The sequence below is a fragment of the Hemicordylus capensis genome, chromosome 4 (genome assembly GCF_027244095.1).
Source record: "Hemicordylus capensis ecotype Gifberg chromosome 4, rHemCap1.1.pri, whole genome shotgun sequence".
Classification (NCBI taxonomy): Eukaryota; Metazoa; Chordata; class Lepidosauria; order Squamata; family Cordylidae; genus Hemicordylus; species Hemicordylus capensis.
In genome coordinates, this window is record NC_069660.1 from 93,428,858 (window position 1) to 94,512,193 (window position 1,083,336).

A 1,083,336-nucleotide genomic window follows, 5' to 3' on the forward strand; every position below is an offset into this window, starting at 1 on the left:
TTGGAAAGGATGTTTAGATGCCGTGACGTGTCTACACCTACAAAGATTAGAATCATTTAGTTTTCCCCGTAACACTCTATGGATGCGAAAGCTGGACTTTGAAGAAGCAAGATAGAAAAAGTATTTACGCTTTAGAACTTTGGTGCTGGAGAAGACTTTTGAGGATACCATGGACAGCCAGGAAAACAAACAAATGGATCATAGAACAGATTAATCCAGAATTTTCACTCAAGGCACAAATGACCAGGCTCAAACTATTATACTTCGGACACATTATGCAAAAACCCAGCTCCCTTGAGAAATCCATAATGCTGGGAAAAGTTGAAGGAAAGAGAAAAAGAGGATGACCAGCAGCAAGGTGGATGGACTAGATTATTTATTTGTTTGTTTATCAAATTTATACCCCACCCAAACGTACGTCTCTGGGCAGCTAACAACAATTAAAACACATATAAAAGTTAAAACAGTTCAATATATAACAACACATATAAAAGTTATTATGACAACAATTAATGCACCGCTGAGAGACCTCAAAGGCCAAATTGAAGACAGATCATCTTGGAGAGAACCTATCTATGTGGTCACTAAGAGCTGACACCGACTTGACGGCACTTAATCAATCAATCAATCAATTTCTGATTGAACATTCATAGTACTGGACTCAGGGGCCTAACTAGGGGATCTAGTCCATGTTTGCCCCTTTTCCCTGCAGCCCCTCGGAATGAGCGAGATGATGAAGATGATGAAGAAAATGGGGAGGGGTGGAACTGGGGGACCCAGGTTCTTTGAACTCATCCACTCAATTACATCCACTCAAAGTGTTGCACTGGCTACCAATTTGTTTCCCAGTTCAATTCAAAGTGCTGGTTTTGACCTTTAAAGCCCTTAATTGTTTGGGCCCTGGATATCTGAAGGACCGCCTGCTCCCAAGGTTTTCTTGCCCTCTTGAACAGATCACCAGAGAGGGCTCTGCTCTGCATACTGACTGTGAGAGAGTCTCAGTTGTTGGGCATGTGGGACAGGGCCTTCTCAGTCATTGCCCTCAGGCTTTGGAAAGCTCTCCTGGATGAAATAGGAACATAGGAAACTGCCATATACTGAGTCAGACCATTGGTCTATTTAGCTCAGACTTCACAGACTGGCAGCGGCTTCTCCAAGGTTGTAGGCAGGAATCTCTCCCAGCCCTATCTTGGAGAAGCCAGGGAGGGAACTTGAAACCTTCTGCTCTTCTCAGAGTGGCTTCATCCCCTGAGGGGAATATCTTGCAGTGCTCACACATCAAATCTCACATTAATATGCAACCAGGGCAGACCCTGCTTAGCTATGGGGACAAGTCATGCTTGCTACCACAAGACCAGTTCTCCTCCTCTGTCTTCTTGACAGTTTTTAGGGGGAAAGCAAGGACGTAGCTCTTCCTCCAGTCTTTTGAATGAGAGTACTGTTGTTTTTTACTGCCGCTGCTTTGTGTTATGTATTATTGTTTTTTATGGGTTATTAAATTTTTATGGAGAGATTCTTTTTATATGTATGTTATCTGTACTTTTGTATTATGTATTTTAATTTTTGAGATCATCCATACCTTTGAATTTTAATTATGCATTTTTAATTATATTGTAAACCACTTTGAGATTATTTTCATGAAAAGCAGTATATTAATTGAATAATAAATAAATATAGTATTTATAGTATAGCAAAATAAATGACAAAAGAAAAGTTTAAATATTAGTTAAAACAAAATAATGACAACAAAAACATTAAAAAATTAGTTAAAGCAACATAAATTACAATATAAATAAATTATAGCTACACCCCTGACTGGGCTGCCTCCTAATCTCCTATTTGAAACAAATGTACAGGTGTGGTCTGAATTACTGCTCAAATTGTGAGTGCCAGGGGCACTCCCCTTGTCACAGACCTGAACTGCTGATTCAGAAGGCCACAGGAGAATCATTATTTGGCTGCAGTGGGGGTGGGGTGGATCAGTGAATAATGGGGCTTGTGAGTTTCATTAAAGGCATCCAGCTTTTCCTCCATAATACAAGCTCTGGTTCTGCACCCCAGCATAGGTTTTGGGACACAATGTACTGTTCTGGGACAGTGTCCTTAGGTTTTAGGACACATTTTACTCAACATTGGACCACAATGTTCTGTACAACGTTCTGTCAAGCAGGGTACCCACCAACAGAGGATACAAGTACCTGAAGGGCTCCCAGGGAGTACTCAGAGCCCTCTGCCTGCTCATGCTGCGGACGCACTGCTCATAATCAGTCTTACTGCAGTTAATGAGACAAGTTTACTTCAAATAAGAGTAAGTACAAGAAGTTTATTTCAATAGGAGTACTCATTAGTAACTTAATCTGGAGTAGCCTGACTCATAATTGTAATGTCTGTCTGTCCGTCTGTCTGTCTCTCCTCTGTGGGGTACCTGGCTGTACACATTAAATAAATATTGGAAACCTCTGAACAAAAATATACATAAGAAATTGGGATTCAAATAAGACTGCATCGCAAAATAGCTTTTGAATCACTACCGATTATGTGGTCCCATTATCTATCTATCTATCTGTCTGTCCTACTCTTCTTCCAAAGAGCCCAGAGCAATGTACATAGTTTTTATGTTTATCCTCAAAGCAACCCTGTGAGGAAAGTTAGGCTGAGAGATATGTGATTGTCCTAGAGTCACCCAATTAATTTAATATCTGAATGGGAATTAGAACTCAAGTCTGTCTGGTTCTAGTGCAACACTCTAACCTCTACACCATAATGGCTGCTGATGTCTGGTCCAAAAGTCAGTTTGTGTGCAATGCACTCTCATGCATGGTACCTCTTTTTCACTGACACCGGACACAAAATACAAATAGGAACACAGCAGAGCCCCAACCTCTTACAATTTTGTCACAATTATTCTTTCATCTAGTGCATATTACATAACAGGAATCCAACAGGAAACACATAAGAGTTTATGGCTAATCTGTAATTTGAACCACTGACTTCCCAGCTCACTTTTTTAACCGCTATACTACAACACATCTTGAGTTTGGGTTTTTTCACAAAACCAAAACTTTAACATGCAGAGTAATTTTAATCCACAAAAGTTATCCTAACAGACAAGTATAATCCTAGTAATAAACTCCAGAATCATAGTGATTAATTATAGAAATAAAACCATATTAGTCTGTTTCCACAAAAGCAAAACAAATACCAATGACGTGTTCTGTTCATGTTAAAAGACTAACAAATGTATGGTGGAAACAATTTAATTATGTTGGGAACAATAAGTTTTTTGGTCTTTAAGGTGCCAGAAACAAAGTTCTTTGTCATTTTTCCAAAATCTTCAAAATGTTAACATCATCTTTTTCTGTAACTCTAATCAAATTCTGGTTCACAGAAACACAGCTGAAGGCTGGGAATCAGTACATTTCACTGTATATTCTTGTTGAGTAGCAACATTTGATGGGTAGTATTTTAAAAAAGCAATTATATTTAGCAATATTTGTGCACCCACTGGAGTGGCACAAGCATAGCATGATGAGGTCCATGTAATAGTTAACAAGATAATCTACATGCATGGCTTTTGGAAACACAACAACATATTTTGCCTCACCTGTAGCATAGAGGCAGATTGGGTTCTAAGCAGACATACGGACACATAGCAATGTATGAGAGCCAGTGTGTCAAATATTGCAACCTGCCAGTCAGATTTCCCAACCTGGACAGGGAAGGAGACACTAATCAACAGAAGAGATTTTCAGATAAATAATTTCTGACAATGCATCCAGCACAAACACTGTTTATCTGTTGTATTGCTCCAGTGGAAATAAACAAAGCAAAGTAAACAAAGAGATCATGGTGGCAAGTCACCATTTCTGATAACTAGTTATCCTATCCAATTGTGCTGTCTGTCAAATGTTGCTGTCCTTGCACTTGAGAAGTTGACAATAGTCAAGGAGAGAGATTCTTATAGTAATACAGCAGATCTGACAAGCCATCCAGCATATACACTTGAATTAATTACACCAGCGAAAAATACTAGGGGGATCCAGTTAGGAGACTCGAGTCTAGGCTAATTGTGCAGTGAGGCATCTTCAAAGTGGTGGATCTCTTATATTTAGCAGGGGAAGAGCAACTGTCCCTATTCAGCCCAGCATAGCATATTTTTGGCTGTTACTGGTGGGTTGTATATATGTGTGTAGCTTGTGAGCCCTTTTGTGATAGGGAGAAATGGTCTTAAATCTTTGGCTATTTAACATTCTAATAAATATCCATTTGTTTTTACAACATTAAATCATCAGAGGGCCAAAAAGCAGGACATACATTTAAGGATACAACATTTGAAATAAATAACCTTAAAGACCCATCTTTTTGGCCTGGCTTTCGGAACATAGGAATGAAGCTGCTGTATACTGAGTCAGACCATTAGTCTATCTAGCTCAGTATTGTCTTCACAGACTGGCAGCGGCTTCTCCAAGGTTGCAGGCAGATATCTTGTTGGTTCAATTACAAAATCTTGTTGTCCTATCTTGGAGAAGCCAGAGAGGGAACTTGAAGCCTTCAGCTCTTCCAGAGCGGCTCCATCCTCTGAGGAGGAATATCTTACATATTCCAGTGCTCACATGTAGTGCTCACATGCGGAGCACTGTAATCTTACATATTCCAGTGCTCACATGTGGTCTCCCATTCAAATGCAACCACACCAGACCCTGCTTAGCTAGGGGGACAAGTCGTGCTTGCTACCACAAGACCAGCTCTCTTCCTTTTAATGATATTTAATTTTAATTTTAATCTGGTTTACATGTGTTTTTTAGTTGTTTTGTTATGTGTTTTTTATTTTAATGTAAACCACCCTGAGCCACTTTAGGAAGGGCGGTATATAAATTGAATGAATAAATGAATACATAAATAAATAAGGAAACTGATGGTCAGTTTATTAACAGTTTTCTTCTACAGTGCTTCAGCAACCAGTGCAAGCTAGGCTATTGAAAAATAAACTAATACAGCATTTAGCAAGCAGAAAGGGGCCTTTAGGAATGTGTAATAGTGGAGGGTGGAGATAGCAGAAGGGTACTCATGGAGAAACCCTAAACAGCGTTGTTACTTTTCCACTGTCTTTCTATTTTTATCTATGAACTGCTGGAGGATATACAGTAGTTCTACATATAAGCCAGAAACTTATGAAAAACCTTTCCTCCTGACAAGCTCTACTAAAACAAATAGAAGTTGTGGGTAGCAACTTGTGCCCAAGGTTGCCATCCAACATGTATTGCCATCCCCAAAGTCTCTACAAACTTACAAACTCAAATGAATTCCACATGACCTTCAACCAGTGTATATTTGTCAGAGGTATAGCCACCCGCTCACACTACTCAGTATGTACTCTGACCGAAATAGAGCACGAAATGATACCACAGCCGAATCAGCATCAGCCAACACACTAACAACATAATGTTTATTTTATCTTCAACAAACATAAGAAGTTGGAAACAAATGTGTTTATGCAGCACTTTGGTGAAAATTGCTTTTTTCTTCCAGACACACTGTTGATATGAAAAATAGCTGCTTTCTAACATTTAGAAATGCAGTACATCGAGCCTTAAAGCAATAATCTGAGTAGATTAAAGTTTGTTTGTAAACTTTTAGTAATGAAAGATTACAACATACATACACAAGATTACGATGCAATTTTAGCTATAGTCCTAAATTATTTATGCAATCCAGGGTAGACTCCACCCATGGGCATCTGGAGTGGGGGGCAAGAGGGGGAAATCCCCCCGCCCACAGATTGAGCCAGTTCCCATTTAATTCAATGGAGCATACTCCCTGGAAGGATTAAGGTATTTTATTGCTGGGAAAAGTCCTGCGGATGCAAGGAGAAGTCCTTCCTCACCTAAATCAAAGGAAAAAATGCCCACTGATTATAATAGAGTAGGATTACACTCTCAGACATCTATTTGTGTCAAACAGTGCTACACAAAGGGCAGGATTATCCTTGATGATGCACCAACATGCTGCTATGAACATGAAGTGTAAGGGAACAATTTTGCACAAACACAATAGTGATTGGGATATATCAGGACAAGAGAAAGAGCCCCCCCCAAACATAAAACAAAATCCTGTGTCTGTTTTCTGAGAGACATGGGTTAGCTCAGGGGTAGGCAAGCTTGGCTCTCGAGCTGCTGTTGAATTGCAACTCTTATCATCCCCAACCACAAGGTTACCTACCCCTGGGTTAGCTAATTCTACACAACAGGGGCAGGAGGAGTGAATAATGAAAAAGGAAAGCATCACTAAAGAGTTGGATGCAATGGAGCCTGAATTAGATGTGATTGGTGCCCACACAGACCCAGCAGAAGTTAGTGCCAATGCTTATCAGGTGGCACAGGGTGTGGAGCAGGATTATTAGGAGCACTGATGGAAACTGAAGCAAGATGCTGGGAACAGGAGCCAGGTCAAAGGGGCTGCAGGAGGTTAGGGATGTGCACTGAACCGGTTTGGAGGCTCTTTATCCAGTTCAAACAGCAGCTGGTTCCGCCGGTTCGAAGGCGGGGGTGCTGGTTCTGCTTACACCTCCCTCCGCTTCCCCCCCCCCACTGGTGCTCTTTGTTTTAAAAGTCCACCGGGGCAGCAGCGTAGCTCCCTACCACCTTGTTGCCACCTCTCTTACAGCTCCTTCCTTACTCTTAGCATTGAATTATACAACCACCTATGGTACAGCTTCTGCAGGCATTTGTAATGCTATGTGACTCTTCTGCTGTTAATTGGACACATGTACATATGACCACTGAAGGGATAAATAAGGTGCAAAGTACATGCAGAATGGGGTCTACAAACAGTTGCAAACCCCATTTGTTTAAACCTATGTCTGGTCACCAGATATATAAAAATAGGTGGGAGTTAAATATGTAGAGCAAAAGGAACACAAGGTTCGGGGAGCTGAATCTTCAATATGCCGGCCATTTATTTATCAACAGCACCTGTCCCCAAAGCTTTCTCCTAGCCAAATTTATTTCCAATATCAGAGCTTAGTTGAGAAAAGCATCCTTTGGGTCAAACTGCAGGAAGCTGCAGGTAGGAGGAAGGCTTTACGACTTCTCACCCAAACATCCCTTTTGTTCTAAACATCAGGTTCCCTGTATATGTGATTGCGGGAGACGGATTTAAACAAACAGGTCTGCCACAACCATGTGGCATACTATCATGGCACACTAGGACCATGTCTGCTGCCTAGTTATCATTTCCTGGGATAAACATCTGGATAAAAACAGGAGTTAAAAAATTACTCAAGCTCAAACTATACCCAATTATGTCTGTTGTGTGAGCCTCAGTGAGTTATTGTAAAAGGGAATGGTTGGGGTTTTTTTTGGGGTGGTGGAGGAAATAAATAAACTATGAGAGGAAACCTAAAATATATACTTGGAGAATCAATTACTATGAGACCAAGCAGTGAGTTATTGTGCTATTTAGGGATTGGTTTCACCAAAGCTAGTGGTACAAAACTAGCTAGTGGTAGCTAGTTGGCACAAAAACTTTATAAAGTATTTAGATTAAATATTGAGCAGGCTATCAACAGCATTTTGAAGTTTTGGAAGTGGGGACACATTAGTTCTTCCTAGTTTCAGAATGCAGGAAGCCCCCAACCTACAAACTGGTTGAGATCCAAAAATTAGTTCAATCAATCAATCATTATTGTGACAGTCACAGACCAGAAATAACTCAAGATATGTCTGTGAAGGGGAGGGGGGAAATAATTAAACACAATACAGTAGCATAGTTAATACTGTATCTGACAATGTCCACATATACAGAGTAAATCCGAGTCCCTTTCACTATGTGGGAGCTAATGTCTGTTGCTGGATTTTACTGGCAAACAAAACTTAGTGCTGGACTAGGACCGGGGAGACCCGGGTTCAAATCCCCATTCAGCCATGAAACTAGCTGGATGACTCTGGGCCAGTCACTTTTCTCTCAGCCTAACCTACTTCACAGGGTTGTTGTGAAAGAGAAACTTAAGTATGTAGTACATCGCTCTGGGCTCCTTGGAGGAAGAGTGGGATATAAATGTAAAACAATAATAATGATAATAATAATAATCCCCCAGTGAGGTACCATCTAAAACATCAAGTAAAATCAACCATCTGCTGTACATGGATGATCTGAAGTTGTATGGAAAGTCCCAGTCAGAAATCGAATCACTGCTAAACACTGTCCGTATATTCAGTAGCGATATAGCAATGGAGTTTGGTCTAGACAAGTGTGCTGCATTAATAATGAACAGAGGAAAAATAACAAAAACAGAAGGAATAGAACTGCCCAATGGAAGCAAGATCAAGAACCTGGAAGAGAAAGAACATTACAAATACTTGGGCATTCTCCAGGCTGATAACATTGCACACACTGAAGTTAAAAGAAAAATGGGAAGTGAATACATCAGGAGAGTTAGAAAAATCCTCAAGTCCAAACTCAATGGCGGGAACACCGTACAAGCCATAAACACCTGGGCTATACCTGTTATCAGATACACTGCAGGAATAATAGACTGGACCCAGGCAGAGCTAGAGACTCTAGATCGTAAGACCAGGAAAATCATGACCATCAATCATGCTCTGCACCCCCACAGTGATGTAGATAGGCTCTACCTCCCTCGCAGCTCAGGTGGAAGAGGAATGCTGCAAGTCCATCAAACAGTAGAGGAGGAGAAAAGAGGCCTTGAAGAATATATAATGGACAGTGAAGAAGATGCACTTCAAATGGTCAAGAACGAGAAACTATTCAACACCAATGAAACAAAGCAGGCCTACAAGAAAGAACAAGTCAAGAACCGAGCAGAAAAATGGAAAAAGAAGCCACTGCATGGTCAATATTTGCACAATGTAAGTGGAAAATCAGACATCACCAAGACCTGGCAATGGCTTAAGAATGGCAACTTGAAGAAAGAAACAGAGGGTTTAATACTGGCTGCACAAGAACAGGCACTAAGAACAAATGCAATAAGAGCAAAAGTAGAAAAATCCACAACAAACAGCAAGTGCCGCCTTTGTAAAGAAGCAGATGAAATCGTGGACCACCTAATTAACGATTGTAAAAAGATCACACAGACTGACTACAAACAAAGGCATGACAAGGTAGCAGGGATGATACACTGGAACATCTGCAAAAAATACAAGCTACCAATAGCCAAAAATTGGTGGGACCATAAAATTGAAGATTTTGAAGAAAATGAAGATGTAAAAATATTATGGGACTTCCGACTACAAACAGACAAACATCTGCCACACAATACACCAGATATAACTGTAGTCGAGAAGAAAGAAAAACAAGTGAAAATAATCAACATAGCAATACCAGGGGATAGCAGAATAGAAGAAAAAGAAATAGAAAAAAATCACCAAATACAAAGATCTACAAATTGAAATTGAAAGGCTGTGGCAGAAAAAGACCAAAATAATCCCAGTGGTAATTGGCGCCCTGGGTGCAGTTCCAAAAGACCTTGAAGAGCACCTCAACACCATAGGGGCCACAGAAATCACCACCAGCCAATTACAAAAAGCAACTTTTCTGGGAACAGCCTATATTCTGCGACGATATCTATAACAACAGCAACAACATTGACAATAAAATTCTGGCATCCCAGGTCCGTGGGAAGGACTCGATGTCTGGATAAAACAAACCAGTCAATAACACCTGTCTGACTGTGTAAATAAATAATAATAATGTCTCATCTTTCTGATCAGATAGTAAAATACTTACATAAAAGAGATCTGACTGGCCTGGGAAATTGGTGAAAAGCGGGGAAATCTAATGATGGCAGAAATCCTTATATGACTCACAATACAGTAAAACATGAGCTGTAGTTTCAACCATGTCTGATGTGCAGGGACAGAGCCTTTGGGTATATGGGATTTTCCTGAATTTTCCTTCAAGCGCTGTGGTAATGAGTTAAAATGGGCTAGTGTGAAAATCGCACAATATCTGGGAATTGTGATTTGAGATAAATATCTAGGAGGATTGTGATTAAATGGTTGGCTTCCAAGGAAAACACCCTTGGGGATCAAGGATTGTTCTATTTGTGTGTCCATATCAGAAACACGCTGTTTAAGAGCTGATTTAGCTCGGGCGTATCCCATCTCTATATATAATTCTCCTGGGTGTGCCCAGGAAAAATGCATCCTGGCAGCCCAGCTGATTGGCTGGGCTGTGGGTGCGCCTGATTGGTCCTGGCACACACCCAAGAGAATTCGCTGGCTGGGCGGCTACGGAGGCGGTGGCGGCGGGCCCGGCCGCGAGGTGGGGCGAGGCGGCGGGCCCAGTGTGATGGCAGCAGGCCAGGCCGCGGCAGTGGGGCCCAGCGAGGCGGCAGGGGCCAGTGAGCGGCGGGCTCAGCGAGGCGGCGGTGGCGGGGCCCAGCGAGGCAGCGGCAGCGGGGGGCCCGGCCGCGAGGGTGGGGGCCTGACCCAGGATGACGGTGGCGAAGGTGAGCTGGGCCCAACTAGAGGCACAGATGCTCTGTGCCCGGGCCCACTAGTTCTTAATAAAACTCCAGGCTGAAGCCATGTATATTTAACCCTTGGAGAACTGCTGTTTTCCAAGGTCAATTGAAATTGTCTGTCAATATCAGGGGAGCCAGGCCATTAGGATGGTAGTTTAGTCTTAACCAACAAAGACACTCAACCATACCCTGGATTCAACCTTGGAGATGTCTGCTTCTACATGGAGAAGTACATTAGGTACGCATCAGGGAACTTGAAAAATGTTTCTCTGAATTTTTGTTTGCACTGCCTCTAGTGCAGGGAAGTTACTGTACAAATGAGTTTGTAATTCAAATGTTCATAACTCAGAATGCACATATCGTTACCAAGAGTAATGACTTGTTAGTATGTGTGGATTGGTGTTTCTAAGTTGCAGACTTCCTTAATGTAATATCCTATTGAGCTTTGTTTCGAAGTATGGATGTTTGTAAGTTGGGGAGTGCCTATACTGAAGGTCAAATTGTTTCCCCAAATCCTATATGAAGCTGAAATCTGGGGGCTCCATATCTATCTTGAATTAGAGAGCTTTCTCAATACGCTTAGGTCCATTTTAGTTATCCATATGTATTATTATTATTATTATTATTATTATTATTATTATTATTATTATTAATTTGATTTCTATACCGCCCTTCCAAAAATGGCTCAGGGCGGTTTACACAGAGAAATAATAAATAAATAAGATGGATTTTATGAGTGGAACACTCATTTGGCTGTTCTTTGAAGTGAAATGGGGATCATCTGCATTGCAATAGGTGTCCACTTTGTGAATCTTACATTGTTGGACTGAAATTCAGGCTGGTAGATACCCCAAACTTTGTTTACAACAGTAATGTGCAGAAACAAGAAGAAAAGGGACTCTTGGGCTCGGTTCAGATGTGAAACTATGGTTTATGCTAACTATAATTAAGAACAATGACCATGGTTTAACCTTCTAGCTGACCAACAGGAAAACTATGATATAGAGCTATTTGTCTGCTTTTGTTTCCCATGTGCTCAGGAATTCGCTTAATAAGTTCATACGGTCACTCCTATCTCCATGGTGCAGCAGCCTCTTGAGAATGAGTATATCCTGTTTCCATGATACAGTTGTTGTCTGGAGGCAGAACAAAGTTTGTTCGTATGAACTGTGGTTTACAAACCTGCATCAGACCATGATTTCAGAAACTGGTTTATCGTTCCCAAACAAACCACAGTTTGTTGGCAAGCTTTAGTACAAGCATTATGGGCTGGTTCACATGATAATCACGCCATCAGATAAATGAAATCTGAGATCCTGGCAGTACACATGCTCTCTGAGCATGAAATGAACTCAGGATGTTTAATTGATCTCAGATTCATGCCATGAAAATCCGACATTAAGCCAACATTGAAACCGAAGTTCAAATCGATTAAAGATTAATGATCTTGGTTAAATGTCAGGTTGGTGCAGCACCAACTGGTGATTGGTGAAAAATCCTGAGTTCAGACAAAATGCCCACTGGAACATGCATGCCACTGGGATCTCTGGTTTTCATGTGAACCAGCCCTAAATCAGTCCATAGTTTTGCGTTACATCTGGCCACAGCCTCAGTGTATGAATACTGTTTATGTAATTAAATCATATATATTTTCACAGGCAGGCTATAAGGAAGTTAAGATAGCTATGGCAAAGACTCAGATCATTTTAGAGATATTTTTATATGATTAGATATGGCAAAACAAAGGAAATCAAAATACCCTCTGATGTTACAACATCAAATTCATTAATAGTTACGAAACAAAAAAGATGAAATGAAAGGATGAAATTAGCCATCACCTTACGCCTGCTTCCAAAATTCCTTTGCTCTTAAGCACAGACTCTAAAGGTTACTTTTAATTAACAAAAACATCACCAACCGACAAGCATAAAAATTGTTGTATAAACTTTTTATTGCCACTGTATTTCAGAATTTCAGCAGTAGATATTTAGAAAATAAGTGAAATATTTATAAGTTGAACAATTTCCATTCCAAAGTTAAGAACACCTTAACTGGGTCACTATCACATTACATTTGGGTTGTTTAGAGCTCATCTTTAACGCTGGAATCTTTTCCTTTCTTTGCTTTCTTGTCATCCTTTCCCTTTGGTTCTTCTTTTTCATTTATTTTTTTATAAACTACATCTTGTCTTTCTCTTCTCTTCCACTCTCTTTCCTGTTTTGCAGAACAAGAATTGTAAAGCACATTAGTAAAGATGAAAACAGTGTTATTAGCGTAAATATTGCAAATAATTTATTCAGGAGCATTCCCGCTCTTAATTCCTAATGAAACCTATGGGAATACTCCAGTACAAATCAAATTAAATTTAATTAAAAATTAAGCACATATAAGTATTTGTAAGAAGCATAGCCTAAAAATATTGCATCTACTAGCTTTCAATAGACATTTATTTTGAAAGTGTGTCTCGTTTTTTCTTGGCCAAAAGTCAATATTAAAAGTTAAACTTATGGGTTTATTTCTTAAGTTTTTCTGGAATTCTCCTTTACAAATTCAGCATAGCTGGCTTGAGAGAACAGATGAATTGTGTTAAATAGCTTCCTTTAATACATACAACTGTGTTTTTCAAGGCCACCTTAATATTACTGGGAGATCTTGCTTGGTTTTTGCACTCTAGCAATGGAAGAAAGTGTTCAAACTACAGCATCTCCACAATTATACCATATACAAATATAAAAACAGGTTGCTCACAAGTAACTGATGATTGGATAGTGATCCATTGGCATCCATTAGAATGGGTTCTGCTCCTGCGCAGAAACCTGTCGGTGTGGAGTACCACAATCTCTCTTGGTGCTTGCCAAGCAGTGTCATTGTAACATCCTTTTGAGAACACTTCTCCCAAAATTTGCCTCCGCTGCAGAACACAAGTCAATTGCATAGTGCTTTACGAAGGGCTATTCTGAGGACCAGGTTGCAGCCCTACAAATGTCCCAAACTGTAACTTAAAAATCAATAGGATTAGCTCTACTAGCCAGTGGGATAGCCTCTGCCTTGACAAAGCCTGACTCATAGACCTTCCTTTGCAGGATATGAACAACGTTTTTGTCTTTCTGATCGACTTTGTTCTTGATAGGTAGAATAGAAGAGTCCTTTGGACATCTAGGGAATGCAGGGCCTTTTCAAGAGCTGTGCTTGGAGAGCTGAAGAAGGTAGAAAGCACGATGTCTTGGTTTAGGTAGGAAAGTAATGACAGGATGTAGCAACACCTTATCTGTGTAGAAGCGTGCATAAGGCACATCCATCCTCAGGGCTGTAAGTTTACTCACTCAGAGGCCAGCTGTAATTGCCACCAAGAAGGCAGTCTTCAGAGAAACCAGCTTCAGGCTAGCTGCAGCCAGGGGCTCAAAGGGCGACTGTCAGAGGTGAAAGGACCAAGGATACACTCCACTGATCCAGTGGCCGTCTCACTGGAAGATACAGATTGGTGATACCCTTGAGAAAACTCTTACATCTGGGGTGGGAAAATACTGTCTTCCCATCCCATCCTGAGTGTCTTACTGAGATTGCTGCCAAGTGAACCTTTATGGAGACATTAGAAAGTAGGGTGGTCTTTAGTGTGGTTAGGTACAGCAGGACCTGGTGGTCAGTAGCTTTTAGAGGGGGAAAGCCATTTGAGGCTGCTTAGCAAGAGAACCTCTTCCATTTACTAGCATTGTTTCTCTTAGTGGAAGGCTTCCTATAGTTAATTAGGATTTTACCTAGAAGCCTATCTTCCATGCTCTTAGCTGTAGAGTGGGCACCTCTGGGTGCAGTACTCAAATGTTTTCTCGTGACAGAAGATCTTGGCACTGAGGAAGCCTCCTGTAAGTGTGGTTGGACAGTTTGAATAGATGCAGAAACCATGGTTGCCGAGGCCACCATGGAGTAATCAGGATACACATGGCTTGACAGGCCAAAAGACATACCACTACTCTCCCTACAAGTGGTAGAGAATACATGTATAACAGACGTTGAGACCAATCCATCTGGAATGCTTCCCCCAATGATTGTAGGTCGTGGCCTGCCCTTGTGCAGAACTTCTTGCACTTGGCATTGAGAACTGTAATGGATAAGTCTATTTTTAGGAACCCCCATGCTCTGAATATTGGAAGCAAGTACTTGTTGTACAGTTCCCACTCATGTTGCTCTTCCCTAGTAAATGAATGACTCAGATCATCAGATCATCCACCAGGACATTCTCCATCCCTTTTATGTGAATGACCAAAGGGGTGATGCTGTTTCTGATGCACCAGTGCCATATTTGTACACTCAACACACACAGAGACCTGGACCCCATCCCCCCTTGTCTATTTAGGTAGGCGATCGCTGTTGTGTTGTCCAATTGTAACTGCAGAGTTCTCCTTCTGAGCATTGGTAGAAAGGCCTTCACAGCCTGAAATACTGCCAAATGTTCCATGAAATTTATGCAGAGATATCTTTTTTTGGCGACTCTACTGTCCCTGAGCCACGCTGGCATTAAAATATGGCCCCCCAGCCCATTAGTGAGGCATCCATCGTCACCCATACTGAAGGAGACTGTGGTTGAAATGGGACTTCTTGTAGTAGATTCTCTGCACGAGTCCACCAACCTAATGACCGGAGGATTTGATGCGGGATCTCTAATTGCTTCAGGGGGCTGTCTACATTCAGATAGAAGGTGGATATGAACCATAACTGCAATTTTACCATTTCCAGGCATGTATGCTGAACTGTCATCTTGTAGGAGGCCATAAGGCACAGGAGGCGTTGAAATCTGCCTTGCATACTGCACTGGACTGGGCTGAAACTGTAGTACAAGATCCACTATGGCCTGGAACCTTTCTTGTGGTAAGTAGGCCCTTCCAGTCTGGGTATCAAGAACAGCCCCTATGTATGAAATCATTGTTCCCGGGTTTAGATGAGATTTCTTACAGTTGACCTCTATCCTGAGGCTCTGGAGAAGGCGCAATAAGTACTGTATCTGAGAAAGTAACCCTTCTCTGTCTTTTGAAGCCAGGAGGCAGTCATCTAGTAAGGGTAAATTGCCAGACCCTTAACTTGGAGGTGCACTACCACCACTGTCGTGCACTTTGTGAAAACATGGGGGACCATGCAGAGGCAAAACGGCAGTACCTGATATTGGTAAATTGAAGTCCCCCACCGTGAACCTTAGATAATTCTGATCTGAAGGATGTGAAAATAAGCAACCCGCAGGTCTAATGTTGCAAGCCAGCGCTCCTGATGTTGAAGTGGCAGGATGTCTTGCAACGTTGTCATTCGATGCTTCTTCATATGGACAAATTTGTTCAGATGTCTCAGGTCCATTATTGGCCATCCCTTTGGGGATGGTAAGTATTCTGCCATCCTGTTTGGGGACGCCATCCCTTTCAGCCATCCCTTTTGGGGATTTGAAAGTAGCAGGACTAGAATCCTTCCTGCCTCTGTACCCATTGCACCGGGACAATCACTTTCTTCTCCAGCAGCTCCTGCACCTCCTTTTGTAGGGCAGGAGTTGCTTTTGTAAAACACAGTCCTATGAAAGTTGGTCTTGCCTTTAACTCTATAGCGTAGCCTGAAGAGACAATCTTCAACACCTACCAATCTGATGTTATGTGGTGCCATGCTTGGGCATGGCTTGCCAATCTGATGTTGTTGTTAGCTAACAGTGTTGTTTGAGCCTGACAGATGCTGCAGGCAGTCATGGTCAGCGCTATGGTGTTGGGAGCTGACGTTCGCATTGAGTCCCTTGATGGCAGATGGTGTGATGGGCTATTGCTGACCTCAAAGGTGCTGTTTTGGGGCCTCCATGTGTTTATTACACTGGCCCTGGTTATTCTTGTTCTTTGGTGGATAGTGCTGCTTATGAAACGGTTGGAAGGATTGCCTAAAATCCCGGCGGTCCTGCTGCCTATAGCTGGAACATAGATGTTTGTAAGACTTGGATTTGTAAGGCTTGGAGACAACTGCCTCCTGGCTTCAAAAGAGGAGGAAGAAGTTGAAGTAAAAGTCTTTGCAGTGAACTTTGATTTTTTAAGCTTCTCCATTGTAGCATCCGTCTGTTCAGAAAACAAAACTTTCCCATCAAATGGGAGGCCTTCGATTTTACCTTGCATTTCTATTTGCAAAGTTGCTGATCGAAGCCAAGCATGGGGTCTCAAAATAATAGATGCACTTTGGTAACTGGGTTCAGTATCATCGGTGAAATGAAATTTATGAAAAGGATCTTAAGGTTAGGTTTGTGGATCAAATGTCGAGATTTGAGAAGGAGCTGTGTGAAAATGATGACAGATTAGTCGCTAAGATGTATAAGTTGTTGCTTTTGGAGGAGACAAGAGATGAAGTGGTTAAAATGACTATGATAAAATGGGCTCAAGATGTGGGTCATAATATAGATATGGCTGCTTGGGAAAAATTATGGAAAACTGATTTAAAGTTTACTGCATGTTATACTTTAAAAGAAAATTATTATAAGATGATGTATAGGTGGTATATGACCGACAAAATATACTTTATAATGCTAAAGTATAAAAATGTTTCAGACAAATGTTGAAAATATGGACAAAGTGAAGGAACTTTTTTCCATATGTGGTGGTCTTGTGGGAAGGCAAAGGCTTTTGGGGATATGATATACAATGAGTTGAAGAAAATCTTTAAAGTGACATTTCTTAAGAGGCCAGAATCCTTCCTGCTGGGAATAACTGAAAGAAAGTTCTCTAGAAAAAAATTAACATTTTTTATGTATGCAACCATGGCGGCCAGGATAGTATATGCGCAGAAATGGAAAGACAGCCCTCAAAAGAAGAATGGTTGATAAAAATTTTGGAATATGCTGAGATGGCAAAGCTTACAGCACTTATAAGAAACGAAAATTTGGAATGTTTTAAAGAAGATTGGGAACCATTTTTGCTTTACTTAAAGAATTATTTTTCTAATATGGACTTTTCAGTAGGGTTTGAAATATAGTAATAACAGCAGGTTGGGTTGGGTAAAATCGAGTAGTATTGTGGAGTATGTATGTTTTGAATTATTATAGCAATGGTTTATATGTATAGTTATTGTGATCCGCGCAGATAGGCAAATGGGAAGTCAATATTTACTTATGTGTAGAATTAGATAAACGAATGCAATTTGAATGTAAAAGCTATTGTAAAATCTAATAAAATTTTAAAATGCAAAAAAAGAGAGTAATAGATGCACTCATGGCTCTAGATTTGGATTCCGCCATTTTTCCCCACGGTACTTAATTGTTGTTGAATCAAGCCCACAGACCTTTTGCAAAGTTTTCTTAAAGCGAGCCTTGAACTCTTCCGGTGAGAGAAAGTCCAAATCTTGGCCTAAGGTGTCCCAAAGACAATAATTATACTTCGCCTTCAGGCTGAATAGTTGGCTATTTTCACCGATAAACAAGCCATTGATTCCTGCCCACTTTATCTGCAGGAGTCATGAGATGCCTACCCATTCTAGAAGAAGTAGCGCAGTCTATCACAAGGGAATTTGGTACAGGATGTTTTAGCAGGTAGGTGTTATCCTGTTCTTGCATGCTATATAGTCCTCCTAGTATTTTTGAGGTTGGAGTGGAAGTATGTGGAACTTCCCAAGCGCATTGAGCCGCCTGGAAATTACTGGTAAGAGAGGCAAGGTGACAGGCTGTGTGGACAAGGACTTCGCCATAAAATTATATACTGGGCCATCAATTGTATACAACTATGATTTTAAATCAAGACCCAGTGCAGTTACCATCTCCTTGAGTTAGACATGACGAGCCTTCATTTCCTCTGTGGGAGATACATGCAAAGGCATTGCTACATCAGGTGATTCAGAGTCAGTAGATTCCATTTCAGATTCAAAATCAGATGAACCATGGTGACTCTTGCCTGAAGGTGCTGGGGAGGAATGTGGCTGTTGCTCCAGTGAGGGAGATGCTGGAGGCCTAGGTGTTGTAGGCTCCCAAGCGTCTGTCTGGATAGCAGCAGACAAGACTTGCTTCTCCTTGGTTTGGGTCTGTTTTGTAACCTGTGCAGGTTTTGGTGGGGGAGGAGATTCTGCCAGGGTGTGATGACTCCCATGGGGGTCGTGGAGGATTCCTCAGATGAAGACCCAGAGCAGGGGGGACAGGTTGAAACTCCAGTCAACTCAGTAGAGCCGGCCCTGACAGGACTGCAGGCCTCTTTGCCTCCCTCCCTCCTCCTGATGAAGCCTCCGAGGCTGCTGAAGTTGAGATGCCTGCCCCAGATCCCCAACAGCTGTTTGGCAAGAGTACAGGCTCGGAGGGAGGAACACCGTAGGTTGGAAGGCTGGCCAGAACGAACAAATGTTCCAGCTCTGATCCAGCAGCATCTCCCAGACAAGGCTCAGCTGCAGTTGGGCAGGACTCTCAGCACACTGCCTATTTAGAGCAGCCTGAAAGCTGGGTCTGTGTTAGAAACAATGTCCGTGGTGACCAACACTTACTGTGAGCAATCTGGACCTGTTTGCTGTGACTGACCATGATTCGTGTTCACCCCTGTTCCTGACGACAGTGGCATCTCTGGTACGGACTTCTTGAAACATTTGTGACTGTGCTTGTTTCTGTTCCTGTCCGTCGGCTCTCCCTTTCCCTCTGCAAAGAGTGGTTTCGCAGCTGCTGGGCAGTCGGCCAACGCAGGTCGTGACACAGGGTCTTTGTGGCTGCAGCTGCTGTCCTTACCACTTTGTTTGGTGTAAAAAGGGGGCATCCCACCCCCAGCCAGCGTGTGCACTGGAAGAGCTTGAGAGAAGGCTCTGGTCAGAGGATTTTGTTTCTGAAACCCTGAAGACCACCATGATCTGTTATCATCATAGTCATATGCCAATCCTGGAGATGACTGACCACAGATATTCGACTGTACAGCAGATGAAGTGTGTTGAGAGAATCTGCAGGTGTGCCAACTAGTTGAAGTGGCCAGCTCAGCTGCTGTTAATGCATAGGGCACTGGTTAATTTTGGATAGTTGACATTGAAATGGCAGTATCTGGAGGCATGGAATACGTTTCCCGTTCTTCCGAAGGTGGAAATTCCCTAAAAGATGATTGGGCAGTAGCATTGGAGTGCAACACAGAAAGTAAGGATTGTGCCGTACTGTGATCCAAAGCCCTCACCTCCTCTACCTCAGGCGAGTCGTCTTCAATCTTGAAAGTAACGGGTGTTTTGCATCGAGGAGTCGCTGTATTAGTTAATACTGGGGTGTCGAGGCCAACTGTCTCGCCTTCCAAGTCGAAGGGAATTTCAACAGTGTTGACGCCGGGGACAAGGAGACTGTCCTTGTTTTTTGGGTTGAACTAGGAGCCGGAGGGGATAGTGGTCTTAGCGTTGATGGTCTCGGTGTAGAGAGGGGCGAAGCCGGCAAAACTTGTGTCGATGTCGAAGCTGTTACCATAGGTTCCTTTGATGTCAAAGACAGCACAAGAATAGCACTTGTCAATGCCAAGGAAGAATCAATCAATGCTGATGCTGAAGTTAAGGTTGGCTGCTTCGGTGTCAGTCTTTCAGACTCGACATGGTCGGTGTTGATGGCCTCAGTATCAACACAAACACAACTTCTTGTGCTGAAGTCAGTGACAGAATAGCCTTTGATGTCAACAGCCTTTTCTTCTTTTTCTTGGCAGGCTCCAACGCATCAGTCATCTTGTCTCCATGCCGTTTCGGCGTCTTAGGAGACTTAAATATGGGTGTTTAAGGTTTAGACTGGGATGAAGCCTCAGCCTTCGAGCTATCTCTCTTAGAAGTCAATTGAGTTCCCTCCTTAGACGGACCTGGGGAACTTAATACGTCATCATAGTGTAGCCCTCAGATGATGCTCCTGCTTGTGTTGCATCTGTTTTGAAAAGCACTTGCAAACTTTACACACAGAGGTGGGCTTCCCCTAGGCATAACAAACACAAGTCATGGACATCTTGCGAAAGTAGCTTAGCTATACACTTAGAGCAACACTTGAATGGTTTTTATCTGCCTTTTCCTCCATACATTTAGGGTCATCCATTGTCGTTGCCCACGTTCTGTTGTTCAAATCAAAATATCAGTCCGATCTTCCAACTTGTTAAGTCCTCAAAATACACACCCAAAAAGTGGTTTTAAACATTCTAAAGTTCAAAGTAGCTGATAAATCAATCCTTTTTTTTTTTTAGCTCATTCAGAAAACATAAGGAACCAAAACGAGGAGCTTTAGTGACCAAGGCGACCGATCGCTACAGCAGTCGCAAAGGAACTGAAGTGCTGGTGCTTCCTCTTGCCTTAAATAGCCACGTGGTCACGTGGGGTGGGGCGCAAGCGCCAAAAGGAACTGTGGTACTCCACACCGACAGGCTTCAGCACAGATGCAGAACCCATTCTAATAGATTCAACAGATCACGCCCCAGATCCTTACGTCTTCAAAGTCATATTGTTCTAAGGCTCCCAATTTTCTATCTATACATTTATCTTAGGTGTATCTGTCGATAATCTCCTGTGTGGCAGCTCTTGTAAGAGTTCACGAGCAAGCTGCTGGCAGGGGAAGAGGAAAGCGGGGGCACCGGACAGGCAGGGAGAAAACAGCGGCGGCGGGCGGAAAGAGAAAACAACAACGGTGGCGGGCAGGCAAAGAAAATGGCAGGCGGGGGGAGAAGGCAGTGGCGGCAGGGGCAACTAGAGGTGCAGATGCTCTACGCCCTGCCCAGCTAGTGTACAATATTTCAACATGTAAACAGTAACAATGAGTATATTTTAAGGTTAAATACAGTTTAATGTTGTTTTTATTCAGCAACACATATCCCTGAATCAGTTGACAACCAACAGATTATGCATGTGACCAGTGTCATCTCATTGCCACCCGTCACTTGATGCAAACAGCAATGAGCTCTCTCTGCTCCCCCTTGCTGGCCACATCTCCAGGTTAGAAGCTGGAACTAGAATGGCCCCACCCCACCTGACCAGAATCCACCATGCTATGGCTTTGTTACCAGCCTCAGTTTCTGGGGCATGTCCCTTGCTACTCATGTTGTTTGCATGCTAGCACAAGACAGTGTGGAGTGTGCCTCCAGCAGGCCCAGCTGGTCTCTCCTTATCATCATGGTGCTGCGAAGCCAGCACCAGCTCTCTCTCCCTCTCCCTCCTACTCTCTCTACCCTGCTGAAGGGGAAAGGTGGTCAAAGAGACATTGAGAGCTGGTGGTGGCTTGGCAGTGCAGTGGCACCAAAGGGAGGCCTACTGGCTTTACAGGAGGCAAACACACAGCAAGAGGCAGATGTGTGCCTCAGAAGCTGAGGCAGGGAGTGAGGGCAAAGAGGAGTGGTATATGGGCTGGTGAGGGAGGCAAGCAGAAGAAGAAAAAGTTGAGAGAAGGGTGTCAATGGATGAAGATAAGGTGGAGTGGCAGCAACAGGCAGGTGGGCAATGGTGGGGGACCTCCGCTCACCACCACATGATGCGTTCACCACTGAAGGCAGTCACCTCATGTGGTCTTGTGACAGAGCTCTCTCTGCATGTTATGATTAGACTCACACATAAGCAGTATATTTTAATTTAATTAAATGCTACATAGTTACTTACAAATGTGACACCCCACATTTCATTCCCAGCATCTTCAGCATACTTTTCATCATTTGTGATAAGAAAATTATCAAATATTGTACCAGACTTTCCCTGTTGGAATAAAAAAGCAGAACTGTAAAAATCAACATAACTTCTCATTTAAAAAGCTGCTTATTATTTAATGCAATCAAACTACATTTGCAGGCTGTACGTGAATTTAACATGGAAAATAGTCTAATCTAGCTCTTATCAGAATAAGTTCACAGTGCAAGTCTGAGAAAATATAGGATGCCATTATAAAGTTGACACAATACATGAAAGTGGTTACAATAGTCAATAGTGGTTACAACAGAAAGTAGTTCCTGTGGGTTAGGAGTCAGTGATATGGACATAGTTTCGCATAGTACTCCTGTAGTTGGCTACCTTCTTTGTGCTGAAGGCTGCATTCAGTGTTTGGTATTTAGAATGGTACTACGTATGCACAGCACTAGGAAATTACCCACTGGTGCACAATATGAATTGTGCCCCAGAATTCCCAAATATTGTGACTGGAATAAAATGTACGCATTATAAAGTTTACACATATAAAAACAGGTTGCTTACCTGTAACTGATGATCTGGTAGAGATTCGTCGACATCCATAAGAATGGGCTCTGCGCCTGTGCGGAGACCATGCAGTAGCCATGCCATAGCTTGTCGAGGCGTCCAAGCCCCACCCCCACGCATGCAGCGTGCTATTTAAGGGGCGGCTGGACGTCACATTCCTCAGTTCTTGGATGACCGCCGAAGTGGACGACCATCCAGTCGAACAGGTGAGTTCATCAACAGGTGAACACATCAATGCCAAGGGCAAGCACACAAACACATGTATGCACACAGCAGAGCACTACTGCAGAGGGGTGTATCAGGAGGGTCTTATGGATGTCGATGGATCTCTACCAGATCATCAGTTACAGGTAAGCAACCGTCGATATCCATAAGAACAGGCGATTAGCAAGCTCCCCAAGGAGGTGGGTGCAGAAGTGCTATTGCAACACTCGCTTCAGTACACTTCTCCCAAAGTTCGCCTCTGAAGCACAGCGCACGTCTATGGCATAGTGTCTAATGAAAGGGATGTTTGAGGACCAAGTTACCGCTTTGTGAATGCTACCTGGTCCCCGAAGCTGGTCCTGAGGTGTGCTGCCGAGGAAGCGTGGGCCCGAGTGGTGTGGGCCTTGACGGCTTCTGGTGGAGATTTATTTTGGAGTCTGTATGTCAGTCTGATAAGCTCGACTAACCACCTTGATAGACGTTGCTGGGATAAACAGGAGCCTTTTGTACTGCCCTTGTAGGCGACAAATAGGTGAGGCGTTGACCTAAAGTCTTTCGTGAGGTCCAGGTAAAAAAGCAGTGACCGCTGGACATCCAGTGAGTGCATCATATGCTCCAGGGCCAATGTTGGGGCCCGAAAAAGGTTGGGAGGACAATGTCGTGGTTCAAATGAAAATCCGAGACAACCTTCGGTAGGAAGGCAGGATCTAGGTGCATGAGGACTTTATCCAGATAGAACTTTGTATAAGGTGAATTGATCCTCAGTGCTGTCAGCTCACTCACCCTTCTTGCTGTGGTAATCGCCACTAAGAAGGCCGTTTTGAGGGAGAGCAGCCTCATGTCTGAAGTAGCCATAGGCTCAAAGGGAGCCTGTGTCAGAGCAGAGAGCACCAGGAAGACAGGCTCCAGGGCTCAACTGGGGGCCTAACTGGTGGAAACAGGTTCGATAGGCCCTTTAAAAATGCTTTGAATTGTGGGTGCGAGAACAGCGTTTCCCCCTCGTAACCTGGGTGTCTAGAGGATAGGGCCGCTAAATGTACCCTAAGGGAGACATTAGCCACACCCTGGGATTTCAACTGCGATAGATAGAGTAGCACATCCCTCACAGTAGCCTGCTTGGGCAGGAAACCGTGGGACTTTGCATAGGCCTTGAATCTTAGCCACTTTGTCATGTAATTCCTTCTGGTAGAGGGTTTCCATTGATTCAATAGAATTGAGTTTAGGAGTCTATTAGGCAGGCGGTCAGACGAAGCGTGTTGACGTCTGGGCGAAGTACCTGCCCGCCGTCCTGAGACAGGAGGTCTGGGACCCAAGGCAGTAGGGTTCTTCGCTAGTCTGCGTACTTGCAGAAACCAAGACTGTCTTGGCCACCGCCGGGTAACTAGGATGCAGGAGGTCGGTTCTGAAAGGAGGCGTGCCACCACTCTTGTGATTAACGGTGGAGGGGGAAACATGTAAGGTGTCTCCCTCGACCAGTCCAACTGAAAAGCATCCCCCAAGGACCGATGATCATGTCCCGCTCTGGAGCAGAAGCAGGAACATTTTCTATTTTTGTGGAGGTTGCAAACAGGTCGATCGTCAGCCTTTTCCAGTGCTGGAACAGGAGAGCTAGATATATTGAGTTGAGCTCCCATTCGTGTTGAAGATCCTGCAGAAAGACACGACTCAGGTTGTCTGCCAGGACATTCTCCAGGCCTTTGATATGAACTGCTACTGGAGAAACCTGGTGATGTAGGCACCAGTGCCATAGTTGGACGCTGAGGGTGCATAACATGCAAGATACTGTCCCCCCTTTGCGGTTGATGTATATGCCTGGGCCGTGGTATTGTCCAGGTGGATCTGGATGGACCTGCCCTGGACAAGTGGCAGAAATGTATGTAGGGCTTGGAAAACAGCAAGCTGCTCCAGAAAGTTGATATGTAGGTTGCGTTGCCACGGGGACCACTTCCCCTGTATTTGGCGGCCGTGGCAATGAGTCCCCCATCCCAGAAGGGAGGCATCTGTTGTGACCCAGACAGATGGTAATGGACTCTGGAAAGGAACCTCCTCTAGGAGATTCCTCTGGTCCGACCACCACGACAGTGATCTCAGGATTTGCGGCAGAGGTAGCAGAAGCTTCCGTTGGCTGTCTAGGTTTGGGCTGAACATCGAAAGAAACGATAGCTGGACCTTCCGCATCTTTAGTCGAGCATAATGGATGACTGTGTTGCATGAAGCCATCAACCCTAGAAGCCGTTGAATCAATTGTGCCGTCTACAGCGGTTGGACCTGAAAATGTCGGACAAGGGCCCGAATATTTTGGAAATGGTCCTCCGGCAAGAATGCCCTTTGGGCAGTGGTGTCCAGGATGGCTCCAATGTAATTGATGACTGGGACTGGATCTAAATGGTATTTCTTCCAGTTCACCTGGATGCTCAAGTCCTGTAGCAGGTCTAACACATAGTGGATCTGCAAACGTAACTCGCTTTTGTTTTTCGATGTTAGCAGCCAATCGTCCAGAAATTGGTAAATCGAGACACCCTGAGTTCTCAGGTGGGTGATCACTACCACCATGCATTTGGTGAAGACCCTTGGGCGGTGGACAATTGTATTGGTATACTTGTCTTCCTAGTGTAATCCGCAGGTACTTCCTGTGCTCTGGGCGTATGCTGATATGGAAATAAGCATCCTGCAAATCAAGCATTGTTAGCCACCACTCCCCATGTAGAAGTAGCAATATTTGCTGCAATGCCGTCATTCGAAATTTCCTGACTCAAACAAACTTGTTTAGGCGGCGAAGGTCCATAATGGGGCACAATCCCCCATCCTGCTTTAGAATATGAAAATAGCGGAAGTAGAAACCTTCCCGCCTGTCTGTCCACCACACCGGAGCGATTGCTCCCTTCTCCAATAATTCCCTCACCTCTGTTTGCAGAGTCTCTGAGTGAGGGGTAAACCTCATCCCTGTGAAACGTGGTGTCTTCTGAAACTGTATGGCATACCTGGAAGAGACTATTTTCAAGACCCATCGGTCTGATGTTATATGTTGCCACATGGGGCCATAGCTTGCCGATCTGATGGCAGATATGGAGTTGTGTTCTTGTCCGTCAGCCAAGGTGTCTGAGCCCCCACAGGCGGGGGGTGGGCGGGTGGTGTTGGTGGACGGGCAGAAGCTTCAGAGATGCTTCTGGGTCTCTGAGGACTAGGTTGTGTGTGACTGTGCAGGTTTTGACTTATTGGGCCAAGTACGTTTTTGAAACGGGTAGTATCGTCTCTTATAGTTTTGGTGGTCCTGACACCTAAAATTAGGCTGTTGTCTCGCAGAATTTGAATGGTATCTCTGTGAAAAGGAGGAAGTTGATGGTTGGTCGGCGAATGTTTTCGCTGTTAATTTTGACTTTTTCATTTGTTCCAACGTGGTCAGTTGTCTCGCTAAAAAGGCCCGAAATGTCAAAAGGACGACCTTCAATCTTGTCTTTCATGTGTGCCTGTAGTGGACCGAAGCCAGGCGTGCCTCTGTAGAGTAATAGCCGTTGTCAGTGATCTGGACTCTGATTCAGCCAAATGTTTGGCTATACTCAACTGTTGCCTGGTTAAATCCGCAGAATGCTCCGAGATCTTCTGGAACTTAGCTTTGAACTCTCCAGGTGTCACGGAGTCCAAATCTGCTTGCAGGTCCTCCCACACACTGTGAGTGTACTTCGCAGTACATGCAGCGTAGTTCGCCACCTTAATGAACAGGCACGAAGTGGAGTATATTTTGGGGCCCTGAAGATACAGTTTCCGACCTTCCCTTTCCAAGGGGACCACATGATGTTTCCCTGACTTAGAGGAAGTCACATAGTCCATAACTAAAGAGTTTGGGGCGGATGTTTTAACAGATAGGCGGTGTCCTTCTCTTGGATCCTGTACCAGCTCTCCAGACGCTTAGAGGTGTTAGCTGAGGTATGCAGGACTTCCCAAGTGCACCTTGTAGCTCTCGTGATGACTGGGAACATGGGCAAAGCCACGGGTGCAGTGCTCTGGGTCTTGACCATAAAGTTATATACTGGATCATCAATGGTCTTTAACTAAGAACCCAAGTTCAGACCTAGTGCCTCTGTCATCTCACAAATGTGTTTGTGGTAGGACTTCATTGGGTGACACGTAAGTAGTTGGGGCGACATCAGTCGGAGGCACCAACACAGGCTCCTCACCTTCTCGGTCAGATTCAAAATCCAAAGAGCCATAGTGATTGGAAGCGGAAGAGACAGGCGAAGTAGGTACAACGGTCTGAATCTCAGTAGAAAGAAGCGGGGTTGCCACCCGTGTGGTGTGCGTGGCAACGGACCATGTAGATGGTTTCTCAGTCTGTGCAGAACACTGGGATGTAGGCAGAGGTTCTGTCTGGGTCGCTGATGTTGCATAGGATGCGCGAGGAGTGTATGGCTTCCATGCTTGCATACGGTCTGAATAATCATAGGGAGCACCAGGCATGGTAGTTCCCATTGGAATGGCAGGTAATGATATGGAGGTGGAGACATGTGCAAACCCACAGGTGTGCCATGGCAGTGGCATCTTGCGATGCTCAGCAGACAAAGAGGGACGCTGTGCTGGTTGAGATGGAACCTCCACATCAGAGGGTGGAAAACCTTTAAATGTCGATGTTGAGGGTGTGCTCGAGGTCGAGACCAGTATCGATGTAATGGTACATGTCGTGGAGGGGTCTAGATTAGCTGCTCCAGGTTCATTGTCGACATCTACGCAGGCACTGAAAATTGGTGTCAGCAGAGGCGCTTGAAGGCTTGGTGTCACTTGCTTTGACGTCGACACCACTGGAGTGTGCAGCACCGACGTAGACGGAGCCCGCTGTATCGGAGTCAAGGGCGTTGAGGAAGCTATCGGGGTAGGCAGCAGTGACAAAGAGTGTGCCTGAACACTGAACAAAATAGCTGTCAGTAACTGAGTCTGTCCACGCTGTGGAGTCGGCATCAACATGGAGACCACAAGAGGAAGTGGCTGTATATGTTTCGCTGGCTCAGTTGGTTCTTGTAAACCCAATGGAGAAGGCGTTCACTCCCCGTTAAGTCGATCAAGCGTTGGCACTTCTCTCCAGTTGGCGTGGCACAGTCAAGATCAATCCGTTTCGGAGGGCGCGACCTCCTCGGTGGACGAAGTTGAGGGCGTCGATGTCGATGAGTCCCGACAACCCATCAATGTCGATGGCTTGTGCTTTGGAGTAGACATTGACGTCTCGTGCCTTGAAGTCGATGCCGAAGCCATTCGATGGGCTGATGATGTTGACGTAGATTCCGAGGATTGTTTTCGAGTTGGCGTTGAGGCCGATTTAGAGGGTTTTCCTCGATGTGGAGTAATTGAAGATGAGGGCAGTAGAGAGCTCGAAGATTTCGTCTGGGCTGGTGTGACCAGTGCTCTCTACGCTGAGTGCGTCGATGTAGGAGTAGCCGAGGCCAATCCCGCCTGTGGCTTCCGAGGAGTGCCTGGTGTCAAAGGGCTCAGCACCTCGTCATAAATTGCAGCACGCAGCCACAAAGCCCGATTCTTACATGTTTGCTTAGAGAAGGAGAGGCAAATCTTGCATGCCGCCACATTTATGTTCCTCTCCGAAGCATATTAAACAGAGATTGTGCAAGTCCTTTGAGGGGAGTTTGGCATTACAGCCCTCACACCTCTTAAAACTCATCTGTTTGGCCTGGCCTTTCAGGGTTTTTAATTAGTTTTAATTGTTTTAATGTTAACTTGGTTTTCAGGGTTTTAATTGTTTTGATTGTTTAATTGTTTTTTAAGATGTTTTTAAATTGGTGTTTATAGTTGTATTTCTGTTTTAATAGTTTTTAATGATTTCTGTTTTTTAATTGTAAACCGCCCTGAGCCGGCTTGGAAGGGTGGTATAAAAATCGAATAAATAAATAAATACATAATAAATAAAGGTCTTTCTTTCGTCCGCCATTTTACAAGATTAGTCAAGTCCATTCTGTTGGTCTAGAGCTGGGAATATGTATCGGTCAGTCCAGGTCAAACACCAAACAATCATGGCAGCCAGTCCGGGTCACACACAAGCAGGGAACATCAGCCAGTCCAAGTCAAATATGATATAAACTTTAAACAGATTCTTTTCAAAGCAATGAACTCACGAGGAACTTCCGACTGCAAATGGCAGACTGAGGTCCAAACGCTAAAGCGGTCAGAAAAGAACTGAGGAACTCGATGTCCAGCCGCCCTTAAATAGCACGCTGCACGTGTGGGGGTGGGGCTTGGACGCCTTGACAAGCTACGGCGCAGATGCAGAGCCCATTCTTATGGATCTCGACGGATCCCAATCCAGATTCTTTGTTCATATTACCCTAGTTGAAAATTTTGTGCATACTGTGGAACAGCGGTTTTTGGCTTTCCTTTTTTGAGACCTAGTTGAAAGCAATAACTTCTCACTGCAACCCCAAAGAACAATGTATTCTTATAAGAGTTTTCATAAAATCACAATAGGCTGAGACATTCCATTCAAACTACTTAATATACAAAAGAATTAAAAGCTTTAAAAATAAGAAGAGGGAAGGAAAAGAGCTCTAACAAAATGGATACGTTTTTGTTCTTGTTCCTGCCTTTTGGTTTACTTTTGGTTTTGCTGGCTGTTGTGTTTGAAGAAATTAAACTGCTTATAGCTCTAATCTGGTCTGTGGGGGGGGGTGGTTCTCCCCCTGCCCCATTAAAAATATTTATATGCTGCTGTAGTGATCAATCACTGACCAGCCCCTCCTCTCCCCTAAAGAGTTAATCAGAAGCGAATGCTGTCCTGACTGACAGACTGGTGAACTCCAGGGATCAGCCAACCAGCACACCAGGTGGGTGGGACCTAGACAGCCACTGGGAAGAAGAGAAGAGTTACTTTGTTAGAAGAAGCTAGGCTAGAGGTAAGAGAAGCACAGGCAGAAAGGCTTAGTGAGGAGCAATGGTGTTTTGCTCCCTCATGGTCAAAAGACAGTCTGGTGATTTCTCTCATGGAAAGACCTTTGCAGATCCTTGAGAGACAGGATTGCAGGAAGCTTGATTCTCATCAGATGGTGGGTGAGTTTTCAAGGAAAAGGGGATTCAGCCTAGGGAACAGTTTGTTAGTCAGATATTGCGCCAGGAACTTATATTGCTTTTGTGTGCTTTGTAAATCCCTGATACTGTTCTAGGATGGTCTGTCTGTTAGCTTTAAAGGTTCTTTTGTATTTTCCTACATCCATGTACTTTGCAACTGGGTAACCACGATTTTTAAAGTGTGCCACCCTAACATCATCTGGGATGCTTTTTGAAGTATTCTTGTAACCTACTAAGTATTCCTTTTAACTGTAACTAAAAACAGAGAGCCTCAGACAGAAACTGTCTGTAGTATTTCAAATAAAGTTGTTTTCCTTTTTGTTCTTTACATTTTACAAGCTTCTCTGAGTAGATTTTTAACTCAGGGAAAGAGGGCTTTTTCTCTGGTGCAACAACACACCTCAGACGTTCAGCAATTCTACCAATTTTCTCACCATGTGTAGGTTTGCACATGGAAGATTTTTGTATACTTTTACAGTAGGATAGTTTCCCTGGGATTCCACCCAAGCCTGGGGTGGTAGGATTTAAGCTCTGTCAATAAGTGGGTGGTGGTGGCAGCCTTAGAACTACCAATATTACAGGAAAGTTTTGGGAGAAGCCTTTTTTTGGAAAGCATAGAGGGGATGATTCAGCACTCTTCTTCCCCTCACGTGGGTTTTCTCTGAGACAAAGGATTGTAATATGCTACAGCTGCTTTTTTAGCAACCAAGTTCTCAAAAAAGCTTAAATAGCAAAATATATGGGGGAAATGGTTCTCTCTCAACATGTTTCTCCTTACAATAATTACTATTTTATTTTGCATTGTGCTTGTGATAGTAGCTCATATATAAATAACTTGCATATTGCCTTGTTAATAAGCTTATAATGGACTAAAATACCCCAACTTCTTCAAAGTAGTTTCACAAATTGCTAACATTAGGCATTTCCCCTCCGCCACCCAAGTCCATTTTTATACACTTGCTTCAGAATAAGGCTTTGCAAATCAGATAAGAACCTTTTTTTAAAAAAAGCATTTATATCCCGCTTTTCCCCCAAGGAGCCCAGAGCAGTGTACATAGTTAAGTTTCTTCTCACAACAACCCTGTGGGGTAGGTTAGGCTGAGAGATGTGTGACTGGCCCAGAGTCACCCAGCAAGTATCATGTCTGAATGAGGATTTGAACTCGGGTCTCCCGGCCCTAGTCCAATACTCTAACCACAACATCACGCTGGCTCTCAATAAAACAAAACCAACCAACCAAACAAAAACAAGAAACTCATTTTAAAAGCTATCTTGCCCTTGAAATGCTTGCTTGTCTGTAATCCTAAGAAACTGGAATAATTCCATATATGGCATTCTGCTATCCCGTTTGAAATCAAATTGGTGGCTTTTCCTTCTGTAGTGTATAGACACACACTATATATACTCTATAAACACTGTTGTGTATAGACAGACACTGTAGTTGAATATAGTTTGCTTAAATGTAGTTCATAGAAGAGATCAAAATGGGCTGCTTGTTGGAGTGATAGGTGTGAAAAAAGCTATTTGAATTTTCTTCTGAGTTTACATGCTTAGGACTGGAGTGCATGTGGCTAAAAGTCAACATAAATATGTATATGTTATAGACACATATACATACATTTCATTATGACACATATCCTGTTCTTCCTCCAAATAGTTCAGGGTAGCGTAAATATTGTTCCTCCTCACTTTTATCTTCACAACAATCTTGTGAGGCAGGTTTGGAGGAGAGAGAGAGAATGTCTCACCTAAAGTCCTGCAGTGGGTTTCATAACTGATTGGCAAGTATTAGTCCCCCAATCCTAGTCTTAAGACTCTAGTAACTACACCACACTGGTTCTCAAACGTGTGGGTATTGATTGCAGGAGAAATTTGATACAGGAGAAAAAGGAGATTCATTTTTAGTGGTGAAGCAAACTAGAGGGGAGGAGAGTGTTGGATACATTTAGAGAGCATGGAAGGGTTTAATTATCAAAACGTGGGGAGGAATCCAGCCCACCATCAGATTTGAATTTGACACCCCTGGCATACTGCATTTGCAAGAGAAAGAAAATTCAACCCCCAACATTTTTATATATGGGGGGAAATATTTTATTTTTTAAAACAATTATGTAGCACCACCTGTAATTTCCTGCTGGATCTGCCCGTGTATTTGTCCCATTGATCTGAATGGAACGACTCAGTACTAATTTTCTTAAGCCTGTCAGTCAGGCTGGGGGAAGGAATATGCTGAATTTCAGCATGTAGGCAGCCAATCAGGAGCAAAGGAAGAGTGTCTTCATTCTCCCGCCTGTTTTGCAGTGGACACATAGCTGAGGATGTGTGTCAGCTTCATGCCGGCAATCCTTGGATGGGGAACAAATAGTTTGTTCCCCATCCCCAAATAGGCAGAGGGCTCTGAGTACCTCCTAGGAGCTCTTCAAGTGCCCCAAGGGGTACCAGTAACTCTGGTACAGGCAACAAGGCAGTAAATACTGACAATTTAAAATCATATTGGCTTCCCAGCTTGGGGTGATATGGAGGTTGAATGTTACACAAGAGTTCTCAGAATATTTAAGAATTATATATGTTTTTTGCCAATATAGTGGAAAATCCATATTTGCTGTGTATAGTAGAAAACTACTAGTAAAGACATGCTTAATGAATGAATTAGCTATATCCACCAAAGCATTCACCTCTCCTATTCCATCACACTCATAATTAATATTGCTTTTCCATTCAAGGCAAGTACTTAAAGGGTTTGTCTTATCCCATCAACCCTGCAGCATTCCTCTAATAAATTTCTCTACAATATTCCTACTCTGAAGAAAGTGATTTGAGGATTGCCATCTAAGTAGGTTCTTTAGAGGCTATCCATGCCAATGTTTAATTAATTACAGAGGTTGCACATAAAAATGCAATAATACCAGTGAACACTCCAGACTAGTGTTCTACTAGCATGAATAATGCTGTTGTGCTGGTGTAAAGATATAGCGCAATAATGCTGCGCAAAGAAAGGAACAGCTGCTCCAGACTAGTTTTTGTGCTAGTGGATGATGTTGACATGTTGGCACAAGAACTTCCACAATGCCTTGTAGTGTCCTGGAGAAGGTCTTCCACCAGCCATTACACAACTTTGCAGAGCACTGCAAATTTAATCACACATCACTTCTCTCACTATGCTACCGCGATATTAGTCTGGATGTCAGCCATTATCATTTCCGAATGAATGTGCTGCCTATCATTCCTATAGTTCTCCTAGGCTACAGAATGAGTCAAACTGAAAAGCAGACTTGCTTTGCTCCACAGCAGTACAGAATGTCAAAAGATAATTGTGAGAATTATCTTTCCAGTGAAGGATTTATTCTGAACGTATAATATACATACCTGTAAAATTTCTAAGCCAATGATACTAATGTTGAAATATTTGTAAAGATTAGGATCTGGTGTGTACTCTGGGTTGTCAACTTCTGGCTGGACCCATATACCATTATAATTGGGATTTTTAATTATACGAGGCTTCCATATCCCCTAAAAAACAACAACAGGTATTTGGGACACGTTTGATACTACTTTTCAAACTCTATTTAATCAAGGTATTCAGCAGTCAGCATAAGCCTGGGATAAGTCAAATAAATGAATACATAAAATAAAAACACTAATATATTTTGATATTGAGTATCACTTTATTTTAGAGACTTGAATGCATACCCTATCTGGTGGCAGAGCAAAAAAACAACAACCCCTTTATGGTACAATAAAACCCGCTAAACAGTTTACTTGCACTTAAACTATGTCTTCAAATGGGACTAAAGTGTTTGAAATGTGTTGTGGATCATGTCGAATGTTACCTGTGACTTCTACGATAACAGAGATGAAGATAAGTATTCAGGAAAGCCTTTGTTCAAGAATTGGAAAGACCTGGGGAGGAGGGAGGCAACCTGTCAAAAAGACAGTGGGTCAGGGAAGACTGTTCCAAGCAAAAGGAGCATCATGACAGAAGGCCCTGAGGCTGGAACAAGAGAAGGATAAACGACAACTAATAGGAGATGAATATGAGTGGAATAAAGAGAGCAAGTAGAAGTGGAAAGATGAAGAGGAAACATGATCATGGACTTAAGAGGTACAAACTCTAACACTAGAGGCTAGAACTTACAAATGGCTATAACATGGCAGAAGTCACTACAGTGGCTTTAGGTGACAATCATAGTAATGAGCAGTCAGTACAAAATGGAAAAGGTAGATCTTGGAGATTTTCAAATGGAGAGACACAATATGGCAACCACTTGGATACGGGATAAAAAGAATGAAGAGAAAACCAAGGAAGAATTCAAACGTCCCCTTAGCTAAGCAGGGTCCTCCCTGGTTGCATATGAAAGGGAGACTAGAAGTGTGAGCACTGTAAGATATTCCCCTTAGGGGATGGAGCCGCTCTGGGAAGAGCTTCTAGGTTCCAAGTTCTTTCCCTGGCATCTCCAATACAGGACTAAGAGAGATTCCTGCCTGCAACCTTGGAGAAGCCGCTGCCAGTCTGAGCAAGATTGACCTAGGGTCTGACTCAGTATATGGAGCTTCCTATGTTCCTAAGAAGAAATTAAAAGCAGCAAATATCGATCAACTACTTGAGGAGTTTGGACATGGCAGGTTTTTAAGGATGGGGAGATTAAAGTATGTTTGAAAAACCATGGGAAAGGAGACTTTCTTGGATAGCAAGAAATATGAAGATAAGAGAAAGAAAATAAATGAGATGGAAGCAAAGAAGAAGAATGGGGTCAAGGCAGATTTGGAGGTGTAGTAGAAAAAAGAAGGCACACTCCAGAGTAAGAGGTGGATGTCCAAGAGGAAAGGATATGGTCATGATTTACAGATAAATCTATCACTATTGGCAACCTGGAACTTGAGTTGGGTGAGGATTCATTCTCTCTTTGACCTTTTTGGGGAGAGGCATGCTTTTGTGGGCAGTGGCAGCTTCAACAACACTTGAAGCACTGAAAATATTCCCAGCATATGGTGTGTGCCAACTCATCATTTTTCTTTTTTTGAAGTTCTAGAATGCATCAGGAAATTAACCAGGGTGCCTGGAGCGTTCTGGAGCAAAACAAAACATCAGCCAAACTAAATCAAATGATGACAACCAGCATGAGCTGGCTGCTGGGAATGTAATCAGCTCTTCAAGTGTTGCTGGAGCTGCCGCTGCCTGCAGAGGTATGGCCAAAAAGTGGGTTGTGGGGAGGAGAGAATGGGCCCCTTTCAATATCCTTGAAGCACCTGATAACAAAAATTTCTGGGCAAGTGAATTTTAGTTGCTTAATTACAAAGCTGAAATAAAGCAAAGAATTTTGCAGATCAGGGACATATTTTGACCACTTCCTACAGTACAGTATCTTGAGATGAAGTGTTCACCAGGCTAGTCACTGTATTTATGATGTAAATGTATACCGATCTTACTCGGTACTGAGGGTTTGGAACTGATGGTGGTGCCCACTCTCCATCCATCTCTTCATCCCAGTCATATGGCTTCTTGACATTTGGGTCAGGAATTCTTTCTGGCTGGTCCCAGTCCTAAAAAAAATATTGATTTGTCAACATGACCCATAGAGATTGCTAGTTCAAACATTTATTTTGACAAGAAGCAACTAGACAATGGTTGCAGTGCAAAGGTGCCATAATGTGAGTGGAAAGCACTTCTACCCATGCAAGGCAGGCTTCTTGACACTACAGCCCGCTGTGTCACATCCCATATTTTGTCAGAGGGTCCCTCAGTTCTTAGGAGCAGTTTATTCCAAGGTGGAGGTGAACTGCAACAGGTGGGGAAACTGACAGCAACTGGGGAGCCTGCCTTTAGCAAGTGGAAGTGCCTTGCATTTCCATAATAGTATCATTGGATACTATATGAATTCTCTTTTAAAATGCTCACTCATACCACCATTGGCTCATTAGTAACTTCATAAATATTAATTATCAGCTCATGTTTTGTCATTATATACTATATTTAAATACTAATACTAAAATTACTAATAATAATTGAACGTGCATCCTTTTGGGTTATGTGGCATTCAACTTCAGAGTCACAACCACTACAAGACATGGGACTCTCAGTATGTGAACGAAATGTAAATGCCAGCCTGGACATTATAGTAGCTTTGTTATCACAGGCTCCTGGATGAGGATCCACATCTTTGCATCTTCAAGAGGCATGACCCTCATCTTTACAATGCTGTAATGGCTTTTTTTGGTGTGTTCCACCATACTTTTGCAGACATATGTCTACCTTACCCATTTGTCCTATAGGCTTCTTTAAAAGGACTGGTTTTTGTAAGCATATGCCCACACCTCTAAAACTAATCTTCAGGAATCCTGTATCCCATAAGGAACCCTGTGTCCTTCAGAGAGGACCTGGGAAATTTTATTATTTCAATATGCTCAAGGAAAGTAGTCTGCATGATGTATAGAGTAAATTGCAGTAGATACTTGCTTAAATCAGCTTTTCTGCATTAGCTCAGAGAAACGGTCTTGGATTGCATTAACTCTAGTGATCCTTCAGGAGATGGAAGTAACAGAATTGTGAAGTAGCTATTGGGAATCCCTTCTATATGCTATTGCTGTTTGAATTGTGAACACTGATAGTATCATGTAGAGAATGCTTCTTGATGATCAAAAGATATAGCAATGGGACAGGAACTCTTCCCCCCCCTTCCCTAGTGTTTCTTGTTACTTTGTTGTAGCACTTTCAGAGGGAAGTAGCTTTTCCCTCTGTTAATACAAGAGGACAGGTTGCTTTGCAATGATAAAATTGCTCCAACTCGGGGTGAAAACTACAGGTAGCAAAAACATGGCTACCTGTCAACAAATTTTTAATCCAAGTTTGATATGAATTATCTTGGCCCAAGTCAAGATAAAGATCCATAATGGTATTGTTTATGCTGTCTGACAGAGGTTCTCTCTGGTTTCAGGCACAGATATTTCCCAGTTCATAATTTCATAATGGAGATACCGTATGAACCACTTGTTGGCAAAGTATGTCTAGTAGTGCTGAATTACAGTCTCTCTCACCACCATACTCTTCAGTGTGCCAAGGATAAATATGCTCTGCAGTTAAGCAGCAGATACAATTATCCAACTGTTATCTGTAAATAATCCTTTTTCAGTACTACTACTGTCACCTTAAGTGGCACAGTGGGGAAATGCTTGACTAACAAGCAGAAGGTTGCCGGTTCGAATCCCCGCTGGTACTATAACGGGCAGCAGCGATATAGGAAGGTGCTGAAAGACATCATCTCACACTGTGAGGGAGGAGGGCAATGGTAAACCCCTCCTGTATTCTATCAAAGAAAACCACAGGGTTCTGGGGGCACCGGCAGTCAAAATCAACTTGATAGCACACTTTATCTTTACTAATGCTATTATCATGAGAGCATTTTTGGTGGGTCCAAGGAGTTTGCAATTTGACAGGAAGTCTTTTTTCCTTTCTCTTGTTTCCATTGGCTTTCCTTTAGCACTATAGTTGAAGTCATCATAAATAATGTAATAATGATGATGAGTATAACAACAACAACAATAATAAATATTAACTATTGTTAACTGAAATGAATCTCTGAACCATTATTAACAATAATTTCCTCTGTCTGGTACCACAATGGAGACAGAGCAATGGGGAGGGCACAGGCAACAGTGGGTACAAAGGCTTTAAACAGGTCTACTATTAAGTTTAAACTATGCCAGGCAAGGCATACATTACTAAAGTGTCACTGAAATCCAGTAGTGATGTAATCCCAATTCAGTCATAAGCTCATTGAATGACAACAAGTAGCTTCAATTTTCCCATTTGTAAAATGGGAATCATAATGAACTATCGTTGTGAGCTTAATGGAAATATTTATTTATTTTGCATATTTCTATACCACCAAAAACCAAATGTCTCTAGGTGGCTTACACAAGGTGAAAATACAGCATAAAATTTAAAACAATTTAAAATCTTAAATACTAAGAAGTGTTTTTAGTTTTATTGAAGTTATTAAAACAGTTATAAAAATATAAGAAATTTTGTCAACCAGACTCTCCTTAGAGCTAATTCTAGAATTAGATATCCAGTACAATCACATTATCCACATAATGAACAATAAGAGAGTAGCAGTGGACAAAATATGTCTGGTAGGGCAGTCAGTTTGATATATTGCATAAAGCCATCATATTAAAAGTGAAACCTTACATCTGGTTTCTTGTCCATAGGATCTTCAATAATTTCCCTTTCATCCCAGTATTCAGGTTTTGGCATATCAGGATCAATTATCTTCCTTGGAGGTAAGAAGTCCCAGTCATCTTCTAGATGGCCAGCTTCAGCCACATAATTATCAATCTTTACTTCATAAGTAAGATCTGGACGGACTATCAGGGTGTAGAGATGGGTAAAGTCATCGGTCTCAAAAAAGAAAAAGAATGAACATTATTGCACAGCAACAGTAACTTATTTTCCACTGTTTGAAACAAATGGTGAACTTTATCAGTTAAGACTGCATAACAGATTATAAACTAAATGGGGGGAAAAAGTCTGATACTCTGATTCTACTCTATCCTTTGTCAAACAGTGTGGAGACTCAGAAAGTTAGTGACACTGACTGACATCAGACCAGTACCGTGCTGGTGCAATGCTGGCTGACATACAGACTAAGGCTGTGCAGTTATGCAAGGGGTGATTTTCAGTTCTCTCTCTTTCCCTCTGAAGCCCACTGTGCCTCTCAAAAATATGTCCTTGAAGGTCATACTACATTCAGGGACATATTTTTGAGAGGTACAGTGGGTTAAAAAGGTAAAGAGAGATAGTTGAAAATCATCCCTCCCATGATGGCACCTTGGTCTGGATGTTGGTCACAGTTGCATCAGTGCAGCGCTGACCTGAATGTCAGTTACCACACCAGTGTTTCCCAACCAGGGTTCTTCCAGATGTTGCTGAACTACAACTCCCATCATTCCCAGCTATAATTTATTGTGGCTAGGAGTGATGGGGGTTGTTATTTATTTTATTTTATTTTATTTTAATTTATCTACCGCCTGGCTCCGAAGGCTCTAGTTCAGCAACATCTGGAGGAACCCTGTTTGGGAACGACTGCACTATACATTAGTATAGCACTATACATTACTTACTATTAGGATAGGACTGCTATGTCTCCTTCTGCACTGGGGGGTTTAAAAGTATGTAAATGGTGCCTCTATAGCAAGAGTGGCAATCCTAAATGCTCAGACTTCTTGCTCATGAGGACAGGCATAATAATGCATGGCCTAAGGTTTAGGCATAATAATGCATGGCCCTAGCTAAGGTACTGATTATTTTACTTTCCACTAGCATTGTCTTTTTGAGTCAGCTGTCAACCGGATATTATTAATATATTGCATTGTTACTTTTAACCACTAAGATTCTGCACAACTAGCTCTAGTTTTCTTCAGAAGGTTTCCCCAAAGATTTTTTGCTTAACTATTGTCCATTAGTCTCAAATGCTATGTCTTGTCATGTGATAGCTGCAAATGCAGATTTAATAGCTGCATTTGAAGAATATTCTAGTGCTTGAAACAGGCATTTTACTAAATATTCCATAAGATACTTCAGGGACTATCCTCAAGAAAATCAGTTCCAGGAGATGTATGGACACAGCAGGAACTGAGAAATGTGATTATGTAACCAAGACCTTAAGGAATACTATAGAATCTTCTCCCTTTTTAAAGACCCTGAACCACTTTCAGAACTGAACCACCTTCAGTTCTAATCTATGATAGAGTAAATGCCCTTTTAAAAGGAGGATAATTGAGAGCATACATTCTGCTAACTTCCTTGTATTGCTCACTGCCATCAGTTCCACTTCTAATATTTTAAGTAGGCTATAACTTACAAAAGCTTACTGAGTATCAAAATTAGTCTTACTCAGACTTGTTATATAACAATGAACTTTTAACTGTTCATTATGTGTAGAAAGCAATACACAAAGGCAGAAACATGCAAAAAGACAAACAATTATTAGAAACCACCATCACCCTCAATAAACAGGACTAGTCATTAATAATGTTTCTCAGATACTAAGAAAACACAGATTGTACCTCACATTTGATGTTCTTTTTGATCAAATAGTACTCATCTTTATAGTTAAAGATGACCTGTACTATCTTTTTGTCCTCTCCACATATATCTGGGCCTAGAAGAAAACAGTGTTTTGAAGATCTAAATGATTCTGGTCAGTTTTATCTGAACAAATATAAGTGTCTAATTTAATCACAAAGCAGTCTGTATGCAGATGAAACACCACCTTTTAAATAGAACTTTCATTTTATACTTCCTTTTCCCCAGAGGTGCAGCTAGGTAATTTTGAAGCCTGGACCTATAGGCCTTTAGAGGCCCCCACCCACCCCTGGCAGCAAGTTAACCATCTCTTACAAACACAGTGTATTTTTAACACATGGGTTCTTGAGCACACAAACAGCAACTGAACTCACAAGAATGTAAGAATATAAAACAGGTACATTTATGCAAATATGCATTAGCAGAAACATTTCAACATGCAACTTAACATATTTGTATTCCACATATTTCTTTCCCCAATTCCCCCTCTGTCTCTAAAGCAGATGTCATGCCTAGCTGCCTGGTGCAGGCCACAGACATGTTCGGCTGTGCAACACAGCGTGGGCCGGCAGTGTGGCAACCATACCACCTGAGACAGACTAAAGAGGATTTGGGGCCCCCCAGAGGGTGCAGAGGCCCTGAATTTTGAAAGTCCAGGGGTCAAAGCACCTCTGCTTATTCCCCTCAAAACCTACTTTACATTTAAACACAGAAGCAAAATAATCAGGGCACCAATGTCCCAACTGAAATCCAATAAACTAGGCCTTCTAGACCAGAATTTCAAAGGTCTGGATTCTAGGGTCACTATCCAGCAAACTAGCGTCACGAAGGCTGGTTAGATACATTATCTCCAGCAATTTGTTCAGGGCACAAACTGAAGAATTTAGAGCAAACAGCCAGGTATACGCAATCACCACTCCACCCCCCGGCAGCTGCTATAAATACAGTCAGTCTCTTGCTGCCTTCTTGCCAATAACTGGCTGCTTCTTCTCAACTCCTCTTGACACTTCTCTCACCTGTGTTCTCTGGGAGACAATGGCCACTCAGTCTCCTGCTCAGACTCAGACTCTTCCCTCCGAAGGGCATTCTGCCCCGTTGGCTCCTCCTTCAGCAACCGCTCACCCTGGCCTGTCTTGGATGCCTCTCCATTTGTATCATGAACCTGACTCTTCTCACATGTTTCCCTGTTGCCCAGTAAGTTAACTGCCCCACCCTCTTTTTCAGAGTCCTTGGGTGGGGGCATAACATCCCTTGCAAAACAACAGATTGCTTACCTAAAGCTGAGTGGTCTTCTTGTGGTCATAAATTTGTTCATATTGAGAATCACATTTGAGAATTTTCTAAAGCTCTCTATCCCTGTGAGCGTTTTTGGCAGGAGACTCTGAACCCCTCAGCAGCACAGTATCTGTCTTCCCTTAGTTCAAGTGTCTGCTGATCTGAAAGAGATTGAAACAGGGAGGAGGGATGGCTGTGTGAACCAACAGATGACCACTAGAAGAATCTCAGTTATAGGTACGCAACCTGTTGTTCTTCATCGTGGTCTCTGTTGTTCACACTGGTGGGTGCATCACAAGTTCACTTATCTGGTGGAGGTAAGGCAGTCACTGGAAGATGGCATTCAACACTGCTCTGCCCACGATAGAATCCCAGCGGGCTCTAACATCCAGAGCATAGTAGATGATGAATGAGGTAGGTTGAGCCCAGGTTGCAGCTCTCTAAATTACATCCATCGGTACATTCTTATCGAAAGCTGTAGTGTTGAGATAGCTCTGGTAGAATGGGTTCTGATAGGGGCAGATACAGGTCTCCTGGCGAACTGGTAAGCAAGGGAAATGGTGTTAACTATTCAGTGAGACAGGGCTTGAGACAAGGGTCGCTGTTCTAATGATACTCATTGTTGGATACAAATAAGGTTTTAGTTTTTCCAAATATTGATGTTCTCTCGGTATAGAAGTCTAGTGCTCCTCTAACATCTAAAGAATGTAGCGTCCTTTCAGCAGGTGTAGTTGAGTTGGAAAGAAAACTAGTAGCGAAAGTGGTTGTGATCTATGGAAAGTAGACACAACTTTTGGAAGGAAAGTCATATGCGGATAAAGCTGTACCTTGTCTCTGTGAAGACCCAGGACAGACCCCTGGCTCTGTATCAGAAGGTATGGGACTTGAGATAAGGGTTGGAAATCCCCTGTTATCTATGTCAGTAGCATGGGGATCCAGGGTTTCCTAGCCATCTGGGGCTATCAGGATTGCCCTGACATGATCCTCCCTGACCTTTTTCAGTGCCTCCGTGAGTAACGATATCGGAGGCACATGCTGATATTGGGAGTAATGGAGTGCTAGCAAAATTGATCGCTCCACTGATTTGCAAAGGCATCTCCCAGGAAGTGCGGGTCCCTCTCTGCCCTCGTGCAATATTTTGAGCCCTGATGGTTGACTGGTGACATGAATAGATCTATGTTTGGGGTGCCCCAGTGGCGGAAATCTGATTGGATCCAGTTGCCATTCCTGGGACATTGACATCATCCTACTGAGGAAGTCCACCAAGACATTGGCTTGACCTTGAATATAGACAGCTGCACCATTTGATGTCTCGGGCAACTGCCCAGTCCCAAATCTATAGCATTAAGTCCAGGAGTAATTTGGATCCTGTGCCTCCCTGTCGGTTGATGTAGGCTTTGGCTGTGGTGTTGTCAGCTTGTATTATGACATGGTGATATTTGAGCCTTGATAAAAAGCCTCTTAAAGCATTGTAAATTGCCAGGAGCTTAATATAGTTGATATGATACTGCCTTTTGTATGGAGGCCAATGCCCACTGATCCAATCGCTGGAATATTGGACTCCACAACCTAATTCTGATACATCTGTTGTGATTTGTACCCAAGGTCAGGGTGAGGTGAAAGGTGTCCCCACTGCTAGGTGAAAGCGGTTAGCTCATGCCTGGATAGACTGGCATACTGATTCAGGCAGGCATAGTCTCATGGACTAGCTTTGTTTCTGTGGGTTGAGGTGATCCAGGAAACATCACTGGGTTATCCTCATTCGTAGCCTTAAGTGGGGCAAAATGCACACAGTGGAAACCATTAAGTCTAACATTTGTTGAATCATCCTTGCCATGTGCTGAAGTTGAGACGCAGGATTGGCCACCAGAAGCGAGAGGTCTTGGATATGCTGAGTTGGAAGATGAACTTCAGATTGAAGACTACCTCCATCAATTGGATAACCCTGGTGGGGGTTAAGTTAGATTTTTTTGAAGTTTATCTGAAGTCACAGTGCCTCCAGGAGGAAACTGTAGTTTGAATACTGGCTGTTAGTGTTGTGGTGAATAGGAGCCAATCATCGAGTACAGAAACACATGAATGTTTTGATCTTGTAGATGTGCAACCACTACCACCATGCATTTGGTGAAAACATGTGGGGCTATGGATAATCTGAAAGGGAGGGCTTTGAACTGGTATGCAGGGGTTCAAAGAACAGAAACCAGGAGTGTTGCAGCCAGATTGTGATGTGGCAGTAGGTGTCTTTGAGCTCTATTGACGCGAACAATGCCTCTTCTGGCAGATGAGCAACAATATCTGGAATTGACACCATATGGAAACACTAGTATTCCACAAACTGATTTAGGTCTCTGAGATCCAAGATGGGTCAGAGACTTTGGGACTGTGAAGTATGAAGAATAAAACTTGTTTGTGGAGTTTGGAAGAACTGGTTCTATAGTGCCTTTCTGGAGTAGAGGGACGGAGTCGGGGAAATTTATTTGCTGACATAAATGGGAGGATGGTGTAGAAAATTCCATGGCACATCCAAAATGAATGATGGCAAGCACCCATTGATCATTTGTTAACCTTTCCCATGCTGTCAGATAAGGCCTGAGGCAAGTACCCATTCTGTTGATGCATGTGCCATGCGTGCTTCGCATAAGTGGGCTGCTTGTCCTTCGTCTGGGTCTGTTTCAGTGCAGAATATGATGAGGTATTCCAGAAAGCCCCATCACTGGAGATGAAATTAGTGATCTAAACTATGGGACTGGAAAGAAGACTTGTAAGTTGTTGGCTTATTCCATTTGTATGGCCTGGCAGACTTGGTCTGAGAGGAAGTGAGATTCATGGACTGGACAGTATCCCGCAGTTTGTGCACCCTGTCCAGCTTTTGGGAGGAGAAATTCTCCAAAGTGCCCTTTCTGCTCTCTCGCAGTGAATTATAGGTACGGGCGTTGCCTCAGAGTTGGGGAAGTAAGTAAGTTTATCCACTCCCCTCCTTCACCTATCAGTGGGAGCCAAAAGCCTGAGCCCCTCTCCGGGAGACTGTCAGGCTCACAAACCCCGTCCCGACTGATCTGCTCATCCTCGGCAGCCCCTGCCTTAAATAAATCCCTGCATCTCAGACGCTCCTCCCCGCTTTCTGTCGGCTCTATCTTCCCTGGCCAGGCACGTGTCCTGGACACCCAGTCGCTGGCCTCCACAGGGGGCTCATTCCCCAACTCCACCCCCCTGCCTTATCATTCTTCCAGCTGCTTGCAACTGTGGAGTTGCTTTCCTGGCAATTTCCTCTCCACCAGTCTGCTGCCTCTTGGGCGACGCCTGCCCATCCCCTGGCATCTGTGGCATGTCTCTCTGAATCCTCTCTGGCTTCTGAGAGGTAATTGCCCGGGCTGTCCTGGTGTCTGGAGCCCCTGGCTTCTCTCGGCACTCTGCTAGCTGGCTGGGCACACCTCCTTGTCTCAGGGAGGAGGGGAGGAAACCCCGACACATCCTTTCTATGTTCCATCAGTTCTGCCCCCCAATAGTGCTTTCCCATCAAAAGGGAGGTCTTCTATATGCAATTTGGCTTCCAGAGTAAGACCTGAAGATCACAGCTATGCATGGTATATTAGCGCTATAGAGGATGCCATTACTCTAGAGGTGCAGTCTGCCTGATGTCTCAAAGAATGCAATTATTGCTTGGCCAGTTGAAAAGCTTCCCTTCATATGACATTAGTGAGTTCTTTTTGATCTGATACCAGTTGGTGCAGGTAATGGCCTAACGTTTCCCACAAGTAATTATAACGACCCATACAAGCCTGGTAATTAGCAATTTTTAGCTGGAGCATAGAGATGGAATATAGGCAGTTGCTTATAGAGTCTAGTTTTCTCCCCTCCCAGTCTATGGGAGTTGCAAGAATTCTATATTTGGACTTTTGATTGTACTACCTCCACCATGATTGTGTTCAGAGTAGGATGCTTCTGCAGAAACAATTGTCCAGTTGCACCCTATAGAAAGACTCTATATAGAAGTTGGCTGAGGGAGGATGGTTTCTCCCAGCAAGACTGGGTAATGTTTAGAAGCGATTTAAATGTTGGAAGTGTTCTCCGAGGCTTGTGGTTGTTGCTTTACCTGTAGACCCAAGGAACTGGCCATGCTGTGGATGTACTCTGAGTGGCTTTTAAACTCCTTTTTGGGGCACTCAGATATGCGCTCTGGGATTCCATCTACTGGAGAAAAGTGAGTGCTAGACCCAGAACGTTCTGTTCCTGCTTCTAGGGTTCTTTGTGTTCAGGTTCGCTATCTTGGATTAGAGTCGGGTGGTGGTTTAGATACTGAATAATGGTGACTTGGTGCAGGACAGCTGAAATGGTGCAGTCCCTTGGTACTGAATCGAATTGGGGCTGAGGTTTGGTTTATTTATTGTTCAATTTATATATTGCTTTTCATTTAAATAATCTCAAAGCAATTTACAATATATGGTTAAAACAATACACAATTAAAATACAAGAAGTAGAGCTATTAATATGAATATAAAAATAATCTCTATTTAGAAATGTACAAGCCTCTCTAAAACAATAATACATAAAACACAGAGCAGTACCAGCAAAAACTAATCTCATTTAAAAGCCTGGGTGAAGACCCACATCTTTGCTTGTTTCCTAAAAACTGTGGTGGAAGCTGAAGAGTGGAGCATTCCAAAGTTGTTGACTAGGAGGACTCAGGACCTTGTCTGAACCTGAGCATTGAGATACAGGTGGTGGCTGTGTAAGGCAAGATCATGATCTTGTATGGGGTTGATGGCTAACCCGTTCACAGAGCCAAGACCGAGAGCAACTTCGGTACCTAGCAGGGGACCAGGAGCACCTTTGGTGTCATGCTGGGGAACCCCTAAGATGGTACTGAGAGTAATGGGGCAATGCCAGGACCTGCTCCATTTTCAGGTGGATTGTGGTGAAGGAGATCTGGAGAAAGTAGAATATCTGTCATCCAGTGAGATTTCAAGTATCTGGAGCCCTAGGATCTGGGCTGATAATATTCTCGAACTAGAAGGTTTCGGTCGGTATTGATGTCTCTCATGATAGGAGTAATCATCTTCTGACTCATCTTCAAAATAGTCCTCCATGTATATGTCTATCAGATTACCTAGAAACATAGGAAGCTGCCTTATATAGAGTCAGACCATTGGTCCATCTAGCTCAGTATTGTCTACACAGATTGGCAATGGCTTCTCCAAGGTTACACGCAGGAGTCTCTCAGCCCTATCTAGAGACACCAGGAAGGGAATTTGGAACCTTCTGCATGCAAGCATGCATATGCTCTTCCCTGAACAGCCCCATTCCCTAAGGGGAATATCTTAAAGTCCTCACATATAGTCTCACATTCAAATGCAAACAAGGGTGGACCCTGCTTAGCAAAGGGGGCAATTCATGCTTGCTGCCACAAGACCAGCTTGGCATATAAGAATCCTTGGAATGGCACTTTTCCTTGTAGGGACTCAGGACTGGATGTGGGTCCTGGTGTGGTTCCCGCACGGGTTCCAGACAGTTACTCATTCCTAGTGTCGGTGCTGGTCAAAATCGTCCTGAGTGGTCTGATGGCAGGTTCGAGATGAACACAACAGGAGAAAACACCTCCTGTTTGAGGTCAGATGCATTTGGTTCCTGAAGGAGATTGACTACTTCCTCCATGGTGAGGAGTGGTTCAGTTGGTATTGAGGTTAGGCCAAGTTGTAGAGGTTCTGTGGGCACTGATGGAGTAAAGGCTGCAGGCTTTGGTGTAGGTTTCTTTGGCAAAGACTACAGTGATGAAGTACCAAGTTTGGGGTTTTGAAGAGGAGCTGTTGACTGCTGAGAAGGCACCAGCTGCTGCTGCTGCTTCTCCTTCATCACCACCACCACCACCACCACCACCACCACCACCACCAGTGTCTGACGTTGAACCCAGTTTGTGTTTGGATTCAGTAACTTCTGGCTGGGATTCTGGTACCGAATACACTTGGGTATTTATAGTAATCCCTTCCAGGATTGAATAAGGCGTCAGAGTTGTCCCTTGCGGGATAGAAGAACATATTGGGGCTACTGGAGAACTCTGATACCATACCAGGTCCTGGAATTCCTGGATCGGACGGGTCCATGACAGAGGTATCTGGTACATTTTTGTACCGAAGAGGACATTTTTGTTGCAGCAGCCAAAGCCTTTCCCCAAAGGATAGAGCAAAGTCTCTGGGCTCTATTTTTCCATGCATACTTGGTAAACCTTAGGCAGTGAGAGCTGGTATTAACCCTATGGGATTCACCCAAGCAAACACAGCAATGAGAATGTCTGTCTAATTTGGGATTTTAACACGGCAGACTCAAGACCTCTTAAAAATGACCTTACTCACCATACAAGGGTGAGTGAAGCAAAGAAAAAATTACCCCTGCCAAAGGTGGGAGGCATGAAAAAAGAATATATTCCCTCTCTTGGAGTTAAAAAAGAGGGGGAAAGAAAAAAGGAAGCAATTGTGGGAGGGGCGCGGAGCTAAAGCAAAATGCAAAACTGGATAGCAAGGAAAAAATTATAGCATAAGAGCAAGATATAAAAAGTAAAATGTGAAGTTGACTAAACGATAGCAGGTTTTTTTTTTAAAGCAAAAGAGTCAAAGAAGGCACTTCGAAGTCAGAGCTGTTCACTCAGCGGCAGACAATGAAGAACTGAGGGAAGACAGATACTGTGCTAATGAGGGGGGCGGAGTCTCCCACCAAAACCCTAGCAGGGATAGAAAGCTTTACAAGGTTTCTGAATGGAATTTCTATACAAGCGTGAAGCCTCACCTGTGTAAACAACAGAGACCACAACGAAGAACTCCAGGTAACACATATAATTTTTAAAATAAATTAAAATCAATAATGTAATCAAAGTTTATACAATAAGGGCTCACGACCTGAACAATTTTAGTTAAAGGACTAACTATGATTGCTGAGCTGTGCATGCTCCTGTGGAGGATGATGTGAGAACCCACACTTTACCAGCAGTCATAGTCCCACCACCACAGTTAGCTAGGATTAAACTATGATCAGCAACTGGTAAAGCATGGGTTCTCAGATCATGTTCTGTGGGAGCATGCCCAGCTTGGCAACCTTAATTAACCCTTTAACTACAATTGTGTGGGTCATGAGAACAAGCCCTAACTGATTCTAGGTGATGGGTATTGTTGGGAGATATGCTGCCAACAAACCTCAATCAATAGTTTCTTCAAAAAACAGAGCCAAAAATTTAAAGAGAGCAGGGGGCATCTCAGTGACTGAAGGCCTGAATAAAAAGGGCAGTCTTCACTTTCTTCCTAAATACTGGCAGAGAAGGAGCCATGTTGATCTCAACTGCGTGCAAGTTCCACAGCCTGGGGGCAATCACTGAAAAGGCCCTGTCCTGTTTGCTCGACAAATGAGCATCAGCAAGTGTTGGCATGCAGAGCAGAGCCCTTCCAGCTAATCTAATCATGGATAAATTCAGCTGGGAGCAGGTGGTCCCTAAGGTACCTGGGGCCAAGCCATTTAGGGCTTTAAAGGTAATAACCAGCACCCTGGATTTTACCCAGAAACAGATTAGGCACCAGTGCAGTGCCTTCAAGATTGGAGTAATATGTGCACTGTGAGCAGTCCTAGAGATCAATTTGGTAGCCACACTGTCCACCATCTGTTGATTCCGAATATTTTTCAAAAAGCAGCCCCATTTAGAGTGCATTGCAATAATCCAAACACAACGTTACTAAGGCATGGGTGACAGAGGCCAGATCAGCCCTCTGCAGCTGGCACACCAAAGCTGAGCAAAGGCGTTCCTGGCCAGTACTGTCACCGGATTTTCTAGGAGCAGAGCTGGATCTAGGAGAACCCCCAAGCTGCAAACTTGCTCCTTCAGAGGAGTGCAACCCCATACACAACAGGATGAAACCCCATACACTAATCAGGTCTTCTACTAATCACCACCACCTCCATCTTGCCAGGATTAAGTTTTAGCTTGTTAGCCCCCATCCAGCTCATCACAACTTCCAAACAATGGTTCAGACCCTCCTCTGCCTCCCTGGGATCAGATGCATGATGAGACAGAGCTGGGTGTCGCATGCATATTGTTGATTCAGCTGCATATTGTTGACACTGAAGCCAAAATATCTGGATGTTCTCCCCCAATTGTTTCATTTAGATGTAAGACAGCAAAGTGGACAAAATTGAGCCCTGTGGAACCCCACAGGCTGGTGGCCATGGGGCTGAGCAACAGTCCCCCAGTAACACTTCCTGGACCCAAGCCTCCAAGTAGGATCAGAACCAGTCCAAGACTGACCCACTCCGCCCCAACTCAGAGAGGCGGTCCAGAAAGATACCATGGTTAATGGTATCAAAAGCCTGTTGAGAGATCTAGCAGAACCAATAGGGATGGACTATCACAAGGGACAAGAGATTTACCCATAGCCAGATTGACATGAGTCTAGATATTGTGTGTCATCCAAGATCCTCAGCAGCTAGGCTGTCACCACATCATCTTGTCGAAAAAGGGAACATTAGAAACTGGTTGGTAGTTATTAAAATCAGAGGTACTGAGAGAGGGTTTTTTCAATATAGATCTAATGACTGCCTCCTCTTTTAGAATAGATGGAAACTTGCTCTCCCTCAATGAAGTATTAACAGTAGCCTCCAGCCACCTAACTGTCCCCCCCTCTTTGGAGGCTTTTATTAGTCAAGAAGGGCAAGGATCAAGAGCACACGATGATGCCTGCATGCTACCAAGGATCTTGTACCTATTGTCAAACTCCATAAAAAGCTCCACAGTGAATGGAGCACAAGTCAATGAATAACTATTGGCCATAATTAGGTAGATGATATCTCTATGTTCCTGCCACTGGAACTAGGATGCTGGCTGGATAGATTCTCAAGTCTGACCTGCAGGCAATAGTAGGGAGAATGCCAGCAGCCCCTGTCCAGCCCACCATTGCCGGCCCCCCCGCTACGCCTGACATCAGATGTGCAGGGGGCTTTGTCATGTTTGCAAACGGGGCCACGTGCACCCATTTGCAGATAACTTACAGCCAGCACCACGTTTGCAGTGGCCAGGAGCACCTTCCCCTGCTTATAAAGGCAGGGAAACGCATTCCCGTCCAGACTGGGAACCCAGTGCTGGTTGAAGCTTTTCAAAAACAGAGCTGCGGCTCTTTGACACACCCACTCCAGTGCAATGGTGGCTCCACCCCTGCCAGCAGGGTTCTTCCTATGTTCTTATGAAACAATGCTGTGAGCTCATATGATATGCTTTGCAAGTATTAAGAGAGCAAACAAACCATGGAAAGGATCCAGATCAAATTAGTAATAACTAAGTCCTATTGAAATTAATGGTGCTTAGGCATGACTAACTTAGTCTGGATCCAACCCACTAATACAAATAGTGAAGGAGCCCAAGGAATATGAAAGCACAAATCCCTTGCAATCATTTTAAAAGGAAAAAAAAAATCCTCACAGCCAATTGCACTGACCTGACAACAGCCATTTTAAAAGAACTTACCAAACATAATGTAGTACTTAGTATCTTCATTCAAAACCTCTTGATTCAGGTCTGCAGGAAAAAGTTTAACATAGGCACCACCACAGTCAACCTGTTGGTCATATTTGACCGTAAACTGAAGCACTAAAGTCTGACCTTCATTGTTGAAGGGCCGAAACCTTGCTGATACTGCATAATATTTAGTGTTTTCAGTTGTCTGCAAACCTAAAAAGAGAATACATCGTCAACCAGCTAAATAAAGCTACAGTTTAAATGCTTTGATGAACTCTCACACACAGATACTTCTCATTCTCTTGAAAGATATAATTCCATCACTATAATTGAGAAGACAAATATGGATAATGCATATTATAATAATTACAAATATTACATCTCTTGTTAGGCATCTTGTTAATGAAAAGTGGAAACATCAATGTACAAAACACTAAACCTGATTACTAAAGGAAATTCCAAACTTGTCTAAAAATTCATCAATAAATTACTTATAAAGTCTGCAGATTGTTAGGAAAAAAAATGTGAGGAAATGGAGAAGTCTGAAAAAGCAAACTAAAAATGCAAAAGGATTCATTCAAACAACATATTTATTGAAATGCTTTTAAACTCTATATGAAGAGGTGAGGGCTTCCCCTCTCTCAAGTGGCAACAGATAACATTAGTTGCTTCTTTGGGATATTAATTTCCATTGAAGTTACTCTTTTGAAAATGTTTTGAGAGCTTGGCTTAGCAAACTAAACCAAAATTCAAGTCTTCTTTATTTTCCTTGGCAGATTAACCATAGGAACTGCACTCTTGATAACTCAGCAGATACTTTATTTATTTATTTATTTATTTTTGCATTTATATACCGCCTTTCGTTAAAAAGATAACCCCAAGGCAGTTTACAAAAGTTAAAAACATACAATAAAAAGACAATTAAAAAAACATGTTAAAAGTATAAAAACATATAAAAACAGGCATAAAAACAATACAACAAATACAACAAATAAAAACACAGAGATGCCGCAGTAGAAAACGATCATGTAAAAGCCTGGGTAAAAAGCCAAGTCTTTAAAAGCTTTCTAAAAGCCGTGATGGAGTCCGAGGAACGAATGGCCACCGGGAGAGCATTCCAGAGTCTGGGGGCAGCAACAGAAAAGGCCCTGTCCCGAGTGCACGACAGCCGGGCCTCCCTCATTGTCGGCACCTGGAGCAGGGCCCCCTCAGATGTCCTTGTCAAGCGGGCAGCAACCCTTGGGAGCAGGCGGTCCCTCAAATACCCCGGGCCCAAACCGTTTAGGGCTTTAAAGGTCAAAACCAGCACCTTGAATTGGACCCGGAAACGAACCGGCAGCCAGTGCAGCTCTTTCAAAATGGGGGTGATATGTTCCCAACGGGCAGCTGCGGATAAAACCCTCGCTGCCGCGTTTTGCACTAGCTGCAGTTTCCGGATATTCTCCAAGGGCAGCCCCACGTAGAGCGCGTTACAGTAATTCAGCCGCGACGTGACTAAGGTGTGGGTAACCGTGGCCAGATCTGCCTTCTCGAGAAAGGGACGCAGCTGGCGCACCTGCCGAAGCCGTGCAAAGGCACCCCTGGCCACCGCCTCCACCTGAGCTTCCAAAAGCAGAGCCGGGTCCAGTAGTACCCCCAAGCTGTGTACTTGCTCCTTCAAGGGGAGTGCAACCCCATCCAGAACCAGTAAAATCTCCTCATCCCGATTGGCTCTCCTACTGACCAACAGTACCTCCGTCTTATCCGGATTCAATTTCAGTTTGTTAGCCCACATCCAACCCATCACGGCCTCCAGCCCCCGATTCAGGACATCCACCGCCTCCCTAGGATCAGATGACAAGGAGAGATAGAGCTGAGTGTCATCCGCATATTGCTGACAACTCAGTCCAAATCTCTGGATGACCTCTCCCAGCGGCTTCATGTAGATGTTAAACAGCATGGGGGACAAGACCGATCCCTGCGGGACCCCACAGGCCAACGGCCACGGGGCCGAGCAGTAGTCCCCCAGCACCACCTTCTGAACCCTCCCCTCAAGAAAGGACTGAAACCACTGCAACGCAGTGCCTCCGATTCCCATACTCGAGAGGCAGCCCAGAAGGATACCATGGTCGATGGTATCGAACGACGCCGAGAGGTCCAGCAGAACCAACAGGGATGCACTCCCCCTGTCTAGTTCCCGGCGTAGGTCATCCACTAGAGCGACCAAGGCAGTCTCAGTCCCATACCCGGGGCGGAAGCCAGATTGAAAAGGGTCCAGATAATCCGTATCATCCAAGATCCTCTGCAGCTGGGACGCCACCACACGCTCTATCACCTTGCCCCAAAAGGGGAGGTTAGACACAGGTCTATAGTTGTCCAGGTTGGAGGGATCAAGGGAGGGCTTTTTTAATAGAGGTCTTACTACGGCCTCCTTAAGGCACGATGGCATCCTGCCCTCCCTTAATGAAGCATTAACGATCACCTCCAGCCATCTACCTGTCCCCTCCCTGGCAGCTTTTATTAGCCATGAAGGGCAAGGGTCAAGAGCGCACAAAGTCGCCCGCACACTGCCCAGGATCTTGTCCACATCCTCAGGCCTCACCAACCGAAAAGAATCCAACACAACGGGACCAGATGGTACCAAAGGCACGTCTGCTGGAACTGCCAAAACTCTGGAGTCCAGGTCAGCACGGATGCAAGCGACTTTATCTGCAAAGCGACAGGCAAACCGATCACAAAGAGCTGTAGATGGCTCCTCCCCCATTGTCTGGGGGGATGTGTGGAGCAAAGTTTTCACCACATGAAACAGCTCTGTTTGTCTGCATTGAGCAGACGCAATGGAGGCGGAGAAAAAGCATTTCTTCGCCGCCCCCACCGCCACGGAGTAGTCCCTAAAATGGGCTCTAACCCGTGTTCGGTCGGATTCGTGATGACTCTTCATCCAGCGTCGCTCCAGCCATCGCCCGAGTTGCTTCATCGCCCTAAGCTCCGAGGAAAACCAAGGAGCAGAACGGGCTCCACCATGCCGGAGAGGGCGTTTAGGAGCAACCGTGTCAACAGCCCAGGCCATCTCTCCATTCCAGAGATCAACCAAGGCCTCGACAGGGTCACCAGCTCTGGACACTGGAAACTCCCCGAGGGTCGTCTGAAATCCAAGCGGATCCATAAGCCTCTGGGGGCGGACCATCTTAATCGGCCCACCACCCCTGCAGAAGGCAGACGGAGCAGTCAAACTAAACCCCACCAGGTGATGATCTGTCCATGACAAGGGAGTGGTCTCAGATTCCCCCACCTCCAGATCATTTATTTCCCGGTCGGCAAAAACCAGATCTAGAGTGTGTCCCGCCACGTGGGTAGGGCCCGATACCAATTGAGACAGGCCCATGGTTGCCATGGAGGCCATGAAATCCTGAGCCGCACCCACTAGGGGGGCCTCAGCGTGGACATTGAAATCCCCCAAAACAATAAGCCTGGGGGAACCCAAGGCAACCTCCGACACCATGGTCGGGACACCAGCAGAATCCCCAGCCTATCTCGGAGGCCCACCCTCAAGGACAAACACTCGAAATTCTGAGATTGCCTGACCGGGCACCTGGAAACGGGGAGAGTCTCTCGAAAGATGACTGCAACGCCTCCTCCCCGACCTTCGAGGCGGGGCTGCTGCACGATCTGGAAACCTGGAGGACAAAGCTGAGAGAGACCAACCCCGCCCAGCGCATCCAACCAGGTCTCCATCACGCATACCAGGTCAGCACGCTCATCCACAATCAGATCGTTAGTGATGTGCACGGTCCGGAGAAGTCCGGACCGGCACCGAAGGGGGGCCTTGTTTTTAGGGCGGGGAGGGCTTGCTTAGCCCTCCCGCCTCCTTGCCCCTGCCAGCGCCTGTATTTTCTAGTATAGGGGCGCTGGAAACCAGCCGCCCCGCCGCCGCCGCGGCGAAAGAGCCCCCAATGCCAGCCCTCCCTCCCTCCCAGCTAGCTGCCCGCCCGCCCGCTCGCTCACCGCTCTCCGGATAGGAAACGAGAGGAGCTCCGGCACAGAGCTCCTCTCGTTTGGAAGGCCTCCGGCAGAATGGTGTTTTGCGCGCGCGCGCGCATCGCAAAGCACGCCGTTCGCCGGAGGCCCGGTCTACCCGCCGGGAAAGGGCCGGGTAGACCGGGCCTCCGATCGCTGGGTAGACCAGGCCTCCGGAGGCCCGGTCTACCCAGCGATCGGAGGCCTGGTCTACCCAGCGATTGGAGGCCCGGTCTACCCGGCCCTTTCCCGGCGAGTAGACCGGGCCTCCGGCGAACGGCGTGCTTTGCGGCGCGCGCGCAAAACACCATTCTGCCGGAGGCCTTCCAAACGAGAGGAGCTCTGTGCCGGAGCTCCTCTCGTTTCCTATCCGGAGAGCGGTGAGCGAGCGGGCGGGCGGGCGGGCAGCTAGCTGGGAGGGAGGGAGGGCTGGCATTGGGGGCTCTTTCGCTGCGGCGGCGGCGGCAGCGGGGGGGCGGCTGGTTTCCAGCGCCCCTATACTAGAAAATACGGGCGCTGGCGGGGGCAAGGAGGCGGGAGGGCTAAGCAAGCCCTCCCCGCCCTTAAAGGCATACCCCCCCACCCGGACCCGAACCAGGCAGGGCCGGACCGGCAGTTTGGCCATTCTTTGGAATGGCCGCCGGACTGGTTCGGGCACACCACTACAGATCGTGGATAAGAGATGTTTTTGTGTTAACTGACCTGGCATTCAGCAGCAGCACCCTAATCCTCGAAGGAGTGTTCCCAGAGCTCCCTAGGGTCAGAGGGTTGGGAGAAGGGCCGGAAAAGGGAACAGGCTTCAATTGCCTGGACCGATTTCCCCTGTAACGGCCTGCCCAACTCCCACCGCCATACCTCCCTCTGCCTGCTACCTGTGATATTGCCGCCCCCACTCCAGACCCACTTTTTCGCTCTCCCAGGCACATCTCCCCAGACTAAACCACCACGGCTTCTTGGCTTAATAAAAAACCAGGACCAGACTTGTGTAATATACTGTATATATTATGAGATAAACTATATATAGTCAAAGCATGGGAAGATATTTATTGTTTTGTTATAAGCCACTCTCAAAGTATCAGGTGGAACATAGTGGGTGATGCTAAATAGGAAAAAATACAAAAGTGAGCATTAAGTGAAAACTGTCCCTGGTTCTTCCCAGTCACGGATAGAGAACATTATTGGCTTCTTATCAACTAATGGTCTTCCTGTAATTCAGATATTCAGAGATATATGGAACACAAAAAACTGTTTGCTATCCCCCCCAAAAGTGAATGCATTTTAATATATATAACAATTGGTACATGAAGTAAATAAAAGAGTCTGGATAGTCCAGAAGTGAAATATTTACTTCTCAACCCATAGAGATATCAACCCGAAAGTGAAATATTTCAAACCACAAATACTCTGCAAACAAGCCAAGATATACTCTGACACTTTTGTATATGACTTACGGAAATACAAAATGCTGTATCTTTCTGCTTCTCCTGCTAAAACCTGACAGCAGGGCTGCGGAACATTTGGCTTTGCCAATTCTGCTTCTGCTAGAGAAGCATAGAATGTTTCCCCTCATGGAAGTCACACAGAACAATGATTATGAATTGATTAATGCATTTCCTTCCTCATCCTTGGTTGTTCTCAATATCACCCACATATGTGGTTCCTAGAAGGTTGAAAATGACCACGGAGATCATTTCCGACCATCATTTTGTCTGTGGGAGCCATTTTGCGGCTCATTTCGTCAAATTAAACAAAAGGAGGGGAGAATCCAATTTTGGGACTTTTTGGGACCATTTGGGAATTTGGGGGGGGGGTATTGCTGGATGCCAGGAGACCCATGGAGCATGGTAGGACACTTTATTTGGCCAGTTTCAAGATTTGGGGGCAATTTGGGTTTTTTGTTTTTAAAGTCTGGGAACCCAACCCCCACAGTCCCAATGCCTCATTATCCACAGTTTTGTTACCTGTGGTAATCTGCGGGGATGGAACCCCCACGGATAATGAGGTCCACCTGTATACTGTCTTGGAAACACTGCCCCTTTTGATCACAAGCAGTTGTAAACAAATGTCTGCAACAAAACTGCCAGGCTGTCTGAAAAGTGAGAGTGCTAGCAAGCTTTTAACAACAACAACAACAACAACACATAAGGTGAATGTTCTCTCTCATACCTGAGATCTGGCTGTTTTGAGAAATACATATATGCACATATACACAAACCTCAATTTATAAACAGCAAGCAGTATTAAAATAAAGATCTCTTGGCAAAAGTAAAAACACGCCTTTTAATACTAGGCTAAAGAAAATGGGAATTTTAATGTTTTTTCTTGTATAACCAACCCCTGCCCAAGCTTATTTTCAAATGTGCTAAAAGTTTGATATGGTGCTTGGTGAAGATAAGGGAGGCATTGCTTATCAGAAAAACCCACTGCAAGTATACAAGCCTGTGGTTTATATAAAAGTAGCTTCTTGAACTGAAACCTACATATGTATGAGTAGTGATATGTATTGATGGGATAGCCAACTTGAATCAATTCTGAAATATCTTAAAATATCCAAATGTACTGAGCAACTTGGATAATAAATCATAAATATGGACACTTTAACACTCACATTACAGGGAGTAACAGAATCTTAATTTAATATAATTAACTGAGTTTAGGTAATACAATGGTAAAAGACAAGATACAAAGCTGCCTGTCAGGAAAGGACAAGAGAGCATGCAGTAAATCATTAGAGAATATTCACTATAAATCTCACTTTCCACAGTTGCCTGATTAAAGAAATGCATTATTTTACCTTTATCTTTTTCTCTATCTCCATAAAATCTTCCCGCTGATATCCGAAATTTACCATAATCAGTTCTGTGTTTAGACTGAACCCATCGTTTTTCCCATTCATCTGGAAAATGGGGGGGGGGGGTGAGTAAAAATTTACCAGAAGATAATAGACAACTGTTATTTTGCAAGATGTGAAACATGACTTAGCATGCAAATAAACTTGTGACTGCAACGCATATGGACTCATCCTTTAACATCTTGAGCCTGCCTTTATTATTTATTTATTTATTTATTTGGTTTTTAGACCACCCTTACAGAATAGCTCAGGGCAGTTCATAAATATCATAAAACAGTTAAAATCAATCAATAATCGGGAATAAAAATTTTTAAAAATACAATAAAACAGCTAAAAATAAAACAATTAAAAACCTTATAAAAACCCGATACATTGAAAACCCTTTAAAACATTTTTTAAATCCTGGAAGGCCAGGCCAAACAGGTAGGTCTTTAGGGCTCTCCTAAATGCCAATACAAAATTCAAATTACGGATTTCTGCAGGGAGCGCATTCCACAATGTAGGAGCGGTTACAGAGAAAGCCCGCCTCTGGGTCGCCACCAGACGAGCCAGTGGCAACTGGAGCCAGACCTCCTCAGATGATCTAGGGTGTGGTGGGGATCAGACCGAAGAAGGCGCTCTCTAAGGTAACCTGGACCTAAGCTGTTCAGGGCTTTAAAGATAATAACCAGCACTTTGTATTTTGCCCGGAAACATATCGGCAGCCAGTGCAGCTGTTTTAAAACAGGCATGATATGGTCTCTCCGAGTTGCCCCGCAGACCAGCCTGGCTGCTGCATTTTGAAATAACTGAAGTTTCTGAACTACGTATAAAGGCAGCCCCACTTAGAGTGCATTACAGTAGTCGAACCTGGAGGTTACCAACTGGTGCACCACTGTTCTGAGGTCATCCTCCTCCAGGAATGGACGCAGCTGTCGGATCAGCCTAAGCTGATAAAAAGTGCTCCTGGCCACAGCCTCCACCTGAGATACCAGGGTGAGGTCTGAATCCAGGAGTACTCCCAAGATGCGCACCTGCTCCGTCTGGGGGAGTGTAACCCCATCCAGGACAGGAAGATCTAACTCATCCCTCAGATTCTGAGCCCCTACAATGAGCACATCCATCTTGCTTGGATTCAGCTTCAATTTGTTATCCCTCATCCAGCCCATTACTGCCTGTAGGCAGGCATTTAGAGAATGAACGCCATTTCCTGATGAAGCAGATGAAAGAGAGAAGTAAATTTGGGTGTCATCAGCATACTGGTAACACCCAGCACCAAATCTCCTGATGACCTCACCCAGCAGTTTCATGTAGATATTGAAAAGCATTGGTGACAGAATGGAGCCCTGAGGGACTCCATATAACAGCTCTCATTTAGAAGAGCAACTGTCACCAAGCTCCACCATCTGGAATCTGCCCAAGAGATAGGAGTGGAACCACTGCAGAGCAGTGCCTCCTATCCCCAACTCCCCCAGGGCGATCCAGAAGGATACCATGGTCGATGGTATCGAACACTGCTGAGAGATCCAAGAGAACCAGCAGAGTCACACTCCCTTTGTCGATTCCCCAATATAGGTCATCCATCAGGCTGACCAAGGCTGACACAACCCCATAGCCTGCTCTAATGCCAGTTTGAAATGGGTCTAGATATTCAGTTTCCTCCAAAATTGCCTGGAGCTGGTCGGCTACCACCCTCTCTACCACCTTGCCCAACCAAGAGAGATTGGCCTATAACTATCCATTGCCAAGGGATCCAGTGAAGGCTTCTTAAGAAAAGGCCTAATTATTGTGTCCTTCAAGCACGGAGGCACCTTACCCTCCCTCAGCAATGCATTTATGATATTCACCAGGCCTCCTCGAATAATCTCCCTGCTAGATCGAAGCAGCCAAGTTGGGCAAGGGTCCAGAGAACAAGTGGTGGACTGCACCACTCCAAGCAGCTTGTCCACATCCTTAGGAATCACAGATTCAAACTGATCCAACCTAACACTGCAAGAAGGATTGCTGGAGACCTCCTCCGTAGACCCTGCAGAAAAAGTGGAATCTAAGTCGGCCCGAATACAGGAGATTTTATCCACAAAGAACTCACTGAGGGCATCACAGCAGAGCATCTCCGGGAGCCGATTAGAAACAGAAGGAGTGGAAATTAGACTCCTCACTACCTGGGATAACTCCGCTGAACGTTAACCTGCGGAAGCAATGCGAGCTGACCAGAACTTCTTTTTTGCCGTACGCACTGCCTCTGCGTAAGCCCTCAAGTGGGTCACATGCTTCATCCTGTCAAATTCGAGACTTCTCCACCTGCACTCCAGTCGCCTACCCAGCTGCTTCAACCCTCGCAACTCCTCGGTATACCAGGGAGCCGATTTTGAAGCGGGTCTGGAGGGACGTTTAGGAGCAATCATGTCTACTGCTCTGGCAAGTTCCTTGTTCCAGGTTCCCACAAGGGCATCAACAGAATCGCTGTCAGTACCAACTTCGAAACTCTCCAAGGCCTTTGCCTACTGGGTCCAGCAGCCTTTTTGGGCGGACCATCTTAATTGTTCCATCACCCCTGCAGGAGTGTATTGTGGCCATGATACCAACCTTAACCAGGTAGTGGTCCGTCCATGACAATGGGGAAACCACCGGATCCCCACCCACGGAACTCCCCCCTGATCCGAACAGAAGACCAGATTGAGCGTGTGGCCAGCAACATGAGTTGGCTCAGATACTAGTTGGGATAGGCCCATAGTTGTCATGGCTGCTATGAACTCCTGAGCCGCACCAGACAAGCCACCCCCAAAGTGGATATTGAAGTCCCCCAGGACCAAAAGCCTAGGACACTCCAACACCAACTCCGTGACCAGCTCGGACAGCTCAGTTAGAGAGTCAATTGGGCAGCAGGGTGATTGGTACACCAACAGAATCCCCAATCTATCCCTGGTTGCCAGCTTCAAAAATACACACTCAATATAAGTCAGCTGCCCCACAGGGGCCCTGGTGAGGAAAATGGTATTCTTATGGACCACAGCCACTCCACACACCTACACCCCGCCCACTTCCCCTAACCTGCTCCACAACAGAATAACCTAGAAGGAGAAGCTGAGCCCACACTGGACCACCCGCCTCCCACAACCAGGTCTCAGTTATACATGCCAGGTCAGCTCCCTCATCCATGATCAAGTCATGAACAATTTCGATCTTATTCTGAACTGTCCTGGCATTACAGAGGAGCAAGGCCAGGCTCTGTGGGAAATTGGAGCTGTTCCCCAAGGCCTGAGAGTTGACAGAGCAGCTGGAAGTAGAAACCGTTACTAAATTACTAGTTTCCTTTCCCCTGTATTGGCCAACTGCTCTGCCTACACCAATTCTTCTATTCCCCACCACTACAGCAATAGCCGCCCTAGAGCTACTGGATGCACCCCCTGCAATATCCCACTCAGGAGAGCCCATATCTGCAAATGGGCCTGGATCAACTCAGTACAATAAAAACAACCCTCTAACCCAAAACCTCCACTCACAACAGAACCTCATCTCAACCTCTACCCCAAAGATCCAGCTGTAAAGGCGAGCCCCTTATATTAAAAACAGGCAAAAAATTCTGGCCCTCACCCTCGTTACTCCCCTAATGTGGCTCACCCAAAGGGGCGACCCCACCGATGGCGGGCCTGCCACCACTGGCAGCTTCCTTCTTATAAGTCCTGGGCAAAAAGCCCAGCTGGTGGAACCAGGGGGAAACTGCCAAGTCACTTTGGGCTTGGCCTCGGTCCTGCAAGGCACCACAACACCTCAACCAGTCCAGGGGTGAGGGAGGCAGATGGAATCAGGAGGAGCAAAAGGAGAAGGGGGCAGCCAGGCAAGAACCCCAGACTCTCACCCTGAGAGGTGCCCAGCAAGATGGTATTCCTTCCTCCACAGATAGAATCCCCCTCCTCTCTTCTCCAGCAAGCTTTTGGGCCTCAGACACTGGCAGCTTCCTTCTTACAAGTCCTGGGCAAAAAGCCCGGCTGGTAGAACCAGGGGGGGAAACTGCCAAGTCACCTTGGGTTTGGCCTCGGTTCTGCAAGGCACCACAACACCTCAACCAGTCCAGGGGTGAGGGAGGCAAATGGAATCAGGAGGGGGCAAAAGGAGAAGAGGGAGGCCTTCTCTTTACCTTTAATATCTATATGGCAAGCAGAATTTTAACAGATATAATTTATTTAACTGATTGGCAAACAAAATTATATTGGGTACCCATACAACAGTATCTAAAAAATATTTCTTATCCTTTATATTATTTAAATATATTTACGAACTTCATGCAGTCATATAACTGGACAGCAAGATTTCAGTTCTGAACACTTAACTGAGAAACACATAACTCTATACCTGACTCCACCTGGAGTTTGATAACTGTTCATAGATCCCAAGAGACCACCAGTGCATGTTGAATCATGTTTGGTGGTTTGCCTACTTAATGACATGTTTATACTATTGAACATGAGACTGAACTTTCAAATAAATGTAGTAAAAGTATTATTCAATTAGTCTCAATCGATTTTATGGGGCAATTTCAATGTGGTCGAAGAACTATTCAGATAGCAACTATTTTGTTAGAATGAGCTCTTTAGAAGAACACAACTTCTACTGAAAGAAACACAAGGAAAAGGAGAAGAACAGTTGCAATAACTGTACTGATCTTCCCATGGGATATATACTCACTAATTTTCTCATGAGATGTAAAGAAGGAAAGAAACAGGGATGGCAGAAGACATACAATGTTCTGTCTCTCCTGTTTTTGTTTCTTTTTGTAGGAAACCACTCTCCAAATCTTCAGGAGCAAAGAAGTAAAGCAAGATCAAAAACTCCTCACATTATTAATGTATGAACTTTACTTTCATATATGGTAACACTATCAATAAAACTGTAGCCTGCACAGAAGTGGTTAAGAACACATACAAAGGAAATCTGAAAGGTTAAAACAAATTTAAGATTGTGTCTTCTTTCTTATTGCTCTCTTTTTAGCCAAATAGCTGCTGCTTTTGGAAGTGTTTTAGGATAGACAAGGAAGACTCACTATTTCCATTCTGCTTTGAAGACTATTTTTGGTTAACTGATTTCATAATTAAATAGAGAAAAATATTAAAGCCAGACAAAGAGTTTTTTATATGCCTGTGTGTGTATGACTAGCTGCATCAGTTGCTGATATCTCACAACCACCCAATTTCCCTCTCTACCTTCCACACATCACTCAAAATTCTTGTAATAAAACTTCCTCTGAATAGTTCTCCAAACCTCAAAAATAATCTGATCTTCTCTTTCATTTTTCTGTTCTTATTAGTTTCTAAGCTGGTAATACACACCCCTGTAGATCAGCAGAAGTAATGAGACATTTTATTGTAATTGACAGTGATCTATCAATTCAACTTTATTTTTTAACTTAAAAAAGCAGACAAAATCAAACATATACACACAATTCTTAGAATAAGGGAGTTTGAAGAATGAATGAATGAATCTTTATTTCAGTCATCAATCAAAAACAAAACCAAAACCAAATACTAATCAATATTTATATTTCAATCATCCAAAAACATTAACAAAGAAAGATTTGCAAAGTTTGAAGAAAACTTAGAAGTCAATACTTCTTTCTGGGAGAGAGAAAAAACAAAACATCACTTACCCTCATCATCAAATTCTTCCCTAAAGTATTCCTTTATTATTGTATGTTGTGGTGTCTCTAACTGGATAGAAGAGCTAGCACCATTTCCAGCTACTTTCCCAGACACTAGTCCTGTTAAGAAAAACCCTAACCAAACTAGCTTCATTACTGATATTATAATAATTTAATTTAGTTAAGGTGTTTGCAGGAGCAGAACTTCAGTATATATATCTCTGAAATCATCTGATCCACAGCCACTATGATCTCCACACTGAAATTCATGCTGTGTAGATGGATCATTCCCATTGGCTAGAATCCATGAATAATTATGCCATAGGGACCAATCAGAATGGACCACGCAACTGGGCAAGCACAGAAAGCTGGAATGTCTCAAAGGAAATGGATTTTGAAGACATCAGGTGCCCTGACCTAATTTAGATCAAATCACATTGAGTATTGGCCTCTTGCTAGAGAACATTATCTCAAAATATGGTTAACATTCTGCAGTCAGAAATTTGTTTTTTTAAAAGATGGCTGCACCATACAAACTTAGATGGAAACCATGTAAAATGAGTTTTTAAACAAATGATATTTATCTACAACCATTTCCTTAACCTCCACCCCTTCCCTGTTCCTTTGTAGGTCTATAACTTTGGCATTGTAAACCTGCAGGTGTGATCCTGTGATTTTCAATTATTGTGGTACTGTGCCAAATAAGTTTCGCACAACTACAAATAAACTTAAATAAGTTTATTTATTAAGTTATTAAATAAATAACTTAAACTTAAATAAGTTTAAACAACTACAGGATTAGGATGTTATTGATGATTTTTTAATGTTATTTGTATTGAACAATGAACTACTGAATTGCACTGTAATGCATTCCTATAAAATCCAGAATGCTACAAAACAACTGGGTTATTTGGAATGAGAGGAAAATCATAGCTCCGTGGTTGGAAAACATGAAAATGCAAAGCAATCTGTAGACAGGATGTAGAAAGAACCCAAACAAGAAGTGTATTCAAATGTGAAAAGCAACATTCAATACAGAGGCAGATCAAGGAGTAAATTCTCTGTGTTACAAGTATATATGTACGCATGTATTACACTTTTATACTGCCCCACACACATGTCTTTGGGAGGTTCACAATGATAAAACAGTTTCACAGAATTAAAACCTATGCATTATTAAGAAGCTGAAAAAGCCTGAGTAAAAAGATGGGTTTTTAAATCCATGTAATGAAGGAGAATCGTACTTTATTTATTTGCCAGGGGAAGAAGCCAAGATGGTGATGAGACTGGAGTAATTTTTGCCTTGCTCCTTCGTTTTTCTTTTCTTTTTGAGTTTTTGTTTCATTTAAGCCGCAAGTTTGAACCTTTTTATCTTGTTGGTGGTTCTAGTATGAGCTTAGTGTTTTTATTTTCACTTGCTTTTGTTAGTATATTGTAGACAATTTTGGATTATGTGTTAGCTTTCGGTGGATCAAGCTCTGATGTTCGCATTTGAAATCTAGCCAAGCCAAAAGCTAGCTGAAAGTTTGTGGATACTTCAGTAATGTGGTACAGGAGCAACAATAATTGAATATGCCTAAGAATAAAAAGCAGCCAATAACCAGCCCAGGAAATACAATGGCAAAGGGAAAACAATTTAAAATGGCCAATTTAATGTCAGCCAAGGAAATTGTAATTACTTTGGATGATTTAAGAACTGGAAATTAATTTGCTGCATTAGAGGCAGAGTCACTGTTATTCTTGGATTCAAGTACATACTAATGACATGCAAGTGCAGAGGGATTTTGATTTACTAGAGCTGGAGAGCCTGCTAAAGGAAAAACAATCCAACACCAGGGAAGCAAGCCAATGTTTCATCCTCAGAGATTCTCGCCTATGAATTATTATCAAAACAATGTCTATTAACAGCATCCACAGTTGTTGGAATATATGAGAAATTATCTCAAAATCATCTAAATTGATTATCTCAAAGGAAATTTTGATATGTTTTTGGGAAAACAACATCAGAATTGGGAAGGCTTGGATACTTATTGTATCTAACTGCTTTCCCTGAGAAGCTTCACTTTCCTGCAGCATTTCCCAGTCATAAGAAACCTTGGCTTCCATAAGCAAGCAGGAGAAATTAACTTCCACTCGGATTCTTCAGCCCATGCAGGTGATGCTTCAAATCAGTATGACAGAAATGAACAAGAATCGGTGGATAAATCACTATGCTATTAAAATATCCTTGAGTAGTCTCTTACATTGCCAGCCTAAGGATGTTTACCTTAAATCAGCAGAAACACTTCATAGCAGTATTTTACAGAAATGGATCTTACTTTTAGCCAAACAGTAATCCCTCTCATGCTAATTAAGATGAAACATTACCTAAGCAATTATCAAATAATTCCTGTAAGAGTCTTTAAGGACAATTTTGTGCAGCCATTGTTTTATTATTTGAAGCAACAAGGAGTTAAGTCTGGTGCTGTTTCTTCCAAGAGTCTAGAAGCTGACCTTGGAGATAATACTGTTAAGAAAACTGCAGCTGTCAAAAACCAATTCTGCGATTTTAATTTGTGCCAACCCTCTTCTTGTCTGGGGAGCAGTTCATTAGCAAGGCATACTGGAGCTCTTATCTCTAATTTGGACTCTACTACTTCTAAACTAAGCGAGGGACAGCTGAAAGTAAAGTAAAAGATGTTTTAGAAGACTTTCGAATTGCATTGCCATTGATGCACAAAGTGTTAGATCCACTGGCTGCTTGTTTACCTCCGGCCAAAGCAAGTTGTAGCAGCAGTACGAAAGAGATGGTGCTTAAGGAACAAGCTGGTATTACAACTTCACTCTCTATTAAGAACCCCGAGAAGGAAATGGATATCAACACTGAGTACACCCAGAAACATCTGGATATTATACAGACAGATTTATCTGAGTGGCCTTTCTCTGGGAAAACTGGGAAGTGATAACAAAAACGGAAACAAGTTTCAGTCATAGTTAGTAAAAACCCCTCTCCCCACCATGAATCCCTCTGTTTTGCTGTATCAGCCACTATTTTTATCTGAGCTGGATCAGCTTTCATCATTCCAATGGGAAAAGGAGGCTCCGAAGGAGGATGTAATTCTTCCTAGTGCCACTTAGTATGTGTGTTGTACACTAAAAAATATTGGAGAGAAAAATAATCCACATTCCGATTGTAAGCCTTTAAACTGACTGTGTACAACCCAGTGTAACATTTCCCTTTTAAGTTGGAATGTTGCTGGTTGGAATTCAAAGTGCAATATTATTATTACTATTACTATTATTATTATTTACATCCTGCTCTTCCTCCAAGGAGCTCAGAGCAGTGTACTACATACTAAGGTTTCTCCTCACAACAACCCTGTGAAGAAGGTTAGGCTGAGAGAGAAGTGACTGGCCCAGAGTCACCCAGCTAGTATCCTGGCTGAATGGGGATTTGAACTCGGGTCTCCCCGGTCCTAGTCCAGCACTCTAGCCACTATACCACGCTGGCTCTGAATTTGATATTGTGTTACTACAGGGAACATGGGCTACAGATGACCTACCCTTAGATGGTTTCTGGGGAAATAGTTTGAAGGCTCAGCCCACTATAAGAGAACGTAGACCAAGGTGGGGCCTAGGTTTGTTGACCTCTACTAAATTTTGTGTAACATCAAGAGCATTAGAATCATTGGAGCATATGGCTATAGCAACACTTTTAAGATTTTCAAAGTTTTCATTGATCTTTCTTAACATATATATTTTCCCTTTATGCCAACAGAACCAGATTAAGGAACAATGGATTTTGGAAAAGTATATTGTCAATTTACAAGCCTCCTATCTGCAAGCACCAGGCCGCCACCACCACCGTGCTGCCGGGCCACCCCCGCTGCCTCACATCTGCGGCCGGGCTGGGGCCCGCCACCGCGGCCTGGCCCGCCGCCGCGGCCTGGCCCGCCGCCTTGCCTCCGCAGCCGTTCAGCCAGGCCATGGCCGCCGCCGCTGTTCTCCTGGGTGCGCCTTACCCAATCAGGCGCCCCTGCAGCCCAGCCAATCAGCTGGGCTGCCGGGACGCACGTTCTAAAGGCACACCCAGGAGAATTATATATATAGATATTTATTGCTATGGGATTGGTCATTTTCCTGTCCTGATGTCCTTTAAATTGGATGGAGGCCACTGAGTTCTTATGCTGAGGTTAGTTCTTATACTGGTACTGTGTTAGAGCCTAAGCCCTCATGAGTAAGGGAGTGTACAATTAGAGACCAACATGGCTAATTTACTGAATTCTGAACCCTTTATGAGACTGTATTCCTTACTGATAGCAGCAGGCTCCTGTAGTAATGCTCCTTTAGTTAAATAATCCCTGGATTATTTTAAATAATTTATTGACAAATTTCAAGAGTCAGAAATAGATGGACAGGTTAAAAAATCTCCTTCCTGGCCAAAAAGCTCTAAGTCATGGTTTGATAGGGGATGCCTAATGGCTAATAAATCCTTGCCAAAATACCTTCTTTATATATATTTCTCTTAAATGTAACCATTGCTAATCTCATGCATGGCAGCTCTCGTGAGAGTTCGCGTGCAGCTGCTGATAGCGATGGAGACAGCCAGGAGAAAGAAAATGTCAGAAGCGGCAGCCAGTTGGCTGAAGAAAACAAAGAGGCCAAAGAAGCCAGCAGCGGGCCAGTCAGTCAGAAAGGTGGGGGGGGGGGAGAATAAAAGCCGGCGGCTGTCCAGCTGTCCAGAAAGCGGCGGGGCTGCCACCGCAACAACCAATTCTCCTGGGTGCACCTCAGCCAATCAGGCACGTCTACCGCCCAGCCAATCAGCTGGGATCTGGGACACACATTCCAAGGCACACCCAGGAGAAATAATATGATAGGTAATGGCCAGCACCCTGTATGTTGCCCGGAAACATATTGGTAGCCAGTGCAACTCCTTCAACACAGGAGTAATATGGTCTCTCCTAGATGACCCAGAGACAAACCTGGCATGACATGAGAACTCAGTAATGCACCCACGCAGCAGTAACTTCTGGTCTGAGGAGGCACCAGGGCAGCAAAGAGGTATGGTGCCGCCTTACTGGACTGTTTTAAAAAGCAGCGCTGGTGGAGGAAATGTGCCGGGAGGGGTAAGAGCACCCTTCCCCATCCTTAAAGAGATGCTCCTGCACCTTCCAACCAGCAGGTGCCAGTTCCATGAACACCACTATCTTACAATGCTCACACATGTAGTATTCCATTCAAATGCAAACGAAGGTGGACCTTTCTGAGCAAAGGGGATAATTCACGCTTGCTGCCACAAAACCAGCTCTCCTGCTTCCGCTCCGACAGATAGCCATTCAGGCATTATTTGAAAACCTCCAGTGAAAGAGAGCCCAGCAGCCACATGACAGACTGTTCCATTGTCAAATAGCTCTTACAGTTAGATCTCTCTCTGAGCAACCTGAAAGGTGACTCCTTTCCTTCATGGGTGGTTTTTACTGGACAAGTCCATTTTCTTCACATGACAGTTTTAGAAATGCCCCCCTTAGTCATCACTGGGGAAATTAAACCCTTGGACTGCTTCACACACATATGAGAACATCACTGGATGTTTCTGCTCAATTACCATACACTGGAAAAGCAGCATTGGCATGTATGAACAGACTCCACCAAAAAGGACTGCACTGAGGAATTGATGATAGATGCATTTGAGAAGGAGATGAATGAAAGCCACTTTGAAGTTAGAATAATGTGGCACATAGGAGCCCAGGGACCCTGCTTTTAAACCCTCACTCACTTGAAAAAACAGAGTGACCTTGGGCCACTTCCTATCTCTCAGCCTAACCTACATCACAGGGTTGTTGTGGGTATAAATGGAGGGAAAACATATGAAGCTGCCTTCCACTGAATCAGGCCATTGATCCCTCCAACTCTGGGCCATCCGCACTGACTGGCAGCAGCTCCCCAGGCAGGAGACATTCCAGTCTTTCCCAGAACTAGCAGGAGATGCCAGAGTGTGAACCCGGAACCCACTTCATGCAAAGTATATGTTATTTTTCAAAACTACAGCTCCATCCCTGAAGCTATCTGGACTCCTTGGAGGAAGGCCAGGGAAAGAGAGAGAGAGAGAGATAAAAATTCCAACAGTGTCAAGAAATAGTGTTCTGTAAATGTTTCCTTTCAGTTAGTTTCTGAGCACTATCCATTTCTTTATAAGTACTTCACAACAGAGGCACCTTTTAACATGGTGATTCTCTTTATTTAGCAGGGGGAGAGTAACTGGCCCTATCCATCCCCACCACAGTCCTTCCAGTGACTGTTGCTGGTGTCTATCTTGTCTTTCTTTTTAGATTGTGAGCCCTTTGGGGACAGAAATCCATCTTATTTATTTGTTATTTCTCTGTGTAAACCACCCTGAGCCATTTTTGGAAGGGTGGTATAGAAATCAAACAAACAAACAAACAAACAAACAAATAAATAATTTGATTTGCTGTGCAACAAATACATTAATAATGATAATAATAATGATGATGATGATGTATTTGTAGCATGCAGGTTGCTACCTAATGTTGGAGTCATCCTCATCAAGGCTCAAGTATGTTAAACCAGCCCTGTCTCTTACACCTGCGAGGGTGTTGCTTAGTTGCTTGAACTTGGAAGAGCAACATATTATTACTTGTTATTATTTAATATGTGGACCTGGGAAACTGCAGGTAAGTGAGTGATGCCTTTGGAGAACTGCCTTTCCATCCCCACAGTTCCTCTTCTTCATCCCACTCCTCTGTTTTTCTTGTTCTCTTCCTTTGCAGACAACATCTGTAGCTGCAGAAATGGGAGGAAGGGACAGTGGGGTGGTGGTGGGCTGGGATTCGAGAAAGGGCACAGAATACTGCTGGAGAAGTGAAGACATGCTGGAGAGCAAAAGGAAAAGAGGGGAAATTGAATTTGAATGCAATCACCTTTTGAGTTCAAGAAGAAAACTATATCTCCATTGCACACCAAATTACAAATCAGTCAGAACCAGCAGCATGTTCAAGTGGGCAGCCCTGACCAGGTGCTGCAGGAAAAAAAACCCCAGTAGCGCTTGCTCTCCAACCATGCCCCTTCTTGAATCCCAACCAGCCACCCTCCACTGTCCCTTCCTCCCACTTTTGCAGCTGCAGGAGTTGTATGCAAAGGAAGAAAGCAAGAAAAACAGAGGAGGGAGCTGCTACTGTGCTGTGGCCATCTCTGCCTCCTTTGTCTCTCACTCTCTCTCACCTCTGAATGGGCCTCACTAGAGCCTTGCTGCTCCGAGTACTGCTATGCTCAGAGCTCCCTTACCTCATAGCAGCCTCTGCTCCCTCTTGCACTGTTCTTGTGCATGCCATGCCTCACAGGGGCTGCGCAGGCATGGGGAAGCTGGAAGCGGAGAGGCCCAGCCAGCCTCTGTGAAAGTACACAGGCAGCTGCAGGCTAGCCGGCCTGAACGCTGCACTCAGTGCCCCCCATCACAAGAGGAGATTGGGTGGGCAGGCTGCTAGCGGGGCTGCAGGCTGGCGTCCTCAGCATTGGTCATGCACTTGGCTACCCAGTGGCGGTGCAGTGTGGGCCAGCAGCAGGACCACCATCTAGGCCCCAACAGGACATTTGGAGCCACCACCACCCCAAGGCGGACTTCAGGCCAGAGGCCTGGTCCAAAGGGCACCTCAGAATATGGGGCTCAGGAAATTATGTAGGGGAAAGAGGAGCCATAGCTCTGAAACAGCATAAAGTAAAACTAATCTATATTAAAAGATACAAATTCTCTACTTTTCATTAAGAACATGCAAAGTGTTTTGCGACAACAGAACAGGGCCCACCCAGTTTAGCATTTTTGCAAGAATTCCAGCAACCAGCAGGTATTATGTTATCCATCAGTGGATTACAAATTGCTATTTCTGCTCTACAGTATGTAGATACAAAGACAAAAGACTGTAAAGGTTAAAATCAGCATTTTGAATTGAGCTTAGGAGGCCATAACAAGCCAGTGCTACAGCACAGATAGAATGTATTCAGTAGCTAACCAGTTTTCTAGGGTACACCCATGTAGAAAGTACAGCAGGAATAGAGTCTATAAGTTCTGAAAATCATAAATGATGGTTGCTAGTTCCCAGTCTTAGATAATAAGTCAGATTAATCAGCTTTGTAGTATCCCATGCTCAGCAATAGGTCCTACAAATCACCACAAGTTAGTAAACCTGAGACTACAGAAAGCTAGACCCCTTCAACAAGTGTCTGTCCCATTTTGACATATAGGATTTTAGGCTGTTTGCTTAATTCCTCCATCACCGAGAGCAGTCTGATTTCAGAAGGGTGATAGGGATCAGGAAAGCAATGGTGAGAAGGTGGTGCTTAAGTACTCCCCATCGCTGTTTCTTACTTCAAATTAAACCTCTCTAAGCAACTTTTCTACTGTGCAGTTCCAAATGCAGACATTAAAATTAGTACAAGTATCTCAGAACAGCTCACCTGGTTTTTAGAAGTAAATACATTGTATTTATCTCAGCCATAACAGCCTCACTCCAAACTGAAATATTACCACTCCCAGACTGCACATCATTTTGATTTAAATTAAGTGGTTGGTAGCATTCTAGAAAAATTAAAATTAAAATATGAGACAAAATTATTGTTACTTTTCACCTGTCTGTCCTCCAAAGACCTCAGGGGAATACATGTTGCCTTCCCTTTATTTTATCCTCACAATACCTCTGTGAGGTATATTAGACAGAGGTATGTGACTGGCCCAAGATAATCCAGTGAGGTTCATAGCTGAGTGGGGATCTGAACATGGGTCTCAGTGGTCTAAGTCCAGTATTCTAACCACTATGCCATACTGGCTTTTAGTTGGCTTTTGCCATTTGGCTATATTGGGCCAGTTCAGATGAACATGGCCCCCACTGACTCTCTACACTAGATGAAGAAGGGGAATGCTCCCATCCTGATATCACTCAAGGGTGTGCCAATGAGTTCTTGGGTCCTTTAACTGCATGTGAGGGACATTCCAATGAATGCCCCTCACACACAATTGAAGGATGTGACAAGAACACATCCTTGAGTGAAGTCAGGGTGGGCACATTCTCAGCCACCTCCTCCATTGTGTGAAGGGTTCAGTGGAAAACATGTTCATCTGAACTGGCCCATTATTAGTGTTGCTATCCCTTCCCACAGTTTCAACCAGTTGTGTGTGAAAACCTCACTATAATTTGTGGGGGAAATCCTGGAGGGCTTGCATGCATGAATAAAATATAAAAGCCGCAACTAATGGGTTACAATCCCAAGAGTTCTAGCAATATACTTGGCCAAATGTTAAAAAAATCTGTATGAAGCAAAGATTTATTCCCTTTATGCTTTGAAACTTAAAACAGTGGTGCCAGAACCCATAAGCACATGCCAAAAATCTCTGCAAGCAAATTACATAGGCTATTTGTTGTTTAGAAAATAAGACTGCAAAACTGCTCAAATGTACAGAATGCTGCACAGGAGAGATCTCACAATGATCTCACATCACAGCTTAGTTTTGCAGTTTTCAGTCAGACTTGCAATTTCAGCTCAGGGTTCCATATCTAACCTTGTATGTCCTGCCTATGTCTTCCCTAATATATTAGGGAAGAAGTAATAAGTAATAAGAAGTAATTAGGGAACATATTAGGGAAGATATCTTATTACTTCTTCCCTAATACATTTGAACTATAACAGCAGCTCCAGGGGCGTAGTAAGGTTGGAGTGGGCCCTGAGACAAGATTTTAAAATGCACCCCCCACTCACTGAAGTTCCGCACATAAAAGGTGTTGTAAATTGGATAAATAAATAAATAAATGACACAACTGAAGGAAGCCCAGGTGGGTGTGTGGCTGGGGGAGTCAGTCATGTGACTTGCCTCTTGGGGGCCCCCCAAGGCAGTGGGCCCCCAGACAACTGTCTCCCCTTGTCCTATTATAGTTACACCCCTGCAGCAGCCCTAGGCTTGTGCGGAACTGGTGCCATAGGGGTTCCTTCTCCCCCGCCCCTCAATACATAATTTTTGCCATAATTTTAGCTGCCTGTCTAAGCCTCATTAGGAGGACTGACAAGGCGAGCAATGATTCTTCTTCTTCCAGTGGTGGCTGTTCGGTGGAGTGTTAGGCCAATTTAACTGTGGGTTTTGCAGCCTGAGAGTGGGAAACCCGAGGCAGTGGTTGGCTGGGCCCTGCTGGGCTGTGTGTGGATGTCTGTTGCTGGAGGTTTGGGGGTGGCACTCCAGTGGCCCCATGGTGGTGGGAAAGCCTTTTAGTCCCAAAAGGCAAGGGACAAAGATCCTTCTCATCCTTCCTGCATACTCCCTGCTCGGAGGAAGAGGGGTAGGAGGGGGTGAAAAGCTGGACTCTCCTGCTTCAGCTGAGTTTTTCATCTTTTCTTGGTGCAAAGGTTGCCTCCTCATGAAGGAATGAGCCTCCTTTTCCTTCTGGGAGGAAAAAACACATAACCTTTCTATGCTGCCAGGTTTGACCACTAGAAGGCTTCTGTACATTCAAGGATTTCATAAAAGAAGCAAACACACACTTGCCAAGTGCCACTTTCCTGTCAGTACCTGATGGGGAAAGCTGTATCTAGCAACATTTTCTCTTCTCAAACTCACTCTGATGGGGTGCAGAGACCTTACTGCCCGATCGCATCCCGTGTTACTTGAAAATCTCACTTAATTAGTTGATTTACCTCTTGGCCACTGAAATACCAGAAATAGAAGTCTTCTGTTTTACGTATTGGGTTTATCTTACGGTCTATGGGGTGCGCGCGTGTGTGTGTGGGAGACGTCAAGTCCCACCAAACACAGCAGGATTTCACTGTCTGTCACTGAGGGAGAGAAAAACTCTCGCCTTAACTTTTGGACCGACCTGGCAGGTTGGCAGGCAATCTTCAACTCTGAGACTGTGTTACTCTTTGCCGTCTTTCCAAACCCAGGTTGTTGCCCGTTATTGACCGCGCACCCCAGACGAGAGGACGCGCGCGCGCGCGCGCCCCCTAAACATATTTTAAGATCCCCTCCCCCTGTCCCTCCTTCCTTATACAAGTCACGCCCCCTCCTTCCTGTCGTTAGTTCCGCGGGTTGTTTTCCAGCCGCCAGCGCCGTGTCTCCTCCTCTTTGTCTCGCGCTGTCTCACTCCGGCCTCGCCCATTGACGGTGCTCGCGCGCTCTTTTGCGCTCTCTGTTCCCCCGCCCTCCCTTAAACCCGCGCGACCGGTGTTCGCTTCAGTAGGCTGTTTGGCATCTTACCGGCTCCCAAAGATGGCGTCTATCATGGAGGGCCCGCTGAGTAAATGGACCAACGTGATGAAAGGCTGGCAGTACCGCTGGTTCGTGCTCGACTACAACGCGGGGCTTCTCTCTTACTATACGGTGCGTGAGGAGGGGCTGAGCTGGAACAAACGAAGCGGGGGGGGGAGGGGGAGAGCGGTCTGTCAGGCTACCCGCTTGCCAGGACTAGGAGGTGGGGGCTTCTGGGAGGGGGAGTGTCGTGGTCGCAAGGAAGCCAATAGGGATGGGGGAAATTCTGGTGGTAGCCAATAGGGCGGTCGCTTTGGAAGATAGCTTTCTGTGAAGGGGGGCGTGGGGGTGAATCATGTTTAACTTGAGGCGACCGAAGTAGGGGGGAGGATGAAACAAGGGGCCTGGTCCTTGGGATCTTGTTAAGCACTGGTTATTAAATGGCTTAAAAACTGAGTAATATTTGTAGGTTTGGTGAGTGAAAGTTGCTGTCTCTGCTTGAGAAGAGGCTTTGGTTACTCTTGGGATAGGAAATGGGCTTTCCTTGTAGTTAAGGGCGACAGAATGGGGCTGGTTTCGTGAAGAGTTAGATGGAGGGTAGGGTCTAAGCACGGGGGTAGTTTTTTAAAAACTATTTTCCTTTTGTGGTAGAATAGATGATAAAGGAAGTCGCAGTTATGAATACCACTTCCTTCTCTATCAGATTGTGGCTGCATCCTAAGTACCCTAATTTGAGAGGAAGCCCCATTGATTTTGCTGGGATTTACTTCTGAAATTTAAAAAACGCACACAAGATCGCATACTAACTTGTTCAGTTAGTTATGATGCCTCCCCTAATGGTGATATTCTTGCAACTTGAAGTCAATACAGCATATGGTATTCAGAAAACCATAAGAATTGTTTGACTTAATTGGACTCAAGTTGTTTTTCCTGTTGTGCCACCTGTGTGTTACATAGAATGAGAAGATGGTTCCCTGTCTCAAGGGGCTCACAATCTAAAAAGAGACTCAAGGGAAACAGAAGTGGAGGCAGGGATAAACAAGGGAAGAATATGTAATTATTTCATGTACATGTACTCTGGCTTAGTTATAGTGCTATAAGGATGGTAGAAGGTTGGGCCTAAAGTAGTCAGAAAAAGACAGCTTTGAAGAAAGCAATATAGGTAGTCAACAAATGAGAACAAGGGTTGTATAGAAAGGCTGGGTGAGTGCAATAATGCTGGGAATAGGGGCCTCTGGCAGTTGCTGGAGTTTTCAAGGTGGATGAGAGCAAAACTCTAGTACAGCACTCTGTCCACAATAGTGGTCAGGCTGAAACACAGAGGAAGTTTGCAGGCAGGGCATTGCTGAGGCAATCATTTTCTATTGTTTGTTACCAGTCTTGAGAAATAAGCATTCTGTATTAAGCCAAAGAGCCTTGTTGCATTGTATTTACTGCAACAGACTAACATGACTACTTTTCTGGAAGTTCTATTCAGCCGGTTACATTTAGACTTAAACATTAGCATAGCTATTTGTAGCATCCTACATAATAATTGTGCATTTGAAATAAAATTTGAATTGATCTAATTAACTGTTGAAATTAAAGTGTTACTGTTGGTGGAAAGGCTTTCAAGTTGGTGAAAAAATTATCTTGGTGAAAAAATGTACATGCAGCTTGCTTATACAATTTATATCCTGCACCTTCAATAAAGACTACTCCCAAGTGGTAATACAATATAATTTAAGTAATACAGCAGTAAAACAACCAGCCAGAAAGAACAGAAATAAATGATTAGAGACTGACTAACTTGCAGCAGCAACAGAAGTGAGCTAAAACAATTAGCTTAAGCCCTGGAAAAATGAAAAAGTCTCTGCCTGTAGCTGAAGAGAGATGAAAGTAGGTACCAGGAAAGCCTGTCTGATGTTCTGCAAATGGGGCACCATAGCTGAAAAAGTCACCTTAGTGATTTACACCTGGCACAGAGGGGAAGTAAATTGCCTAAGGAGCAAGAGGCTGCTGGTTAGAATCACCGCTGATATGCTTCCTAGAATATGGGGAATACCTATATATCGGGCAGCAGCAATATAGGAAGATGCTGAAAGGCATCATCTCCTACTGCGCAGGAGGTGGCAATGGTAAAGCCCTCCTGTATTCTACCAAAGAGAACCACAGGGCTCTGTGGTTGCCAGGAGTCGACACCAACTCGACGGCACAATTTTACCTTTAACTGGGGTGGGGAGCCAGAGAATGGTCTCCAATAAAGATCTTAATGCAGCCATGTGGAAGAATGCACAAGTTTTACTGTGTACTTTCTGGTTTTAATATAAACTTGTGACAATGATTCAGAACCAGCTATAGCCTTTTTGCAAACTTGTACTGTTTGTATGGGTATTTCATGCCCTAATATGCTTTCTGTACTACTTGCAGTTCTGCTGCATATGACTTGAAGTAGAGCGACTAGAATTGCACATATTGCATAAGCTGTGAATACACTTTTCATAGACTGCCATAAAGATGAGACTTCTAATTTCTGTCCTTTACAATCCCTAATATCCTGTTTGGTTTTTTGTGGATGCCTTTTTCAAGGAACAATCCATAGGAACATAGGAAACTGCCATATACTGAGTCAGACCAGTGGTCTATCTAGCTCAGTATTGTCTTCACAGACTGGCAGTGGCTTCTCCAAGGTTGCAGGCAGGAATCTCTCTCAGCCCTATCTTGGAGAAGCCAGGGAGGGAACTTGAAACCTTCTGCTCTTCCCAGAGCGGCTTCATCCCCTGAGGGGAATATCTTGCAGTGCTCGCACATCAAGTCTCCCATTCAGATGCAACCAGGGCAGACCCTGCTTAGCTATGGGGACAAGTCATGCTTGCTACCACAAGACCAGCTCTCCTGTCCTAGTAAATGCAAGGCTACTCTACTTACTATATTTATTGGCCTCCACTTAGTCATACTTAAGGTGGCTTACAATAAAACAATTTGAAACTATAATTAAAAAACTGTTGAAGTCTTAAAAAAAACTACTAGGCAAAAAGTGTAACCAAACAGCAGGACAATTGAAATGTTAGAATAAGCAAAACAGTTACAACAAAATAACTTGTTGAATCTTATTGCTGGATTTTGATAAAAACAAGGAAAAAATTAACCACCTCTGAAGAGCTGGGACTGTGTCTACCAGACTGCCAATGGGAGGGAATGCCAGCACCACAGGGTCGGCTGGGGGAGTGCACCTTACTGAGGATAACCTAGCATCAGCACTGAGCAGATAGAAGAGTTTGTTAGTAGCATTATAATGCTAGAGCTTAACTATGTGAGATATGAGATCACTACTAGGTTTTATTGGGGTTGAGGAATAAAAACTTTTTGTGTACGTTTAGGTCCTGTTCCTTAAAGAGTTAGTCCTGAAGTAAGGCGTTTAACTTGAAGTGATGGAAGTGGGGAGGGAAAGACAATGTGATAAAAGGTGGCTATTTAAGGAGTAGCGGTGATAATTGTTAATACTTGGGATAGAACTTTGAGTTTAGGGAAATGACCTAGTCCTTGGTTATACTGGTGTCTTATGAACTTGAGGCATGCATGTTAGGGATGTGCCAAAGTGCGATTCGGCATCTGAATCACCGGCACAATCACTTTAAAAAAGAGGGCTTCCACAGCCCCGTTGAGGAGGAGAGCAGGTCCATACCTGCTTCTCCTCTGCCACTTCATAAGCCTGGCACTCCCCCCAGTCATCCTTGTGTACTGGTGGGATGCGAGGATATTTCAGAATCAGGCTATGGGTTTCTTAACTAGAACTGCTGCCTAAAATAGGAAAAAATAGGAAGCTGCCATATACTGAGTCAGACCATTGGTCTATCTAGCTCAGTACTATCTACATAGACTGGCAGTGGCTTCTCCAAGGTTGCAGGCAGGAATCTCTCTCAGCCCTATCTTGGAAAGGTTTGTATGGCTATGTGCAAAAAGACAAGAGTATCTCTCTTTTTATTTTTATTTATTTATTTTTACATTTTTATACCGCCTTTCGTTAAAAGAAAACCCCAAGGCGGTTTACAAAAATTAAAAACATACAGTAAAAAGCAGTAAAAATATCAGGCTAAAAACAGGCATAAAAACAAGACAACAAATAAAAACACACAAGAACAGCAGTAAAAGACGATTATGTAAAAGCCTGGGTAAAAAGCCAAGTCTTTAAAAGCTTTCTAAAAGCTGTGATGGAGTCTGAGGAACGAATGGCCACCGGGAGAGCATTCCAGAGTCTAGGGGCAGCAACAGAGAAGGCCCTGTTCCGAGTGCACGACAGCCGGGCCTCCCTCATTGTCGGCACCTGGAGCAGGGCCCCCCCAGATGTCCTAGTCAAGCGGGCAGCAACCCTTGGGAGCAGGCGGTCCCTCAAATACCCCGGGCCCAAACCGTTTAGGGCTTTAAAGGTCAAAACCAGCACCTTGAATTGGACCCGGAAACAAACCGGCAGCCAGTGCAGCTCTTTCAAAATGGGGGTGATATGTTCCCAACGGGCAGCTCCGAATAGAACCCTCGCTGCCGCGTTTTGCACTAGCTGTAGTTTCCGGATATTCTTCAAGGGCAGCCCCACGTAGAGCGCGTTACAGTAATCCAGCCGCGACGTGACTAAGGCGTGGGTAACCGTGGCCAGATCTGCCTTCTCGAGAAAGGGACGCAATTGGCGCACCAGCCGAAGCCGTGCAAAGGCACCCCTGGCCACCGCCTCCACCTGAGCCTCCAAAAGCAGAGCCGGGTCCAGTAGTACCCCCAAGCTGCGTACTTGCTGCGTACTTGCTCTTCTAAACAGCAATGGGACAAATTATGAAAATGGACGTTGGACGTAACCCCCACCCATTACCTGATGTGCCTTGTAATCCCCCACCCCCGAGTTACAGTACTACCTGCATATACTTCATAACTTTGTGGGTTTTCAAATCCTTGTGTGTAAATCTTTGTAGATATGTGATGTACAAACAACCACTTTGTATATAATTGTCCTTTGGCAACGTACTGTATGCTTTGGTAGATTGTTGGTTCAATAAAAAAATCTTGTCCTATATAAAAAAAAATCTTGTCCTATCTTGGAGATGCCAGGGAGGGAGCTTAGAGCCTTCTGCTCTTCCCAGAGTGGCTCCATCTCCTGAGGGGACTATCTTACAGTGCTCAAACTTCTAGTCTCCCATTCACATGCAACCAGGGGACAAGTCATGTTTGCTACCACAAGACTAACTCTTGTGAGACAAGAACCAATAGACAGGAAATATAAATTTATTTTACTTTCCGACGCTGGTGTTTGGGGATTTTAAACCGAGGACACCCTCTCGCAAAAGGAGTTTAAAAAAAGATCGTTGTGGTCTTCCCGCCTTTGTTCTAGGGACGTGAACCTTATGAAGTTTATCTTTGTGAACTTGTAAATCGTTACTTGTATCCTGATCAAGGATCTCTTACACACACACACACACACACACACACACACTCCTCCATACCGATTAATGTGGGCTGCAGTCCTAAACATCACACTTCTGAGGGATAAGTCCCGTTAAACTCAGTGGCTGCCAGGATGAGGGAAATCACTCAAAGCATTCCCATCGAAACTAAAAGGATAAGTTAGGCATTTGATTCCACGGGTTCGACTATTTTTCTGACATAAAGAAAAAAGATTGTGCCATCGAGTCAGTGTTGACTCCTGGCAACCACAGAGCCATGTGGTTTTCTTGGTAGAATACAGGAGCAGTGGTCCCTCTAATTTTTTTTCATCTCTGTGGGGAATGACTTTTGTTCTGGGTGGCAGTATCAAGGCAGTGTGTGCACACATCATCATCATCATCATCATCATCATTATTATTATTATTTCAATTTCTATACCGCCCTTCCAAAAATGGCTCAGGGCGGTTTACACAGGGAAATAACAAATAAATAAGATGGCTCCCTGTCCCCAAAGGGCTCACATTCTAAAACGAAACATAAGATAGACACCAGCAACAGTCACTGGAAGTACTGTGCTGAGGGTGGATATGGCCAGTTACTCTCCCCCTGCTAAATAAAGAGAATCACCATGGTAAAAGGTGCCTCTTTGCCCGGTTAGCTCATGCATGCAGAGTGGGGCCTTCCTGATTAAATCTGAATGGGTTCTAAAATTAATTGAACGGACATAAAAAAACATACGATCGCGTGCATGTGCACACCCCTTAGAGGGAACACTGTACAGGAGGGGTTTACCATTGCCTTCTCATGTGCAGTATGAGATGATGACTTTCAGCACCTTCCTATATCGCTGCTGCCCGATATAGGAGTTTCCCATATTCTGGGAAACACACCAGCGGGATTCGAACCAACAGCCTCCTGCCCTCTAGACAGGTTGCTTCCCTGCTGTGCCATAAGGTGACTTACCCCTATTTTTCTGACATAGGCTATCTGTTTTTTAAGAACTGCATGATAAGCACAAATTTGAGAGGTGCCACTGTTCCTGAATGGTGATATATTGGTGTGACAAGGTGCCAGCTGAGTTTCTGTCCTCTGTACAACAAAGGCAGAGAGCTTGTGTCAGGAAAATGTGTTAGTCTTATTCTTAGGGTAACATTACGTTATTAAAGTAACATCATTGGAGTGATGTGATAGCTTATGTGGGGCTGCTCTTTGTTTCTCTGATATATGTGCAAAGACCACTGGTAGCTTTCTTCTTGTGTAGGTTGGGTGATCCTCTACTGGTAGACTTAGCTCCAACTGCTTTCCAACAGGATATATTTAGGTTACTGTATGCTTTCTTATGCCACTTACATAATGTGAAGCTGTTAATTTAATGGTTATGGTTTTGTCAAACTTTCTGGATGTGTAAGCCAAGAGTATGGGTGGAGTTCTGAATCTATGTTCTTGTGTTAGGACAAATCTGCAGTAACGTTTCCTTACAGTTTGATTCATTGCCTGAAAAATGAATCTAAAAGTACTTGACTTGTGAAAAAGATGTTCCCAAATACTAGGAAAAGCTGTACTATTTTATTGTTAAAATAGTACTATTGTACTAATAGTACTAATAAAATAAAGTACTAAATATAGTACTAATAAAATACTATTGTAGTATTTATCGTGTGTGTATGCATGCGCAAAGCAAGCATATGTGTCTGACAAAGTTCATAAACCAGGTAGGATCCAAGTGGAGTGTGTTTCCACCATGCTTGTTGTCTCAAACTAAGGACTCTTGCATCCTTAACTCTTCAGATGGCTCTCATAATTCTTTATTATCCCTCTTACTATACTGTTCTTTGTTCTCAGATTCTACGAGTCATTAAATGTTAATCAACAAAATAACATGCAAGTATAGCAGGGCCACCTAATGGTGCAGTGGGGAAATGACTTGATTAGCAAGCCAGAGGTTGCTGGTTCGAATCCTTGCTGGAATGTTTCCCAGACTCTGAGAAACACCTATATTGGGCAGCAGCGATATAGGAAGATGATGAAAGGCATCATCTCCTACTGCGCAGGAGAGGACAATCGTAAATTCCTCCTGTATTCTACCAAAGACAACCACAGGGCTCTGTGGTCACCAGGAATCGACACTGACTCGACAGCACACTTTATAGCAGGCTTATGTAATTTGTCTGGCTTGGATAAATTTGACTGATATGTTTATGTGCAGTACTCTAAAGATCTTGGCTGCTTCAGATGTACTTTTGAGAACACATAAGTTGCCACATCTGAGAACGATGAGGTCCTAGCTCATAAGATATGTTGCATATTATGTACTTTAAGTGAATAAAGTGACCAAAACCAGTGCCTGAACTGGTCCTTGGACAGTGAATAAACGTCAGCTGCTTATCTCTGACCTCTACATAGGGACAAAACTTTTCTTTGTCTCTAGGAAGCTAGAACTTCCCAAGAAAGAACAAACTTTTTTTTATAAAAGAGAGATGCATAAAGAGCAGTGTAGGCCTTTTCTGTATGTGTCGACATAGAACGGCAGGATTGTTAAATTACTAGAAACCATTGTTTTTGTGTTGCCGAAGATGTTTTAAAACCCTGGCAAACAGTAGTCCTACCCAAGTTTGAGCTACAGATGGACACAGGGAAAAATTAAGTAAAACCTGTTAAACTGGAATCCATTTTATATAAGGCACAGGAGTGAAAACTCCTAGGGATCTAAATTGCTTTTATATATACAACTTCTATTGTAGTACACCAACATTTTGAAAAATTATGGCAGTGTGCTACTTTTGGGCAAAATTTTAAAAAAAGTCTTCTTGCATAATTCTCCTGAATGAGGTCATGGAATTCCATTCTCATCTGATCTGCTGGAGTCTCCTTCAGCTTGCAGTAACCCAATACTTCATATGCTTTCAAAAAAGTTCTTGGTGAACTTGATTTATACACAAACAAAATAATAAATGCTTACTAGGAAATCAGTTCCTGGTTCTGTACTTGACTGATCTTGTGCTGTCTGTCTGGCTTTAGAAGTCAAATTGGAAACCTGCATGGAAATAAAAGCAAAATTAGGAAATCCTGCTGCTCCCAAATTAAATAGTGTGAGGCTGCTAAGTTTTGGGTCCAGCCAAGTAGCTTCCTGCAATGGCAGTAAAGCTCCGACTACTGAGGTTTAGGGTTAGGTTGGTAAGAAGCTGCTTTTCTAGCCCCAAGCCTCCTGAGTATATAGAATCAGATAGGAGTTTAGTTATCGCTCCTTTTCCATGTAGCATAGAGTAGTGTTAAAGAGAGATGAGTATTGGGGAAAGGGTGCCTCATGGTTGACATCTCCAAACACCAGTAGCAGCTGGTGGGCATTGGAGCAGGGGCGGGGCAGGGGAGAACCTGGTCACTGAGGCAGAAGCCTATTCCACCACCACCCCCTTTCCTCCACACCAGCAGGCTTGGGGGCCTGTCCAAGCCTACCAGCATTAAGGAAAACAGAAAGGGGTGGGGAGCAGAAAAGCAGGGGGAGAGTAGAAAACAGAAATGTTTTGTTGGGCGGGTGGAGAAGAAGGCAAAAAGCCAGGACAAAAAGCAGGGAGAAATACAGAAAAGGAAGGGCAAAAGGCAGAAAGAGGGACAGAAGGGAGAAAGCAGGGTTTGCATCCCCCACCAAACAAACAAGCTAGTAAAAGATCAGACTTAACAGCAGCCAGAGAGAATCCTCTAGATTAGGGAGCTTCCTTCAGCCCCTCCTCCCCTGCCCTTTTTGATCTTACTGGCTGGAACAGTTGCTACTCATGCTGCTCCAGCCAATCTGATTCCTAGGGGGCTTCTCCTGGCACTGCCCTCAGGAAAAAGGGGATAATGTATTAAAAATATACTCCCTGAAGCAACCAGGAAGTGCATTTTAACCCATTATTTTAGTTCTCCCTGGGGGCAGTGCCAGAAGGAACCTCTTTAGGAATTGGAATTGCAGCTTGAGTAGCAGCTGTTCCAGCCAGTAAGACCAGAACAAGAAGTTACAGGCAGGAGAGGAGGGACTGGAAGAAGCTCCCTGCTCTGAAGGTTGCCCCTGGCTGCTGGTAAGTCCTTTATTAACTTTTTTTGTTTTGGGTGTCACTGCCCCTCCTGCCCTTACTTACCACCCACCACTGCCAAACACTAATTCCTCTCTTCTCAGGATACTTGAAGATGTTAAGGGATCAGCTGCCTTCACAGTTTATAGTCTTTGTGTGTGTGTGTGAGAGAGCAATTAGGATAAGATGGAAATGTTTTTCCTTTGATTTTAGTTAATCCACTTCCTCACCTGAGACTCCCTTTAGTTTCAATGTGGACAGACCACTTTCAAATTTCTAGTGTCCTGGACTCCATGGGATTGAGCAGAGCAGACTTGGCTGCACTATCTCCTCAAAACATGTTTTGAATAGAGCAGACTTGGATGCACCATCTTCTCAAAACCACCATTGTGACAACTCAGAGGGTTGTCGTATCTTCTGGATAGTTTTGCTCTAAGAATCAAGCCAGCTATTCCTTGCATAGTTCTATCCATATTCTGTTTGATCACACTTGAACAGAAGTGGCCACCCTGAGGTTCTCCAGCTGTTGTTGCTCTGTAGCTCACATTATACCTGGCTAGTGGCCATTGTGGTTGGGAATCATACGAGTTGTAGTCCAATAAAAGCTGGAAAGCCTCAGGTTGGTCACCCCTGCATAAAAGCACGGCAGACGGTTGCAAAATTTTGTGTATTTGAATGGATCTGAAATTGGATGATACTGCAATCAGTTGAGCTAGTCTGGATCTGAACAGGATGCATACAGTCAATAAGATGCTTACAGAGTAACTACTACATCATTGCAAGGCCCAGGAGTCAATCACAGCTTCCATCAATATTAAGTGTAGCTCCCTACAAATTGTTTATTAGGCCTGTGCACAGTCAGCCTGACACCATGCAGAGGTTACCATTCCCACTGCAGTGTTGTACTCTTGCCAAGTGCCAGTGGGGCTCCTTTAAAAGAAGAGGAGCCCTCTTAAATCCCAACACCAACTTGGGAGATGCACACAAAGCACTGGGAAGCATAGTTCTTCCCAGCACTTACCCTATAGGGTTCTACAATGAAATCTCTGGCAAGGACTACAATTCACAACATTATGTGCATGCCTTCCAAGACTGCACTGAGTCTCAACAGGGCTTCTCATAAGGCTGATCCCACTCCTAGTTCTAGGAAAAGTGCAGCGCTGCCAGGAGGTTAGCACAGTGGCAAATGGTTCTCACAGTTAAGTTTTTTTCTGCCAAAATGATAACAGTTTGAACAATCGTGTAGATAGTGACACAACTCTACTTGTACTTTATATTAACTGCTATAAACGTCGGACTTCTACCATGGTCAGCTCCTGCCCCCTAGCCTCCACCCTGTTTTGCTGAATATCCAGCCTGAAGAAGAGGTGTTTTTTTAAAAGGAAAGATTTGCTTATAGCTTTGACACAGTTTATTTGGTCCCAATAAAGGTATTACCTTACTTTGCCTTTTGGATTTTTCCCTAAAGCAGACTAACATGGTTATCTTCAATCCTGGTATTCTCCCCCAGTATTCCTCCAAGCAAGGAAATACCATATGTACAGAAGAAAAGCTCCTGGATTCAAATATAGCTAGAGACCTCATGAAGCCAGTGGTTGTGAACAGTGCTCGAATTACATCCCTTACTTTTACCCCTTGCCCCTTTAACCACTGTTTTTTAGAAGACTACAGGAGATCATAATTTGGCTAAAATTGGGAGCATCTCATGTGGGGCTTCTGAGTTTCATTACCCTATGTTTTCCCCAGTAATTCAAACACTAATTTTGAACAAATCCAAGAGTTTGGTTTCCATTTCAAAGTGGGAAAAGATTTAATACAACGTATACATTTGGTTCAGAGCCAGAAAAGGGCAAAAGGTAAAATCCAAAGGACTTTCACATAATCTGTCCGGAAACACAGAATCATCATGGAACTACAGTGGTTGTGAATATCCACATGCATTTCAGAGCAACATCATCTTTAGTTCTCACAAGCCTCACTTGTTGGTTTTTTGGTAAAGCTATATTGGAATCAAGAAGAAATATCAAAATCAATATACAGCAGTATGAGTAATCACTCTGACAGGAAAAGGTTTTTTTAAAATGCTTTTTGTGTACATCCTTCAAGACATCGTAATCAAATCACTTTTAGAGGGCAGCGGATCCTAGACAGCAGCAACACCCTAAGCTACAGCTGAAAAAAGCAGGAATTGCTGTAGATATTCTTCTTCAGAGGCTAAAACGGAGAGAAACAAGGACTTTCATGTGAGAATGCACATGTTGGTGGCCATTAACAGCTCAATGGCCTCAAAACCTATCTCAGTCAATCTTATGGCAGTCAATCTTATTACTGCCTTACACAGCTTGCAATGTGCCACCTTGGTGGAAACATTAATATACTGTCAGACAAAAGGCGAGATACACAAAAGGTCGATGGCCTACCTGGGAATCTAGACAAAATAGGTGACAAAAGTGCTAGCCGAAAAGCTCTATAAAAATGAAGCAACATATGATCAGTTGTCTCAACTGCTCCTGACTGACACGGGCATAACATTCGAGCAAAAGGAATACCGAGATAGCGACCCTCTAAGAGTGCTGAGGGCAACACATTCAAATGTGCCAATGCCCTTTTTGATTTGGCAAAATTTTGTGTTCTGTTTTATATACTTGTGTACACTACCTAGAGATACTCACAGCAGGCATTATATAAATATGATAAACAAACAAATAAAAATGTTTGATTTGAGGACCTCATTAAGGTGAACTAGCTGGCTCAGTTTCAGAGCATCTGCCCCTCTAGATCTTCCTTGTTCTCGGCCTCTGGCCACTTTCAACCCCCCCCCCCGCCCCGTGCTGCTTTCCTCTCTCTTGGGCGCCACTTTTTCTCTGCCCTTCGGCCACTTTCTCTCCCCACTCACCTGTTGGCCTCATCTTCTCCGCTGCTTTCCTCTCTCCCTCCTGGCAGCTCACTCACGAACTCTCGCGAGAGCTGCCACGCATGGGATTAGCGATGGGTATGTCTAAGAGAGTTAAATATATAGAAGATACCACTTGTATACAGTATAAAAAGAATAGAAATTCAAACTTTAGAAGGAAATTAATGTCTGAAGCATGTTTTGATATTATGAGGTGGAAGTTTTACATTAAATCTCTTCTTAAACCAAAGATTCTTAGACATCTTAATGTTCCTGTGTTCTAAAAATGTACAGGCAAACCTCAGTATCCATGGAAATTCTTTTCTGGGCAGGGGCAGCAGATGCTGAAACGGCAGATGCCAAGGCATTGGCCCTGTGGGGTGGGGTACATAGGAAGCTGCCATATACCGAGTCAGACCTTTAGTCCATCTAGCTCAGTATTGTCTACACAGACTGGCAGCAGCTTCTCCAAGGTTGCAGACAGGAATTTTTTTCAGCCCTGTCTTGGAGATGCCAGGGAGGGAACTTGTAACCTAGATGCTCTTCCCAAAGCGGCTCCATCCCCTAAGAGGAATATCTTACAGTCTCACAAATAGTCTCCCATTCAAATGCAACCAGGGCGGCCTCTGTTTAGCTAAGGGACAAGACATGCTTGCTACCATAAGACCAGCTCTCCTCTCTGGAGAGAAGAGGGTTAAGTTCCTGGAAGCTGGAAAAGAGGCACAAAACATCCCCAGCCATACTCTACACGTGTCTAGCTGTCCAGGAATGCACCCCACACAGGCCCAAATTCCCTGGTTTTTTTCCTGCGAGAAATCACATAAAAGTTTCTTAAGGAATGAGCCACAGAATACTCCTCCTGACAAAATGGCATCTGGAAATGACCTCCACGGTCACATCCGGCCCTCTAGGAATCATGGCTACATGGGTTTTATCTCTTTCGTATCCGCAAATAATGAAATTGGGTGTCAATTAGACATCCGCAAATTCCTGATATAGAGTCCTTGTATAATGAGGTTTGCCTGTATTGTTTAAAATATTTATATACTGCCTTTTTGAAAATGCATGAAGTGACTTACAATATAAGACAAAACTAATCAAATCAGAAATTGAAAAGAAAATTTAAAACAGATTTGAAGAAACCACCAGATTTGAATAAACATACCTGTTGCCTGGATATGACCAGTAGTCTCCAACATGCATATGTGTGCCGGCGTGGGTGCAGGCATGTCGGGGACTTCTGGTCATATCCGGGCAGCAGGGGGGGGGCTTTTTTAAAAAGACGCTGGGGGGTGGAAGTGGTGGGAGGGGTAAGTGCACCCTCCCCCGCTTTTAAAGCTAGACACCCCTTGCCATTTAACCGGTGGAATTACCGGTTCTTCGAATCAGTTCCGTGCACATCCCTAGTTTGCATTGGGGCACCTTGGCAGAAAGCCAGTCAAACAGGCATGCTCCACAAGTGTGCATTTGCCACACAGCAGTTGTCAAATTTACCTGCGATCTCTGCTCTCAGAGCAGAGAAAGGAGGCATGGAGCATGCCTGTTTTGCTGTCACTCGAAAGAGGCATGCTGGAGCACCTTGGCTGAGCAGAAGCCAAAAGGGCACACCTTCCTTTCCTCCATTGGAGGATTGAAGGGAGGAAGTGGGCCTTGACCAAGAGCAGTGTGCCCTGACCAAGCAGCAGGCTCAAAGGGCCACATCCCCTTCTTTTCTCCAAAGTTGAGAAGGAAAGCATGGAGCATGTCTGTTGTGCCTTGGCAGATTGGCAGCTGAACAGGCACACTACATGCTTTCCTTCCCCGTGTTGGTGAGAAGGGAGGCAGATCACTGGCTGAGCAGCATCACAGGACCATCTGCACTTATATGCTTCAGAGGAGGCAAGGAAGGCAGGGAGCATGAGGCAAGGAGCATGCCTGTTCATTTGCCCCTCTACTAAGGTGCATCGGGGCACTTGGGCTGAGCAACAGCCAAAAGGACATATTCCATGCCTTTCTTCCTTTGCTTTTTTCTTCCAAAGGGGAAGTAGAAAAGGAAGAAATGGCACATAGTTAACTTATTTCCCTTTCTTTTACCCAGCCTTTCTACCTTTGTATAAATATTACCATGTGGAGCTTTGCGCTTGGAGGACAGCTGGATTTTGTGCCCAGGTCAACCAGCTCTTTATTTTCTCCCACTCAGTTGCATCATGAAGGAGATGCAGAGGAGCCATGCTGCTGTTCAGTGGGAGCAGTGAGTGAACAAGTAATTCTTTAAAAAACAAGTTAAGTGACAGCCAACCTTGCAGATCTCAGTTTGAGAACCTCTAGGATAGATATAATTAATATAACTGTTGCTATTGCTTCTAGCATTCACAAGAGGGAGCCAAAACATGAGATTACTTGACTTGGTAACTTTATGCCTAGATGTTTATATTTTCCTGCACCCAGGAAAATATATAATTTTCTGGGGAGTGGGATAGTGGTGGTGGAAAGAGATATTTCCCTGCCCCTCATATCAAACAGCAGTATAGTCTGTAGCAGTATTTAAATTTTTAGCATTGCAATTTATTTCTATAAAGGCACTTACCTTGAAAATATTAGATGAAAGTTACTTATTTAGTACATACTTGTTAGTTTAGTCCCTTGATTTCTTCCTCCTTATCTCTTCTTCCTTGTCACCCAAAGCCCATTTTAATCATACAGATGGAATTGTCAAATCTGCTTTTAACAGAGTATCCACAATGTTGCAAATCTAGATTGCTTTAGACTAGAGGAGCTATTAAATAAATCTTAGTTGACTAATCAAGACTTTGTTGAAGCTAGGACCCTGGCAGTATCGGCTCTCGGCTGCAATATCTCATAGTGACTATTGGGGGGTGGGTGGGCAGGATGGTTGTGGTTATAGATAAAAGTGCTGGACACTTTCCCTCTTTGTTCTTTCAATCTCATCTTGTCTCTCCAGAGATGGCTGGCTGTTTTGTTCTCTCTCATCAGCCATGAGCTACAGATGAAATTTAGCTGCAGGCTTTTTCACATTTGTTTGTAACCTTTTCTTTAAATAAATCCTTGTAGTTATTCAATATTAAAGGACTGTCTCAAGACCTCTTGCTTTGCTGCTTTCTCACCAAACTGGTTTTACTTTGCTATTTGGGACTGAACTGCCATTCTTTCCCTACAGTTTTCATTTTTGTTTTGTTTACTTAAATGGGCATGGGCAATACAATACATTTAATAAGTAAACTCAGAATTAAGACCTACTTATTTCAGTGGGGCTTACATTCAAGAAAACCTGCACAGAGTAATTGCAGTATACAGCCTGTTCAGAAATGCATGTACACACTCCTCTCCACAAAATTTTAAACAATTCACATCATGGTCACTTGTGCACACACACAAAACATGCACAGGGTTCAAAACACTCAAGGCTTAGAATGCTCACGTGTGTGTGTGTGTGTGTGTGTGTGTGTGTGTGTGTGTATATATATATATATATATATATACACACACACACACACATACACACTCACTCACTCACTCTCCAGCTTTTTTAAGGCTAGAGAGTCTGCCATGTCCAGCAGAGGGGATATGGGCTCAAGCAAATCAGGGAGACGAGGAGGGGATCAGGACTGATAGTATCTAGGGCAGTGTTCGGAACTGAGACAGACTACTGCAAGACATCTACCATAAGCATAGTTGAAGCTGCTTCAGCAAGGGCCTGCAGCTGACTGAGGCCTTAAGTAGCTCTCCCTGCTGGGTTTAGCTTCACCCCACTTTCTGGCAGGCTTAAAGGGCCAGTGTCTGGTTGAGTAGATGCTGACTTGGACAGCATTGGTGTGGGAGGGGAGCCACTCATGTTACAATGTGCTGGTCCTTCAAAGATTCCTCTGAATGGGAGGATGAGGCTAAATAAAGGTGTATCTTGTGGCTTTGGTGGGGAGGATTGGCTCTGATTCCCTTTGGGTTCCCCTAGTATGGAGGTTTCCCCCATTGGACTGGTCCCCTGAACTGTCTGTCTCATCCCATGGACAGAGGGAATCAATCTGGAACTTGGATCATTACAGTTATACACAGATCAACCATCACCAGTCTTGTTGCTGTAAAGTTGTTTCTACCACCATCTGCTCTGGAATTGGCAAGGCTGGTGAGCATGTTGCAGTCATCACTGCTACTGAAAAGGCCTGGTCATCACTGCTACTAAAAAGGCCTACCAAGAGCTTCATAGCCATCCTGAGTTCTGCTGTGGGGAAGCAAACATGGCTCTAAAACTCTCTGGCTTGTTGGAAAGGCTGCAGAGCAGGTGGCAGCAGCAGTGCTATATCACTTTCAGGTGTGATAAAGGCTTAGGAGGAGATGGGATGCATTGCTCTTAGTGGCACTAAGGTGCCCTTGGCAGCTAGCAAACGGGGCTGGCACCAAGGAGGAGATTAATCAAACTGATTAAATACTGCAGCTCTACTTCAGAGCTTTCTTATTTTAAGAAGTAGGTGTACACACTTATTTTAAGATCCATATATGGATGAGCGATACCTGTCTCCGAGAGACAATGCTTGTTTGACAAAACTCAAGATGTGTAGAACTCGCATCTTCTTCAGAGACTGTTGTTGGTGTCTTTCTTATGTTTCTTTTTAGATTGTGAGCCCTTTGGGGACAGGGATCCATCTTATTTATTATTTCTCTGTGTAAACTGCCCGGAGCCATTTTTGGAAGGGCGGTATAGAAATCAAACAAACAAACAAGCAAACTTATGTTATGAAAGCATCAAACTCACTCAGACTTGTCAGTATGAGGGAGGGGGGGAATTGACCAGCTGTGGGACCATTTGAGTAAAAAGCGTGTTTGGAATTGCTGTTTTTGCCAGTTTCTGTTGCATCTGCTTGCTCTCTTGAATTGATGTTTATATGCTTATGACCTTGTATTTAAGTGACATATATTGCTGTTTGTATTCTTACTCACAACTGGGTGTTGCTCACTTCTTGATTGTTCATTGCTATTGAATTTGCCATCTTCTGTGTACTGGATGGAACATATTGTTCTGTGTATTCTAGCTGTAACTTAGTGGGGGAAGGGACTGCTAAGTTTAGTTAGGCCAAATTTCTGAGTTCTGTGGAATGTATTTTTCAAATTCCAGACTACTACATCTTTGTTGCTGCTCTCAACCTAAAGTGCATTAAAAACTCAACATAGAAATACATGATAACAAGGGTGGGCAAACTTAGCCTTCCAGCGGTTGTTGAACTGAAACGCGCATCATTCCCAGCCACAATATACCATAAAATATGTATAGAGCAGGGGTTGGCCACTTTGGCTCTCCCGCTGCTGTTGAACTACAACAGTAGCCACAATTGCTGGGCTTGAGGGGAGTTTAGTGCAACAACTGGTGAGACAAGGTCACCTTCCTGTACTCTAGAGCATACTCCAGATGTTGCTGAACTACAACTCCCATCACCCCCGCTACAGCTTATTGTGTCTGTGGATGATGGGGGTTGTAGTTAGCAACATCTAGAGTACCACAACTTGGGAACTCCTGCTCTAGAGTAATAGGGGCTAGCTTTGAGATCTCAGTATCCTTAAGCAACAAAAATAGAAGTGGCATGCAACCACTTCCACTGTAGCACTATCTGTTTTGGAAGCAAGGAGGGAGAGAGGTGTAGCAATGGGATTAGATATTAACCTAAGATATTAGCCCTATCCACCCCCAGTACAGTACTTCCAGTGACTGTTGCTGGTGTCTATCTTATGTTTCTTTTTAGATTGTGAGCCCTTTGGGGACAGGGATCCATCTTATTTATTTATTATTTCTCTGTGTAAATGGCCCTGAGCCATTTTTGGAAGGGCGGTATAGAAATTGAATAGTTGTTATTATTATTATCAACAACAACTTCTGCCACAGTCAAAACAAATAAATGAATGTCCTCAAGTGGCACTGCGGGACGTTTATGCTGCTCTTGGACTGCCTTGTTCCCTAAAACTACTTCCCTCATCCTTTGAATATTCTGAAGCAGGTCTTTTTTTGGAGAGTGATGATGTGTGATGATGCTTGTTGATCTTTCCAGTCATGTTTCCAAAGTGGTTGATGTGGTTCAGTTTCATTAAACTGATCTTTTTTCTCCTGTTTCAGTCTAAAGACAAAATGATGCGGGGATCACGCCGAGGCTGTGTTAGACTGAGAGTAAGTATTTATTCTAATGCATCTTTTCTGATATGCATTGTATAAGATATTTGACAAGCATACTTATCTGACAAGAAATTTTATTTAATTGCTGGGCATGAGGGCAGTTTAGTTCAACAACTGGTGAGACAAGGTCCCAAACCACTTGGACTAGTTTCTGTGCTGCTAGTGGTTTGTAGGAACAATTTAACCTCACCTTCCTGATTTTTAAAATAAATTTATTTATTGGCTTACATCCTGAATATATTTATATCTCACTTTTTGACTGAATGGTCATAAGGCAGCTTACAATGGATAGCAGTAAGAATGACTATCTCCACACATACACATGCATAGGCCAGAGGGTGCTTCCCCTTCTTGTTGTCATCTCTGGGTAACTGCGAGCATGAAGTTCTTTTCTGGCAGTAAGGTAGGAAACAGGCTCCCTGCAGTTGCTCTTTTCCTGGTTGATGGTTGAGACCAAGCTGGTCATCCCCTTACCATGATGTATAGTTGCTTGTTTTTCCCCCAAGTGCTTTGGGATCTGTAGAAGAAACTTCTGCTTTCTAGTTAGAAAAATAAGAATCATACAGAGAAGTGCTGCCTCAGATTAGCTGGTGACAAGAGCCCTAGGTGACATGTTGTGTTGTAGTTCATGTTCATGTGCTTTGTTCAATGTGCATACAATAATGCACTTCTTAACCATACCCTTTGTTTGAGGGGACCTGTACTCAGGATCACTTTTAAAATGAAAGCATGTACTGCACAGTCATTCACATTTCACACATACATGTGTACAGATGCACATACAAGACCATGTTTGAATAGAGCAAAGGCCACCTTGAAATTTGAAACGAACTTTTCCGGTATGCTGTTTGGCTTTGGTATTGTTGCACAATTGTTCTTCTGGTTTCTTAACTACTCTTAGTGAACAGTGTTGGCTGACAGCCATTCATGCTAGTTGTGGGATTGAACAATGTGAACAGAAGGTAGAGGAAGGAAAAAGCAAAATAACTAGATTTGCAGAAATGGTGGAGAAATAAATGAAACTTGGGGAAAATATAGGTTGTAGTTTGAGTCTTAAAATACATTTGCCCTGAAATGACTGTGCATCTTTGCATACTGAGGCAATGTTGTTAGATGTGCACATTGGTGTATCTGATACAGGGCTCACTGGTCACTTAAGTGACTTCCTTATCCTAAATAGTTCATTACCAAATATATTCCCCTTTTGTGTTTGGTTCAGAGGTGTGCCTTTCAGAAACAGTCTGGTAAAATCAGGGTGTAGGGGGGATGAATGTTTTTAGAACAGCATAAGTAGGACAAGGAAAATGCTGACATAAACATTTGTGCAGTGTTGTTAAAATTGCAGAAGTGTGGTAGTGACTTATTGCAACACTGGTTTTCTTTTGTTAAACAAAGTTGCTTGTTCTTCTGGCTCAAGCTTCTCACGTTGTCCCCTTCTCATTTGTCAACTTGAGTGAATATTTAGGATTCCAGCTGAGGGCAATTGTAAGCACTAAGTAGAAGCTTGTAGCAATTGCACTGAACATTGGGAAGCTAGAGCCAATTACAGCTTCCCACAGAGTATTTCCACAATGGTCACGTGGTGAGAAAAAGTATAGTTACCTACCATGTTATGGAGTATAAAACAATATGTGCTAAACTTACTGTTAACTTAACACTTTGTAATTTGTAATTCCTAAGCCATTTTGTCAAGTAGATGGGGGATCGATTTTAGTAGATAGGGGTCTTGTATAGGAATGTTTAAACAACATCGTTTATAGCGGATATTAAAACCAATCTGGGCTGAATTCAGACTTACCAGTGTGCTGTAGGATCTCCTGTTCATGAAAAGAGCTTCTGTAAGTGCAGCAGTAAGTTTGGATCAAAGTATTGGGGTTTTGAATGCCATCTGTATTGTGTAAGATATTATGCTATTGTTAAAAATCTGTTTTGAATTAAAAGAATTGGCCCTTGTCTCTGTCTCAGACGTGTGTTCATTTATTATACAGTGATTCATTCCCAAAATAATATGATGATAAGCTCTCATTTTTGTCAAGAACTTGTTTAATCACAATTGTTTTGAGCAGTTCAGTTTCACAGCAAATAGTTCAGGAGATAACACTGGCAAAGCTTTATAAAATGAGCCTTATAAGATTTTTCTAAAAGGTTTTAGCCACCTTGGAAACTGCCTTCTGTGTTTATCATGGAATTTGAACTGCACATTTTCTCTTGGGCCTTCAAAGTGTTTTTCAGTGACACTGCACGTGCAATTTCAAAACTCTGTCCTCATGTGCAGGGCAAAAACAGCCTCTTGCAGATGATAAAAACATCCGTATTACAGTTTAGTATGTATTTCCCATTGTTGCATAACTATCTTGATGCAAAATATGCAACTCTAATTGAAATGTATAAAAATAAATAAAACAAGTTGGATTTTATTTAGAACTTCAGCTATAACTTTTTTTTTAAAAATAACCTTTTTAAAGTGAAACTTGAATTTAATGCAAACATATAATCCCTTAAAACTGAATTTGTGACCCAATGCTGCTTTCCTTTGTAAAGAGAGAACTGTAAGGAGAACATATTTGTCAGACATTGCACAGTATGACAGCATGGACGTTTACCTCCCATCTCATGTAGAGTACTGATCCCCCCGCAAACCACTCTTGTCTGTCTGTCATCAGTGGTGGGTAGAGTATGACAGTTACAAGGCAGATCAAAACAGCAAAGAACACTAGAAAGAAGTATCAGCTTCTAATGTTGATACCAACCAGCATAAGTGTACAAAAACCTATAATGACTGTAGGTAAGAGAATGTAGTTGGGAATATTCTGAAGAAATCCCTCTTTTAGATAGAAAAAGAAAATGTGGCAAATGCAAACAGTTCAATGAGATGCAAGGCCCGGTTGTTGGAATGAAGCAACATTAAATCATTGTTTTCCCTTGAGTAGGAGATCCTCATGATGGGTACTGAACTGAGCATGCCCGAGACAGAACTGGACCTCGTGAATTGTTCGGAGGTGTGGCTACCTACCAGCCCAGTTCCAGTTCTGTCTCGCTCGGGACAAGTCATTTGGAGAGAGAGCTCTTGCTGCTTTTCAGATTTTCTACCTTCGGGTAATCATTTCCTCGTCTCTAACTTGCTCCTCCTTACCTATCTTAGCTTGTGCAAGGGTGGGAGGAGAGTTTGTGCTCAATTCGGTCTTCTATTATTCCATTGTAAATTAGTTTTTTCAGTTGCTAATTTGGCCTGATTGGTTTACTTCAAATTGCCTTTTGTTATGGAATTGGCTCATGCAGAGGAGCTTTTACGAGGCTCCTTATCTGAGGCTCTCAGTTGCAGAACCTAGGCAGCGGGAAGGGCGCCTTTTAGCTTGCTGCGACTCAGTCCGATGCGGTTTTAGAGTCTCCCCCATCAACTGCTGCCGTTTCGGCTCCCAAGGCTACGGGGATAGAGAATCCTGGGCAGCTTCACGCTAAAGCCCTCAAGAAGTCAAAACACATTGGGGGCCAACAGTCTCCTAAAAAGAAAAAGAAACGAAACGAGACTTTGCAGAGGGCGGAAGGACACAAACGCCTGAGCGAGCGGCTGCTCATCCAAGTGGTGTGTCGGCGCTCGAAACTGAAAGCAGGCAAAAATGGCGCCAAAGGAAAAGGCTAAGAAATGCCCCAGCATTGAGGAAGGCGTCCAGAGCCCCCCGGGCACTTTCCCGGCGTCTTTTCCTCTGCCTAATGAGGGCTCAGTGGTTGAGGGGGAACCGGCTGGCCTGCGCATTCCCTCCCTGCTGCAGGATCAGTCTCCCGCCCCACCATCTCCTTCTCAGCCTCCACGTTCGCCTCCTGTGAGTACTGATCCCTTTTCCCCGAGGGCTACTCAGTGGCTTAGGGAATTTTTTAGGAGGGAATTTTCCATTGAGCCACCTGTGGCTCCGAACCCTGGGCCCCCAAGTCAGATTATTCCAGATCCTGTGGGCAACCCCTCTATCCTGCCCCAGGCGCCACCTACTGATACCACGCTGCCTCCACCTGCTCCAGTAATTAGAATAACACAGGCGGTTACTCAATAGGTGGGGCAGCGAGAGGCTTTCCTCCTCATTGCCTGATTCCAACCCACGCAGGCAGGCCATCCCCATTTCTGAACGTAGCCTGTTCATTACCCCTGCCCCACAGGGGTAAGCGCAGACATAGAAGCTCCTCTTCTTCCTCCCCCCGGGGAGTCAAGAGGCCAAGGAAACCCAAACTTCCTACCCGCCCTGCTCCTGCCAACCCTCCCCCCACCCCTTCTCTCTCCCCCGGCACCTAATGGGCCCTCCTTACCTCCCCTCCTTCCATAAAAACCCACTTCCCCCCACTCCCCTTGTTCACCTTCAGGGGGCGACTCCTTGCACTCGCATCCCTTGGACCCTTTGGAACCCATAGACTCAGAAAAGGAGGGAACTCTCAGAGGAAGAGGTGGCTCCCCCTATTGTTAATTCTGCCAGGCTTTTCTCCTCTGCTGATTTTGAGGTACTCTTGACTAAGGCAAAGCGCGTGATTAATGATGTTTCCCCTTCTGAGCCCACACAGCCTTCGTCCACTCTAGATCAACAGGTTTTCCCATCCTTGGAACCAGTAACATTGGTGGTACCCTTCCCCCCTCTCTTCCGCAGGGTGATGTGTGCAGAATGGCAGAGGCCAGCATCATCCAAACCAATTGGCAGCTTGCCCAAGAAACACTACCAGCTGCCCACTGAGGTGTCTAAATTACTGGCCACCCCCAAAGTGGACCCTCCCATGGCCCAACTGGTCTCAGGGGCCATCCTTCATGCTGAGGGTCAGGAACAGCTTAAATCCCAAGAGAACAGGCGTTGTGACACGCTCCTAAAGAAGGTCCACGATGCCTCTTTCTATAAAGGTCGCCACTACCAACTCTATTTTCGCCAGGGCGTCAGTACTATGGGCTAAAGAGCTGGTCAAAATGGTGCCTCCTGTGCTCCCCAAACTACGCCAGGGCATAAATAAAGTGGCCAAAGCGGCTGCCCTTACGGCGGACTTGAGCTTGGACTGCATTCAGCACTCCTCTAGGGCCATGGTGGCGGGCGTAGCCGTTCGCAGGGTGCTCTGGCTTAAGGCCTGGAATGTAGATTCTAAATCGGCTCTGACATTGGCTCCTTTTGCAGGATCTGACCTCTTCGGCCTGGCACTAGAACCTGTCCTTGTTGAGACGCAGGACAAAAAGAAGGCTATGCCATCTGCCCGCAGGGACTCGAGACGCTTTTTTCGTGGCTCACACACCTCCTTTCGCCCCTACAAGCAACCCTACAACCAAAGCTATGTCAGTAGAGAATTCCAACACCAGGCCCCCAGAGGCTCCAGCAGACCACAGTGGCGGCAACGAAACCGGGGTAATTCCAGGGGATCTGCCTCCAGATGATTTACCTCCTCCTACTCACAATGTAGACAATGACGCCACCCCAGTGGGCGGCAGGCTGGAAGACTTCTGTGTAACCTGGATGTCCACGGCCTCCGACGCCTGGGTGATAGATACGGTGACCAACGGCTACACAATAGACCTCTTCTCTACTCCCCCTCATCGTTTCATCCCCACACCACAGTCCTCCAATCCAGCCAAGCATCAGCAGATGCTTCAGGCAGTACATCATCTGTTCCAGATACGGGCAATAGAGACCGTGCCCTCTGCTCAAAAATATCAAGGCACCTACTCTATCCTCTTTCTAGTGCCGAAGAAGGACGGCTCCTGGAGGGCCGTCCTCGACCTGAAGACGTTCAGCCACTATGTAAGGAAAAATAAGTTCAAGATGGAGTCTCTCCATACCATCAAGGAAACCATCCGCCCAGGGGATTATTTGGCATCGGTGGACCTTTCCGAGGCATATTTACACATTCCTATCAGGGATGTCGACCGCAAATATCTGTGCTTCGAGTACAACGGGAGTCACTTCCAGTACCGCGCCCTGCCCTTTGGCCTGTCATCCGCCCCAAGGGTATTTACGAAAATCATGGTCTCCCTAGTCTCCCACCTACACCTCCAAGGGGTGAATGTCCACTCATATTTGGATGATTTGCTCGTCAGAGCGCGCTCAAAGGACCAGGCCATCAAGGATGTTCACACGACACTGACGGCCCTGAGGGACCACGGGTTTGTGGTCAATACAGAAAAGAGCCACCTCATTCCATCGCAACAGCTGGTGCATCTGGGGGCAGTGTTCGACACTGCACAGGGTACGATTCAACTGCCATAGGAACGCAGCGACAAGATCATTGGTCAACTGTGTCCCCTACTCCATAAACGCAAGGCAGACATCATGGTTCTGGCTCAAGCCCTGGGGTCCATGATAGCTTGCCTGGAGTGCACCCCCTGGGCCAGGTGGCACTCGCACCCTCTTCAGTGGTTGCTCCTCTCTTGGCAGGACCACATCATGGCGGTCTCAAGGAAATCTATTCTGATCTCTCCAGAAGTCAAGCTCTCCATGCTCTGGTGGCTCTCCCCGGCTCTCCTCTGGGGACGCCAGTTGGCGGAACCTCGACGCAAGATTGTCATGACAGACTCCAGCCTGTTGGGCTGGAGAGCTCACTGCCAGGGCCTAGTAGCACAGGGTTCCTGGTCGACCAAGGAGTCCAAACATCCTATCAACTGGTTGGAGCTCCGGGCTGCTCGACTGGCTCTTCTCCACTTTCAGCATCTTCTTCAGGGGCCAACATGTCCTCCTTCGGACGGACAATGTGACAGTCAAGGCTCACATCAGCAGACAGGGCGGCACAAAGTCCAGACTCCTGATGCGAGAAACAGACCTCCTGTTTCACTGGGCGGAATCCTCTGTGCTATCCATAGTCGCCGAACACCTGAAGGGCGAAGAGAACGATCTGGCGGACTGGCTCAGCCGCAGGTCCCTCGACCCGGGGGAATGGTCTCTCCACCCAGAGATATTGTTCAACTCACGCAGGTACTGGGGCAGCCCCAGGTGGACCTGTTCACCTCTCCAAGCAACCACCAACTGCCCCACTTCTTCTGCAGATACCAGTCACCTCTGGTGGAAGCAACCAATGCTCTTCACGCCCCATGGCTGGGCAGCCTGCTATACGCCTTCCTGCCCACCGCCATCATAATGAAGGTCATCAAGAAACTGATCCTGGAGAAGGCAGAACTGATCTTTGTCGTGCCTTTCTGGCCGCACGGGCCTTGGTTCCCAGATATCCTCAATCTAGCCGTTCGACCACTGTGGCATCTTCCAGCGCGTTGAGACCTCCTCTGCCAGGGTCCTGTGCTCCATCCTGATCCCCAGTGGCTACAGCTCTCCACCTGGAGGTTGCGTGCGCGAAGCTAGTGGCCAAGGGATATTCAAAGCAGGTTCAGAATATCATCCTGGCTGCACGACGACCGTCCACGAACCGTGTGTATCAGGCCACATGGGACACTTTCTTGAGATGGGCATGCATGCACAACAAAGGCCCACTGATGGCTGGGGTTCCGGAGGTCCTTGCCTTCCTGCAGGCCGGATTGGATCTCCACCTCCGTCCTAGCACACTAAAGCACCAGGCCTCTGTGCTCTCTTCAGTTCTGCAGATCTCCTCCTGGTCCTCTGGATGTTCGATTCTTCACCCTCACCTTTCCAGGTTCCTGCGAGGTGCCTCTAACCTAGCTCCTCCTCCCATCAGACGCTTCCTGTCCTGGAAACTTAACCGTGTCCTGAATGCCCTTACCAAGGCTCCCTTTGAGCCCATAGGAACCATACCGCTGAAGGTCATTTCTTATAAAGTCATCTTCTTGGTAGCCATCTCTTCTGCTCGCAGGGTATCCGAATTAGGGGCCCTATCGGCTAGAAAGGAGTTTTGCACCTTCCAGTCAGATGCAGTGATTCTCCGCTTGGATCCTATCTTCCTTCCAAAAGTTAACTCCATGTTTCAAAGGTCCCAAGTTACTGTTCTCCCTTCATTTTGTCCCTCCCCGGTTCATCCCAAGGAGAAGTTGTGGCATAACCTCGATGTGCGCAGGGCCCTGCGCATCTGCATACTCTGAACCAAGGATATCCGCAAATCGGACGCTCTCTTCGTCTCTTTCCATCCTTCAGCCCTGGGCAACAAGGTCTCGAAAGCCACGTTAGCAGGATGGATCAAATCGTGCATCCTAATGTCATACGCAGCTCTTCATCTTCCCCCCTGGAGGTGTCACCGCGCACTCGACTAGAAGCGCAGCTACATCTGCTGCCTTTTCTGCTCACATTCCCCTGTCTGAAATCTGCAGGGCGGCCACTTGGGCGTCCGTGACTCCCTTCATTCGGCATTATAAGGTCTCCGGGTTCTCTCAGACCCAGGTGGCCTTTGGCCGTACAGTTTTGCAACAAGTTCTCTGAATACATCCTGCTGACATGGGACACATGTCAGCAGCTTGGGCATGTCCCATCATGAGGATCTCCTACTCAGGGGAAAAAGGAACACTGGTCTTACTGTGAAGGGTTCTTTTTCCTTGTAGTAGGAGATCCTCCGCCCCACCCGGATGTATTATTCTAGGGCAGGGAATATGGCCTCTCCAGACGGCTGCCTGTCAGGGTGATACCAGGTCAGGGGTTAGAGCTAGCTCTCAGGGTTCCTAGTCCTCTCTATTTCCCACTATTGATCACTGCCTAATCTGTTTTTCTAGTCTTTCCTTTTTAAATTTCTTGTGCAGCATACAGCACACATTCACAGAGCTCTCTCCGCTGAAGTCTACCTTTCCTCGCTCAATAGCCCTGGAACTGGGCTGGTAGGTAGCCACGCCTCCAAACAATTCACGAGGTCCAGTTCTGTCTCAGGCATGCTCAGTTCAGTACTCATCATGAGGATCTCCTACTACAGGGAAAAAGAACCCTTCACAGTAAGACCAATGTTCCTTTCTATATCCTAACAGTACTGGCAAGAGTAGAGGGTGATTTTTCTTTGATTTTCTCCTTGTTCCTGGTGTCTCCATCTTCTAACACTTAGAAGCATATTTTCAGGTGGTGTGAGGTACAGAAGGAATTGGCAAAAACTGCCACTTTGTGCAATTCATGGAATGATTTAGAGTGCAGCCCCATATGTATTAAGGACTATAGTGTTAATGACTATAGAGCCCCTGGTGGCGCAGTGGTAAAACTGCCACCCTGTAACCAGAAGGTTACAAGTTCGATCCTGACCAGGGGCTCAAGGTTGACTCAGCCTTCCATCCTTCTGAGGTCGGTAAAATGAGTACCCAGAATGTTGGGGGGCAATATGCTAAATCATTGTAAACCGCTTAGAGAGCTTCCAGCTATAGAGCGGTATATAAATGTAAGTGCTATTGCTATGTAAGTGCTATACCTCTGCTAACTTGTCAAAGAGGCACCTTTTAACCTGGTGATTCTCTTTATTTAGCAGGGTTAGAGTAACTGGCCCTATCCACCCCCAGCACAGTACCTCCAGTGACTGTTGCTGGTGTCTATCTTATGTTTCTTTTTAGATTGTGAGCCCTTTGGGGACAGGGATCCATCTTATTTATTATTTCTCTGTGTAAACCGCCCTGAGCCATTTTTGGAAGGGTGGTATAGAAATCAAATAAATAATAATAATATAGAAACCAATTAGTATACACTTTTATTTAGCCAGTTAAACTGCATGAAAATTTGATTTAATTCAATCCACCATGATTCTCAGCTGTGAACTTAGCCTCCAAATTAATTATACCAAAGAATATAATGTGGGCTGAATTTGCTTTGAAACATTCCTTGGCACTGAGTTCATTTTTACTGGAATAGTTTTGCCCTATTGGTGACAGTGGCAAGTGATTGCACACCATGACTTAAAGGCATGGCAAGGTACTATTAGTCAAGCACAACAAAATGAAAACAAAAGTGGTTATTGGTATGCTGTGGTGCAGCTCAGTTCTGACTTGAAAATAAGTCAGCGGGTCTTACTCACAAGTATGCATGCACACACTTTGGAATAAGCCCAGTTGAGCAAAGTGGGGCATGAATAAACATGCACAATATTCTATTGTTAGTGTATTTTGAACTTTAACTTGCTGGCAAAATATTAGACAAAAATAATTGAACTCTTGTACTATCATATAAATCAGCTGATAGGTTACCTGCTTATTCTAGGAACATAGGAAACTGCTTTATACTGAGTCTAGACTACTGGTTTATGTAGCTCAGTATTATCTGTACCAACTGGCAGCGGCTCTCAAAGGTTTCAGGCAGGAATCTCTTGGCCCTACCTCAAGATTCCCGGGAGTGAACCTGGGACCATCTGCAGATGCTCTTCCATTGAGCTACGTCCCCATCCCCTAACGGCAATATTTTATGGTGCACATATGTCACCTATCCATATGCAAACCAAGGTGGACCTTTCTTAGCAAAGGGGACAATTCATGTTCACTATTGCAAGACCAGATCTTCGCCCTATTCTAGATAATATATTTTTTCCCCTCTTAGGAAAAATCATAGTAACTTCTGGTATTGTCTAGAACAAATTAAGTGTGTGTTCTTTGTCTTGTAAATATTTGTGTGGTGATTCTTGAGTGTATTTAACAGCAACATACTTTCTAAAACTAGAACTTATAGCCTGTATAACTTGCAATCACTATTTATAAGCACACTTGGTATACTTTTGTTTTTCCTCTGTTGTCATACTCAGTTAGTGTCTGTGGATATGACTCTTGTGGTGTGCAGAATGTGGGTTAAGCTGTTTGGAATGAACGAGTCTGCAGTAAAAAGCAATCTTAACTCCAAGCACAGATGGTAGATAGCCACCTCTTTAGTGTGACTAAAGGGGTGATCAGATTCTTTTTTCTTACCTGCAGTTTTCTGCCTGCTACTATTGCTGCTGCTTTTGGACTAGGGAGGATCTTGTGTCAAAAGAAAGTGTCAGGAAGGAGTTGGTGCATCCTGGGCTTTTCCCTGCATCCCAAATCAGAGGCATATTCCTCATCATCACTTCCCTTGACCCAAGAATCCTAAGGACAGCAGCGCAAAGGAAATCGCAAACACTTCAGCTGTGTTAGCTTTGTTTGTTCTACTTTACAGGGCTGATAGCCTGTATGTAATGGAGACAAGCAGATTACTGTTAAATAGCTATATAGTTAATGGAAAGGAATACAGTATCTATAAGCCAGAATGATGTAACTGAGGAACTAGTTTGGAGAGCTGGATGTTTGTTTGAGGCAGATGGTGTTATGGATAGCAGCATGACTGGATTCATTATTTCTATAAACAAAACTTTCTAGATTATATATAGTTGTCATTAGATGAATAACTGAAAATTGCATTTTAGTGCAAATTAAAAATGACACAGTTGCCCTGATGAATTAGGGGACTGAAAAGACTATAAGTTAATGGTACGTATAGATTTTACAATTAGAGAGCTGAAATAGAACACATTTTCAGCATAACAGTGGTACGAGCAGTTAGGTAAAGTGGAATATATTTTGCCACTTCATTCGCTTGTTGGAGACTATTACTACTCTTCTGGATGAGTAATAAATTACAGATATATAAGGAAGCCTAAATCCTACTGTGCATAACTTATAACTTTTTACTGACAATTCTGCTGAGGCTACCTGTGTTTTCACTTCTCATCTTGAAAACAGTCTTCTTCCAAATGCTTTTTGAGCAAAATGGGGAGATTCTGTTAGCTGGGGCTAAGCATCTTTCACATAGGTATGACTAACTAGTTGCAACCAGCCTTGTTTCTTTTGTTGCAGAGAGGTTTTGATTATGGGTAATGCTTGATTTTTTAAAAAATAATTATTTAACATATTTATATACTGCCCAAAATGCAAGTCTATTTTGGAAGAGTGGGCAGAGCTATTTGTTTAGTCTGTTTGACTCTATATTAGAGAAGCCTGTGAATATCGCTATCTCTGTGTATTGATAAATGTCTATATATAGCTGTATATGGAATCATGCTGATATCCTGAGGATATAATTGAATGCTTTTATCAGAGCACAAATAAACCCTTTGATATTTTAGCAATGGAATTAATAATAATAATAATAATAATAATAATTAATAATAAATAATAAATAATAAATATAAATAGGCAGAGAAATCTGCTGCAGCAAGAACAAGTTAAGGAATATAATCTTAAATTGTGGTGGTAAAACGCTTAATGTTGTGAAATGTTTAGCTCACCTGAAGAGAGATAGAGATTTCACCTGAACTACTATATATAGGTTTGTAGAGAAAAGCCCAAGTAGTTACCAAACAGTTTCTTTTAAGCAAGTCCATTTGTGTGACTCAAAATAAAGACTGAAGAACAGATCTCAGAAAGCTGACTTGGAACAATTATGTATAAGAAGGATTGGCTTGTAGTGTATGACTTGAGTGGGGGGGAGGGGAGACAAAAGATCTAGCTGCATAAGAAGAAATGTATATCATATTTGATCTGCAGATGAGGTCTGATTGGTTTAGTCAATCTCTAATTTAATGCTCAGGTGTTGACTCGTGTGAGATTTGCTTCCAAATTTGCCCATGAATTTTGCATTCTAGTCATATAGTAATAGACAGTATGCTGCTGATGTCACTGCTTTGCCTTATCAGGCTTTTTTGCTCTTTGTTTCACAGGGAGCTGTGATTGGTATAGATGATGAGGACGACAGCACCTTCACAATAACTGTTGATCAGAAAACCTTCCATTTCCAGGGTGAGCTGAAATAAGAGGTTCTTTCTTAAAATAGATCAAATCACTGATGCTACTCTTGTTACAATTTAATGGACTAATTTTAAGCTTTAAAAAAATTTAATTGCATGCATAAATATACAGGGAACATTCTGGAGTCAGGAGCACTGTGGGTTAGGCAGGGATTTCTATCTGCAGTGTATACATATGTGCTAGAAAGGACTGTAGCTTTGGCAGGATCTGGAGATTAAAAATTTAAAGGATATATCAGTCAAGAGGGAGAGAATAATGGGCTTTCGTTGATGGGTTTTGCTTGCAAAAAAAACCAAAACACGACACTGATGATCTTCTTCGTTATCAAGATGTGCTGTTGTGCCTTCCTGCATGAAGAAAGCCACAAGATTCGGGGAGGCTGCAGCTTTTGTTGTATAGAACTTAAAGGCTCAAATATGTGAGGAGACAACATTTTGATTTAAAGGTGGACCTTGCTTCAGGAGCTGCAAGTTGTCATTCATTTCATCTATTCCTTTTTATTCTTGCCTGTCACACCATTTTCCTGCTAATCTTTTTATTCATATTTACTAACTCCAATGCCATCTGTTACTGCTATGTTTCGTCATTGCATGCTATGGTTCACCAGTAGAAAGGGTAAGGTACTGTATTCTTCATTGGTGTTTTTATACACCTCCAAAATACTTCTTTGCCTACAAACCTGATAAATAATGTTTTATAAAGTGCTTCCTTTTTCATGGTTTTAGCCTTGAGTTTAAATCATAATTTTTTCTTCTGTCGGTCTGTTTTTCTCCCCTTTTCATTTTTGGAGGATCTGTAAAATAAACGCTTTGCCTGAAACAATAAGCATTGGGTAGAAATTAGAACACTGACTTGTGATGTAATTATTTTGTAGTAATGCAGTCCTGCATTGTTTGTCTAGTTTAATCAAGAAAATAATAATATTTGACAACTTATTATACCTTTTGTGAGAAAATCTTAGGCTCCATATTGTATAAATCTATATTTTCTGTTACTGTGTCTTCTCAATGACTTAGCTGTTCTGTGGCTTTTCACTGGCTGCGCTAAGCACCTTAAGAATTCTCTGTATAACTCTACACTGCAAGATCACAAATGCTTAATTACTTTGCCTGTGGTCTATGGTCTGTCAGCATTGTTAGCTTATTCTTGGGAGCATTCTTCAAAAAATAGTGGTTATTGTATAGTTTGTTGCAGGTAGAGGCTGAAATCTGCAGTTTTCTACTGCAGCTATTTAAGGAATACCTTCTGCAGTTGAGTTTTGCAGCAGTTCAATAGCTTTTGTGTTGCCAGCTTGGAGAAAGGAAATCTTGTTGAGAAATGGGTACATTATAGAAGAACAAAATAAACAGAATGTAGCTAACATCTTTTTCAAGTAACTTATTCTAGAAAGTGTTCTTGTTTAATTCAAACTAGCAGAAATACAAGAGCACAAAATTTCATTTCATTTAATTCATTGTGCTGCTGTATTTCTGCTTGTGTGTGTGTGTGTGTGTGTGTTTGTGTGTTGTTGTTTTTTAATAGTGGTATGAATTATTTAAGATGGCATTCTATAGTGAGTTATCTTAGTGATGCTTTGGTGATCTTGGTGATGGTTTATCAATTGAAGATTGAATGTAAATAACTAAATTGTACATTTAAAGAATAATAAATGTGCTCCAACATGTGCAGACTATGTGACATGTATACTGAGTGGGATGTAAAGATTAACTTAAAGTTTAAGTTTAGCATAATCAGGGGAAAATCTCAAATTCAGTTAACTCTGAGCACGGATAGAATATTATCACATTTTTTTCAGTATATGGCCAGTACTGACGCTTAGTAAAATGTACAGTACATTTAAAATAATAATCATGCCCACACCCAGAACCCCATGTGCATTCCATTATGAAGATCTCCTTCTGCTGAAGCAAATGGGGGAAGATGTTGCTAGTGGAGAGCTCTAAGTGCAGATTACTTCTGTATTAGCTAGGAATTGTTGGATTGGTACTTGTCTGAATACTAGCATTGCATGCATGTTCTAAGGGCATCTGCTTTGGATTTATGTTGGTCCTCTTCTTAAATTTTAGAAGTTTTATTAGGTATTTTAATAAAAAATATAATGACAGGTGAATATCAAGAAATGTATTATGGTTGGTTCTGCTTCATAGGAACATAGGAAACTGCCATATACTGAGTCAGACCATTGGTCTATCTAGCTCAGTATTGTCTTCACAGACTGGCAGCGGCTTCTCCAAGGTTGCAGGCAGGTTTCTCTCTCAGCCCTGTTTTGGAGAAGCCAGGGAGGGAACTTGAAACCTTCTGCTCTTCCCAGAGTGGCTTCATCCCCTGAGGGGAATATCTTGCAGTGCTCACAAACAGAATAAATGTTAGTTCATTCATAGGAATTTCTAGACCAGATTAGCCTTTTTGGAAGTATACATAATCCTTTAAACTGAATAAATATAGGACGTAGGTCATCAAACTTGAGCTATTTCCTATTCCCAGTACTAGGTGCTTCTAGTTATGAATCATGAGCTGTAACCTCGGTTGCAAATGATGAATAATTTAATTGTGCCAACTCCACTTTAGCTATAAAAGATTTTTGAGCTCTGATGCTATGACTTTAATCAGATATGCTCTTGATACTGTGTTAGAGCATCCAGTTCTCCTTCTTGGTACCATGTATCTGTTGAATTTGGGGGAGGGTTGAGTATTTGAGGCCTTTCCACAGCTCCATTTCATTAGCTGCATTACCCTTTCCTTATAAGGGCTAGAGATAGGATCTGACCAACAAGAACAACAAATATTTATATGCCGCTTTTCAACAAAAGTTTCCAAAGCAGTTTACATAGAGAAATAATACATAAATAAGATGGATCCCTGTCCCCAAAGGGCTCACAATCTAAAAAGAAATGCAGGACAGACACTAGCAGCAGTCATTGGAGGTAGTGTGCTGGGGGTGGATAGGGCCAGTTACTCTCCCCCTACTAAATGAGATTAAGTGCCGTCAAGTCAGTGTCGACTCTTAGCGACCACATAGATTCTCTCCAGGATGATCTTTCTTCAACTTAGCCTTTAAGGTCTCTCAGTGGTGCATTAATTGCTGTCATAAGAGTCCATCCACCTTGCTGCTGGTCGTCCTTTTCTTCTCTTTCCTGCAACCTTCCCCAGCATTATGGACTTCTCAAGGGAGCTGGATTTTTGCATAATGTGTCTGAAGTATGATAGTTTGAGCCTGATCATTTGTAGGGATATGCACAGAACCAGTTTGGAGGCACCTTATGGGCCTGCAAAATGGTTCGAATGGTGGGCAGTTCTGCCGGTTCAAATGCGGGGGGCGGAGCGGTTCTGCTTTAAGGACTAGGTTAGTGTTAGTGTTAGTGCACTTACCCCTCTCTCTGCTTTTCCCTTGCTGGTGCTCCATGTTTTAAAAGTCCACCAGGGCGGCAGCGTACTTCCCTGCCGCCCTGTTGCCACCTTTACCGGAAGAAGGCAGAGGTATCTGACGCACATCACATTCCATGGCAGAGAATTCGATAGATTAATTATGAGTTGTGTGAAAAAGTACTTCCTTTGGTTGGTTCTAAATTACCCCAACTTCTGCTTCATGGGATGGCCCCTAGTTCTAGTGTTGTGTGAGAGGGAGAAAGATTTATCTATCAACTTTCTCCTCACCATTCATGATTTTATAGGACTCTGTCATGTCTTCCATCAGTTGTCTTTCCCCCCCTAAACTAAAAAGCCCCAGGTGTTGTAGCCCTGCCTTGTAAGGAAGGTGCTCCAGGCTCTGGTCATCTTGTTTGCCCTCTTCTACACCTTCTCCAATTCTACAATGTTCTCCTTAAGATATATGGTGACCAGAACTGTACATGGTATTCCAAATGTGGCTGCAGCATAGTTTTGTATAATGGCTTTATAATATTAGCAGTCTTATTTTCATTCTCCTTCCTAATGATTCCAAACATAGAATGGGCCTTTTTCACAGCTGTTGCACACTGAGTCAACAACACTTTCAATGAACTGTCCATCCCAAGATCCCTCTCTTGGTCAGTCACTGACAGCTCAGACACCATCAGCTTATGTGAAGTTAGGTTTTGTTGTGTTTTTTTGCTCCAATATGCATCACTTTACACTTGCAAACACTGAACCGCATTTGCCATTTTGTCGCCCACTCACCCAGTTTGGAGAGACCCTTTTGGAGCTCCGTACAATCTTTCTTGGATTTTACTACCCTAAATAGTTTGGTGTCATCTGCAACTTTGGCCACCTTGCTGGTTACCCCTACTTGTAGATTATTTATGAATAAATTAAAAAGCACTGGCCCCAGTACAGATCTCTGAGGGACGCCACTTCTTACATTCCTCCACTGAGAGAACGGTCGATTTATACCTACCCTCTGTTTCCTGTCCTTCAACCAGTTACCAGTCCACATATGAACCTGTCGCCTTATCCCATGACAGCTATGTTTTCTCAAGAGACTTTGCTGAGAAACTTGGTGGAAAGCTTTTTGAAAGTCCAGGTATACTATGTCAACTGGATCACCTTTATCCACATGCCTGTTTTCACTCTCCAGGAACCCCAAATGTTTGGTGAGGCAAGAATTACCTTTGTAGAAGCCATGCTAGTTCTCCTTCAGCCTGTTCTTCTATATGCTGAACAGTTGTATCTCTGAGAACACTTTCTATCAATTTGCCTGCAATAGACATTAAACTAAGTGGCCTATGATTTTCTGGATTCCTTCTTGAAAATTGGTTACATTGGCTACTTTCCAGTCCTCCAATACAGAGCCTGAGTGTAGGGATAAATTACATATTTTTGCAAGGAGGTTGGAAATTTCACATTTGAGTTCTTTAAGGACATTTGGGTGGATGACATCTGGCCCTGGCAATTGGTTAATTTTTAATTTTTCCAGACAGTTTAGAATATCATCTTTCGTCTCAACTTCCGGTTCTGATGCTGACCGAGCAAGACGCTTCTCTTTGAGTCTCCAAGAGAAGACCTGCAGAAAGTAATGGGGGGGGACTCTATAACTACTCCTCACCCCACCGGATTAAAGTGGGAGGTGTAAAAGACTCACCAGCCCGGAGAAGTCAGCTCCTGTTGCGAGGGGGTGCGGGGAAGCTGCAGTCTCTTCGCACCAGTCGAACGACAGGGCTAGAGTCAAGGAGAGTTCTGCAGTGTGGAGTTCAGGCTGCCTGAAAACCAAGCTCGGAAGCGTTGCAATTTCTACTAAATGCCAATGACGTAACAAAGGAATTTATTAAGAATCTCATCTAAAAGAACAAGGAAAATAACAACTTGCGAGAGAGCCCTATCCAACAATGTTTCCTGGCTGCTTCCGGATGCCAAGGTGTGGTCGAGATACTATAACTCTATATAGAGAGTGACTAAAACTTTATAAGTATATCTACAGAGAAAAAGAGCTATACCTCTGCAGTATCTTTGGAAAAGAGGGATGTTTAATGCCCACTCTAACCTTTATGTTTTCAAATGGCTACCAATTCTGTTGAAGTAATTTAAAGTGAACTAATTCAGCCAAAGCCAGTCAAAGTTCCCTAAGACATTAAATTGTTAGTCTACAATTTCATTCTAAGTGTAAAGATTCGACGCTGGACAACACAGAGGTGATTACAGCGAACTTCCGGGTGTCTTGTGATGTTTTGAAGAGCGTGAAGTATAGCTTCTACCTTCTTTTTGCTACAGCTGATTTTTAGCATGAGTCTACAAATACGAACTTGAGGAAACCTGTGACTATATAACAGAGTGAACAAACAGATACACTTTGAGTAAAGAAGAACTCAAAAAAGTTAAAGGATGAATTGGATTCAAAGTGGAAACTATTCCTCCCCCTTTGAAGTTACAGGAGGGGTATATTGGCTAAAGAGTTAACCTTGTTGTAAACATCCAATCTGTTACTGTAGTCTTGTATATTAGAATGTCTAAGAACAAGAATACTCCAACTGGAACCCAAACCCATATGCCTAGAAAACTATCAGTGGGAACGATTCCCCAAGTGGAAAGGTCCACTGGTGAAATTTGGGAGTTGCTTCAAGCTATTAATAGTAAACTACAGTAATCCCTCGACCTACGAACTACTCAGCTTACGGTTTTTTCGAGTTACGAGCGACAAAAAAGACCGGAAGTAGTTGCTGGTTTAGAATCAGCTTACTCGACCTACGAATGTTTAGATGCGGCTTCCTCGAATTACGAGTGTTTTGAGACTTCCGTGGTGTGCTCCTCGACTTACGAAAATTTCGACCTCCGAACGTGCGTTCGGAATGGATTATTTACGTAAGTTGAGGGACCACTGTAGATATAAATAATGAAGTAGTACAGTCTATGGTTAATGATATGTAAACTCTTAAAGAGGATATACAACAGATAAAAGCAGATTCACAGGTTTTAAAGCAAGATATGTTGCAGTTGAATAAGGAGGTACAAGTGATAAAACAAGGGATCACAGACAATTTAAACAAATGTAACAACTTGGAAGAAATAAGCAAGAGAACGATGGAGGAGACTAAGTTAACTTCTAAAAAAATAGAAGCTGTAAGCCAGGAGATAAAAGAATTGAAAAAGGAAAAGGAAGAGTTAGCCAACCAACTTGCAATGTTGCAAATGGTGCAGAGGGAAAGAATGCTTAGAATAAGGGGAATTCCAGAAAGTACTCCTCAAAATTTACTAGATGTTCTGACAAATGAATTAGCTAAACTCTTGCAGGTGGATATATCTAACATAGAAGGACTGGTTGAAGATGCCTACAGAGTAAACAACACTCGTGCAGTCTCCCATAAAGTGTCCAGAGATTGCATAATCCAACTCAATTCCAAATCTACTCAAGATCGTATTATACAAGCCCATTTTCAAGATAAATGGAAAATTAACGGTCAAATTATAATGGTGATGAAAGAAATCCCAAGGAGATTTCTTATGAAACAAAAAGATTACAAAATTTGACTAAACAAAATCCCCTGTAGATGGGAGTTCCCTCAAGGGGTTGCCTTTACTTTTAAAGATAAGAAACATAGACTAACCAAAGACCTAAAAGTAAAACAATTTCTTCGTAGGTATAGGAATGATCTTCAGATCTCAGACAACGTCAAAAAGACATAAGGTGCTAAATAAGGGAGGAATTGGCAATATAAACAAATAGTCAGTATGGAATTAAAGCTCTTTTTAAAAAAATGTAAATGGCTTAAACATAAAAACAAAATGCCAAAAAATATTTCACGATTTGAGAAAAAGAAAACTGGATTTGATTTGCCTACAGGAAGTGCATATAAGAATGGAGAGATAGAAAGTATTTACAAAATAAAGGTTAGCAATTTGAAACCCTAGACATTAAGAAAAAAGGGGGTGTAGTCTCTTATACAAAAGACCTTTTAGAGCCAAAATTGTTATATAAAGATGATTATGGAAGAGTATTGGTGGTAGAAATAAAGGTTGGAGATCCAAAGTACATAGTAGTGGGCCTATATGCCCTCAGTGAGGCAAAAGTAGAATTCTATAGAAAATTGGAAAAACAACTAACAGAGATAGATAGGCAACAGATTATATTAATGGGAGACTTTAATGGAATTGTCTCAACGCAGGCTGATAGAGATACAACAGATTTGAGGGGAAATGATGGGAAATCACCAAGAGTTTTTCTTCAATATGGTTGCCATGACATATGGAGAATCAAAACTTAGATGCGAGGGAGTATACTTTCTTTTTAGATAGATATAAAACGCATATGAGAATAGATGATTTGGGCCAATGCAGACGTGTAGATAACAATTAAAGATATCATTACATGAACTACTGGGGAGAGAATGTTTAACATATGGGCAAGTGGAAGTCCTTATTGTGTGTGTTTGTGAGTGTTTGTACTATTTGTGTTTGTCTTTTGATGTTGTGAAAATTGAATAAAAAGTATATGCAAAAAAAAATAAATCATCTTTCGTCTCCTCTATCTGATTCAGTTCTTTAAACTCTGTCCCTGAGAAGCCTGGTTCAGGCAAAGGTATATGCCCTCTATCATCTGCCATGAAGACAGATGTAAAGAACTCTTTTAGCTTCTCTGCAATCTCCATATCCTCAATTATCCCTTTCACTCTCATATCATCTAACAGACCAACTGCCTCCCCGGCAGGTTTCCTGCTTCTGATGTAATTAAATAAGCTTTTGTTCTCCTTGATGATTTTAGATAAATGTTCCTCAGACTCTCTCTTTGTCTCCCTTATTGTCTCTTTGCATTTCTTCTGCCAGAATTTGTGTTCCTTTCTGTTCTCTTCATTTGGGCTGACCTTACAATTTATGAAGGAAATCTTTTCCCCCCTTTAGCTTCCTTGACTTGACTTGTTAGCCATGCTGGCATCCTCCTAGACTTGGTGGTACCTTTCCTCCTTTTGGTATACATTCTAACTGGGCTTCTACAGGTTGGTCTCTGGGTCATATAGGAGAGACCATATTACTCCTTTTGCATTTTAAAATTTTATTGGTTTTTACAATATCTTAACAAGCCAATTACATTTAATTAAGTAAATTTTGACTTCCCACTTACCAATCTGCATGGTTCATATTGGCTAGACAAATCTACCATTGCTATAATAATTCAAAAACACATATACTCCACATTGCAAACTCAATTTTACCCTACCCAACCTACTGCTGTTACTAAATTTCAAACCCTGCTGAAAGGTCCATATTGGGAAAAATAGTTCTTTAAGTAAAATAAGAATGGCTCCCAATCTTCCTTGAAACATTCCAAGTTTTCATCCCTTATGAGTGCTGTAAGTTTTGCCATCTCAGCATATTCAAAAATTTTTATCAACCAATCTTCTTTTGAGGGCATTTTATTATTTTTCCATTTCTGCGCATATACTATTTTAGCTGCTGTGGTTGCATACATTAAAAATGTTAAGTTTCTTCTGGAGAACTCTCCTTGCATTATTCCCAGCAGGAAGGATTCTGGCCTCTTAGGAAATGTCATTTTAAATTTTTTCTTCAACTCATTATATATCATATCCCAAAAGGCCTTAGCCTTTCCGCATGACCACCACATATGAAAAAAAAGGTTCCTTCACATTGTCCACATTTCCAACATTAGTTTGGAACATTTTTATACATTAATGCTAATTTTTTCTGTGTCAAATACCACCTGTACATCATCTTATAATAATTTTCTTTTAAAGTATAACATGCAGTGAACTTTAAATCAGTTTTCCATCAGTTTTCCCAAGCTGCATATTACTCCTGTGTTGAAAGAACAACACTGGTTGCTGATACATTTCTGGGCAAAATTCAAGGTGCTGGTTAATTACCTATAAAGCCCTAAACAGCTTAAGCCCTTGTTATTTTAAGAGAATGTTTTCTTCACCATGAACCCCACCACCTGTTTAGATCATCTGGAGAGGTTTGTCTGCAGTTGCCACCAACTCGTTTGGCAGCTACTTGGGAACGGGCCTTCTCCGTTGCTGCCCCTGGACTTTGGAATGTGCTCCCTGTTGAAATAAGAGCCTCCCTATCTCTGGCAACTTTTAAAAAGGCACTGAATACACATTTATTCACACAGGCTTTTAATTAATGTTTGGCTTTAATTCTTTAATGTTGGTTTTAAATGATTTCAGTTGTTTTTATTTTGATGTAAACCGCTGTGGGCCATTTTTGGAAGGGCAGTATATAAATCAAATAAAACAAATAAATAAAATATTGTGGTTTTAAATAAACTCCATGCATTCTGGAGCTAAGTAACTCTCCTGATTTTCCCTTTCAGTTTTCTATTCACCAAACTCCTCACTTTAGAAAAAATTTCCTCTTTTGAAATCGGAGAGGAGAGCTGATCTTGTGGTAGCAAGCATGACTTGTCCCCTTAGCTAAGCAGGGTCTGCCCTGTTTGCATATGAATGGGAGACTTGATGTGTGAGGACTGTAAGATATTCCCCTTAGGGGATGGAGCCACTCTGGGAAGAGCTTCTTGGTTCCAAGTTCCCTCTCTGGCATCTCCAAGATAGGGCTGAGGGAGATACCTGCCTGCAACATTGGAGAAGCCGCTGCCGGTCTGTGTAGACAATACTGAGCTAGATGGACCTGTGGTCTCACTCAGTATATGGTAGTTTCCTATGTTCCTATGAAATACAAAGTGTATGTGTTAGACTACTTTGGCACTTCTCTCCTCACACATAGGCTGAATTTGATCACACTATGGTCACTATTCCCTAAAGGTTACATGACACTGACATCATTTCATCATCATCATCATTATTATTATTATTTCTTGTTTACACAGTCAGACAGGTGTTATTGACTGGTTTGTTTTATCCAGACATCGAGTCCTTCCCAAGGACCTGGGATGGCTGAATTTCATCATCAATACTGTTGGTTATTATAGATATCGTCGCAAAATATAGGCTGTTCCCAGTAAAGCTGCTTTTTGTAATTGGCTGATGGTGATTTCTGTGGCCCCTATGGTGTTGAGGTGCTCTTCAAGGTCTTTTGGGACTGCACCCAGGGCACCAATTAACACTGGGATTATTTTGGTCTTTTTCTGCCACAGCCTTTCAATTTCAATTTGTAGATCTTTGTATTTGGTGATTTTTTCGATTTCTTTTTCTTCTACTCTGCTATCCCCTGGTATTGCTATGTCGATTATTTTGACTTGTTTTTCTTTCTTCTCAACTACAGTTATATCTGGTGTATTGTGTGGCAGATGTTTGTCTGTTTGTAGTCGGAAGTCCCATAATATTTTTACATCTTCATTTTCTTCAACTTTTTCAATTTTATGGTCCCACCAATTCTTGGCTACAGGTAGCTTGTATGTTTTGCAGATGTTCCAGTTTATCATCCCTGCTACTTTGTCATGCCTTTGTTTGTAGTCAGTCTGTGCGATCTTCTTACAACAGCTGATCAGGTGGTCCACTGTTTCATCTGCTTCTTTACAAAGGCGGCACTTGCTGTTTGTTGTAGATTTTTCTACTTTTGCTCTCATTGCATTTGTTCTTAGTGCCTGTTCTTGTGCAGCCAGTATTAAACCCTCTGTTTCTTTCTTCAAGTTGCCGTTCTTAAGCCATTGCCAGGTCTTGGTGATGTCTGATTTTCCACTTATATTGTGCAAATATTGACCATGCAGGGGCTTATTTCTCCATTTTTCTGCTCGGTTCTTGACTTGTTCTTTCTTGTAGGCCTGCTTTCTTTCATTCGTGTTGAATAGTTTCTCGTTCTTGACCATTTTAAGTGCATCTTCTTCACTGTCCATTATATATTCTTCAAGGCCTCTTTTCTCCTCCTCTACTGTTTGATGGACTTGCAGCATTCCTCTTCCACCTGAGCTGTGAGGGAGGTAGAGCCTATCTACATCACTGCGGGGGTGCAGAGCATAATTGATGGTCATGATTTTCCTGGTCTTACGATCTAGCATCTCTAGCTCTGCCTGGGTCCAGTCTATTATTCCTGCAGTGTATCTGATAACAGGTATAGCCCAGGTGTTTTTGGCTTGTATGGTGTTCCCACCATTGAGTTTGGACTTGAGGATTTTTCTAACTCTCCTGATGTATTCACTTCCAATTTTTCTTTTAACTTCAGTGTGTGCGATGTTATCAGCCTGGAGAATGCCCAAGTATTTGTAATGTTCTTTCTCTTCCAGGTTCTTGATCTTGCTTCCATTGGGTAGTTCTATTCCTTCTTTTTTTGTTATTTTTCCTCTGTTCATTATTAATGCAGCACACTTGTCTAGTCCAAACTCCATTGCTATATCGCTACTGAATATACGGACAGTGTTTAGCAGTGATTCGATTTCTGACTGGGACTTTCCATACAACTTCTATTATTATTATTATTATTATTATTTTACATTTATATATCCCGCTCTTCCTCCAAAGAGCCCAGAGCGGTGTACTGCATACTTGAGTTTCTCTTTCACAACAACCCTGTGAAGTAGGTTGGGCTGAGAGAGAAGTGACTGGCCCAGAGTCACCCAGCTAGTTTCACATCACGCACCAGGTCCTGGGCACCACTCAGAATTAAGTCAAAGGTCTCCTTCTCTCTGGTTGGTTCCATTACCAGCTGTTCTAGGGCACAGTCATTCACCGTATCTAGAAATTGGCCTCCTTGTCATTACTTGAATGTGAATTTACCCAGTCTATGTGTGGGTGATGGAAGTCACCCATTATTACACCTCTGTGTGTCTTTGATTTTTTTTTAAAAAAATTAAAATATTTCTACACCTCCCTGATCTCCTTCTGCAACTTGCACTCACTGTCAGCGTTTTGGTCTGGGGGACAATAGCATGTCCCTAATAACACATTTGTTTTCAGGCCTTGTATTGTAACCTACAGAGTTTCTATGGAGGACTCCGGTCTTCATAGTTTTTCTAGCTTGTTCGATTCTATCCCTTTAACATACAGTGCTACTCAATTTCCAATTCGTCTCTCCCTGTCCTTTCTATAGAGTTTTTATCCAGGAATAAGTGTCCCATTGATTCTCACTGTTCCACCACATTTCCGTTATGCCCACTATATCTGTTTTCATTAGCAACAAAGCACTCCAGTTCACCCGTCTTGGCTTGGAGGCTTCTGGTGTTAGCATATAAGCACCTATATACTGAATCTCTTACCTGGTGTGAGCTATCTTTTGGCCATTTGATCTCTTTGACCAGCTAGCACATCATTCTGTCTGCTCTTTATCTGGTTCTAATTTGTCCCCTTCAGTTTTATCTGAAGCATTTACTCCCTCACACCTTAAGGGATGGCATTTGCCGAACTGGATACTGCCCAGCTCCTGTTGGCTATCCCCTAGGCATCATTTCAAAAGCCACTCTGCAACCTTTTTTATTTTAAGCTTCAGCAGTCTGATTCCATCTTGGTTTAAGTGGAGCCTTAAACCAAGACAGACTCGTCGTGTCCCAAAATGTATCACCGTGCCTAACAAATCTAACCCTGCCCCTCCCGGCACCACCATCTCATTCAGACAAGTATAATGCCTCAGTATAAGGCAGCTTCCTATAAACTCCACTTTCTCTTTTCCTCCTTTCTCTCCACCAGCCTAGAAGCTGCAGTCCCAGTTGTAATAGGGAAGATGAATGTTTCTTGAACATACCAGCATGTGGCACAATACTGGCAACTGACCATCTCATGCAACCTCACCTTGACAATCATCAAGTTGACTTTAGGAGAAGGAGCAAGTAGTCAATGTTTCTCGCCTCTCCTCCTGTAGGTAGTTCTGGTTATGGAGAACTTGCTTACCAGGAGAGCTAGTCTTGTGGTTGCAAGCATGAGTTGTCCCCTTTGCTAAGCAGAGCCCACCCTGGTTTGCATTTGAATGATAGACTACATGTGCAAACACCATAAGCTATTCCTCTTACGGGTTGGGGCCATTCCAGGAAGAGCATCTGCATGCGGAAGGTTCCAAGTTCCCTCGCTGGTATCTCCAGATAGGGCTGGGAGAGACTTTTGCCTGTAACTTGGAGAAGCCACTGCCAGTCTATGTATACAATACTGAGCTAGATGGGCCAATAGTCTGACTTGGTATAAGGCAGCTTCCTATGTTCCATGCTCCTGTCTACAACCAAGGAGCTGACTTGAAAAGGGTGGAGAACTGTGTCTCAATTTTTCTTCTCCCCAAACACGCATGGTGCAGTTAGGTGTATAGGAAACATTGTCCCTCTATCTTAGGAGTAGGCAACCTTGGCTCTCCAGTTGTTGTTGTTGAACTACAACTCCCATCATCCCTAGTTACAATAAATAACATGGCTGGTGGTGATGGGAGTTGTTGTTCAACAACAGCTGGAGAACTAAGGTTGCCTACCTCTGCTCTATTTCCTGCCACAGATCTTAAGTCTTTGACACATTGCCTCTTTCCATCCACCAGGTTCCAACATCTCTGTTGTGGTCACACTTGGGCCATAGATGGCTTGCATGGTCCCCCTTTTCTTCACATACAGCAGGAGGAACTTTAAAGCTTTCAACTGCAGTCTGAACTAACTGTTTCTTCTTTCTTGGGAAAGAATCATTAGTTCACAAATCAGGATATCAGACCAGCTGTGATTTGAACAAGCCATTCCCCACATTTGGGCAAAATTGGAGACTGGTTAGTTCACTGTTGCCAGAAACTTTAAACTTCCTTCTCTCATGCATGAGCCCAAGGCTCTCCATGACTTGTTCATCGTGGTTTAGAGCAGGGGTGGGCAAACTTGGCACTCCAACTGTTTTTGGACTACAAAAGGATGGGAGTTGTTGAACAACAGCAGAAGGGCTGGGTTTGCCTACCCCATTTTGGAGCATTATCTGAATTTAACGTTAACATGACACACATAGAATGTTGAAAAAAGGAAATAAATTTTACTGCAAACTCCTTTTCCTGCAATTCCTGTTCTTGGGCATTCCAGAACCTTTGGGGATGGCCCCTTCCTTCAGGAGCAAGAGCAGGGTCAATAGCTTTTGATTCTCTAGAGGGGAGGGCTGACCTACTGTTCTAGATCATACTGGAAAAGCAGAGCTACCTCTCACGCTCACAGAACTGAAAAAACCAACTCAAAGCCCAAATGCAACCAGAACTTGAAATCCAGTCCCGAAGAGGAAAAAACAAGGGATTGAGGAAAACATAATGTACAACATGGAATGAGGTCCTTGGAAACCCTGTCAACTGCCCCTACATGTGTGGCACAGGCAGAAGTAATCCAGTCTGGAGGTTACCAGCAGATGTACCACTGTTTTTAGGTCATCTATCTCAAGAAACGGAAGCAGCTAGCATATCAGCTGAAGCTGATAGAAGGCACCTCTGGCCACTGACTCAACCTGGGATGCCAAGGAGAGGTTCAGATCTGGAAGCACCTCCATACTACATCCCTGTTCCTTCTGGGGGAGCGTGTCCCCATTCAGAACTGGCAGATCAAAATCATCTCTGGAGTTTGGACACCACACAATAAGTGTCATCTAGCCCATCACTGCTTCAAGGCAGACATTTTGGTAGGTTATACCTTTTCCTGATGAGGTTGACATGAAGAAATACATTTGGGTGTCATCAGCACACTGATAACACCTTGCACCAAATCTCCTGATGATCTTTCTGAGTGACTTCATGTAGATGTTAAATAACATCGGAGACAATATGAAATCCTAAGGGACGCCGTACGAAAGTTCAGATTTTGAAGAACAGTCTCCAAGAGACAACAACTGGAATCTGCCCATGAGGTAGGAGCGGAACTGCTGCAAGGCAGTGTCTCCCACCTCTGATCCCCTCAGATATTCCAGAAGGATACTATGGTCAATAGTATCAAAGGCCACCAAGAGATCCAAGAGAAACAATAGAGTCACACTCCCTCTGTCAGTTCCCAGTTGGAGATCGATCATCAGGCTGACCAAGGTAGTCTCAACCCCATAGCCTGCCTGAAAGCCAGTTTGAAATGGGTCTAGATAATCAGTTTCCTCCAAGACAGCCTGGAGCTGGGAGGCCACCACCCTCTCAATCATCTTGCCCAGCCATGGAAGGTTGGAGACAGACCTGTAAATGTTTAACTCATTAATGTTGCCAGAGCCCAGCTTGGATTCCATAAAATAAAGCAATGCATTTTATTTGTGGAAAAGGCTGTCCACTTTTGGACATGCCTAACATAAGGATGTCCTGTCACAGACCCCCAACTCTCTCAGCCCACAATACTACTAAAAGCTGCCATGTGTCACTTGAGTGTTCTAGCAATAAGACCCTTATCTGAACCTGAAAGAAGGAACCTCAGTACACCCTTCACCCTTATAAGCTTGAGATGATTGTTATGGGTTGAAAGCCAGGCTAGGAAAGCCTTCCTCAGGAATTGAACACCCTGTTGATAGAGGGCTTACATGAAGAGAAGATTATGTTCCTAGAACTTTCCCCAGGTATCGCATGAGACAGTTCTTACTGCTCAGTCTCCAGGCAGTCAGGCATAATAGCTCTGGTTGTGGGTGTAAAACTGGACCCTGAGAAGGCAGATTCCTCCTCTGAGGAACTGGCCAGCTCATCTGGACCAAAAATGATGAAATCCAAGATCAAGAAACTTGAGCCAGTGAGGAGCACACACACAAAAAAATCTCTGCTGCTTTCTCTATTTATTTATTTTAATTTTCAGAGCACCTGGGACAGGAGAGACAAGGAAGACCACTTACAGCAACCACTTCTGTGCATACAATTGTGATAGCTTCAGTGTTCATAGTGCAGGGACATGGAAGGTGGGAGATAAAGTGATCTACCTGATCATTTTTTTGGAGAAGCCAACAAATCCACCTTCAGACGGCTGAAAAATTGAGCAACTTATTGAAACACTAGAGAATGAAGTTTCAATTCTGGCTCTCAGATTTGCATGTGAATTAGCCAATCAGCCACCAGATTAGTTGATCCCACTAGATGTTTTCTGAGAGCAACAAAAGATTCTCCTCTGCCCGCGTCAGCAGTTCAGACTTTCTTGTGAAGCAAATTTTTTTTTAACTCCCTTTCAGTTGACATAGGCTTTGGCTGACATGTCTGTTCTGATGAGAACATCTGCCTGCTACTTCAAACTGCTATGCCTGAAGAGTTGGCTTTATTGCTTGCAGCCCCAGCCAATTGATTCTCATTTTCTCCTCAGTGGCAGACAGACTCACTTGAGCTGTGTCTCCCTCCCTGCCTCACTCCCCCAAGTGAACTCTCCACCTGAAAAGACTGGTGTCTGGCAGCTGCTTCTTTGATTCCAAGGAGACTTCCCTGGGCAGTCTGATCAGAACTAGCTACTAGTCCAGGGACCAGTGTAGGTTCTGAGGTATTGTGACTTTACCTGGACTCAATATGCAGACTTGTCCTGGAATGGCACCAATCTGTAGAGGCCTGGGATGAAATAATTCTCAATTGATGAAATCCTGAGATGAAATTAAGAACAAAAGTGGTGCAGCAGAGAAGTGCTTGATTAACAAGCAGAATGTTTCCAGTTCAAGTCCCAGCTGGTATGTTTCCCAGACTATGAGAAACCTCTATATCGGGCAGCAGTGATATAGGAAGATGCTGAAAGGTACCATACTGTGTGGGAGGAGGCAATGGTAAACCCCTCCTATATTATATCAAAATAAAACCACAGGGCTCTCTGTGTGTCAGGAGTCAAAATCGACTTGACGGCACACTTTACCTTTAGAACTGGAAAAGGAGCAGAAGAGGACAACCAAGATGATGAGGGGCCTGGAACACCTTCCTTATGAGGCTAGGCTACACCATCTGGGGCTCACCTTAGAAAAGAGGCAACTAAGGGGAGACATGATTGAGGTCTTAAAATTATGCATCAAGTAGAACAAGGACAGAGAAATTTTTCACCCTCTCTCACAACTCTGGAATCGGGATGATACTGATGGTTGGGAAATTTAGGACTGACAAGAGGAACTACTTCTCCATACAGCACATAATTAATCTATGGAATTATTTGCCATGGGATATGGTGATGGCCGCCATCTTGGACAGCTTTAAAAAGGGCTTAGACAAATTCACAGAGGACAGATCTATCAATGGCCACTATAGGTCTATCAATGGCTATAGGCCATCTCCATTCTCAGAGGCATGATACCTCTAAATACCAGTTGAAGGGAAGCAACAGCAGGAGAGAGGGCATGCCCTCACCTCTTGCCTGTGGCCTTCCCAGAGGCATCTGATGGGCCACTGTGTTAACAGGATGCTGAACTAGATAGCGATCCAGTAGGGCTGTTCTTATGTTACGAAATTAATAGGTTCATCAGTTGGGTCAGTTTCATGAGGTTTACATCTGCAGTGAGAGCTATTCTGCCGGGAGGCTGAGCAGCAGAAGTTGTCTCATGGGCACCTGGTAGAGGTTTTAGGAGCTGTGGCTCTAGATCTGTCTTTCTTCTGTATAGAGGATCGTGTACTGGGCAGGGTCCACCATCACTCCTAGTACAAGAGAGCAGGATCTGCTCTCTTGATTGAGGGGTGGCACTATTCTGAGCAATAGCTGCTAACCTCCTTGGTGACCAGCATCTGTATCCGCTGCATGAACTGTCATTCTGCTGTATCTCCATTTAGACTGGGAAGAGGAAAGAAGGGATAGATAGGGATAAAATACTCTCCCCACTCTCACTGATGGCATGCTTGAAATTGGCACCAGAACACCTGTTGAGTTGGTGTGCCAACACCTTTCCCCAGAGATGCATTTCTCCATTCCATTCTGTATAGATTAACTGCTGTGCTTGTGCTCATTCTCGGTGTGCTCTGCAAGGCAGAGAGGGAGTTAGAAGACTAAGAACTACTCCCCATATTGTCTGCTCCCCTTCTTGGTGGGGAGAAGGTTTCTGTGCCAACTGTCTTGTCTGTCTAGCCTACAGCCCCACTAGCAGCCTGATACTCATAAATAACCTAATTCATCAACTCACTGATGACAAAACAGCTCTATATCACTTATTGATCTGACTTAAGTTCCATATCACTAGTACAGTAATTTTTCAGTATCTGGGACTAAGGATCTTTGAAACTGGATCCAGACAAGAATACAATAATATTGGTTTAGAAACCCCTGAGTTGAAACTGGTGTAATAGGGTCTTTGAGTAAACAGAGTTCAACCACCACTTTGCAGTGTTTGTATCTACTGCTGCACCTGGAAATCCAGGTCATATTACGAACAGGTGTGCTTCTTGCCAATATTAGCCTGTGCTTTGTCTGATTCAAACCTTGACATTATTCATATCTTAATTCCTGAGGCCAGACTAAGGTAATTCATTTTAATATGAAATTGTTCTTTATTACCGTTGAAAAGCTAGAGATGTGCACGAACTGGTCTGAAGGCCATGCAAGAGGCCTGCAAACTGGTTTGTGCTGGTGCCGGTTTGAAGTCTCCTCTCCTCAAGGAGGGGAGAGCTGGTCTAAGGAGAGGAGAGCTGGTCTTGTGGTAGCAAGCATGACTTATCCCCATAGCTAAGCAGGGTCTGCCCTGGTTACATATGAATGGGAGACTTGATGTGTGAGCACTGTAAGATATTCCCCTCAGGGGATGGAGCCGCTCTGGGAAGAGCAGAAGGTTTCAAGTTCCCTCCCTGGCTTCTCCAAGATAGGGCTGAGAGAGATTCCTGCCTGCAACCTTGAAGAAGCTGCTGCCAGTCTGTGAAGACAATACTGAGCTAGATAAACCAATGGTCTGACTCAGTATATGGCAACTTCCTATGTTCCTATGAAGTTCAACATTGGCGGGGGGGTCTCCCTTTAAGGGCAGGAGGTTTGCACTTACCCCTCCCGCCGCTTTTCCACTGCCGGCGCTCTGTTTTTAAAAAAGGTTTTTGGGGCGGACGTACACGCAGTGCATACTTCCTGTATTTCCGGGCAACAATGGGGGCAGGGGCGGCAGGGAGGAATGCTACTGCCTGTAAAACATTTTTTAAAAATGGAGTGCTGGCAGGGGAAAAGCGACAGGAGGAGTAAGTGCAAACCCTGTCCTTAAAGGGAGACCCCCGCCGGCGTTGAACCGCACCTCCGTGGTTCCATGCACATCACTACGAGAAGCTGCTTTGTTTGGCACTAATGGATACATCTTCTCCTAGATATAGGTTGATTCCTGGGAGCAAATTACATTGTTGCTGTATCTAACTCCCTCCTTGACTCCCATACAATTCAAGCTGGTGATGTTGATCCTTGGTTCACTTAATGTCTATAGTGGACTATAATGAAATAACTGCTACTTGGGCAGGTTGTGTTTGGTAGTATCCTATATTCATGCTTCAGGTTAAGTCAACAGTTACCAAAAGGTGATTCACATACGTGCAAAGGCATACAGGTGGCCCACGTTATCCGCTGTCCCAGCACCTATGGTTTTGTGTATCTGCAATTGGGCAATATAGACCCAACCTCATCTGCAAATTTAAAAATAGGCAAAATCCACCTATCTGTGGTTCCCAGATGGCCAAGAATGACTTCAGATGCCATTTCCAGCCTCCATTTTGTGGCTCTTAAAAAAAGTAACAAGAATTTTTGAAAACAATAGTCAAAGTTGGATGATTTGCAGGTTTAGGGTGACTTTTCTGGAGGCCTGGAGAGCAATGTACTGTTCTTAATTCCCTTCGGTTTTGGGGGGCTTTTTTTAGGCTCAAGGAACCTAATCCCCCAATTCTCATAGACTCCAGGTCTTGTTGTTCATGGTTGTGTTATCCAAGGCCTAGAATGGAAACCCTGCAAATGACAAGGGCCACCTGTTTAGAGAATTGTGTATGGTAGCTGTTCCTCTTCTGTGAGATCTGTCTTGGAATACTTAAAGGCATTAAAACAATGTAATGGAGGGTGTGTGACTAGAGAGCTGCAAACAGGAGCGAAACTTTTGGCTTTATTTACATAATAATAGCTATGAGAAAGACTCCGCTTGAATCTGACAGATTGCAACATAGAGCTCATTTGAAGATCTATGCTCAGGCAATATGTACAGCAAAGAAGCGATTCTTTTCTGCCCGTATTTCATCCGCAAGTTCATGTCCAGCGAGGTTGTTCAGGGTTGTGAGAGGGCGACTATGTGCCCCTCCTCCCTTGAATCGGAACCTGGAACCATTGATTACCTGCTGTGATGTGTTTAATGAATTCTTTGTGAAAAAATCTCTCGTATTCGGGCCGACTTAGATTCCGTCTCCACAATTACTTCAGTGTCTGATGTGGAGGTGTCCAGCGACTCCTCTTATGTGGTTAGGTTGGATCAGTTCCAGTTTGTGACTCCTGAGGATGTGGACAAGCTGATTGGAACGGTGCGGCCCACCACCTGTTCTCTTGACCCTTGCCCGACATGGCTTATACTATCTGGCAGAGCTGTTGTTGTAGAAGGCATGGTAAAGATTATAAATGCGTCTCTGAGGGAAGGTAGGATGCCTCCTAGTCTTAAGGAGGAAATTATTAGACCGCTTCTGAAGAAGCCTACCCTGGATCCCTCAGAGTTGAGCAACTACAGGCCTGTCTCCAACCTTCCGTGGCTGGGCAAGGCAATTGAGAGGGTGGTGGCCTCCCAGCTCCAGACAGTCTTGGAGGAAACTGATTATCTAGGCCCATTTCAAACTGGCTTCTGGGCTGGCTATGGGGTGGAGACTGCCTTGGTCGGCCTGATGGATGATCTCCAACTGGGAATTGACAGAGGAAGTGTGACTCTGTTGGTCCTTTTGGACCTCTCGGCAGCTTTCGATACTATCGACCATAGTATCCTTCTGGAGCGTCTGCTCTGCAGTGGTTCCACTCCTACCTCTCGGGCAGGTTCCAGATGGTGTCCCTTGGAGACTGTTGTTCTTCAAAATCTGAACTTTTGTATGGTGTCCCTCAGGGTGCCGTATTGTCTCTGATGTTGTTTAACATCTACATGAAACAGCTGGGAGAGATCATCGGGAGATTTGGTGCAGGGTGTTATCAGTATGCTGATGAGACTCAAATCTATTTCTCCATGTCAGCATTATCGGGAGAGGTCATAACCTCCCTAAATACCTGCCTGGAGTCGGTAATGGGCTAGATGAGGGATAACAAACTGAGACTGAATCCAGATAAGACGGAGGTACTCATTGTGCGGGGTCGAAACTCTGACGATTTTGATCTGCCTGTTCTGGATGGGGTCACACTTCCCCAGAAGGAACAAGTACACAGTCTGGGGGTATTTCTGGAATCAAGTCTCTCCCTGGTGTCCCAGGTTGAGGCGGTGGCCAAAGGTGCCTTCTATCAGCTTCGGCTGATATGCCAGCTGCATCCGTTTCTTGAGATAGATGACCTCAAAACAGTAGTACATCTGCTGGTGATCTCCAGACTGGATTACTGTAATGCGCTCTATATGGGGCTGCCCTTGTATGTAATCTGGAAACTACAGTTGGTTCAAAATGCGGCAGCCAGGATGGTCTCTGGGGCATCTAGGAGAGACCATATAACTCCTGTATTGAAGGAGTTACACTGGCTGCCGATATGTTTCCGGGCAAAATACAGGGTGTTAGTTATAACCTATAAAGCCCTAAACAGCTTGGGCCCTGGGTATTTAAGGGAACGTCTTCTTCGTTATGAACTTCATCTCCCATTGAGATCATCAGGAGAGGTCTGTCTGCATTTGCCACTGGCTTGTCTGGTCGCTACTCAGAGATGGGCCTTCTCCGTTTCTGCCCCGAGGCTTTGGAATGCGCTCCCTAGTGAAATAAGAGCCTCCCCATCTCTGACATTTTAAAAAAGTCTTTAAAGATGCACCTGTTCACCCAGGCTTTTAACTGATACTGTTTTGATTATTTTTAATGTTGTTTTAGAATATTGTTTAAAAAAATTTAAATTGTCGTATTTTAAATTTGTTGTTTTTGTTTTTAACTAATGTTTTAATGTTTTTATTTTGTTGTAAACTGTCCAGAGATGAAAGTTCTGGACGGTATAAAAATATGTTAAATAATAAATAAATAATATGAGTACTTTTTGTGTGCACACACAGTGTACTCATTCAGAAAGTTATATTTGACAAAATAAAGGGCCAAGTACATGGCGACCCAGTTGCTGACTTGAAAAAGAAACTCTTTGAGACAGTCTTGACAGTAGATTTGTAAGCCTAAATGATTCATGTATAGTAGTTTATTGTCCAGAATTCAGTGCTGTCTGGCAAATATGAATAAAAATTTTCTCTTCCCCTACATGGAAAGGGTAATTCTTTTCTGATGCCATAGCTGGGAAATAGACTTATATTGTCCACAATGAAGTGAGATAGTTTTGCACTTGGCTTACTATGTGAGGTTTGACTGTTGAGTCAAAGCAGTCAGTGGGTTGGTTTTTGTTTCATGAAAGAGCATGTTTTTCCAGTAAGGCTATCTCTGTTGTATTATTATTTTGTTTTTCAGAGTTTAGATCCTATAGCAAAACACAATAAGCTGGTTACAATTAGAATAGTAGTGACTTATCCTAAGAAATGGGAGTTGGACTCCAATTGCACAGGATCCAATGAGGTGATGGAGACTTTTATCTATCTATCTATCTATCTATCTATCTATCTATCTATCTATCTATCAATCAAATTTATATACCGCCCAAACTTTCGTCTCTGGGCGGCTAACAGACTTTGTCTTGTGATGTCATCTGGGATACTTCTGAGCTTGTTGAGGCTGAGGACATGGACAGGATTCTCTCTGGTATGGGTGCTGCGACCTGTAGCCTGGACCGCTGCTCCATCTGGCTTAGTAGAGCAGCTGGCAGGAATGTAAGATTCTGGCTTCGGAAGCTAATGAATTCTTATTTTTGTGAGAGGTTTGTGCCAGCAGCCTTAAAAGAGGCTGTGGTGCGCCCTCTCTTGAAGAAGACTTCTCTCAGTCCTGAGGTCCTTGATAATTATAGACAAATCTCCAGCCTTCCTTTTCTTGCCAAGGTTTTGGAGAACTTTGTATGTGCCCGGTTCTGTTTCTTCCTTAGCATTCGCTTTCAGTTGGTGTGCATTGGTGGCGAATGCTCTGCCCTTTGGCCACTTCTCTGTGCTGGGCTCGGTTCTCGCACCCATTCTTTTTAACTTATACATGAAGCTGCTGGGACAGGTCATCCGCCTGTTTGGGGTGAGATTCTATCAATATGGTGATGATACCCAGTTGTATATTGCCACCCTAGGCCACTCTGGAGATGTTGTTGCTGTGCTTCCCCAATTGTCTGGAGGCTGTTAGGGTCTGGATGGGCCAAAACAAGCCCAGACTTAATCCCACCAAGACTGAGTTTCTTTTGCTTGTTTCTTGACCTGGCCAATTGCTGAGTTTGAGTCTTTCTCTATACGGGGTTGCACTGCTCCTGAAGAAAATGGTACATGACTTGGAGGTCCTTTTGGACTTACGGATCCTGCTCGAGGTGGAAGCCATGGCCAGAAGTGTCCTTGCTTCAGCTTCAGCTGGTTCGCCAGTTGTGGCCCTATATGCCCAGATTAATCAGAGATCGGGCTCTCTGGAGTCGTATATAAAGGGTCTCCAGTCTGCTCATCCACAAGCAGCCCTGCTGATTGCAGGAGATTTCAATGCAAGACTGGGTAGTGATGATGTGGCTTTATATGCAAAATTCCATTTACAATCCCCCATCATTGATATTCCCGGCCTGTTGTTGGCTAGGAAATTTAACGATAAGGTGGGGACATTTGCAGGTCTGCATCTAGTGCAAATATTTCATGGCTTGAGTGTATATGTCCTTAATGGAGCTACGGTACATGACCATCTGGCTGAGTTTACGTATTGGTCTGGTGTCAGATTTTCCACCATTGATTATATGGCTATTTCCTCTGACCTCTTGGGATAGTTGGGGAAATTTAGAATTACCCCTCACCCAGATAGTGACCATTTACCTAGTGAATTATATCTGACCCTGGGTAGATGGTTCCCATGGTTGGAACCCTCTAATTTTACGGAAGGCATGTTGGACGTTTTTCCATCTAGAGCTAAATGGTCAATGGACCTGGGAGAAAGGATGACTTTACTTCTTCGTTTTGAACCTCTTAGTTTTAGGGGGGATACCTGCAGAGACTCCCTTATTCTATCAAAAAGTTGTAGCATTGCTTAAACCTTTGTTGACTCAGGCTCAGTATAAGAGAGGGCCAAGGAATTTTCCTTGATCTAAAAGCTGGTTTGATAAGGAATGCATTGACACAAAAAAAGCTGTTGCGAGAGTATCAGACTTATGTGGGAAAGCCCTGTTCAGTGCCATCTTATTCTTTGGTACAAGTCAAGAGGCATTATAAACAGCTGTTGAAAACTAAAAAGAGAGAAGCGGATGGAGTTGTGTGGAATCAGTTAATAGAGGCTGCTCAACTTAAAAATTTATCTTTATTCTGGCATATTATTGCGTGACAGAGTAAGAGTCTTTTAAGGTCTGATTGTCAGATAATAGCAGCAGCCTGGGAAGAGCATTTTTGTAAGTTGTATAGGAAATTGGAAGCAAATTTCAAAGTTCCAGAGCTAAATGCTGACACATTAACTGAATGGCCATTGGTATCATGTGCAGAATTTGCTTCGGTTGTCAAACAAAACCAGAGAAAGTGCCTGGTGCCGATTATATATCGGTAGAGGTAAGATGCTGTAATTTAAAATGGTGGACCCCTGTATTGGCAGCATTGTTTTCTTATATTGACAGGACAGTGTGTGTAACAAAAGATTGGGGAGTTGCTATTGTGGTCTCCATATATAAGAAGGGTGATCGGAAGCTGCCAGGGAATTACCGTCCTATCAGTCTCTTTAGCATAGTGAGTAAGTTGTATGCTAGACATTTGTATAACCGTATGGTAGATTGGCTTGACACAGAAGAGATCATAGCAGAGGAGCAAAATGGTTTTAGGGCAGGTTGCTCGGTAGCGGACCCAGCCTTGCTTCTTCAACATCTAGCCAAAAAATATATAGGAAAGTCAAATTCTACATTATATGCTGCGATCGTAGATTTTAATATGCATTTGATTTAATCTCAAGGGAAATACTGTGGGGGAAATTGGTAAGATCATCCATTGATAGGTGGTGGTTGTTCTTAATAATTAAGATGCATGAAAATTCAAGAATAAGGGTGTGTCGCAGTAACAAAGAGTATCTTACAAATGAAATCAGAATGAGTAGAGGGGTTAGGCAGGGGTGTATTTTGGCACCAGTGTTACTCAATGTCTATATTACTAACTTAGTTACTCAGATGAATAACTAGGATTTTCATCCCAAGCTGGTCAATAGACACTTGAATATACTCCTATATGCAGATGACGCGGTGATTTTATCATGGACCCCAATTGGCCTTAAGAGAGCCCTTAATGCTTTGGTGTCCTACTGTGATTCATAGGCGATCACCATAAATTATGAAAAGACCAAGGTGATGGCTTTTGCTAACAAACCTAAGAAGCGTTGTTGGATGTTGAATGGACATAGACTTGAACAGGTATCACAGTTTAAGTATTTGGATATAGTCTTCCAGACGAATACCAGGAGGAATGCGCACAAGGAATATATAATGCAAAATGCCTTGAGGGCAGCAGCTATTTACTCATTTCATAGGAGTCAAAGTGCACAGTTTGTTCCGGCTGCCCTTATTCTTTTTAGCCAAAGTCTGGCCTTTGCTCCTTTATGGAGCGCAGCTAGGTATTTATTCCAACTTTGCGAGGCTGGAGGCAATCCAATCTACGTTTTTGAGAAGTGTGCTCCAACTACCCCGGGGTGTCTCTAATGCAATTCTATGATTGGAAGCAGGCTGGATTCGGGTGGAGGCAAGTGTTTGGCTGGCAATATTTGAATATTGGCTGAAGTTGATTTTTCAGCCAGTAGGACTAGCACCTTTAGTGTTGAATTACACACACACACACACACACACACACACACACACACACACACACATATATATATATATATATATATATATATATATATGAATATGAGAGAGAGAGGTCTAGGTGGAAATATTATGTGAAAAAGGGGTTGAACTACTATGGCTTCTCCAGCGATGCTTTGGTTGTCTTGGGCTATGGGAGAGCGAGATCATGTCTGTGTCAACGCATTATGGATATGGAGAAACAGATGGACAGGAGCCAGATAGGGGTTGACACTTATTCAGGCAATCATACATCACTGTCTGGCTCAGCAAGATACCTTAATAAAATATTAGTACCTAGTTTCCGGAGGGCTCTAACGCTGGCCTGGTATAATGCCTTAGAAACAGCTGTCCGGGAAGGGAGATACTGTAAGATCCCCTACAAGGAGCGTGTCTGCCCTTGTGGTTCTGGGAAAGTTGAGTCAACGGCCCATGTTACCTTGAACTGTCAGTTTTATCGAACTTTGCGGGAGAGAGATATAAGTCCTTTTTTAACAGCATACCCCAGTTCTGAGCAGTTCTATTTGGAATTACTTTTAACAGACCATTGGGATGTAGTATCTTATAACATGGCAAAGTTTTGTTTTCTGGCTAACAGGACTAGGATAAGAAATGCTGAGAAGCGAGATATGGGGTTGGATTGAATTAAATTTTAGATTATTATAATGTATGGAGCCCTCTGTTTTATGTAATGGATGAACTTGGGTGTTACAGCTCTGTTTTATGTTTTAACAGTTTATTACTTATTAGACCATGTTTGCTTTATGTGAAGTTTTTGTACTTTGTGTTTTGCTGGTTGAATGACCGTAACAATAAAGATTTGATTTGAGTTGTGGCCCTATCTTGACCAGCAGGTCCTGGCAACAGTAACTCATGCCCTCGTCATCTCTCGTTTGGATTACTGTAATGTGCTCTACCTGGGGTTGCCTTTGAAGATAACTTGAAAGCTTCAGTTGGTCTGGAATGTGGTGGCCTGCCTGATTATGGGCGCTAGAAGATATGATAGTGTGACATCTCTCTTGCAATTGCTGCACTGGTTACCTATTTGCTTCTGGGTCCAATTCAAAGTGCTGGTTCTCACCTTTAAAACCCTTCAGCGCTTCATGCCTGTTTACCTTCAGGACTGCCTCTCCCGGCTAGTCCTATCCCGTCCTGTGAGATCTTCTCAGGTTGCCCTTCTTTTGGTCCCTGGTCTTGGAGAGGCCCATAGTACTAGAGCCCATGGAAGGGCTTTCTCTGTTGCTCCCCACTACTCTGGAACCCACCCACCCCAGATTCGGTCTGCCTCCTCCCTTTCTGCCTTTAAATCCTTATTGAAGACATTTCTTTTCTGCCAGGTGTTTGCCCTTTTGTTTAAGTTTTTTTAAACTAAATTATTATTAAATGCATTAATACCTAAAAGATTGCACTGCTTCCTCATGGCTAGTATAAACCATGTATGCAGGAAGGATTTTCCAGAGAAGTGAATACACAGCTGTCAGCACTCGAATACAGTTTTGTTGCACATCAAACTGTAACCCTATGTAGCGATCATCACCCATGTTTCATTATGTGGTATAATGAGTTAAATTTTTAGTGCCATAAATCCTTGGCACAGCTCTGCTACTTTCATCAGTCTACCATGTCCTTAGAGGCAATAATCACTGTGTGGCACTTTGAACAGGGCTAGAGGCAAGGTTGAATCATGTTGATTGAGCTGAAATAAGCCCTAACAAGTCTCACACAACATAGGCATTGTGAGCTGTGATGCCTTTTAAAAACCAATCTTACTAAAACATATTGTGAGCTACAAAAGTCTAATATGGGCACCCCATAACAAAAATCCAGATCAAATAAGGATTTTAATCAGCTTAGACATGTAAGTATTGGTGTATCTATAGGGGAGTTCAACCAGGAACAAACTTCATATTATGCTAAGCCTATCGTGAACAGATGGGCAAGTCAACCAGAAGTGTCCTTTTTGCTATAAATAGTAGCTGTGGGGAGGTGAGGTGAGAAGGTGACAATAACATTCTCCCCCCAATCTGTTTACCTGCCAAAATCACAGTCTGGCAGGTATTTGCCCTCAGTGGCTATTTGCAGCAAATAATCACTTGAAGGGTTGACCTTCAGCAGAGAAATAGCAGGCAGCAGGAGGAGAACATTCCCTATGCTGTGATCCCAAGCTAGAACCATTCCTCTCATGGCTGCTCTTAATAATAGAAACTAAAAGGAACTTCCAGTGTTAATTCTGTCTCTAACAGCTTAACATAATGTGTAGTTTGACCCTTAGAACACATCATCATATTGATTTGACATGCAGATGATATGGCGGGGGTGGGGTTGTTTCCATGCTGCTTCTGCTTCTCTTTCAGTGGCTGGCTTAAGACCACAAGTGAGTTTATAGCCGAGATTAGATTTGATCTGGGAACTTGGTAGCTCATAGCTTATTCTCTCAACCATTATGCGACACGAGCTTCCAAGGCAACCCAGTGAATTTTGTGATAGAGCAGATATTTGACCTAGGTGACATCAAACATCTTGCTGTTAACTGCCAGACTATTTCTCAAGGAGGTGGGACCTAGATCTCCCACTCTAAATGAATATCTTGACCACTTAGCGACAGTAGTTGGCAGAACAGGCTGTAAGAACAGTACAGTGATACATGAAGGTTGTGGGCAGGCATAAGCATTTGGCTGTTCATCTGGGACACCTGCAGCATTGCATTTAACTAACAGGGTGCTGTTGGCCAGTACTATAGAATGAGTCCCTGCCCTGAAGAGCTTACAATCTATAATTTTAATATAGGAGAGCTACAGAAAGAGGGATGGGAAATGAAGACAGTGGTAAATGAGGTCATGTATGTGATACATACTTTGGCTTTGTTATGGATACAAATATACAGAGGAGAGCTGGTCTTGTGGTAGCAAGCATGACTTGTTCCCATAGCTAAGCAGGGTCTGCCCTGGTTGCATCTGAATGGGAGACTTGATGTGTGAGCACTGCAAGATATTCCCCTCAGGGGATGAAGCCGCTCTGGGAAGAGCAGAAGGTTTCAAGTGCCCTCCCTGGCTTCTCCAAGATAGGGCTGAGAGAGATTCCTGCCTGCAACCTTGGAGAAGCTACTGCCAGTCTGTGAAGACAATACTGAGCTAGACTGACTCAGTATATGGCAGTTTCCTGTGTTCCTATGTTCCTATGAGCTGTCCTACTCTTCTCTTCTTGCTCCGCCCCCTCCCCCCACTTGTTTTTTCTCTATAACCAAAAACTGAATCTGCAGCTACTCGGTCTCCCTGTAAAATCTTCTGATACAAAATGTGTGATGTAATGTCATAACATGGCTTCCTCATCATTCCTTCCACACAGAAGGAAGAATGCACTTTAAGTTTTGCATCTGCTGTAATAGTTCAGCCTGATTAGGCTGTTGGTTCCTAACAATCTCAGAGAGATAGTGATACTGACACTTCCCTTGCCTTTGCAAGTCAGTTCTGCCCATGTCTTATCTATCCCTGCATTGGCCAATATGAGTGACTTTGTCACATTGCTTCTCAGTGCTCTTCATAAATAGAACTGTCACTTAGCTACTACTAGGCTGTGACATATATGTGATATCATAATAGACAACCTGTGTAATATTCCATACATGTAGTGGCTAAAGGGCTGAGCATATTAGAACAAATCCAAATATGTGTTTTGCTAGCAGTTTCAAAGAGCTTCATTTGATCTAATTCCTGTGGTAAATATGAGCTGTAAATATTTGCATCTTTCCAGTTTACTGCCTCTGGTCTTTTGACCAAACTGTATGTACAACACATTTCTCTCACCCTCTATACCGATGTTTGTACGAACCCACTAACGTAGAAATTGCTTCATGCATCTGATGAGGTTAATAGTAGCCCGCAAGATTAGACTATAATAAATGTGATAGTTCTTAAGCTACAAAAATATTATTATAGCTGTGAATGATGTAACACTCTAGTTCCAGAGTTCTTGAAATGTGTAAACACAGCTTTGCCATGGAGGTGTGAATAGCTAACTAGGAGTGGACCAAGTTCCTTCCTGGTCCACATCAGTGATATTGTCAAAGTCTTGGCAAAGTTGCAAGGCAGAATGTGGCTCAATTTTATTCATGGAAACAAGACAGCTATGTACTTTTTACCTTGGGTGGGTAGGCTGGAGGGAGGCCAAGAGAACAATGTGTCTGCATCTTTTTTTCCTTCTTTTTCTGCTGGGCTTCTTCCTCTGGCGACCCAATGTACTCAGTGGCTCTTTTAACATTGTGCTTTACTTGATGAGGGGCAAAATAAACTCTACCATTTATTGCCTTGGTCTATCAGTGGCTCTTGTGTTTTGAGACATTTAGCTATAACTTTTTGATTGTGTTTAGGGGTCTAATGATCCATAAAGCACTGGATTTCCCCCGCCCTTCTGTTTGCTTAGAAATGGGGGGAAAGAAGTACTTAAACTTTCAATAAATGGTGAAGAAATGCTCAACTGTCATTGAAAACTATCATATTCAGAGTAACAAGATGCCATAATTGCAATGGGCTTGGGAAGTAGGGTGCATTTATTATTGGACTCATGGCAGCAGTTTGGGATTTCAACCCTACATACATTTGGCTGTGTCCCAAATTCCACCCTGTTCTCGTCCAATTTTGCCCTTACCTGCCTAGCCCTGCTCCATAATCCGTGTGACTTGATCCTGGGTTCCATGTCTTGCTCATACTAGAGAGTAACATATGAAACCCAGGAACTTATTTTTTGTGTATGGGAAGTTCTTTCGATACTTAAAATGGAAGTAGAGTAGTTTGATGATATGTGGAACATCGGAGTTATGTGGAGACGATTGCACTTCTCTGCTGTTCAGAATCTGAGGACTGGGACTGAACCAGTGGGATTGTAGAAGCAGTGTTAGCTGTCAATCTTGTTTTATAAAGGAATCTCGAATTGGTTTGTGTTTTCTACCACAATATGCCCGCTTTATTTCTTTAAAAAAATATTTTGTTGTATTAGTTAAACTACTTCTAGCATGAAACATAGCACACAAAAGACAATGGATATTTAAAAGCAGCAGCAGTGTGGTCAAGTAAAAATACAAACAATTCCAGAATGAAAAGACCAATAAAGTGACACTAAACAACTTTGGCAAATAAAAAGGTCTTCACTTGGGGGTCTCTCTCCCCCCCCCACCCCCCGGGGGCTGATGCCTGACAAGGTGCCCTGGAGAAAGCATCCCCCCCCCCCGATTGCCACCTGTGACTTGTCCCCATTCAGAAGATGGGAGAACTTAGAGAAGGGCCTCAGTGGATGATCTCAACACTGAGGCAGCTTCATTCCAGAGTTGGCACAAAAGATGGCTACAAGCACAAGTTGACAAACAGTTCTTTGGCATATTCTGGCAAGGAACTTAAGAAGTCTTGCAATTCAATTAATGTTCTGGAATATTTGTACTGTTGCCATGTAGCTTGCATATATGGATTTCAGTCTCCTAACTTTCTTATGGCTATCTTTCTGGAACTAGTTTAATTTTGCTATTTATCCTCAAGGCCACAAGTATTTATTTTTCATACTTTTCTAGCTCGAGATGCTGATGAGAGAGAGAAATGGATTCATGCTTTAGAGGAAACCATACTTCGGCATACTCTTCAGCTTCAGGTGAGTTCATTTGCAGTCTGATATCATTCCAGTTATTGGAATACCTGTCTAAGATGAGCCCAAGTCAAAAGGATTGTGCATTCATTTAGAATGTACTATATACATCAAGTGAGACTTGCAAACAAAACAATGCAGTACATCCCCAGGCCCAGCCTCTGCAAGAGAGCCAGGAACAGGAGCATTCCTGTAATGTGTTCAGGATGGAGTGCTGGTTTGTTCTTCTTGAAACACCCCTGAATAGTCCAAGGAGAGGGGAGTGGCGAATATCACCACATGGCATATAACTCACAACCCAATCTTCCCTTTCCAGGATTTTTACAATGTGGTTAGCAGGCCAACTTCCCCTCCGCCCTTGATATTCTCTGCTTTTTCCAGTGGACACCTGAACATTTTGTATCAACTGCTATTAGCCCTGCAGAGCCTGCCACACCTCTGGTTTCTTTAGATCTGTTTTTTCTCCCCTGGGGTAGGAATGAGGAATGCCCAGATTTAAAATTCTGGTTTTCTTGGGTTTGTTTGTTTTTTAGAGTAGTGGTGATTGCACAGCAATAACATGCTTTCTCCCAAAATAAATCATAGTTAAAAAGGCAGGATTTCTCCATTCTAGACAATGAATACATTTTTCTTACCTGTATATATCCTGCAAAGTTTCTCTCACCCTGGAAGCTCAACCATTTAGGTTTGTTTCTCTCTCTCTGGTTTGCAAGCATTTACTTCGGCTTACCTACGAGTCCCAAGTGCATAGAAACCAAACCAGTATGTTGTTTTTGAATGGCCCCATTTTGCTTCCAATCTGAGAAGCATTCAGTTACTTGAGTATATACAAGTTGGATATGTAACAATGTTTCATCTTTGCAGCTTCTAATGCTCACAAAAGGAGTAGTTTGTACCAATAAAAATAATAAAGGCACTTTACAGACATATGACAAGATTCTGCCTGAAGGCTTGCAGTGTAAATAGACAAGGAAAAGAAAGGAAGGGGAGAGGAAGGTGATGGTACTAGATAAACCTATTTTCTTCTATATTCCTAGGAGTCCCCAAAGTATGTGTAAGCCCCTACCTCATTTTGGGGTAGCCTGATTTTGCCTCTAATCATATCTGCATGCGTGTGTGTGTATATATACACACACTCGTGTCAGATATAGTTATTGTGTCAGATATAGTTCATATCAGTCTCTGTTCCAAGTTTATACTTATTCTTTTATTGATTGTAAAGTTAAGTAACTTAACATAGCTTGTTAAACTAGAAAGTGTTGCATTTTGACTGCTGGTAACTTACTTTCATTGTCAGTCTGTGATTACCAGAAACGTTTAATGAAATTAGAAAATCAGAAAATCTGATTGAAAGATTCCTCGTGAGCAAGTCAAGTGGCCTCTGTCCAGTGGCATGTGTTTGGCTTAAATTTGTATGCTTCTCAATGTTTTGTGGAGAAACTCAGGCTTATATGCATCTACAACTGGAAAATGTGTGAGAGCAGGGATTCTCAGCCCTATCCTGGGGAATAGGTGCATGCATACATTAATCGACTAATAACGAATATTGGTGTTACTTCGGGGAGACATCTAATTTAGTGTAAACTAGCAGACCAGGCACATAGCATCTGCGCCGCTAGTTTGTCGCTGCGCTTTCCTTCCCCTCCTGCTGCCCGCCTCCTCTCACCTTGCCCGCCCGCCCGCCAGCAGCACTTTCCTTCCCTGCCGGGCGTGGCGTGGCTCCACCGCCTGCCCACCCAGGCTCCTCTCAGCGATGCCGCTCGGCCGCTCGCTTGCTCTCGCCTTTCCTTCTCCGCCAGCCCAGCAGCGCTCCCCCCCCCCGCCGCCGGGTACAGCGCGGCTCTGCTGTCCGCCGCCAGCTCCTCGCCATCCATCCGGCTTCTGCAATGCTTCCCCATTCATCCACGCATGCCCTGTCTTAGAGAAATAAGTATAAAGAAGAAAGATATAGATAGATAGATATAGATGGCCTGTCTTAGATAAATAAGTCTATAGATAGAAGGTATCTGCCTTCACATGGTACTCAGGCACCTTGGAAGTCAGGCCCTTACCCTGCCCCAATACCATTTTGCTGTTAGGGTATAAGCAAATTCTGTAAACAAATTTTCTGAAATAGGCAGTCCTGTTTATCTAGTTCTTGGCTCTCTTTATGGTTTGTACAAATATCACCAAATTGTCAAGAAATATCTTACTCCTTTTGGTGAAAGCTTTCTTCCATTTTGCACAAAGAGCTGTGAATGTTCTAACTAAAATAGCATATTCCTTCTTTGGTGCCTGTTGTTAGTATGTAATTTTATAATTTTTACTGAAGACATTAGTACTGAACAGGAATAGCAGCGTTTCCACTTTGCCATTGCTTAGTAAATAAAGATTCTCTCTGTGTGTAAATGGGCCTTGAACGTAATAAAGTTTGAAGTGAAAAATATCTTGTGAAGTAACTCTGTATTCTGTTGAAAATTGCACCTTGGTACCAGATACGGTATGGTGTGGGTGCATTGGCAGTACTATATATAGTACTATATACACGCTAACAACGGAAAAGCTTGTAGAGAGGGTCGGGCAAATTTGGGCCGATGATTAAAGCAATCTAACGGGGAAGGGATGAACGTTGTAGCCAATTACAGGGAAGTTGCTGAAGGCCTTTAGAGACCGAGGTGGGCGAAATCTCTGAATGAGCTTGAGTCAGCTGTGGCATTGTACGCAAAATTCTGAGCAAATCATTGGGGCGGTCAAAGGCGTGAGTGATATGCCGGTGTAGCCGCTGTTATGAGAAGCCGTCATCGCTAAAGGGGGCGGCCTTTAGTGTGCTGCTCCTCCCCCGCTGTGATATCTCGGCCACATCCACTGGAGGCCGCGTGAAAAGGTTCTTCCGCTGTGGGAGCTCCCGGGACAAAGAGTATAACTGCGCGGCGAAGAAGCGTAGCTATTTTGTGCCCTGAGCCGTCTGGCTCCCCCCCCGCCCCCGCCGTTACTTTCATCCCAATCACTGCTGGGGGTGGGGGAAGGGTTGGCGGGGGAGGCACCTGACCCGTAGCCAATCGGCAGCCACCTTGGTGTTGAGACGAGCGCTGAGTGAGCGGCCGGCTGCGAAGCGGCGTCCCTGCGGGCAGGGGGCTCATCCTAAAGCAGACCCCGCCCGGCAGCGTGACCGGGAGGGGGGGAAGCATGGCTAGCGTGAGTAGGGCTAGATCTGGGGTCGCGTCGCGACTGGCAAGAGGGGGCGCCGTCAGCATCGCCGGCCTGCTCTGTGGAGGCCCGCCTGGATGCCTGAGTTCCATGGCTGCCTATTACGCGTTGTGGGGGGAACGGCCATTCTGCGGAACTACCGCCCTGCTGTCGAAGTGTGGGTGTGGGGAGCCACAACCTGTGTTTGTGATGACGGGAGAAGAGCTGTTGGAGAGAATTCCTAAACGGGACGTAGATTCTAGTTCCTTTGTGACAAGTCTAGAATTGAGGGCTAGAAGGAAGAGCGGGTCGAATATGTGCAAAATGCTAGAGCTTTAGGCTGTGCCTGATTTTGATCTTTCAGTCTCCACTGTCTGTCCCTGGTAGTTCTGGGTTAGTTTATTACCATTGATTTGCGTGTGTTTAAAGCGGCCGTTTGCCCGTTTAAGCATCTCCATCGCGAGAGGGATAACTGTTGTAAACAGTAGATTGTTGGAATATTTATATTTAGACGATGATCAAAAAGTTATGCCTCCATTCAAATGCAAGGCAGTTTGTTAGAGTGTGGGACTTAGAAGTCGCAACCTGTGTTTCCGTTGGGGAGGGAGAAGAACTCCTGGAGTTTTGCTTCCTTTCAAATGTTAAAACACTTTATTAGAAAGCATGTCTTAGAGAACTAGGGTTTCTTCTGAGTAAATATATATGTGTTGGGCTACATTGCACATAATTGCAATCCATTGTTTGCTCTCAGCTTGCCATATACAGGTGAAACTCGGAAAATTAGAATATCGTGCAAAAGTCCATTAATTTCAGTAATGCAAATTAAAAGGCGAAACTGATATATGAGACAGACGCATTACATGCAAAGCGAGATAAGTCAAGCCTTAATTTGTTATAACTGTGATGATCATGGCGTACAGCTCATGAAAACCCCAAATCCACAATCTCAGAAAATTAGAATATTACATGGAACCAAGAAGACAAGGATTGAAGAATAGAACAATATCGGACCTCTGAAAAGTATACAAACTGTGCTTGATTGGCCAGCAGACTCGCCTGACCTGAGCCCATAGAGAATCTATGGGGCATTGCCAAGAGAAGGATGAGAGACATGAGACCAAACAATGCAGAATTGCTGAAGGCCGCTAATGAAGCATCCTGGTCTTCCATAATACCTCATCAGTGCCACAGGCTGATAGCATCCATGCCACGCCGCATTGAGGCAGTAATTGCTGCAAAAGGGGCCCAAACCAAGTACTGAATACATATGCATGCTTATTCTTTTCAGAGGTCCGATATTGTTCTATTCTTCAATCCTTGTCTTCTTGGTTCCATGTAATGTTCTAATTTTCTGAGATTGTGGATTTGGGGTTTTCATGAGCTGTACGCCATGATCATCACAATTATAACAAATTAAGGCTTGACTTATCTCGCTTTGCATGTAATGCATCTGTCTCATATATCAGTTTCACCTTTTAATTTGCATTACTGAAATTAATGGACTTTTGCACGATATTCTAATTTTCTGAGTTTCATCTGTAGATTTGTGATCCCGCTGCACAATAATTCCCCTGCCTGAAAGGACATGGGAGCTGAACTCCTCCAGTTATCACTACTGATAAGGTCCAGATATAACCATGGACAACCTTATCCAAGGGGGATAATCCTGTAGTTCTTTGGGGTGATTGTAGCTGTGATATGTACTAAGGTAAAGGTAAAGTGTGCTGCCAAGTCGATTTTGACTCCTGGCACCCTCAGAACCTTGTGGTTTTCTTTTGGTATAATATAGGAGGGGTTTACCATTGCCATCTCCCGTGCAGTATGAGATTATGCCTTTCACTATCTTCCTGTATTGCTGCTGCCTGATATAGGTGTTTCCTATAGCCTGGGAAACATACCAGTGGGGATTCGAACCAGCAACCTTCTGCTTGTTAGTCAAGCATTTCCCCGCTGCGCCATTTAAGGTACTAATATGTACTAAAGACCATTAGGATAACTGATCCATATTAATTTCAGTGGCCAGAGTTCTACAGTGCGAAGGGTACTCCCTGTATAAGGACCATTGTGTATCCTAATGTCCATTTCATGGGAGGGTATAACATATTGACATATTGAGGAACCAGCACTATCTGTTTTCTGTGGCCCTTTTTGAGCATTCAGTATATTGTCTGTCTCTCTTTGGAAGGAATCGGAACTCTTCTGTGGCCTTCTGTGTCCTATTAGTATGTCCCAGCAACTGAATCCTATGTTCTGGTGAGTGAGTTTGTAAGGTTCTTTTCTGCAGAACCACATTAGTTGAGATTGCTTTCTTGTGAAAGCTGATGTACTAAAACCAATCTCCAGAGTGTTTTGGTGTTAAAAATAAAATTGCTGCACACAATGATTACATTTTTTAAAAAAACACAAGGTTTTGGCACAATCCAACCACCATTTGAAAACTTTTAAGACCTATTGATTTCAATAGGAGAAATTTAAGCCAACTCACTCACAAATGAATGGAATGTAAAAATTGGCTGAAAATTTAATTTTATTTAACGTATTTATCACTTTACAATCAAAAAGTTCTCAAAGCAGTTATATAGGAATGAGACAATGGTTCCCTGTCCCAAAGGGACATAATCTTAAAAACAAGGGAGTCACCAGCAACAGTCACTTGTAGGGATACTGTGCTAGCTTCAGTAGGAATAGTTGTCATCCCCAGGCCTGCAGATTTGACTGCAACCCTTCTCATTCTGATACTGCTCTGTGACTGTATGATGGTGAAAGAGTCCAGCTTGCCACATCTGAAACTAGAGAAGTGAGTGGTGATTTGTGTGGCAATCAAATCAATCAAATTGGTAAGAGAGCTGGTCTTGTGGTAGCAAGCATGACTTGTCCCCATAAGCTAAGCAGGATCTGCCCTGGTTGCATATGAAAGAGAGACTAGAAGTGTGAGCGCTGTAAGATATTCCCTTTAGGGTATGGAGCCGCTCTGGGAAGAGCATCTAGGCTCCAAGTTCCTTCCCTGGTTTCTCCAAGATAGGGCTAAGAGAGATTCTTGCCTGCAACCTTGGAGAAGCCGCTGCCAGTCTGTGTAGACAATACTGAGCGAGATGGACCTATGGTCTGACTCTGTATGTGGCAGCTTCCTATGTTCCTAATCTTTGCCCACTCCCCAATCCAAGATTGCAGGGGGTGGGAATGGCTTGGCCATTCTCATGGTGCATGGAGTACCTTGGCTAAGTCAGCAAGCCCAGTGCTTTCCCCTCCTGCTCCAAAGTGTACAGAAACATTTACCTATAGAACTGCATATGCTGTGTTGCATTTTGCTAAAAGTTTTGTTTCCTAGTTGGACAACAAGTTCTTAACCTTGTATTCATTTTGAACAAAGATAAATAAAATGGAAGATAAATAAACAAAGATAAATAAAATGGTGTTTAAATTGAATATATGTAAATCAGACCTTTTAATTTCTGTAAAAACAAAAGCATGAAGATATTCTTTGTAAATCACAAGGTGTGTGTTTTGAACATGGCCCATTTCTTCCAGCATTCATTTGTCAGGGCACAGCAGATGGCATTTCTGAAAGCTCCAGTTATTGTGGCTTGGTGAATAAACAGCATGCACAGATAAGGGTTAGGGTATGCTTGGCTGTATTTACAAATTTTGCCCCAGTTTTGTCTGCTCTTGTATACATGTACTGAGGTACAATAATAGTATGAACAGATTTCCCCCCAAACTCAAAAGGAATAGCTGGTCAAACTTCTGGCAATTCAGCTTTCACAGTAACGAGTCCTTTCCGATAGGCTTCAACTGGCTTTGATAACAAGTTGAACAAACTTTGTCATGCCTTGGCCAAACACCAGGATGAACCACAGTGGAACAGTCCAATTTGGGTAGGTGAGGGAGGATGTGCCAGGGTCAAATATTGGGTGAGAATGGCAAGCAGAAGGTTGAAGGCAGGGTGAGGGATCTGTATTATTTCTCTTGAATTGCTCAGACGGCTGGGCTCATTTGGAGCTGAAAATTTTAATTGACCCAGGAGTCAGCTGACAGTATTCAGCCCAGCGTTGAACCCTAGGGGGAACCTTTACTTCATGACATTTTATTTATTCCAGTTTGCTGGAGTGTCCTGGGCATGGGTGACTCAGGAAAGACTTTGGAGAGCAGCCACTTGGCCCATTTCTAAATGGGCACATTACAAACTTGTAGCATCTCAGGACTCTTGAGGGTAGGGGTGTCCTTGATGCTAATCTCTCGTCACAATCCAATGCAGATTTAAGGGCAATGTTTGTTGCATCGTTGCTGACTCCTCTATTTGAGAATTCATGACATGAGTTCTTTGTCACTCTTCCATCAAAGTTGCCATGTACCTTTATTGGATGCTGCCCCCGGTAATTCTTTTAATTCATGTAGCAACATAGTTACCCTTGCAAGCACCTAGTATTAAAACTTTAGAGTGGTGCTAGAGAGGCTCAGTCCTTGCAATGTGTGTTAATAATCCACTGTGTTCGCTTTTGTAGGCAGTCTGTTTGAGTTCTTGCAGATATAGATAAGTTTTTTATTCTTGAATTTTTGGCCATTGATGTATCTGCTAGTTGTTACAGTTGGTGAATAAATGAATTATGTTCCATTCACAGAATTACACACAACTGAATATTGTATATTTTATTTTGTGTTATATAGGGTGTGGATTCTGGGTTTGTTCCAAGTGTCCAAGATTTTGATAAAAAACTTACAGAAGCTGATGCTTATCTACAGATTTTAATAGATCAATTGAAGGTATGTTAAACCAACTACTGAACACTGGCTTTAATTACAGATGTCTACTGAAAATATTTGTGAAGGTCTTTTTGTAGACATACGCTGTGAAACACGAACACTACTGGTACTTCTGGAGGGTTTTGCCTTGAGTCTTGTCTTCGGTTAAATAGCTACATTGGACTTGTAACAGCACGTAGTTAGTCATGACTACACATCATTTAAAATCAATAAAGCAAGCTAGTCATGACTAACCCCTTTAACTTCAGTGGGACTTAGTCTAGATCCTGCTCAATGCCTTGGAGGTATAAAATTCAAATTGCAGTGCTCTTATTAATGAAAATGTTTATTTCTGGTAGAATTGTGCCATTTGATCTTCAGACTCAGGCTTCTGTCAAAGAACCTCACAGAAGGCAACTTCCCATCGCCTGGCACTCCTGGAAAAACCTTCACTGAGGATCAGGGGATTCTCAAGCAGGTTGGAATGGAGTGTGTAGGGGAATGGGGAAATTGTCCAAAATTGGGCAGATGCACAAGAGTGAAGCTGTGCTTGTGCAAAGTATGCCTGCCCACTTTTTAGCAATTTCTTCCTCCACGTGCAACTTCCCTATGCCTCATCCCATTTGAGGGTTCTCAGGAAAGGCTTTTCTGGGAGCATGTGGGGCTGTGTGGGACGAGGAGGCACAAAAATCCTATGCAGGCATTGCCTTCATCTTGTGGTTGTGAGGAACCTGAGAAAATGTTTAATGGATTTGTCTGTTTTGTATTTTAAAAGCTCCACTAGTGGTATGCTACTGTTTTTTTTCCAGCTCTTCGATGAAAAGCTTCAGAACTGCAAAGATGATGAGCAGAGAAAAGCAAGTATAATTTCTAATATATTCACTTTCCCCCCTAAGATTTACTGTTGCAGTTCATTATAACTGGACAAGGCGTATCCTCAACAGTCTTTGATACATGTTACTAATAACACCTTTCAAAACTGCCTTATGATCAGTCTTGCATTCAGTGGGTAGGGTCCAGTTAAATACTTCAGAAAACAGAAGATTTTCCTCATGCAGGGAAGGAGGGCCAATTTTCACCCCTTCCTTCCCTCTGCTGCCGCCTGTGCCCCTCAAAAATCTGCCCCGAAAGTCTCCCAGCCTCCAAGAGCAGATTTTCAAGAGGCACAGGGATTAGAAAGGGAAATGGAGGTGGGGAGTGAAAATCACCTTTCCTCACCCTTGGCACAACCAGAACATTTCCATTCACAGAAGTATTAGTCTGGATGTTGTTCAATGTTCGTTTATAGATGCTGAATTCTTTGTGTTTCTGGAATGAAAAATATTTTTAGCAGTAACTGTTAACTAGTCTGTTGCTACATTATACTGAAGTATAGCTCAAAACAGACAATACATCAAACTTGGAGAGTAGTAGAAAAGCTTTAAAAAGCTCTTGTCTTTAAAACTGAAAATTGAGAAATGTACTCTATCCTCTTGTCACCAACTACTCTTGCTGTACCATTAGCACAGCCTTTCAAACGTAATGAATCCATCCTCCTTTCTAAGCATATTTCTTCCATAGTCGGGCTCCTGCCCTCCACCTAAAATCCCTTTGGATGTTTCCCCATTGAGGTTGCAGCAGATGATACAGATAAGATAAAGTGAAGATTAAATAGCTAGGATATAGCTGTCGGGTACTGTCAAACAAAATTATATGCCAAAAACTGGTGGTGTTAATAAATACCCTTTTCAATTCAGAATCACATTGGCTTGATTTACTTGCAGAGAGAGAGAGAAAGAGAATTATTTCTCAGTAACAGCTTGCAGCACTGTTGAACTTTATGCTAAACTAATTAGCCATGTAGCTGTCTGCCTGTCTAAAATATTGGCCTAAATAAGCAGTTCATGTGTCCAGGGCAGAGTAATATGCTGATTATATTTTAGATAGGAAACTGGCTCTGTGTGATCGTTATACAATCTTGCCAAATGGATGTGACCTTGCACTTGTTTGCTCACTAGTCTTAATTTGTTGTAATGGCAGATTAGTGTTGTAAGGTGTGATCAGTTTTCTTCCTGATTTGTTATGGCATGCAATATTAGACATTCTACTTACACACAGGAAGAAACAAAGAAAGCAAGATTATTCTTACTCTGAAGTGTTTTTTTAGAAATCTACATCATTAACAATATTTTAACATCATACACTTCCTGGTGTTTATGCATCAGAGTGGTTTTTCTTTTGAAAACCCCACTAAGCCAAAACAATGAGGAAGATCTGCAGCTGCTTCCTCTAGAAACCTACTTTGAAAGAACACTGCTGCAATGCATGGCATCACATTTTAACGATTAAGTCTTCATGGAAAGTTTTATTAGAAATTTTCTGTGTTGCATTTTGAAAAGCAGATGGGTCTTGCACCATAGGATGGGAAACAATTGAAAAAACCCTTCTGTACAGTTTTGTGTACTGTCCACATTAAATGTCTGTGGAGGTTTGAAGACCACCTTGTAAGTAATTTGTTAGGGACTGAAAAGCAAGAGTTTCAAACTTTCTGGGCTTCCTTATTACCACTTCTGCACAATACATTGTATTCTGGCTTTTTTCGTTATATATGTTGCTGATAGTCTGGATCAGTTCAAAGATACAAGAACAACATAGGTGGAAAAAGTGCGGATTTGAGTATTCATCATCTTGGACCAGTTTGATGGAAAGGGATTACAAACTTGCTTTGGGATTATCACAGATTCTGTGAGTCAGTCTTGCATCTGATATAACCCCTGCCAACTGGGCAAAGAGACACCTTTTAAAAGTGGTGACTCTTTTGTTTTGCCGGAGAATAATAATAGCCTTTTCCCCAGTCTGACTGTAGCATTCTTCCAGTGGCTTGCGGGTGTCTATTTTTTCTTTGTTTTTGGAATGTGAGACCTTTTGGGACAGGGGACCACACTTTCTCTTTGTCAATATAACCTCTGAGAACTTGTTTTGTTGAAAAGTGGGTTATAAATATTAATGATGATCTTTCCAATATGATGATGATTCAATCCGTGTTTTGTCTGCATAATTTTATGCACAAGTAAAGGAATGTAATCTCTGAACTATCCCTAAGATGCAGAGGATCTTGTTTTGATTTGTATTAACACAGTATAAAGAATTAGAAATTCACGATAAACATGCTATAATTCAACACCCTTAGCACCCTTGTGTAGCTAAAGATAGCTCTGTCTCAAGTTCCCTTTTTAGATTATTTACCTCTAGGGTGGGATTGTGACTGTAAGCCAAAACTAATTGGCTTTAGATGGTAAAGGTGTGGTTTAACAGTGCAGCATGCCAAAAAAAGAACTACCATAGCCACACAGTTGGCAAAGTGTACATTGTGCAGAAGGTTTACTGCTAGTGCCACTGGAGAACCGCCCTTTCCCCCAAAAAGTTAAGTGCTGGGTACTCAATTGAAAACTAACAATAGTTACCAGTATAATCAGATGATTGAAGAGGTCTGCTGTATCTTGGTGGGAAGAGCACAGGCTTTGCCTGCACAAGGCCCCTGGCATGTCCAGTTGAAAGAATCTATCCTGAAACATTGTAAAACTGCTGTCAGTTGGAATAGATGGTTCTGGGCTAGACGGAACACTGGTCCACCTGTGTTATGCAGCTTCATATATTTAGCTTATTGGAATGTGTTAATATTCTAGATAAACAGCAGACAACAAGAATGAATCTGGATTTTAGCAAGTCAGTATTAAACTACTTTTTCTGTTCTTTCAGAAGATTGAAAACCTCAAAGAAACAACCAGTGTAAGTGTGTGTCAATCACTATGGGCAGTATCCAGGCTCAGTTAGTTAGAACTAAGTGCCATTGCAGTTGATGGGGTCTGAATTTTGAAGAACTTGTCCCAGTGATTTCTTTGATGCTAGTTGTCCATTAACTAGTCTGGATGCTACCCGAAGTATTTAAAGTATTGTGTTGATCTCTGTTAAATTGTGGGTTAGCAACTTGGTTTTACTGATAAGCCACTTGGAATGGGATGGTGAAGGATCATACTTGCCTGACACCAAACCCCAAGTGGCCTGTCAAATGCAGACCCCATGGTGCTTCTTATGCTATCTAAATGGGGAAAGAGAGAATAAAATGAATTGCAACAGCAAGGGTAAGGCATATCCTTTCACTTACATGATCCATGATCCCTGCATTTCTTACAGACTTCTAGGGAAGGTGAGTGGAAATGCAGACCGAGGCCTTCCTTGCAATTATGTTACATATTTGATAAAATCTTCATTTTCACAGTAATTCGTACAACCTCATTTATTTATTTATTTACCACCTGATGTGTATCCCTAGGTGGTGTACACAGGGGTCAAGAAATGTTGGCTCTGTTCACCAGCCAGACAAAAGCCTTTTACTCATCGAGCTCAGTTGGTACCTTACTCATCAAGATTTCTCTCTTGTCACAGACAAGTAGACTAATGGATTTCCTGAGCCCTGGATGTAATTTAAAGTACAACAAACTTAAAAACAGAATAAAAGCAATAAAACAGTTTAAAAATAATTTTGACTAAAAGCCTGAGAAAACAGGTGCATCTTGAGGATCTTTTAAAAAGCAATCAGAGATGGAGAAGCTCTTATTTTGACAGGAAGTGCATTCCAGAGTACTGGGGCAGCCACAGAGAAGGCCTGGTTTGTTCTATAGAGACCTGCATCGGGATCTCATTTACCCTTTGATAGCTAAATTCCCAGGTCTTGATTCTCCTCAGATGATTGGCAGGCTGTTGGAAGGAAGTACTTCCTGCACCACCAGACAGGTAGCTAAATTTTGTAGTGCAGCCCTCCGTTTACGTAAGAGCTTAATAATGGGAAAATAGGTGATGGATTTAAGGCCAGAACAACTTTTGTAACTATAATGTGGCTAACTGCAGGTGGACACGCAGGTATTGGTATCACCTGTATGTCATCAGTAAATCTAACAATAGAATTTTCCCAAGCTCCTGAATTGTTTAACCCCTCTCAGATTTAGGAGTTGAGAAGGCAACTGGTTGAGTTTTGATTTGTGTGTAATAGTCTCATAAGTATGAAATACTGCTGCCTCCTTTACTTTTAATTATGTATTTTTAGTAGTATTATCAGTACCTTGATCTATGGTGAGGAGGACTTTTTAAAATTTATTTGGTTTTATTGTTTGTAGTAGAAGTTTGATTGTTTTCTCTTCTACATTTGTTTTAATCTCATGCTGGTCGCTGACCAAAATAAAGAGATTTGATTTGATTTGAGAAGGCCTAGTCCGGAGTTGCCACCAAATGAGCCAGTGGCAACTGTAATTGGACCTCCTCAGATAATCTTACTAGGTGGCAGGGTTCATGACAAAGGAGGCACTCTCTTAAATACCCTGGACCCAAGCCATAACTAGCTCTTTGTACTTAGCTCAAACATCTTGGTAGCCAGTGCAGTTGTCTTAAAATTGGTGTGTTATAGTCTCTTTGGGTTGTTCCAGAGACCAGTCTGGCTGCTGCATTCTGCACCAATTGTAGTTTCCAAACTATGTTACAAAGGCAACCCCACATAGAATGCATTACAGTAGTCAAGCCTGGAGGTTACCAATTTATGTGCCACTGTTCCAAGTCATTTACATCCAGAAATGGGCATGGCTGACATATCGGCTGAAGCTAATAAAAGGAGCTCCTGGCCACTGCCTCAGTTGTAGAAACCAGAGGGAATTTTGGATCTAGAAGCACTGGTTTTTTTTCTGGGAGAGTGTAACTCCAGACAGAACAGGCAGATCTAAACCAACTCTCGAGTCCTGATCCCCCACAATCAGTACCTCCTGTCTGTCTTGAATTCAACTTTAGTTTATCTCTCATCCAGCCCATTTCTGCTTCCAGGCAGGCATTCAGAGAAGTTATGCCATTTCCTGTTGAGGCTGATTTGGAGAAATTGATTTAGGTGTTATCAGCAGATTGATAACACCCTGCACCTCCTGATGATCTCTCCCAGTGGTTTCATGTAGATTTTAGAGCAGTATGGAGTCTAGTGGAACTCCATACATTAACTCTCAGTTTGCAGAGCAACAGTCTGGAATCTACCAGAGAGGTAGGAACGGAATCACCATAAAACAATGCCACTCAATCCCAGCTCCCTCTGGTGACTGGAAAAGAGGTGACTATGGGGAGACATGATAGGTGTATAAAATTATGCATGGAGTTGAGTGGATAGAGAAACATTTTTCTCCCTCTCTCACAACACTAGAACTTGGGACCATCCCATGAAACTGAAGGCTGGGAAATTTAGGACTGACAAAAGGAAGTACTTTTTCACATAGTGCATAATTAATTACGGAATTCTCTGCCATGGGATGTAGTGATGGCCACTAGCTTGGATGCCTTTTAAAGGGGCTTAGATAAATTCAAGGAGGACAGGTCTATCAATGGCTACTAGTCTGGTATCTGTAGATCACCTCCAGCTTCAGAGGCATAATGCCTCTTAATACCACTTGCCTGGGAGCAACAGCAAGAGAGAGAGCACACCCTCACCTCTTTTGCCTGTGGGTTTCCCAGAAGCATCTGGTGGTCCACTCTGTGAAATAGGATGCTGGACTAGGTAGGCCTTGGGAATGATCCAGCGGAGCTGCTGTTATGACCCAGAAGGATAGCATGGTTGATGGTATCAAAAGCTGCCAAGCAATGCAAAACAATCAACAGAGTCACACTCCCTCTGCCAATACCTAATTGGGAGATCATCCTTCAGGCTGATAAATGCCATCTCAATCCCATATCTGTTCAAAAGCTAATTTGAAGTGGGTCAAGATAATCTGTTGCTTCCAAGAATGCCTGAAGCTGAGAGACCACCACCTGCTCAGTCACCTTGCCCAATCATGGAAGACTGGAGATGGGTCTATAATGGGCTACCTCTGAGGAATCTAATGCAAGTTTCTTCAAGTAAAGTCTAATGATAGTCTCTTTAAGATAAGGAAGCATCCTTTCCATCCTTAGAAAAGAATTTTATATTTGTGAGACCCTCTCTGATAGTACAATTGCCAGATGAAATAAGCTGAGTAAGGGTCAAGATAACAGGTAGTATGATATATAGTCTGAAGCAGCTTGTCCACATCCTGAGGAGTCAGAAACTGAAAGTGATCTAACCTGATCCCATAAGAGTCCTTGCTAGACACTTCCATAGTAGACTCTGCAATAAACATGGAATCCATTTTGGCCTGAACACAAGATACTTTATACATAAAGCCATTAAAGACTTCACAGTGAGTAACTGATGGATCTGGGTCATGATCTGGTAACATCCATAAAAGTGGGTTCTGTGCCTGCGCAGAACACTTTGGGTAGAAATAGTTAGATCTTCACGGCGCTGATCAACTACTGCTGTGTGTGCTTCACACCTGCTCATGTTGGCGGTTTGGCACCTCACAGCTCAATTTCTTTCTCAGTTGGCCAGTGCGCTCAGTTATTTGGTGATCTAGGCTCCTCAGAAAGTGTATTATTGTTGGGTAATTGGACTTGACTTGGATTGGACTTGGTTTATGGACTGCTCTTTAGATAATGTAACATAGTACTTATTGTGTTTGAACTCAGACTGGATGGATTATTCTCTGTTATATCGGACGATGTTACCTCAGCAAAGTGTTTGGAAAGTGTATGACCACGGACTCTTTGGCTTGACAATATTTGGGATATCCTTTACTGAGCCCCAAGCCTAGAGAAAAAACACCTTTAAGTGGTGCATGCATTGTAGGGGGAAACTCACCCAAAATGGATAACCATGACAGTTGTCTCCTGTGTCTGGGAGAAGGGCATAATGTTGATGCGTTTGCAGTTCATTCTCTAGACAGTCTCTTAAAAATAGACCTGTGCGTTTCAGAGAGGCTTTGCTGGAGGAAGCTCTAGCTCCAGGGAGAGTTTCTAAGTCTCCAGAATCCATGGTCATAGTATCGAAATAATCATTGGAGACTGCAGTGCAAATGCAGTCTAAATCCCTGATGCCTGGGCCATTGACATCAAAAGGTTTGCCATTTCAGGTACCGTGGGTGCCTGAGAGTTGTTTGTCTCATCTCCAGGAGGAAAGGAACGCGAGAGGATAAGTCTGGCTCCCCACTCCTAAAAAACATAGGGAGAAGAGTCATCAAAAAGAAGGTCATCTGTCGCCACCCAGCAATACGACCCCTTCTCCATCCGGCATACAATACCTGGAGAATCCATCACCATTATAATGCCTGGTAAACTGGTTGCCTTCGAAGTCGATGCCCAAGCCAGAAAGGGCTCCTATTTTGTCTGATTCTACGCCTTGACATCAGGCATTGTCTCTGTCACTGGCACCTATGCCACGGCAATCCCCATCGAATCAGAGGACCCCGATGTCTATGTCAGTGTCAAGGCAGGAGCAGCATCACCTGTAGTGTTCAACGCCAATGATAATACCAAGGCTGTTTTTGATCCTGAAACAGCCCAGAATATCCCTACAATGTTGGAATCGGGGGAGAGCACTCCTTTGGCATCAGCGTTCCAAGGTTTCTTGAACCAAGGTCTTGACGTTGAGGAGGATGATTTAGGAGATGTATCAAAGACACCTTCTATGATTCCCTTTCAGACATGGGTGTTGCTGGCAGGCCTTTTGCCTGTGGGAGGATGGGGTGACATGTCTACAAATTTCACCCCAGTTTGTCCTGACGAGTATGTGGAGTTTAAAAGTGGAAAGCGTGTAGGATGTGAATGGAACTAGTACAGGCTGAAATTACCCCCCTCCCCCAGGGTTGTTACTGCAACTTGGGTTCAAACCGTGATTCAAATGATGCTGCCAAGGATAGTGATTCAGGATACGGTACAGATTGCAACTCAAATGGCACCCCTGAAGGTGTTGTATCAGGATGCTGCTGTGCAAACTTCTATTCCTGGACCGGCTAAGCCACAGGTTATAAGAGTGTTCCATCTGAATCAGGACGCAGGCATGCAGATAGCTGTCCAGGTGTTGGCTCCGAAGTCACCTAGACAGACTTCAGTGTTGACACAGACGTGTGCATAACATGACGCAAAGAGATCAGTGTGTACGGAGGGGGGCGGTAGATGAACGTTGTCTCAAATGACATCAAAGACTGCTATGGGCTCACAAACCAATAGGGGTTCCTGCTCCTACTCAACTTCTTCAGGGATGTCAAGTGCATGTTCTCCAGAACTGCCATCCTCAGAGGATGACTAAGAATCTGACTTCACAGGCACGGAATCTATGGGTCGTAACTCAGACCCAAAAGATGATGTTCCGACAAAGGCTTCTATATCCCTGGTGGAGGAAATGAAATCTTATCTTGAAATTGTTCAAATGGCAGTGCTTGGTCTCTAGTGGAAACAAAAAGTTAGTGAGCTGGACGATCCTGTCTACAATTTCATGAAGAAATCAAACAGGGCTCAACCAGTGTACTTACCAATGCTTCCTGTGATATCAAATTTATTATTATTTATTTATTTGATTTCTATACCACCCTTCCAAAAATGGCTCAGGGCATTTTACACAGGTTGAGCCATGTTTGATTTCTTCATGAAATTATAGACAGGAAGTGGGGCATTCTTGATTCAACCTGAGCGGGATCTAAAATTTACTGAGCTGACATCAAAAAACTTGTGAGTGCACACATACGCACATGCCTTAGAGGGAACACTGTGGGTGGGTCCTTCGGATAGTCTAGACCAGTTACTCCATCAAGTTAAAAACACTGCTGGAGTATGTAGGAGTGAAATACACAGCACCAACAATGGCATTGAAGAGGTAGAAATGTTGCTTGGAAAAGAGGTGATCTTTCCACTACAGTGGGCAAGCAGACATGGGTGATTCTACTCCTGGTACTATCAAATCCCCCAATGGGATGGGGACATACGCCCTATAATGGACCTGAGGTGGCTAAACCTGTATGATGATGTGAGAAGATTCTGAATGATTACGTTGCAAGCTATCCTGCAGGGAGGAATGGGTTGCTTCGCTGGACCTCAAGGACACATATTTTCACATCGGCATAAAGGAAATACCTAAGATTCACTGTGGGCAAGAGCATTTTTCAGTACAACATGCTACCCTTCGGTCTGGGGACAGCGCTGAGAGTTGTTACCAAATGCATGGCAGCAGTGCTGGCACATTTACACACACACAGGGAGTGACAATATATCGGTTGATAACAGCAAGAACAAAAGATGAATTATGTTTGCAGTTCATATGCGTGATGGGACTTTTGGAAATGGACATCCCGATCAATCTGGAAAAGTCCCACTTGACACCCTCTAAGAGACTACTGTACATAGATGTCGTACTGGACATGGATCGGCAGAGAGCATACCTGCAAGAGGAACGATTTCAAAGAATACAGGAATTGGCACTGACATAGTAGTTGCACACACAGTTCAGGTGTTGATGGACCTGATGGCCTCCTATACTGCCACGGTCCATCATGGGAATTACTGAGAATGCGGAAACTGCAACAATGGTATCTGTCAGTTTTCCGGCCAAACGTGGACAGCCAAAAAATAATTCTACACCTACCAGACATGGTACTGAGTTAGTATGGTGGATGAAAGAGGAAAATCTCCTGGCAGGCACTACATTCAAAATTCCAGTGCCAGAAGTTTTGGTAATGCCTTTCTCATGGGCTGGGGGGCTCCTATGTCTGGCCTGGAGGCACAAGGGCTCTGAACCCCAACTCAAAAGACTCTGCACATAAACTTCCTGGAGCTGCTTGTAGCTTTCCAGGCGATAAAGTCATTCCAGAGACATCAGCTCGGAAAGACAGTTCAACTTCAGATGAACAATACGACCGCAATAGCATATGTGAACAAACAAGGGGGGTGGGCAGTCTCTCTCTCTCTCTCTCTCTCTCTCTCTCTCTCTCTCTCTCTCTCTCTCTCTCTCTCTGCAGTTTAAGCTAACACATATGGAACTGGTGCATTCCACAGAAGATTCATCTGGTTGCAATACACATAAGAGGGATAAACAATACCCTTGCAGATGCCTTTAGCAGGTCCTAAGTTCTCCTTCAACACTAATGGGAGTTTAATGCAACTTGTCTCAGGGGCCTATTCAAGTTTTGGGGGGAAGCCCAAGGTAGACCTATTTGCAACAGAAGACAATGCGAAATACAGTCAATATTGCTCAAGATGGAGACTGGGGGAGCAATCGAAGGGTGATACATTGCAGTACCAGTGGCCATGCAGTTTATATTCTATTTATTTCCACTGCTCAGACAGATAGTGGCAAAGCTTTTACAGGACAGAACTCATTGCATACTTATAACTCCATGGTGGCCAAGGCAGCCATGATTTCAGCAAGTACTCAAACTGTCAGCAGAGGAACATGTATGACTAAAACAAATAATGGAACTTCTAACACAAGAACAGGACCACCTGCTACATCTAAACCTTAAAATGTGAAGACTTATGGCATGGAGGATAAATGATTGCACAACATTCTGTTCAATCATAAAAAGTCTACAAGAAAAAACTATAATGCAAAATGGAAACGATTCAAAATGCACGCAAAAGCTGTGGACTATAGAGCCAGGGATGCTTCCATATGGGACATATTGTGATACCTTACGACATTGAAGTCAGGAGGCTTAGCAAACATCTCCATTGAGAGTGCATTTGGCTGCCATTTCCTCTTTCCACAGGGGGTGCGATGGGAGGATTGTGTTCAGCCACCCTGACAGTAAAAGGCTGCTAAAATGGGTAACAAATCTGTACCCACCAGTACACAGACCGGTGAATAGGTGAAGTCTTGCCTTGGTCTTGTCTGCCTTGACAGAAAAAACATTTGAACCAATGGCAACTGCAAAGCTTAAAATGGTAACATTAAAGACCGTATTTCTGCTTGCCGTTACAACGGCAAAAAGGGTGAGTCTATGCATAGACTATGCACCACTCTATGCATAGATGAACTGTACACTAAAATCCATGACAACAAAGTCATTATGTGGTTAGATCCGGAGTTCAAACCTAAGGTTTTCTCAGACTTCCACATGAACCAGGATACTGTATTACCCACCTTAACCTGAAACCCAGAAACACCTCTGGAACAGGCGATGCAGAGCATGGATGTTCAACGGGCTCTCCTATTTGCGGCAAACATCGGTGATAAGGAAATCAAGATGACTGTTTGTCACTTATAAGCAAAGGATGGGGGATCTCCTGTCTCTAGACAAAGACTCTTGCATTGGCTAGTGGAGACTATCTACCTGGCATACAAGGGGTGGAACCTCCTAGAGCCATAAAGGCCCACTCTACGAGGGTGTATGTGTCCTCAGCAGTGCTTTTATCAGGGATAAATGTCAAGGACATATGCATAGCTGCAATGTGGGTGTCAGAAGAGATGTTTACAGTGAAATACTATGCAGTGGACCTCCGCTCTGCAGCGGCAGCAAATTTTCCCTCAGAAGTATGGCTTGTATCCGGAAGCTTGGGAATTGCTTACCGACCTCCTGCTCTAGACAGGGCCAATCAGAAGCTTTTGGCTGGTAGGAGGGAGGGGCCAATCCCCCTCTGCTTCCAATCTTCGCTCTGTCTTCAGCTTTAGCAGGTGCCTCTTCTTTCTTTCCACGAGATTCACCTTTTCCTTCTCCTTGAGCCTGCTTTCCCCTGACCTTTCTCCCTCCCACAGCCACAGCTGGCTAGGGAGCCCTCAGGAGACCGGGTACCTTAAAATAAAATAAAATAAATACTGAGAGAGAAAACAAAGGCTTTTTAATTTTACTTTATTTTGTTTCTTGAGCTCGCTCCTCAGCTGCGGCCCCAGCGCACCTTCTCCATGGCCACGGTCCCCCCACGCACGAGTGGGAGGTATCTCCCTCCCTCTCCGAGGACTCTGTGGCCCATGCGGAGTGCCGGGCCGAGTGGGCGGCAGCAAGCACTCCCGCGCATTACTCTCGAACCCAGAAGGCAGCGAGGGCCGAGAGGTGAGAGAAGGCGACGGCTGCTGTTGCCGAGAAGGAATGCTACAGTGCTGCTGAAGCCACTTCAGCAGATGCAGCCCCAGCTGGGAGCAGCCCGTCAAGGGATGACCAGGCCGCAGCTGTGGCCTCCACATCCCAGCCTTCGCCAGGGGGAGAGGCATCTGAGGCCGGCCAGGCCGCAGCTCCAGCTCTGCCAGACAAGTGCCTTTGCACCACCGGAGCCTCCCTGGCTCTGGAGGAGGGCAACGAGGAGCTACTCATCCCAGCTTCCTTCCAGAGCTTTTTGCGCAGGGTCTTCGCAGAGGAGCAAGGTAAGATCCCTTGGCCTCCCACCCCAGCCTGGTCCCAATGGTAAGTGCCAATGGCTCATTTTGGGAGGGGTGTACTCAAGCGCGTTTTGCTTGACATTCATAACAACATTCATAAAACCCTCCCATCCGTCCCCACAACAGCTACTGAAAACATATAGTATCTACACAAGATACAGTGAACGGCTGCATTGGAGCAGTCAACAAGCAACTGAGCTGTGAGGCTCTAAATCACCAATATGAAGAGACACGAAGCACACACAGTGGCGGTTGATTGGTGCCGCGAGGAGCTAACTATTTCTACCTGAAGTGTTCCACGCAGGCGCAGAATCCACTTTTATGAATGTTACCAGATCACCTGTTACAGATAAGCAACCTGTTTTTCTAAGTCCAAACTCAAGGAGTAGGGGCACGTAGCTCCTGTCATTCTTCTGAATACCATGGGGTATATTTAGAAGTGGGTCAGAGAGGACGCTTAGGAGCAAATTGTCTACTGCTCTAGTGAGTTTGTTCCCAGTCTGTACTAGAACTTCGGCAGAGTCAACTCTAAACCCTTCCAAGGCTCTTGGGATCCAATAACCTTTTCAGGCAGACCAACCTAATAGGCCCTTCACCCCTGCAGATGTGGGTTGTGGTTGCATGTCCTGCCTTAACCAGATTGTAGCCCATCCATGACAAAGGGGAAATGACAGGAGTTCCCACTGATGGAACATCACCCTGATCAGAGCAAAAGACCAGATCAAGTGTGTGACCAGCATCATGTGTTGTTCAAGAGACTACTTGGGATAGACCCATTGTTGTCATGGCCACCCTGAACCCGTGAGCCACTCCTGACAATTCAATCCAAAAGCGAAAATTGAAGCCCTGCACCACCAACGGTCTGGGCAAATCCAGCATCAATTCTGCAACCAGGTCTGTCAGCTCAAGTAGGGACTCTATTGGGCAGTGAGGTGATAGAAGTTCCAGTCCATCCTTGGATCCTAAGCTTAGCTACACACTCTAAATATAGGCCAATTTCTTGACAAGGATACTGGTAAGTGCAATGATATTCTTGTAGATCACAGCCACATCAGTTCCCTTCCCACATCCCTTCGTCTGCTCCACCACAGAGTATCCTGCTGGAAGAAGCTGGGACTAGACTGGACCACTAGCCTCTCTTGACTAGGTCTCCGTAATACATACCAGGTCAGCTCCTTCGACCAAAATCAAGTAATAGATGATCACCAAATTGGACAGACCTCGTATTAAAAGTAGTCGGTGAGGTTCTGTGAATGATTAGTATGGCTCCTCAAGGTCAAAGAGCTGGTAGGCCAGCTGGAAGGAGAAACTGCTATTAACTTTCTGATTTCCCTTTAATGGCGTACCAACACCATATCTTCAATTCCCCACCACTACTGGAATAGCTGCTCCAGAGTTACCCACCCCCATCTTCTCATCTCTGGACAGCCCGAGATACATACCTGTACTAGGCCCAACCTGTTGTTAGATAACAATAATGTGTCAGTAGGGCTCTCTCATTTAGGAGTCAATAGTAAGTTCTTACTCAGCCCAAAGGCCACCACCAAAGGCCAGCCCCCTTTGGTAGCATCAGTAGCCACCTGCAGGCGAGCCACATTGGCAGCTGTGCCTCCAGCATTGCTCACTCTTATCAGGGCCAAAAGTCCAAAAGGTGTGGTTCTTATCCATCCTATTAGACAAAATTGGCCCAGGTGTGAGATCTTACAGCAGTTAAGAAGAGCAAAGCAATAGATAGCAGTCAAAAGGAACTTTGAGAGAACTATGATCGATTTAGACTATGGGATGCTATCATACGCCCTTTTTAAAAAGAAGGGAAAAAAACCCTAACTTATACTGCAGATCCTCCTCTCTGGTTGGTGGTTCTGAAATGTGTTCGGTGTCCTTTCCCTGTGTGTCTTGGTTCTAATGGGATGGTTTTGTCCCCAATCTGACAACTAACAGGAAAACAGCAATATATTTGAAAAGATCTGCATTGCGGTCTTGGTCACTCATTTAAGTATGGATGTTGAGTGATAAAGATATGATCATGAACTGAGGTTTTCAAAAGCATCCATGGTAAATAAGTGCCAAAAGGACAACAAATGTAACAGCTAATCTATCAAAGTATTTTAATTTTGTTAATTTTTATTACATGGAGATTTTTAGGCATACTAAAATGTGTCTTTGTTTTTTTAATTTTTGTAGGGCATGGTCGAATCAATAAAACATTGCATTGTGTTGCTGCAGATTGCTAAAGTAAGTATCTCTGAGGGTAGAATACAATAGCAAGTTCAAAGTATAATGTAAAACTCTGGAATAAATCATTTTTGACACTATATTATGGTGGCATTGATCAATCCATGTTTCCAAGAATTTAATGTATATGTATATGCACGATAGAATTTACTTTCCCACCAGTTTCTTTCCACAGGTGGATAGTTGATTTTTAAAAAAAATCATGATCTGGTGTTCTAATTAAAACATTTTGTAACCTGAGCATGTAGGCTTTCAAGGACTTCTGAGAAATGTCATGTGTACTTCTTTGACAGTATTGGTATATATACTTGGATGCAGTGCCCTTCTTCATATTAAACCGTTTTCATTTTGGTGGTGTATAGACTTGCCCTTCAATCATGGCAACAGTGTTGTTGGCCAGAATCGCAGATGATGTTACTACCAATACAGTGAACATGCTGCTGCCATTATTCTTCTTGCTTAGTTCTGAGAATGCAGATGAACCAGTTTCCTTCTGCAGTGTGTATGCAGTTTCAAAAATTACCTTAGTTGAAAGGAGCAGTTTAAACTCCTTTAGATGCTTTAATCATTCACATGCAATTCCTTGGTTGATTTTGTGAAGATTTCCAAATTTGAGGATGAAACAGAGTTCTATACTAACTACATAAACTGTATCACAATTGGAGTGATCTTGGTAAAGAGTAATCTTGCATTGATGCTTGTGCCTTCTAGGACTTTTGATGTACTGCTGTGTTAGTGTTTGGATGGGTGAGCCAGTTGAGTTTCCCTTTGAAGTGGTGATTCTTGGGACAAAGAATTGATAAAAATGTGGCACATGTTGTCATAGAAAGAGATTATATTGGTATGCTTGAATCCTTGATATCTGAGTACTTATTTGCTCTGAACTGTGGACTTACTCTCCAACTTTAAAAACCCTAATTAAGTTGTTGCAATGTCATAAGTAAAAAACCCCACTAACCTTCACTATACATTTTAAATCGTATCGTAAGAGGGATGATAAAATTTTATACATGATAAAAAAAGGCAAGCCCTTAGTTATTTGTACCATTGTTCAGTGTTGTCACAAGTTCCTCTGAAGATAGCTGCAGAATTTCTACTTAATGGATTGCCAGGCTGGGGGAAAAGAGCCTGTCGTGCAGTTGGGGGGGGGGAATGCTTCTTTTTTTTTTAAGGATTGGAAGGTAGGGGTGTATGCATGTGTTTGTTCACGCACCCCTCAACATTTGAAAAGGGAGTATGTCTGCAAAGCTTAAAAATAAAAGTAAAAGTAATGGAGTGACAGGAGAATGCAACAGGAATACAAGTGATGCTGGGCTTGGAAGTTTAGAGGTATTTTTGTCTTGTTTGTTAAAAGGGCATTTAATGAGTGTTCCTGCATTCATGGTCTGGAGATTAAATCTTAGAAAATGCCCTGCCATTGTTTCACATCTTGTGGTAGTCTTGTGTACCAAAATGGTAAACCTACTCTGTGTAGTGCTGACTGCCCACAGTTGCCTCTAGTATCCTTTCTCTCTAATCCTTAGCAGAGTCTTGGAAGACAGATCTGGGAGAGACAGTGGGCCACCTTTGAGGTGCAGGGGAGTCTGTGCTCCTATGGCTAGGGAACAAAGCCTTGTAGGACTGTCTCTATACATAGTATGGAAACTACAGTTGGCACAAAAATGCAGCAGCCAGGTTGGTCTCTGGAGCATCCTGAAGATACCATATTACGACTATATTAAAAGAATTAGACTGGCTGCCAATATGGTCCTGGGCAAATTATGAAGTATTATTGATTATTGCCTATAAAGCCTTAATCAGTTTGTGCCCTGATACTTAAAAGAACACCTAATTTGTTATGAGCCACATTGCCTACTGAGATCATCTGAGATCAGTTTACGGTTTCCACTGGCTCATCTGATTTCTGAGAGACAGGCCTTCTCGGTAGCTGCCCCAAAGCTCTGGAATATGTTCCCTGACTTGCTATTTCAGATAACCTTTTTAGAAAAGATTTTTAAGACACACCTTTTCAATCAAGCTTTTAAATTGATTTTTCAATTGTGTTAAATTTTTATTACTGTGTAAACTACCTGGATATGCGAGTTTGGGGCGGTATATGAATACATAAAATGTGTATGGGTCAGAATTGTATTTCTGGCTTAGAACCAACCAGAGTCTCTCATTACATCTGAACCCAAGCAATCCTGGCTTATACTAGCTTTGATTTAAGAATAAACCAGGATCTGAAGCTGGGGATTGTAGTTCAGCTTCAGATCCTGGTTTATTTTGAAACTGGCTGGAATAAACTGAATTACTTGAGTTCAGATGTAATGAGTGATCCTGGCTGTTAGAATTCCACTTCCAGTTCTGACTTCATTCAGCCTTCACAAATGAAAGGAAGCGGGGAGTGTGTACTTCCGAGGCCAGGGGATGTCATGGAAAGCTCTGTATTGCATCTGAACTAGCCCATGCTGTAAGCTCATGTGTTGATACATGATTAAAACAATAATTATGATAGGACTATTTTATAGAATAACATTTCTTGTAATAAGGATGGCAGTTGGCTAAAAGAAGAGAGTGGATGGGCACTTTGATCTGCTGCTGTGGTGCCTGCCTGGTCAGTTGTATTGTCTGTCACCCAAAAGCATCCAACAGAGAACATCAATAGACAGAAGCAGTTTACATCTAATATACATGTGACCCATTTGTTACCTGTGTATACTTCTGATTCTTATGTAATGTGGTGAATGGTTGTATAATCATGTGCATCCTCTTTACTTGATTGAACAGGCAAATCAGTTTTGATTTACTAGTAATCTTATATCTACACCATATAATATGTTTAAGCAGTATACTATTTCACTAGTATATTGTCATCAATAATTTGGGGAGTGTGTGTGTGGGGCCAGGGAGACGTGAAGCTCGCGCGCGACGTGCGTGTGCGCAAAAGGCTTGCCGGAGCCTTTTGCATTGCAGCGGGACAAGGGGCAGCAGGGAGGTATCCTGCCGCCCCAATTATTATAAGAAATGCGAGCGCTGGAGGGGGACAAGTGGCGGGAGGGGTAAGTAAACCCTCCCCGCCCTTAAAGGAACCCACCCCACAGTGCCGGACCGCAGCTGTGCAGTTCCGTGCACACCCCTACCAAAATGAGGAAGGTTTTGTTACTTAAAGTTGGGTCTCCAAGTTGTTCTCAAAAATGTTGTGATAGGAAGCAGGGATACAGATCCCACTCCTCCAAGCAAACATCTGAAGGAATCTCCCCTCATTACTGAATTCTGCCAATCCTAATAACTCATATCTTCAAAATTGATTTCCCTTCTAATGAAAAGCTTGGTAATCTTCATGAACAATGCAATGCAGCTTTCATTTTTAAAAAATATTTTCAATTTCTTGCTATTTAACATGAAAAAAATGAATACATATATAATTTTGGTATTGAAGGGAACATTCTCTATGTAGTAGTAGTTACGACTACTACTACAGATATTTATATACCACTATTCAACCAAAGTTCTCAAAGCAGTTTACATAGAAATATAAATACACAAATAAAATAGTCCCGTCTCCAAAGGGCTCACAATCTAGAAAGAAACCAGACACCAGCAATAGTCACCAGAGAGATGCTGTGCTGGGGTTAGATAGGGTCAGTTGCTCTCACTCTGATAAAATAAGAGAATCACCATTTTAAAAGTTTTCTTTTTGCTCAGTCAGCAGGGGTAACTGAGCAAAGTTAAACAACAAAATGAGTCTATAGGCTGTATGGAAATTCATTGAGGCATCCATGTTCACTGACTTAAGAAACCATAATCTCTTTTATTAAATTTTGAACCCCTATGAGTAACAAGGTTCTCCTGTATTTATCTGAATCTAAGACTACATTTTTCCTGAGTTTTTGATGTTAGAATTTGAGGGGTCGTCTTAAATTATGTGTCCTCTTCCTTTTGGATAAACTGCATAACCTGTATATAACACACATCTTTTAAGGGGGTTGTCTTCTGTTCAGATAAGTATGGTAGTATCCCATCTACCCACCTGAATAAGTTTTTTTAAAAAATAGGTTGGATGAAAATGCCACCTGGCCAATTACATAATCATTTAATTTTATCACTCCTTACAGCTACACCGCAATGCGGTTCTAAACATTTATATCTCAGTAGTTGACCTGAAGGCAATGCTTTGGTTTGTCAATCTCCAGATCCAGAAATTACAGATATTTGGAGCAGTCAGGATATTTTTCCTTGCAACGGTGTAAGAATTTACAGCTGTGTAAACACACACACGTGTGTGCACATTTATTTTCAATAATACTTGAATGAAAGTATGATATAGCAAATTGATTTAAGACTGTGACAGTGGCATATAAGGAATGAGGTTTCAAATGGCTTTTGGTTTCTCTTCCTTTGGAGCATATCACACTTTGAGAACTTGTAAATATCTTCCTAAAATAAATGTGTGCAATTCTCATTAAAACACAAATAACATATATAATAAACAATTGATATGTTAATATTTTTAACATTTTTCCTTAAGGACCAAAGTAATGAGGAGAAGCACGCAGATGGAATGATAGTAAGTTTAAAAATCTAATATTTTATCTCCTTTTATTTCTGCAGAAGATTAAAGCTGCAGTCATGTGAACACAGGGACTTGAACTGCCACTCATTTTTGACACTTTTCTTTCTCTTAGTCACATCTTGAAGTTTCTATCTTTGAATACGTTTTTCTAAAGCTGCTCAAATCAATCAACACCACCATGTTAAAAATATTAAATTTCAGCTTTCTCTATACTGATGTTGCTTATATTAAGCAAAATTAAAGCCATCCTTATGAATGGAAAGAAATTGGGATGATAACTGATCATGGAGTTGAATATGGTGGTATCTAAATTTCACTTGCTCTTGGAATGACAGAACTCTGTATTTCTCCTGAAATACAGGATAAAAAGTTCTCAGTTTGCTTTATTGTATGTATTTAAGGTAGCTTCTCTTTCTTTCTTCCTTTTGTGTACTTTTGCCTTATTTATCTTTCTCTCTTGCATGTGCATTTAATTTGGGATACTTCTGTGTTAATATTTACTTAAACTGCAGTGGATCTTAGTTTTGGTGGGTGTTTTTTTAAAAAGGGTGTCTTGTTTCTTTTATCCCATGTTCTAGGTAGGCACATTGTATCCAGCCCTTTCTCCACATTGTTCAAACTTACAAAAGCCTCTTAACTCCTCAGAATGTCATAGAGTTTAGAACTGGTATCCATGATAGCCAAGCAAATGCAGTGCAGACAAATGAATTACAAGAGTGAATGTCAAGAGTGTGAATATAAAGTAATTTACTTTCACAGTGTCAAACATAATACAGTATTGGGGGGGGAAATCATAATTTTGGCCTATAAATTAGTAGTACTTGATGGCTCTACAGGGCTGGTGAACTATTATTATTAATAATAATTTGATTAATTTGAATTGTCTCTTAACTGCATGGGTTTATGTGTATTTAGTTGCGTCCAAAGTGAGTGTGTATACATTATTCTGTTACTGGACTGGGCTTTTGAAGCAAGTTTGAAAAGCATTTTGAAAATAAGCTGTCTATACCTAGGGCTGCTTCAACTGTAATATTGAGTCAAGATTAAGTCTTGACATGCAGTTCTCAGTTTCAGGAGCGCTTTTACTTATTGGGCAAGTCAGAAGAACTCTGCTTCTGATTGTGGTTAGAAAAAAGTCAGCATTAGTTTTGACAGTTCAGTCATCATGACAGATACTGTGACCCATTTCTAATCACAGAAACAGATTTTTTTCCTGACAAACTGTTGGGCAGGGGAGGGAGAGAGTGTCCCTGCAGTTGAGAGATGGCACATTTGGGTTTAATCTTGGCTCTGATGCTTGAACCCTGTCAAATTTTGTAATTAATATTCAGAATACTTTGAAATACTTGGCACTCCTTTTGTTTTTTGAAGGATACTGGCAGTTTGCCAAGCAGTTACAATGGTTTTGGTGCAGGGGATCTGTGGGTAAAAAACTTGATAGTCAAAATTCCCATGATAAACTATGCAATTGGCTGCCTCTGGATATGGTGATGTCACCAACCTAGATGGTTTACAAAAAGGATTAGACAGATTTATGGAGGATAGGCCTATCAATGGCTGCTAGCCTGGATAAATGAATATTTTCATCAGAATCAGAGAGGGCAAGTCCCTGAACACTAGCTGCTAAGGAACTTCAACAGAAGGGGGCAGTTGCTCTCTTTCCCTCGCTTGAGGGCTTCTCTGATGTACCTGGTTGGCCAGTGCATGAAACAGAATGCTGGGCTAGATGGTCCTTTGGCCTGATCTAGCAGGGCTGTTCTTATAAGCATGGTAAAGGAGGTTGTGAGCTTAATAAAGCTTACCTTTTGGAATTTCCAGTATAAATGGTATTGGACTCCTACCAGCTTCCAAGCAAACACATTTGTATACAGCATATGTTTTATATTTGCCTGTTTGCTCTTTGGTTTGCAATGTGTAATGTGCAATTTTTCCAATATTTGTGCATCTTGCAAATCAACAGGAGTCTGAATGTTAAGCAGTCTTTCTTTGCATACATAACTATTGGAGTGAAAACTTAAAACGAAAGCCAGTATAGCTAGTACTTTTTTATTTATAATACAACATCAATACTGCTCAAATAACAGTTCATAGTAATAGTGTTTCTTAACTAGGCTTCCTATTCAAAGCACTCTGGAGCTTGTCTTTACAACTAAGACTAGTTTCTGTTGTGGAACCATATGGCTCCACAAACACACAAAGTTATAAGCTGATACAAGTTAGTTGTCAGTAGTAGATCAGGAAAGATGCTGGAGAGCTGTTGTTGCACAGTTAAGTTTCTATGTTTTTCTTCTTTGAATCAAGGATGTGTGGACATGAAGGTGAAAGATGTCTTGCAGTAGACATACCTGAGGGCAGTGCTACTGTAGCAGCTTGGTAAAGAAAACCCTTCTAGAAAATGGTCCTACGGAAAAGCCCTTAGAATAAAGTCATTATCTTCTTTAGTCATTGTGATAGATTTGCTTCATTGTGATATCTGAGGTAGTCTCAAAAGTTTTAAAAATTGTGTTGTATAACAAAAGCTGAAACTGTGCAAACTACAACTAACTATTCTATAAGGGCGAGGCTCCTTCACTTAGGTAGTGTGCTCATTTCCCTGGAAGACTGGGTTGCTGATACTCATGTGATACAAGCACAATGTGCTTGTGTGGTGTTTCTCCTTTCCCCAGCTGAGTGCAGTACCATCCTTTCTATTGCCACCTCTGCCAGGATAGAGAGAGGAGCATATTAACATCAAGATATTCCTTCAACATTAAAATGAAATGCCTCAAATTAATTTAGTTTACCTAGAGTCTGCTCTCGGGAGAAGGAGCTCCAGGAGGTGTGTTATGGTCGATATGGTAAGAGTGCTGCTGTGAAGTCAGAGCTCAGATGACTTGAAATCCATAGCAGCTTGATCTTTGTATCTGTGGGTTAGATATAGTACTATTTTTCTGACAGTTATTAATGGTTACATTTTTTATTATATATGTATAATATTTAACACCTTTTTTAAACACATGACTGATGTGAACCATCAACTCAATGATTTTGTAGCAAAACATTTGCTTGTGCAATATATCAAACTAGTTTATTATTAAATGGCTTAAGATACACCAGGCCACCTTGGGATAAACTGTATGAACTCATGCAGATTATCAAGGTGTATGTAATTTAAGATATATTTACCTCTGCTAACTGGGCAAAGAGGCACCTTTTTAATGTGGTGATTCTCTTTATTTAGCAGGGTGAGAGTAACTGGCTGTATCCACCCCCATGACAGCACCTCCAGTGTCTATTGCTGGTGTCTGTCTTACATTTCTTTTAGATTGTGAGCCCATTGGGGACAGGAATCCATCTTATTTTTTTATTATTTCTCTATGTAACCGCTTTGGAAACTTTGGTTGAAAAGCGGTATATAAATATTTTTTGTTGTTAACTTCACTTTTTCCTCCCTCAATCTCTTTTGCTCACCTACCCCTGAATATTTTCCTCCTGGAATCAGTGAAGAAGCCTTTTTGCAGGCCTAGTCTCTTCCTCCCCAGCCCCTGCTAGATAGCACCCTGTCTACAAACTTCTGCAACTTCTTTTTTCCTTATCTTAATTGGTTGAAAGGGGCATTTTTGCTCTGGTATTGAAAACAAATTCTTGAGCTGAACATGTCTTCAGAGGCATCCCATACCTTAATTCTCTGCTGCTGGGATTTAGGACATCTCTGTGTGGGTTATCCTTCCCATGTGCTCTGAGGCAGGACTGTGTAAATTAGCTAGAAGCCTTAAGAGCCTGAGGAGATAACGCTGCCCAATTCTTTTAATCCTGCATTTTTGCTCCAGGCAGACTTCCACGCTTCTCTCAATTACCTTTCTTTTTATTTGCCTTTCATGCAGCTTATTTTTTTTCATTCTTCCTTATGTTTTTTTCCTTCACCTTCTCCTTTTGGTGAACTTTTTAAAAATGCTGCCCACTTTCCTATCCCTCCTCTCCTTTATTTTTCTCTCCTGCCATGGAGCACTCAAGGAGAATCTGCAACAGCCTGTTCCTGAAAGGGAAAAACCTTTCTAATCCCTTGCCCCGGTTCGGACAGGATTGCCTCTGGCAGACACACTGCTCATTGAGACTCCCAGCTGACAGCAAGGACACAGCCCTGGAGAACTCGTCAGGTCTCCTGCCTTTGGACTGCAAGACCCGCTGGAAAACGGCACAGAAGGAGGGAGAGCGCTCCGGGGGGGTGGGCCAGGCCTCTGTCTCAACTCCTCCTCCTCAACAGCCCAGATTAACCCGGAATGCCACCACCTCAGTAGCTACTGGCAGCTTGGCTTAGGTGGAGACAAATATGTCCCGAAATGCCACCACTTATTCGGTCACTGCGGGTTCGAAAAGGCCATGGCCACATTCCAATACACCCAACCAGCACCTTGTACACTTCAAATATGCCAGGGTGCATTACCAGTACAGGGTTCTCTCCTTTGGCCTGTCCGCATCCTAAGTATTTACCAAGATCCTGCAACCAGTTGTCTCACACCTGCATCTCAAGGGCATATGCATCTTCACATGTCTGGATGATCTACTGCTGAAATCTCAATCTTTTCATTCTGCCCAGGAGGGCCTACAGGCAACACTGCAGGTTCTGAACAACCATGGCTTCTTAGTCAGTGAGAAGAAAAGCCATGATTGGTTGGTCATCCAATCAAATTCTACATCTCAGTGTGTTGGTGGACATCCTAGCAGACAAACATTTTCTCCCATCTGGATAGTGGTTCCAGACATCCATAACAGTGGGTTTCTGTGCCTGCGCAGACCAGCTTCAGTTGGAATTCTTCAGCTCCTCGCGACGCCTATAACCGCCGTATGCACATGACTGCAGTACCCTCTAGCGGCGGTTAGATGTCCTCTTACTCAGTTTCTTTCTGACCTCCATAGTAAGAGGACACCTAACCGCTGCTAGAGGGTACTGCAGTCACATGCATACGGCAGTTATAGGTGTTGCGAGGAGCTGAAGAATTCCAACCAAAGCTGGTGTGCACAGACGCAGAAACCCACTGTTATGAATGTCTAGAACCACTACCAGATCCTCTGTTACAGGTAAGCAACCTGCTCTTACGACTGCCTACAGTCACAGAGGGAGGCATCCACCTTGGTGTTCTCCAAGAAGGTACCTCTGCATTCCCTAGCCAATCTCCTGGGACTGATTGTTGTGGCTCTAGACTCAGTTCCATGGGCCAGATTCCATCTACTTCCCCTAAAATGGTTCCTGCTCCCTCATCAGATGACCATTGCCAAGAAACTCAGCAAAGTGGTACAGGTTCCGAGACCTTTATTCATCTCCATCTGCTGGTGGACCTCCCTGCAACACTTACTACAGGGCAAGGATTTTCTGGATCCATCTCAAGTCATAGTAACCACAGATGCAAGCAACCTGTGGTGGGTAGCCCACTTCCTTCACCTGTCTGTACAGGGCAGACAGTACTCTGTCATCTGCAGAACAAGCCCACAGCATAAATTGGCTGAAGCTCTGTGCAATTCACCTAGCATTGCTAGCCTTCCACAATCTGGCTATCTCGCCAGCACATATTAGCAGGAACAGACGACACCACAGCAAAGGCACATGTAAACCTCCAAGGAGGCACCAAGTTGACATCCCTTCAGATGGAAGTCATGCTTCTCAAACACTGGGTGGAAACACACCTGGTATTGATCATGGCACATCACATGAAGGGGGACCTCAACTCGATTGCAGATTGGCTGAGTTGCAAAGAACTATTGCTGGGGAGATGGTCACTCAAACCGACCAGGTCATAGAATGCTTCTCCAGGACATGGAATGCTTCAGAACTCCATTAGTGGGACTGTTTGCAATTCCCCAAAATGCACAACTTCTTTACAATCTTCCAGTGCAACACAGCTGAAGCAATGGACGCACTGATGGCCCCCAGTACTTCTATATGCCTTTCCCCTGACACCTCTGCTCAGCCAGGTCCTCAGAAAAATTTGCCTGGTCCGGGCCCAAGTCATCCTCATCACCCCAGTTTGGCCACAGAGGCCTTGGTTTGCAGAACTCCTCAACTTGGCAGTAATGGGACCCTGGGCACTTCTAGTGACACTGGACCTCCTACAGTAAGGCCACAATCCAGGTTGGTTAAAGCTAACCACCTAGAAATGCTGAAGCAACATGGCTACTCAACCCGAAAGCTTAACACTTTTTTGGCTTTCAAGTGCGCTTCCACGAACAGGATCTATTTATATACTTGGAGGACATTCCTGAGTTGGTCCACTTGTCACTCTATTCCACGCGGTACTGCTTTCATGAAACATTTGCTTCAATTCCTGCAAAAGGACTAGACAAAGGGCTGAAGCCCAATACACTGAAGCACCAGGCAGCATCTCTGGTGAGCCTCATGTCCGGAATGCCTATTAGGAATATAAGAACTCATCCACACCTTTGTCATTTCCTCAGGGGGGCAACCCTGTTGTCCTCTCCCACAGTTCACCATTTTCCTACATGGAATCTGCACACCGTTCTCCTGGCCCTACATTCACCTCCCTTGGAGCCAATCCACTCTGTACCACACAGAATTCTATCATTCAAGTTGGTCTTCTTGGTGGCCATGACTTCAGCATGAAGGGTTTCCGAACATTCTGAACAAGTCCAGTTCATCCTTCTGAGAAACTGTGGCACAGATCAGATGTACGCAGGTGTCTCAAGACAGACATCAAGTATACCACAACTTTCAGGACCACGGAGACCCTGTTTTTCCCCTCCCCCCTGTGTTTGTGGATAAGCAGATGTCTTTCTCACCATTGCTAGAGGAATCAAGGTCTGCATCGCATTGGCAGCAGAGACATCAGCAGCGTTCTCCACGTATGTGTTAGTAAATGAAATCCGCAGAGCAGTTACCTTCACCCAGAATTACAAGATGAACTCGTACACCTCTTCTCAAGTGGCGTTAGGCAGGATGGTGCTACACTTCGGCCACTCCCTCACAGAGTACATTTGGGCAGGACTTTGTATGTCACAGACAGAGATGTCCTCAAGCCAAGCAGCAGAGAATGGAGCATTGGTCACTTACCTTCTTGCTTCTGGACTTGAGGACATCTCGGCCCACCCAGCGGACACCCTTGCCTGCTTCTAGGAATGTCCTCATTCCTTGCTATTGTCACTTCTTTTGAAGTTACTTACATTTTCTGTTCTATCATGGTTTTTTCTTTTATTTTAATCCTGTCTGTCCTCATTCTTGGCCTAAAAGAAATGGGCTGGGTTATCCTCCCCAGGCTCTTAAGGCTTCTAGCTTTAGATAGTCCTGCCTGAGAGCACGTGAGAACCCACACAGAGATGTGCTCAAGTCCAGTAGCAAGAAGATGCCTTCACGGTAAGTGACCAATGCACCATTCTAAGTGTGTTGCCTATGACAAAAGGGGGCGGGAGAGTTGCAGGGAATCGTTTGGAGGAACTCAGAAAACAAGTGTTATACTCCACACTCAAGTGGAGTATAAGCGTGGAAAAGCAGCTTAAGTGTTTGTGGAGATATAGGCTGCAATCATGTGCATAAGCAACTGAGTGATTATGTGAAAAATTGGGTTGGTAGTCTGCTTTTCTTACTCGAGTGTCAGGGCTGAGAATGTGCTCTTATGCAGTCATGCACATAATTACTTGCCTGGGCAAGTTCGGTATCTCTGAGCCTCGGTATCCCCTAGCTTTAAAATGGGACTTAAAGAATGCTGGCATAGCTTGTTGTTTCAAATTGGCAATTTAAGAAAAATCCTCTGCCATGGATTCCGTGGCCGCTCTTGGGCTTATATCTTGCCCTCTGTCAGACACAAAATAAGAGTTTTAATGTAGCTTTTTGATCTGGTCTTTGTCCTGCTTGCTAGCAATTCAAGGGAGGGGTCATGGTTGAATTTCTTCTAGATAGAAACTCAGATTTGTACTCACTTGTGTAAGTCATCCCAGTATGTGACTCTGGGATTCAGTAAATGACTTTGCCCCCTGTGCCACCATTTTGGATTTTCTTCTAGTTGGTAGATCTCGAGGTTCTAATAAACAATATTGTAGACTAGCCTAGAGTCTTCCAACATCTGTGTGCAACTCCTGTGGTGTATATCCCTGCTGAGCAAAGAGACACCTTTTAAAGTGGTGGTTCTCTTATAACTTAGCAGGGAGGAAACAAGTAGTCCTCTCCAACCCCAGCACAGTATCCCTCCAATAGCTGTTGCTGGTATCTTCCTTATGTTTCTCTTTCGATTGTGAAACCTTTAGGGACATGGGACCATCTTATTTATGTATTTTTAAATGGCTTTGAGAACTTTGGTTGAACAGTGGTGTATAAATATCCATAGTAGTATACACTTACGTTTTCTGTATGAAATAGATGAGATTAGAAGTTTAGATGCCTTTGAAAATGGAATCTGGAGTCTGGCACATTTTCATAAAACTCTCATCAAGTTTTGTCAGACTGCAGTTGGAAGAAAACAAGGCTTTGAAATGTCAAATAGTTTTGTTGACTGAGTAATAAAGAGTTTGACATTATGTTCTGATTGGAACAAGGGTTGAGGGTTTCCTTGGGCAGAACTTCCCAATACTTCGTCCCAGGTCTTTGCTCCTTTCTGTTCAAGTTTCCCAGGCACCCAGCTAACCAGGTGTGGTTAACCAGGGGTGGCATTTATTACAATAGGAGATTAAATAATCAGGTTCACCTCTGTTACGGAGAAATTAAGTCTCATAAATCTGACAATATTAGCAGTCATTAGTAATGCTATACTGTAATTGCACCTAGCGTCTTGTCGGTTAACTGGTACACTTGTTTTGTCAACTGTTGTGTGTTACATAAACTCATTGCATGCTTACATCTTAATATCACATATTTTGACGTTGTAATGCAAGGCACTATTCTCATTGTTCAGAGAATAGTGCTTTATGGAACAAAGTGGGGAATAGGAAAAGAAAATACTGGCATGTGAAGGTAATGGATACAGAACAGTCCTTGACATATTAGATTGTGTTCAAATACTTTCTAAACACACTCAGAATATTTCAGATTTGATTTTAATATTATTAATAGTAGATATGCTAGTTTTCCCCTTCATTGGTAATAATGAACTTCATTATAGTTTGGTCTTTCCAATTTTTAAGTGCTAGCTACTTAAAGGCCAAGTTGAAGACAGATCATCCCGGAGAGAATCTGTGTGGTCGCTAAGAGTCGACACCGACTTGACGGCACTTAATCAATCAGCCACTTAGAAATAAGTAGTTCAATATTTAGTTCTTCCTCCTCCCACAGGAAAGTACTTCTGTACTTCTTGTTACCATCCTTAAGTAAAAGGAACTAAGCTATCTTTGCTTGTTTGCTTGCCAGAAAAGGTTTCCACCCCCTGAGATATTTACCAAGATCTTAACTACTCTGCATTTATTTTCTTAACAATCCTTGTAAAACAAGTGCAGAAAACTATCTGCTTGTTCTACACTTAATTACCTTTTCTTTCCTTGCATATCTTCAACGACTTGCATTTTTCTGTTACATTGCTGTCTTATTGCACTTGAAATGCATGCTTAAACCAGCCTACCTGCGTTTAATCTTCTGAGTTATAAATGAATCTTATTGAATGGATTTGAGTTTGCCAGATGTTCAGATGGCTGTCTGTCAGCTCTGGCCTTTTGTGTTCTACAAATGGCAGGAGTGTTTTCATAACGGCCTTTCAAAAGTACTTAAAAGTATGTCAGTTTTATTGAACTTGGGACCCATACATTTAGAATTCTGCTGGAAAAGTTTGAAGCTATTTTAATAAAAGGAGAAACCCTTGAGGATTCATTCAGAGGGTAAAACTGACAACTTAATAATGTGTATATGATAAAGTATTGCATGCCTTTCGATGTATGAGATAACGTGTTTCAGGTGTACATCATAAATATGCCTGATTGCCCCAGAATTTCTGTCAGTTTGAGGTTATGAGAACTAGGCATATTGCACGTCAAATTCTCAGTTAAAGTGCAGAGCATGTATGAACATCTTATGCCTCGAAGAAAGGAAGATGCCAAGTGGAAGGATGTAAAGAGGAGACCTCAAAGGTGTACAGTGTTTCAGCAATGAAAGTGATATAAAAACTCATATGGAAAGGAACATAAATACTGAATTTCTAACATAACCTGTAAAATAGGACAATAAAATTTTAACACGAATTGCAATGAAATTAATTTTTAACTACCAATGATATAAATTAACAGCAAAGATTACACCTTGCAAACACACATAGAGGGGCAAAATATTTGTAAAAAGTATTTTAGATACAAAATACTTGGTAAACAACAAATAAAAATACAAAATAGTATTTAAAATAGATCTTAAAATGCAAAATACAATCCCTGGGGAAAAAACAATTTTGAGATGTTGGTTATTTATCCCAACTTTAAGCAATACAAGTTGTTCAAAGATTAAATCACTCAAGTTGTGCCTTCTGGTGCTGTGAATCATCCTGGCAAAGGAACATAACTGTTCTGCAGGACCACTTGATGTTAGACTTGTATTATATCTTTTAAAAATAGCCATCAGCCAACAGGATACCCATACAATGTACTAATGACCTTGGATTTGTCCTGGAAAAACTGGAACATTTCTAACTTTTTAAACACTCAATGAGTGTTTAAACAACAAATTATAGCTGTATATCATTCTCTGCTCCCCTGAGGAGCACGTGGAGGGCATGTTGAAGATCCAGGGCTTGGACATCGGTGGGGGTGGGGGAGCTGAGATAAAAGCAGCTTCCCACCCACCCCGCACCCTCCCTGCCCACTCTTGGTGATTATGAGAATCACCTCAATATGTTCCACTCCCACCAGAGCCAAGTAACCTAGAAAGCCAGCTAAGCAATCTGCATGCCCTTCAGCCAGTTATAATTATATTATAATTATATATTATTATATAAATAATAATTTTTTATAATTATAATAATAATTTATATTGTTATATAAATTATAATTTATAATTATAGAAAAATTATAGAAATTATATCTCATTTTTTTCATCTGTGTGCAGAATGAGATTTGTTCTGGGTGGGAGTATCAAGGTGGTGTGTGCACACATGCATTCAGAGTGGGGCCTTCCTGATTCAACCTGAGCAGGATCTAAAATTAACTGAGCAGATATCAAAAAACTTGTGAGCGCAGGCACGTGTGCATGCCTTAGAGGGAACACTGCCTTCAGCAATCTCAACACAAAGCTCTCTAAAGTAAATTTCAGAGTATGCTGATGCATTGTTTCAGAGAGGAAAGCAACAGAAATGCCCTACGATTAGTCAGCCACAGTAAACAATAGGGTACAGAGAGGGAGAGGTTTGTAAACTACTCTGCAAAACAGTCTGCTTAAGCCTTGGGCAAGGTGCAAATTTACAGAGACTGGACCAGAAGTATTTCAGCCTCTTCAAGTCAGGTCAGGTTTCTTGTTGCAGCTAGGGGGCAGATAAACCTTAAAGCAAGCGAGCTATAAGGTAGGGAGTTTCCTTGCATCCAAAATCCGGGTGGAGCTGCTCCCTCTTGCCCCCGCCCCCATGGTCTCCCGTGCAGCCCTCACCCCTCATTTCCAATTTTACTCACAGGGACAGTCTCTCTCTCTCTCTCTCTCCCCGCCCTTGATTTTCAAACTTTATTGGCTGACCAATCAGCAGCAGAGTAAAGCTATTCAAACTTCAGGGGGCAGAGAGGGAGGAACAGAGCATACATAAGAGGATGCTTGGAATCCAATGGGCTGCCTGCTTGCAATAAAAGGCAGCTCCTGAAGCAAGAAAGCAAAGCAGTGATTGGCTGAAATGTATTTTGGTTTCAGCAATGTATTTAAAAAATACAAAATGTATTTTTTAGTTTAAAATGTATTTTAAATCTTAAAATACAAAATGCCAGCAAATGTATCTTAGAGCATACTTTCCTGAAAAATATTAGATTAAAAAAAACCAAATGTATTGAAAATGCATATTTTAAGTACTTGAATTATGGATACTGTCCATCTCTTTGTAAACTATCAGTTTCATTATTGAGTTGTTGATAAACTACAAATCTGGTGTTGATAGTTGAGGGAGAGTCAATAGATTGAAATGCATCAGGCCAATAAAACATCTGTGCACTTTTTGAGGTCTTTATTCACACCTTATTTCCTCGCCACACACTTGGAATTTCTAGTTCCATCAATATTTGAAATCATGGTAAGATTTTCCCCCCATTAAAGCAGCAAAGACGGATGCCCTGCCCTAAGTAGTCAGACTTAATTCTGCATCAAGATTTGGCAGATGTGATGGTCTTAAAGAGCTCTTTAAGGAGGTATTTATTTATTTTACTTATTTATTTAACTTGTATACTGCCCAAACTTTTGTCTCTGGGCGGTTAACAATAACATAAAAACAATTAAAACAAATATAAAAGGTTAAAACAGTTTTACAACTTAAAAACAGTATAAAATTAAAACAGTATAAAATTAAAACTACACATTTAAAAAGCTGAAAAAGCTTGGATGAAGATGTGGGTCTTCAGATGTTTTTTTTAAAAATAGTCAGGGATGGGGAGGATCGCGTCTCAGCAGGGAGTGCATTCCACAATCTTGGGGCAGCAATTGAGAAGGCCCGTCTCAGTGTGGCCACCAGACGAGCTGGAGGTAACTGGAGACGGACCTCCTCAAGTGACCTCAGTGGGCGGTGGGGCACATAACAAAGAAGGCGTTCTATTAAATACGCAGGGCCTAAGCCGTTTAGGGCTTTATAAGTGATAACTAGCAATTTGTATTCTGCCCCAAAACCAATTGGTAGCCAGTGTAGCTCTCTCAGCAAGGGAGTAATGTGGTCTCTCCGAGATGACCCGGAGACCAACCTGGCTGCCACATTCTGAACCAACTGAAGTTTCCGGACTACGTACAAAGGCAGCCCCACGTAGAGTGCATTACAGAAGTCCAGTCTGGAGGTTACCAACAAATGTACCGCTGTTTTGAGGTTATTGATCTTGAGAAATGGACGCAGTGGATGTGTCAGCCAAAGCTGATAGAAAGCACCCCTGGCCACCACCTCAACCTGAGCAACCAGGGAGAGGTGTGGATCCAGAAGTACTCCCAGACTGTGGACCTGTTCCTTTTGGGGAAGTGTGACCCCATATAGAACAGGTAGGTCAAAATAGTCTCTGGAGTTCTCACCCCACACAATAAGTACCTCCATCTTATCTGGATTCAGCTTCAGTTTATTCTCCCTCATCCAGCCTATTACTGCCTCCAGGTCAGGGAAGATATACCGTCTCCTGAAGAAGTTGACATGGAGAAATAGATCTGGGTGTCATCAGCATACTGATAACATCCTGCTCCAAATAACCTGATGATCTCTCCCAGCGGTTTCATGTTAGATGTTGAAAAGCATTGGAGAGAGTATGGAGCCTTGAGGGACACCATACATAAGCTCAGATTTTGAAAAGCAACAATCTCCAATCGACACCATCTGAAATCTGTCCGAGAGGTAGGAGTGGAACCACTGTAAAACAGTGCCTCCCACCTCCAACACTCGCAGACGTTCCAGAAGGATACTATGGTTGATAGTATCGAAAGCCGCCGAGAGGTCCAGAAGGACCAACAGAGTCACACTTCCTCTGTCAATTCCCAGTTGGAGATCATCCATCAAGCTGACCAAAGCAGTCTCCACCCCATAGCCAGCCCAGAAGCCAGTTTGAAATGGGTCTAGATAATCAGTTTCCTCCAAGACCACCTGGAGCTGAGAGGCCACCACCCTCTCAATTACCTTGCCCAGGCACGGGAGGTTGGAGACAGGCCTATAATTGCTCAACTCTGAGGGATCTAATGTAAGCTTCTTTAAAAGAGGTCTAATGATTGCATCCTTGAGTCAAGGAATCATCCTTCCTTCCTTCCTTCAGTGAAGCATTTATGATTTCTACCAGGCCTCCTACAACAGCCTCCCTGCTGGATAGAACAAGCCACGTTGGACAAAGGTCAAGTGAACAAGTGATAGGCCTCACCGTTCCAAGCAGCTTGTCCACATCGTCAGGAGTCACCAACTGAAACTGATCCAGACAAACCACATAAGAGGAGTTGCTGGACACCTCCAATTCAGACATTGAATTAATTGTGGAGTCTCCATCTAAGTCGGCCCGAATCTGAGAGATTTTATCTGCGAAAAATTCATTAAACACATCACAGCAGATAACTGATGACTCCAAATTCTGGTTCAGGGGAGAGGAGGCAGATACTAGTCCCCTCACAACCCTGAACAGCTCTGCCAGACACGAGTTCGCAGAAGCAATACGGGCAGAAAAGAACTGCTTCTTTGCTGCACGTATTGCCTGAGCACAGATCTTTAAATGTGCTCTATGACATAATCTGTCGGATTCAAGTCAAGTCTTTCTCCACTTGCTCTCTAGCCGCCTACCTTGCTGCTTCTCTCTTAGTCTGAGATTCATTAAGTGGACTAGTAGTGTGCACGGACTGGTTCGGAGGCCATTCTACTGGCCTCCGAACCGGTCCGGACGTGGGGTGGTTTTGGTTTGGGAGGGTTAGGGTGGGGGGTTCCATTAAGGGCGGGGGGGCTTTACTTACCCCTCCCACCCTTTCCAGCTTTGGCGCCGTAAATATTAAAAAAATCCGGGCGGCAGGATCCCTCGCCGCCCGCTTCTATCTCCATGGCTCCGCGCTGCTCCTTCCTGTTTAAAAAATCGGACGGCAGGATACTTCCCTGCCGCCCCCTGCTGCCGCTGAAGCCCCCTCGAAGCTCTCTCGCCCCCTTAAATCTCGACCGGACCGAGTCCGACCGCACTCGGGCGGGCGGCAGCGAGATGTCCTTCCGCCCGCCCGCCCCCTTCCCTGCCGTCTGCGAAGTGCAGGAAGCCTTTCTGACTCTGCGAAGTGCAGGAAGCTTTCTGCGCATGCGCGCAGAAGGCTTCCTACACTTCGCAGACGGCAGGGAAGGGGGCGGGCGGGCGGAAGGACATCTCGCTGCCGCCCGCCCGAGTGCGGTCGGACTCGGTCCGGTCGAGATTTAAGGGGGCGAGAGAGCTTCGAGGGGGCTTCAGCGGCAGCAGGGGGCGGCAGGGAAGTATCCTGCCGTCCGATTTTTTAAACAGGAAGGAGCAGCGCGGAGCCATGGAGATAGAAGCGGGCGGCGAGGGATCCTGCCGCCCGGATTTTTTTAATATTTACGGCGCCAAAGCTGGAAAGGGTGGGAGGGGTAAGTAAAGCCCCCCTCCGCCCTTAATGGAACCCCCCACCCCAGTGCCGAACCGCAGCTCTGCGGTTCCGTGCACACACCTAAAGTGGACCAGTTCCTGGTCTAAAAGATGTGGACAAGAAGTAGTATAAAGAAGGTACAGAGTTGTTTCTCAACATATAATGGACTCAAACATAAAAAAGTATCTCTTGTAGTCACCTAATTTGCAAAGCCTCCCATGTTCAAGATAAAAAATAATGGTCAACCTGACTATGTGTATTCAGTTACTTAGCTTGATGGATGAATAGAAAACATTGTTCAGTTGTATTTCTGAAACCATGGTCATCGTCTTCCCCAAAAGATGAATAAAACACAAGCTCCTGGGCATCTGTCATGATACAGTGTTTCTATATTAACTCTGGGAATCCGGGGTTGTTGTTTTTTAAGAGAAGCAGTGATGTATACACTAAATATATTGTGCCTATGGACTGTACTCATTATTTTGTGCAGACTACTAATGCTTGGAAATCATTTTTCCACTACTTCTGTTACTGTTGCCTTCCTCTCAGGACTTTGCTGTAACATTTTAAAAGTTCTTGCACAGAGCTTACTGCACTGTGTAACTCAAAAAGAGTTTAACTTGTTTGTTTGTGTCACAGAGTACTATTAACCCTGTTGATGCAATATATCAACCTACACTGCTGGAATCTTCAGTGATCTGCACAATGCCTACCCAAACTCTCTTACCTCCAGGTACAGTATTTGAAAAAAGAAATAATCATGTCTGAAACTACTAGCTAACAGAACATTGCATGCTTATCACTAATTAGGGGCATAGCTATAACTGAATAAGATGGGCGGGAACAAATGTCCCTGGGCCTCTGTGGGAGGGGGCTCTGCCAACTGGGAGACATCTTGTTTCTCCCAATCTTCCTCTCCCAATTCCTTGACTCACTGGCATGCTGATGGCTGCTGGACTCATCTCAGCCTCAAGTGAAACAAGCCCAGGAGGGGAATGGAAGGCGTGTTGGCAGTGTCCCTCCTGACTGGCTGGCTAGTGCTCAGGTTCTTCCCAGCCCTCCCTCTGCCTGACTGACAGGCTCAACAGTGAGGGAAATCACTGAGCATTAGCTAAGTAGTCGGGAGGAAATGAAGATGGAACAATGCTACCTGAAACTCTTCTCCCCTCCCAAACCTGTTTGCCCACTCCAGAAGTATATTACCAATGAAGTGATGCTTTGATGAAATAGGCAGGGAATTGATAATAAAAAATTCAGATTTCAATGATAAACAATATACAGCCCTGGTCACCATATCTTAAGAAGAACATTGTAGAACTGGTGCAGAAGAGGGCAACCAAGATGATCAGGGGCCTGGAGCACCTTCCTTTTGAGGTAAGGCTACAGCATCTGAGGCTTTTTAGTTGGAAAAGAGATGACTACAGGGAGACATAGTAGAGGTTTATACAATTATGTAGAGACTGGACACAAATTCTTATCGCTCTCTCACAACACTAGAACCAGTGGTCATCCTACGAAACTGCCAGGAAATTTAGGACCAACTATAGGAAGTACTTTTTCATACAGCACAGAATTAATTCATGAAATTCTCTGCCATCTGATGTGGTGATGGCCACTAGTTTGGATGGCTTTGAAAGGGGCTTAGACACATTATGGAAGGCAGGTTTATCAGTGGTTACTAGTCCTGATGGCTGTAGGCCACTTCCTGCCTCAGAGGCGACGTCTCTAAATGCCAGTTTCAGGGGAGCAACAGCAGGCAATCACCTCTTGTCTGTAGGCTTCTCAAAGGCATCTGATGGGACACTGTGTGAAACAGGATGCTGGACTAGATAGGCCTTGGGTCTGATCCAGCAGGGCTGTTCTTATGTTCTTATTGATAAAGAAAATTGCCCCCCCCCCCCGGCTCCATGGGAATTCTGACCTCTTGAGCTCGCCTTAGAATATTTGTGTTATGTTTTGACAAGTATACCTCCCCAGTCAAACTCCACATCTGACACTGTCCCCAGCGCTGAAAAGATATTCCATTAAAGAAGCTTTGCGTCCCTTTTTTAATCCTGCCATGAAAAAGAGCAGGGCAAAAACATAATACTCTTTTTCTCTGCTCCCCCCACCCCCACATATTCCTTAGCAATTGAGTTCAGTTTACCTCTAATTTCTGGGGTGCAAAGTGTGGGACTCCGTTTCCCATGGAAAGCTTTGACTGGTGCATGCACATGGGGAGTGTAACAGAGCAAGAGAATGTTCTGAGAAGATGAAAAACAAAACAACGTCCTTAGTTTTTCTACAGAAAAACTATGGGATGGTAGTGAAGAAGTGGGGAGCTCCAGGGGACTTAGGGCCCATCTTTACCTTTTGTCTCAAGGCCCATTCCATTCTTGCTATGCTCCCCTGTCACTAATAGATTCTGCTGCTTCAATTCAACTTGTACACTTTTAGATACTGTTTTCCACCAAACATGTTCTGGGACTGCAGTAGGGTTATCTTGTACAGGTGTGTATGAAATGCATTTCTCAGCTGCTGGTTGAGGACATCTCATATGGGTTATTCTCCCAGCACGCTCCAGAGGCAGGGCAAACTGATTAAGCAGAGCCTTTAAGATGCGTGGGAGGATAGCCCCTCCCAGTTTAGTTTGTCCTGCTACAGCTCCAGAGTAGCCGACTTGGCCTTGCTTCTAGCTTCCCCTCTGTTTGTTCTTCCACCTGTCTGCTTTAGCTTGCCTTATCTTTACCTCCTTTTATTCCAGTCCTTCTCATTACTTCAAAAACAAACAACCCTTTTTATTATTTCCTTCATCTCTTTCCCTTTCCCTTCTCCTCCATAAAGACCCTTCAAAAAGCCGCATTCTAGATTTTCTACTCCCAAGAGGAAGAAAAGCTGCGGCCATGCCTCAGTCTGGTAAGCCCCAATACCACTGTGTATTGGTGCACGCCACCAAGAGTGGCCTGCTGCGGACTATTGGATTCCCATCGGAGCTGTGGGGGGCCGGAAGGGCTTGAACCCCATAGCGAGGTCTTCACCGCTTCGCAGACCACCATTGCACGCACTCAAAAATGTGACTGCTCAAAATCCCCCTTCCAGGGAGGTGAAAGCACCAAATTTGTCATGCTGGCCGAGAATGTACTAAACTCGATGGAGTTGCAGGGCCAGAAGAAGACATGAGTGTCCCTTACAAAGCAGCCTCGAGCTGCAGCCAACCAAGTGACTGGAAAAACACAGAGCAGCAAGGAGTCCCTTCCTACTGGGCTTCCTTCCACGCCATGCCTGATGGAGTGAGATAAATGGGTAGGGTCACCAGGCAGCCCCGATCTACTATCTCCAGGCCCTGTGGGAACACTGGCACTCCCTCCACCTTCCGGTTCAGGTAACTAGCCACTCGGCAGCAGTAGTGGGGATCCAAAAGATTGGTTCATGTTGTGAACCGCCCTGAGCCATATCAGAAGGGCGGTATATAAATCTAATAAACAAATTAATTAAATAAATAAAAACAACTGTCCCCCCCTGCCCTGCAGATTCTGGATGGGGATGAATGCTATGGACAGCCACCCTCTGCCATGCCAGCTACACTGGGTCTGGTGAGTCCAGAGCCATTTGGCCCCATAACCCAGCCCCACCCACCTTTCTGGGTGAGACCCTTGAGGCCTGACGCTCTTGGTTCTTAGATATGCTGAACCATTCTCCAGAACAACACAAACCTCGAAAGCCATCCAAAAAACACCATGGGCCAAGAGAGGTGTCTTCCTCCTCCTACTCAGACTCGGCCTCTTCATCCTCAGACAGCTCTCCTAAAAAAACAAAAGAGAGTAGTAAGCAGAAACGCTTGCAAAAACAGACCCAAAAAAAGACAAAAAAAGCTAGGAAACATTCTAAGTGCAGGCCTCAAATACCAGCTTTTCCTCAGTCTTCTGATACTTCATATTATGACTTTTGGACCCTCACCTTGGGAGGCCTGCTGAACTGCCTGTCGCACAGGGACCTACTAACCCTAAGGATACTCCTGTGGAAATTCCAATTGATGTAGAACAAGAACTAGACTCTGCACTCTTGGTCAAGGCATTGTATACCCTAGGACTCCAACCAGCAGGCTTACAGGACACCCCAGCGCCATCTAGAGAGTCCTTGGTGTTGCCCACTATACCATCTCAGGACCTTTTGTCCTTTTCCTGAAATATTTGAGGAAGTTGTAAAGTAGGAATGGCAAGCCCCATCAGCACAGGAAAAAATAAATACTATACTATGCTGGCCAATAAACACCAGAGTTTTGTTTGCTCAGCTTCAACTTTATTTCAAGCTGCCCCAGTTGATGCCCCCATGGCAGCTCTCGCATCTGGCGCAATATTATCTCCCGATAGAGAATCCTCCCTGAAGGACCCAGTGGAAAAGAAAATTGAGTCTCAACTCAAAAAGAACAATGACTCCATTTCCCTCTGCATTAGAGCCTCCACAACAGTCTCCATCATTTCATGAGCATCCCTGCTCTGGACTGATGAACTTCTACAGTCACCACCGCCAGACCCAGCCAGGTAGAGGCAAATTCTCCTTAAGAAGATTCAGAAGCCTCAGGCCGTTATTACAGATGCCACTCTAGACTCATTGTGCTTCACAGCATGTGCCACAGCAACCAACGTGGTGGCCAGACACACAATGTGGCTGAAGCATTGGCAAGTAGACACCGAATTTCGCTCCAGCTTGTCTGCTGTACCATTTGCCTCTTCCAAGCTGTTTGGTATGGGAAGTCCAGGTAGAAACCAAGGACAAGAAGAAGGCACTTCCATTGTCTCTACACAAGGAGGATAAGTGACCTATCCAAATATTTTCTCAGCCATTTCTGTCGTTTTGCCCCAATTTCAGTCCCAGAGATAGAGACGCAAGACAACAGCGTCCATCCTGGAACATATCTTGCGTCAACACAATAAACACTCCTAGACAGCAGTTTGGTCAGCAGCCCAAACCACATTAGACTTCCTGCACTGTGTGGGGGAGGCCACCTATCTCACTTAATTCATGCATGAGAGACCTCTATCTGACAAATGGGTCCTGGACACTATTCTAAATGGTTGCAACACTCCAAATCCAAAAACATAAGGGCTTTCTACTAGAAATCCAACATGTGCTTAGCATCTCAGCAAGAGAAAAGGAACCACCACACCAACAGAGATGCAGCATGTATTCTATTTTGTTTGCTGTGCCCCCAAAAGATTGCTCCTTCAGAGTTCTTCTCAACCTAAATTACCTCAACAAATGGGTGAAATGAAGAAAATTTCACTTGGAGACTCTCTATTCCATAGCAGAGGCACTACATCATGTGGACTACCTGACATCAGTAGATCTCACTGAGGTGTACGTGCATGTCCCCATACACCAAGAGTGTCACCATCTTCGCTGTTTCATGTACAATGGCCAACACTATCAATACACTGTTCCCTCTTTCGGTCTCTCCTTGGCCCCCGGGATCTTCACCAAGGTCCTGGCACCTCTAGTGGTACATCTCGGACTTGAAAAGGTCAGAACATTTGCATACTTGGATGATCTCCTCATTCAATTGCCATCCAGGGAGTCTGCAACCCATGACCTAAACACCACAATAAGAACTCGTACGGCTTCCTTGTCAACAGTGCAAAAAGACACTTGATGCCATCCATGATCAGGGGTTGCATGTTCCTACCACAAGAGTGGATCATAAAGATTAAGGCTCTCATGACACTCAGGTGTCTCATGACACTCAAAGTTCCACTTCTCACCTTAGCACAGCTTCTGGGTCTCATGGCCTCATGGAGACTCAACCCTCAAGTCTTCAATCTACTTAGTTGGGCCCTGGGCCATCCTCAGGTTGACTTGTTAGCCTCTCCAAGCAACAAACTGCCACGCTTCTTCTCCCACTTTTCTTGTCACCAAGCAGAATCTGTGGACTCGTTCTCAGCACCTTGACCCAGGTAACTCCTATACTGTCTTCCTTCTAATACCTGTATTCAGCCGGCTCCTTCGCTGCATACATCTCTTCAGGAAACAACCCGGAAATAAGTGATCAAAAAACCCTCTGAAACGACAACGCTATGTACCTTCTGCAAGCATGCAAGATTCTCACAAAGCAGCATGGGTGTATACCTCTTATCAGTTGTGAATTTCTTATGGGAACAGTCTGAAGAAAGTTTGAAATGGTCGTTACTGTTCCTCTCTACCAACAACACCACAGCTTCTGCTTTTTACAAAGATATGATCCAGCTTGGCATACACAGTGATTTTGTTGTCTTTTAGACTCCACCATGCGGGTTGCTTCTACTTTATGACTATTTGTTACCAGTAAATACTTTGGATTACTATTGTATACCCTGGATTTGTCAGTCATTTTTGTATGAATACCTATTGCCTTCTATTATATATATGTATTACTGGAGAGTAATTAAGGGTGAATAGCAATTACTTTCATCATGAGTCGTCTGCATGGTCACCTGTGACATTAGTATGCTACCTTTAGCAGATTTATACACTGTCTTACTTTATTCAACCATTGTTCCTCTTGGTTTCAGAGGGTTTTTTGATCACTTATTTCTGGGTTGTTTCCTGTCAACATTTGTGATACCCGTTTTTTTGTTTGTACATCTCTTCAGAGCACAAGTCATCATAGTGGCAACTTATTGGCCCCGCTGACTGTGGTTCACAGAAATTCTTCACCTCACATTCAAAGGCCCATTAGTTCCTTCCAACAAACACGAATCTCCTCAGCCAAGATCCAGTAGTTTACTACAACCCAATATGGTTCAAGCTTGATGCCTGGTGACTAAGCGCAACATCTTAAGTCAGCACCGCTATGCTTGGAGAGTCTTGGACACCATCTTCACGTCCAGGAGAGTTTCAACCCACAGAATATACCAGTCCATGTGGTGAGTCTTTCTCCTCTGGTGCCAGTGCAAGCTCTTAGTGGACCATTACAGCAAGGCAGAATTCTTGCTGTTCTTGCAAAACAGATTGGATTAAAGGCCTAAAAGCTAACACTGTCGAGCGTTATGTGGCTACTCTGGCAAATTTACTTTCTCTGTCGAAGAGGAAAGGTCTGCACTCCCATCCACATCTTAAGATTCCTAAGGGGTGCAACTCTGTCCTCCCCTCTGGTGGTTCACAGGTTTCCTTCTTGGGACATGCACAAGGTTCTTAGAGTGCTTCATGCTCCTTCATTTGAACCTATAAAATAAATACCTCTGTGTTCTCTCACAAAAGTTGGCCTTCCTAGAAGAAGGCCAATTTAGGAAGGGTTGGGCTTCCTACCCTACTTCAGCCAGGAGGGTGTCCGAGCTCAGATCACTGTCTTCCAACCTAAGGTTTTGCATTTTTTCCTTTTGACTCTGTCGGGCTTATTCCAGATCATTCTGTGGCATCCAACTTTGAAACCAAAGGTGGTTTCTGTTTTGCATAGATCTTAAGACGTAGTTCTTCCATCATTCTGTCCCAAATCCTTCCCACCCCCAAGAAAAGGAATAGTACAAGCTGGATGTTTGACGCTGCCTCAGGACTTAGTTGTCTAGGACGTCCTCCTTCAGGTCCACAGAGGCACTGTTTGCTTAATTTCTACCATTGTCCATGAGTCAACAAATGTTGGCTGTGACATTGGCCAGATGGATTAAAGCGTCCATTTTAGCTTATGAAGTCCAGCATCTTCTTACTCTTCTTAAGCTCACAGCTCACTTAATGTGTTCAGCAGATACCTCTGCCACATTCTCCACAAACAAACCATTGGACAACATATGCAGAGCAGCAATCCGGTCTTCCCCATCCACGTTTACCAGACACTACAAATTGGATCTCATTCGTTCATCTCATGTGTGGTGCAACACATTCTTCCGCCCCAGTAGCTGGGGATGCCTCCTCCCATGGTCTCTTCAGTTGTAGCATGTCCCATGAGAGATGTCCTCACCAGCAGCTGAGAAAGGAGCATTGGTTACTTATCATGAAGGCTTCTTCTTGCTGCTGGAGTTGAGGATATCTCGACCCACCCTGGGCACCTACAGCTACTGGTAAGCATTTTCTTTTATATGCATTTCCTCCTGTATTCATGTTTTCTCTTTTCCTTCTAGAAGCTTGGTTCTTCCTTCTAGAACTAACCAAATTGGGAGGGGTTGTTCTCCCATGCCCTTTAAAGGCTTCGCTTAATTGGTTTGTCCTGCCTCTGGATCATGCTAGTTGGATAACCCACGTAAGATGTCCTCAACACCAGCAGCAAGAAGGTTTTAACGGTAAGTGGTGAATGCTCAATTTGCGTTCTATTCTGAGCTTGGCTGCAAAATGCATGGGACATTTTGTTGGAACTACTGGTTGAGCCAGTTGTTCCAACAGAACTACTCTGATCTGTTAGAACTGATCAACCCTGTTCCGAGTGCCATTTTGGAATCCAAAATGGTGTTTGGAATTCCAAAATGGCAAGATTCAGAACAGGGTTGGAATGTTTCACCTTGGAGCAAGTTCCATTTCGAACTTGGAACAGGTCCCCCCTTTTAGAGGTGTTCTGTTCTGAGCTCAGAACATTCTGCACACCCCTAGTAGCGTGTGTGTGTGTGTGTGTGTGTGTGTGTGTGAGAGAGAGAGAGAGAGAGAGAGAGAGAGAGAGAGACTTGATTGTTAAGAACACTTGTGTACTTATGGGTCACTGTTCCTATTCTAACCTTTGGTCTATTGACGGCAATAAATCTATTATTCGAAATATTATTAGAACCAGCTTAGTTCAGGGAATTTAGTTTCTTGAATTCCCACAATAAAAATGTTACTCTGTAATTCATGAATTGTTACTCTTGTGGTTTTCAAAGAAAGGTTTACTTTTCTCTCTCTCTGCTGTATATATTTGATTTTCCTCTTGTGTTTTAAATGGATTATGCTTTCAAGATGTGGTGGAATTGTAATTAGACTTGGTTTATTCCATTAAATTCCTTCCATTGCATTCCCTGTCTTGATAACTCGTTGCTTTTTTGTGCATTATATATTAAAGATAATAGCCACACCTAGGAATTGAGGAAATTTCATATTATTAGAACATAAGAACAGCTCTTCTGGATGAGGCCCAAGCCCTATCTAGTCCAGCATTCCTACATTGGTCCAGCAGATGCCTTTGAGAAGCCAACAGGCAAGAGATGAGGGCATGCCCTCTCTCGTGCTTCTGTTCCCCTGCAACTGGTATTCAGAGAGATCTTGCCTCTGAGGCTGGAGGTAGCCTATAGCAATCATACTAGTAGCCATTGATAGACCTGTTCTCCATGAATTTGTCTAAGCCCCCTTTAAAGCCATCCAAAGTAGTGGCCATCACTACATCCAATGGCAGAGAATTCCATAGATTAAATATGCGCGATATGAAAGAGTACTTGCTCTTATAAGTCCTAAATTTCCTAGCAGTCAGTTTCATGGGATATTGTGAGAGAGGGAGCAACATTTCTTGCTATTACTCAATGCATAATTTTATGTAGTTACCTCTTTTCCAAATTCTGTGTAGAGCATAGATTAACAAAATATTCTAATTAGGGTGATGTCATAGAACCATGGGAAACCTGAAGAATTTTGGATACACCATTTCCCTAGTTTAATATACAGTATCAAATATCTTTCAGAACCAGCTCAGCTTTGCAAATCAGAGCAGCGACCTTCATCCTTGCCAGTTGGACCTGTTGTAGCATTACTTGGAAATCGCCAGACTCCAACACCAAATAGTACAGGTATGGTTGGACTGCTTGTTTCTGTTTTGAAATATGGAAATTGCTCTTTCTAGGGCTCAGATTTGTGGATACCTTAATATAAAGGCTTATTCTCTGTATTATCTGAACAATATGTCAGTTTGTGTGATATGTGCTTTGAGATAATCTCAACAGGAAGGATGAGAACCCTAGCCAATGTTCAAATAGTTCTTGATCCCTGTCTATGGCTGGTCACCCAGCCATCATCTTCTCCAAAGAGTTTTCAATTCTAGAAGGCCTAAACTATAGCCAGTGAATGAACAAGCTTAAGTTATCATCCATGATGCAGAGAGTGAAAAGAGATATGTGAACCTGAGAAAGCCTTGCGCAGTTGCTAGAGAACACCTGGACAGGTGGCTGGCTAGTTGGGAAGGTAGACAGAATACTGATGGCATGGACATGGTTGGCTCTGAAATAAAGGGAGATTATAACAGTAGCATTCTATGGAATGGGACTGGAATGGGACACTTTCAGTCAGAAAATCATGCCGTTTACTACTCAGGACATGAAAATTGAAAGGAACGGCATTGCTTTCGTCATCAGAAAGGATATAGCAATGACAGTACTTGAGTACAATGCAGTCAGTGACCGACTAATAGCAATTGGATTTCGTGGGCAACCCTTTAACATGATAGTTCTTCAAGTCTGTGCCCCAACAACTGATGCAGAAGAAGAGGATGTTGATGAGTTTTATGCTCAAGTTCAGTCTGAATTGACAGAACATGCAAGCAAGATGTGATGCTGCTGGTTGGAGGCTGGAATGCCAAAGTTGGAAAAGGTAAGGAGGAAAACACAGTTGGCCTATGTGGCCTAGGAAACAGAAATGAAGCAGAACGACTTATTAGCTTCTGCCAAGCCAGTGATCTCTTCATTGCTAACACATTCTTCAAACAACCAAAGCGGCGCCTATACATTTGGACATCACCAGATGGAGTACACAGAAATCAAATTGATTACATTATTGGTGCAAGGAGGTGGAAGAGCTCAGTTATAACAGCAAAGACGTGGCCAGGGGCTGATTGTGGAACAGATCATGAACTGCTCATGTGCAAGTTCCAAGTCAAGCTAAAGCGAAAAAACAAAGCTATCCAGCTTCTACGATATGATCTTGAGAATGTACCCACCATTTTCAAGTTCTGAACCTTATTGATAAAGAACTAGAGGAACTGTGGAATGAAATCAAAGAAGTTGTTGAGGATGAATGTGAAAAGAGACTGCCAAAGACCAAGAAACAGAAGAAAGCAAAATGGATGTCAGAATAGACGGTAGAAATTACCAAGAAGAGGAGAGAAGCCAATGTCAAGAAAGATAAAGACCTTAGGAAGGAACTTAATAGGGAATTTCAGAAAGCTAATAGAAGAGACAAAGAGCAGTACTACAATGACATCTGTAAAGACCTTGAGATAGACATGAAAAAACAAAGTTTTCCAAAAGATCTAAGCTCAGAAGGAGGTTCCAACCTCAAATTGGTATGTTAAGGGACACCAAAGGACAGATAGTAACTGATTCAGAGAAGATCAAACAGAGATAGGAATATACTGAAAGATCTGTACAGCAGGGATGTCAACATCCAAGATACTCTAGAAGATATTCCCTACTTCAAAGAACCTCTAGTACGGGAAGATGAAGTTAGATGAACACTCCCGTCATTACCAAATATGGCAAGCAACAAAAGAAGAATCAGTCAAGGCTCTAACCAAACTATGCCAGCAAATTTGGAGAACGACACAGTGGCCAAGAGATCAGTCTACATACCCATAGCAAAGAAAGGAGACTTAACAGATTGTGCAAACCATCGCACTAATCCCGTGTGTGGCAGCTGTCACGAGAGTTGGTGAGCAGAAGCACCATGGTGACTGCGCAGTGGAGATTCCATATGCAGATAGGGAGGAAGAGCCTGTGATGGTTAAGGTCACTTGGAATGCAACTGTTACTGGTTGGAAGATGTTCTTGATTGTAGAAGAGAGGAATATATGTATGTATATAGGATAGTGGGCAGGGGTCTGCGAAGAGAGAGGTCATGAGGGAGGAAAGAGCCAAATCAAGCAAAGGAAGCTGCCGTTGTGTAAAATAGATGAAGGAACAAGATCTGTTAACACAGAAAGGGAGAGAGAGAAGGGAGGGGAAGAAAGATGGGAAGAGCGAGTGGAGGAGAGAGAGAAAGAAGGAAGGGGCGAGGGACAGGCCTAAGCCTGTCAGCGGCCAGAGGGGAACGAGTGGCCATGGTGGCAGCGGCAACGAGGAAGGGCCCAGTCAACTGCTGCTGCTGCTCCTCCTGTGTGAGGATACCTGCTTGGATAGGAGGAGCAGGAGTGGGGCTTGGGTGAGGATGGAGAGGTCTCTGGGGATAGGGGGCTACAGCTTGGCTTATAAGCGCCAGCAATGCTGCAGCTGCGACCAAGAGGGGTGAGGGGGATGGAAGCAACCAGATGGAAGAGGAGCAGGAGTGCGGCTCAGGTGAGGGTGGAGAGATATCTGAGGTGAGAGAGGCTGTGGCAGGGGGTGAGGGGAGCAATCAAGTACTAGAGTGCAGATGCTCTGCGCGGGTTAAGCTAGTATTCTTAATTTAACATGCTAGTAAAATAATGCTCAGGATCATCCAACACAGATTAGAGCCCTGTGTGGAAAGGAAAATGGCGGATGTTCAAGCTGGTTTCAGAAAAGGCCGAGGAACAAGACACATCATTGCTGGTGCACGCTGGATAATTGAGAAAGCCAAAGAATAACAAAAAGAAGTCAATATTTGCTTTATTGACTACAGAAAAGCCTTCGATTGCGTCAACCATGTCAAGTTGTGGAATGTCCTTAGGAAAATGAGCGACCCGGAACATCTCATTGTTCCCATTAGAAACCTATACACAGGGCAGGAAGCCACAGTCCAGACAGAACATGGTGAAACAGACTGGTTCCAGATCGGTAAAGGAGTAAGGCAAGGCTGTATACTTTCTCCTTTATTCAATTTATATGCTGAATATATACTGAGAGAAGCTGGATTGGAATAAGATGGGCATGGTTTTAAAGTTGGAGGAAGAAATATCAGTAACCTGCGCTATACTGATGACACCACTCTGATAGCTGAGAATGTGGATGATCTGCAAGCTCTAGTAATGAAAGTTAAGGAGCACAGTGAAAAAATGGGACGATGACTACTACTACCACTACTACTACAATATTTATATACCACTTGTCAACCAAAGTTCTCAAAGCAGTTTACATTAAAAAATAATAATAATACATCAAGAAGATGGTCCCCTGTCCTGAAAGGGCCCACAATCTAAAAAGAAACATAAGGCAGATACCAGCAACAGCCACTGGAGGGATGCTGTCCTGTGGTTGGATAGGGCCAGACTAAATGTAAAGACTAAGCTGATGACAATGGATACAGCAACCAGCCTCAGAATTGATAATGAAGACATTGAAATGGTAGGTAGCTTCTGCCTTTTAGGATCAACCATCAACAGTAAAGGATCTAGCAGTCAAGAAATACGCTGCAGACTAAGCACTTGGTAGGGTTGCAATGAAGGCCTTGGGAAGAATATTTAGATGCCGTGACGTGTCAATACCTACAAAGATTAGAATAATTTGGACAATGTTTTTCCCCGTGACACTCTATGGATGCGAAAGCTGGACTTTGAAAAAGCAAGATAGGAAAAGTATTGATGCTTTTGAACTTTGGTGGTGGAGAAGACTTTTGAGGATACCATGGACAGCCAGAAAAACAAACAAATGGATCCTAGAACAGATCAGTCCAGAATTTTCACTCAAGGCACAAATGACCAGGCTCAAACTATCATAATTCAGACACATTATGTGAAAACCCAGCTCCCTTGAATAGTCCATAATGCTGGGAAAAGCTGAAGGAAAGAGAAGAGGATGACCAGCAGCAAGGTGGATGGACTCTATTACTACAGCAATGAATGCACCACTGAGAGACATTAAAGGCCAAGTTGAAAACAGATCATCCTGGAGAGAATCTATCTATGTGGTCGCTAAGAGTTGACACCGACTTGACGGCACTGAATCAAAAATCAATAACAGTAGCACCCTAGGGAAAGGGTGAATTGTTGCATTAATGCTTTTCTGATAGAAGAGGGATTGGCAAATCAAGACAAACTGGCTAAGTTCATAAGCATATCAGTACACTTTAGACAGCCTGTATTATGTTCCATAATCCTGGAATACAACGTTTACTTCCATCTAACAATACTTGTATCACTTAACTACTTCCTAAGCAGTTGGTTTAATGCTTAGTTGTACTTTCTTCATAGAAATAAACTGCTTTCAACATAAGTTTCAAGGACACCACTTGGATGGGAAGAATCTCTTGTTGTCTGGCATACACTTTCCACTTTTATCCAGTGCCCTTGATATTTTTCTACACAAACAACTTCTTCATTTAGTGTTCTGTTCACACCAGCATTGTAGGGCTGCATACTGCAAAAACTTTAGTATATACAGATTCTGAACAATAATAGTTAAGAATTACTTCATGCATCAGTTTGACATAATGCATGATCCATTATACACTATCTCATAGCAATGTCATACAATTACATATGCAATTGTAAATGATTTTGATCCCATATCCTATTAGCTGGTGACCTTGAAGGGTTTTTGCTTTCCTTTGTAGCATCTAAGTTGAGTTGGGTTGCTCGGCTGTGGACTATCATGAGTGCTTGCTCTCCCCCACTCTGAAATTCTATTATCTGATTGAGTGTACTGAAAGATTGGGAAAGAGTGGAGAGAAAAGAAAAGGAAGAGTTGCACACAATCACTTGTTAGGTCTTTTGCATCCCTCTGAATTTATTTGGCAAGGGTCAAATTGTATTTAGAAATGCTAGTCAATTTTGAACTCCATAAATTCAAATTCAGTCACACTGGAAATGAATGACTTGTTTAAAAAGTGCAAATCCCTTGCAATTTACTTCTATAATTTTTACAGGAAGTGGGCAGTCGGCACCTAGCAGCAGTTTAACTACTCCAAGCCATGTCAATCTTTCTCCGAATACAGTTCCAGACTTTTCCTATTCTAGCAGTGAAGATGAATTTTATGATGCTGATGAATTCTATCAGAGCAGCTCATCCCCAAAGAGGTGTTTGGAGTAAGTGATGGAAAGTTTTGTTCAGTATTTCCCCTTAATTGTGAAAAACTAGATGTATGCAACAGTTGCATTACTGCACATGCAAAATGACTAGGACAGTGTTTTTTAGCTGACTTCCTCAGTTTTTAAAAAATAGAAGATGAACAGCAGTGTTGGTTTGTAGTTGCCATTGCTCATATGAAACCAAAACTTTGAATGAAGTAACTGTAATGGCAATTGTTCAGAAGCCTTGTGTGCATGTGGAAGCTATGTACCAATTCCTGTGGATATAGAGATTGGTTTTTCATTCATGAGAGTTAGGGTAGTCTATAGTGCAAGTCAAGCAATCCACAGTTAAAATCTCACTTCAGCCTTGAACTTGCCAGGCTGCTATTGGCAAGCCTCTTAACCTCCAGCTTTTTATCTGCAGTATGGGACCAGTGAAGGCCTAACTTACAGAGTTACTATAAAAATTACTGGCAGACATAAGAACAGACCTGCTGGTGCTGGATCAGGCCCAAGGCCCATCCAGTCCAGCATCCTGTTTCATACAGTGGTCCATCAGATGCCTCTGAGAAGCCCAAAGGCATGAAGTGGGAGCATGTCCTCTCTCCTGCTGTTGCTCCCCTGCAACTGGTATTTAGCGGCATCTTGCCTCTGAGGCTGGAGGTGGCCCATAGCCATCAGACTAGTAGCCACTGATAGACCTGTCTTCCATGAATTTGTCTAAGCCCCCTTTAAAACCATCCAAACTAGTGGCCATCACCACACCACGTGGCAGAGAATTCCACAGATTTTTATTATTATTATTATTTCTATACCACCCTTCCAAAAATGGCTCAGGGCGGTTTACACAGAGAAATAATAAATAAATAAGATGGATCCCTGTCCCCAAAGGGCTCACAATCTAAAAAGAAACCTAAGAGAGACACCAGCAACAGTCACTGGAGGTACTGTGCTGGGGGTGGATAGGGCCAGTTACTCTCCCCCTGCTAAATAAAGAGAATCACCATGTTAAAATGTGCCTCTTTGCCAAGTTAGCAGGGATAGATTATGCACTGTGTGAAAAAGTACTTGCTTTTGTCAGTCCTAAATTTCCCAACCTGCAGTTTCATGGGATGACCCCCTGGTTCTAGTGTTGTGAAAGAGGGAGAAACATTTATCTTTGTCCATTTGCTCGACTCCATGCATAATTTAATACGTCTCTATTATGTCTCCCCGTAGTCACCTAATTTTCACCCTAAAGAGCCACAGATGCTGTAGCCTTGTCTTATAAGGAGGGTGCTCCAGGCCCCTGACCATTTTGATTGCCCTCTTCTGTACCTTTTCCAGTTCTACAATATCCTCCTCAAGATACAGTGACCAGAACTGAACACAGTACTCCGAATTTGGCTGCACCCTAGATTTGTATAAGGGTATTATAATACTAGCATTTTTATTTTCAAACACCCCCCCCCATGATCCCTAGCATGGAATTTGCCTTTTTCACATCTGCCACGCACTGAGTTGACACTTTGAGCGAGCTGGTCAGTCACCGACAGCTCAGATCCATGCCAGGATGTCATAGACCTCCTGGTTAATGCTGTGCCCCTGCACACAAAAAAGTGCATGCATAGTGATATTGGCTGTGCTTCTGAAGTGTACATGTTCGCACGCAATAGTGGGGGGAAGCTTTTTCTGATCCTCCTGTTCCTGGAAGCAGGTCCTTGAGGGTTGTGCAGCCTTCAGAGACCTATTTCCAGGTTTCATACAGTGCTTTGGGGGAAGGGGCTGATCAGAGAAAAATCTTCCCTCCAAGCAGGTATCCATGCTTCAGAAGTGCAGACTCTAATGCTGCGCATGGACGCAGTATTAGTCAGGATGTCAGCCTTGGATAATAATATATGTAAATTTGAATATTGATGATGCACTATATAAATGAGAACTTTTATTAGCCTTGCTTTAGTCCATACTGCTGTTTTAGAAGCCATATCTATTATGCTTGTCTTAGAATGTATCTGTCCATTTCTCAGTTAATCAAGTGTGTGTGTGTTCTTCACAACTTTGTTTTTGGAATGGTCTAAAACGTATTGTTGACAAAAACTTTTTATCTTTCCATAGCCCTTCAGCTATGACTCGTAGCAGCACGGGAAGTAGTATGAAACGCCCAGACACAGCAGAGTCTCTTAATTCTTCCTTGTCTAATGGGACTAATGACGCTGGTAAGAGCGATTGACACTATTCCGTGCCTAAAACATAATTATGTAATATAGATATTTGATACAGAAAAAGGCTTACTCTACTATATGGAAAATGTGAGTTTCAGTAGTGAAGAGAACAAATCTTTATCAGCTCCTTTTAAAAAATGAATCTGTTGTTTCTTTAGACAAGATGTATGGAGAAATAATTATTTATAATGTGATTGTATCCCCGTGTATATGTATGTAATAGATTATGGATCATTAAATATTTTCTAATTTTTCAGTGAAGTGTGTATTAAGTGCAGTTTATCTTTGCAGATCTTTTTGATCCTCATGATGATAGAGATGATGATGCTGAAGGAGAGTCAGTAGAAGAACACAAGAGTGTTATCATGCACCTTTTATCGCAGGTTAGGCTAGGAATGGACCTAACGAAGGTAAGGTTTGAAAGGAACTTAAATGGGTATTAGTGCATTTAATTTCTTTGAAAGTTTAATAAATCAAAGGTTCATACTGAATGTCATTTTGGTTTTTTAGTCAGAACAAATTTTGTATCTCCCCTGTCCAAAAATCCTAACTATGTTTATGGAACAGGATAAAACTGGGACTGATGTTTTCCTTTTTAAAAATCTGCATTTTAAACTTCAGCAATGTGTTCTTATTTTGTAGGTCATTTGTTAAAGGGTATACGCTGCTATTTATTTAAAAAGTAATATAGTAAATTGTTCCTTTCATTGCTTCTTTACTGTCTGGTTTCATCCCAGGATGACAAAGCACTGACAGTATTAGACTGCTGCTTAATGTGCTAGCATCTTCAGAAGGAAACACTAACCCAGATTGATTTTAACACTTGATGCTGAAAAGACTTTCAGTTGGGTACATTGAGAGTTCCTTTATGCTTCTCTGGAGTAATTTGGTCTTCTGCCAGAATTTATCCACTGAATCCATATTCTATACAAACTAAAGCCCCAGTCTCAGAGGTAGGCTCGGATCATCAAGGAATGGCATAGTGTCATGGATATTCTAGCTTGAATGTGGTGCTCATCAGGGGTGTCCTCTTTCTCTACTTTTGTTGAATCTGCCGCTTGTGCCTCTTGCTTGTGCTCTTCGACAGTTCAGCCCTAAAAAGCATTTGTATTGGAAAAGAGAATATTAAAGAGGTATTCACCTAGAGGGACAGAAGATCAGATGGTATATAAATATGATAGATAGATAAAATACATAATAAATAAAGCTTTATTCTATGCAAATGATGCACTCCTGTTCCTATCCATATCCAGAGATCACTCTGCCACTAACTGATAAATTTGGCAAATTATCCAGTTACAATGTAAACTGAGATAAATCCAAGACATTACAGATTGGCAGATTCACTGTCTCTGTGGGAGTGGACATTTGTTATGCCACAAAGATAAAATATTAAGTCTATATTCCTAAAAATATATGAGAAATTGTCAAGATTAACCAAGACTAAATTATTCCAGCATCTGTAATAAACAAGAGTCTTGAATGTGCCTTCCTTCAGGTGGTGCTTCCAACTTTTATCTTGGAAAGAAGATCACTCTTAGAAATGTATGCTGACTTCTTTGCACATCCTGACTTATTTGTGAGGTATTCATGTTTTTTATTATATATGGGATTCGTCTGAGTCTCCATTGTGCAAGATTGATAATTCACTTGCACTGGATCGGAACTTGGACATGTCTGCCTAGTTTCCACTTAGGATACATTTTTCTTAAGCATCATGATTTGTGTGCCCAAAGATGTGCAATCCCTTTTGCCTGCCTGCTTGTGGGATCCAACTGGTTTGGCACTCACTAGACAACTGTCAATGAATCGATTCCCTACTACTTATATATATAAAGGCTGTGCCATCGAGTTGGTGTTGAGACTCCTGGTGACCACAGAGCCATGTGGTTTTCTTGGAAGAATACAGTAGTGGTTTACCATTTCCTTCTCCCATACAGTATGAGATGATGCCTTTTAGCACCTTCCTATATCACTGCTGTCCGATATAGGAGTTTCTCATATTCTTAGAAACACATCAGTGGGGATTCAAACCAACAGCCTCCTGCTTTCTAGGCTGGTTGCTTCCCCTGCCATTAGGTGGCTACTACTTATATAGCAGCCTGTATTTCAGGTAGGAATGGATTGTTTGAGTGTAACTAAATCAGCCTGGCTCTAAACATTTAGAGTAATGTGTTTAATTTTTTAACACATTCTTACACTGCCCCATAAGCAAGTCCCTGGGTAGTTCACAATCTAAAAACACAATAATTAAAACAGTTTATACTTTGAGTTGTATGTTTTAGAGTTCTTCCTCTGTATTTTTAACTAAAAGCCTGGCTATATATTTGGTTTCAAATAATGTTATTTACTCATTTCTATGTTTTCTCTAGTATTAGTGACCAAAAAGATCCAAAGGACCGAATGGTTCAAGTGGTAAAGTGGTACCTCTCAGCTTTCCATGCAGGAAGGAAAGGATCTGTTGCTAAAAAGCCTTACAATCCCATCTTGGGAGAGATCTTCCGGTGTCATTGGGTACTGTCAAATGCTGAACAAGAAGATAATACAGTTAGTAAAAGTTCATGAATTTGAATTTGTATCTTATAAACAAGTTTACTTAGTAATTACAGTTTTTCCTAACCATATACATTCCCCCCCTCCCCTCTAATTCCCATTATATTTTTGGTGATGGATTAATAACATTAAGATCCTTAAACTAGTTGAAAACTGTGAAATGTGTTTTACTTGTTCCAGCATTTTCCTCTGATTCTGTCTTGTGTTGTGTTGTCTATTTTCTGATTAGTGGGTCACGATTTTTTGTGAGAGCATCAGTTGCCTCGAAGCTTTGGTGGTCAGTGTTGTGACTTACCCTTACTGTCTGCTTGCTTCCTTTTGGGGGGGGGCAAACCAGCTGCCCCCCACATCTAGTCCCAGTTATCTGGTTTGATGGCCTAACTCATACAATATTGTAGGAGAATGAGTTTTTCTAGACTAGCTTTTCCTCATTCAATAAATACATGTTAACTTTACTGGAATGAGAACATACTCCTCCCTCCCCTTGCCCTCCAGCAAAAGAAAATGCAACTACAGGAGAACCCTGTTATTCGTGGGGGTTCCGTTCCACGGGCGGAGGGCATGGTTAGACATTAGGGCAATGGGAATTGGGGGGGGCGGGCCCTAGGTTTCCGGACACAGAAGATCGACCGAAAATGGCAGGTTTTGTCCCCCCATTGCACCCAATCGCCCCCCCAAACAGCCCTTCAGGGTGCCAAAAATTGTGTTGCTTGCCTTCCATTTTGAGCCATAGAATGGCTCCTAATCTTTCCCGCAGTCAAAATGATGGTCGGAAATGATCTCCGAGGTCATTTCCAGCCACCCCGACCCGCAGATGTGCTGGTTTATACCAAGGTCGGGTGCTAATTACCCGACTGTGGATATGCAGAATTGCAAGTGCAGGACCCTTGAACAGTGAGATCCTTCTGTATCTCCTTAGCTAGCATGTCCATTTCATGACATGAGTGTAGCTCTGTGCCACAGAAACCCATTGCTTGTAGCCATTTTTTTCACTGTGTGTAAGGATTATTTGGGATTGTATAGACCTACCCTGCTCTCCATCAGACATTCATCTCAACTTGACATTTGTCTAGGCCCTGTCCACATGTTCTGTATTTTTGATTTGTGATGTACAGATTGCACTTTACCTTATGCAAAAAACTCCATCACTACCAGTCGTGTGGTAGTGCTCATATAATCCTGTAGACAAGAAAAAGTGAACCAACTGAGCTGCAAATTGGAAAGTTCCCAGATCTGGATTGAGATCCATTGAGATCCACAGGAATGGGCTCTGTGCCTGCACAGGAGACCACGCGGTAGCCATGCCGCAGCTTGTTGAGGCGTCCAAGCCATGCCCCCACGTGTGTGTGCTATTTAAGGGGCGTGGTCCCCTTAAATAGGGTTTTTCCAACCGCCTTAGCATTTGGACCTCAGTCTGCCGCTCCTTCATCGGAAAGTTCCTCGTGAGTTCGATCTCTAAAAAAAAAAAAAAAAACTTTCTCTCTTTGGATTTTCATGTATGACCTTTATCTTCTGGCTGACGACTTTTGAATTTTGTATGACCTGGATTGGCTGACGGAACTTGTTTGTGTTTGACCATTGGACTGGCTGAGGGAAAGGTTTGGCGTTTCAACTTCAGAATGGACTTGGCTGACCTATTCATAACATGTCTGAGGAAAAGAAGACCTTCAAGAGGTGTGAGGTCTGCAAGGCAAAACTCCCCTCGAATGATTTGCTCAATCTGTGCCTTATCTGCTTAGGAGAGGAACATAACGTATCGGCATGCAAAATATGCCTCTCATTTTCTAAGCAAACTTGCAAGAACAGGGCCCTGTGCTTGCGAGCAGCGATTTACGACGTGCTGAGTCCCTCCACGCCAGGGATGCCATGGAAAACGCCAACAAAATCTGCCTCAGTGTCGCCATCGATGCCAAGTGCATTGACATCGACAAAACCAACATCGAAGGGCTCCAGCTCGACATCAAAAGGTTCATGCTCCACATCGTCGACCCAGGGGGCTGCATCAGCGTCGGAGAAGCTGTTACTGTCGACATTGGGTCATTTGAAGCCATCAACATGGAAGTCAACGTCTGCCACCTGTCACAAATCCTCGGTGTCGAAGCCATCGATGTGAACCGATGATTGATGCAGAAGCCACTCCAATGGCCACCGCGATTGTAGCTCTGGTGCCTTGTCGAGTGATTCCAGACTGTCGAAACACCACGGCGTCAGTGACCCATCGACACCGTCTGGGAAGCATCAACGTCTGATTGACTTGATGGGAGACCACACATAGTCTGCTACTGGTCTACAGGAACCACTGACGTCTTCAAGTCTACAGTCGACGTCGGAACCGACAGCCCTCTGCCTGGCATCGGCATCCCCTCGATGACGACAGGACCCGCCTCCAACATTGGGGTTGTCGAGGGCAATATCTCTTTCACCGGCATCGACTCCGATATTTTCATCTGCACCTTCGATGCCGGCAGCCCGGTGTCAGATACCACCGACATCGACTCTCCACACATCAGTAGTGTCGATGTCGAAGCAGGTGACTCCATGCCTTCCTCTTTACCGGTTTTCGAGGCCGATGATGATGATGATTTGCCTACTGATGTCAAAGCCAGGCTTGATCCTGCTACGATGCACACAATTTTGTCCATTTTAGACTCCTCTTCAAAGTACCCCATCAACAGCCACCTTCAAGGGGTTCTTACCCAAGAAGAAGGGGCTCCTGCCACCGTGAGTACGCAACCCACATCACTTACGGCCGAACACCTGCGTAACCCCCTTCCATGGCACACTTGTGGTTATGCACATGTACTGTCGGCAACAGCTGAAGACTCAGCCCCCAACCTAGGGGTCTGTTCTCCAGGTGTGCCTTACCAGCAACCATAGAAGCCGTATATCCCGTCCTCCATAGTTGTGACAGTCACTTCTTCGAGGCCATTGTCTACCACAGTGTCCCCGACAAGTCTTTTGCTTACAGCACAGAGGGCAGTTCAAACTACAGGCCCGTCTATGTGCACCGTTGCCACTCAAACAACACCGCTGTCCACAGTGGGGTTGTCTACTGCGCATACTCAAACAGCCGCTCCATCATCTCCCAGTGGTTCAGCTTCAGAACACTATGGCTCCTCGGATTTTGAATCCGACCCAGAGGGGGAAGATACTTTAGTGGAGCCCCCTACTGATGTGGCCCCGTCAACCTATGTCTCACCTAACGAAGAAATGAAAACATACCATTGACATGAGGTCTGAATTGCAGACAATAGACGACCCGGTCTACAATTTCATGCTTATAACACAAAGCACAGCTCTGGTGGCCCTACCCATGCTCCCTGTAATTACTAAGGCAGCGAAATACGCATGGGAGGTTCTTCACACCTCGACCCCCACTTCAAAGCGCTTTGAGAGTTGGTTTAAAATACAAGACAAAGACAATACTTATCTTTTAAAGCACCCAGCACCCAATTCCATGGTAATCGATTGTGTAACTGCGTCCAAAGCAGGAAAACAACATGTAGTTCCACCAGAGAGGGAAGGCAGGAAGTTGGATCTGTTGGGTCGCAAAGTCTACTCTACCTCCTGTTTGTCCATCAAGGTGGCAAATTATGCTGCATGTACAGCCAAATATGTACATAGTAGCTAGGAGACTCTGCAGTCTGACTTGGACTCAGTTACCCCTGAGGACTTCAAACACAAGTTCCAGCAAACACTTGAGCACTCAGCGGAACTGACCAGACAGCAGCTGAGCATAGCCAAACATCTGACTGCGACCGTAACCCTGCGCAGACATGCGTGGCTGCGTTCAACTAGCCTCCAATCAGGCATGAAAGACAATATTGAAGGACTTCTGTTTGATGGCTTTGGTCTCTTCAGTGATGCAACTGTCAGTACCATGGAGCAAATGAAAAAATCAGAATTTACGGCAAAGACTTTCACGGCGCAACTAACATCATCTTATATGCCAAGATACCACACTCTGTATTCTAAACAGCGGCCGTCCTACCGCCAGCAAGATCGCTGTGACTATAAATGGCAATACAACCCATACCACAAACGGAATTTCCCAAACAAAGGGAAGCAGACGCAATCCCGCGTGACCAAGACATCAGATGCCCAGAAGCGTCTTTGAGAGACAAGTCAGTCCACTGGCACCACTCTTCCCCATTCCCGCCTGCGGGGGCCCCAGCATCTCAAACAATGGAGTACACCATCGATCCAGTAATGCAATCTCCATCCATCAGATTGGCAAGCCATGCCCCCGCAGGGCACCACATAACATCAGACCGCTGGGTTCTGAAAATAATATCTTTCGGCTGTGCCACAGAATTCAAGAAGCCGCTGTGGTTCACGGGAATGAGATTCACTCCTCTGTCTGTCACCTTATAGGAGAAAGTAAAGGAACTGCTGGAGAAGAAAGCAATTACTCCAGTGCCATGGATGGCCAGGCGGGAGGGGTTCTACTCCCGCTACTTTCAAATTCCAAAGCGGGATGGTGGAATATGCCCCATTATGGACCAGGAAATTTCGAATGATGGCGTTGCATGAAATACTGCCACTCCTCCAGGGGGAGAAGTGATTTGCGACGCTGGATCTAAAAGATGCCTATTTCCATGTCAGCATCAGGCCAGATCACAGAAAGTACCTACTGTTTACCGTAGGCAACCAAGTGTACCAATACAATGTATTGCCGTCCAGTCTGTCCACTGCCCCGAGGGTTTTCACCAAATGCATGGCAGTGGTTGTCGCCCGCTTGCACACGCACGGGGTCTCCATTTACTCCTATTTAGACGACTGGCTCCTGACACCCCAGCACAAAGGCGAGTTAGTTTTGCAGATCCAGTATGTGTTGACCCTTCTCCAAGACCTCGGCATCCAGGTCAACTGGAAGAAGACACAACTGGAACTGGTCCCAGTGACCACCTACATAGGGGCTGTGTTGGACACTACAAACCAAAGGGCATTCTTACCAGAGGAACGCTACCTCTGTATTTGGAGTCTAGTAACACACTTTCAAGGTCACCCATTGCAACCGCCAGAGTCTGTCCAATGACTTCTAGGCCTGATGGTGTCTTGCAATGCAGTAATGCGCTTTGTTCGGCTGAAGATGCGAAAGCTCCAGCTGTGTTTTCTATCAATATTCCACCCAACTCTGGACAGCCAACGGAGATGCCTACTTCTTCCACCGCAGATTCTGAACCACTGTCATGGTGGTCAGACCGCAGGAACCTACTGGAGGGTGTACCCTTCCAAACACTATTACCATCTGTCTGGGTCACAACAGATGCCTCCCTGCAGGGCTGGGGGGCTCACTGTGAAGGTCGCCAAATTTAGAAACGGTGGACAGCACAGCAAAGTTGTCTGCATATCAACTTCCTAGAACTCCTTGCAGTTTTCCAAGCACTTCGAGCGTTTCTGCCGCTCATACAGGGCAAGGTTGTGCAGATACACCTCAACAATACGACAGCCCAGGCCTATATCAACCGCCAAGGCAGAACTGTGTCTCCAAAATTATGTGCTCTCAGTGTTTAGCTGTGGCACTGGTGCATCAGACACCATGTTTCACCAGTGGCGGTTCACATCAGGGGCCTAGAGAATGTCTTGGTGGACGAACTGAGCCGTGTGTTCCTCCAGGACCAACACTACGAGTGGGAGCTCGACTCGTGATACATAATACCCCTGTTCCATCATTGGATGCAGCCAACGATAGACATATTCATGATCTCCAGAAATGCAAAATGCGACCGCTTCTGCTCCAGAGCGGGACACAACCCCGTCATTGGGGGATGCCTTCCAACTAGACTAGTCGAGGAAAATGCCATACATGTTTCCACCACAACCACTGATTGCCAGGGTGGTGGCTGGTCTCCTGTCCGAACCAACTTCCTGCATCCTTGTGATGTTGTGGTGGCCAAGGCAACTTTGGTTTCCACAGGTACACAGACTGTCGGAGAATCGATACCACCATCTGCCACAGGTGCCAGATCTCCTCTCCCAGGACAACGGACTCATCTTACACCCAGACATCAACACCCTTCGTCTGACTGCCTGGCAAATAAGCTTCTAGATAAGATTCTACTAAACCAACGAAAACCCTCTACCAGATGGAACTACCTGGGAAAGTGGCTCTGGTTTAAGATGTATACCAAGACCCAAGGTTTTTTGCCTAGACATGCTTCTGTCCAAAACATACTCCTGTATTTGTCCAAGCTGAAATTTCAAGGCTTGGCTAATGTTTCCTTGAAAGTCCACTTAGCCACTCTCTCCTTGAAGCACGTTGGTTGCGAGGGCAGGTTTTTGTTCTCACACCTGCAATGCAAGGCTTTTATGAAGGGCCTTACTAACGTCTTCCTGCCAATCAAGGCTCCGGTAGAACCCTTCAGCCTGTCCTTTGGTACTATCATCATTGACACAAGCTCCTTCTGAGCCAATGACTGCATCATCCTTGCATCTAGTCTCCCTAAAGACAGCTTTCCTCGTGGTGATCACCATGGCACGGCAGGTGAGCGAGCTGACGGCTCTTAAGAATAGACTTACCATACATAAGGTTCTATGTGGATAAGGTCCTCATGCGTTTGGACCCATCCTTTCTTCTGAAGGTTGTCTCTGACTTCCACCTGAACCAGGACATTGTCCTCCCAACCTTCTTCAGAGCGCCATCAACAAGTTTGGAACGTGCCACGTCTCTTTGTGGCCTACAAGGGCTCCTGTATTTCCAGACAGCATCTGTCAAGGTGGCTAGTTGAGCTAATCATACTTACGTACCAGCTGCAGAACAAATCTATACCAGAAGCCATCAAGGCCCACTCCACTTGGGCCTACGCTTCCTTGGGCCAACTCTCGGAGATCATCTTCCTGGACATTTGTAAAGCAGCGACATGGTCCTCGGATATGCCTTTAATTAAGGACTATGCCATAGATGTTCGCTCTGCTGCAGAGGCAAGCTTTGGGAGGTGTACTTAAAAGGGTTTTGCAATAGCACTTCTGCACCCTCCTCCTTAGGGAGCTTGCTAATCGCCCATTCTTGTGGATCTCGACAGATCTTGATCTAGATAAACGGGTTGCTCACCTGTAACTGATGATCTGGTAGAGATCTGTCAACATCCATAGGACCCTCCCAATCCACTCCTCTGCAGTAGTGCTCTGCTATGTGCATACGTGTGTGCTCGCTGTTGCTCATGGTTCACTGTGTCAATTTACGAACTCACCTATTTGACTGGATGGTCGTCCTCCTTGGCAGTTGTCCAAGAACTGAGGAACAAGACACCCAGCCGCCCCTTAAATAGCATAGCACGCTGCACACATGGGGACGTGGCTTGGACGCCTCGACAAGCTGTGGCATGGCTACCGCGTGGTCTCCTGCGCGGGCGCAGAGCCCATTCTTGTGGATGTTGACGGATCTCTACCGGATCATCAGTTACAGGTGAGCAACCTGTTTTTCAAATCTTAGCTCTGCCATGAACTCATAAGGTGGCCTTAGGCAACCTGCTCTCTTTTGACCTCCCCCATCTGCAATTCGGCAGTAATTAGACTCACATTTCAGGCTTGTTGTAAGGATTAATACAAGATGATGTATGTGAAGCACTTTGAACATTTGAAAGTGTTATGCAAGTGCTAAATATGATTTTTCTTCAACATGTAGCAGTGCCTATACCACAGATGTGTGTTGTGACTGCTGCTCTTCTAATCTTTTTAGAATGCTTTCTCCAGTATTGTAGGAGACCATGTGCATTCACATTTTGGGTGGGTTTTTTTAAAATGTAAATGTGTTTTTGTTACTTCAGCTAGTTGATTGAGGGGTTTAGATAAATTCATGGAGCACAGGTCTATCAATGGCTACTAGTCTGAGGGCTATCCAGCCTCAGGCAAGTTGCCTCTAAATACCAGTTGCAGGGGAGTAACAGTAGGAGAGGGGGCATGCCCTCACCTCTTGCCTGTGGGCTTCTCAGAGGCATCTGTTGGGCCACTGTGTGATACAGGATTCTGGACAAGATAAGCCTCAGGCCTAATCCAGCAAGACTTTTCTTATGTTCGTATGATTAAGCTGTGGGTGGGAATGGAATTCTCAGTCACCTGGGAAGATTCTTGAAATATTGTACACAGGGCTTATCAAATTCTTGCCATCAAGAGATGCCTACTAAATCCAGACTTTGTGATCAGAATATTTTGTGCAAAAGAGCACAGACTTGTTCTAGCTTTAGATTTGTTGTAAAATTAATGTTTTAGCAAATATGAGATCAAGCTTTTAATAAAGAAACTGACTATGACCTGTTAGCCTAGCAAGGTAGTGTGATGGTGAGTGATGTAAATGAAGTATGTTACTAGATACCATGTGACAGTTGTAACTTTTCAGTGTACTCACACCTCTTAAATGAAGGCTGTGCCAGTAGTTATTGTTAACAATACTTGTGTGTAAATAGATATGCCTCTTCATCTTGTATTTCTTCTGCTGCAAAGGAAAGGGTGCACAGAATGGAAATTACTTGAATGGGGAAAAGAAACAAGTCTATACTTCCTTGGAATTTTGCAGTCAGGATAAATAAAGGATGAATATTCTCTCTTTATGCCCAGGGAGAGAGAGCACAACCATCTTTTAATATGTGAATATTTATATACTGCTTTTCAACAAATCTTAATTCATCTTTTGTTTTCTGGAGTCTTCAGCAGACATTACCTCAGTACTTTAAACCTTTGTAGTCCTAAAACCATTGATGTTCAGGAAGCCATACTGTGCCTGAAATAACTTCTACCTTCACAGTGTGTTACAAACACATGTATTCACATTGACAGGATAGTTGAGCAGGAAGTCTTCAGCTGTATTGTTTCCTCATAAAAACAACACTTGTGTAACATTCTCTAGTGATAAAAGCTGGAATCTGTTCCTACTCAAACCACCCTCCCCCTAAACTCTTGACTCTGGTGGCAGGTATTGTTTTAACATGATGTGAATAAGTGTGTTAAGAAACAGATCCTATTAAAAGCTCCTGAGATGTCATGCCCTGTCAAAATTGTCCTGTTCTGTCCTCAGTGGTTAATGTGGACAACATATTTAAACACCAGAAGTTACACATTAAAATAGTTTAAATAGGCATCTCTTTTGCAGGAGACAGTAGCAGATGGACCAATTCCATGGGTTACCCAAAACAGTGTAACTTTTGTAGCGGAACAAGTTTCTCACCATCCTCCAAGTAAGTTATAACATGTTCCTATTGCAGATGACAAAATTCATTGTTCAAACCATATGTATACCCTGGATGCGATATGCTGAATTTACTTTATAATTTATTTCTTTTTCTTAAGTTTCAGCATTTTATGCAGAATGCTGTAGCAAGAAAATACAATTCAATGCCCACATCTGGACCAAGTCAAAGTTCCTGGGGATGTCTATTGGTGTTCATAACATAGGCCAAGGTATGTCTGTCAAAGAGATTTGTAATTTGACTCCTTTATTCCACAGCCATAAATGCAAAGTGTTTGCTGCATTGTTTCTTGATTAATAAAATTCTTTGGATGGCTGGTGGTAATCCTTGTAAGTTGTTTGGTTGTTTCCACAAACTAGTGTAGAATTCTGGGGCATCTTGGCTTTCATTTAAACATATTCTAGCCTTCATGATTGGAATGACATATTGAACAAATGTAGACATTTTGTCGAAAACTCCAGTACTTGGGGATGAAGCTTCTGTACGGCCTCCATGGCCTTTGTTTCTTTTACTTAAAATCTCTCAGTTTTTTCTTTCCCTCCCCTGATTAGAGGCAATCAGTGTCTGGTTGTTTCCCTAGAGAGTCAATGCAGTAGTATTCTATGGCTTCCTGCCTCCCTCCCAACTGCTGCCCCTGCCCCCCACTAAAGTGAGGATGGGGGAAGCAGGATATCTGAGGCAGGACTATTCCATTTGTCCTGGCTCTTTCCTTGCCTTTTTTTGGTTTGAGTCCAAAAGGCACCAATTGGTGTTTGCGTGTGCGCATGCATGCCTTTTAAAATTGAAAATCTCAGGTACTCCACTAGAGAAGCTTCTGCCAAAGTGAAATAATCAAAATATGCACAACTTATTTCACAGAATGTTTCAGACTGCATTTTACTCGAGTTTTGCAGTCTTGTCTGAAACTCTTGGATAAAGTGGCAAGATTTGTGGGCTTTATTTCTCTGCTTCTATTGGCCAGTTTTCCACTTTCTCAATAGAAAATCACTTGAAGCTTGGAGTTTAAAGGTTGCTGTTGCTCCATTGTCACTTTAGCCATCTATTGTTTGTGGCCCCTGTCATCTCTTTATGTATGAAAAGGATTGTATGTCTGATTCTTATGTCTTATTCTCCTTTCTAGGGTGTGTGTCATGCCTAGATTATGATGAACACTATATTCTGACCTTCCCCAATGGTTATGGGAGGCAAGTGACACTTTATATTTTTCAGTAACATGTTAAATGGTGGTAAATTATTCTTTTCCTAACCTTTTGAAATATCTCCTACTTCCACAGATCTATTCTCACTGTTCCGTGGATAGAGCTGGGAGGAGAATGCAGCATTAGTTGCTCCAAGACAGGCTATAATGCTAGCATAATTTTCCACACAAAGCCTTTCTATGGGGGGAAAAAGCACAGAGTTACAGCAGAAATCTTGTAAGTATGTTCAGGGGCGTTAAGAATCAGTCATCTCAAGTTATTGTATATAAGAAAACCTTAGTGGAGTAAAATACGATCTAAAGTGTAAAATTTAGATCAGGAGGTGGCATAGAACGCCTTGGGGTTAACATCATTGGCCAGATACTCTGAGGCTTCACTATCATTTTAAGTGGGGGCCACTTTGGGAAAAACAACCCAAAAGAAAACCTTTCAATATGAGAGCCATTTCCTGTTGTACTGACCTCTGCACAGCACTCAGTGCTGGGAGGGCCCTGTAAGAAAGAGAGAACACTCTTAAGAGCTCTTGTGGGAAGGCACTGGGAAGGGGTTACACTTTCCAGCACTCCATGTACACATTGCAAGATGGTGCTCCATCCAAGTTTAGCAGCAGCAAATGGGACTCAGATGGAGCTGATTCCCTGCACAAGAGCTCAAGGGGCGGGTAGAAGTAGAGAGGGTGGGTGGGAAGGAAGGGAAGCAACTGTGAGCCAGCCAATACCACTGGACACTGGAGTCTGACAGGCAACGAGGAAAGGCTACAGGGGAGCAGCAGCCAAAGGAACAAACAAACAAACAGGAGTTTCAGATGACAGAGGAAGGTGGGGGGCATCAGAGGGAAAGCCAGATAGAAATGCAGAAGAAAAGAGGTGGGGGCAGGGGGAGATTAACAAAAATTGCATGCTGCGCAAAGCGCGGCACATTACTTTTTTCATGTGTTTGTGTGTGTAGGAGAGAGATATGTGTGCACGTTGCCTTGATAGTGCTACCCAGAACAAAACTCTTTCCTCTCTCTCGTTATACAATTTAGAAGGAACACTGCACAAGAGGGCTCCATTTTCCTTAAAGGAGCCCTATCATCAATGGACACAGCATTGCACAGTGGGAATGGTCACCTCCTTGTGCCGGGGGCTGTACAGAGTATTCACCTTTGGCCAAAGCTTCACATAGGCCCTGTAAAGTTAGGAAGCCACACTTAGGACTGATGTGTTCTGAGGGAATTCGCAAGCATCAGAAGATTATTCACTCCTGGTTTTTAATCTTTCCTTTTATTTAGTTCTCCTAATGAGAAGAAATCCTTTTACTCAATTGAAGGAGAATGGAATGGTGTCATGTATTCAAAACATGCAACAGGGGTAAAGCACCTTATTTAATTATTTTAGCTTTGTGCAAACAGCAGCTATAACGTTCGCAGTACTCATCCCCCCCCCCATAAAAGATGGTATAGATTGTCCGAAATGTCATTTGAAAGCTGCTTTTCCTACTACCACTAAATTAAGTCTTCAGCCCAAAGACTTTATGGATGTAGAAGTGATGAGGTCCAGCATACTTATAGGTTGGTATCAAAACCATTGATGCTATGAAGCTACCTGCACTCCATAGCTTGGAGGTGGGCGGGGGGCTGTTAAGCTTCATTATGTTTGTCTTGGGGGAATGGATATACAGGAGGACCTCTATATTCACAGGTGTTCCGTTCCGCAGTTGTGCCGCGGATATGGAAACTGCAAATATCAAGGCATTGAGTCAAAGGGGAATTGGGGGTTAGGCTTCCAGTCACCAGGGAAATGAGGGGGGGAAATGCTGATTTTTGGCCAAATTGGGGGAGGGATGTGTGGGGGGAGCTCCTTACCATGCGTTGCTGCTCCCCTGCATCATGCTTTGCCCTCAGAATGCCCCCGAATTGGCTGGAAATTGCAATTTTTTCGTGGTCATTTCCAGCTACCTCTGACCCACAGATACACGAGGTGGACCTGGTTTTTTTTTGTTCCACATATGCGGAAGTCAGATGTCTTTTACCTGACCATGGATACGCGAATCCGCGGACATTGAGGTCCTCCTTTATAATCAAAACTTAGATGAAGGATGAATTAAAATGGAAAAAACTTAATTCCTGTTCTTCCTTTAGGAGAACGTAGTATTTATAGATACCAAGAAAATGCCTATCATTAAAAAGAAAGTAAGAAAACTAGAAGATCAAGAAGAATATGAATCCCGCAGGTAAAGTCAAGTCACTTTTCCTAATTGTTTATTAAAATGAGATGTTCAGCACAATATTCAGAAGTCATTGAGTTTAATTTGCTCAAGCTGAAGAAGTATAAAAAGTATAAACCTGCATTTTTTTAAATAGAATTGGATTATGGAGCCTTAACATTTTCAAGTCACACTATGAATCTGCAGCTAGTGCTAGTATCTTGCCCTTCTGTATAATTCTAGGTGTGTGTGTGTGTTTTGTTTTTTTTAGCTTATGGAATGATGTAACATACAACTTAAAAATCAGAGACATTGACGCAGCTACCGAAGCAAAGCATAGGCTCGAAGAAAGGCAAAGAGCAGAAGCCAGAGCCAGGAAGGAAAAAGAGATTCCATGGGAGACACGGGTGAGGTTTATTCAATTATCCATTTCTTTGTGAGTCTCTGTGCAGTGATGCACATGGGAGATCTATGGAGATCAATGTTTTGGAAACTTCTTAAGCACAGGAAAGTGCTCCAGCCCCTGCCCTTGAATGGGGAAGCACCATGCTTGGGTAGGAAGGATGCATCTTCTGCAATTTATTGATGGGAGTTGTAGTTCATCAACAGCTGGAGAGCTAAGGTTGCCTACCCCTACTCTAGAACTTGGAATTTTTTCCCCAGTGACAAAAATTGTTGACCTCGGATTTAGTTAACTTTACTACTGTGACATTGTTGAATGCTCTTCTCTTACAGCTATTCCATGAAGATGGAGAATGCTGGGTTTACGATGAGCCACTACTCAAACGACTTGCTGCCAGTAAATATTAAGCGGACCATGCCTATGAAGTACAAAGCCTTTGCTGAGTAGTGGTGGTTGTAACTTTCAAGTACTCTTCTTTTGAAGAGCAGATCTCCTCCAGTTACAGTTGTTCCTCTCTCAGGGATACTGGACTTACTGATGCAGCAAACAATTAAAACAGGAAGAGCCTTGACTGTGTAGCAGTAATTTATATTGGCTGTTCCTGACTGACCTCCTACAGCTTTTAAGAGAATTAAAATATGGGCTTGAGCCCCATCATGTACATTCTAGGCACCACTGTAAAGGGTGAAAGGGGCATTTTATGCCAATTACATATGATTCCAGCATCCTACATAATACACACACTGCTTCACTAGAACAGTTAATTTTCTGTGCAAATGCAGATTCCTTCAGCCAATTTAGAAAATGCAAGATGCTAATCTATCAACTAGTATGAAAAAAATAATCATCAAATCTTTTGGCATTTCATTGTTTCCTGAAAACAACTTTAGTATTTTTAGAGACTAAAATGTAATTATAGATTACCATTTGGTTCTAGCTGGTGCATCTATAATGCTTCATAAAATAATTTTCAAATGTATGCATTGTTTTATTTCAGAGAATCTTTACAGCAAGAATGCTTTGAAACAGTATTGTATTTAAGTTAACAATGCTAAAAATGTTGATGCTCTTAAAGGAGATATGAACATGATAGGCAAGAGCACTTCTGCGTGTACTGTGAAGAAGTTAAGCAACTGTCCCAGTGTATGGCTAGTATATAGAACATAACCACTGTACTGTCTGTTTAAACAGAGCTGTCCAAACCTAGAAAAAGTGTGGGGTCAAGGTGAGCGAGCTTCCTCACTTACGCAAATGGTACTCTCGAGACTATTGCGCAGAAGTAGACAAAGCACTACTTTGTCTAATCCAGACACAAGCTATAGCCACAACTTCAAATGGAATAAAGCTGCTAATTTATTAGATTTTAAATGCAGTAGGCTGGTTTACTGGCCTACTTCTTTCCTTACCATAAGACTTTAAAGAGCTACACATGTATTAAGCAGGCCTGCCCCAAAATAATCTTCTTTGAAATTGTTTCATACTCCAAGGCTTGAGTTAGGTCCTAGGACAGCTGGCTCGATTAAGTGGTGTGAAAGATGTACTTGCCCTGATTCTTTCAGTGCATGCTGTAGCAAAAAATGAAGTTTGCCTTGTCCGCATCCCCTTACAGATTTGTCTAGCATAAATCTGTGCATTATTTTGAGGTGGGGTGTGCATGCAATATTGCTGCTTCCCTTAAACATAGAGGATGTACCATGCTGTGTCAATTTCTACAAATTCAAGAGTTTCTAGGTAAGACCACAGTGTACAGCAAGTTCTGGGGTAGGGAGGGGAAGAGTGTCCAACACCATCTTAACCAGTGGCTTAGGGTGGGAGTTATACAAACAACAGTCTTACAGGCAACTGCGTTTAAGCACTGTGCAAAGGTTGCTATAATTTGGCTGTGTAGAGTCTGTAAAATTTATGTTCTGACTTGCTGCTTTCTCATTAGATGGGGCAGAGTGGTGGCTACTTGACTGCCTACTACTGAGACAGGTGTGGGGCTATTGGCTGCATGCCAAGTGAGGGGTCAACAGGGGAGGTATATTGCCTCACTTCAGTCATCACAGTGTCTTAGGCTGCCTCTGAAAGCAACAGAATAGGAACATAGGAAGCTGCCATATACTGAGTCAGACCATAGGTCCATCTAGCTCTGTATTGCCTGCACAAACTGGCAGCGACTTCTCCAAGGTTGCAGGCAGGAATCTCTCTCAGCCCTATCTTGGAGATGCCAGGGAGGGGACTTGGAACCTTCTACTCTTCCCAGAGTGACTTCACCCCCTGAGGGGAATATCTTACATTTCTACTCTCCCATTCATATGCAACCAGGGCAGACCCTGCTTAGCTAAGGGGACAAGTCATGTTTGCTACCACAAGACCAGACAACAGCTATAAGAACAGGGAAGGGAACAGAGGCTCGATGCACTTAAAAGTTATCCCACACATCCTATTGGAAGCAGTTAATGCAGATAGATGAACTTGGTGCTCTTGTGCATATATATATGTCCTTCAGATTTGATCTAGCAAAGTGATATATAAGAAGACCTAAGCAAAAATGCACTACTGTTCCATCAAAACACAGTATAAAGGTTTCCGCTGAAAGCAAGAGGGCTTGGATCTTTCTAAAGTGAACAACTTCAAGATGCAGACTTCTACAATTAGTTACCTTTATAGAAACCTACATATAAAAAGCAGAAATTAAGCTCTATCAGTAATTAATTTATTGCACATAAGGTATCCGTGCACTCATATTGAACTACCTCATGCAGACGGAGTATCCCCTTTACACCTTTTATTGCAGCTTGGGATGTCCATTGTTCTGAACTGTTGCACACAAGCAGGTTACTAGTTGATAATCAGTTAATCATCTTGCACACAAGGGGACTTCAAAAGACAACTGCAGCCCCAACATAGTTCTCTCTGACTCCCCATTATGATTTTTGGTTGCTGGTGCTTCCAGCCCTTATTTCTAAGCAAGATTTCCAGTTCTAGTTGCTAAAACTGCTATATTGTGTATTTCCACTATTTTCCAAGAAAAAGCCTGCTTTTGTATACCTTGCCTCTTCAAGGACATGCTTGTAGCAAGTTATACTTCTATTTTCAGCTACATGTTTTCTGGAAAGCATGGTAGGCTGGATTCTTTGCAGTAAAGCCAACCTCCCGAAATGTTCAGTAGCAAAGTTGTACTACACATTATGGCAGTCTGAGGTGTTACTTTAATATCTTATGGTACGGGAGAACATTGAGAGTTGATGTATATACTTTGATGTCCTTGATACAAGTTGTATCAGTCAACGAAGAAGGGCTCAAGAACATTAGCTGAGGTATTTCATTGCATGAGGGACTGTGATTGTTTGAGGGCACTGAGGTTTCTGCATCACCTTCATGTTTTCCATATCCAACTACCTGCAATTTAAAAAGACAACAGTCACCAAGTAATAAAGTTATATTCCACACACTCACTACAAAATTAATCACCCTAATCCAGCTCTACAAGTGGTGTTCTACATCTGTGCAAAACCAACTCCTATCAACCCAAGTCACAATGGCCAGAAGCCAGGGATGATGGGAGTTGTAGACATTCTAGAAGAGTTTTAAACTGCAGGAGGGCTGTAGTGTAAAACATTGCTCTATATACTATTCCAAACGTATACTTTAAGTCACAATACAGATCCACCAACTCATAAAACTTTACCCCTGTGGTCCCAATTCAGCTGTAGGCTTGTGCCCGAAACGTTTCGGAGGCCATTATGGAGGCCTCCGAAACGTTTCGGCTCCGGGGGCCATTTCGGTGCTTCGGCACTGGCGGGGGTAGTCCTTTAAGGGCGGGGGAGGGTGCACTCACCCCTCCCGCCGCATATCCCCCGCCGGCGCTCCGTCACTTTCAAGCCCCTCGGGGCAGCAGTGTTCCTCCCTGCCACCCCGTTTTCGTCATCGGCCGGAAGAAGTAACCGCGCGTGCGCCCACTGCAGGCGTGCACACGCCCGTCTGCCATGCGGGTGCGCACACGTGACAGGCGCACGTGCGGTTACTTCTTCCGGCCGATGACGAAAGCGGGGCGGCAGGGAGGAACGCTGCCGCCCCGAGGGGCTTGAAAGTGATGGAGCGCTGGCGGGGGATATGCAGTGGGAGGGGTGAGTGCACCCTCCCCCGCCCTTAAAGGACTACCCCCGCCGGTGCCGAAAGAACTTCGTGCACATCCTATTCAGCTGCTATTTACTAAAAAAAACCAAACCTAAACATCAGGGTTAACACTACTTTAAACAGTACATGTAGTCTAGCTCCAACTTAAACAGATCTATATTGAACTTGCATATCCTTAACTAATGCACTTTATTTTACTTGAATACTCACATGTACACTAAGTACTTTTCTTTTTTTGCTTCTATGTGCTTGGAACCAGTCAACTAATTCTGACTGAGAGAGAGATTTCAATACTTCAATCTAAAAGAAAAACCAAACAAAAAATTAAGAGACAGGCAGATAGCAGCCTATTATTCATACATTAGGTGTAGGAATTAGATCAAAGCCAGAAGCATTTTCCTTCATATGTAGTTTATCAAGATAAAGGTCATCAGATTTAACTCAAATTGTATAGCTATCCTATTCATTTTCTTATAGTTTGAGAATGACTTCATTATAGAACCACCAGCACAGCTGAAAAGGGACAAGACTTCTTCCAGGAGCACACTAGATCCATGTATTTTATTTTTACATTTTATATCCCACTCTTCTTCCAAGGAGCCCAGAGCGGTGTACTACATACTTAAGATTCTCTTCACAACAACCCTGTGAAGTAGGTTAGGCTGAGAGAGAAGTGACTGGCCCTGAGACACCCAGCTAGTCTCATGGCTGAATGGGGATTTGAACTCGGGTCTCCCCGATCCTAGTCCAGCACTCTAACCACTACACCACGCTGGCTCTCTGAGGGGTGGAACTTAAAACTATTGTACAGACTTCACCTAATACAAACTTAGACCAGACTGAATATCATATAAGGGTTAATAGGATTCAGTGGTAAGATGATGTTTAGCTATACTGTATAGCATGATAGAATCATACATGCGCACATTCAGAAATGTGGCAAATAACATTAATTCCTGTAGATAATTTTAAAATCTTAATGGAGATCTGGTATCCTTCACAACATGGGATTTGCCCCTGTGCAGTAGTCCCTGTGGCAGGATTCCAAGCTCCTCAAAGTGCTCTGAAGCTCTGCCCTTTGCACACAAAGTGCACTCAGTATCTTTGGCTCACTTCCTTCTCTACTGCTATTTAGGGATGGGCCCGGACTGGTCCGGAGGCCACTGAAAAGGCCTGGGTGGTTCGGATTGGGGGGTCGCTTTAAGAGCGGCAGAAGGGTTTACTTACCCCTCCCGCCGCTTTCCGCTGTGGCGCCGTAATTTGTAGAGTAATTGGGGTGGCAGGATACCTCCCTGCCGCCCCTTCCCCGCTGCGGCTCTGCAAAGCTCCCAGTAATGCTTTGCACGCGCGCACGCAAAGCATTACTGGGAGTTTTGCAGAGCCGCAGCAGGGAAGGGGCGGCAGGGAGGTATCCCGCCGCTCTTAAAGCGACCCCCACCCCAGTGCTGGACCGCAGTGTGGCGGTTCCATGCACACCCCTACTGCTGTTGTGGCCAGTTCCCTCAGGTTCTTGCTCCTTGTACTTGGTTCCTGAAAGAAAAGTTAATACTTTTAGTTTTCCCCAACCTCACATTTTTCCTCACATTTCTTTGCCTAGCATTTCAGTTTTGTGACTAATGGACTCTAAAGACTTTCAAGCACTGATCTTTCTGCCACAGAACCCTTCCCTCTTCCGACAGGCATGATCTTTGTTTGCTCTGTCTCAAGGAAGACCACAACACCCTTGCTTGTAAATTTCTGTCCTTTTGAAAACAAGACTCAGAAGAGTCTGTACAGCTGCAGGCTGCCCTGTACGAGCAGGCCCAGTCTAATCCAATGCCAAGCTCTCCTTTATTGCTGGCTTTGTCAATGTTGATGATGTCAAAGTCTGGCTTGACTCCATCAATCTTCATTACCATAGAAGCTATCTTCAAGAAACCCCATCATGTTTCCAAGGATGGCCATACACATCACAAGAAGCAGAAGCACCGGGAGGAGTCCTCCTCCTTGGAATCAAACCGCCAAAAGATGTCTACATAAATTCAAAACTGCAATTCTATCTGCCTCTTCAACTCCTACACCAACACCAGCACAACTTCAACTTGAGCTTTGACATCAAGCTGCCTGTTACCCTTGATGTAACCCTGTCAACCTTCACTGATAGAGATGGTTTCCTGAAAGCGTCCAGTGTCTATCAGTTGTCCAAGCTATCAGCTCATATTCATTGTCCTCTTTGCTGGAGATTGCTGAAAGGGCTTCAACAGCCCTGGTTTCAACAGTAACCTCCATGCCTGCACCACTGCCAAGCTCTACTGATGTTGGAACTTCATCTATGTAAATTATTTTACCAGCCTTGTCTGCACATGTGTTGCTTAAAGAAGTGCCCACTCCTTTGACTGTCTTGACACCTGTCCTGGGATGCAACTTGCCATCACCGCTATCAATGCCAAAGGACTATCCTCTCTTCCAAGACATTGAGTCCATTCTAGTTTCTCCGTTAATTACTGTCTGGCTCTACTTTCAAAGGCTTCTCTCTCCACGGCCTCAATTATGAAGTAGCTCCAGTGCTTTGGAAATTCCAAGAACACCATCAGCTTTTCCACTGCGAACAACCCCTCAATGTTCACCATCTCTCCTTCAGCTCTGGAAATAAAGGCTTCACTTTTCAATCGCTGCCTACTCACCATAGGCAGGTGGACTACTGGAGCTCCCCTGGGGCCGTAGCCCGGGGGGTTATGCCAGAAGGCTGGGGAAATTTAAGGACCCTTCATATATCCCTTCCCCATCTCTGCCAGATGACTACAAAGAATTCAGGCTCTGGAAACCCGAGACCTAAATCAACCACTGCATCTCAAAGCTCTCTATTTCAGGCTACACAAGACCCTCCTTTCAAATGTCCCCAAGATGACCCTCTGGCCTGCAACTGAAGTCCCCGGTCCAAGCTGTTAAGGACCCAGTTTATTATTTGGTGACCTCTGCCTCTACGTCTCAACCTGCTGTACTTCCCATGCTGCCGGTGCTGAATAACTCAGCCAAGTTGGCATGGGATGTCCTTGTTTTCAGCTACATTGACCTCCAAGAGATTGCAAAATGTTTGCAGTGTCCAGGAGGATGGCTGCAAGTTCCTATTTAAACAGTTGAGTGTGCAGTACCTCTGATTCACTGTGGGGAACCAGACTTACCAATATACAGTCCTATCATGTGGTCTCTCCACAGCACTGCATATCTTCACCAAGTGGGCGAGTTTGATCATCGCCCACCTCAGGACAGAGGGCAAGGTGATTTACTTTTACTTAGATGATTGGCAGATCACCTCTCCAGACAACACTACTCACCAATCACATACAGAGATGGTGCTTAGTGTTAGAACAGCTGGGTGTCCAAGTGCATTTCAAAACGTCCTTCCTGGTCCTTCAGAAGTCTGACATTCATAGGCTCCATTCTAGATGAAAGTTTGAAATGAGCTTTCCTGCCAGAGGAAAGATTGCTCTCAATCCTACATATGTTTCATTCTTTCCAGTACAGACCCATTTAGGAGGCTCAGTCCATCCAACACCTCTTAGGCTTGATGATGTATTGCATGGCGACTGCTCATAATGCCAGGCTACATATGCGGCGCTTCCAGCTATGGCTCCTTTCAAAATACAAAATGTAAACAGCCAGCACCTGCAACCTCTACTGCTGCAACCAGTACTGGACTCCCTACTCTAGTGGATTCTATCAGACTCTCACAATAGGCATCTCATTCCATTCTCCTGTCGCCACTTTCTTACGACAGATGCCTCCCTGAGATGATGGGATTCTCATTGCACAGGACTTCAAGTGCAGGTTCTTTGGAAGCACCAACAATTGCTCCTCCATATAAATCTTCTGGAACTCATGGCTATTCTCCTGGTCCTGAAGTTTTTCCTGCCAAAACTAAATGGGAAAATGGTCCAAGTCCAACTGGACAACACTACCACAACTGAATATGTAAACAGGCAGGGCAGCATGGTCTTCAGATCCCTGCGCAACCTATCCATCCAACTCTGGAACTGGTGCATAATGCATCACATTTATCCACAGGCCCTTCACTACAATACTCTGGCAGACAATCTCAGCAAAAAAACCAGACTTGTCCTGCCAATGCTAATAGGAAGTCAACCACAATCATACTTTGGACACATTATGCGTGTGGGAGCCTGGCAGCAGCTGACTCAGCCTCCGATCCCAATCTAAAATCCTTTATTTTAATGATTGAAACCTTGTTGTGCCTATTTCAGAGATTTTCTACAGTAAATGTGAAACTGGATAAGATTAATGAACAAGTAAATCAATTGAATAACATTACAAGGCAAATTAAACCCATTGCTACTGCTGAAGCATGTTCTCAGACAGTACTCACTGGTGCAGATACCACTTGCTGCTCCCCAATAGCTGATGATTTGTTTGCTAAACCTGGTGTAGGGTATATTTTCCAACCCTGCCAGAGTGAACTCATTATCATTCTGGATGGACATAATGCTTGTCACTGGGATAAATGGCATAATATCAAAAAATCTTTGGCGCAGCTGCTGGGTTTTGAGGAGGAATCTGTGGACCTTAAGAAATTTGAGAGGCAGCATACAAGGAATCCCCTCGTGCTGAAGTTACTATTATCCTTTGAAAATGATCTAATTCCTGCATCCTTGGCAAGGATGAGGAAATTTCTGCATAAGTGGAGAATCTTCCCTAAAAGAGTATTTTCTAAACCCTCAATTGCGACTCCTTTGGACAAATATTTTGTTCAGGTTAAACAGCATAGGATGGGGAAATCTACTTCAAAATCTGTAGATAAGCAATCCCAAGTTTGTCCATCCTCTACATCTATAGCAACGGAGACAACAGGAGATCTTGAGTACCTAACAGGACCTTGGGATGTTTCCCAACTGATTACGCTATCCTTAATAGAATGCTCAACTGGAGACAGCAGGAACTTCAATAACTCTATTGTCCGCTGCCCCAAACGTACCTATGTACCTACTAGATCTAAAGATGCAGTCTGTTCTACGAGTTACGAAAAAGTGAATAGGCTGAGCTCCCCTTTGAGAGAGGGAAGTACACAACTTACCCCTTATTCAGAACACAGCGGAACTCAATACCATCCTCATTCTGAAATCACCAACCCTAGGAACGATCCATCACAACCTGGTGATTATTTAACAACTACACCAAGGAAAATACAACCCCTTGTGGCTGAGGATAAACTGGACATAACATCCTCAGCCACTAAACGAGCACCCATTAAAACACTGGATCCTGGTAAGTTTATTCCAGCGATACCACTATCATCTGACCCACATTTGGATGAGTTTTATGCATTGATTTCAACCAATAACTCAACCCAAATAGAAGCGCTGAGTGCAATTAACAGGAACTCAACTGGACAGCCTAATAGTCCCTTGGATAATGCTTCTATGGAATTACTATCTCTGCTTATAGAGCATTCATTTCAATTCAACTCTGTTCTACTTCAATCTCCATCCAAACTGGGTTTGAGGGACTGGCTCGCTGAAGGAGAAGAAACTTTGGTGGAACGAGACACTGTCGGGGACACTGCCAGGCAAAACTGACATCCTATTCCACACCTGGCTTGTCAATCCGCTACAATAATCATCTGGAATATTCATGGTTGGGGCTCTAAACTTTTAGATTGTGACCTCCTGAACTTTCTCTCTAAGTTTGACATCATAATCTTACAGGAGACATGGTGGTTAGGTGAAATAAAGCTCAAAAATTATATTTCCTACACGAGGCCAGCTCTGGCTAGTAAGAAGGCTGGTAGACCATTGGGAGGCCTTGGTATACTTATTACCTCACGCTTTAATGCGCAGGTGGTGAAGGTATCTTGTCCTGGGGAGTGGGCTATGGCTATACTGGTCTCTGATCATAAAACCAGCTTTCTGTGTGTAAACTTATATGTCCCAACGCAGAGTTGCATCTCACAGACGGAGGCGCTCTGGGGAGAAATTGAACAATACATCTTTAAGCTCATAGATGAATACCCTAATACGCCTCTGATTATAGCTGGAGATTGCAACGCGAGACTAGGTCACAATGACGTCTCACTTTATGGAAGTTTTTCTTTGTGGCCCCCATTGGATGAGTTAGAACTTGGTTTATCTAATCGTGTTTCTCTAGACTCAACGTGCAATTTTGCGGGGCTATGTTTAGCCCGAATGACTAACAAACTGGACTTATTAATTCTGAATGGCACTGCGTCTGGGGATTGCCCAGGAAAATTTACCTTCCAACGGGGCACTAATCAATCTACTATTGATTATGTATTAGTTTCTAAAGATGTATTTGAAGCAATAGCCAGATTTAACATCATAGCTAGGCCAGAAAGTGACCATTATCCTTTAGTATTAAATTACACCTTCATGAAGCAAGATAAGAGTTCTAGAGTTATGCCCTTTACACAACAGGCCACTGATGGGACTCCCAGAATCAAATGGAATTCCCAAATTAATCAAGTTTTCTCCGAATGGTTTAACTCGAAGAACGGAGAATCACTTAAGGAAGGGCTGCTGGATGCACTGATTAAAAGAGACCAAAATGCCCATATTCTTGAAAAGTATGAGGTTCTCACAAGATCAATTAAATCTCTACTAACTAAAGATCATCACACCAAACCTAAAAAGAAAACTGGCCATACCAAAAAGTGGTTTGACCAAGAATGCATAAGGATAAAAAAGCATCTTGTCATGCTCTCAAAATATGCTATTCTCTGCCCGTCTACACATACACATTTAGAACTGTCTAAAAAGAAAAAGGAGTATAAAGCTCTTCTTAGAACTAAGAAATTGATTGCAACTCAAAAGGAATGGCTATCTTTGATAGAAGCAGCTAGGAAAAATGATTTAACAAATTTTTGGAGGCTGATTTCATTATCCCAAAATAAGGTAAACTCTGAACAGGCCTGTCCAATTGCCCCTGAATTATGGGAATCACATTTTCGGAAACTTTATAGCAACCACACATTTAAACCCCAGATTGACCTACATAAAGATACTTTACCTTCCTGGCCTACGGTCTCCACCTATGAGGTGGAACAACTAATTATGCAGCTGAAGGGTGGAAAAGCACCCAGGAACGATTACATCCCTCCAGAACTATTAAAGGCTCATATAGACTGGTGGGCCCCAGCACTGGCTCTTTTGTTCACCTATATAGACCAAACTGCACAATTCCCTCAGGAGTGGGGCTCAGCCATGGTGGTCCCGATCTATAAAAGAGGCAATAGGGAGGATTCCTTTAACTACAGGCCAATTATCCTCTTGAATATAATAAGTAAATTGTACGCCAAACATCTGTGTGTAAAACTTTGCTCTTGGATGGAGCAGGAGCATATAATCCATGATGAGCAAGCAGGTTTTAGACCGAATAGATCGGTTATGGACCATTGCTTAATTTTACAACAACTTGTAGACAAACAAGTTAGGGTCCATAAAGGGCCACTGTTCGCCGCTTTCGTGGACCTTAAAATGGCCTTTGACTCAATTTCAAGGAGTCTACTATGGACTAAATTGGCTAGTCCATCTATACATCAAAGGCTTTTATTATTGCTCATCAAGCTCCATGAGAACTCCTCTTTAAGAGTATGTTTAGACACTGCCGGCAATTTCACCAATTCAATTCCAACAGAGAAAGGTGTGCGGCAAGGGTGTGTGTTGGCCCCTTATTTATTCAATCTGTACATTAACAATCTGATTAATCGGCTGCAAAATGTTGATATCCACGCACCTAAATTAGCCAACAAAAAGATCCCGATCCTGATGTACGCGGATGACGCGGTTATTTTATCTCAAAACAGGGTCGGGCTCAAAAGAGCTTTAGATGTTCTAGCATCTTATTACCAAGAGGAACGCTTGACGATCAATTATAATAAATCTAAAATTATGTGCTTTAAAAATAAACCAAGGATATTTATATGGACCTTGGATGGACACAAATTAGAACAGGTCAATCAAATAAAATATCTTGGGGTGGTTTTTCAACAAAATGCTGGGAAAGCGGCACATATGAGAATGGTAGCTGACTCAGCAAAACGCAGTGTGGTAGCAATTAACAGATTTTTCAGAACGCAGGGAGCAGGTTTCATTCCTGCAGCTTTAAAACTGTATTCAGCAAAGGTTATCCCTCAGCTCTTATACGGGATCCAACTGGGACCTTATGCAAACTTTGACATGCTAGAAAGAATTCAATCCGGTTTTTTGAGAGCTATCTTTGGGACTACAAGATGCACCTCAAATGTAACACTGCGCATGGAGGCCGGCCTCATAAAAGATCGAATCTCGTGCCTGGCTTTTAATCATTTACTTTTGGTTGAGAGTCCACCTACGCCCGGTGGGCCTAATTCCTCAGTTTCTATCGTTAAACCCACAACCGCAGTGGTGCACTGTAGTCAGTAAAAAGCTTGCTGCTCTAGGATTAGACCCTGAACAACTGCTGGAGTTAGACTTGTCAAATGCGAAAAGAATAGTAAAACAGCGTTTGACAGATATTGAATTACAAAATAACCGGGCCTCTTTGACAGAATTCTATAAAGGAGTAAGAACTAGATGGGATCTTTCACCAGCAAATTATTTGTCCCATATTACACTCAGCAAATTCCGGTGGGCATTTACAAGGGCAAGAACAAATTCTTTTCCCTCTGCACTATTAGCCGGGAGATACAGTGGTGTTCCCTTGGAACACCACTGCCGCTACTGCAGATGCGGCAGTGGGGAAATAGAATCTATTGAGCATATTATATTATCCTGTAAATTACATAGGCAACCAAGGGAGCACTTAATTTTACCTCTGGTCTGTAAACAGACAGATCGATCTGCTGAACAACTTGTTAAATTCTTACTTTCTGATGAAAATGTTTTAAATTTTAACTCCGTAGCCAAATTTTGTTATATTGCTTTTAAGATGTATAATGAGAACCTATAGAGTTTTCTATAAATTGTTCTGCTGTTTGCATGCATGGATTGTTTGGTCTAGGACCGTAAATAAAACTTGACTTGACTTGATTCTGGCAGACAATCTCAGCAAAAAAACCAGACTTGTCCTGCCAATGCTAATAGGAAGTCAACCACAATGATACTTTGGACACATTATGCGAAGACTCAGCTCCCTTGAAAAGCCCATAATGCTGGGGAAAGTTGAAGGAAAGAGAAGAGGACGACCAGAAGCAAGGTGGATGGACTCGATGACGACAGCAATGAATGCATCACTGAGAGATCTATTTGTGGAGAGGAGATCTGGTCTTGTGGTAGCAAGCATGACTTGTCCCCATAGCTAAGCAGGGTATGCCCTGGTTGCATATGAATGGGAGACTTGATGTGTGAGCACTGCAAGATATTCCCCTCAGGGGATGAAGCCGCTCTGGGAAGAGCAGAAGGTTTCAAGTTCCCTCCCTGGCATCTCCAAGATAGGGCTGAGAGAGATTCCTGCCTGCAACCTTGGAGAGGTTCACGCTGCCAGTCTGTGAAGACAATACAGAGCTAGATAGACCAAGGGTCTGACTCAGTATATTGCAGCTTCCTATGTTCCACAACATCTCTTCCAGTACTAGTACTGGGGGACTCCAAGTAGACTTCTTCGCACTTCATCACAACAGGAAGTGCCCCCTCTTCTGCTCAAGAGCTGTGCTGGGCAAGAAGTCCCTGGAGGTTCCTTCTAAGTGCCCTGGAACACGCATCTCTACCACCCTTTCCTCTCCTGTCATGACTTGTAAGCAAAATCCTACAACAAAAAACAAAACGGAAATACACCGTGGTGGCTGAGGCAGTCATGGTTCCCCCTCATCGTGCGCCTGTCTCAGGGCCTCCATCTGTCTCCACCAGCATGCAGACCACCTCTCTCAGAACAGGAGCAAGATCCTCCACTACAGCCTACAAATGCTGAACATGACTGGAGGGTGATCAACCAGATCTTGATCCACGAGAGGAAAGAATCCACCAGACAAAACTACTCCTGTAAGCAGACAAGATCTGTAAAGTATGTGAAGTCTAAGGGCTTTGAACCAACAACTGCCTTTGTATGTCAAGTCCTAATATACTTGGCCTTAACACTCAGGCTTTCCAACTCATTAAGATCCATATGTCAACCCTCTCTGCAGTTCACACAGGTTCAAACTCCTACTTTGACTGCAAAAGGTTTCTAAAAAGGACTGAACAATCTTTTTTCCACCAGCAAAAAAGCCAGTCGAATCCTAGAGCCTCTTGCTAATACTCTCCATTCTTACGGAGCCCCCCTTTTCTTACATTCTTAAGGAGCCCCCCAATTAATCACAGCCTCTCAAACTACTCTTCTTGAAGGCAGCTTTCCTAATTGCCATTACTACTGCGAGGAGAGTTAGTGCACTGGCCGCTCTAAGAGTCAAAGTTCCCGTGACTGTGTTCTTCCCCAATGAAGTTGTTATGCGAACTGACCCTGCTTTCCCATCTAAAGTGGTTTCTGGTTTCCATATTAATCAAGACATTGTCCTTCCTATGTTTTTCATGAACCCTGTCTCCTTAGCTTGTCAGACAGCATTTCTTTTCTTCCTACACAGAGCCAAAGACTTTAGAAAGTCCATCAGACTCTTCTTTGCCTTCGAAGGTGCAAAGGCCAACCTACTTCCCGACAAAGACTTTCCAAATGGCTGGTGCAATTGATATCCACCTATGACAAACTAAGCATCTTAGCACTATCAAAGCCCATTCCACAGGGCTGTAGACACCTCTGCTGCTCATCTGTCTGGCACTGGTTTTTCTGAGATAAGGAAAGCCACTACCTGGTCTTCAGATTTGCCCTTTAAGCATTATGTCTTAGACATGTGAGCTGTGGCTGAGGCTGGTTTTGGGCAGGCTGTTCTAAAGAAAGTTCTCTAACCATACTCCTTCAGACCCACCGCCTTTCCAGCCGAGCTTGCTAAATCACCCAAGTTGTGAAGGAAACCGGATCACCCTTAAGATAAACAGGTTGCTTACCTGTAACTTTTGATCTTTTGGAGATCCAGTATCATCTACCATAAACCATCTACCCTTTTTTAATTTATCTTGTGAAGTTCTCTTTGAACAGTAGCTGTTTAGAAATTGAGCTAGGAAGCAGTCTGCCACCGAAGATGCTGAGTGCTTCCCCCTCCCCGGCCTGTGTAGGGTGGAATTTCAGAGAGCTTTGAGGGGCTTAAAATCCTTCCACAGGGACTACTGAGCAGGCACAAAGCCCATGTTGTGAATGATACGGGATCACCAAAAGTTACAGGTAATCAACCTGTTTTTTCTTAGGGCTCCACCTTACACTTACAGAAGTCTAAAGGAGATTCTAAGATTCCAGAATCTATCCACAATTCTGGTGGTGGTTGGTTGCGTGTTTTGTTTTTAAATAACCCATCCTACCTCCCGGACCAGTCTGTCAAAAAGGTAGTGTTGAGTCACCACTTCTATCCAGTTTCTATCCACCTCCTCACCAAGATGGGAATCTTCACATTCTTTTAATTTAATTAGAGCTGTGACCTAAAGGGGAGGAGGAGAAAAAGCAACATCACAGAAAGGTTTCTTTATGAAAGTGAGAAAATATCCTATCATACCAATTCACAATTGTCCAACATCCACTGCACTGCATAACTGTCTGGTACAGCAAGGGGCCAAATTGTCCAAACTTTGAGGAGTTCTGCTCAGAAGGAAACTTCTTAGACAGCAGTTGAGTCCTAGATTTACAAGCTAACTAACTTGTAAGTGATGACAGTCCTCCTGTTTGGACAGACATTATAAAGAAGTTGGGGTATTTGCTGAGGGACTGACCACCCCCCACCCCCACGACTAACTATTTTTCCTGGAATATGTCTAGCAACTTGTGCCTTAAGAGTCTTTTTAAAAAGCAATTGGAAATGAAGAAGCTCTTATTTTGACAGGGAGCGTATTCTAAATCCCGAAGGCAGCTACAGAGAAGGCCCGGTCCTGAGTCGCCACCAGACAAGCCAGTGGTAGCCATAACCAGACCTCCCCAGATGATCTTAATAAGTGGTAGGGTGCATGACAAAGGAGACATTCTCTTTAAGTATCATGAACCCAAACTGTTGAGGGCTTTATAGGTAATTGCCAACACTTATTTCATTGGGAAACATCTCCCCAGCCAGTACAGTTCTTTTATAAAATGGTGATTATAGCATCCCTTCGGGTTGTCCCAGAGAGTCTGGCTGCTGCATTCTGTACTGGTTTTTTCTGGACTATGTACAAAGGCAGCCCCATGTAGAGTGCATTACAGTAGTCAAGCCTGGATTGTTTTAAGATCATTTACCTCCAGACATGGGCATAGCAGACTTATCAGCTGAAGAATTGATACGTCAGGATTTTGATACCAAGAGCACCACCACAAATTCTCCTTTCTATACAATCCTAGTATCCATTAAGGTTAATGCAAATAAGAGGCTTGGAGGTTTCTGGTTTCATAATGAGAAGAACAAGCATGAAAGTATAACTGGAGTGTGCACTGAAACGGAAGAGCAGGATCTGATCACACCTTCCCTGATTTGCAGGCAGACACCACACAAAAGTCAAATCTTCTTTAGTATCTTACCTGTGTATTGAAAGCATCCTCTGTCAAACCCTTCAGTTTTTCCTCAAAGCATACAAGAAATTCTTCTATCTTGCTATCTACTAGTTCAGAGCTGAAATAAATAAACTGGGGTTACATTCAAATACTGTATGTATTCCATATACCTGTCCAGGCAAAGAATATTACAACAAATACTGAGATAGGACAGTACTCATTCATACATCTGACACCCTCTTATAGCCATATCGCAAGCAGAGTACAAAAACAGCTTTAAAAGGTTATTTTTAGCCCTCCTTTTCAACCCTGTCAGATTTCCAAAGCATAACATTCAATTACTTGGCTTTTTCTCAAGCTTTAACCTTCATTTAACATCCCTACATGTCAGTAATCCCAATGGTGCTATAGCAAGGCTTACAAAAGGGAGACGTCAGACAATTTGGAGGAGGTCTCTATTTGTTGAGGAAAGTGGACAGAGTTCCAAAATAGCACACACAGGACCTAGGAGTTGCTTATGCAGTATAACCTCAAGACCCTGGGACTTCTTTGAAAGCCAAGTTACCTCTGAACTGAATGCTAGAATTTTAATCTCCTATGACTGTTTAGACTAACATTTTTATTTATTTATTTAGCACTACTATACCGCCCAAACCTCACGTTTCAGGCCGGTTTACCACAAGCAAACAAAAAGCTAAAACATTAGTTAAAATAAATAACCAAAAAACTTAACAGTAGTTAAAACAAAATAAATGACATAGTAAAAGTTAACATTAGAACAATTTAAATTTTCTAAAGCAATGTTTTAAAATGATGATAAAACTTAACTAAAAGCCTGGGTGAATAGGTGTGTCTTTAAATACTTTTTAAAAGTTGTCAGAGATAGGGAGGCTCTTATTTCAGCAGGGAGCGTGTTCCAAAGCTCTGGGGCAGCAGTGGAGAAGGCCCATGCCCGAGTAGCCACCAAATGAGCCGGTGGCAACTGCAGACAGATCTCTCCTGATGTTCTCAATGGGCGGTGGGGTTCATAAGAAAAAAGACATTCTCTTAAATAGCCAGGGCCCAAGCAGTTTAGGGCTTTATAGGTTATATTATTATTATTATTACTATTATTAATTTGATTTCTATACCACCCTTCCAAAAATGGCTCAGGGCGGTATAGAAACAGCACCTTGTATTTTGCCTGGAAACCTATCTGTAGCCAGTATAGAACTTTCAATACAGGAGTAATATGGTCTCTCCGAGATGACCCAGAGACCCACCTGGCTGCGGCATTTGAACCAGCTGTAGTTTCCGGACTACATACAAGGACAGCCCTATATAGAACAAGTTACAGTAATCCAGTCTGGAGATTACCAGCAGATGTACCACTGTTCTGAGGTTGTTTATCTCAAGAAACGGACGCAGCTGGCATATCAGCCAAAGCTGATAGAAGGCACTTCTGGCCTCTGCCTCAACCTGGGAGAAGCTCAGATTCAGAGGAACCCCAAGACTGCATACGTGTTCCTTCCGGGGAACTGTGTCCCCATCCAGAACAGGCAGATCAAACTCATCTCCCAAGTTTCAACCCCACACAATGAGTACCTACGTCTTATCTGGATTCAGTATCAGTTTGTTATTCCTCATCCAGTCCATTACCTCCTCCAGACAGGCATTTAGGGAGGTTATTCCCCCTCCCGATGATGTTCGCATGGAGAAGCAGATTCGGTTGCCATCAGCATACTGATAGCACCCTGCACCAAATCTCCCGATGATCTCTCCTAGAGGTTTCATGTAGATGTTAAACAACATCTGAGACAATATGGAGCCTTGAGGGACACCATACAAAAGTTCAGATTTTGAAGAACAACAGTCTCCAAGGGACACACCTGCCCGAGAGGTAGGAGCAGAACCACTGCAAAGCAGTGGCTCCCACTCCCAACCCCCTCAGACGCTCCAGAAGGATACTATGGTCGATAGTATCGAAAGCCACGGAGAGGTCCAGAAGGACCAACAGAGTCACACTTCCTCTGTCCATTCCACTTGGAGATCATCCATCAGGCTGACCAAGGCAGTCTCCACCCCATAGCCAGCCCAGAAGCCAGTTTGAAATGGGTCTAGATAATTAGTTTCCTCTGGAAACTGGAGCTGGGAGGCCACCACCCTCTCAATTACCTTGCCCAGCCACGGAAGGTTGGAAACAGGCCTGTAGTTGCTCAACTCTGAGGGATCCAAGGTAGGCTTCTTCAAAAGCGGTCTAATAATTGCCTCCTTAAGATAAGGAATCATCCTGCCTTCTCTCAGAGATGCATTTATAATCTCTACCAGGCCTTCTACAACAGCCCCCTTGCCAGATAGTATAAGTCCTGTCGACCAAGGGTCAAGAGAACGTGGTAGGTCGCACCATTCCAATCAGCTTGTCCACATCCTCAGGAGTCACAAACTGGAACTGATCCAACTTAACCACATAAGAGTCGTCACTGGACAACTCCACATCAGACACTGAAGTAATTGTGGAGACTGAATCTAAGTTGTCCCGAATACGAGAGATTTTCCCCAAAAAATTCATTAAACATGTCACAGCAGGTAATCAATGATTTTAGATTGTGATTCAAGGGAGGAGGGGCACATACTAGCCCTCTCACAACCCTAAACAGCTCCGCTGGACGTGAACTCGTGGATGCAATATGGGCAGAAAAGAATTGCTTCTTTGCAGCATGTATCGTCTGAGCACAGCTCTTCAAATGTGCTCTTTTGTAATCTGTCGAATTGGAGTCGAGTCTTTCTCCATTTGCACTCCAGTCATCTATCTCGCCACTTCAGCCCCGTAGTTCTTCCGTATACCAAGGGGCCAATTTCAAAGCAGGTCGGATAGGACGATTAGGAGCGATCATGTCAACTGCCCAGGTGAGTTTGCTGTTCCAGTTTTCCACCAGGGCATCGACAGGATCGCTAGCAGAGCTGACACTAAAGCCCTCCAAGGCTTCTTGAAACCCCATTGAATCCAATAACCTTCTCAGGCGGACCATCTTAATAGGTCCCTCACCCCTGCGAAGGTGGGAAGTGATTGTGAGTGCAACCTTAACCAGATGTGGTCCGTCCATGACAATGGGGAAATGACAGGAGTCCCCACCCACGGCACACCACCCTGATCAGAATGAAAGACCAAATGAAGCATGTGACCTGCAATGTGCATCGGTCCCAAGACCCCTTGAGATAGGCCCATAGTCATCACTCCTGAGCCATCCCAGACAATTTGGTCCTGAAATGAACACTGAAGTCCCCCAGCACCACAAACCTGGGAGACTCTAACACCAAGCCCGAGACCAAGTCCGTCAGCTCAGTTAGGGACAAATTGTTCTGGATTGACCTGGCATTACAGAGGAGCAAGGTGAGGTTCCAAGGGTGGTCGGCATTGCTCCCCAAGGTCAAAGAGCTGGCAGGACAGCCAGAAGGGGAAAGCAACAACTATTAGGTTTCCAAGTCCCCTTCCCCTGTAACAGCCCGTTGACCTGCCAACATTACTACTTCTGTTACATCAGCTGGTCGTAGCCCCAAGCAGATTACTATAGGTGCTGCCCATTGTCTGGTAGTCTTTTAGGGCAGGAGGGAACAAGCATGTATCAAAGACGTTATGTTCACATGCCATTATGTGTCAAACTGCACCTTGGTTCCTCTACTTTACACAGGGGTTGTTCCCAGCAATGCTGTTGACAAGTCCCAGAGATGTGCAACGGCTGCAGCACTTAGCTCACTGCACCAAGAAATCCTTCACCTTCAATTTTAATTCTTGTTACTACATCCATGCCCCGCTAACTTGGCAAAGAGGCACCTTTTAACATGGTGATTCTCTTTATTTAGCAGGGGGAGAGTAACTGGCCCTATCCATCTTTCTTATTTATTACTTCTCTGTGTAAACCGCCCTGGGCCATTTGTGGAACAGCGGTACAGGTTGAGTATCCCTTATCCCAAAAATCCAGAAGGCTCCAAAAATCCAGACATGACACTGGCGGTGGTAGTAGCAGTAGTAAGTGGCAGCTGCAGGTGTTCTCACTACATACGTGTAGTGCTGCGGCTTCTTGGGCTGCACTTGGAGCACGCTGGCGGGCGCCACCAATCTGGTCGTGGGAGGCCCAGTCGCTACCGGGCCATTAGACATGTTTCTGTCTTCCGCTCCGTCGCAAGCTACCACCACAGAGAGAGCTTTATTATTCACTCTGCATGGTCCGCCCGGAGACCGCAACACTCAGGTGCTGCCGCCGCCGCCGCTATTACCACCCCAGGTTACCTAAAGCATGCTGGGGCTTGTAGTCCCGGTGATGGCAGAAAGTCCCCCCACCTTTTTTTTACTGGGCTTCCAGGCCTTGAAACTACAACTTCTCAAAATCCGGAAAAGTCCAAAATCCAGAATACTTCTGGTCCAGATAAGGAATACTCAACCTGTATAGAAATCATATAAATAAATAAAATCCCTGACCTCCATCAAGTCCCAGTGTGAGAGGCCTCCAGAGAGGTGGTTTGCACAGGAGACCCACACCAAAGCCTGTGGGATCCAAAGGTGGAAAGGAGAGGGCAAGTCCACTCCTTATACTTCCTCTTTCAGACTCCTACACCCATAGGGAGACCTGACAGGAAGAGCACACAGGAGGAGAGGAGAAGGGATAAAGTCCTTTCCTCCTCTGCAATGCTACCTCCAACCATGATTTTAAAAATAAATCAGTGATTTCCACTGATTTCCTATAAACTAGATTTTGAATAGGCAAAGCTGAAAAACATTTTAATATTTCAGTTGCTAACAATCCATAGCAACTTTAAACCAGAATCACTGCATAAGCCAGGGGTTCTCGAATGTGCTCCCCAGATCATGTACAGTCCAACACCTGAGGACTGAAGTTTGAGAACCCCTACTGTAAGGCAATAAGAGACCAGGATTCCCCTTGGGAATCTCAGCAGACAACAAAAGGCTAATTCCAGAAGCATTAAAAAAAATCACAACTCCACTTGATTAAAACTGCTGTATAATATGAACAAATGAGCAAAGGCTTCTGAATGAAACATGATGAACAGGAAGCATACAGCAACAAATTAAGGAACTGTACATTACTGCTTTTGGCCTGCAGCAGGGCAGTTCAACAAAGGAACAAACGATTGTGTACATCTGCAAAAGCCCCTAGGGAAGCATAAAAGTTAGTTATTTTACTAACCCATATATCTCTGTCAGTGTCCAGAGGAAGCATGCATCCCACAAAAATTCTATTACATTGTTTGAGGGTTGGGCAGACTAGAAGATTCACAGAAGAGTTCACGTATTTTCCATTTTAAGGATACTTGAGCTAGAATATCAGCTCTGAAGAACCACTGAGCTTACAGGACCTCCCACAATGTCAAGACTGAAATGTAAGTTAACCAGTGTGCCACTCACTTGAATTTGGTCGCCTGTGTTGCTACCGTAACAGAGAAGCCCAGTATTCCTGATGTATTCCTGCAAGTTGGGTACACATGGTACCTAAAATAGATATAGATATATGAGAGAGAGAGAGAGAGAGAGAGAGAGAGAGAGAGAGAGAGAGAGAGAGAGAGAGAGTCTCCGTAAGAAAGATGGTTTTACATCCTGAGTACTCAATGCACCTACATTAGTTAGGTCAAAATATCAGCTTCAAATCAGATTAGCTCAATATTTCACTGGTACAAAAACTGTTCTCTTCACATGTACAGCTAAAAGCTTTGTCTAGAAGGCAGCTGCCAAAAATCTAAAAATTTAGGACATGTTGCTTTTATTCTTATAACAAAAGCAAGCCACTGGATGTTTTGGCTTTTTAAATTTTAAATTATCATCATCATTACCATGCTAACTGGCCCTATCCACCCCCAGCACAGTACCTCCAGTGACTGTTACTGGTGTCTCTCTTACATTTCTTTTAGATTGTGCGCATTTTGGCTTGAATCCTAACCACTATGAGTTGAGTGTTGTTTACAGGATGGAGTTGACAGCCCCCTGTGCCTTGCCATTCTAGTCAAGCTTGCAGTACTTCACAATTCACTACCAAATACCCGGGCCATTCCCCTGTACAAAGTTTTCCTTCCTTCCAAATATGGCAGCTGAATGGGACTTACCCCAGAGTTTGCTTGGTTCGCAAGAAGTCAAAACAAGGCTCCTCCATGTACATCTGAAATTCAGCAAGGTTTAAATCAAGATTGGCTCTGTGCTTTTTGAGGGGATGGGAGTGGGGAGTAAGCTTTCTCAACCTGTTGAATCCCCAAGTGCTCAAGGATAGGTAACTTCAATAAGCAAGTTAATAAAAACCCCTTTTTAAAAAAAAATAAAAAATCAGCCATTAGAGCTTCCTATTCACCCTAAGAGATATAAAATAGTAGTTCAAGTAAGTAAAGTTGGCTTGATCCAAATTATCCAAATGGAAAACCATGAAATCTTAAAGCCATCTGCAGTCCCATGTTGGATCAGACCAAAGTCCATCTAGTTCAGCATCCTGCTTTCCAGAGATGATGTCTCTGCACTGCCAAAAGTGTAGGATTTCCAACCAACCCAACCGTGGCACTGTTGAGACGTGCCATGTCAGCCCCTCCCAACAGATCATGTTGGAGATCCAACAGCTCTGTTAGACCTACCCCCGAATCACTACCTTTGCTTTCCCTGTGACTGGTTGGGGGCATGAGACAGGCTGCATTGCTTCAACTTTGCTCCCAAGGGAGCACAGGAAAGCAGAGAGCTACCTTCCATGGCTTGGAATTTTAGAAAGGAATCCCCCCACCCCATCGCACTTTTAAAACACTTTTCTTCTAGTTTCTGTGAGTGGCACATGTGTTTCTGGGATTGGTAGGTTTTTTCTGAGGATGCAGCTGTTGGATCTCTGACACAGTTCCAGCATAACAGAAAGGGGCCTTCCTACACTTTCTGACTGTAAGGAGGCTATCTGCTGTCAAGGAACAATTCTATCCAACAATTCCCAATGCAGGGCAGGGCAAGTTGGGCCCCATTGTCCTGTAGGCCTCAACACAATGCACTGCTCTGAGACCACTCAGATGTTTCCAAGAAGCCCACAAACAGGGCATTAAGGCAATAGCCCTTCCATACTATTGCTCCCTTCCCACAGAAACAGGTATTCAGTGTAAACTGCCTCTGAATGTGGAGGTTCCATTTAGCCATCATGAATGAATAGCTTTGCTATATAAAATACAGCAGCAGATCGAAAAAAGACTTGTGCATCTTCAAGATGTCTACACAACCCAAACAGCAAAGCTTGTATAGCCTTTGATTCACTGAGAATCACAGCTCACGTTTTCTTCTCTGTAGAAATCAGTTTTTAAAGTTTACTGTATAAGATTGTATTCATCTACAGAATGGTATGGTATGGTAGAAATCATGGTTGAAGACTCAAACAAAAGTGACTTAAAGTTTTCTTAACTGCATTAAGTTTTACATCACTTTCTCACAAGCAAGAGCTTGGCTGCAGGGCACAATGGTGTTGCTGTTTCCACACCACTCCTGTGATGCATAACCATACTTCATATAGCAATCACTATATCAATGTATACATTTTCTGGCAGAATACTCTTGTTTTCCCAAAACATCTGCAGTTTAATTGCTGGCAAAGTATCTTCACAACAGAACCACAACTTTCAGGCTGTGTGCAGCTAACGTATGTGGAAAGCCTTGCAGAACAGGGCTTTCTGTAGCCTGCAGAAAAACAGGTTGCTTACCTGTAACAGGTGATCTGGTAGTGGTCCTGGACTTTCATAACTGTGGGGTCTGCGCAGGCACAGAACCCACAGTTATGAATGTCCAGGACCACTATCCAGATCAATTGATTCCTATGCTAATATCCCTCATGGCCTAACACATACAAGCTGGCATCCAGACCAACATTATGCACATTGAAACACAAGAATGAAAGAACAATTTTCAGTGATTTCCCCTTCCTTCTGCAGCTAGGTCACTGTGCCTCCCAAAAATATGTCCATGAGAGTTGCAGAGCTTGCAGGGACATAGTTTCAGAAGGCATAGTGGGCTACATAGGAAAAGAGAGATCACCAAAAACCAACCCTCCCCTGTTGCATGCACTGAGCCATTTTGGAAGGGCGGTATAAAAATAATTAGAAAAGAATAAAATAAAATAAACAAACATCTTTTGGTGCACACAATGTTAAGTCTGCACATCAGCCATCTGGCTTTTCAAGTTTTCCATCTTGAGATGGAAACTAAACTGGAGGTCTCTGGGTCTATCATAGGCCATATTCTGGGGGTTTGTGCTGAAACAACACTTCCATGAATTAATTTGTGCACAGTACACCAATGCTACCTAAATGAATCTACATTAGAACACTGCAGTTTATACCAATGTGAGCAACACTACATGGGAGACAGATCTACTTCTCTTGTCAAAGAATCATCAGAACTTACCACAAGCAATTCCATGAGAGAATATTCTCTTAAACTCCTGGGTCCAGACTAAAAAGAGAAAGGTCAGTTGTCACTATAAAAGTTGTTATTTTCCTATTCTGCTTTCTCCAAGATAAAATAAATTAACTTAATACATAGCCGCTCTAACCATATGAGGAGATTAGGAGTAGCTTCTAGTTACATGGTAAATTGTGTTAACAGCTTCTTGAAGCCACTCTGCAATCTGAGAAAGCAGGACATGTTAACACACGACTATATACCACAACTTCCCTCTGTTTCTGGGCAGATTTCTGATGCCCAAACCTACAAAAACCTATTTATATGGTTAACGCTACCATGTGGTACACTTATAAAGGGCTACAGAGTGGTTCATGGTAGCCAGTTTCCATCTTAGGGAGACTGGCAATTTCATTTGTGGCAAAGAAAAAGTTCCAACTTGAAGCAAGTGAGATAGAAAGACCAGATGTCTGACCTCTGTTTTTATAAAAGTCATATTTATTTATTTTTTTAAAAGAGTCCTATGTCAAGCCTAATATCAATGTATGAATAAAGCAGAAAGAAGCAGTAAAAGCTTTTCTGGACTGCAGCATTTTGGACTGCAGATACATTTGGGGAAGAGGAGTTCTCTTGTATGATCCATAATTTTAAAAAATCTTGCATGCAGAAAACTAAGATATTGGGGAAAAGGTTTAGCATAGCTCTCCCTCCAAAATGCTATTTTTGTATGATAAAAGTGTGTGTGTGTCTGTGTGCGTAGAAAAACTACTATGAAGATTTCATATTAAATAATGCCACTTTCTAAAGCAAGTACAGAAGATTCAGCCAGAAAGCGTGGGGGGTGAGAAGCAAAGGGAGCATGCCATGACTAGTCATTTTCACGTTACAACTGTAACTACGCCAGAAGCTTCCATCTGCTCCCAGATGATCATTGTGTTTACACTGTTCTGCGGACTTTATGAAATAACCACTCAGAATTTATATAGGAGAGCCCCTAACTATGCACAACAAATGCACATGAAGTGATTAATACACCCACTCTTCCGCCTACAGCACCTGATAGTAGACTGTCACGTCAGAATTTGCATCCCCCTTGTTCAGCGTTTTCACTTTGCACAGCAGATGAGTATTTGGCAAGTCCATCACACGATACTGAACTGGACATGGATGTACTAGAGGGAGGAACTGCAGTTTTCTGAAAAGAACCCAAAGATCAAAATGTCAGTTGCCAACCCGCTCCATGTACCACTGTCACCCAGATACTGTAAAAATAGTCAGAACAGCCTCAGGTCACAGCCACTTAACACAGCTCAAAGGTCACAGCCACTTAACACAGCTCAAGTCTCCAACAATAAAAATGTTGAATATGCCCCCAATTTATTTATTTTTTAAAAGACTTATCATATGAAAAAAAAACCCCTATATTTAATTTTAGGAAGGGGAACTCTTGTGTATTTTAGTGGAATCTTCCCTATATCCAAGCATTAGCCAAGACACGCAGCCTTGGGTAATATTTCCTAATATAAAGGGTAGATATACTTACTTAACAACATAATCCAGAAATTCTTTGGATTCCTAGAAGAAAATAGGCAGACATTTTATTTCTTTTATTATTGTCTTCTGGCACACAAGGCCAAAACAAGAACACAAAAGGCAGTATTTTGCCTGAAGTTTAATACAGTGATGATCACTATTTTTCAAGCAGGGGTCACTTTCCTCCCTGTGCTGACCTCTACAGAGTACTGTGCTTTTCTCAGTGCTGAGAAGACCCTTTAAGACAGATGGAGCCCTCCCTTAAGAGCTCTAGGAAAAAATCACAACACTCCATGTATACCTTCCAAGGTGGTGCAGGGGCTCAAGAGGGCTCTGTTTTCCTTAAAGGAGCCCTCCCTGCACTGGCCACAGCACAGCACTGCATGGTGAGAATGGTCTTCCACACATGATGGCAGGGGGACTTTGCTGAGTATTAAGCTTTGGCCAAAGCTTCACATAGGCCCAATAAACAAGTAGTCAGGGGGTTACACAGGGTTGATGGGAGCCGCCACTGGCCCCTAGGCTTTACCATGAGGGACACTGGTTTAACCCCTTCCAGTGCTTAAACGTTTCAATGCATGGAACATTCCCACACCAGTCTCACAGAGCCCTGAAGCAACGGAGACAAGCATGGGTATGTGCCCCTAGCACATGGAAAAGAAACATTTCAATTTTACATTCTACCCACAGGGATCACTTTTACAGAAAGAGAGAGAATTTTTTGGCAGCAACTACAGGCAGTAAGTAGCATCTCAATCTCACTTGTGTTAAATTTGAGTGGGTTGGCTGGCCGTAGGCAGCCTGCTGACATATGCTTTTTTTGCAAGGCTCAGCACTAAAGCAGTTATGAATAAATACAGTTAATGGGGAGATCGCCAATAACTTGTACACTTTAGTACAACAGCAGGGCAAGCCATAGTTAGTAAACAAAAAAAAACCCCAAGTTGCTTATCTATAACAGGTGATCTTTCTGGTGATCTAAGTTCACTCACAAATTGGATTCTGTGCCTGCGCAGTAACCCCCATGGAAGAATTCCTGATCAGCCACTGCAAAAAGCAAAGAACATGGATGGATGAAGCTAGGTAAGCCATTACTACCGTGGAAGTATTCTAGCAGTGGAGAAGGCCGGGCGATTGTTGTAATTGAACATGGATCAACAGAAAGGTCACCTTACAGGTAAGCAAGCTGTTTATCTTTGCGGTGATCCATGTTCCCTCACAAATGGGGTGATTAGCAAGCTCACCAGAGCAGTAGTGGGTGCTAGGATATGGTTAGAGTGCCTTTTTTGGAAGTGCCTGACTAAAGTTGGCCTCTGCTGCTGAGAGGATGTCCACACCATAATGTTTCACAAAAGGTAGATCGGAGGACCATATAGTTGCTTTGCTAATGTTTGTCATGCTTATGCCCGGCATGTGGGCTGCTGAAGTGGCCATAGTTCTAGTTGAATGTCCCCTGACTTTTGAAGGAGGCTTGACACCTTGTTTATTGTAACAAATGAAGATTAATTCTACCAGCCAGTGCAAAAGTCTGTCTGGAGACTTTTTATCCTTATTCCCTCCCTTATGGGAGACAGTTTGTTAGATTTTCTGAATGCCTTTGTTCTGTCCATATTATAAAGCAGAGTCCTTCTGACATCCAGGGAGTGCATACATTTCTCCAAAGGAGTAGAAGGGTTCATAAAGAAGGAAGGCAAGACTATGTCCTGGTTTTAATTGAATTCAGAGATTACTTTGGATCTGAATGACGGGTCTGTCCTTAGACTGACCTTTTCCAGAAAGAACTTTGTGTAAGGGGAGTCCATTCTAAGAGCCGTTAGTTCACCGATTCTCCATGCCAATGTAACGGCAATGAAGAACACGACTTTAAAGTTAGGAATTTAAGGGAAGAGGATGGAGAATTTAAGAGGTTTGAATGGAGCTTCTATAAGTTGGAGCCAGTGTGGTGTAGTGGTTAGAGTGCTGGACTAGGACCAGGGAGACCCAAGTTCAAATCCCCATTCTAGCTGGGTGACTCTGGGCCAGTCACTTCTCTCTCAGCCTAACCTACTTCACAGAGTTGTTGCAACGAGAAACTTAAGTATGTAGTACACTGCTCTGGGCTCCTTGGAGGAAGAGCGGGATATAAATGTAAATAAATAAATAAATAAATAAATAAATAAGTAAGTGTGAACAGGACTAACAAAAGACTCCAAGTTTCAATAGGCTCTCTCACTGGTGGAAACAGATTACTGATCCCCTTAAGGAATCTTTTTTAGTCAAGGTGGGAGGATATGGTGTGAGGATGTCTTGTGGAGAGCACAGCCAAATTAACCTTAATGTGGAAGCACTGGATAGTCCTGAGTTCTTTAGACTCGTTAAGTATTAAAGGATTTGACATATGGAAGCTTTGTAGGGATCAAAACCTTTGGTAGCAGCATATTGTGTGAACCGCTTCCATTTGCATTTATAGTTTCTCCTTGTTGATTCTGTCTTGTTTAGGAGGAGGATGTCTAAAAGTTGAGCCTCCAGGCAGTTAGATTGTGGTGGAAGATGTGGTCTGATCTCTGCAACAGGAGATTTTGGCGGTGTGGAAGACAAAGTTGTTGACCCTGTGACAGGCGGAGCAGGATGGGAAAACAAGGCTGTCTGGGCCTCCATGAGATGAATAGAATGCATTGTGTTCCCTCTTGTAAGATCTTCCTCATGATTTTTTTCTGAGCAGGGGAAAGGGAGGAAATAGGTAGTACAGGTCCTTTCCCCATGTCATTTGGAAGGCATCTCCCATTGAGTCCTTTCCCAGGCCCACCCTGGAATAGTAGAGGTTACTTTTTTTGTTGCTGTGTGTTGCGAACAGGTCTATTTGTGGGATTCCCCAGTTCTGAAAGAGGTTGCAGAGGATCCCAGGATTTATATCCCATTCATGCTGTTGGGAGAAATTTAGGTCTCTGCTGAGAGCATCCACCAAGGCAGTGCCCACTCCCTTGATGTGCAGGGCTATTGGGTGTACACCATGGTATATGCTCCATTTCCACAACTGTAGCACTAGATTGTAGAGAGATTGAGAGACTGTCTCCCTGCTGATTGAGAAATGCAATTGCTGTTGTATTGCCCAGCAGAACTTGCACAACTCAGTTTTTTTAATTAGAGGGAGGAAGAATTTTAGGACATGTAACACTGCCAATAATTCCAGAAAGTTTATATGCAGAAATTGCTGTTGCAGTGTCCATTTCACCAAGCATACAGTCTCATGCAGTGGGCTGCCCATTCTTTTTAGGGAGGCATCCATTGCAACCGTTATCAATGAGGTTGGAAGTTCAAAGGTTACACCTCCGTAGAAAGAGTCCATTCTGGTCCACCACTATAGGGATCGTATGAAAGAGGCTAGAAGAGACAGCCTCATGGTTTGGCTGTCTAAATTTGCTCTGAATACCGATAGAAACCAGCTTTGGAGAGGACGCACCCTGAGCCTTGCGTGAGTTACTGTTGCAGTGCACAATGCCATCAAACCTAACAGCCTTTGAACTGCATTCACTCTTTGTTTTGGGTTGATTGTGACGGTTGAAATCAATTGCACAGTCAGTAGCCTCCTGTCCTCTGAGAGGTAAGCTTTTTTCAACAGAATCCAATACCGCTCCTATGAACTGTATATTGTGTGTGTGTGTGTGTGTGTGTGTGGTTCTAGGATTGATTTTTCCAGTTTACTTTGATTCCTAGCTTTACTAGGAGATCTAGGATGTATTGCACACTGGAGATAAGGGTATTTTTGGACTCTGAAGTCACTAACCAGTAAATATGGATATGCCCTGTGTCCTCGGGTGAGCTATTATTGCACTCATGCACTTTGTAAAGACACGGGGCGCTGTTGAAGGCCCCAAGGGTAGAACTGTGTACTGGTAGGCTCTTGAACCCAGAGTGAATCTTAGGAAATTCCTCTGTTTCAGTCTTATTCCTATATGGAAGTAAGCATCCTTTGAAACTAGTGTCACAAACTATTCTTCCCTTGCTAGTAGGGGAAGGTTGCCTTGTAAGGATATCATACGGAACTTCCTCACCTACACATTTTTTCAATTGACCTAAGTCCATGATGGGACAGAGACCCTGTCCCTTTTGAGGATTTGGAAATATTTCAAGCAGAAACCTTTCTCCTGGTCCTTCAAAGAAACTGGTTCTATCACCTCTCTTTGAAGTAAAGAATGAAATTTTAAGGTAGGAACTGAGTAGGTGACTTTTGTGCCTGAAAAAACAGGGAGGTTGGTAAATTCTATGGCATAACCTGTTGTAATGCTCAGCACCCATGCATCTGATGTTATGAGTGGAGAAAGGGTACGAGCTGGATGGGAGAAAGGGAGAATTCTTGAGATTCACCATGGGCTAGGGTGTCAAAGAGTCTGTTTCTATAGGTCTTGCGCTTTAGATCTCTGCTGTTCCCTTTGCTTTTGGGGATACTAAAATTTTGATTTTTAAAATGGACTTTTAGAAGTTTTTAAAGTGTTTTGTACTGTATTTTGTACTGTAGCATGAGCCTAAAGCTCCCGAAGAGCTCCAATAATCAATAGGTCATATCATGGATGAGTAATGTGGAGCAGAATGGTGGCACCATTCTCTCCACAAGTAGGAGGGAGAAAATTCAGGTTTTACTCTTACAGAAGCTGAGGGAGTCTTGGAAACTGGTAGTTTTTGATTCCTCATCGCCATCTAGACCATACATAGAGAAGCCCCTGAAATTAGAGCCTGTCGGAGTGATAAGCATGGACCCCACGAGAGATTCCAAATTTCTTAAAGTGGTTTTTCAGGTAAAACTGGAGAAGTCTTCTTAAAAGGATATCGTCTCCTACTGGAGTCAGAGCCAAGTGCTGGTTATTACCTTTAAAGCCCTGAACAGCTTAGGTCCAAGTTATCTTAGAGAGCGCCTTCTTCTGCATGATCCCCACCACACGTTAAGGTCATCTGAGGAGGTCCGGCTCCAGTTACCACTGGTTTGTCTGGTGGCGACCCAGAGGCGGGCCTTCTCTTTAGCTGCTCCTAGGCTGTGGAATGCACTCCCGGCTGAAATCTGTAATTCAAGATAATTTCTGTCCTTCAGGAGAGCCCTTAAGACCTATCTGTTAGGCCTGGCCTTCCAGAGTTTAAAATGATTGAAAAACTGTTTTGCAATTGTTTAAAATGGTTGCCCTGGATCTCCAGGGTTTTTTAGCTGTTGATTGTTTAAGTGGTTTTATTTTGTTTTTATAGTTCTGATTTTAACTGTTAACTTGTTTTAATTCTTTTTACCTTGTTGTAAACCACCCTAAGCCATTTTGGAAGGGCGGTATATAAATTGAACGAATAAATAAATAAATAAATAAATAGATTGTCATGGTCTGAGTAATTAATATAGAAGACATGCTGGAAATGCCAAATTTTTAGGGTTTTTTTGTGTCTTGGCCATATATGTTGTCAGTGTCGGCCCAGTGACCATTGACATTGATCGTAGAGTCAATGGTGGCATCGGTAAAGCCTGTGTGTAGTTTTAGTTGTATTGGTATCTAAGTCAACGTCGGAGTTCAGCCACATGTCAGGGATCTTGCAGAGTCCAGAAATTTCTGAAAGGTCTGATGCTCCCCTTGTGCAGTGGATGGAGACAGCGTATGTGGAGACTGCTTTGAGATCAACATCGAAACTCTCTGAGGGAGTCTATTCCAATGGCAGATTGGTCGATGTCTGGCACTGCTTCAAGCTTGAGGGGCTCAGAGAGTATCCTCTCTAGTGTTTTCTCTTCTTGTAATGCCGACATTGATCATCCTTGTTAATGGCCTCTGGTTTCTTAAATGTCGATTCCCCACAGAGTGAGGTGCCCAAGTTACCAATCTGAGTGCTCCAGTATTGACCTCAATCTTGAGGGTTGACTATCGGCCAATATCGATGCCACCAAAGTCGATGGTAATGGCAATTTTGGCATCGGTGTCGGGGGTCTCAGAGTGGTCTTGTACAAAGTCACCCTTAGACAGAGCTCCCTGCTTTTTTGTGTTTGTTTAGAAAAAGACAAGTTTTGCAGGACTTCATGTTGTGATGTTTGCCTAGGCAAATTAAGCACTCATCGTGCCTGTCAGAGGAAAGTAGAGCCCCTCTACAGGAAACAAATTTCTTGAAAGGTTTTTTTCATTTTATTAGAAGCAAAACAAGAAGCAAAACAAGACTGTTTCAGATACCTGAAACAGTCTGTTGTCCAAAAGCCAGTAAATATTAAAACAAAATTTGAGACAAAATCCAAAGGAGAAACTGAGAAACAGTCCAATGTTCAAAGCCAGAATAACTATCAAAATATGTTTTTCTCAGGAACTGTGAAACGAGCAGAGCAAATCCTTTATGAGGTGAATGCCACGGTGGTAGAGAAGGAACTAAGGAGAAGGAGCTCTCCTACCAAACAGAACAATCACACCATGTGCAATTCAGCAGAGTCGAGGAGCTAGTCCATGGAGCTATGGAATTCTTCTGCGGGGGTTACTACACATGCACAGAACCTAATTTGTGAGGGAACATGGATTACCTCTAGGAGTTACAACTATGTATCATCAGAAAACATAAGATAGTTCACAGATGCAGACCAAGCTGATTAAGATTTGTACTCACGCTGCTGGTGAAATTGCCTTGGACAAGACCCTCTGCAAAGAGTTGAGATTTGAAAGCCTTCACAAACAATAATAGAGAATCTACTGAGAGGTTCTTCATAAGTGTTTCATACTTCTCCATCATAGACCACCTTCCGTGTTCCAGTATTAAGAGGCGTAGATCTCTGAGGCCAAGGGAAAGTGTTAATGAATACAATGTTAACTAAAAACAGGTTGCCTTTGAAGTTCCTCTTATATGCAATACCCCAGTCCAAAATAAGTTTAGTGTGTGCAATTCAATTCATTTTCAATGTAAACATTCAAATCTTGAGTCTTTTCTTTTTTTAAAAAAAATGCAAGACCCAAATCTCCTCCGAGCACTGACCTGTCATACTTTTCACTCTATCTGCAACTTATGCTGATTGAGTGAATCTGCTATCAGCACAAGTTGAATAGCAGAACAAACAGGTTGCTCACCTGTAACTATTGATCTAGAGGTGATCTGTTGTATTCATAATATTGGGATACTGCGCCTGCGCAGGGAATCTCACAGGCAGACTAACCAGCTCTTTGAGACGCCCACTCAGCCCCGCACGTGCTCCATACAATCGTTGAAAACGGCGGTTGGGGGGCATCACTTCTTCAGTTTCTTGCAGACCAAGTACAGACGATCTGATGCATTTCTGGTAAGTAACCCCACTCTCAGTTCTTCAAGGCTTTACTGTTGCGGGGATGGCTTGGGAGGGTCTTATGAAAACAACAGATCACCTCCTGATCAAAAGTTACAGGTGAGCAACCTGTTTATCTGGATCGTGATCCATTGCATTCATAATATTGAGTGATTAACCAGCTTTAGCCTCTGGTGGTGGGTCCAGTGAAACCTAGGCTATGGCAACACCCTTTTCAAGATGCTTCTCCCAAACTCAGCTTGCTTTGCCATCCTCAAGTCAATGGCATAATGTTTGATGAATGGCTGCTGTGATGACCTTGTTGCTGCTGTGCAGACCTCAGACATCTGTATACTTGACAGATGCGCTGCAGATACAGCATACGCCCTTGTCAAATGTAGCCTAATGGTGCGTGGAGGATCAATCCCCTGCTGCTCGTAGGCACATACAATCAGCTCCATCAACCAATGGGCTAACCTTTAACATGATATAGGGAGGCCCTTACTTCTTCCTTTATAGGCCACAAACAGTCTCTTTGTTCTTATTGTCTTTCTCTTTTTCAGATAGTATAGGAGAGCACGGAGGACATCTAGGGAATGCAACACCCTCTCTAAAGCTGTCTCTGGAAGAAGGTTGGTAATATAATTTCTTGGTTTAAATGAAAGTACAAAATAGTAAGTTCGGATCTAACCGCATGACAACCTTGTGAGGTTAGAACTGAGTGTACGGCACATCCATCCTCAACGCAGTCAACTCACTTAAATGCTTGGCTGTAGTGATCGCTATTAAGAACACAACTTTAAGAGTGTGCAGCTTCAAGGTTGCATGTTCCAGCAGCTCAAACAGAGCTTCTGTTAGCTCTGACAGCACCAATGATAAACTCCAAGGCTCTACTGGTTGCTTAATAGGGGGATAAAGATTAAGTCCTTTCATGAAACATTTACACTCCGGATAAGAGAACACAGTTGGTCCATTCCACCCCCTGTGGCTGCAAGATGGACCTAAAGATACATTTGCCAGGCCCTTCATCTTCATGAAGATCATGTACAGGAGTACCTGTTTCACTGTAGCCCTTAATGGCCGAAAATTATTCTTCCAAGAATGGTTAGCAAAACACCTCCACTTGCTGCCATAATTGCGATGTGTAGACAGGCACCTATTGTTCAACAGAATTTTCTTCAAAAGCCAACCTTCCAAGCAGTCATCCATAGATGTAGACATTTTCATCCCGATGCAGCACCTTTCCTTCCTCCCAAACTAGTAGATCCAGGATGAGAGAACATCTGTAATAGCTTCCCTGTACAAGACGAAACAGTGGGGCAAACCATGGCTGCCTTGGCTGCCATGGTATCACCAGTATGGATGTCGCATTGTCTCTTAGAATCTGTGCCAGCACACGGCTGATTATCGGCTGTGGTGGGTGAAGGTACAGGAGGTTCTTGGTCCACCTGTGTTGGAATGCATCGCCCAGCGAACCTTTGCCTATTCCTGCATGTGAGCAGAACTTCACACACTTTCTGTTGGCAGCAGATGCAAATAAGTCCACTGCTGGATGACTCCACATGTCAGAAAGATTCTGGAGATAGGAGCTCTTGATCTCCCACTCGTGACGTTGGTCATACTGCCCTGTTCAACTGAGGTTGTCGGCCAGAATGTCGTCCACACCTCTTATGTGTATGGCCACTGGATATATCGCATGAGCAATACACCATTCCAAAATTTGCATACTTAGGGCACACAGAGACGCAGACACCATGCCACTCTGCTTGTTGAGATAGGCAATGGCTGTTGTATTGTTCACTTGCACCTGCGTCACTGTGTCCCTCAGCATGGGTTTGAACGCCTTCAGAAACAGAAACAGCACTTGTTGCTTGAAGTAGTTTATATGTTGCAAAGATTGTGGCTTGGACCACTTACCATGAACACGACGATCTCCGCAATGTGCTCCCCAACCCGCTAGGGAGGTATCTGATGTCACCCACTGTGTTGCCGTTAAGGGTTGAAATGGAACTCCCCCCAAAAGATTCTCCTCTGTCATCCACCAATGAAGGGAGTCCAGCACTGAGTTTTGAATTGTTAGATGCATCTTCTGACTGTCCACGTTGGGACAGAAATCCCTTAGAAACCATCTTTGCAGAGGCCTCATGCGTATATGTGCATACAGCACAGTCGAGCTGCAAGATGCCATAAGGCCCATTCACTTCTGTATGTTCTCTGCAGGCTGTCTTGGATTGTGCATGAACTGCTGAGCAAGGCTCCTGATCTGCTGAAAGCGTTCCACAGGTAAGTAAGTTCTTTTTGTGCCCATGCCCAGAATAGCCCCTATGAAGCTCAGTCGTTCTTGTGGCTCCAGTCTCAACTTTTTCCAATTGATGTTGATTCCTAAATTCTGCAGTAGAAGAATCATGGATTGGATCTGCGAAACTAACTCTTCTTTGTTGCTGCTGACCAGAAGCCAATTGTCAAAATGTGGATAGACCTCAAGCCCCTGCGTGCGTAAATAGGCTACCACTACAGCCATGACCTTTGTAAAAACGTGTGGGGGTGTCGACAGTCCAAAAGGCCAAACAGCATATTGGTACACCGCATTTCCCACCATATATCTGAGGTACTTGTGGTGATTCTCCTGAATCCCCATGTGAAACTAAGCATCCTTCAAATTTAATGTTACTGCCCATTCCTCCCTGCTTAGGAAGTGCAGAATTGCCTGCAACATTGTCATTCTGAACTTCCGAGCCCAAATAAACCAACTGAGCCCCCAAAGATCCAAGACTGCCCTGATTCCTCCATCCCACTTCGAGATTTGAAAGTAGCAGAAATAGAACCCTGACAATCTGTCCGTCCACTGCACTGGTTCAATTGCTTGCTTCTCGAGAAGAACTTGCACCTCCTGTAGAAGTACTTGTGTGGCCTTGGTGTATTTCATGCCCGAGAATGGTGGTAGAGTCTTGAACTCTATCACATACCCAGTTTGTATTATTCTGAGTACCCACTGATCTGATGTTATGTTTTGCTACACTCGAGCATGGCTTGCCAACCAGATGGTGTTGTTGGCAACTACAAAGGAGATGATGGGTGCTTTGGAAATTGGTTGATGGTGACTGTGCAGTGGACTGACCGTTAAATCAAAGACTCTGCTTTGCACTGTCCGTGTTATAACGGGCACTTTGATTTTTTGTTTCTGTGCCCAAATCCCTTTGATTTGGGTCTATACTGCCTCTTATACTCTCTACAATCTTCTTGGTATTTAAAAGGCCTCTGATGACCATGTGTGTGGTTCCGTAAACCTGACGCTGAAACCACTGAAGAGGCCATGAACATCTTGGCCGTATATTTTAATTTTTTTAAGATATTCCATAGTAGAATCTGTGTTATCGCTGAAGAGTCCCTTGCCGTCGAACGCTAGATTTTCTACACGTTCTTGCTTATCCTGCTGAAGAGTCATGGATCTGAGCCAAGCAAAACAATGCATCATTACTGCAGTAACCATAGTCCTGGACTCTGTTTCAGTGAGATGTTTGAAGGCACTGAGCTGTTGCCTCCTTATCAAGGTTGTCTTTTCATACAGCTCCATAAATCTGTCTTGAAACTCCTCTGCCGTCACTGACGTTGAATCCTGGAGCAGGGTATCCCACAAAAAGTGGTTATAGCGAGCCATACAGGCTGCATAATTTGCAATACGAATCACCAAGCTGGACATGGCATATATCATCCTGCCCAATAAGTGTCTTTCTCCCCTCCTTGTCGGCAGGTGTCATATGACGATGACCTCCTCTTGAAGACGACGCACAGTCGATGACCATGAAGTATGGTACTGGATGTCGTAATAAGCAAGTATTATCCTCCTCCTACACCCTATATAAATTTTCAAGTCGTTTTGAAGTGTGTGTTGATGTAAGGAGGCCCTCCCACGCCGTCTTGGCCGCTTTAGTGATCACCGGTATCATGGGCAGGGCTAAGGGATGAGACTACTTCGCGCTTGCCATCATGTTGTAAACCGGATCCTCCGCATCTGGCAAACTTACAAAAAAGTCTCTCAAGTCCATTTATTTTCTTTCTAATACAATCGTTTAGCAAAGAATAGTCAAGTGATTTCTGTAGTCAAAGTCTAATTAATCCAATTTTTGTTGTTTTTTCTCTCTAGTTGAACCAAGGAGCTTCCACCGAGGTATGACTGCTAAGGCGGTCAAAAAGAAAATGAAGTGACACCCCCAACCTCTGTTTTCAACGATTGCACGGAGCACATGCGGGGCAGAGTGGGTGTCTCGAGGAGCTGGTTAGTCTGTCTGAGAGGTTCCTGTGCAGTCGCAGTACCCCAATATTATGAACGCAACGGATCACGATCCAGATCTGCTAGTTATTCTGTTGACACTCTGGTACAAACATGGAATAATGAACTCACTAGAGCAGTAGACACAATCGCTCATAAGCATCCTCTCCAATCAATTTATTCATTCATTCATTCAAACTTATATACTGCCCAAACTTTAGTCTCTGTGTGGTTAACATAAAACAATTAAACACACATATAAAAGTTAAAACAAATCAACAGTTTAATCAACAATTTAACAGTTATATGGTCTTGATGTTAAGTCCATTATGAAGGCCTTACACACAGAGGCTGTTCACATGTGCATCCAAGGGAAGGCTAAGGCAGCCAAGCCCACTCTTGCCTACGCGTGTGAACCTGTGGCAGCCAAGTGGCTGTGCCAGCTGTGCAGAGGCAAACCAGCCAAAGAGGCCAGCCTTTTAAATGGGGTTCAGGGAGCAAGCACTCCTTTAGCCCCATTTTTTTCCATGTCTGCCAGCCCCAGCTGCTGGCAGCTTGCTGTGAACGTTTGACCCCTGCACAGCTGTTATAGGGAGTAAACAAAGCAACTGCAATACAGAACTCTTATATACAAAATCTAATTTTGATTGGGCTTATGGGGGGGGAGTGGACTAATAGCCCCCCACTATAGCTCCAATCTAAATTCTACCCCTGAAACTTAAATTTTACACAGAGGGGAATATATATAGGCACAAATCAGGTGCCTGTATGTTTTCCCTTTCATGGCTAAAAGCAATTGAGATGGGGGTGGGGTGGGCTTTGCACTGGGGAATCAGAACGGGAGAAAAGGATTAAGCCCCCTTCCTCCACCCCCAGCTGATCCTGATTGGTCCTCCAGCTGCTTTCAATGTGTGTGTGTGTGGGGGGGGCATTCATACATAAAAGGAAACCAGTGTTTAAGGGGCCAGAGGTTTATCTATCTATCTATCTATCTATCTATCTATCACAATTATATACCACCCAAACTTTCGTCTCTGAGCGGTTAACATAAAGCAATTAAAACACATATAAAAAGTTAAAACAATTCAACAATTTAAAATCAATCACAGTATTAAAACCTACAAATTTTAAAAGGCTGGAAAAGCTTGGTTGGAAAGATGGGTTTTCAAATGTTGTTGTTTTTTAATTGCCAGAGATGGGGAGGAACGTATCTTAGTAGAGAGCGCATTCCACAACCTCGTGGCAGCGACCGAGAAGGCCCGTCTCTGTGTAGCCACCAAACAAGTTGGCGGTAACTGGAGATGGACCTCCTCAGATGATCTCAATGGGCGGTGGGGCCTGTAGTGAAAAAGACGCTCTCTTAAATACCCAGGGCCTAAGCCGTTTAGGGCTTTATAACTAGCACTTTGTATTTTGTCCAGAAACCTATTGACAGCCAGTGTAGCTCCATCAGTAAAGGAGTAATGTGGTCTCTCCGTGATGACCCAGAGACCAACCTGGCTGCCGCATTCTGAACCAACTGAAGTTTCCACACTATGTACAAAGGCAGCCCCACGTAGAGCGCATTACAGAAGTCAAGTCTGGAGGTTACCAACGGATGTACCACTGTTTTGAGGTCAATGATCTTGAGAAACAGGCGGAGCTGGCATATCAGCCAGAGCTGATAGAAAGCACTCATGGCCACCGCCTCAACCTGAGAAACCAAGGAGAGGTGTGGATCCAGAAGTACTCCCAGACTGCGAACCTGTTCCTTTGGGGAAGTGTGACCCCATCGAGAACAGGTAGATCAAAATCGTCTCTAGAGTTCTGACCCTGCACAATAAGTACCTCCATCTTATCTGGATTCAGTTTCAGTTTATTTTCCCTCATCCAGCCCATTACTACTTCCAGGAAGGCATTTAGGGAGGATATGCCAGCTCCTGAAGAAGTTGACATGAAGAAGTAGATCTAGGTGTCTTCAGCGTACTGGTAACACCCTGCTCCAAATCCCCTGATGATCTCTCCCAGCGGTTTCATGTAGATGTTAAAAGAACACTGGAGAGAGGAAGGAGCCTTGAGGGACACCATACTTGAGCTCAGATTTCGAAGAGCAACTATCTCCAATCTACACCATCTGGAATCTGTCCGAGAGGTAAGAGTAGAACCACTGTAATACAGTGCCTCCCACCTCCAACACCCTCAGATATTCCAGAAGGATACTATGGTCGATAGTTTGAAATGGGTCTAGATAATCAGTTTCCTCCAAGAACAACTGGAGCCAAAAGGCCACCACCTTCTCAATTACCTTGCCCAGCCATGGGAGGTTGGAAACAGGCATATAATTGCTCAACTCTGGGGGATCTAATGCAGGCTTCTTTAGAAGAGGTCTAATGATTGCCTCCTTAAGTCGAGATATCCTGCCTTCCCTCAGAGAAGCATTTATGATTTCCACCAGGCCGCCGACAACAGCCTCCCTGCTAGATAGAACAAGCCATATTAGACAAGGGTCAAGAGAACAAGTGGTAGGCCTCACCGCTCCAAGCAGCTTGTCCACATCCTCAGGATTCACAAACTGAAACTGACCCAGTTGAATCACATAAGAGGAGTTGTTGGGCACCTCCAGTTCAGACATCAAATTAATTGTGGAGTCTCCATATAGGTCGGCCCGAATCAGAGAGATTTTATCTGCGAAAAACTCTTTAAACACATCGCAGCAAGTAACTGATTAGTCCAAATTATGGTTCAATTGCGGGGGGGACAGATACTAGTCCCCTCACAACTCTGAATAACTCCGCTGGACGTGAACTCACAGAGGCAATACGGGCAGAAAAGAACCGCTTCTTTGCCAAACGTATTGCCTGAGCATAGATCTTTAAATGTGCTCTATGACACAATCTGTCCGATTTGAGTCGAGTCTTTCTCCACTTGCACTCTTGTCACCTGCCTTGCCACTTCAGCCCCCATAGATCTTCGGTATACCAAGGGGCCAATTTTGAAGCGGGTCGGAGGGGGCGCTTGGGAGCAATCGTGTCTACTGCCCTGGTGAGCAAGTTATAAGTTAAAGCACAAGTTCCAATTCGCAACTAGGGCATCAACAGGATCACTGGCAAAGCCAACACTGAATCCCTCCAAGGCTTCTTGGAATCTTAATGGATCCAATAAATTCTTCGGGCGGACCATTCTAATAGGCCCATCACCCCTGTGGAGGTGGGAAGTGGTTGTAAGTCCAACCTTAACCAGATGGTGGTCTGTCCATGACAATGGGGAAATCACAGGAGTCCCCACCCACGGAACACCACCCTGATCAGAGTAAAAGACCAAATCAAGCATGTGACATGCAATATGCATTGGTCCAGAGACCACTTGGGATAGGCCTATAGTTGACATGGCTGCTATGAACTCCTAGCTACCCCAGACAGATTGGTCCCAAAATGAACATTGAGTTAATTTGCTTTAAAGAAATCCCCATGGTATTCCGATGAACTATGAGAGCTGAAGCAGAGAGGCAGACAGCTAGAGTGCAAGTAGAGGAAGACTCGGTGTGAGTTTGATGGGGCACAACACAGAGCACATTTGAAGATCTGTGCTCTGGCAGTGTGGGTGGCAAAGAAGTTGTTCTTTTCTGCCCATATTGCTTCCACAAATTCATGTCCAGCTGAGTTGTGAGGGAACTAATATGTACACCCTCCCCCTTGAATTTAAACTTGGAACCATCTGTCACTCACTGTGACATCTTTAACAACTTTTTTGCAGATAAAATCTCTCATATTCGGGCTGACCTGGATTCCACAGCTACTGCAGAATCTACTATAGAGGTGTCCAGCAACTCTTCTTATGGGATTAGATTGGATCATTTTCAGTTTGTAACTCCTGAGGAAGTAGACAAACTGCTTCGAATTGTGCACCTTACAACCTGTTCTCTTGACCCTTGCCCAATTTGGCTTATCTCATCTGATAATCATATTATCAGAGAGCGTCTGGTAAATATTATAAATGCTTCTCTGAGGGAGGGCAGGATGCCTCCTTGTCTTAATGAGGGCATTATTGGACCACTTTTGAAGGAAGCTGCATTGGATCCCTCAGAATTAGCTAATTACAGACCTGTTTCTAACCTTCCATGGTTGGGCAAGGGTAGTGGCTTCTCAGCTCCAGGCAATTTTGAATGATGCAGATTATCTAGACCCATTTCAAACCGGCTTTTGTGTGGGCTATGGGGTTGAGAGTGCCTTTGTCGGTCTGATGGATTATCTCCAACTGACTATCGACAGAGAGAGTGAAACTCAGCTGCTCCTTTTGGGTCTCTTAGCGGCTTTCAATACCATGACCATAGTATCCTTCTGGACCGCCAGAGGGAGGTGGGATTTGGTTGCACTGTTTTACAGTGGTTCTGCTCCTACCTCTCTGGTAGATTCCAGATGGTGTCACTTGGAGACTGTTGTTCTGCAAAACGAGAACTGGAGTTCCACAAGGCTCCATACTGTCTCCAATGCTCTTTAACATCTACATGAAACATCTGGAAGAGATCATCAGGAGGTTTGGTGTTGGTTGTTATCAATATGCTGATGACACCCAGATCTACTTCTCCATGTCGACCTCATCAGGAAATGGCAAATCTTCCCTATATGCCTGTCTGGATTCAATGAGGGATAATGAACTGAAGCTGAATCCAAATAAGATGTAGGTACTGACTGTGGGGGGCCAGGACCCGAGAGATGGTTTAGATCTGCCTGTTCTGGATGGGGTTACACTCCACCTGTAAGATCAGGTACGTACCTTGGAAGTACTCCTGGACCCAAAGCTCTCCCTGGTTTCTCAGGTGGAGGCTAAGGCCAGGAGTGCTTTTTATCAGCTTCTGCTGATACGTTAGCTACATCCATTCCTAGAGGTAAATGCCCTTAAAAGGTCATATGCTGGTAGCCTCCAGGCTTGTCTACCGTCATGTGCTCTATGTGGGGCTGCCTTTGTACGTAGTCCAGAAACAACAATTGGTACAGAATGTGGCAGCCAGATTGGTCTCTTGGACAACATGAAGGGACCATATAACACTGGTTTTGAAAGAACTGCACTGGCTGACAATATGTTTCCAGTGAAATACAAAGTGCTGGTTATAACCTATAAAGCTCTTAATGGCCTGAGTCCAGGCCATTTAAGAGAGCACCTCCTTTGTCATGAACCCTGACGCCTGTTACAATCTTCTGGAGAAGTCCGGTTACAGTTGCCACGAGCTCATTTGGTGGCAATCTTGGACGAGGCTTTCTCTGTGGCTGCCCCAAGACTTTGGAATATGCTCCCTGCTGAAATAAGAGGATATCCTTCTCTGTTTGTTTTCAGGAAAGCCCTCAAGACTCTCCTGATTTTGCAAGCTTTTAATTGGAATTAATTTTAATAATTTGTTTTAATAACTGATTTATACTTTTTATTGTGTCTTGTGTATTTTAATCTGTGTTTTTTACATTTTGTACACCACCTAGAGATGTACATATCAGGCAGTATAAAAATGATAAATAAAATTAAATAAATAAATTACGCTGACAGTTTAATAAAAACCAACAAGAGTGAGGACCCCATAACATTCACGTGGGGGCTGAACATGTGGTGGGGGATTCCTATTCCCAAAAGTAACTGTGCGGGTAAAGGGAGGCTGAGCCCACCATCCCTTTTTGAACCTTTTGGGGGAGAGGAACTTGGGATTGTCCTTCCACAGAGCAAATCCAGGTCTGCCTGTAACCCCAGTCTGCTCCCTCAGCCCAGAGATTCCTTATTGTTTCCTGTGCTTCAGATACTTACTTGGCCAATGTCTCTGGTTTGATGAGGATGTTGAAGTAAGTCTTTTTCAATTGTTCAGTTATCATCTCAAATACTTTTGGAGTAAAACTGAAGTCAGCCAAGTTGTCAATAAGGAGCTGAAACAGGAGCTAGAACAGAAAATTGAACTCTGGTTTCCTAGAGCAGTTTGATGGAGGATCATTTTTTCAGAAGGAAGTCAATGACTAGAAGTTTGCCAATACTTACAGGTAGCTTGTGATTGAATCCTTTCACACGAATCATCAATCCATGCTCTCCTGCGACCAGCTTGTATTCCAACTGAGCAACATCAGCTTCATAAGCAGGTTCAGCAAGGTTATGCGCAAGTATGTTCACAAATGTATCAAAAAGCACCACGCTGCATACAATTTGCAATAGTGGAAAACAAAGGTAAGATTTTGAATAAGGTTCTTCCATAATAAAACTCTCAGGAATTACACCACTCATTCAGAGTAGTAAAGAATTAATTCTTTAAATAAATCAGTATGTTTACACACAATGCCTTGAGCTGCATAGTATTTGTTACAATGGAAACTGAAAACATGGCATTTGAACATTTCATGATTACCACTTACTAACACCATCTTCTACCCCACATGTATTCAGTAGTAACAGCATCACTAGGAGCTGTGCAGAAGTCTGAAAAAACACAGACCCTTAACCAGGAGGTTAATAAAACTACACACAGTTCATTAGCAGCACAAGGCAATAAATTTTTATTTTATTCTTTGGCATCAGGGCGGGGAAATAGAACAAAAAGACTGTAACCCTTACTTCTCAGCAGACTGCTTGATCAGTGGTGAGATTAGATGAAAACGGATATAAGCTGAAAGAAATTGTTATAATGAGCAATGGCAAATAATGGAGAGCTTTCTTTAGGCTGTTTTTGCTTTTTGGGCTCCCAACCTTTTTTTCACAACACTGGGGATGGGACATCCAGTTAGATTCAGCAATGAATTCTTCAAGACATGCTGGCACATGCCCAGAGTGCACCACTGGCTATGCAAGAAGTGCTCTGTTCTTTTAAAGAACAAGAAACCTCCCTTAACACTGAGAGTTGGGAGTCCATATGCTGCTGGGAAGAAAAGAAGAATGGCGCTTTCCACCCAGTAGAGAAAAAGGCTGAGCTAGCAAAACTCTAGGATGAGCTGGCAGACGGCCATATGAAGAGCAGTACAGCTCCATAAATCAGTGACTGAAACACTGTGCTTGCCCATTGCCCGTAAACAGGAGTATTGCCAGTGTCAAACAAATGGGAACTACAGTTAGAAGTACCCTGAGCCAAAAAGCAATGCTTAGATGACAACTACACTTTTGCAAAGCTTCATGTTCTAACATTAAGACACCAAAATTAGCCTAACCATGTATGTCAAGTAAACAGGAGCAAAAACAGGTTGCACACCTATAACTTATGATCAGTTCCATTCATAAGGAAAGGGGTTCTGCGCCTGTGCAGGGACCTCACAGGTAGATTGACTAGCTCCTCGTGATGCCCACTCTGCTCTGCACCTGCTCTGTGCTTCCACTGAAATTGGCAGTTGTGGGCGCCATTTTCTCAGTTTCTTACAGACTGTCATATTCTAATGATCTTCTAGTGACCATTTGAGGAAAGTTTTTTTTTTTTAATTATGTAAATACTACTGTAGCAGAGTTGGTTTGGGAGGGAGATTTTGGTTTGGGTGATTAGCCAGCTTCTACCATGGTGGCGGGTACAGTAGCCCTCGAAACCTATGGCGATACCTGTTTCAAAATACTTCTCCCCAAACCTGCTGGCTCAGCAGTGCGTAGGTCAATAGCATAATGCTTTATGAACAGCTGCTGTGATGACCATGTAGCAGCCGCACAGATGTCTGTCATGCAGATCCCAGATAGATTCACTGTTGAGGATGCATAAGCCCTAGTTGAATGTGCCTGTATGGTATGTGGCGGGTCTACACCCTGGAGCTTATATGCCTGCAGTATTAACACCACACCAGCCAATGCGCAAGTCTCTGCCGCGATATCGGCTGTCCCTTGGCCTTGCCTTTGTAGGCCACAATTAACCTTTTCATTTTCCTAATATTTTTTATTTCCTCTAGATAGTATAGCAAAGAGCGTCTCACATCCAGAGAATGCAGTGCCTTCTCCAATGGCATCACCGAATTCTGGAAAAAGGTAGGTAGAATAATGTCTTGATTTAAATGAAATTCCGTCACTATTTTAGGAAGGAACTGTGGATCCAACCACATGACTACCTTATGAAGATAAAATTGAGTATAAGAAATGTCTATGCGCATTGCCATCAGTTCACTTACACGTCTCACAGTAGTGACTGCTATGAGGAACATCATTTTCAAGGAGATCCACTTGAGTGAAGCCTTACTCAGAGGTTCAGATGGGTTCTCCCTGAGTGTAGTTAAAACCAAGGACAAACTCCATTGTTCCACTGTTATTTCAAATCGGAGAATATACATTGTTAATGCCCTTGAGGAATGTTTTGCAGTCCAGATGGGAGAGAAGAGTCGCTCCATCCCATCCCTTATGGTTTGATGATATTGCAGCCAGATGTACCGTGAAATCTGCTAACCCTGTGAGCTTCAAAGTGCTCTGTCCGAATCTGAATCTGAAGATGCAGATGAATAACCATCACCATCAGCCTCTACTGGGGGCGTGATCAGAAGCACCCTCTTCTCCTTTTTCTTTTTTGGCACTGATGATGGCTGTGGCACAGGTGCTTCTGGGCGAGGTGCAGGAAGCAGCACAGGTGTAGGTGTTTGCACTGGGTAATGTGCCTCCTCTCCTGCAGTTTGGCAAGTGGTGGACACAGTAGCGGTAGTCTTTGATGGAGAAACACTGCCAACATTAGTTTTTTGCTGTTGCAGGCCCACTTGTCCACCTGTGGCCACTAACAAAGGGCATTGCAAAGTATGCTGTGCCTTCCATATTTGAAATTCAGCATACTTTTCAGGCATCATAGTCACTGGAGTGTGTCAAACCCACAGGAATGCGTGATTGGTCTGTGACCCTGCTGGTTAAACGTGCTCTGCTAAAGAAGCCCTTTACTCATGTACTACATCAGTGGTTTTCACGGCATCAAATAAAATGTTAACGGTGGCGGCAGCACCTATGTCAGAGCGAAAAGTTCATAAGACCTTGGCACTACAGGATCGCCAAGGCGACATAAGACATAAAGGCATTGCAGGCGCAGTCGTAGCAATACGCCAAGGTGACACTGATGGCATTTTCAGCACGGACATTGGAATCTCCTCAATATTCTGGCCGATGTCAAGACCACTACTCAAAAATCCTTGAAAAGTTGATCCCAAAGGGGTACTATTTGGCGAACTGAGCATGGCAAGTAAAGTGGTAGCAGTGTTCAGATCCAAAGAGACTTCATCCTCTGTGGTGAAATCAATGAAATCCCCTCTACCCCTCGGTTGTTGCCGCATGGGAGTTGACAGGAATTGTACAGGTGTCTAAGCCAATAGAACGACTCTCTTGGGCTGTGAAGTCTGAACAGGCGCGTGCAGTAAGTCCTTCGACACAGCTGTCGATGTCAAAATTGCTATCTTAAAAGCAGTTGATATTGAAGGCAACCTGGAGTCTGATAATTGCTGTAGGTTTGCAATTCCATTGGAGAAGGCATACTACCCTTTGTTTTTGTTTTGGAATGATGTTTCTTCCTCAGTGGAGAATCCATTTCCTCATCAGAGGGCTTTCTCTTCTTTTCCTTATGCCTATGCGTCGATTTTGAGACTTCCCCCGGTCCCTTAAACAGCGTTTCTGTATTCTCTGCAACAGTTTTAGACTGCATATTTGCAGATCCCTGCATGTTTGATGTTGACGTCAACATCGATCTCGACTCCAGTGTTGAGGGGTAGTTTGATCTTGGCACTGGTTGGCGAAGCGTCTCATCATAAAGCACTGCTCGTAGTATTAACACCTGGTTTTTAAGAGTTTGCTTGGAGAAAGAACAGCATCTCTTGCATGCCACTGGGTTATGCTGCTCTCCCAAGCAGAGCAAGCACAAGTCAATTGATGGCAATTTTGCCCGGCAACCCACAGAACACTTAAACGTTTTCTTGATATCCATCACCGTTAAAGGCGCTCCCCCCCAACCCCCAAATCTTATAAAACTTTGTTTGCTAGGGAAAAAAGGTAGGCTAATAGGCTAAATTGGCAGTGGCTTATTTTCGCAACACAGGCCAAAAATTCATCTATGTTTTGGTCTTTAGTAATGTCCCATCCCACTTTCAGACCTTCTCCACCATCTTATCTTATTTCTGCTGGTGAATGGATTGATTATTTCTGCAATATATATGCTAGGAAGGGATCTGTTTCAGTATCTACACAAATAGAACAGGATCTGGATCCTAACACACTACCCAAATGGGCTCCAGTTACATGTACAGAAATTGCTATGATAGTTGATCAGTTTAAAACCAGAAAGGCACCTGGCTCTGATAATCTACCGGTAGAAGCCATCAAGAATAACTTGGATTGGTGGCTACCTGTACTAGCCTTTTTACAACTATTGATCAGATGGCTTCGCCCCAAAATGATTGGGGAATGGTGATTGTTATCCCTATATATAAGAGAGGCAAAAGGCATTTACTGTCCAATTATGGTCCCATCAGTCTTAATGTTATTGGTAAGATGTACACATTTCATCTGCTTATCAAACTTCAAGATTGGATGGACAAAGAAAAGATATTAGCTGACGAGCAGACAGGTTTCAGGGCTAGTTATTCTATTACTGATCAAGCATTAATTTTACAGCACCTAACAAAGAAATACTCTAATTGATCTCTCTCTACTCTTTATGCTGCCTTTATTGATTTTAAATTGGCTTTTGACTCAATATCAAAAGATAGATTATGGGAGAGGTTAGTAAATTCTACAATTGACTGTCATTTGCCTCTTTTGATTTATAAGATACATAGGATTTCATGTCTGAAGGAAACTTCTACTGGAAATCTCACTAAAGAAATTCCCACCTTGAGTGGGGCAAGGCTCACTTCAATTATTCTGGATCCAGCTCTCTTCAATTATTATATCAGACCTATTGTCGATTATATAGCTAATTCATCCTTCCATCCATCAAAGCTAGCTGACAGACAGGTTAACATCTTGCTATATGCGGGTGATGCTGCGATTCCTTCTCAGACCCCTGTAGGCCTTCGCAGAGCGCTTCGCTCCTTGGGTCTTTTTTGCAATGAATACACCCTAGAAAACCTAGGGAACGATTGGCAAACCTTACAGGTTGAAGTGAGATGGGCCTCGCCCAAACAGAGTAGGCATAGATTATGGCCATCTTGGGAGGGCAGTTTAGCATTACACTTCGTGCAGCGCTTAAAAGTCTTACTGCCCTTAGGGGTTTGCATTGTACTCACTCCTTTAGCCAGTCCGCGATCAGTAGCCGTTGTATCCGTCCTTTCTGTCGTCGTGTTGGTAACGCACACACTAGAAGGTCCGTAAACAGTCCGGGTCAAGCCAGCCAAACAGATTAAGGGGTAAAGTGCGTAGAATAGTCCAATAGGTAGTCCGTAGTCAAGCCAGTAGATGTAATATTAAATTCTTTTGAAGGAACTAAGATAAGGAGCCGCAGAAATCACAAGTGATCCCTCCGGCGGTCGAAAAGGAACTGAGGGTGCCTGCGTTCCTCCCGCCTTAAATAGCCACGTGGTCACGTGGGGCAGGACGCAGGCGCTGAACAGGAGCTGTGGAACTCGATACCGAGAGACTTCCGCGCAGGCGCAGAACCCACTCTAATGGTATTAACGGATCACGAACCAGATATTAAATTATAGTAAGACAAAAATCCTAGCTTTTGCAAAACGTCCAAAGATCTTGAATTGGTCTTTGGATGGGCATAAGTTGGAACAAGTTAAGAACTTTAAATACCTAGGTGTTGTTTTCCAGGCCTCTACAAGACGTAGTGCACATCTGCAGTACATCACTCAAAATGCACAAAAATCGTCAGCAGCTATTCAATCCTATTTTCATCGGGGGGAGTGCTCAATTTGTCCCAGCAGCACTTAAATTATTTTTAGCTAAATCCTGCCCTCAGATGTTGTACGGATTGCAACTGGGTCCATATGCTAATTTTGCAGCTTTGGAGGTCATTCAGACAAAGTTTTTAAGATTTATTTTGCAGACCCCTAGATGCATCCCAAACGTGATCCTGAGGCTGGAAGCTGATATTCCTAGAGTGGAGGCCCGGGTATGGTTTTCCATTTAAAGCTGAAGTTACATTTCTTTCCTACAGGAAATAAATTTCTTTCCTTGCTCAACTTACCCTTATGGGTATTTTTAACTCCTGTTGGAAGTCGTCATTTTTTTGTAAACTAAGCCTTTATGGCTTTAGCTTAGATGTCCTGCTGAAGATGGGATTCATCCGTGTGAGATTGGCACTAAAACAACAGATCTATTATATGGAGGCGCAAATTGATCAGTCTTTAATCCCCAAAGAAGTTTTTGGGGGGCTACAGCCCTATAACATCAAACTTGCGAGTTATTTAGATAAACTTACAATTGCTAAATACCGCAGGATGTTCATGTTGGCCCGATCTAATGTATTACCTTCAGCTGATTTGGAGGGTAGGTTCAGAAGGATTCCTAAAGAACAGAGACTATGCCTGTATGATTCCGGAGATCGGAATCGATTTTTCACATTTTACTTTACTGTTCCCTTTAGAGAGACTTTTGTCAACCTTTTATTGCTCTGCTATTGGTTGATTATCCAGGGCATACAGACATATTTTATGTTAATTACTTGCTTTCTGATCAGAAGGAAGAGATAATGACTAATGTCACAAAGTTCTCTGTGGTGGCTAGGAAAGTTAGGCATCGGAAAGTAGATGAGCTCGTGTAACTTGGGGTTTATTTGTTATGCTGGGACATTATACCAAACTACTATAAGCACTGTTGATTCTTATTTGTACATATCTTTTGAATTCTGGTCTTTGACCATAAATAAACTTGACTTGACACGAGTCATGATAGTCAATTGATGGTAATTTTGCCCAGCAACCCACACAACGTTTAAACCTTTTCTTAATATCCACTGCCATTAAAGGCACGCCCCAAGGCTGTAGCCTTGGAGCAAAAACTGAATATAGTTCCAAAAATACCAACAACAGTCCGTAACACGTAAGAATAGTCAAATACAGGCCAAAGTCACAAATTTCTTTTCTTTTCGGTAAACGAATCTAGATGAAGCAAGGAGCCAGCAATGGGGTGTTGACGCTTTGGTGGTCAAACAGAAACTGAGAAAATGGAGCCCCAGCTGCCAATTACAATGGAGGCACAGAGCACGTGTAGGGCAGAGTGGGCGTCACAAGGAGCTAGTCAATCTACCCATGAGGTCCCTGCGCAGGCGCAGAATCCGATTCCTTATGATTGCAATGGATCACGATCCAGATCTTGGTGTTTATGATCCCAAAATGTTAATTGGCTTTGTCTGAAGGCTAGCATTTGTGTATTTTAAAAATACAAGAACAGACATTCATTTTAGAACATGAATCTTTAAGATACATGGAGATGTCATTTAATTTTACATTTATTTCAGTATTAAATACTGGTATGAAAAAACTACTGGAGCTGCCAAGGTGAACGTATGCCCCAATGGAACACAAAATTATTCTTAACCTGAATGTAGAATCACCATAAAACATCTGTATAAAGAGGCGTGTGCATTTAATAATTTTTAAAATGTAACTTCAAAAGAAGTCACATAAGAAGCTCCAATTAGGACTTTAGTGTGATCTGGAATGGCCACTATTTTATAGCTTAGAAGCGCTCTGGAAAGTTTATGGACATACACATATAAAGATAAATTACCTTTAGGGATTTTGAATTTATCATCCTTCTTGTACCACAAACAACCTCGCTGGGTAGCCATTATAGTGATTGGATATTCTGTCTGTGGACTGTCAGGGGCCTTCAAAGCAAAATCAGTTGCTAGAATGGCAAACAAAGAGGGTGTTACTACACTTTACAAATACTTGTCTTTCTGAAACAAATGGCCCAAACCAACAGGTTATTGCACTGATCAATCTTCTCAAATAATCCAGAAGGGTGCAACTGGTAACTGGCACAGAAGTTTTTTATTATTTGCTGCACAAATGTATTGCAACAATCTGGTGGTTGTTGGTATTATGCAGCATTCTAAAATTTCAGATTCTGCTGTAATCCTCAATTCTTTGAGACAGAAAATTCAGCTAAATACATCTGTTCTACTGACTACTGGCATAAAGAATTTAAAAACTGAAACAGTTTTAACCAGGAGTACAAAAATAAGTCCAGATCACATTCAGATCCATGCTAGATGTGTACAATGCCATATCTCACTCACCAATAAATTTGTTTTCTTCAGGTAGGTGTAAGTCTGGATTCAATGCAAAGTCACTGGCCCACATATCACTCCAGTATTTATCAACATCTGTGAACATAAATGTGCAGAGCATTATCTAATCAAAAGTGGACAGACTCAGAACTATTAAGGATTCTATACCTAGCTAAGCCAACTCAGGTTTGGACTGGTGTATGTGTGTGTCACACACACATCCACACTATACCGCACACACCTCAGTGTGCATTTGCAACAAGCCATCAGTCCGTCCAATATAACCAGACTTCTATGCAGTTCACAGATCTAGTTTGTGGCCTTTTGTTAACCAGGAGAGAGATTTCACTGCCTAGTGGTTCCTTAATTCCTCAAAGCAGAAGCTCAATGATTCATAGTAAGATGAGATGTACCATTTCAGTCTATCCCAATATACCATACAGCAACATCTTTAATGGCCTCTCTGCATCTGAAGTTACTTTATAGGACTTAAAGTTGTTTTACCTTCCACACTGTATTGAGTACCAAACCACTTCTCCTTCAGATGACACTGGCCTTCATGGGAGGCAGACAGCAGTATAAGATTGGCTTGCTGAGGACACAGCTGCTTAAGAGCTGAAGAAATGATCTGCAAGGATAATGATTCAAATGTAGCTTGCCTCTTGTTCATACAAAATTACAGGAGTTTATTCCACTACTTCATTTTTAAAACAAAGGCATGAAGGACTGTACAACAAGACCCCGGTGGGATTTTGTGTCTAAATCTGAAATTGATTGTAACATGACCCAAGTGTTTTCTTCTAAGGCCATAACAAGGATCAAGACCTAGAAAGTCCACTCACCTCTGGCTGGTATTCGAAGAGAAGCTGGTCTCCTGTTAGAATGTCCTCTTTTGGAAATAGCTGCATATTTTCACAAAGGCTTTCTACATACTCAACTGGATCAGTCTGTAAATTAACAGTTCCGTTTCACTATCTGATCATTTGAACATTTGTTTCTTAACTTTTCTTTTACTTGATCTTAAAGGGAGATTCAGACAATCAGTTTTCTACTCTCAGTGTGCACTGACTTTTTATGTTCCTATGTATCAATCATCAAGCAGAACCAGTTTGCATGACTGTGCCCTAGATTTCAGCAGCCTGCCCAGAAAAGGTTGACATCCAGTCAACCTTGTGCTGGGCTTTTGCAGACAAAATAATTTCACTTTATTTCCAACCACATAACAAATGCAGGTCAATGTGTGTTTGGGACTGAGGGGGAACTTATTCATCCAAATCTACCCTTAGGCTCAACCTGAATTTGAACCTGGGGATGGGGGCGAGGAAGGGGATCATTGATATTAACTCAGATTAATAGCTTTTCCTACAAAGGACTCTGAAACCAAGTTCTTAGCTGTGGAGATTTAAGGCACACATTTAAGACAAATAGTAATCACTAGTCACTGACTGAAATCTTGATGAATGCCGTGCACCTGCAATCAAAAGCAGCCCATGAGGCAGCTACAGTCCCACTCCAGCAGCACAGCCACTCATGTGCAGCGAGGGGGGGGGGATTGCTAATCTCCCCTTCTCCTGGAAGTGCTTTGTGCAACCCAAAAGTTATGTCCCTGAGGGCTGCACAGCCCCCAGAGACATTTCAGATTACACAGAGCACTTTCGGGGCAGGGGAAGGAGAGAGTGGCAAAACCATACCAACACCTGTATGCAAGCAGCTGTGCTGCTGAAGTGGGACTGCAGCTGCTGCACACATGCTTCTTTTGATTGCACATGCACAGCACTAGTCAAGATGCTAGCTACTGTCATTTTGACCACATCCATCTTGTTTAACAGCTAGTTAGAAAGGAGAAAAATGCTGAAAGAATAATAAAACCCTTTCTTTCTCAGACTTGTGTTTACCTGCTTTAATTGTACCCAAGTAATACCCAAGGTTAGTTATGAAGAGCCATGATCAGACTGTTCCAAAAATGGTATGACACCTTCACACATCATAAACAACTGTCCTATTAGAACTCTAATACAAGGAGGGTCCAAGCAAAGTTGCAAGCATTATTTTAAAATACTACATGAAAACCCAAATCTACACTCAGCACACAATGCATTCAGAAATTAGTTCACAATCTATATTGAATTTAAAAGATTCTGTATTAGAAAACCTTATTTACAAGACTCTTGGTCCAGATCAAACATGACACTTGGATGATCTATGCCCTGATCATCTTAAATCTCAAGGAATGTTTCAATGATCCCAATGGGCATTTCCAGTTTGAATACTTCTCAATACTCAATAAGAAGCCAATTGCAAAGTAGGACTACACAAACACTTGAGATTTATCAGTTACAGATTTTTCAATAAAGAACACATGCTCTCACAGGCAAGTAAAATCAATGTTCCAGTTACAAAACTGTATAGGGGGTCGGGCGGGGCGAGGCAGCAATCCATCTTTAATCAGGGCAGGCAGAAAGACTAAAAAACCAGGAAAGCACCTAGGACATTAGACTTAGCATTTTGATTTAAAAGGCTTTCATGCCTAAAGAACAGTATGAAAGTTCTCATTTTCCTTAATATATCTAGACATTCAAAATGTTGTGTGGCAATAGCAAGGCTAAAGGCAACTTACAAAACAAAAATACTGAGTAAGTTCTAAAACGTTATGTTTACTTGCTTGCAGAAGTTTGATAAAGTAAATACCTGTTCCTGGTAATGAAATTCATTAGCTTCAATCTTCTGGATCTCTTCCCATATTCTGGGGGAGAAAAAAATGTGCCTTCATAAAACAGCCTAGAAATGAACATATGATTTCTGACAAATAAGTTTCAAGGCAAAAATGCAAGGATGTTTTGAAACTTTTTTCAGCAGTAATACTACTTCATATCAGAGATGTAGAGTGGACCAAGTTCCAAAAACTTAAGTTTTCCTATGGAAAATGTTCCACTTCTAAAATTTTCAAAGGCTGACATCAGAACACCACTGACTACATGCAGCAATGTGAGTTTCAGGTACCCTCAGGGATGCACCGTTGGCTTCAGAAAAGGGAAAATGATCAACATCACCACTTCTCCTGGCTCAAGCCACAGCGCAGCCATAGTCTCCAACTTGTATTGCTGCATGTACCACATTGTAATTACCTCTGGTCTGGCCCTGTTGTTTGCAACATTTTCACATACTGGAATACAACATGAGCCACCTGAAAAGAGAAACACAAACACTTTCAAGCTTTTGGCATCATGACGGAGCAAAAATAAGAAGTTTTTAAGCTGCAACTAATTTACCTCATAGAAATGCTTGTAACCTTCATCTGTCAGAGTCACACAAATGCTGAAGACTGAGTACGTTGAGTTCTGCTCAAATCCAGTCTCACCATTTCCTCCATATAATGCTAGCGCCCAGAATCTGTCAGAAAAGATCAACATACCATTTCATACACAAGATAAAAACCAGCTTATGTTGGGAACATTTCTAACACACATTTTTAACTGGCTGCAAGCAGAAAATTTGCTACCAGTGTTTCGGGATGCCCAGTAGATGAATTATGAACCCACTGCAGCAGTAAACAACTTTGCCCAGGCCTAACTGACACAAATTGTGCTAGTAGAGGAGCTCCTTCTCCCAATGATCTGGGAACTACCAAGCTCTAATTGGATGGATTCCATTTCTTCACAATATATTCTAGGAGGTAAGATAGTGGAACCTTTTCAAAATGTCGCCCTATATGCATGACAATGATACCAGCCAGTATTTATTCAGTTTGCTCCTATTATTTTCTGTACAATTAGATCTGTTGCAGATAGACAACTATGAGCACATGTCAACTACTTGGTTTACCACCTTACTACCTATAATGTTATCAACTTAAGTGTTTTGTGCTGCTCACTATGTGAACTTATAAAACAGCATTATTAGCCACTGCCATTCATGTATATTAACATTGTTTATTTAACTTTTTTTTAATGTTACTGACTACGTCAACCTTACCCATTTCTCTAAACAATTTTAAAGCTAACATTATTCCATACACAGCATTCTGTAACTTAAACATGTAGTAAACCAACATGCTTCCCAATAGTTTGCATTCCAGGAGTCGTAGGAAAGGAAAAGACATCTTGAAGAATGGCAATTAAATATTACAATGATTCTTTCTTTCTTTTTTAAAAATTTTATCTTTTGTAGTTGCCAATTCCATTAACTACCAGGATACATACTTTTTTCTAAGATATGATAGAATACTGCCTTTGCCTTCATGTCCAACCAGCCAGGAAATATAATGGAGTGGCTTCACCCTGGAAGAGGAAAAAACACCTTTCATGAAAATCTTAGTTTCCAGCAAGTAGAACAGGCATATCCGGAATTCTGGAATTTGAGGGATCAGGAAATTACAAACACCATGCAGTTCAGCTACCATGAATATTTTTAGAATATTCACAAAGAGAGATCAGCTGAAATAAAAGTTAGTTAAGCATGCAACTGAAACAATAAAAAATGACACCCCTGAGAGTGAAACTCACAGGCTGAGCCTGTGAATTCAATGTCAATAATTCAATTAGCTGAATGGGCCCACAAGAGATTCCACCATACCACAGAATGTTAACTCTACCTGTAATACTGTTCTTGTGGAGGAAGGGCCCAAGTGATGCTCAAAGAGTGAGTTTTTCTGATTGGAACAACTGGAGAAAAAGGAACAGATTAATTCTAAGAAATGTAAATTTAAAAGCATTATTATTCCTGCTTTAATCAAAGTTCTTAATTTCTCTCTGAAGAAGAAGAATACACAAAAAGCAGACAAATTTAAATAACTGCCAAGTTTAAAATGTAATACTTATACAGAACTGTTAACAATGTAAGTATTACCCATTCTAATCACTCACCTCTGTAAAGTTTGTGAAAATCAGGCGTGTCAAAAGGCTCTGTCAAGTGGCTAAACACTGGTTTGGGTAACTCACTTGTGGGAATGGGGGAAAGAAAAGACAGACAGTATTATACAACAGTGCTCCAATCCAGCAAAGATAATTCACAAATGCAATCAGGCATCAATGCACTGATAACATTTCTGGATGCAGCTCCCACCCCTCACCCTGCACACACACACCATTTACAAATGACCTGCTGGGAGCGAATGGCCAGTTTCAAGCACCCCCTCCTCAGTCTCAAAGATTCAGTAGTGCTATCTGTCCTTTTGTTCATGTGCATAGCTCACTGCTTTGAACAAAGATCTCTGGATTGGAGTCTGTGGTTAGTTCAAACACAACACAGGGGCAGGATTAAATCCTAGCTTTGCGTGACATCTTTGAATCTCAGGGGCACACATTCCACTGTGCCCTTTTTGCATGAAAGAGCAGGAAGAAATCTATTTCTGATTCTGGTTGAGAACAAGCCAGGGCTGCTCATTATGTCTGAACCAAGAGATCTTGGCTTCTTCTAACTAGAGTTCCAAAATAAACCAGGATGTGAATCAGAGTTTGGATCATGGTTCAGATCCTGGAACTCTGGGTCCAGAACACACATAACTCCACCACCAGAAATGTATGGTTCCTACATAGGACTTTCAGACATAAAAGTGCCTTTGTGAACCACTTTTGGAAATAAAACTGGCCACAAACCATGAAGCAAGTAATATGAAATTATGCAGAGTTGAAATCACCACACACTTCTTCAGAAGGTTTTATACACTGAAGGCACCAAAAAAGAATAGCTATAGATTTGGAGAAAATAAACTCACCTTAGGAACTTCTTTAACATAGACATGCTTGTTAAGAGACTTAAGCAATATGACACAATTTGTGCTAAGTATCCTATTTCCCTCCCCCGCTTCTTTTACACGAAATATTACCAAGGAATATAGTGTGTTGTTTGAAACAGAAGTCTAAGGGCACTGCATCCAGAAGATGATTTTCCAATATAGTTAGTGGAGGTCAGGCTGCTAGCGGGCACACCAGCAGGCTGCTCCCCAGCCAGCATCCAAGCAACATCGCACAGCAACATGGTACACTGTAACCATAATAAAGTTATACCACATTGGATCCAGGGTTTCCCCACACTAGATTGCATGCTGCTTTCAAATTTTCCAATTTTTACAATTAAAAAGAAATCACAAGCAAGGAAGAATTGCCTGATATGCCACACACACTTCTTTCAAACCTCTGTAACACCCCTCTTTTCCCCACCTTCCGTACTTCTCTAGGACAGTTGCAAAACCCAGCCTTTAAAATCACAGCTACCCATCTTTCCCTCCCCAGCATTAAGGTATGGGGTAGGGAAGCAGTACTGGGAGAGATAGGGGCAGAGCAGAGGATGAAAACACGCTTGGAATTTTATCATCTGACTTACATGCCAAATGGTGAAGATAATTTTACATTGTTCTTATTACAAGAATCATACGGGGAAATCTTACTTATTTGGGATCTCTGAGAAGATTTCAGTCACCCATGTTTCCAGAGTATCCAAGGTTTCTAGGAATAGGGAAAAAAGAACCTCAGCACTCAACTCATTTAAAGAGAAAATGACTTTCTCAGGAAAGAAGAGGCAAGCTGGAGAACCTGTTCACTGTCAGTTATTTTCAGGATGGGAAAGCAGTTAATTAATCAATTAGAACAGGGGTACAAACATTACAAAATCTACAGGTGCAACTGCAAATGGTACTTAATTACATTCAGTACAAAAGTTGATGTTTCCTACAACAGGCACTGAAAGTCAAGGCAACAACTGTGCATGTTTCAGCTCTGCACACATCAAGTTTCTCAAGCACACTAGAGTAGGGATGTGCCCAAACCGGTTCGGAGGCCATGCTGGAGGCCTCCGAACCGGTTCGGTTCCGAGCCGGTCCGGCGGCTCGGCACGGAGGGGGGTTGTAGCTTTAAGGGTGGGGGGTAGTACTTCCCCCCTCCCGCCGCTCTTCCCCCTCCGGCGCTGTGGTTTTTGTTAAAGTTTCTGGGGCAGCAGCGTTCCTCCCTGCCGCCCCTGCCCCTGTCGTTAGCCTGCCAGAGCCTAGGTAAGTAACACGCATGCGCCCGTTCCGGCGCACGTGTGCACCCGCCGCCATGCGCGCGCTCCACATACATCACACGTCGACATGTGACGTATGCGGAGTGCACGCGCGGTGGCGGCGGGTGCGCACACGCGCCGGAACGGGCGCATGCGTGTTACTTACTTAGGCTCTGGCAGGCTAACGACAGGGGCAGGAGCGGAAGGGAGGAACACTGCCGCTCCAGAAACTTTAACAAAAACCACAGCGCCGGAGGGGGAAGAGCGGCGGGGGGGGGGGACTACTCCCCCCCCGCCCTTAAAGCTACAACCCGCCCCCCGTGCCAAACCAGACCGGTTCGGAGCCATGCACATCCCTACACTAGAGGAGTTAAACAATGGACCAGTTCAGACAATATATCCACTGGTCCATCCTAAATGTGTGGTGGAGAATGTGGGCATGTATGTGCCCCCCCATCACATGGTGGGGGGCGGTTTTTCATCTGAACCACTCCTAAAGGAACAAATTAAATCCTACATTAATGTAGTAACACAATCAGGTGGCAGCAGCAAAGTGCACCAAGTAGTGGTGGTGGGTAATACCCATGCTCCTCCCTCATGCATTTAGGGCAGGCCAGTAGATATATTGTCTGAACCGTCCCCTTCTCAAAATAAAATTAGGGCTAGTCTACATATTACAGATCCCTTCTAAAAACCATCTGAAACAGCTTTGGCAACTGTTACTGTGTGGAACAATTCCACACAGTGTGTCATTACTGTGTGTGGAGAAACTCCACACCACTGCTGGACATCCCTACCAGCTGCTGGTGGTAACATGGACATTTTCCCTGAAGAAGCAGCATCATACATAGGCTATTCAAGTGGCTCCCAGAGAAGAGTCTTAACATGCGGATTGGACAGTAAGGTTGGAAAGGTTTATCTCCTTACCAAGAAAAAGGTCTCACTGTGTTGGTAATGGCAAACAAATTATTAGGAAAATTTGCATAGCAAATATGTATCCAAAAGTATATACTGTCAGCTCCAGTATCATAGGCTGGAAACTGAGAAAGCAAAAGAATTTCTCTTTCTCCATAATCAAGTTACTGTACCAAGTATATGATTTACCCAACACAGCAACCTTCAACTAGACTAATTAGGGGCTGGGTAATGTGGTTACTTAAACCTATATAAACAACAGTGCCCGAACACAAGCCTCTGTTTCAAAAAGGTGAAGTGATACCTAATGTCCTTACAGGGAAAACTCCTGTTCTGTATTTATAGATAATCTAAGAAGAACCTCTACTTTATCAAGATTAATCAGAACCTAAAATAGGACTACAGAAGTATAAGATCAGAGAGTGCTTAACCAAATATGACCACATATTTCTGGATTAAATCAAGCTGCTGTTCTGTCCAGGACAAATCAAGGAGAAGAGCTTTTATACCTCTTGCCAGTGCCGAGACAAGCATCAATGTGGTATATCCCAGTTTGGATTTATAGCTGCAACTAAACAGACATTACCTTTAGACTGCACAACTAAAGTCATATAGTGAGCTGAATAATAGCGCTGCCAGAATTCCCTCAACCTGGTGTAGGTATCAATGTCTTTTTGTTTCGGCTCGTGTTTCAGTGTGTCTGCATTACCTGCATAAATAATTTAAAAGGGAAAAAAAGTTCCTTACTCTCAAGATATTCTACTTGAAATTCTCATACTTTTGATCAAAAGGTCCAACACTCTCAAACAATATGAATTCAAAAGCAAAGCGAAAAGGTATTTCCGAAAAGGTATATAAGTTACAAAAAAATGTTCAGGTGCCACAGCAAAAAATCCTAAGAAAAATACTCTGCATTAACAAAGTATTTTGTCTTGTCTGAAGTCTACTGAAATTAAGTAGTCCTTTAGAGTAACTCCTGAAAATTTTTATTGAGCAACTTAAGTCTGAATGTCAGTAATTGAATCTTAAATATATTCTACTGTAAGGAAGTCTCACTGAGTTAAATGAAACTTTTTCCAAATAAGAGCACTTAGAATCACAGTCCTTTCCCAAAATTATATACTTACCCCAGAAGAACTTTTTCATAGGATGGCTAGACCTGGCAAGACTTCCAAACAACATCTCTCTTCGGTTTGCATCAGAGGGCCTTGCAAGTTGATATTCTGTTTTGTTTTGTTTTAAAAAGAGTGTGTAAATAGTAAGAAAAAGCTAAAGGAGACCATGAAGTATATTGACTACTATGTGCTATAGGAACACAGACACACAGTTGTGTGAACTTGGCTCTCTTTATCCCTTTTCTCCCTCCCACCTGTTAACCTCATTTGTTGATTGAAATTACTGCCAGAGAGTGTGTAATTAAAACTGTGAACCATATAAGCAGGTGATCCACAGGAGAAGTAGGAACACTGAGGCTGGCGTTTTGACACCCAAACACCTGTTTTTTGTATGCTTTTAACAACCTTTTAAACAATGTTCTTACAAGTTTTATCATCTGTTTTTTACGCAATAAATTTGAAGGTCTTAAAGAAATACTTGAGAGTCCTTTTAAATATGCGTATTGCATTACCAGCTTACCAATTTATAAAAAAAGAGTTTCCAGATATCATATAATACAGGACTTGAACAGCAGTCTTGACTACATAAGGGTATGAAAATGCACATGAAACTAATAGTTTTCCAGAAGTAGAAGTAAATATGAGCAGGAGACTTAGCTAATATTATCCAATACAATACCTCCTGCACACAAAGGACCAAATCCAGAGGATGATCTGTTAGCAGAAACTGATTTTTACAAAAAAGACTGTCCTCACTGGATAAAGATGCAAGTCTTTATAACAGCCTCTTCTGGTTATCTTCCAAAAAAGTGATCAGAAAGAATTTTTCTTTATCACATGTTGAACAGGGTATATCTGGGATATCAAGTGCTTAAATTAAGCAATTTCTGGTCGTCTTTGTTTATATCAGAAATTCTAAACGTTGGATCCCCAGATGTTATTGGACTTCAACTCCCATAATCCCAAACCAAAGGACACTGGGGCTGGGGATTATGGAAGTTGAAGTCCAATAACATCTGGGGATCCAACGTTGAGAATCCCTGGTTTATATTATCTTTCCCTTTTGACTGATCTGATAGTATTCTGCTTCCTTTTATTGAACAATTCCTTTGAAGCGCCAATGAATTCATGAAAAAACTATAAGAGCTTTATAAATATTAGAAATTCACACTCCTATGTAAGTTCTTGAAACACAGAAATTTTAGGAATGCATCATATTAGTTGGATTTGCTTTAAGAGCATACACAGATGCATTGTTTCATAAAAGAACATTACCAACATTATTATACGAAGGGGGGAAGTTTGTAAAGCTGAAAAAAAATTACAAGAAAAAAATTCTTACCACTGTCCACAGCTTCAACTTCCCGATCAATTGCATCCTGGATCATTAAAGGATGAATAAAAAACTGTGCCCACCTGAAAAAGAAAAATACTTAAGTTTTTAAATAAGTAAGTTTTCCCTTCCAACTGAAGAGGTCATTTGCAAAAAGAGAACTGTAGTGATTAACAATGTTCTCTGACAAGGCTGTAAACCTCCATCCATTCAGAGCGGAGGTAGAAATAAGACAGCAGTGAGGAAACAACCTGCCTAGCGAGGAGGAGGCTGTTGGTTTGAATCCCCACAGGCATGTTTCCCAGAATATGGGAAACTCCTATATCAGGCAGCAGCAATATAGGAAGGTGCTGAAAGGCATCACCTCATAGTGCACAGGAGAAGGCAATGGTAAACCACTCCTGTATTCTACCAAGAAAGCCACAGGGCTCTGTGGCTGCCAGAAGTCAACACTGACTCAATGGCACAATCTTTCCTTTCCTTTCCGAGAGGAAGTGGGAGGTGCCTCCTAGGCCACATCCAAGCAAGTCTTTCTTCAAAGAACCTGTCCCCTGCTAGATGGACCAGAGAGCACCCGAGTACTAGACCAGCAAAGGAGTCAAGTAAAGAGAAGGGGAAAGTGCAAGAGCCCTGGACTTGCAGCTGCTTGTGCTCATAATGGCCAACCATGCTTTACTGTTACAGCTGAATGCAGCCAATGTTTACAGAAAAAGGGCAAATAAAGGAAGCTCTTGTTATCCACGGTTTCGCATATCCATGATTTGGTCTTAGAGACCCAGTTTCACTATTTGTGGGTACAAAAATAAGCAAAATTTGCCTATCCACAGTTTGGAGTGGCCATAAATGACCCGGAAATGACTTCCGTTGTCATCTCCGACAGCAAAGAGCCATTTTGTGGCTCTTGGGGGGGGGGGGTGCTTTGGCAAATATTTGACCATTTTCAGGGTTTGCGTGGGGGAGAGCTGGAGAATAAGGTACTGTCCTTTTCTTCGCTTATTTTTGCCCCCTTTCCTTTTTCGGCCCCTTTTTTGTTTGTTTGGTTAGGAAGCTAACCCCCCAATTCTCATTGACTTAAAGTTTCGTATTTCGTAGTTTCCGTATTCACGCCTATAAGCAAGAATGGAACCCCCATGAATAACAAGAACCACCTGTATTCAAAAACAGAGTAAAAAAATGTGGTTAAACCTTTTCTTATATCCTAGGTAAATGCTTAAAATACCTATACTACATTTTTATGCTCCAACTTAAATGAAGCTATAAAACTGTTTCAGGCTAAGGTTGGGTCACAACTTCTTTATGGAACTCAGTTGGGGCTGGTTGGTGTTGTTACTGACATTGAAAAGATACAAACGAGATTTTTATGCAGGATTTGGAAATCCACGTTTGTCTATTGGTTTAAATTGCACTTTCCTTCAGCTGGCCTAGCTCCACTGATATTAACTGATAATTTTAAGTCAAGCTGGAAAAAAGGATTGGAGCTTAAGCTGCCCTATACTGGGTTTTCAAGCTAAGTTTTATTGCCAACGGGCTACGAAAAAGCCAGGAGAATATTGATGCAATGTTTGATAGATTTAGACCTCCAAGAGAATATAGCCAGTTTACCAAGATATGTTTTTCTTAGCAGTGGTTCTCCTCTGCTGAGACCTGCTAGATATTTATATTCCATCACAGTCCCTAAGCTAAGAAGAACCTTGACATTAGTTAGATTTAATAGTTTACCTACAGCTATTGTTGAAGGCAAATTCAAGAAGGTTCCTTATGGGGCCAGGGTTAGCTCGTGTGGAGCTGGGGTTGTTGAATCTTTTGTTCATGTTCTATTGTACTGCCCAAATTACAGAGATGCTCGGGCTTGATTAATCTTACCATTGCTGTCAAAATATCCAGGGCACTTGGGTGTTTTCTATTTACAAATTATACTGTCTGATAATAATGATGCAATGTCTTTAAATGCTGCAAAATATTGTTTTGCTGTCTGAAAGTTATGGCCTGAGTTAGCGGGATTTAGTGATGTGCACGGAACCGCCGAGGCGTGGTTCGACGCCGGCGGGGGTCTCCCTTTAAGGGCAGGGGGGTTGCACTTACCCCTCCCACCACTTTCTCCCCTCCGTTTTTAAAAAACATTTTTGGGGTGGCAGAATTCCTCCTTGCCGCCCCTGCCCCCGTTGTTGCCCGGAAATACCGAAAGTACAGGCTGCACATGCGTCCACCACGCATGCAGCGGGCACATGTGCAGCCCATACTTCCGGTATTTCCAAGCAACAACAGGGGCAGGGGTGGCAGGGAGGAATGCTGCTGCCCCCAAAACCTTTTTAAAAAACGGAGCACTGGCAGGGAAAAAACAGCAGGAGGGGTAAGTGCAACCCCCCACCCTTAAAAGGAGACACCCGCCGGGGTCGAACTTCGAACTGGCACCAGCATCAACCGGTTTGAAGGCCTCTTTTGCATGGCCTTCAGACCAGTTCGTGCACATCCCTAGTGGGATTGTTGTTATTTTAAGCTTTCTTAAAGTTTTAAATGATTGTTTGGCATCTATTGCTGTTATTAATGTCTGGATATTGACTGTATTTTAAAAAATAGTAGTATCTGATTTATCTGATCCTTGATCGTAAAATAAATCTGAAACAGTAGCTTAAATGAAGCTATTTCCTCTGTATCAAAAATCAAAATATGCATGAATTCTGTATTTAATTTAATGGCTTAACATTGACAATGAATTTTATTCTCTGCTAAAGATAACACTTCTAATTAACTATCTTTAAGGCCCTGATCCCTAGTACAATTTCACCACAATATAACTTTTACCATAAACAGCCCTGTTTTCAATTAAGCAAATACTTAACTAGCTTTCACCATAACTATAGTACAATTTATTTGAAGGTCCTATACTACAGAAATAATCAGAAGGTTTACAACCACTTTTTCAGCATTTACTTGATAGCTGAAAACCACTAAATACAGCAGCAACAATTATGAAAAGGTGTTCCTCTCCCCCACCCACCCAGTCCAGCTTTAGATCTGGAACAATCAAAAATACCTATCAAGGGCTTCCTTGAAATATTTCCTCTGCACATCAAACTGGAAGACTGTCCGCTCACAGTCTGTTGAAGCGTTGTCACTGCCCCCATGTTTCTTCAGAAATGCATCAAACCCATTCTCATCTGGGTATTTCGAACTGCCCATAAAAACCACTAGGACAGAAATCAAAAGTAAAGGAGACAGTTGTTTACACTGATTCACCTTAAGTGTAGCCACCTAATGGAGCAGTAGGGAAATGACTTAATTAGCAAGCCAGAGGTTGCCGGTTCAAATCCCCGCTGGTAAGTTTCCCAGACTATGGGAAACACCTATATTGGGCAACAATGATATAGGAAGTTGCTCAAAGGCATCATCTCATACTGCGTGTGAGGAGGCAATGGTAAACTCCTCCTGTATTCTACCAAAGGCATCCACAGGGCTCTGAGGTTGCCAGGAGTCTACACTGACTCGACAGCACACTTTACTTACCTTAAGTGTATGAATGTCACAGAAATGCATAGGAATTACACTTGATCTTAGACATTAGGCCGATAAGCACACCCATATTTTAAGCCCAAACACAAGGTGGAACCTTTCCACCAATGCTTTACGTAAATAGAACATTTTAAGATTAAAACCTTCTTCACATCCTCCTTCCATAGTTGTAAAGAAATGTGGAGGATTAGGCACTGGAGTGCCAAATAAAAACTGTAATTTCCTATGCCTCAACACTGATTCTAGTCCAAGTTAACACTAGGATTTCCAAGGCCAGTTTTATCCTACACAAAATGGTCAACTGCAAGACAAAATAGGAGGTAGATGGTATGCAGGTTGCTACAATCACTGCAAAAAAAAAAAGGAGAAAAAATTGTTCCATGTTTTATAAGGTCATAAGATCAGTGAAAATACTTTTAAAAGTCCGCACATAACTGAATTCTACAACAGGCAACATGCAGTTTTAGTTGTGCTCTAAAGTGACACTGACTCTTCTCAGATTAGATTCTAAAGATCTATTATGCAAGAATGATCTGTAAGGTGCATTACCCATAACTATAATATGAAGATTAATAAGAACAGTGCTCAAAGGGGATTGAACATTTTGTCAGAACTCCCACATTCAGTCAAAATAGTTGGTTATTCCACAGCCTCATCAAATAAGAGCGGAGTTAAAATGAACAAGACTACTATGCTATAAACTTAACCCAGCCTAACCGGTTTTTTCTTTGTGTTGATAATTCTGAACAAAACTTTCAAAACCAAGGTCAAAACACTAGATTACCTTTGAAACATGGATATACTCAGAAACTCAGTCTTAAAAGTACTTTTCCACAAGTGCATAAATTTTACTAAAAATTCTTTGATTTGTCTCATTTTTGAACAGGGATAAATAAAAATAAAACGATGAACAACAGATAAAGATAAATACAGTTAGGGAATGTATGTATGTGGCTATCCAGACAGGCATACATGCACACACATTTCACTTGTGTGCCCACATTTTTAGCCTACTTTCCAGTAGGCTTATGAGATCACCCAGCATTCTGTGTGTCTGTCCCTCGCCCTAAACTTCGCAACACCTGGACCAATATGAACCAAATCAGGTACAGTTATAGGGACACCTCAATGGCATAGTTTGTTGATGATGTCATCCACCCCAATTTAAGATGGCAGACACATCAATGTTTGAGGCACAAGTGGGCTAACTTGTGAACTGCCTAACTAATTTGAAACAAATTTGCTACAGCTGTAGACACACATAGGGACACAGCAACAGCATAGTTTGTAATGATGCCATCCACCCCAATGCAAAATGGTGGACGTGTGAATGTTTGAGGCACAAGTGGGCAAACATGTGAGCCGCCTAGCCAATTTGAACCAAATTTGCTACAGCTGTAGGGGCACATAGGGATGCCCCAATGGTGTAGTTTGTGATGATGACATCCATCCCGATTCAAGATGGCAGATGCATGAACATTTGAGGTGCAAGTGCACTAAAACTGAGGACTGTCTGACCAATTTGTATCAAACCTGGTATAGTTGTAGTGAGTGACATACAGGGAAACCTCAATGGTGTAGTTTGTAATTACATCATCCAGCCCGATCCAAGATGGCGGACGCGTGAACATTTGAGGCATAAGAGAACTAATTTGTGGACCTCGATTTGAACCAAATTTAGCCCAGTTGCAGTGAAAGTAGGCTGATTAGTTCTTACGAGAACAACTTGTTTGCAAAGTTGTTTTGTACAGAGGTTGCCCTGTAAAATCCTAAACTCCTCTTAACTCTCCAAGTTTATCAAACTTTTTGGTCATGTAGAAGCAGTGTAAAGGGAGTCCTGTGGAAATAACTATGTGCCTACTTTTGGCAAACTATTAAAAAAAAAAACTTAGCAGGGTTGTGTGAGGCAGTTTCTGATTTGTTTTTTAAATGAGTGTTATAGATAGAGCTACTTCCATTTTACCAATACACCATCTTTCACTTTGTAAATACTCAAGTGGAAAATAAGAAGGTTAAATTCAATGGATCTTATTCTTGAGTCTCTATCCCTCAACTGATGCCGCACTATACAACACAACATCTTTCTGTGCGTTAGTCATTTTTAAAAAAGCAAACCAACATACTATGTTCCAGAAAATGTGCCAACCCAGGTAGGTCTTCAGGGTCAGAGAAACTTCCAACACCGATACAAAGGGCAGCTGCAGACTGCAAGAAGAAAAAACAGAGTTTTTGGAGGATTTCCTCCCCTCAAAAAAATTACATTTTTTATCTATAAAAATGCCAAATTCTCCATTTTTAAAAAAAAAGATTATGTTCCAGTCAATGATATATTCCTAAGAGTAGACATTGGATAGTTTTGTGCAGGACAGAAAGAAATTTGAATGCTTGAAATTCTGAAGACTATCCAAGTCAGCTTAGATAAAGCACATGCAAATCCATATTTACACACACACACAGACACACTCTCACTCTACCGGGGGCGGGGAATGGTTGTTCTTGCTGCAACAGTGACGCGTGGTCTCCAAGCGGGGGTGGGGTGTCACTGCTGCATTTAGTTCTCTTTGCCTCTCTCCCCTGTCAGCGGTACAGCAGAACTGGAAACCTGCTTTCTACAGCCAGGGCTGGCAGAGGACTGGAGGACATTGGCTGAGTGCAAATGTTCATCACAGGTAGCAAGATGTCTTTTTTAAAATCTCTGTTCTTTACAAATATACTTCTGAGCAGTGTCCCAAACTAGTCATAGCTAGCCATAATAGTAGTAGTTTTATGGGTTTTTTAACCGCCCTTCATCCGAAGACCCCAGGGCAGTTAACAACTAAGTAGAAACAGTAATAAAAATGCCAATAAAAACATCCTGATAAAACACAGCTATGTGTTTTAAGAGGAGAGCCAGGGGACGGGGGGAACACTAACTGACAAAAAACCTGTATAAAAAGGTCTTCAGATTCCTCCATAAGGCTGGGAGTGAGACATGAGGATTTCAACCACGAGCGAGTTTCCCAACCTGGGGGCAGCCACTGAGAAGGCCCTGTCCCACATGCTTGACAATGCACCTCAGCAGATGTCAGCACGCAGAGCAGAGCGATTCCAGCCAATCTAGTCAAGTGGGCAGATGGAGCTGGGAGCAGGTGATCTCTAAGGTACTTGAGGCCCAAGCCGCTTAAAGCTTTAACGGTAGTAATGGCCACTTTGAATTGTAACATGCACAATGTGTGCAGTCTCAGAAATCAATCTGGCAGTCACATTCTGCACCACCTGTAGTTTCTGAGTACTTTTCAAGGACAGCCCCACGTAGAGCATGTTGCAATAATCCAAATGTGTCGTGACTAAGGCATGGAAGATAAAGGCCAGATCAGCCCTCCCAAGGAAAGATCACAGCTGGAAAAGCTGAGCAACAGCACAATCGCCACCCAATTTTCTAGGAGCAGTGTCAGATTCAGGAGAACCTCCAAGCTGCAAACCTGCTCCTTCAGAGGGAGTACAACCCCATCCAGAACAGGCCGAAACCACATACCCTAATCAGGTCTTCTACTAACCACTATCATCTCCATCTTGTCAGGATTAAGTTTCAGCTTGTTAGTCACCATCCAGCCCATCATGGCTTCTCAGAACCTCCTCTGCCTCCCTGGGATCAGATGACAGTGAGATTGGAGCATTGGTCATTCACCATGAAGGCTTCTTCTTGCTGCTGCATCCAAGGACTTCTCACATGTGGGTTATGCTTCTCCACATGGCTCTAGAAGGCAAGACTATGCTAATTAAAAAAGGCCTTTTAAGACGAGGAGCATGGCCCCACCCAGTTCTTTTAGGCCAAGAGGTGAAGAGCACCTCAAAGAAAAAAGAAAAAACCATTAACAGGAGAAACACCTCAACAGGCCAAAACTTCTAACTAGAAATTCTGTGGTGGCATCCCTAGATAGGCATCTAAAACATAGAAAAAACTGTGACAGGGATTAGCAGTAAAAAAACTTCTGAGGGTTCCTGACGAATAGGCATGAGTGCTGAAGGGTGGGTCGAGATGCCCTTGGATGCACCAGCAAGAAGAAGCCTTCATGGTGAGTGATCAATGCTCCATTCTCTACTGCTGCAATCTAAAGGGGTCTCATGTGTAGGAACATACCACAGCCCTCAGTCCAACAAGGAGCACCCCACCTACTCTGAAGGAAGTACCTGCTGGAGAACTCGCCTCCCAAATGCCACTTGGGTGGTGGCGAAAATGTCCAATTTATAGTGCCTGATAAAGGTAAAGGGAGCCTTCCAAGTGGCTGCTCGGCAAATATCTTTGACATGGGTGATGGTCGAAAAAGCAGCAGACGTAGCCACAGCCCTGGTAGAGTGGGCAAACACCTTTGTGGGCACCCTGAGATTCTGGGACTCGTATGCCAGGGCTATGCATGCCTTTAACCACCGAGCTATGAGTAAGTAAGTCAGGCGTGAGTAATGGCCTGACCCATGGATCGTGGCAAAAAGGAAACAAAAAAGGATTCTGTGGTCCTAATATGTTTTGTGTGTTTGATGTGCGCCTTCAGGCATCTACAGACATCCAATGAATGCCAGGCCTCTGCCAGGTGAACCAGTCTTGGACAAAAAGGAGGCAAAACTACATCCTGTGACATATGAAAGGGTGAGGCCACCTTTGGGCAGAAAAAAGGTCTGGAATAAGGTTAATGGAATCCTCAGGAAAAAAATACACAAATTTTTACGAACAGAGCCCTGAGCTTCGACACCCTGCAGGCTGAAGTGAGAGTGATGAGGAACACCAGTTTAAAAGACAGCAAGCGGAGAGGGATGTTCACTGGCTCAAAAGGAGGCCCCTGAAGAACCTTGAGGACAGTTTGTAGATACCAGGTGGGAAATGGTGGACCACTGGCGGAAACAGCAGAGTTGCCCCACAAGGAAATGCTTTAAGTGAGGGTGACGTTGCATAGAAAGCCCCTGAAATAAGCCCCACCAGGGATGCAGCCTGGTGCTTTAGTGTATTTGCAGAGAGGCCTTGGTCCAGACCATCTTGAAGGAATTGAAGGAGTACTTCATGGCAGCTGACCCCCTAGGCACTTTTGCAGACCATTTCAGAAAAACTCTCCATGTATACTGGTAGATCCTATTCGTGGAAAGCCGTCTAGAAGCTAGTATCATGTCAAGCACCTTGGGCTAGTAGCCATGTTGTTTTAAGAGGTGCCATTCAGTTTCCAGGCAGCTAGCTTAAACCAGCCTTGACCTGGATGACAAACAGGGCCCTGGTGAAGAAGGTCCAGCATGACTGGCAGCATCAGGACCTATGCTGTGGCCAGGTTGGTGAGCTCTGCAAACCAAGGTCTGCTCAGCCAGAACAGTGCCACCAGGATGAGCTGTGCTTTGAGGAGTTTTACTCTTCGCAGCACATGGGCCAGGTATGGTGTCGGAGGAAAAGCATACAGAAGACCTACCAGCCACGGAGCCAATAGTGCAACCACCACCTCTGCCTGGGGACAGGGGAACCTGGTGAAGAAGCGTGGAACCTGCACATTGGCTGAGGTCATGAAGAGGTCCACTGAGGGCTGCCCAAAGTGTCTCAATATCAGGTGGAAAGTCTCTGGATGTAGTTTCCATTCCCCTGAGAGGAGCTTCTTCCGGTTGAGCCAGTTCGTCAATGTGTTCAGGTCCCCCTGAATGTGGTGGGCTGTATGTGAGGCCACATGCTGTTCAGCTCAATGGAACAGTAGGACCACTTCCGCTTGTAATGATTTTGACCTAGTTCCCCCCGCCAATTCACATGTGCTTTCGCTGTGGTGTTGTCCATGCATATCAGCATGTATTGATGGAGAATGATGGACTGGAATGCCAAAAGGGCCATCCGTATTGCTCTGAGTTCCAGCCAGTTGATGCTGTGTTGTCTTTCATCTTTTGCCCACTTGCCTTCAGCCAGTCTTTGGAGGCAGTGCACGCCCCACCCCCGCTTGCTGGTGTCTGTGGTGATGATGACCCGGGGTGGGTCCAGGAACTCCTTGCCCACTGAGAGGTGTGGAGCAGTGATCCACCAACACAGGGATTGAAGTACCGGGGGTGTCACTGTCACCTGTCTGTCAGATTTCCCTGTGATTTCCAGATGGAAAGGTAGCAGGATCCACTGTAGAGGTCTCAGGTGGAACTATGCCCACGGCACCGACTCCAGAGCTGCCACCTTCAGTCCCAGGATTCTGGAAAGGGATAGCAACGGAGGTTTCCTTACCAGGGCCTGATGCACTTCGTTTTCCAAGGTGAGTCTGCATTCTGTTGGAAGGAACAGCTTGTCCCGTTGCGTGTCTATGAGGACTCCCAGGTGAAGCAGCTGGTACGAGTGGAGCTGGTTCTTTCCCCTGTTGATCAAGAAGCCATGGTCCTTGAGTATCTGTAGGGTGGTCTGCAGGTCTTTCTGAGCTGTTTGTAGTGACAGAGATTATATTAACAGACTGTCCAACTACGCAAATATCCTGACGCCCAGGAGTTGAAGATGCACAATCACCAGGTACAGGATCTTTGTAAATATGTGAGCTGCTGAGGACAAGCCGAAGGGGAGAGCCCTGTATTGGTAATGTGACCATGCATAGAGAAAATGCAGTACGTGGTGGCTGTCTTGGTGTATCGGAATGTGCAGGTAGGCCTCTTTTAGGTCTACTGAGGTCAGTAAGTCGAGATGCTGAAGGGCCTCCGCAATCGATCTTAGGGATTCTATGTGGAATTTTCTCTTTTTTACAAAGCGGTTGAGATACTTTAAGTCCAACACCACCCGTAGAGAGTGGTCCTTTTGGGGAACTGTGAAAATGATGGAATAGATGCCTGTCCCTTGTTGGTCTATTGGAACATGCTCTATGGCTCCTATTGACAACAGATGCTGAATCGCCCCCTTGAGACCCTGGTGCTTTGACTGCAGGCGGGAGGTTGGAGTGGGTAGGAAGCAATGAGGAGGGTTTTCATTAGGTCTATGGAGTAGTCCACCTCTATGGAGATGAGTACCCAGCTATCTGAGGTGCTGCCCTCCCAAGTGTGCCAGTGTGAAGAGAGGCAACCTCCTAAGAGCACACTCCCCAAGCCAGGACTGTTGTTTGAACTACTTAGTTTGGGTATTGAAGACTGTCCTGTTTCCCTGTCTGGCAGGTCTGGATCTGTTCCAGTGTCGTTCAGGCGCTGTGACCTGAACCCTTGATCCCTACCTTAATTTCAGCCCTTTCAATCCCTGTGGATCGAAAGGGCTGAAAGGGCTGAAAGGACTGCCTCCTTTGTGTGCAGTCTTGTTTGCATGCTGAAGAGGGCGTGGATTTCTTTTTGTCTTTTGATTCCAGGAGGATCTCTTTCAAGGCCTCATCCCCAAACAGTTTTTCCTCATCAAAGGGCACAGCAGCAAGGTTGCTCTTAGAGGCAGCATCCACTTGCCAGTACTTTAGCCACAAATTACAGCAGCCCACAATTGAGGCTGTGGCCACTTGTGAGGTAAATCTGAGAGCGTCAAGCATGGAATCTGAGATAAAGGCTTGCGCTTTGTGCAATTTTAATAGTGTTTGCCGCATTCCAGCAGGATTAGAAGTGAGTTCCTGGATTAAATCATCTAGCCAAATGAGAGATGTCCTGGCCATCATAGATGCAGCCACTGAAGCTCTCATTGTTAGGGCAGCCGAGTCATGTGAGCATTTCATAGCTCCTTCCATGCGCTTATCGGCAGCATCTTTAAATTCTCTCTCCTCTCCTGCTGAAAGGCACAAAACTTGTTGGCTATAGTCACAGCACATCTGGCAGAGGTGGAAGGTTTGCATTCACTCTTTGCAGCCACTACAAAATGTTTTGGGATTGGGAGGAGCAGATTACTTGACTTTGGACCCAGCAAGACCAGCGTGCTTTTGTTTAAGGGCTGGGATTTCTGGGGAGTAGAGCTGAGCTCCAGCGCATGTATTGTCTTGTTCATCAGAGGGGCGAAGTCTATAGCTTGGAAAAGTCTCTGGGGGGTTTCCAAACCCTCCAGTTCTTGCCCATCAGACTATTCCCCCCCTTCTCTGTCTGGTTGTTCAGAGTCATTGTCCTCCCAAAAGGTCCGCAGGATCGTCTGGTGTGCCTTCCCTTGGAATGGGCTCCTCAGTCAAGGTATCAGTGGGTTTCAATGTAAGTGGGGGCATGGCTGGGGGATTATGAGCATCCTACTTGGGGGTCCCATGGGAGTGGGCTCCCTAGGGTCTGGCAAGTTAGGGTCTGAGAGTTCAGAAGAGTGTACACTCTTTTCCCTCTGTTTAGACTTAGACCTCACTTTTTTTATTTTTTTAACACGCTTGTACTTTTTATTTGCCTTCTTGGGTGCAGGCACCTCCAAGATAGAGTATGAAGCACTTGATGAAGAGGATGGTTCCCATGCGAGCAACATATTTTCAGATCAGGAGCATCAGGTAGGTGGCATATCCATAGACATTTGATCTAAAGATTGCAAAGTTGGCGTGGCCTGGGAAACTGTAGATACTCCCAAGGGCCCTGGGATGGGGCAGAAGTAGCCAAAGGCCCAGCATGGGCCAAGCTCACCAACTGTGTGCCAGTACCAGCAGCCATGCTCCTGGTGACCACAGTCCGGGTTGATGCTGCCCTGGCCATTCCTTGGCCCGATCCTGCACTCTCGTGTGCCATCAATGTTCTTTGCATCATGGCCCAGCACTTCTCTGTCGCCCCTGGTGTCAGGCCACTGGTGGAGGCCATTGGGGCATGCTGTGGATCGGATTGGGCCGCTGCACGCCCTGCAAGGCTTCTCAGAGCAGGCGGGGGTAGAGGGCACTCTGCCAACAAAGGCGGTCGGCCAAAAACGCTGGCAGGAAGTGGAGGTCGAGACCTGGTTCATCTTCTGGCCTTCAAGAACGCCTGACTGAGCAGGCGCAAGCTACACAACACTACCCATCAACTGGAGAGCAGGGGCTGAGTGTTTTTCAAAGCTTCCTCCCTCTGAAGAGCAAACCCGGTAATGCGGCTTCAGAGGTGGGTTACCAGGTGCTCTAAGGGCCCCTGGTAAGCCACACTGTTCCTTTCCCCTCAGAACTCTAACATGCAGCAAGTACCTGCACTGTTCATGCAGCAGAGGGTAAAGAAAAGGCTGGGCACAAGAGGGTAAAAAAAAAACCAGTTTTACTTACTTTTGTTTTTTGGAAGGAGCAAAGAGGAAGATAGATGAGGGAGGAAAAACCAGAAGTAATTTAAGTGGGAGATATGAGAAAGATCAGTAAAAATAGAAGTGCGAAAGAGTCGCCTTAGAGCCAATGCAAAACTAAAAGAACTGGGTGGGGTCATGCTCCTCCCAGTCCTAAAATGTCTTACTTAATGACACACTCTATCACCTTGCCCAAAAAGGGAAGATGAGAAACCAGATGCTAGTTGTTAAGAATAAAAGAAGGAGGGAGGGCTTTTTCAGTATCGGTCTAATGACCGCCTCTTGCCCTCCCTCAAAGAAGCATTGATAATAGCTTCTAACCACCGAATTGTCCCCACCTTGGCAGCTTTTATCAGACAAGAAGGGCAAGAATCAAGAGCACATGATGATGCCCACGTGCTACCAAGGATCCTGTCCACATAAACAGGCTCAACAGACTTAAAGGTATCCAGAAAAACTGGACAAGAGGAGACCTGGGGCAAGTCACTGAGCACTGCATAAATCTTGTCCAAGACTGTATGAATACAAGCAGTTTTATCCACAGTGTCAAGCAAACTGGTCACAGTGGGCTGTTGAGGACTCTTCTCCAAGTTCTAGTCACGCAAAACAGCTCCGCTTGCCTACACTGTGCAGATGTAATGGTAGTGGAAAGGTAAGCTCTCTTATCTGCCGCCGCTGCCATCACTACCATGAAGTAGTCCCTAAAGTGGGTACTAGCCCACATTCAGTTGGATTTGTCATGAGTCTTCCTCCAACGATGTTCTAGTCATTGTCCAAGCTGCTTCATCACTCTAAGCTCCCCAGAAAGCCAGGGAGTTGATCGGACTGCTAAGATGGAGAGGACACTGAGGAGCAACTATATCTACTGCCTGGATAGTCTCTCCATATCGGAGATCAATCAGAGTTTTGACAGAATCACCACCTCTGGCAATGGGAAACTTTCAGAGATGTCTGGAAACCTACTGGATCCATAAGCCTCCAGAGGCAGACCATCTTAATGGGTCCCCCACTCCTGCAAAGGTCAGGGGATGCAGAAAACTCAACTTCACGAGGTAGTGATCCCTCCAAAGGAGTAATAACAAACTTCTCCACTCCCAGGTCACTTGCATCTTCACCAGCAAACACCAGATCCAGAGTGTGAATCACTACATGGGTAAGTCTGATGGAACTGAGACAGGCCCATGGTTGTCATGGCAGCCACGAACTCCTGAGCTGCCTCCGTGAAGGGGGCCTCAGCGTGTATGCTGAAGTCCCCCAAGGCAATAAATCTGGAGCCCAATGCTACCTCCAAGACCATCTCTAGCAGCTCAGGCAGGGAGACTGTGGTGCAGTGGGGTGGGCAGTATACCAACATAATCCCTGTACTGTTTTGAATATCTAACCTCAGGAACAAACACTCAAAATTCTGGGATTGTCTGACTGGACATCTGGAGAGGGGAATGGATTCACAATAGATTACTGCAACTCCGCTTCCCCAACCCTGAAAATGGGTCTGTTGAATTAGGAAACATGGGGGAGATCACTCCACCTGCCTCATCCAACCAGGTTTCCATCACACAAGTCAGGCCAGCATGCTCATCATTCATCAATCCAAAGCAATTACACATACCTGCTTTTCTGTAGAATTCCTCTTCTTTGTCTCTTCTTTATCTGTCAGTTCTTCCAGTTCACTATCAGGGTCATCAAGATCATCATCATATCCACCACTTTCATCATCATCTCCTTCTTGGTCATCTTCTATTTCTGCTCCAGAATCATCATCTTCATCAGTGCCTTCTTCGGAGTCATCCTCATCTTCTCCCTCTGAAGATACTGCACAAGGGCTACCATCTGGGTTATTCAAGTCCGAAATCAGGAGTGCACGTAAGCCATTTTGTAGCTGGATGTACCTAGGAAGTTATATGTATATTATTAAGATGTTGACCCTTTCCGTTGTTACCTACAAAAAATATAAAATGCAACATTCCTGGATTTGCCATAGCAACTCTGGGCCCCTCCAATAATGAGATCCTGAAAGCGAGTAACTCTTCTTTTTAAATGCAAATTTTAAAATATCATACACTTAATAAAATGTGTATTTGCATTTATTTAACATTACAAAAAGAAGACTGACAACAGAGAGAGGAAACCAAATTTACATTGAATATTTCGACTTATGCCTTCATCAGCCACAGACGGATTAAACAAAAAACATAAAGTTGACAAGGTGGCAGTTAAGAATTATTTATTAGCAGAGTGCCAGGGCAGGTGGCAGGAAAAGAATAGACAGATGTGGCATGTCGATTTTGTATGTTATCTTCCAAGTTCAATCATTAAGATGTAAGGATCCTGAATCTATAAATCCAAAAAATTTCTTGTTTACCCAGTGTCTCACGAGGTGAATGTTGCTCAATAGGAAATATTTCAATAGCAGTGAGACTATGGTTGCCTGAGTTGAAATGTATGGCCACAGGCTGTAGGGGTGTGCACAAAACTGATTTGCCTGGTTTGGTTAGAGTCTGAACCAGACTCGAACATAACCGGGAATGTTCGTTTTGTGCACCCCAAACACCCCCCAGCTCGGGAGTTCAAATGTAAAAACAATTAAATTAAATTAACTCACCACCTCCAGGGGTGCCGCCGCAGGTGCAAGGGGGTCTCCAGCAGTTCTCCCTCCCCCGGTCTCAAAACGGCCCAGTTCAGATGGCTTTCGGCCCATTCTAGGCCTCTGTGTACTGGTGGCAGCCATTTTAGAGGCCACTGCACATGTACAAGGGCCATTTGCATGACCAGGGTTACACAGATGGCCATTGTGCATGCGCGGCAGCCTCCAAAGTGGCCTCCACCAGTACATAGAGGCCCAGAACGGGCCGAAAACCACCCAAACCAGGCCGTTTCGAGACCAGGGTGAGGAGTAATCACTGGAGACCTTGTGAGGCAGCGCGCGCACGCACACGCACACGCACACAGAGGAAGTGAGTCCTTAAAATTTTCTATCTTCAAAACCCTGAACCAGCCTCAAGCTGGCCGGGGGGGAAACAGGGCTGGTCTGGTTCCATGTCGAGACTTCAAGCCGGACCAGTTCGATGTCGAACCAGTTCGCACATCCCTACCAATTTCTTTCAGTTTCTTTAATATAGCAGATCTGACCATGAAACACATCCTCAGGTCTGCGGATGTTTTGCCTACTGCATGTGGGAGTCTGGATATTTGCACTATATAACAAACTATATTGGTGGAAATATAGGTGAGGCTACGTCCAGAGGCAGGGTGGGACTGGCAGTGGCCTGTGCGCGGCCGCGGCCGCCCTGCTGACCCCACCCCCTGCGTCTGACGTCAGACGCAGGGCTAGCCACCCCCCCCGGTCTGCCGTCAGACACAGGGGGTGGGGTCTGGCTCCCGAACGGAGCCTCAAGCCAATAAATTGTGGCTAGGGATGCTGGGAGTTGTAGTTCAGCAACATCTGGAGGGCCGCAGTTTGGGGAAACCTGTTCTAGGCTTTCTATCACTGAGGGCTTCATTTGAATAAAGATGTTTTTTCATTTCATCAGGAACAGGCTTTCAAATATAAATCGTCCATCCTAGAATGAGTCCCACTCTGTAGTTGATGTCTACTCTGGAGGGCCACACTGGCTTGACTTAATGGCAATTAGAATACTCACAAGCAGTGGGGATTGATGGAGCTACCTTGTGCCCTCTTTGATATCAGTGGATGTTGTAGCTGCCCCACCCTCAGTGATGAAGCAAAAAGCAAGCCCACCCCAAAAGCATCCACTCTTCCAGACTAGAAACATTAACTCACAGTGTCTAGTAAAACCAGACACTACAAGTAGAAGGTCTGTCTCTGGTGTAAATATAGTATGCAATATTAGAATATCTAATATGAATAATATAGATAGCACACTAAGAATTAAAAGGAACAAATATTACTGAGAAAAAAAGACCTAGAAACCAAGACAGGAATGGCTAAGATGTGTCACAGGCCACATCTGGTACCTATCCCCTGCCTCATCTCTCCTGATCAGATTATAAGATGTGCTACATCTTCTTCCCTGGTAGACACTCCTCTTTGGATGGATGGCTGCAAAGATAAAAAGCAGTGCAGTGCCTTGCATTCACAATCCAGCACAGAGAAGCGTGGAGAAGATCTGATGAAAGTCATGTGTTGCTTCTTCCTTGCAAGCACCAATCTGGTGGGCCACTGTGTGAAACAGGATGCTGGACTAGATATGCCCTGGGACTGAACCCGCAGGGCTGTTCTTATGTAATCCATAATGACACATCTAATATTAAATAAACTGTTTGCCACACTAATTGCCAATGCAAAGTATAAAGGGCTTTCACCCCAGAGGTGCAGGGATAGAATCACAACCAATGGCAGCTGTAAATCAGAAATGAAGGCTTTGTGGTAATCTAGTCTTTTTCTATCTCTACGTCAGGTCTCTCTCATATCGGCAAATGATACTGGAAAGGCAGAGGACCTGTATAGCAACCTCTCATTTACTGATGGGAGGGGTGCCTGCTGGGTGTTTGAAATACAAGTCTGAATCAAGCACGGAGCAAAATGATCAGCAATGATTCAGCACAAAGGAGAGTTGTGTGCTCCTTTAAACCCAACAATCCTCCCTTTGGCAAATAAAAGATCATCCTGGAAGTCTCTGTGTCATCCCAGAGGTCTTAGGAATTATCTCTCATTAACTGGATCAGATGCTCTCAACTGGAAAGGCACCTGCAAGGAAGCAATATGATGATCTCCTGGGACCCACCACCCTTCCCTGCAGCAGACAGTGAAAGGTGTGAGATGATAAACTGCTCCTTACCTTACAGGCACCCCTCCCAGGAAATGAAAGGGCCACCTGCCAGGTAAGTAGCAGTAATGTGCATTCTGCGAGAAGGGGAAAGCCTCTCAACTCATGGAACCAACGGATGGGGCAGCCTTTGGGTCTCGGGAAGAAGAGAGAAATTATGTCATGTCTAGATGGTCCATTCCCTGAGCAGTTTGGCTAAGGCAAGGCCAACCCACAGACTTAAGAAGTTGATCATCTCTGACCTAGAAGAAATCAGATATATCTTTAAATAAAAGTAGATTATCAAAATCCATTCCTCTTAAAAATGTATGAAGAAATTGATATCTTACAGCCTTTTAAAACAAGCAGTTCTGGTAAGAATTAATCTGCCTACTTTCCTTTCACTATCCCTACAACGGCACCAAATTTGGTCCAAATCAGTTAGGCAATCCACAAGTTAGCCTACTTGTGCCACAAATGTTTACATGTCTGCCATCTGGAATCGGGGTGGATGACATCATCACAAACTACACCATTAAGGTGTCCCTAAAACTGTTCCAAATTTACTTCAAATTGGTTATACAGTTCACAAGTTAGCCCACTTGTGCCTCAAACATTTATGCGCCTGCCAAATTGAATTGGGGTGGATGACATCATTACAAACTATGCCTTCCATGTGTCCCTATGTGTCCTTACAACTCTACCCAATTTGGTTCATATTGGTCCAGGCATTGCAAAGTTGATAGGGGGCAGGGGACACATACACGCACACATGGAATGCTAGCTGATCTCATAAGCTTACTTTTCTCAAGGAAAATAGGTTAAAAAATGATAGCAACACTTACAGTATTAACTTAATCCTTAACTAGTTCATAGGCCTAAGAATATATTATCAGCCATACTTTTCTGTGCAATTTACCTTCTGAGTCATAGTAATGATAAAGGCCTAGGGTCCCTTGTCATCATTAGCTCATTTTAATCATTCAAAGAATGACATTTGCCCCCCAAAAGAAAACCCAAACACGAATATTTAAGATACTAGTAGAAGATATCTAAACTTTTCTTTGTAGTATTCATAAATTTAATTTCAACTTAAAAAGATCCCATCTCCCTTAAAATATTTCATAATAATTATGTCCATATTCAAGATGTAATGTTGATATACACAATTTATACTATATAAAGTATAGTCCAAGCAACTCATGGTATACAGGTGAGTTGCAGGCAACGAAACAAGCTGGTAGATAGCTTGAATGTTATTGCCAAAAAACTCAGAATGAATGTGACCAAAGATAGGCTAGAGCCCACATTAGGGCCTATTCTATGGCGGTGATGGTGACAAAAAAATCTTACTTTTCTGCCACCATCGTGTCCACTCGATGTTGTCCAATGAAGCCTTTTGAGTGGTTCAGGGTCTCCTATCTGAAGGCCCCCAAAGACCATCAAATGGAACCTTCGGCTGCCTGCTGTGATCAATTTGTGTTACACTTTGCGGATACAATTGTTCATATCCATTCTGACTTGGATGCTAAAATTTCTGCAGCACTGGAACTGGACATTACCAACACACCATCTGGTCATCTTATATTGGATGGCTTTCAGACTGTGTTGCCTGAGGAAGTGGATAGGCTACTTGGAAGGCTGAGTCCTACCATGTGCATGCTCAACCCCTTGCCCTTCATGGCTGGTGAAGGCTGCTAGGGAGGGACTGAGTCCATGGGTGGCGGGGAATGCCTCCCTGAAGGAGGGGGGATGGTCCTCCCTCAGCTGAAGGAGGCAGTCATTAGGCCCTCTTTAAAAGCCCTCATTGCACCCAGATTATTTAAATAACTTTCAGCCAGTTTCTAACCTCCTCTTCTTGGGCAAGGTGTTGGAGAGCGTGGTGGCATCTCAGCTCCAGGCAGCTGTGGACGAATCTGAGATCCTTTGAAGTCTGGCTTCTGCCCGGGATATGGGACAGAAACTGCTTTGGTCTCCCTGATGGATGACTTGATGGATGACTTGAGGACACAGTTATACAGTGGCTCTGTTCCTACCTGGAGGGTCATACTCAGAAGGTAGTGCTGGGGAAAGCCTGTTCCACCCCTTGGCCATTGGCTTATGGATCAGCAGAGATCCATTCTGTCCCCTATGCTGTTTAACATCTACAATGAAATCTCTGGGGGAGTTCATCCATGGGTGTGGGCTGCAGTGCCATCAATATGTGGATGACACCCAGCTCTACCTATCATTTAAGTCAGCAGACGCCAGGAAGACAGTGGATGCTCTGAACCAGGACTTGGAGGCTGTTCTGAGCTGGATGTGGCAAACAAGCTGAAACTTAATTTTTATTTGATTTATATACTGCCCTTCCAAAAATAGCTCAGGGAGATTTACATCAAAATAAAAAACAAAACAATTAAAATCCTTTAAGCATTAAAATCATTAACATTAAAACCATTTAAAACCAACATTAAAAATTTAAAACCATATATTTAATTAAAAGCTTGGGTGAATAAATGTGTCTTCAGGGCCTTTTTAAAAGTTGCCAGAGATGGGGAAGCTCTTATTTCAACAGGGAGTGCATTCCAAAGTCCAGGGGCAGCAATGGAGAAGGCCCGTCCCTGAGTGGCCACCAGACGAGCCAGTGGCAAATGCAGACGGACTTCTCCAGATGATCTCAGTGGGTGGTGGGATTCATCACAAAGAAGACGTTCTCTTAAATACCCAGGGCCCAAGCTGTTTAAGGCTTTATAGGCAATAACCAGTACCTTGTATTTTGCCCAGAAATGTATCAGCAGCCAGTGCAGTTCTTTCAACACAAGAGTAATATGGTCTCTCCTAGATGACCCAGAGACCAACCTGGTTGCCGCATTCTGGACCATCTGTAGCTTCCGGACTACATACAAAGGCAGCCCCACATAGAGCACATTGCAGTAATCCAGCCTAGAGGTCACCAGGATATGTACCACCGTTTTGAGGTCATTCATCTCAAAAAACGGACACAGCTGGCATATAAGCCAAAGCTGATAAAGACCACCTCTGGCCACCGCCTCAACTTAGGACACCAGGGAGAGGTTTGGATCCAGGTAAGATGGAAGTGCTCTGGGTTGGTAAAACTGATTATCTGAACAGTGAGGTAAATCTGGTCTTGGACAGAGCCACAATCCCACTCAATGACCAAGTCCGCAGCTTGGGAGCTCTTCTGGACATAATGCTGTCACTGGAGGCACAGGTAGCAGCAGCGTGCAGAGGTGCTTTTTACCAGCACCTCTCACCCGCAACCGTGCTTGGAGATGTCAGACCTGACCTCAGTCACTCATGCTTTGCAGATGTCCAGATTGGACAGCTGCAACAAAGACAGTTTGGAAGCTTCGGCTGGTCCAGAATGCTGCTGCAAGGATGCTTGTGGGTGCAAGTCACTTCATGAGTGTTGCACCTGGCAGCTTCAGTGGTTACCAGTCCGCTTCAAGGCTAGATTCAAGGCGCCGATTTTGACCTTGAAAGCCCATTAGGGATGTGAAAAATGTTTCGGCTCAAAACAGGTTGTTTTGAGTGTTTCAAGCTCGAAACAAAACACCCTTTAAAATCACCTGCTTGCCCATTTCTTTTGTGCACTGGGTGGTTGGTAGCACCCATCACTGCCTACCACCCAACCCACTTTGGTGTCACTAGGAGTTACCCATGGGGAACAATGGGATGACCTGAGTTTCCCCATTGTTTCCTATGGCCGAAACACTTAAAACATTTCGAGTTCTGTTTTGTCAAAACAACTGGGTTGACTGCTGTTTCAACAAAACATTACAGCCGTCTGCATTTTGTTTCTAGCTTGAAATTTGTGCACATCCATAAACCCTATAGTGCTTGGAGCCAGGATACCTTTCGGACCACATTTGCCCATACAAACCTGCCAGGGCCCTCCATTCAGAATCTCAGGCCCCGCCCCTAACAGAGATCTGGTTAGCAGGGAGTAGAGACAGAGCCTTCTCAGTTGTGGCCCCTCTGCTTTGGAACGCCCGCCCAGAAGAGCTTCACCATGCTCCCTCCCTCAGTGTCTTAAAATAATAATAATAAAGACATATTTTTAAAGGCTTTTAAATATTTTATCTGCTGCTTTTATCTTGTAGGTTTTTTAGTTCTTAGCTTTTTAACAACAAAGTTATTGTAAACATGGTTTTAGCTTCATCTTTTAACCTGTTTAATTTTATTAATCTTTTACTTTATATTGTATTTATCTTATTAATGTTGTGAGACACCCTGAGCAGTAATGCACTGGAGGGGCAGGGTATAAATATTTATAAATGCTTACTGAACTTCCACCTCAATTATAAACCTCAGAAGTCAGCCATGTCGTGAGAATCAATGGCCATCTTTCCAATGTACCTGCTTAAGGTACATCTTCTTATACTTCCAAAGGATATTGTCAGTAATCTGTGCAATATTCAATAATCATTTCCAGATACTTTTAGAAAAAATATAATATAATATTTCTACACTGTTCAAGCTCATGCAGCCCCATGGTTTTCCTTGAAGCTAAGAGAAATGCAAAGAGAAGACAGATGGCTAAATCATCATGGAAGGAAATCTCATGATAAATCCAGTTGAATGCTATCTCATCATCACCACCACCATCCTCCTCCATCCACTCAAAAGGCAAAGGGCAGGAAATGGGGCAGCAGAAAGTGCCTTTAAGTCACTAAAAGGCACCCTCTGCCTTTTCAAAAGGCAGGGCAAGAGGACAAAGAGCAAGAGGGGCAATGATTGCCATGACCAAGTAAAAAGAATGGGGCAGTAAGGGCTCGGTGTGCAGCACACTGTGAGTGCCATGGAGCGACAAAGTGGGTCATGAGAGAAGAAGATAGAAGGATGCTGTGTGTATGATGATCATAAAGGCAGCTACTCACCCTGCCACCTCAAGCAATAGAGAATTTGGGCTGGGCCTGCTTCTTTGGTCCCCACCTTGCTTTCCTTCTGGTGTTTACTGAAGACAAGGTTATTTCACAAGGTTCAGTTTGGACTGAATGGAGCCTCTGTACATTTTTGTTTGCCTTGCATACAGTAGTTTTGAATTGCTAGGATGCTGTTTTGTTGTCATTTATTTTGTTATTATACATGGTTCCTTTAATTATCACATAACATATTGTTCATTTCTGAAGACTGTAAGCTGTGTGGGCCGTAACATACAGAAAAAGCGGAATAAAAAATGTTTTAAAATAAACACAATCCTAAATGCTTTTCTCCTTTCTGTCAAACTATCCCTTTCTGTTACATAATAAGCAGCAAAATAGTTTCAGTTTACAAGACACAAGTCACCTGTTTTAACAAAATCAGATTACAGATAACCAAGATAATAATCTAGATCAGAGTTAGATCATGCTGAATGCAGAGGACGGGACCCAGCTCAGCCAAGTCATTACTGGTTCAGGTTTTGGTTACACAAGGAAAGAGGAAACTGCAAGCAATACTTGCAATACATATGCTATAGAAGCAAAACAGGATAGAGTCCAGAAATTAATTATAGGGCAATAAAATGCATTTTGTTTCTTTAAAAGAAATTTTGCAGTAAAATGGCACACACTTCACCATAACAACTGGGGAGTGGTCAGCCTGCAAAGAAGAGATTTACTCAGAGTTGAAACTGACCAGTCCCATATCAAACTCTGGAGAACTGTATCATCAGTTCTACTTTGGCAGCAGGCAGGTCTACCTAAATCTCAAATCAAAAGCCCATCAGATGTAATAATAAGAATAAAAATAAACTTTGTTAGCTGCCCCATAACAAATTGTTCTCTGGGCCGCTCACAGCACATTAAAACATTCAATAAAAACACGTAACACAACACACACCCCAATATAAGCCGGAATAAACAGAAAGGTCTTCACCTAGCGTTAAAAGAACAAAGTGATGCTGCCAGGCGAACCTCACTGGAGAGGCTATTCCATAAACAGGGTGTGATCACCAAAAAGGCCCTCTCCCTAGTAGCAACCCACCTCACCTCATTTAGCAAGGGCACTCGGATCAGGGCCTGCAAAGAAGATCTTAAGGTCCGAGTTGGGACATATGGGGCAAGGCACTCTCTCAGGTAACCCAGTCCTAAGCTATTTAGGCTTTAAGGGTTAAAACCAGCACCACTGGGCCCAGAAATGGGAGTGGGAGACAGTGCAGCTGACGAAGCACTGGCATAATAAGATCAAAGTGTCCAGTCCCAGTTAATAATCTTGCAGCCCTATTTTGTACCAGCTGCAATTTCCAGACTGTTTTCAAAGGCAACCCCATGTACAAAGCATTGCAGTAATCTAAGTGAGGGGTTATCAGAGCCTGAGTAATTGTGGCCAAGTTATCTCTATCCAAGTACTGCCAGTTGGCATATAAGCCAAAGCTGATAAAAGGCACTCCAAGTCACAGAGGCCACTTGAGCCTCTAGTGACAATGCTAGATCGATGAGTGACCCCAGAATGCAAACCTGGTCCTTCAGGGGAATGCAACCCCATCTAGAACAGGCTGAACATGAGGAACCATTGACCAACTGTACTCCTGTCTTGTCTGGACTGAGTCAACGTTCACCCTCATCCAGTCCATTACTGCATCCAGGCACTGATTCAGGACAGTCACTGCCTCACCTGTGTCTGATGAAAAAGAGAAATACAACTGAGTGTCATCCACAAACTGATGACACCTCAGGCCAAATCTCCGGATGACCTTTCCAGAGGTTTCACGTAAATATTAAACAGCATAAGGGAAAGAATGGAACCCTGCAGAACCCCAAAGCACAACTACCAAGGGGTTAAACAGTAATCCACCAGCACCACCTTTTAGAAACTGGCCTTGAAAGCAGAACAGAACCACCTCCAAGTAGTGCCTCCCACACCCAACTCAGCCAGCCTTTCCAAAAGGATACCATAGTCAATGGTATCAAAAGCCACTGAGAGGTCCAACAGAATTAAATGGGTTGCACTCCTCATCTCTCTCTACACAGGTCATCCCAGAGGGTGACCAAAGCAGTTTCTGTTCTAAAGCCAGGCCTGAAGCCTGATTGAAATGGATCTAGATAAACTGTTTCCTCCAAGAGAGTCTGGAGTTGATCAACCACTATGTGCTCAAACACCTTGTCCAGGAAGCAAATATTGGCTGCAGGCATATCGTTTACATCCTCTGGGTCCAGACTAGGTTTGTTTAGGAGTAGTCAAATAATAGCTTTCTTCAAGAAAGCTGGGACCACTCCCTGTCTCAATTAGGCATTTAGAACTCGTTGGACCCAGCTAAAAATTCCCTCCTTACTAGATTTAATAAACCATGAAGGGCAAGGGTCAAGCATGCAAGTGGTCGGCCGAGCACAACTGAACACCTTGTCTACATCCTCGGGCACCAATAACTGAAACTCTCCCAGTAAAACTCTCTCAATAACACTGCATAAGCTGTAGAGTCCAACTCCTAGCAAAGAACAACTTTACCCTCAAAGTGAAGTGCAAATGTATCACAGAGTGCTACCGAGAGTTCTAATACATCTTATCCTGGGCCAGATTTCAAGAGGCCTCGCATCACCTGGAAAAGCCTCGCTGGGCGACATTGGGAGGATGCAAAAGTGGATGAAAAGAAATATTTCTTCTGTTCCATCACTGCCACAGAATAGGCTCAATAATGAGCTCTAACCTCTGTTCGCTCAGACTCATCCTGGGTTTTCCTCCACGTGCGTTCCAGTCATCTCCCAGCTTGCTTCATCACCCTTAGCTCAGGGGCAGTGTTTCCTGTAAGAAGCAATCCCAGATATTGTTGACTGCAGCTCCCAGAATCCCTAGCTGCAGTGAGCTTTGGCTGAGGATGCTGGGAGTTGTAGTCAAGAATATCTGGAATTTTCTGCTAGAGGGAACACTGCTCAGGGGTATACCAAGGTGCTGCAGGGCTCTGCTTTGCAGGAGAGGGCGCTTGGGAGCAATCATGTCAACCACCTGAGCTCTCTCTACATTCCAGGGAGCAACTAGAGCTTTGACAGGAGTGCCTGTCATACTTGCTGGAAAATCCACCAGAGCCCTTAGGAATTCACTGGAGTCCATCAGTCTCCAGAGGCAGACCATTTTAATATCACCCTTGCAGAGTGGTATAGGCACTGAAACGCTAAACCTCAGAAGGAAATGATGAAAATGTGGACAGTGTACCTAGGTTTCTGTCTAAGAAGACAACGCTGTACTCAAAAGAAAGATTCTTCCCATGATCACAAATGTTGGGTACCCAGTATCTGGAATCACAGGAAGAATCTCTCCCCTAGTACAGCATTTTTTTCCTCACACAAATGCTGTACTCGGGTATAATTTGAGGACAGCACTAATTAGCATGTTGGTGCATGAGGAGACTTTTTTTTTTCCTTATTAAATTTTTATACCGCCCCTCCAAAAGGCTCGGGGTGGTTTACATTAAAACAACACCATTAAAATCAATCAACAATTAAAACAGAAATTATATAACAGCATAAAACAACAATTATATAGCCAGAACAATTTAAAAACAAGTTTTAAAAAGCTGAGAAAGCTTGGTTGAAGATATGTGTTTTCAGAAGTTTGTTTTTTTTTCAATTGCCAGAGATGGGGAGGCTCGTAGCTTAGTAGGGAGCACATTCCACAACCTCAGGGCAGCAACCGAGAAGGCCCGTCTCTGTGTAGCCACCAAACGAATTGGTGACAACTCGAGATGGACCTCCTCAAGTGGCCTCAATGGGTGGTGGGGCTCATAGCGAAGAAGACACTCTCTGAACTACCCAGGGTCTAAGCAGTTTAGGGCTTTAAGTTATAACTAGCACTTTGTATTTTGCCCAGAAACCTACTGGCAGCCAGTGTAGCTCCATCAACAGAGGAGTAATGTGGTCTCTCCGTGATGACCCAGAGACCAACCTGGCTGCCGCATTCTGAACTACATACAAAAGCAGCCCCACACAGAGCGCATTACAGAAGTCTGGAGGTTACCAACAAATGTACCACTGTTTTGAGGTCACTGAACTCAAGAAACAGGCACAGCTGGCATATCTGCCAGAGCTGATAGAAAGCACCCCTGGCCACCACCTCAACCTGAGAAACCAGAGAGAAGTGTGGATCCAGAAGTACTGCCAGACTGCGAACCTGTTCCTTTTGGGGAAGTGTAACCCCATCTAGAACAGGTAGATCAAAGTCATCTCCAGAGTTCTGACCCCGCACAATAAGTACCTCTGTCTTATCTGGATTCAGCTTCAGTTTATTCTCCCTCATCCAGCCCATTACTGCTTCCAGGCAGGCATTTAGGGAGGACATGCCAGCTCTTGAAGAAGTTGACATGGAGAAGAAGATCTGGGTGTCATCAGCGTACTGGTAACACCCAGCTCCAAGTCTCCTGATGATCTCTCCCAGCGGTTTCATGTAGATGTTAAAAAGCATTGGAGAAAGTACGGAGCCTTGAGGGACACCATACATAAGCTCAGATTTTGAAAAGCAACAATCTCCAATCGACACCATCTGAAATCTGTCCGAGAGGTAGGAGTGGAACCACTGTAAAACAGTGCCTCCCACCTCCAACACTCGCAGACGTTCCAGAAGGAAATTATGGTCGATAGTATCGAAAGCCACCAAGAGTTCCAAAAGGACCAATAGAGTCACACTTCCTCTGTCAATTCCCAATTGGAGATCATCCCTCAGGCCGACCAAGGCAGTCTCCACCCCATAGCCCGCCCGAAAACCAGTTTGAAATGGGTCTAGATAATCAGTTTCCTCCAAGACCACTTGGAGCTGAGAGGCCACCACTCTCTCAATTACCTTGCCCAGCTTCAGAAGGTTGGAGACAGGCCTATAGTTGCTCAACTCTGAAGGATCTAATGCAGGTTTCTTTAGAAGAGGTCTAATAATTGCCTCCTTAAGACGAGGAGGCATCCTGCCTTCCCTCAGAGAAGCATTTATTATTTCCACCAGGCCACCTACAACAGCCTCCCTGCTAGACAGAACAAGCCATGTTGGACAAGGGTCAACAGAACAAGTGGTAGGCCTCATCGCTCCAAGCAGCTTGTCCACAACCTCAGGAGTCACAAACTGAAACGGATCCAGTCAAATCATATAAGAGGAGTAGTTGGACACCTCCAGTTCAGACATCAAATTAATCGTGGAGTCTCCGTCTAAGTCGGCCCGAATCCGAAAGATTTTATCTGCGAAAAATTCTTTAAACACATCGCAGTGGGTAACTGACAACTCCAAATTCTGATTCAAGGGAGCGGGGGCAGATACTAGACCCTTCACAACCCTGAACAACTCTGCTGGACGCGAACTCTCAGAGGCAATACGGGCAGAAAAGAACTGCTTCTTTGCCACATGTATTGCCTGAGCATAGATCTTTAAATATGTTCTATGTTATAATCAGTCAAATTCGAGTCAAGTCTTTCTCCACTTGCCGCTTCAGCCCCCATAGATCTTCTGCATACCAAGGGGACAGTTTTAAAGCGGGTCGGAGGGGACGCTTAGGAGCAATCGTGTCTACTGCCCTGGTGAGCAAACTGTTCCAATTCTCAACCAGGGCATCAAGAGGATCACCGGCAGAGCCAACAATGAATCCCTCCAAGGCTTCTTGGAATCCTACCAGATCCAATAACCTCTTCAGGCAGACCATTCTAATAGGCCCCTCGCCCCTGCGGAAGTAGGCAGTGGTCGTAAGTCCGACCTTAACCAGATGGTGGTCCGTCCATGACAATGGGGAAATCACAGGAATCCCCACCCACAGAACACCACCCTGATCAGAGTAAAAGACCAAATCAAGCATGTGACCTGCAATATGCGTCGGTCCAGAGACCACTTGGGATAGGCCCATAGTTGTCATCACCGCTATGAACTCCTGAGCTGCCCCAGACAAATTGGTCCTGAAATGAACATTGAAGTCCCCCAGTACCAAAAATCTGTGAGACTCCCAACACAAGTTCTGCAACCAACTCAATGTAAACCGCCCTGAGCCATTTTTGGAAGGGCGGTATATAAATCAAATAAATAAATAAATAAATAAATAAAATAAGCTCAGTAAGGGATTCCATTGGGCAGCGGGGCGATCGGTACACCAACAGAAGTCCCAATCTATCCCTGGTCCCCAAACTTAAGTACACATATTCAATATGGTCTGATACCCTAACAGGAACCCTGGTAAGGGAGATGTTATCCTTACAGACCACAGCCACTCTACCTCCCTGCCCATGTCCCCTCACCTGCTCCTCTACAGAATACTCTGGAGGAAGAAACTGGGACCAGACTGGGCCACTAGCCTCCCCCAACCAAGTCTCAGTGATGCACACCAGGTCAGCCCCTTCATCCATAATCAAATCATGGATGACTTCAGGTTTATTTTGGACCAACCTGGCATTGCAAAGGAGCAAGGTAAGACTATGTGGTTGTTGGCAGTGCTCACTGAGGTCACAGAGCTAACAGGACAGCCAGAAGGGGAGACAGCTATTAAATTTCTGTCTACCCTTCCCCTGGAATGGCCTGCTGACCTGACAACGTTACTTCTTCTATTCCCCACCACCACCAAAGTCCTCTCATGAACACTGTACCTAGATACAGCATCCAGGAGAGAAGAGCTGGTCTTGTGGTAGCAAGCATGACTTGTCCCCCAGGGTCTGCCCTGGTTGCATTTGAATGGAAGACTACATGTGAGCACTGTAAGATATTCCCCTCAGGGGATGGAGCTGCTCTGGGAAGAGCAGAAGGTTCCAAGTTCCCTCCCTGGCATCTCCAAGACAGGGCTGAGAGAGATTCCTGCCTGCAACCTTGAAGAAGCCACTGCCAGTCTGTGTAGACAATACAGAGCTAGATGGACCTATGTTCTGACTCAGTATATGGTGGCTTCCTATGTTCTTATGCATGTTTTCATAACATCTTCATAGGACCAAAAACTGTAACCCGGCTGCAGGAAGGAGGATTGGGCAGTATGAGAAACAAGTTTCTCATGAGCTCACTCTTTTTAGCCTGGCAATAGATCAAAACATAGTGCTGCTGCAGGCACGCGTGGGGAATCTCACACAAAAGTTAATGACACTGTGATTACCTGCAAATATGGACTAGCCTTCTAAAACAGAATATTTTTAATTTTAATTAATTTTTACATTTATATCCCACTCTTCCTCCAAGGAGCCCAGAGTGGTGTACTACATATTTGAGTTTCTCCTCACAATAACCCGGTGAAGTAGGTTAGGCTGAGAGAGAAGTGACTGGCCTAGAGTTACTCAGCTAGTATCATGGCTGAATGGGGATTTGAACTCGGGTCTCCCCAGTCCTAGTCCAGCACTCTAACCACTACACCATGCTGGCTCTCAATATTCTGTTCACAACACCAGTGACATTTTATTTTTTTTGGTAGAGATCAACTTCAGAATGTGTGTTCCTTGTAACAGTTTTAAACATATATAAATAATGCATGGAGCCCTGACTGGCCCTGGCTCCTCAGACCAAATTTATGCATTACTTTACAACACATACACAGCACATTCAATAACTTTGTAAGATGTGAAGAAGCCCCCATGGAATGAACACAGTTAGGAATCAGACACTTGCTTAAGCTATCATGACATCATGGTAAATGGTCATAGGATTATTATTATTATTATTATTATTATTATTTTACATTTATATCCCGCTCTTCCTCCAAGGAGCCCAGAGCAATGTACTACATACTTAAATTTCTCTTTCACAACAACCCCGTGAAGTAGGTTAGGCTGAGAGAGAAGTGACTGGCCCAGAGTCACCCAGCTAGTTTCATGGCTGAATGGGGATTTGAACTCGGGTCTCCCGGTCCTAGTCCAGCACTCAAACCACAGCACCACACTGGCTCAAAGTCAGTAGCACTGACTATAGTAGCACTGGCTACTATAGACCCTTGATGTGAGGCTACTTCTGAAGAAGCTGGAAGTAGTGCTATTTATTAACATAACTCTGGATAACACCCCCCCCCCCTTTATTTTTGTAGAAAGGATGCAATCTAATGCTTACTTACATGCCCAGGATCAAGTTTTATAAATAAATATACTTGGGGAAATAAGACACCGAGTCTTTCAAAAAAGCTGGAGATACAGGAAATTAGGTACATGAATTACTGGTTATGGGATGTATGATGTTCTGAAATGAGATTCCTAAGCCACTTTCGTTTGTCCCTCACCTAAAGAGCTGAGAGCCACGTACCTGGGGTTACATTCCATGTTATCCTCACAACAACCTTATGAGGTAGACTAGGCTAAGACGGAGAGAGCGTGACTTGCCTACCAGGATGCCTACCCAACTCCGAAGAGGGATTCGTACCCACCTCTCTCCAGTTCCGGGTCCAACTCTCTAGCTATTACATCAGCTCGCCAAAAGAAATACTCCTCAGATGCGGTGGAGCCGAGAGGGGCTGAAATTGGGCCACCCTGAAGTGAGCGGGAGGGGGGGTCTCCCTTCACTCGGGACAGCAACTTCCCTTTCCTGGGTACTCAATGCAAACCCGGCCGCCTCTCTGACGGCTCCCCCTCCGTCACTCTCCCTCCACGCCGCTCACCTGTACTGTTTGGGGTCGCTGGGAGACTTGACAATCTCCGGGTCCCCCAGGCTGGCGCTGGGCCCGCAAGCAGCAGCGGTGGCCGCGCCTCCTCCTTCGCCCTCGGGCTCCTCCTGGGCCGCGCTGGCTTTGGCCCCGCGGCTGCCCTCCCGGTCCTGCGGCTGGTCGGGGCCGCAGACGGGCGAGGCCTTGGCCCTGCCAGGCATGGCTGCCACGGCGGGAGCTGCGAGGGAGCGGCACGAGGGAGGCCCGCTGAGGATCCGCCGGGGTCCGTCTGGATGGTCACCTGCGCCGGCACGAGGGCTGCTGAAAGCTCGCCCCGCTCGCAGTTGCTTCACCTTGGAGTTCGCGCGTGCCCACGCAGCTGCAGCCCTCCGCATCCACCGCCGGCCGGCCAACCCCTGACCCGGCAACTCCAACTCTCAGCCACAGTCCACTGCGAAGGCCCTGGTCCCGCTCTCAGCCAATCCAGACGCAACACGGCGTTCACGTGCCACACGCCAGCAAATCCTAGACTCCTGCGGCACAGCTCGACTCTGATAGGCCAACGCTGAGCCTGAGGAGGAGGGAGCGGAGAAGTATGCAGTTCTATACAGAAAAAAAATCTAGGTTCATGTGGTGTGAAATTTTCCAAGTATTTATTTATCCATTTTCCCCTTCAAAACGTAATTTTGATATTTGTTTTGTGTGTAATTGCCGTTTAAATATGGCTTCGCTTGGATTGGGCCAACAAGCTGTCAATCATAGCAAAACATCCACGCCTACTCCGTATAAGTGATATCAGCCACGTTAAAGCGTCACGCAGGTGGGAACAATGGTTTCCGCCCCTCAGCTGGGCTATATAAGAAGAAATAACTTGCTTGTAAGAGTTTTGTGCTGTAGGCAGGGTTTGTGGTGGAGGAGAAAGGAAGGTGTGAGTATTCCAGAATCAGTGAAATGTTTTAAAGGTGTTATTTGGTGTATAACTTAGGTGGTTGGTGCAGAGTTTATTGCCTTTTATTTTTTAGAGCTGCATTTATATTCTTTGTATTTACTTTCTCTCTCTTTCTGTGTATATATACACAGATACTTTTGAGTATCCATTTCTGAGTCTTTTAATAACACTAGCATCTTTTCTGTATCTTTTTCTGTAATGGTTTGCTGGTTATTCACATGGAGGAGTTGTAAATGCTGATTAGGATATAGTGTTTCTTTTCTTTTGTCCTTCAACATTAGTACTGCACAGCTGTTTTGTTATCTAAAATAAAACATGAAATGGTTCCTTGTTCTCTCTCTTCTACTAAAATTACACACCCCAGTTCCTTCCCTTTCAAAGTTATGTCCTTCTAGAGAGGAAAGAAGAACAATATAACTTTTCCTTGCTTTGTCTGTTTTTAGGGTTTGTTGTGCTACCCCTGAGTACTGGCCCATGATGGTTTATACTAAGTTGCAGTGCACTAAGAATGGGTGAGAGAGAGCTCTCTCTTCAGTTCTTCTAAAGATCACAAAACTTTTATAGGGTTGTTGTCTTTTGGAGTATCTGGCTTTTGATTCACTAGGAGCATTTAGGGCAAGATGTTTAGGTGCTATGCTGCGGATTTGCATGCAATAGCAAAAGCTGTGCTTAAACGTTCTTAAGACTTTCAGCCCATTCCTGTGCAGCATGAAGGGATTTATTCAGTTGGACTGCATATGTACAATAAAGTCAAATGCAACACAAGAAAAACATTAACTACCTAGACACACATTTGGATGCATAGTAGAATTGGACTGACCTTTGAGAACTAACATGACTAATAAACCTCTCAGCATCAACCCCCCTGCCCCCACACAGGGTCTCTATTCTCTTTACAGTTCTTGTTTCCTGATGTTCTTGTCTTCCCTTGCCCCACATCGTATTCCTGTACTCTGTTCATTATGGGGACTAAAATCTTGCATGTTACAGTGGGGCAGGGGAGGAAGATATGTACTATTAACACTTTCACCAATGTCAAATAGTAATATATGTGATAGACTTTCTCTTCCAGTGTCATTCCTGGACTGTTTATAGGTGTGTCTGGGAAAAGCAAATGTATGTAGCTGTAATGGCACAGTGTAGTGTGTACAGTACTGATGTAGCTAGAGCATCATCCTGTGTTCATTGAGCACTAGGGATGTGTGAAATGTTTCGGGTACAAAACAATCTGTACCCGAAACTGCCTGTTTCAGGTGATTCATTGTTGAAACAAATCACCCTCTCGACCTCCCGAAATGTTTTGGAGCTGAAACGAAACACCCCCATTTCAGCTCCAAATTATTTGTAGTTTTGGTCCTCCATTTTGTGGCCGATTAAGTCCTTCCTTCTTCTCCATTTTGAGTTCTGATGTCTATTTGAATTTCCTACCTATTGCCTCCCATTGATTTCAATGCAAAAAGGTCCGATCTGATGTTTACCTGATTTTCAGGTCCCAGGGCAAAAAGAGTGGGTGGGGTGATAGTGCCTAATGGGTGAAGGCTACCACCCAAATTGCAGAGGGACTGGGCAAAGGGCTGGTTTTTGGTGAATTGTTGAAGTTTACATGTCTTTAGGGGGTTTTCCCATAAGGTATAATGGAGGTTTCAGCAGCCCCATAGCTGCACTTGGGGGTGCTGGGGTGGCCCAGAGCGAGTGGTGGTGTAGTGCACATAGGGTGCCGTCCACCCCCATGGGGTATAGGGTTCTGTTGTTTCTGAGGTGTTCTGAGTGTAGATTCTTTGGTAGCAAATGAGAGTGGACTCATGGTTTGTATTAAAATCTCACTCGCTCTGGGCCACCCCAGCACCCCCGGCCCAGGAGCCAGGGCAGATTGATGGTAAGATGGCTGTGCTGAGCAGGACCCTGAGTACTTGCCTGTGCTCCACCCCTTGCAGGTAATAACTGCCATTTAAGATCCAGCTGAGCCAGGGGCACGAGCACAAGGGCTCTCGGCCTTGTGGCTCTCAGCCAAGTGGAGAACAGCCGGTGGACTGCAGTAGCCAGAGGGCTGAAGAATCCCAGCAAGTTTGGTGGACTTCTGAGCAGGAGCACTGATAACAAGATAGCTGTTCTCCACTTGGCTGAGAGGCTCCTTTTTTTGTGCTCTTGGAATGGTCTGTAATGTTTTGTCTGTAGGAGTTAGTTTATCAGTCTTCTGGGTTCTCCTAGTTAAGTCACTAGCTATTTTATCTTTTATTTACTTTTAGTAGGTTTTTTTAAGCTTAGCAAATGAGAGAATTCATGCTTGTTACCACAAGACCACTCCTCCCACGTGTCCCTCCCACTGGAAACTGAGAAATCTATGCCCCTGCTCTACAGGATTGGGAACCTGTTGCTGACCCTCAGCGAAGGTTTCCAATCCTGCAGAACATGAGTGTTGCTTAAAAGTTTAGAGTTGTGGGCAGGCTCCCAGCACATCCTCGCAGAGCATCTTTGCATACATGTTTTGTTAGTCAGGATGGCAACCACTGCAATGTATGTGAAGCACTCTTACCGTATTCAGTGCTAATGCTGTCGAACATCTATATCTATAAAAATTTCTCTAAGACGTACCAATCACTAACCCCATGTGTGGCAGCTCTCGCGAGAGTTCCCAAGCAAGCTGCCAGGGAAAAGTGAATGGGTGAGAGAACTGGCTGAGAGAAAGAGGTGCTGGGAGGGGGGAGGACCTTGAACAATAGAGCGGGGCCAAGAACGAGGGGCAAACTAGAGCCACAGATGCTCTGTGCCTAGGCCAGTTAGTTGGCTTTATTACCTTGCTCTCCACCATTATTTATAGCACTGTTCTGTTATTGGAAGAGGAAGACCTGCACTTACACAAGGATCCATTCCACTTGCAGAAGGAACTCCTATTGGCAGAGCAGCTTTCCATAAAAGATTAGGATATGGTCTACCGCCTGCCAACTGAAATTCTAGTATAAAAGGTTACTGCCAAATATTATGACTGTACAACTGTCCACATGTTGTGCATAAAAATATCTCCTGTATGGAAGATACTTTTTTAACCACTGTGGATATTAGCAGTTATAAATCAATACTCAAAAACAAATCATGCATAGTGACTAAACAGATTTTTATTCTGTCATCTTGTAATTAGGAACAACATGTATGCTTCAGGCACTACACAATGCCTTCTAAATACTAGAACATAAATAAACTAGAACTTCCTCATTTATAATGAAGACAAGAACTCAAATTCTCTACCGAAAGCATTGTAATTTACTATAGCACTTAATATAGCTACTGAGTCAAAGGGACAGTTCCTGTGTGGTGTTCTAAACAGTAGCATGCCAAAGGCAGTCTTCAAATGCCCCATCCTCCACATTTCAAGGATTTGGCTCCTGAGCTCAACTTTCCTTAATGAAGGGAAGGGATATTGGTAAGAAAGTTGGGAATATGTGCTCTTTTTAGAAGTCTACATTTGATTCTTGACTAAACAATGGCTACTCAGTAGTCACTCCACCTTTTTCAGTTAAACTGGTATGTCAAAACCTTTTATTGAGAGTTAATGTTGCTTCCACAAGTGTGGTATTTAATTTTTGTATAAATTTTGAGAACAGCTGTATTGCCAATAATACTTCAGATAAACAGCTGTGGAAAAGTAACTTATATGTAAACTTCAGTGGCCTTATGGGCAAATTGTAATCATGACTGGGATCCAAAAGGCATTCCACAGACATCCGAAGGTGATTCAGACACCCTTACTACCCTGCCACTTCCAAGGCTAGCCAATGCTGTTGTCAGCGGCTTTGTTTTAGATATCTCTGCCAACTTGAGTTCTCAATAGGTGGCGGCAGCTATTTATACCTGGTTATCTTTGGATTGATCTATCCCCAGTGGTATAATCAGGCCTCCCCAACCTGTGACCCTCCAGATGTTGCTGAACTACAACTCCCAGCATACCCAGCCACAATGTGGCTAGGGTATGCTGGGAGTTGTAATTCAGCAACATCTGGAGGGCCGCAGGTTGGGGAAGCCTGGATAGCTGAAGCGACTAGACACCCATCTGATTTAGCTTTCCTGAATAAGCTCTTTCCACAGCGGCCAGGAACATAGGCCATCAGTTATTTGAGTTGTGTGCCTCTGCTTCATAGGGAAAATGTTCCATTCTACTGATCCTGACTTTAGTTGCCCTTGACTGTCTTGCAGGCACTCTGGTAATGTGCACCTTTACCCTGCCACCCGTTATTTTTGGCACATGGTAATTTGGGTGGCACGGATTTATTTGTATGAGGGTGATCAAGCATGGAGCTTTGCCTCAATAAAGAGCACTGTTTTTTAAATTACACTCAGGTGTGTTAGCTATACAAGTTCTTAAATGGGCAAAAAGACAACAGAAGTTTACACAAACAATATTGTTTCCCCCTGCCCCCATGGATTTGGAAATGTTGCTCTTACCCTTCGTTCTGGAGGTGCAAACCTAATTTAGGAGCAAATGTGTATGGCATGACCATCTTATCAAAAATTAGCTCTTAACTGTTAGTTCTGGTTAATCGATCCTGACATGTAAGGATTACCTGGCTAGGCAGTAAAAGTATAACAACATGAAAAGCATTCAGAAATTTGAGACTATATAAAATACTTAAACTATAGCACAACTTTTAATTGCAACAATAGTTTTACTTACAGTTCTTCTATTATTCAACAAAGAAAACATAAACAGACCTTTGGGAACATTGAACAAATATTTAGCTACACCAGCACTGAACTTATCTTTTTAAATACTGTAGAATAATAAACTGTCTCCTACCCAGTAACAGCTTTCTTAACTATTCTGAGGCACTAACAGGAACAGTTCTGCTGCAAAGGAGGTGGATTATATGTCAGGCGCACATTCTTCCCAGCAGTAGTTCTAGAAGCTTCTGAATCCATGCTGTCTGACATCTTCTCACAGATGATGTCTACAAGGCGCTCAAATACCTGCTTCACGTTGATGTTCTCCTTGGCACTAGCTTCAAAATAATCAAACCCTGTTTTTTATTTTAAAAAGTACACAAATCAATATCTGCTTATCACAAGATTGCTTCTTTTATGTTACATTGATTGTAAGTGGTCTGTTCAAATTACAAATAGCTGCCTTTTAACTGAATTACATGTGAAATCAAGAATAAAGGAGGTTTAAAGTGGCCTTGCATTATTTTCATTTATCAGAACTTCTGAGTTTCTTATAAGATGTTGGAGATGTGTGGGAATATAGCAAGGTTGAAGTGGACCCTGGGATAAGAAGTTAAGTTCGGCTTCTCCCTCTCTCCTTCCATTCCCATCTCTTTGCTGAAGAACTATTTGGACATGGTGGAAAATTAAAAAATTCTTGGCATGTGCTGTCTCACTCCAATGCAAATAATCTCTCTCACACTCTGACCAGAAGTCAGCAGTTTGCCACTGAGTCAGGTAGGCGGGAGAGGAGAGCAAAGAGCAGACTGTGTCCCAGCCAGTGGGACCCCCTGCCTTCTGGGCCCAGGGACATTCCCTCTCCCTAGCAGAATCCCAGTGGTCATCTCTCATGTGTGTTGAATTCACAGAGCAAGAGTGCACACTTAAGATTGTCTTAATTGTTAAGGTATAAGAGACCATTAGACTGAACCCTCTCCAGCCTTCTGTGATCAATTTGTTTTACATTTTGCAGATAAAACCACTCATAAATTTAACTTAAATGCTTAAGCCTTTGGAGAGTCAGGACTAAATGCTCCCAATCTGCTTCCTGGTCCTGTTGTAATGGGTAGGTTTTAATTCTGTGTTGTCCAAAGAGGTGGACAGGCTTCTTGGAAGTCTGAGACCTACTACCAAGGGCTTGACTCTTGCCCTTCATGCAGAAGTGCATTTAGGTAATTTTGCAGCCTGGACCTAAATGCTTTTGGAGGCCCCACCCCAACTGAAGGCCTCCCTCTCACTGCCAGTTGAGCATCATCCACATACACACACACACCCCATGACAAACACAGGTTGTTGTTTTTTTACATGGATACATTTATGCAAATATGCAGTAGCAGAAACATTTCAACACACAACTTAACATATTCCTATCCCACAATTTTTTTCCCCAAAGCACCCACCACAGGTCATAATAGCACTCAGCTGCCCAACACATGCAGGCCAGCAGCAATCATTCCACCCAGGACAGTCTAAAGAGGATTGGGGGGGCCCTAGGAGGTGTGGAGGCCCTGGATTTTGGCCCCAAAGTCCAGGGGTAAAAGTGCCACTACCTTCATGTTGAGGTCAGCTAGGGATGAGCTGGGTTCCTAGACTGCAGGGGTGATCCCTGAAACAGGGAGGTGGCCTCCTGCTGAAGGTGGTGGTTAGGCCCTTCTGAAAAAACTATCCAGCCATCCTGAACAACTTTTGGCTAGTCTCCAACTTGCCATTTCAGAGCAAGGTGTTGGAGCACATGGTGGCATCTCAGGTGCTGAGCTGACCAATTACTTAGATCCTTTTTAGTCTAGCTTCCAGCCCCAGGTATGGGACGTAAGCTGCCTTGGTCACTCTGGTAGTTGCTCTACACCAGGAGGTGGGCAGGAAGAGCGTCATCCTGTTGATTCTTCGGGACCTTTAGGTGGCTTAATACCATTGGCCATGGTATTGTTCTGAGTCATCTCTCTGGGTTGGTACTTGGGGGCACCATTTTATGGTGGCTCAAATCTACCTGGAGAACTGTACCCAGAAGATGGTGCTGGGGTCACTTGCTCGATTCCCTGGGCATTAGTCTCGGGTAGTGCAGGGTTCTGTGTTCCCCCATTCTGTTCAACATATTCATGAAACTGATGGGAAAGGTTATCTGCTGGTATAGGCTATATCAGCTCCGCACAACATAAGGCCCAGGGGCCAGATCTGGCCCGTGGGGACACTTTTGATGGCCCAGGTAGCCAGCAACAGTAGGAGCCCCAAAGTTTGGCACTTGTATAAGGCTTGAACAGTTGGGTGCCCACTGACTGAGCAAGGACAGGGCTTGTTTTCTGGCCATTATCCTTGATTAAAATTGTGGGCCCTTGTGGGGAGTGAAGGACCCACAACTAACTAGTAATTGCTTTCATATTTCTCTTTATAATTTTACTGCAATAATCAATGCATTGAAAATTGACTACACACACATATATACACGTCATCATGGTTGTTTCTGGCCCACTAGGACATTTGAGTTATGCACCCCTGGGCTATGTTATCAGTATGCTGATGACACCCAGCCCAATTAAATCTGCTGTTGCCAGGGAGGCAATTGATGTCCTGAACTGGTGTTTGGAAGCCATTCTGGGTTGCATGGGGGCAAACAATCCTGATGAGACAGAGGTAATCTGGGGCAGTAAAACCAGCAATCTGGACAGTGAGGTAAATCTGGTCTTAGTTGGGTCACACTCCCCTGAAAGGCCATGTTGATAGCTTATGGGGGTTCTCCTGAACTTAGTAGTGTCCCTGGAGGCCCAGGTAGTGGCAGCATCCAGGAGTGCCTTTTACCAGCTTTGGCTGGTGTACCAGCTGCAGCCCTATTTGAAGAAATTGGCTCTGACCTGTTACCCATGCAAAATGGCTGCATCCAGATTGGAGGGCAGCCTTTGAAGACTGTTTGGTAGCCTCAACTGATTCAGAACGCTGCCACAAGGATGCTTGTAGGTAGTAGTAGCTGCATAGGTATTATACCTAACCTGGCCGTTTCACAGTCAGATTCAGTACTGGTTGTTTTTTTTAAGCCATATGTGGTAGGGATGTGCAAAAAATTTCGGGCACAGAACGATCTGTGCCTGAAACGAACAATTTTGGGTGATTCGGGGCCAGACCGAATCACCCCCGATGTCCCCCAAATTTTTTCAGGCACGAGCCGAATCACCCGAATTTTGGACCTGAAAAATTCGGGTGATTCGGTTCATGGTTGATTTTTGGCGATTTTTTAAAGTTTTAGTGACTTTGGGGCAGTTCGGGGGCATAGCATGGGATCTGGGCAAAAGGGGTGGGGTGGGTGGTAGTGCCTAATGGGTGCAGGCTACCACCCCAATTTCAGGGGGATTGGGCAGAGGGCTGATTTTTGGTAAATTTCTGAAATTTTCATGTCTTTGGGGCATATTGGGGCATATTGGGGCAGAAGGTGGGGCCTGGGGCAGAATAGTGGGGTGGGGTGGTAGTGCCTAATGGGTGTAGGCTACCACCCCAATTTCAGGGGGTTTGGACAAAGGGGTGATTTTTTGAGAATTTTTGAAGTTTTAGTGACTTTGGGGCAGTTTGGGGGCAGAAAGTGGATCTGCCCCAAAATAGTGGGGTGGGGTGGTAGTGCCTAATGGGTGGAGGCTACCACCCCAATTTCAGGGGGATTGGGCAGAGGGCTGATTTTTTGAGAATTTTTGAAGTTTGGGTGTCTTTGGGGCAGATTGGGGGCAGAAAGTGGATCTGCCCCAAAGGAGTGGGGTGGGCTGGTAGATAGTGTCTAATGGGTGGAGGCTACCACCCATCCCCAATTTAAGAGTGATTGGGCAGGGGGTGAATTTTGGTGAATTTATTTTTATGAGGCTTGTCTTCATAAGGTGAAGTGTGCTAAATTGTTTACTTCCTCATATTATTCATAGTAAAGGAAAGTGTGAAAAAGTGAAAGTGGGGTCATGAGAGTTGTTTAATTGAAAAAAATCTCATTTGCTATGATAGAATGAGAATTCACACCTCAAAGTCACTAAAACTTTAAAAAATCGCCAAAAATCAACCATGAACCGAATCACCCGAATTTTTCAGGTCCAAAATTCGGGTGATTCGGCTCGTGCCCGAAAAAATTTGGGGGACATCGGGGGTTTTTTCTGTGTGAATTCTCATTCTATCATAGCAAATGAGATTTTTTTCAATTAAACAACTCTCATGACCCCACTTTCACTTTTTCACACTTTCCTTTACTATGAATAATATGAGGAAGTAAACAATTTAGCACACTTCACCTTATGAAGACAAGCCTCATAAATATTCACCAAAATTCACCCCCTGCCCAATCACTCTTAAATTGGGGATGGGTGGTAGCCTCCACCCATTAGACACTATCTACCAGCCCACCCCACTCCTTTGGGGCAGATCCACTTTCTGCCCCAAAGACACCCAAACTTCAAAAATTCTCAAAAAATCAGCCCTCTGCCCAATCCCCCTGAAATTGGGGTGGTAGCCTCCACCCATTAGGCACTACCACCCCACCCCACTATTTTGGGGCAGATCCACTTTCTGCCCCCAAACTGCCCCAAAGTCACTAAAACTTCAAAAATTCTCAAAAAATCACCCCTTTGTCCAAACCCCCTGAAATTGGGGTGGTAGCCTACACCCATTAGGCACTACCACCCCACCCCACTATTCTGCCCCAGGCCCCACCTTCTGCCCCAATATGCCCCAATATGCCCCAAAACATGAAAATTTCAGAAATTTACCAAAAATCAGCCCTCTGCCCAATCCCCCTGAAATTGGGGTGGTAGCCTGCACCCATTAGGCACTACCACCCCACCCCACCCCTTTTGCCCAGATCCCATGCTATGCCCCCGAACTGCCCCAAAGTCACTAAAACTTTAAAAATTCACCAAAAATCAGGATTTTTCCCAATCCCCCTGAAATTGGGGTGGTAGACTCTACCCATTGGTCACTACCACCCCACCCCAAAATTTTGCCCCTGGGCCCCTTTTTACCCCCCGAATCGATTCGGATTTGGATTAAATCCGAATCCAAACCGAATCAAGGGTGATTCGGGTGACCCAGATTCGGGCACAAAACAGAACAGGTGTGATTCGGTTCGGGTCCGAGCCGAATCACCCGAAAACCCGAATTGCACACCCCTAATATGTGGCTTGGGACCAGGGTATATGTCAGACCACATCTGCTCATAGAAATACATTAAATAAATCATCTGTGTTGTGGTGTTCTGAGTATCCACTCTTGCTTCGCTAAAGGTCCAATACTCTATGCAAGAGTCCCAGCAACCACTAGGTTAACTTTCTAACCAGTAGTCTACCAGTGGACCAGGTTCTGTCCTCTCCTGTGCAGTGCTGTTTAGGGTTAGACCTACTGGAATCAGGAAGGCCAGAGAAGCAGAAGCCTTTAAGCAACTGCATGGACTCCTGTCATATGCATACAATACATGCCAGTTCAGTATCTTCGGGTCACAATGGGCTTTGGGAGCAGGACACCCTGCTCTTCTGGAGGGATCATCCAGATGTCAGATAATTCAGCACAAGATTCTAATGAGGGAGAGGCAATCAGTCTGTGCTCAAGACCAAAGTAGACATGACTTAAACACATGGTTTGGGTTTTGAGGGAGTGGTGGTAAATAGCTACACAGAAAGGAGTGATCCAGATCAGCACCTCCTTGGAGAACTTAACCCTTTGCCCAGACATGATCCCTGTCCAGACTGCAGGCTCCCCTGGTGGCTGCTGTGTGTTTTTTTAAGACATCCATGCATGACTAAATGACACATTATTTTATTTTTCAAATTTGTATACTGCCCCAAACTTGCATCTCTGAGGCTTGGTCCTGAAAGGTGTGGTAGCCAGTCTGTTTTAAATAAAATCTTAAAGTCTCATCTAGTTTGGCCCAGAGACCCATTTCTCAGACACACACTGCACCTGGAGTGTGTCTCACTTTCTGCCTTCCTCCTTTCACAGATGCAGTTGGGAGCTAGAGGTTTCAGAGGCTACAGTAATGAAGGCTATCAAGACAGTGCTAAAATGTGTCCATTTGACACTGGAATCACTAGTATTTTTTATGGCAGTCCAGTTTGACTCCTGCATCCATACTATCATCAGTTGTAGCCCATTTGTTTTCTCCCATAGATATAAATGGAAATCATTCATTTCTCTAGGAGTCAAGACATAAAACCCATCATGACAGGCATTTTACTAGTGAGAAGTCTAGTCTCCTGTTTCCTACACAAGGAAGAAGCAATTGGAACAGAAACCTTAACTGGCTTTGTTGTAGGCACTGAGCAACTAACAAGACAAAGTTTATACAAGAATGTTTAAAATGCTATCTTATGATACCTGGGCTTGGGTAGAGGAAGAGCAACAGATTCTTAGGGAGATATAAACACATCTATATGAAATTCATTTAGAAAAAAACTAAAGCTTTCTAGCTAGAAAATCACAAATGGAAATTCATGGTCATACACTGAACCAGCTCTAAAGTCAGGAAGAAAATTTGATTATGATCCCTTGTTTTCAACAATGCTGTCTGCCCTTCAGAGCTCAGGATTTGAGCGCTGGGTTCAGCATGAGAGTTTTCATTAAAATTAGGGTTTTAAGAAAGCCCATAAACACATGGAAAACTCTGCTGCCAAACAAGCAAATATTTACACTATAAAGTTGTCTGGACATTTTTTTAATTAGGCTTGTGTGATGTATTGCATGATGTCCTCAAAAATTGGAAAGGGTACATAGAAAGGGTGAAACAAAATACGTCAGATAATCAATGTGGAACATTAGCAATTTGAATGTTGGAGATCATGCTGATTAGCATTCAAAACGTTGGGGAAGGAAAAAAAAGACAGTAATTGAATTGAAATTATTCCAGTTAATTATCAACGCTGCTTCTGACTAGTTTTTCCAAATGAACAATCAGTGTTAACAAAATAATCAAATGAAAAGCTAAGTGAAAAACGTTTTTGTGTGTGCCAGGATCTTTCCATTCTCAGCTGTTGTGTTGCTCAGAACAGTTCTCAGCAGTTCCACTAGTCAGCGTTTTGACAGATAATGTAATGTGTTTGCTGGAAAGCAACAGCAGCAAAGAGTGAATGTGGTGTTTGTATTGGACAGAGAGCTGGGCTCAAATCCTCATTCAACCATGAAGCTCACTGGAAGAACTTCTGCCTGGAGAAGATCAACCCAGCAACTGGGTTGCTGTTACAATATTCCATAATATTTAGTGATGATGTGTGCACAAGATCCAGAAGTGATCACAAATTGTTAAACATCTATATTCTCCAAGATGGGCCATGCGTGGGGACGTGGCAGAAAGAAGGCGATTGGCTGACAACAGAGGGGGAGGAGGAGATTGGCTGACAGAGTTCGCAAGCAGAAGCACCTGAATGGGCAGTTGGGATTCCATATGCAGATAAGGAGAAGGAGCCTGTGAGAGCAGAAGCACCATGGTGATTGGGCAGTGGGGATTCCATATGCAGATAGGGAGGAGGAGTCTGTGATGGTTAAGGTCAGCTGGAATGCAACTGTTACTGGTCGGAAGATGTTCTTGATTGTAGAGAAGAGGAATATATATGGATAGCAGACAGGGGTCTGCAAAAAGACGCGTCGTGAGGGAGGAAAGAGCCCCTTCTGGAGAATGAGGCTGCCGTTGTGTAAATTAGATGAGGAAACAAGATGAACAAAATCTGTTAACTCAGGGAAGGAGGGAGAGAGAGAGAGAGAAATCACGAAGGGAGGCGGAAGAAAGAGTGGGGAAGAGCGAGTGGAGGAGAGAGAAAGAGAGAAAAAGAAGGGAGGGAGAAGAGAGACAGAAGGAAGGGCAAGGGACTGTCCTGAGCCTGTCACTAGCCTGAAGGGAATGAGCGGCCATGGTAGCACTAGCAGCAAGGAAGGGCCCAGTCAACCACTGCTGCTGTTTGGGGCTACTGAGGTCATTGTCCAAGGGAGGCAGGCAGGCAGGCAAAGGACGGGCCTGGGCCTGGGCCTGGGCCTGTCAGCAGCCTGAGGGGAATGAGCAGCCATGGTGGTGGCAGCAACAAGGAACGGCCCGGTCAACCACTGCTGCTGCTCCTGGTGGAAGAGCAGGAGCGGGGTTCGGGTGAGGGTGGGGAATAGGAGTGTGCACAGACTGGTCCAGGGCCATACAAAAGGCCTCCAGACCGGTCCGGAATTTGGCCGGTCCAGTGGTTCAGCAGGGGGCGGGAGTGTGTCTTTAAGGGGGGGTAGTACCCCCCCCCCACTCTCCACTCTTCTTCCTCCAGCACTGGACTTTCCTAAAACGTTCTTGGGGCGGCAGAGTTCCTCCCTGCTGCCCCTGCCCCCATCGTTGTCTTCAAAGTTAACAAGCAGAAAAAGCTGGTGCCATACATGCGCCCGTCGCGGGGGGGGGGGTGTCCGTCGCCGGCACGTGCACCACATACATCACAATGATGTATGTGGGGGGGGGGGGCGCCAGCGGTACCAACAGACGCGCATTCGTGGCGCCACTTTTTCTGCTTGTTAACTTTGAAGACAACAACAGGGGTAGGGGCGACAGGGAGGAACTCTGCCACCCTAAGAACGTTTTAGGAAAGTCCAGCACTGGAGGGGGAAGAGCAGTGGGGGGGAAGTACTACCCCCCGGCCCTTAAAGACACACTCCCCCCCAGTGCCGGACCACGCCTCCGTGGTTCTGTGCACATCCCTAGTGGGGAAGTCTCTGGGGATAGGGGGCTACAGCTTGGCCAATAGGCGGCAGCAATGCTGCAGCCATGACCAAGAAGGGTGAGGGGGATGGAAGCAACTGGATGGAGGAGGAGCAGGAGTGCAGCTCAGGTGAGGGTGGGGAGATCTCTGAGGTGAGGGGAGCAATCAAGTACTCACGCGCAGATGCTCTAGAGCGCGCACAAGAGTTCCAGCATTGAAGTTGAGGAAAATAATGGCGGCGCCTAAAAGGCAGAGGTGGAGGGCTGGCAGGCGAAGCCCCTCCAGCTGGAAGAGGTGGGCAGATGGCGAGCAAACCCCAGCCGGCCAGGAAGAGGAGGCGGTGGCGGGGAGAAATAATGGTAGTGGCTAGGAGGTGGGCAGGTGGATGGCAGGCAAAGCCCCGCCAGCTGGGAGGAGGATGTGGGAGGCTGCAGCGGGATGGCCTGGCCTTGGCCCACCCACTGGGGTGATGCGGTGGTGGCAGCAGGCCCTGGTCCAGCTGCATGGAGAAAGTGGTGGTGGGCCAGCGGGACAGCGTGGCCCGAGGGGACGGCAGTGGAGGGAATGGCCAGTCAGCCAGCCATTTGCATGCCGGCATAGCGGGGCGGATGGCTAGGCCCAACTAGAGGCGCAGATGCTCTGTGCCCAGGTCCACTAGTACAGAAGAAAAGGCCATGCTGTGAAGAAGAACCAGCATGGCTTCTGCAAAAGTAAATCTTGCCTCACCAAGTTATTTGAGAGTGTCAGCAGGCATGTGGATAAAGGTGATCCAGTTGATATAGGATACTTGGACTTTCAAAAAGCTTTTGACAACATTCCTCATCAAAGGCTCTTGAGCAAACTTAGCAGTCATGGGATAAGGGGACAGGTTCATGTGTGGATTGGCAACTGGTAAGGGGAAATCCAAAATGGACTGTAAGGAGCTCCAAAAGGATCACTCCAAACTGGGTGACTGGGCAACAAAATGACAAATGTGGTTCAATATAAATAAGTGTAAGATGATGCACATTGGAGCAAAAAACCCCAACTTTGCATATATCCTGATGGGGTCTGAACTGTTGGTTACTCAGGAGAAGAATCTTGGGGCTGTGGTGAACAGCTCGTTGCAAGTGTTGACTCAGTGTGTGGCAGTTGTGAAAAAGGCAAATATTCTCTGTAATATGCCTGGGATCATTAGTACGGGGATTGAAAACAAAACTCCTACTATTATAATGCCCTTATGCAAGACTATGGTGCAACCACATTTGGAGAACTGTGTACGGTTTTAATCACCATATCACCAGGGCTTTGTAGAACTGTAAAAAGATGCGGAAGAAGGCAACCAAAATGATTAGGGGCCTGGAGCTCTTTTCTTATGTGGCAAGGCTACATCATCTGGGGCTTTTTAGTTTAGAAAAAAGATGACTGAAGGGAGACATGACAGAGATCTGTAACATTATGCATGGTCTGGAGAGAGTGGATAGAGATAAATTTTTCTCCCTCTCTCACAACACTATAACCAGGGGTCTGAAAGCCCCCTTTAAAAGGGGCTTGGACAAATTCATGGAGGACAGATCTATCAATGGCTACTAGTTTTGATGGCTATAAACTGCCTCCAGGCTCAGAGTTAGGATGCCTCTGAATACCATTTGCAGGGGAGCAACAGCAGGAGAGAGGGCATGCCTTCATCTCTTGCCTGTGGGTTTCCCAGAGGCATCTGGTGAGCCATTGTGTGAAACATGATGCTGGACCAGATAGGCCTTGGGTGTTTTCTAGCAGGGCTGTTCTTATGTTATGTTCTTACCATGCAGCCAAATTGCTCAGAATACTTCTGTGGAGTTGGTTTGGGCAATACTTTTGAGCTAGCCCCACCTGTGTTGGGGAATGGCATACCAGGAAGGGAAGCAGGACAAGTTTGTGCACAGGTTTAATTGTCTATGGGCAGGGCTGCCTCAGACACATTTTCCAAACCAGCTCATGACAAAACAACATGATAGGGAAGGAGGAGTTCAAAAGTAAGCAGGGGCAATAGCATGTGGAGAAGGAAGGCCAATTGTGGTGTTCTAGATAAACGTTTTCATGAGGAGAGTCATGAAGAAGGAGAGAAGTTGTCTAGGCATTGAGAGAAGCCTGACTGAATGCACAAAGACATGAGAAGGATAAGGAAGGAAAGGGGGCCGATGGGTTGAATCTTGGCAGAGCAGATAGGATACAACAGCTTGGGGAGAACAGATAGTTAAGGACAAAAAGGAGAATTTTAAGTAGAACTAAGTTAAAGAACTATTATTAGGACCTCAAAGCTGATACAAATGGAAACAATACAGAGACATGAGAGAGGCTTGACTATCATAATGGCCAGTTTAATATAAATATCCTGAAGGGATGGCCAACAAAGAGGAGGTTACTTTAGTCTGGAGGGCAATATGGCAGGTGTGCACAGGCCTCCCATTCTCTGCAATGGCCAAATGCAGCCCCTGCACACACACTTGTGAACATGTATGGTGGCAGGGGACATGGCTCTGTTACACACAAAGACAATGTCTTCACACATGAGTGGTACACACATGGTTGAATGGAACAAATGTTGAAAACAGAGATAAAGGCAAAAACTTTGGATATTATTCAGAAGAGCTAAAATAGGAAATGCAAGCAAGCTAGACTTCCTTTTCCTCTGCTTCTGGTGAAAAGTTCAAAGGGATAGTCATGCATGGCCTACATAAAGGCATGGCTTATGTACCTTCTCACAGATGAGATGTGCAATTTATTTATTCAAAATATTTATACCCCGCCCCTCCAGTACACTAGTGCTCGGGACAGCTAAATTTCCCCCCTTTAATATATTACACGCAGGAAAGAGTAAACATAATTATTATGCTTTGATGCTCCTACATAATATGCTGGAAAGCTGACACTGAAAACAGATCTAAGTGAGTGCAATTCTAAAAAGCAGATTGGAAGACAGTAAGCAAAGCTAGAAGAACACAGACCATTGAGTCAAAGAGCTAGATGGTGGAGGGAGGGAGGGGGATGTGATGGTAGTTGAAGAAGGAAGAATGTGCAAGAGAGGATAGTTCAAGGCTGGGGAATATTTGTGAATGTTTGAAGCAGATGGCCAAAATAAGATGGAAATCAAGAAGCATGTTGGTGTTGGAGGATAACAACTGAGGACATACTCAAGACATTCAGGAAAGAAAGGACCCTTCGAGCTTTTAAAAATATTATCCATAGCACTATACCTGATCTAGCCCTTGTGCAATATGCTGTTCTCATATAAGAAAATGGACCTGCTGTGGGGGATAGCAATGTTGCTTTTTATATGCCTTCACTAATGATATCATAAACAATAGCCAGCGGGCACTCATGATCCACATTTCACACAGCAACCAAATAGCAATATTAGTTGGGGAGCATTATTTTCCCAGATAAAAAGGATGGACTCATTGCTGGGAAAATGTGATATCTCCTAATTAGAAGTGACTAGTAGACAGTGAATGTATGAAAGTAGTACATACAGCATTAGAATTTGGATTTTGGAGATCTATATTTCCAGATTACAAATCCCATGTTCAACGAGGAAACTCAGTGTGTGATCTTAGCACAGTTGCAGTTTTTCAGCCTGTCTTATCTAATAGGATTGTTGTGAGGATAACATAAGATAGTTCTCAGGAGTATTGTCCTGAGACAACAGCTTCCTAGAGGAAAGGGGAGATACAAATGTGATAAAACAGGAGGGGAGATAAAAGAATTACCAAATGGGTAACAACTGCCTATTCATTGAACTGAAACCTTATAATCTGGGAAATCTTGGAGAAAGGAGATGGGGCTAACTGGAGTGTAGGTAGAAGAGTGGAGAGAGAAAGAAGCATTAATATGTACCCAACTGATCAGCCAGATGTTTTCCTTTTTCAAAAGGAATGATTCTTTCATCCTCCATATCACACTTGTTTCCAACCAGGATGACTTGGGCATTATCCCAGGAGTACGTCTTTATTTGAGTGGCCCTGTGAAAGAAGAAAAGATCTGCATTGAGAGCAACAGCCAAAACTATCCCACAGACAGTATGAGCAATGAAATAAGAAAACCTCCAACCCAAAATGGGGTGTGGGATGGACCCAGCTTGTAAACAGACAATCTTGTCAATATATACAACAGTATTGCAACCAAATCTATAACTATATAGATATAACTATATAGATATAACTATATAGTTAACTATCTATTACATTGACTTCTATTTTAACCCATAACGGCTGTATGTTTGTTAATATAAAACTCCCTGTTTCAGGGAATTTAAGATAAGAAATCATCCCTTTACAAATAATGTTTAAGAAAAGTGATTGATTGTAAACATTCTCTGTTAGCTGCCTCTTAGTTTCTTGATTCCAAGAGTTCTGGGTCCAGAACCTGCCTCTTTACATGTTCCCAAGGCTTTGGAGTGCATGAGAGGGGTGATTCAGATGTACTGACCCTATGCCAGTATCTACATTGTATGCCCAAATGGGCAAGGACTGGTCCTCTCAAACATTGTGCAGTACTATGTACATGGATGGTACTATATAAATAATGTTCAGATACAAATAATCAAGTAAAATTTTTTCCCTCCATTAACAACTCTTTAATCCTGTTGTCCTGATTCAGCTCCAGTGAGTAGTACAGCATTCCCCAAGCAGCTGTTGCTGCTGATATACATCTTGTATTTATTTTTAGATTGTGAGCCCTTTGGACAAAGAACCATCTTTTCCCTCTTATTCTTTTTTCCTATGTTCACTACTTTGAGAACTTCTATGTTGAAAAGCAATATATAAATAAATAACTTCATGAGTGCACTACTGAATACATAAATGCACCACTGAGAGACCTTAAAGGCCAAGTTGAAGACAGATCATCCTGGAGAGAATCCATGTGGTCGCTAAAAGTCAACACTGACTTGACGGCACTTAATCAGTCAATCAACTTCATGGGACTCCCTTCTGACTAAACATGCATAAACCTCTCTCTATATAAAATGCTTAGGCGATATGTGGCATGTGCATGCATGGAACGCTGGAGGTGCCTGAGGAGGAGGTGGGCTGAGTGATGGAGCTCTCTTTATTTGGTGGGGCAAAGGCTCCCAAACTCCACTTCCCACGCGCCCCAAGCAACCACTCACATCTTGCTGCTGAGCTCTGGAGGTGATGTGGCCTTGCGAAAGGGCACCTAGATGGCAGCTCGCTGGCTGGTACCGGAGGGGAAGCACAGCCAAAGAGGGCCAGCAGAGGTTGGAGATGGAGGACTCCCACGTCCAGCCCCCTCCAGAAGGAGCAGAAGCACCTGTTGGAGAAGGCCGCACATGCTGAAGCTGTTCTCTGGGTGCTGAAGAGGGCACCCTGTTTCCGCTGTTGGGGGTGTAGTGGAAAGGCCAGGGGGTGACTGAAAGCTGGGGGTGGGGAGAGAAGAAGTGCACACAGGAGGATATAGGGGAGAAGAGACTCCAGGAGGAGAGAGAGGGAAGGAAGGGGAAGAAAAGGGGGGGAGGGGGGAGAGAGAAAAAGAAGGGAGAGGAAGGAGGAGAGAGAGAAAAGAAGGGAGAGGAAGAAAGGGGCAGAGGGGAGGCAAGAGAAAAAGAAGGGAGAGAAGAAAGGGGGGAGAGAAAAGAAATGAGGGGAAGAGGGAGGGGAGGAGGGGAAAGGGGATGAGAGAAGGAAGGGAAAGTGGGGAAAGAGAAAATAAGCCTTCAGACTGCATGAAAGTTTGAGGACAGGGAGCAAAAAAGAAACATGTTGAGTCAAGTCTGGGCTTCATCACCCCAGAGGTGGTTTGAGACGTCTCCTTCCTCCATTTTTTAGTGTTAATGGTCAGTTTTACGTAGTTCTCTCATGAGTAAGATCATTTGACTCACTAATTATTCTATCAACAAATCAAGAGATCAAAAACTGAGTGTATAAATAAATTTATGACACTGAGCTATACAGCAGGAGCTGTGGCAGGGGTCAAGGAGAACAATAAAGTACCAGCGTGCAGATGCTCTGGGTGGGTAAACCTAGTTGTTTTTAATTGTTTTTATTCTGTGAAAGTGTTTTAATTGTTTATATTTTTATATTATAATTTGCATGCTGTACAGTGCCAAGAGATGTATATATCAGGTGGTATATAACTATGATAAATAAATTTAAGCTGTATGATGTGGATGTACTGTATAACTGGCTTCAATTATTTTGTTTAGTTTAGGCTACGTTTTAGTTTTGTACAAGAAAGAACCCTTCAAATCCAGCAGGGGGAGCTAGAAGACATAAAACTGATGGGTTACCTTCCTTCCTAACTGAATGCCAATTGCCATCTCCTGATTCTCATATGTTGTATTACAGTGGATGCACTAGCTAGTAAACATCCTAATGCAGTCTAAGAAGTATAGGTTCAGTGAATTGTGTTCAGTTAGGAATTTAGGCTGTATGCATACATAAAGTCAAAAGTTCCTTTAAAACATCTACCTATATTTTGCATCTCTTACATCTGTTTCATCTTTAGTTTAAAGGCTGAATCTCTCAGAACAATCCTTGCCCATCAAGTTATCTTTGTGTATGTGCACATGCACATGCACAAACACTGCATTTTATTTTGTTATTATTTATTTTATTGATTTATCTATCATATTTCTATACCGCCTGACATCTCTAGGCAGTGTACATGTTAAAATACAATATAAAACAGGGTAAAATAATTAAAACAATTATGATATTTAATTAAAAGCATGAGAAAACAGGTACATCTTAAGTCTCTTTTTAAAAACAGCCAGAAATTGTGAAACTCTGACTTTAAAGGGAGTGCATTCCAGAGGCCCGGGACAGCCACAGAGAAGGCCCGGTCCCAAGTACCCACCAAACAAGCCGGTGTTAGCTGTAACAAGACCTTCCCAGCTTATCTTAATAGGTGGAAGCATTCATTACAAAGGAGATGCTTTCTTAAATACCCTGGACCCAAACCGCTAAGGGCTTTATAAGTAATAACCAGCACTTTGTATTTTGCTCAAAAAACATATTGGCAGCCAGTACAGTTCTTTTAAGATCGGTATTATATGGTCCCTTTGGGTTATCCTGGAGACCAGTCTGGCTGCTGCATTCTGCACCGGTTGTAGTTTCCAGACTACATACAAAGGCATCCCCACATAGTTTGCATTAAAGTAGTCGAGCCTGGAGGTTACCAATGGATGTACCACTGTTTAAGGTCATTTCCCTCCAGAAATTAGCATAGCTGATGTATCAGCCAAAGCTGATAAAAAGCACTCCCGGCCATTGCCTCAACCTGGGAGATCAGAGAGAGTTTTAGATCCAGGAGCACTAGCAAGCTACGTACTTCTTTCTGGGGGAACAGGCAGATCTAGACCATCTTTCAAGGTCTGACCCCACATCAGTACCTCCTACTTATTTTGATTCAATTTCAGTTTATTATCCCTCATCCAGCCCATTACCACCTCCAGGCAGGCATTTAGGAAAGTTATGCCACTACCTTTTGAAATTGATATGGAGAAATAGATTTGGGTGTCGTCAGCAGACTGATAATACTCTGCACCAGATCTCCTAATGCTATCTCCAAGCAGTTTTATGTAGATGTTAAAAATCATTGGAGACATTATGGAGCCACGTGGAACTCCATACAGTAACTGCCACTTCACAGAGCAACAGTCTCCAAGCAACACCATCTGGAATCTGCCAGAGAGGTAGGAACGGAACCACTGTAAAACAGTGCCACCCAATCCCAACTCCCTCAGCCGACCCAGAAGGATACCATGGTCGATTTATTTATTTATTTATTTATTTATTTATTTATTTATTTATTTATTTTTGCATTTTAATACTGCCTTTCGTTAAAATATAGCCCCAAGGCGGTTTACAAAAGTTAAAAACATACAATGAAAACACAATAAAAACAACATGCAAGAGTATAAAAACATATAAAAACAGGCATAAAACAATACAAGAAATAAAAACACCCAGAAGCAGCAGTAAAAACGATTATGTAAAAGCCTGGGTAAAAAGCCAAGTCTTTACAAGCTTTCTAAAAGCCATGATGGAGTCCGAGGAGCGAATGACCACTGGGAGAGCATTCCAGAGTCTGGGGGCAGCAACAGAGAAGGCCCTGTCCCGAGTGCACGACAGCCGGGCCTCTCTCATTGTCGGCACCCGGAGCAGGGCCCCCTCAGATGTCCTCGTCAAGCGGGCAGCAACCCTTGGGAGCAGGCGGTCCCTCAAATACCCTGGGCCCAAACCGTTTAGGGCTTTAAAGGTCAAAACCAGCACCTTGAATTGGACCCGGAAACGAACCGGTAGCCAGTGCAGCTCTTTCAAAATGGGGGTGATATGTTCCCAACGGGCAGCTCTGGATAACACCCTCGCTGCCGCGTTTTGCACTAGCTGCAGTTTCCAGATATTCTTCAAGGGCAGCCCCACGTAGAGCGCGTTACAGTAATCCAGCCGCGACGTGACTAAGGCGTGGGTAACCGTGGCCAGATCTGCCTTCTCGAGAAAGGGACGCAGCTGGCGCACCAGCTGAAGCCGTGCAAAGGCACCCCTGGCCACCGCCTCCACCTGAGCTTCCAAGAGCAGAGCCGGGTCCAGTAGTACCCCCAAGCTGCGTACTTGTTCCTTCAAGGGGAGTGCAACCCCATCCAGAACTGGTAAAATCTCCACATCCCGATTGGCTCTCCTACTGACCAACAGCACCTCCGTCTTATCCGGATTCAATTTCAGTTTGTTAGCCCACATCCAACCCATCACGGCCTCCAGTCCCCGGTTCAGGACATCCACCGCCTCCCTAGGATCCGATGACAAGGAGAGATAGAGCTGAGTGTCATCCGCATATTGCTGACAACTCAGTCCAAATCCCCGGATGACCTCTCCCAGCGGCTTCATGTAGATGTTAAACAGCATGGGGGACAAGACCGAACCCTGCGGGACCCCACAGGCCAACGGCCACGGGGCCGAGCAGTAGTCCCCCAGCACCACCTTCTGGACCCTCCCCTCAAGAAAGGACCGGAACCACTGCAACGCAGTGCCTCCGATTCCCATACTCGAGAGGCGGCCCAGAAGGATACCATGGTCGATGGTATCGAACGCCGCCGAGAGGTCCAGCAGAACCAACAGGGACGCACTCCCCCTGTCTAGTTCCCGGCGTAGGTCATCCACTAGAGCGACCAAGGCAGTCTCAGTCCCATACCCGGGGCGGAAGCCAGATTGAAAAGGGTCCAGATAATCCGTATCATCCAAGACCCTCTGCAGCTGCACCACACGCTCCATCACCTTGCCCAAAAAGGGCAGGTTAGACACAGGTCTATAGTTGTCCAGGCTGGAGGGATCAAGGGAGGGCTTTTTTAATAGAGGTCTTACCACTGCCTCCTTAAGGCACGATGGCATCCTGCCCTCCCTTAATGAAGCATTAACCATCACCTCCAGCCATCTGCCTGTCCCCTCCCTGGCAGCTTTTATTAGCCATGAAGGGCAAGGGTCAAGAGCGCACGAAGTCGCCCGCACACTGCCCAGGATCTTGTCCACATCCTCAGGCCGCACCAACCGAAAAGAATCCAACACAACGGGACCAGATGGTACCAAAGGCACGTCTGCCGGAACTGCCAAAACTCTGGAGTCCAGGTCAGCACGGATGCAAGCGACTTTATCTGCAAAGTGACAGGCAAACCGATCACAAAGAGCTGTAGATGGCTCCTCCCCCATTGTCCGGGGGGATGTGTGGAGCAATGTTTTCACCACACGAAACAGCTCTGTTTGCCTGCACTGAGCAGACGCAATGGAGGCGGAGAAAAAATGTTTCTTCGCCGCCCCCACCGCCACGGCGTAGTCCCTAAAATGGGTTCTAGCCCGTGTTCGATCGGATTCGTGACGACTCTTCCTCCAGCGTCGCTCCAGCCGTCGTCCGAGTTGCTTCATCGCCCTAAGCTCCGAGGAAAACCAAGGAGCGGAACGGGCTCCACTAAGCCGGAGAGGGCGCTTGGGGGCAACCGTGTCAACAGCCCGGGCCATCTCTCCATTCCAGAGATCAACCAAGGCGTCGACAGGGTCACCAGCTCTGGACACTGGAAACTCCCCGAGGGCCGTCTGGAATCCAAGCGGATCCATAAGCCTCCGGGGGCGGACCATCTTAATCGGCCCACCACCCCTGCAGAGGGCAGATGGAGCAGTCAAACTAAACCCCACCAGGTGATGATCTGTCCATGACAAGGGAGTGGTCTCAAATTCCCCCACCTCCAGATCATTTATTTCCCGGTCGGCAAAAACCAGATCCAGAGTGTGTCCCGCCACGTGGGTAGGGCCGGATACCAATTGAGACAGGCCCATGGTTGCCATGGAGGCCATGAAATCCTGAGCCACACCCACTAGGGGGGCCTCAGCGTGGACATTGAAATCCCCCAAAACAATAAGCCTGGAGGAACCCAAGGCCACCTCCGAGACCACCCCCGCCAGCTCAGGTAGGGAGACTGAAGTGCAGCGGGGTGGTCGGTACACCAACAGAATCCCCAGCCTATCTCGGAGGCCCACCCTCAAGGACAAACACTCGAAATTCTGAGATTGCCTGATGGTATTGAAAGCTGCCGAGAAATCCCAAAAGATCAACAGTCACACTCCCTCTGTCAATACCTAATTGGAGATCATCCATCAGGCCAACCAAGGCAATGTCGGTCGCCTGAAAGCCAGTTTGAAATAGGTCTGGAAATCGATGCATATTACCATGCATCATTTTTACTTAAATTTCTCTTAATATCATGGGGCACAATCCACTGAGAGTTTCCGCTGCACTTCTCTATGCTCTCATTTATTTCAGCAGATGTGAACATGGTAGATAATGCCTAATGGACTGCACCTGTAGAGCTTGATTTCTGATTCAGAAGCAGCCTGCAGTACTGATTCACTCCTAATCTCTCATATAGATAGATAGGTTCGCAAGTGCTGGGGGAGCGAACGGACAGGCTAATGGCTAGCCCGCTGAGAGAAAGTAGTGCTGGGGAAAGCAGTGGCTGGGGAGGCGGGAAATCTGGAGCAGCGAGAGAGGGAGTGGGAAAGTGGTGGCCACAATGGGCTGAGAATGGGGGAAGAGCTGAGGGGGAGAGGAGGGGGGCTGAGAAGTGGGGAGAGCCAAGAGGGATGGGGGAGGGCCAAGAATGAGGGGGAAGAACTAGAGGCACAGATGCTCTACATTCGGGCCAGCTAGTTTGTAATTAGTTATGGACAACCCATATTGTGCATACAGAAAGCAATGACAGATATTCTATGAATAATCATATGACAGAATTACCTGTGTTAGTGAGGCTCACCTTACATAAACTCTGCTGTGGAACTGAACTTGTGGCAACTAATCTAAACAGAGTCAGCAGCTATGGTTTTCTAACTGCAGAATGGAAACGGGCAGAGCTATTCCGGGCATCACACTTCTGGAAGTGTGTATGATGGCACAAACATCTCATGACTGTGGGATTTAATCCCTATAGCAGGGGTTCCCAACCTGTAGTAATCCAGATGTTCCTAAACTACAACTCCCTTCACCCCCTGCTACAGTTTATTGCAGCTGGAGATGATGGGAGTTGTCGTTCAGCAACATCTGGAGTACCAAAGTTTGGGAACCCCTGCCCTAGACCATATAGCACATTTTAAATCATTAGTTAGGATTGCATATTATGGTCATACAGCTGGTTTATAGCAGAAGCATTTTGGAACTATATTCGCTACCTGCTGTCAGGGCCAACTAAACAGCTTGGCTCACCTAGGTGGTCACCTAAGACACCAAGCTGTGGGAAGCAGTACTGCACTCACTGTTTGCCACCACATGGCCTCCCTTGCCTCTATCCCTGCAGCTCATTTGTTCACCTGCCCATGACCATGAGGATAGCTGGCCTTCTGGTAGCAAGCATGACTTGTCCCCTTAGCTAACCTGGGTTCACCCTGGTTGCATATGAATGGGAGACTAGAAGTGTGAGCACTGTAAGATATTCCCCTCAGGGGATGGAGCCACTCTGGGAAGAGCAGAAGGCTCCAAGTTCCCTCCCTGGCTTCTCCAAAATAGGGCTGTGAGAGATTCCTGCCTGCAACCTTGGAGAAGCCACTGCCAGTCTGTGAAGACAATACTGAGCTAGATGGACCAAGGCCCTGACTCAGTCTATGGCAGCTTCCTATGTTGTTCCTATGTACTCCTGCTGCCTCCTACTGCATTCACTTCATCCAGTGCCACTGGCCTGGGCCTTTGCTAGGCCTCAAAGTGCCACAGCACATTATAATGGCACCACCGCACACCACAAAATGGCATAACATGTTAAAACAATGCACCATGGTGATGTCATTATACCACATTGTAGAACTTCAGGCCCAGCAAAGCCCCCAGGTGCTGGCACTGGCAGCCACAAAGGTGGGCAGGCAGCTGAGTGGACAGGCAGGAAGCAGGGGAAGAGGCCACAGGCAGGTGAGCGAGTGGATGTTTGGTGGGTACGGGCATTTCTATGAGTTCTTCCTCCCCGGGGGGGGCGGCATGGGGGCAGGCAGAGGGCACTAAAGCCAGGCTTTGCCTGGGGCCAGGGGCATAACAATGGGGGGGCAGGCAGGGCACGTGCCCTGGGTGCCACTTAGCAGGGGGCGCCAAAAAGTGCCCCCGCCGATCCCCTGCCTTTGCCGAAAAAAAATTGTTGTGATTTTTTTGTGTGTGGGTTGGTTTTTTTTGCGGAGCAGTCCCCCTCCCCCCCCCCGGTCCCGGCGCCCCCCCCATTGGCATTGCTCATCCAGCACTGGGCGCCGCAGCGTCTTCGTAGTCTGAGTCTCTGACTCGCGCTCCCCGGCGCACTCCACTGCCCCGCCACCAGTCGCGCATCGGGAGGAGTCGTGCATCGGGAGGAGGACACGCCATGCATGCGTGTCTGGCCTGGGAGCTCGCCGCCTGCACGCAGCACGTGCACTGACTTTGTCTTGAGCGGTGTGTTGGGACTGCACTGCGGACTGCAGAGTGGAGGAAGTAGTGGTGGACATTAGCAAGGACTCCAAGGAGGACAAAAAAGGTGTGTGTGTCTCTTATTCTCATCCTCTCTGCCCAGCCTCGCTAGCCCCGCTCCGGGGCGCCGGCGGGAAAGCGGTGGGGGGGGTGCCTCAATGAAGCCGCGGCCAGCGCAGCCGGCAGCCGAGCTCCATGAAGAGCAGGCGCGTTTGAGGAGGAGCGGAGGAGGAAGGCGCTGCTGGAGCTGCTCTGAGAAGCTGGGCGAGGAGGAGGCGGAGGCAAGCTCCCCACTGCTGAGCCCAGGAGGAACGTCCCCACCCTAAAAAGAGTGACCAAGCGCTTCTAGAAGGCTCTCGCCCGCCTACTGCCCTCTGCACCTGCAGCAAGGCAGCCTGGGAGGCGGCTTTGTGCTGCGCTGAGCGCTGGCTTCGGCTCCCCTCGCCGGCCTGGCCCTGGGTGCGGCTGGCTCTCCTTGAGTGCGGTGCTTCGGCTTTGCAGGAGAGGGGCGTGTCGCACCACACCATGGTGCTTCATACTCCACCCGACGGGCTCAGGGGGCAGCAAGAGACAGCCGCAGCCGAGAACTGCCTTCCCCCCACTGCGCCCGAGAGCCGGCTTCCCCTCCTTCCCTCTCCTCTTTCTCCCCCTCTCCTCCCTCCTTCCATCCACGCAGATCACAGCGAGGAAGCCAAGACATGGGCGGAGGGTAGGGGGCGAAAAGACAGAGAGAAAAGCACACCTAGGGCAAAAAGAGGGTGGGGTGAGGGGCGAAGAAAAAGTGCTCTTCGGGAAGGTCTCCGCTTCGGGGGAGCAGCGACTCCTTCAGCCAGTACACCTTGCCACTTAGTTTGCCTTGGGAAGGGGCGGGGTGCTCCTCGCCTGGCCGCGGGCGCTCTCTCCAGCATGCTACGCACACGGCAGCACAGCACACGCCACAAATTGCCTCTTCCCGCCGCCTGAACTCTGAGGGAGAGGAGGTGGGGTGTCTGGTGGGCTCGCGGGAGCAGCAGCCCTCGGCTGACGCTCCGCTCCTCCCACCAAGCCACTGGGCAAAATGCCCCACAAGCGAGCCGGGGGACGGGGAGACAGCGAGAGAGGGTGAGTGGCCACGTGGGCACCTCTCCAAACAGCAGCCCTCCAGGCTTACAGTGTGAAGAGGAAAATCTTTCTCGACGTGCATGTGTGTGCGCGTGCTGGCGGAGAGAGAGAGAATGAAAGTGAGCGATGAGTGCGTGTGAGAGAGAGCATTTTCTTTGGAAAAAGGGGGCGTTTCTCAGGAACCAAGAAACAGGTGGCATCATCGTTTTGCCAGTGTCTAGACAGCTCTTACTGCTTACAACTTACATTTACAGCTGATGAAGTGGGTTCCAGTGCACGGTTACTTATTCTAAAATAAGTGTCCATCTTTAAGGTGCCCCAGGACTCTTTGGTTTTGTTGCAACAGATTAACACACCTACCTCTCTGGAAGCTGTGACTCCAAAAGTGAAAGGTTCTCTCCAGGCACAGCACACTATGCTGCCCTTCTCGGCCATGCATATGTGCACCCAGGTGCCATGCATGGGAGCACTGCTCTTTCCAATTGGAAGGCACATATTCTTGCCCTTACGTTCAATCCAATTGGATGCATTCACATTCACAGCTTACATCCAATAAACTGCTGAGTAAGCCCTCCAAACTAGGATCACACAGTGTGGTTTGCAGTTCTGGTATATGAAGGGCCCAAACCTCAGTTTTGCTGTTCAGGTGTATAGGCAAACGGTGATTTAATTAAACCAGGAGGTTATTTATTAAGACTGTGTATGAGAGGGAAGCAGGAAGAGGAGGAGATCATGGCTCAAATAATGGTGGCTGAATGTGGCTATTGATTTTCCCAGGAATACAACCAACGTAAAGTGTGTACAAACAGACATTATTATAGAATTAATAAACATAGAATATCTATTATAGACTAGAATATATGTCTGTTATAATTTAAGTCTCTATTATAATATAAGCATAAATCTAGAATAGACTAGAATATCTATGATGGAAAAGGCTAGAATACCTGTCTTGTCTTTTCCATTATGGGACACAAAACCTATTACTATGTTTAAAAGCATTTATTTTCTGGCCATGAGGACTGCAAACTTAGGCTGTTGGTATGCAAGACATTTCTTTAAAATATATATTTCTAAAGAGCCTTGTAGCCTCATGTTTCCTTTTTCCTGTCCCAGTATACTTGCACGGATGCAGCCCACAACCCACATTTGACTATGGCTGTGACACATTTCCATATTTCCCTGATCTGTTGAGCAGAACACAAAGGGCCCTGGTAGCAATGTTCTATCCCCTGCACCTTGTGTACAATTTTTGTTGGGGTTTTTAGAACAAGAACTAGCCTTTTGGTCTTGGAGGTCACCAGATTCCTGTGGAGTCTTTGCTTTAAGCAGTTCAGCTCTGAGCTTCTGTCTTGAGTTTGCATTCTGTTAGTTTTTGTGTAAATGACATCTAAAATGATGCAGTGGGGAAATGCTTGACTAACAAGCAGGAGGTTACTGGTTCGTATCCCCACTGGTATGTTTCCCAGACTGGGAAACTTCTATATCAGGCAGCAGTGATATAGGAAGATGCTGAAAGGCATAATCTCATACTGCACAGGAGATGGCAATGGTCAACTCCTCCTGTATTCTACCAAAAGGAAAACCACAGGGCTCTGTGGGCGCCAGGAGTCGACACCGACCCAACGGCACACTTTACCTTTTTAAAATACAAAACTTAACAAACGTTGTTTTTACTTCTTTAGCGCCATCTGTGTGCATAGTACTTCTCAAGAGAGAGGCAGGGAGAGGTTCCTGCCTGGAGACGCTCACAGTGTGAAAATAGACACAGAGGAGACGATAATGTAAAGGGAGAAGCAATGAAATGGGGGATAAGAAATGGAGAGGAGAGCTGGTCTTGTGGCAGCAAGCATGACTTGACCCCTTAGCTAAGCAGGGTCCACCCTGGTTGCATATGAATGGGGGCGGGGGGGCGCAATTTCAGTGCTTGCCGTAGGCGCTGTTTTTCCTAGTTACGCCTCTGCCTGGGGCACCAAAAATCCTTGGGCCAGCCCTCCTTGCTGTCCACAAAATGAACTTATCAATTACAATCAGCTATTAAGACCAGTAGCACATACAAACCTCCATTGTGCTTTCAAAACCAAATCCCAAAGCTCGTTCTGAAAGACAGCCTCTAAAGTTGGAGTCTGAGTACTCAGTCCTTGTAACTCACTGAGGACAACCTCCTGTTCTAAAGGGCAAACAGTCCCAAAGAACATGGTCAATTGTTTCCCTCATTCCAGAAATTATACACTGATTGGAATCAAGACTGCCTATGATAACAAATTACTATGCAGAGCGCAGTGCCTTTATAAAAATACGCAAGGCAACCTATTTCATCCAATCATTATGCCTAAAATGCTGAAAATAATTCAACTTTGGACAAAAAGAATAAACAAACCCTCCTCCCAGTGCTTTTGCCAATCCTTTTAAAGTTCTTGTTTAACCCAGTTTTTAACTTCAAGAGGAGTCAATGGAACCCCAATATCAATAATATCATGCCCCACTGCTTCTTTAGCTACTGAATCTGCCACCTCATTACCAAAAATACTCACATAGGCTGAAATTTAAAAACAAAACAAAACACCTAACCCAAAGATCTAATCTAATCTATCTATCTATCTATCTATCTATCTATCTATCTATCTATCTATCTATCTAATTCTCTAAGGTGTACCCATGGTTAATCCTGTGTGTGGCAGCTCTCGCGAGAGTTCATGAGCAGAAGCACCATGATAATTGGGCAAAGTGGATTCCATATGCAGATAGAGAGGAGAAGACTGTGAGAGCAGAAGCACCATGGTGATTGAGCAGTGGGGATTCCATATGCAGATAGGGAGGAGGAGCCTGTGATGGTTAAGGTCAGTTGGAATGCAACTGTTACTGGTCGGAAGATGTTCTTGATTGTAGAGGAGAGGAATCTATATATATAAAAGGACAGTGGTCAGGGGTCTACGAAGGGAGGGGTCACGAGGGAGGAAAGAGCCCCTTCAGGAGAAGGAGGCTGCCATTGTATGAATTAGATGAAACAAGATGATCAAGATTTGTTAACTCAGGAAGGGAGAGTGAGAGAGAGAGGAAGGAAGAAAAAAAGAAGAGAGGGGAAGAAATACAAGGGAAGAGCGAGTGGAGGAGAGAGAAAGAGAGAAAAAGAAAGGAGGGGAAGAGAGAAAGAAGGAAGGGCGAGGGATGAGCCTGAACCTGTCAACGGCCTGAGGGGAATGAGCAGCCAGAGGGGTGAGGGAGATGGAAGGAACAGGATGGAGGAAGAGGAGCAGGAGTGTAGCTCAGGTGGGGTGAAGAAATCTCTGAGGTGTGGGGAGCAACAGGGGCATAGCTATAATTGAGCAGATGGGTTCAAAGAACTCGGACCCTCCTACTCCTGAGGAGGAACCTGCAGCTCCACCTCTCCCTCACTCTGCATAGCTGCCGCCCGGGAAAGGGGTGAGCACAGGCCCCCCTCTCTTCTAGCTACACCCCTGGGGAGCAATCAAGTACTAGCATGCAGATGCTCTGTGTGGGTTAAGCTAGTATACTGTAATCCAGAACTTGATCAAATCTCATTGATTAAAATTTACAATCTATATCTCCATTCTGAATTGTTAAAAGAGAAAAGGTTTCCCCATATCATGTGGCTTAAGTGGCTCCTACTTCTCCTGTCTGCTGGCCCCTTTAATTAGTCATTTCCTGAGCTAGCTCCTTTCTGACTTAGTACAAGTAAAGACTTAGTATAGAAAAAATACTAATTAAAGGGCCAGTAATCATGAGAATCAGGACCTACTTCAAGTCACATAACATGGGGAGACTTGCCCATATTATGCTTCTGTCCTTTATTCTTCCTCGCCCACACACCTGTTTTGCTTTTAAAATCAAAACACTTTCTTTCCACATGGCTGGGGTGGGTTTCATGTATAAACATATAGAACTACCCCATCATGTCTATTTTTGGCCCCATTATTTTTGCCTAGTTTCCTAATTTCACTTCCCCAGCACAAAAGCAATTAGAAAGGATATGTGAACACCTGGAATGCAAAGATGTGAATTACTAAACATTATAAGCAGCCCCCCTTGCTGGCTGCAGGAAAACTGAATAACAACGAAGCCCAGTTCTCAAAGGTCTTTGCAATGCCACAGGAGATGTGAGGAGAACTCTCTTTTTCACTCTCAGATTGGTCCTACAGAGAGCCTTTAACTGGAGAATCGATTTTAAAATGTCATCTGGTGAATTAGAAATTCAAAACATAAGTTTCTCCCCACATGTAATTTCTATGCCTCTTTAAATCACACATATATTTTCCATCTGATTTGTATTGTCAGATAATCTCCTTAAAACATCAGCTATAAATATGTTGGTTTTATACAAGCACATGTCCCATCATAAGGTTAGACCATAAAATAATGTGCAAGCTTCTTGCCTCAAATCCTTTGCCCATTTCCAGTATGACAGTAATTTCAAAATAAATGTTTCTCTGTGAAAAGATTTACAATTTCTGATCCTGTTTTATTTAAATGTTTCCCAATTTCTCAGAAACAAATTAAATTAAAGCAGTTGAGAATGCAGCAACTAATTTGCAGCTTTTAATGTTCTGCTCTAAAAAAGATTGCTTTTTTCCAAGAGCGTATGGCAATCTCTTTGCAAAGCCTGTAAAAAAAAATTTACAGGAGATCACAAACTGCATGATTTTTCTCTTTTATATAGAAGGAAATGTGTTGCAGTCTTGTACTTGTTTTCCAAAATGACTAAGAATGCCTTCTTTTCAAAGTTGGTTTGATAGATTCCCTGCTGGTTTTATAGTGCATTGGTTGGTAAAGTGTCCTTGATGTTTTCCATTTATTCCCAGTATCTTAGATGTCAGCCAGCCTTCTGTTCCATACGGGATTTGCAACAATCTCTTATTTACACGAGCTTCTGTTTACCACATTTCGAGGCACAGCGCTGCATCATCAGCCAAGCAAAGGAAATTGGTGCTTGGAGGGAAAAACAACCTGCAAGCAATTGTTGACTTTGGAGGCACAATCTCTAGTCACTTCCATGGAGTGACAAGATGATGAAACTGAGAGGTGGATTTGGCCTTTGCTGTTAATTCTTATCATGTGCTTTTCTAGCTTCAGAAAAAAATAAAAATGTTCAGCCTTCCCTGAAAGCTGAAAACACACATTTTAACTACATACCATTTAAATACATCCATGCCCTGCTAACTGGGCAAAGAGGCACCTTTAACATGGTGATTCTCTTTATTTAGCAGGGGGAGAGTAACTGGCCCTGTCCACCCCCAGCACAGTACCTCCAGTGACTGTTGCTGGTGTCTCTCTTAGGTTTCTTTTTAGATTGTGAGCCCTTTGGGGAAAGGGTTACATCTTATTTACTTATTATTTCTCTGTGTAAACCGCCCTGAGCCATTTTTGGAAGGGTGGTATAGAAATTGAATCAATAAATCAATAAATATGCCACTTATGAAGTGCCTACTCTACTAACATTCCATGGCTGACAGGATGAGGAAAATTACTCAAACTAGTCCCATTGAAATTGAAACAAATTAAAAGGACAAGTTAAGTAATGCCTAACATATTCTTTTAATTTCAATGAGACTACTTTAAGTAATTTCCCTCATCTTCTCAGCCAATATTTTTTAGCCATTGCCACTTTTTTGCTCCCCCCCCCAAACATTCATTATTTCCCCATCTTGGCATTTTCCAGACTACAAGATTTGCAGTGCTTAAAGTGTTGCAAAGTAGTATGGAATGAGGCAGCAGTTTGAAACCGCGAGCTCAGCAATTCTCAGGCAGTATTATATGCAATTTGAGGAGGTTTTGCCTGTCCATATTGCCCATCACTCCAGGCAGGGAGCTTCCATATTCCACCTCGAACGCATCCATTGGCCCCTCCTCCTCCTCAATTTGAGGCCAATGGGGTTGCGGACGGAGAGGGGGGTTGCTGATGCAACAGAGCTTTTTTAAAAAAAAATCTTAATGCACTTATGCAAATGAGCCAGCAGGGGAAAGAGCCCTTCCAAAACAATGCCTTTTGTTATTGCAGGCTAGTACAAGACAAGCAAAGACTTTTTTTTTTTAAACCCCAATGGTGGAGAGAAGGGGGGCGGCAAAGGAGAGGCAAGTGCTCCTCCAGTGAGGGCGAGCAACTTGAAGATGGGGGGTGGAGCGGATCACAGAGGAGAAACTGCCCATTTAAAAATTCCAAAAGTGGGACACAGTCCCTTTTCTACAAATCCCATTCCTCTACTAAATAACAGCAGATGCTTTCGGGATCAGCAGCTGAAAGCATCGGTGAATGGGGTTTGCACCTTTGCGCAAAAGCCCGTGTATACAAATTTTAAAAAATTAAGGAAGGGGTCAGAGAGGGTTAGGGGAGAGATAGCAAGAGCAAAAAATTGGGAGGTGAAAGGGAGACGATTCCCCCTTGCCATTGTACGCAGTACCCGCCGCCTCCCCTGCCTCCAGCGGGAGTGGAAGGCAAGGGAGACTATGGTCCTCCCTGCTGTATGCAGTGTCTGCCAACCCCTCCCCCCCTTTCATAAGAGCTAAACATTTGAAGAGGCAGGAAGAATCAGAAAAAGTCATTTAAAAAAGAAATAGGAAAAAATGTCCAGACATTGCAATGCATAAAGTCTGTATCAAGCCTCCCTATTATGGAAAAATACAGCTACTTTCCTGCAACAAATTTACAACCTTGTAGGGCAAAATTACATCATTACAATTTGAATCCAGGCATGAGAAATGTGAACAGCACGATGCAGCGATACCAGTGTGGAGACACAGACAATATGTAAGGGCACTTATTGGACACACTGTGAGTACATTGCAGCACGTAATCTGGAAAGTGCGCTCATGTATCATTTCCCAGAGTTACACAGATTTCCGTGTAAATAGGCCAGTGAAGTTTTATTAGTAGTGTTTTTTGATGTAAACTGTCTAGGCACTATGGAGGCTCATCCTACCAATACCCAGTGTTCAACCTCCCCACTGTCACCAATACCCTTCAGATACTTAATCATCCTGATACACTTCCTCCCTAGTAGTAGATGGCAATTTGGCATAGGCATGGTACCTTATATTTGATACTCCTAATGTAATAACAAAAGATTATTTATTATGTGAATAATTAAATACATTTAAACAGTGTGATTCAGGTTTTTATAGGGTATTTTTTTTAAGACAAATAAATAATATTGAAGGACTAAAGGGTTTGTACTACTACTACCACTACTATTTACATACTGCCTTCCAACATTTCCAAAGCAGTTTACATAGCAAGAGGGGTGTGGGGAGGAACATAGGAAGCTGCCATATACTGAGTCAGACCATAGGTCCATCTAGCTCAGTATTGTCTACCCAGACAGGCAGCGGCTTCTCCAAGGTTGCAGGCAGGAATCTCTCTCAGCCCTATCTTGGAGATGCCAGAGAGGGAACTTGGAATCTAAATGCTCTTCCCGGAGCGGCTCCATCCCCTAAGGGGAATATCTTACAGTGCTCACACATGTCGTCTCCCATCCATATGCAACCAGGGTGGACCCTGCTTAGCTAAGGGGATAAGTCATGCTTGCTATCACTAGACAAGCTCAGATAGATAGATAGATAAGATAGTTAGATAAGGTTAGATTAGATTAGATATGATATGGTTCCCTGTCCCCAAAGGGCTCACAATCTAAAAAAGAAACATAAGACAGACACCAGCAACAGCCACTCGAGGGATGCTGTGCTGGGGATGGATAGGGCCAGGTTGTGCTCTCCCCCTACTCAATAAGAGAATCACCACTTTGTGACATTACAAGATATTGCAGGAGCAGCTCATTGCTTATTGCTACTCAAGGCAAGTCACAATGTGCCCCTACCCACTTGCAAGCCCATTGCTGCCACAGCCCTGTCCTTTCCTCCCTGGCCCTGCCTGGCCAGAGGCAGTGCTCAGGCCACTTCTCGTCCCCTTTCACTTCTAAGCACACATTCTGTACTTGTCCTAAGGCTAGCAGGTGCCTCCATGCATGCACTCTCTCCACTTTTGCCAGCCCCTGTCTCTTGTCCACTTCTGGTGCTGGAAAGGAGAGCACAGCGGTGATGGGGGGCAGAGGATGGAGCAACTGGAGGGAGTGCATGCTGCCGGATACAGCAAGCACCACATGCCAGCCCCAGGGCAAGAACGGAATGTAAGCCCAGAAGTTGAAGGGGGCGAAGGCTGGCACTAGCACTGGCCCCTGTGAGTCTGGCACCAGGGACAGTGCCAAGGGGTGGGTCAGGGAACATACAGTAGAGGCAGCAGCAGATGTGGGGCTGCTGGGTGGGCAATACCTGCAGCAGCGGGGCAGGATGCTCCCCCTCGCTGCCCCGTGGTACACTTGCTGCCTGAGTCCATGGCTTGACCTTGCTTCATGGAGGAGCCACCCCTGAAGTAATGTATTCTGAAGTTTTCGTTTTCAATATGTGGTAATGTTAATTTGCCACACAAAGGTATTGTATCAAGTCAAAACTGAGTGGAAAAAAGAACCTTGTGTCAGCCCTAAAACAACAGTCTTCTAAGGGTTTACATCATAGTAGTTCTCAACCACTTGTCGTTGGAAATAATAATATTCAGTTGCATTTAATAATTGATAATAAAACACTGCAATTATCTGAGGAAAACATAATAACAATGTACAGAAGCTGCGCATATAGGCATGTGCCTAAACAAACCTGGAATTCGACCAAATGGTTTGCCTCGCTGGCCACCCATATACATAACAGCACTCGCAAAGAACTGGAGCTGGCCACAATGGATAAGCAAAACCCATTCAGTGTCTTTAAGACTGGTGTCTTTCTTCTCTTGTATTTCAGCAGAACTTCATTGCAACTGTCGATTCAGGGAGCTTACTTTGCTACTGCACAGTGACTTCCCGCCTCCCTATCGGGTCAGTCAATTTGAGGGGGCCAACTGAGGGGCCAGCAGGGCCGTCAAAGAGCCTCTGACCAACCCCTGAGGCCCTGGTGAAAAAAGGATGGTGGCCACCAGCACAACCACTGAAAAACACTCCAAGCTGCTGCCCTACTGCCAACGCAATTCTCCTCTCCGCCCTTGTAGAGGCTTACCTTCACTGTGGCAATGAGAACAACTTGGAGCACTCTTTGCAGCTATATTGGCAGCCACCATCTTCCTTTGCCTACGGTGCAATCTCATACCCACTAGCAGTGGGCATATGCAGGGAAGGAGTGCCAGTTCCTTCTCGGCTGTTCTGGCTGTTGGGGTGGGCATGGCCATGTAGGGTGGGATGTCATGGAGAGCACCTGCACTTCTGAATTTGCAACTACATCACCGCCCACCACTGCATCTAGTCACACAATGGTGGAGGGAGGCAGGGGCATCTCAAAGCCTTTGTGCACCTGAGGCAGGGTGCCAAATGCCATCCTTCTTAAAAACAGAGGATGGAAGGGCAGCTGCCACCTCACTGGTTTCCCAGTAATCTGCCTGAGGTGACCATTTCAACTTGCCTCATGGAAGGGCCGCCCCTGGGAACAGGGAACTGCATTATAAGTTAAAAGAACACAGTAGCCCAAGTATACCTTAGGGGTGTGCACAAAACTGGCTGGTCTGGTTCGGTTTGGATCCGAATCAGACCTGAACTGGACTGGGCCAGTTTGGTCTAGCACCTCCTCAAACCCACCTGCTCCGATCCAGGGGAATCACGAACTTTAAAGCCCCATTGGGCATGTGTGGTGGCCTCCAAAATAGCCATTGCAGCAGGTGAGGCCCGGAACGGGCCAAAGACCACCTGAACAGGGTGATTTACCACATAATGGAGGCTGGTTGGGGGAGGAGGGACCTCCGTAACCCCGCCCCTGTGGGCTCAGGGAAGCCCCCAAGAGGGGGGAAAGGACAATTTTTTTAAAAAAAATTGTGAATCCTCCCCGAAAGGCCAGGGGGGTCCAGTCCAGTACCGAACTGGGGTAGGTGGGTTAGTTCGATACCGGACCATTGAACCTAACAGGTTTGAGGTTGAACCTGTTTGACACCAAACCTGTTTGCCTATGTCTAAGTGTACCTGCCCTGCCCTACCCCACTCCCACTGCTATTAAGGTGGCCCGGAAAGGCACTTGGCTGAGGAACCCTATGAACCTAGCAAATCGCTGCCCCCCCAATTTTCATATGATGGATACGTGGCCACCCTAAAATGCTTTGAATTTAATTACATATCACATTGTTTTATACCTTAGCCAGACAATGCTTCCTGCTCTATTGCTGACCCAGAGTAATCCTGTTTGGCTCACTAATGGGGAAGGTTTTAGACTCTATCTGCATGTATTATAGGGGGCAGTAATAACATCATCCTAATTGACAGAGCACAATTGGGCTACAAAAAAATATTTCTCATTTAATGAAAACCATTGCTTTAATTAGAACTGCTGGCCTGATGTGTGAAATGATTATTGCAAGGAGGTGAGATTTGCAGGAGAAAGGTGTCAGCTTCTTGGGAAGTGTTATATTGTCATGGAAATAGGGTTGCTATTTTTTTCTGGCAAGGCTTCTGGGTCTTTAACAATGGCAAGACAGGCAGAAATCCAAGTGGTGAGTTCTCCACTTCACTGCTTCTGCACAATAGGAAAACTGCACTAACCAGCTCATCTTTTCCCCTCTTATACAACTATCAAAGGAGTTTTTCCAGTAAATAGGAGTTTTTCCAGTAAATAAAATGTGGCAACCCTTTCATGGAAAACAGAATGGGTAGTTTAGGTGCCGGAAGGGAACTAGGGGATTGGTTGATATTAATGTCTTCTCAGTATAATGCCATGGATTTCCGGGTACCAGGAAGGATCCAAACTAAGTTAATCATGACTAAGCCCCACTGAAATTAATAAGGCATGACTAACTTTATTCCCATCAATCATTTTCTCTATGGCACTAAATAAACAGAGACAAAAATAATCTAAAGCTTGCAACTAAGACATCCATATTTTGCAATAGAAATAAATGTGGGTATATAAACATTTGAAATTGCATAGACATATTTAATTTGCTTAAGTTATTCTCTGTGCTTTCTTAACATTTTTCATAATTCATAATAGGCTTCCAAGGACAGATGCAAACAAAGGGAAGGGAAAGCAGAGAGACAGTGAGGCTGAAAAAGTAGGTGACAACACAGAGTTCCACAGGCAAAAGTGCTAAATCCCCCCTACCATTAAATCTTGTCAAGCTTCTTTCTGATTTCTAAGCCGTTGAGTAAACAATACCTGCACATTTCAGTTTTTCCCTGTCTAATGAGGATTAGTAAGTTTAACTTTATATGGCGGTGGGAGTTGGGCAGGCCGTTACAGGCGGAAACAGTCCAGGAAATTGAGGCCTATTTCTTTTTCCATTTCTTCTCCCAACCCTGCAGCCCCAGGGAGCTCTGGGAACGCTCCCTCTATGATTCAGCAGGTGCTGCTGTTGAATGCCAGATCAGTAAATGCTAAAACATATCCCATCCATGATTTGATTGTGGATGAGAATGCTGACCTGGTATGTGTGTCCTCCAGGTTTTCTGATCCTTCAGCAGCCCCGCCTTCAGGGTTGGGGAAGGGGCATTGCAGTCATCTAGCACATCTTTTCAAGTGCCCGGTTAGGCAATCCCAGAATTCTGAGTGTTTGTCTAGGGGTGTGCAAACAGGTTCAATTCTGAACTGGTTCGATATCAAACTAGTTCAGTTTGAGGTTCTGGGGTCGAGGTGAACTACCCCCAGTTCAGCTCGACCCTGGACTGAACACCCATCCCCAGTTTGGGGGTTCATCGAACTCTTTTTTTTTGGAAAAAATTCTTTTCTTTTTTAACTTGCCCCTTCCAGGGGACTTGTCCAAGGTGGTGGTGGAGTCTGCTGAAGTTCTCACTCCCCTCTCTGGCCTTCCTTTCCGTAAAAACCACCTGGTTCAGGCATCTTCAGCCCTTTCCAGGCCTATTCCCCAGTGTGGTGGCCATTTTGGAGGCCACTGTGCCTGTGCAGTCGGACCCTGTGTGACTGGGTCATGAACCGGGCAATTTTTACAAAAAGGAAGGCTGGTGGGGGGAGGGGGAATCTCCACGGACACCCTGCCCGCCACCTTGGAGAAGCCTCCGGAGGGGATAAATTAAAAAGAAAAAAGAAATTCCAAAAATGTTCGACTAACATGCCCCCTCCCCACCCCGAACTGAACCAGATTGGGGGCGGGTGTTCAAGGGGGCCAAAACCAAACTGGCCTGGTGCTGTTCAGGCCCAGTTCGAACTCGAACTGAACCAGGCCAGGTGGTTTTGTGCACACCCCTATGTTTGTCCTTGAGGGTGGGCCACCGAGATAGTCTGGGGATTCTGTTGGTGCACTTCAGTCTCCCTACCTGAACTTACAGGAGTGTTCTCAGAGATTACTTTGGGTTCCCCAAGCTTATTGTCTTGGGGGACTTCAATGTCCACGCTGAGCCCCCCTCCCCCCTTGTAGGTGCGGCTCACGATTTCATAGCTTCCATGGGCCTATCTCAGTTGGTATCAGGCCTTACCCATGTGACAGGTCATATTCTGGATCTGGGTTTTGCTGACCAGGGAATAAATGTATGGACGTGGAGGAGCTTGATATAACAACTCCCTTGTCGTGGACAGATCATGGGATGGTGGGGTTTAGTTTGACTGCTCCATCTACCCTCTGTGGGGTGGTGGACCAATTAGAATGGTCCTCCCCCAGAGGCTTATGGATCCACTTGGTTTCCAGACAGCCCTCAAGGTGTTTCCAGTGTCCAGAGCTGGCGACTCTGTCGAGACCCTGGTGAATCTCTGAAACATGAATACAGCCCAGGCTATTAACACGGTCACTCCTAAATGCCCCCTCTGGCTTGGTGGAGGCCATTGTGCTCCTTGGTTTTCCTCAGAGCTTAGGGCAATGAAACAACTCTGATGATGGCTGGAACAGTGCTGGAGAAAGAGTCAGGATGAATCCGACCCAACATGGGCTAGCCCATTTTAGGGACTACTCGGTGGTGATGGGGGCAGCAAGGAAACACTTTTTCTCTGCCTCCATTGCATCTGCTCAGTGCAGACCAGTGGAGCTGTTCTGTGGTGCAAAGGCATTGCTCCATACATCCTGCCAGGGAATGGGGGAGAATCTATCTACAGCCCATTGTGATCAGTTTGCATGTCACTTTGTAGATCAAGTCACTTGCATCCATGCTGATTTGGACTCCAGGACCTGGCAGTTGCAGCAGACATACCTCAGGTACTGTCTGGTCCTATTGTGTTAGATTCTTTTCAGTTAATGCAGCCTGAGGATGTGGACAAGATCCTGGGCAGTGTGCAGGCAACATCGTGCACTCTATAAAATCTGCCAGGGATGGTACAGGCAGGTGGTTGGAAGCTATAACCATCCCTGGCTTCATTAAGGGAGGGCAAGATACCACCATGCCTCAAGCAGGCGATGGTAAGACCTTTATTTAAAAAGGCCTCCCTTGATCCCTCCAACCTAGGTAACTATAGACCTGTCTCTAACCTTCCCTTTTTTGGCAAGGTGATAGAACATGTTGTGGTGTCCCAGCTGCAGAGGGTTTTGGATGATACAAATTATCTAGACCCCTTTCAATCTGGCTTCTATCCTGAATATGGGATTGAAACTGCCTTGGTTGCTCTAGTGGATGACCTATGCCGGGAGCTATCCAGGAGCAGTGTGTCCCTCTTGGTGCTGCCGGACCTCTCAGTAGCATTCAATACCATCAACCATGGTATCCTTCTGGACCGTCTCTCAAGTATAGGGATTGGAGGTACTGCTTAGGTCCTTTCTCGAGGGAAGAATCCAGAAGATGGTGCTGGGGGACTACTGCTCAGCTTTTTGGCCATTGGCTTGTGGGGTCCTGCAGAGTTCGGTTCCCCCCCCCCCATGCTGTTTAACATCTACATGAAAAGCTGGGAGAGATCATCTGAGGACTTGGACTGAGTTGTCAGCAATATGCAGATGACACTCTCCTTGTCATCTGATCCTAGAGGTGTAGTGGATGTCCTGAATTGGTGTCTGGATTCAGTGATGAGTTGGATGTGGGCTAATAAACTGAGATTGAATCTGAGCAAGACAGAGGTGCTGTTGGTCAGTAGGAGAGCCAATTGGGATGAGGGGATTGAGGGATCCAGGGGAATCTGGATGGGGTTGCACGCCCCTTGAAAGAGCAGGTGCGCAGCTTGTGGGTATTGCTGGAACAGTCTCTGCTTTTTGAAGCTCAGGTGGAGGCAGTGGCCAGAGGTGCCTTTGAACAACACCGTCTAGTGTGCCAGATGCATCCCTTTCTCAAGAAGGAAGATCTGGCTATGATTACCCACACCTTGGTCACATCATGGCTGGATTACTGTAACACACTCTACATGGGCCTGCCCTTAAAGAATATTCAGAAACTTCTACTAGTGCACAATGCAGCAGCTAGGATTTTATCTGGAGCTGCCCATTGGGATCATATTACACCCATTTTGAAAGACTTACATTGGCTGCCAATTTGTTTCCAGGTCCAATTCAAGGTCATGGTTTTTTACCTTTAAAGCCCTTAACCGTTTGGGCCCTGGATACCTGAGGGACCACCTGCTCCCAAGGGTTGCTGCCTGTGTGATGAGGTCATCGGAGGCAGGGGCATAACTAGGTTGGAGTGGGCCCTGAGACAAGATTCTTAAATGGGCCCCCCCATTCTAGTTTTTAAGAAACTACAAGATTTCCATGTGTTACAAGTAGGAGATAGGGGCAACAGCTCACCAAGCTGCTTTAGGCCACAAGAAGTTCACTACTCCTTGAGGAAAGGCTTCACCCTCTTCCTCTTCTTTATGACTCAGATTGCTACAACTTTATGATTGCTACAACAATAGCAATAGTCTTCCCCTCCCGCTTGAGCATGGGGGAAGAGCTCAGCAACTCCCCCAATTACCTCCCCGCTCTCCACACCCCCATCTTCCAGGGTGGCAAACTGCCTCGAGTTCATTGACAGAAAGGCAGTATAAAGACATATTCAAGGAATGCATCGTTCTCCTTAATCCACATTAGGGGATCGTGGGGCAGAAGGAAGTTTGGCTGGGAAGCGTGATGGGGCTACCCCTGAAGCTATTGATGACGAGCCCGGGGTGGGGGCACTTACTGCGTGATGATGGGGCCAAGCCGGGTCCCGTGGCGTGGCCTCCCTGGCTGCTGAAGCGGGGTGTGATTAACCTCCCACGCTACTCAGCAGTGATTTGTGTCTCTTTCATAACCTTGGAGACTGCCGATTGCCCGGTCTCTCCCGCAACCTTCCCGCTCGCTTCGCCCAATCAGCGGGCTGCCGCCGCAGCCCTTCCACACAAACCTGATATTTCTGCAGCCCAAAGTGCTGCTGCTGCTGCTGCCTGGTCAACGGTCATGCCTAACACAGAGAACGGGAGCAGCGCGGGGGCGGCATTGGTCACCTGGGCTGAAGGCAGTGGAAGTTGGAAGGTGCGCCAGGGGGGAGGGGTTCGGGGGGGGAGGTTTTTTCTCCAGGGATGGGAGACCAGCTAATCTGCAGGGGGGCGGGGGGCACGCGCCGTCTGAGGTAAACGCCGCACGCTGCGCCCAAGCTGTCAGGTGGACAGCGTAGAAAAACGTCAGCTCACCATCCTCGGCGTGGAGTGGTACATCCCGCGTCTCCCCGTGGCGCTGCAACGAATAGCTTTGCCTGCAGAGCAAGGCGAGCGCATCTGGCTCTGCCGCCTCTTCCTGGATGGAGCAGGTTTAGCAAGCAGAGCGCGGCCGGCATTGACAGAGCTGCAGCCAGCCAGCCGGAGCCGGGAGGGAACAGACAGCTCAGCTTTAAAAATTTTTTAAAAATGTCTTCAAAAGGAAGATCAGGTGGGGGAGAGCCTCTGAGGGGCCCCCCCAAGGCGGGGGCCCCCGAGACAACGGCCTCCCCCTGCCTAATTGTAGTTACGCCCCTGATCAGAGGGGGCCCTGCTCCGCATGCTACCAATAAGGGAGGCTCAGCTGTCGTGCATGTGTGACAGGGCCTTCTCAGTTATTGCCCCCAGACTTTAGAATGCTCTTCCAGTAGGCATCCACTCCTCAGTCTCCATCACAATTTTCAGAAAGCAAGTGAAATCTTAGCTTTTTAAGCAGCCTGTTATATGAGCGCTCTTTTTGTTGCTGCTGCTTTGGATGTTACGGTTATATTGTGTATGTGTGTGTTTGTATTTTATGGTCATATTGTTCTTGGTTTTTTTTAAACTTTTAATCAGATTTGTATTTTTATGTTCCAATTTAATATTTTTATTGTGTAGCTTTTATAGTTTTATATTGTTTTAAATGTTTTGTAAACCACCTTGAGATTGTTTTAATGAAAGGCAGTAAAGGTTGAGTATCTCTTATTCAGACATCCGAAATCCGGAATGCTCTGAAATTCTCGTGTGTGCCCGATCCACAAGCAGAACACGTGGGAGAGCAAAAGCAGACCACCTTTTCAGGAGCATAACTATAATAGGGCAAGGGGAGACAGCTGTCTGGGGGCCCACTGCCTTGGCCCCCCCCAAGAGGCAAGTCACATGACTGACTCCCCCAGCCGGACACCCGCCCAGGCTTCCTTCAGTTGTATTCATCCTCCTAAATTGATGTGAGTGTTAAAACCTGGAGCTACCAGAACAGCATGTCTTTCTCTAGTACCATTAAATGAATTGCATCGTCCACCACTATTCAGCCTCATTTAAGATTTCTTTGAGCTGAGCTTCAGTGTGTGTGTGTGTGGGGGGGCATTTTCAAATCTTGTCTCTGGGCCCAGTCCAACCTTGCTACGCCCCTGCACCTTTGCAATTGCAAACCCACCCCTCCTCCTCTTTCTCCCGCCTGTGTCCCTCCCCACTCTCTGCTTCCACCACGAGGAGAGGCCGCTGGCTGGATGCGATACATTCTCTTGGGGAGACGCTGAGCCCGTCGCCCCGGCTAAAATTGCTGAGATCGCTGGAGATGATTTAAAGCATTTAAAAAGTGGAAGAGGAGAGAAGGAGAGCCCGCCTCACTCGCTCGCAGATTCCCAATTTTGCTGCTTCTAAATATGCTGTAATTTGTCTGTGGTTCTCCCTAGTTGTGGCTCTGTTTTTATTGTGAAGCTTTTAAATGTTTTTTCATGCTCTTGCTTTGGCACTAGAGGGAAAAGCAAAAGCCCCCCTCTTCCACTCGCTGCTCAGTTTGGCGCCTGCTCTGTTGGCAATTAGCTTTCATTCGATTTACAGCTACCCGTAGTTATCATAAATTCAATGCTTATTTGTTTTTATACTTTAAATAAAACCTAACAAAATAAAATACAGTAACCTTTCGTGTTTAGACTTGGATCCCATGCCCAAGATACCTCATTATGAAAATATTCTGAAATCCGGAAAAATCCAAAATCCGGAACACTTCTGGTCCCAAGCAGTCCAGATAAGGGATACTCAACCTGTATAAAAATGTACTGATAAATAAATAAATGAAATGAAACCAAGCATCTCAATAAGCCAAATTCTGCATGAGATCCTCAGTTCTGCACTCAATAAGACACATGGGCATGTGAACTTCATACAGGCTTATTTGTATCTTTGAGGTCTGCATGTAGACAAGAAAAGTGTTTTCAAGCAGACTATTTCTCAAGATGTGATTGACTAGGTTGCTTTCACCGAAAGAGCATGTCCTCACAAAGTTCAAATTAGGTGGAAGATTGAGGTACTAAAATACGTGGTTTTGGATTTAATTCCTCAGCCAATGAGGAGGATTCAAAAAGTTCACGATGTGCTGCAGTTTAAAATGTGTGGCTAGATGTTTTGTTCCTTCTGCTTATCTGGCTCTAAGTAAGGAACATCAGCCTCTTGAGTTGTACCAAAGTTTGCCCTGGAGAGCTTGATGACTCTGTCATAAGACTCCCATGATGCGCTGTAATTGCTTTAGTCCATTATTTAGTAATAGCTGCCTTGGGTTGTCCGAACAGGTAGCCTGGAGGAGGCAGTGTCAAAAGAAAAGGACAGACACCACCAACTAGCCAGGGTAGAGATTAAGGGAGTCACATGCAACAGCTGAGTTTCACCTCTCAAGACAAATTGCTCAAACTTAGTGACTCACCTGACAAGTAGGTGAGAGTCAACAAGCTGTAATGCTTTTTTCTGGCTAGTTGCACTGGTGGTGGCACTCAGGTTTAGCAGACAGCAGGGCAGGCCAACAGCTCCCCCTGTCGGTGGGCTGGCATGATGGCACACCCGGGAAACTGGCTGCTTATATCTGGCTATCTGTTTCTTATGTACAGTGGCGTATCGGGGGGAAACGGCGCCCAGGGCAAGCTCTGGCCCTGAAATGGCACCCCCCACCCCCCCGGCCCCCACATACCTGTGCCGGCGCGCCGGCGCCCCAGGTGGCAGATCGCCGGCGGTGGCGGCGATTCGGCGGTGGTGGGTGGCGGCGGGTTGCCCGCCGAGTGCGGCGGCAGTGGTGGTGATTCGGTGGCGGCAAGCGGGTCGCCCGCCGAGTGCGGCGCTGGCTGGTGGCTGGCGGTGATTGGCTGTAGTGTAGCGGCCCGAGCAGCGGCAGATCGCCTGCCGAGGAGTGCAGGCAGAGTGGCGCCGAGGCCTGCCACCTGGCCTGGCATTGCTTCCCAATTGCGCAGGCCTGCCTGCGCCGGGCCAGGCGGCAGGCCTCGGTGTCGCTCTGCCTGCACTCCTAGGTGGGCGATCCGCCGCCGCTCAGGCCGCTACACTACAGCCAATCGCCGCCAGCCACCAGCCACCACCGCACTCGGCGGGCGACCCGCCGCCGCCACCCGCCACCGCCAAATCGCCGCCGCACACCCGCCACCACACTCGGCGGGCGATCCGGGGGGGGTGAGGGGTTGCCACTTTTTGACGCCCCCCCACATGGCCCACCGGGGTGGCGCCCAGGGCACGTGCCCTGCCTGCCCCCCCTATCGTTACGCCCCTGCTTATGTAAGCACCTTAAGGTTGTCTGAAATATGTGCTCATTAGCTCAAGTTGCCTAGGCCAGTAATATATTTTTAAAACCACAGTAATTTGGGAATACAAATCAGAGATGTTGAAATCTGAGGCCTTGGTTAGTGCCAGGCTTTTGGACTAGCGTGCAATGTGCTGCTGATGTCTCGGATATCTGATCAGATACACTGGGTGAGAATCAGATGTTCTGAATCAGATTGATATTGAAGGCTCCACTGCTGGAAATGCTGTTTCAGTTGGACAACATACTGTCACACAGATGGTAAAGTGATGTATAGCTTCTGGTAATACATAAGCTTTCAGCATAATTAGAGACTTTGAGATCTCATAAATAAACATTAGACAGGACTGACGTTATTCACTGAAACTGTGAAATGAACTTGAGGCTGACAGTTAATGTCATCACTAGAATATTTTGGCTGCAAAATATTTCCAGACTGGAAAAGAAAACCATACTGATGTGCATGAATGGAAGGATTTTGAAGATAAGGCTGCAATCCTATGCCTACTTACTCAGGAGCAAATCTCATTGAATTCAGTGATGGCTTTTTCTGAGAAACTCATATAGGATCAGGTTGGAAATGTTTTAAACAACCCATGTGCAGTTTTTAAGGATTCTAGTAGGATCGTTCAGTAGCAGTATATATAATTTGATAGTGTTGACATTTCCTTAATTCAATGTGTTTTTCCCCTTTCTTTACAAATGACACATATATATCATTCTATAAAGGGTGGTGTAGAATCCAAGGAAAAGAGTTGTAGTATGCAAGGATAAGGCAGTGGAATATTAACAGTTTAATGAAATAGACATTACAGAGAGGCAAGTGCAGACTGCTTTTCCATTTTCTTGCTGCTGACTGTTTGTTAGCCCCACCTCTACACCAGGACTGGGAATACAACTAACTAAAGCCCCACTCAAAAGCTGGCCTGGATCAAGGAATGGATTAACCCCAAACACCACAGGTGGTTACTATAGAAAGGTGACTAACAGTGCACTCTGACACTCCTCAAAAGTAAGTCCCACTGTGTTCAGTGAAACTGACTCCCCAAGTATGATTAAAATCACAGCCTCAGTCGCACTGAAATTAATGGAATTTAAGTTAGTCACAACTGATTTGTCTCATTTATTTCTCTGGTGCTACGTCATGACTAACTTTCTTTGGAGCTGGTAATTTTTCTTTAATATCAAGACATCTGTTTTCAGCCAGGAAAAAATAAATCCCCAAAAAGGTATTTTGATGAGTAAAATGACTTGCTATTAGACATAAAGCTGCTGCTCAACATGGCATCACTCTACTGAGTTCTCCCACCCACCTCCACTATGGAATATGTAGTAACATTTATTGCAGTCATAATGTGTGTTAATATCACCACAGTCTGTTAACATCACCACAGTGTGCATTTTCCTGCACCCACTTCATATCATTAGCTGGTGGTGAAAAAGTGTGCAATGTGCTAACCACAGGGTATTATTACTACACCGTTGAGGGGAGAAAACTTTACATGCCCATTGCAAGGTCCAATTCCAACTTCTTTGGTCATAGGAGTAAGAACCATGACAATCTATAAATACTGCATATTTCTGTGTAGACTAAACAGTTATATAAACTATTTAGTGTGAAGTATAGTGAATTATCTCTGTTTAGTTTGAAGTAGTGAAATTATCTCTGTAGTATAGTGAATTATTTCCATGTTTGTCCAAATAAAGAAGGGTAGCCTAATCTTTTTAGGCGCAACCCTCAGAGTTAGGGCTGCCATATGAAAAAGATTGACAGGTTCCCGGTACCTTGAAGAAATTCACAGAAGAGGGAATTTCAGCAGGTGCAGCTTTTCTTTCCCCTGCAGGATAAGCTGCACCTGCTGAAATTCCCTCTTCTGTGCATCTCTACAAGGTACTGGAGACCCGCCTGTCCTCTTTTCCATATGGCAGCCCTACTCAGAGTGCTGCTCCCACACAAGCCCTGGCAAAGGGAGGACTTGATGTGTTGTGCCATTTGTGTTTGTCCCACCTTGTCCTTTAAAATCTGCCACCAGAACAAATATAAAGAAAAATGAAGTACTAGCTACCAAAATTCTGTCTGTATTTTTCACAATGTAACATAAAGGTAAAGGTAAAGTGTGCCTTCGAGTTGATTTTGACTCCTGGCGCCCACAGAGCCTTGTGGTTTTCTTTGGTAGAATACAGGAGGGGTTTACCATGGCGCAGTATGAGACGATGCCTTTCAGCATTTTCCTATATCGCTGTTGCCTGATATAGGTGTTTCCCATAGTCTGGGAAACATACCAGCGGGGATTCAAACTGGCAACCTTCTGCTTTTTAGACAAATTTCCCTGCTGTGCCACTTAAGGTGGCCTCATTCATCATGAACCTGACATCTGTGCTTTCATGTATCTGTGGCCAGGTAACCCGTACCTGACCTCGGTACAAGCAGGGGGAAGCAGCAAAAAATGGCTAATTTTTGCATATCCATGGGTTGGGGCTGGGCAGAAATTACTTCTGAGGTCATTTCCGCCTGCCATTTTGTATAAGGGAGCCATTTTCTGGCTCATTTCTGTTTTAAAAAATAGGAAAAAACCAGCAATTTTTCAGCAACCAACCACGTCTGCAAATTGCAGCATTTGAGGGCATTGCTGGACAGCTGGGGACAGACTGAGCACGGGAGGGCACTCTACGCTATGATTTTAGGCCAATTTAACCTGGTTTTGGCACTCTCTTTAAACCTCCGGGAACCTAACCCCCGTGATCCCATAGACACAATTACTCGGTATTTGCAGTTTCCTTATCCACAAGAATTGCTGATAACAGAACCACCACAAATACTGAGGTTCTCCTGTATATTCAGGCTTGCATCGTTAACATGTACCAGCTTCTAAGGCTGCGTTCCCCCATTGAAGCTCTTTCCAAGGAGGCACAAGAGATGTCTTTTTGTCCTTTCTCCATGTCTAGGTTTAAGCAGCTTTTTGCCAGTATGTAGTTCAGGATTAAGATCAGCACAAGATCACTTACTCATTTCTTGTGAGTATGCACCGGAGTCCCCTGCATGAAGCAGCCTGCTGACATGCGAATTCTTGGCTAGGTCTGTCAAAGAGAAGGGTTTTTCAGCCAGTGAATCTACTCCTGAGGAAGTGGGCATATTTCCTGTGATGTCTGTTCAGACTTTGTTCAGAACAAGTATTAGTCAGTGACCATCTCAGATATAGTAGACATTGATCACCATCTGGATTACCTGGTAATTGTTAGCACCCTGCTAACTTGGCAAAGAGGCACCTTTTACCGTGGTGATTCTCTTTATTTAGCAGGGGGAGAGTAACTGGCCCTGTCCACCCCCAGCACAGTACTTCCAGTGACTGTTGCTGGTGTCTATCTTATGTTTCTTTTTTATATCGTGAGCCCTTTGGGGACAGGGATCCATCTTATTTATTTATTATTTCTCTATGAAAACCACCCTGAGCCATTTTTGGAAGGGTGGTATAGAAATCGAATTATTTATTTATTTATTTATTTATGATGATGATGATGATGATGATGATGATGATGACTGAAAAGCAATTACAGACAGTAGCAATTATACGTTCCCTACCAGTCCTGAACAGCATTGAAGGACTCTTCACAAGTAATATCATACATAAGGATGAATCCCATTGCTCCTCGATAATAAGCAGTGGTAATGGTCCTGTATCTTTCTTGTCCAGCAGTGTCCTAAACAAAACAAAAACAAAGATAAGCAATTAAGACATTAAATAGATGTACTCATTCTGAAATCAGCATAGTTCCAGCATAGTCCCTCCATAGCATAAGGACCATTTCATGATAGATTTTTATTATGTGGAGATACTTTCCCTTGTACAAAGACATGTGCTTGGTGTCCTCTGTTTGTTTTATTTATACTGCATCAGTGAACACAGTGCCTTACAGAATTACATAGACAATATCATCACATCTCTGCCCCAAGGAGCTTGCAGTCTACTCTACCACAAAAGATGGGAGGGACAGCTGTGGGCAGGGAGGGAAGAATGTGGGCAAATACCTTTACATATAAACTTAATGTTTGGTTACAACTGGAAATGAGAATTGTCTGACAATACTAGCGATTCTCTTGGTTCTGATAGTGTAGATGGGGCAAGTTAATGAAGGTTTACTACCCACTTCGGGGATTTTCCTACCCTGTGCTAATTTCAATGTGGGGAAAAGATAGTGATTGTGATTAATGTAGCCCACACAGGCCTGACTTTAAGATCGGTCAACTTAGCCTGATCAACCCTATTTTTTCTAATGCCCAAACTGGATACCCCCACCCCCCTATTTTAAGCAGCCTGTCTGCTGGTATGCATGTTCATTTAATTTTATTATGTACTTCTTTCAGCCACAAACAGCAGACCTGACCCACAGTGGGTTTTTTTTTATCAGGCCTTGTCAAGGACTGTTGTGGATACATGTCTGTCTTCCTTTCTTGGAATTCCCTGCAGCTGCCCTCGTCTCATTTGAACTGTTGCTGGGCAGAAATTCCCTTTCTAGACATGCTCTCATTAATTTCTTATCTGAACCAGGTGGCCTTTCCCCCCTACGGCTGGTCTACCTACCTCCCCCTGTCTTGTGGGACTCCGATTTGTTCCAGTCCCATTGGGAGTAGGTAGCTTTTGTAAATGGTCAAGTGTTTTCCCATTAAAAGGTAGGCTCTGGTTCCCCAGTTAATTCAGATTTCTAGTGCAAGGCCTGGCTATGGTGTAAAGTTTTCTTCCTGCTTGCTTCTTGGTTTGTAATTAATATATGCTTTGGATCAATTGCAGATCTCAGATTTCCTCTACAATGAGTTTGTCATTAGAATCACGGTTTAACTCCATTTTAAAAATTCAAGTCATGTATCAGGTTAGGTAGATATCTCAGTCAATGACTGTAGCCTGTACTACTCCAATCACTTATTTAGAATATTTCAACTGATTCCAAGCACATGAGTGACCCAACAATACAAGTTGCACAGCACACAATTTTCAGCATTCACTGACTCAATTTAATACATTTGTTATTTTGCTCAAAGGTCTCCTAGATTGTTAATGCCTTCATTTGTTAGATCTACCATATATGTTTTCTCTACTTTCTCTTTCTCCTGCTTGCAGTTCACATTTGTTCTTTATATACACTTTCACTTTGTAAAGCCAGAATTACTAGTCTTTTCCTTTTACAATTTCTCACTTGCCATACCATTTACTGACATCAGACACTGAGGATCAAACTAGGTACATGATTAGAACTGGTCATTTGGCCATGTGTGGTGGGGGGGTTTTGCGGGTGGTGGTGGTTGTTTTTTTGTTTTGAGGAGAGGCTGCAGTAGGATTTGTGTATGTGTGCTTGAAGTTGCAGCTCTAAGGGCAGATTCAGATGGCCTGCTAAAGGTTTGGTTCCTGGGGAGTGTGTGCTCTTGGCAGGCATGACATCCAAACCCACCTAGGTCCAGTTTCCAAGCCATTCACCTGGCATTCTCTGCCCAGCTTCAAATGTAGGTTACAAATGGACAGAGTTGCTGAGAAAGCGCTGGCTAGAAGGAACTAGGAGAAACACGGCGACTGGGGGAGAAGGATTTGTTACTGCTTACCATTGCCTGCTGGGAGCACATCTCCCTGGCATCCAGATATTTATTTATTTAACATAGTTTCATACCACCCAAAACTCATGGCTCTGGGCGGTTCACAACAAAATAAAAACAGAAAGTAAAAAATTAGTTTAAAACAAACAATAAATTTAAAACACAATATTTTAAAACATTAAAACCATTAAAACCATATTAATTAAAAGCCTGGGTGAACAGATGAATCTTTAAAGACCTTTTAAAAGCTGTCAGAGATGGGGAGGCTCTTATTTCAGCAGGGAGCTCATTCCAAAGCCTCGGGGCAGAAGTGGAGAAGGCCCATCCCTGAGTGGCCACCAGACGAGCCGGTGGCAAATGCAGACAGACCTCTCCAGATGATCTCAGTGGGCGGTGGGGTTCATGACGAAGAAGATGTTCTCTTAAGTACCCAGGGCCCAAGCTGTTTAGGGCTTTATAGGTTATAACCAACACCTTGTATTTTGCCTGGAAACATATCGGCAGCCAGTGTAGCTCATTCAATACTGAAGTGATATGGTCTCTCTGAGATGACCCAGAGATCAAACTGGCTGCCGCATTCTGGACCAACTGTAGTTTCCAGATCACATACAAGGGCAGCCCCCACATAGAGCGCATTGCAGTAATCCACTCTGGAGGTTACCAGCAGATGTACTACTGTTTTGAGGTCGTTCATCTCAAGAAATGGACGCAGCTGGCGTATCAGCCGAAGCTGATAGAAGGCACTTCTGGCCACCACCTCAACCTGGGACACCAGGGAGAGGCTTGGATCCATAAACATCTCTAGACTACATACCTGTTCCTTCTGGGGAAGTTTGACCTCATCCAGAACTGGCAGATCAAAATCATCTCTTGAGTTCCGACCCCACACAATGAGTACCTCCATCTTAGTTGGATACAGTCTCAGTTGGGGTTCATTTGGATTCAGTCTCATCCAGCCCATTACTGCCTCCAGGCAGGCACTTAGGAAGGTTATGCCTTCTCCCGATGAGGTAGACATGGAGAAATAGATTTGGGTGTCATCAGCATACTGATAGCACCCTGCACCAAATCTCCTGATGATCTCTCTCAGCGGTTTCATTAAACAACATCAGAGACAATATGAAGCCCTGAGGCACACCATACAAAAGTTCAGATTTTGAAGAACAGCAGTCTCCAAGGGACACCATCTGGAACCTGCCCGAGAGTTAGGAGCGGAACCACCACATAGCAGTGCCTCCCACTCCCAACCCCCTCAGATGCTCCAGAAGGATACTATGGTCAATAGTATCGAAAGCCGCTGAGAGGTCCAAAAGGACCAACAGAGTCACACTTCCTCTGTCCATTCCCATCAGGCCGACCAAGGCAGTCTCCACCCCATAGCCCACCCGGAAGCCAGTTTTAAATGGGTCAAGATAATCAGTTTCATCCAGGACTGTCTGGAGCTGCGAGGCCACCACCCTCTCAATTACCTTGCCCAGCCATGGAAGGTTGGAGACAGGCCTGTAGTTACTCAACTCTGAGGGATCCAAAGTAGGCTTCTTCAGAAGCGGTCTAATAATTGCCTCCTTAAGACAAGGAGGCATCCTACCTTCCCTGAGAGACGCATGTATAATCTCTACCAGGCCTTCTACACCAACCCACCTGCCAGATAATATAAGCCATGTCAGGCAAGGGTCAAGAGAACATGTGGCCGCACCGTTCCAATCAGCTTGTCCACATCCTCAGGAGTCACAAACTGGAACTGATCCAACCTAATCACACAAGAGGAGTTGCTGGACACCTCCGCATCAGACATTGAAGTAATTGTGGAGATGGCCCAAATACAAGAGATTTTTCCTACTAATAATTCGTTAAACACATCACAGCGGGTAATTGATGGTTTCAGATTGTGAATCAAGGGAGGAGGGGGACCTACTAGCCCTCTCACAACCCTGAATAACTCCGCCGGATGTGAACTTGCGGATGCAATACGGGCAGAAAAGAATCGCTTCTTTGCCGCACGTATCGCCTGAGCATAAGTCTTCAAATGAGCTGTATGCTGCAATCTGTCAGATTCAAGCTGAGTCTTTCTCCATTTGCGCTCCAGTCATCTACCTCACCACTTCAGCCCCCGTAGTTCTTCCGTATACCAAGGGGCCAATTTTGAAGTGGGTCGGAGGGGATGTTTAAGAGCAATCATGTCTACTGTCCAGGTGAGTTTGCTGTTCCAGTTCTCCACCAGGGCATCAACAGGATCGCCAGCAGAGCCAACACTAAATCCCTCCAAGGCTTCTTGAAATCCTACTGGATCCAATAACCTTCTTGGGCGGACCATCCTAATAGGTCCCTTGCCCTTGTGAAGGTGGGAAGTGATTGTGAGTCCAACCTTAACCAGATGGTGGTCCGTCCATGACAATGGGGAAATGACAGGAGTCCCCACCCATGGAACACCACTGTGATCAGAGTGAAAGACTCGTCAGCCCCGAGACCATTTGAGGTAGGCCCATAGTCATCATCGCCGCTATGAACTCCTGAGCCGCCCCGGACAAATTGGTCCCAAAGTGAACATTGAAGACCCCCAGCACCACAAGCCTGGGGGACTCCAACACCAAGTTCAAGACCAAGTCCATCAGCTCAGTTAGGGACTCTGCTGAGCAGCGGGGTGAGCGGTACACCAACAGAAGTCCCAGTCTATCCATGGTCCCCAGACTTAAGTACACACATTTGATATGGTCCGACGCGCTAATAGGGATCCTGGTAAGGGAAAGGTTATTCTTATAGACCACAGCCACTCCACATCCCCACCTATGGTCCCTCAGCCACTGCTCAACAGAGTACCCTGGAGGGAGAAGCGGGGACCACACTGGGCCCCCAGCCTTCCCCAGCCAGGTCTCTGTAATACATACTAGGTTGGCACTTTCAGTGTCAACTTTCAGTGAGTACCCAGAATGTTGGGGGGCAATATGCTAAATCATTGTAAACCGCTTAGAGAGCTTCCAGCTATAGAGCGGTATATAAATGTAAGTGCTAAGTGCTATTTCATCCAGAATCAAATCATGGATGGTTTCTGATTTGTTCTGTACTGACCTGGCATTACAAAGGAGCAAGGTGAGGTTCCAAGGGTAATCAGCACTGCTCCCCAAGGTCAAAGAGCTGGCAGGACAGCCAGAAGGGGAAACAGCCCTGTAGCGGCCGGCTGACCTGCCAATGTTACTTCTTCTGTAGCGGCCTGCTGACCTGCCTGTAGCGGCCCACTGACCTGCCAACATTACTTATTTTGCAGGTCATATGAACCTGCCCTAAATGTTTGGTTTCTTCTCTACAATATATCCATGCAATTTATCTCTTACAGTACCACCAATGGCATGCATCTTTAATGGTGCACCATGACTTGGTGCTCTATGAAATAATGGTAGCATTCTTATCGCCAGTGAGCCAGGGCCTCAGATTTGGCTATTGCTGCCACTACAGGAAATGAAGGCTCATTATTATTATTATTGCCAGCTGTGCTGAGCACCCCCATATCTTTTTGAACAATGCCGGAGCCTCCCCATTGCTGCATCACATCAGTAGTGGAATGAGTGCATTACATTATTTTTAAAAAGATAGTGGCAGCCACCACAAAGCACGCTGGATTGCTGCCATCATCCAGACCTTCAATAAGCACTGAGCAGGGCAAGACTGTGGGCCTTCTGATGGTTCTGGGCCCCTCATCCAGTGCCCAACCCCTGACATCACCCCTGAATTGTGCCAGAGGTAGAACTGTAGCTGCAACATTTCTGATTGAAGTTGCAGACCAAATAGAACAAAACAGGCAAGGACTTGTGCTAGACTGGCCTGTTGCTCAAAAGCCACCAGAACAGAGGGTCTCTGATTTACTAACGTTACCAATACTGCAAAAATAGGGGACACAGTCCTGGAACTTGGACTAAAACAAAAAGACTGCACTTTCACAAGTTACAATGGAAATGCAGCTAAGACTGGAAGCTCTGGAAAACCCCAACAGATGTTTAAATGTGTTTCCAGGGGCTACAGTGGGAGATATTGGCACCATATAGACAAAACTATGTGGGGCTGCCCTTGTGTGTAGTCTGGAAACTACAGCTGGTTCAGAATGCGGCAGCCAGGTTGGTCTCTGGGTCATCTCGGAAAGACCAAATTACTCCCATGTTGAAAGATATACACTGGCTGCTGCTAAGTTTCCAGGCAAGATACAAGGTGCTGGTTGTTATTTCTCTGTGTAAACCACCCTGAGCCATTTTTGGAAGGGCGGTATAGAAATCAAATAAATAAATAAATAAATAACATATAAAGCCCTAAACGGCTTGGGCATTGGGTATTTAAGAGAACGTCTTCTTCGTTATGAACCCCACCGCTCACTGAGATAATCAGGAGAGGTCTGTCTGCAGTTGCCACCAGTTTGTTTGGTGGCTACTCAGGGATGCATACTATTTACCCAGGCTTTTAATTATATATCGTTTTAACAGTTTTAACATCATTTTAAAATGTTGTTTTAAATCTTAAATTTTAATGTTTGTAATGTTTTAACTTTTACTATATCATTTATTTTGTTTTAACTACTGTTTTGTTATTTATTTTAAATAATGTTTTAATTAATTTTTTTTGCATGTTGTGAACCACCCAGAGACATGTGTTTTGGGCAGTATAGAAATGTGTCAAATAGATACATAAATAAATCAAAACATTCCCTTGAGGCATTCCAAGAGAGACCAAAAACTTGAAATACCTCCAAAACCACCTATCCCTTATCCACCCACAATCTATCTATATATTTAATTCTCCAAGGCATACCCATTGCTAATCCCGTGTGTGGCAGCTCTCGCGAGAGTTCACAAGCAGAAGCACCTGATTGGGCAGTGGGGATTCCATATGCAGATAGGGAAGAGGAGCCTGTGGCACTGTGGTGATTGGGCAGTGGGGATTCCATATGCAGATAAGGAGAAGGAGCCTGTGATGGTTAAGGTCACTTGGAATGCAACTGTTACTGGTCGGAAGATGTTCTTGATTGTAGAGGAGATCTATCTATCTCTCTCTCTCTCTCTCTCTCTCTCTCTCTCTCTCTATATATATATATATATATGGATAGCACGCAAGAGTCTGCAAAGAGAGGGGTCGTGAGGGAGGAAAGAGCCCCTTCAGGAGAAAGAGGCTGCCGTTGTTTGAATTGGATGAGGAAACAAGATGAACAAGATCTGTTAACTCAGGGAGGGCGGGAGAGAGAGAGAGAGAAGGAAAAAAATGAAGGGGGGGGGAAGAAAGAGTGGAGGAGAAACAAAGAGAGAAAAAGAAGGGAGGGGAAGAGAGACAGAAGGAAGGGCGAGGGACAGGCCTAAGCCTGTCAGCAGCCTGAGGGGAATGAGCATCCATGGCGGCACCAGCAGCAAGGAAGCGTCCAGCCAACCACTGCTGCTGTTTGGGGCTACCAAGGCCATTGTCAGAGGGAGGCAGGCAGGCAAGGGATGGGGCCGGGCCTGTCAGTGGCCTGAGCGGAACAAGCGGCCATGGCAGTTGCAGCAGTGAGGAAGGGCCCGGTCAACCACTGCTGCTGCTGCTGCTGCTGCTCCTGTGTAGGGGTGTGTCCGAACCGGTCTGGAGGCCATTCTAAAGGCCTCCGAACTTCCAGACCGGTTCGGACTTGGCTGGTCCGGGTACGGGTGGGGGGTCTTCCTTTAAGGGCGGGAGGGCTTGCTTACCCCTCCCGCCTCTTTGCTCCCTCCAGCGCCCGTATTTTACAGAGTAATTGGGGCGCTGGAAACCAGCCGCCCCCGCCGCCCCCCCGGCGAGCGGATTAGGGGCAAAAAAAAACCTACTGCTGCCCTCCTGCCCTCCCACCCCCCTCCCTCCCACCCGCCGCCCCCCCCCCCAGTGCTCACCACATCGTTTGCAAAAAATAGAGAGGAGCTCGCGAACAGAGCTCCTCTCTCGCCAAAGTCTCAGGCCGAACTGGGGCCTTGGGCGTGCGCGCACGCGCGATAGGACTCCTCAGCTAATAGAACTTCGGCCGGATGCCCGGTCTACCCGCCGGGAAGAGGAGGCCCAGTCTACCTGGCTTCTTCCTGGCGGGTAGACCAGGCCTCCGGCCGAAGTTCCATTAGCTGAGGAGTCCTATCGCGTGTGCGTGCACGCCCAAGGCCCCAGTTCGGCCTGAGACTTTGGCGAGAGAGGAGCTCTGTTTACGAGCTCCTCTCTATTTTTTGCAAACGATGTGGTGAGCACTCGGGGGGGCGGCGGGTGGGAGGGCGGGAGGGCGGGAGGGCGGCAGTAGTTTTTTTTTGCCCCTAATCCGGTCGCAGGGGGGCGGCGGGGGCGGCTGGTTTCCAGCGCCCCAATTACTCTGTAAAATACGGGCGCTGGAGGGGGCAAAGAGGCGGGAGGGGTAAGCAAGCCCTCCCCACCCTAAAAGGAAGGCCCCCCTTCGGTGCTGGTCCGGACTGCTCCGGACCATGCACATCCCTACTCCTGTGGGGAGGAGTAGGAGCAGGGCTCACGTGGGGAAGTCTCTGGTGACAGGAGGCTGCAGCTTGGCCAATAGTGCCAGCAACGCTGTAGATGTGACCAAGAGGGGTGAGGGGGATGGAAGCAACGGGATGGTGGAGGAGGAGCAGGAGTGCAGCTCAGGTGAGGGTGGGGAGATCTCTGAGGTGAGGGGGGCTGTGGCAGGGGGTGAGGGGAGCAATCAAGTACTAGTGCGCAGATGCTCTGCACAGGTTAGGCTAGTACAATATAATATTTCACATTTCTCTTATATCTGACTGTATCAGCCATCCTACAACTTTGCTTTCCTATGCCCTGGCTAAAAGGACTCCTTGACAACAGCTCCATATTAAGGGTAGTAACAACAACATTGATTCAGCTAGTTGGCTTTCTTATTGCATCAACAGAATAGTAGGGAATGCTGATACCAATTAAACAATTTTAGTTAATTGCCTGCCTTAATTGGTTATTTAAATAATATACATACATTTACTAAAATCAAAGTATAGGTGCCTTTTAGAGATGGAAGGAAGTCATTGTTAGGAAGACAGGCCATATCTAATAATTGCTCTCTATTTCTGTATTGTACTAATACACTAGAACCACAAATATATCCTATTCCCAGATGTTTACCTAGTGGATACAGAAAGCCTTGCTGGTCCTTAGGAGCCTCTTGAGGTAATGGTTTGAAAATGAGTGTAGCTATAAATGAGCAGATGGGTTCAAAGAACCCCGGGGCCCCCAGCTCCTGAGGGGCCCTCCGCTCCACCCCTCCCCTATTTTCAATCATCTCTATTACGGTCCAAGACCAGCATAAGATAGTACAGTAGAGCATGATTAAAAGCAATTATGAAATGGTATGGTCATAAGAAAACATTATGAAGTCATGTTACATTAAAATTACTATTAACTATAATTGCTGCATGAGAAGTACTATAGATATTCAATAAAATTACTAGAAAATGTTAATATTTACTGTAAGCCCTAATTACTAAAAAAGCTACTCTAAAATTGTAAATAAAACTATAAAACTACTACTAAGCTCCGATACAGTATTATAAAATCAGAATAAGAACTACATATGGAACCATAAAACTACATAACTTTAAAATTATTGCTCTAATATTAAAAGCTATAATATTATATGGTATTTTAAAACTGCTGCCCTTGCATGGTATGAGATTATTAAGGTTATAGCTATGAGATTATTAAAATTCATATATATATATATATAATGAAAAAGCGACTAGAACAGAGTATATGGGATAAGACTAGAACAGAGTATATGGGATAAGAGCGCTAGAAATTAGTGGCATACAGTATATCGCAGTTCAAAACTATGCAGAGCTGATACGAGGGAAAGTCCTGGTCATCATGGTCCGATGGATCTTACACGCGGTCATGCAGAACGTGGTGGTATTAAACGTGAAGGTCAGCACTTCATCTGAAAGCAGCAACCAGGTATTGATACGGTTTGGGCGGCCAGGTTACTTGTGAAGCAGAGGAGAAATAAGCTTGGCCCAAACATCTCTATAAAGGGGGCAGAGGAGAAGAACATGTTCTGGGGTTTCTATCTCCCCAGTGCCACAGGGGCAAAGCCTTCCTGCTATTGGGATCTTTCTGTATTAGCCTTCCAGTACAACAGAGGGGAGGGCATGGCAGCAGGCAAGGGTAAAAATCCTTCTGGGTTTGGGATTTCTAACTGTGACAGGTACACGGCTGGGGAGGCAAAGTATCTGAGGCTTCCCGGGGATAGGAAGGCTGGAACCCTACCAAGGTCAGCCTGGCACTCAGTGTCCATTCTCCTCTGTTTGATGGCTGTTTTTGCCCATGGCCCATAGCAAGTAGGAGAGGAGGAGAAAAGCCCAGTAGCGGCAGTTTAGACCACACGGCCCTTTTCCAAGAAGATTGAAAACTGTCCTATAAGGTCAGAGGGGCCAAACCCCAAGGGTTGAGGGACAGCTTAAGCCAGAGGTTAAGAATGGACAGCCACACTCTGGCCTCAAGCTTAATCATGCCTGTTTCCAAGCATAGGGCAGCATTTGAGACACAATGAGGGACTTGGAGGGCTGCTCTTATAAATTTGGACTGCACCCACTCCAAAGGGGCAAGATCGGAGGGGGTGGGTCCAGAGTGGACCCCATAGAAGAGCTGAGCCAGCATCTTGGCCTCAAATAATTTGAGCGCAGCAGGTATGTATTGGTTGTAGTGGGCCTTTCTTGAGCCAGAGGCATGCAGGGCCACTCCCTGATATTTGAAACAGGTGACCTGCTTGATCTTGTGGCCGTTTATACTCCAGGGGCGAGTCTTGGGTCTCCTGGTGAAGGTCATAACTTTGGTTTTTTGATCATTGATTTCTAGTTGATCATTTATGCAGTACTGAGCTAGGGCTGCCAACGCTCTTCTGAGGCCTATCGGTGTTCTAGACAGAATTGTGGCATCATCTGCATAGAGCAAGGAGGAGATGCTTCTATCCGCCGGCTTGCAGGGGTGAAAGTCTGGGCTACTAAGATGTCTCACCATGTCATTGATGAAAAAGTTGAAAAGGAGCAGGGCCAGGATGCACCCTTGTTTAACTCCCTTCTGTGTCGGGACAGGGTTCGTGAGGTGTCCTTGTGAGTCTGTGAGGTGACCCTTACCTGGAGGGTCGTATCTGCATGAAGGATACGAATCAGGTAAAGTTGGCATCGGTTGATCGAGGAGGCTTCCAGCTTCTCCCATAGCATGACTTGGGAGATGGAATCGAAGGCAGCCTTGAGATCATTAAAGGCAGCGTAAAGGGAGGCTGAGTTGTTAGAAGAATATTTTCCAATGAGGTGCTGAAGTACCAGGCATTGATCAGTCGTGGTTCTACCCTCCCTTAAGCCAGCTTGTTCCTCTGCAGTCAGATTTTCTTGGTCCAGCCAGTCCGTAAGTTTTTCATACAGATGTCTAGCATAGAGCTTGCTGATGGTGTAGAGCAAGCGGATGGGCCTGTATTTGGCAGGGCTCCTTATTTTCTTCATTATCTCCCTCACTCCAAGGGGCCTCTGGGAAGAGGGGCGAACACAGGCCCCCTCTCCCCTAGCTATGCCCGTTTGAAAACATTAGAGAATTGCTAGTACAGAGTAGCAAATAGTTGTACAGGTGAAACTCGGAAAATTAGAATATCGTGCAAAAGTCCATTAATTTCAGTAATGCAAATTAAAAGGTGAAACTGATATATGAGACAGACGCATTACATGCAAAGCGAGATAAGTCAAGCCTTAATTTGTTATAATTGTGATGATCATGGCGTACAGCTCATGAAAACCCCAAATCCACAGTCTCAGAAAATTAGAATATTACATGGAACCAAGAAGACAAGGATTGAAGAATAGAACAATATCGGACCTCTGAAAAGTATAAGCATTCATATGTATTCAGTACTTGGTTTGGGCCCCTTTTGCAGCAATTACTGCCTCAATGCGGCGTGGCATGGATGCTATCAGCCTGTGGCACTGATGAGGTATTATGGAAGACCAGGATGCTTCATTAGCGGCCTTCAGCTCTTCTGCATTGTTTGGTCTCATGTCTCTCATCCTTCACTTGGCAATGCCCCATAGATTCTCTATGGGGTCGGGTCAGGCGAGTTTGCTGGCCAGTCAAGCACAGTACACTGTATACTTTTTAGAGGTCCGATATTGTTCTATTCTTCAATCCTTGTCTTATTTAAAGTGTTTAAAATATAGATTCCATTTGTGTTTTTAAATTATTTCATTTGCATGAACATATTACATCCATCTTTCAGAGGCACTGCAAAACGGCAGTAGGGAAATGATGGGCTTATCTTTGAGTAACACACTTGGTGCTGCTGCTGTTATTCCTTCTTGATGTGCTCAGTTCGTAGTCAAATTGTAGTGTGCTAGTTTTCAGCTCCAGCTTTTGAAAAAAAGGCCTCATAATCAAAATGATTGATGGAAAAATCTCCTCTTTCTTCCACCCTACAGGAAAAAGGGGTGTCTCAAAGGTTCTTATTACTCAGGCAATTTGGCAAGGAATTCAGCAAGTGGCAAAATTTAAGGCAAACAAATGTATTTATACAGAACTCTCTGTATATATACAGTAGACATAGATGGGGTAAGTCTGGGCTTACTAGAATTAGAATCATGTTGCTATGTTTTGTATAGCTAAGCCTACGTAGAACAGATGATAGAAATTATAACAGAAACAAGCCTGAAACATTTGAAATCTTTGTGGTGAGCCAAGTGGCCAGGCACGGAGCCTGACCACCAGCGGCCCATGTGCGGTGGCTGCGGCCCCGCTGACCCCACCCCCTGTGTCTGATGTCAGACGTGGGGGGCGTGGTCTGGCTCTTGAACGGAGCCTTGAGGCTCCGTTCGGGAGTTGGAGTCCAACTCCTGAAGGGGCCGCGCGGCCACCACTCAGGAGCTAAACCAGCACCCCCGCATCTGGTGTCAGACATCGGGGACATGTCGAGGCTGCAAGGTGCGGCTCCTGATTGGGCACGGCCCAGGTTCTTTGAACCGTTGGCCCAATGGTGGCTCCACCCCTGCAAGTGGCCCACTTCTGCACTGAGCTGAACAAAGGGCTAAGAACAGAATCATAATTTTGCTGAAAATACTTAATGGGGATACTTTTTAAAATGGAAAAATGTATGCAATTTCTGCCCAGATTAAGAAACCTGATACTAAGTTTGAAATCCTGTGTCTACCTATATGGGAGTAAGCCTCACCAAAAATAATGGGGTTGCCTTTTGAGTAAGCAAGCACAGGATCAGGCTATAAATTTGTTCAGGTTGTTCTTGCTTGAAAGCAGAGCTGTAGCTTAGTGGTAGAGCATCTATTTTGCATGCAGGAGGTCCCATGTTTAATCCCTGGCATCTCCAGGTAGGGTTGGAAAAGATGCCTGTGTGAAAACTTGGAGAGCCACTGCAGGTCACTGTAGAAATATAGATCTAGATGGACTAGTGCTCTGATATGGTATGACAGCTTCCTATTGTTGGAGCTGGACTTGAGCAGCATCAGCTCTCAGCAGCAATATCTCCTAATGACCACTGGGCTTTAGGAGCTTAGATAGAGAGTGCAGGACTCCTCCCCGCTTTGTTCTCCCAGAGCTAGTCTCTCAGTAGTTTATCCGAGATAGTTGTTGCTTAGTCTCTCTCTCATTCCCTTCAACCTTAAGCTAGAATAGGCTGCAGGTTTTAGGGATGTGCTTGAACTGTGGTTCGAAGCACAGTTTGAGGATGTTTAGGGAAATTCAAAAGGGGACTTTAAGAATAAGGAGAGCAGGTGCTTACCTGCTTCCCACTGCCCCTTCCAGCTTCCTGCTGGGGTGGCGCCAGACCCAAAAAACCTTGCTCACCGTCAGAAACTTCATGCTGACCACGCAAATGGCACCCACGCATGCATGGACATCATGTGCGTGCTGACCATGTGCAAAGGAGAGCAGGTAAGCACCTGCTCTCCCTTTTCTTAAAGTCTTCTTTTGAATTTCCCTTAAAGTGCTCCAACCACACCTCAAGCTGCAGTTCAGGCACATCCCTAGCAGGCTTTTCTATTTTGTTTCTTACTTTTAAAGAAATCCTTATTTCTTCAAACCTAAACAATTGTCTCCAGACCTCCTGCTTGGCTGAGTTCTCACTATACTGGTTTTACTCTGCTAATAGGGTTGAACTGCCATCCTCCTCTACAAAGGGTGATGGGCCCAGACACTAGTGACTGAAAAAAGAACAGCCTGGAGAGTTATAGAAAGCAAAGCAAAGCCAAAAGCTTTGAAAATAGAGATAGCATAAGGATTCCAGATGATTGAAAAGTTAAAAGGTCCAGAGTACAAGCTCTGGTCTTTCAAGATGGAGATCATAGTGATCAGACTCCCCTCCCGCTAAAGAGTTAACCGGAAGTGAACAGTGTCTTGACTGACAGGCTGGTGAACTCCAGGGCTCAGCTAATCAGCACACCAGGTGGGTGGAACCTAGAGAGCTGTTGCCAGGAAGAGGGGAGTTATTTGTTAGAGAAGGACATGTGGCCATGGAGTTTGGCTGAAGGAAAATAACACTGCTGATCCTTGAAAGACAGAAGGGCAGGAAGCTTGAATTCTCATCTGGAGTTTGGTGAGTTCAAGGGAAAAGGGAAGTTTAATTAGACTATGCATTAGAATTTATATTTCTTTGGTGTGTGTGTTTTGCATATTCCTGATACTGTTTTATTATAGTTACCTGCAACATAATTGAAATAAGAAACACTAGCCTATGCCCATCCTACCTAGGGCATTGCAAAAGACTCTATAGACATTTAAACATGCTTAAGACAAACTATTTTTGTAATCTACTAAATATACTTAACTGTATCTAAGAAAGCTAGAAAGCCTCAGATGGAAGCAGTCTGCAGTACTTGAATAAAACTGTTTTTTTAAAGTCTTTTCTTTTTACAAGCCGCTCCAAATTGGTTTTTAACTCAGGAAAAGGGAGGGGGCGATTTTTATCTGGTGCAAACACATCCTCAGATGTTCAGCAGCTATCAGTTTTCTCATCCCCGTGTAAGCTTACACTTGGAAGTTACCCTGTTACAGAGAGGGACCTTGGATTACAGCACCCAATCCACTGGTCCGGTTCTCTGCAAATTTTAGGGTGCTTGGTGGTAGCATTTTGAACCTACCAATAATTACAGCATTGCTTTAGGAGGATCCTAGCCAGGCAGCTCGGCGGAGATGATTCAGCATTTCTCCCCCTCACATGAGCTTGCTCAGAGACAAAGGCTTTAATCCGCTACAGAGATGCTCCTCAAGAGTCCTGGACTTAGCAGTATTCTGCACATCCAGCATCTTGCAGATATAGGAAAGGAGCAGAAGGAATGGGATAAAGTAGATGAAAAGGCATTAGAAATTATTTGCTTGGCAGTGAGTGACCCAACCAAGTGCATCTAAGAGACAAAGAACATGCAGAATATACGAGAGGAACTCTGGAGGGATTATATAAAAAGATGTCTGTGGTTTCCAAAGTACATCTAGTAAGGAAAATGAGCAATAAAAGACTTAGAGAAGGAGAAAGTCTGTCCAAGCACATAAATGAAATGTTAGAAATATCTCGACAACTGCAAGCTCAAGATGTAATCATGCCAAGATTGCTGTTGAATAGTTTGCCACATTACTTTGATAGTGTGACTAGTGCCTTGGAAGTCAGGGAGGAAGCAAGCGTTCAATTTGTGATCAACCGTCTGGAGGACTTTGATTTGCACAGAAGGGATAAATTGCCTGCAATAGGCAACCAAAGGAAGGTGAAGAAAAATACATTGTTGTTATTGGTTACTCTCTCTCTCTCTCAATCCCTCTCCAACCATAAATGCTAAAGTACATTTAGAACCTTGCAAAGAAACAAGAAATGCTTTATTTGTGGAAGCTCCATTGCTGCTAGGTGTAAAACTTACAGCAGATCCTTCCTTTTGGTCAGTGAAAAGGGACAAGTACTAGAAAGACTTAATCTAAAATTAAAATTGCCTGCTAGTACTGGACTCAAATTAGTAGGCTATATATCTGCATCCATATTGAGTCTATATGGATGCAGACTGAGCTGAGAGTCAAACAGAATGGAAGTCAACCAGTAGTTATGTATTATTTTTTGGTGGTGGAGCAGTCAGTTGGTGTAGCTACAAGTAATCAATAGCTGCCCTCTCATCTACTGAAGCAGAATATGTATCTGCCACTCAGGCATGTCAAGAAGTGGCGTGGCTACACAAGCGACTATTGGATTTCAACATATTTATTTATTTATTATTGAATTTATATACCGCCTAGTATAAAAATCTCTACAGAATTAAAACATAAAATATAACACATTTCAAATTCATAAAAAAATAAAAATTATAGATTAAAAAATGTTAAAGACACATTAAAATCTAAAAATCGTATCTCGGTTGAAGGCCTGGGAAAACAGGTACGTCTTCAGGGTCCTCCTAAAAGCAAACAGAGAAGGAGATGCTCTTATTTCAGCAGGGAGCGCGTTCCAAAGCCCTGGGGCAGCCACAGAGAAGGCCTGGTCCTGAGTTGCCACCAAACGAGTTGGCAGCAACAATAACCGGACCTCTCCAGATGATCTTAATAGGCATCAGGGTTCACGACGGAGAAGGCGCTCTCTTAGGTACCCTGGACCTAAGCCGCTAAGGGCCTTATACGTAAAAACTAGCACTTTGTATTTCATTCGGAGACCTATTGGCAGCCAGTGCAGTTCTTTTAGAATTGATGTTATATGATCCCTTCAGGTAAACCCAGAGACCAATCTGGCTGCCATATTCTGTACCAATTGTAGTTTCTGAACTACGTACAAAGGCAGCCCCACGTAGAGTGCATTACAGTAGTCAAGCCTAGAGGTTACCAGCATATGTACCACCCTTTTAAGGTCACTAGTCTCCAAGAATGCACGTATCTGGTGTATCAGCCAAAGCTGATAAAAAGCACTCCTGGCCACAGCCTCAGCCTGAGAAACCAGGGACAGTTTGGGATTCAGGAGCACTCCCAGACTACGAACCTGATCTAATAGGAGTTGAACTAACCATCCTCCCCTACACCTATGTACTTAAGTGCAGCAGATACCCACGTTCTGTCATGAGAGGATTCTTAGAATGTGATTCGCATTGTGCTGAAGAACCATGTGTTGCCATTATTTTATTTATTTATTTATTTATTTATCACTACTACTACTACTACTACTACTACTACAACAAAATACAGTACTAGTGCTGTAGCAAATCAAGAGAACATAATCTGGCCATAGTGAAAGACAAGAACTACAGAGGTCAAAACCCCCACTGAAGAGAGCATGTAGCCCATGATAATCTATTTGCTGAACTTGCATAGTGGAGCTGCTTTCTTGCTCTCCTTCCACCTCAGTTGCCACACATTGCCTGTGATTTTTGGCCCTTAGCATTACATATTCTATGACAAATACAGCAAATCAGTCATAGACCTGGTTCAGATGTAATGGCTAACTGCAGCTGAAGTTGGCCTCGGTTCTAATTCTGAACTCCAAATCACACGGCAGACATTCACCAAATCATGGCCAGCCAAACTCCAGTTGCAGGAAAGTGTAGCCCATCGTTGCTGCTCAGTCTCTGAGGCTGATCCCAGCCAGCTCCACAATCCGACTCTGGGCAAAACATCACTGTGTCAGTGTGGTGGCCATGATCGGCTACTATCTCAAAGGGGCATGCCAAGCACAATGGTGCATTTTCAGAGTGCTCTACCCACCCTTGACAGGGAAAGGGCACTGAAAGCCTCTAAATGCTCTGTAATGCCAGCACTTCTTCTGCCAGTGATGGCACCTCCATTCCCCTGTGAAAAGAACAGAACTTGGCTGATCACATAAATTTGGTGATTGTGGCTGGCTGTTCTTGCCCCCTTCCCTTGGATGGTTCTTCTCATGAGTTGTGTGGGGGTGTCCCGAAGCCTTTCGCTTTCATGATTGGGCACTGTGCCTGGGTCAGGTGGCCCGCTCCTCACAGTAATTGTACTCTCTCCTGGTATTGGGGCACTACTGACCCTGGTGTCCGGACTTGATCATGAGTAAGCTGGGGGAGCAAGAACCCCCCAAAGAGGAATGGGCTGGGCCCCTTCCCCAAACCTTTTGTGAGAAAAAGAGAACTTGGTATCTCCAGAATCCGTGCTTGTGGCAGCCCCTCAAACCCAGACAGGAGTGCCCCCCACCAAAATATTTGCTCCCCTTCTGGAGAGCTAACCACTTAGCTCTTAGCTCCCCTTCTGGGGAGCAAGGGATAGAGTGGGAATCAGGGCTGCCCCCCAGCGACTGTGCAGCTTGACAAGTCCAGGATGGAGCATGGCAGCATCTCTGTAGATTAGCAACTCCATAGCTGACAGAAGGGGCAGGGCTGGTTTTCCAAGAGGTTGCCAGCGAGAAACACCATAAGCATGGAGCAGCCATGTCCTTGGTCAAATCTGCATTGCCACCTCTATGATTGGGGTTTGAAAATCAGCACAAAACTGCAGTTATAGCTGTGCTAGCTGTCAGACATAGTGTTTCAGTGGCAAAACCTCAGTTATCAGCGAATCTTAGAGACAATAGAAGGTTAAAACTGGAATTTGGCTAACTGGAGATAGCTTTTAGCCCATAACCATGGTTTTGTGTATTTGGGTGTAATGGAGTTACAACCTTGGTCATGATTAACTGTGGTTAGCTGTTACATCTGAATGCGCCCACAGTAACATAGGAAGCTGCCTTCTTCTAAGTCAGACTATTGGTCCATCCAGCTCAGTATTCTCTACACTGACTGACCGTAGCTCTCCAGGGTTGCAGGCAGGAGTCTCTCTCAGCCCTATTTTTGAGATGCCAGGGAGGGAACTTGGAACCTTCTGCATGCAAGCATATAGATGCTCTTTCCAGAGCAGCCCCATCATAGCCAACGAACAGTTGAACAAAAGCTTTTCTTTCATTGCATGTCTGTATGCTGACCTACAAAGGGCAGCTAGCAGCTATACTATGTGAATTGGTGAATAGCTGTTCCCTATAGACTCTTCTGAAGCCATTCATGATTGAATATAGTTCTCTCATATCACATCTTAGCCATCTCTTCTCCAAGTAAGGAAAATACACTGGCATTTAGAGATCACTCTTTCTTACAGGAACGGCTCATATGTGATCAATATCAGAATAATCACTCACTTGCTATTTGAATGAAAACATTTTCAGGTCAGTCAGTTCTGTGTGCAAACAAAGGCTTATATCCACACATCAATTTATGCAGTCCCCAGTTGTGTATGAACCTTTGTGCAATAGTTCAGGCTGTCAACCAATTAATGAATTTTAGTTCATACCTAAACAATTTACCCAATTGTATTGGTAAACTGAATTTAACCAACTAATTGGTTAACGGAATAATTTAACTACATTTATCAAAACTTCAGTATAGGTGCCATTTAGAAATTCTGAAGGAAGTTGAACAGCCATTGGTATGAGACCATCCATCCCCATCATGCATGTGGGCTCGAGTCCCTGAAAACTGGAACTAAATGGTGATATAATTTTGTGCATCTTTAACATGCCATGTCACAAGACCAGGGGCAACTTCCTCATGAGGCAAATGCCCCAGGAGGTACCATTTGGGGGCAGCCCCCTGACAGAAGCCTGCTAGCCTCCCCTTGCCTCCAGCAGCCCTGTCCCTGCCTCCCTTGGTCACACTTGTCCTCCTCACCACCAGCCTCAGCAGTTGGAGCACAACCTATAGGAGCTATTGGGGAGTGTGCCTTTGGCAACAGCAGCAGCAGGAGCTGCTGCCTGATATCTCCATTGCTACTGCACTGCTAAGTCAGCAGCAGCCTGCCTCCCCCTTCAGGACTATCCTGGAGAGAAGGGAAGGCAGTGAGAGACTGAGAGAGTGAGCATGGTGGCGCCAGCTTCTCCTCTTCACAGTGGTAAAGAAGAGAAGCTGGCACCAGTAGTGCACACTCACTTGTTCTCTGTACCATGCTGGAGGCAATGGGGTTGCGGGATGGGGGAGACAGAGAGAAGGAAGAAAGGAGGGGCAGGGGAGGAGGAGGAGCTGCTGCTGCTGCTGCTGCTGCTGCTGCTGCTGCTGCTGCTCTAGGAGTGCAGCCGAATTACACACACTTTTTTCCTTGTGATGTTTGATTCAAAATTGAGAACAGATACAAGTTAAGTTAAAGCTACTGTGGTGCCAGCTTCCTCTCTTTCTCCACTTCTTGGTAACCCCTGAGTTCTCACGCCCATTCAAAATAGTGCCTAGGTATGTTTAGCTTCTCTTGCTCACATTAGCTCTTTGTTTCCCTGGTTTCCCATTCTTTTTCTCTCCTTTCCCTACCCTACCTCAATTGCCTCCCCAGTCAGCTTTAGACTGTAAACTCTTCGAAGTAGGACTGACTTGGTGGCACACTTTACCTTACCCTTCAGAGGTTGTCCACAAAATCTAAATGATATTAGTCAGTCACTGACTGCATTGTACCCAGGTACTATCATTGCCATATCCTTCTTGACTATGAAAGCAACACCGTTCCTTCTTTGTTTTTTGTTTCCTGAGTAGTAAACAGTATTATTTTCTGGCTGAAAGTGCCCTATTCCAGCCCATTTAAATTCTCTGATGCCCAAGATGTCAATCTGTAGCCGATTCATTTCATCTTCCACTGTGTCGAGCTTTCCCATATTCATGCTTCTTACGCTCCACGCCCCCATTGCAATTCTGTCTTTGCAGCTTCAGATTTCCTTTTCCCGCATGGTAACATCAGTCGCTAGACGTCCAAAAGACTTTAATCTAACTGTGTCATAAATGTCATTGGTACTCTGAGAGATCCTCAGCTCTTCTTCAGTAGCATGTTGAGCACCATCCGACCTGAGGGGGCCATAATCTGGCACTATATCGACAATCATTCTATTTTGTCTATCCATGTGGTTTTCTTGGTAAAATACAGGAGTGGTTTGCCATTGCCTTCTCCCGCGCAGTCTGAAATGATGCCTTTGTCATTGTCACTGAAGTGATCATCCGCCTCCAGCATCTTCCTATTAGGCTTGTGCCCAAAACGTTTCAGAGGCCATTATAAAGGCCTCCAAAACGTTTCAGCTCCGGGGGCCGTTTCAGTGCTTCGGCACCAGTGGGGGTAGTTCTTTAAGGGCGGGGGAGGGTGCACTCACCCCTCCCGCCACATTTCCCCCTCCAGCGCTCCATTATTTTTAAGTCCCTCGGGGTGGCAGCGTTCCTCCCTGCCGCCCTGTTGTCTTCATCGGCCAGAAGTGGCCGGAAGTAGCAAGCACGTGTGCACCCGTCACACGTGTGCATGGCAGATGGGCACACACGCGCACGCAACGGGCACACGTGCGCTTGCTACTTCTGGCCAGTGAAGACAACGGGGCGGCAGGGAGGAACACTGCCGCCCCGAGGGGCTTAAAAATAACGGAGCGCCAGTGGGGGAAATGCGGCAGGAGGGGTGAGTGCACCCTCCCCCGCCCTTAAAGAACTACCCCCGCTGGTGCCGAAGCAACTTCGGGCACATCCCTACTTCCTATATAGGTGCTGCCCAATATAGGTGCCTGCTTGCTTTAGCTGGGTGGCTGAGATGACCTTTGTGCTTTGGGTGACCCTACTGGGAGTATACCTCCTGGCATACTTTGCTCATCCCTCCCAGGAACATACACATCCCCGCCACAATGAAGCAGCATAGCAGGACTGGGTGGGGACATGTGAATGCCATGACATGTCTATATCTACAAAGATTAGAATCGTTCGGACAATGGTTTTTCCTGTGACACTCTATGGATGTGAAAGCTGGACTTTGAAGAAGCAAGACAGAAAAAGTATTGACGCTTTTGAACTCTGGTGCTGGAGAAGACTTTTGAGGATACCATGGACAGCCAGGAAAACAAACAAATGGGTCATAAAACAAATCAATCGAGAATTTGCACTTGAGGCACAAATGACTAGGCTCAAACTATCATACTTTGGAAACATTATCCGAAAACCCAGCTCCCTTGAGAAATCCATAATGATGGGGAAAGTTGAAGGAAAGAGAAGAGGATGACTAGCAGCAAGGTGGATGGAATCTGTTATGACAGCAATGAATGCACCACAGAGAGTCCTTAAAGGCCAGGAGTGTAGCCACCATTGGGCAACTGGGTGCAAAGAACCCAGACCCCCCCGCATCTGACGTCATACACGGGGGGCATGGTTTTGCTCCCGAACGGGGCCGTGTAGCCCCATTCAGGAGTTAAATGGCCAGCACTGCATTCTCATTGTGGCCAGGAATGGCTCTCCCTGCCTTAAAGAGCCGCTTCTGGCCACACTGAAAATACAGCACTGGCCTCGATCTAACTCCCGAACGGGGCTGCACGGCCCCATTCGGGCACTAGACCAGGCTCCCCCTGCATGTGATGTCAGACGTGGGGGGGCGTGGCTAACCACCCATGTCTGACATCAGACGTGGGGGGTGGGACGAGGGGGGGGGGGCCGCAGCCAGACACGGGCCACCACTGGACTCCTTCCACCAGTGTTAAGTTGAAGACAGATCATCCTGGAAAGAATCTCTCTCTCTCTGGTTGCTAAGAGTCGACACTGACTTGATGGCACTTAATCAATCAATCAATCACCCCTCAGAAGCCAGTGTACACATCAATAGTGATAATAAGTTGTTATAATTTTATTGTAAGAAAAGCATGCAATTTTTAGCCTTTGCTTGTGAGCAAGGATGGCCCATACTGCTTTGAGGAAATATGCAAGATGAGCAACCAAAACAGGTCAACGGGCACTGATAAACTATAGTTCTTCCTACAATCCAGAAATAGAAATGTACAGAAGAGGACGATGAGTCAGTGGCTACTATGGGAAGAGAATAATGTTCTGAAACATTTTCAAAGCTTCTTTCTGATCTCATCTGCTGGCAGCAGTGAATTAACCCCAAATACCTGATCACTACCAGGAAATGTCAAAGTACTTATAGAGCTTATCTTTCTTGATAACACTTCATTTTATGAAAGTTAATATATTTTTATCTATTAATTATTCCTTTTGACCAAGGAGGGGAGAATCAACCTGCAGTGACATATTTGTGGAAAATCATGTCCTATATAAAAACTAGTTTATATGTTACCTATTTTTGGCACAGGTGCTGGTTCAGTGTAGCCGCTTTCCATTCTGTTTGTAATGTGGGGAGATTCTTCATGCCAACACCATGGGCTCAGGGATAGTTGTGCAGGCACTGGATATTATTAATTAATTAATATTTTGTTTTATTATTTATTATACAATAATTATAATACAATAATAATTATACAATAATTGTTTTATTATTTATTATACAATAATTTATTATACAATAAGCTTTTCAATTAATAAAATCATAAAGTGGTTTACATAGCAAAAGGAAGAAGATGGTTCCCTGTTGCAAAGGGGTTCACAATCTAAACACAAACACAAAAGGAGTGACAACCAACCAACTACTAGGAGGGACACTATGCTGGGATAAATACAGTAGAAACTGTTGCTTTCCCCCTTCTAAATATAAGAGAACTACCACTTAGAAAAGCAGATGGTAGTCGCTGCCTAAAAAATTATAACCACTTATTGCCTAGAGATAATGAAGCATTAATTTCCTCTTTATGTAAGAGCAAATGCCGTCATTCAGATATCCTTGAATTGGATAAGAGCAATCAATGTTTCAGGAGGGGGCAGGGCGCTTTCAAGACTATCTGTTCAACAGCAGCAACATGCCTCGGTTAAGGCAAGTCACATTGAAAATATGAACAGCAGGGCGAGCAGTCTCGCAGCAACTAACAACCCCCAAAACCAGCAACTTCCTTATACCGGATAGATGACGTCCCAGCTCTATATCACGGCGATTCAGTTTGAGACAAGGCCTTGGCAATGTGAATGGCACCCTGCTGTCTGCATAGGGACTGCAGTGTCACAACACAGGAAGTGTGAAAGCACACTTCTGAGATCCAATGAGACCCATTGCCGGGTCTAATCTGGAAAGTCCCATGTAAGTAAAGTTGTGACATTAATTAACCCACTGCAAGTTAAGCATCATCCCCCTATTCTTCTTCATTATGAGCCCAACCGTCCATTGCGGTCGTCTCTGGAGGTCCGTCTCCAGTTGCCGCCAGTTTGTCTGTTGGCCATATGGAGACGGGGCCTTCTAGGTTGCTGCCCCGGAGCTATGGAATGCGCTCCCTATTGAGATATGATCCTCCCCATCTCTGACAATTTTTAAAAAATATTTAAAAACCCATCTTTTTACTCAGGCTTTTTCGGCTTCTTAATAACGTATACGTTTTTAATTCTGTGATTGATTTTTAAATTGTTAGTTTTTAATTGTTTTATGTGTTTTTATATGTGTTTTAACTGTTTTATCATTGTGAACTGCCCAGAGACACGAGAGTGGGGGAGTATAAAAGTGTAATAAATAAATAAATATTTCTTTCCCCACTCCCCCCTCTGTCTCTAAAGCACCCAGCACAGGTCATAATCACACCTGGCCACTCGGTGCAGTGCGAGCCAGCGGCAACCACACCGCCCACGGCAGACCAAAGAGGATTTAGGGGCTCCCAGGGGTTGTGGAGGCCCTGGACTTTGGCCCCAGGGGTAAGACGGCCACTGATTTTAAATAGCATAAAATCAGTGCAAAACCTGTTCTGGATCAATCCAGGGATACTTGAATTACTTGTGAATGCTAGGTCCTCATTCATTTCAGTGCAAAACTGACTTATGAAACTCTGATTAACTATAACTTTTATCAGTAAATGGTCTAACTTTTTATACTGCTTTAAGAAGATAGCAGAGATTAAGCTGCTGCTTGCTTGCTCAGCCTATCAAACAGCAAGTGGAGCAGAAATACAACCGCTGCCTTCTCAAACACTTTCTGACACCGATTATAACTTTATTGGCCTGTTATCGATTTTTGGGGGATTCATGAAACAGTGCTGTGAAAAAAATTACATCAGAATACACAGTGAAAAGATTTAGGCCATGAGCCAAAGGACACAAATTCCTCAGAAATCAATGAGACTGAATTCTATGTAATGCATTTAGGATCAGGCTGTAAGATCATTGCTGTGTGTCTAAGCTGATTGGGAAGTGGGATTAAAATCTCAGCAAATTCAAATGCCTTTTATTTTTTCTCTTGCTAACCGCAGTATCAAAGCATGATACTATATGATGCAAAGATAAATTTGACTCTATTCAACAGCTGGTACCAACTTCATTTTTTTAAAAAGCAGTAAATCACAATTGAAGTTTTTAGCAAATAAAACAAAAGAGCCATTTTGTGGATGGAGAAATGGTCAATATTGAGGAATGATCAATTATTATTGATGCAATACATTCATGTTTAGCTAACAAATCATCTGAATTCCTCAAACGAATCAGAATACTTTCAATACAGATGAAGTGGTGTATTTAAACACCACATTGCCACTTATCTCTAAAGCAGGTAAGGAATTCAAAGGAGGTTAGTTTGTCACCTGAGTCCTCCTCCTGGCTTGCCACATCCAGCCAGTTCCCTCTCGGCTCCCATACTCAGAAGCAGGTCTTCATCATCTGCTGCTGCCTGTCAATGCAGAGCTGGCAGGGCTTAAAGCTTACTTCCAGCCCCACACACTTCCTGACCTTGCTTTCTGTTTCCCACCCCATCCAACCTAGCTGTCTCCCTGGAGCTGTTTCCTGCAGCTTTCCCTGCCTTGTCCTCTCAATCCCACTGGGATCTGACCAGCCTGGACCCTTCTCATCCCTGCCATCCCTGAAGGGAACAAAAGCCCCACAGGAGAAAGGCCACGCCCTTCTCCAGACTCAACAGGGCCACACAGGCAACCAGGTAACATGGCACCCCGACAATACTCAAGAGGGTTTCAAAAAGAGCTTCACCTGCATTCCTCTGGGATTTCCACAGATCGCAAAGAGTGTTCTTGAAAGATATGGGCGGGGCGGGGGATGATCTCAGTTCCTTTGTATTTTCAGAGGCATTCCTGAAATACTCAAGAAGACAAGTAGTCTGTGTCCGAAAACACTGTTTACCATATGCACCCCATAAAACTGAATAGGGAGTAGCACATTACTTTGAGGAATGAGATACAGATCAGTGACAAATTTAGGCTGCGCCTTCTATGAAAGTCAACTGCATGTATCTGTGCATAATAGCATGAGATTATTTGTGAATACATTTGCACAAAGCCAGCCCACCAAGTGCCTTTCCTACTGAAGAAAACATTTTACGTTAACATATTGCTGTCTAACACCCTGCCACCATCACAAAGAAATGTGGCACAATTAAGGTACTTTCCTTAGAAGCAAAGCAAAAGCAGATGGGGCTTTCTAGTTTAGAAAGGCAACAATGACAGGGGTGGAGGCAGATATGACAGAGGTTTATAAAATTATGCATGGTGTGGACAGAAGGAAGTTTCTCTCCCTTTCTCAGCATGCCAGAACTCAGAGTTACCCAATGAAACTGATTGACAGTAGATTCAGCCCAGAGAAGGGGAAGTATTTCTTCACACCACACATAATTTATGCAATTCACTGCCATAAAATGGCATAAGGAGTTGCTGGCCGGTTGCTTTAAGAGGGGATTAGATACACCCACGAGGGGTAGTAGGCTCCTTCATGTGGCCCAAAACAGGGCCGGAGGAGCTGCCAACCAAGGCAGGAGAGGAAGCTCCTAATCTGACATCACAGGAACTCAAAAAGCAAGTTAGGCAGAGTGATTGCGTGGGAGACAGGAGCTGAGTAGGACAGGCTCACCCTACCCACACTTCATCCCCAGCATTTTACTGAGGGTGGGGGGAAAGCTGTCCTACCCAGTTCCCATCTGCCACACAATTATTCTCCTCCCCACCCCTTGGCAGAACACCCCAGAGTTCTGCGCTGGCTGGTGGCTCCTCCAACCCTATTTTAGATCCTATAAATAAGCATAGTGTATATCCACCGCTATTTGCCATGGATATAAGGAGCCTCCATTTTCAGAGGCAGAATGCCAGCCATTGCTGGGGGTAACCTCAGGGACGGGCTATTGTTCTCATGTCCTGCTTGTAGGCTTTCGTGGGGGATCCTTATCTTGCTGAGACTCTATCAATCCTTTTAGTCTTTTATTTAAATCCTTCTTCCCTCTACCGATCTGATTCAATAGCTGGGTAAGGCAACAGGAGGAGAACACAACCAGAAGATCATGGGGACTGCTAAAAGGTTTGTCTGCCCTTCCCTGCCTGGCCAGGGTGGATGACTCTCTTGGGTAGAAGAATTGCCACCTGTCCTTACTCCTCACAGATAGTGGGGCCATTGGGGGCCACAAAGAGCTTTAGGAAAAATAATTTATTTTAGCTCCAAAATCAACATAACTATTTCCATGTTTGACTAAATGACTTCTCTTTTCAATTATTTCTGAGTAGCCACCTAATGGCGCAGTGGGGAAATGACTTGACTACCAAGCCAGAGGTTGCCGGTTTGAATCCCCGCCGGTATGTTTTCCCAGACTAAGGGGAAACACCTATATCGGGCAGCAGCAATATAGAAAGGTGCTGAAAGGCCAAAGACAACCACAGGACTCTGTGGTTGCCAGGAATTGACACTGACTCGACGGCACACTTTATTTTTAGTGTTTATAAATCTAAACTTAGTTACTTGCCTCCTCAAGACTCTAAGCTTTTTTCTCCCCTTCTGGGATTCTTTCTCCATTGATAGTAGGGATATGCGGAACAAGCCCCAATGTTCAAAGGTTTGACGTCGAGCCGGTTTGGTTTGAAGGTTCGAGGTTGGACTGAACCATCCCCTGTTCAGTCCAGCCTTGAGCCAAACCCCTCTGACTGTTTGGGGGGATTCACGAATTTTAATTCTAATTTTAATTCTATTTTATTTTTACATTTAGCCCCTTCAGGGGGCTTCCTCTAGGCCGTGGGGGATCAGCTAAGGTTCCCCTCCCCCCACCAGCCTCAGTCATCACCATTAAAAAATGGCCACCTTGCATGCACAAATGGCCTTTGTGAGGCCATTTGTGCATGTGTGGTGGTGAACAAAATGGCTGCCACACCAAAATACGGAGGCCTGAACGGGCCGCAGTGGTGATGACCGAGGCCGGCAGGGGAGGGGGAACCTTTGCGGACACACACACACACACACACTGCGGCCTAGAGGAAGCCACCCCGAAGAGGCTAAAGGTACAAAAATCTTTTAAAAAACAACACATTGTGAACCCCTCCGAACCAAACCGGGGGGCGGGGTTCAAAAGGGTGCTGGACTGAACTGGTCCAGTCAGATTTGAGTCCGGTCTCGAACCGAAATGGGCCAGCTGGTTCCATGCACATCCCTAACTGATAGCTGTAAGCTTGACTGTAAAACAATTTCCTCTTGAAATAGTTACTTTGCATTGTATCTTATTATGTATCCTTGGAGCAGGCTCAGGTACTCTGGAATGACTGTTTCTCTTACTGCAAGGTTCTTGGAAGGATTTAAGAAATAGGGATGTGCACGAACCAGCAGATGGACAGTTTGGTGGTGGTGGGAGATTACCTTTAAGAAGCAGGGAGGGTGCTCCCCCCCCTCTGCGTTTCCCCCGCCAGTGTTGTCTGCAAATTCTTCTCTCCAGACCTTTTTATTGTGTAGGTTAAAATAAAATTAAAAACTACAAATAAAGAACAGATGTTTCAACGTACAGACATCAACTCCAGTGTTCCATGTCTCATTGTTTAAAATCCACACTCATATATCCCATATACTCTCCCCAAGTCCAAAAGGGGGGGAGGAGGGGGAGGAGGAAACTCACAGCTTTGCCTGCTTAACACTAACTCTGACAGAAAAATGTTGAAAGGGAGGATGTAAACTAAATTGCTGCTTACCCTTTAATAGCCTATATACGTTAATATTTTTTTCAGTTCTTCCTTACCATTGACCCCCAGCTGTAACTTGTCTAAATACAATGCTTCCCTTATCTTTCTTTTGAGCATACACTGTTCAGACTCTAAGATGCTTACTTTAAGAGGCATTGTTTTTCCATTATATTTGTTTTTTATATGAACTGACCATGGCCTTTCCCTATTTATATGTTTGGCATCTGCTAGGTGTTCTTTAAATCTAGTACCCAAATGTCTTCCTGTTTCCCTGATATAATTTTCACCACATTCTGTATAGGTAATTTTGTACAACCTTTTGTGCTGAGGTGAGGCCCTGCAGGATTGGAGCCGGAGAGGAGGGTGACTTGGCAGTTTCCAGCATTCCAGCTGCCTAGAGCTGCCTGCTCAGGGCTATATAGGCTTCTGCCAGTGACTGTTCAGCCCCCAGAAGCTTGCAGGAGAGAGAAGAGGAGAGACAACATCTGCTCCCAGGTAGACCCCTGCCTGCCTGTGTGCTTGTCCCGCTGCCCCCTTGTTTGTTATCTGCCCCCCAGACTGGTTCCTGTGCTGAGGTGAGGCCTTGCAGGATTGGGGCTGGGGAGGAGGGTGACTTGGCAGTTTCTTGCATTCCAGCCAGGGTGGATTTGATTTAAATCAAACTGATTTAAATCATGATTTAAATCCCTAGCAGGGTGGATAAAAATCAAAAAAATCTGATTTAAATAAAAAAAATCCGATTTAAATTTTAAAAAATCAGATTTTTTTAATTTAAATCGGATTTTTTTTATTTTTATCCACCCTGCTAGTGATTTAAATCATGATTTAAATCAGTTTGATTTAAATCAAATCCACCCTGATTCCAGCTGCCAAGAGCTGCCTGCTCAGGGCTATATAGGCTTCTGCCAGTGGTGGTGGGCCCGACAACAAAGGGGCGACACCAAAGGGGCGAGGGCCAGGTCTCTTGGCCTAAGTATTTGTATGGGGGGGGCATTTAATAGTCGAGTTTCTGTTTTAATTTGTCCTGGGTGAGACAATCCTAGAATGTGTCTGGGCTTAACTGGAGATGGGGAGACAAGGGGCATGTCCACTGACTGTGGGGCAGCCATTTCGGTCATGGTGGCGAACAGAAGAAGTAAAGTTGGCAGGTCAGCGGGCCGTTACAGGGGAAGGGGACTTGGAAATCTAATAGCTGTTTCCCCTTCCGGCTGTCCTGCCAGCTCTTTGACCTTGGGGAGCAGAGCCGATCATCCTTGAAACCTCACCTTGCTCCTTTGTAATGCCAGGTCGGTCCAGAACAAATCAGAAACCATCCATGATTTGATTCTGGATGAAGGTGCCGACCTGGTATGAATTACAGAGACCTGGCTGGGGGCCCAGTGTGGTCCCGGCTGCTTCCTCCAGGGTACTCTGTTGAGGAGCGGGTGAGGGGCCGTGGGCAGGGAGGTGGAGTGGCTGTGGTCTATAAGAATAACCTTTCCCTTACCAGGATCCCTGTTAGTGTGTCGGACCATACTGAATGTGTGTACTTAAGTCTGGGAACTAGGGATAGACTGGGACTTCTGTTGGTGTACCGATCGCCCTGCTGCTCAACAGAGTCCCTAACTGAGCTGATGGACTTGGTCTCGGACTTGGTGTTGGAGTCCACCAGGCTTGTGGTGCTGGGGGCCTTCAATGTTCACTTTGGGACCGATTTGTCCAGGGCGGCTCAGGAGTTCATAGCGGCCATGACGACTATGGGCGACTATGGGCGATGACTATCTCAAGTGGTCTCGGGACCGACGCACACTGCAGGTCACACGCTTGATTTGGTCTTTCACTCTGATCAGGGTGGTGTTCCGTGGGTGGGGACTCCTGTCATTTCCCCATTGTCATGGATGGACCACCATCTGGTTAAGGTTGGACTCACAATCACTTCCCACCTTCGCAAGGGCAAGGGACCTATTAGGATGGTCCGCCCAAGAAGGTTATTGGATCCAGTAGGATTTCAAGAAGTCTTGGAGGGATTTAGTGTTGGCTCTGCTGGCGATCCTGTTGAAGCCCTGGTGAAGAACTGGAAAAGCAAACTCACCGGGGCAGTAGCAATAGCAATAGCACTTACATTTATATACCGCTCTATAGCCGAAGCTCTCTAAGTGGTTTACAATGATTTAGCATATTGCCCCCAACATTCTGGGTACTCATTTTACCGACCTCGGAAGGATGGAAGGCTGAGTCAACCTTGAGCCCCTGGTCAGGATCGAACTTGTAACCTTCTGGTTACAGGGTGGCAGTTTTACCACTGCGCCACCAGTAGACATGATTGCTCCTAAGCATCCTCTCCGATCCGCTTCAAAATTGGCCCCTTGGTATACGGAAGAACTACGGGGGCTGAAGCTGCGAGGTAGATGACTGGAGTGTACGTGGAGAAAGACTCGGCTTGAATCTGACAGATTGCAGCATACAGCTCATTTGAAGACCTATGCTCAGGCTATACGTGTGGCAAAGAAGCGATTCTTTTCTGCCCGTATTGCATCCGCAAGTTCACATCCGGCGGAGTTGTTCAGGGTTATGAGAGGGCTAGTGAGTGCCCCTCCTCCCTTGAATCAGAATCTGGAACCATCGATTACCTGCTGTGATGTGTTTAATGAATTCTTTGTGGGAAAAGTCTCTCGTATTCAGGCCGACTTAGTCTCCGTCTCCACAATTACCTCAGTGTCTGATGTGGAGGTGTCCAGCGACTCCTCTTGTGTGATTAGGTTGGATCAGTTCCAGTTTGTGACTCCTGAGGATGTGGACAAGCTGATTGGAATGGTGTGGCCTACCACCTGTTCTCTTGACCCTTTCCCGACATGGCTTATATTATCTGGCAGGTGGATTGTTGTAGAAGGCCTGGTAGAGATTATAAATGCATCTCTGAGGGAAGGTAGGATGCCTCCTTGTCTTAAGGGGGCAATTATTAGACTGCTTCTGAAGAAGCCTACCCTGGATCCTTCGGACTTGAACAACTACAGGCCTGTCTCCAACCTTCCGTGGCTGGGCAAGGTAATTGAGAGGGTGGTGGCCTTGCAGCTCCAGACAGTCCTGGATGAAACTGATTATCTTGACCCATTTCAAACTGGCTTTCGGGCTGGCTATGGGGTGTAGACTGCCTTGGTCGGCCTGATGGATGATCTCCAATTGGGAATGGACAGAGGAAGTGTGACTCTGTTGGTCCTTCTGGACCTCTCGGTGGCTTTCGATACTATCGACCATAGTATCCTTCTGGAGCGTCTGAGGGGGTTGGGAGTTGGAGGCACTGCTTTGCGGTGGTTCCACTCCTACCTCTCAGGCAGGATCCAGATGGTGTCCCTTGGAGACTGCTGTTCTTCAAAATCTGAACTTTTGTATGGTGTTCCCCAGTGCTCCATACTGTCTCCAATGTTGTTTAATATCTACATGAAACCGCTGGGAGGGATCATCAGGAGATTTGGTGCAGGGTGCTACCGGTATGCTGATGACACTCAAATCTATTTCTCCATGCCAGCATCATCGGGAGAGGGCATAACCTCCCTAAATGCCTGCCTGGAGTTGGTGATGGGCTGGATGAGGGATAACAAACTGAGACTGAATCCGGCTAAGATGGAGGTACTCATTGTCCGGGGCTGGAACTCAAGAGATGATTTTGATCTGCCAGTTCTGGATGACGTCACACTTCCCTAGAAGGAACAGGTACGCAGTCTAGGGGTGCTTCTGGATCCAAGCCTCTCCCTCGTGTCCCAGGTTGAGGCTGTGGCCAGAAGTGCCTTCTATCAGCTTCAGCTGATACGCCAGCTGCATCCGTTTCTTGAGATGAATGACCCCAAAACAGTGGTACATCTGCTGGTAACCTCCAGAGTGAATTACTGTAATGCGCTCTATGTGGGGCTGCCCTTGTACGTAGTCCAGAATGAGGCAGCCAGGCTGGTCTCTGGGTCATCTCAGAGAGACCATATAACTCCTGTATTGAAGGAGCTACACTGGCTGCCGATATGTTTCCGGGCAAAATACAAGATGCTGGTTATAACCTATAAAGCCCTAAACAGTTTGGGCCCTGGGTATTTAAGGGAAAGCCTTCTTCTGCATGAACCACACCGCCCACTGAGATCATCAGGAGAGGTCCGTCTGCAGCTGCCACCGGCTCATCTGGTGGCCACTCAGGGACGGGCCTTCTCCGCTGCTGCCCCAAGGCTCTGGAATGCACTCCCTGCTGAAATAAGAGCCTCCCCATCTCTGACAGCTTTTAAAAGGTCTTTAAAGATTCATCTCTTCACCCAGGTTTTTAATTAATGTTGTTTTAATGGTTTTAATGCTGTTTTAAAATATTAGTTTAAAATTTTTAAATTGTTGTAATGTGTGTCTCCCCCCCCCACACCCCCGCTTTTTGTCTTAATGAATGTTTTACTTTGTTTTTATTCTGTTGTAAACCGCCCAGAGACACAAGTTTTGGGCGGTATAAAAATGTTTTAATAAAAATAAATACATAAAAATAAATAACTCCTTTTTGCTTGCAGATCCCTTCCCCATTTTTACGGACTGGTCAGGCACGTACACTGGCCACTTCTGGTCTGATGCTGACCGGGATGGCAAGAGGGTACGCTGTCACCCCATGCCATTGCTTTTGCAGACAGTGCTGGCGGGAGAACACGGGCGGTGGGGTAAGAGCACCCTCCCTGCTCCTTAAAGGTAACCCCCCCACCGCTGAACCGGCTGGACCGCCAGACTGGTTTGGAGATCCGGAAATGGACCTCCAAACCAGTTCGTGCACATTCCTATTAAGAGATTCTTCCTTCTTTTCTTCCATCTGATAACCCTTGTCCCTTCCATTTAATTGCCTAGCCCCTCAGCTTTTTCCTCTTCCGCCTGCCTTCATCGACCTGTCTAACTCGCCCTTTTTCCAGTCAGCTCAATGCTAACCTCTGCTTACCACCTCAACTGTCATCCCCATCTGCTTTCCCTACCCAACAACTAACTTTCCAGCATATAGCCATGCCCCTTAGTAACTGAGCCTCCTTAGCAACCATAAACAGTGGCTGCTCTCCCATGAGGCGAGGCAATGGCCTCAGGCAGGAAGTGAGGGCATCCTGCCCCACCCTGCAGGCATCACCCTCCTGCCATCTCTTCCCCATCCCCTGCTGCTATCCCTGCCTCCTTGGCACTCCCACTACATTCCCCCCTTGCCTGCTCGCCCCACCTCTTGACACAGATGTTGACCCTGCCCCTCTTCTCCCTCACTGGACTGACATCACTCTCCCTGATTTCAAGCAAGGAAAGGTGCTCCCGACCACACTGGAAATCCTACGCTGGCCACTGAAGCATTTTGCAAACAGGGCTGCTTGGCCTCGTTTCCGTGTTTCACCATGCCTCCGAGTCTGACATCAGACGCAGGAGTGTGTCTGCCATCAGATGCAGGGGGCAGCCCTGGGTGGCAGGGCTGCGGTGGTGGGCTGAACAGGGGCTGCCGGTGGCCTTGCTACACCACTGGCGGCGTGGACTCATTGCCTTTCACCTCAAGTAGTGGAAGGCAATGGGCCAGCTTTGAGCAGAATATTCCTGTAGCCCACAAGGCAGTCAGTTATCAAAAGAAACACATTAACCCCTTGTTTAACCTCTCTTCCCCAACATTCTTCACAGCTTTCCAGGGGCATCTGGCTGGCCACTGTTTGAAACATGATGCTGGACTAGGTGGACCCTTGGTTTGCTCCATCGGGGCTTTTGCCTTCTTAAAGTAAATTGATTTTCAACTGGGTAGGATTCAACCCATCTTTCTTTCTTTCGATTGTAAGATTTTACAGATATGGTTTTACAGGTGCAGCTTCTAGTCTCATGTAATGCAGCTAGTTCAGTATTATGTAGTGCCAGCAGAGAATAAAAATGAGAATTACAGTTAGTTATTGCAATATTTTAAGTATAGGCTCCAGACATTAAGCAAAAAAATGTTCTTATGAGATTGATGTTATAAATGCTGTCTGGTCATGACTTTGTTAAGGACGTTATTGGTTTATGGCCCAGGAGGTTTATTTTTTTTGGCGGGGGGCAGGGGTGGTGGTTAATGAATGAAGCCTACAGAGAGATCTCTTAATATTTTCATATGAAAGGCCAGCAAAACTTGGAAGAGATGCCCTCCAAATTAAGAGTGTAACAATATGTTTTGCAATATGAAATAGTCACAGCTGCTCTTTTGCCCTCCTGACAATTCAGTACTGCTGTTACTTTTCAGCCTGCCATGTGGTTATTACTGCCTCTGGCTATATGGGGTAGTACTGTCCTTTTGGAGACTATTTATAGAAGTTCACCTTTACATTGGTTTAATTGGTGACATCTGTATTTCTATTTAAAACTACACAAAAATTTTCCCTACATTTTACATGTTTTCCCTCTTCACTCAGGAGGGAAGAGATCTAGTGGTATTTTGGCCAAGTAAATTGCATTAGAATAAAATTAATGGTTTAAAGACAGGAAACACTATATGCCTCACAGTGTTTTATGTTTTTTTTAACATCTGAAATCTTGCCTAGTCTGTGTATTGTGAGTTCTACATGAATAAGATCAACATTTGGCTAAGCAGGATAGGCAGCCAAATTCTGAAATCTTGGATTCCTCAACAGAATACAGTGTGCAAATTAAAGCTGCAAATTGGGCTAGTGTACAGTAGAAGCCATTAATAAAGTAGGTCATGTTGCATAGGGATTGGTTATCAAATTTGTGACAGTTTCTGAAAAGGACAGGAAAAAGGTATTGGATTAAATGTGCTATCACATATGCATTTAATTCTCCAGTACAATATTCCATAGTCACATTTTCTTATTTTTGCTTGCTTCTTTCTCTGTATAAGAATTCGCATTTCCCACTCCATTCTTCCTCCTTCTCTTTCTGCTGTCCCATGTCTTGTTGATTTTACGTGTCTCTTTCTTATGCTCCCAGGAGCAATACCCCCACTTTCTTATCACCAGATCTGTTTTACTCCACTGCAAGCAGTTCAGCTCCAAATACACTCAAACATCCACAGTCGGCTAGGAATGATGCATATGTTACATTCCAATTTGATTCTTTTTCACCCTTCTTTCCCCCGCCCCCCACTTCTCTGTCACATTCTACCTTCAATTTCACAGCCTCCACTTGACTTTGTGACAAAAACAACCTTCTCCTCCTCACCCTTCTCCTCCAGTGGGAGAGCCTTTCATATTCTATTGAAGCATATTTGACAAATTCAGTGCCTAATTTTGTGTTCTCTTAATAAAACTCTTTGTTTTGGAAAAGTCCTGTCCTCCTGTCTCTGTTCACTCTCTCCCAAGATATTCCGACACTCTGCCGTGCAGACCAATAACCCGAATGCTACACATGTGTTGCTCTGGTTGAGGGTTGGTTGGGAGTGCTAGCAATCAGAGCTAGCTTATCAGCAAATAGCAACTTGTATTGCAGTTTGTTTACAGCTCAGCAACTGTAGAAGGGGGGAAAGGTTCCCCTAGCATTGGAGCAATTCCTCCAGAATTGGTGACGGTGTCAGGCAGAGAGCTGCCACAGAACTTAACAACTCGGTAGACATGTGTGCAAGATACATGGGTTGGAGTAAGCATGGTAAGAGGAGGGAAGTAGAAGCAGGGGTTAGCAGGGGAAGAATATGCTATGGTTTTCGTCACATGTACAACAGCTCTGGAACACTCACCCAGTGCTAGTTCTTGTTTTAAGTCCAAAACCAGCTAGATTTCCATGTACTGCCTCACCACTTTAGGAATCCTAACTAACCATTTTAACATTAATTTTCTTCCTGGATGGAGTGCTCACTGAGCCTTATGGTTACATGGGAACAGGGTCGTGCAGCATTAGAGCTGGGGTGGGACTAGCACTCCCCGCACCACCAGTTGGCTGAAAAGGTCTTTAGGACTTGGCTACTTCAGAATCAGTATAATAGTAGTGACTCATTAGGGGGGTACTTCAGTGGCAGAGCGCATGTTTTGCCTGCACACAGTCCCCGGCTCATACTCTGGCTTTTCCAGGTAGAACTGGGAAAGGCCCTTGTTGAAACCCTGGAGAGCTGCTACCAGTCATGTAGACCGCTGGTTCCCAACTTGGGGGGCCTCCAGTTGTTGCTGAGCTACAATCCCCATCACCCCCAGCTACAATTTATTGTGGCTGGGGATGATGGAAGTTGTAGTTCAGCAACATCTGGAGGCCCCCAGGTTGGGAACCACTGATGTAAACAATAAAAATGTTCACACTACCATTCGAACCAAGACTGGAGAAGTCTCGGGGGAAGGCAGGACACGACCTACCTTCCCCCCACACAATCCTTGCCACTCTTGGGCTCTGACGTGCACCCACATGACCAGCACATGAGCAATCCCAGAGTAGCAAGCAGGCAGGGGAAAGCAGGCTTTGACCTCCCTTATCCCACAATGCACCACACAGGGAACATAGTGCTTTGGGGGATTCCCCACTGCTGGACCACTCCTTTCCTCCAGCTCTATGGAAGCTGGGGCTTCTGGGGCTTCCACACAACTGGGCGATGAGGTAGGAGGTACTCATCCTCTACATCTCTTTTAGCCCTGGGTCAGGAGCTATCCTGAGTTCTCATGACCAATCCTACCTTAGCAACACAGCTCCCCACCCTACCTGAATAGGGCTGATCATGGGAATAATCTAATTATTGACCTAAATCAGGCATCCCCAAACTGCGGCCCTCCAGATGTTGCTGAACTACAACTTCCAGCATACCCAGCCACAAAAAATTGTGTCTAGGGATGCTGGGAGTTGTAGTTCAACAACATCTGGAGGGCCACAGTTTGGGGATGCCTGACCTAAATAGACCAGTGGTCTGACTCAAGGCAGCTTATAGGTGAAGCCAATGAGTAGATCCAGTAGTCTTAATATAGAAATATTTTACTTTATTAATGAAATTGAATCAAATTAACCCCCTATTGATTAAAAGGATGATATCATTGTATTTCTAAGGCTGTTTTAAAAATTAGTTCAACAAGCCATGATGTCCTCCTGTTCCATGTTTACCTAATTCTAATTCTAATTAAACAGGCTTGCTGAGATGAACATTTTCCAATGCACGAAATGTGTGATAAAACACAAGCCTTTTCCACATCTGTTCTCACTTTTCATTTATTGGAGTGTCCTGATTTGATCTCATGCCATCCATCCTTTCATAAGGTGCTCACCACTTTTCAGCTAAGTAGAAGCAAGCTCTGAAAAACAAATAGGCAAAATAATAATAAAGAGGAAGAGGAAGGCAGAAAGGAGATAAGAAATAAAGTAGGTAGGAAAACAAATACATCATTAACCAGAAAATTAGTCCCTTCTGAAATCTGTACACTAGGTTCCCATCCCTTCCCTCATCCAGCACAAATGCCTTGTCCTGATTATTAAGGTTCTTCACAGCCTTATCTGTGAATGTTCTGTGTAATGTTCTGCACTTATTTCCTGTTAACATCCCTGACCATGACCTTCATTCTGCCAAATCTACATTCCTCCAAATCTCTGGTCACTTTCTGCTCTCTTAAATAACTCCATCTAGAATTGTCCCCTATCCTGGACCTCCACCCCAAAGAACACTTATGTGATCTCCTTCTAATTCCCTCCTTAAGGTGAGTACCTTGTCCATTAAGACTATGGCTGAACCCAAGAATCCCCAGCTCACCCCTAACTGAAAAGCACAATTTCCCAATTCTAAGCAAGTTAATTGGAGAACCGAGAAGTGGAACCAAGTCCCACTGACTCACAACACTTATTCCCAAGTAATTCTGCATAACATTGCAGCCTAATATGTATCAGATAACCAATTTTGCTGCTGAATTGTATCTGAGCACAACTTGTAGGCTGAATTTTGCAGGTTCATAATGTTTGCTTCCAGTATGTCCAAATGTTATTTTCCAGTTTAGATTTTAATCTGAGCTCAAGTCATGCCTTCTCTTTATCACTCCCATCCATCTATTCATGAATATTCTATTCATCTCCAGCCTGAGGTTTAGAAGTGGCATTGTTACATCTGAATGCAGATGGCATCATAACCATGGTTTCATGCTGTTTCTGGAACTAAAATCATAGAGAGGGCAGCCCAGACCTGACCAGGAACGCACCCGCTCCATGCCTGCCATACTTCTTGATGGCCACCTCTCCGAGCACTTGCCCTGCCCCCATCTCCACACCACAAAAGCCATTGTCCAGCAACAGGGACACCACCTCGTCCCATCCCAATCTTCTAAGTGGTTCTTTCAGAAAAGGTGCAGTCGTGCTTGGCATGCCCCCTTGAAGATTGTGGTCAATGGCTGTTGCCCTGCAGGTGTTTTGACACCTTCCCTACAGTCTGGTGATGCGAGTGCTACAGAACTTACTGGGATGTGGACTCAGCAGACCAGGAAGAGGGAGGGGCTCCCCTACTCTCAAACTGTAGATTGCCAGCCTGCGGTTGGCTGAACATCTGTGATGAAATTCATGGTTACAAAAATTAACCGCAGGTCCGGCAACCTCTGGTTTCACATTACGTGCAAATGTGGCCAAAATTACATTTGTTAGTACAGGAAGTGAAGGCAGCTCTGGGTGGGATGGCAGGCGGAGGTGAGGTAGTAGTTGGCAGGAGATTAAATGTGGGTGGAGAAGGGTGGAAAGTGTGAGAGGGGAAAAGGGTAGAGAGCAGCTTTTTATACCTGGCCTTTAGTCTGCTGTTTCATAAGAAAAGCTAAGGGAGTAGATCTTAGCGGGGAGATCCCAAGGTCATGTCAGCAAAAGTGCTGCCAAAGTGGTAGGCAAAGAGTCCACAGCTATGTCCTTCACTGCAGACCAAGAAGTACTGGGAGGGCAGCTTGTGTTCAAGTTTGGTCAGTGGCTGGTCAGGCACCAATGCACATACAAACATCCCAGGAGAGACTGGGAAAGGCAACTCAGAGATTCAGCCATGTGATCTTTGAGGAGATGAGGAGGGGTAGGGAGTACTTAGGGACTACAGAGGGCAACTCTGTGGCATCAACCATGTCAGCACTCCTAAGGGGAAGCTTAGGTAGGGTAGAGTGTAATAACAGAACATCTGACCTAGGTGGAATCCAGAGCAGTAAAAGGGCAGAGTGTCTGCCACAATCTCATGTCTGAAGATCATACACATATGTCTAACAGCAGAGACTATTTATAGGGTTTTCCTTCTGGGGTGGGTCTCCTAGCAGAGATTGGAAAAAAAAAAAGGAAGATTCAAGAATAGAAGAGATAATTAGAAGTCTTTATTTGGGGTCAGGAGGAAACGTATGGGTGGGGGGCATGTATTCAGATGGCTCAGTAAAAAAGAAACTAGTGTGCCAAATTTAATCAACCATCTTAAAGCTTGCCTTGATTGAATTTTAGGATGCAGTTACTCATTTTCTCAGGGCTTGTCTTTTGCCTGTTTTCTCACATGGCACCAAATGCTTGCCTCTGCAATAGTCTCACTCAGGGCCAAAGCTGAATTCCATGATGGAGGGGAGACTGGTAACAACAGAGAGCAGGACCAGGGAAGGAAACAGCCTTGGATGGAGAAAACATGGATTCTGCTCCAACACAATGATCAATTCAATTCCAGTTACCTAAATCTTTGAAGTAGCATCTCTTTGGACATCTGAATCTAGAAGCAGCCTGGCATCTAGCTTAAGAAAGCTAGTGTAGGTAAAAAGCAATATTGTAGTATTGTATAAGTACACTATCTTAAGAAAGCTAGTGTAGTTAAAAAGCAATATTGCAATATTAAGGGCAATAATATTTATTTTATATCAGCTCTCCAGAGAAACGATCATGTATATATTACACTGAGATCTTGTTAATTATTTCTGAATATGAATTCCAAAACCTTTTCAAAGAAGTATGGTTGAGAAAGTTATCTGCATTTTAATATCAAAGGCAATTTTGATATTAATACATGCTATTTTCCACAAGAAATATAATAGATTTCCTAAAATGGTGTTTATGCACATTGGCTTTCATGACTTCCTACTGTGGCTTTTAAAATCCGTTAGTCACCCACACAGACAAATAAAGAAAAATGCTACTTGTATGCTGAATCTCGTTTATGAGGGTGGGGGGAATTCTGGGCAAGCCAGATGCAGAGTTGCAAAGGGAGCTTTAACCATTGTTACTCATATGACAACATAAAATGCATTGCTATTTATTACTGACTCACTTCCAATAAGTCTTGATTGAATCTGAAGCCATATTTCAATGAAGATAAGCAGTCTTGAAAACTTCCTAGTAATTAAGATGAGCATGCCTGTTAACGCTTCAGTTGGAAACTAATGTGCTTTTTAACTTATAAAGAGCGGAACTGCTGCTCCACCAGTAATATTAGCATAAGTGCCTTGTATTTCTGACCCTTGCAGAGAGCAAGCTTATGGTTTTCATATTGCTCAAATCTTCAACATAGTCTTGTGGAAATCCATTTCTTGACTTTCACTTAATTTGATGTCTTGGATGACTCAGTGCTTTTCTATGCTTAAAGTTCAAGGTAACGAGATAGCAGAGATAAATATTGCTGGGGGCGGGTTATATTTGATGTAGCAAAATAATGCCAGAGGACCAAAAGTGAAAGAAAAGTGGTTTTGGGTTCTGTTTTTAGAAAGCAGTTTGCAGTAAACCACAGAAGTGCAGATTTACTGTTCTATTCATTACTAAAACTGATTGAAACGTTAGCCATAAAATTCATGTTAAAAGCATGAGACCTTGGCATTGTCTGTCTATACTCAGTAAGTGCTTCCTTGGGAACTGTTTTAATATAAAAGATACTGGATAGCATACAACAGAGCCCTCAAGTGTATTTGTACAGTTTGTCAAGAAGCTTTTCAAAGAGTAGATAGATAAACTTTATTGCAGTCTTTGACCAGTACAGAAGTATGAAGAAAAAACACAGTGTCATACACGTACAGTATAACAACAGCATAGCTTTACGAATATACAGTGGCATGATAAATTATTCTACTACAGGGGTCATTAGTTGTTGTCGTATATTCACTGCTATTAAACAAAATTTAGCCACATTATGGGTCACGTGGGCTTGATGATCTGATAAAAGAAATAAAACGTATGCTTCATCTCCTCTGCCTGGTAGATCCTTTATCAAGGGTAAAATTAGTGATTCATGTGAATCCCTGTGAGAGTTACAATATAATAAAACATGACCCACATTCTCTATGGCCTGTGTACTATCGGGGCAGTAGTGTTCAGAGTAGGGGGTACCACCATATCTGCAATATAGCACTGTTGAGGGCAACACATCAGAGTGGGCCAACACAAATGCTCTGCGATATTTGGAAACTATTTGGGCTTGACAGTAATCAGCTGACTTGGTGCTAAAGGCATGTCTCCATAATTTTAGTCATTTTGGAGCCTTGCTTAACTCCTGTTGCCATTCCATGTCCAATATTATTTGTTTGACAGCATATTTTGCTTGCTCATTGCCCATGGATTGCAGCACTTCAGCAGAAAAGCCACAAGAGGCAAGCTTTCCTTTAACCGCTGACTTCTACTGCGTCTGAAAACTGTCTTCAAGCATCAGTGGGGCCAGGCCCATTGGTGAGAATACCACCTTCAACCAGTAGTTAAGGGTAGTAATCCACACTTGAGGTTCCACTTGTGTGACTCCCAATTCCAGTCTTAACGCTGTATTGGAGACAGCATTATCTGGGTAAATTTGCAAAGAGTGGTTTTTATGCAAGATTAATCTACCTGAGGGCCAAAAAATATGTGACGTTAAACCTGTCTTTAAAAGACAGGCTTAACTTGGAAGTGGATCAAAAGTGGTTCTTTTAACGTAAAAAAAATAGTCACAGAGGCCCCTGATCCAACCCAGCAGTGAGGCATGCAGCAAGGAGGGGGTTAACATTTCCTCCTGCACCATTTTCTCTCCAAAAAGTTTCACCCAAACAGGGGTGCACCTAGATAATTCTGGTGCCCAGACCTGAAGGGCTTTGGAGCCCCCCCTGCGCCCCCCGCCACGAGTTTAAAAAATGTTCACCACAGCACCGAAAACTTTAATAATTCTAGCCACCATGTGCATGGCTGGGGTGGGGGGGTGAGCCGAGCAGGCCTCCCCATCCCCCATGGTGGTGATGGTGGGCAGAATGGGAGTGGCCGCTGGGCCTGACCAGCTGGCCCAGTGGCCCTTGAGAACTGCAAGGCACTCCAGTGCACCTGCACAGTTGGAACAGAGTGTTGCAAGCCCCGACATCACAGGCTTGCAACACTCTATTCCAAGTGTGTTGGAAGACTCTATTCTTCCAACTTGGAAGAATACACTTGGAAGACTCTATTCAAGTGTGTTGGAAGACACATTTGAGGAGAGGAGAGCTGGTCTTGTGGTAGCAAACATGACTTGTCCTCATAGCTAAGCAGGGTCTGCCCTGGTTGCATATGAATGGGAGACTTGATGTGTGAGCAGTGCAAGACATTCCCCTCAGGGGATAAAGCTGCTCTGGGAAGAGCAGAAGGTTCCAAGTTCCCTCCCTGGCTTCTCCAAGATGGGGCTGAGAGAGATTCCTGCCTGCAACCTTGGAGAAGCCGCTGCCAGTCTGTGAAGACAATACTGAGCTAGACAGACCAATGGTCTGACTCAGTATGTGGCAGTTTCCTATGTTCCTAAGTGCACAGGCGTGCTGGAGTGTCTCGCAGTTCTCAAGGGCCACTGAGCTGGATGGTCAGGCCCAGCGGCTGCTCCCACTCTGCCGACTGCTGCCACCACAAGGGTGGGGGAGGCCTGCTTGGCTCACCCCCTCCACACACACACACCCCAGCTGTGCACATGGCAGCTAGAATTATTGAGGTTGTTGGCGTCGGGGGCAGCAGCAGGGCGGGCATGGGCTAGAGTGGCGGCAAGAGGCCCCCCTGGACCTTGGAGGCCATGGGCTGGGGCCCCAAGGTCCGGGGGTAAGTAAGCCTCTACACCCAAAGCAGCAATTTGCCCCCAAACAATGATTTGCAGGAAATCGTGCCTTTTTTGCAACCCATACAGTCCTACAGTTCCCCAGAGAACAATTTGTGCACCCCCTGTTCTGCTAACTCCAGCTAGAAACTTTCAACTCTGCCTCATTCTCTCTCTTGCAGTGCACATCAATCTCTCTGTCAAACTGCAAGCTTCTGCCTTCTTGTTGGCTCTCTGTCTCCTCCCATCAGCTGGGGATGGGACATTCACAGCTCACTTTCTCCAAGCTCTAGTGCAGGGTTTCTCAACGTGTGGGTCCCCAGATGTTATTGGACTTCAACTCCCATGATCCCCAGCCTCAGTGGCCTTTGGTTGGGAATTATGGGAGTTGAAGTCCAATTACATCTGGGGACCCACACGTTGAGAATCACTGCTCTAGTGGGTAGCTTATTCCAGACATTTGAGACACTTCCAAATTTTGGGATACCATTTCTTGTCATTAGCTCATACTGATGAAACATCAACTGATCATCTAAGATTAGAACCCACTGTCAGCCAAACAGGCAGCCAGCAATCATACCAATAGGTAAACTGCTCTGAGCTCTTTTGTGGGGTGGAATATAATTAATACATAAATACTTATGTCCTCCTATTTCCCCCCCAGCTTCATCTCCTAGATTTGAATTCAGTTGCCATATTTCCCAGGTACTGATTATTTTTGTTTTCTTTCCAGGTTTTGATCGCTCTTTGATTCAGAGCTATATAGATTATCAGTTTCCAAGGAAGATTGATAGTCTGAAAGTTTGATTCTTTCCAAGTACTAAATATTATCCATATGCAGTCTTTTTAAAAAAAACTTTCTAATGGGTTAACCCCAAATATCTGATCTATTTAATTCCAAAATTTAACTTGCCCAATGCTAAGCAGATTGCACAAATCTCTCACCTCTCTCTTCCACCGGTACAAACTTCTCAAACTGACAATTTGCTATGGTATTTAAGCAAGATTGTGATTTTATTTTTATGAACCCAACAGAGCATATCTTACAGCTTACTCTATGGCATGATAGTAGAAAAAAGCTACCAAACCTTACTTTTCCACCACCACTATGTCTGCTCAGTCATCCAGGCAGTGGTGGATTAAAGGAGAGACAGAGTAGGCATTTGCCTACAGAGGCAAAATTTTAGGAGCAGCAAATTTAGCCCCTCCTCAAATTTTGCCACCCCTCTCTGTAGGCAGCGGTGGCTGCAGCAAGGGTGGAGTGGGCGAGGAGAAAGTCCCCCCCTTTTACCTTATTTTTTAAAAGGCGAACATTTTTTGTTTAAGATAAAAGGGTGGCAAAAGCCTTTTTGCCTATGGGTGGCAAAAAGCTTAATTCACCCCTGCATCCAGGACAATTGTTTCAGGTGGTTAGAGAGTGTTTCATATCTTGACCCTCAGGGGGAAAGGTGGACTACTTGAGAATCCACTGTGACTTGCTTGCAAGACACCTTGCAGGTAAAATCACTTGCATATGTTCTGACCTAGACATCAGAGTAAATGCAGCTCCAATAAATGCACCTTTGCACCTTCTTCTCTCATTAAAATTTATACTTTTCTATTTGTGCTGCTCAAGGATGTGAACAGGATCCTTAAGAGCATGAGACCAACCACATGAATGTTAATTCTTACCTTTTCTATCTGAAGCAGCTGGCGGGGGGACTGGCAAAGTGGGTAAAGGAAGTGATGAATGCATCCTTATAGAACGGCCCTGTGCCACCCAGACTGAAGGAGGCAGTAGTGAGACCTATGTTGGAAATGACCCTCCCTGAACAATGTGTTGGAGAATTTTTAGCCAGTTCCAATATTCCATTCTTGGACAGTGCATCCATGTAATCCACTGGAATGCACTGCAGTCTGGCTTTAGGCCCAGATATGTTATGTTATGGAGACAATTTTGGTTACTCTGATGGACAACTGACATAGGAACTGTACAGTGGGGAATGAATCCCTATTGGTTCTGCTGGATCTCTTAGTGGCATCAGTCACTGTTACCGTATTCTTTTGGATGGAAACACCATGTTGTGGTGTTCCAATCCATCCTGGAGGTGTGGATCTAGAAAGTGACACTGGAGGACGAATGCTCAACTCTCTTGGGCCTTTGGGGTCTTACGAGGTTCTGTTTTGTCCCTTGTTTAACATCTATATGAAACTGCCAGGAGAAATCATTCAGGGATTGAGGTATGGTGTCATTAGTATGAATGTGACACCCAACTCTATTTCTCCTCTTGATCTCAGGCTAAGGAATCTGTTGAAGTGTGTAACCAGTGTTTGTGGTCAGTAATGGACTGGATGCTGATGAACAAACTGAAGCTTAATCCAGACAAAACAGGAAAAGGAAAACCACCAATCTGGAAATTAAAGTACAAACTATGCTGGGTGGTGTTGCAGTCCCCTTAAAGACATAAATTGGCAGGTGGGAAGTGCTCCTGGAATCACTTTTGAAACTGGATGAATATCCAGGTGTAGGATATCTAGGCTACAGCCTTGAATGCTTTTGTCCAACTTTGGTTGGTGTGCCCATTGCTAAAGAAGTTAGACATGGCCATGGTAACACATGCCTTAATCACATCATGCTTGGATTGCTGCAATGCGCTCTACGTGGGGCTGCTGTTGAAGAGCATTCAGAAAAAAGCAGGTTGCCTACCTGTAACTAATGATCCACAACAAAGATCTGCAGCTGGTCTAGAACACTGCAGTCACATTGCTGACCTGAGCTGGATATAGGGAGTATGTAACTCCCTTTTTGCAACAGCTGCACTGGCTTCCAGTTCATTTCCAGACCCAATTCAAAGTACTAGTTGTAATCTTTAAAGCTATGAATGGCTTATGGCAGGACCTCTGGAGAATGACCTGCTCTCATATTAACCTGCCTGGACTCTAGAGAACCTACCATCTGAGCCCCACTGATCAGATATGATTGGCAGAAATGTAGGAGAGGGCTTTCCCTGTGGCTGGGCCCCATCTGAGGAATTCTCTCCCAAGATAGGCCTGCTCCCTGGTAGCTTTTTGCCAGCAAATAAAGACTTTGCTGCCTTTATTTTGCCAGGCTTTTAATCTTCCCTAGTTGGTACCTGACTCTAAGTCAGTTTTAACTGCTACTGGCTTTTAAAAAATGATTCTACCTGCTTTCATAATTTGTTCCTCAGGTGCTATGTTTCTATCTGTGTGTTTTTTATATTGTTCTTATTTTATTACTTGCTTGTTGTTGTTTTTAATTATGTATGTTTTGTTATATGATGTAAACTGCCCATGGCTTTTATGGAAAGGTATTTATAAATGCCCCAAACAAATATTTTAATAAATAAAAATTCTGAGAATTTACATAAGAAATTAAGCTGAGCTCTAGTAAGTTATAATTCTGACTAGATTTTAAAGTATATTCCATGTAAAGATAATTTCTAACAGATTTTTCTTATGGGACAAAATTGAGAAAATGTACGGTCTGTGAAGGCTACCAAAGAAACAATAATATATCTTAAAACTTCAACTGTACATAAAGAACCTGTCTGGCTACACGTCCCTAGTGTCCCCTTTACCAAACCTGGCTGGGCTTACTGGGGCCAGCCTCAGAACCAGGACGGGGAGGGGTTGAGCGTCACCCTGTGCCTCCTCCGTCCCAGGCTGCTTGCTACTGTTGTGAACTACACCTGGTTTCACACTCTGTACATGCTCAGAGGGAAAGAGGCAACGTCACATCATACACAAACTGAATTGGTTCTTGGAGATAGTGACCATGTAGGATCTGGGCGCGCAAACAGAGATAGAGAGAGACACACTCAGAAAGTTCAATGGGCTTTATTATAAAAAGTTGCTCATCAGGATAGAATAAAAACATGTTTCCGATTCAAGGTGTAGTGTAATGTGCCTAACTAACATATGTGTGTGCAATCAGTAATTACAGATATCTAATAATCTAACAAGTCCTAAATAAAACATTTAGAGAGAAGCAGAGAAAGGAGGAGGAGGAGGGGGGGGGAGCTTAGGAAGGGGGGGTGTAGTAGTGATTAGTAAGGAGGAGGAAAGTTGGGATCCAAGGCTTGTGAAGGCAGCATATTACCCAGGATCAGAGGCTTTGAGAGCGGTGGATCTTCTCAGTTGAAGAAGCCAGGCCTTTGGTAGGAGACAGGAGCCTTTTTGCAGTCTGCCCAGGGCACGGCTGAGCATCCATGGGCAGAGTTCCTGCTTTTTCCATGCGGCTTAGCAGCAAACTCTGGGATGGCTTCTGTGAGCAGGATTGCCCGTAGGCACAGAACTGCTAAACTCTCTGTCTAGTGGCCCCCACTCTTTATAGTGTATTTTCCTTTGATCTATACAAATCTCATCTTTTCCTGGGTTCCCCAGAAGAAGTGACAAAGCTGTTACTTTCTGGACAATGTCTTTTAATTACTCAGGATATTGGCCAGTTCAGAGACATCTGAATCTCATCTTCTGCAAACTGTGCACTCAGGAAGGGAGGGGGGGAAGCAAGTGTTAGTAGAAAGACTAAATCTACAGGTGTTCTCCCAGGATGGAATTTCTATAGACAGCAACTGAGTAATCCCCCTTGGGGCATGGCAGAGCCAATCATTGAAAACGATTAACATAGATTTCTTCCACAGACATTATCTGATAGTGAGTTACATTTTAGCATATTGATTAGCTCAGGCCCGGCCCTTTGTGTTTTGTGTTTTCTTAAGTATCCAGTTCACAAGGCCAGGCTGGAATGCCTCTTCACCCAGAGGCCGAGCAGGCAGTTCACCCAGAGTTCAGGTGTGATTCCATTTCTTAATATAAAATGAAATCAGATACAGGCCTATATTCCAGGCCTATATTCCACAAACTTCTGAGTTGCACATTTAAGTCTAAGGTGTGTGTGGGGGTACATTACACTACTTGTGTCTACCCTCTCCGGGGGGCCCTGACACTCTCCACCAGCCAGCCTCTCATCCCCAGGCGGCTCCTTATATGCCTCCTCACAGGCTATACATCGCCTGCCCCCAATTATGGGGCCAACGCCCCTCTTTATTCCCTGTAATTGTCTACCCTTTACAGCTGCTGCCAATGTCTCTCCCCTCCCTCCCTCCCTCCTCCTGCTCAGACCCCCTCCCTTCCGGAGGTGTGCTGCTGATGTTATTCTCACCTGTCCCTGTCTCCTTGGGACCCCTCATCATTCCATCTTTGGGGGTAAGGACAGCCAGCCTTGCTGGCAGCATCAAGATTTTTCTTGACCCCCCCTTCCCTTTGCTGCCCCTGATATATGTCCCTGAGGGACCCACATCTCTCAAGAGCATTGGAGGGGGGGCATCGGGCAGCAGAGAGAAGGGGGGTCAGGAAAAGTTGTTGCATGCATAAATAATGTGAGGACAGCATTACTCTGGATGCTGCACGTTATGCTATAGATTTGTGGGTAATCCTACATCAGTAAGTTGCAGGAAGAGTGATAGAAGTCACCTAGTCCAACTGCTCTGCACTAAAGCATGATCCTGTATAATCAAAGAGACAAAAAGATTCTCATGTAGCAAATGTGATTAATTCACGTTATAGGCCTGATTCACAAATGCATATATGACACTTAAATGTCTCATTGCTCACAACTTTGTCCATTTTAAAAGAATTGTACTTGAGGCAATATGAAAGCTCTGGCCATGTTGCTTCATTTGCAATAACTGAATTATGCAAGCCATCACTTTATGTTGCAATTATCAAGTGATGAATATGCATGTGTGAACTCGCCCATAGTGTGTCACAAACTGAAACTAAGACAGCAGGGGGTACTATTCTAGATCAGAGATGCTGAACAGAATATATTGAGTAAAAACAATCGAAGCATATATTCATACATTATGATTTATTTTCCTTACAGAGGAATATGTTCCCTGAGGTAAATCCAAGAGCAAGCTTGTTCTTCTGTATTGATTATTTATTACATTTTCCTAGTTTTCTTTTTTAAATAGCATAAATAATGGTGCTTACACATTAATTTGCATGTATAAATATGCAACCTGCATATTTGCATACATAAACAGAGTATGTAAATCTGGGAAATAAACTATCTCTCTCCAACAAATATTCTATACCATGAATACATATTCGTTCATATTAATTTACTAACATTAATATGTAAATTGCAATGTAAGCTAAAATACAAAGAACTGAGAAATCCCCTCACCAATATTTTATTGCTGTTACTTATATTATTGCACCATCCAGATATCAAAAAAGACCATAGCATCAAATGCATTTATATGCATATAATATTAGCTAATCATTTAAATGAATACAGAGGCTCTTTTAAATTCTGACTTCTGGAACAGTCAATATTGCCCCTTTCATTTTTCCCTCTTGCTGTCCCTCCTTTGGGCATTGCAGGGAGGGACGCAAGTCAGGTACTTCCTCCAACAGTCACAATGTTGTAGGATGTACTCTAGAAGACTGAAGTTACTCTCCTCCCATTCCTTCCCATGCTGAATTTTTCTGTGTACATGATTGAGACATCCTAGAACCAGAATGCTGGTTCTAGGGGAGGTGAGGAAAAACACCAAACAAACACACTCCTACCTTCTCAAGGGCTCTTAACAAATAGTACGTTCCCTTTTGTCACCACTTTTTAACAGACAATAAGGGAAATCTTATTGAGAAATCTGGCTATGAATGTGGTGGGCACAGCTGCATTCTATTTTCACGGCTGTTATCTTCTCTAATAATTTTTACGGGTGACCCAACCATTTCCTTACGTATTATCACTTCCTGCCAGAACATAAGAGAATAACATCCTGCACAGGACATATGGGGAACCTCCAGAGCAAGGCTGATTAAAAATAAAAATAAAAATTCTGGTGCTTAAAAAGCTTAATGCTCAGGAGATGCCCGGTAATTGAATAATGGTGTCAGTCAGTCAGTCGGTCAGTCAGTCTTTATTACAGTCTTTCACCAATATCAGAACATCTAAAACAAATGTAAAATTTAAACTTAGCCATATTGATTACATATCTGTACACTGGATCTAACCTTTAGCGAACAGGGTGCGTCAAACTCATATTGCAGAACAACAGAATTTCGCAACTGTGTGTGTGATAGATGGATCTGCATCTGTGAACACATATTTGATGTAGAATTCGTCCGATTGTCCTGGCAGGTTATGTAAAATAGGGTTGTAGCGACCAGCCTTCTCTCTCTCTCTAGAGTTAATAGGAAGTGAACCCCTGTCTTGACTGACAGGCTGGTGACCTCCAGGGCTTGACCAATCAGTCCACCAGGTGAGTGAGACATGAGAGCTGCAGGGGGAAATTCTGGGAACAAGAAAGGAAGTCTTGGCAGAGAGTGCAGACTAGCCTGAAGCCCGTGTGGGACATGGAGGACATGCTGCAATGGAGTCTGCTGCAGCAGGATGACTGTAGATCCTTGTGAGACAGGATTGCAGGAGGCTTGATTCTCATCAGGAGTTTGGTAAGTTCAAGAGCAGGAAGCCAGGGCTTTGGCTTTGGGAAGTTAGTATAGGAAAAGAGTGTTTAGTCAGACTACGCTTCAGGAATTTATATTTCTCTGTGTGTGTGTGTGCTTTGCATTGTCCTAAATATCTGTTCTTTGCAACTGAGTAACTAAGATTTCAACGTGTGCCGCCTTAGAGCCAGCAAAGTGTATTGAAGCATTCCTGTAACCAAGTTAAACATTTTCAAGTGTATCTAAAAAGCTAAAAGCCTCAGACGGAACTAGTCTGTAGTAATTTTAATAAACATTCTCCCCCCGCCATGTTCTTTACTGTTCATAAGCCTCCAAAGGTTGGGTATTGACCCAGCAGGAGAATGGGGGGGGGTGGCTAAGGAAGGGGATTTCTCTGGTACAAAACACATCTCAATGACAGCTCAGCCAAATTAACAATTAACTGCATGTGCAGGCAGATGCCTGGGAGAACAATAGGTTTTATACACTTGCTTGTTAACAAGGAGGAAAAGGCGAATGGGAATCTTTGATCACTCCAATTCCCATTCAGAGTAGCCTGTAGGAGAGATCTGGTGGCAGCAGTAACCAATCAAAACTTCTGGATTTACCAGAATCTTTTTCTTAGCTTTCTGGGTTTTAAACGTTACGGGCTACAATTTAATCATTTGTAGGCAGCTTCGCTGAGCACACTGCGGAAATGAGTCATCACTGATAGGAGTCATTTCTGAGCTAAGAGACCGAGAAGGCTGCTAAGAGCTGTTTAAAACCAGTTCAACCCATTTATTCATTAACTAACCTGAGTCAGGAAAGGAAATTTCCACACACCAATTCACCACAAGGGTCAGTTAACCTTTGCCTAAGACCTATGGAAAAGACACAGCGCAGGAGCACATGACCCAATCCCCTCAGAGTTACAGAGGCAATATATCTGCTCAATTGGAATTCTACTTTATCTGCCAGCCAGTAGTTCCAAAGGGAGGGCATTCATACGGGCCCTCAAGAAGACCCATTATGTTTAGGGAAGGTGAGGAGGAATAGATAATCTGCTGGGCGAGTTCTCATCCCACCACTGAGTAGGTGGAATGACCTACATGTCCTCAACAGGACTTTCTGAAACTCGATTTCCCAGATCCTTTGTTTAATAAGTTCTTTGGCCCTGACCAATCCCACAGAGAAGACTGTCTGAGGTGAAAGTCCGTAGGTACGGGAGTTTCCTAACACAGTTTTCCCACCAGCTCGAGCAGCGCCTATCCAATAATAACAAGGGAAGGAGACCAGAGGGCATTAAGCTGATTCTTGCCCTGTTTATTAGTATTAGATACCAAGCTCTGGCCTCTATTGAGGGAACACCCGCGTCTAGTGTCAGAGTGGCATTAGAAATACATTGGAGGGTCAGAAATAATGATCTTAAGAACCTGGCTTCGACCCGCTCCAGGAGGGGTTAGCATAGGGTCCCAGCTGTGCCCCATATAGCATTTGAGCCATCAACTTCACCTTGAATAAGTTGATGGCAGCTGGAATGATTAACATCCTTCCTTGCTACCTGTGGAAGTTGAGAGTTGCTAATGCACTTCTCTGTGCCTGAGCAGCAGCATATCTAATTTGGGCATTCTTCCTCCCAGAATCCTGAAATATGACCCCCAAAATATTTAAAACATTTAACCTGCTCAATTGGAGAAGGCCAAGATTTTGGTTTTCTGCTCTACTCATCCCCACTTGTGACTGGGACAAAATGACATCATCTGCATATAAAAGAACAGGAAGCCATCTGTCTGCCAACTTCGAGGCGTGTATATCTAAGCCCTAACATAGATGATATGATGGTGTTATTTATTATTTAAATAGCATTTTCAATGTGCATGTCATTTTACAGAACAAAGGAAAAACAGATCTCTGTTCTCAAGGAGCTTACCACCTAAACTACAACACACAGAGAGGAAAGACAATAGGAGGTAAAGGTATCAGGATAATGCGTTCATAGGCTTATGAATAGAACTATGAACACTGAATGGAACTGTTAACACCATTCATAGCTCCATGTACCATAGGTTTAGTTTCCGTAGGAGATTAGAACTAAAGGGTTAAATCAAAAGCTGTTCCCCATCCCTTGGGGTCACATTAGTAACAAGATACCTATTACGGCCCATTGTGTACGAGTATGGTGACACAGATCTGTAAGGGCCCAAACTAGTTATTAGACATTCATTAAATATATGCTACCCAGTTTGTCTATAAAGTGGGGATGGAGGAGGTCTAATTTTTAAAACAAAAAATAAAAGTGGGCTCTGCTGCTTCTAAGCAGTTTCCCCACAGCAGTTCTCCATTGGCCCCAATATAGGTGGTGAGTTGCACAGGAAGATAACTGCTTAAAGCAGCCAACCACGATCAGGTAAAGTGAAGTGGCAATTTTCATTCTCCAATGAGCTCCTTTTCTTATGAAAAATAGACCCCACAACTCTTCTTAATAGATGAACATGGCAAGCATGTGTTTGGCAAACATGCTGTGTGGCCCTGATTCTTGTAATTAAATTTCCGTCTGATCATGTAGTCACTAGTTTACACAAGATCTTATTTCATATTAACCCCTGGTGTTACCTTAAATCTGAGTTTGTTTACAACAACTTGCTAGGAATCAAGGGCTCTTGGCTCTGCTCCAGTGTAAATGAGGGTAGCTTTGGAGAGTCCATCTGCCTGATCACTGCAGCATGAGCTGGCCAGAAAATGGTGGTGGTGGCAGGAGAAGGAGGAGGAGTGGTGGCAAGTAACAAGGCAGGGAGTGTGCCAAGTGGGCTAGCGCTGGCCCTCTGTATGGGAGTGGAGGTGAGTATGGTCTTGGAGTGGAAGCAGAGGGCTTGGCAGAATGGCGGAGGGTTTTACAGTGGGTGAAAGGTGATAGCTGGGGGTTCCCCCCCGCCCAAAGAATTGCCTTCCAAAAATTCAGTGATGCCTTTGGCACCACAGAAAAGTGGGGAGTCCTGAAATCTGGAACACAGGCTGCTCAAGGCTTCTTACGCCACTCTATGTCAGGATAGCAAACCTGAACTAAAACCCAGTTATTACTGAATGTATAAACAGCCCTAGACGGCCATACATCAGCCAGTTTTTCATCCTCTGGTCCAATCTGCAAAATCTGATGTTAAATCAGCCAACATGATACAGTGGTTAGAGTGCTGGACTAGGACCAGGAAGACCCCAAGTTCAAATCCCCATTCAGCCTTGCAACTCACGGGGTGACTGTAGGCCAATCTCTCTCTCTCTGCCTAACCTACCTCACAGGCCTGTTGTGGGAATAAACGTAACTAATGTACACCACTCTGGGCATTTTGGAATAGCGGAATATAAATTTAAAAATACATGCATGTGAAAATACTGTACAAGGGATAAATATTGTTAAATGCTCTGTGTGCAAATAGTATTATAATATGAGTCTTAAAAGTCTCAGAGAGGACTATGATCATTTCAACACATAAATAGCATGCAAACACTCAGCAGGTCTGATCATCCCCAGCATGGTTGTTACTTTTATCCCCATGGGGTCCTGGCCTACCCAAACCTCCATCCATTATATCAAGTTATGCCTGATTGTTGATGTGGCAATGTGTGGATAATTGTTGTCACACGTGTCATAATAATACAGCAAAGTCACAGAAAAGTCACTTAATATTGCAAGCCATAAACCACGGAATCTCAGTTAGTTTGTTATAGAAATTGTTCTAGTGAAATGCACCAAGCACAACTACCACTCCAGTTAATGGTAACATATCTCAGGCTGCACAACATGACCCACCAAGCCAAATGCAACCCATAAGCCATGTAAAATAACCCATTAAAGTAAAGGTAAAGTGTGCCTTCAAGTCGATTTCGACTCCCGGCACCCAAAGAGCCCTGTGGTTTTCTTTTGGTAGAATACAGGAGGGGTTTACCATTGCCTTCTCCCGTGCAGTATGAGATGATGCCTTTCAGCATCTTCCTATATCGCTGCTGCCCAATATAGTACCAGTAGGGATTCAAACCGGCAACCTTCTGCTTGTTAGTCAAACATTTCCATGCTGTGCCATTAGGTGGCTTTAGGGCCCAATGAACTACCTGCTGCCTCCCAGGAATGCAAAAACAGGATGCAGGGTTGCCAAGCAACCAGCAGGCCACAATACATGCTTTGTGGGTAACGAGTTGTATAGGCCAGATCTAACTCCCATAATATGGTAGGCCTTGGGCAAACATGTCTATCATATTCTTATGATGGCTTACACCAGGAGCACACATTCATGGGAAGTGGAAGTTTGTGCCAGCCAGACTTGTCATGTGTCATCTGAACCTGCCCACAGTTATAGTCTGAATGCGAGTGTGGTGTACAATTACATTTGGAACGTCAGCCAAGAAGCTCACTTACTGGACTCTGTCCCAGGCAAACCGACAGTGTTGTATGGTTCATTACTGCCCCGTACTATATACTGGTTATGTAGAGGGCATGTATGCCACATAACACCTACCTAAAGTGAACAAGAGGCCATTATATTATATTTTTGCAGTTCCCAGTTAGAACAATTCTATTAATTTTAGCTTAGTAAACCTGATGGTTTGGACTATATAGAGTGAGATGCACAAATGCCTGCTTTTTCTTAAGGTTACTATCTTGTTCCTACAGAAAATATGAATATAACTGCATAAAGCTAAAAATAGTATGCTCAATTTTTCCATTCTGATGGCATAGTAAGCATTTGATTGTTACAACAATCTATGAAGCTCTCCATGTGATCCATCAATTAATCCCTTTGACAGTAATAATCTTGACCTTTATATATCAACTTTTTTGACAGATTGATTGTTGGCCTTTCATTTCTGCCTCAGGCTACATTCTCTCCTTAGCAGGCTAAGAAAAGACAACATGATTATTTCCTGTGATTCTTCTTTGATGTTTGTTTACCATGAAAAGATGCTTCCATAGCTGTTCCACGTTTGCAGGTTTAATTTTATAGCTCTGAGTCCCTGTCAGCTGGAGACTGCTCACCGGATAAGACGTCAGCATAGCAGAAAAACAGAGCCATAAGTTGAGGGCAGGTTTCAGAGTTTCTAGTTCCACAAAAAGGTGTTTGACAAGTGCAGCCCTTGGCATGACCGCTGGTGATTTCCAGTTGTGGCTGCAGTTCAGCTGGAACTTCAAACAACATGGTGTTTGACAGGAAAGTCTGACGTGAGCAGCAATGTATCTTAAAACTTGCTTCACTTAATACACTAAGACTAAAACATACCCAGCTGTGGAACAAAATAGATACACTTTGCATAGGAGCCACATTTGAGCCCTATTCAGACATTGAGGCTATTTACACGGGCATTGTTTTGTTTCTAATCATGGTTGCATTATTGTTTCTAACCACAGTCTACAAGACATTATAGCAACAGGGCCATACTTAGGGGGAACAAGGGGGCCAATTGCCCCAGGCAAGCCCCACACATGGAAGGGGGGCTTCCAATGTATGGTTCAATATTTGAAATGATCAGATAAATCCTTTTTCATTCAGGCCAATAAAACCAAACAAGTTAAAATATAACTCAAGGATCAAGAATTATTTCAGTATTCGGGGTCATTGCATTGACATAGGATGCAATGTATGACACAGGTTGACGTACTGCACATAAGCATAATATATGTTACATATAATGGCTACCTTGTCACACAACTCCATGTGTGCATTTTTTTGCATGTGCACAACAGTGCAGCTGTGCAAATACTACGTTCTGCTGCATTTGTAACAAATAGTGGCCAGTGAAGCCTGTTCCAGAGCGGGGGCAGTGAGGGTGGAGGGATATAATTGTTGAACTTACCAGCCGCCAGTACCCAGCATCCTTAGGTAACCAGCAATGGCCAACCCAACATTCCGCAGGGAGGGTGCCCGCACCCAGTGCTCAACAGGCCTCTGCTTGTACGTGGCCTCTGTTTGAATGGTCAAAACTTGCTACACAATGCTGGGATGACTTCTGCCAGTTCCCTGAGGGTGCTAGCAGTGGGCATTTCAGGAGTATTTAAGGTTATATCCCACTGCCCTCACCACCACTCCTGGAGCAGGCCTCGCTGGTCACTACTGTGCATGATCTTGCAGCCACCAGAGAAAAGGGGTTTGTGTGGCTCAAGTAAACATCCTGCCCCTGGGCCTCTCAGAGTCTTTAAAGGGCCCTGGATAGCAATAAACATGATTTCTCAACTAGCAGAACTAGAATGCTTCTGGTTCTCATGGTTATGGTTTTGGCCTTTTGTATGAGAAGTATAACATTCAAACTAACACTCAAAAGATGTCAGCTGTGGCCACTTCCATGATTTTCAAAGCTCTGACATGTACCTTAAAGACTGCAGATGTTGCTATGGCAAAGTTCAGTTCTCTTGGGTTCACAAATTAATTATATTGCTCACATAAGTAGACCACTCTGCTGAGCCAGCTGAAAGTAATGTCTAAACAAGGTTGTATATTATTTCATTGGGAAACCAACAAAATCACCAAAAGACCAAGAGGGAATCTGAACATCCTCCTCAAATAATGCGTACTATATTACAGGTTTGTTTTTTTTAAAAAAAATTCCTCCAGCTTCAATAGATAAAAAAGCCCCCCAGACATATTCTAAGATGATCTTGCATATTCTTTTTTAAATCAAATGACCCCAGCAGCCCTTCTTACTTCGTAGTTGTGTGATATTGGTTTCAGTTTCTGTATCTTTAATAAACCAGGCATCACCCATTTTCCCATTCATACTTCAAACCTAGCATCTCTGCTAGGGCTGAATTAGTAAAAGGATCAATTTTCATTAAGAACATTTCACAGCTGCAATGAGAATGGGAAGCTCTTGAGAGCAAATGAGCATTTCATTGAAAGTGCATAATTTGTTCCTTTATGGAAAAAAGTATTTTTAAAAAATCTTGCAGTATGAATTACGCAAACAATTACATAAATTCTATTTTTATCTCTTTGAAATAAATAAATAAATAATTTGCAACTTTACTGGGAACAGCCTATATTCTGCGACAATATATATAAACAGCAACAACATTGATAATAAAATTCAGCCATCCCAGGTCCTTGGGAAGGACTCGATGCCTGGATAAAACAAACCAGTCAATAACACCTGTCTGATTGTGTAAATAAATAATAATAATTTTAAAAAATCTGTGTAGCTATTGCCATTACATTGCTTTAGGTGCTTTATTTTAATATTCTAAGTGGGTTTTTTTAAAAATGTCAACGTATTTTACATGTAGGCAGCTGCAGCCAAATTTACTTTAAAAAGAAAGACTCATTCAGCATAATTAGTGGTTGTCAAGTTTCAATTTGCTTGAATCAACCCCACAAAAATAGGATGATGTTATGTATTTCTGCTTGCAGCTGTGCATGATTGCTGTGGAACTGTTTCTCTACCATTCATCAGAACCATTAATATCTCCCAGAAGTCTAGTTCATTGAATACAAAGAATTAAAAAATGGATAATGACACAAGACTACAGATTTTCTTACATCTCAATATACCTTTTTAAAATGAAATCCACCCCCAACTTCCTCTTCTGAATGATTATTCTGTTTTGTAAACAGATCTCTAGGAGCATTTCCAGATGGAGCTTTTAGCTCACTTTTCTTCCGGAATGAAGGGTGTTAGGGTGTGCATTCACATATTGGCCAGATTTACCCTGAAGTCCCTGCAAGCTATCAGGGAGCACTCCAGACACGATTCGGGTTTTTCACTGCACGTTAAGAGCATAGCTCAAGTGATATGTGGGTTTTTTTAAAAGCCATTTATTGTGTCGGGTTGTTTTTTTGTTTTTTGTTTTGAGCAAATTCGAACTCTCAGTAAAGCCTCACAGCAAACCTGCGGTAAATCCTGCTGTCTGGAAATGTACCTGGTATACAACACTAGCAGCTGGATAGGGAGTGGGGCTGTGGACAAATGCACACAGCACCAGTTTGCATATGTGGCTCCTACTCAAATAGGGCTCCTTGCATGGGCATCCACAGGACTTCTTCCAGTGAGGGGCAAAATCAGCAATCCAATACTCCCCTTCCTGGGAGTATACCTCATTGAATTCAATGGGAACTGGCTCAATCTGGTGAGGGGACACAGGAACATAGGAAACTGCCATATACTGAGTCAGACCATTGGTCTATCTAGCTCAGTATTGTCTTCACAGACTGGTAGCGGCTTCTTCAAGGTTGCAGGCAGGAATCTCTCTCAGCCCCACTTTGTATATAATTGTGCTTTGGCAATGTACTGTATGCTTTGGTAGTTTGTTGGCTCAATTAAAAAACCTTGTTCTATCTTGGAGAAGCCAGGGAGAGAACTTGAGAAACCAGGGAGAGAACTTCTGCTCTTTCCAGAGTGGCTTTATCCCCTGAGGGGAATATCTTGCAGTGCTCACACATCAAGTCTCCCATTCATATGCAACCAGGGCAGACCCTGCTTAGCTATGGGGACAAGTCATGCTTGCTACCACAAGACCAGCTCTCCTCTCCAGACCATCCCCTCTCCACCACCACCACCGCCTCTACTGGACATCAATTTCTCCTTTTGTGAAAGCCTGCTTTTTGTTTAGGAACATAGGAAACTGCCGTATACTGAATCAGACCATTGGTCCATCTAGCTCAGTATTGTCTACACAGACTGGCAGCAGCTTTCCCAAGGTTACAGGCAGGAGTCTCTCTCAGCCCTATCTTGGAGATGCCAAGGAGGGAACTTGGAACCTAGATGTTCTTCTCAGAGCGGCCCTAACCCCTAAGGGGAATATCTTACAGTGCTCACACATGTAGTTTCCCATCCAGATGCAAGCCAGGGCAGACCCTGCTTAGCAAAGAGGACAACCTTAGCAAAGGAGACGAGCTACCACAAGACCAGATTATGACCCCTGGATGAAACAGATACTGATTTTCTTGTACTCTTATAAGCAATAATAATGTTTAAAATATTTACAATCATTTGTTATATCTTTAACACTTCCCCCTCCCTGTTGCTTCATGAAAAGTCCACACAAATAGTAGGGGGAATTGTTTGGCTTTTAGTCTGAAAATGAAGGAAATGCCCAACATACAAAACAAACTGAAAAATGACATTTTTATTGAATTTCTTTACTTGGATTACAAGTGTTATTTGGTACAGTAAATTACAGCAAAGTGATGTTGATAATAGAGCCTCCATCATCATATATATAATTTTGCAGTGGGAAGAGGCCATTTTAAGGCACTTAATACACTTTGGCACACTTGGTTCCTGTGTTATTTGAAAGCAAAGACTGATAGGAAAAAACAACATTAAGGAACTAACATCAGACAGTATTCAACTGCATCTCTCATTCTTGTGTGTTTCTTCTGCAACACATGCCATTTTACTTCAGTTTAGACCAGTAAGAACAGACTTGTCTCTCAGCTCCACCCTAACAATTGTCTAAAATTCTGTTGTGTCATAGAAAACTAGAAGAAGGGAAGAGGCATGGATATGATGAACTTAGGGGAACGGAGTGGGGGGAGGGGATGGACTAGAAGGATGTCCAGTTTCAGAATGTGTACAATTTATTATTTTGGGAGGGGAAGGACAATAGAAGCGTTTCTGAACACATGAAGAGTGCCTCCCTTCACCTCTAAGGAACCACAACCTGCTCCCAGAAATAGGTACAGCAAAGTGATGTATCTAGAAATAGATAGGTTGAGCAAGGGGATTCCAGGCCAAGGTGTATGATTTCAACGTGTATGACCTGAACCTCAACAGCTCTTGGTTTGGAAATTAAGCAATACTCGAAAGTCATGAAGGTAAGGGCAAGGGAAAGATGGAACACAATTGCTAAGGTTTCACTCCCTCCTTCTCCCATTTCTATGTGGAGAGCAAAAGAGGCAACATTTATATAGGTAGCTGGGGTACATGCTTGTGGCCCCAGACAGATATCTCGTATAGCATCGATGAGCTCTTCAGCATGGAGAGGAGACAGGTTCTTGTTCTATCACATACAGCTGAATGGTGATGTTTGAGAATCTAACCAGGACTATGTGCACACAGCCTAAACTGGTGGATTGAACTGGAAAACTGCATGCACAGCAGCCATTTGCATGTACGAGTCCCATCCAGCTAGGGATAGCGACACATAAATCAGTGTACACGTGGCCCCTAGGTGTATTTGAGGAGAGGTATTTACTTCTGAACCTACTTTTCTTAAGACATAGCAGGGTGGGAGCTAAGTTGCTGCAACCATTCCTCTACTGAAATTCTATTATGGGTACCTAATTCCTTATGGGTCAATTCATGGAGGATAGGGCTATCAATGGCTAATAGCCATTGTATGTGGGGGCCATGGCCCTGAACACCAGGTGCTAGGGAACACCAATGGGAGGAGGCGGTTGCCCTCTTTCCCCCACTTGTGGGTTTCCCAGATGCACCTGATTGGCCACTGCATGAGGCTCGATGGACCTTTGAAGAAAGCCCCACAAGGGCTTTTCTTATACAACTGCTTTAAAATATTTTCCTGCTGTGAAAATCCAGTACCTATTGCAGCTAAATCAGCAAATAAGACACTAAAATCCATCCAGACCCACAGGAACCAAAGGGCGAGCCAATTATATCTTTTGGTCATTAATCCTACTGACGGCAGGAAAATTCTTGCAGCAGTGTAGAATCCTAAGCAGTGCCCTGTACCCTGAGAACTCATCAGCTTTTCGTCCCAATTTCCCTTCCTGCTCTTTCTTTCAAAGTTCTGCCTTGACCCACTGAAAAATACTCCATCAAATTGTAAGATGCTCACCATAGATGCTCACTAAAACAAGGTATCCTCAACGATATAGTCAGGCTATGAAGGGCACTTAGTTGACCAGGAAGTTCTTATATTTAGTTCAAATATTTTATATTTGAGGCTCATGTGCACCAGCAGTAAAGTTGGTGGGGAAATTTTTGATGTAAATCAGTGTACCTTCCAGTAGCCAAAATCTCCCCTAGATCAGTCCATTCCCAGAACTTCTCTTGTATCTTGCATATTCAATAAACAGAATTATGATGACGACGACTGGGTAGTGACATTCACTTGGGCTACCATAGTGATGCATGCTCTCTGGTATTTACTAAATTATATAACAAAAATCAGCTCTGGAATAGTTACAGACTGGATAAACTGGGCCTCATTCCGGCAATGCAAAGTACTGCCAGTTTAACATAACACAAAGCTCCACTTTTCAGAGTTATTTTCACATTACCTACCCTGTGTTACTTAATGCTAATTGTAAACTGCCAAATAAATACACAAAGCCCAGTTTTGTTTTTCAGTGCAACATAGGCATTGTTGTCCCTTTTCCACTTCAAGTCCACCACCATTCATTCAGTCTGGTTCCCTCCTGGTCTGTGCAAAATGCTTTTCTCTGGCTGCTAGGCAACCTAAGTGTACAGTGATGCTGTCACCATCTGTTATGGATTGTGCTACGTTACCCATTTGATTTTTTCTTTCTTTCTAATGAGAAAACACCTAGGTATACAAGCAGAATGGCTTTCCTTTCTGATCAGTAATTAATATTCCCAGGAGTTCAGAGCTGTGTGTCAGAAGTCTGCTAGTTAGGAGATAAAGGAAGATTATCAATAAGCTTCTTAAACATAGAAGTCAGGAGGATCCAAAAAGCTAGGTTCCCACTAGGGGGCTGTGTTAGTCTGTAGGGTTTTAAAGAAATCTTTTCCCTTTGTATAATTGACCCCCATGTAAAATTACGTATGAAATCCCTCTCTAGTTCTAAAGCAGTTTTTCATGTACATGTTGGGGTGCTGCTGTTTGAGAAAAACAAATCTAAAAACCCCTTGGGCTCACAGAACGAGTTCCCCATTCGTTGGATAGTGGCCATAGTTGTAAAGGTTTATTAAACAGCCTTTAGAAATGCAAGTGTTACAGATTATTATGCTGCATAAAGCACTTCAAAGAGCAGTCTTTTTAAAAAAAACAACAATAATCTCATCCAGTTAAAAAGATTTAAATATTCCAATTAAGAAAACACTTATTCAATTCCTTGAAACAAATCATCTTCACAAATCCAATATGGTAGCAGAGAACAGCATCATAATGAACATGCACACATGCTGTATTACAGATTTGTTTTTTTAATTCCTTTTTGAAGCAGAGCGGGCTATTTTTACACTATTAGCATGAGCACTGTGGCTTTTGGCACAATTGAGGCATTCAAAGTGCTATTAATGTGAGAGGTGGGGTTGTGATGATATCTACCACCCCCACCCCCCACATACAGCCTAAGAAGAGAAGTCACACTTGTATACAAACCCATATCCTGTAAGTAAGTAGAATAAGTGCATGCAATTTTTTTTTAAAAAACTAAAAATTAGTCTGTGGCTTTCGATACCATCAACCATGGTATCCTTCTGGACCCCCTGAGGGAGGTGGGATTGGGTAGCACTGTTTTACAGTGGTTCCGTTCCTACTTGTCTGGTAAATTCCAGATGGTGTCGCTTGGAGACTATTGCTCTGCAAAGCGAGAACTGAAGTGTCGAGTTCCACAAGGCTCCATACTGTCTCCAATGCTCTTTAACATCTACATGAAACTGCTGGGAGAGATCATCAGGAGGTTTGGAGCTGGGTATTATCAATATGCTGATGACACTCAGATTTGCTTCTCCATGTCAACCTCATCAGGAAATGGCATATCTTCCTTAAATGCCTGCCTGGAGGCAGCAATGGGCTGGATAAGGGATAACAAACTGAGGTTGAATCCAAATAAGATGGAGGTACTGACTGGGGGTGGGGACCTGAGAGATGGTTTAGATCTGCCTGTTCTGGGTGGGGTTACACTCCTCCTGAAAGATCAGGTACGTAGCTTGGGAGTGCTCCTGGACTCAAAGGTCTCCCTGGATTAGTGGTCAATATACTGTGCAGTATTCCTTGGGCAGTTTCCGCATTGCCTGTGCTGCTGTGAACATGATTTAAAAATAAATCAATGTAGCTGTGCAAGAGTGCTGCTGTGCAAATGCCCCAAAGTGCACAGATGCAGTTGTGTGACACCATGGCCCATGCCTGTTGGAAATAATGGCCATAGCCTGGCACTCGACAACCACATATTAGTGCGATTTTAGGCATTTGTGGAACAGCTCTCTTATGCAACCATGTCAATTTTTTCTTTTTTTTAATACTGGCAGCAGCATGGGCAGTGTGGGAACCACCCCACAGAACACTGTGCAGTATGTAGGTCGGTCTATGTAAGTCTGGGGCCAACATTAGGTTGGAAGTAGTGATTAAGGGACAATGGATTTATGTGAGAAGGTAACTGAGGTTTAAACTGAGTCTTGGAGGCTTCCTGGAGTATCCTGTGCTCGTATTACTGAAGCTAGGCAGGTGTGGATACAGTAAGTCTCTTGGATACAATAAGTCTCTTGGACCACTGGGAGACCTTTGTAACAGTAGGGTGCTTTCCAGACTAGCTGCTCATTAGCAGCAAAATGCCTCTGTTCAGGCAAGTCGCATTTGAAACCTAAACAGCAGGGGGAGCAGTCTCGCAGAAACTAACAACCCAAAAAACCAGCAACTTTCTCACATCGGATATACAATGTCCTAGCTCTATACTGCAGTGATTAAATTCGAAACAAGGCATTGGAAATGTGAACAGCACCCTGCTGTCTGCATAGGGACTGTGGTGTCACGACGTAGGAAGTGTGGAAGCACACTTCTGAGATATGACGTGATCCCGTTACAGGGTCTAGTTTGGAAAGCACCCAGGAGATTACACGGACACACACTTACTTTTATTCTTCCAGTGTGTGGGTATACACATACACACACACACACACACACACACACACACACACACACACACTGGAAGAATAAAAGTGATTACAGAGGTTAGGATTAATCAGCTGAAAGAGTGGATGGAATAGCAACTTCAATTCAAACAAGGACAGACAGGTGGATTCATAGGACAACCTTCTTGTGGAAGGTGTTCAGTATGTCCACAATGTGTTAGACTAAAAATTTTTTCTATTCCTCCATCCCCAAAGGAAAACATACTCAGGGATGGATTTACATGTCAAACTAAAGAGGTTTTATATATATAATCAAATGTCTATGTAATTTGCAATTATATAGGTAAAACGACTAGGCCAATGAAACAGAGGATAGTTGAACACAAGAGCTGTATAAGGAGAGGTATAGTACAGGCACCTCTGGTTAGACATTTTAAGGAACATGAAAAATGTGTGGAAGACATAAGGTTTGGGTGTATCGAGAAAAATAAGGGATATAGTGATAATATCAAAAAATGGCTTCTTAAAAGAGAATTGTTCTGGATCCATACCTTAAAAACCTGGACCCCCATGGGATTGAATGAGGATATAAATTGGGGAGTCATGATATGAGATCTTGGCATTATATGATTTGTTCTTTCTGCTTGGTATACTCTGATGTAGATATATTGTGGACTTAGATATATTGTATAGATGTTTAAGAACCATCCTAATGGTAAATAAGAACTTAAGTTTTTGTGGAATTGGGTCCTTTAAGAGTTGTATGGAGTGATCAACCCAAAGCAGCTGGGGTTGATTTGCTCCTTTTGCTATATATTCTTCATCAGAGTTCAGTGTTTATATTTACCACTGTTCAAAGAAGGCAAGATAGAAAGCCTTGTAATACAAGGTTACTTTTTACTTGGATACAGTTATATATGTAATGACATTTAATTTTTGTATAAATGTATGGATAATTTCAAGATGGTTTGTAAGAATTAATACATTTTAAAGTGTTTTCATGATTTAATATTCTTGTTGTGATGCTTTGGAGGAGGAATTTGCATGAGTACTGTCATAAGTGCCACTGAGGAAGACCTAGAAGGTGGAGACGCATTTGGCAGAGACAAACAAGTTATACAGAAATATGCATTTTCTAGATGAACTCCAATAACAAGATGAAAAACTTACGGCAAAGTTCAACAGGCACAATAGCAGTTTTTTCTCTACATGAACTTTGTGGAAAGGGCATCATTTGGAAATAATGGAATAACTGGTTCATGTGGTTATGTCATTGGATTCATTATTGGGATTTTATACAGTTTCTGGATTAGAATTGATAGTTTCAGATCATCTGTTTTTATTCAGAGTATATATATATATATATATATATATATATATATATATATATATATATATGAATGAAAATAAACCCTTGGTTTTTACAATAAAAATACATTACGATTTATATATAGGGTGGGTTGTTCTAATACTACAGTTGTAGAGCAGCTGTTTTTTTAAATTTTAAAAAATGGCCGCTGAAAACAAAATGGCCACCGTGCATGCTCAAATGGCCTCTGTGAAGCCCTAGGCCATGCCAAGCCTTGCAGAGGCCATTTGAGCATGCACGGTGGCCATTTTGTTTTCAGTAGCCATTTTCTAATTTTAAATTAAAATTTAATTAAAAAAATTAAATTAAAATTAAAATTGCACATGCTCAAATGGTCCCTGCGAGGCCCTAGAGGCCAGCAGGGGGAGAGGGAAACTTTGCAGACCCCCCATGGCCTTTAGGAAGCCCCCGAAGGGGCTACAGGTAACATTTGTAATTATATAAGTCACTGTACACATATTCAGTTTGGCACTATGTACAGAGAATCAGGGCTTGTGAATACTGAGCTGAAGCATTTTGCTCTTACTTTGCTTCTTGTGATAAGTGAGTTAAATGTGATGTCTTAATAATATGGCTATTAATGGTGAGTTTGTCTTTGAATCAGTGTGAAATCCTTAGTATTAAGGCCCACTGGGAGTTTCTTGCTCTTTCTCTCATTTTAACTGTCTTTCTGAAATATTATAATATATTCCAAGCAGTGACACAGTTTACTCTGCATATCCTTTAATTATTTTCAGAGTATCTGGGAAAAGTCAAATTCTCCATTTATTTTTAAAACTTATGTAATAGAGATGCTACAATGAATAGTAGAGAATTAGACAGGCACTTCTGTTTAGTTTTCCAAGTACACCTCCACATAGTATTTGGGTATTACATGAGCCCCGGCATACTGAAATTTGTAGTTTTCCAGCATTTTTTGGTTTGGCTACATCCACTGCTAAATAGTTTTTGAAATATTAAAAGATTAACGAGCTTGACTTGTATTTTTCAGTTGATATTATGGTAAAGTTATCTGAAAGATGAGTGTCAGATGTTTGGACAGGGGGTGCAATTTCAGTGCTTGCCCTAGGTGCTATTTTCCCTAGATATGCCTCTGGGGAAGCCCTCTTGTCTCCAGGATTCATCAGCCCTGGAGAGCTGCTGCCAAGCAGTGTGGACAGTGCTGAGCGAGATGAGACAATAGTCTGACTGCTGAATGTAAGGTAGTTCATCATCATTATCACAATCATATTTCATCCTAGCTCATATGGTGTTTTTGTAAAGCAACTTGAAAATCACGGTGACATTCATGGAGGGTGTCCAAATGTGAACGGAGCCTTGGTGCTTCTAAATCAATTATGGTCAGAGTTTTCTGAGGCTGGGACTCTGCTCACCACTGACCCTTGTGGTGACTTGCAGCACTGCAACTGCTTTTAAGGTCATACACACAGCCATGGCAAGCAGGAAGACAGGGCTGGACCTACCTTCCCCACAGACGAGCAAGCAGCTGGTCTTTGGTGTGCTGTTGCACACCCACACAATCCATGCTACTCCCAGCAGCACAGATTGCTGGAGGCCGGGAAAATGAGTCCCAGCCTCCAGGAATCCCATCATGCAGCACATGATGAGCACGGTTCATTGGGAGATTCCCCCATGAGTCGGATGCTCTAGGTGCCCAGCTCTGTATGTGCTCAGGCTGCGTGCAGCCCGATCACCCACAGGACCCTGAACCTGGGGTCAAGGGCGCACTCATACTTTTAAACCCAGGTTAAAGCCTGGAGTAAATTCCCGGGCTTATGTGGGAGGCAACATTGGGAGTGGCCTGGATCCAGGCGCTGCACACAAGCAGCCCAACCCAGGCTTGGGCTGCCCTACCTGAGTTGGGCTGCTCGTGTGCATAGCCTCTTTGAGTTGCAGGCCCTATGCTGGCCCTGCCCTGTAAGGACTGTTACTGGCTTTTTTACAGACACGGAGAGTATAAGAGGCTTCTTGCCTGAAGCAGTCCTTGCCTCAGTATCTCTTGTTCTGGCTAATGATGGTCTACTTAGTGTGACCCTTTCCTCCTTCCTGACTCCTTGCTTCTCTGACTCCTGATGGCCTCCTGGTTTGACCTTCATTGTGTTCCTGGCTCTTGGCTCCTTCCTTGACACTCCTGGCACCTGAATGTTTACCTGATGTGACTCCTGGTATATTCCTGTCTGTCCCACTCCTGGCCTTAGGACTTGTGCCCCCTGGTAACTGCTTCCCATGGCTCAGCTGCCTGACAAGTATATCATCCTTATTTACTATGAAGACCTGTTCACCCCGCCCTTACCCGCCCCGGTAAGTAGCAAATACTGGGTTGTATCTAAACTCTGTTTTCTGTTCACAGATGAACTTGTGGTCACACAAGGGGGCAATTTGCCAATCTGCCTTCTGTCTCCAGCACCTGTACTCTCAAAAAATCTGCTCCTGAGTGTTGGGGGATCCTCAGGAACAGGATGGTATACCATACAGAAGCCTGGAAAGGAAAAAGGGATCAGCAAAAATCCACAGACACCTCTTGCATGATCACATGTTCTGTGAGCAGAAGATGGAGTTGGGATACAACCCATTATTTAAGAGCCTGAAGAAAGAAAACTGGCTGACAAATTTGTGGGAAACATGTTGTTTGTTTTCATTTTTTGGAACATCAGATTCTACAACAGTAATAGTCATTTTACATTGTTTTCATTGGTTTAAGAACTGCATGGACTTTATATTATAAAATGTATTAAAAACAAAAACTTGTTTAAAAAAATACAGCAGATATCTGCATTAAGACTTTTAAGAGCCTTATAAACCTGTGAAACAAGTTTGACATCTTAAAAAGGTAAATTAACATCTGCATCAGCCATGACCTGCATACATTTCTTGTTGAGAAGGGGGGAAAAATATAAAAGATCTCTAATACTGCTGCTTCTGTACTAATACTCAAGTACCTAATGGCAATAGTCAATTGCCACTTATTCCTTAGAATCAGTGACTGACATGTCCCGCAGCGTAATGCAGGCGATTCTGAACATGCTGCTGCAGGCATCTAAAACACATGCCTATGTTGCTATGCAACAGGGCTATTCTACTACTACTTACCACTGCATGATCACAAATTGCAACACTACTTCTGCTACTACTTACTTTTGAATTTCCAATGCAAATCATGTTGCAAAATGTGATCATGCAATGGTAAGGAGTGGTGTAACGGTATTATTTTGCACAGTGGCATAACAATCTTTCAAGGGCCCTGTGCTTAAAAGTAGATAAATAGGGCTCCTCCTAAATTTTTTGTGGTGACACTGCATAGGCACTGCAGAAATATTTGAGAGAACCTGTCACCCACCTGCCTACTGCAGCAGCCCCCGCCATTTAATCTCTGTGCACCTGCTGTTAGAGGTTGTTGATTTTTACCCACAATAGGTAAAACAGCAGAGCACTAAGGAATGAGCATACACTCCAGTTACAGAGTAGGTAGCAGAGGATGGTTGGGATATTGCAGCTATTTAGAGAAAACACATGGAGATCCTTGTGTGACTAAACACTAAACATTTATTGGTTAAATACACTTAGATAGGAAAGACCTATATCTAATCTAAAAGACTACATAATGGATAGGTAAGGAGAGAGAGAGAGGTGTTTCCATCTGCTCTCTAGTAGGAAAGGAAGGATTGTTGTGACTCAGCACAGGAAGTGCTGCAGAGTCAGTTCAGGGGTCATAGAGTAGGGACAGATATGGAGACCCTGACTCACTGTCTCTACTCCTAATGCCCCTAGTGGTCATTAGGACAGTTGGTGCAAAAGGTCGATGCACTGGAAGTTCATCTCCAACACCTGCTGCTGGCAGCCACCACCATTTGTCTCTGCACCCCCTCCCCCATGCTGGCTTCTGCTCACCTTCTGCATCAGTTGGCTGCTTTCCATGGCCGGCTTTCCATTGCCAACCCAAATGGTATAATGATGTTACTACCCAGTGCCTGCTCAACTGATTTAATTTTGAGATATTATTGATCTCTACTGAGATAAGATCAATAGGTAGAAAACAGGGATGTGCATGAATCACAATTCACAGAGCGACACATCCCCTGCACCTTTAAAAGGGAGGGGAACAGATGCATACCTGCTCCCCCGTCGCTCACCCCCACTTCCTCGATTGGCATTGCTCCTCCCAGGTATCTTGGCACATCGGCAGCACTCTCCCTGAGCTGCCCCCGCGTGAGGCGCCACATGCTTGCCTGAATTGCGGGGGCAGCTGGAAGAGAGTGCCACCAGCATGCCAAGATATTTGGGAGGAGTGCCACCAATTCAGAAAGTGGCAGTGAGTGGTGGGGGAGCAGGTATGCACCTGCTCTCCTCCCTTTTAATGGTGCAGGGGATGTGTTACAAATCGCCCTCCGAATCGCAATTCATGCACATCCCCGGTAGAAGACCAGAATGCTGTTGGTTTATTTTGATAATCAAGTGTTGGGGAGCCACTGTTTTAAATAACTTTTGATTAATAACACTGACAAAAAATTTGTCTCAGTTACATTTATTAATCATAGCTCCATGAAAAGTGCTTAAAATGACATACAATGCAGTTTTACTCATGAAGAAATCATTTTTGTGTAGAGGGGCTTTTACACCCTGACCCTTGTCTCAGAATGTAGCTAGGCAATGTCAGTTAAGTATAATATTGCATAGTATTGATTGGTACTCCATTATTATCATAACCAGACATTTAAAAACTATATTTTAAAGGACCGACATAAAGCATCAGATTACTGGGCCATCTAACCCAGTATTGTCTTCTCTGAACAAAAGAGGCTCTTAGGGTCTCAGGCAGAGGTCTTTCCCATCAACTATAACCTGTTTCTTTTAGCTGGAGATTAAACATGGGACTGTCTATATGCAAAACATGTACAGTGGTCCCTCGACTTACAAACTACTCGACATAAGTACTTTTCGAGTTACAAACGGCAGTTTTAGATCCGGTTTTAGATGCAGTTTTTTCGACTTACAAATTTTTAGATGGGGTTTCCTCGACTTACAAATTTTTAGATGGGGTTTCCTCGACTTACAAATTTTACATGCGGTTTCCTTGACTTGCCTGCCTGTTTACTGCCTGTTTATTCTTGAAAAGAAATGTTCCTGTGCAGTTTGCAAGCCTTACTGGGGGTCTGGGTCTTTTTTCTAGGCTCCGGAACGCATTAATCCGTTCCCAATGCATTCCTATGGGAAACCGCTTTTCGACTTATGAATTTTTCGACTTACAAATGTGCATTCGGAACGGATTAATTTCGTAAGTAGAGGGACCACTGTACTCTCTATCTAAGCTATGGTTGCCTTTCCCCAACTTTTTCCTCTTCCTCCTCCCTCACTGTTTTGCTTGAAATGCCTAAAAACGTTCACATACTAGTGGGGGAAATGGTCTGAAAGAAAGATTCTTTTAATCTACCCTCATACCTAGGAAGGAACAATGATCCCAGCAAACAGCAACAACAATGATCCGAATGAATCTCAAGAACCAATAAAAGATAACAATAATCATTTCAGACTCTAAAATGCACAATTTCTAAAGGCTCAATGCTGGAAGGATAGAAAGCAATCTATTTAAGTAAAATGCAAATCATATGAAAACTCTGAACAATAATCACATAGTGATCCAGAATCAATAACACCCATACTTCGCATTATATTGGATTTTTGAATCACTAGTACTTACCCAAATCTGCAGTTTTACCCTCTTGTCATTCCTGTAGACAGTTTTCACTTTGAAGTCAATTCCCACTGTACTGACAAAGGCTGGTGTGAAAGTGTCATCAGCATATCTAAAGAGGAAGGAAGTCTTGCCCACGCTGCTATTGCCAATAATCAGGAGTTTGAACATATAATCAAAGTTCTGGTCAGAAGCATCCTTGTGTCCATATCTGGCATCTGTTACAGAAGCCATCTAAGAAAACAAAAACACCACATTTCAATTTGTGATTTAACTGATTCAAGATCAGCATATGCACTTTATAATAAATTCTGATATAATTCCATATGTTATTATGCAAGCTATCAAACAGTTCAGCACGATAAAAGCTGATAAAACTATCTATTCAGTGTTGTGCTCATGGTCATAATCCAGGAGCTATATATATAACTAGCTGACCCGCACAGCGCATTTGTGAGCTATTTGGGGCCAGCTCTTCTCCCCTCCCTCCTGCCCCACTCGCTCTTTCCCACTCACTCGCCCTCCTTCCACTCTCTCCGCTGCTTCCTGGGCTTTGCCACCACCGCCACCTCTCCCTTACCTGGGACGGCCTAGCCATGCCGTCCCACCGCTACTTTCCGCCCCAGAGGCCAGGCCAGGCTTTGCCGCTGCCTCCCCCTTACCCGGGATGGCTAGGCCTGCCGCCCCGCCACCGCCTCCTGCCCCCCCCCGTGGACAGGCCAGGCTTTGCTGCTGCTGCCACCTCCCGCTTAGCCAGGACAGCCATCCTGCCATTCCCCTGCCGCCTCCTGCCCCCCCCCATGGACAGGTTGGGCTTTGCCGCCACTGCTGCTTCCTCCTCCTCCCCCCTTACCTGGGACAGTTGGCCAGGCCAGGCCATCCCTCTGCCCCAGCCAAGGCTGCCTCCTCAGGCCATTTTGCGGCCCGCCACCACCATCTGCCGCCACTTCCCCCCCCCCCCACTCTCGCCCAATGCGAGGAACTCTCACAAGCGTTCCGCCGCCAAATCTAGGAGGACATGCATGCCGGCTAAGAGAATTAAATATATAGATTAGATACAAGAATCTAGAAAGTGGATTTGCCTGCTCAGTACTCTTTCACACATGCAGGATTTAATCCAGAAAGGAGTCTGTGCATGGAAACCTGCTTACATAGGAACAGACCTGCTGGATCCAGTCCAAGGCCTTTCTAGTCCAGCATTCTGTTTCACACAGTGGCCCACCAGATGCCTCTGGGGAGCCCACACAGGCAAGAGGTAAGGGCATGCCTCTCTACTGTTGTTCCCCTGCAACTGGTATTCAGAAGCATCTTGCCTCTGAGGCTGGAGGTGGCCTATAGCCCTCCAACTAGTAGTCGTTGATAGACCTCTCCTCCATGAGGTTATCCAAACCCCTCTTAAAGCCATCCAGGTTGTTGGCAGTCACCACATCTTGTGGCAGAGAATTCTATAAGATAATTATGAGTTGTGTGAAAAAGTACTTCCTTTTGTCGGTCCTAAATTTCTTGGCAATCAGTTTCATGGGACAACCCCTGGTTCCATTGTTATGAAAGAGGGAGAAAAAATTCTATCAACTTTCTCCAGACCATGCATGATTTTATAGACCTCTGTCATGTCTCCCCTCAGTCATCTTTTTTCTAAACTAAAGAGCCTCAGGTGTTGCAGACTTGCCATGAGATGTGATGACAGCCAACAACCTGGACGGCTTTAAGAGGCGTTTGGATAACTTTATGGACGAAAGGTCTATCATTGGCTACTAAACTGTGGAATACGCTCCCTACTGAGATACGATCCTCCACATCTCTGACCATTTTTAAAAAGCATTTGAAAACCCACCTCTTCACCCAAGCTTTTTTGGTTCTTTAAAATTTTAAGGTTTTAATTTGTAGGTGATTTTTAAATTGTTAAATTGTTTCAAGTTTTTGTATATCTTTCAACTTGTTTTATGCTATTGTTAACCGCCCAGAGATGAAAGTTTGGGGCAGTGTACAAATTTGATAGATAGATAGTTGGAGGGCTGAAGACCACCTCCAGCCTCAGAGGCAGGATGCCTCTGAGTACCAGTTGCAGGGGAGTGACAAAAGGAGAGAGGGCATCCTCCTTTCAGTTCCTGCCTGTGGCTTCCAGCGGCATCTGGTGGGCCACTGTGCGAAACAGGATGCTGGACTAGATGGGTCTTGGGCCTGATCCAGCAGGGCTGTCCTTATGTTCTTTGCCTCAAGAAAGGTGCTCTAGCTGTCTGATCATCTTCGTTGCCCTCTTCTATACCTTCTCCAGTTCTATAATGCCGTTTCTGGTATGGTGACCAGAACTGTACACTGTACTAAAAATGTGTCATACCACAGTTTTGTATAAGAGCATTATAATATTAGCAGTTTTATTTTCAATTCCCTTCCTAATGGTTCCAAACATGGAGTTGGCTTTTTTCACAGCTGCTGCACATTGAGTCAATACTTTCAACGACCTGTCCACCCCAAGATCTCTCTCCTGGTCAGTGACCGACAGTTCAAACCCCATCAGCATATATGTGAAGTTGGGGTTTTTTGCCCCAGTATGCATCACTTTACACTTGCTAACACTGAACCGCATTTTGTTACCCACTCCCTGTTTGGAGAGATCTTTTTGGAGCTCCTCGCAATCCCATTACTGCTAAGTTTACACAAAAGCCTTTGGTGGGAAACTTTGTAAAATGTTTTTTGGAAGTCCAAGTATACTATGTCAACCAGATCAGGTGTGGAGGGAAGCTAGCGTCAGCCCAGTTTCAACCTGCCGTGGCAGCCCCCTAGCCCCGCCCCATGCATCTGTGTCTGATGCCCGGAGCAGTTAGCCACACCTCCTGCATCTGATGTCAGAAGCAGGAGCATGGTATAGGTCCCAAACGAGGCAGCATGGCCCCATTTGGGAGCTAACATTTGCAGCGTGGCCAGGAGCGACTCTCCCTGCCTTTAAAAGGCAGAGAGGTCTGCTCCGGCCATGCTGCAAATGCAGCACTGGCTGATTTAGCTCCCAAATGGGGCCACGTGGCCCTGTTTGGGACCTAAACCATGCCCCATATCTGATGTCAGATGTAGGGTGTGTGTCAAGGGCATGAGGTGCAGCCCCTGAGGGTGGCCGGGTTCGTTGAACTGATTCGCTTGATGATGGCTCCACCCCTGAACTGGATCATCTTTGTCCACATGCCTATTGACACTCTCAAAGAACTCCAAAAGGTTAGTGAGGCAAGACTTGCCTTTGCAGAAGCCATGCTGGTTCTCCTTCAGCAAGGCCCGTTCTTCTCTATGTTTAACAATTTTGTCCTTAAGTATCTTTTACATCAATTTGCCTGGCACAGAGTTCAGCTAACAGGCCTGTAATCTCCTGGATCCTTCTTGGAAAATGGTATTCCATTAACTACTTTATAGTCCTCTGGTACGGAGGCTGCTTATAGGGATAAGTTATATATATTTTTTGCAAGGAATTTGGCAATTTCATACCGAAACCTTTGCTGGAAAGGGATACATGTGGCAGGGTGAGTTGTTTATTTCTGTTTAGATTTATAAATAATACACTTGTGTAGATATTAATGCTCTAATTTATCCCATATAATGTGCTAATAGAGCCCAATCCAAATAAACAGAAGTCTCATTTTGACATTTCCCTGCCTCCTGAATCCGCTCATGGTTACAGCTCTGAAAGTAGGTAGAAAGTCCTGCCCCAATGCTATCACTCGCCCATTCTCCAGCCACTCACAATCATAGCTGGTCCTTCTGGAGATGCCCATCACTGTAACTGTGAATGACTGGAGAAAGGGGGAGAGTGCCAGTTCTGGGGCGGGACTTCCTAGTCACTTCTGGAGCTGAAACTGTATGTAGTTTCAGGGGAGACATGTGAATGGGGCTAGAGTGTGGGTTAGAAACAGAACTGACTCTAGCCCCCTTAGGTTCAACACTTGTGCAATCAGTGTATGGTGTACACAGGTACATATCTGTACACAGGAACAGTTATTCATACATTATGTTGATCACAGGTACAGCAGTGCACTTCCTATTTGTTCCATGCATTTGAGAGGCCTGTATCCAGAATCCCTTTTGATATGAATGCAGGCATAGTAATTCACACACAAACCTGTAGAACATAATGTCTGAACAGGGCTTCTCTTTCATGAATAGCTGCTATATGTACCCTGCGCCTAGGATTGATTGTGAACAGCTACAACATTTTAAAGATGATTAATCCTGCCTACGTTAAGTCTTAATATGAACTAGGCAAACAAGGTTTCATCATAAGAATTTAGTATCATTGGCTAACATATTATAAATAACCGGGGGTGGGTGGGAATCTTGCATTGTGCCAAGATTAGATGGGGCCACCTGGTTTCCAGATTGTATTAATTATTATATTGTTTACTGAACAGCAACTAAAGTGAGAGATGCTGACACTACTGGCAATCCTGGGGGCAGTAGAAGTGGATTCTTAAACAGATACAAGATTAGTGATACTATATTTTGCACGTTCTCCAAGACGTCAAAGTATGAGTGGTGTTGTCAGTGATACAAGAAGAAAAGATCCTTACTAAGATTTGGAGAGTGGAGTAGAACTGACTTTCCCAATAAAAGTAGTGCTCCCAGTTTTGGGGGGAAAGCTTTTCCAATAAAATTAGTGCTACTAGTTACCTCGTCAATTGAATTCTGGCACTTATGCTTGATTTGTTCCTTTTACATTTCTCCACTGGGACATTCATTAGTTCTTATTTTTATCTATCTATCTATCTATCTATCTATCTATCTATCTATCTATCTATCTATCCATCTATCTATCCATCTATCTATCCATCTATCCATCTATCTATCCATCTATCTATCTATCTATCATATTTTTATACTGCCTGATATGTACATCTCTAGGCAGTGTACAAATTTTAATATTAAAAATCACAGATTAAAATACATAAAACACAATAAAAACAATATAACTAATTATTAAAATTATTAAAATTAATTCTAATTAAAAGCTTGCAAGAACAGGAGAGTCTTGAGGGCTTTCCTGAAAACAAACAGAGAAGGAGATGTTCTTATTTCAGCAGGGAGCATATTCCAAAGCCCTGGGGCAGCCACACAGAAAGCCCGGTCCTGAGTCGCCACCAGATGAGCTGGTGGCGACCGTAAACGGACCTCTCCAGAAGATTGTAAAAGGTGGCACGGTTCATGACAAAGGAGGTGCTCTCTTAAATAGCCTGGACCCAAGCCGTTAAGGGCTTTATAGGTAATAACCAGCACTTTGTATTTTACCCAGAAACATATCGCCAGCTGGTGCAGTTCTTTCAAAACCAGAGTTATATGGTCCCTTTGTGTTGTCCCAGACACCAATCTGGCTGCCACATTCTGTACCAATTGTAGTTTCCAGACTACGTACAAAGGCAGCCCCATGTAGAACACATTACAGTAGTCAAGTCTTGAGGTTACCAGCATATGTACCACTGTTTTAAGGTCATTCACCTCTAGAAATGGACGTAGCTGACGTATCAGCCCAAGCTGATAAAAAGCGCTCCTGGCCACTGCCTCAACTTGAGAAACCAGGGATAGCTTTAGGTCCAAGAGTACTCCCAAGCTTTTTACCTGATCTTTCAGGGGGAGTGTAACCCCATCCAGAACAGGCAGATCTCGGGTCCTGACCCCGCATAGTCAGTACCTCCTTATTTGGATTCTCGACAATGTAACAGTTTTCTGTTCACCATTCTCAATTTCACTCTAAATTGGCATCTCAAGTTTTATTGCTTTTACATTTCTCCTTTAGGAAAAAGCATGGTATGTCAGTAATATAACAATGAAAACAAAAATTCATGAAGGTAGCAGGGATCAGCTTATTAATATAACAATGTAAAGGAATATCAGGAATGTGTAGTATGGTTGATAATTGTCTAATTCAGCAATCAGCTGTACAGAGAGACATTACACATTTGGAAACATAATCTTTCTAATTGAAGGCAGAGAGTAATTCCTTGGATTTGAACAACTGAAAGTCAATGGAAATACACTCCTCTGAAATCAAGGGGACCCAAGGCCAGTTCATATTTTATGTATGAATGGCTGTACTCATAAAATGTTGTACAGGTGCATCTAAAAATGTTAAGTGTATCCATGGCAAATGCGCATTTTTAGCTACCTACATCATGCAAGCATCCATACCAGGAAGCCAGAATGGAAGAATCCACTTGGTGAACATATGCTTGATACAGTGAAGTGTGTGAAGCAGCCTTTTCACGAAATCCTGAAAATATATTAGGTGCAGAAAAATGGCAGATGAAGCAAGGCCAGAAAAAAAAAATATTGGAATTCATTGTCACGGCATTCTCTCTCATATACACAGCTACTTGAAAAATCACATACACACACAGAAGCAGTGGTCAGGAGGATAAAGATATTAATATCTCAATTTTTGGAATATATTGGCTGGCAGGGATATGAGGTCACCAGCTTCCTTCCTTCACAATCAGTTGTTTGCATCGAGACAGGGACATAGCAAGGTTGGAGTGGGCCCTGGGCCAAGAACTGAAGATGGGCCCCTCCTCCTGCCTTTTTTTCCTCCCCTGCCTCTGTCTTTACTGCATTAGAACTGTAAGGACACAGTGAAAAACAAGACATTCTCAGTATAACCCTTTTCTCTTTCCTAATTATTATTTATTACTATTTATTTATACGCCCTTAAAACGTATTTGTTTGGCCTGGCTTTCCAGGGTTTTTAAATTGGTTTTAATATTCTAACCCAATTTCGGGGCTTTTAATCACTGTAATTGTTTAATTGTTGTTTTAAAATGTTTTTAAATTGTTAATTGTTTTTATATTGTTTTTAATTTGTTTTAGCTCTTTACTGTTTTAGTGGTTTGTTTTAATTGTAAACCGCCCTGAGCCATTTTGGAAGGGCGGTATATAAATCAAAATAAATAAATAAATAAATAAATATTCAATTTTCATACCACCCTTCCAAAATGGCTCATGGCAGTTTACAATTAAAACAAAACCATTAAAATCACTTAACAATTAAAACAGAAATTATAAAATTATTAAACAATCAGAACAATTTAAAAACCCTAAAAACAGTCCCCCCTGTGCCGGACCCGGGGGGACTCCGGACCGTGCACACCCCTACTGGCCGCAACGACTCCAAAACCCTCCAACTTCCAAGGCCTTTTGAAAATCTGCAGGATCCAGCAGCCTTTGGGGGCAAACCATCCTAACAGATCCCTCACCCCTGCAGAGGTGGGTCATGGCTGTGAAACCAACCTTAACCAGGTAATAGTCTATCCATGACAACGGGGAAACCACCGGATCCCCCACCCACAGAACACCCCCCTGATCCGAACAAAAGACCAAATTGAGTGTGTGGCTGGCAATATGAGTTGGTTCAGAAACTAGTTGGGATAGGCCCATCATTGTCATGGCCACTATGAACTCCTGAGCCACACCAGCCAAGCCAGCCCCAGAGCGGATATTGAAGTCCCCCAGCACTAAAAGTCTAGGAGACTCAAAAACACCAACTCTGCGACCAGCTCCGTCAGCTCAGTTAGGGCAGTGTTTCTCAACCTTTTTGGAGTCAAGGACCGCTAAATTCCTCGTGCAGAGTTTCAAGGACCGCTACATTCTTCATATGCGGTTTCCCAGACCAGCAGTTAGTAAAGGGGTTTCAAGTTTTACTATCTATCTATCTATCTATCTATCTATCTATCTATCTATCTATCAGACTTCTATACTGCCCAAAACTTGTATCTCTGGGCAGTTTACAATTAAAATAATAGAAGCATCAAAATAATTAAATTTGGAATCTTTTGCAAACATGGAATATTAGGGGTTCTCAACCTTGGGTCCCCAGATGTTGGTGGACTTAAACTCCCATAACCCCCAACCACAATGGCATTTGGCCATTATGGCTGGGGATTTTGGGAGTTGAAGTCCACCAACATCTGGGGACCCAAGGTTGAGAACCCCTGAATCTAAAAGCCTGTGTGAACAAATATGTCTCCAGTATGTCTTCAGTATGTGCGGGATGGGGGTGCTTGTGATTACTCAATGGAGAGGGGATGTTGGGCCATTAGAAAAATTCAAAAACTACGAAACCAACATACAAGCAAGCTTTTGAATTCCCCAAAACTCTTCATCAGGCTGGATGTCAAGCAAAGCAAAAAGCAGGTGAGGAGAGGAGAGCTGGGCAAGTTGTCAGTAGAGCACGAAGTCTACAGTTTAACCCTCTCTTGATGGAGGTGGAGTTTTAGCCGGAGTTGTGTAGTCGCAGGGCCGGATCCAGACCACATTAGTCAGGACCACCCACTGAAATTAATGTAGTCATCTCTCATTTGTGTCAATGCTGCTTGGTTATGATCACCTGGCTTGATCTGGATCCTGCTCTTAATTGTTCACTCTGTGAGGCGGACCTAATGAAACCAGCACAGCTCCTCCAAAACGCCTTAAAAACAGTTACGTGGCAGGTGCTGGGAATTGTTTTTTTTTTTTTTTAATGATGAAAGAAAATGTGAAGAAGAGCGGTGGGGACCTGGTGTTAAAGGGAAGGGGGCAATTCTGAGATGGCGGGGGATGCGGGGTGTTGTAGTGGTGGATGCCTCATCTTCCTCGCTGGGGAGACGAAGCACTGTTCAGGGTGGGTGAGGCAATGATGCACCAGACCGCGCTCGTAAGGTCTCCTGGGTCCAAGAGCTGCTGCCGCTGTGCTTGCACACCAGAGTGTAGCAGGTGTTTTCCCATCCTCTCTCGCAGCACACGCATCTGTGCCCCCTCCCAACTCCCCTGCATGCGCCAATCACACCAGCCTGCCGTTGGGGCCACGCAGCTCATGTGGTCTCACATGCTGCACGTGCGTCGCTGCGAGGCAAGCCAAGGCAGCCCTCCTCCCTCCCTCCCTCCACTGAAAGCCCTCACTGCAGCATAATCCTGGCCAGAGGTTCCCCCCCCGCTTGGCGAGGTCATAAAGGGGACCGCCGTCTTCCACTGGCAGTGCAGACCAGGGGGTTATAGGGGGCTGAGGGACCCCAACTCCCCACCAATGCAAGAGGGAAATGGCGTTCCCTCTCAAAGTGCCTTGGCCACAACAGGCAGCTGGTTTTAAATCAGTTGGGATTGGACACAAACTGCACTGAGCATCAAATCCCCAGGATCACTTCATTCCAGTGCCATTCACCCAATCACCCTTTTGCATGAACGCACAAAATGGTCTCTTGCCTCTTCCCCGCACCACACCGCCTCCCTCCACCACTTAGCCCTCCTTGATACGTGTGCTTGCTCCCCCTCCCCGAGGAAGGTCCACTTGCACTCCCTTTCTGTAAAGCCCGAGCCAAGGCGGCCCTCCTCCCTCCCTCCACTGCTTAGCCCTCACCACGGCATGATCCCAGCCAGAGGTTCCACCCCCTGGCGAGGTCACAAAGGGGACCGCAGTCTCCCACCGGTGGTGCAGACCAGGTGGTTACAGGGGGCCGAGGGACCACAACACCCCACCGATGCAAGAGGAAAACAAGGTTTCCTCTCAAGGCGCCTCGGCCGCAACAGGCAGCTGGGTTTCAATCAATCAACCTTTGGCTGCAAATAATGAGCATGCAAGAACCAGCAGCCCTTCAAGTGGCGCCCACTGCCATTCCTTTTCCTCGATGCCCCCCACGCCACATACAGTTTGAAGCTGTAAATATAAAGATAGCTGTAGGAAGATCTCAGCAGCACATGGAGGCAAGGCAGAAGCATGGTCCCGTGCCTCCATGATACTCCTCCTCTTCCTCTTCCGTGCCATGTGCAAAATTGAGGAAGTGAGTGCATTGTTTGCAGTTGTTTGCGAGGGGGCGTGTTTGACTCCCAGTCAGGGACCGGCACTCAACCCTTCGGGGACCGGCAGCGGTCCAGGGACCGGTGGTTGAGAAACTGTGAGTTAGGGAGTCAGTTGGGCAGTGGGATGAACTAATATCACACATTCCCCTCACACACACTTTGTGTGTGCATTCCCCAACTCAGTATTTCAAAAAATTATGTATTTACTAAAATCACCTCATATAATATCAACAATGAAGAGGAAGAGTGAGTGTTCACCCTGCTGGCAGTGCCCCCTACATTAGGGGCCCAGGGACATTTGTGCCCCCCATTCAATGATAGCTATGTCCCTGCATCCAGAGCAACAAATGGCATGTGGGAAAAGGTTGCACTAATACAAAGCAGTTGTGCTAGCTGATTGATTGATTGATTAAGTGCCGTCAAGTAGGTGTTGACTCTTAGCGACCACATAGATAGATTCTCTCCAGGATGATCTAACTTGGCCTTTAAGGTCTCTCAGTGGTGCATTCATTGCTGTTGTAATTGAGTCCATCCACCTTGCTGCTCGTCATCCTCTTCAACTTTTCCTAGCATTATGGATTTCTCAGGGGAATTGGATCTTCACATGTGAAAGCATGATAGTTTGAGCCTGATCATTTGTGCCTCAAGTGATAATTCTGGATTGATTTGTTTTATGACCCATTTTTTTGTTTTCCTGGCTGACCATGGTATCCTCAAAAGTCTTCTCCAGCACCAAAGTTCAAAAGCCTCAATGCTTTTTCTATCTTGCTTCTTCAAAGTCCAGCTTTCACATCCATAGAGTGTCGTGGGAAAAACCATGGTCCGAACTATTCTAATCTTTGTAGGTGTAGACACGTCACGGCATCTAAATATCCGTTCCAAGGCCTTCATTGCAACCCAACCAAGTGCTTGTCTGCGGTGTATTTCTTGACTGCTGGATCCTTTATTGTTGATGGCTGATCCTAAGAGGCAGAAGCTATCCACCACTTCAATGCCTTCATTGTCTATTCTGAGGCTGGTTGCTATACCCCTTGTCATTAGTTTAGTCTTCTTGACATTTAGTCGTAGTCCCATTTGTTCACTATGCTCCTTGACTTTCATTACTAGCGCTTGCAGATCATCCGCATTCTCAGCTATCAGAGTGGTGTCATCAGCGTAGCGCAGGTTATTGATGCAGGTTATTGATGCAGGTTATTGATGTTTCTTCCTCCAACTTTAAAACCACGCTCATCATCTTCCAATCCAGTTTCTCTCAGTATATGTTCAGCATATAAACTGAATAAAGAAGGAGAAAGTATACAGCCTTGCCTTACTCCTTTGCCAATCTGGAGCCTGTCTTTTTCACCATGTTCCGTCTGGACTGCGGCTTCCTGTCCTTTGTATAGGTTTCTCATGAAAACAATGAGATGTTCTGGGACATCCATTTTCCTAAGGATATTCTACAACTTGACATGGTCAACACAACCTAAGGCTTTTCTGTAGTCAATAAAGCACATATTGACTTCTTTCTGGTATTCTTTGGCTTTCTCAATTATCCAGCGTGCATCAGCAATGATGTCTCTTGTTCCTCTGCCTTTTCTAAACCAGCTTGAACATCCAGGATTTCCCTTTCCACGTCGGGCTCTAATCTACGTTGGATGATTCTGAGCATTATTTTGCTAGCATGTGAAATTAAGGATATTGTGTGATGGTTTGTGCAATCTGTTAAGTCTCCTTTCTTTGGTCTGGGTATGCAGACTGACCTCTTCCAATCTGTTGGCCACTGTGTCATTCTCCAAATTTGCTGGCATAGTTTGGTTAGGGTCTTGACTGATTCTTCTTCTGTTGGCTACCATATTTCTGTAGCTATTGTATCAATTCCTGTAGCCTTCCAACTTGGTAATGACCAGAGTTCTGATCTAACTTCATTTTCCCGTACTAGAGGTTCTTGCAAGTAGGGAATATCTTCTAGAGTATCTTGGATGTTGGCGTCCCTGCTGTACAGATTTTCAATCTACTCCTTCCATCTCTGTTTGATCTTCTCTGAATCAGTTACTACCTGTCCTAGCTAGTTGTGCTAAATCTGGAGTTTACATTCCACACTAATATGGTGCAACTGCAAGCCTGCTTGGGTTGTGCAACAGTTGCACAACAGTAGCACACCTCATTTGTTTTAAGGAGATCTTTTGCACAAGAATGTTATAGTGCAGTTCTACACATCCCCATTTTTAATGCAACTGAACTATCCTTTTGCACTAGTGCAACAGTGTTCCTTCCGCATGCAGTTTCTTGCTCTGGATGTCAGTCAGTTTGCTTGGAAACTAATGGAAACAAGGCAGCAGCATCCAGACTAGACAGCCATGACTAAGCACCACTGAAATAAATGAGACAGGTTAGTCACAACTAACTTAAGTGAAATAATTTCAGTGGGACTTAGTTCGGATGCTGTCCACATGTAGGAAATATTTACTGCCTGCCATTATTTATTTATTTTTCAAATGTGTAGACTGCCTCAAACTTCCATCTCTTGGGCGGTTTACATAAAAAAAATTTAAAAATGAATACCTTAAAAACAATTTAAAACCACAGTCCAGTTAAAAAGGTTGGGTGAAAAATAAGTCTTTAGAGACTTTTAAAAAGTTGTCAGATATTGGGAAGCTCTTATTTCAGCAGGGAGAACATTACAGAATCTTGGGGCAGCAACAGTCCCTGCACAGCCACGAGATGAGCTGGTGGCAACAACTGAAGACAAACCTCTCCAGATGATGTCAATTGGCGGTGGGGCTCATGGCGAAGAAGACGTTCTCATTAGTGTTTTTAAAATCTGTTAAGAACGATGCTCTACTGTAAGGAGCCTCAAATAATCTACTGAATTAAGTAGGATCCAGTAGCACCCTATTAAATAAAACTAATCACAAAATCCAATAACTTTTTAAGTAAATCATCAACCCTGGAGACTGAAATATGAAAAGGATGCTGCACTAGAAATTTTGCAATCAGACCTACTTTTGAAATACAACTCTTTAGCAACGAGAGAGAGAGGGGGAGAGAGGTTGAATTAGTAGAAAAGCCATTAGGTTGCTGCTACATATGAAAAATTATATGTACAGAGGCTTATATAAAATGCCATGGTGCTTGGTATGCTGCAGTATAGCTCCTGGGAACTGCAGATAAGGTTAAAGCTACCTCAATGGGAAGGGCTTGCAGAAATTTTGAATGCACCTTTAAAAGGCACTGAAATGCACACAGCTTTTAATGGATAGCATGCTGGGCTTAAAGGTGGATTGGGAAATCTTAAGAGCAGACATGGACATTTAGCAGAAAAAATGTCCAGCCTATAAGCCTCTTCAAAAAAGGGATGACGTATTCATGTACAGTATCCTAAGTGCATGCCCAGGAGCCCAGCCTTAGCACTGATGAGCTCAAGAAGCCTCTACTCACCCACCCCCACCACCCTTACAGAATTTGTCTGAAAAGGCAAATGCCATCAGTGTGATGGAGATCAGACGCTCCAATCATGGAAACAATCTCATTCATGCAGTTATTGCCTCTTTGGACAGCTGCCATAAGCGTGGACGGCATGGGGCGTGGGGAATGGTATGAAGCTTCTTGAGTATGTCAGCACCAGGGCAAGGCTTCCAGGTACAGTGTCTTCTGGGCACAAATACAGTGTCCCTTATTGAATGTCTGCAGAGAGCTCTTTTTAAAAAAATCTGGTGGAGAAATTTCTCAACCCTTCTACAATGTGAAGGAGAATATTTGAGTGTATTATAATAAATACATAATATAAATACACATAAGTTGGAGATTTACTGCACAATTTCTGCTATTAGAAGACAATGCTTTGCTTCCCCAGGCTACAAAATAAATTCTTCAGGGCAAGACATAATGTTCTCTCCTCCGCAGTCTTGCAAGGTAGAAACTCCAAAGTGCCACTGGCTGATAGAGCCTGGCCATGTGGGGCAGAGGTGCCAGAAACAATTCAACATGTCCTGTTAATTTATACTGCTCCTTTTACAAGGACTCCCGCACAAGATATATTTTTCCTGTATTGCAGAGGTACTTCGACAGATCGGAGGGGTTCTAGACCAAGCTATTGTTCTCTGATACAAATCAAATCATAACCTGCACAGTAGCTAAATGCTGTGTAGCAGCAGTAAAAATACAACAATTGGCACAGTCATAATCCAGTTGGTTGTAATATTTTTATGTATTTATTGTTTGTTTGTTTTTAACTCTGTATTTGATCTTTGATCGAAATAAACATTGATTGATTATCAGAAGCATATTAACAATAGTATTGATAAGGAGAGCTTTGACGTGACCAAATTTCGCATTTGCTTGCATACTAATGTAGGCCTCTTGTCCTTAAGAGTGACCTTACAGAGATTTGTGAGTCAGAAGCTGTCTGTTTGCCAAGTGAGGCAAACAGGTAGTGAAGTTACATAGGATAATGTTAAACATTAGGAAACAGGAAACAAAAAAACATACAGGAAACAAAAACCGCAGACATCTTGCAGGTAGATATAGTGGGACATAACAAAATCTGGGAAATTCTTGAGGGTTGGTCATGTAAAGTGTGTTTGTGACTAGATGATAGATCCTTTGAGAAAAGAGTAAACAACTATGATAATAGAAAGGGTATTAAAAAATTGTGTTAGATTGTAAAGGGGTCCTTCTTCAGATCTTCACTGGATGTCTGGTTAGTCCTTCCGCTGGTTGAATATCCCTGCTTTGCTACTTCTTACTCTGGGTTGTGGCAAGTTCTGAAATAAAGCTTTGCTAAACAAGTAAGATTCTTATCATTTCTTGGGACTATTTGGAGACTTTCCTGACTCATATTGGATCTCTTATGTTGATGCTTCTCCTGAGTTAAGGCCAAGCCCAGAGTGAACCATCTAGATACTAAGAATCTGTAATCAATTTAAAATGTCCTTCAGAGTATGTAGCCACCTAATGGCGTAGTGGGGAAGTAACTTGCCTAGGGAGCAAGAGGTTGCTGGTTTGAATCCGCGCTGGTATACTTCCCAGACTATGGGAAACACCTATATCGGGCAGCAGCGATATAGGAAGATGCTGAAAGGCATCATCTCACACTGTGTGGGATGAGACAATGGTCACCAGGAGTCAACACCGACTCGACGGCACAACTTTACTTCACAGAGTATACATAAATACATTTGTATACTACCTTTAAATGTTCAAAGCACTTCATGTTTATATCTTGTTGTAATCCTTACAACAGCACTGTAAAGTATGTATTATTATCACCATATTGCACATAGGGAGTTGTGACTGAGAAAGTGTGTGTGCCTTATGGCCACCTGTGGGTTCATGGCAGAAGGAAGACTCAAACCATGGAGTTCCTGGTTTATTGTTCAATCACTTACAACATATGAGAAGGTGACTTGCCATGGTTGAACAGAGGGAGATTAATGTCCCCTGGCCACCAGTATCCAGGGACTGTCTAGAAGGGGTATGCATGGAACTGGCTGGTCCAGTTTGAGTCCAAACCAGACCCAGACTGGACCAGGACAATTCAGTCTGGCACCCCCTCAACCTATGCCACGGGGGTCAACCCACCCCCATGGCATGACCCAGGCCATGCAGAGGCCCATGGCACAGGCACAGTGGCTTCCAAAATAGTCACCCCGCCAGGGGGAAGGACCAAATGGGCTGAAGAACGGCCGAATGGGCCAGTTTTGGAAGGATAGATGGCCAGCTGGGGGGAAGGGGTACCTCCACAGACCACCACTCCCACCATCTCGGAGAAGTTTAATTGTTTTTTAAAAAAACTTTTAAAAACCCAACGTTCGCGAACCCCCCAAACGAGCTGAGGGGGTTCGGTCCAGGGTCAACCTGAACTGGGAGTGGTTTGGCTTAACACTGAGCCTTCGTACCAAACCAGTTTGACTTCAAACCAGTTCAGTACCGAACCTGTTTGCACATCCCTACTGTTTAGGGGCCTCCTTGCCCCACAGGGCAACCATTGCCCCTCCAGGCACCCAGTTGGTGAATGAAGCACTTGTCAACTGGGAGAGGCTCTCAGGTGGCATGTCCATGACCCAATACCAGCAACACCCCCTAACTCCAGTGCATCAGCATGCTTCTGACACCATTCAAAGGGTGTGGCTGGCATTGTGCATGGACACAGGGCCTGTTGGGTTTCTCCCAGCTAAAGAGTGCTTTATTCACTGACTGGGTGCTTCCTTTTTCTTCCTCACACCATGAGCAATGTCATTGTAAGAATGATCCTATGCATGCAAAACAGGCCCCTTGGTATACAGAAGAACTACGGGGGCTGAAGTGGCAAGGTAGATGACTGGAGCGCAAGTGGAGAAAGACTTGACTCGAATCTGACAGACTGCAACATAGAGTACATTTGAAGATTTATGCTCAGACGATACGTGCGGCAAAGAAGCAATTCTTTTTTGCTCGTATTGCATCCACACGTTCACATCGGGCGGAGTTGTTCAGGGTTGTGAGAGGGCTAGTATGTGCCCCTCCTCCTCTGAATCAAAATCTAGAACCATTGATTACTTCTGTGGCGTGTTTAATGAATTCTTTGTGGGGGAAATCTCTCATAGTCGGGCCGACTTAGACTCAGTCTCCACATTTACTTCAGTGTCTGATGTGGAAGTGTCCAGAGACTCCTCTTGTGTGGTTAGGTTGGATCAGTTCCAGTTTGTTACTCCTGAGGATGTGGACAAGCTGCTTGGAGCAGTGCAGCCTACCACCTGTTCTCTTGACCCTCGCCCGACATGGCTTATACTACCTGTCAGGTGGATTGTTGTAAGAGGCATGGCAGAGACTATAAATGCTTCTCTGAGGAAGGGCAGGATGCCTCCTTGTCTTAAGGAGGCAATTATTAGACCACTTCTAAAGAAGCCTGCTTTGGATCCCTCAGAGTTGAGTAACTACAGGCCTGTCTCCAACCTTCCGTGGTTAGGCAAATTAATCGAAATAGTGATGGCCTCCCAGCTCCATATGGTCTTGGAGGAAACTGATTAACTAGATCCATTTCAGACTGGCTTTCGGGCGGGCTATGGGGAGCAGACTGCATTGGTCGGCCTCATGAATGATCTCCAAATGGAGATTGACAGAGGGAGTATGACTCTGTTGGTCCTTTTGGACCTCTCAGTGGCTTTCAATACTATCAGCCATAGTATCCTTCTGGAGCGTCTGAGGGGGTTGGGAGGGGCACTGATTTGCAGTGGTTCCGTTCCTACCTCACAGGCGGATTCAAAATAATGTCCCTTAGAGACTGTTGTTCATCAAAATCTGAATTTTTTAATGGTGTCCCTCAGGGCTCCGTATTATCTCTGAAGTTGTTTAACATCTACATGAAACCGCTGGGAGAGATCATCAGGAGATTTGGTGCAGGGTGCTGTCAGTATGCTGATGACACCCAAATCTATTTCTCCATGTCAGCCTCATCGGGAGAAGGCATAACCTCACTAAATGCCTGCCTGGAGGCGGTGATGGGCTGGATGAGGGATAACAAACTGACTGAATCCAGATAAGATGGAGGTACTTATTGTGTGGGGTCGTAACTCAGGAGATGAGTTTGATCTGCCTGTTCTGGATGGGGTCACACTTCCCAGGGAGGAAGAGGTGCACAGTCAAGGGGTGCTTCTGGATCTGAGCCTCTCCCTGATGTCCCAGGTTGAGGCAGCGGCCAGAGGTGCCTTCCAGCAGCTTCGGCTGATATGCCAGCTGCATCCGTTTCTTGAGATAAACGACCTCAGAACAGTGGAACATATGCTGGTAACCACCAGACTGGATTACTGCAGTGCACTCTATGTGGGGCTGCCTTTGTATGTAGTCCGGAACTACAGCTAATTCAGAATGCGGCAGCCAGGTTGGTCTCTGGGTCATCTCAGAGAGACAATATTACTCCTATATTGAAAGAGCTACACTGGCTGCCGATAAGTTTCCAGGCAAAATACAAGGTGCTGGTTATAACCTATAAAGCCCTAAACGGCTTGGGCCCTGGGTATTTAAGAGAATGTCTTCTTCGTCATGAACCCACTGCCTATTGAGATAATCAGGAGAGGTCCGTCTGCAGTTGCCACCGGCTTGTCTGGTGGCTACTTGGGGACGGGCCTTCTCCACTGCTGTCCCAATGCTTTGGAATGAGCTCCCTGCTGAAATAAGAACCTTCCCATCTCTGATAATTTTTAAAGAATCTTTAAAGACACATTTGTTCACCCAGGCTTTTAATTAAATACTGTTTTAATAGTTTTAACATTGTTTTAAAATATTGTTTTTAGGTTTTAAATTGTTTTAATGTTTTAGCCTTTTGTTGTCATTTATTTTAACCAACGTTTTAATTTCTCTGTTGTCATTTCTCTGTTTTAATTAATGTTTTAACTTTTCTGTTTTGTGTTGTAAACTGCTCAGAGACGTACATTTTGGGTGGTATAAAAATGATAAATAAAATAAATAAAATAAAATAAATAAATGTTGACACTATTCATCAGAATGGTCAGACACATTCATAGTCTTTTACGACCACATTGTGTCTGGAGCATTCCAGCATTTGGATTAATTTTGCTCATCAGTAGTGCATCCAATGATTAATGTTATTTGAATGCAGTTGGTAAACAGTTTGTTTGTTTTAAATAGTCACTCCTACCGTGTTGCATTTGAGGCAGGCAGAGTGAGTGCATGGTTGGGATGAGCAGCCACAACTGCTGTAACAGTAATAATTATATCAAGCTCACTTATCAAAGATTCAACACACAAACTGATCCACCCCAATTATTGACCAGCATGAACTGTTTAACGAAATGCATATCCTAGCTGGAAAACTGATCAGAAAAATAAACCATTGCAAAAGAGGTTTTGTGGTACAACTGTGAGTCATAAGATGCATTATGCATTTGACATCCAGAGAATTTCTGTACAAGAGGGCAGCTAATATAAACAAATTAAACCAGGGATGCAGTCTCCAGTGTGTCAACACATTTCTCTTGCAGCAAAAAAATAAAGCACATTTGCAGTCACATCAGCCTAATCACATAGAAGCAAAGAGAGCAGAAGAGAGGTCACAGCCGAAGCAGAGCTCAGAATGAAACTCATAAATCCCCTTTTGGCCTTAGTTAGATTTACTTGTTGAAGCAACACTCACCAATACAAGGGAAGTGATTCACACAACCACTCTGCACAAACACAAATTACAGGTGTATCTGTGTGGTGTGGTGTGGTGTGGTGTGGCGTGGCGTGGCGTGGCGTGGCGTGGCGTGGCGTGGCATGTCAATTCTTCACACAACTCATGGCACACACAGTTAGGTTTCCACATGCACATTTAGTCTGTACTGGAAAAGGTCTGTGTGGATTTAGAAGGAAGATCCTAAAATTGTCATGTTAACTGATTCAATTTGTGTGTCAGTTAATAAATTGCTCTGGCACTGGAGAAGTGAGATGAAGGACACTTTGCCACCCACCAGAGGACTTTGGGTCCCTGGGTTGTGTGTGTGCATGTGCATATGTGAGTGTGTCTGTGTTGTATTTTTAATCTGTTGTAAGCTGTTTTGGAGATAATTAGATCAAAAGTTGGGGTAAAGATAATTTAAATAAATAAATTTCTGAGAGAGACTGTTTCTCATCTCTTGATTATGATTCTTGATTAAGGTTTATATGACCTCAGGATTCTGAAATTTTGGATAGTGTTTTTTGTTTTGTTTTGTTTTCCGGGGTGGGGTTTATGGAATTTGGCAGGTGTTGAAAATTATGCAAGAAATTTCCACAGCCGTAAGAATGTATTTATTTATTTCTCTATTGTTCAGTTTCTGTATTGTTCAATTTTGTATTGTTTAATTATTTCTATTTTCATTAAAATAACCCCCAAGTGGTTTGCAGTATAATTAAAACAATGCACAATTAAAATACAAAAGCTTTAGATTAAAATATTAACATATTTATTTTTATATTAAAATATTAATATTAATATTATATTAAAATATATTTATTTTATATTAAAAATTATATATATATATGTATATGTATATGTATATGTATATGTATATGTATATGTATATGTGTGTGTGTATATGTATATATATATATAAATACACAATGCACAGATATAAATATAAAAACCAATATATTTCTATTTAAATGTTTTAAAACCTATATAAAACAGTAACACAAAAAACACAAAACAGCAGCAGTAAAACCAGTCAAAAGTAAAGTGTGCCGCCGAGTCGGTTTCGACTCCTGACGACCACAGAGCCCTGTGGTTGTCTTTGGTAAAATCAGTACTCTCATATAAAAGCCTGGGTTAAGAGCCACATTTTTACGTTTTTTCGAAAAGCTGTAATGGAGGCGGAGGAGTGGATGCCAGCTGGGAGAGCATTCCAAAGCCTGGGGGCAATAACTGAGAAGGCCCTGTCCTGTGTGCTCAACAGCCGAGCCTCTCTCACTGTTGGCATGTGGGGCAGAGTCCCCTCAGATGATCTTGTCAAGCATGCAGAAATCCTTGGATCAAGCAGTCCTTTAGATATCCAGGTCAAAACCAGCATCTTGAATTGGACCCGGAAACAAATTGGTAGTCAATGCAACTTTTTCAAAATAGGCGCAATATGACCCCAGCAAGCAGCTTGGATAAAATCCTAGCTGCCTCATTTTGCACTAGCTGCAGTTTCCGAACATTCTTAAAGGGCAGCCCTACATTGAGCACATTACAGTAATCGAGCCATGATGTGATAAAGCAAGGGTAACTGAGGCCAGATCTGCCTTCTTGAGAAAGGGACACAGCTGATGCACTAGCTGAAGCTGTGCAAAAGCATCTCCGGCCATCACCTCCACCTGAGCATCCAAACTAATTCAAGGGGATTGCAACCCTATCCAGAATTGGTAGAATCCTTTCATCCCGATTGGCTCTCCTACTGACCAACAGCACCTCTGTTTTATCTGGATTCAGGCTAGATTCAGTTTACTAGCCCACATCCAGCCCATCATGGCCTCCAGCCCCCAACTTATGCATCCACTGCCTCCCTAGGATCAGGTGATAAGGAAAGATAGATAGAACTGAGTGTCATCCACATACTGCTGACAGCTCAGTCCAAGTTCCGAATGACCTCTCCTAGTGGTTTCATATATATGTTAAACAGCATGAGGGACAAACTTGAATCCTGTGGGATCCCATAGACCAGGGGTTAAGGAGTAGAACAATTGTCCCCCAGCACCACCTTCTGAACCCTTCCCCCAAGAAAAGACTGAAACCACACCAAAACAGTGCCTCAATCCCCACATTCAAGAGGCAGTCCAGCTCCAGAAGGATACCATGGTTGATGGTATCAAACGTCACTGAGAGGTCCAGCAGAACCAACAGGGACGCACTCCCACTGTTAAGCTCCTGGCTTAGGTCATCCACTACAAGGCAGTTTCAGTCTCAAATCCAGGATGGAAACCAGATTGAAAGGGATCTAGATAATCCATATCATCCAAGACCCTCTGCAGCTGAGATGCCACCACACACTCTCTCACCTTGCTCAAAAAGGGAAGGTTAGAAACAGGTCTGTCATTGTTCAGGTTGGAGGGGTAAAGGGAGGGCTTTTTTAAAATAATGGTCTTATCATCACCTCCTTGAGGCATGGTTGTATCTTGCCCTCACTTAATGAAGCATTAATGATAGCCTCCAACCACCTGTCCATACGGGGTGGTTGGTGCACCAACAGAAACCCCAGCCTATCTCAGAGGCCCTCCCTCAAGGACAAACACTCAAAATCTTGAGATTGCCTAACCAAGCACCTGGAAAGGTGAAAGGTCTCATGATAGATGACTGCAATGCCCCCTCCTCACCCCTCAAGGCGGAGTTGCTTCAGAATCAGGAAACCTGGAGGACAAAGCTGAGAGAGACCAAACCCACCCAGCTCATCCAACCAGATCTCCATCATACATACCAGGCCAACATGCTCATCCACAATCAAATCATGAATGAGAGATGTTTTACCATTTACTGACATGGCATTCAGCAGCAGCACCCTAATCCTTGAGTGTTCCCAGAGATCTCTGGGGCTGGAGGGTTGGGGAAAGAACTGGAAAAAGGAACAGGCCTCATTTATCTGGACCCAGAGGTATAGCTAGGAGAGATGGGGCCCATGTTCGCCCCTCTCCCCAGTGACCCCTCGGAGTGAGGGGGAGAATGAAGAAAATAGGGAGAGGTGGAGCTGGGGGCCTCGGGTTCTTTGAACCCATCTGCTCAATCATAGCTATACCATAACTGTCTGGACAGTTTCCCCTTGTAACAGCCTGCCCAACTCCTACTGCCATATCAGACCGCTACCTCAGAAATCACTGCCCCCACCCCTTCCCCAGTCCTCTGCTCTCCTAGACACATCCTTCAGCTCAACTACCTCAGCTCCTATGTGTCCTCAACACCAAGCCAAGACTCCCTTGATCATACACGAAACCACAGCATACTGCAAGCTGCCACCCCACTTCCAGGAATGCTCATGCCAGTCCTAGGCCCAGTGAGCCACTACAACTGGCAGCCCAAATACCACCCTCAGAGCTGAAGAAGGGGGAGTATTAGGCAAGTATTAGGAACCAACAGTCATATCTCTGACAATTTTTTAAAAGTACTTGAAAACTCACCTCTTCACTAAGCTTTTTCAGCTTTTTAAATTTTTAATCTGTTTTGACTTTTAGATTGTCTAAATTGTTTTAAGATGTTTGTGTATGTTTTAACTTGTTTTATGTTGTTGTTAACCGCCCAGAGATGAAGGTTTGGCGTGGTGTACACATCGGATAGATAGATAGATAGAGAGATAGAGAGATAGATAGGATTAGATTAATATCCAAGGGTTGATTTATAAAAGGAATAGGGTTTTTTTAAGAGATTTAGATATCCTTCAATCCCACCTTCTCCCTAGGTGGTGGAATCTGCTTTGATACTTTACATTACACTCGACTGTTCTGGGTGCCAATCAGAATACTATGCCCCACCTTGAATCTTAGGTATAATTAGGCAACCCACTGTTCAGAAACCTTGTTGTAAGCAGCCAACTGACATTCACTGCATGTATAATAGATACCTGCATGGGCATCTGCAGATGTGCACAGCCATGAGTACAATTATCTGTGTCAAAAGGCTTCCATTCATTAAAAAGGACTATTTGGATGCAGCTTGATTTTCTTCACACTAGGACAAGGTTCTTGTGCAAACTGCTTGCACAAAGAAAGCAGTTGTTCTGCATCTACATGTACACCACCACAGTTTTCTTCTACAATTGCAACTTGTAAGCAAGAAAGAGAGATAATTCTATAGCAATTTTTAAAAAAACAACCTTCAATGTACAGTGATTTATTGTAACCTGTTACAGGTCCAAAAATATTTGGAGGTAGAGACTACTTCCAGCTTTGTTAAAATTACCAGGCAAACTTGATTATAACATTAGATTACCTGCCATTTACGGTAATCTAGTTTAAATCCTTATTATAAATTACCTCTAGTCTAGTCTGACAGCTTTTTGAAGACAAGAGATTACATCAAGGCCAGCGCGAGCACAAACATTTATCCTATCAGAATAAGTAAAGTATTTCTATCATAGTCACTTCCATGACCACGACCTACCACATTTTTCTAAATACCAACTTTGATAGCAAAATTTCTCTGACCCACAGAAATTCATGGGAAAATGAGACAACTCCACAGTCTTGTGCTTCTTGACTGTCCAGGGGGCAGGGCAGCTGAATCGATATACTATGCAAGAGCTGCTTTAAGCATCCAGAAATAGCACATGGCATATCATTCTTGGACTGAACAATTTGGAACAGTAGGTAGGAAATAACATACTTGAATGCCCCCCTCATGTAACTAATTCCGCATCAACGAAAAAACTAGCACTGTCAGGGAGAAGGACTTTGGTGTAGCCTACTTCCTGGTGTGCTAACTTTCCATGAACAGTTTTTTCAATATGGAGGGACATTCAAACGTGAGATCCCACACCCATAGTATGAAGGAATACAGTTCAGGAAAAACTACACTGTATGCTGTTTCTATACATCTTTTAGTCATTCACAATCACAGATGAAAGGCATGGTGGGAACTGTTGCACAGCAAGCCATCTTTGTGGAAGGTCACTGCTGTCAGACCTATAAAATATTTCATTCTACCCACTTCACATTTCTTATGCTTTGAAGCCAACTATTCAATTAAAATTCAGAGATCCTTTATTGGTAATGAACAATGACAAGATATATGAATGTTGCCAAAGAATAAGGGAAGAATACTCAATCAAACAGATATGTCCAGACAGAAAGTCTGGAATTAGAATGGGGGTAATCCCTCTCAGGAAACACTCAGATCCAACTGTTGGAGTCTAATTGCCTAGTGTCCGTTGTGTTCAGTCTTGATTTGCTGTCAAGTTTGACCAAGCCTGCTAGTCCTCCCGCCATATCAGGTAACATGTCTCCTAGTAAATAGCACCCAAAGGGGAGGGATCCATATTTGGGATGTAGCAAGGGGAAAGGGATAAATCCCTCATATCCATGCCATGGTTATTAGAAAAGAAGAACAGCCCTGCTGATAGATCAGGGCCTGTCTTCTCTCCTGCTGTTGTTCCCCTGCAACTGGTATTTGCAGTCTCTTGCACTCTGAGACACTCCAGTCTCTTGCCTCTGAGACTGGAGATGGCCTATAGCCACCGGACTAGTAGCCATTGATAGACCTGCCATCCATGAATTTGTCTAAACCCCTTTTAAAGCCATCCAAGGTATTGGCCATCACCACATTCCGTGGCAGGTAATTCCATAGATTAACTACGCACTGTGTGAAAAAAGTACTTCCTTGAAGGGGTGTGGACGGAACCAGGAAGCCCAGTTCAGTTCAAATAGAACCAGACTCAAACTGAACTGGGCCCAGTTTGGTTCTGTGCATCTCAAGCTGAGCCCCAGTTCAGCTTGAGGCCAAACTGGTTCAGGCCCAGCTCGAGGGTAGGGTGTGTGTGCTATTTTTTTTTAAAAAAAACTTATGGTCAGGTTCTGTGGCCTCCAGGGGATTCTGCTGTGGCCGTGGGGAGGTCTCTGAAGGTTTCCCCTCCCCCGCCAGCCTCCCCCTGGTCGTCTTCGGGCTGGTTTGGCTCATTTGGGGGCCAGGTCGGACAAACAAATAGCCAGTGCGCGTGTGTGACAACCTTCAAAATGGCCACTGAGAGAGGGCTGACAAGGCATGGAAATGAGCCGAACCGGCCTGAAAAAGTCTGGGGGGAGGCCAGTAGGGGGAGGGGAAGCTTCAAAGCAGCTGCTCTGAACCACCCCTCAGAGGCCTCCGGACTTGGCAATAAATTCAATTTAAAAGCAACAACTTCTAGAACCCCTGAGCCAACCTAGGTGATTTGGTTCGAAGTCAAGGGTGCACCATCAAACAGACCCAGTTTGGTGGCGAAGTGGCTCAACCTCAAGCTGGTTCACACATCCCTACTTCCTTGTGTTGGTCCTAAATTTCCTGGCAATCAGTTTCATGGGATGACCCCTGGTTCTAGTGTTGTGTGAGAGAAGAATTTCTCTCTGTCCACTCTCTCTACCTCATGCATAATTTTATAAACTTCTATCAAGTCTCCTCAGAATTGTCTCTTTTACAAACTAAAAAGTCCCAGATGCTGTAGCCTAGCCTCATAAGTGTTTTGCCTTGCTTCATAAGTCATTTTGACACTCCCTGTCAAAATAAGAGCTTTTCCATCCCTGGCTGTTTTTTTAAAAAACCATTTAAAACACACCTATTTTCTCAGGCTTTTAGTTAATTAATTAATTAATTTTAAATTGCTTGTTTTATATCATAAAATTGTTTTAATGGTTCTCTCCGGTTTTATATTTGTTATATTTTAAATGTATGTACACTGCCTAGGATATACAGATCTGGCAACATATAAATATGATTGATAGATAGATAGATAGATAGGGAAGGTGCTCCAGGCACCTGATCATCTTAGTTGCCCTCTTCTGTACCTTTTCCAGTCCTACAATATCTTTTTAAATATACAGTGACCAAACCTGTACGCAGTACTCCAAATGTGACCACACCATAGATTTGTATAAGGGCATTATAATATTAGCATTTGTATTTTCAATCCCCTTCCTAATGATCCCAAGCATGGAATTTGCCTTATTCACAGCTGCCCAGGCGCGTAACAATGATAGGGCAAGGGGAGACAGTTGTCTGGGGGCCCCACTGCCTGGAGGGGCACCCCAGAGGCACCTCATGTGACTCCCCATTGCCCCCTGCCCAGCCCCATAGCCTCTCAGCCACTTGCCCTCTTCGCCGTCTCTCCTGCTTGTTCTGCTGGCCCGCAATGGAAGCAGCAGGCAAGCTGCAAAGAGCTCCTTTTCTCCCGCCTCTCAGCTGATCGGCGGGTGGGCGGGGCTTCCACGGAGGCCTCGTGTAGGCCGCAGTGAAGCCTGAACTCGAGTAGGGCCCAAGCCAGCCAGGAAGGAGGAGGCAGCCAGAGTGTTCTCTGCAGCAGAAGACCCCTTGCTGCCCTGCTTAACCCAGACCAGCATTTGCCAGGTAGAGTGTGAACTCCTTTTTGTGGTTACCTTTCCCGCCCCCCCCCCCCTATATAGGGATCTGCTTGCCATAGGGCTTGGATGGGGGGGGGAGGGACCGAGAAGTCTCTGAATATTTATTTTGAAACAGCTTGGAAAATTTGCTGACTTAAAAAAAACTATCTAAAAAGTCCTATAAGTGGCTTGTTTCATGGCAGAAAATTGCAAAAACTTCTGGAACACTATTTTATTAATTTTATTTATTCATTCATTCATTTATAAATGCACTTATGTTCAAGTTGTTTTGCAACCCAGAAGGTCTGAGTGAGAACTGTGAAGCATGTGTGGTGCTTTTGTTTTATTTTTCTTGTGTGTGAACTGCTCCCCAATAACTTGCAGGGACTTCAGGGTAAATCTGGCCAACATGTGAATGCAGCACCTCCATTCCAGAGGAGATGTGTCTTAAAGGGCTTTAAAAGCCTCCTGTGAAAAACCTCCTGCAATCAAACTTGACTGAATTTGATCAGAATTCTGGGAAAACAAACATAGGTTCACCCTGCATGGTTGAAAGTCTCCTTTGCTAATCTGCAGCGAGGGGCCCATTTTAATAATTCATCTTTCTAGTGTGTTCTAGGCATTAAAAGTAATACAAATGTATAGTACTCAGTGTATATCACTATATATTGTGATGTGTGTGTGTGTATTCAGTGAAATGTATTTGCAGGCAGCATACTTATTTTGGAATATCAGACTTAAATCCTTGGGGGCCTGGGGTGTGCGGAGGCCCTGGACTTTGGGGGGGGGGCATTTTAAAATCTTGTCTCTGGGCCCACTCCAACCTTGCTACGCCCCTGCAGCTGCCATGCACTGAATCAACACTTTCAACAAGCTGTCCACCATGACCCATGGAGAGGAGAGCTGGTCTTGTGGTAGCAAGCATGACTTGTCCCCATAGCTAAGCAGGGTCTACCCTGGTTGCATATGAATGGGGGACTTGATGTGTGAGCACTGCAAGATATTCCCCTTAGGGGATGGAGCCACTCTGGGAAGAGCAGAAGGTTTCAAGTTCCCTCCCCGGCTTCTCCAAGATAGGGCTGAGAGAGATTCCTGCCTGCAACCTTGGAGAAGCCACTGCCAGTATGTGAAGACAATACTGAGCTAGATAGACCAATGGTCTGACTCAGTATATGGCAGTTTCCTATGTTCCTATGACCCCAAAATCTCGCTCCTGGTCAGTCACCAACAGCTCAGACCCCATCAGTGTATATGTGAAGTTGGGTTTTTTTGCCCAATATGCATCACTTTACACTTGCTAGGCACTACTCAGGATTTTGTATGTGTGCCTTGTGGGGAGATGGACTGATACAGAGTTGCCACAGCATTTATTAAAACCAAATAGGTATGGTAACAAGTTCAATGACAGATACAAAGATTTAATTATAATGTCCGCTTCTAAGCTTGCTACAGTTTAGAGGGTATTGAGGAAAGAACTGGTTACATTCAGATTAAGCCACTCAATATTACAAATCAGGAGTTACTCTAAAGAACTACTTAATTTCAATAGGACTACTCAGGAGTAATTTAGTCTGGATATCAGCCACTGACCTTTATAAAGTAAGGCTTAAAATGTGTATGAAAAACAACATGACCCCTTCAAATTATCTTTCTTTCCAGTCAAACAGCGTTTCACTTAGTAGTATACCATGTTACTCCGTTTCTCCTACCTTGGTACCCTGTGATCAGCAATCTCTGATTTTGCAATTCAGTTCACTCTTTCACAAATGTGGCAACTGCAGAAGATTTCCTACTGATTATTTTTCTTCAGAGGATAGTCATTTACAAAGTCTACAACAGGAGGCCAAGTTGCTCCAGAATCCAATGGTTGCACCACCCCAAGTCAATGTTATGTCCATCCCTTATAATTTACCAATTCCACATTTTTCTGTACCCTTGATGCTTTTGCTATCCAATGCTTCCCTCCCATCTCATTGCTATCCCATTGCCATTTTCAAAAAAGATCCAAATTTTATCTGCCATGATTTACTAGGTATATAGTATCTAACATTAACAAATTCTTCTCATTGATCATCATCATCATCATCATCATCATCATCTATTCTAAATGTTTTATCTGGGTTTTATGGCTAGACTTTGTTTCTCTAGATGTCGGTGCAAAATTAACAGAATCCTACACATCAAGGTATAAAGTATTTTACTTTATACGTAGTACATAAAGTATTTTACTTTATTGATATTACTTTACAGCTCAAAATGAATAACTGTAATATAAAATATCCATTTTATCCAAATAAGTATGCTAAATCATTATTACCACTGAGCCTCTGATTACTTAATGCTGATCATCAGCAGATAGCTGAAATTGTGTTGATATGTCCTATGTTTCTGAACACGAATCCACAAAACAGTCTTTCTAGCTCCAAACCATCCATTTTAAATATTTTTTAAAAAAATAAAAAAATCCTACTATGCACCATGTTGCTACATATATTTTCTGTAGAAAGATAACTCACATTTTACTCTTTATATTAGTTTTGCATTAATACTGTTCAGCATACCCACAGTATTTCTTGCTTTTGCCATTCCTCACACACACAACAGATAAAACCCTTATTATTTATGTATTATAAAGTCTACAGATTGTAATTTGCTGCCTAATATGCTACATGTAATCCGTAGGGAGGTTATTTGAAAAATAAACAAGGTCCCATTCATATTAGAACACAAATTTACTCGGGGATTTCATATAATGTATTCTTTAAAAATGAAATTGGGGTGATTCATGAATTCATTTTGAGAAAACAAACATGTATGGTTCCTCCTTTGAGAACTGTAAAGCTCTATCTGATCAGCAGTGCTAAACCATAGGGATATATTGCTAATTAACATACTGATGGTCTGGCTGTATAAATAAAAAAATCCATGTTAAATGACCAAATATGTTTGACAGTTTGCTGGAAACCTTCCAGTTTTTCCAGTGACTGAGGTGATCCAAAGGTAATAAATGATACTGGAGGAGGAACATAGGAAGTTGAACATAGGAACATAGGAAGCTGCCACATACTGAGTCAGACCATTGGCCTATCTAGCCCAGTATTGTCTTCACAGACTGGCAGTGGCTTCTCCAAGGTTGCAGGCAGGAATCTCTCTCAGCCCTATCTTGGAGAAGCCAGGGAGGGAACTTTGGACCTTCTGCTCTTCCCAGAGTGGCTCCATCCCCTGAGGGGAAGATCTGACAGTGCTCACACATCAAGTCTCCCACTCAAATGCAACCAGGGTGGACCCTGCTTAGCTAAGGGGACAAGTCATGCTTGCTACCACAAGACCAGCTCTCCTCTCCCTATCTTTATATTATTTTATATTTATTTTATATTTATATTATTTAGGAGGCAATCTGCTGTTCCTAACAGGGCTGTCCTTAGATAGCCCCGGCGGAGTGCGGGGCCTGGGGCAAATCAGCCAGCGTAGGGGTCCCCTTCCAGTTAATTCTAATGGGGGATAAAAGAGTGGGGCCTGGGGCAGTCACCCTGCTTACCATGCCCTAAGGTCAGCCCTGATTCCTAGCATCATCCTTGGATGAAAATAGTCATCAGCCAAGCATGTTTTGCTGACATTGTCTTTGTCTAATCTGACCCATTTTGCTCAAAATAGTCAATTATGAGCAAAGAAAAATGAAGGCGAAAGAAGGGAAGCCCTGTCTGATATTGTAGTGGCATTCCAGTGCCACTACAACTATACCTATTAGTGGACTTATTGTTGTGGGCTACAAAGACAGTGAAAGAAACTGGGGCACCCTCTGTTTCCAGCCAGCTTGCTTGCTTGCTTGCTTGCTTTTCTTTCTTTCTTTCTTTCTTTCTTGTTCCCAGTGCATAATTCCCAATAAGCAAAGCCTCACATTTTAAACCACAAAGAGCTGTTCTCTGGGGTAAGGGAGACTGGCAACGGTTACGCAGTGTTACAGAAAAGACACTCTGCATATACCCAGAAGCTCTCTTATTGCTGCATAACTCCCAAGGGTTTATCACTGAAAAGACTTTCTGGGGCTGACCCGTGGTGTTCGTTCACATTTAATTCTGAGAGATCGTCCGTTTTCTTTCTTACCGCGGGACGAGAGCAACGTGTCCCTACTTCCCGTTCCCCTAATTCTAGGGAATGTTTGTTCTGGTTCTTCAGGGATGCTTAGCCTACGGAGTGACTGCTGGGATCCAGCGAAGAGATGGCAGTATGAGACGTGCAGATATCTTGAGCCTTGCTGCTGGCCGGGGAAAGTTGGGTGGGGACCACATCGTTCCCATTCCCTGCCTTACGCGCTCTTACCTGGGGTGCAGGTGATGGAGCCGCTTGGAGCACAAGGCGAGGGACCGAATCAAGATCAGCGAGGAGGAGGCAGCGGCTAGGATTCAGCCGAGCGGAACACGGCTCCCGGCTGCATGGACCTGGGCGGAGAAGAGGGTCTGTCCAGTTTAGCGACACATCCAGCAGCTCCTCCACGCCCGGCACAGAGGACGGCCCCCGGCCGGGGCGGAGCTCCCGCAAACCAAGGAAGGGCCCGCCCTTGTCCTCTCGCACGGGGCGGGAGGAGCTGTGCCTCTGAGATGCGAGAAGAGCGAGCGCAGACAACGCGCCCCTTGCTTGAATCCTCTCCGGTGCGGGGCGGGCGACATCAGAAAAGAGTGGGAGGACAGCATAGATGGGCGTTTTGCGGGACGAGCTCTGCCCCACCACATGTTAAATTTTGTGAAAGAGAAATAGAGGTTCACCATAATGAGCCATATGATGGAGAACAGCTCTTCAGATATTTATGGGCTGGTGGTATAACTAAGAGACGCACTGTGAGTATAGGCAAAGTGGCTGTTTCCTTCAAATAACTATACAGGCTCAAGAATGTGGTGGTGCCGGGCCCGGGTGGCAGGCGATCTATTGATTTGGGAGGGCGTTTACCGCACCCGCTATGGCACTACTTATGGTCCTGCCTCCTGCTCAGAGTATCCTTCTCTCTTAAAGCGTCCCCTGTTCTCCAGCTCCACCTCTGTCTCAACAGGTGTCTATCTCACCATAGTTTCCTTCATGACGCTACGTACGCAACACTATGGGGTTTTTTTTTTACACATACACACAGTCCAAATAATAATCAAGGAACAGAACGCCTTTGAGCATGTGCAGAGCAGACTACTGTAACCAGAACCAACCTCCTCACAGCTGGGTCTAAAGACTAAGGCTTCCAAAAGAAGGTGTTCATTCCAGCCAACGTGGTTTTGCCTGACAAAGTAATGGGTGGTCACTTCAGGGAATTAAAAAAAGTACAGTTAATGTTTCTCCAGAGTGCGGATGTTTCCTTTAGTACCTGTAACGCCCACCTTCAGAACTGTCCACTTTCAGCTAGAGGATGGGTCAAAGAAGTAGTCTGTGGGAATTTCGGATTTGTGGCAGTAGCTGAGCGTTTTTAGGTGGATTTTGCTCAACTTAAAACCGCTTAGAATGCAGCATGATCCCGCACTGTTGCTGAAAAGCTTGCATGTGTTTAATGGATTTTTCAAACTTCACATGTTGCGTTGTCCACTTCAGTTAATACATGCCTAGGAGAAATTTATAGAGTTTGTAATATCTTTTAAATGTGCTTTTAAAAAGCAGATGGGAGATTTTCACTAAATATGAAGGAGCGGCTTCATTTAAAAATAACACTGGAGTTAATTCTTACTCCTCAGTATTTTAAAAAAATATGTCTCTGAAAAAGGGAAGGAGTAGAGTGTTCTATAAAAATACAAGCCAGTCAAACGCAATTAACATGACTAATATGAGTTTATTCTATTGGTCTTGCTCTTTGTCATTGCAGTTTGAAAGAATTCACAAGCAAACCAGCATCCTGTGGACAAGTTACCAAATATTGGGGGAATCACAGGACATGCCATTAACTAAACTGCAAATTTGCTTAAAGTAGTTATAAGCAGGTATGCTACTCCACCTGTTGGCAAATAAAGAGTATACACTCTTATTTTAAATTACAGTACAGATCAACGTTAGAGCTTCTTAGAACATACGAACAGCCCTGCTGGATCAGGCCCATGGCCCATCTAGTCCAGCATCCTGTTTCACACAGTGGCCCACCAGAAGCCACTGGGAACCTACAGGCAGGAACTCATTTAGCTTCTCTGCAACCTCCATATCCTCCTTAATAATCCCTTTTACTCTCTCACTGTCGAATGGTCCAACCGCCTCCCTGGCAGGTTTCCTGTTTCTGGTGTATTTAAAGAAGTTTTTGTTATTCCCCTTGATACTTTTAGCTGAATGTTCTTCAAACTCTCTTTTTGCCTCCTTTATTGTCACCTTGCATTTCCTTTGCCAGAGTTCATGTTCCTTTCTATTCTCTTCATTTGGACAGGCCTTCCAATTTCATAAGGAAGTCTTCTTCCCTTTTATGGCTTCCTTGACTTTACCTGTTAGCCATGCTGGCATCCTCCTGGACTTAGTGGTACCTTTCCTCCTTTTGGCTATACAATCTAACTAGGCTTCTAGTATTGTGGTTTTGAGTAAATTCAATGCATTCTGGAGCGAAGTGACTCTCCTGATTTTCCCTTTCAGTTTTCTTTTCACCATACTCCTCATTTTGGATAAATTTCCTCTTCTGAAATTCAAAATGTCTGTTAGACTTCCTTGATGATTTCATCCAAGACACTAACATCTCAGTTTGGAGCACTGAATAAACTCTCTCATCTGTGCAGTATATCCCCCTGCTTCTTTAGTTGTCTCTCTGTTCTTCACCAATTTTGCAGTTTCTTCTGCATCCTACTAGTATGTTTCCCAGACTAGGGGAAAACACCTGTATCAGACAACAGTAATATAGGAAGATGCTGAAAGGCATCATCTCATACTGTGTGGGAGGAGGCAATGGTAACCCCCTCCTGTATACTACCAAATAAAACCACAGGGCTCTGTGGGCGCCAGGAATCAACACTGACTTGACAGCACACTTTACTTTACTTTAATTTGTTATTATTATTATTATTATTATTATTATTATTATTATTATTATTATTACATTTATATCCCGCTCTTCCTCCAAGGAGCCCAGAGCGGTGTACTACATACTTAAGCTTTCCATGAAGGGATATGAGAGATGTACACATCTTATTAGTACAGGGCTAAACTGCATGTTTCATTAAACCTGTTGACACAAATTGGACTTAGTGCAGACTAGACATAGATATATACATTATATCTTTAAATATAATGATATATTTAAATATATAGATATATACATGATATCTTTAAAAATTAGCTGTGCAGGCACTTGATCCAGCCTAGGTGTGTGGCATAGTGAGGAGGGGGTTAACACTTTCCCCTATGTGAAATTTCATCCTGAAAATTGCCCCCCATACAGCAATTAGTCCCCAAAGCAGCCAGTGTGGTGCAGTGATTAGAGTGCTGGACTAGGACTGGGGAGACCTGAGTTCAAATCCACATTCAGCCATGAAACTCACTGGGTGACTCTGGGCCAGTCACTTATCTCTCAGCCTAACCTACCTCACAGGATTGTTGTGAGGATAAACATAACCATGTACACCACTCTGGGCTCCTCAGAATAAAAGTGAGATACAAATTTTTTTTTGTCACTGTGAGCGCCAATTGCCACTTCTCTCCCTTCATTTCACACCACATTTCCTGGCTGGCTCCACCCCACCACCCCAGCCTGCCCTCCCCTTGCTAATTTGTAAAGGCAACAGCACTGCTTCCAGACCACTTTGACACTTAAGTTCATCTTGCAATGACAGGTTTAGCATTGCATGTAGATGCTGCCCTAGATGCTATTGCTTTCATCTGTTTCCGGGCTCTCATGTAATAATTCACACATAATTTGCCTCCACATGGATTGCCTCAGAAAGTTGTGAAGCTGCTGGCTAGGTTTATGTGGAAGGGGCATATATAAGTGGAAGGGGCATATATACCAGCCCTATATAAGTTTTCTATGTTTTGTTGCCCTGATTTTCCAGTCATGGCAAACCTTGAGGCTTTAACATGCCCGGTTAAATTCGTTTGCACAAGAATGTTTTTTCTACTTTTGTCTTTATTAATGGAAAATTTCCTCTGATGAAGCCTTTTGGCGAAACAGCTCATTATCCCAGGGTGGCTGTCTGGTTGTTTTTCTGGCATCATTCGTCTTCCATCATCAGTTGTCATCAGCCACTTCAGAGTATGTTGCCTGCTCCTTCTTCATGAAGGAGTCATGAGCTGAACTACAGGCACTAGCAACATCTTCCTGAGCACATTGGCTCCTCGTTCTGGATTTGAGAATTTGTCATTCATTTTGTATGTACTTTTTACATTCCCATATTTGAAGACATCTTGGACTTCGTTTAGGCATCTGCACATATTGTTTTTGTATTTTTCATTTGCATGTTGCAATTTCATATGGTATTATGTTAATGTATGCTTATATATGTGTTACAGATGTGTTCACTTGTTGTTATGTGTGCTGATAGCTGGTTATCTATTCTCTCTCTCTCTCTCTCTATATATATATATATATAAATATAAAATTCCAGTTTATATTTATCATTTTCTTTGTCCACGGGTTTTTGCTGTTGTTCTCGCGCCCTGATTCTCCAGTCATAGCAGTGACTGATTAAAGAGCTGCAACTGTTGTGGGAATCGAAATGGCCATGTATATACTTTGTACAGGGGTAGCACACAGAAACAGGGTATCCATACATTTCTGTCTCAGTGCTTATTGTAAGCCGCTGTGTGAGCAGCAGTGTGCTGGAGGAGTGGGTAGAAATATTTTAAAGAGATAAATGCTGTATGTTACATAGACAGGAAGGTCACATGGGAAGTTGTGTTATATAAGTTGTCCATATAGCTCAGTATTGTCTACAATGACTTGCAGCAGCATCTCCATGGTTCCTTTCAGGAGACTTTCTCAGCTAGATTGAACCTGGAACCTCCTGCGTGCAATGCTGATGCTCTTCCACTGAGCTATGATCCTTAACCGGTAATGGGAGGCAGGGGGAGTAGTATGAGTGGGCCTCTAGTCTGTTGTTGTAACAGCTACGGACTGGCCCACAGGGCAACAGGGCATATTCCCGGTGCGCCACACCCGACTCCCACCCTTAAGTACCCATTCTGCTCAAAACCCAGCGCCCACCCCATATACATTCCACTGCCCTCTCAGTGCCCCCAGTCGGGCCCTGTAGCCGTTACTGGTTTCATCAGTATGTATAGCGAAGAGATGTCAACTTCTGTATTTACTGTCATATGCTTAATTATTCTTGTCTAGTTCTTCATGGTGTAATTTTTGGTTTATGTCGATGGCTATATTTGAAATATTGGAGTTTGGATGTAACATGTTAAATTCCAGTTTGGAAGGGGGGTGGGATGAAATAATTGTATGTACTCAGGGAAGCGAATAGTCTTAAGACTATGTTTATTGCAATGAACATATTTAGATAATTTTATCACTGAAAAAGTTTTGCTTAAGAACACATTCCAGAAGCAATCTCCTAGAGTTGCCTGCTAGTCTGGGAGCAAGAGGAAACAACAAGCTTGTATTGCTCTCCTAAGACATCAAGCAATCAATCAACCACCAAGAAAACAAGGGGGGGGGGTGGAGAAACTAAGTCTGTTAAGACTGGAGATTTTCTAGGGTTTGTTTTCTGGCTGGGGAGAAGTGTTTGTGTCTTTGATTGAAGAGTAGCCTGAGCAGGGGATCCACTCCAGGTGAGTGCCTGCCTCAGCTTGTGGGAGGACTGTCCTGGGCACAGTCAGTTTGTCTGCTGGTCTTGAATACAAGGGTGAAGGCCAGAGAGCATAGTGAACAGGGCATTGGAGTTTTGTGGGAAGTGTGCAGGGGAGCCTGAAATAAGTCTGCTTGATCACAAGGAGCCCAGTGGGAGGAGAAGGTAAGTACTACTCCCTCCTTCATATTCTTAATAGAGGAAGTTTGAACATTTAAACAGCACCAGTACAGCTAAGACCTAACTTGCTAATTGTGAACCACCCTGTTGTTGTGAACCGCCCTGAGACCTTGGGTTAGGGTGGTATAAAAATGTGCTAAATAAATAAATAAATAAATAATAAACTATCTCCAAATACTGTGAACAGCCAACAAAACCAGTTATGAAGATAGAAAGCCAGCAGGAGAGGGGGCACAGAGTGTCGTATGTAAGACTATTTGCTCCATGGGCAGAAGTCATGAGTGTGTGCTCAGTGCAAGGAGAGCCTGACTCTTAGGGAACAAGTTCGTTCCCTCGAGACCAAGGTGGCGGATCTAGAGAAGCTCAGAGAGGGGCATGTGGACAGGCTAGAGGCATCCCACTCCAAGGCTGATTGCTCTTCTGCTGTCAGAGAGAATGAAGGTCTCGGGGAAGGAGGACATCAGTCTGAGGAAGAAGGAAATGCTCCCTTAGAAGGCACCCCTTCCGTGGACGATGAGCCCGTATCCTCTCACACAGGGGATACTCCTCTGGGGGGTGGGGGCCTCCTTGTAGTGGGCAATTCAATCATTAGAAGTATATTGAGATGGGTTTGTGACCCGCATGTTGACCACAGAGTGACTTGCCTGCCTGGTGTGAAGGTTGCGGACATCATGCAGCATCTAGATAGGCTGTTAGGCAGTGCTGGGGAGGAGACAGCTGTCGTGGTGCATGTCAGCACCAATGATGTGGGGAAATGTAGTTGGGAGGGCCTGGAAGCCAAATTTAGGCTGATAGGTAGCATATTGAAGTCCAGGACCCTCAAGGTAGCATTCTCAGAAATGCTACCTTGTCCACGCACAGGTACAGTGAGACAGGCAGAGCTGAGGGGTTTCAATGCATGGATGAGAAGTTGGTGCCAGAAGGGGTTTAGACTTGTTAGGCACTGGGATACATTTTGCGGCAAGCACAGCTTGTACAAAAGGGAGGGGCTGCACTTGAACCAAGATGGAACCAGACTGCTGGCACTTAAAATCAAAAGGATTGCAGAGCAGCTTTTAAAATGAAGCCTGGGGAATAGCCAACTTGAGCTGGGCAGTATCCAGTTCGGCAAATGCCATCCTGTAAGGTGTGAGGGTGTGAAACATTCAGCTAAAACAGAAGGGGACAGAACAGAACCACATAAAGAGCAGACAGGAGGCTGTGCTAGCTGGTCAAAGAGACCAAAGAGCCAAAAGAAAGATAGCATACAGGTGAAACTCGGAAAATTAGAATATCGTGCAAAAGTCCATTAATTTCAGTAATGCAAATTAAAAGGTGAAACTGATATGTGAGACAGACGCATTACATGCAAAGCAAGATAAGTCAAGCCTTAATTTGTTATAATTGTGATGATCATGGCGTACAGCTCATGAAAACCCCAAATCCACAATCCCAGAAAATTAGAATATTACATGGAACCAAGAAGACAAGGATTGGAGAATAGAACAATATCGGACCTCTGAAAAGTATACAGTGTACTGTGCTTGATTGGCCAGCAAACTCGCCTGACCTGACCCCATAGAGAATCTATGGGGCATTGCCAAGAGAAGGATGAGAGACATGAGACCAAACAATGCAGAAGAGCTGAAGGCCGCTAATGAAGCATCCTGGTCTTCCATAACACCTCATCAGTGCCACAGGCTGATAGCATCCATGCCATGCCGCATTGAGGCAGTAATAGCTGCAAAAGGGGCCCAAACCAAGTACTGAATACATATGCATGCTTATACTTTTCAGAGGTCCGATATTGTTCTATTCTACAATCCTTGTCTTCTTGGTTCCATGTAATATTCTAATTTTCTGGGATGGTGGATTTGGGGTTTTCATGAGCTGTACGCCATGATCATCACAATTATAACAAATTAAGGCTTGACTTATCTCGCTTTGCATGTAATGCATCTGTCTCATATATCAGTTTCACCTTTTAATTTGCATTACTGAAATTAATGGACTTTTGCACGATATTCTAATTTTCTGAGTTTCACCTGTAGGTCCTTATATGCCAATGCCAGAAGCCTCCAAGCCAAGATGGGTGAGCTGGAGTGCTTGGTTGCTAGCACAGAAATAGACATAGTTGGCATAACAGAAAGATGGTGGAACAGAGAGAACCAGTGAGACACTGTTTTCGCTGGATAAAAACTCTATAGAAAGGACAGGGAGGGGCACCTTGGAGATGGAGTAGCACTGTATGTCAAGGAAGGGATAGAATCTAACAAGATAAAAACCTAGGAGGACCGGAGTCCTCCACAGAAACCTTGTGGGTGACAATCCAAGGCCTGAAAGGAATTGTGCTACTGGGGGTGTGCTATTGCCCTCCAGATCAAAACACTGACAGTGACTGGGAGTTGCAGGAGGAAATCAGGGAGGCGTCAAGGAGAGGCAGGACAGTAATAATGGGTGACTTCAATTATCCACACATAGAATGGGTAAATTCACAATCAGGTAATGACAAAGAGGTCAGATTTCTAGATACACTGAATGACTGTGCCCTAGAACAGTTGATCCTGGAACCAACCAGAGAGAAGGCGACCTTGGACTTAATTCCCAGTGGCTTAATTTATGCCTCTTGTGTCTGATGTCCATCCTTAGCGTCATTGTGAGGCTTTTAAAAAGTCTCTTTTGAGGTTATGGCCAGGGAAATTGCCGATACAGTATGTGACTTTGATTGTCAATGGTTGGATGGTGTAGATGGTAATGGGGTCAGCCGTGTCGGGGTCATAGGACATAATGCTTGTTCGTGGAAAGCAGCCTTTAAACATAATTCTCTGCTTCTTTTTGATTTATTTTGAAAAAGATAAGCAAATCTTGCAGGCTCAGACAAGGACTTCTCAAAGACAAAGTAGACAGAGCTCATGTTTGTCAGATGAGGAAGCGTCCTGCAGAACAAAACACTTTTTAAACTTTTCAAAAGCATTCCTCAGTACAAATACCAAAAAAACTAATCCAAATTGTAAGGCAGAGTAGAGATAAAGTGAACCACAGTCAAAAGTGAATCTTTTCCTTTCAGGAACCAAGCATGACTGAGGAGCAAATCCTGAGAGAAGCACATGTGCGGGCACATACACGGGGAAGTGAAGAAGGAACTGAGTAAAAGGGTACTCTATCAAAGCTACTGAGTGCGTTTGACAGACACGCAAAGGGCAGAGCTACAGAGTCTTGGGGAGCTTGAAAATCCTTGCACATAACCCATGTTGTAAAGGATACTGGATCGCTACAAAGATCACCTACTTAAATATTAGTTGGGATGCTGAACTCCTGAATGCATGATACTGTTTTTTTTTAAACTACAGATATAGGGAGGGTCATAGTTCAGTGACAGAGTACATATTTTGAATGCAGGAAGTCCTAGGTTCAATCTTTAGCATCTCTAGGTAAAGCTGAGAAATATTCCTTTCTGAAACCGTGGAGAACCACTACCATCCAATGTACACAATACTGACTTAAGGTGGACCAATGACCTGATTCTGTATAAAAGCAGCTTCATATGTTTATCCATATGTACAAACTTTTTAGGCGGGGGCAGGGGGAAGACACATTAAATAGTAACTCCACAACTTTCGCAAAAAGTTGCCAAGTCTACACTCAACCCTTAATAAGAAAAGAGGGGGAAGGTTACTCTTCTCTCAAAATTAAATGAGGGGAAATTTTAAAAAATTAAGATCAATTTTATTGTTTATCTTGGTACAAAAATACAGTACAATGTGATGAAATAAGGCATCTACCAAGAACATTCAGCAGATAAGAGGAAATTTTCACACAAAATAATGCAATACAGTCTCTCATTTGCATAAAAAGGCTTGAAAGAAGACTGCACAAAGGAAAAATGATATTTCTGTCTAGTGCAACCAAAGGAACAGACATTTATAAGAAAGAAACACATTGGTAGATTCAATACTCTTCATGCTACTCCTTGATCAGGCAGGAAAACAAGTCTACTTGATATAATGTTCATGGCAACTTAGTACATTTGGCTCATGTGTGTGATTCTAATGCACATAGAAGTGTATTACAAACCACACACCAGCCATTTTCCAATATAGAAATGTAATTTAAAAGATCACACATACTCCACTAAAATAGATTTTAATGTGGTCAGAATTGAAGTATTAATTCATTAAATAATGCAAATATTTTAAGCTTTATTTATGCTATAAATAGGTATTTCAGTGTAAACAAGATGACAATACTTTGATTTCACTATGTGAAAAATCAGATAGCATTTGATCGAACAAGTTATCAATAGGAAAAAGGTCTTCTGGTACAGCTACAGTTCTTCATCCAGTATACGTTTAGGGAGGATAAGGAGTCATGTATAATAAATTCTGAACCCATATAAAAAGATCTCCAGTGTATTATAACTCATCTCCAAGATGTTTTTTCTTGAAAGCATCACCTGTCAGCTTTTCTTGCGCCTCTTTCATTCCTTCTATGACTGTAGTGTTAAGAATAAGAGACATTTGGTTAGTTCAGATCATATGACAGAACAAAGCAGCAACAAAGTATTGATTTCATTGTTTTGTGGGAAAACCTTATAGAATATAGATAGAAAGCCTTATAGATTGATACACAATGTATCCATAATAGTTCAAGAGATCTGTAGCAATGCAGTCTTCACACATTTTCCCTTTCATTGCTCCCATTTGTTAAGATCAAGACTTGCCCACCCATCCACCCCCACAAAGAGTAGACAGTATAAGATCAAGGTCAGCAAGCCTGCTCTTCTTTGATGCACTTTGCAAAATTCTGAGTAGAACGAATCTACTCTTTTCATGTTTGGGTGAGCACAAGAGGGGAGTGAATCTTGATAAGGCATTGTATCTTGAAGGGCCAGTTCAGTCTAATTGCATCTGTGATGAGCATCCCACAGAGCTTATTGATGCAACATGAAGTGACAAATTAAGTCTTTTCCTGCCCCTTTTGCTAACATGCAAGAGATGTGCATATATACACACAGATTGAAATCCAAAGAGCCCAGGGCACTTTTCCACACATAAAAGCACTTTCCTGACATTCACTTCCCTCATGCTAGGGGTGTGCAACAGGCAGATTTTTGTGGTCTGGTTCAAATTTGGGCTGAATTCAAACCAAACCACCGGTCTGCAAACCGGTTCAGTTGAACCGACCAGCAGTCTGGTCCATTCGATTGAACCAGTCTGATGGGCTATGCTTGTACAGGGGAATCCGGTGAGGAATCTCCTTTACAAACCAAGGGGAATCCTGCCTTTAAAAGGCTTCTAAGGGTAGCCGGGGAGGTGGTGAGAGGGCACCTTTAAAACTAGGTGCTTACCGATCCTCTGGCAGCTTCACAATTCTGGCCTCCATGCATCTGTGGAGGCTGGGACTGTACTGCCGCAGGATCAGTAAGCATCTCCTTTTAAAGGTCCCCTCTTGTGCCTCCCCCACAGCTGCCCTTAGAAGCCTTTTAAAGGCAGGATTCCTCTTTATAAGCATAGCCCCCGCAACGGACTGGGCTCGGCCAGGTTCGATTTCAGACTGAACCGCCTCTCCTGGAGGCCAGTTTGGTTAGCGATCAAACCAGTGAACTGGCCTGGTTCGTTGTGGCTCAGTTTGTGCAAACCCCTACCTCATGCTATACTGGATGGCACTGAAAGTTTCCCCGGCCCTCGGGGCAGCTTTTGGAGTAAGGGGCTAGAGACAATGGGAGTCTGTAGGAAGGGAAGATTAAGAAGTTTTGTATGCCCCTGGAAGCCTATGTGTGCAACTCTTTAGATTCCAGGAACAGCAGAAAACAGAAGCCCTCTTCAGACAATATATGAACTGGAGGTGATATATTTGCATACAGCATCCCCAAGAGCACACTCAGAATACTTGCCTACATGCCGATGCACTTAGAAGCCACCGCCACTCTGCGGTCCATGGGACAGATTCTTCCTGGAATTGGAACGCTGGGGTGCCCTAGCAGTTCACATAATGGGAAGAACCTGGCAAGTACAGTGTTTGCTTCTGCAGACAAATGCTGTAACCAAGGACAGCAGGGGTGGAGCTTCTGAGGGCATCAATGGGGGAGTGTGGATTCAGAGTGCCCTCGGGGATGGTGGGAGTACAGTGTCTACACAGTTTTTATAACATCAGAAGTGGGCTAGAGAGACATATGCAATAACTAGACCTAAAGTTTCGAGGTTTTCTTTTTCTTTTTAAAGAAAAATCTCACCTTTAGTAAGGTGAGCTATAAAGCTGCAAGCTCTGGCTTCACCTTTTGTACACTCCCTGGCTAGAATCCAGAGGAGTGCTAGCATGACACTCCGTGGAAGCCATTTCCAACATTGCCCCCTCCTGCAGCCTTCCAAAAGGTCATTCCTAAAAGTCAAGGGACCCTTGGCAACAGTATGGGTTGTGGGACAGGAGCCTGAAGGGAGAGGAGAACCTGGAAACCAGGGAGAGGCATCATGTCACTGATGGATTTCCAGGGTCTCCATTCCCACCCACCCCTGCAGTGACCCATGCTACAGCCACTGTTGTTATCAAGGGTCCCTTGGCCCTTGCAAACAGCTTTTTGGGAGGCTTGAGAGCCTGAGGAGGGAAGATGTGCCCTTGTAAATTGCTTCCAATAATGCTGCTCTGGACGCTAGCCTTAAAAAAAAGAGATTAGTATAACATTGTTCTGTACATTAATGAGAGATCATAGCTTAGTGGTAGAGCATTTGCTTTGCATGCAGAAGGTTCCAAGTTCAATTCCTGGCATTTCTAGGTAGGGCTGGGATACGACTCCTATCTCCAAAAGCTGCTGCCATTCTGAACAGACAACACTGAGCTTGATGGATCAATGATCTGACTGTCTACATAAGGCAGCTTCCTTGTTAACCTAAAATGAAATATAAAATGTGAAAAAGCTGCCTTCGCTTTGGCCATCTGATCCAAACCCACACAACCAAATCCACACAAACCTTGTTCAGCACTGGTATAAAAATACTTGTAGCTGGGATTTCCTCTCTCATTTATGATCTCTGGGTGGACTTTTCCACTGGGATCTGTGAAACAAAGGACAATTAAAACATCCATATAACAACTTTCTCCTTCAAAAGGCAATAACTATTGTTGTTATGCTTTACCCATGAAAAGGATTCTGGGAATGTAGCCACCATCAGGGCTCAAAGCTTCATCCTTGGGTTCCTCTTCATCCTGCAGATAAAAGAAGAGTTAATATTCCTTGGATATACAATCCATCTTCATAATTACCGTATCTCAATTCAAACTACATGACTTCATAATAAAATCAATTAAGTGGTTGTGGTTTTAGAAAGAAAGAATACCTTTAAAAGGAAGAAAACATTGCTGCAATTATTTATACTTAACAATGTTCCTTTCGGAAAACAGCAGGGCATTACTTTATGACAATAATAGTTCATTCAACATTTTCAAAAGTGTGTAGTGCAAAACAACAAGATCAATGAACAGGAGTTTGCTTTTTTCCAAAAATACAATCAGTGTTTCAAATCTATGTTTTCTATAGCTACATTAAAAATAATGTTAAAGAGATCATTTAAAGGAAGAAAATGGAAAACTATTCCATTTCAGTAACTGAAACTTACCTCAAGGTTGACCATCACAAAATTATGGGCAAGCTCTGAGATTTCCTTAGATTCAGCAAACTTTGGCTTTAACGCTAAGACAATTGTAGACAGGAAATTAAATTAGGCACGAAAGAAAAGAAACACTAAATTTCCACATACATTATTCTAAACACAATGGCCTTGATCAAACAAAAGCCAACTATGCTTAAAACCCGCTGAAATCCATGGGGCATGTATCAGTTGTAATGAACTTGTCCCATAGATTTCAAAAGCATGAGTAACTTTAGCTGAATCAAAACTAAGGTGTTTTTAATGAGCAACAATTAATACATACTATTATAAATGCAGTAGTTGTTTTTAAACTGTAGTACAGAGAGGGCTACTGTGTGCCATCTAAACATGTACCCACAGTGGTCACAGATTCGAAAAAAAGGTTTTTTAAAATCTGTCAGAAGGTTAGAGCTCTAGGTTAGGTTCTCTCTCTAAAGACCTTCAGACAAGCCCTATGGATTCAAGTGCTGAACAATTCTGCCAGTGCAACCCATCAATGCTATTTGAAAAGAGAAACCTTATATTTGAACCTGTTACAAAGAATTAAAAGAAAGTTCCATCACTATATAGTTACTGGGAAAGATAATTTTGCCTGTTTCAGAAATAACAAGTTAGCATTTAAATGTAAACAAAATGAATATTTATTTATTTTATTTATACACTGCCTGACTTCAAAGGCTCTGGGTGGTTCACAAAAAACAAACACAAATAAGACTGTTAAAACAATTTAAAACAATCAAAGATTACTAAGAGCCTGGCTTTAAAAAAAAGTGTCTTAAAGGCTCTTTTAAAGTTTTTTTATATGGTCTCCTTTTACTTTTTTTTTTAAAGCAGTAAGAGCAAGATTCTGACAGCCATCTTGTTTAATGACGACTTAAAACAAAAAAAGATACGCTGGTATCCTTTGCAAGCAATCTCTGATGAGAGAGTCCAAAGGAATAGAATTGCTATGTTTCAATCTTCTGAGAAAAAAAAGTGTTTGACGTATCTCTGGAGTTCTTTTGAGATTGTGGAGGAATGAGGCCTAGACCTCTTGGGTTTCTGTAAATAAGCCCCTGTATTGTTAATATTCCCATACTTCTTTTTGTAAATAGCCCTCGTATTATGAATGAATTATAAATTGTATTATATTCCCAAAACTGCATTATTGTAAATAAGATTCTGTGGTTGCAAATCCCTGTGCATGGAGGAGGTTGGCAGGGACAAAAGTTCAAATCTGTTTTTCAGCAGTTTTATAAAGTAAAGTGTGCCGTCAAGTAGATTTCGACTCCTGGCGCCCACAGAGCCCTGTGGTTTTCTTTGGTAGAATACAGGAGGGGTTTACCATTGCCTCCTCCCATCAGTATGAAAAGATGCCTTTCAGCATCTTCTTATATTGCTGCTGCCCAATATAGGTGTTTCCCATAGTCTGGGAAACATACCAGCAGGGATTTGAACCAGCAACCTTCTGCTTGTTTTGTGGTACAGGGAAGGGGGGAAAATTGTAGGCAAAAATTTATATACAGGTGAAACTCGGAAAATTAGAATATCGTGCAAAAGTCCATTAATTTCAGTAATGCAAATTAAAAGGTGAAACTGATATATGAGACAGACGCATTACATGCAAAGCAAGATAAGTCAAGCCTTAATTTGTTATAATTGTGATGATCATGGCGTACAGCTCATGAAAACCCCAAATCCACAATCCCAGAAAATTAGAATATTACATGGAACCAAGAAGACAAGGATTGGAGAATAGAACAATATCAGACCTCTGAAAAGTATAAGCATGCATATGTATTCAGTACTTGGTTTGGGCCCCTTTTGCAGCAATTACTGCCTCAATGCGGCGTGGCATGGATGCTATCAGCCTGTGGCACTGATGAGGTGTTATGGAAGACCAGGATGCTTCATTAGCGGCCTTCAGCTCTTCTGCATTGTTTGGTCTCATGTCTCTCATCCTTCTCTTGGCAATGCCCCATAGATTCTCTATGGGGTCAGGTCAGGTGAGTTTGCTGGCCAATCAAGCACAGTACACTGTATACTTTTCGGAGGTCCAATATTGTTCTATTCTCCAATCCTTGTCTTCTTGGTTCCATGTAATATTCTAATTTTCTGGGATTGTGGATTTGGGGTTTTCATGAGCTGTACGCCATGATCATCACAATTATAACAAATTAAGGCTTGACTTATCTTGCTTTGCATGTAATGCGTCTGTCTCATATATCAGTTTCACCTTTTAATTTGCATTACTGAAATTAATGGACTTTTGCACGATATTCTAATTTTCCGAGTTTCACCTGTATATTGAGAGTGTTTTGGAGAGAGGGAGGACTGAGAAGTCAAGACCGTCTGTAGGAGCAAGTCAAGAGCTGGTGGTTGCAGAAGAAGGAAGAGAGTCAGGAAGTCTGCTAGAGGGAGTCCAGGAAAGAAGAGAGTGAGCAGCCAGCAAGAAGAGAAGCCAAGCTGAAATCACTAAAAGAAAAGGAAGGGCCAGGCTGGATTGAGCCCCTGACCTGTGCTGTAATTACAAGAAGCCAGAAGCTGAAAAGAAAGCACAGAGGACTCTGAGTAGGGACCAGTATAGAGCCAGATGGTGATTCTGCTTTTCCAGTTTTTATTTTCCCCTGACCTCTGCTCTGTTATTGTTTTATTTTCTCCTGACCTGCTAGAGTTATTGTTTTGAATTTGTATTGCAAAAGCAATGTTTGAATTGAACCATTTTCTTCTAAAAGTAAACATCCTTGTTATTAAAAAAGAAGAAGCAGCTTGTTGATTTGTCTCCACTCCCACCTATAAGCCTTTCTACACTACTGAGGTTTTTTGCTTGTTTATTTTTGTAATTACTGATAAAGGTGAAGGGCTGTTGTAGTGGACCCAGCCATTCCAAAAGTCTACTTGGTGGCAGCGGTAAAAACGTTAGGAGGAACAGAGGGCTGTTCCGCCATAGAAATATGCAGTACAGTCTTTTGTCAGAGACAGAGATATGCCAGAAGGGTAGCTATATTGGTCTGTTGCAGACAAAACACAATAAAGAGTGTTGTGGCACCTTAAAGACAAAATTTATTTATTGTAACATAAGCTTCCATGGACAATAGTCCACTTCATCAGGTGCATGAAGCTTGGCATGTATAAACAAGAAAAAAAAAAGAGATCTGCATTAGTTATCTTAAACAGCCATGAAATGCAAGTATAGGCTATGAAGCTGAAATATATAAAAAAGCCCAGTGTGAACTTACAGCAGCAGCAATTGGCAATAACAAAATAACTAATGTTAGCACCTATAATGTGTCAGAAAGCTATATCCAATTCAAGTATGAAAGATTAGAACTAAACCTCATGATACATTCTGATTCAGCAGTTTCATGCTGGTGTCTCCCCTTGAAGTTTCTTTGTTGCAGAATGGTGACTTTCAGATCAACAACAATGTCCACAGGAGACCACAATGTTCTCCCATTAGTTTCTGAACTTGTCTTTTTTTGTAAAGACTGGCCTATTTGTTGGCTGGTGATAACATATATGCTTTTGGAGGATGATCAGCTTAATTATTCTCTAATAGCATGGGTGACATTATTAGGTCTTGTCATAGTGTTGTGTAACTAGCTATGGAAGCAGGATTAGCATGCGGGTTTATTTGGTTTCTGTGTTTCTGTCTCTGTTTTGTGGTCAGTTGTTGGTGAACAGCTGTTTAAGATGCGGCTAGGAAGCAAGGAGAGACCCATCATCCAAGGTTTTTGGGAGAGAAGTGTAATGATCTAAGATGATACACTGGAATGATTTTAGCTGAAAACTGTAGGTGACAACCAGTGCTATCTTGTCATCTTCTCTTCTCGGTTTGTCGTCCTGCACTACATTATTCCAGACCCACTGCTGTTGTAAGTCATCACATTTATGTATCCTTCACAGACTATCTTCTTTATATATATTTCTCTAAGACATACCCGTGGCTAATTCTATGTGTGGCAGCTCTTGCAAGAGTTTGTGGGGACAGATGGGCGGCAGGGATGGACAGGCAGGCAGGGGGAAGGAGGCGGCAACGGGTGGGTGGAAGGAGGCGGCAACAAGCGGGCAGGTGACAAAACAGCGACAGCAGAGGGGGCCCTGTAGTAACAGGCAACAAACTAGAGGTGTAGATGCTTTGTGCCCAGCCCAGCTAGTATCTCTTGAATTTCATCCCATTATTAGTCTTTAGTTAGTTTAGTTAGTCTTTAAGCTGCCACAAGACTTTATTTTAGATAAACATATAGCAATTCTCTAAGTGATCGCCCTATGCTCAGTTGTGGGAGCCACAAGGTAGCATCTAAAAGAGAGCAGAACAGGACTCTGGACAGTGTTCAGGTGAACTAGTTTCTCAGTACAGAATCCACTGAGTTTCTGAATCAAATGCCAAAATCCACTAACATCTCAAATGGCCATCTGAGGTTCAGAATTCTTACCCATCTTCGGTTACTTTTAAATTGGCATTCAGCCACAGCTGTGTTTTCTACCTCTCTCCCACAAACATACAATAAGAATAGTCTTACAAATTTACTTAGGAAACCAATATCTGCAAGCTACATGGGTGTATAAAGCTGAATGATGTTAAAAATGTTATCTATCCACATAATTAAGAATTCTGACGTGCTATCCAGGAAAATTAATCTACTTACCTTTGCAAGCACCACACCATGATTTGTGAATGATTATCATGAGAGGTAACCCACTTAAATAGAGAAAGGAATACACACCATCAATGTACACTTCAGGAACAATTCCAAAATCAAGTTTATACATAAAAAGGTGATTCAAATTCAGATTTCCAGATTATGTCTTTTTCCTCTTTCAGAACTAATAAGTGACCTTATATTCTATGCATTTTTACTTGGAAGTAAGCCCTACAGTTTGCACTAGCTCAAGTTAGTGTGCATCACAGTATTTTATTTATTTACTGTATTTATTGTTAAATTTATATACCGCCTTTCATTAAAACAATCCCAAGGCGATAAGAGAAAAATAACCTGCATTGTACCATGTAGTGATCCCGCTCATTGCAATGAAATTTGATCTTCTCTACCTAATAACCTACACACCGTAACAGAGACTGTGGAAACAGCACCCTGCCTACACCTGGAACTTCTCAAGTCAACCACTTTTCCTCTTGTATACCAGCTTGCAGCCAAAAAAACACAACTTGCTGATAATGTTAAATTTTATGCAGGAGGTCCTCTTTATCCATAGGGGTTCTGTTCTTGCCTACAACTGTGAGTATGGAAACCACAAATAAAGAAACCTTACTACTATGGTCTCAATCCTAAGATCTCTTAGGATTTCCTTCCACCACCCCAGCTATATCTAGGAAACAAAAACCAACCACACAAAGGCCAATGACATCCTTTTGGGGCCAACTCCTGAGAACACACACAGAGAATTAGATTCATAGGTCCAGGAAGAGTGAAGTTAGGTGATGATGACCAGCAATCTGTTTTGATATATACAAACAGACTGGTTCTGAGAAAATAAAACATTAGCAAACTAATTATAACAGCTTCATGCATTTGAGCTCCTTTGATTGCTCATTGGTTGTGGAAAATTTAGTACTCACTTTACAAACATTGGGGGGAGAGACGGGGAAGCAAAAGTTTGTTTAAATGGCTTTAAGTCAGTGAGGAAGAAAAACTGACAAAGGAAAAATGCACACTTCATTTAGCAAGGTATATCCGGTGAAAATATGCATTAACTGGCACCTCCCTCCCTGCCCCAATAGAGTGATAAATGACTGCGACTCAGTTCTGGAACATGTTGTTCAAACAGATGTGTCCATTTGCTGATCAAAGAAGCTCTTGTCCTCTGGACACTCAAGCAGTAAAGCTCATATTGATGTAGCTGGCATTGTAGAGCACGTTCTATTTCATGCATCTTCACTCTTTGCACAACACAGAAGTTTCTTTCCTTCTATTAGGCATCCTATTTCAAACAGACATTAAACAGAATGACTATTTGAGAGCATTCCCTAACAGATCTATATCTGCCTACTCAGGGATGCAACCACAAAGACTATATTTGTCCATACACTGGAGTGAGATCGTTAAAAAATCACCAGCTCCCCACCAGCCAAAGTGCTTGCCATTGTAAAGTAAGCAAAAGTAGGCCACGAAGAACATGCCCAGTCCCAGGGCTTTCATTTTCAAGTCGAAGGCTCCAGCCATACACTGCAGGTTGTGGCTCAGGTACTGAAGGAACATGCTTCTCAGCTGGGGCAGATTCTGCTTGCCTTCCCCTGGATGCATTTTGGCACAGCTGAGAAACTGCCTGCAGAGCCGATTTAGCTCAGCCAGGCTGACGGGTCTGTTCAGCTGCAATCCCTGAGGCTCTTGGCCTAGCCCATCCACTGGGACGAACTGCCCAGACTGGACCCCATTCCTCTGAGCAGCCAGAACATCCTGGGGGAGTCAGTTGAGTTGGTGCAGGAAGTTGGCAGCTTGGAGGGGCTGGGAGTAAGTGGACTGGTTGGGGGGAGGCAGGCGGCGCTCAAAGATGGCAGCGCAAATCTCAGGCAGAGGCAGTGACTCAGCCAGGTCCTCAGGTTCCACAAAAAGAGGCCAGTCCCAGCGGTTGCATGAGTCCAACACTTCCAGAGATGGCTGGTCTAGATGAGCAGCTCCTCCAAGGCACAGCATCAGGCAATGAGGAGTCCCTGCATGCTTGCTGAGGCAACAGAGCTCATAGCGGAAGCTCTTCTGCTCGTGGCCTGTATCAACAACCACCACATCCCCCTGGCTCAAAAGCCACTCAGGCTCTGTCTGCAAGACAGCGCTGCCACCACCCCCGCCTCCCCCCACCGGTTCTGCTTCTGCTACCATGAAGACCCACTGTTCTCCACCTGCCTCAGTGCCCAGTGCTGCCCTCAGTTCTTCAGCGCGCTGGCTCTTGCCGCTCCCCGGCAGCCTGCATGACACCACCAGTGGCATTGCCCCCTCGCCTCACTCTGAAGGGGAGAAGGAGGCTGCCATTAATAATAATAAACTTTATTAGCCAGCCCATAACAAATTGTTCTCTGGGCAGCTCACAACACAGCATCAAAACATCAAGTAAAAACACATAACACATGAAACACACACACTACAAAATAATTTTTAAAAAGTTAAGTCCATTTTAAAAATCAAAATTTAAAAGTTTCGAGTGAACAAAAAGATCTTTATCTGGTGTCTAAAAGAACAAAGTGATGAAGCCAGGCAAACCTCACTGGGAAGGCTATTCCATAAACCACTGAAAAGGCCTTCTCTCTAATAGCCACCCACCTTACCTCATTTGGCAGGAGCACTCAGAGCAGGGCCTCCAAAGAAGATTTTCATTATCATTGCCTCAGAATAGACCCTACTTTCTGGGTAGAAGAAAGCACATGGGGCGGGAGAAAGGAAGACGGGCTGGGCTCACTGAATAAGGGATGATCGAACTCGCAGTCTATCAATGAGTGACAAAACCTACAAAACTCAATCTTGGTTGCTACCTAGTTCCCTGTAGAAGGGTGGTGCTCCTGTCCCTTTAACAACTTTATGACGGGGCAGGGGAGGGAAATCCAAGAGGGGAAGCTCTCATGCTCTGTTTCTGTGTCTTGCATCACACAGCAGTCCAAAGCCACAGCAAGCACTATCAGAAAAGCTGGCATGAATATTATACCCACCAGGCATATAGTAGAGGAGGTGGGACTCACCGGGATGTGGGTACTTCCTATGGTACTGGGCTTTGCAGGTGTGTCCCCACATAGCATGAAAATCGGGAAGGAAAAGGGACTGTGAGAACAAACCACTTGGTGGCGCCTTTTCTTTTGCAAACAATAACAGGTTGCTAAACATCAGTGGGGGAGGGGGCATCATCTGGACTTACAGATCTGTACTGTACTAGCCATCTTGCAAACAGCTGATCATCTTGCCCAGTGTTCCCTGTAAAGGGATTTGCAGATATCGTTGACTAGAGCTCCCATCATCCCCAGCCAAAGGTAATTATAGATGGGATTATGGGAATTATAGCCAAATCCATTACAGGGAACACTGATCCTGACCATCCCCAATTTCAAGACACCCACTGGTAGCAAATCCCCATTTCTTCTCACTACCTCCTTGGTTTGAAGCCAGGGGTGGGTGGGTCTCTGCGTGCGAATCTCAAAGGCCTGCATTTTTACTCAGATTTCAACAGGACTGATTCTTAGGTAAGTATGCAAAGGATTGAGCTATGCACATGGAGTCTATGCATGTTTATTCAGAAGCATGTTCCAGAGAGTTCAATAGCATTTACTCCCCAGGTTAGGATTGCAGAAGAAATCTGAGGTTTGTTCTTGCTTTCTTATTTCCCCCCTCAGACCAGTTCATCCCCCTTTTAGTGCAACACACACACAGCTGTGTAACTACCTCCCTAAATGTGGAGCTATGCTGGGGCAAAGCAAAGGAATGCTCCACTGAGCCTGGGAAATTACTGCAAAGCTGGGGAGATGAACTAAGATACCCAAGTATGCAGTGTGGGGTGTGTGTGTGTGTGTGTGTGTGTGTGCGCACATCCTCCAACAGACCCTCTCAGAAAGTAGAGCAATCCTGCTCATTCCCTCTACCTTATTGCTAAAGAAAAGAGATCCATTGACCCAGAGGCTTTGCAAGCCAAGGTTGTTGTTGTTCTGGGAGAGTAATCAAGGAAATCAACTATCCTTGTAGCAGAACCACCACCACCCCTCCGCCAAATTATTGCATATCATACATGTAGGAGACAGGGCTGCTGGGGTGTGTGCGGCTATGGGGATAGTCATGCCAAATGCCTGCACTTCTCAATTTGTGATTACACCACTGTTTATGCCTGCGCCCAACTGCCTTGTAGCACATCACAGACACTGTCACAAGAACCCCACTGCCACCTTTTATTATTTTTAAAATAGTTCTGCTCCTGTGTGTTTAACAGCAGCACAACACATATCGAGTTAGCAGCTGAAGTTTTTCTTGGCATGGAGAGAACACAATAGGGAAAGCTTCATCTGCTTAATTTCTGTGGGTCATACAGGATCAGAGCCAATTAAAAATTGGCAGTCCTACATACTGCGTAACTACTCCCGTGCTTAGCCAAACTACCAGTACTCCACCACTGCCATTCCAGTTAAATACATACTCAAATAGATATTACCTATGACCATTACCTCATTACTTACTCAGGTCATCCTAAATTCTTAATCCTTTAATGGAGTTCTCTATCTCACAAGGTACTTTATCTCCAACAGTATTTAAGTGTGATAGAATCCCATGCAATGTATAGGCATTAACTGCACAAAGCTCTACTTGTTCCCCATTGGCACTCAACAGTGTTTTTGCTCTATAGCAGACACAAATGCTGCAATTGCGACTTCAAAAAACTTGAGTACTAGGCTACAGTAGTGACAAACTTCACCTTACTTAAATAATATGCATGCAGTCCACCTCCAAATATAGCATATCTACACACTCCTTGGTCTTGCAGATCTAAACCTCACACATCATTTGAAATGTGCCAACACAGATCCATCCTCAGATGACAAACTAAAAGTTGGAACTAACAACTGCCTTCCAGTGTTCCCTCTAACAGAGATTCCCAGATGTTGTTGACTACAATTCTCAGAACCCCCAAGCAAAAGCCACTGCAGCTGGGGATTCTGGGAGTTGTAGTCAACATCTGGGAATCCCTGTTAGAGGAAACACTGCTGCCTTTACCAGAAGTTATAAGATGGTGTATGAGGGGCTCACAGTCTACAACAGAATCTTGTGCACAGGACTGTCGTGGATTTTTCCTTCAAAAACACACCACTACCATCCACAAATTAAAAAGAATATCATTGAAATGAAGAGCATTATAACATGCATGCAGAAGGTTGCAAGTTCCCTCCCTGGCATCTCCAATATAAGGGTAAGAGAGACTCCTGCTTGCAAACCTTGGAGAAGCTGCTGCCAGTCTGTGTAGACAATACTGAGCTAGATGGACCAATGGTCTGACTTGGTATAAGGCAGCTTCCTAGGTTCTACTCCAATCCTACGGATAGGAAAAAATGACTTTTTTCATGCTCCCAGTTCCACTAAAGTTCAGAATATAGTCCTGTACAAGACAGGAGGTCACATTATTATGAACTTTTTATGTTCCTCACCTTTAGGAATATGGCTGCAATTCTAAAACATACTTGTTAAGGAATATGCAATCTGGAGCTATGTAGAATTATGCATGCCAATGAAATCAGTATGCTTAGACACACACCTAACTTGCACATGATTGGACTGTAAACTCCACTGAGATTACTAGAATTGACTAAAAAATAATTTCATTAAAATTGGGCTGTATCTCTCATAACTGACTACTAGATGCCGAAATTCAGCAGGTGCATTTCACAACACCAAACAAGTTTATTTTGTTAGGTCAAAATCTGTTTTCATATACAATCCATTTGCTTATATGATTAATGCAGAATACTGTTTAACAGTGAGGTCAATATTATGAACTGTATAATCCTAATCATGTTTACTTGGAAACAAATCATCTCACTGATAACAATTCGCAACCAAGAAAGCTTGCAGCTATTATTGTGCAACATACCTGGCTTCTGCCTCCTTTTTCCCATCTTCTAGTGTCCTCCAATGAATATGATCTCCAAAACCTTGTAAAGAAAAAGTAGACACAAGTTAAATAATTTAAAATATGTATCACTAGAGTTAAAAATAATGTTTCCTATGTAGGCTCACAAGCAACGATAGAATGGTAACAATAGTATAGACAACCTTCTTCTATACATCTTGAATGACCACATGGAGTCCAAAGAAGTTAATCTGGGACCAGCGATTTGAAAAGTGTAGCCATAATTTGCAATTCAGCCATCCTATCAGCACTGTACCCTTGAAATCCCACTGAAGATGTTCTGACTATTCCAACACTGCTTTAGACAATATTATTGCAGCATATTAGGCATCAGGGGCTTACAGAGGCTTCATGTTTAAGTTTTGCTCATGTGTTTATTTTTAATTGAACTTAGGATAATTGCATTTAAATGGTATTGGCTATTTTATCATAATATTGTGCCTCACCTTATGTGTGTATACAAGTTATCTCTATACACTTATACAACTACAAATATTTATATACCACTTTTCAACAGTTTTCAAAGTGGTTTATACAGAAGTATGATTTATTTTTACACACCACACATGTAGAAAAGCAGTTTTTAACTGCAACCACAGTCCATTTTCTGTGGCACTGTCCAATGGCCTGAATGCCACATAAATATTCATATACAAGACTGACTGTGGAGAACTGGCCTATTTTGTTGAACTAACCAATCCTTTGCGTAATATCAATTATTAGTTTTTAATCCATCTTTTGATTTTGCTGTGTACTAGTTTTATTGTCTGACCTAAGACACCCTGCATCTTTATTTATTTATTTATTTTTATTATTAAAATTTTAATACCTCCCTTCCAAAAGGCTCAGGGCAGTTTACATTAAAACACCATTAAAATCAATTAACAATTAAAACATCATGAAAACAACAATTAAATAGCCAGAACAATTTAAAAACAAGTTTTAAAAAGCTGAGAAAGCTTGGTTGAAGAGATGTGTTTTCAGAAGTTTTTTAAAAATTGCCAGAGATGAATGAGGAGGCTCGTATCTTAGTAGGGAGTGCATTCCACAATCCTGGGGCAGCAACCGAAAAGGCGGTCTCTGTGTAGCCACCAAATGAGTTGGCGGCAACTGGAGATGGACCTCCTCAAGTGACCTCAATGGACCTCCTCGAGTGACCTCAAAGACCCCCCCTACGGTGGGGCTAGTAGTGAAGAAGACGCTCTCTTAAATACCCAGGGCCTAAGCCGTTTAGGGATTTGTAACTAGCACTTTGACAAATATTTTATATTGGAAGGAGGGAGGATGGGGATTATGTGAAGTCAGAACTCAGGTTTTTCAGAAACTAATAAGGAGAAAAACTTAAAACTACTACAACAACTGTAATTGCAATCATGCAATCAAAAAGCTTAAAATAGTTTGTGGGTGCTCCAATCCTACATATGGACATCTCTCCCCGCGAACCCGCCCAGCAAGCATTAAAGCACAAAACAAACAGAGACAAAAAGAAAGAAAGAAACGGAGATAAGAAATTGATCTCTGACCCTTTCCGACGCCTTCTCCAGCAGAAACTGTGACAAGCAATTGGCAAAGGAAGAAAAGGAAGAAAGTGGATAGCGCCGCTAGCTGAACATTCATGATGCCAGGCGAGCTTCAGCCCGGTAAACGTTCCACAGCAGACTTCTAAGCAATATCCGAATAATCTAAATCGGATTTCTTGCTTGGGAGGAAGTGATGCTATCGAACGGATGTGGGAGGTGCTTCCTAGATTTAAGTCCGGGGTGAATTAAAAAGACAATAGTGCTTGTACGATCTGGATTAGAAATCTGCTTCAAGTTTATTTTCTTCTCCACACTGAGTAATGGTAATTTCAGTTTTCAATTATTTCCAGATCCAGCTTGAAAAGATGCAGTTTTCTATGTTGCATTAGGAAAAATGTCATCTAAGTTCATCTCTTGTGCATTTTACAGAGCAAACTCCGCAAGCTCTGTTGATGGCTCACGAGGAACAACTTGCAACCAAGATGTTATGTAAAGCTACAAACGTTGAAAAGTACAATTATTAAAACCGTTAATAGGGAACCTGTCCTGTAAAATGCATTGTAATCTTATGCAATGTCTCCCCGAGCTCAGTAAAACTTATTCATAGGTAAGAACTGTTGCGCTGAGTCACTTCTTGTAGCCCGATCCTACTCATGTTTACTCGGAAGCAAGTCTCTGTTTGTTTATTTAACATATTTGTATACCGCTCAAAACCCAAGATTCTGGGCGGTTGAGTTTTCTCCTAAGTAAGCGTGGATAGAATTGCAGACTTATAGAGACTGAAGGGTGAAAGAGATAAAGTTAGTTATTCCTGAAAACCTAACATTGGGAGGTTAATTTTCAAATTTATTTTGAACCACGCAGGTTAGCTATAATGTGCAAAGCAGAACTAGAGAACAAAAGCGACAAAACCCCTTTTCTATAATACTCTACAAACGGGTTAATAATCTTCCACCGCAAGTTAGTATCCCCCCGTTTGCTCGTTTCGTAAAGAAAACCACAACGCCCAAGATGCATTGCTTCAGATGCATTATTTCCCCTTTTCCCGCAGATGTACGCTGCAGAGCACTGCACTGGATATGGAACCTTGTGTTTTCATTGTCTGGGAAGGAAACAGAAAGAAAAGAGAAGGGCGGCTACTACCGCCCGTGCTATGCAAACGAGTCGTATTTTCTTCCAATCGGGTGAGAGGGGCGGGGCAATGATCCCGTGGTCCGATGCCTCCTTTCTCTGGGCCCCTTCCCCCCACCTATCCGCCATCTTGTTCTTGCCGCGTGTTACCTTTGGAGGGCTCGTCGGACTGAGGTGAAAACTTCCTGCCCGAGCCCCTGCTGCCCTTGTGCCCTTCATGACACCGCAGATCAAACGCGCGATTCTTTCTCCCGCGCGGAGCTGCTGCAGCGGCGGTGGGAGGGGCTGCGGAAGGGGGTGGGCAGAAGAGAAGAGTGGGCCTGGCAACTACTAGCCGCCTACGGCAAGCCCTGTTTGTACTCGTCGTACGGGTTGCCCAGAATTGGGGTCCGCTCGCCGTGCTATCTCTTTCTCTCTCGGGCCAGCAGACCGGGGGGATTCACCTCTAAGGCTTCCTTCAGCAGTGCGAGACCAGTGAAGGGTCCTCTGGTTCTACGCTAACTCCACCCTTTTCCCAGAGCAGAGGCTTCTGCCTTTAAGGTGCACCTCGAACTCCAGGCAGGGGAGTGTCTCTCCCTTCAGCACCGAGACCCCCGTTTCCTAGTTCGCACCTCATTCCCCCCCCTGCAAAAGGGAGATAATCCTGGAGACTGCCTTCCCTACCCAAGGGCTGGCTACTGAGGGAACTTCCGTAAAACTCCTGGGGTACCTCACAGGCGGCCCTGGGAAACAGGGCCCTGTTCCCAGGAGATTCCACTCTCCCCGTCCTTAGGGATTGCTGATAGGGAGCCCTTTCACCCAGGATGTAGACTGCTCTGCCCACCTATGCATAGAATCCTCCATATCTAGGGATAAACATTTTAATTTTGGGTAGCTTGGTTTTTGTTCCCTCTTCCAAGCATTGGTTCTGAGGAGAGGAGAACTGGTTTTGTGGTAGCAAGCATGACTTGTTCCCTTAGCTAAGCAGGGTCTGCCCTGGTTGCATATGAACGGGAGACTTTATGTGTGAACACTGTAAGATATTCTCCTCAGGGGATGGAGCTGCTCTAGGAAGAGCAGGAGGTTCCAAGTTCCCTTCCTGGCTTCTCCAAGATAGGGCTGAGAGAGATTCCTGTCTGCAACCTGGGAGAAGCCACTGCCAGTCTGTGTAGACAATACTGAGCTAGATGGACCAATGGTCTGACTCAGTATATGGCAGCTTCCTATGTTCCTTTATATTAAGTATAGGTTTTCACACTACAAGCTTAGAATACTTTCTTTGTTAACATTCTTCCCTGTTCAGGGCTTATGGAACCCAGCTTATCTAATAGAACTAGGGTCAATGAAGTTGCAGTTTTCTGAAATAAGCGGTGTTCCACTTACTTAGGAATATATTTGTTCTCCTTCCAGGGTTGACTAATCTAAGTCTCTCTCTTCATGACAACTTGACTAACATCCTCTGCGTCTCAAAGTCTGACTTGGACTGGAAAGTAGATCTCATCCTCCTAGAAGTTTTCCTCCTGTAGAGCTGTATTACCTTGTTTCCCAGGTCTGACTGTTGGTTGTTATTGTAATCTTTTTCTCTTTCTTCTGAACATTCTTCTGTTGCTAGCCAGGGTGGTGTAGAGGTTAGGGTGTTGGCCCAAGGAGATGCTGGCTCAAGTTCCCACTGAGCCATAAAGGTGGTTGTCAGGATAAAATTGTGTACACAGCCCCAAGCTCCTTGTAGGAAGGGCAGAATACAAATAATAACTTATCTCTCATAGGTTGAGGCACCAAGAGCTCTGTTTTTCAAGACTGAAATAAATAACATTCCTATTATGTCTTTTCCTCCTTCACAATATGAGCTTCTTTGTAGCTTCAGCATTGAATGATTGGGACTCCTCAGATGTATGTGAAAGGGGTTTCTTTGTTGGGTTTTTGGTAAAGCAATTGTGGTTGCTTGTGAGACCTTTATAAAGGAAAACCGTTGTTTTGCTTCCTAGTCAAATGTACAATTGGTTGTCATATTCTACCTACAAATGTTCCAGTTCTGCAAATAATTAAGCTGGTGATTAATCTGGCAATTCTTTCTTGTAAAATAATCTAGTTAATGTGACAGTTTTAGATAATAAAAAATCACATCCTAGTTGCACCTTTTACTTAAATATGCACCTTAAATTATGTGCAATATAATTGTAAATAAACCCAAAATATTTTATTTGGTTGTTTGGCTTAATGTGTGTCTAATATTCCTTAACACTTTATTGCACCAGTCCTAGACATATTTGGATCCATAGGCTTTCAGTGGATTAAACATACGGCTGAATTCATGATTTAGTTTTGTAAAAGATAACATATTTATGTATGTTGTGTAATGAGCCAGTGTGGTGTAGCAGTTAGAGTGCTGGACTAGGTCCGTGGAGACCCGAGTTCAAATCCCCATTCAGCCATGATATTTGCTGGGTGACTCTGGGCCAGTCACTTCTCTCTCAGCCTAACCTACCTCACAGGGTTGTTGTGAGAAGAAACTTAAGTATGTAGTACACCGCTCTGGGCTCCTTGGAGGAAGAGCGGGATATAAAAGGTATAAATAAATAAATAAATAAATAAAAAATAATGGGCAAAATGATGATATATTTTCACCCCAATACATGCACTGGGTAAGCTGATTCAGCTATTGGCTTCCCAGTGTCTGTATGTGTTCACATTTCCTTAATCTATACAATAAACATGTATAGAATCTCTGTGCATAATGTGCTTTTACTTGTATTTAAGTGTGTTTAGAAGCTAAGCTACACTCCATTCCATAATACTCTAGTATGACTGAGAAATGCTACCTAAGTATTCAGATAAGAACTCGAGCTGTGCAGCTGGGGACTGGCTCAGTTCACACTAATTCCTGTTATGTTTTCTGAGACAAAATAAACAGGCTTGAGTTTGAAACCTAGTTGAAAGTAAAGCCTTTTTTTATTACAAACACTGGGATTGCTGGCTCAGGAATCAGATTTGGTTCCCCATTTCAGTGTCCCCTCTAAGGCGTGTGCATGTGCATATGCACACAAAGTTTTTTTTAGTGTCTGCTCAGTTAATTGTAGATTCCGCTCAAGTTGAATCAGGAAAGCCCCACTCTGAATGCACATGCACACACAATGCCTTGGTACTGCCACCCAGAACAAAACTCATTCTGCACATTGATGGAAAAAATTAGAGAGATCACTGGTTCCCACCTCAAAATATCCCTGATTGCATTCCTTTACTTTCTCCTGTCTGAGTGAGTGCTCATTCCCATGATGCAGTCAGAGACAATGTTGTGGAAGCAAAACCTGTCATTATAATATAGATTGGGGCAGGGTTAAACACTGATTCTCTTTTTGTGTGCCTGAAGGCATTCAAGGGGCTATTAGGTCAGGAAGAGGAGGAAAGGCAACGTATTTTCAGTGTTTCCAAACCCACCCCACCCAAAGCTGGCTTTAGGAATGGGAAAGGCTGTAATGCAGTCATTTTAGTTGGTTGCTTGTGTCCATGTGCATTAGAGCCCATACACTTGGTATTTTGAAACCATAAAAGACAATGATTTATATTATTCAGTGTATTTATTTTTCCAGATAAAGCAAGATGAATCAGGAAAAGTTGGCCAAACTTCAAGCTCAGGTCCGAATAGGTGGAAAGGTATGAATAGAAGGATATAATTTTTTGCATGTGTAAAGTGACATCTTCTGTACTCAAGGATTTTGTGAGCATTGCACTTTTCTCCGGCTGCTGCCCATTCTGATGCTCACATTCATTATAACATGCATTTGCCTGATGTAGACACAAAACTGGCAACATTGTTTTAGGAGGAAATTGATTCAGATATTGTCATTATTGAGCTGTCTTGTTCCAAACACCATGCTCAAAGAACAGCAGATTTTACCACAAAGACGGATAATACTGCATGGTAATTGCTATATATTTCCCTATGACATCTAAAGAACTGTACCACTATGTCTTGGTGCTGCCCAGGCAGCTGTTGCTGGCAACTTGTGAGTGCTTAAAGGAAAGGCAGGAGAAATGGAGCTGGCAGAGTCCACGGTCCTTGAAACAGGAAGTACATTGAGGCCTGAGGAATACCACCACTTTTGGCATATGATCATGCACTCTGCCTCCTCTTCCCTACATGGAACCTGTCATCATTAAAAGCAATTGTCAGTAGTGACAGCAAGTGTGGTTACTTGCAATGTCAGGTTCTGCCTTTTCTTCATCCGAGTTTGATCTGTTAAAAAATGTCGAAATAGGTTCTTGTCTACAAAACCTCATTTTACAATAACTTAGTCTTAGACACTCAAGTCTCTGTCTTTAATAAGTTGATGTGATACATTTTCATTCATCTTAAGAAGCTATACTTACTTCTTTTTCTCATATTATGTGTCTCTCAGGGTACAGCTCGTAGAAAGAAGAAGGTAGTCCACAGAACAGCAACAGCTGATGATAAAAAACTTCAGAGTTCACTCAAAAAGTTGGCAGTCAATAATATTGCTGGCATTGAAGAGGTACATCAGTATAAAATGTTTCCTGTTCTATCTGAATGCTTTGTTCTTCAATTAATCACAGAAATTATTTCATTCTAAACATAGAGCAAGGATGGCCAAATAGTGGCTTCTAGTCCAGGCTAGCTCAGCCCCTGCTAACCACCCCCCCCCCAGCAATCCTACCATACCAAATGTTTTTAAAAGGTGTGGTTCAAAGTTTGATAGTTTCACATGTAAGAAAAAAATGTTGTTTTCAATTCTGAGAGAGAAAGACATTCTACTCTCTAATGTAGTATTTATTTGTCGGAACAAAAAAAACCAATTTAAAAACTTTTTTTAAAGAACATCTAGAATGTTTGAAGGCACATGCCATAAGAACAGCCCTGCTGGATCAGGCCCAAGGCCCATCTAGTCCAGCATCCTGTTTCGCACAGTGGCCCACCAGATGCGGCTGGAAGCCACAGGCAGGAGTTGAGGACATGCCCTCTCGCCTGCTGTTACTCCCCTGCAACTGGTACTCAGAGGCATCCTGCCTTTGAGACTGGAGGTAGCCTTTAGCCCTCTTAACTAGTAGCCGATGATAGACCTCTCATCCATGAAGTTATCTAAACCCCTCTTAAAGCCATCCAGGTTGTTGGCTGGCACCACATCTTGTGGCAGAGAATTCCACAAATTGATTATGCGTTGTGTGAAAAAGTACTTCCGTTTGTTTGTCCTAGATTTCCTAGCAGTCAATTTCATGGGATGACCCCTGGTTCTAGTGTTATGGGAGAGGGAGAAAACTTTCTCTCTGTCCACTTTCTCCACACCATGCATGATTTTATAGACATCTATCATGTCTCCCTGCAGTCATCTTTTTTTCTAAACTAAAAAGCCCCCGGTGTTGTAGCCTTGCCTCATAAGAAAGGTGCTCTAGACCACTGATCATCTTGGTTTCGCTCTTCTGCACCTTTTCCAGTTCTACAATGTCCTTTTTTAGATGTGGTGACCAGAATTGTACGCAGTACTCCAGGTGTGGCCGCACCATAGTTTTGTATAAGAGCATTATAATATTAGCCATTTTATTTTCAATCCCCTTCCTAATGATCCCTAGCATGGAATTGACCGTTTTCACAGCTGCCGCATATTGAGTTGACACTTTCAATGAGCTGTCCACCACAACCCCAAGATCCCTCTCCTGGTCAGTCACCCGACAGCTCAGATCCCATCAGTGTATACTTGAAGTTGGGGTTTTTCATCCCAATGTGCATCACTTTACACTTGCCAACATTGAACCGCATTTGCTGTTTTGTTGCCCACTCCCCCAGTTTGGAGAAATCCTTTTGGAGCTCCTCACAATCAGTTTTGGATATCACTACCCGAAAGAGTTTGCAAATTTGGCCACCTCGCTGCTTGCCCCTTCTTCTAGATCATTTATGAATAAATTAAAAAGCACCAGTCCCAGTACAGATCCCTGGGGGACCCCACTTCTTACTTCCCTCCATTGTGAAAACTCCATTTATACCTACCCTCTGTTTCCTGTTTTTTAACCAGTTAGCAATCCACACATGTACCTGTCCCCTTATCCCATGCCAGCTAAATTTCCTCAGGAGTCTTTGATGAGGAACTTTGTCAAAAGCTTTTTGGAAGTCCAGGTATACTGTGTCAACTGGATCTCAAAGAAGTCCAAAAGGTTGGTGAGGCAAGATTTACCTTTGCGAAAGCCATGCTGGTTCACTCCCAGCAGGGCCTATTCTTCTGTGTGCTTTACAATTTTATCCTTGAGGATGCTTTCCATCAATTTGCCTGGAATGGAAGTTAAGCTAACCGGCCTGTTGTTTCCCAGATCGCCCCTGCCCTGGCGATTTGTTAGTTTTCAGTTTTTCCAGACAGTTTAGAACATCATCCCTAGTCACTTCTATCTGACTCAGTTCTTTAGCCTCCATCCCCAAAAAGCCTGGTCAAGGAACAGATATATGCTCAGTATCCTCTGCCTTGACGATGGATGCAAAGAACTCATTTAGCTTCTCTGCAGCCTCCATATCCTCCTTAATAACCCCTTTCACTGCCTCGTTGTCTAATGGTCCAACCGCCTCCCTGGCAGGTTTCTTGCTTCTGATGTATTTAAAGAAGTTTTTGTTATTCCCCTTGATGCTTTTAGCTAAATGTTCCTCAAACTCTCTCTTTGCCTTCCTTACTGTCACCTTGCTTTTCTTTTGCCGGAGTTTGTGTTCCTTTCTGTTCTCTTCATTTGGACAGGCCTTCTAATTTCGGAAGGAAATCTTCTTCCCCTTTATGACTTCCTTGACGGTACCTGTTAGCCATAAGGTTATGTCCCATAACCTTATTGCTGGATAGCGTTGATTTTTTTAAAAAATTATAGAACCTGATCACCCATAAAATATAGGTCCAGGCCCCAATCTATAGGCTGGACTCCCTGAGAAAGTAGAATTTACCATCCCTGATACTTAAGCTTCTCTGAGGGTTTCCTGGATACATGTGGCTGACCCCTCCTGGAAATAAAATCCTGAACTAGATTGATCCAATTATCCAGCAGACCTCATGTTTTCAAGGGGTTTGCTACCAGACTGGTCTTATGTATATTTACTTGGGAGTAAATCCTATTGCTTGTTGTGGGTCTTGCAACTTAGTAAACGTGCACTGGATTCTGGCCTGAAGTGTTTATATTGGAACTTTGATTTACTTCTTAAATTGAGCTATTCTTAATAATGTTTTCCTGCTGCTCTACATCAGTTTAGATGGGGTTCCATCATCTTAGGTTTTACATTTTCTTCATAGATTATTTTGTTTTTTAGTTCTTGTTTGAAAACAGTGTGTGATAGTAAAGAAGTACAACAAAATTCTGTAAGTTGTTTAAAGGTGTTTTTCCCCCTCTCTATTGATTTTTAGCTAGATAGTAAGTTACTGTTTTGAATAAAAACTGAATTGTCAGCTGGAAGAATTGAGGAATATATGGACTATGGACTGAATTCAGATCCAAGCCTCTTTTGTTTGGGCCTTTCATTTCTTTTGGTTACTTTCAGAGGCCAGGATCCAAATAACTGCTAGCAGTACTGCTAGCAGTACCAGCCAGACTTTGGATTTTTGTTTTAAAGAACCGCTCCTATGGTCTGCTTTTCAAAGGGGTCTGTCTGTTGGTCTGTCTGTCTGTCACAATCCCTTTGGGTGCTTGCCTTCAGAAATAATTCTTCTATTGTTGATATCTCAATATAAAATTGATCTCTTTTTTTTAAAGCTGATTTTGCCTTAGGTGACTTACTGTTATTGGTTGCTTGAATTGACATTATTGCTTTTTGTGTTTCTCCTTTGACTTGTAAAGTCTAAGTAATTCCTAGTAAGTTTTCTAGCCACACTTACTTGGAAAAGAGTTCCTTTGAAATTAAATATGTATTCTGAGTTACTTTACACTCCTTTTTCTAAAGACATTTTATTATGCACAAAAGTAACTGGAGTATTACAGAGTAATAACCAATACCTTCTTGCACAAAACCCTTCATGTAGGACTTAGATTCTGGAAATTCTATTTATTTTAATGATATTTTAACCCACTCTTCAGCTGTTGAACTGAAGATGGTGTGCATAGAGTTTGCAGGTGGTCTTCTATCCAAACCCAGAGTTGCTTGGCTTCCACAATGAAGCTACATAATGTGCCTGAGGACCATGCCTTGGGAGAAGTATGGAGGTCTTCCCTCCACTGAGCAGGTTAAGCAGTTGCTTTTAATGTTTGGGGAAATAGAAATGCTGCTACTGGTACTAAGTGCTTTGGCCTATTTCTGCAGGAGAGCTGTGCACTAATGTGCTCTATAGAAGCTTTCACATAACTGGTTCCCAGAATTCATTGTAATGGAGAAAAAAGAGCGATGGTGGTTAAACAGGTTTTAAACTGGTTTGCATTTGTATTGTTTATCCTGTTTATGTGTGTAAACCTTTGCTTTGAAGTGTGACAGTTTCATTTTGGTGTTTTTCAAAACATGTAGATTAAAATTTTGTGTGTGTGAGAGAAAGAGAGAGATGTTCTTCTTGCTTGGATCTTAACCCCCGTTGTAGTATAAAATCACCTGGATTTAGTTAGATTAATCTGAATACTAATTGCATTGCAAAAGCTTACGCTTCCCTCTTATAAGTTGAATCCAGAGAATGGCAAGCAGTTCTCTGTCCATGGAAAGAGACTTTCCCACCCACCCCCCTCCATCTTGCACCTCAGAAGCTTTATGAGAATAGTATAATACATGCTGTAGGATACTAATGATGAAAAGCAGGGAGTCTACAGAAATCTCATCCCACCTTTATGTGAGAAGAAATGCCCTTCTGTGTGTGAAAACCTTTGGTGGGATGCATTATTATGTATATTTATGTATAAGTGTTAACAGCAGGGTATATAAATTTTCAGGGCCAGCTAATTGTATGTGCAATTATTTAATTACCATATTTCCTGGCAAAAACACTGCATTGGCATAAACACCACAGCATGGCCAAGCACAAATATGGCCACGTACTGGTAAATCAAGTAAATATGGCCGTTTGTGCTAGGATGCAGCTTGTAAAAGCACCACGGGCCCAACCTGGCCACCCCTGCCTGAGCAAACCCCTTTGGGGGAAGAGAGAGGCCAAAATGCTCCCACACAGAGCTCAAATGGCCATGGAAAATTAAGAAAGGGAGGGAGAGCAAGCAAACCTGGAACCCGGAAGGCCCAGCTGCACTGTTGCCGCTTCTCCTCCGCTGCCTCCGTTGTTTCAAGGCCCTCTTGGACAATTTGAGCCTCTTGCTCTACTGTGCTGCTGCTGTGCCTCCTTCTGCCCATTTCTCCCCACATAAGCGCCGCATAAGTGTAAATACCGCAGGTGCCTTAGAAAAACTTTTTAACGCGTATTTGTTGCGGCATTTACATCGAAAAATACAGTAGCTTTTGTTATGTTTGCCCACAATTACAGTTCTTCTATCTTTCTGATAATTATGATGAATGAATGTTAATAGATCTGTGTTTAAACAGGTGAATATGATAAAGGATGATGGAACAGTTATTCATTTCAACAATCCCAAGGTCCAGGCTTCGCTTTCTGCAAACACTTTTGCAATTACTGGTCATGCTGAAGCCAAACCAATCACAGAAATGCTACCCGGCATCTTAAGCCAGCTGGGTGCTGACAGCTTAACAAGTCTCAGAAAGTTAGCTGAACAGTTCCCAAGGCAAGGTAAGTATTCCCATCCAAAACAATTCACTGAGGATGATGAAGCACGTGTGATTTTTTTTGTTTCAGTGCCTGCTCAGGAGCACATATTTCATAATTAACTGTAGTGGCCAACTCACATATAGTAAACAGCTGTTCTTTGCTTATTGTTTATCTATTACAAATTTTCCCTAGATCTTCAAATAGCATATTTCCCTCTACTGTTGAACTTGGGTGGTCCTGTGTCTGTTGATTTGAAAGTGAAACAGTGGCACCCCCCTCCCCCAAATAGTGTTGTCGCAGAGGCTGCTTTGGTGAAAGCCATTTCCCACTGTGCTGACCTCTGCACAGCACTTTTCCCTGTGATGGGATGACCCTTTAAGCGAGACTGAGCCATCTCTCAAGAGCTCTAGGAGGAAAGCACTGGCGAGGTCTATATTTACCCACACACTGTGCATGTCTTCCAAGGTGGTTCAGGGGCTCAAGAGGGTTCCATTTCCCTTAAAGCCGCCCCCCCCCTGCTGTGGGGAAAACATCACTGCACGGTGGGAATGGTCACCTCTGCATGGTGTCAGGGGGACTGTGCGGAGTATTCAGCTTCGACCAAAGCTTCACACAGGCCCAATAAACAATTAGTCAAGGGGCTGCATGTTGGCTTGATGGGGGCTGCCACTGTCCCTCGAGCCTTACAATGAAGAACACTGTTTTAATTCTTTCTGTGTACCTGGGGGGCTCCTTAGGTACATATATGCATATGTTTGTAAGTTAAAAGGAAAATGTTCAAAATGATAAGACTGCCCAACAAAGACCTCTGAGCTTCCAGGACAATGGAATTTGAAAATGTTCATTGTTATTTGTATTTATTATTAAAAGAAGGAGGGGGGGAATGGAGGGGTAGGAGAAAAGAAAGGGTTGGCTTGCTCAAGCTCCTCTAACAACTTACAGTAGGTGTCATGAAGGTGTGGACTGAGGGGAATCCATATACTATACAGGGATGTTTCAGGAGCAAAGGACATTTATTTCCTTTCCTGCTGTCCCCCACCCCCACTGTATAGCAATAAACTGCTTGGTTTGGGACTAACTGCATGGCAAGATAAGTTTCAAAAGGATGGTGGTGGGGAAAGGATCTGTAAGCACCAAAGAATGTTACAAGCTGCTTGTTCCAGGTTGTCAGAAGCCCTGAATAGTATATCCACAACTAACTCCCGGTGGTGGCTGGGCACATACTATTACACTTTGTTGTAGGACCCCACTTGTTAGAGTAACTGGCATTATAAAATGAAGGCTGTAATAATGTGACTGATTACCTGCTAACTAATTTTACAAGAAGAATATGGGTACCTCACAACATATTTTTGTTCTGTTGTTTCACTGATATAACAATTTGGTTTTATCCTAACTGCAAATCCATGCAAATGCATTGAAAGAAATTGCTTAGATATGCATTGATAAACACAACTTCAGTGAATTTTAAATGAATTGTATTTTGTAGTGGAGGAAGAAAATTGATATTTGGGGGTGTATTGTGTACTGATGTCTGATTTGGAATTGTATAATAGTTGCAAGCCTGACTAAAAACAATTGTCTGATCAGGGTAATTGTCACAATTTTATCCCACACTTCCTCCTAGAAGCTCAGGATGACAAACATAGGGTTGTCCCATTTTGCCTCACAACAACCTTGGAGTTAGTGATGTGCACGGAACCCTGGAGTCGTGGTCCGGCACGGGGGGGGGAGTGTGACTTTAAGGGGGGAGCGGTAGTACTTAACACCCCCCCGCCGCTCTTCCCCCTCCGGCACTGGACTTTCCAAAAACGTTCTTGCGGCGGCAGAGTTCCTCCCTGCTGCCCCTGCCCCTGTCGTTGTCTTCAAAGAGTTAAAGTAGAAAGAGCTGGCACCACGCATGCACCCTTCACGGCGCGCATGTGCTTGTTTACGCCGCTGGCGTGCGCGTGCCACATACATCACATATATGCGGCGCGCGCGTGCCAGTGGTGGAGATGAGCATGCGCCGTGAAGGGCGCATGCGTGGCACCAGCGCTTTCTACTTTAACACTTTGAAGACAATGATGGGGGCAGGGGCGGCGAGGAGGAACTCTGCTACCCCAAGAAAGTTTTTGGAAAGTCCAGCACCGGAGGGGGAAGAGCGGTGGGGTGGTGGTGGTAAGTACTACCGTCCCCCCTTAAAGACACACTCTCCCCCCACCACCACCGCTGGAATTCCGGACTGGTCCGGAGGCCTTTTGTATGGCCCCGGACCGGTCTGTGCACACCACTACTTGGAGTGTGAGAGATGGTGATTCCCCTGAGGCCATTCAGGGAGCTTCCTATGGAGATTAGAGCCCAAGTCTCCCCAAACCAACACTATCAGCTTACATGCCACACTGATTGCATTATTGAGAGCTAAGTCGTGGTTCAGCTTTTTACAAAAATCAAAGGCATTTATTTATCATTTATGCTGGTATAGGTCCATTAAACTGAATAGTCCTCTGTACTGTCTTAGAATTATGCAGAAATGTCACCATTATTTTATCTTCTGATACTTTATAGAACAAAAAAAACACCCTGTCAGCTTTCATTATTTTCTACTAAAAAGCAGTTTTGATTTAAAAGATACATATTTAGGAAAAGACGTGTATTTATTTGAATGAAAAATGTACTGTAAATGATAAATGTGAATATGGTGTATTCTTGTCTTATTGAGCCAATTCTATTAAAATACCATAATTAATATATGGAATTATTTTATAGTGTTGGATAGCAAAGTACCAAAATCAGAAGATATTGATGAAGAAGATGACGATGTTCCCGGTAGGATTCTTTTGCTTCACTTAAAAATAATTTAGCATTTTATACATACATACTTGACTGAGAGGATGGTGATGGTATCTTTAGAGATATCACTTAATGGTTTAAGCATAGATGTTAAAGGAAGGTGCTTCTTTTGGAAAACACAATGTGCATCCTAGAGAGCATAACTTCATGTTGCAGTCACAAATTGCAATTCAATCTCTGTGAGGGCTGCCCACCAGTTGCTGTGCCCATGACTTCCAAGAATAAATTAGCTTGGACTTGCAGAGGCCTCTCTTGGTTGAGGTGAGATCATGGGAAGAAAGAACTTGGGCTCAAACTTCTTCCCCTCCCCAGCTATTGACTAAGGCCCATTTCTCATAAACAGAATGGAGGCTACTTGAAATTGCATTTATATGGAAAAGGCACTCTGTGATCAGATGTTCGTGTGCATCAGCTCACCCTGCAGTTTCGCCTCACTTGGTAGTTTTTCTGCTTACTGCTACAATGTTCTTGTTGCTGTTTTATAGCATTGTGGAGAAAACTGGCAGAAGTAATAAATGGAAGTTTCTAGCAGTTACTCTAGCTAAGAATCAGTATTTAAAACTGATGTTTATAATTCAGATGGTTGATTCTAAGAATAATCTTTTAAGAATGAGCAGGAATTCTAAGAAAGCTATAGAATTAAATAGGGGTGTGCACGGAACCGCCACACTGCAGTCCGGCACTGGGGTGGGGGGTAGCTTTAAGAGCGGCGGGAGGGTTTACTTACCCCTCCCACCACTTTCCGCTGTGGCGCCGTAATTGCTAGAGTAATTGGGGCGGCAGGATACCTCCCTTCCGCCCCTTCCCCGCTGCTGTTCTCCAAAAACTCCCAGTAATCCTTTGCGCGCGCACGTCAGTGACATGAAGTGCACGCACAATGTGCGCGCACGCAAAGGATTACTGGGAGTTTTTGCAGAGCAGCAGTGGGGAAGGGGCGGCAGGGAGGTATCCTGCCGCCCCAATTACTCTAGCAATTACGGCGCCACAGCAGAAAGCAGCGGGAGGGGTAAGTAAACCCTCCCGCCGCTCTTAAAGCTGCCCCCCACCCCCAATCCGATCCACCCAGGTCCGGACCGGTCCGGAGGCCTTTTCAAGGTCCGAGCCCATCCCTAGAATTAAAGTATGAAGTAGAATTTAGTGGTTCTATTTATTTGCTGGATACATGAGTGAACAGTTGATCAACTGTGAGCCATTTAACTTTTTAGAAGGGTCTTTCTCACTCACACCCTTACATATACCTACAGCTGAATTATTTTGCAAATAAGATATAAAGTTCTCAGTATTATAATCACCATTAGTGAACACTTGAGAAATGAATAATGGCAAAACATAGGGTATACTTGCTGATTGTTACGTAGAAGTGTGTTCTGTAATTCATATAAATTGTCACACTGATGTAATCGGATCAGTTTTGTCTAACAGCTATTAGTAGTGTGCATGGTTCGGTCCAGGCAGACTGTTACAGACCTCCGGACCAGTTCGGCGGTCCGGAGGTTCGGATGGGCGGGGGCATGTAGCTTTAAGCGGGAGTGGTGGTAGTACTTACCCCCTCCCCCACCGCTCTTCCCCCTCCAGCGCTGGTCCTTTTAAGCATCTTCTTGGGGCGGCAGAGTTCCTCCCTGCCGCCCCTGCCCCCGTCGTTGTTCCTTAAGGCTTCAAAGAGACTAGAGCTAGCGGCGCACATGCACCCTGCGCGGCGCGCGCGCTTGTCTCTGATGCTGGCGCACGCCGCATACATGGTGTATGCACGCGCCAGCATCACAAATAATCACGCCGCGCAGGGCACATGCGCGCCGCTAACTCTAGTCTCTTTGAAGCCTTAAGGAACAACGACGGGGGCAGGGGCGGCAGGGAGAAACTCTGCCGCCCCAAGAAGATGCTTAAAAGGACCAGCGCCGGAGGGGGAAGAGCGGCGGGGGGGGTAAGTACTACCACCACCACCCTGCTTAAAGTAACAGTCCCCCCGTGCCGGACCGGGGGGGACTCCGGACCTTGCACACCCCTAACAGCTATGCACAGGCTGGCCCAACAGGCTGCAGTCTAGGAACTACCATATTGCCCAGTGGCAGGAACAGAAATGTTCTAAGAGGATTAATGTTCCATTGCTGTTCTGGTGCAGCTTTAAGTCACTCAACCCACAATTAAAATATCAAGCACTAATAGATAAGTGGGGACTTTCTTGCTTGCTTGCTTTACTACTTGAGATAAAAATAACAATGTAGGAATTATATTCACTATACTGTAGTTTTCCAGAAAAAGATAAACATTTTTTTTGTTTAAAATATATTTTGAAAATGCTATTAAATATTACTGTATTACATTTCTTCTTTTTTTCCAGATCTCGTAGAAAACTTTGATGAAGCATCAAAAAATGAAGCTAATTAATTCATTAATTGTTCTGGAAGTTGACATGGACTAGATTTAAGAAATCAGCTGTGTGGTTCCAAAGTTTTACAGAAACAGTGAACATTACCCATTTAATAGTTCAATAATATAAAATATTTTGTATTTTAATTATGCTGCTTGTTCAGCATTTCCTGTCAGTTGATTTTTGCATTTTGCACTTACTCCCAGGATCTACCTTTTTGGTTAAAAAGATGAAAAAAGATTTTTTTTTTCCAGTGCAGATTAAGGGGTGTGTGCATGTGTGTGGATGTATATATGTGGCTTTACGTACAGTGGAGAGGAAATGGGAGAACAGTTATGTTTTTACTTCCCTTCTCCTTCTAAAGTAGAAATAAAACAAGTTTCTAACTTGGTTAAAGTAACTTTCCTTATTCGTACCAACAGTTCACATAAAGTAGTAAAAAGTGAGTTTCATTCATCCACATTTCGTGAACTCCAAATACTACTTGTTAATTAATATTTGGGTTAATTTTCTTGTATTTGCAAATGTATTTCTCTTCCATATTGGCAATACATATGTGCAGTTTCCCATTGGCCGCCTTTTTGATTCTAAATTGTACCAAAGACAGGATATTAAACCTGTTTATTGCAGCATTTTTTAAAAAAGGAAACATAAGAGCTTGTGCGTGTACTATCTCTTTTTTTAAAGTTCCTTTCCACTTCACCCTTAATATTTCGATTGTATTATGGGATAATCTACTTTGCCTTGGATAAAAACACTATTCTGTGAAATTCTGTCTGTTTGGGTTGAGTGCGTGCCATCCCTGCACCTATGCTATGACTTCGGTTAACCTTCATAAGAGACAAACTATATGCTTGTTCAGGGTTGCTGGAAAAGACCACAATATCTGGCCATGATAGAGATTGGAGATTACATATAATTCACTTAAATTTTTCTCCGTGTTATAGCACAGTGCTGGATCCAGTGCCTTGTGAATTTCTCCTTGGTAGAATTATCAGTCTTTCCATTAGAGAGCTTTTTAAGGTGCTGAGTGGCATTTGACCCTTTTCATCACGGTTAAGCAGTATGTTCTTCTCTTGACCTATGGGCATCTTTTCTAGTGGTATTACTCAATTTGATAGAAGGGTAGCTAGCAAGTCTCAAATCTGCTCAGATTATTAGTACAAAATAGTATATCATTGTGCATGGATCATTTTTGTTAAAAGGCTTAAAACAGCTCTAGTGTTATAATTTAGCTCCTGAGCACGTGAGCCACTGCTGCATTCCAGGACACTAGAATCTGGAAGTGCAGTCTAGATTATATAGAACAAACAAGAAAAGGGCCATTGGTTGTGTTGTGTCTGTACATATTGCCCAACAAACAACTGAAAGCATTAATTTTGAGGATTACATCCCCTTGTCTTTTTACCTTTATTGGCATTCTATTCTGGAGTGGGTGTGATGGTTGCACTCACATTTTAAAAAGAGAAGCTCCCCTTTGGGACAATATCACAGGTACACTGCAGTATTTTCTGAACCGTCCTCTAAAATGCTTGATGTGAAGCTCTTCCCAGAGGTTCTTCAAAGGTGCCTGATGTAATCTTTGCAATTGAGCATCACTGTAACCTTTTGTCAAGGTCAGCCATGGCTTGAAAAAGCCATCTTTCTTATCAGCTTACTTTGGTGTACTTTGGAGACATATCGGCTTTCTCTGTAGATATATGCACCCAGCAACTATAAAGTGTGAAGCTATCAGTATGTCAGCATTCTACTGACATCAAGCTGAACCACAAAAGCAGAGCTTATTGTGGTTTGTCATCTGGACTGCTCACTTGATTTTATAGACTTGTTTGGTTTTCTTGTTCTATTTTATATAATACATGGATCTTAATAAAATAAATTCAAAAGAGGCAATGTGCCCTTTTGTGTGTTGTCTCCTTATCACAACAGCACTAATAGAGGAACAGAATGTGGATGCTGGTGGTGCTTTAATTAGCAATACACTTGTCAAGCTACTTCTTTCAGAGATGTAGGGGGGAAATAAAATGTTCTTGCAAAACTTACTCAGAGCCCTTATAATCCCACAATGTTTCACTCCTCCCATTTTTCTTCTTGGTTTCTGGGCAAGCAATTGGGAATAGCTTTTGCTTTTAATAGTGCTATAACTGCTCTCTGACGTCATCAGCTTGTCTAATGAGGATTTGTTCTCTTTCTGTAGACTCATGGCAAATGGTAGACATACTACCTTACAGTGCTATTGTTGCTCCATAAGACAGCAAATGCACACCTTTTTTGCAGAGAAATTTTATTGACAAATGTCATGTACTATGCCCCCTTTAAAATTTTGGAATTAGTGAAAGGTAAGAGCTTGGGATAAGTTTTAATTGCTTACTTACACACATGCTATTCACCTTTTGGTTGCCAATTTATTTGTAACTATTGTTATATTTGGAAATGCGCAAGTTAACTTACTTAGTCATGTATTCATTTTTTTTATTTTTACTGTATGCAAAGAACTGTTGACCACTTAAGATTTGTTGCTGGAGAACTATAAATTATAGGACTCCATTAAACTGATGATAGCTGAAAGTGTGAACTATTAAGGCTCTTGTGATATTCCCCAATTCTCTCTTGGTACTTCTCTGGGACTAACAGTCTCCTGTAGCAGACCATCAAAATAAGACCCCTGATGCTATGGATGAAATAGATCTCATCTGCACTAGGTAATTATTAAGAGATGGAAATTCAGTGTGTGGAGGTGATAATCTTACTATTTCTTGATTTGTCCATGTCAAATATTTTAGTAAACAATAGAATTTGTAAACCTTATCAAGTTTTTATTAATTTAAGTAGCAATGTACTGGCACCTCTGATACTATGTAGTGTCTTGTAGGTTAAATATTAAAGCAATTAATTGAATATAAAATATGTATCTTGATTTTAGACATGTTGATGTTGAAGTAAGTCATTGATATAAATTTGAATTTATTTCTGAATGTTTGCTTAGGATTATAGCTTAATACAATGAACCATTTTAAATGGGATTCCCTTTGATTCCTAGTTATAATTTGCCTAGTATCTCACTGGGGAGAATTTTAGGGTGTTTTGAACTTTCTGCTGGGGCCCTCCTGAATTGTATTCATAGATCAGTGTGATCTACTTTTAACTTGTAAGCAACATGTTGCCTATGAGCTCTCTTGATATGGCTTCACTTGAACCAGGACTCAGTAGAAGCCATTTGCATTCATTCTATCTAAGAATATAATATGTTCTCTTTAGCAATTTTGTTGGATAGGTAAACACACTTGGGTGTTAAATACACAGGCTTTGAAATCTAGTTGCTGCTCTGTGTTTCGCAAAAATGTACTTTGGAATGGGAGAGGGGGCAGGTTCTATAGACTTCTGATTGGTCATTATAGTTGCATATGGTTTCATACGGTTTTACTGACTCAGTAATGACAGAGGAGCAGTTCATAATCTCATCACCAATTTTACAGAGGGGCTTTACATATGCCTATGCAGTTGCACTTTTGCTTTGTCCTGTGGTTTTCTTTTCAGCCTACAAGACACCTTTTCAACTTTCAATTTGCAGAGGTTCATTGAGGAAAAGAGACCAGTAATGAATGTTATGTCCTCTCAATACTATATTTGTTACTATTCTTATAGAGAGGGAAAGAGCCAATATCAGTCCTGTATAGTGTCATTAATAAGAAATAACACAGCCATGTTTACACAATAGTCAGTGGGTTGGATCCTGAACTTTTACATAGTGCTTTCTGCTTCTTCCATTAACAGAAGAAGAGTTGTGCTCTTGGAAGGAGTTCCTGGTCATGGAGAAGTACAGTGCAAAATGTTAGGATCCAACCCAGCATAAATGGTTTCATTAAGATCCATGGATAGGTATGCAAATAACAGAAGCAGCCGCTGTATGTACTTCACAAACTTGTAATCATAGATCGAAATTGGGTATGATTGTTGTGATCAGTTATTCCCTGGTGTGTCAATATAATTATTATTTGTTCCAAAATAAGATTTGCTTTCATATTCTGGATAACCCAGAGTACCTTGGTACCATAAGGAAAATGAACAAAATTACAAACTTGTGTGTATTCTGTCAGATTGATTGTAAGACAGACAATGGGAAGTGTGGGATAGATGTAGACCTCAACAGTAGTTGGGGGATATCAGACGTTAATACGACAAATATTTCCAAAGATGCATACCATGAGATGAGCAGACATCTGAAAACTGTTTTATGCTGAACATGTAATTGTTCTACCAATTTTACATGATTGTTTCAACCATGTGTCCTCTAAATTTTGTTTAAAGATAATCTATTCAATTGTATTGACCCTGTTACATTCTGGAGACACGTTCTATGTTATTGTGAAGTATAACATCTGATGCAAGTCTGGTTTATCTTTCACTCCTCAGAACACCTGAATGAATGAATAAATTTTATTCACTCTATAACCAGTTGAAATATATAAATTCAAACCATGATCCACAATACAGCATGACAAGCTAACTTACACTCCTTTTTAGAGTGCATCTTATTTTACAAGCAGCAACACAGAATTTAGACACTGCAAACGTTACATCTGTTTTTTGGCCTGCTAACAAGTACGTTACATAAAACAATTCCGATCACCCTGGTAAAGATGACAACAAAGGAGTTATAACAATACTTGGATCTCTTTGATATAATTTGCAGTTTAATAATACATGCTCAGTTGTCTCAATTTCATGTGAGGGACAAGTTCATTCTTCATATGAGTGACTTCCATAGAAGTCCAAATCTTCATATGGGATTTCCAGATATCTCCCAAATAGTACCTCAGATGGTAAAGTGTTACACCATGCCAGAATAAAAGCCCTTCTATGGCTAGGAACCTTTAAAGTAAAGAGGTATTCAGCCAGTTTGAAACCACAGTTGAGTCTTTACAAATTAATAGTTTTGGGGCAATAAACATATCCCTTTGATGCTCAGTATCTATTACACAATGTTTCAAAACTCTGGCCCGATTGTAACACGAGAGTAAAGTATATGAAGAAAACCCATACAGTAGAAGCTTTGACTCTGTTTGTAGGTACCAAGTTGATTTAAAGAAATCTTCCAGTGTCATGGAAGCTAGCCCAACTGAAATACACCTAAGTTTTAATCAACAATTGATAGATATCTAACTTCAATAATTGAGCTTCTAATCTTAAAACTACATTGTGAACATGTTTTGCCACTTAAGAACATGAGAACAGTCCTGCTGGATCAGATGCAAGGCCCATCTAGTCCAGCATCCTGTTTCACACAGTGGCCCACCAGATGCCGCTGGAAGCGTACAGACAGGAGTTGAGGGCATGCCCTCTCCTGCTGTTACTCCTCTGCAACTGGTACTCGGAGGCATCCTGCCTTTGAGGCTGGAGGTGGCCTATAGCCCTCTGACTAGAAGCCGTTGATAGACCTCTCCTCCATGAGGTTATCCAAATCCCTCTTAAAGCCATCCAGGTTATTGGCTGTCACCACATCTTGTGGCAGAGAATTCCACAAATTGATTATGTGTTGTGTGAAAAAGTACTTCGGTTTGTTGGTCCTAAATTTCCTAGCAATCAATTTCATGGGATGATCCCTGGTTCTAGTGTTATGTGAGAGGGAGAAGAATTTATCTCGATCCATTTTCTCCACACCACACCATGCCCTTGAAAAGTAGTAAATTTCAATTCAGTTTATTACGATCAAAGATCAGCACACAGAACAAATCCAGATACAAGAGTCCCAAATAGTGAGCATCAATAACAGTTCATGCATATATATAAACATGCACATAAAATATACAATTAACTATTACATAAAATATAAGAAGAATAACAAAATAAAAACAAAATTAATTAAGAGCCTGAATTAACCATCTGCAACTCACAATATGCGGATCTAAATCGCAGCTGTACAGAATTTGGCCACCAGATGCGAGACATCAGTATACATATCAGAAAGAAATAAGCTTAAAACTTATCAGAATATCTAAAAACAAGAGGGGCGATAAGTCTAAGATGCAGATCACGATAAAATGAGCAATACAAAAGTACATGACCTACCGTTTCAACATTGCCATTCCCACAAGGACACAATCTCTCCAAAAAAGGAACCCTCTTAAAGCTACCCTCTAATACCACAGATGGCAACACATCCCTCCGGGCTAGCGTCAGGGCTCTTCTGTGGGTTGGATATGTCAGATTATACAAATAGTTGGCTGGTTTTTGCAAGAGCTTAACTGCTCCAAAACCACCTGTTGCTTGATGCCCAACCTAAATCTATCTGGTGCCCCATATTGGTAATACTCTGCTTAAGGATCATTCTGGCATAATCATAGCCCAGGGGGAGAAGAAATTCTATTGACAGTTCATATACTTTTAATTTTTCAATGATTAAGAGGGTCCAAACAGAGGGGTGTTCATCCTTAAAGATTAAGAGAGCTAAGCCAGAAGGGGGTGGGGATCAATTTCAGCCAGAAGTTGAAAATATAAATCCAGGCAGAGGACTCCCAAGTTTAACAAACTAGATTCCAGTTGCAGCTTGATTTTAGACACATAACAGGGGGTTGAAAAAATAGCCCTGAGAAATTTGGACTGGATCCTTCCAAGTGGACAAAAGTCACAGTATATGCAAATCTGTGAGTCATAAACTGTGAGATTACCATAGTTTGAAAGACCTTAATGGCAGCTGGAACATATCTGTCCCCTGCCAAAAAGAAGAATCTCAAATTCACAGTAGTAGACAGGGCATTTGTTACGATGGCCTTTGTTTGCTCTTTCCAGCTACCTGTCGCCTGGAAGATGACGCCCAAATATTTGTATTGCAATGTCTGTGCTACATCAACCCCGTTATTTGCCATTTATGCATAATAGGTTTCTTGGCAAACATTATGAACTTAGTCTTCTGGTAATTGATGGAGAGCAAATTTTCATGACAACAGTCAGCCAAAACTGTCAGCATTTTCCTTATCCCCACCAGAGATTATGACAAAAGCATGTCATCATTTGCATAGAGAATGATAGCTAGAGGTCAGTTTTGGTGGGTGAAATTCCAAATTAGAAAGTCTGCCCACCATATCATTAGTATAAAAGTTAAACAGCAGTGGGGCTAAGATACAGTCTAGCTGGACCCACTTTTCCGCTCTAATGGGGTTTGTTAAATGTTCCTGCGGATTGCAGCACACTCTTAGGTGAGAGCCCCTATAAAGATTTTTCATTAGCAGAAGTAACCTTTGGTCGATTGACAAATTTGATAATTTCCCCCATAATCTATCATGAGAGAGATGATCAAAGGCTGCCTTGAAATCAACAGAGGTAGCATACAGTGCACCCTTGGGCTTGTTTTTGTACTTGTGTATGAGATGCCTCAGGACCAGACCCTGGTCTAAGGTGGATCGTCCAGCTCTAAAGCCAGCCTGCTCATCTGCCAGTACATGTTCTTGCTCAATCCAATCAAGGAGCTTCCAGTATAAGTGTCTGGCATAAACTTTACCAATTGGAGGCTAATTGGTCTACAATTAGTGGGATTGGTTTTATTACCTTTCTTGAAGATTGAGATAATTATAGCTAGGTCCCAATCATGAGGGATACACACAATCTGAAGAGTGATGCTAAAATTGGGGCTCACCAAGCCATATTTGTGGCAACCAAGATGATCAGGGGCCTAGAGCACCTTTCTTATGAGGCAAGGCTACAACACCTGGGGCTATTTAGTTTAGAAAAAAGACGACTGCAGGGAGACATGATAGTGGTCTGTAAAATCATGCATGGTGTGGAAAAAGTGGATAGAGAGAAATTCTTTTTGAATAACTTCATGGAGTTTGAATAACTTCATGGAGGAGAGGTCTATCATCGGCTACTAGTCGGAGGGCTATAGGCCGCCTCAAAGGCAGGATGTCTCTGAGTACCAGTTGCAGGGGAGTAACAGTAAGAAGGAAGGCATGCCCTCAACTCCTTCCTGTAGGCTTCCAGCGGCATCCGGTGGGCCACTGTGTGAAACAGGATGCTGGACTAGATGGGCCTTGGGGCTGATCCAGCAGGGCTGTTCTTATGTTCTTAGATTACGACTTTATCAATTGAATGGGAACTAGATCAGCACCAGGCACCTTCCCATATTTTTGTTGCCCAACTAATTCATTAATCTTCCCAGGAGTAACTTGGGACCATTCTAGGGTGGAAGAATCCACCCTATCATCTATAGTATAAAGATAACCTGGGGCGGCCATGAAATCAGCATGGAAATGGGATTCCAGGTGGAATCAGGCAATGGTCTTGGATTGTTCTGGGGCTTATTCTCCCTCTGACTAGTGACCAAAATCTAGAGGAATTTTTCATCCTAGAAGCCTGTATCAGCACCTGCCAAGACTCGTTCATTGCTAGTTTTTTCTTATGGTGAATCAGATCTTTATGCTTTTTTCCTGGGCCATCATTGATTGAGAGGATGATGATGTGGCTCCTGCTCTGAAGAGACTAAGTTCTTTAACCAGCTGTTTCTTAGCTAGTACACACTCATGGTCAAACCATGGTCTGGATGTGTTGAAGGATAGAGGACTTGGTCAGGTCACCTCTCAATAGTGAGGGGACTCTGCAATCGTTGGATCAACTTTTGATAATTATCCAAAATTTCATTTATCAAGCCAGCCATTAGGATATTAGACGTAAGGTGCAGCAGTTCTTCCAACTCAAAAAGGTCGCTCAGCCCTTTAGTGATCTCAGTGGTCCATCTGACACGAGAGTGAGAAACAGAGTCGGCATAAATGGGTTAGTTCCTCCAAAGTAAAAATATTGCAATCTGGGGATCTCAAACACAGTGTCAGGGGCATATGGTCACTTTCTACTCTAAAGTCGACTTTCAGAAGTAGGATATAATCAAGCAAAATTCTGGAGATTACAAAATAATCAATTGTACTATCTCCCCCCACCCCAATATGTGAACTCCCCTGGAAAATCACCTTCCAGTGACCGGTTTATTATAAGCATATCCAACCTGCTATCAGATTGCATTGGGCATGAGCCCGCATAATTACAAATCAGATCCCTGGAGATACGCTGCTCTAAAGGGGTATCTTCTGTCTCCTGATACATCCAGGATATCTGGCATGTAGAACCTCATTGTCCAGACCAATATGAGCATCGAAATAGCCACCCAAAATTACTTTGGCATCTGGAAAAGAAAGAAGCTGTCCTAGTCATTCCTCAAGTTCAGCCCAAAACAAGCTGATTTCTTGTTTTCGCGTCTTAGGCAGAGCATACACATTAACAACTAGCAATGAGTAAGATCTTAATTCTATAAGACATGCCATAAAGGAGTGGGATGAAATGTCTAACTTGATACATTTAGCTTGAAGTTTTGTAGTAATACTGATAGATAACCCCTCACTGGGTCTCCCTCTTCCATATCCAGCTGTAGCATAAGATGAAAAAGAGACAAAGCCATCTAATTCAATCTCTCCAAGGTCCCAGGTCTCCTGGAGGAAGATAATGTCAAATTTACTCAAATACTCCATAATGGAAGAATTGTTTTCCTTGGTATGCCAACCAGCCATGTCCCACGTCATCAATTGGATTTTTATTTTATTTTATACATTTATATACCACCCAAAACACAAGTTCTCTGGGCAGTTTACAGGACAATAAAAACAGCCAATAAAAGATTAAAACATTTCAACAATTACAATATTACAGAGTCTATTACTCAGTCAATCTTTAAGGGGTTTGCCAGTACCCTTTAAGGGTGTTATATCCATACTGTGACCACCAGCTTTCAAAATAGGTACCGAGTCAGGTGAGATTGCAGGTGCTTTATTTGATTCTGTCATTTTGGTGGCAGCAAGAGGCTCATTTATTGTGGGTTGATTTGCGGGTGATGGGCCAGTAGAGGAGAAAAGTTGAAATCCTTCTTCGATACCTTGTTCAGAGGTTGAAAAATAGTTCTTACAAATTTAGTCTGCAACATCTCTAAAGGGAATCAGAACACATGGATTATAACACTGATCTTTAGCTATTTCGCTGACTTTATATGTATTCATTTATTTGGCATATTTATTAGCTGCCCCCAGTATAAGTTTCTAGGGCAGTGTGCAGTCAAAGATAAAGCAATACAATAAACGCCACAATTTGTAGAACATAACATCGGCAGAGCAGTATCTATTGCCAGAACCATCAAATAAAAATTAAATCAAGCTTTTCTGGGCAGGGTAATAATCCAGATCCATGGTGCCATAATCAAATATAATAATAATTAATAATAATAATTTGATTTCTATACCGCCCTTCTAAAAATGGCTCAGGGCGGTTTACACAGAGAAATAACAAACAAATAAGATTGATCCTTGTCCCCAAAGGGCTCACATTCTAAAAAGAAACATAAGATAGACACCAGCAACAGTCACTGGAGATACTGTGCTGGGGGTGGATAGGGCCAGTTACTCTCACCCTGCTAAATAAAGAGAATCACCACGGTAAAAGGTGCTTCTTTGCCCACATAGCAGGGGTATATGCCCTCTTTCCAATTGCAAGCTAGCTCAGATATCTTGGAGACTTAAAGGAGGCCGCCATTGATTGATGTAGGGTTCAGACAGATTTGTGTGGTAGCAGATGATCTTTATTTGTGTGGTAGTAGGTGATCTTTCAGATAGCCTGCTCTGAAGCTGTTCAGGGCTTTGTAGGTAATGGCCAGCACTGCAATAACTCCTGAGAGGTTATGTTGTAGTAAGATCTTCAAACGTCCAGGGATGTCTGCAGCAACTTACAAGAACAATCTAGCCCCTGTATCAAAGATTCTCAGGGTGCAAGCAGCCTGTCCCTTTGACCTCTTTCAGTGGATGCTTTGCTTTTATTGGGCCTGGTGGTAGAATACCTAGTTAGTCTCTCACACCAGTGTAATACAGGAAGCTCTATGTCCCATTTGTGGACATTGACTAATCAGTTGACCTATTTATAACACTATCTTCTTGCCAACTTCATGCTTCCACAGACCTTAAAACACATTTTGGGCCCATGTGGTGCTGTTTACTCCCATCTGATCTGCTTTGTGTTAGTGTCACTTGGCGAGGTTCAAAAACTTGCCTTTTTAAAAAAAAAAAAAACTCAGTGCTTATTGTGAGAATAACATAGGGTGTTTTTTTGGCATAAAATTAATTAGTCACTTGCAGTTTGCAATGTACTGTGTCTCCAGCCAAGTCTTATATCCTGCTAAGTTATATATGAAACCTATTAATGATGAATGGCTTACTGGTACTCCCTAAGAGGTGAAACAATTAATCATTATACTGTTAACTTGTCAACTGCACTTGAAATGTCTGTTCAGTTCTGAAGGTATAGAACTCAGTTCTGCAACAGAGAGATCATTACAGCCTACTTTGTGTATAAATGATCATGAGTCACCAACTAATGATTGGCTGGTAATTATGGTGGTGTAACACTTAGGCCTAGCATGCTGATGCAGGTCAACACTAGGGATGTGCTGAAATGCGATTTGGCTGTCTAAAATCCCCAACACCTCCCTTTACATTTGAGGGCTTACACAGCCCCTTTAAAGCGGATCAGAGCAGGTTTGTATTTGCTGCTCCTCTGCCACCATCTGGGCGTTACCCCCAGCTATGCCCATGTACCAGTGGGGCATCTATCTTCTAGCTGCCCCTGTGCAGCACCGGTACACATGAACGCTGCACATGCGCAGAGGCCATGTGTGTGCCAGCGCCGTGCAGGGGCATCTGGGAGATGTCCTGCCGGTGCACAGACAAACCTCGGCAGATTACTGGGATGGTGGCCATGGTGGCGAGTGGAGGAGTAGCAGAAATGGACCTGCTTTAAAGAGAAGTGCCAGCAATTCAGTCAGCTGAATCACATTTCGGTACATCCCTGGTCAGCACCAAAGAGAAATGACAATGGTAGACTGTCCCATTGCAGAGTTGATGAGTAAGTTGTCTATTTCCCCATTCTATTGTTTTTCCTTTGGGCCTTGACTGAGTCATAACTGGCAGAACAGTTCCAGCTCAAGGAAGTTAGTCTGGGTTGAGCAGAATATATAAATTGTTGTACAGATGAGCCTCTTAGATTAAAACTCATCTGAGAACTGGGGAAAATAAATAATGATTAAAGAGGTTAAAAAAACAACAAAAGAATCTACATAGATGATTTCAGCTTTGGAAAATAGGAATAAGTGGTAAACCAGTTGCTGGCACTAAGGTTGGAATTCTAAATAAGCTATGTATACAATTGGGCTGTACTACTACTACTACTATTTCTATGAGTATTTATATGCTACTTTTCAGAAAAAGTTCTAAAACTGGTTTACATTTAAACAAATGAAAAATAAGATAATTTCCTATTCCCAAATGACTCATAATCTAAAAAGAAACAAGGTAGACACCAACAACCACTGGAGGCAGAGGCGTCACTATAGGGGGGGCAGGGAGGGCACGCGCCCCGGGCGCCATCTTTTCTGGTCACGTGAGGGGCGCCGCCATGACCAATTTTTTTTTAAAAAAAATTATTTTTTTGTTAATACAAATGTTTCCTGCTCAGTGCAGCAGTGCTGCAGCAGTCAAGGGAGCGCGTCGGTGCCCCCTTCCCCATGAGCGGTCCCTTCCGTGCCGCCTGCGCCCCCCCCATTGCTTTGCTGGCACCTAGCTGGCTTGGCGGCGGCGGCGGGCGCTTGTGAGGAAAAACCTAAGTATAATGTAGTATGGTGGGGGGGCGCAGTGGGGGGGTGCCATTTCAGTGCTTGCCCCGGGCGCCGTTTTCCCTAGTTACGCCTCTGACTGGAGGGATGCTGTGCTGGGGATGGATAGGGACAGTTGCTCTCCGCCTTCTAAATAAAGAGAATCGCCACTTTTAAAAGGTGTTTCTTTGCTCAGTTATATTCCCCACCTAACGTGTATCCCTAGGTGGTGTATATAAGTTAAATACTACAAATATAAAAGGAAATGATTAGAACAATTATGATATAAAACTAATTAAAATTAATGAAAAGCCTGAAAAAAAAAGGTATGTGTTTAGGTTTTTTTTTTTTAAAAAACAGCCAGAGATGGAGAAACCCTGAGTAAGTGCTGGACTAGGACTGGGGAGACCCGAGTTCAAATCCCTATTCAGCCATGATACTTGCTGGGTGACTCCAGGCCAGTCACTTCTCTCTCAGCCTAACTTACTTCACAGGGTTGTTGTGAGGAGAAACTTAAGTATGTAATACACTGCTCTGGGCTCCTTGGAGGAGGAGCGGGATATAGAATGTAATTTTTTTTTAAAAAATGGTCCCTTCAGGTTATCTGGTCTGGCTGCTACATTCTGCACCAACTGTAGTTTTTGGATTATGTACAATGGCATCCCGATGTCGAGTGCATCACAGTAGTCAAGCCTGGGGGTTACCAGCATATGTACCACTGTTTTAAGGTCATTTGCCTCCAGAAATGGGTGTAGCTGATGTATCAGCTGAAGCTGATAAAAAATGCCCTTGGCCATTGCCTCAACCTGGGAGATCAGAGTGAGTTTTGGATCCAGGAGCACTCCCACACTATATACTTGTTCTTTCAAGGGGAGTGTAACCCCATCCTAATCAGTCAGATCTAAACCATCTCTTGAGTTCTGATCCCCCCACAGTCAGTAAAGTGTGCCGGCAAGTCAATTTCGACTTCTGGCGCCCACAGAGCCCTGTGATTTTCTTTGGTAGAATACAGGAGGGGTTTACCATTGCCCCCCCTGCACAGTATGAGATGATGCCTTTCAGCATCTTCCTGTATCACTGCTGCCTAATATAGATGTTTCCCATAGTCTGGGAAACATACCAGTGGGGATTTGAACTGGCAACGTTCTGCTTGTTAGTCAAGCATTTCCCTGCTGCACCACTTAAGGTAGCACCCCACAGTCAGAACCTCTGTCTTATTTGGATTCAATTGCAATTTGTTATCCCTCATCCAGCCCTTTATTGCCTCCAGACAGGCATTTAGGGAAGTTATGTTGTTACCTGATGAAGCTGATACGGAGAAATAGATTTTGGGGTCATCATCATATTGATGACACCCTTCACCAAACCTCCTGATGATCTCTCCCAGCAGTTTCACGTAGATGTTAAAAAGCATTGACAGTATGGAGCCTTGTGGAACTCTGTATATTAACTCCCACTTTGCAGAGCAACAGTCTCCAAGCAACACTACCTGGAATCTTCCAGAAAGGTAGGAATGGAACCACTGTAGAACAGTCCCACCCAATCCCAACTCTCTCAGGCGACCCAAAAGGATATCATGGTCGATGATAACAAAAGCGGCCAAGAGGTCCAAAGGGATCAACAGAGTCACATTCCTTCTGTCAATACCCAATTGGAGACCATCGGGTCGACCAAGGCAATCTCAACCCCATAGCCTGCCCAAAAGCCAGTTTGAAATTGGCCTAGAGAATCATGATTTTAAGAGGCTGAGCTATGAAAAATCAATAATGACTTCCATGAATATAAGAAGGGAACAAAGCAGACCCAATCATTAGGTAGGATGAAACAGCTTGCAAATCTTGGGAAACTATTAAAAGGCAGAAAATAGCTTTATTATCCTCTATAATAAAAAGGTAAAGCGTGATCCCGTGTCTTTCTTCGGCCCGTGTCTTTCTCAGCCGTTCTGGGCATGCGCCGAGAAAGATACAGCCGCCCAGACATGGGCGGCCATGTTGAGGACGTGTTGCCTACAGGCAAAAGCAACAGCAGGGGGACCGGGAGGGCTGAGACGGCAGCGGGAGAACCGGGAGGGCTGAGACGGCAGCGGGGGAACCGGGAGGGCTGAGACGGCAGCGGGGAACCAAAAAAAAAAAAAAAAAAGCGGGAAGAAAAGAGAAGAGTAAAAAGATGGGCCCGCGGGGGGACCGGGAGAGCAGAGACGGCAATGGCGGGAATTAAAAACTGAAGCGGCGGGGAGAATAGAGCGGGGAGAAGAGACCAGCCCGACCAGCAGCGGAAACATAATGGCGACAAAAAGCAAAAGAAAGAGAGGTGGGGACCGGGAAGGGCAGAGGCGACGGAAGCGGAACCAGCCTGATTGAGAAGCAGCGGAGAAGCAGCGGAGTCCAGGGGAAGGCAGAGATGGCAGTGGCGGAACCAGCCCTGCCGCAAAAACAAACATTCACAAGCAGAAACCGGCGAGGGCAGAAGCGGCAGCGGTGGAACCAGCCCTGCCGCTAAAACAAATAAGAAGCGTGGACCAGGGAGGGCAGTGACGGCAGAGGCGGGGATTGACAGCGACGCCGGGTCCAGAAATGGGAGTGAGAAGAGGTAGAAGAAAGGAAGGAAAGGAGGGAGAGGGAGAGGGAAAGAGAAGAAAGGAAGGAAAGGAAACAGAGGAAGAGAGAGAGAAAAGGAAGGAGTGAAAGAGAGAGAGAAAAAGATGAAAGGAGGGCGAAAGAGAGAGGGAGAAGGAATAAAGGAAACAACAACAAAAAAAAAAGGTACTAGCGCCCGTTATTTTAACGGGCTTAAAAATACTAGTTATTAATAATAATAATCACAAATGGGGTGGCGGTTGTACCATTTGGACTCCCCCCCGCCCGGTATTAACATGTCTTCTGAGAACTAATATATCTGCATCCCAGACATTTACTTGGAAATAAGTTATACTGAATCCAGTGGAATTTTCTCTTCATTAAATGTGCATAGTGGTGCAGCCTTAATTTTGGAAAGGGATATTTAAAAATACTTTTAACATTTTTGCTGGTTTTTTGTTTGGTTGGTTTTTTAACATTTTTGCTGGTTTTTTGTTTGTTTGGTTTTTTGCATGCATAGACACATTTCATATATTTAATTCTGGAATTCCAAGGTCAGTAAACAAATATTTGTGAAGCATTTGGAAGACTCAAGGTGCCAAGTAGTATTTTGTTTCCATGATTCGGATGTAAAATGTTACTTGGGTTCAATATTAAAAAGAAAGATGAGGATTCTAACCAAAAACAGAATCTTAAGCAATCATCTGGCAATAAAATAATCAAATCCTAAAGCCCAGAAATTAAATTAAAAGGTTAGCATTCCTATTTTCTGTAGCAGTTCTACACCCCACCCCACCCAGTCTTCTTTGAGCAGCCAGAGATCTGTTCTCTAGAGAGAAAGAAAATAATCATACCTCATGACATGACATGTTGCATCGTCACGATAGCGCAAAGAGCTTTATTTCACATTAAAAAGCAGTTAAATAGCAGATTGTAATATAAGCATATATACTTAAGAGTGACTTTTCACACTTGCCATTCTATTTCCCCCCAGTTTTGCTACAAAACATTGCCCAACATCAGCGTTTATCAACATTAACTATAGTCCTGTCTAGAAATGGCCTCTTTATGATTTTGCTGCTGTTTCTATACATGTTGAAAATTGTCTGTAAATATGTAGATTGCAGGCAGCAGTCTAAGAGCTATTGTAAAATAATGGCTAATATATGTTTGCATGTTCCCAGCTTGTTCTGCAACATTCCTTTGGTTCACTTCAGTATACACATGGCTACAATCTGAAACAGTGTGGAATTAAATGACAGCATATGGGCTTTTTTTCCATACGGCATAGTCTCTCTTTAGTGCATAGGATGGGCTGCACAGTGAAGGTCTAATTAGTCAAAGTTGTCTCTTGTGTATAACTTCCTGATAGTCACAATGAATTGTTTGGGGGAAAGTAGAAAATGGCTTTGGGGCCCTCAAAGACTGGAAGGTTACTTCTGCCAAATTCAGGGTCCTTCCAGACTGCAAAACAACCTATGCAGCCTGAAGAGTTTGCTTGCAAGTTGAAAGCGAGAGCTTACTCAGCCTCTAGATGTTCTCTCAAGCTCTTGTCGTCTTTCCCAGACAAGTTCAGGGTCTGCTCACACAGGCATCAGGGGCCCTGAAATTTCACAGTACCATCTGCTGGCCATTTGCAGACAGTCAGTGATTAAAATCACATATTTTGGGACTACTCCTGGACCAGAGCCATTGAATGGGGCGGTCTATAAATGTAATAAATAAATATTACTATAAAAATTTGAATTTCTATCACAGATTGCCTGCAAATGGCCAGCAGATGACGAGGCAAAATTTAATGAGGTGTCTGTGGCCCATGTGACCAGGGCCAACCCAAGGATTGGAGGTGCCCAGGCGAAGCTTGGCTTTGACGCCTACTTCACTGTGTGAGTGGGCGCCTCCTGGTGGATGGGCAAAGGCAACGGCATGACCACCTACTTGCTTACTCACCTTACTGTGTGTTCCCACCACCACTTCTCAGCAGCCAGCCTGCCACAGTGTGTTATAATGATGTCACCATGAGATATGGCAACATTGTAATGTGCCATGGCAGGCCGGTTGCCAAGAAGCAGCAGGAGCGGTGACAGACATACACGGCAAAGTGAGTGAGTGGACAGGTGGTCTGTCCTTGTCTCTGCTGCTCCCGTCACTAGTCTGCCATGGTGTTTTATGATACAACATGAGGATAGCCCTGCTGGATCAAGCCCAAGGACCATCTACTGCAGCATCCTGTTTCGCACAGTGGCCCACCAGATGCCGCTGGAAGCCACAGGCAGGAGTTGAGGGTGTGCCCTCTCTCCTGCTGTTACTCCCTTGCAGCTGGTACTCAGAGGCATCCTCGACATGACACAACAATGTCATTACAATGTGCCATGGCAGGCCAGCTGCCCAGTTTCTGCCTATGGACTTCATCCTAATCATTCCATGTTTAACTTAGAGACGACACAGAAACATTTTAATACCAATATCTGTAGTTTTAGTTCGAAACCACAATTCTAAATAGTTTAGTTTGAAACCAGTTACTTGGAAGCAAGTTGCATTGATTTAAACTGAACTTGTGTGTTTTCGAATTGCTGCTATTACAAGAAACCACTGAAAAGGACAGGAGTACCTAATGTGTGTTTATTTGGGAGTAAGTTCAAATTATTCCAGCTAAGTATGGAAATAACCTGACCCTTGAGTAGCACTCAAGTCCCTGCTCCTGTTTTCTGCCTTCCCACCTGTCCTGAAGGAAAGTGGTCCCTCAACATCGGTCGTGCAACGAGTGTCCAAACACACCACTGGGACAGGATGTGAAATATACTAATCTCTGCTCCTAAGTCTCTTGCTCCTCTCTTTACCGCTTTCTAACTTTAAAGTCCAAAGCTGTTCTTTAAGACTGTTTCTCTGGTCAGCCTTGAATGGATTTAATTCAGATCTCAAGCTAAAACACCTCTTTGTTAGTTTCAACATAGTACTATTGATATTGCTAGCCTTGTTAGTTTTATTAACTAATATTGTATTGCTTATTAATCAATATTTCTTTCCTATACCCTGAAATCCTCAAATAAACCTGATTCTGTTTTTGAACTTCAACTCTGTCAGTCATTTCCAAGACCGAAGCTTTGCACAAATTTATTATGTAATGAGCTGCTCTCTCTAGATTCACTGGTTCCCCACACAAGCCCAAAAGTTAGGGGTGTTTGCCAATTCACCAGGAGCAGTATTATTAACAGCATGTCTATGATGACCCCCTCTGCTACAAGACATGGATACAGCAATTCCAAAGGAAAGGGTTCCCACATCATCTACATAATCTCAAGCGCTGCGGCTGCCACATGCAACCCCCGGGGGTCCACTAGAGTCATACATATCAGAAACACTCCATAATTATCCTGCAGCAATACCAAGGAAGGGGGATGCATGCCCATCATTTCCCCCACTGTTACAAGAGCAGCAGCTGCCTGACGTGCCCCCGGAGCATCGTTGGAGCCACAAGAGCAGCGGCTGACCAACGTGCCCTATGCAGAAATACCGGGGCCAACTGCATTAGAAACTTCTCGCCCTGACTCTGTGGTCATGTGCACTCAACCCATTATTTCTTGGGAGATCCCACTGGGAACTCATACACTGGCACATGTTAATAAAGCTACAGTCTGCTCAAGAGACTAGCATAAGGTCTCCCTTCTGACCTGGAATGTGGCTGGTTGGCATTCCAGCTGCAGGCGTGTCTCCTTCATAGACTTTATTTCCAAATATGACATCATATTGGTGTAGGAAACATGGGCATTCTAAGACCTCAAACTTAATGGCTTCAGTGTACACTCATGGAAGCAGTAGCTAGCATGGGAAGGGGCAGATCTAAAGGTGGATTGGGAGTCCTAATCTCTACCACCCTGCGTGCTACATCAGTAAGGCTCTCCTCATTTAAACAACACACTATGGCTGTAACAATCCACTTCAGACATTGTACATTGCTAGTAATCAACATCTGCTTACCTCTGCTAAAGTGGAAATCCCAGGCTAGGAAACTGGTCTGATCTGGAAAGTTACCTAACTGACCACCTCTCTACCTTCCTCAATGTGTATGCAGTAGTAGGCAGTGATCTTAATGCCAGACTAGGCCCTGATGATTATACTGTATATGCACACTATCAGTACTGCCCACCTAACCTGGAAGTAGATGCACTCCCCCTTACACGCCACTCGAAGGACAAGAAGCCACACTTTGCAGGACTCTGCCTGGCCCCAATGGCTAATAGACCCAACCTCTACATCCTAAATGGCTCCCTCAAAATGACCACCCTGCTGAGTTTACCTTCTGGGTTGGGACCAAAATGATTGTCCTTGATTATGTAATTGTCTCTGGAAACCTCCTCCAATTTGCAGACTGCTTTGAGGTCATCCCAAATTGACAGTGACCACCTCCCAGTCTCCCTATGCCTAAAACCCTTTGCTCAGCAGCCCCAAGCTGAGGCTCTATAACAACCACAATTACTACCAGCGGGAAGGGCTTGCTGTATCAAATGGTCCCCTTCAACTGGACAAAGCAATAACAGAACTCCTCACCTCAGAACACCTGCCTTTTCCTGTCAAGTACGGTTCCTACCTGTAAGGGCATCAAACAAGGATGCATACTTGCCCTGCTTCTATTCAACTTCTACATAAATGCCATGGTGGGCCACCTGGACTTTCATCCCGCCAAGCTAGCAGAGAAACGCATCTCCATCCTGCTTTACACAGATGACATGGCAATTCTCTCTAGGACCCCCATAGGACTTAGAAGAGCACTGGGGACCCTTGCTGGATACTTTAAAGAGGACTATCTGGAAATAAACTACCATAAAACCAAAATCATGGCCTTTGCCAGGAGACCAATGACACACTCCTGCCACATGAACAAGAACACACTCAAGCAGGTCTCATGCTTCAAATACCTGGTGGTGCTCTTCCAAGCATCCAGCACCAGGAAGGCCCACAGCAGCTATGTTGCCCAAAATGCCAGAGGAGCACTGCTGCCATCTTAAAATTCTTCTAGTCAAAAGGAGGCTGTTATATACCTGCAACCCTTAAACTAATTGAAACTAAATGGCTGGCACAGCGTCTCTGTGGAGCCCAGCTGTGCTTCTTCTCCAACATCACCCTTCTGGAACTCGTCCAGTCCAAATTCCTAAGAGCAGTATTCCAGGTACCCTGCTGTGTCTCCAATGCTGGTTTACAACTGGAGGCAGGCCTGGTGAAAGTGGAGGCCAGAGTATGGCTGTCCATACTCAATTTCTGGCTATCCTTCTCGATTGACTTAGTGCCCTTAATGCTGGAGTATGGATATCAATCCACCTGGAAACGAACCCTGCTGGTGAAACTAACATCATTTGGGCTCTTCCCCCCCACCCCAACTATTTTCCCTGGGTTATGAGCAGGCCAGGACACTTCTTACACAGTGCATGATGGAGGCAGGGCGCCAAACCTCCCTGTCACTGAAAGCCATAGTGGCACCTGCTGCATATCTAATGCAGCTAGAGACCTCTTACCACAGAAGAGCTTTCACCATGACTCGTTGCAGTGCCCTCCCTTCAGCTGTGTTAGACGGAAGATACAAGAAGATCCCCTTCCTGGTACATTTGTGCTGCTGCAATGCTGGGCAAGTTGAAACCACCAAGCATATCCTCCTATACTGCCTATTTTATAAAGACATCTGCAATACCCTCATTCTCCCACCATTTACAAGGTTGCCAGTTCTATGTCTCATTACTACTCTCTGACTGCAACCCTGTTATAACACACAATGCTGCCAAGTTTTGCATGGTGGCATGCAAAATTCTCTGGGATCTGATCACCAGCAAGGATCCTTGTTCTTTATCTCACTTATTGATGCTGCTCATTTTTGTTGCCATTGCTTCCAAATGGAGTATGTGGCATGGTTGCCTAGCAAGTGACAACACATCAGATCCTGGGGAAATGGCTGAGCGGACACTTTTTACCTCTGAGTAGTAGGCAGCAATGGTGCAGACACCTAAAAACTACCTGCTTAGAGTCTTGTGCAATATATGTCTGGTCCAGGTGTTTAAGTTGCTTGCAAGATAGATGTTCTTACTCTAAATGCACAATAGTAATAATAAAAACTTAGGATGTATGTCACACTTTCCTTGAGTATTCAAGTGCTTCATGTAAATGCCTATCTATATGAATTTTTAGAGCTTGTCCAAGACCACCTAGTTAGTTAATGGCTGAAGAGATATTTTAATTGGGGTCTTTCCCACTTATGTTTCCAGCCAATACATTAGCACTCACAAGCCTTAACCATGGCAGGAATGATATATACTTCCCTTAAATAACATCCTACACTTTTCTTTAGAATAAAGGAAAATTTAGAATAAATCCCTTTAGCCTTAAAGACCCATCTCTTCACCTTGGCTTTTAATGATATCTTGTTCTAACCTTAATTATAATGAGAATGTTTCTTGATTTTAATTGTTTTATTCTGTGTTTTTGGTTTTAAAATAAACCTCCCCGAGCCACTTCATGAAGGGTGGAATATAATTTAGTGAGTGAGTGAGTGAGTGAGTGAATAAGACTGATTCTTTCCTTTTGACTAAATATGATCACCAAGAGCTTGGTGGAGCAGTGTCCCTCTAAGGCGTGCACATGTGCGCATGCTCACAAGTTTTTTTATGTCTGCTCAGTTAATCCCACTCAGGTTGAATCAGCAATGCCTCATTCTGAATGCACATGTGCACACACTGCCTTGATACTGCCACCCAGAACAAAATTCATTCTGTACACAGATGAAAAAAATTAGAGAGGACACTGGCAGCTGTGGGGGCGGGGAGAATAAGTGATTTAGCAGAAATGCTATATTTTTTAAAAGTTAAAATGCTCATGGGGGGAATGCAAACAGTAGAGGAGATGCAGGTATTGCAGCCTGAAGGGAAGGAGAAAGGGGAGAAAGGGATGGCTGCAGCTGCTGTTCTTAGTTGCCCTCTTCACCCCTTTCCCCTGCTTGATGCTGGCTGGACACAAGGAGGATTGCTAGGGCCTTAAAAGATCTGTGGTCTAGGCCCACAGTCCCCCTTTTGATAACGAAACTTAATCATACCCCCCCCGCAAAGAATAATTACATATGTTTTCTAAAGTCTCTAATATGATAATACAACACCTATGCTATGAATGTGGAAGCAGCAGAGAGCTAGGTGAGTCTAAGAGCTCACTCCCTTGGTCTGTGCAGATGCCTCTACAACTGTGCTTCCCAGGGGCATAGCAAGGTCGGAGTGGTCCCAGAGACAAGATCTTAAAATGCCCCCCCACCCCGAAGCTCATCATCCTCAATTATTCTTAAAAAGGTTTTGTAAATTTTGGATGATGCAAGTCATTTAATGGTATTAATGGTACTGTTCTGGTAGCTCCAGGTCTTAACACTCACATCAATTTTGGAGGATGAATACAACTGAAGGAAGCCCGAGCAAGTGCGTGGCTGGGGGAGTCAGTCATGTGACTTGCCTCTGGGGGCCCCCCAAGGCAGTGGGCCCCCAGACAACTGTCTCCCCTTGCCCTATTATAGTTATGCCCCTGGTACTTCCTTTCTGGAAGAAATAATGGAGGAGAGAGGTGGCTGATGAGATTTGGGGCTCTGAGCAATTCAGTAGGAGCCTGTCCCCTTTGGGCCTCCCCTAATAGTGCCATTGCTGGACATCATGCGGGGTCATTGCCCCAAAACTCTGCAAGAAGGGGAAGAGTCTTGCTTACAGTAGTGAGGCTTACATTAAATGTTTCATCTGGAATAATGCAAGTGATGTAAGTAGGGCTATTTCAAAGGTGAGTGTTCTAAGGCTTTGCTCCTTCACTAAAATAAAACAAATAGAAGGGTGGGAGGAAGCACTGTAATAAGTGATAAAACTGGCCGTGTGTGTGTGTGTAAGAATGCACTGTGAAAGGCAATGACTGGTAGTAAAAGACCAAATGTGCATTCAGGCATGGAAATGCAGGGGTGTTCTCTTGGCAGCCAACACTCTGATATATCTCCACTTATGCAAAAGAACCACTCCTCCTTAGGCCCAAACAACTCAGGGATGATGTAAATGCTAAAATGGGCTGGAATATCTTCTTAAAAATCAAACTGGATCCCCCAAACAGCAGGATGTGTTAAAGACACTTCAGCACAATATCTTAGAACTTAAAATATTACTTGTATTAACCCCTTCACATCCAGGAATAGCCCAGAGCAGCCCCAAACTGACATTTCATAAATAATTTCTCTGCCAGAAACAGAAAAACTGTGAAACAGCCATGTATTTTACATGTTAAATACACATGTGAACAATAGCTTGGGAATAAAATCCATGCCTAAGTAACAAAAATTATTAACCTTTTCCCAGCCAAAACCAAGATGGAATGGAGAGCTGGTCTTGTGATAGCAAGCATGACTTGTCCCCTTAGGTAAGCAAGGTCTGCCCTGGTTGCATATGAATGGGAGACTAGTAGTGTGAGCACTGTAAGCTATTCCTCTCAGGGAAGTACCAGGCGATTGTGCGCCTGTTGTGGCTGAGGATGGCAATGGGGTGGCAGGGAGGTATGCTGCCGCCACGAGGGGCTTTGATACAACGGAGTGCTGGTGGGGGAAATGTGGCAGGAGGGGTGTGCTCCCTCCCCTGCCCTTAAGGAAGCACCCCTGCTGCCTCCGAAACATGGAGGAGAGATTTCAGACACATCCCTAGGATAAACTAAAGACAGCAGTCTTAAGAACAGAGGTGGCAGCAAGCCCTATTGAACATAGTAGTGGGGCTTACTTCTGAGTAAACTAGTGTAGGGTTGTGCCACTGCATAGACGGATCTGGAAAATCTGGGCATTGCTTTGGTCGAATTGCATCCTACCACTGTCACAAACCAGAGTGATTAAAAGAGCTGCAGAAGTGGATGAGTTAAGTCTGTGTTAGTAGCTGTGTGGTTGTGGAATGAAGAATGGCATTAGTCTTGGGAGCAGAGGCTCTCTTACCCCTGGACTTTGGGGCTGAAGTCCTTGGCCTCCACACCCCCTGGGCCTACTCCTCTTTAGTCTCTCCTGGGTGGTGGTTTGTGCCCTTGAGAACCTACATGTTAAAAAATGCTAATCTTATTTATTTATAATATTTGTATATTGCCTGATATAGACATCTCTAGGCGGTGTACAATTTTTAATATTAAAAATCACAGATTAAAATACACAAAACACAATAAAACAAATTATTAAAATTAATTCTAATTAAGAATTAGAATTAAAGTTAATTCTAATTAACTTTCGGGGGGGGGGGGTTCCTCCAAAGGCCTTTAGGTCCAGGCTTCAAAAGTACCTAGGTGCACCTCTGCTTGGGAGTGTGGAGCGTGGCCAGTTGTGCTTGTGCGCCCAATAATATTGCCGGCTGTGAACCCCCCGCTCGGCGCAGTAGGGGCTAGTATTGCCCCAGTTAGTGGGAGACGCCTCCTGAGTCTATCCCTACATCGCAAGCTCCTTGTTTGTCCCCGTATAGAGATTTGTCTTTCCCCGAAGTATTCAAACGCGCGTCTCCACCTCCCAGCCGTCGGTGCAGCGGCCTGCTTCAGAGTCCGCCAGCCGGCGGCCCACCTCAGGAGTGGAAAGGGACACCGGAGCGGCTTTGCTACCCCGCCCGCGGCGTCGCCCTACCACGCAGCCGTGCCGCAGTGCTGTGCGCTGCCTCTGGGGCCCACCAGGGGGCGCTGGTTACCGAGAGCCCTGCCAGCCTCCGAATCAGCAAGCGAGCCGGCCAGCCAGCCCTCGCTGTTGGGAAGGGAACTGAGGGACGAAGGGGAGGCTGGGCAGGCGCCGTGCTGGCCTTGCTTGCGCTCGCTGCGTGCAAGGCCCGCCTGGTAGCGGAGAGCTCGGCACCCAGGGAAGCCCCTCCGCCATGCAGGCCCGGCGGTGCCTGCCTGCTGGTGCTGCAGCCGCCGCCTTGCGAGGTAAGTGAGTGCGCCGCTGGCCTCGGGCTCAGCGCCCGCCTGCTCGCTCCCGTCCCTTCCTCCGTCGGGCCGCTCAGGCCGCCGGGGCATCCCTCTTCCCAGGCCCCACCGCCAGCCGCCCGCTTCCTTTGAGGGCTGGCTGAGGAGCCGGAGCTGCCGGGGCGGCTTCTTCTTCTGCCTCGAGGAGGAACCCGGAATGTTTCGGGAGCGAGGCGGAATGACTCTTCCCCTCGAAGCTCAGTGAGTCTCGCCGCGGCCGCCGCCGCCGCCTCCTTTCCTTATGAAGGCGCCCGAAAGCGGCTCCGAGTGACTTAGGAAAAGGTATTTGGCTTGGAGGAAAAGACCTCGGAGTTGACCCCGCAGATGGGGGTGGGGGTGGGCTTTCTCGTAGGGACGTTCAGTGTCTCCTTCATCTTGGGGGACGCCGCTGAGAAGCGAACAAGCAGGCAGGACTCAAGAGTCTCCAGGAATGCCGCCTTCTTCTCGTGGAGTTTAGGGCCCCCGCCCCTCCTTTATTCCGGCCGTCTTTGCCTCCCCCCGCCCCAGGATGTCAGCAGACGTGGGAAAAGCCCCTCCTCGGAGCACTTCTGACACCCCTTCTGTTGGCTGCTGGGGGTGTCTTCCCCACCACCTTTCCTCCTAATTCAGCCAGGTCTCACTTTGTAGACCCCATGCCCCTTTTTTCATATGCCTTGTCTGTTTTGGGTTCGCACCCTTGCAAACCTATCTTTGCTGCCTTGCTGATTTATAAGCTAACCCCTTTTGTTCAGAACCAAAGTTGCTCATGCTGGATCTGGCGAGAGAATCCTTCGCTGCGAAGGTGTCTTGTTTTATGCCTGTAGTCCCTTGAGTTGTTTTGCAAGCACCCTGTCCTATATACAAGGAACTTTAAATGTGTCATTGCTGCGGAAGAGTAGCCTTTGTCAGGAGGCAAGGTTATATTTAATTGTAATTGTGGTTGTGCTTATTTAAATGATGCTGATATTGGCAATAAAATTGACTATCCAGATTTTTCAGGGATGTCTTTAGCTCTCACAAATATAGGCAAGTCGGTCCAGTTGGTGAATGGCAATAAGATGACTATTCTTCATCTTGTTGGTGAATGGCAATAAGATGACTATTCTTCATCTTGTAACAAGGATGCTTGATGGGAATTATCTTGATAGTTTGAATGTTTAGATATTCTGTATAGATGTAAACAAATGACGACATATGAGCTACAGCTTATTTGAATACATTTGACTTAAGAATATTTTTATTAATATATTTTTATACAGTGAGGTCCAAAATGTGAATTTTCCAGCAAATTCATATTTTGGTGATGTTATTACAGATTTCTACACTAGAACCTGCTCCTATGAGTCTCTCTAGTATGAGTGCAACATTTCAAAGAGCATAATAGAGTGAGTAAGGAAAGATGGAGGTTATGCTAAGGGTTATAAGGACAGCAAAGAGTTTAATGACTTGTAGAATATAGTTATCTAGAAGGATGTCTTGATTGTTTAAAAAGACAAAACCTGTACATAAACATATGAAAACTGGTTTAGATGCCGTTGAGAAGTGTTAGATCTCAAGGTGTTCTGTGAGATTTGACACTTCATAGAATAAAATAAATAAAAGCTACTTTATTGCTTACCAGTGCAAAGGTGCACAGATGTACTAGCAATATAATGTTCTCTTCCTGTTGTGACTTCAACATCTCATATGTTTAAATATCAGTGTGATTTCATGGTAAGCTTTTACTAAGTGAAAGAATGTATGCAGTATTTTCATTTGCATATGGTTTAAACCTAGTAGACTGAAACATTCCAGGTTTCTCATCCGGTAACTAAGTGCTACTGCAGTTAAGAGGAATCTTTAGTTATGGGGGCCCTTTAAATATTGTTGTTGCTGCTGCATAGGAACCACTCTTCCATGAGGGGCTCCTGTGTGGTTAGGATAACACTTAAATTAACCTGACCATAGAATTGGTACCCTGCCTAGAGAGAGGGGTGTCTATTCTGAAAGAAAGAGCCATTCAGTCCTTGCTTATATGGTTGGGTCAATTAAACATTACCCTAGCCTAGCAGCACAGGAGCCATTCACAGAACAGTGGCTCTCATGTGGCTAGGTAAAGTTTAAAGGGCCCCCTAGTGATTTGTATGTATCTTCTTTAGAGGTTTGGTATTGCCTAGCAAATGTAATGTTTTGCAAGCTAATCCAGCCCATGATTCATCTTTGCATGTAAAATCTCACTTAGATTTATCTTTTAATCTATATTTAATGATTGTCAGTGTGTACTTTTCAAAACTGTGGAAGTGATAAACATTATTTCCTTCCATTATTCTTTGGAGTCTCAATCAAAAATATAGTTTAAAAATAATTCATGTGGTTGTTTTTTTATCCATTGATAGTGGCTTTGAAATTCAATTTTTGACAGAAATACATGATATAAATTTTGTTAATAAATTGTAGAGCATAAGTGGAAGAAGCTGTTCAGTTTGAGTAATTCTGGTTGGTTGAGCAGATGTCTTTCAGCACACGTTGGAATGTTGCAGTTATGTACTTAGTTGAAAAAGTATATTGCTAATCCTTTGGACTGTAGATGAAAAATGTAAATTGTTGATAAAATATCAAGTCATCAGCAAATATTGTGGCTTACTAAAACTTGTTTCCAGCTCTATTGTTGCTGCACTAATGTGTAACTTCAGAATGAAGTGTTGGAAAAAATCAAATGGACATTATAATTAAATGTTTAGGATTGGAGTAGAAGGAGGAGTAAACAAAGAATTATCTGTGTATGTATTTGCGAGCTTATGTATCTCTGTAGTGAATGATTCCATGTGAAGGGTTATTGTTCTGAATAACTGCTAACGAACTTTAATCCACAGACTTCTAAGGTTTCTGAGTTGGGCAACCCGCCTCAATTTTCTCAGTGTTAAATTATGGATGCTGCTGTCAAAGTTTGAGTCCAGTGACATCTATATTTCCCCTTTGTGTGAACATGGCTTCAAATATTAGGGTATAATGGAATGGTTTTTTAAATGTACCAGTTCAATGGCATCCTTGCCAATTCCACATATGTTACTAGACTTAAATATACATAAGTTAACAATTTGTAGCCTAAAATTTAAAAAAGAACAAACCATGTAAAAATTTCTGCCTACCTGCAGAAGGCACTTCTTACCACATCTGACCAGTCGTGGCTTATTTGCAAGTCTATCCAATGGGAAAAGGTGCTGAAAAGCAGTACTGATTGCTATGAAAAAATGGAAATGGATTGGAATACTGTAGGTACTTAAAGTTTTTTGTTCAGTATGGGGATGAGGGACGTATAAGTTAAATACTTATTGTCTTGTACTTTGGATAATGTTTTACACAAAGTGGAATCCCTTTAGTGGAGTTGTCTGTTTAGCAGTATGTTTGCAAACTTGAGCATTGCTCAAAATGCCGTAATGAAGTTTGTGTGTTAGATGCTAAGAGACTCACTCAGTGTTCCTGTCCTCCTTCCCATGCAGCCATTGTACTACACCCCTCACCAAAAGCTGCTTGTAATGAATGAGGGACGCTACAAACTGCTTGATAAAATGTGAGGGGCTGCAGCCAGAAAGGAAAATTTACACTGACCCCACCTCATACTCATGCACATGTAGAAGTCATTTCAGGTTGAAAACATCGCTCTATGAATCCCAGCCTATATTTAGTTTCTGCATCACTGTAGATTTGGAATATACTATTGTATACTATGAGCTATAATTCTGACTGTGTGTGAGAGTGATGCATAGAGAATGTAACAAGTTTTAGACTTTGTTTTTCAGATAGAATTACAAATGCTCTTATATTTATTTATTTACTCTATTTTCAGTTTTTATACAGTCTTTCTTATCCCAAGGTGGTTTGCAAAAGTCGAAATACAATAAAACTCCATAAAATTCACATTTAAAACCTTAAAATCAGTTAAACAGTAAAAACCATAACACACCAAAAAACAACCATTAAAAAACAACAACAAACAGAAATAGGAGAGCTGAGAGACCTGGCAGCCCCTAAGGGGTAAAAGCCTGAACTAATAAAAAGGTCTTTAGTTTTTTAAAAGCAGCCACACATGTCAAAGAACAGACATTAACTTGGGAGAGCATTCCAGAGCCTGAGGGCAACAACAAAGAAGGTCCTATCCCATATGCAAGACAGTTTAGCCTCTCTCAATGTTGGCACATGGAGCAAAGGCTCCTCTGACGACCTTGTTGTCCCTGTTGGGAGCCGCACACAATTTGTTATGGGGCAGCTAACAGTTGTTGTTTTGGGGCAGGCAGAAACCCTTGGGAGCAAGTGATCCTTCAGGTATCCAGGGCCCAAATCCTGGATTGCATTGCACTAGTTAATCCCAACAAATTAGGTGGTATTTTACTGACCCTATGAGTTTTGTTACCATGTGTTAACATAGCTATATTTTTTGAAAAACATTGGAGGTTCTTTTCAGTGGAATTAATGGAATGCTTATTGCTTTTATCTCTACAGTGTGCTGTATTCTAATTCTATATTGTACACTTTTTCTACTTCTGCCCACTTTGTGTTTGCATTGCTTAAATACATCTTGCATACTGCATGTCCAGTTATTTACTGGGACATAAAACACAACAGAATATATGATAGGGGGGAAAATGTAATTATGACATTTTAATTCATTTTTCCAGGACCTATTTGTATCTAAATTCTATCCTAATACTTACACGTGTTGTAGAAGACCCAATAATTGAAGTGTGTGTATATTTGTGTCTGGCGGGCAGTCCTGCTGTCCTTACCGCTCTGGCTGGACATGCAGAGATTGCAATGGAGATGGAACGAGGCCTGGCAATAGCAGGATGGCCCAGACAGCTGGGAGACAGGTGGAGATGCTGAGCCCATGGGAGGCTCCTGGGGGCGGTCGCATGAGCGGGATGTAGGCAGGGCGCCTTTGGACGACATCTGGGAGGTGCCTCGCAGAGACCGGCAGGGGCAAGGGAGGAGGAGATATGGGGATGGGAAACAGCTGTGTGTGAGGGGAATGAAAGGGGGCTAATAAAGCAGGGCGGAGGCCTGAGGGGAGGGGGCAGCAGAACGTTGCTTAAATAGCCAGAAGCTATTTAAGGCACGGGTGGCGGGTGATGAGGCGTGGTGAGAGGGAGAGTGGTGGAGTCCTCTGGAAAGAGACTGCCACAGGGACCCCAAAGAGCCCATAGGAGGAGGAAATGAGTGAATGTTAACCTCCTCCCTTCAACTACTCTGAGGCCCTGCTGCAAAGGGAGAAGGCGCAGTAGACTTCCAGGCCATGACAATTTGTTACTTCTCTGTTTTCAGAATTTGAAACCTTGCCAGTAGTAATGAAGTTTAAAGTATATATGCGAAATATAAGTGGTGAACAGAGGGCTACAAGACTTGCAAGATATATGAATGATGTTTAAAGTCATGTTTGGGAAATTCTAAGAATAGAGGAAAATTGAATAAAGAGGACTATGTCCAAGCAGTGACTGTAATTCTGGCTAATATGTACAGTTAACTATAAAGAACAAATATAAGGAAGGCTTTTTTTTACTTGGAATGTATTTTTTGGGTGGACTTTAATCACAGGCATATATCCTAGGCCTATGTAGTTGGGTCCTATGAGCAGTTGTGTTGTCAGAACAGTGCCTAGAGTTAGTCTTGAGTGCCATGTTGGGGAACAAATGCTGTTTGCAGTATTTTTTTTTGAAATAATTCGTTTATATGCCAGTCTGTCAGAAACCTCTGTGCTGACTTCTGTTTTCCTAGCAAGTAATATGGTAAACTTAAGAAGCAGTGCTGTTAGTGTAAGAGGCAGATCAAAGTGCTTTTTAAATCCCCTAATAGCTGTTCTAGCTATGACATTCTTACTGTTTGAAATGCTTTCATATTTTCCAACTACATTTTGCTATGTCAGAATTTTGCTTTGAACTCGCTCGTGGCTGTGTTCATTTAGGTGTTGTTGCATATTATGTAACAGCACACAAACTCTGTAGGTTCACTAGGGTAAAGGCTGATCCAGATTCTATATTGGCTTGCATTTTGCCTTAACTAATATTTGTAAGGCTGAAATGAATTATTCTGCAGCTCTCTGTCTTCATGTCTCTTAGCCCTGTCATTTTCATCATGACTTTAAGAGTGAGGGTGGAACTGCTTTGTGCTTTCTAGCTCTTAATGGCTTGGATTGTGATACTGCTCTCAAGCCCTATTCTAGATGTTCTGCATCTTTAGGACCTTTTGGCTCATGGTAAGTGAGATTATGAATGGCCCACACAAGAGGAAGTGCTTTGTTAGTGTGTCTGCTCCACATTAAGGCTCTAAATTCTCCAATTGCCAAAATAATCTTTCATGGAGCCACTGTTCTAATCAACTGGCTGTTCACCACAGATCACTCACATTAATTCCACTCATCTACATCATTCAGAACACTTGTGCATACCATCCACCCCTTGCTCTACCTGTAAAGTTGCAAGTACACACCATGCTAACCTTCCCTCACATTTGAAGGTAGCTTGCAGGCGGGAGAACAGGGAACACCATCTATAATATTTTTTGTCCCTCTTATAGAAGGCTCTAAGCTTAGTAAACATAATAAAACACAAACTTTTTCTGAGGCTTCCACAGATAACCTTTTCCTTAGACGGACTCATTCCTTAGTGGCTGATTCATCAAAGGAGATTATTAAGACATGTGAACATTGAGCGGAGACTTGAAAATCCATCCCTGCCATCAGGAACAGCAAGCAGCTGCAGTTGGCCCAGCTTTCTCCCCTGTGGTCGCTGTGGATCATTCAAGGAGCAGCAGTTAGAAGAGCCAGAACAGTAGTACGTGTAATACCACAGACCTAAGGAGTGGACATTTTAACTACTTTCATGTTTTTATATTGTGATTGTAAACCACCCTGGGAACTTTGGATGGAAGGTGGTATAAAAATGTAAACTCCTAGCCAACATAGGAAAGTATGTAGTGTGGGGATGAACTAGGACATCATATGCAGGAGTGATGTGTGGCCATGATACTCTCATTGCCACAGTTTTGAGGATTGTAGTCCAGATAGACATTTGTGGTCTGCTTGAGAAGCTGATGTGATGTACAGTGGAGGGCATGGAGTTCATACATCTGCTGTGGATGTGGCCGATTCTGATGTGGACTACACTTCTTGCTTATTGACCATTCTGAAACCACAGACCTTGTTGACTGTAATTCTCAAGTACAGAAGGTACAGGCGAGAAAGATGAAGTAGTAGGATCTTTAAGATATATCCAGAGAAGAAATTTCAGAAATGGAGGTGTTTGAAAATGATTTCTCCCATGTTGGGAATCTCCAAGTTGCTGAGCACAACCTCCCTCTAATTTTTGCCACTCTCTTCATAATGCTTGGCACCATCTTCTCATTTTTCTAGTTTTCTTCCTTCTTGCTTCTTTATTTTTACAATTGTACCAATTTGCAAATGGCAAAGGAAAACGGTAACCAGTGGCCATTGCAGCTGGGGATTATGGGAGCTGTAGTCAACAACATCTGGGAATCCTTGTTTCAGGGTACACTGTTTCTAAGCTCCTGCAGACATGTGCTCTAGAAAGTGTCATATTTCATTCCTCTCTACTTATTGAGCAGGAGTGGGGAGAGAACTATAATGTCCAGAGTTCCCATGGGTGATGAAGAGTTAGAGCATACTCAAGAGCATGTAGAGAATTGGAAATGTATAGAGGACTTGTGACAAGGTTTTTGCAAGTCTTCATGGGTGATGGCTTCTTTCTTCTTCCTCTGCCCCTCCCTGTAACTTCTAAGGAAAAGGAATGAGATTGGAAGGAAAGAACTAGTGATGGTGGAGAAGTTATCCTAGATCGGGTCTTTCTGAGTTTTGAAGACTTACTAGGAAAAGTCTCTGTCTTCTTTTGAAAATTCTCCATAAAGGCTTGGAAAGATGTAGCTGATTCCAGTTGAGATGGGTGGTCTTGCTCATGTCATCATGTTTTCTTCCCGCCTCCTCCTTGCAGTTGTTAGCGGGTCTGCTCAGAAGTGTAGCAACTACCACTCAGGAAGAGGGAGAGTGTATCCACTTCCCACCCAGTGCTGCCTAGAGTGAGTGACCAGGTGGTCGCTGGGGTTCCTTCTGCTGTTGCCTGCCTGCTTCTGCTTCTCCTGTGGGGCTGCAGCTTCAGGGTAACATCTGTGGGAAGTGTCGGCAGGATTGCGACCAACCCCTGAGTGATTTAGCTGTTCCTCGGGTCACCTGGTCAGTTTCGGGCTTTATAGGAAGGCTCCTTGTGGTGGCGGGCCTGCCACCGGCAGGGTGAAAACCAAAGGAGGTTGCCCCTTTGGGGGAGCCGCTTCAGGGGAGAACGAGGGCAAGGGCTAGAGGGATTCTATTTAATCAGTTTTAAGCTGTTTTGGACTTGGGTTGAAGTTGTTGTGATGTGTTTGGGTTCGTCTGGAGATGGGGGGACAGGGGATGCATTCGTTGACTATGGGGCAGCTATCCTGGTGGTGGTGGGGAATAGAAGAAGTAATGTTGGCAGGTCAGCAGGCCATTCCAGGGGAAGGGTAGTCAGAAATTTAATAGCTGTCTCCCCTTCTGGCTGTCCTGCCTGTTGGCTTCAGGGAGCACTGCCAACAACCCACATAGCCTTACCCTGCTCCTCTGTAATGGTCCAAAATAAATCTGAACTCATCCATGATTTGATCATGAATGAAGGGGCCAACCTGGTATGTATTACCAAGACTTGGTTGGTGGAGGCTAGTGGTCCAGTCTGGTCCCAGCTTCTCCCTCCAGGATATTCTGTAGAGGAGCAGGTATGGGGACGTGGGCGGGGAGGTGGAATGGCTGTGGTCTATATGGGTAACATCTCCCTTACCAGGGTCCCTGTTAGGGCATCAGACCATATTGAATGTGTGTACTTGAGTTTGGGGACCAGGGATAGATTCGGACTTCTGTTGGTGTACTGATCGCCCTACTGCCCAGTGGAATCCCTTACTGAGCTCACGGACTTGGTTGCGGAATTTGCGTTGGAGTATTCCAGACTCTTGGTGCTGGGGGACTTCAGTGTCCATTTCGGGACCAATCTGTCCGGGGTAGCTCAGGAGTTCATAGCAGCCATGACAACTATGGGCCTATCCCAAGTGGTCTCTGGACCGACACATATTGCAGGTCACACGCTTGATTTGGTCTTTTACTCTGATCAGGGTGGTGTTCCGTTGGTGGGGACTCCTGTGATTTCCCCATTGTCATGGATGGACCACCATCTGGTTAAGGTTGGACTTACAACCACTTCCCACCTCCGCAGGGGTGATTAGAATTATTAGAATGGTCCGCCCGAAGAAGTTATTGGTTCCAGTAAGATTCCAAGAAGGCTTGGAGGGATTCAGTGTTGGTTGTGCCGGTGATCCTGTTGATGCCCTGGTCGAGAATTGGAACTTGTACTTGAACTTATAACCTGCTCACCAGGGCAGTAGACATGATTGCTCCGAAGCGTCCCCTCCGACCCACTTCAAAATTGGCCCCTTGGTATACGGAAGATCTACGGGGCTGAAGCAGCAAGGTAGGCGACTGGAGCACAAGTGGAGAAAGACTCGACTTGAATCTGACAGATTACAACATGGAGCACATCTAAAGATCTATGCTCAGGTGATATATGTGGCAAAGAGGCGGTTCTTTTCTGCCTGTATTGCCTCTGTGAGTTCACGTCCAGCGGAGTTGTTCAGAATTGTGATGGGACTGGTATCTGCTCCCCCTCCCTTGAACCAGAATTTGGAGTCATCAGTTACCCGCTGCGATGTGTTTAAAGAGTTTTTCACAGATAAAATCTCTCGGATTTGGGCTGACTTAGATGGAGACTCCACAATTAATTTGAACTGGAGGTGCCCAACAACTCCTCTTATGCGATTCAACTGGATCAGTTTCAGTTTGTGACTCCTGAGGATGTGGACAAGCTGCTTGGATCGGTGAGGTCTACCACTTGTTCTCTTGACCCTTGTCCAACATGGCTTGTTATTTCTAGCAAGGAAGCTGTTGTAGACAGCCTGGTGGAAATCATAAATGCTTCTCTAAGGGAGAGCAGGATGCCTCCTTGTCTTAAGGAGGCAGTCATTAGACCTCTTCTAAAGAAACCTGCATTAGATTCCTTGGAGTTGAGCAATTATATGCCTGTTTCCAACCTCCCATGGCTGGGCAAGGTAATTGAGAAGGTGGTGGCCTCAGCTCCAGGCGGTCTTGGAGGAAACTGATTATCTAGTTCCATTTCAAACTGGTTTTGGGGTGGGCTGTGGGGTGGAGACTATCTTGGTTGGCCTGATGGATGATCTCCAATTGGCAATTGACAGAGGAAGTGTGACTCTGTTGGTCCTTTTGGACCTCTCGGCGGCTTTCGATACTATCGACCATAATATCCTCCTGGAACGTCTGAGAGTGTTGAGGGTGGGAGGCACTGTTTTACAGTGGTTCCACTCCTACCTCTCAGACAGATTTCAGATGGTGTCGATTGGAGATTGTTGCTCTTCAAAATCTGAGCTTAAGTATGGTGTCCCTCAAGGCTCCATACTTTCTCCAATGCTTTTTAACATCTACATGAAACTGCTGGGAGAGATCATCAGGGGATTTGGAGCTGGGTGTTAACAGTATGCTGATGACACCCAGATCTACTTCTCCATGTCAACTTCTTCAGGAGCTGGCATATCCTCCCTAAATGCCTGCCTGGAAGCAGTAATGGGCTGGATGAGGGAGAATAAACTGAAGCTGAATCCAGATAAGACGGAGGTACTTATTGTGTGGGGTCAGAACTCTAGAGACAGTTTTGATCTACCTGTTCTAGATGGGGTCACCCTTCCCCAAAAGGAACAAGTTCGTAGTCTGGGAGTACTTCTGGGTCCATACCTCTCCCTGGTTTCTCAGGTTGAGGCGGTGGACATGGGTGCTTTTTATCAGCTCCGGCAGATGAGCCAGCTGAGCCCGTTTCTCGAGATCAATGACCTCAAAACAGTGGTACATCTGTTGGTAACTACCAGACTTGACTTTTGTAATGCGCTCTACGTGAGGCTGCCTTTGTATAGGGGTGTGCACGGTCCGGAATTCCCCCGGTCCGGCACGGGGGGGACTGTTACTTTAAGCGGGGTGGTGGTAGTACTTACCCTCCCACCCTCTTCCCCCTCCAGCGCTGGTCCTGTTAAAAAATCTTCTTCGGGCAGCAGAGTTCCTCCCTGCTGCCCCGCCCCCATCGTTGTCCTTTACGCCTTGAAGAGAGAAGAGCTAGCGGCACGCATGCGCTCTTCACGGCGCGCGCGCTCGTCTCTGTCGCTGGTGCGCGCGTGCCACATAAGTTGCATAAGTGGCGCGCGCGCCATGAAGAGCGCATGCGCACCGCTAGCTCTTCTCTGTTCAAGGCGTAAAGGACAACGACGGGGGCAGGGGCGGCAGGGAGGAGCTCTGCCGCCCCAAGAAGATTTTTTAACAGGACCAGCGCCGGAGGGGGAAGAGCGGCGGGTGTGTGTGTAAGTACTACCTCCCCCTTAAAGCTACATGCCCCCGCCCCGCTGGACCGCCAGACTTCCGAACCAGTCCGGCGGTCTTTAATATACTGCCCGAACCGAACCATGCACACTCCTACCTTTGTATGTAGTTCGGAAACTTCAGTTTGTTCAGAATGCGGCAGCCAGGTTGGTCTCTGGGTCATTTCGGAGAGACCACATTACTCCTTTACTGATGGAGTTACACTGACTGCCAATAGGTTTCCGGACAAAATACAAAGTGCTAATTATAACTTATAAAGCCCTAAACGGCTTAGGCCCTGGGTATTTAAGAGAGCGTCTTCTTCACTACGAGCCCCACTGCCCATTGAGTTCATCTGAGGAGGTCCATCTCCAGTTACCGCCAACTCATTTGGTGGCTACACAGAGACGGGCCTTCTCAGTTGCTGCCCCGAGATTGTTGAACATGCTCCCTGCTGAGATACAATCCTCCCCATCTCTGGCAATTAAAAAAAAAAACACCTGAAAACCCATCTTTTCACCCAAGCTTTCTCAGCTTCCTAATTTTTTTTTTTTAGGTTTTAATCTCTGCTTTATTTTTAAATTTTTAAATTGTTTTAAGTTTTTTGTATATGTTTTTAACTTGTTTTATGCTATTGTTAACTGCCCAGAGAGATGAAAGTTTGGGATGCTATACCAATTTGATAGATAGATAGATAGAGTGGAGGAAATTAGCTTTAGATGGGTGAAGACTAGCCCCAGCTATCTTAAGCTTAAAATACCTGGGGAAGTTGGTTGCAGTACGGAAGCTTTGGAAAGGACAAAATAGAGTAGACATGAGTCTTGAAAACAAAGTGTTGCTTTATTGAAAAGTAATGGGGTAGAGAAAGTCGAAAAGAGGGTGGTTAAGCAAGAGATCATCGCTTAGCGACCTCACTAATGATAGTCTCTGTAATGTGGTTTGGTAGACTCTCTCTGAAGATTGCTCCAGTGGCTCCTAAAGCATATTCACCAGGTCATAGTGTTGGGAAGGTGGAAAGATGTTTTGGGGTGAAATAATTGAGCCATTTTTCATATCTACCTGATTTAGCCGGGGTCCTTTTTTCTGGTCGGCTCAAGCATGTGGCGAGCTAAGGGGGTTCGAGTGGAGTGTGTGTCCCAGGACTATGAGAGATTGATGCCTTCTTTGGAGAGGGTTTTATAGACAAAAACATATCGGAGGCATGATTGAAGAGTTTCTGCTTAATCTGAAACACTTTGGAATTTTGGAATGCTTGCTCCTTACTTGGTATAACTTAAGTATTAATTAGGTTATGTTCCTTTGCTTTTGTCTCTTTTATTCCTCTGACTTGGTCTGCCTGAAATCTCTCTGTATATGCTCAGGAGCAATCAGAACGGCATTTACTTTAATGCATTACCTTACTGCCTTGCAATGATTTGGGAGTACCATGAGGAAACGCCTTATCAGAATTACCCATCATTTCTCTAATGCAGCCAGCTAAAGCTGCTCTTCTAAGCAGGCTAGGGAAATGACCAAGTTCTTTTTGTTTTAGTGGTCATTGAAGCACCCCAAAATGGTGTAGTGAGTCTAGTAACGCAGTTCATTAAAATACAATTTGAGGAACTGATACTGGCCACCTAGAGCTTTTGGATGGTAATGGTAACCATCCAAAGTAACTTAACCTTGAATGGTAATGAAAATGGTGGTGGTTTGTTCTGACCAAGGAGTCTCTTTCTCTGTTCTGGTGATGGAAGGTACAGAGCTTTGGGAGACATGTCCATGAGCACTCCTCAAATAACAATTGACTTATTTATGTGGCTTATAGAGATTTGGCTCACTTGCCTGGATTTTGGAAAGAGCATGTTGGCTTCAAGCTGGATTGGCTGTAATAAAAAAAAGTTGGCTTGCTATGATCACGTGCTATGATCAGAGAACAATAGCTGCTGAAAAGTGTGTGTGTGTGGGAGGGGGAGGGAGGGAGGATAGAGGGGAAGAAGACATGCACAGTTCCTGGGGGGAATGCCCTATCTGTGCTACAGTTCCATTGATAAGAGGTCACAGTGGCAGTGCGCATTGTTTTATAACACCAAAGGTAGTCATGTATATATTGGGTTATTTGACCACAGCTGTGCCTCCTACACATATTACAGGTGGTGGGCAGTTGGCACAGAGCCCCTTTGCTCACAAGGAATTGCTGGATGAAGGTGTTTTAACACTGACACTTGTTCTGTCTCAACTTAATAATTTTTGTCAAAAGGAAGTTGTATAATACTTTTAGCCTACTTTCTGAAGAGAATGTGGCTTGTGAGATAAACATGTCTGAGTATGGTGGTGTGTTCACCTTTAATAACTTTTGCACTTACCTAGTATAAACCAAATTCACAGCATATGGGAGTGTTTCACTCAAAGTATAGGCAATACCCCTTTGTAACACACCTGCTGACAGTTATATACAAACCAGATTCACAGCATATCGGAGAGGGTCTAAACTAAAGTAAGAGTTGCCATGTTAAAAGTGGAAAGTAGGCTTCATTAGTTTTACCTAGAACTACTTGTTGTCTTGGTGGTGCTTTCTCTCTCTCAATAAGTATTTGGGCGTATGCAATTTCATTAAAAGTTTTTGTCCCCGGAAAAACTGTTTTCTCATGGTCTTTGATAAATGTTTTTAAAGAGAGACTTCTATGTACTTTTAGGCAAAGATTTCCTTAATATTCTGTCCTAATAAATAGTCACACACCAATTGTTCTGTTGTAACTTCCCCCCCAAGGTAATTAACATCTTTATTAAGATGTTAACCATCTTAACATCACCAGAACGCAGAAAGAGACTCCTTGATCAGAGCAAACCACTACCATTTAACTTGTTCACTACTGTTCTCTGGATAGGATAGCAGTTTACGAAGTTGCTTAGGACTTTTTTAAAAAAGCTGTTACTGTGACATGGATGAATAAAATAATATATTTTATTGAAGAGGTAGTGTGAGATAATATGAATATCAGACTTCTTAAGAGACTAGGAAACACTGTAGAAAAAAACGCAAATGCTAAAGATTCTTTCAGTTGTCTTTTCTGTGAGACAATGTCAGGCTCAAACCAGGAGCCCTGGAGATTCAACTCTGGCTGTTGCTGACCAAAGGAGGGAACTGCAGGCAGCCCAGCTAAGGAATTCACAACACAATCCCTAATCCTCTTAGCCTGGAAAATCAGGTGATATTAGAGGACCAGTCTGGTGTCAATGACTGGTACAAATTTTCCAGAGCTGCTGTCTGAGGTCATTCTGGTCAGTTTGTCACTGGGGGAGGCAACCAAGTACTCTACTTCATCACCAGATTACTAACCTCCAGCCTTTTTATTTATAAGGCTAGGTTTCTGCTTTGTGTGGACCTGTTTTTTCTTCTTGCACAAAAAGTGCAGACTTCAGTTAGTGCAAAATGCCACCACCTGATTATTGGCAGGGTCTGGTAAATCAGAGCATATTGTTCCAATCTTATATGATTTGCACTCGCTCTGGCTCTTAGTTTAAGGTATCAGGCTTGACCTTTAAAGCTTTAATGGCTTGGGACCTGGGTATCTTAAGTTGCACCTTGTTCCATACACGCTCCTGTGTAGACTTCACCCAATATGTATGTATGTATGTATGTATGTATGTGTTTGTTTGTTTGTTTGTTTGTTTGTTTGTTATACCACCTCATTCAAGTGGCTCTGGGTGGCGCACAGGGACAAAATAAACCCACGTCAGACTCTATCATTTAAAGACAATCAATACCAAACCAAATAAACAGTTTAAAGCCATTAAACAATTAAAAATTTTTAAAAAGCCTTTAAGGGCTCTCAGTGGTGCATTCATTGCTGTCGTAATCGAGTCCATCCACCTTGCTGCTGGTCGTCCCCTTTCCTTCAACTTTCCCCAGTATTATGGACTTCTCAAGGGAGCTGGGTCTTCGTATAATGTATGTATGATAGTTTGAGCCTGGTCATTTGTGCCTCGAGTGAAAATTCTGGATTGATTTGTTCTATGATCCATTTGTTTGTTTTCCTGGCTATCCATGATATCCCCAAAAGTCTTCTCCAGCACCAAAGTTCAAAAGCATCATTGCTTTTTCTGTCTTGCTTCTTCAAAGAGGAGAGCTGGCCTTGTGGTAGCAAGCATGACTTGTCCCCTTAGATAAGCAGGGTCTGCCCTGGTTGCATCTGAATGGGAGACTTGATGTGTAAGTACTGTAAGATATTCCCCTCACGGGATGGAGCTGCTCTGGGAAGAGCAGAAGGTTTCAAGTTCCCTCCATGGCTTCTCCAAGGTAGGGCTGAGAGTGATTCTTGCCTGCAGCCTAGGAGAAGCTGCTGCCAGTCTGTGTAGACAATACTGAGCTAGATAGACCAATGGCCTGACTCGGTATATGGCAGCTTCCTATGTTCCTAAAGTCCAGCTTTCACATCCATAGTGCGTCACGGGAAAAACCGTTGTCCAAACGATTCTAATCTTTGTAGGTGTAGACACCTCGTGGCATCTAAATATCCTTTCCAGGGCCTTCATTGCAACCCTACCAAGTGCTAGTCTGTGGCCTATTTCTTGACTGCTGGATCCTTTACTGTTGACAGTCTATCCTAAAAGGCAGAAGTTACCCACCATTTCAATGTCTTCATTGTCAGTTCTGAGACTGGTTGCTGTACCCATTGTCATTAGTTTAGTCTTCTTGACATTTAGTCATAGTCCCATTTGTTCACTGTGCTCCTTGGCTTTCATTACTAGAGCTTGCAGATCATCCACATTCTCAGCTATCAGAGTGGTGTCATCAACACAGAACAGGTTATTGATGTTTCTTCTTCCAACTTTAAAACCATGCTCATCTTCTTCCAATCCAGGTTCTCTCAGTATATGTCCAGCATATAAATTGAAAAAAGAGGGAGAAATTATACAGCCTTGTCTTGCTCCTTTTCCGATCTGGAACCAGTCTGTTTCACCATGTTCTGTCTGGACTGTGGCTTCCTGTCCTTTGTATAGGTTTCTCATGAGAACAATGAGATGTTCTGGGACGCCCATTTTCCTAAGGATATTCCACAACTTGACATGGCCGATGCAACTTAAAGCTTTTCTGTAGTCACTAAAGCACATATTGACTTCTTTCTGGTATTCTTTGGCTTTCTCAGTTATCCAGTGTGCATCAGCAATTGTGTCCCTTGTTTCCCGGCCTTTCCTGAAACCAGCTTGAATATCCGGCGTTTCCCTTTCCACGTAGGGCTCTAATCTGCATTGGATGATCCAGAGCATTATTTTGCTAGCATGTGAAATTAAGGATATTGTGTGATGGTTTGTGCAATCTGTTACATCTCCTTTCCATGGTATGGGTATGTAGACTGACCTCTTCCAATCTGTTGGCCACTATGTCATTCTCCAAATTTGCTGGCATAGCAAATGCCAAACTCTTAAGTACCACAAAACACCTGATGGAAACTGAATCCTGCTCCTTGGCTGGTGCCATCTCTTAAAGACGATGATGTTTGGCTCTGTTTTTCCTCTCTACAACCTGACATGAGACAAAATTGAAGACCTCCCCTTTGACAGGAAAGGCCACTTCAGTTCTTAAATGGATGAAACTGTGGAATGTTTGAAAACATCCAGGCTTACAGACAGGACCTTTACATCCTCCTCTGATCCTCAATCCTACTCTCAAAGATTTAGTAGGTTTGACAAACCCCGTTACCAGCACAACCACTCTGGCAGGAGGGATACCAGAAAATCTTTCTAATACTCTTAGAAATGCCCTTTTCTCAAAAATGTAGGCAACAAAAGACCAGAGTCCAGGATCAATCCAAACAACATATTTGACTCCCAGGTCCCCCTGAATTTCTGCACCATTAGACTTGCACCCTTCCTTTCATTTGGTGTCTTATCTCATGATGCCTGGGTGTGCTAAGTATTGTCTGCACTGTCTGCGCCATAGAATTCCATACAAATCCCCCTTTCCTTGGAATAAAACACCCCCCCCCACTACCTTACTAACAGAAATTCAAGAACAATTGTCCAAAGGGGCAATAGAACCGATTGCATAGAAGCATCAGTGGGCAGGGTTCTACTCCAGGTACTTCTAAGTACCCCAAAGTGATGGCGGTCTTCGACCAATTCTAGATCTTTGTTCGCTCAAAAGGCTTAATCTATACACACACATTTCAGATGCTCACCTTTCAAGAATTCCTCCCTTTCCTAGCAGAGGAACAGTGGCTTGCTGTGATAGATCTAAAAGATGCCTATTTTCATGAGGGGATTCGACCTATCCTCAGGAAATTTCTATGCTTCACTGTGAGGGACCAAGTTTACCAGTATATGGTCCCTCCCCTTCAGCCTCCCCATGGCCCTGCATGTTTTCACTAAATGTGTGATTGTCATTGTTGATCATCTCGGGATGGAAGGAATCTCAATCTTCCTATTCCTCGACAATTGGTTGTTCACGTCTCCAGACAAAGCACTGCTCACCAGTCGCATCCAGACAGTACTCATGCTCTTAGATGATCTGGGCATTCAACAACAACAAAAAATATTTATATACTGCTTTTCAACAAAGGTTTCCAGAACGGTTTACATAGATAAATAATAAATAAATAAGATGGCTCCCTGTCCCCAAAAGGCTTACAATCTAAAAAGAAACATAAGACAGACACTAGCATCAGTCACTGGAAGTACTGTGCTGTGGGTGGATAGAGCCAGTTACTCTCCCCCTGCTAAATAAAGAGAATCACCACATTAAAAAGGTGTCTCTTTGCCCAGTTAGCAGGGGTCAAGTGAATTTAAAGAAATCTATCCTTGTCCCCCAGAAATTGCTGGCTTACATAGGTGCCATATTAGGCACAAATGCAAAATGAGCTTTTCTACCAGAAGAGAGGCAGCTCTTAGTTGTCCATATGATCTGCTCCTTGATCCAAACCCACTCAAGAGGCACAGTGCATTCAACGCCTCTTGGGCCTGATGGTGTTGTGCACTGTGACTGCTCATTGCATCAGACTCCGCATGCAACTTCTTCAGTTGTAGTTCCTTTCCAATTTCTGACTAAATTCCGACAGCCAGCAACTAACTCTAACTGTTACCACAGATGCTTCCTTCAAAGGGTGGGGTGCAATGTTCCCGCTAATTTTTTTCAGTTTTGTTCTGTGCGGCAGTATCAAGACAGTGTGTGCGCACATACATTCAGAATGGGGCATTCCTGATTCAGCCTGAGTGGGATCTAAAATTAACTGAGCAGACATTAAAAAACTTGTGAGTGCACACACATGCACACGCCTTAGAGGGAACAATGATGGGGTGCTCATTGTGCAGGGCTTCATTCGCAAGGTCTTTGGAACCACCAACAATCACTTATCCATATAAATCTTCTAGAACTCTTGGCTGTTCTTAGTCTTTTCTGCCAATTCTGAAGGGCAAGACTGTCCAAATCCTACTTGACAATACAACAGAAGTCACATACGTCAATTGCCGAGGTGGCATGGTTTCAAAGTCCCTTTGCAATCTTTCCAACTGTGGGATTGGTCCATTTATCATCACATCTACCTGTTGGCCCTTCACTTAAAGGGTGTTGACAACATGTTGGTGGACAATCTCAGCAGGGAAACAAACCTGTCCTATTGGCACAAACAGGAGAGCAATCCCGATGTTCTTTCCGATCTTGTCCTATGCTGGGAGACTCCCCAAATGGACTTTTGTGACCCAACACAACAAAAAGTGCCTCTCTTCTGTTTGAGAGTGACAGTGGGCTAAGGGTCTCTAAGGGATGCCTTTCAAATTCCCTGGACCACACATCTGTACTACCTTTTCCCATCCTCCTCTCTCCTGTGTTGTGTTCTGAGCATAATCCTACAACACAGGACAAGATGCATAATATTCATGCTGTGGTGGCATCATGCTACATCTGTTCTGCTACATCTGTCTTCTCGTATGTTAACACATAATATAAAATATTGCATGACAGAATTAATAGGTTAATAATATATCAGCATGAGCTTCATATTATAACAGCACGAGCTTCAGACGGAAGGAATTATACTTCTAGCATTCTGTGCAAATATGATAGTCCAATAGTTTATTGTCTATGATGATTGATATCGGTGTCCCACTTCAAAACCAATTCCTGTCAGATAGACAAACAAGTAAGGTGCCCTCATCTTTTTATTATGACTATGACAACAGATACTACTGTAGTTAAGAACAGTTGTCACAACTAACTCTAGTGAGAAAATAGTATCAGAAAGTTCAAGTTTGTATCTGGCAGCTTGTGATACCTTTGTAGACGGCTTGGCTGCTGTAATGCTCTCTACTTGGATTTTTCTTTTTGTTGCTGGGAGCACATTACATCAAGATTGTACTGGTTCATGTAGCTATCTGGAACTGAGTCTAATTCAGGATTCTGATCAGAAACTGGCTTGAGCCCATCCTAACTTATTTCCCCTGTATCTCTTTATGATAACCTCTAAGGTAAAATTATTGTCCTCTAGACCAGTGTTCCCCAACTTCTTTTGTTTAGCTCCAAAAAGAGGGACATTTAACCATCCACTTTTGAAGCCGACATGGTCTTCCCTTGTACATTGGGAAGGGTGCAACCTTCTTGGGGTGAGTTGGCTCCAAAAGTGGGACATTTAAATGCTAATTCACAGCTAGTCAGAGTGGTACACCGGCTACTGTTCTGTGGCACACCAGATGGGAAACTTTGTTTTATGCCACACATGGGCTGGACAGACTGAAAGAGTGGTTACTTGGTGGTTCTCCTTTGGAACTCAGCTGTTTGAGACCTGCCTGTGTTGCAAACATTGAATAACCTTTTCTTTGGCGCATGCTTTTGCTTCACTCTCAATTCAAGGGTATATTATTAAGTTGATTTAATAAGGTTTAAGTGGGGAAAGTATTGCTATCGAAGCTTGATTTCAAGATGGGGCAGGCTAGCTACAGTTGACTGAAACTACATACCTTATGGTAGTGTTGGTAGATCCTAATGTGTGGTGTGTTTGTTTCATTTTTAGGATCAAGTAGAACATATGGATTCAACTCAACTAGCTGATTGTGCAGTATATGTCATGGATAGGCATTGGCTTACCTGTTTGTTAATGCATGTATAAGAGAAAAAGGTAAGATGGTGATAAGTGACACTATAGATCTGGAAGATTTGAATTAGGACAGGGCTGCACAACTTTAGCCATTCAGCTGTTGCTAGACTACAGCTCCTATCATCCCTGACTACTGGCCACTGTGGTAGGGGATGATGGGAGTTGTTGTCCAACAAAAACTGGAGGGCTGAAGTTGTGCAGCCCTGGACTAGGACCCAGCAATTTCAGTTCTGTTCTCTTGTAACCTTGACCCCTTGGGATGTTTCTTAGCTTAAAATATTTTTCTTTTAAACTGTGCTGAGGGGAGATAACTTTATCACAAGGAACTGCTGATTTTTTAGTGGAGACTGACCTGTTTTCCTAGCCAGGAGCAATTTGGAAAGGTCACATTTGTACTTCTATGTGGTACAAAAGAACTCAGGCTAGTTTGACCAAGCACTGCTGGATGTTGGGACAAGCCTTGAGGAACATTTTATTTTGCAAATTATTCATGTTGTGTTGTCTTCTGTAATCATTCTGTCAAAGAATGAAAGTGCTTAGAATCTGAATGAAAGGATATCAAGGTGTATTTTCGGTTAATCATATCAATTTTTTATTTCACTCTAGGAGTCTTTCATTTAATTTTGTAGTAAGGATCATGGATTAGTCTACTTCCTAGTTACATTTAATTCCTAGAAATTATATTTTCTCTATATATGTGGTTGCTGTCCAGGAGTAAGTTGTGAACTGAAGCCTCTGAGCCTTTGCATTTGAAAATCTTTGTGGAGCCTCCTAGGTTGTTGTAAGTTCTACCTTTTGCCAAGTCACTTAGGAGTCTCTATTAAAACGCTCCTAAAATATACATTCACATAAATGTGTGTTATCTGTTTCAGCGTTTGAAAATGCTTGGCAGGATCTGAGATAGTGATGGTAAAAGAGGTGAATGCAATATTGCAGCAGTATGCGCTCCCCCCCACCCCTCACCAATTCTAGCTCATGCTATGGTAATCTATTCTCTTGACTACTGCAGCAAACGCAGAGAGCTTGGTTCTCAAGCTAAAATAATATCCAGCTACAATCATTCTTTCCTTTCACTCTGACCATGTAACTCTCTCCTTAAATCCCTTTCCTGCCTTCTTGTCCGCTCCAAGTTCCAGCATGAGCTCCCTGTCTTCAAAGCCTTGCATGGACTTGCCTCTCTCTAGCTGATTTATTGCCCTGTTGCACTTGTGCTCAGGAGCTTTGCTCCTCCAGCTCTACCACTTTCAAAACTGAAGGTCTCTTGCTCCCTAGACATCTCTGCCCTTCTGCTTGCAAGTGGCTCCTAGAACACCTGTGTATCATCTCTTTTTTTACTTCTTTCAAATCCTGTAATACCCACGTTTTCTGTGAAGCCTTTGGCACAGTGCCTTGGCCTCTATTCCCTACTGTAATGTCCAATCATATGTAACTGAAATATTATCATATTCTTCTCCTGCTTTTCTTTCCTTACTCTTATGCCATTGTTTCCTCTGTGTTTATTTCTAGATTGTAAGCCCCTTGAGCAGGGACACCTCATTCTTTCTAAGGACCATGTACATGGATAATGCTGCATACATGATGATAGCAGTAATTATTGTAAACTAGCCGACCCCGCACAGAGCATCTGTGTGCTCTTTGGGGCTGGCAGTTACCTCCCCCCTCTTCTTCCCCAGTCTCTGTTTCCGGGCCCAGCCACCTCTCCTCCTCACTGCCTGCCCCCGCTTTCTTTCCCCCCTTCTGGGCCTTGCCTCCGCTGCTGGGCTGGGCCCACCACCTCTGGCCTCAATGGCCAGGCCACGGTGGTGGCGACCAATTCTCCTGGGTGCGCCTCAGCCAATCAGCTGGGCTCTGGGACGCACATTCCAAGGCACACCCAGGATAATTAATATAATCTGGGACGCACATTCCAAGGCACACCCAGGATAATTAATATAATAGATAATATACAATACTTCATTATTTGAAACAGTTATTGTTTATGTAACACCATACATTCATGGCACTTATAAAGATTGAGAAGATAGGACCCTGCCCCGAGGAGCTTGCATTTATTTTTACCCTGCTGTTCGGCTGGCAAGGTTCCCAGAGTGGCTTACATAAAATGGGTAAAAACTCCCCCTCCTGTCTAGTTGTTCATTGGTCTTCGCCTCATCATCCTTTCTTGCTTTCAAGGCGCTTGGTGGTTCTACTGACCTCTGTGAGGGGAGGAAGGGCCCAGTCTCAGGTGAAGATGACAATGATGACACTTTGTCATACCGTGTTATACTTTTTTGACATTAACATGGGCTGAAACTACCTGCGTTCCTGAAAATTGGCCCACGAATCCAATCTATTTTAATAGAAATCCAAAGGTTGACCCAGTTTTCTGCTGCATCTTCCCTTCACGCACATGCATTTCTCTCCTTGGAGTACATTGGGAGATCACTGGTGTATGTGGGGGTGGGGCTGAATCGGGCTCATAGATACTGTAATTTTAGAGCAGGATAAGATAACTTGCAAGTTGTCTCACTCCTGTTTCTGAAGTGACAAATTTGCAATTTTTTTTTTTGGTAATGTAATTGCTGTACTGAAGCTGTGTTCTGGGGGAAGAGTTCATACATGTCTGAAAATGCTGTTGCTGTGTTCTTAGCACCCATTCTCTCCTTTTTACTAGAGCGGATGCCCTGCTCCACTATACTTTCATGTCTTCCCCTCTTGTAATGGAAGCATTGCTTTCCTTCCACAGAAAGACATTAAACAATCAGTCGTTGACTCTTAAAAAGTTGTAGTGTTATCTTTTAAAACCAGGAAGAACAAAACTCAGCTCTATTTAAGTGGACAGGGATAACTATTTTTATCAACTATTTATAGCAACAGCTACTGTGGGGATGTGTTGGAACTGAATAGGGACAGTTGTTCTCCCCCCGCTAAATATGAGAGCCTCCACTTCAAAAGATGCCTCTTGGCCCAGTGCATAAGGCAGGTAGTTTCATCTTATTATTTGTATCTGTGGTTTATTACTTTGGGAATATTTTTAATAAAGCAAAATGTTAAATCATATGTAGTAGTGTTCTGAAACACTGTTGTGTTTTTATTTATAGTTTTCTGATATTGGCTTTGAGAGAGGCTGATTTATACAGAAGTGTCCTGAGGTAAACTGGGACCAATTGACAGGCTGATTACAGCCATTTCCAATATAAAATTAATCTATTTCCATTTGTAATGAAGGGCGCATTAAGACTGAAAGGAAATGGAAGGAGGAGGCAGGTTATTTAAATGTAACTATTTTCAATTGTGCTTTTTCAGGAAAGTGATGTGAAAAAGCAGTAGTTGTCTTGTTTAAATGGTCTCTGTCATCTTAATAAATGTTTTGAAAAAACACATTTATAGTTTGCTGCTTAACATCTTGGTTTGGTAACTGAAATAAACTGTTGAAGGTTAAATTTGGCTTACTATCTCTTGGACTCAATTATTTTCATTATAGTTTGAATTGTGAGATCAAACAGTTTTATGAAATTCTTGATTCTACATTATATGGTACATGTTTTCTCCAACAGGAACATTTTCAAGTAACTTGTGCATTAAATTATTTTGGGGGAAAGTTTAGGCTTACTTTATTATTCCTTTTGTGGCTGCTGCAGGTTGTCTGAATCAGGTTGTCCAATTCATTTTATACAAGCAGAATCCACAACTGTGGACATCCTCACAAGAATGTGGGTTGAATGGTGATGCTGTGTGGAGGGACTGGCCAGTTTTGTGTACCTGCCTTTATTGTTGCAGTGTTCACTTCAAACTTCTGCAGCATTCAGATTTTCTTCCAGTTATATAAAAGGTAGCTATAATGTAAAACATTCAGAGTTTTGCAACTTTTAACTTGATCTTGAGAAAGTCACTCAGTCATATTACATTTAAGAGTGCTACAAGTTTGAATTATTAACATTACTTCATTAATTGTACACTTATATCTGGATTGTGATCCGTTGCAGCCATAAGAATGGGTTCTGTGCCTGTGCAGGACCATTCGGACAGAATTGACTAGCTCCTTGAAGTGCTTAGCTCTGCCCGATGCGTGTGGTGCACTTGCTTAGTTTGGGCGGGCTAGTGTTTTCTCCTCAGTTCCTTTTTGACCACCATTGTGTCTGCACCTTGGACAGTTAGCTCCTAGAATCAATTCTTTTCTGTGAATATTGAAAGAAAAGACAGAGTGTTATTTTTATCCTCTGAACTCAGACCGCATAAGACTATTCTTACTCTTTACGTTTTAATTTTGATCTATTGGATGGACGGATTTATCGGATGTGACTGCAGACTGTTATATTGACTTACTCCTCGAACTGACTACAATTCGACTCTTTGAATATTATTTTATTTTATTCGTTAGAGAAAAGGAAAAGACTTTTAAGTGCTGTCTCCGTTGTAATTCTAAACTCCCCTCAGCAGACAACCATGAGCTCTGTTTATTTTGCCTAGGTAAAGAGTACAACACTTTGACTTGTAAGATTTGTCTCATCTTTTCCCATCAAACTAGAAAAAATAGAGCCCTTCATTTCTGAGTCGTGTTGTGTGATGACGTCCCACGCTCCATGACACCGATGCCAGGGTCCCCAGCGGACACTCCTGTACCCTTGACATCGGGTATGGTATCGAGATCTGCATTGGGCTCGATGTCGAAGTTGATGTCAGGATCTGTTGCCATGCAGTCTAAAACATCAGTGTGTACTGCATCAACTTGTTGGCTGGTACCTTTTTAAAACACCCAAGCCACCCTCTGATTCGACACACTGTAAACAGCATAAATCCCGGCATCGGGCAGCCAATGCCGAAGGGGCTCTGCCCTCGAAGAAACATCATAAGAGTGCCAGAACTGACTGTGATCATTTTTCTGCCCCCTCATGAGTGACGCCTTCTCCAACAACTCTTCAGTCAGTTTCGATCACCCCTCAGTCCCATCCATTGACACTGGAAGTTGTGGAACTAAGTTCTTCACCAGTGGCTCAACGCCTGACTTCAACATAGATGGGGACAAACACATTTGATATCGACTACAACACCGACTGCTCAAGGCTGTGAACACTCCTTATTGCCAGTGGTAACGCCAGCACAGAAACTGTCTCCATCCTTTCTCCGTCCCCAACACGCTCTTCGTCCGACGTCCTCTCTAGTTTCTTTTGAGATGAAAGTTCACCATGTCAAATTCAACCAGACTTAGGACAGGGTATGCTCAACGTCTTTTGCACATGCTAGACTCCACCGAGAGCACCCCATCGGCTTCAACTTTCTATGGATTCTTAAGCCACGGGCTCGACATTGACAAGGATGGTGTGCAGAAGGCTCCCTGCACTTCGCAGAAGGCAGGGAAGGGGGCGGGCGGACATCTCCCCGCCGCCCGCCCGAGCGCTATAGGACTTGGTCCAGGGCGAGATTTAAAGAGCCAAAATGGCTTGAGGGGGCTTCGGGGGCGGCAGGGAAGTATCCTGCCGCCCGATTTTGAAGACAAGAAGGAGCCCCGGTCCGGAGCCATAGGAGCGGCGAGCGGGCGGAGAGCGATTCTGCGGCGCATTTTTTAAACGAATTATGGCGCCAAAGCTGGAAAGGGCGGGAGGCGTGAGTTAAGCCCCCCCCCACTTAATGGAACCCCCCACCCTAACCCTCCCGAACCAAAACCACCCCTTGTCCGGACCGGTTCGGAGGCCAGTAGAATGGCCTCCGAACCGGTCCGTGCACTCTACTAATCCTCTTCACAATCCTTCAACACCAAATTCTGCCAGTTTGGTAGGAGGCAATACTCCTGCAAATAAACAGACAAGAGGGACTTTCGAAAGTAGTATCAGCATTTTAATAGAAAGCCCTGTAATCAAAGAGCAAGAAACATTCAAGGCTCCCACCTGAAAACCACGATGCGGGAAAACAGCATCTTTAATTATCAAGTCAGTCCACTGAATTCCAGAGGCCAAGAGTTACTACCATCGACTTCTTTGCTGCCTTCCTTATTAACCGTCTCCAACATCAGGCTGGCAAGTCATGCCTTTGCATGGCACGACATAACATCAGACCGCTGGGTCCTACGCATAGTCCAGATGGGCTATGCAATAGAATTCACGTCTCTACCATCCTTCAGCAGGATCAAGTATACATCTGTTTCCTCCACTTCTGATGGAAGAAGTCAAAGGGGCAATATTGCCTGTTCGGTGGACAGATCAGTGGCAGGTTTTTTGCTTCTGCTGTTTCCAGTTCCTGAAGCAGGACAGGGGCCTATGACTGATTATGGCTCTCTGACAACTAAACTGTCATGTGGACCTATGCAAGTTTTGCATGATAATGTTACAGAGCCATGGGAAGGAGTAATTCGTGATGTTAGATCTCCGGGATGCATATTTTCATATTGGAATCCAACAAAATCACAGACAGTTGCTCTGATTCATGGTGGGTCAACAAGTTTTCCAGTACAATGTTCTCCCATTTGGTCTAGCAATGGCACCTTGTGTATTTACTAATTGCATGGCTGTGATCGTAGCACATCTCCAGTTGCAGGGGCTGGTCCTCTTTCCATTTCTTGATGACTGGTTCCTGACAGGAAGAGTAGAGCATCAGTTAGCTTCATAGGTCTCTATGGTCCTAAACCTTCTGGAGGACCTAGGCATCCAGGTCAACTGGACAAAGTCCAAACTCCAACTGGTGAAACGCATTGCTTACATTGGGATTGTTCTCGATGCAAATGCGCAACGGGCATTTCTCCCCACGGAGTACTCCTTGTGGATCAAGAACCTAATATCAGTCTTCATGGAATGCCCCAGACAGAAAGCTCACGAAATACAGAAGTTGCTGGGTCTGATGGCATTCTATAATTCCACTGTGCACTTTGCCAAACTTCGTCTGCAAAGACTGCAGCTTTGCTTTCTGTTAGTTTTCAGGCCCAAGGTGGACAATGCTCAAATGTTGCTGACTATTCCAGACCTGGTCCTGCTGTCACTGCAGTGGTGGACAAAGGAGAACAACCTTGTCACCGGAGTCCCCTTCCAAGTGCCCCAACCATCCACCTAGGTCACGACGGATGCCTCTATGCAAGGCTGGGGAGCTGATTGCGGAGACCTTTGCGCACAGGGCTGATGGTCCCCAAGCCAGCATCAAATGCACATCAACTTCCTGGAGCTGACTTCACTCCCCGCAGTCATCTTTTTTCTAAACTAAAAAGCCCCAGGTGTTGTAGCCTTGCCTCATAAGAAAGGTGCTCTAGGCCCCTGATCATCTTGGTTGCCCTCTTCTGCACCTTTTCCAGTTCTACAATGTCCTTTTTTAGATGTGGTGACCAGAATTGTACGCAGTACTCCAGGTGTAGCCACACCATAGTTTTGTATAAGGGCATTATAATATTAGCAGTTTTATTTTCAATCCCCTTCCTAATGAACCCTAGCGTGGAATTGGCCTTTTTCACAGCTGCCACACACTGAGTGGACACTTTCAACAAGCTGTTCACCACAACCCCAAGATCCCTCTCGTGGTCAGTCACCTGACAGCTCAGATCTCATCAGCGTATACTTGAAGTTGGAGTTTTTCGTCCCAGTGTGCATCACTTTACACTTGCCAACATTGAACTGCATTTGCCATTTTGTTGCCCACTCCCCCAGTTTGGAGAGATCCTTTTGGAGCTCCTCACAATCAGTTTTGGATTTCACTACCCGAAAGAGTTTGGTATCATCTGCAAATCTGGCCAGCTCGCTGCTTACTCTTACTTCTAGATTATATACGAAAAAATTAAAAAGCACTGGTCCCAGTACAGATCCCTGGGGGACCCCACTTCTTACTTCCCTCCATTGTGAAAACTCTCCATTTATACCTACCCTCTGTTTCCTGTCTTTTAACCAGTTAGCAATCCACACATGTACCTGTCCCTCTATCCCATGACCGCTAAGTTTTCTCAGGAGTCTTTGATGAGAAACTTTGTCAAAAGCTTTTTGGAAGTCCAGGTATACTATGTCAACTGGATCACCTTGATCCACACAGTTGTTGACACTCTCAAAGAAGTCCAAAAGGTTGGTGTGGCAAGATTTACTTTTGTGGAAGCCATGCTGGTTCACTCCCAGCAGGGCCTTTTCTTCTATGTGCTTTACAATTTTATCCTTGAGGATGCTTTCCATCAATTTGCCTGGAATGGAAGTTAAGCTAACCAGCCTGTAATTTCCTGGATTGTCCCTGGATCCCTTTTTGAAAATCGGTGTTACATTAGCTACTTTCCAGTCCTCCGGTACAGAGCCTGATTGCAGGGATAAGTTATATATTTTAGCAAGGAGGTCGGCAGTTTCACATTTGAGTTCTTTGAAGACTCTTGGATGGATGCCATATGGTCCTGGCGATTTGTTAGTTTTCGGTTTTTCCAAACAGTTTAGAACATCATATCTCATCACTTCTATCTGACTCAGTTCTTTAGCCTCCATCCCCGAAAAGCCTGGTCAAGGAACAGATATATGCTCAGTATCCTCTGCTGTGAATACGGACACAAAGAACTCATTGAGCTTCTCTGCATCCTCCATATTCTCCTTAATAATCCCTTTCACTCCCTCATTGTCTAATAGTCCAACCGCCTCCCTGGCAGGTTTCTTGCTTCTGATGTGTTTAAAGAAGTTTTTGTTATTCCCCTTGATGCTTTTAGCTAAATGTTCCTCAAACTCTCTTTTTGCCTCCCATTTTGTCACCTTGCATTTCTTTTGCCAGAATTTGTGTTCCTTTCTGTTCTCTTCATTTGGACAGGCCTTCCAATTTCGGAAGGACGTCTTCTTCCCTTTTATAGCTTCCTTCACAGTACCTGTTAGCCATCCTGGCATGTTCCTGGACTTAGTAGTACCTTTCCTCCTTCTGGGTATACAGTCTAACTGGGCTTCTAGTATTGTGGTTTTGAGTAAACTCCATGCATTCTGGAGCAAAGTGACTCTCCTGATTTTCCCTTTCAGCTTTCTTTTCACCATACTCCTCATTTTAAAGAAGTTTTCTATTCTGAAATTCAAAATGTCTGTGTTAGACTTCCTTGGTGATTCTCTCCCCACATGTATGCTGAATTTGATTGCACTATGGTCAGTATTCCCGAAAAGGCCAATGACACTGACATCACGGACCAGGTCCTGGGTGCCACTCAGAATTAAGTCCAAGGTTGCCTTCTCTCTGGTTGGTTCCAAGACCAATTGTTCTAGGGCACAGTCATTTAGCATATCTAGAAATTTGACCTCTTTGTCATGACCTGACTGTGAATTTACCCAGTCTATATGTGGGTGATTGAAGTCACCCATTATAACAGCCCTGTCTCTCCACGATTTCCTCCTGCAACTCCCAGTCACTGTCAGTGTTTTGATCAGGAGGGCGATAGCACGTCCCCAGTAGCACGTTCCTTTTCAGTCCTTGTATTGTTACCCACAGGGTTTTTGTGGAGGACTCCAGTCCACCCAGCTTTTCTACCTTGTTAGATTCTATCCCTTCTTTAACATACAGTGCTACTCCACCTCCAAGGCACCCCTCCCTGTCCTTTCTATAGAGTTTATATCCAGAGAAAACAGTGTCCCACTGGTTCTCACTGCTCCACCATGTTTCTGTTATGCCCACTATATCTACTTCTGCGTTAGCAGCCAAGCACTCCAGCTCACCCATCTTGGCTCGGAGGCTTCTGGCATTGGCATATAAGCACCTATACACTGAATCTCTCACCTGATGTATGTTTTCTTTTGACTCTTTGACCAGCTGGCACAAGCTCCTGTCTGCTCTTTCTGTGGTTCTGCTCTGTCCCCTTCTGTTTTATCTGAATCCTTTGTACCCTCACACTTTAAAGGATGGCTTTTGCCAAATGGGATACTGCCCAGCTCCCATCAGCTGTTTCCCAGGCGTCATTTTAAAAGCTGCTCTGCAATCTTTTTGATTTTAAGCACCAGCAGTCTGGTTCCATCTTGGTTCAAGTGCAGCCTCTCCCTTTTTTACAGGCCTTGCTTCCCTCAAAATGTATCCCAGTGCCTAATAAATCTAAACCCCTCCTCCAGGCACCAACGTCTCATCCACGCATTGAAACCCCTCAGCTCTGCCTGTCTCACTGTACCTGCACATGGAACAGGTAGCATTTCTGAGAATGTTACCTTAGGGGTCCTGGACCAATATGCTATCAGCCTAAATTTGGCTTCCAGGGCCTCCTGACTACATTTCCCCACATTGTTGGTGCCGACATGCACCATGACAGCTGTCTCCTCTCCAGCACTGCCTAAGAGCCTATCTAGATGCTGTGTGATGTCTGCAACCTTCGCACCAGGCAGACACGTCACCGTGTGGTTAACACGCGGGTCACAAACCCATCTCTCTATACCTCTAATGATCGAATCAAGGAGGCCCCCACCCCCTAGAGGAGTATCCCCTGTGCGAGAGGATATGGGCTCATCATCCATGGAAGGGGTCCCTTCTAATGGAGCATTTCCCTCTTCCTCAGACTGATGTCCTCCTTCCCTGAGACCTTCATTCTCCCTAACAGCATAGGAGCTATCCGCCCTGGAGTGGGATGTCCCTGAAGGTCTCATGTCCCTGAAGGTCTCGTCCACATGCCTCTCTGTTTCTCTGAGCTTCTCCATATCCGCCACTTTGTTCTCAAGGGAATGAACTTGTTCCCTGAGAGCCAGGAGCTCCTTGCACCAAGCACACACCCATGACTTCTGTCCATGGGGCAAATAGTCATACATGTGGCACTCTGTGCAATAAACTGGGAAGTGCCCCCTCCCCTGCTGACCTTCTATCTTCATACTGTTTTTGTTGGCTGTTTACAGTATTTAGAGATAGTTTATTAGAAGGATAGGTCTCAGCTGTAATGGTCAGCTATTTAACTGTCCAAACAGCCTTTCCCAAGAATATGAGGAAGGGATTTGTACTTATGTTCTCTTTTCCACCAGACTCCTTGTGATCATAGGGGCTTTTTCCAGGCTCTCCTGCACACTTCCTGCTAAACTGCTGCAAAACTCCAATGTCCTGTTTGCTATCCCTGTTCACTGTGTTCTGTTCGCTATGCTCTCAGTCCTACACCTCTTATGTAGAGAGTAGTCTTCCAACTGAGACACAGGATGTGAGTCAAGGAATGTGGGGCCTCCCCCAGCCCTAGCTGACTCCTTCTCCTCCAGGCAGGGACAAACAAAAAACACTGGAGTTTGCTAGCCCTTGCAAATGCTAGCCCTGGCAAATCACACACACACACACACACACACACACACACACACACACACACACACACCTTAAAGAGAAGCCAGACCCTGAAGATCTCTCCTCTTCCTGTTAGTTAGTTTGAAGGGGGGAAAGGCTAGATGCTTAGAAAAGCTTGCTCACCTCCCCAAGATGTGTCTGCTCTTCACAGAGTGGTCTTCCAACTGAGTCAGTGAACTCAATGTCCTCTGCATTGACATCCCCTACACTAAATTTCCTGAGGATAAGGTGATGCTTCACCTAGACCCTTTGTTTAGGCCTGAAATAGTCACTGACTTCCATATCAATTGTGATATTGTTTTGCCTAACTTCTTTCAAAATCCAACAGCAGCTCTGGAGCGTTCCTTGCATTCCCTGGATGTGAGGCGTGCGCTCTTGTTCTACCTGTAGCTGACCAAGCTCTATAAGAAAACAAAATGCTTCTTTGTGGGTTACAAGGGCAAGGTGAAAGGTTGTCAGATATCCAGACAAAGACTGTCCTATTGGATTGTAGAACTCATTTTCCTGGCCTACAAATATCAAAAGGTGGAGCTGCCTAAAACTATATGGGCCCACTCAACCAGGGCTTATGCTATTTCTGTGGCCCACATGGCTCAGGGATATCTGCACCGCAGCTATCTTGTCCTCTGAGCATATCTTTGTCAAGCATTACGCTTTGGACCTTCGCTCTGCAGCTCTGGCCAGTTTCAGGAGGGGTGTGCTGAAAACAGTCTTACTTTAGCATACTATACCCACCTCCAGACTGATAGCTTGTTAGTCACCATTCTTATGGCTGCAACCGATCATGATCCAGATAAACAAGTTGCTTACCTGTAACCATTGATCTGGTAGTGATCTGTTGAAGTCATAAGACTTTCCCACTGGCCCCGCTGCAGTATGCGAAGTGACAATAGTATGTTTATAGAACATCTAGTGCTACTTACCTTGTTGAACTGTGGACTGGTTCCATACAATGATTATATTCAAATGTCAGTCCTTCAGGAACCGAGGAGAAAATGCTAGCCCGTCCAAACTAAGCAAGTGCACCATGTGCAGGAGGAGGGGCTAAGTGCTTCGAGGAGCTAGTCAGTTCTGCCCGAATGGTCCCACGCAAGCACAGAATCCATTCTTATGACTGTAATGGATCACTTCCAGATCAATGGTTACAGGTGAGCAACCTGTTTTTTAGTTGCTTTTCTTGTTCATCAAGATTGGCAAAACTTGGGCATGGTTTTTTTGTTCATTTAAGTTTAAATATTGTAGACATTGAAAATTTAATAATATAAAGTATGATAGGATAAAATATAATTCTTATAAATATCGATTGAACTGATCCCAGAGTAAAGTGGCTGTAACCCCATAGTCTTATTCTGTAGTGAAAGTTCACTGTACAGCCCTGGACAAATCATTGTCTGTCAGCCTAGCTCTGTCTTATGGGATGATTAAATAATTGTAAGCATGATTGGGGAACTGCTCGTTCCCAGTTATTGCTTAGCTTCAGCTATTAATATTTTCATAAAATTGGTTTTGTGATGCTTTCTAAAGATGCATAGGTATTGAGGCGTCTCCCAGAAGTAGATAATTACTAGAGAGCAGCAGGTATCATTTTTAAGCGCATCCTGATTGTTCACATTTAACCCATGAATAGTAAACTGCAGATGGCATTGTTAGTCAAACATATATTGTAAAGTATATGTAGAGTTGTGGGGTTGATTAATTTTGACTTAGGGTTGATGTGTCAAAATCACCAATGTGAATTGATTGTACTGTACATGAAATGTTGGTGATAGGTATATCTGTGCACTAGTATAATATGCCTCCAGTAGCCATATCAACAAACCTTGGTGACTCCATTAATCTTTTATATATGTTTGTTTATTTATTTATTTTATTTCTATACTGCCCTTCCAGAAATGGCTCAGGGAGGTTTACACAGATAAATAATAAACAAATAAGATGTCTCCCTCACAATCTGGGCTCACAATCTGAAAAGAAACACAAGATAGACACCAGCAACAGCCACTGAAGGGATGCTGTGCTGGAGGTGGATAGGGCCAGTTACTTGCCCCCTGTTAAATAAAGAGAATCACCACATTAAAAGGTGCCTCTTTGCCAAGTTAGCATTTTTCATTTTTATGCTCTATCTCTGTTGGCAATTCTAATCTCTTACCTCCCACCATGGTAGTACTTATATAAATGTTTCTTCTTTTTACCAATAGGTATAAAAAAGGTAAAATTCTATTATTGTCCAAAATAAAATCAGTTTTGACAATATTAAATAAATAAATAGGGTTTTATACCATTTGCATTGCTATTCTATTCACTATCTTTTGTCATTTTTGGTGTGTTCATATTTTATATCATGTCTTTTACTTTAAAAAAGGTAGACAACAGAATATAAAATTCAATTGGTCTCAGAGAAATCTTGCTGTCTTTCCTCTTTTGCTCTCATTCTTGCTCTCATGTCTTCTACCTACAACTTAAGAGTGGAGCATGTGTGTGTACCTTCCTGCCTGCTTGCCTGCCTGCAAATTAAAATGCACTAATCAGAGAATCCAGGTGAATTCAGTGGGTGTAATCCAACTAAAGTTAGTTGACAAATCAAAGACAAGCAAAGGAATGGGACTTGGTCAGTCATGGACAACTGATCCTGTTGGTTTCAATAGGAATTAGTCCTGATTCTGTTGTGCCCAGTAGATTGTAATGATTTTTCTTTGGAATGAGGTATATATTGTCTAGCATTCTTTCAAAGCAGTATATTATCTATTTATTAAAATAAGAGTAGTGGTTTATTATGTTTTTATTGTAACAAAGCAGTACAAATGTTTAAAAAAAGTTGACAGTCACCTGGCTTAATTATGGCATTCAAAATGCTCTTGATATATAGCAAATTGTATCAAACTATCTTAAATGTTTAACTTTGTAGGGTAATAGTTAGTTTATGCATCTTATGCTTGGACATGAGAATTTTGCTGGAAGTTCATAACTGGTTGTCTGCTTGACAGGTTCAAACAAGAAACTGGGTGGATTTCCTGACAAATGGAGAACTATTTCCAAGCAGAGGCTTATAACCTTGATAAGGTTTTAGATGAATTTGAACAGAATGAAGGTAAGTAACCTTGTTAGAACTGGAAATATAAACAGACATCTGACTCTGGATCTATGTGTCCTTTGTTTCACTACAACTGCCATCTTTGTGCTTGCTGTACAAACATTTGAAAAGGACATTGGGCTGGTTCAGATGTCATGCTGAACCATGGTTAAATCTTGGTTACGTGTGACATCCTTGAACCTCAGGAGCACAGCCTCCCTCCCACAAGACCAGGAGAACTGGTCTTGTGGTAGGAAGCATGAGTTGTCACCTTTGCTAAGTAGGGTCCCCCCTGATTTGCATTTTAATGGGAGACTTCATGTGAGAACAGTAAGATACTCCCCTTAGGGGACGGGGCCACTCTGGGAAGAGCACTTGCATGCAGAAGGTTCCATGTTTCCTGGCATCTTCAAGACAGAGCAGGGAGAGAATCCTGCCTGTAATCTTGGAGAAGCCACTGCCAGTCTGTGTAAACAATACTGAACTAGATGGACTGGTCGTCTGATTCAATGTAAGGGAGCTTCCTATGTTCCTCTTCCCCTGTGTGTGTGAGCCTTGGAAGAATTCTACTTATTATGACTAAAAACAGACCAAGATTGGTTGTGATGTCCAAACCAATTGATTGTTGTTCTAGCCAATTTCCTTGAAAATAATGTGAGATCTGAACCCAAGGTTTGTAGAGGATTTCAGATCTATGTTTAGGAACATAGGAAGCTGCCATATACTGAGTCAGACCATTGGTCTATCTAGCTCAGTATTGTCTTCACAGACTGGCAGTGGCTATTCCAAGGTTGTAGGCAGGAATCTCTCTCAGCCCTATCTTGGAGAAGCCAGGGAGGGAACTTGAAACCTTCGGCTCTTCCCGGAACGGCTCCATCCACTTGAATATCTTACAGTGCTTATATGTAAGAAATCACATATTTATTTCAGGGAAGTTCATTAGAATAAATCATGGTTGGTTGGTTTAGATGTCATTACCAATCTTGGTTTGTTCATAATTTCAGTCAAAAGTAGAATTCTTCCAAGACTTGAAGGAACATGGAGAGGGGGGATCTTGTGCTCCTGAGGCTCAGGTATGTCATGTCGAAGCAAGGTATCACTGTAGTTTGTGTAATGTCTGAACCAGGCTGTTAAGGTCATGATTTGTGTAGTTAAATCGTGCTGGAACCAACCTAAAACCATTTCATTCTATGTTGGAACCTAAGCCTGCCCATAAACTTTGGTTTATTTTGAACCAACAAACCAGGATCTGAAACTAAGGTTTGAAGTGGGCTTGCAAATCGCAATTAGCACTGTCTGTGGTTTCATGTTATATTTGAATTCACAAACCATTGATGAGCTGAGCCATTGGGAGATTACTGCAACAGGAGTGAACTTATGACCTTAAGAAGTAGAGTCCTGAGCAGATGCAGAAGAAAAGTAGAGAACCTGCCCTAAATAATGATTTACCTGTTGTATGACTGGAAGCTCAAACCAGTTGGTTAGCACAAACTATGGTTTTGCATTATGTCTGAATCTAGCCTGAGAAAATGTACACACTTTTACTAATTAGAGTTAAAATAATTGTTTTAAAAATTTCAGTGAACACATGGATAATCTTCCTGTATTGGATGTCCAAATATTGAAACAATTATATCAAAATATAATGTACATTGTATACAAATATAATGCACAGGCACAGATATAAGCTTAACTGGCTGTTAAATAAGAACTAAGGGATTGAGCTGTGTGCTCGCCTCACTTCTCTTCCTATTTTTATCCTCATATAGCATTGCATCTTTTGGTTAACCCTGCTTAACATAAACCCAGAAGTACTCCACAACTACTTCTAGAACCTTGGATTAATTGACCACTTAACTCTTAACAGCCAGCTAACTATGTCTGGGTTCAGACACAATGGATTAAACCATGATTTGCCATGTTCAGATGCCATATTACTATTGGTTTTAAGGCCTGAACAGAAACAGCAATTTTTCTCCTCTTGTGCATAAAAGGGGAAAGGGGACTGCTCCAACCCAGGGCTAGTACTATCAGACATGTGGATTTTCTGGAAAATTTTGGATTGGAAAATTTTCCCATGCAAACTTCCTCTCCATAATGCATATAATTTGTATTTTTTTGAATTTCAAATATTATTTTCTTGATGCTCTAAATAGATTGTGATTAGTTTTGGTATGTTCTTTGACCTATTTATATAGCAAAACAAAAAAACCCACACACCTCCAACATATTAATTTTCCTTCACTGTATCTCAGGTTTTTTCAAGTAACTTAAGTAGAAATTTTAGAAATGGAAAATTTCCCACAGGAACTATAAAGTATGGGGAAATTTCCACTCCACATGTTTTATTCATGGTTTAACTTTACATCTGGACTTGGCCATTTATGTCTGCACTTGCCTTGATTATAAACCATCCTACTTGTGCCAGTCACCTTGGAATTGAGCCTCCAAAATGCTACCACCCACAAAAACATTTACTTGCTTGCTTCAATGGTATTGGAGGTAGGTAGTGATGGCTTCAGAGCTCTTGAAGTGCTGAGAACGTTGTCAGCAGCTGACTAATGCTGGTTACCGTGTTTTCCTCTCTGCCAAGAAATGTGTTGCAGGGTAATTTCCTGGCATATCCTAGAGAGTTAAAAATTGTGAACTGGACAAGTTTACTGCCAGGAATGGTATCAGCTCCTCAAGGACTGCTGAAGCCATTGCTGTCCTCAGAGGCGTGGCAAATTTTTAAAAAAAGGAATCCCCTTCAACACCACTGCTTGATTGTGAGTGGTGACCAGGTGAGTGCTTAAAGACATGACTGGCATAAATTCCAGAATAAAGAACAATGCTGGCCAACATACATACTGAGTTGTGCATGGGAAGCTTTTGGGAGACACTAGTGGCTGTAGAGGAAAAGCTTGTTGAAAATTGCTCCACCTGCTTGTGTGTGTACACTGAGGAATTCCTTTCTGTCTTTGCTTGGATACAGGCCACTAATAACGAAAAATAATTTTTTAAAGCTTAAGTAATATAGAAGCAACTTCTTTAATTGTGCTTTGATCTTGTATCTTTCAAACAGTTTTTTTGAGGGAGATAGGAACATGTGTAGTCACATTAACTATACTGCTTATGTGCAGATGGGAATCAGGGAAAGAAAACTACATCTTGGTTGCTCAGTGGATATATAAGCATTTTCTCACTCTCATAAATATAAATGCAATTAGACATGCTATAAATATAAATATTGTGTCCTTTGTTCTTATAGTACTTTTAAAATGTTGTAAAGTTAATTTATCGAATAATTATAACTTGATTGTTCATGCCTGCAACTGATGTGGTCCCTGTTACTTTGTCTTGTATGTTGTTGTCAGAGTTGCTTCTCGTATTATGTGTGGATTTGTTCTGTAGCAAATCCTATTTTAATGATAGGATTTATAATCTTGCAAATGGATGACAGGACTCCTTTATTTTTTTATTACCATTTGAGTTACTTAGGATCTTAGAGGTTATCCAGGACCATTCCTAACATGGGTAATGCACCTGTGCAGTACCCTCCACGGAAGGATTTCACAGCTCCCCAAAGCGCTCTGTAGCTCTACCCTTTGTGTACAAGGTGCACTCGGTATTTCTGGCAGCAGAGCACCATTTCCTTCTTGACTGCTGGTGCTTGTGCCTTGCTGAAAACTCACTCCTTGTTTGAACTTGGTTCCTATGAGGAGAAAAATTTGTTTCAATCAATTTGGCTTTTGACTCAGACTGTTTTAAGGATTCTTTATTGTTTAGTGGGTGTTGTTTTTTGTTTTGCCTAATGGACTCTTGGAAAACCTTTAAGAAGTGTACTTTGTGTGGTGGTACTCTCCCATCATCTGATAGACACAAACACTGTCTACTGTGTTTAGGAGAGCACCACAACATTCAGATCTGTAAGGTCTGTTTTTTGTTCTGTAAGCAGACTCCTAAAAAGTAGGGAGTTGCAACTTATGGCTGCCTTGTACAAAAATGCTTTGCACCCCCCTACTCTTATGCTGCGTTCCCCTTTACTGGCGACCCCATCAGTATTGTCCGACTATTGACATGCCCAGCTGACATCAGGGTCTAAGCTGTTGCTGGAGAGCCTCCCATTCCAATCATGCTGAATTGGAGCATTCTAAGGAGGTCTTTAAGAAGCCTCATGATCCTTCTATGGATGATCGTCATAAACACCAGAAATAGCAGAAACACCGAGAGGATGACTCAGTGTCCTGTTCGGTTTCCAAAGATCGTAAGACTTCCTCTTTAACACTGACATCCTCCTCCTCAGTGCCGGAGTCTGCATGTTAATCGAGATCAACAACTATTGGGAGCAATATCCATTCATCAACTACTTTGCTGTTGTCCCGACCACAGATGTTAAGCCCAGCTCCAGCGGCTATAGCTCCTCAAGCTTGACACCACACTCTCTCTACTTCCGTGGTCCAGCACGTCACACCGACATCGGGGTCTTCATCTTCTCCCTTGTCAGACTTTGAAGAACCTCCCTTGACTTGGACGTCGACTTTGGTACAGTTGCTGACACAGACATCAATCTCAGTGTCAATACAAGCACTGCCTCTTGGTGCCGTTTAAAAAAAAACACAAAACTTTGATGTCTTCACTGAAGGTAACTGTGGTATTGATTCAACCCTCAACTTTGGGTTGCCTGTTTCTGGTGCCTTTGAAGATTTCAAACATCCCAATATCGATGATGCTACAGTCTTTGCCTCTACATCCCCTATGTAGAGAGCCCAGCTATGGTACAATCTCGGGACTGATTTCCTTACGACACCATTGATGTTGAAATAGCTAACGTTTCTACAGGACAACAAATCCGTTTTGGGCTCTCCACATGAAACCCCATCTGGGTCAACATTCAAAGGTTTCTCTCTAATCGCTTGGATACTGAAGAAGACATTGCTTTTGGCTTTGTACCCATTCCCAAGACACACTCTGCATCTCCAGCAAGAGTTACTCCAACACCCTCTCCTCTCACTACATACCTCATAGGGAGCAATATCACTTTTCAGACCAAGCTTGCTTCTCATTGAAAAAATGCATGGATCACTGGCACTTCTCTGCACCCTTAGACCATGGCTATATCTGTACTATGGGGAGGTATAGAAATCCCTACTGTATACCCTCCCTTGGCATACTCCTACAACTATGATGAGTTTCACTTATGGAAACTATGAAAATTGAGATCCAGCTCTGTTCCCCAAGATTGGAATCTAGGGAAGTGACATGATGCCTCTTTTAAAAGACCTCTATATCTAACCCTTCCCCCATAGCCTCCTGCAAAGCAGTCCCCATTTCCTAACAGGGATGTATATACAATATGTTGCCGTATTTCAGATCACTTCTGCCCCAGCTGGACAGGATAAACCTCAGGGCTCCTCAGCTTGGGGAGCCCCTATAGCCTCTTCTTCCACTTCTAAACATTTGGAAATGTTTAGAGTACTGTACAGTACAGGAAGATAATTTCCCCTTTATTTTCAAATATCCACCCCCAAACTCCTTAGTTTGCACCATGGGGAATAAGTCAGTAATGAAACATTCTGCTCCAGTAGAAAAGGATGAAAGGAACTTAGATTTCATGGGGCACAAGTTCTACTCAGCTTCTTGCCACTCTAATAAAATAGCCAATTATATCACTTGTATGGCCAAATATCACTATTCCATCTGGGATCACTTTAAAGAGGAACTTGAAAGATGCCCCAGAGCTTTTGTGTACTAAATGCAATGAGGTTCTATCTAAATTTGTTGGTTTGCCCAGGCATGACCAAACACTTGACTGAAACTGAATCCTGATTGCTTGCGGGATCTCTTTTCTTAAGATGCCATGCTTTGCTTTGCTCCACATCTCTCTAAATGAATTGAGAGAGAAAAGAGAGGGCCTGCCCTTTGAGAGAGATGGACTGTTTATTTCCAAAACTGATGACACAATGGAAAAATAAAAATATACGGCAAAAACATTCACAACTTCATCCGGCTCGCAATCCTTTATACAAAGATTTAAAACATATACAAGACAAAAGTTTCAATTTAACAAGTCTGACCTCAGAGACTACAGGAAAAAAGTCCCAGTACAGACAAAAGTGGTCCATAGCAACGACAACACCAAAAATCAAAGAATGTGGAACAACCCAAACAGACCACTCTGTTCCTCTTATGATTCCTTTCTAGGCACCCTTCAACTATTGGACTCTTGCCCCTTTCTCCACATCTTGATGCTGCATTACATCAGACACCTGGGTGTTAAGCATCATCTCCACTGGATGTGCAATCAAAATTACCACCACCCCTATATTTCAAGGGGTCAAATACACCCACCCAACTCCTACACTAGAAACAGAAATAAAGATCTCTTGGAGAAAGGTATGATTGAACCTGTGCCTTTTGAATGGTCCAAGGAAGGGTTTCTATTCCAGATACTTTCAAGTCCTGAAAAGGGATGGGACCTTCGCCCTATGTCATCGAAACAAATTCATTCATCCAAGGAAGTTCCAGATTGTTACTTTACAAGGCATTCTCCCTCTCTTGGTGGAGGAGGAATGGCTAGCAACCTTTTAACCTCAAGTATGCTTACTTTTTTTGCTTCACCCTAGGAAATGAGTCTTATACAGTGCTACGGCTTGGTCTCTTGACTGTGCCTTGAGTTTTCACCAAGTGCATGAATACAATCATAGCCCATCTAAGGACTCAGGGAATCTTTGTCTTCTCTTTCTTAGATGATTGGATAGTGATTTCCACAAACACAAGCTCCCTTGTCTACCCACATACATTACGTTCTGGAGTTACTTCAAAACCCGGGCCTCCAGATTAACTGGAAAAAGTCAAATCTTCAACCACAATGAAGGATACTCTACATAGGAGCTCTGTTAGACACTCAGCTGAGCTTTCCTTCCAGAATAAAGACACTTGTTTCTAATTTTACTTAATTAATTAGATAAAATAAATAAGTATTGTACACTTGATATCCACATTTGCAGCCAACCCAAAATAATGGCCGGGAACAGTTGAAACTTACTTAGGTTTGATGGCATCCTGCACCTCCACAGTAAGGTATGCCCATCTTCACATGTGAAATCTCCAAACATTGTTTATGTCGGTGTTCAAACAAAATATAGACAACTAATCCATGTGGCTAGTCCTCCCACAACTGGTGCTGAAATCACTCAACTGGTGGGACCCCATTGGAGAACCTCCTAGAAGGGGTTCCTTTTCAACTTCCCTTCCCCATGATAATAGTAATAATGGATGTGTTTCTTGGGGTTGGGGAGTGCATTGTGCAGGTTTCCATGCTCAGGGACTCTGGAATCTCCCATAACACCCTTCTCAACCCAAACCCAGGGCTGTCTTGCAGAGCACCAATGGTTTCAAAAATAGATGCCAAAACCCTGGCTGCCGGCAGCGTTAGGGTGTACCTTGAGTTCAGCCTCCAACAAAAATTTAGACCGCCAAAGAGAAATGCTGTTCAATCCCGAAATAGAACTCTAACCAGACCACGGCGTCTTCCCTTATATCCCGATTTATTCTAATATGATGTGGTGCTCTCCCTTTCTGGCGTCACATAGATGCCTAGTAAAAGCCCTACCTGGAGCTATAACACAACACACAAAATGTAAATGGCCTATTACACTCTGCAATTCCTTAAGCGTAGTCTTTTTAGATGTCAGTAATTGTCTCAAGAGCTGTTCTAAGGTTATTACCTTATCCACGGGTAAATGGCAATACTGTGCTGCAGGATCAACTTCTATGACTAGAAAAGTTAGGCAGGCAGCCGGGCCTTCTATTTTTTCAAAAGGTACCCTCAGCTCCCAAGACAATTCATAGAATGTATTCAAGAGATATCTACATGTTATGGTTGTTCCTGGACCTGAAAAAAGGAAGTCATCAAGGCAGTGAACTACTGACTATATGCCTGATTGATCTCTCAAAGCCCAGTCCAGAAAGGAACTGAAGCTCTCAAAAGCTGGGCACGAGATTGAGCAACCCATTGGAAAGGTGTGATCCACGTAATAAGCACCATCGAACATAAATCCCAACAGGTCAAAATCACTGAGATGAATTGGCAACAAATGGAAGGCAGATTTAATGTAGCATTTGGCCATAAGGGCACCTTTCCCTTGGGCATGCACCAAATTAATGGCAGTTTCAAATGAGGCATACTGAACTGAACACAAGTGTGGTGGTATTGCATCATTTACCGAGCTGCCAGTGGGAAATGATAAATGGTGTATTAAACGAAATCCCCCTGATGCTTTTTTAGGAACCATCTCCAGTGGGGAAACCCTTAAATTAGGTAACGGGGACTCCTTGAAGGGGCCTAAAACCCATCCCTCCTTAACCTCCTTATTAATCTTTCCACGCACTATGTACTCCATCCCCACTATTGATTTTAAGTTTCGTGATTTAAATGCCACACGAGGACCCTGGAAAGGTATCCTAAAACCAAACTTAAATCCTTCCCATAAATAAACTCTATCATGTGAATTAAGATAGTGTTGGAGTAAAGACCAGAGGGGTTCTAATTTTATGGGACTAGGTCCTTTTGGCAGGCGGGTGGGTGGGTGGATAGGTCGCCTAGGTCCAGGCAAGTCTTTTCAACCCCACCACCGCTTGGATTGGGGACAATTAGAAAAGGAATGGAAACCTCTGCAGACCAAGCAGTTGTGGCAAAAAGGATGCTGTTGACAGGTACATGATCCCGTAACACCAAAATTCCCAACATAACTGCTGGCTCGATCCTGATAGACCTGATAGATTTTGAGGGGCAGACCTTACCACCAAATGTCCACTGTCGAGTGTTCCCCCCAAATGGGATGGTTTGGAGGTCATAATCTGAAGCCACAAAGTTGGTTGAGGAATATCTCATGGTGAGGAGGGATCCAGAGCTGAGTGGCAGCGAAATGCTTCACCATATCTTGCCCACGCCAGCCTATTAAATTCAGTAAATGCGGGATAGATTATATCTAAATATTTTATCATTGATGGTGCCCATGCCAACTGTTTTTATAATTCTACACCCATGTAAACCATATATCCTACCAACCAGTTTGACCAGTTATGGTCCACAGACTTGACCTTTCCGCCCTGTCTTTTGGGTCATCCACTCTTTGTCCTGAGGTTCTGTTTCGCGATAGAATAAGGGAAAAATGTCAACATACTCATTTTTCCAAATCTTCTTTTGTGGACATTAAGAGGTGATCTCCTAATGGTAAGGACACATCGCCATAAGGATAGAATTCTATCCTCTCCTGTCAGAACTCCTCTTACATGATTTTTCAGCCAGCCACTTCTACTCTCATGAAGACTGAGGTTCGCTGGAAGCTTGCCTTGGAGCTTCAGAGGCTTTTCTTAATTAAGGAGGTCAGCGTAAGACCCATCCAGGTGGCTGGGGGTAAGCCCATTCCAGTAAACAAAAAGGCATACCTGAGGTAACTGCTCCTCCCAAGAAGGATAAGACTCAAATTCACCTGCATGGCCCACATCTGCATCCAAGGTGTTATTTCGGGAAGATCTCTCTGTAAGAGTGCTTTCAACAACCACAACCACTTCGCCTAGCCCCTTCTCAAGTGCATCAAGCCTGGCTTCGATAGACTGCAAGAGTTGCAGCTGCTTATTAGCCTGGCAACTGGATTTTGAACCCTGTTTGGATCTAACACCTGAAGTTTCCCCACCCGTATCTTTTTTCTGGGCTTCCAATGCATCTAAGCAAGATAGAATATGGGCCATAATAATCTGACTCTCAACTTCTGAAGAAGAAGAGGATGCAAGGGGTTCCATAGCTGGCTGAACTGGCTGTTTTGGGGCGGGTGTTTTTCCTTTTTCCTTTGCCTTTCCCTTTCCCTGTCCTTTCTTCGGGGCCATGATTATTTATTCAGTATATATTTATACTTACACAAATATGCCTATATCCCCTTTTAATATTATTATTATTGTTGTTTACACAGTCAGACAGGTGTTATTGAATGGTTTGTTTTATCCAGACATCGAGTCCTTCCCAAGGACCTGGGATGGCTGAATTTTATTATCAGTATTGTTGCTGTTGTTGTTATAGATATCGTCGCAGAATATAGGCTGTTCCCAGTAAAGTTGCTTTTTGTAATTGGCTGATGGTGATTTCTGTGGCCCCTATGGTGTTGAGGTGCTCTTCAAGGTGTTCTGGAATTTCACCTAGGGTGCAAATTACTACTGGGATTATTTTAGTCTTCTTCTGCCACAGCCTTTCAATTTCAATTTGTGGATCTTTCTTTTTCTTCTATTCTGCTATCACCTGGTATTACCATGCCGATTATTTTGACTTGTTTTTCTTGCTTTTCAACTACAGTTATATCTGGTGTATTGTGTGGCAGATGGTGGTGGTGGTTGTTAATTTATTCAATTTCTATACCGCCTTTCCAAAAATGGCTCAGGGCGGTGTACACAGAGAAATAATAAATAAATAAGATGGATCTCTGTACCCCAAGGGCTCACGATATAAAAAAGAAACATAAGATAGACACCAGCAACAGTCACTGGAAGTACTGTGCTGTGGGTGGATAGGGCCAGTTACTCTCCCCCGCTCAATAAAGAGAATCACCACGTTAAAAGGTGCCTCTTTGCCAAGGTAGCAGGGGTTGTTGTGTTGTTGTTTTGGTTGTTGTGTTGTTGTTGTTATGCTCTTTACACACAGTCTGCCAGATTTTATTGACTGGATTTGGTACTTTAATTATTGGGCCCTTTCCAAGGGTCTAGGATAACTAAAGAAAAATTAAAGATAGCGTTGTAGAATTCGTGCTGTCCTGAGTAGTGTGGCCTTCTGTAGCTGATGTGTTGTAATTTTATTGATGCCCAAGGTGTCAAGATGTTGTTCAAGTTTTTTTGGTACTGCACCAAGGGCACCAACAACTATTGGCACCACTACTGTTTTCTTTTTCCAGAGCCACTCAGTTCAATCTGAAGGTCCTTGTATTTAGTTATTTTCTCCAGTTGTTCTTCACCAACTCGTCTATCCCCTGAGATTGCAATATCAATGCTCAAACCCGATACTTCTCGTTGACTGTCAGATCCGGCGTATTATGCGCTAAATGCCTATCAGTTTTTATTCTAAAATGCCAAAGGATTTTTGCCTCCTCATTTTCTGTGACCTTCTCAATCGGATGATTTCACCAATTCTTGCTTGCTGGCTATTTGTAATTCTTTCAAAAGTTCCAATGGATCATCACAGCAACTTTATTGTTTCTTTCCTTATAATCAATCTGTGTGATTTTCTTACAACATACAAGGTGCTCAACTGTCTCCTCCATTTCCTTGCCTAACCGACACTTCCTGTAGCATTTCTTCTTGGCTTTCATTGATGTATTCCACCAATGCTAGTTTTTCTTCTTCAACAGACTCTCTGACTTGCAACATTCCACGTCCACTTTCATTTCTTGGCAGGTACAGCCTATCAATATCACTTCTTGGGTGCAGGGCATTTGATGGTCATTTTCCTGGACATCCAATTCTGCTTCTGTCCAATCAACAATACCTGTGGAATATCGGATTATAGGAATTGCCCATGTGTTGACTGCTTTGATAGTGTTACCACCATTAAGTTTGGACTTCAGTGTCTTTCTTACAGGGGCGTAACTACTATTAGGCAAGGGGAGGCGGCTGCCTGGGGGCCCCCATGCCTTAAGGGGCACCCAGAGGCAAGTCCCATGTGAAGTGTGTGTGTGTGTGTGTGTGTGTGTGTGTGTGTGTGTGTAGAGGAACCCGTTTTAAAATTTTGTCTCTGGGCCCACTCCAGCCTTGTTACGCCCCTGCTTTCTTACTTGCCTGATATATTCCTTACTAACTTTGGTCTTCACTTCAGCGTGCTTGATCTTGTCACTTTGGAGAATGCCCAAATACTTATCACTTTCCTAAGATGACAGACTCTTTATGTTTTTGTTTGGCATCTCAATTCCTTCACTAGTTGTCATTTTTCCAGTCCAAACTCCACTGCGATATCATGGCTTTAAATTCTAACCGTATTGAGTAATGACTCAATTTTGGATTGTGACTTTCCGTAAAGCTTTAGATCGCCCATTTAAAGAAGGTTAACCCTAACCCTAACCGCATCCTAATCCAGGGAATTACTTCATTCCGTACTGTTCAACTTAAGGTAATCATTAACTTTTATATCAGTAAATTATCATAACGAAGGAAAAGAAATAAAAGGAACACTCAAACTGTATGGGCAAAAACCCTGAGAGGACCATCCACTGCTGAAATTGATGACTCAGTTCTCAGTCTGTCCACCTAAAGTGCTGGGGTTAAGGCTGTAGTTTCGTCTTCTTCTGACAGGCAGCGGCAATCTGCTTGCTTGTTCACCCTCAGCCGATTATAGGCCCTAGAAGATTATAGGCGCTGGCATCCGAGCCTGCCTCGATTACTCCAGGTGCTCATCTTCTTGGCAGCAGCCGCTTGCGTGTCTGCCCACAGAGCAACTGAGAGATAGAATGAAGGAGCCGGCTATTTATGTAGCTGCTCCCCGCTCGTGATTGGTCTGTCAGCATCACATGCCAGGGGACCAAAATGGCGGCCTGCATGCCCATGTTTTGGGCCGGGCCTGCAACTCTGCCCCCCCTGCTCACCTGATATTGCAGCTAACATGGCGAAAGGGTTGGGGTGTGGCTTCTCCTCCATCTGTCCCAGGTCAACCATTTTCATCTCCCTCAACACCAGGATTTTCTGTTTCAGGCAGGGGCTCACATTTTCCACCACAGTCTATGGTGGAAAATGGGCAGGGGCTCACATTTTCCACCACATTTCCCACCACATTTGAATAGTATATTCAAACAACCTTTTACTCCCTTGTGGAAACCCATAGAACCACGGAGTCTCTCCCTGGTTGTCTTTACATTAACAGAGTCATCATTTGAACCACTAGCATCTACTTCTCTGAAACTAAGGTAAAGTGTGCCGTCAAGTTGGTGTTGACCACAGAGCCCTGTGGTTGTCTTTAGTAGAATACAGTAGGGGTTTACCATTGCCATCTCCCACACAGTATGAGATGATGCCATTCAGCATCTTCCTATATAGCTGCTGCCCGATATAGGTGTTTCCCATAGTCTGGGAAACATACCAGTGGGGATTTGAACCAGCAACCTCTGGCGTGTGGTCAAGTCATTTCCACACTGTGCCATTAGGTGGTTTTGCTTACCTAAAAACCACCTTTTTAGTAGCCATCACTTTGGCTAGAAGGGTCAGTCAACTCATGGGCCTGCGAACAGACTTGCCTTACATGAGATTTTTCCTAGATAAAGTGCTCTTGAGAACAGACCTTTCCTTTACTCCAAAAGTTGTGTCTGATTTTCATATCAACCAAGATATCGTTTCCTTTCTTTATGAACCTATCCATTCTTTTGGAACTTTCTCTGCAGTCCATGGATGTCAGAAGGTCTCTTTTGTTCTACATGGACCAGAATCAAGCTCTTCTAGAAATCTTGTAGACTTAGTTGCTTTTAAAGGCAGGAACAAGGGAAGACCTATCTCCAGGCAAAGACTCTCAAATTGGCTGGTGGAACTGATCTTCCTTTGCTATAAGTAACTGGGAGTCAAACCTCCACCTCCCATCAAAGCCCATTCTACTAGGGCCATGGCAGCCTCCATAGCACATATGTTTGAAATTAGTATTAGTGAAGTTTGCAAAGCAGCCGCCTGGTCCTCGAACCTACAGTTCATAAAGCATTACGCTATAGATATCCATTCAGTGGCTGAAGCTAACTTTGGCGGGCAGTTCTAAAGAAGGTGCTTTTAAGTAGCATTCTTGCACCCTCCACCATTTCATCAGTGAGCTCACTACGCACCCATGTTGGGAATGATCCTGGATCACCTAAAAGATATACAGAGTGTGCCTTGCGTGCAAAGGGGAGAGTTACAGAGTGCTTTGGAGAGCTGTGAAATCCTTCCGCTGAGGTTGCTGCACAGGTGCATTACCCATGTTGTGAAAGATCCTGGAACACCATTTACAAGTAAGCAACCTGTTTTTATTCTTATGCATGAAAATCGTAATGTTTGGAATGGCTGTTGTATAGACAAATGCAGCCTTTGGAGTTTAATGAGACTAAAATTGCACTCAAAGAGGAAAATTGCTTTCTTGGGCTTGTTCACACAGTAGTTTTCTTTTGAGTACTGAAAGTATTGTGGATCTTTGGGTGTAACTCACAGACCAATAATTCTGTATAGTTTTCATGATTGACTCTTCCCTTCTTAATGGTGCTAAACAACGTTCCTGCAAAAACCACTAGAAGGTCCTTCTGTCAATGGAAAGAGCATTGCATTTCACACAAAAGGTCCTTCTGTCAGTACATCTCTCCTTCTGTGAGTGTTTAATAATGGAGTGTCACTCCAGCTTTCAATAGTGGAGCATCACTCCACCAAAGCTAGGGTGGTTTATGCTCCAGGGTGAATCAACAGACATATATTTGGATTTTTTTAAAAAAAGTCTCTGCCCGCCCTCCAATAAAATATAAATATTGTTGTTCAGATCAACTGGTATAATGGTGATGAAATATGCATGATGACAGCTCGAAACAGTTCTCCTTTATAGACCTTTATTGCATATAAAGGGTGGTTAATCCAACAGGATTCTGTTAAAAGCAAATACTTTGACATAAATATGTCATTTTCAGTGCTTGAATATCTAGCATTGAAAATGACACCTTTATGTTGAAACGTTTGCTTTTAACAGAATCCTGTTGGTTTAATGGCCCTTTTATACAATAAAGGAGGTCTATAAAGGAGAATTGTTGTTGTCTAATTTACTAAATTTATGTCTGTTTATGAACTACTAAACTGCTTGTTCAGTTTTCTACCTGGATCATTTCTGGATGAAGCCCAGTGCTTGGGATTCTTTCTTGAAGATACCATGACTATGAAATGAATTAATATTTGTAGTGTAATATAATTATAATTGCCCTTTTAGCTGCTAATAATGTTCAGGTAACTATTCATCATCAAACTTTTTTGTTTGAGCAAAAGGCCATAATAAAGAGGAAAAAACACATATATGGAACAAATCCAACAGAGCGAATACAAAGATACAGATCAAAGAACTGGTAATTTAACTGTCATTTTCTTAGCTGCAAGGGGAAACATAGATACCTTATATGTCACTGCCATATCATGATCAGAGGCAGGTACTGCTGTCTTTGCTAGTATTGTCAAGCATTTTATTTCTCTTGTCAGTGTTTATTTGAAACACATACATGTTTAACTTCTCGTGCAAAACACAAATTACATGGTTGTGCTGAATTTATTGTCTTATTTTTCAGATGAGGCTATTTCGCCTACATTATTGGATACAAAGTGGAATCAAATCTTAGATCCTCCTTCCCATCGACTTGCTTTTAATCCAACTCTGGCGAATGTAAATGAATGCACAATTCCTAATGAGTGTCCACAGAAATTAAAATCTTTCTCCCTTTCTCATTTAGCCACCACGTCGATAGGAGGAGGGGGTGGTTATTCTAATGGAAATAATCTTAATATAAGGCAAGAGAGCTCAAACATGTGGATTGATGATCAGGCAGCAGCAGATGATCAACTAGTTAAGAGAAATGGCAATCGGAATGCTGAGTGTAATGCTGTGGATGAAGAAGAAAAGAAATGTGGCAATATAGTTTATTTACCAGAAGAGAAGAATGTTCTAGTTGTAGCAGTCATGCATAACTGTGACAAAAAGACACTGCAAAGTGGCAATTTGTTGGATTGTAAAAATGAGATCAGTCCCTCCCTAATGGATACTGTTAGCTTTACACTGGATAACGAAACCCAACAGACTGAACAACTCGATGTTACTGTAAATGGGTCCACTGAGAAAGATACAGATACAGAAAAGGAAGCAGTACAAGCAGACAGGCTGCATACAGAAGTGGTTTCTTTTAACCATTGTGTAGCTTCTGCTTCAGATGGCCTATTAAGTGGATATACTTCTCAGTTAAAAGAGAATGATAATATCAATAGAGATCCTCAGTTATCAGAAGCTGAAGCTGCAGGGATGAATGTAGTTACTTTGCAGAGGCCACTTGGTGCTAGCATTAAAATACAAGAAAGCTGTGCATCAGATGAAGGTTTTGATATCAATACCGTTGCCCAGAGAACCGAGCTAGAAACTAGAAACTGTTCACCTGATTCGCGCAATGGTGGCTTCTTCACAGAAGTTTCTTTAGTAGAGCAAACAGCCAAACAATTTCAGTCAGGGATACCCGAACTCTCAGAAACTTGTCAGCTGAATGTGTTTGGAAGTGGCAATCACTGTGAACGTTCTGGCAGACATTCTGCCTCTCGGGACATTGCTGCTGTTGAAAATGAAGCTGACAAATATGAAAAAATTCTCAGCACAGTTGAATCACTCAGCATGGCAGTGTGTTTATCTGAATCTCAGGAGATAACTAATGGGGAACTGACGAAACAAAATGAGATGAGTAATAAGCAAACACTTGGGGAGAATGAAGCACTGTTGCATACAGCAACGCGTGAAGAAGCATGTAGTAATAATGGAGATGGTGATGATGACACGATAAAAGCAGGTCTTGACTTAAAGGGGACATGTACAGATAAGCTTGAAGATTCTAGTTCTACTGATGTCATGGATACATCAGCCTCAAGTGCTCTGCCGAATGGCTGTGATTCCTATGGAATACAGAACCAAGTTCTTGCTCATATTCCAAAGACTTTACCTTCCAAGGAAGACTCTGTGACTGAGGAAAAGGAGTTAGAGGAGAGCAAATCGGAGTGTTACAGTAATGTTTATGAACAAAGAGGAGATGAGGCCACAGATAGGAGTGGACTCATTTTGAACTGCACTGGTGATCAAATTAAAAAAATATATTTATCTGAACCAAGTCAAGCATCACCCAAACCAGCAGCTAACCTGCAACCCCTCAGTGTTCCTTTCGGTGGTGCCCGTCCCAAACAGCCTACAAATCTTAAATTACAAATTCCAAAGCCATTATTGGACCATTTACAAAATGATCTGGTTCCTCCAAACTGTGGAGGTAACAGTAAAAATAAGAACGATACATCTGGAAAAGCAAAATTAGGTGAAAACTTGACATCAAATGTGTTTTCTGATGAACCGTCATTGAATGCCTCTATCGTTGATACTGTTGGGGAGCAGACGGATGAATACGAATCTGGAGTTCCTAGTAGTTCGTGCCTTGCAGCAGCCTCGGATAGTCCAGATAATGATGTTGGAGCAGGCCAGTTTGGAGTTTCTTCAAGAAAGCCATTTACAACTTTGGGTGAAGTGGCTCCGATTTGGGTCCCAGATACTCAAGCACCAAACTGCATGAAATGTGAAGCCAGATTCACATTCACTAAAAGGCGACACCACTGCAGAGCCTGTGGAAAGGTAAGTTTAATTACAATAACTTCTCATAAATGATAAATCATTGGCCTTAGCTACAGTAGTAGACTACCTATTACTAGCACAAATATTTTCAATATACTTTGAACTGAGCATAGTGGACATTTTACCTGTCCATTTTTTAATGGTAACAATATTGTCTGATTATTCTCAATACCCTTAATTAGAAACTGTTTAAAAATGAACAGGTGAGATGGCAAAGCACCATTGGAATAAATAAGACCAGTTATTCATCACTAACAAGTTCCATTAATTCCAGTGGGACTTAGTCATGAACTAATTTAGTCTGGATGTTGCCTTTTTTGGTGTGGTGTTTAAAAAGTGTGTGTGCATATATGTAAAATTACATGCACTGTAATGCGTGAGTATATAGCATTGTAATATGTACATAAAATTGTGTGTCTGTCTGCAGTGGAATGTCTTATTGGATTTGCATCAAGATACTGTAAAATACTTATGTGCAGGAAGCTACCTTACAAAACTTATGGCTTGATTCGTTTTCATTAATGTACTCACTGACACAGGCATAAGCTATTGAATTCTCAATTTTCTGATATGTCTTATCATATTTATTCTATGATATTCCCTATACTTACATTGTGTATACCATATTCAAAGGTCTGTTGATATGACGTTGCAGTCATCTTTCTGGCATTCTTGATATTTCACTTTTTATTTTAAGTTTTTGATAAGTTGATATGTTGGTGATGCAATGCGCATGTTAACTCCAAACTCTCAACAGAGACCTTTTTTATTGCGTACAAAAAAAATGAATTCTTTAAATTTATAGTTTCTTTAATGTATAATTTCTTTAAATTAAGAAACAATCATTTAGAGAGCAAATGGTATAGAAAATCAGCCAAAAAGCACATTTTATTAAAGAATCAATTGACACACCCCCAGATAGTGAAAATGCAAACTATGAAAAATGTGATAAAGAGGGCAGAGGATGTTTCCACAGCTGAACATCAAAAGGAGTCTAGAGAGAAAGCTGAAAATGAATTGGGAAGAATGGGTATGAATTACCTGCTTTTAAAGAGTTGGGAAAGAGCTAGATTAATTAAGGGTTGGTTTGCTAATACCATTCATTACTGATAGATTTACGACAAACCCAGATAATCTTGGAAAGACAGGGAATTAAGGTGAATGTGATTTGCACAGCACCAGTAACACTTAAACAATTGTTAGATAACTCTAGATTGTATGATAGGAGATGTGATGTACAAGATTGTGAATTTGTGAAGAGGGGGAAGGAAACTGTGGAAAGAAAGGTACAATATATAAAATTCAATGCTTAGGTTGGACTTCATTCTATATTGGGAAATCTGGCAGGTCATTGAAAGATAGATATAAAGAGCATCTAGTTGGTATGAGGCATTATGCAAAGAGATCGAAACCCTGGTCATTGCATATGAGGATTAAGCATAAAGGCCAAATGGTGCCCACTAAAATATCCATTATTATTATTATTGTTGTTGTTGTTGTTGTTGTTGTTGTTATTAATTCGATTTCTATACCGCCCTTCCAAAAATGGCTCAGGGCAGTTTACAAAGAGAAATAACAAAAAAATAAATAAGATGGCTCCCTGTCCCCAAAGGGCTCACATTCTAAAAAGAAACATAAGACACACACCAGCAACAGTCACTGGAAGTACTGTGCTGGGTGTGGATAGGGCCAGTTACTCTCCCCCTGCTAAATAAAGAGAATCACCACATTAAAAAGGTGCCTCTTTGCCCAGTTAGCAGGATTGAAAGGAACCTACAAAGAACGAAAATCAAGGAAGCATTTTTTATAGAGAAACCGAGACTTGACATTAATGCTCAGGAGGCACTGACCGATGCAATGGAGTCGTAGTGATCAATCACTGACCACCCCCGCCTCTCCCCTAAAGAGTTACCCGGAAGTGAACCCTGCCCTGACTGGTGAACTCCAGGGATTAGTCAATCAACACACCAGGTGGGTGGGACCTAGAGAGCCATTAAGAGGAAGATAAGGGTTCCTTTGTTAGAAGAAGCTAGGCTGGAGGTGAGGGAAGCTTAGGCGGAAAGGCTTAGTGAAGAGCAAAGGAGTTTTGCTCCCTCATGGTCAAAAGCTAGCCTGGAGATTTCTGTTATGGAAGGACCTTTGCAGCTCCTTGAAAGACAGAAGGGCAGGAAACTTGAATCCTTATCCAGGAATTGGTGAGTCCAAGACAAAGGATACCAGGACTTTGGCTTCTGGAAGTTTAGCTGCGGGAACAGTTTGTTAGACAGATTTTGTGTTAGAAACTTATATTGCTTTTGTGTGCTTTGTAAATCTCTGATACTGTTTAAGGATGGTCTTATCTGCAAGCTTTAAAGGTGCTTTTGTATTTTCTTATATCCATGTTCTTTGCAACTGGGTAACTGTGATTTTTAAAGTGTGCCACCCCAATATCATCTGGGGTGCTTTTTGAAGTATTATTGTAGCCTACTTTGTATTTTTACCTGTAACTTAAAGCTGAGGTAGCCTCAGACCAAAGGAGTCTGTAGCATTTGAATAATGTGTTTTCTCTTTTTGTTCTTTGCATTTTATAAGCCTCTCTGAGAGGAATTTTATTTTTACTCAGGAAAGGTGGGGCTGGAAGGGGTTCTCATTCTGGTGTAATACATCTCAGGCATTCAGCAACTACCAGTTTTCTCTCCATGTGTAAGCTTGCATGTGGAAGGGTTGGTGTTTTTTTTGTGTGTGGGGGTGTATACTTTTATAATAGCAGGAGAGATTTTCCCCTGGGATTTTCACCCAAGCCCAGGGGGTGGGGGTGGGTTTAGCTCTGTTGATAAGTGCATGGTGGCGGCAGCCTAGATCTTACCAAGATTACAGGAAAGTTTGTAATCCGCTACAGAAGTTTATTAGCCTCTGAGAATAATCAGGTGTTTCCCCCTCTCCCCCCCCCCATCATCTCTCTGCCAGTCAGGGAACCGTGTGTTATCTTGTCTAAGGAATTTAACAGCTGGGGAACGGAAGTTCTTTCTAAGTGGTCTCTGACCATCACACAAATGGGCTTCACACCTGCGGGAAGAACAATCTGGAAAACCTATCAAGTTGATCCTTTTGTTGTTGTTGTTGATAGCCTCAGCTAGGCAGCTGGGCATCCCCCCCACACACCTTGGTCACATGACCCTGCTCACTTCTCCTCAGTTCTTTTTCGTCTGCTGGAGAAGCTACATCTCTGGTCCCCTGTCTAGTTGTTCTTCAGACCTATTATTTGTTTCTTTTCATTTTATTCTTCTACATCTCCCCTTGGTTTTCACCTCTTTCTCATTTGCGTTATAATTTCATATTCGTATATACTTTACAAAAAGAAGGGGAAGAGGGAGAAGAGCAAGGCAGATAAGAGGGGGACTTAGAGAGCCCTCCCCACATAGAGTTTATGGCCGGTAAATCTACCTTTAAGCGCTGCCTTGACTGCCACTCACAATTTCCCTCAGCTGACGGTCACAGTAAATGCCTTTTTTGTCTGGGTGAAGCACATCAACCTGATTCCTGTCAGCACTGTCAAAAGCTTTCAAAGAGGGCGAAGCGTGATAGAGAATCCCGTCTATGCTCATTTTTATGGGAGAGCGCCTTATTTTGTAAGGCAATGGAGTGTATGAACACCGAACCTACACCACCTTCCAATGAAGTGAGTGGATCATTGGCGGCCTTGGCACAGCCGCCTGGAGGGCCTGGGATGCCCACGGGGCTTCCCTTTGCCTCCTCTCTCCCTTCCGCCCCTGTGGTGCCCCGGCTTACCTCACAGGATCAGGCGGCCCCAGCCTCCGTGCCCTCCAAAGCTCCAGTTCCCTTGCATCAAGCCGCTTCCTCCATGCCCCTCTCTCCTGCAGCCGGACCTAAGAAGCACAAGAAGAAAAAAGACAAGTTTAAGGAGCCGTTAGCACCAAAGCCAAAATCGGTCCCGGCAGACAGTGGACATGATCAGGGAGATATGCAAACTGCGCATGCTCAGAACGCAGCGCTCTCTGGCACCGAAGCTAAGAAGAAGACAAACGTCATGGTGCCAAGGCTCGGCAGCACTCCCAGGTGCATTCCTCAGCCTCTTCTGGACATGGGGGATGCCCCCCAACCCCCCAGGGAGGGATCCCCCATGCTGCCTTTCAGTCTGTTGTCGCACCCCACCTCACAGCACCGAGACAATCGCGCAAGCGGGAGAGTCATCCAGTGAGTCGGACCCTGCTCTCTCCCTCTCAAATGTCTCTCCATACCAACGAGCACACCGCGACGACCACTGTTATTATCCCTACGACTCTGCTGACATATAATACAGCTAATATAATTATTTGATTAAACGTGATTGTTTATATCATAGTTCTATAGCCTACGTGTATAACCGAATGAAGTAATAATGTTGATAAGGGGAATTGCTCCCACGTCAAAGATCGTCTGCGAATGTAATAGAATGATTTACTTCTGTATAAACAAATGATAAAAGGAACTCTGTGTGTGTGTGTGTCTGAAAGAATGTATGAGTAAGCAGAGGATATACCAGCCCCAAAAACATAATAAATGTGTTGGGAAGGAAATGCCCAAAAGGACCAGAGAAAACTGGAAAACATGCCGAACACAGCAGAAAGGAGTTGCTGGGAAAACAAGGACTATGGTTGGTCCTGGGATAAGGACGGATGCAAATACGTAACAGCAAATAACTTCAAAGGCAGGCAACACTTTTTAAGTCAGGCATCAACAGAGGTTTTCTCTGAGAAGCACAGAAGATTGTGGGGCCTTCAGCTTCTCCTAACTCCCCATTAAAGACTGATCACCTTTAAGTGGGGCTGGTACGTATGCATGTGTGAGTGAATGAACTATAGTTTAACTAGTACTTAGGGTGTAATAATAAACTGATGAACTAAATCCAGCTGGTGTCCGGGATCTGTTTTCTTTTTGGGACTTGTATTAGCCTATCCGAAGTGGTACTCCTAATTAAGGGTGACCCCCTTAATAATTGGTCACACTGCAACCTACTACTCTCCTTATGACTCAGTGTCTGGAGACAGTGCAGAGGAGCTCTATTACCAACGCACCTCTGCTTGGAGGTTTTACGCTGTTCCTCACTATCACTCAGGCTATGGGCACAGGAGAGACTCCACTTATGAACTGCCCTATCCCTCTCACAGACATTCTCAATCGTGCTCCCCTTACTTTGTTCGGAGGGAGGTTTCCTACAGGAGCAGGCAGCTGTCCCCCTCGCAGGGTCACCACTTTAGCCGTGACCCTCCCGAAGCCTGTAAGGTTGCATGCGCCTCGGAACTGTGCGCTCTAGCCCTGTCTCTAGGGACTCCCACTTACCTAACTTGATGCCCCATGAAGGGGCTTGTGCCATTGCTGCCCTTCCAAAGGAGAAAACAACTGACTAGCCTACAGTTCCAGCCCGAACTCCACTTGCTAACCCACCACTCCTGGCTCCGTTGGGTCCTGTCCCGCCTGAGAAGATTTTGGAGTCATCTACCACTGACTCTAACACTTCTACATCTTCGACCCACCCAGCTACTCCTGTACCTAAACGTCGGAAGCAAGACAAGGATGGGGAATCCTCGCCTCCTCGCTCCCACCTTAAAATTTTCTCTAAGTATGTGGCCACCATGGCCCACGCCTTGGGCATTCAATCTGAGGAGGTGGCTAAGCCCTTGGCAAACCCACTCTTTGACATACTAGAAGATGATTCTTTGCAGCCTGTGGTGCTTCCTATGAACCCAGCTCTTGCAGACATCACTAAGAGTTTCTGGGAGAAACCATGATCTCTGGCTCCTGTTTCCATGAAGATCGAAAATCTGTATAGAGTCCACCAGGAAGCCCCTCCCTTTTTACATAAGCACCCTTATCTGAACTCTATAGTTGTAGAGGCGGCTCAAACCACATCTAAAAATGAAATGCTCTCTACCCCCATGGACAGGGAGGGCCATCACCTAGATGCTATGGGTAAGCGCCTTTATACCTGTTCCTCCATGGGGGTCAAGATCGCTACCTACCAGGCCTGCGTGGCCAGATATAATCACCTTCTCTGGGAGAGACTGGCAGAGCACTTTGAGGGCATGCAACCATCTCTTCGCTTTAGCCTTACAGCATTTCAGGCAGATGGTTATGAACTTAGCAAACAGTTGTTGCATACTTTCAAGCACAACACAGATGCTATGAGCAGATCTCTTGCCACAGCCATAGCCCTCTGCCGCCATGCCTGGCTTTGTTCTTCTGGCCTGAACGCGGAGGCCAGAACTAGGATTGAGGACTTTCCTTTCAACAGTTCCACGTTGTTTTGCACCCAAACAGACACCATGGAACGCTTCGAAAAGATGCATAAGACTGCCAAGTCTATGAGTTTCATCATGGGCTCCTCTTCCGGAAGAATGAACCGGCCCTTTCGTCCGCAGAGGTCATACCAAGGCCCTGTGCCAGCCCAGCACGGATATGACCACTTTTTTCTCCCCTCTTGATACTCTCAGCCTCCTCAGCAATACAGAAAGCGACACTACCAGCACCAGAAGGTCGTTCAGCAGAAGCGTAAGCAGGACTCCTTCCCGAAGTGAACCTGACTATCCATGGGTGAGCTCGAGACTGTGTCCCTATCTGGCTGCGTGGGGATCAGTAACGACAGACGCTTGGGTTCTCACCATCATCCGGATAGGTTATGCCATTGAATTTACACAACGTCCTCCAGATTCTGGCAGGCAGTCCACCCCCTTGACACCTGCCTTTCAGGACGAAATTCAATCACTACTCAGCAAGGGTGCCATAGAACGCGTACTTCCTCATGTGGAGGACGGTCTGTTCTCCTGATATTTCACCGTGCCGGAAAGGGATGGAGGTCTTCGGCCCATCTTGAACCTTCACCCACTAAACATCTGTGTCCACTGCGACCGCTTCAGGATGTTTATAATTTCAGACATCCTAGCACTGATATTGAGGGGGATGTGGTTTGTCTCCCTAGATTTAGAAGACGCTTACTATCATATTACCATCCTCCCGCAACACAGAAAGTACCTGCGTTTTCAACTGGGAGACGACACGTTCCAGTTTTGTGCAATGCCCTTCAGACTGTCATCTGCCCTAAGGGTATTTACAAAACTTATGGTTGTCATCATGGGCCATTTACAGGAAAGAGGGGTCCAACTCTTTCTGTACCTCGATGATTGTTTCTTGGCATATTGTTTCGTTCATATCTGCAGCTCACCATCCTGTTGTTGGGCAACCTGGGGGTAAAAATCAACTACAAAAAGTCACATTTGACACCCACCCAGTACGTAAAGTTCTTGGGTGTCACGTTCGACTCCGTGTCAGCAGTCGTGATGCTCCCCGAAGATCGAGACACCGCAATACACCGCCTTGCCACAACCGTTTATGGGTCTCTTACTGCAAGGCAGGTCCAGCACATGCTGGGACACATGGCCTCTATGACCTCTGTCCTGCCTACCGCAAGACTCCACATGCATCCCTTGCGATTCTGGTTTCTGGATGTATTCCGCCCACATTGGGACCACAATTCAAAACTGCATCCCAGCGAGTGTTTGCGATTCTCTCCGATGGTGGATGTCGTTGCAGAATCTGTGGTGTCCATGCATGTTGCGATGGCCCCTTCCCCACCTTCAAGTTACAACGGATGCTTCAGAGGAAGGTTGGGGAGCTCACCTCCAAGACCTCCAGGTGAACGGTCACTGGTCCAGGTTGGAATCATCCCACCACATAAACTATCTGGAGCTCCTGGCTTTTCTCAAAGTGCTGCAAGCCTTCCTCCCGATAGTGGGCAAGAAACACATCCAAACTATGACCAACGATACTACGGCCAAGGCTTATATCAACAGGCGGGGGGGGGGGTGGAGGACAGGCTCTCGAGCCCTCTTCTTTCTAGCCCTACGCCTCTGGCACTAGGCCCTTTCCCACAACATGGAGCTATCAGCAGTCCACATCCAGGGCCTGACCAACTCATTAGCCGACACGCTCAGCCACACGCCTTGCACCCCCCATGAATGGCGCCAGGACATCCACGTCCTTCGCCGCCTGTTTTGTCTCTGGGGGTCTCCAACCATAGACCTTTTTGCGAGTGAGACCAACCGTCAATGCCCTCAGTATTGCTCCAGGGAGGCAGTGGGGAAGGGATCCTTGGGAGACACCTTCGCAATTCTCTGGACAGAGGAGTTCTCTTACATCTTTTCTCCAGTACCGCTACTTCCGAGAACACTCCAAAAGCTAGAGGTGGACTCCGGGAACTGCATCCTGATAGCGCCCTGGTGGCCACGGAGGCCCTGGTTCCCATGTCTCTTGCACCTCCCCGGGGTTCTCTTCATACATCTCCCCCCATCACCATTGCTGCTCTCTATGCAGGACAGTCAGATACTGCATCCCGACATATGCACCCTGCACCTGAGAGCTTGGAGGATTCAACCCTCTGGTCCCAGGAATTGAGGGAGGTCTTATATGCTTCTTGAAGATCCTCCACCATGAAGTCATACTCTGCTAAATGGAGAAACTTTTCCTTGTTTGCGGAGGCGTGGGGTGAATCACGCCCCGATCTGGCTCCTTTGCAGCTGAATTTGTCTTACCTTCTCGACCTGAAGCGATTGAGACTTTCACTGTTCGGGTCCATCTGACAGCAATCACGGCCTTTAAGAATGAAGCTGCCCTGGAAATGTCCCTGTTTGCCCTGAAAGAAGTTAAATGGTTTGTTAAGGGTTTGTCCCACCTCTACCCAGACCTGCCACTGACAGTCCTGACTTGGGACTTACAATGTGTTCTCACTGCCCTGATGCATAAGTCTTTTGAGCCTATGGCTGCCTGTGACTGGAAACTGTTGACTCTAAAGACTGTTTTTTTAGTGGCCATTGCTTTGACCAGAAGAGTGGGTGAGCTCAGGGCCCTAAGGTGTAACCCCCCTTTCCTCCACTTTCATAAGGATAAGTTTGTCTTGCGAGTTGACAAAGGTTTTCTTCCAAAGGTTGTCTCTGCCTTCCACAGGTCACAACCTATTTCCCTACCTGTGTTTTTCCCTAATCCGTCTTCGACTCTGGAGCGCACCTGGCATGCCCTCGACGTTCGGCGTGCCGTGGCCTTTTACATTGACCGCACTACTGCATTCAGGAAAACAAAAGCTCTGTTTGTGACATACGGTCTGCCCTCTAGGGGCGACAGGGCCTCTGCCCAGTCAATCTCTTCGTGGATTGTGCGCACGATCAAATTGGCCTATGAAATCGCCAGGCGGTCCCCACCAGGCCCCCTAGAAACTCATTCCACCAAGTCTACAGCTGCCTCCACAGCCTTTGATGGGGGTGTCCCACTGTCCGCAGTCTGTCAGGCCGCAATGTGGTCTTCCCCCTCTACCTTTGTTAAGCACTATGCTTTTGATATTCGGACTCGGCAGGATGCCTGTTTTGGCAGGGCAGTTGTTGTTTGCCTGACTACATTGCTCTATATCTGTATTTAATCCTGCTTGAAAGTTTAAAAAAGAAAATAAAAGGGTTTTGTTTGTTATAGTGTTTGAAAACAAATAAAGGTTGAGTTGATTTCCAGCTTAGGTTTCTGTTTTTTATATGGCCACAGCCATTTCAGATGTGTTTGCCTCCTATTGTTGGGGTATGCTACCTTGTCCAGGGCTCTGCCTCGCCTCCTTGATTCTGGAGCTTGTTATGCTTTTTATAATTGTTATGTTATGATATGCATTTGTGTGATGGACAGAGACCACTTAGAAGAACTGAAGGTTGCTTACCTGTAACTGTAGTTGATCTGGTGGTCATCTGTCCAGTCACACACCCTCCCAGCCTGCCCCTCTGCAGAGCCTTGCTTCTCGGCGTACTCCAGAACTGAGGAGAAGGGAGCAGGGTCATGTGACCAAGGTGTGTGGAGAGATGCCCAGCTGCCTAGCTGAGGCTATCAAAAAGAAAAGATCAACTTGATATGTGTTCTGGATTGTTCTTCCCACAGGCGTGAAGCCCATTTGTGTGACTGGACAGATGACTACCAGAACTACAGTTACAGGTAAGCAACCTGCAGTTTTCATCTGTGCTCATTTGTTTTACTTAAACTGTGTCACACTGAAATGTCTTATGTTTTTATGTTTACCAACTTCTAGTTTTTCTTTGTGTGCGCAATTTAAAAAGGGTATTTTTGTTGAGTTTTTTAATCTTCATACTTGTAGAAGTAGTATTTTGAATAAAACAGCTGTATTACATCAAACTAGAAAATAATCAGAGTACTCAAATATTTAAATATGATCTCTTAGCCTATCATTGCGATTAAATGGTTTGCTCACAATTTCATACATTTTAGGTACCCATATTAGGATATATTATTACTCCAAATTCCTAGAAGTCTCAGATGGGGAGGAGCCCAAGCAGGCATAATGTGGATCATTGGTAAGGCACTTACAAGCGTAAGTGCTCCATGGATCCCTAATTACTTTAAATTCACTTACCACAGGGTTGCACAACTTTGGCCCTCCTGCAGTTATTCACTACAATTCCCTTTATCCCTGACTATTTGCTGCTGGGGATGATGGGAGTTGTAGTCCAATAATATCTGGAGAGCTGAAGTAGTGCAGCCTAGACTTACCATGTGGTCAGCTCACTTGAGTGTAGCACACCAGTAGTGCGAAGCTTTGGAAAGAAGTCCACAAAAAGTACTTGTCCACAAAATATTTTGCTAGTCCATCTGCCTGTTAGTCATTTTGTAGCTTAAAATGAAAAAAAAAATGTTTTTTTTAAAAAGACTTTGGTGTACTGAAGAAAACAGGGTTGGTTAAAATCAATGATTTAAAAAATAATGAAAAATCAGGTTTTTAAATTTTGAATTGGATTTTAAAATTTAAATCAGATTTTTTGATTAAAATTGACTTTAAAAAATAATAACCTAGTCAAAGATATCATCATGAATATTAATCATTATATTTTGTAAACATTTTAACAGCAGTATATGGGGATGAGAGATAACAGGCCTGATCTGTCCTTTTCTGCAGTCCTATTCTTGACTGCAGCATGCACACACAGTCAAGCCCTTGCTCCCCCACCCCCTGCAAGTGCAAAGAGAAAGAAGGTCAGTGAATGAATAGAGGATTTGGGGGGTGGAGTAGATCTGAGCAAGGAGGAGGAATCTTGATATAAATGCGTGGGGTGAGGAATAGAAAGTGAACAGAACATATTATTCGGAAATTATTTCCAAGTGTATCCTCCATTGTAGAAGGGAAACACCTATCATGACAGCAGGCCATAAAATGCAAAATGCAAACAGTGCAACAATGAAATGCAAAGCTGGATTGTCCAAATGAAACAGCATTATGAGAAGTGTGTGCCTTCCAAAATTGAAACCCTACATCTATCTTTAAATATGTATTAAGGTTATATTAGACAACAATAATGTATTTTTTATAGAAAATGATGATTAAATAGCATCTTCCTGACTAGCAATTTAAATTGTGATTTAAATCATTAAAATTGTGTCCTCCTGTGAAGTGATTTAAATTGTGACTTAAATCTATTTGATTTAAATCAAATCAACCCTGGAGGAAAATTACTCAAAGAAGTCCCATTGAAATTAAAAGGACAAGTCAAGAATTTTTTATTTTAATTTTAATGGCACTATTCTGAGTAATTTTCCTCAGTATGTCAGCCTTTATGTTCCGTTGCCTGGAACAAATTCTCATTTGCTGCAGGTGGCCAAACAAACAGGCTGTTTATAAGTCCAATACAAGATCGGCCTATCAGATTGTTTTGAACTACTAAGGGTTTCTTAACCTTGGGCCCCCAGATGTTGTTGGACTACAACTCCCATCATCCCCAGACATGGCCTTTGTGGCTGAGGATGATGGGAGTTTAAGTCCAACAACATCTGGTGGCCCAAGGTTAAGAAACCCTGAACTAGAGTATAAGCATGCAACCCCGCCCCCCCCGGGGGGAATTTTTTTTAGAAAAGTCTTTTTTTTTTAAAGTAAATCTTTGAGGTTTAGGATTTGTATGTATTGATTCAGAATCAAACGTAAATTATATAACTTGGAATCTTATACAAATTAAAAACTCCTTTATTGCTTGTATTCAGGTATTGCTCCAAACCATGATCTGGAAGATTGTCAACAGGTGCTGTGCTTTCATTATCCCCTCCTCTATCATGTAGGACTTAATTCATTGTTTCCTGGTTTAAATACTATTTAAAAAAATAAAACAGGCTTTCAGTTCTGGCTTGACAGGATAGCTCAAAACATAGCTTGCCAGTTCAGATGTAACACCAAATTATGGCTTGATTACAGTAAAATAAGTAGTAAGGAATCAAGCCTCATTCACAGGGGAAAGAGAGGAGAGAGTATACAAACAGCACTCGTTCATGATCCTGCAAACCATGGTTTAGAGGAATGAATTCAGCCATAGTCTTCAACCAATAGTAAAGTACTGTACAATTAAATCAATAAGACAGAGGTTCCCAACCTGAGGTACTCCAGATGTTGCTGAACTACAGCTCCCATCATCCTGCTGGGGATGATGGAGATGATGGGAGTTGTAGTTCAGCAACATCTAGAGTACCACAGGTTGGGAATCCTTGGAATAAAAGATGTGAAAGCAAGAGAATCGTGTGTAATCCTGCAGAGTAATGTGGTTTTTCATATCAATTATCCAACTTATTTACTAGGAACACTTATTCTAGTGGGAGTCCCATTTGTAACTAAAGGACTGGATTTAATTTTACATTTATTTATTGGATATGCTCTTCATATGTTTTCATTTGAATGGTTTTCTGTGGAATTGGAAACTTTTCTGCTTAAATTTTGCTACTGAAGATATATAGCACAGTTGTAACCACAGCCTAATGTAGCACAGCTACAGGGAAGTGCTGAGAATAGATTGTATAAGGACCCAAGTACATATACACAGCCAAGAATACTTATCCAGACATCTGACACACTGAGCTCGTTCAGATGTCACGTGGAACCTTGGTTTATTTCATCTATGCTAATTAGCTTTTATTGTCTGAACCCATGCTGTTGCACTAACCATGGGCTTTTTTATGACCATCTAACCAATATCTGAACCCTAGGTTTGAAGTTGGCTAGTCTACCTAAGATAAGCCTAACATTAGTTCTTTATTATATCCAAACCCACCCTCAGAATAAGCTACCTTTTTTCTTTGACTCCTTTCTCCAAGGGCTGCCACTCAGATATGCTCACCCAGAGCAGTCGACAACCATTCTAGGTTGCGTGTCTCACTAGTGCTAGTTCAAAACCTACTGTAGTCTGTCTAGCATCTTTTAATGTCATCTCTCCAGTTTTTGCCTAGAACTGTAGTTGCTGACAGGATTTGCCTTCCCACTAAATCCAGAATTTTTTTAGCAGAGAGAATTAAAAACCACTCTGTCCTTCAACTGCTTGCATCCGCACCAGAGCTGTAGTTCAGCAGTGACATGTTGACACAGGCTGTGCTGAACTCCCTTTCCTAACAAACTGAAGTTGAATCCAAACAAGATGGAGGTACTCATTGTAGGAGGTTGGAACTTAAGAAGTGGTTTAAATCTGTTTGTTCTGGATGGGCTCCCCCCCACACACACACATAGCACATACATAGTCTGGGAGTACTTCTAGACCCAAACCTCTTCCTGATACCTCAGGTTGACGCAGTGGCCAGCCGTGCTTTTTATCAGCTTCGGGTGCTACGCTAGCTACATACATTTCTGGAGATAAGCGTTCTTAAAACACTGGTGCATATGCTGGTAACATCCAGGCTTGACTACTGCAGTGCGCTCTTCATTGGGCTGCCTTTGTACATGGTCCAGAAACTGCAACTGGTGTAGAATGTGGCAACTGGGCTGGTCTCTGTGACTATCCGAAGAGACCACATTACTCCTGTTTTAAAAGAACTACACTGACTGCCAATTAATTTCCGGACAAAATATAAAGTGCTGGTTATTACCTATAAAGCCCTGAATGGCTTGTGCCCAGGGTATTTGAGAGAGTGCCACCTACTTCATGAACCCTGCCGCCTATTAAGATCATTGGGGAAGGTCTGGTTGCAGTTAAGAACATAAGAACAGCCCTGCTGGATCAGGCCCAAAGCCCATCTAGTTCAGCATCCTGTTTCACACAGTGTCCCACCAGATGTTTGCTGGTGACCCAAAAACAGGCCTTCTCTAGGGTCGCCCTAGGGCTCTGGAACATTCTCTCAAATGAAATCAGAACCTCCCAATCTCTGGCTCTTTTTAAGTGCCTTTTGAAAACACACCTATTTTATCAGGCTTTTTGTTCATAATGTTAAAGTTTTATTGATGATTATTTTAATTTGTTTTCTATGATTTTAGGTTTTAATTGTAAACTACCCAGAGATTTCATATGGGTCGATATATAAATACGATAAATAACCCAATCTTTCTCTAACCTGTGTCTTGTATTGTGTCATTTACTAGCAAGCATGGAGATGAACAGCCCAATTATTTTATTTTATTTTATTTGCTGGTTAACCCAGTGGAGTTGCCTTGCTGCTCCCCCTTACAAGAGGAGGGGTATGCAAGGTTTTTGTAGAAGAAAATGTGCCATAGACCTTTCATACAGCTTTGCAACATCACTGCTGACAAAAGTCCAAAGGGACACAAAGCACAGGCATTCATGAATGACCATTCCCTGTGTTTATGGGCCACCAAGTAGGTTCACGTTGCAAATTGTGCCTTCTCTTTCTCTCCCATAGCTCTGCATGGTAGTCCTTTCCTACCCTCTTTTCTCTGCAGTAATGCTGCATCCATAAGATATGGTCCTTGGCTTCCTCTTCCACCCCTGCAATTCTCTCTCTTATGTGTGTTGTCAGATCATCTCTCCTTTGCTCAAGTATAGAATTACTATCAGGCTGCCTTTCTTCCACCTTCTTTAAAAAAAAAAAAAAAAAGGTCTTTTCCCTATCCTTTACTGCCATTTTAAACCCAGATCATGGATTTGTGGTTCATCCTGTCCTTCCATTTCTTTACTCCTCTGTAAAGTTGTGCCATTGAATTGGTGTCAACTTCTGGCAGCTACAGAGCCATGTGGTTTTCTTTGGTAGAGTTCAGGAGGGATTTACCATTGCCATCTCCCACGCAGTATAAGATTATTCCTTTCAGCATCTTCCTATATCGCTGCTGCCCGATATAGGTGTTTCCTATAGTCTGGGAAACATGCCAGTGGGGATTCGAACCAGCAACCTCTTGCTCCCTAGGCAATTTACTTCTCCACTGCACCGTTAGGTGACTAGTAGGAAATGCTTAATGGTGCTTTGTGAATGACTATCACTGTGGACAGGTGAGGGGACAGCTTGCTATGAGGCTGCAGCTCAGGAATGGGAGGATTAACATTTCAGCAACACCTTTACCTTTTTATAGGGAATATGAATACAGATATGATGATGATAGGGAATACGGCGATGGATATTTATATACTGCTTTTCAATAAAAGTTCCCAAAGTGGTTTGTTTGTTTTGTTTGTTTGTTTAACATATTTTTATACCACCCAAAACTTACGTCTTTGGGCGGTTTACATAGATATACATACATAAATTAAATAAATACATAAATAAGATGGCTCCCTGCCCCCAAGGGGCTTATAGAGAGTCAACAGTATCTGGAGAATGTGGGTAGAAAGAGCTGAGGGAGCTTAATCCAGGCAAGCCCACCCCTTTGTAATTGGGACCAATAGTTGGGAAGTGGGTGATGGGATGAGGGTTTGCCAGGAGTAGGGCAGAGCAAGGAACCCTGGGATTACTAAAGGACTTCTCATGGGAGGTGAAGATGGGGGTAGGCCAACCATGGTTCAGAGGAACAAGCAGATTAGTGATAATCTACAGTGCCATTCTAAGGTTTATGAAATAAACTGAGTTGAATTTAGCCAAGGTTCTGGATGATGTCTAAACTGACCATTTGTTTATGAGACAAGATCTCTAGTAAGCTGGCTTTGTCTGGTATCTTAGAAATGACCATAATTGGCAAGCTTGAAACATAGAATTTACCTTGCTTTACATATTTAGTGTGAGGAATTGATTGTCTTTCATATTACAGTTGAATATTTCTTCCTGGCCCGCCCCCATGTATTTCAGTTGTCATTCTAGTTTATTGTTGAACTGAACTTCCTAGCAATTATCTTGGTGGGTGTAGGAATGTCATATAATAATTCAAATATTGCTATCTAACTCTTATTTTCTGATATATTTTAGAACATTGATAAATTTGGGTTCAGAATTAAAAGTGAATGTTTTTTTCCACTGGTATTTTATATCTACAGATTATTTTCTTTTTGTAAGAAGATACATATCACACTAATGTGTGAAAGATGGAAGGAGTAAGAAACCCTCTTTAGAAATTGAGACACTGCAGTCTACACAACATAAAATGAGAGCTAGTTTTATATAGCATAAAGTCATCCCCATTCCTCAAGTAGCTACTTTGAGCCGATTCTTGCCATTCTTCAGTGTACTTGCTCTCTGATACGGATAAAATACTACTTTAGGGTTTGGCTGCAGTCTGATCTGTAAATGTTAAATAACCAATTCAGTAACTATTTTAGAGTAAGTGCTTTCAGACAGCCCAGAGTGCTCCATGTTTTGTCCAGGCACAGCTGATATGGCCCACTTTTATGATGTGTGACAAGGGATCAAGCTTGTATGATTTATATATTCTACATTTTTCACTCATTTTCATACTTCAATATTTTCTCAGGTTTATAACTTATTTTGCATTTTCAACATAATCTTAATATGTGCTCAACAACTGGATAGCTTTTGGTTTTCTTTCCCCCCGCTACTGCCACTTCTAATTGTCAGTCTAGTGAGGTGAAAAGAGTAAGAACTTTCATTTAACTGCTTGGGAGATGCACATTGTAAATTGTAGTTTTGTCATCCCTTGGAATATTAATTTTGATCTAATGTGAAACCATAATTCAACTAAAGAGTTCATCTTAAAGTTTATAAATTAATTGTAAATGTTTAAGTACAAAGATCATATATTTGCTCTGAAAACTTTCTTATGACAGCATTGGATATGACTACAAACATGAGTGATTATTCATCATTTTTTGAAAGATTCTACTAAGTGGCTGAGATCTCAACTAATGAAATGTGAGTGGTTCAGACAGCTATGGGAGGTTAGTGAGAACTCCTGCACTGCCCCATTGCATTCTAAATCCTGAATGCAATTGCTTAAGGGTAATACATTTTGGAGGTTTCCCCCACATTCCAGAAGCTCTCACTAATAGCAGAAACATGTCCCTTTAAGGCAGGAGTGTGTTGCACACTTGTGCAATTGCAATTGGGATTCAGAATGCAATGGAGCAACCCAGGGGCTTTCCGAGTCCCTGAACCTATTTGAACCATGCATGGTTCATTAGGATCTGTTTCAGTATGCTTAAAGAAAGTAAACATGTTTTAAACAAAAGTCCTCTCTAGAGAGAGCCTATTGTGATACTGGCTGACATCCTGACTAATGAAGTGCATGTGTAAAGAGCTACTTTGGGGATGCGATTGTAGAACACACCCAACTTCCCAGTTCCTCTACACCTGTGCTGTTGTGCACTTATGTGAAACAGATCAGTAACGTGTTTCATCTCTTCCAGAGTGCTTCTGGAGTGTGGGCAGAATGGGGACATTTCACTTGCTAGCATGTGTGTGGACGACTGGGGAAATTGTACACAGGCCCCAGTCACATCCCCACACCCCATGATGTGCTTTGCTAGTCAGGATGTCAGCTACTGTTCTCTCCAATCTATATACATTTCTAGAATGGCAACTTCGTAATTCATTGCAGAACTGTAGATTTTTAAATTCAGTCTGAAACTCAGGTAATCAGTTTTGCTATTTGTATGAAGTGCTTATTTTGTGTTGCACTTTATAGCGCTTCTCCTGTCGGATGAGGAAAAAAACACTGCTGGTTTCTCTTTGCTGTGTAAATCACATATAGAATTCAATCTGTTTAAATGAGTTTAGTCATAAGATAATGCTAAGTGGCTGAATATATTTTTCCTGTTTACTTAAGGTCTTCTGTGCAGCCTGCTGCAGTCTGAAATGCAAGCTGCTGTATATGGACCGAAAGGAAGCTAGAGTGTGTGTAATTTGCCATTCAGTACTAATGAATGGTAAGTATTGGGGAAGGAACCAAATGTGAAGTTCCATTGATTTCATGTGGGATAAAACCATTAACGTGTATGATTTAAGGCTGATAGTGTATTTGAACACATTTTATCTTCTTAATGGAAGAGATTTTGATCTGGAAAATTATTTTTAGAGTGATGATAGTTAGAATCCAAGGTACATGTACAATGGCTTCCCAGAATGTCTCTATTTTCTACAAACAATATCATAGGGCAGGCCCTCAGATTTTTCATTGTACAATGCAGTCCTTGATACAGGAAGAAAACTGGACAGCTCCTTTTTTCTTTGTAGTGGTCACTGTACCTCACACAAGTGGGCTTTGTGCATGTACCGGAGCCTGATCAGGAACCTTCCAAGCTGTCTCTTTTTGGCATTAGCCATGCTCCCTATTCCCTGCTTGAAAGCAAGGCTATTCCCCATTTCCCCCTCAGTTCTTAGTTGTCCACCACATGTTTAACCTCACTACGTTCTGTTGGAGAACTTTCCATAGCTGAATGACCTTTCTTTCTGAATTGCCTTTTGTTTGTTCTCCTTTCTTCACTCTTTCTGTGTTTCTCTCACTCTGTCATTTGGCATTTAATTTACCTGGTTTCCCCACCCTCCTTCCCTTCCTCATGCAGAGTTAGTTTGGGATCTTGTATGATGACAAAGATATCCTTTTAAAAGATGTATACAGTTTGGGCTAAATTGCCTTTGTCTGATGGGCACCAATGCGGCCTCATCTGCCTTGGGGAGACACATATAGTTGACAATTTTTCTCATTGCCAAAAATTTACTAAACATGCCCGTTGAAACAGGGTACCCAGATTACACACCTTATTGTGAGAGAAGGCGCTCTCTGCACCCTCACTGATGGTGGCCTCATCATCTCCCCAGCCACCCATTTCGTTGCCCAGATCGTCCTCTGCTCACCTTACTTTGCTGGATACCGATGGAGACGGAGGACTCAAAAGAAATTGGACACTTAGGTTCTGTGTCCCTCAGGGCCAGTAAAAACTCCAATTCTGAGAGTTCCTACCCCGAGCACCTCTTCTGCTATAGTGAACTCCTTGGGTGTCATTCAGCTGCTGAAAATGAAGAAAAAACAAATTCAGCAGGACCAAGGGCCTAAAAAGAAGAAGAAAAAGAAACTAGTCATAGTCTAGGGACAGTTAACGGTTGCTCTTAAGACTATACACCAGCCAAAGCTGACATCTAAGTTGCCTAAGATCCCCCAGAAGACGCCAGTACCGGTACCCATAGCATTGGATCCGAAGCCACCTTCACCTTCGCCACAACTGTCTTTGGAACCAGAGTCCCCGAGGCAATCCATATCGGATTGGGAGGAATTGGAAGGCTCCACTGAGATCAACCTTCGAACCGGATCAGGAGTTCGAGCCCAATCATTCTGTTTCCAGACAGAAAACCCCAGACCCAGTCTTGAGTATCAGCATTATGTTCACAGATCCTGGTACCGAGATATGCATACTCTCCCTTGAATTCAGCTACCACTGATTGATATGTATATTTCTTTGATGATCGCTATGGCATGGCTGATCGGGATCCATATTGATCATAAGGCCATTGTCGGTCCCGATACATAGAAAGAAATGATTCCTGGAGCCGATCCTCAAGCACCTACTGCACAAGATCTAGATCTCACTCCCCAAGGCCATATAGTACAGCCTGCATAAGGAAATAGCTCAGGCAAAAGCGGATTGTCTTCACATACAGCAACCAAACCATCACCACCTCCTAACATGAAGCCAAAACCAGCACCTATCTTGGTGGAGCCCCCTGAGTCTCTGCCATGTCAACTGCATAAGGAAAAAATTGAACATAACTCTCCAGAAGCACTGTCCTCTGAACTGGACTCAGATTCAGAAAACAAGGGCACTGAGGAGGAAACATCAGTAGACCTGGCATCCAGTTCAACACCTTCAGACTGGATTGAAGATGCAAAGCCCCCGTCACCATCTGAGGACCTCAAATTGTTTACTGAACAAGTAATACAGATGGTTACCTCATTGGGCATACAACCTAAGGAGCCACCAAACCTTCTCCAGATCCTATATCCAGACCAATTGACTCTGATACAACACATTTGGTTTTCCTACCCATGAACCCAGCTTTAATGGACATTGTTAGGACATGTTGGGATAAACCGGCTATGTTGTCACCAACCTCAAACAAATTAGAAAACTTCTGTAAGGTTCAAGAGGAGGACAACCATTGTTTGCAAAAGCAATCTGTGCCTAGTTCGGTTATACTAGAAGCAGCACAATCTCTCCAGCCCTCCTCCCCTCCTGTTCCTCCCCACACACAGAGCTGTGGCGGGTGGCCAAGAAGGGCCCCGCCGCTGTCATTTTTCTCTCTCTCCCACCCGTCTGCCTGCTGCCGCCTTTCTCTCCCCCTGGCCCACTGCCTGAAGAGTTCCCATTTCGGAACTCTTGCAGTGTGTCGTGAGAGTTCCACCGCCAAATCCTGGGCACATGTGTCCCAAGATAATTAAATATATAGAAGCCCACTCATCCACTCTGGCACCAGGCCAGGGCCAGTCCATCCAGCTGCCTCCTGCCTCCCAGCTCAGGCTGCAGCCCAGATGGCCCCTCCTCATAACAACCAATCAGGTGCCTCCGCCGGCCAAATGGAACTCAGATAATTAGGTGCCTCCATCGCCGGCATGCATTGCCTTGCCACATCCCCACGCTGCCTGGCTAAGAGAATTAATTATAAAGATTTCAGATAGGCTTTCAAGTGTTGCAATTCAAAGCAATGCCCTTTGGTCTCTCCACAGCTCCTTAGTTATACCCCAAGTGCATGGCAGTGGTTGTGGTATATCTGCAAGAACAGGGTATTCAGATCTTCCTTTCTTAGATGACTGACTCCTTATGGGGAGAGTGCATGGAAATTTTGACTCATGATGTACGTCACACCATAGCCCTCTTGTCTACCCTAGGTCTCAGGATCAACTACAAGAAGTCCCACCTGACCCCATCCAGATCCATAAAGTTCCTAGGCAATCATCTTCAATTCTGTCCAAGAGGCTATCTTTCCCCCTTCAGAGTGAATTCAGACCATCTGCAGCCTAGCTCCACATCTCATGCATCACCCAAGAAAGCCTACCCTGTTCAACATCTGCCAGGACTTATGGCCTCCACAACTCCTGTTCTACTGCATGTATGGCTTCATATGAGAATCCTACGAAGATGGTTTCTAGACACCTACAACCCGCACTCTCAACCTCAGTTAACCATTCTTATGGTATCTTCTCAAGTCCATAGAAGTCAGATGGACACTTCTCTCAAATCCAAAGGGCCACATGAGTTTCTGTTCCCCTACACTGGCAACCTGCATTACCACAGATGCTTTGTTTGGAGCACAACTTTGAAACATAAGGGTCAGAGGCTTGTGGTCTCATTCAGAAAAGCACAACTACATAAATTACTTAGGACTATTAGCAGTTTTCAAGAAGCTCCTATAACACAAAGTGGAAGAGGTTTTCTGCACAGGTGGTATGCAAAGGGGTCACTCAAAGATCTGCACCAAAAACCTATACTTTGTCCTATCTACTATAATTGGAGAAGTCCGGCTTATCAGTGTTTTCTATGCATACAATTAGCCACCATAGCAGCACACTGGAAAGCCTCATTGGACCTGTCTTCATAGTCTGATCCCTTGGTCAAAAATTTCTTGAAGGGCCTGGTTAATATGTAGCAATAGCAATAGCAATAGCACTTACATTTATATACTGCTTTATAGCCAGAGCTCTCTAAGCGGTTTACAATGATTTAGCATATTGCCCCCAACATTCTGGGTACTCATTTTACCGACCTCAGAAGGATGGAAGGCTGAGTCAACCTTGAGCCCCTGGTCAGGATCGAACTTGTAACCTTCTGGTTACAGGGCGGCAGTTTTACCACTGCGCCACCAGGGTACCCAAACGTTCCTAAGGTCCCCCACCCCCATGGGATTTACCAGTTCTCTTCAGCTTTATGGGGAAGCCCTTTGAACCCCTGGTATCTTGTATCTTGGTATCTTGTGACCTGCATTTCCTTACCTTAAAGACAGTCTTTCTAGTGGTTATAACATCTGCCCACAGAGTAGACGAGTTAAGGGTCTACTGCCAGTCAGACCCTGCCCAATACCTAGTCTTCCATAAGGATAAAGTGGTTCTATGTCCAGACTTACAATTCTTCCCTAAAGTGGTTTCTACATTCCACAGAGCACAATTGTCATTCCTGGTTTTCTATCCTAACCCCACTTCTAATGTGAGAAAAAGACTCCACACTCTAGACATTAGAAGAGCATTGGCCTTCTATGTACAGAGGACAGAAACAATCTGGACTTCCAGTTTCCCTTTTCTCACTTACGGAGACAATCATACAGAAAAAATATTGTGCTAATGCTCTCCCTCTATCTCCAAATGGATTGTAGCTACTATCAGACTTTATTATCAACTTACCAGAAAACCTGTAGCACAGGCTATGTCCACAGCATTTGATTGTCTATCCCTTGACTTGATCCCTCGCCACTTGACTTGATTTGTCAAGTGGCGACTTGGGCTTTACTGCCCTCCTTCATCAAGCATTATACATTGGACATCAAGGCTTGTCAGGATACCAGACAGGCAGTTCTTCAACCTGAATTCGTCTGCTGATACCATTAAGGGCTCCTGCTCCCTCCATCTAGTAAGTCAGCTTGGCATGCACCCACTTGTGTGAGATACAGTTACCACTACGAAGAACATCAAGTTGCTTACGTGTAACTGTAGTTCTTGTGGTGGTCAGCTGTACCTTCATACACCCATGTTTTCCTCCTTTTTGCAGGAAGGTAATTATTTGGGTACAGTAGACTCCAGAACTTAGGGAGAAATGGGAAATAGCCTCACTTTCAAGCAGAGAATAGGGGTATGGCTACTGCCCCCAAAATGTAGAATAGCTTGGAAGGTTCTTGATCGTGCTCTGGCGCATGCGTGAAGCCCACTTGTGAAGTTATGTCTGACCACCACAAGAACTACCATTACAGGTAAGCAACCTGCTGTTGTGTTCATGGAGTTACATGAATGTATTAGATTCCAGCAGAGCTTTAAATTGTACCTAGATACACTTGTAAAAGTAACTTGAACTCTTTCTCTTTCATTGGAATTCATCAACTCCTGAACAGATACTGGTTACTAAATCATATACAGTGTATGCTTTTTTAACAATTTAATCTTGTCATAAAATAATGATTCTGAAGAAACTTCTTTTGAACAGAGGAAAACCTAGGAGACCTTACTTTCATAATTTTTAAGATCAATGGAAGAAATGCTTGCAAGTAACACATAATGTATGATCTTGATAGTAGTACTGGGCATTTCTGTTGCATCTGTTAATATATTAAATTTTTGGTTCCCAAAAAAGATGCTTGGCCTAAAAGGTTAAGTAAATGAGCCCAGGCATGTCACTTCTTATCTATCGCAAATGGTTGCTCAGAATCCCATAGTTAAATTTTGTGCTGTACTATGAAAAGGGGTTAGTGAAGTATAAAAGCTATTTAAAGCATTAAAAATTAACATCCTTTCCTGTAGGCTGATAGAAATGTGACAGGAAGTGGTGGGTTTTATTGCAATCATGAATTAAAAAGTAGTGACTAAGGTGACATTGATTTTTTTTTTTTTGCAGGCAAGCAATGTTACTCTTTGAGACAGGGAAGCTAGTCTTATTCCCTTATTAGACAGGGAAGTTAGTGCTGTATAAGGGGTCCTTGATTTTGTAGTAAAGATGACTGATGCCATTCAGCTATGAATAATTTTGGTCATTTGATGGAAGGATGGAATCTGAAATGGATTCATTTGAACCTGAAAGTCTCTGTGTTAACATTCATGGGGCTATAATGATTTCCTTTAAAAAGCCTTTTAATACCAGTGCCAACTCATTAGTGATGGTGAACAAAACTATTTATTTGAGAGCCCACACTGTCTACTGATGGATATTTCACTATCTAGGAGAAAGATGGGTATTTCTCAATCTAGAACCAACTCTACATTTACCTTCTATACTGCTGCAGCAGTGCCTTGTAGGGGTGTGCACAGACCATTTTTTGCTGTTAGGTCTGAATTTGGACTGAACTGCGGGTCCGCGAACCAGTTCAATGGATCAAGCGGCTATGTAAAGGGGAATTGGGTGAGGATTTCCCTTTGCTTGTAGAGGGATAGAAGAATCCTTTGCAAAGAGGGCTTGACAAGCTGGCCTTTACAACCCTGTCGGCAAGGGTTTGATCATGGACTGGGCCCCTTCCCTGAGGGCCGGTTTGGTTTTCGATCAGGCACTTGGCTCAGTTTGTATCTGACCATTCATGCGCATGTCTAGTGCCCGGTTAATGTAGTGATACTTTCTTGCTGCATGTAAGATCATCTGATGTACTCAATTACCTTGGTGTTCCAGATTCCTTTGTTACAGTGCAGCAAGCTGTTCATCATTCTTTGCTCTCAGAAGGCTCTGATCTTAAATGTGGTAACTTCCCTTGCTTGTTCAACTGGTGGTTTATTTGTGTGTGATGCCTGTGTGGGGGAGGATAGAGGTGTGTGTCTGCTTCTGTCACTCATCTACAGATAAGAGTGCACATCTACTTACAGTTCCTTACTACTTACTACTTCTATTGTCAAAATCTTTCTGAATAATAGCTGTCCACTGATAACAGCTACAAAGGAAAGACTGGGTTTTTTGTTTCCTGCCTTTATACCATTCAAGCCCAAGAGTAGAAATGCACAAGCGTTGTCCTTCTTTTAAGTATTTGACTCCTTATTTGGCTATAGCATGGCTGCACAATGTCAGCCTTCTAGCTGTTTTTAGACTACAACTTCTATCATCTGCAGCCACAATGGCCAGTAGTCAGGGATGAAGGGAGTTGTAGTCCAACATCTGCAGAAGGACCAAAGTTATGCAGCCTTGGGCTATAGCGATATGTTGTAATAGTAATTAAAAGTACACCAATCTTGGCCCTAGCCCTTTGTATTGGATTTGGGATAGTGTAGTGATGTATCACTTCCTGCTTTTTAGCTGTGTTAAAGAGTTTGAGCCCAATTCTATAGTAACAGGAGTACTGAGCTTCCAGAATAGGTTAAAGGGGAAAGCTTGTTTTGCAGCTTGTTCTGGTACTAGGAACTACCTTCACTGTCTGTGTTGAGTATCCAACCTGCTGTAGGAGCAACCCTGTCCTACTACTATGGTTGATAACGCAAGTGAACTATGGATGTGTGTATGGCTTTTAGAGGGACAAGTAAAGCAGAGCTGTCCACCTTGCCTCTCATAGGCTGTAGTTCAGCCTGTGAAGCACAGGCAAATGTTTGGATCCCCATAACTAAAGGTCTGGATAGGGTCAGACTGCCAGCTGCAGTACACAGCAATGTGCATACAACCAGGTTCATTTGTCACCAATGAAAGGCAAAGAGGAGTTAATGCAAACTCTTCTGCGTTTGGCAAGGTAAAAACAAACAAACCAAAAACCAAACCAACTTAGTAATCAGTGCTGGCTTCTAACATTTAATATAGGATAACAAAACCTGATTTCAAAGATTTACAGAAGATAAACACTCAAATCATAATTCAAAATTCTCTTAGAGGGTGGCCCTGCAAATAAAACTTGTTATTAGTCTGCATACATGAATATACCTGTGCTCATTCCACATTGGTGGACTGAAAGAGAAAACCAGTTACATTTCCCAGTTTGCAAAAGTTTCTAATGAAAAAGAGAAGCATTGACCTAGTATTGGGGTTCCCAACCTGTGGTACTCCAGGTGTTGCTGAATTACAACTCCCATCATCCCCAGCCACATTTAATTATATTATGGGAGTAATGGCAGGAGAGAGGGCACGCCCTCAACTCCTGCCTGTGGCTTCCAGCAGCATCTGGTGGGCCACTGTGTGAAACAGGATGCTGGACTAGATGGGCCTTGGGCCTGATCCAGCAGGGATGTTCTTATGTTCTTATGAATTGTAGCTGGAGACAATGGGAGTTGTAGTTCAGCAGCATCTGGAATACCACAGGTTGGGAACCCCTGACCTAGTAGACAGGGAAATCTTAGAATGCAGGGCTGTCTCTAGCTTGTGTGGGGCCCAGGGCAAAAATAACTTGAGGGCTCCCCTTGATGAATCAATATTATTCTGAAACTAGAGGAGTGCATCTTGCTATTGCTGGGATGCAGCATGGGGCCTGGGCACCTGTCCACTCTGCCTCCCACCCCACCCTGCAGACAGCCCTGCTAGAATGGCTACAGTTGCATGGTTACTTGTGGTTTTTTGAGAGGTAACGGATTGCCTCTTCTTGTGTGTTTTTGTTTTCTTAGCACAAGCCTGGGAGAACATGATGAGTGCCTCAAGCCAGAGTCCTAATCCTAACAATCCTGCTGAGTACTGTTCTACCATTCCTCCCTTGCAGCAAGCCCAGGCTTCTGGAGCTCTGAACTCTCCACCACCTACTGTTATGGTACCTGTTGGTGTCTTAAAACATCCAGGTGCAGAAGGTAGGAATCTTTTTGTATTTTCCTTCTTGAGAAACAAATAGCCCCCTTGAATAACTGTCATTGTCTGGCTGATCCTGTTATTCAATTTGTAAATTTGTCCAATCTAATGAAATATGATTTCTGCTCAGATGCAGAAGATCTAATTTCAGATCTCTACTCAGCCATGAGTTTTCTGAGCAAGTCAGTAGCTCCTTAGTTTTTTTAATCCACAAAATCTGAACAGTGATATGAAGTTGTATGTGATAACAAACACAGAGTACTTAGCACACTAACGATGCTATAAAATTGCTGATTAGTAGTGTTTTTTACTTGGGCTGCAATCCAAAGTAGTAATGTATACACGGAGAAGAATGGAACCTGCCCATTGCTTGCTGTTTCTGCAGCAGCAGTTCTCAGTTCTAGAGAGAGAAGTTCTTTATTAAACAGAACTTTTTAAAACAGTGGGGACTGCTTCACTAAAACCAGCTTCTTTAGATCATGGCCTTGGAAATATTCAAAGTTCCTACCTCTAGTGAGCATTTGAACATATTTCTCTTATTACCACTTTATACGTTAGTCAAGCTAGTTTAATTTCTCTTTGCACATGTGCTGCTTCTATTAAGCAGTTCTCTCTCTCTCTCTCTAGTGGCTCAGCCTAGAGAACAAAGACGTGTTTGGTTTGCTGATGGCATCTTACCCAATGGAGAAGTTGCTGATGCAGCCAAATTAATGGTGACTGGAACAACCTCCACAGGAGCACTAGCAGTGTCACATGATCCAAGCAAGCCCATGAGCAACAATACTTCACCAGCAGAGGTGAGGAAATACATTGATTTTTAGCTTACTTTCCAGGAGGCTTATGAGATCACCTGACTGTGTGTGTGTGTGTGTGTCCCATCAACTTTGCAATGCCTGGACCAATATGAACCAAATTGGGTAAAGTTGTAGGGACACCTCAGCAGCATAGTTTGTGATTAAGTCATCCATCCCAATTCAAGATGGTGGACTTGTAAACATTTGAGATGCAAGTGGGCTAACTTGTGAACCACCTAACCAGTTTGAACCAAATTTGCTACAGCTGTAGGGACACACAGGGATGCCTCAGCGGTGTAGTTTGAGATGACGTCATCCACCCCAATTCAAGATGGCGGACGCACGAACATTTGAGGTGCACATGGGAACAGATTTGAACTAAACTTGGTACAGCTGTAGGGACACCTGAAACACATAGTTTCATTTGTTGGACAGTTCAAATGTTCTAGTTGTGATATCTATATGGATACTGTGATATCTATATGGGTATTGAAAATGGATACTTGGCCTTAGTAGAGGTGAGGTTAGGGTTAGGCAGAATGTGCAAACAGCCTAGCTATCAGTGTACTGCTTTTACATAAAGGTCTATGGAACAGATTGCTCTTGAACCTTGTGTTGACATTGACAAAGTGAATATTTGAGTGTGCCCAATTATACATACTTGCATAACTATACATTTACGTGATAGTGCTCATGTTTTTCACCTCTTGTAGACTGAAAACATATTGGCATTTTCAAGAACTATAACTCAGGTTGGAAGTCCAGTTGGCAGTGCAATGAACCTTATTCCTGAAGATGGTCTTCCTCCAATTCTCATCTCTACTGGTGTAAAAGGAGGTGAGAGCTGAATGAGAGTATCAGTGAATGTGCTTAATGAATTATAGTATGCCATGGAGCAGCCCCTATTGAAACCGAAGCTTGTGCTGGGTCAAGGTCAAACAGTCTTTTGAATGGTAGTCAGTGAACAAGGCCAAACTTAGAATGGTGTTAATTATATGTAATTTCTTATGCAAATGGAAATTCTGTGGTGGCACATAGAATTACCATTCAGGTGCACTGGAGAGTGATGAGGACAAGGATACATTAGGATGCATACCAAACCAAAAGATAGGGCTCCCTTTCCAAGAAAGTGTCAATTTCTGGGGGGAAATTCTTCAGCCCGTCTCTGAGCAGTTATCAGTGCTAATGTTTGTCTGCTGGTAAAATCTGCTGTAGAGATCCAAGCTCCATTCTGATCTGTTGACAGACTGTCACAATTGCTTGCTCACATCTTCCTAGCTCTTTGCACCCAAATAATCCTGCACAAGCAAGATTTCGGGCCTGCGGGGGCACTATATCCCTGTTACCCAGGGAAAGGAAGGGAACATGATGACTTCCCAGGAGGGGATCTGTAGATGCGGGAAGGCAAAAGATCCTGGAGCGGGGTGGGGGTTGTCCCGCTGTGACATAGGATGTTACTGCAAGGGATCACCCAGTCTATGCGGACCAAACTGAACTCCAGCTCCACTGGCAGCTTGCTGCTATTGGGCTTGCCCTCTCATGAGAGAGCCAGCCTACTGGGAAGGACCACAGGGTGTGAGTCCTAGATCTCCCTTAAGACTGTGTGCTCATGAGTTGAGCTAATCCACCAAAGGGGCCGCCAACTCTCCATAATAAAAGATAGGAACAGAATATCTGCAACCTTCCCCTTCCCTGTGAAGCCTTGCATGCACCCAAAGGAAATTTTGATGCTTCTGGCCTTGTGTGTGGATGGGGGAAATGCTTGGTTCTGGAACAGACCTTTAAACCTATTCAAAATCCCTGGATTCAGTCCAGCATTGCTTCATATGCAGATCTGCTGGCACAGGGAATCGCAGGAGAGGGGAGCCCTGATCTTGTGCACACAGGTAGGTGGATGGACTGTCAGGGGGCATGCTTTGACACCTACTTGCAGCCATTGCCAAGTCAGGGAGAGCAGCCACTGGGGTACCCATCCTTGCAGCTTTCCTCCATGGCTTGATATAGAACCCCAGAGGCCTGACACTCATGAGAGAGTGGTCCATGGGAGAAGGAGATTGTTTTGCCATCAGGCATCATCATTATAGAATTGGCTGGCAATTCTCTCCCCTCCCCTCTGAGGAGTTGTGAGGGGTGATCCTCTTGGCCTGGCACTCTTGTGAGTGAGCGTTTCACTCGTCATCACATTGTCTTCAGCATTCATCGTCATCACGTATGTCAAATCGCTCCTTTCACTGGGGCAATGCTGTCCCTGCTGCCTGGCCCTTCTCATGAGTAAGCCTAGGGATCACAAACAAGGTGTTTGTGATCCCTAGGCTTACTCATGAGAAGGGCCAGGCAGCAGGGACAGCATTGCCCCAGTGAAAGCGATTTGACATATGTGTCAAAGTGGAAGGGGCTGGGTCGCTCTTCCCCAACCTTTCTGTGGAAAAAAAAAATAGAACTTGGCTGCTCGAAAATCCCTGCCTGAGGCTGCCGTTTAAACCCAGGCCCAGGCACACACACACACACACACCCCAGTCATTTGTTCCGCTCATTGTACTGTGATGAGGTGCCCTGATTATGTTGCCACCTGGAGTGTTGGTGCTTTTGAACATACATCATTGTCACTTCCTTCTCAAGGAGCAAAGCACTCTGTGCCTGTCCAGTCATCCCATATGATTTCCTTTCTGCGTGCCAGGTGTGGGGAGTGAGAGACAGAGTGGGAAGAGGGAATACCCCTGTGTGACTGTGCCGCTTGACAGGCTGACAGGCCAAGGATGCAACAGGGTGGTGTCCCTACTGCCGAGCAACCGTAGCTGTGAGGGTGACAGGAGGAACAGGGCTGCAGCTCGGAGAGGTGGCCAGTGAGAAGCACTGTAGGCAAGGAGCAGCCACGATTCTGCGCGCATCTACACTACTGCCTCTGATTGTGGTTTGAAAACGAGCACAAAACAGTGGTTACAGGGGCGTTGGGTTTGGACGTAATGTTTCGGTGGCCAAACCAGAGGTTCAAATTGGAGTTTGTCGAGGAAAACCACAGGTCGCTTTTGTTCCAAAACTGCAGTTTCCCGAATTCTGATGTACTGGAGTTTCAACCTCTTCTCCGTTTAACTCTGGTTTCACATTATGTCTGAACCTGGCCATTGTGTATCTTTGATTGCAGTGATCTACCAAATCAAATGATTACCTGTAACTCTTTTCATAAAAGAATGTATTGAGCTACAGTACTTGCTTTATTGCTTATTAGCTAGCCATCTAAAACTGATCAGTTGTCATACGTCTAATTGATAACAATGACTACAGTGGATATATTTCAAAGATGATGATATTTGGTGATTTTTGCAGTAAGTGGTGCTTCTGACAAGTACCTATCCTGTTAGTAGATCTGATATTAAAATATAAACAAAATGAGGATTACATTGAATCTATAAAAGTGTGGAAATGCTTCAAGATACAGCCTTCTTTTTTTAAAAAAAGTCCTATACCATGTATACAACTTGATTAAAAACAAACAAAACCCAAAACATTTTTTACAGCATCATAAACATAAAAACCAGTTCTCGGTGTTCTGGTCTAATTTAGCATGGCAATGAAAAAGGAACAAAGGGCAAAACGATGCAGATTTTTAAAAGATTCATTCTCAGTGACTGGGATTAGGGTTATCATATTCTGGCTTTCAGATCCGGGTGCCTAATTTGCATAAAATGTAAATTGTCTGGAAAATAATTTCTGAGCAGAATAGTGACTGCATGTTTTGCTCCATAACTCCGCTTCTATAAGGGCTAGTTTCTCCCACATAAATAAAAGGTTATTTTTTTCTCTTGTGGCGGGGAAGTAAAGCAAAATAACTTGGGGACAGAAAACTTCCTTCCCTCCTTGTCATTGAATGACTGACCCTTTAGTTAACTGAGGTGCATGAAATGTCTGTGCACAAAGGACACAAATGCATTAATTACATCTCTTGACTTTCTTATAGTATGTCCTGCTTAATATTTTTATTGGAAGAATGGTTGGTCAGTTGAATATTTTTCTAAAAAGCTGGATGAATTATTAAAAAGCAATCATGCAAATTTTTTTTGGTAAAGTGTCTTCATTCTGGATGCAGCTGTGAATTCAACTTGTTGATTGTGATCTCTGGGACAGAAAGAGAAAGCAGTAGTTTAAGTGCAGCATTTTCAGAAAAGCCTTAACCACATAAAACTGTTGAATTTATATCCAAGAAAGTATTTTTTTGTGTCTGGAAAGAGATCATTTTGATTTACCTGAATAGATTTGCAGCATTGGTAAACACAGCCCTGGCTTTGGTGGTCTAACGCTATATATAATTTCTGTAATGCTGCCACAGAATCATGTTTTATGAAATGTTGGGGTGGAAATCCATATGTATTCTGCTGCATCACGAGATAAATGCTCAGAATGTCTTAGGGCTGCCATATCAAACTGCTGTTGTAGGCTTGCTATGTTTAGCTTATTAGATCAGACAATAATATTAGGAAACGTAGATCAAAGATTTGATTTTTGTGTGTGTTTAAACTTCAGTATTGCTTTGCTGTGGATATGACTGATAACATGCATTTTTCAGAGGTTACCATGGAAACTTTTGAAAATGTACTGTTGACATATTTTTGAAACACACCCTTCAGGTTAGGAAAAAAAGAAGTTAGTTTACTATTCTTACGTGTCAGAGGTGTGGTATGGCCAAATTGTGTACAGTGTTTTACAGTATCATTTGATGAGTAATCTCTCTCTTTCTCTCTCAAGATTATGCTGTAGAAGAAAAACCATCTCACATATCTGTGATGCAACAGCTAGAAGATGGTGGTCCTGACCCTCTTGTATTTGTGTTAAATGCAAATTTGCTGTCCATGGTTAAAATTGTGAATTGTAAGTGCTTTTATATGGGGAATATGACAATGATGTGCTACACTGAATGCATTAAACACATTTCCATTGGCTTATAAAAAGTATCTCTGAAATAATTTCACAAACAGAAAATTATCCTCTAGTAAAGGAGGTAAATTGTGCTGTGTCTCCAAAGTAATTGTGTGACAAAGCCCAGGATAGTTTTTGCAGCAATTTTCTCTTTAAGTCCCAAAATACCAATTCAGAAATTAAAAAATATATCTTAGTTTTGCTGCAGCTAATTTCTGGACTCAGTAGTAGCGCAACAATATTTTGGAGTGAAACTTGAAAGTTGATGTGATAGGGTCATTTAAGGGTGCAACTAGATGTGATATGGGAAATCGATGATCCTGCTGCTGTTTTTTAAATTAATGGGAGCTGTAGGGAGTGCCAGATCAGAATCATGGTGTTTTTGTGCCTCTTAAGTTGTGGGTCCTCCCACCCCACCCCATGCAGGGGAGAGAATAGCTGCAACTAGCAGCTTTGGGACAGGATTTTAATCAGAAAAATATGGGGAAAGGGTTACATGTTCATAAGCATATAAGTTCATATCCCCTTCTCCTTCCATCAAAGTAAAAGTTAGGAAGATTCCTAATCATGTAGTTTGGCATGAGAGAATGAGCAGCTTTCCATGTTTCAATGCATTTTTCAGCTGTGTACTCACTTTTTCAAATACTGGCTGTGCTTTCTCTTCTACAGATGTGAACCGGAAGTGCTGGTGCTTTACTACAAAGGGAATGCATGCGGTAGGTCAGTCAGAAATAGTAATACTTCTCCAGTGTTTACCTGATGAGAAGTGTTTGCCCAAGGATATCTTCAGTCACTTTGTACAGCTTTATCGAGATGCCTTGGCAGGTGAGAAAACTCTTTAAAAATTGTGGTGGCTGATGATAACTTAGCTACCCCAGAGATTGAATCCTAAGAGATGTGTAGCAGGTTCTTCATTGTTGGTCTGTCATACAAGGAGTTAGGTAGAATTTACGAGTTGTACGCCAGATTGTCCTTCTGTTGTCTACCTTGCTTTAGAGGAAATGGGACAACACGTCTGCTTACATACAGGTCTATTTTGAGACTGCCCCTCAAACCCAAAGGTCACTGAATATAGTCTATGATCTCAAGGCTGTCATATACTGTCATAGTGGGGAAATTCAATAAAACAGTCAAATCTGCTAACACATTGCTAAATAAGATTTTTAACTAATCAAAGTACTTTACACCATGTCTTCAGATGCTGGTCTGATCTGGCATTCTGAATTTATATTCCATGCAATTTCATCACAGTGTTTCATAATTGATGGCCTCTACATAATGTTTTTGAATTCTGTTTTTGGTGCTCTTTGATATGCTATCCCGCAGTGCTGTGAGGAAAGCAGGACATGGGGGCTTTACACACTTTAATCTAAATCCAACATATGGTGTTGGTAATACTTTTATGCTTTTGGGGGGACCATGTTCTATTTTTGTATTTCAGGACTATAACACAAACAAATTTGATCATGAGTTACTCTGTATTGTTAAAAACATTATTCTTGCTTTGTGAGCAGATGATCTTCATGACTCATAGCACTCAATCAATGTGAAGAGCTGCAAAAAGTCTCCAAACGGGGGAGTGGGTGACAAAATGGCAAATGTGGTTCAGTGTAAGCAAGTGTAAAGTGATGCGCATTGGGGCAAAAAGCCCCAACTTGACATATACACTGATGGGATCCGAGCTGTTGATGATTGACCAGGAAAGAGATCTTGGGGTTGTGGTGGACAGCTCACTGAAAGTGTTGGCTCAGTGCGCAGCAGCTGTGAGAAAGCCTAAATCCATGCTAGGGATCATTAGGAAGGGGATTGAAAATAAAACTTCTAATATTATAATGCCTTTATACAGATCTATGCGGCAGCCACATCTGGAGTAGGGATGTGCACGGAACCGGCGGAGGCCAGTTCAATGGCAGGGGAGGTGAGTATAAGGGTGGTGGAGGATGCACTTAACCCCTCCCCCCGCGTTTCCTACACAAGTGCACGATTCCCTAAAAGCCCATCGGGCGGCAGGGTACCTCCCTGCCACCACGTTCTGACGTCCGGAAGTAGTAGCTGTGACTGTGAACATTGCGTGCACCCTACGAGCACAGTGGCAGCTACTACTTCCGGTTACTTCCAGACAACGTTGGAACGGGGTGGCAGGGAGGTACACTGCCACCCTGATGGACTTTTAGGGAATCCTGTGCCTGCAGGGGAAATGCGGCCGGCGGTGGGGAGTGCATCTTCCCCCGCCCTTAAAGCCACCCCTCCCCCATCGAACCCTCAAGCCGGCCAGGGTTCGAACCGGTTTGGAGGACCGTAAAAGGTCCTCTGAACTGGTTCGTGCACATCCCTAATCTGGAGTACTGCATACAGCTTTGGTCACCGTATCTTAAGGAGGATATTATAGAACTGGAAAAGGTGCAAAAGATGGCAACCAAGATGATCAGGGGCCTCCAGAACCTTCCTTATGAGGCCAGGCTGCAGCATCTGCAGCTCTTTACCTTAGAAAGGAGGTGACTAAGGGGAGACATGATCGAGGTGTATAAAATCATGCATGGAGTGGAGAGGGTGGACAGAGATAAATTTTTCTCCCTCTCACAAAACACTAGAACCAGGGTTCACCCCATGAAACTGAAGGTCGGAAAATTTAAGACAGACAAAAGGAAGTACTTTTTTCACACAGCACATAATTAATCTATGGAATTTTTTACCATGGGATGTGGTGATGGCCACTATTTTGGAGGGCTTTCAAAGGGGCTTAGACAAATGCATGGAGGACAGGTCTATCAATGGCTGCCAGTCTGGTGGCTGTGGGCCACCTCCAGCCTCAGAGACAGGATGCCTCTCAATACCAGTCTCAATACTCAATCCCAGCAGGAGATAGGGTATGCACATACCTCTTGTCTGTGGGCTTCCCAGAGGCATCTGGTGGGCTACTGTGTGAAACAGGATGCTGGACTAGATTGGCCTTGTGCCTGATTCAGTAGGGCTGTTCTTATGTTCTTAATTTCTCCAGTGCTCCACAGTGCATTCTTCGTATATGTTTTGCCTTCTGTTCTGATGGTGTAAGCAGTTGAGAGAGAGGAATATGTTTTACACTACTAAAAGATTTGGACTGAGATCCATAAGAATGGGTAATGCACCTGCGCAAGGATCCACGCGGTAGCATGCTGCAGCTCGTCAAAGCAACCAAGCCCCACCTACACTCCTTCAGCATGCTATTTAAAGGTGGGCTGGGTGCCATGTTCTTCAGTTCTTTTCTGACCGCCGTTGCGTGCAGTCCTCGGGCTGTTGCTCCTCGTCGGATTAGTTCTTCTTTTTCTGAGTTTATCTGCGAAAGAGATTTACAAACGGATTATTGGTTTTGACTGGAATGGCTCTTGAACTTCTCTGGTGTTAATTGTGTGGAACAGCTTTTGAACTTTTCTGGTGTTATTTCTGAATTTGGAACAGACTTTGACAACAGTTTGGATCACCCCTAAAATGGCTGAAGAGAAACCGACCTTCAAGAGATGCCCTGGCTGTAATGCCAAGCTCCCTTCAAAGGATCTCCATGATTTGTGCCTAATCTGTTTGGGGGAAGAGCACAGTGTCTTCTCATGCAAGATTTGCCTGTCCTTCTCAAAACAAACCAGAAAAAAATCAGGTTTTATGGCTTCGTGCTGCTATTTATGACAAGGTTGTATGTCCCTTGAAGTCGATGGAACACTGCCCTTCAGCCTCAGCATCAAAGGCTTCGATGTTGACTCCAATGCATCCTCCTACTAGGCCACAACCATCGACATCGAGTTCGGCACTAGCTTCTTACCAGATACCGAAACTCTCATCGAAGACAACAAAGGAAGGTTTGAAAGCAAAGAGAAAACATTCAGACATGGAAGACCCTCGTTCTTCTCATAAATCAAAAACATCCAAGAAAATAGGTCTGATGAAGGAAAGAATACCATCTCCTTCTGAGCTTCAACACCTACCTTCGAGACCTTCTGCAATCGAAATCGAAAGCAACAAGCATTGTTCAACATCAAAGGCTTCAACTTTGAAGGAGACTGAATATTTGAAAACCGTCAACTGAACGGACATTGTCACCCAAACTGTCGACATTGAGAGCCGCTTTCTTTCACTGCCACTGACACAGATATATTGGTCGCCCCCATCTACACCTGCTGATCGACATCAAGAGATGCCATCAATATTGACTCAAGCTACTATGACACCAAAAGCTTTTCACTGAATACAGCTTTCTGTTGGCATAGAAGCTAGTGACCCCTCGATGTCAGACAGAAATACCAACCTTTGATATTGAGGAAGAAGACAGGGAGGCAGTGTTGGATACTACAACAGCACACATTTTACTGTCTATCTTAGATTTAGCTCCAGCACTCCCTGAACTTCAACATTCAAGGGTTTCCCTCAAACATCAGAAACGGGGACCCCGAGGGAATCAACAACTAGACGACCCCTAACCCAAGAGGCAATGGGTATGCTTCCAGCAGCAGACTTGGCAACCTCGCCATGGCATACCTGTGGTTTTACACACTCCTCAGCTGCAGGGGAAGCACTTGCATCATTGGGAACTAGGTCCCCTGGCTTCTCCTAAGGTTTCCAAGAAGATCAGGAAACTCTGGATAAGTCAGCTGCACTTACCAGACAACAGTTAAATATGGTCAAACACTTGGATGAGTCGGAGTCCTGTTCTTTGGCAGCAGCAATTTCACTACACAAACACGCGTGGCTTCGCTTGACAGATCTGCACGGAGATATAAAAAAAAAGGTTGAAGGATTACGTTTTGACGGAAAAGGCTTATTCAATGAAAATACTGACTCCACTATGGAGAAGATGAAAAAGTTGAAATTCACGGCTAAGACTTTGACTATGAAACCCACCTCCTCCTATGTCTCCAGATACCTCCAGTATTCAAGACAAAAATCCATGTTGAAACAAGAGCGTTGGGATTTTAGGAGACAGCATCAGCCCTACAAACATCCTTTCCATGGCAAGGGAAAGCAAAACCAGTCTCAGCGCACTAAGCAACCTGAATCTCAGAAACACCTTTGAGAGTCAGGACCACCCATTGTCCCTACTAGACTTCTATCTCTTTCCACCATTGGGGGCTACAACACCTTGGCAAGTAAGCAACAAGATCTCTCTCACAAACTCTATCCTCGTGCCAATGACCAACATCAAGTTGGCACGCACTGCCCCTGCATGGCACTACATAACATCAGACCACTGGGTCCTGAAGATCATATCTTCAGACTATGCAATAAAGTTTAGAAAAATGCCAAAGTTTACAGGGATGAGTTCACGCAACCCTCCCAAGCATTATTGGAAGAAATGAAGGCACTCCTAGCCAAGGGGGCTATTGCCCCAGTACAGTGGGTGCACAGGTGAGTGGGTTTTTACTCCTGGTATTTCTTGATCCTGAAGAGAGATGGCAGCATATGGGCTATTATGGATCTGCGCCACCTGAACAAGTTGTTCCATGTGAGAAAATTTTGCATGATAAGAGTTACAAGAAATGCTACCTCTTCTATATCAAGAGAACTGGCTGGTGACGCTGGATCTCAAGGACACATGTTTCCACATTGGCATCAGGGAACAACACAGAAAATATCTCAGGTTTGCAGTAGGAATTCAAGTGTACCAGTACACAGTCTTACCCTTTGATCTTACCACCACCCCAGTGTATTTACGAAATGTTTGGCGGCAGTGATAGCTTACCTTCGGACACAAGGCATACCGATCTATCCTTACCTGGATGACTGGCTTCTGAACTCCAAAGACAAAGAAGAGTTACATTCGCAAACGATATACATTCGATCTCTTCTCCAAGACTTGGGGATCCAAGTCAATTGGAAAAAGTCCAAGGTTTAGCCAATGTATCTCTCAAAGCGCATTTAGCTGCATTATCCTCTAGACATCCAGGCTATGAGGAAAAGACTCTCTCTTCACACCCAGAGAGTAAGGCTTTCTTAAAAGGCCTTTTAAACCTGTATCTACCTGTTTGTAAACCTGTTGAGCAATGGAGCATATCCTTAGTCCTTTCAACACTAACAGAGACCCCATTTGAACCTATGAGTTCTGCCTCCATCAAACTGGTCACTTTGAAAACTGCTTTTCTGTTAGCTATAACCACAGCTAAACGTGTAAGTGAATTAACAGCTTTGCAGATAGACTTGCCATACACTAGAATCTATCCTGATAAAGTTCTAATGCAAATGGACTTGGATTTTCTCCTTAAAGTAGTGTCCAGCTTCCACCTCAACCAGGACATTGTTCTCCCTACATTATTCAAAGACCGATCAACTGCTGGCCAGCGTGGTGTAGTGGTTAGAGTGCTGGACTAGGATGGGGGAGACCCAAGTTCAAATCTCCATTCAGCCATGATACTTGCTGGGTGACTCTGGGCCAGTCACTTCTCTCTCAGCCTAACCTACTTCACAAGGTTGTTGTGAGGAGAAATTTGAGTATGTAGTACACCGCTCTGGGCTCCTTGGAGGAAGAGCAGGATATAAAATGTAAAAAAAAACCCCACAAACAACTCCATTAGAATGGGTGATGCACTCCTTAGATGTGCGTACAGCACTGTTATACTACTTAGATTGCACTAAGCACTTCAGGTCCACCAAAAGCCTATTTGTTTCAAAGGCTCTGTAAAAGGCTCCTGTATTTTCTAGGCAGAGAATGTCCAGCTGACTAGTGGAACTCATCCTGCTAGCATACAAGACACAGAATGTTAACCACCAGAAGCAATCAAGGCCCACTCTACCCTTGCCTACGCTTCTTCAGCTGCACACCTGTTGGAAGTAACCTTCACGGACATTTGTAAAGCAGCTACTTGCTCCACTGAGTTACCTTTTGTCAAGCATTACACCACAGATGTGCACTCTGCTGCTGAGGCGAGCTTCGGGAGAAGTGTTTTAAAGCGGGTTGCAAAAGCTACTACTGCACCCTCCTCCAAGGGGAGCTAGCTAAACACCCATTCTTATGGATCTCGATCCAGATAAACAGGTTGCTCACCTGTAACTATCGATGGATCTGGTAGAGATCTGTCGATATCCATAAGACACTCCCGGACCACCCCTCTGCAGTAGTGTTATGCTATGTGTGTATTGAGTGTGCAAGCTATTCTGCTTTGATGATAAACTCACCTGTTTCCAGATTATTGTCCTCCATGGCGGTTGTCCAAGAACTGAAGAACATAGTGCCCAGCCCACCTTTAAATAGCATGCTGAAGGCGTAGAGGCTTGAGGGTGGAATATTGTGGAGAAAGCAGTTGAGATCTCAGTTAAGACAAGGGGTTTGGGATGGTGAGGGAGAAGAGAAGGTAGAGATATTAGGGTAGGAACTTAGTCAATATATATTTGAAGCTGAGTCTGCAAAGAGAGAGAATCAGTTGTATACATTAAACAAGTACATGACCAAGTTACAGCTTTTATGCCAATAAACCAGTCTGGAATTTAATGACCAGAACAAAGGACTTTACCATATTGCATCACAAAGAAAAACTAGCATATTAAAGCTTGGAGAGAGATATCAGAGAAAGGGAATGATTAAAAGTACTACTTGTGGTGTGTAAATTCATCCTACTTCTTCCCTTTGGCAAAATGATCTTGCAGGTTTTTTTATTGTTTCAAAATTCTAACCAGAGGTGACAGTGGGACGCAGGAACTATAGTTGTACACAATGGGAAGCAAAATCTTTCAAATCATTTTCAGTTCCCTAAAATTCATTGATCTCTGGCCTAAGATACACACCTGACAGCACTCAGTTAGCACATGTCTGCTTCAAAGTGTTCCTTTTGTATGTGCAAAGCTTTCAGGTTTCAATTTACTAGTCTCCTGCTGAGCTGCATTCAAATGCCCTGTCAGAAATGATAATTATGGATTACTACTAAAAAAGGGTGTGAATTCCTTTACTTTCCATATAAGCAGCATTTTTGTAGAGGTGACTGATAAGTCTAGCTTGAGTTAAAACAAATCATATACATTTTATGCAAACAAACCACCCTAAAATTCCTTTTGTTTTTTTTTGCTTTCCATGCATGATCTGTATTTTAAGTAGCTGAAGTTGTGTTCTAGTTCCGTTTTCAGCTGAAATACTGAACTGATTAACTGAAGCTGAATCCGCCCCCCAATGCAGATGGGAGGTCACATGTTTGAATTGTCTTATCCATCATAATTCCTTCATTTAGAAAATCAGCACATCAGGGAGAAGGCCAGGCTAGAACTCGTCTCTCTAAAGTGCTGACTGTCTGTTGATGTGGTGGAATATTCAAACCACATATATTCTGAAGCAGGAAGACTTCATTATATGCTTTTAATAAATCTTTATGTTGGTTCTCAAAGAGATCTGATTTACTGAAGGTTCTTGGGAGAAGTTATAAAGTATCGGTAACTAATAAGAATACATTTTAAAAGTAAGAAATGGCTTATTTGTTCACTTGCTCTAAGGATTAAATTCCACTGCATCTATTTTAAACGCAGAATTGAGTAGGGGTGCATATGCATATATGTAACCAAGTTACTGTCTGAATGGCCAAGAGGACAAATGTTTTCATTTTGAGTCTCTTGCAGTTCCATTTTTAAAATAGCATAAGATCTTGCCATGCACAAGTCATATTTGCCTATTACTGTCAAACAAAGGAGAGAGGAGAGTTGGTATTGTGGTAAAGGTAAAGTGTGCTATCAAGTCGATTTCGACTCCTGGCGCCCACAGAGCCCTGCGGTTTTCTTTGGTAGAATACAGGAGGGGTTTACCATTGCCACCTCCTGTGCAGTATGAAACGATGCCTTTCAGCATCTTCCTATATCTCTGCTGCCCGATATAGTAGCAGCGGGGATTTGAACTGGCAACCTTCTGCTTGTTAGTCAAGCATTTTCCCACTGTGCCACTTAAGGTGATGGTATTGTGGTAGCAAGCTTGAATTATCCCCTTTTGCTAAGCAGGGTCTGCCCTGGATTGCATTTGGATGGGAGATTACATGTGTGAGCACTGTAAGATATTCCCCTTAGGGGATGGGGCTGCTCTGGAAAGAGTAGTTGCATACTTGCATGCAGAAAGCTCCAAGTTCCGTCTTGGGAGATACTTCTGCCTGCAATCCTGGAAAAGCCACTGCCAGTCTGTGTAGGAAATATTGAGCTAGAAGACAGAAAGCTGCCTTATAAGGAATCAGACCATTGACCCATCTTGCTCAGTATTGTCTACACAGACTGGCAGCAGCTTCTCCAAGGTTGCAGGCAGGCGTTGCTCTCAGCCCTATCCTGGAGATGCCAGAGAGGGAACTTGGAATCTACTGCTCTTCCCAAAGTGGCCCCATCCCATAAGGGGACTATCTTATGGTATTCACATGTAGTCTTCCATTCAAAGAGAACATCTTCTTCATTATGAGCCCTGCCACCCATTGAGGTCATCTGGAGAGGTCCGTCTCAGGTTGCCACCAGCTCGGCTGGTGGCCACATGGGGATGGGCCTTCTCAGTTGCTGCCTCAAGATTGTGGAATGTGCTCTCTACTGAAATACGATCTTCTCCATCTTTGACTATTTTTAAAAAGCATTTTAAAATCCCCCTCTTCACCCAAGCTTTTTTAGCTTTTTAAATGTTTAGGTTTTAATCTGTTTTTGATTTTTAAATTGTTCAAATTGTGTTATGTTTTGTGTATGTTTTTAACTTGTTCTATGTTATTGTTAACCGCCCAGAGACAAAAGTTTGGGACAGTGTACAAATTTGATAAAATAAATGCAAACCAGGGCAGATCCTGCTTAGCAAAGACAGCTTCCTATCTTCCTAGGTATGTTCCTAAATGATTCTCCTTTCCATCTTGGTGGAATTTTGGTGATCTCTACTTCACACAGAGAATCTGCATGGTGCAGATCTCATTAATAAATAGTTTTTAAATACAGTAATAAAATTAAAGAATAATAATTAGTGTGCTGAAGTTTTCTGACAAGTTTGAAAAATGATTGTAATCAAAAAAATGTGGTGGGGTGTGTTTTTTAAAAATGGGTTTTTTAGATGTTTGTAGGTAGGTAAGTTGAAATTAGTATGCTTTAACATAGTTTGTTGCTGTGCACAGTAGCAAATAGGAATTGTGCAAGTCTGATTTTAATTTTTGATTAGCATGTATACCCACTGAAACAAATTGACTCCTTCTGGTTTTATAGGTAATGTTGTGGGCAACTTAGGACATTCATTTTTCAGCCAGAGTTTCCTTAGCAGTAAGGAGCATGGTGGCTTCCTCTATGTTATACCTGCATATCAGTCACTGCAGGACTTGGTGCTCCCCACTCCACCATACTTATTTGGAATTCTTATCCAGAAATGGGAGACTCCATGGGCCAAAGTATTTCCCATCCGATTGATGCTGAGACTTGGAGCTGAATATAGGTGTAAGTACTATTTCTTTTCGATGGATTTTTCTCCCAGCATTGGCTCCATTTACATAGAATTGTTAAGAAAATAATGTTCATTTAGGCTTTTTAAAATAGCTGTTAATGCCATTATTCTTAGGTCATTTGTAAATGTGATTCATTTGGCTAGATGCACTCTAGTAATTATCCACATTGAAGTAGTTGTTCTTTGAAAACATGGGGGGATGGAGCAATGGGAATAGCCTTTGTTTTCAGAATTGTATTCAGTGGCACTTTTGCGTGCATACCCCTTTCAGAAATACAGATGGACCTCTTTATTTGCAGGTCCGTTCTTACCTATAATTGTGAGTACGGAAAGCCTGAATAAAGAAACCTTACCTCTATGGGAATCTAGGGTTGGGTTCCTAACAACAACAATGCCAAAAAAGTGGGAAGCGGGGAGAAATAAGAGTAGAGCTGTACAGTACCTTGATTTCCAGGGCTCCTGAAATGCCCCTCCCGAATGTTTTTTAAAAGAGCCTCAAAATGGCTCTGTGCTGTAAAACGGTGGCTGGATGTGACACCAGAAGTTATTTCCAGTCACTTAGCGATCGTGAATAGGTGAATTTTGGCCTATTTTTGTACCGCGGATAATGAAGCTGGGTCTCTAACACCTGTCCGTAGATATGTGGGAGCGTGGATAATGAGGGCCACCTGTACCTGTAAACTTGCAGTTTCTCATTCTCTGAGTGTGTCTCTGTAGTGTGCACATAGGAGCTCAGAAGTTGTTGCTGGAAAAGGCAGACATCTTTCCAGCAGTGCACACTGTGCCAAAATAGGAGGTTGGAAAGTGCATTTCTCTTAATCAGCCATGGACCAGCATAGCTTGATTGGACACACATTCTTTGACTTTGCATGGGTTGGATGTGCTAAAACACACATCTGTTCCCTAATAAAGAGCTGACATGCCCTCAGTCAGTCAGGTTAGAGCTGTGAATGCCAGCTTTCCCAAATGCTTTATGCAAGAAATACTAGTTCTACTTTTTGTGACAGTAGCTTATTTAGAATAGGAAGCAGGAAAGTCCTTCTATCTACAATTTTACCCTTTCTGGATCAGTAGTACATTATATGAATTGAATATTACTGTTTATATAAATACTTCTGGTAAAATTTCAAATCTCCTACATGGATATTGATGCTGAACATGGCAAAGCAAGCCCATGCAAATATTTAGCATCCTTGGGAATGCAGTGTTGTTTTCGCTATGTCTAAATCAAGCCACCATTGTGTATCACTGTCATAGAACAGTAACAGGCAATTCTGTGTTCCTTTGATCCTCCTCCTACCAGTTACATTTCTATAGCTGATGTCCTAACATCCAAATCAAACTTCTTTTGAGTAAAGTTTTCAGATGATAGATTTGAATCTGATTTCTGTTTTTAAAATGTGATGTTTCCTTAGTGTATCCGTGCCCACTTTTCAGTGTCAGATTTCGTAAGCCATTATTTGGAGAGACTGGACACACAATTATGAATCTCCTTGCAGTAAGTGATTGTTACAAGTTTCTATATCTTTTGTAGTCATGCAGTAGGGAAAGGATATATGTTGTGTTCTTTCCACTACATATATTGGCATAAACATTATTTTGACACCTAGATTTCTTAATCTAGCTATTAAATATTAGACTTTATGCAATGAATAGCCTTCATTCCTTTCTGAAATGAAAAACACAAGATGTAGAGCAAAATACTAAAGATGTGTTTCAGATGTCTTTGAAGATTTGAGCTGGATCTATATAGCTTGTAGACATACCAATGGAAAATACTTGCCTAATCAACTCTTGTAAATAGTTAGTTAAAGTCGTTTTCCATCTTCTTATCTTTTAAAGCCAGTGCTATGCTTTGAAGAGCCAATGGTAGCCTGAAAAAAGGACACTGCTGCTCTCTCGAGCAGGAAAAAACACTGTGGGGCTATGCTATCAGCATTTATAGTGCTAAATGAAAAAAAATGTTGCAGTAGCAAGGCAGGGGGGCAGTCAGGTGTGTACTGTCGCATTTCTGCTCACTCAAAAGTAATTTCTGTTTTCCCCCACACTGCAAAACCGCTTGACATAATCTAATATTTGGGTACCACTCAGACAACCATCTTATTTGTATAATATTAGTTGTCACTATTGTTTGTAGATCCCCCTTTGATTTCTTGTGTTGCCTCTGAAATCAAGGATATCAATTTTTATAATCTTCACAGAATAATGAAAAACATTATCTCCACTGAATAAACACATTATTTTAAATAACTGTATTTCCACACTGCCTTATATTTTCTGTATTGTTAACACTTGAACTCTCAGTGGTAATTTAGTTGTTTTGTGCACTGACAGGATTTCAGAAATTACCAATATACATTGCCGGTTGTTCAAGGGTTAGTGGTTGATATGGAAGTGAGGAAAACCAGCATCAAAATTCCTAGCAACAGATATAATGAGGTATGTGTTTTGAAGCCTACTCTCGGAAATGGAGCAGCAGACCTGAGAAGGTAGCAAGCTTTTCTACAATTTATTTCTTCTTCAAACAAAGAGGAGGGGGAGATTTTGAGGTGAGAGGTCCCAGTCTCTGTGTCTGGTTTTTGCAGCTTTTAGTTTATCTCTTTCCTGGAGAGAGAAGCCAGCTATGGCTGAGGTGAGTTGCACCTTGTGGGAGGGGCCACATTCCTGTTGAACCTGGTTGCCTCAGTTTGAAGCCACATCTCTACATAAGAGGAAGTGGTCAGGGAGATCATTAGGGGTATAGAGAGATGGGTCTGTGATCCACATGTAGTCATCAGTGTGACTTGCCTGCCTGGTGCAAAGGTTGCGATCATCACGCAGTGTCTAAATAGGCTGTTAGGCAGTGCTGCGGAGTCAGCTGTTGGGAAATGCAGTTGGGAAGTCCTGGAAGCCAAATTTAGGCTGATAGGTTGCTTGCTTTATTTATTTATTTATTTTCTAACACATTTTTATGCCGCCCCAAACCCCCAAGGTAGCATTCTCAGAACTGCAGGGCCAGTGAGACAGGTAGAGCCGAAGGGTCTCAATATGTGGATGATATGGTGGTGCCAGGGAGGAGGAGTTTGGATTTGTTAGGCACTGGGATACTTTTGGGGCAAGTGAAGCCTGTACAAAGGGACAGGCTGCCCTTGAACCAAGATGGAACCAAATTGCTGGCGATTAAAATAAAAAAGGTCGCAGAGCAGCTTTAAAAACGTTTCCTGGGAGATAGCCCATAGGAGCTGGGCAGTATCTGGTGTGACAAATGATATCCCTTAAGGTGATTGATTGATTAAGTACTGTCAAGTTGGTGTCGACTCTTAGCGACCACATAGATCGATTCTCTCCAGGATGATCTGTCTTCAACTTGGCCTTAAGGTCTCTCAGTGGTGCATTTATTGCTGTCATAATGGAGTCCATCCGCCTTGCTGCTGGTCATCCTCTTCTCTCTCCTTCAACTTTCCCTAGCATTATAGACTTTTCAAGGGAGCTGGGTCTTCGCATAATGTGTCTGAAGTATGATCGTTTGAGCCTGGTCATTTATGCTTTGAAAATTCTGGATTGATTTGTTCTATGAACCATGCGTTTGTTTTCCAGGCTGTCCATAGTATCCTCAAAAGTCTTCTCCAGCACCAAAGTTCAAAAGCATCAATGCTTTTTCTATCTAGTTTCTTCAAAGTTCAGCTTTCGCATCTATAGAGTGTCACGGGGAAAACCATTGTCTGAACGATTTTAATCTTTGTAGGTGTAGACATGTCGCGGCATCTTCAATATCCTTCCCAAGGTCTTCATTGCAACCCTACCAAGTGTTAGTCTGTGGCGTATTTCTTGATTGCTGGATCCTTCACTGTTGATGGTCGATCCTAAAAGAGAGAAGCTATCTACCACTTCAGTCTCTTCATTGTCAGTTCTAAGGCTGGTTGCTGTACCCACTGTCATTAGGTTCACATTTAATTGTAGTCCTATTTTTTGCTGTGCTCCTTGACTTTCATTACTAGAGCTTGCAGATCATCTGCATTCTCAGCTATCAGAGTGGTGTCATCAGCATAACGCAGGTTATTGATGTTTCTTCCTCCAGCTTTAAAACCACTCTCATCTTCTTCCAATCCAGCTTCTCTCAGTATATGTTCAGCATATAAATTGAATAAAGGAGGAGGAAGTATACTGCCTTGTCTTACTCCTTTGCCGATCTGGTTCCAGTCTATTCTGTCTGGACTGTGGTTTGCTCTCTAGGTTTCTCATGAGAACAATGAGATGTTCTTGGACACCCATTTTCCTAAGGATATTCCACAACTTGACATGGTTGACGCAATTGAAGGTGTGAGGGTGTAAATGCTTCAGATAAACCAGAAGGGGACAGAGTAGACCAGATAAAGAGTAGACCGAAGGATGTGCTAGCTGGGCAAAGAGACCAAATGGCCATAAGAAAGATAGCAAAGACCAGGTAAGAGGTTCAGCATATAGGTGCTTATATGCCAGTGCCAGAAGCCTCTGAGCCAAGATGGGTGAGATGAAATGCTTGGTTACTAATTAAAACATAGATATAGTGGGCATAATGGAGCCATGGTGGAACAATAAGAACCAGTGGGACACTGTTAATCCTGGATATAAACAATATAGAAAGGACAGGAAGGGACAAATTGGAGGTGAAGTAGCACTGATGTTAAAGAAGGGATAGACTCTAACTATCAAGAAACTCTGTGGCTACAAGGCTTGAAAGGAAATGTGTTACTAGGGATGTGCTATCACACTCCTGACCAAAATGCTGATAGTGACTGGGAGTTGCAGAAGGAAATCAGGGAGGTGTCAGAGAGACAGTGTTGCAATAATGGGTGACTTCAGTTACCCACACACAGACTGGGTAAATTCACATTCAGGTAATAACAAAAGGCCAAATTTCTAGATATGCAGAATGACTGTGCCCTAGTACAGTTGGTCATGGAAACACACACAGAGAAGACAACCTTGGACTTAATCCTGAGTGGTGTACAGTACCTAGTGTGAGTGTGAGATATCAGTGTTATGGAACCTTTAGAGAATAGTGACCATAGTGTGATCAAATTCAGCATACATGTGAGGAGAGAATCACTAAGGAAGTTGAACACATATACTTTGAACTTCAGATGAGGAAACTTCTCTAAAATGAGTTTGAAAAGAAAATGGAAGGAATAATCAAGAGAGTCACTTCACTCCAGAATGCATGGAGTTTATTTAAAACCACAATAATAGAAGCCCACTTAGAATGTATACCAAAAAGGAAGAAAGGTACTACCAAGTCCAGAAGGATGCAAGCATGGCTAAAAGTAAAGTCAAGGAAGCTATAAAGGGGGAAAGAATTCTTTCAGAAATCAGAAGTCCTGCCCAAATGAAGAGAACAGAAAGGATCGCAAACTCTTGGCAGAAGAAACATAAGGAGACAAGGGAAACGAAAAGAGAGCTTGAGAAACATTTAGCTAAAAGCTTCAAGGGGAATAACAAAAACTTCTTTAACTACATCAGAAGCAAGAAACCTGCCAGGGAGGTGGTTGGGCCATTAGATGACATGGGACTGAAAGGGATTATTAAGGATGATATGGTGATTGTGGAGAAGTTAAATGAATACTTTGCATCTGTCTTCATGGCGGACAATACTGAGCATTTACCTGTCTGAACTGAGTCTCTTAAGGACAGAGGTGATGAGAGATGATGATCTAAACTGTAAGCTGCTTAGGTGGCCAGATTTGCAGATGACAGCATACTATTTAGGGTTGAAACATCAGATTGTGAGGAGCTCCAAAGGGATCTCTCCAAACTGGGGGAGTGGGCAACAAAGTGGCAAATGCAATTTAATGATAGCAACTGTATAGTGATGTATATTTTGGGGGGGGGGGAACCGAGGTTCACATATACGTTGATGGGGTCTGAGCTGTCAGTGACTGACCAACTGAAGAATCTAAGGGTCGCAGTGGACAGCTTATTGAAAGTGTCAACTCCATGTGCGGCAGCTGTGAAAAAGGCCAATTCTATGCTTTGAATTATTAGGAAGCAGATGGAAAATAAAATTGCTATTACGATAATCCACGAATACAAATTGATGGTGCGGCCACATTTGGAGATCTGTGTACGTCGGTTCTGGTCACCATACCTCAAAAAGGACATTATAGAAGAGAAGTTCAGAAGAGGGCAAGCAAGATGAACAGGGGCCGAGAAAGTTGATAAAGAAATTTTTTCCTCCCTCTCTCACAACACTAGAACCAGTGGTCATTACGTGAAACTGATTGCCAATAAATTTAGGACCTACATCTCAAATAGTTCTTGAATTCCCCAGATATGATTATTGCAATGGGGCTAACTGTCAGACAATTATTAACTCATTTTCTTGCCTTACAAACTCTCAGCCAGAAACTATTGGATTTGCTTCATTCTACTATCTCCCCTCCAGACTAAATGTAAAAGATTCTTTCAATGCAGCAATGGTCTCAAAATCCAAAATCTCGCTTTGCACATTGCTTGAAAATTTATGACATCGTGTCCAAATGAGTCTTTTTTTCAAAGGCCTTTAAGAAATCTTATCCCTGGCCAAGAGATTCTCAGCCCAGCTGTTAAAGTATTTAACCCCAATCACAATAAATTTTCCAGTCAAGACAAGTTTTATCTACCTTCCTCCACAGAGACGGCTAATTTACAGCCTCACAATCCCATTCAAGATGAACTGTTCCAACTAAAAAATAAACTGACTCCAGTTATGAAAAACATAAGACCGCAGCCAAGAGTAAAAGAGGACTAGTGCATAGCCTCAGTCTCCGGAAGTGATCTGGATCCGAAACAGTATATGGAAACTCGGCTCTCGCATGCCATCTCAAGAATTGAACCCCTCAACTCCAAAATCAGGCCATGCTTCAGGCATGCATAGCTGGTCCAACCTGATGGAGGTTACTTCTCCCCCCATAATGCTTATTGAAAGTGCATCTGTCAGACTTTGAGTCAGTGCTCCTTGCTTCTGACCCCCACTTTGACAGTGTTACTGCTCTTTGCCCCAGACAGATTGTCCATGCCACAGGCCCCCTGGTCCCTCCCTTTGATGCCCCCCCTTGGCTTATTTGATGGAGAACATGCAAGCCCTTGGAGAACATACAAGCACAGATCTTCCTGTGCTGGATGGGGTTACACTCCCCCAGAAGGAACAGGTACGCAGCTTGAGAGTGCTCTTGGATCCAGGCCTCACCATGGCATCTCAGGTGGAGTCTATGGCCAGGAGCACTTTCTATCAGCTTTGGCTGATTCGATAGCTGCGTCCATTCCTTGAAGAGAATGATCTCAAAACAGTGATGCACCAGCTGGTAACCTCCAGGCTTGACTACTGCAATGCGCTCTACATGGGGCTGCCTTTGTACGTAGTTTGGAAACTTCAATTGGTTCAAAATGGGGCAGCCAGATTGGTCTCTGGGGTAGCCTGGAGAGACCATATTATGCCTGTCTCAAAACATCTGCACTGGCTGCCAATATATTTCCGGGCAAAATACAAAGTTCTGGTTATTACCTTTAAAGCTCTGAACGGCTTGGGTCCGGGTTACCTTAGAGAGTGCCTTCTTCGGTATGATCTCCATCGCTCGTTGAGGTCATCTGGAGCGGTCCGTCTCCAGTTACCACTGGTAGATCTGTTGGCGACTTGGAACTGGGCCTTTTCTATAGCTGCTCCTGGTCTACGGAATGCACTCCCAGCAGATATCTGCAGTTCAGTCTCGCTGTCGGCCTTTAAGAGAGCCCTAAAAATTTATTTGTTTGGCCTGGCCTTCCAAGGCTTGTAAAATGTTGTTATTTTCTAAAAGTATTTTAATTAGTTTTAATTAAATGGTTTCAATTGTTTTTGAATTGTTTTTATATTGTTTTTAGCACTATGTTTTCAATTGTGTGTTTTTATGTCTTTTAAATGTTGTTGTACACCGCCCAGAGCCTCTGGATGGGACGGTTTATAAATGTAATAAATAAATAAATAAGTGCAGAGCCATGCAGCACCCCTTCTGCCTATAGCATCTCCTCGTCAAGAGGCCTGGCGGCAGAGCCCCACCCAAAGCCTTGAATCTGTGTAAGAAACCACCGCCTTACAGGGTCTGGGAAGTGGCGTATCTGTGGACAACTACCCTCTACCCTCATGGTGAGGCACCTTAGTAGCCCAGAGTTTCACCCTCCCAAGCTGGCGGATAGATGCATTTCCTCCCTGCTCCATGCCAACGATGCTGCAATCCTCTCTAGGACCCCCATATGTATCAAAAGAATGCTGACGGCTCTAGCTCAGTATTGCAGGAACGATCAATCAGTTATCAAAAAACTAAAGTTATGGTTTTCGCCAGAAGTCTCAGCCCAGCAGTATAAATGGCCAATTGAACAGGTTGCCTGTTTCAAATATCTGGGAGTGGTCCTACATGCCTCTGGCTCAAGAAAGGCCCACTGCAAGCATGTTGCCCTCATCGCTCAGAGGAGTTCCGCACCATTTTAAAATTCTTATGGACTAGAGGGGGCCAGAACATTCCCGCAGTGCTCAAACTACTTGAGGCCAAGACGTTGACAGAATTCCTTTATGGTGCCCAATCGGGGGGCCCCTCCAATCTTGCCCCCTTAGAGCAGGTGCAGTCCAAATTCCTAAGAGTGGCCCGCCAAGTGCCTCGCTGTGTCTCAAATGTCGCTCTACACTTGGAAACAAGGCATAATAAAGGTTGAGGCCAGAGTGTGGCTGTCCATTCTTAACCTCCGGCTTAAACTATCCCTCAACCTTGGGGCTTGGCCCCTCTGAGCCTATTGGACAATCCTAAATCTTCTTGGAAAAGGGCCGTGGGGATTAAATTGTTGCTCCTGGGCTTTACCACACCCCACCACTTGCTATGGGCCATGACCGGGCGAAAACAGTCCTCCAACAGAAGATAATGGACACTGAGCGCCAGGCTGATCTGTTTGTTCATTCAGTCATTCAACGTACTTATATACTGCCCCAAACCAAGGTCTCAGGGCAGTTCACAACAAAGCAATAAACAAAACATTAAAATCAATTAAAATTCTAAAAACAATTTTAAACAAATCAATAAACAGTCTAAAATGTAAAAAGTTAAAAAGCCTGGGTAAAAAGATAAGTCTTCAAACACTTTAAAAAAGCCATTAGAGATGGGAAGACTCTTATTCCCATGGGAAGCGTGTTCCAAAGTCTCGGGGTGACAACAGAGAAGTCTTGTCCCTGGGTGGCCACCAGGCGACATGAAGGTAGCCACAGATGAGCCTCCCCTGATGTACACAGTGGACGATGGGGATCATGCAGAAGAAGATGCTTTCTTAAGTACCGTGGGCCTAAGCTGTTTAGGGCTTTATAGGTTACTAGCTGAACCGGCGAACAGCATCAGCGCTGCTAGTCTCTCCTCGCCGCTTTCCCCCCCTTCCACCCCAGTCCGCTCCCCGTCATTTTCGCCTGCTGGCCGCCTCCTCTGCCAGGGCCCGCCACCGCCTCACCCGCTGCCCGCCTCCTCTGCCAGTCTCCCCCCCCAGCCCCCATGCCCGCCACAACAGCCCCAGTTGTTGCCAGCCTCCACCAGGCCATTTTCAGGATCCCGCTGCCGCTGCCACCCACCTGGGCTCCTGTTGGCGGCGTGGCTCAGCCTCCCACCACCCTCCAGAGCTGCACCCCCTCGTCCTCAGCCTCCCCCTCTGGGCTCCTCCAACCCCCAACTGACATTTCCCTCATTCCCGAACTCTCGCAGTGTGTCGCGAGAGTTCCGCCGCCAAATCCTGGGCACGCATGCTGGCTAAGAAAATTAAATATATAGATAACCAGCACTTTGTATTTTGCGCGGAAACCTATTGGCAGCCAGTGCAACTCGTGTAATACAGGGGTAATATGGTCTCTTCAAGATGACCCGGAGACCAACCTGGCTGCCACATTTTGTACTAATTGTAGTTTCCGGTCTTCATACAAAGGCAGCCCCACATAAGAACGCATTGCAGTAATCAAGTATGGAGGTTACCAGCAAGTGTACTACTGTTTTGAGATCATGAACCTCAAGAAATGGATGCAGCTGGCATATCAAAGGAAGCTGATAAAAAGCGCTTCTGACCATTGCCTCAATCTGGGGAACCAGGGAAAGATGTGGATCCAGAATCACTCCCAGACTGCGTACCTGCTGATCTGCCAGTGTAACTTCTTCTATTCCTCACCACCACCGGAATAGCCGCCCTGAGGCCAGTGGACACACTGTCCCATCTCCAGATAGACTCTAAAACATGCAAAACAAATCTTACCCAAGCCTTATCTCACTTTCCCCCTGAGCCCTAAAAATGCTGGAATGGGCGGGGAGGGTAGCCCTCACCCTCACTGCTCCCCGAAGTGACTTCCCAAAGGGGCAACTCCCTTTGGTGGCGGTCCTGCCTCCACTGGCAGTCTCCTATGTAGCCCAGGGACGGGCAGATAGAACTAGCAACTGCACTGTCATGCAAGCCCAGGACTCCAATCCTGCCAACACTCATCAGCAACAGAGGTGGCAGGCAGAAGTCCCACAGGCAGGCAGCAGATGGAAGAACAGCAGAGTAGCAGCATCCGGCACCAGCTCTCACCCTGTGCCTCTTGCTGGTGGATAGTCTCCCTCCTCTGCTGATCTAGGCAGGGTTCCATCCTTCTTGTCCTTGGAAAGGCTCAGATAATCTTCCTCCCCTGTGTACCTGTCACAGCTAGAAATCTCAAGCCATAGAAGGGCTTATACCCTCCCCCGTTGTCATGCCCTTCCCTCTGCAGTACTGGAAGGCAAATTCCAAAAGATTCCAGTTGCAGAGAGACTTTGTCTCTGACATTGGGGAAGTAGAAACCACAGAATATGTACTACTCCTTTTTTGCCCCTTTTACAGAGACATTCGGACTAAGTTTATATTTCTGCTATTTTGCAAATATCCTGGCCACTCAAATGATGATTATACCCGGTAGAAGATCCGGCCTTCGTTTATAACACTGCCAAGTTCTGCGTGGCAGTGTGTAGGATCCGCTGGGTCGTGATTGCAAGGCCATTTCCCTGCATCAGCTCTGCATAGTTTTAAATTGCTGTTTATATGATATTTTTAATGCTTTTATTTAGGTTTAGATGATTTATTTTATAATATTCTATTTTAGCCACTGTTTTTTTGCATTTCATATATTCCACTTCTTATATGCTTAGAATTTTAATAATTTTATAGCTACCCTCTCTTTCAAAGGTAGCAGATTTTTAGTATAATAGCATTAGTTTAGAAATGTTAAACAACATAGTTTTATGGTTTCATAATCTGTTTTAATCATGCTCTATTGCTCTATCTTATGCCTGTCTTGGACCGTAACAAAGATGATTGATTGATTGAGAGTAAGGAGATATCCTTTAACTGGTGGAATGAAGAATTAAAATTGGGGATGAAGAATGAGGCCTAAGCATCACCTTATCTCTATATAGTTGGGGTTCCCAGCTCTGATTCCCTCCTGGCTGAGATATTGTCTACCAAAAAGAAGGTTTTGAGGTGCGCCAGTCACATTTAATCATGGGCTCAGTGACCCTCCATGAGAGCCATAAGCACTCAATTCAAATTCCACATGGGAAAGTAGTGAACCAAAGGCGGGTTCAATCGGGCCACTCTCTTGAGAAACCAAAACCAGGCACACCATCAGTATCAGAGGGGGTGAGTATCCCACCCTCCCCAACCCTAAATTGCATCTTGCGGACCCTGATTTGATGGGCCTCCCCGCAAGGCATTTTCTCATTCCATGCTGTGGCTACTAGGTCCTCTACCTGCCCCTATATGAGGGGGAAGGAGTCAGGGCCAAGGCCACCAGGGTAATAGTGCCTTCCCACCTTGTCCTCTGAGTGGGAAATTCTCCAGAAAGAGGAGAACTTCTGGTGTGCTGACTACAGCCGTGCCGTGCTGTCCTTTGGGGCTAGTGCTATTGCTATTCTTCCTCTCTGCTTTCAGTAGGTGTGTCCATGCACTGAAAAGGCCTCGCCATGCCCATGCAGAGGTTGGTGTGGGTGGTGTTTGTGACTGAGGAGGCTGTGGCTTGCTGCCCCAGCTGGCACTTTGGTCCTGTTGGCAAGTGGATGAGGAAATACTCCTCCTCCTCTGCTTTCCAAAAAACCCTAGGTGGGGCCCAGCCCTAGCTAGACACATTGTGGGGGTGGGGATTGAGAAGCTAAATACAAAGTCCTGATGGAACTCTGTAAAAACTCTACTCGCTTGCTAGGCAGAACTGGTCTGGGTCACCCACCACTCCCCCTGGAGAAGCTTCCTGCTGTTCCAAGGGAAAGTGCTATCCCTATAGTGCCCAATGCCCTCCTGTGAAGAACTGTTTTGCCTGTGAAGCATTCTGTACAATTTTATGACTTATTTTGGAGGTATAAAACCTTGATTCGATGGTAGCTGAAAGAACATAGAGTGTAAAAGTGGCTTAGAAATCAGTAGCTTTGAAAATAATTCAATGTCGATCTCTTTCCAGATGGTATGTTCCTCTAGAGGTTGTACCTAGGAGGACATTTCCTACATATGAAGACATGTTTTGTTTTAAAGTTGTGGCCTTATATTATGTGGACTGGCAAATGCTCTTCTCTTTGCTTGTTTGCAGATGATGAAAGCCATGAACAAGTCCAATGAGCATGTTCTAGCGGGTGGAGCATGTTTCAATGAGAGGGCAGATTCTCATCTAGTGTGTGTACAGAACGATGATGGGAACTACCAGACGCAGGCCATCAGTATTCATAATCAACCACGGAAAGGTGAGAGTGCTTGGCTTAATGGGTTCCCCCCATGACTGTTTGTATTTTCTGAATGGCTATTAAAAAGACCTTTAAATTTTATGAGCGTATTATGAACACACCAGTCTTAGATTTCATTCATTGGTCTTCTGAGACAAGTATCAGACCAGGGCTGCAAAACTTTGGGCCTCCAGCTCTTTTTGGACTACAACTCCCATTGGCCAATAGATGGAGATGATGGGAGTTGTAGTCCAAGTTCTGCAGGGGTCTGAAGTTGTGCAGCCCTGCGTCAGAAAATGGTGCATTTGGAGATTAGGCATACATTTATCTTACAAAACTCATCAACCCTGGAACACTTTGTGCAATCATGCTAATCCTGTTGCTCACTTTTCCTTGTTTGCTTCCATTTGTCAATCCATGGTTGATCTAGATGCTACACATCTAAAACATTGATGTGCCCTTCTTTCTGAATTAGGGATGTCCTACCACCTTTCTTGGACAGTGGTCAACATTTACTCAGCTGAACGTTACGCTGAGTGATGTTGTTGTTTGACAGATTTGATCCCCATGACAATAACAGAGATAAGTGCTCCTAGTACATCACCAGTATGCTTGCTTTAAGGCTGCTAGTCCTAGGAACAATATGTTCTAGACAGCCACCTCAGTAAATGGATGGGTGGCAAAATTCTGCACCAGCTGAAGCTTGCAAACAGTGTTCAAAGGCAGCCCCATGTAAATAACATTGTAATAATCCAGCCTTGAAGTACTGAAGCATGAATGATTGTTTTCAGGTTTTGATCACTGGGGCATGGGGCTGTTGCACAGCTGGCTTACCAGGCACAGCTGATTTAAAAAAAAAAAAAACATTATTGGTGGCGGCAGCTGCTGGTGCTGCTACTTAGGCCTCCAGGAACAAAGTAGAATCCAAGGATACTTGCAGACTGAGAACCTGGTATTTCAGGAGCCTTTTAAAATATTTTGGCTGGTCATTCACACGTGTTGTATAGAATTTCCCCCAGAAATGTAAGGGAGGGACTGCAGGCATGGTGCTCTGGAAAAATGAGTAATCATGAACTGGTTCTGTCAGATGGTAGTAAATGGTCTGTGACTCTTGGCTTGTTGGACACTGCACGAATTCTGCCTTGGGCAGGGCTTACTGTCATCTCCCTATCATCCGTCTTTCATTTTAGTAAAGAAATAGGCTTTCACTAAGAGAGCTCAGGTCTCTCTCTAGTGCTCCCTTCCTCCCTAGGAAACTCACCTTTCAAAAGCTGTCTGGAACATCTCATTGCTCTGGGAGAGGATTAAAAAAATATTTATTAGGAAATGGGCCCATTAGTAAGATGTAATATTACCTTAGCACCCAGAACTAGCTCTAAGGTTACCTTTTTAAAATGGTGTTCAGATGAGAAAAAAATGTGGTCAGTTTACATTCTTGGTAATAAATTAAAATGGATTCGTAGTATGTTGTTTGTTCTTATTACTTGAACTAGTCCAAGTGTTCATTTGGTTTAGAAAACAATTGCCTGAAGCTTTGCTCAAATGTCAGACATGTGGTGTTTGCATACATTTGTACAGCATGGTCTTTGTCTGGATCATTTGCTGCTTTGTAGCCAATCCTCTTCTGCAACCCAGCTCTTGCACACAGCATGAATCTCCTGTCTCCTGTTGTTGCAGTGACTGGAGCCAGCTTCTTTGTGTTCAGTGGAGCTTTAAAATCTTCTTCAGGCTATCTTGCAAAGTCCAGTATTGTAGAAGGTAAGATTTTCATGTGCTTTCACCAAGTACACTGGTTTTTCCCTGGTGAAGTGTATTGCTGTAAAGGGCCTGGGTAGTTAGAATGTACTTTGTTTACAAAGTATTGTTCTACTGTTTTTCAACTAAGCTCACTTAGTATCCTTTTGAGGATAACAAGTCCCAAGGCACTAGCTTAAATAAACAAATGAAAAGTGATGTGTGCATGTAGATATGAGAGTGTGGTTCCTATGCTAAGACCTGCAATATTCCACCTAGCAATAGTGGGGAAACTAGATTTTTTTAAGGGATGAAGGATATCTTGGGTAGAATTAGTGAAATGTACTCTGTTGTCAGTTTGAAAGCTTTGAACATTAGAATATGGGAAGAGGTCACAACTTGGCAGTGCTTCAAAAAGTCACTAAAGTTAATTTAAGCATCACCAGATGTTTTGAATTCATCTGGTTCTCTAGAATGCAGGCAGTGCACACTTTCAAGAAAGGGCTGACTGAGGTCCTGCACCCAAGCATGTGTATTGTGTTTGCTTATGTTTATAGTCTACTTTTGAGCAAGAACTGGCTTCTAAAGTACATTTACAGGAGCCTTGTGCTGATTTTCAGAAAATATGCAGTGGGGAATTGGGATTCTGTTATCTCAGTCTGTATGATCTATATGCCTTTATTTTGTACAGATTGTGTGGATTGGGCCTATGCACATATTTGCCCTGAGCAAATGTGAGATTTGCTCAGGACACATCAGGTGCCCTGAGGCAATCCCAGGTGGAGGCAATCCCAAATTACCCACCATGTATACATTCCAAGCATTGTCTTAGGACATAACTGTTTTGCAGCATTTATTGAATCTGACATGGTGTTAATCCATCATGCATTTTGAGCTCTGCTTTATAATATAGCTGTGGGTTGTTTTCAGTGGTTGTGTTGTGTCTTACCCAGATGGTGTCATGGTCCAGATAACAGCTGAAAATATGGACTCCCTGAGGCAGGCTTTGAGGGAGATGAAAGACTTTACTATTGCTTGTGGTAAAATGGATGCTGAAGAGCCTCAAGAGCATGTGCACATTCAGTGGGTGGATGATGACAAAAACTTCAACAAAGGGTAAATGTAGCCGTGGTCTCTGAATAATAATAATAATAATAATAATAATAATAATAATAATAATAATAATAATTCAATTTCTATACCGCCCTTCCAAAAATGGCTCAGGGCGGTTTACAAAGAGAAATAACAAACAAGATGGCTCCCTGTCCCCAAAGGGCTCACATTCTAAAAAGAAACATAAGATAGACACCAGCAACAGTCACTGGAAGTACTGTGCTGGGGGTGGATAGGACCAGTTACTCTCCCCCTGCTAAATAAAGAGAATCACCACGGTAAAAGGTGCCTCTTTGCCCAGTTAGTCAGTTTGAAAGCTTTGAACATTAGAATATGGGAAGAGGTCACAACTTGGCAGTGCTTCAAAAAAGTGCTCCTGTAGAACCATGGAGCATATCCTTGGTCTTTTCGGCTTTAACTGAGACCCCATTTGAACCAATGAGCTCTACATCCATCAAACTAGTGACATTGAAAACTGCCTTCCTGTTTGCCATTACTACAGCTAAAAGTAGTGAATTGACAGCATTATGGTGTACCATACACCAGGATCTGTCCTGATAAAGTGCTAATGCGTATGGACCCAAACCTTTTACCCAAGGTAGTGTCCAACTTCCACCTCAACCAAGACATTGTTCTTCCTACATTCTTCAGGGACCTGTCTACACTTTTAGAATGCGCAGTGCACTCCTTGGATGTGCGAAGAGCTTGTTTATATTACCAAGATTGCACAAAGAACTTTAGATCCACCAAGCGTTTGTTTTTGGCATGCAAGGGCTCTGTGAGAAGCTCCTGCATTTCAAGACAGAGAATGTCAATGGCTAGTTGAGCTCATTACGCTGACCTACAAGTCACAGACTGTGAAACCACCTGAATCAATCAAGGCCCACTCTACCCGTGTCTATGCTTCTTCAGCTGCACACCTATCGGGGGGTAACCTTCACGGAAATCTGTAAAGCTGCAACTTGGTCCACTGAGTTACCTTTCATCAAGCATTATGCCATAGATGTGTGCTCTGCTGCCGAGGAGAGCTTTGGGAGAAACATTTTGAAGCGGGTGTTACAATAAGCTACTACTGCACCCTCTTCCATTGGGAGCTAGCTAAACACCCATTCTTATGGATCTCAATCTAGATAAACAGGTTGCTCACCTGTAACTTTTGATCTGGTAGAGATCCGTGGGCATCCATAAGACCCTCCCGAACCACCCCTTTGCAGTTGTGCTACCCTACGTGAGTATTGAGTGTGCATGCTATTCTCCTGATGAACTCACTTGTTTCCAGATGATTGTCTTCCACAGCAGTCGTCCAAGAACTGAAGAAAATGGCAACTGGCCTGCTTTTAAATAGCACGCTGTGGACATGGAGGTGGGGCTCAGTCACCTCAATGAGCTGTGGCATTCTGCTACGAGGGTCCTGAGCAGGCGCAGAACCCATTCTTATGGATGTTGATGGGTCTCTATCAAAAGTTACAGATGAACAACCTGTTTCTCTAGTACCACAAAGTATCTGAAAAGATAACCTCTGCATATAGCCTATTTTGTCTTAACTGATAGCTCACTGCCATACAGCAGTTTACTAATTGTCTTAGTAAGGTGGGCAGGCTTAGCCTGGTGCTCCCTTCCTTCTTCTTACCCTTCAATTTAAATGCTGTGGAATTCTTATTTAAACATCAGCTTCACATTTTGTCTAAACCTGGGAGCTATGGATTTCAAATTGGAATCTAATCCTAATTTCAAATCCTCATTTGTAAACCATTGTTAAACCATTGTGGTTTAAACAAACTAGGACTGAAATGTTGCAGCTCTGTCTGAGGAGGAAGCAAGTGGGTTTGGCAGCACTGTGGGCTGCATTCACAGCTGAACTAACTTTGGTTTGTTTGGTCATCTGAACCAGAACCAACTCAAAGTCATCTGATCTGTCTGGTTCAGTTAGACTTGTAAAGGCATAAGATTTAAGGAAATGTTCCACTAATGGAGAGCTGCTTATTTTCTACTCTTTCTAGTGTTGTAAGCCCCATTGATGGAAAGTCCATGGAGTCTATCACAAGTGTGAAGATATTCCATGGTTCGGAATATAAAGCAAATGGGAAGGTCATTAGGTGGACAGAGGTGAGGAAACCAAACTATTGTATACATAAAAACAGGATTCTTCAGCGACTTGCATGATGTAGCTCCTTAATCTTTGTTGACTGGGGAATGTGTCTGTGGAGGGAGAACTACTAATGCAGGTTGATCAACCAATATACATACTAAGATAGACTGAAGTATTTAAGTACTCAAAAGCATATTCCCCCATACACATCAGAGGATACATAGACATAGAAGTACTCCCTGTGTAGAAAATAGCTAAAAGATAACTTGTAGTGTACTGTTAAGAGCTAATAGATAAGGAGAGTCTTGGGGCCATTCTAAGACAAGTGAAAACCACGCAATGAAATCTAGCCTATATTAATTAAGAACATGTGCACATTCAGTCAGCTCTCATTAGCTGCCAGAGCTTGATGGGAAACCAAAGGTACCAAAAGTTGTCTATTACAACCAAAGTTGTCTATTACAATGTTTTCAAGTTGCAAGAATGTTGTAAGTACAGAAATTGTTCAAAGCATAACTGCAAAAGTCAGTTTCTTTCCTCCCTTTAGGTTTTCTTTCTGGAAAATGATGACCAACATAATGGCCTAAGTGATCCAGCAGACCACAGCAGGCTGACTGAGAATGTGGCTAAGGCTTTTTGCCTGGCCTTGTGCCCTCACCTGAAACTATTGAAGGAAGATGGAATGACAAAGCTGGGTCTGCGTGTTACACTTGATGCTGATCAAGTAAGTCAAAAGCAATTAATTCTATGAAAAATTCTCTCTGGGCGTGTCCAGATGATATAATCTCCCCCACCCAAGGAGGATGTGCCAAGAATACCCCGTCCAGATGTTAATATTCGCTTATCATGTGTTACGGGGTGGGTGGCTTGTCTGAACCACCCCTCTACACATGGCACAGGTACTAGTTTACATAATAAAGAAATGTGCTGGGAGGACATCAGGATACCAGGAATGATTTCAAGACAGCACACTCTCCTATTTAATTGCATGGGTTGGTTCTGGGGTAAGCCAATGTGGTGACTGTATAGGCTAAAAGAGAGTGCAATGGTACTTTCTCATAATGTGATTAAACATGATAAATTCCAGCCCATACACATTTTTCTAGAAGTGTCCAAGAATCTGTTTTGACAAGTGTACTCCTTTGGTTTTGTTGTAACAGTTTCAATAGCCACCTTATAAGATGACTGATGATTCTTAAGTCCCTGTTATGTATTGCTTATGTGAATCTTGTACAAGCTTTTGACCTGTTGATCATATTATATAAAAGTTCCAGTCTCAATTGGTCTATAATTTCTAGGATTTGTTTAGCGGCTACATGACTTACCAACCCTGATACTGAAGCTCTTCGCTTTTCATGAACTACTAGTATTTTTCAGCCCGTTAAAATAACGGGCGCTAGTGGCACTGGGTGGGGGGTACCTTTAAGAGCGGCGGGAGGGTTTACTTACCCCTCCCGCCGCTCTCTTGCTTGCCGCCGTAATTATCTCATTAATTGGGGCGGCAGGACACCAACCGCCTCCGCCGCACCCCCCACCTGATTAGGGGCCAAATCGACCCAAATTACTGCCGCCGCAGCCTGCCCGCCCTCCCAGCTGCCCGAGTCCTAACCTTCTTCGCAGAACAGGGAACCATAATTGGAGAAGGAGAGAGGAGCTCGCAAACAGAGCTCCTCTCTCTGCAAAGCCTCGGCCCGAACTGACGCTCTTCGGAACTCCCAGGCGTCCTTTGCGCCCAAAACGCCAGTTCGGGCCGAGGCTTTGCAGAGAGAGGAGCTCTGTTTGCGAGCTCCTCTCTCCTTCTCCAATTATGGTTCCCTGTTCTGCGAAGGTTAGGACTCGGGCAGCTGGGAGGGCGGGCGGGCGCTCTGCGGCGGCTCTCATGACCCTTCTTCTGGGCTCTCCGTGGCAGGGCCGGATCCGCTGTCGCCGTTGCTCCTCTCCTGGTGGTCGGGCCGCTCCCGCTGCAGTCGACATTGCCTCCCTGCGGCCAGGCCGGGTGCTCTGTTGCTGCCCCTGGCGATCGAGCCGGTCACTTTTTCTGCCGCCTCTGGTCTCCCGGTTCCCCCGCTGCCGCCCTAGCCCTTCTGGTTCCCCCGCTGCCGCCCTAGCCCTTCTGGTTCCCCCGCTGCCGCCCTAGCCCTTCCGGTTCCCCCGCTGCCGCCCTAGCCCTTCCGGTTCCCCCGCTGCCGCCCTAGCCCTTCCGGTTCCCCCGCTGCCGCCCTAGCCCTTCCGGTTCCCCCGCTGCCGCCCGTGTCTCTCCCGGTTTCCCCGCTGCCGCCTTAGCCCTCCCGGTTCCTCTGCTGCCAACCCAGCCCTCCCAGTTCCCCCGCTGCTGCCTCTGTCCTCCCGGACCCCCTGCGATCGCTGAACATGGCCGCCTGTGTCTGGGCAGCCGTATCTTTCTCGGCTGTTCTGGGCATGCACTCCGCACATGCCCAGAACGGCCGAGAAAGACACGGGCAACACGGGATCACGCTGGAGGCTTTTATTATAGAGGATGATGGATTTGGATTGGATACTGCTGCCTATACTATTAACACAGCTTGAATTTGGGTTCTGCAGATTTGGTCTTAACAGCTTTTACATTGTTTGAAAGTTGCACTCCTTGATCCATCTATTATAATAATTAGAGCCAGGACATTTATTTCATCCTGGGACTAGTACAGGGCTTGCTGCTTTATACCAAACAAGACCATCTAACTCACTATTGTCTACACTGACTGGCAGCAGTTCTCCAAGGTTTCTGGCAAGAGTTTTCCCCAACCTACCAGGAGATGCTTGGGACCGAACCTGGAACCTCTTGTATGCAGAGCAGAAGCTCTACTATTGAGCTTCAACACCATCCCTGTAGTTGGTTTAAAACAAAATCTAGGGGCTGTTTATTTGGAAACCACCTCAGGTGGCATATTCTCGGTTATACTTCACTGTGGTCTTGGGATCCCAGGAGAGGCTCATTCCACAGTAATATACCCAGTGTGTACCATGTCATATCTTGCTTAGTGATGCTACCGTCGGCTTTGGAGCAAGAATGAGAGTTAAAATCTTACACTTCCTCTCTTTTGTTGTGTGTGTTTTAGGTTGGCTACCAGGCTGGGAGCAATGGCCAGCCACTGCCCTCTCAATACATGAATGACCTGGACAGTGCCTTAGTTCCAGTGATTCATGGAGGGGCATGCCAGCTGAGTGAGGGTCCAGTCATAATGGAGCTCATCTTTTATATTCTGGAAAACATCTCATAAGGACTTCATTTTCCATTCAGACCTGTTCCAGCAGCAGTTATCTGAATCATTTGCACTTTAAAACTGGAAAATTAAGCTTTGTTAACACTATTATGAGGGGTGGGTGGGGTGGGGGTGAGAACATTCGTTCTATAATTTGGAATTGTCTATGCATTTGTCAACAAACAGGATCAGGGCAGCTTCTATACTACAAAATGGCTATGCTATATTTGCAGCTAATACACTTCTGATATGGATTAGAAACAAGTAATGGTCATGTCCTAAGACAATTGCAGACATGTATTCAATGCTCAACGGGTGCAGAGATCACTGGGGCATAAATAAAAGGAAAAGAAATGTCAGCATTTGTAATGTTTGTGGATGAACTTGTTATGAAGAAACAATCAAGACCTCCATTCTGACCTCATACTGCCATTTGTGGTTAATTTCTCTGTTTTAAAAAGTTATCGTTTACATTATTTTGACCAGCTTATTGGTCAAAGTACCTCTGACATGTTGGGATATTCTATAGAGATGTACAGAATGAAAGCAGGGTGAGTGAGGGTACCTTCTATGTCTGTCCAAGGGAAGCAGAAATCCCTCTCTAAAAGCAGTATGTAAATTAAGCTTGCAGTTTTGTGTGTGTAAATAGGATAGTTTTACCTTTTTTACTTGTGATAAACTGTCCCCTCAGACTGAGGTGGCAAGCATCTGCCATCACAAATCTTTTCTCCTCTGAATTTTAAAAAACTGTCACAGGCATGAGAATTGTTAGCCTTAAAAAGCAATTGTGATGTTCCTGTTCTCTTTCCAGTTGGTCCTGCTTTTCCAAAAAAAATTAAAAAAAGGTAACATCCTTTCTTGATTAGTATGCACTGTACGTACATGATCCCTAGCATTAAGCCTGCACTTAACACTTTATAGTAGCGGCACCATGTAAAGCTAGCCTGTGAGAACTATTAATAGTCTGGCTGCTGTTGCATGTTTGGCTTTCACTTCAGGCTGGAAGGCTTGTACTGTGTCTCCCCTGAAAGGCCATCTGAGAGGAGAGCAGCTTGGGCCCCCTTGCTGCAGCATCTGAAGCTGGCAACGAGCAAGCAAAAGAATGTGAAAACACTACGATTCACATCTAATTTTCTTCCCTGGACAACTGATAACCAATGGAAAGAGCTGTCCAAAGAAGTGTAGCAGCCAGCTGCTGTCATTCAAATTAGCTACTACCAGCGTACAAAGGGATAATGGACTAAGCAAGTGGGGTCAGGACCTTGTCGAACAAGTTTGACCTCTTATGCAGAGATCTAAAATTGGAGCAGCATCTGATTTGTCCCTTCTCCATGCAGCAAGCTGGTGAGCTATTTGGGGGTAAAGGTGGACAGCAGTTGTTACAGGTCTGCGATTAAGTTAACTCTGTGTTTAAAAAAGCAAATGTAAATAGCTATGATAGTTTACTTTTCTCTAGAGGTAGTAAAGTATAGCTCAAGTGTGAGCAAGTTCCTATTGCTTGCCTAAGCTTAGTAAAAACCTTGTTAACGCAGCTTATACTAAACTGCAGTTAGACCCTGAGGGATAAGCCTAGAGTTAGAGCTAGGCTCAAAATGAAAGAGCAGGAAAAGTTAATCCCACATCTGAATATATGTATTTAAAATGAAGTCTTACTGAATTAGTTGTTAATGGCTGGCCACATGCTCTGAACACAGTTAAGAGTTCTTAGACGATGCTGTACCTTGCAAGAACTCAGGTGCTCAATATTCCATCAGGATAGGGGGCAGGGTGTAGGCAGGACTGACAGATGACACAGGCACCTGTAAAATCCTTTGCAGGGACAATTCTTCTGTTTGCTGTTCTCTGCTTTCCTTGCATATAAAAAGTTGCTTTAAACTCCCTTCTGTGACAAAGTCAGCATTAACTTTTACTTGCAAGATCTCCACAATCCATTTGAATGAACTGAGCTGCAGTAGAGTCCCATTTCAAGAGATGGCATTCAAATATCACCGCAGAAGCTGCTCCCCAACTCCCTTAATTTAGTCTTAAAGTTACTGTTAGAGTTGCGGGGGGGACCAAGGTTGAACTTTTTCTTCTTTCCACCTGCAGAAATCATTTTGTTTGGGTTATGTTTGTGCAAAATGCTATTGACTGAATGGTTTGCTTCAACCATAGCCTTTAAAATGACCTTAAAATTACCATATTAAGAAATGAGTATTTGTTTAAAGAAAAAAATGTACTTTTAAAATTCAGTTAACACTGCAAAAGACTGCATTATATTTTTATTTTCAACATGTAGTTTTGTATATTAAATTTATTAAAATTAAAAACTGAATAGTGTATTGTCTCCATCCACTAGGAAGTTGGAAGCAGAATTTTGCCAGTATGTCAACTTATTTGCACACACACACTGAGATTTCTGAAATTCCCCTGTTGTGGGCCAAGAACCAGGATGAAGAGCAGACAATGTTGGATTCTTAGAATAATATTCTCAAATAGGGAAGAGTTTAAGTCAAATTGTTAAATGTCTCAAATTTTGTAGCATAAGAAACCTTAGTTCTGCCTCTCTTGGTTGAAAAGGAAGAAGCGCACAAAGCCAAAACAAAAAAGGTGGGAGGAGGAGGGAGAGAACTCAAAGCAGCTGCTAGCCATCTCCTAGATGGTACAGGACTCATTCAAAATGCTAGTGTTACTCTAAAGCAAAGGAGTGGCTATGCACATGGAGAGCTATAACAGAAGCTTCTTTACAGACCATTTAAAAAGAGCACATGCAAATTCTTAAAAGTAACAGCTGCTTGACCTTAACTCCTCCATTAGATTAAACTTTATTCCAGGCTTGGGAACATAAGATCTTATTTGCAAGTTTACATGATAAACTTCCACTGTTACAACAACTCTTAGCATAGTGCTCACCCATTTTAAAAAAACCTTCACCCACCCCTGAAAACATACCCTTCCTTTGCCCAATTCAGCATTTGGGCAACATTCATGTTGTATCAGCAATATTAGTCTCAAGTCTTAAGGCAGGTCAGTCTCTCTTCACAAATAAATCAAGAACCTCCTCCTCTCAGTAGTAGACTTACAAAGCTTACGAACTCATACTATATGATAGTTATGAAAATAAAGATGTTATGTTCAGCAGTGCATTTGTTGAACATCTTTGGTGCTTGCAGAAGCTCTGTGTAAAATCCATTCTGCAGCTTTTAGCATTCTTGGATCTGTGGTAGAGGGGGGAAATTAACAGTTTCAGAGATATAAATTGGACTATACAGCATAGTTTCACTAATCATTTTCAGTGAACGTCTTGACACCCATTATTCCATTATACAAAATATTAATTGTAGTTTGCTTTCAAAGTCAACTTGAGACACCCAAACAAGTATTATAGTCTTAAATGTATAGATGGCAGGCATGTGGGACAATAATCCTTCTAAAGGCACTCCTCTTGTGGATATAATATGCGACTGGGATGAAGGGGTGTTGTGTAAAAGAGATTGCAGATGGCGATTCACACTTTTTGACAGAAATTTTAGTGGCAGGCATTAGTGACAGTAGGGATAGCAATGTTTAACAAAACATGCTTCACTGAAAGACAAGTCAAGACATGACTCTATAACCTAACTTGTCAAGACAGTCATAGCTATATAGAGGAATACTGATTTTTTTTTTAATGTGGGTTGCTAGTAAGGATGTGAACAAACAAATGCTCCTACCTTCAAAGGAACTAATGTTCAAGGATTAGCCAGTTTTCTGTAATTGTCTGTAGATCTTGCCCGCTAAGGGGCTCCCTGAGTCTCACTTTCACTTCTAGTTTCCCTCCAGTCGGCTTCCTTCCATCCAAAACCTAAATACAAGGAAGAGAGGCAAGACTCATTTTGAAGTGTTCAGTCCTGAACACTCAGCAGCAGATTCCCAAATAGTCCCACATATTCATGTCCAGTAGGAATGTGCACAAAATACTTCGGGCAGATCCCAGGGGGGCAGGGAGAGGTTCCTTAAGAGGAGGCAGGCAGGCCCCACCTGCGATCCTCCACCGTCGCGGTGCTGTACTCCATCAAGTTCTACCATGACAGCAGCAGTCCATCATGGTGGTGGGCGACTTCAAGGAGACAGCAGCACAGGCTGCTGCTGTCACAGTAGAACTTGACGGAGTACAGCGCCACAATGGTGTGGCAGAGGCTCGCAGAAGGGGCCTGCCTGCCTCCTAAGGGGACCCCTCGCCCCACGCTGGAACGTTTTGGCTGCAGGGGGCTGAATCATTTTGATGCCTCTTCAAAGAGGCACCAAAATGATTTGGGCACATCCCTAATGTCCAATAACATGGACCAAATCATAGCCTTTTCTAGATAATTCCTATTAGTAGCACTAAATTGTTGCCCTCTCCTGTCAGAGTGTCATGACAACAGTTCTCCCCTTTAACTTTCAGCTGTGTTGCCCAAAGAACTCTCTTCTTTTCAAAGCATTAACCATATCATTAGAAAACTCCAGTTGTGTCTACTTCAGGACCCCCTTCCCCACCCACTGGACAGTCTTGTTCCCCACCCCCCCACCTCCAAGCACTTTTGTAGTGGCATATCCCTGGCAAATGTGTTTGTCACTGAGAATGGAGGAAAAACATTACACCAGCAATGGCACTGCCATAGGGAATTGTGCCCACCCCCCAAAGCCCTTATTGCTTCAGTATATACAATATATCTTATTTCAAGAACTAAAGTAGTACCTCAATGATTTCTCTAATTTCACACTCAGATTCCAATTTGTCCAGTTTCAAATGTGCTGTTCCTACTTGCTTATCACTCCTGAATAAGAACCTGGGGAGGGGGAACCATGTCAGTGGAAGAATCAGGTACTCTTAAAAACATGGTGAAAAATAGCAGCAGCAAGAAATCACCCCCATATTATTTCAAGATTTCAAACTGTGATAAAGTTTCTTCCTACTAATTTATTTCTTTTATAAAGCCCTTCAATTCAGCAGAACTACTATAAGTAGTCAGATGTAAGGCTGACAAAAGTAAAAATTCTTAACCACAAAAACTAGAAAGGAAAATCGGTGAGTAAATGGATTATAGACTACAGAGACACATTTAGCATCTCCATTTTTAGTCTAACAGCAGGGGAGACCTATGCATCATTACAGACTAAGAAATCAGCTGAAGGGAACCATATTTTGCCAAATGCGCTAGCGGAAGTGGGCATTTCATGTCTCTTAAAGAACAGTTAAAGAACTTGAATGGGGCATATCCTGCAAGAAATTAAAATGGCACACATGCATAAAACTCATCATTTCCATCTACCTCTTCAGCCTAACAGGTAAGCTTGCCATCAATAAATTTAGGTAACTAGAAATGCTGCACAGAGACAGAAAGCTGTTGCCTTAAACTGATCAACTTAATGTCATTCTTTGCTGCTGTGATCTTCTAGTTTAAACAGTCATGTGTCCTGGCTCCAAGTCCTTGGGGTATCTGAACTAACATTTAAGTAACAGATAAAGGGACACCTTGATTATCACCTCAGTGTAGCAGCTTGCAGCACCAGGCTGGAAAACCTTGGACACTAAAGTGTTCAGTGTTATATACCAGTTACATATTATCCCTTATTTACAAAATGCTTTTGGCCAAGGAAGGACAGTCAATACTTTGTGAATTTCCTCTATGGAGACTGTGTTTAGATAGCTGCTTCACCCACTAGCTGATAAGGCCCTACAGTGTGGAAGGTGACTCAAGGAAAACATGCCAGATACTACCAATTTATTCCTGAACAGTCATTCTGATCCTACTATGACCTGGTTGGTTTGGCAGTGGTACAGTCCTCTTGTGACTCATAAGCATCAGATGCATTGAATTGGTATGTCTGGCAAGGAAGATTTGTGTTTTACATTGGAACTGACAAAACCCAGGCAGAACAGTCTTCAGGTTAAGAGAATTGAAGATGAATCCTTTCTGAAGTCCCATCCTAGCCATGGCATTGGGAATTCAAAATTCTCATGAACTTTGATGACAGCATATGAATTTCTGCAGAGGAAACCCTTGACAAGCACCAGAATATATAGCATCTGTCAACCAGCTAAGAAGAAAATATCAGTATTATACAACTCTACTCTAGAGAGTCAAGCATTGTGAATGTCTGAAGGAAACCACCTTTGCCTACATACATCCTCCCAGATTGCTATTGTGGAGTTTGGAATATGTTGCTGTGGAACTGAAGTAATAATGAGCAATGAAATGTTTACAGCAAGATCTATGCAGCAACATGGTCACAACATTTGTGCTTTCTTAAATCTGAGAATTCCTTATGCAGAATTCACAAGGCCTTGCTTTCATTCAACCCTGCTGAAGCTGTTTTCATTGAGCATTAATACTTACCCTTTGTGGAAAATTTCAAATTTAATTCCTTTGGCCTGAATTGCTCTTCGGAAACCTCTGTGATTTCGGTTAATGTTTAACTTGAACAGCTGATCATATTCTGGAAATGCAAGGAAAGATAAATGGCATACATGCAGGTATTAAAACACATGGAACCAATTTGAGCATGGCATGGGCTATCCCTATCAAAATGCACACATGGGGATCTTTCAATCAAGCAGTTCCTACTGGTGCATATTTGAAGAGGTATATATGGTGCTGTGTGTTCTGCTTAATGTCTGAATTGTTTCTCAGTCTTCCCTAATGAATTCTGAATTGGCTTTCACTCTCAGCTAATGAAATCGAAACATAATAGCTTGGATCCAGAGAGCAGATGAGTAGCTGATGGCGTCCAATTTCTACTGACTTCCATCACTGCAGCTTCCTGGGCCATCTTGCACACCATTCCAGTCTTCTGATCCCCAGGAGTATCTTAAAGGGCTGCAGGAGAAGGAACGTTCCACTGTGCAAGTAAAACCCCGCAACTGGTTTTTTGGATCCAAGCAGATTTTTCTAATCTCATGCAACTAAGCTCTTCCCTCTGCAGCAAAGCTCTCCACCTTGCAGTGAGGCTTTCGCCTCCATCCCTTTCTCCGTCCTACCACTGCCAGTTTGAGCAACAGGAATGGTGGGAGGTGGGTGCACCCAAGGCTCAACAATCATCTGACTGGTTTAATACACCTGACTACATATTTCCATTGTCTGTCAACCCCGCCCCCAAGCTAAAACAAAAGCTAAGAACATGATTTTAAGTAATTGTATCAATTAAAAATCATAGTTCCAATTATGTGTTAGCTCATATACTAGCCATTTCAGAAATGACCACATTTCGTTTGACCCATTCATTTCACTTTTTGCTTTACAAAAAATTATAATCAAAGCTTACACGGGAGCTTACTTCTTGCAAATGTTACATCACTTAAATTACAAGAGAAGTATTAATTTTAGAAAAGTTTAATTCTTGCAAAGTGCCCTCTTGCTTATGATTGCCAACACTGTCTGAAAAAAAACTTCAACAAAGAAACACACTACAGAGTTCATTAGAGAATTTATAGATTGCTTTTTGTTCTGTTTTATTTAACGGAAAAGTTGCAAAGGGATCAAGGGTTTTGTTGCAATTCTTACACTATGTACTAAAACTCAAGGGTTATTAGTCATCCAACAATGATCTCCTAGAAATAAAATGAACAGATGGGCTATGATCCCAGCAGTCCCCTGTGTAGACACCGAAGAGCTTGAGCACCAGCACTGGCTTATTTTTTATTTTCACGCCACTCCTCCCCCACTCTCCTGCTGAACTGGCAAGGTACAGGGGGAATTTAAATATAGTTTACTCATTCTGTAAGGGCTGGTGGAGCAAAGAAATTTAAAAAACAAGAAAAATTATCCCAGGTGCAGGTGTGTTACAATCCTGTGGGACAAACAGTCACAGTCTGATCTCTGTAATCCTTAAATAAAATATCCTCCTTTTAAAGTTTCTTTTAAAATCAATGTCACGGGAATTCAGTTATTTATTTACTTAAAAGGTGTATGTGCCACCAATCTTCATAAATGAATTCATGGCAGCTCACATGAAAAAAAACGAATTATACACACAATAAAACACAACCTCTAAACCACCAAAATGTAGGATAATGCAATTATGAAGGGCAGTCACAGAGAAATGTAGAGAGTTAGGTGAAGGCCTGTTGGGGGGAAAAAGCCTTCAGCTTTGGTTTAAAATTAAAACAGGGAGGGGACAAGTCTAAGATCAAAGAGCAGGGAGATCCAGAGAGCTACATAGCTTAGGAAAATAAGATCATAGATCCAAACAAATCTACCCAACCAGAAAACATGGCACCTTTAAACAAATTTAGGTAGAGGCTTTGTGGTGAAATGAAGAGCATACAGGCAAACCCTGTTATCTGCCAAGGTTCCGTTTTCCACTACCACCATGAATTGTAGCCATGGTTACAACCTGGGGGTGGGGTTATTTATTTATTTATTGTTAAATTTATAGACTGCCTTTCATTAAAACAATCCCAAGGCGGTTTACAGCAAAATTTAAAAACAAGATCGTAAAAAAGACACAATTAAAAAATTAAGCTAAAATATTAAGTCAATGAGAATGGGGTGTGTGTGTGTTAGGTTACCGGAGGTTGGAAAAAAGTGGAAGTAATGGAAATAAAGTGTGCTGCTGTGCTTTGCAGGTCTGCAGCTATCCCACAATGCCCCACAAAAGTCTAAAATCTGCCATTTCCCCACAAGGATTTCAAAAACAAAAACAAAAACCAAACAAGCCACAAAATGGCTCCTTTCATTAAAATGATGGCCACCCTGAAAACACAAATATGTGGGAATGGACCCTTTCCCCCCCCCTCCCCTGTATGCTGAGGACAGGTATAAATTACCCAACCGCAGATACACTGAACCGCGGATGCTGAGTCCATGAATTGCGAAGTTCACCTGTATTGAACATCAGAGGTGTTCAAAGTTTGCATGTTCAATCCCTACAGGAAATGCCATAGCTTACCGACAGAGCACATTTTTTTGCATATACAAAGTCCTATATGACTATACTATGCATATTTATATACAGCTTTTCAACTGAAGTTTTTTGAAGTGGTTTACACAGAAAAAACAAAACTAAATAAAATAGTTCCCTGTTCACAAAGGACTTACAGTCTTAAAAAACAAAACCATAAGACTGACACCAGCAAGAGCCACTGGAGGGATGCTATGCTGGGATTGGATAGGGCCAGTTCCTCTCCCCTTGCTAATAAATGAATGGGGGGAGGGAGAGAGAGAGAGAGAGTATATCACCACAAAAAAGGTGCCTCTTTGCTCAGTTAGCAGGGTTAGCTTCATAGGTTTATATGCAGAAATCATTCTATTAAGAAATCCACAAACAGAAAATGATTACTGCTGTAAATGGATATCCCAACTATGCTCTGGAAGCTGATGTAAAAGTAGAATTACTTCTTTTGGCCTAGTTCTGAAATGACAATCCCACAGAAAGCCAAAAAAGAAAAAAAGGAACACCAAGCATTCACTCACGCACCTGGACAGTTGGTATTTTTAATCACGGAGGTTTTACTTTTCTGAGCTTGCTCCTGTTTTAAGAAAAATAGACAAAAAGAGTTTTACATAAAAGGCAACTAAACATCTGTAGCAAAACACCATTAACATTCATTAGAAGACATAAGATGGGGTTTTTTTTGTCGGTGGGCGGGGGAAATCTAAAAGATCATGTATGTATGTAACACATACATGAAGTTATATGCAATAGTAAAATGTACAGAACTCACATAAGATGCAATGGAATGCAAATATATCAAGTACAAATTCAGAATTAAATATACAAGCAACAAAAACAAATACTGAATAAGAATGCTGAAAGGATATGCCAGACCCAATGCAAACACTCACTACTTTTGCTTTGCTGCCAATCAAAAGTCTGATATTGGAAACTAAATGTATCTTTTATTTGTCTTTCTTGTTCCCAAGAATGGAAAGAGTATAGGATTCTGGTAAGGGTAAAGTGTCCCGCCGAGTCGGTGTCGACTCCTGATGACCACAGAGCCATGTGGTTTTCTTTGGTAGAATACAGGAGGGGTTTACCCTTGCTATCTCCCATGCAGTAGGAAATGATGCCTTTTTTCAGCATCTTCCTATATCACTGCTGCCCAATATAGGTGTTTCCCATAGTCTGGAAAACATACCAGTGGGGATTCGAACCGGGGACCTCTGGTTTGCTAGTCAAGTCATTTCCCTGCTGCACCATTAGGTAGTTCTGGAGACGGCACCAAATATGCTCCAAAGACATCATTCAACAAGTTACATCTTTACTGCTTTTGTTTATGACAATCCAATCATACATCAAAATTAACTACTAACCCAAAGCACAGTAGAATACATCACTAGGGACTGAACAAGAACAGTGTGGTCCATTTACTGTAGCTACTTCTAAAACAGAGCCTGTGTTGCTTGATAATGAGGGTAGCTTTCAGAGGCAACTCTCTTTCTCAGTTGCCTCTGGAGCCTCAAATCCACAACCACCAAATACAAATGCCATTGTTGCTTCCTCATATCAAGCATGGCTAGCAGTGACATTAGCCTAGAAAGACAAGAAGAATTCTCAGTCCTTGCTATTCCAATGGAGACCAGACTCCACTATGGACTGATTCTTCTCAAGTCAAATCACCCTGAGGCCTACTTTTTTATTAGTTCACGATGGCCATGCTGCTACATCAACCACAGAAAAGCATTTTTGTTTCAATATTTTTAACCTACTCTGTTCATCTGCTCTCTATACATAACATATGATCTCTTCTCCGCGCCTTTTACTCACGCCCACTCCCCGCACCCATGTTTCTCTACCCCAGGTCTATCAGGTCCTTTTCCTCTCTACGCCCCATACCACTCTCTTCAGTTACTTTTAATGCTTTTTTTGTTTGTTTGTCCCCTCTCCTCTCCGCGCTTCCTTGCTCAACTCAGCAATAGCATGTAAGTATTCAGTTTCTCTGTAGTTCACATACTAACAGCCTTTCCACATGTTACATGGCAGCAAATTCGGGTTTACAACTGAGTGCACTGTACTGAGCAAGGGAGCTGTAGGCAATCTTGATTCTCCAAGTGTACCGGTATGGTATGTGCATTTGGCTTATTCACACATTACATTTTATGTATAACAATGAATTATTTTTATTGATTTAAAAAATGTATATCCCATTCTACATAAATATAAGCCTAGTGTAGCCATCAAGTGATCAATAAACAGAAACAAGTTAAACACATACACAGTATAAAACAGTGGTAATATCTCTTCCAACTGACATTTAACACATGGAAAGAAGGAAGGAAGGAAGGAAGGTTATTACAAAATAAAAGTGTCTTCAGTCACTGCCTAAAGATGGCAATGGAGGGGGGCTGTCATAAACAAACAAACAAAAATGTACCCAGCAAATTGGCCCTGAGGGTCTCTCAGAAGCATGCAGGTTAAGCAACATGGCTGCCCGGTTGCAACAGGCTGGAAAAAAATGGCACCAGTGAGCCAATTTATTGTATGCACCTCTGAAGAGGAGCAGCCACTTAAAACCCAATGCAGGCATTCTCCACCCCCACTCTTGACGGGCCTGTGCAGTCCACAAAGGGGTGGGTGGTAATGGGCTGCAAATAAGTGGTGTTTGGGTTTCCTCCAGGGGGCCACCAATAGGAATTAGTCCATAAATTCACTGGGTGCCTTTAGGCAAGTTATTTACCTGCAATCCCAATCAGTAATATGGGGATATTATTTCTGGTCTACCTTACAGGATAGTTATAACCAACTATGATAATGTGGAGCACTTCGAACATTAGAGAAAAGCATACAAAAGCCTTTGTATTAGGGTAATGAAGCGAAGAGTCGCTACTCTCACCAAAGGTGGCCATCCAGCTCCCTCTCCCAATTCATTTCAGACACATCGGTCATTCAGCTGCCTAAGGTGGAAACTATGAGGCAAAAGCTAAACAGCATGAAGCAATCTATTAAAATATAATCAGAGATATATACTAGCACAGTTGTGCCAGTATAGTTAAGATGAGTGTTTTAAACATGCTGACCATTATAATCCCTGAAAATTCTATGGCTTATTAAGTCAAAAGTATCCAGCCAAGCCCTCTGAAATCGTGTGCACATCTACTAGGAGACCAAGAGATAGCACCTTCCAAATGTGGTGCAAATCTGTTGCAAAGTGACTGAGATACAGCAGTTTATGTTTTTAACTCCTAAAAAGAGGTTAAAAGTTTTAGTGACCTTTTAAAAAAAAGCCATAGATAATGTATATTTTTAAATGTTTGGTGCCTTTTTAGCATTCCCCCAAAATTCAGGCCCATAAGAGACTAGTGCTTTTTGCTGGTTTGAAAATAATCAGTCTAGTGATTTTTGAGTAATTACTGTTCAAAGTCCCATAACAGAGAAAATAACTAAGGGAAAGTTAGGTAAGAGTAAAACTGCGTCTGGCCACTGAGAATTCTGAAGCCAAAGTTGGGAGGGACATGTCCTGGGAATTTCTAACAAGCAACTTCCTGGTTCTAAATATAAGTGCCTGATAAGGAAAGTCTATGAGTACTCTGGCACTTATATAGTTAAAAAACCACCCCTCCTCCTCTCTTTCTTTTCATGGGCATTTCTATCTCTCCTTCTGTCTTTTCTCTCACCCCCACTAAAGGCGGAGGGGTGGGGGGGGGAAGCAGAGTCCTTCAGCAAAGTTTGGAATAAATTACTAGAAAGTATGTCCATTGATTCCACTGGAGCTTACCTCTGAGTAAACACACATAGGAATCAGGACCATCAGAGATCCTAGACAAGAACATGGGTTCTGTTTTTGTTTCCTTCCTCCCAGGCCCTCAAAGCATAGAAAGGGGGACCCCATTTATTTATCTGGGGCTTACTTCTGAGTAAAAATGTATAGTATTGGGGCCAAGGAATCCCTGCTAAGAAGCTCCGAAAAAAGGATTCCTTGGCCCCAATACTATACACTTTTACTCAGAAGTAAGCCCCAAATAAATAAATGGGGTCCCCCTTTCTATGCTTTGAGGGCCTGGGAGGAAGGAAACAAAAACAGAACCCATGTTCTTGTCTAAAAACCATTCTCGCCCAGCACCAAGAAACTGTCATTCTGGTGAAGACTGCTCTTGAACATGGAGGCTCTACATCAGAGCCAAAATATCTGGCCACACATAAATGAAGCCTCTATATTCACCAGCAGTTTGGCTCTCATGCAGAACCTTCATATTCAAGGGCAGTCTACACCACAACATTAGTTTGTTGGCACTAGGTGGGAATGGTTTCTGGGATTTCCTTGCTGTACTTTGAAGCATGTAGCTGAGCACTGTGAGAAAGAGGATGCTGGGCTTGGAGTACACATGCCTTTTCCAGCAGCATTTTGATAACTGAACCTGCAATTTTATATACACACTTAGAAGGAAGTAAACGCTATTTAAAGCAGTGAGACTTGCTTCCATATGATGAGGGAACAGTTAAACAATTCCTGAAAAATTGTGTTGGGGGAGGGGAGAATAATGGAAAGGTCATTTTTAAAAATGTAGGTGGTAGATCCTGTATGGTAAACCCACCAGCACCCCACCCAGCTCAAAGATTGTTTTCAAAGAATTTATATTAGTCAAACATCCCACAGGGCATAAGATCTGTTGTTATATTTAAAACAAAAAGGCCAATAATCCATCCTCTCCTATTTTGTAGAGAATATAGCAAGAACAAGAGATAGTGACTGATGTAATATGGAACTTACTCAAAGCTATCCTACTGAAATTAAAAGAACATGTTAAGGATGTTCAATGCCCTTTTAATTCCAATGAGACTGTTTTGAGTAAGCCATTATCCTATCAGCCATTAAATGGACGGCTGAGGCTTAAAAGTGAAGAAATCTACTCCGTCTATGCTCAGAGGCTACGTCACTTGTGTACAACCTTTGAAATATACTACTTTCTAGACTGAAGGAAAAGAAACAGACATGAATAAGTATCATTAAAACATGCCATAGCTTTATTAAAAGGAGAAGAAGAGCCAAGGCCAGAAGAGCTCACATCAGCTCCTTCAGAGCAAAAGCGCAGCCAGAGAACAAGCCCTGGAAAGGTGGGGAGAGGGTGGCTGTTCAAGGCACCTGAGTGAAGGAAGGTGAAAAAGAAGAAAATATAAGGGCTCCTATAGGTTCCATCCCTTAAAAGTTTGGGGGTTTCAGGAATCGGGCGGCTTTTGTTCTCTAGGGGGTTCATAAAACAGAGTATGGGTCGCTATGTATGGTAAAAAGGTGCAATTCAGAGGGTTAAGGACTATTATGCCTTATATTATAGGCCAGCGTTGTGCAGTGGTTAGAGTGCTGGACTAGGATGGGGGAGACCCAAGTTCAAATCTCCATTCAGCCATGATACTTGCTGGGTGACTCTGGGCCAGTCACTTCTCTCTCAGCCCAACCTACTTCACAGGGTTGTTGTGAGGAGGAACTTAAGTATGTAGTACATCGCTCTGGGCTCCTTGGAGGAAGAACGGGATATAATTTTAAAAAAATAAAAAATTATTTCAGTCAGGTTGGCTTAAGGCCTATATATGACTTTGCTTGCACAGAAACACACACGATTTAGCTGATATATATTGGCTTAAGGCCTATATATACACCACTATTTAAGGCCTATATATACATACCACCATCCTGAAAGAAAAGGGGAGGGGGCACTTCCCAGTGTTTTGCACAGAGTGTTGCATATCTGACTATTTGGTCATTGGGCAGAAGCCATGGCTGCGTGCTTGGTGCAAGGAGCTCCTGACTCTCAGGGAACAAGTTCGTTCTCTCAAAGCCAAAGTGGCTGATCTGGAGAAGCTCAGAGGGGTACGTGGACAAGACCTTCAGGGACGTGCTAGCTAGAGGCATCCCACTCCCAGGCCGATGGCTCCTTTGCTGTCATAGAGAATGAAGGTCTCGGGGAAGGAAGAAGGACATCATTCTGAGGAAGAGCAAAACACTCCCTTAGAAGGAACCCTTTCCGTGAATGGTGAGTCCATATCCTCTCACACAGGGATACAACTCTGGGGTGGGGGCCTCCTAACACTGGGCGATTTGATCATTAGGGGTATAGAGAGACGTGTCTGTGACCCGCATGTAGACCGCATGGTGACTTGCCTGCCTGGTGTGAAGGTTGTCAATGTCATGCGACATCTAGATAGGCTGTTATGCAGTGCTGGGGAGGAGTCAGCTGTCGTGGTGCACGTCGGCACCAACGATGTTGGAAAATGCAGTTGGGAGGATTCAGATAAAATAGAAGGGGACAGAGTACAATCAGATAAAGAGCAGAAAGAAGGCTGTGCTAGCTGATCAAAGAAATCAAATGGCCAAAAAAAAGGTACACACCAGGAAGGTTTTTCAATGTATAAGTGCTTATATGCTAATGCTAAAGCCTCTGAGCCATGATGGGAAAGATAGAATGCTTGGCTTCTAATGAAAACATAGATATAGTGGGCATAATGAAAATATGGTGGAACAGTAAGGACCAGTGGGACAGTTATTCCTGGATAAATTCTATAGAAAGGACAGGGAGAGGTGAACTGGGGGTGGAGTAGCACTGTATGTTAAAGAAGGGATAGAATCTAACAAGCTAGAAAACCTAGGAACACAAGAATCCTCCACAGAAACTCTATGAGTGGCAATACAAGGTCTGAAGGGAAATGTGGTACTAGGGATATGCTATCACCCTCCAGATCAAAATGCTGACAGTGACTGGAAGTTGCAGAAGGGAATCAGCGAGGCGTCAAAAAGAGGCAGAACTATAATAATTCATCTTGGGATTCTTAAATCCTAAACACTCCCCTTTCAGTAAAAAAATAAGAATCAATTTGTTTCCAGTGCAAACTGTAGAATGTTTTACTCAAGGAGATCATAGTTGCTAGAAGGACTGTCTACTTGAAGGAGATCATAGTTGCTAGAAAACTAAGACCTGGTGCGAGATGTCAGTGTTGTGGAACCCTTAGTGCGATCAAATTCATGTGCCCATAACGTGACCATAGATCAAATTCATGTGACCATAGTGTGATCAAATTCAGCATATATGCAAGGAGAGAATCACCAAGGGAATCTAACACAGTGTTTGAACTTCAGAAGAGGAAATTGCTCTAAAATGGTGAAAAGAAAACTAAAAAGGGAAAACCAGGAGAGTCACTTTGCAGAATGATGGAGTTTATTTAAAAGCACAATAATAGAAGCCCACTTAGAATGTATATCAAAAAGGAGGAATGGTCACCAAGTCTGGAAGGATGTCAGCATGGTTAACACATAGAGTCAAGGAAGCTATAAAGTGGAAGAAAACTTCCTTCAGAAATTGGAAGGTCTGCCCAAATGAAGCGAACAGAAAGAAACAAAAACTCTGGCAAAAAAAATGCAAGGAAACAAAGAGAGAGGAGAAAAAGAGTTTGAGGAACGTTTAGCTAAAAACATCAAGGGGAATAACAAAAACTTCTTTAAGAACATCAGAAGCAGGAAACCTGCCAGGGAGGCAGTTGGTCTGTTAGGTGATGAGGGAGTTAAAGGATTATTAAGGAGGATATGGAGAAACTAAATGAGTTCTTTGCATATAGCAATAGCAATAGCACTTACATTTATATACCGCTTTATAGCCGGAGCTCTCTAAGCGGTTTACAATGATTTAGCATACTGCCCCCAATATTCTGGGTACTCATTTTACTGACCTCGGAAGGATGGAAGGCTGAGTCAACCTTGAGCCCCTGGTCAGGATCGAACTTGTAACCTTCTGGTTACAGGGCAGCAGTTTTACCACTGCGCCACCAGGGGCTCATTGTCATTGCATATGTCTTCACGGAAGAGGATACTGAGCATATACTTGTGACTGAAGAAAGCTTCTCAGGGACAAGGGCTAAAGAACTGAATCAGAAAGAGGTGACGAGAGATAATGTTCTAAACCAGGCATCCCCAAACTGCGGCCCTCCAGATATTGCTGAACTACAACTCCCAGCATCCCTAGACACAATTTTTTTGTGGCTGGGTATGCTGGAAGTTGTAGTTCAGCAACATCTGGAGGGCCGCAGTTTGGGGATGCCTGTTCTAAACTGTCTGTCTAAACCAGGGCTGCTCAACTTCGGCCCTCCTGCATCTGTTGGCCTACAACTACCATAATTCCTGGCTACTGGCCACCGTAGCTTGGAATTATGAGAGCTGTAGTCCAAAAACAGCTGGGAGGGCCTAAGTTGAGAAGGCTTGGTCGAAACAAATCACCAGGACCAGATGGCCTCCACCTGAGTGTTCTCAAATGTGAAGTTGCTGACCTTGCAAAAATATATAGATTATAACTACAATCAGGCTGTGTCTTGGCAGGACTGGAAAGTAGCCAATGTAACACCAATTTTCAGAAAGGGATCCAGGGGGATCTGGGAAATTACAGGCTGGTTAGCTGAACATCTGTTCCAGGCAAACTGATGGAAAGCATTCTCAAGGATAAAATTGTTTAACATATATAAGTATAGGACCTGCTGAAGGAGAACTAGCATTGCTTCTGCAGAGGTAAATTTTGCCTCACTAAGCTTTTGGAGTTCTTTGAGAATGTCAACGTGTGTGGATAAAGGTAATCCAGTGGATTTAGTATATCTGGACTTTCAAAAAGCTTTTGACAAATTTCCTCAAAGACTCTTGAGAAAACCTAGCAGTCATGGGATAAGGGGATATGTTCATGTATGGATTAGGCAACTGGTTGAAGGACAGGAAACAAAGGGTAGGAATAAATTGACAGTTCTGTAAATGGAGGGAAGTAAGAAGTGGGGTCCCCCTGGGATCTGTACTGGAACCGGTGCTTTTTAACTTATTTATAAATTATCTAGGAGTTTGGGTAAACAGGAAGGTGGCCAAATTTGCAGATGATACCAAGCTATTTAAGGCAGTGAAATCCAAAAGAGATCGCAAGGAGAAAAGGATCTCTCCAAAATGGGGGAGTGGGCAACTAAATGACAAATGCAATTCACAGTTAGCAAGTATAAAGTGATGCATACTGGGGCAAAAACCCCAACTTCACATATACGATGATGGAGTCTGAGCTTTCGTTGACTGATCAGGAGAGGGATCTTGGGATTGTGGTGGGCAGCTGATTGAAAGCGTCGACTGAACATGTGGCAGCTGCGAAAAAGGCCAATTCCATGCTTCGAAACATTTGGAAGGGGACTGAAAATAAAACTGCTAATATTAGAATACCCTTATAAAAACCAAGGTGCAACTACATTTGGAGTACTGTGTACAGTTCTGGATGCCTTACCTCAGAAAGGACATTACAGAACTGCAGAATGTGCAGAAGATGGCAATGGAGATGATTAGGGGGCCTAGAGCACTTTCCTTATGAGGCAAGCCTACAATACCTGGTGCTTTTTAGTTCAGAAAAAACACGAATGACGGGAAATATGATAGAGGTCTATCAAATCATGCACAGTGTGGAGAAAACTGAGAGAGAGAAATTTTTCTCCTTCTTGTATAACACTAGAACCAGGGGTCATCCCCTGAAATTGATTGCTGAGAAAATTTTGGAATGACAAAAGCAAGTTCTGTTTCACACAATGCAAAATCAACTTATGGAATTCTCTGCCATAAGTTGTGGTGACAGCCACCAGCCTGGATGGCTTCAAGAGGGGTATAGATACATTCATGAAGGACAGGTCAATGGCTACTAGTCTTGAGTTCTATAGGCCACCTCCAGCCTCAGAGGAAATATTCTTCTAAATACCAGTTGCAGAGGAGTAACAGCAGGAGAGAAGGCAGGCCTTCGGCTCTTGCCTGTGGGCCTCCCAGAGCCCACAGGCCCATATTATGAAATTAACTGAAACAGGAGAACTGTGAGGTTTATGGGAAAATTCTGAGAAGAGAAATTAGTTAAAATATTTGTTATTTTTAATGATCATTGGTGTGTGTGTGTGTGTAAGAAAAAGAAAAAAATGAAGTACATATTTAAAGTAAACACAAATCTCCTGCTTCTTGTTGTGTCTTTATTCACTGCTGAATAATCATGAAGTGGGATAACACACTATTACTGAATCCACTAATTTCATGTAATTGTGTTTTTTTCAAGTGGGGGGAGCAAGTGTGACTTTATCTTAATTGAAGGTTTTATTAAGTTCTTGGTTTTCAACATCAGGAAGTTCTACCTTGTGGTTTGGGTTAGCTGTTTCCCAGAGTGTCTAATCAGATTTTCTTTTTCAAAACTCCTTGAAATTCAGTACTCAAAAAACCTTTGGCTTAAGGTAAGAGTCAAGATGCTTTACGTTTTCACTCATGGCCTAAAAACAATGGAAATTGCAAGTTAAGGTGCCCATCTTAACCTGTGCCATATAAGCTGTAAATACCTTGTACAGTCTGGCATATGATGATGGCTTTAGAAACGAGACTCCATGTACCCACACTTTGCCTCGGTCTTTCAGTTGCACATTGGGCTGGAGAGGGATGCATCCAGGCAGACATTTAACAGGTGCAGTTTCCCTAATCAATTCCTAGGGATGCCTCTGATGAATTTCTGCCTGATGCATCTCTGATCAAGGCAAAGTGTGGGTATATGGAGCCTAATTGCTAAAGCTATCATATACCAGACTGTACAAAATCTTTACAGTTTATATGGGCACAGAAGTTAAGATGGGCACCTTCATTTGCAATTTCCATTCTTTTTAGAGCATGAGTGGAAATATAAAGCATCCTAACTCTCATCTTAAAACAAAGGTTTTTGGATTACTGAATCAGTTCTTACACTGCCATTCTAGAATGCTAACCACCAATACTCAGAAATCATAAATGATATAGAAGATTCAGGCACTACTGTTTTATCTGACATATAATACAGGGTCTAGAAATTAAGAGAACACCCAAATCTTGATTTGTACTTACTGTGTTAGGGTAATGGAATTCAAATTTCACAAATGCATCCAAATCATTTGACGCCACTCCTAAGTTAAGAGAGAAATATAGTTGAGCAATATGTCCCTGAGCAACTAATCAACAACTTTCTCAATGAAGCATTAGATACATATGAATTCTTGCACCTTGCCATCCAGTGGTCCAGACACTGGGATATGCCCTCTCTCACTGTCCTACAAGGCATCTCCTACTTCCTCTGTAGAACCAGTCTCTCTCTTGCCTCTGCAGATAATGGCTGCAGGGTTCATGGCATGGTTTGAAGAGCAATGGGCTAATAAAGCATTTTATGAACAAAAGTCCACTAATGACCCCACACAAAAGGACAACTAGTAGCCTCTGTCTAGAAATATTTCTTATTGCAAACTGCTATGTTATACAAGCCTCATCCAATCACCATGAAAGTCCCACAATATTTATATATATTTCTCTTAGGCATACCCGTCGCTAATTCCATGTGTGGCAGCTCTTGCAAGAGTTCCAGCAGCTGCCGAATAGTGACGGGGACAGGTGGGAGGGAAGAAAATGGTGGCGGCAGCTGGCCAGCCGGCGGGAAAACAAAAGGGCGGCAAGCTGCAGCCGGGCAAAGAGGGAGGTCAGCTGGCTGGCCGGCAAGAAAACTGGTGGCGGCGGCCGGGCAGGGGAAGTAGCGGTTGGCCAGCAGGTGGGTGGGGGAAGCACGGGGGGTGGCGGCAGAAGATGACGGTGACAGTGAGGGGGGAGACAGCGGCATGGAGAGGGGGATGGTGGCAGTGGCGAACTAGAGGCACAGATGCTCTGCACCCAGTTCAGCTAGTTTAGAATAAATTCTTAGTGCCTTACATGCCAACTTTAGATTACCTGGTGGAGCAGGAAGATTTATTCCTCGGACAATGATGAGATGCATTTCTGTGCTAGTGAGTTCAGAAAATATCCTGCAAGCAAATAAAAGAACCACATGCTCACTTCAGCAATCTGATGCACCCCATGTTCCAGGTGTTGCAGTACCACTTAGCAAGTGTGTAGAAATAAGGACTGACAAGGGTCCTATGCAATGGGGTATAATCTCATCTATGGTTTAACGTTATGTGCATGAGGAGAGCAAAGCCTCAGGCTCATGCATCCCCCTTGAGCTCACACACATGCCAAGGGAAGAGATTGAAAGCTTCCACTTTAGAATAAACTGCTGTTTTGTGTTATGTCCAAAATTAGGAAACCATGTTTCATCCTAGCCAGAGTTCACATACCAGGATCTGGAAGCAGATCAAACCATGGTTCCAGATCCTAGTTTGTAAACTAACCACAGTTCTAATTACAGTCGTCTCAGTTTGGCCATAATGGGGAACAGCAGTTTTTTCTAAATCAGAAAATGGAATTTTTGAAATCACATTGCACATGGCGGAGGGGGTGTGTGAGCCCAAGGCTCAGCTTTCCTCATGTATATAATGCTAAACCACAGTTTAGCATGCAGCTACTGTTAGGATAGGAGATAAGTTGTACTAGATATCATCAGGAGGAGGGGTGCCTTGGGCTTGACACAGAGCTGCCATTTTTGGTGGCAACTCCATGTTTCTTGTAATGCTTCGCTTTGCTCTAAAAACAGTCACCTTAAGAAAAAGAAAACAGAAGAATTCTGCACTAGTTGGGAACCCCAGCTTAGAAGTGTGTAGCATTCTGGTTTGTGAACTCAAAGAATTCATAAAGGATTCTTGAAGCTTATCTCTCTATGGCAAGGGTGGCCACACCTGGCCTTCCAGCTACTGAATTGCAACTCCCATAATCCCCAGACACAATTTATTGTGATGATGGGAGTTGTAGTTCAACAACAGCTGGAGGGCCAAGTTTGCCCACCTCTGCTCTATGAAACAGAGATCTGTAACCTTCTCATCCTTCTGTACATAATATCAGCCCTTGGCTTTCCATACCTTACAATTTTAAAGGTCCTTTCTTCAAAGTGATGGCTTGGGGGATCTAGCCCCTGGGCCTGCGCAAGCTGTAAGATGTCCACATCTTTTTTACAGTTCTGAGCCAGCTTTTCAAACCTAAAATACAAGGTAGAAAAAACAAGGTACAGGAAAAGGGAGAAGCAGCAGTAGTTCACTGCCAGAACTTCCCTTGGCTCCAGGCATTTCAATAAGCAAAACAGCCACCAACGACCAAATCAGACTCCAGTAGAGACTGAAATAGCTTCATGCCACACATCAGCAGTTGAGCTTTGATTAGAACGTTACACAGGAACTACCAGGCTGAAACCAGCCAAAGGGTTTCATGTACCCAAAGCCATTGCTGATGGCTTTGGGAATAATAGATATAGGTATATATGTCCACAAATATGCCCAATTTTCTAAATAAAACAGAATCCCCTATATTTAAATTGTATCAGACAGACATTAATTCTAAAGAGTGGTGTAAGCCACTCTGAGCCTTTTGGGAAGAACAGGATATAAATTTAACAAACAAACAAAAACCACCACAGGGAATGAGACTGTACAATCTTGCTGGGCAATCTGTTCCATTTCTAAACTCTAATAACAAGAACAAAGTATACTTCATAAATACAGAAGCAATTATAGGGGCTTATGAGTTGAACAATGTTTTAACTAACAAAATTAGAAATGGGTCACGTCAAAAGTCCAATTTGGGATGTGTTCCTGTGCTAGCAGCCACCTAAGGGTCCAGCGGGGAATCAACTTGCCTAGAGAGCAGGAGGCTGTTGGTTCGAATCCCCACTCGTGTGTTTCCCAGAATATGGGAAACGCCTATATCTGGCAGCAGTGATATAGGGAGATGCTGAAAGGCATCATCTCATACTGTGTGGGAGAAAGCAATGGTAAACCACTCCTGTATTCTACCAAAAAAACCGCATGGCTTTGTGGTCACCAGGAGTCAACATCGATCCAACGGCACAACCTTCCCTTCCTGTGCTATCATCAGAGTTAATATTTTTTTCTGCCGACGTCCTGTGCCTTCAATAGCTATATCACAAACAGATTTATAGCAGATGTTGTATTTCCTATTACTACATGCAGGAAAACTTCACATGCTGAATATCTGTTTGTCACACAGCTGTTAAAGGCACAGGCGCCCTACCAGAAATGTTGGTATCCCTACTGAGAAAGAACCACAGGGGCTACCAAGTCCAACATCCTACCCCACAAGGCATGAGCACCAACAACCTTACAAATTAACAAGGTAGTGTATCAAAATCTAAGCACAGAGGTGAATCAAGTGTGCCCAAGCAAATACCTCCAAATGTCTCAGAAGTGACAGAACCAAGGTACACTTCACAGAGTAAAGGGAAATAAGCATCTCAGAGTTCACTTGCTAATTTGACCTAGAGGGAAATTTCTTCCAAACACAGAGAGATCAAATGGACCAGAGCATGAAAGTAAAATCCATTCACAGATTATAACCTACCGAGAAGTTTCAGTTACATTTCCTAGATGCGTGAACTGCTTGGAATACTGCAAACATTTCTATTCACAAGGGGAAGGAAAAAAAAGGTGTCAACCACAGACTGCCGTTAGAAGCAGGTTTCAAATAAAAACTTTTTATTGCACAGGCACTTTTATAGTTCTCCTTGGAGAAAAACTCTAATTTTAAGCAGTTCTTAAAACACGGCAACTTTAGAATACAGTACTGTATGAATCGTTTATTCATCTAGCTCAAGAGACATTTAGATAGACCTGAGAGCTGCTTGCATAACATTAGAATGTGAAATGGCAGATCAAGAATTCAGTATTGTGATTTTTATTTTTTACAGAAGAGCATTAAGGAAGAACTCTCTTTATACTCTCTGTGTGAAATATTCTACATGTGGCATGTAATATAAGGCAGCAGTTCTTGAACTCTTTGAACTCTGGTCTCCCTCCTAAGCTAACTCTTCCTTCTAGTACCACTAACCATGCTCCTTCACAGGTAGGTATGCAGAGATCTTTGCTTGCAGTTGTATGCATGCAGCTTGTTCCAGCATGTCTCAGTTGGGGTACTAAGAGGATCAGAAGAGGTTCTCTCTCTGATCTCCCCATTCCTCACCCCACAATGTGCATATAGAATTACAAGACGAAAGCAGCAGCTCTGTTCTTCCCAAATCACTTTGGATTATTTGTAGAGAGCTTATTTATATAGCACTATCAATTTTTAGGGTACTTTTCAAAGTATAATAGGACAGGTCCCTGAGATAACAAACGAAAAGGTGGAGTACTTAAGGTTGGGGACCAGGGATAGATTAGGACTTCTGTTAGTGTACCGATCACCCCACTGCCCAAACGAGTCCCTAACTGAGCTGACAGACTTGGTCTCAGGACTGGCATTGAAGCTTCCCAGGCTCATGGTGACAGGAGACTTCAATGTTCACTTTGGGACCAAATTGTCCAGGGTGGCTCACGAGTTCACAGCGGCCATGATCACTATGGGCCTATCCCAAGTGGTGTCAGGATCATTGCAGATTGCTGGTCATACGCTCGATTTGGTCTTTTACACTAATCAGGGTGGTATTACATGGGTGGAGACTCCTTTGTGGATGGACCACCATCTGGTTAAGGTTGGACTCAGAATCATGTCCCACCTCCACAGGGGTGACGGGCCTATTATGATAACTGAAGTGACTGGATAATTGAACTGACTGGAGCACAAGTGGAGAAAGACTCGACTCTAACAGATTACAACACAGAGCACATTTAAAGACCTATACTCTGGCAACACGTACAGCAAAGAAGAGATTCTTCTCTGCCCATCTTGCATCTGCAAGCTCACATCCAGAGGAGTTATCCAGGGCTGTGAAAGGACTAGCACATGCCCCTCCTTCCCTGAATCTGAATTTGGAACCATCAGTTACCCATTGTGACATTTTAAATGAGTTTTTTGTGGATAAAATCTCTTTTATATGGGCTGACCTGGACTCCACACTTATCACAGAATCTATAGTGGAGGTGACCAGTGACTCCTCTTATATGGTGATGTTGGATCAATTTCAGTCTGTGTCTCCTGAGGAAGTGGACCAGCTGCTTGGAGCAGTGCAGCCTACCACCTGTTCTCTTGATGCTTGTCTGACATGGCTTATACTCTCCAGTAGAGAGATTACTGGAAAGGGCCTAGTAGACATCATAAATGCTTCTCTGAGTGAGGGCAGAATGCCTTCCTGACTTAAGGAGGCAATTATCGGACCTTTTTCAAAAAAGCTTACATTGGACCCCAGAGAGGTAAGCAATTATAGGCCCGTCTCCAACCTTCCATGGTTGGGCAAGATAGCAGAGAGTGGTAGCCTCTCAACTTCAGGTAGTACTAGATGAAACAGATTATCTAGATCCATTTCAAACTGGTTTTTAGGTGGGCTATGGGGTGACCAACTGCCTTGGTTGACCTGATGGATTATCTCCTATTACGAACTGACAGAGGGACTGCAACTGTGTTAAATTAAAAATACTGTGTTTTTAATAGTTCTAACATTTTAAATTTTAATTGTTGTCCTGTTTTAATATTTGTATCGGTTGTTTTTATTGTTTTGTTATAAACCACCCAGAGACTTGCATTTTGGGGCTGGGAGTGGGAGGCACTGCTTTGCAGTGGTTCCACTCCTACCTCAGACAGATTCAAGATGATGTCACTTGAAGACTGTTGCTCTTCAAAACAAGAACTCTAGTATGGACTCCAACAAGGTTCTATACTGTCTCCAATGCTTTTTAACATCTACATGAAACTGCTGGGAGAGATCATCAGGAGGCATAAACTACCTACATGCCTGCCTGGAAGCAGTGATGGGCTGGATGATGGACAACAAATTAAGACTGAATAAGGAGGTACTTATTGTGCAGGGTCAGAACTCAAGAGACAACTTCGAGCTGCCTGTCCTGGATGGGAGTCACACTTTCCCTGAAGGAATAGAGAAGTCTGGGATTGCTTCTGAATCCAAATCTCTCTCTGGTGTCTCAGGTTGAGGCAATGGCGTGGACAAAAGTGCTTTCTATCAGCTTCGGCTGATATGCCAACTGCATCCATTTCTTCAGAACAACCTCAGAACAATAGTGCATATGCTAGTGGCCTCCAGACTGGATTACAGTAACACGCTCTATGTGGGGCTGCCTCTATACATCAACAGGAAACTGTAATTGGTGCAAAATGTGGCAGCCAGGTTGGTCTCTGGATCATCCCGAAGAGACCACATTACACCTATGTAATGTGACACACTTGTTCACCAGGCTTTTAATTAAGACTCATTGATTTTAACATTGTTTTAAAATTTTAAATAGTTTTAATGTCTTAATTTTGTTTTATAATTTGTGTGTTTTACTGTAAACTGCCCCCCCAGACACATGAGTTTTGGGTAGTATATAAATAAGTTAAATTTTAAAAAACCAACCTCAACATATTTTAATATATCTGTGAGCTGTGTTCTAAATAAACATATCAAATTTGTGTGAGAAGAGAGCTTGTCTTGTGGTAGGAAGCATGATTTGTCCCCTTAGCTAAGCAGGGTTCACCCTGGTTGCATCTGAATGGGAGGCTAGAAGTTTTTAACACTGTAAGATATTCCCTTCAGGGGATGGAGCCACTCTGGGAAGAGCAGAAAGTTTCAAGTTCCCTCCCTGATAATATATTCTCCAAGATAGGGCTGAGAGAGACTCCTGCCTGCAGCCTTGGAGAAGCCGCTGCCAGTCTGTGAAGACAATACTGAGCTAGATAGACCAATGGTCTGACTCAGTATATGGCAGCTTCCTATAGGGAGGAGAGCTGGTCTTGTGGTAGCAAGCATGACTTGTCCCCATAGCTAAGCAGGGTCTGCCCTGGCTGCATATTAATGGGAGACTTGATGTGTGAGCACTGCAAGATATTCCCCTCAGGTGATGAAGCCGCTCTGGGAAAAGCAGAAGGTTTCAAGTTCCCTCCCTGGCTTCTCCAAGATAGGGCTGAGAAAGATTCCTGCCTGCAACCTTGGAGAAGCCGCTGCCAGTCTGTGAAGACAATACTGAGCTAGATAGACCAATGGTCTGACTCAGTATATGGCAGCTTCCTGTGTTCCAACATGGGAGATGATGAAGGAATGGGAGATAGAGGTAGAATATGCATTTATTTCAGTTAGGCAGGCTTCAGGGTTGATAAAAATCGATTTCAAAAAATGATTTTCAAAATTTGATTTTCTTTTTAAAAAACCATAAAGAACCTTGTCAAAGATATCATCATGAATATTAATCATAATTATATTCTATGAACATGTTAACTGCAATATATGGGGATGAGAGATAACATTGCTGATCAGTCCTATTCTTCAGGTGGTACACATGCAATGCTCTCTCTCTCTCTCTCTCTCTCTCTCTCTCTCTCTCACACACACACACACACACACACACACACACACACACTCTCAAGCTGTTGCTCCAGTGCAAAGACAAAGAATGTCAATGAATGTACAGAGGATTAGGAGGGATGGAGTAGATTTGCGCAAGGGGAGGAGTCTGGCTATAAATGCATGGGATGGGGAGGGGAGGAGAACAGAAAGTATAACCAAAAGTAAACAGAACATATTTATGCAGGCCTGAGGAAACTTTTTCTGGGTGTATCCTCCATTGTAGAAGGGAAACACCTATCATGGCAGCAGGCTATAAAAGAGATCCAATTTATTTTCATATTTTTATGACGTTCCTGTACTCGTGGGCAAGAAAGGCATGAAACAACATGTGAGAAGTGTGTGCCTACCATGTAAAAATGAAACATACATCTCTAAATATTTTAAAAGGTTATATTAGATAATAATGTACTTTTATAGATAATGATGATTAAATAGAATCTTCCTTAGTAATTTAAAATGTGATTTTAAATAATTTAAATTGAGTCCTTCTGTGAAGTGATTTAAATAATGATTTAAACCATGACTTAAATCAGTTTGATCTAAATCAAACCAACCCTAGCAGATTTAATTATGGTTGGCTACTGGGACTAAGGAGTTAATGGGGTAGAGAAATGTACAAGTCTATGTGAATCAGCAAGACTTCTTTGTCAAGGGGCATTTAATCTACCCAGGTCTTGGCTAGTGGGGCAGCAGGAACTCTCTCCTGCAGGATCCTGTCCTCTGGAAATTCATGCCCTCCTCCCCAAGTACGCAAGAGTTTAAGAACCACTGTTCTAGATGGGCTGAGGGGGAAATCAAGGGGGAAAAATCAGTACTCTGAAACGGGCTGCAGATTCACATGAATTTTGATCCACACCAACACTGAAAAAAGCATAGTAAGAGAACAGGGGAAAGTGTTAAGGACACAGAGTTCTCCACCCTTGATTCTACTGGAGTGAGGAGTCATCACTACTCACCTCATGCTGGTCTTTCAGCAGCTTGATAAGCTGAACGTACACTTCTTCTGCTTTCTCAGAGAGTCTGACATCTTCATGATGTATGAAGATAAAATCACCCTCATCATCTGTGGGAGGTGAAGGCAGCTGCACAGCAATACACAAACATGTCAAAGCTTCCCTGTAGAAAATGTAGCTGAGACAGAAAAGAAGGCAACACCACCACAGTGGAACCAAACAGAACAGATCAACACTGGACTGGGTGAAGATTAACACCTTAGCAAAAAATAAGACTACTTAATTATCTCAAGCCCTTTGGCACATTGGACTGATATCTAGTGCCAATATGCCAGTTTTTGAGGTCTGCAGCTTAAAATAGAGAGTGCAGTACCATATTCAATTGCCTTGGACTTGAACAGCACCATCAATCAACTTTAAAGTACACAGACATGAAGGCGGCCACCTAGTGATAGTTTGTGGGAGATTTTAAACCTCAGTTTTCCTCCAGGGATGTGACAAAATGCCCTCAACATCTAACCACCACCATGATGTTAGCTGTTGTTAGCTCCAATGATGATTAACATCAGGAAAGAAAATAAAGGATCACAAGAACACATTAGCATGATTGTTAAGCAAGATCCTAGATATCATGCATATTTTAAAAAATGGGCATGTTGCATTCTTATATGTCAAGGGAGAACTAAAGCACAGACACTACCAGACATCTGGTGACCTCTATGACCAAAAGCACAGACACTACCAGACATCTGGTGACCTCTATGACCAAAGCTTAACTTTCCATTCAGTTTTGAAGCAGCTTACTGAGTGGCTTTTGGGAAGCCACCCTCTCCCAGGCTAAACTATCAACCTAAGCTGCTCAGAGGCAGGCAAGCATACACATAGATCAGTCAGCTTTGCTTACCTCCCATGCACATTCATGCTTCCTCTGCTCAGAATTGAAGGCTCTTTTCAAAATGTTTTCCTCCTGCCAAGTGAACTCTGATTTCTGGACAACTGCACCAACATACCTCTTACCATCACAAGCAGTTAGATGCAGTAAAATGTAGGAAACGTGGCGGCAGAATTCTGGGATTGTGAAGCAAGCAGGTTTAGCTAATATTTTTAAAAGCATAGGAACATAGGAAGCTGCCATATACTAGCTTAGTATTGTCAACACAGACTGGCAGTGGCTTCCCTAAAGTTGCAGGCAGGAATCTCTCTCAGCTCTATCTTGGAGATACTAGGGAGGGAACTTGGAACCTTCTGCTCTTCCCAGAGCGGCTCCATTCCCTGAGGGGAAAATCTTACAGTGCTCACACTTCTAGTCTCCCATTCATATGCAACCAGGGCTGACCCTGCTTAACTAAGGGGACAAGTCATGCTTGCTACCACAAGACCAGCTCCCCTTTCTTCCTGCCTGCAACATTAGAGAAGCTGCTGCCAGTCTGTGTAGACAATACTGAGCTAGATGGACCAATAGTTTGACTCAGTATATAGCAGCTTCCTATGTAAGGTAATTCTTCTATTTAAACGTAGGGGGCAGGGCAAGTGGAGCCGCGGCTGGACACGGGCCACCGCTGGTCTGGCTCTGCTACTGACCAACTGGCCGAAAAACCTGTCTCTTTAAATACAAGATTTTCTCGAGGTAAAATCCAGAAGGGGTGTGTTCTTCAACAACCAACTAAGGGCAGCAGGTGGTACAAGACAGTCTGGACAGTCTCTCTTCCAAAATACGCCCTTTTGGACACACCCTAGAGAGTATCTGCTAACCTTGGAAATGTCGACCAACTTGCCATTTTTTGCCAGATCAATCTTTTGGTCCAAGCTCTTGGCTGTTCTCAGATACATCTTGGCTTTTTCAAGATCATTTTTCTTCTTTGCTTGGATTGCAGCCCTTAAGTATTGTTTCTTTCTGTTCTCCAGAAATTCAAGATGCTCCATAGCTGCAAATGAACAAACAACTGTTCTCTTTTGTTTTTTTTAAAAAAGAATAGTACTTTTCCAGAAACAATTAGAATAGTTTACATACTTTTATTTCATCCCAAAGAAGAAATCAGGCCAAAGGTCAAACGCAAAAGATGTACCCAGAGGCATACAGACTAAACTACATGGTCTGTGTACCAGTAGACAACAGAAGATGATGATGAAATAATGAACATTTATCAAAATTTACAGGAGTACAAACAAAACCAACCAAGAGTCATGACATCTTCATGTCAAAATTTATATTATGTGGGGCCTCTGAACAAGGACCATCACTTCCGATTGTAGGGCTTGGCACACAGTTGGTCTTAAATTAATGCGACATAGTACAGTAATAACAGTAGTAATAGAAAACGGTTTCTTAAGAGTCTTGGTATGATCAGGCTTCATCTTTAAAAAGCAGTAATTCATAGTATTTATAATCATGAAGAAAAATCTGAGGACATGAAAATAGTTTTGCTCAAGTTTTTAAAAGTTGAGGGAACCTGGGTGGGACATTCAGGAGGGACAGGGCTTTTGTGATAAACCAATAATGTGTTCCATCCATATAGTTCCCAGTACCTGGTCCCCATATCCTAGACCCTGTAATCTTCCCAACACCATGTTCTATCCTCAGGTTCCTCCAGTGTCTGATGTTTGCTTTTGCCAACAAAATACAAGCAAACATCTATGCTGCTTCTAGTTTCTGTGCAAAATTCTGCAGCCCTGACAATACATTCCTGAAACAGCCTTCCCAGTACAGTTGTGGAAGCAAAGAACTTTACTCAGTTCTAAAGAAAGATGACTAAACTGATGAAGGCTGTTGTTCAATTTGTTTCCTAATGTCTTAGTTTTAATCTATTGATATCAGGAAGATATCACCCTCTCCTTACACAAGACCTTGTATTTTGTTTCCCACCTCTTTTCTTGGAGTACGAGGAACTGCAATAACCACAAAAAAACAAATTAGACAGCACTGGGATACCTTGGTAATTGCATTTTTACTTATGCTGAGCAGTCTGACAGATAACCATTATTTGGGGGCAAGAAATAACCTTGCACCAGTTATTGTGGAATAGGTCAACAGGTCAGATTAACCAGTGGGAACCCCTCCTCTTTTCTACTATTCTTTTGGAGTATGTAGCCTGGCTTGTTTTGAAAGAATTATCTTGAGCAATCTACTCTGTAATTACTCGAGCAATCTGCTCTATAATTACTATTATTCAGTACATCTGATTTCCCTGCTTGTGGTATGTTGTGATCTGGATTGCAGAGACTGATCTGTGTGGGAAGGTCTTGCTTTGTGGCAGTAGGCTCAACAAGATGGTCCTTTGTTTTTCTTCTACACACCCCTCCCCATGAAATTGCATTTTATGTTAAGACAGGAAGAGAGATCGCACTAGGTGCTATTTTCCTTTTCAGCTGTATACGCATTCCACATGCAATAATGTGGTGACAGTATGAAAATACACGAACAAAACTGCTTGAGAGAAAAGCATTTCTGTGTGTAGTTCAGCATGGGGAGTAGGATGGGTGGGAAGGGAAGGGAACAACATACTGATCAGAGAGACAAGTTCATGCTCTAAACCAGGGATTCTCAACGTTGTGTCCCCAGATGTTATTGGACTTCAACTCCCATAATCCCTAGCCCCAGTGGTCTTTAGTTGGGGATTATGGGAGTTGGTCCAATAACATCTGGGGACGCAAAGCTGAGAATCCCTGCTCTAAACCCTTCCGGGGGGGGGGGAGAACACACATTTATCCAAGCATCTAAAAATGTGGGAGGAAAAAACTAACCTAGAGGCAATGTTCCTTCTAACAGGGATTCCCAGAAGTTGTTCACTACAACTCCCAGCATCCCCAGCTGGAATGGCCTATGGCTGGGGATTATGGGAGTTGTAGTCAACAACATTTGGGAATTCCTGTTAGAGGGAACACTAACTAGAAGCAGTCAGATTTTCTCCACTGTATAAAGCAAGCCTGCCATCCATATCCATGCATCTGAAAAGAGTGCAAATTTGTAACAAGTCTCCATTGAACTTTGTTAATACAGCCAAACCACACTACCCGCAGATCCAGCATTCGCGGTTTTGCATATCGGCGGTCAGGGAACTGACACCAACCTCTGCATATACGGGGTGGGGGAGGTGGGAAGAGGGTTAAATCTGCATATCTGTAGATCGAAGGATGGCCAGAAATGACCTTGGAGATCATTTCCGGCTGTCATTTTGTCAAACGGAGCCATTTTGTGGCTTGTTTAGTTTAAAAATATGTTTTGCTCTGCAAAAAAAAAGAGAGAGGAAGAATTTGGACTTTTGGGAAGACATTGCTAGATTGCTGGAGGCCCGCAAAGCACAGTAGGGCACTTATCTTTTTATTCATGGTTTCACTATTTGCTGTTATTGTGGAGAATGGAACCCTTGTGAATACAGAGATTCACCTTTTAAGGTGGCAGTTATCTTATATTTACCAGGGGGAGAGCAACTGTCCCTAACCACCCACAGTGCAGCATCCGTCCAGTGGCTGTTGCTGGCATTTACACTTTGTTTCTTTTTAGATCATGAGCCTTTGACAGATAGGGAACCATAATCTTTTAAGTATTTTATTTTTCTATGTAAACTGCTTTGACAACTTCTGTTGAAAAGTGGTATATAAATATTCTTAGTAGTAATGGTACTGTATACATTGTTTCTTATTCCATCTTCAGTGGTCAGAGTGAACTGTCTTATCCTTTCCTTTTCAGGACAAAACTGCTCTGAAAATCATCAGCATATTCCCTCAATTTAGACTCTTTTTTCGGGCTAAATCTGCACAGCTCCTTCAGGCTTTTCTACGCAGGATGCCTTGTGTAAACAGCATAAATAAATCTGACAGACAGCAGCCTCTGAATCCTTACCAAATGGGGAGGGAGATTCAATAGGTGCAGATTTTTCTGGTGCTGCTACAGGGGTTGACAGAGAAGTATCCTTCTCCAGAGGAGTCTCTTCCTGGATCACAGCAGATGGCACCACTAGTGGCTGAACAACCTGCACTGTTTTCTTAGGCAACTGAGTAGGCTTCTTGGCAGCCGGAGCCTGCATGGAAGACTCACCCTAGTGGGATGAGTAAAGAATTGAAGACAACATGCACAAAATGTAGATACAAGATCTAGGATGGTGACTAATGCCAAACAAATGGATCCCATTAGAGCAGTTGCCTGGTGTGCGCTACAGAAAAGAAAATACACCCTCTGTGTGTTGACATGCTCTGTGCACAGAAACTATGCAAAACCAATAAAGGCACGGAGAAGATTCAAAATGGCAGGATTTAAAAAGTAAGAAACAGAAAATGTTGAGGGAAAACCCTGTTCAAACATTACACTATGTGCACATAGGTTTGTGGGCGCACAGCACACATATATGTTTTTGTGTGAATGACTGTACATTCATTCATTTTAAGAGTGAACCTGGATACAAGCTCCCTCAAATGTGGGGTACAGATAGGAAGCGTACTACTATCGATGCACTGAACATAACATGTGAACTATACATACCTACACTGTACACAGACTAAGTGTTGAACATTATTATTTCTTGTTTACACAGTCAGACAGGTGTTATTGACTGGTTTGTTTTATCCAGACATTGAGTCCTTCCCAAGGACCTGGGATGGCTGAATTTTATTCTCAGTTGTTATAGATATCGTCGCAGAATATAGACTGTTCCCAGTAAAGCTGCTTTTTGTAATTGGCTGATGGTGATTTTGTGGCCCCTATGGTGTTGAGGTGCTCTTCAAGGTCTTTTGGGACTGCACCCAGGGCGCCAATTAACACTGGGATTATTTTGGTCTTTTTCTGCCACAGCCTTTCAAGTTCAATTTGTAGATCTTTGTATAGGGTGATTTTTTCTATTTCTTTTTCTTCTATTCTGCTATCCCCTGGTATTGCTATGTTGATTATTTTCACTTGTTTTTCTTTCTTCTCGACTACAGTTATATCTGGTGTGTTGTGTGGCAGATGTTTGTCTGTTTGTAGTCGGAAGTCCCATAATATTTTTACATCTTCATTTTCTTCAACTGTTTCAATTTTATGGTCCCACCAATTTTTGGCTACCGGTAGCTTGTATGTTTTGCAGATGTTCCAGTGTATCATCCCTGCTACTTTGTCATGCCTTTGTTTGTAGTCAGTCTGTGTGATCCTTTTACAGCAGATGATTAGGTGGTCCACTGTTTCATCTGCTTCTTTACAAAGGTGGCACTTGCTGTTTGTTATGGATTTTTTGACTTTTGCTCTTATTGCATTTGTTCTTAGTGCCTGTTCTTGTGCAGCCAGTATTAAACCCTCTGTTTCTTTCTTCAAGTTGCCATTCTTAAGCCATTGCCAGGTCTTGGTGATGTCTGATTTTCCACTTATATTGTGCAAATATTGACCATGCAGGGGCTTATTTTTCCATTGTTCTGCTCTGTTCTTGAATTGTTCTTTCTTGTAGGCCTGCTTTGTTTCATTGGTGTTAAATAGTTTCGCATTATTGACCATTTGAAGTGCATCTTCTTCACTGTACTTGTTATATTCCTCAAGGCCTCTTTTCTCCTCCTCTACTGTTTGATGGACTTGCAGCATTCCACCTGAGCTGCGAGGGAGGTATAGCCTATCGACATCACTGCGGGGGTGCAGAGCATGATTGATGGTCATTATTTTCCTGGTCTTATGATCTAGCGTCTCTAGCTCTGCCTGGGTCCAGTCTATTATTCCTGCAGTGTATCTGATAACAGGTATAGCCCAGGTGTTTATGGCTTGTATGGTATTCCCGCCATTGAGTTTGGACTTGAGGATTTTTCTAACTCTCCTGATGTATTCACTTCCAATTTTTCTTTTAACTTCAGTGTGTGCGATGTTATCAGCCTGGAGAATGCCCAAGTATTTGTAATGTTCTCTCTCTTCCAGGTTCTTGATCTTGCTTCCATTGGGCAGTTCTATTCCTTCTGTTTTTGTTATTTTCCCTCTGTTCATTATTAATGCAGCACACTTGTCTAGTCCAAACTCCATTGCTATATCGCTACTGAATATACGGACAGTGTTTAGCAGTGATTAGATTTCTGACTGGGACTTTCCATACAACTTCAGATCGTCCATGTACAGCAGATGGTTGATTTGACTTGATGTTTTAGATGTTTGGTATCCGAGGCCTGTTTTGTTTAGTATTTGTGAAAGTGGGGTCATGGTGATTACAAACAACAGAGGGGATAGTGAGTCCCCTTGGAAAATGCCTCTTCTAATGCTAACCTGTCCAAGTGTCTCGCCATTGATTGTTAACTGTGTACTCCACATGCTCATTGCTTTTTAAATAAATATCTGAATGTTTTTGCTGACACCAGTTGTTTCTAAACAGTTTAGTATCCATGTGTGAGGCAATGAATCGAAGGCTTTCTTGTAGTCAATCCATGCAACGCTTAGATTGTTTTTTCTTCTCTTGCAATTTTCTAAAATCATTTTGTCAATCAGCAGCTGGTCTTCTGTGCCTCTGGTGTTCGGGCAATTTCCTTTCTGTTCAACTGGAAGCTGTTTGTTAGTTAATAAGTGTTGCATCACTTCATCTGCTATTATTCCAGTTAATAATTTGAACATGATTGGCAGACAGGTTATTAGTCTATAATTACTTGGAACTGCACCTTTTGCTGGGTCTTTCATGATGAGATGAGTTTTCCCAGTTGTTAGCCATTGCTCAATATCGCCTCCTTGCAAAATGTGATTGAACTGTTTTGATAGTTGTTTATGAAGGCTTGTTAGGTGTTTAAGCCAAAAGCCATGCAGTTCATCGTCGCCTGGAGCAGTCCAATTTTTAATTTTCTTTGCTCTTTCACTTATTAATTCTGGTGTTATTATTAGATCTTGCATTTGTTGGTTACATTTTTGACCTCTTTCATCCAGCCTGCTTTTTTATTATAATCTATTGGATTGTCCCATAATTTCCCCCAGAATTGCACTGTTTCTTCTTTATTTGGTGTTTCTATGTTTCTTGCAGTTTCTCCTTCTATGCTTTGGTAGAAACGTCTCTGATTCGACTGGAATTGGAGATTCTGCCTGTGTTGTGTAGTTCTGGCTTCATATCTGCTAATCTTCTTTGACAATGCTGTTATTTGCTGCTTTATTATTTCCAGGACTTCTCTAATTTTCCTTGAATCTAGGTGGTATTTTTGGATCAGATACTGTTTGGTGTTTTCATTCTTCAGCTTCTTGTCTTTCATATCTTTCAATTTACTAGCATCTGATCTAAGCCTGGAGATTTTATTTTCTAATCTAATCTTCCATTTAGGTGATGTACTACTTTCTTTTTTTACAGGTAACATCATCATCATCATCATCATTATTATTAACATGACATGATCAGGGCTTTGGTTATTCTTAAACCAGTATAAGAGATTTTTGTGTGACGGCCAAAGTTCAATTCTACATCAGTGACACCTGAAAGGAAGGCCTGAAGAACTACTGGATAAAGACATGAACCTACTATAACACACCTCCCCCTCATCTTCCTCCTCCTCTTTGTCATCCTCCTCCTCCTCCATCTTAACCAGTCTGCTTGCACTTTCCAGTACTGAAGCAACTGTAGTGTCACCACCTGTAGGAGCTATTCCAGGAAGCGGAGGGAATCCTAAAAAGGAAAAAAAGATCCTATTCAAAAGAACTCAAAAGCACACAAGGAGCCTTGGGATATAAACTAAAGGGATTTCAAATTGTTTGTGATTTTTTAAGCATATGGTTATAGTTCTATAAGCATAAGCTTTGGAATTATGCTCAAAGCCTTAAGATTTGATACATATGGCCATGGACTGAATGGTTGTCCAACTGTGGCTTCTTTAACCACACAGTTAAATGCTACGTCCAACTGTGGCTCCTTTAACCACACAGAGATTCAGATAGATATCCATTAACATGGACTCTGGTGGAGACTGCAGCTACACTCCCACATTTGTGAAAACTGGATTAAACAGGAAAACTGACAGTGAAAATCGGAATTATGTCATGCTATCCATTGGCAGCTTTCACATACTTTATGCTGCTGGTAAAAGGGAGTTGAGACAACTTTTGTTCCTCTTCAAAATTCTAATTTTCACTCCCTGCCTGGTGTTATTTTTGAAAAAAAGGCCCCAACACATCTTGCTCAAGAATTCCTTTTTAAAATTTTATATATAAATAAATAAAACTGATGTCAATAAATTAAGGATAAACATCTCCTCCTCAAGACAAGCAAGTATTCCAAACATGTGTTTGTTAAAATAGCTCATTCTAAGTTGTCATTTAGATGCTTTTCCTTCCAAAAGGGAAAGGGCAAAGCCATCAGCACACAACTGCATCAAAGTGTACAGATTTGACAGTTTTACAGCACATTCTACTGTATTGGAAAATAGCCAGATCAGCCTTCTAACATAAAAGGAGTAGGAGGAACTGTGCTGAAGCATTTCTAGCAAAGTGCTTTTGCTAGGATTTTTCAGATAGTCCCCTGCTATACACATACTTACCAGGAGGAACTGGTAGTTCAGCAAAATTCACTTTCCTTCCTGCTTTATGAGCTCTTATGGCATCTTGGTATTGCTGTAATAAGAGATGGTGATAAGAATACGGGTGAAGGAGGATGTTTTTGTGGTGGAGAGGATAAACAATAAATGCATTTCTTGCCCCATATTCCACACCTTTCCAAGACTCAGTTTCTGTTGCAAGGAGAATATCACATAGTATGAGTGCTTGGACCATTATATTAAAATATTTCTACTTCTTATTAGAAAAAAGAACACAAATATATAAAAAGACCAGTTGATCAGCAAAACAATTATTTAAAACATTATACCATATGTTTGATAGTAATATAACATAACAATTTTTTAAAATTGCATACATTTGTTCTGTGTTTTTGGATTCCCCTGTGTTAGTTATAAGTAAGCTAGTTTTGATATAATTTCTGAAGGCATAGTATTTTGTAAGCTGGGAAAATGCAAATCATCCCTTCGAGGGTGCATCTGTGCTTGTGACCACAGATGGTTGTGCATCCAGTTCAGGTACAACACAACGAACATGACTTTAAAGTAATGGGCTACAAGTTATCAAATTCCATCATGCTTGTTGTGAATTTAATTTTATGATCATTATTAATCAGTATCTTAATGTTTTGATGTATGGGTCGCAGAAAACCACTACCTAGCTAGCTTACATTTGGTGACTTTTGCAGGAGCTAATTCTCTTGCTCCTGTTATGATAAGTCACTGCAACTACTATCAAGATTCCATGCCACTGCATTAGTAAGAAGGCCCTGAAAAGGGAGTACAGGAGGCCCTTGGTTATCATGGGGGTTACGTTCCACAATACCACAGCGAATGTCGAACATGCAATAATTGAAACCTTGTGCCTAATGAGAAAGATGGGGTTAGGTTCCTTGGTACATTAAAAAGTACTAAAAATTATCCCCCAAAAGTGTGGGGGTCAGAAATATTAGACTTGGGCCACTCCAGCTCCTCCAACAATGGCCCCACAAAACAAACAAAACCCACAAGAACACATCCCACCATGGCTCCACACTGCCTCCAGGAGTGCTTCCAAGCCAGAAATACCACTGGAATTGCCACCAGAAGTGTGAAATGTGTGCATGGGATCTGCGAATGGCCAAAATTCATGCCCACAATAATTGAAACCAGGTATATATAGCTGAACAGAGAATAGCTGAAACCGCGATAATCAAGGGCCTCCTGTATACACATTTTTTACTGTTAGCAAAACCAGCTTCTTCTTTTTAATTACCTTGGCTATCCTCTCATGCATCCTGCTTTTCCGATCATCTCCACTCGCTTTGGCTTGAGCTGCTGCTGCTTTGTATTTCTCCAGCCTCTGTTGCAAAGCTTCTAGCATTGTTTTTGGCTGCTGCAGAGAACCTTTGAGAAGATGCAGAGAACATACCAAGTAAGTTCAGCTTCAAAAAATGCACCCGTTGCTTTTCTTTTAACCCATTTTCCTTTCTTCACTGACAGAAAACATTGAGACAGCAATACAAAATTTCCCCCACTAACTCTCAAATTATGTTTTTAATCTATATAATAGAACTCATAACAGAGAAGCTCTGCTTTAAACATGCATCACTTGAGACTTCATTACCTTGAGTATCTTGTGTGGTTAGAGGTTGGGAAATTTCCACAGGTACAGATGGTGGTGTCTGTTTTGGTGGATGCTGCATCCTTTGTGACCTCTCAAGGTCTGAAAAAGCAGGAGTAGGCAGAAGAGAACTTTAGAATACATTCCTATAATGGTGAGCAAGTGTCAGAGATATCCCTCCTTTAGTATAATTCATAATTTAACAAGACCCAAAGAAAATCCCACAAATCTTCAGACTCACGGTTAACACAACCCAACTCTAAAAACACCAAGGCCCAATTCCCAGGATTTCAGGACTGGAACAGGACCACTTGAAAAAATACGTACCAAATACCACCCAACTTTCTCCAACTTCTTTAAAAATTATCTGGTTGCCTAACCAGGTCCTCTTCTTGGATCAACAAAGATAAGGAATAATCATCCATCTAACTCTGAATTCTAGAAATATAAGAACTTCCAGCTAAAAACCAGTTTACAAAATAGGATGGACATAAGATGGTAGTGGTGCTGGCTAATAGGCAATTGCTTTCTAGGAAAGAGTCATACAGGTTCACATGACACTCATGTGAACCTGTATGTTCACAGCATAGCAAACACAAGAGCAGTTAAAATATAGGCAAGTAATGCCCCATCCCATGGCCTCGTGCTGGAGGAATGGGTCTTTGTCCCAACCCCAAACTGACAGCCTCGGGAAGCACCCCAATTGGTCAGGGCTTGTTAGGAGGCGGGGTTTCTGCGCTGCTCGGTAGGCTTCCCACCTTGGACCTTAAGTTTGTTCTGCTTGGGCTTCGGGTAGGGAGCTCGATGTAGTATCTTCCTCCCATGAGGCCTTGCAGGCTGGTCTGCATTTCGTCAGGAACGGCATCTGCGGCGATAGTTGGAGCTGGCATGGCCCAAGTTTTGGGCAGCTCCTGCCGCGGTGTGGTCTCAGGAGACGGCAGGAGTGGTGTGGGTCGATGCGGCAGAGCAGTGGCGGCTTTAGCCATGATTATTTGATTGGGGCAGTGGTCCCACATTAGGAAGGTTTTCTGGCCGGGCCCTGCCAGGGGATGAGCATCTGGAGCGGCAGTGGCCAGTGGGCCATAGGGGCATCCTCGCCTGGAGGATTATCTTTAAAGTGGGGATCCGCGGCCCTGAGGCGGTGACTATGTGGTGTCCCTGAAGTTTGGGAGCCCTTCTACAGGGAGCACTGAAGGCGTTAGGGGTGCCATTTCTGTTTGGGGCTACCCCTTGAGTCGGCTTGGGATCTTTTTCCCCCTTTGGATTTACTGGTTACATTAAATGTACTAGTTGGGAAACAGTCTCAGTTTAAGTTTTTTGGGCCTTTTGACTTAGTGGGTTTGTGCCAACTGTGTTGGGTGGCTGATTTAATTGTGGGCAGGCTTCCTATATAAGCACCTGGCCGTGCCACCAAAGGAGACACTGGGAAAGAAAGGGGGGCACCCCATAAAGCCTCCAAGGAGACCAGTTCCTCAGTTTTCATCATCGGATGATGAGAATGATATGGCACAAATTAGGGCTCTTATACAAAGGATGGAGGCGCTGGAATGTGCCAAGAAGGCCCCACCTCAGAAGGGTGCTGGCCTGTCAGGATTGCCCACGAAAAGCAGGAAGTGTACCAGGGGTGCTGCATGGGTGGAATTACTAAAATCTCTATCTGACAGTCTGGCATCCTTGGAGAAGGATAAAGAAGAACCTACACCAGTTCCTGGGGAGCCCACCGGTCCTAATCAGCAGCCTCCGGCAGTGCCGATGTCCAACGAGCCTCCTGTCTGACCGCCTGCAGCACCTGTCCTGCTGGATCCTTCACCAGCTGAGCAGCCCACACCAAAGCCATTAAGTGATGCAGACACAGACACACCAAGGGATGGTACCAGCCAGTGGCCCATGTATCCCTGGCTGATACCTCTTTTGGGGGGCTGGGCTATAACCCCCTTTGGGCTGCACCCACACAGCCTTAGGCGAATGCAGCTTCACCAGGCATGCTAGCAGGGCCCACCACATCACAGGGAGTGTCACAGCAGGTATGGTAGGGGTTCGTACCTCAGAACAGCACGGCAAGGGCCACAGGGACTTGGGAGGGGGTTAACCTATGGGGATGATCCCCTCCCCGCAACATTCTCCATATGGGGCTTTAGGCCTTCCGCTGGGGGATCACCTCTTGCCGGCCACAAAGGATAAGATATTAAAGAGGGAGTGTGCAGACATTTTCTGCTTGTTATTTCATGAACCAGAGATGAAGCAGAAAGAAGGAGAGGCTGGTAAGGAGCACGAAGTTCCCAAGCGAAAGCCGGTGGAACAAACCTGGAACTGGCTGTCAGGCTTTAGCATTTATATGGGTGTTATACTCAGGGCTCAGCCTGTTAGGGGACCGTCTCCTGTCAAATACAATGCATTGGGCCATCATGGGCCCATTATGATGGGAATTTTCAAATGAGAGCAGCTTCAGACCCTGCCCTCCTGTGGGACGCCCCTCTTAATAAGCTGTGGCTCCTCATCATGTCCCCATTGTGCCTCATGACTGGCAACAGAGTGGACAGCAGACACCTGCTGTCCAAGACACCTGCCTCTGCAAATCACTCGAACGCCGGCCAGCAGTGGGTTCAATCCCACCTGGTATGTTGGGAATTTACTAGCCGAGGGCGCTGTACCAGGTCCTCATGCAGATTCCGTCATGCATGTGGCTTTTGTGGCGCCAAACATCCTAGCTCCCCCTGTAACAGGGCAAAAGGCTGGAATGCAGAGGACAGGAAGCACCAACCCAACCAGAAGAAAGGCAATCCCCCTTCCCCGTCTCCAGGAAAAGGTGCCCAGTCCAATTAAGTTTGGGGTGTTATGTCAGCTTCTTGTGGATTACCCTGATCACCAGGCCACCGTTTATCTGAGGAAAGGCTTTTGCAAGGGTTTCAGGATTCCTTCATCCTCCTGGCAGGTGGTGTCTGTTGCACGCAATTTACAGTCCGTTGTGGGTATGGAGGAGGTGGTTGTTAAGAAGATCGGCAAACAAGTAGCAGCGGGTAGAGTTTGGGGCCCCTTTGACGCTCCCCCTTTCCCTAACCTTTGGGGGTGTTTCACAAAAAGACTCCTGGCGACCCCTAAGGGGTTAGTTGTCTAGGGAGCTGGGTGTGCCGCTGGCCCAAGGTAAGGCCAAAGGGCCTGCCACGCGACTGTCCTTTCTGGGTATTGAGCTAGACACCGTCACGGGTTTTAGTCGCCTCCCAAAGAATAAATTAGAAGTGCTGAAGGAGCTACTTAGATCGCTTAGGTTAGCTAGAAAAAACACCCTTAGGGGCTGCAGGTAGTTATCGGCCACCTTAGTTTTGCCTGTAGGGCAATAACTGATAACTACCTGCAGCTCCAGTAGCCCTTAAGATGGGTTGCAGAGGGTATCATGGGAGACCTCATGTTCCTGGAGCTTTTTCCTATCATCGTGGCTGTGCACCTATGGATGGAGGAGTTTCACGACTCCGTCATCCGTTTCTGGTGTGACAATCAAGTAGTGAACTTCCAGATCTCCCGTTCTCCCAAGGTGATGGGGATATTGTGAACCTTTGTCCTCTGGTGCCTGCATTTTAACATCCTCTTTTTAGCAAGGCATGTCCCAGGGCTCCAGAATTCCATGGCTGATGCCCTATCTCATTTCCAGGTAGCCAGGTTCAGGGAGTTAGCTCCAGAAGCCAATGTGGACACGGAGACAATGCCAGAGACTCTGTGGAGGCTTGGCAAATAGAGGCCCACCGGGCCACTGATGCATCTGGCTTACAGTACAAGGGTTAGTTACTCTTGCAAGGTAGCCTCTTTACATGCATTTAGATGGTGGGAATGCCTTTTGGACAGCTGGCCTATTCCACTCGACCACCTCATGCAGTACCCGGTGTTCCTGCATACCTCGGGGTGAGCGGTTTCTACCCTGGCAGGCTACGTAGCTGCACTGTCCTTTGAGGCTCAGGCTAGGGGCATTCAGGATACCACTGGGGACTGCAGGATGAGGCATATGCTTGAGGGTTGGACTAGGGAGCGGCCCTGGGCTCAGGATCAAAGGCAGCCCATGACTATTGAGCTGGTAGCAGCTCTTCTATTGCAGCTCCAATCTTTGTGTAGCTCCCCATGGGGGGTGGCACTCTTCTAGGCAGCAGTGACGTTAACTTTCTTTGGGGCTTTCTGGCTGAGTGAAGTCCTTCCTTGCAGCAGCCGTGCCCCGAGGGATCAGTGCCTGCAGTTTGTGGGCCTTTCCTTTAAGGTATTGGGAGTGCAGTTGCACTTGCACCACTCTAAGACCGATCAGAGGGGCAAGGGCCAGCAGACTGAGCTGTCTCCAGCGCGGAATGCCACATTGTGCCCAGTTAGCGCCTTGCAGCAGTACGCTGCGCTTCAGCAAAGGATTGTGGGTTGCTCATTCATGCCCTCTGATGGCACGCCCCTGACCCAATACCAGCAGTGGGTTGTTTTACGGAAAGCGCTTCTTAGGCTGGGCAAACCGGCTCAACTGTTTAGTTTACACTCCTTCTGTATTGGTGCTACGACAACCACCCGTCGGCTGCGTTTTGAGGATGCTGAAATTAAGCATATTGGGCATTGGTAGTCCAAGGTGTTTTTGCACTGTGTGCATGTAACACTGTTGTGTTACTGTACACAACAGTAACACTCTTGTGTTACTTCAGCCAGTTGCTGGGTGTTCACCATTGTTGTTCTTTTGGCAGGTGCTGGCGGAGCAGTGGCTCCTCTGCGTGTACTAATCTGCTGCCGCTCCCTGGTTTTCTGGGCCTTCAAGCAAGCCAGCACTTTGCCAATTGGTACTCAACTTGGTTTGGGGAAGCGTGCCAGTGTGCAATGGCTGGGAATTTGGGGAGTTTTGTGGAGCCAGTTGCTTCTGGCTTTGTGGGAGTATTTAGCTATTAGTGCCCCTCTCAAGGTATATAAAATAAATAAATAAATAAGCAAAATAAATGAATGAATGAATAAATAAATATCCTGAAAACCATATGAGCCATTAGGAACACTGACATTCTGAACAAGTTGTTCGAGTAAGAACTAATCTGCCTACTTTCCTTTCACTATCTCTACAACTGGACTAAATCTGGTTCAAATCAAGGTCCACAAGTTAGATCTCTTGTACCTCAAATGTTCATGAATCTGCCGTCTTGGATCGGGGTAGCTGACATCATTACAAACTACAACACTGAAGTGTCCTTGTGCGTCTACTACAACTGTACCAAATTTGGTCCAAATTGGTTAGACAGTCCTCAAGTTAGTGCACTTGCACCTCAAAAGCCACGGAGCCAGTGTGGTGTAGTCGTTAGAGTGCTGGACTAGGACCGGGGAGACCTGAGTTCAAATCCCCATTCAGCCGTGATACTACTGTAGCTGGGTGACTCTGGGCCAGTCACTTCTCTCTCAGCCTAACCTACTTCACAGGGTTGTTGTGAGGAGAAACCTAAGTATGTAATACACCACTCTGGGCTCCTTGGAGGAAAAGTGGGATATAAATGTAAAAATAAAATAAAAGTTCACACGTCTGCCATCTTGGATCGGGGTGGATGACATCATCGAACACTATGGCATTGAGGTTTTTCATGTGCCCCTACAGCTGTAGCAAATTTGGTTCAAATCAGTTAGGCAGTTCACAAGTTAGCCCAACTGCGCCTCAAAAGTTTACACATCTGCCATCTTGAATTGGGGTGGATGGCATCATCACAAACTATGCCATTTAGGTGTCCCAGTGTGTCCCTACAACTGTACCCGATTTGGTTCATATTGGTCCACGCATTGCAAAGTTGCTGGGGTGGGGTACACACATGGACACACAGAATGCTGGGTGATCTCATAAGCCTACTGGAAAGTAGGCTAAAAATCTGACTGTTTCCTCCCATGATAAATTCACTGCAGGGCTTTTATGGCCATTTATCTGAAATGAATGTGATCTAACTTCACCCTTCACATCTTATTATTTAGTATTCTCTAGTTGTATTAGGGAAGATAAATGATCTGTATTGGTCTTACCGTGTGGTGCTGGAGGCATATCCCTGAGGTCTATTGGTTGCCCACTATCCAGTGCTTCTAGAACCATGCTGAACTTCTGAAAAGGAAAGCCAACAAAAGTTACTAGTAGGTGAGGCCCGTTGTTAACTGGGCAAAATCATTTTGCATAGATTACACTACTAGGAATGTTCAAGAAATGAAATATCCAAGAGGCCCTCTAGGCCCTAGCAGGGCTAGCTAGCATTTGCAGAAACTGATATATTGGAGTGCTTGACCTATCCCCCACAATGGGCTTTGGTTCCTGAGCTAAACAATCCACTCTTGTGGCGAGAGTGGATTAAGCAGCCTGTGCGGGGAGAGAGGCTATTTAAGCCTCCCCATGCATCAGCTGAGAAACAGAGAGAGGCTTAAAGTCTAGTCGTCTACTCTCTCTACTGCTCAGTTGATGCCCGGCGTCGTTTAGATAACTGGGGTAAGAGGTAAGAGTGCATGGAGCAGCCCACGCCTCTTGTGACAATTCTTTAAATCTCCCCATGTGCCAGATGAGAAGTGGGATGAGTGGCTATTTAAACTGTATACCAATTTAGGGGAGTGTGTGTGAGAGAAAACTGCAAAATAACAAACTCCCCACAATATCTAAATTGGTATATAGGGAAGTGGCCTGTGAATGGAAAATAATGCACGATAATCAAAGGGCCACCTGTATATGTCATATAAATTTTTATTAATGTGCTTGCAAAAAGGGATGTAAAAGAACAGTTTGAATTTGTAGGATTTCGACTTCAAGCCTTATTCATTTTATTGAATTACCACCATATAGGGTAAATCTGAAAAAAGTAAATTTGAATTCAAATCTTCTGCTTCTCTTGGGCACATGATTTTGGAATTATTGATCTGATTGAGTGTTCAAAATTAGTGGTGTGCATGGTTCGGTCTGGAGGCCATTGACAAGGCCTCCGGACCAGTCCGGAATTCCCCTGGTTCGGTAGGGCAGGGGGGAGTTCCTCTTTAAGGGGGGGTGGTAGTACTCCCCCACCCCCGCCGCTCTTCCCCCTCCGGCGCGGGCAGGTTTTCAAAACGTTCTTCCTGCCCCCGTCGTTGTCCTTGCTAGCTTAAAAGTAGGCAGAGCTGGTGGCGCGCATGCGCCCTTTGCAGCGCGCGCGCTCGTCTCTGCCGCTGGCGCGCGCCGCATACATCATGTTGCGCACACGCGCCAGCGGCGGAGACAAGCGCGTGCGCCGCAAAGGGCACATGCGCGCCACCAGCTCTGCCTACTTTTAAGCTAGCAAGGACAACGACGGGGGCAGGGGCTGCAGGGAGGAACTCTGCCGCCCCAAGAACGTTTTGAAAACCACCAGCGCCGGAGGGGGAAGAGCGGCGGGGGGGGTAAGTACTACCCCCCCCAAAGAGGAACTCCCCCCCGTGCCGGACCGCGGGAATTTCGAACCATGCACACCACTATTCAAAATATGTTGAGAATAATTAAACTTTGATTATATTCAAAGTTTCTTCTAAAAAGTAAAATTTTAAATCTTCCCCCGAACATACAGTGGGTATAGGAAAGAATCACCCCCTTTGATAGACCTTAAATTCTGGTCCCCTTACATCCTGAAATGAAAACACAAAGAAAATTCCCTTCACCAGCTGTACTTATCCAATGCAACCTATAACATCCAACTGAAAAACATCACAATTACAGTCCAGAAAAAGTGTCAGAAATAAAAAACAAGAATTACTGAGATTGAAAAAGGATCACCCCTCCCCCGTCAATATTTTGTTGAACCACCTTTTGCTTTAATAACAGCCTTGAGTCTGTTGGGATACTTCTCTATCAACCTTGCACATCTAGACGGAGCAATATTTGCCCACTCCTCCATACAGAACTGTTCAAGTTCGGTCACATTGGATGGTAGGTGTTGGTGGACTGCTATCCTCCCTGGATCCGGTCGGCCCTCCAAACTGGATGGAAGAGCAAGGAGGAAACTGGTAAAAGAGGTTATCAAGAGGCCAATGGCCACTCTGAAGGAGTTAAAGGACTTCATGGCAAAGAGTGGTTGTTCTGTGCATGTGACAACAATTTCACGAGCGCTCCACAGATGTGGCTTGTTCGGGAGGGTCGCAAGGAGAAAGCCACTTCTCAAGAAAGGCCACATTAAAGCTCGTTTGAGCTTTGCCAGAAGGCACCTTGAAGATTCTGATGCCAAATGGAAAAAGGTCTTATGGTCAGATGAGACCAAGATTGAACTATTTGGCCTCAACACCAAACAGTACACCTGGCGTAAATCCAATGCAGCTCACCATCCACAACACACCATACCTACAGTGAAGCATGGAGGTGGCAGCATCCTGTTGTGGGGGTGTTTCTCTGCCTCAGGGACTGGGGCTCTCGTTAGGGTAGAAGGAAAAATGGATGGGGCCAAATACCGTCAGATTCTGGAAGAAAACCTGCTACCCCTGCCAGACAGTTGAGGATGGGCAGAAGATTCACCTTTCAACATGACAACGATCCGAAGCACACAGCAAAATTGACCACACAGTGGCTGAAGGAGAAAAAAGTGAACGTCCTCATGTGGCCCAGTCAGAGCCCAGACCTAAATCCCATAGAAAATCTGTGGAGAGATTTGAAGATAGCAGTCCACCAACACCTACCATCCAATGTGACCGAACTTGAACAGTTCTGTATGGAGGAGTGGGCAAATATTGCTCCGTCTAGATGTGCAAGGTTGACAGAGAAGTATCCCAACAGACTCAAGGCTGTTATTAAAGCAAAAGGTGGTTCAACAAAATATTGACATGGGGGGGGTGATCCTTTTTCAATCTCAGTAATTCTTGTTTTTTATTTCTGACACTTTTTCTGGACTGTAATTGTGATGTTTTTCAGTTGGATGTTATAGGTTGCATTGGATAAGTACAGCTGGTGAAGGGAATTTTCTTTGTGTTTTCATTTCAGGATGTAAGGGAACCAGAATTTAAGGTCTATCAAAGGGGGTGATTCTTTCCTATACCCACTGTATACCAGTGTAAATAGTAGTTCAGCTAATTTAAGTGGCAGGATTGCTCATGCACAATTTGGTATCTGTAGGTCATTGGGAAGTACGACTTTATTTCACATAAAGCAACCAACCAAATCCTTCAAAATATATAATAGATTGTCAAAAAGTCTAGAGATATGAATGACCTTAATTTCAACCTGACTGACAGGATAGTTCATCCTAGTACAGAACCTGGAAGCATTTTCAAAATCATAAAAATGTATTTTAGTTTATAACAAAACATACTCATGTTTTTAGCCTTTGCAGCGGTAAAGAAAAACTGTAATGCGTTAGAAGAGAACAGTCTCAAATGTTTTCCAAAAACTGAAGAGAGGGAGCCAATCTTGATTTTCTGGGAGAGGAAATTTCACAATTGTAGTGCCACCACTAAAAAGGCCCTTTATCAACAAATAAAGTCAATTTAGCCATTTTCTCATTTGAATCAATTATTCTGATTGCGTAATTGGGTTTATCTGGTCACAGAATGTGTATTTTATATTTATTATGAATACCACCCACAGTAAGTTAGTCATGATTATGTTCCACTGAAATTAATGAGACTTAAAATAGTCATCAATAACTTTTTTCATGGATTTCAGTGGTGTTTAGCCATTAAGTCTGGATGCTGCTCTGTATTTATATTCCATCCTTCTTCCATGCTGGAACTCAAGGCAGCATATCTGGGGTTCTCAGGATATTTTCATCCATTTTCATTCAACCATTATCTAAAGCTTGCCTGTTTCCATATTCTTAGGTAGAGAATAACTCTCTTTTTAGGAAAGAAGTCAACCACTGTAAAGCAGGACTATATCTTATTTTCACCATTGGCATTAGTATTCCCATGTCAAGTTTCCTAATCTCACCTTTTTTCATGAAGCAGAACTTACTGCAGAGTTATGTAGGTTTCCCCAACCCTGAACCAAGTCACTGGCAGCTACCAGCAGAGGCTGGGAAGCTCATGAAGTGATGGCCCCAACTCATGTGGCATGTGCAATTTCATGATATGGCTGGAGGTAGGAAATTCACCACAGGAGTACCAATCCCCAAGGTGCAAGTAACATAAAAAATAGTTCTTAAACTCACCCTCAGAAGATGAAATATTATTGGAACTTAAAATTCCTAACAAAAATTAGTTTGCAGAAAGTTGCCTCGACTTGGTAAGAAAGTATTACCTTTCCAGTCCTCATGTATTCTTTTGCCTTCTCAAGATTACCTTCCTGTTTGGCTTTCAGGGCTGCTAATTTATACTCCTTCTCTCTTGTCACAAGCAATGCCCGTGTACCAGAGTTATCAGAATCTGAACAAGACAATAAAGCCAGCTGATAAAACTTAACAAACCTACATGAAACATCATGAAGAACAACAATCTGCCTCCCACAACCCCCTAGAAGAGCAAGGGGTTCATTTTCACACATATCCAGAACAGTGTTCCCTCTAACAGGGATGCCCAGATGTTGTTGACTACAACTCCCAGAATCCCCAAGTGCAATGACTATTGCTTGGGGATTATGGGAGTTGTGGTCAACAACATCTGGGAATCCCTGTTAGAAGGAACACTGATCCAGAATAGAGATGTTGCATGGGAAAGGACAACACCAGACCTACTTACTGGCTTCAAAAGCAGTACTTGCTTCCAAAACACCCGTGTCCGTATCCTGGCCCTGGAGAGCAGTAGCACTTTCAGGCTGCTCAGTATCACAGGGGTCCTTTAATTCACATTCTGTAGATGAGCCTTTGTTGTTCTCTTCCACCTCCGGTACTGTTCCTTGGTCTTGATCAACTGAGTTCCCAGACAAGTCATTCATGGTTTGTGTTGTGGCTGCAGGATTCTTCCCTGATGCTACAGGAGGTGGCATTTCTTCCTCATTCACTTTCTTGCCTTTCTTCACTGCAGCTAGCATGGTTTCCAGAGTCTAGTAGTGATTGAGGGACAATGTCACCTGGAAAATGGAGCACTCACCCATATATGAACATCCCAATCATAACCCTTCATTCATTTTCTTACAGTGGAAACTTATGGCACAACACAGAGAGGAAACAGCAGAAGCAGACATTTTCCTTTCAACAAAATGAAAGGAAAATTGACCTGGAGCAAACCTACTTTTACAGTATAGAAGACAAACTAGTCAGGCACACCAGAAAATGGCTGCCCGCAAAGACATTCTTATAATCACTCCAGATATTATTTTTAAAAAGCAGATCTCTTGAACTATCTAGTTCTTACATAAAATTCTGTTAACTGATCAAGAATGAAGTTACACACATTGCTGAAATCCACAACTCTTAAATAAGCTCAAAATCACGCACCACCAACTTAGGGCATCAGTTAAGGACACATTTTATCTGGCAGCTTTCAAGCTGAAACGATCAGAAGTGCACCAAAACATACATTAATATGCCGAGTTGCATTTTCAAGTAGAACACCATCAACAGTTGATGCCTTAAAGGGTACCTGTCAGTGGCATAACTAGGGAAAACGGCACCCAGGGCAAGCACTGAAATTGCGCCCCCCCGCCGCACACACACACACCCCGCCACCCCCCCAACATACATCTGACTGACACACATGTTTCAGAAAACTTTTATTTTAAAAATGTAAAAAAATTACAAAAATTACCAATATCATACATGTGGTCAAGCTCCTATCTACCACTTCAGATTTATTTTTTAAAACTATCCAAATTGTGGGGCTATCATTAATTTGTTTGGATAGCTCAGGTTAAAATGCTGGAAAACGACAAATTTCAGTATGCTGGGGCTCATGAAATCCCCAAATATTATGCGGAGTTGTACTTGGAACACTTGGAACTAAAAGAAGTGCCTGTCTAATTCTCTGCTATGCATTGTAGCATCACGATTACATAAGTTTTAAAAATAAATGGAGAATTTGACTTTTCCCAGATACTCTGAAAATAATTAAATGATATGCAGAGTAAACTGTATCACTGCTTGGAATATATTCTAGTCTTTCAGAAAGACAGTAAAAATGAGAGAAAGAGCAAGAAACTCCCAGTGGGCCTTAATACTAAGGATTTCACATTGATTCAAAGACAAACTGACCATTAATAGCCATATTATTAAGACATCACATTTAACTCACTTATCACAAGAAGCAAAGTAAGAGCAAATGGATACAATCTTAGCTCATAAACTTCAGCTCAGTATTCACAAGCCCTTATTCTCTGTACATAGTGCCAATCTGAATATGTGTACAGTGAAATATTATATTAATTTTTTTAAAAAACCTGTAGCCTCTTCGGGGGACATCTTAAAGGCTGTGGGGGGTCTGCAAAGTTTCCCCCTCCTCCCACTGGCCTCTAGGGCCTCACAGGCACCATTTGAGCATGTGCGGTGGTCATTTTTTAAATTTTTTTTTTAAAAAATGGCCACTGAAAACATAATGGCCCACTGTGCATGCTCAAATGGCCTCTGTGAGGCGTGGCATGCCCTAGGGCCTCACAGAGGCCATTTGAACATGCCCAGTGGCCATTTTGTTTTTGGTGGCCATTTTTAAAAAATTATTTAATTTTAAGAAATTGCGCCCCCCCTTCAAGTGGCGCCCGGGGCACGTGCCCCCCTGCCCCCTATAGATACGCCTCTGGTACCTGTTGGACCACATCTGCCCATACAAACCTGCCAGGGCCCTCCACGCAACATCTCAGGCCCTGCTCATGGCCTTGCCACAAACAGAGATCCAGTTGGCAGGGACAACAGACAGGGTCTTTTCGGTTGAGGCCCCTCAGCTTTGGAATGCCCTTCCCGAAGAGCCTCACCATGCTCCCTCCCTCAGTGTTTAAAAAAACAAACAATTGAAAACATCTTTTTAAAGAGGCTTTTTAATGTTTCATGTTTCTGTTTATATCTGGTAGGTTATTTAGTTTTTATAGTTCTTAGTTTTTAGCTATTAAAATAACTTTTAATTTTGAACTTTTTAAAACACACAATTTTAAATGTGGTTTTTAACTTGTTGAATTTAAATTTGGTTAACTTTATTAGTTTTTATTTTACATTGTATCTTTTTATTAATGTTGTGAGCCACCCCAAGCAGTAGTATACTGGAGGGACAGGGTATAAATACTTTAAATAAATAAATCAATAAGTTACATATGAATGGCTGCTTGCAAAGAGCTCTACAGGATGCTTGACAGCTCACACCGCACCATACTCCCTCTCTCCCTACCTTTAGGAGGAAAGTGAAGACTGCCCTTTTTATCCAAGCTTTTGGCCAATAGGCCGTCCCTTGCTTTTAAAAACTTTAAAAATAAATAAATGCTCTTAGGAATGACACTGTTTTTCAGCGTGGTGAGATCAGTCAAAAGACTAAGCTACCAAAAAAGGGGAATTCTGCAATTAGATGGAAAGGTGCAACTCATCTCTAGTCCTCCACCAGCACTGAACAGGAAGCAATAAAATAGGCTGAACCTGTGAACAGGAAACTTTGATTAAATACCCAGTAGCCCTTAAAACACTTCAATAGTGCTTTGACTCTCCACACTTCAAAAGGCAGCACTGCAATTGTGTTCTATTGCAAAAATAAAAAATTGTCACAAATCAGGTCTGAAGGGAAGTCAGAGAAAGAACACTGGAATACAGTGATTTAGCAATGAAGTCTACTGGATTCTCCATAAAAAGCAAATGAATAAATGACGACAATTCCAGAGAAAAGGATTAGTATGATGGTAAGCTGAACTGGAAACAAGGAAAGTTTTCCAAAAGATCTCTGAACTCAGAAGGAGGTTCCAACCTCGGATTGGTATGTTAAGGGATGCCAAAGGACAGATAGTAACTGATTCAGAGAAGATCAAACAAAGATGGAAGGAGTATACTGAAAATCTGTGCAGCAGGGATGTCAGCTTCCATACTCTACAGAAATATGGCAGGCAACAGAAGAAGAATCAGTCAAGACTCTAACCAAACTATGCCAGGAAATTTGGAAAATGACACAGTGGCCATCAGATTGGAAGACGTCAGTCTACATACCCAGACCAAAGAAAGGAGACTTAACGGATTGCGCAAATTATCACACAATTTCTTTCACATGCTAGCAAAATAATGCTCAGGATCATCCAATGCAGATTAGAGCCCTATGTAGGAAGGGAAATGCCAGATGTTCAAGCTGGTTTCAGAAAGGGCTGGGGAACAAGAGACATCATTGCTGATGCACGCTTAAATCTGAATTCACTACACTTTTTGCAAACATTCACTTACCTACCATAAAATATATTGCCTTATAGCAGCTACCTTACAAACTACCATAGTAACCTGAACAGAAGAAGACTCTGAATTTAAGACAGCCCCGATCTCTAACATCAAAAAACTTTGGAAAAATCTAGCCTTGGATTCAGGTAAATTCAGTCGAATGTTAAAAGCCAACTTTAATTTACACAGTGTTTTTGCTTCGTGTACCTAGTTATGTCAAATAAAGCTAAATCTGAATGAACTGTTGCTCTGCAATGAATGCTACAATGATTACACTGAGGAAACCCGACATAAAGCAAAATAATCTTAGCTAAAATTTCCACCTACAAAAATCCAAACCAAATTTCCCACATTATTTCATACAAAATAAACTTTAATGGTGATACTTAATTTATCCTAGACAATTCTGTTTACAATATTTTTTTAAAGGCAAGATAATCATCAATTAAACTGAAAATGAAAGTGAAGAAAAACCATCTCTTTGATCTTTTTCTGCACAGAGTGAATCACTGGGTGATACTTCTAGCCTGCTTGAATGTTTCCTCCTCTAGCGAAGGACAGAAGCCTATGGTCAATGAATCCAACATACCTTGAGGCCCCGCTCATATCGCCGTACTTTGGCACCCTCGCCTGCCTCCTTGGCATTCAGTATTGCTGCCTTATAGTTTGATATTCTTTCTTCTATTGTTTTTTGCAGTCCACTGCAAACAGAAGACATCTTAAAGAAATACAAAATAGAAAGGAGAAAAGAAAAAAGAATGTTACTCTACAGAACCACACTCTAGTATGACATCCAGTTATTAGTATAAGATTGCTCTCTTGAACATGCACACATAGGAAAGACATAGAGATTGAACAGGAAGGCTCTCTTGAACAGAAGGGTGCTTGTTCTTCTGCAAACATTCCATGGGCCCACCTCTCGGCTTCCTGTCAAAGTAGTAACAGAGAGGTGGGTGGAGTACCTTAGGAAACTTTACAGCCACAGGGCAAAGGAAGATATTTGGTCAATGAAGGAGCTGAGGGGGAAAAACAGTCAGACATTCTTAGTCACTGCAAGCAAAGGCTGCACAGTTACGCTGGTGTATTTAAAAAGGTTCTTGCTCCTCTGACATACGTGTTCAATTTTCCTCACCACATCTGCTTACAAAATTATCTCCTTCCATCTTGAGATGAAAAGTCAGCAGGCAAATGCCCTACTCAAGATACAGGGGAAGCTGTTGGAATCCAGCCACCTACACAACACTCTGCCAAGAAGCTGCCAACATAACTACATATTGGTAGTGTTGCTCATCAATCCTGACCCTGTCAGTTAAACAGGAAAGATACGGGAGACACTCAGAATCTATTCCAAAGGCATACATTTCTAAGCAGACAGAACCAACAAAGAAGAATGAGCAAAACACATGCCTGTACCATCACCACATGTAGCACTGAGCATCAAATGCATGTAGGGAAAGTACAGGAGACTGTGCTCAGTGAGAGAGGTGCAAAGAGGAAGCCTTTGCCTACATTATACATACACAAAGATGCTTTATTAAAACAGCAAGGAAGGGGTCTTGCCTTTATTATTTTCTCATTTTCAAAATGGTAAATCAATCTCCAAATTCATTCGCAGAACAAAAGCAAAACAAAGTTCTATGTTGCAGAACAGAAGGCAGAAATCTTTTAGATAGTGTAAAGAAAACACTAAAGGACTTGGGATGGATTTGATAGCCTTTAAATTGCTTAACATTCAGTTTGCCAGGCTCAATACCAAAACGTTTACCTACCTGTGTCTGTTTTTCAGCATCCTGCTCTGTGGCTTCAGGCAACACCTCCATTATTTCTTTCTCATGATCACTGCTTTCTCCTCCATCTTCATCTCCAAGGACCTCCTGCAACTCCGCCTAGAACAAGAACCAGCGCAATGGTCATTGCAAAACAGTTACTTCTATTTGAAATACTTTTAAAATGAGCTGCAGGATCCTTAACGCACTGAACATCCAAAGATGAGGCTCTGAAATCTCTTATTTAGAATTGCAGAGCACTTTTCTTGTGGAATTCCAAAGGATATTTTTTTTAATCCAGTGTTGTACAAGGATGACAGAAGAATTACCTTGCATAAGAACATAGGAAGCTGCTATACACTGAGTCAAAACATTAGTGCACCTAGCTCAGTATTGTCTACACAGACTGACAGCAGCTTCTCCAAGGTTGCGGGCAGGAAGAAAGGAGAGTTGGTCTTGTGGTAGCAAGCATGACTTGTCCCCATAGCTAAGCAGGGTCTGCCCTGGTTGCATATGAATGGGAGACTGCATGTATGAGCACTGTCAGATATTCCCCTCAGGGGATGGAGCCGCTCTGGGAAGAGCAGAAGGTTTCAAGTTCCCTCTCTGGCTTCTCCAAGATAGGGCTGAGAGAGATTCCTGCCAGCAACCTTGGAGAACCTGTTGCCAGTCTGTGAAGACAATACTGAGATGGTACTGACTCAGTATATGGCAGCTTCCTATGTTCCTAATCTCTCTCAGACCTATCTTGGAGATGCCAGGGAGGGAACTTGGAACCTTCTGCTCTTCCCAGAGCAGCTCCATCCCCTGAGGGGAATATCTTACAGTGCTCACACTTCTAGTCTCCCTTTCATATGCAACCAGGGTGAATCCTGCTTAGCTAAGGGGACAAGTCATGCTTGCTACCACAAGACCAGCTTTCCTCCAGTAGACTAGCTCTCCTCCTGTAAAGCAGTTCCTCTATAACAAACCTACATGTTACTCATGTAACTACCACACTATAACTAATTTGTATTAGCAGTAAAGTAATTTCAAATGGAAAAGTGGCATATGGCTTTTAGGAATCTGAGAACTGCACTGTTTATTAATTTTTTTGGATTTTGAACCTTGAACAAAATACGAAGCTCATCGTTTGAGGGCCTCTAAGGCATTCCTCAGACAACCAATAATTAGTGTGGTTCTGGAGGCAAAGACACTTCTATATGAGGAAGTTCACAGCCTGTAAAGAAAAGAAAGGCTGTAATCTTGCACACAATTGCACAGTTATGTCCCAATGAAGTCAATGGAACCTATCACTGCATAACTGTTCATAACTCGCATAACTTGGATCCATCCAAGTTTTTACATATCGGTTGTCCTGGCAGGATTCAACTCCCAATTTAGAAACTAAAAAAAAAAAAAATTGCACGTGGCAGAACCACAATAATTTCAGGAGACTCAGCGCCACTTCTGTGTCAGACTTTCAGTGAAGATGCCATTATATTGATTTCATTATTGTCTCCCTCTAAGCCTTAAACACAAACCTTGTCTCAACAAATATGAAAAAATTGTTAAAAGTAAGGATAACAAGCCATAAGCACACTTCCCTTTAGTGAGCAAAAGAGTTCTAAAAGCAAGTAAAGATAAATATTGCTAGTAACATTTTAGCTTCATTTCCCCCATGCAAATGTCTAGTAAAGCTTACTTCCTAGAGCAAGCAAGGCCTAAGCTTATGACATCCATCTGTTGTACTGCCACATCCCACTTTCCCCTCAAACATTATGAAACCACATCTAAACTTATTACACTTGAAGCAACATCCCAAACTTATGAATGTTACCGTTTCTTCACTCCCCACCCCACCCGCCACTTCTTCTGCCATGGCAGCTGTATACTCCCTTTCTCCACACTAGCTCCAGCCCAAGTGAACAGGGCCAGCAGCTGTTCAAGGACAGAGACCCCACACTTCCCTTTCCAAGCCCACACTTTGGGAAGTCCTGAGCCTTGATGTTTATAGCTTATTATCAATAAGGCGTGCAGAACGGTTTGCATCTCCCTGTCAGTGTTCTAAGGCCCTTCAGATTGTGGAGTACTACCATACTGCATCTTCTCTAAGGTGGAGATGGGTCTTTCTTCACACAAGAAAAATAACCTCTTAACAGAGTTCCATATATATATATATATATATATACCAGAAGATCAGGATCTTCCTCCAGACCATCGTCATCTTCCTCATTCAGATCCTTCATGCACTCTGCAGCCATCTTTTCAATATGATCCATAGGCAGAGGAGCTGCAGAACACAATCAAAAGGATGAAAACCCTGAGATTCAGGCAAGAAATCACTGGGTGTAAGTTTTAAGCTTTTGGGAAATGGTTAGATAAAGCCATTAAATTCTCTTCTTGGCCTTGGCAATAGTGTCATATCTGGGCAGCACCAAAGAGATTTTCATCATGGCCATCGCCCTTTACTTCTCTCTTGGTCATCCTCTGCCTTCTGTCTATATCAATCCTAGAATACTGCAGAATGTGAAGATGAATCAATTCACTCAGGAGATAAATCTGGCTTCCAAACCAAACATATATTTAGTAAACCAAACAAGACCCCCAAATCCTTCCCACAGGTTCCCTCTATTCACAAAAAGGCATAAAGTAAATATCCTCCCTATACATATGTGTGTGTGTGTGTGTGTGTGTATACACACACACACCACACACACAAACGCTTTATGTTTAACTAGCTGACCCCGCACAGAGCATCTGTGCAGCACTTTGGGGCCGGCAGTTTCCCCTTCCCTCTTCGTCCTCCTGCAGTCTCTCCTCTCTTCCCCTTCCCTCCAGCCCCGTGCTCTCTAGCCCTCCTCCCCTCCCGTTCCCTCCCCACACAGAGCCTCACCACTCGGGCAGCCAAGAAGGGTTTTTTTCAGGCCGTCGTTTCTTTCTCCTCCCGCCACCGCTGCCTTTCTCTCCCCCCACTCCACTGCTTTTCTCTCGCTCGCCCGCCGCCGTCACTTTTCTCTCTTGCCAGCCCACCACTGCTTTTCTCACCCGCCCACCAGCCCACCTACCGCCGCTGCTTTTCTCTCCTCCCCTCCACCTGCCCGCCCACCGGCCGGCCAGCACCAGCACTTTCTTCTCCCTCTCTTCCACTCCGCCAGCCTCTCGCTGGAACTTTCGCAGTGTGTTGCGAGAGTTCCGCTGCCAAATCCTGGACACGCATGCCGGCTACGAGAATTAATTATATAGATATTACAAGCCTGGAAAAGGACGCTAAGACACAGAAGAATTTTTCTACAACTTAGTAACATAAATTTTCCCGATAAACTGTCATCACTACCTAGAATCATGGGAGCCCACGGGGGCAAGGGGGAAGTTGCCCCGCTGGGTCCAGTCAGTTCCTTGGCAGTCAGTGCTCCATTCAGCACTGACGCATAGTGTTTTTCTCTGCCTCACAGAACTGTCCCCTTTCCTGATACTGGCCACGCCTTCCTACATCTGATGTCGATGCAGGGGGCATGGCCAGTATTGGGAAGAGGGGCACCTCTGCCCCTTTCTTGATCCCCAGCAGTCAGCACTTCATTCAGCACTGACAGCGGAGGATTGGGAAAGGGGCGGAGGTGCCCCCTTTCGGAGGATTGGGAAAGGGGTGGAGGTAGGGGCCTGAAGGCTTGCCTTGCCCTCCCTGGAAACGGTCCCATGTCTGCCTATGACCAGAATGTGAACTAAGGATGTACCATGGTAACCCAGATGGATTCTTGCCACTACCATACTGCACATCTTTGGCAGAGTGTTGTTCTTGAAAGTGGGTGAGGCTACATCAGAAAATTTTCAGCCATGTGTTCCATCCATATTGCGTGACACAGTGAACCAGCACAGCAAAAGTAAAACCTGTATCCAGAGATGTATCCATTTTGGATATGACAAAGTGCAATTTGGGGAGGACTATTTCCAGGTACTACCGTCATATCTTGTCTGAGGAACTCCTTTGTCCTTCTTAACTTAACCTTCTGCCCCATGTGGGACAGGGACAGTAGTACATCATTTGAAGGTGACTGCATGCCTTAAGATACAGAATTATTTCATCACAACAAAACTGAGAGGTACTGATCTTATTCTTGTTTTACAGATGGGGGATGCAAATCAGTAAGGAACGGAAACTACCTCTGGCTGAGCAGAGATAAGTTGAGTTTCAACTTCAACCACCTATGCCTAGACCAACGGCTCTGTTGAACTATTAAATCATTTTAATGCCAGCCAACTCCTATCATCTTCGTAAACTCTCAGTCATAAGCCTTAAAACGTGTATATATAGCTAACCCCCTCCTACTTTTGTATTATATCCTCCCCCATAATGTTTTGCCATCTGTCCAATCTTCCCTCTCAACTGCTCTATTTGACTCCTAGTGCTCAATTCAACATTTGTTGCTGTACCTTCCACATCTATTTAAGCCTGTCTGATCCTGCCACCACTGCAATCAAAAGAGGCATCTGAAGGCAGGCAGGCAGGGAAAGAGTTATAAAACCCCAAGGTCTCCATATCTCACAGCACAAAAATGGGTGTGCAATAATTAAATCATCTAACAGGCCATAAAACCCTTCTTGGGATCTTATGTGTGACTATGAAGATACAAAATTGCAAACAGGTTCTGGAGAATTGCTGGCCAGCTCCAAGTTTGAACGGTCACAGTAACACATATACACTTCCTTTGAGATCATTTTTGTAGTGACCAGTCTCTCCTCCCTCTAAAGAGTTAACTGGAAGTGAACCCTTGTCTTGACTGACAGGCTGGTGACCTACAGAGATCGCCCAATAAGTCCACCAGGCATGGGGGAGAGGACCTAAAGAGCTGTTGCTGGGAATTCTGGGAACAAGAAAAGATGTTCTGTGCTGGAGGAGCAAGGAGACATGGGGCAATGGAGTCTGCTGCAACAGGATGACTGCAGCTCTTGGAAGATAGAACTGTAGGGACTTGATTCTCAACAGAAGTTTGGTGAATTCAAGGAAAGGAAGCCTGGGCTTTGGCTTTGGGAAGATTAATGTAGAGAAAAGTTTGTTTAGTCAGACTTTGCATTAGAAACTTATATTTCTTTGTGTGTGCTCTGTATATCCCTGGTACTGTTCTAGTATTGTTTAGCTGCAACGTAAATAAATGCTAGCCTACGCCTAACCCACCTAGGGCATTGCAAAAGACTCTGTAAACATCTAAGCATGCCTAAATGCAATCTAAAACTGAAGCCTAAGACAACCTATTTTTGTAACCTACTAAGTATTTTTGAATATATCTAAAACTAAAAGCCTCAGATGGAAGCAGTCTGTAATAACTGAATAAAACTGGGGGTGGGGTGTTCTTTTCTTTTTACAAGCCTAAGCATCCTCAAGCACTCAGCAGCTATCAGATTTTCTCATTCCATATAGGGATACACGTGGATGGGTTGTTTTTTTTATTTGCCCAATAGCCAGTTACAGAAGGACCTTGGATTAAAGTACCCAGTCCACTGGTCTGGTTCTCTGCAAGCTTTAGGGTGCTTGGTGACCGCATCTTAAATCTACCAGAAATATAGAAAGGTTTTATGAGAAGCCCACCCAGGCAGCTCAGCAGGGATGACTCGGCATTTTCTTTCCCTCACGTGAGCTAGCTCCGAGACAAAGCCTTTAATCCGCTACAATTTTCAACGAATATTTATATACCGCTTTTCAATAAAAGCTCCCAAAGTGGTTTACATAGATATAAATACATAAAATGTCCTAAGATTAGTTTTACTTTCAGTCTGGACTAGTCTGCTTTCAGCTTCAGTTGCAAAGCAAAAGCAAAAAGTTCAAACCAAAGACAACTTCCAAACTAATGTCCTTTTAAATTAAACAATTCACCTTTTGAAGCACACAAACTTACATTTTCCTTTAGGTTTTGTTTTCCCAGCAGACATTTTCTCTCCAGTGATAGCAGCCAGCTCTGCTTCTAGGTCTGCATCATCCTCCATATCTAGCATCATCTCTTCAGGATTGAGGTCTACAAAAAGTCCCAGCTGATGCCAGGAGAGAAGTCAATTCAGAGAACAGGAGACTTTTACCAACTGCCAGAGCATCCATGTTATATACATGGATACATAGCAGCCACACACTACATATTCAAATGTCAAGACAGGTTTTGTTTGCTCTGGTCCAATGCTTTAAACTCTGCTCTGCCTTAATTGTGCATTTTAAATTAAGCTTATATTTTACCAATATTAAAGATTCTGCCCCCTCTTCGTCCCTCACAAAAAAGCACATTTTAAACATTGTTTAATTCGTCAAGCCAGGAAATGTTCAGCTAAGTATTTGTAATTGCAAGGAAAATCGGTATCATAGTAAAACAGACAAAACACAATTAAGAGTAAATAAAGATTTTGCTTAGAATGAGCTATACAACTTTATATATGTAAATGTGCATATTCTATATAAGTGTTATCAACTGAAATACTCTCTTTAATTTTTAAAAAACTTTTAAAAAAACTTTTTACAAAGAACAGAGTAACAGCAAGGAGAGGTATGGGTAAATTATGGGCAACATAAGTTTATGCTGGAGAACAGTGACAGGAAACAATGAGAGAAAAACTCTAATTCCTGAACACTGAAGGCTTTTACATATATTACTTTTATGGAAGAATCTATATATTTAATTCTCTTAGGGCCGACTGAGTAGGGAACTACGAGGGGATGTGATGATGCATCTGTATGCCTGCTGGATATAAACAAGTTCCAATCATTGCCTTGGGAGGGAACGGCAGCCAAGGAGGCAGGCGGGAGAGAGGAGTAATAAGAAGAATTGAAGGGGAATCGGCAGAGTCAGGGGGAAGGAGGAAGAAAGGAGGAAACCGGACCCATTGCCTTGGGAGAGAACGGCATCGAAGGCAGCGAGACACCAGGCATCAGCCCTCAAGCCACCCGACGGGAGTGGTGCAGGCGGGAGATAAATAATGGCAGCGTTGGTGAGACAGCAGAGGAGACCGGGGCAGAAGGGACCGGGGGGAGGGAGGGAGGAGACCGGGGCCGAAGGGGCCGGGGGGGAGGGAGGGAGGAGACCGGGGCCGAAGGGGCCGGGGGGGAGGAGGGAGGAGACCGGGGCCGAAGGGGCCGGAGGGGAGGGAGGGAGGAGACCGGGGCCGAAGGGGCCGGGGGGGAGGGAGGGAGGAGACCGGGGCCGAAGGGGCCGGGGGGGAGGGAGGGAGGAGACCGGGGCCGAAGGGGCCGGGGCCGGAGGGAGGGAGGAGACCGGGGCCGGGGGGAAGGAGGGAGGAGACCGGGGCCGAAGGGGAGGGAGGGAGGAGACCGGGGCTGAAGGGGAGGGAGGGAGGAGACCGGGGCCGAAGGGGCCGGGGGGGAGAGAGGAGACCAGGGCAGAAGGGGCCGGGGGGGAGAGAGGAGACCAGGGCAGAAGGGGCCGGGGGGGAGAGAGGAGACCAGGGCAGAAGGGGCCGGGGGGGAGAGAGGAGACCAGGGCAGAAGGGGCCGGGGGGGGAGAGAGGAGACTGGGGCCGAAGGGAGAGAGGAGACCGGGGCAGAAGGGGGAGGAGTGTACTGCCGCACAGATGCTCTGTGCGGGTTCAGCTAGTCTTTCTTTAAATCATAACAGTAGGTTGGAATACATCTCTCCCAATCCAGCTCATTACATGAAGCAATCTACTATGTGATTTTATCATCCCTGTTAATACTAATAAACAGGCCATGAAAGTTAACGGTAAACAAAAGGAAATTTTTTTGGTTGCCAATTTCCTACCATCAGTGCACAAGGAAGTTCTACTCACACTCTCACTCTGTACATCTGTATGTTTAGAGTTGCTTGGGCCTCACTCACTCACTGACATGAAACTCCCAGAGCAAAGCATGAAATATAGAAACATGCTATTTTCACAGGTAAGTTCCAGACCAGAAAAAATCATTAATTTGCTGGAAAGTGCGGAAAACCTCTCACATTGTAAAAAAATGGGTATTACCATCTTCCAACAAACTCTGGCAGTTTTTTCTACTTTTCAAGATAGAAATTCCAGACTTTCACTGAATTATAAAACAACGGACATGCTAATTTTTTTTAGTTCATTTCATTCCATTAGTGCTGGATTTCTACAAAACTTGCTTAAGAAATAATAAAAAAAGGTTTAAGAGCTGCTGATATAAATCCATTTTTCTAAACATGAAATCTTCTGGACATCAACTAGCAACAAGTGAAGGGAGAGTGAATCGTCATAGCACATACATACAAATAGAGAAAATATTTTTTAAATATATAGTACTAGGTCATCCAACAAATACAGCCTCCTAGTAGACTTATGAAGTCGAGCATATATCTTCACAATACAATAAGTTTGATTACCTAAATTATTTTTTCCTGGTTCCAACCTTGTGCGTCAAGAGGGCCCTTTATATTTGCAGGTCTTCCCTTGTATATGTTTTTGCTTGTTTTCATCCTTTTAAACTTTTACATTTTAAGCTCAAATTAAAAAACCACCACCACCACACACAACAGGCTTAACAACAGAAGTTTCCTTACACTGAATCAGACCATCTAGGTCAGCACTGTCTCTACAATGACAGACAGTAGCTCTCCAGAGATTCAGACAGGCTTTTTTCGTAGCCCTACCTGGAGTCGCTAGGAATTGGACCTGGGATCATGTGCATTTCATCTACCACTTAACTACAACAGTGCTTCTATTAAGGTAGAGGTTTTATGAAAATTCAGGCAAATACAAGGTGAAACTAGTTCATTCCTGCCAGTGAAAATGAGCAACAGACAATGCTTAACCCATGTAGTTCTATTCCACTGATCTGAAAACAAGCTACCTTTGCTGACAATAATCAAGAGCATTTAAGCAAGTCTTAACTCCATTAATTTAAGTGTGTTTAAGTTTGTATTCACTATCTTTACCCTATTTTCATTTAATTTGATTTATGAAACTATTTAATTCATTTCCTACATTTGCAGTTTGATTCTCCTTCATGGTCAGAAACAAAACTTTAAAACCCTTTCACGTAATTCCTCAGATTTTTCTCATCCCATGTTTTCTAACTGCTTTAAATTTGTCACTTTTGCTTTATGCTGCAGACACTAGGATCTCCAGATCCCTTCTTTTACAAGGCCAGATTGGCTAGCAAGTCCAGGAGGCTTTGCCTTCCCATTAGCACTCATCTGCATGAAGATATTTGTTCTGCCAGGACTTTTAAAAATAACACATGCTCTTTGTACATGGCACAAAGTGCCCTGGATGGCTCAGGCTGATATGCAGGAGGTTGGCGGATCCTGTTTTACAGAAGGCAATTGCCCTAGGCAGAATTGTGGTCCTTCCAGATTGTATTCCATGAGCATTTGTTTCAAAGCACTGTCCTATTCATTTCTGTTCTGTCCTATTCATTTACTGTATCAAACACTACAGAGTGCTAAATTGGTAACACTCAACAGAAGACACTTGTTCAGACTGCAGATGTAATCACCAACCAGGCACTTTTACCGATCCTCAGTTAATGATGAGACGGACTATGAGAACCAAAGTAAATCACCGAGCATTCCAACTCTTTCTTGCTTTCTTCCAATAATAGCTTCCTCCCTAAGTCACTGAGCATCTCAATTAGCATAAGTCTTGCTAACATCCAAGAGTTGGCAGAAAACTGATGGGAACCAAAGACGCTAATAAGAGAATGACTCATCAGGTCACAAAGGAAAGATGTCAAGGATAAAGCGCCTAGCAGAATACAGTCTTCTTGTAAAAAGAATCTGGATGGGCATCTGTCAGGGCAGCTTGAAATTTAGGGATTTCTGTCATTGTGAAGGGCTAGATAGAAGGATCTTGAGCTACCTGTACAATTCAAGCCTTCCTGGAATAAAATCTGTAAGTAGATTCAGGATGCACCTAAAATATGGGTTATTGAAGGTACCACTTACTATTTCAGATTTTTTTTTAAGATGTAACATTTATAACTACAGCTTCTTTGAATCACAACACTATAACAAAAAGTTGTGTAAAACAAATGAAACATTAAGGCTGGAACATTCCAACTGATGCACGGAGTGCTGGTAGACGATTTTTTATTTTTTTATATATACACACACACCTGCTTTGCTGCTGCAGCTGCTTGACCCTTCACCTGAGGACTTTTCCTGGGTCTTCTGCCCAGCATGTTGGTTCATCAACATCCAACACTGTTGTTTTAGTGAGTCTACAAAAGCTATCTGCAGAACATCCAAACAAAACAGACAAGAACAGTTTAAAGACACTCCTATTTAGAACATGCAAACTACTCTGAGTGGAATCTAAATCAAAGAGACACCAACAACTGGACATCACAACCTGTTCCTTTAAGTGTCTATAGCCATAACACAAGTGTTGCAGCTCAGCACTGTTGCTTCTTGAGTTACTGAAGGGGGAACTGAGCAGACCAGACTTTTATCACCTGAGCAACCCTACCCAACACAGAAAGAAACAAACCAATGTAGCAGATTATTACCACAAAACAATTAATGATGTTATTAGCAAACAGGTACATTCTGGGACTCAAAATGGTCTACAAGTCAGTCCTACTGACCTGGAAGCCCAATCCTAGATTAGGTGGAAGAGTGGCCATAGTTCAATGGTAGAACATGTTCTTTGCATGCATAAAAGACCCATGTACAATCTTAGCACCTCCAGTTAAGAATCCGATGGTCTGACTCAGTAGAAAGATGGTTTTACATGTTCTGATACATCTTGGTTCTTAATCTCTAATGGGGAACAAATTCTCTGGTCTGACTCAGTAGAAAGATGGTTTCATATGTTCTGATAAGTCTTGGTTCTTAATCTCTAATGGGGAACAAATCATCTGTACTTGCTGAGAAATATTCTATTTTAACTTCACACGTCTCAAGGCTTAGCAGAGACATACAAACAGGTTTTGAAGCTCAGCCCAGCTCAAGTAAAACCCTATACCTGCCATTCAAATAAAAGACAATAGTCACTATCGTTCGCCTGAGTCACTATCCCTCTAAGACCCAGAGTGGGTCAGCACTGACATTTCTCCTCTCCTCCTCAAATTATCATTGTCTCATAAGGGGGCCTCGCTCAGCGAATTTTCATATCAGCTGACACCAAACACAGCACTTTTCAGTGACGGCGGTTCACACGTTCAGTCACAAGCTGAATGATGCGCATGCACGTGTGAATCAGCACAGTCCTGGGTCAAACCGTGGACCAAGCACAACAGCAAGCCAGCGACTACCTTCCGCCTCCTTGGATTCAATCCTCCTACCAGAGAAGACTACAGACAGGGAAGAGCTGGGTCACGCTCCGAGCTCAGTTAACAACAAACCCGCCCACTGCAGAGCAGCGGGAAGGACCCCACGAGCTGCCTTCCTGCTCAGATTCCAGTAAGGGGGAAGAACATGGGCTAGCCTATTCTACTACCCCGCCAACCAACACGGGCGGCGCCCGAAGGCACGAGCTCACCTCCTGCCGCAGCCGACGGGCTCCAGCACAACAGACAGGAAGCGCGACCCCGGACTCGGGAGCCGCGCGCGCGCGCGCGCTTTCCCCGCCTACTTCGAGTCCGACTCACGATGTTGCCCTGCAGGGCGCAGGCGCAAAAGATTGGTTATTGTTGTTAAGACTGAAGACAGAGTTGGAAACGCGCGAGGGGACTGTACGAAGCAGAGCGGTGCGCGCGGGCAAGGCAGGCAGTCGGCGAGGAGGCCGAATGAAGGGATGCTTACCATAGGGAAGGCTGTGAAATAGGGTGGCTGTCCCTATCCCTGGTTATCCCCTCCCAGCCACCCCCCACCCCACTCCGCCATAGGTCTTGACAGGATAGACACTCCCTCCATACATTACTGACTGGTTTGCGGTTTTCTTTGAAAGCATGGGGTGGGACCCAGGTAAAGTACCGAGCCGGATTGAGAAATGAGCCTGAAAAGTCATCGTGCACAATGCAGTAAGGCTTCATACGACTCTTACTGTTTGGTGCTTTCTTCCTACCCTACTACTCTAGTAATGGATTATGGTAGCCTTACTTTTAAGATTGAGTATAATACATAGCAATAAACCAGCCAGTGAGTTCAAATCCCCATTCAGCCATGAAACTGGGTTACTCTGGGCCAGTCCTGTATGGCTCAGCCTAACCTACCTCACAGGGTTGTTGTAAGGATATTCATAACCATGTACAAGTTCTTGGAGGAAGAATGAAATATAAATGTTAACTAAAATTTCTACACATCTAGAAAACAAGCTCTGGGTTTTTAATGTGTCACATATTTCATAAAGCTTCAATGTAGAGTTGATGTTGCCTTTGTAAGCCACAGGGCTCTGTGGGCGCCAGGAGTCAAAATTGACTTGACGGCACACTTTATTGTGATCCAGCTTTTAAACTGTATTTGTCCAGAAAGTCTATAAAATATCTCATTTTCTCCACTGATAATACCTCCAGAGAGGAGAGCTGGTCTTGTGGTAGCAAGCATGACGTGTCCCCTTAGCTAAGCAGGGTCCACCCTGGTTGCATATAAATGGAACACTAGAAATGTAAGATATTCCCCTCAGGGGATGGAGCCGCTCTGGGAAGAGCAGAAGGTTCCAAGTCCCCTCCCTGGCTTCTCCAAGATAGGACAAGATTTTATTTTATTTTTAATAGGACAAGATTTTTTTATTGAACCAACAAACTACCAAAGCATACAGTACGATGCCAAGATAGGGCTGAGAGAGATTCCTGCCTGCAACCCTGGAGAAGAAGCCACCGCCAGTCTGTGAAGACAATACTGAGCTAGATAGACTAACAGCTTCCTATGTTTCTATGTACAGCTTCTGGTAGGAATTAGACTTTGATGCTATTAAAGATATAGGTCCCTTTAAATCAGATTTCCCTCCCTTGTTATTTCAGCATGCTGTCTACTTCATTGCTTCTAAACCAAAGCATGCAGCTGTTGTGCTGTATTTCAAAATCCTATGCTTAACACACAATTTTCTCCTAGAAAATGCCCACAAACGCACCCATACAGCTGGACATTTTGGCCCAGAACTTAATTAGTTTTTTGTTTACATTCATTACTTGTGTTTGAAACTCATGATTCCATAGTCTTCAACCTAGTAAAATCATACTTCTTTGTAAGTATTAAGCATATTAATAATCAATGTGAAGCACTATCAACTTTAGCAATGACCTTTATTAAAAACAAACTCATTCCCAAGCATGATTCACTGTAATATCATTTAAATCATTTGATATATTCAATTAGGACTTGGAAAGCAAAACTTAATCAATTTTTACTCAACATTTCTCACAAAGGAAGTTATTTCAAAAGACCTCAGAAAGTTCCTCTGAAGGGCCAGACAGAAAAGCCACTCAAGCCCAACCCTTTGAATGTTTACTCAGAAATAAATACTATGTTTAATATGGTATCTTGGCAGAATACCACCAAAAGAAATTTTAATCCCCTGAAAAAGCAGGAAGACAAGATTCCTTGCAAGAAAATGTGAACTGCTTTCAGAGGTTTCCAGTCTTCCTGGATTCACAGTTCAGTAGTGTCTAAGTGAAGGACCACTTTAGGCATAACAGTGTCCTTTTGAACTCTGAAATTTTAGGGATTATTTCCCCCCTAGGGATTAAATTATATATAATTCTGAGAAACAATCTACACTCTGAAAGCAGTTACTAAACTTTAGAATTTACTTGTTCGCCCTAGGAGGAACAGATGTGGCAATGCCACCTACTGACCATGAACTGCATATGCAACATTTTTGGCAAAGTATGGGTTGTACCTTGTCTCCAAATCATGATTTCAAGTAGGTTTACAAAACATAGTTCGGAGATTAGCACTAACTTCACAGTCCCATGAGGGTGCACCTAATCAACAAACCATGTCCAAATCGAGCCTTTGAAAGACTGAAGAAAATAGTTTAATAGATGAAAATGTTTTGAACATTTTATAAAAGTGCAATTACAAAAAAAGTACATTAAAATATCAAATTCAAGCTGCTAAAAAATAAAAATTACAATAATATTCAAGTTTCAAATCTTCACCATTATTTAAAATGTCTTTTTAATAATCAATAAAAAATCCAAAATACATACATGTACCTACAACATTGTTTGGTCTTACTCTTCCTTGAGAGCATACATTACATCATCTTGGCTAACATTAAGCCTAACCCGCATGTGAAGATATTTATTACTAGACTCTACTAACAAAAGTCTACAGGCATTAAGTCGCGAGGAAACTGACATTATTTCTGATACAGTAGGAGTTTGCAGGCCTTCCATTCTACAGAGTGCAACATGTTGATGAAACACCTAAACAAAAACAAAATAAAAAGTTAAGAGGGTCAACAAGAACCGAGCTACCATCAGTGAGAGAATCTCTCACTGGTAGACCAATGACACGTATTTGGTTTCGGAACATGCTATTGTATTTTGAACCACAGGATTTTAAAGCAGAGATTTTCAAATAAATTCCCCCATTGAGTACAAACAATCTGGTGGCTGTGTTTTATTGTAGTTGTGATCCAATAAGTGAATATGCATATGTACATACTTTCATTCTGTAAGCAGCATAATTTTTTGTTTTAAAACAATTTGAGAGGTTCAAAAGGAGAGTTGCTGAAGAGGAAAAGGCTAAAAAGTGTGTAGTACATGCAAAATCTAGATAATGCATGGTTGTGGATTGTGATTGTGTACAATGGGTTGATTAGCAATTACTTCCTACATATTTTGAGTCACTGCAATTAGTTTTAGAGCAGAGGTTCCCACCCTGACCTCTGAGTAGTGGTTTCCAGGCCTCTCCCTTGTGGCTGGGGCTGATGGGAGTGGTAGTTCAGCAACATCTGGTGGCCCCCAGCGTGGGAACCACTGTTTTAGAGGATATATCCTTTGAATAGAGCTACAGCCTTATGGATAAGAAAAAATCTGAGCAAATTTAGCATCCATTATTACCTGCTGAACTGTAGCCTCCTCCAGTCCTGACCTATGAAATTCTGCAATAATTGCTTTCAGAAATATTTGTTCTTGCAAGGAAGCATTCCTGAAAGATAACAAGATAGTTTCACAAGTTGAGTGAGCCATGTCTAAAACCTTTGAGGAAACAGTATTTGCTTTCCAAAATGTTCAGCACAGCACAGTCAACTTATCACAGGCTGAAGGAACTGCAGACATCCAGCATGAGCAGTTCTCAGTGTTTCCTCATGTGAACATCTGCTAAATCAGACCCTCTATATGCTTAAATACACCTCTTTATTGTAACAGCTCTGGTGCATACTTAGGGTTTTGGTTCCTACATGTCCTACGCACAAGGGCTGTCCTGTTCTATGAGTTAGGGACAGTCTGCCTGAATTCCCTGCAAATGGGGACACACAATATAACTGGGCAACCCCCACTCAGACTGTTCAGAAGCCCTTCAGAAACATGGATGAGAACCCCTGTATCAAAACTGCAGATACATGATTTGTTCTAATTCATAGTGTTCTAGAAGACTGTTCTAAATCCTAGTGTCAAATAGCCATGGTAGCCATTTTAAAAAACTCACCAAAATTTGCTTTGTGAAATTGCCAGATGCTATATAATCTGCTTCCAACAAAGATGTCACTATGAACTTGCTACACAGGTGGCTGCCATAGCACTAAGTAGTCATCAGAAATTTCCTTAAGAGATTGAAATAAGCTACATAGTCAAAGTATTGTATTACCTAATTGTATTTATATAAGGAGATGAAAACATTTCATCCATCGCTTCCATGATATGTGCCATGCTGACCAACCCAGAGTTGTTTTTCTGACTAGGAAGTTCGCAGATCTCAGTGGACCTTCTGCAGATATCAAGGCAACGTCTTGCATCACCAGATAAAGCTGCAACCTAAAAGTAAGTGATTTTTTAAAAAGAAAAAAGCATTTTCTCCACATTACAACCCACCAAAGGTTAACTGGATACTTCTAACATACTATTTGTTTTGTAGTAAAAGAATCTCATCACTCTGCTCCATCCTATTTTTGTCATCTTCCACAGCTGAAATTTAAATTGCAAGTTCCTTTGGGGATAAAGGCCTGCCTTAGGCTACTAAGAGGTGCTATGTACAGTATGTTGGTGACATTAAAATTGTGTGCAGTTTATTCAAACAAGTACATAGTTTTCTAACCAAACACGATACAGAGAGTGACCATTTCAAACACAAGGTTTCAAAATTCGATCAAGATTTCAGAACTTCAGCAAATTAGGTTAAAAATGTATTGATGTTTGGTAGAACCCAGTAGGGACAGGTTGTTGCTATTTAAAAAGCCAATCAACAGGAGAGGCCTTCAGTGCCTCATATGATTACCTTAATCTTAGTTACAGGCATAGGTGCATTTGCTCCAATATGCATTTAGCACTACAGTTCAAAGTTTTAAATATCACAACACATGTCAATTCATTCTTAAGATCAGTACTAATGACTCCTGAATTGTCAACTATAACACACAGCCAATGTATCTCTACTAAATTTACCTTTCTAGAAACTAATTGAATTGCATCCTCTTCAAATGCTTTCATTTGGCCCATCCTTGATGAGATAATTTGCTGTAACTGTTTGTAGGTATATGGCTGGAAGGACATTCTGGTAAGACCCTGGAGTGAAGAAAATAAGTCACAAATACATCTAAAGGACTTTTTAAATACCAAGAAGTGTACCTCTTCACTGCCAGCTGAGATGCTTTGAACTGCCTTTTGATACCTTTGTTGCTTAACGGCTTCTGGGAGCAGTTTCTTCCCCCAAAAGTATTATCTTCCTGGATCCAATTTAACAACTATATTGCAGCCAGCTTACTCACGGCAATAAAGTTGATGTACCCAGGAACAAGCAAGTTCTATATTCATGTAAGCCGTTTGTGCTAACAGATAGATTATACAGGTTATATTAAGATCCAGGTATGTAGGTATCAGGGCAGGGCTAACGAGCAATAGGCTGCCTTAGTGTTGGAAGATTCTGACAAATATCTAGAAGGCTATGCTCAGTTACAAAGCAGTCCTTATATACATTTAGGTGGCGAGTTCAGTGATTTAGGAAATGAATTTTTTTTCAAATCCAAAATGTTTTTAGTAATTACTCATGAGCCAGGAACTAGACTCAAATTCAAGTTTAAAACCTTGCATTCTATCTATCTATTTATAAAAAATAGTTGTAAGCCAATGCATGTTTTCCTATAAGGTGCCAACATATTTTATTCATATTTAACCTTGTGATTTTTTTTTCTAGTCTTTTTTTTAGAAAGTAATTCTGTTACATTTCTGTACCCAAACACAATAAATCAGATCAGATAGATCATATTACAGTATCATGGTTAAACCCAACTTCTCACACTATAAGGTTTCTCTACACTTAACCATATAGGCATTCCTGTATTTGGATCCATTTCCATTATGTATCAGTACTGGAATATCCCAATACTTCTGAAAATGCAATAAGCCTGTACAAATGAGCAAGAAATCATCTGTACAAGATTTGCCATCAGACATCACTTTCTAGAATGGCATGCATATTAGCAAGTGTTAATCCTAATGTGCATGCCATTCTAGAAAGTGATGTCTGAATGATATCCTGAGCAGGATCTGCCATCAAATGAGCAATAAGCCGGCTCATTTGTATAGGCTTATTGCATTTTTCTGAAGTACTGGGATGTTCTGAAGTGGATATCTGATGGAAAGAGGTGAGCATACTTACTTTAATCATACTGGTAACAACTGGCAGCCTGAGTGCATGAATAGGCTTTTCCAATCTTGGGTAACTTCTTGCATTTGGAATATACATGCCATCATCCCTGGCCAAAATGGTCAAAGGCTGGGAGTCTTTGTCCAAGCAATCAAGAAGTTACCCGAGACTGGGCTTTTCATTTTTGGTCCTCCTAAAGTTGAAACAGTCACACCATAATTAGTTCTAGAGAAATTTATTAATGCTCTGATGCCTGAACACAGTCTAGGATTTTGAATAATCACAGTAAAAAAGCTGAAAGGACATACCAGCCTGCTTGCTACTCTGTTCATCATCATTCTCTCTGGCAAATCCATGGTGTTAGCAATGGCCAAGACTATCAACTTGGCATTTTTCTGGGTTGGCCAGTCAAAGAGATTGTACATCACATTTTGTTTTCGGGTCCATAAGAGGTCAAGCTGAGTCAAAAATGAGATACAGACAGTTCAAAGATACGGAAAAAGCTCGAGAAGGATTTGGGAGATTTGGCTTTAGTCACAAGTGTTTAAGGTAATATTAGTCTCCCTCCTGTCCTAGGCCTGTTAAGATGGATACAACGAGGTATACAAAATCAACAGCACCTAGATGTACATTGGTCAACATCCAGACTAATGCTCTGCTAGTGCAGTGAACAAAGTTGTGTATGCACAAGGTGGTCACTTAGTTGCCCTGATGCTCAGAGTTGTGGAGTCCCTTGTGCTCTTGGTCCACTTGCCAAGCATAGCATTTGTGCAACAAAGATAGTGGAACATGATGCGAATGTCTGCTTCCGTGCAATCTTAATCCCAAGCTAGTATGCTGTGGCTTGATCTTCTGTGCATAATTCTCTGTATGAGGAAGAAGTTTCACAGCAGGAGGCATGCCACAGGTTGCACATCTTGTTGCACAAGTGCAACACTAGTCTGCAACCAGGCTCTCAACTTAGCAAAACTAGCTAACACAACATGTTTGCATAAGTGCAGTGTTAGTCTGGATGTTAGCCATTATTTCTGAATTATTATTTCTTTACCTAGTACAAATATAGGCAAGCAGAGAAACTTCCTTTATTACATCAAGACATTTCTTCTTGCAGAACAAGAAACCACTTGGCTTGCTAAATCCCAAGTGAGATAAACCCTTAGAAATGCATGAGAGCTTGGCATGGTAAAGAGACTCCACAGATCTTTTATAATCCTTGAATTTCATACTACAGAACAAAAGGTTGTTCAGATCTCCCCCATTACCTCATCCACCATTAGTAGTACAGTTTTCCTTTTAGATCCAGGCATGCAGAACATCTTCTCCAGCAGCACAGCAGCATGGGTGGCTGTTGCCTTCTGGCCTGTTAGTAACTAAATGGGATTAAACATAGCCTTAAGAACTGTACCATGTGAGTCAATATATTAATATAATCTGCTCTGCCATGAATCTTTCCCCTTAAGAGGCTAGGAAGCAGAAGTATGGAATATTCAGTTTAGAATCTTACTTATTTTCTCCTTCCAGAACCACAGGTCATGGTCCTTGGTGATGCACATCGTTTTTGCAGAAATTTTTTTTCCCTGAGGTACCACCTTTTTTCTTTTTTTGGTTTAGTGTGGCACTTATGGTTCCCTACAAACCATATGGCAGAGTACAAACCCTGATTTTGTCCAGACAAAAAGGAAGGAAAGCTTTCTTGGTTCTTAAATATGATGCTTCTAAGGACACAATGTTGTTCTTTATTATTTTACAGCCCAAGCCAATGCATTCTTACTCAGAAGTAAATCCCATTTTCTCCAGCTGAGCTTACTCCCAAGTAAATGTGTATAGGACTCCAGCCTTAGTGAGCTTTTATCCAATCTGATGTCACTTTACAAGGCAACATAACTAAGCTACATTTCAGATCATCATATTCTTCCAAGCTTACAGATTTTAATTATTAACTGAATAGAATACTGCAGAACAGATGTTCACTGTATGAAGAGAAGCAGCCCAAAGAATTATATGCAGAAGTCGACATCTCTTGGTGTGTCATGCAGTAGATACATGGGATTGATTACCCTTATCTATCCTAGTTTGCCATGTTCCATCTTGCTACAAGTTATAAAATCTCCCATTTAAACCATTAGACAAGGCTAAAGTTGGAGCCTGGATTTTGTCACCTGATTCATGTTTGAATCACTGCTAGCTCACAGCTCTGCGTGCAATTCCAAGCTCAAAATTATCTCAAAGCCTAAAGATACACATCAGTCCTCTCCCTATATAGGAAAGAAGTGCACAGTTCAAGTGTGATCAGCATTAAGCATTAATGGCAATAAGATGACACTCAATAAATTGATCTCTACAATGTTGACCAAAACTGTTTAGAGGAGAGATGGAATGCATGCAACCATATTAACTATCAATGTTACTAAAATAATGCCTCTAGGCTTGCATGCTGGCTCAGTACTGCTGGAAGGACTGCAGAAACTGAGACACACTACAAACCCCCTTCCAAAATTCTCCATGGCAATAAGATATCATGGACCCCAGAGGCAGTCCCACTGCAAAGTTTCACACCTATCTCCTCATATGCTGCTTCTAGCAACATCAGAATAGCAGCATATGAGCCCACTAACTGCTCAGCAGGTTACTTTCTGTGGCTGCTTCATATTTAGTGGACTGTAAACAATTCACAGATGTGTATGTGTGTCCATTTTGCCCACAAGCCAGATGTTGTGAAAGCCTGCTAGAATTGGAAATTAGTCATGTTTTGAGTGCTTGGCTGAGAATCTTACTTTGCCATTTCTTCCCATTTGCAAAGTTAGGTAAAGATAAAGTAAAGTGTGACATCGAGTCGTTTCAACTCTTGGCGACCAGAAAGCCAGTCTTTGGTAGAATACAGGAGGTGTTTACCATTGCCTCCTCCCGCGCAGTATGAGATGATGCCTTTCAGCATCTTCCTATATCACTGCTGCCCGTTCCCCCGTGTTTCCCATTTCCTGCCCGTGTTTCCAATAGTCTGGGAAACATACCAGCAAGGATTCGAACCGGCAACCTCTAGCTTGCTAATCAAGCCATTTTCCCGCTGCACCATTAGGTGGCTTACAAAGTTAGGTACCTTTCTATAACTGACCTACTAGACAAGTTAAGGTCTAGTAGATCAGTTACAGGAAGTTATTGATTCATGTTCGAAAGTCATTGTTTGCCCAATACCTTCCCAGGCAAGAAGACATACAAAACGTCTCTTTACCTTTAATATCTGCACATAGGCTTGATGTGGATCAGTCAACTTCATGCCATTGATCTCAATGAACTGGAAAGATGGCAGCTCATTGTTTTCTGCTGCTTTTTGGAGACAACGAATGACCTCATGAACTGTTGCTGTTTTGCCTGTTCCAGGAACTCCAGAAATGTACATGCACCTGAACAGCAAAGGAATCAATATTGTATATATGCAAGTATGGAAGAAGAACTATGGAATTCTTCAGCCCTCTTTTAACTTCCCACAGTTATTTTTATTTATTTATTACATTTATAAACCACCCCATCCAAAGGCTCTGGGCAGTGCACAACAAGTTTTAAAAGACATAAAAACAAACACCCTTTAAAACACATTGCTTAAAACAATATAAACAATTTTAGAACAGTTTAGAGCCATTTAAAAACCAATTAAAATATTTAAAAACAATTTAAAAGCCTTGGAAAGCCAGACCAAACAAGCAAGTTTTTAGGGCTCTCTTAAAGGCCAACAGCGAGTCTAAACTGCAGATATCTGCCAGGAGTGCATTCCATAGGACAGGAGAGCTACAGAGAAGGTCCAGTTCCGAGTCGCCACTAGGCGTTCTGGTGGTAACTGGAGATGGACCTCTCCAGATGACCTCAACGTGAGTGGGGATCATAAAGAAGAAGGCGTTCTATAAGGTAGCCCGGACCCAAGCCATTCAGGGCTTTAAAGGCAATAACCAGCAATTTGTATTTTGCTTGGAAACATGTTGGCAGCCAGTGCAACTGTTTTAAAACAGGCATAATATGGTCGCTCCGGGTTACCCCAGAGACCAATCTGGCTGCTGCAATTTGAACTAACTGAAGTTTCCAAACTACATGCAAAGGCAGCCCCACATAGAGCGCATTGCAAAAGTCAAGCCTGGAGGTTACCAGCTGATGAATCACTGTTTTGAGATAGTTCTCTTCAAGGAATGGACACAGCTGTTGAATCAGCTGAAGTTGATGGAAAGAGCTCCTGGCCATAGCCTCCACCTGAGATTCCAGGGTGAGGCCTGAATCCAAGAGCACTGGCCAAGCTACATACCTGTTCCTTCTGGGAGAGTGTAACACCATTCAACACAGGAAGATCTAACTCATCCCTCAAATTCCAATCCCCCACAATGAGCACCTCCGTCTTGCTTGGATTCAGCTTCAATTTGTTATCCCTCATCCAGCCCATTACTGCCCATAGACAAGCATTTAGGGAGTGAATGCCATTTCCTGATGAGGAGGAGGATGAGGAATAGAAATAGAGTTGGGTGTCATCAGCATACTGATAACACTCTGCACCAGATTTTCCGACAACTGCACCCAGCAGTTTTATGTAGATGTTAAAAAGCATTGGTGACAGAATGGAGCCCTGAGGGACTCCATATAATAGCTCATGTTTTAAAGAGGAACTGTCACCAAGTTCCACCATCTGGAATCTGCCTGAGAGATAGGAGCAGAACCACTGCAAAGCAGTGCCTTCTATCCCCTCTCAGGCTATCCAGAAGGATACATGGTTGATGGTATCGAATGCTGCTGGGAGATCCAAAAGAACCAACAGAATCACACTCCCTCTGCCAATTCCCTGGTAAAAGTCATCCATCAGGCCAACCGAGGCTGACTCAACCCCATAGCCTGCTCTAAAGCCATTCTGAAATGGATCTAGATAATCGGTCTTCTCCAAAACGGCTTGGAGCTGGTTAGCCACTGCTCTCTCAGTCACCTTGCCCAACCATGGGAGAATGGAGACCAGCCTATAACTATCCATCACTGAGGGATCTAGGGAAGACTTCTTAAGAAGTGGTCTAATCATTGCCTCCAGTGTTCCCTCTAACAGGGATTCCCAGATGTTGTTGACTACAACTCCCAGAATCTCGAAGCAAAAGCCATTTCAGCTGGGGATTCTGTGAGTTGTAGACAACAACATCTGGGAATCCCTGTTAGAGGGAACACTGATTACCTCCTTCAAACAAGGAGGCATCCTACCCACCTTCAGCAATGAGTTAATGATATTAACTAGGCCATCTCCAACAATTGCCCTGCTAGATAGAAGCAGTCAAGTCAGGCAAGGATCCAGAGAACAAGTGGTAGGCCACATTGCCCCAGGCAGCTTGTCTACGTCCTCAGGCATCACAGATTAAAACTGATCCAATCTAATACTGCAAGAGGGATTGCTGGACACCACCTTAATAGACTCTGCAAAAACAGTGGAGTCCAAGTCAGCCTGAATAAAAGAGATTTTGTCCACAAAGAAACCATTAAAAGCATCGCAGCAGAACAAAGTCTCTGGGGACTGGTTTGAATTGGAAGGAGCCTGAATCAGTCTCCTTACAACCTGGGACAACTCTGCAGAATGCGAACCTGCAGAAGCAATGTGTGCAGACCAGAATTGGTTTTTTGCTGCATGCACCAGTTCCACATAAACCTTCAAATGGGCTCTATGCTGTGCCCTGTCACTTATGAGCCGGGTTCTCCTTCTCTTGTGCTCCAGTCACCTACCTTGCTGCTTCAGACCCCACAATTCCTTTGTATACCAAGGGGCCACTTTTAAAGCAGGTCAGAAGGGACGCTTAGGAGCGATCATGTCTATTGTCCTGTTGAGTTCCAGGTTCCCACCAGGGCATTAACAGAATAACTGGCAGGACCAACATTAAAACCCTCCAGGCTTTTTGGAATCCTACTGAGTCCAGCAGCAGTCTTGGGCAGACCATCTTAATAGGTCCTCCACCCCTGCAGGGCTGGGTTGTGGCTGTGAAACCAACCTTATCCAGGTAGTGGTCTGTCCATGACAATAGGGAAACCACAGGATTCCCCACCCACGCAACAGCCCCCTCGGGTGTGTGGTCGGCAACATGAGTTGGTCCTGAAACTAGTTGGGATAGGCCCATAGTTGTTATGGCTGCTATGAACTCCTGAGCTGCACCATACAAGTCAGCCTCACAATGGATATTGAAGTCCCCCAGCACTAAAAGTCTGGGTGACTCCAACACCAACTTCTTAGCCTCAGAAATACCCACTCAATATAAGTCAACTTTCGCACAGGGGCCCTGGTTTGTTTGTTTTTAAAGTTATTATTCTGTTGTAAACCGCCCTGAGTCATTTTGGAAGGGCGGTATATCAATCAATCAATCAATCAAATAAATAAATAAATGGAAATGGTATTCTTATGGACAACAGCTAGTGTTCCTTCTAATTTTTTTCATCTCTGTGTATAATGAGTTTTGTTCTGGGCAGCAGTATCAAGGCAGTGAGCACGCACATGCATTCAGAGTGGGGCCTTTCTGATTCAACCAGAGCAGGATCTAAAATTAACTGAGCGGACATTAAAAAAAATCACACATGCCTTAGAGGGAACATTGACCACAGCCACTCCACACAGACACCCGCCCAGTTCCCCTAGCCTTCTCCACAACATAGTAGCCTGATGGGAGAAGCTGAGCCCAAACTGGACACTAGCTTCCCCCATCCAGGTCTCCGTTATACAAGCCAGGCTGTGTCCCTCACCCATGATCAAGTCATGGATGATTTTGGTCTTTTTCTGAACTGACCTGGCATTGCAAAGGAGCAAGGCTAGGTTCCATGGGTAGTTCCCCGAGGCCAGGGAGCTGACAGGGCAGCCGGAAGTAGAAACAGTTACTAAATTCCTTGTTTCCCTTCCCCTGTAATGGCCAGCTGCTCTGCCAATGCCAATTCAGGGAAATAAGAAACTTAATTGCTGTCTCCCCTTCTGGCTGTCCTGCCAGCTCTTTGACTTTGGAAAGCGATGCTAACCACCCACAGAGCCTCGTCTTGTTCCTCTGTGATGCCAGGTCACTCCAGAATAAACCTGAAATAATCCATTATTTGATTCTGGGAAAAGGGACCGATTTGGTATGTATTACAGAGACTTGGTTGGGGGAGGCTGGTGACCCAATCTGATCCTGGCTTCTTCCTCCAGGGTACTCTGTTGAGGAGCAGGGGAGGGGAAGTAGGCAGGGAGGTGGAGTGTCTGTGGTCTATAAGAACAATTATCTCCCTGACCAGGATCAGTGTCCAAGTGTCTGACCATACTGAATGTGTGTACCTAAGTTTAGGGACCAGGGATAGAGTGGGACTTCCTGTTGGTGTACCGATTGCCTTGCTGCCCGAGGGAGTCCCTAACTGAGCTAACGGACTTGGTCTCGGGTATGACATTGGAGTCTCCCAGGCTTGTGGTGCTGGAAGACTTCAATGTTCACTTTGGGAACAATTTGTCCGGAGCAGCTCGGGAGTTCATAGCAGCCATGACAATTATGGGCCTATCCCAGGTGGTCTCGGGACCGACGCATATTGCTGGTCATATGCTTGATCTCGTCTTTCACTCTGAGCAGGGTGGTGTTCCATGGGTGGGGACTCCTGTGATTTCCCCATTGTCATAGATGGCCCACCACCTGGTTAAGGTTGGACTCATGACCACGTCCCACCTCCAGAGGGGCAGAGGGCCCATTAGGATGGTTCGCCCAAGAAGGTTACTGGATCCAATAGGATTCCGAGAAGCCTTGGAGGGATTTAGGGTTGGCTCTGCTGGTGATCCTGTCGACACTCTGGTGGAGAATTGGAATAATCAACTCACCAGAGCAGTGGACACAATCGCTCCTAAGCATCCTCTCTGACCCACTTCAAAACTGGCCCTTTGGTATACAGAAGAACTACGGGGCTGAAGCAGCGAGGCAGACGACTAGAGTGCAAGTGGAGGAAGACTTGACTTGAATCCAACAGATTATTACATAGAGAGCATTTGAAGATCTAAGCTCAGGCGATACGTAAAGCAAAGCAGCAATTCTTTTCCTCCCATATTGCGTCCGCAATTTCATGTCCGGTGGAGTTGTTCAGGATCATGAAGGGGCTGATGTGCACCCCTTCCCCCTTGAATCAGTACTTAGAACCAACAATTACTCGCTGTGACTTTTTAATGAGTTCTTTGTGGACAAAATATCTCGTGTTTGGGCTGACTTGGATTCAAACTCCACAATTGTTACAGAGTCTGATACCAAGGTGTCCAGCAGCTCCTCTTATGTGATGACTCCGGATCATTTTCAGTTTGTGACCCCTGAGGATGTAGACAAGTTGCTTGGTATGATGCGGCCTACCACCTGCCCGCTTGATCCTTGCCCGACATGGCTTATACTATCTGGCAGGGAGGCGGTGGTAGAGGGCCTGGTAGAGATTATAAATGCTTCTCTGGGGGAGGGCAGAATGCCTCCTTCTCTTAAGGAGGCAATCATTAGACTGCTTCTGAAGAAGCCTGCCTTTGATCCCTCAGAGTTAAATAATTACAAGCCTGTCTCCAACCTTCCATATTTGGGCAAGGTGATTGAAAGGGTGGTGACCTCCCAGTTCCAGGCGGTCTTGGAAGAAACTGAATATCTAGACTCATTTTAAACTGACTTTTGGGAGGGCTATGGGGTCGGCCTGATGGATAATCTCCAACTGGGAATTGACGGAGGGAGTGTGACTCTGTTGGTCCTTTTGGATCTCTTGGCAGCTTTCGATACTATTGACCATAGTATCCTTCTGGAACGTCTGAGGGGTTTGGGGGTGGGAGGCACTGCTTTGCAGTGGTTCCACTCCTACCTCACTGGTAGATTCCAGATGGTGTCTCTTGGAGACTGTTGTTCTTCAAAATCTGAACTTTTGTATGGTGTCCCGGCTCTGTATTGTCTCCAATGTTGTTTAACATCTACATGAAAGCGCTAGGAGAGATCAGCAGGGGATTTGGTGCAGGGTGTTATCAATATGCTGATGACACCCAAATCTATTTCTCCATGTCAACATCATCAGGAGAAGGCATAACCTCCTTAAACGTCTGCCTGGAGAAAGTAATGGGCTGGATGAGGGATAACAAACTGAGGCTGTATCCAGATAAGACGGAGGTACTCATTGTGCAGAGTCAAAACTCAGGAGACGATTTTGATCTTCTGGTTCTGGATGGAGTCCTGCTTCCCCGGAAGGAACAGGTATGCTGTCTGGGGGTGCTTCTGGATCCAACCGTCTCCCTGGTGTCCCAGGTTGAGGCGGTGGCTAGAGGTGCTTTTTATCAGCTTCAGCTGATACGCCAGCTGCATCCGTTTCTTGAGATGAACGACCTCCAAACAGTGGTACATCTGCTGGTAACCTCTAGGCTAGATTACTGCAATGCGCACTATGTGGGGCTGCCTTTGTACCTAGTCCGGAAACTGCAGCTGGTCCAGAATGCGGCAGCCAGACTGGTTTCTGGGGTAACCCGGAGAGACCATATTATGCCTGTTTTAAAGCAGTTGCACTGGCTGTCGATACATTTCTGGGCAAAATACAAGGTGCTGGTCATTACCTATAAAGCCCTAAACAGCTTAGGCCCTGGGTATTTAAAAGAATGTCTTCTTCGCCATGAACCTCACCACCTGCTAAGATCATCTAGAGAAGTTCGCCTGTGGGTTCCGCCCACTCATCTGGCAGCTACTCAGGAACGGGCCTTCTCCATTGTAGCCCCCGGACTTTGGAATGCACTCCCTGTTGAAATAAAAGCCTCCCCATCTCTGGCAATTTTTTAAAAGGCACTGAAGAAACATTTATTAACCCAGACTTTTAATTATATTTATAGTTTTAAATAATTTTAATACTGGGTTTTAAATGTTTGTAGTCTTTTAAATGATTTTAATTGTTAATTGATTTAATGTTTTAAATCATTTTAATTGTAAACCACCCAGAGACGCAAGTTTTGGGCGGTATAGAAATATTTTAAATCAATCACAACAGTAACAGCTGCCCCAGAACTGCGGGACGCATCCCACGCATCACCCTGCCTAAGAGAACCCAAACACATCACAACAAAAGGCCTGATACAATCCAATTAAATGAGGACTAACAAACTTTAACCCAGACCTTCAACTCCATCTTAGTATAACTCACCCCCACCCGACCCCAGTCCCACAACGAAGGCCTGGCACCAAAGAGCAACCCCCTTTGGCGGCTGGCTTTGGCAGCCACCTACAAGAGATCCACCAGCTATGCCTCCAGCGTGCCTTCTTCCAATTTATGCTCCCAAGGGCTCCAGAAATCTCCCTTCTCAAGAGAGATCTCTTGTCCTCAGTGACAGGTGGAATGAGTCAAGCACTCGGGTAGAAGGCACAGGTGGAACAGGAGAGCAAGCAACCTGCAAGTAGGCTTGTCTTCAGAAGGTCCAGGGCTGCAAAAACAAACCTCCTCGGCCGGATCAGGAAAGTGCAGGCAGGGCGAGACGGCTGTTCGTCAGGAGAGGTCAGGGAAGCTGACAGCATCTAGCCCCCACCCCCGCTCTCCTCACCCTTTCTGACCAATAACTAAGGATATAGTTATCTATTTCCTTATGGTTGTGGTGGTGGTCACTAGCCTGGATGACTTTAAAAGGGGCTTAGACAAAGTCAGGGAGGACAAATCAATCAATGGCGACTGGTCTGGTAGCTATAGGCCACCTCTGTCTGTCTCTCTCTCTCTCTGTCATTTTGCTCCTGAAGAACTCTGAAAAAAGATGTGCTTACAAGAGCTGCTAATTCCCCACTACCACATAGACAAAATTACAGTGGCAATTAAACGGAGAGTTTCTCAGGGGAATGCTTCTATACACATATGGAGAGGAGGGTCGACTTCTCAAAAATCACTTTTAGGAATAGGTAAAGTTTGCTATTGCTGTTCTGATACACATTTATTTATTATCTACGTTGTCTGGATTTCTCCAATTCCTTCCTTTTTAGTGAAACCCTAGCATGCTGCTATCACTTCTCATCCATCCCAACTCAAGAATGGCTAAAAGACAACACTCACCCGCCTGTGCCATCAATTAGTTTGCTTTCTATAAAGTTATAGATGTCCTGGAATTCCTTTTCACGACAGGGTAAAGACTCTGGGACAGCAGAAACATGCAGCCTTTGGTTTAAACAAAAGAAGAAAGAGAGGTTATGAAACAACTTAAGAGCAATTAAAATTCCAGACACAGGAAAGATAACATTAAAGATATGCAGATGCTCTGAAGAACTCTTAAAAAAACTATTCGTGCTCCTAATGACATTAAGACAGTGAAGCTTTAAAAGTACCCTCAATACAAGCATGAAACCAGGAAAAAGAATGAACTACATATTTTTAAAGGAGTAATTTTATTATTTTTTGCATTGATGGATATCAAAGTAAACAACCTTTTCAGAACCCATAGGGAATAATTATTCCCAGTTCTCTTTATTTTAAATCTAACCTTAGCCCTATTCAGATGTTATATTGTACCCATGTTCATATGTCTGAGACTGTACGTCCCTCAAACACATTGCATAGACAGGAAGTGTACTGCTGCACCTGTGTTCAACATATTAATAACTGTATCTGTCTACCAATCTGTGCCTGTGAACACCAAACACAGATTGTAGAAATATTAAACATAATGTGTGAATAGGGATCTTGTATATTTCATTTCCAATATCTTTCAGAAATGTTACCTTATTCTAGCTTCTTCTAGCACATTGGCTGGCTTCCGTGCTGTTTGATTTCGGTTCCGGATTCTGGGGGTAGCATTATGTGGAGTCTTGGGGGTCTTTAGCTCAGGCTGTAGAGAAAGTCACACCCATAAAAATCAGTATTGTATCTATACATATTCAGTATATTCTACTGAATGACAACTAGCAAGCCAGCTGGCTTCAAAAAGTTTATGCAAACATTTTAAGATACCAAGCTTCCTCAAACAAGTAAAGACCTAATTATTTTCTCCGTGCCTGCAGTTAAAATACAAGGTTGCAGCTAAATGGGAAAGTTAGGATGTACCACCTTTTAAAGTTTGGTTTGAGAAAATTTGGGATTTGCTCATGTGTGGGCAAAATCTCATAACAAATCGTGACAAAAATATAGCAAATATAAACCCTAGAAAACAAGGATTAGTCTGACAACTTATTCATTCTCTATTTTTCACATTACATTCCTGTCTATTTCTGCTAATCCTCCTCCTACTGTTGATCTTTTTTCTTTTTAAAAAGGCTCCCCGCCCCCCTTTTTTTGGAGGGGGAAGATACCAGTCTGGAACGGGTCTCGGAAAACAGAGAGGAAAGAGGCAGGAAAACATAGGGGTGTGTGTGTGTGTGTGTGTGTGTGTGTGTGTGTGTGTGTGTGTACACACCTCTAAAGAGGCAGCTTTCTTCATGTGTCACTTCCAATCAATTCACTGAAAGTGGCAAGATGGTCTCCAGCCAAACTTAACCAGCAAGTGAGTCCATATAGATGGTTTAAAATAAAGGCTGCTTCAATCCCAAACTCAGGATGAAATTCAGACTAGAATGGATCTAAATAGTTTCATCAAGGAAAAACCAGCAAAGAGTCATGATGGAAAGGATAATGCATGTCATCATACAGCTCCAGACAAAGTCACCACGTTCCTTTCTCAGATTGCCCTCATTACTACATCATCTTTTTCAGCATCAAAGCTTCTGAACAATACAAGTTTATTTTACATATATACAGTTGTTTAAAGTAATTGCAAATAAATGGCTAAGAGCCATTGCAAATAAACTTACATTTTTGCTTGAGTCTTTGGCAGGAGTCTCAGCAGATGGTTTCCTCAAGGTTTTTGGAGTGGCCTTTGTTCGCCTCTTGGGTTTACAAAGCAATGTAGAGTCTTCTTCATCACTGCTACTGGAATCAGAACTTCCCATAGAATACAGGAAGTCTTTGCCATCGTCCTCCTCTCCAGCGGTATCTAAAATACTAAAGGGGGAAACTGATGAAGTAAGTTGAGTATTTCGACATATCCTTTTGATCAGAGATGTGCGGTGAAAAATTTCCCCATACTTTATTTTTCCACGGAAATTTTTTCATTTATAAAAGTTCAGGTGGACTAGCATTGCACATGCAGCAGTGAGAGTTCCAGACCACTGCTGCACTGATGCTTGAGCACAGGAAGGGGCAATGTTTTGCCAATTTCCTGTTTCCTCTGAAGCTCACCATACATCACCAAAATATACTCTTGAAGGCTGGGTGACCCTCAGGTACATATTTTGGTGATGCACAGTGGGCTTCATAGGAAAGATTGGCAAAAATTGTGCCTTTCCCCACTCATACATCAGTGCAGCAGTATTCTGGAATGTGCACTGTTGCATGTGCGGTATGCTGGTCCGGACACTGGCCATTGTTTTATAAAAGTCATTAACAACAATGAAGGGATTCCAATGCAATATTAGGCAAATTTGGCAATTTCAAAGTTGTAATTAATGTTTCACATGATTATCTCTAAGAAGTGCCTGAGATAATACATTTTATATATTTGAGTATCCCAATAAAAAAATTTCTACCTAAAGCATTTATTTCAGTAAGGCGTTTAAACAACATTAAATATTTTTATTGACCACCCCCCAATATAAATAGAAATTATTTCAGTTCAACTACTTGACTGCTTGAAAAGCTTTTGAGACACAATGTGGGATATTAATATGTTTGGGGTTTTAAATTACTAAATAAATAGGTAAAAACATGCCAAATCAGATCACAATCTATTTAGGATATCAGGAAAATCTGTACAGTAGATTTTTCTGGAGGGGGGAAAAATGCCAATTGAATGCAAATGAGGAAAAGATGTATGGGAAAGGTTTCCAGAAATCCCACCATTTTAAAAAGAAACCCTTCCTTTCCAACATAGATTAATGTGTTTTTGTGTGTGAACACAAGCACAAGTGCCCTCCCACACAACCCCAATCATAATTTCACATACATTTATGTACCAGACAGGGTATCTTTAAGCTGGATTGTCAACAGCATACTATGCTTCTATGATCAAAGACATTCTCACCCAAGTTGTTTTGCAATGCGACTAGCAGTCATCTGTGCACATTTCCTGCGAGAACGAGGAGTCCTGGCTTCTGATTCTGGTTCTTTGGCTGAACTAAAAAATGAATGACGTAAGTGCCAACTTAATACTGATTTTCTAAACATTGTAGCTTCAGTATATTAAGAGTAACTTATACTCTTTATACTCTCTTACACATGTCATCTGAGGAAAAAAGTATAACTCCAGACTTACATTAGTGAAACTGAGGTCAATAGATCTGTCCATGTTGCTGACTCATGTGGTACAAAGACTACCAAGGATACTACATACCAAAGCTCTACATATTGTCCAAATGAGCTTTCCATTACACAATTGATGTAAAATTTGCAGCACTATATTTCTAGGTTTAAAGTTCTTCAAATTTTGTTCAGTGGAACTGAAAAAAGCTCATTCAGGCACATCACCCTTAAAATAAAATGTCATGCCTCACCGTCATGCCTAAGGATTATCTACCTTTTCTGGTCCTTGCAATTGCTTTTGGGAGTTGCTGCTTGCTTCTTCGAGTCTTTGGATTTCTTGGGTGTCTTGTCAATCTTATCCCATTTGTCTGCACCACTTGAAGAACTAATGAGGAGGAAAAAATACAAACGCAGCAAAAGGTTTGCCTATAAAATATTTTGTGGGACAGATTTCACATTAAATTCAGTAAATCTAGACGGTCTGGATCTTGTCCTAGTTTCCCCTTCTTACCTTTTCCGTCTTAAGAAGCTGATTTAAGAAGAATGTGATCAACTTGAGTAAGACATGCTTTAGGGATATGCTTTTATAAGAGATGAAGGAGTGAAGATAATAGAATGTTTGTATAACAATTGAAGAATAGCCATGATTCATATCTATAAATTCTACTGGCCAAGATTCTGAACAGCTACTTTAGACATGCTCAACAGCTTGGATATGCCCAGTGGAATTTTTTACTTTCTTCCCTTCCTGCTTTCTGAACAGCAGACTCCTGTGACAGATCACCGACCCTGAAAGTTTCAGAAGCATTTTCCACTTGCCCCTGGGAGATTCTGTATTTCCAGAACACTGAACTAGTTATGGATTCCAACCAATTTAGTCTTGCAACCAGACAAACCTGGCACAATATGTTTCACATGCACAATAAGGGATAGTTTTTGCCAATCTCCGGTTCCCTCTGCAGACAACTGTGCCTCCTGAAAATATGTCCCTGAGCGAACTCCAAAAGGAAGGGGAGATCAACAAAGATCATCCCTCCCCTACCTGTTGTGCATGCAGAATTTTCTCAGAGCATGTCTGGATGTCAGCCAGTGATTGCAAGTCCATTTCCAATCTCTGGCAGCCCATCCATGGGGAAAAAGAAAACACTCTTCTGTGTATAACGTCCAGGTGATTTAGCAGAAGATTAGGGGAAAAAACCTAAGTACACAAATAGATAGGACACTTCAGCAACTTTATTTTGTGTTTTTGATCACTAAAGAGAGATAAACACAGAACATGTGTTAGTTAAATCAGTTCCCAGCTTTCAGGTGTAAGACTTGGGGGGGGGCACCTTATACCTGAAAGTATAGGATATTATCTCTTTTAATCAATCAATAACAAAGAGAATAAAACATCACAAGATAATCTAGATTTTTTTTAATGAAGCAACATCCAGACTAAGTTAATCAGTCATGACTAAGTCCCATTTAAATTAACAGGACATAAATTTGTCATGACCAACTTATCCCATTAATTTCAATGGTGCTTAGTCAAGACTAGCTAGTCTGGATGCTGCCTTTGTTCTACCTCAGGAGTCCTTTATTATATATTATTATATATATCTGAAGAATTTGTTGGTTCATCGGGTTGTGTGAAATAGTCATACTTCCCAATGACCTACAGATACCAAATTTTGCATTAACAATCCTGCTACTGAAATTAGCTGAATGCTCTTTTTAAAACTAGAATATATTGGAGAAATTGTTTAAATAATTGTTTTGGTATTTTTTAGAAGAAATTTTGAATATAACATTTTAACTGAATCTCAACAGATTTTTAACACTCAATAATCAGATCAATACTTCCAAAATGACATCATGCCCAAGAGAAACACATGATCTTTCTCAATTCAAATTTACCATATAAATTTAAATTTCATTTAAATTTAAACCAATTTAAATTTAAATAGATTCAAATTTACCATATATGGTAATTAGTCAATAAAACGTTTGAAGCTGAACTCTTACAAATGTCAAACTGTTCTTTTACTTCCCCTTTGCAAGTAGTACATTAAGAAATTCTATTACGTATATTTAATTTCTTGAACTTTCCTAGAAGTGTAATTTATGCAAAATGACTTTGCCTAGTCAATGACGGTCCTCACCTATACAGTCCATATTGTTACCTTTAAAAAGCAAACATGTTTTGAATGCCTCAAAATACCTTTCTGCAGAACAAAACCAAATTAATATAACTGGGTCTGAGACAGGATGCTGTCACTTACTCTGTTGTATTCCTGTTCACACCAGAGCTCCTAGATTTCAGACTTGAATGTTGGTTTCTCTTGCAAGGAGAAAGTGCACTCATTTTCTCATCAACCAGTGGCTTAATGTCTAGAAATAGATCATCCTCATCAGGAGCACAGAAAATTTTGGAAGGAGAACCTTCAGTGCCAGTGAACGTCACTTTTCGTTTAAAATTTGTTTGCTCCAGAGGTTTGATGATATCATTGTCTAGAAGCGCAATCACATCTTGTTCTGTGAATCTGGTTCTGGGAGATTTTGTAGGAGCTAAAAATCAAAAGCATCAAATATCAATAGGTTTTAAACAAAGAAAGTGGACTATTCCATAACAAAGTGTTATCTGGTAAAGGTTTTATTTAGTAACCATCAGTTTTGAACCCGTATGTGCAAGATGGACTACTGACAGTGTCGCCTTTAACAGGGATTCCCAGATATTGACTACAAATCCCAAGCTGCAATGGCCTTTGTCATTGCAGCGGGGGATTATGCGAGTTGTAGTCAACAATATCTGAAAATCCCTGTTACAAGGAACACTGAATACCAAGTAGTTAAACTTCAGATGAGAGCATTTAGCAGCACAGAATATAAATTTTAAACAGGAAGGCTACAATATGGCAATGGGCTCAAATACTTTTTAGCACTTGCGGGGTGGGGGAAAGAAGTAGGTTATTTTTTTACTTCGCATATTTGTTTTCCCAGTGTTTATCATGCAATCCCAATATTTCTGTTTGCAATAAAACTGACTGGTGTTCAGCTATCTCCAATTCACCACCATGATCCTTCAAACTCCTACTGAAAAGTTATAGAAGTTTCAATCGTTTGTACTCCTGAAAATCCACCAAAAAACCCCAACCAAGGTTGTTCTGGTAAATGATACAAGGACTGTTGTCTCTGCAACAGTCATTCATAAAAAAAAATATTTTCAGTTCTAGATAACAAATAGATAAACCGTTTTTCAGTTTCCAGAGCCATTGGACCTGCCATCTGTAAAGAGGCATACTAGCTGCTGGTAGTGTTTTTGCAAATGATGGGCAAGATAAATTGTGTACATACTGTTTAACTGCAATTTTTTCTTTGCTCCTGAGGTGTTAATGCCATTGGCAATTCTTTGGAAATGCCTTTCCTTAGCCAGGGAAGACTTGAAGGTAGAGTGTTTTGATTCTATATCCGCTCTGTTCTTGCTTTTTCCGGTACTCCGAGTGACCTTCTCTGTTTCTACTCTTAACAAGCAAGCAGTGCTTGATGGAGTCAAGTGATAATCAGCTGCAATGTTCGTGTCACTCCTCTTCATTTTCACAGAGTCCTTTAACTCTGCCAACAAGCTAGGTGGCAATGGCTTAAAGCTTTTTCCATTCCAAGATTCCCTTACAAAGAACATCTGTTTATCCTTAGGCAATGCTTCATCCAGGGACAGTGGAATAACCTAAAGATATCAATAATACTAGGTTCTATAACTAAGAAACTTATGAAACAAGAGAAGATGGCTCTTTAGATTAGAATAAAGTAGACATTTCCTTCTAGTTCATGTGTCATTCTATTCAAAACTTTAACCTAGTCTTCAGTACTATGTTAAACTATCTTAGGTTCATTCAAATCTGTCATTTTTGTTTAAAGTATAACAAAATTAAAGCATAAGTAAAGGTTTCATACACACTTGTAACCATGCCCTCAAAACACATTTCAAACTATGAATCCTCTAACACATATATATTCAACAAATCATAATACATTGGCATAATGAAAACTGAAACTTCCATCTTTGGAATTCACTTTCTAAGTTGGATAGCACCATCCATTTTCAGTTCTCACACTATTTACAAAGGGCTATCACCCAATTAAAAAAATATTTGTTAGCTGCATAATAAAGCAGTTCCAAAACCAGACTGGCAGGGCAGCACTGTACCTCCCTGCTGCCCCGTCCCCTATTCGGTCCAGAAGTGACCAGAAGTAGCGTGCGTGCATCTGCATGCACATACTACTTCCGGACCAAAGAGGGGACGGGGCAGCAGGGAAGTATGCTGCCGCCCCGTCGGTCCAGTTTTCAAGGGAGCGCTGCTGGGGGAAACGTGGTGGCGGCGGGGGGGAGTGCACCCTCCCCCGTCCTTAAAGGTGTCTCCCCCCACCTTCAAACCAGCCCCCACTGGTTCCATGAACATCCCTAGTGAAGATAAATTGCCTATCCTCAGGGTCCATTTTAGCAGTAGCAGAACAAAAAGCAACCTGCAGCACTGCAGTTCAAGTGATATTCTAAGCATAGAAAATAGACAGACAGACAGACACCTGGCACTACCTTCCATCCTAAGTGAGCCCACACTACAGAAGATGTTTGACACTCAGGTGTGGTGAGGTTTTGGCTCCCAGACTGATTGAACCTTCTAAAACACACTCTCTGCATGGTTGTCACCAGGCCTGCAAATGCCACATAAGCACTCTTATGTGGTACTACTGCACCACAGTAATGGTGGGCAATCAGCAGTCAGCCGGTTCTAAATGTCATGCTAAATGTATTAACTCAAATGGGACTCTTTGAGTTTAAATCCTATGAGCTGCTGTGTCCATCTAGGAACTCAGAAGATCATACAGTAAATCAGGATAATAACATATGCTGATATTCAATGCATTTCAAGAAACAAAAGCACCTGCAATGGTGTTTTCCACACTTCCCGTTACAGACCAATGCAGAATTATCAAACTTCAGATTTTAAAAACACCAGGTTTACAAATATTTAACAATAACGTTACCATAGAACAGCATTATACATTTCAAAATGTTCACAAGGTTTTCCATAGTGAAGAACCTTCCCTTTCTACACATGGAGACTATATACGCACCGTGGCATTACTTATGATAGATGTAACATTTATGTCAGTATCCCGTTCAGAATTTTCATTAAAAAATATCTGTTGAGAAGCTACTACTCCCCAAGATAATCGGTTTTTAAGAGGTATTTCTTCAGAATGAGTGAACCACTGCACAACTGCATGTTTCTCCTGAGCACCTGGGGTAGAACAAACAATTAAGATCTGGGTTAACAAGAGCACTTAAGTGTTAAGATGCTTCCTTCACTTCAGGAAATTAGGCAGTGGCCTGAGCAATGATGTTTCTAACTTCAGCAAATAGTTTACATATCAATACGTTTGCCAAGGAAGCCTTACATACTTGCCAAAATGTTGTAGGAAAAGCAAAATTTTGCAGAAAAAGGAACATTGGTCTTACTGTGAAGAGTTCTTTTCCCTGTAGTAGGAGATCCTCAGAGAGGGTGATAAACTGCTCATGCTCGAGACAGAACTGGAATCACGTGATTTGCTTGTAGGTGTGGTTGCCTCCCAACCCCAGTTCCAGGAATGAAGAGCGAGGTATAGTAATGTGACGGGAGAGGGCTCATGGATGTATGCGTGTGTAATTGCCAAAAAGCAGAACAAACCTGAATTGACAAAAACAGGAGAAAAAGAAAAACGACATAACAGGACAGAAACTAGATCTAAGCACTAGGAACCCTGAAAGCAGCCTCGGAACCCCAGGAGACCCTGCCCCAGCTCTGAGACACGGATGTAGTGAGGGCAACGACCCCAACCCAGAAGAATACACCCGGGCGGGGCTGGGGATCTCCTACTACAGGGGGAAAGAACCCTTCACAGTAAGACCAATGTTCCTTCCCCCCCCCCCCGAGTAGGAGATCCTCAGAGAGGGACATGCCCAAGCTAAGAATAAGGTCCTGGGATGGGAGAGATGTATTCAGACCACCTGCTGGAGGACCGTGTGGCCGAAGGCTGCCTGGTCCTGAGAAAAATCAGGTATTTTATAATGTTTTATGAATGGCGTGGTGGATGTCCAAGTAGCTGCCCTGCATATTTCAGATAGAGGAACGTGGGCCGAGAAAGCCGTCGAGGTGGCAGCACTTCTGGTTGAATGTGCGGTCACTCCTCCGGGAGGAGGGAGGTGAAGTGCTGTGTAGGCCATACGGATGCATGAAGTGATCCAAACCGCTAAAGTGGCTTTGGAAACCCTATTGCTGATGGTGGATGGTTGGAAGGAAACGAAGAAAGCATCGGATCTGCGAATGTCCTTGGTGCGGCGGATGTATGTGCGTAGTGCTCTGCGCACATCGAGCTTGTGCCACAGTCTTTCTTTAGGATGCACTGGCACCGGGCAGAAAAAAGGGAGAACAATAACTTGGGATCTGTGGAACGTAGAGTTAACTTTTGGGAGAAAAGTAGGGTCCAGTCGGAGAACGGCTGAATCAGAATGAAATGTGCAGAATTCCTTTCATGCTGAGAGGGCGGCTAACTCCGAGACCCTGCGAGCCGAGGTCACGGCCACCAGGAAAAGTAACTTGAAAGACAGGATCCGCAGAGGAATGGATGATATTGGTTCAAACGGGTCCCCCGTGAGGGCGTTAAGGACACGGTTCAAATTCCAGGATGGGAAGCGCTGAAGCGGGGGGGGGGGGGGGAATCCAGGTTGGTGGCTCCACGCAGGAATCTGGATAGATGTGGGTGAAGGTAGAATTGACCCGCTGAAGAAGAGGAGATCTGCAGTACGGATGTGAGAGCAGAAGCCTGGTGTTTGAGTGTACTGGGATGGAGAGCCATATCCAGGCCTGATTGGAGAAAATTGAGGACCTCGGGTACTCCAGCTGTTAAGGGATCCTTCCCATGACTTTGAGCCCTTCATAAGAAATCTGACCATGTTGATTGGTACACCCTGATAGTGGATGGCCACCGGGAGGCCAGGATGGTGTCTTGCACGCTCGTGGAGTACCCTCTCGCTGCTAGCTTCGCGCGCTCAGCCTCCAGGCGGCTAGTTGCAGCCACTGGGGGTCCGGGTGTAGAAGAGGACCCTGACGCAACAGGTCTGGATGGTTTGGTAGATGCCATGGCGGAGACACTGCTAGGCTGGAAACCTAGTAGGTCTGGAAACCACGAACGTCGAGGCCAGAAAGGAACCACAAGAATAAACTCTGCCTTCTCCAGGAGAAGCTTCTGGATGACCTTCATGATAATGGGGACTGGAGGAAAGGCATATAGCAGAACGTCTGGCCATCGAGAGTGTAGGGCGTCTGTCGCCTCCGCCATTGGAGCATGATATCTCAAGAAGAATCGAGGCAGTTGGTTGTTGCCTGGGGCTGCAAACAGATCCACCAGGGGAGCCCCCAGTACTCGAGTGAGTTGATGGAAGACCTCTGGGTATAAGGCCCATTCTCCCGGGTCCACTGCCTCCCTGCTGAGCCAGTCTACTATTTCGTTTTCGTCGCCCTTGAGATGCTCGGATATGAGAGACTGTAGGTTGGTTTCTGCCCAACTGAAAAGCAGATCGGTCTCCCGCATCAGTAGCCAGGACCTCATCCCCCCAGCGGTTGATATGCGCCTTGACCGTGATATTGTCTGTACGTAGGAGGACGTGGCGGCCCTGAAGGACCTGTTGGAAGTGTTGCAATGCCAGGCGGGTGGCTCTGAGCTCCAACCAATTTATGGGAAGAGGGGCTTCTTCGGTCGACCAGGTGCCCTGTACAACCTGTCCCTGACAGTGGGCCCCCCAGCCTGACAGGCTGGCATCTGTCATGACTACAATCTGTCTGGGTTCCGTAAGCTGGAGCCCCCGTAGGAGGGCCTGGGATAGCCACCAATGAATTGAGCGTTTGACTGCTTGGAATATGGTGATGTGTTGCCTGTGCACTGCCATGATGTGATCCTGAAACAGCAAAAGAAGCCACTGGAGGGGCTGGGAGTGCCACCTTGCCCAGGGGGTGCAGTCCAGGCGGGCTATCATGGAGCCGAGTGCTTGAGCCAGGACCATGATGTCCTCGTGTGGTTTGCGTAGCAGAGGCTGTAGTTGTTTGACTATCTTTTCCCTGCGCTCTGGAGGAAGGGATATCGTGTTCTGCGCGGTGTCAAAGAAGGCTCCCAGATGCACCAGCTGTTGGGATGGAGTCAGATGACTTTTTTCTCTGTTCACGACAAAACTGTGATCCCTCAAGGCCAATAGTGTTGTGTGCACGTCCCTGATGGCCTGGCCTCTGGAGGGTGCTCTGATGAGCAGGTCATCCAAGTACAGATGGACCCCAACCCCCTGAAGACAGAGGAATGACACTAGGGAGATCATCAGTTTTGAGAATACCCTTGGCGCTGACGCCAGGCCAAAGGGAAGGGCGCGGTACTGGAAATGAGCCCCGTCGTATGCAAAGCGTAGGAACCTCCGATCACAAGGTCTGATAGGAACATGGAGGTAGGCCTCCTAAAGATCCACCGAGGCCAAATAGTCCTCTCCGAACCGCCTCCTTTATGGTGTGGAGCAACTCCATACGGAACTTTTTCTTTCATATGAAGTGGTTGGATGCCTTGAGGTCCAGCACTGCCCTCCAGGAGCCGTCCTTTTTTGGTACCAGAAAGAGGATAGAATAGGAACCTAGGAACCTTTGGGAAGGAGGGACGTATTCTATCGCCTTGATCTGGAGAAGGTGATGCACTGCTTGCTGCATCAGAAGATGTTTTTGCGGAACGGAAGACCTTGGTGTGGGAATGAAGCGGTGTGGCGGGGAAGATATCAGGTCTATGGCGTATCCGTTGAACACCATGTCCAGGACCCATGTGTCCAAGGCTGTTGACATCCAGGTCAGGACAAAGTGTGACAGCCTCCCACCCACTGGGATGGAGTCATTGTTTTCGATGTCGATAGTAGGGGGCAAAGGGATGGGAGGATGCTCCGCGCTCTGGGCCCCGGGATCGCTGTCTCCACTGAGGTCTGTTGAAACCTCTCGTTGTCTGGGAGCAAAAATCCCTGGGTTGATAGGATTGGTTGTAATGGTAGGATTGGTTGAATTGTTGCCTGAAGGGGAGAAAGGAGCTATGTGAACCTCGAAAAGAAGGTCTAAAATCCTTACGTGCAGATGGCATGACCTTTTTCTTATCTTTCGTGTTTATGAGAATCGGATCCAATGCTGGACCAAAAAGATCCGACCCAACGAATGGAGCTGAAGTCAAGGCCAACTTGGACTTGGAATCGACGTTCCAGGACTTTAGCCACAGGGTCCTGTGAACGGCCACTCCGGCTACCAATGCCCTAGATGAGTGCTGGATGATGTCCAGACTGGAATCGGCGGTTAGGGCCGCGGCCTTGGCCATTTTATTTATGCCCTGGCGTAGTTTAGAAAGCTCCGGGGGAACCATCTTGACCAATTCTTTAGACCATAATACTGACCCCTGAGCAAAGATGGAGTTAGTTGTGGCCATCTTGATGGTGGCAGCGGAAGCGTCGTGGGCCTTTTTTAAAAGCACATCGCAACATCTGTCTTCTTGAGACTTAAGTTGTTCCTGATTCTCCGAATGTACTACAGCCCCCGAGACCATTTGGACCACCGGGGGGTCTACCCTAGGAGTGGCTAGAAGCTTGGATACCTCTGATGGTAGCTGATAATGCTTTTTTGGCAAATTGCTGATGGGCTTGGAGGATGTGGGTTGCTGCCACTCGGCACACATCACCCTATGAAATAGAGGAGGAAAAGGCACCACTGGGGTCACTGGGTCAGAGGGTGGAAAAACCTGTTGGTCCAGTGTTGTTGCTGAAGAGGAGACATCATTAATTGTGCGTTTTGCCTTTGCCAGCAATATCTCAAAATCTGTAGAGAAAAAAAGCCTAGTAGAATTAGATGTGGGAGGGGTCACCTCCTCCTCCGAAAGTTCTCCCTCTTCCTTCCCCGAATCTACGGGATCCCTAGGGATAATTGGTTGTGAGTGCGAGGAATCCTCCCCAGATGAGGAGGGAGGACCCGCCGGAGGTTCAGATCTGGTTGGTATCTGTGTGGGGAGTGGAACTGGGGCCACAGGGGGAAGAGGTGGGGTGGGAGCAGGGACCACAGGTGGTTCCGGTCTAGATGGCCTCCTCTCCCTACCAGTAGAAGTGGATGGCGAGGAGGAGTAAACCTTGCGCCTGCATTTGGCTCTGTGGACAGGAGGTCTAGGTATAAAAAGACCACGTTCCCACAGGGGGATGGCCCTACGGCGGGGGCTAGAGTCAGGAGAAGAAGAAGAAAAATGGTCACTGCCTGGTCTCCTGGTCCTTTTGCACCCTCTAACCCCTTGAATTGGTAGTGGGGGGATGTCTGGCACAGGGGGTATGGAGGAAGGAGCACCTAAAGGAGCAAGGGTGGACTGATCCCCCTGTAAACTACTCGGAGCCGCAGGTGGCTCTAATTGAAATTCCCTTGCAAAAAAGTCCCTGAGCCACTGAGTAGCTTTGGGCTACTCAGTGGGTCCCTACTCACAGTTTGATTCTCTTGCCGCTGCGCAGGAGGAGAATTGGCGCGCTATCGGTCCTGCAGCAGGGAGGGAATGCGCGGACCAGCCGGGTCCCCCTCAGCCGCTGCGTCCCCATCGGGGAGGAACTGGCGCCGGAATATCGCCCACCAGGCTCCGGTCCCCAGCCTCAACTCTCGGTGTGTGCTTGGAGCCCTCCTTAAACCGCTCCTTCGTTTTGGTGCCATTTTTGCCCGCCTTAGTTTTCGAGCAGTGGCAAACTGCCTGAATAAGCAGCTGCTCGCTCAGCCGTTTACAACCCTCGGCCAGATGTAAAGCATCCTTGCGTTTCCGCTTCTTTTTGGGGGAGGTGGGCTGGTCATTCAAATGTTTAGACTTCTTTAGGGCTTTAGATGAACGTTGCCCTGAAGTCATGGAAGCCCGAGACTGGTCAGCTGAGGTGGGGAATGGCGGGGGAGGGGCAGAAGCGCCCGGCACCGAGAGACAGGCTTGAGAAGCCATTGCAGGCGGTGCGCTGCCCAGGCGCTGCGGCAGCTGCGCACTCTCTGAAAGGGAGCCCTGCATGATCTCCTCAGCATGCGCCGATTCCATAGGGTGGTAGAGGAAAATGGTGGGGGAAATAATTGAAAACAGAAGTTTTATGGTTGTCCAATCGGAATCAGAATCAAAAAGAAATTTTTTGGAAGTGAAATTTATAGCCTGATAGAGAACTGCTCTCTTCCCACCCTTGCACACTATCAAAAGCGAAGGAGACTAGAGCCAAGACAAAGAGCAGACATAGACAGGGAAATCTGATACAAAGACTGAACAGAGCTCTCTCCAAAATACGTCCTATCCCAAGCAAGACAGAACTGGAACTGGGGTTGGGAGGCAACCACGCCTACAAGCAAATCACATGATTCCAGTTCTGTCTCGAGCATGCGCAGTTCATCACCCTCTCTGAGGATCTACTACTCAGGGGAAAAATCAACCTTTTTCTTAGGGTGCAGGGTACTTTATTTGCATCATGGGCCAGGCCGACTGGAACTTACTACTACTGCTCTATGTGAATCAAGAGTGCATCAGAGGGCATGTTCCAGCACCTCTGTTGCTGTGCATCAGGGGAAGATTGATAGTTATGGGCAGACTGTTTTTCATAGACAGTTGTCAGATTTGTAGGCCTTCCCAAACTTCCGTCTCTGGGTGGTTTGCAACAACATAAAGCAAATGAAAACAAAAATGAAAACCTTAACACAATTTAAAACCCCAGTCAAGTTAAAATGCTTAGGTGAAAAAAAAGAGTCTTTAGTGACTTTTTAAAAGTTGTCAGAGATTGAGAGGCTCTTATTTTAGCAGAGCCTCCATTCCAGAGTCTCGGGGCAGCAACAGAGAAGACCTGTCTCTGTGTAGCCACCAGACAAGTTGGTGGCAACTGCAGACAAACCTCTCCAGATGATCTTAATGGGCGATGGGGCTCATAGCAAATAAGACGTTTTCTTAAATACCCTGGGCCTAAACTATTTAGGGTTTTATAGGTTATAACCAGCATCTTGTATTTTGCCTGGAAACTTACTGATAGCCAGTATAGGAGTAATATGGTCTCTCCTAGATGACCCAGAGACCAACCTGGCTGCCACATTCTGCACCTGCAGTTTCCGGACTCCATACAAAGGCAGCTCCACAGAGAGCACATTGCAGTAGTCAAGGTTACTAGTATATGTACCACTGTTTTGGAGGTCATTTATCCTAAGAAATGGATGCAGCTGGTGTATCGGCCAAAGCTGATAGAAAGCACCTCTGGCCAATACCAGGAGTTCTTCTGGATCCAGATCTCTCCGTGGCGGTCCCAGGTTGAGGTTTGGATCCAGAAGCTCTCTGAAACTGTATCTGTTACTTCTGGGGAAGTGTGACCCCATCCAAAATTGGCAGATCAAAATTGTCTCCCACGATCCAAACACACACAATAAGTACCACTGTCTTAATTGGATAGTCTCAATTTGTTATCCCTCATCCAGTTCATCACTGCCTCCAAGTGGGCATTTAGGGAGGTAAAAAATAAAATAAAAAAATAAAATGATAAAACCCTGCACCAAATCTCCTGATTATCTCTCCCAGTGGTTTCATATAGATATTAAGAAGCATTGGAAACAGTATGGAACCCTGGGAGACATATCAAAGTTCAGATTTTGAGGAGCAAGTCTCTAAGGGACACCATCTAGAATCTGCCCAAGAGGTAGGAGCAGAACCACTGCAAAGCAGTGCCTCCCACCCCCAACTCCCTCAGACATTCCAGAAGGATACTATGGTTAATACTGTAGTATCAAAAGCCGCTGACAGATCCAAAAGGACCAACTGAATCACACTCCCTCTGTCAATTCCCCATTGGAGATCATCCATCAGGCCAACCAAGGCAGTCTCCACCACATAGACCCCCCGAAAGCCAGTTTGCAATGGGCCTAAATAATGAGTTTCCTCCAAGACTGTCTGGAGCTGGGATGCCATCACTCTCTCAGTTACCTTGCCCAGTCATGGAAGGTTGGAGACAGGCCTATAGTTGCTTAACTGAGGGATCCAATGCAGGCCTCTTCAGAAGAGCTCTAATGATTGCCTCCTCAGGACAGGGAGGCATCCTGCCCTCCCTCAGAGAAACATTTATAATATCTACCAAACTTCTATAACAACCCCACTGCTAGATAGGACAGTCAACCCTTCCCAACCACATTCTTGAGTATCCACAACTAGGAAATTGTGTCTGGTCTCGCCAACCGCAACCTGAGTATTCGTGGTTGGTGAGGATTTTTTGTGTTTTTGAGTTTTTAAGAAGTGGTTTTGGTGGGGTTCAGAGGTTCAGTCTGCTCATTCTTCTTGATGACTCTTAGCAATGTTAAGGGATTTTTAGTGATTTTTTTTTTAGCATTTCCCCATTTATTTTTCTATGTTTCTGTGATCGTGGTTCCCTTAACCCCCTGTTTCCCATATACTTTAATGCCTTGCGAACAGGGAATTTTCCAACTGCAGGGTTTTGCCAGAATGGAAGCCTCATGTTTGGTGAGAGATGACTGTATAAGCTATATCAGACAATGGTCAAAAGAACATGTGGTAGGCCACACCATTCAAAGAAGCTCAAAATTGATTTGATTGATTGATTGTTAAATTTATATACCGCCTTTCGTTAAAATAATCCCAAGGTGGTTTACAGCAAAAATTTAAATACAAAATGGTAAAAAAGACACAATTAAAATATTAACCTTGGTGGTCCATCCATCACAATGGGGAAATAACACAAGTCCCCACCCATGGAACACCACTCTGATCAGAGTGAAAGACCAGATCAAGCTTGTGACCAGCGACATGCGTTGGTCCCAAGACCACTTAGGATAGGCCCATAGTTGTCATGGCTGCTATGAACTCCTAAGCCACCCCAGACAAATTGGTCCTGAAGTGAACTTTGAAGTCTCCCACCACCACAAGCCTGGGAGACTCCAATGCCAAGCCTGAGAACAAGTCCATCAGCTCAGTTAGGGACTCTGTTGGGCAGCAGGATGATCGGTATACCAACAGAAGGCCCAGTCAATCCCTGGACCCCAAACTTAAGAACACACATTTAATATGGTCAGATACTTCAACAGGGATCCTAGAGATTTTATTCGTGTAGACCACAAGCACTCCACCTTCCTGCCCAGTTCCTCTCACCTGCTCCTCAACAAAGTAACCTGGAGAAAGAAGCTGAGACCAGATTGGGCCACCAGCCTCCCCCAACCAAGTCTCTGTGATACATACCAGGTCGGCCCCTTCATCCATAGTTACATCATGGATAATTTCTGGTTTATTCTGGGCCGACCTGGCATTACAAAGGAGCAAGATGAGGCTCTGTGGGTAGTTGGCACTGCTCCCCAAGGTCAAAGAGCTGGCAGGACAGCTAGAAGGGAAAACAGCTATTAGATTTCTGATTTCCCTTACCCTGTAATGGCCCACTGACCCACCATTACTTCTTTTCTCCACCACCACTAAAATAGCTGCTCCATAGTCAGTGGATATGACCACTGACTATGTCTCCCAATCTCCAGATGAGCCTAGATACATTACAAACTAATCCCACCCAAGACTCAAACAGAAGCTTATCAGGGTCCCTGCTAAATTATCTGACCATATTAAATGGCCCTTAAAGTCCTACACCCCGCCCCTTCGAGCCGCCCCTGCCCGGTTCTGTGCACATCCCTAGCACACACACACAAACCTAAGTACATTCCTGGGCCAGGGGAACTGGCCCTCGGCCTCTTCATCCCCTTTAGTGACAGGTCCACCACCACAGGCATTGTTTCTATATAGGCCCAGAATTGGCTAGTCCAAGCAGGTGGTGCTCAGGAACTGCTGACGCGCCCCAGTCTGCACACACTCCCCACAGGACAGCAGCAGCCACAGTCCAACAGATCTCCCCCAAGACAGGCACCAGTTGCTCACTATTATAGATCTCCCCACTAACAAACTTCAAACAAACACTGAAGAAACCTCAGAGCTCCCTTGAACAAAAAATTTAAAACCACTGGCCTATAGGAACTGAAGTCAGTAGTTCTCAGTATCTCCTCTCATCTGCATCCCAAACTCTACTTACTGAAAACTCTGAGGAAATCAGAGCTCTGCCTTTTAGAAACAAAAAATTCATGTGACATCCTAAAGACCTGATATGTATTGAAGCATAAACCCCCATAGATTAAAGCCAACCTCATCAGATGCACCTGATGAAACAGATAGACTAATTCATAAAAAACTTACATTATAATAAGTTGTCTTTATGGTGCTGCAAGACTACTGTTTTTCTGCAGCAAACTAATATGGCTGCCTCTCCAGAAGTGGTCTTTTACAAATAGTTCTGCTGGCACAAACCTCTTCTTATAAAATGAATATCTTTTAGAGTTTTGTCTTTTGAGCTTCTTTATCAGCACTGGAGAAAAGACATGCTAAAAAAATACATGCGGACTTGGCATTGCAATGAGGATATAAATGCCTAAAATAACTAGAACTCTAAATATAAATACACACACACACACATGCGCGCACACACCTAGATATCTACATACATTGCAATAAGGATATAAATGCCTAAAATAGACACACACACACACCCCTGGGGGGAGAGAGAGTGTGCACACACACTAGCTTACCATCTTCATAGAATTTTTGAAGTCTTGCCACAGAGAGCCGATTTGTATCCTCACCCTCTATTAAAACAAACTCTCCAGGGAAGATAGAGATTTTGGTATCCTTTTTTTCTGATTTAAAAGATATTCCCCTAGAAAGTGGTAGACATAAAATGTGTCACACATCCTTTAGTTAAGATATATTGTTGAGGCTAACAGCCTCATCTTGGCCTCTACTTCTTTTCCTTTCATTTGTCCACATATCCCTCTTTAATTAATGTGGTGGTGGTGTTCTTTTTAATTTACATTAAAGTTTACCAAGACAAGACATTAGTACAATGTTGTAACAGACAGAAGCTATACGCTTTTCATTTTAAAGGCTTCAGCAGAATCAAGAAAGTATTTTAAGGTCATAGGGTTTGCAGCTGTGTTTACATCCATTACAGGCAACATTCATCTTGTAAACTACAGAATAAGAGTGACTGCAGATGTATTTAACAAAACAGGGCAATATTGTTGTACAATTTAAGGTGAAAAGTACCACACATATTTACAGTGTGTTGTAAAACAAAAAATAAACCAGCCGGACATATACCAAATATAGATCTACTTTCATTTTTTAAATTTATCTGTATTATAATTAATTATTATAACTATTATTATTATTACTATAATAATCACAGTTTATTATAAGTGCACCTCAAGGCTACATAGTTTACTTTTTAGGAATAGTTGCCAAAAAAGCTGGGTACACACCTATAATATGAGATCTGCAATTGCTCGTCTGAACGGATAACTTTCCCAATCCATGAGTACATGCGTTTACTCTGGCTTCTTGTGTTCATGACTTCTGTGAAGAAATGCAGATATAAAACCACTTTTGTGTATGCATATATGCAAAATATAACATTGCTGTCACAAAGCAAAAAGCAAGGACACTGCTTCTGAGTAAAAGCACCTTGATAATTTTTGATAATTCTAGAACAGTTTTTATTCAGTGTTTAGCTGAGAGAAGGAAAAACCAAGTCAGATCAAGAGAATGGTCTCAGTTCTCCCATAGCACCCGCGCCCGGGCGAATTCGCAGCCACTGGCCACCAAGCAAAGAAGGCATACTGTGACATACCTGGCTCACCCAGAAGCAGCGATGACCCACTCCCTTAAGCGTGGACAGGAGAACTGACTGACGAGCCACTCGGGGCTGCGCGCCACCTTCCCGGACGTCAGACTGAAACTTCGCGCCAAGCGGGAGCGACCCCGCCCCGGAAGGAGGATAGCGCAGCTAGCTAGCACTATAGCCGCCATGTTTGTTCCTGGCCTTCCGACCTCGGAAAAGGCGGTTCTTTTTGCTCCGTGCTGAAATGGCAGGGCGGAAGTAGCAAACAAGTGTCCCGGAAGAAAACTCTAAGCGGAAGTTTAAAAAAAAGGGGAGGGGGTTGTTCGTCAGTATATTGGTCCGATTTTTCTGGTCCAAATTATTTCTTATTTCGTCTCTTTCCAGCCCGCTACGTGTAGGGGTTGGTTCCCGGCCAGGCTATGGCAAACCGGACAGTAAAAGACGCGCACAGCATTCACGGTACCAACCCGCAATACCTGGTAGAAAAGATCATCCGCACTCGCATCTACGAGTCCAAGTACTGGAAGGAGGAATGTTTCGGCCTTACTGGTACGGTTGAGGTAGCGGGGTGGGGTGGGAGAGGATCAGCAGCAAGAGGGGAAGGGGCTAGCACGGTGCAGGGCTGGCTCTTGGGACGCTGTTTACTGGGGGAGGAAAGTTTAGGGCTGGGGGAATGACAGCATGAAACTGTATCCCGTGATTATAGCAGTTACAATTGTACAGCATCCTTCTTCCAAGGAGCGCAGGAAAGTATCCATCTTTATTTTAGCCTATCAACCGCTTTAGTAGATAAAACTAGTGTGAGATGTGCTTTGTACGAAGGCACCACATGGCCTTTATGGCTGGGCGGAGATTTGGACCTTGTTTCCCCAGCATTTGAATCCTTAAAGGCTTTTCGGAGAGTTTGCACCAGCTTATCCATGTGAAAAGTCTTGATAGTTTCTTATAATACTTTATTCAGACATTGTCATCAAATGAATTTGGAATAGTGTAAAAATTATTAAGAGGATAAAAGTTTGGGATTGTACTACAGAAGAGGCTTGGATAACAGTCCTCTACTTGTTTATCTGAGACCTTGTTCCTATGCTTACTAAATGTGAAGAGGCTTTCATAGCCACTTTTGATTCAAAAGCTCTTAAAATAGCAGCACCAACTCACCACCCTTCTGCCTCACTGAAGTTGAAACTTTTGGTTAAATATAAGCATAGGGTCTAGATCTAACTTCAAAACATGAATGCCTTTCATATGACTCCTATTTTAGCTGAACTGGTTGTGGATAAAGCTATGGAACTGAGATTCATCGGAGGAGTTTATGGTGGAAATATCAAGCCTACACCATTCCTGTGTTTGACTCTAAAGATGCTACAGATACAGCCTGAAAAAGACATCATTGTTGAATTTATAAAGAATGAAGACTTTAAGTAAGAGAGAAGAGCTTTTGGTCTATATAATATGTTTAAAATTATTAGCAAATGCATGAGGAAAGCCTTTGTCCAGTACGCCAGGTTTTCAAGCAACTAGTTATACTGGAGTTGTGATTCACATTTGAGTTCCTTTACTGAATAACCTCTACATGTATTTATTTCTACTCTATGCATCTCCCCACACCATGCAGATTTCTTGACTTATCAGTACTTCTGGAAGAACCCTTTTGCTATATTATGTTACCGTCATAAATGGCTTATCTAGTTTGGGGCAATCTCCTTGCCAAAGTACCTTTCTAACTTCTCTGTACATGGTCTGTTAAGCATATTTTGTGTGTGTATGTGTGTGTTTGTATATAATGATGTCAGAAACAGGTGAGAGATCAGTACAGTAAAAAAATAGTAGTTCATATTTCCAGTTGTTACTAGGAAGGATGATAATACATTCATATTCTCTCTCTCTCTCTCTCGGTTTTGCTAAATTTCAGGTATGTGAGATTACTTGGTGCACTATATATGAGACTGACTGGCACAGCCATAGACTGCTACAAATACCTTGAACCTCTGTACAATGATTATCGAAAAATAAAAAGCCAAAACAGAAATGGGGGTGAGTTGCCTCATAATTTCAGAAGTAATCTCTCTTGCTCCTCTTTGAAGCATTTATAAAGCTAGATGGTCTTTGTCAACTTTACCAATGCATATATAGAATGTAATTATCTTGTAATGCTGTATTCATCTGCTGTTAAATAAGGTGTTTGCTCTGTACAATAATCCGAGTGTTTTAAGATAAGTAGGGCAGGATTTTTTCCTGGAGAATAGGAAAGAGAAGCATGGTATGAGCAAACTAGTAGAAATTGCAACATTTCTGCTACTTTTTTAGAAACCGAGTTAAACACTTTAAGTACTTTCTGCAATCTAAATAATACCCTTTGAGGAGATTCACACGAGCAGCAGAAACCAGGCTAAGGGAGCCCAGCCTGGTTTCTGCTGCTCGTTTACAGCAACGGGAGCCGCGCAGCTCCTAGAGGCAAGCCCACCTAAATGCATCCCCTTAAATGAGGTCAGCGGAGCAAGCGCTCCGCTAACCCTGGTTTTTTGGCCGTATGTCTGCTGCGGCAGACACACTCGGAGGCGAGAGGGGACCCCAGGAATGCACTGTGCACTCACCCAGTGCATTACTGGGGCTCAGGGGGCGGGGCACCACACAGCAGCGCTTCCCTGCGCCTGACCCCTGGAGCTGCCAGACGAGCCATGGCCAGGTACAGGAGTGCCTGAGCAAAGCCGCTGTTCATCTGGGCGGGTGGGGCGCCCACCTGGCAACAGGCTGATGACTGTCTGTGGGGAGAGTGGGTCAAACCTACTCTCACCACAAACCCCCTTACAGCTCTTCACACTAATCATGTGAAGAGCCTTATTATGTATAACTAGCTGAAGAATGATTTATTTATTTAGCATATTTTTATACCGCCCAAAACCTACATCTCTGGGCGATTTACAAGATAAAAACATTAAAACATTAGTTAAAAACAAGAACAATAAATTTAAAACACAACTATTCAAAATTTTTAAAACCATATTCTAAAACATTAAAAACAATCAAAACAGTATCAGTTAAAAGCCTGGGTAAACAGATGTGTCTTTAAAGACTTTTAAAAAATTGTCAGAAATCATGATGATTTCCCTTGTAACATTCAGTAACTTTCCCCCTCAGAGTTTGAGCTAATGCACGTGGATGAGTTTATTGATCAACTACTCCATGACGAGCGCATGTGTGATATCATTTTACCTAGACTACAGGTATGTAATGACTAGCAACTTCTGTTAGTGATAAAAATACGAATCAACACTCTGAATACTACACATCAAAATATGTTGTTTATAGGTATAGCTATTGTGTGCAAAGTAAAAAAACCAAAATCTGAGGTTCAATAGACAATTTTCTAACTTGTACAGTGGGATCACAAATGTATGCTTTGACCTTTCTGTCCATGTGAGCATTGCCTGCATTGAGAAGATGTTGGTCCTTTCTTTAGAAACGATATGTCTTAGAAGAGGCTGAACAATTGGAACCTCGGATTAGTGCTTTGGAAGAAGATATGGATGATGTGGAGTCTAGTGAGGATGAAGAAGAGGAGGATGATAAGGTTTGAATGTTTACGTACAGGAGGCCTTTGAATATTGTGGGTTTAACATTTGAGGAAAATTCCACAGACGCTGAGACCACAATATTCAAGTACTAGACTGAACCTGAAAAATGGAGTTAGGTAAAGCTCATTCTTGGCTGGCATAGGGTTAAATTTTTAAACTTTACATCTCCCTGAGCAGACTGTGTGTGTGTGTGTGTGTTAAAGTTTAAATATCAATTTTCTCACTGCTTCTCAGCTGGCGCGTCGTGGGGTTGGATATTTAAACTTTCACACCCCCTGGAGTAGCCTGCATGCTTCTCAGCTGATGCATGGGCTGTTCTGGGAGGTTTACAATTTAAATATCCAGCCCTGCACACCAGCTGAGAAGTGGCACAAGAGTGGATTTTTAAACTTTAAAAGTCCTGTGCACCACACTTCAGCTGGCATGCAGGCTGCTCCCAATATACCAGTTTAGCTAGGGGGCAGGTAGTTAATAAGTTTTTCCTACTTGGAAAACCCATGAATGACTGAAACTACCCTTGCAATAACTAAATTGGTATACAGCAAAGTTGTCCACAGATGGGTGAAACTGTGGGAAATGAACCTGCAATATTTGAGGGTCTCCTATATTTCTGTTCTGAGCCTGAAAGCCTCCTATCAGCTTTGCAAGGGGTAAGAAAGCTGTATCCTTATAACTAGTGGGATCTATGGGTGCTCTGCTAATTATGAGGTTAAAAACTTACCTTGGCTGCTATTGAGAAATTACATCTTAATTTCTCAGTTCTCTTTTGCCTTCTATAAACAGTTTTTGCATTCCTTTAAAAGTTATAAAATGAGACCATTGAGTTTCTCACTGTTTTTACTTGAACAAGCATTTGTTATTGAATACTTCTTTTATGCTGCATTCAAGGTATTTCCCCCCGCAGAAGTTTATTTGCAATTATTTCAGATGGAGAGAGCTCCCTCACCCGATCACAGGAGAAGAGGTTACAGGGATCTAGACAAACCTCGTAGATCTCCAACACTGCGGTACAGGAGAAGCCGAAGCAGATCTCCTAGACGGTAACATTTCAGGAGATATTGAAATGGTTTCAAACAATGTAATATAAGACTTAAAACTATTGTCAGAGTAACACCTCCCTGCTCCTATTTTAGGCGAAGTCGATCTCCAAAGCGAAGAAGGTAGGAAACTTAATGGACTGTGAACTTTAAATTTTAAAATATTATTATACACACACACACACACTGACAGAGTCTGTTTTCTAACAGTCCCTCGCCACGCCGGGAAAGGCATCGCAGTAAGAGCCCAAGGCGGCACCGAAGCAGATCTAGGGAAAGACGCCACAGATCAAGATCCAAGTCTCCAGGTAATTCTGTTTTGAGTGTGAGGGAGTGAGTTGTGTGTGGTTTCTCTGGCATTAGTAACCCAGCAGGTCCAACTACCTCTTTCTAGCAGTAAGGAGATTATAGGTGTTTAATCTTAATATTAAAGATTAATAATGCCTATCTGAGGGAGGGCAGGATGCTGCCTTGTCTTAAGGAGGCTATTATTAGACCATGAGGCTGTTCTCATGAGCAGCCAACCCTGGGCTTGTTGGCCCATGTGAACCACCGGTATCCACACAGATCCCAGTGGTGTTGCAATGCCAGACCCAGTGCCGAAGCCCAGTTCTTAGCCAAGGTTAAGGCCACAAACTCTTAACGGCTGCTGAGATTGTGTGTCAGCTTGAGCTGACATACATCCCCTGGGGGATCCCCCGTGTGTGATGCGCTGTGGGATACCCAGAGGCCAGGATAATGAGTCCTGGCCTCAGAATGATTCACGCTGCTCTGCGTTCCCACTGAGCATAGGATGGTAGTCTGTGGGCAAGGTTTGCAAAGCCCCCACCCACCCAGTATCAAGTGAATGGACCCCATATTTGAAGAAACCTGCATTGGGTCCATCGGAGGTAGCTAGTTACAGATCAGTTTCCAATCTACCATGATTATACAATGTGATTGAGTGGGTGGTGGCCTCTTGGCTCCAGGCAACTCTGGATGATGCAGGTTATCTAGACCCATTTCATACCAGCTTTTGAGTGGGCTATGGGGTTGAGATTGCCTTGATTGGCCTGATGCATGATCTCCACTTGGCTGTTGACAGAGGGAGTGCGACTCTGCTGATCCTCTTGGATCTCTTGGTGACTTTCAATACAATCAGCCATGGTATCCTTCTGGGTCGCCTGAGGGAGGTGGGATTGGGTGCCACTGTTTTACTATTCCCATCTCTCTGGTAGATTCCAGATGGTGTCACTTGGAGACTGTTGTTCTGCAAAGCGAGAACTAAAGTGTGGAGTTCCACAAGGCTCCATACTGTCTCCAATGCTCTTTAACATCTACATGAAACAACTGGGAGAGACAATTGGGAGATTTGGTGCAGGGTGTTATCAATATGCTGACGACGCCCAAATCTTTCTCCATATCAACCTCATCAGGAAATGGCATAACTTCCCTACATGCCTACTTGGAGGTGGTAATGGGCTGGATGAGAGATAATAAACTGAAGTTGAATAGGAGGTCCTGACTGTGGGCAGTCAGGACCTGAGAGATGGTTTAGATCTGCCTGTTCTGGATGTGGTTACACTCCCCCTGAAAGATCAAGTACGTCGCCTGGGAGTGCTCCTGGATCCATAACTTTTCTCAGATTGAGGCAGTGTCCAAGAGCGCTTTTTATCAGCTTTTGACTGATATGACAGCTGCATCCATTTCAAGAAGGAAATGACCTTAAAACAGTGGTGCATATGCTTGAAACCTCCAGGCTCAACTATTATAATGCACTCTATGTGGGGCTGCCTTTGTACATAAGAACGGTCCTGCTGGGATATAATATTATTATATAAGGGCATTATAATATTAGCAGTTTTATTTCCAATCCCCTTCCTAATGATCCCTAGTATGGAATTGGCCGTTTTCATAGCTATTGCACATTGAATCGACACTTTCAACAAGCTGTCTACCACAACCACAGGATCCCTCTCCTCGTCAGTCACTGACAGCTCAGCTCCTGTCAGCATATACGTGAAGTTAGGGGTTTTTTTGGTCCCAATGTCCATCACATTACACTTGCCAACACTGAACCGCATTTGCTATTTTATCGTCCACTCCCCCAGTTTGCAGAGATCCTTTTGGAGCTCCTCACAACCTGTTTTGGATTTCACTACCCTAAGTAGTTTGGTGTCATCTGCAGATTTGGTCACCTCGCTGCTTACCAACTTCTAGATCATTTATGAATAAATTAAAAAGCACAGATCCCTGGGGGACCCCACTTCTTACTTCCCTCCATTGTGAAAACTCTCCATTTATACCTACCCTCTGTTTCCTGTCCTTCAAGCAGTTAACAGTCCACATATGTACTTGTCCCTTTATCCCATGACTGCTAACTTGTCTCGGGAGTCTTTGACGAGGAACTTTGTCAAAAGCTTTTTGGAAGTCCAGGTATACTATGTCAATTGGATCACCTTTATCCACACACCTGTTGACACTCTCAAAGAACAAAAGATTCATGAGGCAAGATTTACCTTTGCAGAAGCCATGCTGGTTCTCCCCCAGCAGGGCCTGTTCTGTGTGCTTTACAATTTTATCCTTGAGGATGCTTTCCATCAGTTTGTCTAGAACAGATGTTAAGCTAACCTATTTCCTGGATCATCCCGGATCCCTTTTTTAAAATCGGTGTTACATTGGCTACTTTCCAGTCTTCCAGTACAGAGCCTGATTGTAGGGATGTTACATATTTCTGCAAGGAGGTCAGCAATTTCACATTTGAGTTCTTTAAGGACTCTTGGATGGCTGCCATCCAGCCCTGGTGATATGCTAGTTTTCAGTTTTTCCAGACAGTTTAGAACATAATCTCTTGTCACTTCTGACTCAGTTCTACACCACCCAAAAGCCTGGTTCAGGAACAGATCTGCAGCCTCCATATTCTCCTTAATAATCCCTTTCACTCCCTCATTATCCAAAGGTCCAACTGCCTCCCTGGCAGGTTTCCTGCTTCTGATGTATTTAAAGAAGTTTTTGTTATCCTCCTTGATGCTCTTAGCTCAGTGTTCCTCAAACTCTCTTTTCTCCTCCCTCATTGTCACCTTGCATTTTTTTGGCCAGAGTTTGTATTCCTTTCTGTTCTTTTCATTTGGGCAGGCCTTCAAATTTCGGAAGGAAGTCTTCCCTTTTATGACTTCCTTGACATTACCTGTTAGCCATGCTGGCATCCTCCTGGACTTAGTGGTACCTTTCCTCCTTTTGGGTATACATTCTAACTGTAAACTCATAGTTAGGATTGTAAACTCCATGCATTCTGGAGCGAAGTGACTCTCCTGATTTTCCTTTTCTTTTCTTTTCACCATACTCCTCATTTTGGAGAAGTTTCCTCTTCTGAAATTCAAAGTGTCTATGTTAGACTTCCTTGGTGATTCTCTCCCCGCATGTATGCTGAATTTGATTGCACTGTGGTCATTTTTCCATAAAGGGCCGATGGCACTGACATCACGCACTAGGTCCTGGGTGCCACTCAGGATTAAGTCCAAGGTCGCCTTCTCTCTGGTTGATTTCATGACCAACTGTGCTAGGGGACAGTTATTCAGCGTATCCAGAAATTTGACCTCTTTGTCATTACCTGAATATGAATTTACCCAGTCTGTATGTGGGTAATTGAAGTCACCCATTATTACTCCCCGGCCTCTCCTTTAAGCCTCTCTGATTTCCTTCTGCAACACCCAGTCACTGTCAGTGTTTGATCTGGAGGGAGGGTGACAGCACATCCCCAGTGGCACATTTCCTTTCAGGCCTTGTATTGTCACCCACAGAGTTCCTGTGGAGGACTCCTGTCCTCCTAGGTTTTCTGCCTTGTTAGATTCTATCCCTTCTTTAACATACAGTGCTACTCCACCTCCAAGGTGCTTCTCCGTCCTTTCTATAGAGTTTATATCCAGGGATAACAGTGTCCCACTGGTTCTCACTGTTCCACCATGTTTCTGTTATGCCCACTGTATCTATTTCTTTGTTAGCAACCAAGCACTCCAGCTCGCCCATCTTGGCTTGGAGGCTTTTGGCATTGGCATATAAGCACCCATACGCTGAATCTCTTACCTGGTGTATGCTAACTTTCTTTTGACTCTTTTATCTCTTTGACCAGCTAGCACAGCCTTCTGTCTGCTCTTTATGTGGTTCTGTTATGTCCCCTTCTGTTTTATCTGAATCTTTTACACCTTTGCACCTTTAAGGGATGGCATGTGCTGAACTAGATACTGCCCAGCTCCTGTTGCCTATTCCCCAGGCATCATTATAAAAGCTGCTCTGCGACCTTTTTGGTTTTAAGAGCCAGCAGTCTGGTTCCATCTTGGTTCAAGTGCAGCCTGTCCCTTTTGTACAGGCTGTGCTTGCCCCAAAATGTATCCCTGTGCCTAACAAATCTAAACCCCTCCTCCCGGCACCAACGTCTCATCCACGCATTAAGACCCCTCAACTCTGCCTGTCTTGCTGAACCTGTCGATGATGAGCTCATATCCTCTCACACAGGAGATACTCCTCCGGAGGGTGGGGGCCTCCTTGTAGTGGGCGAATCAGTCATTAGAGGTATAGAGAGATGGGTTTGTGACCTGCCTGTTGACTCCACGGCGACTTGCCTGCCTGGTGCAAAGATTGCAGGCATCATGCAGCATCTAGATAGGCTGCTAGGCAGTGCTGGGAAGGAGATAGCTGTTGTGGTGCATATCAGCACCAACGATGCAGGGAAATGTAGTCAGGAGGTCCTGAAAGCCAAATTTAGGCTGATAGGTAACATTGAAGTCCAGGAGCCCCCAAGGTAGCATTCTCAGAAATGCTACCTGTTCCTCAGACTGATGTCCTCCTTCCCTGAGACCTTCATTCTCCCTGACAGCAGAGGAGCTATCGGCCTTGGAGTGGGATGCCTCTAACACATCCCTGAAGATCTCATCCACATGCCTCTCTTTCTCTCTGAGCTTCTCCAGATCCACCACCTTGGTCTCAAGGGAACTAACGTGTTCCCTGAGAACCAGGAGCAATTTGCACCGAGCACACACCCATGACTTCTGCCCATGGAGCAAGTAGTCATACATGTGACATTCTGTGCACTATGCTGGGCAGTGCCCCCTCCCCTGCTTCCTTTCTGTCTTCATAACTGGTTTTGTTGGCTGTTTACAGTATTTAGAGATAGCTTATTAGAAAGTTAGGTCTTCGCTGTATTGGTCAGCTATTTAACTGTTCAAACTTCCTTTCTCAAGAAGAGACCAAAAACTACAATTGGTACAGCATGCGGCAGTCAGACTAGTCTCTGGGTCAACTTGAAGGGACCATATAACACCAATTTTAAAAACTGCACTGGTTACCAATATGTTTCTGAGCAAAATACAAAGTGCTGCTTATTATCTATAAAGCCCTTAATGGCTTGGCTCCAGGGTGCTTAAGAGAGTGCCTTCTTTGTCATGAGTCCAGCCACCTATTAAGATCATCTGGGGAGGTCTGGTTATGGTTGTCTGGTTATGAATCATTTGGTGGCTGCTCAGGACTGGGCCTTCTCTGTGGCTGCCCTGGGGCTTTGGAATATGCTCCCTGTCAAAATAAGAGCATCTCCGCCTCTGACTTTAGAAAAACCCTCAAGCCACACCTATTTTCTCATGCTTATAACTGTAATTAATTTTAAACTGTTTAATTGTTAACTTTTTATTCTGAGAAATTGCTTTTACTTTGTTTTGTTTTAAATTTTGTACACTGCCTAGAGATACACATATCAGGTGGTATATAAATGGTAAAATAAAATGCTAAAATTATCTGCTTCAAATCCTGTCTCTCTATCTGCATTACTTGACCTAGAATTTAGAAGGATTCCTATATAGGTGATTGCTAACAAAGTTTTACATCTTATTTCAACAGGGCATCATCGTAGTCACAGACATCGTAGTCATTCCAAGTCCCCAGAAAGGTACAGACTTTATAAATTGTTTAATAATCTTGTAGCAAGTTTCCAAACAACTTTTTTTCTTAGTTTGTGAGAACCATCAGTCCTCTTCATACTTTTCCTTCTAATCATGAATTCAAAATAGCTTGTGTCTGAGTGATTTAAAACAAATGGTTATAGGTAATATAGTTTATTATCCACAAGTAAAATCTTAATACATGAATGCGCCGCTTACATTGCTTGAGTATCAACTAAATATCTTGTTCTTTTTTCAGGTCTAAAAAAAGCCACAAGAAGAGTCGTCGTGGAAACGAATGACCAAGATAGTTCAAGAATTTGAACCATTACTTTTCTTGTAGATATGGAATGGCAAAATGGGTAGTAGCTGCTGTGGCAGCTAGTAATTTTCTTATATTTACAGTGGCTTGGACAATATTTTTCCCCCATCTTTAACTTGATGAAGAAGTTATTTCAGTGTATATTCTGTTCATATCTATTTGTCCTACAAAGAAGGCATTGTTAAGCTGGGAGGAATGTGGTTTTAAGTTCTTTTGAAAGCCAGTCTTAACTGGCAAAATGAATTTTTAAATTTAAGGGCAAGACCTGTTATTAAAGTCTTGCCTGTTTACAGTTGTACAATGTTTGGTCTGATTTTTATGCAACTCCTAATCTTAGAAAAACTGTCAAAGATGCCAGTAATTCTGTAAGGAACTATTAAGTGTGGTATAGGCACACTATAATTTCTTAAGAGAATCTTTTAATATACAACCTACAGTATACTTGTGTTTGGTATTCTTCCTTACATATACTCCAATAAGAGATGAATTTACATAATTTTCAAGAGACTGGAATGCAGACTTATAATCTAAGGGAAACCTGCAAACTATTGGTTCTCTCTTCAATGAATTGCTCTAATACAGGGACAAATAGTAAACTGATTAGATGACACATCTGGGCAATCTTGCTCTCACTCATCTAGCAGCAATGAAGGGAACAAGCTTTATATAGGGTAGGGTCAGGCTGTGCATGTATTTGCTGAAAACAAACAAAACTATAAAAGCAGTGTGTAAAAATGTCTTTCTACTGCAGTAGTTTAAGAAGGAAAATCCTCTCTAACAAACTTTTACATCTTAAGTACATGCAATTCCTGTTGGAATTTCAATTTATTCAAAGTAGAAAGGTTTTCAGTGTTTCAGACAAGAGTTATGTCTGAAAGCATTCATAGTTCATGTACCATAGTAAGTCATAGTGCTTTCAACAGAATCTCAAGTACACTTAGTTAGAATTACTAGTTAATTGCAGTTGCAGATTAACAGCATGAATCTAGCCTTAGTTTCACATGTTTGGGATTATGATCAACTTAAGCTCTGTATTGTCCCCTGTGACACTTTCAAGCAAAAGACTATGGAAATTGAGTGGTCTAGGCCCTGCTTTGTTTCACCTCTTTAATTAGGCAAGTTGATGCATCACACACAGACAGCCATGCTCAAATACACAAAGATACCTTAGAAACCATTTTTTTTTGTTTAGGGTGATGGAAAGCTTTGTAGAAAAACCGAACCCTCAAGAGCAGTTAAGGGACAAATTCCAACCCTTGCTGAACATTTTGAGCAATAACTCAAATATTTTAATTTTGTAACTCACTTTACCCACGCAGAGCATCTGCATGCTAGTACTTTATTGCTCAGTATCTTAAACTTCTGTATACACACCATTTTTGATCTCTTGATTTGCTGATACAAAAGTTAGTCAAATGATTAGATACTTTTTAAAAAAAGAATACCTTTTTCAATCTGGTGGGATTTTTTGGGGCATTTGGGAGGTAGGTGGGCTATAGGAGGAGCCCTTGCTGCCATCCTCAACATCCCCAGTGTGTTGCACCCTAGTTAATAATATCCACTTAAGTATAATGACAGATCACAATCCAGATCAGCCCCATCTTGCATTCTGCAACTGTAGCAGTTTTGCAAGATACTCTTCTGGTGACCTTTTTATTTTTAGGATAGTATTATTATTATTATTATTATTAATTACGTTTATATCCCGCTCTTCCTCCAAGGAGCCCAGAGCGGTGTACTACATAAGTTTCTCTTCACAACAACCCTGTGAGGTAGGTTAGGCTGAGAAAGAAGTGACAGGCCCAGAGTCACCCAGCTAGTATCATGGCTGAATGGGGATTTGAATTCGGGTCTCCCCAGTCCTAGTCTTGCACTCTAACCACTACATCACACTGGCTCTCACACTTACCTCACCTTTTGTTCTTTAAATAAAAACCTTACATGGCCCTCCTCTGCCATTGGCATATAAATACAGGTGGCCTTTGTTGTTTGTGGGAGTTTATTCGCCTATAACTATGTGTATGGAAACTGAATAAAGGAATCTTACCCTATGGGAATCTAGGGGATAAGTTCCTATACACACACAAAACCCCCAATAAAGTGCAAGAGGTGGGGTGGGGGGAGAAATAAGAGTAGAATGAACAGTACCTTGCTCTCCAGGGCTACAGAAATGTCCTCTTCCCCCAAACGGGCTGAATTTGACAAATATTCACCCCCCAAAAATTAAAAAGAACAAACAGAAGAGCCTCAAAAATGACTCTGTGTTGGCTGGAAGGGGCACTGGAAGTCTTATCTAGGTTATTTCCAGCCACTCGTCAACTGCAAATTGGTGAATTTTATCCTATTTTTGTACCACGGATTTAAAAAATCAGTTCTAACATATCCAGATATATGAAGCCATGGGTAATGAGGGCCACCTGTATGAGCTTTTGTGGGTATACTGGTTAAAAGAAAACAGAAAAACAGGTTGCTCATCTGTAGTATGATCTGGTAGAGATCTGTCAACATCCATAAGAATGGGTAATACGCCTGCACAGGGCCCTTGCAGTAGAATGTTGCAGCTCGTTGAGGTGACCAAGCCCCGCCCCCACGCCTACAGCATGACATATTCTTCAGTTCTTGGACAACTGCTGTGGAGGATGATCATCCAGTATCAGGTGAGTTCATCATAGGAGAATAGCATGCACACTCAGTACATACATAGCATAGGACTACTGCAGAGGGGTCGTCCGGGAGGGTCTTATGGATGTCGACAGACCTCTACAGGTGAACAGCCTGTTTATCAGGATCAAGATCTGTCGAGATCCCTAAGAATGGGTGTTTAGCTAGCTCCCCAGAGAAGGAGGGTGCAGTAGTAGCTATTGTAACATCTGCTTTAAAACACTTCTCCCAAAGCTTGCCTCAGCATCAGAGCACACATCTATGGCGCAATGCTTGACAAAAGGTAACTTGGGACCAAGTTGCAGCTTTACAGATGTCTGTGAAGGCTATCCCCGATAGGTGTGCAGCTGAAGAAGTGTAGGCATGGGTAGAGTGGGCCTTGATTTATCCAGGCGGTGGCATGTTCTGTGACTTGTAGGTCAGCATAATAAGTTCAACTAGCCATCTGGACATTCTTTGGAAATGCAGGAGCTGCTCACAGAGCCCTTGTAAGCTACAAAAAAGGCGCTTGGTGGATCTAAAGTCCTTAGTGCAGTCCAGATAATATAAAAGTGCACATTCAAGGACTGCATTGCAAGTTCTAAAGGCGTAGATGGATCCCTGAAGAACATAGGGAGAACAATGTCCTGGTTGAGGTGGAAGTCGGACACTACCTTGGGTAAAAAGTCTGGGTCTATATGCATAACACTTTATCAGGATAGATTCTGGTGTATGACGAATCGGTCCGCAATGCTGTCAATTCACTAACGCATTTGGCCACAGTTATGGCAAGCAAGAAGGCAGTCTTCAAAGACAAATGGGGCTTTGGTTAACACTGAAAGGACCAAGGATATACTCCATGGTTTGACCAGTGTGCGAATGGGTCGATAACAAATTCATGAGGCCTTCCAGGAAAGTCTTAATATCTGGGTGTGAAAAGAGAGTCTTCCCATCACAGCCCGAATGCTTTGAAGAGAGTGCTGCTAGATGCACCTTTAAAGATACATTAGCCAACCCATGTGATTTTAAATTGGTCAAGTAGAGGAGCACATCCTTGATTGTGGCTTGTCTTGGATGAAACCTATGCATCCTTGCATAAGCTTTGAAATGAAGCCACTTACTAAGATAATTGCATCTGGTGGAAGACTTCCTTTGGTTAAGTAAAATTTTATTCAAGAGCCGATTCGCCATGCTGTTAGGCAGAGTGTGAGAATGTCTGGATGCAATATGCTGCATTGTCCAGTGCTAAGAGATCTACCTCTTGTGGTAGCCTGTGGTAATGGTTCCCTGACCATTTGAATACCTGTGGAAATCATGGCTGTCTTGGCCACAATGGAGTAACCAGAATACCTGATGTTGGGGCATTTAGAAGGCTGATCAGTGGCCGTGGAGGAAACATATACGGGATCTCTTGCTGCCAATCCAGTTGGAAGGCATGCCCTAGTGATCATGGCTTGTTACCTGCCCTGGAGCAAAAACAAATGCACTATGTGTTCTCTGAGGTGGCAAAGAGATCTATAGTTGGCCGTATCCAACTCGTGAAGAAAGGTGCAGTGTATTCTGTCTTGATTTCCCACTCGTGCTATTATTGTAATGGGAAAACTCAAAAGCCATCCGCCAAAATGTTGTCCAGGCCCTTTATGTGTATGGCAGTCAGACAGACTTGATGCTGGATACACCAATGCCATAATTGTAGGCTGAGCGCACAAAGACTTCAAGACACTGTCCCTCCCTGAAGGTTGAAGTAGGCCAAGGCAGTGGTATTGTCTAACTGCACTTGTACAGGTTTCCCCTGTAGAAGTGGTAGGAAGGCTTTCATTGCTTTGAAGACAGCCAGAAGCTCCAGGAAATTGATATGTAATTGTGTTTGTTCAAGGGTCCACTTGCCCTGAATCTGATGTGCTCTGCAGTGGGACCCCCAGCCTAGCAGCGAGGCATCTGTTGCTAACCAGATAGGAGTCATTTGAAAAGGAATCCCTTCCAGCAGATTTCTGCCCATCAACCACCAGGTAAATGAGTGTAGAATTTGATCTGGGGTCACTAGACGTAGATCTTGACAATTCACATTCGGGCGCAAGACCAACAGAAAGCAAAATAGCAACTTGCGCATCTTTAACTGGGCATATCGCACCACTGTGTTGCAGGACGCCATAAGACCTAGGCATTTTTTAAATGAGTCAGGCTAGTTGAGATGGATGCTGCTGGAAAAGGAGAACCCGGTCCCTGACGCACTGGAAGCATTCCCAAGGTAAGTACACCTTCCTGGCTTCCATGTCTAGGACTGCTCTAATGTAGTTGATAACACGAACTGGTTCCAGTTTGAATTTTTCCAATTGACTTGCATCCCCAAGTCTTGAAGGAGAGATAGTAAATATTTTGTCTGAGGACCTAACTTCTCTATCTTTGGAAGTCAGAAGCCAGTTGTCCAGATAAGGATAGACCAATATACCCTGGGTCCACAGGTAAGCTACCACTGCATCCATACATTTTGTAAATACCCTAGGGGTGGTAGCAAGCCCGAAGGGTAAGATTGAGTATTGGTATGCTTGATTTCCTACTATGGACCTCAGATATTTTCTGTGCCGTGCCCTGATGCCAATGTGGAAATAAGTGTCTTTGAGATCCAGTGTCACAAGCCAGTTCGCTTGGTATAGAAGAGGTAGGATCTCTTTTAACGCTATCATGTGGAATTTTCACACATGGACAAATTTGTTCAGGTGGTATAGATCCATGATGCCATCCCTCTTTGGGATCAAGAAGTAACAGGAGTAAAGCCCCTCCCACCTATGCACCCACTGTACCAGGGCAATCACCTCTTTGGCTAATAGCTCCTTCAATAACGCCTGGGAGGGTTGAGTGAACCTCATCTCTGTATATTTCAGGGTTGTTCTGATTTCTGTGGCATAGCCTGAAGTACATATCCATATGTACATCTGAGTCTCAATGGTAACTTTTTCTTGTGGTGCTAGAATAGGTAGAGTCTGAGACCCCATATCCATGCTTTTGAAAACAGTCTGAGTGATTGTATTCACCAAGTGCTTTATAGGTGGCTAGGCGACCGTCTGCGTTGCAACAGAAAAACTTTGTACAAAAGAATCGGGGTTTTACCGGTAAGGCTGGGCCATCACCTTGAGCAAGAGATTGAACAGTCCGAACCGGAGTCATAGCAGATGCCAGAGGCAAGTAAGACTTTGGTTGCGAGGATCACCAGGGTTGGTCCTCTTGAAAATTATAAGGTAAGCCAGGGGACCTGGTCCCCAGAGTCGCTGATACAAGAGTCGCCCCTGCAGCTGACAAATGTGCAAAACCACACGAATGCCATCAAGATGCATTCATACCTGCCAAATGGGCAGCAGACAGCACACAGTGCTGGAGTGTGTTGGTCAAATGATTGAGCCATAACCGATTCCTTTGGAGTTCCCAAACTGGAAGATTGTAGAGGGAAACCTTTAAATGTTGAAGGAGTGCTTGACTCAGAATCCAGTATGGAAAGCAAGGTGCAGGCAGTGGTAGGATCCAATAACACCTCCCTGTCCTCTTCTTCAACATGAAATGTCAGTATCGGGGCTTGGCATTGTGGAGTCACCAATCTCAATGCCGACAACACTGGAGTATTTAAAAATCATGGAAATCAGAACTTGCATAGTCAGTGTCGATGGAGACGTGTCGGTACCGATGGAGGCTTTCGATGTCGACTAGGTGTCGATGGGGCTGAATTGTTGACTGGAGTAGGGGCTGGAGACAGAGAACGAGCCCTTGACGTCAACAGTCTTGGTGTCGAAGAGTGTAAGCATTATCTCAGATGCTGGTTGCGTCTCCTTCCTCGATGAAGTTTTCAATGTCGAGCGGTGGTAGTCATTCTTGACTGTTGGCACTGAGGATTTCAAAGGCAAGCTTTGCAGACCTGACAGGGATGGCGTTCTTTCTTTTGTCAAGTCCACAGTCTTTGACTTCTTAGGTCGTGGAGAAGATGAACGAGAAGATGATCTCGAATGCTTTTCCTTCGACTTTGAATGTCCTGATGTCAAAGTAGGAGTCGACTTCGAAGGAGCTTTTAGGCTTTTAACAGCAGTCAATCTCGATGGCTGTAACAATTTCGAGGAAGTCGGCTTAGGAGTCTTTAGAAGCCGATGTTGAAGTTGTAGGGCGGGGTTCTCCTGGCACTGAAGGGCTTAACACTTCAACATAAATGGCAGTGCAAAGCCTGATGTTTCCAAGTCTGCTTAGAAAATGACAAGTATATCTTGCAAGGGGAAACATTGTGCTCCTCTCCTAAGCAAATCAGACATAGATCGTGGAGGTCTTTCGAGGGAAGCTTGGCATTACAGCCCACACACCTCTTGAAAGTCTGTTTCTCCTCAGCCATGTTAGGGATATCCAAAATCATAATTTAAATCCATTCAAATGTTGTATTAATGCCGATGAAGTCCGGAAGCCGTTCCTAAGACAATACTGAAAATAACAGTCCATTAAAAAAAAAAAAAAAAGATGAACTCACATGAAGAACTTTAACTGACGAGGAACAACAGCCCGAGGACTGAACACAATGGTGTTCGGAAAAGAACTGAAGAACATGGCGCCTGGCCCGCCTTTAAATAGCATGCTGTAGGCATGGGGTGGGGCTTGTTCGCCTCAACGAGCTGCGGTATCCTACTGCGAGGATCCTGTGCAGGCACATTACCCATTCTTATGGATTTCGATGGATCTTGATCCAGATCAAAGGATCAATAGAACAGATGACTACATGATGTGGATATATGAGATACATAAATAGTGCATGATAAGAACATAAGAACAGCCCTGCTGGATCAGGTCCAAGGCCCATCTAGTACAGCATCCTGTTTCACAAAGTGGCCCACCAGATGCCGCTGGAAGCCACAGGCAGGAGTTGAGGGCATGCCCTCTCGCCTGCTGTTACTCCCCTGCAAATGGTACTCAGAGGCATGCTTGCCTTTGAGGCTGGAGGTGGCCTTTAGCCCTCCAACTAGTAGCTGATGACAGACCTCTCCTCCACGAAGTTATACAAACCCCTCTTAAAGCCATCCAGGTTGTCTGCTGTCACCACATCTCATGGCACAGAATGCCACATGTTGATTATGTGTTGTGTGAAAAAGTACTTCCGTTTGTTGGTCCTAGATTTCCCAGCAATCAATTTCATGGGATGACCCCTGGTTCTAGTGTTATGGGAGAGGGAGAAGAATTCCTCTCTATCCACTTTCTCCACACCATGCATGATTTTATAGACCTCTATCATGTCTCCCCGTAGTCGTCTTTTTTCTAAACTAAATAGCCCCAGATGTTGTAGCCTTGCCTCATAAGAAAGGTGCTCTAGGCCCCTGATCATCTTGGTTGCCCTCATCTGCACCTCTTCCAGTACTACAATGTCCTTTTTTAGATGTGGTGACCAGAACTGTACGCAGTACTCCAGGTGTGGCCGCACCATAGTTTTGTATAAGGGTATTATCATATTAGCCGTTTTATTTTCAATCCCCTTCCTAATGATCCCTAGCATGGAATTGACCTTTTTCACAGCTGCCGCATATTGAGTCGACACTTTCAACGAGCTGTCCACCACGACCCCAAGATCCCTCTCCTGGTCAGTCACCAACAGTTCAGATCCCATCAACGTATACTTGAAGTTGGGGTATAGTTTGTTTCATGACATATATTGAGGGTTAAGGGGAAGGGGGGTGAATCGCAGCTTCTGTTTTTATTGCCAGAAACTGACTAATCTCAGGAGTAAATATCTTCTGTAAATTATTGTTATTGTTAGTGTTGCTCTGGGTGGTTATTGTTAACCCGCCCAGAGACGGAAGTTTGGGGCGGTGTACAAATCTGATTAATTAATTAATTAAGCAAGCTTGTATACTTGGCCACCAACTTAAGATACTCACATCAAGGATCTGTCCCCTATTCAGTAACCCTAAAAGGCTAAGGGTAGCATCCAGCCTCATCTTACACGAGTAATACATGCTCGTCATTGTGTGAAGAAATTTACCTCAGTGAATTCCAGATGAATTACTGCAGTAGACTAGAGCAGGGTTTCTCAATGTTGGGTCCTCAGATGTTATTGGACTTCAGGTCCCAAAATCCCCAGCCCCAGTGGCCTTTGGTTGGGGATTATGGGAGTTGAAGTCCAATAACATCTAGGGACCCAATGTTGAGAATCCCTGGACTAGAGCAGCATGTTGCAATTGTTGCACCAGCCTGTATATATGCAATGAGGAATTTCCTTGTGCAAAATGCAGTCGCACAACTTTGCAGAGTACAGCAACTGCAAGAAGTCCCTTTTTAAGTGTCACTGCAAATGCTACCCCAAAATGATAATCCAACCCTACATAAAGAAGAAAAATTCTGGTTATGATTTCTAACTTTGCAGTTTATTTTTTTTTTCCTTTTAAAAAGCTTTTTGGCACTACATTGGTCTGTAAAGAAGTGACAATCTTTAACACATGATATCCCTTTCTAGTTTCTCCTTAGAATAGATATAAAGTCTGAACCAAAGTATGAATAAAGCTAATAGAAAATAAACAACTTAATTTTAAAAACTCTCTTTACATTTTATCAAGATAAAATAAAACACAGTTCCCCTTAAAAATAGGGTAATAAAATAGATGACATTTGTATCACTCTTGTGATACTGGTAAAAACTATATTTTATATCTATATACAAATGATACAGTTAAAAACAGTTTTAAATAATCTCTTATCTAAACATGTTGCAATAAGATTTTAATCCAGGACCTGATTTCTTTGTATCTTCTTAATTAAACTTCATTTTTTCTGCTGAATAAAATTCATGTTCAAGTGTGGATGTCCTTGAGACAGAAGTGAAAATCGCTGGTTGTTCTGCATCAGTAAGCCAGCTGAAAGAAAATAGGTTACAGCAACTTTAGCAAGTGTTACCTAAATCCACTATATTTAACAAATTGTAAAGCTTGTTTTAAACTTCCTGCATTTCAGGAGCAGGAAGGAAAGTTGTTGGAAGGGAAATAGATTTGAGACACACAGGTATATTTGTTGGGAATGGCTTCATTGTAGAAAAACTGGCTTCAATCTGATTCTTAGAAGTTCCATCTTAAATAGTTGGTGGTTTAATAGAGAATATTGTCTCAGATATGGTGAGAAGCCATGCATTAGACTTCCAGTGTAAACAATACTTGCAGAAATACAGTCACACTACTATAATTAGTAGAGTAAAAGTATTAGAGGAATCATTTCATCTAATATCAAACGCTACACCCTTTTAAAAGAGTGGATAGTACACCAACTGCAAAGAAAGAAAATATTTGCTATATAAATGGGAAATTGAGGTAAACATCATTCCTTTTGTAAAGGCTGCAAGAGTTCTGAATATACAGTCTAATACAGACCTCATGGTTTCAACATTTACTGCCAAAACAAATTAACCCTGAAGGACAATTTAATCCTCTTTAGTTTTGAACTTTATTCCAGGAACCTAAAGGAGGCAAGTAACGTTTAGATAACTGCTCAGCAAGTCATTCCCTAACAGCAGGATCCAAGATTGCCTATTCAGAATTCCACTGCACTCAAACGTTCTAAGCATTATGAGGGTTTTTTTATTTAATATTTTTTGACATTTTGTATTTTACATACATCTTTCCCCATCCCCCCCACATCCCTTCTCCCCCACCCACCCCGAGCCCGACCCCAACCTTCCCTCCCCTAACCACCCTTTCCATGCTACGCTGGCTGGAGGGAGGTGGGGAAAGAAAGGAGAGATAGGGGAAAGAGAGAGAAGAAGAGGAGGAGCAGTAGGGGAGGGAGAGAAGGAGATACACACTGTTGCACCAACAGATGTAGGTAAATCAGAAAGGGTGTTTTGAGTGGGTTTTTTCCCTTCTAATTATTCTAAGAATAGTTTAATAACGTTTTCCCAGATTTCTGACCATTTATGCAGTTTATTTACTTTTATGAGGGCCCATTTTTCATGTGACACTAACTCGAGCAAGTCATGCACCCGTTCCTCACTCATAGGAGGAGTGGGAGATTTCCATCACCGCAGTATTAATCTCTTGGCTACCAGTCAGCTTCTCCATAGCCATTGTTTAGGACCTGATTTCAGTCCCCACTCTGTTGGGATAAGCCCCAGTACTGCATTCAGATCCTTCAGTGCAAGGGATGTGCAAACTATGGTTTTTATCTCATTGATTCCAGTTGTGGGCTAAGTGACTTAATGGCTGCACATCAAAATCAGTGAAAAAAATAGGAGAAAGGTGGCAAAGGTGCTTCATATATTTGTAGCTTTAGTACCTTGAGGGTAGAAAGGTTTGTTCAATGGATAGCTGGCATTTCCCTGCTGCAGGTAGTTTGGAGACATATTGTAAGGCCATGCCCCTCGAAGAAGAGGAAAATGGGCAGGGGCTCCATGGTCCCAAGGAACAGGAGGAGGAGGGGGGTTTGCTTTACCAAACTGTCCTTGGAAGCCCTGATCTAAATTTTCATTCACAAAGAAAAAGAAATGTTGTTGATGAAATTACCAATCCTTTGCAACATAACATGTGCATCAATAAGTAACAGCATCTATAGTTTAAACTATTAAAGTGTTTAATTTTCCATGATAAGCCCTATCCTGCTTGATATTCTTGTTTTGCCAAAAATCATTACTTTTCAATACACACTATACAAACTCATACATGATTCAGAATAGGTCCAGAGTAAGCAAAATGCATTGTGAACTATTATCACACAGAAGTAGTTTCATGTAGAGAAGGCTGAGCATAATTGCTGCATGGAGAGGAAGTATTGAAAACATCTATTTGACTGATTACATAAAGGAATGGAACTTTCTTTCAATCATTTTGGGTGGGGAAAATACATTTATAAAAAGAAAACAAAGCTACAAATCAGTATGTAAAAAATGAGTTGGATCTAAAGAACTGTGAGTGGAAGTAGCCTTTACCACTTTTCTGCAACAGCTCCCACAATGCTGTAATAGATAGGTTCTACTGCAGTTCTTATGCTCCCACTTGGATTTAATTTCACTCTTTTCACACAGTACTATAATTAGAAGTGTAAAACACCTCGAGCCTCTTCTCATGATCATCAAGAAGGGCTAGAGGGCAATCTGTGGGGAAGGCAAGTTAAACTTATCTTCCCCACAGACAATCGAGCTGGTGTTGCTGGGCATGCGCCCAGACTATTCCCCGTGCACCAAGGCAGCAGGGAGAGTCAGGGGCCGGGATGTGTCATCAATGCAATGATGCACCGCATGAGTGTGCGGTGCATCGTGGGGATCCCCCCTCTCCAGGCTCCCAGCAATATTCAAAGGTGGATACATAGCCACAAGGTTGTTGCCGGGATTGGGCCCGATCCCAGCAGTTCACATGTGCACGCACAACTGGGCTGGGTTCCCTCAGCCCGGTTTCGCACGCGCTTGTGAATAGCCTCCTCTTCTATAAACAGAACCACCATTCTTCATGGGGAAAGGCATCTTTCCAAGCTAATCTAATTATTCATGAGTTATATAGATGTTCTAGCACTTGTATATTTAAAGGTGAAGTGTAAAAACTATATTCTACTATTATAAACCCTGAACATTCTATTGGCCATAAAAATCTATCTACTCTGCCTGAAATCTGGAATGGAGTAACTAGGTTGACAAGCAACACTTTCTCCCCAAACCTGGCATAAATCTCGAGAAATGACCAAGATACAAGAGTTTGAAAACCTATTCTCTGGAAGCTGGGGAAACAAACTTAAAAACAACAATGAAGTACAGGAGAACCTTGATATTCACAGGGATTCCATTCTGCAGATGCACCATGCATACGGAAATCACAACTATCGAAGCGTTGTTTCAATGGGGAATCAGAGGTTGAGTTCCCGGTCGTCATGAAAATGCGAAATAAATGCCGGTTTTCAGCCAAATTGGGTGGGGGGCGGGGGAAGCTTCTTAGCATGCTTTGCTGCTCCCATGCATTGTGCTGTGCCTCCAGAATGCCCAAAAATCACCATGGGTTTTTTAAAAACAACAACACGGGAGCAGTTTTGTAGTTCCGAGAAATGAAATGGCAGCTGGAAATGACCTCTGTGGTCATTTCCAGCCACCTCCGACCCATGGATTAGTAATTAGGTATTTATTAATACCTAATTAGGTTTAATTAGGCATTAGTAATTAGGTGACAATTGCTACTATCTGTCCAAATTTGGTGCAGATCAATTAAGAAATTATCAAGATTCAGCAGTTCAAAACGTTATCCTGAAGAAACCAGGGGGTGGGGGGGAATTGAAAGCATATAGTACAAATCATAGCTTTTAATAACCAAGTCCACTTGTCATTTCTAAGTTTCTCTGAAACACTATTTGTAAAAGGTGAAAAGAATACAGGAGAACATTGATATTCGCAGGGGTTCCATTCCGGGCTGCAGCTGCGGATATGGAAACTGTGAATATTGAGTCACTGGGGCTATGGGATCGCAGGGGTTAGGTTCTTGGTCTGCTGAAAATGGCCAAAAATAAGCTGAATTTCACGGGGAATTTTGCTTAGCTCTGCTGCTCCCGAGTCGTGCGGTGCCATCTAATTGGCCCAAAACTGGCATTTGTTTCCCTGTGTTTTATTTTTTTACAAAGACGGGAGCCATTTTGTGGCTCTGTTGGAAAAAAATGACTGCCAAAAATGACCTCCACGTTCATTTCTGGTCACCTCTGATCTACAGATACGCGAGGTTGGCATGTGCTTCCCCCTCTTTTTTCCATGTATGCCGAGATCGGGTGTCTTTTCCTGACTGCAGATACGCGAATCTGTGGATATGGAATCCATGGATAACAAGGTCCACCTGTAAACTGAATTGCAGGTCCGTTGTAATAACGGTTTAATAATGTTTTGCTTCTACTTATCGATGAGTCTGTGTGTCACTTTTATAAAGTTAGTCCTTGCCACTAGTTGCAAAACTGAGATAACTGAATAGAGTACACTGAGGAGTTGTTATAACATTTTCTAGATTGATTGTCCCAAGAATTTGTAATTGGGAGAGATACTACCTCTGAACACATGAGTTCTATTTAGCTATCAGACTGAACTGTTGGAAGATCTATGTTCAATGAACTTCTGTAAATCATTAGTCCATTATCCCATGGATTAGTGGGACTGGCCTACTTACTGCAGTTATTTAAATTTTGACAAATCTCTTACAAAGGTTGCGTAAATGAATACAACACACTCCTGTGTGAGGTTAACAAAATAATATAGGAGAAATCATTTGGATTCCATAAACTACAGTGTAAATTATAAATATTGCAGAGATAAAATTGAACACCCTCCTCCGCAATTCCACACAGACAATACATGCATATAAATCAGTTATTTTCCTTTTCATCACACACAAGGAAGTTTTAAATATTAAAAACATTTGGTTTCAATTGAAAGTTAAATTGAAAGCTTACAGTTTTTACTCGTACTCAAATAAGTGTGGAAATTAAAAATAAAGGAGGCCACCTTAACTTCCATGCCATGTAAGCAATAAAAACAACTTTGTCCAATCTCATATTATGCTGACTTTACAAATTAGGCTCCAAGCTCCTACACTTTGCATCAGGCACAAAATCATGAGGTGCATCTTAGAAAATGATTGAGAAAGCTGCACCTGTTGAAATTCTGTTTGGATGCAACCCTCACCAGCCCAATGTTGAGTTGCAAGACTAAGGAAAAGTGAGGGTGCATGGGACCTAATTAATAACCAGTAGAACAGACAAGATTGTACAAAATCTTCACTGCTTACATAGTGTTCAAATTAAGGTGACCACCTTAACTTGCCATTTCCACACTTTTTGGTGCATGAGTGAAAACTAAACACATTCTGAACCCAAACGTTTTTGATATTTAAACGATAAATATAATAGGAGTGAACAGTTTATGGGCTGCCTTTTCCACTGCAGCCACTTGCATGCAGGCATGCACACACACCCAGGAAAAGCTGGTCCTGAAGTTTAGAAGATCTGTCAGAGCAACGTCTGATGTGGTACAAGGGGCTGCAGCTAGAAACAAAAGTTGGCAAAAGCACTTTCACTCATGCATAGAACCTCTTTGGATCGCAGCCCTATCTGTTGTTTGGAAATCAGACATATGAATTACATCCAGACTAGTACTTGCACAAGCAGTACAGGTTATTTTCACCAATCCCCCTTTCCTCTATAGCTCCCAGTATCTCACAAAACTATGTCCCTGAGGGTCCTGTATCCCTTATAAAAGTGGCACAAGGGGCTACAGGAGGAAGGGGGCATTGGCAAAAACAACCCCTCCTTCCCTGCACAAGCAAAAGTGTTGCATTCATGCAAATACTACCCAATGTTTCTCAGCAGAAGTCCAGATTCCTTTAACTTTAAATAATACATCAAGGTTTTGTGGAACCTAACTTCAGCATGAAGCTACCAAGTGAAGCAGCCTGAAGATTTGGGCTGTGAAGTCACCAGCATACTGATGACACTCAGTTCTATATTTCATTTTCAGCAGATCAGGGAGGGGTGAGGTGTGTGGAAACTCTGAACTGCTGCTTTATCATTGTGAGAGACTGGGTGGATGGATGGAGAACAAACTGAAATTTAATCCATATAAGATGAAGATACTGGTGATTGTGGATCCGACGGATACATAAATGGCCTCTCAACCTGTTCAGGAAGTAGTGCATTTACACACACACACACACACACACACACACACACACACACACTCACTCAGGTTTTCAATTTGGGGATACTTTTTGATCGAGGACTACTTTCAGAAGTCCAAGCAGAAGTGATGATGAGAAGTGCCTTTCAACTTCAGCTGGTGTTACAGTTGTGGCTCTCCTGGAAAAGTCTGATTTGGCCAGTTATCCATGCTGTGGTCACTTCCAGACTAAATTATTTGTTTTTATTAGTATATTTATTAGGGATGGTTGGGTTTTTTTCTTTTTCACTAGTACTTGCACAAGCAGTGCAGTACAGTATAGGTGATTTCCACCAATCCCCACTTCCTTCTATAGCTCCCTATAGGATACTGATTTTATCCTGAAAGGCAGGATAAAAGTACTTCAAGCAAACAAAATTACTGTAACACAGGGCACATGGGGCTTCCCTCAAATCATTCAGAAACTTCAGTTGGTACAAAATGTGGCCACTTAACTATTAGCTGGGCTTGCACTGTGGGAGCATATCACTCTGATTTTGTTTAATTTGCTCTGGCTACCTATTTGTTTTCAGGCTCAATTCAAGATGCTGGTTTTAATATTTAAAGCCATAAAATTTTTAGGACCCAAGCACTTGGAAAGCTCTGCCTTTGCCAATATATACTTCCACATACACTCTGGTCATCATCAGAGGCCCTGCTTTGGGTGCCTGGGCTACATGGTGAGCAACAACAAGGAGCAGAGCCTTTTCAGTGGTGAAAAGGCTCCCTTCATTGCATGCCACGTGAAAACATTGCTTTTTAGGAGAACTTTTAATGCTGCTGTTGTTGTTTCATGTATGTTGTTTTTAAGGATACTGCCTGACATCCAGACTACTGAAGTAAGTGGTAGAGCCAGTGGGCACTTCTCCCAGAGCACTCACAAATCCTTCTGTCGCAGCAAAAACATGTTGCTGATGCAGCTCTGTCAGTTCTCTTACATGCATATTTTTGTGCAATGTGTTTCTGCTGCAATAGAGGGCTTTGGGAGAGCAGGATATTGCTCTGGGAGCAGTGCCCACTGGCTCCATTGCAGAAAAACTGAGAGCTGCGGGGGCAGTCCTGCTGAGTGTTTGGAGGTGCTTCGGTAGCCTGGATGTCAGCCATTGCTTTTAGAGAGTTCCTTCTGTTTTATTTGTATGCTTTGGCTGTATTGCGTAAAGTTATAATGATCAATGTTATTTTATTGTGTTTTATGTAAGGCTTACAAACAGTTTGGTTCCTGTTGGAGAAAAGCAGGTGGAGAGTTTTAATGTAACAAAATTGGAGCTACAAAGTACCCTTCCAAAACCCAACCCATATTTCTGAACCATTCTTCATATATTTTTAAATTGTAGCCTGGAAAATACTAGGCAGTAATCTCTTTAAATGTTTCTTCGTACACTCCCTCAATAACATAGAGAGATGTAAAAGGTTCAGAAATGTTTAGCAAAGAAGTCATCAGAACTTGAACAAAACAGGAGACAATAGAAGAGAGTTACCTGAATTCCCCGCAGTGCCATTGTTCACCAGTGAGTTTAGAGTCACAGGGTTGTGCCAGTGTCCCTCATGAGTACTGCTGGGGATTCCTACAGACCTGGCAGCAGGTTGTGCAAAGATTATACTGGGATCATTCAAGCTGACGCTGCTCTGGTTATTGGGTGGGTTGCTGCCGCCAGCTCTCACAGAAAACTGAACATTTGTAGAGTGAGGAGGATTACCCGGTGCAGAGTGAATCACAGGCCACGAGGTGTTAGGAAGTTGAATTTGGTGGTGGTGGTGGTGGTGGTGCATCTGAAATAGTCCCAGGTTAGGCAAGGTGGAATACTGACCTGGAGGAGATTGGGGAAAGTTAAACAAAGGCAGCTGGACCTGGTGGGGTGCCTGTGCCCCTTGCTGGGGTTGTAGAGCATGCTTAGACTGGGATATTGGTTGTGGCTGAGTTTGGTTAATGGAGGCTGGCGGAGAGGAATTCTGGGTAAATTGCTGAGGCTGTGGAGAGTAAGATGACTGACGCGAATCAGACTGGAAGGGGAAAAAAGGATGTAGTTTGGATTAGTACATCAGTTAGTTAAATGTGTTCTGTTTAAGCACCTGACTCCTTAAAAAGTCCTCACTAAGAAGTGCCTGCCAGCTCCATTTATTATACTTGAACTTAGAGAGGCAGTAAACTAAATCCTTCCACTGTACAAAGCTCAATTAATGAATGTTTCACGGAAAGTAAATTCAGTGAATTCATTCTATAAACAAAGCCCTACCATTGAAAAATAGCCTCTTTAGATATTATTGGCACACATTACATAGTCATGTTGATCCATTGGGGGAAAATCCAAGTCTCAATCCAGTAATGCCTTTATGAGGAACAACCAAAGCGACACAATCAAAGTTTTAAGCAACAAGCTTTCAAGTTCTCCAGAATTCATCAGACTGAATGTTGAGCAAAGGAACAACAAGGGTGGGGAGCTGTGGGCTGCTGGAAATGTTGCAGAAGCTCCTAAAGTATGCCAGCTCCCTCCAGAACCCGTTTTTTTGTTACTTAATATCTAGCCTAATTATGAGTTCTGGAGAACTTGAAACCTCAAAAATTTGTGTCATTTTGGTTGGTCCTAATAAACGTATAATTAAGAAATGCACCCTACTAATTTTCACTCACATCTAGCATCTTCTTTCTTTCTTTCTTTCTTTCTTTCACTCTAAAACATTTTGAATCTCCACCTCAATCCGATATTTTTCAAATATGATCTCTAATAATATACTGTAGTAGCTCAAATAACAGGTTTTTAAAATATCTTCATACATAAATATCAATACTATAATTTTACAAAAATAGATTTCTTATAGCAGGAAACGTCACAAGCATTACTGCTTTTTTATTTTGCACACCAGTGATACTGGTTTATTAGAAAAATTACTCATTGTAATATTGTATCAAATGGAACTTACACATTCAGATGGCTGTCTAGTACGTAAGGGTCTTTCCACTTGCTGTTGAATTGATCCAGTTACCTGCTGTGAGTTTACAAGGCTTCGGACTAACTGAGGAGCTAAATGATGAAATTCAATTAATGTGTGTGTTCAATATAAATTAAGAAATCAAACCGTGACTTTATTTGTTGTATCTTTTGCAACAGGGCTCTCTGCCAGAGACAAGCCAATTTAAAATTGCATGAGTATGTTTCTTCTACAGTGTAAGCTACTGCACCAAAACCAAACAAGTTACCACATTCAGCTCAGCTATGGTCTACTATAAGTTAACCCAGAAATAAAGCTCTTGTCTTAGTTTGGCAACAGTAAGATGTTGATCTGTTACAAAAAGAAAAGTGTTTCCCAAGATAACTATTTCTCTTTCTGGAACTGTAATATTGAAGGTCCAAAAACCTTTTTTCTATGTTTTAAAAGTTGAAGGGGAAAGGGAACTCTTGAGGCAGTTTAGCAGGGTATACTGTGAGGCTGTTGAAGGACTTTATAGAACAGGATACTCTAGTTCCCAGAATGTAACTTAGAATTGCAACAATGTGTCAGGGAAACAGGCCTAAATATTTAAGAAAAGGCTAAGAAAGATTTTCTGTGTAATTAAAAGTTGTAGAGATTTGCAGTATCAGGGCTTAGAAAATACAGAATTGACTTCCAAGGTACAGAAGTAGCACCCACACCCTGCATCGATAGCCAGGACCATGAATATAACTGCTGGATCACCAGAAACAAAGCTGGAATAAGAGACTGTATTATGCACTCGTTAATCTGAGAGAGAGAGAGAGAGAGAGAGAGAAAGAGAGAGATACACACACACTCTCTCTCACTAAGGGCGTATATAGTAAATCCCGTGATATGTGGCATATCTCACGAGAGTTTTGAGAGAGTGGGGGAGGGCGGGCACGGAATAGGGCTGAGCATCAGACAAAGGGGCAGCTGCTGCCAATGAGGGAGGAGGGAGCGAGCCAGCCGGCGAAGGGAAGGGTGAAGCAAGCGATTTGATGGCAACAGAGGCAACAGAGGCAGTGTGGGGGGAGCCAGCCGGCGGAGGGAGGGGGGAACGAGTAAGTAAAAGGAAGCTGGCTGGCAGAAAGTGAGCGAGTGAAGGGGAAGAGGGTAGCAGAGTGAGCAAAGGGGAGTGGGTGGCAGAAAGCGAGCAAGCGAGTGGATGGCAGAGAGTGAGCAATAGAGCAGGGGCTGCGGTGGGGGGGCAAGGAGAGGAAAATCCTAGCGTGCATATGCTCTGCGCAGGATAAGCTAGTTTTAATTTAATTAATAACTGAGCTGTGCTATGGAATGAATGCAAGTACACTAAAATGTGGTCTAATGTAATGTAACTAATAAAATATCCTCACAACAACAAGTAGGAAAGTCGGACACCATGTCCAGAAAATGCCCATGCCTGAACTCTGGCATTCGCCAGGAATACACTCAGACAAGTAGAGTGTGGGCAACAAGAATGCTTCTATATGTGCCCTCATTGTTTGAGGAAAGGCAGGCACCAAGAGGAAGATGCCTAATGCTGATAAGAATAACCATGATATAACAAACTGAGGAGGCAGTTCCTTAAGTACGCAATCCCCTAAGTTCTCGGAGAGTTTAGGAAACTGAAGATTTCCTCATTTATTTTCCAAATAAAAATAGCCAGTGAAGAAAATTCATAGCCCCAAACTCAAAATAAAAATGAACATCTTCTGCTAAGAAAATAACCATATTTTCTAAAGACAACTGGAAGTGTCAGAATGTATGTGTGCATGTGAAAATAACATTTTACCTGGAACACCATTGTTTCTCTGTCTTGTCTGTTTGAATTCAGGACAATCCCTTCGAACATGTCCCACGTCACCACAGATAAAGCATCTCTTTTCTCTAGTCTCTCTGTCTTCCTCCTTGACTTCCTTTTCATCATCTCTCTCATTCTCCTTTTTCTTCAGCCTAAACAGTAAAAATTAATAAAGTGTGTTGTCATATCAGTTTAAGCAGAAGGACAACAAATATAAGCAGCAGCTGCTTCTGCTTGCCCCTTGCTGCCTACCGCTTGCTGCCCTAGACCATAAGTAAAGAAGGCAGAAGCATGTTATTGAAGGGTGTGGGGCTCGAGGGAATCTAATTTTATGAGCCTCAGAATTGCTTGGAGAGTTACCCAAATTTTCCCCAATTTGGGGGGAAAGAAATCAGATAATTTCCATGTAATTCTGTGCAAAGCAAGAGTGGGGGAGCTTCCCCTTCACTAGTTTTTGTCCCTGTTTCTGAGGTAAATGCTGGTGCAAATATTGAAAAGGGACATAAACATTCCTTTGAAATGACTCATTAAATAGATCTTATTGCTCTTCTCTTGATATGATTTCCACATTTTCCCTTCAAGGCAGAGGGCAGTTGTGTTATTGTTCCTGAAAGCACTGAAAGGCATAAAACTGTTGTGATAGGAGTGTATTTTACTAACCTCCTCCTTTTGGGGCAGTCCTTCATGTAGTGCCCAATTTTGCCACAGACTCGGCAGCATCTATCATTGGGTGCAAGTTCTCCATCAGTCAAAACTTTTGAGTTAAAAAAATACTCCTGAAAAGGGTCGGGAGGGGGGAGAGATACACTGTTAACTATAAAAGCTCCCTGTGTTCACTTTCTGTAAAGAGGAAATAGGTGAAAGGGGGAAAAAGAGATTGAACAGATAAGCAGTGGCATATCTTTGGAAACAAATGGAAGAGAATCACCATCACTTCCAAGCTTTCCCACTCCCTCCTGAGGAAGCAGCACTCCACAAGGGAAGAAAACCAGCACCCTTTGTTTTCCCAGTTTTGCCTGTGCTCCCAACTCAACCCCATCATCTTTCCCTCATCATCTTACTCAACTTCCTGCTCTCTTGCTCAAATACTCACATCCCTTCTCATTCCCTTCTAATGCCCTCCTTTATCTCTCACACATCACTCTTTCCAAGTCTTTTACTAACCCACCTGCACTGGTGTGCTCCTATGCTTTCCACATTCCTGGAGCAGTTTCCTTTGGCTCATCCTGTGACAGTGCTATGTGGGCCTCAGCCTCTCTTGCCTCTTTCTGTGGGGTTGGTGCCAGAAGAATCTACACGTCTGTTACAACGTCCACAGCCAACAGGCTCCAAGCTGTCAGGTTGGGATCAAGTTCCAGGATCACCTGCTACTTCATCCTCCTCTCCTCCACCCAGACAAGGTTCCCCAGGCCTTTCAGGGGATAAGGAATTCCCAGGAAGGGCAAGGTGTGAATCCCAATTTAAAGGAGGTCTGCTCAAGTGAGGGCTGTGTCCACCTCAAACTGGGGGTGCTTTGATTTGAGCAAACTGAAAAGCCACCATCAAGCAATCAAGCAATACAGTACATTAATTAAGACCACCCAAAAAGATCCAACATCTTAAGTACACTTTCTTCATAACTCTTCATTAGGATTGAGGTTAAGAAAACCAAAAAGAGAAAGGGAATGGCTGGGCATGATTAAAAGCCCTGAAAATTTGTACCTTGTAACAATTTTAAGATGGACTTCAGGAACTACAGCTTGCTTACCTGTAACTTTGGTTGTTCTAGTGGTCATCTGTCCTTTTACACCAATGGGCTATGCGCTTGTGCAAAGACCTCGTCAGAACCCAACAAGCTCAATTCTCCTGTTTTAGGTGGAAACCCCACCCCCAGCCGCTATATGCAGCTTCACCACTCCACAACCCCTCAGTCATGGGAGTGCGCCCTCAGTAGATCCAGTGGGGAGGATGGGAGGGTGTGTAAAAGGACAGATGACCTCTAGAAGAACCAAAGTTACAGATAAGTAACCTGTAGTTCTTCAATGTGGTCTCTGTCTTTTATAGTGATGTGCCCGGACAGGTTCGGAGGCCATTCTAAAGGACTCCAGACCGGTCCGGACATGAGTGGTTCGGGTTTGGATAGATTGGGTGGGGGGTTGCTTTAAGGGTGGGGGAGCGTTTACTTACCCCTCCCGCGCTTTCCAACCGCGGCGGCCGTATTTCTTTTAGCTATGGGGCGGCAGGATATCTCCCTGCCGCCCCTTTCCCGGCTTGGCTGCGCGTGCGCCCTTACTTCCCTTATCTCTTTAAGCGATCGGCGTTGTTGGCTCTCAGATATTCTTATGTTCTGTTGTTTCCACTTTCCTCTGTCAAATGCCCCTGCCGCTCCCTCCCCAATGTAGCTGCAAAGGCTGTAAGAAGCCTTTGCCTGCCGCCCCTTCTCCAAACGGAGCTGCTGCTGCTGCTGCTGCTGCAGCAGCAGCAGCAGCAAAGGCTGTAAGAAGCCTTTGGCTGCTGCCCCTTCTCCAAACGGAGCTGCTGCAAAAGCAGCTCCATTCGGAGAAGGGGCGGCAGGCAAAGGCTTCTTACAGCCTTTGCAGCAGCAGCAGCAGCACCATTCGGAGAAGGGGGGGCAGGCAAAGGCTTCTTACAGCCTTTGCAGCTACATTGGGGAGGGGGCGCCAGGGGCATTTGACAGAGGAAAGTGGAAACAACAGAACATAAAAAATCTGAGAGCCAACAATGCCGATCGCTTAAAGAGATAAGGGAAGTAAGGGAGCATGCGCAGCCAAGCCGGGAAAGGGGCGGCAGGGAGATATCCTGCCGCCCCATAGCGAAAAGAAATACGGCCGCCGCGGTTGGAAAGCGCGGGAGGGGTAAGTAAATGCTCCCCCACCCTTAAAGGAACCCCCCACCCCAGTGCTGGACCACAGCTCCGCAGTTCCGTGCACACCCCTAGTCTTTTACGCCAATGGGCACATAACAAGCTAGCATCCAAGGTGGAGGGGGAAATACAACAGAAATATGGATGCACTATACAAGAAGTATTTATTTCAAAGAAACAAAGAACATCAACTGAAAACAGACTGCAGGACAGTCCTGCCAAACTTAGCATCATTCCGTGCCCTGGCATCAATAGCATAATGAGGAATAAAGGAATGGGGCAAAGCCCAAGTAGCTGACTGACAAATAGTGTCTAATGGGACCACACGATCAAAGGCCACAGAGGCTGCCATGGACCTAACTGAGTGTACCTTAATGGTCCCAGGCAATTGTTTATTTGCCAACCTATAGCAAATAGGGATGTGACCAAAATGTATTCTGCGCCGGCAGGGGTGGTACTTTAAGGGCAGGGGAGGGTGTACTCACCCCTCCCGCCGCATTTCCCCCACTGGCACTCTGTGGCCGGAAGTAGCGACCGCGCATGCATGGCAGACGGGCACGCATACACACTAAACGGGCGCACGCGCAGTCATTACTTTCAGCCGATGAGGGAAACAGGGCGGCAGGGAGGAACGCTGCCGCCCCAAGGGGCTTACAAATAACGGAGCGCCCCAAATGAACAGAATCCAAAAGGGGGCCGAACCTGTCCAAGAAGCACCTCTGAATAATACTCATCCAGAGATGCGCATGTGGAAGCACATATGTGGTGGCAGCCATACGGCCTAACAGGCTCTGCACAGAGCACAGAGTCTGTGGCCCTCCAGCCATGAAAGCAGAAGCCAACTGTACAAGTGTCCCTATATGGGCCTCTGGGAGGAAAAACTTTCTCCAAATGGGTGTCAAAGATCAGCCCTATAAACTGTATCCTGCGGACCGGTCCAACTGGAACTTCCCGAAGTTGACCTGTAAGTACAGGCCCTCCAAAGTGTCTATGACTGCGTTGAGAGAGTCCAAAGCAGCCCGCTTTGACCCCTCTAGAATGAGCCGATCGTCAAGATATGGCAATATTTGTATCCCCTTTTCTTGCAGGAACACCACCACAGTGGCCAGACACTTTGTAAAGACCCTCGGGGCTGTTGTCAGGCCAAATCGTAGGGCCTTGAACTGATAGGTAATCTCCTCTATTTTGAAACGCAGAAAACAGCTATGTTGTGGGCAGATGGAAATATGATAATACAAATCTCTCAGGTCCAAGGAGACCATCCATACCAGTATGTCCTGCTCCAACAGGGTCAAAATAGTCGGCACTGGCACTGGCAGCATTTGGAACTGCTTGTAAGCGAGGTGACTTTTCAGGCCTCTGAGGTCCAATATAAGGCATTGACCACCATCCAGTTTCGGAACAATGAAGTACCGGGAGTAGAACTGGGGCTTGTCACATTGGTGACCTTTTCGATCGCATCCTTCAAGAGGAGAGCACAGACCTCCTACTCCAATGCTGGAGCTGACGGTGTAGTCACGAGCCCAGACAACGGTGGTGTCTGGCGAAACTCGAGGGCATAACTTATGCGTACGACAGTGAGGATCCACTGATCCACAGTCACCTTGTCCCAATTCACAGCGAAGGGAGCAAGGTGGGTCCGAAAGGCCCAATAGTCATTGCTTTTTAAAAAAAAAGTATTTGGTCGCTACTTCTGAAAGGCAGGCTTACTGGCCTGGAAAACAGATTTGTATCGAGGCTGGAACTTGCTAACTCAAAAGGAATGCTCTGAGGAAGATTGTTGCTGTGGAAGAGCTTTAGCCTGCTAGTAAGGAGACCATCTGAACTGTCTCTGCGGTTTAGAGGCAGAGGAAGAGTAAAACATAAGATTTTGCTGTACTCCTCAGCGTCTGCACTTTCTGCAAAGTCTCAGCAGTCTGTTCCGCGAAGAGGCTAGAACCTTCTAAAGCAGGGGTGGGGAACCTTGGCCCTCCAGCTGTTGTTAAACTACAAATCCCATCATCCCCAGCCACAATTATTGTGGCTGGGGATGGTGGGAGTTGTAGTTCAAAAACAGCTGGAGGGCCAAGGTTCCCCACCCCTGTTCTAAAGGAAGATTCTAAATTTTAGCTCAAGCCTCATAGGTCAACCCGGAGGAATGCAGTCAGGCATGCCTCCTAAGAGCCACAGATGTGGCCATCACCTTTGCTGGACATTCCACAGAATGTCTCACAGAGTAAAGTTCCTGTTTTGCCACCTGCACAGCTTCACGCAGGAAGGCCTTCGCTGGATCCTGCTTATCCTGGGGCAGGAGGTCCAAAAAGGGGGCCACTTTTCTCCATAGAAAATTGTTATACTTGGCATTATAGGCCTAGTAGTTGGCAACCCGCAAATGTAGAGCTGACGCCGAACAGAGTCTCCTCCCAAAGGAGTTCAACTTCCTCCCCTCTTTATCACCCGGCGCAGAGTGACTGTGACCCTTAGACTTATTCAAGGAGGCCTCCACCACAATGGAATTTGGCATCGGGTGATTCTTTTAAAAGGCTAAATTGTCGTGTATCTGCACCCTATAGAAATTCTCCAAACATCTGTTGGGTTGCTGGCTTCTTCCAGGGCCCACGCATGACTTCCAATAAAGCCCTATTAAGTGGCAGAGACGCTAGTACTTTAGCCTCCACATCAATGAGACCGAATAAAGGGTCCAGTTCCGTTTTTTGTTGCACATCAAGGCTCACCCCTAAAGCCGATGACATGCTATCACATAGGCTGAGTATTGTTTCAGATCCTCCGATGGAGACACAGGTTTAGAGTCCAATTGAATGTCGAAGGGAGACGATCTCAAAGAGACTAGGTCTGAGTTCGGAGAGTCAGGGTCGCTCCCCTTCACTATCCGTCTCAAGAGGTGAGCCTTTGGCTTCTTGACCAAAGGTGCCTCCGAAGAAGAAGCTGGCAGGGGCTTCTTCTTCTTGGGAATAGGAGGCAGATGCTGTCCTGCCGGTAGAGGAGGGAGTTGTGCTGGCTTCTTCAGTGGTAATAAAGGGACCAAAGAGGGAGTTGCTACTGAAGGTATAGCAGGCCTAAGCAACTCATCCGATGGCACAGAAGGAACCAGAACCACAGGTGGGTCCGAAGCAGGCGCCGACTGTATCAGTACCGAAGCCAGGTGTTCTAGTGCCGGGGGAGCGGAGTTCAAACGCTCTGACAGTATTGAAGAAGCCATTTTAAATGACTGCTTCAACTATAAGGCCTCTGACAAACGGAGGGCCAAGTCCCACAGGGCAGCGCGCAAGCGAGAAGCCCTATTCTTTCAAGCCTGCTTTGTGAACCCTTGGCAATGAATGCAGGTCTCGACCACATGGGATTCCCCCAGGTAAAGAAGACACTCGCTATGAGTATCAGGGGAAGGGATCTTAGATCCACAATGGACACATTTTAAAAAAGTTTTTCAAACAAACAAACAGGAAGAGTATGGAGGGCAGATTAAAATGCCAAGAAAAAATGCTACTGCGTGCAGTAAAGAAAACAACAGGCATGAAACAGGGAAAAACAGGAGAAAACACAAAAGGATTTAAGAAAGCCACAGTCCTACTTGTTGCAGAGCCGAAGATTCCACGACATCTACTGAAGTGCAGATGACGAAGATTGAGAGGAAGTGGAGTGGCACAGCTGCATATTGCAGCTGGAGGCGGGGTTCCCGCCTAAATCAGGAGAATTGAGCTTGTTAGGTTCCGACGAGGTCTCTGCGCAAGCACATAGCCCATTGGTGTAAAAGACAGAGACCACGTTGAAGAACTTGCGCTGATTGGCTCCACTTGGTGCTAAACACAATCACAGGCTTCAGCCTGGCTTCTGAGGTGAAGAAGAAATAACTATTGCAGGGTTATTTCACCAGGCCCAACCCCTGCCCCGCTTTTGCTTTGTTTAACTAGCCTTTCTAGTTCTGGAGAACACAAAAACTTGCTTAAGATTTGTCTTTTGGTTAACCCAGGGGCGAGTCCCCATGAAGCAAAGTGAGGCGACAGCCTCAGGTGGTGAGTGTGCCTTGGGGCAGTGAATATGTGCATACTGCCCAATCCCCTGGGAGTGGGCATCACTCACCTACCAGCTGCTGCCACCCCAGCCTAACCTCTGCTGTCACCCCTATGTTTGGTCCTGGCCCACCCCTTCCTCTCTGACTCCTCCTACTGACTCTGTCCCCTCCTCTCTAACTCTGCCCACTGACACTGGTACTCTTCCACCTCATCTTCCAGGCACACACTGTTTTGCTGACCCCTGTATCATACACTTTTTCCAGCACCAAAATCCAACAAGCTTGATGCTGGAATGCCATGGTGCCAATGAGACACGGGCTGGTGAAACTATGTCTGGAAGGTGAGGGGAAAGAGCAGTAGCATCAGCACCAATCTCTGATCTAGCAGACAGGGCCAGGGAGAAGAGGGCAGAATGAGTCAGCTCCCAGCTTGTCCAGAGCGCAGGACCAGTGAAGATGCAATTTGTGACTTACCTGGAGCAGCACAAGTTGACCTCACCTGGAACCACCTCTGGGTTGGACCTAATAAAGGTATTGCTTGATTGTGGCTTTTAGAATTTTTCTTCTAATGAACCTACTTACTTAATTGTAAACTGCCCTGAGCCATTTCGGAAGGGCGGTATATAAATCAAATAAATAAACAAACAAACAAACAAACAAGGCTCCCTACTTTTTGTAGGGGTTTTTAGTAGGGGTGCTTGAATTTTTGAATGCCCTTGCTTTGAATAATTGTTCCATCTTTGTAATAAGGTACTTGCTCATTTCTGATTATAGCAAAAGAGTGAGAGAGTGCAACAAAATGGGAGAACTTACAGCTTCTCTTCCCAAGATTGGATAGAAAGGGGTACCAAATAGTTTTCTTCCATTGATTAATGCCTTCATTATGAAATTGGTCACTGTGAAAGAAAGGACAAAAAAGATTAAATAACTGTGTTCCTTTAGAATTTCATCAGCTCTAAGTAGTAGTTTTATTAAGTCTTACTTTTTCTTGAAACTCCTGCACCCAGGTTATGATTCAAGTCAAAAGGATCTGAACAAAGTGGGGGAAATATGAAAAGAGCAGATAAAAGTTTTTGGTAGCATAGTAATTTTCTCCCTAGTTTAATGTATTAATTTGTGTGTTTATGAACACATAATATATTCATATTTCTAGAAGAAAAATATAAACTGTTATAAAATAGAACAGTGAGTTTTAATACAAGCTGACTTATTTGTCTTATTTATTCCAATTGGACTTTTCATTGAATAAGGCAATTTAGTCAGGATGTCAGCCTCTAGGTTCAGAAGGATTATTTAATAAGGCAAGTCTCCTATTAACAAATGCTGTCGGTGTAGGCTATACAAGTCAAGTTTTTACCATCCTTAATGCAGTGTAATTTAAAGATGCTAAACAAGTGAGAAAGTTCCTCCAAGAAATACATTTTTTTACTGGGTAACTAATATTCCACAAGTACCTTCAATAGCAATGCATTTAGATGTCCACTGTTTTTCAAAGGTGGTTAACAGCTTCTTCTGCCGAATGCTGATGACATATTCCTTGAAGTCAAACTCTTCAGTGTAAAACCGCAGTAATCCTAACCAGAGTTCTCCCAGAGATTCTGTGTTCTTCCCAAGAGAAGGTAAACGGTTTTTCTGTATAAAATTTATAGCAGATTGCATTAATGGGGAAGAGTTTCATTCGAACATAATACTTTTAACTTTTGGGATGGTTCTGAAGTAATATATTATGAAGTAGGTTAAATATGCAAAGCAGGGAAGTTGTCCTTCATGTACATTAGCTGACATTCTAACAAAGTGCACAGGTTAAGAGGCTTTGAGGGGATGTGACAAGGCCCACATGCCACTCCCTCAGTCCTCTGAGTAAACTGCTGTGCCAGCAAGGGAAATTTCCAAGCTCTGCCCATATTCTGGAAGTACTTTGTAGGAGAGGAAACGTGTCACTAACCCCCAGAGTGCTTCTGGAGCACAGGCAAAGCTGGGAACTTCAGCCATTGGTGCAACAGCATGCAGGGAAGAGGACTGGAGGAGATGTGTAAGGACCTAGTGTGCACATTTTGTTAGTTAGGGTGTCAGCCATCGACACATACAAGCAGGAAAATAAAATAAAAGTATTTTCTACAATCATGAGAAATGCTCTACTTGGACAGGCTTCAGGTAAGGGAACTCCCTCTCCTAATGCTGGCAGTGCAAAGAAAGATAATTCCCTGGCTGAAATAAGCACTACTATTGAAAAAGGAAACTCCACCTATTGTAATACAGACACCCCACTTGCAAGCAGTCACCAGGAATATGATGGTTTTATTTTGAGTGGTGGTTTGTTTGTTTTTTAGTTTGTATAGTATATTGGTATTTCAACTGATTGTGAGCTGCCTTGTATGTATTATAGAAAGGTGGAAAACAAATACAAGTATTTGTATTTCCAGCAGAAGAAATCTGTACTTCCAGCAGAAGCCTGCTGGAGGAGAGAAGAGGAAAGACACCTTCTAGCCTTGGCAGGCCCCAGAGTGAGAGGCTGGGGTCCTTGCCTGGCTGCTTCCTCTTCTGCTCCCCCCTTCGTTTGCCATCTGCTCCCCCCAGGACTGTCTGTGTTGGTGAGTTCCCACAGGATTGGGGCCAAAGGTGACTGGGCAGTTTTTGTTCCTGAATTCCACCTGCTGGAGCTGCTGCCCAGGACTATATAGGCACGCTGCCAGTGCCGGTGGGTCCGGCACTGGTGTGGCCACCACCAAAGCAGCGACACCAAAGGGAGTCACCCCTTCGGGGGACTACAAGGGTGAGGGTTGGACCTTCTGTTCAGTTATCAGATTATCAGATTAGGGACAAGTTACTTAACAGTGGGGCTTCTGTTTAGTTAGTTTAGCTGTTTTTAGAATTGGGCTGAAATTACTGTAATGTGTTTGGGTTCATCTGGAGATGGGGAGACGGGACACCTTTGAATGTGAGGCAGCTATCCCAGTGGTGGTGGGGAATAGAAGAAGTAATACTGGCAGGTCAGCAGGCCGTTCCAGGGGAAGGGTGTAAGAAATTTAATTGCTATCCCCTCTTCCAGCTCTCTGACCTTGGGGAGCACTGCCAACAACCCACATAGCCTTATCCTGCTCCTCTGCAATGCCAGGTCGGACCAAAATAAACCTGAACTCATCCGTGATTTGAATATGGATGAAGGGGCCGACCTGGTGGGTATTACTGAGACTTGGTTGGGAGAGGCTAGTGGCACAGTTTGGGCCCAGCTTCTCCCTCCAGGATATTCTGTAGAGGAGCAGGTGAAGGGACGTGGGTGGGGAGGTGGAGTACCTGTGGTCTATATGGATAACATCTCCCTTACTAGAGTCCCTGTTAGGGTATTAGACCATATTGAATGTGTGTACTTAAGTTTGGGGACTAGGGATAGATTGGGACTTCTGTTGGTGTACCGATCACCCCGCTGCCCAACGGAATCCCTTACTGAGCTCACGGACTTGGTCACGGGGCTCACATTGGAGTCTCACAGACTTCTGGCGCTGGGGGTTTCAATGTCCGTTTTGGGACCAATTTGTCCAGGGCAGCTCAGGAGTTCATAGTGGCCATGACAACTATGGGCCTATCCCAGGCAGTCTCTGGATTGACACATATTGCAGGTCAAACGCTTGATTTGGTCTTTTACTCTGATCAGGGTGGTGTTCCGTGGGTGGGGACTCCTGTAATCTCCCCATTGTCATGGCCGGACCACCACCTGGTTAAGCTTAGACTTACAACCGCTTCCCACCTCCGCAGGGGCAAGGGACCTATTAGAACGGTCCACCCGAAGAAGTTACTGGATCCAATAGGATTCCAAGAAGCCTTGGAGGGATTTAATGTTGGCTCTGCTGGTGATCCTGTTGATGCCCTGGTTGAGAATTGGAACAACTTGCTCACCAGGGCAGTAGACACAATTGCTCCTAAGCATCCCCTCCGACCCACTTCAAAATTGGCGAAATTGTTTTGAGGTCACTGGGACGAAATTGTTTTGAGGTCACTGATCTCCAGAAACGGATGCAGTTGGCATATCAACCGAAGTTGATAGAAAGCACCTGTGGCCACCACCTCAACCTGAGAAACCAGGGAGAGGTGTGAATCCAGAAGTACTCCCAAACTGCGAACCTGTTCCTTTGGGGTAAGTGTGACCCCATCTAGAACAGGTAGATCAAAATCATGTCTGGGGTTCTGGCCCTGCACAATAAGTACCTCCATCTTATCTGGATTCAGCTTATTCTCCCTCATCCAGTCCATTACTGCTCCCAAGTAGGCATTTAGGGAGGATATGCCATCTCCTGAAGAAGTTGACATGGAAAAGTAGATCTGGATGTCATCAGCATACTGATAACACCCTGCTCCAAATCCCCTGATGATCTCTCACAGCAGTTTCATGTAGATGTTAAAGAGCATTGGAAAGAGCATGGAGCCTTGAGGAACACTATATTTAAATTCAGATTTTGAAGAGCAGCAATCTCCAGTCGACACCATCTGAAACCTATCCGAGAGGTAGGAGCAGAACCACTGTAAAACAGTGCCTCCCACTTCCAAAACCCTCAGGCATTCCAGAAGGATACTATGGTCGATAGTATCGAAAGCAGCCGAGAGACCCAAAAGGACCAACAGAGTCACACTTACTCTGTCAATTCCCAATTGGAGATCATCCATCAGGCTGACCAAGGCAGTCTCCACCCCGTAGCCCGCCCCAAAACCAATTTGAAATGGATCTAGATAATCAGTTTCCTCCAAGACTGTCTGGAGCTGAGAGGCCACCACTTTCTCAGTTACCTTGCCCAGCCATGGGAGGTTGGAGATAGGCCTATAATTGCTCAACTCTGAGGAATCTAATGCACGTTTCTTTAAAAGAGGTCTTAAGACAAGGAGGCATCCTGCCCTCCCTCAGAGAGGCATTTATAATTCCCACCAAACCTCCTACAACCGTCTCCTTGCTAGATAGAACAAACAATTTTGGACAAGGGTCAAGAGAACAAGTGGTGGACTTCACCGCCCCAAGCATTTTGTCCACATCCTCAGGAGTCACAAGCTGAAACCAATCCAGTTGAATCACATAAGAGGAGTTGTTGGACACCTCCAATTCAGACATCTAATTAATTATGGAGTCCCCATCTAAGTCGGCCTGAATCCGAGAGACAACGGGTCACTGATGACTCCAAATTCTGATTCAGGGGAGGAGGGGCAGATACTAGTCCCCTCACAACCCTGAACAACTCCGCTGGACGTGAACTTGCAGAAGCAATACGAGCAGAAAAGAACTACTTCTTTGCTGCACATATTGCCTGAGCATAGGTCTTTAAATATGCTCTATGTCATAATCTGTCTGATTCAAGTCGAGTCTTTCTCCATTTGCGCTCCAGTTGCCTAACTTGCTGCTTCAGCCCCTTTAGTTCTTCTGTATACCAAAGTGACCTCAAAACATTGGTGACCTCATTGTCCCAGCCACTTGCAGGGCTTGTCCCAGCCACTTGCAGGGCTTCTTTAAGCCTCCCATGTGCCAGCTGAGAAGTGGGGAGAGTGGCCATTTAAACTTTATACCTCCCTGCCAATCAGCTGATCAGTGGGGAGGTTTAGATGGCCACTCTCCCCACTGCTGTGTGGATAGGCTTAAACAGGCTGCACGAGTGGCTGGGTGGGTGCCTCCTTTGTTGCCTCCTTAAGTCTCCCTATGCGCCAGCTGGGAGAGTGGCCATTAAATCTCCACTCTCCCCACTTCCCAGCTGGCATGCAAGGAAGCTTAAACAGGCAGCACGAATGGCCGTGTGCCTCTTTAAGCACCCCAGCTGGAAAACGGGATTGCATGCGGGAAAGACACCCAGCTACTCGAGCTTCCTTGTTAAGCCTCCCTTCGTGCCAGCTGGGAAGCGGGGATGCTTAAAGAGGCGGCAGGAAAGGCACCCGACCGATTGCACTGCCTCGTTAAGCTTCCCTGTGTGCCAGGCCAATCACACGGCCTCGTTAAGCCTCCAGCCGACAAGCAGAGAGGTTTAACGAGGCAATGCGAGTGGCCAGGTCTCTCTCCTGGCACCTTAAAGCCTCCCTGCACACTAGTTGGGAAATGGGGAGAGTGGCCATTTAAATTTTAAACCTCCTCACCCATCAGCTGATGTTTTAAAAGATGTCCTAGCCACTCACACCACCTGAGTGTGGAACCTAACTCCATTTTGGAGGTTAGGTTAAGAATTTGAATACTGGGGATTCACCATTCATGGGACTTTTCCAGTATATAACACGACAGTACTGGAGGGCTTCCTGTACTCCCTCTCTCTAGCCACTCATCTATCACCTTAACAGACCACCAACTCTTTGAGCCTAAAAAAGGAGAAAATGTAGCAACAGGCAGGCAAAGTCACCATAGGAGCAGCAGTGTGAGAGTGCCACCTATCAGTCCCATTTAGAGGGCCAAAATAAGCACCTGAAATAGTGCTGTAGCTGTTAAGGAAAGTAGGCAGAAACAGAAAGGAAGGACAGGAGAAGTTTATCACTTGGTTCCTCTCTGGGGCACCTTAAGCAATTGGCAAATCATATGACTCAAGCCATCCGCAGTTCATGTGGGACTCTCTTCTCACCCCCACCCTTGCTATCATGAACAACCCCTATCTTTCATCCTCAGAATCAACACAGGGAAGATAACTTTGTCTGCCTAGAAACACTTTGTTCTTTTCATGCTTGTCTGTAAAATGGCATATATTCTCATCTATGCAGAGATGCGGTCACATCCTTGCCACATCTGAAAACAGTGAAAATCCATGGGGAAAACATGAGAGTATTCCTCTGTAGCAGCTTCCAAAGGGGTAATAATAGAATTTGATCTGGTAATTCTATATTTCTTAAAAGCTTCTGTTGAAAATCTGTCTATATGTATGGCTTATGAAACTGCTAAGCCTTTGTTTGCTCCCCTTTTCTTTGCCCACAGATTATGAGACCTCCTAATGTAGGAAATTTGGAGGTTTTTCCCCATTTGTGAAATGTCAACCACATTGCTGGTACTTCATAAATAATTATAATAAAACTAGACCTAAGAACTCCAGAATTGGAACTTTACCAGTTCATCAGTATCGTCAAAGAAAAAAGCATTCCACCCATCAACCATTCTCTGGGGAATCTGTTGTCCATCAAATATCTAAAGACACCATGAAGAATAAAGATAGAACATAGGAAAGATTTTAACAAATCCAGAATAAGAAATTATTCATTGATAAACAAGAACATTACAGAAAATTGGCCAAGTAGATCTACCAACAAAATATAGACTATCAACAGTTAATAAACACACTAAGCCTCAAGCCTTCCAAAAAATTATATCCTCTTACTTAAATGCCACACATGTGGGTGAGGCGAGTGGTGGATTATAGTTGTGGTTACTTAGTGATGAAGGCTCTATATATGCTTGCAGTGGATTTACCAAGCCCACATAAGGGGAAGAAAAATGCTGAATCATCTCCTCCATGCTTTCCTTTATTTAGTTCACGCTGCCACCATCACCTGAATTATCAACAGAGTTTGATGCATACTCCCTGGGCTTGGGTGGAATTCCCATGGAAACTCCCTCCTCTGTTATTGGAAAAGTACATATGCCTTCCATGCAGAGGCACACCAAGGTATTTTGGGCACCTGGACCGCCTAGCCATGAGGCACCCCTCCCTTGCATGCGAGGCCCCCCGAAACCACCTTTGGGGGTCCTGCCCCGCCAAACCTCCGTTCTGTGCATTAATTCTTCCCGCAGCTGAGAGGTGGCTGCGGTGGGGGGGTGGGGGGACAGAACGGAGCAGTCCTTCTCCCTTCTCCCCTGGCAGCAGCGATCTCTATACTGCACAGGCGTGCCTCACAGTTTATTAAAGACACTGGCCCAAACAGATGCGACCAGCGTCACTCCGGGTCTGCTCCACTTCCCCCACCACAGACACCTCTCAGCCGCGGTAAGACTAAAACCAGACACAGCATGGAGTTTTGGCAGGGCAGGTGTGGGGTGGCTGCTGGAGGACCCTGGCCCCAGACATTTGGAGGCCCCCCCCCAGACCTTGGAGGACAGGACTGGGTCCCCAAGATCCGGGAGTTAGTGAGCCTCTGCTTCCACATGTAAGCTTACATGTGGTGAGAAAACTGGTAGAAAGCTGAACAATCCGAGACATGTTTTGCACCAGGGAAAAGCCCTTTCCAGCTCCCCTTTTCCTGAGTTAAAAATCTACTCAACGAGGTTGGCTAAAATTGCCAAGAACAAAAAGAAAAATAAACTTTATTCAAAAATACTACAGAAAGGTAGTTGCAAGAATATTTCAAAAGCACCCCAGATGATATCTGGGACAGCACACTTTAAAAATCATGGTTACCCAGTTGCAAAGAACTGGAATGTAGCAAAACCCAAATTTACCTTTAAAAGCTTATAAAGTCTTTCATGACGCCCTGGATAGATGGGCACAGGCTATTGTTTCTTAGCTTAGTTACGTTACAGGTACACAGTCCTAAACCAGTTGCAAGGATATACAGAGCACACAAAAGGAAAATAAAAGTCTCATGCAAACTGACTAACAAACTGTTCCCTAAGAAAATGCTAGCCTGTGCCCATCCATCCAGGGCACTGTAAAAGACTATAAGCTTTTAAAGGTAATTTTGTGCGATTCAGCATTTTTCTTTCCCTCACGTGAGTTTGCTCTAATACAAAGGCTTGGTAAATCTGCTACAGTGCTCAAAAAAAGACCTGAACTACAAATGTGTTTGACATCTCATATAGTTAAGGGAAAATATGGTAACTTAAAATCAAGAGCTCACTACTCAGAGGGTCAGTGATTTATTTCCAGTCTTGCAGAGCGCTTTCGGGTTGTGGGGAGTGCTCCAAACTAGGGATGTGCACAGAACCGGGCAGGGGAAGTACGAAGGCTGGGGGTGGGGTTGACTTTAAAGGTGGGGGAGGGTGCACCTACCCCTCCCTTCGCCTTCCCTCCGCCAGCGCTCCGTTTGCAAAAGGTCCGTCGGGGCGGCAGCATACCTCCCTGCCACCCCATTGTCTCGTTGGACCCTACGTCAGCGGAAGTACCCAACCCACCCGCATGCGAGCATGATGTGTGCAGGCACGTCGGGTACTTCTGCTGACATAGGATCCGATGAGGCATTGGGGCAGCAGGGAGGTACACTGCCACCCCAACAGACCCTTTGCAAACGGAGCTGGGGAAAGGCAGAGGGAGGGATGTGCACTCTCCTCCACCTTTACAGTCAACCCCCACCATCTTTAAACCGGCGGAACGGTTCGGAGGCCCATAAAGGACCTCTGAATTGGTTCCATGCACATCCCTACTCCAAACTCCAAGGGCTCCGGTGCAGCAGCAAGCATACAGTGGACTGCAGGAGTTGCACAAGGTCTATTGACAGTTTCACAAAGTGCACCCGCTTTGTTAGTCAGGAAGTCAGTAGCTACAAATACATGATATTATGTCATTTCTTTGATTTTAATTCCATTTGCAAATGTTCACTTTTTTTTTTAACTTAAGAAAATTTTTCATTATACAAAGCATGTCTATATATAAAATATGCCACCCCAACATACACTATTAAATTTATTATGCATTAATGTTCTAAGACTATACACAAGGAGCATATTAATTTCTTCTAAGAAGTGTGTTCTGCAAAGCAATTTTGTGATGCATGAAGCAGCTAGAAGAAAGATTCACTGTTACAAAGCCAAGAGGCATTGGAATAACTAGGAAAATACATAGCTGTTTATTTATTTATTTTTAAATAAACAAACACTTCTGAGAAGGAACCCTGTCGCCTATTAAGATTATCTGGAAAGGATCTTTATCGTTATGGTTGCCACCAGCTCATTTGGTGGTGACACAGGCCTTCTCCGCAGCTGCCCCAGGGCTTTGGAATATGTTCCCTGCTGAAATAAGAGCATCTCCTTCTCTGTTTGCTTTTAGGAAGACTCTCAAGATACACCTGTCTTCTCAGGCTTTTAACTGAAATTAATTTTAAAGTGTTTAATTTGTTTTTATATTATGAGACTGTTTTTGTTTTATGTTTGTTTTGTTTTAAATTCTGTACACCACCTAGAGATGTACATATCAGGTGGGATAAAAATTGATAAATAAATAAATTTAAAAAACAATATTTCAACAATTCTTCAAACACAGCCATAAAGTAATAGCCTACTCTGGTCTCACATGCAAAGTGAACGGAGAAGAAACAGATTTCTCAAAATATATCTTTCATGGCATCTTTTCCTGAAAACCTACCTCTTGAAGAACTGGGATAACTGGTGGATTTCTCTGTTGTAAGAAGTATAACACCATGAGGATATAGGCATATGAAGACAGACTCCCTCTGGATGCATCTCCAATGTCACAGCGCTGGTCAGATATATTTTGAATAAAATACTAAATTTTTGTGGATACTTAGCTCTAAAACAATGACACTGAACAAGGCATGTACTTTTTCATAACAAAAGTTATTTTGTGATGTTTCTAAATCTGAGCATAATGGATAGCATCTACAGCAGAAGCCATTTTCTTTTTCCTACCCTCCTTTCTCTGCAGCCCTCAGAGCCACTGAAAAAGCTATCCTCAAGAAGCTCCTGGCAACAGTGTGGGATGCTCTGATAGTGGCTGCAGGAGAAGGGCAAAGTAGCACAGAGATTCCTTCCAATCCAGTAATGGAAGGCATCTCTGTGTGGTTTCCAGGTTCTAGCTTCTCTCCCTGCAGCCACTGCCACATCATCCCACACCACTGCCAAGAATCCCTTGACCCTTGGGAATGTACCTTTTGGCTGCAGGAAGGGAGGTAGGAAAGGAAGAATTGCTTCCACTATCCCTTCATTAGGCATGTGCCACTGTGGATGCCATCCAATATTTCCAGCCTCTTGCATGCACTAAAACATAACAACAGCCAAATGCACAAAAGGACCCATGCACTGATGGAAGGCACCAAACACCAATCAATTGTCAAAGAACTGTATAACTACTTCTACAAATCAAAATACAAGTCACACATTCTACCATTCTCTACATTCTACCAAGTGGTGAAAAGATAGCCAACAATAAAGCTACATGTCAAGTGCATAGACCCAAAGGGTAAGTTACAGTTAGAAGACCATCATTTTAGAATGACAAGAAAGCATATAATAGTATACAATGAAGTATATTAAATTCCATTACTACAGCTGGCTTATATCTTCTCTAACAGATACTGTCAAAGTGACTATGAAACCTTAATTTTGTACTGACTGATATGATTATACCACAAGTAGCTTCAACAGCAATACCAAAGACACTGTCTGAAAGCAGGATTTTCATCTAAGACTTGAACATGTCAATATAAAAAATGGTTTAGAGTATCATTTCCAAAACAATTTGCACTGGAATCAATTTAAGCTGTTTAAAACAGGGCTTGCTAAGTCCACACAACACTTACACACAAAAAACCACACTTGTCATTCACATTACCTTTGCAAAAACTTTCATGGTATATCCTAAGTATTGCACTCTTGGATCAATGGCTGCATAGGTTGCAAGCATTCTTGTGTTGTGCTGTGCCTGGAAAACATATTGAGGCATAGATATCAAGAGGGAGTTAAATACACTACAATTTTCACTGCAATCATATAAACCATAAACTCCCCTGCTAACTGAGCAAAAAGGCACCAAGTGGTGATTCTCTTTACTGAGCAGGGGGAGAGCAACTGGCCCTATCAAACCCCAGCACAGCATTCCAAAAGTGGCTATCTTATGTTTAGATATCTAATGATCCTATCTCATGTTTCTATTTTATGTTTCTTTTTAGATTATGAGCCCTTTGGAGACAGGAAGCCATTTTATTTTATTCATTCATTCATATTTATGTAAACCGCTTTGTGAACTTTTGTTGAAAAACTGTATATAAATATTCGGAGTAGTAAACAATATGCTATGCACACTGTGAAGATGCTGAGAAGCAAAGGATTAATAGTTGGTGGCTGTGTGAGCCTTGATAAGGAGGCATGGCTATTTGCTTCAGAAGAGTTCTGTGAATGATTGACAGCAGAAGGCAGTTAGAAAACAACAGCTGGCATTGAGGAAGAGAAGGATCAGTGGAAAAGAAATGAAGTCTGGCTCAGAGGTGAAATAGAGGCTAGTGCATCGACTTTTCCAGAAGGGTGGAGGGATTCTGGAGGAAGGTAAGTAAAACAATGTCCTGATTTAAACATTGTATCAAGAAAAATGGAGTCCACTGAAAGGAAGGTGGGGGGGGGGATATCCTTCAAACAACACTTCCAAAGAAGATACCATTTACTCCTAAGGCCAAGAATGGATATTTAGTAAAAACAAGTTGATTACCGGTAACAGGTGATCTTTTTGGTGATCCATGTTCCCTCACAACCTGCATTCTGCACCTGCGCAGTAAGCCTTGTGGAAAAACTCAAAGCTCCATGAGGTGCTCTTCAGCTTTGCTGAATTGCGTGTGGCGCAACGATTATTTACAGCAGAAGAGAACCTTTCTCCTCTCTTCCTGACCAGCCACTGCGACGAGCAAAGAATGTACATTGACGGATTCGCGTAAGTTACTATTACCATGGAAATATCTAGCTGCGGCGAAGGTTGGGTGGGTGTTAAGAGTGAACATGGATCACCAAAAAAACAGGTTGCTTACCTGTAACTGATGATCTGGTAGAGATCCGTCGATATCCATAAGAATGGGTTCTGCGCCTGCGCAGGAGTCACGCGGTAGCCATGCCTGAGCTTGTCGAAGCGCCGAAGCCACGCCCCCACGCTGAGCGTTCTATATAAGGCGTGTCTTTGGCGCGAAGTCCCTCAGTTCTTGGACGACCGCCGTGGAGGATGACCATCCAGAAGACGAAGGTGAGTTCATCCAAGGTAAGTGCTCAATAAAGGACGTTGCAAAGGGCTGCACACTGCAATGCACATAAAGGTAGTCCTACTGCAGAGGGGAGGTCGGGAGGGTCTTATGGATATCGACGGATCTCTACCAGATCATCAGTTACAGGTAAGCAACCTGTTTATCTGGATCGAGATCCGTCGATACCCATAAGAATGGGTGTCTAGCGAGCTCCAAAAAAGGAGGAGGGGAGCAGTAGGAATCAAGGCAGCACCCTTTTTAAGATGCTTCTCCCGAATGAAGCCTCTGCAGCAGAACGTACATCTATGGCATAGTGTTTGATAAACGGGGACTCAGAGGACCATGTAGCTGCTTTGCAGATGTCCGTGAAAGAAACCCCCGCTAGGTGTGCAGCTGAGGAAGCATGGGCCCTAATGGAGTGGGCCCGTATAGCTTCTGGAGGTGCTTTGTTTTGTAGCTTGTATGTGAACAATATCACCTGCACCAACCATCTCGACAGTCGTTGTCTGGAGACTGGGGAGCCTTTGGAAGAGCCCTGGTATGACACGAAGAGACGTTTGGAGACTCTAAAGTCTTGTGTTCTGGACATATAAAACAGCAGAGCACGGCGCACATCCATAGTGTGCAAGGATCTCTCTAAGGAAGTGGAAGGAAGTCTGAAAAACGTAGGCAGGATGATATCTTGATTGAGGTGGAAGGAAGACACTACTTTAGGTAAAAAAGAAGGATCCAGACGCATTCGGACTTTGTCTGGATAAAAGATAGTATAAGGGGAGTCTACCCTGAGTGCTGTGAGTTCACTGACACGTCTAGCGGTAGTAATTGCTATCAAAAAAGCAGTCTTCCAGGAGACCAGTTTTAATGAACATGTGGCCATGGGCTCAAAAGGAGGCTGAGTGATGGATGAAAGAACCAGAGATAGGCTCCATGGTTCTACAGGAGGCTTAACTGGCGGGTACACATTCGAGAGACCTTTTAGAAAGGCCTTACTCAACGGATGGGAAAATAAAGTCTTTCCATCACTGCCCGGGTGTTGTGCGGAGAGGGCAGCCAGATGGACCTTAAGGGAGACATTTGCAAGACCTTGAGTTTTTAGTATCGTTAGGTAACGTAAGACTTCCTTGATCGAAGCCTGCTTGGGTAAAAACCCTCTTGACCTTGCATATATTTTAAAACGGTGCCATTTGCTCTGATAATTCTTACAAGTGGATGCCTTCCGTTGGTTGAGCAGAATTCGTTTTAGGAGAGTATCCGCCAGGCGGTCAGATGGAGAGTGAGTACGTCCGGGTGCAAGATCTGGCCGTCGTCTTGTGTCAGCAGATCCAGGCGCCGAGGTAAGTGGTGGTAACAGTTCTTGGACAGTCTGCGTAGCCGTGGAAACCAAGGTTGTCTTGGCCACCACGGGGTAATCAAGATCCCGGTGGTCGGTTGAGACAGCAGACGTGCCACTACCCTGGGTATCAGCGGGAGTGGGGGAAACATGTACGGAGTCTCTTCGGACCAGTTCAGCTGAAAGGCATCCCCTAGAGAACGAGCATCGTGGCCCGCTCTCGAGCAGTAACGGGAACATTTTGCATTCGTGGAACAAGCAAAGAGATCTATGGAGGGAAACATCCATTGGTCGAAGAGCGGGGTCAAGACTTCTGAATGTAGTTCCCATTCGTGTTGGTGATCTTTCAAAAAGACCCGACTGAGGTCGTCGGCTAATACATTCTCCAGGCCTTTGATGTGTACTGCTGTAGGGGCAATCTGGTGTTGGATGCACCAGTGCCACAGCTGGACGCTGAGGGCACACAGGCTCCGAGATACCGTTCCGCCCTGACGGTTGATGTATGCTTGTGCAGTCGTGTTGTCGAGCTGGACTTGAACAATCTGGCCTTGTATGATTGGAAGGAAAGCTCGCAGAGCCAGAAAAACTGCTAGTAGCTCTAGGAAATTTATGTGTAGTAGGGCTTGTTGAGGAGACCACCTGCCTTGGATCTTGTGCCCGTTGCAATGTGCACCCCAACCTTGTAGAGATGCATCTGTGGTCAGCCAGACAGTAGGGGAGGGATTTTGAAAGGGGACCCCACTGAGCAGATTGTCTCGGCGCGTCCACCACGTTAGAGAGCGAAGGACTTGAGGAGGCATTAGTAAGCGTTTGTCTTGATTGTCCCTGCATGGGTGAAAGACAGAAAGAAACCATAGTTGAAGCTTGCGCATTTTTAGGCGAGCGAAGTGTATAATCGCATTGCACGAAGCCATCAGCCCTAAGAGGCGTTGGATGGCAAGGGCTGGTTGGGTAGGTTGATGCTTGAAGAGATGAATTAGGTCTCCAATACAGTTGAACCTGTCCTCTGGTAAGAATGCTCTCTGCACTCTGGTGTCCAAAACTGCTCCTATGTAGGGGATAACTGGAACCGGTTGTAGATGTGACTTTTTCCAATTGATTTGAACACCTAGGTCGTGGAGAAGATCTATCACATAACGGATATGCGAAAGTAACTCTTCTTTGGTCTTCGCTGCCAGAAGCCAGTCGTCTAGGTATGGATAGATAGCAATCCCTCTGGTATGCAGGTGTGCAATCACCACAGCCATGCATTTTGTAAAAACCCTCGGTGCGGTAGACAGTCCGAAGGGCAATACATTGTATTGGTACACTTCCCGTCCGACGGTGAAACGTAAATACTTTCGGTGGCAAGGTCGAATACTTATATGAAAATAGGCGTCCTTGAGGTCCAGCGTTGCAAGCCACTCTTCTCCTTGAAGGAGAGGTAGGATGTGCTGCAACGCCATCATGTGGAATTTTCGGACGCGAATGAATTTGTTCAGGCGACGGAGATCCATAATGGGTCGTATACCCCCATCCCGTTTGGGAATTTGGAAGTAACGGGAGTAGAACCCGTCTAGCCTGTCTGCCCATGACACCGGGGATATTGCCCCTTTGCGAAGGAGATCCTTCACCTCTTCCTTCAGGAGATCCGATGCAGGAGTGAGCTTCATCTCCATAAACCGAGGAACGGTCTTGAATTCGAGTGCATAGCCTGAGCTCACAATTTTCAGGACCCATTTGTCTGATGTTATATGGTGCCATGCGGGGACATGGCTGGCCAGCCTGATGGTTGGCTGGGACGGAATAGTCGGTGGTGAGGATGGTACCCCCGCTGGCTGGGAAGGGGAGAGAGGAGGAGGTGTCAATGGGCAATTGCAATTTTCAAAGACGCTTTTGGTTGTCCTGCGTCTTGGAACGTTGGGGTTGAGAAGCTTTATGCCTCTGCTGGTAGGCACGCTTTTGATATGGGGTATATGGCTTTCTGAAATCCCGGCGATCTTGGGTTCGATAGTTGGGCCGGTATTTTCCATAATTGGGTCGGTATCTTGATGATTGCCCGGAGGATGATGGGGCAGCGGTGAAGGTCTTTGCCGTGAACTTGGATTTTTTTAACTGTTCCATTGTGGCGTCTGTGGTTGTGCTGAAAAGACCCGAGCCATCGAAAGGGAGGCCTTCGATCTTTTCTTTCATGTCCATCTGGAGATTAGTGGACCGCAACCAGGCATGCCTGCGTAGAGTGATAGCCGCTGTCATGGCCCTGGATTCACTCTCCGCTAGGTGTTTAGAAATGCTTAGCTGGCGACGAGTTAAATCCCCAGTGTTTTCCAAGGTCTGGCGGAACTTAGCTCTAAACTCATGAATAGGCAAAGTTTCCAGGTCTTTTTCCAAAAGTTCCCAGAGGCCATGTGTGTATTTGGCCGTGCAGGCTGCATAGTTGGCCACTTTGATCGAAAGGCACGAAGTCGAATACACCTTCCTGCCTAAAAGGTCTAGTTTTCTCCCCTCTTTATCCGGAGGAACTGTATGGCGTCTACCTGACTTGGAAGAAGTGGCGCAATCAATAACAAGAGAATTGGGCGCCGGGTGCTTCAACAAATATTCATTGTCCTTATCTTGTACTCGGTAGAGGCTCTCAAGTTTCTTGGAAGTTGGCGTGGAGGTGTGGAGTACCTCCCAAGCACATTTAGCAGCTCTAGTGATCACTGGTAACATTGGGAGTGCCACCGGAGCGGTAGATTGAGACTGAAGCATAAAGTTGTATACTGGATCGTCTATTGTTGCCAAAGGAGAGCGAATGTCTAGCCCCAGGGAATCTGCCATCGCACGAATGTGCTTGTGGTAAGCTTTTAGCTCATCATTTGGAGATACATACGTGGGTAGAGCCACATCCACTGGAGGATCCACAATATTACTGTCCTCATCAGAATCCGACTCAAAATCGGACGAACCATAATGTTCAGAGGGGGAGCAAGGAGGCGGTTCATTTACATTAGTTTGAGCAATGGTTTGTGTCTCTTCAGTGCTGACAGATGAGTGTGGCAGGGCATCTGTTTGAATGGAGGCAGATCTCGTGCTCATAGGAAAAGTCTGTGAAGCGCGGTGAAATAGTTCTGGGCACTGCGTCTGGGTAGATACAGTCGACACAGAATGCAGTGGCAATCGTTGAGACCCGGTGTCATCAAACACATATGGTTCTCCAGGTGAAGCTGTACCCATGGGATCCTGGGGGTATTCACAGGTGTGCCATGTTAGCGGGGAGCGCCCTTGGCCGGCGGATTGAGGTCTGGAGGAGTGTGCTGTGGAGTCTGAAGGTTGAGATGGGCCTGCATCTGTTGGCAAGAAACCCTTAAAGGTAGAGGTTGTTCGTCTACTCGACGTCGAGTCTAATAGCGAGAGCAGTGAGCGAGTCGCTGAAGGTAGCATATCCTCGGCATCGACGTCTATGATCTCGAAAGCAGGAGGTGGGCAGCGTGGCGTCACCTGAGAAGTAAGGACCGGGGTGTGCAGTACAGTAGCAAGAAGACCGACCGTCGGTGTAGATGGCGAAGCCGAGGCCAGCGGGGTCGGAGCTGGTGATAGAGCTCGAGCAATCGGCATCGAAATCGACGTCAAGGCAAGCACCGGTTGAACAGCAGGAGTCAATATCGAGGCAACTGTCGACGCTGAAGGAGCCGTCGACATCGAAGGCTTTGTCGGCATCGACCGAGCTGTCGACATCGAGGGAGCAGGTAGCGCCGACTGATCAGTCGACATCGGTGGCGCTGTAGTGGTCGATGGAATCCCCGATGTTGATGGTAAAGCCGAAGATTTCGATGATCGCGAAGATTGTACTCTTGTTGGAGATGGAGTACGAGGAAGCGGGTCTGGGGATCTTCGACGTTTTCTAGGTGGAGAACCATGCCGATCTGTGCTCTGACGCCCAGAAGGAGAGTCGGTACGCCCTCTTGAACGAAGATCCGGTCTCGACGGGGAAGACGAAGAAGATGTACACGACGTCGATGCTGACTTTTCCGGTTTCGATGTCGATGTCGACAACTTGGATACACGCGAAGGAGCTGGAGATTCCTTCGACTTAGAATGTTTCTTCGGCATCGAAGTAGGCTTCGAAGAATCAACTTTCTTCGGTACTGAAGAAGACTTTCGGTGGCGGCTCGACGTTGATGGAGGTGCCGACTCCGCCCTCGGGGGCAATTTCGAAGACGAGGTCGATGTCGAGGGACGAGGAGTACCCGGAGTGGAGGGGCTCAGAACCTCGTCATAAATAGCGGCCCGGAGGCGTAGCGCTCGGTTTTTTCTCGTTTGCTTCGAGAAAGAGAGGCAAATCTTGCAGGAGGCGACATTATGTTCCTCACCGAGGCATAATAAGCAAAGGTCGTGAAGGTCCTTGGAGGGGAGTTTCGCCCTGCAGCCTTCACACCATTTAAAAGATCTTTTCTCCTCAGTCATATTCACGCTCATAGTTGAGTCCGTTCCGAGGTCGAAGAGCCGGGATCGTCGTCAGTCAGTCCGCGTCGAGAACCAGGAAAAACCGAGAAGCCAGTCCGAGTCAAAATCCAAACAATCAGTAAAAGATGAACTCGTTCTTAATATAGAGAGGAACTTTTCCAACAGCTGAGGCGGCAGACCGAGGTCCAAACACAAAGGCGGTCGTCCAAGAACTGAGGGACTTCGCGCCAAAGACACGCCTTATATAGAACGCTCAGCGTGGGGGCGTGGCTTCGGCGCTTCGACAAGCTCAGGCATGGCTACCGCGTGACTCCTGCGCAGGCGCAGAACCCATTCTTATGGGTATCGACGGATCTCGATCCAGATAGATCACCTATTAAAGGTAAGCAATCTGTTTATCTTTGAGGTGATCTATGTTCCCTCACAACCTGGGTGATTAATAAGCTCACCGAAAGGTGGTGTGAGCTACGATACAGTTAGAGTACTTTTTTGAGTACCACCCGACCAAAGGTGGCCTCCACCGCTGAATGGATATCTACAGCACAGTGCTTGACAACGGGCAGGTCCGAAGACCATGTGGCTGCTTTATAGATGTCCTTCATACTGATGGAAGACATGTGAGCAGCTGATGTGGCCATGGCTCTAGTAAAATGTGCTTTGAACCTCAAGGGAAGTGTGCCCCCATATTGATTGTAGCACATTAATGGGAGAGCCTTTGCCTCGAGATAGGCCAGCCCTTCTTCTTCTTCTCTCCTTTAGAAGAGACGAAAAGCTTGTTGGTTCATCTGAAAGGTTTAGTCAAAATTTGGTAGTACAGGAGAGACCTTCAGCAAGTGCACAGACTTCTCCAGAAGGATGGAGGAATTCTGGAAGAAGACAAGGAAAACAAGTGAAAATTAGAGACTATTTTTGAAGTGAAGGAAGGGTCTGCCCGGAGAATGACCTGGTCCAGGTAGAACTTGGTGTAAGGAGAGTCACTGTGAAGGGCTGTCAGTTCACTGACCCTCCGTGCTTATGTAATGGCAATAAGGAAGGCAACTTTTAAATACAAAGACTTCAGGTTAGTGGAGAGAAGTGGTTCAAAAGGCTGTTCAGTGAGAGAAGGCAAGACCAAAGAGAGACTCCATGGCTCGATGGATTTTCTGACGTGGCGAAAAGTTTATGCTCTTGAAGAACCTTTTAGAGTTAGGATGGAAGAAGACTGAGTGCTTATTCCAACCTGGGTGCCCTACAGAGCATGCTGCTAGATAGACCTTGAGAGATGTATTCGAGTCTCCAGAGCACCCCAGATCTGTCAAGTATAGAAGGATCTGATGGATCATTGTGTTGAAGTAGTCAAAGCCCTTGGAAGCAGCACATATCGTGAAACATTTCCATTTGCTCATGTAGTTCTGATGTGTTGACTCCTTTCTCTCATTCAGGAGGATGGTATCTAACAGTTAACCTTCCAGGCCATCAGATTCAACAGCTGAAGGTTGGGAAGAAGAATGCAGCCCACCTGCTGTGAGAAAAGATTTTGGCAGAGCAGAAAACGTTGGTGATGGCCTTGAGATAACTGGAGAAGGATCGGGAACCACAGTTGTTGTGGCCACCACAGGGCAAATATGATGGATCAAGTGTTTTCCTGTAGTATCTTCCCCATGATCTTGGGGAGTAGGGGAAAGGAGGGAAGAGGTAATAAAGATGCTTCATCCAGGGCACCTGGAAAGCATCACCCATGGAATTTAGTCCAACTCGCACTCTGGAGCAGTACAGTTTGCACTTTTTGTTGCACTGCATCGCAAAAAGGTCCACCAGCAGAGTCTTCCAAAGGCAAAATACGGCTTTCAGAAAGTCCTGGTTTATTTCCCAATTGTGTTAATTGACAAGGTTGAAGTTTCTGCTCAGAGCATTCACCAGAATATTGTCTGTGCCTTTGTTGTGAAAGGCAGTGGGATGGATGTGATGGGCTCTAGTCTCAGAGCTGCAGAGCTATGTTGCATAGGGACCTGGAGACTGTCCCACCCTGTTGGCTGACATAGGCTATTGCCATCATATTGTCTTGGAGAACCTGGACCACTTGACATGGTGCACTCTCTGGTAACCTCTAGGCTTGACTTCTGCAATGCACGGTACATAAGACTGCCTTTGTATGTAGTTCGGAAACTTCAGTTGGTTTAAAATGCAGCATCTAGACTGGTCTCCAGGATGTCTCGGAGATACCATATTATGCCTGTTTTAAAGCAATTGCATTGACTACCAATAGGTTTCCAGGCAAAATGCAAAGTGCTGGTGATTACCTTTAAAGTCCTAAATGGCTAAGGACTGGGTTACCTAGGAGAGCGCCTTCTTCTGCATGATCTCCACCGCACACTGAGAACAAGAGAGGTCCGCCTCCATTTGCCACCAGCTCGCCTAGGGGTGACTTGGGAGCAGGCCTTCTCTGTAGTCACTCTTAGGCTGTGGAATGCACTCCCTATAGACATTCAAACTTTAACATCTTTGCCAGCTTTCAAAATATTCCTTAAGACACATTTTTTCAGTCAGGCTTTGGTACTCTCTGAATATTTTAAATTGCCGATTTTAACAGTTTTTGTTTTGTTTTTCTTGTGTGTATTTTTGTGAACCATCTAGAGCCTTTGGAATCAGGTGGTTCAATATAAGGAAGGACTTCAAGAGAGGAGAGCTGGTCTTGTGGTAGCAAGCATGACATGTCCCCTTAGGTAAGCAGAGTCTGCCCTGGTTGCATTTGAATGGGAGACCATATGTGAGCACTGTAAGATATTCCCCTCAGGGGATGGAGCCGCTCTGGGAAGAGCAAAAGGTTTCAAGTTTCCTCTCTGGCTTCTCCAAGATGAGGCTGAGGGAGATTCCTGCCTGCAACCTTGGAGAAGCCGCTGCCAGTCTGCGTAGACAATACTGAGCTAGATAGATCAATGGTCTGACACAGTATAAAGCAGCTTCCTATGTAAGGCAAGAAAAACTGCAATAAGTTCTAGGAGGCTGATATAAAAGAAGAATTGTTGGGTTGTCGGGAGGCCTTGGGTGTGAAAAAGTCGGCAATGTGCTCCCCAACTTGTCAAGGAGGCATCTGAAGCCACTGATAGAGATGGTTTTGGCAGCTCGAAAGGAATACCTCCCAAGAGGGAGTCTGCCTTAGTCCAACAACATAAAGATTTTAAGATCAGTGGTGGGAGAGTCAGCCACATATTCTGTCAGAGTTCTGTTTGAACACCGACAGAAGCCAATTTTGGACCCTGTGCATATAAAGCCTAGTGTGGGGCATGGTAGCCGTGCAAGAGGCCATGAGACCTAGCAGTCTCTGTATTGTCTGAGCCCTTCGCTTGGATTAAGAGTGAAGGAGGAAATCAGATTTGTGATCAGCTGCTTTATTTCTTCAGGAAGATAAGCCCTCTTTGTATGCAAGTCTAAGACTGCCCCAATGAAATGAATACACCACTATGGCATTAGAACAGATTTCTTTAGGTTTACTGTCATCCCTAAATCCGCAAGTAGGTCCAGTGTGTACTGAACCTGAGAGCCTAGGGTTTCTTTGCATTCTGACATCAGTAGCCAGTGATCCAAGTAAAGGTAAATGGAGACTCCCTGTATCCCGAGATGTGCAACAATGGTGCTGACACACTTCGTGAAGTCACGGGGCGGCTAGGAAAGTCTGAATGGAAGGACTGCGTATTGGTAACTTTGTTGTCCAAAGTGTGAAACGTTAAGTACTTCCTGGGTCCCTGGTGAATCCTCACATGGAAAAATGGATCCTTCAGATCTAATGTCACAAACCACTCTTCCTTTGTTACTAAAGGAAGAATGGTATGTAAGAGGATCGCCCTTAATTTTCTGGCTCTTATGTATTTGTTCAAGTTGCGAAGGTTCATGATGGGATGGAGGCCTCCATCCTGTTTGGGCACCTGAAAATACCTCAAATAAAGAACCCATTCCTCTGGGGGAATAGGCTTTATCGTCCCTTTCTCCAGTAGGGATTATACCACTTCTGCTAAGGTAGGAGTGTGAAGTCTGCTTGGACTGGTCCTGAGGCTTTGCTTATTGCTGTAGCCTGTGCTGTGGATTGACACTATACTGACACTTGGACATATACTTGAAGATTTCTTGTAATCTTTACAGTGGGGTTGTCTATATCAGTGTTTCTCAACGTTTTTGGAGTCATGGACTGGTACATTATTCATGCGCCGTTTCCTGGACCAGCAGTTAGTAAGGGGGTCATCCCCCTCACCTCCAACCCCAGGCACCCAAAAAACAATTTCGGGCAGCTTTCCGGAGCTCATTTCCAGGCAGCCCTCACTGCTGGATAATGTTCTTTTTGAGGAAGTGAAATGAATGTTATCTAGCAGCAAGGGCTGCCTGGAAATGAGCTCTGGTCAGCTCCCAGTGGCCCCTGACGGTCCAAAATTGTTTTTTCTTCTTTTCGGGGGTGGGTGGGGTGATTTTAATTAGTGATGCCTCACGGACCTGCACCCAATGCTTCATGGACCGGAACCAGTCCACGGACCGGTGGTTGAGAAGCACTGGTCTATATTGAAGCTTCTGCCTGCCAAAGGACCTATATTTTTGAGAATAGGTCAATTGCTGTGGGTTGGTAGTGAAAGTATGAGTGATGTAGCAAGACTCTTCATTCTCTCCATAGTGTCATCTGTCTGCGCACTAAAGACTGTCCTCTTCAAAGAGCAGATTTTCAATCTCGTTTTTCATGTCTTTCATATCAACAAGCCGACCCCGCATAGAGTATCTGTTCGCTCTTTGGGGCCGGCTACTTCTCTCTCTCTCCACCCACCGTCTCCGGTGGGACCGAGTGTGGCGGCGGCCGCCGCCAGTGGGCCGAGGGCAGGAAACTGGACGCTATGGGTCACAGGTTCTACTCATCATCTTATTTGGCCCTAAAAAATTCCAGTTACATGGCCTGTATGACAAAGTTCCATTTTAAAGTCTGGGACACTCTCAAAGAGGAATTGAAACACCTCCCTGAGGAAAAGAAAAGTTTCAGTCTGCTTTAGCCAAGTCTGCCAATATCACCAGACAACATCTGAGCACAGTGAAGCACCTTGCAGAAATAGAGTAAAGATCCCTTGCAGGTGCAGTATTTATCCACAGAAATGCTTGGCTGCGCTCTACATGAGGCATGAGGCTTTTTGAACATCAAGTCTCCATGCTCTCTATGAGAAGGAACACGAGAGGCAGGTATGGTGACCGACACCGAAGTTGCCCTCGATCCCAAAGGGCAGTTGTTGGCAGATCCCGGAGTCGCTCTCATCGACTTCAAAGCAGTTGATGTTGAAGGGCCTAGATAATTTGGAACTGGAGTTGGTAGTCTAAGTGTGGTTTAATAAAGAGCCACCTGCAAATGTAGTTTATGACTTTTCTTGGTTTGCCTCGAGAAGGCCAAACAGATTTTACAAGATTTCATGTTGTGCCTTTCGCCCAAACAAATTAAACACTCGTCATGTATATCTGAAAGCAGAGTACATCCACATGAAAACTTTGTAAAGTTTTTCTATAGTCCATTAGAGTGACTGACAAGCGAGAGAAAGGAGAAAACCATGAACAGACCATAGTCAAAGCCAGAAGTCACTGAAGATGACAAAACCTGAGGGAAATCCAAAGAGTAGCAAAGAAAAAACAGTCCGAAGTCAAGCCAAAGGTCCAACGATGAAACCAGCTAAGAAATGAGGAGAGACAGAGCTAATCCTTTCCGATGTGAGCAGCATGGTGGTCAAGAAGGAACTGAGGAGAAAGGCGCTCTCCAACCAAAAAAACACAGTTGCTCCATGCAATTTGGCAGAGCTGAAGAGCACCTCATGGAGCTTTGAATTATTCTGTGAGGCTTATTGCACAGGCGCAGAACCCAGCTTGTGAGGGAACATGGATCACTTCAAAGATCAGTTGCTACTATGTCACAGTAAAGCGAGTAACTGTAGTTAACAAAATTGTTTTGAAAAGAAAAGTTAAAGTCTGGATCTAAGTGGAATAGACAACCAACTCCAGAGACACGGCCACTGACTTTCATTAACAGCCTGGAAAGAATATAACATTTTAAACCTTGGAGTCAGACTTGTAAATAGTTATTTTTAAAAATACATTTACAATCCGCCAGAAGGATCAGGCATATTGTCTGGGAGTAATTCTTGGCCCAGGCATCTCTCTGGTCTCTCAGGTTGAAGCAGTGGCCAAAGGTGCTTTTTATCAGCATTGACGGATATGCCAGCTTCCGCCATTTTTGGAGAAAGACCTAAAAACAGTGTTAAGTATCCTGCTATCCTCCAGACTTGAGTACTGCAATGCACTCAATGTGGGACTACCTTTGTATGTAGTCTGGAAACTGCTGTTGATACAGTCTCAAGGGAGTTGGTACAAAATGTGGCAGCCAGGCTGGTCTCCAGGACAACTCTAAGAGTCCATATTACTCCTATTTTAAAAGCATTACACTGGCTGCCAATATGTTTCCAGGAAAAATATAAAGTGCTGGTGATTGTCTTTAAAGCCCCAAATCACTTGGGCCCAGGGAATTTAAGGGAGCATCTCCTGCTTCAGGATCTCCATAGCTTATTAAAATCTTCTGGAGAGGTCCACCAACAGTTGCCACTAGCACTTACAGAGTTGTCTGGTGGCAACTCAGAGTTGGGCCTTTTCCATAGCTGCCCCAAGACTTTGGAATGAAGTCTTTGTTCATTTAAAGCAGCCTTTAAAAGACCTCTCAAGAGCCTCTTACGTATTTAACCAAATATTTGATCAGCTATAAGCTGATTTTACTGTTGCTACAGTTGCTTTTAAATTATTTTAATAGCTTTTAATTGTCTTTAACGTGGTTGTTCCCCCCTCCCCATTTTTCTATAAACTACCTTGAGACATTTGTTTTTGGCAGTATAGCAAATAAATAAATAAATAATATTCATTTGAACATAAAGAAGAAAAACAGGTTACTCACCTGTAACTCTTCATCTGGAGGTGATCTGTTGTATTTATAATGAAATGGGTTCTGCGCCTGCGCAGGGACCTCGCGGGTAGACTAGCTAGCTCCTTGAGACGCCCACTCCGCCCAGCACGTGCTCCGTGATTTCGTTGAAAATGGTGTTTGGGGGCATCCCCTCTTCAGTTTCTTGCAGACTGCCTGTTCCTGACGATCTGTCTCAGTTCTGGTAAGTGACCTTTCTTCATTTTCTTTTCTTTCTTTTTTTTACTGTTGCGGGAATGGTTTGGAAGGGTCTTATGAATAAAATGGATCACCTCCAGATCAAGAGTTACAGGTGAGCAACCTGTTTATCTGGATCATGATCCGTTACATTCATAATGAAATGGGTGATTAGCTAGCTTTAATCACTGGCAGTGGGCACTGTAAACCCATAGCTTATGGCAACATCCTTTTCAATATGCTTCTCCCAAACTCAGCTTGTCTCGCCATCCACAAGTCAATAGCATAATGCTTGATGAATGGCTGCTGAGATGACCAGTTTGCTTCTGAGCAGATATCAGCCAGCTGAATCCCTGACAAATGAGCAGCAGAGGCAGCATATGCTCTTGTTGAGTGTGCTCGTATAGTGCGTGGAGGATCAACCCCTGCTGTTTTAGGCATAAACAATCAGCTCTACTAACCAATAAGCCAGCCTCTGCCTTGAAATTGCCAGACCCTTGCTCTTCCCCTTATATGCCACAAATATTTTTTGTTGTTCTTATTGTCAGATAATATAGGAAGGGCCAAGCAGACATCTAGATAATGCAGCGCCCTCTCTAAGGCTGTTTCTGATTTCTGGAAGAAGGTTGGTAGGATAATTTCCTGGTTTAAATGAAAGTCAGAAATAATCTTTGGGCAGAAGTTTGGATCTAGCTGCAGGACAACCTTGTGAGGGTAGAACTGGGTGTATGGTATTGTCATGGCCCGGACCTCTGAGTTAGAGGAGGAGCGGGAGGATTTGGTTGGGAGAGCAGGCTCAGAAGCATAGCAGGAGGATTTGGCTGTGAGAACAGACTCTGAAGCTGAGGTAGAACGGCAGCAGACAGGGGAATCTGAACAGCTGGCAGAGATGAGGGATGAAAAAAAACTGATCAGGAGGAAGCTGGAATTTCACTTGTGTTAAGAAGACATCTCAAGAGAAAGGCTCAGTGGGAGACATGCAGGCATAAGATCTCGCGGGAGAGGGAATAGAAATGCTGAGTCAGGACATCCTAATTGGCTGCCAGTTATCTCGAGCCCTATATCAAGCAAACGCTGTTCCTGAGACAGTACTGTCAGCAATATTGCCTACTGCAGACAGTGTTCTTCATGCTTATAATTGTCCAACCTTTCTTCTTTCAGCCTGTCCTTGTTCTGTTCCTTCCTTGCTCCTTTATTTTAGTTATTGCTCAGAAATCGTAGAGGCGGGTACCTAGTTTAGTTTCAAGGGGACTTTATTTTGTTTCTACTACTTTATCTTTGAGAGTCATCCTTTGCTTTCGTCTGTGCAGCTAAGCTGCTACTTTATCATCTACAGAATTTCTATCTTGACTCAGAGAAGTGGATCTGGAGGGACCATAAATCCTGTCGGGTCAGCCGTGCCAACATATTTACAACAGGTATGTCCATTCTCAAAGCAGTCAACTTACTCACATGCTTAGCTGTGGTGATAGCTATAAGGAACGCAACTTTGAGCATGAGCAGCCTCAAATTTGCAGTCTCTAGTAGCTCAAATTGAGTTTCCGTTAGTGCTGACAAAACTAAAGATAAACTCCAGGGTTCTATAGGTTGCTTCTACAGTGGATATAGATTGCTGAGCCCTTTCATGAATTGCTTACACTCCGGATGAGAGACCACAGTTGTTCCATTCCACCCTTTGTGCCTAGAAAAAATGGCTGCCAGATGGACCTTTAACAATACGTTTGCTAATCATCTGATCTTTAAGGAGGTCATGTATAGGAGCACCTGTTTTACCGTGGCCCTTAACAGGCAGAAATCGTGCTTCCACTTGCTGCCATAATTGTGCCGTGTAGACAGCCACCTATTGTTCAGCAGTATCTTCTTCAAAAGCCGATCTTCCTAGCAGTCAGCCATAGAGTTTTTACATCTGCATGCAGCAGCCTTCCCTTCTCTTGCACAAGAAGATCTGGGATGAGTGGAAATCTGTGGTTGATCTAATGTTGATCTAATTGATTTAATGTCATGTTTTGCCACGTTTGGGCATGGTTGCCAACCGGATGGTGTTTGGGGCATCTACAAAGCAGATGTTGGGTGCTTCGGCAAGTGATTGATGTTGAATGTGCAGTGGACTGACAGATGAATAAAAGATTCTGCTTGGCATTGTCCTTGTTCGAACGGACATTCTGATTTTTATTTCTTTGCCCGAAACCCTTAGCTCTTTGGAAGGGTCTATACTGATGCTCAAACTCTCTTCAGTCCTGGTACTTAAAAGATCTCTGGCGACCATATGTGTGGTTATGTGAGCCTGCTGGTGACACTGATGAAAAGGCCACAAACATTTTTGCTGTGTATTTTGATTTCCAGCAATTCCATCATGGAATCTGTATTTTCATTGAAGGGTCCTTTGCCATCGAATGCTAAGTTCTCCACACACTCTCACATATCATGTTGAAGCACCGTGGACCTGAGACAAGTGTAATGACGCACAGTAACTGCAGTCACCATAGCTCTGGGCTCTGTTTCGGCAAGATGTTTGAAGGCACTGAGTTGTTGTCTCGTAACTGAGATTGTCTTCTTATACAGCTCTGAAAATCTGTCCTAAAGCTCCTCTGGAGTAATTGGAGTCTTGGAGTAGAGTATCCCATAAAAAGTGGTTATAGCGAGCCATACAGGCTGCATAATTCACGATTCTAATTGCCAGGCTAGATGTGGCATAAATTTTTCTACCCAAATCAGTCTTTCTTCCCTCCTTGTCCGAAGGTGTTGTGTGCTGACAACCCCCTTTTGAAGTAGACGCACAGTCATTCCAGTGCCATAGAGTCTGGCACTGGATGCCACAGTAGGTAGGTGTTATCTTCCTCCTGCACCCTATATAAATTTTCTAGACGTTTCAATGTGGATGTAGAAGTCAGGAGGACATCCCAGGCTGTCTCAGCTGCTTTAGTGATAACTGGTATCATAGTTAGAGCTAAAGGGTGAGAAGATTTAGCCGCTGCCATCATGTTGTAAACCGGATCTTTATGTTCTGTCTCTGGCATCCTTAAGTCCATACCCAGAGCCTCAGCAATCTCCCTGATAAGAGTATGATAAGCTTTTAGCTCTTAAGGCAGGGATGTTGACAGCCTCAGACGCACATCTGAGGGTGGGTCTGATCAGCAGCTAGCCTTGTCAGAATCCAATTCAGCAGACTCTGAAGAATACCCCTCAGCCTCAGCAGATGAAGGTGATCATGGAGTTGGAGGAGGAGTTGTTTTTCTCTTCTGCTTACCAGACATCTTTGCTGGTACCTGTAATGATTCCTGGGAAGGTGCACATGTTTGCAGAGGCTCTAGCAGCTCAGTCTGGCACACCGCAGAGCCCATCTGTACAGGAAAAACCTCAGCAGCTTGTGTCACAGTGGTTACTAGAACAGGAAAATTCTCAGCAGCTTGCATTGCAGTAGATATCACAAAAGCTCTTGTTGTGTTGAGAAAGATTGGCGAACCAGTTCCTGTTGAGCCAGAATAGGTTGGTGGATAGGATCCTGCTGAGCCCTCCATCGGAGATAATCAGCATAGTCATCTGGCAGTGCATGCCTAAATCCGCAGAAGTGTGTAAGCTCTCTGTGAATTGGTTGAGTTGCCGGTAAATGAAGTCCTTGCTAAAGAGTATATAGGCTAGGGGACCTCCGTGTCAGAGGCACAAATGCCGAAGATGTGCTAGAAGCCGTTACTGGCACAGGAGTTGCTCTAGGCCTTAACAAACCAGACACATCTTGTACTGGAACATGTTCAGCTCTGTGCATTCTCGTTCCTTGCAGAGGAGATATCGATGGTATCTTTGGAGGAGGACCTGGGTCATCGTCCACATCCTGATCTACATCAAGTCCAGTGCTCAAAAAACCTTGGAACGTCAAACCCGACGATGTGCTGGACATAGAGTCTAACAGCACCAACAGAGAAGTTGCTTTATCCTGACCCAGAGAGAATCCCCCATCCTGGTCATAATCAGTCGACAAGTGCCTGTTATGAATGCCTCCAGCCTCTGTGCTGCTCCTTGGAGGCGGGGTGTGTGTGGAAGGAGACTGCACTGGGGTTTACACTGGTGAGAGAAGGAGATGCCTTCTTGATGTCGAAGGTGGTTTCACTGTCGACCCCATCAGTACCGAGTCGAAGGCTGTCAATGTCAACACTTCCAATGTTGAGCCTCTGGGCGAGGCCATTGATGCCAAGCCCATCCGCACCGACACCCAAGTCTTCAGCACCGAAGTTCTCTATATCGGACCCGATGTCAACAAGGAGTTTTCCAACTCCCATGCTGAGCTACACTCCTTCACCAAAGTTGGCAATGGTGTTCCACTAAATGGTGCACTAAAGTACCTCTTTGCGGGTGGTGAAGCACACGCTTGCTCCGAATCACGCCTCTGCTTCTTCTCCTTGTGCCTGTGGGTCTTTGTCAATACTTCTTTCAGGTTTTTAGAGACAAGCTCTGACACCACGGTTTTAGACTGCTCCTTGGCAGCTCGGTGGGCGCTCGATATCAAGCTCGGTACTGAGGTAGTTACCGACACTGAAGAGTGACTCAGTCTCGGAGTCGGCAGCCGAAGCGCCTCGTCATAAAGTGCTGCTTGTAGCCGTAGTGCTCTATTTTTCAGTGTTTGTTTTGAAAATGAGCAACAGATCTTACAAGCTATCGTATTGTGTTGCTCACTGAGACACAACAAGCATGAGTTGTGATGGTTGGTATATGACAGATTAGCGTGGCATTCTACACAGCTCTTGAATGTAGTTTTAGTCTCCATAACTAAGCACGGATGGGGCTAACAGCCTCCCTGTCCGTTCAAATTCACAAATGTCTCTGAAGTCCGTTTTTATTCTTACTAGTTAAATCGAGCAGCAAAGAGTAGTCAAAGGAAGTTCTAGAAGTCAGTAGTCCAATAAATCTATTATTTTCTTTGTTATTTCAGTTGAACTGAGGAGCTGAGGTATAAACGCTTAGGCGGTCAAACAGAAACTGAAGAGGGGATGCCCCCAACCGCTGTTTTCAACCAAATCACGGAGCACATGCTGGGCGGAATGGGCATCTCGAGGAGCTAGCTAGACTACCCGTGAGGTCACTGTGCAGGCGCAGAACCCATTTCATTATGAATGCAACGGATCATGATCCAGGTCTTTTAAAAAAGCCACCTTTAAACCTTTTCGCTCACCAGGGATCTCTGTATTGTACATCCCCAGGTCTAATGCCATAACCAGCTACTAGGTTAAAAAATGGGTAAAGAGGAGTTTAAAGAAAGTGGTGGCAGCAATAGACACAAGGGTAGAATGTAATATCAGGAAGATTTAAAAGGAAAAGGTTGCAGGTGAACATTTTTATTTTTACAACATTTCAGGTGGATCATAAGAACATAACTGAAGACAAATTCAGGATGTGTTATCACAATCAGAATTATCGTGTGTTCCCACAGAGCAGATAATGGGAACACGGAATTTCCAGGCTATCCCAGTTAAATTGCGGAGGTTAACCAGCATTTAATTGGGACAGATAACAAGGATCTGACCTGAAAGTGATTGTGAAGTATATACTCAATTTTTCATCTGTTTTTCAGCAGAAACCACAGTGGCTGAGGCATGACCAACTGCATGACTGTTGTCTTACAAAGAAAAGAAACTTGGACTAAAAGTTTTGCTTTACGTGCATTAAAATGTTATGAAAAAATGCTCCACTTTTTCATTTCAATTTTTATTCTAGATTTTTCATATACCACTAGCAGTGTTTAAACTTCAGTGAATGTTTTTAATGTTGAGTAAAAGCTATCTGTTGAGCTGTTCACCACTGTTAAGTAAGAAAGTGTTAAGTATAAAAGGAGTTTTAATTGATAATGAATTGTTTTTAGAGCTGAGAACCATCCAGTCTTTTTTTCCTAAAGAGTACCTTCTGTTTAAACTGAATCATCCACAGCAAAGATACATTCAAGAACTGATGCTCCTGTTGAAGAAAGCTTTCCTCAACATTGTGCTTTTCCAAATAATATCTATGGCACATATCTATGGCAAATATTTTGGAGTCATCTTAATCATTGTTCATTCCATCTTTTATTGTCCACTATAGATGAACCGTAGAGAAGAGATTATCTCAAAGGTTTGTACTAGATTAGCCACCTAATGGCACAGCAGGGAAGCAATCTGCCTAGAGAGCAGGAAGCTGTTGGTTCAAATTCCCTCTGGTGTATTTCCCAGAATATGGGAAACTCTTACATTGGGCAGCAGGAGTGATATAGGAAGGTGCTGAAAGGTATCATCTCGTAGGGAGAATGGGGGAAGGCAATGGTAAACCACTCCTGTATTCTACCAAAGAAAACCACATGGCTCTGTGGTCGCCAGGAGTTGACACTGACTCTACGGCACAATATTTCCTTTTTTTCCTTTTGTACAGGATTAAGTAGTTAACAGATACTCATTTTTCCCCTTTTTATTGGTCTAGACCAGGGGTTCACAAACCATGACTTGGCATTTGGGAGCCAAGGTCAGTTTTAAAATTTAAAATAAGATAATTAATTAAAATACATTTTGAAAATTAATATAATTTAATTTTATTAAAATTTTAATAGCTAGGGGAGGGTCGGCCTGTGTTTACTACCCCTCCCCGGCAGTCTCCTTACAACTGGCAGCCCTACCACCCCTCAACCACCATCTGGGCAGCCTCCCTGGGCAGTGGGATTGCCACAGGGTTATATGCTGGGGTTCTCCCAGCACTCAGCTCTCCCCTCTCCACTGCCGCTGCCTCTTATCACTACCCACTCACCAGAACTTGATACAAATGAAGGACGTGCATGCATGGCAACTCCCATGCAGTAGAAGGGAAGAAAGGCCTAAATAGCAGCTTCCTTCTTCCTCATGCACATCTTTCATTTGTAGCCAGTTCCAGGCTGGGTAGAAGGAGGAAGTTGCCATTAGACCTTTCATCCCTTCTGCTGTACGAGAGCTGCCGCACTGCTCCACATCCAAGCGGCTCTTCGATTGGATGTGGAGCCCCTGACGGCAGCTTCCTCCTTTCCGCTGCCCAGGAGCTGGCTTGATGTGGAGCAGTGCAGCAAGAGGCAGAGTGGAACATAGTAACCACCTTATACCAAGGAAGGAAGCCACCTTATACCAAGTCAGACCGTTGGTCCATCTAGCTCAGTACTGTCTACACAGACTGGCAGCAGCTTCTCCAAGGTTGCAGACAGGAATCTTTCTCAGCCCTGTCTTGAAGATGCCAAGGAGGAAACTTGGAACCTTCTGCATGCAAGCATGCAGGTGCTCTTCCTAGAGCAGCCTCATCCCCTGAGGTGAATATCTTACAGTGCTCACACATCTCCCATTCAAATGCAAACCAGGGCAGACTCTGCTTAGCAAAGGGGACAATTCATGCTGAGAGAGCCCAGCACACACCCCTGTGGGATGCCAAAAATGTGCCCACAGCACTGGTCTAGACAAATACATTACTTATAAGCTTGTACTGTTTGCAGTAGTTGCCAAGAAAAGTATAAGAGAATTAACAGTATACAGTCAATTGCCATGAAGTGTTATAGGTATCAATAAATGCTGTATAAACTAACAAGCTTATTGTCCCTTTGTATGATCTCAGCCTTTCTGAATGCATCTCCTAGAAATGTATACGAGGAATAAATAAATGAATGTGCTGTGGGCCATTTATATGCAATAGGTCTGGACAGTCAGCAGCCCCCTTTTCATTGTTTTATAATGACTTATGGTTATATGCCAGTAAGCACTGGCTGACATCATCAATGATACTTCCAAAGTACAGGGAGAGCTCTGAAAGAATTTGCACTCTTTCACAAGTTAAGACACACTTCAGAAGAGTGAGGACTAGTGCTATGTGTGTGCTGATGTTAAAGCACATACACAGCGTTAGTGAAGATGCTAGCCACTGACGAAACATTTTTCACACACCATCATTTTCTCATTTCAGTCTTTGCCTGAAATGTTTTAAACAATGACTAACAGGCTCCAGAGCAAAACATGTTTGGTGCAGAACCACCTGCACCACTGCAGGACTCTAACATACACGTTGATGCTGCGGACAAGAGAGCTGTTCCAGTACACCTTACCTTTGCACAATTGCAGATTGCATAATACTTGCATTTCAAATAATGCAAGTACAGCACAACCTGAGACAATGCAAGGGTGAGTTGTACTGGAACAGCTCTCTTGTGCAGTAGTGTCACTGCGGGTGCTAGAACCCCGCAGCGGTACAGGCAGACTGACCACATGTGTTTTGCTGCAGAACATGTCAGCCACTATCTGCAATTTTTTTTACTTTCAAAAGTTAGTATATACAGGAAAGCTTTTCATGCAGTATTTGGAATAGTGCTCTAATGTCTATTGAAACAGATACTTGCCAGTGTATTGTATAAACTGATGTCTCCTTCCAAGCCACTTCGTCTGTGCTCAAATTTTACAATAGGCACTTTGGCTGTTGTAATAGGCAGGATGTTTCTTAAACCTAAGAAAAGTAAGGTTTCAGCATATAAAATATTATCTGTCACTAAAATATACACACATAAATGCAAATATTATTGAGCGTACAATGTAATACACATACCTGGATGCTTTTTAAGAACCTTTGCCAAGCTTTCAATAATTTCCTTACAATTTAATTTCTGGGAAAATAAATTAAAATGCCTATATTATTACCTTTATGGTGTCTCTTAAATCAGAAAACACCAAGTACATTTTCCATCAATTTACACTACAACATTTAAAGGGGGGGGGGGCGCTCCTACCTCTGCATTTTCATGGCCTTCTAGAGTCATACAGATATCCAGGTCACTGTCACGGAATCCAAATCCATTCTTTGAAGAGCCAAACAGACATAGTCTGGCCTTGTCTGACCAAAATAACAGGATGTCAAAAATTTTAAACTAACTTTAAACTTTTTCACAATGGAAAGTGATTGGCTGGTCAATATGATCTCAGCCTCAAACAACACATTTCACAAAGCATTTTAATCCATATTTTTGCAAAACCAATATAACTGCAACCGTGTCGCATTTACCAACACAAAACACAGTACAGTATCCAGACCAAGGTAATCATGATTAAATGCCATGGGAATTAATAGAATGTAAGTTAGTCAGGACTAACTTCTCATTTATTTCAATGGTGCTTAATCATGACTAACTTAATCTAGGCCCTGCCTATTATTTCCAGTGTCTGAAAATATGCTTGAATGTCTGTGAATATACACATGATACTGTATTATATAAAAACAGTTGCTTTAAAAGTATCTATCAAATAGCTTCACTCCAGCAAAATAGGCTTAACAATTTTCAGTAATCAAATAGTGTGTCTATTTTTAGACAAATTGTGTCTATTTTTTATTAATTGGTATTAAATGTAGAAATGCAGCTTCCTAGACTTGCTCGTTTACTACTTCCTATTTCTATGTTATTAACCCGAATCTTTCTCATTACTCTTCTCTTAGTTTCTGGGTACTTGATATCAACTTTTATTCTATCCCCATATGCGAACACAGAACATGTAGAACATCCTCCTAATGCATAACGTGTGCCAAACTACACTGTAGCACCTATTTGTTGGAGTGCAGGTGGCTGAAAATGGAAGGGGAAATAGGCCGGGCGGGGAGGAAGGTCCACCTCCGAATGAGCACTAGATAACACATGTGGAAGACAGGGTTTGGATACAATCCACTCTTTCTGCCTGGAAACATCTGTGTACCAGAGAAAAGCTCCTGCTAAAAAGGTGCTATCTCATATACAGTACTGTACACATAACCCTATTTCAAGACAGACATGCAGCTGTATTCTTTATATTCTATTAACTTGCTGCTGATACTGATTTTAGATGCTGCTGTTATTGTTAATCAAGATTTTGAAATGATGTGATTTTAATATTATTATAGTATTTTAGTATTAATACAACTGGTTTTAATATTAATGGGTTAAATGTTTTGTTCTAAGCCACCTTTAGTGTCAAAAGTAGAATATACATTTTTAACAAATAAATATGTAAAGTCTAGGCTAGACAAACAAAAAACAACCACCCCAAACCACGACCTTTATCATTTATACATTGCCTTTTAAAAAAAGTTTCACGTTTACATAGCATCAACATTTCCTATCACATACCATTGTATTCTTTTCTAATAAATCTTTCCAAACTTGCAAGAATCTGCTCCCGATTTTGTTGCTCTGAGAAAGGTGGTGACAACTCATCTAAACAAACAAAATGTTAATTGAGGCATTCAGCAATATATATAGAAATATCTCCTAGTATTTCTCTTATTGAATATTTTATTAATCCTTGTGACATTAATCATGTAGCCATTGACCGATGGCCTTTTACATTTAGGATACAATTGTCTCATGCAATTGTGTCACTCAAACAAAACTCCTAGAGAAAAATGCCCAGGTCTACATTCTGGAGCTGCAGATTCTGGCCATTACTAAAGGTACCTCAATTACCAAACCTACTTCCCTTGCCACTTTGGCAACCTGCCATTTCCAATCCCACTCAAACCTCCAGAACATTCTGATGACCTTAGTCACATAAATTAACTTCAGTCCTGCATTGTTAACATTTAAAGCAGAATCCACAACCTGGTCAGCAGCAAAACTGTACTTACCAAAACACCTTTTACATACTAGATCAAGAATTTCTCTAAATCTACTTGTCATTGGTGGTAGTGGTTTTAGATCAATTTTCTTAAAATCCTCCGGGCAGTCATTTTTGGAATGCCCGTCCCTTTTGCAGATACTGCATACTATAGTTGGAGGCTATGGCAAAAACAAACAAAAATGTTTTATTTTAAAATTGTCTACGCAAGTGATGTTATTTTCCTAAGGAAGATAGCTGGTGCATTCCAATGGGAAAATGTACAGTGTCAGCTCAAGTCACTGATCAGTTTTGGGGAAATCATTATTTTTCGAGCTTACTTTATACATTAGAAATGGGAGGGAGTGTATACCACACATATTTCCATAGTGTCCCCCGTCATTTGAGAGGAAGCTGTAGTTAATCCTGTCTTGCAGCATTACAGGAGCCAAAACTACACAACATTTTACATTCCTTGTATCCAAGTGGCACAACTTCAAAGCACAAGAAACAGGCAGATGGACAGTAATGAATAATATTCATAGTAAGATTTAATGATGCAGTGGGGGGAACTTAATCAGCATCTTGAGTTTCTCAAAGGAACTTTTCTGTCAATAGTATCTAAGCCATAGCTAGACCTGTACAAAGAGTTTATATGTGGCATGACTTATCTATTATTAGTCCCTATTGGTAAAACAGTCATGATGTGTGGGGCAGTGGGGAGAGTTATATTAAAAATAGCCTTTGTATTGCAAGAATCTCAGGAGAGCAACGCATTTTTGTGTGGAAACTCTGGAAGTGAAGCAACTAAATAGAGATAAAGAAAGCCAAAGGTTATGGTTGTGGTAAGAATAGCAGGAAACAAGAAGCAGCATAAGAAATCTGGAGCTGGGAAAGTAAGTACAGGTCTTAACAATCCTGTGGTCCAGGGACAGGTTTCATCTCCAAAAACACTAAAGATGTATGCCTTGCAAACAGACATTATATTACAGACATCAAGGAGACTAATGCTCGAGAGTAAATGTTAGAACCTCCAAATGGAACTTCTGTTTTTATTCCTCTGTGATATGCCTATGCACATAGTGTTGTTCTCATGAAGTTATGTGGCATTTGAGGGTCCCTCTGAGGGAACCCTGAAGTTTAAACTCTTAACCATGTATGAGTACAAAACTAAAACTAATGTACTAAATTTTTCATTCTGCAGCTGTTACTTCAAAAATATTTGTCTGCTGTTATTAATTATAGACCAAAAAGAAACTAGCAAATTAACTATCAAATTTTAAAAAAAAAAAATCAGGTGCCTAGTTGGCTCAGGTCCTAAGAATCTGAAATATTCTCTCAGCTGTGTACAGGAAGATGTCTACAGTTTGACAGTGAAGCTATTCACATGTGCAGGCAAAACTGGGCTAAGGAAGCCCAGCCTGGTTTTGCCTGCATGTGTGTAGCCCCGGGATCAGGCCCGATCCCAGTGGTGCCTCGGCGGCAAACCCGCTTCTGAAGCCACCCTCTTAACCGAGGTTAGTTTTTTTCTGATCATCTGCCAGGGCAGCCAGACTGCAGGGCTCCTGGTCAGCTTCGGGGAGGGGGGAGTCCCCATAATGTACCGCGTACTCACACGGTGCATTATGGGAGCTGGGCAGGGGGCGGGACGCGTCCCAACCTTCCGAGCTAACGGCAGCAGCCAGTAATCGGCTGGGCGGGTGAACCACCTGACGAAGGAGCCCTCGGTCATCTGCAGGGAGATAAGCTTTTTAAAGGCTTCCTCCTCGGTAGCCTTCTTGCCCTTTATCACTGGTCATGAGCAAGGGCTCAGTGACTTCTAATTTTATTTTATTTTTTTACAGCCTTAATACTACACAAGGAAAAAACAGGCTGCTTATCTGTATGGTGATCTTTGAGTGATCTGTATACATTCACACTAATAGATAATGGACCTGCGCAATAGCCTTATGGAATACTCAAGCTCCTCGTGGCACTTCAGTCCTGCCCATTGTGCTCTGCATGACCATTAGGTTTGGTGGCTGGCACACCTAATGCTCAGTTCCTGGGCCACCCAGTGGTATTGAGCAGTCCTTCAATTAATAACAAGTAAGTGAGATGGGAGGGTCATGTGAATGTACTCAGATCACTCAAAGATCACCAGTTACAGGTAAACATTCTGTTAATCTGTGTGTGATCCGCTGTACAATCAAATTAGTGGGCGACTAACTAGCTTGCCTCAGGAGGTGGGGGCAGTAACTGTTGAGGGGTGTAAGGAGAAGCACTGAAATCCTCACACAGCAGAGTATGCTAGTGGTAAAGAAGTTTAGTCCAAGAGATTATCTGGAGACAGTAGGCTGAGTTCAAAAAACAAATACAGATTTATTGAGAAATTAAAACATCACATACCAAGAGAGAGAAATTCAACAACACTAGCCGACCCCGCGCAGAGCATCTGTGCGTTCTTTGGGGCTGGTGGTTACTTCTCCCACCCCCACTTCTGCCCCAGTCTCTGCTTCCAGGCCCAACCACCTCTCCTCCCCACTGCCACTCCCCCCCGCCACTTTCTTTCCCCCCTCCTGGGCCTTGCCTCTACGGTCGGACCGGGCCCACCACCTCTGGCCTCCACAGCTAGGACGCCGTGGCAACCAATCCTCCTGGGTGCGCCTCAGCCAATCAGGTGTGTCTGCCGCCCAGCCAATCATCTGGGCTCTGGGACACACATTCCAAGGCATACCCAGAAGAACTGATATAATAGATACCCAAACAGACACTAGCCTTCAACAAATGAACAATTCTGACGCTAACTGACTAAGACAGACCTATCAACTTCTCATCATGCCTCTAGTAGCCAGAAAAGTATACTGAGGTGCTAAGAGCTTTAGAATTCTCACTTCTAACAGTAACGTTATCACAGCACACTTTGAGTAATGCCCTCCCAAAATTCACTTCTGTTGCAGAACATATGTCCAAGGTGTAATGCCTAATGAAAGGTTGATCTGGTGAAGTAGCAGCTGCTTTACAGATTTCTGCTGATGGGATGTCTGGCAAATTTGCTGCAGAAGTAGCAACTGCTCTAGGAAGCGTGAGCTTTTTATAGACAACTAGTATTTTCAGGCCCGTTGAAATAACGGGCGCTAGCACCTCCCCCCCCCGACTTGCCTCCGCGTCCGGCCCCGCAAGCACCAACTGTCGCCGCCGCCGACAGCCTCCATGCTGTGGCCGGTCTCCCTGGCCGGGCAAGGGCCCCAAATTCTCCCTCCCGCCTGGCTCCGGCAGTGCCGCCAGGCCTCGGCGGCGGCTCCGCCACCACCTCAGCCAGCTTCCCCCACCGCCTCTTCCCCCCGCCTGGCTTCGGCGGCGCAGCCAGGCCTCGGCCGCGCCGCGTCCTCTGGCCGAGGCATCGCCGCCGCCTCGGCCAGTTTCCCCCGCCGCCGCATACCCGGCTTTTTCGGGACAGCCGCTTCTGGCCGCCGGATGCTGGCGGTCGTGTCTCCCTTGCTCTGTTCTGGGCATGCGCTTCGCGCATGCCCAGAACAGCCCAGGGAGGCACGAACACACGCCTTGGTGTCCGTCCACGGACGGACACCAAGGCTTTTATTAGAGAGGATGGAGGTTTAACCCCTTGCTTCCTGTAGGCTAATGTAATCAGATCAACCAACCAATGTAATAGCCTCTGTCTAGAAATTGAGATGCCAATATCCCTTTTTATGAAATGAGCAGTTGAGTGTCTTTCCTGAAGCTCTTTGTCCTATCTAGGTAATAAAGAGATGCTCCCTGGCATCCAGAGAATGCAGAGACTTCTCTAATGCCCTGGACAGATCCTTGAAGAAGGTGGGTAATAGTAAAGCCTGGTTCATATGAAGGCTGGATACAGTCTTAGGCATAAAATTTGTATCAGGCCTTAACACTAATATATCATGATAAAACTCTGTACATAGCAACTAGCAATGCAGTTATAAATGACAGCAATTTTAATGGTATCTATATCAAAGGTTCAAAAGGACTTTCAGTCAGAATCAAGGACAATGATAAACTCCATTGCTCTATTGGCCTCTTACTTGGATACAAATTGTTTAAACCTTTTAAAAACCTTATTGCATCTGGATGTGAGAATGCAGACTTTGAACCCTATCCCAGATGCCTTGCAGAGATCACTGCCAAATGTACTTTGAGGGAAGTATTGGAGAGACCTTTCTAAGTTCAGTTAGGTAAAGAAGCACTTGATGAAAGTTAGCCATACGAGGACAGAACCTCATCCTTTCTGCATACTCTGAAAACTGTGTCCACTTATCATTGTAAATTTTTCTGGTAGATTCTTTCATAAGAACATAAGAAAAGACCTGCTGGATCAGGCCCAAGGCCCATCTAGTTCAGCATCCTGTTTCACACAGTGGCCCACCAAGTGCCTCTGGGGAGCCACAGGCAAGAGCTGAGGGCATGCTCTCTCTCCTACTGCTACTCCCCTGCAACTGACATTTAGAGGCATCCTGCCTCTGAGGCTGGAGGTAGCCTATAGCCCTCAGACTAATAGCCATTGATAGACCTGGCCTATATGAATTTATCTAAACCCTTCTTAAAGCCATTTCCTTTCAAAAACAGTCTGTCTAGTAGTTTACCCATCAGACACTTAGTTTTAGACCTGATAAGCTGAGATGATCCTGAATCAGCAAGTCCTGCCTTTGAGGCAACCATCAATATTGTTCTTGAGATAAATGAAGCAGCACTGGGACCCAAACATGGTGTGGACACCATGGGGTCATTAGAATGCATCTGGTATTTTCCACCATGATCAACACTCTCATTATTAGTGGGAATGGAAGGAATATATAAAATAAGCCATTCCTCTACTGCATCTGAAAGGCATCTCCCAAGGATCTGAGGCCTAAGCCGGCTCTTGCACAAAACTGAGGCAACTTGTAATTTGTCTCTGAAGCAAAAAGATCTACCCTTGGATGACTCTACTCTTTTAATACCCGTGTTAAGTATTTCCAATTGAGCTCCCATTCATGGCGTGGGTCAAAACATGACTGCTTCTCCTGCTCAACTGATCCACCAATGCATTCTCTGTTCTCTTTATAAGTAAAGTTATAGGGAATATTCCCCACAGTATGTACCAGTTCCAAATCTGTATGCTGATGTTGCACAGTGAACCTGACATGGTCTCTCCCTGATAGTTCAGGTGGGCTATCACAATAGCGTTGTCCATCAGCAGATGCACTATCTTGACTCATATCATTGGAAAAACTATTTTAGAGTCAGGAAAGATGCTAGTAACTCCAGAAAACATATGTACAGTGCTCTTTGTTGCCCATTCCATAGACCTTGTGCCTTCTGTGCACTGAAGTGTGTTCCCGATGCATCCATTGTTATTGTTACTGTGGGAACTGTTGGCTGAAAAGTAACATCTTTCCCTTGACTACCACACCAGGAACATTAAAACCTTCTGAAGAATGTCCAGCCACATTAGCTGACTGTCGTAATTTGATTTGTGCACTGTTAGGAACCACAACTGAAGACCCCTTATACATAATCTTGGGTACTTTACCATAGACATGCAAGATGCCATTAGACCCATCAACTTCTGAATATGTTTTGCCCTCTGCCTTGGGAGCCTCTTGAAGCTTTGAACCAGCTGCACTATCCCCACAGCTCTTTCTTGAGGCTGGTACACTCTTTTGTTGCAAGCATCTAATACCCCTCCTATGTATTACAGCCTCTGTATGGGGTCCAGTTGTGACTTCTTCCAAAATACTTGGATTCCTAGATCTTGTGGAAGATGAAGCAGAAATTGAATCTGAAAGCATAGACATTCTCTGCATGTTTCTGTCATCATCCAGTCATCCAATTACAGGTAAATCCACAACCCCTATGTTTGGAGAGATGCAACTACACATGAATTTTGCAAACACCTGTGGGCAGTATTGAGGACAAAAGGTAGAACTTCTGTATTGATGTGCCAAATCTCCTACTGTAAAATGCAGAAACTTGCTGTGGCTTTCTTGAATGTCAATATGGAAGCATGGCATCTTCTTTATCTACTGTAGTGATTGACTCCTCCTCCTCCTCCAATAAGGGAAGAGTGCCTTGCAGCTAAATCATTCAAAATAGAACATTGATGTTGCTATGTCAACATCAATGTCAACACGCCCAAAAGTGCTAAGGATACAGCCACTGCAGCTGATGGCAAGCCTGTCACTGGCAAACTTGATGGTGATTTTGGCATTGGGGTTGCAGGACAAAGAGTCTGATCATATAATGTGGCTCTCAGATTAAGCTCCCTATTCTTTTTTTTGTCTGACAGAAGAACGGAACGCAGTTTTTGCATACACTCAAGTTATGATCCTCCCCTAAGCAAATCAATCATAGTTCATGGTGATCAGTAGTAGGAAACTTTGGACCACATGCTTCACACTTCTTAAAATATGTCTTAATGTCGGCTTAGAAAAAGAAGAGTTGTAAGTCAGTCTGTTGGTCAAGTCTGGGAAACCAATAAAATTAGTAATCTATCCTGTCTCACTAATAAAAAACAAAGAACCAAGCCAAATTGAGGAGTGAGGCCTGATGAGGACAACGCAACAGCGATCAGAAAGGAACTGAGTGGTAGATGCTCCAACTGCCAAACTTAACGGTCACCCTGACCACAAGGTGCGGGGCTGAAGAACCACAAGGTGCTTAAGTATTCCATTCGCTAGGCTACTGCGCAGGCACATTACCCACTAGTGTGATTGTACAGTTGATCATGACAAAGATAAATAGAAACCCTTTTACATTTTAATTGTAAAGTCCTTTACTAAGATTGTAAGATCTAGTTTTTCACACATCTTAGTATGAACACATCTCTTAACATATAATCTATATGACAACTACATACAAATTAAAAACTCTTCCTTTCACTTCAATTATTCTCCACCACTGACAAAAATCAGGAAAAGCAGAAGCCTTTCTAAACAGAATGACAGAATCGTTATATAAAACATGTTTTAAATGCAGTGGATAACTGAAAGCATCTTTAATCATGAGGAGCAAGAAATAGAAATTTCGCAAAAAATAAAGACCAATTGCAAGAGCTGTAAGCCCTAACAAACTAGAAGTCCTGGTTTCAGCAGGTCATCCCATTCAGCTTTGAAAACATAAGTGAAAAAATCAGGGGAAAGCACCATTAGGTTGGAATATCTGTAGGGAAAGCCACAGCAGATCTCTGGGGCTTGCAAGAGAATAAGATGAATCAGGTGAAAGTACTGGTCTGTCTTAAGAGGACAGGGGATAGTGTGATGTGAGGTGGTGGGAGGGAAAAGCTGCTCTAACGAAACTGGCTGTGCTTCCAGGCCAAAGTTCAAGAATTGTAAGACTCTGCTTTTTGGTTGAGGGCAGAGCCATAAACTGAGAGGATGTCAGGTTGTTATGGTTTCTGGCCCTGCCTTCTAACCAAAGAGAAGTTAGTTCAGTTACCATCTACTCTTCTAGACCTGGACAAGAACAAAAAACACAACAGACTATGAATTTATATACTATCTATCTATCTATCCCGTGTATTTACTATAGTATTAGTATAGTGAACACTATGAATTTCTATAACATATTAAAGAAATATAGAATTTCATAAAATAAAGATGGATTAAAAGAAGTGTTGAACATGCTTAAGGCACATTTTACCTTTCCAGAAGTCAAAATAAATTTATCAAACACATAATGCATATCTTCTGTGGTGACTTCATCTTTAGCAACTTGAATTTCTCCTACTGGTTTGCAGTTGTGCGAGGTAGCGGATGTGCTAGTGCCTGAGCACATACTCTTCTGTGGATGTTCCATTACTGAACTTTGTTGGCTTTCAGTGCCAGATAATTCATTAACAGAATCTGCATCTTGGGACCTACGTTCACTAAAACTGCAACGATGGTTGAGCTCCTCTTCAGCTGAAAGTTCTTGATCATATTTTCCTTTAAGTGATTTTTGCTCTAATTCACAGCATTCATTAGTAATAAGGGACACAGGCTCCTCTCTGTCCTCAGAGTTTGTTTTTACAATTTCTGCTTTCATTACCAGCAAGCTTTCTAAATTCTCAGAAGTACATCTCCTGGACGTAGATTCCATTTCACTACATTCATTAAGCTCACACTCTTGTATATTATATGCATGGCCTGTGTTCTGCTTCTCTGTAATGTTAGCCTGCTCTGGGAGGCAACAACTGGCTACTGGTTCTCCAGGTTTTTTGTTACCAATTTTTCCCTTTTCCTTTTTCTTGGTATCTGATTTGGACTTAATCCCATCTTTATTCTGTGGACAGGCAAAATATTTGTATGCTGTCCTGAACCTCTCCAGGATGTATTCAAACACCATCTGGCTGTTCAGGCTTCGTGCAACATTTCTTTTTAGTGCAAAAGGATCTAGAAAAAGACAAACCAGTGCAGTAAGAAGTTATTTGCTAAGAAGCTAGAGCCTTCTTCAAGTACTACTATACTGCATTTTAAATAGGGCTGAAACATTTTTAAAATCAGAATGTGAAAAATACTTTGTCTGACTTAACAGGCTCTCCTGATTTATCACTCAAAAATGCATTTTAAATATCTTTTTCTTGTAAAACCTTGATTTATTTTTAATACAAGTATTTATAAAAACTGCAGACAGCAAGCACCACCTTAAAAGAGCATTCCCTTCTGTATGATGGGGGAATGGTGCTGCAATGTGTGTGCCTTATCTAAAAACAGAGGAAGCTTTTTCCCCCTTTAGATAGTTATTTTCCTCATATTTACATTTATGGGGATGTCATCAATTGATTGCACATGTTTTAACTGATTTAATTAATTAGGCTGCATTTTCACAACCATACCAATCACAATTAAATAGTTTGCAATGCTGGTTAACTTCAGTGATTTAACCAGGATTGCTTGGAAAATCCAGATTCTCACAACCCACTCCACAAGAGCATGTGGGGCTCACCAATCGTGGTTAATTATTTAACCATGATCAGACTGGTCTGGTCGTGAGAATGCAGCTTTAGTTGAGAGCCAGAGTGGTGTAGTGGTTAAAGTGCTGGACTAGGACTGGGGAGACCCAAGTTCAAATCCCCATTCAGCCATGAAACTAGCTGGGTGACTCTGGGCCAGTCACTTCTCTCTCAGCCTAACCTACTTCACAGGGTTGTTGTGAAAGAGAAACTCAAGTACGTAGTACACCGCTCTGGGCTCCTTGGAGGAAGAGCGGGAGATAAATGTAAAAATAATAATAATAATAATAATAATGGCCATAATTTTAACTGATACAAATGCAATTCCATAAATTTTATGCAAAATCCATATTTTATGGATTGCAAAATTTTATGCAAATCCATAAATTTTATGCAAAAGAGCACTGTTCTCAACACAAGGTTGAATGATAATATGGGATAAAGACAGAGGGCAGCATCCTGACTAGCACTTCTGAGGGAAGATGTTCTGCTCATGCAAGGGCGGGAGTTAATTTTCACAGCTCCCACCCTTGCCTCTGCAGGCCCCTGAAAATACATCCCAGGGGGTTGGGAAAGTACTTCTATTTGCGGAAGTACTAGGCAAGATGCTGCCTAGCAATAACAAGGCTAATGTTCCCATTCTCATCACTATGACCGCTCAACTAGGATTGTTTTCCTTATTTGATCTGCTCTTCTATGTCTCTTTTATCTGTCTTATCTTTGATAAAGTACCACAGTAAATGAAGTTAATGCAGGGCTAACAAGGGCTACACCTCAAAGCTAAGACCATAACAATTGTTTAGCATAGAAGTATGAAGAAAATGGAAAGGAATGTTTGTCTTGATAATGATTTATAATTTGAGGTCAACAGCTTGTGACAATTACTTCTCTAGAAATAAAATCTATTCAACTACAGAGATATTTGAGTACTAACACAAAATAAAACTTTTTCAATCAATTCCTTCAAAACAGTTATGAATAGATGAATATAACTCAACAAGGCTCAGTATGTGGCACACACACAACTCCCCAAACCTCTATATCTTTTTTAGATTTGCAGCTAATAATACAGTATAGCACGTTATAGATACAGGTGAAACTCGGAGAATTAGAATATTATGCAAAAGTCCATTAATTTCAGTAATGCAAATTAAAAGGTGAAACTGATATATGAGACAGACGCATTACATGCAAAGCGAGATAAGTCAAGCCTTAATTTGTTATAATTGTGATGATCATGGTGTACAGCTCATGAAAACCCCAAATCCACAATCTCAGAAAATTAGAATATTACATGGAACCAAGAAGACAAGGATTGAAGAATAGAACAATATCGGACCTCTGAAAAGTATACAGTGTACTGTGCTTGATTGGCCAGCAAACTCGCCTGACCTGACCCCATAGAGAATCTATGGGGCATTGCCAAGAGAAGGATGAGAGACATGAGACCAAACAATGCAGAATTGCTGAAGGCCGCTAATGAAGCATCCTGGTCTTCCATAATACCTCATCAGTGCCACAGGCTGATAGCATCCATGCCACACCGCATTGAGGCAGTAATTGCTGCAAAAGGGGCCCAAACCAAGTACTGAATACATATGCATGCTTATACTTTTCAGAGGTCCGATATTGTTCTATTCTTCAATCCTTGTCTTCTTGGTTCCATGTAATATTCTAATTTTCTGAGATTGTGGATTTGGGGTTTTCATGAGCTGTACGCCATGATCATCGCAATTATAACAAATTAAGGCTTGACTTATCTCGCTTTGCATGTAATGCATCTGTCTCTTATATCAGTTTCACCTTTTAATTTGCATTACTGAAATTAATGGACTTTTGCACGATATTCTAATTTTCCGAGTTTCACCTGTACAAGTTAGGCAAGTAAAGAAAGAATTCCTAAACTCTTCTTACAAAATGCAGGACCCCACCTTCAATGGCTATACGCCTTTTAGGCCAGATTTTGTTCTCTCTGGTTAAAAGTTCTTGTACCCGTATGCTGATAACATATTCTTCCAAAGCAAATTCCAGTGTATAAAACTTCAACAATTCTAACCACAGCTGTCCCAGAGATATCTGGTGTGGTGTTTCCAATGCTAATGGAGACTGAAAGAAGCAGAAAAATAAAAAGTTAAAATTTCTGGTTCTTTTGGCATTCAACTGTTTAATTTTAAGAAGTTAATCAAGGAAAAGGACAAACTTCCATTTAAAGAGAATGACTCACCTTGCCATTTTTCTCCTTTGGATTATTTTGGATGTCTGTTTCTAAGGTTGCTGTTTTCTTGTTACCACCTCTTTGTTGTTCACCCTTAGCTTTACCTTCCACACCATTCAAATTTTTCCCTGCTCCATTATTTGATGGTTTGTACTCCCATACCACCAACTCTTCATGTTCAATGCTCTTCAGCTGGTAGTCATCAGCCTTCTTAGAATCAAACCCTTCAATCTGAATAAAACAAGACTTTTCAGAGAACAAGATCATATGCAACACACACAAGTCCAGACCTCCCCTGAGTCCACAGAACTAATTGCACATTTCTTTGGACCCATGTCCTTGTATTTTACTTAAAAACAACAACACTTACCCAGTTGCCTAAATATGATGGTAATATACGTGGTTCTCTTTGTTGAAGGAAAAATATCACCATTAAGGCAAAGGAATACGAGGGGATCCCACCTTCTGCCTGGCAATCAATATGGCACAACTACAAAAAGGAAGAAGACAATTCTCTGATGCTGTTCGTGCATTTCCCCCCACCCCTCTTCTTTCTCAAAGAAGCAGCAGCAAAACATGGTAGACCTTGCAAACCCTAAGTTGAGCCAACGTTTTACAGCCATAGGATATCTGAAAAAACCAGGGCACATGATTCAGCAACCTTGCTGAAGCTAAGCAGGTCTGGGTCTGGTCAGTGCCTGGATAGACTGCCTGGGAACCCTATGTACACTGCCTTGAGTTCCATAATGGAAGAAAGACAGGATATAAATGTAATGTAATAAAATTAACAAATGCTAAACAAATGCCCAATATCTACAACATGATACTAAAGACTGTAAAAACCAGGGTACAGCAAATGGAACAGTGATAATTTAATATATATGTATCACTATGACAAACATTAAATTTAACCAAATGATCTGGAGGATATCTAAAATATTTGGCTAGTGGATAGTTTGGAAAGGAGGAAGTGCTACTTACTACCTAAACAAAGGTTATATGGAAGACACCCATTAAATTCAGATATTCACAAGATTTAGTTAAAGAGCATCAGAGAGCATATCATATAACACACACGTTTGCATGGCCAGATTGTAAGTTACAATCCCCAAGCAGCACACAAACATTCTTCTCAGACTATAGACCAGAGTCCAGAAAAATCATCTTTTATGTTTACATAATTCATGAACTCAATTACAACATTCTTTCATATGTTCCTTCTATTTGTTAATTCCATATCACTTAGGAATATTTAGCTCACCTTTTGTGCCTTTGGTACACTAATTTCCCCCTCACTATACCATTTGCCCGAGAGCCACCTAATGACGCTGCAGGGAAATGCTTGGCTAAAGGCAGAAGGTTGCTGGTTCGAATCCCCGCTGGTACTATATTTATTTATTTATTTATTTATTTATTTATTAAAACATTTTTATACCGCCCAAAACTTACATCTCTTTTTATTACAAGTACACGTGCAAGGGACAAATGTTTTATTTATCTATATCAGGCAGTAGCAATATACGAAGATGCTGAAAGGCATCATCTCATACTACGTGGGAGGAGGCAATGGTAAACCCCTCCTGTATTCTACCAAAGAAAACCACAGGGCTCTGTGGGCATCAGGAGTCAAAATCGACCTGACAGCACACTTTACCTTTTACCTTTATACTGTTTGCTGTAACTGTTGAATTAAACTCCAAATAACCAGCAGAGAAGAAAGGATCCCTATATGTGCATCCTTGTGTTTCAGCACACATAACAAATGTTTCCTGAGTCCCACTTCCAACTGTAGCTCCTTACACTATATTGGAGGTTGTTCTGAAGGGTCCTCCAACTGTCTGGTAGGGATGTACACGGAACCGGCAGAGGCCAGTTTAACAGCAGGGGGTGGGGTGGGGTGAGTTATGGCACGCACTCGATGTACGTGAGTACAACATGTGCAGCTGCACTTCCTAATTCCAGCTACATCCGGTAAACGGCGGCACAGGGCAGCAGGGAGGTACGCTGCCCCGCCCCGATGGGCTCATAAGGACTCGTATGCCTGCGGGGGGAAATGGGGGGGAGTACACGCACCCCACCCTTAAAGCCATCCACTCGCCGCCGAGCCTTTGAGCTGGCTAGGGTTCGAACCGGTTCGGAGGCCCACGAAAGGACCTCCAAAACTGTTCATGCACATCCCTACTTTCTGGAGCATCTTTTCAGGAGTGCAAGGAGCTTCAGTGGGGAGCAGAAGTCTCAAAAGCACCATGCACAAGCAGAAGTCTCAGTGTGCATGGAAGCTCTGTACTCAGCCCCTTGGAATTCAATCAAATACTCTATACTTTCTGATGCAAAAAACAGAAACAATTTTAAGAGAAAAATATACTACTCTTTACTTGTAGTATAGCAGGTTGTCTAAGTGCTGTACATTTTTATTACAAGTACACATGCAAGGGACAAATGTTTTATTTATAAACTTACTCTAGCCCAGTAGCGAAAAGCCAACACCAAAGGAACAAGGACTGGTTCTAGTTTGCCCAGCGCAGCTAGCAGGTCAGTTGTAAGGCAGGCCACATCATTTCCAGCACTTACTTTGCAAGTTAAACCACTGACATTGAAAGAGATTATTTTAAAAATAGTAAGTCTCTTTGTGAGTGAAATTTGAGAACACACAAACAAAAATATGCATTTCTTGGTATATCTATAATCTACACTGGTTTCTTTCCACCATTTGATTTATTTTCCCAGATACTGCATTTTTAATACTCTGGGCCAATCCCTCCAAAGGTTTGGCTCCCAGCTTACTATTCAGCTTTTTGTAGCTGATTTTTGTGAAGAGAAGGGGAGTTGTATGAGCCGAACAGGTCCTTGTTACTAAGCTCTACAAAGCCCCAGTTATTTCAGTGGAATATGCTGAAATCAATAGGATTTAAAAGAGCTTAAAATTTTGATTAAGCTGCAACTATTAGTTGTTTTCAAAGGCATTTGTGAGAAGTCCCTACTTCTTTACAGACTAAGGACATATTCTAAAGCTAACTCAAGAACAAAAACTGCATTCTGTCTTTTATAGTCTAAAGTGGATTGTAAAACAATATATTTAAGTTGATATCTTGTCAATAATCCTCTTAACACAAACACATAGCACAAAGTACACAAACCTTTTAACATCTTTACAAAAAACAACAGGAACTTTGGCATGGAAATCTGATTCCACATCAGAATAAGAAGCTGAAGAGAGGGGAAAGCACAGAAGAGTATATCAGGACATAGAAGCACTTTCAACAGTTCTCTCAAATGTTTTAACAGTGCTGGATTCAAATTCATCACAGTGATGGAAAAGGTAATAAGCATACCACGTCCTCTGCCACAGCTCTTTGCATTCCCACCATCAATCAGAAGAAAGTGGAAAAAGTGAAAAATAAAGAAGCAAACTTACCACTGTTTTTTAAAATATCAAGCACCTGTATTAGAACATCTGGATGACTCATCTAAAACAATGACCAAGAAGGTTATTTTAGCCCATTTTGTTTCTATGGAAGTTAACAAGATAATCATTTTCTTAACAGTCATAGGGTATTATCCAGGCTCCACATGTACAAACAGGCTCGGGGGCCAGATATGCTTACCTCTGAAACCGCACACACCCCACACACACATACTATGTCCCAGCTGTGCCAGTCACATGTGTATATAGCCAGACATGGTACAGCAATAAGAGGCCCTCTATATTTATCTGGCCAAAAATCCCTGCTTAACACTTACCCAATTTTTTTCATCTGAAACTATGCTCAAAGTAGCATCAGGCTTTGGGCCTGAGTGACTGTAACTGCCACACATGCTAAAGGAAAAGGTTGGTTTAAATTGCTTACATGTGACTTTTGCCTTGAATGCAGAGAATGATGCTGCTTATGTAAAAAGCACTAAGCATAGCTGACCCTGAAAAGTGTTGAGGTCATGGAATAGAGTGGCTTCTTCGAAGGGACCATCATGTGGCTTTACACCCTTTGAAGAGTGTAAAGCCACATGATACAACAATGCAAATTTGGGGTTTTAAAAAAATATGTTTTGCTGCTCCATACATCATCATCATCATCATCATCACTACATTTATATCCTGCTCTTCCTCCAAGGAGCCCAGAGCAGTGTACTACATACTTAAATTACTCTTCACAACAACTCTGTGAAGTAGGTTAGGCTGAGAGAGAAGTGACTAGCCCAGAGTCACCCAGCAAGTCTCATGGCTGAATGGGGATTTGAACTTGGGTTTCCCCGGTCCTTAGTCCAGCACTCTTAACTACTACACCACGCTGGCTTACATACATGCTTTCAGTAGGGAAAGAAATACAAAAAGTTGAGAGATTCCAGCGGATTCCAAGCAGAAGCACCTAGAAGATACATCTTCATATGTATCACCTTGATTTCCCTCCCTCTTCTTCCTTCACTTTATCTGGCTGACATCCCAAAACAGATGGCATACTTCAAGGGATTGCAGGGATGTTACAGGAGCCCTTGTGCAACTGCTCTGGTCTCCTTGCATGTGTGCTTTTGCGCCAGAGCCCTTAAAGTTTGGAACACTGCTCATGCTCTGGAAGGGCTCTGCAAGATCGGAAACATGTCACTGACCCGCAGGACTCAAAGGCACTGGGGGGATCCCCCAAACGCATTGGTGCACTTATAGTTTCCTGGACCCTGCATATAAGGACTGCATCAAGCTTGAAATTATTAGACAAACTCATTCAAGTCAAGTCAGCTCATTCTGCTTCTTTTACCTCTTCTCTCAAAGCACATTCATTCCAAAAAGGCTTTCCTGGTCCTTGACAAACTTACAGGTTCTGTGATATATGATCTGTTCAAACCCTTCTCTACTCTCATACTCTTTTGTTCTTTTATTAAATACACAGCCCAATGCTAAGGATATTTTCCCAGATGCAAGTCCCAATTGTAGCCAAAGGTATACTACCCACTCCCTCCTGAGGGCTAAAGGTCGGGAGACCTTCAGCAACAGAATGGATGCAGCACAGGGGAATGCAGAACATCTTCTGCTAGCAGCTGCCAGTGTGGTTTCTGGGATTCCTCCTCTCCCACCTCCACAGCCGCATCCCATACCGTTTCTTGTTGTGGCTCAGGTTACTCATATTGGACCACTCATAGCCCAGCAGGCCGGGCTGAGGCCTGTGTCTGTGCCAGCAACTCCACTGAGAGATTCTCGGTTGTAAGGAATCACTGAACTATGAGTGAAATGATTAACTCCTATGAGACAAGCCAAATTGTCTGGACTTTGCTCTAAGGTAATGGCTTTGGAAAAACTCTTTGGAGCAAAAGGCACCAGGAGTCTGCCCTCTTAAGCAAAGACAGACTAACAGCTTAAGAAATGCGTATGTTTTGAGAACACAAGAATACAATGTTTTCTGACAGCAGCTAACAGGAGATGGAATCCAGATCCTGTTTATCCTGGACTGACCTAATATCCTGAACTGATCGATAATTGTCAGGAAACAGGATCTAGAGGATAGCAGCAATTTACGCTTTTGAGATTCATGGAGAAGATAGCTTGTCTTGTGGCAGAAAGCATGACTTATCCCCTTAGCTAAGCAGGATCCACCCTGATTGCATATGAATGGGAGACTAGAAGTGTGAGCACTGTAAGATATTCCCCTCAGGGGATGGAGCCACTCTGAGAAGAACAGAAGGTTTCAAGTTTCCTCCCTGGCTTCTCCAAGATAGGGCTGAGAGAGATTCCTGCCTGCAACCTTGGAGAAGCCACTGTGAAGACAATACTGATCTAGATGGACCAATGGTCTGACTGAGTATATGACAGCTTCCTATGTTCTTATGACAGATCAAAAGGACCAGCTTGTATAAGAGGGGCCACCTCAGACATGGCCAGTCAGCAAGCTTTGCCTAACCAGCAGATCTTTGCTCAAGAGCAATCCCCAGAGTTAGCTGCTCAAGCTGCAGGGCTAAAGCAGGAATTCTATCCATGGATAGGGACTGTCTGTGACTTCTGCTGCATAGTGAGGAGTCAAGACTACTCAGCCATGGCTCGCTCTCTTTCTGCCTTGCTCTGAGCATCTACCGCTAGCCTGCTGGCCTGCCTGAAGCTTGCATCGTTCCCAAGCCACATGCCCTAGCGATGAACAAATCCTTTTGAAGCCTTCTTCATGAAACTGGTGAGATGCCTATTGAACCAACAGCTCAGCCTGCTCCCCCTTCCCTCCTCCCTACTAATCACTGCCATTCCTTTCCTAAGCCCTCCCTTCTTTCTTCTCTCTCTGTTTCTCTCTAAATGTTTTATTGTGATTTGTTAGACAGATGTAATTACTGATTGCACATGCACGACAACACATTTGATAGCTAGGCACAATGCACTACACTTTGAATCAGAAACATGTTTAATTTGGATGACCTGTTTGAATTTAATCATGATGAGCAACTTTCGATAATAAAGCTCATTGAACTTTCTGAGTGTGTCTTCCTCTCTATTTGCGTGCCCAGATCCTACATGGTCACCATCTCCAAGAACTAATTCAGTTGATGTATTATATGACTTTCCCTCTTTCCCTCTGAACATATACAGAGTGTGAAACCAGGTGTAGCTCACAACATTCTGAAGGTCCCCAACCCTCAGCCATAGCTTCTTAGGGAGTTCAGGGTAAGCTCAGCTGACAGGAAGGAGTGGGGAGGGTGCCCTTCTCTAGTGCATGATTTGCCAGCATTATATCATTACATTAAACTCACAACTTTAAAATGGGGAATTGGTGTTCCAAATATTAAGCGTTATTATAAAGTAACTAGACTGAACTGGAATTAGTTGTCCTTATTCAAAAAAATTTGATGATATTTTGTTTTATCCCTAATTGTCTACCAACTCAGTACCAATTTTTTGTACCATAACAACATTTCCAAGAATGCTTATTTCATTTCTTGAAATTTCAAGAACCTCACTACTGTTACAAAAACCAAGTAGGAATTTTTTGTGTGACAATGAACATAAATATTTCTAATTCAGTAACATCACAGTTATTAATTCTACTTACCGTGGAGGGAAATTTTATATCAATATTAACATCACTGGTTTTAAAAGCAAATCTAGTTAGACAAGATCCATACATCCGCAATGAACACTCTGAAAATAAAGAAAGGATTCTGTAAGCAGACATGTAGCTTTCATAACTCTTTCAAAATGCTGATGTTACTATGGCTGAAATCTTAAAGAAAACATACTAGAAAGCAACTCCTGTTGCTTCAGACTATACTAAAATGCATTGTTTTCTCTTCAAATTATCTGGTATGTTATAATGAAGAAAGCAAAAATTATGTAGCCTGCTCACATTAGTGAATACAACTAATGTATTCAGTACAGCACTGATTATCATTATCATTACAGGTCCCCTCCAGTTTAGAAGTATAACTAACACAGGTGCAGGCATATCTACATGGTTTCTTTATTATAAAAGAAGAATACATTTGCCAGTTTTAATTGTCAGTCTGGCAGTTTTGTCTGTTTTCTCAACCATACTGTTAAAACATCACTACTTGATATTGAAATTACACAAGACAGAACATACATAAAATACAATTAGAATGACAATGATATTATACACCAGAACCTTTTTGTTGAGAACATAGTGCTCTCACAGCATCATATTCTGCTTTCATCACAAAGAAATAACATCATAGGCTTCTACCAGTTGTACTTCTGACCTGAAGGAGACCTGCAATGACAGGTAAATCAATGCTGTGTCTATTTACACGGCTGTTCACTAATATGAACAAGCTAATCAACTTCTCCTTTTCTTTTCTAGCCACAAAACATTACTAGAAGCTAAATAATGTTCACAAGTGAAGCACATATGCACATTTGAAAAACAACTGAAGTTTCACTTTCCTGCAATTGGGCTTCACCTTCCTGTAGTTTATAGTTAAACTGAAACTTATCATCAGACCTTTTAAATCTACCTCAGGGCAAAAGAGTACAAAAATGCAAATTTTAGTTTTCAGTGCCAATCTCCTGAAAACATTTTCAGGAATGCTAGAAACTGTCATTACATTACATTACATTGGAAGGAAAGAAACTGATGAATCTCTGTCAGCTACCTGGTAAGGGCTGCTGAATTATCTTCTCCATATCATATACAATTTCTTGGCGGATTTTGAAATCATTATCGGATATGCCTTGTTCCTTTGCAGCATCCATCAATGTAAAACTCAAGGCAGTGATTTGTGCAGGGGAAGGGGGAGGGAGGGCACGAAGTTCATTTTCTTCTTGCTTTTCCTGAAAAATGTTATGAGTGAAAAGGCAAACATTACAGTTATACAAATGTAATACATAAATTAAATAATAAATGTACACCACCCCAAATTTACATCTCTGGGCAGTTTACAGCAACATAAAACACACAAAACAAAAAATAAAACATTCAAATTAAAGAACATGGGTGAATAAACGCATCTTTAAAATACTTTTTTAAAGCTGTCAGAGATGAGGAGGCTCTTATTTATTCAGGGAGCGCATTCCAAAGCCTCAGGGAGGCAATAGAGAAGGCCCATCCCTGAGGAGCCATCAGATGAGTCAGTGGCAACTGCAGACGGACCTCTCTGGATTATCTCAATGGGCAATAGGGCTCATAATGAAGATATTCTCTTAATTCCCGGGGTTGGTATTTACAAGTGGCCTAAGTTGTTTAGGGCTTTATAGGTTATAACCAGCACCTTGTATTTTGCCCAGAAACATTTTGGTAGCCAATATAGTTATTTTATTATAGAATTAATATGGCCTCTTCAAGATGACTTGGAGACCAAGCATTTTGCAGCAACTGCAGTTTCCAGACTACATACAAACACAGCCCCCCATAGATCGCATTGCAGTAGTCAAGTCTGGAGGTTATCAGCTTATGTACCATTGTTCTGAGGTCATTTATCTCAAGGAACGGATGCAGCTGACCTATCTGCTGAGCTGATAGAAAGCACCTCTGGCCACTGCCTCAAACTGAGACACCAGAGAGAGGTCTGAAATTATTTCTAATTTCTTTTTCATTTACCTCTTTTTTTAAAAAAGAGGACTTATTCTACTCATTTTCTTAGAAATCAAACATTAGTGTAAGGCAAAAATAAATAAATCATGAAAATGCTATTAGATGCCAATACGTTCTTTCATGACAGGCACTAAGGATCTCTGAAGAACGTCTGCATAGCTCTAAAGAACCAATTCATCTCAGTGTTTATCGCTAGAAGGTAGCATAGAACCAATTTTGTTCCAGCTCATGTGAACTATACTGTAGAGGTGCTGCAAGATTCAATCTTGCTACTCATATTGCTCTTATTACATTAAGCTGCTTGGAGAGCTCTATTTTCCCACTGATTCAGTGATTCAGCAATGACATCTATAAACAAGTTCCAGGAGCCTATCACAGAATCCAGAAGTATGAATAAGGGTGAAGAAACTAGGGCTAAATCTAGATAAGACAAACATTTGTATGCTTGAGGATCCATGTGATCTGTGAGCATAGGAATGGCCTGTTCGAGGAGTTTCAGTCACCCTGCTGAAGAGCCAGTTGGTAGTCTGGATGTGATATCCTGAACCCAGCTCTTCTCCTAGATGTGCAGACTGCTCCACTGCTATGACTGCACTTTCCCTAGCTTTGGTTAGTACATCAACGACCTCCTCTTCTAGGGGATTTGGATCTGACCACTGTCATGTAACATATGACAATGAATAATTACAATGAATTCTATGGGTTGGTCTTGAATACCATATGGAAATTACAGCTGGTGCAAAACAGCTGTAATTACAGCTGTTCTCTAGAATAAGCTGCAGGCAGCACATTATACTTGTAGTAATAAGACATCACTGGCTGCCCAGTAGTTTTCAGCCGCAATTCAAAGTGATGGTTTGAACTTTAAAGCCCTAATTCAGGGTTCTCAACCTGTGATACTCCAGATGTTGCTTATGTCAATTTGTATAAAAGTACCAAGTGAAAATATTTATTACATGCATTGGAGGGAGAAAATGGTTTACCCTATTGAATGTTACCTGCTTATGTAAAACAGGTAACTCCCATCATCCTCAGCTATAATTTATTGTGGCTGGGGATGATGGGAGTTGTAGTTCAGCAACATCTGGAACAACATACCACAGTTGAGAACCCCTACCCTAAGTGGTCTGGAATATCTCAAAAAGCACTTTCAAAGTTCATCAGATGAATTCCTCTTCCCCTGCTTATTGAAATCATTCAGAGAGGTCTTGCAGCATCTGCTTCTTTAGCAGAGCTTAAGTTGATTAACAGATGAGACAGGGAGGCAGGTCTCATGATCAGTGAGACCCGCTTTGAAAGGGTTTGCGGGGAGAGTGGGCTAAGCCCGCTCTCCCCGCAGACGATCAGCAAGCCCTGCCTGGGGGGCCAGATCGGCCACCCACACGACTGCCGGATCAGCCATGCAGCCGGCAGGGGCTTGGGAGTTCGGGGGCCACGCAGCCCCTGGAAGTTCCAGCATGTCCTGCGCGAGTGTGCAGAGCATGCTAGAGAGCCCCCAAACCAGGAAGTTGCTTCTTAGCCTCCCAGTCGGGGGTCTCCTCATGAGCTGCCGTGGCGTGGAGCTGCACCACAGCAGCACACGATCCATTAACCCCGATTAGTGGAGCGCTTGCTCCGCTAACCTGGGCTAAGGGGAGGGTTTCTCAAGTGGGTTAGCCACTTGTAAACCACTGGGCTCACCTGCAAGCCCGGTAGTTTAGACGAGCAGCAAAAATCGGGCTAGACTCTCCTAGCCTGATTTTTGCTGGTCGTGAGAATAGTCTCAGGGTCTCCTCAGTGCTGGTGCCACATTTGAAAAGTCACATCTCTCACTTGAGAAGTCCTGTTCAACCCAGTTCCTAATTTTTTTCAAAGACTTTAAAAACATTATCATTTAGCCAAACATTTAGACAGAGAAGAGTGATTAATTGCTGTTTCTGTTACTATTGCTTTGTGTAGTAATTGTTTTATCAATACTGCTTTATAAGCATATAGTTTTATGAGCCCTTTCTCATGATCAGTGAGAAGGGCTTGAGGGCAGGAGGCAGGGAAGGCTGCTCAAACTTACCTTCCCCACAGACAATCCGTCAGTCCTTGTTGGCTGTGCTCCCCGCACACCCAGATGATCCTCCTCTGGTCCAGACAGTGCGGAGGGTCATGGGATGTGTCATCCCGGCCCCCAGAAATCCCATGATGCACTGCGCAAATGTGCAGTGCATTGTGGGTATCCCAGCAGCAGCCACTAAAAGCAGCCAGCACTACACATGATAGAAAAAACAGGGCGAAGAGTGCACTCGCTCCCTTAGCCTCGTTTAGGAGGCTGGCTCTGCAGGCGGGTTTGCCGCCAAAGCGCTGCCTGGATCGGTGGCAATCCCACTGGTTCTTACAAGCAACCAAGAGCAAGCTCAGCTGCCTTAGCCCACTCTTGGCTGCACATGAGAACAGCCTATATAAGTGCCTTATAACCATATTAATCTTATAAATCACTATTGATAAAACTGCAGCCTAGATCAATCAATAGTCTCAATCAATCAAATCAATTGACAAAGCATTATTGATAAAACAATGGCCTTTATAATTTTTTAAATTTTAAATATGCATTTTGTAAACTGTTCTAAGTGCCAGAGATATGGGGGGTGGGGCAGGGAACAGAACTCAACTAAAGAGTAGCTCAGCTTTTTTTCACCATCAACCACACTGTCCTATAGCTATAGTCCAATAACTATTTGCCTTGGTTTCAGCCAGATTCCATTCCATCAGCCATGCTAATTTTTAAAAGTTATACCAAGCACTTAAAACTAAGAATATATTTCTGATCAGAAATATTCCAAGCCTTGTTCTAAGATACTTACCATGATATTCTTTTTATGGCGCTTTTCTTTAATATGTTTATGAGCTCCCTGGATATTTTCAATGTGAACTAAGCAGAGCTTGCATAGGTACTGGCAATTAGAGTACTCTGGAGAACGCTGTGGAAAAAACCAATACTGAAAATTCAGCAGCCACTTAGTTATGTTTCAGGGGAGTGTTCACCAAAACAATAACAAAATAGTATTGAATAGGTAGGGATTGTCCCTGTTTACCATACTGAGAAATGAACAGTTCATTCATATGCTATTCATTCATTCATTCAATTTATATATACTGCCTTTCCTGAAGTAGCTCAGGGCAGTTTACATTACTTTTCTTCTTCTATAAACAGATGCAGACATATATTATTTTCCATATTTCCCCATAAAGTTATGAGAAGGTTCTAACTGGCAAATATTGGTAAATTGTATCATAAACCTAGAATTGCCCTAGTCTTATCACAAGACTCATAACTCAAAACCAAGAAAATAAATACTTTGCCCAACTTATTCCGGGGCGTGGGGCGGGGAATCAGGTGTTGCAAATTTAATTTGACAAACACTGAAAGAGCTACCTTATACCGACCATTGGACCATCTAGCTCAGTAGTGTCTACACTCACTGGCAGTGGCTCTTCAAGGTTTCAGGCAGGAGTCTCTCCCAGCACAACCTGGAGATGCCAAGGAGCGAATGCAGGACCTTGAGCTATGGCCACATCCCCTAAGGAAAGTATCTTATAGCAGACAGTGCTCACTTGTAGTCACTTATCCATGCAAACCAAGGTAGACCCTGCTTAACAAAGGGAACAATTCATGGTCACACAAGGCCAGCTTTCCTAGAACACAAACGGAACTCATGACTTACTTTTTCTAAGCGGATGATATAATCTCTTTCCAGTCGTTCTTCAGCTTGTTTCAGGCCTAGCTGCTCTTCTGCCACCAGTGTAGATTCATCAATTACAGCAACATTTTCTAAATAATCAGCCTCTGAATTACTTTCTTTAGCAGCATTCTTTATTCTGCCTGGTAAGATGGGGAGGGAAATTGAGGATTAACTCATTTCCCCAAAAAAACTAAAATATAAAATAAGGGGAAATTAAATACACAGGAAAGACCATAATGTGGATATGCTCTCCCCTTGATCATTATGTGGAACTATGCACAGAAATGAAGATTTAAAATAAGATTCAAGATTTCAATTAGATTATTTGCAACATCAAATGGGGAAAGTTATAAAAGGTACTGAGATACTGTCATGCAGAGTCAGGACTGATTCCTGGTTTCATATGACATTCCTTAGGCTGGAGCACGAACAACACTGATTTGTGATCAAGGGGTGAAATAGTTCTGCTTCTGACCCTGACTTAGAATATCCAGGATATATTATGGTATCTGAATTAGGCAACCCTGGTTTATTCTGGCCACGGTTTCCAAATAAACCAGGGATACAATCCCATTTCCATCCTGATGTCTGCCCTGAACCAGAACAATGTCTATGAAGCAACTTGAGCAATTAGGAAAAGTACCATCTCAGGACTGGCTCACATATACAGTGTACCAGTGGAAGAACAGAGTTAGTGCAAGCAACAGTCAACACCGCTGCAACCTCAAGTCTGCCCAAAAGGCATTGCCAAGAGTTGAAGGACCTCATCAACTACATGGACTGTGTTGTGGGTTGCGGGGGGGGGAGGAGGAGATCCGGAAACCAGGCAGAGCTCCACTTGTGGCAGATCCTCCACCCAGTTTTGAGGCTCTTCCTGCTTCTCCTCCAGCTTACCTGCGATACAGCCCACATAATTACTGAAGGTCCCTTGACCTTAGGCAACATCTTTTTGGCAGGCTCAGGAGATTGCAGCAGCACTGAGAGCTATTTGCCTAAGCTCTCTTACACTGGAACTGTTGTATATGTAACTCATTCAAAATTATTACTATAATTCTATATCTGCAAGTGTTTTATTCTCTTCAGTTGCATATGAGGTTTAGTGAACAACTTTCTTCAGAAATGCTCATAAATTTGTGAGACAAGTTGCTTTACATTTTATGGATGAAGAACGTTGTTTCTTAGGCTATGGCCCAGTTCAGACAATCCAACAAATCATGGTTGAACATGAACCCAAGGAGAACCAAGCCCACATTATCCCACCTCTCCTTTCATGTCCAGCTGCATGGAAATAATTCATGTTAGTTAAATCACAGCTGCATCTGTTATCTGAACTAGAGAACTGTGGTAGGGATGTGCCTAAACCACAGTTCGAAAACTTTGAGGGAAGTCAGAAAGGGAAATTTAAGAAAATGAGAGCAGGTGCTTATAGCCACCTGCTGGGGCGGCATGTCCCAAAAAGCTCCACGTGCCAGTAGAATGCACATGGCGTCCGCGCATGTGCCATTTGCATGGTCAGCATGGTGTTGTTGACCATACAGATGGCATCCACACATGCGCAGATGCCATGTGTACACTGATAACGTGTAGGGCTTTTCTGGGACACATGCCACCCAAGCAGGAAGCTGGAAGGGGCAGCGGAGAGCAGGTAAGCACCTGCTCTCCTTTTTCTTAAAGTTCCATTTCTAATTTCTATTTGCATTTTGGGTGGTATAAAAATGTGTTAAATAAATGAATGAATGAATGAATGAATAAATAAATTCTCAGAGTGCTTGAACTGCAGTTCAGGCACATACCTAAACAGTGGTTTAACTATAATTTACCATGGTTTGTTGGATCGATTGAAACAACTCAATAATGTGTTCTAGGCCACTCAATGAACATTTGAGTATACTAGCTGACATCTTAACTAACAAAGCACACACAAAACGAGAGACTACAGGGACACAACTGGGGCCTGCACACAACTCCCCCACTTCCTCTACACACAGACTGTTGTGCAAGCAGGCAAAACTTCCCCTGTTCTGCTTGCACTCCAGGAGTGCTTTGGAAAAAAGGAAACATATTGCTGACTCTCAATGAAGTGTTTCCTCTCTTACAGATTGCTTCCAGAGCACAGGCAGAGCTGGGAAGTTTCACCCAATTGCACAATGGCACATGTGAAGAGGAATGGAGGGGATGGGGTGCACAGGCTTGTCATGTCCCTGCAGTTCCTTATGTGCATTCTTCATTACTTGGGATACTAGCCACTGTATTCAGCCCAAGTCACTAATTTCTAAGTCTAGCAGTCTACCCACTAAACCCATAAATGCTGCAGAACTATAGGGACAATGGTGATACAATCTCTATTAACACTGGTTCTATACACATGGCAGAATGGGGTGGTAGGATCAGTTGTCCCACTTCAGACTGCATGGCAGGGATGCTACTTTTGAATTATATCCCTTGTTGTTGTTGTTGTTGTTGTTGTTAAAGCCTTCATATATAAAACTAGCACATCAGGATGAAATATTTTAGTTATTTGCTTGCCATTTTTCTATTTACATGAAAATTTTAACACAGGAAAACATTCAAAAATGTGATTCCACATCTGAAGTCTAAAGAGGGGCTGACCATTCTACCATCTTATTTTGCACCATATGTAGACACACATTTGCTCACACTTTAAAGAAACCTAACAACTTATGAACTAAGTTGTTTAACCAGAAAGGAAAAAAATCTGATTTTAGCTAAAAATTAATGGGTGTATTATTAACAATAATAAATATTCAGCATTGTATAGCACCTTCAAGTGTTCAAAGCACTTCTTCACATGTATCATCTTGTTGCAATCCTTACAACAACCTTATAGGTTGAATAAGTACTATCATCCCCATATTGCAGATGGGACCTAAGAACAGCTAATGAAATTGTGGCAGAGACGAGATTGAAACTACAGGATTTGCCAATTTGTAGCTCAGTCACTTTGCCACTCTGCTATACCTGCTCTCAAACAGTTCTTATAAGCAGTTGCTTAACCTGTGAAATCTATCATAGCATTTAATTTTGCTTAATAATAATTAAGCAAAATACATGAGAATATTTTCCTCCAGGGCTCTAATTATTTCTGTACTGATACTATAATGCGAAAAAATAATTCTTTTCTCAGGGATTCTCAAACTGTGGGTCAGGACTGCCCGGAGGGTCCCAAAAAGCCTAAAAGGGGGCCCCAAACAACTTAGGAGGGAGCTGTCAGGAGAGCAGGGGCCTTACCTGGCATGTCCAAAGTATGGCGACGGGCAGGGATGATGAGTGGCAGACAGAGACAGAAGCCAACAACTACTTTGCTCCTCTGCTACTCACAAAGCCAAGGGCAGGCACAGCGGTGTTACTTCTTTGGCTTATTGGCCAGGGGAGAATTCTTTCTTGGAAGAAACTCACTAGAGCTCATCTAGTGAGCGGTCAAAGTGCCATTGCAGCACGGCCCTTGGCTTTGTGAGCAGCAGAGAATCCAGATGGTTTTCAGCACTTATCCACCTCTCCATGCCTTGGAGAAGTTGGAGCAGCTCTTTGCTTTATGTTCTTGACAGTGTCTCTTCCTGAATTTTAAAACTAAGTGAGAAAGTCATGAAAATATTGATTCCCTTTGCTTGACTCCTACTTGTGGAGTTTTCAGAAGTTGCAAATACCTAATAAAAATAACTTGGAGCCCAAAATTAGACTGGCAGTCTCAAACATAAAACCCAGTTTTGAAAAAACTAACTAGGACTACGAAAGCTCATCCTCATTGTAAAGGTAAATGTTTTATTTATCTCTGTCTAATCAAATCAGTGGATAACATCCTGACTAACAAAGTGTGTGTGCTCCTAACATTAATGAAGCACTAGCCCCTGCACTCGTCTGCGGTGCTTCCAATGTGTGGGCACTCCTCCACTCTTGCGCAAGAGCACAAATGTTTTTCGGAGCTTGCCTGTGCTCTGGAAGCACTCTGCTAGACTGGAAATACGTTGCTTGACCCTCAGCAAGATGTTTCTGGTCTATACATCATAATATTTAGGGGGGGTCACAGTATCAAAAGATTTGAGAACCCCAGCTTTGTATTAAAAAGTTTTCTAGCTTGCTTAAATTAAAATAGTTTTGATGCTGTGCTTGATTCATTTCATGTAATTAAACTACGCAAATCAGAAGCCATTCAAAGTACACTTCAGACTACAGTGGTTTTTTCCTTTTATAAGAAACTGAATACAGCACTCACATGAGTCTTCAGTATTGTGCTCCATTGGTCTCTGATCCAAACCACTCTTGCCTGAGTCACCAGGCAGATTCATATTACTTTTGGATATATCATCTCCTGAAGGATTTTCCAGTTCAGAAGTCCCTCTTTGCGTAGTTGGTAAGGTTTGTGTACTGATGCCGTTCCTTGCAATATGGGCGTTTGGAGGGTTTTCATCCATATGCTGAACTCTTGACTGTTTCAGGTTTTCTGCTGCTGTTGGTACAGTTGGTGATCTTTTTGCTTGGCTATGAGTTTGATCTTGAAGGTTTGACTCCAAGTCTTTACATCCAGGAACACAACTGTTTGTCTTACATGATTTATTTTCTCCTGACTTTTCAGGACAAATGTCATTTTGCTTAGTTTTTTTGCTACTGCTTCCACTTAAAGAACCTTTCCCAGCTTCTTTTACAGATTTGTCATTTTTGTTATGTTTATAATTTTGATTGGCTGCAACTCTGACAGCTTTGCTTTCTTCACAGACATTGCGGACAGATTTTCTTGTGTCATGATTTCCACTTTTCGAGCTCTTGCCCTCTTCCATTTTTGAGAAGACCTGCTTCGTCTATCAGACTATTTGAAATGTGATTTTGCAGCTATTTGAACAGAGCTGAATTCTTTGTTCAAGGCAGGGAATCTGGCTGATTGTCTGCAGAAGAAAAATGTCAAACATGTAAGAATGTCACAGTAACATCAAATCTCTAAATAATCCAAGCATTCAAAATGGTTCTTAGAGAAAAATTATGTGATAAAACAATACTTCACAAAAACAATACTTCACAAAGAAATACTTACATAATTAAAATATATTCTAAAGTAATTTCAAAAATATTTGCTATGATTTTCTTCTACTAAAAAAAGAAGGCTTTGTGGGGGGGGCGGAGGGGGTTAGATATCTGACACAATCATTTTATACAACTGATTTTACAACTTTCCATGGCACCCATGACTGCAATTTGTGAGATTCATTCGCCCAAATCCTCTGTTCTCAAACTATCATAAGGTTAAATTAAAGTAAAACTGGTGCCATGCACAAGATTCAAAAATACATACATACTACAAACATATTTGGAATTATTTGTTACCCTTGGATAGAGCAACAAGAGCAGTAAAGCTGAGGCAAAAAAAAAAAAAAAAGGCAGGCGACGGGGGGACCCTCCAGGACCTTCCCTCTCCCATTCATGCTTTTGCTTGCTGGCCATGCAAGCAATGCTATCATGCTAAGTTAGTACTGTACTGTACTGAGCAACCCTGATTTCCTTTCTATTTGTCTATGGATATACAAAGGGCTTTTTTTTACTATGTACAGGGGCCCATCATTTATATATATATATATATATATATATATATATATATATATGTGTGTGTGTGTGTGTGTGTGTGTGTGTGTGTGTGTGTGTGTGTTCATTTCTGTCAATACTGCTTTTAAACAACTTACGATATAAGATTGTTGTAAGGTGAAAATTCATCAACTTGAGCTCCTTTGTGCAAGGGCAGGATACAAATGTGACAAATAAAAATTGATTGCAGCACTTATTCTTGTTCTTGATTTGGGGAAAAACTAGTCAAAGCACAGTGACGCAAGAAGGAAGTATTGGGAAACATAATTTTTTTAAAAAAGAAGTTTGCACCACTGGTCGTTTATCAAACAGCCTTTGGTGGAATGCATGTTGGCATTCTGCCTATTGATCCTATCAAGCAGGGGCAAGTGAGGAGAAGCTTGCAGCACTTTTGACTGCTGTCGCCACTTTCCTAGAGAGGCTCAACCCAGACCATTTGTTCTAGAATCAAGCAAATGGTTAGGCCTGTTTTGAAGAACTCATGCAAACATGTGTTTCTTCAATTTCAAAGACTGTCAATGGGGAATATTTTCACAAGCATGAAAAGACGTTTCACAGCATGCATAAAGCCAGTGTTTATGCCTTTGCAGTTGCCAAAATAGGCTTGTTTTTACCATTTCCTTTAATGTTTATTGTGTCACATACATAAAAACACATTATACTGCAGCAGACTCAGTATAATTAGATGTATTATAGAACACAAGATATAACAAATCTCAAAAGTTACTATCAAGAGGACAAATTACACCCTACCTATGAGTGTGATTTGACAGAATAGGAGCTGCTCCACCTATTTATTTGTTTATTTATATTTGTTGCCTGGCCTGCTAGAGCAGATAACACTTCTATAAGAACCATATGCTGATATTAGCTGGGAAAATGAAGGACTATTTCTGTTGCCACCCTTGAATGTTCACAGTTAATATTGCTTCAATAGCAGCAGCAAACATTTCTACAAAAGATACACACAGAAGTACTGGGAAGGAATTTACTTACCGTGCAAAGAAACATAATACAGTCTTTAAATTTTAAAGCAGGAGTGAGGGAACCAGCCATCTGTTTATACTTGAAACTTCAAACATCTGAAGATAATCTATTAATAAACCAATCTGGATTTGCCTCAGAAAACTGAAGAACCAGATAAGTTTCATTTTCGTTTCCTGTCAGTTTTTAGGTTTCAAATCTAAGTTATCTTTTGTCAGCATTATCAAATGGGTGTAATGTGCAGATATGAACTATTGCAGAAAAACCTACAATCTAATCTGTTGACAGCTCTCTGTTCCTTATTTCATATTGACTGTTACCCAATTCCCCACGTTTAAAGTATATTAGTTGATTTAAAAGTAGATGTTTATATACTACCCAAACCTCAATATTGGTGGCTTTCTGAGAGACTGAAAGAAGACTTAAAATTTGCAGACCTATCCTACACAGAAGTAAGTGCCATAGCTTCAACTGAACGTATTCAACAACTGAAAGTATGTACACACAAAACTGTAGCATTAAAAAATAGAACAAAAATGAAAAAACTAACACTCACTGTTAGCAGGAAAGACCAGCTTTACTATTTTTTTCATCCCCTTGTATATTAACAAGGGAAAGGGAAAGTGTGCCGTCAAGTCAATTTTGACTCCTGGCACCCACAGAACCCTGTGGTTTTCTTTGGTAGAATACAGGAGGGGTTTACCATTGCCTCCTCCCATGCAGTATGAGATGATGTCTTTCAGCATCTTCCTATATTGCTGCTGCCCAATATAATAGCAGCGGGAATTCGAACTGGCAACCTTCTGCTTGTTAGTTTCCCCGCTACACCACTTAAGGTGACCACAAGGGAAAGAGTAACCTCAAAAAATAAGCAATTGGGTCTTTAGCCCCACTAGTTAAACTCACCTAATTAAAACTGTCCTTTACTGATTAATTAAATGATTAAACTGAATAAAACTAATAGTCCTAATAATTGAATGATCACTCTCTAAAGGGGATCTAAATGTGAGAAGAACAAGGTAGAAGAGGGTAAAACACAACCTCCTGCCTCCCCTAATCTCCAAAATTGGCAGGCATTTCCCCTTTAAGCTGCATCTCCTGAAAATATGTCCCCAACAGCAGAAAGGGTGGAGAGGGTGGGGGCAGGGTTTGGCTAAAGTAACCACTCCTCCCCTTGCATAAACATAACATCAGCTCTTTGCACAAATACTAGTTGGAATTTGTCCAATAAGGGAGGGAGGGAGGGAGGAAGGATTTGAGTAACTTGTTAAAAGGGAAAAAGGCAGTTGGAGCATTATATGATAAAGGTATTATTTATTATTATATTATTATAAATATTATAATACTTATATTTTTATAAATAATATAATTATTGAAGGAGGGTGGTAATATTGCAGATAATCTAAATGAATTCGCACTGATCTTCACTGCAGGCAAAGATAGGCAGATATTCATGCTTTAACTGGTTGTATTGAAATGAATGTCTGAAGAACTGATTCAAATAGAGTGACAAGAAATGAAGTTCTAGGTCTAATGACCATTTAACAAATTACCAAGTCTTGATAGCATCTCAGCATCCTTAAGAAACTCAAATGTTACATTGTCAATCTTCTAACATCACTAGAAAACTGTTATACCCTAATCAATAGCACCACCAATTTTTAAACATGATTCTATGGCAACCAGGAAATTACAGGCCTAACTTCCATAAAGAAATGGATGGGTATTTTATAAACTGATATAACACATACTCAAAGCTAAACTTATTAAACATATACAGAAGAACAAACCTTGCTGAGAAAGAATCAGCATGGTCTCTGCAAAGGGAAATTCTGTCTCATCAATTATTTGAAATTCTTTGAGACATGTTAATCCCCTAAGGTCTGTATGAAAGTGAAGATACAAATACCTTAAAATAAAATCAGTCCTGTTACAGACTGAAAATAGAACCTCCAGACTTGACTTTTGTAATGCGCACTACATGGGGCTACCTTTGTACGTAGTCCGGAAACTTCAGTTGGTTCAGAACGCGGCAGCCAGGTTGGTCTCTTGGTCATCTCGGAGAGACCATGTTACTCCTTTACTGATGGAGTTACACTGGCTGCCAATAGGTTTCCGGACAAAATACAAAGTGCTAGTTATAACTTACAAAGCCCTAAATGGCTTAGGCCCTGGGTATCTAAGAGAGCGTCTTCTTCATTATGAGCTCCATCACCCATTGAGGTCATCTGGGGAGGTCTGTCTCCAGTTGCCGCTGACCCGTTTGGTGGCGACACAGAGACGGGCCTTCTCGGTCACTGCCCCGAGATTGTGGAATGCACTCCCTGATGAGACACGATCCTCCCCATCTCTGGCAATTTTCAAAAAACACCTGAAAACCCATCTTTTCACCCAAGCTTTCTCAGCTTCCTAAATTTGGGGTTTTTTAATATTTGGTCTATTTTAAAATTCAAAACCCGATTTTGGGGTTTTTAATCACTGTAATGGTTTAATTGTTGTTTTAAAATGTTTTTAAATTGTTAATTGTTATGTTGTTTTTTAATCTGTTTTAGCTCTTTACTGTTTTAGTGGTTTGTTTTAATTGGAAACCATCCTGAGCCATTTTGGAAGGGCAGTATACAAATCAAATCAGATCAATAAATAATAAATAATAAAATGGATTAAAGTCCAATAAATACAGGAATCAATAAAATCACAATTTTCAAAATGGAATCAGCAGTGGGACCAACACTAGTTAACTTTTTCATAAATAATCGGGAGGCAGAGGAGAGTGGGGAGGCAGACAGGTTTGCATGACAGCAAATTATTCAAGATGGTGAAAATCAAAGCAGACTGTGAAGAGTTCCAAATAGGCCTCATCAAACTGAGTCAACAGGCAAAAAAAGGCAAGTGAAGTCATGCACATTGGGACCACTTCATAAATACACCAATGGGATCTGATCTGGATGTGAATCGCTGGAAAAGAGATCTTGGGGTTGTGGTAAATAGCTCAGCAAAAGTGTCCATTCAGCATACAGTAGCAGTGAAAAGGGCAAATTCCATGACAAGTATCATCACAAATATATTACAGATAAAACTGCCGGTATCACAATGTACATAAGAACATAATAATAGCCCTGCTAGATGAGGCCCAAGGCCGATCTAGTCCAGCATCCTGTTTCACACAGGGGTCCACCAGATGACTCTGAGAAGCCCACAGGCAAGAGGTGAGGGCATGCCCTCTCCCCTGCTGTTGCTCCCCTGCAACTGGTATTTAGTAGCATCTTGCCTCTTAGGCTGGAAGTGGCCTATAGACACCAGACAAGTAGCTAATGATACACTTGTCTTCCATGACTTTGTCTAAACCCCTCTGAAAGCCATCCAAGCTAGTGGCCATCGCCACATCCTGTAGCAGATAATTCCATAGGTTGATTATACACTATGTGAAAAAGGACTGCCTTTTGTCAATCCAGAATTTCCTGACCTTCAGTTTCATGGGATGCCCTGGATCTAGTGTTGTGAGAGAGGGTGAAAAATATCTTTCTGACAACTCTCCCGACTCCATGCATAATTTTATATACCTCTATCATGTCACCCCATAGTCACCTCTTTTCCAAACTAAAGAACCCCAGGTGCTGTTGTCTTGCCTCATAAGGAAGGTGCTCCAGACCCCTGATCATCTTGGTTGCCTTCTTCTGCACCTTTTCCAGTTCTATAATGCCATTCTTAAGATATAGCAACCAGAACTGAACACATTACTCCAAATGTGGCCACACCATAGATTTGTATAAGGGCATTATAATACTAGCATTTTTATTTTCAATCCCTAGCATGGAGTTTGCTTTTTTCACCACTGCCGTGCACTGAGTCGACACTTTCAACAAGCTGTCCACCACAACCCCAAGAGCTCTCTCCTAGTGAGTCACCGACAGCTTAGATCTCATCAGAGTATATGTGAGGTTGCCACCTACCCAATATGCATCACTTTACACTTGCTTACATTGAATCACATTTGCCATTTTGTCACCCATTCACCCAGTTTGGAGAGATCTTTTTGGAGCTCCTCATAATCTGTTTTGGATTTAAATACCCTTAATAGTTCAGTGTCATCTGCGAATTTGGCCACTTCGCTGCTTACCCCAACTTACCCCAATGCTAAAATCCATGAGCTTTTTAGTTTGGAAAAGAGTCGACTACGGGGAGACATTACAAAGGTGTATAAAATCATGCATAGAGTAGAGAGAGTTGGCAGAAAGAAATTTTTCTCCCTCTCTCACACCACTAAAACCAGGGGTCATCTCATGAAACTGAAGGCCAGGAAATTCAGGACCAAAAAAGAAAGCATTTTTCCCGCATAGCACATAATTAATCTATAGAATTATCTGTCATGGGATGTGGTGATGGCCACTAGCTTGGATGGCTTTCAAAGGGGCTTAGACAAATTCATGGAGGACCGGTTGATCAATGGCTACTAGTCTGGTGGCTATAGGCCACCCCCAGCCTCAGAGGCAAGGTGCCTCGGGCTTCTCAGAGGCATCTGGTGGGCCACTGTGTGAAACAGACTAGATAGGGCCTTGAGCCTGTCCTGATCCAGCAGTGCTGTATGTTAACTTGTTGCAACATGATCTTTAATTTCCAAGCAAATATTGCACGGTCCAGGATTCATTGTCACTGCAGGACTATCCATGAAAAATTGCACAAATTCTTGCGCAACAAAAATTATCAACAAAGAATGAATCCAATATATCAATCAGTTATCTATTAAAGATCACCCTTTTAACACAATTATGCTAAATGTGTATAAACAGAAAGCCTAACTTTGCTGCTCAGTGGGGAAATTACTTTATTATCAACCCAGAGGTTGCCGGTTCAAATCCCCGCTGGTATGTTTCCCAGACTATGGGAAACACCTATAGGGCAGCAGCGATATAGAAAGATGCTGAAAGGCATCATCTCATACTGCGCAGGAGGCAGCAATGGTAATTCCCTCATGTATTCTACCAAAGACAACCACAGCGCTCTGTGGTCACCAGGAGTCAAAACCGACTCGACAGCACACTTTACCTTTACCAAACCAAAGGAGAGCTGGTTTTGTGGTGGCAGGCATGAATTGTCCCTAAGCAGGGTCCACCCTGGTTTGCACTTGAATGGGAGATGTGTGAGCACTACAAGATACTCGCCGTAGGGGATGGGGCTGATCTGGGAAGACCATCTGCATGCCTGCATGCAAGAGATTTCAAGTTCCCTCCCTGGCATCTCGAAGATAGGGCTGAGAGAGTAACCTTGGAGAAGCTGCTGCCAGTCTGTGTAGACTATACTGAGCTAGATGGACCAGTAGTCTGACTCGGTATAAGGCAGCTTCCAATGTTAAATAGTCAATATGGCCCTTGAAATGAAGCAGTCTGTCCACACCTGCTGCCAGAAAGTCACAGTTATATCTAAAAGACCCCTGTCATCACAACCCTAATTTTAGGAGATCATAGGATTTTTTATGCTTCTATATTATACATGCTTTATATGCTTCTATTATACATGCTTCTCACACAGGAGTCATTCACACTCCTATGCCCACTGAACCTGTGGAACACCATAAGAAAAATAAATCCCAGATGCCTATCCAAATTCAGCAAAAATTTGGTCTTGGCATTGAGGAATTTACATGCTGGGCTAGCCCCTAAACATTTCACACTAGCTCCTAATATTGATGCAAAAACCTAGCAGTTTTAACTTTTATCCCAGTCTTAATGTGGCTGGATCCTACAGACATTCAAAAAATGCATTGTCAAAATAAATATAAAGAAAAGCAGCATGCCTATATGACACTCAATAATTAAAAAATGCTTTCACTCTATTCTAGCTCAACAATGAAATTGGCCAGGGCTGTTTCACCCATTGCGGTGGGAGTAAGTATACACTCAAACTGTCCTGTGCACCTGCTTCAACCTTACAAAATGTGAAGCAGCCAATCACAGCTCCCCAGAGCACAGAGCTCTCCACAGACACAATCAATTTTTTTAAAAAAAATCTGCCTGCTTCTACTGTTGAAGTATGAAGCTAGCTCTAAACCCTTGATTTCATTTTTCCCCCACTTGCAGAATACAGGTAACAAACAATTACCTTTTAGTCACTTGACAACTGGAAAACATCTTATAGTGGACATGTCTGTAAAAAAAAGTCCTACACTCCTGGTTCAGGACTATGATCGAAAGCTCCGCCACCATCTAAAATATGCTATTTTGTGCAGAATTGTCCTTTGCATTTATTACTTACTTAAGAGGCACAGCGGGGAAATGCTTGACTAACAAGCAGAAGGTTGCCAGTTCAAATCCCCACTGCTACTATATCGGGCAGCAGCGATATAGGAAGATGCTGAAAGGCATCATCTCATACTCTGTGGGCACCAGGAGTGGAAATCAACTTGACGGCACACTTTACCTTTAAGGTAAGTAAGAATCTGTGCTTTGCTTTCAAAACTTTGTAAGCAAATAGTTGATGCAATGGTGACGCAATATGCATGATGGATTAGCCACAATACTTCTCTCCAGACCTTTTTTTATTATATAAGTTAAAACATTAAAAAGAGAACTCCAACAAAGAACAGATGTTTCAATGTATATACGTCAACTTCAGTGTTCAGAACACTAACGCTGACATATATACGTCGAAACGTCTGTTCTTTGTTGGAGTTCTCTTTTTAATGTTTTAACTTGCGCAATAAAAACAATGTGAAGAGAGGTATTGTAGCTGGTTTATAAGAAAATATATATTTCAGTGGTGCTGCATAAATAATCGGGGCAACCATGGTGACCTCCTACACTGTCCCCACTATTCTCCCAACTGTTCTGCTGTAAGATTGTTGAGTTTAAAGGCACTGAAATCAGCACCACAGAGTCTCAAATAACCTAACCCCCATCCTGAGGATATTCTCCAAAAGCAACCAGTGCTGAAGAGCAGTTCTGTTCTGTGTACATCTGTCAAGTCTTCTATCACAAGAACTCCCCGGCGCACCCTCATTAGATTGTTTTTGTGTCAAAATAGCACGACTCACAGAATACCACATGATGGGCAATCCACACCACAGCACGGGAGAGCCTTACAGAACAAATGGTAACCCTGTCCAGCCCCTAAGTACACATGCAAATCAACAACGGTGGTGTTTGATTTATTACTTTATTTTAAAATCTTCGAATGAGCAAATCTCAACCCCCAAGAACAACTCCTCCCTCCGGCACAGTCCTCAAACGGCCTTTTATCATAAACTTTCCCTTCTCGCCACATAAACACAGGGACTCAAAAACAGAGAATGCAAAGTGGGGTCCCGGCACCACAGCTGCCTGTGAGGGCTCGGGGCGGGTGGGGGAGAGATATAGGGGCTCACCAGTCCCCCCCCCCACAGCATAAGAGGCGTTCAAGGGGGGGAGACTCTAAAAGGAGGGTGAAGGAGGACAGCGAAGAAGGCCCTTGACGTGGGGAAGTCCGCTTCCCCCCACCCCGCAAAAAAAAAAAAAAAATCACTTCAACCCCAAGAAGGAAGGAGCTAGAAGCAGAGGGATGAAGCGGGGCCAAAGAGGAAGGGGTAGTATGTATTTTCTGCTCACTTCTTCGCCCGCGGACGCAAGTACCTGGCTGCTACCCCAGGGAGGTTCCGACCGTGTCCCCCTCCATGTCCTGCTCCGGAAGTCGGAGGCCCCGATACAAGCGCTTCAGTCTGGGCCGGCCGCCATGTCAGCCGCGGCGCGCACTGCATTGTGGGGGAGGGGAAAGGGGGGGGGGGACCGGACGGAGGCAGGCCGCGGCGGAGCCGAATCCCCCCACTCGCCGCCCTCAGCGCCGTGAGAGCGGAGCAAAGCCGCGGGCGGCGTTAAACACTCTCCTGCTCTCCTCCTCCACCCCTGCCAGCCCCCGTGAGACCCGCAGGATGATGAGCCGTTCTCCTTAAGGGCAGCAGGCACAGGCAGTCTCCTGGCTTTGGGGACTGAAAGCGCTCTCAGGGCTGGGCAGCCCATGCCGACCCTCCCACGGCGCCCGGCCGCGACTCCGGTCAAAAGTCGGCTGCGGGGTGTAATCTGCTTGCGATGGGGACGCGGGCTCTCAGCCGCTGCCCGCCTTGAGCCTCAGGATCATCAGCCAGGGTTGAACCTCCGGGATAGCTCAACAAATAATAAAGTATAGGTTGAAACCAGTTCTACACAGTTCTTGATCTTTTGAGAAGGAAAAACACAGCCTCGTCATCAAAGAAGCATTGCGCGAGCCTGCTATGCCTCCTTGTTGTTGTTTGTAAATGATATATAATCGTCATGAATCCAGAGAGACCTGTGGCGCTGTTGTCTCACACACACACACACACACACACACACACACACACACACACACAAAAGCAACAAACAAACAAACAACCCCAAATAGCTCGGAGGCACAGATCCTCAGAATACTTCTATGCAGACCCCAAAAAGGTAGCCCACTTGTCTGCAGGGCAGGTTCGATCTGTAAAATTGATGCTGCCAAGGTGTATAGATTCAAAACAAAATTATGTGTGAGTGTGAATAGTATGTGAAGGCAATGCTCATACTCCTATATGGAGCGGTGATGTAGTCACAAATTCAGAGGTGCAGGCGCTCTCCATGACAGCCCCCACAGCCACACGCACCATGACAGCCACATCAATCCTGTCATCAATGCGAGCCAAATCACGCACCTTTAAAAAAAAAAATTTATATCCCGCTCTTCCTCCAAGGAGCCCAGAGCCATGTACTACATACTTAAGTTTCTCCTCACAACAACCCTGTGAAGTAGGTTTGGCTGAGAACGAAGTGACTGGCCCAGAGTCACCCAGAAAGTATCATGGCTGAATTGGGATTTGAACTCAGGTCTCCCCGGTCTTAGTCACCCCTCATTTTGACTGATTGATTGATTAAGTGCCGTCAAGTCGATGCTGACTCTTAGTGACCACATAGATAGATTCTCTCCAGGATGATCTGTCTTCAACTTGGCCTTTAAGGTCTCTCAGTGGTGCATTCATTGCTGTCGTAATTGAGTCCATCCACCTTGCTGCTGGTTGTCCTCTTCTTCTCTTTCCTTCAACTTTCCCCAGCATTATGGACTTCTCAAGGGAGCTAGGTCTTCGCATAACGTATCCAAAGTATGATAGTTTGAGCCTGGTCACTTCTGCCTTGAGTGAAAATTCTGGATTGAGAATGGCCATTTAGATAGATGCAATAATTTGGGGTGGGGGTGGGGGTCTACCACAAGAAATCAAGATTATGTAGACTCTGTACTAAAATGAATGACTGGGAATGCCCACTGAAATGCTCTGGTTCTTTCCAAATGGCCATGGAATGCACTGAATTTCCAAATTTGCATTGAATGCATTGAATTTCCAAATGTCCAACGGCCATTCCATGGTCATTCAATGCATTGCATTACCATTTGGAAGGAACCAGTGCATTTCAGTGGGCATTCCCAGTCATTCGTTTTAGGATGTCCTGACACTGTCCACCGTAGGACTTGCATGCTGACAGTTCCAGATTCAATCCCTGGTAGCATCTCCAGGTAGGGATAGGAAAAGCTCCTGCCTGAAACCATGGAGAGTAGTGGTGTGCACAGAACCACGCAGCGCGGTCCGGCACTGAGGGGGGATCTACCTTTAAGGGTGGGGGGGGTAGAACTTACCCCTCTCGCCGCTCTTCCCCCTCCGGCGCTGCATTGCCTCCAACATGCATGCCTCCAACATGGCCTCCGAACCGGTTCGTGCACATCCCTAATGGAGAGCTACCGCCAGTCAGTGTAGACAATACGGAGCTAAATGGACAAATAGTCTGACTCAGTATAAGACAGCTTTTTAGGTTCCTAAGACAGTAGTCATAAATGGTTGGAACAGCAAGAGCAACACATTATTTCCATGTGGAAAGTCAAAGGCTTTGTGACCCTGGAGCAGGGGGAAGTACCAGGCCTGGGTCCCTGCCCCTCCATGCAGCACTATACCACTGATATGGAGGCCATCAAAATGTCCCAGGTGGCACCATGGCATTGTTTCTCATATGGGTGTACTGTCTGTAACATCTTGATCCTGTTTATGTTTATTTGGAAACAAAAATAATTCAGTGGTACGTACTCCCTATTAAGTGTGCGTAGAATTGCTCTGGACAACAAGTCTCCAAGCCAGCAGCCACCAAGAATATGCAGAGTGCAGACTGGAATGGAGACTCCGGGCAATCAGGCCAAATCACATAGTAAAAGGCATGAACTTTTATGTTCATATAATAAGAACATAAGAACAGCCCTGCTGGATCAGGCCCAAGGCCCATCTAGTCCAGCATCCTGGTATAAAAAAGTCTAAATATACATTTTTTTAAGTGGGGCCTCTCTGAGTGGGGAACTGGAACCTCCAACCCATTTGACAGCACAATCCTATACATGTTTATTCAGAAGTTAGTCCCACTAAGTATGGGCTTATTCTCAAGTGTACAAAGGATTGCAGTGTTCACTGGTTACCCTGCTAACTTTAGCATCATATCAAGTGGTGACTCGCTTATATTTTGCAGAAGGAAAGCAACAGACCCTATCCAGCTCCAGCACAGCATCTTTCCGGTAGCTTTGGGACAAGGAACCATCTTATCTGTGTAAACCTTTGAGTATGTTTTTGTTGAAAAGCAGGATGATGATGATGATGATGATGATGATGATGATGATGATGATGATACTGATACTCTTGCATACAAATGCCTGCTATGTAAGGCTAGCTCTAAGGAACCTGACGCTATGGAGATTTCAGTAGCCCCATAACTCCACTTGGGGGGCACTGGGGTGGCCCAGAACAAGTGGTGGTGTAGTGCACATAGTGTGCCAACCACCCCCATACCCAGAAGCCCATGGAGTACTGGGTTTTGTTTGTTTGTGAGGTGTTCTGAGTGTAGAGTCTCTGGTAGCATATGAGAGTGGATTCATTTTCAATGACAAACAATGAATCCACTCTCATTTGCTACCAGAGAACCTACACTCAGAACACCTCAGAAACAACAAAACCCAGTACCCCATGGGCTTCTGGGTATGGGGGTGGTTGGCACCCCCATACCCACTACACTACACCACCACTCGCTCTGGGCCACCCTAGTGCCCCCCAAGTGGAGTTACGGGGCTGCTGAAATCCCCATTATTCCCTATGGGGGGAAAGCTTAAAGAGGCACAAACTTCAGAAATTCTTCAAAAATCACTCCTTTGCCCAATTCCTTTGGAATCTGGATGGTAGCAGGCACCCATTGCAGCACTATCACTCTTCTGCCCCCGAAGCCCCTTTTCTGCCCCAAAGATGCACAAACTTTAGAAATTCTTTTAAAATCAACCCTTTGCCCAATAATTCTGAAACCTGGATGGTAGCAGGCACCCACTATGGCATTCCTAGGAGGCACCCACAGGCAGAAATGGGCACTGTCTGTCCCCATTGTCAGCACATCATCATTATCATCATCGACAACAACAGACCTTTGCAAAGAGCAAGGTTAACAACAACAACAACAACAACAACAACAGAGCTTTGCAAAGAACAAGGTTTCTAAAGGTCACACACATCCACTGTGTCACTCACCACATCCACTGTGTCCCACCATCCCCTCACCCACAGAAATACAATTGATCTACACACAGCAATGAAATGCACTGCCTCACACACCCCCTTCCAATGCAGGGTAACAGCAGAAGCAAGCAACCAAGATAACACAGATGCAGCAGACTAGGGCCAAAAACAGCATCAAATGTGCCCTGCCCTCCCTCCATTTCATCAACAAGCAACACACAACTACATCTGTGGCACCCAGCCATAAAAGCGGGTTAAGTAAGGAAGGGTGCAAAACAACATTCTGCCAGTGGAACAGCAAGGTTTTACCCCACCCCCAACTACACAAGCAGAAGAATGATGATGACAACAACTCCTGTTCCCAGTGGTCAGAGTAGCCTGGAGATCACCCATGGTCTTCTTGAGGAGAAGACCAGTGGGCAAAGCCCAACTCAGCATAGCTGCCTCATTTCGTGACAGCATAGAATGGCTCAAGTACTAAGACCAGCTTGGAAATGAGCTTCCAGTCCGCAGTGGACAGGTTGCACACATCCAAGCCATACCTTGCCAGGCTGTGGAAGGCTCCCTCTTGCTCCTCCAGGCGCTGGAGCAAGGGAAAGGTGGAGTTCCACCAGGTAGGAACATCGCGGGGGATCAGGTGTTCAGGCAGGCCCAGCTCAATCTGCCTCGCCTTGAGCAGACACCGTGGCTTTTCGCTCCGGTGGAAGTGGCCAGCAATCTTGCAGCACTGGTCCACAAGAGCGGCCATGGAAGCAGCAGGTTCTGGGGCAAGAACTAAACATAACCTCTGCTGGTGCTTGGACTTCGCCTCAAGCCCACGCAAATTCTGCACCACCAGGTTCAAAGTGTGTGCAACACAAGCAATGTGCACAAATTGAACCTGCCTGGCTGCCTTACTAATGTTGGCTGCGTTGTCGGTGGCGATGAAGCCTTGGCAGAGGTTTGGGACCCCGGCTAGCCAAGTCCCCACCTGTCAGTCCCTGATCGCTGATAACTCATCCAACCTGTGGTCTGTGTCTATCGCCTCTACATGCAACACTGCCCAAGAAGGCTTGCCTGCATGAGAGGAGATGGATACAGCTCCAGCAGAGTCAGATGTTCTCTCACTCTTATGCTGCCACCAGTGGGCTGTCAGGACATGAAGGCAGTGTGCAGCCCGCTGCAGCTCTTCCAGAGATCCACTGTGAAGTGCACACTGGTGCTAGGCCTGGCTGCACGCAACCAGGCCAACACAGCCTCCCTGCATGCACAGTACAGGAAGCACCACCCTCCTACTGAAGGTGGTGCGTGAGGGGCAGGGGTGTAACTATAGTAGGGCAAGGGGAGACAGTTGTCTGGGGGCCCCCTGCCTTGGGGGTCCCCCCCAGAGGTAAGTCACATGACTAACTCCCCCAGCCGCGCAGCCGCCTGGGCTTCCTTCAGTTGTATTCATCCTCCGAAATTGATGTGTTACTATGCTTTTTGTTACCACTATTCAGCCTCATTTTAAGATTTCTTTACTTCATGAGCTGAGCTTTAGTGGGGGGGGCACATTTTAAAATCTTGTCTTTGGGCCCATTCCAACCTTGCTACGCCCCTGGTGAGGGGATTTTGTACTCTGAGGCAAGCAGCTGGAGCAGACAGTGGAAGCCAACATTCTCCACTATATTAAAAGGTTCATCGTCCACAGCCATGATCTCCCCAGTGGCCCTGGTAATAAGATATGGTTTTGGGCGATCTCACTGCTTCCCCAGAGGCTGCACCCACCGCTCAGTCAGGCCAGGCAGACAAGAGAAGTCCAGCCTGTGCACCAAAGCAAGGGCGGGGGTGACTTGGGGAATAGGCCCCTGTTGCCCCACCACCACCACCACTGCCAGCAAGAAAAACCCTCCCCCTACCTGGCACTCTTCCACCCCTCCCAGCCATTTCTTTTGGGGCTTCTTTTTAAAACCCTGACTTAAAAAAAATATTTTTTGAAAGAATTGGGGGGCAACGGGCAGAAGTGAGGTGAGTGTCTCAGGAAAGGGGACACTCAGCTGGGAGAAGGGCCAAGAACAGGGGCTGGGCTGACTTCAGCAGAGTGTGCCCCCTGCAGTTGGGGGTGGGTGGGTGGTAAGGGAGGAGGCTAGACTAGAGTCTGTGCCCACTCAGAGCCTGTAGGCTGCTGGGCACAAAGTTGGGGGTGGGTGGGTGGTAAGGGAGGAGGCTAGCTAGCGTCTGTGCCCACTGCCCACTCAGAGCCTGTAGGCTGCTGGGCTGGGCACTAGAGAGGAAACAGACACAATACAATAGGCTGCTGCTGCTGGACTACTGGCCTGGGGTGATGGCTGGCTGAAGGCTTTGCATGTTTAAAGCAAAGTTGGGGCTGGGGGGTAAATGGGTACAGTGAGGAGGCTGGAGTGTGTGCCCACTCAGAGCCTGTAGGCTGCTGGGCAGAGAATATTAATAATAATATATATATATTGGGCACAGAGGGCTGGAGAACAGGCTTTCTGTTTTTAAAAAATGCAAAAAAAAAAAAAATTAGAATGGAGGAAAAGACAGATTTTTTTTTTTTAAACCACAAGGCTATGCTACCCTTCTAACCACCTACTAGTACTAGCTAACGGGGATCCCTCCCATAGACAGAACCCCTATTTAAAAACCCCTATTAAATGTGTAGCTGATATCTGAGGAAACCTCTGAAACCAGAGGCACTTGGTGCATTTCTAGCGGTTAGGAGGTGCTCTTCAGAGCTCTGCATATCTTGTCTTATCCCATCACCAGCAAAACCAGAATAAAGTATGTATATAAAATAACATAAGTATATATAACTATACTTAACTTGCATATTTTAAACCAGCTGCAAAATTTAGCTTTTTAAAAATGAAGACTTGGAAAGGAAAATGATTAGGATAGGAAAAATAGGACAGGTTAGGGCAAGTGGGTGTGATCAGAAAAAGGAATAAAAATGACTGTATTGAAAATATACTCAGGTGCCAAAATACTTAAATCACAGCATCAGACTTTATATGTTGCAAATCAGAATATATAAATATTTATTTTGTGCACTGCTCTCTTCTTTGTCAATTGCCTAAAGCTTCAGGGTAGGTTTACAGGATTCATTTTCTTTTGGATGAGAGAGCTCTGGAGGAATATGGTGCCTTTTGTAATAAACTTTTTAATTTGCAGACATATGTACAGGTTGAACAAGTATGTACAGAGGGAAACAGTATTATTTCAAAGGTGCATAACTCTCTCAAAACAGCATCATCTATTGTTCACAGTCATCTTACTTAGGCTCTGGTCATGAGGTTTGTAGGTTTTTGTATTGTTTCAAAAACCGGAAAGAGCCTGTTTGACCTACAATGGGACCAAAGAAATGCATACTTACTCCTAACCTTAGATGCTCTAAAGTGAACATGGTGTGCCAACCTCTGTAAAAGCAGGCCAGCTTTTTATTAGTATAGACCTTGTGGCATTCTGAAGGAGAGGGAGATTCCTTTGATTCTAGAGAGAAAGAAACTGCTGCAATCTTCTTTTTGCAGCAGCGGTCGCAACTTCTTTCCGGCAGCGCTTTGCGATGATAGAGGAGGTCTGTGCAGCGCTTATGTGCAGTATGTTAGACCCTGAGGGCAGTGTGGAGCAGCAGAAAGTTAATTCTTCCTTTTCCAAAGTGTTTCTCATCCCTTTAGTCATGCTGATCGCAGTAGGAGCATTGCTCTTGTTAGCATTTTCTGCCTCCGTGCAGAAAGAGGACGATTTTTACTCCTTTAAAGTGGTGAATATCAGGGGCAAGCTAGTCTCTCTGGAGAAGTACAGAGGCTCGGTAAGTTTGCAAGGAGATCAGCCTCTGCTGCCACAACTAACCAGAACAAATAATCTCGGCATGCCTGCATGAGACGAACGGGGAGGGAGGGAGAGTGCATATTGAACTGGCTAGTAGAAAAGTTGTCGATGGTCTCTTTTGGGGGGCGTCTTTTCTCGCGTTGCCTGCTGCTTTACGTCTCCGGTTCTATATGACTTTATTAAAGTTTGCAGTCGACTCCTTTTCTGCGTGTGTGTGTGTTTTAGAGCTTCTTTCATCTCATCAGACTGCTCTCTGCGTATACGTGGCAGGCAGGCAAGACACGCTGCCTTCCATTCATGGGCAGCGACTACGGGCTGTAAAGCATGAAGGGATCCACACACGGATTTTTCCAAACGTTTTCAAGACCTACATTGCAAAGTACTGTATTGGTTGCCTTCTGTGAATGGGGGTTACTTTTGCTTAATCAGGATGGAAAAAAAGTGGGGTGGGGTGGAGATACCCAGTATTGTACTAATATACAAGTAAATTCGGCTTAACATATCACCGCAATTTTGCAACAAAGCAAAAGCATTCACTTGGTTTCATAATTACATCTTCTGGAATTGGGTGCTTACCTAATGCAGAAAGTTGGAGAGTTACCTGGAAACATCCCAGTAGATAGCTGATGATATATTCCCAGTGGTGCCTTTTAATGCATCCCTTTTAGATATTTGATAATCAGGGGCGTAACAAGGCTGGAGTGGGCCCAGAGACAAAATTTTAAAATGGGCCCCTCGCTGATACACACACACTTCACATGTGACTTGCCTCTGGGGGGCCCCTTGAGGCGTGGGGGCCCCCAGGCAGCCACCTCCCCTTGCCTAATAGTAGTTACGCCCCTGTTGATAACGTTCTTGTGCTAGAGACCTGTTTATATCCCCCCCCCCAAGTATTGAGATTTAATGCATGGCAGCATGGCAATGTGTGTGTGTGTTATTAACAAAGAGCTTTTATTAGTAGTAGAAATAATAATGATCCATGGCTTCTTTATAGTGTTCAGATCTTGTATGTAGTATAATAATATGGATTCTTTATTCATTGCTAGAACCATTAAGATCCAAAAATCACTAATTTCTGCTGCCAGTTCGTACTGCAGGTTAAAGTATAAATGCCTCTGCACAATCCACTGAGAAATTCTCTTGCACCATCCTCAATAAACATCTGTATGTGCACATATTCATTCAAGTGCATTGCAGTGGGGATATACAGGGAAATTTCCCAGTGAGTTGGTTTCCCCCATAATATACTTTATCTTGACCTCCTCTTTATTGCCAAATATGTGCATGAGGGCAGAACTGTGGTTACTTAAGCTCTTTTCAGACATTAGGTTAGACGAGTGTACAAATGTCTGTACACTCTTACATGTTTTTGTGTGAATTACTATACCTGCATTCATTTTAAGAGTTAATCTAGGTACAGCCCCTCAAATGCATGGTACAGACACAGTGCACTGCTGTACCTGTGTTCAACATAACATTTGAATAACTGTACCTGTGTACCCTGTATGAATACTTGTATGAGTATTCAGCATAATATCTGAGTAAGGCTTTCATGATGAAAGCATTATATATCCTCAAAAGAAGATTTGTACTGCAAATAAACACACTTATTTTTCCATAACCATAATGAGTTGTCTGATATGTCAGTCTCAGAAAACTCATGATGGTTATGGAAAAATAAGTTAAAATCAAGAGCTCACTATTTTGAGTTTTTAAAATGGTAAAAATTATTTTGTCATTTATTTGATTTTAATTCCATTTGCTTACAGTTCCCATTCAGAATATATCCTATAACACCTAGCTAGAAATTGTAGAATAATATGGAAACATAATGACTAACAATGGCAAAATTACTCATGCGAGCCCTGCTGAAATTAATGGGACAAGTTAGTTATGATTAACTCGTCCCATTCATTTTAATGGGACTACTCATGAGTAACTTAGCCTGGCTGTCAATCCTCGGATCTTCCAATCTGAAGCAGCGCATGCTTTTAAAAAACTGCATGAGGAATTATGGCTATGCATACAGGTGTGTCAGTTGAAAATGTGATTTTACAGGTCACTGCAGATCAGGGGTTGACAGAAGGTAGATCAGGAAGTACTGGTAGAAAGACAGATTATTTGCAGTTGATGGACAAGGGTTTCTGAGGGTGGTTTCAGGTGCCTGGCAGCAACTGGCAGTTCCCGGTGAGGGTGCACCCCCAGCATGAGCCACAAATGCTACGCATTTCATGTTGTCTGTGAACCCACCAATGTCAGGTTGCCGAGTAGTCTTCTCCCGCAAAGAACCCAACATCTGTACCCAAGGCTTGAAACTGAGTGGCAGAGGGAAGTGCTGCTCACCAGTGCAACCTTGGTGGGTTCAGACGACACAAAATGTGCTGAATGTCTGGCTCACACCAGGAGCATGCACTAGCTGGGAACTGGTAGTTGTTGTCACCAGAACCTCCCCTGACTCCCAGTTGTTTAACATTAGCAACAAGTAAAGAGCTTTCCTCCCCACCACCACCACCCCATTCAAGTAATGTTGCTGAAACAAATAAAAACTTGTGTGGAAGAACAGTGAGCTCTGTTCTGGTACAGAAAACTAATTCCTGAGCTGGACATGTGCTCAGTGGCAGCCTTGTCCTTCATTCTAAGTGTGCATCTGCCCCTCTGAGCCACTATTTTGCACCCAGCTCTCTCTCTGGTTACGGGGTCCAGCTCTAGGATAAAACAAAGTAGATCCTGCAAGCTTAGGACATAGGAAACTGCCTTCTACCAAGTCAGACCATTTGTCCATCTAGCTCAGTATTGTCTCCACAGACTGGCCGCGGTTTCTCCAAGGTTACAGGCAGGAGTCCCTCTCAGCCCTATCTGGAGATGCCAGGGTGGGAACTTGGAACCTTCTGCATGCAAGCATATGCTCTTCCCAGAGCGGTGCCATCCCCTAAGGCAGGGATCCTCAACGTTGGGCCCCCAGATGTTCTTGGACTTCAACTCCCATAATCCCCAGCCAAAGGCCACTGGGCCTGGGGATTATGGGAGCTGAAGTCCAAGAACATCTGGGGGCCCAACACTGAGGATCCCTGCCCTAAGGGGTATATCTTACAATGCTCACATACAGAGCCTCTTCTCACAAACAGTGAGAAGGGCTCACGGGCGGACTGCGGGGAAGGTGAGTTAAACCTACCTTCCCCGCAAATGATTATCTCGCCTTCCCTGGGTGGGGGTATCGCCTGCCCAGATGAGCAAAGGCTCTACCAGCAACTCCGAGGGTCAGAATGCCAGTCACTTGGGAAAGTTAAACTAGACTTTAGAACAACCCCTAAACTAGACTTTAGGACAATGGGAGTATTGGTAAAAATGTAAAGTTGTGCAGGCGAGTCGGTGTCGACTCCTGGCGACCACAGAGACATGTGGTTTTCTTTGGTAGAATACAGGAGGGGTTTACCATTGCCATCTCCCGCGCAGTATGAGATGATGCCTTTCAGCTTCTTCCTATATCACTACTGCCTAATATACAGTAGGTGTTTCCCATAGTCTTGTACTGGTATATTCTATTAACGTTTCGTAGTATTATGCACTTTTCCTGTAGCATCAGGAACTGACTGCACTGAATGCCAGATATTAATAAAACTGGTTAGACCCAAGAAGGCTGTTCTTATCAGAGATCTGGATGTTTATTACTTGTCAAATCCAATCTATTTTTGTAGAATCACTATCCTGTACTTCTTTTTGTGATGAGTTCTTAAACCAGACTCTGAAGTACTATTTAATTATGTACTGGATCATGATCTAAAATATCAATAATCTCCATTATGTGTTTCCCCCCACAGGTGTTCCTTGGTGATGACAGTGTTGTATGTCTGTCAGAGCCAGCAGAAAGCTTATGTATTTCTGTATTTTAGGGCATCAGTTTTACTGCTATGAGATGATTTCACTGTTATATGCATTACTGGTACTCTGCACTAGGAGTACACAGACACCAGGAGTGGACAGAGAGGAGAGCTGGTCTTGTGGTAGCAAGCAAGAATTTGGACTGGTTTGCATCTGAATGGGAGACTACGAGGCTATTCATTCACACGTACAAAACCGGGCGAAGGGAGCCCAGCCTGGTTTTGGACACACGTGTGAATTGCTGTGATCGGGCCGATCCCCACAGCTCCACACCAACAAACTCACCTATTTAGCCACCCAGTAAAACGAGGTTGAGGGAGTGAGTGCTCCCTTAGCCCCACTTTTTTGCTCATGTGAAACAAAAGCAAAGTGTTTCACACACTCGGGGAGGGGGGATTTCCATAATGCACCATGCACTTGCTTCAGGGGAGCAGGGCAACGCACTGTGGCTATCAGTGAAAATGCAGCAGCAATAGAAGACGAGAAACACGTCCTGTTCTGAAAAACTGATCTGACCCCTGTCCATAAATGAACAATATCTTTAAATCACATAGTCTTTTTAAAAATTAAAATTAAATTTTAAATTAATTTAAATTGATTTTAAATTAATTTAAATTGATTTTAAATTAAATTTAGTGTTGTCCATTTCATTCAGTATCACCTTCTACATAAATCCCACATCTATTTCTTTTAAATGATTGCTGTTACTACACTCCCCCATACTGAATACTCTGATCATACTCCTTCGTAACAAGCCTTACTTCATATTCTTCCTGTCTCTGCCTCCCTTTCCACACCTTCCTCTGTGTCTCGCTTGTGTGTCAATTTTAAATTGTGAGCTTTTGTAGCAGAGCTCTTTTTTTCTCATTCTTTGTTAAGTGCCATGCCCAGCATATGGATGGCACTGTATAAATAAAGACATAGATAAATAATTCCAGACTTCCCCCTGCTCCTGTCAAATGTTATGACCTCCTAACTATTTGTAAAAGTAAACTGGTTGTACTTATGTTAAGTATAATCAAATTCGCCTCTTTTCCTGGGTGAAAACTTATTCTAGTTCTTCAGTAATCACTTTGCTTTTGTTTCACAGTGCCGTAGTTATTACTCCACATTTTTACTTCATCTTCAACTTGTTTAGAGTAGCAAAATGTGAAGTCCTAGCTGTGAACACTAGATGGCAAACTTGATTTCCACTCTCAACTTTTGTATGTTGATATCTTATGTACATAAGAACTTTGGCTCTTATCATCTGAACGATGAATGAATATCTGTTGGCAGAAACTAGGAAAGGCCCATTCCATCTTAGTTTTATACCTATGGATAGGGACAATCCATCCAAGAGAGAAGAATTTCCCTTTTTGCCCTGAATGTTTACAATGTAAGTATAAGTAACAGGTGTTTGTCAATTCAAACTAGATTGATATTTGTAATCTAGAGATAAATTGAAAAGCATGTGGAAGTCTTCTTGCACAGACCCTTTTTTTCCATGCTTCTTAAAAACGAACTCCAGTTGTTTTAGTCTATGGATTTCCACACTGCACAACATACAGCAGTCTATCTATCTATCTATCTATCTGTCTATCTATCTATCTATCTATCTATCTATCTATCTATCTATCTATCTATGCATAGTAGCCACCTAATGTCTCAGCGGGGAAATGCTGAGCAGAATGTTGCTGGTTCAAATCCCTACTGGTATGTTTCCCAGACACCTATATCGGGCGGCAGCAATATAGGAAGATGCTGAAAGGTTTAATCTGATACTGTGCAGGGGGAGGCCATGGTAAACACCTCCTATATTCTGCCAAAGACAACCACAGGGCTCTGTGGTCACCAGGAGTCGAAATTGACTTGACAGCACACTTTGCATACTTTATATATGCATAAGGGAGCTTACAACAGATGTGTTATCTTTTACAAAATGGCTTGTAGGGGCCGAGGTGGATTTTATGTCACTAATTGTATTTTGTTATTGTATTAGTCGGTTATTGTATTATGATCTGTAGACTAATAAAGGCATATTGATGATTTATTTATTTATTTGATTTCTATACCACTCTTCCAAAAATAGATCAAGGCAGTTTACACAGAGAAATAATAAATAAATAAGATGGATTCCTGTCCCCAAAGGGCTCACAATCTAAAAAGAAACATAAGAAAGACACTAGCAACAGTAACTGGAGGTTCTGTGCTGGGGGTGGATAGGGCCAGTTACTCTCCCCCTGTTAAATAAAAGAGAATCACTACGTTAAAAAGTGCCTCTTTGTCAGGTTAGCAGGGGTTGATTTGATGATGATTTTAGAGTAACTACTATGAATTATGCTAGAGTCCCACTGTGTGCAGCTCTAAAACTTCAGTAATTTCGCCCTTTTCAACCTGGAATATGGGATAGATTTTGAAAAATGGGGCGGATTTTGTAGGTTTACTAGTCAAATGGCTTCTTTATACATCTGAGAGGACACAGTAAAATAAGCACCGCACTTCGTTGTCTGCTCAGGTCTGTGGAGATGCAAGATGTATATTGCAGTTGGGCACAGCAGGTTTTTTTGCCTATATCCACAAGGGTAAGACTAAGCATAGCAATTCCTAACTGATGCCTTGTGTGAAGAGATGCTCGTGCTCTGGTGAGCGGGGTGTGTGTGGGGGTGTGTGGATCACAAAGCCAGGCTAAAATGATCTGAGTCTGGGGATTTTCCATGGGTTTTAGGAAAGCACAAACAGGCCTGACTTCATTCAAATGAGAACATGGTATCATCCAAAGAGAAGGTCGTTGCTGTAAAGAGATAATGGCTCACAAGGGTTACAGTGCAAACAAGTCCATATCTAATACTTCTGATCTTTGATTCCTCATAGGAGAAAACAATGAAGTATTGGTTAGGCCCAGACGCCTGCTGAGAAGAATACCCTCTTCTCTACTTGGTTCCCGTCTCATTGAAAGTTAGGCATGCCTCGAGCTTCCTCGAGTTAATTTAGTCAGGATATCAGTCACTAAAAGTTAGTGATTTAGTTGTATAGAACACTTATTCAAATGCAGATAAAGGGTGACATTAACAAAAATAGAAAGTTTCAGATTATTTTATTTCCGTATCTATGTGATGATATTCCAATTAAGTTGAATGTTTTAAAAAATACCAAAGGTGTAAGTTTAATTTTATAACCTTGAATGTCACATGTATTGAGGTCCTGCAATAATTATTTTATTTGATAAGTTAATTTGTCAGTTAAAATCAAGGTAGTGTACAAATGAAATAAGTCCTATCAATTAACAATTCTGCATTTCAACTTTATTTTTCCTGTAGGTATCATTAGTTGTCAATGTTGCAAGTGAATGTGGATACACTGACAGCCACTACAAAGCTCTGCAACAGCTCCAGAGAGAATACGGCCCATATCATTTTAATGTACTAGCATTCCCCTGTAATCAGTTTGGGCAGCAAGAACCAGATAATAATAAAGAAATTGAGAGTTTTGCTCGCAAAACATATGGAGTCTCCTTCCCCATGTTCAGCAAGATAGCAGTCAAAGGCTCTGGGGCAAATCCAGCCTTCAAATATTTAACTGGTGAGTCTAGCACGCAGACCCAAGCGGCTAATTTACTGGCTTTGAATAGTTGTATATAGAATTGTAATGATGACATTGTAATTAGAGTCTCCATTTCAGATTGGAGTGTAGGGGGAGTTGGAAACATTTAAGGTCCAAGCGCCAACTTTTAAAATGCATTTTATTTAATATAATATATTCTTCTACATGTAGTCAAATGAGCAGAGTCTTTGAAGAGTTGTATTAGAATGATAACCTTGTTTAGTATTTTTACATTGGTACAATTATTTGACCTCAAAATCATTTCCTGTTAAACTGTTGTACCATTGCAAATATATTAATCCACTTATGCCACTGCTAAAATATTTTGGTATTCCTGCCTCATATCATTTTGGAATAATTGGGTTATTTCATAATGGTCCATTGACTTTTACAGTATTTGCCCTGGCAGTCGGAATATATAGAAAAAGATTAATGCTGTAGTCCTAAACACACTTGTAAGTGCAGTAAAAAAAACACCTAGATTTATAAGCATATTTATGAGCATATTTTCCAGATCTTTTACCTACTTTAGATTTCCTAAGATTTTGCTTAACTTCCGTTTTTAATATGTCAACCAAATGTGTTCCTTAATCTCCCATGCCCTTTTATCATAGAATGAGATGGGATTTTCCCGCTCTGTCTTTCATGTTTATATTTTATTTTGCAATGTAGAATCGACTGGAGAGGAGCCAACCTGGAACTTCTGGAAATACCTTGTAAATCCCAATGGGAAAGTGGTAAAGGCCTGGGACTCTACTGTCACTCTTGAAGAAATAAAACCTCACGTAACTGAGCTTGTGAGGAATATCATCCTGAAGAAAAAAGATGAACTGTGATTTTCAAAACACTGTGTTTATACCTCTAATTTCACATGGGCCATGATTTCAGCAATTACATTCCTAAAAGAAAATATAGCCAACAGACATAATATCTGTCAACAGATGTTAGCCCCCATTCCCTGAGCACAAGTTTCGTTTTTGTTTTGTCTTATATTTGATCCATATTACTGAGCAGACCAAAAGGAAATGTTTTCCTGTTAGGAAAAACAAAACCAGTTGTGGGGATATATTTATTTCCCATTTCAAGTCATTGACTAATTGGCAGGAAGAGCCAATTAGGATCTCTCTAGGCAGATAGCCCTAGGCCAGACAGAACTTCTGAGAGGAATCTTATAGGAGCTACCCTCCAACTGTCACAATTTTTGTTCATGAATTTCATTTGCAGGATACATCCCAGAATGAGTAAACTAAAGCCTAGCCCGTGTATGGTTATAAGGAGCAGTCGTTAAGCTGGGGAAGCATAGAGTGCTTCTGTCCTAGTATTGACACTGCTCACTCATTTACTTCTGAAAATCTAAACAACGTTCATCCCAAACCACTGCATTTCTATGTTTTCCCCACTGTTGTCCTATTTTTTCCCCAAAGGCTGTAAAACAAACAAACAGATTTCCACTGAAATCCCAGTATTGTCTTTTTAGGTATTAACTGACTTGTAACAGTATAGTTTAGCTGGAGGGGAGGAATGGCTGGTGACATTGTGTAATCCTATCTCTTGGCTCCCCTCCACCCCCAGTGACACCCCCATCCATCTCCATCACCGTTATCTTTTTTTAAAAAGCACTGTGAAAGTTTACATCAGCAGCAGTCTGGAGAAGCCTGGTAAAACTCAAAAGCTTCTAGGCAAAAGACTGGGCAACTGTCTGCATCAGCCTTGAAGTACATACTAATTTTTTAAACTATGGATGAAAATGACAAGCTTTCTCCCTACTTCTGCAGTGAGTCCAGAGAAGCCCAGTGAAGGCTTCCCTGGACCCACCAGGGGACGCTGGGCTCAGGTCTGACTGTGGCTGAATCTTCCATTCCAGTGAACTATTTTTCCCCTTTTGAAGGGACTAGATAACGTGCAATTAATCACTCAACAAGGCTTGCACTAATATGGCATTGTGTTTAAAAAAAAATCTTGTTGTTTGGAAGCACCCGTACATGAGTGTAGCTATAACTGAGCGGATGGGTTCAAAGAACCCAGGCCCCCCAGTTCTTGAGAGGCCCCCAGCTCTACCCCTCCCTATTTTCTTCATTATCTCCTTTATGCAGAGGCATGAACATGGGCCCCTCTCCCCTAGCTACACCCCTGACCTATAGTGTTCTTCTGGTGTAAGCACATTGTTGTAATTAAGTAACTCAGAATGGGAACTGTCTTCTTATAAGTGCTATTGAAGGGAGTGGGGAATTTTCCTTAACCTCATTGAAATAAAAAGGGATTCTTATATAAAGTCATCAAATGTTTCTTAACTTCTTTAACATTCCAATTTCAATCAATTTATTGCGGCCGTAGGCCATACAGAAAACATACAAGAATTAAAAGAAAATTAAAAACAGAATATACCAGCAGTTAGTATGGTACATAATAATGAACAGTAGCTCCTAAAATTTAGATCTTAAACAGGATCTTAGTCTAATAGCAACATAAAAGAATTTTGCCGCCACCTTGGTGATTTCATTGTCTAGATCCTCAAGACAAAAATTCAAATAAAAGGGGACAGCTCTTCCTGGAAAATGCTCCAATAGAGGGAATATGAGATCTTTTCTGGTATCAGAATACAGGGAGCAATAGAGCAGCACATGCGAAACAGTTTCAGGAAGGCCTGCACCACAGGGGCATAGGCCATAATCTGAAGATCCCTTGCAAAATCTTTTTTCCAGAAGGGCTGAAGGCAACACGTTTATGCGGGCCCTAGTAAAAGCTATCCTAAACTTAGGAAAGTGTAGGGAAGCTAAATACAGGTGAAACTCGGAAAATTAGAATATCGTGCAAAAGTCCATTAATTTCAGTAATGCAAATTAAAAGGTGAAACTGATATATGAGACAGATGCATTACATGCAAAGCGAGATAAGTCAAGCCTTAATTTGTTATAATTGTGATGATCATGGCGTACAGCTCATGAAAACCCCAAATCCACAATCTCAGAAAATTAGAATATTACATGGAACCAAGAAGACAAGGACTGAAGAATAGAACAATATCGGACCTCTGAAAAGTATAAGCATGCATATGTATTCAGTACTTGGTTTGGGCACCCTTTGCAGCAATTACTGCCTCAATGCGGCGTGGCATGGATGCTATCAGCCTGTGGCACTGATGAGGTATTATGGAAGACCAGGATGCTTCATTAGCGGCCTTCAGCAATTCTGCATTGTTTGGTCTCATGTCTCTCATCCTTCTCTTGGCAATGCCCCATAGATTCTCTATGGGGTCAGGTCAGGTGAGTTTGCTGGCCAATCAAGCACAGTACACTGTATACTTTTCAGAGGTCCGATATTGTTCTATTCTTCAATCCTTGTCTTCTTGGTTCCATGTAATATTCTAATTTTCTGAGATTGTGGATTTGGGGTTTTCAGAGCTGTACGCCATGATCATCACAATTATAACAAATTAAGGCTTGACTTATCTCGCTTTGCATGTAATGCGTCTGTCTCATATATCAGTTTCACCTTTTAATTTGCATTACTGAAATTAATGGACTTTTGCATGATATTCTAATTTTCCGAGTTTCACCTGTACTTAGCACCTTTATTCCCCAAAGGGGGCATGATGCCAAAAAATAGGGGAGAACAGGTCCTGTTTCCCCTAGAAACAAGATTTTGGTGCTCAATATCATGAAAGCGTTGTATAAGTGTAACCTTTGCCTTCTCAATTCCCATGAGTAAAATTTCAGAGGGAGATAGGCTCATTTGCATTATTTTGTTGTTAACATATGACAACCAAGGGCTAGGAAAGGAGTCTCTCCATAGGAACAAAGAATAGGAGCGCTCCTGGGTATCCAAGCAGAGTTTGATCCATCTGGTAAAAGTAAGTTCCCATGCTTTAGAGAGAACAGTAAAAAGTCCAGATTCCAAACACAATGCAGAGTAAGGTACACACCTGGGAACCCCAAAGATAGCCCTAAGAAATAATGACTGAACTGTTTCCATCTCTGATGTTACTCCCTGAATCCAAAGTGGGACGCCATAAAGTAATTGGGCAACAATCTTTGCTCTAAAAACTTGGAGGGCCATAGGCATATACTGGCCTCCTTTAGAATAGTAAAATCGCAAATAAGCGTTGAGGGTTTTACAGGCAATAGAGATAGAATACAATCTTTGAGATTTTCAGTTGAGATTGTGTTGGAAATGTATACCAAGATATTTAAATTTATAAACCTGCTCGATATTTTCCTTATTAATCGCCCCCTTATAAAGTTTCCTAGCTTTAGTAAAAACCAGGACCTTAGATTTCTCATAATTAATGGATAAATTGTTGTCATTGCAATATTGGGCAAAGGCTGTCAGCAATCTAAGAAGACCGAGTCGAGTCTGGGATAATAGCACCGCGTCATCCGCGTACAGCAACACTGGCACACGAATGTCAGCCAGCTTTGGGGCGTGTGAATCTACCTTTTCTAAGCACTGCACTAGATCATTGATGAAAAGATTGAACAAGGTAGGGGCCAGAACATAGCCCTGCCTAACCCCACGAGTGACAGGGATTAAATCGGTTAGTGCCCCATTAGAAGCATAGCTGACTTGGATAGAGGAGTTAGCATGAAGCTGCATAATCAGAAACAGCAGTCTTTTGTCCATCAAAGATTTTCCAAGCTTAGACCATAATAATTCCCTAGAAATAAGGTCAAAAGCAGCTTTTAAATCCATGAAAGCTGCAAAAAGTCTACCCTTGGGCGCACTAGAATATTTACATGCAAGATGGTTCAGAATCATACAGTGGTCAAGTGTAGAGCCACCAGCTCTGAAGCCTGCCTGTTCGGTCCCTAGGATCTGCTGGTCAGAAATCCATGTTTCAAGTTTGGATAGCAAATAAAGGGCATATACTTTGCCCACTACCAAAAGCAGGCTAATGGGTCTGTAATTAAATGGGTCAACATGGGAACCCCGTTTAAAAAACGGAACCACTATTGCTATTCTCCACTTAGCAGGGAAAATACCTGTACTGTTTATTGAGGTGAACAGATTAGCTAAGACGGGGGCCCACCATTCCACATTGGCTAGCAAGACCTCAGGAAGAATGGCGTCAGGGCCTGGGGCTTTACCAGTTTTGAGACGGCTAAACAGATCAACTATTTCATCTGGCACAACCGGGGGCCATAAGGGTAACTTCTCAAATGAGGGTGACGCAGAAAGCTGTGCAGGTTGAGCATCATTATAAAGAGCATAAAAATGGGATTCCCATGTTTCAGCTGGGATCCTACACAACATATTAGGATGGTTCGTCATCGAAACAATATTCCAAAAAGCACGACTGTCTTTTTGGTTTGTAGCCAATATTAGCTTACCCCAGGTATTTTTTAATGCCTGAGTCTTGGCAGATCTAAGGCTCCTATTTCACATTCCAAAAACATGGGCAGTTTAAAGAAAACAAAGTGAAAGTGATGCAATATACACTGTTTCCTTGAATGTGATGCACAAGGCCCATTCACATGTTATGTTCAGCACTCGTTCAATGAGTGTACAATGTACTGTACACAGGTACAGATCTGTACACAGGCACAGTCATTCATATGTCATGTTGAACTCAAGTATACTTCCTATCAGTAGTACCATTCATTTGAAGGGCCTGTATCCAGGTTCACTTTTTAAATTTATTTATTTATTTATCAAATTTATATCCCACCCAAACTTATGTCTCTGGACGTAATGGACACAGGTACAGTCAATCACAGAAATACATGAATGAGTGTACAGACATCTGTACAGACATCTGTACACTCATACAGCATAATGTCTGAATCAGGCTACAATCTTGAAAAAAGTCTCAAAAGAAGCTACATTTTCAAGAGAATTTAGTGCCCACTTCTCTCTTTATATTGAAATACAAGGGACACTCTTAGGAATTCTCAAGAACTAATACTATAACTGCAAGTTTTAAAAAATGCAAGTTGTGAGTGGCAGTATAACAATGGTTATATGAAATATGGGAATGTCTATTTGGTCCTATGGACCTCTAAAAAGCTTTGAACCACAGCTGTAAAGTTTCTCACACTTCCAGCAAGAATTCCTCTACAGTAGTTGATAGAGCCATATGTTCCTGTGCAAATCCCAATCATTTAAGCACAACGGAAGTTGCTGTTGGTCCATGTCCTATTTTTCTTTAGGTACTGCTACAGCTTTCTCCTGGCTTCATGTTTTATGTTTTCATTTTCTTTGCTAATCAGCAGATAAGTTGATGTGCATGATGGAGTTACCATGTTTGAACTCAACAGAACTGTGCAGGTGGTTGAGTGGAAAGCTATAAAATTTTCAAAAGGATTTAGGAACATAGGATTTGTTAATATTGAATAGTACTTTGAGTCTTGAACCTGTTCAGCCCATTTAAAGCTTTCAAGTTGCATGTTAATATTAAGGGCCATTTGCAGGTGTGAAAATGCTATATGTTATGTTCCTCATAGTGAAGAAGATGCACGCCGAGAATGCATGATAGCACATATCAGGCTTCCTTTTTGGTGTCTGCATGCTTCTTGGGAAGTTGCCCAACTTTGATCAAGTCTTGCACATGCAGAATGTTGCACACCATTAGAGTGTTCAAATTAGCCCTATTAAGACTTTAAGTGTATAGATGTCTCTACATTCATACATTTTTTCTGTGTGAATGACTGTACCAGTGTTCATTTTAAAAGTTAACCTGGGTGTTGGTCCTTGAATGCATGGTACAGATAGGAAGTGTACTTCTGTACCTGTGTTCAACACAATATGTGAATGACTGTACTTGTGTACAGAGCTATACCCTGTGTACACTGCATACTCACTGAATGAGTGTTGAATACAGGTAAATAAGACTATAATCAAATCTGTGTTTTCCATTAAACACTGATTTAGCATCATAGTTTGTACAGAACAATTTTAAATTCCACTTAAATGCACATATTTATTTATTCACTGGCTTATCCTATATACTGTAATGGTTAAGGGCTCAGGCATTGCTAGGTAGAGCAAAAACTAAAGACTAATTGGCTCCAGCTATGTTTTGCCAACTACAGCTTCCCCAGACATGCAAAAAAACTGAAAACATTTAATCACCATGTGAAAAATTTATGTTAAAGTATGTCACTGATCAACTTTTTAGAAATTCTCTAATAAGCCTGCTAAAGTCTTGCTGTATTGAACATTATTAATTTTTAACAGACAATGTAAAATGAGACAGGTTAAGAAATATACCTATGAATTAGTATCTAGCTTTTTAGATTTGTCACACCTGACAGGTGTGTGATATCCTTCTGAGAAATATTGTTCTCTCTCCAATTCAAATTCTAGGATAAGAAGGAAAACACATCATTACACATAATCAAAGTGCAGTTCTCCTAGCAATAATAAGACTCAAGTGCTTTGCCACTTATAGCCAAACTACACATTACTTTAAATGTATAATTTGGTGAGGGTAGATGCTTAATCAAAGACCAAGGAAAAATGTAGGTTTGTGAAATTTCCATGGTTTGTGAAAAGGAAATGTATCATTATTTTATTTATTTTATTTTACATATTTTTATACCGCCCAAAACTTACATCTCTGGGTGGTTTACAAGAAGATAAAAACCAATATTAAAACATTAGTTAAAAACAAAAACAACAAATTTAAAAAAACACAATTTAATTTTTTAAAAACAATATTCTAAAACAACATTAAAAACAATCAAAACAGTATCAGTTAAAAGCCTGGGTGAACAGATGTGCTTTTAAAGACTTTTTAAAAATGGTCAGAGATGGGGAGGCTCTTATTTCACTAGGGAGCGTATTCCAGAGCCTCGGGGCAGCAATGGAGAAGGCCCATCCCTGACTAGCCACCAGATGAGCTGGTGGCAAATACAGACGGATCTCTCCTGATTATCTCAATGGGCGGTGGGGTTCATAACGAAGAAGACGTTCTCTTAAATACCCAGGGCCCAAGCTGTTTAGGACTTTATAGGTTATAACTAATACCTTGTATTTGTTTGGAAACATATTTGGAAACATATCAGCAGCCAGTGTAACTCCTTCAATATGGGAGTAATATGGTCTCTTCTAGATGACCCAGAGACCAGCCTGGCTGCCGCATTCTGAACCAATAGAGTGCATTACAGTAATCCAGTCTGGAAGTTACTAGCACATGTACCACTGTTTTGAGGTCATCTATCTCAAGAAACGGACACAGCTGGCGTATCAGCCGAAGCTGATAGAAGGCACCTTTGGCCACTGCCAGGAACACCAGGGAGAGACTTGGATCCAGAAGCACTCTCAGACTGCGTACCTGTTCCTTCTGGGGAAGTGTGACCCCATCCAGAACAGGCAGATCAAAATCCTCCCGAGTTTCGACCCCGCACAATGAGTACCTCCGTCTTATCTGGATTCAGTCTCAGTTTGTTATCCCGCATCCAGCCCATTACCGACTCCAGACAGGTATTTAGGGAGGTTATGCCCTCTCCCGATGATGCTGACATGGAGAAATAGACATGGATGAAATCAGCATACTGATAAAACCCTGCACCAAATCTCCTGATGATCTCTCCCAGCGGTTTCATGTAGATGTTAAACAACATCAGAGACAATACAGAGCCCTGAGGGACACCATACAAAAGTTCAGTTTTTGAAGAACAACAGTCTCCAAGGGCTATCATATGGAACCTGCCCTAGAGGTAGGAGCAGAACCACTGCAGAGCAATGCCTCTCACTCCCAACCCCCTCAGATGCTCTAGAAGGATACTATGGTGCATGGTATCGAAAGCCGCCAAGAGATCCAAAAGGACCAACAGAGTCACACTTCCTCTGTCAATTCCCAGTTGGAGATCATCCATCAGGCCGACCAAGGCAGTCTCCACCCCACAGCCAGCCTGGAAGCCAGTTTGAAATGGGTCTAGATAATCCATTTCCTCCAAGACTGTCTGGAGCTGGGAGGCCACCACCCTCTTGCCCAACCATGGAAGGTTGGAGACAGGCCTGTAGTTACTCAGCTCTGAGGGATCCAAGGTAGGCTTCTTCAGAAGTGGTCAAATAATTGCCTCCTTAAGACTAGGAGGCATCCTATCTTCCCTCTGAGACGCATTTATAATCTCTACCAGGCCTTCCATAACAACCGCCCTGCCAGATAGTATAAGCCATGTCGGGCAGGGTCAAGAGAACAGGTGGTAGGTCACACCATTCCATTCAGCTTGTTCACATCCTCAGGAGTAACAAACTGGAACTGATCCAACCTAACTAAACAAGAGGAGTCTCCACACATATTGCCTGAGCATAGGTCTTCAAATGAGCTCTATGTTGCAATCTGTCGGATTCAAGCTGAGTCTTTCTCCACTTGCGTGCCAATTTTCTACCTTGCCACTTCAGCCCCTGTAGTTCTTCCATATACCAAGGGGCCAGTTTTGAAGCGGGTCGGAGAGGACGCTTAGGAGCAATCAGTTCTCCACCAGGGCCTCAACAGGATCACCAGCCGAGCCAACACGAAATCCCTCCAAGACTTCTTGAAATCCTATTGGATCCAATAACCTTCTCGGGCGGACCATCCTAATAGGTCCCTTGCCCCTGTGAAGGTGGGAAGTGATTGTGAGTCCAACCTTAACCAGATGGTGGTCCATCCACGACAATGGAGAAATCACAGGATTCCCCCCTCACGGAACACCACCCTGACCAGAGTGAAAGACCATATCAAGCGTGTGACCAGCAATGTGTGTCGGGCCCGAGACCACTTGGGATAGGCCCATAGTCATCATGGCCGCTATGAACTCCTGAGCCGCCTCAGACAAATTGGTCCCAAAGTGAACATTGAAGTCCCCCAGCACCACAAGCCTGGGGGACTCCAACACCAAGTCCGAGCCCAAGTCCGTCAATTCAGAGACTCCATTGAGCAGTGGGGCAATCGGTACACCAACAGAAGTCCCAGTTTATCCCTTACAATCCAATACTCTCTCCAAAGTCACATTTAGTGTTGATTCTAAAGAGATAGAGAATTGCATTATACTTTATATATTTCTACAACTGTTGTAGGATATTCTGCATTATAGTAGATCTTACAGTCATCATTGTGATATACCACAGTATGTACATGTTGGAAGTTTCACGCAAATACTGGGAAGTAGTCCTTGCCAGCACTTATAGCCATATAACTCTGTGGGAAAGGTGCTGAGAAGGATTACACTTCCCAGTTTTCAGTGTGCACCTCCCAAGAAGGTGCTGAGGCTTGACAGGGCTCTATTCTTACAGCCCCACCCCTAATCCGAGCACTGGGGAAAGCACAGCACAGTGTGGAGGCGGGAAATCACTGTCACTTTCGAGAATGTTTTGCCAAAGTTGCCCCCCACTTTAAAAATAGTGGAAAACATGGGCCTATGGTGTTTTCCCATTGTAAAATGGAAGTCTCCTCCACACCCCACCAAAGTCTAGGAGGTAGGAGAGAAAAATTAGTGTGTTGGGAATTGTGGGATAAGTTGAGTTTTGTAAATAGGCAGTAAATGGGCTAAATTTCACTGAGATTAGCTGTAGGGACATCTCAATGGCATAGTTTGTGATGATGTCATCCATCCCAATTCAAGATGGTGGACACATAAACCTTTGAGATGCAAGTGGGCTAGCTTGTGAACTGCCTAATTTGAACCAAATTTGCTACAGCTGTAGGAATGCCTCAATGGTGTCATTTGTGATTATGTCATCCACCCTAATTCAAGATGGCGGATGTGTGAACATTTGAGATGCAAGTGGGCTAACTTGTAGACTGTCTAACCAAATTAGGTACAGTTGTAGTGAGTGACACACAGGGACACTTCAATGGCATAGTCTGTGATGATGCCATCCATCTCAGTTCAAGATGGCATTTGCATAAACATTAATTTTATTTATTATTTTATTTAAGATACTTCTATATCGTCCAAAACTTGCACTTCTGAGTCATGTTTGAGGCACAAGGGAGCTAACCTGTGAACTGTCATGCCCCTGTACTCAGATAGCGAAGAGGAAGTGGAACCTGGCAGTCCTCCAGCAGCTGCAGTGGTACGTGAAGGTCAGAGCTTGACTTTTCAGCCCACAGGAGATAGCTGAGGCAGGTCTGGTTGAAGCTTCAGGACAGGCGGGGTCAAGGGAGTGGAGAGCAGAACCCTGAGGTAAATGACGAGCCACATCTGCCTCCTCACAAGAGAAGATTGATGAAATGCCGACAACAGGTGGAAGTGCTCAGGAGAAGTAAACGGCTGCTCAACCAGCCAGATAAACTCTGAATCTGTGCCAGCTGGCTGAAGGCGGAGAGCAATTAAGCTGGGTTACAAATTAAGTCTGAAGTCTGCAGCCAAACGCTGGAAGCAGCGTTTCTCCTGGAGCCTGCTTCAGCCGAGCCTCATACTCAGAGAAACCCCAGCTTTGTGTTGGCCTCTAGAGACCCAGGCTTTTCCTGCTTTAACTCTGCTACCTGACCGAGTCCTGACAACTGTACCTAGCTGCAACATCTCCCCTGGGAATGCCTTGCACCCCTTTTGCTCTGGAACCGTACAATCTGTTGGTGAGTGGATGGAGTTTTTGGGGGAGGCTGTCTGAACTTGATACTGTAGTAAATTGTTCTTTTATGTTTTTCTTGCAGACCAAAGAGGATTCCGAGGACCTTCCAGCGACCTTGATGGAGACTGTGACTTGGACGCTGGAAAGACAGGCTCCTGACGTGAACTGCCTGAACAATTTGAACCAAATTTGCTACAGCTGTAGGAACACATAGGGACACCTCAATGACATAGTTTGTGAAGATGTCATCTACCCCAATTCAAAATGGTAGACATATAAATGTTTGAGGCACGTGAGCTAAGGTGGACCATGTAACCAATTTGAACCAAATTTGGTACAGTTGTAGTGAGTGACACATAGGGACACCTCAAGGACGTGGTTTGTAATGATGTCATCCACCCTGGTTCAAGATGGTGGATGCATGAACGTTTGAGGTTCAAGTAGGAACCGATTTGGACCAAATTTGGTACAGTTGTAGGGACACATAGGGACACCTCAAACACATAGTTTGTGATGATGTCATCCACCCCAATTCAAGATGGCAGACACATGAACATTTAAGGCTCAAGTAGGCTAACTGTGAACTACCTAATCGAACTGGACCAAATTTATTCCAGTTGCAGGGATAGTGAAATGAAATTAGGCAGATTAGTTCTTACTACAACAACTTGTTTACTCTGCTTCCCTTCCATGCCTTAAAAATGGGCAGATTCTTTGCTATCATTATGCTTTTTTAATCATTATTTCAACAAATAATGCATTCAATAAAACTTTATTTTATGAAAAGTTGTTTCTCTGTAACATGATGAACAATGTAAGAACTGAAATACAAGAAAAAGATTATGTTGCTCAAGCTTAGCTAAGTTACAATAATACAGGTAAAGTTAACTGATATGGAAAAGGGGTTGATGTAATCCAAATTCCAGTTTAGTAAAGAAAAGCATATTCTCAGTTTGTGTTGTCTGCTTGTAAATAAGACTAAGATGTATTCAGTGTAGCAAGTGCCCTGCTGTTAATATCAGACGTCACAGATTGAGAAACATGGTGGTGGTGCTTGGGGACTAACCTGTCTGACATATTCTTTTAAATGCAAGCAGTCTGAGACAAAACAGCCTTAATGGAAAGAATTTCAGGTTCAGCAGCATCACAAATTCTCATGAGACAACCCCCTCTCTATACATGTGGGAAGCTAAAATAGAAAATATATTGTGAAAAGGCATAGGATATATATACATGGCAAAGTAAACAAGAGCTTTGGAAATTAAAGGAACAGTTAATTAATGGTTCCCAGTTTTATAGAAAATGTCACTGGCTAGTCAAAATTCTGCAAAATTTATCTATCTCGATGCACTTATGATAAATTTCATACATTCTGCAGTATTTCGCCCAGTTATGTCAGCAAAAGAATGGTTAGCTGCTTAAAAAAACTTTAATTCAAAAAGAAAAAGTAAAAAGAAAAAGTACTGATGAGAACAACCTGAACTGTGTTACATATGTACCTCTTTTTATGTCATCAATTCCATTTGATCTTATAAGTTAGACATCACTGGGTAAATCCCACCCTTCCTCCCAGATCTGATCATTTTCATTATCCTCAAAAGGAGACATTTCAAGTTGGTGGCGAGGGACTGTTGCTACATCACTTTGGAGAGAATATGCACGGAAAATATCTGATATGGGTTCATCAATGGAAGCTTCACTTCGGATAGCTTTTACTGAGGTGTTATCCTTGTTTCCATTTGACTGCAGACTCCTCCTGTCAGAGTGCTGACTCCTCCTGTCAGAGTGCTGACTCCTCCTGTCAGAGTGCTGACTCCTCCTATCCTGAATCACAAAATATATAATACCTTTATAAACACAAGTGTACATTTATGTATATAATCAGGGGCTGTGTCAAGGTTGGCCTAGTTAGATATCAGTCCATAGGAACACAGCCAACTTCTGAGGATCCAGGAACCACTTAACGGGGTGTCAGGAAGAGCAATAGTATGTATCCACTAGAAATGTGCAAATCGATTCAAGTCAAATCAATTCAAGCTCGAATTGGGATGATTTGAGTAATTCAAACTCAAATCGAATTGCCCCTAAAATGGAGGGCCTGATTCGAGTTCAAATCAAATCACCCCCAATTTGCCTCAAATTGATTTGAGTTATTTGAGCACCATTTTGAGGCCATTGTTTTCCAGGCAGAGTCGGTCTACCAACTGGGGTAGCAGATAGACCAGCCCTCTGACGTGGACTTAGCGCGTTGGCCCACCTCGGAGGTCTTTAGAGGTGGGCCAACATGCTAAGTCCGGGGTGTAGGGCTGATCTACCTGCCGACCCCAATCAGTAGACTAGCTCTCCCCAGAAAAACAGGCCTCAAAATGGCTTTTCCCCCCACGGGGAGAGCTGGTCTACCGACTGGGGTCAGTGGGTAAACCAGCCCCCTGCTCCGGATTTAGCATGTAGGCCCACCTTGGAGGACTGGTCTACCATAGACCAGTTCTCCAAGGTGCACCAACTTGCTAAGTCCAGGGCAAAGGGCTGGTCTACTTACCAATCCCAATCAGTATACCAATTCCCTCTAGAAAAAAATGGTGCTTAAATCACTCAAATCAATTTGAGTGATTCAAGGTCAATTCTTCGAAACAGCCCACCAAGCAGGGTGTTTTGACAAATCAATTTGAGGATTTTGCTATTTGATTTAAGCTAGAAAACTCACAGTGCTGTAGCCTTCTACCACACTTCTCTAGTAAGAACACTAGTTTTGCATAGTACAGATTTTGATCTGATGCTATGCTGAAATCATTTTAGGCTCCCTACCTCTTCTCCTGGAATCCTGACTTCCAGTCTCCCTTTCTTGGTTCCTGTGAAATGGTTCCTGACACCACTCATGTAGTAGTTAAATCTACCAGTCTCACTGAACAAAGTGGGATTTATTTCTGGATAAACATGCATGTGACTGTACTGCATGTCCCTGTGTATTTCTATGCACATATAATATGTGAGGCCTGCCATTAACCAGGCAAAGTCATTTTGTGTAGATTGCACTGATAGGACAGTTCAAGAAACTAATTATGTCATATAATTTTTATTAATATGCTTGCAAAAGGGAAGGGGGGAAAAACAGTTTGAAATTTGCAGGATTTCAACTTCAGACATTGTTCATTTTGTTGTATATTGTATTCATTTTTACACTCCTTTCAAATGTAAAAAGTAGTGCATTCAGCTAATTTAAGTGGCAAGATTGTTCATGCAAAATAGGGTATCTGTAGATAATTGGGAAGCATAATATTCAGAATTCCTTCAAAAATTATCCCCCAAATATTTAAATTTTCCATGAGCATATTCCAGTGTAAAATGTAGTGCATTTAGCTAATTTCAGTGGCAGGATTGTTGGTATCTCTAGATCATCAGGAAGTGTGACTTTATTTTGCAGAAATAAACTCTTCAAAATATATAATAGGTAGTAGGTAAGGCCCGTTATTGACCAGGCAAAGTCATTCTGCATAGATAACACTGATAGGAAAGTTCAAGAAATTAAATATATGTCATAGAATTTTTTAATTAATGTGCTTGCAAAAGGGAAGTAAAAGAATAATTTGAAATTTGTAGGATTTTCTTCAAACATTATTCATTTTATTGTATAATTATCATATATAATAAATTTGAATCACAGTAAATCTGAATCTGAGAAAGATCTACTTTTCTTGGGGATTATGTTGTTTTGGAGTTATTGATCTGATTATTGAGTGAAAAATATGTTGGGAACAATAATGGTTAAAATCTGATTATTCTATTCAGAATGTAAATGTGTCCCCAAGCATATTCTGGTGTAAAAAGTTATATATTCAGTTACTTTAAGAGGCAGGAGTGTTCATGCAAAATTTGGTATGTGCAGATAATTGGGAAGTATGATATTCACAATTTCTTCAAAAAATTGCCAAAAGAAATAATTAAAATTTCACTGTGCATATTCTGTTGTAAAAAGCTAATTTAAGTGGCAGGATTGTTCACCCAAAGTTTGACATCTATAGGTAACTGGGAAGTATGATATTCAGAATTTATGTTTAAAACGATTAAACCCACCCACTCCCGCTGCCAAGTATATTCTGGTGGGGCAAGTAGTGCATTCAGTGGCAGGATTGTGTATGCAAAATTTGGTATCTGTAGGTCACTGAAATGAGACAGGTTAGTCATAATTAACTTAAATCCCATTAATCTCAACGGGACTTAGTAGTGACTAACTTAATCTGAATGTTGCCTGATAATTTTTAATGACCCAAAGTATACTTTCATTGTTTGACAGCAAAATGCAAATGGATGAAGAAATATATGTATCCAAAATGCTATTAAAATAGTGTTGTCAGCAACTTTAATGTAGGAAAGTACTGTTGCCCTCAAGGGTTTTCCAGAAAAATTGCACTAGCCAACAGGTAGCTGTGACACTTACATAACCACATTCCACACAGTATCCACAAGAGCAATAAAAGTGCTAATAAAGGGGAAAGGAGGGAATATTTCCCCCTATTGTGGTTTGATATATATATATATTTTAAAAATAACAGAATCACTCCCCTAAAGGAAGACATAAGGATCTATGCCAATGTGTTAAGAATTCACCTGGAAAGGCCCTTATTGTCCAAAACCAAAAGGATAGTGAAGTGAAGTGAAGTGAAGTGAAGTGAAGTGAATTGTTTAAATAATATTCATAGACCAAAATGATGAAATTGCCTTCCTGGCTTTACAGTTTTCTGGTTGGTATATTAATTGTGGATTTTAATCAAATACTATACCCGTTGGTCTTCTACATGCACTTCAGCAAACATTTCCTCTGGCTGTACACTGGTGTCCACTGCCACGTTCTGTTGCAAGAGGGTTGGCTCCACAGCAAAGAGGACTGCATCATGCAGAGTTGGAAAGAACAGTGCTTTAGTAACACACTGGTCAAAAAAATCATTCTTCTCAAAGGTTTTTATCACAGAAGCTGTGAGGCAAAAAGTTCAGACAGAATTACATGCAGCAGCAGCATGATTAAAAGACTGATATTATTCATACCAAGCATATCCAGTAGAATCACCATTATTATACTCACGATGACAGGCAGCTATCAGTACTGAGACCCCAATATTCTGAAACACATGGCAAAGCTGTAGAAGGAATCCAGTATATTAATATTAGTGATGTTTTTATCTTCTATACCTATATAGATTTGACATAACAGTGTAGGATATGAAGAGTTAAGGGTAGTTACGTGGTATCAAACAATTTTATTCTCTATGCTTAAGAAGACAAAATCCCTCAATCAAAAAGCTCAATTCAAAACAATGGGCAGGTTCAGACAACTGGCAGCAAGTAGAAGGGAGCCACTGGTGCCCAGTGAGCTCATACTCCTGGTGGGAGCTGGTACTCCAGCTCATTTTTGGTGTTGTCTGATCCCAGAAATGTCAGGCTGACAAGTTAGGCGTCCTCCATCACCCAACATTCTCTGCCCAACTTCAAATCTAGGTTACAAATGTTAGGAAGCAGAGGACATCCAACATTGTCAACCCAGCATTTGCTGTTTGGGGTGACACAGAAATGAGCTGAAGTAGTGGCTTGCACTGGGAGTGTGAACTTGCTGGGAACCGGCAACTCCTCCTACTTACTTACCACGGGTCATCTGAACCTGCCCAATATAATACTGATACAGTAGAAAAGAAAAAAGTTGAATTTAGAACACTGAACAAAAAAGACAGTATGGAACGATGAAACTTTTCCATTCTATGTGTCCCAAAGGAAAGGGAGAATGCATGCATAGGGATAGACTGCCCACCTATACAGAGAAAGCAGAGTGTTTGATAAATACCAAATCCTCCTCCTTTGTTTGGTAGAAATCCCATAAGCAATCCCCCCAAATGATACTCCCATCTTACATTTTCATTTTCAACCCACTATAAACCTATCTATAGGTTACCTTACATATTGAGGAGCTCCTGCAAAATATGACAGCTAGAGAGATTCTATATTTATCCTGTAGCAGTTACTGAAAGTATGGGTAGGTTATAGGCATGTGTGCGAGCTGGCTAGAAATTGGGCCAGCTCAACTTCAAACTGGCTCAGCCTGAAGGCTTGACCTCGAGCCAAACCCAACCTGAGTCAGTTAAAACCTAACAGCAAAGGGGGATCCAGCGATGATCCCCCTTTACCTATTGGGGGGGCTTCCCTAATCATTACATAAAGTTAAAATGGAGTGCTCACACGTTGCTCCAGCAACGGCTGCTGCAGGGGCTGTGAGGGGATGGTGGCAGCAGCTCCCCTGAATCCTGTCAGCCTCCCCCTGGAGTTTCCTGAGTCGGCGGCAGCAGGGCCATTTTTAAATCTCCACACATGTGCACGGGCCATTTGCAACACCACACATCACCACTCCAAGCCCATGCCCAGGAGACTCTGGGGGAGGCCAGCGGGGGTTGGGGGAGCCACCCCCACCTCTCCTATGGTGGCAGCTGCTGCCAGTGACCGGTAAGTACTCCATTTTAACTTTACATAATGGCATTTTAATGAGGTAGGAGAAATAGCCAACCTACTCAGCTCCTGTCTCACAGATCATAGGAACATAGAAAGCAGCCATATACAGAGTCAGACTATAGAGCTGGTCTTGTGGTACCAAGCATGGCTTGTCCCCCTAGCTAAGCAGGGTCTGCCCTGGTTGCATCTGAATGGGAGACTTGATGTGTGAGCACTGCAAGATATTCCCCTCAGGGGATGAAGCCGCTCTGGGAAGAGCAGAAGGTTTCAAGTTCCCTCCCTGGCTTCTCCAAGATAGGGCTGAGAGAGATTCCTGCCTGCAGCCTTGGAGAAGCCGCTGCCAGTCTGTGAAGACAATACTGAGCTAGATAGACCAATGGTCTGACTCAGTATATGGCAGTTTCCTATGTTTCCTATGACTATTGGTCCATCTAGCTCAGTATTGTCTACGCAGACTGGCAGTGGCTTTTTTAAGGTTACAGGCAGGAGTCTTTCTCTCAGCCCTATTTTGGAGATGCCAGGGAGGGAACTTGGAACCTTCTGCATGCAAGCATACAGGTACTCTTCCCAGAGCAGCCCCATCCCCTAAGGGGAATATCTTACAGTGTTCACATGTAGTCTCCCATTCAAATGCAAACCAGGGTGGACCCTGCTTAGCAAATGGGACAATTCATGCATGCTACCACAAGACCAGCTCTCCCCATACAAAAACATGGTGGATGTATGGAAACTCACCCCTCATAGGAACCTAGGAAGCTGCCTTATACCAAGTCAGATCATTGGTCCATCTAGCTCAGCATTGTCTACAGAGACTTGCAGTGGCTTTTCCAAGGTTGCAGGCAGGACTCTCTCCCATTCAGGCAGACAGGCCCTCCTCCTAACTAGTTTTTTGCTAGCAGATTATCAAAAATTGGGAGCACACACAGCTCCCAAAGCTGAGTAGAACACTTGTCCCAGCCTCTTAACTATTGTGTGAAGTGCCTTACTATATCTTAGCCTAACTTACTTCATGAGGTTTTTGTGAGGCTTCTTCCTAAAACCTGCCAGGGGAAAAGGGAGATGCAGGCTGGGAAATCAGGATAACCCTGAGTTCCTAGTCTATGAAGTTATTCATGAGAGCAGCCATACTGGGTGTGCACAGCCTTCCTGGGGTAGGGTGATCATATGTGCGGTGTGGCAGAAGACTACAGAAGACTATGGGGGGGAAGGTAAGTATACTCCTGCCTCCCCCACCAGCCCTTCCCAGCCAATAGGGATTTCGGTCATGTGAATGACCTTTATATCTGCTATTTTCAATGGTCTGCACATTGCCTAGTTCCCATTCTCAAGCTTTTTGATATTAGTTTTAAACATATCAGCTGACATACTGCGTCAAGTATGTCAGTCTAGTAATGTTGCATTTGCACAATTTGTGTAAGTTACACAAGTTGCTCAAATGGAAATTGTTACACAAGAAGAAATCCATTGGAAATAATGGATAATTATTGTATCTCTTGTATCTTGTAATTATTGTATCTCTTGTATATTGTAACTCTTGTATAAAACAATTTTCATGTTGCAAAACTTGTGCAAATTGTACAAATGCAACATTATTAGGCTGATGTACTATTGTGCAGTATGTCAGCCTTCATGTTTACATGACAATGTTTGCCTTCTCTTATTCATATTTGTGTTGCCTGTCTTTTCTGATCCAGTTTTGTTTTTTATCTCATCATCACATCTTCCACATAGTGATTGAGTCTTTCTTCTTTGATATGTGTCCCCCCCCCCATATTTGGGTTGATCTCTGACATCCCCCCCACCCAAAGCTAAGTCTGAAAGCTAAGTTACACAGCCAATTTTTCTGCTATGTGGTGATGTTTTGGAACTGGGATTCATGCTGACTAATTCTTACAAAAGGGCACAGCTATTTTCAGCAAATCGCACAAATTTGCTGAATACACCTGGAGAGGGACTTGAATATGTGGTGGACCTTGTTGCATGATCAAATTCCACATAGATTTCATCTGGAATTACTTGCAAATAAATAAACCACTATGTTAAGGTGGGAAATTGTCTGAAGCTTTCCTGTTTCTCTAAATTCTTATTTTTGCTATGCTGCTTTGCAACTGATCTTGTATTTTCTTGTACAACATTTCAGATCCATCCAAAGTTTTTAATCTAGGTTGTGTCTTAATGTTCTAAAAATATGTACACACAATGAAGGCAAGTGTAAACCAGTCCTACAGAATGATAAAACTATGAGTAAAGTAACGAAGTTACAATAATCCAAGTAACTTACCGCACGTAATAAATAGGAAGCTTGTAAATCCACAAAGTGCACCATGCTGAAGTCTATAATAATGGTGTGGATCAGGTATGTTGAGGAATCTGAATCAAGTGGGTACAATTGAGTTGTGGATCTTGATATAGGAGTGCCTTCATAATCTTGTTCAGATGCCCTTTCTCTGATAGCTGAGGACTGGATGTATTGTCCTGGCACCCCTAAAGATCGAGTCTCAGAAGCATATCTACTACCAATTTTTGTCCAACGTATCAAGGCCAAAGAAGAAGATGATGGTGACTCATTAGGTCTCCGAACTCGCTTGATAAGTTTCTCTGTATAAGGTACCTAGAATGCAAGAAAAATTAGATTCTAGAGCAGAGTAAGATGACATTGTGATTCATTTGTGTATTTATCTTTTAGAAATCTCTTTAATGTGGCTAACCTTTACAGATCTCATTAACATGGCTCTCTCTATATATCTTCACATACCCAAGAGTTTTGACATTCTCAATTTAATGAAATAATTTAGTGTTATTAGAAAGCATCAATTTTAAAAATTATCTTTGTAAAATCACAATTACATGGTTTTATGTTAAATATACTAAGTTTTGGTTTTGATGGATACAATAATTATAGACACTGAGTATCTCCCTATGTCACATTTAATGTTAGATTATTCTCAACACTGATTCAGATTCAATGTGGGGCTGAAAAGCTATGTGGATGTTTTCACATAGGTTTGAATATAGGTGGAGACTTATATCCCAGCGGCTCTAACAATTGGATATTCTACTGAACATCTTGTTCATAGAATGTTCTATATATAATGATAAATGGGGCTTAATCACTTTTATCAAATTGTGTACAGATGTGTAAGCCAGCTGGCTTTAGGCAAGGTCAAAGAATTTGTCTCAGTGAAACTTGTCTGGGAATCATGTTTCCCTGGGAATCTATCAGAGTTGAACCAACAAAACGAGAGATTTCTGACCCTGGGTAATGGTTCAGGAGGATCGCAGACACAGGCACAACTGAAATCCTTGCTCTGTCCTCTGGCAGTAGGCAAGCTAACAGAGATCAAAGCTCTCATCTCATTTTCATCAAGAGGCACTGCCTTCATATTCATCTGAAAAAGAAATAAGGACAGTTTATTAGAAACAGCCATCTTTTTCTAGTGCAGAGGTTCATAGGGCCAGCCCAAGGGTTTTGGATGCCATAGGCAAAGTATGACTTTGGTGCCCCCCGCCCCATACGATATTCAGAAAAATGAAAAGTATAAAATGAACTTTTACATGTATTTACTTGTCATTTGAAATGAACAATATAAACATAAATATAAACATATTGCTTTTTTAAAATTTCCATTAATCTTAACACAAGTACACTGTATAAGGTAAACCAACACTTTAAGGTATTTTCTGCTTAAAATTATGCATAATTTTCAACATTTAATAACTCTCTTGGGGATTATTGGTTCTCTTGGGGCACCACTGTCTCTTATGCCGCAGCAGCCTCATTCACTCATGCCACAAATAACTGGAATGCTTGGCATTCTACTTCAGCTAATTATGCAGAGATGATGTCATCACATGCATAGTAACTCACCAGAAAAGGTTTCAGTAGGTAGAGAACAACATCCTCTATTTTTCCATAGCCAGATGACTGGCAGATTCTCTCGCTTGCATGAGGGCATCTAGCAGACATCCAGCAAGCAGCAGACACCCTACATCAGTAGTTTATTGCTGTGCAATTGCTGGCCGACTGGCAGAATCTCTCATGCTTTCAAGAACCTGCCCCCAGCCATCTGGTGAATGAGAGAACTACCCATGGAACAACAGAGCACAAATGCTCTAAATAAATAAATAAATAAATGCTCTCTACCTATTGGAACTTTTCCTGGTGAGTTACTGCACATGTGATATCATCTCCAACGAGAGCTCACAACAGTCTCTGTGTGTGAGACTGACTGCAAGCAATAAAGCTTGATAAAAGTATGCCCTTTTCAGTGTTTCCAATAACAGAAATAATATGTACATGGAACAACAAAATGTTCCATCAGTAGTTTTTATTTGTCTAGAATATTAAACAGAGGGGGAAACCTCAATTCCATCTAATTTTATGCCCTTTAAAATTTGGTGCCCCAAGTGACTACAAAGTTTGCCTATATGGTTGTCCTGAGGCTTTCCCAGATAGCAGGCTTTGCTTCGGGTTTTGTGCAAGTCTTTACTGCAAGTTTGAAGTTGCAAAAAAACAGACGGTACAATTTTTTTAAAAATCCAACATAAATCGGGCTACACTAACACATGATGAAAAACCCAAATTGTGTGTGAAGTGCTCCCTGATAGCTTGCAGGGACCTTGGGGTATATTTGGACGATATGTGAACATATACTTCCATTCCGGAGGAGATGCAAACTAAAAGCTGGGTGTGAAAAACTTCCTGGAGGTTTTGAATTCCTGATCATCATTTGGAAAGCATTATTTACCTTTCGTAAAATGTAGCGTTTGAAATATTTCATATTTGCAGATGAAATGGAGGAACAGCACTGAAAGATTTTCACCCCCTGGACCTCGATGGCCTAAAAAGTAAAACACATTTAAAATCTTTACGAGTTTTGTCCATGATAGAAAAATAAATAATGGCTGGTTCTGGAAAACAAACAGTGGAATTTTGCTCAAGTTTCCTTCTGCTGGCTCTGAAAGTGACTAAGCTACCAAAACAGAAGGTAATTTTAGCAAAGGTTCAAAAGTTTATTTTATGGCTCAGGTATTTATCAAGATTATTTGATAATAAATTGGTACCTTGCAATTTCTGTAAGATATAATAAGAGCAATTTCTATCTTTGGCATGATCCAATACCAGATAAATTCAGACATATAAAGCAGCAATTTAATCAAATACAATCCCTGATGCAGAAATCAAATATAAAACTTGGTGCCACAGATCTGCTTTCAGTTCTGATGTCAGGGTGCCAGGGTAACAAAGTGGTACTGAACAGTACACATTGTAGCTATGGATTACATCCTATCAGAAAGATCACCATGTCATATATTTTTAGAGTTGCTGGCAGGATGGCTATTATGTTCTGACACATTTCCATAATACTTTTTCAAGTGACTCTTCATTGCCAGTTATCTTTGTAGTAATTACGCATAGTACTCTGCCAAAATAGTATTCCTGGAATTAATTTACCTTTATTGTCAGGTACTGGTGTGCTAGTGAAGAAGATCAGTTATAGCAAAGAACCCCCCTCCACACACACACTCTTACCGCATCATAATCAGAAAAACTGCGATAAATATTGGTGTTTGGAATCTGACCCAGTGTCGACATCTTCATTCTAAAACAAAACATAAATCAGATCTCCTTTCTTCTTAGACACTAAGTAGACCCAACACGTCCAAGCTCCCCAACCCCCGCCTTGGGAACACCCTTGAAATAATTTTAGTCAATTGTGATGACATTTAGGAATCAAGAAGCTTACAGAAAAGGAAGTAAACCACAATGAACTACACAAATGCAAATATGGTTTCAAATAACAGAATGCTCACATTAAAGAGACAGCCCCTGTTACACCATCTTTCCCATTTTCATATATCTTTGAGGATTATGGATATGAAACACACACGCACACACACACGCACACACACACACGCCTGTCTGCCATGCCATGGAAGCATAGCATTTGATCAAGTATAAGGGTCTCACACCACCTCCATAATGGGACATGTTATTTCCTTCCTCCATTGCTGAGAGATATTTTCCCTTGCACCAGGACAGCATGAGCCATTTATTTATTTACTGTTCAATTTATATACCACCTTTCATAAAACTCATCTCAGTACAGGAGAACTGTACAATTTCACCCCACCAGTGTGCATGCAACCCGTGGGGTGGATTTGCATGGAGTAAGGAGGAGCCAGAAGCCTCATGGCTTTGCAAGACATGGGGAATCTGGGGTATTTATTGACCCCATTGTACATTCTGTAGCATATTTTGATCGTATTTATTTTTATCTTTATATTTAGTACCCAGAATGTTGGGGGGCAATATGCTAAATCATTGTAAACCGCTTAGAGAGCTTCCAGCTATAGAGCGGTATATACATGTAAGTGCTATTGCCATTGCTATTGCTATCCTGCTCTTCGTGCAAGGAGCCTAAACCGCATACAAGAGAAGTGACTGGTTCAGAGTCACTCAGTGAGACGTTTCACACAACATGTGTGAAGCGCCTGAGGGGTTATTGCAGGGAGAGCAGGCTTAGCCTGCTCTCCCCACAGATGAGCAGCCACTTGTAGCTGGGTGGTCAGATTAGCTGCCCACACGACTGCCGGCTTCATCACAGAGCCGGCAGGGGCTGCGGGGATTGGGGGCTGTGCGGCCCCTGGAAGTTCCAGGATGCCCTGTGAGAGCATGTGGGGCATCCTGGAGAGACCCCTGAGCCTGGGAGTCTGCTTGCAGCCTCCTGGCCGGGGGTCTACTCGTGTGTTGCTGCGTGCCACGATGACACACAAGCAACAAATTGCGGTTAATGGAGCGCTTGGGTTAACCTCATTTAAGGGGAGGGTGCTGTAGGCAGGCTTGGGCTTGCCTGCGAGCCTGGTGGCTCCCACGATCCTCCCTTAGCCCGCTTTCCGTGGATCGTGGGAATAGCCTCAGTGAGTTTCATGGCTCATTGGGGATTTAAACTTGGGTCTTCCTAGTCCAACCATTACACTGCACTGGTTTTACTACACTATTATAAGACTGCACTATAATGTAGAATATCCTGCTGCAACGTATGGATTGCACATGTTGATTTAGGACCATAATTAAGGCTATCTCAATCTGGTTCAAGTTCCACAAAGCTGAGAAACTGGAACCTAAGGCTGATGCTGTAACAGATGTGCCACGTGATCAGTAGTGTTGTTGTTCAATGTAACACGTTGATTGATTGATTGATTTGATTTATATACCACCCTTCCTAAAGTGTTACATTAAAATCAAACACACATAATAAAACAATTAATTTTTTTTAAAAAAACCCATTTATATCAGATTAAAATTAAAATTAGATATAATTAAAAGCCAGGCTAAGAAGATGGGTCTTTAAGGCTCTCCTGAAGGCCTCCAAGGAAGATAATCCTCTTATGTCCATGGGGAGCACACTACACAACTTAGGGGCAACAACTGAGAAGGCCCGATCCTAGGTTGCCGCTGGATGAACTGGTGGCACCTGAAGACAGACCCCTGATAATCTTAATGAGCAGTGGAGATCTTGTAGAGAAAGGCACTGTCTCAGGTAACCTGGATCTAACCCATTCAGGGCTTTAAAGGTAATAACCATGTTCTGGGAAGAGCATCTACATGCTTGCATGCACAAGGTTTCAAGTTTCTTTCCTGGCAACTCCAAGATAGGGCTGAGAGAGATTCCTGCCTGTAACTTTGGGGAAGCTCCTGTCAGTCTGTGTAGACAATTCTGAGCTAGATGGACCGATAGTCTGACTCAGTATATGGCAGCTTCCTATATCCCTATGTTAACCTATCAATGGCTTGCTTCTCTTCTGTTGGGGACTTTAGACTTAGAATTGCAGCATTGCCTATAGTCCATGGTCCCATAGATTATACAAGGTGCTAGTCACTAATGTCTTCTATAGTCTATGACCCCTTCTAGTTCTGTTTTTAAAACCTCAGACAGAAGCTGAGCCAGAGAAGGAGGAGGAGGATGCTGCTTTGGCAGGTGAATGGGGTCACATGGTACCCCAGGCAGGGAGGCTTGCTCTGGGACTCCAGTAACTAACCACACTGCCTGGCCCTAGCAGCTCCCCTGCTGAATGATGCAAGAGTTTGTTTCTTACTCTGGATCTGAAAATGAAGCATAATGGGTTTTCCTGTAGCAATACAGTAAGGCAGGGGTTTTCAAACTTGGGTTGCCTGAAGTTGTTGGGCTACAACTCCTATCATCTCCTGCCACAATAGCTGGGGATGATGAGAAAGTCTAACAATATCTGTCAATCCAAGCTTGAAAACTCCTGCAGTAAGGCTCATGACTTCTAAATGATATTTTTGACATACTAATTCCAGTCTTCCAAGCAAATCTATAAATTTGGCAGATTCTCAAAGGAGAGAACATTAGCTTGATAAAGTTTGTTATGAAGAGGTAGGGGAAAAATAAGACCTCTCTTAGAAATATTTTGCTTTAAAGTATCCAAAGAAAATGACATTACAATAGAATATGATATGCTACAATCACTAAAGTTTAACTTTAGATCATGTGTATGGCCATAAATGAGATAAAGAAGCACTGAAGCTAGAGAACATATTATGGATCTTTATTCTGTGTTTCCAATATTCCAGTCAAGTTTTCAAAAATATGATCAAGAGATGGGGAAAGTCTCAGCCTAGCCACTATTATTTTTAAAAACCATCACTGTATTCCCAATAGTGCCTCCTTCCCCAAAAAATAATCTTGGCAGTTATTTAATATACTCCTGTAGCAAGAGAATTTACTACTTCCACATACATGTATCTATTGTTCAATAATACAACATTACAACAGAAGACAGTACCTGTGTGACCTGACACTTATTATGAAAAAGGTGAATCCCATAGCAATTGCCAAACCAAAATCAAGACCAAGACAGATTACAGCCAGAAAGGTCACAATCCAAATTCCCTTTGAAAAGAAATAAAATAAGAACAATATTAGCTTCTCAAAAGGCACAAAACAATGTCAGTATGACAGGATCCTTATTTTGGAACTTACAGAGTATGAAAAAGGAAGTCTTCTTGCCTTTTATTGCTCCCTATCATTTATTTATTTATTTATTTATTTATTTATTTATTTATTTTCCATTTTATATCCCGCTCTTCCTCCAAGGAGCCCAGAGTGGTGTACTACATATTTAAGTTTCTCATTACAACAACCCTGTGAAGTAGGTTAGGCTGAGAGAGAAGTGACTGGCCCAGAGTCACTCAGCTAGTATCATGGCTGAATGGGGATTTGAACTTGGGTCTCCCCGGTCCTAGTCCAGCACTCTAATCACTACACCACGCTTGACTCTACCTTCCTGGACTTGGTGATACCTTTTCTTCTTCTTTTGTATACATTCTAATTGAGCTTCTATTATTGTACTTTTAAATAAACTCTGGAGTGATTTGACCCTTCTGACTTTCCCTTTCAACTCTCTTTCCCCCAGTTTCCTCATTTTTCCTTTTCTGAAGACAAAAGTGGCTGTGCTGGACTTCCTTGGCAATTCTCCACTTGTACATCAGACACTCTCTTCATGTGATGGACATGGATGTGACTGACAAAGAGGCAATTGACCAGAAAAGGCTCTTGTGGTCATGCTGCCATCATCTGTTCCCATGGCAAAGCAGCAGAACCAGGAGTAGGGCATCACAGATGCCCTACAGAGGCATTAGTACTAGTATGCTACAGAGTGGATTGTGGCAGAGGTGTGTGTGTGTGTTTTTTTAATGGCATCAATAGTATCTTATACCAATGTCACATCTAACCCACTGAAATCTTTATGAATGTTTAGAAAAAACAGGTTGCTTACCTGTAACAGGTGATCTGGTAGTGGTTCCATACATTCATAAGGACTGGGTTCTGTGCCTGCGCAGACCATACTTCAGATAGAACTCTCTAGCTCCTCGCAACGCCCAACCGCCAGCAGCGTGTGGCTGCAGTACTCTTAAGCGGTGGTTAGGCGTCCCCTTTCCTCAGTTTCTTGGTGATAAGCCATCCAGTGTGTCTGAGGATGACTGGCACTTAGATGTAGAGTAGAAGTAGACACTGACGTCCCATAAGCATGTACCGTAGCTCATTCCTTTCTTTCACACATACATGCAGCGGGGATGGACGGGCGGGTCTTATGAATGTATGGAACCACTACCAGATCACCTGTTACAGGTAAGCAACCTGTTTATCCGGATAATGGTTCCAACATCCATAAGGACTGGGTGAATCACAAGCTGTAGAGTTTGGTGGTGGGTGCATGATGTTATGGTAGGATCCTTTTCAAAACTGCCCGTCCGAAATCAGCCGCTGCTGCCAATCTAATGTCCAAGGCGTAATGTTTGATAAATGTCTGGTGTGATGGCCACATGGCTGCCAAACAAATGTCCTGAAACCTGATGCCCGACAGGCGTGCTGCGGAGGTTGCATAAGCTCTGGTGGAGTGTGCCTGAACCCTAGAGGGCGGAGGAACCTTCTGCAACTCATAAGCCATCTTTATAAGTTCCACTAGCCAGCACGCCAACTTCTGGTGCAACGGTGGTTGGCCTTTATGCTGGCCCTTCTCACAGACAAATAAGAGATTTGTCTTACGTATCCGGCGTATGGCCTTCAGATAGTAAAGTAGAGCTCTTCGGACATCCAGAAAATGCACTGCCTTGTCAAGCCGTGTTTCCGGTTCTTTAAAGAAGGTTGGTAAGACTATATTCGTATTAAGGTGGAAATCGGTGATGACCTTTGGTCGAAAGTCCGGATCCAAACACATTACCACACGGTCTGGGTGAATCATGTCTGGGTTCATCTACCCGGAGGGTTCCGAGTTCACTCACCCTCTTCACCGTGGTTATCGCCACTAAGAACAAAGTTTTCATAGTTGCCAATTTCAACGATGCTGAAGCCATGGGCTCAAAAGGGGCCTCTGTAAGTGCCCCTAAAACTAGTGAAAGGCTCCATTTCTGAGCAGGTTCACGAACAGGTGGGTATAGATTATTCAGCCCTCTCAGGAAGTCTTTACATCTAGGGTGTGTGAAAACAGTCTTGCCATCTCAGCCTGCGTGTCGCGAAGACAATGCAGCCATGTGGACCTTAATCGAAACATTAGCTAGTCCAGTTCTCTTCAACGAAGTGAGATAAAGGAGTACATCCTTAAGCTCTGCTTGCCTAGGTTGAAATCGATGCTCTTGGGCATAGGAGCAAAACCTATGCCACTTTGCCTTGTAGTTCCTTCTTGTAGATACCCTACGAGTGTTCAAAAGGATTTTCTTCAGAAGCCTATCCTCCACACTGTCAGATTGAAAACTGACAGGTTGGGGTGGAGGATCTGGCCTAGATTCTGTATCAGCTGATCTTTCCATTTGGGGAGGCGTTTGTATGTCTTCTTCGATAGACTGAGTAGCTGTGTGAGCCAGGGTTGGCGAGATCACTATGGAGCAATCACGATTGCCCGTGTATGTTCTTGGAGAAGTTTGGCTGCTATCCCGGGAAGGAGTGGAGTTGGTGGATATATGTAGAAGAAGCTCCTTACCCATTGATATTGAAAGGCATTGCCCTTGGATTGTCTGCCCAGACCCATTCTGGAACAGTAAATCTTGCACTTCTTGTTGTGTTCCACTGCAAAGAGATCTACCTCTGGCCAATCCCAGGTCACAAATAGACCCTGAAGGATCTTCGTGTGCAGCTCCCACTCGTGTTGCTGCAACACAATCTCTCTGCTCAGTGAATCTGCCAAGCAGTTTAGGCTGCGTTTGATATGTATCACTTGCAAGTGAAGACCTCTCAGAATACACCAATTCCAGATCTGTAAACTGAGGTTGCACAGTGCCCGTGACACGGTACCCCCTTGCTTGTTCACATAGGCTATTGCTGTGGTGTTGTCCATCTGTAGCTGGACTACTGTGTTCTGTAGACTGTTCTGGAAAGCGAGCACAGCCTTGTATGCAGCTAGCAGCTCCAAGAAGTTGATATGCATAAGAGCCTCCCTTTGATTCCATAGGCCTTGAGCCCTTCTGTTCCGCATGTGGGCTCCCCAGCCCCACGTGGATGCGTCGGTCGTCAGGGTACAAGACAGTAACGGAGTCCTGAATGGTATCCCCGTAAAAGATGAGCTTCCTTTGTCCACCAATGTAACGACAGCAGGACCTTCTGCGGTAGCAAAAGTTGTTTGGTTTGCGGGTCGCGTCGTAGAGGAAAAGAACGGAGGAACCAAAGTTGCAAATTGCGCATCCGTAGCTTTGCATAAGGCACCGTGGTGGTGCGTGAGGTCATTAGGCACAGCAGAACCTGTACTGACCTTGCCTTCTGCTGTGGCACCATCTGGAATCGTTGAATCAGGGCGCATATGCGAAGGTACCTCTCTTCTGGTAGATAAGCCATCTGCTGGAGCATATTGAGTCACGCCCCAGTGTACTGCAGGCTTCGTTCCGTTGATAGATGAGATTTCTTCCTGTTGATCTGGATCCCTAAACCATTCAGTAAGGATTTTACGATCTCTATGTCGGAGAGTAACTGCTCCCTGGTTTTTGCCATAATCAGCCAATCGTCAAAGTACGGGTAAACTGATAGCCCGAGTACCCTTAGGTGAGCTACAATGACTGCCATGCACTTTGTAAACACTCTTGGTGCCATCACCAGACCAAAGGGCAGAACATTGTACTGATAGATCTGAGTTCCTCAAGTGAAGCATAGATACTTTCGATGGCTCTGTTGTATGCCTACATGGAAGTACGCATCCTTGAGGTCAAGCGTTGCAATCCTTTGCTCTTCGTGGAGCAAGGGAAGGATGCCTTGCAACGTTGTCATGCGGAATTTTTGTACTTTTATATATTGATTGAGCCAGCGTAGGTCCATTATTGGACGAATTACTCTGTCCTTCTTTGGAATCTGAAAGTACCGGGAAAGAATCCCGTTTGGCCCTGAGCCCACTGCACTGGTGATATGGCCCCCTTCCGTAGCAACTTCTGCACCTCTTCCCGTAAGACAGGGGTGTCCGGCGTGAACCTCATTCCTTGGAAAGGAGGGGTCTCCCAGAACTCTATAGCATAGCCTGTCGAAACAATCCTCAAGACCCACTGGTCTGATGTTATACGGTGCCATGTTTGGCCATGACTTGCCAGTGTGATGGTATTTCCGGCAGGTGTCAAGGTGATCTTTTTCCTTGCACTTGTGTTGGTGTAAGTTGTCTCGCAGGGAAATGAGGCTGAGAAGTTGTTGGCTAGTGGGCTCAGTAGTAGATCAAAGCTGCTGCTTAGGTTGCTGGGCTGCCTTGTTGCGGCCTTGTTGATTGTTCCTGTTCCTAGGCTGGAACTGTCGCCAATTGTAGCGATGGTATTGATGTTTGTAATCCCGTCGATCAGGCTCTCGATAATAACCCTGTCTCTTTTGATAGGGTTGATAGCGTGCTGTTAATTTGGACTTTTTCCATTGCTCCATGGTTGTATCTGTGTCATCCAAAAATAGACCTTTCCCTCCAAAAGGTAAAGCTTCAATACGGTCCTTCATATCTTGCTGCAGTTGAGTGGCCCGCAACCAAGCATGACGCCTCAGAACAATTGCGGATGTCAGAGTATGTGATTCAGACTCTGCCAAGTGTTTAGCGTTGGCCAGTTGCTGTCTTGTGGTAGTAGTTGTACGTAAGAAAGTAGCCTCAAACTTCTTCAGAAATGTTTCATGATCTAAAGATGCACGTTGATCATACAGAAGTTCCCATAGCAAGTGAGTGTACTTGGCTTGGCACGCAATATAGTTCGCAATTTTAATTGAGGCAAGCAGTTGAATAGGTTCACCTACCTAATACATCCAATTTCCGCCCCTCCTTGTCTGCTGGAGTCGTATGACGTTTACCCCCTTTTGAGGTTATAGCACAGTCTATCACCAAGGAGTTTGGTGTGGGGTGTCTTATCAAATATTCATTCTCTTTCTCTTGGACACGGTATAAGACTTCCAACTGTTTGGAGGTAGGCGTCGATGTCTGGAGCACTTCCCAAGCAGACTTTGCTGCCCATGAAATATGAGGCAACATTGGCAGGTACACTGGCTGCAAACCCGATGCTTTGTTCATCGTATTATACACTGGATCATCCAAATCCAGTGTCTTCTGCTTTACATCTAGGCCCAATACACAAGCCATTTCTGCTATTTGTTGGTGATATCCTTTCATCTCCTCATTTGGAGAAATAGAAGGGACCGTTGCTACATCATGACTTGGATCAGGTAGTGCGGGTTCCTCAGGGGCTTCAGGCTCCGTCGTGTCTGACGAGTAGCCATCAGGATCATCGTCATCATCCCCTGAAGAGGGAGGCAGTGGTGAAGCAGGAGGAACCTTGTCGCTAAGCCGTGAAGGAACTGAGTGGACCGGCAGATCTGCTTGGAGTGATACAGACCTCCTTGATAGCGTCTCTTTCTGAGGGAGTTGTGCAGTCTGCAACGAAACAGACCTCGTCTTCACAGTTGCTCTCACCGGTTCCGAAGGCCAATCGGCTTGTAGAGAGACTGACCTCTGCAAAGTTACAGGTGCGGCTGTCTGCACTGCTGATTCCTTTAATTCTTTTGATGAATTTGGATGGTCTCTCTCAGATAGCCACAGCTGAAAGAGAGAATACTCTTCTGGGGAGATTGTGCAAGTATTGTGCCACTCTCCCCGGGGTAGAAGGCCCATAGTAGGAGTTGAGAGACATGTAAAGGAAGGTGTTTTTGGTATAGGAGGGGTGTCTCTGAATCCCTGAAAGGTATTAGTGGAGGGCATAGATTCTTCTGACTGAAGCATGCGGTGTAGAGTGCCCTCTGCACCAACGGCATGATCTGTTGGTTGAACTTCTAAGCCTATTTCATCTTCTAGTACGGGTTCCAGTTCTGAATCATGAACTATCACCACCGTATCGTAGGGACCCGCATTGTTGTTGAAGTCGGGGTTGAATGTCTCCTCCACGCTATACTTGTCCCGTACAACGTCTACTCTCGACATCAACGTTGTCGCCAAACTCGTTGCCTCAGCCAGAGTTGTCCCAGTTAGTTCCGGATTCGACATTGCTCCCGATGCCGAAACCTCTGTTGTAGAAGCTGTCTTCGACGTCGATGCTGCCTTCAATGTCGACAGTTTTGCTAATGTATTTCTCGATGTCGAAGCTGCCTTCGACGCTGGCAGGTCTACCGATGTGTGTCTTGACGATCCCACTGATGTGTGTCTCAATGTCAGAGGAGATTGATTCAGTGTCGGAGCTGGCGAAAGTGAGGCCGCCCGGCGTCGAGGGCTCCGATAGGTCTGCAACCCCGTCGGAGAGGGCGTGTGCTCAGAGCCAGTCCCGACCTCCTTAGCCTTGTGCTTTTTTAACCTCTTCTCTTGCAGCCCGGACATCAATGTCGAGCCGTTCCGTTTCAAGAACGGTAGGGTTCCCTCCAGCTTCTTAAAGGCTTGGGCTGCAATCGCAGTCGATGCACTTGAGGTAGAGGCGCTCGGCGTCAAGGCGGTTTTCCCTGATTTTTTCTTCGACATTGAGGAATGCAATGCCACCGAAGCAGTCAACACGGCGCCTTTAGATGACACTGACTCCGAGACTTTAGACTGCGCCACAGCAGGTCTCGAGTCCGGAGCCCCCCAATGTTTAGGCTGCAAAGCCTGTTCCATTAACACCACTTTAAGGCGAGCAGCTCTGTTCTTTAGCATCTGCTTACTGAAGGTGGAGCAGACGGAACAACTTGAAAGATTATGGGCCTCTCCTAAACAGAAAAGGCAAAGATCATGTCCGTTCGTGGACGGGAGTTTCCCACAACAGTCGTGGCACCTTTTGAAGGTGGTTTTCTCCCTTGGCTTTTCCTTGCCCGAACTCATAGGAAAGCCAGATTAGTCAAGTTTCTGGGGCCGCAAACTTCACCAAAGAGTAGTCCGTGTCTGTTCCAAGTCCTTCGCCAGGTTAATCCATCGTCTGTTCCAAGTCGTTCGCCAGAGAAGTCGGTCATCCGTTCCGAGTTGTGTTTTTTAAAAAAATCAGTTCGTCTCAGCCGAAGGTTTCCAAAAGGGTTAGTCAAAGTCCGTGCCAGTCGTAAATATCTAATCAGTTATCTGAGGAGCAAAAGTTTCCTGAAGATGCGATCGCTTAGGCAGTCAACAAGAAACTGAGGAAAGGGGATGCCTAACCGCCGCTTAAGAGTACTGCAGCCATGTGCTGCTGGCGGTTGGGCATCACGAGGAGCTAGAGAGTTCTATCCAAAGTATGATCTGCGCAGGCGCAGAACCCAGTCCTTATGGATGTTGGAACCACTATCCAGATTATGGGCTTATTACGCTTAGTGACTGCAGACTCAGAAATTTAAAACTATTTGAATAATTTATTTTTTTTATTTTTTATTTTTACATTTCTATACCGCCTTTCGTTAAAAGAAAACCCCAAGGTGGTTTACAAAAATTAAAACATTCAATAAAAGCAATAAAAACATCAAGCAATAAAAACATCAAGCTAAAAACATATAAAACAAACATAAATATAGAACAGCAGATAACAGATAAAAACACAGAGAAGCTGCAGTAAAAACGATTATGTAAAAGCCTGGGTAAAAAGCCAAGTTTTTAAAAGCTTTCTAAAAGCCATGATGGAGTCTGAGGAATGAATGGCCACTGGGAGAGCATTCCAGAGTCTAGGAGCAGCAACAGAGAAGGCCCTGTCCCGAGTGCACGACAGCCGGGCCTCCCTCATTGTCAGCACCCGGAGCAGGGCCCCCTCAGATGTTCTTGTCAAGCGGGCAGCAACCCTTGGGAGCAGGCGGTCCCTCAAATACCCTGGGCCCAAACAATTAAGGGCTTTAAAGGTCAAAACCAGCACCTTGAATTGGACCCGGAAACGAACCGGCAGCCAGTGCAGCTCTTTCAAAATGGGGGTGATATGTTCCCAACGGGCAGCTCCGGATAACACCCTCGCTGCCGCGTTTTGCACTAGCTGCAGTTTCCGGAAATTCTTCAAGGGCAGCCCCACTTAGAGCACGTTACAGTAATCCAGCCGCGACGTGACTAAGGCGTGGGTAACCGTGGCCAGATCTGCCTTCTCAAGAAAGGGATGCAGCTGGCGCACCAGCCGAAGCCGTGCAAAGGCACCCCTGGCCACCGCCTCCACCTGAGCTTCCAAAAGCAGAGCCGGGTCCAGCAGTACCCCCAAGCTGCGTACTTGCTCCTTCAAGGGGAGTGCAACCCCATCCAGAACCGGTAGAATCGCCTCATCCCGATCGGCTCTCCTACTGACCAACAGTACCTCCATCTTATCCGGATTCAATTTCAGTTTGTTAGCCCACATCCACCCCATCACGGCCTCCAGCCCCCGATTCAGAACATCCACCTCCTCCCTAGGATCAGATCACAAGGAGAGATAGAGCTGAGTGTCATCCGCATATTGCTGACAACTCAGTCCAAATCCCCGGATGACCTCTCCCAGCGGCTTCATGTAGATGTTAAACAGCATGGGGGACAAGACCGATCCCTGCGGGACCCCACAGGCCAACGGCCACGGGGCCTAGCAGTAGTCCCCCAGCACCACCTTCTGGACCCTCCCCTCAAGAAAGGACCGGAACCACTGCAACGCAGTGCCTCCGATCCCCATACTCAAGAGGCGGCCCAGGAGGATACCATGGTCGATGGTATCGAACGCCGCCGAGAGGTCCAGCAGAACCAGCTAAAAGAATGGCTGTGTGAGTGCCTAGTTCAGCGCCTAGGAGTAGTGATCTCCACCAGTAAGAAAAATGGTCTTGAAAGGTAGCAATTTGAGTCTGAATGACAAAACTGAAAAGGATGTAACTGCACCAAGAGAGATATCACAGAAAGCTATACAGGTTGGGGGCTCAAGGGCATAATAAAGAGGTAACTTAAACTGATCTGGAAAAATTATCTTGTTTAAATCACCCACTATACTCACAATCATAGTGGCTAATATAATTTTTGGGAGCATTTAATGATAGCAAAATTTGAAAACAGCAATGATTCTATTATAGAGCTGTGCTGTGCACATTGCAGTTAACTGGTTGGTCAACATAGGAAGATAGGAAGCTGCCATATACTGAGTCAGACCCTTGGTATCTAGATGTTTTGGGACTACAACTCCCATAATCCCCAGCCACCATGGCCAATAGTCACATTGATGGGAATTGTAGTTCAACATTTGCAGAAGGAACAAAGTTGTGCAGCCTTGCCTTAGGTTGTACTCAGGCCAGGGCTTCAAACACCCCAGAGTTCCACTAGCCCTATTATTTCCTATTTTCACCGGAATGTATGCACAACAGAAAGCCTTTTAGGGTTTCTGGGAAGAAAGATCTATACAGCAACTAGTATAAAAAAATCCAGTTGCTTTCCATAATTAATTTCCAATTGCTGAGTTAGTCCTTTACATAACTTTCAAGAAGAAAGTTATACATATTTCTCTCAGTACCACTCTCCTTAAATGCTTAACTTTGGTTGCATTGTAATGTGATTTTACTTTGTTTCTTGATCTTTCTCTTTTTTCGTGTATTTGTATTGACTTTTGATACAAGATTAAAAGTGACTTTTTGGGAAAAGAAGCCCCCTCCCTTTTAACTTCCTAGTTACAGCATACACTATTTTATTTGCTTTACATCTTTTGCTTTCTCCTTGTTAATTGTAATTCCTGGTGTTCAGAATGAATTTTACATCAAATCAACTTTTACATAGCTCGTTAATGCTTTCTTTTCATGGTGGGGGAGTGAGGGGTAAGTGTTGCTGACTCTTCCCCTTCCCGCTTACATCCTTCTCCCGCAGTGAAAGGAGAAAAATTCAGGCAGTGCAGTGCTAAGCTCCAGCGAGAAGGAGAAGGAGAAGGAGAAGGAGAAGGAGAAGGAGTAGTCATCACACCTAGAAGAAGTGTGGCTGCCCCACTGAAGAGGATTAAGCACAAAGTTATTTGTATAACCCTGCCTCTAAAGTAAGTGGGAGGAATAATTTACTCTTGAATAATAACCTGCATCCTGAAGAGAATGAACATGTGTGATTAAGTCCAATGTTCCTTTCTCTACCAGTTTGCTTTCTGAACCTATAGAAACGTTGCCAGGGCATTTTTTGTTACAGGTGGAGGCTATTCCCATGATCACCCAAAAGTGGGCTAAGGGAGCCCAGCTTGCCTTTAGGTGATTGTGTGCTTCAACGGGAACCACGCATTTCCCAGCAGCTAGCCCCCATGAATACCCCTCCCCTTAAATGAGGTTATCGGAGTGTGTGCTCTGCTAACCCCGTTTACCCGATTGTGAGATGCCGCAGCACAGCTTTGCGCTGCAGCAACTCATGAGGAGATCCCTGCTGGGAGACTGGAACAAGCCTCCCAGTCTTGGGGGTCTACTAGTATTAGGTCTTTCCTATCCAAAGGTGTACTTCATCAATAAATCTACTTAGTATTTTATTCTACAAGGATCTCCATGTGTCTTCTCTAAATAGGTGCAACAACTAAACTCTGCAAACTACTCTGTAACTGGAGTGGGTAGCTTCTTTAGTGCGCTGGTAATTAACTGGGGGATAAAAATTACAACCCCCAACATTCTTCAAAAAGCAGGCTTTACAGCGAGTTCTTACTGCGAGTTCGAAGTTGCCCCCCCCCCCAAAAAAACTGATGCAAAAAGTGGATTTTTATACTCTGGATATAAATTGAGCTACTCTCTAACGTGCAGTGAAAAACCTGAATCTTGTGTTAAGTGATCCCCGATAGCTCACAGGGGCTTTGCTATAAATCTGACTAATATGTGAATGCACACCCTCCATTCCGGAGGAAATGCGAGGTTGTGCGTTGTAGACAGCCTGGTGGAAATCATAAATGCTTCTCTGAGGGAGGGCAGGATGCCTCCTTGTCTTAAGGTGGCAATTATTAGACCTCTTCTAAAGAAGCCTGCATTAGATCCCTCAGAGTTGAGCAATTATAGACCTGTTTCCAACCTCCCATGGCTGGACAAGGTAAATTGAGAGGGTGGTGGCCTCTCAGCTCCAGGTGGTCTTGGAGGAAACTGATTATCTAGACTCATTTTAAACTGGTTTGGGGGGGGGCTATGGGGTGGAGACTGCCTTGGTCGGCCTTATGGATGATCTCCAATTGGAAATTGAAAGAGGAAATGCGACTCTGTTGGTCCTTTTGGATCTCTTGGCAGCTTTCGATACTATTGACCATAGTATCCTTCTGGAACATCTGAGGGTGTTTGGGGTGGGAGGAACTGTTTTACAGTGGTTCCGCTCCTACCTCTCAGACAGAGTCCAGATGGTGTCGATTGGAGATTGTTGCTCTTCGAAATCTGAGCTTAAGTACAGTGTCCTTCAAGGCTTTGTACTTTCTCCAGTGGTTTTTAACATCTACATGAAACCGCTGGGAGAGATCATCAGGGGATTTGGAGCTGGGTGTTACCAGTATGCTGATAACACCCACATCTACTTCTCCATGTCAACTTCTTCAGGAACTGGTATATCCTCCTTAAATGCCTGCCTGGAAGCAGTAATGGGCTGGATGAGGGAAAATAAACTGAAGCTGAATCTAGATAAGATGGAGGTACTTATTGTGCGGGGTCAGAACTCTAGAGACGATTTTGATCTACCTGTTCTAGATGGGGTCACACTTCCCTAAAAGGAACAGGTTCACAGTCTGGGAGTACTTGTGAGGGAGTACTTGTCTGGGAATACTCTGTGAGCCCCTGGTGGCACAGTGGTAAAACTGCCGCCCTGTAACCAGAAGGTTACAAGTTCGATCCTGACCAGGGGCTCAAGGTTGACTCAGCCTTCCATCCTTCCGAGGTCGGTAAAATGAGTACCCAGAATGTTGGGGGCAATATTCTAAATCATTGTAAACCGTTTAGAGAGCTCCAGCTATAAAGCGGTATATAAATGTAAGTGCTATTGCTATTGCTATTGCTACTTCTGGATTCACACCTCTCCCTGATTTCTCAGGTTGAGGAGGTGGCCATGGGTGCTTTCTATCAGCGCCAGCTGTGCCCGTTTCTCAAGATCAATGACCTCAAAACAGTGGTACATTTGTTGGTAACCTCCAGACTTGACTTTTGTAATGCGCTCTACATGGAGCTGCCTTTGTACGTAGTCTGGAAACTTCAGTTGATTCAGAATGCGGCAGCCAGGTTGGTCTCTGGTTCATCTTGGAGAGACTATGTTACTCCTTTACTGATGGAGCTACACTGGCTGCCAATAGGTTTCCAGACAAAATACAAAGTGCTAGTTATGGATGAGGCTTCTTTAGAAGAGGTCTAATAATTGCCTCCTAAACGGTTTAGGCCCTAGGTATTTAAGAGAGCATCTTCTTCACTACGAGCCCCACCGCCCATTGAGGTCATCTGAGGAGGTCCATCTCCAGTTACCGCCAACTTGTTTGGTGGCTACACAGAGACGTGCCTTCTCAGTCACTGCCCTGAGATTGTGGAATGTGCTCCCTGCTGATACACAATCCTCTCATCTCTGGCAGTTTTCAAAAAACACCTGAAAGCCCATCTTTTCATCCAAGATTTCTCAGCCTCCTAAATTTTTTAGGTTTTAATCTCTGGTTTATTTTTAAATTGTTTTAAGTTTTTCTATATGTTTTTAACGTGTTTTATGCTATTGTTAACCTCCCAGAGACAAAAGTTTGGGGCAGTGTACAAATTAGATAGATAGACAGACAGATAGATAGATAGATAGGTAGATAGGTAGATGCCCTGTGTGAAAACACCCAGGACCTTTTATACTGAGATCCAATGATTGCACAGACCAGGTCCGTGATCTCAAAAAACATCCTGAAAATGAGCACAAAGCCTTCTTTTGACAAATGAACAATGTAAGTGGACTCAATATTTATATTTCACAAGTTGGATCTGCAACAACATGGTGCAGGATGTACATCCCAAGGAGTGCTCCTGTTCAGGGCACCAGCCAGCCAGCCTGGAACAGGTGCCTTGTAATGATCTTCAGGCCTAGTGCGTGAGGGGGATTTTCAGAAGATAGGGAACAGAAAAATAGCACTCCCCCCCCCCTTCCCACTCCTTTCATGCCTTCCTCTTTTGGCCTATATAGTGCTAAAAGGACAGGTTTGGGGCTACTGGGGAGGCAGAGCCTGGAAAGTGGGAAAGGCAAAAGATGTCATCTTTTCTTTCCTTCTTCTGGAGCCTCCCTGTAGAGTCCAGGGATGTTAGTTTTCTAACCTTATGCCATAAGGTTAGAAAACTAACATCCCTGAACTCTACAAGGATGCTCCAGAAGGAGGAAAGAAAAGATTCTCCCATCCCTAATCATTCCACCCACTCACCAGGATACTTCCTGTAAGTTAGCAATATCTTAATTTTCCTTTCTTTTCTTTCAACGGAGATCTTCAACATTCTGTGTTGAAGAGGAGAGCTGGTCTTGAGGTAGCAAGCATGACTTGTCCCTTTAGCTAAGCAGGGTCCACCCTGGTTGCATATGAATGGGAGACTACATATGTGAGCACTGTAAGATATTCTCCTTAAGGGATGGAGCCACTCTGGGAAGAGCATCTAGATTCCAAGTTCCCTCTCTGGTTTCTCCAAGATAGGGCTGAGAGAGATTCCTGCCTGCAACCTTGGAGAAGCTGCTGCCTGTTTGGGTAGACAATACTGGACCTTTGGTCGGACACAGTATATGGCAGCTTCCTACAGTATGTTCCTATCTCAGCCATAGACTTAATTGATAGACTCATACAGTCCGCCCAGCTTCTGGTTCCTTTAGATCTCCCTCTCTCCTCACTCCTACCCCCCACCCTCCCACCCCCGGGGCAGAAGTGAAAACTGCCTATAGATAACAAAGGAAAAACCTAGGATTTCAGCATAGCTGTGACTGAATGGCAGTAGCATATCCCTTCTCCCTCAAACTGATGGTAACAGAAAGGCAGAAGTCTACCATTCCAAACACTGAGGCTGTTCTCGCTAAGACCTGGGCTTGGCTGAGCATGCTCAGTGGCAATCCCATCTAGGGACTCCGCCTCTTAAACGAGATTAAAGGAGTGAGAGCTCCCTTAGCCCTGTTTACCTGATAGCGTGCAGCACTGGCTGCTTTTAGCCGGCACTGTAGTAGTGACGGGCACGCATTAATCTCTTTGGGGGTCCCCACAATGCACCACACTCTTGTACAATGCATTGTGGGATTTCTGGGGACCAGGATGACCAGGGGCAGCCAGTATCTGTCTGGGTGGGCGATCTGCACGTCCAGCACAGACCCAACGATAATCTTCAAGGGAGGTAAGTTTCAGCAGCCTTCCTTCCCACGCACCCAGTTCTGATCATGAGAAAGGGCCCAATGAGATGAATATTTTCTTATCTATGCTCAACATTCCATAAGGTCCTAGAAACTTGCACAGGCCCTATAAGCTCAAGGGCTGTGTTTGTTTCTTTGTTTTCCTTTTAATTTACAAACATATATACTACTGCATTCCAAGGAATCTCCCTGAATATGTAGACACTACTGCTTTGTTTTTGGGGTGGTCTGTTTCTCTTTCAAACTGATACTCACTGAACCACTTAAGTTTGCTATTAGTATAAATAATAATAATGGTAAAATTTATATAGATACCTAAATGACTAATAAGCAACTACTATTTGGTGTCTTCACAGTAAAGAAAAAAATTAGTTGAGAAGGGATAATTGAGATTTTCCATATTATTTATTGCTGCTTCACTATGGTGACTATCGCTGACCATAACTTCAGCTTTTTTCCTGATGATTAGCCTTCAGATACATCACATAATAGAAAACTGTTGTACCTACAAACTGTCCTGAAAACAGCAGTCTAAGATACAGCATGTGTGTGCTAAATTGTGAGCCAATCACAATCTAACATGAGTGTCTTAGCTTAGATTGTGACAGGGAGCCATCTAATTAATTAATTAATTCTCTATGTAAACTGCTTTGGGAACTTTTGTTGAGATGTGGTGTATAAACAAGTACATTAGAACATAAGAACAGCCCTGCTGGATCATTCCCAAGGCCCATCTAGTCCAGCATCTCATTTTGCACAGTGGCCCACCAGATGCTGCTGGAAGTCACAGGCAGGAGTTGAGGGCATGCCCTCTCTCCTGCTGTTACTCCACCGCAACTGGTACCCAGAGGCACCCCGCCCCCGAGGCTGGAGGTGGCCTACAGCCCTCCGACTAGTAGCCGTCAATAGACCTCTCCTCCATGAAGATATCCAAACCCCTCTTAAAGCCATCCAGGTTGTTGGCTGTCACCACATCTCATGCCAGAGAATTCCACATGTTGATTATGCGATGTGTGAAAAAGTACTTCCATTTTCTGGTCCTAGATTTTCCTGGCAATCAATTTCATAGGATGACCCCTGGTTCTAGTGTTATGGGAGAGGGAGAAGAATTTCTCTCTATCCACTTTCTCCACACCATGCATGATTATATATCTATCATGTCTCCCCGCAGTTGTCTTTTTTTCTAAACTAAATAGCCCCTGGTGTTGTAGCCTAGCCTCATAAGAAAGGTGCTCTAGGCCCTTGATCATCTTGGTTGCCCTCTTCTGCACCTTTTCCAGTTCTACAATGTCCTTTTTTAGATGTGGTGACCAGAATTGTATGCAGTACTCCAGGTGTGGCCACACCATAGTTTTGTATAAGGGCATTATAATATTAGCAATTTTATTTTCAATCCCCTTCCTAATGATCCCTAGCATGGAATTGGCCTTTTTTACAGCTGCCGCACATTGAGTCGACACTTTCAATGAGCTGTCCACCATGACCCCAAGAACCCTCTCCTGGTCAGTCACTGACAGCTCAGATCCCATCAACATATACTTGAAGTTGGGGTTCTTCGTCCCAATGTGCATCATCTTACACTCGCCAATACTGAACCGCATTTGCCACTTTGTTGCCCACTCACCCAGTTTGGAGAGATCCTTTTGGAGCTCTTCACAATCAGTTATGGATTTTGCTACCCGAAAGAGTTTGGTATCATCTGCAAATCTGGCCACCTCGCTGCTTACCCCTGCTTCTAGATCATTCATGAATAAATTAAAAAGCACCAGACCCAGTACAGAATCCCTGGGGGACCCCACTTCTTACTTCCCTCCATTGCGAAAACTCTCCATTTATACCTACCCTCTGTTTCCTGTCTTTCAACCAGTTAGCAATCCACACATGTACTTGTTCCCTTATCCCATGACCACTAAGTTTTCTCAGGAGTCTTTGATGAGGAACTTTGTCGAAAGCTTTTAGGGAGTCCAGGTATACTATGCCAACTGGATCACCATGTGGTGGTGGTGGTGGTGGTGGTGGTGGAGGCAGCAGCAATGAGAAGTTAGTAATTAGTTAACCAACTTTATTCAATTATTCAACTTTTGAAAGCAGGGAGAAGCCATCCAAGCCATGCTGAGAGCCCAGCTCTTGGCAAATTTTACTTCAAAAAGAGGAGGGTGGCCCCGTTTACTATCATTGCCACACACCCTGAGTTTGATGTCAGATGCAGGATGCTGTGCCGAGTTTGGATAGGACCAGTTGCTCTCCCATGATAAATAGAAGAGAATCACCACTTTTAAAAGTGCCCTTTTACTCAGCAAGGGTAGCTGCAAATGGAATAAAGTTAGTTAACTAATTGCTAACTTCTCTTTGCCACTGCCACTGCCACCACCACCACCAGAACCGCCGCCACCACATGAACCACCACACCACCACCATCACCACATGGTGATCCAGTTGACATACAGGTGAAACTCGGAAAATTAGAATATCGTGCAAAAGTCCATTAATTTCAGTAATGCAAATTAAAAGGTGAAACTGATATATGAGACAGACGCATTACATGAAAAGCGAGATAAGTCAAGCCTTAATTTGTTATAATTGTGATGATCATGGTGTACAGCTCATGAAAACCCCAAATCCACAATCTCAGAAAATTAGAATATTACATGGAACCAAGAAGACAAGGATTGAAGAATAGAACAATATCGGACCTCTGAAAAGTATACAGTGTACTGTGCTTGATTGGCCAGAAAACTCGCCTGACCTGACCCCATAGAGAATCTATGGGGCATTGCCAAGAGAAGGATAAGAGACATGAGACCAAACAATGCAGAAGAGCTGAAGGCCGCTAATGAGCATCCTGGTCTTCCATAACACCTCATCAGTGCCACAGGCTGATAGCATCCATGCCACGCCACATTGAGGCAGTAATTGCTGCAAAAGGGGCCCAAACCAAGTACTGAATACATATGCATGCTTATACTTTTCAGAGGTCCGATATTGTTCTATTCTTCAATCCTTGTCTTCTTGGTTCCATGTAATATTCTAATTTTCTGGGATTGTGGATTTGGGGTTTTCATGAGCTGTACGCCATGATCATCACAATTATAACAAATTAAGGCTTGACTTATCTCGCTTTGCATGTAATGCGTCTGTCTCATATATCAGTTTTTTAATTTGCATTACTGAAATTAATGGATTTTTGCACGATATTCTAATTTTCCGAGTTTCACCTGTAGTATACCTGGACTTCCAAAAAACTTTTGACAAAGTTCCTCATCAAAGACTCCTCAGACTCCTGAATAAATTTAGCAGTCATGGGATAAGGGAACAAGTACATGTGTGAACTGCTAACTGCTGGGGTGACGGGGGCCACCAGTGGCAGCCTGGACAACAGCTGCTGGCATCCTCGCTATGCCACTGCTGAAAGCTGAGCAACACTGCTAATAGATAAGATAGAATATATCACAGTCTGTACCCTGGCTCTTGTTTTTTTCCACATGTATTGTTTTGATTTCTACTTTGCTGCTGGGGATGCTTGTAGCTAATTTGTACAGCCATAATGACAGCATAATTGTGGCACAGCAAGAGCATAGGATCAGGTTGCCTTTTTCTGAAATGCAATATATAGATATCAGAAGTGCCACAAATAGGAATTTCACACTTACATTGTCCAAAAATGGTTGTGCTAATTATTGATAGCTCAAATAACCAAATCTCTAAAACATGCTAAGAATATATGCAAAATGACACCACTAAATACACATGCCATGTCAATATTTATGGATTGCATTGTAATCCTCCAATCACGGTTTGATGTCAATTATTTTTTTACAAGTATAACAGGTTGCTTAACCCTATCCTTTTGCAAATGATTATCTATATATACCACCCACCATCTCTCTGTGGTGTACCTCAATAGTCTGTTAACACCATTTCATTTCTCTCTCGATTTATCCCTCCCTTACAGATATATTTGATACTTACAAAATCATATTTATCTTGCCTCCACAAGCAAGGGACATCCGCAAATTTTTCAAGAAATGGGAACATGTTGATCAATACAACAGCTGCCATAACAGCCTGTGAAAAACAGAGGGTGGGGGATGGTTTTCTTTTGCCAATTCTGATTAATACTCTGCAGTATATAAAATACATTGTTAGATAAGCTGTTGGAATGCGCAATTAAAATACTTGAATTATGTCTCTGTAAGAATTAACAGTTTTTGTCTGATTAGCAGTCCAATTGGTGTATAATGCTATATAACTCTAAAGCAATCCTACAATTATATTTGACAATGGCCACCTTCTCATGAGCCATGCAAGTAGTTAAAGGCTTAACTATGATTGGCAAGCCAGGTGTGAACCTGTGGAGCATGATGTAAGAACCTGTGCTTTAACACCAATCATAGTTCCCTGTCTTGGTTAACTAGGATTTAACTACAATCGGCATCTGCAATCAGATAGTAATTGCCAATTGTAGCTTTATTTATTTATCTGTTTATTTATTTATTTTTACACTTATATCCTGCTTTTCCTCTGAGGAACTCAGAAGAATTGTACATGGTTATTTTTATCCTCACAACAACCCTGTGAGGTAGGTTAGGCTGACAGATACATGACTGGCTCAGAGTCACACAGTGAGTTTCATGGTTGAATGGGGATTTGAACTCGGGTCTTCCTGGTCCTAGTCCAACACTCTAACCACTATGCTATGCTGGCTCATGGTGGCAGGACTAAAATCAGTGCTAAAGAACAAGTTCTCACGTTACGTTCCATGGGAGCATGAAACGTAATTAACGTTTCAACTACAATTGCACGGGTCAAGAGAATGCAGCCTATATTTAGTAGAATATTATGTTATGTAAATTCCAGCTGTAAAATTCATGAAAAGGAATTGTAGCAGTAAATAATATAAAGATAAAAAAATTATAAAGGCATCCTGGATCAATAAATGAAGGCCATCTATACAAGTAGAAATAAAGAAGGTCTGCTGGCATAAAAAATCCAGCAGGTGGACTTGCGGCACAAAAAAGCAATATGTAGGCTTACCCAGCAGATGCCTATCACCTTCAGAACATTTCTGAGGACATTTCATGATAGGTCCTTGCAACTTGTCAAATCCATGCAGTGACCTGCCAAGTCTCTGTGCAGCCTGGCACAGCACAATATCTCCCCTCTCCTCGACATCCGTTGCTTATGTAATTGGGCTGGTGTGTTCCTTCCAGTCTACCTCCACTTTGGGCCAAATACAGGCAAAAAAGATTCGAGAGACTATGCAGAGACTTGACAGTGCATGACTTTTATCACCCACATCCACATCCACTCTGGGCCAAGTACAAGGAGAGGGAAGGGAGAGGGTACAGACTTCCTTTATGCCTCAACTCCAGACCAAGTACATTCTAGGAATTGGCCTTCCTCCCTAGCATTACATCTCTCCTTCAGGTGAGGTGATGGTTCAGGGGCTGTTTCCCATGCATTGTTTCCCCCCATAGGTAGAGGCCAGACTAGGGAGGTAATGTGGTCCTTAAGTTTTCTCAGCCACATGCATATTGCCTAAGGCAGTACTTTTATGAAGAACTATCTGCCAAATGAACATAACACAAACGCGTCAAATTAACGGCATCAATTTACTGAGATTCCATTTCACATTCACTTACATTAGGAAGGAACTGGAAGTAATATCCCAGGTGTAGCACCACTGCCAGCATAATAGAAACTCCAATCAGAGCTGCAAGCTGTTTTAAAAAAAACATTATTCATCATTTATTCTGGTCAAAATGGTCACTTCAGTGGAGAGTAACATGTTAAACTCTGAGTTTGTATTCCACTGATGGAATACACCAATGATGGATTATTCCACTGAATACATCATTCATATGTATTCATCATTTATATTCATTTGATAAGAATATAATAGGATATCTCTACAACAGCAATTTCAAAATTATTATGTGACAGTTTCCTTGGTCACATGGAGAACTTGTGTGAAGTGTCCAAGCTTCAGAGCCCATTACTGCTGGCAAACAACCATGATTACTCTGTTCACCCATCATATTTGTTCACGCAAGTGTCCATTTAAAGACAGCCAAAACCATTTATAGAAGCAAAAAAGGTTATGTCTGAATGGCTCTTAATATAAGAAACTCAATGAAGATGTCAATCTACAGGGAGATAATTCTCAAGAAGTCCAGTTTTTAATTCTCAAGAAGTCCAGTTTTTAAGTTTTTCTGGCGGCCCCCCAGAGTGAGGGAGATAATGAAGAAAATAGGGAGGGGTGGAGCTGGAGGGCCCTCAGGAGCTGGGGGCCCGTGTTCTTTGAACCCTTTCGCTCAATTATAGCTACGCCCCTGAGTTCCTCAGCACAATGTCAGATAACTGGTAAGAATGTGCTTAGAGCCAAACTGGATGTGATGGAAGCAGAAATGTATTTCTTTTCACAGTTCACATCAGTGAAATGACAAGACGAGTCACTAGACATGACAAGGATGTCATTCCCGTGTCTATTTTACTCACTTATAACTCACTTTACTCACTTATAAAGCAGTGGTGCTGGTAGTATCTTAACATAAAAGAAGCAGATGGGAAGGAGGCACTGAGCCCTTCCCCCACTCTTTACCTCCCCTCAATCAATTGCTCTAGGCACTTTCTTCCCTTCCCAGCAAAAATACCAGACCTGAACAGTGCCTGGGGCAACCAGCTGAGGGGAGATGGATGCGGCGGGGGTGGGGGGGGAGGTTCAGGGATACCTAACTCCAATTTTACATGTAAACGAAGTGGACATAAGAATGATACCCTGTCATGTCTAGGGTGACACATTCAGGGTACAACTAGCTCCCTGGCAGGATGATGATGACAATGAATATTTATATACCGCTTTTCAACAAAAGAAGAAAAAGTTGAAGAGCCATGACTGAATATTATTTAATCATAGTATTTTTAAAAGTAAAATGATGCTGCTGCTGCTGCTGATCCCAGTTCAGATTGGGACCATAATCTGAGGGAGATGTGGTTAAAACCTGTCCACCAACTGAGTTCCCAAATGGAATCATTCTTCTGGAGATGTTATTTGCTCCATGGGCAAATGGTTCAGAAGTACATGTAGTTATTTTGAACACTTCCACATTTAGGATTATCCACATTTGGTAGATCCATCTTTACAGGTGCCTCTTCAAAAATACACTAATATTTTAGCTCTTCAATGTTAATGATTACAGTCCTTTACTGTAAACTCCTAGGTTGAGCAAAGGGGCATATTTTTAAAAGCAGCAGCCCTCTTTTGTTTAGTGGAGGAGAGCAACTACACCTTTTCAACCCAACATCTGTCCAGCATAGCATTCCTCCAACGGATGTAGGTGGTGTCTCTATTGTGTTCCCTTTGGGAGAAGGGAACATTTTGTCGTTCTTTTTCTTATTCCTTTTGCTATGTAAACTGCTTTGTGAATTTTTGTTGAAAAGCAGTATATGAATATTGATGATGATTATGATGAAGATGACACAACTAAATTATATATTTTTAAAAAATCTCTACAAATGGGATATGTTCCATTGATTATCCACCACCTTAAGTGGTGCAGCGGGAAAATGCTTGACTAACAAGCAGAAGGTTACCGGCTCAAATCCTCACTGCTACTATATTGGACACCAGCGATATAGGAAGATGCTGAAAGGCATCATCTCATACCTAGCAGGAGGAGGCAATGGTAAACCCCTCCTGTATACTACCAAAGAAAACCACAGGGCTCTGTGGGTACTAGGCATCAAAATCGACTTGACGGCACACTTTACCTTTATGCAGTGCATGTAGCCCAGCAAAAGAAAGTTATTACCTAAGAGCCAAATTATGTGACATTAAAACCTTGTCATCTCCTCTGTGTGTGTTTTTCTTCTTCTTCTTCCTTTTTCTTTTTTAAACAACAACCGCAAGAGGCAATCTAAACTGAGGCCACAGCATGGATGCAGGGGGACTTTGACCCTCCCCCCACCATTTTCCACCAGCATTGCCCCCAAAGTGACTAATTGCTCCAAAAGTGCTATTGCAGTAAATGGCATTTTCAGGGGCAAAAAGCCACTCTGGTGGTGAATCTGGCAGGAATATGGCACACGGGAAGGGTTAAAAAAACAACACCCTTCACTTTTGCCACAGTCCTGATCACACACCCCACAACTGCTTTTTAAAAAGAAATGAGACAACTATGACATATAATTTATCACATCATTAGTTTGTCTCTAAGTATCATTTAAAGCAATGGGATAAGACTTAGCAGCAATTTACTTGTTCTTAATAAGAACAAGTAAATTGCTGCTAAGTCCTATTCCTTTGTCAGACAATTAGCCCTCAACTCTGATGCCTTGTTTTTATTGTTCACCATAACTATCATAGATCCTTGTGGTATGCAGTCCATTTTTTCAGTGATAGTCCATACTGCCTACTAGACAGTGGCTGGACCTGTTGCACAGAGAAATGCGGGTGGTTCTGAACCTGAAATAATACAAGTGGCATCATGGAAGTGTGACTGCGCACCTTTAAATAGTTGCATTCTTTAAGGTGTTCACAGCAGCTTAGGCAGTTCAGACCCACTCCCATTTCTCTGCACAACATGTCACCCAGTATTCAAAGCAATCAATCAACTTCATATTTCATTTTAAAGTTATTAAGCTAAATAAAGATTACTCTGAAACTATGAGGTAATTCACACAATCAAAAACTGTGTTCTACCCGGGTTTGGGAGCTGTGTGTGCTCCCAGTTTTCAGTTGTGTGGAAGCAAGATACGAGGAAAACCTGGGTAGAAGTGATTGTGTGGAAGCAAGGTAGGAGGAAAATTTCCTCCTACCTTGCTTCCACACAATCACTTCTACCCAGGTTTTCCTCTTATCTTGCTTCCACACAACTGAAAACTGGGAGCACACAGCTTCCAAACCCAAGTAGAACACAGTTTTTGATTGTGTGAATTACCTCTATATTAGCTACAGTCCCAGTCTAAGAATGCCACAATGCGTAAAAAAAGACCCTATTAAATAAGTTTAAATAAAAGTTTGAAAGGAACAGTGGCTTTCAAGATTAATTAACCAACTCACCTGAGTTTTCCCACCTGTCTTTTCCTGAATAACTGTTGTAGAAATAGCACAGCTAACTGCAAAACTTTTAAAAAATGAACTGAAGACATTGCATAGCCCAATAGCCATCAGCTCCTGCATATGAGAAACCAAAATTAATCCTGCTCAATATACTATGCTAAAAACATTTTTGAGCAATGGTAAACTGACAGAAGAATTTTAGATTTTCCTCTTTCTTCCTGCCAAGAAACCTTTATGGGTGTTTACAAATGACACCACACCTCCTCCTGTTGTCCCTGCATGGAGGCAAAGAAATAGAAGCAGGAAAACAGTCCCTCACTAAAAGTGGAGGGACCAGGACAGAAGTACCTTGTGCTGATACTTTTTTGCCCATAATGTGTAGATGTAAATCACATGATTTGGTGAGGAATTATGTTAGGCTCCTCTCCCACTGAGCATGGATTCCAAAAAAACCATGATGCCATCTGCTTCTCTTGAGGCAATTTGGAATTTAAAATAATTTGTAACCATTCCAGTAAAGCAGCATAATCTGGATCAACCCAAAGATAAATGCTTGATGCAGCTACCTTGATATTTTATCAAGGCACCAAACATGCTTAGCTGAAACTACAGGGAAAGAAATGTGGATTTACCTGTGAGGGTAAAGTTATGGAAAGAATAACATCCTGTGATGATTAATCATTTCAGGAGGAAGGATTTCCAAAAGCTTCTGGAACCTCTATGGTAGGAAGAGTCCTCTCAGTTAGGAGACTATCACAACCAGTGGTGGATTTAAGAAGAGGCAAAGTAGGCACTTGCCTTTGGCGGCAAAATCTGAGGAGCGGTGAATGTTGCCACCCCTCTCTGGGGGTGACGGTGGCTGCAGTGAGGGTGGGGGAGGGCGACAGGAAAGTCCCCCCCTTTTTCTTCTAAAAGCTGCTGCAGGATGGAGGCAGCGAAGGCAGCTCAGTGGCAGCTGTGGGGAGGGGGAGCAAGGGGGAAGTTTCCCCTTTTACTTTAAAATGCCACTGTGTGGTGGGATGGGGTGGCAGTGACTGTAGCGTGGAGGGTGGTGGTGGGGCAAGGGGAATGTTTCCCCTTTTAGGTTAAAAATGAGTGTGCGTCCCCTTTCTCCGCAGAGAAAGGCCTATAATGGACTACAGATGGGGTATGCACTCATTAGGGAGGAAGGAGGGGAGCAGGAAGGAGATCTCCTCATCACCATGCAGCGGTGCTGCTTTAAGGTAAAAGGGGGAACTTTCACCTTGCCCCACCACCTCCCTCCCTGCTACCACCCCATTCCACCTCACAGTGGCATTTTAAAGTAAAAGGGGGGACTTTCCCCTCATCCCCCTCCCCACAGCCACTGCTGTGTGGCCTCCGCTGCCCCCATCCTGCAGCTGCAGTGGCTTTTAGAAGAAAAAAGGGGGAACCTCCCCCTCACCACCCCTACCCTTGCTGTGGCAGTGGGGGCGCAAATCCTTGGCTGCCTATGGGTGGCAAAAGGCTTAATTCTCCCCTGACCACAACTGAGGAATAAACCAGCTATGCAGAACAATTCAGTTGTGCTTATAAACACTAAACATAATATCGCCAATCGGGAAAGACAGAACAAGTCTTCCCAAAATGTAATATTCTGACAATGAGGGACACCCCCATTCTTCTATTATATGGAAAGTGCAGACCCAGGGCAGGGTTGTCCAAGATATCATCATCTTTGTTACCAGAAATAGCTAACATTTCTTTCTTTGTCATGGGAAGATAACATCTTGTGACGACAGGAAATTCAGCAGCTTGCTTGGGTTGGAGGCTATTACAGTTTGAAAAAAGGATACTCCAACAAGTAGAGTAGCACACAAATGAACTTTCACTAAATCCAGGGGTGTAGCAAGACTGGAGAGGGCCTTGGGACAAAAAATGAAGATGGTCTTTGACCCCTGTCACCCTTTTCTTTGAAGATGAAGGAGGAGGAGAGTGAAGAACAAGCTGTTGCTCAGCTGGTGGGCCCTCTTTCTGACAGGGACATCCACCCCACCCCTTGTTCAGTTAGAGCTATATCCCTGACAATACTGTCAATCTGCTAGTGGTGGACAAATGTGGAAGTGCTCAGAATAGCCGCCCTGGAGATATCTACCAGTGAGTGAACTCTAACCCTAAGCCTGAATGCTATAGATATTGCTATACCCCTTACCGAATGCACCAAAATCCCTATGGTAGTAAAAAAAACCTAAGCTTAGTATGCTAGCACTATATTGTCTCTTAAGTACTATCTCAGCATAGATCTCAAAATTACTTCCTCCTCCAACCTTTTTGGAAGGAAACAAACATGAAATCTGATTTCCAAAACTTTTTTGTCATTTTCAGATATACATGAAAATGCCCTGCAGACATTCAGGGTATGCACAGAATTCATGGCCATAGTCAGTGGCGGCCCGTGAATGTGCCTCCGGGGGCGTGATGGGAGGCACCTTTAAGAGTAAATTAATTTGGTGCTCACCTGCGCCGCCACAGCACCTCAACGCTGTTCGGAGCCACAACGTGCTGCCCAGCAGCCCCTACGGCAGGGAAGCGGCTCTGCCACTCACCTGGCTTCCACAGAGCCGAGCCCCTGCTAGCGGCCAGGTGAGTGGTGGAGGCACATCCCCACCATAGGGGCTGCTGGGCGGCACGTTGCGGCTCCAAGCAGAAACAGGTTGCTTACCTGTAACTTATGATCTGGATGTGATCCGTTGTATTCATAAGAACTGGGTTTCTGCGCCTGCGCAGGGACCTCCCGGGCTGACTAGCTAGCTCCTCTTCGCGCCCCGCCCGTCTGCACGTGCCTTGCAGCTTCCGTTGGAATCGACGGTTGGGGCGCCTCTCCTTCAGATTTCTCGCAGACCGCCATATAAGTGACGATCCGTACACCAGCATCCACTAGTCCAGGCATTCTGCAGCGGGGCCGGCTGGGAGGGACTTATGAATACAACGGATCACATCCAGATCATAAGTTACAGGTAAGCAACCTGTTTATCTGGATTGTGATCCATTGTATCCATAAGAACTGGGTGTTTAGCAAGCTACCCCATAAGGAGGCGGGTGCAGATGACCCCCAGCTATGCCAACACACGTTTCAACACTGATCTTCCAAAATTCGCCTCCCTAGCCATCCGCAGATCCAGAGCATAATGCTTTACGAATGGTAGATGCGATGACCATGTCGCCGCCAGGCAGACATCTGCCATTTTAATGCCTGACAGATGTGCCGCAGACGTTGCGTAGGCCCTAGTAGAGTGAGCCCGAACCGTCTTTGGCGGTGTTATCTTCTGGCTTTTATAGGCGAGGAAAATCAGTTCCACTAGCCAGTGAGCAAGTCTCTGGCGAGAGATTGGACGGCCCTTGCTACGCCCCCGGAAGGAGAGAAAAAGCTTTTTACTCTTCCTAAAGTCATGAGTTCTCTCCAAATAGTATAGGAGTGATCTACGCACGTCCAACGTGTGGAGGGCCTTCTCTAAGTCCGTCTCCGGACTACTGAAAAAAGTTGGTAGCACTATGTCTTGATTTAAGTGGAAATCTGTTACCACCTTCGGCAGGAATCTCGGATCGAGACGCATCACAACCTTGTGTGGATAGAATTGAGTGTAGGGTCTATCCATCCGCAGGGCCGTCATCTCGCTCACTCTCTTAGCCGATGTAATGGCTACCAAGAATGCCACCTTCAAGGTCAGAAACTTCAGTGGAACAGTCGCCAGTGGCTCAAAAGGTGCCTCCGTTAGGGCAGAGAGTACTAAAGACAGACTCCATTGCTCCATTGGGCTGCGCACAGGCGGGTAAAGGTTATTAACACCCTTCAGGAAACGTTTACATTCCGGGTGGGAGAAAACCGTGGACCCATCCCATCCCCTGTGCTTTGACGAGATTGCAGCCAAATGCAGCTTAATGGAGACATTCGCCAATCCACTCAGTTTGAGTGATGTCAGGTAACGTAGCACATCCCGAGGGGTCGCACGCAATGGCGTGACACTCTTCCCCCTCATATAACTCTTGAAGCGGTTCCACTTGCAGGCATAACTGCGTCTTGTCGACGCACGCCTACTGTTTAGTAAGATGTTGTTTAATAGTTGATTCTCCAAGCGGTCAGCTTGAGAGAGTGCACATCGGGGTGTAACACCTTTCCGTGTTCTCTTTGCAACAGGTTTGGAGCCTTGGGGAACTTGTGGAACACTGAATGAGACATTCCCAGAAGTGTGGCAAACCACGGCTGGCGCGGCCACCATGGGGCCAGAAGTATGCATTTCGTTTGGTCCCGCAATATCTGCGCAACCTCACGGCCCATTAACGGCAGCGGGGGGGAAAGATATAACAGTCCCGTCTTCCAGGCCCGTTGAAAAGCATCCCCCAGGGATCCTTGGCCTATGCCCGCACGCGAACAATAATTGACACACTTTTTGTTGGCAACCGTGGCAAATAAGTCTATCGATGGGACCCCCCAGATCTCGAACACCCTGTCGAGATACATCGGGTTGATTTCCCACTCGTGTCTTTGGTTGAAACTGATGTCCCTGCTGAGCCTGTCGGCCAAGCAGTTGTCTACACCCTTTATGTGTATTGCCACCGGGTGAATTGAATGTTGAATGCACCAGTCCCATATTTTTCTCGCAAGTAGGCAAAGAGACAGTGACACTGTCCCCCCTTGATGGTTGAGGTAGGCAATCGCCGTCGTGTTGTCTAACTCCAGCTGTACTGCTCGTCCCCTTATCATAGGTTCGAATGCCCTTAGGCCCTGGAACACAGCCAATAGCTCCAAGTAATTTATATGCTGAAGTCTCTGCAACTGGGTCCATGTCCCCTGCACGCATACGCTGGCGCAATGCGCACCCCAGCCCGCCATCGAGGCATCTGTCGTTATCCGGGAGGTGGGCTCCTTGGACACAAACTCGACTCCTTTGCCCAAATTGCCCATGTCTAGCCACCACCCCAGGCTGGCGAGGACATGTTGTGGTAATGTCAAGTGCATATTCTGGCCATCCACATTGGGTCGGAAGTTGTGGAGAAACCAATGCTGCAATGTGTGCATGCGGAGGCGCGTGTGTGACACCGTTGCGGTGCATGATGCCATCAAACCCAACATCCGCTGGATTTGAACCGCTGGCTGCCGTGGAGTCCTCTGAAAGTGACGTATGAGTTCGTGCATTTGGGTAATTCTTTCCGCAGGTAAGAACGCCCTGGCCAATTCCAAGTCCAGCACCGCTCCGATGAAGTTCACTCGAGTCATGGGTTCGAGTCTCGACTTCTTCCAATTCACATTGATGCCGAGGCACTCCAATAAGGCTAGCAGCATCTGCACTTGGCGGGTAAGTAAACTCCTGTCGTGGCTCACCACGAGCCAATCGTCTAAATACGGATACAGCCTCAAGCCCTGAGTTCGTAGGTGGGCTACAACCACCGCCGTCACCTTTGTGAACACTCTGGGCGCAGTAGAAAGTCCAAATGGAAGCACCACATATTGATAGATCTGTGCCCCTACTGTAAACCGGAGGAACTTGCGGTGACTCTCCTGTATCCCGATATGAAAATAAGCGTCCTTGAGATCCAGAGTAACTGCCCACTGTTCGTTCACCAGCAGAGGCAGAATTCCCTGCAGCGTCACCATTCTGAATTTCCTGGTCCGAATGAAGAGGTTGAGCCCCCTCAGGTCCATTATGGCTCTTATTCCACCGTCTCTCTTTGGTATCTGAAAATACCGGGAATAGTAGCCAGTCAGTCTGTTCGCCCATTGCACCCGCGTGATCGCCTGTTTCTCCAGCAGCACCTTGACCTCCTCCCGCAACACTTCTGTGGCCGGCGTATAGACCAGTCCAGAGAAGGGAGGCCTTGTCTCGAACTCCAACGCATATCCAGTCTGCACTATTCTTAGTACCCACCAGTCGGATGTTATGTTGTGCCATGCTGGCGCACGGCTTGCCAGTTTGATGTTGATCCTGGCAACTACAGGGCCGATGTAGTAGGTCCTGGATTGTAGCGTTGGACTTAATTGGCTGCTGCAAAACTGATGCAGTGGACGAACAGACCCGTCAAAAGCTCTTGCTGGAAGCGTCCTTGTCGCCTTGACGAGCTGTTTTCCCTTTTTGTTTTTGGTTAAAGCCCTTACCGCGTTGGTAAGGTCTGAATTGCTTTCGGTATTCTTTGCGGTCCCGATACCGATCACTCTTTCTCTGATAATAAGTGCGGCTCCTTGCAGTTGAGCTGGAACCGCTCGAAGGCACCATAAAGGTGCGGGCAGTGAATTTAGATTTTTTCAACATCTCCATTGACGTGTCCGTGTCCTCATGGAATAAGCCTTTGCCGTCAAATGGCAAGGACTCGACTTTCTCCTTCATGTCTGTCTGCAGGGTTGCTGAGCGAAGCCACGCATGCCTGCGCAAGATCACTGCCGTCACCATTGCTCTCGATTCCGTCTCCGACAAGTGTTTGAATGCGCTCAGTTGTTGGCGCGATATTGCCGTTGTTCTTTCGTACACATCATTAAATCTCCATTGGAAGTCCTCCGGAGATAAAGAGGATGAATCCTGTAAGAGCGCATCCCAAAGTAAATGGTTATAGCGTGCCATACACGCCGCATAATTAGCAATACGAATTGCTAAACTGGAGGTGCTATAGATCTTTCGACCCATAACGTCCATTTTCCTCCCCTCTTTGTCAGCAGGCGTGGAATGACGGTGTCCACTCTTGGTGGATGAAGCACAACTGACAACCAAGGAGTTCGGTATAGGATGACGTAACAGGTAAGAGTTCTCTCCTTCAGTCACCCTATACAAATTCTCAATGCGCTTGGAAGTCGGAGCCCCGACCCCCACTGAGTCCCATGCCACCTTCGCAGCCTTGTCTATCCCAGGAATCATGGTGAGGGCAACAGGATGCGAAGTCTTAGACCGCTTCATCATATTATAGACCGGGTCAGCAACGTCCGCATCCGGAGAGCTTACGTCCATGCCCAGGGCTTCAGCGATGTCCCTTATGAGGATATGGTAAGCTTTCAATTCCTCAGTTGGCGAGGTGGATAGTTTTGGTGGCACATCCGAAGGGGGGTCCGACCTACGACTGATATCATCTCTGTCAGAGGCCGGTCCCGACTCATCGTCCTCACTGTCATCAGAGGGTGAAGATGATGGTTCAGAAGGAGGAGGTGTTGCTTTCCTCTTTCTTTTCCCAGCAGGTTTTTCTGGCATCCTCGTCTGGACCACAGGTAACTGTGAATTCTCTGGAAGGTAAGTTTGAACTTGCACCAATGGTGTTTGTATAGGCAAGTTCATAGACGGCCCCTGATGGTCTGCATGCTCTGACTGCAGCAGCGGCTGAGCAAGTTGTCCAGCCTGCACAAAATTCCGCAGCCCTTGCACTGGTTGCATTTCTACCTGTGCCGCTTTCCAACGCAAGAACTCTGCATAATCATCTGGCACACCATGGCAGAAACCGCAGGAATGAGTTGGCTGCAGCATCGTAGAGCATCCGACATCGGTTCTTGGATCCTGGACCACTGCTGGTGTCAGTGAGGCAACATGAGGCAGATCAGCCAGCTCTCCACCTCCAGGACCCTCGTCTAAGCCTGTCGACAGGAAGCCGCAAAACGTTGCACCCGAGGGGGTACTCGAACTCGACTCCAGCAGTTCTCTAAGTCCGTCCCCGTGTGTAGCCAGACTCGGAGTCCTCGGCGTCGAGGGGGACTGTGCCGGCGTCAATGCCGGTGACAAAAGATGAGGAATCCTCCTCAATGTCGAAGCCGTCAACACCGACGAAGGAGCAGTGCTCACATTCAATATCTGCTCCGGCACCGTGGACGCCGACGGAGGAATGGCATACACCGCCTGGGCAGTTATGGGAGGCTCCGATGCCGAGACTTGCAAATGCCTCGACGTCGATATCGATGTTGATGTCGATTCCAATGTTGACGCCTGTCCCAGACTGCCTTGGTCCAATCTCGATGTCGACGCTGGTGTCGATGTCGAGACTAAAGTTGACGTCGAAGCCGAAACCATCCTGACCGTCGATACCGAAGGTGTCGACGTCGAGGCTGTAGGGGACTCAGCCGAGTCCACGTCGTAAATCTGTGCTGCCGTCGGTGAGGGAGTTCGATGTTGAGACTCCTCACGATGGCGACCTTCCCTCTCAGAAGCATGACGATCTCTATCCTTATGCTTCCGTTTTTTTGAAACCTCCTTTGGTTTCTTAAACAGAGTGTCAACAGCGGTTTTAGACTGCGTATCAGCAGACCCACTGGAACCCAATCCCGGGGAGCTTGACGCACCGCACTCCTTCGACATCGAAGCTCCCGATGTCGATCCGGAACTCATCGACGCCGACGGACGAGGAGTTGGCGGTCGAAGTGCCTCCTCGTATAACGCAGCTCGAAGCCTGAGAGCTCTATTTTGTCTAGTTTGTTTTGAAAACGAGCAGCATATCTTACACGCCGCCGTGTTATGATTCTCTCCTAGGCACATCAAACAGGCGTCGTGATAATCAGTCGAAGGCAACTTTGCTCGACACTTTTCACACCGTTTGAATGTCTTCTTAGCTTCCATTGTCCAAATTGCCGTTCCAAGTCAAATTCAGTAAACAATCTTAGGAACAAACAAAGCAGAGTCCGTAATCAAGTCCGTTCGCCGTTCCGAGTCAAAACCGTCCTGTACAAACTTCGTAGTTAAAATCAGAGTCCCAAAATCAAGTCCGTTGTTTGTTCTGAAGTCAAACCAATTAATCCGCTCAGTAGAGAATAGTCAAACAGTCCGAAGTCAAATTTTTGATAACAATTGAGGAGCAACAGCCAAGAGGTGTAAGCGCTTTGGCGGTCAAGAGAAAACTGCAGGAGAGGCGCCCCAACCGTCGATTCCAACGGAAGCTGCAAGGCACGTGCAGACGGGCGGGGCGCGAAGAGGAGCTAGCTAGTCAGCCCGGGAGGTCCCTGCGCAGGCGCAGAAACCCAGTTCTTATGGATACAATGGATCACAATCCAGATCATTCAGGTGCCGCGGTGGCAGAGGTGAGCACCAAATTAATTTACTCTTAAAGGTGCCTCCCGCTACCTCCCCCGGAGGCGTGTTCATGGGCCACCACTGGCCATAGTGTTGGCCTTTCTGCACCATCAGATAATCCAATTTCCCCCCCCACACATTAATGATTAGCTGTGGTAGCAACATTGCTCTGCCATGTCAAGAGTTTGTTTATATACTAACACAAAGTTATGTAGGCAGTTTACAAAATAAAACAAGTTGTTCTGGTAAGAACTAATATGCCTACCTTACTTTCACTATCCCTACAACTGAACTAAATTTGATCCAAATCGGTTAGGCAGTTCACAAGTTAGTTCACTTGCACCTCAAATGTTCATGCATCCACCATCTTGAATTGGCAGACAAACTATGCATTTGAGGTGTCCCTATGTATCCCTACAACTGTACCAAATCTGGTCCAAATCAGTCTTGCACCTCAAATGTTCATATATCCACCATCTTGAATCAGGGTGGATGACATCATTACAAACTATGTCCTTGAGCCATCCCTATGTGTCCCTACACTTGTAGCAAATTTGGTTCAAATTAGTTAGGTGGTTCACAAGTTAGTTCTCTTGCGCCTCAAACGTTTATGCATCCACCATCTTGAATTGGGGTGGATGACATCTTTACAAAGTACACCACTGAGGTGTCCCTATGTGACACTCACTAAAACTGTAGCAAATTTGGTTCAAATTGGTTAGATGGTGCACCAAGTTAGGTACACCACTTGCACCTCAAATGTTCCGCCATTTTGAATTGTCATTGAGACATCTTTACAAATTACACCACTGAGGTGTCCCTATGTGCCCCTACAACTGTATGGTTCATATGGTTCCAGGCATTGCAAAGTTGATAGTGGGGAACACACACAAACGGACACATGCACACACAATGCTGGGTGATCTCATAAGCCTACTGAAAAAACCCATTAAAATACCCAAAATTAAACAAACCAGTTAAAAGCAGGATGTTCTAGCAGGAAGATGACTTTTCACTTGCTCTAGAATCAATGGTGCTGATGCCAGTGGTGGGACTGATGCCAGTCCAAAAGGAATGATCTTGTATTGATAAATCTTGGAAACATAGTACTTTTGAAATATGAAAATAAGCAGCCATTATAGCTATGGAAATGAACCAAATGTTCTTTGAAAGAGGCTGCGGATGAGTTGAACTTCAACATAAAGATGTGGAGTTATTGAAAATTTTATTTAGGTGTCTGAGATCCGTAATGGGCAAAGTCCACTGTCCCCTTTTGGGATTACAGAGATTACAGGGATTACAGAAATTTTGGGATTTCACCATGAGAAAAAACATTGATTATATTTCTCTTGAGTACTACTATGGCACCCATGTCTAATAACAACATGTAGAATTCATGAGATAATTTCAAATCCCAGAGAAGGATGGAGGAGTCTTGAATTCAACGGTGTAACCTAAACACACAATGGTCATTACCCAATTGTTGGATGTTATATCTTCCCATTCCTTTAAGTGAGGGACAATTTTGGAGCATGACCTATTGTTGAGCCAATCATGCTATCTTGGTGTAGGCAGTAGATCTGGTCTTCAAAGACAAGAGCTTCAGATTGGAAAATGTGGATTGTTTCCTGTATAGCTGGTAGCAGTGCAGACAAAATCATGAGCGTTGTAGGGGTGTGTTGTAAGGGTGTGGATGAACCATGGTTCAAGCACCAGTTTAGCATGGGCAGGGGAGGAGGGAGCAGGAGCTTTAAGAAAGAGAGAGCACCAAATTGGTGCTCGAACCATGATTTGTGCACACCCTTAGAGTGTTGAGTAGACTATCTTGAAGTAGATGGTCTAGCCCATGGGTTCTCAACCTTGGGTCCCCAGATGTTGTTGGACTTCAACTCCCATAATCACCAACTAAAGGCCATTGGGGCTGGGGATTATGGGAGCTGAAATCCAATAACATCTGGGGACCCAAGGTTGAGAATCCCTGGTCTAGCCGAACAGATAGGCTTACCAGATCTCTCTGCACTATGTGAGAAACTCATGCTCTTGTCCATCATTTGGAGTCTGTGAACATGCTCCATAGTGTCATCAGTCTTTTGACCAAAAAGGGCTTCCCCATGACAGGTGAAGTTCCCAATCCTAGTCTTGACCTCCATTGTGAGACCAGAGGAATGTAACCAAGTGTGGCAACATAGAGCGATGTGAGCTCTGGAGCTACAATCTGTACATTTGTACAATCCATGTGGATTGTTGTTTTGCCAAGCTGTAGAGTGCGTTCTGAAAATCTGACACTCGCACAGCTGCTCACGATGATGACCACCATGACTAGTGGCTGCACACCAAAATTCACCTCAGAAGTTCTTCAGTGCTCAGGCCTGACAATGTGGATTCTAGGACCTCCCATGGGACCATAGTCTCCTACCATGAATGGGAGTCTGTGCCACCAGAATGTGATGACCACAACCCTGAGAAACAGCACAGAGTCTGACCCTGAGGAGAGTGGAGCAGTAGGGCCAGCAGAGCTAAACTCAGCCCCAGCCCCAAATTCTGACACCAGGTTGGAGTCTGAGCCTGCCAGCTAGGAGACCCTGGAACTGGAGGTCTCAGAACTGGCTCTCACTAAGCCTGAGCCCCGCACTGAACCACTTTTTTCCATATCAAGTACCTCACACTCCCCAAGCCTGCACAACAGTAGCAATAATGGGCCAAGGTGGACTTCTTGGAGTGGAAGAGAAGTGCTAGATTCCAGGCCAGAGGGCTGACTGACCTTTTAATTATCTCTGGTGTCCAAGCAGGTAGGCAGAGCCTGGGGGATAGTTGGAGCCTGGAGGTATTTATGGCTTCAATCAAACTCTGACAACAAGCTTCATTGGAGCAAGTTGCTCACTGGAAGCTATCCAGGGTGCTGAAACCCTGACCACATCACTCTGTGGTTTCCTGATGTTCGGATATGACACAGAAGCTGCATGGTGATGGAAGGAGGTTCTGCCTGCTATCTTCTCACCGCCTGGATCAGATGAAGGATGCTGCCAAGCTTGGGAGAATTGCATTTATACTCTTCTGATAGCACTGTGGGGGGTTCTTAAAGAAACACCTATTTCTTTTCACTTTTGCCTCTAGAGCTTGGCTTTGTGAAACCTGGCTTTTGTTTTGTTTTTTAAAAACAAAACAAACAAACAAACGCCTTCCCTTGCCTAACTATGCTGATCTAATTAGGGGGAAGAAAAAGGGGACCTCTAAGAATATTCATACCTAAAAAGCAACTGAAGTACATCAGTGGATGCACGACAAAACACAGTGGAGACTCCAGAAGCCTTTGAAAGACCTGCTTCCTTAAGAGAATAGGAAAAGCCCCCCCATCATCACAGGATGTCATCCTCTCAGTTTCAAGACTGAAAAACAGATATGCACAGGCATTTTTGTCTTTTGCTGAAACACAGCATCCCTGCCTCCTCCCACTTTCTGAGGTAAGTGAGGTAAGGTAAGTGGCTCCAAGAGAGATTTTTCCATGATGACATCATGGATTTTATCATGGATTTCCCCAGGCATAGCTGCCATTATTTTATTTCACATGTCAAGTGAAAACCATCCTATTTGCCAAGTTTTTACTGGCATTTATTTTGGGACTTGCTGCTTTTATTTGATGTTAAGGTCATTCACACGACTCAATCGGCTGGGGAGGAAGGGCTGGGGGGAAGGCAGGAGCCTACCTGCCTTCCCCATACAATCCAAGACCGCAGAGGGCTCTGCTGCTCATGCACCCACAAGAGTGGAACGGTGGTGACCAGCACAGAAAGTGGTGGTGGGCAGTTGGGCTACCAGATATCCCACAATGCACTGTGCAAGCAGTGCGATGCAGTGGGATATCCCTGACTGCCAGTACAATCCTTCCCGTAGCCTCTACTGTGCATGTCCTCCTACCTTACTTTTAGCCCGGGTTTCATAAGATCCTAAGAACAGCCCTGCAGGCCCAAGGCCCATCTAGCCCAGCATCCTGTTTTGCACAGTGGCCCACTAGATGCTGCTGGAAGCCACAGGCAGGCGTTGAGGGCATGCCCTCTCTCCTGCTGTTACTCCCCTGCAACTGGTACTTGGAGGCATCCTGCCTTTGAGGCTGGAGGCCTCAACTCAACCTAGCTGGCGGAGGAGTAGCAGGATCAGGAGAGATCCCAGTGGTTCCCATGACCAGCCCTTTCCAGGTCAGCACTGCCCTACCTGGGTAGGGCTGGTCATGAGAACGACCTCTTTATCTGCTGTGCTCTGCTTATAATCTTTTAGAACCAATTTCAGTTTTTTATTTTAATAGCTATTAATTTTGATTGTCAGCTGCCTTGGGGACTGAATTAGTCAATTAAATCAATTTATTTACTACTGGCATAATAATTTTATACTAAACATAAAATGCAGTATAGTGAATACCTCAACTTACTTGGAGGCAAGCAATCAAGAAATGGCTAGATCTTCATAATTTCTACAGTCTTCTCCCAAAATTACAGGAAATTATATTTACATTCTAATTGCTTTAATACTCTCCCAGAGCTCCATAATCTCCCCCAAGTTTCTTGCATGTGATATTTCACATACCTGGTTGTTTCTGATGTGATAGTTGTGAATAACTGCATATTTCTTTCCCACAAAAATTAGAAGGAAATAGCTCACTACTGCCAGGGACAAAGCATGTAATACAATCTTTCCCAATTTTGAAAAGTCAGGCAATGTAGGACGAAGAAAGCTGGAATAATATGGAATAGACAGTTATTGAGCCTTCCTGCACATTGTGCAAGGAACATTCATGCGAAGTCTGCTGCTGTGGATGCCCTAGCTCTATTTATTTACAGATTACCTGTTTCCATTTAAACACAACCACCCCCTGGCTTACTTGCACACCCCCTTCCCCCTATATTCCTCAGCCAGCCCCCCCCGGCCTACTTGCGCCCCCTTTCTCTTCATCCTTCCTTTAGTACTGAGTGAATATCTATGTATCTTTAAGCATATTACATGCTATGTAGTGGTGGTGATTAGCTAAGAATGATCTGTTCAGCCTCATAAGTTGAGTTTAAGTATTTATTTTTAGCCACCTTGGAAGCTTTTGCTGAAAGGCAGACCACATTTTTAAAAACAATACACATCTGATCATTTTTAACAGCAATTATTTCATTGGTATATCACTAGTGCTGTTAGCTCCTGTTAAGAGGGTATACATAAAGCATCACAGTAAAGATATGTCTCCATGGCTAATGGTTTGCACATTTCACTGGTTGTAAGGGATCATTCCAACCAGTGATTATTGCTATTTCATTCTGTGAACATTTTTACTTCAGGGAGTTGTTGACACTGAAACAACTCCCTGAACTTGGGGCTGGATGTGGGCTAGCAGACTTAGGCTAAATCCAGACAAGACAGAGGTGCTGCTGGTCAGTAGAAAAACCAATCGGGATAGGGTGATTCAACCAGCTCTGGATGGGGTTTTTGCTGGAGCCTTTGCACAGTTTTGGCTAGTGTGCCAGCTGCATCCCTTTCTTGAGAAGGCAGATCTGACCACAGTTACCAATGCCTTGTTCATGTCACAGCTGGATTACAGCAATGTGCTCTATGTGGGGCTGCCCTTGAAGAATATTTGGAAACTTCAGCTGGGGCAGAATGCAGCTGCCAGGGTTCTCTCTGGAACTGCCTGCTCAGAACATATTACACCTATTTTGAAAGAGCTGCACTGGCTGCCAATTTGTTTCCAGATCCAATTCAAGGTGCTGGTTGTTACCTTTAAAGCTCTAAATGGTTTGGGTTCTGGATACCTGGAAGGACCTCCTGCTCTCAAGGGTTTCTGTCCACCCAACAATGTTTTCAGAGGAGCCTTTGCTCCATGTGCCAACATTCAGAGAGCCTAAATTGTCGTGCAAGCAGCACAGGACCTTCTCTGTTGTTGCCCCCAGGCTCTGGAATGCTCTCCCACTGAATGTCTGCTCTTTGACATTTGTGGCTGCTTTTAAAAAACAACTAAAGACCTTTTTATTTGTTCAGGTTTTCCCTGCTTAGGGGCTGCCAGGTCTCTCAGCTTTCCTGCTTCTGTTTGTCTTTTTTATGGTTGGGGTTTGTGTGTGTGTGTTTTCTGGTTTTTATTGTTTAACTGATTTTAAAGTTTTAAATGTGATTTTTATGGAGTTTTATTGTATTTTAGCTTTTGTGAACTGCCTTGGATTTTGTAAACTGTCTTCTGAAAGGCGGTATAAAAATTGAACAATAAAATGGTATAAAAATGGAACAATAAACAAACAAAACAAAACACGCTATAATAATTATAAAGTGTTAAATTGTGCTCACTTCAGCAAGCACTGGCGACTTACACATGATAAATGGCACAGCATGGATGGAAGAACTGAGCTTTGGAAGACATAGGAACATAGGAAGTTGCTATATACTGAGTCGGACCATCAGTCCATCTAGCTCAGTATTGTCTACACAGACTGGCAGCAGCTTCTCCTAGATTGCAGGCAGGAATCTCTCTCAGCCCCATCTTGGAGAAGCTAGGGAGGGAACTTAAAACCCTCTACTCTTCCCAGAGCGGCTCCATCACCTTAGGGGAATATCTTACAGTGCTCACACTTCTAGTCTCCCATTCATATGCATTGGGTGAACCCTGTTTAGCTAAGGGAACAAGTCATGCTTGCTACCACAGGACCAGCTCTCCTCTCCAGACATTCTATGGAATGGAATTTTAAGGCAGGGAAAGCCTCCTGAAAAATCTTTCTTGGGATTTTTGGTAGTATTTAGTAAACTGATGAGTTATATTAGCTGCAGATTACCAACCTTTGAGGCACCATGGTAAGTACTCCCATACTGGATTCAGTATGCATGGGTATTTGGCTAGAAATTATGGTAAATACAGTAATCTGTAAAAGAAAACAGAGAATGGTCCAACAGACTGTAAATTATGGTATTTGAACCAAAGACTACTCTCTTTACATATAGCTATATATTATGGAGTGGATAACAAAAGACTAGCATAGTAAACTATAAATGCATCTCTACCATACTTATCATCATATTAAGACCAATGTTTGAACTTTTCCAGGTTTCGTTTCATGCTCCCTACCCCTTTGAGTGTTTGAGAGATAGCTTTTTACAGAAGCAGTTTCCTTATGAGAAAAGAGTTCTGGAGACTTTAGAAGCTTTTGTACTTGACTGAATGAAGTGTGACCACTACTACTACTATTTTTATTTATCTATTTATTTGTTTTCTATACTGCCCTTCAAAAAATGGCTTGGGACAGTTTACACAGAGAAAGAATAAATAAATAAGATGGACCCCTGTCCTCAAAGGGATCACAATCTAAAAAGAAACACAAGATAGACACCAGCAACAGTCACTGGAGGTACTGTGCTGGGGGTAAATAGGGCCAGTTACTCTCCCCCTGCTAAATAAAGAGAATCACCACATTAAAAGGTGCCTCTTTGCCAAGTTAGCAGTGGTGGTATGTTGATTTTTTTGAAAGTTTCTACAATAACTCAACTGAACATTTGGTACACACATTCGGGACACAATTCTAAGATTTAGGTTTGTGCTAGCTCAAGACCCACACTAATTTTCAAAGGAGGAGGGAGGAAATATAATACAGTGCAATATTTCTCTTGTATACTTAGACACATTTGGAGTGAAAGTTGGTGAATACCTTGAGGACAGACACCATTCTGCATTTCAAGATTAGCTCCAGCTCAACCCCATACTTAGGGTCAATTACAAAATACATTAACTTAGTGCTTGACACCACCCAGAGGAGCCCACCCCAACCAAGACCCCTGGTCCTGACAAAAGCCCCTTATATCACTGAGATCTTGAGTAGTCAGAACTTGTTGCCTCTCTTACAGTTGGCCTCTCAGAGGATCCTACTGACACCTTTCCCTGTGAGTTACTGCACATGTGATGATATCATCTCAGCTGAGAGTTTGTATCAGTCTCTGTGTGTGAGAGCGACTCCAAGCAACAAAGCTTGACACAGTATGCCCTCGCAGTGTTTAAGATAACAGAAATAATATTTGCATTGAGCTACAAAATGTTCCATCTTTATTGATTTAGAATATTAACTTCATTTCTCTAGAGAAAAGATAAAACAAATCATTTCCATCTAATGTGCACCCTTAAAGCTTGGTGCCCTCTAGTTTGCCTTTATGGTTGGGCCAGACCTAATAGTTTGCCTTCTGAAGCAAACAGAAGTCATGTGGATCATCCCAATCCAGACTGGGACTGTAACAGGGGGAAAGGCTTTAAATCCCCTCTCCCATATTATGGTCCTGCTTTGCTTCCCTCACAGATGCTTCTGAAACTGGGGGAAAAAAAAAATCCAAGACATGCAAGTGTTAAGCATGGAGTAAATATCTTGTCTAGTTTGACCTGATTTTTAAGAGTGGAAGGAGGAAAGGTGCAAAACATACTGCACTGAAACATTGGAAGTAAGGTCTTGTACATTGTGTTTTTCTCTCCATTTACAAATAGACAAACTGGGCACAGAGCAGCAGGCAAGCATCCAAACAGTGCAAATTCTTAATGTGGTACTGGACTGGTCCCTCTCAAAGCAAACAGGGCCTTTTAGCTCCATTTTCTTAGTTGCAAAAGCTCAAACTTCTGACTACTTTGCAGGCTACAACACTCAAACTGTTTCTTTCCAGTAACTGTGCCTCCCCCCCCCGCCCCCACAGCAGGATAAAGCTAGTAGCTAGCAGCCATAAGAAGTTATCTATGTCCGTTTAAACAAACATCTTCTAGCTATCAAGACTATCAAAAAAGGATCTTTAGTTATTAAGTTAAACAAAAGAGTGTTAAACAAAACAAAATCTCCAGAATATACTTATAGCAATATGATAGAGTTTAAAAGCTATTAAAAACACAAGATACTTACCAGAAGAAACTCCATAGGAAATTCAACAGGACAGTGTTTGTAAGTTATCTTAATGCATTTACTAACCCTCAGCATGAGCAGAGAGAGCAAAAACAGCAGTATACTGGTAGAATTAGCTTTTGGGAGACCCATACAGTAGTATACCAAGTTCTGAAAAAGAAGGTATCAACAAGTTCAGTTCAGGAGTCATTTTTGTGAAAGTTAACTGACTTATGAAGATGGCAGTGCATTTTAAGTGCTAGGTTTCTGCTTCAGAAATTAATTACGTAGCATGAAAATATATCAATAGCAATAGTAAGCTCTATGGAGGGTCTAACATTCTAAGTGTAGAGCAAATGGGCATGGAGGGAACAGGAGCCTGGCAGCCGGCCCTTTCCTCCTCTGTGTACGTTCACTGGACTCTGTGTGCAGTCTCTCTATATGAACAGTTGGGAACATGTCTGGCTGGCTGGCCCGCTCCCCTCATTGCTTTCAAGCGGCGGCAGCACGGGGGAAGACAAGGAATGGTGTCTCAGAGGCCGCAGGCATTCTGCTGGGGGCCTCCGCAATGGGTTGGGAGGGCCAGGCAGCTCAGGCAACCAGACTGCAGCGTGCCAGCTAGCCTTGCCATCTCCCCTGGAATTTAGGGTAGCCCCCAGATTTTGGCTCTTCCACCCAGCTGCTGAATTCCACCCGGATTTACACAGATTTCAAATGTGCTGCCAGATTTTATTCTGGATTTGATCACATGGGAGGGCAGAGAAGGAGGGGAAAGTATACAAATCTGTCAAATAAAAAAAATAATAAAAAAAATTAGTTGCTGCATAATTTGTATAATATGCTAATTAGGCCACCCGGATTTGGGGAGCTTGAATATGGCAGCCCTAGTGCCAGCAAACTAGGCAACCAGCGCCCACTGATGACGTCAGCCAAGTGATGCAGCTGGCTAAGGCTGACGCAGCGGGGAAGGCAGAGTTCAGGCTGAAAGGGGAAAGAAAAGAAGAGAGGAAGTAGGGCACGACATGAGAAGGGGAAATAAAGCACTCAGGGGCAGGATGAGGAGGGTGGGGCTTGGATGTCCTGAGTCAGCCTAGTGAATGTGTACGTGTGTGTGTGTGGTGGTGGTGGTGGGGAGTCCTGCTGCCATGATCCGTTTCCCACCCCATGCACATTCACTCTGGCAGGGTTAGGCTGATCGTGAGAAGTGGTGGAATCCTTGCAGATCCCTCTGCTCCCTGCCTGCCTAACCCCTTTAATCAACCTAGCTTTTAGCTGAGGTTAAGGGTGCTCTCACACCCTTAACCCAGCTACTGGGTGTCATGTGATTCCTTGAGCTGCATGCAGCCCGAGGAGTCACAGAGACAGGCACATAGAGCACCTGTCTGAGGGGGAATCCCCAATGCAACGTGCATGCCGTACATTGCATAGAGGGATGGCTGGAGGCTGGAATAACAAGTTCTGGCCCCAGATCCCTCCGCCCTGCTCCAGTCTTCACAGAGCTGCATGGAGCAGGGTTGCCCATATGGGTGTGCTGAAGAGGATCTGCTTGGTCACCAGGTTGGGGTGGGAAGGTAAGGTGAAAGCAGTCTTCCCCCTACGCCCTCCCCACCCGCCCAGGGCAATCACCTGAATGGCCTCATTGTGTAGTACTGTAATGAAAAGACTGGCAGGTGGATCATGTGCAAAACATCATCTGGACCACCTGCAAAATTGCCTGTAAGAGTCAATTGTCCTGTTGGGATAAACCACCATCTGGAAAGATCCATGGTCTGGGTGGTAGAGGGGCAGGACTTTCATGCTGGGTGCATAGTCCACAATCCAAGCAGAAGCTGTATGTATAAGTACAGCACTGTATTCCTGAAGTTTTAGCCTTCAGCATACATTTCGGTATGATGTCACATTGTAGTTACGGTGACATTGTCCTACCCCTGTGGGCTATGGGTTGGAAAGAGGAAGCGCACTCAGTGCTTTCCTGCAGAAGGTCTCCTAACCCACTCCAGCCCGCCTAAAGCCCAGAAGCAATATGAGAACCATCTGCCTGTCTGTGTCTCCCTTTTTTCTAATGAGGTTGGCAGAGCCATTGATCTACTAATAACCATGCAGATAAGCAGTGCAACAAAACATTTGTGGTCAAAAAGTGTTATATCAAGCAGTCTGAAGATACTCTTAACAAACATGTCAACATGTCAACCAAATCTTTAACACCATAAACAGGTCTTCCCTTTCCTGGGAAGCGGGGGGGGAGGGGGAGACATGACTTTAAGTAAAGATTGGATTTACTTACATAAAAAAATGCCAAAGGGCCAGAATGAAAGTCAATTACAATCCCAAAGATGAAGGAGAACTGGGATAATATGACATGCAAAGCTGCCGCAGTGAGGTATGCATTCATGAGAGTTTCTGATAGATATGCTATGATATATCCAAAGCCAATAAAGGCTAAAAGCAGCTAAAACGAGAGAAACAACATAGAAAACAGGAGCTGTAAGGCCCAGTCATCCACCTCTCACAATAACTCCTATTTACATGATCTTCAAAACGAATTATTCTCCACTATTGTTTATTCTTACAAATATTTAAATAGGCTTTTCAACAAAAAGTTTTCAAAGTGGCTTAAACAGCAAAAGAACATAGAAGTTGGTTCCTTGTCCCAAAAGGCCTCACAATCTTAAAAACGAACGAACAAAAATCCACAGAGGAGATACCAGCAAAGCCGCTGGAGAGATGCTATATGAACATAGGGAGCTGCCTTATACTGAGTCAAGCATGGTCCATCTAGCTAGAGGAGAGCTGGTCTTGCGGTAGCAAGCCTGAATTGTCTCCTTGGTTAAGAAGGGTCCACCCTGGTTTGCATCTGAATGGGAGACAACATGTGAGCAAATAAGATATTCCTCTTAGGACAGAGTTGCTTAACATTGGGTCCCCAGATGTTGTTGGACTACAACTCCCATCATCCTCAGCCATGGCCTTTGTGGCTGGTGATGGTGGGAGTTGTAGTCCAACAACATATGGGGATCCAAGTTTAAGAAACCCTGCCTTAGAGGATGCGACTGCTCTGGGAAGAGCATCTGCATGCTTGCATGCAGAAGTTTCTAAGTTCCCTCCCTGGCATCGCCAAGTTAGGCCTGGGAGAGATTCCTGCCTGTAATCGTAGAGAAGCTGCTGCCAGTCTGTGTAGACAATACTGAGCTAGATGGACCAATGGTCTGCCTCGGTATAAGGCAGCTTCCTATGTCCCTCTGGATTGTTTACACTGACTGGCAGTGGCTCTCCAAGGTTACAGACAGGAGTTTCTCCCAGACTTACCTGGAGATGTCAGCAAGTGAACTTTTATGCTGATGCTCTTCCACTGAGCTATGATCTCATCCCCTAAGCGGAATATCTTACAGTGCTCAAATACAGGGTTGAATAGGATTTGCTGCTTTCCCTCTTCTATATATATGAGAATCACCACTTTAAAGGGTGCCTCTTTGCCCAGTTAGCAAGGGTACATGAATCTAAAAATTTGGCTGGTTAGTTCAAACCTGTATTCTTTAATGGCACAATAATGAGAGATTAAAACCAAGTACATGTCCTACCTGAATAATCCCAACCAAGAATGTTGTAGATGAAGAAAGAGTTAACACTTCCATATAGCTGTTCATAAATTTGTCATCAGAGAAGTTGGCCAGACTGCCATTACTTGGAAATTTAAAGTTGACATTAAGGGCTTTCTGCAAGTTTACCATCATTGCATTCAGGATGCTGAAAGAGCCTATTACCAGAAGAAGAGCAAAACAAAGACTGAAGTCAGAGCCATTAAGTAGGTCTGCAATGTTTGGGGGGCTTATTCAGATTTGGCTGGATTTGACACACTTCAGCCCAAAGGAAAACATCATCTAGGGTGGCTGAAATGGGATCAAGCCTCATTCAGTGGCTTGGCTTCTAAAAGGGCTTTTAAAAAAACTGGCTGCTGCCTCAGCAAAAACTACACATCCCAGACTGCCATTACACCTGTGCCATTTCCAAAGACTTGATGGAACAGAGAAAAAAGTGACTTTTTAAATGTTAGGCTTCAGAATGAAACTCCTTGCTCCCTTGTGCCAGGGAGTGGAGAGGATGCATAGAGACTTTTCTCCTTGTCCCTTGTCTGGGTGAATAGTTTGAGGGATGAAAGGGTGGGCTTTGAGCTGTCAAAGTGAAGTGAAGTGGAGAAGTGGGCCCCCTAAAAGCAGGACTGAAGGGGGTCAACTTGTTAGCAACCCCTGCTAACTTGGCAAAGAGGCACCTTTTAATGTGGTGATTTTCTTTATTTAGCAGGGGGAGAGTAACTGGCCCTATCCACCCCCAGCACAGTACCTCCAGTGACTGTTGCTGGTGTCTATCTTGTGTTTCTTTTCAGATTGTGAGCCCTTTGGGGACAGGGATCCATCTTGTTTGTTATTTCTCTGTGTAAACCACCCTGAACCCTTTTTGGAAGGACGGTATAGAAATCGAATGAATGAATGAATGAATGAATGAATGGAAGCAAATTGGGGACCCTTTGGAAGTTCCAAAGTTGTTCTATAGCAAAACAGAGCAGAACAGTACTTACCAATAGAGATATGGCGAGAAGTTCCAAATATTACATATGATAAAGAGCAGCAAAATGCAGAATAAAAACTATTGGAAACTGGTAGTGGTAATCCAGTTAACAATATTCCTGATAGACCTGGAAAAAAGCATTTAAAATAAAACTTACCAAAAGGTATTTGTAAGATAGTGCAAAGGCATAAGGTGAATTATGTATTTGTATGGAAAACACAAGCCGTCTTATCCATTAGCCATAATATATATATCCATAAATATATATTCCATAATATAGATAATTATCTATTATATATTTTGAAGCGTTTGTCAGTTTGTGTGAAATAAAGTCATACTTCCTGATTGCCTATAGATACCAAATTTGGTTAAATTCTACTTTTGATTTGCTGTTATGCCAGCTAGTCATGTAAGTTTGAACAAATAAACAATGATTCGTAAACTTCTGAATCATTTACAATATTAAACATGTAAGGCCATTGACTCTCATAGGGAAATATGAATATACTAGTAGGTGAGGCCCATTGTTGATCAGGCAAATTCATTTTGCATAGATTATATGTAATATAATTTTTTATTAATGTGTTTCCAAAAGAGAAGTAAAAGTGCAGTTTTAAATTTGTAGGATTCAACTTCAAACAATATTCATTTTATTGTATAATGACCATATATAGTAAATTTGAATCATGGTAAATTTGAATCTGAGAAAGATATTCTGTTTTTCTAGGGCATTATGTCATTTTGAAATTATTGATCTGATAACTGGGTGTTAAAAATCTTTTGAAAAAGATAATAGTTGAAATACGATAATTGTATTCAGAATTTCTTTTTTAAAATACCAAAAATATTTAAAATTCTCCCTAAGCATATCCTGGTGTAAAAATTTGCACATTTAGCTAATTTCATTGTCAGAATTGTGTATGCAAAATTTGATAACTGTAGGTCACTGGGAAGCTTTATTTATTTTGCACAAACAAATTCTTCAGAACATATAATAGATACTTCAAAAGAACTAAATTATTGTTTCTGCAAATGTTATATTCATTTATCACAGTCTACTACTGCTACAAATATTATATGCCATTTCCCAACAAAATTCTCAAAGGGGTTTAAATAAATAAATAATAAGATGGTTCCCTGTACCAAAAGGGCTCGTACTCTAAAAACCCTAATAACCCCTGCTAACCGAGCAAAGAGGCTCCTTTTTAAAGTGGTAATTCTCTTTATTTAGCAGGGGGAGAGCAACTGGCCCTATCCAACCCCAGCACAGCATCCCTCCAGTGGCTGTTGCTGGTGTCTAGCTTATGCTTCTTTTTTAGATTGTGAGCCCTTTGGGGACAGGGAGCCATTTTATTTATTTATATATATCTATGTAAACTGCTTTGAGAACTTTGGTTGAAGGGTGGTATATAAATATCCATAGTAGTAGTAGTAGTAGTAGTAGTAGTAGTAGTAATCTTAAAAGAAACATAAGGTAGACACAGCCATTGGAAGGATGCTGTACTGTGGGCCACCTCCAGCCTCAAAGGCAGGTTGCCTCTGAGTACCAGTTGCAGGGGAGTAACAGCAGGAGAGAGGGCACGCCCTCAACTCCTGCCTGTGGCTTCTGGCGGCATCTGGTGGGCCACTGTGTGAAACAGGATGCTGGACTAAATGGGCCTTGGGCCTGATCCAGCAGGGCTGTTCTTATGTTCTTATGAGGATGCATGAGGATAGTTGCTTTCCTCCTGTTAAATATAAGAGAATCGCCACTTTTAAAAGTGCCTCTTTGGTCACATTACAGCACTGCCAGCTTGCTGCCTTTCATTGCTTGAGGCAAACAAGCTGGTCTGTCCCCTGGGCAGGAGCAAGCACTTATGACACCCCACCCCTTGCCTGACCCCACTTCCATCTCCCTCACTGGACTGCCCCCACCTCACGGTCCAGACTCCATCACTCTTCCCCTTTGCTACCAGCCTCAGCTTCTGAGGCACATTGTCACTGTTTGCATGCTGGCATGAGGCAGCAAGAAGCATGCTTCTAGCAACAGCAGCTTGCCTCTTCTCATCATCATCATCCCTCCCCCCCCCACCATGATGTCACTTCCCTCCAGCACCAAACCTATCTGGAGACATAGCAGACAAGTTTGGTGCTGTAGGGGAGAGACAATGGGGAAGAGAGCAAACGTGGGGCTAGCTTAGCAGTGCAGTGGTGATGAGGATAGACTAGCCAGGTATACAATTATTGGATGATATATAAAGCAAGTACTATACTATACAGCTTTGAAGCATGCACTTTTGGAGGATTAACTTCTTAGTCATCAGACTTTGAGCTAACATTAATGTAGGACAAATGGGTAGAAATAAGGAAAGGACATTTATTTACCTTGAAAAATCTGCACCATTCCTACATTTATGCCAGCATGTAAGTCTCCTAGAATCCATTCTGTGATGCGATATGAACAGACCCAGTTTAGAATGGGAAATAGCCTGAGCATAATCTTCCTGAACCTCTTCCAAGAGAATCTATAATAAGACAAAACAAACTAGACGGAGGCAAGACCGGCTTATTTGGACAATGCAAACTAAACAATCTTTCTATTTAATAACAAACTTTGCAAAGCATGAATTAGATTACTTTCTGCAATGACAGAAGTTAATTAAAATCATTATTAATTTCTTCTAAGCACTGTGAATATGCAACACTTTTTCTCCATAACAGATCCCATATCTGGTTCCCTTATATTGTTTTTAAACTAGTAGATTTCTTGTATAGAAATTTGTATAGAAATTACAAAATATGTTGGTGTTGTACTTCTGAATACATCAGTGACATGTAGAAAGTTGGACTATAACTGTTTCATTCCTAATATTTTGTGTGAAAAAGAAGAGGGAAGGATAAAAAGAAGGATAAAATCTATCAAAATAGATGTGAATTATACAAATTATACAGACAGTGTTATCACGTTTGCTCTGAAGTGTGATTGTTACCACACTTTGTAACTATGCTTTGGCTTAAACGGGGGAAATTATCTCAAATTGGGTGCAAACATGCATACAGCCATGTTGTGTAATAAGGTAGCCAGAAAGCTGGCTGCAGGTAAAGACGGCGTCAATGTTAGGGTACCCAGAAAGGGAGTAATGGAGTTAAGATAGGCTTTCGGGAAAACAGAGGCTAGGTTTACTGGAGAGTAGCAATTTATAAGACAAAGACTAATTAGTTAATTCTTAGAAGGCACAGCAGGGATTCTGGTTACAGGAGTTGGTCCTTAAGTCTAAGATCCTAGCATACAGGAGCAGGGGAAACAGATGAGGGACAAAGAGAAAGAGACAAGGCCAACAAGAGGTGGGGGAGGGGGAGCCAGTACAAATTACTGGGGCCTGGCGGTCTGGAAGGGGGCCCGGCTAGGGTTGCCAAAAATGTGGGGGGGTGGAGTTCACCGGGGCCCAAACCTGCTCTTGGAGGCCCTGGAAAGAGAGAGTGTTATAATCATACACTTATCCTAGGATGATATGTGGATCTAGAGAAAAAGGATCAAGAAATTGCTGGCATCCTTCTTGGGAAGTAGGTGAAGGCATTTAGTTGCAAGGAGGGAAGAAAACTATGACAGCAAGGCTACTGGCATGAAGGACAAGCCATGTGCCTTAAACTACCAGTTGTCAGAGTCCATCTACCAGGGGTGCACTGAGGTATCCCAAGGAAAAGGGGCAGCAAAAACAAACTTCCCCATGTGAGAGAAGGAATAGCTCTCTATAGTGCAAGTGTGAGCAAAGCAAAGAAGGGATACCTCCAATGCTACAGCAATGAAAACAGGTTCCTTTGGAGCAGTATGACCAAAGGACAGGGGAGGGAAAGCACACACTAGGGACAAAAAGCAAAATCTCTTTATAGCCAAAAGTTGGTCTTGAGGAATGACTAGGTATCATCCATTCTGATAATGATCCTTGATTGCTCGAAACAAAAGAGTTGATGGGCCTTTGGATGGCAAGGATGCAGGCCCTTTTCAGGTGTTCCAGAAGACAAAGGTGCCAGTCCAGGTGTCCTCCTCCAAAGGTGCTTTTTGAAATGGGGTCAGTGGTTTTCAGCACTAGGGATGTGCAGAACCAGTTCACGGTTTGATTCGAGTGGTTTGCTTGTGAACCACTCCAAACTGGTTTGAGATGGTTCATTGGTTTGACCAGCTCAGCCAGTGGGTTTGGCAGAACCAGTTTGCAGAGGAGCAGTTTGGTCCAAATTCAGTTTGCATTTGAAATAAACCTCCACTACCAGTCCATGCACACCCCTATTCAGCATGACTCACTGCAGCTGATTCAGGAGGCTCTATCAAAAGAGTACAAAAGACCTTCAACCATTTTTGCCATACCCTAGAACAGGGATTCTCAATGTTGGGTCCCCAGATGTTAGTGGACTTCAACTCCCATAATCCCCAGCCCCAGTGGCCTTTGGTTGGGGATTATGGGAGGTGAAGTCCAATAACATCAGGAGACCCAACATAGAGAATCCCTGTCCTAGAACATAAGAACAACCCCGCTGGATCAGGCCCAAGATCTATCTAGTCCAGAATTCTATTTCCTGCATTGGCTCACCAGAATGAATGAATGCAGTTTATTTCAGTCTATGACCAGTAATCACAACAAACAATATCAACACAGTCTAATTAACCAACAACAGTGAACTCACAGTTTTCATCTCAGTCCCCCAACACACTCCCAAATAAGCTGGAGCTGCACTCACCAAGCCAGGCTACGTGGGCTTTCTGGGACTCAGGAATGAAAGCTGCACCAGCCAGTGTATCTCAAAAAGGACATGATAGAACTCAAAAAGGTACAGAGGAGAGCAACCAAGGTTATAATTGGTTCTTAATTTTCTCCACTGTGAAAACTGTCCATTTATTCCTACTCTGTTTCCTGTCCTTCAACCAGTTACCAATCCAAAAATGAACCTGTCCCCTTATCCCATGACTGCTAAGTTTACTTAAGAACCTTTGATGAACAACTTTATCAAAAGCTCAAAAGTCGAAGTACACTGTGTCAACCGGATCACGTTTATCCACATGCCGGATGACACTCTCAGAGAACTCCAAGAAATTAGCAAGGCAAGACTTGCCCCTACAAAAGCCATGCCGGTTCTCATTCTTTCAGCAAGGCCTGTTCTTTTAGATGTTTAACAATTTTATCCTTATACTTCCCATCAGTTTACCTGGCATAGATGTTAAACTAACCAGCCTGTAATTTCCTGGATCCCTCTTTGAAAATTTGTGTTACACTAGCCACTTTCTAGTCCTCTGGCACAGAGCTTGATTGAATGGACAAATGACATATTTTTGCTAAGAGATGAGCAATTTCACATTTGAATTATTTAAGAATTCTTGGGTGGATGACATATGGCCCTGGTGATTTGTTAATTTTTAATGACAGTTTAACTGTCATTAACTGACAGTTTAATGACATAGTCTCTTGTCATCTCTGGTTGACCCTGAGAAGTTCAGTTTAGGAGCGGGTATATAATCAGTGTCACCTTAAGTGGTGCAGCGGGGAAATGCTTGACTAACAAGCAGAAGGCTGCTGGTTTGAATCTCCACTGGTATGTTTGCCAGGTTATGGGAAACACCTATATTGGGCAGCAGTGATATAGGAAGATGCTAAAAGGCATCATCTCATACTGTGCAGGAGGAGGCAATTGTAAACCCCTCCTGTATTCTACCAAAAGAAAACCACAGGGCTCTGTGGGCACCAGGAGTCGAAATTATTAATTTATTATTATTTATTTATTTACACAGTCAGAAAGATGTTATTGACTGGTTTGTTTTATCCAGACATTGAGTCCTTCCCAAGGACCTGGGATGGCCGGATTTTATTGTCCATTGTTATAGATATCGTCGCAGAATATAGGCTGTTCCCAGTAAAGCTACTTTTTGGAATTGGCTGATGGTGATTTCTGTGGCCCCTGTGGTATTGAGGTGCTCTTCAAGTTGTTTTGGAATTGCACCTAGGGTGCCAATTACCACTGGGATTATTTTGGTCTTTTTCTGCCACAGCCTTTCAATTTCAATTTGTAGATCTTTGTATTTGGTGATTTTTTCTATTTCTTTTTCTTCTATTCTGCTATCCCCTGGTATTGCTATGTCGATTATTTTAACTTGTTTTTCTTTCTTCTCAACTACAGTTATATCTGGTGTATTGTGTGGCAGATGTTTGTCTGTTTGTAGTCGGAAGTCCCATAATATTTTTACATCTTCATTTTCTTCAACTTTTTCAGTTTTATGGTCCCACCCATGTTTGGCTACAGGTAGCTTGTATTTTTTGCAGATGTTCCAGTGTATCATCCCTGCTACCTTGTCTTGCCTTTGTTTGTAGTCAGTCTGTGTGATCTTTTTACAACAGCTGATTTGGTGGTCTGCTGTTTCATCTGCTTCTTTACAAAGGCGGCACTTGCTGTTTGTGGTTGATTTTTCTACTTTTGCTCTTATTACATTTGTCCTTAGTGCCTGTTCTTGTGCAGCCAGTATTAAACCCTCTGTTTCTTTCTTCAAGTTGCCATTCTTAAGCCATTGCCAGGTCTTGGTGATGTATTATTATTATTATTATTATCATTATTATTACATTTATATCCTGCTCTTCCTCCAAAGAGCCCAGAGCGGTGTACTACATACTTGAGTTTCTCTTTCACAACAACCCTGCGAAGTAGATTAGGCTGAGAGAGAAGTGACTGGCCCAGAGTCACCCAGCTAGTTTCATGGCTGAATGGGGATTTGAACTCAGGTCTCCCTGGTCCTAGTCCAGCACTCTAACCACTACACCACGCTGGCTGAAATTGATTTGACAGCACACTTTACCTTTTATACATTCGGTATCCTCTGCTGTAAAGACAGATGCAAAGAACTCATTCAGCTTCTCTGCAATCTCCATATCCTCCTTAATAATCCCTTTCACTCCCTTGTCATCTAATGGTCCTAGAGGTGTCCTGCTTCTGATGTTTTTATTATTCCCCTTGATGCTTTTAGCTATATGTTCCTCAAACTCTCTTTTCACATCCCTTATTATCTCCTTGCATTTCTTTTGGCAGAGTTTGTGTTCCTTTCTCCTCTCTTCATTTGGTAAGCACTTCCATTTTCTGAAGGAAGTCTTCTTCCCTTTTATAGCTTCCATGATTCTACTTGTTAGCCATGCTGGTATTCTCCTGAACTTGGTAGTACTTTCCCTTCTTTTTGGTATATGCCAAGTAGTACATGCTCCTTAAAACTTTTCCAGATCAAATGTGTGTGAGTGTGGGGGGTGGGGATCCATCTGCTTTATCTTACCAGTCAGCCCTGCAAGTAACGGCAATAGTAAAAACGGTTCTTTCCTGACGCATTATAAGTCTAATGTTCTAAGACACCATGTATGTACTCAAGCATACTAATTGTTTCCCCCACTGACTGGGAGTCATGCACAGGTCAGACACTGGTTAGGGGTCAAAGTTTGGGTGATATGGAGGGTGCCAAGAATCAGAAATATGGGGGTGCAGAAGTGTAGCCAAGCCTGGCAACAATAATCCTAAACACACCTATCTGGAGGAGAGTAAAACTGATTTCAATAGAGCTTACTTCCAAGTAACTACACTTCGTATGGTAAATGTTGTTATTGGATTCTAGAAGCCAAGAAAACGATTCTTCTCTCTGAATATTAAGTTTAGCCAGCCAGAAAAGGATTCCTAGAACTGGAAGATTTCTAGCACCTATTGATGGGGCTTTGTTTATAGGAATTACCGTATTTTATGGACTATAAGACTCACTTTTTTCCTCGAAAAATATCCGCCAAAATTCAGGAGCGTCTTATATGTTTTAACAGTTTAATAAGTTAAAACTCTGCAAAACTGGATTAAAATTAAGGTGCGTCTTATAGTCCATAGCGTCTTATAGTCCGTAAAATACGGTATATGCCCACCAGCCAATAATATTGCCCAATTAAGCAGTAATGGGCTGGATGAGGGAGAATAAACTGAAGCTGAATCCAGATAAGATGGAGGTACTTATTGTGCGGGGTCAGAACTCTAGAGACGATTTTGATCTGCCTGTTGTAGATGGGGTCACACTTCCCCAAAAGGAACAGGTTCCCAGTCTGGGAGTACTTCTGGATTCACACTTCTCCCTGGTTTCTCAGATTGAGGAGGTGGCCAGGGGTGCTTTCTATCAGCTCCGACTGATACAGCAGCTGTGCCTGTTTCTCGAGATCAATGACCTCAAAACAGTGGTACATCTGTTGGTAACCTCCAGACTTGATTTTTGTAATGAGCTCTATGTGGGGCTGCCTTTGTACGTAGTCCAGAAACTTCAGTTGGTTCAGAATGCGGCAACCAGGTTGGTCTCCGGGTCATCTTGGAGAGACCATGTTACTCCTTTACCGATGGAGTTACACTGGCTGCCAATAGGTTTCCGGACAAAATACAAAGTGCTAGTTATAACTTACAAAGCCCTAAACAGCTTAGGCCCTGGGTATTGAAGAGATCGTCTTCTTTATTACAAGCCCCACCGCCCATTGAGGTCATCTGAGGAGGTCCGTCTCCAGTTACCGCCAACTCGTTTGGTGGCTACACAGAGATGGGCCTTCTCGGTCATTGCCCAGAGATTGTGGAATGTGCTCCCTGCTGAGATATGATCTTCCCCATCTCTGGCAATTTTCAAAAAACACCTGAAAGCCCATCTTTTTGCCCAAGCTTTCTCAGCTTCCTAATATTTTGAGGTTTTAATCTCTGATAATTTTTAAATTGTTAAAGTTTTTGTATATGTTTTTAAACTGGTTTTATGTTATTGTAAACTTCCCAGAGATGAAAGTTTGGGGCGGTATACAAATTTGATAAATAAATAAATAAATAAATTTGGTTTCTATTGACTGTTTACTTTAGCCCTATTCAAACATTATGCTATACATGCATTCAGGTAGAAATGAACATGTTTTTGTGTCAATGACTTTACATGCTTTCATTTAAAAATGAACATGGGTAAAAGTCCCTGAAATGCATGGTACAGATGGGAAGTGTTCTGCTGTTATGCGCATTTAGCAGAACGTGTGAACAACAGTATATATGTACAAATCTGTACATGTGTACACTGTACACAGATTGTATGTGTGTTGCACATAAGGTATGAATAGGGCTCAAGTGACCATCTAAAATGAATTTCTGGTTTTTCTAATATAGACTCCTCAGAACTTGACTTCTCTTGTCAAGGACCTGTAAGTTCTGATTTGTGCTAGAGACAGATCAAATCCAGCAGATCCAAATTGCTGCTAATATATATATATTTACTGTACATATATATATTTACTGTACATATATACAAAAGAGCAGCCATGTCTTCTTGGTGGGTCCTTTTTCAGACTGAAAGGCCTGGGGACCAAATTTTCATTTAAAGCTTTCCTTCCTCCTCTTCTCATTTGGAATTGATGCTGATGTGCCCCCCTCCATGTGTGAGCTGCAGGGCAATTATGATTATTCCCCTACCCTCCAAAAAGCCCTGCTTCTCTTTCCCAGCAGTCCTTGATAAATTGCTCCTAGCTGAATTGCACCTAGCTTGAGCTAACTTAATTGTTTGCATAATACCTCCAACACTTCATAAGACCTTCAAAACTTCTTCAGATTGTTTCTGTAATTCCCAGAATCATTGTCTCTCTCCTCCTTTTTGTTTTTACTGAATATTTAGCTTGAAGAAGAGTTCTAGGGAACACAATAGCTTGCTCACTACTTTGTGATGTTTTAGGTTGTTCAGAAAAGTATATTTTTTCCCAATGGACTAGTACAGCTACCTGCAACTTTAATCGTATTTTATGTGAATTCATATTATTGGTTATGTGAATCATACAAGCAGGCATATTTTGTAAAGGGTGGCTGACAACCCTGACTAAATTACTCTTGAGTATTCCCACTGGAATTTATGGAACAAATTCATCATAACTAACTTATCCCATTAATGTTAATGAATTATCATGAATAATTTAGTCCAGATGTCAGCCAGCAGTGCTCTAACAATTTCTAACATGCTGCAGGAAATTGGGGTCTGTGGTTGATGTTGCTGCTTACTTAAAATAGAATGTATCAGTGTTTCTTCAAAGGAACAAAATTCCTGATATAATGCTTACCTGCAATGGATCTTACGTTTCGTTCGAGAACTGTCAAAATCCTTGCTGGTTTGGGAATGGAACTTTTGGTCATGATCTTGTTGGAATGCTTCTTCATTGTACACTTTTCTATTGATATTATATGTCACCCTTATTGGCTGTCTCTGATAGACACCATAAACATCTGAGTTCATTTAGTCACAGTGGTCCTGGCATATGAACAAAAATAACTGACATCAGAAACATTTTTAAAGGTTTCCTCTTTCGAGACTATAATGCTACTTAAATCAATAGAATAATGGGGCCAAGCATTATTCTAGAGACTGAAATTCTTAATTCACAAAACAGGATTATTGACCAATGCACACACCCTACATCATCAATTCCTAGCACTTGAGAAAGATTATAGTTCAACAGGTTTTAGATATGATCCAAAAGAAAAATAATATCTGAAATCTTATATGTAAATAAATATGTAAATAAATTAAAATAAATACATGAAACATTCTCATACTCTTTCATTTTGAAAGGATTCAAAATATCTTAATGCATATTAGTCATTCTATAACCCTTCATTCATCCTTTGAAATTCATGAGTAAGGAGCATACATAAATAATATTTTCTATTTCAGATAAACTAATCCAAAGCAATTACCATCTCTCCATTCCATAATCACATTACTAATGTAGGTTGGAAAAGCAGGGGGATTTTTTAAAATGACAAAATGGTGATTAGTGGATTAAGGAATAGTCCGCATTAAGAAATAGTCTGCATTACATTACTTTTTAATATGCAACATAATGTTGATTTAAGATAAAAGAGTAGGTTGCCAGGAGTCGACACCGACTCAATGGCACAACTTTACTTACTTTACTTTAACCCAGTTTTGCCGTGAGACATGCTCACTCACTTGGGGTTAATAATTCCTTTTTCACTATTATGTACACCCACGATCTTGGCCCCCCAAGGATCAACTAAGATGTCACATAAAGAGCTGCAACCATCTACTTTACCTTATCAGGAAGAGTTCAGTAGGACTCTTTTACAGTATCTCTGCCTGAGCACAGTCAAGGCGAGAACATGGGGTGGGACTACTGCTCAAAATACACCCAGGCCAGAACACATAACATCTTAAAAGAGTAATGGGTTTTATTTATGATACAGGACATAGTCAGTTAACAAATATAAGAAAGTTACTAACTAATACTCATACTACAGTAATTATTATTTCATCAGTTTTCTTCCTTACCACCTTCTTTCAGCCAACCTTCTTCTTCAACTTCCCCTCTCAACTGTCATTCCCCAGTGCCAGTCACTCTACTCTCCCAACATTCCATCTCATTCTTCAGCTATCACTCATCCTTGCTCTCATGCATCCTTGGTACACACCCCTCTTTCAAGTAACTGTCCAAATCTGATGGACCATGGCAACAAAGGACAATTATTAAAAGGTAACTACAGGTATAAGAATAAAAATGTTATATTGTAAAATATGCAACCTTTAACATTGTCCAATTTTGTATTGCCATGTAGCACTTCAATTTTAGAGAAGACTTTGGATACAGCATCAGATGCAATATTTCCTTGCTCTTTCATATGTGTAGTATTGAAATTGTAGCCTTTTAAAACTAAACTCAGTTGAAGCAGCTTACTGTTACTTCCTTTTGTATTATGTAATCAGCACAAAGGTGAATGAATGATAAGCAGTAATGCACATTTCCTTCCCCACAACTAAGTTCTTGATTTCCCTAGTGTCCAAACTGTCACCAAACACTCTTCCAACAACAGCCACCTCTCTAGGCAGTAATTTCTTGCTTAGACACACAACTGGATGTAAATTCCCATCTGTCCCAACTTGCTGCAATTCTGCTCATACTAACCTAACATCTAAGGCATTGGTACTCACAACAAAAGGTTTATTAAAATCAGGTACAATGAGTAATGGACTGGTCCACTTTACCTTATCACAAAGACGTTTCAGACACAGGTCAGTGAGATCTGTAGCTATATTACAATTTTTTAAAATTTAAAAAACTCTTATTTAAAACACTATAAGCCCAAAGAAGGTTTGTACCTGGGGGGTGTGTGTGTATGTGTGTGTGTGTGTGTGTGTGTGTGTGTGTGTACTGGCCAGTTTGCAACAGCATCTACTTCAGTGGGTTCTGATTTTATATTTCCCACTCCTACTTTGTAGCCTTGGGAGATACAAAATATCTTCCAAAGCAATTTGATACTTTGGTGCATTTACAGTTAGCTCAGCTTTTGAATGCAGTTTAAAACAGTACCCCCCTTATGTTGAAGGGATATATACAGTGAGCCGTCATCATTATCATAATCATCATCATTCTTTATTATGGTTACTGATCAGATAGATAGATATAAATTTATTTGGTCATTGACCAGCAAATACTGATATATATCCTGTAAGTCAGAAATCCTTATTTCTTCTTAGTTCTCATCCGTTTGTTGCTCTTGTTGGAACTCTGAGGAAGGATTTTTAAGCCCACTTCCTTAGGGAAAGTATGTTTATGAGATCACCTGGCATTCTGTGTTAGGGATGTGCACGGAATCGGTTCGGAGGCCCTTGATGGGCCTCTGAACTGCTTTGAAGAACTGGCGGTTCTGCTGGTTCAAAGATGGTGGGGGTCTCCCTTTAAGAGTGAGGGGAGGGTGCATTTACCCACTTTCCACCTGCCGGCATCGGTTTTTCTAACAGCCCATCAGGGCAGCAGCATACCTCCCTGCCTCCCCATTGCTCTCATCTTCCGGATATCGGCGCATGCCGGCACAGCACAATTGTAGGACACCTCAGCAGTGTAGTTTGTGATCCACTCCAATTCAAGATGGCGGACACACAAACATTTGAGGTACAAATGGGCTAACTTGTGAACTGCTTAACTGATTTGAACCAAATTTGCTACAGCTGTAGGGACACATAAGGTGTCTTTGGTATCTTTATGAAAGATACCAATATACTCCATTGCTTTTAGACAAAACCCTTCAATTTAATGTGTATGGTACTTGCTGGTCAGCAAATGTTATATATTTGTTAATTTGCCCATGTAACAAGTTATATAAACCACTCGCTCATTGAAAATAAGAATATAAAGAACACATGTGCACTTTTAAAGTTGGGAAAGGTTAAATAACATTAATTAAACACTTTCAAAATCACCACCATTTTAGGAATTTTAAAGTAATGATCATTGATACAGTTGAATCACATAAATATTATAGCGTGGACAAACGGAAGATATTGACATAGAAGGAGACCAAATGGATTTTTCTAATGAATAGTATGATTCCCAATGGTTTAAATGACAAAACAGAATATTCAGGTTTTCTGTAAAACAATCATGATACAGCCTATGCTTGATAAAAATTTTTGAGATATCTTTAATTCAAATAGAAAGAACAAGAGAAGATCCTGAATATGAGTCTCTTTAAAGCTTAATCATGCTTAACTAGCACAGCAGAATATAACTACATCTGCCAATAAGTTAATCGAGATAACAATGCCAGGTACTATATAAGAATTAGGCTACCAGAGCCAGAAGAGAGCAGTTCTTAAAAGGCATAGAAGGGAAAAACACACTACAAAAAACAATTTGCCAAGACTATAAGGTAATTGATTGAGATTTTGTTCTCATTGCAATAGTTTTACCACCTTGAGGGTTAACCCAAAAAACTGCACATGTATGACCTATATTACAAATAATGGTATGTGGAGAATAAGAAGTGTATATTGAAGCTCAGAATGGGCAATGAAGACTACTAACAACAGGTTATTACATTCAGAATTTATTATTTAATAATCCAGCATAGACCATCATGATTGTTTTAAAGATAGTAGGGATATTAGCGGAACCACGGAGGCGTGGTCCGGCACTGGGGGGTATGTAGCTTTAAGGGTGTGTGGGGGGTAATACTTACCCCTCCGGCCGCTTTTCCCCCTCCGGCGTGTGACTTTTTAGCAAAGTTTTTGGGGCGCCACCCCTGCCCCCGTTGTTGCCCGGCAAAATGGGAAGTTGAGCACACGCATGCGCCCGACGCAGCATGAGCCTGTTGCCACCACCGCGCACCGCAGACGTCACACGTTGCATGCGCACGCAACGTGTGACATGTGTGGCACGCACGCATGGCGGTGACAGGTGCATGCCGCAACAGGCACATGCGTTCACTCAACTTCCCCTTTTGCCGGGCAATGACGGGGGCAGGGGCGGCAGGGAGGAACGCTGCCGGTCCAAAAACATTGCTAAAAAGTCGAGCGCCGGAGCGGGAAAAGGGGCAGGAGGGGTAAGTACTACCCCCCACCCTTAAAGCTACATACCCCCCAGTGCTGGACCGCCAGACCGGCCCCAATCCGGGCCGGTTCGGAGGCCTCTAACATGGCCCCGGATCAGTCTGGTGCACATCCCTAAAAGATAGATACAGATAAAACGCGAAAAATTAGAATATCGTGCAAAAGTCCATTAATTTCAGTAATGCAAATTAAAAGGTGAAACTGATATATGAGATAGATGCATTACATGCAAAGTGAGATAAGTCAAGCCTTAATTTGTTATAATTGTGATGATCATGGCGTACAGCTCATGAGAACTCCAAATCCACAATCCCAGAAAATTAGAATATTGTGAAAAGGTTCAACAGTCTAGGCTCCAGGTGTCCCACTCCAATCAGCTAATCAATCCATAACACCTGCAAAGGGTTCCTGAGCCTTTAAATGGTCTCTCAGTCTGGTTCATTAGGAATCACAATCATGGGAAAGACTGCTGACTTGACAGTTGTGCAGAAAATCATCATTGACACCCTCCATAAGGAGGGAAAGCCTCAAAAGGTAATTGCAAAAGAAGTTGGATGTTCCCAAAGTGCTGTATCAAAGCACATTAATAGAAAGTTATGTGGAAGGGAAAAGTGTGGAAGAAAAAGGTGCACAAGCAGCAGGGATGACCGCAGCCTGGAGAGGATTGTCAGGAAAAGGCCATTCAAAAGTGTTGGGGACTTTCACAAGGAGTGGACTGAGGCTGGAGTTAGTGCATCAAGAGTCACCACACACAGACGGATCCTGGACATGGGCTTCAAATGTCGTATTCCTCTTGTCAAGCCGCTCCTGAACAACAAACAACGTCAGAAGCGTCTTACCTGGGCTCAAGAAAAAAAGAACTGGTCTGTTGCTCAGTGGTCCAAAGTCCTCTTTTCTGATGAGAGCAACTTTTGCATCTCATTTGGAAACCAAGGACCCAGAGTCTGGAGGAAGAATGGAGAGGCACACAATGCAAGATGCTTGAAGTCCAGTGTGAAGTTTCCACAGTCTGTGTTGATTTGGGGAGCCATGTCATCTGCTGGTGTTGGTCTACTGTGCTTCATTAAGTCCAGGGTCAACGCAGCCGTCTATCAGGAGATTTTGGAGCACTTCATGCTTCCTTCCGCAGACGAGCTGTATGGGGATGCTGACTTCATTTTCCAGCAGGACTTGGCACCTGCCCACACTGCCAAAAGTACCAAAACCTGGTTCAATGGCCATGGGATTACTGTGCTTGATTGGCCAGCAAACTCGCCTGACCTGAACCCCATAGAGAATCTATGGGGCATTGCCAAGAGAAGGATGAGAGACATAAAAATTCAGAAGAGCTGAAGGCCGCTATTGAAGCATCCTGGTCTTCCATAACACCTCAGCAGTGCCACAGGCTGATAGCATCCATGCCACACCGCATTGAGGCAGTAATTGCTGCAAAAGGGGCCCAAACCAAGTACTGAATACATATGCATGCTTATACTTTTCAGAGGTCCGATATTGTTCTATTTACAAACCTTGTTTTATTGGTTTCATGTAATATTCTAATTTTCTGGGATTGTGGATTTGGGGTTTTCATGAGCTGTACGCCATGATCATCACAATTATAACAAATTAAGGCTTGACTTATCTCGCTTTGCATGTAATGCGTCTATCTCATATATCAGTTTCACCTTTTAATTTGCATTACTGAAATTAATGAACTTTTGCACGATATTCTAATTTTTCGAGTTTCACCTGTAGATACTAGTGACTGAAACTGAAGAAGTATGAAACATAGAATTAGTGCAATCTGTTTTTCAGTGATTAGCATTTGCAGATGTCTTGGCCCCATTTCAGCTTTGTAGTTATCTAATCATGTAGAACCCATTGTTTCATTTTCAGCCATTACAATTAGACAAACAATTATTTTTGGACATTTATTATTCTCTCGTCAGAGATATGCAAACATAGTTTAAGATCTATTATTGTACCCAGCTCGTTCACCATAATTATTTTGTTATTGTGTGATAAAGCATATTTTGCATGACTGAAATATGTTGTAAGAATGAAACACATACTGAGGCTCTCCACATGAGCAGTGTAGAGAGCTGAGGAGGGTTTGGTGGGGAGAGCAGGCTTGACCTGCACATGAGCACTCTGCCCTCCCTGGGCAGCTGGATTGGCCACCCACATGATTACCATCTCCATCACAGAGCTGGTTGGGGTGGTGGGGATCGGGGTCCTCCTGGCTCTGGGGGGACCCCTGACACTGGGAGGCTTGTTATAGCCTCTGGGTTGGGGGTCTACTCATGTGTTGCTGCCTAACCGATTTGAACCAAATTTGGTACAGTAAAGGGACACCTCAATGGCATAGTTTTGATGTAAACTGCACTATGCCATTTTTGGAAGGCTGGTATATAAATAAAATAAATCAAATAGTTTGTGGTGATGTCATCCACCCCAATTCAAGATGGTGGATGTGTGAATGTTTAAGGCTGAAGTGGGCTAACTTGTGAAGATGGTAATTATCAATTAAGATTAGAGTGAAAGGAAAGTAGGCAGATTAGTTCTTACCAGGAGCATAACTATTGTAGGGCAAGGGGAGACAGTTGTCTGGGGGCCCATGGCCTTGCCCCCCCCCGAGGCAAGTCACATGACTGACTCCCCCAGCCACGCACCCGCCTGGGCTTCCTTCAGTTGTATTCATCCTCCAAAATTGATGTGAATGTTAAGACCTGGAGCTACCAGAACAGCATTATTAATTAATTAATTAATCAATCAATCAATTAATTATTTCAATTTCTATACCGCCCTTCCAAAAATAGCTCAGGGTGGTTTACAAAGAGAAACAATAAATAAATAAGATGGCTCCCTGTCCCCAAAGGGCTCACATTCTAAAACGAAACATAAGATAGACACCAGCAACAGTCACTTGTCTCTGGACCCACTCCAACTAGTCATGTGCACGGACCGGTTCGGAGGCCATTCTAAAGGCCTCCAGACCGGTCCGGACACAGGGTGGTTTTGGTTTGGATAGATGGGTGGGGGGTTCCAATAAAGATAGGGGGGGCTTTACTTACCCCTCCCAACAAAGGCACCATATTTTTGTGAGCAATCGGGCGGCAGGATATCTCCCTGCCGCCCGCTTCAATCCCCGCTCGGTGTGGCTCCTCGTTTTGTATACAGAATCAGGCGGCAGGATAGCTCCCAGTCCCTGCCGCCCCCTACAAAGCCCCGCTCGGCTGGTGGCCGCCCCCTTCAAGCCCCCTGCAGCCCCCAAGAAGACCCCTGCCGCCCCCTTCTTGCTAAATTTCTCCCCATTGCAAGAGGACGCTAGGAGAACTCCCTGCCGTCCCCTTCCCCTTTGCCGGCTGGGCTGCAAATGGCTTCTAGGAAGCTATTTGCATCCCAGCACGGGCGGCAGGAGAACTCCCTGCCGTCCCCTTTGCCGGCTGGGCTGCAAATGGCTTCTAGGAAGCCTTTTGCGCACTCGCGCAAAAGGCTTCCTAGAAGCCATTTGCAGCCCAGCCGGCAAAGGGGAAGGGGACGGCAGGGAGTTCTCCTAGCGTCCTCTTGCAATGGGGAGAAATTTAGCAAGAAGGGGGCGGCAGGGGTCTTCTTGGGGGCGGCAGTGGGCTTGAAGGGGGCAGCCACCAGCCGAGCGGGGCTTTGTAGGGGGCGGCAGGGACTGGGAGCTATCCTGCCACCCGATTCTGTATACAAAACGAGGAGCCGCGCCGAGCGGGGATTGAAGCGGGCGGCAGGGAGATATCCTGCTGCCCGATTGCTCACAAAAATACGGTGCCTTTGTTGGGAGGGGTAAGTAAAACCCCCCTATCTTTATTGGAACCCCCCACCCCAGTGCCGGACCACAGCTCCGCGGTTCCGTGCACACCCCTAACTCCAACCTTGCTACACCCCTGGTTCTTACCAGAAGAACTTGTCTGTGTATGATTTACAAGGATTTGGAAAGTTCCCTCTCTCTCCCTATGTTTTCCTCCAACCATTCCTGCAAAAGACTTCTATTTTTCCTACCAACAGGTAGAGTGTGTATCTCACCTTTAATCTCCTGTTTCCAATTCCAAACTCCCACCTTGGCCACTTCCAATGCCAAGTCATTCCCAATCAATTTAGGAGTGGGCAATTCATCATGGATTCCACTTCCCATGTACCTTTCCATTCTTTATTCCTTATCTGAATGTTAGTCGTAGCAACAATAAAAGCAGGTCTTCCCAGTCCTTTAATTACAATTTGTTTAACTGGGTGGAACTGATCAGGACCCACAAGGTTAGATTTAACCAAGGTTAAATCACCCCAGCACCAGAATCTCTCCACCTTAGAACAATGCTACAGTTACAGTAGATAACTTAAAAGGAGCAACCTCTGATTCATTCCAGGTAACTGAAGTCACTGCTTTTGGTCTGGCTGGCTGAATTCTCAGGGCTTTTGAAAACTAGAACTTTGACCTGGCTCCCTGTTCCCACAATTAAAGCATTTCTCTCACTCCCTCCCATTACCTCTAGATAAAGACCCTATGCATGAAGCTTTATTAAGACTTTTAGGCCAAAACTCATCTTGACTTAAAAAAACCCTCAACAGGTACTTAAGTCTTAGGTCTAGAGTCACAGGGGAAAAGATGTTTTCCAACTATCCCTCACCACAGAGCAACACTATCGGTTATAGGCTTTTTGTCTTGCACAACTCCTCTATACAACGCTTCTGTACTCCACAGGCTGTATTCTGTAGAATTGTTCAAGTTCAATAAAATTTGTTACAGCATATCAAGTTATAGCTTTGGACCCATCCAACCATTGATTCAGCAGACAGTCCATATTATATTATTATTATTTCTTGATTACACAGTCAGACAGGTGTTATTGACTGGTTTGTTTTATCCAGACTTCGAGTCCTTCCCAAAGACTTGGGATGGCTGAATTTTATTATCAATGTTGTTTCTGTTATTATAGATATCGTTGCAGAATATAGGCTGTTCCCAGTAAAGTTGCTTTTTGTAACTGGCTGATGGTGATTTCTGTGTCCCCTATGGTGTTGAGGTGCTCTTCAAGGTCTTTTGGAATTGCACCTAGGGGCCAATTACCACTGGGATTACTTTGGTCTTTTTCTGCCACAGCCTTTCGATTTCAATTTGTAGATCTTTGTATTTGGTGATTTTTTCTATTTCTTTTTCTTCTATTCTGCTATCCCCTGGTATTGCTATGTCGATTATTTTAACTTGTTTTTCTTTCTTCTCCGCTACAGTTATATCTGGTGTATTGTGTGGCAGATTTTTATTTGTTTGTAGTCGGAAGTCCCATAATATTTTTGCATTCATTTTCTACAACTTTTTCAATTTTATGGTCCCACCCATTTTTGGCTACAGGTAGCTTGTATTTTTTGCAGATGCTCCAGTGTATCATTCTTGTCATGCCTTTATTTGTAGTCAGTCTGTGCGATCTTTTTACAACAGCTGATTAGGTGGTCCACTGTTTCATCTGCTTCTTTACAAAGGCAGCACTTGCTGTTTGTTGCTGATTTTTTGACTTTTGCTCTTATTGCATTTGTTCTTAGTGCCTGTTCTTGTGCAGCCAGTATTAAACCCTCTGTTTCTTTTTTCAAGTTGCCATTCTTAAGCCATTGCCAGGTCTTGGTGATGTCTGATTTTCCACTTATATTGTGCAAATATTGACCATGCAGTGGCTTCTTTCTCCATTTTTCTGCTCGGTTCTTGACTTGTTCTTTCTTGTAGGCCTGCTTTCTTTCATTGGTGTTGAATAGTTTCGCATTATTGACCATTTTAAGTGCATCTTCTTTACTGTCCTTTATATATTCTTCAAAGCCTCTTTCCTCCTCCTCTACTGTTTGATGGACTTGCAGCATTCCTCTTCCACCTGAGCTGCAAGGGTGGAATAGCCTATCCACATCACTGCGGGGTGCAGAGCATGATTGATGGTCATGATTTTCCTGGTCTTACGATCTAGCGTCTCTAGCTCTGCCTGGGTCCAGTCTATTATTCCTGCAGTGTATCTGATAACAGGTACAGCCCAGGTGTTTATGGCGTGTATGGTGTTCCCGCCATTGAGTTTGGACTTTAGGATTTTTCTAACTCTCCCGATGTATTCACTTCCAATTTTTCTTTTAACTTCAGTGTGTGCAATGTTATCAGCCTGGAGAATGCCCAAGTATTTGTAATGTTCTTTCTCTTCCAGGTTCTTGATGTTGCTTCCATTGGGCAGTTCTATTCCTTCTGTTTTTGTTATTTTTCCTCTTGTTCATTATTAATGCAGCACACTTGTCTAGTCCAAACTCCATTGCTATATTGCTACTGAATATACGGACAGTGTTTAGCAGTGATTCAATATTATTATTATTGATTGATTGATTGATTGATTTTTTTTAAAATTCCATTTCTATACCACCCTTCCAGAAATGGCTCAGGTCGGTTTACAGGGCAGCCCATCTTGCTAAGTGTTTTCATCTAGGTTTCTTCCTCAGAGCCCTTTGGCTGTGCTCAGGAGTTAAGTCAAGTTGTTTTCAGATTTTTTTAATAAAGCATAGTCTTTTACCTCCTCCATCCAAATAAGCCTGCCTGTTTGTTCTGAATCAGAAGAGTCAGAGGAGGAGCAGGAGGATTTGGTTGGGAGTGCAGGCTCAGAAACACAGCAGAAGGATTTGGCTGTGAGAACAGACTCTGAAGCTGAGGTGGAACGGCAGCAAATAGGGGAATCTGAACAGCTGGTAGAGATGAGGGATGAAGAGATTGATCAGGAGGAAGCTGGAATTTCACCTGTGTTAAGAAGACATCTCAAGAGAAAGGCTCAGTGGGAGACCTGCAGGTGTAAGATCTCGGGAGAGGGAATAGAAATGCTGAGTCAGGACAGCCTGATTGGCTGCCGGTTATCTCGAGCCCTATACCAAACAAACGCTGTTCCTGAGACAGTACTGTCAGCAACGTTGCCTACTGCAGATAGTGTTCCTCATACTTATAATTGTCCAACCTTTCTTGTTTCAGCCTGTCCTTGTTTTGATCCTTCCTTGCTTCTTTATGTTAGTTATTGCTCAGATATAGTAGAGGGGGGTAAATAGTTTAGTTTCAAGGGGACTTTATTTTATTTCTACTACTTTATCTTTGAAAGTCATCCATCGCTTTTGTCCGTGCAGCTAAGCTGCTACTTTCTTATCTACAGAATTTCTATCTTGACTCACAGAAGTGGAGCTGAAGGGACCATAAATCCTGTCAGGTCAGCCGTGCCAACATATTTACAACACCCCCTGTCTGTTATCTGCCCCCCAGGACTGGCTGCTGTGCTGAGGTGAGGCCTTGAAGGACTGGGGCCCGGGGAGGAGGGTGACTTGGAAGTTTCCTGGATTCCATCTGCCTAGAGCTGTCTGCTCAGGACTGTATAGGGGTCTGCCAGTGGCGGTAGGGTCACCACCAAAGCGGCCATGACGACTATGGGCCTATTTTTGGACCTCTCAGCAGCTTTTGATACTATCAACCATAATATCTTTCTGGCGCGTCTGAGGGGGTTGGGAGTGAGAAGCACTGCTCTGCTCATCAGGAGATTTGGTGCAGGGTGTTATCAATATGCTGATGACACCCAAATATACTTCTCCATGTCAGCATCATCGGGAGAGGGCATAACCTCCCTAAATGCCTGTCTGGAGTTGGTAATGGGCTGGATGAGGGATAACAAACTGAGACTGAATCCAGATGAGACAGAGATACTCATTGTGCAGGGTCGAAACTCAGGAGACGATTTTGATCTGCATATTCTGGATGGGGTCACACTTCCCTGGAAGGAACAGGTATGCAGTCTGAGGGTGCTTCTGGATCCAAGTCTTTCCCTGGTGTCCCAGGTTTATGCAGTGGCCAGAGGTGTCTTCTATGAGCTTCAGCTGATACCCCAGCTGCGTCCACTTCTTGAGATAGATGACCTCAAAACAGTGGTACATCTGCTGGTAACCTCCAGACTAGATTACTGTAATGCGCTCTATGTGGGGCTGCCCTTGTACGTAGTCTGGAAACTACAGTTGGTTCAGAATGCGGCAGCCAGACTGGTCTCTGGGTCATCTAGGAGAGACCATATTACTCCTGTATTGAAGGAGTTACACTGGCTGCCGATATGTTTCTGAGCAAAATACAAGGTGTTAGTTATAACCTATAAAGTCCTAAACAGCTTGGGCCCTGGGTTTTTAAGAGAATGTCTTCTTCATTATGAACCCCACCGCCCACTGAGATCATCAGGAGAGGTCCGTCTGTATTTGCCAGAGGCTTGTCTGGTGGCTACTCAGGGACTTATCCGTTGCTGCCCCAAGGCTTTGGAATGTGCTCCCTAATGAAATAAGAGCCTCCCCATCTCTGACAATTTTTAAGAAGTCTTTAAAGACACATCTGTTAACCCAGGCTTTTAACTGATACTGTTTTGATTGTTTTTAATGTTGTTTTAGAATATTGTTTTTAAAATTTTAAATTGTTGTGTTTTAAATTTCTTGTGTTTTTGTTTTTAACTAATGTTTTAATGCTTTTATCTTGTTGTAAACCGCCCAGAGACATAAGTTTTGGGTGGTATAAAAATAAATAAATAAATCCTCAACTCTCCATACAGCTCACTTAAACTGCCACAAATGTGAACTTCAAGGTAAATCATGCATTCATCATCTGGTAAAGGAAAGTCGTGTCATCGAGTCGGTGTCGACTCCTAGTGACCACAGAGCCCTGTGGTTTTCTTTGGTAGAGTACAGGAGTGGTTTACCATTGCCTCCTCTGGCACAATATAAGATGATGCCTTTCAGCACTTTCCTATATCGCTGCTGCAGTCGGATATTGTAATGAAGTAAAGTTAGGGGAAGGGTGGAATGCTTTTAGTGAAATGGATTCACTTGGACATATAAAGTTTTGTTAAATATTTGAAGTGTACTGAAGTGATTATTTATTTTATTATGATTTAAGTGTATAATTTAAAAGCACTAAAATGACAATCAATACATTTTAGACATGATATTTAAACTTCTTATTTAATGCATGACACAGTGAAAGGCATAAGAGATGCACAACTGGGAGGAACATTCAGAATAGACTGAGGGCAAAAGTGTTTTCCCTTATGTCCCATAAAAATAAAACATTGTCAAGTATTAATGATTTTTCCTCTTTTATCATTCCACAAGGATAACCATCCTAATTCACCCGACAAATATATTTGATGCAACAGAATTCGTTTCTATTTTTACAGCATTTATCTTACAAACTAGTATTTGTGGAGATTTTTCCAGAGCAGAGTGGTTAACAAGAGAGACCAACTGGGATTAAAGAGCTCATATCAAGCCAAACAAATTACAATTTTGAGTGAAATATTTAACAGAATGGAGAATCAATGAGGCAGAAAAGGAGGAAAATAGATTTTACGTGGCCATGCTAGTGATTTCAAGATGACCCCAGAGACGTTGATGAGCAGATGGTATTTGGGTTCTATTGATCTTTTAAAAAAATGTATTAGTGGAAAATATCTTCAAAAAAGAATCAGTTAGACAAATAATGAAAATGTCATCCCTTAATACTCATTGAGCCTTGTTCCCAGAAGATGAATCAGATACCTTCTAGTAGCCATTCAATACCTCCATCCAATGACAGAAAAGAGCAGCATTATTCTTTGTCAGTAACCTCATTATAATTTATTAAAGATTTAAATATTATGGAAGTTGCCATGATATATAGGCTGAGTTCAGTCATACAGGATAAGTATAGTTACAGCTGGCTGAGGCTGTAACTGCAGTACACCCAAAATTGTGAAACCACAGTTGCAGGCCAAAAGCTAACTTCATTTTGCCTCGCCAAACTGCAATTGGAACCTTTGGTTTTCTCTAACTTTCACTGCCAATGACGGCAGTTTTGCCACCAAAGTGTGATACCCAACTGCTGACTCAGCAATAACAGTGATTTCACACTCATTTCCAAACCCCAGTCATAGAGGCAGCAGAGCATACCCACCCAAGGATGTGGCTGCTCCATGCTTTCAGCACTTCACACTGGCAGCCTCTCAGGAAAACTGGCCATGCCCCCTCCTGTCAGCCATGCAGCTATGGAGTTGCCAGGCTACAGGGATGTCACCACACCCTTGCCCTGGACTGGCCAGACTGTCAAGCCGCACAGCTGCTTGGGGGCACCCCAATTCCCACTCTATCCTTTGCTTCCCCCACTGGTAGGGATGTGTACGAACTGGCGGTTCAGCCAGTTTGATGGTGGGGGTTTACCTTTAAGAAGCAGGGAGGGTGCTCTTACCCTCCCCCATTGCATTTCCCCTGCCAGTGCTGTGATTAAAAATGGTCCTGCGGGGCGGCAGCATACCTCCTTGCCACCCCAGTGCATGTTGGACCAGAAGTGCCTGGTATATGATGAACGCAATGTGCATGTCGGACCAGAAGTGCCCCGTGTGCGTGCATGAACGCAATGTGCATGTCGAACCAGCTGTCGCCGGTTCCATGCACATCCCTACCCACAGGTAGGCAAGTGGGCATGGTCAGAGGGCATGGGATGACAGGATGGGCACTCAGTGCTTTGCTCCTCACTAAGGGAGCAACAGTCATGTATGTACACAAGCACAAACACTCCAAGCAGCAGCACAAGCAGGGCACCCCATGATGGCACCAGGAGGGGGGCAAATGGATGGGAGGGGAGAGTATAAAAGGCAGACCCAAGCAGGGAAGCTGGAGCAGCCAAGTTCTATTTTTCACAGAGAAAGGGTGGGAAAGGGGGCCCCAGCCCCTTCCCCTGGGGTGCATGCATGCAATATTGGCCATACCTCCTGAGAAGAACCATCCTGGGTTACACTTAGATATTGGTTATTTTAACTTAGCAATAAAGCCAAGTGTCTCGATAAAATCTTAGACATCCTCTCTTAGACATCCTCCTTGGATCTTATGGTACTGCTTATAGAAACAGCACAAACAGTGATTAAACGCATTAAGAAGGATACTACACCCCTTATTGAGGAATTGAAGCAAAAATTAGGGGAGAGAGAATTTCAGGAGAAATCAGGGACATTGGATAAAGAATTGGAAACAAGGAACGCAAAGAGGTTAAATACAGCAAATTTATTAAGAGATCTAAAGGATTATGAAAATGATTGAGTGTATTCATGGCAGAAAGAAAAGAATGGTTGGAATATTAAAAGGAAATCGGTGTCATTTGCTTCTTTCTTTGGATATGAGCACAGATATCGAAAACCCTGTGGAAGACAATGAGGCACATAATTCTATGCATCCACAAGAACATAGGAAGCTGCCATATACTGAGTCATACCATTGGTCTATCTAGCCCAATATTGTCTTCACAGACTGGCAGTGGCTTCTCCAAGGTTGCAGGCAGGAATCTCTCTCAGCCCGATCTTGGAGAAGCCAGGGAGGGAACTTGGAACCTTCTGCTCTTCCCAGAGCAGCTTCATCCCCTGAGGGGAATATCTTGCAGTGCTCGCACATCAAGTCTCCCATTCAGATGCAACCAGGGCAGACCCTGCTTAGCTATGGGGACAAGTCATGCTTGCTACCACAAGACCAGCTCTCCTCCCTATAGGAAGCTGCCATATACTGAGTCAGACCATTGGTCTATCTAGCTCAGTATTGTCTTCACAGACTGGCAGTGGCTCCTCCAAGGTTGCAGGCAGGAATCTCTCTCAGCCCTATCTTGGAGAAGCCAGGGAGGGAACTTGCAACCTAGATGCTCTTCCCAGAGCAGCTCCATCCCCTGAGGGGAATATCTTACAGTGCTCACACTTCTAGTCTCCCTTTTATATGCAACCAGGGCAGACCCCGCTTACCTAAGGGGACAATTCATGCTTGCTAGCACAAGACCAGCTGTCCTCTCCAATCTTTATCTTCCATCTTTGGGCGATGATAGACCACCAACAGTAGTATACAATTGCCAGTGAAGAAGACTTAATACATTCAAAACGCGTCTGGCAACAATACAGGAGAGATCAGATGCTGGCAAGATCACAATATGATGCTTCATCTTCCAACTAAAGCACAATACTGGGAACATTTATGCACACTCAGGGGCGTAGCTAGGAGACAGGGGGCCGTATTCATCCCTCTCTCTGGCGGCCTCCCCAGAATAAGGGAGACGATGAAGAAAATAGGGAGGGATGGAACTGGAGGGCCCTCAGAAGCTGGGGGCCCGTGTTCTTTGAACCCTTTTGCTCAATTATAGCTACGTCCCTGTGTACACTTCTCCCATTTAAACAGCAATCTTGAATATAAACTATTGGATTTAATATGGAGAGCGCCTCAGACAATTTCATATTAGTTTTATTGAGATTCATAGTTATATTTTGATCCAGTTCTATAATCTTTTGTATAGTTGGACAGTGTTTTAAAACCATACAGTTTTATCACTATTAAAATATTCATATATAATATTTGGATTCTTTTTTTATGCTTATGCAAGGACTTATGGCAACACTAGTAGTTCACACTAACCCAATTTTAACATGACATCCCCCAAATGTGAAAAAATTGAAAAGCCCAAATAGGACAGTTTACTGGGGATGGGTACCAAAAACAAGGATTTTCTTTGAAAAATAAGTGGGACAACGTAAACGCTGGAAAGGAGTGGAACAGATGGGAATTCTTTCTCGTTAAATAAAAGGCAGGCAACAAACAGTGGAATATGTTAGAGACAGTGGGAAACTATTTTAGATCTGCAACCCTTCCAATATTACACATAACTTACCCTGCCTGGAAGGGGCTACTAGCTCATGGGGGTAGGGGTAGAACTGCTCCTTTCTAGTACTGGCGCAGAGGTAGTTGTCGTTGCTTAGGCGAAAGGTATAACAACATTTTTTTCTTCATCACGTGAGCTAGAAAGGCTCGAGAATTCCGCGGTTGGTTTCTCTTCACAGAACTGCTGGGCTAACTTTGGAGGGGCGGGGCTTTTGAACAGGGAGGTGTGGCGTGACCGAGCGCCCGAAAGGAGTCCGCTCTTGGGGAAACGACGAGCCGGCAGCGGAGGTAGAAGAAGCGCGCTGGTCTCGGTTTTGTAGTTGCTGGACGCGGCAACGAAGAAGGAGAGCCGGTTTCTGCCGCGCACTCGAGTTGCGCTTTTCCAGCCTCCGCGTCGTAGCAGCACCTTTCCTGCCTCCGGTGGTCACTTCACTGCTCCTTTGTTGTGTCGCTCCAGGGAGTCGCCGAGCGTAGTAGCCCCTCAAGACTTCGACTGCACCATGAGCGCCGAATGTACGAGTTACATGAACGCCGACAAGGTGCTGGTGAGCGCCTTTAGCTGCCCGCGGGAGGACGGCCAGGCGAGCGCGATCTATTGTTGCGGCTTCCAGGATGTCAAGTACTGTTGCGATGACCCGAACAGCTTCTTCCCCTACGAGCACAACTATATGTGGTGGCTCAGGTGAGACCAGAGAGGAGATTGGCGGAAGCCATCAGAGAACTACGGGGACCCAGCGACCACCACAGTGCCAGGGCCTTTGGGGAGGGGGCGCCTGCTGGTGGTTTGTTTTAATGGTGCTGAAACTTAAATCATTCTGGAAGTCATAGCTGCTGCCCAGGAAGCCCTCCCCTCATAATCTCGTATGTAGCGAAGGGCTGTAATTGTACTCAGTGGTGTAATTGTGCTCTGCATATATGCCCAGAGAGATAGCATTATTGCATGCTCCACATGTTTCAGTGCTGAGTCTTCGCACTGGGCCGAGTTTGGGCACAAATTAGGTCCAGGGGATAGCCGAGCTCTACTATAGATAGTGGTATTGTTGTACAAACTGATGATCTAAAAATGATATTTAAGAGAACTTGTAAACCAACTGAATGGCTAGAGTTTGCTATGACAACTGTTGTTTTTTTGACGGTTTCTTACCCTACATTTAGATGTGAGTGTCCACAGAATAAACAGATCAGGACAGTCTTCTCTTCCCCAGCCTCGAAAGGTAAAGTGTGCCATCAAGTTGATGTTGATTCCTGGCAACCACAGAGCCCTGTGGTTGTCTTTGGTAGAATATCGGAGGGGTTTACCTTTGCCTCCTCTCATAATGCCTTTCATCAGCATTTTCCTATATTGCTGCTGCCTGATATAGGTGTTTCCCATAGACTGGGAAACATACCTAGTGGGGTTATTTGCGGAAATATTGTGTAGGGATGAATGCTGAAGATGCCTTAACATAAAACAGTTACATGTAACATAACCCACATCATACTTTTAACCACCTCTTTTTCTCTCTTTTAAAACTCACAAAGTGATAGAAGGATGGATTTTTCACCACTCTTCTAATTCATCTTTTTAAAATTATAGTGATTCTAATTATTATTTAGTTTATTTAAAAAATTTATGATGGCAATTAGAGTGGCAAATCCTATTTAACATTGGTGGCTGAGAATACAGAACCAGAGAGTTGTAGTTATACCATACTAATTCTTAAGTGTTCTTGTGAGGGATTGCTGATCAGCAGGCACACACTTGTTGACTCAATCTACTTGCACAATGGTACTGAGTGCAGGAGATGAGAGTTCGTGTACTGTAGGAACAGAAAATGTGTCCCATGAGCCAAGAAGTTCCTGGCTCAAAATCTCATCTCAGTTGGGTGGTACTAATATTATTTCAGTCTCAGTCTCTTGTTTGCAATATGAAGGTATCCTTATATGGCTGTTGTAAGGATTGCTGCAATAATACAGCCTTGAAAATTGCTGTAATAATGCAATCTACCAAAGTTTTGTAGCCTGGAAAAAATCTGACTTGCTTGCCAACACATATTTATGTATGTTTGTGGGTTGGGGAAAAAAAGCTAACTATGGTAAAGCTTCCATGCCTGAACACTTGGAGGTGGTAACTAAGAACCGCCTCCAAGTGATCAAGCATGGATTACCATAGGCAATCTGGTGAGTGACAATTTTCAGGCTTTTAATAATGAATGGATAGTACTTTGAATACTCTTAAAGCTGTATATAAATGCTAAGTAGGTTTTTTGTTTGTTTTAGAGTCAACTCAACTCAACTCATTCTTTATTCTGAGTGCTAGGTGAAAGACATGCAAGTGATGACCAAGAATTGCTGATTCAGACAATATCTGAATCAGCTCAGCTCAGTCTTGCAAATAATTGCTTATGCAAGTGGTTGCATGAGGTGTGTACATCAGTTGAGATTGATGGGTTTGGCTCTGAAATCCTTCATGCACAGGAACATTGCTTTGGTTTTTTTAAAATAATAAATGGATCACAATTTCACAAAAGTCCTCTTCTTTTACATTACTCTTCTCACACAAGTGGACCAGTTATTTGTGAAAGCGAGACAGTTCAAATATTTATAATATGTTCAAATATAACACAAAGGAAACTTTTCCCCTGGCCTAAGGGATATTTTCAAGAATAACATAAAGGGAACTTATTTGCCCTATTCAGACATTATGCTGTTTCAGTGTACAGATGTCTGTACACTCATGCATGTTCTTGTGTGAATGACTGTACCTGTGTTCATTTTAAAAGTGAACCTGGACACAGGCCCCTCAAATGCAGAATCCAGATAGGAAGTGTACTGCTGTACCTGTGTTCAACATTATTATTATTATTATTATTATTAATAATAATTCAATTTCTATACTGCCCTTCCAAATATGGCTCAGGGTGGTTTACACAGAGAAATAACAAATAAATAGGATGGATTACACTTATGGATTACACATTATTACACTTATGGATTACACATTATTAACATAACGTGTGAATAACTGTACCTATGTTCAGATCTGTACCTGTAGACTCAGTACACTTTTATGAGTGCTGAGTGTAATATGTGAATAGAGGTAGAGACATCTGTACTATCAAACTGTGAGTCTGTGTAGGCAGGTCTGTCTGCCTCATGTAGCAGAGTAGCTAATATGTAGAGCCAATCCACACAACCATTCTCTGGGCCTACATTCAATCTGCACTGACCTTTTCCTTAGCCTTGGTTAAGTAATCATCTGAACATTCCAGCATTTTGATTTTCCTGACCACCCCAAGCAATCTTTTTCAAGTGTTTGTGATAACAGGGGAAACTGTGGCCTAAGTGAGTGCTGAGGTGCTTAATCGTGTTACCATCTCACCTATTCAGTCCAGGCTGATAAAAGCAGAGCAGAATGAATAAAACCCTCAAAACCTGCCTAGAGATGTACATATCAGGCAGTATAAAAATATGATTGATGGATAGATAGATAGATATGTAGATGTAGCAAATTGCAGCCCTTAACACCATGTGAGGAGGAAACATGCTTTTGAGTTTGAGTACCTCTCTTTAAATATTAACATATAATTGGCACAAACTTAATTGGCCAAATTAGATGATTCACCTGTTGTATGATTGGGGCCTTGTGCTTTATTTTTCATATGTAAATAGCCATTGTCCAGGGCCTCAGTCTGGATTAGGACCATGATATAGGGGAGGGGCTTTAACCACTTGCGTCATATGGTCCCAATATGGATCACCCTACCAAAGGCTACTATTGCTCGGAGGGGGGTTCTCATTGTCACCACTGTTCCCTCTAAGATGTGCGCGCACTCACAAGTTTTCCAATGTCCACTCAGTTAATTTTAGATCCCGCTCAGGTTGAATTAGGAAGGCCCCACTCTGAATGCATGTGCGCACACAGTGCCTTGATACTGCCACCCAGAACAAAACTCATTCCGCACGGAGATGAAACAAATTAGAGGGACCACTGATTGTCACCAATACAAATATATACCTCCTACATCTCATTGCCATTTGTCTCCACTATTTTACTCCCCCCTGCCCCCCAATGTATAAATATATGCCTGCCAATTGAAAATAACAGCTTATGCATCTGATGAAGTCGACTTTACTCTGGGAAGGTTTAACTACCCAGAGATGGAAGTTTGGGGTGATCTACAAATTGGAAAAATAACTAAATAAATAAGTTGATACTCAATGTTAGAGCATCTGCTTTGCATGCAGAAGCTCCCAGGTTCAATCCCGGTCATCTCCAGGTAGGGCTAGGAAAGAGTCTTGCCTGAAAACCTGGTGAGTTGTTGCCAGTCAGAGTAGACAGTACTGAGTGAGATTGACCAATGGTGTCACTCAGTGTAAGGCAGCTTCCTATGTTAATCTTTAGAGTGCCACAGACCTCAAAGGCTTAAGACTGAAAATATTAACATTAAGCCTTTGTGAATACCAGGAGTAGATTGTCTGTAACACAGCTATTGAAAAAGTAGTTTGACAGGCATGACATGGCTAAAATTAGCTTGGTGAAAGCCACATCGTGACATTTTAAGATATCTCAGTTCATCATGCTTGTTAAAGATGGATAACTTGCTGACTTGCATACTAAGGGCAAACTAAATGTTATATGCAAATGTAGCCCCCCTCCAATTATCCTCCCCCCATATATATATATATATATATATATATATATATATGAAAAGCAGTTACCGACTGGGGCCATTACGAGCAGAGAAATGGCAGGAGAAGGGATGCTTAAACTGGTTCCTGTAACAGGGATGCCCAGATGTTGACTACAACTCCCATAATCCCCATCCAAAGGCCATTCTAGCTGGAGATGTAGGAATTTCAGTTAAAAACATCTGGGAATTCTTGTTACAGGAAACTCTGTTCTCCACCTTCCATTTTTATGCTCCAAATGCCTTTCCAGCTGTGTTCCAGATGCATGTGTACCCTTGCAAATATACATCTTCATGCAAGGGGAAGCACTTTGGGAACAATTTGGAGTAGAAAAATATCTGGTAGAGAGTTAAGCATGCACCCCTCTACCACTTCTCTGCCTCAATCCCCCTACCTACTTTTCACCCTAGAAAAATGGTGTCAGGCCACCCTTACATGATTTACATGTAAATGTAGTTTTCTCCTGGGAGCTCAGAATAGCAGACAAAACTCTGCCTATTACTTGCCAGCATAATTTTTCTTAGATGGCCAATTTTGAGCAATGTAAAATTTATCTGCTTTCTCTCCTCTTTTGTTGTAATGAAGCACTTTTCAAATTACAATGTGCCAAAGTGCATCCACATGAAAATCAGCTCCCCCATTTCAGCTATACCTTCCTCCTAGTTTTTCCTTCATAGATATGAGCTCTTGTATTGAAAAAAGTATCTCAATAATTAGTGACTGATTTAAATACTGAGCAAGCTTGCAAGTTCTCCAGGGCGCCTTCCAGATTACATGCTACAACAGCAGTAGTTTACTTTGGCTTGGCAGGATTGTATATAAAGAATGTTGTGCAAAGCCACCAGCAGGGGGGAGCAGTCTTTTCTAGCTTGCACAAACCTCCTACAACAGGAAAATACAGCTCTCTTCCCTCCGCCAACGTTGTAGCACTGTAACGCAAAGATAAAACCCGAAAGAAGGCATCGGAAATGTAAACAGCACCTTGTTGACAGCGCAGGGACTGCGTTGTTAGAACACAGGCTGCACAGAAGCACACTTAATGGACAAGTAGTGACACTGTTGTAGTGTATAATCTGGAAAGTGCCATGAGTACTTCTTTAGGCTGAACAATAAGCACTCATGGCTCAAAGTAAATAGATGCCTGAAGCAGGGTGCACGGTGCCAGCTCATTGGCTGTGCCCCATCAGCCCCACCCCCTTTCTCTCCCTCCATTTATTTATTACAACTTCTTCTCCTTGCTTCCCCCTCCTAAGGCATGCTCCGCCTGTTGTGCCAACCAGAATTTGATTAACCTCTGTTAGGTGTGAGACAGATCTCAGATTGCATTGAGGATAAAGAAACAAACTTTATCCTAGTTTGCATTAGTGGGATAAAGAAACAAAAATGGCTGTTTCAATTTTGGAAAATATAACATGTAACAATTACTCAGCTCGGTCTCTAGCAGTAATTAGAACACACAGGTGACAGGTCCCTGGCAAGGCAACGAGCAGAAGTAAAGAGAAACATTGTAGTGTTTATATTAGCAAATCTGGAGATTAATTTTAGGTAGTATAGTAGGAAAAGTCTATAGGAGCAAGTTTAGATAATAGTACGTAATGGTGCAGTTGGGAAATGACTTGCAAGCCAGAGGTTGGTGGTTTGAATCCCCACTGGTGTGTTTCCACTGGGAAACACCTATATTGGGCAGCAGCAATATAAGAACATGCTGAAAGGCATCATCTTACACTGTGCGGGAGGAGGGAATGGTAAACCTGTTGAGTCGACACCAACTCGATAGCATACTTTACTTTATCTTACCTGCTGGTTGGAGACAAGGAATTACCATATTTTGGCCTTTGGATTTTTTTCTAAACAACCCACATAGCTATGAGATTTAAGTACTAACCTATGCAGGCAGATGGTGCTGCTACATTTTGTGTGACTGAGGTATACCATGTGTTATAAAATATGTACACAGGAGGCATTTCTCTGTAGGAATTAAGAAGAAATTTGCATGAAGACTGAAACTTACATAAATGTTTTCACATATAAGTTTTAACCTTTTTATAACCACTGTTTTTTCAGACACAGGATTGTTTTGTTTTACCTAGAGAAGCTTTCAAAATAATCATATTTTGATTATTAACTGCATTCTGAAGAGATCAGTCCATTCTACATCCTTAGGACTCTACCACCACATTCTGGGGTGTGTGTGTGTGTGTATGGAGGGGGGAACCAACAGAGAAAGATACAGAACCTTGTTTGTTAGTGAGTGGCCTTAAATGATAGCCTATGGCAGAATGGGTTAGTGAGCGACAAAACGGCAAATGTGGTTTAGTGTAAGCAAGTGTAAAGTGATGCATATAGGCGGGGGGAGAACCCAACTTAACATATACACTGATGGTATCTGAGCTGTGCATGACTGACCAGGAGAGAGATCTTGGGGTTGTGGTGGACAGCTCATTGAAAGTGTTGACTCAGTGCTAGGGATGTGCATGAAATGAATGTTGCATTCTGTCTTGTGCTCAAAAAGCAATGCAAAATGGCTGAAAAGTTTCATCAAAACAGCAGTTGAGCTGGCTGTTTCAATGGAACAAACTTGAAAAATTCCAAGTGTTTCGGCCATATGGAACCATGTAGAACTCAAAACACCCCCATTGTTCCCCATGGACACCAAAGTGGGTTGGGTGGTAGGGCATGATGCATGCTACCTACCACCCAGCCCACAAAAGAAATGGGCAAGCGGGCAAATTTTTAACCTTTCCCCCCAAGACCCGTAGGATCTCCTGTCATGCCCTACCACACAACCCACTTTGGTGTCACCAAGTTCTGCCTTTGTCAAACTGAGATCCAGCAAAACCAGATAGTTATAGCAGCAATAGCACTGCATATGATATTCAGTGCTGAAAAAAGAAAACCACAAAATCAAGCCTCCCTCCTATCCTGATGTATCCTTTTTGTCAAGAGAGGCATAGTTTAGGGCTCTCTCTCTCTGCCTCCTAATCCCTTTGAATACATTTTGAATTTGAAATTCCCTCCTTTTGTGTTCCCTCCTCCCTCCCTCCAGCCAATAGGGGCACAGTTGCCCACGACAACACTTGATTTATATGATAACAAGCCAACCAAGAAGCAAGGAGATCAGAAGCCAGTGTCAGAAGACCAATCAGCAAGGGGAAAACAGACCTCCTAAATGGTGCTCAGAATGTCAAAATGTTTTGATTGAAATGGGGTTTTTGCTCTGAGCTCAAAATAGGTCCATTATTTAGAGTCTTCTGTGTGCCCCCCCTCCAGATATGTTCCTGAGGTTCCCCAACCCTCAGGACATACTATTTTGTGGTCACAGAGGGAAAGATTGGTGAAAATCACTTCTTCGCTCCTTGCACCAATGGAAGAGTTCAATTAGTATAAGTACTAATAAATATCAGTAAATATCAGTTAATAATTTATTATGGATCTTCATGACAATTTCCCTCTTATTGCCTATTGTTTGATATCTTTTGTGTATCAACTATTTTTTTTATAAAGGAAGAGAGAAGCTCTTTTACATATGCTAAATGAGTAAGTATTTTTCTTAATTCATGGTTTTATTTCCTAAGACAAAAGCTGCTACTTCTGCAGCTGTCTAATATATCTTTTCTTTCGTTAAAGATCTGCAGGGAAAAACAATTATTTTAATTAAGACTGTGACTGCATTCTTTCTTCCTAGGAAAGGAAAGATTGTGCCATCAAGTCAGTGTTGACTCCTGGCGACCAAAGCCATGTGGTTTTCTTTCGTAGAATACAGGAGGGGTTTACCACTACCATCTCATGTGCAGTATGAGATGATGCCTTTCAGCACCTTCCTATATTATTATTTATTATTATTATTATTATTTATTACATTTATAAACCGCCCCATCCAAAGGCTCTGGGCGGTGTACAACATAGATATCGCTGCTGGAGTTTCACATATTCTGGGAAATATACCAGTGGGGATTCAAACCAACATCCTCCTGCTCTCTAGGCAGGTTGCTTCCCCGCTGAACTATTAGGTGGCTTCTTTTTTCCTAGCAATACATTTTTAGCTAAGACTTTCCCAAGCCTTTCATATAAGAGTTTGAAATGAATATTTTAAAAACTAACGCTAAAATCCATTAAATGACTTTAAAATGTATGCTAATATTGAATGAAATCTGCATAACTTTCATGATCTCTATGTGAATTCGAATCCTGTTTAATTTGCAATTATAATTCTTTATCCCCAAATAGTGTAAAATATAACCTAGTATATATTTTGGTTGGTTGGTGTCAAATAAAGTCACACATCGTGATGACCTACGGATGCCAGATTTTGCATTAACAATTCTGCCACTTAAATTAACTAAATGCACTGCTTTTAAAATGAGAATATGCTGAGGGAAAGGTCTAAATATTTTTAAACGAAATTCTGAATAGAGTTATCATATTCTGTTCTCAACAGATTTTTAATAATCAGATCAATAATTCCAAAATGACATCAGATCAATAATTCCAAAATGAAATAAAACCAGACCTGCTCAGATTAACATTTACTGTGATTCAAACATACCATATATGGTAATTAGTCAATAAAATGAATCATGTTTGAAGATGAAATACTACAAATTTCAAACTGTTCTTTTATTTTGCTTTGGAGAGTATATTAATAAACAATTTGATGACACATACAGGTGACCCTTGAATAATGATTTCTCTCATTCACAGGCCACCTCCCTATATGCCAATGGAGTTCTTGTGGAGGATTATTTGTGTTTTTCTACCCCCCAAATAAATTTGTATACAGTTTAAATAGTAGGGATGTGCACAAAACTGGGTTTTCATTTTGTTTTGAGCTCAAAACAAAGTGCAGACAGCCAAAACATTTCATCAAAACTTTGGTCGATGCAGTTGTTTCAAATGAACAAACCTCAAAATGTTTCAAGGGTTTTGGCCATGGGGAAACTTAAAACACCCCATTGTTCCCCATGGGTAGCCCCTAGGGACACCAAAGAGTGTTGGATGGTAGGGCATTATGGGTGATACTGACCACCCAACCCCCAAAAGAAATGGACAAGCAGGCAATTTTTAACACATTTTTAACCTTTACCCCAAACTCCCATAGGATCCTAGGATATAGGGCTGAGAGGGAGAGACTCCAGCCTGTAACCTGGGAGAAGTCTGACTCTGTGTTCTGTAGACAATACTGAGCCAGATGGACCAATGGTCTGACAAAAAATACTTGATTTCTATGATAACAAGCCAACCAAGAAGCAAGGAGATTGCAAGTCAATCGGAAGCCTGTGCCAGAAACCCAATCAGCAAGGGGAAAACGGGCCTCCAAAATGGCACTTGAAATGTCGAAACATTTCAAATTGAAATAGGGTTCTTTTGTTCTTAGCTTAAAACACGTCTTTATTTAAAGGGTATTTTGTTTCAAGCTTGAGTCACTCGAAACGGCCCATTTCAAGTCAAAACATTTCAACATTGAAATGTTTTGCACATCCTTGTGAAATAGCCACTCCCTGCTTCTCAGCTAGCAGGCAGGGAGATTTAAGGAAGTGGCGTGAGAGGCCGAGGCTGCTCCATCCACTCTCATTGTGAGAGTGGATTGTTTAGCTAAGGAACTCAACCCCATTTGCGGGGGGCAGCGGGGTGGTGGTGGTGGTTAGGTCAAACACTCCAATAGTACAGTTTTCACATTACCTCCATGATATTCAAGGGTTTCCTGGATCTTATTTTTGTATCTTCCTAGCAGTGTGATCTATGGAAAATGACTTTGCCCAGTTAATGACTGACCTCACCTACTAGGGAGAGGAGAGTTGGGCTCGTGGTAGCAAGCATGACTTGTCCCCTTAGCTAAGCAGGGTCTGCCCTGGTTGCATTTGAATGGGAGACTTGATGTGTGAGCACTGTAAGATATTCCCCTTAGAGAATGGAGCCACTTTGGGAAGAGCAGAAGGCTCCAAGTTCCCTTCCTGGCTTCTCCAAGATAGGGCTGAGAGAGATTCCTGCCTACAACCTTGGAGGAGCCGCTGCCAGTCTGTGAAGACAATACTGAGCTAGATAGACCAATGGTCTGATTCAGTATGTGGCAGTTTCCTATGTTCCTATGTACTAGTACATATAACTTCAGGGGAACCTGCAGGCATAGCCATAGACTTGTGACCACAGGCTTCCAAGGCTAGTCTAATGCAACAACGGAATGAAACCTGAACCATTAGGGGAAGGTATGCCCATGTAACACATCGAGTCAACCTGGATTTTCAGTGTAGAGAACCACCTGGGTAAAAGGAACATACTTCAAGCTATCACAGTTGAGGGGAAGGATTGAACACTTGTGGCTGGTGGTACTTGCTAAGTGGTCTGATAACTAATTAGGGTTTGTGCAAAGTTCTTAGCCTACACAAAATATTCACTTGACTATAGTAATTCCTTTTGTGAATTCACTGTGTAACAAGCCTATGAGCCATCCAAGATAATGCTTGATATGTTGCTACTGGCTCTCCCATGGGGGCCCTTTTATCCCCATCTTATGAAATGCTATGCTATAGGATCTGATCCTTTGTTCCATTGTCTTCACTTGAGCAAGGCCAGCTTAAATGGTTTGAAGATGACATAGCTGCATTCTGTGTGCTGTATATAAGACTGTGTTCTTGATATCTATTTGTTTTGTTCTCCCATGGCCTAAAATCTATATACCACTTAAGCTGGTGCACCTGCATAAATCAGCTTAGTTTTATTGAAGTAAATTATACTAAATTGATTTCAGTATAAGCATGGTGTGAGTTCCATTGCTTGTGCACCATAACCCAACATACAAGCAGTTGTACTAAGTTTGAAAAATAAGAGGAATTGGTCAATTGGCAAAGTTTCCCACAATACACTTCCTTGAAAGATGATGCAGTATAACAAATAAAAGTTTGAGCTGTGAACTGGGGAGTCCTGATTCATTTTTTCTTCAGCTGTAAGCCAAGATAGCAAAAGTGTCACTCTTCCTTCTACTTTTTTAAATTTGTCGCCTGCTAAGTATTTTATATGCTAAAATGGCAACATAAAATTAGTGTGTAAGAAAGAGGCTTTTGGATTGATGGAAATTAGAAAATGTTGCACTGGAGAAGGTGAGGTTTGTCTTCATGCATAAATAAATGTGAGTGATGTAGCTCCATTCATCTTGTAGCTCCATACATCTTGATAAATGAGATCTGTATTTCCTTGCTGGGGCTTCATATGGTCCTAGTGCTGTGCTGTGATTGGTTGCAGAGTTAGTTGGAATCCTAACCTCCATCACTGGTGTGTGTGTGTGTGTGTGTGTGTGTGTGTGTGTGTGTGTGTGTATGTGAGTGAGAGAGGGGGGCAATAATCTGAGGCTCCCCATTGGAAGTGTTTTGACTTGTGCTACTTTTTAAATGCGTTGATGTTGGGGTGTGTGATCAGCTTCTGAACAAGCATTGGATTCTGACTAAGTTGCACTCCTCCCCTGCCATGTCTCCAACTCAACACCATTTCCACCCTGTATTACATTGGTGGAGTCCTGCCTCCATAAGGAATACACCAGTGCTAGCCCCCCACTGATACAACAGTACTGCTATGCTGATGTAACCCCACCCCCCTGATATAGAGTTCTCTGCCAACATCCAGGAGTTCAGCAGTGATCCTACCTCATGTAGGAAGTGTTATGAGCCCGTGCTCTGAGTAGTGTTGCCGCGTCTGAATCTGATGAGACAGGCCCACCACTAGACCCTGTTTTGGGCCCTAACTTTGGACCAGAGCCTGAAAGAACCTCAGAATTGGAACTCCCTGAAATGACACCCTTGGAACCTGAGAGTGCAGAAAGAATGGTGCACAAAACGGTTTGTTTTTAGAAACAGGTCCTAACATGTTTCAAAGCCATAAGACCTCTTCTTCATGGGGAAGTCGTTATCCAACACAGTACAAAACTTCTCCAACAGGTAACTGAATGGAGCCTGAGCCCCCTGAAGAATCATCCCCTCCCATATATTGCATTCCTTGATATCGCAATGCCCCAGAGTGTCACAGCAGCAACTCTGAGTTAAACACTGGATAGGGAGGACCGGCACAAGCCCCAACTTTGGATCATGACATCAGGCCAGATTCTGAAGAGGCAGGAGCAGCACTAGCCTCAGCCCCAGATCATGAAACCAAACTGGAACCAAAGAGAGCCGCAGGTCCCCCAAGAAAGTTCTCTCAGAGCTTGGGCTCCCTGGGCAGCAGCGCCAGGACCTGCGTTCATGACAGAGCTGGCCTCTCCCAATCCCATCACGCAGAGAATCCAAGGCAAGTTGGATCAAAAGTTATTCCTGTGCTGAGGGCTTGAAAGGGATTGGATGAACCATGTACACCTGACCCCTAGGCACAGTGGGGTGCTAAGCCCACATTGATCTCCCATCTGTCTACACAGTAGGCAAGTTTAATTGTGGGACCCAAGTGTGCAAAGAATGTGCTGTGGGATTTGTTATGCCAGTGATTTTTTCTGTGACCACTTCCCATAGTACTGATGTAATGGTAAAGCACTGAGCTAAATGTAGGAAACAGGCATGGTGAAACCTGACAGCAGGGGACACAGGATTAGTAAATTAAGAGGAGAATTTGAGTCGTGCAGCAATTAGAATCAATATGTTGGCCAGCCTATAATAGCGGAGGTGCATCAAAACATTGCTTCCAGGAATAACAGTAGCTTCAAACCATAACTGAAACACAATACTTCTGGGTTGGAGATGCTAGCTTGTGTGAGGTTTAGAGCTATTGTCACTATTTTGGCACAACACTTTCTGTGCAACCTTTGTTTGCTCTTTGCAGAGCAATCTCCACAATGATCGGTACACTCCTTTTGAGAAGTTGAGTGTCCAGCTTCTTGATATAGTATGCATGTTACCTACAAAAATCTTTGTGTGGAAGGGTCCTTACTCCCTGTGACTCTCTTAGTGATTTTAACAAATTGCTGCTGCTCAAGTGTGAAACTACTTAAATACAATTTGCTTAGATTCAGTGGATATGATGCTGTATGTGGAAGGTAGATCTTGTATTCAAATCTCCGCTTAGGCACTTGGTGGCTGCCTCAGGCAAATCATTCTCATCTTTAGTTTCTACTTAGGAAAATGGAAATAGTGGCAACCTAGGTCTCCGGGGGTGGTGGGGTTTATGAGAAAAGTCACAATAAAGATTGTTAAACATTTTGCACTTAAAAGGCCTTCTTAGAATACTCTGTGTGTGGTCAAAAATCAAAAGCCAAAAGGCACAGGCTGGTATTCAGAGCAAGGAAGTACTAGTGCAATGAGAAGAGCAGACTAATGGCACTTCCCAACTAACTGCACCATTGCAGTGGGGAAGGCAGGGGCGTAACAAGGCTGGAGTGGGCCCAGAGACAAAATTTTAAAATGGGCCCCTCGCTGATACACACACACTCACTTCACATGTGACTTGCCTCTGGGGGGCCCCTCGAGGCGTGGGGGCCCCCAGGCAGCCACCTCCCCTTGCCTAATGGTAGTTACGCCCCTGGGGGAAGGGGCAATTTTTGATGTCCTCCGCTTCCCAAAGAAGCCCTTTGTGCCACCCAAAAGTATGTCCTGGAGGACTGCTCAGGGACATACTTTTGGGTGGCAGAGACGGCTTACTGGGGAAGGGGAGGGTGTCAAAAATTACCCCTTCCTTGGTGCATCAGTACAGATAGCTGGGAAGTGCTATTAGTCTGTTCCTTTCACATCACTGGTTCCTTGCTCTGTATGTCTAAAGGCAAAGTGTGATGTCAAGTTGATTTCGACTCCTGACGCCCACAGAGCCCTGTGCTTTACTTTGGTAGAATACAGGAGGGGTTTACCATTGTCTCCTCCTGTGCAGCATGAGATAATGCCTTTCAGCATCTTCCTATATTGCTGCTGCCCAATATAGGTGTTTCCCATAATTTGGGAAACATACCAGTGGGGATTGGAACCAGCAACTTTCTGCTTGTTAACCAAGCATTTCCCTGCTACGCTGCTTAAGGTGGCCTTCTGTATGTCTACCACTGTTTAAATAATTGTAAACAAGGCATTATATGCCTACTGAACTGTGCTTCCCATTGTTTTCCATGGATTTATCTTCTTGCTGGTTCTTTGATTTTGATGCCTTGCCATCTTTAAAGATGTACATGGGTTTTGAAATTCTGAGCAGTGTGCATTCTGAGCTTTTTCATTTGTCTGTTTTGGGGAGTGCACAGCCATTTCCACCCTCCTCATTCAATTGTTTTTATTTGACAGAGATCAGAGAGGGACTTAACTTAAATCAATTTTATGTAGGCTTAATTCTATCAGTTTCAAAGAAGTACCTCCTGATTTATACTTATTTAACTAAAAGCAAAATGGGTAAGCCAGATAACGCTTTATTGTATTATCTAAATGCAATAAAGATCATTGGATTTGATCTAGGTATCTAAATCAAGTCAGAAGAGCCCAGTAATGAATTGTTACAAAATGACTTGACTCATTAGAACTGTAAAGCTTTTTCTACTAAAGTCATCTGTTCTTTATAACATTAAAGGCACATTCCCATGCTGTCAAAACATCTGCCTTCCTCCATTAAATAAATCTAAGCTCTATACTTTTTGAGGTGTGTGTTTGACAATGCCCCCAAACAAGTCAGCACATTAAATTGCATTGCTTTTTCTCCCCTCAGTGTTGGAGCACTTGTTGGCTTGTCAATCGCTGCAGTGGTTCTGCTGGCTTTCATCATCACTGTGTGTGTTCTCTGTTACTTGTTTATCAGCACGAAGCCATGCAGCAAACTGGATACAGGCTTAAGCTTAAGCTTACAGACAGCAGGTAAGATCTCCTTATTTAGTGGGGAGTATTCAGAATTTTCTTCAGGTAAAAATAATTCAGTAGAACTTGGTGTTATGTTCCGCCTGGGTATTAAAGTGTCTTTGACTCTAGGGATCTTCAAATTCTAGCATTTCAGACCTCCTGAAGTCATATATAATCTCTTTGGAAATTACAGCGAGTGCAGAATACAGCAGCCAGAGTTCTGACAGTGGCCAGACACTTGATCTGTATCACTCTGCAACTGCGCCAGCTACACTGGCTGTCACTGTTTTTTCTGGACATGATTCAAGGTTCTGGTTTACCTTTAAAGTCCTCAATGGCTTAGGGCCTAGTTACCTGAGCGGCCCATGTACTCCCATATAGTTCTGCCCAGCCCATGAGATCATGTCAAGAAGCTCTCCTGCGTGTCCCGCTGCCTTCTGAAGCACAGTGGTCAGGGATGCATGGCCGAGTCTTCTTAGAGGTGGCTCTGGCTGTTTGGAACTCTCTGTCTTCTGATCTTAGGCTTCCACCCTGTTCCATTTTAAGCAGGAATGGGGGCCTTTTAAAAATTATTTCAACTGGCCTTCCCTCTAGTGTGAATATGTATGTAAATATGTAATGAGGCGAGTCTCACAATCAGTGACTCTCTGAGAGCAGGTTAGCGGGGAGAGCGGGCTTAGCCCGTTCTCCCTGCAGATGATCAGGCAGGAAGCTGTGGCCAGCCGGATCGGCTACCCACACAACTGCTGTCTCCGTCACAGAGCTAGCTGGGCTGTGGGGATCAGGGGCCGCATGGCCCCCTGAAGTTCCAAGATGCCCTGTGCAAATGCCAGGAGACTTGTTTCAGCCTCCCAGCAGGGGTCTCCTCGTGTGTTGCCATGGCGCGGTAATACACAATCAAATAGATGGGGTTAGCGGAGCGCTTGCTGCACTAACCTAATCTAAGGGAAGGGTTCCATAAATGGGTTACCCACTTTTGATGACACTGGGCTCTCCTGCAAGCCCGGTGGTTCTCACGCTCGCCAAAAAGCGGGCTAGGCTCCCTTAGCCCGCTTTTTGGTGATCGTGAGAATTGCCTCAAAGACTATGGGTGCCTTGGTTTAATGACGGTCTCTTTTGTGTGTGCTTTTATGATTTTATATGCTGCTGGTTTTGTTGTGCTAGATTGTGTGTGAATTTTTCGCATTATATGCATCTTTTAAATAAATACATAAATGTTGGTTGTTTTCATATTTCCTGGCAGCAGCATCAGTCTTTTTCCTTTTCTGCCTCCCTTACATAGAAGAGAAGGTTGGTGTGCGCTGAAAGAAGCCAGAGCAGCTTTCATCTTAATCCAAACTGTGTTAACCTAATGAGAGCAATCTTTCCTGGGCAAATAGCAGCCATGGGAGCCCTGATCTGGATTAAGACCATGGTGGAGGCAAAGAGTTAAAACTATCCTCCCTAATACTATGATCCTGACACACACACCCCACTGGTCGCTATTTGTGTTATAAAAAGCAAACACATTAGGAACTTTGGATGCTGCCATCTGAGTGTTTCTCAACCTTTTTGGAGTCAAGGACCGCTAAATTCTTCATGCAAAGTTTCAAGGACCACTACATTCTTCATGCGCAGTTTCCCAGACCAGCAGCTAGTAAAGGGGTTTCAAGTTTATCTATCTGTCTGTCTGTCTGTCTATCTAACAGACTTCTATACTGCCCAAAACTTGCATCTCTGGGCAGTTTACAATTAAAATAATATAAGCATTAAAATCATTAAATTTGGAATCTTTTGCAAACATGGAATATTAGGGGTTCTCAACCTTGGGTCCCTCAGTTAAACTCCCATAACCCCCAACCACAATCGCATTTGGCCATTATGGCTGGGGATAATGGGAGTTGAAGTCCACCAACATCTGGGGACCCAAGGTTGAGAACCCCTGAATCTAAAAGCCTGGGTGAACAAATTTGTCTCCAGTATGTCTTCAGTATGTGCGGGGTGGGGGTGTTTGTGATTACTCAATGGAAAGGGGATGTTGGGCCATTAGAAAAAATCAAAAGCTACATGGGGCCAATGAAAACAACACACAAGCAAGCTTTTGAATTCTCCAAAATGCTTCATCAGGCTGGATGTCAAGCAAAGCAAAAAGGAGGTGAGGAGAGGAGAGCTGGGCAAGTTCAATAGAGCTGGAAGTCTACAGTTTAACCCTCTCATGATGGAGGTGGAGTTTTAGCAGGAGTTGTGTAGTTGCAGGGCCGGATCCAGACGACGTTAGTCAGGACCACCCACTGAAATTAATTTAGTCATCTCTCATTTGTGTCAATGCTGTTTGGTCATGATCACCTGGCTTGATCTGGATCCTGCTCTTAGATGTGCACTTTGTGAGGCGGACCTAATGAAACCCGTGCAGCTCCACCAAAACTCCTTAAAAATGGTTACATGGCAGGTGCTGGGAATGGGTTGTTGTTTTTTTACGGTGAAAGAAAATATGAAGAAGAGCAGTGGGGACCTGGCATTAAAGGGAAGGGGGTGGTTCTGAGATGGCAGATGGCATGGGGCGTTGTAGTGGTGGATTCCTCATCTTCCTCGCTGTGGAGATGAGGCACTGTTCAGGGTGGGTGAGGCAATGGTGCACAGGACCACGCTGGGAAGGTTGCCTGGGTCCAAGAGCTGCCGCCACTGTCCTTGCGCACCAGAGTGTAGCAGGTGTTTCCCCATCCTCTCTCACAACGCGCATTTCTGTGCCCCCCTCCCAACTCCCCTGCGTGCGCCAATCACATCAGCCTGCCTATGGGGCCATGCAGCTCATGTGGTCCCACATGCTGCCGCGCGTACCTGCGAGGTGAGCCAAGGCAGCCCTCCTTCCTCCCTCCTCTGCTTAGCCCTGACTGTGACATTATCCCAGTCAGAGGTTGTCCCCTGCACCCGGCGAGGTCATAAAGAGGACTGCCATCTTCCACCAGCGGTGCAGGCCAGGGGGTTATAGGGGGCCGAGGGACCACAACACTCCACCAATGCAAGAGGGAAACGGCCATTGAGAGGCGTTTCCTCTCAAGGTGCCTTGGCCGCAACAGGCAGCTGGTTTTAAATCGGTTTGGATCAGACACGAACTGCACTTGGCATCAAATCCCCAGGATCACTTCATTCCAGTGCCATTCATCCAATGACCCTTTTGCATGAACGCACAAAATGGTATCTTGCCTCTCCCCCGCACCATGCTGCCTCCCTCCTCCACTTAGCCCTCCTTGGTATGCGTGCTTGCTCCCCCTCCCCCGAGGAAGGTCCACCTGCACTCCCGTTCTGCAAAGCCCGAGCCAAAGCAGCCCGCAGCCCTCCCCCCTCCCTCCGCCACTTAGCCCTCACTGCGGCATGATCCCGGCCAGAAGTTCCACCGCTTGGCGAGGTCACAAAGGGGACCGCCGTCTTCCACCAGCAGTGCAGACCAGGGGGTTACAGGGGACCGAGGGACCACAACGCCCCACCAATGCAAGACGGAAACAGCGTTCCCTCTCAAGGCACCTCGGCCACAACAGGCAGCTGGGTTTCAATCAACCAACCTTTGGCTGCAAACAACGAGCATGCAAGAACCAGCAGCCCTTCAAGTGGCACCCACTGCCATACCTTTTCCTTGATGCCCCTGCGCTGCATACAGTTTGAAGCTATAAAGATAGGGAATAAGATAGCTGTAGGAAGATCTCAGCAGCACATGGAGGCAAAGCACAAGAAGGGTCCCATGCCTCTGTGATACTCTTCCTCTTCCATGCCATGTGCAAAATTGAGGAAGTGAGTGCCTTGATTGCAGTTGTGGGGGGGGGGTTGACTCCCAGTCAGGGACCGGCACTCAACCCTTCGGGGACCGGCAGCGGTCCGTGGACCGGTGGTTGAGAAACTGTGATGCTGTTGATCCATCTAGCTCAGTATTGTCTGCTCTGATTGGCAGTGGCTCTCAACTGGCTCTCTTCAGGCAGGAATTTCTCTCAGCCCTACCTGAAGATGCTGCTGGGATTGAATCTGTGACCTTCTGCATGCTAATGCTCTACCAGTGAGCTACAGCATTATCCCAAATGTTTGGCTTCTAGTGAACCCAGGCCCGGATACCAGATCCAATGAGTAGCTTGGGAATTCTAATAATCTGCTGAGAAACAAAAGACAACAGAAATGTTTATTGGTAGATGCTGTTTTCAAAGCCTCTGCTTCACACTTGTTGGGACAAGTGTGCAGCCAGACTGAAAACTCAAATGTTTGAAAAGCCCAACCGGCAAATGTAAAAATTGACACTTACCTTTTCGATGGAGACAGCTGAAATGTCACTTGCTGCCTGGAGCAGCCTACCTAAGAGTGAAAACAAATTGGGTTGTGTTCTGATTCCTCTTAATCTACAGTGGTTTTTAAACAAATATTTCCCAGCTTGCTTTTTCACTTAAAAAAACCTCTTACTGTAGTTCTAACAGTGATATTAAAAGGTTTTTTAAAAACCAAAACCAATATGTGGCCCATTGGGAGAATCTGTATATCCTGAGCATGGCTTTTGGATTGTTGATAATCTCATATTTCATTAAGAAAAATGCATTTTTACTCTTTCCGCTTGTGATTAGTGAAAGGGATGGGCCTAAGATCACACTAGAAGGAATATATAAATCAAAACACACTCACACCCCAAAAACAAACCCTACTTTGGTTTACAGCAGGGCTGCACAACTTTGGCTCTCCAGCTACAACTCCAATCATCCCCAGCTACAGTGGCCAATATTCAGGGATGATGGAAGTTGTAGTCTTAACCTCTGAAGGAGGACTGAAGCTGTGCAGCCCTTGTTTATGGAGATGACTGATTAAGTGCTGTCAAGTCGGTGTCGACTCTTAGCCACCACATAGATAGATTCTCTCCTGGATAATCTGTCTTCAACTTGGCCTTTAATACGGTCTCTCAGTGGTGCATTCATTGCTGTCGTAATCAAGTCCACCCATCTTGCTGCTGGTCGTCCTCTTCTTCTCTTTCCTTCAACTTTCCCCAGCATTATGTCATATTTCCAAACTGAATCCAAAAAGTGAGGAAATTTGATGGCCCATGATGTTTGGATCATGAGACCGGATGTCTAAATATTTAGTGGCTGGTTGGTTGGTAACTGAAGACACAATTTGGGCATGAGACCTGATATCCAGTGTGAGATATTGTACTGGCTTACCAAATTGTAATCATGGAAACACAATCTGACTAGATTCCATGCTCCAATCCACTCCCTGTGTAGGCTGGTGGCAATAGCAAAAGATGGGGATTAGTGTTACAGCAGTTTGGTTTTTCAAAAAATTGGTAACATGTACCTATGAGCATATGGTAAATACTGTTACCTCAACGGGCAACAACTACAGTCAGCACAACTAGTAAAAGAAAAATAATGGAGGACCTAGCCAAATTACGTTTCCATGACTATGATTTTGTAAGCCAGTACAATATCTCAGACTGGACATCAGATCTCATGCACCCATGGCATGAACATCATGGGCCACTGAATCTCTTCATGTTTTGAAATTCATTTGGAGCTGCCACACCTATAACAGTACCTGTAAACCACAAGGTAATTCTCAAAAGCTGACTTGTGCTTTTTAATATTAAAACTCTTTTTTACCCCAATGCTGATGTAGAAACTAGGCCTGTGCACATTTAGAAAATTTGGATTTGGATTCAACCCAATCCCAATATGTCAATATTGGATTAGGATTATTTGGGCTCTGGCGATAGACATTTGATCAGAGTCAAAAATTTGAATGTGAATTCTGACTTAAATTCAGATTTTTCCCATAATGGTCAATGGGAAAATAGGAAAAAATCATCAAAAATCTCCAGTTGGTTCTAGAGGTTTGAAACATGTCACACATGTGGGGAAGGAGATCGGGGCCTCCTGTGATGAATTTGAAGATAACCAGTCAATCCCCTGATTTTTGGTGAATTTTAATTTTTTTGTTTTTAAAAAATGGTGAAATCTGCCTTGCTTCAAGCCAGAACTTTACAAAAACATATGAAACTGAACATTCTTCTTGGACCATCATTACACCAGCATGTGGAGGATTCTGCCCTTTGCCTTCATGAAAAGAGGTAAGAGCCTTCATGAAAAAGCATGCCCCTTTTGCCCACCCCTTTATATATCCTGAATGGATAGGCATACAATTATGAAATCTGGCACACATGAATTCCACATTGGCAGGACACTGATTTTATTCAAAGCTTGGGATTAATCCCCTGATATTTGGTGATTTTTGAAAATTTTCCTTTAAAATGGCTATGGTTTGTTAAGCCAGAACTTTACAAAAAGTTCAGGATCTGAAGCCCCTCCTTGGACCCTCGTTCCATGTGGAGGGAAAAGGACACTCCTTTGTCCTCCCCCTTCCCCATTGCAGGAACAGACAGACCTTTAAAAAGGGATTAAAAGGACCACACCTTTTAATCCCTTAATGGTTAGAAGGGAAAGTGATAAATTATTTCTAGCCACAAAAACAGAAACATTCAAAGTATTTTCACTTTTACTGACTGTGTGCTTCTGCAATGGAGAAGATAAAAATTAATATAAAATAAAAGGAATGTCCTTCTTTCTCCACATGGGGGTGGAATGATGGTTCTAGAAAGGACTTCAGATCCAGAACTTGGTGTAAAGTTCCAGTTTGAAACAAGCCAGTTTACGCCCTTTTTTCTATTTTAAGTCCCCCTCCAGATTTCCCCCAAATCAGAAGAGTTGCCCATAGACTTGGTCCTGACAATGTGGACTTTATGTGTGCCAGATTTCATAATTCATGCCCATCCATTCAGGAGGTATAAAGGGGGGGGCATGTTACCCCTTTTCATGAAGGCAAAGGGTAGATCCCTCCACATGCTGGTGGAATGATCATCCAAGGAGGGTCTTCAGTTTCATATGCCTTTTCTAAAGTTCCGGCTTGAAACAAGGCAGATTTCAAAATATTTAGCCATTTTTTTCAAAAATTCACCAAAACCCAGACAATTGACTCATAGCTTTGAAAAAAATTACAGAATCCTGCCAATGTGTGCCAGATTTCATAACTGTATGCCCATCTATTCCAGAAATATAGAAAGGGGGCAAAAGGGGCATGTGGTCACCATTTTTCATGAAGGATTATGGCACATTCCTCCACACAATGATGGAATGATGGCCTAAGGGGGATATTCAGTTTCATAGGCTTATGTAAAGTTCTGGCTTGAAACAAGCCAGACTTCACAATTTTAGCTGTTTTAAACAAATATTTCAGAAATTCACCAAGATCATGAGATAGACCAATTCTCTTCAAATTTACCACTCCTTCCTCACATATGTGACAAGTCTTGAGGCTCCTGGACCAACATGAGAATTTTTTTGGGTGATTTTTTAAAATTTTCCCATTTAACTCTATAGGGAAAAATCCTATTCCATTTTGCTAATTCCAAAATTCCTAAGTATTTCTGAAATTAACTTCAGTATTTTGAAATTAATTCTGACTTTACCAATCCAATTTTTAAACATTTGGATTCAGATTTTACCAATTTTGGGCAATTTTGAATAAATCTGATTTTTTGAATCCAAATTTCCACAAGCCTACTAGAAACTCCAATAATGAATGGATCTGTGTTAGAGCTATTTACAGAAACTGAAATATTATTCAAGGTACAGAGACAAATACAGTTAGATAGAGGTGGGCTTATTAACTACATATTATTTATGTCAATTTTCATTACAGGATAAAGAACCAGTAATTTCAGAGTTATCTTATGGCTTTCTATGCTGTTGTATGTCTGCAATTTGCAGACCTTGTGACTTTATCTAACAAAGCCCGAGCAATTCTCTGTTACTTTGGCCTCTTTTCAAGGCTAGTAGACTTGGTTTGCCCTAAATATCTTTGTGCTTACATCCTGCTCATCGCTTTAATTTCTTATTTAATGCCCTTATTCCATATTATTATCCCGGCTGCATGTTAATAAATGTGAATATTAGAAAAATGCAATTCTTATTCCTAATAAAGTTTATTAATTTATTATTATTATTATTATTATTATTATTATTATTATTATTATTTCTTGTTTACACAGTCAGACAGGTGTTATTGACTGGTTTGTTTTATCCAGACCAAGTCCTTCCCAAGGACCTGAGATGGCTGAATTTTAATATCTATGTTGTTGCTGTTATTATAGATATCGTCGCAGAATATAGGCTGTTCCCAGTAAAGTTGCTTTTTGTAATTAGCTGATGGTGATTTCTGTGGCCCCTATGGTATTGAGGTGCTCTTCAAGGTGTTTTGGAATTTCACCTAGGGCGCCAGTTACCACTGGGATTACTTTGGTCTTTTTCTGCCACAGCCTTTCGATTTCAATTTGTAGATCTTTGTATTTTGTGATTTTTTTTCTATTTCTTTTTCTTCTATTCTGCTATCCCCTGGTATTGCTATGTCGATTATTTTAACTTGTGTTTCTTTCTTCTTGACTACATTTATATCTGGTGTATTGTGTGGCAGATGTTTGTCTGTTTGTAGTCAGAAGTCCCATAAAATTTTTACATCTTCATTTTTGACAACTTTTTCAATTTTATGGTCCCACCAATCTTTGGCTACAGGTAGTTTGTGTTTTTTGCAGATGTTCCAGTGTATCATCCCTGCTACCTTGTCATGCCTTTGTTTGTAGTCAGTCTGTGCGATCTTTTTACAACAGCTGATTAGGTGGTCCATGGTTTCATCTGCTTCTTTACAAAGGCGGCACTTGCTGTTTGTTGTTGATTTTTTGACTTTTGCTCTTATTGCATTTGTTCTTAGTGCTTGTTCTTGTGCAGCCAGTATTAAACCCTCTGTTTCTTTCTTCAAGCTGCCATTCTTCAGCCATTGCCAGGTCTTGGTGATGTCTAATTTTCCCCTTATATTGTGCAAATATTGACCATGCAGTGGCTTCTTTCTCCATTTTTCTGCTCGGTTCTTGACTTGTTCTTTCTTGTAGGCCTGCTTTCTTTCATTCGTGTTGAATAGTTTCCCGTTCTTGACCATTTTAAGTCCATCTTCTTCACTGTCCTTGATATATTCTTCAAGGCCTCTTTTCTCCTCCTCGACTGTTTGATGGACTTGCAGCATTCCTCTTCCACCTGAGCTGCGAGGGAGGTATAACCTATCTACATCACTGCAGGGGTGCAGAGCATGATTGATGGTCATGATTTTCCTGGTCTTACGATCTAGCGTCTCTAGCTCTGCCTGGGTCCAGTCTATTATTCCTGCAGTGTATCTGATAACAGGTATAGCCCAGGTGTTTCTGGCTTGTATGGTGTTCCCGCCATTGAGTTTGGACTTTAGGATTTTTCTAACTCTCCTGATGTATTCACTTCCAATTTTTCTTTTAACTTCAGTGTGTGTGATGCTATCAGCCTGGAGAATGCCCAAGTATTTGTAATGTTCTTTCTCTTCCAGGTTCTTGATGTTGCTTCCATTGGGCAGTTCTATTCCTTCTGTTTTTGTTATTTTCCCTCTGTTCATTTTTAATGCAGCACACTTGTCTAGTCCAAACTCCATTGCCATATCGCTACTGAATATATGGACAGTGTTTAGCAGTGATTCAATTTCTGACTGAGACTTCCCATACAACTTCAGATCATCCATGTACAGCAGATGGTTTATTTTACTTGATGTTTTAGATGTTTGGTATCTGAGGCCTGTTTTGTTTAGTATTTTTGAAATGGTGATTACAAGCAACAGAGGGGATAGTGAGTCCCCTTGGAAAATACCTCTTCTAATGCTAACCTGTCCAAGTGTCTCGCCATTGATTGTTAACTGTGTACTCCACATGCTCATTGCTTTTTTAAAATAAATATCTGAATGTTTTTGCTGACACCAGTTGTTTCTAAACATGTTAGTATCCATGTGTGAGGCGATGATGATGATGATTAGCTAGCTGTCCCATAACAAATTGTTCTCTGGGTGGCTCACAACACAGTATTAAAACATGAAATATTAACACATCACACATTAATCATAACGGACCAAAAGGGGGAAAAAGAAAATATGAAGTACAAAATACAATACAAAGCAATTTAAAAACTCTTTAAAATCAGTTATTTAGTATGTTTATTTAGTACATTACTATACCGCCCCATCCAAAAAAGTCAATGAGCAGTTAAAAATCAAATTTGAAAATAAAAATTTAAAAGGCCTGAGTGAACAAAATGTTCTTTACTTGGCATCTAAAAGAGCAAAGTGATGAAGCCTGGTGAACCTCACTGGGGAGGCTATTTCATAAACAGGGTACAACCACCAATAACTCCCTCTACCTAGTAGCCACCTGCCTCCCCTCGTTTGGCAGGGGCACTTGGAGGAGGGCATCTGAGTGTTTTTCTTCCTAGAACACAGCGGGTCCTTCCAGACCACAGAAAACCTGTGCAACCTGAATAGTTTGCCTTCAAGTAAGAAGTGAGGGCTTACTCAGCCTCCAGATGCTCATGCAGGCTTATATTGTCTTCCTCAGCATAAATTTATAGGCTGGCCACGTGGCCAGAAGGAACCTCAAACAATTTTCCAGCACCATCTATTGGCCATCTGCAGACAATCTATTATGAAAATTAAAGTACTTTTCATCACAGATTCCCAGCTAATGACAAGTAAAAAGTGCTGCAAAATTGTCCAGGGTCCCTCCTGGCCATGTGACCAGCCCCTGAGCTTGTGCTGGGAAAGATGATTTGAGCCTGTGGGAGTGTCTGAAAGCTCAGTAAAACTCTCCAGGTCATGCAATTTTTAGCATTCTGAAAGGGTCCATTGAGTGTAACTTAAAAATAAAAATAATGATCCTCACCACAATTTGGATCAGGGTTTAATGGAGAGCTGGAGATAACCATAGATTGTGAAGTCTGGTAAGCCCTTTCCCCCACAATGTCAGAACCATCCATTCTTCTTTCTCTCTCTGCTTTCTCCATCTGTTCCCCTGTTCCCCACACTACTTAGCTATGTCTCTTTGTTCATCCCCTGTCGACTGAAACTCCTCCTTCAGTCATATTAGAGATAGCTATGCTGCCATATATTATTGTTTTTCCTGTGTGGGAAAGAGAAAGGATCGATATGGATGCTGAAGTAAGGCTAATGCGGCAATTTGGGGTGTTTGAGAGAGAATTCTTAGTCTGTCTTCAGAAGATGAAACGACTCCCATGCAAAAGAGATGCATTTTCAGATATCATTGCACTTATGGTAAAACGGTTGATTTGCTGGAACTTTAGGTCAAACTGGATCTACAGGTGAAACTCGGAAAATTAGAATATCGTGCAAAAGTCCATTAATTTCAGTAATGCAAATTAAAAGGTGAAACTGATATATGAGACAGACGCATTACATGCAAAGCGAGATAAGTCAAGCCTTAATTTCTTATAATTGTGATGATCATGGCGTACAGCTCATGAGAACCCCAAATCCACAATCCCAGAAAATTAGAATATTACATGGAACCAAGAAGACAAGGATGGAAGAATAGAACAATATCGGACCTCTGAAAAGTATACAGTGTACTGTGCTTGATTGGCCAGCAAACTCACCTGACCTGACCCCATAGAGAATCTATGGGGCACTGACAAGAGAAGGATGAGAGACATGAGACCAAACAATGCAGAAGAGCTGAAGGCCGCTAATGAAGCATCCTGGTCTTCCATAACACCTCATCAGTGCCACAGGCTGATAGCATCCATGCCACGCCGCATTGAGGCAGTAATTGCTGCAAAAGGGGCCCATACCAAGTACTGAATACATATGCATGCTTATACTTTTCAGAGGTCCGATATTGTTCTGTTCTACAATCCTTGTCTTCTTGGTTCCATGTAATATTCTAATTTTCTGGGATTGTGGATTTGGGGTTTTCATGAGCTGTACGCCATGATCATCACAATTATAAGAAATTAAGGCTTGACTTATCTCGCTTTGCATGTAATGCGTCTGTCTCATATATCAGTTTCACCTTTTAATTTGCATTACTGAAATTAATGAACTTTTGCACGATATTCTAATTTTCCGAGTTTCACCTGTATCTTCTGAAACACCAGATGCAAAGCAGAATAGATGACTCATGTTAAAGACACCAATGGTCAGTTTATGGATGATCATTAAAAGCCTGGGGGGGAAAGGCTTTAATTTTTGAGTAAGGGTTGCTAGTAATTATCATGCAGCTGCAGGACCTCTTAAGCTCACAGAACTGGTTTGGGATAATTAAGGAACTTCACATTTGAAGTAAGCTGAAATCTTATTCAAAATATGGAATCATTAATTTGCGTTTTTATCCATTCAAAGAATGATCACCATTCAGTTGTACTTTTGGTAACTATGACAACATTAAGTAGGCTGATTTAAAATGTTTATTGGAATAGTAATTTAATTTAATCTTTTTTATCAAGCTGGAAAGTCTATTAGTTCCTTTTAAGCCTGACAATAATCTTCGAGGTTAAATTGACACCTCATGTTTATTTTGGTCATATTTCTTTAAGATTTGTTAACAAAACTGTTCTATCATGATCTATTAATTTGATTTGTAAACAGTCATACATAATTTGAAATACCGATATCTGATTATTTAGAAACAGTAAAGCTTTTGAGAATTTCTACTTGGTTTGATTTATGACCAAGAGGATTTTGGGAAGTGCTAACCAGCTCTGAGGAACAAGGGCATACTCAAGACTTAGAGGAAAACTCAGTCACAGCTACAGAGCCCTTGCATCCTAAAGCTTTGTTCCTTGGAAACCAGGAAGTCAGATGCTGCTTACAAAATAATTTCTAAGGCTCTTCAGCATACACATCAATTCTTGAAATTGGAAGAAGCAGATTTCTTTTCAGTTTGAATGAAAAGCTGAATTTTTGTTTTTCAGATAAAGAGACTGGAAGGGATAATTTGTAGTATACATATGTTTGGGACAGAATTCTACCAGTTCTGCAAGCAAACAGGTACAGGTCCCTCACCCCAATTCACTCCACATGTCCTTCTTTGACGGTGGTAGAGTGTTTTCTTTTGAAACCAGGATCTTTGGGAATTATTATTGGGTTGTGTGCTTTTTGTGGGAGCAACAAAGGAAAATTTCATTTCCAAAGGGTAGCATTGTGCCGACCATTCTGGTCAAATGTTCTCTCTTTTTGAACTGACTCAGTAGCAAAGGTTGGGTAATTTTTGTTTGTTCATATTTGAAATAAGATAATCTATCTATCTAAAACTATTAGCAATAGAAACTTTGAAGAATTAATAATAGTTTTAGCACTTATTCAGTTCTCTAGAGATTTCCAGATGTTTCATGTACATTAATAGCGATCCTTACAAGATGTAAGGATCTTGTAAGATGAATCAGTTTCATTATCCTTATATTTTACATAGGGAAATTGGATGTTAAGACTGCCATTGGTGTGTGTGTGTGTTTGTTTGTTTGTTCGATTTATATACTGCCCTTCCAAAAATGGCTCAGGGCAGTTTAGTTAAAACAAAATAAAAACAATTAAAACCAGTTAACAATTAAAATCAAAACTATAAAAACAGAATAAAATCAATCAAACATTCAAAGAGTAAAAAAAAACCACCTTGGAAAACCAAGGCAAACATTTAAAACAATTTAAAATGGTTTACAACAATTTAAAAAACCTGGAAAGCCAGGCCAAACAGATAGGTTTTAAGGGCTCTCCTGAAAGACAATAATGAACTCAAGTTTTTTTGTGGCTGCACTGCCATGTGGCTCTAGAATACTCCCTGGCAGCCATGTGAACTGTAGAGTCCTGTGGCTGGCCAGACCAGTGAGAGGAGAACTGCTGCAGAGCTGAGGGCTACCTTTCTGCTGCACCCAGAGGTGGATTTAGCCACTTTAGACCTGGGGGTCTGTGGCCTTCTCTGTCTGGGGAGCTTCCAAACGATCGAGGGCCTCCCCAGAGGCTCCCCCCCCATGCTGCTTCCCTGCACCTACCCCACTGCTGTCCCACGCCCGCCACTGCCCCACCAATATTTGTCATCCTCACCACCAGGGTGTTTGGGGGGTGGGTGAGCAGCCAAGCGAAACAGGCCTCCCCGGTGGTGGTGGGCCGTGGGTGCAGCAGCTGGTAGGTCTGTCAGCGGGCACACCTGCGCAGTGAGTATCGAGCATCGCATGCCTGACACACCTCATTTGGAGGCTCCCCAGTGACAGGAGCAGCAGTGGCAGTAGCCACAGGTAAAAATAATAATGGGGGCCTCATGGTGTCAGGGGGCTCCGAAGCCCTTCAGGTACAGGCTCCCTTTTGCCCTAGATGTGCCACTGGCTGCTCCTGCAATGCATTGTGGAGGTTCCAGCTCCCCTGTTCAGCAGTGGATATAGCTTCTGCTCCGTGGGCACATGAGTTGCAGAGCCCAAAGTAGGCTCTGGTTATGTGGGAGGCACAAGGTAGGAGTGTGGCTTTTCTCCAGCCCACCCCCATATGGTCGTGAGCCCATGATCTGGGTTCAGACATAACAGGAAACTGCAAGTTGTGCTAATAATAGTTAAGAATCCACACCATAATTTGAGCTTCCAGATGTACGACATGTAAACCATGGTTTGGAGCTGCTTGTCTGCTTCTGTTTTCTATTTGCTTGGGACTCAGCTTCATAAGTTCACATCAGTCTCTTGAAGCAGAACAGCTCCTATTTCTGTGGCACAGCAGCTTCTTGAGGAAGTGCAATGACTCTGAGGTCCTTCACACAATCAAAAACTGAGGCTATTCTCATGATGGGTGTAAACTGCTTACCCCCATCATGTAAGCATCATGTGAGCAAGCCCGGTGGTTCCATGGCGGTTAGCCCGCCTAAACACCCCTGCGAGTGCTCCATTAACCTAGTTTGCTTGATCGTGTGTCAGCCACGGCTGACACTGGGGGGGGGGGGAGAGGGGAGGGGGGACCCCAGGAAGCTTGTGTGCGGGGAGAGCTCGTGTGTGGGCACACTGCTCGTGTGTGGGCACACTGCTCGTGTGTGGGCACACTGCTCGTGTGTGGGCACACTGCTCGTGTGTGGGGAGAGCGGGCTAAGCCCACTCTTCCCACCAAATCCTCCTTGATTCCACATGTTGGTCGTGTATAGAGCCTCACTGTGTCCCACCCAGGTTTGGGAGCTGTGTGTGCTCCCAGTTTTCAGTTGTGTGGAAGCAAGGTAGGAGGAAAACGTGGGTAGCTTTTCCTCCTACCTTGCTTCCACACAATCACTTTTACCCAGGATTTCCAACTGTCTTGCTTCCATACAACTGAAAACTGGGAGCACACAGAGCTCCCTAATGAGAGTAGAACACAGTTTTTGATTGTGTGAATGACCTCCTTGTTTTGGTCTGTCAATTGTCTATGAATGCAGACCTAAGAGGAAACCACAGCACAAACTATGGTTTGCAAACCAGCTTCAAATGGTGGTCTCTCCTGAAACAGGCTCAGAGGGGGAACCTATTTTCTGGGTTTGAAGAGAAGCCAGATCTACACAGTGCTGAATGACCAGCTCGTGTGTCAGTCACAAAGCTACATATCCTCTTCTGGATCAGGGCTGTATAGAGTGCTAACTAGCAGGACCTTGTCAGTCTTGAAAGTACTTCCTCCCTTTGTAAGGTCAGATGTCAAAGTGGTTGTTGTTTTTAAAGGAAAACTTTAAAGAATAAACCACCAAATAACCTTTTAACCACTTAGATAATAAAATCAAAAATAAAACTGAAAGTCTGCCTGAAGGATGGGAGGAAGGGGGAGCAAGAAAACGCAGTTTGGGTTGGATCCACAGGCTGTATGTGTCAGTCTAGGAGCAAAGATGGGGAAAATCAGTTTGCTCCATAGCAAAAAGCATTTCACTTGCTCATATATGTTTCCAGCTATGTCTGTAAAGAACCTGGGTCTCATAGCAGCTAAAGCTTGTTCACAGTATCATTTGAATTTAGGTTTAATGTGGATTACCAATACTGAAATGATTGTATGAACCAGAGAGTTATTTGCACATGACTTCATGCTGTGGGGTAAATGTTGAGTGAAGCCACTTCGAATTACACTTGTGGCATTGAGGGAAGCAGACACTCCTCTCTGCTCTCTGGTTTGGTTTTGGTGCAGGTTCACATTGCATGCCTCTGTGTTTTCCTTCTAGCCAATGGGGTGGGGGAGAGAGAGATTTCTAAAGACTGTATCCCTCTTATGTTAATGATTCTACGTCAGTGCCTCTCCCTATTCGCTCTGGTGTTTTCAGAAAAACTTGCTTAAAACCAGCATTTTTTAAACCCGGAAATACATCGAGATAAGCTAGAATTCAAAACATAAAGCCCAGTTTGTGTGTGGAGTGCTTTCAAGGATCTCAAATGGACTTCAGGGTAAGTTTGGCTGGTGCGTGAACACACACACTCTCTTCGAGAGGGGGTTTTGGGTAACAGCCCTGATGGGAAAGCCTCCAGGTGGTTTATGTCCCAAGTCTCTAACCTTGGCATGGGTTCACACAGTCAGTTTGGTGTTGGTAACCCACATTAAAACTAGATTTAAATGATTGTGTGAACAGGACTCTAGTGTGGCTGTGAATAAAAACTCTCATTTCCTTTTTGTTGTATTAGTGAATTTAACAATTGACAATCTGGAAAAAATGTATTATGGAAGCAATCCATTAGACATTTTCTGGAAAATGATTCATTTGCAACAAGCTTATAAGGTGGCCCCTGGTGAGGATGACCAGAAATGAAATTTGGGCTTAGTTCAGCAATGTCCTGGTTCCTAAATCTTGGGTATAGACTGTTGTAGTGACAAACCTTGGGTGGGTGGGCAGGAGATAAGAAGTTGCATTGCAAAGATTAACATTTTATGTTTATCTGGGAAAGGCTAAATTGTCTCTGTCACAGAGCAGGTAACTTATCAGAAAAAGAAGGATTTAGAGGAAAGCTATAAGAATAAACACTGATTTAATCCGGGTAGAAGGAAATTACTTTTGTAGTGGGGAAAGCTTTTCATTGCTCAGATATTCTGACATGAAAACCTTTGCATGATGAGCAAAGCTATAAATGGACCATAGTGCAACTTGTCTGAGTGTGAGGAGGAATGGTATTCTCCCAAGGTGCTGACACGTTGAAAGGTTGGCTCCAAAGGACACATGCCTCCTCCTTCCACTCCTGAGCACACCAGTTTCTTTCTGGTTCTCCTTGTTATTTCAGCAGTGCTCTTCTTCTTGCAATTCTGACTAATTATTTGTCTAAATTACCACTTCTGTTGCCCAGAAGTAGGGGCTTTGCTCCTTATTTTTTTAGTCTAATATTTGATGTGCTTGATTCATGCTTTTACATATTTGTGCTCATTTATAACATAATAAAATAAGGAAAGAGGAGAGGTCCTGAGTCACATATTGTCTTTACCTTCTCTCTCAGTAACCTGACTTGGAGTGAAGCTCTGATTGGCAGTCTCCAGCTACAACCCATCTCTTCCTTCCAGCAAGCTCTGGAACACACCACCCGTACACTATGAGGCGATTCTCACGATGGGGAGAAACTAGGTTAAGGCGCTTTCCAGGCTAGCTGCTCAACAGCAGCAAAATGCCTCCATTCAGGCAAGTCGCATTGGAAACGTAAACAGCAGGGGGAGCAGTCTTGTGGAAACTAACAACCCAAAAAAACAGCAACTTCCTAATGCCAGATATATGACGTCCTAGCTCTATATCGCAGCAATTAAATTTGAAACAAGGCATTGGAAATGTGAACGGCACCCTGCTGTCCGTGTAGGGGCTGTGGTGTCACAACGCAGGAAGTGTGGAAGCACACTTCAGAGATTTGCTGGGACCCCGTTGCAGGGTGTAATCTGAAAAGCGCCTAAGGGAGCCCAGCCTGGTTTTTCCCCATTGTGAGAACCACCGGGGTTGCACCACTTGGTGGTTCAACGGTGGCTAGCCCGCCTAAGAACCCCTCCCCTAAAACAGGGTTAGCGGAGCAAGTGGTCTGTTAACCGCATTTTACTGATTGTGTGCTGCTGCCATGTTACACTTTAAAAGAAAATTATTATAAGATGATGTACAGGTGGTATTTGATGCCTAAAAAACTGGCGATAATGTATAAAAATGTTTCAAACAAATGTTGGAAATGTGGACATTGTGAAGGAACTTGTTTTTATATGTGGTGGACTTGTAGGAAGGCAAAGGCTTTTTGGGACATGATATATAATGAGTTAAAAAAAATTTTTTAATGACCTTTCCTAAGAGCCCAGAATCCTTCCTGCTGGGAATAACGCAAGGAGAGTTCTCCACAAGAAATTTAATATTCTTCATGTATGCAACCACGGCGGCCAGAATAGTATACGCACAGAAATGGAAGGACAATGAACTGCCCTCAAAAGAAGATTGGCTGATAAAAATTTTGGAATATGCGGAGATGGCAAAACTTACAGTACTGATAAGAGATCAAAATTTGGAAGGTTTTACAGAAGATTGGAAACCATTTTTACTGTACTTAAAGAACTATTTTCCTAATATTGATTTTTCAACAGGGTTTGAAATTCAGAAATATTAGCAGGTTGAGTAGACTAAAATCGAGTTCGGTAAGGTATAGGATATATGTTTTGAATTATTATAGCAAGGGTTAATTGTATAATTAGTGATTCACGCTGATTAGTGAGCTGGAAGTCAATTTTGTTTAATGTTTGATGTAATGAGATTCTTAAGATATTGTTAAAATCAATAAAAATTTAAAGCAAAAGATTGTGTGCTGCTGCGTGCCGTGGTGACACCCAAGTGGAATCCGACTGGGAGGCTACAATAAGCCCCCTGGCCTCAGAGGTCTCCCCAGGATGCCTCGCACACGGGGCATCCTGGGACTTCAGGGGGCCAGGCGGCCCCCGATCACCCTTACCCTACCGGCTCCACGATGGCTCCCTGCTCATCTGCTCAGGGCTAAGCCCACTCTCCCCGCAGAGCCCAGTTAGGCTCTACACAATGATCATTTGTAGAGCTTCATTCCCTCTCTTGCTGGAGCTGTGTTGTTCATCATCACTGCAGGGCCTGGGAGCCAGGGGCACATTCCAGCTCTCTTACTAGTTGTTTATTCGGCTGGTGTGAAGCTTTGGATAAAGGTGACTAGTCTGCACGGTATAGAGGTGACCATTCCCGCTGCGCAGTGCAGGGAGGGACAGGGAGAGAGGTACAGAGTGGATGGAAAAAGACATGAATACAAAAATTAACCATTGAGAACATCTCTGTGTTGAAGATCCCTTTGCTTCTGTGTACAGTTAAGTGGTGGAATCCTATGGAAGTCTGTGATAAAAAGCCCTCCAACTGGTAGAGCCCCATGATTTCTGTCTGATTCAGGGTTTGAACAACATCAGGTCAACTCAGTGCTAGGACATATGTGTGTGTTTGTGTGTGCATGTATACCAGGCCTGCTCAACTTCGGCCCTCCTGCAGATGTTGGCCTACAAGTCCCATAATTCCTGGCTATTGGCTGCTGTGGCTGAGAATTATGGGAGTTGTAGTCCAAAAACATCTGGGGGGCCTAAGTTGAGCAGGCCTGATGTATACACACACCCACCCACACATAGTCATGACTCCTACCAGAGCTAGAGTGGGTGGGGAGTTCACTGGGTTGAATCCTGTAAGGAATCCCCTTACAGACCAGGAAGTCCCAGGAATGCCCCGTGTGCAAGGCATCCTGGGGGAGACCTCCGAGGTCAGGGTGCTTGTTGTAGCCTCCCGGTCGGGGTCTACTTGTGTGTCGCCACGGCACGCAGCAGCACACAATCAGTAAAATGCAGTTAGCAGACCACTTGCTCCGCTAACCCTGTTTTAGGCTGCCACCATCCACTTTATTTTGATGTAGGAAAACCCACTCTCCATCTAAGGTTCCTGGGGTGGGGGGTAAAGTGGCAAAACCCTCCTAAAAATGGCTGAACAATCCTTGGCCTTCAAAGGCATGTGACTAAGGCAGACCCAAAATGAAGTGGATTATCTTCCTTGCAGGCCTTAAAGACCCATTTTTTAAACCTGGATTTTAATGACACCTAGTTTTAATTTTAATCTGGTTTAAATGTCTTTTTAAAATTTTTAATTGTTTTATTATGTGTGTTTGATTATAATGTAAACTGCCCTGAGCCACTTTAGGAAGGGCAGAATAAAAATTGAATGAATAATAAAAAGGAGCATGTTTTTTGAGTTACTGAAATACAAGCCTAGCTGAAATTCTCCCCTTGGGCAGTATTGATCCACTGTCCATAGTAGAATGTCAGAGGGCATTTTGCTACTTCATTCCAGAACTAGCTGTTAAAATGATCTCAATTCCCATTTTTGCAATATATAAGATCTATAACCAATATTTAGTTACAACTAGATGTACAGGTAAGTTTATTAAATTGTTTAGAAGATTTGGAATTGGTGGTTAGTGCAAAATGCTTGATTATACAACTAGTAACAGCAGCAAAACATGTTATAGCAAGAAACTGGAAGAACAAAAAGTCCTCTTCGACTGGAATGTGATTTGAAGAGGTATGGGATCTTTTAGTGCAAAACAAATTGTCAATGTATTTAGGTAACTTTAAATCAAGTCATATTGATGCTTTTCTTGTAACATGATTTCCGTTTTTGAATTTTATTGACAGAAGTAGCATTAACTAGAAGAGACCTGAAAGACAGCAGGCTATCTATATTTTGTAATACAAATTAAAATCTGGGTTCGTCTATGGATCAAATGGGTTCTTGATTTAATGGGATGAAGAAAAATTCTGTAAAGTTGTACTGTGTATGTGTATAGATATAGTCTAGAATTATTTTATTTTTGTAGCATGTGTACAAGAGGGGGACATGTAGCATGAGCACAGTGGAGGATTCTGGACCCTCCCTGTCCTGTTCTGGCTGCCCATGTAATAAGGCAGAGGACAGGCTGTAGGACTCTGAAGAGATCCCAGGGAACAAGCTGACTCGCCTCTGCGTGAAGACAGGCTGATATGAGCCCTTGAACATTCTGGAAGCCATACTCTACCTCTGCCTCCATGCTTGGAGTGTCTGAGCTTTAAAAGGACTGCGGCTCAAAATATGGTAGTGCTTCTTCATTCTGACTGCTTTCCTTGGTCTTGCTGGTTTGCCACCCCGGGACTTCTGTATGGGTTGATATAAAAATGTGCTACATAAATAAATGTTGGCATGTCAGTATTGGAGAGCTTGGTTGATGAGGGAAAGGCTGGCTTTGTAGAGGGTGCAGGTCCCGTGGGTGCTGCTTCAGGGGCCCTGACCCTGGAGGGAGTTACTCAGGGGATTCCAGCCCAAGGGCTTCCAGTCCAGTGGTGTGGTGGGGCCAGTGCCAGTCTTGCTTCCCCCCACCCTACTACATTCATAGGATCCAGGGCAGGGGTTGGCACTGGCCCCAGATCCACTCCCTCAGGATCTCATTTGGAGTTGCTACTCTAAATCAATTTGGAGTGGGTGGAGGGGCACCAGGCTGGAGCCTCGCACCACCCTTCAATCCTACTTCTCTCACAAGGTTATTTTGAGAATAAAATAAGGTTGCTTCATGTATACCACCCTGTGAACTCCTTGGAGGAAGGGTGGGAAGCAAGTGTGAGAGACAAATATAGCAGAAATGAAGACACACATAGCAGGGAAAGTGTGTTTATTAATGTGGTTTCTGTTTGTTTTCCCAGCACAGAACTCCATCTTTCAGAAGGCACCACCAAAAAATAGCAACAAAAGGATTCTCTGGCTAAGCTGGACTATAACAATCCAGTGCAAGAACCCGAGGGACTCTTTGAAAGTTGTTTTATTGCCACTGTGACAGATACTCATACTCAGGGGCCAAACTGAAGATGGGCCCAGGAATATGGAATCATGATTTATTACAGGCCAGATTCAGCGACCCCCTTTACGGGCATGTGTTGCTATATGCTTGCATACCAAGAGTTTGAACTTATTTGAAGAAAAAATTAAGAGAGGAGATGTTCAAAGTAAATAAAAACCCAGTGATGTTTACAGATATTCTTTAAACACTAAAGAACATCTTTAAAGTTTTCTTTAAAACAAGAAAAAATTAAGAGAGGAGCAAGCCCCCCAAAGGGGCTACAGGTAGTCACTTTGTGACTACCCTAGCCGCTGTGCATGCGCAAATGCCCTCTGCGAGGCCTTGCAGAGGGCATTTGCGCATGTGCTGCGGTGGCCAAAATGGTGGCCGCTCGCTTTTATGGAGACCCGAAAGGGCTAAAAAGACTGGTTTACCCAGCCGCTGTGGTGATGAGGGAGGCTGGTGGGGGGAGAGGGAACCCGTACACACACACACACCCCACGGCTACAGCAAGCCCCCCCGAAGGGGCTACAGGTAGTTACTTTTGGATTTAAATTTTTAAAAAAAAAAAAAAAAAAGTTTGCTGACCGGGGGTGGGGTTTCGATGGGGGCCGGACCAAACTGGCCCAGTTCCGTTCGAGGCCGATTCAACCTCGAACCAAACCAGGCCAGATGGTTCTGTGCACACCACTAATAGATGCAAAGGTAAAGTGTGCCTTTGAGTCGATTTCAACTCCTGGTGCCCACAGAGCCCTGTAGTTTTCTTTGGTAGAATACGGGAGGGGTTTACCATTGCCGCCTCCTGTGCAGTATGAGATGATGCCTTTCAGCATCTTCCTATATCACTGCTGCCTGATATAGGTACTGGCAGGGATTCAAACCAGAAACCTTCTGCTTGTTAGTCAAGCATTTCCCCACTGTGCCCCTTAAAGTACACCTAGATAATTTTGGAGTCTGAACGTAAAGGCCTTTTGCCCCACCCCCAGCCGCAAGATAGGCAATTTTGGACCTAATGGGGCTATAAGCATCCTCTCCACATGTATGTACACACAGGCTTGTGTGTGGGAGATCTGGCTAATTTCTTCTTTGAAGTCCCACATAGGGACTTATTTAGACATTTTGAAAGTATCTGTAGAATAAACAAACTCACTGAATTCACTGCTTTTTACATCAGAATATACTCTGAGAAAGGTTGAAAATTGGAGGGCAGAACATGAAGAGGCTTTCCAACCCACACACAATTGCTGGCAAGAGGATAAATCCCCAATCAGCCTTCCCCCTCCAGTGCTGTGGAAATGTCTGCATGAACTCTACTAAATTTCCAAGTTTTGCACTCTGAAGAGAGACCATAGCACGTGTAGCATGCTATGAAGAGAGGCCATAGCATGTGCAGCAAGACAGAAACAGCCCAACTTTATATCCTGATTTATAACCAGGGTTTTAAAAATCTACTTCTGTATCTTATTTATATACCGGTCTGTGTCTGTGTGAGAGGGAGATCCACTTCCACTAAAAGATCCAGAAACAGACAGCACCAAGGGAAATTGTTCAGGCTCGAGAGCTGGCTGGACCATGACATGCAAGTGGCCTTCACCCCAACGACGGGTGCTCTCTCTGATCCAGCTCTACCAGGCCTCTTTCCTCCTTTTCTCCCCCCACCCCTGCAACCAACCAACCAGGCCTGGCTCACTAGTCAGCTGCTACGGTGGAGGCAGGCAGTTGCAGGCTGGCCATACACAATTCACCCTTGTTGTTTCTCTAATGTTCTGATGGCGCAGCGGGGAACTAGCAAAGCACCAGTTCGAATCCCTGCTGGTATGTTTCCCAGACTATGGGAAACACCTATATCAGGCAGCAGTGATATAGGAAGATCCTGAAAGGCATCATCTCATACTGCATGGGAGGAGGCAATGGTAAACCCCTCCTGTATTCTACCAAAGACAACTACAGGGCTCTGTGGTCACCAGGAATCAACATCGACTCGGAGGCACACTTTGCCTTTACTGACAGCCAAAACTATTCCAAAATCAGGCAGAAGAACTGGTACTAGCTTCCATGTGATGACTTTTCCATACTGCCACTGTAACCTATAGGGCCAGTCCTTCCTTTAGAGAATTCATTAGGAGTAGTGACCTTACAAAGAAGCATGTTCAAACAAGTTAAGGCTATATAGCTGATGCCTAAGAGTGGTTTATTGTGTCAAGCAGGAGTGTAGCTATAATTGGGCAGATGAGTTCAAAGAACCTGGGCCCTCCAGTGGCAGCCCTCCCTATTTTCTTCATTATATCCCTCACTCTGAGGTGCTGCCAGGGAGAGGGGGTGAACACAGGCCCCATCTCCCCTAGCTATGTCCCTGGTGTTGAGCTATACATATGCCCTGGCAGATTAACGCAGAGGCAGAGGAGGCATCTGTCTACAGCAGCAGAATTGAGGAGAGTCTATAGTTCTGGACTGCAGCACTCTAGACTCTATAGCTCTGCTGCAATCTATAGCAGAGTGGGAGGCGGAGCCTCAGCCTGCCTGCTGTGCAATCATCACTTAAGAGGCAGTGAGGAGAGATGGAGGGAGGATAGGCTTCTAATGGTAAAAGACTGGGGGAACTCTTCCCTCCTCGCCACCCCCCATCCCTGAAGCCAGCCACCACCACCACCACCACCATCACACCCCATCCGGCAGGCGGTCTTTTAGGCAATTAATTTCCCCTTAACTACCTAGTTATTCCCCCTCCCAGTCCCTGTAGCAGCTACATCATGTATTTTTTTTTTTTTAAAGTGAAGGAGGGGAACTTTCCTCTTGCCCCCTTCTCTGCAGCAATTGCCACAGCTGCGGCTTTGAACGAAAATGAAGGAGGCAGGAGGGGGACTTTCCTCTCCCCCCCCCCGTACTTTTTTTAAAGGGTGGCAAAAGCGTTTTTGCCTATAGGTGGCAAAAAGGTTAATCCACCCCTGTACATATGGGTTTATAGACATTCTATTATTGTTAATTTGGTGACAATAGGGAGGGCCATGGGATTGCAAGCCAGGATTCCAAATAAATACCTGACTCCTCTAGTTAATTCACTGTACGACTTGCCCTTGATACTTAGGGGAGTCTATGCTCCTTGATTATGTTTAAGTTACATTACTGGGTCATCAGTTCATGGTTCCATGATTTTGCACGAGTGTCAGCAGCAGGCTCTTGCCTGCCACATGATCTGTTGAAGAGCACACCACAAAGTCCTGGCTGTATCTTCCCTAGCAAGCAGGTCATCATGACAAGAAAGGAAGTTGAAGTCAGCACCATGCCAGAACTTCCCCTTTAAGTTAAAGCTGTGAGTCTTTGAAAAGGAGGCGACCTAGCCCCACCCCAGTCATCTCTAATCTCAGCATGCTATAGTAGTGACAGGTAGATCTTAAGGAACAAAGAGTAGATCCTCATATTAAACAATAGCTATCATGGCATTAGCTATCATGGTTCAACTTGATTCAAGAAATGGGCACAAATTCAGCAAACTGTTCAATGATTTAGAACTTAAAGGTCTATGTGGTTCATAGCTTCAGTAGTGAGCTCACTATGAAAGCATACTGACCACATTTCTGACATACATGCTATCTTCTCAGATTAGTCTCAGGTGGAAGCTGTTGTTCTGGTCTGAAGTAGTTAGATTTGCACAGTCCTCGTAGGCCAGTCTTTATGCCAATCACAAAGCAACCCTCTCCCTCCCTGTGCAGCTCTTGCACAGACCACTGATTGGCTGACACTTGTGTTAGTCACAAAGCTACCTTCCCCAGTTCAGTTTTTCAAACTTAAAAAAAAGGGGGTGGGGTGGAGGAACCACCACAAGTGGAACCTCATTGCCCCTGAAATATTTATGCTGAAATACACTGGGTATTTCTATCTGTTCGTTAAAACTTCTGAGTACAGTTTTGAGACTTTGCTTTGGGGCGGGGGGCTAGTCTTCAAAGCAAAGATACTTCCCTTGCCTATAGATATTTTTAATGCTTTTGATTATATGCTCAACTGTCAATACTAGAGACATACATATTTTAGTACTGTTCTGAAACTCCAACTGAGATTCAATGGCTTCTCCCTCTTCATCCCTTCCTCTCTCTTCTTCCAACCCCACTTTTGGCTTACTTTATATGTTTGCATCATATGTACTTCGAACATCTCAAATATAAGTAAAAGAAAAGCAACAAAGAAAATTTGAGATGAGCATTGATAGACAGAAAATGCATCCTGACCTGTTTGCAATCAGTGCTTGGGTAAGAGCATAATTCCCCTGTTTCTTTATTTCTCTTCATCCTAAGGGTTTCTAAATAGTGAAAAGCATATGCTAGGTCAACTAGTAGGGTTGTGCACAAAACCGGTTTGCCTGTTTCAGTTCGCATTTGAACTGGGTTCGAACCAGGAGGGGGTGATTCGGTCTTGGTTTTGCTCGAACCCCCCTGGTTGGGTTTGAATTTGAACTGTTTTGAACTGGTTTGAACTGGTTCTAACTTCCAAAAGTGGGTGGGATGGTAGCTGGCACCCATGGGTACCTACCACCCCATCCACGGGTATCTACCCAAAGCAATTGGACACTCGTATGATTTTTTAAAATACAATTTTAATTTTCAAAATAAAAAGTAGATAAAGGAGAGATACAACAAAAGTGTTCGAAAATATCAAGCAATACAAATTTTGAAAAAGGAAAAGAAACAGCAACCTCTTCCCACACTTTTCACCACCCATAGTTTGATAACTAAATAAACAACCTAACATATCATAATTACAGATAAGAATGATAAAAAGCCAATTTTACTGAGTAAAAAAGAATCATTTCTATAAAAATCATTTAATCACTTTTATAGAAAAATCATTTCTTTAAAAATGCCAAGTTAACGAACAGAATCACACCCTTTTCTGCAATGTTTTATGCCATTTTTACCTTATGTACACAAAAGAACATAAAACTGAATTTAAAAAAGCAACCTAACATTCCATAATTACAGATTAAAATGATTAAAAAAAAACACCAATTCCACTGAGTAAAAAAGAGTCATTTCTGTAAAAAAGCCAAATTAACAAACAGCAAAACACCCCTTTCTGCAACATTTTATGCCATGTTTACCTTGTGTACACATAAGATCATAAATCAAATCCCGACACTGGGAACAAATGGAGACCTTGTTGAGTGTTGTAATGTATAAAAGGCTCCCAAACAGACATAAATGACTCAGAAGAGAGATCCTTCTTGTAAGCTGAGACTTTCGAAATTGGTGCATAATCCCATAGCTTCAAATACCAGTCGTTTAAGGGGGGAATCACAGGTTCCCGCCAGTTTGTGGCGAATATAATCCTTGCTGCGGTAATCATATATAGAAATAGCTCATTAAGTTTAGAAGAAATGTAAGGTTTAGTTATACTGAGAAGAAATATTTTTGGAAGAAAAGGGAGCTTAACCTCTAAGATTTGTTTGATTTTCTTATGAATTTGCTTCCAGAACAGTTGAGCTTTGTCACAGCTCCACCACATATGATAAAATGAGCCAGGATGCTGGTTACATTTCCAGCAATTCTTCGAGAAAGAGTCATCTGTTTTGTTAATTGTCAAAGGAGTTATGTACCATCTAAAAAACATCTTATACCAATTTTCTCTTAAATGGTTACTGAGGGTAAACTTAATGTTTTTCTTCCACTGATATTCCCAGTCAGACATATCAATCAACCTGTTAAAATCCTGCATCCATTTTATCATGCATTCTTTAATCTGCTCAGTCTCTGTGTCGTATATCAATAACAATTTGTATATTCTGCCTAACAGATGATCCATATTTCGAGTAATGAGATCCTCATAGTCAGTTAATTCTCTGAGCTTACCACCCTGTATCTGCAACTCCTTCCGTACTATTGAACTGATCTGGGAATGCTGAAACCAAGATGAAGAAAGCGGTGGTTGTTCAGAAGATTTACTTTGGGCAAGGTGTTGGATTAAACTATGCAGAGTATATGAGTTCTCACTCCAAAATTTATACTTGTATGAAGATTCCTCTTCATAGAAATACACATTCAAGATTGAGGTCAAAGGCGATAGCCTTGGACTTATTATTTTTTGATATTTATCCCAGACGTATAAAAGACTTTGCCTAATGGCATGATATTGTACCTCTGAATCTTTTCTCAAGCTTGTAATCCACAAATAGTTATGCAGTCCTCTAGAAAGACCAGAGCTTTCCATTCCAGTAAGATAACCATAGGGGGATATAATCCATTCTGAAATCCAAGTCAAACAACTGGCATGATAATAGAGTTTCAAATTAGGAACACCTAGTCCACCTCTTTCCTTTACATCTTACATAACCTTAAATCGTATTCTGGGTTTTTTATAGTTCCAAATAAATGAATTAAGCTGACTCTGCCATTTATTCCGAATCCTATCTTCTATCTTTATAGGGATCATTTGAAAAAGAAAATTCATCCTGGGCAGTAGATTCATTTTATCGCTGAAATCCGCCTGAGCCAAGAAAAGGTCAGCTTTTTCCATCTGTCCAGATCAGCTGCAATAGATTTCCAAATTTGCATATAATTGTTTTTAAACAGGTCTTTATTATTCTTAGTGAGATTTATTCCCAGGTATTTTATTGGCTTCTTCTTTGTTTGTACTCCTAAAACCCATGGAGGTGGTTAGCACCCTCTGTGCACTACACCACCACTGACTCTGGGCCACCCCAGCACCCCACAAGTGGCTTTAAGGTTTTTCTCCATAGGGAAGAATTGAGCAGCAGCCCCATAACTGCACTTGGGGGGTGCTGGGGTCGCCCAGAGCGAAGGTGCCAACCACCCCCATCGGTTGCTAACCCATGGCGTACTGGGTTTTGTTGTTTCTGGAATGTTCTGAGTGTAGATTCTTTGGCAGCATATAAGATTTTCAATGACAAACCATGAATCCACTCTCATTGCTAACCTTAAAGACACATAAACTTCAAAAATCACTTAAAAATCAGCCCTTTGCCTAATTCCTTTCAAATAATTTTGATAGCTTCTTGGCCCCCTTGGGCACTACCACCCACCACACTCTGCTCTAGGCCACCCCTTTGCCCTCGATGTGAAGCTATACATTTGCTGACACCTCCATGCTTCTTTATGGAGAAAAACCTTAAAGATGCGTAAACTTCAAAAATCACTTAAAAATCAGCCTTTCAAATAATTCTGATAACTTCCTGCCCCCCCCCCCCTTGGGAACTACCACCCACCACACTCCACTCTAGGACACCCCTTTCCCCCCGACTTGAAGCTATACATTTGCTGCAATCCTCATTATTCCCTATGAGGAATTCCAAAATATTTTTAAAATTCACTAATAATCAGAGGAGTGTCCGATTGCCTTGGGGTTTTGTGGGTGATAGTCATCCCTGGGTGCCTACCACCCACCCCACTTTTGTGCCCCTAGGTGCTCCACAATAGGGGATAATGGGCTGGTTCGGGTCCCATTATACCCTATGAGAAAAATAATTAAAAATATTTCAAATATTCATACAAAAATCGTAGGGGTGTCCTATTGCTTCGGGGTTTGGGTGGTTGTTGGCAGCCATGGGTGCTCCACAATAGGGAATAATGGGCTGGTTCAAGTCCCATTATACCCTATGAGAAAAAATAAAAATAAATTTCAAAAATTCATTAAAAATCGTACGAGTGTCCGATTGCTTTGGGGTTTGGGTGGTAGGTACCCATGGGTGCCAGATACCACCCCCACCCACTTTTGGAGGTTTGAACCAGTTCAAATACAACCACCCCCAGTTTGGTTCAAATTTGAACCTGCAGCTCGAACCTGATGGCTGGTTTGGTTCGAATTTGAACCATCGAACCACCCTGGTTCAAATTTGAACTGGTTCAAGTTTGAACCAATTCACACATCCCTATCAACTAGTGTGTGTACAGACTGAAGTACGTGTACAGAGTATCAGGATGGAAAATAGCACCATTATTGTTCCACTTACACTTTGTTTGTAGAGCTTTTAATTCCACCCCCTCTCCGAGATGTCTAGATTTTACATTCCAAGTGCAGAAGGTAGTGAGCAATGCAACAAAGCATTGATATGAAGAAACCATTAAAAAAACCTCCACCAAGGAGCAGAAGTAACGTTAAGAAGCAACAATATCACTCAAATTTCATAAGGGGCCATTATCCTCAGTCACCAAAAAAAGGAGCCAAAATCACTGGGCACATTAACACACAATATCCACCCTGGTGATGAATACTAGAAATAAAATGAGAGAAGATAAGCTGGCACCTTTCAAATATCTCAGAAAGAGAGGGATTTCCATACACTGAAAACAGGAAAAGAACATAAAAAACAATTTGCTGAATCTGACCAGTGGTCAATCTTCCAACAATTTTTCACCAACCAGATGCCTCAGGTTCACAAGCAGAACATAATGGAGATACTGTTGTCTGTCTCCAGCATCTTGTAATCAGTGGTATATTTCCTCTTGTTAGAGGTTGTTGATTTTTACCCACAATAGGTGAAACAGCAGAGCACTAAAGAATGAGCACACACTCCAGTTACAGAGTAGGTAGCAGAGGATGGTTGGGATATTGCAGCTATTTAGAGAAAACACATGGAGATCCTTGTGTGACCAAACACTAAACATTTATTGGTTAAATACACTTAGGAAAGACCGATCTCTAATCTAAAGGACTACATAGTGGATAGGTAAGGAGAGAGAGAGAGATATGTTTCCATCTGCTCTCTAGGAGGAAAGGAAGGATTGTGACTCAGCACAGGAAGTGCTGCAGAGTCAGTTCAGGGGTCATAGAGTAGGGACAGATAGGGAGACCCTGATTCACTTTGTCTACTCCCAATGCCCCTAGTGGTCATTAGGACAGTTGGTGCAAAAGGTCGATGCACTGGAAGTTCATCTCCAACACCTCTAACTATGGAGGGCCGATATAAAGTATCATGACCAATAATCATTGATGCCCCTATTCTCCCACATTTGTCTAATCCTTTCTAAAAGCTATCTTTGCTAGTGACCACCATGACATTTTGTGCCAAGCAGTTCCAAAACTTGTTCATGGACAGTGTAAAGCATTTCCTTGTTTTTCCTGAATATGTTGCCAACCTTTTGCATTATCAGATTATCCTGAGTCTTAATGTTCTGAGGACAGCAAGAAAGAACAATTTATCTCTATTCATTCTTTTGACAACATTCACAATATTTGTAAACTTACATTTCCCTTTAGTGATGTCTTTTCTAAACTAAAAAACTCAAACCTCTTTGGCAGTTCCTTATATGGAAAATGTTCCACCGCGCTCACCAATTTAGTTGTCTTTTTATGTACCTGATGAAATGTTCCATTTTTTATTTTTTTTTTAAGATTGGGTGACCAGCTCTGTTTTCCTGTATCCTGTACTGAAATCAGAAGGAACAACCAAAAGAGAAGCAAAGATAAAAGGCTCAGGGGAAGCTCTTTAATACATTCCTTTATCTATTTGTCAGTTGCGCTGGCTCCCAGTCTGTTTCCGGGCCCAATTCAAAGTGCTGGTTTTAACCTGGCCAGTGTAGCTGCTCACCGTCACTCTTCCTCCTGGCAGCCCCAAGCAGCACTCTCCCCAGCTCGGTAAAAGGGGGGGGGGACACGCTGCTTGGGGCTGCCAGGAGCATGAGCAGCAGTGCTAGCAGCTGTGCTGGCCAGATAAGCAGAGGCGTATCAAGGGGAAATAGCGCCTAGGGCAAGCACTGAAACTGCGCCCCCTGTCCAAACATCTGACACCCATCTTTCAGATAACTTTACTGTAATATCAGCTGAAAAATGCAAGTCAAGCTTGTTAATCTTTTAATCTTTCAAAAACTATTTAGCAGTGGACGTAGCCAGACCAGAAAATACTGGGAAACTACAAATTTCAGTATGCTGGGGCTCATGAAATACCCAAATACTATGTGGAGGTGTACTTGGAAAACTAAACAGAAGTGCCTGTCTAATTCCCTACTATGCATTGTAGCATCACCATTACATAAGTTTTAAAAATAAATGGAGAATTTGACTTTTCCTAGATACTCCGAAAATAATTAAAGGATATGCAGAGTAAACTGTGTCACTGCTTGGAATATATTCTAGTCTTTCGGAAAGACAGTTAAAATGAGAGAAAGAGAGCAAGAAACTCCCAGTGGGCCTTAATACTAAGGATTTCACACTGATTCAAAGACAAACTCACTATTCATAGCCATATTATTAAGACATCACATTTAACTCACTTATCACAAGAAGCAAAGTAAGAGCAAATGAATACAATCCTAGCTCATAAGGTTCAGCTCAGTATTCACAAGCCCTGATTCTCTGTACATAGTGCCAAACTGAATATGTGTACATTGACATATTAAATTGTAATTTATTTTAACCTGTAGCTCCTTCGAGGGGCTTCCTAAAGGTCATGGGGGGGGCGGGTCTGAAAAAGTCCCTCTCCCCCCACCAGCCTCTTAATTCACTGCTGCAGCCCTTCCCGGGCTGAGTTTCGGGCCTGTTTGGGCCTACAAAGATTGGTGTGGTGGCCATTTTTGAGACCGCCATGCATGCTCAAATGGCCTCTGCGAGTCCTGGCAAGGCCTAGGGCCTTGCAGGCACCATTTGAGCATGTGCAGTGACCATTTTAAAAATATTTTTTTAAAAAAATGGCCACCGAAAACACAATGGCCACTGCGCATGCTCAAATGGCCTCTGAGAAGCCTGGCATGGCCTAGGGAGAGGCCATTTGAGCATGCGCAGTGGCCATGTTGTTTTTGGTGGCCATTTCTTAATTTTTTAATTTTAAAAAATGGCACTCCCCCTTCAAGTGGTGCCCGGGGCACGTGCCCTGCCTGCCCTACCCTAGATATGCCCCTGCAGATAAGCAGCTTACTTACTCATTCGCCACCCTCACCTGGCCACTCCTTACCCCTGAAAGGGTCCCCCACCCCCTGTACTTGTAAAGGGGAATCCTCACTGGATTCCCCTTTACAAGTATATCCCCCAAACTGGTTCAGCCCGGTTCGATGGTCAAAACCAGACTGGACCCAGTTCGGGCAAACATGGAACCAGGCCGGGTCAGTTCAAATCTGGTTTGGATTGAACCAAACTGGCCAAACTGGTTCTGTGCACACTCCTAGAACAGATATACTTCTGAGTTATACTGTAAAGGCACCTGGTGAGGGATCCAGATGTACTGTTCAGAAATGTACATATTTTGTGGGTGAGCAAAATAAGTAATCTCACCCACTACTCAGATAGTGGATTTGCTCTCTGATGATGGCAAAAACTTCAAAAGAAGCAGAAGCAGCCAAGAAGCTGGATCTCCAAAATAGATATATTTCCCCTATGTACCTTAGAGATCAGAAGGAAAAAGAGATAAAACACAACAGAATTTGCTTTTGTTAACATTGTACGCAGACCCAGATCAAAAGACTTGTACACACCCACACACCAGTCCACACAAGTACGGCTGTGAGAACAACAGTGAACAAGATTACGGATAGTGAACACAAGAAAGAATTACTGCTGTAAAAGAAAATATTAAGGGAACCCAAAAAGAACATCAGTTGTGGTAGCTGAACATATGAAGCTGCCTCCTACTGGGTCAAAGCATTGATCCATCCAGTTCAGTATTGTTTACACTGACTGATGACAGCTCTCCAGCATTTCAGACAGGGGTCCTTCTAGCCCTCTGGTAATAACGGATTGAACGTGGGACCATCTGTAGGCAAAGTATGTGCTCTGCTACTGAGCTACAGCCCTCCTGCAATGAAATGTGACTGAAGCCAGAAAAAGAAATATGAGATGTAATTAGCAAAAGGCATCAAAAATAAAATCAGGGTCTTAGAAGAGAAATGGTGGGATATTATTAGGTCATCACAGTGTAAAGCGAAAAATAAAAAATATTACTGCCAAAGTAGGTAGAGAAATGGACAAAATCTCTATGTTAGGAAAACTCAAGTTTATCAAAGTCCTATTGACATCAATGTGACAAATCCCTTTTCAGAGTAAATGGTTTGGAAACTTCAGCCAGCGGCCACAGTCCATTCCAAATATGTCCTCCATTAACCCTATTGACTTGTATAAGAGCAAGGGCTGATATAATGTAATCTGCTTTATTATACAGTCCATTGCTTGGCATATGATGGGCCCATATGTCTTGTGATATTTAAATGAACAGAGCTCAATACAGTAAGAAACACTGTGATTATCATATGCATAACAATAATAGCTCTAAAGACTACCCATTCACAAGGTAAGCCTCAATGCTAGTAAACATCTAATAATCAGAAATGTCAGCCCAGATTATTTCTTCTCCTTGAATGCTGAATGGATTTGTAACACTCTCCACAGAAGTAAACAGGAACAATTTACAATTTAGTGGGGGAAGTAGTGCTTGGCAACATGGAAAGAAGTTGGGTAAAATGTAATTATCTCTTAAGAAGATAATTGTTTCTGTTGAAAGCATTTCTACTTTAAGGATAAACTTAACTACAGTGGAACGTTTATTTGAAAATATAAGACAACAGAGAAATCAACAATCACTATACTGACTGTTCTTATTGAACCATTACAGAATGTTTTAAAGGCATTACCCATTAGAGAGAAACAAATTTGTTTGGATCAATAACAGGATTTGCAGCCTCCTAATGGCAATTTCTTTTGCATGTAGCACTCTTTAAAAAATATTGGTTTTTCAGTTTCCCATGTTGTCAAATTCAGACTGAATTATTGTGATTATTTTGGCCTGGTTCACATAGGCCTGATTCAATCTAGGTTTAAAGTTGGCAACCAACATTAGAATGTGTGAACCCATGCAAAGGTGGGCATCTCATATTCATCTTAGGACACAAACTGAGATCAATAATCTTAGCATGGGTTCACATGATCACACTAATGTGGTGTAATGCTGATTTTAAACCTAGATTCAAATGATTCCGTGAACCAGGTCTTTGTTGAACAATCAACATTATAGTTAGCTCTTTGCATCTGGAACTTTTGGTGTATCCATATGACATTAAAACTGGCAAAATCAGAAATCCCACTTTCACCTTCATTCGAGGGTTGTAGTTTCTCCAACACCCCACCCCACTAGGGTTAAACACTTGTTCATAGCCTAGCCCCTGGAGCTGTAGCAAGGGAGAAGAGGCAGGTCTTCCTGACCATCACCCCATGGTTACTGCTGGATAAGCCAAGCCACTAGGCTTTATGAGTGGAGAGGAAGGAAAAATTGATCACAAAGTTACTGGGAAAATATCCAACAGACCAGACACTGACAATCAATCAAATGAACATAGAGGAGATATGGGTATATGGAAGGGAGCTGGATGAAAGGAGTCCCGAAGCATGATTGAGTCAGACAGCTATGGAGCTAATGGTTCATGCACCAGTTAATCTGATTTGGTATAACACCACCCTGTATCAGATGTGTGCACTGATTGTTCTTTCTAACCCTGTCTTATAGCAGTCATAGCCAGGAATCACACCTGAGATCCTTGGTGTCCAAAGCCTGTACTTTCTCACAGAGATACAGTTCTGTGTAGGGCCTTTTCACTACTGGGCTATATGACTGGGATCATGCCATGCTTGGGGCTTAGATGGGGAGTGTGATAGGTTAGGCCTGCAGGAAACTACAGATGCCTCACCATGAGTTTCTTGTGGCGGCATGTTTAGAGTTGTTCTACGGAATGGGATGCTTGGGCTACAGCAGGGGCATAGCAAGGCTGGAGTGGGCCCTGAAGACAGGCTCCTGCCTCACCACCACCTAGAGGCATGAGGGGGAGAGCAAAGAGCAAGCAGTCACCCTCCTTCCTGAGGGATCCGGGGACATCTCCCCAACCCCTTGTTCATAGCTACACGTCTGGCTTCTAGTTCTGCTGTTTCTTCCTTTTTCACCCCACAGCATTCTTGCTGGTAAGACCCTCAGAAGATAGGCCTTGCCTTTTGGAGGCCAGATTCCAGGCCCCATATATCAGGAGTCAACCAATTTGAGCATGTGACTGAGGACCAGCGCCTACCTGAGGGCATCGCTACCTGGCAACAGCCCTGCCACATTCACACTTCCCTAGAGAAATGATCAAGCTCACACGCCCTGTTTTCCATGGCGTCCCTCTTGTCCCCTGAGCTACTGGCCAAGTCACATGTTTCCTGCTAAATGTTGCAGCATGTATTGTACGGTACACTATGCATTCTTCCTTATTTATGTGGCCCCTTCCCTCTTCCTTGAAACATGCTTATTCCCTTCACATGGGCATGTTGAGGGCAAAATGACCATGACTTGGTGTGGAATTCTTGGTACATCAGCAAGATTCAAACCCTTTTCTTGGGGATCCTGTGGCTTACAGGTTTGGTGTGCAAGCCACCTCTGAACCACTGGGCTATAGAGTTGGCTGGCTGTCACAACTGAAACGGCAGCCCTTTCTGCACTGTGTGCCCTGGCTCCCCATCGCCCAGGGTCATTAGCAGGCTGCAGTTGGCTTCTAGGTAATTTGAACCCTGTCTGAGCAGAGTCCTGGAGCTTGAAGCTACAGGGTTTACTTGCCAGCTCTCTAACTGAAGGCCATAGGTAGCCTCTGATAGGAAAGATGCTGTGAGATATTGCTGAAAGGTGTAGGTAGGTGTAGGTGTGTGTGTGTGTGTGTGTGTGTGTGTGTGTGTGTGTGTGTGTGTACACACATATGGACAGAGTAGGGGAATATCATCATGGTATTGCAGCCATTAACATATTTTTATTGAAGTCTTCCCTTCCTTTAACTAATATAATCTGTGCATGACATCATGATCAGGTGGTGATGGGCTTTCTAGGAATGCTACAGAATTGGCTGTTACCATCACTACATGATGATGACTGTTTGGAATGGTGTATTGTTTCTAAAGCTACTGTACTGTTAACGTAGTTGTTGAGAACGCACAGGATTATGACTCTATTACACTGGCATTAGGCCTGGCATAACAGCTGCCCAGCATAGCAGAACTGTAAGATCAGTGAATTGGCCAGCTCTTTCTACATACACTTGTGAAGAGGAGAACCGGTACCATGGCCAGCATCAGGGGTCAGCATTACTGGACAGCAGCTAAGGAACCCCTCAAAAACCTGGAACCAAGCATGACCAGTACCAAGATACATATTTACTGCCAGTTTCTTAGGGTGTAGTGATGCATTATAATTGTGCTGAAAATTGATCTATTTGAGAGCTATCCATCCTGATGGAGAACATCTTCCAAAGTCTGAAAGCAGAAACACACTGATTATTTAACTTCAGATATATTTAACAGAGAGCAAATTTACTTAATTACATTCCAGCTGCATCATATAAGTGCATAAGTGCATCATAAGGTACAATTCTGATTAATGTAATCAGCTTCTGGAAGATATTTGAAATTCCGAGGAGCCAGCAACATCCCTCCTGATATCTTTGTGTGCAAACATTGGGGATATTCTGGCCCTGTAAACAACGATAAATATTGGTGTAGGAATTATTTGAATACAATATGCAAGCGAACCCTATTCACACACAGTTTCTTAGTCATGTGGTAAGAATGCAGATTATAAATGTAGGACATAAATAATAAGGTGGCTGAAAGAGCAGTCCATAGTTCAGTTCCAGAATAGCATCATTTTGTCTTCAGGTTACATCCAGCTTGCAGCCAGGGCTCAGTGTGTGATTTTTTAATTCAAAATTGGCAATTGTGTCTGGTTCTTTTCAGCTGGTGGCACCTTTTTGTTTTGCAATTTAATTTAACTGGCTTGAAAGGCTGCAACAACTTAATTGTACTGAAAGACCAAGATAACTCAAGACCTGACACCTATTTTCTCATTCCCTTGGCAACCAAAGAAAAACTAAGAAAAAGTAGAAGTTATTGGACACATTCAGTGAACATCTAACAATCAAATCATTTTGCTGTCCAACATAAAGTGTATACAGTGGGGTTGTCAGTCAGCATTGTCGGCACAGTGTTAGCCTCATGTTGCCCTCATTTCCCATCCCTCACATTTGTCAGGCTTCTTTCCTTCCTACAAACCACCAGACAAAAATATCTTTTATAGACCAACTGGGGATAATATTTTATACAGCCATTTCCATTTGCTGTCTTCTAAGTGATTTATTTATTTATTATTTATTATTAAAACTTTTATACCGCCCTTCCAAAAGGCTCAGGGCGGTTTACATTAAAACACCATTAAAAACAATTAATAATTAAACAAAAATTATAAAGCATAAAACAATAACTAACAATTAAAAACATCATAAAACAACAATTAAATAATCAAAACAATTTAAAAACAAGTTTTAAAAAGCTGAGAAAGCCTGGTTGAAGAGCTGTGTTTTCAGGTGTTTTCTGAAAATTGCCAGAGATGGGGAGGATCATATCTCAGCAGGGAGCGCATTCCACAATCTCGGGGCAGCAGCCGAGAAGGCCTGTCTCTGTGTAGCCACCAAACGAGTTGGTGGCAACTGAAGACGGACCTCCTCAAGTGACCTCAGCGGCCGGTGGGGCTCATAGCGAAGATTGCGGAGATTGGTTAACTAGATCAGCCAAATTGCATAATCATGTATTGTGCTTTCTCTCCAGGACTAGGAAATTAATGAGCACTCCTGGGAAAAACTGCCTTAGTTGAAAGAGTCTCAGATAGATAGACAAATAAACAGATAAATAAACAGCTTACATACATACATACATACATACATACCTCAACACTATGAATTTGCATCCAGGTTAGAAGGCTGGGCAGCTTCTAGAGGCTGGTGTATGTATGTATGTGTGTTCCTGTGAGCATGTGGGAGAGATGCTGAGTTGCCACTGCTGTGCTGTAGAAGTATGAAGTCTCATGAGTGCTCAGACACTATGAACATATTTGATTGAGAGTTTACAGGAAGGCTATGGATGTGTCACAAATGTGGTGGGAGCAGGAAGCACAACAGCCTTGCACTTCCTTTTTGCTAACCTCTTCATCATGTCCATTTTCCCTACTAGAGAACGTATCAATCAAATCAATCAATCAATTATCAATCAATCAATCTTTATCACAGCCAATGACCAGCAAAACATAATAAACAACAACTGATAAAGCAAAACAGAACAGTAAGATAGGAAAACAGTAAACCATTGACCATAAAGTGAATTTAACCAACTCTTGGAGAATCTTACAAACTATAAAACAAAATTTTACAATGTTTAAATAAATTAAATTATTCTGGTCAAATCATAAATATTAGGAGAGGAGAGCTGGTCTTGTTGTAGCGAGCAGGACGTGTTCCCTTAGGGAAGCAGGATCTGCCCTGGTTGCATATGAATAGGAGACTTGATGTGTGAACACTGTAAGATATTCCCCTTAGGGAATTGAGCCACTCTGGGAAGAGCAGAAGGTTCCGAGTTCCCTCCCTGGCATCTCCCTGGCTGTGAGAGATTCCTGCCTGCAACCTTGGAGAAGCCCCTGTTAGTATGTGTAGACAATACTGAGCTAGATGGAACAACAGTCTGACTATCTATGGCTTCCTATGTTCCTAAGAAGGTAAAATTAATCTGAATGGCCTGGAAATTTAACTAAAAAGAGGGTAATAAAACAGGAATAGATATCCTTATTAAAAATGCAGTATAGGAGAACATGAACCATTGATTCAGTGGCTCCTGCACACAAGGGCAGAGCCAGGCTGCATATGGAATTTTCTTGAATTTTCATTCCAGTACTGCCGTAGAAAGCACATTGAAATGCACTTGAGTCAAAGCTCTTCTAAATCTAGACACTGTTATTTGATTTAGATATCTTGGGGGCCTTGAAATGAAGCGTTGGTTGCTGATAAAATCATCTATCTCTTAAGTATTTTTAGAGCATGTAAATATGAAACAGTTTACACAATTTTTTCTTTCAGAAGTGATGATGTGAAACAACAGGAAATGGAAGAATGTTGTAATAATAATAATATAATCATCATCATCATCATCAACATCATCATCAAGAACCTGGAAGAGAAAGAACATTACAAATACCTGGGCATTCTCCAGGCTGATAACATCGCACACACTGAAGTTAAAAGAAAAATTGGAAGTGAATACATCAGGAGAGTTAGAAAAATCCTAAAGTCCAAACTCAATGGCGGGAACACCATACAAGCCATAAACACCTGGGCTATACCTGTTATCAGCTACATTGCAGGAATAATAGACTGGACCCAGGCAGAGCTAGAGATGCTAGATCGTAAGACCAGGAAGATAATGACCATCAATCATGCTCTGCACCCCCGCAGTGATGTAGATAGGCTATACCTCCCTCGCAGCTCAAGTGGAAGAGGAATGCTGCAAGTCTATCAAACAGTAGAGGAGGAGAAAAGAGGCCTTGAAGAATATATCAAGGACAGTGAAGAAGATGCACTTCAAATGGTCAAGAACGCGAAACTATTCAACACCAATGAAACAAAACAGGCCTACAAGAAAGAACCGAGCAGAAAAATGGAAAAAGAAGCCCCTGCATGGTCAATATTTGCACAATATAAGTGGAAAATCAGACATCACCCAGACCTGGCAATGGCTTAAGAATGGCAACTTGAAGAAAGAAACAGAGGGTTTAATACTGGCTGCACAAGAACAGGCACTAAGAACAAATGCAATAAGAGCAAAAGTCGAAAAATCAACAACAAACAGCAAGTGCCGCCTTTGTAAAGAAGCAGATGAAACCGTGGACCACCTAATCAGCTGTTGTAAAAAGATTGCACAGACTGACTACAAACAAAGGCATGACAAAGTAGCAGGGATGATACACTGGAACATCTGCAAAAAATACAAGCTACCTGTAGCCAAAAATTGGTGGTACCATAAAACTGAAATAGTTGAAGAAAATGAAGATGTAAAAATATTATGGGACTTCCGACTACAAACAGACAAACATCTGCCACACAATACACCAGATATAACTGTAGTGGAGAAGAAAGAAAAACATGTCAAAATAATCAACATAGCAATACCAGGGGATAGCAGAATAGAAGAAAAAGAAATAGAAAAAATCACCAAATACAAAGATCTACAAGTTGAAATCGAAAGGCTGTGGCAGAAAAAGACCAAAATAATCCCAGTGGTAATTGGCGCCCTGGGTGCAGTTCTAAAAGACCTTGAAGAGCACGTCAACACCATAGGGGCCACAGAAATCACCATCAGCCAATTACAAAAAGCAGCTTTACTGGGAACAGCCTATATTCTGCGACGATATCTATAACAACAGCAACAACACTGACAATAAAATTCAACCATCCCAGGTCCTTGGGAAGGACTCGATGTCTGGATAAAACAAACCAGTCAATAACACCTGTCTGACCGTGTAAAATAATAATAATAAGGCACTACCTTGGCGTGGTTGTGGGGCTTGCGTGCTCTGAGGAAGGTGAAAGCTATGCCAGAGGTCCAACCACACTGGACAGGTCTCACCAGAAAAGCCAGATGAAGAGTGCCTCTCACATCAACAATATGGTGAGACGTAACTTTAATAAATCTATACCGGATCGGTCATCGCTCGGGTCAACAAGGACCGCGCCAGGTGCTGGATTCCCTGGACATCTGGTGGCAAGTGGGCAACAGGACTCAGGATCTTCAGTTGAACAAACAGGGCAATTTAGAAAATTGCAAGAGAAGAAAAACAAATCTAAGTGATGCATGGATTGACTACAAGAAAGCCTTCGACTCATTGCCTCACACATGGATACTAAAATGTTTAGAAATAACTGGTGTCAGCAAAAACATTCAGATATTTATTTAAAAAGCAATGAGCATGTGGAGTACACAGTTAACAATCAGTGGTGAGACAATTGGACAGGTCAGCATTAGAAGAGGTATTTTCCAAGGGGACTCACTATCCCGTCTGTGATCACCATGACTCCACTTTCACAAATACTAAACAAAACAGGCCTCAGATACAAAACATCTAAAACATCAAGTCAAATAAACCATCTGCTGTACATGGATGATCTGAAGTTGTATGGAATGTCCCAGTCAGAAATCGAATCACTGCTCAACACTGTCCGTATATTCAGTAGTAACAATAATAATATCAGGATTGATTAGGTGGCATCCTAGGGCAAAAGATTGCCTTTAACTGTCCTTATTGGCATGACTCACTTAACATAAAAACATAAGAACAGCCTTGCTGGATCAGGCCCAAGGCCTATCTAGTCCAGCATCCTGTTTCACACAGTGGCCCATCAGATGTCTCTGAGGAGCCCACAGAAGAGGTGAGGGCATGCCCTCTCTCTTGGTTCTCTGCAACTGGTATTTAGAGCCATCTTGCCTCTGAGGCTGGAAGCAGCCTATAGTCACCAGACTAATAGCCATTGATAGACCAGCCCTCCATGAATTTGTCTAAGCTAGAGATGTGCACGAACTGAAGTTCATGCACAGGTTCAGAGCCGAATCAGTTCGGTTGAGGTCTGAACCAGTTCGGCGCCACGGGGTGGGAGTGGGATCTTTTAAAAGGAGGAAAGCAGGTCCTTACCTGCTCTCCACCACTGCAAGCAGCTTCCTGCTGTGACGGTTCTCCCCCAAGAACCCATGCGCAGTGCTGGGACACACATGGCATCTGTGCGTGCAGGAGTACCATTTGTGGGGTCAGCATGGTGTTGGATGGTAAGGACCTGCTCTCCTCCTTTTAAAAGATCCCACTTGCCACTCCTCCCACTCCACCTAGTGGCTCCAAACCTCCATTTGTGCACTTCCTTCATCAAAGCCCCTTTTAAAGCCATCTAAGCTAGTGGCCATCTCCACATCCCTCAAACTCTATGAGCATTGCTAAGTACCAGTGCATCCTTTTTATATCTGCTGTGTTTTGTCCCAAAGTTTTTGCATGCAAAACAAGAAGCTTTATTTTGTTGAACAGACTATCCCATCATCTGAGCTCTTCAAACCAAGCCATGGGAGAGGCATTCCTAACCTACCTCATTGGTGTCATTGCACTAAAGAGCAGAAACATTCTAACAAGCACATGCAGTTTTGCACTCTGCCATTCTGCACCATCCCTGACAAAGGCTGGTAGGTAGGGATGTGCATGGAACTGACGGGGGCCAGTTCGAAGGTGGGGGGGATACCTTTAAGGGAGGGGGTGCTCTTATCCCTCCTGTCGCCTTTCCATGTTGGCATGAGCGAGTGCACATCGCCGTGTGCACGAATGAGCACAGCGTCCGTGCACGTTGATTACTTTTGGCCAATTCTGGTCCGACGAGGGAATGGGGCGTCAGGGAGGTACGCTTCCACCCCTGCCAGACCATTTGAAAGTGCAGCACTGGTGGGGAAAATGCATCGGGAGGGGTAAGAGCCCCCGCTCCCACCCTTAAAGGTATCCCTCCCACCTTCGAACCAGCTGAACCGCTGGTCATTTGAACCCATAAAAGAGCCTCTGAACAGGGTTTGTGCACATCCCTAAAGGCTGGCTCATTACAGAAGTCTACCACACACATGGCTTTAGTTTTTGGTGCATTTAATCTTTTATAATGCATGTGAAATATTAACTCCATGTGTTTTAGCTGCATGCATATCATCGCAGTCCTGGCGACTGTGGGTATAGTTGGAACAGACCTCCTTTTCAGCTCAATTCACCTCTAAATGTCTCCCAGGTAGAACTAGGACTCCAGGTCCATTTTGCATAGAGCCAGAGATGAGGGGAAATGGCACTGTCTGTGTGATGAATCTCTGGTGACTAAGGGTCTGTGAAGACCACCTCAGGAAACTAGATCAGCAAGGTCAACTCTCCTGATATGCATATACCTAGCAAATCAAATTCTAAATTAAGAATTGAGATCTTTCAGCCAGAAGTGATTCCTTATTTCCTTGGATTAAAAAACAAGGTTCATTCCATGGAGTCTTTGCCAAAGGCACCAGTCTACCAATTAGGTAAACCAGCCTGATTTTCCAGGGAACAAAGGGCAGGTTTCCCCAAATTCCTCCACCTTCTTCAAAACAATAGTTGCAGAAACTGCATCATGACAAAAAAGGAACTCTATTTTGTATACTTCCCTTCCCAAAGGAATAGGGTCCAAATCTATAGAATGTTTTTGTTATTCTCAGTCCATTTTGGCTATATCTTCTCCAGTCCAAGAGCAGCCTTTTGAGCCATTCATCCTATTGCTCAGGGGCATAGCAAGGTTGGAGTGGGCCCAGAGACCAGGGGCGTATCTACGGTAGGGCAGGTAGGGCACGTGCCCCAGGTGCCACTTGAAGGGGGCGCCATTTTTTAAGATGAAAAAATGGCCGCCGATAACAAAATGGCCACTGTGCATGCTCAAATGGCCTCTGTGAGGCCCTAGGCCATGACAGGCCTTGCAGATACCAATTGAGCATGAGCAGTGGCTATTTTGTTTTCGGTGGCCATTTTTTAAATAAAATGGCCAATGCACATGCTCAAATGGTCCCTGCAAGGCCCTCAGCTCAGGATGGGCTGCAGTGGTGAATTAAGAGGCCAGTGGGGGGAGGGGGAACCTTTGCAGACTCCACACCCCATGACCTGTAGGAACCCCCCCAAAGGGGCTACAGGTTAATTTTTTTTTTAAATTTAATATAATATAAGTCACTGTACACATATTCAGTTTGGCACTATGTACAGAGAATCAGGGCTTGTGAATACTAAGCTGAAGCTTATGAGCTAGGATTGTATTCATTTGCTCTTACTTTGCTTCTTGTGATAAGTGAGTTAAATGTGATGTCTTAATTATATGGCTATTAATGGTGAGTTTGTCTTTGAATCAGTCTGAAATCCTTAGTATTAAGGCCCACTGGGAGTTTCTTGCTCTCTTTCTCTCATTTTAACTGTCTTTATGAAATACTGGAATATATTCCAAGCAGTGATACAGCTTACTTTGCATATCCTTTAATTATTTTCAGAGTATCTGGGAACAGTCAAATTCTCCATTTATTTTTAAAACATATGTAAAAGTGATGCTACAATGCATAGTAGGGAATTAGACAGGCACTTCTGTTTAGTTTTCCAAGTACACCGCCACATAGTATCTAGGTATTTCATGAGCCCCAGCATACTGAAATTTGTATTTTCCCAGTATTTTTTTGGTTTGGCTACGTCCACTGCTAAATAGTTTTTGAAATATTAAAAGATTAACGAGCTTGACTTGTATTTTTGAGCTGATATTATGGTAAAGTTATCTGAAAGATGGGTGTCAGATGTTTGGACAGGGGGCGCAATTTCAGTGCTTGCCCTAGGCACTATTTTTCCTAGATACGCCTCTGCCAGAGACAAGATTTTAAAATGGGCCCCCGCCTCACTGAAGCTCAGCTCATGAAGTAAATAAATCTTAAATGAGGCTGAATAGTGGTAACAAAAAGCACAGTAAAATTTATATATACCTACGTGCCACAAAAGAACATCATCCTAAATTATTTTTTTAAAGGTTTTGTAAATTGTGGACGATGCAAGTCATTTAATGGTACTAGAGAAAGACATGCTGTTCTGGTAACTCCAGGTCTTAACATTCGCATCAATCATGTGACTTGCCTCGGGGGGGGGGCCAAGGCAGTGGGCCCCCAGACAACTGTCTCTCCTTGCCCTATTATAGTTACGCCCCTGCTATAGCTAGCACAGAGAGAGAACGGTGAAATTGCTCCTAGAGACCTTTGGCTGCACAGGCCTGCACCCACTGGCCCAGAGAGCCTCTTCCGTGCTTTTTTACCACCCCATTATGTCTAAACTCCAGCCTAACCACATGGAGCTCCCCTTGCTATGTGGGTCTCCAACCATCTCAATTCAAGCCTAGAAAACATTGTGCAGAAAGGACAGATATAACCCCTTGCTAACCACTGTCTCTGAACTCGCTGGTCTTGTCTGACTCTGAACTCCCTTCTCTGCCCTTGTTTCTTTTCTCTCCAATTCCCAAAGGAACAGAAACGGCAGGAACTGCCTAGTTGCCCAGCTGTCAATTTTATTTATTTATTTTAAACACCTTTTTATACCACCCCATATGCAAGTACCTGGGCAGTTCGCAATCTAAAAACTTAATTAAAAAATTAAACACAATTAGAAAAGTTTAAATTATAGATAAAACTCTAAAACCTTAAACTTTAAAACGATAAACTATGTGCCTGACAAAACAGGTATGTTTTCAGGTCCTTCTTAAAAAAAACATATAGAGAAGGGGAGGTTCTAATTTCATTAGGAAGCAAGTTCCAAAGTCCTGGGGCAACCCTAGAAAAGATCTGGTTTTTGAGCCTCCACCAACCGAGCTGGTGGCAACCATAACTGGACCTCCCCAGATGATCTAAATAGGTGACGGGGTTCATGAAGAAGGCGGTGTTCACTTAAATACCTTGGACCCAAGCCACGAGAGTCAGTGTGGTGTAGTGGTTAGAGTGCTGGACTAGGACCAGAGAGACCCGAGTTCAAATCCCCATTCAGCCATGAGACTTGCTGGGTGACTCTGGGCCATTCACTTCTCTCTCAGCCTGACCTACTTCACAGGGTTGTTGTTGTGAGGAGAAACTTAAGTATGTAGTACACTGCTCTGGGCTCCTTGGAGGAAGAGTGGGATATAAATGTAAATAAATTCAGGGCTTGATAGCTTGCTAATAGCCAGCACTTTGTATTTTGCCCGGAAACTTATTGGCAACCAGTGTAGTTCTTTTAAAATGGGTGCAATATGATACCTTCGGGTAGCCCTGGAGACCAACCTAGCTGCTACATTCTGTACCAACTGCAGTTTCCAAACTACATACAAAGGCAGCCCAAAGTAGAGTGCATTGCAGTAGTCAAATCTGGATGTTACCAGCATCCACCACTGTGCTAAGGTTATTTATCTCCAGAAAATGGACATAGCTGGTGCATCAGACGAAGCTAAGAGAAAGCCCTTCTGGCCACTTCCAGGAGAGGTTTGGGTCCAAAAGTATTACCAGACTATGAACCTGTTCCTTCGAGGGGAGTGCAACCCCATCCAGAACTTCCTAAGTTCTGACTTCCCACAATGAGTATGACCATCTTGCAGGCATTCAACCTCAGTTTGTTCTTCCCTCATCCAGCCCATTACCTCTTCCAGGCAGGCATTTAGAGAAGTTATCTTAAGTGTTAAGTGATCTTAACAAGATAATTAATGTTAACAAGATAATTAATGTTAAATAATATAATAAGATCAAATAATAACAAGATCATTAATGTTAACAAGAATTTTAGTGATCTTAACAAGACCCTTTCCAATGAGAGAGTCATAAGCAATGTCGGGCAAAGATTAAGAGGACAGGTGGTAAGATGAAGTGTCCCAAGCAACTTGTCCACATCCTCGGGAGTCACAAACTGAAACTGATCCAATTTTAATAAAGTCAAGAAGGACATTTGGGCTGCCCTGCAGATGAAATCCCTCCTTGCATTTCTTCCACAGAGTTTTCTTCCCTTCAACCATTTGCTGTTTAATTTAACCCACCAAAGCAGAGTCCAAATACCTCTTTCATTGAATATTACTTCAGTCATGGGCATTTATATGACTGAAGGTGAAGGAGGCATATTGCCACAACAAACTTATCAGAAAGTACCAAAGAAAGCTGAATAGTAAACTCAGAGCTGACACATACTTTGGTGAAGCTGACTCAGGGCTAGGAAAGTACTCCTGAAAATCTACCTTCCCTTTGTGGCTTACTAACTTTGTCTCTCACAGTAGTCAGCTGGGAAAAGCTTCTTCTGGCCCTGACTTTCTCTGTGCTTCAATCTTCCCTGCCCTTTCTGAGTTTTTGCATCACAAACTAAAATACACCTTTTCCATGAAACACAGCTGCCATTTATCCCCTTGTTTACTTACTCCCATCTGTCTCCCTCCCGGATTTGCTGTTCCTTCTGTCAATCTGTATTTTTCATTTCTTCTCCCCAATTGTCCTGTACCTCCCCAATCACCCTATACCTTTATTCTTCTCCTCCCTCTAGAATTGTCTATTCTATGACTTTATTTCTCATAGTCTTTATGTTTGTTAGCCACTTTAGCTATTACTGCTAGATAGACTATCTAGGAGTTCCACCTCCCAGAATTCAATGATTACTCTAACATATTCCAGATGTGCCATTTAAATTTATTGCTTTATTTTGCTAATTTCCCCCGATTTGTTCAGCTAATTTCCTCCACAAAAATGCTTTATGTTGCTATTTCCCTAATCAGAATTTTCTAATCAATTTGAGCATTTGTTCATTAAAAGCTCATCTCGGCCCTTGTATTGATTCTTCATTGAATTCAAGGTTAGCCATTGGAGAAAAGGTCCCAAATCAGACACCTGTGTAATGCCCATATATTGTAACATCATACTTCGGCCCACAATCAATGCAACACTAAGACTGCACTGCAGAGAATGCAGCTTCCATGCAGTGCACACGGGGCTATTAAGAACAAAAGTTTGCTGCTGCCGCATAAGCTGTTAGACTATCAGCATGCCTGTATTGTCAGCCAGTGTAAAGGACATCTGGGACACTAAAAAATTGATCTGGGGTATATGCCAATGTGCCCTAAAGCTGTTAATGCCATTGTTAGGGGATAATAGTTGTTTCATTAATAAGATAGGCATGGCATGATATCAAGGATAATGTGCAGCTTGATTCTTTGGGCTATAATGGCCTCTGGACCGATTCAAATGTGGCCCAGTCCAGCGGTCCAACATGCGGCGTGTGTGGCACGCGGATGCGGTGGTGGCGGGCACACGCGCTATCGCTACTTCTGGTATTTCTGGCAAACAATGGGAGTAGGGGCGGCAGGGAGGAACGCTGCCGCCCCAAAAACATTTCGGAAAAACGGAGCGCCGGCAGGGGAAAAGCAGTGCGAGGGGTAAATGTAACCCCCCACCCTTAAAGGGAGACCCTCCCTGGCACCGGACCATGCCTCCGCAGTTCCGTGCACATCCCTACACTAACATGGGCATGAAATCAGATCTGCGTTAATGTGCTTGTGCCATACAGATCTGAGGATTCTGGAGGCTGCAGCAAACACTTGCACTTTCAGTGCTGCAATAGCTACTGCCTCTTTTTTTTTATGAGGACTGAATGGTACCTTTACCTGAAGAATCAAACAGTTTTGCATCCAAGGCAACCAGTTCGCCATCTCCTACGCACAGTGATCCTTCCTATGCAACATGTACACAGCTAAGCACAATTTTGCTCCCTGAATAAAATTGATCTCCCAAAGAAGTTAGTGGGTGTTATGTAAATTTCAGAGTAAATTTACATTTCTGTCTCATATGAATGGGAGATGTAAACAAAAAACCCTGCAAATTCTAAGACATCTCAAAAGTTACCTTTTATGATTATTTTATACAAATATAAAATGCACATGTTTTTCAAACTCTGTATTCCAGTGAACACAGAACTACCACAAAAAAATTTAGAATGCTAGCATTGGTATGAGAATTAAGTAGTTTATTTCTTTGGGGTCCAGAAAAATAGTATCAATGCCAGAGTTTGGTTTTTAGTTTTGTTGGTGACTCATGAAGATTGTTACTTAAAACTACACAGGAATGATGATGGGGAATTGGTGATAAGCCCATTATTGTCACATAAAACCTTGCATAGATCCAGCTGAGGTTGTCATGTAGAATACAAATCTATTCAGCTGTCTGAGTCAAAAAGAATCTTCTGAAGTCTGAGCTTGCACTGGACATAATCGCTTCCATTTCCAATAAGTCAGTCTACATGTCACAACTGTTTACTCCTAGCTGTTGTTTCCTAATGACGCCAGATGCTAAATCATGCCAGATTATATATATGTATCTATTTGTTTATTTCAGCCGAAGGCCAGCATAAAACCAGTTATATTGCTTGGCTAGGAGAAGCCTACATTGCCCTGATCTATTATGAGTGACTCCTTGCTGGATCATGTACTGTACGTCCAAGCTAGCTCATAGCCAATATTTCCTATAAGTATATAAGGTAAAGGTAAAGTTGTGCCATCGAGTCGGTGTCAACTTCCGGCAACCACAGAGCCCTGTGGTTGTCTTTGGTAGAATACAGGAGGGGTTTACCATTGCCTCCTCCCATGCGGTATGAGATGATGCCTTTCAGCATCTTCCTATATCGCTGCTGCCTGATATGGATGTTTTCCATAGTCTGTGAAACATAGCGGGGATTCGAACCAACAACCTCTTGCTCCCTAGGCAAGTTACTTCCCCACTTCGCCGTTAGGTGGCTTTATAAGTATATAACCAAGGGCAAATTACATATTATGTTTATTTTATTTATTTATTTATTTATGTGACATATTTGTATACTGCACAAAATGCAAGTCTCTGGGCAGTTTACAACAAAACAATACAAACAACAAATAAAAAGGTTAAAACATTACAATAATTTAAAATTTAAAACAACGTTAGAACTATTAAAAACCATCCAACCATTAAAACAGTATCTAATTAAAGTCTTGGTGAACAAATGTGTCTTGACTGCCTTTCTAAAAGTTGTAAGAGATGGGGAGGCTCTTATTTCAGCAGAGAGCGTGTTCCAAAGCTTTGGGGCAGCAGCGGAGAAGGCCTGTTCCTGAATAGGCATCAGACAAGCCAGTGGCAACTGCAGATCTCAATGGGTGGTGGGGCTGAGAGTGAAGAAGACATTCTCTTAAATATTCAGGGCCTAAGCTGTTTAGGACTTTATAGGTTATAACCAGCACCTTGTATTCTGCCCAGAAACGTATTGGCAGCCAGTGTAGATCTTTGAAGGTAGGAGTGAAATGGTCTTGATGTTAAGTCCATTATGAAGGCCTTACACACAGAGGCTGTTCACATGTGCATCCAAGGGAAGGCTAAGGCAGCCAAGCCCGCTCTTGCCTACGCGTGTGAACCTGTGGCAGCCAAGTGGCTGTGCCAGTTGTGCAGAGGCAAACCAGCCAAAGAGGCCAGCCTTTTAAATGGGGTTCAGGGAGCAAGCACTCCTTTAGCCCCATTTTTTCTCATGTCTGCCAGCCCCGGCTGCTGGCAGCTGCTGTGAACGTTTGACCCCTGCACAGCTCTTATAGGGAGTAAACAAAGCAATTGCAATACAGAACTCTTATATACAAAAAGATGAGGTTCAGGCCTCATTCCTTCACACTGTCCAACAATGCCAACCTTGGCGCTGGTTGTAATGTTTCCAGGTCTTCTTCTTCCCTGGAGTGTTTGCATAGAAAACCAGGGGGTTTGGTCAGAGCCTTCAGGATGTTAGATCAGTTTTCAGTCAGAGCTGAGCCAAACTAGCTACAAATGCATAAGTGCATCTCCCAACCTTTTTGAGGAAGCTAATAGCAGCTACAAAGAAATCTAATTTTGATTGGGCTTGTGGGGAGGGGGAGTGGGTTGAGAGAGAGAGAGAGGCCACATTCACACATAACAGGAAACCAGAGTTTAAGGGGCCAGAGGTTGCCAAACCTGTATGTCCGAATACATGAAACTCCTGTCCTGCAACCCAAGGTTTTGCTCTCCAAACTCCAATTTGAACCCCCAGGTTGTAATGAGTTTCATCACTCCTACCCAAGGTTAACAACCACCTGCAGTATGTCCGAATGTGGAATTGCAGGCTGGGCTGCCTGAAACCTGAGTTGAGGGAGGAAATGAGAGCCCTCTTTCCAGCTGTTATTGGCTGTGTGGCCTGTCCTTCATGCAAAGCCCACACAGCCAGTTCCCCCTCCTTTCTGCATTCTGCCTTTCTGCCACCTCCCCCGTTAGGTCTGAATGAGGACAGGAGAGTGGGGTGGGGGTGGGGAGCGGAAGCTCAGGTCCATTGGACCCTCGGGTCTGTTATGTGCAAATAAGGAGGGGGGGGGATGAGAGACATTCATGCATCTCCAATGTCATGTCTAGTTTAATTTTCACAGTCCTAATATTCAGCTAGTTGTTGTGAATCCTTGATCTACTCAGGACAATATCAGATAGTCTATGAAAGATACTCTTGGGCTCAGGGATACCCTTCCCTTCCCATACTCAAGGGGTCGGCAGGAGAACTCCCCCACCGACCCCGTCCCCTTCCCCGGCTAGGCTGCAAATGGCTTCTAGGAAGCCTTTTGCGCAGGTGCGCAAAAGGCTTCCTAGAAGCCATTTGCAGCCTAGCCGGGGAAGCATGCGGACGGCAGGGAGTTCTCCCGCCGCCCGCTCTCTTAAGTTTAAAGTTTAAACTTTAGAGAGCGGGCGGCAGGAGAACTCCCTGCCGTCCGCTTGCTTCCCCGGCTAGGCTGGTGCCATATCCCTGGGGAGTTCTAACTAAGGCTGCTGAAATCCCCATTATTCCCTATGGGGAAAATCTTAAAGATGCGTAAACTTCAAAAATCATTTCAAAATCAGCCCTTTGCCCAATTCCTTTAAAATATGAGTGGTAGATTCCTTGCACCCATTGGGCACTACCACCCATCACACCATGCTCTGGGCCACCCCAGACCCAGTGCCCCCAATGTGAGGCATACGTGTGCTGGAATCCCATTATTCCCTATGGGAAAAATCTTAAAGATGTGTAAACTTCAAAAATTCATAAAAATCAGCCCTTTGCCCAATTTCTTTGAAATTTGGGTGGTAGCTTCCACCCATTGGGCACTACCACCCCCACACTCATTTGGCCCCAGAACCATTTTTTTAAAAAATCCAAATTGGTTTGGATTCTGAAAATTCAGGTACAAATCGAATCTGGGGTGATTTGAGGGGTACAGATTCGGATCCCAAACAAATCAAGGGTGTTTTGATTTGGGTACAAATTGAAACAAAAAAATCAATTCATGCACACCCCTAGTAAGGAGGAAATCATTTTGTTTACCACTGATGTATCTTTGAACATGTACACATTTACTTGTCACTTTTACTATACCATTCCACATACAGTCTCTTCTTTCAGCACTGATATTTCTTTGCATTTCATGTAGTTCAACATGTTCTCTTCTAAGGTACATTGAGCTGCTCTTTCTGTCTTCAAAGATCCACAAACATCTAAACTAATTTTCCTCAGGCTCTTAAGCAAAGCTCATTGCTTCCTTTGTCTCTTGGTTGCCTGTTATCTGTAGAACAATGTATTGTATATTACTGCTTTAATATTACTGATCTGCAGATTTTACCAGATCAGTTCTTGGATTATGGCCTTGTACAGAATATATGACAGTGCATACTTATGATACAATAGAACCAGATCCATGATGGGCATCTTTTAAATAATGCATTATTGTACCAAAGATAAATAAACACAAATGCAGGTTCTCTTCCACAATGTATAGTTTCGATCAGTTAGACTATACCATATGCACTCCCCGTGTAGTGACACCCACTCCCAAGGGGCAATGTAATGCTGCTAAAACCTATGCACCGGCAACATTTTCAGAAAAACACACACAATCAAACTAAATGCTCCAATTGCAGGAAAGAAAAGACAATTACAATTTTAGAGCCTAAACAAATGGGTATAAGGGCTAACAATGAATTATACAGAAATCTGTGTGACTGTGTCCTGATTTTAAAATAAAATAAAATTGAAGGGGATCTATTTTTAGAGTGAAGAAGCAGTTGGGGAAGTTTTCCTCACCAACTATTTCTCTTCTCCAAATAACCACCACCCAAGTGGTTCTTCAGTCTCTGAGATTGTAAAGCATGTTTGCTATGCTTTCCACAAGAGTAAAAGAATCCGGGTGGGCAATATAAACTAAAGGAAGATCGTGAAAGGGATATGCACACTCCGTTCTTTTCCAGTTGCTTCTCCACTATAAATCCCCTCCTCTCAAGGTGGCTTTTCATTAAACAACCACCACCATCTTGGAACTCAGTTGTACATATTTGCATGTAATATGTAGTTAGCCCTTGAAGTCATCAAGTGTGGTGAAGACTGGGCTGAGAGGAATGAATCCAGCTGCTCTGTTAGTCCATTGGGACTGCACTAAATGTGATAGATGTCAGAAGCAGGCTGAGGTAAGTGGCGTTTTAAAAACCAAAAGCTGCCTTGGAGTCATCCAGTCCTTTAGAGTAATTCTTGAGTAGTGTTGCTCTAAATGACAACTTAATTTCAGTAGGACTTCTGGAGAGTATTTTAGTCAGGATATCAGCCAGTGTGTAAGGAGGAGGAATGGCAAGAAGAGGGGCTGCTTAGACCTTCCATTTCTGTCTGATATTTTGTTCAAAATTGCTCCCCACCAGAGCCAGCCTAGGGCTTTTGGCTCCCTAGGTGAAGTTTGATTTTGGTGCCCCCTGCACAAGCTGAGAAGTCCAGATTCCCAGTTTTAACTTGAGTCTTGAGACTGCTCATTTGTGAGGTCAAATTACCAGCCCGTGTGCAAGGCTAGCGAATAACTACCCCATGCTGGTTTGAGGATACAGTGAGAGATTGTTCTCAGTCTATTATGGGGGCAAAACGTTATCGTTTCAGGGATGAAGAGATGCTGTGGTTAATTTGATCATCCACTCTGAGACCATTTCTTTTTGGAAATGAATGCTGAGGCAGGCAATTCACATTCAAGAAAGGGAGTGCAGTTTACGAGATTAGCTGTTTATTGGGGGCTGAGGTGCAATGAGCAAAGAGGACTGTGCATTTTGGGGTGCAGAATGTGCAGGCCCTTCGGGGAACAGAGTGCAGTATTACATCTTACATCTTTACACTACTGGACAGCACTTCAGGGATGCAATACAAGAGGGAGAGAAAGAATAACTGGCAGTGCTATATTCTGGCACAGATTATGTGCCTCCCCCGGCCAAACTGGTGCCCTAGGCAACTGCCTAGGTCTGCCAAATCAACAGGCTGGGCCTGTCCCACAGGCTGCTTTTCCACCTGCAAAGCAATCCCCTGTTCTTCCACTTAAGACTCACAGCTTCTCAAGGCTCGAACCAAAAGTAGAGGTAAGGATATGCACAACTGTATGTCACATCTAGTTTGGCGCTGTGAATCTGTGAGCAATTTTTGGACTGTAGATACAAGATTCATTTGTTCTCAGCAGAACAATGGGTCTGTGACTGAATGAGACTACCTCTATTTTCCTGCCTGAAGATGCTGTGTTCATATCTATTAAGACCTGTCTGCTGCATTCACCAGATAGGCAACAGTTAATTGAAAAGAACATACAGTTTCCTATCAGGTGTGTATGCAGCTTTCACAAGATAAAAGGAAACCTCTTTTAATTAATCACATGCCACTGCCTTTGATTTATCCAGATTTCTGCTGCAAACTTATTGTTAAATTGCCCTTTAGACTTAGAATCAAATACACCGGCTGCATTCACATGTAATATGGAACCATGGGTCCAAAGACGGATGGTTCCACTTCCCACCCCACCCCAACATGCTCTCCTGTCAAAATTTGGACATAATGGAGACCAGGGAGCCTACAGTTGGAGAGACTGCAGAGAGGAGGGGAAACTGGCTGTGAGGGCTTCTTTCTTTCATGAGGCACAGCCAATGACAGCCAGAGGGAGGGAGGAGCTTCCTCCATCAACTCTGGTTTGAGTGAACACAGCCTGCACTTCAGAATTCGGATGACACAAGCTGCATTAAACCTTGGGTTTGAGTGGCAAAAATCACTATTATCCAAGGGTAGAAATTAGAGTCCAGAGAGCAGAACTTCAGCTCTCTCTCTGCATGGAACCAGAGTTCCGAGGGGCTGTCCTGCATTTGGGCCTAACAGTCCGGCAACCTCTGGCCACTTCAACTCTGCTTCCGCATTACGTGCGAATGCGGTCATTTGCTGCCAAAAGCAAAGCAAGCATAAACTCCATTCTTTAAAATACATGTTTATTTCTTTCATATGGCATATATGTTTTAAATACAAATTATACTGCATTTCTAAAATCTCTCCAGTCAAAGAGAGATTTATTGTACTCAAAGCATTCTTCCACCCAGGCAGGTGACAGGGTCAAACTGTCTAGCTTCCCCAGTAAAAAGTCACCATGGGCCTTTAGACTATTTTTTGGTCGCTAACTTGGCCAATCCAAGATGTTAAAGGGTAGGCTGTGGTTGTGCCATGTGACAGCAATGCACTTTGTACATGCTGAGATATCCTTATTGATAATTCACTCATCCCAGGCCTGAGTTCGGCTTTTCAAAACAGGTTAAATACTTCAGTGGTTGTGAACTCTAACTCAATCTACAATACATGTAATATTGATACTGAGCATCAAAACTGGTTGTAAATGAAACTGAAATGTGTTGGTTCATATGATACATGTAAAACTGAAACTAGACTCACTAGATTAAACCACTGTTTCATCTCTCTGTTCAAACAGAGAGGAGACATTTTAAGATATGATGCCCTGATCTGATCAGTGCCTCTGTCTTGGAGATTGTTTGTCCCTCTGATATGGAACACTCAAAGGTTGCAGTTTTTCATGTTAAAACGTGAAGTAAAAGTGCAAATGTCAAAATTTAACATTCTGATGGATTTTTAAATTTTTTACTGTTGGACCAGTGGTCCATCTAGCAGCTCTCTAAGCTGCCATACAGATATGTCTTTCTCTGCTATTTGAGAGAGGATACATTTTGAATACAGAGCCTTCTGCATGCAAACTATGTGATCTACCCATTTGTGGAATTCAACCCTACAACTTCACAGTCACCGGTCTTGTGAAAGTGGCAAGCCCAAGCCATTAAGTTAGTCAGTGTCGGGGGCTTATTTCAGTTTTGACAGTCAAAAAATGTCACACACCATTTAGAATGAAAACTGTGTATACCACCTCCATCCTGTCAAAAAATGGTTGCGTGAAGGGCTCTCATCAGTTGGCAATGTTTACATTGGATCAGTTGGCAATGTTTACATTACATCAGCAGAATCAAATCGTGTTCTGTGGTCCTTGCAATGTAAGTTACCTTTCTTGTGTCCATATTGATATCTCTAGCTGCCAAGAGTTCATCTTCATCAGTCTTTAGTCTGGCTTTAGTCCTCGAGTATGGCTCTGCTTTGTCTCGGGTAGGGCTCAGAGATTGTCAGGGACTATTCACACTTTGCATGTGCTAGATCACATAATTATCTCAGCTGGACAACTTATTCAGCTGAACAGTAGGTAACAAATTAGCTTTCTTGCTTTCATTCATACATGGCTGAATATGAATAAAGTTAGATGTTCAAGCTCAATTGTTAAAGGGCTTTAATAGACAGCCCTCTTCTAAAGAAAGATGCACATTAAAGATCAAGACTGCATATTAAAACTCAACATTCTTATTACTTCACTAAGCTTGAAATCTGGTGATATATGTCCCCTCGCTCAGCCCCTTCACTTTCCACCCACCGTCCGCTTGCCCCCTGTCCTCTTCACTCACCACTTGCTGCCTGCCGACCTTATGGGCTGTGCTCTTCCTAACTGCCAGCAAGGACAGATCTGCTTAAAGGGACCACCCATTCTCACTCTAATCGAAGCCACACTGGCATAGATTTGGGGTGAATGCAGCCCAGTGGTGCAGTGGCTATGGGGTCCCCCCACACAAAAATCAGGGTGAACATCCTGGAGGTGGCAAGCATGGCAGCCCCTGGGCACCTGCACGCACCCGCAGTCCGGGTGCATTGCACACCCTCATCATGCAATAGTGGCTACACCACTGAGAAATGTTGAACAGCTCAGGGCCTGTGGCACGCCACTTGCGACCTCCCTCCAGGTTGACATGGAGTCATTAATAAGTACTTGTTGGGTACGGTTGCTCAACCAGCTGTGAATCCACCTAGCAGCAGCAGCAGCAGCATCTAGCCCACATTTTATCAACTTACCAAGAATATTAGGGAAGACTTTGTCCAAAAATATGTAAAATATTGTTTAAATATTTTAAATTGTTGCAGTGTTTTGACGTTTTCTGTTATCATTTATATTGTTTTAACTAATGTTTTACTGTTTCTGTTGTTGTTTATTTTGCTTTGTCATAAACCGCCCAGAGTCGCAAGTTTGGGTGGTATAAAAATATGTTACATAAATAAATAAATGCTTCGCTGAAAACAAGACACACTTTGTTCACACAGTATTAGGGATGTGCATGGAACTGTGGCAGGGAGGCGCAAAGGCGGCAGGGGTGCCAGTTTAAGAGCAGGGGAGGGTGCAGTTACCCCTCCTGCCGCTTTCCCCCTCTCTGGTGTCCGTTTCTGTAACAGCTAATCAGGGCAGCAGCGTACCTCCCTGCCGCCCCGTTGGCTGGATATGGCTGGAAGTTCCAGATGCGCTGGCGCATGCAGGCACATTTGGAACTTCTGGCCAATGGGGCAGTAGGGAGGTACGCTGCTTCCCCAATTAGCTGTTACAGAAACGGATGCCAGCGGAGGGAAAGCAGTGGGATGTATACCCATGATCTACTAAACTAGTAACTCTGTCAAAAAAGGAGATGAGAGTTCTCATGGCAGCAAACTCATGCTGGCTCAGGCTAATCGCCACATTATTTTTTAGAAATGATTTTCTGTTTTTCAGTACCTAATCAGAGTTATTTCAGGAATGATCTGTACTTTCCCTCTCTTCTGTGTAATACAGTAAGGGTACATAAGGGATAACATAATCAGCCAGACTAGCCAGTGTGTGATTATACACTCTGTTAAGTAACACATTATTTCCTTCATCAATGTACCTAATCAGCAAAATATAGAGCCCTGGTGATGGTGCACTGGAAGGGCACATATTAAAGGTCACTTGTAATATGGACGATGCCATGACTTTTGCAATAGTCAAACCTTCAAACACACCTTCTGTTCTTATGAACTAAATATTTTGGCAGGCTCTTGGACTATCATCACAGTGGCACAGGCCACAAGTTCTCAGATGTCAAGATTATCCACTGTAATGTGAGATATGGAAATGGGGTGTTATAATCATATCCCTATTTTCATTGAGAAATGTTGGAGGATATGGAATTTGGATTTCACAGGGACTTCAGAAAATCTGAAATCTAATTTGAAATGGGTCTGTTTATGGCAGCTTGCTGAAATCTGGCCAACAGGAAAAAAGAAAAAGAAAAGAATTCACTATATAAATGGAGTTTGGCAGTTTTCCAAATGGCTGTCATATTGGTCTAGTTTTATATGGCTCAGAGCAGTCTTTATTCCAAAAAGTGAAAGAACCAAGAGAAAGGCAGCTTCTTCCTCCTTTACAGGCATGCTGAGATGCTCTGAGGAATGTTGATATATTTCTGAAATATTTCATCCAGCAGGCAATGAATGCCAGAAAGAAGCCGTGGACACACATTCTGCTAAAGTCTTGTGTGTGGTTCTTGGTTTGTATGAATTGCTGTGGTGGTGGCTGGTGAATTTTTCTCTTTGCTGGGAATTGGAGGAACACTGCAATCCAAACTCTTTCCTCAGGCCTGAACAGGAGGTCCAGAAGGATGTCTTTTTGCTGACAGGCTGCATGTTTCCCCAAGCAGTAATGGAGGGTAGTTAATAGACCAGGGGTTTCCAACCTGTGGTCCTCCTGATGTTGCAGAACTATAATTCCCATCATCGCCGGTGACAATAAACTGTAGCTGTGAATGATGGGAATTGTAGTTCAGCCAAATCTGGAGGACCACAGGATGGGAACCTCTATAATAGACTACACAATCCCTTCCACCCACCCCTGGCAATGGAATTCAGGGTGCAAGAAGCTCCTGTGATCCTTGTCTATGCAGTCTGAATTCCCTTCTGGTACTGCTCCATCCTTATTTGTCCAGCTCATCACTGAGTCTATTGTAGGGTTCCATATTCCTGGCATAGGCTTAAACCATCTTTAAGCTTGCTGCTTGCCAATCCTGATCACAGCTTTGTGAGTTAGCCTTTAGGTAATTTTAGAGTATGAGCTTATATATATTTACTCAGAAGTAAGTCCCACTGCATTCAGGTAAGTACTCCCAGAATTACAGCTTTAACTTTCTGTATGAACATCATGGGATCTTCACTGAGGCTCCAATCCATCTCTTTGCATTCTTTATAGAGAGATCAATCTGGACTGATTGTTTTTCATGAAACTCATGTAATGGTTTGGGGCAAGTACATACCATTCCCTTAATCCTTTGGCTCTGTGTTCTGTGCTGCTTAAGAGTTTTATTGATTCGTTTTTCTGTGACTTTTAATTGTATTGATTTTTAAATTGTGATTCCACTCCCACCCCCACTCCCCAGTGTGGCACTTGGAGCACAACATAGCCCTTTTCAGGTTGAAAAGTGATGGCTACATTTAGACATGTATAACCTCAGGGACAGCTGAAATGCTGCCAGCAAGATGGCTTTATTTATTTATTTATTTTTACAGCTTTATTCTAAGCTATGAAAGGCAGCTGCAGGATACAACCTATCCCAGTATACTGGAATAGTGTGTCCGGCTACACGTCCCTGTCCCCTTTACCAAGCCTGGCTTGGTTTATTGGTCCTGCCTCAGAGCAGGGACAGGGAGGGGGTTGAGCATCACCCTGTGCCTCCTCCGTCCCAGGCTGCTTGCTCCTTGTGTCTGCCCCTCTCTGGGGGCCCCTGACACTCTCCATCAGCCAGCCTCTCATCCCCAGCCAGCTCCTTAAATGCCTACTCAAGGGCTATGCATCGCCCGCCCCCAATTATGGGGCCAGTGCCCCTCTTTATTCCCTGTAATTGTCTACCCTTTACAGCTGTTGCCAATGCCTCTCCTCCTTCTCCCTCCCCCTGCTCAGACCCCCTCCCTTTGGCAGGTGTGCAGCTGATGTTATCCTCACACGCCTCCCCTTTGGCCTTTTCAGGGCTCTGCTCCTTGTCCACTGGAACTGAGTCCATGCCCATTGGCAGTCTTTCCTCTGCTTCTCCCCAGTCACTACCCATTCCTGTCGCCTTGGGCCCCCTCACCACTCCATCCTCGAAGGTAAGGACAGCCGGCCTCACCAGACATGGTGATTCTGAATACAATACTTTTATTATTTGTTTGTTTGTTTGTTTAATATATTTGTATATTGCCCCAAACACAAATCTCTGGGTGTTTTACAACAAAACAATAAAAACAACAAATAAAAAGGTTAAAACATTACAACAATTAAAAATGTAAAAGGTTAAAACTATTAATACACCCAGGGAATCCAACGCTTTTCAGAATCCTTTGGTTTCTATGCTTTTTATTCTGAGGTTATTTCTTTGTTTGGTCATTTATAGATGATCTCTAAAAACCAATGGGTAACCTACCAATCATCCAGGGTTTCATGCACAAGAACAGTCTTTCTGAAATTCAGAGCATTACAATTGTTCTTCAGAATAAAGGAAACAAGGAATTTCAACAGGCATTTTAGTATGTATCAGAAGAAGGTTGTGAAGGCAGTAGGGTCCTGGATGGGTGTGTATGGAGTTTGTGAAGATAGATGTATATGTATGTATCTATCTGCCTTACTGCTTCCCCCTTCTCACAACCACGCAGAGCACATAATTGACTGACCTATGTGCCATTCTAGTAGCAAATATTCTCAGTGCTGGAGAGGAACACCGTCAGTAGCCTATGACAGGGGTTCCCAACCTGTGGTACTCCAGATGTTGTTGAATTACAACTCCCACAATCCCCAGCTAAAATTTATTGTGGCTGGAGATGATGGGGGTTGTAGTTCAGCAACCTCTGGCCTAGGAGATTTGCAGGAGCTGAGCTTGGTTGGCTGCATGGGCACAGCATACATCCTTGGTAGAGTAAGATATTGGAGAGGCAAGCATCTCTGTGTAGCTTCCTGGGTCTCAAAGGGTCAGGAGTGAAGCTGCCATCACATAATTGTAACAAACTTACAGATAGAGAAGTCTTTATACAATGGATTCTTGGCATTTCTTTTTGTTTTGTGGTTATTGATAATGTGGTAGTTGGCTATGTAAGACATCACTGATGCTGCTCTTTTTCTGTTTGTTAATTTATAAATAGTATTATAATGGTTCCTTGTTACATTGATGCTGTTTATTTAATAAAGGTAAAGGTAAAATGTGCCGTCAAGTCAATTTCGACTCCTGGCGCCCACAGAGCCATGTGGTTTTCTTTTGGTATAATACAGGAAGGGTTTACCATTGCCTGCTCCCACGCAGTATGAGATGATGCCTTTCAGCATCTTCCGATATTGCTTCTGCCCGATATAGTAGCAGTGGGGATTTGAACTGGTAACTTTCTGCTTGTTAGTCAAGCATTTCCCCACTGTGCCATTTAAGGTGACTTTTTATTTAATAGGTGTATACTATTTTGTTCAAAATGATTCTGGTTCTCATTTACTACTGAATGCCCAGGCTTTCAAAACTCTGTGGCATTTTGTTCTTAACCTACAGCTGAATCTTAAAATCACAGGAAACACTCAGTAGCTAGGATGTAGATTAGTTAGTACAGGTAGGTGGTTGCATCTTGATGTCCCCGCTTGTATAAACAAGGGTTGCTAAATTATCAACCCCCTGTTAATAAAACCATAAAACAAAGTTACAAACATACAAAAACATCTCAAAACTACAGCAGATGAAATTCGCAGCCCAACTGACCTCAGATTCCAATCATGTTCCTAAATTTGAAACAGTCTAAAAGTATACAGTCCCTGTAAATTTGAAGGTTTACAAGTCCCTTTTGAATACTGTCAGGGAAATGTTTCTGCAGACCTCCTCTAGGAGGCCATGCCATCCCATCACTCCAGGGGCGTAACAAGGTTGGAGTGGGCCCAGATACAAGATTTTAAAATGGCCCCCTCTCACTGAAGCTCAGTTCATGAAGTAAAGAAATCTTAAATAAGGCTGAATAGTGGTGACAAAAAGCATAATGGTACTAGAGAAAGACATGCTGTTCTGGAAACTCCAGGTCTTAACACCCACATCAATTTTGGAGGATGAATACAACTGAAGGAAGCCCGGGTGGGTGCGCAGCTGGGGGAGTCAGTCATGTGACTTGCCTCTGGGGGGCCCCCAAGGCAGTGGGACCCCAGACAACTGTCTCCCCTTGCCCTATCATAGTTATGCCCCTGCATCACTCCAGGGACACCATCAAATAAATGTTTGACTTGACATCACACAGTGGTGGCACACAAAGACAGACATTCAGTGTAGATCTTAATTGGCAAGGGTGCGTGTGAGCTAATTCCCAGGACTCCACTCATTCCAGCATCGGGGGCTAATATGATGGCACAGAACCCAGTTCAAGAGGAATGAGTTCCAGGTGCCACTTGAATTCCCAAAGAACAACTACCTGATGAGCATCATCTAGAAGTTCCAGCCAGGGAAGCAGCTGCTTGAGGGAGGACAGAATGGACAGAAGGCATAAGAGACAGAGGTTGAGGGCCAGAGATGCAGTTGAGGGCCAGAGATGCAGAAAGGTGAGAGCAGGGCGCTCCAGATTATTAAGGACAAGAGGTACAAGCCTGGGTGTTCAAGTGAGAATAGTGTGCCACCTCCATGCAACAGGATGCCATTACTATCTATGGAGTTCCAGGAGGTGAGTCCACTTAGGGTAGGCAGGCAGCAGAAAAGGGGCTAGGGGGGAAAAGGAGATCCTATATGCTGATCCCCTTTCAAGGTGGGCTAGCCTGGTAGCCTTGAGCTAGCCTGATGGCCCTCAGCTTATTTATATGTGGCGTGTCTTTTTATTGAAAGAAAAACCAAACAGCAAAAGTTCTTAGAAGCCTGCCTCTTCTTTGATGATGGAATCAGTCAGCCCCTCTGATAAGGAGCTTCCTTCCTTTATATGTTAGAACTAGCATCTTGAATTGAGCCTGGAAGTGAATCAGAAGATAATCCACCACTAACTGAGCTCACTCAGAATAGCATAAACAAGCCCTAATAAATTTGAAGGCAACTCTAGGGGGTACCATTTGTCATAGATGTCAGTGCAACCCTCCTGCAGGCTCAGAATCACTGCCACTCTATGTTTGCTCGTGTGTTTCTTTTGGAAAGCATCCCAAGTATTTTAGGTGACTGCTTTATGGAAAAAAACACATGTCTCCATAGTTACACTTTAGAATTATAAAGAACTGAAAACAAAAGCTGGTGTTTGTGATTTTTCAATGTGTTGTTTTTCAAGATTCACGGAGGTATTTCCCCCCAATAAAATGTCAGGAGTAACTTGATGGACTGTCCTAGAATATCCTGAATGTTCTACCTTACCATGGTGTAGAATACAGCATGTTTCTTTTTGAACAAATTTTTTTTTTCTGAGGTGGGAAAATGTGAATTCTTATCACCTTGCCTGCTCTCATTCCTTGATGAACAATTTCAGGCACCAGGTTTTTGTTTCTGGTGGCACAATGAAGCAGGGAGTTGAACTGAGCCAAACCCCAAATCTAGTTCAGATAGGTTAAACAGCCACTGCTTTTAGGTATGTGTGTGTCGACTTTAGATGTGGGACTGAAATGGCAAGGTCTGCCCTGTATGCCTTGAAACTCTGCCTTGCTGGGTGAGTGTCCATGCCTGCACTCAAACCCTGACCCTCCCTAATTCTCATGAGGACAGAGTTGTGTGCTTTGTCCTGAGTGAAATCACTACAATTCTAAGCTGAATCATCGGATTGGAAGTGCACTGGCTTGTGGAAGGCTCTGCACAAAACTGCCATAGGAATTCCTAGTTCCCTTAGCGGAATCAATTTATTATTACAGAAGTGGGATTGCTGTGTACTAACTCCCCTCCACTGAAACTCTAGTTCTTCCCCAACTGGCTTTTGGCACACAGAGTACATTAGCTCTGTCTTGGAATCTAGGGCCTGACCAGGATAGCCTCCTGATCACAAAAGTGCCTACCATCACACTTACAGGAGTTGTCCATCAGATGAACACCTAAGCATGGGAACGTGCTGGGGGAAATCAGTGATTAACATGCAAGGTGGGCCTTCTGGCATGTTTTCAGAGGCTGCATATGAGTACAAACTTCATTAATAACATCTGAATGGGGCCACTGACCAGACCTGATCTACATGTTATTCGCACTTGCAGACTGAGCGTTAGTAATCCTGGGTTTACACTATGGGTTGATAGCTGTCTGCTTTCCAGACTAGCAGAGTCAGCTACAGCAGGGGAAATGATTTCTCCTAACAATTGTGTAATTCCCCTAGCTTCAAATATAGTCTTCCTAGCAAGTTGGTGTCCTGAGCCACAGGCATACAACCAAAGCTGCACATGAGCATAGGGCATGGGCCCAAGCAAGCATAGTAACAGCACCCACCCTCATAGGGGGCTCACCTAGTGGACTGAGTTACCTGGCATTGGTGGCAAGCAGCAGTGGTGCTCCTCTCAGTGTCAGTCTGGCTGGAGGTGCCATTTTAGTTTTCCCACCATGCCCTAGTCTCTAAGAAAAAATCACTGGGAAAGATGTAAGGGGGTCAATGACAGTGCAGGCTTCAGAGACGATGTACTGGTGGAGTCCCAGCATTTGTCAAGGGCAGCACATGATTATACTGGCCCTGATTATAGGGGAAAGTGACAAGCAATATTTATTTGTTATTTTCTCACAGATTTAAATCGTTTATCAGTTTGACAGTATTCTGCATAAAATGGATCTAAACTGGTTCAAAGTGCCTGGACCACTTTTTAGTCAGTGACTGAAGGGAGGTGTTTTCTATCCCTGTGGTTCTTATCTGCAGTTGCTACAGCCTGCCAAGAAAGCCTTGAAGGAGCTTGGCTGAACTGTCCATCACAGCTTGCCTGATCAAAGCCATTTAATTTGCTCAAGCATCTTTGTAATTGACAACAAGAGCAACTGTAAATCTTAGAGAACAACAAGGTCTGGGCTATTTTTTTTATTGTTTGCTCTCATAAAAATTTGTTTTCAAGCAAGATCCATAGCTTCTTCAAATGTCACAACCATTAGAATATATTTATGCACTGATATAGAACAAGGATCACAGCCTCGGAATTCTGAAATTTGTTCTCCTGTCTCTCCAAAGAAGCAGTTAAAAGGTGCCTAACAGATGAGCACCATTTTCAGCAAAATGGCTCTTTTCTTATTACTTGAAATTAGAGCCATTTCAAAATGTCCCCTCTGGGTAGCATTATATATATATATATAATGCTACCCAGAGGGGACATTTTGAAATGGCTCTAATTTCAAGTAATAAGAAATAAGTAATAATATATATACTCAACCCGTTTACTATCTGTCTATTATATATAATCCCTACCTGAGATTTTATTTATATATATATATATATATATATATATATATATATATATATATATATATATAATATAATCTCAGGTAGGGATTATATATAATAGACAGATAGTAAACGGGTTGAGTAGCCAGTCTGTGAAGTGGGAAGACAATTTTCTATGTGTGATTTGTCTGCCTTAATCATCGTCATCACTGCCACCAAGGAGATGACATTTCCTACTTGCTTGTGGAAGTTACATAAGCAGTGTTGGGTCCCATCCCGTCCCCCTCCCACTAACTTCTACCAAAAAGAAAAAAAGATTAGAGGCCTACAAAAATCTTGGCTAGTTACTTCAGGTTGGCTGCTTAGTTCAGTTCAGTAATGTCAAATGTAGTCCATGGTGTAGTGGTTAGAGTGCTGGACTAGGACCGGGGAGACCCGAGTTCAAATCCCCATTCAGCCATGATACTTGCTGGGTGACTCTGGGCCAGTCACTTCTCTCTCAGCCTAACTTACTTCACAGGGTTGTTGTGAGGAAAAACTTAAGTATGTAGTACACCGCTCTGGGCTCCTTGGAGGAAGAGCGGGATATACAGTAAATGTAAATATAAATATAAATATAAATAAATAAACAGTGTTCCAGTCTCAGTTGTTACTAAGGAACTTACTATGCCATTATTAATTACAATTCAATTTACAATTCCTAAAAACTGAAGGCAGGGAAAAACAACCCACAAAGAACGGTTTGATAGGATGTGGGAAATACTGATTCAAAACAAAATAACATCAATTAAGGTTTAAAAGTATCCAGATCTCAGAATTTGCTTTTTGGAGCAATGGTTAGATTTCTTTAATTTCACTCTGATAAAACAAAATCCACTCATACAATACCCGAACGATTGAATACTGTTTTTATTTCATAATAATTTCTTAGTTGGATGTAATTTATGTAATAAATACAATGAAAGAATTGATATACAACAATAGGGATGAGCACGAAATGGATTCTGCTTTTTGTTTCTAACGCAAAACAGAACACATACGGCTGAAATGTTTTGTCGAAACAGTGGTCAAAACAGTTGTTTCGACGGAACAAAACTTGACCTGTGTTTCCACCATAGGGAACAATGGGGAAATTCAAAACACCCCATTGTTCCCTATGGGTAGCTCCCATGTAGAGACCGCAAAGTGGGTTGGGTGGTAGGGTATGATGGGTGCTACCTACCGCCTAGCCCACAAAAGAAATGGGCAAGTGGGTGACTTGTAATAATTCTGTAACCTTTTCCCCAAACCCCCATAGGATCCTAATGTGTAGTTTGTTCCTCAATTGTCCAGTATTTTGAAGCATTAAAAGAAAAAACCTTGTGTGGAGTGTGTGGCAGAAGCAGCTTCCCCCACCTTCCTGGATATGTAGTGTCCTGTGGAAGCTGCAGGGAGGTTATGCAGTGCTGGGGCGTGAGTGGTGCTGGCACAAAATATCACATGATCTGCTGGCTGCTGGGTTTCCCAGCTTCAGCATCGGAGGACTGAGTGAGAATCATTCCAAGAACCCTCACGCCAAGGGCAAGAGGGCAATTTTTTAGCTTGGCCCTTTTGCCTCTTCTCTGGCTGTCTAGCTTGAGAATTTGGTTTTGAAAATTTAGACAGCAGACTCATACGTCCCCTGGTCATAGGCTTCCCCACTCTGATGAGTTGTATTTATATTCAAATTATCTAATTTCTAAATTTACGTCTATATGTATAAATCAACACATGCAAATTCTATGCAAATATGTGTCCCTGTTTTTGGTGATGCATGTCCTCTTCTTTGACAATGTGCACCTGGCCACCCTACCATGTGTATGTGAATGGGCTATTAGAAACCAAAGCCACAGACCAGAATCTTAAAGTCATATGTGAGTTGCTTCAGACAAACCAGCAGAAATATAGAGCTGGGAAGGGACAGTTAGTCTATTCAGCACTAGAAGGAAGCTGGGACAAGCCTGCTTCCTCCACCCAAAGGCCTAGTTCATACATACTGGTGGCGCAGTGGTAAAACTGCTGCCCTGTAACCAGAAGGTTACAAGTTCGATCCTGACCAGGGGCTCAAGGTTGACTCAGCCTTCCAACCTTCCGAGGTCGGTAAAATGAGTACCCAGAATGTTGGGGGGCAATATGCTAAATCATTGTAAACCGCTTAGAGAGCTCCGGCTATAAAGCGGTATATAAATGTAAGTGCTATTGCTATTGCTATAACAGGAAACTGGAGGTGACTTCACCTCTGGTTTCCTAACCTGAATGTCCAAATTAGGGGAAATTTATTCTGTGGGGGAAAGCAACCTTTGGTTTCCTTCACCAAACTCCACTTTGAACCTTTGATCAGAGTGGAGTATTGCCTCCACAAACTCAATTTCTTCAGTGCCAGTGTTACATCCAAATGCTGGCACTGCAGTTTGGGCCCCACAGAACTGGAGTTGAGGGAGGAAGCTCCTCCTTCACTCCAGCCTGATTAGCTGTATGGGCTGTCTTTCAGGAAAGAAGCCAACACAGCCAACACCCCTGCCACTCTGCAGTCTTGCTGACTGCAGAGAGGCAGCTCTTGCCAATGTCTGAACGCAGATGGGAGAGCGGCGGGGGGCGGGGAGGGGTGTAGAAACATCCATTGGACCCGCGGTTCCATGTTGTGTCTGAACCAGGCCAAAAAGTATATATGGTAGGCCACTTGGTGAACAAATGATCACTCACATGTCCTGGTTCTCTCTCTCCAGTTCAGTTACGAGGTGTAGTCAGGACAATTATGGCAGTGGTTTTTTTTTACATTTTGGGACATCAAATAATAAGCCACACCAGGGTTGGCACTCTAATCTGCAGAAATGATTTCTCTTCTTTACTTCTGTGTATTTGAGGGGTAGGCTTGGACTCCCCATTAAAAAAATAAATAAAAATGCCAGTAGGCCTGTTATTCTAGTAACACTTTAGAACTCATCATGCTTAGCATATCTCCAAACACATATTCATGTGCAGTAGTTAAATATATCTTAATCTGGAGATCACCCATCCATTAATCTGAATCTTGTATTACTGATTTAAAAACAACCAATTTTTATTAATTGCTCATGATTCATTATTAGCCTATATCTAGGAGCAAAAAGCTCTGTTTTACATATGGGTGCTGCAATCAGAACCAAAAACCAGATTCCATAGCTACTCCGATCAATGGAAAGGTCAGGAGTGAACTCTTTTTTCATATGAAGGTTTTTATTATTTCTTGTTTACACAGTCAGACAAGTGTTATTGACTGGTTTGTTTTATCCAGACATCGAGTCCTTCCCAAGGACCTGGGATGGCTGAATTTTATTATCAATGTTGTTGCTGTTATTATAGATATCATCGCAGAATATAGGCTGTTCCCAGTAAAGCTGCTTTTTGTAATTGGCTGGTGGTGATTTCTGTGGCCCCTATGGTGTTGAGGTGCTCTTCAAGGTCTTTTGGAACTGCACCCAGGGCGCCAATTACCACTGGGATTACTTTGGTCTTTTTCTGCCACAGCCTTTCGATTTCAATTTGTAGATCTTTGTATTTGGTGATTTTTTCTATTTCTTTTTCTTCTATTCTGCTATCCCCTGGTATTGCTATGTCGATTATTTTGACTTGTTTTTCTTTCTTCTCCACTACAGTTATATCTGGTGTATTGTGTGGCAGATGTCTGTCTGTTTGTAGTCAGAAGTCCCATAATATTTTTGCATCTTCATTTTCTACCACTTTTTCAATTTTATGGTCCCACCCATGTTTGGCTACAGGTAGCTTGTATTTTTGCAGATGTTCCAGTGTATCATCCCTGCTACCTTGTCATGCCTTTGCTTGTAGTCAGTCTGTGTGATCTTTTTACAACAGCTGATTAAGTGGTCCACTGTTTCATCTGCTACTTTACAAAGGCGGCACTTGCTGTTTGTTGTTGACTTTTCTACTTTTGCTCTTATTGCATTTGTTCTTAGTGCCTGTTCTTGTGCAGCCAGTATTAAACCCTCTGTTTCTTTCTTCAGGTTGCCATTCTTAAGCCATTGCCAGGTTTGGGTGATGTCTGATTTTCCACTTACATTCCGCGAATATTGACCATGCAGTGGCTTATTTTTCTATTTTTCTTCTTGGTTCTTGACTTGTTCTTTCTTGTAGGCCTGCTTTCTTTCATTTGTGTTGAATAGTTTCTCGTTATTGACCATTTTAAGTGCATCTTCTTTACTGTCCTTTATATATTCTGCAAGGCCTCTTTTCTCCTCCTCTACTGCTTGATGGACTTGCAGCATTCCTCTTCCACCTGAGCTGCGAGGGAGGTATAGCCTATCTACATCACTGCGGGGGTGCAGAGCATGATTGATGGTCATGATTTTCCTGGTCTTTCGATCTAGCGTCTCTAGCTCTGCCTGGGTCCAGTCTATTATTCCTGCAGTGTATCTGATAACAGGTATAGCCCAGGTATGGTTGTTGTTGTTATTATTGTATGAAGTGTTCCCAGAATCCATTAACAGCTGTAGCATGTTGAGGTAAACTCTAAAGTGCACTGCACAAAATGGCTAAGAGGCTAATATTAGATCTATATAGACATTCAGAAATGAAATGCTTTCTAACATAAAAGAATGATGTCTTCTATGCTGGTTTTAAATATGTCAATCAACCAACAATTTCTAATGCAGAAGTCTCAGACATTCTGTAGATAACAGGACTGGTCTGCAGTTTTTCATCCAGCTTGGGTATTTAATTATGGTCATCAAAGTAATAGTTATCTAATTTCAGAACTATAAATGATATCTAAACTAGCATAATGTTAGTACTGTTTCCCGACCTGACAACAAAATACATGCTTGCCCATCATCATACAAAATGAACAAACATCCTTCTATCCCATCATAAAAAGGGATACAATAAATGAAAGTGAAAGCTATATTTTCCCCTCGATACAAGGCAACTTAAAATAGGAGAATTTGTGAAAAATGGAACTTATGCTTTATGTCCAGACATCAGTCAGAGCCAATGAAACAAAGGTAAAAACAGGTTCCTATATATCCTCTACGGTGGACATCAATCTATTGTGTTTTCATTCTTCTAATTTGTTTATTTATTAAATTTTATGCCCCCCTTTCATTAATATAATCTCAAGGCAGTTTATAAAACATTTAACAGTTTAAAAAACATGTAGAATATAACTATAAGATACAAAGCAGCTGCAAACAAAACACGCATTTAAAAGCCTGGGTAAAAAGCCAAAATTTTACTTGCTTTGTAAAATGTGATGGAGACTGGGGAGTGGAGGCCCACTGGGAGAGCATTCCAAAGTCTGGGGGCAATGACTGAGAAGGCCCTGTCCCATGTACACGACAGGCAAGCCTCCCTCATTGTCGGTACAAGGAGCAGGGCCCCCTCTGATGACCTTGTTGAGTGGGCAGAAACCCTTGGGAGCAGGCGGTCCCAGGGGCGCTAAACCTGAAAAACTCAGTTCTGGAGAGGTTATATGGTCAGTATCCTCCACCGTGAAGACAGATGCAAAGAACTCATTCAGCTTCGCTGCAATCTCCTTATCCTCCTTAATAATCCCTTTCACACCCTCATCATCTAAGCGTCCAACCGCTTCCCTGGCAGCTTTTCTACTTCTGATATATTTAAAGGAGTTTTTGTTATTCCCCTTGATACTTCTAGCTATATGCTCCTCAAACTCTCTCTTTGCATCCCTTATTGTGTCCTTGCATTTCTTTTGCCAGAGTTTATGTTCCTTCCTGTTCTCTTTATTTGGCAGGACTTCCATTTTCTGAAGGAAGTCTTCTTCCCTTTTATAGCTTCCCTGACTCTTCTTGTTAGCCACACTGGCATCCTCCTGAACTTGGTGGTACCTTTTCTCCTTCTTGGTATACATTCCAACTGTGCTTCTAGTACTGTGGTTTTAAATAAGTTCCATGCTTTCTGGAGTGATTTGACCCTCCTGACTTTCCTTTTCAACTTCCTTCTTAACAGTCCCCTCATTTTTGAGAAGTTTCCTCTTCTGAAGTCCAACGCATCTGTGTTGGACTTCCTTGACAATTCTCCACTCGCATATATGCTGAACTGGATCACACTATGGTCACTGCTACCCAATGGTTCTGCAACTCTGACATCTTGCACCGGATCCTGGCACCACACAGGATTAAATCCAAAGTCGCCATCTCTCTGGTTGGTTCTGCAACTAACTGTTCTAAGGCACAGTCATTTAGCACATCTAGAAATTTGGACTCTCTATCATTACCTGAATGTGAATTTACCCAGTCTATATGTGGGTAGTTGAAGTCACCCATTATTACTGCCCTGTCTCTCTTTGATGCCTCTCTTATTTGTTTCTCCAACTCCAGGTCACTCTCAGTGCTTTGATCTGGAATGAGATAGCACATCCCTAGTAACACATTTCCTTTCAGTCCTCATAATGTTACCCATAATGATTCTGTGGAGGACTCTGGTCCACCTAGGATTCATAGCTTATTGGAATCTATCCCTTCTTTGATATACAGCGCCACTCCTCCCCCAACCCTCCCCTCCCTGACCCTTCTATAGAGTTTATATCCAAGAATAATTGTGTCCTACTGGTTCTTACAATTCCACCAGGTTTCTGTTACACACACAATATCTATGTTTTCATTAGTAACCAAGTACTCCAGCTCACTCATCTTGGCTTCTGGCATTGGTATACAGACACTTATACGCCGGGTCCCTCACCTGGTGTTGACGTGTGTTACCCCCTTTACCATCATTTGACCTATTTGGCAAGCTGTCCTGTGTTTCCTTCTGCTCAACTCCTGGCTCTACTCTGTCCCCTTCTGGTTTATCTGAAACATGTTTACCCTAATACCTATGGCAATTTTGTTGGCCGAAGCAGATACCACCCTGTTCCCACCGGCAATCCCCCAGACGTCATTTTAAAAGCTGCTCTGTGATCTTCTTGATTTTTAGTGCCAGCAGTCTGGTTTCATTTTGGTTCAAGTGGAGCCCATCCCTTTTTTACAGGTTTCGCTTCCCCCAATATGTATTCCAGTGCCTGACAAATCTAAACCCCTCCTCTCAGCATCACTGTCTCATCCACGCATTGAGATCCCTCAGCTCCGCCTGTCTCACTGTGCCTGCGCGTGGAACAGGTAGCACTTCAGAGAGCACTACTCTGGGGTTCCTGGACTTCAGTATGCTACCTAGCAGCTTAAATTTGGCTTCCAGGACCTCCCGACTGCATTTCCCAACATTGTTGATGCTAGTGTATACCACGACACCTGACTCCTCCCCAGCACTGCCTAACAGCCTATCTAGACACAGTGTGATGTCCGCAACCTTCGCACCAGGCAGGTAAGTGACGTGGGTCACAGACCATCTCTCTATGCCTCTAATGATCAAATCACCCACTACGAAGAGGCCCCCACCCCCTGGAGGAGTATCCTCTGTGCGAGAGGAGATGGGCACATCACCCAAGGAAAGCGTCCCTGCTAAGAGAGTGTCTCCCTCTTCCTCAGACTGATGTCCTCCTTCCCTGAGACCCTCATTCTCGATGAAGCACCATCAGCCTGGGAGTGGGATGCCTCTACCACATCCCTGAGGGTCTCATCCACACACCTCTCTGCCTCCCTGAGCTTCTCCAGGTCAGGCAACTTGGCTTCAAGGGAACAAACTTCTTCCCTGAGAGCCAAGAGCCCTTTGCATAGAGCACACACCCACAACTTCGGCCCCTCAGGCAGATGGTCATACATGTGACATTCTGTGCAATATACTGGGAAGCAGCCCTTCCCCTGCTGGCATTCTACCTTCATAACTAGTTTTATTGGATATTTAGTGTGTATGGGGTTTGAAGCTAGGTACTTGGTACAGTTGTCAGCTAATTAATGGTTTTTACTTTTGTCCTCCAAGAAAATTACAAAGGTTGGGTAGTATTCACCTTATTCTTGCCGTGTGTGTTTCCCCACAGCTTTTCCCACCAACCTTCTGCTAAACACCTGCAAAACTTCTTTGTTATCTGTTTGCAAACTCCTGTTAGGAAAGCTCCTGGGAACAAAGCTCCTCTGGTCTGAGCCTTGTATTCAACACCAGCAATCAAACTGATTCAGCTCAGCAGTGTGGGGCCTCCCACAAGCTGGGGCCCTCACCTGGAATGAATCTGCCACTCTGGCAAAGACACAAACATTGCCTGCCAGCCAGAAATCCAACCCAAGGAGATTTCCAGCCCTAGCTTCTCCTTCCCCTCTTGTTTTCTTGGTGGTTTATTTATTTGTTTTATTTCCTTGCTGTGGAAATGTTGCTACAAGCTTATTGCTTCATCCCTCATCAAGACCAGCCAGCAATTATCCTCCTATAGGATGTAGGCATGTCTTGGAATGATGTCACTGACTATTAAATAGGAATGGCTATCAGTGTTTCTCATTGTCATTTATTGTCATTTATTATATAAGTGTCACGCCCTCGCTCTCAGATAGCAAGGAGGAAGGGGAAGCTGACAGCCCTTCAGCCGATGCAGGGGTGCCTGAGGGGCAGAGCCCAGCTGTCGGTTCCCAAGAAACAGCTGAGGCAGGTCCGGCTGATGTTTCAGAGCAGGCACAGCAGTCAGAGGCAGCAGATACAGCGACGGATGAACCAGAGGATGAGCTGTGCAGGCAACCCCCACTGACTCCACAGCAGAGGTGCGTCACAAGATGGTGGGCACAGCTGGAAACCATCAGGAGAAGTAAGTGCCTCTTGCAGAGGGCTGATAAGCCTTGAATCCCTGCCAGCTGAGAGTTATCAGCTTGGATTATAAAGGACGTCTACAGCTTGTAGTTAGCCGCTGGAAGACAACGTATGTCATCCCTGGTGTCAACAGCCTGAGTCAGAGAGAGAGAGAGAGAAATATTTCCGAGCTGTGTTTCGCTTCTGCAACCCAGTTTGGTCTTTTGGTGAACTATCATCCTAGACTTCCCTACTGGGTGGCCAGATTGTTAACAATAAGTAGCACTGATTGATGGTTGATTTAGTGCCGTCATGTTGGTGTTGACTCTTAGCGACCACATAGATAGATTTCCTCCAGGATGATTTGTCTTCAACTTGGCCTTTAAGGTATCTCAGTGGTGCATTCATTGATGTCATAATCAAGTCCATCCACCTTGCTGCTGGTTGTCCTCTTCTTCTCTTTCCTTCAACTTTTCCCAGCATTATAGACTTTTCAAGGGAGCTGTTTTTTTGCATAATGTGTCCAAAGTATGATAGTTTGAGCCTGGTCATTTGTCCCTCAAGTGAAATTTCTGGATTGATTTGTTCTCTGATCCATTTCTTTGTTTTCCAGGCTGTCCATGGTCTCCTCAAAAGTCTTCTCCAGCACCAAAGTTCAAAAGCATCAATACTTTTTCCATCTAGCTTCTTCAAAGTCCAGCTTGCGCATCCATAGAGTGTAATGGGGGAAAACATTGTCTGAACCATTCTAATCTTTGTAGGTATAGACACATCATGGCATCTAAATATCCTTTCCAAGGCCTTCATTGAAACCCTACCAAGTGCTAGTCTGCAGCGTATTTCTCTACTGCTGGATCCTTTACTGTTGATGGTTGATCCTAAAAGGCAGAAGCTATCCACCACTTCAATGTCTTCATTATCAATTCTGAGGCTGGTTGCTGTACCCGTTGTCATTAGTTTAGTCTTCTTTACATTTAGTTGTAGTCCCATTTTTTCCACTGTGCTCCTTGACTTTCATTACTAGAACATGTAGATCATCCACATTCTCAGCTATCAGAATAGTGACATTAGCATAGTACAGGTTATTGATGTTTCTTCCTCCAACTTTAAAACCACGCTCATCTTCTTCCAATCCAGTTTCTCTCAGTATATGTTCAGCATATTCCCTATTCCCTATTAAGTTCCTTCCTGAGGTCATGATCTCTCTTGACTTTGGCTTCTCTCCTCTTGTTGGCAATTTCCACCATCTGTTCTGACATCCATTTTGCTTTCTTCTGTTTCTTGGTCTTTGGCAGTCTCTTTTCACATTTGTCCTTAACAACTTCTTTTATTTCATTCCACAGTCCTCTGGTTCCCTATCAATGGGATTCAGAACTTCAAAGTGGTTCCTGATGTTCTCCTTGAAAATGGTGGGTACATTCTCAAGATCATATCATGGAAACTGGGTAGCTTTGTTTTTTTCACTTTAGCTTGACTTGGAACTTGCACATGAGCAGTTTGTGATCTGTTCCACAATCAGTCCTCAGCCATGTTTTTGTTGTTATAACTGAGCTCTTCCACCTCCTTGCACCAATAATGTAATCAGTTTGATTTCTGTGTACTCCATCAGGTGATGTCCACGTGTATAGGTGCCACTTTGGTTGTTTGAAAAATGTGTTAGCAATGAAGAGAACATTGGCTTGGCAGAAACTAATAAGTCATTCTCCTGCTTCATTTCTGTTTCCTAGGCCATATAGTCTGACTGTGTTTTTCTCCTTACCATTTCTAGCTTTGGCATTCCAGTCTCCAACCACCACCAGCAGACCTTGCTTGCATGTTCTATCAATTTCAGACTGAACTTGAGCATAAAACTCATCAACTTCCTGTTCTTCTGCATCATTCGTTGGGGCATAGAATTGAAAAACTGTCATGTTAAAGGGTTGTCCACAAAATCTAATTGATATTAGTTGGTCACTGACCGCATTGTACTCAAGCACTGTCATTGCTATATCCTTCCTGACTATGAAAGCAACACCATTCCTTCTTTGTTTTTCGTGTCCTGAGTAACTGGTATGATTTTCTCACTGAAAGTGTCCTATTCCAGTCCATTTTTATTCACTAATGCCCAATATGTCAATCTGTAGTCAATTCATTTCATCTTTCCCTATGTCGAGTAGCATACTACCCATTATTATGACAAGCAATGTATATATGGCAGGAGGGCTTGTAAATAATGAATCTCCTTGTGGGGTGCTCTGAGCATTCACTACTATGCGGGACAGTAATGTGCAGCACTTCTGGCAGTGGGGATGTTGCAGCTAGACCCATATCTGTCTGTCCCTCATTGTCAGGAAGCCTGCAGAGAGTTGAAATGTGTTTCTAGGCAGAGTATACCCTCTGTGCATGAAGACACATGTCAACTAGGGGTGTGCGTTTCGTTTTGGATACAAAATGTTTTGTGCCCCAAACAGGCCATTTTGGCTGTTTTGCAGCTGAAACAAAACACCCAATGCTCAGAACAGAAAATTTTGTAGCCGAAACAAAACGTCCCTGTTTCGAATACAAAACATTTTGTTGTTTCGGCAGTTTTGGAATTCCATTTTGCAATTGCAAAAGGCCTTTCTCCTTCAGTCTCCATTTTGAGTATTGACATCTGTTTGAATTTCTGGCCCTTCCAGCCTGCAGATTGGCCAGCGAAAGCGTGAGCTGATCTTCTGGCAATTGCCTCCTTGTTCCTTTTAAGGAAATTTGAGGGTAAAATTTAGCCTCATTGGCCAGTGGGGCAGTGTGCATTTCATTGTTGTTGTTTAGCACTGTTGTGTGTAGATCGATTGCATTTCTGGGGGGAATGTGGATGTGCATGACCTTTGGAAATCTGCCTGGTTCTTTGCAAAGCTCTGCTGTTGTTGATGTGTGGTGTTGAAGTTATTTGGGGTGGACATGGGGCAGAAAGGGGGATTTGGGGGGCAGAAGAGTGGGTCAGGTGGTAGTGCCCCAATGGGTGCCTGCTGCCACCCAGATTCCAAAGGAATTGGGAAAGGGGCTGATTTTTAAAGAATTTCTGAAGTTTGCATGTCTTTGGGGCAGATTCAGGGCAGAAAGGGGGCCTGAGGGGCAAAACAGTGGGTTGGGAGGCAGTGCCCCAAGGGGTGCCTGCCACAACCCAGATTCTAAAGGAATAGAGCAAAGGGCTGATTTCTTAGGAATTGTTGACGTTTACTCATCTTTAAGGTTTTCCCTCCAAAGGGAATAATGGAGGTTTCAGCAGACCCATAACTCCACCTGGGGGGCACTGGGGTGGCCAGGAGTGAGTGGTGGTGTAGTGCACATAGGGTGCCAACCACCCCCATAGGTTGCTAACCCATGGGGTGCTGGGTTCTGTTGTTTCTGAGGTGTTCTGAGTGTAGATTCTCTGGTAGCATATGAGATTTTCAATAACAAACCATGAATCCACTCTCATATGCTACCAGAGAATCTACACTCAAAACATCTCAGAAACAACAGAACCCAGTACCCCATGGGTTAGCAACCCATGGGGGTGGTTGGCACCCTATGTGCTCTACACCAGCACTCACTCTGGGCCACCCTGGTGCCCCCCAAGGGCAGTTATGGGGCTGCTGAAACCTCCATCATTCCCTATGGGGAAGAACTTTACAGATGCATAAACTCCATTAAATCTTTAAAAATCAGCCCTCTGCCCAATTCCTTTGAAATAATTCTGGCAGCTTCCTTGCCCCCACTGGGCACTACCACACACCCTCCTCTGTTTTTGCCCCCCCCTTACCCTGACATGAAGCTATACTTTTGCTGAAACCTCCATTCTTCCCTATGGGAAAAATCTTAAACTTCAAAAAATCACCAAAAATAAGCCCTTTGTCCAATTCCTCTGAAATTTGGGTGGTAGCTTTCACCCATTGGGCACTGCCACCCCCACCCCCACCCCCAAACACACTAGTTTTGCCTTGGGGCAATTTTTTAAAAATCAAAAACGTTTCAGATTCAGATTTTGCAATTTTAAACAAAAAACAAAATTGAGGTTTTTTGGATTTGCTGATTTTGAACAAAGATCAAAATGGGGGTGTTTTGGATTTGGGCCAAAAACAAAACAGAAAACAAAACAAAACTCACAACCCTAATGGCAACCTTCTCTCCTGCAACATTTCCTGCTGCCTGTCAGAATTCTCAGTGTGCACACTCCACCTCTTCCAGATTAAGGTGGTCCACTGAAGATGCATTTCCTGAGAGCGGTCTCCTAAAATATTGAAGCTAACACTTGGACAACCACTCACTTACTTGGGAAAACATAAAGGAGATCATAAAGGAGATAAGTGGGGGAAAATCCTACTCTTTGTCCATGCTTGCTCTGCAAAGCCTAAGGTTAGATGCTACCTTATACTGAGTCAGACTATTGGCCAATCTAGCTCAGTTTTGTCTTTACTAACTGGCAGCAGCTCTTCAGGGTTTCAGGCAGGAGTCTTTCCCAGCCCTACATGGTTGGGAAAGATTGACCTGGGACCTTCTGCATGCAGAATAGATATTCTGCCCCTGAGCTACTGCCCCATCCCTTGGTCATGCTAGAGTGTGACAGAATGTTGGAAGCATGGGACAAAATGCTGACAACTGCCTTTTACATACATAATTATATATGCAAGGAATGTGCCAGACTGTATGACTATATGGTTATAGGAGGAGATGTTAAAGGGGCTAAAGGGCTTGTGGGTCACCAAGTCAGGAATGGGCACTCAATAGAAGCTGAATGTGACCAAGAAATAGTGGAGGCAAATAAATCTCTGTGCATGGTATCTATGGACATATATTGCCTTCACAACAGTAACTGTAACTTGCTATTCCTGGCTTGGTGTCCCCAGGAGTCGTCATGTTCCAGGCCTTTAGTAATGACTTGGAAACAACATCAGAGACCTCAAACATTCCAAGGAAACAGTTGTCTGAGGAGCAATGGGTCACATTTTGTCATGGCCCCCATGCTGGCTAAATGAGTCAGAGTCTGAGTCCGATCCTGAGGAAGCAGAATCAGTACTGGGCCCAATCATGGGCCCTGAGATGAGTCAGAGTCTGAGCTCCAGAACTGGAGCCTTCCCAAGCAGAACCCTCAAAGCCTGAGTCACTTGAAACAGCCATCCGCATAACACATGCCTCCTGAGGAGCCAGCCCCACCCATACTACCACACTCCCTGATATCTGCCAGAAACAGACCATGCAGGATCAGGTAGAGAGGAGGAGGAGGCAGCGTGCCAGACTCCAGGTTGCCCCTTTAAGGCTCCCACTCTTCAGGCATGGAAGTGGATCCCAGGAGGCATAGCCTGAATTCAGAATGCTGGACCAGGACCTGGGAGACCCGAGTTCAAATCCCCATTCAGCCATGAGACTTGCTGGGTGACTCTGGGCCAGTCACTTCTTTCTCCGCCTAACCTACTTCACAGGGTTGTTGTGAGGAGAAACTCAAATATGTAGTACACTGCTCTGGGCTCCTTGGAGGAAAAGCGGGATATAAACGTAAAGAATAAATAAATAAATCTCTGACAGCTGTCAGGTCAACTTGTCTCATGGAGCTGTCTGTGGTGCTGCAACTCACCTTACTTTGCCACCTCCAGACCTTCTAGGCTCTTGTCTGCAGGATGGGACAGGACACATTTCCATGTGTAGATGAAGACTCACTTTCAGATACAGACCCTGAAACTAGTAATTCAGACCACCTTGGATCTCCAAGACCTGTGGATAATCAAATCACCAGCTGCCCAAGACACTGAACTCCCCTGTAAATCAATGCCTGAGTCCACAGGCTCACTGAAAAGCTACAGAATGCCATATGAGTACAAAGCTCCAGGTCAGAGTGGAGGCCTTTACATCCCAATCACTCTCCATTAAGTGGAGGGGCTTAGAAGCATAATCGGGCCTGCTCCGAGATATATGAACTCAGTTGAGCTCTGTAGCTCTTGAACAAAATTACATTTGGCTAATCATAGCCATTGTGAGTCTCTGCAAATATGTGGATCAGGTAAAAGAGATATCATTTCAACCACATCAGTGGGGAAGGCTAAATGATCTCATCTCTTAAGGAAATAAGACTAAAGCTATATCAAGCACTCTCCATGAGACTTTCCATTGGGGGAATGAAAGTCACTGTTTCTTTTTGATAGCTTAAGGTCTCCTACTAATTTGTCACTGAGAATTCCATGAAATGCCATTTCATTCAATGTTACCAGAATCACATTCTGTCCCTCATTCTACTAATACTACCTTCTGGTCAGATACAACTGCAGCTTAAATTAATATTGCCTTGAGGAGGTCAAGTAAGTTTTCCCTGCTTTTTTCAAGTGTCTATGGCAAACTAGCGTTCTCTCATGGATAGAAAATGAAAAAATGCAACTTGATTCTGAGAACCAACATGGATTTGTGTTATTCATAAAGGCCAAGGCCTAGGAACACTTTTACATGAGGATGTATAAAGGAAGATTTATAGATCTAGCAATAATAGCTGAAATTAGAAGAAACCTTGAAAATCATCAAGTTACAGAAAATTCATTCTGTAGCCAAGTTCTATTGTTCACAAAGAAAGAGTAGGGAAGGGGGACCCAGCTCCTTACCAGGTGGGATTTTTGCTCCCTAATTAAAGTCTTACTCATGAGAAGAACCATCCAGGGAAGCAATCAGAATTCTCTGGTGTTGCATCTAGATATTGCCCTGCCATTACAGATCAGGACTTCTCTCCCATGAGAGTGACAGGCCATGGAGGCACACATGTGGGCTGGAGGGCTGCAGACACCCAGCCAGGATACTAGGTCCTTGCAAGCCCCGGGGAAGGGTACCCCAGCAACAACTTTCCCAGTCTCAGTGGATGGTGGACTGCAGGATTACAAGTACTCACCTGGCTGCTAGGTTGCTCCCACAGCACATATGCATGGATTTCTCTGGACACCATGCCCACATGGCTTGGGAGGGATTGCTGGAAATGCCATCTCCCCTTGCCCAGGGTTTCCCACGGTGGCTCATCTGCGTATGCAGCAACGATGGCTCTGTCCTGGGAATTTTGAATGGCTGGAAGCCCACTGCCTGCACCGTCCATGCAAATGGTTTGTGTGTGGGTGCTATTGGCAGCAACGATGGGGAGGAAGGGAGGGGAGGTTTTGTGGGGATATGTTCTTTTTTCCTTTTTTTTTTTTACAAAGAAAGAATGGGGCCAGCCACTTCCCGGTGTGTGTGTGTGTGTGTGTGTGTGTGTGTGTGTGTGTGTGTTTGTGTTTGCAACCCCTTTTTACTCATGAGCAAGGCCTTAGTCGCTCATCATCAAAATATGATGATGGGTGTGGCCACAAAATGGCCACGCAGATTATGCCCGCTCATGAGAATGTCAGTCCATGGGTGCTCTAAGTTGAGCTGTGTTGGGATCTGATGAGCAGGGGTGTACCAGAGACTGCCTTCCTGCTCCTGGGGATGGCAGCCAAGGGGCCAGGGAAACCAGCCCCCTGCCCTGCCATCCGCAACTGTGCGCAGGAGTGCCATCACCCAGTGGCCCCGGGGTTGGGGGATCAGAGAAAAGTGTCCTCTGCCTCAATTCCCTGCACCCACTCATCTGCATACAGCACACAGACAGACCAGACCCAGGAACTTTAAAAGTTGAGCAAATGTGCTGTTCCATTGGCCCAGCCCTTGGCCGTGCATGCAGTTAGGCTATGGAACATATAGTGTAAGGATGTCCTCTGGGGTGCATGCAATGCTGAAAATGTATTAAGGGAGAGAGAAGTTTTATTTTTCTTCAATTTTTTTTTTAACAAGGATATTAGAAAAATATCAACTATCCCCCACTAGAGCGGGGCCCCCTTGGATTCCCTGGTAGTTAAGTGGCCAGCTCAGCTCATGAGCTCGCAGTCTGCAGGTAGGGATAACGCCTTAATAGGTTCAGGCATATCCCAATAAACTGGCCCTCTGGTGAGATTATTAGCCCACTGGGCAGCAAGCTGCTTGCAGCGGCTTAGTGATGGGTCTGGCTGGAGTGCTCTGCCAGGGTCTCTGCTCACGACATCTTCCGTGGTCATGGTGGGACAGACCCCCACCCCCAGCATCCTTTGCCTTGCTCCATCTACATATCCCATCCTGGTGAATGTGAACTCCTCCCATCCCACAAATAAAGTGGGATTCCATCCCCCCCACTCCCCCTGTGCTCCCGATCCACCCAGGGATTGGCATTTGCACGGTGCTTTTGGGTGTGCGGCCCCTTGGCGGTGGCTATGCCATGGCTGGCAGAAGCAGTGCTGGCATCATGGGGCATTTAAAGGCTTTCGATGTGCTTCCCCTGGTGGGGCACTCCGAAAATGCACAATTTTGCTTGCCACACCAATCACAGCCGAGTGGCTGATGCAGTGACGCTTTGCCCACAGTCTAGCCATGGAGCTGGCTGGGATTGGGCTAGGAGGCCGAGCAGCAGGGAGGGGCTCCCCCCTCCTTCTACTTCAGTTAGGCTAATGGCAATTAATTGTATGTGAAAGGAGTTTGTAATTTTAACTCCGTTTAGTGTTAACTGCTGTTAATGTGTACGTCTGAAGCCGGCCATAGTCTCCCCTCCATCTTGAACTTTTATCTTTGAGACTGTACATAGGCAAGTGTGTGGTGCCAGGAGGGAAGCAGTTTCATGCAAACCGGAGATGTTGCAAGCAGGCTGGAGAGGCAAAGCACCCACCCTGGATTCTTAATGAAATTGAATTTCCAGCTGGAGCAAGCAGACAAAACACCAACCCTGAGAATAACCGCCCCCTAAAATGCAATCAAGGCTTCCAAAACAGTCTATTAGGTTTGGTGCCTGTGCTGGCTGACGCCTTACCCAAATTTCAAAAATGCAATGTGGGGCGTATATTATCAAAGACAATCCTGTTTCCTGGTTGTAGCAATCACACACTATGTGGGATGCTGTCCATCAGCTACAAGTGCTGATCTACCAAGGCAAGAGGGCAGAGCCCAGCATGGTTCCGTGCGTACAGTAAATTCAGAGGCATTTTAATCACTTTTTTGGAAGATTCTTTCATTGGTCCTGTAGGGAGTGATGTGTGTGCATGCCCGTGTGTGAGTGTGTGTGTGTTGCCACTGTGTAACTGACAAGACTACAAAGCAATGAGTAAATAGGCTTTTACTTGTAGTGAATCTGCAGATTTTGCTACAAACTCAATCTATTCATTTTCCCCAATACAAAGAAATCTTGATCCCACTGGTTCATGTATAAGAATACTGTATCCATATTTATTTTGTTTCAGATTTTCACAGGTAGCTTATGTGGCCTACCACCAACTTCTGTTCTATTATAATCAAAGATCACTGAGCTGGGTCCTGCTCATTATGATAGTTCCAATTTATTTGATATTTCCACTTGTTCAGTACAGATGCATATTATAATTAAGATTAATTCATCATTCTGCTGTTATCACCACATCGTATATGTGCTGTTTCCCCTTCCAGCAGATCTACCACATCTTTGATTTTGGAGAGCAATGCCACCCACCCACAGAACCTCACCTTATTATTCTGTAATGCCAGGTTGGTTCAAAATAAATGAACTCCTGAGGTAGGAGCTGACCTGGTATGTATTAGGGAGACTTGGTTGGAGAGACTAGTGGTACAGTTTGGTCTCAGCTTATCTCAGAGGGTTAATCCATGGTAGAGCAGGTAGGAGGATGTGGTTGGGGAGGTGGGGTGGCCGTGGTCTATAAGAATACAATCTCCCTTACCAGAATCCCTGTGAGGGATTTGGCCTATACTGAATGTGTGTACCTAAGCCTAGGGACCAGGGATAGACTGGTGTACCGATCACCCCACTGCCCAGTGGAGTCCCTAACTGAGCTGACAGGCCTGGTTGCTGAGCTGGCATTGGAGTCACCCAGGTTGTTGTTGGTGGGGGACTTTAATATTCATTTTAGGACCAGGTTGTTGGGGGCAGCTCAAAAGTTCATAGCGACCATGACGACTGTGGACCTATCCCAATTGGCCTCTGGTCCGACACACCATGCTGGTCACACATTCAATTTGGTCTTTTGCTCCGATCAAGGTGGTGTTGCATGGGTGGGGACTCCTGTCATCTCCCCATTGTCACGATCACCATCTGGTTAAGGTAGAACTTACAGCCACGACCCACCTCTGCAGGGGTGAAGGACCTATTAGACTGGTCTGCCTGAGGAGGTTATTGGATCCTATAGGATTCCAAGAAGCCTTGGAAAGGTTTAGGGTTGGCTCTGCTAATGATTCTGTCGATGCTCTGGTACAAAGATGGAATAATGAACTCACAAGAGCAGTAGACACAATAGCTCCTAAGCGTCCTCTCCGACTTGCCTTAAAGACAGCCCCATGGTATTCGGATGAGTTATGGGAGCTGAAGCAGCGAGGTAGATGATTAGAGTGCAAGTGGAAGAAGACTCAGCGCGAGTCTGATAGGGCACAACACAGAGCACATTTGAAGACCTATACTCTGGCAGTGCGAGTGGCAAAGAAGCAGTTCTTTTCTGCCCGCATTGCTTCTGCAAATCCACATCCAGCTGAGTTGTCTAGGGTTGTGAGGGGGCTGGTATGTACACCCTCCCGTTGAATTTAAACTTGGAACCATCGGTCTCTCACTGTGACATTTTTATTGACTTTTTTGCAGATAAAATCTCTCATATTTGAGTTCAGCTGGATTCTACAGTTACAACCTGAAGTTGAATCCAAATAAGATGGAGGCACTGACTGTGGGGGGCCAGGACCTGAGAGATGGTTTAGATATGCCTGTTATGGATGGGGTTACACTCCCCCTGAAAGACCAGGTATGTAGCTTGCGAGTTCTCCTCGACCCAAAGCTATTCTTGGTTTCTCAGGTTGAGGCAGTGGCCAGGAGTGCTTTTTATCAGCTTCAGCTGATATGTCAGCTACATCCATTTCTAGAAGTGAATTATCTTAAAACAGTAGTACATGCTGGTAGCCCCCAGGCTTGACTACTGTAATGTGCTCTACATGGGGCTGCCTTTGTACGTGTTCTGGAAACTACAATTAGTACAGAATGCAGCAGCCAGATTGGTCTCTGGGACAACATGAAAGGACCACATAACACCGCTTTTGAAAGACCTGCACTGGCTGTCAATATGTTTCAGGGTGAAATACAAAGTGCTGATTCTTACCTATAAGGCCCTTAACAGCTTAGGTCCAGGATATTTAAGAGAGTGCCTCCTTTGTCATAAACCCTTCCAGCTGTTACAGTCTTCTGGAGAGGTCAGGTGATGGATACCACCGGCTCGTTTGGTGGTGACCCATGACCAGGCTTTCTCTGTGGCTGCCCCAGGGCTTTGGAATATGCTCCCTACTGAAATAAGAGCATCTCCTTCTCTGTTTGTTTTCAGGAAGAACCTCAAGACTCTCCTGTTTTTGCAGGGTTTTAATTAGAATTAATTTTTAATAATTTAAATTTTAAAAACTTGTTTTGACAACCAATTTATTCAATTTTTAATTGTCATGTATTTTAATCTGTGACTTTTAAATATTTTAAATTTGTACACCGCCTAGTGATGTACATATCAGGTGGTATAGAAATACGATAGATAGATAGATAGATTTTCCCAACAGACTCCTGGGAGTACAGCTAGTTACTCAAAATGTCCAGGAAGGCTTTTGCAGATATATGTGTTTTCTCGCAAAAGATGCTATTTTCCAAGGACACAACTGAGCTGATTTTGTGGTGATAAAAATAACTGCCCAAAGCAGGCTCAAGTGGCAGTTTCCCCCTTTTTTTGGTCTTTTATTTATTATTATTATTTATCCGGTTTCTATACTGCCCTTCCAAAAATAGCTGAGGGTGGTTTACACAGAGAAATGACAAACAAATAAGATGGATCCCTGTTCCCAAAAGGCTCACAATCTAAAAGAAACATAAGACAGACACCAGCAACAGTCACTGGAGATACTGTGCTGGGGGGTGAATAGACGTAAGCTGCAGTACTAGAGGTAAGCTGCAGCTTCCTGGACCAGTTTGATCCTGTCACTAGAGTGCTCTGTTATTTATGCCACAGGCAGAAGTAGATTTTTTCGAAAGCATTTGGACATCCTTCAAATTAGCTATGAGAATCTATATAAAGCCAAGCAGCTATAATGGTAAATAACATACATCATATTCACATAATAACTTTAACCTTGGGAAAGCAGACAGGTTGACTTCTGCAGAGGAGTTATGTCTGTAACCAAGGCAATTTGAGTACTGTCTGCTGCTTTCTACCATATTTTGCACAGTAGTATTAATGTCAGAGAAAATAAATGGCCCCGCCGGAGTAAAATAGAACTCTCCCACCATTCCCTACAAAGATTAAGTTAACAGAATCATATAAAGTAGCTGATAATTGTTCTGTTGATTAGGGTTAGCATTCGATTGAAAGCTAAGTCTGGCAACAGCTCATCTTTCTATGCAATTCTAAAATGCAGGTGTCCAGTTCCTCATGCCATATTCCAAAGCCATAATGTCTGTTTGTGGCATGCTGCTACAGGGCATTTCTCATGAGGGCCGTTGCCGCATCTGAATCTGAGCCAGACCGAGTTTGAAAATAAAATCTCTTCTCAATATAAGAATGCACTTGGCTTTGTTTCTTTGAATTTGTGACAAGGCAGGTTGGAGAGAGGAGCATTTCTGCACAACTAATATTAATTCAGCTTGTGTTATCTAAGTGCTATACTGCTATTCTGATTAAACAGAAAAATGTTTAATCAAGCTGACAAAACCTTTGATCACAACTTAGCAAAGTATGACATTACCAAAACCTATATGCCAGCAATGTTTTGAATGGTTTAAATTCTTACAGGATTTAATATTATATTTTTAGGTTTTGTTTATGTGTGAAATATAAAATATTATATTTTTATGCTTTGGTTTAATTTTAAGGAAAATGAGATGCATTTTAAATAGATGTATTAATATATATACATACACAACATATACATAAATGTAGACATATTCCCATATTTTTAAACAATTGGACACACTCTCATATGCTAGTGTGAGTCAAGGACTTTACACACTATCCAGCATTTGCCCTGATCTCTGCTCAGTACATGTTTCAGCTACAACAGGTTTACTTACCACCAGCTTTTAATTTAAAAGGTGAAAACATGTTTGTAAAAACTGCATAGACCAATAATTTTACACAAAAGACCATTTATTTTTGCTTAATCTGCCGGACATCCCCAGATATTCCCATATAAATGTGTATCACCTTTTAATTAAAATATATACAGTACGTGAAAATATATTTTAAATACAATATGGAGTATGAGCATATTCTTGAACCGTGTTAGATGCCCTCAGAGGTTTAACTTCATCAATATGTTGTAGAGCTAGTGTAAAAACTAGTATAAAACAAAATCAAAGAACAAAAGGTAAACAAAAAGCACCTGAGCCTTGATACAGCAGATTCACCACAGTGGAGAGAACAGAATGATCACAGTATATCTGATCTATTGAATACAATGAGTAGGATTCAGACCAAAGTTGCACGAGATGAAGAATGTTTTGCTCATGCAATGGGACAGACGTGGTTTTAGATAATCCCCCCTTCTTTCTGCTGCCCTCAATACCTCCAAAAATATGTCCTTGAGGGTCCCCTAACCCTCAGGGACATATGATCAGTGGGCATCAGAGGGCAACAGAGGCAAGAAGGTGGGGTTGCTGAAAATTACTTCTTCCCTGGGCATTTGGATGGGAGATGACATGTGAGCACTGTAAGATATTTCTCTTAGGGGATGGAGCCATAGGTCAGTGGAAGAGCACCGAAGCTAAGGAGGCAGCAGCAACAGAGACAGACCCAGTATTCCAACCCATCAGCCAGAGATCTTCCAGACCAGGGGACAAATTGAAGGTGCAACCTGCAACAAAAGGCCTGGTGATTTACAGAGTACAAGAGGACAGGTCCCTGCCCTGCAGGGTTTACAGTCTGTAATGAGGCAGGGCAACATGGTAACTGAATGGCAGCCTTTTTCTGAGCTCTTCCCTTTCTGATTTATTTGCCGTGCTAAAGCCAGTTTTATTGCTTTTAACAACCCTTCTGGGACTTTTATCATCCTTGACTAGTTTCCAAGGTGACTTTTATGGTTTTATATGGCTTTTTAAATAACAATCACAACAGGATGGGGAGAAAGAAACGCGTATGGGCCAGCCCAGCAGCCTGCATTGTGGACTTGGAGAGACAATCCAAGCAGTCATGATTGGAGCAATATTTGTCCGCTGATATAAATCCTCTGTCTATATTACTTTCACAAAATAGATTTGATGTGTTGGCCGGCCCTGGCATCCCTTCTGTGAACACGCTTGAGAATACAGCTTGTGACCCTGCACAGACTGATACTTTGCAGAAGCCTCAGAGTGTCCCTGAACAGAATGCTATTCTATCTCAATTCTGTAGCTTAACAGCGGACACTTTGCAATGCATCTTGCAAAGCATTCAGTGATTGGAAAGGAAAATGGATGCAATAATTCTTTCCTTACCACAAAGCCAGAGTGGCCCTTCAAACAATCGTGGGAGCTCTAAGCCCACCAGGGATCCTTTCACTGCGAAACCAGGTCTGTCTAACTCTCTGTTGCCCTCTGTGCCTGACAATAAGGCTAATTGTGTCCTGCTTTCAAATTGCATCTCTCTGATTATCCCTCGTACACCCATTAACCATCATAAATGGAGACACAAAGAGGCTATTCTCAGTTCCCTGAGACTTCTAACATGCAGTACTATTTTTAGCCAGGACCTCATTAAGTATGAATACTTACCTAACATAAGATTTAATCAAAGAATTAAGCTCACCTTCAAAAACGACAGAATTCCATGTTTGCTTTTACATTTGAAGGAGCTTCTAGCCAGATCTGGAATACAAACACAGAGGTGCTTCTCTAATTCTTTGGTAACTCCTTTGATTACAAAAGAGATAAAGACACAGCCATCAACACCTCGTTCTCGGCTATGTATGGTAGCCTCTAAGTCAACAAGAGAAATTCCTGTTTCAACTGCTCTCAAGGGCAAACTATCCAGCCCCTTCATGACCAACTTGTAAAACAAAAACAACCCAGAGATGAAGTTATCATATGCTTTTCCACTGATGCTAACCACACTGGACAAGACTCTTCTCAAGATCTTATTGACATTCTCTCCCAATCTATCAGTGAGCTTCAGGTCAGCTCAAATTCCTTGCTAGAGATTGCGGATGCTGTGGTGAATCTGGGAAAGCACAATGGTGTAGTTCCTTCTACAACTAGTATCTCAGAACTCCAGGTACCTATTGATCATCCAGTCTAACGTATAGGGATGAATTCCCTTCTCGATTCACAGCCCCTCAGTGGCCTTGATACCAATCTGGATGTGCTGAAGCAACTATCGAGGGCTCACCATGAGAATGGGCAAATGCAGAATGATCAGTGGGCAGGATTGCTGAATGATCCCCACTTTGGAACTGTATCATCCATCTTGGATACTAACTGCCATTCCTCTCCTCTGAGAGTACTGTACATCCTCCACCCGAATCTGATTGACTTGCGAGTCCCTTGTGCCAGTTCTCAGTTCTGGTGTGGAATGTTGGTGGCTGGAAATCTAAAACCCGTGATCCTGACTTTCTATCCTTTGTTTCTGGTTTTGACATTTTGTTAATCCAGGAAACTTGGTTGATAGATGACATTCATTTGCCCAGATATGTACCATTTTTATTGGACGTTATACCTGGCAAAGGAAGAGGCAGACCCATGGGAGGGGTGGCAGTTCTTGTCTCTACTGCTCTTCAGCCCAAGGCATCTTCACTGGGAAATCTGGACTCTTTGGCTCTAGCTGTATTAATTAACTTTGGGGATTCCAGTCTTATTTTTATTAGTGTTTATATACCCCCAACTGGTACACGAGTATATATGAAGGAGATTTGGTCTAGGTTGGAGGTCTTTATCCTTGAAATTCGGCCTTCTCAACAATGCCTATTTGATTGTAGCTGGCGACTTTAATGCCCATGTCAGCCCAGATGATAATTCCACTTTCCAGAAATTTCATCAGTATCCCTTGACTCTACCTATTCCTTCCTTATTATTAGTTAGACAGTCCAAAGACTCTAGATGCAATGCCTGTGGTTTGAACCTCTTGTTAACATGCCATAAGGCAAATCTACACTTGCTTAATGGTTCAGTACCATCAGATTTTCCATCTGAATTCTCACACTGGGTGGGCCCCAAGCCCTCTCTGATTGATTTTGTGGCTATCTCTTGCAACCTGGCTCTATTGGTGAGGAATTTTCATGTAATCCCTCACCCGGAGAGAGATCACTCTACCCTTGCCATTAATGTTATGTGGAAGGGAACAGTTTATCTAGAGCAGGGGTGGGGAACCTTGGCCCTCCAGCTGTTTTTGAACTACAACTCCCACCATCTAATTGTGGCTGGGGATGGTGGGAGTTGTAGTTCAAAAACAGCTGGAGGGCCAAGGTTCCCCACCCTTGATCTAGAGGGTGGCCAGGTCCCTTGCCCCGAGGTGGGCTGTGGCCCACGCAGAGTAAGATGGTCTGATGCTCATTCCATGCGTCTCTCTGAACTGCATGACTTGCCCCCATAGCTAAGCAGGGTCTGCCCTGGTTGCATCTGAATGGGAGACTTGATGTGTGAGCACTGCAAGATATTCCCCTCAGGCAGGGGCGTAACTATCATAGGGCAAGGGGAGACAGTTGTCTGGGGGCCCACTGCCTTGGGGGGCCCTCCAAAGGCAAGTCACATGACTGACTCCCCCAGCCGCTCACCCGCCTGGGCTTCCTTCAGTTGTATTCATCCTCTGAAATTGATGTGGGTGTTAAGACCTGGATCTACCAGAACCGCATCTCTTTCTCTAGTACCATTAGATGACTTGCATCATCCACAATCTACAAAACCGTTTAAAACATAATTTAGGATGAAGTTCTATTGTGGCACATAGCTGTGTTATATTACTATGCTTTTTGTTACCACTATTCAGCCTCATTTAAGATTTCTTTACTTCAGGAGCTGAGCTTCGGGGGGGGGGCATTTTAAAATCTTGTCTCTGGGCCCAGTTCAACCTTGCTACGCCCCTGCCCTCAGGGGATGAAGCCGCTCTGGGAAGAGCAGAAGGTTTCAAGTTCCCTCCCTGGCTTCTCCAAGATAGGGCTGAGAGAGATTCCTGCCTGCAACCTTGGAGAAGCTGCTGCCAGTCTGTGAAGACAATACTGAGCTAGATAGACCAATAGTCTGACTCAGTATATGGCAGTTTCCTATGTACTTACCTCACCCAAAGCCCATTTTCTGCGTGAGGCAATTATGGCTGGATCTTCCAACTTCACGGATGGCTCCTTGCTCAAATATTATGATAATATTTTGTCCTTAGTATATCCTGTGCTTGCCAGCTTTTCTTTTCCATCCAGAAAATATTCAAAACTCCCTTCTTGCCCATGGTTTGACAAGGATTGTCAGGTGGCAAAAAGGAATTTATTAAGTGCATTCAGAATTTAAGCAGAAGATTCATCTAAGATCAGTGCACAGGAGGTACACACCATGAAATTACAATATAAGCAATTATTAAAAAATAAGAAATTCCAGTAAATTAGGAATAATTGGGCTGAATTAATGGAGGTGGCCAAAATGAAAAATCAGACCACCTTCTGGCAGCTCATTGCTTCTTCCCTGGAGAGAGCCCCCTCTCCTCCATCTTTCATTATATCTGCAGCAGTTTGGGAGCACCATTTCCTTACTTCGTACAAGAGAGCTGATGCTGTGGAGGTTAACCATGATTTGAACATCAATGAACTACCTAGTTGGGATCCTGTCTCTTGCTCAGAAGTTGAAGATCTAATTAAGCAATTTGAAAAGGTTAAAGCTCCTGGAAAAGACTTTATTACTATTGAAGTTTTATGGGCTAACATGGATTGGTGGGTTCTGGTGTTAGCTTCCCTTTTTACTTGTATTGATAACACGGCAAAATACCGAAGGACTGAGGTGTCACAATCATAATACCTATCTACAAAAAAAGGTAGAAGAGAGGATCCAGCAAATTATCACCCCATTAGCCTTCTAAATATAATTGTAAAATCTATGCCAAACATCTACACGCCAAATTGATCGATTAGATAGATAAGAACAATAACTTGGCCCCTGAGCAGGCAGGCTTCCGGACAGGGCATTCCACCATAGAACATGTATTTACTCTACAGTTCTTAGTTGAAAAATATCCCCACCATCCAGGTTCTGCCCTACATGTAGCTTTCATAGACCTATGGTCAGCGTTTGATTTTATTTCTAGAGAAACGCTTTGGCAAAAATTGAAAGATCTTTCAATTGCTATGCGGCTACTGCTCCTAATTTCCAACTTGCACGTTAATACCTGCTTGAAGGTATGCTGCAACCAGAACAGTTACCTGTCGTCAGAGATTCCAATTTTTAGAGGAGTGAGACAGGGCTATATTTTAGCTCCTATTTTGTTTAATATATATATTAATTCTGTGGTGTCCTGATTAACTGGCTCCTCCATACATCCTCTGAAATTAGCGCACAATCATCTTTCCATTTTGCTTTATGCTGACGACATGGCTATCATGTCTCAGATTCCCATTGGCTTAAAACGAGCACTTGGTCTTCTCAGCACCTTTTGTGCAGATGAGTTTATTGAAGTTAATTATCATAAAATGAAAGTTGTGGTATTCGCTAAACGCCCAAAGCATTATAATTGGGTAATGAATGGACATAAAATCAAACAAGTTAATTATTTTAAACTAGTGTTTTTAAGCCCGTTAAAATAACGGGCGCTAGTACGGAGCCTGTTTTAGAGCTCTTCCCTGGGGCTCGACCCCAGCAGCAGCACTTGAGACCCAGAGGTTAGCCTGCCTGCCCATCTCCCCCACCCACCCCAGAAACATCACCCCAGCCCCCCAGTCAGAAGCCCCCATCCTTTCCCCTCCTTCAGGTCAGTTCCAGCCCCACCTTCACCGCTCGACGACGCTCTCTCTCTCTCTCTCTCTCTCTCTCTCTCTCTCTCTCTCGCTGCCTGCTGCTGCCACTCCTTCTACGTAGCTCAGCAGCACCTCCGCCTTGTCAGCCACATACCTTCCGCTGCCGCCCCCTCAGCCCGCTCGCTCTTCTTCCCACCGCTTTGCGTGGCCCTCCTCAGCCGAAGCGACCCCCTGCATCGGGGGAGGGATTGCAGTTCGTCGGCCCTGCTCTTCCTTTCCATCCCAGCCTCCCCCTCGTAACCTCTCTTGCCGACTTTCTTCTATTTCTCTGGAGTTCCCGTGGCGCTCTGGGCCCCCAGCCGCCATTCCCCCTTCCTCCGCCGCCAGCCTGCATGCCGCGTCCGGTCTCCCCAGCCGGGCAAGGGCCCCAAACTCTCCCCCCCGCCCAGCTTTGGCGGCGCCGCCAGGCCTCGGCCGGCTTCCCCCGCCGCCTCTTTCCCCCGCTCGGCTTCGGTGGCGCGGCCAGGCTCCGCCGCCGCCTCAGCCGCACCGCGTCCTCTGGCCGAGGTGGCGGCTCTGCCACCGCCTCGGCTAGTTTCCCAGCCGCCTCTTCCCCCACCGCCTCTTTCCAAGTTTCCCCCGCCGCCTCTTCCCAAGTTTCTCCCCATGGCCGCCTTTGTCCACTCCGCGGCCGGGCAAAGCAACAAACATGGCCGCCTGGTCCCTTTGTCCATTTCTGCCTCGGCCGTACTGCGCATGTGCTCTGCGCATGCCCAGAATGGCCGAGGGAGGCACGGACACACGCCTGGGTGTCCACAGACGGACACCAAGGCTTTTATTATAGAGGATACTTAGGCGTAGTTTTCCATTTATCGGGTACCCACAATGCTCACCTAAATTCTATAAGGCAGAATGCCCAACTATCGATTAATTTTATTAAATCATATCATTTTATGCGGGGTGCTTCTTTTATCCCTGCTGCAATTAAACTCTTTGTTGCAAAAGTATACCCACAATTTTTATATGGAGCACAATTGGGGCCCGTAAGTAATTTCTCTTCACTGGTAACAACCCATACTAAATTCATTAGATCTATGCTGCAGGTGCCGTTGTGTGCCCAATGCTCTTATCAGACTCAAGGTAGGACTTATTAGGTTGGAGACATGCTACTGGAGATGCATCATTCTGTTCTGGTTAAAATTAGTCTTTGCCCAAGTGGGCTTAGCTTCTTTAATAATGATTGACAGCTTTAACTTTAAATGAAAGTCCCTGGTTAAAAATAAACTTTCCCAATTCGGACTTTCTCAAGCTGAACTTACTAGGCTAGGAATAGATCAGGCTATGAGGGCCATTAAGCAGTGCATCTTAGATATGGAGATACAGGTGGAAGTGGCACATATATAGGGAACCGACTGGTTAATTTTAAACCGGCAGAGTACTTAAGTAACATACTAATTCCTAAATTTAGGCATGCCTTAACGCTTGCCCGTGTTAACGGGCTGCCTTCTGCTGTTTTGGAATGGAAATTTAAAGGGATACCATTTTTATCTTGACTCTGTCCATGTGGCTCTGGTGCTGTGGAAAGTGGAAACTACCACTCATGTCATCCTATAGAGTGATTTCTACAGGGGCACTTGGCTAAGATTAATTTCCCCGCTCCTGGAAAATTTCCCTGGCCATTCTGATGATTTTTATCATAATATTTTATTGTCTAAATTTAATAAGGGGATTTCTACCAGAATGGCAAGATTCTGTCATATGGTTTGTAAAACTCATTCTGGTTTTTTGTAATGTTTTTGTTTTTGTCTGGTCTATGACCAAAATAAAGTGCCCCCCCCCTCTCTCTCCTGTTGCACTAACAAAACATTCTTCCCTTCGTGCAGCATTAGCTTGGATCCAGTGAATATGTCTTGTTATAAATACATCTTATCATAATACATGATATGGTATCTAGTTTGCAGTGTGGTTGTATCATAGTATGTCAATATGACAGACACAGTCACTCCTTTAATAAGGTAGACACTGCATGTATGTTCCTAGCTGCCTTATGAACCATATGCACACGTGAGGGCAGATGCATGCTTCCACTTCCTGAT

At 43.5% G+C, this 1,083,336-nt stretch overlaps 14 protein-coding genes and 4 long non-coding RNA genes across 57 annotated transcripts; 9 read left to right on the forward strand and 9 right to left on the reverse strand.

The window, feature by feature from the left end:
* Positions 1-12,184: 12,184 nt before the first annotated feature.
* LOC128324868 (calreticulin-like) lies at positions 12,185-74,560 on the reverse strand. Of its 10 annotated transcripts, none has more exons than XM_053249970.1 (12): positions 74,428-74,554; positions 73,546-73,617; positions 71,646-71,766; positions 69,855-70,066; positions 57,524-57,625; positions 50,743-50,946; positions 39,956-40,050; positions 38,079-38,288; positions 35,318-35,431; positions 33,257-33,400; positions 22,040-22,132; positions 12,185-12,697 (listed from the first exon to the last, which is right to left on the reverse strand). In XM_053249970.1, exons 3-12 carry the CDS (start codon positions 71,684-71,686, stop codon positions 12,566-12,568), a joined length of 1,347 nt encoding a protein of 448 aa, XP_053105945.1. In that variant the 5' UTR covers positions 71,687-71,766; positions 73,546-73,617; positions 74,428-74,554; the 3' UTR covers positions 12,185-12,565. The 10 variants fall into 10 exon arrangements, with proteins under 10 accessions (XP_053105945.1, XP_053105950.1, XP_053105946.1 ...); XM_053249975.1 differs by lacking the exons at positions 73,546-73,617; positions 74,428-74,554 and adding an exon at positions 73,869-74,247 and having other exon boundaries at positions 50,743-50,793; positions 50,878-50,946; XM_053249971.1 differs by lacking the exon at positions 73,546-73,617 and having other exon boundaries at positions 74,428-74,560.
* On the forward strand, positions 74,417-213,975 carry OSBPL9 (oxysterol binding protein like 9). 5 transcript variants are annotated; one of them, XM_053249963.1, is made up of 24 exons: positions 74,417-74,550; positions 92,864-92,914; positions 105,455-105,533; positions 137,324-137,400; positions 145,225-145,320; positions 146,109-146,156; positions 149,038-149,067; positions 160,706-160,756; positions 165,267-165,305; positions 181,114-181,207; positions 190,059-190,163; positions 195,124-195,283; positions 197,363-197,463; positions 197,761-197,879; positions 198,968-199,053; positions 199,842-200,016; positions 209,111-209,195; positions 209,308-209,418; positions 210,328-210,391; positions 210,482-210,622; positions 211,680-211,758; positions 212,529-212,620; positions 212,865-213,000; positions 213,329-213,975. In XM_053249963.1, exons 1-24 carry the CDS (start codon positions 74,440-74,442, stop codon positions 213,401-213,403), a joined length of 2,205 nt encoding a protein of 734 aa, XP_053105938.1. In that variant the 5' UTR covers positions 74,417-74,439; the 3' UTR covers positions 213,404-213,975. The 5 variants fall into 5 exon arrangements, with proteins under 5 accessions (XP_053105938.1, XP_053105939.1, XP_053105940.1 ...); XM_053249964.1 differs by having other exon boundaries at positions 149,041-149,067; XM_053249965.1 differs by lacking the exon at positions 165,267-165,305.
* A 1,703-nt stretch (positions 213,976-215,678) lies between these two features.
* Positions 215,679-306,804, reverse strand: NRDC (nardilysin convertase). The gene is made up of 31 exons (XM_053249962.1): positions 306,425-306,804; positions 289,770-290,049; positions 281,154-281,235; positions 278,555-278,708; positions 275,530-275,603; positions 274,200-274,295; positions 273,659-273,781; positions 271,568-271,625; positions 270,045-270,118; positions 269,774-269,843; positions 269,382-269,459; positions 268,452-268,572; positions 268,308-268,366; positions 267,871-267,925; positions 266,025-266,129; positions 265,687-265,810; positions 265,192-265,278; positions 264,678-264,797; positions 257,631-257,682; positions 257,064-257,214; positions 256,839-256,966; positions 246,157-246,319; positions 239,579-239,610; positions 239,092-239,230; positions 238,039-238,086; positions 235,734-235,786; positions 235,042-235,125; positions 229,668-229,758; positions 228,488-228,604; positions 217,329-217,418; positions 215,679-216,380 (listed from the first exon to the last, which is right to left on the reverse strand). Exons 1-31 carry the CDS (start codon positions 306,802-306,804, stop codon positions 216,186-216,188), a joined length of 3,483 nt encoding a protein of 1,160 aa, XP_053105937.1. The 3' UTR covers positions 215,679-216,185.
* A 3,647-nt stretch (positions 306,805-310,451) lies between these two features.
* Positions 310,452-460,014, reverse strand: RAB3B (RAB3B, member RAS oncogene family). 3 transcript variants are annotated; one of them, XM_053249980.1, is made up of 5 exons: positions 459,728-460,014; positions 429,131-429,358; positions 357,223-357,341; positions 324,572-324,696; positions 310,452-312,349 (listed from the first exon to the last, which is right to left on the reverse strand). In XM_053249980.1, the coding sequence occupies exons 2-5, from the start codon at positions 429,356-429,358 to the stop codon at positions 312,180-312,182; spliced, it is 642 nt and encodes a 213-aa protein (XP_053105955.1). In that variant the 5' UTR covers positions 459,728-460,014; the 3' UTR covers positions 310,452-312,179. The 3 variants fall into 3 exon arrangements, with proteins under 3 accessions (XP_053105955.1, XP_053105954.1, XP_053105956.1); XM_053249979.1 differs by having other exon boundaries at positions 310,452-312,367; positions 459,728-460,000; XM_053249981.1 differs by having other exon boundaries at positions 312,234-312,367; positions 324,577-324,696; positions 459,728-460,012.
* Positions 455,271-469,008, forward strand: LOC128324873 (uncharacterized). Its single transcript, XR_008307139.1, has 3 exons — positions 455,271-455,414; positions 461,244-461,358; positions 468,365-469,008. It is a non-coding gene; the product is annotated as an uncharacterized LOC128324873 (long non-coding RNA).
* TXNDC12 (thioredoxin domain containing 12) lies at positions 469,002-485,260 on the reverse strand. Its single transcript, XM_053249982.1, has 7 exons — positions 485,054-485,260; positions 483,492-483,552; positions 477,569-477,621; positions 472,908-472,981; positions 472,428-472,497; positions 472,263-472,346; positions 469,002-469,789 (listed from the first exon to the last, which is right to left on the reverse strand). Exons 1-7 carry the CDS (start codon positions 485,145-485,147, stop codon positions 469,710-469,712), a joined length of 516 nt encoding a protein of 171 aa, XP_053105957.1. The 5' UTR covers positions 485,148-485,260; the 3' UTR covers positions 469,002-469,709.
* An 857-nt stretch (positions 485,261-486,117) lies between these two features.
* On the forward strand, positions 486,118-504,045 carry BTF3L4 (basic transcription factor 3 like 4). Of its 5 annotated transcripts, none has more exons than XM_053249985.1 (7): positions 486,118-486,234; positions 487,571-487,709; positions 489,748-489,811; positions 490,558-490,671; positions 495,642-495,843; positions 498,571-498,630; positions 500,993-504,045. In XM_053249985.1, the coding sequence occupies exons 3-7, from the start codon at positions 489,758-489,760 to the stop codon at positions 501,037-501,039; spliced, it is 477 nt and encodes a 158-aa protein (XP_053105960.1). In that variant the 5' UTR covers positions 486,118-486,234; positions 487,571-487,709; positions 489,748-489,757; the 3' UTR covers positions 501,040-504,045. The 5 variants fall into 5 exon arrangements, with proteins under 5 accessions (XP_053105960.1, XP_053105959.1, XP_053105962.1 ...); XM_053249984.1 differs by having other exon boundaries at positions 486,220-486,355; XM_053249983.1 differs by lacking the exon at positions 486,118-486,234 and adding an exon at positions 486,540-486,721.
* A 6,539-nt stretch (positions 504,046-510,584) lies between these two features.
* On the reverse strand, positions 510,585-525,956 carry LOC128353005 (uncharacterized). Of its 2 annotated transcripts, none has more exons than XR_008320777.1 (2): positions 525,571-525,956; positions 510,585-510,985 (listed from the first exon to the last, which is right to left on the reverse strand). It is a non-coding gene; the product is annotated as an uncharacterized LOC128353005 (long non-coding RNA). The 2 variants fall into 2 exon arrangements; XR_008320776.1 differs by lacking the exon at positions 525,571-525,956 and adding an exon at positions 514,992-515,150.
* A 58-nt stretch (positions 525,957-526,014) lies between these two features.
* ZFYVE9 (zinc finger FYVE-type containing 9) lies at positions 526,015-644,195 on the forward strand. Of its 5 annotated transcripts, none has more exons than XM_053313642.1 (20): positions 526,015-526,195; positions 546,656-546,760; positions 560,914-561,017; positions 576,284-578,364; positions 596,342-596,441; positions 602,865-602,933; positions 604,766-604,942; positions 605,568-605,737; positions 606,448-606,571; positions 610,475-610,597; positions 611,315-611,470; positions 620,792-621,016; positions 622,439-622,521; positions 623,358-623,462; positions 633,595-633,745; positions 635,402-635,482; positions 636,412-636,574; positions 638,572-638,677; positions 639,208-639,384; positions 641,738-644,195. In XM_053313642.1, the coding sequence occupies exons 3-20, from the start codon at positions 560,948-560,950 to the stop codon at positions 641,897-641,899; spliced, it is 4,323 nt and encodes a 1,440-aa protein (XP_053169617.1). In that variant the 5' UTR covers positions 526,015-526,195; positions 546,656-546,760; positions 560,914-560,947; the 3' UTR covers positions 641,900-644,195. The 5 variants fall into 5 exon arrangements, with proteins under 5 accessions (XP_053169617.1, XP_053169618.1, XP_053169621.1 ...); XM_053313646.1 differs by having other exon boundaries at positions 526,016-526,195; positions 576,446-578,364; XM_053313643.1 differs by lacking the exon at positions 546,656-546,760.
* Positions 644,196-644,669: 474 nt separating this feature from the next.
* On the reverse strand, positions 644,670-708,527 carry CC2D1B (coiled-coil and C2 domain containing 1B). Of its 3 annotated transcripts, none has more exons than XM_053313648.1 (25): positions 708,425-708,527; positions 707,058-707,175; positions 702,868-703,000; positions 699,169-699,269; positions 697,001-697,117; positions 695,821-695,949; positions 691,642-691,945; positions 691,205-691,329; positions 687,022-687,097; positions 681,025-681,123; positions 680,674-680,804; positions 679,404-679,476; positions 678,402-678,535; positions 674,803-674,998; positions 671,715-671,887; positions 669,966-670,091; positions 665,082-665,140; positions 663,590-663,706; positions 662,526-662,599; positions 661,659-661,717; positions 651,302-651,353; positions 648,223-648,322; positions 646,581-646,671; positions 645,574-645,704; positions 644,670-645,078 (listed from the first exon to the last, which is right to left on the reverse strand). In XM_053313648.1, the coding sequence occupies exons 2-24, from the start codon at positions 707,121-707,123 to the stop codon at positions 645,585-645,587; spliced, it is 2,655 nt and encodes an 884-aa protein (XP_053169623.1). In that variant the 5' UTR covers positions 707,124-707,175; positions 708,425-708,527; the 3' UTR covers positions 644,670-645,078; positions 645,574-645,584. The 3 variants fall into 3 exon arrangements, with proteins under 3 accessions (XP_053169623.1, XP_053169624.1, XP_053169625.1); XM_053313649.1 differs by lacking the exon at positions 708,425-708,527 and adding an exon at positions 708,198-708,380; XM_053313650.1 differs by lacking the exon at positions 708,425-708,527 and adding an exon at positions 707,529-707,690.
* A 64-nt stretch (positions 708,528-708,591) lies between these two features.
* On the forward strand, positions 708,592-728,980 carry LOC128324012 (uncharacterized). Its single transcript, XR_008306568.1, has 4 exons — positions 708,592-708,849; positions 712,736-712,814; positions 727,405-727,602; positions 728,595-728,980. It is a non-coding gene; the product is annotated as an uncharacterized LOC128324012 (long non-coding RNA).
* ORC1 (origin recognition complex subunit 1) lies at positions 710,108-745,963 on the reverse strand. Its single transcript, XM_053248066.1, has 18 exons — positions 745,655-745,963; positions 745,287-745,380; positions 744,555-744,682; positions 733,993-734,159; positions 732,214-732,583; positions 731,142-731,427; positions 729,152-729,262; positions 728,660-728,752; positions 727,392-727,581; positions 726,327-726,433; positions 725,665-725,766; positions 717,866-718,037; positions 715,899-716,006; positions 714,945-715,094; positions 713,436-713,555; positions 712,642-712,808; positions 711,894-711,981; positions 710,108-711,254 (listed from the first exon to the last, which is right to left on the reverse strand). The coding sequence occupies exons 2-18, from the start codon at positions 745,373-745,375 to the stop codon at positions 711,060-711,062; spliced, it is 2,643 nt and encodes an 880-aa protein (XP_053104041.1). The 5' UTR covers positions 745,376-745,380; positions 745,655-745,963; the 3' UTR covers positions 710,108-711,059.
* On the forward strand, positions 745,880-756,926 carry PRPF38A (pre-mRNA processing factor 38A). The gene is made up of 10 exons (XM_053248067.1): positions 745,880-746,194; positions 746,907-747,066; positions 747,558-747,679; positions 748,784-748,869; positions 749,106-749,216; positions 750,148-750,260; positions 750,354-750,380; positions 750,468-750,565; positions 756,123-756,171; positions 756,423-756,926. Exons 1-10 carry the CDS (start codon positions 746,065-746,067, stop codon positions 756,463-756,465), a joined length of 939 nt encoding a protein of 312 aa, XP_053104042.1. The 5' UTR covers positions 745,880-746,064; the 3' UTR covers positions 756,466-756,926.
* An 8,557-nt stretch (positions 756,927-765,483) lies between these two features.
* TUT4 (terminal uridylyl transferase 4) lies at positions 765,484-848,368 on the reverse strand. 2 transcript variants are annotated; one of them, XM_053246543.1, is made up of 29 exons: positions 847,791-848,368; positions 843,542-843,699; positions 842,681-842,797; positions 838,912-839,089; positions 837,852-837,940; positions 834,251-834,302; positions 833,973-834,042; positions 833,296-833,422; positions 831,206-831,325; positions 830,845-831,066; positions 830,552-830,726; positions 827,330-828,060; positions 819,726-819,876; positions 819,229-819,315; positions 817,864-817,967; positions 817,683-817,740; positions 817,480-817,583; positions 794,838-794,927; positions 793,632-793,745; positions 790,448-790,525; positions 784,851-785,028; positions 784,379-784,426; positions 784,210-784,292; positions 777,185-777,300; positions 776,516-776,676; positions 774,712-774,812; positions 773,271-773,793; positions 767,400-767,579; positions 765,484-765,991 (listed from the first exon to the last, which is right to left on the reverse strand). In XM_053246543.1, the coding sequence occupies exons 1-29, from the start codon at positions 848,350-848,352 to the stop codon at positions 765,900-765,902; spliced, it is 4,869 nt and encodes a 1,622-aa protein (XP_053102518.1). In that variant the 5' UTR covers positions 848,353-848,368; the 3' UTR covers positions 765,484-765,899. The 2 variants fall into 2 exon arrangements, with proteins under 2 accessions (XP_053102518.1, XP_053102519.1); XM_053246544.1 differs by lacking the exons at positions 842,681-842,797; positions 843,542-843,699; positions 847,791-848,368 and adding an exon at positions 838,425-838,529 and having other exon boundaries at positions 838,912-839,045.
* Positions 848,369-865,234: 16,866 nt separating this feature from the next.
* GPX7 (glutathione peroxidase 7) lies at positions 865,235-875,223 on the forward strand. Its single transcript, XM_053242744.1, has 3 exons — positions 865,235-865,467; positions 872,666-872,927; positions 873,621-875,223. The coding sequence occupies exons 1-3, from the start codon at positions 865,249-865,251 to the stop codon at positions 873,782-873,784; spliced, it is 645 nt and encodes a 214-aa protein (XP_053098719.1). The 5' UTR covers positions 865,235-865,248; the 3' UTR covers positions 873,785-875,223.
* Positions 875,224-885,203: 9,980 nt separating this feature from the next.
* Positions 885,204-972,828, reverse strand: SLC26A8 (solute carrier family 26 member 8). Of its 4 annotated transcripts, none has more exons than XM_053244580.1 (20): positions 972,676-972,828; positions 955,696-955,883; positions 947,966-948,105; positions 945,612-945,728; positions 944,617-944,792; positions 943,323-943,487; positions 941,060-941,209; positions 938,973-939,055; positions 936,753-936,900; positions 923,188-923,301; positions 919,769-919,846; positions 918,096-918,191; positions 899,748-899,854; positions 896,470-896,539; positions 895,685-895,777; positions 894,191-894,325; positions 893,218-893,547; positions 889,525-889,579; positions 889,226-889,329; positions 885,204-886,271 (listed from the first exon to the last, which is right to left on the reverse strand). In XM_053244580.1, exons 2-20 carry the CDS (start codon positions 955,866-955,868, stop codon positions 885,984-885,986), a joined length of 2,622 nt encoding a protein of 873 aa, XP_053100555.1. In that variant the 5' UTR covers positions 955,869-955,883; positions 972,676-972,828; the 3' UTR covers positions 885,204-885,983. The 4 variants fall into 4 exon arrangements, with proteins under 4 accessions (XP_053100555.1, XP_053100552.1, XP_053100553.1 ...); XM_053244577.1 differs by having other exon boundaries at positions 889,226-889,416; positions 972,676-972,825; XM_053244578.1 differs by lacking the exon at positions 972,676-972,828 and adding an exon at positions 956,925-956,991 and having other exon boundaries at positions 889,226-889,416.
* On the forward strand, positions 972,792-1,032,861 carry SHISAL2A (shisa like 2A). Of its 10 annotated transcripts, none has more exons than XM_053244594.1 (4): positions 972,792-973,347; positions 987,981-988,126; positions 1,000,936-1,001,011; positions 1,009,672-1,009,801. In XM_053244594.1, the coding sequence occupies exons 1-3, from the start codon at positions 973,166-973,168 to the stop codon at positions 1,000,962-1,000,964; spliced, it is 357 nt and encodes a 118-aa protein (XP_053100569.1). In that variant the 5' UTR covers positions 972,792-973,165; the 3' UTR covers positions 1,000,965-1,001,011; positions 1,009,672-1,009,801. The 10 variants fall into 10 exon arrangements, with proteins under 10 accessions (XP_053100569.1, XP_053100572.1, XP_053100570.1 ...); XM_053244597.1 differs by lacking the exon at positions 1,009,672-1,009,801 and adding an exon at positions 1,008,629-1,008,689; XM_053244595.1 differs by lacking the exon at positions 1,009,672-1,009,801 and adding an exon at positions 1,005,421-1,006,642.
* Positions 1,012,395-1,015,915, forward strand: LOC128322739 (uncharacterized). Its single transcript, XR_008305931.1, has 2 exons — positions 1,012,395-1,014,044; positions 1,015,585-1,015,915. It is a non-coding gene; the product is annotated as an uncharacterized LOC128322739 (long non-coding RNA).
* Positions 1,032,862-1,083,336: the final 50,475 nt, after the last annotated feature.

Bases quoted from the DNA above. Each gene is read 5' to 3' on its own strand.
- LOC128324868 (XM_053249971.1), bottom strand. From the start codon at position 71,686: ATGGCTGAGATAAATACAATGTATTTACTTCTAAAAACCAG. The intron at 38,289-39,955 runs GTACAATCTGTG...TTCTTTTTTGAG, and splicing joins AAAAGAACATCAAATGTGAG to ACCGATGACTTTACCCATCT. The intron at 12,698-22,039 runs GTAAGTAACTAT...TCTGCAAAACAG, and splicing joins AAATGTGGGGTGTCACATTT to GAAAGAGAGTGGAAGAGAAG.
- OSBPL9 (XM_053249963.1), top strand. From the start codon at position 74,440: ATGGCGTCTATCATGGAGGGCCCGCTGAGTAAATGGACCAACGTGATG. The intron at 149,068-160,705 runs GTAAGTGTGTGT...TAATTTTTGTAG, and splicing joins ACCTCAAAGAAACAACCAGT to GGCATGGTCGAATCAATAAA. The intron at 209,196-209,307 runs GTAAGTTATAAC...CTTTTTCTTAAG, and splicing joins AGTTTCTCACCATCCTCCAA to TTTCAGCATTTTATGCAGAA.
- NRDC (XM_053249962.1), bottom strand. From the start codon at position 306,804: ATGCGGAGGGCTGCAGCTGCGTGGGCACGCGCGAACTCCAAGGTGAAG. The intron at 273,782-274,199 runs GTAAGTATATAA...TTATTTATGCAG, and splicing joins TATGAAAAAGTTCTTCTGGG to GTAATGCAGACACACTGAAA. The intron at 271,626-273,658 runs GTAATGTCTGTT...CCCTATTCCTAG, and splicing joins TTTAGTTGTGCAGTCTAAAG to AAACCTTGGATACTCTGGAA.
- RAB3B (XM_053249979.1), bottom strand. From the start codon at position 429,358: ATGGCTTCTGTAACAGATGCCAGATATGGACACAAGGATGCTTCTGAC. The intron at 357,342-429,130 runs GTAAGTACTAGT...TGTTTTGTTTAG, and splicing joins GGGTAAAACTGCAGATTTGG to GACACTGCTGGACAAGAAAG. The intron at 324,697-357,222 runs GTAGGGAACGTA...CTTCTTTCACAG, and splicing joins TTCAATGCTGTTCAGGACTG to GGCCACTCAAATAAAGACGT.
- TXNDC12 (XM_053249982.1), bottom strand. From the start codon at position 485,147: ATGAATGTTCAGCTAGCGGCGCTATCCACTTTCTTCCTTTTCTTCCTT. The intron at 472,347-472,427 runs GTAAAGCATAAC...TTTGTTTCACAG, and splicing joins TCCCAGAATCCTTTTCATGG to ATCCCAGTGGAAAAGTCCAC. The intron at 469,790-472,262 runs GTTTGTGTGGAT...TTAACACTACAG, and splicing joins TTATACCAGTGCTGAACAAG to TCATAGAAGGAATGAAAGAG.
- BTF3L4 (XM_053249985.1), top strand. From the start codon at position 489,758: ATGAATCAGGAAAAGTTGGCCAAACTTCAAGCTCAGGTCCGAATAGGT. The intron at 490,672-495,641 runs GTACATCAGTAT...GTGTTTAAACAG, and splicing joins ATATTGCTGGCATTGAAGAG to GTGAATATGATAAAGGATGA. The intron at 498,631-500,992 runs GTAGGATTCTTT...CTTTTTTTCCAG, and splicing joins AGAAGATGACGATGTTCCCG to ATCTCGTAGAAAACTTTGAT.
- ZFYVE9 (XM_053313642.1), top strand. From the start codon at position 560,948: ATGGAGAACTATTTCCAAGCAGAGGCTTATAACCTTGATAAGGTTTTA. The intron at 602,934-604,765 runs GTAACTTCCCTT...TTGTTTTCTTAG, and splicing joins AGGCTCTGATCTTAAATGTG to CACAAGCCTGGGAGAACATG. The intron at 636,575-638,571 runs GTAAATGTAGCC...TACTCTTTCTAG, and splicing joins GACAAAAACTTCAACAAAGG to TGTTGTAAGCCCCATTGATG.
- CC2D1B (XM_053313648.1), bottom strand. From the start codon at position 707,123: ATGCTGGGCAGAAGACCCAGGAAAAGTCCTCAGGTGAAGGGTCAAGCA. The intron at 680,805-681,024 runs GTAATGAAGTCT...ATCTTCTCAAAG, and splicing joins AACCACACAAGATACTCAAG to GTTCTCTGCAGCAGCCAAAA. The intron at 674,999-678,401 runs GTGTGTTATAGT...TCATCCCACTAG, and splicing joins AGGAGGAAGATGAGGGGGAG to GGTGAGTCTTCCATGCAGGC.
- ORC1 (XM_053248066.1), bottom strand. From the start codon at position 745,375: ATGAACACAAGAAGCCAGAGTAAACGCATGTACTCATGGATTGGGAAA. The intron at 727,582-728,659 runs GTGAGAATGTCT...TTCCCCCTTTAG, and splicing joins CGCATTGCAAAACAACTTGG to TATTTTAGATACCGCTGGAG. The intron at 711,982-712,641 runs GTAATACAATAC...GTTATCTTTCAG, and splicing joins CCTTATATAAATACAATTAG to GAATGCTTCCTTGCAAGAAC.
- PRPF38A (XM_053248067.1), top strand. From the start codon at position 746,065: ATGGCAAACCGGACAGTAAAAGACGCGCACAGCATTCACGGTACCAAC. The intron at 747,680-748,783 runs GTGAGTTGCCTC...TTTCCCCCTCAG, and splicing joins AAGCCAAAACAGAAATGGGG to AGTTTGAGCTAATGCACGTG. The intron at 749,217-750,147 runs GTTTGAATGTTT...CAATTATTTCAG, and splicing joins AAGAAGAGGAGGATGATAAG to ATGGAGAGAGCTCCCTCACC.
- TUT4 (XM_053246543.1), bottom strand. From the start codon at position 848,352: ATGGAAGAGGGCAAGAGCTCGAAAAGTGGAAATCATGACACAAGAAAA. The intron at 843,700-847,790 runs GTGAGTGCTGTA...CCATCTTACCAG, and splicing joins GCACAATACTGAAGACTCAT to GCAGAATAAAGAATGCTGCT. The intron at 784,427-784,850 runs GTACTTGTGGAA...CACTTTGTTCAG, and splicing joins TAAATGCATTGCTATTGAAG to ATCCTTTTGACTTGAATCAT.
- GPX7 (XM_053242744.1), top strand. From the start codon at position 865,249: ATGTGCAGTATGTTAGACCCTGAGGGCAGTGTGGAGCAGCAGAAAGTT. The intron at 865,468-872,665 runs GTAAGTTTGCAA...TTTTTCCTGTAG, and splicing joins TGGAGAAGTACAGAGGCTCG to GTATCATTAGTTGTCAATGT. The intron at 872,928-873,620 runs GTGAGTCTAGCA...TTTGCAATGTAG, and splicing joins AGCCTTCAAATATTTAACTG to AATCGACTGGAGAGGAGCCA.
- SLC26A8 (XM_053244577.1), bottom strand. From the start codon at position 955,868: ATGAACTCAGATGTTTATGGTGTCTATCAGAGACAGCCAATAAGGGTG. The intron at 943,488-944,616 runs GTAGGACATGTA...CTCTCGTTTTAG, and splicing joins TCTTGGTTGGGATTATTCAG to CTGCTTTTAGCCTTTATTGG. The intron at 889,417-889,524 runs GTGAGTATAATA...TTTGCCTCACAG, and splicing joins ACTGATAGCTGCCTGTCATC to CTTCTGTGATAAAAACCTTT.
- SHISAL2A (XM_053244591.1), top strand. From the start codon at position 973,166: ATGAGCGCCGAATGTACGAGTTACATGAACGCCGACAAGGTGCTGGTG. The intron at 973,348-987,980 runs GTGAGACCAGAG...TTCTCCCCTCAG, and splicing joins AACTATATGTGGTGGCTCAG to TGTTGGAGCACTTGTTGGCT. The intron at 988,127-1,009,666 runs GTAAGATCTCCT...TTGTTTTCCCAG, and splicing joins CTTAAGCTTACAGACAGCAG to CACAGAACTCCATCTTTCAG.